Source organism: Nomascus leucogenys, chromosome 18, assembly GCF_006542625.1.
Source record: "Nomascus leucogenys isolate Asia chromosome 18, Asia_NLE_v1, whole genome shotgun sequence".
Lineage (NCBI taxonomy): Eukaryota > Metazoa > Chordata > Mammalia > Primates > Hylobatidae > Nomascus > Nomascus leucogenys.
In genome coordinates this window covers 23,933,164-24,885,459 of record NC_044398.1, presented here as the reverse complement: position 1 = coordinate 24,885,459, position 952,296 = coordinate 23,933,164, and the positions used below count along the sequence as shown (strand labels likewise).

At 40.0% G+C, this 952,296-nt stretch overlaps 5 protein-coding genes, 1 long non-coding RNA gene and 4 pseudogenes across 11 annotated transcripts; 4 read left to right on the top strand and 6 right to left on the bottom strand.

Annotated features, from left to right (window-relative positions):
- Window positions 1–73,164: 73,164 nt before the first annotated feature.
- On the top strand, window positions 73,165–77,558 carry LOC100597670 (annotated as a pseudogene).
- A 36,552-nt stretch (window positions 77,559–114,110) lies between these two features.
- ADK (adenosine kinase) lies at window positions 114,111–695,646 on the bottom strand. Of its 3 annotated transcripts, none has more exons than XM_003271273.4 (11): window positions 695,491–695,599; window positions 644,187–644,261; window positions 626,075–626,128; window positions 538,107–538,185; window positions 448,859–449,031; window positions 444,636–444,744; window positions 309,936–310,106; window positions 237,363–237,398; window positions 226,242–226,356; window positions 153,839–153,925; window positions 114,111–114,817 (listed from the first exon to the last, which is right to left on the bottom strand). In XM_003271273.4, the coding sequence occupies exons 1-11, from the start codon at window positions 695,553–695,555 to the stop codon at window positions 114,693–114,695; spliced, it is 1,089 nt and encodes a 362-aa protein (XP_003271321.1). In that variant the 5' UTR covers window positions 695,556–695,599; the 3' UTR covers window positions 114,111–114,692. The 3 variants fall into 3 exon arrangements, with proteins under 3 accessions (XP_003271321.1, XP_003271322.1, XP_003271320.1); XM_003271272.3 differs by lacking the exon at window positions 695,491–695,599 and adding an exon at window positions 668,369–668,732 and having other exon boundaries at window positions 114,430–114,817; XM_003271274.4 differs by lacking the exon at window positions 309,936–310,106 and having other exon boundaries at window positions 695,491–695,646.
- On the bottom strand, window positions 168,087–169,268 carry LOC105738991 (annotated as a pseudogene).
- Window positions 307,056–307,983, bottom strand: LOC100584958 (annotated as a pseudogene). The gene has a single exon (XR_122259.4). The product of XR_122259.4 is annotated as a 39S ribosomal protein L35, mitochondrial pseudogene (transcript).
- LOC115831264 lies at window positions 417,149–419,497 on the top strand (annotated as a pseudogene).
- LOC105739018 (mitochondrial import inner membrane translocase subunit Tim9-like) lies at window positions 502,411–503,054 on the top strand. Its single transcript, XM_012502987.2, has 2 exons — window positions 502,411–502,740; window positions 502,817–503,054. The coding sequence occupies exons 1-2, from the start codon at window positions 502,610–502,612 to the stop codon at window positions 502,887–502,889; spliced, it is 204 nt and encodes a 67-aa protein (XP_012358441.2). The 5' UTR covers window positions 502,411–502,609; the 3' UTR covers window positions 502,890–503,054.
- Window positions 695,647–695,804: 158 nt separating the features above from the next.
- AP3M1 (adaptor related protein complex 3 subunit mu 1) lies at window positions 695,805–724,524 on the top strand. Of its 2 annotated transcripts, none has more exons than XR_004026812.1 (9): window positions 695,805–696,076; window positions 708,365–708,640; window positions 709,982–710,153; window positions 712,636–712,773; window positions 716,321–716,406; window positions 717,078–717,211; window positions 719,933–720,162; window positions 721,759–721,903; window positions 722,373–724,524. XR_004026812.1 is itself a non-coding variant. In XM_003271267.4 (9 exons), exons 2-9 carry the CDS (start codon window positions 708,368–708,370, stop codon window positions 722,471–722,473), a joined length of 1,257 nt encoding a protein of 418 aa, XP_003271315.1. In that variant the 5' UTR covers window positions 695,805–696,076; window positions 708,365–708,367; the 3' UTR covers window positions 722,474–724,524. The 2 variants fall into 2 exon arrangements, 1 of the variants encoding a protein (XP_003271315.1); XM_003271267.4 differs by having other exon boundaries at window positions 719,933–720,140.
- Window positions 724,525–726,125: 1,601 nt separating this feature from the next.
- On the bottom strand, window positions 726,126–854,220 carry VCL (vinculin). Of its 2 annotated transcripts, XM_030799034.1 has the most exons (22): window positions 853,480–854,220; window positions 808,789–808,859; window positions 775,664–775,814; window positions 775,401–775,509; window positions 773,628–773,750; window positions 771,599–771,759; window positions 763,648–763,738; window positions 762,675–762,822; window positions 756,576–756,729; window positions 755,701–755,876; window positions 751,494–751,684; window positions 750,096–750,295; window positions 748,629–748,757; window positions 744,870–745,019; window positions 742,279–742,387; window positions 740,851–741,153; window positions 738,908–739,032; window positions 737,087–737,272; window positions 734,125–734,328; window positions 731,833–732,036; window positions 731,338–731,442; window positions 726,126–728,258 (listed from the first exon to the last, which is right to left on the bottom strand). In XM_030799034.1, the coding sequence occupies exons 1-22, from the start codon at window positions 853,645–853,647 to the stop codon at window positions 728,112–728,114; spliced, it is 3,405 nt and encodes a 1,134-aa protein (XP_030654894.1). In that variant the 5' UTR covers window positions 853,648–854,220; the 3' UTR covers window positions 726,126–728,111. The 2 variants fall into 2 exon arrangements, with proteins under 2 accessions (XP_030654894.1, XP_030654893.1); XM_030799033.1 differs by lacking the exon at window positions 734,125–734,328.
- A 39,831-nt stretch (window positions 854,221–894,051) lies between these two features.
- LOC115831226 lies at window positions 894,052–902,387 on the bottom strand. Its single transcript, XR_004026755.1, has 3 exons — window positions 902,377–902,387; window positions 901,171–901,176; window positions 894,052–894,334 (listed from the first exon to the last, which is right to left on the bottom strand). It is a non-coding gene; the product is annotated as an uncharacterized LOC115831226 (long non-coding RNA).
- Window positions 902,388–933,275: 30,888 nt separating this feature from the next.
- PLAU (plasminogen activator, urokinase) lies at window positions 933,276–939,657 on the bottom strand. Its single transcript, XM_030798316.1, has 11 exons — window positions 939,541–939,657; window positions 939,164–939,251; window positions 938,704–938,731; window positions 938,450–938,557; window positions 937,664–937,838; window positions 937,381–937,472; window positions 937,004–937,223; window positions 936,635–936,783; window positions 935,858–935,998; window positions 935,377–935,525; window positions 933,276–934,386 (listed from the first exon to the last, which is right to left on the bottom strand). The coding sequence occupies exons 2-11, from the start codon at window positions 939,218–939,220 to the stop codon at window positions 934,210–934,212; spliced, it is 1,296 nt and encodes a 431-aa protein (XP_030654176.1). The 5' UTR covers window positions 939,221–939,251; window positions 939,541–939,657; the 3' UTR covers window positions 933,276–934,209.
- Between the last annotated feature and the right edge of the window lie 12,639 nt (window positions 939,658–952,296).

The following is a 952,296-nucleotide window of genomic DNA, read 5'->3' as shown; positions in this document are numbered from 1 at the left end:
TTTTTTTTTTTCTTATGGTCTGTCCAGATGCGCTTTATTTTGTAAATTGCATTTGTGACCCTCAGACTGCATTTTATCTCAAGCAATAAAAATAAACCATGCCTTAATTAAAAACAAGTTTGAAAACCCCAAATCTGTACACTCAAACTAAAGTACGTTAAAAGAAGCAGCTAAAGACAATAAAAGCCAAAAAGTCCACGTTTAAGATGCCTTGAGCCAATGAATTGTGGGTGATTTGTGAGCACCCAACACTCATTATCACTAATGTATTATTCCACAAGGATCTCCAGTGCATCAAGAAGTGAAGAGACACCTTAGAGAGAAATCGGCTATGTTTGCCTAAACTTATGCTCTTGTAACCCCAGGAGCTCAGGAGTACAGAAGAGAGAAATGTCTTCATTCAACATCTTGATATGTTTCTTGAGATTCTGTTCTTAGCAAGCATAGTTCTGTAACAGGGATGTGGCAAGGAATCCGTAGCTTTCCCATTGATACTCCCCTCTAGGGTTACTTGTCCTTTGAGAAATCTGGCTCTTCAGATAAGTGGGACTGGAAAGGATAATAAGAGACACAGCCAGAGATATTTAATGCTTACTCCTAAACCGCTCTCTTATCTGTGGTATCTCAGGTCCTCTGCTGAGCTAAATAGCTCAATTAAGAAATTAACCTAGAAATAGCCTGAATTGAAAACCAAGAATGGTGCAAATTTTGCAAGCCTACTGGGCTGGAGGATTATGAATGGAGAAGCTTATCTGACCTGTCCCCCACAACCCCAAAACAGCTGCCAACCACCACCACAGACCAGAACCACTGACTAGTTATACTGCTCCATGCAATCTACAGATCACTGGAATCAGAATGATCTGGGAATGAGTGTTTGAAAGACAGGTTCCTTGGCCCAAGCCCAGAGATTCTGATCAGTAAGTCTGAAGTGAGTCTCCCAAAAATATATTTTTAGCTCATGACTAGTCTTGAAGCTTACAGTCACTAAATTTGAGAACCACTGGCCTAGGCTAAATCTTCTTCTTCCCCAACCGAGGAAGTTACTTCTTCTGTGAGTGTCTTAGCCAGAAGGTTATAGTCCCTAGTACTGGGCTGATTTCGTCATCTGACCTATTTGTCCTTGAGTTCTGAACGAGAATAATAAAGTGCAGAGGAGCTGCAGGAACCTCTGGGAACCCAGATGGTTTGATCTTTTGGGTTTGTTTACTTGCTCTGAGGCAAGTCAGACAAACAGCCTGATAAGAGGTACCACATCCACAGATGCACTACCAAGTCCTTCTAAAGGAAATTGGGTAAGGAGGCACAGGCAAGGACTCTAAACGTATTTGTCCAGGGCCCAGCCCATGGTGAATTCTATTTACATTCAATTAGTCACTTAAAAAACATTGATCTACACCTCCCTTCCAACTGCCACATGGAATCCTCTCCCTTCATTGACTAGAAACTGACCTCACAAGGTCACAATGTCTGGTTACTTCAGTCAAGGGCAGAGGGGATGGGGGATGATCAGTCAAAGCATTAAACTGGTTAGGAAATTCTAGCTACAGCTGCCTTTATGAACAGCTGGGGTTATCTCAAATACCAGTATTCTGCACCCACATCTAATTTGTGCATTCCTGCTTTAAAACCTTTAACGTCTTTTAAATGCGTTCTGGACCAAGCCTAAACCCCTTAGTCCTCTAAAGGTATGCGTATCTGCACCTCACCAGTATCTCATCTCCAGCTTCCCCGAGCCTGCCACTTGTCTGTGCCCAGCACACCCTGTCCTCGCTGCCATGCCCTCACTCCCTGCCTTATCTGATAAAGACTTTGGCTAAGCACTCTTCCAAATTCCTGCTTGGCTGCTGCCTCCTCTGTGAAGTTTTCCTGGTTTTTGCAGGTAGCCCACAGGACTGAGAGCATGGCTTCACTCCAGCACTGGCGCTTGTTAAGTGCTTAGCTAATATTTGTTGAATTATGGAATAAATAAAAGCATTTACCCTACTCCATTGTCATATTTTGCCTGTTTTCCTAATTAGCTTTTCTACTGCATGGGCCAGTTTGTTCATCTGTGTAACTGCCCTAGTGCCATAAAAGCTACTTAATGAAGACACACCATTCATACCTGTGGTTTGCCTCCCTGGCCGCACGTAGCAATCACCTGAGGAGTTCTTGAAACCAGCCTAGAGCCTAAGTCCCACGTAAGGCCAATTAAATTAGAATATCTGGGGAGAGGGGCCCTTCATCAGCATTTTTCCAAAGCACGCTGTGCAGTCAGGGTGAACAACCATTGATTTATTTCTTATTTATTTATTTATTTTAAGATAGTGTCGTTCCTGTTGCCTATGCTGGAGTGCAGTGGCACAATCATGCCTCACTGCAGCCTCAACTTCCCAGGCTCAGGCGATCCTCCCACCTCAGCCTCTGGTTAGCTGGGACTACAGGAGTATGCCATCACACCTGGCTAATTTTTTGTATTTTTAATAGACACGGGGTTTCACCATGTTGCCCAGGCTTGTCTTGAACTCCTGGGTTCAAACAGCCTCCCAAAGTGCTGGAATTACAGGGCCCGTAATCCCAGCACTTTGGGAGGCCGCTTGAGCCCAGGAGGTCAAGACCAGCCCGACCATTGATTTCTATAAACCAGAAACATGCCTCAGCCTCCAATGAGAGATTCTGAGGAAGACAGGAGAGTGGTAAGAGATTGTAGAGTTAGCTAAAGATTGTTGAAGAACAAAGTTGTCAGGGATCTTTTGGTTTTTGTTTTGAGACTCAAAGGTGAGGTGGCCTTTCACTAATCATATCAATTAGTGATGTCCAAATAGTCTTAATAAAGACACAGTTTTTAGCACCAGGCTACACCAAAGAAAATTTGGACAGGGTATGGTGGCTCACACCTGTATTCCCAGTGCTTTGGGAGGCTGAGATGGGAGGATGGCTGGAGGCCAGGAGTTTGACACCAGCCTAGGCAAGATAGCCAGACCCCTATCTCTATAAAAAATTTAAATATTAGCCAGACGTGGTGACACACACCTGTAGTCTCAGCTACTGGGGAGGTTGAGGTGGGAGGATCACTTGAGCCCAGGAGTTGGAGGCTACCGTGAGCTATGACTCCATCACTGCACTCCAGCCTGGGTGACACAGTAGAACCCTGTCTCTAAAAAAAAAAAAAAAATTTGAACCACCCCAGTGTTTAACTTTGTGATTCACAGTCTTTGGATTTTGTAGGAGAGTAACACTTCAAAAAGAATTTGAGGAAACTGACAGTCGCCAATTTTTTTTTTTTTTTTTTTTTTTGAGACGCAGTTTCACTCTTATTGCCCAGGCTGGAGTACAATGGTACAATCTCGGCTCACCACAACCTCTATCTCCTGGGTTCAAGCGATTCTCATGCCTCAGCCTCCCAAGTAGCTGGGATTTATAGGCATGCACCACCATGTCTGGCTAATTTTGTATTTTTAGTAGAAACAGGGTTTCTCCATGTCAGTCAGACTGATCTCGAACTCCTGACCTCAGGTGATCTGCCCGCCTTGGCCTCCCAAAGTGCTGGGATTACAGGCGTGAGCCACCATGCCCAGCCACCAACTTTTAATTTTGATAATAAAGACATTTTTAAAAAGAACTAATGGCTATCTACTATCAGCATCATTTCATAGAATAAAGGACATTTTATCCCCCAAAATAGTAAGAAAAACATACTCCCTGAATAAAGGATAGCCCTTTTCATGAAAGAAGAGTGGGTGACTTTATATCAACATGTTCATTTTCTCACTTTTTTCATCTTTTTTTATTTTCCATTTCAATATAGACAGTGAAACTATCTTCGTGTCTGGTTAACTGACCAGAGTACATTTAAGAATCACTGGACTACTTTATAAATTTCCAGGGGTAAGGAAGTATAAGTCAAGTTTAATTTAACTACTAACAATATTCTCCAGTTTTTGCAACCTAATGTGGTCATCTAACTGGAAAGGGTTTTTTTTTTTTTTCTTATTCTTTTTTTTGTTTTTCAAGACAGAGTCTCACTCTGTCGCCCAGGCTGGAGTGCAGTGGCGAGATCTTAGCTCACTGCAATCTCTGCCACCTGGGTTCAAGTGATTCTCCTGCCTCAGCCCCCCAAGTAGCTGGGACTGCAGGCCCGTGTCACCACACCTGGCTAATTTTTGTATTCTTAGTAGAGATGAGGTTTTGCCATGTTGCCCAAGTTGGTCTCAAACTCCTGAGCTCAAAGTGATCCACCTGCCTCAGCCGCCTCAGCCTCCTAAAGTGCTGGGATTACAGGAGTGAGCCACTGTGCCCAGCCTCTTATTCTGTCTTCAATGCAGAAGGAAAACACACAGCTCAGAGGGCCAGTGGCAAAGGAATGTGGAACAGAGTGCCAAATTAAGAGTAGGACACTCAGATTTATTTTTATACATCTCTGTAACCAACTAATGTGTGTAAGCCTTGAGCAAATCACTGAGTGTCCTTGTCATAAAGTTGGGTTTTCTACAAAGCAGGAAGCTCTATGCAGACAGCTATATCCTCAGAACCTGGTACAGTGCCTGATACGTAGCCAATGCTTAATAAGTAACTGTTAAATTAATGAATAGATTTAATTAAGGGAATTGTTTTATATCATCTTAGCCACGCCTCAAATTCTACAACTTATTTAAGTGATAAATCACAAATCTCTGCCCTGAGTAATTTATTCATTTACCCTTGGTTCCCAAAAGGTCGATATTTTTGTACTGTGCCTAAAGAATTGATGGAAGAAAACAAAAGAATTGATGAAAGAGTGAAACTTCTGAATTACTTTCTTTTCTTGTTACTGCATTTTTTCTTATTTATTTATTTATTTGTACATGAATAAGATTTTAGTGGTGATATCTGAGATTTTGGTGCACCCAACACCTGAGCAGTATACTCTGTACCCAATAATATAGTATTTTATCCCTCACCCCCCCCCAACCCTTTCCCTCCAGTCACCAAAGCCATACTGCATTGTATTTATTTATTTTTTTTTGAGACGGAGTCTCGCTGTGTCGCCCAGGCTGGAATGCAGTGGCGCAATCTCCACTCACTGCAAGCTCTGCCTCCCGGCTTCGCACCATTCTCCTGCCTCAGCCTCCCGAGTAGCTGGGACTACAGGTGCCCACCACCACGCCTGGCTAATTTTTTGTATTTTTAGTAGAGATGGGGTTTCACCGTGTTAGCCAGGATGGCCTCCATCTCCTGACCTCGTGATCTGCCTGCCTCAGCCTCCCAAAGTGCTGGGATTACAGGCATGAGCCACCACACCCAGCCTGCATTTTTTTAATTATAAAATTTTCAAACATATTTGTCATTGAAAGTTTGTATAGCTGGGCACAGTGGCCCATGCCTGTAATCCAAGCATTTTGGGAGGCCAAGGCAAGGTGGGTCACTTGAGGCCAGGAGCTCAAGACCAGCCTGGGCAACATAGCAAGACCTGATCTCTGCAAAAACCAAAACATTAGCTGAGCATGGTGGCCTGTGCCTATAATCCCAGCTACTTGGGAGGCTAAGGTCAGGAGTATGACTTGAGCCCAGAAGATCAAGGCTGCAGTGAACTATGATCACACCACTGCACTCCAGCCTGGGACACAGAGCAAGACCCCATATTAAAAACAAAAAAAAAAGTTTGTATAATAAAAACAGAAGAGGCCAGGCGTGGTGGCTCATGCCTGTAATCCCAGCACTCTGGGAGGCCGAGGGTGGATCACCTGAGGTCAGGAGTTCAAGTCCAGCCTGGCCAACATGGGGAAACCTCATCTTTACTAAAAATACAAAAATCAGCTGACTGTGGTGGCACACACCTGTAATCTCAGCTATTTGGGAGGCTGAGACAGGAGAATCATTTGAACCCAGAGACGGAGGTTGCAGTGAGCCAAGATCACGCCATGGCACTCCAGCCTGGGCAACAAGAGCAAGACTCCATCTCAAAAAAAGAGAAGAAGTAGTTCTAGGTACTAACACTGAATGATAATATTTTGCATGTATTCCAGTTTTTTGCCTCAGTTAATCTCTCTCTTGTGGCTGAAGGTCGAACTAAATTTTTCAGCTAAGGAAACTAGAGTAGTAAAAAAGTAACTTACTAGAACCTACAAGAATAGCAAGTCTCCTCGGATGGTTTGCATGAATTATAATCATTCCACATCTGGAAATATTCCAATTTCTCTTTCTTTTTTGTGACGGAGTCTCCCTGTGTCGCCCAGGCTGGAGTGCAGTGGCGCGATCTTGGCTCACTGCAACCTCTGCCTCCCAGATTCAAGCAATTCTCCTGCCTCAGCCTCCTGAGTAGCTAGGATTACAGGCGTTTGCCACCACATTTGGCTAATTTTTTTGTATTTTTAGTAGAGATGGGGTTTTGCCATGTTGGCCAGGCTGATCTTGAACTCCTGACCTCAGGTGATCCACCCGCCTCAGCCTCCCAAAGTGCTGAGATTACAAGCATGAGCCACTGTGCCTGGCCAATTTTTCACCATAATTGCAGACAGGGGCCCTGAATTTGCCTTTCCAGCTATAAGGTAACCAATGCAGACAGCATCAGGTCATTCAAGTTGGCAAGTTCATTATTTCCTCTTTAAATGTATTTTTTAAAAATGAGATAACGTTAGCCGGGCACGGTTGCTCACTCCTGTAATCCCAGCACTTTGGGAGGCCGAGGCGGGTGGATCACGAGGTCAGGAGATCGAGAACATCCTGGCTAACCTGGTGAAACCCTGTCTCTACTAAAAATACAAAAAAATTAGCCAGGCGTGGTGGCGGGTGCCTGTAGTCCCAGCTACTTGGGAGGCTGAGGCAGGAGAATGGTGTGAACCTGGGAGGCGGAGTTTGCAGTGAGCCAAGATCGCGCCATTGCATGCCAGCCTGGGTGACAGAGCAAGACTCTGGCTTAAAAAAAAAAAATGAGATAAGGTCTCACTATATTATACAGGCTGGTCTTGAACTCCTGAGCTCAAGCAAACTTCCCGCCTTGGCCTCCCAAAGTGGCAGGTTCATTATCGAACTTCAGGTTAAAGTTCATCTTTCAAGTTGCATCCCAAGAAAGGCCAAGGGGATCAGGCTGGCGAACCATTTCACCAGCTTGATAGCTCTCTGATACCTACTGGTATCAGTAATAAGAGACTGCTTGTAGGAGGATGTAGCTCAGCTTCATACAGCCTTGTCTTTTTTTTTTTTTTTTTTTTTTTGAGACTGAGCCTCACTCTGTTGCCCAGGCTGGAGTGCAGTGGCGCGATCTCGGCTCACTGCAAACTCCACCTCCTGGGTTCAAGCAGTTCTTTGCCTTAGCCTCCCAAGTAGCTGGGATTACAGGCACCCGCCACCACACCCAGCTAATTTTTGTATTTTCAGTAGAGACAGAGTTTCAACATCTTGGCCAGGCTGGTCTTGAACTCCTGACCTCAAATGATCCACCAGCCTCGGCCTCCCAAAGTGCTGGGATTACAGGCGTGAGCCACCTCACCTGACCAAGGCTTCATCTTGGAAGCAGAGAGCAGTCCTCGCCAGATGCCAGCACCTTGATCTTCGACTTCCCAGTCTCCAGAACTGTGAGAAATAAATTTCTGTTCTGTATAAATTACCCAGTCCTGGATATTTTGTTATAGCAACACAAAATGGACTAAGACAGAAATTGGCTTATTGGCTTCCAAATAATTAGCTTTCTCATAAGTGTAAGTTGAATTTTTTGGAAACAAGGATGTTGCTTGGGGAGTACAGCTGTATGTGAAGAGAAAGAAATTCTGCCCAGTATCTGTTCAGTGGCCTCTTTGCAGCTTCCTCAGCCTAGTCTGGAGCTCTTAGTAACAGTTAATGACCTATGAGCTGATTTACAGGGTGGTTAGGGAAAGAACACTTTATTCCTGCCAATTAAAGGAGTTGGGGACTGATATTGGGGATGGTGTTGTGTAATTCTGCGGCTCCACTCAAAACCTCTGAGGAAGATAGTGTGGGAACTCAAGATGCTGAAGTGGACTGAGGGAGCATGTTTGCTGAACATGCCTTTAGTGTTTGGTAGAACAATATTATTAATAATAGCTAACACTTTTGGAGCACTTACAACCTAAGTGAGTTCCCTGAATTGGCTCATGTAATCCTCATAACCATTCTCTTTAAATATTGCTATTATGCCCCATTTTACAGACAAGAAAACTGTGCTCTGAGGTGTTAAGCAGTTTCAGGGAGGTCAGAATTCCCAACTGGGCAGTTGATCATTGCACTCCACTTGCCCCTCAGTGAGGTCTGAATTCAGAGTCCAGGCCTGAAGCCACTGTTCTGTAAGGATGGCCCCTGGGGGCGGTTCAGGAGTCCAGGCCGGCACTGCCAGGACAGGCCTGTGGAACCCATGACCTCTCCCAGGCTGGAGAGGAAGCTGGCACCACCAAGAAGGCACAAAGATGAGGAAGTCAGGGAGGGCGAAGTGGCCTCGGGGACAGAAGGCAGGAGTCCTGGCACTTAATGGATGAGATAGAGTGAAGGTGCTACTGGCAGCGACAGAAGAACTGTCAGGGCCAGGACATGCAGAAGCCTGAGACCCCATCACCTCCAGCCTGCGAGGACACTGGAAGTACCAATTTTTGGACTGCAAAAGCCTCTCACTTAATTCATAGAAGCATTATTTTAGAGGGAGGTGGAATGGGCGACTGGGCACCTCAGGCGGCTGCTGGATGGGGGTCCTCAGAGCTGCAAGCCTCCGCCATCCCTTGCCATCCCCTGTTGCCACCGGGCCTCCGATGCTCTGCGCCTTTGTCATTCCGCATCCCACGGTGCCAGCTAAGTCACTCAGCTGTCACAATGAGGCCTGGAGCTGCAGGATACAAAATAACTCTGGGGAGACCTCTCAGAGGCTAGGCGGGGGCGGGGGCGGGGGGCGGGGGGCGGTGGGGAGGGGAAGACTGGGCCCCAGGGGCGCGGAAAGGAGCACCAGCTGCCTCTTGCAAGTTGCTAAATTAGTCGGGCTGTTGTTTTTCCTTTAATTTTTGTGTGAATTCAAGAATAGGTCGCGGATGTCTTGGCAGCGTGTGAATGAGACCCTTCCTCAAAGAATTCACCTTGCTGAAGGGCTGCTGTCAGGCTCACAAAACTGAGCGAAGCAGGCTTTGCCCGCCGCCTCCTGCTCGCCCTCCCGGCCGGCGCGCTCGGCCTCCTTCCCCGCGCCTGCCTCCCGGACCCCGCGCGCCAAGCCGGCTACCCTGCCCCGCGGGCCGTGCCCAGCCTGCCTGCTCCCGCCCGGCCTCACCCCGCCGGAGCAGCGACCTGAGCAGGAGGCAGGGGAGGCGGGCGGAGGGCTCTGGAAGCTGCCAGACTCGCTCCTGGCCCCGCGTCTCAGCGGCGAGCCCCGAGGCCACCCCAGGCGCAGACAAGAAGAGGGGCTTTCCGGTGACGGTGGCCCCAGACATTTGTTTCCCTTACAGAAGGCAATGCACGGATGGTGAGTATTAACGTTGGTTTTTGTCTCAGTGGCACATCCAACTCCTTGCTGCCACCTTTCTCCATCTGAGTGCACCCAAGGCCTCCTGGACTTGGGTCTCCAGGGTAAAACCAAAGACCCGGAGCCTCAACAACACGTCTGATGGCCTCGGCGGAGCTTTTGCCCATGCGAGCGTGCGTCTCTACTGAGATTTATTAAGAATCAACAGGTTACCTGGCGCGGTGGCCCACGCCTGTAATCCCAGCACTTTGGGAGGCTGAGGCAGGAGGATTGCTGGAGCTCAGGAGTTCGAGACCAGCCTGGCCAACATGGTGAAACCCCGTCTCTACTAAAAATACAAAAATTAGCCGGGCGTGGTGGTGCACACCTGCAGTCCCAGCTACTCAGGAGGCCGAGACACGATAATTGCTTGAACCGGGGAGGCAGAGACTGCAGTGAGCAAGATCGCACCACTGCCCTCCAGCCTGGGTGACAGAGCGAGACTCTGTCTCAAAAAAAAAAAAGAAAAGAAAAGAAAAGAAAAAGAATCGACATGTTACAGTTTTCAGAATGTTTTGCACATTTTAAAAATACGTAGTCCAACATGAACAGTTAATAAAAGTACAGTGAATAAACATACAAAAAATGGTCAGATTCATTAGTTACCAAAGACATGATCATCAAAACTATGAGAGGCTATTTTTTTTTTCCCTCCCAGGTTGGCAAAATGAAAATATTGCCATTCTCCACACTGACCTGAGTGTGGAGAGTTTGGCAATCTCAGTGGGAGTGTGAGGAGCATAAACTGATACTAGGTTTCTGGAGAGTAATTTGACATTGTTTATGAAGAGTCCCCACGCTTTTTTTTTTTTTTTTTTTTGAGACTGAGTTTTGCTCGTTGCCCAGGGTGGAGTGCAGTGGCGCACACAATCTCGGCTCACTGCAACCTCCACCTCCTGGGTTCAAGTGATTCTCTTGCCTCAGCCTCCTGAGTAGCTGGGATTACAGGTGCGTGCCACTACGCCCAGCTAATTTTTTGGGTGTTTTCTTTTCTTTTTTTTTTTTTTGAGACAAAGTCTCAGTCTGTTGCCCAGGTTGGAGTGAAGTGGCTCAATTTTGGCTCACCACAACCTCTGTCTTCCAGGTTGAAGCGATGCAATTCTGCTGCCTCAACTTCCCGAGTAGCTGGGACTACAGGGTCATGCCACCATGCTTGGCTAATTTTTGTACTTTAAGTAGAGACAGGGTTTCACTATGTTGGCCAGGCTGGTCTCGAACTCCTGACTTCGTGATCCACCCACCTTGGCCTCCCAAAGTGCTGGGATTACAGGCGTGAGCCACTGTGCCTGGCCAATTTTTTTGTATTTTTAGTAGAGACGGGGTTTCATGATGTTGGCCAGGCTCGTGTCGAACTCTTGACCTCAGGTGATCCACCCACCTCAGCCTCCCAAAGTGCAGGGATTACAGGCGTGAGCCACCATGCTCGGCCACCAAGAGCCTTAAAAATACACCAAGTAGGCCCTGTGTGGTGGCTTATGCCAGTAATCCCAGCACTTTGGGAGGCCCAGGTAGGAGGATCACTTGAGCATAGGAGACAGAGGCTGCAGTGAGCCATGATCGCCACTGCACTCCAACCTGTGCAACAGAGCCAGACCCTCTCCCTCTCAAAAAAAGAAAGCCCCGAATAGATGAAGGGCCTCTAAAGCAGGGGTTTGGGAGCTGTAAACCAAAAATAATTTTTTTTTTTTTTGAGACGGAGTTTCGCTCTCATGGCCCAGGCTGGAGTGCAATGGCATGATCTCGGCTCACCATAACCTCCGCCTCCTAGATTCAAACAATTCTCCTGCCTCACTCTCCCAAGTAGCTTGGATTACAGGTGTGTGCCACCATGCCAGGCTAATTTTGTATTTTTAGTAGAGACGGGATTTCTCCATGTTGATCAGGCTGGTCTGGAACTCCGACCTCAGGTGATCTGCCCGCCTCGGCCTCCCAAAGTGCTGGGATTACAGGCATGGGACACCGCGCCCAGCCTTTTTTTTGTTTCTTTCAGATGGAGTTTCGCTCTGTCGCCCAGGCTGGAGTGCAATGGTGCTATCTCCACTCACTGCAACCTCCACCTCCCGGATCTAAGCCATTCTTCTGCCTCAGCCTCTCGAGTAGCTAGAGTCACAGGCCCCTGCTACCATGCCCGACTAATTTTTGTATTTTTAGTAGAGATGGGGGTTCATCATATTGGCCAGGGTGGTCTCAAACTTCCGACCTCAGGTGATCTGCCCACCTTGGCCTCCCAAAGTGCTGGGATTACAGGTGTGAGCCACTACACCTGGCCTGATCCCAGGTCTTCAGAAAAACTCAACCAATTGTCAACCAGAAAATGTTTAAATTTACCTACAGCCTGGAAGTACCCCCTCTACCCCCACCCCTCCCTTTGAATTGTCTGGCCTTTCTGGACCAAACCAGTGTATTTCTTAAATGTATTTGATTGATGTCTCATGCCTCCCTAAAATGTATTAAACCAAACTGCGCCCTGACCACCTTGGGCACATGTTCTCAGGACCTCCTGAGGGCTGTGTCCCGAACCATGGGCAGTCATATTTGGCTCAGAATAAATCCAAATATGTTAAGGAATTTGACCCATTTCATCAACAGAGCCAAGCAGATCCGGGTCTGCTCTCACCATTCCAGCTGTGTGCCCTGGAACAAGTCACATCACCTCCTTTAAACCCCTTTCCTCACTACAAAACGGAGGTGCTCCTCCCTACCTCACAGGACTGTTGAGAAGATGAAGAAACAAAACAAAACAAAACAGCCTGCTTAACAGATGGTGATGGTTGATGCAACGGTTGCTGTCGTAAATTCATTTTGCTATCTCCTTGGCCCAGTAATCTGGACTGTCCCAAGTAAACAGCTTTAGGTGTAGACAGAAATTCATGCACAAAAGATGTCTATCACAGCATTACAATATAATCACAAAAACATGAAAACAACATACCCAGCAACAGGAGAAAGTTAAGAAAATTATGGCTTAACCACGGAATTTTACATATAAATTCAATGGATAGCATATGATATACACTGCTTTGTAGCTTGCTTTTTTCACTTAACAGTGTGACATGTTGCAAGTTTTTACTGTGTCTGTAGGATAAGTTCCTAGTATTGGAGTTGTTGGGTCATAAGATGTGCATTTTAGATCTTGACAGCTATAGCCAACTTGCCCTGCATGGAGGCTGGCCCAATGCACACTTCCCTCAGATATAGGGCAGAGCCTGTTTCCCCAGCCCTCCGCAAACATTATCAACATTTTGCTCTAGGCCAGTGTGAATGTAGTAGTCTGTTGAAATTTCAGTTTTTTTTTTAAGCCAGAGTCTTGCTCTGTCACCCAGGCTGGCATGCAATGGCGCGATCTTGGCTCACTGCAAACTCCGCCTCCCAGGTTCACACCATTCTCCTGCCTCAGCCTCCCAAGTAGCTGGGACTACAGGCACCTGCCACCACGCCTGGCTAATTTTTTTGTATTTTTAGTAGAGACAGGGTTTCACCAGGTTAGCCAGGATGTTCTCGATCTCCTGACCTCGTGATCCGCCCGCCTCGGCCTCCCAAAGTGCTGGGATTACAGGAGTGAGCAACCGTGCCCGGCTAACGTTATCTCATTTTTAAAAAATACATTTAAAGAGGAAATAATGAACTTGCCAACTTGAATGACCTGATGCTGTCTGCATTGGTTACCTTATAGCTGGAAAGGCAAATTCAGGGCCCCTGTCTGCAATTATGATGAAAAATTGGCCAGGCACAGTGGCTCATGCTTTTTCTTTTCTTTTCTTTTTCTTTTTCTTTTTTTTTTTTTTTTGAGATAGAGTTTCACTATCCTCGCCCAGGCTGGAGTGCAGTGGCACGATTTTGGCTCACTGCAACCTCCGCCTCCCAGGTTCAAGTGATTCTCCTGCCTCAGCCTCCTGAGTAGCTGGGATTACAGGCACCTGCCACCATGCCCGGCTAATTTTTGTATTTTTAGTAGAGATGGGGTTTTGCCATGTTGGCCGGGCTGGTCTCAAACTCCTGACCTCAGATGATCTGCCTGCCTTGGCCTCCCAAAGTGCTGGGATTACAGGTGTGAGCCACCACGCCCGGCCGAATCTAATTTTTAATTGACTTAGCCCTTCAGCTAACACATGTGCAATTTTTTTTTTCCCACTTGAACACTTGTCTTTTGACTTTTTGGTCAATTTTTGCCAAGGTTTTTTTTTTTTTTTCTGAGACGGAGTCTTACTCTTTCGCCCAGGCTGGAGTGCAGGGGCGCTATCTCGGCTCACTGCAACCTCTGCCTCCCAGGTTCAAGCAATTCTCCTGCCTCAGTCTTCCAAGGGATTACAGGCATGCGCCATCATGCCCAGCTAGTTTTTGTATTTTTTAGTAGAGACGGGGTTTTGCCATGTTGGCCACGCTGGTCTTGAACTCCTGACCTCAGGTGATCTGCCCACCTCGGCCTCCCAAAGTGCTGGGATTACAGGCGTGAGCCACCATGCCCAGCCTCCAAGGTTATTTTTAATCAAGAAAAAAAATACATATTTTTCTTTTTTATTTTTTTTATTTATTTAAGTGGAGGTGAGGTCTCACTATGTTGCTCAGGCTGATGTAGAACTCCTGGGCTCAAGCAATACTCCCACCTCAGCCTCCCAAAGTGCTGGAATTACGGGCATGAGCCACCAGGCATGGCCAAGAAAAAAATTTTAACTCAAAATACTATTGTCTAGGGCTTAGGTAATTTCCCTTTCTGTCCTTAGACTCTGTTGTTGTAATCCACTGACCTTTCTTGCTCTCTACCTCCTTGAGGGCAGGAACCTTGACGACCTAGTTTACCATTTGAACTCCAGCAGGCACCCAACAGATATTTCATGACTGCACTTCCATTTTGTAAGTGAGTGCCAAGAACTTCTGGTCTCCTAGGCAAATCTGCATAGTACACAAGGAGAAAACATTCTTGTATTCTATCAAGTTCTGCCATGAAACAGTCGTGTTCAACTGGTGACAAAATGTAGTGAATTTTCAAAGTATTACCCTACCCTTATATAATAGGTTTCAAGGGGACATGAGTAAGTGTGGACAAGTTCACCCCCAACCTTGGCCAGGCCCAACCCTACTTCCTAGCCCCATATTCAACACACTCTCCTGGCCCGCCACACCTCCAACCCCTGAGACTCACTGGGCTCCAGCTCTCCACTGGTGGACTGACAGTCACGTCCCCACCCATAGGGCCTGGGCAGCTTCAAAAGACCCTCAACTTATCCTCTCAGGAGCCAAGAAAAGTCCCTTTCCAACAGGAAAGAACAGGGTCACCCAGATTGTTATGCAAATGTTAACTCATCTATGGAAACGTTAGAGTATTCTTAGCCTCAACAGCAAGAAACAAACAAAAAAAAAAAAAAAAAAAAAGAAAAGAAAAGGTAAAGTGAGAAGGTGTAGAATAACTTCCAGCTTCTAACAGAGGAGGGTCAGGCCAGGCATCGCTGACACGGTCAGATATGTTCTCATATGTTGCTTGCTGTTTGGGGGCAAATTTGGGACAAAGTACAAGGTGAACCCTTGTCCCCCAAACTGATTTCATTTTGGAGCCCAGCCATTGGTATCATCTTCTTTTTTTTTTTTTTTTTTTTTTTTTTTTTGAGATGGAGTTTCACTCCTGTTGCCCAGGCTGGAGTGCAATGGCAATGTCGGTTCACTGCAACCTCCACCTCCCGGGTTCAAGTGATTCTGTCTCAGCCTCCCAAGTAGCTGGGACTACAGGCGTGTGCCACCACGCCTGGCTAATTTTGTATTTTTAGTAGAAACAAGGTTTCCCCAAGTTGGTCAGGCTGGTCTTGAACTCCCGACCTCAGGTGATCCACCTGCCTCAGCCTCCCAAAGTGCTGGGATTACAGGCGGGAGCCACTGCACCTGGCCCGGTATCATCTTCTAAAGAGGCCCTTTCCAGGAGTGAGGGACATCAGTGTGGCACTGGAGGGACATCAGTGTGGCTGTGCTCTGGCATACAGTACCATTCTATTGGCAGGGTTAGTCCTCGTTGGAGCCCCTTTCAGCAATCACCCCTACCCTTCCTTTACATATCTTAACAGGCTTTCTTAATTTTAAATTTTTATTTTGAAAAGCATGTCAAATTTACAGAAAAGTTGCAAAAACAGCTTAAGGAACTCCCATACACGCCTCACCTAGGTTCACCAATTCATATTTTTGCTGCATTTACTTTAGCATTCTGTATACAATATATATCGCTATTATCTTTTTTTATCAACCTGCTTACCAAATTATTTTTTATTTCTCACTTTTTTTTTGAAATGGAATCTCACTCTTGTTGCCCAGGCTGGAGTGCAATGGCACGATCTTGGCTCACTGCAACCTCCACCTCCTGGGTTCAAGCAATTCTCCTGCCTCAGCCTCCTGTGTAGCTGGGATTACAGGTACCCGCCACCATGCTCGGGTAATTTTTGAGTTTTTTGTTTGTTTGTTTGTTTGGTTGGTTGGTTTTTTTTTTTTTTTTTGAGACAGAGTCTTGCTCTGTCCCAGGCTGGAGTGCAGTGGCGGGATCTCGGCTCACTGCAACCTCTGCCTCCCGGGTTCAAGCGATTCTCCTACCTCAGCCTGCCGAGTAGCTGGGATTACAGGCGCGTGCCACCACACCTGGCTAATTTTTGTATTTTTAGTAGAGACGGGGTTTCGTCATGTTGGCCAGGCTGGTCTCGAACTCCTGACCCCGTGATCCGCTTGCCTCGGCCTCCCAAAGTGCTGGGATTACAGGCGTGAGCCACTGCGCCCAGCCTAAAATTATAGTTTAAATGAACCACTGCGCCCAGCCTAAAATTATAGTTTAAATGAACATTTGAGAGCAAATCATAGATTTTTACCCTTAAATATTTCCATATTCACTGCTAACATGAAGGACATCCTCTTAAATAATCACTGTACAATTATCGAATGCAGAAAATTTAACATTGTTAAATTGCTGTTATCTAAGCTGAAATTCATATTCAAATTTCACTAATTGTCCAATTAAAGGCCTTTATAGCTTTCTCTTTTCCAGACCAGGAGCCGGTCCAGGATCACATGTTGCATTTATTTGTCCTGTTTGCTTAATTTCCTTCTTAATCTGGAAGAGTTCCTCAGCCTTTCCTAGTCTTTATGAACTTGATGTTTTTAAAGGTTTCAGGCAAGTCATTTTGTAGAATTCCCTTTAGTTTGGGCTTGTCTGATGTTTCCTTATGATTTGATTTAGGTTACGCTTTTTTTTTTTTTTGAGACAGAGTCTTCCTCTATCACCCAGCACCCAGGCTGGAGTGTAGTGGCGTGATCTCTGCTCACTGCACCCTCTGACTCCCGGATTCAAGTGATTCTCATGCCTCAGCCTCCCAAGTAGCTGGGATTACAGGCATACACCACAATGTCTGGCTAAGTTTTGTATTTTTAGTAGAGACATCCCAAAGTGCTGGGATTACAAGCGTGAGCCACCGCGCCCAGCCAGCCCGCCTAGTTTTTGTACTTTTTTTTTTTTTTTTTGTAGATACAGGGTTTTGCCTTCAAAAAATTAGCTGGGCATAGTGGCACATGTCTGTAGTCCCACCTACTCAGGAGGCTGAGGTGGGAGGATCCCCTGAACCTGGGAGGTTGAGGCTTCAGTGAGCCATGATTGTACCACTGCACTCCAGCCTCGGCAACAGAGGGAGATCCTGTCTCAAAAAAAAGTATTTTATCAAAAATGCAGCTGGGCGCTGTGGCTCACACCTATAATCCCTGTACTTTGGGAGGCCGAGGCAGGCAGATCACATGAGGTTAGGAGTTCGAGACCAGCCTGGCTAACATGGTGAAACCCTGTCTCTAGAGCACTTTGCCATGTTGGCCAGGGTGGTCTCAAACTCCTAGCCTCAAGTGATCCACCTGTCTCATCTTCCCAAAGTGCTAGGATTACAAGTATGAGCCACACTATACCTGGCCATGCTTTTGTTTTTTTTTTTTTTTTGGAGATGGAGTCTCACCCTGTTGCCCAGGCTGGAGTGCAGTGGTGCAATTTTGGCTCACTACAACCTCCGCTTCCCAGGTTCAAGCAATTCTCGTGCTTTAGCTTCCCGAGTAGCTGGGATTACATGTGCACGCCACCCTGCCTAGCTAATTTTGCATTTTAGTAGAGACAGGGTTTCACCATGTTAGCCAGGCTGGTCTCGAACTCCTGACCTCATGTGATCTGCCTGCCTCGGCCTCCCAAAGTACAGGGATTATAGGCGTGAGCCACAGCGCCCAGCTGCATTTTTGATAAAATACTTTTTTTTGAGACAGGATCTCCCTCTGTTGCCGAGGCTGGAGTGCAGTGGTACAATCATGGCTCACTGAAGCCTCAACCTCCCAGGTTCAGGGGATCCTCCCACCTCAGCCTCCTGAGTAGCTGGGACTACAGACATGTGCCACTATGCCCAGCTAATTTTTTGAAGGCAAAACCCTGTATCTGCAAAAAAAAAAAAAAAAATACAAAAACTAGGCGGGCTGGCTGGGCGCGGTGGCTCACGCTTGTAATCCCAGCACTTTGGGAGGCCGAGGCGGGCGGATCACGAGGTCAGGAGATCGAGACCACGGTGAAACACCGTCTCTACTAAAAAATACAAAAAATTAGCCGGGCGTGGTAGCGGGCGCCTGTAGTCCCAGCTACTCGGAGAGGCTGAGGCAGGAGAATGGCGTGAACCCGGGAGGCGGAGCTTGCAGTGAGCCGAGATTGCGACACTGCACTCCAGCCTGGGCGACAGAGCGAGACTCCGTCTCAAAAAAAAACTAGGCGGGCGTGGTGTTGCACACCTGTAGTCCCAGCTACTCAGGAGGCTGAGGTGGGAAGATCTCCTGAGCCTGGGAGGCATATGTTGCAGTGAGCCAAGATCACGCCACTGCTCTCCAGCCTGGGCAACAGAGTGATACACTGTCTCTAAGAATAAGAAAATTAAATAAGTTGTTTTCCCCCCAAACCAAGTCTCTTTTTGTTTTCTGTGGGATTCTATGTCTAGCAACAAATCTGGCATCACTTAAGAAGCACTGGGGAAACGTTGATTTCTGAATTGATTGAATGAATGAATGAATATAGCATCCAAACACCCTGAATTTTCTGAATTGAGGTCTTTTTCAGGGAATAGTTTAGGTTAATATTAATCACTGTACGTACTGAGAAGTATAGGAATTCAGGTACCACTTTTTTTTTTTTTTTGGGATGGAGTCTCGCCCTGTCGCCCAGGATGGAGAGCAGTGGTGTGATCTTCGCTCACTGCAACCTCCTCCTTCTAGGTTCAAGCGATTCTCCTGCCTCAGCCTCCTGAGTAGCTGGGATTACAGGTGCGCCACCATGCCTGGCTAATTTTTGTATTTTTAGTAGAGACTGGGTTTCACCATGTTGGTCAGGCTGGTCTCGAACTCCTGACCTCGTGATCCGCCCGCCTCAGCTTCCCAGTGCTGGGATTACAGGCGTGAGCCACCGCGCCAGGCCACATTTTTTATTTACTTATTTATTCATTTTTTGAGATGGAGTTTCGCTTTTGTTGCCCAGGCTAGAGTGCAATGGCGCAATCTCGGCTCACCGCAACCTCCACCTCCCTGGTTCACATGATTCTCCTGTCTCGGCATCCCGAGTAAACTGGGATTACAGGCATGCACCACCACACCTGGCTAAATTTTGTACTTTTAGTAGAGATGGGGTTTCTCCATGTTGGTCAGGCTGGTCTCGAACTCCGGACCTCAGGTGATCCACCCACCTCTGCCTCCCTGGGAGGCCTGGCCATTATTTATTTATTTTTTTGAGACAGAGTCTTGCTCTGTCAGCCAGGCTGGAGAGCACAGTGGCGTGATCTCGGCTCACTGCAACCTCTGCTTACTGCAACTTTTGCCACCCGGGTTCCAGTGATTCTCCTACCTCAGCCTCCCAAGTACCTGGGATTACAGGCGCCCTCCACCACGCCTGGCTAATTTTTGTATTTTTAGCAGAGACGGGATTTCACCATGTTGGCCAGGGTGGTTTCAAACTCCTGAACTTAAGTGATCTGCCCACCTTGGCCTCCCAAAATGCTGGGATTACAGGTGTGAACCACTGCGCCCGGCCCAGGTATTACATTTTTACCAAAAAAAAAAAAATTTTTTTTTTTTGAGGTAGGTTTTCGCTTTATCACTCAGGCTGGAGTGCTGGAGTGCAGTGGCATGATCATAGCTCACAGCAGCCTCAATATCCCTGCCTCAAGTTATCCTCCCACCTCAGCCTCCCAAGTATGTGAGACCACGTGCATGCGCCACTACACCTAGCTAATTTTTGTTCTTTTTTTTTCAATTTTTTCTTTTTTTAAAAAAAACCATATATTTATATATTTTTAAATTGAGACAGGGCCTGGCCCTGTTGCCCAGGCTCATCTTGAACTCCTGGTCTCAAGCGATTCAACTGCATCTGCCTCTAAAAGTGCTAGGATTACAGCATGAGCCACCACACCTGGCCTATATATTTATTTATTTATTTAGTAGAAACATAGTCTCCCTATGTTGTGCAGGCTGGCAAAATTGCTTCTAATAATATTTCTCCATCTTCCAGTGAGCCTAAAGCTCACCATCTTTGCCTGGAACCCCATTTGAGCACTGGTGCATTTGATTTGAAGGTGGAAGGTGGAAGCTTGGCTTTCCTGGGGAAGGGCTCCTCCCAGAAATGAAGGAAAAGGCTGGCTCTGTGCTGTCAAAATAGATTAGACATGGTTATTAGTATTGTGAAAATATTAATTACTTTATGGGTTAATATATGCACAAACTGGGCATGGTGGCTTATACCTTTAACCCTAGCACTTGGGGAGGCTGAGGCGGGTGGATCACGAGGTCAGGAGTTCAACATCAGCCTGGCCAACATAGTGAAACATTGTCTCTAGTAAAAATACAAAAATTAGCCGGGTGTGGTGGCATGCACCTGTAGTCCCAGCTACTTGGGAGGCTGAGGCGGGAGAATTGCTTGAACTTGGGAGGCGGAGTTTGCAGTGAGCCGAGACCATGCCATTGCACTCTAGCTTGGGTGACAGAGTGAGACCCCATCTCAAAAAAAAAAAAAAAAAATAATGCACAGCACATTTTTTTCACTGAAAGAACCAACTGAGGCAGAAGGATTGCTTGAGGCTAGGAGTTTGAGACCAACCGGGTCTCAAAAAAAAGAATATGAGGTTATGGGAAGCAGTCATGTTCTTTGTTCAAAACATTTGTGATGTTTGAAAATTTTATCAGAAACATTATTTCAAAATCTGGTTGGGTGTGGTGGCTCACACCTTGGGAGGCCAAGGCGGGCAGATCACCTGAGGTCAGGAGTTCAAGACCAGCCTGGCCAACATGGTGAAACCCTGTCTCTACTAAAACTACAAAAATTAGCTGGGCATGGTGGTGCATGCCTGTAAACCCAGCTACTGGAGAGGCTGAGGCAGGAGAATTGCTTGAACCCGGAGGCGGAAGTTGCAGTGAGCCGAGATCACGCCACTGCACTCCAGCCTGAGTGACAGAGTGAGACACCGTTAAAAAAAAAAAAAAAAAAAAGGAACATTATTTAAAAATCAGAAAAAGGGGGCTGGGTGCAGTGGCTCACACCTGTAATCCCAGCACTTTAGGAGGCTGAGGCAGGCAGATCACCTGAGGTCGGGAGTTTGAGATCAGCCTGACCAACATGGAGAAACTTCGTCTCTACTAAAAATACAAAATTAGACGGCGTAATGGTGCATGCCTCTGATCCCAGCTACTTGGGTGGCTGAGGCAGAAGAATCGCTTGAACCTGGGAGGCAGAGGTTGTGGTGAGCCGAGATTGCGCCATTGCACTCCAGCCTGGGTAACAAGAGAAAAACTCTGTCTCAAGAAAAAAAAAAAAGCAGCAAAAGGGGCTGGACATAGTGGCTCACACCTGTAATCCGAACACTTAAGAAGGCCAAGGCAGGAGGATCACTTGAGGCCGGGAATTTGAGACCAGCCTGGGCAACATGGCAAGACCTCGTTTTTACAAACAATGTAAAAATTAGCATGCACCTGTAGTTTCAGCTACTCAGGAGGTGGAGGCAGGAGGATTGCCTGAGCCCAGGAGTTGGAGTCTGCAATGAGCTATATGATCACACAACTGCACTCCAGCCTGGGTGATAGAGTGAGACCCTGTCTCAAAAAAAAAAAAAAAAAAAATTATTGTTGGACATGGTGGTTCACATCTGTAATCTCAGCACTTTGGGAGGCAAAGGGAGGAGGATCACTTGAGACCAGGATCATTTGAAACCAGCCTGGGTAACATGGTGAGACCCCTTCTTTACAAAAAAAAATTTTTTTTTAATTAGTCAGGCATGGTGGTGCATGCCGGTAATCCCAGCTACTCAGGAAGCTGAGGTGGGAGGATCACTTGAGTTCAGAAGTTTGAGGCTTCAGTGAGCCAAGATTATGCCACTGCACTCCAGCCAGGGTGACAGAGCAAGACCTTGTCTCTAAAATAATAATAACAATGTTTATTGATACCTCGTATTTTACACAGTTACGGGGTACATGTGATATTTTGTCACATGCACGGAATGGGTAAAATCAATTCAGGGTATTAGGGGTGTCCATCAACTTGAGTATTTATTGTTTCTATATGTTGGGAGCATTTCAAGTCCTCGCTTCTAGCCATTTTGAAATATATAATACGTTGTTGCTAACTAGTCATCTCACTTTACTGTCAAATACTAGAACTTACACCTTCTAACCAACTGTATGTTTGTACCCATTGACCAATCTTTCTTCATCCCTTCCTCTCACCCACACATCCTTTGCAGCCTCTAGTATCTATTATTCTACTCTCTGCCTCCATGAGGTCAACTTTTTTTTAGCTCCCACATATGAGTGAAAACATGTGATATTTGTCTTTCTGTGCCTGACCTATTTCACTTAACGTAATGACCTCCAGTTCCACCCATGTTGCTGCAAATGATGTGATTTCATTCATTCCTTTTTATGGCTGAATACTATTCTGTTGTGTATATATATCATATTTTCTTTATCTCTTAGTCCATTGATGGACACTTACATTGATTCCATATCTTTGCTATTGTGAATATTGCTACAACAAACATGGGGGTGCAGATATCCCTTTGATGTACTGATTTCTTTTCCTTTGGATAAATACCAAGTAGTAGAATTACTGGATTGTATGGTAGTTCTATTAATATTTTTAGTTTTTCAGGAAATCTCCATACTATTTTTCATTTTTTCTTTTTTTTTTTTTTTTTAGATGGAGTTTCGCTCTTGTTGCCCAGGCCGGAGTGAAATGGCGTGATCTCGGCTTACCGCAACCTCTGCCTCCCGGGTTCAAGCGATTCTCCTGCCTCAGCCTCCTGAGTAGCTGGGATTACAGGTATACGCCACCACACCCGGCTCATTTTGTGTTTTTAGTAGAGACAGGGTTTCTCCATGTTGGTCAGGTTGGTCTCAAACTCTTGACCTCAGGTGATCCACCCACCTCGTCCTCCCAAAGTGCTCGGATTACAGGCGTGAGCCACCACACCCGGCAGCCTGACTAATTTTTTGTATTTTTAGTAGAGATGGGGTTTCACCATGTTGGCCAGGCTGGTTTCGAACTCCTGACCTCATGATCCACCTGCCTCGGCCTCCCAAAGTGCTGGGATTACAGGCGTGAGCCACGGCCCCCGGCCTATTTTTATTTTTATTTATGTATTTATTTATTTATTTTTTGAGACAGAGTCCCTCTTTCTGTCGCCCAGGCTGGAGTGCAGTGGCGCAATCTCGGTTCACTGCAACCTCCGCCTCCCAGGTTCAAGTGATTTTCCTGCCTCAGCCTCCTGAGTAGCTGGGACTATAGGCGCCCACCACCACACCCAGCTAATTTTTGTATTTTTAATAGAGACGGGGTTTCACCATATTGGCCAGGCTGGTCTCGAACTACTGACCTTGTGATCCGCCTGCCTCGGCCTCCCAAAGTGCTGGGATTACAGGCATGAGCCACCATGCCCAGCCCTGTTTTTATTTTTTGATAGTAACCATCCAAATGGGGATGCCGTGGTAGGATGGTTTTAAAATACAAAAATTACAACTAATATTGCTCAGTTTGAATTGATTTTCAATTCCAAAGTTTTCCCCCATCTGAAACAGAAAGCATCCAGAAGAACCAGGGTTTGAATTACCTTCTTCCCAGGGGTCTTGTTCCACCATCCTGAATGTAACACACCCAGAGGGTTCAATTCACTCAGTCCAGGGCTGCTCCTCATCTCAGTTCCTCGTCTGTAAAATGATAATAATACTATCTACCTCATAGAGTTGTTATGAAGATTATATGAGTTAATTATTATAAAGCACTTACAGCAGGGCCTGACGTACTGCAAGCCGTATATAAACACCTGTTAAATAAAATGATCGAAAATATTTTTCCAGTTTTGTAGGTTCTTTGGAGACACTGATGGAATGTGAGAATTGTGTCCTGCAATGGAAAGAACATGAATTTACCAAACCTTTACAGAATGTCCAGTATTGTTCTAGGCATTAGGAAGCAACATGGGAGATGCCCCAGGAATCTTTCAGATTCTCCAGGATTAAAAACACAACTGCTCAGCTTCCACAGTCTCTTGTAGTGATACTGCATTCTGGCACCGTCCTGGACATTTATATGCCACTTCAATCCTTACAATAACCTTGTAACGTAAAGACTTTGTAATGTTTGTTTGTTTGTTTGTTTGTTTTGAGAAATGATCTCACTCTGTCACCCAGGCTGGACTACAGTGGCGCAGTCATGGCTCATTGTAGTCTTGACCTCCTGGGTTCAAGTGATCCTCCCACTTCACCCTCCGCAGTAGCTGGGACTACAGATGTGCATCACCACACTTTGCTAATTTTTATAAGTTTTTTGTAGAGATAGCGTCTCACTATGTTGCCCAGGCTGGTCTCAAACCCTTGGGCTCAAGCAATCCCCCAGCCTCAGCCTCCCAAAGTGCTGGGATTATAGATGTGAGCCACCGTGCGCAGCCAGCAAATTAATGAGTTTACAGATGATGACATTGAGGCTGTGAGGGGTTATGAGACTTGCCCAAGTTGGGGGCACAGTGGGAGATGGTCTAGAAGGGAGGCAGGGCAGGCTCAACCCAGAGCTTGGGACCTTGGGAGTTAAAGAAGGTCCACTGTTTACTGAGTGTCTGACACGCGCAAGGCGGGCTAAACTTTTATATGTGAGAGTCATCCCACTCATCATGGGACTCCCCATCTCCCAGGAGGGACTTTGGCCATCCACTTTTACCAAAGAGGAACCAAGGCAGAGCAAGGCTCAATCATCAGCCAACAAAGAGTAGGTTCATTTCCAAGTTGCTGGAAACACGAGAAGATGGCTTCAGCGCTATCAATAATTTAAAAGGAAACCTCTTTCATCAAAATCACCTGAGTTGCAAATAAAAATGCAGGTTCTTGGGCCCTGCCACAGGTCCATTAAATAAAAATCTGCCTGGACATTTCAATAAAGCTTTCCTTGCAACCTGTAAATAAGGAGAATAGGACTATCTACAGAGTTAAGCCATGAAGTCAACACCAAAGAATCCCGGTGAGATATGCCAAGTCACCTCTAAAGGGACAGATCAGACTTTCCCTTCCCTTTCGACATAATCCAGATTGATCGTATTAACAAATTTAAAGGAGGAATGAATATGAGAAAATGTTATGACCTTGGTGTAGAGAAACATTTCTTAAACAAAACGCAAAAATCACAAGCCTTGAAAGAAAAAGATTCAAATATCCAACTGCATAAAAAATGAAAGGGTTCTGTGCAACAAAAGATGTCAGTTTTAAAAAATGAAGACAGCCGGGCGCAGTGGCTCACGCTTGCAATCCCAGCGCTTTGGGAGGCCAAGGCGGGTGGATCACTTGAGGCCAGGAGTTCAAGACCAGCTTGGCCAACATGGTGAAACTCTATCTCTGCTAAAAATACAGAAATTAGCCAGGCGTGGTGATGCATGCCTGTAATCCCAGCTACTCAAGAGGCTGAGACAGAATTGCTTGAACCCGGGAGGCACAGGTTGCAGTAAGCCGAGATGGTGCCATTGCACTCGAGCCTGGGTGACAGGGCGAGACTCCATCTCAAAAAAAAAAAGAAAAAAAGAAAAAAAAGACAAGCCAGAGAAGGGGAGAAGATGTTTGTGTTACATATAATCAGCAATGGATTGTGTACAATTAACAAAATATCAGTATCTAGAATATTTACAGAACATCTAAAAATCAACTTTTAGGCTGGGTGAGGTGGCTCATGCCTGTAATCCCAGCACTTTGGGAGGCTGAGGGGGGTGGATCACTTGAGGCCAGGAGTTCAAGACTAGTCTGGCCAACTTGGTGAAATCTGTCTCTACTAAAAATATAAAAATTAGTCAGGCGTGGTGGTGCACACTTGTAATCCCAGCTACTCAAGAGGCTGAGGTGGGAGGATCGCTTCTTGAACAAGGGAAGGGGAGGTTGCAGTGAGCTGAGATCGTGCCACTGCACTCCAGCCTGGGCAACAGAGCACCCATCTCAAAACAAAACAAAAAAAAATTTTTTTTTTAAAGTGAGAAATAGTTCAAGACCAGCTTGGACAACATGGCAAAACCCTGTCTCTACTAAAAATACAAAAATTATCCAGGCTTAGTCAGGCATGGTAGCACAGGCTTGTAATCCCAACTACTAGGGAGGATGAGACATTAGAACTGCTTGAACCTGGGAGGTGGAGGTTGCAGTGATCAGAGATCACACCACTGCACTCCACCCTGTGAGACAGAAGGGGACCCTGTCTCAAAAAAAAGGGGGGTGGTGGAGAAATAGCTCCATAGAATAAGGATAAAGAACATGAAGAGGCAATCAGAGAAGAAAAGACCAAACCACAAATAAACATGAAAAAGGTGCTGAACTTCACTAGGGATGGGGAAATGCAAATTAAAACCACAAAGAGCTATTTCAAGGGCTGGTGAGGAGCAGGCGTGTGGTGGTGGCTCAAGCCTGTAATCCCAGCACTTTGTTTTTATTTTTGTTTGTTTGTTTCTTATTGAGAAGGAGCCTCTCTTTATCTCTTAAGCTGGAGTGCAGTGGCGCAATCTCCACTCACTGCAACCTCCGCCTCCTGGTTCAAGCGATTCTCCTGCCTCAGCCTCCTGAGCAGTTGGGATTACAGGTGCCTGCCACAACACCCAGCTAATTTTTTTTTGTATTTTTAGTAAAGATGGGGTTTCACCATGTTGGTTAGGCTGGTCTCAAACTCCTGACCTCAAGTGATCTGCCCACCTTGGCCTCTCAAAGTGCTGGGATTCGAATCACTAGAGGTCATGAGTTCGAGACCAGCCTGGCCAACGTGGCGAAACCCCGTCTCTACTAAAAATACAAAAATTAGCCAGGCATGGTGGTGTGAGCCTGTAATTCCAGCTACCTGGGAGGCTGAGACAGGAGAATTGCTTGAACCTGGGAGGTAGGAAGTTGCAGTGAGCCGAGATCACGCCACTGCACTCCAGCCTGGGCGACAGAGGGAGACCTTGTCTCAAAAAAAAAAAAAAAAAAAAAACGGCTGGTGAGGCTGGGCGGCAAATGAAACTTCTATAAACGCCAGTGCCAGTGCAAAGTGGGACATCCTCTTTCTAGAGCAGTTTGGCAATTATTAGTTACTACTGATAATATTACTGATAATTAGTAATAATAGTTATTACAAATAATATTAAAAAGGCAAATACCCTCCAATCCAAAGATTTCCTTCTTAGGAAAATTCTCCCACAAGTGCCCCAAAGGACAAATACAAAAGTGTCCACTGCAGCATTATATATAATGAATATGGAAATAACTTTATTGACCACTAATAGGGAATGAATCAATACTTTAATGTATGATCCTACAATAGAACACTATGCAAAAGTTAATGAACCAGAGCTATATGTATCAGCATTTCAAAAATGTAAGTCAGGTCATATCTCTACTCTGCTCAAAACTCTTCATTTCATTTCAGTGAAAGCAAAATCCTCACAATGGCCTACAACCCTCTCTGTGGCCAACATCCCCCAACCCACCCCCACCTACCCAATTATTTTTCTGACATTACCTGACGCACACTTTGTTTATAGTTGCAAAATCTCCTTCTCTTGATGGTCACTAGCTCACCTACCCGGTCCTGTTTTCGTTTTTTTCTAGCCTGATCTCCTTTCGTGAAGGCAGGGATCTTTGTCAGCTTTGTTTATTGATGCATTCCAGATGCTCAGAGTAAACAAACATGGCTGAATCTCAGAATTGTAATGTTAACCAAGAAAATCATGTTGCAGAAGGATGTTTATGGTATGATATCATCTATATAAAGTTTTAAGATGTAAAACAATACTATATATATAACCATTCCCTTATTTTTATTTATTTATTTATTTTTGAGATGGAGTCTTACTCTGTTGCCCAAGCTGGAGTGCAGTGGTACCATCTCAGCTCACTGCAACATCCGCCTCCTGGGTTCAAGCTATTCTCCTGCCTCAGCCTCCCGAGTAGTTGGGACTACAGGCACATGCCACCACGTGCAGCTAATTTTTGTAGTTTTAGTAAAGACAGGGTTTCACCATGTTGGCCAGGCTGGTCTTGAACTCTTAACCTCAGGTAATCCACCCGCCTTGGCCTCTCAAAGTGCTAGGATTACAGGCATGAGCCACTGTGCCTGGCCCCCTTATGTTTTTATACTTTTACTATGTATAAAGTATAAAAAACTTTTACTATACTTAAAATATATATACTATATAATTTTTTTATAGTATAATTACAAATATTATATATATATATTTTTTTTTCATGAGATGGAGTCTCACTCTGTCTTCCAGGCTGGAGTACGGTGGCGCGATCCCAGCTCACTGCAACCTCTGCCTCCTGGGTCCAAGCAATTCTCTGCCTCAGCCTCCCAAGTAGCTGGAACAATAGGCACCTGCCACCATGCCCAGCTAATTTTTGTTTTTCTAGTAGAGACGGGGTTTCACCATGTTGGCTAGGCTGGTCTTAAACTCCTGACCTCATGATCCACCTGCCTTGGCTTCCCAAAGTGCTGGCATTACAGGCGTGAGCCACTGCACGTGGCCCACAAATATAATATATTTTATAGTGTAATATATAATATATTAAAAAGTGTAATTACAAATATAATATATAGTATATTTTATATATAGTAAAATATATATTATATATAGTAAAATATATATATTATATATATAGTAAAAGTATAAAAACATAAGGGAATGGTCAACACCAAATTTTTTTTTTTTTTTTTTTTTTTTTTTTTTTTGAGACGGAGTATCGCTCTGTCGCCCAGGCTGGAGTGCAGTGGCTCAATCTCGGCTCACTGCAAGCTCCGCCTCCCGGGTTCACGCCATTCTCCTGCCTCAGCCTCTCCGAGTAGCTGGGACTACAGGCGCCCGCCACCACGCCCGGCTAATTTTTTGTATTTTTTAGTAGAGACGGGGTTTCACCGTGGTCTCGATCTCCTGACCTCGTGATCCGCCCGCCTCGGCCTCCCAAAGTGCTGGGATTACAAGCGTGAGCCACCGCACCCGGCCAACACCAAATTTAGGATAGTAATTATCCTTGGCTGTTGGGAGCGAGTGGGATAAATTACAATAAATTTTTCATGTTTTGTTTTAAAAAACTGATCTGAGACAAATGAAAAATCATGAGACTTGGCAAAGCTGAAAGGTTCAATTCTATTGTCTTCAATTATTATTACTTTTTTTAGAGATGGAATCTCCCTCTGTTACCTAGGCTGGAGTGCAGTGATGTGATCAGAGCTCACTGCAGCCTCCACCTCCTGGGCTCAATCAATCCTTCTGCCTCAGCCTCTTGAGTAACTAAGACTACAGGCACACACCGTTTTGCCGGGCCAGTTTTTGTATTTTTTGTAGAGACAGGGTTTCGTCATGTTGCCCAGGCTGGTCTTGAACTCCTGGGCTCAAGCAATCTGCCTGTCTTGGCCTCCCGAAGTGCTGGGATAACAGGCATGAACCACCACACTTGGACCATCTCTGTTCTTTTAACTCTATTTGTGTCTTTGAATCTGAATTTTGTCTCTTGTAAATAGCATGTAGTTTTATTTTAAAAATCCATTCTGAAAATCTCTGCCTATTGATTGTTTAGTCCATTTACATTTAATTACTGATAACATAGGATATATATCTGCCATTTTGCTATTTTTAAATATATTTTGTCTTATTTAATACTCCATTACTGCCTTCTTTTCTGATAAGTAGATATTTTCTAGTATACTATAGTTACTGCGTTGTCATTCTTTTACTATATATTTTTAGTTATTTTCTTAGTGGTTGCCATTAACATCTTAACTTAAAACAATACGGTTTGGAACCATGCCAATTTAATTTCAATAGTGTACAAAACTTGCTCCTACAAAGGACCATTCCCTCAACCTTCCTTTGTACTATTATTGCCAAGCAAATGCATGTTTATAGAATATATGACCCTCAATATATATTTCATGTTTTATATTACTGCTTTATGCAGTTGTTTGAAGTAAGACAGGAAAGAAAAAGAGTCACATACAAAACATACATGTATACTGTCTTTTATGTTTGCCTTTATTTAGTTACGTTTTCCAATGCTCTTCACTTCATGTGGATTTGAGTTAGTGTCACTTGTTCTTTCATTTCAGCCTGAAAGATGGATGTGCTAGAGTTAAATTCTCTTCAGTTGCTGTTTTTCTTTAACATTTTATTTTTTCTTATTGTGGTAAAATATACATAACAGAAAATTTACCATTTTAACCTTTAAACATTTCTTGTTTTTATCTATTTCTTCTTTTTTCTTTCTTTCTTTCTTTCTTTCTTTTTTTTTTTTTTTTTTTTTTTGAGCAGTCTCACTCTGTCATTCAGGCTGGAGTACAGTGACATGATCTTGGTTCACTGCAACCTCTGCCTCCCAGGTTCAAGCAATTCTTGTGCCTTAGCCTCCTAAGTAGCTGGGACTACAGGTGCATGCCACCATACTCGGCTAATTTTTTGTATTTTTAGTAGAGATGGGGTTTCACCATGTTGGCTAGGCTGGTATTGAACTGGCCTCAAGTGATTTCCCTGCCTTGGCCTCTCAAAGTGCTGGGATTACAGACGTGAGCCACGGTGCCTGGCCTTTTTTTGTTTTTGTTTTTGTTTTTGTTTTTGTTTTTTTTGAGACCGAGTTTTGTTCTTATTGCCCAGGCTGGAGTGCAATGGTTTGATCTTGGCGTACCACAACTTTCGCCTCCCGAGTTCAAGCGATTCTCCTGCCTCAGCCTCCTGAGTAGCTGGGATTACAGGCATGCACCACCATGCCCAGCTAATTTTGTATTTTTAGTAGAGACCGGGTTTCTCCATGTTGGTCAGGCTGGTCTCGAATTCCTGATCTCAGGTGATCCACCTGCCTCTGCCTCCCAAAGTGCTAGGATTACAGGTGTGAGCCACCACGCCTGGCTAATTTTGTATTTTTAGTAGAGACGGGGTTTCACCATGTTGGTCAGGCTGGTCTTGAACTCCTTCAAGTGATCCACCTGCCCCACCTCCTAAAGTGCTAGGATTACAGGCATAGGTCATCACGCTAAGCGGTCTTGTGTCTTCGTGTGTGTGTATTTTTTTTTAGTAGAGACAGGGTTTCACCATGTTGGTCAGGCTGATCTTGAACTCCTTACTTCATGATCTGCTGGCTTCGGCCTCCCAAAGTGCTGGGATTACAGGCGTGAGCTACCGGGCCCAGGTAGGTCTTATGTCTTCTAAGTGCATATTTGTATGTCTCATTTCAACCAGTTTTAAATGTACAGTTCTGGGGCATTGAGTACATTCACATTGTTGTGCTACCATCACCGCCTTCCATCTCTAGAAATTTTTCACCTTCTCTAATTAAAAACCCCATACCCATTAAAGATTAGCTTCCTAGTTCTCTCTCCTCTGAGCCCTGGCAACCCCATTCTACTTTCTATCTCTATGAATTTAACTACTTTAGGTACCCCATAAAGTGGACAGTATTTGTCTTTTTGTGACTGGTTTATTTCCCTTAGCATAATGTTCTCAAGGTTCATCCGTGTTGTAGCATGTCTCAGAATTGCATTCATTTTTACAGCTGAATAATATTCCAGTATATTAATATATCACATTTTGTTGGTCCATTTGTCTGTTGATGGACACTCTGGTTGTTTCCACCTTTTGGCTATCGTAAATAATGCTGCTATGACTATTGGTGTGCAAATTTCTGTTTAGTTCTCCTTATCATGGTTCACTGCAGCCCCAACCTCTTGGGTTCAAATATCTTTCCACCTCAGCCTACCAAGATGCTGGGACTACAGATGCATGCCACCACGCCTAGCTAATTTTTAAGTTGTTTGTAGAGATAGGGTCTCATCTATGTTAACTAGACTAGTCTTGAACTCCTGGGTTTAAACAAACCTCCTGCCTTGGCCTTACAAAGTGCTGGGATTATAGGTGTCAGCCACCACATCTAAACCTTAATTTTTTTTTTTTTTAATAAAATAAGACGGGGCTTCACTAATGTTGCCCAGGCTGGTCTCAAACTCCTGAGCTCAAGCAATCTGCCCGCCTAAATCTCCCAAAGTGCTGGGTTTGTAGGCCTGAGCCATCATGCCTGCCTCCAGCCCTTAATTTTTAAAGAATTGCTTTGCTGGATGTAGAAATTTTGCTTGCCAGTTTTTGCCTCACTGCCTTTTGAGCCTCTATAATTTCTTTTCTTTTCTTTTCTTTTCTTTTCTTTTCTTTTCTTTTTTTTGAGACAGAGTCTCACTCTATCACCCAGGCTGGAGTGCAGTGGCACAATCTTGGCTCACTGCAACTTCTCCCTCCCAGGTTCAAGCAATTCTCCTACCTCAGCCTCCCAAGCAGCTGGGATTACAGGTGTGCACCACCATTCCTGGCTAATCTTTGTATTTTTAGTAGAGACGGGGTTTCACCATGTCAGCCAGGCTGGTCTCAAACTCCTGACCTTAGGTGATCTGCCCGTCTCAGCCTCCCAGAGTGCTGAGATTACAGGCGTGAGCCACCATGTCTGGCCTGTTTTTTTGTTTTGTTTCGTTTTGTTTTCTTTTGAGACAGAGTCTTGCTCTGTCATCCAAGTTGGAGTACAGTGGTGTAATCTCAGTTCACTGGAGCCTTGACGTCCTGGGCTCAAGCAATCTTCCCACCTCAGCCTCCTGAGTAGCTGGGACTACAGGTGCATGCTAATTTTTTAAAATTATTTTTTGTAAAGACAAGGTCTCACTATGTTGCCCAGGCTGGTCTTGAACTCCTGGACTCAGGCAATCCTCCTGCCTTGCCCTGCCAAAGTGCTGGGATTACAGGCATGAGGCACTGTACCCGGCTGTCTCTGTGATTTCTGATAAATTAGCTGTTAATTTTATTGAAGATCTCTTGTATGTGATGAGTTGCTTCTGTCTTGCTGCTTTCCAGATTTTCTTTTCTTTTTTCTTTCTTTTTTTTTTGAGACAGAGTTTCGCTCTTGTTGCCCCGGCTGGAGTGCAATGACATGATCTCAGCTCACCACAACCTCCGCCTCCCAAGTTCAAGCGATTCTCCTGCCTCAGCCTCCTGAGTAGCCGGGATTACAGGTATGTGTCACCAAGCCCGGCTAATTTTGTATTTTTAGTAGAGATGGGGTTTCTCCATGTTGATCAGGCTGGTCTCGAACTCCCGACCTCAGGTGATCCTCCTGCCTTGGCCTCCTAAAGTGCTGGGATTACAGGCATGAGCCACTGTGGCTGGCCCAGATTTTCTTTTTGTCTTTGACTTCCAGCAGTTTGATTATTATATGTCTACATTTTGGATCCTTTTGAATTTACCTTACGGTTAGTTTTTGAGCTTCCTGGATACGTAGATTGGTTTCTGTTTCCAAATTTGGAAATTTTTGGCCATTATGGATTCAAATTTCTTTCTCTATTTTTCTCTCCTCTCCTTCTTGTTATGCATCATTGGTATGTTTAAAGGTTTCCCACAGGTGTCTGAGATTCTGTTCCTTATTTTCACCTTTTTTCTTTTTGTTCTGGAAAGAGAGACTGGATAATCTCAATTGACCTATCTTCAAATTCAGTGATTAAAAAAATTTTTTTTTGGCTGGGTGCACATGCCACCATGCCCAGCTAATTTTTAAATTTTTTGTAGAGATAGGGTCTCACTATGTTGTCTGGGCATACATAAATTGCAGGCATGCAATCCCAGCACTTTGGGAGGCCAGGGCAGGTGGATCACTTGAGGCCAGGGGTTCAAGATCAGCCTGGCCAACATGGCAAAACCTTGTCTCTACTAAAAATACAAAAAAATTAGCCAGCTATGTCACTCCAGCCTGGGCAACATGGTGAGACTCTGTCTCAAAAAAATAAATAAATAAAATAAATAAATAAGTACTTTATATTGACACATAATGATTATAATATGTATGGGGTACACAGTGATGTTACAACACATATAATGTATACTGAGCAAATTAGGTAATTAGCATATCCATCATCTGAAACATTTATCATTTCTTCATGTTGGGAACAATCAATATCCTCTTGGTTTTTAAAATAACAACTTTATTGAGATATAATTCACACATGTACAATTAATCCACTCCAATTATGCAATTTAGTGGTTTTTAGTATATTCACAAAGTTGTGGAACACTTACATTTGATTATAAAATATTTTCATCACTGAAAAATAAACCCTGTACCCATTAGCAGTCACTACACATTTACTTCTAAATCCCCAGCTGTGGACAATCACAAATCTATTCTCTTTCTTGCTATATTTTTCTATTGTGAACACTCTATGTTTTCTTTATTTTTTTGGACAGGGTCTTGCTCTGTCATTCAGGCTGGAGTGCAGTGGTGCCATCATAGCTCACTGCAGCCTCAGCCTCCTGGGTTCAAGTTATTCTCCTGCCTCAGCCTCCAGAGTAGCTGGAACTACAGGTGCACAGCATCATGCCCGGCTAAATATTTACTTTTTTTTTACTTTTTTTTTTTTTTGAGACTGAGGCTCACTGTGTTGCCCAGGCTGGATGCAGTGGCGCAATCTCGGCTCACTGCAAGCTCCACCTCCCGGGTTCACGCCATTCTCCTGCCTCAGCCTCCCTAGTAGCTGGGACTACAAGCGCCCGCCACCACGCCCGGCTAATTTTTTGTATTTTTAGTAGAGATGGAGTTTCACCATGTTAGCCAGGATGGTCTCGATCTCCTGACCTTGTGATCCACCCGCCTCGGCCTCCCAGAGTGCTGGGATTACAGGCAAGAGCCACCGCGCCCAGCCAATATTTACATTTTTTAACAGAAATGGGGTTGCACTATGTTGCTCAGGCTGGTCTGGAACTCCTGGCCTCAAGTGATCCTTCCACCATGGCTTCCCAAAGTGCTGGGATTACAGATGTGAGCCACCATGCCCAACCCCATGTTTTCAATTTAAGGGTTTCTAAGGAATAGATTTATCCTAATCACCAAACCCGGACCATCTGCTTCTCAAACAGAACCAGTTATTCCGCTTTGTGACGTCATCTCAGAGACACAGGCTTCTTTTCCCTTCCTTGTTCTCCTTCCTCACCTATTTCCCTATTAATCTCATCTGTCCCCTCACTTTTTCCTCCTCTCTCTCCCTTCTCTTTACACTTTCGCTCCACTTCCCTTTTCTCCCCTGCTCTCCCCGCGTCTGCTTCAGTGACACAACATGACTTAGTGAACATGCTCAGGCCTTGGCACCAGGAAATCTCAGTTTGAATTCCAGAACTGTTATGTGCAGTTGAGCATGTCTTTATGTTTGCTCACTTGTAAAATGGATTTAATAACAATTAGCTTTAGTATTATAGTGAGGATTAAATGAAATAATATACACAGGCCAGGCATGGTGGCTTACACCTGTAATCCCAGCACTTTGGGAGGCCGAGGCTGGTGGATCATTTGAGGTCAGGAGTTTGAGACCAGCCTGGCCAACATGGTGAAACCCCGTCTCTACTAAAAATACAAAAATAATTAGATGGGTATGGTGGCACCCGCTTGTAGTCCGAGGTACTCAGGAGGCTGAGGCAGGAGAATTGCCGGAACCCGGGAGATGGAGGTTGCAATGAGCCGAGATGGTGCCACTGCACTCCAGCCTGGGCGGCAGAGCAAGACTGCCTCAGACAAAAAAAAAAGAAATAACAAGAAATAACATAAGCAAAGATCGACACATGGTAAATGCTCAATCATTGAAAACTATTATTAATAAAGATATTATACAACATTATTTCTGCAGACTATGTTATTAGTTTTTGTTTGTTTTAAAAATATGGGTATAATTTTCTATCCTGTTGTGGGGGGTGGTGGGGGAGGGGGGTGTGTTTTGTTTGTTTTTTGAGACAGAGTCTCGCTCTGTCCCCCAGGCTGGAGTGCGGTGGCACAATCTTGGCTCACTGCAACCTCCACCCTCCAGGCTCAAGCCATCCTTCCACATCAGCCTCCCAAGTAGCTGGGACTACATGCATGTGCCACCATGCCTGGCTAATTTTTGTATTTTTAGTAGAGATGGGTTTCACTGTGTTGGCCAGGCTGGTCTCAAACTCCTGACCTCAGGTGATCTGCCTGCCTCGGCCTCCCAAATTGTTGGGATTACATGCATGAGCCACTGCACCCAACCCATCTATTGTTTTTAGCCATCTATTTCTTCTGTTGCTTCATGTCTCCATCCTTTCTTCATTTACCATGGTATATTGCCTTGTTTCTTGAATTGTCTGTATCCCTAGGGCCTTGGACAGTGTCTTGCATAAGACAGGGACCCAATTAAACAGTTGCTAAAAATCAAATAAATTAATGGTTAAATTAAGTTTAGCTTAAAGCTGCCTCCTTAGATATTTTAAGTTCAGCCTAAAGGTTTCTTCATAGATAGCGATCTGTAACCTAACTGGATGTGTAAACAGGCTGTAACTTACTTTTCTACCAAGCATTCAGTTCCAGCCAATCAAAGGTGACCAACTGTTCAAACGGTGTTTAAATAAGGCAAACACTCAGCTGTAACCAATCCAGCTATTTCTGCACCTTTCTTCCTTCCATTTTCTATACATCACTTCGCTTTTTCTGTTCCTAAATCTTCGACCACGTGGCAGCACCAGTCTCTCTGAACCTATTCTTCTTTCAGGGGCTGTCCAATTTGTGAATCGTTTTTTGGTTAATTAAACTCTTTAAATTCAATTTGTCTAAGGTTTTTCCACTAACAGAATGAACTTCTTCGCATCCTGGGACAGAAGGAAGTGCCCAGCAGGCTTAGAACACCTACTACTGTTTATTGTTTCCTCAACTTCACGGCAAAGCATCAGCTTCACTATTTTACCATTAGCTGAGGTCCAACAGTGCTATTATTATTATTATTATTTTAATAATAATTATTATAATAATATTATATAATTTATATATATTATATATTATATTATATAATATATAATATATATAATATACAATATATAATAGTATTATATATACTATATATAATATATAATGTATTACATATTATATATTATATATAATAGTATTATATAATATATATTATATAATATTTAATAGTATTATATATAATACATTATATATAATTATATATTATATAATATATAATATATTATGTATTTAATATAATATATAATTATATAATAATAGTATTATATAATATATAATATTATTATATATAATATAATAATATTATTATTAGTAATATTATAGAGTGAGCCTGGGTCTCACTCTGTCACCCAGGCTGAAGTGCAGTGGCGCTATCTCAGCTAACCGCAACCTCTGCCTCCTGGGTTCAAACGATTCTCCGGCCTCAGCTTCCCAAGTAGCTGGGATTACAGGCGCGCATCACTACGCCCGGCTAATTTTTTTGTATTTTTAGTAGAGACAGGGTTTCACAATGTTGGCTCAGCTGGTCACAAACTCTCCACCTCAGGTGATCTGCCTACCTCGGTCTCCAAATGTCCTGGGATTACAGGAGTGAGCCACTGCACCCGGCCTGTGCTATTATTTTTTTAAAATACGCAGTTAGGTAAGATGAATAAGTATAGAGATGTAATGTGTTGCGTGAGGACTATAGGTAATAATGTTGTATACTAAATATTTGCAAAGATAGGAGATTTTAGGTGCTGTTATCACACGCACATATACACAGAGAAAGTAACTATGGAAGGTGATTGTTTGGAAAAACTCGAGCTATGCTTTACCTCCGCTCTCACACGACCACGGGAACAAGAAACATCAACACGGAAGAAGACTTTTGTGACCAAATGTGTATGGGGGGGGGTCTCCCCACCACGAAGTGAGCAATCAGTTCTGCAGGGAACACCAGTGGAGTGTCCTCCAATTCGATTCTGACATTATGTACCTGGAGATAGTGTCAGATCCCACAGGTTGGGGGCTCAGTCTTCAAAACTGCCCTCCTTCAGGCACTAGTGGCAAGTCCAGGCCTCTGCAATTTCTGACTGACTGGCTTCGAGTTGGGGGTCCCACAACCCCATCTTTGGGTTCAATTAATTTGCTAGAATGGCTGGCAGAACTCAGGGAAACACATTTACTGGTTTATTATATAGTATATTACAAAGAATACAGATGAAGAGATGTGTACACTGAGGTGTGAGGGAAGGAGCTTGGAGCCTCCATGCCCTCTCCAGGAACCTCCATGTGTTCAGCTATCCAGAAGCTCTCTGAAACCTGTCCTCTTGGGTTTTTATAGAGGCTTCCTTACATGGGCATGACCGATTAAACCATTGGCCATTGATGATTAACTTGATCTTCAGCCCCTTTCCTCTTCCTGGAGGTTGAGGGTAGAGCTAAAAGTCCCAACCCTCAAATTATGCCTTGGTCTTCCATCCTGAAACTATCGGTGAACATTAGCATACAGAAAGACAGCACTTTATAGCTGAGCATGGTGGCTCCCACTTGCAGTCCCAGCTATCAGGGAGGCTAAGGGAAGAGGATACTTTGAGCCCAGGAATTGGAGGCTGCAGTGAGCTATAATCACACCCCTGCACTCCAGCCTGGGCAACAGAGTAAGACCCCATCTTAAAAAAAAAAAAAAAGACAGCACTTGGGGATTGCAAGGATTGTAGGAGTTGTATGCCCGAAAATGGGGATAAAGACTGTGAAAGGAAAATAAATCTTGGGGCCCCCAAATTACTAAACTAAAGGGAAAAGTCAAGCTGGGAACTGCTTAAGGCCAACCTGCCTCCCATTCTATTCAAAGTCACCCCTCTGCTCACTGAGAGAAATGCATATCTGATTGCTTCCTTTGGAGAGGCTAATCAGAAACTCAAAAGAATGCAGCCATTTGTCTCTTATCTACCTCTGGCTTGGAAGCCCCTCCCCTCCCTACTTCGCATCTTCCCACTTTTGCTTCTAGTTGTCCCGCCTTTCCAGACCAAACCAATGTTCATTTTACATATACTTGATTGATGTCTCATGTCTCCCTAACATGTGTAAAACCTAACTGTGTTCTAACCACCTTGGGCACATGTCATCAGAACCTCCTGAGGCTGTGTCATGGGCGCACATCTTCAATGTTGGGAAAATAACCTTTCTAAATTAACTGAGACCTGTCTCAGATTTTCAGGGTTCACATTTTGGTAATCACAAAGGTATTCTGAGTGGAGATGTCCCTGACTTTTGACAAATCTCCTATCAGTGCTTGATACCAGCTCGAGCTAATTTTATGGCTCAAACCAATAGGACAATTTGCTGAGGTGTGGGAGCATCCCCTCCAGAAAATTCCCTTATCTCCCAAAATGTGATCAAGATCTAAAGTTTATTTTGCTATACAACTCCTCTTTTTTTTTTTTTTTTTTTTTTTTTTTTTTTTGGTTTTACTTGCTTCCAACAAGAAAGGCAAGATTTCCTGTTTCCATGACGATGGAAGGCAGGTAACTTCTTTATGGAGTTTGAGCTCGCTCCCAGCAGGGAAGATGAATTTGGGTTTTTTTTGTTTGTTTGTTTTTGTTTTGCCTGCTTCTAGGATGGCAGAGTGCAGTCTTCAGCCTGAGACCCATCCCTAAGTAAATATGTGAATTGGGGTTTTGTCTTGGCTAAAGTTTAACAATCAGCTGATCTTAATTTCTCCTTACATTAGAGGGCTCAGTAATCATATAAGTTGTGCAATTAGTTTATTTTGCTTAACTGTTTTTTTGTTGTTGTTTCTGTTTTCGTTGTCGTTTCAGTCTTTTTTTTTTGAGACGGAGTCTTGTTCTGTCTCCCAGGCTAGAATGCAATGGTGCGATCTTGGCTCACTGCAACCTCTGCCTCCCGAGTTCAAGCAGTTCTCCTGCCTCAGCCTCCCAAAGTGCTGGCATTACAGGCATGAGCCACCTCGCCTGGTTGTTTGGGTCTTTTTCCCATTGGGTTTGACCAACTCTATCCAACTTGATCAAATCCGAAGGAAAGTTCCAAATTATTGTTACAGGAAAGGGGTCCCGATCCAGATCCCAATAGGGGGTTCTTGGATCTCCCGCAAGAAAGAATTCAGGGCGAGTCCGCAGTGCAAAGCAAAAGCAAGTTTATTAAGAAAGCGAAGTGGTGAAAGGACAGCTACTCCATAGACAGAGCAGGACGTTCCTGAAAGTAAGAGGAGGAACACATCCACCCCAGGTACAATGCCTGTATATGTGGGGAGATGTGCTCTGCTACAAGGGTTTGTGATAAAGGATTACTTTTCTTAATTACTACATTTTGCAATAATCAAAATTATGCAAAATTAGGAATGCCTTTGTTTTCCAGATATTGGGATATCTGGACACCTCCAAGTCTGGATATGTTTAGTAAACATTATTAATTTGTTCCCTTAACCATAAACGTCTAGAGGCAAGGAAGACCTAATTTTCTGGGAATGCAGCCCAGCAAGTCTCAGCCTTATTTTCCTAGCCCTTACTCAAAATGGAGTTGCTCTGGTTCATATGGCTCAGACATATCTCCCCCTCCCTTTGCAAGAAAACCCTGAATCCTAAGAGTTGCACAGGGATGAAGATCTGTTTTCTGTAACTTCTTCAGGTTGAATGGGGTGATGATACTCCTAACTATTAAGATCTTTTGCATTCAGGGCACAGCAAAGCTCAGTCAGAGAACATTGGTATGGTGAAGGTTGTTTATAACTCTGAATTCCAACAAAAGGTGATATCTATCCCTTTCATTTCTTCTGAACAGGAGTCAGAGGTCACTGATTGGCTCACAGGAATAAACGGGATCAGTCTCTTGTGTTCCATCAGCCTGTTTAATTTGAGATAAGTGGACCCAGCTGTTTATTCCCAGAAGTTTAACTGCAGTTGGGGTACTAAGGAGAACTTGATAGGGTCCCTTCCATTTGGGGGAAAGTTGATCTGCTGGGGACCCTTATTTCCAAGTTTTTAACAGGACCCAGTCTCCTGCTGGGTTGTAACAAGATTCTCTTCCTTAGTAGGGGAAGGGAGTCTTAGATTTCCGTATTCAAGGAGTGCGTTTTGCATTTGTCCTAAGTTAATCACATAATTCTTTTTTTTTTTTTCTTTTCAGACGGAGTTTCACTCTTATTGCCCAGGCTGGAGTGCAATGACGTGATCTCGGCTCACTGCAACCTCCACCTCCTAGGTTCAAGCCATTCTCCTGCCTCAGCCTCCCGAGTAGCTGGGATTACAGGTTCCCACCACCACGCCCGGCTAATTTTTGTATTTTTAGTATAGACAGGGTTTTGCCATGTTGGCCAGGCTGGTCTTGAACTCCTGAACTCAGGTGATCCACCCACCTCAGCCTTCCAAAGTGCTGGGATTACAGGTGTGAACCACTGCGTCCAGCCTGATTACAGAATTCTGTAGCTTGAAAGTATTTATGTCTATTAGGAGGTCTGTAGTTAAGAAAGGCCTTCCACACATTATTTCAAAAGGGCTGAGCTGCAAATTTCTCTCAGGGGCCACTTGAACCCGTAATAAGGCTACAGGTAATAAAGACAGCCAGGTTTCTGATGTCTCTTGGCATAGTTTGGCAAGCGTCCTTTTTAGAGTTTGATTAGCTCTTTCTACTTTCCCTGAAGACTGTGGCCTCCATGCCAAGTTAAGGTGGTACTGAATTCCTAGGGTTGAAGATGTGTTTTGGTAATTGTCGCTGTGAAAGATGGGCCAGTATTGCTCTGTAAGCTCTTAGGCAACCCAAATCGAGGAGTTATTTCCTTTAGCAGGAGTTTAGAAACTTCAATTGCCTTTTCAGACTGGGTAGGAAAAGCCTCAATTCAACCCGTAAAGGTGTCAACAAATACTAATAAATATTTAAACCCTTTACATGGGGGCATCTGAGTATAATCTATTAACCAGAGTACGTTCCCCTGTGCTGATCAGGCCTTACTAGAGGAGGAGGTAAAGAATGGTTATTTGGGTTATTCCGGGCACATAGTTCACAGGCTTAAGTTACCTGCTTTACTGTATTAAGTAAGCCTTTTCCAATAAAAAAACCAAGACATTAATTGAAACAGAGAATCTGTTCCCCAGTGAGTAGAATCATGCAAATGCTTAACTATTTCCCGCTGATTAGCACCTGGTAGTAACAGTTTGTTGTCCTACTTCCGTGGTGCACAAAGCTACTTCCATCTGTAATTCATTCTACCTCAGGATTATCTAGAGGCTCATCCTTTAAATCTAGACGGCTGGAGTAAACTTGCTCCATAACTTGGATACAAGAATAATCTAGGTTGCTTGTGGGTTCAGGCAAACAGGTAGCTGGATTCAAAGTTTGGTATACTTTAAATATTTTATTTATTTATTTATTTATTTATTTATTTATTTATTTATTTATTGAGACTGAGTTTCACTCTTGTCTCCCAGGCTGGAGTGCAATGGCATGATCTCGGCTCACTGCAACCTCTGCCTCTTGGGTTCAAGTAATTCTCCTACCTCAAGCTGCCCAAGTAGCTACACAGGTGCCCGCTACCACATCCAGCTAATTATTGTATTTTTAGTAGAGATGGGGTTTCACCATGTTGGCGAGGCTGGTTTTGAACTCCTAATCTCGGGTGATCCACCCGCCTTGGTCTCCCAAAGTGTTGGGATTACAGGCGTGAGCCACCGTGCCCAGTCATACTTTAAGTATTATATCAGGATGTTTAGCAACAAAGCCTGATACTGATTCACAGGAAAGGAGAAGGAGCAATTTCTGTCTGCCTTGTGATTTCCAAGTGATACTACTGTTTGCAGCTGAATTAACAAATCCCTTCCCAACAAGGGTGGGGCATTCAGGAGAAAACCAAAGTCCCCAAAGAGCTCTTAGAGGATTGGTAAAATGTCTGTGGGCTTGTCCATCTGTCCCTTTGATCACACATTTTTGGGGTGACAGAGGCCCATTATGAGTCAAAATGGAGTAAGCATTCCAGAAGGAAGTTAATATTCTTTTTTTTTTTTTTTTTTTTGAGACGGAGTCTTGCTCTGTCACCAGTCTGGAGTGCAGTGGCATGATCTCAGCTCACTGCAACCTCTGCCTCCAGGGTTCAAGCGATTCTACTGCCTCAGCCTTCCGAGTAGCCAGGCACAGGTACGTGCCACCACGCCCAGCTATTTTTTTTGTATTTTTAATAGAGACGGGGTTTCACCATGTTGGCCAGGATGGTCTCAATCTCTTGACCTTGTGATCCGCCCACCTCGGCCTCCCAAAGTGCTGGGATTACAGGCGTGAGTCACTGCACCCGGCCCGGAAGTTAATACTCTTACCTGCCACGTCATGGTTTACCCAAGGCTCCCCTGGTGATACAGCTAGTTGTCCGATGGGAGTGTGGTGGAAGGTCTCGGGCCCTGTCACTCTTGGGCTCACCTGGCTATTTCAGCCATCATTGGGTCAGGTGCTGATGGCCCCCTTTGGAACACTGGACAATCCCTCTCCCAATGGCCAGTTTTCTTACAGTGTTCACACTGATTGATGCCCAAGGCACGTTGACTCAGATGCCCAGCTTTGGGCTTCCCGCCTTTCAGCTTCCCTTGTTCAGGCTAAGAGCCAGGAAGGCAGCCCCATATAGGAGGTGAGCTTAAGGCTGCAGCCAAGAGCTGCACCTCGTGGGAGGTCCTTCTTGCTCTGTCTGCTTCCTCTGCTTTGTCGCTGTTATTAAAACCTAAAAATGCCATATCCAAAAGCTGTTCCATAGGAGTCTGGGGACCCATAGCTGCTATTTGTAGTTTCCTGTGGATATCAGGGGCAGACTGGGTTATAAAATGTACTCCCAAAAGGGTTTGTCCTTCCCTTGAGGCAGGACCAGTGTTAGTATATTTCCTGATTGCCTCAACAAAAGCTGGATTCTTATCTCTTTGCTCTGAGAAACTTCCTTAACCTTTTCATAGTTAACCGGCTTTTTCATACATTTCTTAATCCCCTCCAACAAACAAGTGACTATATGATCACTCCTTCCCAAGTCCTCACTACCCCTTTGATAGTTGTTAGATTCACGACTACACCAAATGTCATGCCCAGGGCCAAGTTCCAGACCCATCTGAGGTCCGAGGGGAGTGAGTGGACAGGGGATAGGGAGCTGAAAGAACATTCGAAGGGCCATAAGCAGGTGAAATGTAGTTTTATTCAGCAACTCTCTCATGAGCAGCTTTCTCAGACTAGCTCTCACACTTCAGCAACTTACTTATACTGTCCGCCCTGTCTCGGCTGCTTGAGCTGGCCGCTCCCACACACAGCTGTGTGGCCAGCCCTTCCTTGCCTTCAGGGTCAGCAGCTTAACTCTTTCTCTCTTTGGGCACGAGCACAAGCCGTGCTGTGCCGTGCCGAGCTGTGCCCTGGCTCCCCTCTGTCTGTCTGCAAGACAGACAGCTCTGGTTCTCTCTCTCTCTCTCTGGGCGCCAGCGCGCCTGCATGAGAGCCATGTCAAGTCGTGCCCAAGAGTGCCTGTACAGTGTTAACAGGGCAGTTACACCTTTCACAGAAAATAGTGGCTCCAAGGCAAGTATGAACTTACACAAACAGGTTATATAACAAGTGGAGTATGCACCTGCACCCTAAACCTGCTGAGTTACTTTGGCCCGGATGTCCGCCTCAGCCTATTGTTGACCAAAGCACATCCACGTACCTTACAATAGTTCCACTCTGGATCTTGATCTGGAACTGCTATACCTCCTGCCTGATATATATTATGGTTTGGGTTGTGAGCCAATACCTCATCTCCATGGGTCCTAGCTGTCCCCAAAATGTGTTGTTTGTCTTTCACTGTACAACACAGAGACAACAAAACATGAAGATCCTGCCAAGTTAAACTATAGGTCAGAGTTAACTTCTCAAACTCATCTATGAATTTTCCTGGATCTTCAGAGAAATGACCAAACTTCTCTTTACATAAAACCAAATCAGACATAGAAAAGGGGACATGTACTCTCACAGTGCCTTCTTCCCCATTTGCCACCTCTCTAAGTGGACAAAGATTTCCCTTTGGAGATTGATGGGAGGCTCCGCTATGAGTAGTTCTCACTGGGCTAAGTTCCTCAGGGAGTGGTGGGTATAGAATGGGACTAGACTGGTAAGGAGGAGGGGACGAAGGGTCCTCAATAGAACTTTCAGGTGGACTGAAGGGAGAAAAGATTGACACATCTGAACCTTCAGAGCTGATGGAAGGAAGTTCTGCTCCACCCAAAACTCCCCACTGAACCTGGGGGTCTTGCATTAAAGGATCATCTAGTATGACTACCTCTTTTTCCTTTTTCCTCTCATCAAACATGCACATGCCTGCTGCAGGGTTTTATCCTGACTGAGCTGCAAAAATGCTTGAACATATGGTATTTCATACCATTTTCCCTCCCGTTTACAAAAAAAAAAATAAGTTGTAGTATTAAAGGCCATAGTTCCAGTAGGAGGCCATTTCTCTTGTTTTTCCAAATAATACTGAGGCTAAACAGTATTACATAGAAACACCAGTTTTCACTGGGTGTGGTGGCTCACACCTGTAATCCCAACACTTTGGGAGGCTGAGACGGGTGGACCACCTGAGGTCAGGAGTTTAAGACCAGCCTGACCAACATGGTGAAACCCCGTCTCTACTAAAAATACAAAAATTAGCTGGGCGTGGTGGTGCATGCCTATAATCCCAGCTATTCAGGAGGCTGAGGCAGGAGAATTGCTTGAACCCGGGAGGTGGAGTTTGCGGTGAGCCGAGATTGTGCCATTGTACTTTAGCCTGGGCAACAAGAACAAAACTCCGTCTCAAAAAAAAAAACAAAAAACAAAACAAAACAAAACAAAAAAACAAAACCACCAGTTTTCTCTTCTTAAGCCCATTCAGTTTAAACTGGTCCCAATGTTCAATAATGCATCCTAGTGGTGAGTTCTTTGGAATCAATGCCATGAGTCCCATGAAGGAGGCAGGTGATGTTGAAAGAAAAGTTCCAAGCCTGTGAGTGTATTGCCACTGGCAGAGTTCCACTAAAAAGAGAGGTTATTAAGGCCAGCTGCATTAATGAGGGGATCCCTGCCGAAAATTGAATTCTCTTATTCACATTTTCCAAATAACGTAAGTGAGCTGAGCCATGAATCTTAGATAAACCACAACAGGGACTTCGACAAAAATGTCAAATAGGCAAAAGGAAATGAAGAGGATTTCGATGGGAATGACCAGAGCAAACAGGTCTGGGCAACAGCAGCAGTGTGGATTGGACAAGCAAAGCCAGTTTGCCCAAATCCAAGAAAGGAAAGAAGATTTTTTAGTGTGAAATGAAACAGCAAGGATAAAATTCCCCTGATTTTCATCCTAGTGATTCTCGATCACAAGCAGACAGATGGAAATTGGGAGGCGCTTAGGAAAAGAGTAAGTTAAAATTCCTAAGACCAGTTAAATAAAGTCTGCTGAAAATGACAGTGAAACAGAGACAGCAATTAAGAAATTGATTTATGCAGCAAAGAGGACAAGGCAGATTAATACAAAGAGCATAGCCTGCGGTGCCAAACACATTTTTTAGCCACGAGGGACTTTACTGAGAGGGACCTCTAAGCCCCAAATCATAGAAGGGACTCTAACCCTCCTAAGTCAGGCCTCTAACCTGAGGTCAAGCATCCTTGCCTTTTATTAAGAAGGGTTTCTAACCCACTCTGTCTTAGGAGAGACTCTAACTCCCCTAAGTTAGGCCTCTAACCCAATCCCATTCTTTACCCAGGTACCCCACCACTTACCCAAAGTTACCCAGTCAGTGCTGCAGTCTATTCCTTTGGGTTGGAGGGTTTCTTCAGTATCGTCCCTTCAGGGTTCACCAGAAAGATGTTACAGGACCCCAACACTTACCCAAAGGTAGCCATTGGGTCAGGGTTTCTGCACTAGAGTCCCTTCTGTGGTCACCAGAAATATGTTACAGGAAAGGGGTCCTAATCCAGACCCCAAGAGACGGATATTGGATCTCATGCAAGAAAGAATTCAGGGCAAGCCCACCGTACAAAGCAAAAGCAACTTTATTAAGAAAGTGAAGTGGTGAAAGAACAGCTACTCCATAGCTATAGTGACTTCAGGACATTCCTGAAAGTAAGAGGAGGAATGCACCCACCTTAGGTACAATGCTGGTATATATGGGGAGATATGCTCTGCTACAAGGGTTTGTGATAAAGGATTAATTTTCTTTTTTCTTTTTTGAGATGGAGTCTCACTCTGTCACCCAGGCTCTAGTGCAGTGATGGGATCTCGGCTCACTGCAACCTTCGCCTCCTGGGTTCAAGTGGTTCTCTTGCCTCAGCTTCCTGAGTAGCTGAGATTACAGGCATATGCCACCATGCCCGGATAATTTTTTTGTATTTTTAGTAGAGACGGGGTTTCTCCATGTTGGTCAGACTGGTCTCGAACTCCTGACCTTGTGATCCACCCGCCTTGGCCTCCCAATGTGCTGGGATTACAGGAATAGCCACCGTGCCCAGCTAATTTTCTTAATTACTGTATTTTGCAAGAATCAATATTATTATCTTTAAAACTTTTGTTATCTGTGGACAATTGTTGTTTTGGTCCTCTTTAGATGGTGGTTTTATAATCAGCTATGAAACTCAAACAGGTGCTCTTGAATGCAGGTTTCTGATAACTTTGGAGATTGTGACATCAGAATAGAGGAAAAACTGTAGGACTCATGGAGAGCTGAAATGTTCATGAATATCAAGCAGAATAGGAATTAACTGTATGGACTGAAGTAATAGAAAACTGAAGTAATTTTTTGACTTTTTGCTTAAAATGTTGCTAATCCTTAATTTTTTCAGAGTCAAGAAAACTCCTTTGGAGCTATTGATGGCTTTTAGCAATTTAGTGTACTCCTATAAACAAAATTTGGAGCATGTTTTTTTCTCTCTACCTGATTTCTACAGAATTTCGAAACTATTTGTGAGTATTCTTAACTTACAGCAATGCAGTTATTTGCATAAGTGCCATGAGAATCTGTTTTCATTTGTAACAGGACACAATCGAAGAAACTGGTTATTTTACCAAAGCTTTGACTGGAATGGTGTGCTTGCCTTTAAGGAACCAAACTTGACTTACGGAGCCAATAAAAGCCCCTTGAGAAAACTGGCCTCATATCTTGTCTCCACAGTGCCCCCTGTACAGGGTTTCTGACCTGTGCTAAGTAAAGAATGTCACTTTCTGACAGGCCCAGGAGCCCCAGGTTTGTCTTGGAACCTCTAGAGGAGAGGAATTCACCCAGCTCATAGGTATTTGATGGTACAAATCCATCACTGGGCTTGGATTTTAAAATCTTATCTAAGATTCTTTCTATGGAACAAAGTTCCATCAAAACCCATTTAAAAGCCTACATAAAAGAAAATAATTATTCTCATTGCACTGTATACAAATAATCAGGCCAAGTAGAGTAAAGCAAATTAGTCCTATCATGATTTATCTTTTAATAAAAATGAGAAACTGGAGAAAGAAAAACTATGTTTCAAAAATTATAGTATACCTGTTTTTAGATTCTGGTCTTGCCTAACGTTTTTCAATTTTTATTATTTTCTACAGTTTGGACTGAATTCTAATTTTTTTTTTCTTGGCTACAAGTCTGCAAAATAATGCTTTCAATTTTTTTTTTCCTTCTTTTTCCCCATTTTTCCTAATTTGGAGTCACCGAAAACTAAGCTGTGCTTTTGTAAAGCCCTGTGAACTGAAGCTGGATAACTTAAACTTTAGAAGAAAATAACAGCAACCAATTTTATATATATATAAGTCACTTTCATACCTGCCTACTGATGTATGGACTTCAGAGTAATGTGGCCCATATTGATTTTCCAGGATTGTTCTTTTGTTTGTTGTTGTTTTTCTCTCTTCCTCCCCCTATTTTCTCTTCATAGGACATGAGACTTCATAACCTGCTAAAAAACAAGCTTTCTTAACCCATTTAATTTGGGACCTACCCATCTAGGAATAAACCATCCTAGCTATGAGAAATCAGACAAAACCTGAGACCAGAGACTCATTTTCTTCTAAAATACTTTTTCAAAAGATTTTTGAAAAGAAAAGGAGGGGGGAAATGTGAAAGGAAAATAAATCTTGGGGCTTCTAAATCACTAAGCTAAAGGGAAAAGTCAAGCTGGGAACTGCTTAGGGCCAACCTGCCTCTCATTTTATTCAAAGTCACCCTTCTGCTCACGGAGATAAATGCATATCTGATTGCCCCCCTTGGAGACGCTAATCAGAAACTCAAAAGAATGCAACTATTTGTCTCTTATGTACCTATGACCTGGAAACCCCCCCTCTCACCTTTGCTGTGAGTTGTCCTGCCTTTCCAGACTGAACCAATATTCATTTTACATATGTTGATTGATGTCTCATGTCTCCCTAAAATGTATAAAACCAAACTGTGTTCTAACCACCTTAGGCACGTGTCGTCAGAACCTCCTGAGGCTGTTATGGGTGCATGTCCTCAATCTTGGCAAAATTAACTTTCTAAATTAACTGAGACCTGTCTCAGATTTCTGGGGTTCACAAGACAAAATATATATGTATTTCACAGCATCACAGTGATGGATATGTTAACTTTTTTGACTGTAGTAGCCATTTCACTATGTATATGTATATCAAAATGTAACTGCCCAATGAGTTCTTCCCACCTGCTGCACAGACAAAATCAATGCACTGAGACCATGGCATTGCAGTAAAGAAAGAGTTTAATTGAGGCAAGGCAGCCACACTACATTACTCAAGGCAATCTCTTCAAAAATTTGAAGGCTAGAGTTTTTCAAGGAAGGTGGGTAGGGGGCTATGGAGTAGGGGCATGCTGATTGGTTGGGGATGCAGTCATATGGATGTGAAAAATGTTCATTCTGTGCTGACCCTGCTTCTAAGTGGGAGCCACCAAAGGGGCCACTGGTCCTGGTCAGGCAGTCCAGTGGGACCATCTGGTCATCAGAAATGCAAAAGACATCTCAAAAGATTCTACAATAGCAATGTTAATTACTATTAATTGGGGAAGTTGTAAATCTTATGATCTCTGGAACAATAAAAATTATTTGGCTGGGCGCAGTGGATCACGCCTGTAATCCCAGCACTTTGCAAGGCTGAGGGACGCGGATCACTTGAGGTCAGGAGTTCGAGACCAGCTTGGCCAACATGGCGAAACCCTGTTTCTACTAAAAATAAGAATATTAGCCGGGCATGGTGGTGGACCTGTAATCCCAGCTACTCAGGAGGCTGAGGCAGGAAAATCACTTGAGCTCGGGAGGCAGAGGTTGCAGTGAGCTGAGGTTGCACCACTGCACTCCAGCCTGGGCAACAGAGCAAGAGCCTGTCTCAAAAAAAATAAAATCATTTGGCTTGGCTCAATGTCTCACACCTGTAATGTCAGCACTTTGGGAAGGTGGGAGTGGAGGGCAGATGGGTTATCTCAGGAGTTCAAGACCAGCTTGGGCAACATAGCAAGACCCCATCTCTACAAAAAGTACAAAGATTAGCCAGGCGTGGTGGCATGTGTCTGTAGTCCCTCTTCTCAGGAGGCTGTGGTGGGAGAATTGCTTGAGCCTGGGGAGCTCAAGGCTGCAGTGAGCCATGAATAAGCCACTGCACTCTAGCCTGGGCAGCAGAGTGAGATCCTGACCAAAAAAAAAAAAAAATTGGCTGGGCTTGATGGCTCATGCCTGTAATCTCAGCACTTTCGGAGGCCGAGGCAGGTGGATCACGAGGTCAGGAGTTCAATACCAGCCCGGCCAGCATAGTGAAACCCCATCTCTACTAAAAATACAAAAATTAGCCCAGTGTGGTGGCGGGCACCTGTAGTCCCAGCTACTTGGGAGGCTGAGGCAGGAGAATCGCTTGAACCCAGGAGGCGGAGGTTGCAGTGAGCTGAGATCACACCACTGCACTCCAGCCTGGGTGACACAGCAAGATTCTGTCTCAAAAAAAAAAAATTATTTATACCTACATCTTAGCAGAATTCATGCCCCTCTCACCCTCCTAACCTGGTGGGCTTTCATTAGTTTTATGAAGGCAGCTTATTTTTTGGGAAGGGTTATTATCATTTAAACTAGAAACTAAATTTCAAGGCCTGGCAAGGTGGCTCATGCCAGTAATCCCAACACATTTGGTTGGCAGGCTGAGGTGAGTGGATCACATGAGGCTGGGAGTTCGAGACCAGCCTCAGCAACATGGTGAAACCCCATCTCTATAAAACAGACAAAAATCAACTGAATGTGGTGATGGTGCATGCCTGTAGTCCCAGTTACTCGGGAGGCTGAAGTGGGAAGATGGCTTGAGCCCCAGAGGCAGAGGCCGCAGTGAGCCATAATCAAACGACTGCAATCCAGCCTGGGCAACTGAGCCAGACCTAGTCTCAAAAAACAAAACAAAACCAAACAAAACAAAAAATGGCCAGGCATGGTGGCTCATGCCTGTAATCCAAGGCATGGGGCAGGTGGATCACTTCAGCCTTGAGAGGCTGGGGCACTTGAGCTCAGGTGTTCGAGACCAACCTGGCCAACAAAGTCAGGTCTCTACTGAAAATACTGAAAATACAAAAATTAGCCAGGCCTGGTGGCATGCGCCTGTGGTCCCAGCTACTCAGCAGGCTGAGGTGGGAAGATCGCCTGGGCCTGGGGAGATCGAGACCACAGTGAGCCATTATCATGCCACTGCATTCTAGCCTGAGTGACAGAGTGAGAAACCCCTTCTCAAAAAAAAAAAAAAAAAAAAAAGGCTGGGTGCAGTGGCCCATGCCTGTAATCCCAGCATTTTTTGATTGCTTGTGTCCAGGAGTTCAAGACCAGCCTGGGCAACTCACTCCAAAAAATAAAATTAGCTGGGTGTGGTGGAGCGTGACTGTAGTTCCAGCTACTCAGGAAGCTGAGGTGAGAGGATCTCTCGAGCCTACCAGTAGAGGCTTCAGTGAGCCATAATTGCACTAAAGCACTCTGCCTAGGCAACAGAGAAAGACCCTGTCTCATTTAAAAAACTATATATATATATAGTTTTAAAAATGACTGGACGCAGTGGTTCATGCCTATAATCCCAACGCTTTGGGAGGAACACTTGATCTCAGGAGTTCAGGACCAGCCTGGGTAAAATAGCGAGGCCCTGTCTTGAAACTGCCTTTGCAAAAGAATTATGACTGAGGAAGTTATGACAGTGAAAGGGATCTGACCTAACAAACTCCACCTTGTTTCTAGCCTCACGGGTTGGCTATCTGCTCATTCCTGGGCATGGGCCAAGCTCACTTTGGAAGAAATTTAGTTTATAGTTTAAATAACAGCCTTTCCCTAAAACTAAACTATTCTTGTAAAACTAATGAAAGGCCACCAAGTAAGGATGAGAGGGACTTGAATTCTAAATAATTACCAGCCATTATTCCAGAGATCATAAGATTCGCAACTTCTCCAATTACTCTTGAAGATAACATGGTAGAACCTAGGACTGGCTTTTTAAAATGTCTCTTCGGGTTTTTGCATTTCTGACAGCCTGATGGCCCCACCTGGACCTGCCAATCAGTCCTGTGACCCCACCCAGGAACTGACTCAGCATAAGAGGACAGCTTCAACTCCCTGTGATTTCATCTCTGAGCCAACCAATCAGTGCTCCCAACTCACTGGTCCCCTACCCACCAAATTATTAAAAATTCGAATCCCTGAATTCTCAGGGACACTTACTCGAATAATAATAAAACTCCAGTCTTTCATATAGCTGGCTCTGCATGAATTGAACTCTTTCTCTATTGCAATTAACCTGTCTTGATAAATTGGCTCTGTCTAGGCAGTGGACAAGGAGAACTCGATGGGCAGTTACAGTCTCTACAAAAAATTTTTAAAAAATTAGCCAGGTATGGTGGCATGTGGCTGTAGTCCCAGCTACTCAGGAGGCTAAGGCGGGAGGATAACTTGGGCCCAGGAGTTCTAGACTTCATTGAGCTATGATGGTGCTACTGTACTCTAGCCTAGGCAACAGAGCAAGACTCTGTCTCTAAAAAAGTTTTTTTAAATTAAATTTAATTTAAAAAATTAAAAATTTTATTTAGGCTGGGCATGGTGGCTTACGACTGTAATCCCAGCACTTTGGGAGGCTGAGGTAGGCGGATCACCTGAGGTCGGGAGTTCGAGACCAGCCTGACCAACATGGAGAAACCCCGTCTTTACTAAAAATACAAAAAAAAAAAAAAAAAAAAATTAGCCGGGTGTGGTGGCGCATGCCTATAATCCCATCTACTTGGGAGGCTGAGGCAGGAGAATCGCTTGAACCCAGTAGGAGGAGGTTGCAGTGAGCCAAGATTGTGCCATTGCACTCCAGCCTGGCCAACAAGAGTGAAACTCTGTCTCAAAAAAAAAAAAAAATTATTTAAAGAAACTTGCTGTTTTACTTAAATGTAATCAAAAGGGAAATTTTTATTATTTATTTATTTATTTACTTTTCTTGAGATGGAATTTCACTCTTGTTGCCCAGGCTGGAGTGCAATGGCTCCATCTCAGCTCACCGCAACCTCTGCCTCCCAGTTTCAAGCAATTCTCCTGCTTCAGCCTCCCGAGTAGCTGGGATTACAGGCATGTGCCACTATGCCCGGCTAATTTTGTATTTTTAGTAGAGACGAGGTTTCCCCATGTTGGTCAAGCTGGTCTCCAACTCCCGACCTCAGGTGATCTGCCCGCCTCAACCTCCCAAAATGCTGGGATTACAGGCATGAGCCACCATGCCTGGCCCAATAGGGAAATTTTATATCAATGTTATAAATAGAAAAACCACTGTCACTTGCCTTTACTGATTGAACTAAGCATATTAATATTCCAAATAAAAAATATTGTTTTGTGAATCATTTAGTATGATCTTGGGAACCATATTTTGGGAAACATTACTTCTCATTCAGCACTTTCTTCACCTAATACACTGGCCATTTGCTTGGCATACAAGAATTTCTGATTCTCCCTGTCCTTCCCCTTCTCAAGGGCTGAGATGCTGTGTCCTATGGAAAATGAAATTCCTTCAGTTCTGTTAAAGGAAACTAAATATGACCTGAGAAGGACTCCATACTTCTATATGTAAGTCCTTGTGGATGAACTGCAACCTAATTTAATAGGTAGACAAGATTGAAAACCTAACTTAGGAGTATGACCCTGTAACAATCGCTGAATCTTGTCCATTCCCGGTGGCCATACTTTAACCAGTCATACACTGATGAGTGCTCAAACTGTGTTCAAATAAGGCAAATGCTGAGCTGTAACCAATCCAGCTGTTTCTGCACCTCATTTCCGATTTCTGTCCATCACTTTACTTTTTTTATCTATAAATTTGTTCTGACCATGAGGCACCCCTGGAGTCACCCTGAATCTGCTGTGATTCTGGGGGCTGCCTGATACACCAATCGTTCATTGCTCAGTTAAACTCCTTTAATTCTGCTGAAGTTTTTCTTTTAACAGTCCTGGTTAATGTGAATTTATTTTCGGTCAGCTCAGAAAGCTCCAGCAGAGGCCCTGGGTGCCCAGGTGTGCCCTGGGCTGCTCCTGGGATGGGGCCTGTGGTTGTTCTCATTTCATTGCATTGCTTGGGTGCCCGCCCCAGGGTGAGTCCACCATAACCTACCTTTGAGCACAGGCATTCAATTTTTTCTTTTTTTAAGATGGAGTCTCATTCTGTCACCCAGTGCAATGGCTTGATCTTGGCTCACTGCAACCTCTGCCTCCCAGGTTCAAGCGATTCTCCCACTTCAGCCTCCTGAGTAGCTGGGATTACAAGTGTGTACCACCATGCATGGCTAATTTTTGTATTTTTTGGTAGAGACAGGGTTTCACCATGTTGGCCAGGCTGGTCTCGAACTCCTGACCTCTAGTGATTTGCCCACCTCGGCCTCCCAAAGTGCTGGGATTACAGACGTGAGACACTGCACCCGGCCAGCATTCAATTTTTATTATTTGTAAATTTAACTACCCAGAAAACCAGGATAATGACTCAGGTGAACACTCAGACCCATCTGTAAAAGAAAAACACAATGAAACATTTTGTTATTATATACCATGCAATTGTTTCCAATTAGCCCAGGATTCATGTTGCATGTTATAGAACACAAAGTATCTCTAAACAGTCTAGAAAGACTTCTCGTACAATATACTGCATAATTATATCATTGCTGCTGATTTGTAATTTTCATTATAAACAAGTTTGCTGAGAGGTTCATAACTCTGCCTTAGCTTTCATAAAGCGTCTTTTTGGCAGGTACGAGTGGAATTGGATGCAAATCCTCACTCTAAATTAAGTGAGAACTTGTTAAGTCAGTCTATTTAGATCAAGGAGGGATTTTGATCAGTTTTTGGAGAGAGTACAGACGCTTTTTGGTCCTGTCACTTCCCATAACTATACACAGCTATTTTATCAGGAGAAACTGGTTCCCAGGGGTAAGCCCTGCTGAAAACTGGAGGGTGCCTCTCCTCTGGGATGCTGAGGGCGGAGCTGCCAGGTGACAGGTGGCTGGGAACCTGCTATCCTGCACTCTGCCTGGGGAGAGCTGAAGCCTGAGATGTGCCTCTGGCTCTTCCCTGCTCCCTGGCCAAGCTCACTGCAGTTTGGCGCTAGCATGGGGTGGTCTGAAATGTCAGCAGGCCTGGGTCTCTTGGCCACACACCCTCCAGACTCCCACATCTTTGGTCCTTGACTTCTGCAGAGTTTGGCTAGAAGGATTTTAGGGGCCCTTGTGAGAGGGACTCATCATCCTCTGGCCAATCTGAGTGGCCAGTGTCCCCAAGTGACCAGTGACTGTGGTAAATAAAACACACTCCATCAGGCCAGGTGTGCTGGCTCACGCCTGTAATTCCAACACTTTGGGAGGCTGAGGCAGGAAGATTACTTGAGCTCAGGAGTTAGAGATCAGTCTGGGCAACATAGTGAGACCCCCGTCTCTACTAAAAAAAAAAAAACACACACACAAGCCAAGCGTGGTGGTAGGCACCTGTAGTACTCGGGAAGCTGAGGTGGGAGGATCACTTGAGCCCAGGAGGTAGAGGCTGCAGTGAGCCATGACTGTGCCACTGCACTCCAGCCTGGGTGACAGAGCGAGACCCTGTCTCAAAACAAAAACAAAGACAAAAACCACAGTCACTAATTTTGAAATATAAAGCCTAAGAATTTCACCCAGACTCTCTCAAAGAATGTTAGCCAGATGTTTCTCTTGAGGGCTCCAGTGAAGCCCGTGATAAAGTGGTTTTCTGCTTCCCTGGTGTGGGTGTGAAGGGGAGGCGCCCCTGGACACCTTTTGTTTTCATTTATCCTTTTGAGCATTTTTGTTCCTCGGACACAGCAGCTCAATGACTGCACAAGGGACAAGGGACAGCCGCAGCTCTGCTGAGGTCTGAGTCATTTTCATGTTCACGTAGGAATAATTCCTCTACTTGTTAACACCCTGGCGATTCCTGCTTCTCCCTGCTCTGGACGCCGGAGTCCTAGGTGTTGCAGCAGCTGCAGTTTCCCGGGCTGGTGCCTTTCCTCATTCTGTTTCACCTGGAAAAACCCATTCCTGTTTTCAATTGCCAATCTCAGATTCAAAATGCTCATCTCCTCCTGTTTTTGAATCTCAGATTTTGAATCTCAGATTCAAAATGTCCACCTCCTCCCGTTTCTGCTACACCTTCCCTCACTCTGTGATCTATCCGCTGGGCTGTGTGCACCTCGAGAATAAGACCTGTGTCACCTCTGTCCTGGATCCCCCGCAAGGGGCTGAGTTTATCATTTGTTGAATTAAACCAAATGCATCCATTTTTGCTTACTTATTGTTTCCCCATTTGAACCTTAGTTTTGATCGTCACCACTCTGGACTTTCTATTCATTCATCTCTTCATTCACAGAACATGTATTGAGTGCTTTCCAAGGGTCAGGCACCGGTCGACGCACTGGGGAGGTTCCAGTGAACAAAACTCTGTCCCAGGTGCCAAGCAGACCCCAGTGCAAGGGGAGGGCTGAGTGGGAGTACAGGGCCCACTGTAGGAGGGGCTGCAGATCCACCGGGAGAAGGCAGGAGGCTTTCCAGGGCAGGCAGTGTCCAGGCTGAGACTCCTGGAAGCTGGAGTCTGGTCCCCAAGAGGTCCTGTGCCCTCCTGCTCTCCTCTCTCACCCTCCTGCTCTTCTTGGTCTTTTTCAGTGTCAATGACATTGGCAAGGTTTTGTCCTGGACCTTGTCCTCCTCCCTGGCTGGACTCTCACCTCGACGCAGGTGACTTCTCGCTGTGTCTCTAAGCCCCAGGCTTCTCCTATAAGGGCCAGGGGTACGTTCTAACAGCAGGCTGGATCCAGCCTCCTCCAGACGTTATGCTGTTTCCTCACAATTCAGCACATCTGAAACAGACTGTGGCATTTCTCTTCTGAGTTCTTGCTCCTGAGACATTCAGGTAACCGTGGTTACATTCCGGAGCCCAAGTCTGGAATCAGGTAGAAGGCACTGCCGCTGGCTTCTGTCTTTTTACACAACAAAGTCTACCTGAGCCATTTTCTCTCTACTCACAGACATTCCCTGGTGATAAACATAACTATACTGTTTGATTATTTGTCTCTGTCTTTTTTTGTTTGTTTGTTTTGTCTTTAGGGACAGGGTCTTGCACTGTCACCCAGGCTGGAGTGCAGTGGTGCCATTATAGCTCACTGTATCCTCCAACCCATGAGCTCAAGCCATTCTCCTATCTTAGCCTCCTGAGCAGCTGGGATCACAGGTGCATGCCACTACACCTGGCTAACATTTTAATTTTTTGTAGAGGTGGGAATCTCACTATGTTGCCCAGGCTGGTCTCAAACTCCTGGTGTCAGGTAATCCTCCCACCTCGTCATCCCAAAGCACTGGGATTATAGGCCTGAGCCACCACACCTGGCCTATTTGTCTCTGTTCTTAGGTAATGGTTTCTATCATGTTATATCAAGAAGTAACCTACTTCTCAGAGATGGCCTGACAACTGCGTGGGGGTGCTGTGGCTGAGCCCTGTTGTCTGGATGCCAGTCACCTCTGGCAGTTTAGGGGAGTTGTTCAGATTATTCACCAAGTACTTCCAGCCCCCCTGCATCTCCTGGGACATGATAAAATTGCATTTTGGACCCTCTTGTTGTTGGGTGGGGTGTGTCACTTGTTCTGGCCAATGAGTCCGGCGTGGAAGGAAGTACTGTGTGTCCCTGGGCTGCGGCATTTAATTTGCATGCAAGAGCCTTCCAAGACTCCCTTTTCCATGGCGACTGGCAATGTTTGAGATGACAGCTGCTTCCCCAGCCTGGGTCCCAGAATGAGGAGACATGACACCATGGCCCCAGCCAACCCATGATACACACAGAGCTTGAGTGAGAAATAAACCTTTGTTTTTATAAACCACTGAGGTTGGGGCTGCTTGCACCTGACTCTTGCGAAGTGAAGCTCTATTTAGCACCTTTTATATTTCAAGTAGGCATGAGTTTTTATAAGTAAATAGCTGACATATCCAATTCCATAAACATTGTAAATGAAATGCCCGAAAGCAATAGGTTTCTCTTCAAACAGTGGTTGAAAATATATGCACATCGATAGCACATTTTACACAAACCTAACCTGGGTGAAAGCAATGTGTGTTCCATACTTAATGAGTAAATAAGTTAGGTTTACTTAAGGGACCACACTGATTGTTAAGTTCGCCTGAAGCTCAAGACGCCTCTGCTGAGACACCACACTGACTTGACCTACTGAGCCAGCAGCGGGTGGCCACCCCCAGCTCCATCGTCCCATGGTCACTCACTCTAATAATTCAGCACCCTGTTTCAACTAGTGTCACCTCTCTGATCTTTCATCTTTCTCTTACCCGTACCAATATGCCACTGGAGTTTCCAGTTAGAAGGGCCCCTTGCGGTCACATACCCAGAACAGAGGAAGGGAAACTTGTGTGGCCATCATTTAGGGGCAGAGGACAGATGCCTGGAATCTGGGCAAGGAGAGTCTTTGCAGATACTAACATGGACCAGGCCTCATCCCCTCAGCCTGGAGTGCGGCCCCGGCTGCCTGGGCGTCCCCCATCCTCGGGGCTTTGCTCAAATGCAGCCCCTTCTCCCAGCAAGGCCTCCCCTGACCCCCAGATTTAAAATTGCAACTGCTCCCTCATACTACTTAAGGCTCTGCATCCCCTGCCTTGTGTCTCCTCCACAGCACCACAGCACTGTCTCCTGAGCACACACCGTATCATTCCCTAATTTATTATGGTTGTTTCTTTCCCTCCTAGAACATGAGCACTACAAAAGCGGGAAATTTTGTGGTTTTGTGTCTTGGACCCCAAGAGCCTGTCCAGGCTGTTGTCCAAAACAGTGCCTGGCACAAAAGAGACACTTAACAATTATTTGTTGAGGCCGCATACGGTGGCTCATGCCTGTAATCCCAGCACTTTGGGAGGCTGAGGCAGGTGGATCACCTGAGGTCAGGAGTTCGAGACCAGTCTGGCCAACATGTGGAAACTCCATCTCTACTAAAAATACAAAAATTAGCCGGGTGTTGTGGCAGGTGCCTGTAATCCCAGCTACTCGGGAGGCTGAGGCAGGAGAATCGCTTGAACCCAGGAGGCAGAGGTTGTGGTGAGCCAAGATCATGCCATTGCACTCCAGCCTGGGCAACAAGAGTGATACTCCATCTCAAAAAATAAATAAATAAATAAATAAATAAATAAATAATTAATTAATAAATATTTGTTGAATGAATAAATAGGGTGGAGCCCAGGCACTGGTGATTTTGATGGGCTCCCCAAGTGGTTCCAAGCAGAGCAGGGTGGAGGGCCAGTGCCCCACAGTCCCTCGTTCACCTGCAGTGTGTGTGGAGTGCTTGCTCTTTTCTCGATTTGATCTAAGTGGCCAAGCATTTTCTGGTTTATTCCTGCCAAGCAGGGACAATATCCCTGCCACAGCCTTGGTAGAGCAAGAAGATGGAGTCTTTGGGAGGGAGCCCCTGAGGGCTTCTCTCTATGTGCTCATGTTTTAAATGGACACACATCAAAAAGAAACACAAATTGTGGTGATATGAAACAATTTTTAGTGACTGTTAAATTTGGCATTGGAAGTGGAGGACACTTTTCTTTTCTTGTTTTTTTTTTTTTTTTTTTTGAGACACAGTCTCCCTCTGTGGCCCAGGCTAGAGTGCAGTGGCGCAATCTCGGCTCACTGCCACCTCCGCCTCCTGGGTTCAAGCGATTCTCCTGCCTCAGCCTCCCAAGTAGCTGGGACTACAGGCATGTGCCACCACACCCAGCTAATTTTTGTATTTTTAGTAGAGATGGGGTTTCACCATATTTGGCCAGTCTGGTTTTGAACTCCTGACATCATGATCCACCTGCCTCAGTTTCCCAAAGGGCTGGGATTACAGGTGTGAGCCACCGTGCCCGGCTGTGGACACTTTTTCTCTCTAATTGCATCTCCGGAGCAGAGGTCTCCCTGGCTGCCCATGGCTGTCAGGGCAGCATCGGATGCCTATGGTGGCAGTGGTCTTGTTCTGAACCTTGGAGTAGCAACAGGGAGACACAATTTATCCTTTGCAAGAGAGGACAGACACATCACTGTTGGCAAGCACACAGACTCCTTGCTAAATTTTAATTTTAAAATTTATTTTATTTAAAGAGTACCATTTGCTGCAGAGTACAGTGGCTCATGCCTGTAATACCAGTACTTTGGGAGGCTGAGGTGAGCAGATCACCTGAGGTCAGGAGTTCGAGACCATCCTGACCAGCATGGTGAAACCCCATCTCCACTAAAAATACAAAATTAGCCAGGCGTGGTGGTGGGCACCTGTAATCTCAGCTACTCGGGAGGCTGAGGCAGGAGAATCACTTGAACCCAGGAGGCAGAGGTTTCAGTGAGCCGAGATTGTACCACTGCACTCCAGCCTGAGTGACAGAGTGAGACCCTGTCTCTAAATAAATAAATAGTACCATTTGCTAATAATTTTTTGCCTGATTGTTACAGTGTTTATATATATATATATATAAAATTTTTTTTTTTTTTTTTTTTTTTTTTTTTTTTTTTAGACAGAGTCTTGCTCTGTCGCCCAGGCTGGAGTGTAGTGGCATGATCTCAGATCACCTGCAACCTCTGGCTCCTGGGTTCAAGCAATTCTCGTGCCTCAGCCTCCCTGAGTAGCTGGGATTACAGGTGCGAGCCACCATGCTCAGCCTGAATCTCATTACTTTCTAAGTAATGTATTTGATTAGTGGATGGCTTGGTAATAATAATAATAATATTAACAATAATAACCACTATATTTTGAGCCCTTATATTGTGGTAAGATCTTCTCCTAACTCAACGACTATCAGAGGGAGTCATTGTTACTCCATTTTTTCAGAGAAGCACAAATAAGTTATTTGCTGAAAGTCACACAGTTATTTTAACCACGGGATCTAGGTTCAAACCAGGTTTTCTTACTTCAAAATCTGTGTTCCTAATTGCTCTACTCTTTCTGGATATGCTGTTGTCAATAGAGAACAGATTTGGGGCCGGATGCAGTGGCTCACACCTGTAATCCCAGCACTTCAGGAGGCCGAGGCTGGCAGATCACCTGAGGTCAGGAGCTTGAGACCAGCCTGACCAACATGGAGAAACCCCGTGTCTACTAAATTCAAAATTAGCCGGGCACGGTGGCACATGCCTGTAATCCCAGCTACTTGGGAGGCTGAGGCAGGAGAATCGCTTGAACCTGGGAGGCAGAGGTTGCAGTGAGCCGAGATCGCGCCATTGCACTCCAGCCTGGGCAACAAGAGCAAAACTCCGTCTCAAAAAAAAAAAAAAAAGAGAGAGAGAGAACAGATTTGGTTCTCTTCTTTTCCCTGGTCACAGAGGAGGAACTGCCCTTGTGGGACTATGCTACCATTTCTGGGACTATGCTACCATTTGTAACCAACGGGCTGTGAGTGGAACTTCCAGGCTGAGGCATTTAAAAGCAAGTATGAGTTCTCTACTCTCTCTTTTTCCCTGTTGCAGTAGTTGGAAGCAATGATCAGAGATGGTGAAGTTATAAGATGAAAGGTGAGCTGGGTGCAGTGGCTCACGCCTGTAATCCCAGCGCTTTGGGAGGCTGAGGCAGGCGGATCACCTGAGGTCAGGAGTTCAAGACTAGCCTGGCCAACATGGTGAAACCCCATCTCTACCAAAAATACCAAAAAATTAGTCGGGCGTGGTGGCAGGTGTCTGTAATTCCAGCTATTTGGGAGGCTGAGGCAGGAGAATTGCTTGAACCTAGGAGGCAGAGGTTGCAATGAGCCGAGATCACGCCATTGCACTTTAGCCTGGGTGACAGAACGAGACTCTATCTCAAAAAAAAAAAAGATGAAAGGTGCCTGGATCCCTTAGTCACCACATGGCAAATAGCGTCCTGGCCTGCACTGAACTTTGAATGAGCAAGATACAAACTTTTATGTGTTAAGCTACTGAGAGTTCTAGCTCTGTTTGTTCTTGTGGTGTAGACTACCCCTCCTATGAAAGCTGAATATCAGTGCCTCCATTTATTATTATTATTTTTTCATGTTTATATAGTTTTATTTATTTATGTATTTTTTCTCCAACTTTTCTTTTTAGTTCAGGGGTACATGTGCAGGATATGCAGGGTTGTTATCTAGGTAAACGTCTGCTGTGGTGGTTTGCTGAATAAATCGTCCTATCACCTAGGTATTAAGCCCAGCATCCATTAGCTATTCCTCCTGATGCTCTCCCTCTTCCCAACCCCCATAGGTGCCCAGTGTGTGTTGTTCCCCTCATGTGTCTGTGTTGTTCCCCTCATGTGTCCATGTGTTCTCATCATTCAGCTCCCACTTATAAGTGAGAACATGTGGTGTTTGGTTTTTTCTTCCTGCGTTAGTTTGCTGCAGATAATGTCTTCTAACTCCATCCATGTCCCTGCAAAGGACATGATCTCATTCCTGTTTATGGCTGCAGTGCCTTCATTTCTTTTCCTCTGGATTGGAGTTCTGCCCTCTAGGGCTATACATAAGGATATGCCACATTGTCTTATTGTCAGATACTTGCCAGATTGTTTTATTTGCTATTGTCTTCTATGTGTTAGGCTTGTGGCATTGATTAGTTATGATATCCTTAGCTGGTCAGATATTGTGTTTTATATTTCTTTCTTTCTTTTTTTTTTGAGATGGAGTTTCACTCTTGTTGCCCAGGCTGGAGTGCAATGGCGCGATCTCAGCTCACTGCAACCTCTGCCTCCTGGGTTCAAGCAATTTTCCTGCCTCAGCCTCCCAAGTAGCTAGGATTACAGGCATTCGCCACCATGCCCAGCTAATTTTGTATTTTTAGTAGAGACAGGGTTTCTCCATGTTGGTCAGGCTGGTCTTAAACTCCCGACCTCAGGTGATCCACCTGCCTCAGCCTCCCAAAATGCTGGGATTATAGGCGTAAGCCACCGCGCCTGGCTGTGTTTTATATTTCTTTGTTGTCGTTGTATTTATTTATTTATCTATTTATTTATTTATTTAGAGACAGGGTCTCATCTGCCGCCCAGTCTGGAGTGCAGTGGTGTGATCTCAGCTCACTTCAACCCCTGTCTCCCAGGCTCAAGGGATCCTCCCTCCTCAGCCTCCAGAGTAGCTGGGACTAGACTACAGGGCACGCCACCACACTCGTCTAATTTTTTTTGTAGAGACAGGGCCTCAGTATGTTGCCCAGGCTGGTCGTTAGCCCCTGGCCTCAGGCAATCCTCCTGCCTCGGCCTCTCAAAGAGCTGGGATTATAGGCATGAGCCACCATGCCCGGCCTATATTTGTTCTTTATCCTAGAAGCTCTAAGCACAAAGTTAGTTCTATAGCAGTGCTGGTGAATTATTGAATCTATATTATCCAGAAAAAAACTATTTGCAGCCGGGCACGGTGGCTCACACCAGTAATCCCTGCACTTTGGGAGGCCGAGGTGGATGGATCACCTGAGGTCAGGAGTTCAAGACCAGCCTGACCAACATGATGAAACCCCATCTCTACTAAAAATACAAAAAATTAGCTGGGCGTGGTGGTGTGTGCCTGTAATCCCAGCTACTCAGGAAGCTGAGGCAGGAGAATCACTTAAACCCGGGAGACTGGGGTTGCAGTTAGCCAAGATGGTGCCACTGTACTCCGACCTTGGCAACAAGAGCAAAACCCCATCTCAAATAAAACAAAAAAACACAAAACTATTTGCATTTACTCTGGTTTTAAAATGTTAATATTCAGTAGACTTTTAAGTTCAGTTGAAAACCGTATTCTATTTATAAGTCTAGGTAATTTTAGCAATTACTTTTAAGGAGTTTTAAAATAATAATTTGGTCCCATTTACTCATTCAGTTAAATGCCTTCAGTCATTTAAAACTTAATTTATAAACGTAATATATTCAATTTCCTTTTAAAAGTACATACTTCAATACAAAAATTAGCTGGGCATGGTGGTGCGTGCCTGTAATCCTAGCTACTCAGGTGGCTGAGGCAGGAGAATCACTTGAACCCGGGAGTCAGAGGTTGCAGTGAGCTGAGATTGTGCCACTGCACTCCAGCCTGGGGGACAGAGCCAGACTCTGACTCAAAAAAAAAAAAAAAAAAATTAAACATATAGCGGTATGGTGAACCTAATTTCCCTGAAATCTTTCACTACTGTATATAAATTTAGTAAGGTTTTTACTTAAAACCCACAAGTCAATTACTTGATGACACATTTTTGATACAAACACAAACTCAGAACAGCTGAAAGTACAGTACAAAGAACTTTTTTTTTTTTTTTTTTTGAGACGGAATCTCACTCTGGTCGGTGCATCTTGGCTCATTGCAGCCTCTGCCTCCCAGTTCAAGCGATTCTCGTGCCTCAGCCTCTTGAGTAGCTGGGATTACAGATGCATGCCACTATGCCTGGCTAATTTTTGTATTTTCAGTAGAGACGGGGTTTCACCATGTTGGCCAGGCTGGTCTTCAACTCCTGACCTCAAGTGATTTGCCCGCCTCAGCCTCTCAAAGTGCTGGGATTACAGTAATGAGCCACCGCTCCCAGCTTGGCTTGCTCCTTTTGACATGCCCCCATAATTTTTTTTGTTTTTGAGTAATTGTGTGCTTTCTGGAAAAATAAGATGTTTCAGGTTTATATTGCACTTTGCCTGCCTTAACCCTGGAAGCATCCATTTATCCAAGGAGCTGTGGAAAATAGTATTTAAGGCCAAGACCTGTGCTCCAGGGGGGCCCATTGTTGTTGGAGTGATGCTGCTCCTGGGTCCCCTCAGTAACAGAAACAGAGAGCACCCTGGCTTCCACTGCCCTCAATATGTTTACTTATTTCATTTTTTCTTTCCTTTTTCTTTTCTTTTCTTTTTTCTTTTTTTTTAGGGGGGACGGAGTTTTGCTGTTGTTACCCAGGCTGGAGTGCAATGGTGTGATCTCGGCTTACCACAACCTCCACCTCCTGGGTTCAAGCAGTTCTCCTGCCTTAGCCTCCTGAGTAGCTGGGATTACAGGTGCACCCCACCACGCCAGGCTAATTTTTGTATTTCTAGTAGAGATGGGGTTTCACCATGTTGGTCAGGCTGGTTTCGAACTCCTGACCTCAGGTGATCTGCCCGCCTTGGCTTCCCAAAGTGCTGGAGTTACAGGCGTGAGCCACCGCACCCAGCCATGTTTACTTATTTCATCACCACCTATGCGTGTGATGAATCTCCCACCTGGGCTGCCACTGGCTTTTCCCTGTGTGCACTCTGACTCCATACTCTGAACCACCGCCGCATGGATCCTCTCCTCCCCTCTTTACCCTGCCTGGGATCTGACACTCTGAGCTGGGCCGTGGCAGTTCCTCACTCTCCTTCTGCAGATACAGTAGATTTCCATTACTCATAGCAACTGCATTTGATAAGGTCACCACAGGCACTGAATTAGTGAATACTGAACCATCGCACCTAGGGGAGAGCCTAGGGTTAGCTTCCTGAGAGCCTCTGGTCACAAGAGTTTTGTCAACTGATTAATATATGACTTTATTTTATGTGTATTTATGATTTTTTGGGTTTTGTTTTATTTTGTTTTATTTTTGGAGAAGCGGGGTCTTGCTCTGCCCAGGCTAGAATGCAGTGGTGGTGCAATTATGGCTCACTGCTGCCTCAACCTTGCAGGCTCAAATGATTCTCCCACCTCAGCCTCCTGAGTAGCTGGGACCACAGGTGTGCACCACCATACCCAGCTAATTTTTAAATTTTTTTGTAGTGATGGAGTCTTTATGTTGCCCAGGCTGGTCCTGAACTCCTGGGCTAAAGTAATCCTCTTGCCTTGGCCTCCCAAAGTGCTGGCATTACTGGCATAAGCCACTGCTCCCAGCTGTGTATTTCTGTTTAAAGATGCCTTATTAATAAATATTGTTGATTCATTAACATTGAATTAAGTCAACCGCACTATAGCTCTTGCCTGAAGAAAGTTCATCTAACACATGTATTTTCTCCAGAAGGTGCATCACAGTCTTTCTGCACTCAGGATCGCTAGACAGCACTTCAGCTGTGCGCGTGGGGACCATTTTACACAGCACGATCCCCAAGAGAAAGGACAAAAATATGAAAAACCTGGCACTAAATGGACTGTGAAAAGGACATTTCTTCACAAAATGACAGTTGAAACAGGAAGTCAGAGCGTTGCCTTGTTCAGCCTCTGCTAGAAATGTGCTTGTCGGTTGACTCAAATTTTTTGCCGCTCTGTGCATGTTGGTGAATATCTGCAAAAGCATTGTGGGTCGGGCGCAGTGATTCTTTCCTATAATCTCAGCACTCTGAGAGGCTGAGGCAAGAGGATTGACTGAAGCCAGGGGTTCAAGACCAGCCTGGTCAATGTAGTAAGGTTACATCTCTACAAAAAATAAAAAACTAGCTGGGCATGTTGGCATGAGCCTGTAATCCCTGCTTCTCCGGAGGCTGTTGAGGTAGAATCCCTTGAGCCCAGGAGTTTGAGGCTGCAGTGAGCTATGACTGCACCACTGCACTCCAGCCTGGGACACAGAGCAAGACCCTGTCTCAACAAATTAAAATAAATAAATAAATAGGGCATGGTGGCTTATGCCTGTAATCCCAACACTGTGGGAGGCTGAGGCAGGATTGTTTAAGCCCTGGAGTCTGAGACTAGCTTGGACAACGTAGTGAGACCTCTACTCTATAAAACATAAAAATAAAAAATAAAATAAATAGTAGCAAGTTTGAAAAATGCTTACCCAGTAAACGAATTATTATATTATCTCACACAATTTTGGGGGTTATTGTCTCATATTATTTTTGAGGTTGCCTCATTGACTTGCACTGCTTGAGGTTGCAAAACTACCGAAGAAGTGGGCTACTGGTAGGATTCTTGCTGGTGACGCTGCCAGGCTGCTGGGAATCAGCGTGTACAGGAGCTGGCTTGCCCAGGCTCACAAGAGCTGGCTGTGCAATCTCTTCCAAGCTCTACATTCTGGGCCTACCTTCTGGGTAGTTTGAAATTGGCCATGGTGGGTATATTTACACCACAGAAATCTGCAAATGCCTCAAGTCAGGGCTTTTTCTTGGAGGAACTGATGGTTAAACCGTAACCAGCACGCCATTGCCGTGAACTCTATTTATAGATGCTGCATCAATGACTTCATAACCCAAGAAGGGAACGCTCACACAGCCAGAGACCCTTCTAACCTCTCCTTGCACGAGTCTTCATGCCTTATATCACTTGTTTGGATACTGCATTTCTTTGGCTCTTAAGATATGTAACCCCAGCTCTAAAAACTTAAATTTGATGGCTTCCTACATGCTTCCTAGGACCACACAACTCTTATAGCTATAGAAATAAAATCTGACTGAGTCTAGGCCCTCTAAGCTTTGTTCAGTGACCTGAAGGTCACTCTATGTTCCACAGCCCCTACCCCCAACCTCCAAGCTAGCACGCATCCCCCTGCAGCACCCAGCGCCGGGTCCTCATGTAAACTTTCATCACCTCTTTTTTTCTGTTTAGGGTCCAGACAAGGGTTTCTTTTGCAGACAAGTCCCCTGGCCTCCCAGCCTGGGGTGCAGGCACCCGTCTGCCCCGCCTGCAGGTCTCCTTGAGCCGGGTAAGTCACTGCAGCCCGTTCCTTCAACACCTGGCAGCAGCATGCGGACAAAGAACTCATGCTGTTGTGCTGAGCCTGGTGATTCAGGCTGTAAAACTGCAGGCCAAGTTGTTAAACCCAGATTCAGGTAGACAGCCAAGCAGGGCCAAGGCTGCCCTGCATCTGGGTTTTGGCAGACAGAGCAGTTTCCCCATCTGTGGGGGCCTTGGTGTGGCCTTTCCCTCCAGGAGGCAATGTCGGTATAATTTATTGGGCCATAATTGTTGAAAGGAGCAGTCCTTCAGGCCATTCATTCGGGCCAAAAATATTTCTTTATTGAGCGTTCCCAGTGTTCTCAGCCTTGTGCTATGCGGTGGGGGTGGGGTGTGTGTGTGTTGGGGGAGTCACGAAAGAGACCAAATCCCACTCGTTCTGCAGCAACGGAGTGGCAACGGCAAGCAGTGCTTGCTACACACCCCGCGCAGAGGCGGCAAGTCCTGCTAGAGAGTCTCAAAGGAAGAGCTCCTCCAGTGGCCCTGAATTTTGCCCGGTTTTGCAGAACAAGTGGGATTTAGTCCATGAAGAGTCCGGCAAGGGTACCTCCTCTGGGGAATCAAAGCACAGGATGGGTGGGGAAGGGCCCAGGCTCGCCCAGGGAGTGGTGAGTCCTATGTGTGGACGGGCAGGGCCCTGGAGAAGGTCTCCTGAGAGACAAGCTGGAGATGTGGCACGGGAGAGGACTCTTCAATGACAGGAGAGAGTTTGGAGTTCGTTCTGTAGGATACAAGGGACCTCACTGAAAGTTTTTGAGGAGAGAAGTGGCATGACCCGCTCCATGTCACGCGAAGGCAAGCTGGTGTTTCCACTCTCAACGCGAGAGGAGTTTTCCAAGAGGAGCATAGTGATGTGCCGCCGATATCAGGCCGGGGGGCATGAATGAAGGAAGAGGGTTGGGTGTGTGTTCAAGACCATCTCTTTTGTACTCACCGAGCTGTTTCCATTGTCCTGCTGCCACCATCTGTAGGAGATGTCAGAGATAACAGTGTGATTCCTAATAATCATTGTAGCAATGATAATAGTAACCACAAAAACAATCAGTATAGGTGAATTGTATTAAGTAATCTCTATGTGCTAGGCCCTGAGCTAAATACACTACATGAATGATTGTGTAAAATACTTACATCAACCCTATGAAGTAGACATTATTATTTTCCCCATTTTACAGATGAGAAAAACCAAAGCACAGAGAAGTAAATGCACTTGTGCAATGTCACATAGCCAGGGAATGGAAAAGGGAAGGCAAGAACCCAGCATTGTCTGACTTCAGAGCCTGAGCTCTGTTCCCCTCCACTATAGCCCTTTCTGAGATGCAGCACTTCCTCTAGAAAGCACTCTCCAGTGTATCTGGGCAGGATGGGCAGTGGGAGGCTGGATGTCAACCTGGGGAGGTGGTTTAGTAAGGGGTTGGAGGACTGTGTCCAGAGGGTGCTGAAGAAGCCCTGGGGCTTGTCCACCCAGCCCTGGGGGTCCACTTACGTTACTTCCTTGGCTTCTACAGGTATTTGATGTTGAGACCCTATCAACACATGCTTCCCTGGCCAGGCACGGTGGCTCACGCCTGTAACCCCAGCACGTTGGGAGGCTGAGGCAGGCGGATCACCTGAGGTCAGAAGTTCGAGACCAGCCTGGCCAACATGGTGAAACCCCATCTCTACTAAAACTGAAAAAATTAGCCAGGCATTGTGGCAGGTGCCTGTAATCCCAGCTACTTGGGAGGCTGTGGCAGGAGAATTGCTTGAGCCTGGAGGCGGAGGTTGCAGTAGGCTGAGATTGCACCATTGCACTCCAGCCTGGGTGACAGAGCGAGATTCTGTCTCAAAACAAAAATAAAGCAAAACACATGCTTCCCTGACTACTCACAGGTGAAGTGAAGGTGGGAGGGATAAAGCAGATGGATCACAGCAACAAGATCCAGGAAGATCCAGTCAATTGATGAGCATCTAGTGAAAGTTTAATAGGAATAATGCGAAATCTTGTAATGGTCCATGAAATCACCACACTGTACTAGTGTGGACACAGGAGTATGGCTTAATACTAATGTGATGCCAAAAAAAAAAAAAAAAGGAAGAAAAGGAAACAAACACTTGACTTTTGGTTGATGAAAATCTCAATATGAATCAACAGTATTATATGAATATCAAAAAAAAGCTGTGATTGGCACTTTGGGAGGCCGAGGTGGGAGGACACATGAGGTCAGGAGTTCGAGGCCAGCCTGGCCAACATGGCGAAACCCCGTCTCTACTAAAAATACAAAAATTAGCCAGGCGTGGTGGCGTGTGACTGTAGTCACAGTTACTTAGGAGGCTGAGGCAGGAGAATCACCTGAACCTGGGAGGTGGAGGTTGCAGTGAGCCAAGATGGCACCACTGTACTCCAGCCTGGGCAACAGAGTAAGACTCCATCTCAAAAAAAAGAAAAAAAGCTGTGACTGCAGGCTATATTAATAGAATTATAAAGCAATTGTTTGGCTTCCACATAGAAGGTATTCAAGGTGTGCTATGTAGCTCCCAGGAAGAGTATCTGTTAATTGCACAGAGTAGAGACGAAGGGAAGACAGACTTTGGCACAGGGTAGAGAAGCTGCTTGGAGGTGCCCAGATGAAATAGCAGAAAGAATAGCTGGCGGGAGCCAGTGTGCTCCTTGGAAACAGGAGTGTTCAGGCTCGAACAGGATGGCCGCTTGGCAGAAAGATGGAGTAGTGAGGGAACCATCAGAAGACGATTGGGCTCAAAGAACTTCACATCCTTTTTGACCCTCACGCTCCATGATTCCATGTGCTAGAAGTCTCTTTGGGGAAAGGAAAGTGATAACCTCTGTGTGTCGTTTCAGGTGTGAGAGCTACACCTGCAGCATTAGTGCAGAAGTGAAGCCTCTGGAGAGAAAGCATTGGTTGACTGTGAAAGCACACGGGGGTATCTCCAAAAGCTGGGCGACCCCCCCTCAGTCTCACCGTCTGAGCACCCACCATGGCATTTCAGATGTGGAGAGTGCTGAGGGTGGGGCAGCGAGCCACCCTCTAGGTTTGTGGTTCCGCCAAACTTGAAACAGAGACATGGAAATGTAGGCTTTACCGAATTAAGTGACAGCCACTCTGTATAAACAAATTGCCAGCTATGGGGAGTCCCCATGCAGCCACAAACCAAGGCTGGTAGTCTGCTCCCAGACAGGGCTCTGTAAGCTGGGTTAGCAATGGTTCCGTGGTACTGGATGCATATCATCGTGACGCACAGGGGTGATGCTCTGCCGTAGAAAGAATACAGGCTCCAGAATCAGGAAGCCTGGGTTCAAATCCCAATTCACTGCTTTTTTTTTTTTTCTTACGACAGGTTCTCTCTCACTTTGTCACCCAGGCTGGAGTGCAGTGGCATGATTTCGGCTCGCTGCAGACTCAACCTCCTGGGCTTAAGCAATCCTCCTGCCTCAGTTCCCCAAGTAGCTGGGGCGATTCACGGCTTCTTGGCACCGTGTGGTCTAGAGCCATTTGCTTCCTCTCTTTGAGGCTCATGTGACTCCTGTGTAAAATGAGGATAATCACATCTACATAAAAGCTAATATACATGAAGTGTTTATAATAGTAGGTGATCGACAGAAAGCAATCAAAGACCTAGTTTTCTTCACAAATATTTTTAAGACCGGACCTTTTTATAAAAAAAAATTTTTACATTGCCCAGGCTGGCCTTGAACTCCAGGCTCAAGTGATCCTCCTCCCTCAGCTTCCTGAGTAGCTGAGAGTACAGGTGCGCACCGCTGTGCCTGGCTCAGACATTTCTTTCTTTCTTTCTTTCCTTTTTTTTTTTTTTTTTTAAATGAAGTTTCACTCTTGTTGCCCAGGCTGGAGTGCAATGGCGTGATCTTGGCTCACCGCAACCTCTGCCTCCCAGGTTCAAGCGATTCTCCTGCCTCAGCCTCCCAAGTAGCTGGGATTACAGGCATGCACCACCACACCCAGCTAATTTTGTATTTTTAGTAGAGATGGGGTTTCTCCATGTTGATCAGGCTGGTCTCGAACACCCGACGTCAGGTGATTTGCCAGCCTCAGCCTCCCAAAGTGCTGGGATTACAGGTGTGAGCCACCGCACCCGGCCCATTTCTTTCTTTCATCCTGTTGTGGCTTTGCCTTTGGGGCTGCTTGGATTTCAGCAGCTTTGGCCTCTAAGAAAACACATGTGAGCAGACTCTGGGGGAGGGCTTAGAAGACTTGAGCTCTAATTATGGGCAGGATCAACAAGTTGTTCACGTGGAATGATCATCCCTAGCAGGTTTGTTTTGTTTTGTTTGTTTGTTTGTTTGTTTGTTTGTTTTGAGACAGGGTTTCATTCTATTGTCCAGGCTGGAGTGCAGTGGTATGATCACAGCTCACTGCAATCTCGAACTCCTGGGCTCAAGCGATCCTCCCAGTTGGCCTCCCAAAGTGCTGGGATTACAGGCATGAGCCACCATGTGCGGCCTTCACTAGCAGTTTTGCTAGAAAAGCCTCTCATTTGCCATCTCACTCAGTGTCTCCTGGAAGAGGCTCTCTGGGAGGAATTGCTGTCACCAGCTCCTTAAAATGCCACCTGGGGGTCCTTCAAGATGCCAGGCACACCCCAAACCAGGGCCTTTGCATTGCTGTTTCCCCTGCCTGAAGCCCTCCTACCTCAGATATTTGTGTGACTCAGTCTCTTTCTTCATTCTAATATGGCCTTATCGGAGGAACTGTCCTGAGGGGCCCATCTAGAACAGCATCTCTCCCTGCCCTGATCACTCCTTCCTCCTTGCCCTCCCTGCCACCTGACATTCCAGGTATTTATCTGTGTGTTATTATCATGCCTCGTGGACAGCAAGCTCCAGGAGAGCAGGGACCTGGCTATAAGCAAAGCTCTTTCCCCAGGGCTTAGAACATGCCGTTGTGTGGTGGGTCTCAATAAACCTTTTTGGATCGTGTGGTTCACTATGCCTTCCTGGATGGCTTTTCTGCTTCCCAGGAAAACTATATCCCAAACATCCTGAGTTCATTCTGAGGAATGGGTCTGTGGCAAGTGAACAACTTCTAGAGAGGTAATGCCTCCTCACCAGGCACTGAGATGGGCAGGTTTTGTGGCCGACTCCCTCTGCCTCTGGCTTCCCTCCTGCCGATAAGGTTAAACAATAACAGCAAGAGACAGAGAGCAGGAATGGAGGCTCCTAGAATAAAAAGACATTTACTCACACAAAGGGGAAGTAGGACAAAGCACCCTACTTCTACTGAGACACACAGAATAATCCCTGGAAGTGGGGAGCACTTAACAGTCCCGTCTTTCAATGGTGCAATTGTCTGGCACCACAGAGCTGTGAAAGCTGTTTATAGATGGGCTTTCACACTCGAGCAAGGAAACAGTCCGCTCTTGACTGTGCTGCCCAAGGTAAACCTTTCATATGTCTCCTCTCTGCACAGCCATTGCATTTTACTCACATGGAAGATCATGTTTACTCCTTGGGCCCTTAAAGGGCTGATGCTCTTGAAGCAATTATTCACCGGCCAGTTCTCATGCTGTCTAAACTTGTATTTCAAAGCTGTGTCTGGCATTAGAAATAAACTCCATTGGCTTGTGGGGTTTTTTCGTGTTGGCATTTGGCCTTGTTGGGCAATGGGAGGTTTTGGGCTGACAATTCAAACAGTATCTTGTGATGGAAAGTGACCAAATGGATATGGCCATGGGTCTAAAATGAGGAATTGGAATACTAGGAATATAATTATGTTTTGCAAGACATCAATATTTTAAAATTTAACTGATAAACAACTCACAGGGGTGGAGAGCGAGGGCTGAAAAACATTTAGACTTGAGTAAGATAATTAACACAGCAATTAGCTATATTTTGTATTCTGCATTTGTTGTTTGTCACGTGCATTGTTTGGCCCTATTGCCAGAGCTTGCCCTACGCAGAGTCTGGCCGCATAGGATGACCAGACGCTCCCCCTTGAAACAAACCCCTCTGGGGTAGGGGTGGAAATGTGGTGGAAATATGTGTTTCCTAGTATATTCATTGCCCATTTAAAGTCTACAAAAATGGCGTAGGCCCAGATGAGAGCCAGGTGGAGATCATGGCCTCAGTAAAGGGTCTTTAGGCACGTTCAGCTCCGGAAAAAGCCCACACATACCCGTCTCCATCTCTGTGCTTCCCGTGCTGGCTCACTCAGTAAGGTGGTGGGTCCTTCAATGGTGGGGTCTACAAGTCATTCCCCTTTGCAGCCCCTGGGCCTAGAAAGTGCCTGGCACATGTGCTCAATATAGGACCATTGAATGGAACGGAATGATTATAAAACAGAATTTTAGCAATGGAGGGACTTCAGACATCATCGGGTCAGACGCCTTACATTACAGCAAAGGGTCTAAAGAGATGATGCAATTTGCCTGAGATCCCATAAGGCTGGCAGCCACCAGCAACCAGGGACTTTGCTTCCTTGCCAGACATTTTTCCACTAGAAAAACAGGTGTTTCAGGCCAGTCGCGGTGGCTCACCCCTGTAATCCCAGCACTTTGGGAGGCTGTGGCAAGAGCATCACTTGAGCCCAGGAGTTTGAGACCAGTCTGGGCAACATGGCAAGACCTCATCTCTACTTAAAAGAAATCAAAAGTTAGCTGACAGCATAGTGTCCTGTGCCTGTGGTCTCAGCTATTTGGGAGGCTGAGGTGGGAGAATTCTTGATCCTAAGAGATCAAGGCTGCAGTGAGCAGTGATTGAGCCACTGTACTCCAGCGTGGGTGACAGGGCAAGAACTTGTCTCAAAAAAAAAAAAAAAAAGAAAGACAAAACGACCAAAATCCCCCATGTGTTTCAGAGTGGGAGTGGCCTTGGCATTCGTGAGCATGTTTTCCAGTTGTGTCCATGTGCATGTGTTCCTGTGTGTGTGTGTATTTGGTCACAGTGAATTTCTTTCTGGTCATAGGATTAAAAAAACAAACAAACAAAACTCTGAAGTCATCTGTCTAATGCTCTCATTTCATAGATGGAGAATTGAGGCCAAGAACCTCAGCGTAGTTGCCCAGGCTTCCCAATTGGGTATGCAGTAGGCAGAGCCCAAAGATGCCTCCTTTTCCGGGAGCTGAGCTCAGGGCTGTCCTGGGTGTTTCCAGACCACTAGGAACCTCCCGAGTTGTCCACAGGAGGCAAGACTGCATCACTGTCCCCCATCACGGCCCAGCACAGTCCACAGCGGCAGCTCCATGAAGGCAAAGACCTTGGGCCCGTGGCAGTGCTTAGCCCATCCTAGGGGCTCAGAGAGCCTTTGCTGAATAAAGGAAAGGCTGCTCCCAGGGCTATTTTGAAGTGGGCCATGTAGAGAATGGCTATAAAGTTACCACACAGAAAACAACATACATTTTGGCTGGGCACGGTGGCTCATGCCTGTAATCCCAGCACTTTGGGAGGCTGAGGCAGGTGGATCACCTGAGGTCAGGAGTTCAAGACCAGCCTGGCCAACCTGGCAAAACTCCGTCTCTACTAAAAATAAAAAAATAAGAAATGAATAGCTGGGCCTGTTGGCGGGTGCCTGTAATCCCAGCTACTCGGGAGGCTGAGGCAGGAGAACTGCTTGAACCTGGGAGGCACAGGTTGCAGTGAGCCGAGATCGCGCCATTGCACTCCAGCCTGGGCGACAGAACAAGACTCCGTCTTAAAAAAAAAGAAAAGAAAAAGAAAACTACATACATACTAATAGAACGGTTACATCTAAATGCGTTTTGTCTTCCAAATAATTCACTTTGTGAGGCTATATATGTTTATTTCAGTATGCTGCTACTGTTCAAAACACTTTTAAAAGATATCCTTTGGCATTCCCTCCTGAGTTCATTAATTAGTCATAGAAAATCAAACTCTCTTTACTTTATGGTCGAATTTTCTTTTTGACCTAAACACAATTTTCTCAGTCTAATCTCCTATCATATTCATCGTATTTTATTTATTCAAAGATGTTTATTAAATGTCTTTTGCATGCTAGCATCACTGACTTCAAGATTTAGTATTCAATCATTATATATATATGCAGTGAATATTTATTGAATGCCAGGCACTGTGTTTATAAGCACATCATAGAAACTGATTTATTTAATCCCACAACTTTAAAAGGTAGCTGGGCAAGGTGGTGCGAGCTTGTGGTCCCAGCTACTCAGGGCTGAGGTGGAGAACCGCCAAGGGCAAGGTAGCAAACATTGCCTCTGAAAAAAATAAATAAATAAAATAGATAGGTATGGAAACTGAAGCTTAGAGAGGTCAAGGGAATTGTTTCACAATACGCAGCTAAGAAGAGATAGGTTTAAATCCAGCTCTGACTTCATGGCCTAACAGCTTACATATTCTAATATTTACCAAGTCAGAACACACTTTTTTTTTCTTTAGAGACAGGGTCTTGGCATGTTACCCAGGCTGGAGTGCAGTGGCACAATCATGGCTCACTGCGGCTTCGACCTTCTGGGCTCCAGTGATCCTCCCACCTCAGCCTCCTGAGTAGCTGGGACTACAAGTGCATGCCATCATTCCTGGCTAATTTTCTAATTTTCCATTTTTTGTAGAGATGGGATCTCACTGTATTGCCCAAGCTGGTCTTGAACTCCTGGGCTCAAGCCATCCTCCCAACCTCGGCCTCCAAAAGTGCTGGGATTACATATGGACTATAACCTACCAAAGTGGTCTTCTATTGCTGAACATTTATATATATATATATATATATATATATATATATATATATGTATATGTATTTTTTGAGACACAGTCTTGCTCTGTCACCTAGGCTGGAGCTCAGTGGTGCAATCTGGACTCACGGCAACCTCCACCTTCAGGGTTAAAGCGATTCTCGTGCCTCAGCCTCCCAAGTAGCTAGGATTACAGGCATATGCCACCATGCCCGGCTAATTTTAGTATTTTTAGGAGAGACAGGGTTTTGCCATGTTGGAGAACATTTAAATATTTCCATTAAAAATATTTTAAGTAAAAAAAAAAATAACAATCAGCAGATACATGTAATAAAAAACATAAAAATTAAGAAATACATTTTAAGGACCAGGTGCTGTGGCTCATGCCTGTAATTCCAGAGCTTTGGGAGGCCAAAGCAGGGTGATCGCTTGAGGCCAGGAGTTTGAGATCAGCCTGGCTAACACAGCAAGGCCTCATCTCTACAAAAAAAATTAAAAAATTGGCCGGGGATGGTAGTACACACCTATACTCTCATCTACTTAGGAGGCTGAAGCAAGAGAATTGCTTGAGCCCAGGAGTTTGGGCGTGCACTCCAGCCTGGGCAACATAGTGAGATTCTGCCTCTATGTATATATATTTTTTCAGGAATTCTACGATGCACATCCTTGGACATAAATCTCTACATATGTTGCTTGATCTTTTCTCCAGAAAAAATTCTGCTACCTACCGAACTGCAGGCTAGTGACCTGGGGGCCTACAAGCAGGTCCAGAAGGGACCCCTGAAGCCGAAAGGAATCACAGAGCTTGGAGTGACCAAGCAGAAGAAGAAAAAGAAGCACAAAGACAAGGCACAACTCAGGAAGAGATGGGAACAAGCAAAAAGAATGAGGAGAAGTGGTGCGGCCTGGACAAGCTGACCCCAGCCCAGGAGAAAGTGAAGGAGAAGCGACAAATGGAAGGATCCTGAAGAAAGCATCCCAGACCCACAAGCAGAGAGAGGAAGACTTCAGCAGACACCTGGACGCACACACGGAGCGTCGCGACACCCCCAAAGTCAGCTGGACCCAGTAACCACCCACTGCCGGGACAGAGCAGCATCCAGGGGAACAAAGGCCAAGTCGGGTTGCATCTGTTTCCTCTAGTGTATTCTAGAAACTTTGCTTTACACACACCCCTGCATCTTCTGCTACAAAGTGCTTTTCAAAGCCATGCACCCCATTCTGGAACTTGATTAAAGTAAGCCTGTCCTTTTACTCAGTTTAGGTTTCTTGGTAACACCTAGAAGATATATCCTTTTGGCTTGGATGGAAAGTTTCTAAAAGTTTATCCAGAGGTACAGCCCGTTTCTGCGTCCGGGACATGTAAAAATATTTTACCTCCTAGTGGCATCTATAAATCTATAATAACGCTCTGAGGCCAGCCAGCTGTCTTTGCTTGGATGAGACGGACCCCAGTGGAGAGGATTGGAGCTAATGCCCGCGTGGCCTGCAGTGCGCAGACCCCCATGGGGCCTAGTGTGTGCACCCTTCCAAGCTCCATCCAGCGTGGGGCTTATGCTGTTCCCTGCAGGCCACGGGGAAGCCACTTGCAACTTTGTAACCTTGACTTCCTCCTCAGCCACCTGGCTGGTGGGACGGCACAGCCTGGGTAGCAGAACAACCACCTACGGCAAGGATGGGCCACACACCTTGTCCCTTTCTGAGCCCATTCCCCCCAAACCCCACACCCTTCCAGGTACCTCTAATGGGTATTGTCACGGCAGGCATTGCTCATGGATCACAGCGTTCTTTGTAATGGAAGCCAGACACAGACTGTCTCTCAACCCTCAGCCCCAGGCAGCCTCTTGTATTTACTCAGAGTTGGTACATCACATGGAGCCCGTTTGGCATTCCTGCCCTAAGGACACCTCAGGGTGACAGGACCAGGGCAGAGCCCCAGCACAGGCATGGGTGCAGTCACCTGGGAGGCCCAGGTGGCAGTGCTAGAGGGCTAGGATCTTTGAGGGCCTATGTGTCCTGGATGAGGCTGCATATGCTATTGGGAGAAACGGTCTCTGTTGACATAGATAGTGAAAGAATAACAAAGACCGAAGAGAAAAACCAAGTGTGGAATTTGGGATTGTCCTATGTGAACTACAGAATAAAGCAAAAACCAGTTATTGAAAAAAAGAAAAAAGAAACAATTCTAGAGACAGTATTTCCAGGTCATATTTTTAAAGCCTTGACTGTCTTCTACATATATGAAGTCCTTGTTTACAGTGCTTATGTTATCATTATTTAAATTGTTGATAATCTGACCAGGCACAGTGGCTCTCTCCTGTAATCCCAGCACTTAGGGAGGCAGAGGCAGGACGCTAGTTTGAGTCCAGGAGTTTGAGACCTGCCTGGGCAACATGGCGAGATCTCAATTCTCCACAAAAAGAAAAAAAAAAAAAGACACACAAAAAAGTAAATTGTTGGTAACCCAGGAGATATTAAAAGGTATTTAATTTTTTTCTATTTTATCTGCATTTCTGTGTTTATTATTGAAAGTAAACCTTTCGGCAGGGCGTGGTGGCTCATGCCTGTAATCCCAGCACTTTGGGAGGCTGAGGTGGGTGCATCATTTAGGTCAGGAGTTCAAGACCAGCCTGGCCAACATGGTGAAACCCTGTCCCGACCAAAAATACAAAAATTAGCCAGGTGTGGTGGCACACGGCTGTAATCTACTCGGGCGGCTGAGGCAGGAGAATTGCTTGAGCCTGGGAGGCAGAGGTTGCAGCGAGCCAAGATGGGGCCATTGTACTTCAGTCTGGGCAACAGAGTGAGACCCTGTCTCAGAAAAAAATAAAAATAAAAATAAACATTTCTTTTTTATTCATATTCTTCTTTTGTGAATTGCCTTTTGTCCATTTTCCAAATGGAATGTATGCCTTTTTCCTTCTGCTTTGCAAGGGTGTTTTCTAAATTAAGGACATTAGGCCAGGCGTGGTGGCTCACACCTATAATCCCACCACTTTGGGAGGCCAAGACAGGTGGATCACCAGAGGTCAGGAGTTCAAAACCAGGCTGGCCAACATGGTGAAACCCAGTCTCTACTAAAAATACAAAAATTAGCCTGGCATGGTGGCGCATGCCTGTAATCCCAGCTACTCAGGAGGCTGAGGCAGGAGAATCGCTTGAACCTGGGAGGCAGAAGTTGCAGTGAGCTAAGATCGTGCCACTGCACTCCAGCCTGGGCAACAGGAACAAAACTCCAACTCAAAAAAAAAAAAAAAAAAAATTAAGGCTATTAATATCTTGTCAATCTTTTACACTGCCAACATCTTGTCCCTGTTCATGGTTTGCCTTGTTATTTTTTAAAAAATCAAATTTAAGTTTTAAATTTTTATGTAGGCAAATCTATGCATCTCTTATATTTTTCTTTAGGTATTATGCTTTGAAAAATCTTTACCACTCAAGATTATAGAAACACTTTCTATATTTTCTCGTTATTCTGTTTATAGTATTTAAAAAAATAACTGATCTATTTGGAACTTTACCTTGATGATTGGCATGCAGTGGGGACTCCAGCTTAATTTTCCCCAACAGAAACCAATATTCCAGCACGATTTGCTTGCATAATATTTCCCCTTTCTGATTTTAAATGCTAACTTTATCATATGCAAAATACTGGTGTGTATGTGAGTCTGTTTCCAGGTTTTAAATTTTATTTTACTGATCTGTCTATTCTATGCCAAATCTGTTTTAATTACTGTGGTTTTATAACAGATTTTAATAATTATGCGAAATCCCCTCATATTTCTTTTCTTCTCCAACAATTTACTGACTCGTCTCTCCCAAAGTATCTTTGAGATTTTAATGGACACTGCACTTCATTTATTAATTAGTTTGAAAAGACCTGACATCTTTTATTATTGCCTTTTCTCACACAGGTATGTGACATGTTTCCCATTTATTTATCTTCTCTTATGTACCTTGGCAAACTTTTGCTCTATTCTTCTTTCAGATCTTATATACATTTTTAAAAGTTTATTCCTGGGTGAAATATGTGTGTGCGTGCTAGGACTAGGATCTTTGAGGGCCTATGTGTCCTGGATGAGGCTGCATATGCTATTGGGAAAAACGGTCTCTGTTGACATACATATTGAAAGAATAACAAAGACCGAAGAGAAAAACCAAGTGTGGAATTTGGGATTGTCCTATGTGAACTACAGAATAAAGCAAAAACCAGTTATTGAAAAAAAGAAAAAAGAAACAATTCTAGAGACATGTGTGCATACATGTATATGTGTATGCATAGGTACATATGTATATACACACATACACACATGTATGTGCATATGCATATATACACATATATACGCACATGTATGCATGCACACATGTGTATATACACATATGTATGCATATACACACGTGTATGTATGTATATATGTATACACATATATACACACATACATTTATACATAGATGTATATGTATGGAATATATATGATGTGTGTATACATACATAACACACAAACACATGTGTATATTTGCTATAATTTGTACTTGTATCAGATCTTTTTCTTATTTTATTTTCAAACTGCTTAATAGTAATATTCAGTCACTCAACAAATACTTACATGCTACTGTGTGCCAGGCACTGTGCCAGACATGAGGACCACACTAGTGTACAAAACAGACACGGTCTATATATACTATTGGTCATTTCTAAAATATTGACCATCCTTGCATTTCTGGAACAGGATCTGCTTGGGTATGAAATATTATTTTAGTATATTGTACTAATGAATTAAATTTGCTAGTATTCCATTTAGGATGTGTGTTTATAAATTCCATATAAATAGCCTAAGTGAGACTAATCTGTCTGGCTTGAGGTGTGTGTGTGTGTGTGTGTGCGCGCGTGTGCATGTATCTGGTTTTGGTAGAAGGGTTATGTTAGCTTGTGAAATAAACTGGAAACTTTCGTTATTTCTCTGTTTTATGTAGCGTTGGAATTGTTTCATTCTTACTCCTAACAACCACATTAAATTATAATGTTCAAACTAGAAGACTCGAACTGAGAAAAGGCCCCAGTTGTCCTACATCTCAAACCTTTGAAACAATTTATGGAAATGGGAGAGAATGGAGGTTTACACAACAAGACACCAGATGACAAGACACGTCTTTCTTGTTTTGGTCCTGTCCCCTCAAAGGGGGCCAGCGGCCTTGTATATTCACTTCTTGAAAGGACTGACTTTTTTCCCAGGGAGGAAAAGTGTGGCCTCATCTTCCAGCAGTTTGATACTCCTGGCGAGTGCAGGACTGGACTGATGCTGCGAGGCAGGGGATAACAGATTGGCTTCATACAAGGCAGGCAGAAAACTCCAGTGACAGCAAGCTGAGAGCAAAACACAGCACCATTACTGTTCCCGTCTCACAGAGCCTGCAGATAGCCGACACAAATAAGAGCCCCATATCTCCCACTTGTCTTCAGCCTTTGTGTCTTTCTGAATTTCTATGACTACAGCTGAATCTGTCAGGCCAGTTCCATGTCCACGGCAGAGTGCAGCATCGGGGCCAATATGTGAGCCCCAAAGTCCTGATTCTGTGATCTAACATAATACCTCCCATAATGTTTTTATTTATATCCCTAAATGTGTCTTCCAATTTTTTTTTTTCGAGACCAGTTCTCACTCTGTCACCCAGGCTGGAGTGCAGTGGTGCAATCTTGGCTCACTGCGACCTCTGCCTCTGGGGTTCAAACAATCCTCCTGCCTCAGCCCCCAGAGTAGCTGAGGTTACAGGCGTACACCACCACGCCTGGCTAATTTTTGTATTTTTTGCAGAGACGGAGTTTAGCCATGTTCGCCAGGCTGGTCTTGAACCTCTGGACTCAAGTGATCTGTCTCCCTCAGCCTTCCAAAGTGCTGGGATTACAGATGGGAGCCACTGTGCCCAGCCCCAACTTTAAAATTTAAGAATCATCCCTCTTACTTATCTGAGAACCTTTTAAGTACATGGGGTCTCTACTTGCGAGCAGCTCATATATTAGTTTTCTATTGCTGTGTAACAGATTGCCACAAACTTAGTAGCTTAAAACAGCACCCATTTATTATCTCACAGTTCTGCAAGCACAAACGATTTTTATAAATAGAGACAGGTTGCCCAGGCTGGTTTCAAACTCCTGACCTCAAGTTATTCCCCCGCTTTGTCCTCCCAAAATGTGGGGGTTACAGACGTGAGCCACCACGCCTGGCCTCTCACGGTTCTGTAGTAAGAAGTCTGGTGGGTGGGCTTGGCAAGGTACTGTCCTTAGGGTCTCTAAATGCTGAAATCGAGGTGGCAGCAGGGCTTTGTTACTTCCTGGAGGCTCTGGGAAGGAAACTGCTAACAAGCTTATTCAGGCTGTTGGTCAAATTCAGCTCCTTGTGGTGCTAGGGCTGAGGTCCCGTTTCCTTTCTGTTGGCCTTGAGCCTCTTGAGGTTTCCTGTGCGCCTGGTCACGTTGCCCCTTCACCTTCAAAGCCAGCAATGGCTCACTGACTCCTTCTCAAGCGTCAAAACTCTCTGACTTCTGCCTTATCTCTCCTGCCTCCTGCAGGAGAAAGTTCTCTGCTTTTAAAGGCTCACGTGATTAGACTGGGCTCACTGGATCACCCAGAATAATCTCTGTATTTTAAGAACTGTCACCTTAATTACATCTGCAATGGCCCTTTTGCATGTTACATAATGTACTTACAGGTTGCAGGGATTGGGACATGGATATCTCTGTGGGACCATTATGCCTATCAGAGCTTTTATCTCTTTGTTTTCCATATAGAATATTTTAGGATAATTTTTTTCCCTTTATGTTTTTATTTTATTTTTGAGACAGGATTTCCCTCTGTCACCCATCTGGAGCGCAGTGGCGCAATCATGGCGCACTGTAACCTCTTCCTTCCAAGCTCAAGAGACCCTCCACCTCAGCCTCCCAAGCAGCTAGGACTAATACAGGCACATGCCACCACACCTGGCTAATTTTTGTATTTTTTGTAGAGACAGGGTCTCCCTATGTTGCCTAGGCTAGTCTTGAACTCCTGGGCTCAAGCAATCTGCCAGCCAAAGTGTTGGGATTACTGACATGAGCCATCTTGCCTGGCTATTTTTTTCCGTTTAAGAGGAAGTAGAAGACAGCTCCATCCTTTTGGAAAAAATGAACTGCCAGACACCATCAGGCCCCAAATTCACACAGCCATCATGCATTCAGCCTCCGACCATAAGTCCTTGATTCTGGCCTCAAACTCAGTAAAATTCATTTGTGCATTTAAGACTTGAGGCAGCCAAATTTTGACACACCGTTAGGTGGCACTTGATTAGAAAGCTTGCTTCTGTCTGAACTTTTCTCAAGGCAGCAATCCGACAAGAGGGCAAGGAAACTCTGAGGTCAAGCGCAGAGTAGGGCTGAGGTTCTTAGTGATTATGGGGAAGTCCTTACAGGCAAAAACTGTCCAAGACTTGAAAGTAATTTGTACATTCAAATTGACTTTAGAGAACTTAAATATTACTTAGCAACTGTAAATAGACTACTTAAAAGCTTTTACACATGATAATTTAAGAAAGCATGGCATCAGCCAGGCATGGTGGCTCACACCTGTAATCCCAGAACTTTGGGAGGCTGAGGCGGGTCAATTGCCCGAGGTCAGGAGTTCAAGACCAGCTTGGCCAACATGGTGAACGCCATCTCTACTAAACATACAAAAAGTTAGCTGGGCATGGTGGCGGGTGCGTGTAATCTCAGCTACTAGGGAGGCTGAGGCAGGACAATTGCTTGAACCCGGGAGGCAGAGGTTGTAGTTAGCCGAGATCTCTAGCCTGGGCAACAAGAGCAAAACTCCATCTCAAAAAAAGAAAAAAAAGCATGGCATCAAAAAATCGCTGTGTGTGCGCGTGTGCGCGTGGTGTGTGTGTGTATTTTTTTTTTTTTTTGAGACAGAGTTTTGATCTGTTGCCCAGTCTGGAGGGCACTGGTGCAATCACAGCTCACTGCAGCCTCAACCTCCTGGGCTCAGGTGATCCTCCCACTTCAGCCTCCTGAGTAGCTGGGACTACAGGCACATGCCACCACGTCTCGCTAATTTTTGTATTTTTTGTAGAGACAGTGTTTCACCATGTTGCCTGGGCTGGTCTTGAACTCCTGGGCTCAAGCAATTCACCTGTCTCAGCCTCCCACAGTGCTGTGATTACAGGTGTGAGCCACCATGCCTGGCCACAACATTTGTCTTATGTTTAAAATGAGCAAATATTCAGGCTGGACGCGGTGGCTCACGCCTGTAATCCCAGCACTTTGGGAGGCCGAAGCAGGCGGATCATCTGAGGTGAGAAGTTGGAGACCAGCCTGACCAACATGGAGAAACCTCATCTCTATTAAAAATACAAAAGTAGCCTGGTGTGGTGGCACATGCCTGTAATCCCAGCTACTCAGGAGGCTGAGGCAGGAGAATTGCTTGAACCCGGGAGACAGAGGTTGCAGTGAGCCGAGATTGCACCATTTCACTCTAGCCTGGGTGACAGAGTGAGACTCCGTCTCAAAAAAAAAAAAAAAAAAAAAAGGCTATTATGGAGATTCATGCACGAGTTTATTTCTGAGTGTGCACATATGTTTTTATTTCTTCTGAGCTGATATGGAAAGGTGGAATTTCTGGGTTAGATGGCAACTCCGCATTTAGCTTTCTGAGGAACCGCTCAACTGTTTGCCACAGTGGCTGCACCATTTTACATGATCAACACATACGTAATTTTAAAAATGGCTTCATTAACATGTGATTGACATACAATAAAATGCACATATATTAAGTGTATGATTTGGTAAGTTTTGACTTATGAATACACCCATAAAACCATCACCACAATCACTTCAAAGTCATCTATCACTCCAAAATTTTCCTTGTACCCCTTTGAAATTCATTCTTCCCATATCTCATGATACCACGTGAGACCTGAATTTGAGTATTTGTTGTTACTGTTGTTGTTTTGCATAGGAAAACAATTGTTCCAGCATCACTTGGATAGTCCTATGCAAAACGACAACAGCAAATACTTAAACTCAGGTCTCATAATCTGTATCATGTCTAGCTCATATACAAAAAATTGTCTCCAAATGGACCAACTCTCCCCACTCCATCATTCCATTATTTCCAAGCAATCACTGATCTTTCTGTCACTATGGGTTAGTTTGCATTTTCTAAAGTTTTAAATAAATGTAATCCTATAGTATTTTTTTGGTCTAGCTGTGTGTTTCCTCTTTGTCTGGCTTTTTCCACTGAGTGTAATTATTTTAAGATTCACCTAAGATGTTGACTATCTCAATAATCCATTCATTTTTATTGATGGGTAATATTCCATTGAATGTGTATACCACAATTTGCTTACTCATTCACCTGTTGATGGACATTTGGGTTGTTTCCAATCTAGGGCTATTCCAAATGAAGCTGCTATGAATGCTCATGCACAAGTCTTTTGTAGACATATATTTCATTTTTCTTGGGTAAATACCTGAGTGGAATGTTTCCGTTATGTGATAGCTATATTAATATTAAGCATTTAAGAAACTTCCAAACTGCTTTTGAAATGGCTGTGCCATTATATATCCTCACCCGCAGTGAATGGGAATTCCAATTACTTCACATCCTCACCAATACTTCGTATGGCCAGTCTCTCTCTCTTTTTTTTTTTTGAGATGGAGCTTCGCTCTTGTTGCCCAGGCTGAATTGCAATGGCATGATCTCGGCTCACTGCAACCTCTGCCTCCAGGTTCAAGAGATTCTCCTGCCTTAGTCTCCTGAGTAGCTGGGATTACAGGCACCTGCCACCATGCTTGACTAATTTTTGTATTTTTAGTAGAGAGGGGGTTTCACCATGATGGCCAGGCTGGTCTCGAACTCCTGGCCTCAAGTGATCTGCCCACCTCGGCCTCCCAAAGTGCTGGGATTACAAGCGTGAGCCACTGCGCCCAGCCCAGTATTTTTAATTCTATTGATTCTAACAGGTGTGAAGAAGGTCTGTGGGTTTAATTAAATCTGTGGGTTTAATTTGCACTTCATGAGGTCAAGTGTCTTTTCATGTACTTATTTGGTGAAATATGTGTTCAAATCTTTGTCTAAATTTGGATTACCGGCGTGCCACCATACCGGCTAATTTTTTGTATTTTTAGTAGAGACAGGGTCTCACCATGTTGGCCAGGCTGGTCTCAAACTCCTGACCTCAAGTGACCCACCCACCTTGGCCTCCCAAAGTGCTGGGTGTTATACATTATTGATACAAGTCTTTTATCAAATATGAGCTTTGCAAAAATGTTCTATTCTGTGGCTTACATTTTCATATTCTTAACAGTTTCTTTTGAATAGCAGATATTTTCAATTTTTATGAAGTCCAAAATATCAATTTGTCCTTTTTAGGATTGCGTTTTGGTGTCATATCTAAATATTTTTTTTTTGCCTAATGGACGACCAAAATTTTCTCCTGTTTTTGTTTCTGTAGTTTTATAGTTTTAGATTTTTAACAATCAATTGCCACATAATTAAAATTTCAGAAATAAACCCATAGATTTATGATCAATTGTTTTTCAGCCAGGGTGCCAAGAAATAGCCTTTTCAACAAATAATGATGAAAAATTGGATGTTCACATACGAAAGGAATGTGGACCTCTAACTCACACCATACACAAAAACTAACTCAAAATTACCTATAGATCTAAATTTAAGAGCTAAAACTATAAAACACTTAGAAGAAAATGCAGAATATTTGTGACCTTGGGCTAGGCAATGGTTTCTTAGATATGACAAAAGCACAAATAACAAAAGAAAAAAAAAGTCTATAGCTAAGTTAGAAACTTTTGTGCTACAAATGATACCATCAAAAAACTGAAAAGGCAACTTACAGAATTGGAGAAAACATTTGCAGATCGTATGAAGGAATTGCATCTAGAACATACAAAAATACAATTCAACAATTAAAAGACAGAAAAAAACCCAATTTAAAAATGAGCAAAGGATTTGAAAGTATATCTGAGGAAGTTATATAAATGGTGAATAACACATGAAATGACGCTCAACACCATTAGTCATTAGCGAAATGAAATCATAACCACAATGAGTTACCACTTCGTATCCACTATGATGGCTATAATAATTTTTAAAACACAGAAAATTACAAGTGTTCGTTAAGGAGGATGTGGAGAAACTGGAAACCTCGTACATTGCTGGGAATGTAAAATGGTGCAGTCACTGTGGAAAACCATTTGGTGGTTCCTCAAAAAGTTAAACATACATTTACAAGATGACTCTTCAACCCTACTCCTAGACATATAATCAAAAGAATTGAAAACAACAGACTCAAGCAGATATTTGTATGCTAATGGTCATTGTAGCACTGTTCACAATAGCCAAACAGTGGAAACAACCCAGTGTCCATCAACTGATAAATAAACAAAATGTAGTGCACACATACAGTGGAATAGTATTCAGCCATAAAAAAGGAATGACATTCTGATACATGCTACATCATGGGTGAATCTTGAAAACATTACACTAAGTGAAATAAACTAGACAAATATTGTATTATTCCACTTATAATATCTATAATAGGCAAATTTATAGCAACAGAAAGGAAATAATAGATTACCAGGGGTTGGGAGTGAGGAGAGATGGGTAGTTAACATGTGCAGAGTTTCTGTTTGGGGTGCTGGAAAAGTCTTGGAAATAGAAATACTGGGGATGATTGTAAAACATTGTGAATGTAATTAGTGCCACTAAATTGTGCTCTTAAAATGGTTAAAATGACGGTCAGGTGCAGTGGCTCGTGCCTGTAATCCCAGCAGTTTGGGAGGCCGAGGCGGGCAGATCACGAGGTCAGGAGATCGAGACCATCCTGACTAACATGGTGAAACCCTGTCTCTACTAAAAATACAAAAATTTAGGGCCGGGCGCAGTGGCTCACACTTGTAATCTCAGCACTTTGGGAGGCCAAGGCGGGCAGATCACGAGGTCAGGAGATCGAGACCACGGTGAAAGCCCGTCTCTACTAAAAATACAAAAAATTAGCCAGGCGTGGTGGCGGGTGCCTGTAGTCCCAGCTACTCGGAGAGGCTGAGGAAGGAGAATGGCGTGAACCCGGGAGGCGGAGCTTGCAGTGAGCCGAGATTGCGCCACTGCACTCCAGCCTGGGCAACAGAGCAAGACTCCGTCTCAAAAAAAAAAAAAAAAAATTTAGCCGGGCGGCTGAGGCAGGAGATGGCGTGAACCTGGGAGGCGGAGCTTGCAGTAAGCCGAGATTGCTCCACTGCACTCCAGCCTGGGCAACAGAGCGAGACTCCTTCTCAAAAAAAAAAAAAAAAAAGGGTTAAAATGACATATTTTATGTTACATTTATTTTACCACAATAAGCAAACAGACAAATGCATAATGAGATACCATTTCATGTTCACTAGCATGCCTATAATAAAAAAAGACAGGCAATAATGAGTGTTGGCAAGGATATGGAGAAATTGAAACCTTAGTGAACTTCTGGCGGGAATGTAGCCTTTTGTAGCTGTTTTGAAAAATAGTTTTGCAGTTTCTTAAGAAGTTAAACATGTCATTTTCATACAATCCAGCAATTCCACTCCTACTTATCAACCCAAGAGAAATGAAAACATAAGTTCACAAAAAAACTTGTACATAAATGTCCCTAGCAGCATTATTGTAATAGACCCAAAGTGGAAATAACCCCAGTATTTATCAACCAATGAATGAATAAACAAAATGTGATATATCCTTATAAAGGAATATTATTTGGCAAGTGAAAGGAATGAAGTACTGACACACACTACAACATAGATGAACCTTGAACAAATTATGCTAAGAGAAAGAAGCCTGTTATAGAAGACTAAATATTGGATGCTTTCATTTTATAAAATATCCGTAAGAACCAAATCTGTAAAGACAGAAAGATTAGCTGTTGCTTAGGGCTGAGAGGGAGACAGTAGGGGAAATGAGGTGTTATTGCTAATAAGTACAAGGTTTCTTTCTGGGTGGACAAAAATTTTCTATAGATTGTGGTGATGATTGTCCAACCCTGGGAACTTATTTAAAAAATTTGACTTAGGTTGGGTGAGGTGGCTCATGCTACCTGTAATCCCAGCACTATGGGAGGCTGAGGAGGGAGGATCACTACAAGTCAAGAGTTGGAGACCAGCCTGGGCAACATAGTGAGACCCTGTCTCTACAGAAAAATTTAAAAACTAGCTGGGCATGGTGGTGTACATGTGTAGTACTAGCTACATGGGAGGCTGAAGCAAGAGGATCCCTTAAGCCCAGGAGTTCGAGGTTACAGCAAACTATGATCATGCCACTGCACTCCATTCTGGGCAACAGAGTGAGACCCTATCTCTAAGAAAAAAATAAATTAAATAAAATTAAAAATGTAAAAAGTGTACATTTTAAATGGGTGAATAGTTTGGTTTGTAAATTATATCTCATAAAGCTCTTGAAGAGTCACTTGTGCATATTTATGTGGGTCTATTTCTGAACTCTCTATTCTGTTCCACTTATCTGTTTCTAACTTTATGCTAATGCCACACTGTTTTGATTACTGTGGCTTTATATGTCTTGAATCAAGTAATGTAAATCCTCTGACTTTGCTCTTCTTTTTCAAAGCTGTTTTGGTTATTCTAGGTCCTATGTATTTTCACATGAATTTGAGAATCAGTAGCTTGTCAGTTTTCACAAAAATGCCAGCTAGAATTTTGATTGTGATTGCATAGCATCTGTATTAGACCATTTTGTGTTGCTACAAAGGAATATCCAAGGCTGGGTAATTTACAGACAGAAGAGATTTATTTGGCTCACGGTTCTGCAGGCTATCCAAGCATGGCACCAGCATCCACTTGGCTTCTGGTGAGGCCTCAGGAAGCTTTCATTCATGGTGGAAGGTGAAGGGGGAGCAGGTGTGTTACATGGCAAAAAAAAAGGAAGCAAATGAGAGATGCCAGACTCCTGTAAACAACCAGCTCTCATATGAACGAGAACTCACTCATTACCATAGGAGGACACCAAGGCATTCATGAAGGGTCTGCCCCATGACCCAAACACCTCTTACTAGGCCCCACCTCCAACAGTGGAAATTACATTTCAACATGAGATTTGGAGGGGACAGATATCCAAACCATATAATTCCACCCCTGGCCCCCCAGATCTCATGTCCTTCTCATACTGCAAAATATAATCACCCCTCCTTAATAGTTCCCCAAAGCCTCAAGTCATTCTAGCATCCACTCAAAAGTCCAAAGTCCAAAGTCTCATCTGAGACTCAAGGCAAGTCCCTTCCACCTATGAGCCTGTAAGACCAATAACACGTTATTCCAAGATGCAATGATGGTACAGGCATTAGGTAAACATACCTATTCCAAAAGGGAGAAATTGGCCAAAAGAAGTGGGTAACAGCCCTCATGTGGGTCTGAAACCCAGCAGGGCAAACATTAAATCTTAAAGCTCCAAAATAATCTCCTTTGACTCCATGTCCCATATCCTGGGCACACTGGTGTGAAGAATGCACTCCCAAGGCCTCAGGTGGCCCTGGCCCTGTGGCTTTGCTGGGCACAGCCCAAGCGGCTGTTCTCACAGGTTGGAGTTGAGTGCCTGCAGCTTTTCCAGGCTGAGGGTGCAAGCTGCCAGTGACTCTACCATTCTTGGGCCTGGAGGGTGGCAGTTCCATTCCCACAGCTCTACTATGCAGTGCCTCACTGGGAACTCTACACGGGGGCTCCAACCCCACATTTTCCCTCAGCACTGCCCTAGTTGTGGCTCTCTGTGGGGCTCTGCCCCTGTGGCAGGCTTCCACCTGGGCACCCAGGCTTTCCTACACATCTTCTGAAATCTAGGTGGAAGCTGCCAAGCCTACTTCACTCTTGCATTCTGTGTGCCTGCAGACTTAACACCATGTGGAAGTTGCCAAGGCTTATAGCTTGTGCCCTCTGGAGCTGCAGCCCAGGCTGTACCTGAACCCCTTTGAGCCAAGACTGGAGCTGGAGTGGCCAGCATTGGGAGAGTAGTGTCCTGAGGCAGTACAGGGCAGCTGCGCCCTAGCCTGATCTCTAAAACCAGTCTGTCTGTCTAGGCCTCCAGGGCTGTGATGGGAGGAGTGTCCTGGAAGATTTCTGAAATGCCTTCTGAGCCTTTTCCCCATTATCTTGAATATTAGCACCTGGCTCTCTTTTAGACGTGCTAATCGCTTTAGCAAGCGTTTGCTCCCAACCGCAGCCTGCTTGGATTCCCCTTCTGGAAACTCCCTTTCCTTCTCTACCACGTGGCCAGGCTGTGGATTATCCAAACTTTTATGCTGTGCTTCCCTTTTAATGATAAGTTTCAACCTTAGGTCATTCCTCTGCTCCCATATCTGATCATAGGCTGTTAAAAGCAGCCATGGCACTTCTTGAATGCTTTGCTGCTTAGAAATTTCTTCTGCCAGTTACCCTAAGTCATCACTCTCAAGTTCAGCCTTCCACAAAGCTCTAGGACATGGACACAATGCAGCCAAGTTCTTTGCTAAGGTGTAACAAGGGTGACTTTTACTCCAGTTCTCACTAAATTCTTCATTTCTTTCTTTTTTTTTTTTTTTTTGAGACAGTCTCACCCTGTCGCCCAGGCTGGAGGGCAATGGCGCAATGTCAGCTCACTGCAACCTCCACCTCCCAGGTTCAAGCAATTCTCCTGCCTCAGCCTCCCAAGTAGCTGGGATTACAGGCACCTGCCACCATGCCTGGCTAATTTTTGTATTTTTAGTAGAGACGGGGTTTCACCATGTTGGCCAGGCTGGTCTTGAACTCCTGACCTCAGGTGATCTGCCCACCTTGGCCTCCCAAAGTGCTGGGATTATAGGTGTGAGCCACTGTTCCCAGCCAAGTTCTTCATTTCTATCTGATACCTCCTAGCCTGGCCTTCACAGTCCACATTTCTATCAGCATTTTGGACACAATCATTTAACCAATCTCTGATAAGTTCCAAACTTTCCCTTGTCTTCCTGTCTTCTTCTGAGCCCTCCAAACTCTTCCAACCTCTGCTCATTACACAGTTCCAAAGCCACTTCCACATCTCCAGGTATCTTTATAGCAACATCACACTCCTGGTATCAATGTTTTATGTTAGTCTGTTTTGCATTGCTAGGGAGGAAATGCCTTCTGAGTCTTTTCCCTGTTGTCTTGAATATTAGCACCTGGCTCCCTTTATTATAAATTTATAAAGACTAGGTAATTTGGCCAGGTGCAGTGGCTCACGCCTGTAATCCCAGCACTTTGGGAGGCTGAGGTGGTTGGATCACTTGAGGTCAGGAGTTTGAGGCCACCCTGGCCAATATGGTGAAACCCTGTCTCTACTAAAAATACAAAAATTAGCTAGGCGTGGTGGCTCACACCTATAGTCCCAACTACTGGAGAGGCTGAGAGGCAGGAGAATTGCTTGAACCCGCTGAGGGCAGTGGTGCTGAGATCGTGCCACTGCACTCCAGCCTGAGTGACAGGGTGAGACTCCATCTCAAAAAACAAACAAACAAACAAACAAAACACTGAGTAATTTATAATTATCAGAGACTGGGTAACTTATAAAGAAAAGAGGTTTATTTGGCTCACGGTTCTGTAGGCTGTACAAACATGGCATCATCATCTGCTTAGCTTATGGTGAAGCCTCTGGAAAGTTTTTTTTTTTTTTTTTTTTTTTTTGAAACAGAGTCTCGCTCTGTCACCCAGGCTGGAGTGCAGTGGCACAATCTTGGCTCACTGCAACCTCTGCCTCCCGGGTTCAAGCGATTCTTCTGCATCAGCCTCCCAAGTAGCTGAGACTACCCATGCATGCCACAATGCCTAGCTAATTTTCGTATTTTTAGTAGAAACAGGGTTTCATCATGTTGGCCAGGCTGGTCTCGAACTCCTGACCTCAAGTGATCTTCCCACCTTGGCCTCCCAAAGTGCTAGGATTAAAGGTGTGAGCCACCATGCCTGGCCAGCCTCAGGAAGATTTTACTCATGGCAGGAGGCAAAGAGGGAGTAGGTGTGTCACATAGTGACAGAGAGAGCAAGACAGAGATGCCAAGTTCTTTTAAACAACCAGCTCTTGTGTGACCTAATACAGGAAAAACTCACTCATTACTGCAGAAGGGCACTAAGCCACTCAGGAGGGATCCACCCCTGTGACCCAAACACCTTTCACTAGGCCCCACCTCCAACACTGGGCATCACATTTCAACATGAGATTCAGAGGGAATAAATATCCAAACCACATCAGCATCTGTAGATCAATTTGGGGACAATTGATATCTTAACATTGTTGAGTCTTCTGACCCATGAACAAGGCACATCTATTTTTTTTTTTTTTATACAGGGTTTCACTCTGTCACCCAAGCTGGAGTGCAGTGGCTTGATCATGGCTGACTGCAGTCTCGACCTCCCACATGCCTGTAGTCCCAGCTACTTGGGAGGCTGAGATGGGCTCAGGTGATCCTCCCATCTCGGCCTCCCAAGTAGCTGGGGCTACAGGCGTGTGTCACCATACCTGGCTAATTATATATATATATATATTTTTTTTGTAGAGACAGGGTTTGCTGTGTTGCCCAGGCTGGTCTTGAACTCCTGGGCTCAAGAGATCTGCCCACCTCAGCCTCCTAAGGTATTGGGATTACAGGTGTGAGCCACTGTGCCCAGACTATTTATTTATTTAGATATTATTTAATTTCTTTCAGCAATATTTTATGGTTTCCAGTTAGAGGACTTTTATGTATTTTGTCAGATTTATTCCTAGGTATTTTATATTTTTGATGCTATTACAAATGGCATTTTACTAATTTGATAATTAATAAATTTATGACTTTTCACTGTTAGCATATAAAAATACAGTTAATTTTTGTGTATTATCTTGTATCCTTCAACCTTGCTAAACTTGCCTGCTAGTTCTAGTTGCTTTTTTCTGGGTTCCATTAGATTTCTACACAGGCAGTCATGTTGTCTGAAAATTGAGACAATTTTACTTCTTCAATTTGGCTGTGTTTTTTTTTTTTTTTTCTTTCCTTTTCTGCCTGATTGAGTGGCCAGGACTTCCAGCACAACGTTGAACAGAAAAGGGGAGATAAGGTGCCTTGTTCCAAATCTTAGGGAAAACTATTTAGTCTTTCACCACTAAGTGTGATAGTAGCTGTGGGGTTTTTGTAGATGTCCGTTATTATGTTGAGGATATCCCTTTCTATTCCAGATTTATTTAGTTTTTATTAGGAATGAATACTGGATTTTGTCAAATGCTTTTCTGTGTCTATCAAGATAATCATATGGTTTTCTTTTTTACTTTGTTAATATGGTGAATTATAATGAATGATTTTTCTTTTAGAGATGGTGTCTTGTGTTGTTGTTGCCCAGGCTGGCCTTGAACTCCTGGGATCAAATGATCCTCCCACCTTAGCCTCCTGAGTAGCTTGGACTACAGGCATAAACGACTGCAATTTGCTCAATTATTGATTTTGAATATTTTATTTATTTAGAGATGGGGTCTTGCTGCATTGCTCAGGCTGGTCTTCAACTCTCAGCCTCAAGATATCCTCCCAGCTCGGCCTCCCAGTGTTGGGATTACAAGTGAGAGCTGCCACATCTGGCCCAATTTTGAAGATTAAACTAGCCCTGTATTCCTGGGATAAACTCCACTTGATCATGATATGTTAACTTTTTTTTTTTTTTTTGAGACAGGGTCTTGCTCTGTTGTTCAGGCTGGAGTGCAGTGGCACGATCATGGATCACTGCAGCCTTGACCTCCTGGGCTCAAGTGATCTTCCCATCTCAGCCTCCTGAGTAGCCATGACTACAGGCATGCACTACCATGCCCGGTTATTTTTCATATACATATATATATTTTAAAAATTAATTTAATATTTTTTTGAGATGGAGTCTCATTCTGTCACCCAGGCTGGAGTGCAGTGGAGCAATCTTTGCTCACTGCAACCTCCACATCCTGGGCTCAAGCGATTCTTGTGCCTCAGCCTCCCGAGTAGCTGGGATTACAGGTGCCTGCCATCACAGCCAGCTAATTCTTGTATTTTTAATAAAGATGGGATTTCACCATGTTGGCCAGGCTGGTCTCAAACTCCTGACCTCAGATGATCCACCTACCTTGGCCTCCCACAGTGCTGGGATTACAGGTGTGAGCCACAGTGCTCAGCCAACTTTTTAATATGTTGTTGGATTTGATTTGCTGAGAATTATTTTGAATTTTTAATCTACGTTCACAAGAGATATTGGTTTATTTTCTTCTTTTTTTTTTTTTTTTTTTGAGACAGAGTCTTGCTCTGTAACCCAGGCTGCAGTGCAGTGGTGTGATCTCAGCTCATTACAAACTCCGCCTCCTGGGTTCAAGCGATTCTCCTGCCTTAGCCTCCCGAGTAGCTGGGATTACAGGTGTGTGCCACCATGCCTGGCTAATTGTTGTATTTTTAGTAGAGACAGGGTTTTGCCATGTTGGCCAGGCTGGTCTGGAGCTCCTGACCTCAGGTGATCCCCTCGTCTCGACTCCCAAAGTGCTGGGATTCCAGAGTATTTTCTTCTAACGTTTTAATCCGGTTTTGGTTCTAGCCTCAAATAATGAGTTGGAAAGAATTATGTTTTCTTTAATTTATTTTGGAAGAGTATACATAGAATTGGATTCTTTCTTCCTTAAATGTTTGGTAGACTTCATGAGTAAAGCCATATGGGCCTGAAGGTGTTTTTGTAGGAGTGTTTTCAACCTTACAAATTTCAATTGCTTTAAGATATACAGGGCAACTCCTGCCATCTTTTTGTTTGTTTCAAAGTAATTGTTATTGAGATATAATTAATATACCACAAAACTCAACTTTTAAAGTGTACAATTTAGTTACTTTTAATATATTTAGGTTGTACAACCACCACCACTAATTCCAGAATATTTCACTACCATCAACCCACCAAGAAGAAACTCCATAACCATTAATAGTCACTCCTCATTTCTCTCATTCTCCCAGTTCCTGGTAATCACTCATCTGCGTTTTCTCTGTGATTCAGATTAATACCGACTTAGTTCCAGTAGTATATAAAATATTTGCTCCTATATTGCTTCACCTCCCTCTTTATGCTTTTATTGTCACAAATTATATCTTTATAGGTTATATGCAAATATTTTTAATTATTGCTTTATGCAGTTGCCTTTTAAACCAGATAAGAAAGAAGAATTACAATAATAATATGTTAACATTGTCTTCTATATTTACTTATGTGGTTACCCTGACTAGTGTTCTTTTCTTTTCTATTCTTTTTTTGAGACAGAGTTTTGCTCTTTCGCCCAGGCTGGAGTGCAGTGGCGTGATCTCAACTCACTGCAACCTCTTTCCCCCGGATTCAAGTGATTCTCCTGCCTCAGCCTCCTGAATAGCTGGGATTACAGGCATGCACCACCACACCTGGCTGATTTTTGTATTTTTAGTAGAGATGGGGTTTCGCCACATTGGCCAGGCTCATCTCAAACTCGTGGCCTCAGGTGATCAGCCCGCCTCAGCCTCCCAAAGTGCTAGGATTACAGGCATGAGCAGTCGCACCCCGCCTGACCAGTGTTCTTTATTTCTCTGTGTGGATTTGAGTTATTGTCTAGTGTCCCTTCATTTCAGCCCAGAGGATGCCACTTAGCATATCTTTTAGAGAAATTTCTTCAATAAACTCCCTCAGTTTTTGTTTATCTAGGAATATCTCAATTTCTTCATTTTTGAAGGATATTTTTGTTGGATTCTTGGTTAACTTTTTTTCTGTCAGAGCTTTAAATATGACACCCGACAACCTTCTTTTAAAATAGACTTGACTTTTTAGAGCAGTTCTACAATTTTCACAGCAAAATTGAGCAGAAAATTTCAGAAGTTCCCATATACCTCTGGACTCCCAACGGGCACAGCCCCCTCCACTACCAACGTCCTGCACAAAAGTGGTATATTTGTTACAGTCAATGAACCTACAATGACACATCATTATCCCTCCAAATCTATGGTTTACATTAGGGTCCACTCTTGGTATTGTGTATTCTCTAGGTTTTGACTAATGTATAACGACATGTATCTACAACTATAACATCAACAGGGAAGTGTCATTGCGCTAAGTATCCTCTGTGCTCTACCTCATCATCTCTCCCTCTCTCCGGTCCCGGGCAACCACTGATATTTTTACTGTCTCTATAGTTTTGCATTTTCCAGAATGTCAAATAGTTGAAATTGTATAGTATGTAGCCTTTTCAGATTGGGTCCTTTTACTTCATAATATGCATTTAAGATCCTTGCATGTCTTTTCATAGCTTGATAGCTTGTTTCTTTTTTTTTTTTATCTTAAAAAATAGAGATGGGGTTTCACCATGTTGCCCAGGCTGTCTCAAACTTCTGGCCTCAAGCAATCTTCCTGCCTCAGCCTCCCAAAGTGCTGGGATTACAGGTGTGAGTCACCGTGCCTCACCAGTAGTGTATTTCTTTTTAGTGTTGAATAATATTCCATTATCTGATGTACCACAGTTTACTTATCCATTAACCTACTGAAGGACAAGTTTTGGCAATTATGAATAAAGTGGCTAAGCTGCAGTAAACCTCCATGTGCAGGTTTTTGTGTGAATGTAAGTTTCAACTCCTTTGGATAAATACCAAAGAATATAAATATGGCAGGAGTACGTTCAGTTTGTAAGAAACCACCAAACTGTCTTTCAGAGTGGCTGTACCATTTTGGATTCCCACCAGCAATGAATGAGAGTTCCTGTTGTTCTGGTATTTGATGTTTGTTAGTATTCTAAATTATGGCCATTCTAATAAGTGTGTAATGGTATCTTATTGTCTTTTTATTTTTTGTCTCATTGTTTTAATTTGCAGTTCCTTAATGACATATGAGGTTGAGCATCTTTCCATATGCTTTTTTTTTTTTTTTTTTTTGAGACAGAGTCTTGCTCTGTTGCCCAGGCTGGAGTGCCAAGATTGCACAGTCTTGGCTCATTGCAACCTCCATGTCCCGGGTTCAAATGATTCTTATGCCTCAGTCTCTAAAGTAGCTGGGACTACAGGTGCACACTGCCACGCCTGGCTAATTTTTGTATTTTTAGTAGAGATGGAGTTTCACCATGTTGACCAGGCTGGTCTTGAACTCCTGGCCTCATGTGATTCACCTGCCTTGGCCTCCCAGAGTGCTGGGATTACAGGTGTAAGCCACTGTGCCTGGCCTCATATGCTTGTCATTTGTATAATTTCTTTGGTGATGTGTCTGTTCAGCTCTTTGGCCCATTTTTAAATCAGGTTGTTCCTTTTCTTATTGTTGAGTTTTAGGAATTCTTTATGTATTAAGGATAACAGTCCTTTGTCAAATATATCCTTTGCAGATATTTTCTCCCAGTCTGTGGCTTGTTTTCTTATTCTCTTGATCCATACTGCCTGTTGGCTTCCATGATTTCTAATCAGAAGTCAATTGTTAATCTTATTGTGGGTCTCTTGTTTATGATGAGTTGCTTCTCTTTTGCTACTTTCAGGATTCTTTGTTTTTGGCAGTTTGATTTAATGTGCTTCAATGTAGATCTCTTTAAGTTTATCCTACTTGGAATTTGTTGATCTTATGGGATGTGTCAATTAATATTTGCCATCAAGTTTAGGGAGTTTTCAGCCATTATTTCTTCAAGTATTCTTTTTGCCCCTTTCTCCTCTCCTTCTGGGATTTCCATTGTGTGTGATAAGTGTTATGTTGGTTATATGTTAGTCTACCCATTTGTCTCCATTCTTATTTTTTCTCTTCCTCAGACTGGATAATCTCAATCTTCAAGGCCACTGATTTTTTCTTTTGCTTGTTCAAATCTGTTGTTAAGCCCCTGTTGTGAAATTTTCATTTGAGCTATTATAATTATACTTTTTTTGAGTCAGAGTCTCACTCTGTACCCAGGCTGGAGTGCAGTGGTGTGATCTCAGCTTCCTGGGTTCAAGAGATTCTCGAGCCTCAGCCTCCCAAGTAGCTGGGATTACAGGTGCTGGCCACCAAGCCCTGCTACTTTTTATATTTTTAGTAGAGATGAGGTTTCACTTCCCCAGGCTGGTCTTGAACTTCTGACCTCAAGTGATCCACCCACCTCGGCCTCCCAAAGTGCCAGGATTATAGTCATGAGCCACTGTACCTGGCCTGAGTATAATTTTAAATTCCAGAATTTCTATTTGGTTCCTTTTTAATATTTTCTATCTCCTCATTAATATTCTCTGTTTGGTGAGACATCAAGCTTTTTTGGTTGTTGTTGTTCTTTATTTTATTTTATTTTATTTTATTTTATTTTATTTATTTATTTTTTTGAGATGGAGTCTCGCTCTGTCACCCAGGCTGGAGTACAATGGCACCATCTTTGCTCACTGCAACCTCTGCCTCCCAGGTTCAAGCAATTCTCCTGCCTCAGCCTCCCAAGCAGCTGGTACTACAGGTGCACACCACCATGCCTGGATAATTTTTGTATATTTAGTAGATACGGAGTTTCACCATGTTGGCCAGGCTGGTCTCGAACTCCTGACCTCAGGTGATCTGCCCACCTCAGCCTCCCAAAGTGCTGGGATTACAGGCATGAGCCACTGCGCCCAGCCTTTTAGTTGTTGTTCTTTAGACGTGTTTTATTTAGCTGTTTGAACATACTTAAAATAGCTGATTTAACGTCTTTGTCTAGTAAGTCTAATGTCTGAGCTACCCCAGGGACGATTTTTGGTTGATGTTTTCCCCCCACATATAGGCTATACTTTCTTGTTTCTTGCATTTCTTGGAATGTGGGGCATGGAACTAGGGCAGGTTAAAATGCCACAATGCCACTGCACCTGGCCAAGGGACAGACTTCTAAGAATGAAGCTACATAGAGAAGAAGGAAGAGTTTTAGAACAGAGGATGTGAGCAGAAGTAAAGCCAGATAATACGAACAGCTAGTTTTTCTAGCAGCCAAAATCCCTGGTGACTCTGCCTTTCCTAAGTCTCTAACTCACTACAGAAATCTGGAGAAGTGAGAAAGTTCTTCACTGAGCAAACATTTATTTAGCATCTACTATGTGGCAGTAGATAATTCTGCCTTAGAAGAAGACATATACATTAATAAACAGTTATATGATACAATACAATTGCATAAACTATGATAAGGAAATATGCAATGTACTATGAGAGAAAAACGGATGAAGTAGCAACTAATTGCCTGGGTATTACAGAATAAAACATTACAGATGACCTGACTTTTGAACAGCATCTTTAAATATGAGTAGTTGTAGAGGAAAAGTGGTAATCCAGTTAGAAGCATGAGTGCAGTTATAAGGTATGTTTAGGCTGAAATGGGGGTTATAAGGAGGGATGGCAGTAGGAAAGCTGTTAAAGTGGTTAAGGGGTGGATGGTCAAGGGATTTAAACAGACCAGGGAATGTGACTGAGTTTCCTCTTTAACAAGGCGTCCCCGTGGTGAGGGAGGACTTACTGGTGATGGGAAAGAACCAGAGTTGGGGAACTATATATGATAATCCTCTAAATTACACCAAAGGAGATGGAGACATGAGGAAGAGATTTAAGAGAGATACTGCTGACCGAACTTGGTGATCAATTAGATATATAGGAAGGAATGATGTCAGCAACAGGGTGGAATAGGAATTTCCAGACTCTCCTCCACTCACAGATACACGAAATCAACATCTATTTACAGATCAATTCCCTTTGAGAGAAAGTCAGGGACCAGTTGAGAGACACCCACTGGGCAACTGAGAAAACATCCACTTGAGTGGGTAGGAGAAGCCAAGCCACACTCAGGCATGGATAGCATTCTGGGCACTGTGCTATAAAACTGGGAAAGGAATCTCCAACATATATCTTCTCTATGGTTGGTTTCTTAATCCACCTACTCTGAGAGTAGAGGGAATCAGGCATACGCAAGTCTCTCTAGACCACAGGAGAAAACTGGCAGTTTTATAGATGCACAAGCACTTCTAGAGGCTGCATCTCCCAGGAAGAACGCAGAGAAAGGGCTTAAAAAATGCATCCCTCTTTCTCCCCAGAAGGGGTTTATGACACACTCTTTCAGTGGCTACTTAACAGCCTTGCTTTTAACTAACTTGCATCAGGGAGTTAAAGAGGCAGACAAAATAGAAGCCTGCCGGCAGCCTGATAAGCAGATTGGCATTTCCCAAGCCTTCTTTCCTGGTTCACTCCAGCAATAACTCCAGGTCTATTAATCCCTTCTGGAAGGAGATTGTCCACACAAGCACCCCAATGTTTACAGTTTCCATCTGAGGGATTGCATCCTAAATCTTCTAGCTCTAGTAATAGAGGGGATCTAAGCATATTTGAATCTCTCTAGTCCACAGAAAAAAGTAGTGGTTTCATATGCAAGCATTACCAGGGGCTTTATCCCCTGGAAGCAGTGCAGAGAAGGGGCTATGGAAATGCAGCTCCTTGTTTCTCTCCAGAAGAGGCTTATGCCAAGCATCAAGTGCTCCAGTTTTTTACGGTTATCTCCCAAAGGATTCCATCCTAAACCTATTAGACCTGGGAGCAGAAGGGACTAGGCGTATGTGAGTCTCCGTAGATCACAGAACAAAGAGATGGTTTTAAACAGGTGCACAAACACTTCCAGGGGTTAGACCCCCTTGCAGTAGTGCACAGAATGGGTTGGAATGTACAGCTTCCATTTTCTTTCCAGAGGAGGTTTATGGCACACACTTCCAGTGGCTACTTCATGGCCTGGCTTCTAATGAACTTGCCCAGGGAGTTAATGGGGCAGACAAACAACAGTAGCTCTACAGCAACCTGAGCCAGAGATTGGCACTTCCTGAGCCTTTCCTTTGGCTCACCCCAATGATAAATCCAGGCCTATCCATTCTTCTTGAGAAGGAGTTTTTACATGCACTGAGTGCCACAAATTCTATATCTCCTACCAAAGGGACCGTCTCCTTAAGAACCTCACTCTAGGCTGGGCGCAGTGGCTCACGGCTATAATCCCAGCACTTTGGGAGGCTGAGGCTGGTGGATCACCTGAGATCAGAAGTTTGAGACCAGTCTGGCCAACTTGGTGAAAACCCATCTCTACTAAAAATCCAAAAATTAGCCAGGCATGGTGGCAGGTGCCTGTAATCCCAGCTACTCAGGAGGCTGAGCAGGAGAATCACTTGAACCTGGGAGGTGGAGGTTGCAGTGAGCTGAGATGGCACCATTGCACTCCAGCCTGGGCATCAAGAGTGAAACTCTGTCCCTGAAAAAACAAAACAACAACAAAAAAACCCCTTACTCTAGGAATTGATGGGACTTTGCATTCCTGAGTGGCCTAGACCACAAAAAACAAAGAGGCAGATATACAATGGGCCCACTTCCAACAGCTATTTCCCCAGGAACACAGGGGTGCTGCCTAAATGTGAAGACAGACATCTGCCACAGATTCTCTCCCCAGCTTTGTGCAGAGAAGGTGGAAGAAAATGTTTGCACTCAGCTTCACTGTGAAGATAGAAGGAACTGGAACACATATGCAACACCTCAACCTTTCCAGCTATATCAAGAGAGGCTGCTTCTACCTTACCAATCTTGGGGTATGGAGAGGACATAGCATATTCTTTTTTTCCCTCTTTATTTTTATTTAATATATTAATATAGAAGTAGGGCCTTATTATGTTGTCCAGGCTGGTCTCAAACTCTTGGGCTCAAGTGATCCTCCTGTCTTGGCCTCCCAAAGTACTGAGATTACAGGCTTAAGCCACTGTGCCTGGCCAGGACATGGCACATTCTAATCTCCAAGGGGCCACCCAAACCAGAAACAGTAGTTTGGATGAACATAAAGGTTTGAGAGAAAATTTAAAGTCTCTGGCCAGATGGATTGGTGAGATTCCCTATTATGAGGCCAGTCTGACAAGACTAGGAGAGGCAGTTCCTATCTAACGTACAGAAACCAACAAAAAGGCAAGGTAAATGAAAAAACAGGAGAGTATATTTCCAAAAAAAAAGAACAAGATAAATCTCTAGAACTGATGTGAAGTGGAGATGCAATTTACCCAACAGGGAATAGAAAATAATGGTCATAAAGATGCTCACTGAAGTCAGCAGAGCAATGTAAGAACAAACTAAGAATTTCAACAGAGAGAGAGTATTAAAAAATACCAATCAGGGTGTGGGAGCAGTGGCCCATGCCTGTAATCCCAGCACTTTTGGAGGCTAAGGTGGGAGGATTGCTTGAGCCCAGGAGTTTGAGACCAGCCTGGGCAACACAGGGAGATGTATCTCCACAAAAATTTTTATTAAAAAATTAGCTAGGTGTGGTGGTGCATGCCTGTGTTTCCAGCTACTCAGGGGGCTGAGGTGGGAAGATTGCTTGAACCTAAGAGGTCAAGGTTCCAGTGAGCCATGATTATGCCACTGCACTTCAGCCTGGGCAACAGAGCAAGACCCTGTCTCAAAAACAAAACAAAACAAAACAAAAACCAAAAGAAAACAACGCACCAAACAGAAATCATAGAGCTGAATAATTCTATGACTGAACTGAAAAATTAAATAGAGGGATTCAACAGCCGGCTAGATCAAGCAGAAGAAAGGATCATTTAACTTAAAGACAGATCATTAGAAATCATCCAATCTGAGGAACAAAAACAAAAAAGAACTTAAAAGAGTAATGATAGCTTAAAAGACTTACAGGACACCATCAAATGTAACAACATAAGCATTACTGGTATACCTGAAGGAGAGAGGAGAGATAAAAGGACAGAAAACATTTTCAAAGTAATAATGGCAGAAAACTTCCTAAGCCTGGGTGAAGAAAATAGAAATCCAGATTCAGGAAGCCCAAAAGAAACCAAATAGGATGAATCAAAAGAGACTCATACTGAGACACATCATAATCAAATTGGTAAAATTTAAAACAAAGAGAGAGTTTGGGGAGCAGCAAAGGCAGGCTAGAAGGAAGCAGAATGACATATTCAAAAACCTCAAAGATCTCGGCCGGGCGCGGTGGCTCAAGCCTGTAATCCCAGCACTTTGGGAGGCCGAGGCGGGCGGATCACGAGGTCAGGAGATTGAGACCATCCTGGCTAACATGGTTAAACCCCGTCTCTACTAAAAATACAAAAAATTAGCCAGGTGTGTTGGCGGGCGCCTGTAGTCCCAGCTACTCGGGAGGCTGAGCCAGGAGAATGGCTTGAACCCAGGAGGTGGAGGTTGCGGTGAGCCGAGATCGCACCACTGCACTCCAGCCTGGGGGGACAGAGAAAGACTCCATCTCAAAAAAAAAACACAAAAACCTCAAAGAAAAAAAATGTCAACTCATGATACTATACCCAGCAATCTTGTCTTTCAAAAATGAAGGAGTGATAAAGATGTTCTCAGACAAATAAAAGCTGAGACAGTTTATCACCACTAGACCTGGCTTACAAGAAATGCTAAAGGAACTTCTTCAAGCTGAAGGAAGAGGATGCTATTTAGTAACATTAAAACATATAAAAGCATAAAAGTCATTGATAAAAATAAGTATGTTGTGAAATCCAAAACACTCTAATATGGTAAGGGCAGTGGGTAAATCAATTATATCTGTAGTATAAAAGTTAAGAAGCAAAAGTATGAACAACTAGAGCTACAATAATTTGTTAAGATGCAAATAATAAAAGATGTAAATTTTGACAAAACCATAAAACATGGGAGGAGGGGGAGTACAAATGTAGAGTTTGTATAAATAATCAAAGTTAAATTGTCAGTAGCTTAAAGTAGCCAGTTATAAGATGCTTTATGTAAGTTTCAGGGTAACTACAAAGCAAAAACTTATAATAGATACAAAAGAGATAAAAAGAAAAGACCCAAAGCATACCACTACAGAAAGCCATCAAATCACAAAGGAAGAAAGCAATAGAGGAAGAAAGGAACAAAGCATCTACAAAACAATAAGAAAACAATGATCAAGATGGTGCTGGTAAATTCCTACCTAGTAATAGTTATGTTGAATATAAATGGATTAAATCATCCAATCAAAAGGCATAGAGTGGCTGAATGGATTTTAAAAAACAAAAAACCAAGACCCAACTATATGCAGCCTATGAGAGATTCATATCACCTTAAAGGATATTCATAGATGGAAAGTGAAGACATGGGAAAAACATTCTATGCAAATGGAAACCAAAAGAAAGCAGGCGTAGCTACACTTATTTCAGGTAAAATATAATATATATATTTTTTTGAGATGGAATCTCACTCTGTCATCCAGGCTGGAGTGTACTGGCATGATCTTGGCTCACTACAACCTCCACCTCCCAGGTTCAGGCGATTCTCCTGCCTCAGCCTCCTGAGTAGCTGGGACTATAGGCGTGCACCACTATGCCTGGCTAATTTTTGTATTTTAGTAGAGATGGGGTTTTACTATGTTGGCCAGGTTGGTCTCAAATTCCTAACTCAGATGATTCGCCTGCACTGGCCTCCCAAAGTGCTGGGATTATAGACATGAGCCACTGTGCCCAGCCCTGATAAAATAGACTTTAGATAAAAAACTGTAAATAGAGACAAAGAGGATCATACATGGTGATAAAGGGGTCAATTAATCAAGAGAATATTATAATTGTAAATACATATATACCCAACATCACAGCATCTAAATATATAAAGCAAACATTAAGAGATCTGAAGGAACACATAGACTGGAGGAACACTACAATAGTAGGGGATTTTAATATCTCAAGTCCAACAACAGGCAGATCACTCAGACAGATAATCAATAAGGAAGCATTGTACTTGAACTACACTTCAGACCAAACAAACCTAACTGACATATAAAGAACATTCTACCTATTCTTTAAGTCAAATAATAAATTTAAGGGGAAATTTTAAAAAGTCTTGAGACAAAAATGAAAACAAAACATACCAAAACTTATGCAATACAGCAAAAGTGGTTCTAAGAGTAAAGTTTATAGCAAAAAATGTCTACCTTCAAAATGAAAAAAGTTATCAAATAAACAAATGTAACACCTCAAGGAACTAGAAGAACAAACTAAGCCCAAAGCTAGCAGAAGGAAGGAAATAACAAAGATCAGAGCAGAAATAAATGATTAGAGACTAGACAAACAATAGAAAAGACCAACAAAATTGGTTTTTGGAAAGCTAAATGAAATGGACTCTTTTTTTTTTTTTCTTTTGAGATGGATTCTTGCTCTGTCACCCAGGCTGGAGTGCAATGGCATGATCTCAGCTCACTGCAACCTCTGCCTCCCAGGCTCAAGCGATTTTCCTGCCTCAGCCTCCCAAGTAGCTGGGATTACAGTGCCCACCACCACACCTGGCTAATTTTTGTATTTTTAGTAGAGATGGGGTTTCACCATGTTGGCCAGGCTGGTCTCAAACTCCTGACCTCAGGTGATCCACCCATCTTGGCCTCCCAAATTGCTGGGATTACAGGTGTGTGCCACCACACCCAGCCATGAAATGGACTCTTGGCTAGAATAAGAAATAAAAGAGAGGGCTGGGCATGGTGGCTCATGCCTGTAATCCCAGCACTTTGGGAGGCCGAGGTGGGTGGATCACCTGAGGTTGGGAGTTTGAGACCAGCCTGACCAACATGGAGAAACCCCGTCTCTACTAAAAATACAAAATTAGCCAGGTGTGGTGGCACATGCCTGTAATCCCAGCTACCAGGGAGGCTGAGGCAGGAGAATCACTTGAACCTGGGAGGTGGAGGTTGTGGTGAGCTGAGATCACACCATTGTACTCCAGCCTGGGCAACAAGAGTGAAACTCCGTCTCAAAAACAAAAATAAAACAAACAAACAAACAGAAATAAAAGAGAGAAGACTCAAATAAATAAAATGGGGCCAGGCATGGTGGTTCATGCCTGTTATTACAGCACTTTGGGAGGTCAAGGTGGGAAGATGAGTTTGAGCCCAGCCTGGGAAACAAAACAGGACCCTGCCTCTACAAAAAATAAAAAAGTTAGCTGGGTGTGGTAGTGAGCACCTGTAGTCCTAGCCAGCTGGGAGGCTAATTCAGGGCAGAGGATCACTTGAGCCTAGGAATTTGAGGTTACAGTGTGTTGTGTCACATCACTCCACTCCAGCCTGGGTGACAAAAAAGAAAATAAAAGTGGAAGAGGAGACATTATAACTGTTAACACACACAGAAATACAAAAGATCAAAAAGAGTACTATGAACACCAAAAAAATTGAACAACCTGGAAGAAATGGTACATTCCTGGAAACATATAACCTACCAAGACCGAATCACGAAGAAATTCGAAATCTGAACAGACCAATAATGAGTAAGTAGATTGAGTATGTAATTAAAAGTCTCCCATAAAAAAAAAAAAAAAAAAAGCTCAGGATCAGATGACTTCATGGCTAAATTCTACCATTTACAGAAGAACTAATATCAATCCTTCTCAAATTTTTCCACCAAATTGAAGAGGAGGGAATACTTCTAAACAAGGTCATCATTAACCTAATACCAATGCCAGACAAAGACACTACAAGTAAATAAAACTACCAGCCAATATCAATCATGAACATAAATGCAAAAAATCCTCAACAAAATACTAGCAAAGCATATTCAATAGTATATTCAAGGATCATTTGCCATGATCAAATGGGATTTATCCCTGGGATGTAAGGGCTGATTAAACATATTCAAATCAATAACTGTGATTCATCGTATTAACAGAATGAAAGACAAAAACCATGTGATCATCTCAATAGATGCAGAAAAAACATTTGAGAAAATTTAAGATCTATTTATGATAAAAACTCTCAGCAAGTTAGGTATAGTAAGAATGTTCCTCAATACAATTAAGGCCATATATGACAGGGCCACAGTTAACATTATATTCAGTGATAAAAAGTTGAAGGATTTTCCTCTAAGACCAAGAACAAGAAAAAGATGCCCATTCCCACCACTTTGGCTCAAAACAGTACTAAAAGTGCTAGCCAGAGTAATTGGGCAAGAAAAGAAAATAAAAGGCATCCAAATAGGAAAGGAAAAAGTGAAATTGTCTGTGTGGATGATAGAATTTTATATATACAAAATCCAAAAGATTCCACCCAAAAAATATTAGAACTGATAAATGAATGAAGTAAAGTTTCAGGATACAAAATCAACATACAAAAGAGTAGCACTTTCATACACTAACAATGATCTATCTGAGAAAAAAATAAGATAACAATCCTATTTACAATAGCAACAAAAGAATAAATTACATAGGAGTAAATTTAACAAAGGAAGTGAAAGATCTGTATACTAAAAACTATAAACATTGATGAAAGAAATTTAAGAATCAGTTGGATACATTAAATATGTTAAAAAAGAAACTAAAGAGGACATAAATAAGTGGAAAGATATCCTTTGTTCATGCATTGGAATAATTAATATTTTTTAAATGTCCACACTACCCAAAGTGATGCAATCCCTATCAAAATTCCAGTGTCATTCTTTTTTTTTTTTTTTTTTTTTTGAGACAGGGTGTGGCTCTGTTGCCCAGGCAGGAGTACTCACTGCAATTTCTGCCTCCGAAGCTCAAGCCATCCTCCCACCTCCGCCTCCTGAGTAGCTGGGACTATAGGTGCATGCTACTACATCTGGCTAATTTTTGTATGTTTTGTAGACACGGGGTCTTACTTTGTTGCCCAGGCTGGTCTCAAACTCCTGAGCTCAAGCGATCTGCCTGCCCCAGCTTCCCAAAGTGCTGAGATTACAGGTGTGAATCACTACACCTGGCCTCCAATACTATTCTTCATAGAAAGAGAAAAAAAATCCTAAAATTTATATAGAAGCACCTAAGACCTGAATAACCAAAGCAATCTTGACTAAAAAGAACAAAGGAGGAGGCATCACACTACTGGATTTCAAAATCTATTAGAAAGCTATAGTAACCAAACTGTATGGTACTGGCATTAAAAACAGACATATTGACCAATGGAATAGGATAGAGATTCCAGAAATAAATCCATACATCTATGGTCAATTGATTTATGACAAAGGTGCCAAGAACACACAATGGGGAAAGGACAGTCTTTTCAATAAATGGTGCTGGGAAAACTTCCATTCTTCCACATGTGGATATCTATAAATGGAAGAATGAAAATAGCTCCTTATCTCACCTCATACAACAAACAACTTTGCCAGGTGCTGTGTAATGCCAGCACTTTGGGGGGCTGAGGTGGGAGGTTCACTTGAGCCTAGGAGTTTGAGACCAGCCTGGGAAACATAGGGAGACCCCATCTATTAAAAAAAAAAAAGTAAATTAGCTGTGTGTGGTGGTGCATGCTTGTGGTCTCAGCTACTTGGGAGGCTGAGGTGGGAGGATTGTTTCAGCTTGGGAGACTGGGGCTGCAGTGAGCCATGATTGCACTATTGCACTTCAACCTGGAAGACAGAGTGTAAAGAGTTAAATGTAACATCTGAAACTATAAAACTACTAGAAGAAAAGAGGAGAAAAACTTCATGACATTGATCTGGACAGCAGTTTTCTGAATATGACTCCAAAAGCACAGGCAATGAAAACAAAAATAGAAAAATAGGATTATATCAAACTGAAAAGCTTCACCATAGTAAAGAATTAATAAAGTGAAAATACACCCCACGAATTGGAAGAAAATATTTGTAAATCACACATCGCATAAGGGGCTAATACTCAAAATATATAAGGAACTCAAACTACTCAGTAATAAGAAAACAAATAACCCTATTTAAAATGTGAAAAAGACATGAATCACATTTTGCAAAAGAAGACATATGAATGGCCAATAAATATGTGAAAAAATGCTCAAGATCTCTAGTCATCAGAGAAATGCAAATTAAAACCACAATGAGGTATCATCTCTCACCTGTTAGATTGGCTATTATCAAAAACATGAAAGATAAGAAATGCTGGTGAGGATGTGGAGAAAAGGGAACCCGTGCATACTGTTGGTGATATCGTAAATTAGTACAGTCGTTCTGGAAAACAGCATGGAGGTTCCTCAAAAAACTAAAAATATAATTACCACATGATCCAACAATCCCACTTCTTGGGCATATACCCAAAGGAATTGGAGTCAGTATGTCACAGATATGTCTGTTCTCTCATGCTCTCAGCAGCATTATTCACAATAGCCAAGATATGGAAACAACCAAAGTGCCCATCAATGGATAAATGAATTTTTAGAATATGATCTATATACACAATTGAATACTATTCAGCCTTTTAAAAAATAGGAAATTGGCTGAGTGCAGAGGCTCTCACCTTTAATCCCAGCACTTTGGGAGGCTGAGGTGGGAGGATCACTTGAGGCCAGGAGTGAGACCAGCCTGGCCAGCATGGCAAAACCCCAACTCTACTAAAAATACAAAACTCAGCCAGGTGTGGTGACACATGCCTATAATTCCAGCTACTAGGGTGGCTGAGGCATGAGAATTGCTTGAGCCCAGGAGGTGGAGGTTGTGTAGTGAGCCGAGACGGTGCCACTGCACTCCAGCCTGGGCAACAGAGTAAGTCCCCGTCTCAAAAAATTTTGTTATATTTACCTTATCTTTCATCTACTCATCTCCCTCTTTGTGTTTCTTATTTCTTGATGCACTTTACCATAGGTCGAAAACCTCAGTACAGTTTATCTCTATCAGTATGTATTCTATTTACCCAGAATTCATTATTTGCATATAATTCTTTTTTTTTTTTTTTTGAGGCAGGCTTTCCCTTAGGCTGGAATACAGTTGTGCAATCAAGGCTCACTGCATCCTCAACATCCGGGGATCAAGTGATCCTCCCATCTCAGCCTCCTGAGTAGCTGGGATCACAGGCATGCACAATCATGCCCAGCTAATTTTTTTTTTTTTGTAGAGATGGGGTTTCATCATGTTGCCCAGCTGGTCTCAAACTCCTGGGCTAAAGTGATCCACCCACCTTGGCCTCCCAAAGGGCTGGGATTACAGGTGTGAGCCACCGTGGCCAGCCTATAATTCTTTTTGTGTGTGTGAGGTAAAACCTAAATATAATGAAATCACAACTTAAGTGGGCTATTTCCTGAGTGTTGACAAATGCATGTAACTGTGTAATCCTATTATGATGCAGCACATCATCATCAGTTCAGAAAGTCCCCTCACGACCCTTTCTAGTCAGTTTCCACTTCCCTCCTCCCCTACAAAGGCAACCACTGCTCTTTTTCACTATAGGTTGGTTTTGCTTGTTCTGGACTTTCAAATACATGGAATCTCACAGTTTGTATGCTTTTGTATCTGGTTTAATTCAGTAAGGTTTTTTTAATTGTTGAACTGATTCATGTTGTTTTATCAGCAGTTAATTTCCTCCTTTTACTATTTTTTCTTTTTGAGACAGGGTCTCCCTCTGTCACCCACGTTAGAGTGCAGTGACCCAATCATGGCTCACTGCAGTCTTGACCTTCTGGGCTCAAGCAATTCTCCTACCTCAGCCTCCTGGGTAGCAAATACGGGTGTGCACCGCCATGCCCAGCTAATTTTGCTTTTTCTCTGTAGAGATGGGGTCCTCACTATATTGTCCAGGCTGGTCTTAACTCCTGGGCTCAAGTGATCCTCCCACATCGTTCTCCCAAATTGCTGGGATTACAGGCATGGGCCATCACACTCGGTCCTCTTTTGCTAAGTATTATTCCACTGTTTGAATATATCAGTTTATCTGCTCTCCCGTTGATGGACAACTATTCCTTTCCAGTTTTTGGCAATGATGAATAAAACTGCTGCAAGTCCTTTGGTGGACATATACTTTCACTTCTGTTGGGTAAATACCCAGAAGTGCAACAACTGGATGAAGAATAGGCATATGTTTACTTTTTTATGAAAAACTTAAGGGCCTTTTCCCAAAGTGGTTGTTCAGTTTACAACAGCAATGTTCAGTGGTTGTTCAGTCCATCAGCAATGTTGCTCCATGTCCTCTCCAACATTTGGTGTTGTCATTTTAATTTTAGTCATTCTAGTGTAGTAGTATTCTCAATGAGGTCTTAAAATTCATTTCTCCCATGATAACAATGTTGAATACTTTATGATGTACTTATTAGTGATTCATATATCTTCTTTTGTAAAGTATCTGTATTTTTGAGTTGTAAGAGTATTAAGATACATTCTGCATGTAAGTTCAGATATATATGTTGTGATTATTGTATCCTGGCCTATGGGGTAATTTAATGGTATCTTTTGATGAACATAAAGTTCTAATTTTTTGAAATCTAATTTATCAATATTTTTGTTATATGGTTAGTGCTCTCATGGTTCTTTCCAAGAACTTTTGCTTACCCCAACTTGTGAAAATATTCTCCTGTTTTCTTCTTTAAGTCTAATAGTTTTAACTTTTATGTTGTGACAATGTTTTATCTCTAATTTTTTGTACGGTATGAGGTCAGGGTCAAAGATTCATTTTTTTTCCTTATGAATATCAAGTTTTTATAGCATCATCTATTGAAAAGATTTTCCTTTCCCCATTGGATCGCTTTGGCACCACTGTAAAATATCAAACTACTTTATATTTAAATTAATTGCACTACAGATAGTGCTCAACTTTCTAAAGTTCAACATACAAGTTTCTGACTTTATATATTTATTTATTTGAGACAAGGTCTTGCCCTGTTGCCCAGGCTGGAGTACAGCACTGTGATCATGGCTCACTGTAGCCTCAGACTCCTGGGCTCAAGCGATCCTCCCAACTCAGCCTCCTGAGTAGCTGAGCCTACAGGTGCAAACCACCACAAGTAATTTTTTTTTTTTTTGAGATGGAGTCTCACTCTGTTGCCCAGGCTGGAATGCAGTGGTGTGATCTTGGCTCACTGCAACCTCCGCCTCCTGGGTTCAAGCAATTCTCCTGTGTCAGCCTCCCAAGTAGCTGGAATTACAGGCATCCACCATCATGCCTGGCTAATTTTTGTATTTTTAACAGAGATGGAGTTTCACCAACATGGTGGCCAGGCTGGTCTTGAACTCTTGACCTCAAGTGATACCTGCCTCATCCCAAAGTGGTGGAATTGCAGGTGTAAGCCACCATGCCCAGCCTGTGGCTGGGTAATTTAAAAATTTTTTTGTAGAGGTGGGGCCTCACTTTGTTACCCAGGCTGGTCTTGAACTCCTAGGCTCAAGTGATCCTCCCACCTTGACCTCCCAAAGTGTTAGGATTACAAGCATGAGCCACAGCCTGGCCTGGCCAAATCCTTTCCTATGATTTGAATTCAGTTTTACAAACATTATCTTTTTTCTTCAAAAAGAAAATAATCATAATCATAATAGTAGCAGCTACTTATTAATCATTTACAAGGCATTATAACAAATATCTTATACTTGGTAATCTCTCTCAAATCATCTCAATGACCTTCTATGTAAGGGTTATTATCCCATTTTACAAAAAGGAAACTGAGGTTCAAAGATTTACCTAAGGTCATATAAAGGTAACTAAGTCTGACTCCAGAAGTCCAATTATACCATTTTGTCATCCTTAAAAAAATGATTTATTGGTCTCTGATACTAAGTTATTCTTCAGTGTATTATGTTGCTGTTCTTCATAATTCTGTTAACAAATTGGGTATCATTTCAGGGCCCAGTATTGCTGTACACAGGGAAAAGACAGAAAAAAATTCCTATATGACAAGTTTTTGTTTGTATCCAATTACAGAGTTCCATAAGACTATGATTTGAATATTGTGATACAACTTAAATTTGGCACATTATTTAATTATCCAAAGTTTATTACATATTTGAGTGCATATTAAAGAGATTATTTGGCATAATTGACAAGATAAAATTTCTGTACCTTATTTGACTATCAGATGTATATGCGGTATATTTATGTATGTGTGTGTATAGACACACATAGACTCCTAAATTAAATATATTTGTATAAAAAGCTAAAGATTACTATGTTAAGATTAATTCGTTAAAAAATCTATTATATTAAATTGCATCTGCATTTAAAGCAGAAATGTAAAAAAACGAATCAGTGTACTAAATACACATGAATTTACAAAGTAATTGAAAATGAAATAAAAATTTCTATTGAAGTGTTATATTCTTGTTTAATTGGTATTTAAGTGGCACTATCAAACTATCGAAATAAACATCATTTTTTTAGATTGTTGAGATAATAAAGATTCTACAAGCATTACCGTACCCTTGTACCCTCTAAATTAAGATTCAGCATTATTATAGTAGGAAAAAATGGCAGATAATTTTCTTCTTTATTAATATGGGAATTCTCAGGAAGCAATCAGGGCAGTGTCTGCACTCCTGGGCTTGTGTTTTCAGCTCTTCCATCAGTGGAAGTCTGGCTTCTCAGGAAAGGTGCAGCCAGTCCGTCTAATTATGATGCTTGCTGCATAGTGGCCAGCACGGATACATTCAGTCAGAGGCTTGTCAGAGACCAGTTGAGACAGAAAACCTAGAACACAGGCAAAAAAACCCATGAGTATTGTGTAACAGCAGCAGAAATGTCATATTGGGTCAGACCAATATATGATCTAAGCACCTGTCTCATTCTTCAGGCTTGACAATTAGAGAAAGTCTTGTGCGTTACCGTTAGGGAGGTCTTTTTTTTTTTTCCCCTGAGATGGAGTCTTGCTCTGTTGCCCAGGCTGGAGTACAGTGGCATCATCTTGGCCACTGCAACCTCTGCCTCCCAGGTTCAAGCAATTCTCCTGTCTCAGCCTCCTGAGTAGCTGGGACTACAGGCACGCACCACCATGCCCAGCTAATTCTTGTCGTTTTGGTAGAGAAGGGGTTTCACCATGCTGGACAGGCTGGTCTTAAACTCCTGACCTTGTGATCTGCCCGCCTTGGCCTGGGATTACAGGCATGAGCCACTGTGCCCGGATGGGAGGTCTTTTCCCAAACATCATGAGCTTCCCCTAATATTTATTCTAAAATCAAGTTGAGACACAACAACTTGCCATCAAGTCAATCTGTTCTTTTTTTTTTTTTTGAGGTGGAGTTTCACTCTTGTTGCCCAGGCTGGAGTGCAATGGCATGATCTCGGCCCACTGCAATCTCTGCCTCCCAGGGTCAAGCAATTCTTCTGCCTCAGCCTCGCGAGTAGCTGGGATTACAGGTGCCTTCCATCACGCCCAGCTAATTTTTGTATTTTTAGTAGAGATGGGGTTTCGCCATGTTGGCCAGGCTGGTCTCAAACTCCTGACCTCAGGTGATCCGCTTGCCTTGGCCTCCCAAAGTGCTGGGATTACAGGCGTGAGCCACCGCACATGGACAGGGAAGCATGTGTTGATACGGTCTCAAAATCAACATGGTGAAACACCATCTCTACTAAAAATACAAAAATAAATTATCTGTACTGGTAATGTGTATATATAATTACACATATGAGCAATGAACAATTAGAAGTTACTAAGAATAAGCCAGGCATCGTGGCTCATGCCTATAATCCCAGCACTTTGAGAGGTCAAGATGGGTGAACTGCTTGACCTCAGGAGTTTGAGACCAACATGGGCAACATGGCGAAATCCTGTCTGTACAAAAAATACAAAAATCAGCCATGCATGTTGGTGCATGCCTGTAGACCTAGCTACTCAGAAGGCTAAGGTGAGAGGATTGCTTAAGCCTGGAAGGTTGAGGCTGTGGTTAGCTATGATCACATCACTGCACCCCAACCTGGGCAACAGAGGAGGACCCTGTCTCAACAAAAATTGATTAGAAAGTTAATATTAAGAATATTTATCCATATTTATTCTAAGGTACTTCAAATATTTGGAGTACCTTAGAATAAATCTGACAGAAGTTGTGTAGGGCCTGCACATTGAAAATGACAAAACAACACTGAGAAATATAAAAGAAGCCTAAATAAATAGAGAGACATAAAGTGTTCAAAGGTCAGAAGATTCAATATTATCAGTTCTGCAGGAATTTTTCTATTAATTCATTGGAATACCAATAAAAATTCTAGCAGATTTTTCTTATAGAAACTGACAAGCTGCTTCTAAAATTTATATGGAAATTCAAAGGACCTAGGTTAGTGAAAACTCAACTTCGAAAAAGAAGAACGAAGCCAGAGGATTTACACTACCTGATTTCAAAATTTATTATAGAATAATAACCAAGACACTATGGTATTAGCATATAGACAAATAGATCAATGGAACTGAACAGAGTCCAGAAATAAACCTACTTCTGTATAGCCAACTGATTTTTGACACAGGTGCCCAAACAATCCCATCGAGAAAGGACACTCTAACAAATTGTATTAGAACAATAGATACCATGTGTGAAAAAAAAAGCACGTCAACCTTTACCTTACACTATCTACAAAAATTCACTTGAAATGAATCACAGACATAAATGTACAGAATAAAATCCTAAAACTCTTGAGGAGAAAACACAGGAGAAAATCTTAGTGATCTTGGGTTTGCTAAAGATCACTTAGTAAGATGTAAAAAGTACAAACTTTTCTTTTTTAAAAATTTATTTATTTATTTTTGAGACAGTGTCTCACTATCACCCAGGCTGGAGTGCAGTGGCACACTCATGGCTCACTGCAGCCTCGACCTTCTGGGCTGAAGCTCTTCTCCCACCTCAGCTTTCCTAGTAGCTGGGACTACAGGCATGTGCCACCATGCCTGGCTAATTCTTGCATTTTTTTGTAGAGATGCTCAGGCTGGTCTTGAACTCCTGGGCTCAAGTAATCTGCCCGCCTTGGCCTCCCAAAGCACTGGGATTACAGGTGTGAGCTACCACACCTGGCTAAGAATACAACTTTTATAGAAGAAAAAATAATCTGAACTTTGTCACAATTAAATGCTTGGTACCTCAATACCAGAAACAACTCAATACAAAGTAGGCAAAAGTATTTAACATTTTAGCAAAGAAGATAGATGCCAAATAAGCAAATGAAAAAATGTTCAATATCATTATCCATTAAAGAAATGCAAATTAAAATCACAATTAGCTACCACTGCACACTCACAGAATGGCTAAAACTGAAAAGACTAACTATAACAAGTGTTGGCAAGGGTGTGATCAACTGGAACTCTCATACACTAATTGTGGGAATGTAAAATGGTAAGACTACTTTCCAAAACCATCTGTCAGTCTTAAAAAGTGAAACATGTGCATATCATATGACCCATTTTATTTCTAGGTATTTATCCAAGGTAGGTGAAAGCACATATCCACACAAAGACTTGTAAATGAATGTTCACAGCAGCTTTATTTGTAATAGCCCCAAACTGGAAACAATCCAAAAAGGGATGAGAAGGAGCAGGAAGGCATGATTAGAAAAGGCCATGGGAGCAGTGGATATGTCCATAGTGATGGTTTCATGGGTGTATACACATATGTCCAAAGTTATACAATTGTACACTTTAGATTTGTACAGTTTATTGTATGTCTATTATGCCACAATAAAACTGTGAAAAAAGAAAAAAAGGATAATTGCAAATAAGACAGGTCAAGAGCAGAAGAATCTGGGCTACCTTCCCCTTAGGGGAAACCTGAGCTGCTGCAGTTAACACTCAAATACACACAAGAGCAGATAATTATGAGAAACTGTGCTGCAGCTAGGCTTCTGGGCCTTCCCTGAGGCCCTGGGCAGCCTGAGGGGGATGAAGGTTAATTGAGAAGCTGTGGTATAATGACCTGTAGAGAACATTATAAGTGATTTATGTCCTTCTTCTTCTACCATTCTGACCACACAGACTTTTCCCAGTCAGATTTGGGGAATGCTCTGTATTAGATGAAACAAATAAGTATTCCCAACCAAAGAATAAAATTAAAATGGTTAATAGAATGATGTATTTTAAAGACATTTGCTGAGACTGTAAAATCACTTTCTCAAGAGGTTTAGTAAGAGTATTTTATCACTGAGTTTTCAGGTAACAGTCAAAAGTCAATATTAACTTTTCTGCCAAACTGTGAGGCAAAAATGCTCAGTCCACACAGTGAATGGAGCAGATGCCAAATTCAGAGTCAGATCAGCTTACAATGCAAACATGTCTATTAGACGCCTTATAAGCAACATCTGTTTTCTTCATTCCGCCTGGTATTATCATTGTGAGAAAAAGAAAAAGCTTATGTTTATGAAATATTTTTGTGAAGCAAAACCACCAGCATCCTTTTTCTAAGAGAACTAGATGATGAAGTAAGTATCCTGAAGAGTCTTTTGCTTTGACAAGTGGAGAACCTGGATGCTGAAAAAAGCTAAGAGCTTTGCCCAAGGTGAATGTCAGTTTTTCAATAATCTATTTTTAAAAACCAACTAAAATGAAATACAGATACTACATAATCAGTTATAAGTGGAATCTTCAAAAAGTAGCTGATGTGAATCTTGAAAGCTGTATAAAATTGTTTAAATAAACAAAGGGAGTTTATATTTAAGTAATTGTAGGGAATCCTTTTATAATGGAAGTAAACATCCTGAAGATACTTTATTTTGAAAAATATACATAACATAAAATTTACTATTTTAACAAATTTTAAATGCACAATTCAGTGACATTAAGTACATTCACAATGTGCAACTACTACCTCTATGTATTTTGAGAACTTTTCCATCACCCCAAAAGAAACTCTGTACCCATAAAACAATAACTCCCCCCTCCTCTTTACTTCCAGCCCCTGGTAACTGCTACTCTACTTTTTGTCTCTATAAATTTGCCTATTCTAGGTACCTCATGTAAGTGAGATCATACAATATTTGTCTTTTTGTGTCTAGCTTATTTCACTTAGCATAATGTTTCCCCCCAATATAATTTTAGTTTAGATTTTAATTATTAGCCTGCTTAAAGTGTATTTTATTTGAAAAGGATTCCAAATTTAGAAAAAAAGTTGCAGGAATAAAATAGTACAAAAAGCATCTGTATATCATTTACCCAGGTGCACAATATTGTTAACATTTTGCATCATTTGCATATACTCTTTCTCTGCATACAATTTTATTTCCCTGAACTACTTGAGAGGAAGTTACATTTATCATGTCTTTTTACTTCTGAAAACTTCAGTGTATCTTTTCTGAGAATAAGGATATTCTCTTACATAGCTACAGTGTGGACATCAACATCAGCTTCAGTAACATTGTTATCTAATCTACTGCCCATATTTCAATTCAGTCAATTACCCAATAATGTCCTTTATAGAAATTTTCTCCTCTGGAACAGAATCTAGTTCAGGATTTAACTGTGGTATCTTTATAGTTTTTAAAAATCTGGAACATTTCCTCAGATTTTGACTTTTGAGATATGGACATTTTTGAAGAATATAGTCATCCCTTACCTCATTTTTAATTTATTTGTTTATTTATTTGAGACAGGGTCTTACTCTGATTGCCCAGGCTGGAGTGCAGTGGCATAATTTTTTTTGGCTCACTGCAGCCTCGACTCTCTAGGCTCAGGTGATTCTCCTACCTCTGCCTCCCGAGTAGCTGGGACCACAGGTGCACACCACAGTGCCTCGCTAATTTTTTTGTACTTTTAGTAGACGGGGTTTTGTCATGTTGCCTAGGCTGGTCTCGAACTCCTGGACTCAAGCAATCCACCCGCCTCAGCCTCCTAAAGTGCTGGGATTACAGGTGTGAGCCACTGCATCTGACGTGCTTATCCCATTATTTATTTATTTTCCCAATTTTAATAGACTGATTCTAATATTGGATTTGTCTAATATTTTCTCATGATTAAATTCAGATTATGCATTCCCAGGCAGACTACTACACACATTATGATGGATCCTTCTCAAAGTGTCACATTTAGAGGCACGACATGTCCATCTGCTGTGCACTGGTGATAGGAATTCTGATCACCTGATCAAGGTGTTGTCCTACTTCTCCATTGTATAGTACCTAGTTTTTCCCTTGCATCTAACAAGCAGTTTGTGAATAGACAATTTAAGATCACATAGGCCAGGTACGGTGGCTCATGCGTGTAATCCCAACACTCTGGGAGGCCAAGGCAGGCAGACCATGAGGTCAGGAGTTTGAGACCAGCCTGGCCAACATGGTGAAACCTCGTCTCTACTAAAAATACAAAAATTTGCCAGGTGTTATGGCACTTGCCTGTAATCCCAGCTACTTGGGAGGCTGAGGCAGGAGAATTGGTTGAACTCAGGAGGCAGAGGTCACAGTGAGCTGAGATCATGTCACTGCACTCCAGCCTGGGCAACAAGAGTGAAACTCCATCTCAAAAAAAAAAGAAAAAAGAAAGAGACCAGAGAGAGAGAGAGGAAGGAAGGAAGGAAGGAAGGAAGGAAGGAAGGAAGGAAGGAAGGAAGGAAGACAGACAGACTGAGCAAATCCTCAAATCAAATTAGGCTGGGCATGGTGGCTCATGCCTGTAATCCCAGCACTTTGGGAGGCCAGCGGTCGGGGGCGGGGGGGGCGGTCGGCAGATCACAAGGTCAGGAGTTTGAGACCAGCCTGGTCAATATGGTGAAACCCTGTCTCTACTAAAAATACAAAAATTAGCCGGGCATGGTGGTGGGCACCTGTAGTCCCAGCTACTTGGGAAACTGAGGCAGGAGAATCACTTGAATCCGGGAGGCAGAGGTTGCAGTGAGCCGAGATTGCGCCACTGCACTCTAGTCAAGGTGACAGAGTGAGACTCCATCTCAAAAAAAAAAAAATCACATAAATATTCTGTTCGTTATCAAAAGTCCCAACCCCCTCCCAGATTGAGTATCCACTCATAATTTTTAACTGAAGCAACTCATACTGTGATGATTTTCCAACTCCAGCTATGAAATGATTTTCATATTTACTAATCAGCCCTCACCATTCTACCATAAACAAGAGCCTACCTCTTCTCCCATTTATTATTTTAAAATCTATTTATTATCAATAAGAATGCACAGTTATTTTTATTTTATTTGTGTGGTGGAGTCTTGCTCTGTCAGCGAGGCTGGGGTGCAGTGGTACAATCTCGGCTCACTGCAACCTCCACCTCCCCGGTTCAAGCGACTCTCCTGCCTCAGTCTCCGAAGTAGCAGCTGGGACTACATGAGCCACCATGCCCGGCTAACTTTTGTATCTTGAGTAGAGATGGGGTTTCACCATGTTGGACAGGCTGGTCTCAAACTCCCGACCTAAGGTGATCCACCCACCTCAGCCTCCCAGAATGCTGGGATTACGGCATGCTCGGCCCACAATTCTTTTTAAATCAATGGTTTATAATCCCTTACAGCCCTTAATTAATTTGGTCCTTAAAATATTCCAGTTTTTGCCAGTGGGAGCTGTTCAGGCTAGTGGCTCCTGTGTCCTTGGATATGCCATCACATTATTTTTGATCACTTCTTTATGTTCTGGCATAATGTTCTGGGCTCTGCTATGCCCTGGAATCAGCTATTTATCTGAGGATAACTGGTTCTTTTTAGCATAGAATGGTATTAGAGACCAAGATCTGGGTGGCAGGTGTGCTTTTTGCTTCTAGACCCTGTTAATGAACAGAGCTAGGAAGTATGCATGCATAGTCATGCACACACACACACACACTTACATCTATAACTGTATACATGTGTACAGAGACCTATTTTAGAAATTGAGCTGACACCAGTACTTCCAATTCTAGTCCATCTCCACAGGGTTCTTTCTTGCCTTTCCTCATCCCATTATTTGTATGTTCCTTCTTCTGTAGTGAGAACCTAGCTCCCAACAATATCAACAAATTTATTTATTTACTCACTTTTGTAATACATCTAAAATAGTTTCAAAGTCACTTCATCCCTAACTTTAAAAGAAAAAAAATCCAAATCTACTAAAAAGAGTTTAGGGTTAATTTTCTGTTCTCTGACGTAGTCAAATACTGTGTTCAGCATGTTACTTAGATTGGCTCTCTTTTTTACCCCCTTTGGGGAGCTCATTTTACTTAAGAAAAGATTGGAAAAAGTTGGGTTCGTGTTTTTCAGTTTGCTATCAGTTTTAGTCCCATTTCTTACATTCTATCCTTATTGATTTAATATTTAGAAAATATGTAAAACATTAACATGTTTCTAAAAGTAAAAATTCTATAGAAGATATGCTCAAAGAAGAGTCATTCTCTTTACCATGTCCTCCTCCCCATCCCTTGTAAGCAACCACTTTCACTGTTTTCTGGTTTATCTACCTGTATTCTTTTAGTAAAGGTAAGCAGATGTATGTACATTTTCTTCCTTTTTTTTTTCTTTTTTTTTTTTTAAACACACAAGGAGGTAATACAGTATATATGCTCTCTTACACTTTGCTTTTTTTCCACTTAAAAGTATCTCTTGGAGGCTGGGTGCCGTGGCTCACGCCTGTAATCCCAGCACTTTGGGAGGCTGAGGCAGGTGGATCACCTGAGGTTGGGAGTTTGAGACCTGCCTGGCCAACATGGTGAAATCCTGTCTCTACTAAAATTACAAAAATTAACCAAGTGTGGTGGCAGGTGCCTGTAACCCCAGCCACTTGGGAGGCTGAGGCAGAAGAATCGCTTGAACCCAGGAGGCAGAGGTTGCAGTGAGCCGAGATCACACCACTGCACTCCAGCCTGGGTGACAGAGCGAGACTCCATCTCAAACAAACAAACAAAACAAAAACAAAATCTCCTGGTAATCATTCTACATCAATTGGTAGAGATTTTCTTCATTCTTTTTTACAGCTACATAGTATCTCCATGTATAAATACACTGTAATCTATCTCCTATGTGTGGGCATTTACATAGTTTCCAATGTTTTGAAAATATAAACAATGCTACAATGAATAACCTTTTACATATGTATTTTTGTGTTGTTAGGGGCGTATCTTCAGGATAAATTCTAGAACTAGAACTGGTAGGTTAATGAGTAACTATATGCATATATAGTTTTATTAGTGATTCTCCTTCATAGAGGTTTAAGGATTTTGTATTTCTACTAGTAATGTAAGAGTGCCCATTTCCCCACAACTTCACCAATATAGTATACTGTCCAGCTTTTTAATTTTTGCCAGTCTGATGGGTTAGAAATATTTCAGTATAATTTTAATCTGGATTTCTCTTATTAAGTGAAGCTGAACATCTTTTTATATATCTTTAAAGAACAGATCTCTCTGTGAATTAATTTTTATCTTTTGCTTATTTTTCTATAGGATGTGTGGTCTTTCACCCTCTATTTTATTATTATTATTATTGTTTTTGAGACAGAGTCTCCTCTTGTCACCCAGGCTGGAGTACAGTGGTGTGATCTCGGCTCACTGCAGCCTCTGCCTCCTGGGTTCTGAGTAGCTGAGATTACAGGTGTGCACCACCATACCCAGCTAGTTTTTGTATTTTCAGTAGAGATGGGTTTCACCATGTTGGCCAGGCTGGTCTTGAACTCCTGACTGCAGGTGATCCGCCTGCCTCGGCCTCCCAAAGTGCTGGGATTATAGGTGTGAGCCACCATGCCTGGCCTCACTCTCTATTTTTAAAAGTTCCCTGCATTTTAGGTATATTATTCCAACAAAGTGTTTTTCAAAAAAAAAAAAAAAAACCAACAATAACAATATGCTATTAATAGATACAAATACTGTACTGTGTCAGCAAGTAAACAAAGTACTTTTTAATATTTCATTCACTGAAACACAGCCTCAGGCCCCAGAGTGTGGCTGGTAAACACTATAGCAGATAAATGTGGCTTGTAGGTATTAAAAAAAAAAAAAAAAAAAAAGGCTAGGTGGGGTGGCTCATGACTCATCTCTAATCTGAGCACTTTGGGAGGCTGAGATGGGAGAATCACTTGAGCCCAGGAAACCAGCCTGGGCAACACAGGGAGACTTGTCTCCACAGAAAAAAAAAAAAATTAGCTGGGCATGGTGGCATGCACCTGCAATCCCAGCTACTTGGGAGGCTGAGGTGGGAGGACTGCTTGAGCTGGGAGGTTGAGGCTGCAGTGAGCTGTGATTGAGCCTACTGTACTCTAGTTTGGGCAACAGCAACAACAACAGCAGCAAAAAAACAAAAACAGGTCAGGCGTGGTGGCTCATGCCTGTAATCCCAGTACTTAGCGAGGCTGAGGCACCCAGATCATTTGAGCCCAGAAGTTTGAGACCAGCCTGGGCAACATGGCAAAATTCCATCTCTACAAAAAAATTCAAAAATTTAGCCAGGTGTGGTGCTGCATGCCTGTAGTCTCAGCTACTTACTCAGGAGGCTGAGGTGGGAGGATCACCCAAGCCTGGGAGGTTGTGGCTGCACTGAGCCATATCGCACCATTGCACTCCAGCATGGGAGACAGAGTGAGACACTATCTCAAACAAAACAAAACAAAACAAAAACAAAAAAGTCTGCTCTTTTTAGAACAAGATTTGGGCTTACCAAGAGTCCAAGAAGCAAAATCTTAAATAACTGACTTCGAATGTGTGTTCAATATGAAAAAGTCTCTTACGATCCCTTTTTCCCAGTGCCACTGGCTTGTGGTCCTTATCAGTACATCATCTTGAAAATGAAGAGCACAGCTCTGTATGTATGCTTTTCAGCACGGCCAAGAGAGCAGCCATAGGAGGCATTACACCAGAGAACAAGAACCATCAATGCAGGTTTTTCCAAATCAAGAACTCATATGCCGAGGCAGTTGTTGTTGCCTTTTTACTTTGGTTCCTTCTCTCTATCCTCTTACACATAGGTCTGTCAACCTGGGCCCCTCAGGCTTTTCCCAGCTTTAGGAGACGTTATAGACTTTAGGTCCTCTAGCTGTCGAGGCATAAGGTGAGAATCTCTCATCGATAATAAATTGGGTTCCTAGGGTTATTGTTAGCTGGCTCTGAATCTTGGAACAATCTTTCCAAATAAACCTCTGTTCATTAACAATTGGTGCAGCCTATTATCTTCTGGTTGATTTTATTTAGACTTTTACTGATGTTACGAAGTGTGATCAACAAATTGACAAATTGTATCTAGTATTTGACATGAGACCTGAAGCATATGTTAAAGTTGTACAAAAAGAGGAGGTGCTACCCTAGTTTCCTCAAAGCACACAGAGGTGGGATTGCTGGTGTGGTCAAAAGGCAATGTAATTTCCTAACTTAAGCTGTTTATTCCATGTAGTTACTGTATAAGAGATATAGCATCTAGAATTTTCTTAGTGTCATTTACAGGGAATCGAGAAATATTGTCAGTGGGTATGGAAGGCTTAATGGAGACACTTAATAAGAGTTAGGGATATTTTAGAAGGAAATGAACAAAGTCTTTATGAGTCCATTTTTTCTTTTCTATTTCTAGTTCCTTAATAGTTTTTCATAGTAGCTGGAACTTAAAACCCAGTAGACTCTATTACTGTTCTTTTTTTTTTTTTTTTTTTTTTTTTTTTTTTTTTTGAGACAGAGTCTCGCTGTCGCCCAGGCTGGAGTGCAGTGGAGCGATCTCGGCTCACTGCAGGCTCCGCCCCCCGGGGTTCACGCCATTCTCCTGCCTCAGCCTCCTGAGTAGCTGGGACTACAGGCGCCCGCCACCTTGCCCGGCTAATTTTTTGTATTTTTAATAGAGACAGGGTTTCACTGTGTTAGCCAGAATGGTCTCCATCTCTTGACCTCGTGATCCGCCCGCCTCGGCCTCCCAAAGTGCTGGGATTACAGGCGTGAGCCACCGCACCCGGCCTATTACTGTTCATTCTACATTCAGCAGCTTGTCAACAAGTAAGCAAGCTGCACTTTATGGACTTGGAAGAATAAAGTTTTTTTTGTTTTTGTTTGTATTCCTGGGCTCAAGCAATCCTCCCACTTCAGCCTCCTGAGTAGCTAGAACTACAGGTGTGTGCTACTATGCCTGGCTAACTTTTCTATTTTTTGTAGAAATGGAGTTTCACTATGTGGCCCAGGCTGGTCTGAACTCCTGGGCTCAAGCAATCCTTCTACTTCAGCCTCCCAAAGTGCTGGGATTACAGGTGTGAGCCACTGTGCCCAGCCAGAATACAGTTTTACTAAGTCACTTTTTACAAGTATATATTATGCTGAAATTGTTTTCCCAAAGATACAATACAAATACATGTCAGTGGCTCTATTTTTATCTTCTTAAATAGTTCCCAGAAACCTTTTATATATAGTAGACCACCATATGCCTATGTAGAGTTTAAACATTTTAAAGGTTTTGGAAATATATATATATAATTTGTTCTAAAAAATCTCATTTTACACTAAATTTAAATTATTATACATCTAGGTAGTACATTGTTCACCTGGAAAAATATACAAATATTTATGCATTGAAAATAGATTTTAAGCCACATAAATTTAAAGGTCAGAGAATACTGTGAATAGATAGCAATACCTCAAATATATAAAGCCTGAAGCCATAGCAGCTCCATGGCCATCCATATTACACCTATAAGGACCCCTCAGGCCTTCACTAAGAGATTACTTATTTTTAAGAAAGCAAGTGAAAATATTGTTTTTCTGATTATAAAAGTCATAGCCAATAACTGCAGAAAATGTGGAAAAAGGGAAACAGTAAAATTACGAATAAATAGAAAACATACATAGTCCCATTGAAAATAATAATCAGGGCTGGGCGCGGTGGCTCACGCCTGTAATCCCAGTGCTTTGGGAGGCCTAGGAGGGCGGATCACAAGGTCAGGAGATCGAGACCATCCTGGCTAACACGGTGAAAACTCGTCTCTACTAAAAATACAAAAAAAAAATTAGGCAGGCATGGTGGCAGGCGCCTGTAGTCCCAACTACTCGGGAGGCTGAGGCAGGAGAATGGTGTGAACCTGGGAGATGGAGCTTGCAGTGAGCCGAGATCAGGCCACTGCACTCCAGCCTGGGCGACAGAGCGAGTCCGTCTCAAAAAATAAATAAATAAATAAATAAATAATAAAAATAAAATAATAATCAGGCTAGGCGTAATGGCTTGCACCTGTATTCCCAGCACCTTGGGAGGCAGAGGCAGGTGGATCACTTGAGGTCAGGAGTTCGAGACCAGCGTGGCCAACATGGTGAAACCCCATCTCTACTAAAAATACAAAAATTAGCCAGGTGTGGTGGTGTGTGCCTGTAATCCTAGCTATTCGGTTGGCTGAGGGATGAGAATTGCTTGAACCTGGGAGGTGGAGGTTGTGTTGAGCTGAGATTGTGCCACTGTATTCCAGCCTGGGTGACAGAGTGAGACTCTGTATCAAAAAATAAAATAAAATAAAATAAAATAAAATAAAATAAAATAAAATAAAATAAAATAAAAATCAATACTATTTAACATAGTGGGGAAGTCCTAACAAGAGTAGTAAGGCTAAAAAAAATTTAAGAATTGTAAAGGGAGGCTAGGTGCAGTAGTTTGTGCCTGTAATTCCAGCACTTTGGGAGGCTAAGGTGGGCAGATTGCTTGAGGCCAAGAGTTCAAGACCAGCCTGGGTAAGAAGGTGAAATCTCAGCTCTACAAAAAATACAGAAATTATCTGGGTGTGGTGGCACGTGACTGTAGTCCCAGCCACTTGGGAGGCTGAGGTGGGAGGACTGCTTGAGCCCAGAAAGTCGAGGCTGTAGTGAGCTGTGAACATGCCACTGTACTCATTCTATCCTGGGCAACAGTGCAAGATCTTGACACACACACACACACACACACACACCACACATACACAGGAATTGTAAAAGAAGAAATAAATTTGTCAATATTTTCATTGAGAGCAGCTTTGTATATAGAATATACATATATACATATACATATATACACACATATATATGCATATATACACACACATATATATACACACACACGCACACATACATACACGAGAGTAACGGTTTTAAAAATGTAATTTGGTAAAAATACAAAAGCGATGCAAGTTATGCCACCCTCTAATAAAGAAAACTATAGAACTTTATGGAAAGATATTACAAAGGACCTAAATGGAGAGATATGTTGGGTTATTGGAGAAGAAGATAACATTCGATACAAATTCAATCACAGTCTCAACGATGTTTTGGGGAAACTGAGAAGTTGATTCTAAAATTTATATGAAAAAGCGAAGGATCAAGAACAGGCATATACACTTACTGAAGATAAAAAAGATAGGAGAGACTAGCCCTACCAGATTCAACACTTCTAAAAATCTATAATAATAAATGCAGTGTTTGTTGGCATAGCTATAAATAAATAGGGAAAAGGTGGAAACTTGAACTACAACAGAGTAGCCATTGCAAATTCATGGGGAAAAGATGGCTTCTTGGAAAAGTAGTGTTTAGGCAACTAGTTTTCAATTTGGAAAAATAACATTACCTCACTCTATATTAAAAAAAAAAAGAATTCCAGGTATATCAATGAGTTAAATGTAAATGGAAAAATAGTAAGACTTTTAGAAGAAAATAAAAAAATATCTTTATGTCCTAGAGGTAGAAAACATTTCTTAAATAAGACACAAAAAAAGCAGAAACCAGAAAGTGAAAGATTAAACTGTGCTAAAATGAAAACTTCTGGCTGGGCACAGCAGCTCATGCCTGTAATCCCAGCACTTTGTGAGGGTGAGGCAGGAGAATTGCTTGAGCCCAGGAGTTTAAGACCAACCCTGACAACATAGCAAGACCTTGTCTCTACAAAAAATAGAAAAATTAGCTGGGCATGGTGGTGTAAACCTTTAGTCCTAGCTACTTGGGAGGCTAAGGTAGCGGGGACTGCTTGAGCCCAGGAGTTTGAGGCTGCAGTGAGCTATGATTATGCCTCTGTACTCTAGCCTGGACTGGAGAGTGAGACCCTGTCTCAAAAAACAAACAAACAAAAAACCCAAAAACCCCCAAACCTTCTGTTTTGCATATAATACCTTTAAAGAGAGGAAATTAAACAAACAAGTTTTTTTTTTTTTTTAGTAGAGATGGGGCCTCATCAGGTTGCCCAGGCTGGTCTCCAACTCCTGGCCCCAAGTGATCCTCCCACCTCAGCCTCCCAAGGTTTTTGGATTACAGGCATGAGCTACCACACTGGTCTGATCCTGACTTTATAATTTCTACTTGTGTTTCCTTCCACTTTTAGTCTTTAGTCAGATCCATGCAGTACATTTAGAAACATGTTTAGTCAAAATAGTAAAAAAAAAAAAAAAAAAAAAAAAAAAAAAGTGTTTGAAAAAAGTTAAGTTTCTAGAGTTGGGATGACGTTTTTCTTGTTTGTTTTTCTTATGTTTTAAATATTCTATAATAAACGACATCACACTTTTAAAATCAGATCTAAGTCAATAAACCTTTTTTAAAAAAAACATGGGAACTTTAAACTATTCAGAAAAATGGTTATTAAGAGCAACCATTCAAGAGTTTCAGCTAAGTGATGTTTTATTTTAATAGTTTCCCACTCATGCCTTTGGAGTGAGTTGGTAATTGTAGCCACTGGATGAGTTTTCCACAAGGTAAATCAGTACAAGTATCAGTATAAGTAGAATGAAATTGGTCACTCTTCTTAGAAGATTCCTCAAGCACATAAAAATCATCACTATTTCCTGTATTTTACTCTTAGGCTTAGGGAAACACAGGCAATTTTAGAGAAGGCACTTTAGAAAGTTTCTGAGGGAACCTTAGCACAACCTTTCTTTCCCAAATGAAACTTCCTCTTACAGAAGCTATATAATAGGTAAATCAGTACGCATCTTTTGAAACGGAAATTCAAGGAGTAATACTTCCCTCACAGGGAATGCCGGGGGGATTCCCAACAGAATTAAGAAGGATAATCACACTTAGAGTGGCTATCATGTGATAGCAATGAAAACAGGTATTTTGGTAAAAACTGTGAGGTCACTGGCCACAGGACACACGTCTAAGCCATAGCACCTTAAGGCAGTGAAATTGATGACACTGGGAAACACAGACCATCATACACACCCAAGATGTCGGTAGAATAAGATGGATGGAAGAAAGGTTTTTCCATTTGGGTTTAAAAAAATTAATAGACTTTATATTTTTGGGCAGTTTTAGGTTTACAAAACAATTAAGCAGAAAATACAGAGAGTTCCCAAATCTTCCCTCATCCCCTTACTCCCCAGTTCCCCCTATGATTAACATCTTGCATTAGTTAGTGGGTATGTTTGTTACAATCGACGAGCCATTATTGACATATTATTGTCAAATAATGTCTATAGTTTACATTAGGGCTTACTCTTTGTGTTGTATACTCTGTGGGATTTGACAAATATAATAATATACACCATTAAAGTATCACACAAAACAGTTTTGCTGCTCTAAAAATCCTCAGTGCTCTCTACCTATTCATCCCTCTGTCCTTGCACCACAGCTCCAGTCCATGGTAGCTACTGACTTTTTTATAGTCTCCATAGTTTTGCCTTTTCCAGAATGTGATAAACAGTCTTGAATTGCTTAATAACAGGGATATATTCTGAGAAATGGACCACTAGGTGATTCTGTCATTGTGAAACCATCAGTGTACTTACAGAAACCTAGATGGTATAGCCTATTGTTCCCAGGCTACAATCCTGTATAGCCTGTTACTCTACTGAATACTGTAGATAATTGTAACAAAATGTTAAGTACTTGTGTATCTATACATATCTAAACTAGAAAAGGTAGAGTAAAAATAAGGTATTATAATCTTATGAGACCACTGCCATATATGTGGTCTGTCAATGACCAAAACGTTGTTATGTGGTGCATGACTGTAGTTAGAATCACACAGTATGTAGCCTTTCAGACTGCCTTCTTTCATTTAGCAACATGCATTTAAGGTTCCTTCATGTCTTTTCTTGGCTTAATAGCTCATTTCTTTCTTTCTTTTTTTTTTTTTTTTTTGAGACGGAGTTTTGCTCTTGTTGCCCAGGCTGGAGTGTAATGGCACAATCTCAGCTCACTGCAACCTCCCCCTCCTGGGTTTAAGCGATTCTCCTGACTCAGTCCCCCAAGTAGCTGGGATTATAGGTGCCTGCCACCATGCCCAGCTAATTTTTGTATTTTTAGTAGAGACAGGGTTTCACCATGTTGGCCAGGCTGGTCTTGAACTCCTGGCCTCAAGTGATCTGCCCGCCTTGGCCTCCCAAAGTGCTGGGATTACAGGTGTGAGCCACCATGCCCAGCTGATAGCTCATTACTTTTTGTTGGCTGAATCATATTTCATTGGATGGATAATGTTTATCCATTCACCTAGTGAAAGATATCTAGCTACTTCCAAGTTTTGTAAGTTATGAACAAAACTGCTATAAACATATGTGTGCAGGTTTTTGTGAAGACATAAGTTTTTAAATCATTTGGGCAATGAAGGAGCCTGATTGCTAGATCATATGGTAAGAGTATGTTTAGTTTTGTAAGAGATTGCCAAATTGTCTTCCAAAGTGGTTGTTTACCATTTTGCATTTTTTACCAGCAATGAATGAGAGTTCCTGGTGCTACACATCCTCACCACATAGGCCATACATATAATCTCAGGATGTTGGAAAATGAGATGACTGAAATATTTTTCAATTAAAAAAATTCTTAATATTTACTTAAAAGAAAAACCTCCCCAAATAAAAGGAACTGTTTAAAATTACATGCATTACATCCCAAACTCATTGATCTATTCCAGTGCTTTGTCAACTTACTTTGTTGTGTGTTTATGGTCTTCAGAAGACACTGTGACAAGCCATGAAGAATTCACCTCAGACTCATTTGGTATTCTCCATGGCTCTGGCTCAGATCCTTAAAGACTGGGTGCAATGATCTAATTAACCATTTGCATTCCTGATTGCAATAATCCTATGATTTCCCTGCTGCCTCCATCCCTCACCCCACCCTCACTCATTCACTTAAGTTACCAATGTTCTTTATCCATGAGTAATATCAAACTTCACACTGTATAGTAGTGACAAGCTAATTACATAGTTATTTAGAGATAATATGGGAGTAGTAACATACGTTATCATGTAATTACCTTTGTTCTTAGAAGCATTACCATGTAATTAAAGCAAACCTGATATATTTTACAGCAACTAACAGTACTAAACTCAATTCTCCCTGTCTCCCTGCACAAACTTTGTTCTTAGTCATTTCTGGGTCAATCTGGTTTTTCAATTCTTTGTTTATTTTCCATCTTTCTTAGCTATCTGTCCTTTAGTGATGATTTATATGCTGTCTTAAACTGGCCTGTTAAACTTACCTCCTATACCAATGATTACCAGATATATGCTGCCACAGTGTACACCAGGCAGTCAACTTAAAGGTGCTACATTCTTTTTAAAGGTTTCATTTTCATTATCTCTAGCTGCTTTAGGAAAGGGAATAAGATACAAATTACAACTTTGACTAATCTGAATCCTCAATTTACTAGACTCATGCCATGACTGCTTCTATACTACATTTTTATTATAAGAAACAAAAGAAAGTTAAAACCTGGAATCTATCAGAAGTACCTGGATTCATTCCATCAACCAACAGCTATTGAATGTCTAGGTACTGGGCTTTGGGTGCACTAAAGGAGTCAAAGATGGATAAAACACAGTGTTTGTCCTTGAGGGTTTTATAGCTTTAGGAGAGAAAGCCATGTATGCACTTTAAAAATAACATAACACCTCAATTTGGGGACATTTAGAAATGCATCTTGGAGAAGATGACATGAGCTGGGTGTTGAATGAATAACATTTTGCAGAGATAGACATTATAAGCAGAAAAAAAAGCCGTGCTGTTGACAGGACAAAGCTTATTTTGCAATATAGTCAAAGGTCAGCTGAGTTGGGGACATAGCGGGAAAGACAAAATGGGGACTTATTGTCAAGGATCTTGTATGATGTGATTCGGACTTTTTTTGAGATGGTGTCTCATTCTATCACCCAGGTTGGAGAATAGTGGCGTGATCTCAGCTCACTGAAACCTCTGCCTTCCAGGCTCAAGCAATCCTCCCACCTCAGCCTCCTGAGTAGCTCGGACCACAGGTGTGTGCCACCATGCCTGGCTAATTTTTTGTATTCTTGGTAGAGATGGGGTTTCCCCATGTTGCCCAGGCTGGTCACAAACTCCTGAGTTCAAGCAATCCACCCATCTCAGCTTTCCAAAGTGCTGGGATTACAGGTGTGAACCACCACACCCAGCGTGATTTGGATTTTATACTATAATAAATAGAGAGCCAACCAAACTCTCATACAGGGGAGGCATATTACATTGCTTTTGGGCAGCTAACCCTGGCAGAAGTGTGGAATATGAACTTACTAGGAAAGAGACTGCTTGCAGAGAGATCAAATGGGAATCTACTGCAAAATTCTTTCCAGAAATGGTTCTCAAAGTGTGTTCCCTGAACCAGCTGCTTCAGTATCACTTAAGTCCCATCACGGACCTACTAAATCAGAAGCTCTGGGAGAGGGTCCAGCAATAGATCTTTTAATAAGTGTTCAGATGATTCTGACGCACGATCAAGTTTGAGAACCACTATTCTGGGTGATAGACAGTAAGGGAAGAAGAAAAATAAACAAGTTTGTTGATTTGATGTGGGTGCTGACAAAAGTTAAAGAGCTAAGAACAATTCTGTGGCTTGAGGTAAAGAAGCTGTGGAAAATGAAACAGGTTATGTCCCAGGCTCAGTGCTCTTCACTAGAGATTTTCACTGCCTCCTTTGTGGATGAGCTACTTTTTACCCCACTCACACCTATAAATGAAGGAATGGCAGCAAAGATCCTAGGTAGGACAGGGCAAGGTTCTATTATCTGCTGAATTAAACCCTTCCCACTGGACATTTTGGCAAACCAAATCTGTAAGTTTGGAGTGTGATGTGTGTATTAGGGGACTTGAGAGTGATGTCAGGAATCAACTTGGAGATCTACTGGATAACTTTAATATATTTTATGAAATCTTGACTGGAGTCTCTGACCTGTATATTACTGCCTATTACAGCAGGAACTGATGTTCAGGATTATGATCTTGAGAATAAATTTTTTGTATCTGTACTATAACTACTTAGTACAATTGTTATTAAATACCACCTTCTTTCCTAACACACGTATTCTCTCCATAGCATCCTTTATTATTTATTTTATTTTATTATTTATTTATTTATTTGAGACTTGCTCTGTCGCCCAGGCTGGAGTGCAGTGGCGCGATCTCAGCTCACTGAAAGCTCTGCCTCCCGGGTTCACGCCATTCTCCTGCCTCAGCCTCCCGAGTAGCTGGGACTACAGGCGCCCGCCACCACGCCCGGCTAATTTTTTGTATTTTTAGTAGAGATGGGGTTTCACCATGTTAGCCAGGATGGTCTCAATCTCCTGACCTTGTGATCCGCCCGTCTCAGCCTCCCAAAGTGCTGGGATTACAGGCGTGAGCCACCATGCCCAGCCCAGCATCCTTTAAGTGACACTAAAGGTAGTATGATCAGTCTCTGTTTCTGGATTAGTCACATACACACTCAGGCTGGAGTGCAGTGGTACGATTATGGCTCATTGTTTCCTTGACCTCCTGGGCTCAACAGATCCTCATATCTCACCATCGTGAGTAACTGGGACTACAGGTGTTTGCCACCAGGTCTGGCTAATTTTTAAATTTTTGATACAGATGGGGGTCTCACGATATTGCTCTGGTTGGTCTTGAACTCCTGGGCTCAATTTATTGTCTCACCTCAGTCTCTTAAAGTGCTGGGATTACTCGGGTAAGCCACTGCACCTGGCCTAGCATGGGTTACTCTTAAACCAAGTTGACCTGATCCTAAAGTATGGCCTACTCTATTTCCTGACTCATTCTAACCCCTTCTTATGATATACCTCAATAACCAAATTCCTAGAAATACTGACTAAATGGTCTTTACTTGACGGTAGGCGCAAACTGGTTTGCAGCTGTGCATGTGATTGATATATTCATTGATTTAACTAATATTTACTGAGTATGCCAGGCACTGTGCTGGGTCCTGGGGATACGCTGGTGAATAAGACACTTACAGTTCCTGTTCTCCTGAAACTTACATTGTAATGGGGGAGATAGACAAAAACAAGTAAACAAGTAAATAAGACAATTCCAGAGTGTTAAGTGCTTCTATGAAAAAGAACTGAGTAACAGGAGAGAATAATAGTCAAGGGACCCATTTTAGATAGGATGATCAGAGAAGAGTTGACTTTTAAAGAGTAGGGGAGGAACATTCTAGGCAAAGTAAGCTCCACTGTACAAAGTGTCTAAGGCCTGAAAGAAGACTGACAGTATAGCTACATCATGCAGACAAAAGTGAAAATGGAATGAAATAAAGATACATGCATAGCAGATCACATAGATTCTTTTAAATCAACACAGGAGCTTGGATTTTTTGGCTAAGTGCAGTGAGAAGCAACAGAAAGGCAGAGGAATGAAATAATTCAACTTCTTCCTAAAGTGATTATTTTGGCTACTACACAGAAAATGGAATGAAATTCCAGAAAGAGTGAAGGCATAGACATCAGTTAGGAAACTACTATAGTAAGTGGAAAACAGGCCTAAGCTAAAGTCATGACAGAGAAATAGAAGTGGACAAATTTGAGATATATCCTTAAAACGGAATCAAAATAACTCACTGACGGTTTGGAGAGTGGGAATGGAAGGACTCAGGAAGGACGTCTAGGTTTCTAGCTTGAGATACAAGCTGTTTGATGTTCCATGTATTGTATGACAGATGGATCACGTTGTAGGGAACATTTTCAGAACTATAAATATGGGAAGAAGGTAGTAGACAAGGCATGCAAACACAATGTTTATAGAGCCCATCCACGTATTACCCTTTTAAGAAAAATCACTTCCAGTACTGCAGAATGTTTTGTGCACGTAAATTCAACCTCTACTATTAAATGGAACAAAGGGTAGGCATCTTGTTCAAGGGCAAACAACTTATGGTTCTCCTAGTATCCTACTTGTGACATTGTATAAAAAGTGAATTGAGCTAATAACCCAGTGTTCTCTTTTAGGAGCCAGAATGGAAAACAAAGACAGGCTGGGAAGCTGACTGTGAGACAGCAAGATGCAGACATGTAACGCAGCTCAGTAGCACTAATTAGTGAAGCACTGGAGTGAAGATCCAGTATCTGCTGCTGAGGTCTCTAGAACTGACTTGAACCTACAATCACCATCTGGCTATACTTTCAGTGAAAACTTGTCATTCTGGCTTTTGTTTGAGACTTCTTTGAGACCCCTCTTATAATAGGTAACACTTAATGAATCCTTACTATGTATCAGGTGTTGTGCTTTATAAACATTACTTCATTTAACTTTCATAATAACCCAAATGAGATAGGTACTCATTATCTTCATTTTTATAAATGAGGAAACTGAGGCTTAGAGATGTTAAGTAATGGCCAGGCGCGGTGGCTGACTCCTGTAATCCCAGCACTTTGGGAGGCTGAGGCGGGTGGATCACGAGGTCAGGATATAGAGACCATCCTGGCCAACATGGTGAAACCCCGTCTCTACTAAAATACAAAAAATTAGCTGGGCGTGGTGGCGCACACCTGTAGTCGCCAGCTACTTGGGGGGCTGAGGCAGGGTAATCGCTTGAACCCAGGAGGCAGAGGTTGCAGTGAGCCGAGATCGTGCCACTGCACTCCAGCCTGGTGACAGAGCAAGACTCCATCTAAAAAAGAAACACAAAGAACAAAAAACAAACAAACAAAAAAGAGAAGTAACTTGTCCACAGTCTCTCTCATAGTCTGTGCTGCTACAACAGAATACTTGAGACTGGGTAATATATAAAGAGCAGAAATTTATTGTCTCACAATTATGGAAACTTTGAAGTTCAAGATCAAGCTGTTGGCATTTGGTGTCCTGTGAGGGTGGAAGGGTAAGCCAGAGTGGGAGAGCAAGCTAGCCAAATGCTGCATGAAGCCTCTTTTATAAGGGCCTTAATCCCATTAATGAGAGAGAGGCCACCACGGCCTAATCACCTCTTAAAGTCCCCACCTCTTAATACTATCACATTGACAATGCTAGAATTTTAGAGGGGACACATTCAAACCACAGCAGTCCCACAACTAGTTAATGTGGTACCAGGACTTAAGACTACATCTTTTGGGGCCGGTCGCAGTGGCTCACACCTGTAATCCCAGCACTTTGGGAGGCCAAGGCGGGCGGATCACGAGGTCAGGAGATTGAGATCATCCTGGCTAATATGGTGAAACCTCGTCTCTACTAAAAAATACAAAAAATTAGCTGGGTGTGGTGGCGGGCGCCTGTAGTCCCAGCTACTCGGGAGGCTGAGGAAGGAGAATGGGGTGAACCTGGGAGGCGGAGCTTGCAGTGAGCCAAGATCGCGCCACTGCACTTCAGTCTAAGCAACAGAGCGAGACTCCACCTCAAAAAAAACCCACATATTTTGACCCAATGTCTTAATGGGTCTATGTTATAATAGCTTCCTTACAAAAAAAAATTCCTTAACCTGAACTAGGTGAAATGGGTTTATGCTCCTTTTGACTGAAGGAGTCAGAGTAAACAGTGCCGTGAAGCTCAAATACGGCTACCCTACTATATCCTGCCCCTCCCCATCCAACAAGCTCTCTCACATGCTGTCATTCTCAAGAAAACTGCATAGAATAAAATAAATTACTGTATTGTGGGCATTTTGAGATACACATAAAAATGATATAATGATATAATCATAAATCCATATCCTTTATGTTTTCTGTTTTTGAATACCTTAATATGGAAGAATGATCTAAATACAATTGTGAAAAGTCAATTTCTTCTACCTTTTGAAAAATTAGAAGAGCAAGCTCTAGAGGTGCCCTCTTATGCAACAATATTTTACAACCTGCTATTTTGTGGCTTAAAGATACAATTCAGGGTAGAATTTAGCTTAGAACTATATGCACAGATAAACATGTGACATAGCATTTCAAAGACAAAGAAAACCCAACATCTTTTGCTGTTCTTTCTGACAGAGTCTGTTACCCTTAGGCTTTAGAACTGGTCATCCCAGAGATATCGTGATTTTTATTAGTCATTTAGACAGGCCGAGGCAATAGTGCAAGAAGACATAAAAAGTTCACCATAAAGCACTAAATGAATTATTGTAGATATGGGAAGATGTACTTTAAATATAATGGTCAAACTTATTTTTCATTTTTGCTTGACTGCAGCATCATGAGAGAAGGTCAAACTTATTTTTAATAAATTTCCAGTTTTTTGTTCATTTTCTAGGTGGGTGATTTTTTTCAACTGTGATTTGTTTTTCTAGATATTTGCAAGAGGTCAGGTAGTGTTCATATGAATGCTCTTCATGAAGCTCGTTAGCTAATGCAGTTTCTATAGAAGGTAAGCAACTCCTTACTCTGACGCTTGCCTTTTGCACAATGTGCATCAACTTTTATTGCTAAGACAATGACTAACTTAAAGTAAGCTAGAATACTTTAGAATCTGCTTTAATCAAGGTATTTAGAAATAAGGGTGGCATTGACAGTTTTATGTGTTTAGATCACGTTGCGTTACAAAACATTTAAATGTAATAAAGATGAAAACTGGATTTTTCTACAGAGACATGTTTTATTTTTATTTTTTGAAACAGGGCTTTGTTTTGTCACTCAGTCTGGAGTGCAGTGGTGTGATCACGGATCACTGCAGCCTTGACCTGAGCTCAAGTGATCCTCCCACTTTGGCCTCCTGAGTAGCTGGAACTACAGGTGTGCACCACCATGCCCGGCTAATTTATTAATTTTTTGTAGAGACGGGAGTCTCACTATGTTGCCCAGGCTCATTTTGAACTCCTAGGTTCAAGTGATCTTCCTGCCTTGGCCTCCCAAAGTGCTGAGATTACAGGTATGAGCCACTGCGCCTTGCTTAAATTGTTTTATAATTGTTTTACTACTTCTTTTAAGTTGATTTTTCAGAAAAAAAAATCATGCATTTATTCTGCTGGTGTAAGTACAGATCACTGTATCTTTACATTGGTTTTGGTTCTAATTATGTTCTAGTGGTAGCCTAATTTAGAGTGAGAAAAAGCCTGAAAAACCCTTAGCCATTAAATTCATATATTTAACAAGTCACAATCTTGATATCTTGATCTACCTGGAAATACCATTAAAAGTGCTTGGCTATTAATACTAGGGAAAGTTTTAATAAAAGCTAATTAAGCTACAAAACTCCCAAGTGGTTAACTGATTTTAGGGGCTAAATTTCTGGTACTTCTAATTATCCTCTGATGGCTTTACTTAGTGTTTCACAACCATGACAGATGACATTGAAAAACTGCAGTGAAATTCATCCACCCTGACACTGTGCTAAGAACCAGCTTCTCCCTCTCCAAGTAAAATCAATACTCTGTTTGAGTAAACACGTTTACAGCTTTATTAGGATGTCTTGCTTGTTCTGTAACAGCTACTTGAAGCTGTGGTAACAAATCGACTCAACTCAGTTAAACCTAGAGAGCTGGGTAAGAGGCCCATCGATAAGGTTGTTATAAAAATAAACTGCAGGAGATCAGAAAGCTGGAGCAAACAGTCTGGTAAATGTCAATATTTTCCCTTACAGAGGACAACAAAACCAGTGAGATCATGTAGAAAGTCTTTTATCCCCTTAAAAATGTTACTTGTTTCAATTGAATAATGCATTTCCACTTTTTGTGCACAGCTCTTCTGAATGAAATTTTCACTTCCTAATTCCCATGTGCATCTAGAACAGGAGGTTGATATAAATACTTGGTATTTTTCATGTCATTTCAGATTCTTTATTTCCCTTATATTTAGAGACATATTTTGGTCTACACTGACTTTACAAAACGACCCTATCCAAGTTATCTGGAATACCTGTGGTGTTTCAGTCTTACCTTCTTTCTATTAATGAAACAAAATTTTTGTCATCTACATTTGGGAGGACATTTCAATGCAGTGTTCACCCTGGATATAATATCTGTAAGATTGAAGTTGTACATTCAAAATGAGGCCTTCGATGTTTTTACATTTAATAAGAGCACATCATGTTGACTTCAAATAGGTTGCACAACCTCCTGACTGGTGGTAGTACATATAAAATGTCTGCTGCCTGTTAGGAGCAAGCTTCCAGAGTGGTTGTAGCTCTACCAAACAAGGACTCATAACCCCTCACTTACTTGGATGTTCACAGGTTGCTCAAAGAACTAACACCTGGCAGGAAATTCCCACTTCAATTTGGCTAGCTTAGGATATCCAGATGTGACAAAATAATGGTTTCCCCCTGCTGAAAAGTGCTCAGATGTAAACTTTTTGTGTTTTCTACATAGTCTAGTTAGTAAAATTTTGTTTTGGCTTCATATTGCCTAATAATTAGTCATGAACTCAAATAACAACTTGTGACCCAAATTTTAGAAAACTGATTTTTCAGGGAAAATAATAAATATTAAATTTGGAAATAATTGAAAAAGCTACTGTGCCTGCCAGGGTAAGGTCTGACCTAGCAGGTATTTGCATAATGAAAACCAGGCCGGGTGCAGTGGCTCACGCCTGTAATCCCAGCACTTTGGGAGGCCAAGGTGGGTGGATCATCTGAAGTCAGGAGTTAGAGACCATTCTGGCCAATATGATGAAACCCTGTCTCTACTAAGAATACAAAAATTGGCCAGGAGTGGTGGTGCACACCTGTAGTCCCAGCTACTCGGGAGGCTGAGGCTGGAGAATCACTCGAACCTGGGAGGCAGAGGTTGCAGTGAGCTGAGATCACACCACTGCACACCATTCTGGGCAACACAGCAAGACTCTGTCTCAAAAAAAAAAAAAGAAAAGAAAAGAAAAGAAAACTAAAGCTTAAGTGGTGTCAGATCGTGTTAATTGTTGACATGTACAGGAAGTCAATTTAGAGCAAAGGTTCCTTGAAGATAGTTAGGCACAACACACCCTCCCACATAAAGCGAGCAATTGAGAAGCAATGTGTAATATACAGGCAAGTGGTCAGTACTGTAGCTATAAGAATAACTTTATTGTCCTATAGCTACAGCTATGAGAATAACTTCTTATTGCTTCTTTGTGGTGGCTACAAATGGAAACTTACTAAGTTCTGTTAACATGGTATGGGACATTGTATTTGAATTAAAAACAAAACCAAAAGCTCATCAATTTAAAAATGATCTTAATTGTATTTTGTACTGATATAGATAAGATGCCCTTTCACCCTAATCGCTTTCAAAACACTGCTTTAAAAGTCATTCTTCTTCATGGAACATAGATAATACAACACTGGGTCAGAATTTGATTTTAAAGCTAATGTGTGATCTTTTGATGTGGTTCCCAAAATAAAAGTTTAGCATATGCTTCTGTTTATTGTTAAAGTCAAACATCAAGACAAAAAAAGAAAACAAAACAAAAAACCCCTCCTTCTGTGCATTTGGGATATTGACTCTTGACCTATATGTTTCCAAGAGGACTAAATAACAGACGGCTTAACTGACAACTTTTTTTTTTTTTTTTTTTTTTTGACATGGAGTCTCGCTCTGTCGCCCAGGCTGGAGTGCAGTGGCATGATCTTGGGTCACTGCAACCTCCGCCTCCCAGGTTCAAGCAATTCTCCTGCCTCAGCCTCTCGAGTAGCTGGGATTACAGGTGCCCACCATCATGCTTGGCTAATTTTTTGTGTTTTTAGTAGAGGCGGGGTTTCACCATGTTGTGTTGGCTGGTCTTGAACTCCTGACCTCAAGTGATTTGTCCACGTCGGCCTCTTAAAGTGCTGGAATTACAGGCATGAGCCACCGCACTCAGCCTTAACTGACAACTTTCATTTGGATTATGAACATAAGTAACTGCTGCATCATGAATTCAGTAATCTGGCTTCTTGTCTCGTATTTCCAATTAACTCCCTTGGACAACCCATTTTACCTTTCTTTGGGCCTTACGTTCTTCATTCATCAAATGGGGGCTTTTGAATAGATCATGGTTTTCCTACCTGACATCATGAGCCACCAAATAAAATGTGGATAGGGACAAATGGGAGTTTGTTTAATGTCATTTCATTCTTTCTTTTTCTTTTTTTTTTTTTGTGGGTTCATTTCATTCTGATTCAGATAAGATCTCATTTGAAAAGAGTTTCACTACTGGAAACTGAAAACCAGAAAATATGATTTTTTAAAATTTTCCTTTCAGCACGAACACTCTAAACAATATAGTTAAAAACAAAAGATTCAATGGGGCAAAGTAATAGCTGCTGGGATAAAATGATGGTAACATTGTTTATGTGAAGCTGTGCTTATGCCCTAATTCATAAGCAAGATAATTTTGTTATTAAATTTTGTTATTATTTAACTCAGTTCAAAAACCTACATTTGATCAACTGAAAATTTCTCATAGCAGGATGGTTCTAAAATTTTAAGAGCATTTGATGACAGAAATCAGTTTTTAATTTGCCGTTTACTTGGTGGGCTAGAAATATATCTAAACTCGCCAGGCGCGGTGGCTCACGCTTGTAATCCCAGCACTTTGGGAGGCCGAGGCGGGCGGATCACGAGGTCAGGAGATCGAGACCACGGTGAAACCCCGTCTCTACTAAAAATACAAAAAATTAGCCGGGCGTGGTGGCGGGCACCTGTAGTCCCAGCTACTCGGAGAGGCTGAGGCAGGAGAATGGCGTGAACCCGGGAGGCGGAGCTTGCAGTGAGCCGAGATTGCGCCACTGCACTCCAGCCTGGGTGACAGAGCGAGACTCCGTCTCAAAAAAAAAAAAAAAAAAAGAAATATATCTAAACTCTATAAAATGTCAATGTTAATTGGATAATTAAATGAAAAATAAATTAAAAGCCTGTGTTTATACCCCTAGTTTCAGAACTTATATATCTGAAGAGAGAGTAGCTGTTAATTTGACAATCATGCTGCTAATTTTGTTTTATTCAGACCTCTGCTGATAAGTAGCCTTAAAACATCAGAGGTTACGTTTCATGTAAATTATCACATAGTTTGAAATGTTGTGTCTGATGACTTATTTACCACAGTGAAGATTTCTGCTAGGTACTAAGGTTGACTAGGCTCTGCCTCAGTGCTACACACATGTGATTTTATTTATTTAAAGATTACATTAATTACAAAGCCAATAAGGGCAAATTGTAAAAAAAAAAAAAAAAAAAATTCAGACATACAGAGTGGAAAGTGATTATTTCATTCATCCACCTCCAAGTACGTCCACTGTTAGATGTTTGGAGTGTTTCTTCCTGGAACTTTTATAAGTATACATACAACATACACACATAAGACCATTTTTAACAAAATACAAAACACATCATATTATACTTATTGCTCTGTATTCATCTGTTTTTTTTTTTTTTTTCTTTTTGAGACGGAGTTTCACTCTTGTTGCCCAGGCTGGAGTGCAATGGCACAATCTCGGCTCACTGCAACCTCTGCCTCCTAGGTTCAAGCGATTCTCCTGCCTCAGCCTCCCTAGTAGCTGGGATTATAGGCATGTGCCACCACGCCTGGCTAATTTTGTATTTTTAGTGGAGACGGTGTTTCTCCATGTTGGTCAGGCTGGTCTCGAACTCCCGACCTCAGGTGATCTGCCCGCCTCGGCCTCCCAAAGTGCTGGGATTACAGGAGTGAGCCACCGTGCCCGACTTTTTTTTTTTTTTTTTCTTGAGATGGAGTCCTGCTCTGTCGCCCAGGCTGGAATGCAGTGGCGCGATCTCGGCTCACTGCAAGCTGTGCCTCCCAGGTTCACGCCATTCTCCTGCCTCAGCCTCCTGAGTAGCTGGGAATACAGGCGCCTGCCACTGCGCCTGGCTAATTTTTTTGTATTTTTAGTAGAGACGGGGTTTCACCGTGCTAGCCAGGATGGTCTCGATCTCCTGACCTCGTGATCCGCCCGTCTCGGCCTCCCAAAGTGCTGGGATTACAGGCATGAGCCACCATGCGTGGCCTGTACTCATCTGTTAACAGTAAGTATAGAACTTACAGTTCTATACTTGTCTTGTTTACTTTTTATTATTTTGTTTTTTGGGATGGAGTCTTGCTCTGTTGCCCAGGCTAGAGTGTGGTGGTGCCATCCCAGCTCACTGCAACCTCTGCCTCCCGGGTTCAAGCGATTCTCCAGCCTCAGCCTCCCAAGTAGCTGGGATTATAGGCACCCACCACCACACCTTGCTAATTTTTGTATTTTAGTAGAGATGGGGTTTCACCATGTTGGTCAGGCTGGTCTCGAACTCCTGACCTCAAGTGATCAACCTGTCTCAGCCTCCCACAGTTCTGGGATTACAGGCGTGAGCCCCTGTGCCTGGCCTATACTCATCTTCTTTATATGAAGACATGGGTCAGATATTAGAAAAGCCCAACATGAACAGCATTCAAGTCATCACTAATCTTTTAGTGGCATTAAAAAAAAAAACTGGCCAAATAATTTTGTAGAATTTATGAAAAAATATGGTTGATCAGTGAATCCCAGACTTTGGGATTTCATAGAACATTGAAACTTGCCCAAAAGATTTTAGGGATAAACACAGAGCTGGCAAACTTTAATTCTGCTAGATAAGAACATTTTTAAAAAATCCACTATTACCAACATTATTCATAAAGAAAGAAAATTTAACTCCCTCAAAGTAGGAAGGGCAAGATTTAAAACTGAATACATTTAGTTTTATAGAAATTTACTTTCTTGCCCCTGCCTTTTTACATTTTGATATGGACTGATGAAAACTCTTATGTCATAGACAGGTACCAGTCTACAGACCAGTGTTTATAAAACCACTTTGGCTATTTCTCCTCCTTTAGAGAGGAAGGTAAGATGTTGTAGTAATAAAAGGGAGTATAGCAAAATGGCTAGGGCTAAGAACTTTGAGGCCAAATTTTGAGTTTGAATCTTAGCTTTCAATATGATCTTGGGCAAATTACTTAATCTCTCAACACTCTAAGGCTAGAGGAACTGTCCAGGTAAGCACAGGCCCAGCTGTCAACCCACAGATTTGTGGAGCTAAATAAATGAGCTGTTATTTTAGGTAACTAGGTTTTGAAAGTGGTTAGTTATGCAGTAAAAGCTAACTGATACATGTTGGATGTATCAGACAGATATGACATGTAAAATTGACCAGATTCATGTAATAGCAGCTGAGAGAATTATAGGATTCAAATTACTTCCAATTGGCTTACCAATATTCTAGGTCAGGGAACTGACACACATATATTTTGTTATGTCACAATTCTGTTTAAGAAAATGAACTTCAGAAATTTTACTTATGACATTTCCTGTGGACCTCTGCAACTAAATAAAAATTTCCATATCAACATCATTTTCTTAGAATAAATATTTCTCAGTAATCATCAAATATAAGAAACCTAAGGTTCACATCTGAGCTTTGGAGTCTGATAGCCTACATGGTTCAGACTGTCTGTGTCTTATCCACATTCCCAGAAGATAAAGTCCTTTCAATTCCATTATCTATTTACAATTGCTTCTAGATGGAGGCCATTCAGGATATTAGGTCTTTGAGGGAACATTTGTGTTGATGAGAAATTACAGGCTTCATTCTAAAATCATCCTGCATTTCACATAAACTAATTTCTCTCTTTTTTTTAAATCATCACTGGAGAGGATAATCTTTACATTTTTTTAACTAACGAAGGCTCAAATAATCACAGACAGTGTTTATGAAATTTGGTGCTGGTCTAGCTTCAGCTTGACTGAGACTCTGGATGTATAACACTAGTGTAGCATGTAATAAAGCATCCTATCACTGTGCAAGGGTATAGCTCTCTCTTCCCTTATCTTGCGTGTACTTGAACTACTATCTGTGATGAATGTTTCATATCCTTTTTTTTTTTTTGTAGAGACAGTGTCTCCCCCTGTTGCCCAGACTGTAGTGCAGTGGCGTGACCTCAGCTCACTGCAGCCTCAACCTTCTGGGCTAAAGCGATCCTCCCACCTCAGCCTCTTGAGTAGTTGGGACTACAGGCACATGCCACCCTGCTTGGCTATTTTTTTTTTTTTTTTGTAGAGACTGGGGTCTCACTGTGCTGTCCAGGCTGGTCTTGAAATCCTGGCCTCATGTGATCCTCTGCCTCTGCCTCCCAAAGTGTTGGGATTACTGTTGGGATTACAGGTGTGAGCCACCACGCCTGGTCTGTTTCATATTCCTAATGACCAAGCCAATTCCACAGTTCATTTGATGGTTTTAAGAAAAATTTCTGCTCAAGAAATAAAACAGAGAAAATGTCCCATCAGAGCAGAAAGACATGAAAAAGAGTTGTTGACATCGGGTTGTTTAGCAGTGGGCAGCTGTCATCTTGCTCACCATCAAGTAAATCCTCAGCAGACGTGGGTCATATGAAGGTTTTGGTTTTTGTGTGAAGAAGTCTGACAAACAATATATTCAACACTTACCAAGTTGTCTTCTAGCCTTCTGAGATGGAGAGCAAAGGAAGGGGGTAGTGTAGAAAAAAAAAATCCCAAGAATTCTGCACCACTTCTATGCACAGCACAATGAAGCAGCAATTAAGAAGAATGGGGGAGGAAGCTATAAATGTTTGGGACCAAAGAAACAAGGTGAGGATAGAAAATATGAAGATAATTAGAGAGTCTTTATGGTTCTCAGAAGTATAGATAGGTGCCACGTGAAGAGGAAGTGCCATCCTTATTCTGAAAACAACTCTTTAAAATTTTTTTTTAAACCAATGTTCTTTTCTAAACATGAATTAGAGAATAAAATTGTTTTCTGTTTGTTTTTGAGACAGGATCTTGCTCTGTCACCCAGCCTGGAGTGCAGGGGTGCAATCACAGCTTACTGCAGCTTCGACTTCCCAGCCTCCACCAATCCTCCCACCTCAGCCTCCTGAGTAGCTGGAACCACAGGCTTATGCCACCATGCCCAGCTAATTTTTTTATTTTTGGTAGAAATAGGGTTTTGCCACGTTGTCCAGGCTGGTCTTGAACTGCTGAGCTCAAGCTATCCACCTGCCTTGGCATCCCAATGTGCTGGGATTACAGGTGTGAGCCACTGCTCCCAGCCTAGAGAGTGAAATTAGTGTTCCTTTATATTAGATGGGAAATAGGAGAATTATTTGCATTGTGATTGCTAAGTGGTTTTCAGAGTCATTTGCATATTATAGGTAGTATTTTTAAGGGTAATACATTTTTTCTGCTGAAGCTGTTGTGACGATTTTTAAAATAAAGAGTATTCTGGCTGGGGGTGGTGGCTCATGTCTGTAATCCCAAATGAATTGTCATTTTAATGAATTGTAATCCAGCACTTTGGGAGTCCTAGGCAGGAGGACTGCTTGAGGCCAAGAGTTTAAGACCAGACTGGGTAACAGAGTGAGACTCTGTCTCTACAAAAAAATTTTTTAAAAACCCTGTAGTCCCAGTTACTCGGGAGACTGAGGTGGGAGGATGGCTTGAGCCCAGGAGTTTGAGGCTGCAGTGAGCTACGATCGTGCTATTGCACTCCAGCCTAGGTGACAGAATGAGACCCCATCTCCCCCTCCAAAAAAAGTATTATGAGGCAGCACAGTTACTTTATTATCATTCCAAATAAAATATTCTGGCCAGGCACAGTGGCTCATGCCTGTAAATCCAGTGCTTTGGGAGGCTGAGGCAGGTGGATCACCTGAGGTCAGGAGTTTGAGACCAGCCTGGCCAACATGGCAAAATTCCATCTCTACTAAAAATACAAAAATTAGCCAGGCGTGGTGGCGGATGCCTGTAATTCTAGCTATTTGGGAGGCTGAGGCAGGAGAATTGCTTGAACCTGGGAGGCAGATGTTGCAGTGAGCCAAGATTGTGTCACTGCACTTCAGCCTGGGCAACAGAGCAAGACTCCATCTCAAAACAAAAACAAAAACAAAACAAAACAAAAACCAACAAAATAAAATCTTCTAATCTATATGTGGCTCTTAACCATACTTAATGAAGGGTTTTATTTTTGTTTTTTTGTTTTTTTTAAATTCTAAGAATGTTGGTTCTTGGGTGAAGTCTCTAGTCTTTTATCTGAGAGTTGTATATAAGTGCCTACACATAATCTGTCAAAGGTGTACTCATTTTCAGTCTAAAGATGATTTGTAGGTCCTGTCCATAAAACATATGACTAAATCATACTAGATTAACACAGGCTGGTATTGACAGCCCAGTGGGAACATATTGATTAGGTCCTCTTTCATATTATTTGTTATGATTTTTCTTCTCAGTTTCATTTACTGGGAAGACACAGGGGAAGAGATTTCACTGGGAACAATGACAGTGCCTGTCACAAAATGTTCTCAATGTTTCCATTTGTTACTAAGGCAGTGACAAAGAGGGTTCCAAATGAAAAGGCAGACCTGCTGTGACAAAGCACAGCAGGACAACAGGAAGAAATTCTTTCCTGACCTAGGAAATTAGGAAATCATACTTAGAGATTATAGAATTGTCTCCATTTCCAAGAGTACAATCCTAGCACTTGGGCTTTTGAGGAAGAATGTGAAAAGATTAGTTCTATCAGGGCTGGGCAGTGACAAATAAAGGGCAAATATCACAAAGTGCTTAAGACCTCCAAATAGAACAAGGAGCGATGCTTGTAGAGGCTGGAGGGATTTGTTACTGTCACTAAACCCGTGAGATGGAACTATGAATTTAATTTAATTTAATTTATGTACATTTGGGTTACTCATTTTTAAATTATACATGAAAATCCATGATGTAGTCATATATCTTTTTAGCTGGCTAAAGGAACACATGGCACTCTGGTACTGATATAGATAATTAGCACATGGTAGCTGGAGTGATACTTTATCCAAAACTTGAAATTTATGCAAAGAAAATTATTGTCCTTCAGAGAGTTAAATTACCACAAAGTGGACCAAAATATAGATATGCAAAGTCACAAAAGACAGAAATACTCAGGCCAGCAAAACTTGAAAGTTACAGGATGAATATATTAACCATCCAAAGATAGAATGTGTCAATCAGAAAGAAGATATGTTAATTAGGCAATGAAGCAAAGAAAAATAAACTACATAGTAAATGTAAAAGTTGCCACTGCCTGAGATTCATTCCCAAGGTGGAAGGAGTCGATAACTATTATTTTTTTAATTAATTAATTAATTTTTTTGAGACAGGGTCTCACTCTGTCACCCAGGCTGGAGTGCAGTAGCAAGATCTTGACTCACTGCAAACTCTGCCTCCTGGGTTCAAGTGAATCTCCTGCCTCAGCCACCCAAGTTGCTGGGACTTCCCATGCCCAGCTAATTTTTCTATTTTTAGTAGAGATGGGGTTTCACCATATTGGCCAGGCTGGTCTCAAACTCCTGGCCTCAAGTAATCCACCTGCTTCGTCTTCCCAAAGTGCTGGGATTACAGGCATGATTTCCCACCACACCTGGCTGATTTAGCACTTACATTTAAGTCTTTGATCCATTTTGTTAATTTTTCCATATGGGCAGGGCCTCAGCCTCCCGAGTAGCTGGGACTACAAGCGCATGTTACCACGCCCGGCTAATTTTTTGTATTTTTAGTAGAGACAGAGTTTCACCATGTTGGTCAGGCTGGTCTCAAATTCCTGGCCTCAAGTGATCCGTCTGCCTTGACCTCTCAAAGTGCTAGGATTTCAGGTGTGAGCCACTGTGTCAAGCCAACAGTTGTTATTTCTAATGCCAGTAGAAAGGCTCCTGCTGGTGTGGAGAGGGAGCAGGGGGTTTTAACCAATGGATCTTTTAGTATTTCCACCTAACAAGACCATTTCTGTTGCAAGATAGATGCATCAGGCTGTTAGATGGGTGCTATTGATAGGGACAGGAGGCAGGCAAATTTCTGGGCAGAAGAGGGTAGGTCTCTGGTGAGTGCCCCATCTTAAAGCCAAAAAGCCTAATACCATGGCCCAAAGTGAGAATTTACATCCTTGTTTTCCTGCTCAAATGTTGCCTTTTCCAAAATCACCCATGGCCCACCCCACCCACAATCTTGTGCCCATAAAAACCCCAGGCTCAGTCGACAGAGAAAGGAGAAGAGGAGAAGCAGCTGGATGTTGGAGACCATGGTTGGACATCAGAGAGAAGCAGCTTGACTTCAGAGGGACAGCTTGATGGCATAGCTTTGGAGAGGAGTCTGGCTGGGGATGACTGGACTCCAAGGGATTATCTTCCTGGTCCATCCCCCTTTCAGCTCTCCTTCCTGTTGAGAGCCACTTTCATCGGCAATAAAATCCCCTGCATTTACCATCTCCAATTCGTTTGTGTGACCTCATTTATCCTGGACACCGGACAAGAACTCGGGTGCCATTAGTGTGGGTGCAAAGGGCTGTCACACTGGTGACAATGGAGGGTCACTCCACTGAGCTATTAACGCTTAAGCTGTCTACGGACAGCAAAGCTAAAAGGGTACTGTAACGCTTCTTCTGGGGATCCAGGGGTCATGGGCACCTTCCCTTAGATGCTGCCACTGGTCTGGTATAGAGTTCGCTCTTACCAGTGCCCAAAAGTGCTCAGCCCAGCTCCTGCACCTGCTCACGTGTGCTCCCCCTCCTGTGAGCGGTGGAGAAGCGAGTGAGTGAAGTTTGCTCCTGCTGGCACCAAAGTGGCCGGCTAGTTCCAGCGCTCACACACCGCAGTTTCTGCCTGAGAAGGGCTTAGGGAAATATCCCGCTTCACTATTAAACAGCTGATTCATATAACTCTCTTATTCAGAGTCCATGCTAACTAAGCAAGTTTATCATTTGGCTTTCTGTATCTCTGTAGTGCAATCGATTCTACTGCTTAGCAAAAAGCTCTTGGTTCAAACTCACCAGGGACTACAGTTCTTGGATTCTCTTCCCTTTCAGTTTTTCTTTCTTTTCCTCAACAATCTTACCTTAGAGTCCTCAGAACCCTGTCAGATTACAAAAGATCCCTTTCAATAAATGAAGTCATCTACTCAGATAACAGGAAGATTCTCTGGCAAAACCAGCTTTTGTCAGGAAGGCTGGTCTGTGGTTCTCAGTTTTAATGATGAGATTTACATAAATGTTTAGAGAAGCAGTATTAGTGTGGTGAGTAAAAGCACTGACTTTGGAGCCAGGCTTTCTAGGTTTGAATCCTGGCTCTGCTACTCTCTAGCCATGAGACTACGGGCACATTATCTCACCTTTGTTTGTCTCTGTTTTTTTCATCAGTAAAGTAGGGGTAAAAATAATCTACCCCCAAGAAGCTTTTGTGAACACTAAATTAGTTAATATATATATATAAAGTGTTTAAGATATTGTTGGTTAGTAGGTACTGTATAAAGGTTATCTATTGCTATTACTTTGTAGCTTGACTCACATTTGACAGAATGTGCTAAAGATGGAAACATGAGTATTCCATTAACAAACTGACATTAGGATGTTCATCTCATTGCATGACCCAGTGTTTTGGGATGTGATTACCCTGGGAACTGAGTAGGTTTAAAGTGAGAAAAATGGCTATCTAATTGTATTACCAGTAAAGTTCTGCCTATTTCTACCTGCCTTCCACTTTTCTCTATTCTGATTTCAACAATGTGTAGTGAAATCCAGTGTTTGGAGCTTTGAAATGCTAGAAATGAATAAAATGAGGAAGCTCCCCATGATTTAAAAAGTGTTTGGCAACTATAGTCTGTAGGCCAACTCTGGCCTATGGTATGTTTTTGTATAGCTGGAGAGTTAGGAAAGGTTTTTACATATTAAAAGTGCTGTAAAAAAACAAAACACAAGCAAGCAAACAAAACAAGAAGATATGCAATACAGCCTGTATATGACTTGCAAAGCCTAAAACAGTCACTGTTTGGCCTTTAAAAAAAAAAAGATTGTGGATCTCTGTTCTATACTCTTTTTCTTTTTTGCTTACTAAACTATACCCCAACAATAAATATAATGAAGTAAGATTAAAAAGAGGCTGAAAAATCCTCTAACGAAAAATCCCAATTGCTTTGATGAAGTAGTTTATTTATTGCTGTAACCACAATACAAATGGTAGCTAGCTGTTCCTACCTCAGTATCCCAAGAATGGCCTCTCCCTCCCTCAAAAAGTCTATATGTTCTCACCTAGTATCGGTAGCATTACAGATGGTTAGGTGTCTGTAACAGAATCTGTTGTTGCAGGGCCAGGAAGCCTAGTAACCCAAGGCCAGAGGTAGTGGCTATTTAGGTCACCATCAAATCTATGATGGCCTCATTATGTGTCCTACTGAATGTCAAAGAAATAGAATACTTCATGTTTTAAAGATTTTAAAGTACTTAAGTATGTACATACAGTGTATAAGTTTAAAAGTTTCTAGACTAAGATTCCTGGTTTGACCAATTTCTAACCAAGAAATCACTAGAGTTTTCTTAATGTATTACAGAATATGGCTAAATTCAGAATAAAATATTTTTAGCCTACATACATCTATAGCTCTAAAGAGTAAAAAATAGGAAAATTGGCTGCTAAGTACTCTAATATTATCACTAATGAAGACTTTCCAAGCAAGGAAATAAAAAACACAATCATAACAGTGAAGTAGAATGTTGTCTGTAGTGCAGACTCTTTCCAAAGAATACAGGGCATGGGGCATCCTGATGGTTATAGTTCATTTAAAACTGGGCAGGACCAGCCTGTCCAATATGGCAAAACCCCATCTCCACTAAAAGTACAAAAATTAGCCAGGTGTGGAGGCACGCACCTGTGGTCCCAGCTGCTCGGGAGGCTGAGGCAGGAGAATCATTTGAACCCGGGAGGCGGAGGTTGCAGTGAGCTGAGATTGCACCACTGCACACCAGCCTGGGAAAGAGAGTGAGACTCCATCTCAAAAAAAAAAAAAAAAAAAAAAAAAAGAAAGAAAAGACTGGGCATGAATAGTTTTAGAGAAAGAAAAATAAAAATTTATGTTGGTAAAAGACCATTAAAATAAAATATTAAGTTAAAACCATCACATAAACTTAAGTAACTTTCCCATGATTCAAATTATCCTCCAGAGAAAAAGGGACAATGGTCAGCTCCACTTGCTTGCTTTTTTTTTTTTTTTTTTAAATTAACCTGGTCTGGCTTGATGTTAAGAGAAAGAAACAGAGACCGGGAAACACCCCTTTGGGGTATCTTTGAGGAAGCGAAAGCTTTCTAGAGACTATAAACTAGCTTAATTAACTACACTTAACTAGAAGGAATTTAGATTTGTCAAAAGAATTTTTGAATCAGATTTTAGATCAATCTAAGTCAACAAGCCAAAAATCTTCTATTGTCTTGATTTTATTTTTGAGTATTCATTACCAAAATCATTAGTTCATATAAAATTTGCCAGTTCTTATTGAGCCAAAAATAGGCAAAAATTTAACCCTTCTTAGTATAACAAACAACCACTAGTGTGTTTGAAACAGATGTTTTAACCAAAGGATATCATCCAAAGACATCATCCTTAGTTATTAGCATACTGTTTAATATTCATCACAACTTGTTTTAAAGAACCAAAATGTGTTAACATTTAAGCCTGAAGGGCTATGAATATACTATATATTGTACTTGATGCAGTTTGTTTATGCAATTTTCTGACAGATACAATTAATCTTGTGAAAATGACTGGGGTATAGCATAGTAGCAAATTATCTTTTCCAAACACAAATTTTTCCTGTGGTAAAATCCTCTTATAATACTGACAATGATAGAAGTATATGGAAAGAACTTCAGAAGTTAATTATTTAAAAGAAGAAATTAAAAGTTATTAAATGAATAAATCTTGGTTATATGGTAGAAACAAGGGTTAAAATGTTTTACTTGTAAGTAAGAATGAAATAAATTAGTCTGTACCTCCAACAAATGCATCTCCAGCTCCATTGGTATCAATAATTTCTTTCTGGTCTTGATCCAAGACAGCAAAAGCAGTGACTTCACTTTCTGCAATTAGAGCAAAAGAAAGGCAGAATGACTTCTCTTTGTTAACACTCAATACAAGCTCACCCAGTAACATCTGAAGCTCCTTCAGCACTCATCATTCAAAGAGAGACAGGATATAAGCTCCATATTCTGTACAGGGGCACTTGGGAACTAAGGTGCAAAATCATCTGCAAGTAATACTTTTTTGTTAACTTTCAGCATACAGATGCTGCTGTATACGTCTTATGAGAGTTATATCTAGGTAGTTCACATTGTTTTTTGGAATGACTACAAATGGTAGCAGTACCTTTCTGGACAGTGCAAATGAACAGAAGCCATAAACTAAAGGAAGTGTTGGTATGGATTGGATCATGGGTTTCTAATAAAGCTTCAAGCCTGACTATATTCCTGGCAGTGAAATGTTGGATACAGTTAAAGAGTTGTAAATTTAAAAAAATATAAATAATGAATATTGGGTGTTTCTTTATAGAAAATCACAATAGCACAATAAAAACATTACTATTATTCTGTTAAAATACTTCTTCCCAATGTCAAGAATTCTTTATTTTAGTTGGTTTATTAAAAATAACCCAATCTGGTTATGTTTTGCAAAGAAGTCACTATCTGTCAGCTGGCAAAAGGGAAAGCTACTACTGAATGCATGGGCAGAACAAAAAGGACAGTGCAACGGGATCTTGCCCTAGCGTAGTCTGGACCAGGGCTTACTTGTTTTGACTACAGAGTAACCTAATTTAGTACTTTAAATGTGGCACATGACAGTGGAATGGACTTATCTGTGATGAAATCTGGCTTACAAGATACATCTGCAACCAATTGGACAGTGCTTCTTATCGGGGGCTGGAACTTCTGAAATCATAAATTTGCATCCCTGTGGGGACAGAGTGGCTAAAGACTCGTAAACTTCAGTCTCGTTTAAGATCAAGAGGGAGGCAAAAGGAGATCTTGAGAAACTTAAGAAAGGTATTAATAAAGAGCATGGAGAATCTTCAAAAGCATATTCTGTCTAGCTTTTGCTACTTGCTCTTAACGGATACTTTCAACAAGAGACATAAATATGTTAATGAAAAGACTCTCCTGGAACGATTGATATTCAAGAAGAGGACTCGTTTACTTAGTCAATCTTTTTAAAAATCTTTTTTTTTTTAGGTCTTGCTCTGTCATCCAGGCTGGAGTGCAGTTGTGTAATTATAACACACTCCAGCCTTAACCTCCTGGGCTCGAGGGATTCTCCTGTCAGCCTCCTGTGTAGTTGGGACCACAGACATGCAGCACCACAGCTGGTCAATTTTTTGCTTTCTTTTGCGGGGGGTGGGTGGGTAGAGACAGGGTCTCACTTTGTTGCCCAGGCTGGTTTCAAACTCCTGTGCTCAAGCAATCCTCCTGGCTTGGTCTCCCAAAGAGCTAGGATTACAGGCATGAGCCACTGTATCTGGCTTAAACTTTTTTTTTTTGAGACGGAGTCTCATTCTATTGCCCAGGCTAGAGTGCAGTGGTGTGATCTCAGCTCACTGCAACCTCCGCCTCCTGGTTCAAGCGATTCTCCTGCCTCAGCTTCCCAAGCAGCTGGGATTATAGTTGTGCTCCACCACGCCCAGCTAATTTTTGTATTTTTAGTAGAGACAGGTTTTGCCATGTTGGCCAGGCTGGTCTTGAACTCCTGACCTCAAGTGATCTGACTGCCTCAGCCTCCCAAAGTGCTGGGATTAGGCGTGAGCCACCATGCCCGGCCAAACTCTTTAAGTAAGTGAACTTTCCACATTTTGTAACATGAGGGCCTACATGGCAGTTGACAAGATTTTGATTAATTGAAAGTTATGGCACAAATATCCAGAATTACATTTTCTAGAGAGTATATATAGTACAAACTACTATACAGGCCAAAAAAAAAAGTAAGCAGACTTTATTAGAAATACTTGGGAAAGGTCTGCAGTCTGATTTAGGAAAAGGTCTGTACCATAAATACTTATAAAGAAATCTGGTTTTACTACTTCCAAGTACAAGCTATACTATACAGGGAAACAACAACTATAAACTAAAACCAAACAGGTACTAAATAAGTAAAATGAGCTCAAGTTAATGAAACCATTACTATTTATAATACATTTACATTATGTAATAATCTAACATGTCTATAAAACATTTTAGGTAATATAAGAATTAATCACTAGATTTATAGATTGGAAAATAATTATATATAAATGGTAAGTAAACCAAAATTACATAGCATTCCTTGAGCTCCTCGTTTGAAAACAATTATTTATTTTTGACTGCATATTTATTTATGAACAGAACCTAATCGACAACGGAAGAGATTATTTTGAATTTTATTTTTAAGAATCATGACTTCTGGTCAGGCATGGTGGCTCACACCTGTAATCCTAGCACTTTGGGAGGTGGAGGTGGGCAGATCACGAGGTCAGGAGTTCAGCCAGCCTGGGCAACATGGTAAAATCCTGGCTCCACTAAAAATACAAAAAAAAATTTGCCGGTCGTGGTGGTGCCTGCCTGAAATCCCAGCTACTCTGGAGGCTGAGGCAGGAGAATTGCTTAAACCCAGGAAGCAGAGTTGCAGTGAGCCAAGATCGCACCACTACACTCCAGCCTGGGCGACAGAGTGAGACTCCCTCTTGGAGAAAAAAAAAAAAAAAAAAAAAAAAAAAAAGAACCATGACTTATTGATCTAAATTGCTGAAAATTCTACATAAATGCAGCTTTATAATGCTTTTTTGTGGAATATATATATATATATATATATACATCATTGAGATACTTTATCCTTAGTTGTCATATGAAGTTCAATTTCCTGAAATACAAAGTAGAATTATTTTCTACCTTTTTACACTTATCAGTACAAATAAATATATAAGAATATCATATATGCAAAAGATGTGTCATTAACTCAGTTTTCATTATTTTCTATTATCTAAAGAACCACAAGAACTCCTTTCAAAATGATGACTCTGAAAAATCTTCAATAATATTTATGTTTTATTACATTTTTAGTATGCTCTCATTTTCAAATGACTTAAGCTGGTTTACAGATCTATATAAAAAGTCACGGCCGGGCACAGTGGCTCTCGCCTGTAATCCCAGCACTTTGGGAGGTTGAGGTGGGTGGATCACTTGAGGTCAGGAGTTTGAGACCAGCCTCGCCAACATGGTAAAACCCTGTCTCTATTAAAAATACAAAAATTAGCTGGGCGTGGTGGCATGTGCCTGTAATCCTAGCTACCTGGGAGGCTGAGGCATGAGAATCGCTTGAATCTGGGAAGTGGAGGTTGCAGTGAGCAGAGATCATGTCACTGCACTCCAGCCTGGGCAACAGTGAGACTCAGTCTCAAAAAAAAAAAAAAAAAAAGTCACAAAACTAACAGTTTTTACTGGCATGACCTATTTCATAGCTATTCTAGGAAATTTATTATATGAACACATGAAGTACATTCACTAAATCTGAATATACACTTACAGGTAAGGACGTTATTTAACCAATGAAGCCTAAGACACTCACATGACTCTCACTGGGACCTAGTTTTCTTAGACATGAAATGGGCCTGGAGTAGCTGTGGGAACAATTAGTAAAAACTAGCTTTCTGCACTAATTGTAGAAAAATGACCCGGTTAGTTTTGATCAATTACTTCTACCTAAGAGCTTAAGATTATTCATAGCATTTATTTCTCAATTCTTCACAAACTTTTTCTACAGTGAGAAGGAAAAGGGTTGGGAATAATTATTATTCCTACTTTCTGGATTTCTAAAAAACCACTAAATCATAAGCTTCCCCAAGCAGACAGGAAACAAACACTAACAATTCAGTTGATAACAGATTTGTTTTGTGTCATTTATTAGATAAGACTGAAGAGTGCCTTCATTCAAAACAATAAAATTTAGCTTACCTAGAATACAAAATAATCAATTTTAGGCATTCTCTAGACACTTCATACAAATAATTTACTCTTCACTTAAATATGAGACAAGCTTCACTACCTAATCACTTACGAGGCCAATCTAGTTAGAATAAAAACATCTTCATGCATCAATAATGAAAGTCAATTATAGTAGAGATGGTTAAGTTTCTACAACTGCCACAATATCTAATTGAACAATAATAAAAATCCAGTCACTCAATGCCAAACAATTAAATGTTTCTGCAGTTTTACCTCCACTAAATTAACTATATATTTTAGCACTAGATACACATAACCTCACGATATCCTTAGAAAATTTTGTTCAAAGTATTTTTAAAATGCCACATTGTTATTGTTTTGTTGATGTCCTAAACTGTTGAGAAGATACAAATGAAGGTGATCCAGCAGGTTGAAAGGCAGGTAGGCAGGTGTTTTTCTTTCTTTCTTTTCTCTCTCTTCCTTTTCCTTCCTTTCTTCATTCTCCTTCTGTCTCTCTCTCTCTGTCTCTCTCTCTCTCTCTCTTTCAAGAGCTAAGGTCTCGCTCTGCCTCCCAGGCTGGAGTGCAGTGGTGTGATCATGGTTCACTGTAGCCTCAAACTCCTGGGCTAAAAGGATCCTCCTGCCTCAGCCTCCTAAGCAGCTATGACTACAGGTGCAAGCCAACATACCTGGCTAATTTTTAAATTTTTTTGTGGAGACGGGGTCTTGCTTTGTTCTCCAGGCTGGTCTTGAGCCCTTGGCTTCAAGCGATCCTCCTGCCTCAGCCTCCTAAACACCAGGCATGAATCACCACACTTGGCCTGGTGTTTTTCAACCTCAAGGTAAAATGCAGTCACTACCCCTGCCACTGCCTCTGACCCAGCATCAATAGGCATGGAAGAAACAGAAAAGTGATGGTAAAAACTTCTCCAGAAAGTGAAAAGTATGACTATGTAAAAACCAGAACCCTTCACATTCTTGTAAGAGGCTCCTGTATCTTAGCCATTGCTTATAATAAGGTAATCTCCATAGTATTAAAATGTTTTTGTTTGTTTCTTTTAAAAAACTATTTAGAAATAATTTTACATTAACAGAAAAGTTCCCAGAAAAATACAACTTCTATGCAACATTTATCCAGATTTACCATTTTTTAACATTTTGCCACATTTAGTTGATCATTCCTCCCATATATATAACATTATTTATTCTTTCAAACTTTTTTAGCATTTGTGGTATATATTATGCCTTTTACCCCTTAATACTTACTTTGGTGTGTATTTCCTAAGAGTGATGATATTCTGTTAGCCAGGTTATAGTTGATAAACACAGAAAACAACATTTTAATCTAATCTATAGTCCACAGTCCAATTTTCTTAATTGTCCAAATGCATTTTATAGCAATATTTTTCATCTGGTACAGAATTCAGTCCAGAATCACATATTACTTTTTTTTTTTGAGATGGAGTTTTGCTGTGTTGCCCAGGCTGGAGTGCAGTGGCACGATCCTGGCTCACTGCAACTTTCACCTCCCAGGTTCAAGCGATATCCTTCCTCAGCCTCCTGAGTAGCTGGGACTACAGGTACGTACCACCATGCCTGGCTAATTTTTGTATTTTAGTAGAAACGGGGTTTCACTATGTTGGCCAGGCTGGTCTTGAACTCCTGACCCCAAGTGATCTGCCCACCTTGGTCTCCCAAAGTGCTGGGATTACAGGCGTGACGCAACACACCTGGCCACATATTACTTTTAGTTGTGCTTGCTTTTAATTTAACTTTTTGAGTAGGTAATGCATTCGTATGATTCAAAAATATAAAACATATGAAAAGCTATGTTATAAAATCTCCCTCTCTTCATCTCTACCCTTCAGCTGGTTTCTGCTCCTTCTACTTCCCAATCTGGTTATCACTGTTATTGCTTTCTTATATACCCTTCTAGAATTTTTCTATGCATATACAATAAACTGCATTCTTATTTTTTTCCTCCCCTCACCCACACAAAGAAAGGTATCATACTATCTAGGCTACTCTGGATCATATTTTAAAATCTTGGTATCTTTCTAAATTGGTAAACAGAGAATGTCCTCATTATTTTTTATTGCTGCATAATAGTCCATTACATGGATACAGTATAATTTATTTAACCAATCCTTTACTGATGGACTTTTAGGGTATTTTCAATCTTCTATTATTATAAACAATGTCACAAAGCATTAATTCTTTTAAACAGACCTTAAATTTAACTATTTTGCTTCATAGGTCAATAATATCATTCCAGCTTTATAGAGAGAACTGATAGAAGGAAACTAAATTGTTATACTAACAGCATGAAATATGCCTATATCAAGGAATAGGGAAAAAACGAGAATCCAGAAGTGCTTTTCTTTTCACTAGGACACACATATCAGGATGTGAGCAAAGACACCCTGCTCAGACTGCCCTAATAAACAGGGCAATAAAACAGATGATGAACTCTGCTAATAATAGAGATTTATAGAACAATCCTAATTAACAAGGACTTTTGAGGCATAAAGAGCTCTGAGTTAATTTAATTTTCTAGTTAACTAAAGAAAAAGCAGTCTTTTTATTTGGAAATCTTTCTAAATGTATTAATATAATAATATGCCATGACATCCCTGCTTTAATTAGTTTAGTTTATTGAACTGAATAAAATTTTTCTTTGATAATAGAGAATCCTACAGCACATCTTAATGTCATTATTCTGAACACAAATTCTTACTGTAGTTCCAAAGGTTTAAGTGCTTCCACAAAAAGTTGGAAAAACTAAATGTTCATGGGAAGTACACTGGATTAGGAGCAAAAAAGCCATAGTTTTAGTCTAATTTCGGCTTAGCTATTTTATTTAATAAATATTTATTAAGATTCTACCATGGGTCAGGTACTTTATTAGGGACTGGGAATACAGATGTGAATAGGATAAAAACTGCTTTTATGAGGCCAACATTCTAGTGGGGATAGACAATACACTAGTAACAAATATAAAACAAGCTAATTTGATATATATATTTCGATATATATAAAATATATATATTTCGATATATAAAATATATATATTTCGATATATATAAAATATATATATAATACATATATATTTCGATATATATATAAAATATATATATAATACATATATATTTCGATATATATATAAAATATATATATAATACATATATATTTTGATATAAAATCTTGCTCTGTTGCACAGGCTGGGGTACAGTGGTGCAGTCTTGGCTCATTTCAACCTCCACCTCCTGGGTACAAGCTATTTTTGTGCCTCAGTTACTCTTAGCTGGGATTACAGGCATGCACCACTATGCCCAGCTAACTTTTTGTACTTTTAGTAGAGATAGGGTTTCAACATGTTGGCCAGGCTTGCCTTGAAATTGTGATCTCAAGTGATCCATGATCCACCCGCCTTGGCCTCCCAAAGTGCTGGGATTACAGGCATGCACTACCATGCCCGGCCTAATTTGAGATATTAATAGGTGCCGTACAGAAAATAAAACAGGATGATATGATGAAGTGTGACAAGGGAGGGGAGTTAATTTACATAGGTATTACTTCCTCAATGAGGAGGTGATATTTGAGTTGAGATTTCAAGGGTAAGAAGGCACAAGCCATGTGAAGTTCCAGGGGTAGAACATTCAAGTGCAGAGGCCCCAGACTAGCAACAAGCTTGGCAAACTAAGACTGCTGAAGCTAAAGAAGGCCACTGTACCTGGAGTATGCTGAATGTGGCGGTTTTGCAGGATTTCATTCTATGTAAAATGGGAAACTGTTGGAAAGTTTTAAATAAGGGAGTGATGCAATCTCATCTTTGATATGAAAATATTGCTGGGCACAGTGGCTCATGTCTGTAATCCCAGCACTTTGGGAGGCTGAGGGGGGAGGACTGGCTGAGCCCAGGAGTTTGAGACCAGACTGGGAGACATGGCGAAACTTCGTCTCTATCCAAAGTGGAAAAATCAGCTGGATGTGGTGGTGCACATCTATATTCCAAGCTACTCAGTAGGCTGAGGTGGGAGGATCGCTTGAGCCCAGATGGTCGAGGCTGTAGTGAGCTATGATTGTGCCACTGCTCTCCAGCCTGCGTGACAGAGCAACACCCTGTCTCAAAAGAAAATTATTTTTGGCAGCCTGACAGAGAATGGACAATGGACTGGAATGGCAGGGGTTGAGGGTGGGGTCAATAATGCTACTTACCAAGAATCCTTGGGCAAGCCACAGTGTAATTTAAACTCAGTGTTATTACCTAAAAAATGAAGATAATATCTGTTCTACCTATTTTCTGTGACTATTATATGGATTAAGTATTAACAGTGTTATAAAAACACCCTGACAATATAAAGTCCTATATAATATTATAAGGTATTTTTAGGAGCTTATTTTATTCAATCAGGTAATAAGTATTTGTTGAACAATAGCTATGAGCTCATTAGATCTCAAAGAACAATAGTTATGATACTCTGTTAGATCCTCTGGCGGAGATACAGGAAAAATATTAAGACATGATCTATCTTCTCAAGGAGCTTAGAATCTAGATGGAAAGAGAAACCTAGCATATATCAAAGAATTTGTGAAATATCACACAATGTAATATCTATTATAACTGCAACAGGAGTTCAAAAAAGGGAAGGAACAATATGAGTTTAACTGGAGATGCTTTCACGGAGAAGACTGAACTTAAACTAGGTCTTAAAGATGTGGATAATGAAGAAGAGAGGAAAAGAAAGGTGTGTATGTCCCAAGAGGAATAGAGACAGAAGAAAGTTTATATATCAAGTAAGGCAAGAAATAAATCAAGATGGGTGGGATCTAGCCATTTCTAGGGAGACTTTGAAAGCCAGGCAAAAGTTTGGAATTGATACATCAGGCAATGGAATGCAATGGTAGTTATCTGAGTGAAAAAGCACTGCATCAAATGCTTTGCATACTTTATCTCATCTAATTCTCACATGAGTAAGGTATCACTAACCTTATTTTATAAATGATGACATTGAGGCTCACAGAGTTTGTCAACTGCCTAGAGTCCCATGGCAAAGGCAGGAATTTGGGACAAATGAATTTAAGAGAAGTAGTAAAATATGATCCCAAAGTTGTCATTCAAGTAATCTTGCTACTATTTTTCTGAAAAAAAGGTGATCATGGAATAAATAGATTTTGATTCACTGTTATACAGCAGTTAACTGACATTTAAATTCCCTTAAGCCTGGTACTGATAACCAAATTTGACTAAATTAAGTTGATATATTCTCCATAGAGAGTAGAGGGAGTATAACTGTGGTTAAGTGTGTAAGTCAGACTGCTTGGGTTCACATTACAGATTTGCCATTTACAATCTGATAATCAAATTAAATTTTCCTTTTTTTTTTTTCTTTGAGACGGAGTCTCACTCTGTCACCCAGGCTGGAGTGCAGTGGCACAATCTCAGCTCACTGCAACCTCCACCTCCCGAGTTCAAGCGATTCTTCTGCCTCAGCCTCCTGAGTAGCTGGGACTGCAGGTGCGCGCCACCACGGCCAGCTAATTTTTGTATTTTTAGAGGGATGGGGTTTCACCATATTGGCCAGGCTGGTCTCGAACTCCTGACCTCATGATCCACCCGCCTCGGCCTCCCAAAGTGCTGGGATTACAGGCATGAGCCACTGCGCCCGGCCTCTTTTTTTTTGAGACAGGGTCTCACTTTGTCACCCTGGCTGGAGTGCAGTGGTGCAATCTCGGCTCAGTGCAGCCTCAACTTCCCTGGCTCAAGTGATCCTCCTATCTCAGACTCCCAGGTAGCTGGGATTACAGGTGCATGCCACCATGTACTTTTTGTAGAGAAGAGTTTTCACCATGTTGCCCAGGCTGGTCTCAAACTCCTAGGCTCAAGTAATCCTCCCAACTCGGCCTCCCAAAGTGTTGGGATTACAGGCATGAGCCACTGTGCCAGGCCAATTTTCTCATATTTAAAATAGGAGGCTAGACACGGTGGCTCATGTCTGTAATCCCAGCATTTTGGGAGGCTGAGATGGGCAGATCGTTTCAGCTAATAAGTTTGAGACCAGCATGGGTAGCATGGCAAAACCCCATCTCTACAAAAAATACAAAAAAACTAGCCAGGTGTGGTGGTGCATTTCTGTAGCTCCAGCTACTGGGGAGGCTGAGGTGGGAGGATGGTTTGAGTCCAGGAGGCGGAAATTGCAGTGAGCAGAGATCGTGCTGCTGCACTCCAGCCTGGGTGATAGAGCCAGATGTTGTCTCAGAAAGAAGGAAAAAAGGAACAATAATAGCATTTGTAGGTACTTATAGGATTTTTGTGAGGAGTAAATTAGTTAATACATATAAAGCACTTAGACTAAAAGTTGGCACATAATAAGCATTCTTTTTTTATGATTAAATGGACAAGGATATTATTAATCTTGAAATGAAACTTGTGATGGTTAATACTGAGTGTCAACTTGATTGGATCGAAGGATGCAAAGTATTGATCCTGGGTGTGTCTGTGAGGGTGTTGCCAAAGTCAGTGGGCTGCGGAAGGCAGACCCACCCTTAATCTTGGTGGGCACCATCTGATCAGCTGCCAGAGAATATAAAGCAGGCAGAAAAACATGAGAAGGCCAGACTGGCTTACTCTCCCAGCCTACATCTTTCTCCTGTGCTGGATGCTTCCTGCCCTGGAACGTCGGACTCCAAGTTCTTCAGCTTTGAGACTCGGACTGTCTTCCTTGCTCCTAGCTTGCAGATGGTCTATTGTGGGACCTTGTGATTGTTTGAGTTAATACTACTTAATAAACTCCCATTTATATAGATATATATCTATCCTATTAGTTCTATCCCTCTAGAGAATCCTGACTAATGCAAGACCTTTGAGTATAGGAGATTCAGGTCTCACTTAAAATTGCTGCTTCTGAAGGCATGGTTCTGACCTTGCAGACTACCTGCCTCTACATCATTGTTTGTAGTAAAAATCTCTTAGTTTGTTCATGTTTGCATCTGATTTTCAACAAATGTTTCAAGTTAATTCCAGTTAAGGTCTTCAGTTCTGAATGTAAACATATAAGAGAATGAGTGTTGACTTTGAATACAAAAATAGTTTTCCATGGAAAAATGACCAAGAAAACAATGTTAGATGGAATTACTGCTCTAAAACCTTATTTCCCCTTTGTTTAGTGTGTGTGACTGCATTTAAGAAATTTTTTAGAGACAGGATCTGTGTCACCCAGGCTGGGGTGCAGTGGTGCCATCACAGCTCACTGCAGCCTTGAGCTCTGGGCTGAAGTGATCTTCCTGCCTCAGCCTCCCAAGTAGCTGGGACCACAGGCATGCACCACCATGCCCAGCTAATTTATTTTTATTTTTTTTTATAGAGATGGGCCTCCCTATATTGCCTAGTCTGGTTTCAAACTTCTAGGCTCAAGTGATCCTCCCACATCGGCTTCCTGAAGTACTGGGATTACAAGTGTGGGCCACTGCACCTGACTCTATATATATACATATATATGTATGTGTGTGTGTGTATATGTGTGTGTGTGTGTGTGTGTGTGTGTATAATGAATTAACAAGGTTTCTGTTATTTTTAATAGGTTCACTAAATGAAGCATATCACTTTAATCTTACTATAAAGCTGTTCATTTCAACCTGGTCTCTACTTCTTTAAATGTTATATGCTGCACTCTCTTATCTGAAGAATTGGTTTCCAGCCAGGCATGGTGGTTCATGCTGGTAATCCCAGAGCCTTGGGAGGCTGAGACAGGAGAATCACTTGAGCCCAGGAGTTTGAGACCAGCCTGCACAACAGGCTGTCTCTATAAAAAAAATTTAAAAGTCAGCCGGGCATGGGGGTGCGTGCCTGTAGTCCCAGTTACTTGGGAGGCTAACTAAGGTGGGTGGATTGCTTGAGCCCAGGAGGCTGGGGCTGTAGTAAGCCATGATAGCACCACTGCACTCCAGCCTGGGTGACAGAGGGAGATCCTACATCAAAAACAAACAGACAAACAAAAAACTGGTTTCCTCTGCTGTTTCAGCTCATAGCTCACTGACCATCTATGGACTGTCTACCTTTGGTTAGGTTCCTAAGCCTGATTCACTCAGCTGAGCACAGGAAAGGAGACAGGGCTCAGGGCACAAAACTTGGCTGCCTAGGTAAGAGGAGCTATAGAAAAGGCAATATTTTTTTCTGATGATCGCTAGCATCCAGAACTATGCCTGGTATATTATAGGGGCTCAATAAACATATGATGAATAAATGGAGTAATTTTTCATGAATACAAATCTGATGTTATTCCCCTGTTAAAAACTCTTCAATGGATCTCTATTGAATAAACTGTTAACTCTAGGATATGAATCCAGCCTATTGTTCAAACTTTATCTTTCCCTGACCAAAAGAGTAACTTTAGTCAGTTACTCTTTGGTCATACTCATGATGTCCCAAATGTGCCATGATCTTTTATTCTTGTGTATGTATCAAGTCTACATTTCAAATTGTTTTTCACTCTTAGTTCCAAATAAGGCAGGTCTTCTTGGCTATAGTCCTTGGCCTCCAAGCAGAACTGATTATTCTCTTTTATGCCATCACTTATAACCTTCACATACTTCCAAGAAGGTATCTATCATAGTTATAATCACTTCTTTACAGATGTCTTCTCAACTAAACTTTGAGTTCCTTATAGGTAGGAATTATGACTTAATCTTATTCCCAGCTCTTAGTACTGTATCTAGTACAGAGTAGGTGCTCAATTAACAATTATTGCTGAATATAATGATTATTCTTACTAGATTTTAAGTTCCTTGAGACTGGTGTATGTTTTACATTTGATTATCTCCCAGAATCTAGTACAGTATGAACTCACTATACATTTTCTGGCTGATCTTATGTAGTAAATAACTGTACTATATTTCTTTAGCTTAGTTTAGTAAACCACGGAAGCAAATAAACTCAAGTTTCTAGTTGTCAGTGATCCTGCCATTGGGATTTAATAATTTAGCATTTCTGACGCTTGTATAAAAGTAAATCATACAATTGCTTGAAATTTAGAGGTGCTATTTCAATAGTGAATAAATTCAACCTTGCACAACCTTTCCCAAAAACCTTTCCAGACCTAACTGTGCTGAACACATTCTGGAAATAATGAAAATATGATTTGATTGGTGCTTTCACTTTCCCTCATTCCATCATTTTAAAATGAGGACATATTTATGAGTTGATGAATCTAGATTCAGATCCTGTTTAAAGATAGAAGGCTGACCAGGTGCAGTGGCTCACACCTGTCATCTCAGCCAAGGTGGGAGGAACACTCGAGGCCAGGAGCTCAAGACCAGCTTGGGCAACAAAGCATGGCCCCGTTTCTATAAAAAATTTGAAAAACTGTCCACAGAGGCAGTCTACAGATTTAAAAAAAAATTAGCTAGCTATGGTAGCACATGTCTATAGCTCCAGCTACTCAGGAGGCTGAGGCAGGAGGATCCTTTGAGTCCAGGAATTTGAGGATGCAGTGAGCTGTGATTGTGCCACTGCACCCCAGCCTAAGTGAAAGAATGAGACCCTGTCTCTAAAACAAAACAAAACAAAAACCACAAAACATAGAATGCTCTCATGTGGGACTTTGAATTAACATTTGATTATTTATTTATTTACTTAAAAGGAAATTAACATTTATTGAGTGGCTACTGGTGCTGGCCTTGTGCAAGGAGTTTTCATCTATAATATCCCATATAATCCTCACGTCAACCCTGTGAAGTAGGTATCATCCCCATTTTTGTCAGATGAGGAACAGGAGGCTCAGAAAGGTTAGGCAGTTTGTCCAAGGATACAGAACCAGGAACTGATGAGCTGGGACCCCATGCTTAAGTCTCAGACTCAATCCTTGCTCTCTCTCCTACGCTGCCTCTGGGAGGAAGAAGGGAGCACCAGCAAAAGCTGCAGTCCTCACACTTGCTGCCTGACGGCCCAACAGCCACCAAAAGCCTGCACCTTCCCATAGATACTCCCTCCTCCCTTGGGAGGATGCAATCAGTTGAAGAGATTAAGACATAAATACAAAAATAAATAGCATGGACAAGTCCCTAGCAGCAAGGATGTACCATCTTCACACTGTGGGAAGGTCACTGTGCCATTCACAGCTGCTGTGGGAGGAAGCCCTGAGGGCCCTGGGGGAAACTGGGACAATGGCTGCCAAAGGCTGGAGTGGGTGGGCTCAACTGGCCTCTCCCGGGTTGTAGAGATTCGAGAACAAAATGTCTGGAACAGACAGCAGCCGCCATCCTCCTCCATCTGATTATTTTACCAGTGTTTGTGATCCAAGAGGGATTCAAAATCGGGGGAACACAGAAGTTTGTGCTTCATATGTCCCAGGTCTATCATCTCCCTGGTCCTACTCTCTCCAAGGCCCACAGACACCAGCTCCTGCAGGAAAGAGCAGGCGGTTCCCATGGTCACGACCAGAGTCACCTTGCCCAGGAGGAGTTGCAACCTTTCAGACTTGCAGATGGGCAGCTTGCCAACTTGACCCTCTGTCAGGTCAGCTAGGGTAGAAGCATTCTCTGCCAGCCTGGCTTCCTGGTCGTTCTCCTGCTTGATGAGTACCACCTGTCCGTCCTTGCCCTGTACCTCTGCCTTGATGGGCTTCATGTCCTGGGTAGGTGGGTGGCCAGGGAGGGTGTCTGGCAACTGGAGGAACAGCAATTCCTCCTCCTTGGTGAGGCTCAGCTCCTGGGCAGCTCTGCCACGGGTATGTCCTTCGGGAGGCCCCGGGGGTCTTCCTGGCTGCTCTGGAAGGAGCCTTCAACTTGGCCTCCTCCTCCTCATCTTGTAGCTCCTCTTTCAGTTTCACAGTAGGTACATCCACCTCTTCCTTGGGGCCAGCCAGCCAAGGTTTAACATCTGGTTCATCATTTTCTTCCTTAAAAAGCCACCATGAGTGAGCCAGTGGCAGCTGCACAGGCATGTTTCGAGTGTCATTCCTTAGCCCAGGGTCATCGATGAAATCGTCCTTCTCCAGCATGGTGAGATGTTTCATGTGTTCGTCCAACTCTTTCTTCTCTTTTTTGATGTTGATGATATGAGAAGGTCCCATGTCTGACACATTCACTTTCTTATTCCAGTTCCTCTTTTCTTCATCATTTCAGCTGGGCCCTTCTCAAAGATGGAGTGGGACTGGATCACTTCTGGGTGGCCTCATCCCTGTCCATGCACCTCTCTCTGTCCATCTCTGTCCCTTTCATGTTTCTCCTTCTTGATGGTTACTTCTTCCTTGAGTTCTTCTGACTGATGATATTTGGGGTGAAGGTTTTCTTCTTGACCCCCAACCTCAACCCCCAGGGTAAGGTTCCCAGAGTGGATGAAGGGAAGGCGGCCCGGGGTGAAGGGGTGCCGGTCGCTGCCTGTTGAGCTCCTGGGCCCCAGTTAGAGGGGTTGGGGCCCTTGCAGAGTGCTGGGTTTGCTCACCACATTTCCTTCCGACATGTTGCCCAGGTGCGGCTCCACACCACTTGTCATGACTTCACCTGCAACTAACCTGCCGCCAGTCCTTGGTCTCTACAAGCGGATGTCTGAATGGCAGGCCCTGGGCCCATATTGGCCTTTTTTTCTTTTCTATTGACACAGGGTCTCACTCTTGTCACCCAGGCTGGAGTGCAGTGGCGCAATCTTGGCTTACTCACTGCAACCTCTGCCTCCCGGGTCCAAGCAATCCTCCTGCCTCAGCCTCCCAAGTTGCTGGAACTACAGGCGCCTGCCACCACACCCGGCTAATTTTTGTATTTTTAGTAGAGACGGGGGTTTCCCCATGTTGGCCAGGCTGGCCTCGAACTCCAGAACTCAAGTGATCCGCCCACCTCGGCCTCCCAAAGTTCTGGGATTAGAGGCATGTGCTATTGCACCTGGCCTGAATTAATACTTGAATTGGATCAAACCAGGGCAATCAAATGAATCCTAGTGACATAGGTGGGATTCACCTCATGAGGATGCCATATAAATTCAAGTAATATCTGTATGTATACGATTCTTCTTTATAAAGAGACCATGGACTCTTAGGGCTGGGAGAATAGGAAGAAGCATTTATTAGATAATTTGGACGAAGGCATCATAGTTATAGAAAATACTGAAAGGCCAAACATCAGTTGCTTTCTTTTTAGTGGCCTGGTCCCAATTATTGCAGGAGTAGAACATTATTGGTATGCTAAATGTGACCCTTCTTAAAATCATATCTCTCCTTCTGAGCACAATGGTCAAGATTTTCAAAATGGATATGTACATGCAAAGTTCTTTATTTTTGAAGAAGCAGCTATTTCTAATCATGGACTTTCCATCAGTAAGATTGTTATTTGAATTGTTGATGGTGGCAATGGAAAATATTTAGAGTTTACAAAAAAAAAACCTGCATTAGATATGAAGGAACCAAAAGTTCCTTTTTTCTTTATGGCATAGAAGAAATCTTAGAGCAAGAAAGCATTTCAGGGATGATAATGCCACAACGCAATGTCATAGGTTTATACTGAAAGACAAGGATTTTTTTTTTTTAACAGCATATACTGTACAATAAAATTAAAGTTCCCTAAAGTATGAAGTCAATTTCAATGGGCATCCTGACAATCAAACACTGATAAAAGTTCTGAGTACTATTTATTGTCCAATAAACTAAACTGGATTCACAGATTACTTGTCTACTTGGAATACAGCAATAAACACCAGTAAACAACCATTTTATCCAATTTAAGCAGAAGTCTTTTCTTTATTGAGTCATTTGCCAATCTCTCTTGCACTTAAAAGCAGATTAAAATGTGTAACATATGGTTAATTACCTGTAAAAACAACAACAACAAAACCTCTCAAGTACACTGATTTTAAAGCTTGGTTGTATTCCTCACCATTCTTTATGAATAGAAGCTGCAGCACCAGGGGAAAAAAAAGTTGCAGAAATACTTTAAGGATCATACGCATGTTATTCCTTATTATTATTATTATTATTATTATTTTTGGGGGGATGGAGTCTTGCTCTGTCACCCAGGCTGGACAGCAGTGGCATGATCTCGGCTCACTACAACCTCTGCCTCCTGGGTTCAAGCAATTCTCCTGCTTTACCCTCCCGTGCAGCTGGGATTAAAAGTGCCCACCACCATGCCCAACTAGTTTTTGTACTTTTAGTAGAGATAGGGTTTCATCATGTTGGCCAGGCTGGTCTTGAACTCCTGACCTCAAGTGATCTGCCCACCTCGGCCTCCCAAAGTGCTAGGATTACAGGCGTGAGCCACCACACTCAGCCCTCATGTTCTTCCTCCTGCTAAAGGATCCAAAGTTGAGCTACAGCCTAGCCAGACATATCTGAGGTTCCATAAAGTCTCTGGGCAAAGACATAGCTCTGGGAAAGATTGGAATAATCTAAAGAACTAAACTAAACCAAGAAAATTAAGTCCCTCAATAATAGTGATTGGTAGAAGCAGTTCAGAAACTGAGTTCACACCAGCTTATGAATTGATCGTACATTTCTCTTCCCAACTCACCATTCAATGTCTTCATCTTGGTAGTTTGAATGGTGAGTCATGGTGAGAGTATTTACACCATGGAAATTAGAAAACACAATAAACTAGGGCTTGGTTTGCTATGAGCTGACTGTTAAATATATACTAGCATACCGGGTTCCATCGTACTATTAGGCTTTTTTTTTTTCTTTTTGAGACTAAGTCTCGCTCTATCGCCCAGGCTGGAGTGCAGTGGCGTGATCTCAGTTCACTGCAACCTCTGCCTCCCAGGTTCAAGTGATTCTCCTGCCTCAGCCTCCCAAGTAGCTTGGATTATAGGCGCCCACCACTACAGCTGGCTAATTTTTGTATTTTGAGTAGAGACGGAGTTTCACCATGTTGGCCAGGCTGGTCTCGAACCTCAAGTGATCTGTCCACCTTGGCCTCCCAAAATGCTGGGATTACAGGTATGGGCCACCACACCTGACCTACTAGGCTATCTTTAAATTGCTGTTTGGTTTTTTATTTTTCCTAAGCAGAGATTGAAAATACAATTGTTATGTTGATAGCTCTGTAGAAAGTTCTATTGGGTAATGCTGCTATGAATATTTTCATCTAAGAAAGTTCCTGGCCAGGTGCGCTGGCTCATACCTGTTATCTCAGCACTTTGGGAGGCCAAGGTTGGTGGATCACCTGAGGTCAGGAGTTCAAGACCAGCCTGGCCAACATGGTGAAACCCTGTCTCCACTAAAAATACAAAAATATTAGTTGGTCGTGGTGGTGAGCACCTGTAATCCCAGGTACTCGGGAGGCTGAGGCAGGAGAATTACTTGAACCGAGGAGGCAGAGGTTGCAGTGAGCCAAGATGGCGCTACTAGCATAGTGACAAGATCTCAAGATCTAGACTCTGTCTCAAAAAAAAAAAAAAAAAGTTCCTTCATAGCCAAATTCCTTCTCAATAAAACAAAAACCAAAAAGCTACTGATCTGATTTCTATCACTGTAAATTAATATTGCCTGTTCTAAATTCAAATAAATGTAATCATACAGTATATGTTCTTTTATATCTGGCTTCTTACCTCAGCACATTTTTTTAGCATAATGTTTTTGACATTCATTCATTCATGTAGTTACTCACATCAGTCATCCACCTCTTTTAACTGTCAGTGGTGTGCTGGAGCCTGCTCAGATTGGCTAATGAGAATTAATTCTGCATATACAAAGCTCTTCTCAAATCTACATTCAGTGACCTCACATTGATGGTGGGAGTATTTAAACCATGACACAATTGCTACGAATCTATGTTCTTTTTTCCTGAAAGCCAGTCATAAAACATTTGCTAACATATCACTGATTCTGTTTTAAACAACCTTCATCAACAGTGATAAAAAAAGAAAGAAATGTTGGTTTGCAGCATCAGGATCTGTTTAGGCAGGAAAGGACAGGGAAGGGTAACCGTTATCGGTTCAAAAATGTAGCTGCATAATACAACCCCTTAAGTTTTCTCCTTTGGCTTACAACTAGCTGAAAGGGACAATTTTCCAAACAAGAGAGTAGAATGTCCTTTCTGAAATTTTTCATCTGGGATTTCTTCATTTGACTCAAGTGTCTATCAAAAAATTTTAAAGAAGGAAACATTCTTCCTATGTTTGGGATGTCACTAGACAAACCCATTCTCCGTAATTCGGGATTGCCAATGCCTATTAGATTAAGAAGAATGGCACAAGCCTATTAAAAAAAAAAATCAAGACCCTGTGTCAAAATAGGCCATATTTGTTATCCAATACTATACCTAATTTTGGCAATTCCACTCAGAACTGGTTCTAAACTATCCCTAGCTGATGCCTCCATTTCCTCCCCACCACCCCAAATATCATTCTAAATGCCTACAGCTCTTCTTAAGCTACACACTAATTCTAACTCTCAGAGAAAAAAGAAGCCATTAGGTGTCAAGTCTTTATACTTTGCTAGTTGTGTTGAACAACTAATAGTTTTCCATCAAACAATATCAAACGATACAAGAATCAGTATTTTTATTTCTGAGAATGAAAGAAGATGGGAGATGATTCATTTTAGGGACATTACATCACATAGCTTTAGAGGATACTATTTATATTCTAGTCTATGCAAACGGCACCTGCTAGACTTGGCCTGTTCACAGATCACAATACTATTTTAACTTCCTCAGATGACCCAGACACCATATACAAACTGGGCATGATATTGCTGTCAGTACTGCAAGGTTGGTGTCATTAATTGTGTGTGGTATGTGAAGTCTCAACGCTGGTTACACCGGGGCACAAGAAATTTGTGTTGTGCTAGTTAATCTTGGAAAAAACAAAGTAATGCCAAAAAGTCTCTATTTTTAATGTACTGACAAGCTGTGCTAGTAGTACCCCAAAGAAATAAAAGAAGCAACAACTCCCTCCCAGCCCAGATATCAGTTTGTTCATCTATTTTAATACCTCATTTTAGATAATATAAATGTTCTATGTGAGCTGTAAAGTGCAACATTAGGTATTAGCAATTATTATTATTACTTTTTTTGAGACAGAGTCTCACTCTGTCGCCCAGGCTGGAGTGCAGTAGAGAGATCTTGGCAGCCTCCACCCCCCAGGTTCAAGTGATTCTCCTGCCTCAGCTTCCTGAGTAGCTGGGACCACAAATGCCAGCCACGACACCCAGCTAATTTTTGTATTTTTAGTAGAGACAGGGTTTCACCATGTTGGCCAGGGTGGTCTCGAACTCCTGACCTCAAATGATCTGCCCGCCTCAGCCTCCCAGAGTGTTGGGACTACAGGCATAAGCCACTGTGCCTGGCCAACAATTACTTTCTATATTTTACCACAGTGGCCTCTGATAAGGAAGGTAGAAAGCCCATGTTCTGATTAGCTTAATCTGAACATCTAGGATCTGAGGGGAAAGTTCACATTTCTGATAGCAATGGCAATACTCTAAACATGCTTTGAGATTGAAGAGAACATACACTGGACCATATAGGAGTCTTCTACTCCTCACAATCAGGTATCTTGGTTTTGAAGGGATGGAGACAGAAGTATCTTTTAGACCTTCAGGAAAGTCATGGGGACAAGCATTCGTATTTTTTGAGCTTAAATGTGGCTGGGAAATCTGAAAATGTGAACATCTTATCTAGCATTTCCCAACACTAGAATGTCACTCTAGACATCAGATAGCTCTTCCTTCTTGACTATACATTAAAAAATTTAGTGGGAAGAAATGGAGGCAATTGTTGAAACTTAGCAGGAAGCCTACCATATTAAATACTTAAATATTAGTTGATTGACCGACAGAATTCGTTTTTTTTTTTTGGATATAGAGTCTCACTCTGTCGCCCAGGTTGGAGTACAGTGATGCAATCAAGACTCACTGCAGCCTCCATCTTTCAGTCTCAAGCGGTCCTCCCACCTCAGCCTCCTGAGTACCTAGGATGACAGGTGCATGCCATCATACTTGGTTAATTGTTTTAATTTTTTGTAGACAGGGTCACCCTATGTTAGAGAGGCTGTTCTTGAACTCCTGGGCCTAAGTGAGCCTCCCACCTTGGCCTCTAAAGTGTTGGAAATACAGGGGTGAGACACTGTGCCTGGCTGACAGTAGAATTTAAAAGACTTCTAAGTTAGCAATTAAGTGTATTTTCTAATAATCTAATTTTTATATACTACTTTAACAAAAATAGAGAAAACTTCATTGTTTCTTATTTTATTTCTTTTTTTGTTTTTTGAGATGGAGTCTCAGTCTGTCATCCAGGCTGGAGTGTAGTAGTGCGATCTTGACTCACTGCAAACTCCACCTCCCGGGTTCAAGAGATTCTCCTGCCCCCGCCTCCGGGGTTCAACTGATTCTCCTGCCTCAGCCTCCCGAGTAGCTGGGACTACAGACAGCGTGCCACCACGCCCAGCTAATTTTTGTATTTTTTGTAGAGATGGGGTTTCACCGTGTTGGCCAGGATGGTCTTGATCTCCTGACCTCGTGATCCGCCTGCCTTGGCCTCCCAAAGTGCTGGGATTATAGGTGTGAGCCACCACGCCCTGACCTATTTCTTATTTTCTTAGTGGTTACTATGGCAAGTACAATTAAAATCCTAAATTCATAACAATCTAGTTTGAATTGTTACCAACTTAGCCTGGACAGTATAAAAAACCTTGCTCTTACACAGCTCTGTTCCCCTCTTTATGTTGTTGTTATAAATTACATATTTTACACATCTTTCCATTAACATATAATTATTGTTTTAGGCATTTTTCTTCTTTTTTTTTTGAGATGGAGTCTTGCTTTGTCACCAGGCTGGAGTGCGGTGGTGTGATCTCGGCTCACTGCAACCTCCACCTCCCAGGTTCAAGCGATTCTCTTGCCTCAGCCTCCCGAGTAGCTGGGACTACAGGTGTGTGCCACCACGCCCAGCTAATTTTTGTATTTTTAGTAGAGATGGGGTTTCACCATTTTGGCCAGGATGGTCTTGATCTCTTGACCTCATGATCTGCCTGCCTTGGCCTCCCAAAGTGCTGGGATTACAGGCATGAGCCACCGTGCCTGGCCTAGGCATTTTCCTTTCATGAATGAAAGAAGAGTTACAAACCAGCAATACTGGTTTTTATATTTACTTATGTAGATACCTTTACAGGAGTTCTTTATTTCTTCATATGGCTTTGAGTTACTGTCTAGCATTCTTTCATTTAATCCTGAAGCATGCCCTTTTAGCATTTCTTGTAGGACAGGTCTATTAGCAATAAACCTCTTTATCTTTTATCTGGAAATGTCTCAATTTCTCCTTCACTTCTTAAGGACAGTTTTGCCAGATAATAGAACTTCTGTATTCTTAAGCCTACGTATGTGTATATATATACATATACATACTTTTTAAACAAAGAAGCTAACTTACCAAGTAGATTCTCCACAATTCACAATGCATTTTAATCTATTGAAGATGCAAGAAGATAAATTGTAGTGTGGGCTGAGATCAGTGTTGAACTGAAGATAGGAAAGCTTTTCAAGAAATTCGTTGCTGATTGTACCTTGATAATTAAATACACAAACCTATGATCCTTTTAGGTTTACTTAATTAGTATCAAATGAGCTTACTTAATTATAGCTGTAAATTAAATGCATAGGGTTTGCCTCATCTCAAAATAATTATATGTGCATTATATTGTGAATTATGGAACATTAATTTGTAGTTTATCGATTACTCCCTAAACAGAGACTCAAACTCATTAGGACAAAGTTATTATCATAGCAGTTTTGATAAATAGCTCCTAGAAGACGTTCCTGAATAACGTTTGCATACAAGTTCTTTAAAGGAGAACTATACATGTGTCAGAGTTAGTAGTACACACATTTATTACAAAACCCTGGTTCAGAAAAGTGTGCTCCCTGAGGTATTCAGATAAGAGGCATATATGCTTATATGTATGTATATAGTAATATCTCCCTGCTCATTCAGCACAGAGTTAGACCAGCTTTTTCAAGTTTATAGTAGAGGCCGTAATTACCTTTAAAAAAAATAATTTTAACATAAATAAATAAGATCAAACTATTACCTCTAGTAAACCAGTTCTTAGCATCCCCCAAATAGAGAAAATAATAGATTAATTATCATATTAAGAAAGCTTCTGTTATGTCTATTATACTCAAGAACCATACAAGAGGGACATAACTCTATATCATCTGTGGATACTATACTGTGGGTAGCTATCTTTTTTTTTCCTTCCTTCTCCAATTTAATCTGAGAACAAATATTTGCTGCTAGAAAATGAACAGATAATTATTAAAGGCATAAATACAGACTAATTAGGGAGAGAAAACATTCTAACTCTAGAGTTTTTTTTTTTTTTTTAAGGAAATGACTATGTTTATTAATTGGGAAGACCTGAGTACAAACGGAGCTCACTCAATATACAATTTGATACCTTTTAATTTGGGATAGGGAGGAGACTCTAACCACAAATTAAAATATTTCAAGTGTAATTTCATGAACAAGCCTTAGATTTTTCCTTAAATATAAAACGGATTTAAGTAAAAACGCAAGATTTTCATGATTAAAATAGACAAACTTTTCAGACTAGCCAGCTCTTGTCTTACATGCTTTAAATGCACCCACTGTTTTTCACATTTTCCTTTTCCTGCTCTCTTGTGAGACAACTCCCACTGACCACACCAATAACTGTGGCTGAGCTTATATTGTTTTCCTTCGTTTTTTCTTCAATATTTTGCACTGTGAAACTGCTGCCACAAAGCCTGAAGACTGCACTTGATTGCTTACTGTAATACTAACATTTGCTAATTAGGAGTAGTGGCATTATCAGGCTTCAAAAGCAACAGCAGTGAAGGCTGAGCAGCTATGTCAAGGCTTTCCTCAGCATGTGGTATTTTTAACTTTGGCCACCATAGCTTTTTCTTCACTATATTTGTAGTTTTCTGCCATTTTCTCTCTTTAACTACAGAGACTGAAGGGAAGACCTAAGCATAATAATCCTGTTTTAATTCAGCTCAATTTGGGCCTAAAGCAAACATTGAATTACTCATGATTAATTCTAAGGAACAGAACCTACTCTCATGTTCAATGGGTCTATGTTTGAATCTAACTAGTAGCTTCCCCTTATCTTTCACTGCCTTTCAGTCTTTCTTTTCCCTGTGTTAATCCCCAAAGTGACTGAAGAATCATAACTTGCCATTCTCCTACTACACAAAATTTTTGTATTATGCAACTCACATTTCAAGGAACTTGTACTATTATCCTTGTATCATGTGTTCAAATTCAAATTAAATTCAGACCACTCTATAATAAGTGACAAGATGCATGAGGGCACTGTGATCTAGGCAACCATAATTATACAATTATTGATGAAGTTCCTGTTGATAAACAATGCAAACATTAGGAAATACTATTTTGCAATTAAGTGATGAAGAAAGCTGTTTACTGCCTTCCATTCTATCCTCTGTTAATAAGATTGAAGTTGCAGATGTTCATGTATGCTGCATTGATGTTAAATGGTGCATGATGCTCTAGGTGGTTCCCATAACCTTGCTTTGTCTACTCTGAACTGACTCAATTGATATGATAATATCGAAAAAATGCAGGGCTGAACTGGCACAATTTGCATAGCCTTCAAATCTGCCATTAATGGATAGCCAACTGCTTCTAAAAGTTCTTGTTCAGTTGTCACTGACAACAATGTATTAGACAAGCAATATTTTGAAATTAACCACACAGGTGGGGATATCACTTACTGAAGCTTTTATCTCATCAAACAAGGTACACATCAATGTATTTATAAAGCTAGCAATTGGGGACTTTGTGATCTTTTTGGGAGTTCAATTACTATTAGAGTAAGTATTAATATAAGGAAAGCAGAAATCATTCAGGAGTCACAAAACAGTGGTAGTAGCACTTGCAGCTTTTTGACACAGGTATAATATTTAGAGAAACACCTTTCTCCCTTTCACAAAACCTGTATTTCCATCTCATTATTAAATAAATATTATGTTTTAGATTAAGAAATAAAATCTTCAATGTTGTTCAATATTGCACTTTACTAATAAAAAAATCATCATGTAAGAGACTCCACATAAGAATGGTAGGAATTACTCTGATGCATGAAAATGAAATGACACACTAGGGAACTCAAACACTGAAGAAAACTGAAACACTTGCAAAAATATACTGAACAGAGAAGTAGAAAAATACCATAAATATAAGGGAGAACCAGAAATCTTTGAGTTTAGAATTTATGGGCACATGTGGATAAAAGACAGTATATTTGCCTTGGGGCAGGGGGTAGGGGATGGACAATTAAACAATTAGAGAAAAACTGCGAATAAATTAGAAGAATACAATTTTGAAACAAAAATTCTAGACAAGCTGATATAGAAAACTTAGTGCTAACAAAGGAATAATACAAAAGGGAAACACGTTGGGCTGCTCTGTACCACCTAGAAGTCAATATTAAATATTTAACTCCTCAAAGAGCAAACTCCCACATGACTAGCTGGATAAGACGTGGGCTAAAGGAATGTAGAGAAGCACCAGATAAAAGAAAATGTGCATACATATAATTAATGTTTTAAAGACGGGCAGCAAAAGTGTTTTTTAAAATAAAACCAGGCTGGGTATGGTGGCTCATGCCTGCAATTCCAGCACTTTTGGGAGGCCAAGGCAAGAGGATCACTTGAGGCCAGAAGGTGAGGCCAGCTTGGGCAACATACAAAGCCCCATCTCTACAAAAAAATTAAAAAATTAGCTGGGTATGGTGGCACTTATTCTCCTAGCTACTCAGGAGCCTGAGGCAGGAGCACTGCTCGAGCCCAGGAGTTTCGAGGTTACAGTGATCTATGATTGCATCCCTGAACTCCAGCCTGGGTAGCAGAGCAAGACCCTGCCTCAAAAATAAACAAACAAATAAAAAAAACAATTATTTCACTTAAGTCAAAGTTTGAACAATAGCTTGTTTTAACTTTGTGTTTATACTTGGTTTAAATCCTAAATTGAGCCCTTTCATTCTGAGCATTAGTTTTATTACAAGACTAGAATATAAACATAAAGGAAAATGGAGCCACTGTACACCGTATCCATTGCCCCTCTTAACTGAACTCATCCCTGTGGGAAGGCTGAATCTGTTCATAAGGACTGTACTTCCTATCTGATTAATATCAGATTAAACCTTCAAGAGGAGCTCTTACAGAGCATCCGGTTCAATGTGGTACAGATGCCTGGTCAGGGTTATTCCTGCTCTTTAACAGTTTCCCAAGCAATCCAGAAGGACAGAAAAATATTAATATGGATTTAAGTAGGTTGCAGGTACTAATGGCAGCCTAGGTAATTCAGACCAACTGTCTTATCAAGAATTAGAACATCTGGACATATTTTTTAAAAATCTGTTTGAAGGCATTGAAGTCCTAACAAAAGAATGAAGAATTACCAGGCTATAATACAGAGGATGATAGAAACCCAGCGAAGCGAGTCTGGTGTTTGATGCTAGGAGGACAAAGTCTGGAACCCAGTCTGTCAAGAGTAATGGGCCTAGTTAAAATCTCCTTATCTCAGGGTGGGAATCAAAAGGATTAAGGGTGTGTGAACAGGCAGTAGAAAGACCTAGACAAGGGATTGTAGCTTAGCCTCTAATCATCTAAACTTTAAACTTAGATTAAGATAAATACAGTGTGCCAATGTCCCCATGCCTGCCAAAAGCAAACGTGAATCATCCTATACCTCAAATTATTTCTATAAGCAATTTTGCAAATACAACATATCACTCACAATAAAAAATAAACAGTAATATAAAGAGGCAAGTGGGAAATTAAAACCAGCAGAAATTACAGCTTAATAAAGCAGTTCCAGATATTGAACTTAACAAACAGAAACTCTGAAATAACTATGCTTACTGATCAAGAGTTAAAGATAAAATCGAGAATTTTAACAGAGGACTAGAATGCAACAGACAGGTTTAAATGGAAATTGAAAGTAAAAATTTAGTGGATAGTTTTAATAGAAGCTTACACACAACTTAAAAAAGAATAGTGAACTCGAAGATAGAACAGAAGAAAATACCCACAATGAAGCCCAGTGAAGACAGATAAGATGCATTCTATATAGTTTCCCAAAGTAGAACTAGAACCTATGGGTAAAAGTGAGCAAGAAGGCAAATTTATGTTCAAGAGAAGGAAAAAATTTCTAACAATTTAGGGTTTATAAAACCAAATTAAATGGACCTCTCAGGTTGTGAATGTTTTAGAGAGGGTTTCTGACTTGAGTTGGGAATGAGATAAGATGATCACTCTGTCCCTTTCAATTTTAAGACCTTAGGATTTAGGCTAAGCATGGTGAGTCATGCCTGTAATCCTAGCACTTTAGGAGGCTGAGGTGGGTGGATTGCTTGAGGCCAGGAATTTAAGACCAGCCTGAGCAACATAGTGAGATGCCTGTCTCTACTAAAAACAAAAAAAATTAGCCAGGTATGGTGGCACACACCTGTAGTCCTAGCTACTTAGGAGGCTGAGGTGAGAGGATCCTTTGAACCCAGGAGTTTGAGGCTGCAGTGAGCTATGATCATGCTACTGCACTCCAGCCTGGGTGATAGTGACAGAGTAAGACCCTGTCTTAAAAAAAAAAAGAACTTAAGATTTTATAAGAATTCGTGCCGGGCGCGGTGGCTCACGCTTGTAATCCCAGCACTTTGGGAGGCCGAGGCGGGCGGATCACGAGGTCAGGAGATCGAGACCACGGTGAAACCCCGTCTCTACTAAAAATACAAAAAATTAGCCGGGCGTGGTGGCGGGCGCCTGTATTCCCAGCTGCTCGGAGAGGCTGAGGCAGGAGAATGGCGTGGACCTGGGAGGCGGAGCTTGCAGTGAGCCGAGATTGTGCCACTGCACTCCAGCCTGGGTGACAGAGCGAGACTCCGTCTCAAAAAAAAAAAAAAAAAAAAAAAAAAAAAGAATTCACAGAGTGATCAGGTAGAAAAATTAAACTCAGGAGAATAAGTTTGGAAAGACCATAGTATGATCCAATAAATGTAAAAGTATATAATATGTGTGAATGTAAGCACTCAGTAGAAAGATGTCTAGAAGTAATCACTAAATTGTTAACAAGGGTTATCTCTGGGGAGAATTTTAGTAAATATTGTATAAGAGGGAATATGGTAAAGATGGTATCAGTAACCATGAGATCAGAGTATTGCAACTAAGGGTATTACATTAGAGGAGGGGTTCTCAAACTTTTTCTCTTAAATAATTATTGAGGCCAGGTGCACTGGCTCATACCTGTAATACTAGTACTTTGGGAAGCCAAGGCAGGAGAATTGCTTGAGCCCAGAAGTTTGAAACCAGCCTGGGCAACATAGTGAGACCCTGTCTCTTTTTAAATTAAAAAAAAAAAAAAAAATTGAGTCCATCAAAAAACGTAAGCCAGGAAAAAAAAGAAAAAAAATTGAGGACTCCAAATAGATTTTGTGTGAGTCATATTTATTAATATTTACTGTATTAGAAATTAAAATGATCTCAAAAAATTTCTGAATAAACCTACATTTTAATATATTTTAATAAGAATAACTGTATATTCCAAACAAAAATATTAGTAAAGAGTATGGCATTTAAGTTTTTGCTAATCTCTTTAATATCTGGTTAACAGAAGTCAGCTGGATTCTTGTATTTTCTTCAGTATTCAATCTGTTGTGATATCATACATTACGTAGTCTCTGGAAAACTCTACTGTCATTGAGAGTCAAAAAGGCAAATAATATATTTGAATTACTGTGAAGTAGTTTTGACTTCACAGAAGAGATTCCTTGAAAGAGCCTCAGAAAGGGCACCCCCAGTGAGTCTACACTTTGAGAACCACTGCATTAGATTAAGGGCTATAGCTGTCACTAGGCTGGGAAGGTGGCCCTGTTCACTCTAGATAAGGTATAATTACTAGGAATGTGTCAGTTCTGTTGTGCTCACAGCTGTGGCTAGTAGGATAGGCCAATAAGGAATTCATGTTCTGCAACTTAGAAAAGATCCCAAACAGTGCTTATGTGAAAGCAAGCTGGCCAACAAGAATATTTTAGACTTCCCTAGTCAGATAAAGTACCATTGTGCTGATCCTTTTATGTAGTAATGGGCCTGAATTACATATCCCAACCTGTAATTGCTTTTTCATTGTTGGAAACAAGTTTTATATAAATGCATTAGACAAACTATACTAGCTGAAGCCTGACATGGAAGAACTAACAAAGGTCTCCAAAGTGAAGACAGACTTATCTCCATATTAGAATACTGATAACTTAAGACCAAGATAGAAACCCAACCCAAGATAGATGGGGATCTGAAACCTGCAAAGCATGGCAGCTGCCCCTTTCTGGACCACCAAAAAATTATTTATTTATTTTTAATTTTTAAAAAGTAATTTTTTTTTAGTAGAGATGTGGTCTTGCTATGTTGCCCAGGGTGGTCTCAAACTCCTGGGCTCAAGGGATCCTTCTGCCTCACCCTAGGATTTTAGGCATGGGCCATTATGCCTAGCCAACAGAAATGTTTAAAAATAAAATAGTAAAGGGTCCACAGCCTACCTTCTACTATGAAAGGCATGATTTAGCCCATTTGATCAGAAAGAAAATTAACAAGCCCTTGAGACTCTCTCCTACTAGGCCCCTAACTTTTGAAGACTTAAAAGAACCCAGTCACAGGTGTTGCAGACACCATTTTCTTCCTTAATTGGGAAGTCAAAGGCTCTATTTCAGATAATTTACTACAAGAGTTTGGTGCCCGAGTATTTTAATCTTTTCCCCATGGTATTACATCCTGACAGTGAAATAATATTTTACATTTGCCTACTCTTTAAAAATAAAAAGTCTGAGAGAATGGTCTCTATGAAATAAGAATTATATCCTATTCATCAAATAATTCTCTTAATACGACATTCCCATTACATTAACATCTAGACCTGGGCTTGTTAAAATATGGCCTGTGGGCCAAATCTGGCTAGCTGCCTATTTTTATAAATAGAGTCTTATTGGAATACAGCCACACCCATTTTTTTACATACAGCTGTTTTCAAGCTACAGAGGGAGAGTTGAGCACTTGCAACAGAGGTAGTATGCCCTGCAAAGCAGAAAATAATTACTATTTGACCGTTTATAAAGTTTGCCGATTCTTGATTTAAACATGTAGTCTATTAGAACTGAAAGATACATTAGAGATTTTTAAGCTACTCCTTTCACTTTATAGTTGAATAAAATGAGGCCCAGAGAACTGAAAAAGCACACAGAAGACAAGAGGAAGCTTCCTAGCACATGGGATTTCCCTGTTATTTTCCAGCTTACTCATTCCACACGAGGAATGCTGTGCCTATAAAGCAAGAGTCCTGCCGAGTCTCTTAAAGCCACATATGGTGTTGGCACAGAAACTGTTTTTTCAACACCTGGGTAACCAGGCTGTGTAGGTCCCAGGAGTGCACCAGTGCCCTCAGCTTCAGCTTTAGCCAATCCCTGAGGAGTTAGATCTGAGAGAGAGCCACTTTCAAGGCCCTGCCTCATTAGTCCCTGCTGCTACCGATCTAGCTCAGAGAAAACTGGTCCTTCCCTCATGCCTACTGCACCAAGGCCAGTCTTGAGTAAAGAGGCTTTGTTCAAAGAGGATTTGTTAATTAAGTCATCACTGTACTAATAAAACCCCAGAGCTTCAGCCAGTAGTAGTGTATGCTACTTTAGGGTTGCTGAATGTATATGTTTGTAACTAAAAGGAATATGTTCTTTTAGAAACAACTGATATGCTTTTTAAAGTATGAAAATAAGACATGGAAAATACAGAGTATCTAATATCTTACCCCCAGCACACTGGCATACTCACTCTTGCTACTTTGTTTTTGTTTTTTGTTTTGAGATGGAGTCTCGCTTGCTTGCCTGCTCTTGCTCGCTCTGTCACCCAGGCTGGAATGCAGTGGCGAGATCTCGGCTCACTGCAACCTCTGACTCCTGGGTTCAAGCGATTCTCCTGCCTCAGTCTCCCATGTAGCTGGGATTACAGGTACATGCCACCACACCCAGCTTATTTTTGTAATTTTAGTGGAGATGGGTTTTATCGTGTTGGCCAGGCCGGTCTGGAACTCCTGACCTCAAGTGATCTGCCCGCCTTGGCCTCCCAAAGTGTTGGGATTACAGGTGTGAACCACCATGCCCAGCCTCTCTTGCTACTTTGTAATAGCAGGTAATTGTATATTCTGATTTGTTTATACTCAAAGTCCTCAAATAAGTGATGAAGTTTCACAAAGTGAATGAACCCACTGTGTTGGTTTATTTTTCATATAACATAATATATATAATTTCAAGTTGCTACATTATTTTTAATGATGGCTTGAGTAAACAACATACTTTACCTATTATTTTTAGTTTGCGTTCATTTTTCTCACTATTATACATAAAAGTGACATGAATGTATTCACATGTAGATGCTCCCAGACTTCTGATTATTTAAATTCCAAGAGCTGAAATTGCTGTATAAAAGGATATGAAAACTTTTACCAATTTACACTCTAGCAATATTAAGAGTATATGACTACACCTTAAGTATCAAATAACAATTCTTTTAAAAAATTCTCCTATCTCACATATTCTAATTTGAACTTCTTGATGAAAGTCTCCTATGTCTTCTAACATATCCAGGTTCAACCTATAGAATCAATCTTCAGTAACTAGAGCTCAGCTGAGCATTGTGGTTCACGCTTATAATCCCAGCACTTTGGGAGGCTGAGGTGGGTGGATCACTTGAGTCCAGTAGTTCAAGACCAGCCTGGGGAATATGGTGAAACCCTGTCTCTACAAAAAAATCAAAAAATTAGCCAGATGTGGTGGTGCGCACCTGTAGTCCCAGCTACTCGGAAGGCTGAGGTGGGAGGATCACTTGAGTCTGGGAGGAAGAAGGGGTTGCAGTGAGCCATAATTGTGCCACTGTACTCCAGCCTTGGCAAGAGAGAGAGACCCTGTCTCAAAAAAACAAACAAAAACAATAACAAAAAACACAAACTAGAGGTCATATTAGTCTCAAACACAACCAGGATGACGCTGTCAGAAAGTCATTAAAAGTCTGATTTTAAAAGAAAAGTTCATTAATAAAAGCAAAAATGTACGAAGGTTCAAATAAGTTTGATTGAATGAGACATGGTTTCACTCTATTGCCCAGGCTACACTGCAAGTGGTATGATCATAGCTCAGTGTAACCTCGAGCTCCTCGGCTCATGTGATCACCTGCCTCAGCCTCCTGGGTAGCCAAGACTACAGGCGTGTGCCATCATGCCTGGCTAATTTCCACATTTTTTTTGCAGGGTCTCACTATGTTCCCAGGCTGGTCTTGAACTCCTGGCCTCAAGTGATTCTCCAGCCTCAGCCTCTCAAAATGTTGCAGTTACAGGCCAAAAAAGCTTTATTGAAAGTATTTATTACGATATAGAGCACGTAAGATATTGATCTTTCTGCATCTCTCACAATAAAAAAAATCAAGCTAATGTGGTATTGATATATTATATAAAACCTGCTTAAAACCCACTTTAATATTCAGTCCATAGAAACCAACTCAAGAAAAATAATCATCCAGAATTAGCATAAATTTACAAATCTATATCTTAATAAAGTGTATTACATCAGGACTCTAAATATGACACTCAATTTATTATACCTCAGGTAACCTACATTGCTTCAAGTCCTGTATAAATATTTTTAAATGGCCATCTCTTCTTTATATAGATAATGGTGTAGGACTTAAAATAGTTTATCTGACCATTCTAAGATGAAAGTCCTTTCCTTTGCTAACATCTTTATTGAAGCATGATTGACATACAATAAACTGCACTATTTAAGTGTACAATTGGAAAAGTTTGAATAGGTATTACTCATGAAGCCATCACCACAATCAAAACAAACACACACATCAATTCTAAAAGTTTCTTCGTGTGTCTTTGTAAGGTCCCACCCCTTCCTGCCCTCTATCCCTAGGCAGCCACTCATCTAGACTCAGCAGTCTCAAGGTTTGATTTGGATTTCTAATCAATTATCTTTTAGTGATTCAGGTAATACCACCTATACCCAGTGGGTTTTGTCTTCACAAATGGCTATCTAATTTGAACAACAGAGGTTACTTTCTAGGAAAATTTCTGAGCTACAGATTCCCTAAACCAAAAGCAGCCTCAAGTATTCTGCTAAGGACGGTACCAGTCTTCTGTAGAGACTGACAGCCTTCTCATATATCAATGTGTAATTATAGACTTCCAGCATAGCTGATGGTTGGTTCTTGGATCAACAATATTTTAAAACACATGAAAGAGGAATTAACTTGATTATTTAGAACCAGGTCTTTAGAACATTCACAGCAATTCTGCAATTCTGTTTTTTCTTCAGTTATGCTATATGTATTTAAAGATTTTTCTTTTCTTCTGAGTTAAGAAAAACATTCATTCAAGTCATTTTTTTTTCTTTTAAAGTTTGTCATTTTTGAAGAAAACTGTGCCAATGGTCAGTATCAATTCTTGGTTGTTGACTGGCTTTAAGAACCTATGATGATTATTTTATATTCAGAATTTTATTGATGAAACACATCTAGTGCTATTCTTCACACACATACAAAAAGACCTCCTAGGTATTTAATGTCCACTCAGATGAAAAGTGTCTATAAGTTATACAATTCTTAATATTGGGTTTATCATTTTTCTTCTAGTCACTTAAATTCAAAATATTAAGGTCATCCTTGTCTTCTTATAAAGTCACTAAATCCTGTTTCATCTCATATAGTCACCAAATCTTTCATGTCTTTTGCCCTTAGTGATGTGATCCTTATCTTTCTAGCTTCTGTACCTATGCTTAGCTTGCACATGTAGACATACTGAACTATGTCCCCCAATTCACCATGCTCTACTCTTCTTTGCCTGTGACCTTATATGTGCTGTTTCTTCTGGCTAGAATGTTGTTCTTTGCCTTCTTTGTTTGGTAAACTGTAACTACTCGTGTAAGGTTAAATCTTACCTAAAGCATGTCTTAGACTCTTCTGTATTATTGGCTGCTTCCTCTTCTTGTGTCCTTAACACCTTAAATATTCATCTATTATAGTTCTTATTACAACAAATTGTCATTATTTTTTCACACTTTTATATTTCATATATTATGAGTTCCTTGAATATAAAGACAAAAATATATACAGTCCTTTACCAAGTACATAGAATATAGTAGGCTCTCAATCTCTGTAGATGTAGAATCAATATATTTTATTACCTTTTTTTCATTAGCTTTCTATTATTTTAATTCAATTCCTATTGGTGCTTATCTAAATTGTTTCCAAATTGATCCGTTTGATAATAGTCTCTCCGTCCTCTAGTCTAATTTGTACACCAGCATGGGATTATATTCCTAAACCACTGTTTTGAACATACCATTCCTCTGCTCAAAACCCTTCAATAGTTTCCCACTTCCCTTCAAATAAGACCCAGCTCTGTAGCCAAGCACTCAAATCTCAGTGTAATCTAACCCTAAGTTATCTTTTTTACTTTATCACCTATTAATGTTTCTTATATTAAGTCTACACTAGTCACACAGGAATACTTACATTTTCTGGAACATTTTGTAGTTTCTATTTTTATTATTCTATTTTTGTTAGATTGTAATTAAAAAATAATTATCTATTGCCCTTTGAAAGTAGACTTTTTTTTTTTTTGAGACAGGGTCTCACTCTGTTGCCCAGGCTGGAGTGTAGTGATGTGATCATGGCTGACTGTTGCTGCCTTGAACTCCTGGGCTCCACGAACCTCCTTGCCTCAGCCTTCTGAGTAGCTAGGACTACAGGCATGTGCCACTGTGCCCAGCTAATTTTTTTTTTTTTTTGGTAGAGATGGGGTCTTGCTGTGTTGCCCAGGTTGGTCTCCAACCCCTGGCCTCATACAATTCTTCTGCCTTGGCCAACCAAAGTATTGGGATTACAGGTGTGAGCCACTGCACCTGGTCTGGAAGCAGGCTTTTAATTGAGGTATGACATATACAGAGAAGAGTACAAATTGGAAGTCTGACTCTGGAAATGTTGACCTTTAGACTAAATAGAGAGTTCTGAACATCCCTAATGAGTCTAGCCTGCAGCCAACATACTACCTTAATGTAGCCAACAAGTGACCACGTCAAGACAAGTAGAACTACTCGGCTGAGCCTAGCCTTGATTGGAGAATCATCAGAAAATAAAACTGCTGTTTTTTGTGTTACTAATTTATGGGGTGGTTCTTTATGGTGAAAAATTCCCTCTTTGCAATTACTAATCCCCATCAAAAGTAACTTGAGGCCTATTTCCATTGACTTTATACAAATGAAATCACATGGTATATACTCTTAATGTTTATATAACAATGTTTTAATATCACCTTCATCACTGAAGGAAAATATTGCTGGAGATAGAATTCTGGGTTGGCAGTTTTGTTTCAGCACTTCAAAGATGTTCCACTTTCTTTTGATCTCCACTGTAAGGAATCTGTAGTTGTTCATACAATTTCCCATTCTGTGCAATGGGCTATTTTGCTCTTCAATATCTTCTCTTCATCTTTTGGTTTCAGTAGTAGTCTAATTATATGTTTAGGTGTGGTTTTCTTTGTATTTATTCTGCCTGTGGTTCACAAGGCTTCCCAAATCTGTAAGTTCATGTCTTTCACCAGAAGCGGGAAACCTTACAGCCACTGTGTCTGGAATTGGTGGGTTCTTGGTCTCACTGACTTCAAGAATGAAGCGGTGGACCCTCGCGGTGAGTGTTAACAGCTCTTAAGGTGGCGCACCTGGAGTTTGTTCCTTCTGATGTTTGGATGTGTTTGGAGTTTCTTCCTTCTGGTGGGTTCGTGGTCTGGCTGGCTCAGGAGTGAAGCTGCAGACCTTCGCGGTGGGTGTTACAGCTCTTAAGGCAGCACGTCTGGAGTTGTTCGTTCCTCCCGGTGGGCTTGTGGTCTCGCTGGCTTCAGGAGTGAAGCTGCAGACCTTCGCGGTGAGTGTTACAGTTCATAAAAGCAGTGTGGACCCAGAGAGTAAGCAGTAGCAAGATTTATTGCAAAGAGCGAAAGAACTAAGCTTCCACAGCATGGAAGGGGACCCGAGCGGGTTGCCACTGCTGGCTCGGGCAGCCTGCTTTTATTCTCTTATCTGGCCCCACCCACGTCCTGCTGACTGGTAGAGCCAAGTGGTCTGTTTTGACAGGGTGCTGATTGGTGCGTTTACAATCCCTGAGCTAGATATAAATGTTCTCCACGTCCCCACCAGATTAGTTAGATACAGAGTATGGACACAAAGGTTCCCCAAGGCCCCACCAGAGTAGCTAGATACAGAGTGTCGATTGGTGCATTCACAAACCCTGAGCTAGACACAGGGTGCTGATTGGTGTGTTTACAAACCTTGAGCTAGATACAGAGTGCCGATTGGTGCATTTACAATCCCTGAGCTAGACATAAAGGTTCTCCAAGGCCCCACCAGAGTAGCTAGATACAGAGTGTCCACTGGTGCTTTCACAAACCCTAAGCTAGACACAGGGTGCTGATTGGTGTGTTTACAAACCTTGAGCTAGACACAGAGTGCCGATTGGTGTATTTACAATCCTTGAGCTAGACATAAAGGTTCTCCACATCCCACCAGAGTACCTAGATAGAGAGTGTCGATTGGTGCATTCACAAACCCTGAGCTAGACACACGGTGCTGATTGGTGTATTTACAATCCCTGCGCCAGACATAAAGGTTCTCCACGTCTCCTCCAGACTCAGGAGCCCAGCTGGCTTCACCCAGTGGATCCTGCACCAGGGCTGCAGGTGGAGCTGCCTGCCAGTCCCGAGTCGTGCGCTCGCACTCCTCAGCCCTTGGGTGGTCAACGGGACTGGGCGCCGTGGAGCAGGAGGTGGCACTCGTCGGGGAGGCTTGGGCGGCACAGGAGCCCATGGAGGGGGTGGGAGGCTCAGGCATGGCGGGCTGCAGGTCCCGAGCCCTGCCCCGCAGGAAGGCAGCTAAGGCCTGGTGAGAAATCGAGCGCAGCGCCGGTAGGCTGGCACTGCTGGGGGACCCAGTACACCCTCCGCAGCCGCTGGCCCGGGTGCTAAGCCCCTCATTGCCTGGGGCCGGCAGGGCTGACCAGCTGCTCTGAGTGCAGGGCTTGCCAAGCCCACGCCCACCTGGAACTCCAGCTGGCCCGCAATCGCCGCGCGCAGCCTGGGTTCCGGCTCGCGCCTCTCCCTCCACACCTCCCTGCAAGCTGAGGGTGCCGGCTCTGGCCTTGGCCAGCCCAGAAAAGGGCTCCCACAGTGCAGCGGTGGGCTGAAGGGCTCCTCAAGTGCCGCCAAAGTGGGAGCCCAGGCAGAGGAGGCACCCAGAGCGAGCGAGGGCTGTGAGGACTGCCAGCACGCTGTCACCTCTCACCATTATTCATCAAATATTTATCTTGCCTCATTCTCTAGCTCCTTTCCTTTTGAGACTCCAATTATGAACATTTTAGGCCCTTTGCTGTTGTCCTAAAGGTCACAGAAGCTCTGTTCACTGTTTTTTGTTTTTTTCCTGAGATGGAGTCTTGCTCTGTCTGCTTGGGCTGGAGTGCAATGGCATTATCTCGGCTCGCTGCAACCTCTGCCTCCCAGGTTCTAGTGATTCTCTTGCCTCATCCTACCAAGTAGCTGGGACTACAGGCGTGTGCCACCGCGCCCAGCTAATTTTTGTATTTTTAGCAGAGGCAGGGTTTCACCATGTTGGCCAGACCGGTCTCGAACTCCTGACTTCAGGAAATCCACCCACCCTGGCCTCCAAAAGTGCTGGGATTACAGATGTGAGCCACTGCACCCGGCCATGTTCATTGTTTTTTTCCTCTTCATTTTCCACACTTGATAATTTCTACATACCTATATTCAAGTTTGCTCCCTGTCATATTTAAATTACTGAAAGAGTACCCTGTGAACCTAAAATATTTACTCTCTGGTCCTTTAAGAAAAAAATGCCAGCCGAGCACGGTGGCTCACGCCTGTAATCCCAGCACTTTGGGAGGCCGAGGCGGGCGGATCCCGAAGTCAGGAGATCGAGACCATCCTGGCTAACACGGTGAAACCCCGTCTCTACTAAAAATAGAAAAACAAAATTAGCCGGGCATGGTGGCGGGAGCCTGTAGTCCCAGCTACTTGGGAGGCTGACGTGGGAGAATGGTGTGAACCGGGGAGGCGGAGCTTGCAGTGAGTGGAGATTGCGCCACTGCACTCCACTGCACTCCAGCCTGGGAGGCAGGGCGAGACTGGGTCTCAAAAAAAAAAAAAAATGCTGACCTCTGTTGTACAATCTACTCAAATATGTTTCTAAGGAGGGGAGGAGGGGATTATTATTATTTTTTTAAGTAGACAAGCGAACTTGGCTAGACTTAAATTCCAAACTCTGCACCCCAGCAATGGACAATGAGACATCTTTATTAAGTTCTTTTAGCCTTAGCTGGGCTGCTAGGAATCCACTCTGCATATGCGTAATTCAGGGGTCATCCAGAGATTTGGACAAGGTCTGTATGTAGAATTTAGGGCTACCTCTATGGTTTTTCTCCTTTCTGAAATTTGCTCACTCACTTTTTACCTAAACTCTTCCTCTGGATCTTCAAGCCAGTAAGACTGCATGTTTTCTACCAACTTTTAGGCATGCTACTTGGTGCCAACTTGGGCTGGCCCTAGAGAGAGTCATAAAAATAGGAAATGTACTCAAGGCCATTCTCCTTCTCCAAGTATAGACTCTCCTTCCGTTTCTGCCTGATTTTCATTCTTCTCCAGTGTCTCCAGGGTTTTGTAATATTTTGTTAAGAGTTATAATTGCTACCTGAAGAAGGGCTGTTCTGACATGAGCTATTCCTACCCTATTTAGTTTGGAATTCTGTATATACTCTTTTGGGTCTGACTTTGTTCCACATTATGTCTGTTACATTCATTCATATTGTTGAGTGGTAATCCATTCATTCTCTCTTCATTATGTATGCTATCACATAAACATATAATACATTCAGTTTACTCTTTATGGACCTTTGGGGTTGTTTCCAATTATTTTGGTCATTGCAAATAGTGCTGCTATATTTGTTGTAGCAAAAGACTAGAAATACCAAGATGTGTATCAAAAGAGGATTAGTAAAATAAAGTATGATGTGACAAGAAAATGAAATATCATGCAGCTATAAAAAATGGAACAATCTCTAAGATATATTAAGCAAAAAGGCAAGGTGTGGAACAATGTGTGTAGCTGACATTCAGTGGAAGCATTGGTTCACTCTGGGAAAGGGCTGATTAGATGAGTAACATCTAGAAGAAGGAATTTCATACTGTGTGAATATAATACCTTGAAAACACAGATTAAAAAACCTATAGAAGAAAACATCCCCAATATGTTGTATACATCATTCCATGTTCATAAAAATTAAAATACTAAATCAATTTCCATCTTATGTATATATTAATTCTCTATGGCTGAACATTTAGATTAGAATGAGCTAGAGCTCTGTGAAGTGATATGAAAAAACTTCCAGAATATATTATAAAGTGAAAAAAGGAAAAAACAAACATATCAACAGTATGCCACTTTTCACATAAAAAGGAAGGAGAAATAAAAAAATGCTCATGTATCTGCTCATCTGGGCATAAATAAATACAAGAATGAAATTCCATTAACTGAAGAATAGGTAAATAAAATGTTGTATGTCTATATGTAGAGAGCTAAATAGTGTTGCCCCTGAATTCATGTCCATCTCAGAATGTGACCTTATTTGGAAATAAAGTCTTTGCAGATTAATTAGTTAAGATGAGGTCACACTAGATTAGATTAGGCCCTATATCCAATTATTGGTGTCTTTAAAATAAAAGCAGTGGGCACAGAAAGATACACACAGGGAAGAAGGCCATGCGAAGACAGAGGCAAATACTGAAGTGATATAGCTATATGCAAAGGAATGACAAGAATTGATTTCCAGGAGCCCAGTAGCAAGGAAGAGACAAGGAACAATTTCCTAGAGTTTTCAGAGGGTACAAGGCCCTGCTGATACCTTTTATTTTGGACTTCTAGCCTTCAGAACTGTGAAATAATAAATTTCTGTTCTTTCAGGCCACTCACTTTGTGGTAATTTGTTATGGCGGCCCTAGGAAATGAATAAACCATGCAATAGAATGTTATATGGCAATAAAAAGAAGTAAAAAACGGACACATGCTATAATATGGATAAACCTTGAAAACATTATGTTAAGTGAAAGAAGCCTAACACAGAAAACCACATATTGTAAGAGTCCATTTATATGCAATTTCCAGAAAAGGCAAATGCATAGAGGCAGAAAGTAGATTAATGGTTGCTTAAGGTTGGGAGAAGATGGGTGAAGCTAGAGAGAGACAGTTTCTGGGATGATGAAAATGTTCTAAAACTGATTGTGGTGACGGTTGCACAACCTATGAATATACAAAAAAAATGAATTGTATACTTTAAATAAGGAAATTGTATGGTGTGTGAATTATATCTGAGTGAAGCTGTTAGAAAAAAAAAAGAAATACAGAAAAGATAAGTAAAAAACTGAGATTGGTTACCTACAAGAGGTAGGTGGGAACAGGGTGGGAAGAAGGCTAAAACAAGAATGGCGAAAAAGTAATGTCAGGGAAGTGACACTTCTTTTACTATATGTTTGTGAATAGTTCTTGACTTTTAAAACCATGGTAATTTTCTATATATTTAAAAAACTTAATTAAAATTAACCAGGATGTGTGGTTGTGTGAGCTCCTCATTTTGCTCTGCTTATATGTTTCCCTGGTCTTGATGGTTCAGGCTGCACTTACAGAGTTGGGGTAACAGCTCTAAGCCAGTCCTGAACTCTGTGGTATTGGATTGCAATAGGTGATACTACTGTGCACTCATGTTTTAAAAATATATACACAGGGCCAGGTGCAGTGGCTCACGTCTGTAATCCCAGCACTTTAGGAGGCTGAGGCAGGTGGATCACCCGAGGTCAGGAGTTTGAGACCATTCCTGACCAACATGGAGAAACACCATCTCTACTAAAAAAAAAAAAAAAAAAAAAAAATTAGCTGGGCATGGGAGGCTGAGGCAGGAGAATTGCTTGGACCCAGGAGACAGAGGTTGCAGTGAGCTGAGGTCGCACCATTGCACTCCAGCCTGGGCAACAAGAGCAAAACTCCTTCTCAAAAAAAAAAAAAAAAAAAAAAAATCATATATATATATCACACGCATACACACACACACACATGCACACAGGTTAAATATAGACACAGATATAGATGTGTGTATAAATTCTTAGTATCCAATAAAAGAAACCAGGGCTTCCTGGAGAAATTCCTATTTCATGGCTGGGGCAAGGAAAACACAAGATGAACCTGGAGATCTTGTGGTCGCAGAATGTAAGGAAGTCAGAAAATAACTGTAGTACATTGGAAGTTCGTAAGAGCCAACTTGAGGGCACTTCCAATGGTCAAATCTAGGACAATTTGAAGAACACAATAAATAGTGATAGTAATATATTTTAAATAATAGAATAAAATATTCATGAGTCCATATAAGTAAATTAATAAACAAAAAAATGGGGAAGAAAAAGCTCTTCTCTATTAACAAGTGTATAATTTTGAATTGAGAAGTTTATAAGGAATAATAAAAATAAAATATAATTCTTTGGCTAATACCACAGTAATAATTATTTCAGGCAAGATTAATCCATGTATGTATGGAAGACATATCTCGAAGTACCTCTCCATGAGATATTTATTCATTAAGAAAGGAAAAATACTAACTTTACAATGGAGAAAACTGGCAGGCACCACTTTAACCAAGTAAAGTGAATCGAAGTCAACATCACTACTATCGAGGCTAATTGGTATCACATGTCTTTGAATATGATTTGCTGAGAAGAGCATAATATTATTTCTGTGGTATTCTTGCCAAAAATGCATAATCTGAATTTTATCACTGGGAAACATTAGTCAAACAAAAATTGAGAGACATTCTATAAAATAACTGGCCAGTACTCTTCAAAAGCATTAATATTAAGGAGGAGAAAAAAAGACTGAAGAATTATGCCAGATAGTAACAGAATAAAAGAACATGATTACCTACTAAGCACAGAGTAGAATCCTATATTGTATCCTGGACCAAAAAAAAAAAAAAAAAAAGGTGGGATAATTGGGAACATCTGAAAAAGGTCTGTAGCTTCAATAATAGTATCACGTCTATAGTAGTTTGCTGGTTTTAAAATTTTATTTATTTGACAAAAATTCTACCTATTAACTCCTTGGTTTTGATATATGTACTCTGGTTATATAAAATGCTAATGTTTGGGAAAGCTGGATGAAGGATATATGGAAAATATCTACTATTTTTACAACTTTTTTTTTGCTGCAAAATGAGAAGTTAAAAAAATTAAAGAATGTAAGACCAATGCTATGAAGAACATTTTTGCATGTAAATCTGTGCATATGTTAAATTATTCCATAGGATTAATTTGTAAGTAAAGTTACTGAGTCAAAGGATATGCATATTTTAAGGCTTTTGATATGTATTCTCAAGCTGTCACCAAGAAAAACTGCACACCAACATTTATCCCACTAGTAGTGGGTCTTAATTTTTCTCAAATTTCTAAGATGTACCAGCTGATATCTAAGGTCATTTCTAGTTATATTTTGCATCAAGGCCAGGCACGGTGGCTCATGCCTGTAATCCCAGCACTTTGGGAGGCCAAGGCAGGCGGATCATGAGGTCAGGAGATCGAGACCATCCTGGCTAACATGGTGAAACCCCGTCCCTACTAAAAATACAAAAAAAAAATTAGCCGGGTGTGGTGGTGGGCGCCTGTAGTCCCAGCTACTCGGGAGGCTGAGGCAGGAGAATGGCATGAACCTGGGAGGCGGAGTTTGCAGTGAGCTGAAATCGCGCCACCGCACTCCAGCCTGGGCAACAGAGTGAGACTCCATCTCAAAAAAAAAAAAAAAAGTTATATTTTGCATCAAAATCTCATTTGTATTTGACAAACCAGTTCACATGTCACTTTTAAAATACATTGTTTCTCTGATCACCAGTGTGATGTGAAGTCATGCATTATTTCTATAGTGCATTTTTTGGTAAAATTCACATAATCCTTTCTACATACTGTCTTCTAGTGTACACTTCACAAGTATAAGCTCTTTGAAGTAAGGGCCATATATCTTTGTATCCAATTATTACTTCAAATATGGTATACATAGCAGTGGTTTAATTTAGCACTGCAGTAGTTAAGTTGCAACTGGCTTCCTGTCATAGACATGTTCAGATACCTTATCTGCTGACATTTCAAGTCTTAATTTTGCTTGCATGAGCTCCTCATTTTGCTCTGCTCATATCTTTCTTGAGTCTTGATAGTTAGGGATGCACTTACTTATAGAGTTGGGGTAACAGCTCTAAGCTAGTCCTGACAAGGGAAGAATACAAATCAAGAATAGGATGCCCTGCAATCCCAGTGACTCAGGAGGCCAAAGCAGGAGAATCACTTGAGGCCAGGAATTTTAAACCAGCCTGGACAACACAGCAAGACCCTGTCTCCAAAAGAATAGAAAAAAATTAGCCAGCATGGTGGTGTGTGCCTGTAGTCCCAGCTATATGGGAGGCTGAGGCAGGAGGATTGTTTGAGCCCAAGTGTTCCAGGATGAAGTGAGCTAAGATCACTCCACTCTACTCCAGCCTGGGAGACAGTCTCTTTAACTTAAAAAAAAAAAAGAGTAGGGTGCAGAATTATTTCTGACATCCAGATGTAAGTTGTGATGATCTAATTGTGACTGCAAAGCTTCTGTTCTAGCTTAATAAATTGTATTCTGCACTAATCCTAGGAACTGGAATGAGCTTTGGTCTAGATTCCCTATCTTTAGCTATGACTGATTATCCCTCCTAGTCTCTGCCTTCTAAAACTAGAGTGCTCTAACTCCAAGGTGTTGGTTAGGCATTTTAGTGCTTGCCAGTTCCTGACAACCTTTCTTCTTAGAAGACCAATATAACTCCTTTTATATAAGAATAGACTTTTCCAAGTGACACTGGTTGTTTAAGAAAGAGCTTTTTCCAGTTTTCTTCTGCCACTCTCAGCTCACACAATATCTTGGTTGTATTCATATTAGAAGTAAGGAGGTTGTTGTACCCCTTTGGAGTTAGATTAGTGCTCCAAAAAGGATGCATAGTGGTTTGGTTGAATAGCAAAGTCAGTAAAGTGGAGCCAGCAGGACTTGAAAAAAACTTAATCCAGGTGAGACGAGTGAGATTCTTCAGAACATCTGCCTCACCTGGATTAAGTTTTTTTCAGGTACTACTGGCTGCACTTTACAGACTCTCCTATTCAACCAAAGCACTATGCCTTATTCCTGGACCATTAATCTAATTTCCATAATCCTATTTAGTGCAGCTTTGGCTTGTGAACTACAAAAACAGCACAAGAGGTCAACATCCAAGACCCGTGACTGGCATGACTCATCTGAAAAGAAATGATCACCTCAATAGTAAACAGATATTTCTATTTTCCCTTGTTAAGTAAAACCTAGAAAAACTAGAAGAAAAAAGCTGATGCTTTGAGCCTGAATTGAGACTATTAAATACATAGTAATACATAGAAAGCTGAGTTGCAAATAGATCCCAGATTAAATGTCACAACTGTCAATGGTGACAAATGTCTCTATGTATAGATTGTTTACAAGTGGCATGCTGGGTTGGGTTCTTAATATCACCTGTCAAAGAAACCTAATGATCCCCATTATGATCCACCTCGTATGCTCAAATACCAACATGTAGGCTTCTAAAAGCTTACTGCAGCCAACTGTTCAGTTAAAAAACATTGTGGTAGGCTGGGTGTGGTGGCTCACACCTATAATCCAAGCACTTTGGGAGGCCGAGGCAGGAGGATCACTTGAGGTCAGGAGTTTGGGATCAGCCTGGCCAACACGGTGAAACCCGTCTCTGCTAACAATACCAAAAAAAATTAGCCAGGTGAGGTGGTGTATGCCTGTAATCCTAGCTTCTGGGGAGGTTGAGGTGGGAGGATTGCTTGAACCCGGGGGTGGAGGTTGCAGTGAGCCGAGATCGCGCCACTGCACACTCCAGCCTGGGCGACAGAGCAAGGCTCCGTCTCAAAAAAACAAAACAAAATACAACAAAAAGAAACACTGTGAATTTCTTTCCCCTGCCCAAAACACTCTTAGTACTTAAAAAAAAAAAAAAAAAAAAAAAAAAAAAAAAAAAAAAAAAAAAAAAACCTCAACAAAATAAATCTGCAGAGCAATGTTAAAGTAAAAATCGATAAACCTGAGGCCATTTCGAAAGAAAGCTTTTTTTCTTTAGACAGGGTCTCACTCTGTCACCGAGGCTGAAGTATACACAATCATAGCTCACTGCAGCCTCAAACTCCCTGGATCAAGTGATTCTCCCTCCTCAGCTGGGACTACAGGTGCGCATCACTGTGCTGGGCTAATTTTTTACTATTTATTTTTTTAGTAGAGATGAGGTCTCGCTGTGTTGCTCAGGCTGGTCTTGAACTCCTGAGCTCAAGGGATCCTTCTGCCTTAGCCTCCCAAAATGCTGAGATTACAGGCATGAGCCAAGAAAGCTTTCTTTTTTTTTTTGATTACCCTGTGTGCCAAATTCTCAAAGTAGTGAGAGCCAAATCTCCAAAAAGCTTATATATATATGCTATGAGGGCCTAAGGTCTAAATGCTTTAACAGATCCCTGAATAGTCAACTGCAAAAATACTGTTTATTTGATCATAACAAATAGCAATGTAGATCCTTCATAGTAATCATGTAATGATCTCTAATTTATGGTAGAAATAAAATGATAAATCTTACTACAAGAAACAGAAAACCAAGGCCATGGATTATGTTCCACAATTTATGGGACTATTCAGATTAACCAGCAGTATAGACAGAAATATGAACCTTGCTAGGGATCCATATAACTGTTGCAGGAAACTACCCTTGTTCTCTAGGCCTCCACTCATTGTTCCACATCCAATCTTCCTTAAGCCCTAGACACCCTCTAGATATTTAAACAACATCCGGAGGGAATAAGGTAATTTTAAAATTCCTTCATTAAAATGCAAGCCACTGAAGGAAAAATGTTCCATAGAAAATTCAGTCACAAATATTTATTTAAATGTTCACAAAAGTCACTTTCAATCATATACATCCTATAAATTTAGACTCTTGGGCCAGGTGCAGTGGCTCATGCCTGTAATCCCAGCACTTTGGGAGGCTGAGGCAGGTGGATCACTTGAGGTCAAGAGTTGAAGACCAGCTTGGTAAACATGGTAAAACCCCATCTCTACTAAAAATACAAAAAATTAGCCAGGCATGTTGGCACACACCTGTAGTCCCAGCTACTTGGAAGAGGCTGAGGCAGGAGAATCGCTTGAACCCTGGAGGTGGAGGTTGCAGTGGGCTGAGATCGTGCCACTGCACTCCAGCCTGGGGACAGAGCAAGACTCCTTCAAAAAAAATTAGACTGTTTAGTGAAGACATATTTTTACTGTTCTAAATTTCAGGTGATTCTACCATTGATTTCTGGACCCTTAAACCATGACTATCTCCTGGAAGTGGACACAAGTTTTTAATGTTAACTGCTGCTTATATGTGGATTTAAAATGGGGTGAATATGATTTTCTTTAAAATATTATTTTAAACACCTATTTCAAACATCTATTTCTAGAGTCTATTATCAGAATTTCTAGAATTTAGTATCAGCTACAGTATCTCCTAATTTAGTATCAACTACACTAGTTGATTTATTTATTATCAACTACACATTTTATTAATGAGTTACCCTTTTTTGTTAAATAAAAAAATGTTTAATAAAATCCCATCTAGTAGTAATTCTTTTAGCAAACACTATAGTATAAACTTTCTCCATGACTGAATTCATTAGCCTTTTGCATTAGTCTTTATTTACCGTCTTTAAACCAAGCCAATCTTTATTAATTTTCTAAGGCATTTCCCTAGTGCTTTTACCATAATTTTTCTCTACAATTTTTCTAACCCTATCACATTTGTCTCACTATAACCCCATGGGATTGTTCATCACTAATACTTTTTAGAGGGATTATTGCAGCTTTTATTCTTTAGCATTTAATTAAAAAAAGGATTTTCATCTTTAGTATTTGTTGATCCTTCTGAAACAGGGCTTTATAAACAAATAGAAGTGTGATTCCTTTCTTTTATGGAATTATGGTAAACTGACCACAAAATGTTTCTCAGTCCAAAGGATGTCTTCTCTCTATATATATACTTTAAGCACTTAATAATGTATTGCCCAGCATAGCATTTAAGTCCCATCACAATTACCATTTCAGAGATGCTTGCCCCGTATCTCCCTTCTGCCATTCCTTGTAACAAATCATATGAAGGACCCTGCCTTTTGCTCTTATTACCTCATTAACTTTGAATACCTTTGTAATCTCAACTTGCCAAAATTGTAAGGATTCCTCAAGGCCTAGTTCACACATCACTGGCTTTGAAAAGCTTTCCCCAACTTCTTGTTCCTTTTGTTCTATAAAAATTAGCTCATGAAAGTAATACCATTTTCCACATCATATTATTTAAGTATGTCTCTTCTAGATTTCAAGGAAAGGAGTTTTTGTTTTGTTCATCTTTATAACCACAATTCTTGACATACGGTAGGCACTCAATAAAACCATAAGGAATTGAATTTATTTGTGCTGTTACATGACTGCATTATCTGTAAGTATCTTGCCTCTCCAACTTGTCTTGCTTGAGATTAGAGATTCTCACGTTTTTTCTTAAGTTCTATATTACCTGGCAATATACTTAGCACATGATCAAGAATCTTTTCACTGGAAGAAATGTTAGAAATAAACACAGCCAAAAACCTCAACCAATACACAAATTCATTTTACCAAATATTTTTGTTTAAATATCTATAATGATTAGTGTGACCATATGGGCTGGTTTGCCCAGAATTGTCCTAGTATTATTAATAGCACCCCCCTCTTTCACTCTCAAAAGCATCTGAGTTTTTCTAATAAGTTATATAGTCATCCTAATAACGAAAAAACTGCTTACTTCCTCACAAGTACTGACAGCTAAACAGCTCTATTATTGTACTTTTTGCATACTAAACCATGTGAATTACTTACAAAAACACCTGTTTTTTAAACTGCCCCTTCATTATGGTAAGGGGTGGAGTTCTAGGACTAGAGGAAATAATTAAGTATAAGCAAAATTTACCATGATAAATAAATTGAATAGATGGCTAAGTGCCAAATTATTAACAAAAGAATTTGGATATTTTGAGATTTTAGAATTATTAAACAAGAAAGGCTTTAAAAACACAGAAGGTTTTAAAACACAAAAATTTAAAATTTAAAATAGCTTAACAACAGCAGAGAAAAGCTAAACAAATTTTCTGGGCCAAGGCTCAGCAAAGTTGGGGTGGAACCTTAGAAATGATGGCTTCTATTGGGATACTTAAAAAAAAAAATCAGGCCGGGCGCGGTGGCTCACGCTTGTAATCCCAGCACTTTGGGAGGCCGAGGCGGGCGGATCACGAGGTCAGGAGATCGAGACCACGGTGAAACCCCGTCTCTACTAAAAAATACAAAAAATTAGCCGGGCGTGGTGGCGGGCGCCTGTAGTCCCAGCTACTCGGAGAGGCTGAGGCAGGAGAATGGCGTGAACCCGGGAGGCGGAGCTTGCAGTGAGCCGAGATTGAGCCACTGCACTCCAGCCTGGGCGACAGAGCGATACTCCGTCTCAAAAAAAAAAAAAAAAAAAAAATCAATGAATCAAAAATGATGTGAGTTCTAAAGCAGTTGAAATAGGATAAGCCAACTTGGTTAAGACTTAAAAGAAATAAGGCAATAGTTAACTATCCATTTAAATACAGTTTTTAATATTTCACTTGTAACCAGTTTATTCTTTTTAAACAAGGAAAATTTTAGCCATTCAGTTATCTGAATCAGACTTTTCAGCTATACTTCCAAAGATTTTTATCTGAGCCAAAAGCTTGCATGCAGTGTTTCAGCCAAAAGAAAATTTTGCCGCCAAGTTGTAATGCTCTGAAAAATGAATTTTAGAGTCTAATTGAATTTCTGAAAGAAATACTCACTGGTACAAACAATAATTATTCTGAAAAACATTTGGTAATATACCTCTTTAATTAAATATCTATTTGTATTACATTTGCAAGAGCTTTTGATTATAGAAATTGGTTAGAGTTATAAACCAAAATGAATACATTCTCTAAGAACCATTTAGACTAACGTGTGTGTGTATATATATATATATACATATATATATGCCTAGAATACATATATATTATGTATATATGTGTATATATATAAATCTATAAATGTGTAGGTAAATGTCACTATCATCTAGATATCCATTCATGCACAAAAATGCATTTATAAGATATGCACGCACAATTCTACACCAGAAAGTTTTCCAGTTCTAACAAATTCTAACTAAAGAGAAGTCAGAATTGGAGCTTATTTGGCAAAAGCTTTGAGAAACACAGTTAACCAAATATGGACTAGATCATATATGGACATTTCCTTGGGTCAAAGGGCCTCTGGATGTAGTTTAATAGGATAAAGATGCTTTATCCTACTAAAGCGTATTGGTGTTGACCTTATGATTAAGTGTAAAGAGGAATCAGCCGGTGATCCTTTAAATATACAAATTTTGAGGGATACTGTAAGACAGGGCTTTTCTAATCTTGATGCAATTAATAATTTGGGCCAGATAATTCTTTGTTGTGGATTGGCTGTCTTGTGCATTATAGGATATATAGCAGCATCCCTGGCTTTTACCCACAAAATGCCAGTGGAAGACCCAACTCTTCCATACCAGCCAGTTGTCATAACTGAAAGGAAGGGGGAAAGTTGTTTCTGGTTGAAAACCACAGATGTAAGCCAATGAGTTAACATGGTATAGAACAGATTGGACTAGTCTGGGATTCAAGAAGCTGGGTTCTTTGTTTGTTTGTTTGTTTGTTTGTTTGTTTGTTTTGAGATGGAGTTTCACTCTTGTTGTCCAGGCTAGAGTGCAATAGCATGATCTCGGCTTACCGCACCCTCTGCCTCCCGGGTTCAAATGATTCTCCTGCCTCAGCCTCCTGAGTAGCTGGGATTACAGGCATGTGCCACCACATCTGGTGCAAAAATACTAAAATTTTGTATTTTTAGTAGACAGCGTTTCTCCATGTTGGTCAGGCTGGTCTTGAATTCCCGACCTCAGGTGATCCTCCCGCCTTGACCTCCCAAAGTGCTAGGATTACAGGTGTGAGCCACTGCACCGGGCCGAGGCTGGGTTCTAATCTAGCTGCTTTTGTTTCTAATTCTGAGACCTTGGGAAAGTGACCTAATCCAGCAGTTCCCAAAGTGTGGTATGAAGAACAGTATTCCTAAGTCACATTCCTAAAAACAGTATTCCTTAATACACAGATAAGCCCACTTAACTTTCTTGGGCTATGTATTTTTTCTATTTAATAATAAAAAAATGTATTCAATAGGGACCTTTTGGTTAGGCTCTAATGCCATAGCCTATAGTAAAACAATTCCCAGACCACAAAAAGGTTGAAAAGCTTAATTAATTTTTTTAATAAAGAAGGGATGAGAGAGCTGACAAGGTAGTCAAAATTTGACAAGAGAAGGTCTCAGAGAGAAGACGATCTTAAAGAGCTAAACTGACATTCAAAAAGTCGTTTTCTCTCCAGGGTATTTGCAAATTCCTGTGTTGGGTAAGAGGCTGAGAATCTGGGCAATGGACTACTACTAAGAGGCAGAGAAGCCAACATAAGGTTTTGCAATCTCTAGTGGGTAGTAAGACAAAAATTCAAGTTTGGGACTGTCAAGACAGACAGAACTGAGGGTCATGATCCTGAAGAGGAGGGGAAAACAATAAAGTAGGCCTGAAACTCAGGAGAGGAAATACTCTACTCAAGGTATTTGCCAAATTTGTCAGGAAGCAAGACAAGAGGCCAAGACACCAAGTATAAGGCATCCATAAGGCAGAGTGGTGATTGTGCTAGTTGTATGGTACACAAAACAGACAAAATTTGGAGTTCAGAACCCATTAATGAGTAGGGATCTCATAAACACACCAGGATTTCAGTTGAGATTCCAGGAGGGCCATGGTATAGAAGTGGAAGCAAATGAGAAGTAGACTGGGTCTTACAAAAACTATAACCCAACCTTGAGGTGGCTTAGTCCTAGATCTAATTGGACTCTACACTAACAGAAGCTCTATAATTTATTAAGGACAATGTTTAACATTTGATAAAAAATTATCAGGCAAACCAAGAAACAAGCCCCAAAAGGAAATACAAACCAAACCAAACAAAAACAAAAACAAAAAAACAGACCTATATACTACCCAAAGTGATCTGCCAATTCAATACAACCCTTATCAAAATACGAATGACATTCTTCACAGAAATAGAAAAAATATTCTAAAATTTCTATGGAATCAGAAAAGACCCTAAATGGTAAAAACATCCTGAGAAAGAAGAACAAAGCTGGAGGTATCATACTATCAGACTTCAAAATATATGACAAAGCTACAGTAACCAAAACAGCATGTTACTGGCATAAAAATGGATACAAAGACCAATGGAACAGAACAGAGAACCCAGAAAGTAATCCACATATCTACAGTCAACTGATTTTTGACAAAAGCACTAAGAATAGTCACTGGAGAAAGCACAGTTTCTTCAATAAATGATGCTGGGAAAACTAAATATGCATCTAGCCATATGCATAAGAATGGAACTAGACTCCTAGCTCTCACCCTCTGTAAAAAATAAAACTACTAGAAGGAAACATAAGGGAAACGCTTCAAGACATTGGTCTGGGAAAATGTTTTATGAGTACAACCTTTATGAGTACAACCTTTTATAAGCACAGGCAACAAAAACAAAAATAAATGGGATTATGTCAAATTGAAAAGCTTCTGTATAGCAAAGGAAACAATCAACAGAGTGAAAAGACAACCTGTGGAACAGAAAAAAATACTTACAACCTACTCATCTAATCAGATAGGGAATTAATATCCAGAATATACAAGGAACTTAAACATCTCAACAGTAAACAAACAAACAAACAAATAAAAACAAAAAAACTCTACTCTGTTTAAAAAATGGGCAAATGACCTGAACAGGCATTTCTCAAAAGAAGATATATAAATGGCCAAAAAAATGGGAAAAAAGCTCATTATCACTAATCATCAGGAAAATGCAAATCAAAACCAGTGAGGTATCATCTCACCCCAGTAAGAATAGCTATTATTAAAAAGAAAAAAAAAAGCAAATGTTGGTAAGGATGCAGAGAAAAGAAACAAACAGAACTACCATATGATCCAGCAATCCCACTATTGGGTATTTCTCCAAAGGAAAGGAAATTAGTACGTTAAAGAGACATTTGCACCCCCATGTTTACTACAGCATTATTCACTATAGCCAAGACATGAAATCAGCCCAAATGTCCAACAACAGATAAATGGATAAAGAAAGTGTGGTATATATACATGATCAAATACTACTTATCTATAAAGAAGAATGAAATCCTGTCATTCACCGTAACATGGATGGAACTGTAAGACATTATGTTACATGAAATAAGCCAGGGACAGAAAGTTAAACACTATGTATTCTCACTCATAAGTGGAAGCTAAAAAAAGTTGATCTCACAGAAGTAAAACGTAGAACAGAAGATATTAGAGGCTGGGAAGGGTAAGAAGAAGGAGGCGATAGGGAGAGATTTTTTAAAGTATATAAAATTAGAGCTAGATAGGAGGAATAAATTCTAGTGTTCTACAGCACTGTAGGATAACTACAGTTAATAATATATTACATAGTTTCAAATAGTGAGAAGGAGGATATTGAATGTTCCCAATACAAAGAAATGATAAATGTTTGAGATGATGGACATACTAATTGCTCTGCTCTGATCACCATACATTATATATATCAAAACATCACAATGGGCAGGGCATGGTGGCTCAAGCCCATAATCCCAGCAAGTTGAGAGGCCAAGTTGAGAGGATCGTTTAAGCTCAGGAGTTTGAGACCAGCCTGGGCAACACAGTGAGACCTCATCTCTAATAAAAATAAAAAAAATTAGCCAGGTGTGGTGACACGTGCCTGTAGTCCCAGCTACTCAGGAGGCCGAGGTGGGAAAATCGCCTGAGCCTGGAAGATACAGGTTGCAGTGAGCTGTGATCATGCCACTGTACTCTGGCCTTCTGGCCTGGGTGACAGAGCAAGACCCTCTCTTAAAACACCAAACCCATCACTATATACCCCATAAATATTTGCAATTATTATGTGGAAATTAAAAAAAATCTTTAAAAACCAGACCTACAAATGACTGAGATATTGTAGTTTTCAGACACAGAATTTATTACTACTATGATTAATATGTTAGAAAAAAATAGATGACAAGGTAGAGGATTATACTATAGAACTAGGATGAATAAGAAATAATCAGATTCTTTAGAAAATAAAAAAAGGGACTATTGAAATAAAGTATCTACTAGATTTTTTTTTTTTTTTTGAGACAGAGACTTGCTTTGTCTCCCAGGCTGGAGTGCAGTGGTGCAATCGTGGCTCACTGCAACCTCTGCCTCCTGGGTTCAAGCAATTCTCCTGCCTCAGTCTCCCGAGTAGCTGGGAGTACAGGCACCTGCCACCATGCCCAGGTAATTTTTCTATTTTTGGTAGAGACAGGGTTTCACCATGTTGCCTGGGCTGGTCTTGAACTCCTGGCCTCAAGTGATCTGCCCACCTTGGCCTCCCAAAGTGCTGGGATTACAGGCATGAGCCACTGCACCCAGCTGCACTGGATGTTTTGAAATGCAGATGGGACAAAGCAGAAGAGAGAATCAGGGAACTAAATGCCAGGTCAGTGCAAAATATACAGCCTGAAGCTTGGGGAGGAAAAGGGGTAAAAATACAAAAAAAAAAAAAAAAAAAAAGAAAAGAGCATAAAAGGCATATGGGATACAATGAAAAGACCTAGTATATGTATAACTAGATTCCCAAGTATAAACAGTTCTAGTATCTAAAGAGATAATGGCTGAGAATTTTCCAAATCTGATGAAAGTCATCAATCACAGATTCAAGAAGCACTAAAAATCCCAGCCGGATAAATAAAAGGAAAACCAGAACTAAGGATAAAGTTTGACAAATTCTAAAAAGCAGCTAGAGAAAATACAAATATTATATATAAAAGAGCAGAATAAGAGTAACAGCTGACTTCTCAACAAAAATAAGAGAATCCAAAAGATAATGGAAGGCCATTTATAAAGAACTCAAAAAGTGTAACTCCCAACATAGAGAACTATACGCATTGAAAGGCAAAAGGAAACTTTCATACAAACAAAAACTGAGAATTCAGGCTGGGCACGGTGGCTCACACCTGTAATCCCAGCACTTTGGGAGGCCGAGGTGGGCAGATCACTTGAAGTCAGGAGTTAGTGACCAGCCTGGCCAACATGGCAAAACCGTCTCTACTAAAAACACAAAAACTAGCTGGGTATGATGGCGCATGCCTGTAATCCCAGCTACTCAGGAGGCTGAGGCATGAGAACTACTTGAAACTGGAAGGTGGAGGCTGCAGTGAGCTGAGATCACACCACTGCACTCCAGCCTGGGCAACAGGGTGAGACTGAGAAGCTAAAAGAGAAGAAAAAGAAAAAAATACTTGATCAATCCAAAAACAGCAGGAAAGGAGAGAAAAAAGAAGATACACATGTGAGACAGAACAAAAAGAGTAAGATGTAAGATATGAACACAAATACATTAGTAACTTATATTAAATATAAACAGGCCGATTAAAATATGAAGATTGTCAGAATTAATTAAAAAACAACAAAAGTCATATCAGAATACAGAAAGGTTGAAAATAAAGGAATGAAAACAGAGATATCATGTAAACACTAACCAATAGAAAGCTGGCATAGATATTAAGGCAAGATGCATCATTAGAGATTAGGAAGGACATTTCATAAGGTAAAAGGTTCAATGCATCAGGAAGACGTGAGAATTCCAAATTTATATACACTTAGTAAGATAGCTTTAAAATACATAAAGCAAGGCTGGCATGGTGGCTCATGCCTGTAATCCCCACACTATGGGAGCCCAAGGTGGGTGCATTGCTTGAGCCCAGAAGTTCGAGACCAGCCTGGGCAAGACAGTGAGACCTTGTCTCTTCAAAAAATTTAAAAAATTAGCATGGTGGTACGTGCCTGTAATCCTAGCTACTTGGGAAGCTGAAGTGGGAGGACTGTTTGAGCCCAGGAGGTGGAGGCTGCAGTGAGCCTGGATAGCACCACTGCACTCCAGCCTGGGTGACAGGACGAGACCCTCTCTCAAAAAAACAAACAGAAAACAAAATAACATCACATCAAATCCAATAAGATATTAAAAAGATATGCCAATGTTGGCATTATTCCAAGAATGCAAAGGTGAAATATCTTTCCATAATCAATCTGTAATTCACACATTAAAAGAAAAAAGGGAAAAAAATCATATTTTGCATGCAAAAACATTATCTGATGAAATTCAACAACTATTCATGATTTTAAAAAAATCTCTTAAGAACAAAACAAAAACTCTTAGCAAACTATTAGCGGAAAGAAATTTCCTTTATCTGATAGAGTATCTACAAAGAGACTATAGCAAACATTATCCTTTTTCATAAAATATTGAAGGTTTTTCAACTGATAATTGGGAATAGACAAAGGTGCTCACTATAATCATTTCAATTTACTTGTATTCTACCTGTCTTACTGTGCTAACTAGTGTAGTAAGAAAAAAAGTACTGTATGAGAATGGAAAAGTAGAAATGCAATTATTTTTATTCACAGATGGTATAATTATACGCATAGAAAATCCAAAATAATTATCTGATATGTTATTGCAGTTAATATGTGAAAAAGATCATTATTTAAAAATCTATATACCAGTAAAAAACAAATAGAAACAGAAACCTAAAAGGATGCCATTTAAATATAGATAGCATCGAAAACCTAAGAATCTTAGAAAAGATACATATACAAGACCTTTACACTGAAAAGAAAAAAACATCCTGAGAAAAATTAAAGACTGCATAAATAGAGGAAAATATGGATTGGAAGACAAAACACTGTAAAGAAATAAGTTTTCTCCAAATTGACTTGCAGATTCAATATAATCTGAAAAAAATTCTAGTAAGGAATTTTTAAAAAATTTCTTTGGTGACAATTAACAGGCCAGTTCTAGAATTTAAGTAGAAATGCGAAGAGCCAAGAAAAGCCAGGATAATCTTGAAGAACAAACTCAGAAGACTGACACTGCCAGATAAAAAGACTGATTATAAACCTAAGTTATCAGGAGAGTGTGCAATTGGTAAAGGATAGAGAATGAGGACAATGAAATAGCCTAAAAAAAGACTCACCCATATAAGGTCATCTGAAACGTGACAAAGGTGTCAATGTAATGCAGTTAGGGAAAGGATATTCCTGTCAATGAATGATGCCGGGTCAATTGGTTATTCATATGGGGAAAATAGATGAATCATTCTCCCTACCCTACACCTTATATATATAAAAATTAATCTTAGATGAATTGTGCTAGTTGAAAAAAGTAAAAGAATAGAAGTTTTAGAAAAAAACAACAGAAGAATATCTTCACAAGTTTGAGATATGCCATGATTTTCTTTAAAGGAATATGAGAAGCACTAATCATAAGGGGAAAACATTATGAATTGCACTATATTAAAACCAAGAACTTTTGTTTATCAAAAGATACCATGAAGACAGTGAAAATGCAAGCCACAGAGTAGCAGGAGATATCTACAATACATTTATCTAACAAAAGACTTGCATACAGGCTGTAAAAAGAATTCTAAATCAATAAGACAACTCAATATGGGCAAAAGACCCCAACAGCAATACAATCAAAGAAGATATCCAAATGCCAGTAAGCAAGGCCAGGCACGGTGGCTCACGCTTGTAATCCCAGCACTTTGGGAGGCCAAGGCAGGTGGATCACTTGAGGTCAGGAGTTCAAGACCAGCCTGGCCAACATGGTGAAACCCCATCTCTACTAAAAATTAAAAAATGAGCCGGGCATGATGGTGGGCGCCTGTAGTCCCAACTATTCAGGAAGCCGAGGCAAGGGAATAGCTCGAACCCAGGAGGTGGAGATTGCAGTGAGCTGACATCGTGCCACTGCACTCCAGCCTGGGCAACAGAGTGAGGCTCCATCTCAAAAAACAAAACAAAACTACACACAAAAAAACAAATGCCAGTAAGCAGATGAAAAGGAGCTCCATCTCACTACACATCAGAAAAATTCCAATCAAAATCATTATGAGGTCTATTACATACTCATCAGAATGGCTAAAATTAAAAAGATGGATAGTAGCAAATACTGGTAGAGATGTGGAACAATTAGTGCCATCTCATAAAATTGGGGGAGTTTATATTGGTATCATCCTTGCAAATCCGGAACTGAAAAATGTAACTCTTTGGTATCATAACTATGGTGGTGGTTACATGATCTTACGCATTTGTCAAAACCCACAGAACTTGACACTACAAAAAGTGAATTTTATTTATTGAGAAAATAAAACCCCAGGATGTGAAAAGAAACCAAAATGGAATACTCTTAACAAATGACCCTACCTCTATTACAAATGAATAATGTAACCATAATGAATGGATGAAATAAAAGAACTAATTTACTTTGGATAACTATATATTGACTGGACACTATTGGGCTACAGAAAAAAAGAACTGTAAGCAAATATTATACTCTAAAGGGTAAATCTCTTTCTCATACAAGGGTATGGGCCAGCAATTCAAAACTACTTTAGGATAAAACAAATAAGTAAATACATTTTAGATAATGAGAGCCAGAATTTTCAATGTCAAAGGAAGAAGTTGTAAAAAAGGAAGAATGAAGGCTAGAATGAACCTTGTGTTGCTGGACTGAAATAAAAGTTATTGGTATGACTTCATGTTTTAAAAATATATAAACATATAGATACAGAAATAAATATAGATGAGTATACACAGGTTATTATACATACATATATTGCCAAGTTCTGTTTGCTAAGAGGGCCTAGAAGCAAAGACACTCAAGGAACAAAGAGCATATCTAGAGCACAGTTACAGGTTTCTAAAAACCTTTCTTCAATAAAGGGAACCAGGGTTCCTTGGAGAAATAGTTGATTACAGGACTGAAGTGGAGAAAATACAACGTGAGCCCGAGGGATCTTATGTTGCCAAAAAGTAAGAAAGTGCACAAAAATGGACAAAAGTCTACATACTGAGTGGTTCCATTTCAAAAACAGGCAAAGCTAACTGTCAGTAGTAGAAGCTAAGACAATGGTTACCTTCGGTGGGGATCAAGATTAGGAGGGGGCACAAGGAGAAGCTTCTAAAGTGCTATAAATATTGTATTTCCTGATCTGGTTACAGCTACACAGGTCCATCCACTTAATGAAAAGTTGTATCAATTTTGTACGCACAATATACTTCAATACAAACTGTACAAGATGGTCTACAGTCTGTGGTGGTTGTTACATGTTATTTAGTAACATATTTGTGGGTTTTACTATATGTAATCTATATCTCAACAAATCTGACTTAAACATCCCTCCAGAAATCAGTGCTATAATAGGGCTTATATCTGCTTAGGATAGGCTGCCTCTTATTTTGCCTTCTAGCAGGATCCTTTTCAATAAAAAGGTGAGAGTTGAAAGAAGTCTCATTTCTTCAGGCTTGAGATCACTGAACTAAATGAACCACATCCCAAAGATACTACTTTGTCAAAAATGTGACAGGTCCACATGTTATTCTAAATTATTTTTGACCAATTAATTAAAGGAGTTTATCTTTTGTGATTACAATAATCTAAAAATGGAACATGAGCTAATAACTTAGTAACGTACATTCATAGGTGAGAAATATATTTTCTCTAAGATCTTACCTGGTAAGAACTTTTTTCTATGAATGCCATACAAGACATTTTAAAAGAATGCCACTTAGTTTATTCTATCTTTACCATCACCAATCTATGCCAACAAGATTATCATTAAAAATTGATTTGGCTGTAGTAGAGACATTTTCAAAATGATTTATATTAATATTTTGAGTCGGGATCATGTGCTGACATTATTCTTCCAATGCTGAGACTGTTTTCCTTTAGAGTTTGCATTTTCTAATGCACATTTTCTGAACTTTACGTCTACCAGAATTGCAAATCACACTGACCTTTTCTGAGTAATGGGCAGCACTGAATGTTTTCATAGAACATGAAAACTTAACTAGCAGATGAGGTAACACATTTCTTTAAGGACTCAGGAACATGAAGACAAGTAACGTCGATAACCCCGTTTATTTAAAATAAAATGACAAAGGGCATTGGGATGTAACTTTGTTAAATTACAAGCACTTCAAAGGTAGGAGACTATTTAAAGTAAACTGTAGATTGCCTGTAAGTGTGGATGGATTTTGAAGGATCAAAAAAAGAAGCATTTCCCAAGGCCTGAGTTATTGAAGAACTAGACCCTTAGCTGTTAAAAGGTTCTGTTTTCGTTATTCCACCGGATCACGGAACTTGCAGCATTATTAAATCACCTAATCCAGTGATTCTCAAAGTGACAGGTGGAGGATAGACAGCATTGCTCTATCACCTAAGGGAACATTTTCAACCATACAGAATCCTACACTCCCCTTGCCCCAGACTGTACTGCCCGCATTCTCAAACATCTCCTTGAAGATGTATTTTCTAATACTCCTCACAGGGTTGTATCAGATTGAAAGAAAGGTGCTTTTAAGAAGGCAGGGCAGCTGAATAGCCAAAGCAATCCTAAGCAAAAAACGAAGCCAGAGGCATCACATTACCTGACTTCAAACTACACTACTAGGGTATAGTAACCAAAATAGCATGGTATTGGCACAAAAATAGACACATAGATCAATGGAACAAAATAGAGAACCCAGAAGTAAAGCCACAAACCTACAACCAACTGATCTTAAACAAAGTCAATAAAAATAAACAGTGATGAAAGGACACTCAATTCAATAAATGATATTGGGAAAACTCGCTAGCCATATGCAGAATAATGAAATTGGACCCCTACCTCTCACCATATACAAAAATTAACCCAAGATAGACTAAAGACTTACACATAAAACCTCAAACTATAAAAATCCTAGAAAAAACCCAGGAGAAACTATTCTGCACATAGGCCTAGGCAAAGAATTTATGACTAAGACCTCAAAAGCAAATGCAACAAAAATGAACATTGACCACTGTAACTTAACTAAAGGGTTTCTGCACAACAAAAGTAACTATCAACAAAGTAAACAGACAGCCTACAGAATGGGAGAAAATATTTGCAAACTATGCAACCAACAAAGGACTAATATCCAGAATCTATAAGGAACCTAAACAAATTAACAAGAAAAACCCAAACAACTCCATTAAAAAGTAGGCAAGGGACATGAACAAATGCTTCTCAAAATAAGACATACAGCTGGGCATGGTGGCTCACGTCTGTAATCTCAGCACTTTGCAAGGCTGAGGCAGAAGAACTGCTTGAGCCTCAAGAAGTATGAGACCAGCCTGAGCAACATAGCAAGGCCCTTTCTCTATAAAACAGAAATAAATCAATAAAATTTTTTAAAATGGGAACATAGAAGCAGCCAACAAACATATGAAAAATGTTCCACATCACTAATAATCAGAGAAATGCAAATTAAAACCACAATGAGGTATCATCACACTAGTTAGCACAGCTATTATTAAAAAGTCAAAAAATTACACATTGGCGAGGATACAGAGAAAAGGAAACACATACTGTTGGTGGGAATGTAAGTTAGTTCGGCCCCTGTGGAAAGCAGTTTGGAACTTTCTCAAAGAACTAAAAACAGGATTACCATTCAGTCCAACAACCCCACTACTGGGTATCTACCCAAAGTAAAAGAAATTGTTCTGCCAAAAAGATACCTGCATTCTTATGTTTATTACAGCACTATTCATAATGGCAAAGTCATGGAATCAAGCTAAGTGTCCATCAACAGTGGACTGGATAAAGAAAGTGTGGTACATATACACCATGGAATACTATGCAGCCATAACAAAGAAGGAAATAATGTCCTTTGCAGCAGCATAGATGCAGCCAGAGGACATTATCCAAAGTGAATTAACCCAGAAACAGAAAACCATATGCTCCACACTCTCACTTATAAGTGGGAGGTAAACAATGGGTATACATGGACATAAAGGGGGAGGCAGGAAGTGGGTGGGGGTGAGTTGAAAAACTACCTATAGGGTATTATATTCACTATTTGGGTGACGGGTTCAATAGAAGCCCAAACCCCAGCCTTATGTAATATATCCATGTAACAACTCTGAAAAAGTATCACACCCTCCCCCAATTCTAAAATTAAAAAAAAAATTAAGGTAGGACTGTATTTACCAAAAACACACTAGGTGATTTTGATGTGATAGCACCAGTCTTCCAGTTGAAAACATCTGACTTAATATATTTTCTCCCTTTGTGAAAAATTACAATTGAAACAAGAAGTCTGGTGTTCAGAAAAGTCTATAATTTAGGCCAGGTGTGGTGGCTCACACCTGCAATCCTAGCATTTTAGGAGGGAGGCCTAGGAAGGCAGATTACTTCAGCTCAGGATTACTTGAGCATGGGCAACAAGGCAAAACCCAGTCTCCACCAAAGAAAAAATACAAAAAATTAGCTGGGCAGGGTGGTAGGCACCTGTAGTCCCGGCTACTTAGGAGGCTGGGAAGGGAGGATCGCTTGAGCATGGTTGAGGTTCCAGTGAGCCATGATTGTGCCACTGTACTCCAGCTTGGGCGACAGAGCGAGGCCTGGTCTTAAAACAAACAAAACAGAAAAATCTACAATTTATTTTTCAGTGGACCTATTTAATTGGAAACACATTATTTCCAATTCAGAACAAAAATCGTATTGCTTTCTCCAATTTTTGGTGATTTATTTAGTATAGAAACTTGGGGAAGTTAAACTTTCTATAAAGCACTATATATGTGTTTACATACATATATATATTTACTTTGTTACTACAATGCTTAATATAATAAGGTGTTATTGTATGAAGATCTCATTAGTAGTTGCTCTCCAGCAGGTAAAGAACATGTTAGTTTTTCCAGTTTATAAACACAGAAATGATTTCCTTCACCTTACTGACAAGTTATTCAACAGATTCATTCAACATTTATAAAGAGGATCAAAATGGACAGTCATCTTTTCTGCCTTCACCCCCAGCATCTTACTCTTTAGGTTAATTTTTTTTTAATTGAAATCTTTTCTGCCTTCACCCCCAGCATCTTACTCTTTAGGTCAATTTTTTTTTAAATTGAAAAATAAGCTTAAAAAATAAAAATATACATAAAATTTAACATTTTAAGCATTGTTGAATATACAGCTCAGTGCCATTGTACATTCATATTATTGTGCAATTATCACTACCCATCTTTACAACTTTTTCATCCTCCAAAACTGAAACTTTTTACCCATTAAACAATAACTTCCTATTCAGCCCTCCCCCAGCCCCTGGCTAACATCATTCTACTTTGTCTATAAAGCTAACTACTCTAGGTATGTCACATAAATGGAATCACACAGTAATTATCCCATTGTGACTGGCTTATTTCACTTAGCATAATGTCTTCAAGGTTCATCTATGTTGTAGTGCATGTTAGGATTTCCTTCTTTTATAAAGCTGAATAATATTCCTTTGTATGTATATATCACATTTTATTTATCTGTTCATCTGTTGATGGACACTTGGATTGCTTCTACCTTTTGGTTATTGTGAATAATGCTGCTATGAAGATGGGTGGACATATATCTGTTTAGGTTCCTGCTTCAATTATTTTGGACATATACTCAGCTATGGAATTGCCCAGCCTGTTACTCTTAATATTCTTCAGTGCCCAGCATTCCCTTGAAAATTTTTTTCGAACTCAATTAACCTGCAAGGGCTGAAACAATGATTGGTATGTGACAGAACCTCTAGGGTAGATGGAAACTCAATCTGAAAGAGGTATGACCCATAAAACAGGGTGAGCGGAAAATACTTTAGATTTACAGGCAATTTAAAGAATTAAATTTATAAAATAGGAGAAAGTAGTTTATATATATCATATCTCAAAAGGAGATAGGTCTGTAGAATAAAATTCCAAGGAAACATTTTGATACATTATTGCTAAGTACTGCAAACTTAACAGTGCGATCATTTAAAAATAGGTTTGGGTGGCTGGCAAGATGGCTGAATAGGAATAGCTCTGGTCTGCACCTCCCAGCGAGGTCAACCCAGAAGGTGGAGAATTTCTACATTTCCAACTGAGAGTCCTGGCTCATCTCACTGGGACTGATTAGACAGTGGGTGCAACCCACGGAGGGCGAGCGGAAGCAGGGTGGGGCGTTGCCTTACCGGGGAAGCGCAAGGGGTCGAGAACTCCCTCCCCTAATCAAGGGAAGCCATGAGGGATTGTGCCGTGAGAAATGGTGCACTCTGGCCCAGATACTACACTTTTCCCATGGTCTTCACAACTCGCAGACCAGGAGATTCCTTCAGGTGCCTACACCACCAGGGCCCTGGGTCTCAAGCACAAAACTGGGCTGCTGTTTGGGCAGACACCGAGCTAGCTGCAGGAGTTTTTGTTCATACCACAGTGGCGCGTGGAACAGCAGTGAGACAGAACTGTTTACTCCCCTGGAAAGGAGGATAAAGCCAGGGAGCCAAGTGGTCTAGCGCAGCGGATCCCGCCCCGACGGAGCCCAGCAAGCTAAGATTTACTGGCTTGAAATCCTCGCTCCCAGCACAGCAGTCTGAAGACCTGGGATGCTCAAGCTTGGTGGGGGGAGGGGCAACTGCCATTACTGAGGCTTGAGTAGGCGGTTTTCCCCTCACAGTGTAAACAAAGATGCAAACAAAGTTCACAAAAAAAGTTTGAACTGGGTGGAGCCTACTGCAGCTTGGAAAAGCCACTGTAGCCAGACCGCCTCTCTAGATTCCTCCTCTCTGGGCAGGGCATCTCGGAAAGAAAGGCAGCAGCCCCAGTCAGGGGCTTATAGATAAAACTTCCATCTCTCTGGGACAGAGCACCTGGGGGAAGGAACAGCTATGGGCACAGGTTCAGCAGACTTAAACTTTCCTGGCTACTGGCTCTGAAGAGAGCAGCAAATCTCCCAGCACAGCGCTCGAGCTCTGCTAAGGGACTGACTGCCTCTGGGTCCCTGACTCCCATGCCTCCTGACTGGGAGATGCCTCACAGCAAGGGTCGACAGACCCCTCATATAGGAGAGCTCCAGCTAGCATCTGGCGGGTGCCCCTCTGGGACAAAGCTTCCAGAGGAAGGAACAGGCAGTAATCTTTGCTGTTCTGCAGCCTCTGCTGGTGATACCCAGGCAAACAGGGTCTGAAGTGGACTTCCAGCAAACTCCAGCAGACCTGCAGCAGAGGGGCCTGACTGTTAGAAGGAAAACTAACAAAAGAAAGGAACAGCACCAACATCAACAAAAAGGATGTCCACACAAAAACCCCATCCGAAGGTCACCAGCATCAAAGACCAAAGGTAGATAAATCCAGGAAGATGAGGAAAAACCAGTGCAAAAAGGCTGAAAATTTCAAAAACCAGAATGCCTCTTCTCCTCCAAAGGATCACAACTCCTCACCAGCAAGGGAACAAAACTGGATGGAGAATGAGTTTGACAAATCGACAGAAGTAGGCTTCAGAAGGTGAGTAATAACAAATTCCGCCAAGCTAAAGGACCATGTTCTAACCCAATGCAAGGAAGCTAAGAACCTTGAAAAAAGGTTAGAGGAATTGCTAACTAGAATAACCAGTTTAGGGAAGAACATAAATGACCTGATGGAGCTGAAAAACACAGAACGAACACTTCGTGAAGCGTACACAAGTATAATAGCCAAATTAGTCAAGCAGAAGAAAGGATATCAGAGATTGAAGGTCAACTTAATGAAATAAAGCATGAAGACAAGATTAGAGAAAAAAGAATGGAAAGGAACTAACAAACCTCCAAGAAATATGGGACTATATGAAAAGACCAAACCTATACTTGACTGGTGTGCCTGAAAGTGATGGGGAGAATGGAACCAAGTTGGAAAACACTCTTCAGAATATTATCCAAGAGAGCTTCCCCAACCTAGCAAGACAGGCCAACATTCAAATTCAGGAAATACAGAGAACACCACAAAGATACTCCTTGAGAAGAGCAACCCCAAAACACATAATTGTCAAATTCACCAAGGTTGAAATGAAGGAGAAAGTATTAAGGGCAGCCAGAGAGAAAGGTCAGGTTACCCACAAAGGGAGGCCCATCAGACTAACAGCTGATTTCTCTGCAGAAACCCTATAAGCCAGAAGAGAGTGAGGGCCAACATTCAACATTCTTAAAGAAAAGAATTTTCAACCCAGAATTTCATATCCAGCCAAACTAAGCTTCATAAGCAAAGGAGAAATAAAATCCTTTACAGACAAGCAAATGCTGAGAGATTTTGTCACCACCAGGCCTGCCTTACAAGAGCTCCTGAAGGAAGCACTAAATATGGAAAGGAAAAACTGGTACCAGCCACTGCAAAAACATACCAAATTGTAAAGACCATCAAGACTATGAAGAAACTACATCAACTAACAGGCAAAATAACCAGCTAGCATCATAATGACAGGATCAAATTCACGCATAATATATTAACCTTAAATGTAAATGGGCTAAATGCCCCATTTGAAAAACACAGACTGGAAAATTGGATAAAGAGTCAAGACCCATTGTTGTGCTGTATTCAGGAGACCCAACTCATGTGCAAAGACACACGTAGGTTCAAAATAAGGGGATGGAGGAATATTTACAAAGCAAGTGGAAAGCAAAAAAAAAAAGCAGGGGTTGTAATCCTAGTCTCTGATAAAACAGACTTTAAACCAACAAAGATCAAAAAAGACAAAGAAGGGCATTACATAATGGTAAAGGGATCAATTCAACAAGAAGAGCTAACTATCCTAAATATATATGCACCCAATACAGGAGCACCCAGATTCATAAAGCAAGTTCTTAGAGACCTACAAAGAGACCTAGATTCCCACACAATAATAGTGGGAGATTTTAACACCCCACTGTCAATATTAGATCAACGAGACCGAAAATTAACAACGATATTCAGGACTTGAATTCAGCTCTGGCCAAGCAGACCTAATAGACATCTACAGAACTCTCCACCCCAAATCAACAGAATATACATTCTTCTCAGCACCACATCGCACTTATTCTAAAATTGACCACATAATTGCAAGTAAAACACCCCTCAGCACATGCAAAATAATGGAAATCATAAACAGTCTCTCAGACCACAGTGCAATCACATTAGAACTCAGGACTAAGAAACTCACTCAAAACCACACAACTGCATGGAAACTGAACAATCTGTTCCTGAATGACTACTGGGTAAATAATGAAATTAAGGCAGAAATAAATAAGTTCTTTAAAACCAATGAGAACAGAGACACAATGTACCAGAATCTCTGGGACACAGCTAAAGCAGTGTTAAGAAGGACATTTATGGCACTAAATGCCCACAGGAGAAAGCAGGAAAGATCTAAAATCAACACCCTAACATCACAATTAAAAGAACTAGAGAAGCAAGAGCAAACACATTCAAAAGCTAGCAGAAGGCAAGAAATAACTAAGATCAGAGCAGAAGTGAAGGAGTTAGACACAAAAAATCCTTCCAAAAATCAATGAATCCAGGAGCTGGTTTTTTCAAAAGATTAACAAAATAGATAGACTGCTAGCTAGACTAATAAAGAAGAAAAGAGATAAGAATCAAACAGACACAATAAAAAATGATAAAGGGGAGATCACCACTGATCCCACAGAAATATAAACTACCATCAGAGGATACTATAAACATCTCTACGCAAATAAACTAGAAAATCTAGAAGAAATGGATACATTCCTGGACACATACACCCTCCCAAGACTAAACCAGGAAGAAGTTGAATCCCTAAATAGACCAATAACAAGTTCTGAAACTGAGGCAGTAATTAATAGCCTATCAACCAAAAAAAGCCCAGGAGCAGACGGATTCACAGCTGAATTCTATCCGAGGTACAAAGAGGAGCTGGTACCATTCCTTCTGAAACTATTCCAAACAATAGAAAAAGAGGGACTCCTCTCTAATTTATTTTATGAGGCCAGCATCATCCTGACAGCAAAACCTGGCAGAGACAACAAAAAAAGAAAATTTCAGGCCAATATCCCTGATGAACATTGATGCAAAAGTCCTCAATAAAATTATGGCAAACTGAATCCAGAAGCACATCAAAAACCTTATCCATCATAATCAAATCGGCTTCATCCCTGGGATGCAAGGCTGGTTCAACATATGCAAATTAAGAAACGCAATCCATCACATAAACAGAACCAGTGACAAAAGCCACATGATTATCTCAATAGATGCAGAAAAGGCCTTCGATAAAATTCAACACTCCTTCATGCTAAAAACTCTCAAAAAACTAGGTATTGATGGAACATATCTCAAAATAATAAGAACTATTTCTGACAAACCCACAGCCAATATCACGCTGAATGGGCAAAAGCTGGAAGGATTGCCTTTGAAAACCGGCACAAGACAAGGATGCCCTCTCTCGCCACTCCTATTCAACATAGTATTGGAAGTTCTGACCAGGGCAATCAGGCAAGAGAAAGAAATAAAGGGTATTCAAATAGGAAGAGAGGAAGTCAAATTGTCTCTGTCTGCAGATGACATGACATATCTAGAAAACCCCAGCGTCTCAGCCCAAAATCTCCTTAAAGCTGATAAGCAACTTCAGCAAAATCTCAGGATACAAAATCAATGTGCAAAAATCACAAGCATTCCTATATACCAATAATAGACAAACAGGGAGCCAAATCATGAGTGAACTCCCATTCACAATTGCTACAAAGAGAATAAAATACCTGGGAATACAACTTAACAAGGGATGTGAAGGACCTCTTCAAGAACTACAAACCATTGCTCAAGGTAATAAGAGAGGACACAAACAAACAGAAAACCATTCCATGCTCACGGATAGGAAGAATCAATATCGTGAAAATGGCCATACTACCCAAAGTAATTTACAGATTCAATGCTTTCCCCATCAAGCTACCACTGACTTTCTTCACAGAATTAGAGAAAATTAAATTTCATATGGAACCAAAAAAGAGCCCATATAGCCAAGACAATCCTAAGCAAAAAGAACAAAGCTGGAGGCATCATGCTAACCTGACTTCAAACTATACTATAAGGCTACAGTAACCAAAACAGCATGGTACTGGTATGAAAACAGATATATAGATCAATGGAACAGAACAGAGGCCTCAGAAATAATGCCACACATCTACAACCATCTGATCTTTGACTAATCTGACAAAAACAAGCAATGGGGGAAAAGAATCCCTATTTAATAAATGGTGCTGGGAAAATTGACTAGCCATATAGAGAAAACTGAAACTGGACCCCTTCCTTACACCTTATACAAAAATTAACTCAAGATAGATTAAAGACTTAAACCTAAAACCTAAAACCATAAAAACCCTAGAAGAAAACCTAGGCAATACCATTCAGGACATAGGCATGGGCAAAGACTTCATGACTAAAACACCAAAAGTCATGGCAACAAAAGTCAAAACTGACAAATGGGATCTAATTAAACTAAAGAGCTTCTGCACAGCAAATGAAACTATCATCAGAGTGAATGGGCAACCTACAGAATGGGAGAAAATTTTTGCAATCTATCCAGCTGACAAAGGGCTAGTATCCAGAATCTACAAAGAACTTAAACAGATTTACAAAAAACAAACAAACAACCACATCAAAAAATGGGCAAAGGATATGAACAGACACTTCTCAAAAGAAGGTATTTATGCGGCCAACAAACACATGAAAAAAAGCTCATCATCCCTGGTCATTAGAGAAATGCAAATCAAAACCACAATGAGATACCATCTCATGTCTGTTAGAATGGTGATCATTAAAAAGTCATGAAACAACAAATGCTGGTGAGGATGTGGAGAAACAGGAACGCTTTTACACCATTGGTGGAAGTGTAAATTAGTTCAACCATTGTGGAAGACAGTGTGGCGATTCCTCAAGGATCTAGAACCAGAAATACCATTTGACCCAGCAATCCCATTACTGGGTATATACCCAAAGGATTATAAATCATTCTACTATAAAGACACATACACACGTATGTTTATTGCAGCACTATTCACAATAGCAAAGTCAACCCAAATGCCCATCAATGATAGACTGGCTAAATAAAATGTGGCACATATACACCATGGAATACTATGCAGCCATAAAAAGGATGAGTTCATGTCCTTTGCAGGGACATGGATGAAGCTGGAAACCATCATTCTCAGCAAACTAACACAGGAACAGAAAACCAAACACCACATGTTCTCACTCATAAGTGGGAGTTGAACAATGAGAACACACGGACACAAGGAGGGCAACATCACACACCAGGGCCTGTTGGGGGGTGGGGGAGCTCAGGGAGGGATAGCATTAGGAGAAATGCCTAATGTAGATGATGGGTTGATGGGTGCAGGAAACCACCATGGCATGTGTATACCTATGTAACAAACATGCACATTCTGCACATGTATCCCAGAACTTAAAGTATAATAAAAAAAATAGGTTTAAGGCACAATGATTCCTAATTAGTCTTTTAATATGTGTGTTAGCACTGCCTTGTGCCATTCTGGAATGTCACTTATGGTAAATTAAGGGACACTTTCCCTCCCTATCTTCCATTAGTATTTTAATGCTAGGAGGTGGGAAAAAGCTGATCCATATTCAAGAGGAAAGGAGGGAAAACAATAACAAATTGGCATCTCTTTTGTGAATTGCCCCACAGGCCAAGCATTTTTATGTTCTTAATCATTATTAAATGGCTTAACATGACACCCAGAGCCTGGCAAATGATTGCATCCTGACATGAGAACGAATTACAAATGAAATGAAAGATCAAGCCGTATTAGAGGACTGCCTCTGGGAAATGAAAATCTTTAATTCTCTTTTATTATTGACATTTATTTGGCTGCAATGAATAACAACATAGCAAAGAGATTCAGCTACGCTTGTGCACTGAATAGCTTATCCCAGGGCTCAAAACTGCATTAACATTTATCATGTTTGCTTTTGTAGCTGACACCACTGAACAGATTCTCTATCCATCTTGTATTTATCATGCATTGCAGATATAGTGCATCCTCTGATTTAAGTTCATTTTCATACGGTAGGAACAGCAAAGATTAGCCAGTGTCTTTCCTCAAATAAATTCCATCTTGTAAGCATTCCTAAGAATGGCTTAATAGATTTAATAAAGAATAAAATGAGTTCACAAGGAAATACAGTCACAGGATGGGGAGGTTAATTTTCAATTTTGGGAAAACTGCAAATTCACAATGAGGAAGACACTTGTACAGTATGTATATCTAGAATATACAAAGACTTAAAATGAATGTCTCCACAAAGAGCAACCAAAGAATATTTTGTAAATCTGAAGGTATTACTACAATTCCTATAAGAAGCCTGTATGTTTTTCACTTTTCTAAACTGTTCACTGCTAAGACAGGAATAATCCTTATACTATAGGAAGAAAGCAATTCAGATAGTTTATATCAATGCAGGGATATCTTTTCATGGTTTCTTTTCTCTCTTGTGCAAATTAACAACATGGTTCTTCTTGCCACCACAATAAAAGATTGCTAGTACTTGTGCCTTTTCTTACTTGATCCTCTTTGACTCTATTGATCTCCGTTCTTTTTTTTTTTTTTTTTGGAGACAGGGTCTTGGTCTGTCACCCATGCTGAGGTGCAGTGGAGAGATCATAGCTCAACACAGCCTTGAACTTCTGGGCTCAAGTGATCTTCTTGCATCAGCCTCCCAAGTAGCCAGGACTATGGGCATGTGTCACTACTCCCTCAGCTAATTTTTTTTTTAAATTTTTTTTTGTAGAGATGAAGTCTTGCTGTTACCAAGGCTGGTCTCCAACTCCTGGGATCAAGCAATCCTCCCACCTTGACTTCCCAAGGTGCTAGGGTTACAGGTGTGAGCCACTGTGCCCACTTGTCCTCCTTTCTTTTAATCCTTCCTAGAATTTAAGGATTAGCAAGGATATCAATGTGTCTTGGGAAAGCCACTCAACATCTCTGAATCTTGTTTCAAATTTTTTTAAAAAAACTTTTCTTTCTTTTTTTAAAGTTTTAATTATGGATAATTTAAAACATATCCACAAGTGGAGATAATAGCATAATGATGCCCCCATATATGCACTGTCTAGCTTCAACAATTAATTCATTACCAGTCTCATTTCATTTATACCCTCACTGAATTACTTTGAAGCAAATATTTTTTGAAACAAATTTCTGAATCTTGCTTTTGACTATTCTGAAATAAGAAAGTTGATCTATATGTATCTATGTATCCTATAACATCATGTTATAAACCTCAAATATAAAGAATAAAATTTATTTTAAAAAAGAAAGAAAGAAAATATCTTGACAGTAATTTCATCTTTGATCTGTTTCAGGCTTTATGTTTAATTCAACACAAATGTACTTCATATTCACTATAACATCTTTTTTCAAGATTTGCTGATCTCCTGAGTCAATACAATCCATATAGTTTGCACCAATAGGTAATAACTATAATTATATTTTACTTTGTACTTATATTTTATGAATATTATTTTAATTCCCAGTTAGATCTTTAAGGTTCCTATTTTATATTTCAGTGTTCAGCAGAGTACTGAACAAACACATAGGTAATACTAAATTGCTCCAGTTTACAATAACTAATCAACTGATTGGTTTTAATCTGAATGGTACAGACAGAATTAAAACATTTATATTTTGGTTTTAATAGTGGGTAGCTCCATATTAACACTATTAATCATTTTAATCAATAACATGTTTGCTTACTAGATGAAATTCCTATTTTATGAGTGTTATAAAATAGATGGTAAAATAAAACAAAAAATGGGATTTTCTTCTTGAACGAAAAATGGAAAATGTAACTTAGTTCTGGATTTTATTTGTTCATAATTGAGTAAATTTATTTTACTCTAGTGCAGGTATTTTATAAATGAAATGTATTCTTTTTTTCAGGAAAGATATTTCTTGATTGACAAAATCCCCAAGATAACTAAGTAAATAAATTATATCAAAGTGGTTTACTTAACTAAATGTTAATAAACTATCTTCTTGAACATGAAATCTTTTCTACTGAGATACAGGGTAGAAATATTTATTAAAATAAAATATTTTATTTTATATATAGTATATGTATATTGTATATATTAGAAAGAATACAGAATTTTTTTAAATTGATTAATCTCCATAATACTAGATTCATCACACATTTCCCACATGTACCTGTAGCCATTATAGTGTCATCTCTCCCTTGGGTGAAGATCACGATTCGCTGCCTCTTTGAGTTCATCTTTGGCAGGGCTTGTGTCTTTTTGGCTATCTCTTTAATGTCTTTAGTCTATTAATAGAAGGAAGGAAAAAATTCTCATGACCAATAAAATAAAACAAAACTTTATTAGTAGATTAACAATTTAGCTTCTATTGATCAAAATAAGAGACCTGCATATCTATTAAGAGACATTAAAAATTTCTTTAACCATATACAAAAGTAAATAGAATAGCACAGTGACTTCCAAGGAACCCATCAATGATCTACACAAATTTAAAATGTATGATGAATCTTATTTCACCTATATCCTCATCCACTTGCTTTTCGGATTATTCTAAAGTAAACCCCAAGAACTATATATAATTTCATCTATAAATGTTTTAGTATATATCTTTGAAAGGTAATGATAAACATAACCACAAAACTATTATCATACTTCAAAAATTATTAACAATGACTAAGTATCAGCAAATATCCAGGCAGTTTTCAAATTCCCAATTAAAGAGAGGTTTTTATAAAGAGGAAAATTTAATTATTTTAGAGGTTTACAGAACATAATTATGCTGACTTTGGAAAAAATACAGTTCTTATAATGTCAATTTTTCAAAGGACTGATTTGAGAGAAAGAAATGCTAGTCCTTTCCTACAAAGACTTAATTTTCTTTAAAAAAGATAAAGTTTAAAAAATGACAAATTAATTGTCAAACTCTGATGCTGTTTTCACACCACATAGGCCATAAAGTTTTACTGAAATCTTTATTGAAGTTTTCTGAAATCTTGAAACCTAACTCTTGAGCTAAAGGCAGAGGTTTTACAATCATCTTTTCAACCATTTTGGATAATTTGAAAATCCACATCTGTATTCAGTGGGCTTTTAAAACTGTCCATAGTTTCGGTCTTTGCTAACAAAACTAGTTTTTTCTATCACTATGCAGTTTCAAATAGTTATAGAGAAAGAAACACCTATCAGAGGGGAAATATAGCTGAGTGGCATAAATAAAGTATATATAAGAGAACAAATAGAATATATGAGAGAGAACACTTAGGCAAGCAAAGCAGACAAGTCACAATGGTTTGCAATGGTTACAAACATCACCAGAAACTGGCATTTTTAAAGGGATGACAATTTGTGGTGAAATATTTTTATATTGTTTGTTCACTCAATATTTAATAAATTCCAGATAATATATGAAGCTAATCTTCCAATATACCTAACAGGATGACTTATAGAGGACAGTTGTTTCTGAAAAGAATAGCCATTTTTAATAGGACAGTGCTGCTGACTTTTCAAACATGCTGACTATTTCGCTTTCGGTTGCTTATTTTAGAACAGGACTAAGCCTGAACTCTGATAAGATGAGAAGAAATTCCCTCAGTTTCAGGAGACAGACTTTTAGAAACGACTAGTAACAGCTGAAAGGACCAAAAAATGCCATGTAATGCCTTCACTCACCTAAATAAGTGTACACATATAATTAAAATGACTCATGTATATTTTGTCAATTTCCTTAGCACAAATATATTTTACTACTATAGGATTTTTGCTTGTGATTAAGTACAGCTCATATTTAATAAAGATAAGAGACAAACACATTTACTTTATCATCTTGAAAGCAGAATCTTATGAATGTACTAGATGTTATTTAAAAGAAAGTCTTTCTTCAAGGTGGTATAAGGAATAAATTAAGAATCAGATTCTGGCTGGGTATAGTGGCTCACGCCTGTAATCCCAGCACTTTGGGAGGCTGAGGCGGGCAGATCACGAGGTCAAGAGATGAAGACCATCCTGGCCAACATGGTGAAATCCCATCTCTACTAAAAATACAAAAATTAGTTGGGCATGGTGGCACGTGTCTGTAGTCCCAGCTACTTGGGAGGGCTGAGGCAGGAGAATCGCTTGAACCCAGGAGGCAGAGGTTGCAGTGTGCAGAGATCGTGCCACTGCACTGCAGCCTGGTGACAGAGCAAGACACCATCTCAAAAAAAAAAAAAGAAAAAAGAAAAAAAGAATAAGATTCCATGGTTGCTTTCTACCAACCCTGTGAGAAGACTTATTTTGTTGAGAGCTTTGGTAATTTAATCAAAGAAACGTTTCTTATGTCTCAAATTAAACCTCATAAAACGGCAATTAAAGGACAAAATAAACTTTCCAAGTACAAAACATAATTCTTCCCAGATGTATGTAAAACTTTATTTCTCCTTCTACAGTAATTCCTCTCCTCTGTCCCCAATAGGTTCTTCTCCCTTATACTTAAGCTCACACATCTTAACAAACAATGAAATTACAAGGACTTTTAGAATATCACAGGCTTGGATTTACTATTTATATGATTTGGGGCAGGTTAATAAACCTTTCTAAGCTCCATTTCCTCATCTACAAAACTAAAAATGTTCACGTTAAAAGATTTTGAGGGATAAGTATGCTAAGATTAGTGGGCAAAAGATGAAAGAAAACAGGATATTTACAGTCTCAAAGTATGTCCCCCTAAGATATTCATTACAGAAGGAAAAATCATAATGTTATAGTAGAGAAAATGGACAGACATCACCTTAACCCAGATAGATCAGTTTAGTGATGCTAAAATTAGTGGATAAAATAGAATGTTTCCATAGCCCCAAAGTAGTATCTCCTCCAAGATATTTATTAAATACAATGGGAATTACAGAGGATAAACTAGCAAACACCACCTAAACCTAGTGATAAAGGTTTAGCATCACCAACAATAAGAAACTGTGACACTGTGTACCTCCCTGATATGATGCACCAAGAAAGGAACATCACTTCTGTGGTTTTCCTGCCAAAAATGCCTAATCTCAATGTAATCATGAGAAAACATCAGACAAACTCAGATGGAAGGACATTCTACAAAATGACTGACCAATACTTTCAAAAGTATAAAGTTCACAAACAACAAGAGTGAGGAACTGTCACAGATTAGAAGAGACTAAGGAGACATGACAAATATGCAATGTGGGATTCGATTCTGGAACAGAAAAAGGAAACTAGAGAAAAAATGGTTGAAACCAGAATAAAGCCTGTATATAGTTCAGTTATTGTAGTTCAATGTTAATTTTCTGTTATTCATTATACTTTGGTTATGTAAGATGTTAATATTAGGGGAAACTGGGTGAAGGGTATGTGGGAATTCTGTACTATTTTTGTAATTTTTCTAAGACGAAAGTTATTTTAAAATAAAAAGTTAAAAACTGTTGTGAGGATGAAAGAAGATGAGGTAAGTGAAATAGCTTAATGCAATATTCAGCACATGCTAAGAACTTAAATATTAATTTATTTCCTCTAATTACTCTCATCTTCATACTCTCTAAAATGGTTACATCCTTAGGTTGCCCCAAAATCGCTAGAAAAGGCTTCAAGAGTTTTGAGTATGGAACATTCAATTATACTATCTATAAGGAAGAAGATGAAGACAGGGAGGAGTAAGAAGTATGAGTTGAAAGCTCATAAAATTGAGCTATGAGCCATGTACATAGCTCTAAAGTGCTCATTAAATCTTAACTTCTCTAGTCAGTAGGTACTATTATTATCCCTGTTTTATAGATGAAGAAACTAAAAGCCATGTATAAAGCTCTAAAGTATTCATTAAGGTAAAGTGTGGTGGCTCATGTCTGTAATCCCAGCACACTGGGAGGTGGAGGCGGGTGAATCGCTTGAGCCTAGGAGTTTGAGACTAGCCTGGGCAACGTAGTAAAACTTCATCTCTACAAAAAAAAAATACAAAAATTTGCTGGGTGTGGTGGCATGCGCCTATAGTCCCAGCTACTTAGGAGGCTGAGGTAGGAGGATGGCTTGAGCCTGGGAGACAGAGGTTTCAGGGAGCTGAGATCACACCACTGCACTCCAGCGTGGGCGACAGAGCCAGATCCTGTCTCAAAAAAAAAAAAAAAAAAAGAGAGAGAGAGAGAATGACATTGGAATTTTGATAGGGATTGCATTGAATCTACAGATTGCTTGAGCCCAGGAGGCAGAGGTTGCAGTGAGCTGAGATCGTATCATTGCATTCCAGTCAGGGCAACAGAGTGAGGCTGTCTCAAAACAGTCAATCAACCAATCAATAAAATAAAGTACTCATTAAATCTGAACTACTCTAGGCAGTAGGTACTAATACAATATACCATTTTATAGATGAAGAAACTGAGTCAGAGACGTTAAGTAATGTGCCTAAGGTCATAAATATAAGTAGTGGAGAACAGACTAGCACCCACAGTCTGACTCCAAGGATAATACACTTAACCATTATTATAGTGCTTCTATAAATGCTAGCAATGTGCTTTTTGTTGTTTTTTATCACAAAACTATAGCATGTTCATCCTAAACCATTTTCCTACCACATTCACAAGTCATTCCTGATCTTGTGTTTAAGTTTGCTATTTTTTCTTAATTAATTTGGCTGATATTTTTATTTTGATTTTCACTTGATTTTCAAGTGATTCTCCTGCCTCAGCCTCCCGAGTAGCTGGGATTACAGGTGCCCACCACCACATTCAACTAATTTTTGTATTTTTAGTAGAGATGGGGGGTCTCACCATGTTGGCCAGACTGGTCTCGAACTCCTGACCTCAGGTGATCTGCCTGCCTTGGCCTCTCAAAGTGCTGGGATTACAGGCATGAGTCACCCTGCCTGGCTGAATTTTAGTTTTTGAGTTCCAAGATATTTTTCATTTCTCGCCGGGCACGGTGGCTCAAGCTTGTAATCCCACCACTTTGAGAGGTGGAGGCGGGCGGATCACGAGGTGGGCGGATCACGAGGTCAGGAGATCGAGACTATCCCGATTAACATAATGAAACCCCGTCTTGACTAAAAATACAAAAAATTAGCCGGGCATGGTGGCGGGGGCCTGTAGTCCCAGCTACTCAGGAGGCTGAGGCAGGAGAATGGGGTGAACCTGGGAGGTGGAGCTTGCAGTGAGCAGAGATCGTGCCACTGCACTCCAGCCTGGGTGACAGAGCGAGACTCCGTCTCAAAAAAAAAAAGATATTTTTCATTTCTCAAAGTCATTTTGAAATCTAATCTCCTCTTCCAACATGTTAGAATGTGTGAGAGAAAGCTGTGTGCTTTATAGTAAAGAGCACTAGACATAGAGAACTGAGCTCTGGTTCTGGCTACATAATGCATTAGCTATGCGACTTTGAAGAAGTAATAGAGCCTTTTTTTTTTTTTTTTTTGAGATGGAGTTTCGCTCTTGTTGCCCAGGCTGGTGTGCAATGGCGCAATTTCAACTCACTGCAACTTCCACATCCTTGTTCAAGCAATTCTCCTGCCTCAGCCTCCCAAGTAGGTGGGATTATAAGCGTCTGCCACCACACCTGGCTAATTTTTTGTATTTTAAGTAGAGATGGGGTTTTATCATGTTGGCCAGGCTGGTCTCGAACTCCTGACCTCAGGTGATCCACCCACCTTGGCCTCCCAAAGTGCTGGGATTACAGGCGTGGGAGCCACCACGCCCGGCCATATAGCCTATTTTTTTAATCTGTTGAACTGATATGGCAATACATGCCCTACCTATCTCTCAAGGTTTGTGCAAGTATGAATGTATTAATGATATGTTGGGAAAGGTTTTATAAACTGTGAAGCATTTTATAAATGTAGAATTATGCTTTTATTGTCATTGGTGATCACATTGTCTTCCAAATCAAAGAATATACGCTCTTCATTCTTTTTTTTTTTTTTTACCTATTTGTATCTTTGTATTTGAATTGAAGGTACATCTCTTTTAGACAGCATATAGTTAGACCTCAGTTTTTTTATCCAGTCTGAGAATTTCTGCCTTTTTATCATATTACTTACTCCAGATTAACATTATTATTAATATAGTTGAATTAATATCTGCCATTTGCTATTTGTTTTCCATATGTCATATTAAAAAAAATATGTTCTATCCCTTCTTTACTGCTTGTTTTGTATGAAATAGGTATTTACCAATGTAGCATTTTAATTTCTTTTTTTAAATTTTTTCTGTTACACACAACTTTATTATTTTGGTAGAACTACATTTCATTTTAATTACTAGTAGTGTTACTACTACTAGAAATTTTTTTAATCATATTTTAATTTCTGAGATACCTGTGCAAAACGTGCAGGTTTGTTACAGAGGTATACATGTGCTATGGTGGTTTGCTGCAGTCATCAACCTGTCATCTACATTAGTTATTTCTCCTAATGATATCCCTCCCCTAACCCCCAGCCCCCAACAGGCCCCAGCGTATGATGTTGCCCTCCCTGTGTCCATGTGTTCTCACTGTTCAACTCCCACTTATGAGTGAGAACATGCGGTGTTTGGCTTTCTGTTCCTGTGTTAGTTTGCTGAGAATGATGATTTCTAGCTTCATCCATGTCCATGCAAAGAACATGAACTGGATTCCTAAAGGATCTAGAACAAGAAATACCATTTGACCCAGCAATCCCATTACTGGGTATATACCCATAGGATTATAAATCATTCTAACATAAAGACACATGCCCACGTATGTTTGTTGCAGCACTATTCACAATAGCAAAGATTTGGAACGAATCCAAATGCCCATCAGTGATAGACTGGATAAAGAAAATCTTTATTCTATTTTTAACCAGCTGGCTATACAAAGGTTAAGCAATCCTGTCACAGTCTACCTAGTTCTGTAGAAAACCAACTGTAGTGTTTCTACACATTGAGTTGTCTAGCCATACCATTTTGTTTTGTTTTCCAAATAGAAACTCCTTTAATAGTTATGCTGTTTATATGATGTGTCAGTGCCAGATTGATCTCATATTCTGTCCCCACTCACTCCATTCCAGTCACACTGGCCTTCTGTCAGTTCCTGGAGTACATAGTACATGAAGTTCTCTCTCGTTCAGAGACCTTTATAGTCCTGTTCTCTCTGTTTGAAATTTGTTTTGCTGTTTGTCTCGCTTTTTTTTTGTTATTGCTAGATATTCATATTTTTAGGGTCATTCCATAGCCATCATGCCTAAAATAGGAACCCTTCCCACATTCTCTTTCATGGTACACTCTCTGGTCACTTCCACTTGTCTTGGGGTCTATCAAAGTGGTATGTACATAGTAAGAGCTCAGTAAATATTTGTTGAATAAATACATGATTAAATGAAGAGAATTAGAAGACTAGCTTATTGCCTTCCCTTAACTGAACTGTTCTAAAATTGTCCTCTTTTGGGGTTCAGGCACCTACAAAAACAACACTGCACTCTCTTAGCCAGCAGGGCCTGATTTAGGGTCTTATTTTCAGAAACTCTGAAACTCTGAGTGATCATTCATTGCACTATTTATATTTGTGAAGAACACAGGAACCTAAAAATCACCTAAGGTAATTCTTTGGTAATCAACACCACCTGAATACATTCTCTATAGACTTTCTATCCATGCTGATCAATGAAACTTTCTGTGATGATGTATATGTTCTATCCTGCATTATCCAATAAAGTAGTCATTAGCTACATAGTCTATAGAGTACTCAATATGTGCCTAGTATGACTGAAGGACTGAACTTAAAATTTTACATTTGATCTTAGCCAAAAGGCTGAGAAGTGATGAATTTTAAATTTTATTTAATTTTAATTAATCCTAATTTAAATAGCCACAGTGGCTAGTAGATGCTGTATTGGATAGCACAATTCCATACTTTTCTCTTTCAGCGGTGTAAGATGAAAGAATCCTCACTGGTCAGAGAAAGACTACAAGTCTAGGATCTTCTGGGTAGTCAGGGGCTATGGAGGAAGTGAAAAAAGGGAAAAGGATTGCTTTGTTTCCCCTATGGGCAGAAGTATTATTCTTAGAGATCTAAAATTAAAAAAGTGAAAATTTATTACTTGGAGTAAAACGAAATAAATGATCCAATAGAGAAGGTATGAATTCTCTTCATCATTTGGCATTTCCTCAGTTGCAGAGACAATGAAAATATAGAGAATATATATATTTAGGTTTTGAGGTATTTTCTTCACTTTAATAATCAATTTTCAATAGTTTAAAAAAGGCTTTATAATGAAACATGCTTTTGAGCACCTTATTTTTATTTATGTTCTAAAAATACGAACATTTAATCGGTTCAGCTCAAGAAAAGCTAGATTTAAAAACACACTCCAGTCTGAACTGATTTTCTAGAATAATAAAAGGCCTTATAAAAGTTTTTACCCCAAGAATTGTCATTTTAAATTCTTAGCAGGTTTGTCATTTAAATCAGGCACTATGCAATTTTCCATCACCTATATATATATATATATATATATAAAATCCTCTCTTCTGCTTTGTGTTCTGCCCAGCTCCAGTTTTTATCTCATTCTCCAGTGCCCTCATAAGCTGCTGCTTCTCACTGAAAATTGCCGAATTCAGTTTAAAGATTTTTTTTTAAAAGTAAAGAATATCTAAAATTTGCAGAGAAGCTAACCAGAATAATAATATACACAAAAAAAACAATGCCACTGAGAATATTTCCTGATGAATAAACACTGGTTATTTTTAGAGGCGCTTGGATTGGTCTGTCAGCAGCCAGATCACTAGTGGCAATACTCAGTGGCTTTTGGAACTGATTGGGATTTATAGTAGAAAATGAGGGTAGGACAGCGGCACTGATGGAAGGAAAAAATACTCACCTTTCCTTTCTTTTAATCTTTTCACTTCTTTCTTCTCATTCATGCTCCAAATTTACAGTCAAAATTAAAGTTAGAAGGGATAAAATGCAGATTTTTGTCTAGTTTGTCACACTAGCGAAGAATATTAACACATTTTCACACAGAAAACTATTAAAAGTGATTTATTTTTGTTTTATTCCTTAAGAATACCAAGTTTCAAACCTATGCTTTCCCATTTCTGTCTAATGACCTAGGAAACTTTAGTGACATTATAAAATCATTGAATTTCTCTAGATAGTGTTCCATACATGGATTACATTTGATTAAAAATATCTATTTGAGGGTACCCTACTCATGGTTCAAATATATTCTGCAATGCTTGTGATGGTTTTGGGAATCTACAAAGAGACACATCAAGATACTATGTGCTTTATTTAATCTAACATATCACTGTCAATATCACTGACAGAGCAGTTTTGCTATGTCAGGAGGTAATAAGGTATGTGATTATAATCATTATCATTTTGCTTATATGCTGTAATCAATTATGGCAGATTTATGGCAAAAACAATTCTAGAATCTGTAAGTAAGAACTAATGGAAAGGTTAATATAGTGCTAGTTAGTAGAAAATAGAAAAAGTAGTTTGTTGCTATGACCGAATGTAAACCAGGCATATGAAAAGCAAGTAGCTCAAGGGGGAAATAAAAGTATTAATCAGGCTTAATAAACTATTTTTTAAAAACTGCTATGTAGATACTACAGGATCATGATCATTTGTTATACAACAAATTATATTTCTAAGTATCTGCAAAACTGGTTATTTTATAGAACCAAAAATACATTTTTTATGGTAACACAGTAAACTGACAGGATACAAATGTATGTTCTGAAAGTTTTTTTCTATGGAGAATTCTGATGTATCAACAGATAATATAATTTTTTTAATATTAAAACTTAAGTAAAACTTTAAAAAATTCCTGAAAATTTTTATTTATATTCTCATGATCAAAACATTTGACTTTTTAATTGAATATTCCCGTGATTACATTTTGTTCTACATATAATTGCCAGTTTGGGAAATTAAAATGTGAAACTTAAATTAGAAAAAAACCCACTACTTGGAAATCCTTTTTCTATATGTGACTTAACCCTAGATTTACTATAATATGGTAAAGCACAAAAAAGCAAACTTGTAAGAAACTATCACAGTTCCTAATAATTGAGTACAAAGAAGCAAGGTTCCCTACTCTGGAGTAGTTCTTTTATAGGATCTTCAGAATAGAATATCTGTATCACATGTTCCTTGTCTTCCTCTATGAAGAGGAAGCTCTATGTCTGGTTTGTCAAGTCTGATGACATGAATAACATGAACATGTATTACTTTGTTGCTTGATAATCTGCCTTTACTACATTTAAATAGAGTTTCACAAACTCATATAATATCTAGAGTTCAAAGTGAGCTTACTAGTCCTTACCGATACTATTCAATCACCACTCACCTCTTCCCTACTTGATAGACAATACTGAATATGCAAATAAAAAGAAAGTTCCTACATTTCGGCTGTGGTTAGATTAAATTTTTAAAAATTACTACCCTGTAACATTTTACGTTGCTGTAAGAACACAACATTCTACATAGTTCACTCAATAAATATCATAGTCATAAAAAACTCCAACTTAGTTAATCCTCTGTCAGTTAACCTGGGTTCATATTAGTCAGTGTTTTCTAACAATCAGTTGGAAGAGGGGTATTATACAGATAAAAAACATGGTTATCTCAATTTTGCCAACAACAACCACATGGAGTTTTCAATCTTGACAGGATAACACTTGTATCAGGAAAACAGAATTAGGACCTAGAAATTAAATCCAATTATTGATATTTTATTTCAGAAAATGTATGTATATTTTATGCTACCTCCCTCTCCCCAGAAAAAAAGAGGGAGAGAGAAGAAAAGATAGGTTCAAACAGTAAGTTTATAAAAGCAGGATTTAAATTAATCAGTTCCTAACAACTGTTAAGTACAACCTTTTAGAAATTAATCTGCATAATGATAATCTACATGTGATAGGGCTGAAATTATTTAAATGACATTATATTTCATTATTTAGTCTTGTTCCACCACTGCTTTAGCAGTGAATCCTTATGAAATGTAATGCAGCTAATGAGGTAGCTTTTTAACTGAACAAACTGACAGGCCCCATATCTGCAGAGGCAGCTTGAAACCGTGCCCAACCTCTTGGCTTCCCAAGAGGCTTTTCAAAATTCAATAAATAACATCTGTAGGCGATGTTGGGTGCAGACCTAGCAGAGTGCGTCATAACACTGTGCTGGCAGAACAAAGAAACCATGACGACTGCCAAGTTTCCATGGCAACTGCTGCGAGGCTCTGAGAGTATAATAGCACATCAATCACTGTCCAAAAGAACTTCATTATCAGCTAGAAAAAACCTTTAGGATCTGTTTAGTGTGCAATTGTGGGTTAACTCACCTCAAAGCCTTGCTCTCTAGCAAAAGTGGCAGCTTCCTGAAATAAAAAAAAAAAGAACAGTTAATTATAAAGTGCTCAGTAATGAAGAAATAATCCATTTTTTGAAACTCATTCAGTCTTCTTTTTTACACAATTATCTCAATATACCCACATAGTTCAATTTTTATTCTTACAGCAATAAAGATTTCTTTTTTCCCTTGGAACAATAATAAAAAAAAAAGGCAACCTAATGTCAACACACTTCACAAGTTGGAATAAAGAAGATGTAGTACATGTTTTTACTGTAGCTGCCACAGTGAGTTCAGGTGTTCTGACCTCAGCAAAGAAAGACAATCCAAGGGATATGCTGGTGGTTGTGTTTTTAATTAAAACAATACCTCTCAAAAAGCTCTTATGTAGAGAAGAATGCCTGCTAATAAATGTATAAATTCAGAAAAATCATCTTTTTGCAATCCTCATAATGAAATTTATGCAGGCAAGGATCCTCAGTAGATGTTAAATTCATTGGGTAAAAAGGATGATAGGGAACTGGGTATTTCCATGGAATCAAAGTACCTCAGATTATATGCTGGTCACGGGAGCAAAGCATAACTTTATAATGGAAGGATCAAGCTGTCATCACTTTAACCCAGTGATCGATGCTATCACTTATCATCACTAATAGTGGGATCACCAAATATTCTTTGCCTTCTGTTATGATGCAGTGTGAAGTTCACAGCATCACCTATAAAGTATTCTAACCTAAATACTTTAACATGAATTAATCAAAACCTTAGTCAAGTAACTTGCAGTCTATAAGAAATACAGAGGATAGGGGAATAAGTTAAAGTATACACAGAGAAAGCAATTGAAAAAATTCATAGGGTAGGACATTCTGCAGGACAATTAGCTTAATGTTTTTAACTGGTCAATGTAATGATAAAGTAGAAAAGGGAAAATGACCAAGAACAATGTATAAACCTTAATTGGTTTATACAAACCAGCTATAAAAGACATTTTTGCAACGAGGGGAGAAATTTGAATCTGAAATGAAAATTAGATAATACTAGGAATTATCAATTTGATTTTAAAAGTCCTTGATTCTTAAGATGAATCCTGAGGTATTTAGAAATGAAATGTCATTATTTATTTTAGAATACTGCAGAAAAAAATTAAAATGAAGCAAAAGTGGGAAAATGTTAACAAGTGTTAAATCTAGATGTATGTGCTATGTAGGGGTCCAATGTCTCCTTTTTTGTTTGAAATTTTTTAATAATAAACAGTCCAAAAATCCTCTTTAATATAAGATGACAGGGTAACAATAGTTGAGCATTAAAAATACGTACGGTTAAAAAATTTTAATACGCAAAGTTCTTCTAGATTTTAAATATCTTAAGGACACAATCTAATGATTATTATGTACCCTAAGGCTCTTATAATAGGTTACTAAATGACAAAAATACATATGTGTAATCAAATCCTTTCCCTTTCTTCACTCTTTGTGCATATACTTTAATTTTAGGACTGATAGAAAAGGGAGGCAATATTACTTTTCAACTCTACTTCCCTCTTGAAAATGAAAAAAAAAAAAAAAAACTGCAGACAACTGTCAAGATTCTCTACATCTTAACTCACATTCTTCCAAAATTATCTTTGCCAAGAGATATTAATAGAAGGATGGGATTTGAGCCTGAGTAGTGAGCAGATCCAACTCAACTAAAACGACTATAGCGTCAAGCCATGTAAGGCAGAAAGTATAGTCAGTGTCTTCAGCAGAAATTTGGGAAAATATTGGGAAAAAAATATATGTATGCACCTATGGTCCAATGTACTAATAACCTATAGGTTAGAGAACCATTTTGAGGATTTAGAAAGGTCAAAATGTATGATTACAGCTAAACACTGAAGTCAACAGAAAGTGGTAAGTTGAAAGTACAACTCCTTACGCTATTTACTAGAGAAACATAAGCCTGACCAAGTTACCCTTAGTTCATGTAGACAAAAATAATCAAATAAATATTGATCTTGACAACTGGTCAATTTGTGCAAGCAAGGTTAGAACTTTGTACATCACATAGTCAATAACATTTGCTGGCGGTGATATCAAGGAATAGGATAAGGTTCAAAAGCTATTGATGTAGTGCTTCCCAAGCTGTCACTCTGAACCAAGCAAATTCTTATACGAAAAAGACAACAAAAAAGCTATACTAGAACCATTTATTTGTATGGAACTTCATCAGGGACATAAGAGAACCCCAGGGGACTGTAAGACAAAGTTCAAAGGAAGAATCTGTAGGACTAAAATTGCCCTAAGCCATGAACACTCAAAATTCACATACAGTAAAATTTTTTAAATGTCCAGTTTTGCTCAAATATAAGAAATTAACTGTAGCCAGGCGCGGTGGCTCACGCTTGTAATCCCAGCACTTTGGGGGGCCGAGGCGGGCGGATCACGAGGTCAGGAGATCGAGACCACGGTGAAACCCCGTCTCTACTAAAAATACAAAAAATTAGCCAGGCGTGGTGGCGGGCGCCTGTAGTCCCAGCTACTCGGAGAGGCTGAGGCAGGAGAATGGCGTGAACCCGGGAGGCGGAGCTTGCAGTGAGCCGAGATTGCGCCACTGCACTCCAGCCTGGGTGACAGAGCGAGACTCCGTCTTAAAAAAAAAAAAAAAAAAAAAAAAAAAGAAATTAACTGTAAAAAATTTTGTGTGTCTGTGTGTGTGTGTGTGTATATATATATATATATTTATTTATTTATTTATTTATTTATTTTTGAGACAGAGTTTTGCTCTTGTAGTCCTGGCTGGAGTGCAGTGGTACGATCTTGGCTCATTGTAACCTCTGCCTCCTGGGTTAAAGGTATTCTCCTGCCTCAGCCTCCCAAGTAGCTGGGACTACAGGAGTGTGCCACCACGCCCAGCTAATTTTGTATTTTTAGCACAGACGGGGTTTCACCATATTGGTCGGGCTGGTCTCGAACTCCTGACCTCAGGTGATCCACCCGCCTTGGCCTCCCAAAGTTCTGGGATTACAGGTGTGAGTTACTGTGCCCAGCCCAAAAAAATTATTTTTAAAAATTAACTATGATCTGTTATGGTATGGAGCTAACTGCAAGAAGACACATATATAAATGTCAAATCATTATCTTTTAAGGAAACCAGGCCCTAGGATACTTCCATGTCTGTAAACTATTTCAAGCATCAACATATTTCTGACTGAGGAAAGATGTACTTAAAAAAAGTCAACTCAATTTTTTTGTCTTAGTGGCCCCTCACACAGGTTTGCTGAGCTGTGCCCTATCACTAGAAAAGCTAAGCTTGTTGTTCTGTGGCTTAAAATGATCTTATCTTCTGATTTCCTCCCACCTTCCTTTGATCTTGGACTGGTGCCCCAAGTCACTCCATTAGAGAAGGCAGCTGGCTCATATCACTGCAGACTTTCCCACAGCTAACCTCTGATCTGAAGGTGTTTGTAGATACAATGATGGAACAACATTTATTTTTCCCTGTCAGCAAAACAAACAAAACAACACAGGGGAACAGTTTGACCCAGTAAGAATTTTAAGCACAATTTTAGTTGTCAGATTCATGACATGTAGAGGCAGAAAAAAAAGACATTAGGTCAGAAAGTAAGGAAGAAAGAATAGGCATAGATGGTGGGCAGAAGAGTAAGAGAGGTTCCAAATATCAGAGATAATTCCAAGTGAACTGATCGCACTAAATTGAAAAGGACTTTTTAGTGTGCCTTTGCAGTAAAAGTGAGAAAAGAAAACAAGCAAGTCCCCATCTGTGCTGCCCCAGGGTGCCTCGTACTGAGTTTCACAAATCTAATGAAGCAGTCAGGTTAAAATCCAACCACAGAGTGGATGTGACATGTGGAGAACAGCTCGGGTTAGAAGAGAAAAGCAGGGCGGTTCCTAATGCAGGTGATTATCCATGTGATAATCATTATATTTACAGGCTTTCCATTTTAGATCTGACATCAAAAATCACAAAGGAGGAGGGATTAAGGAAATAAACAACCGACACAGAGGCTTTCCTGCTCCCCTGAGAGTATAGCAATTTCATTCATGCATGACAAGCAACAAAAGCAAAACTAAACAGTCCAGGAAAGAGTATTTCTGAGAAGGCTGGATTTCACATTAATACTTTTTTCCATTTTGATAACTTTCACTATTACTCAGTTTCTCAGTCAGGTCACATTTTCAGAATCAGTTCTCATTGTGGTCTATGCTATAATACAGTATCAATTTTGGTTTACAATGAATGATACTCACATAATATGTCCTTTACAACAACAGAGCCATTTTTTCCTTCCTGGAATTGGGTGTTGTGAATAAAATGATATATAATTAAAGTCTTAGACTCTCATCTACACCACACCACTTAGGTTTTGCCGTAGGCTTGCTGCTTCAGCAACCAGGGTAAAACAACAACCAAATATAATTTTTGAATGGAGGTTAGGGAAAAACTATGTTAATCAGGTTAATGAAAACTATGGAATACTTACATTAAGAGCTATTTAAAGGGATTAGCAAGACACTATTAAAAAGCACAATCCTCAGATTATGCAGGAAAGGAAAGAAACTCAAGTGCACGTTTGTGTATATGAAAGACAACTATGAAGGAGAAAACTTTCTCTACATTTCATCTGATAACACAAGTTCTTACTTATAAAGTAGAATTATCTACAATCAATATTAAACTAAAACCGTAACTTGCCCATACTCACTGCAATTCCAATTATTTGTTACTAGTTACATAAAAACACAATGATTTCTGTATATTGACAAGCCAAGGGGGAATGGAGCCACCAGACCAGGTCTGTTTATTTACTTTGCTTCTTCATCTCTCCATGCAACAAACATTTACCTCCTAAGTGTAGTTTTAGGCTGCTAGCATCTGTGTACATGTGTATCACTGCTACAGCTGTTACAGGCCTTATAATGATATTAGACTTTGACTCAATAATACTATAACTCCTAAATGGAGTGGTACAGGTGAGAGTTTAAGAGAGGGGGGTGTCTGTCTCTCTTTCTCTCTATATATGTATAAAAATCTCTGTATAATAAAAATTCATATAATTGTATATAAATTTAGAGGTATAATATTCTCCTTGAATGGCTTTAAGTGCAACATAGTACTGGTAGGAGGCAATTATAGCCAATGGAAAGAGTACAGGGTCTAGAATCAAAAGGCCTACACTAAGGTCCCAGTTTTACAGATTATTTGCTATGTAATCTTGAGCCAGTCACTCAGTATATCAATTTCTTCATCAATAACATTGGGGTTAACCATACCTATTTCGCTGCATTGTTGCTAGGAATAAATGAAATACTTCATGTGAAACTGAAATCATTTTGCCTATTGATTCAAGTTCTTGTTAAGATCTCAGGATAAATAAATGAGTGTCAGAGCACCTAGAGTACATTTAATGATCTGTCCTATCTGTGGATTATATGTGTAGGAGGCAGTCTTCAAAATGGTTTTCAATGATCCTTGAACCTGGTATTCAAATCCTTGTATATTCTCCTCCCCTTGAATGTGCTCTAGACCTAGTGACTTGCTTTAACAAATATATGACAAAAGTGATGGTATGTTTTGTTCATCTTCTTGATCACATGCCTTCTCTCTCTGAGCCCTCGCTCTAGGAGAAATAAGTTGCAATGTTGTGAGGACTACGGAGAGGTGCATGATCAGTAATCAGTGAGGATCTGAGGGCTGTGACCAGACACAAGTGGGCTTGGAAGAAGATCCTTCCCTAGCTGTGCAGCGAGATGACTGCAAACCTGGTTGACACCTTTATTAAAAGTCTTATGCGAGCCAGGGGCACCAAGCTAAGTGAGCAGTGCCTGGATTCCCTATCCCACATTTTATATATGAGGTTAACAAGAAAAACTCAGATAATTTCACATTCAAATTATGTTAATAAAAACTTCAAAGTGGCCAGGTGCAGTGGCTCATGACTGTAATCCCAACATTTTGGGAGGATTGCTTGTGTCCAGGAATTTGAGACATGCCTGGGCAACATAGCAAGACAACAAAAACCAAAGCTTCAAAGCAAGTGTGGTCAGCAGATCAGAGGGTAAGCAAATTCTGGAAAGAAAATTTAGATATATGCTATCTAAATGGCTTTGTATACCTGATTATGGTCAATCATTTCTCCAACACAGATTAACCAGGAGATAGTATCCTTTGCATGAAATTTATTTGAAGTTTCAGTTCGATGTCTTCTGTTATTCTGAAGCAATGATTGTGTTTCTGATACTAAAATAAGAGTATTAAGTAGTGCTAGAATCCTCAGATGAGAAAAACAATATTGAGTCAAAGTCTCCTACCACTAGAAGTCTGCAACAGCTGTAGCAGTGACATAACTCTGTCATGCTGAAATTTAACAATAAAGAACTACCCACTGTGTATTTCTTTTCATACAATATATCACAACATAAAGACTTATATTGCTAAAGCTTCTAAATATTTTCTCATGCTGTCCTTCAAACTATGAGTTACCTTTATGTTATCTATCACACCATTTATATACTTTCTTATGATACTACATTAGTATTATACTATTTTAACTTATGCATTATTTCTGTTAAGGGAAAACTTTAATTTGTAAATAAAGTAACTGAAGGCTGGAGAAAATTGTTGCATAAAATGTGAGTCTGGGAACCCCTTTTAAAAGAAATTTCATTCACAAAAGTATCTCTACTAGCTTTTCCAAAGAATATATCATATAGCTTTTTGGAGATTTTCAACCTGTGCTCTGACATTTATTACCATATGCTTCCTGTCTACAGAATGCTGAATAAAAATATTATTTAACATTTTATTGAGTGCCAAAAACTCTATGGGGCAATGTATAGCTATAAAGACACTCATGCCTCTATCCAATAGGTTTATAAAGACACTCATGCCTCTGTGTCCAATAGGTTTATAATAAAAATTAGATAGACAGTATATAAATTATACCTCAATAAACATAACTAAAAAAATTAAGAAACGCAGGCAAAAAAATAAAGTTTAGTTTACAAGAAACTTAACTGTTTTGCAAAGTGATTAACTGACTTGTCTATTCTAGCAAGGAGAGTTGTTCATTCCCACTTTTAAGCATACTTAATTTAGTAACTAAAGAACAAATTAAGTTAGGAAAAAGTGCTTCATCAAAACGTAAGACAGACGAGCTACTTAGACTAACTTCTTTCAGAATAACCCAAGTTTTTAGTATTAAAGAACAAGAAGAAAGAGGCTGGCATAAGAAAAATGTTAGGACAGTAGCCCTATTATTGGGAATTTTATTTCCATTTTTATTTTTTATTTTTTTTTTGAGATTGGGTCTCACTCTGTTGCCCAGGATGGAATACAGTGGCAGGATCACAGCTTACTCCAGCCTCAACCTCCCAGGCTCAGGTATTCCTCCCACCTCAGCCTCCCAAATAGTTGGCACTACAGGTGTGCACCACCATGCTCAGCTAATTTTTGTATTTTTTTGTAGAGACAGGGTTTTGCCATGTTGCCCAGGCAGGTTATTTCCATTTTTAATGAGATAATATGTGGTTGGCATAAAGAACACATTCAACAAATGTCAGTTCTTTTCCTTTCTATCATTGGATTCTCGCAAAAACCCTAAAAATTAGCATTATTTTTATCTTACAGATGAAAATTTGAAGGTTCAGAGAGATTCAAGTATGTCCAAGATCATACAGCAGGTAATTGTTATAGGCAGCATTTAGATCTGAGGCTTTCTGAATGGTCTCCTGCTGATGAACTCTTTCAGGTTTTATATGTCTGAAAAAGTATTCTGCTTTTTTTTTTGAAAGGTATTTTCACTGGGTCTAGAATTCTGGGTTAATAATATCTTTCCTCCTGTGTTCCAAGGTCTAGCTTGCATTGTTTCTGTTGAGGAGACTGCTGCTATTCTTATCTTTGTTTCTCTGTATGTAATGTATTTTTGTTGTTTTTTTTTTTTTAGAACCCTAGCAACTTTAAGTATTTTTTCTTTATTATTGATCTTATGCAATTTGATTATGTTCCTTGGTGTAGCTTTTCAGTGTTTCTTCTTCTTTTGGTTTGTTGAGCTTTTTGGATTTGTGGGTTTACAGTTATTATCAAATTTGGAAAAATTTCAGCCCTTATGTCTTCAAATATTTTTTCTGCCCCCCTGCCCCATCCCTAGTCTTTATATATTTGATCACCTAAAGTTGTCCCACAGCTCGCAGTGACACTGCTTGTTTTTCCAGTCTTTTTTTCCCTCTAGGTGTTTCATTTTGAACAGTTGCTATTGCTATGTTTTCAAGACCCTTAATCTTTTCTTCTGTAATGCTACATCTTATCCAGTGTACTTTTCACCTCAGACATGGTATTTTTTATTTCTAGAAATTAGGTCTTTTTTACATTTCCCACATCACTCTTTAATAGGATTATGTTTTTATTTACCTTCTTGAAATACAGAATATATTTAGAAATGCTGTTTTAACATCTTTGTCAATGAATCCTAACATCTGTATCATTTCTGAATCCATTTCTGTTAATATTTCTCTTCATTATGGGTTGTATTTTCCTGCTTCTTTGCATGAATGGTTATGTGTGTGTGTGTGTGTGTGTGTGTGTGTGTGTGTGTGTGTGTATTTATTATTGATTGAGACAGGGTCTTGCTGTTGCACAGGCTGGCCTCGAAATCCTGGGCTCAAGCGATCCTCGTTTCCACCTCTCAAGTAGCTAGAAACTATAGGCATTTGTCATTGTGCCTGGCTTACTTATTTATTTTTTAACAATGCCTTTCTCAGGTAATGAAAGGTAATTTTTGATTGGATAACAGACATTATGAATTTTATGTTTTGGGTGTAGAATATTGTATTAGTCCATTTTCATGCTGCTGATAAAGACATACCCAAGACTAGGCAATTTACAAAAGAAAGAGGTTTATTTGGACTTACACTTCCACGTGGCTGGGGAAGCCTCACAATCATGGTGGAAGGCAAGGAGGAGCACGTCACATCTTACATGGATGACAGCAGGCAAAGAGAGAGAGCTTGTGCAGGGGAACTCCTCTTCTTTTTTTTTTTTAGATGGAGTTTTTCTCTTGTTGCCCAGGCTGAAGTGCAATGGCACGATCTCAGCTCACTGCAACCTCTGCATTCTGGGTTCAAGCAATTCTCCTGCTTCAGCCTCTCAAGTAGCTGGGATTACAGGCATGTGCCATCATGCCCGGCTAATTTTGTATTTTTAATAGAGATAGGGTTTCACCATGTTGGTCAGGTTGGTTTTGAATTCCTGACCTCAAGTGATCCACCTGCCTCGGACTCCCAAAATGCTGGGATTACAGGTGTGAGCCACCATGCCTAGCCAGCAACTCCTCTTTTTAAAACCATCAGATCTTGTGAGACTTATACACTACCATGAGAATAGGACAGGAAAGACTTGCTCCCATGATTCAATTACCTCCCACTGGGTCCCTCCCACAACACGTGGGAATTCAAGGTGAGATTTGGATGGGGACACAGCCAAACCATATCAAATATTTTGTTTTTCATTATATATTTTGAGGGCTACTTTAATGGCCCTAACTTTATTCTGAAATTCAGTTGGTCACTCAAAAACAACTTGATTCTTTACAAGCTTATTTAGAAGCTTTGCTAGGTGAGATGAGAGCAGCTCTTAATCTAGAGCTAATCTTGTCCCCAACTGATGTAATAGTCTTTTGAGTACTAAAAAAGATGTCCAATTTATTAGAGGCTTTTCCACTGTGATTATTGGGGCTATAAACTATTATTAATCTTATCTGAGTTCAGGAAATGTTCCGCTTATTCCTTTCTAGTGGTTTTATCCCTGTCCCTGAGTAGTTTCCTAGCATACTTATGTGGGTCAGTAGTCAGCTTAAAAATCAAAGGAGAGCCCTCTGCAGATATCCAGTCTGTGTGCTCTATCTCTGTGAAGCTCTGTCTTCTCTGGCACTGTCTTATGCAAATTCTAGCCACCTTGGCTTTGTCTTCATTCAGTTGGGCCACTGGGTTCTGTTTTGGATCTCCTTCCTGCAGACTACAGACTGGAAGCTATCTAGGCAGAATGCTATGGAAATTGTAGGGATGCCTCATTCATTTTCTCTCAGGGATCACTGCCCAGTAATGTCTAGTGTCTAAAAACTCTTATGTTATATACCTTGTCTGGTTTTTGCATTGTTTGAGGAAGGAAGATAAATCTGGCCACTCTTACTCCAGTACATCCAGCAGAAGTTCAGTGTGGATCCATTTTAAAGTATAGATGCTAAAGGATCCTGCCATATTCAGTAAGTCTGTAATCCTCCATTTATTAGTTTAAAAAATGTATCAGGCCAAAGACAAGATCACTTGATCAGATATATTAAATGTGCCTTACCTTATTCTTCAATTTTTTTTTTTTTTTTTTTAAGACAGGGTCTCACTCCGTTGCCCAGGCTGGAGTGCAGTGGCATGATCTCAGCTCACTGCAACCTCTGCCTCCCCAGTTCAAGCGTTTCTCACACCTCAGTCTCCCTAGAAGCTGGGACTACAGACACACGCCACCACACCCAGCTAATTTTTGTATTTTCAGTAGAGATGGAGTTTTGCCATGTTGGCCAGGCTGGTCTTGAACTCCTGATCTCAGGTGATCCACCTGCCTCGGCCTCCCAAAATGTTGGAATTACATGCCACCATGAGCCTGTACCAAACATGTACATGTAAAAACATGGTGGCTAAGATGTAGCCACCACGTCCAGCTACATTTTATTTTATGAAGGATATAGTTCTTGATGTACTAAACCATAAACATTCTACTTTACCATAATCTACATTTGACACGCTCTGAAGAATTACCTACTCAGTTGTGAATCCTCCTTTATTTTACATATTCTATATTACTGTAATTTTCTTGCTTTTTGTCTTACCAACTAGAAAGTTCTGTATAGCTAATACATCTTTACTTTTTTTTCCCTGGTCCTCTCTTCCAACCAATAGAGGGCTCTACCATAATGTATAATCAATACATTATGCTAGGATCAGCAACCTACAGCCTATAGGACAAATTCATCCTGCCACCTGTTTTTATAAATAAAGTCTTATTGGAATACAGCAAATGCCTATTTGTTTCCATATTATCTATGGTTGTTTTTATGCTACCACAGACAGAGTTGAAGTAGAGTAGCTTAACAGAGACCATACTACTTGGACTTTCATTAAAAAAAAAAGTTTGCTAGGCTGGACATGGTGGCTGTTAGCCTTAAGATAAGTAAAATATGTATCTTTTGACAGGACTTCCTTCATTCATTGGCAACACAATTTAAAAACCAAATAACTTATATTAATAAAAAGGCACTAACAGACAAGATAAATAACCAATTTTTTATAAGTTTAAATACCTGTTTATGTAGAATAATGAGAAAGAATTCACTGATCAGTGCTTAAAATTAGATGAAAAGAAGAAAGAAGACCTCAGATGGGGAGAGATCAGCACCCTTGTTAAGTGCTTTTCTAATAATTCCTTCCACTTTGTTCAAATGTGAACCAATGTCCTTTATATTTCCCACATCCACATCCCATGGTCCTTCCCAAGTTGTCAAGGTGTGATAATCATTGCCACTATAAGTCTCCTCCTCCAGGGCTACTCTAATGGCCTTAACTTAGTCTACTCTAGAAGTTTTACAAAATTCACTCTTGAAAAAAAGTAAAAACAAAATGAAAATGATACATAAAACACAAAAATGAACAAATATACAGGGTACAGTTTTATTTTTTAAACTACTGTGAATAAAGTGGTAAGAGTGAGGTGTGAGATGTGCTAGATGAATACGAACTATAAAGAGAGAGCACTAGTTTTTAGCTATTTTGACTAGAACATATCACAAAAGGTCTACTACTCTTTGGCTCTTTTGATTTTTAGAGGGAGAAGAGGGAATAGAACTAGAAATTCCAGTAATATTCATAGTCTAAAATAGTACTGGATAAAATAAAAAAAGAAACTTACAGGACTACATTGTAATTTTTTTTAAATGTAACAAAATGGAGTAAAAACAGAGCAGCATCTACTTTCCTACACCTAGTGAAAAATGAAGGTAATATCCCCCAGGTCAGAATTTTTACTTATGGATAGCACAACCCATCTAAATACTACCAAAAGCCTCTTCAGAGGTAGCAGTAGTAGAAAGAAAAAAGAAAAAAAAAACTTTAAAAAAGCTAACATATAAAATCAACAAATATTACCAATAACTAGTATTATTTTCTTCTTTCTTGCCAGCTGATTCATAGTAATTATGTACAGATTGTATTGTAATGCGGCTGTCTTAGAAACAAATCCAACATAGACAAGATTTTTCACAATGGCCAGTGGGAATTAGCAAGGACAACCATAGAAATAATCAATACAGGTCTCTTAAGTAAAAAACAAAACTACCCCACAACTACAAAGAAGTCAGAGAGAAAAATCTAACATGCACGAAAAAGAAATTGGCCAAATGTACAAGTTAGACTATTCTCTCTCTCTCTCACACACACACACATACACACACATACAGAGAGAGAGAGAGAGAGAGAGAGAAATAATACAAAACACTCAGTAGAGCATGTAGTAGATGGTGAATAAATACTAAATTGAAAGTAGGTACCACTGCTATATGGAAAAGAAATAGGTTTTAAGAGATACTGAATACTTCTGCAAAGTTCATACTGGATTTAATAATGAAACAGGAGCCAATTGTCTTAGGAGCCAATTATCCCAAAACAGAATCAAGAAATGTATCTACCATGTAGACCCTCCTTTCAGAATGTGAGATAACAGATTATCCAACCTTAGTGCTTGCTTGTGGTATTCTGTAGTCTCCATGACAAAGAATGAGTTCTGCTTGAGTATCAACAACACAATGGGAATTGAAGGTAATACAGCATGTAGGTAGTTACAAAGTAGTGGCATTTCTATTGTACTGAACATTATAAAGCAACTGGGCTAACAGATGAGATGTAAAATTAACTTTTTGTTAACAGCCATCTGACTTATGATAAATAATACTACAAATTCCACCTACACTTATCTCAGAAACTGTTTTCTCACGGGTCACCAACCTCAGTCTTTCTTCTTGACCTTTTTGAATAGGACTTGATCTCATTTTTTCCAGAGAAGAAGGATTTCTGCATAGTGTAACATTTAGAAATATTTATTTAAGATACAAATTGAGTATTCATTCCCTTTTATTCTTTCAGAGATTTAATTTTAATTCCTATCCAAAATTTCTTAGCATCTCCAATTACTTTTCATTTTGTGGCTAAACATTTTCTTTCTTTTAGGTCTTTGGTCAATTTTCCCCATGCACTCTAGCATATTTAATTTCTCTCTTTTGGATCTTCCAACTCCACTGAATAATTTAATATATGAAAAATGAGACTTTATTGATATTTTAGAATTTGAATTTCCCCACCCTTTCCTAGGAACTCTCTTCCCTTCTTTTCTGTTGCATATCTTTATTCCCATTTTCTCACTTTCCTGTTGCTTATTTGCTACATTCCCTAAATGCAGTCTTTCTCTAAAAGTTCAGTTTTTAACTTTCCAATCTTTTCTCTTTACTTTTTTTCCTCTGGGGTGGGGGGTAATTTCTATTATTCCTTTCCTTTAACATCGTAAGATATCCTGCCTCACTTTCTGTGTCCTTTTGACACTTTCTTCAAGTTCTATCAAGTCCATTTTATATGCATAAGCCCTATAATACCTATAACTCTTGTCTCCAATCCTACTCACTCAAAACTAGGTCAGGCCTGTATTAATTCTTACACAGGTTTTTGTTGTAGTCTCTTAACCAGTCTCCAGTACTAGTCTCACTCAGTTTGAAGGCATCCTTGCACACAACTGTTAGATTCATTCTCCTAAATATCAACTCTGATTAGCTTTTGCTTGAAAAAACTAACTACTGCTTCCTGATAAAAGTTCCAGTTCCACAGTCTGACTTTCAGAGGTCCTTCATAACCTGCCCCTACTTTTCCTTTCCAGCCAGATCTTTTACTATTCCCTTATACATGTACCAGGTGCCACTCAAACTAGAATACCTGCTATTCTCTGAACATGCCCCAGGCTTTTTTGCCTTCATGCTGCCTCGCACATGTAGGCACTAAGTGAATTAGAATACCTTCAACCACTCTTGTCAAAATCCTACCCATCCCTCCAGGGTTAGTTCAGCCATCTTTTGCATAACAGAAGTCTTCTTGAATTGTTCATGTTCTCTCCTTTCTCTACCTCCAGGAGTGGCTTTCTGCATTGTACAAGAATTTGGCTCAAGTTGTAAAGGCTTCTTTTATAACAATTATGTGCAGACTGCAGACACAGTTATTTGTATAGATAGCTTATCTCCTCTACTAGATTATACATACTTGGTGCAGAAACTCTTTTTCATTTAGTATCCTCAAAGCATCTAACATACTACTCTGCATAGAATAGATAATAAATCCTTGCTGATTTACCAAATAGTAAGGATAAAGCACTCACCTACATTAAGCAAAGAAGAAAAGAGAAGCCCTCAAATAAATCTGTATTAGATTGACACGGACTTGATTTTTTGTGGTTCATACTTAATTTTGGGGATCAGAGTTGACTGACTTTAGTGGTCTGAATATTCTTCTATTATGCTATTTTTATGTTGCATTATAATTTATTTATAGTCTATTTCCCCCCACCTAGTTTATCAGCTTCTTCAAAACAAAGTTTTCTATCACATCCTAAAACTAACTGCCTCACACATAGTATGAATTAAGTAAATGTGCATTAGAATGAGTTAATTTGCTTATTCTAGTAGTAGAATCTTTGCTTACAAAGGTAAGAAACTTTTCTACTCATATGCATTAAGATTTTTCAGGGATGGTAGCAAAGATCTGGCTAAAAACTTGGGAAAGTACTGGTCTGATGTGTTCTATAAGAGTATTTATGCAATCCATATTTTGGGCCATTCCTGCAGTTGTCCTGCTGTGGGAAGTTATCCTCAAGGATTATGGTATTGTTTCATTTCTAATATCAAACAAAATCAGGGAAAGAGATTTTCCTGAAATAATATTGTATTTAAATCTTTAATTACAATTGTATTTTCAAAGATGTATGCAGTCCAGACATTACTGGTAGATACTGGATATCAAAGAGTACAATAAAGCAGAATAACAAAGCCAAAGCCAAATGCTTTCCTATGAAAGTAGCAAGAATGGCCAGGCGTGGTGGCTCATGCCTGTAATCCCAGCACTTTGGGAGGCCGAGGCAGGCAGATCACAAGGTCAAGAGAGTGAGACCATCCTGGCCAACATGGTGAAACCCCGTCTCTACTAAAAATACAAGAATTAGTGGGGTGTGGTGGCGCGCACCTGTAGTCCCAGCTACTTGGGAGGCAGAGGCAGGAGAATCGCTTGAACGTGGGAGGTGGATGGAGGTTGCAGTGAGCTGAGATCGCACCACTGTACTCCAGCCTGGTGGTGGAGCGAGAATCTGTCTCAAAAAAAAAAAAAACAAAAAAAAACAAAGTAGCAAGAATAGCAAAAACCAAACCAAACCAAAAAATAACTAAACAAAAATCATAAAACACCCTACATACAGACAAAATAATGGGTAAATAATAAGTCCTGACTCAGTTTGAGCACTTGGTAAATTATCAACAAAGAGCAATTTTATGACAAACTATCATTCTACTGTGCTGACATGCAATATAATTAGAAAATCTACAGCATGTGGGATAGAAACAAAACTCTAAATAAGCTTATAATCAGCAATAAACTGCTACGATACACTTTCACAGCTTTAAAATGACTCCTTTTTTCTGCCTAGTAAATAAACGCTAATATGTATCCAGTGTAATCTATGTCATTTTTAAATGCCAGTATACACATCACTATAGACACCACCACAGGTGTAGCTCAAGATGCACTGCTAAATTTTCTTACTTCAGAAGAGATTACACACAATACATTGATCTTACTTGTTAGGTGTTCAAAGGACAAGACCTGATTCACATAGTGAACCCCTTGAAAACAGAAGCTAGCAGCTTTTATGGTAATAATCCTAAACATCTTGTGAAAGGAATGATCTGAGTTACATTTCTAATGAACATGAACTTTACCTTACAAACAAGGAAAATCAATTCTTGATTAGCTAGAGCAGATTAATGATGGTTTAGACACAATAGTGGGACTGAGATGTGCTCACTATCCCAGTAGATCCTGGTAATTAGGCAGTATTGGGTTAGCAGTAATAGGACTGAAGGAAAGGAGTCTAGATTTAGGACTGGGTTGTTGGAGGGAAGGGCTCAATGTCCCCCACCATCACTTCAAACAGAAAAATTCACTATTACTGCAACATGGTTAACCTTCACCTGGACAACCAACACTTAAAAGCGGTTTTGTCATTATAGAGATTTTGATTTGTCAGAAACTTCTCTTTCTCCTCTGCTACCTTCACATTATCTTCTGCTAATCAATAGGTGACGGTAACCTATATAATCTACATTTCTTGGGAAGAAAACAATAAACCATGCACGTGAGAGAATGCCATCTCAAGGTCTGTTCTAGCCAAGGTTTTCAGAAGCATCCTGAATCTCCAAATGCTAAAAAATATGGCATAGCTTTCTGTGTACTTACCTAAGAAAATATGTACTTAGGATGTCATTAGTATGTCAAGGCATACTATGTCATTAGTATGTCAAAGCAAAATGTATACACTGTGCATTCTGTAGGTAATGCCTAAATGGTGAGATATGGTAACTGTGCTAGACCCAGGGTAGGTGTTTAATAGTTAATGGATATCTCCAGTCTCCATGAGACCATTGTAACAATATTATTGAGATACTACTCAGTGCTGGATAGGCATGGGAGGTACAGGATTTCTCTTGGTTGTGATGACCTGGACAGATTTTTGATTATTTGATGTAGGAAGAAAAGAGGGTAGCAATAACTATCTTTCACCTGCTTGAAGAATCTTAATAACCAATGATCATATCAGACACTATTTCTTCAGCTATGTTACACTCTTTTTTTTTTTTTGAGATGGAGTTTTGCTCTTCTTGCCCAGGCTGAGTGCAATGGCGCAATCTTGGCTCACCGCAACCTCCGCATCTCAGGTTCAAGTGATTCTCCTGCCTCAGCCTCCTGAGTAGCTGGAATTACAGGCATGCACCACCACACCCAGCTAATTTTGTATTTTTAGTAGAAACAGGGTTTCTCCATGTTGGTCAGGGTGGTTGTGAACTCCCAACCTCAGGTGATCCGCCTGCCTCGGCCTTCCAAAGTGCTGGAATTACAGGTGTGAGCCACTGCCCAGCCTATGTTGCGGTCTTTAAGGCTCATTTGATTAAACAAATATATAAGGTAAAACAAAAAATAAGGTAAAAAAATTAAGCGGGGTGGGGGGAGGGTGGAGCCAAGATGGACGAATAGGCACAGCTCCAGTCTACAGCTCCCAGGGTGAGTGATGCAGAAGACGGGTGATTTCTGCATTTCCAACTGAGGTACCAGGTTCATCTCACTGGGGAGTATTGGAAAGTGGGTGCAGGACAGTGGGTGCAGCGCACTGAGCATGAGCCAAAGCAGGGTGAGGAATTGCCTCAACCGGGAAGCGCAAGGGGTCAGGGAATTCCCTTTCCTAGTCAAAGAAAGGGGTGACAGACGGCACCTGGAAAATTGGGTCACTCCCACTCTAAAACTGCGCTTTTCCAACGGTCTTAGCAAACGGCACACCAGGAGATTATATCCCACGCCTGGCTCAGAGGGTCCTACACCCATGGAGCCTTGCTCATTGCTAGCACAGCAGTCTAAGATCAAACTGCAAGGCGGCAGCGAGGCTGGGGGAGGGGCGCTGGCCATTGCTGAGGCTTGAGTAGGTAAACAAAGCAGCCAGGAAGCTCAAACTGGGTGGAGCCCACCACAGCTCAAGGAGGCCTGCCTGCCTTTGTAGACTTCACCTCTGGGGGCAGGGCATTGCCAAACAAAAGGCAGCAGAATCCTCTGCAGACTTAAATGTCCCTGTCTGACGGCTTTGAAGAGAGCAGTGGTTCTCCCAGCACGCAGCTGGAGATCTGAGAACAGACAGACTGCCTCCTCAAGTGGGTCCCTAACCCCTGAGTAGCCTAACTGGGAGGCACCCCAGAGTAGGGGCAGACTGACACCTCACACAACCAGGTACTCCTCTGAGATAAAACTTCCAGAGGAACGATCAGGCAGCAACATTTGCTGTTCACCAATATCTGCTGTTCTGCAGTCTCCGCAGCTGATACCCAGGCAAACAGGGTCTGGAGTGGACCTCCAGCAAACTCCAACAGACCTGCAGCTGAGGGTCCTGACTGTTAGAAGGAAAACTGACAAACAGAAAGGACATCCACACCAAAAACCCATCTGTATGTCACCATCATCAAAGACCAAAGGTAGATAAAACCACAAAGATGGGGAAAAAACAGAGCAGAAAAACTGGAAACTCTAAAAATCAGAGTGCCTCTCCTCTTCCAAAGGAACACAGCTCCTCACCAGCAATGGAACAAAGCTGGACGGAGAATGACTTCGACAAGTTGAGAGAAGAAAGCTTCAGACGATCAAACTACCCCGAGCTAAAGGAGGAATTTTGAACCCACGGCAAAGAAGTTAAAAACCTTGAAAAAAGATTAGATGAATGGCTAACTAGAATAACCAATGCACAGAAGTCCTTAAAGGACCTGATGGAGCTGAAAACCAAGGCACGAGAACTACGTGACGAATGCACAAGCCTCAGCAACCGATTCGATCAACTGGAAGAAAGGGTATCAGTGATGGAAGATCAAATGAATGAAATGAAGTGAGAAGAGAAGTTTAGAGAAAACAAAGTAACAAGAAATGAACAAACCCTCCAAGAAATATGGGACTATGTGAAAAGACCAAATCTACGTCTGATTGATGTACCTGAAAGTGAAGGGGAGAATGGAACCAAGTTGGAAAACACTCTGAAGGATATTATAGAGGAGAACTTTCCCAACCTAGCAAGGCAGGCCAACATTCAGATTCAGAAAATACAGAAAACGCCACAAAGATACCTTGAGAAGAGCAACTCCAAGACACATAATTGTCAGATTCACCAAAGTTGAAATGAAGGAAAAAATGTTAAGGGCAGCCAGAGAGAAAGGTCGGGTTACCCACAAAGGGAAGCCCATCAGACTAACAGCTGATCTCTCGGCAGAAACTCTACAAGCCAGAAGAGAGTGAGGTCCAAAATTCAACATTCTTAAAGAGAAGAACTTTCAACCCAGAATTTCATATCCAGCCAAACTAAGCTTCATAAGTGAAGGAGAAATAAAATCCTTTACAGACAAGCAAATGCTGAGTGATTTTGTCACCACCAGGCCTGCCCTAAAGAGCTCCTGAAGGAAGCACTAAACATGGAAAGGAACAACCAGTACGAGCCACTGCAAAATCATGCCAAATTGTAAAGATCATCGAGGCTAGGAAGAAACTGCATCAACTAATGAGCAAAATAACCAGCTAACATCATAACGACAGGATCAAATTCACACATAACAATATTAACCTTAAATGTAAACAGGATAAATGCTCCAATTAAAAGACACAGACTGGCAAACTGGATAAACAGTCAAGACCCATCAGTGTGTTGTATTCAGGAAACCCATTTCACGTGCGGAGACACATATAGGCACCAAATAAAGGGATGGAGGAAGATCTACCAAGCAAATGGAAAACAAAAAAAGGCAGGGGTTGCAATCCTAGTCTCGGATAAAACAGACTTTAAACCAACAAAGATCAAAAGAGACAAAGAAGGCCATTACATAATGGTAAAGGGATCAATTCAACAAGAAGAGCTAACTATCCTAAATATATATGCACCCAATACAGGAGCACCCAGATTCATAAAGCCAGTCCTTAGAGACCTACAAAGAGACTTAGACTCCCACACAATAATAATGGGAGACCTTAACACCCCACTGTCAACGTTAGACAGATCAACAAGACAGAAAGTTAACAAGGATATCCAGAAATTGAACTCAGCTCTGCACCAAGCAGACCTAATAGACATCTACAGAACTCTCCACCCCAAATCCACAGAATATACATTCTTCTCAGCACCACACCACACCTATTCCAAAACTGACCACACAGTTGGAAGTAAAGCACTCCTCAGCAAATGTAAAAGAACAGAAATTATAACAAACTGTCTCTCAGACCACAGTGCAATCAAACTAGAACTCAGGATTAAGAAACTCACTCAAAACCGCTCAACTATATGGAAACTGAACAGCCTGCTCCTGAATGACTACTGGGTACATAACAAAATGAAGGCAGAAATAAAGATGTTCTTTGAAACCAACGAGAACAAAGACACAACATACCAGAATCTCTGGGACACATTCAAAGAAGTGTGTAGAGGGAAATTTATAGCACTAAATGCCCACAAGAGAAAGCATGAAAGATCTAAAATTGACACCCTACCATCACAATTAAAAGAACTAGAGAAGCAAGGGCAAATACATTCAAAAGCTAGCAGAAGGCAAGAAATAACTAAGATCAGAGCAGAACTGAAGGAAATAGACACACAAGAAACCCTTCAAAAAAATCAACGAATCCAGGAGCTGGTTTTTTGAAAAGATCAACAAAATTGATAGACCGCTAGCAAGACTAATAAAGAAGAGAGAAGAATCAAATAGACGCAATAAAAAATGATAAAGGGGATATCACCACCGATCCCACAGAAATACAAACTACCATCAGAGAATACTATAAACACCTCTACACAAATAAACTAGAAAATCTAGAAGAAATGGATAAATTCCTTGACACATACACCCTCCCAAGACTAAACCAGGAAGAAGTTGAATCTCTGAATACACCAATAACAGGCTCTGAAATTGAGGCAATAATTAATAGCTTACCAACCAAAAAAAGTCCAGGACCAGATGGATTCACAGCCGAATTCTACCAGAGGTACAAGGAGGAGCTGGTACCATTCCTTCTGAAACTATTCCAATCAATAGAAAAACAGGGAATCCTCCCTAACTCATTTTATGAGGCCAGCATCATCCTGATACCAAAGCCTGGCAGAGACACAACAAAAAAAGAGAATTTTAGACCAATATCCTTGATGAACATTGATGCAAAAATCCTCAATAAAATACTGGCAAACCGAATCCAGCAGCACATCAAAAAGCTTATCCACCATGATCAAGTGGGCTTCACCCCTGGAATGCAAGGCTGGTTCAACATATGAAAATCAGTAAACATAATCCAGCATATAAACAGAACCAAAGACAAAAACTGTATAATTATCTCGATAGATGCAGAAAAGGCTTTTGACAAAATTCAGCAATGTTTCATGCTAAAAACTCTCAATAAATTAGGTATTGATGAGATGTATCTCAAAATAATAAGAGCTATCTGTGACAAATCCACAGCGAATATCATACTGAATGGGCAAAAACTGGAAGCATTCTGTTTGAAGACTGGCACAAGACAGGGATGCCCTCTCTCACCACTCCTATTCAACACAGTGTTGGAAGTTCTGGCCAGGGCAATCAGGAAAGAGAAGGAAATAAAGGGTACTCAATTAGGAAAAGAAGAAGTCAAATTATCCCTGTTTGCAGATGTCATGATTGTATATCTAGAAAACCCCATCGTCTCAGCCCAAAATCTCCTTAAGCTGATTAGCAACTTCAGCAAAGTCTCAGGATACAAAATCAATGTGCAAAAATCACAAGCATTCTTATACACCAATAACAGACAAACAGAGAGCCAAATCATGAGTGAACTCCCATTCACAATTGCTTCAAAGAGAATAAAATGCCTAGGAATCCAACTTACAAGGGACATGAAGGACCTCTTCAAGGAGAACTACAAACCACTGCTCAATGAAATGAAAGAGGATACAAACAAATGGAAGAACATTCCACGCTCATGGGTAGGAAGAATCAATATTGTGAAAATGGCCATACTGCCCAAGGTAATTTATAGATTCAATGCCATCCCCATCAAGCTACCAATGACTTTCTTCACAGAATTGGAAAAAACTACTTTAAAGTTCATATGGAACCAAAAAAGAGCCCGCATCGCCAAGTCAATCCTAAGCCAAAAGAACAAAGCTGAAGGCATCACGCTACCTGACTTCAAACTATACTACAAGGCTACAGTAACCAAAACAGCATGGTACTGGCACCAAAACAGAGACATAGACTAATGCAACAGAACAGAATAATGCTGCACATCTACAACTATCTGATCTTTGACAAACCTGACAAACACAAGAAATGGGGAAACGATTCCCTATTTAATAAATGGTACTGGGAAAACTGGCTAGCCATATGTAGAAAGCTGAAACTGGATCCCTTCCTTACACCTTATACAAAAATTAATTCAAGATGGATTAAAGACTTAAATGTTAGACCTAAAACCATAAAAACCCTAGAAGAAAACCTAGGCAATACCATTCAGGACATAGGCATGGGCAAGGACTTCATTTCTAAAACACCAAAAGCAATGGCAACAAAAGCCAAAATTGACAAATGGGATCTAATTAAACTAAAGAGCTTCTGCACAGCAAAAGAAACTACCATTAGAGTGAACAGGCAACCTACAGAACAGGGGAAAATTTTTGCAATCTACTCATCTGACAAAGGGCTAATATCCAGAATCTACAATGAACTCAAACAAATTTACAAGAAAAAAACAAACAACCCCATCAACAAGTGGGCAAAGGATATGAACAGACACTTCTCAAAAGAAGACATTTTTGCAGCCAAAAGACACATGAAAAAATGCTCATCATCATTGGCCACCAGCGAAATGCAAATCAAAACCACAGTGAGATACCATCTCACACCAGTTAGAATGGCAATCATTAAAAAGTCAGGAAACAACAGGTGCTGGAGAGGATGTGGAGAAATAGGAACACTTTTACACTGTTGGTGGGACTGTAAACTAGTTCAACCATTGTGGAAGACAGTGTGGCGATTCCTCAGGGATCTAGAACTAGAAATACCATTTGACCCAGCCATCCCATTACTCGGTATATACCCAAAGGATTATAAATCATGCTGCTATAAAGACACATGCACACATATGTTTACTGCGGCACTATTCACAATAGCAAAGACTTGGAACCAACCCAAATGTCCAACAATGATAAACTGGATTAAGAAAATGTGGCACATGTATACCATGGAATACCATGCAGCCATAAAAAATGATGAGTTCATGTCCTTTGTAGGGACATGGATGAAGCTGGAAACCATCATTCTCAGCAAACTATCACAAGGACAAAAAACCAAACACCGCATGTTCTCACTCATAGGTGGGAATTGAACAATGAGAACACATGGAGACAGGAAGGGGAACATCACACACTGGGGCCTGTTGTGGGGTGGGGGGAGGGGGGAGGGATAGCATTTGGAGATATACCTAATGTTAAATGACGAGTTACTGGGTGCAGTACACCAACATGGCACATGTATACGTATGTAACTAACCTGCACATTGTGCACATGTACCCTAAAACTTAAAGTATAATTAAAAAAATAATAAAAATATAAAAAGTACAAATTATTATATACAATTATAAAACCTAGGCATTTGAAATAAAAATAAAATAATCAATTCTGTATTCATAAGACCAAATAAATATTTTTATTAAAAAACAGAACATGTTAAAAAAAAAAAAAAAGAAATAACCATAGAAATGGGCAACCAGCAGTCCTCAGGGCTGCTCTGTTTATGGAGTAGCCATTCTTTTATTCTCTTACTTTCTTAATAAACTTGCTTTTGCTTTGTACTGTGGACTTGCCCTGAATTCTTTCTTGCACAAGATTCAAGAACCTCCTCTTGGGGTCTGGATTAGGACCCCTTTCCTGTAACAGATGGAGCCTAGATTCTGAGCAACTGTTGAGGCAACACCGTTATCAGAGCCAAATCCCATACCTCCTAGGAGAAAAAGTTCTCGACATTGATGCTGACTGTACTTGCAATAAAGTGAGGAAATGACAATGAAAAAAAAAATTAAGGGGAAAGCAAAATTTAAAGTCAGAATATAGTACATCAAGGATATCTAATCTTTTGGCTTCCTTTGGTCACAATTGAAGAAGAAGAATTGTCTTGGGCCACACGTAAAACATACAAACACTGACAACAGCTGATGAGCTAAACACACACACACACCCAGCAACACCCACCTCATAATGTTTTAACAAAGTTTATGAATTTGTGTTAGGCTGCATTCAAAGCCATCCAGGGCTGCACGTGGCCCATGGGTCATAGTTTGGACAAGCTTGTAGTACACTGTAATTGGAATTAAAAAGAGAGAGAATAGGGCCTGGCGCAGTGGCTCAGGCCTATAATCCCAGCACTTTGGGAGGCTGAAGTGGGCGGATCACGAGTTCAAGAGATTGAGACCACCCTGGCTAACACGGTGAAACTCTGTCTCTACTAAAAATACAAAAAAATTAGCCAGGCGTGGTGGCAGGCACCTGTAGTCCTAGCTACTCAGGAGGCAGAGGCAGGAGAATGGCGTGAACCTGGGAGGCGGAGGTTGCAGTGAGCTGAGATCGCGCCACTGCACTCCAGCCTGGGCAACAGAGCAAGACTCCATCTCAAAAAAAAAAAAAAAAAAAGAGAGAGACAGAGAGAGAGAACAAAAGAAAAGGGAAATGTGAAATTTGATCTAAGTCTCAAAAAGTGGGCACAATTTTAGGCAAAGTTGTTATATAAGGAAGGATAGAGTGGTATGAAAAATGAGACGTGTGTCCTGAGAATAGCAAGTAAGTAGTCCATTTGGCTGGCCCATAAAATATGAGCAGAGGAGTGGAAAGTACTAAGATTTGAAAGGTAGATTTAGTCTGTAATGGGTTAAATGATTGGATTTAATTTATTCAACTATGTGGCTGATAGAAGGGGTGAGATATATTATGGTTTTTGAGTGACATAATTAGGACTATACTGTAGAAAGATTATTTAGCAGCACTATGCAGATTCAATGTTAAAGGGAAGACAATAAGTGAAAATTCTTAGATGGCAGATCAAAAAACAGGTGATAAACAAAATATTTTAAATAGTGAAGTACAGAAATGACAAATTTCAAGATACAATGTAGTGAACTTTAGATGAACAATCAGCTTGCTCTCCATGTTTCATAAAATAATGAGATAAAAAGAAAAGAGTCCTGGACTTGGAATCTAGAAACTTGAATTCCAGTTCTTCCTTTGCCTCTTACTTTACCCCTAGTGTGACTTTAGGCAAGATACAAACTCTTTTTCAAAAACGAGAGGCTAATAACACTTTCTAAAGTCTTTTCTAACTCTGAAATTCAATGACCATAAAAATGAGTTTTTAGGAGGTCTTGTTAAGCAAAACACAGATTCACAGAAGCAGAGATTCCATTACAAAATAATTGGCCTACGTCAGTGAGCAGATTTAAATACCTGTTATTTTCTACTGCTATCTTTCTATAAAAAGTAAAGTATCTTTTTAAAAGGTAACAGGAAAAGATTAATTACTTGTTTCTAGAAGCCAAAATTCAATTAACTTTTCTCCTCATTCATAGATACCTAAACTCTCATCAAGAAAAACAAATGGTAAAGTATAAAAGTTGGAAAATGTGAATCATCACTAGTATTAAAATCTACATTTAATAATTACGTTGAAGTTCAAACTACTGCTAAATCTTACTATGTTTAAGCACAAATAAGAATTTCTGATTTTATAACTGGCATTTAAATGTATTCAGAAATAGAAACAAAAACCATAAATAGATAAGTGATTATGGTTAGAATGAAAAGAAAGAGAAAACAGGCCCAGTTATGGTGGCTCACGCATGTTAATCCCAGCACATTGGGAGACTGAGGAAGGACTGCCTGAGCCCAGGAATGCAAGACCAGCCACTCACATAGTGAGACCCTGTCTCTACAAGACATCAAAAACATAGCCGGGTGTGGTGGTGCATGTCTGTGGTCCCAGCTACTCAGGAGGCTGAGGTGGGAGGATTACTTGAGCCCAGGAGTTGGAGGCTGCAGTGAGCTGTGATTGTGCCACTGCACTCTAGCCTGCGTGACAGAGTGAGACTCTGTCTCCAAAAAAAAAAAAAAGAGAAAATAAAAACATGACGAGGCCAGATGTGAAGGAGAGGAAGAACATAGAAACAAGTTGAAAGTGAATGTACTATGATAATGATTCTGTGGCTAAATTGGGAGGCAAATGCTTATAAATTTATCTTTTGTATCATGCATTGTCTTATTTGATGGGATTTAGAATTAATACCACAATAAAAGATAAGACATCTGTCACTTATGAGTCAGAAATAATTTCAGCAGCACTTGTACCAAGTTCCTAAGGAATTTTAGAGCATATGGAAAGATGTAACATGTGTCTCAAGATAACAATTTGGTCTTTATTATACAACCAATTTGTATTTTATTTGTCTTAATTTTTATTCCATCTTAATTTTAATCATATTCATTAATCTAAAAAATAAAATTGCAAGTGGGGTTATACTACATTGCTCTACTTCCTAAAGGAAGATTCATGTTGTTTTTTTGTTGTTGTTGTTGTTTTGTTTGTTTGTTTGTTTTTTGAGACACAGTTTCACTCTTGTTGCCCAGGCTGGAGTGCAATGGCATGATCTCGGCTCACTGCAACCTCCGCCTCCCCGGTTCAAGCAATTCTCCTGCCTCAGCCTCCCAGTAGCTGGGATTACAGGCATGCGCCACCATGCCCAGTTAATTTTGTATTTTTAGTAGGCATGGAGTTTCTCCATGTTGGTCAGGCTGGTCTCAAACTCCCAACCTCAGGTGATCTGCCCGCCTCAGCCTCCCAAAGTGCTGGGATTACAGGCGTGAGCCACCGTGCCCAGCTAGGTTTATGTTTTTTTTTTTTAATTGATATGACAACTTGTTTAAAAATCATAAGTATCATAGGCAGCAATCTTAAGTTGTTAAAATCTTTAACTTTCTCATTAACTTGTTAGGGGAACAGTTACGCCAATATTGCTTCATGAACTAAAAAAGCACATGTTAAGGATATAGTAATAATGTTTCAGGAGTGCTACTAGAGCTTGGCTGAATTTGAAGATTTGTGACTTGACTAGGCTCCAACTCCTCCTCTCTGAACACGTTTTTAACTTTCACCGAACTTTCCCAGAGCTTTAAAACTATCCTTTAAATAATTTAGAGTCCCAGAAACTATATCCCTTTTTTCTCCATGTTACTAATACTTAGCAATTTTCTCAGGGCCCTTGGGCACAGAATAGGGAAAGAAAAGAGTAAAAAGTCTATCTGGAGATGCCAGGAGAAAATATCCAACACAGAAAGCTATTGAAGCCTTGGCCAAGATGTTCATGTCCTAAGAAGCAACAGAGCCACTGAACTATAAGGGATTATGTGATTTAACAGTGGACAACTCAGGACAGCCAACATGGACAGAAGATAGGGTGGGGTGGGGCAGGGGCGATTAATTCTCTGAACGTTTTACTTTGTGTGAGATTCTGGGGGAGGTGAAGGAAAGCACCCCCAAAATGACTTACATTTAATTCCCCAGGAAAGGGATTTAAAATTGGATTATTTCATTTAAGAAAAATAAGATTAAAGTGACTTTTTGCACATGTAAAGTTAGGAAGAATGCAAACACAAAAAACCTACTTCTAACACAAAATAAAGTTATAAAATAACTGACTGTATTATAGTATTGTATACAAATGTTGAAAAATAAATACCAAAAACTGTTGAGAAAATTCAAAGAATTTAAAAAAAGGAAACAGGGTTAGTCAGGAAAGGTTTGTTAGGAAAAAGGATTTCTGTGTTGGACCTTGAAAGAAAATTCTAGGAAGAAAAACAGAGTAAAAGGATAAAAGCAAAATGTATTACGGGATGCTAAGAAAATCATAGGAATTGTGGGCTATCAAAGAGAATAGATGGAAATACCATTAGTTTTCCTAGGTTTGAGAAGGTTTTCAGGTTTTGAAAATTAAAAGTAGAATGTACTACAGTGTTTTTCTTTTTTTAAGCAGCCTTCCTTCAAAGCTTGATGGGTGCATTTAACTTAAATCATCTTTCTGGGGGATTTCTGAGATTCTGGCTCTTGACTCTCAGCAAAGAACTCTTAGAAGCCAAAGATGCAGTCACCAGAGAGATGTTTGGGGAAATTGATAAGTAAAACAGGTTGTTTTCTAGACGTGCTTATTTGGAGATTATTATACAACAGTATCCACTAACACAGTGGCTTTCAAGGTTTATGACAGCAATCATGGTATTCATGTTACTTTGCAACTTGCCATATTCAGACATACGTATACATGCATTTATATAATGTACATGCCTATATTTTTAATTCTATTTCATTTAAAAATGCTGATCTTGTTCCCTAAAGTAAAAGTAAGAATATTATTTACAAAATAACATGGCCCTTTGGAACTCAGATTTAAGAAAGTTCCTTGAGGACATTTTATAATGACTAGAATATACCTATTGTATGTGCTCAATGTTTCAGTCCATCCTTTCACTTACCACACATCCACTATATGCTAGGAACTAGTAATATAGAAGAGATTTTTAAGGGCGATCTAACTGAGATATGGAGGCGTGGGTGAAGAAAGAATCTCTGAGAAAATATTTGAGACTTAACAAATTAGTGAGAGTAAGATGGGTGAGTAACACTGAACATGATGTAAAAATAGGTCAAGGCAGAGTGAAGAGCATGTACAAAGAGTTTGAGGGGACAGGTGAAAGAGCTCAATTGTCTTAAAAACAGAAAGAAGTCAGGTGTGGAGGTACAAGCCTGTAGTCCCAGCTACTTGAGAGGCCGAGGCAGGAGGATGTCTTTAGCCCAGTAATTCAAGGATGTAGTTGTGCTATGATCACGCCTGAGAATAGCCACCGCACTCCAGCCTGGACAATACAGTGGGATGTCATCTTTAAAAAAAATTAAAAACAAAAAAATCCCAAACTGAAAGCAGGCCAGTGTGGCTAGGGAATATTTAGCAGATTTTGAATTTTGTTCTAAGTGAAAACCAAACCAAAATAAAACAAATACCCACAAGACAACACAACACAAAGAAAAAATGGTATTTGTTGAATGTAAAACTGAATACAAAAACCAATTTAATTTTACCCTTGACCTGGTTCACAAGGACAGTTTAAAAGTTACAGAGTACAACAGCTTGTACTTGACATAAAAAACACTGGTTTTATTTTTTGCCAAAGCAGGCATTTATTGAAAGCACATGTACTATATTAAAAAGGATCCTAAATATTTTTGTGCCAGATTTGATAAGGGACCTAATTTATGTTCTGGCATTTAGCTAGAAGCCTGAATTAGTGACACAGCAACATAGTAAAGACTTGATTTTCTCTGTTCTTTCATATGTATATCATATTCACTTGGTCACTGGCAATTCCTCTTAATACAAACTGCTAAACTAATTTGAAGCAAAGGTTAAAAGTCAGGACAAGGAGAGTAAGACTATCCTTAAAGGAAATATGCAAACTACTAATCAGCGAAAGTGTGTTTACACCCATCCCAATATACTCTTGAATCTCCATCCCCAAATCAGAAGCTTCTTTGCTTTTCTACCAGCTCCAGTTACCCTAGTTCTATAGCAAGACTCAGACTCCTAGTCTTCTCATAATCTCTTTCCTTCCCCATATATACATATTTTTAAAGAGGTCCTTACTCCTTTAAAAATGCCATGTAGTCTTATTTATTAAAAAGGCATTTATGAAGCATCTACTATGTGTCAGGCAGTGGGTCATGAAGAAAAAAACACGACTAATGTCTTTCTACTTCCCCTGTAACTATGTTTTCCACAGTAATGTTGGTGTTTCCCTGTCTCACTTTTCTACTAGATTGTCATGCTCACCACTCTATCAAGAGAAGTGCTTGGTACATAGCAGGCATTTAAATATTTTCTGAATTAAGAAATGATTTTTAGGGACCTAGAGAAGGTGAGAAGGTTGTATATGTGCTCAAGAGCACCAGATATAGACAGTAAAGAATACAATCTCACAATCAAATTTCAATTAAATGTAACTCTAGACCATCATATTAGTGGGTAAACTCTAGGAATCAATCATTACAGAAAATTACAAGGCAAAGTTAGGTGAGCCCTTTGAAAGACAGCTTAGGCTTTCCCTGAGCTGAGGGACTCTAAACAGCTTATGCCCATGGGTTTCTAGCCTGCTTTCCTCTTGACTGGGCTTTGGACTTGCTTAGCCAGCCTCCATACTTCCATCAGCCAATTCCTTGTAACAAATCTCTAAATCTATATTTTCTACTGGTTCTGCTTCTCTGGTTTAACATGGACTCATATAATGATGTTATAAACAGTGAACATCTTAAAATATTGTAACCATTCGTATTGAAAGTACTCATCAATTTCAATGAAATGAATAGATTCAGGGATTAGGAACACATACATTAGACAGATAAAGTTTACATTTAAATAAATGTAGGTTATCTTGATGCCTGATCAAGACAGATAAAGTCTACATTTAAATAAATGAAAGGTTATCTTGATGCCTGATCCCTTGATTCATATTCTTCATCATCTTCCCTCACCTCAGACTCGTAGTCTTTTCATTGTCTCTTTCCTTCCCTATCCAAAACAAATGAACAAAGAATCTTAGCCTATCACACTGTGCTATCAGGTTTGACAACATCTAGCAGGCTAAAATTTCCAGGAGGTACTTCTCTTTAATAACGGTGAAAGCTTTAACAAGAAGGAGTAACTGGTGGAATAAGCAAGAAAATAAATATATTCTGGCAGACAAATTCACAAACTCACAGATGACCACTTATTCCATTTGACTAGTAAAACTGGCCACTCTCAGTTTTTTGGATGATTTCATTTTGCATTCTAGGAATGACTGCAGCCAAAGCTCTTCGACCAGTAACATGTCCTCAGCAGATAATACTGCTCACAGAAGAGACGGCCACTTTTGTTGTTCTGTTTTGTTTTGGTTTGGAGAGGGGGATCTTTACACATTGTTGAGCAATTATCATTTGTTTTATTATTTACCTTTGGATGTACTTATGCCAAATATTCCAAACTAGATTATGAGCACTTTAAAAATAGGATAATAGCTCGCACCTTAAAAAAAATCCTACCACCTCTCTCTTTCTCTTGCAAGAGCTTAGCAATAAAAACAGGTACCCAATAAACATTGACTGATTTTGTAACCTGCAGAACAGTATGTAGAACAAGGCCAATTGTGATTTGGCTTTTATCTAAAGGAATTTTTTCTGTTGGGTGAAATGCTACTAGCTATGCTTCTCAATACTATAACTTGGAAAGATGTACACATTTTAGCCACAAAACTAATATTAAAAATATAAGGACGCATAAAAGACTAAACTAACAAAATTTTAGGAAGGAACAAACTGTTACATGTTTTTACTATTGCTGTACATGTTACATGCTACTATGATTTTACAGCAATATTCAGAAGTAGCTGCTAATCATCCTAGAGAATTTGATCTGTTGCTAGGCTAAAGCATCATTGTTGCAAGTAAGATTCTTCTTAGATTGTACAGTCAGCAATGACGCATCATCTAAGATACTTGGTACACTAGGACTCAAATGATTAGCTTCTGTAAGTGAATGAATGCATAAATTAGACCCATATGAAGCACATCATCTGATATTACTAAATAAGGTAAAGGCTAGAAGGGATAAAGGACAAGACTAACAAATATGACTAAATACTAATAGAAAAAGTTCCATATACAAAAAAAAGCACTGAAAATAAAATCAACAGATAGGCTGGGTATGGTGGCTCATGCCTGCAATCCCAGAACTTTGAGAGGCCAAGGAGGGAGGATCACTTGAGCCCAGGAGATTGAGACTAGTCTGGGCAACATAGTGAGGCCCCTTTTCTACAAAAAATTTTTTTAAAAAAATTAGCTGGGCATGGTGGTGTGCACTTGTAGTCCCAGCTACTCAGGGGCCTGTGGCCAGAGGGCTGCAAAGTTTGAGGCTACAGTGAGCTGTGAACATGCCATTGCACTCCAGCCTGCATGACAAAGCAAGATCCTGCCTCAAAAAAAAAGTCAATGGACAAACTGCGAGAAGTATTTACAAGTAAGGATTTATTTCCCAAATACAGGGGAAAAAGAAAAAAAAAAAAGAAAAAACTTAGTTGGAAAAATTGAACCAACCAAAAGAAAAAGAAAGCTAGGCAAACAAGGAGTTAAGACAAGAGGGAAATATAAATGGACTGTAACATGAAAAGATATAGAATTACAACATTACCTCTAAAACTGCAAATTGAAACAATAAAATACCATTTTAAATTTATCAGTTTGGCAAAGCTTAAAAAGATATTTAAACAGAGAATATGATTTGGTAGAATCCCCTGAAGGGCAGTTTGGTAAAATGTATCAAAAGTTAAATTTTCCTTTACTAAGAATTGGCAGTTCAATTCTGGAGATTGAGCCTATAGAACTATTTACACAAAAGTACATAAGACATATTACTACAGAACTATAATAACAAAAACCCAGAAAACAACATAAAAGCTTTTAATAGAAGAATAAACAATGACGTATTCATATAATACCGCTCTTATACAAAATAAGGCAGATAGATAAGTTTGTACTACCAGGAAAAGAGATCTAGCTATTTTAAGAGAAGATACAAAACAGAATTAAAGCATGATTTCATTAAAATGAGTATTTTGGCCATCAGGTCCTAGTGCTGCTGGCTCTGCCTGGTCCCCACAACCCAGGTTGGGTGTAGTCTGCCATGCCTGGGCAGTGGGCCAAGGAATGGAGGTCAGTGGATGAACAGCGTCAGGGAGCAGTGCTGACACACAGAGGGGTGGCAACTGCAGGCCCCCACAACACCAGCTTCCAGGGAAGCCCAGAGCATGAGGCTGCAGGCCTGAGAGGGAAGAAGCCACACTGCCATGGTGTGAAGGTGTGCAGATTGTGACATCCTATTGGGTTCAGGGAATGTACGGGACCTATGAGGCTTAAGTTCTGGATCATGAAAATCAAACATTCAAATGTTTCAGCTTCTGTTTACTTCAAAGCCTAAAGTTAGTCCTAAGTCTTCCTGAGACAGGCGAGGGAGGAACCTTTGTCTCTGAAGCATCAAAAGTCCAGCCCGGCCTCACCAGGGTAAAATCAAGGTGTATGCAGGGTTGATTCCTTTTGAAGCTCAAGGGGATAATCTTTTCTTGCCTTTCTAGCTTCCAGAAGTGCCTGCATCCTTTGGCTCATGGCCCATCCCCACTTCAAAGCCAGCCAAATTACTTTTCAGAAACCAGGTGTATTAGCCTGTTTTCACACTGCTATAAATAACTACCGGAGACTGGGCAACTTAAAAAGAAAGAGGTTTAGTTGACTCAGTTCCACATGACTGGGGAGGCCTCAGGAAACTTATAATCATGGCAGAAGGTGAAGGAGAAGCAAGGTACATCTTACACAGTGGTAGGAGAGAGAGAGCACGAGCAGGAAAGTGCCACACACTTTTAAACTATCAGGTCTGGTGAGAATTCACTCCTATCATGAGAACAGCATGGGGAAAACTGCCCCCATGATCCAATCACCTCTTGCCAGGTCCTTCCCCCAACACGCCAGGACACCCACCAGATAGAAAATGATAAGCTGGGCACAGTGGCATGTGCCTGTAGTCCTAGCTACTCAGGAGGTTGAGGCAGGAGGATTGCCTGAGGCCAGGAGTTCAAGACTGCAGTAAGCTATGAACGTGCCACTGCACTCCAGCCTGGGCAACAGAATGAGACACTTCTTTTAATAAATAAATTTAAGAAAACAGAAAAAAGAAAATGTCAACTGCTGTCACATAGACCTTTGATAAGGGGAAACTGAAGACTGAACTGACTGCTGCTCTTTGTTCTAAATTGCTTCCTGAGGGGCCTGGGGAGAGTCACACCTGTGAGCTATCAATTTCCTAAACTGGTCACTCTGACCCAGTGCATCGTGGCTTGCTCTCATACCTTGACTCTGACATAGCACCCCATAATGATTAACAGGTTTCCTTATCCTAACTAACCTATGTTAAGGCCAAACCTTAACACTCCTTTCTGCTGACCCCAAGTTTTTAGACAAAGCCTTTCTTCCTTAACCAACTGCAAATCAAAGAATCTCCTAATCCATCGATGACCTGTAAGCCCCCACTTCAAAACCTTCCTCCTTTTTGAGCCAACCCATGTATAACCTCAATGTATTGATTAACAATTTTGCCTGTAACTTCTACTTTCCTGAAATGTCCCCGCCTTTAAAAACCCATGCTTGTAAGCCAGCAGGGAGGTTGAGTCTTAAGCATGAGCTGCCCATCCTCCTTGCTTGGTGCCCCACAATAAATGCCCTTCTCTCTCTTGCTGCAATAAAGTAAAATGAGTATTTTAAATACTTTTTATAATAAAATATGTCTAGAAGGATATATTTTAAAATTAATAACAAAGATTGAGATGTGGTGGAATTATGAAATAATTTTCTTTCTGCATTATCTATTTCTATAATGTCCAGATTTTAAACAATGATCTAGAAAAAAGAAATAACATTCAAGCGTTAAGATTACAATAACATCTCTGGCCATTTATTCTACTTCGTTGCAAATTATATAGACACAGAAGTATCCAATATTACATAGTTTATGTAGTATATAAATGGTTTTTAAATTATAACTGAGATGAAAGGGTAGATAAAAATATTACACAATCAACATATTGCCCCCATCAGTAGTCAAATATATATGCCTTTTTAGCTTCCTAAAGTTACTAATTTGTGTTTGAAGACCTATGAATCACCTCTTACACGTTTCAGTCAAGAATACACAGTAATAAGAGAATAAAGCCCTGGTTTCCTCCACTATATATAAAACAGTTGTTCCTAGTAGTTTCAATAAAGAATATTTAAAATTTTGAATTTGTAGTGCCACTTACCATAGGTATAGTATAGCCAAAAGCTCACATTGAAATTTATTTTGCTTATTAATGGTTAGAAAGAGTTACACAGTAGCACCATTCTCTAATATGCCATAGTGCTTGGACTGTTTCAAATAAATATCTGGTAAGAGTCACAGTAAGAGGGGTATGTTCCTACTTTATTTCTGGAGGTCTGACAGCTACAACACACTCTAAATGTGACAGTAAGGCAAAAACAGGGCCTGATACCACCAGGCACTGAAATCAGAAGTCCTTTTCTATAGATAAACTGCTCTATAACCAACGCATTTTAAAATCTTACACAACAATAATGGACCTAAAAGGAACTAATAGCATGCCTCCAGTTGTGCCTGGCATCTTCCTTTCCTCAAATTCTAAAACAGAGTCCTATATTTTTAAAAATTTGAAACATTAAGGGAAACAGTAGGAGAAAAGCTAAGATTGGTTAAGAATTGCTCAGTAAGACTTAGAAAATGTGTCCATGAATGCTATATATGCCTCTCCCACCAATCTTCTAAGTGGCACTGCTATTCCATAGACGATCTATGGCTAAATATACAACAGCAGAGTCCCTGCTGGTCAAAGCTAGTGAAACTGTTCTTTTAGCTCAGTGGCAAATAACAGTACAAGAGAAGCTAGAGACTTGAAATACATTACTGCCAATTGCTTTTTACTTTGAAAGTTTTCTAAATCAATGATAAGCTATCTGCACTGAGAAGGTTATGGAATAGCCTCAAGTTGTATATGCAGTCCTTACGTAGAAAATAAGCAGAGCTCATACGGCATATTGCTGTTCTCTATTTTAGAACTAGCACAGGAACCATGTGATGTGTTCATTGCTATGGTAACTACATTTCAGTAGTGAAAAGGAGAGCAAATAGGCATGTAAAACATGTATAAGTTGTCAATATATAAGTAGTTGCTGCCCCAGAGCTGCAATAACAAATTTTATTGATGTATGACTTACTAGAATAAAAATCTACTATTTATATCTTTAAAAGTGGCATTAATAAACCTTCACTCCCTTTAATGCCTTCCCCATTTAAGAAAATAAATGAATAGTGTCTTTCACCCCAGTTTGCTTCTTAGAGAACTCCTATTATTAGAGACCTAAAAAGTATATGCTATGTCTCATGTGACACAAGAATGAATGGCGTCTCAAATGTAGTCAATAGGAAAATTGCTCTGCCTAGTCTTTTCCAAGGGGTTGAGTCTACTGTTAGGACCAACTCAAGTTCTGAGGTTGATTACATGGGGGGAAATCTCTGATTTTGCATCAAATTATCTCAACCTTCTAGGTGCTTTCTGTCCAGAGCAACTGAGAAACAGGATACTCCCAAGACATGATCATCCTTGATTACTTTTAGATCAGTCTCTGATTGTCTTGCATTTTAATAAGATATTTATAACAGTATACATTTAATTTTAAACTTTCTGTATGATGCCACTTAGATTTTTTTTTTTTTTTTGAGACAAGGTCTTGCTCTGTATCCCAGGATAGAGTGCAATGGGATGATCATAGATCACTGCAGCCTCGAACTCCTGGGTTCCAGGGATCCTTCCACCTTGGCCTTCCAAAATGCTGGAATTATAAGCATAAGCCACTACACCTGGCCAGGATAGAAATCTTAGTAAGTTTTTCTGACAACTCTCTCTCTCCCCCACTTCTGTCTATAATTCTGGCCTATGGCACTGCTAGCTGGATCTGACACCTATAACATAAAAAAACAACAAACAGTTAATCAGTTTAATCAGTTAAATACAGAAAAAGAAAGATCAGCCCTTAACATAAGTTATATTATTATTGTTATTATTACTGAGACAAGGTCTTGCTCTGTTGCCCAAGCAGGAGCACAGTAGCATGATGACGGCTCACTGCAGCCTCAACCTCTGGAGATCTGAGACGACAGGCATGGGCCATGCAGGGCTAATTTTCTTTTTTTTGTAGAGATGGGGTCTCCCTATGTTGCCCAGGCTAGTCTTGAACACCTGGGCTCAACTGATCTTCCTGCCTTGGCCTCCCAAAGTGATGGGATTACAGGCGTGAGCCACCGTGCCCAGCCTAACATAAATTAATTTTTAAAAGTTAAAATCTATTCCAAATTTCACATTATATCTTAAACCTGTAGTCATATTAATCGAATTGCTTACCACAAAGACTATTACAGTATGGTTATATATAAAATAAGCGACATTTGCATATATACCAAATTATATTTTTATAAATAAATGAAGAATCATATTCTGTGGGAAATGAAATACTGCTTCACTACAACAATTTTTTTTTTTTTTTTTAAATAGAGACAAGGTCTTGCCCTGTTGTCCAGGCTGGTCTCGAACTCCTGAGCTCAAGCGATCCATCTGCCATAGCCTCCCAAAGTGCTAGGATTTCAGGCATGAGCCATTGTGCCTGGCCACAACAAGAAATATTAATATCAAAATGGACTAGTGAAAAAAGAAACCAACACTAGAATTGCAGCTATTATTTATAGTGAATGACAATGTTCTAAGCTTTACCATTCTTGTAATTTGGTATTAATTTTGTCCTGGAACATTTTTTAAAATTGTAATACCTAATTTAGAAAATATTGTATTGGAAATTAAGGAAACATGACCCATTAAATAAACAGGATGTATTTGCAATTATTATATATACAACTATTCACGATATACATATGTATACACCTACTAGGACTACATATATAAGGGATATATGAAAGGAAATGAAAACCCCAAAGTCAGAATAAGCATTAGCTCTGCAGAGGATTGGCAGGATCTTCAAATGAGGAGGGAGGCAGAGGATACACTTTGTAATATACATATGTTAGACATATTCTTTGATATATGAAATATTTCATAATAAAAAAAGGACAGGAGAGAAAAAGAGTATATTAATGTACCCTTTCATGGGAAGAACATCAGTTACCATTTTATCACAAGAAAGAGTAAGAGAACAGAGTGTAAGAAGCTACCATGGGAAATCACCTTGGTTTTACTCAATATAAAAGCATATGCAATAAGGCAAAAGATTCACCTTCTTCATGAAGTTTCTTTAGCCAATTTGTTTAAATAATCTTTTCACAATTTGTATGTCATATATAAGCATATGTTAAATAGCATTAAATAAAATTATAATATTTTATTTTTTCTCAAAATAGAGATGTAGGATTTACTGTTCTTTTAAAAATGGTGAGATTTATTAGTAGAGATGTTGGGTTGACTTGCGATTGGCTTTTACAATTGATCTTAGCCAAAAGGCCAAGAAGCAATGCGATTGGCTTTTGTAGCATTTTGCATTCTTATTACTGAGGTATGATCACATAAAATACGACGCACAGATCTCAAATGGTTATCCAAAACAAGACATAGAACGTTTCTATAATCCCAGAAAGTTTTCTACTGTCTCTTACCAGTCAATCCCTATACCCCCTAACAAAAAGGAAACTACTTTCTGATTTCTATTATAGATTGTTTTTGTTTGTTTGAATGGTATAATGTAGAACACAAAAACTGTTTTGCATCTGACTCTTCTTGTTCAACATAATGTTCCTGAGATTTACCCATATAGTTGGGGGTAGTAGTAGTTCATTTATTTTTATTGCCCAGTAGCGTACTGTTAAATGAATACACAGGCCAGGTGCAGTGGCTCATGCCTGTAATCCCAGCACTTTGGGAGGCCGAGGAGGGCAGATCACGAGGTCAAGAGATCGAGACCATCCTGGCCAACATGGTGAAACCCTATCTCTACTACAAATACAAAAATTAGCTGGGTGTCGTAGCGTGTGCCTGTAGTCCCAGCTACTTGGGAGGCTGAGGCAGGAGAATCGCTTGAACCTGGGAGGTGAAGGTTGCAGTGAACAGAGATTGCGCCACTGCACTCCAGCCTGGTGACAGAGTGAGACTCTGTCGCAAAAAAAAAAAAAAAAAGAATACACAATGTGCTGAAAAATTGTCTTGTTAATGAACATCTCTGTTTGTTGCTATGAATCTTCTTGTGCAACTCTTTCTGTGGATATATGTTTTTGTTCTTCTCAGGTAAATGACTTGCGGGATCATAGGGTAGATGTATGGTTAATTTTTACTGGGGAAAAAAATAAAAAACTACCATACAGTTTTTCAAATGTGTGGTCCCACTGCATGGTCTCACCAGCAAAGAATGAGAGTTCCAGTTGTTTTGCATCCTTCTCAACAATTAGTAGTCCTTTTGATTTTAACTATTCAAGTGGATGAGTGATGGGTCAGTATCTCACTGTGATGTTAATTTGCGTTTCCTAATGATTAATAATGTTCGGCCTCTTTTAGTGTGCTTATTTGGCCATTAGATTATTTCCCTCTATGAAAGTGTCCAAGTCTTTTGCCCAATTTTTAAAAATTATGCTATTTGTCTATTGATTTGTCTTATTGTTGATTTCTGGATACAATCCTTTGTCAGATACATGAATTGTAAATGTTTTCTCCCAATCTGTGGCTGGACAATTCTTTATCTTAATGGTATCCTTAAAAAAAAAAAAGCTTTATTAAGGCATTTATTTACACACTACAAAATAATGCTTTCAGTGTATAATTCAATGCTTTTGTGCAAATTTTGTGCAAACATCACCACAATCCAGTTTTAGAACATTTACATCACCCCCAAAAGATACCTCCATGCCTGTTTACAGTCAATCCCTCTTCTACCCTCAGTCTACTATTTGAACTGCCTTAACCATAGGAGACCTTCTGAATTAACAAACCCTTTTGAAAATGTAAGGCCATTTAAAAATAAAGAACTACAAAACGTTTTAAAATCTCAAATAAGTGCTGACAGCAGTGGCTTATGAAAACATTTTTTTTTGGTTAGGTTTATCCACCACTTTTTAATCTTTTCTATCAATATAATCAGTGGAAAGGGCTAAGACATTTCACTATTTAATCAGGACAAATGTGGCATATTTCATAGCTGGCTGTGAATTAACAGAAACAGTCGGGGAAAACCAAGTTTTACTACCCACAAAATGATCCCAAAATATGTATACAGTTGGCCCACTGTATCTGCATCCACATTCAACCAACTCTGAATTGAAAATATGAAAAAAAATCCAACAATAAAAAATAGTAATACCAAATAATACAAAAAACCATGGTATAGCAACTATTTACATGGCATTTACATTGTATCAGGTATTATAAAGAATCTAGAGATTAATATTTAAAGCACATGGGAGTATATGCATAGGTTATATGCAAATACTTCGCCATTTTATCCAAGGGACTTGAGTGCTGGTATCCTGTGTATGTGTGATAGGGGTCCTGAAACCAAACCCCTGAAGATACCAAGGGAGGACTGCATATTATATGCATGTATCTATAAGGTATGTACATTTACTAAGTAAATGGCATAAAATGAGAACAAATATGGCCTCAAAATATTTTCTGCCTGTAGTTAAATATAGAGTTCTCTATTCTTAGTATTGATTATAGGGAAAAAATTATGTACAAACATATTTCCTTCCACTAGTCCTCCGTGCTGAACTTCTCATAATTCTTAAGTCCACTGTATATTTTGCCTTTTCACTTTCACAATGTCTTCTGATGAAAGGTCCTCAATTTTGACACATCCTATTTATTTTTCCTGAAACATTGTTTTTTCCTAAGGCTAGTCAAGTAAAGCAGTGGAAATGGAGAAGGAACAAAGAAATCTGTAACTGGTTGTGATCAATTAGTTGTAAATACCACTGCATTTGGACCAGACTATATTTTCTTTATTGTTAACATTTTTAAATTCTTTGTAAGAAACCTTTGCCTAATCAAGACCATGATATTTTCGTACGATTTCTTCTAGAGGTGTTATTGTTCTATTTTACATTTATGTATAATCATATAGAATTAATTTTGGTGTGTGGCATAAGGTACAAGTTAATTTTTTTCCATATGAATATCCACTGACCCCAATACTATCCTTTCTCCTCTATATCCCAGTGGCATCTTTGCTGTAACTGTATGACTGTATGTGTGTGGGTCTGTTTTCTATCCTTCGTCTATTAGTACATCCTTGAGTCAGTACCACACTGTCTTAACTACTCTTGTATACAAGCTTGTCTTCATCTAAAAAAAAATTTTACTTAAAAAGTAGTTCAGAGCTGGGTATGATGGTGCATGCCATCCCTGTAGATCCAACTACTTGGGAGGCTGAAACAGGAGGATTGCTTGAGCCCAGGAGTTCAAGACCACACCAGACAACATGGCGAAACCTGCAACATAGTGAGACCTTGTCTCTAAAAAGTAACTCAATTATATTTGAGCATAGCATATGATTATAGATATTATAAACAAAGATTCAAATGAATATTAATAAGCAAAATGATATAAATCAATTAAAATTAAAATTACAAGTACTGGTAGGCCTATATTCTTTAACTATCAAGAAAATGAAATGTCTTTAAGATTGATTGTTGGACTGTCTTGACTACCTACTATACCATGTCAACCCACATTTACTATGCCCCTATTCCAATCTACCAAACACTACATAGCTAGCTGTGTCAAAGAACAGATCCAGTGACACTACCATGCTTACTTAAAAATTTCCATTATTTCCTATTACTGCTGGCGGGGAGGGGCAAAACCAGAGGCAGGGAGAGCAATTATGAGACTACTGTAATAATCTGGGCAAGTGATAATGGCATCATGAACTAGAAGGGAAGAAGCAGAGGTAGTAAAAGGTAGTAAGATTTTCAATATATATTGAAGGCAGAGTCAAAAGTGATTGGGTTCTCCGCTGGACATGGTGGCTCGTACCTGTAATCCCAGTACGTTGGGAGGCTGAGGCGGGAGGATCGCCTGAGGTCAGGAGTTCAAGACCAGCCTGGCCAACATAGTGAAACCCTGTCTCTACTAAAAATACAAAAATTAGCTGGGCGTGGTGGTGGGCGCCTGTGATCCCAGCTACTTGGGAGGCTGAGGCAGAAAAATCACTTGAACCCAGGAGGCAGAGGTTGCAGTGAGCCAAGATCACACCATTGCACTGCAGCCTGGGCGACAGAACGAGACTCCATCTCAAAAAAAAAAAAAAAAAGTGATTGGGTTCTGATTTATGCTAATATGTGACAATGGTTATCAAAGCTCCCTGACTGCAAATCATCAGGCATCTATCCCCGACCTAATATTGCCACAGAAGGTCTAAGGACCCAAGAATGACAACTAGGCATCATAAACTTCTTTAAGAGTGTCAAATAATCAGGAAATCGTCTTTTATGTGCTCATGGCATATCTATAGCTATTAAAAGCCCCATTATAATTTCAATGAATCAACATGTAAATAATTAACACCTGTGTATATTTTACATCCATGAAACAATAGGGGATAAAAATAAATTGAAACACCCCCAGCTCACTAAAGAATTTACAGTCTAGGCCAAGTGCAGGGCTTATGCCTGTAATCCCAGGATCTTGGGAGGCCGAGGTAGGCCGATCACTTGAGCCCAGGAGTTTGAAACCAGCCTGGGCAACATGGCAAAACCCCATCTCTACAAAAGATACGAAAAATAAGACGGGAGTGGTGATGTGCACCTGTAGTCCAAGCCACTCAGGAGATTAAGGTGGGAGGATCACCTGAGCCTGGGAAGTTGAGACGGCTACTGAGTGGTGATTGTGCCACTGTACTCCAGCCTGGGTGATGTGAGTGAGACCTTGTCTCTAAATTAATTAATTAATTAATTAATTTACAATCTAGTAAGTAAACTAAACTGCCCATATAAAAAGATTTTAAAAGATGTATAAGTGTAATAGTCCAAAGAGTGTTCTATAAATTCGAGGGAAAATTAGTGAATGAATGAAGATTTCAAAGAAAAGATTGGATCTATCCCTAAGACACAACACCATGCACATTTAACTTGATCAGGTTCTTTCAAGAATACCCCCACTGTGTGTGATTTTAGAACATAAGTATTATATACTTTTCCCTCACAGTACTCATATTTATAATTATAAATTGAATGATTAAAAATTCAATTTTATAAGTTGTAAGTTATAATTGAATTGAAATTTATTGAATATTAAATGAATAACTGAATTATAAATTGAATCTCTGCCTCTAATACAGACTATAAAATCCATGAGGGTAGAAGCCATGTCTGTTCTTGTTCTCCAAAGTATCCTGTGCATGTGGCACGTAACAGTCACTTAATGAATCATTATAAAATAAATAAGGGAAGGCAGGAAGTCCAAATTCTTCTGCCAGGTTTTCCACGTTCATGGAAATTTTATCTACTTAGTTACAACAGGGAATCTTTGTCCCAAGTTGCCTGGCTTTATTTATAGTGCAAATTCATTTACTCGTTCAACAAATATTTATTGAGTGACTACAGTGTACAGATTGTTTAAGGGATTGGGGATACAGCAGTGAATGAGACACAAAGTCTTTATCTTTATGGAAACTATTTCACATAAACTATGTTCACCCTTGTTTTGGAGGTAATCTCAATCATTCCTTTTGTGTAAAACATCTTCTTTACTCCCTCTCTTTATCCCTACCATGAAGTCTTCCTGAATACGCAAACCACTGGTAGGGTTGCCAGATAAAATACATGATGCTCAGTCATATTTAAGTTTCAGATATGCAATGAATAATTTTTTAGTATAAGTATGTCCCAGATATGTGTCCCTTCTGAAATTCAAATTTAAATGGGCATCCTGTATTTTTATTTGCTAAATCTGGCAACTTCTTTATCTGGCAATTTCCCCCTTTTCCAAATTTCCATTCTAATTGTATTCAGAATCAAAAAGATTAACATTTAATTATCCTCTTCCGTAGGATTTTTGTTTTGTTGCTTCATGTTTTAACAAATACTTGATAGATTCAGAAATTAAAATTACAACAAAGATTTATTTACAAAGTTTTTTTCCCAATTGTATTTGCAATACTGAAAAAAAAAAACAAACTAAAAATTTCCAACACTAGAAGACTAATGAAAATAAATTATATTATACAGTGATCCAAAATTATAATTGACATAATTAAAGACATTGGAAAATGTTGAAAATATATTAAGTGGCCGGGTGTGGTGATTCATGCCTGTAATCCTAGCACTTTGGGAGGCCAAGGCAGGCAGATCACAAGATCAGGAGATCGAGACCATCGTGGCCAACATGATGAAACCCAGTCTTTGCTAAAAATACAAAAATTAGGCCGGGCGCAGCGGCTCACGCCTGTAATCCCAGCACTTTGGGAGGCGGAGGCAGGGAGATCACCTGATGTCGGGAGTTCGAAACCAGCCTGACTAACATGGAGAAACCCTGTCTCTACTAAAAATACAAAATTAGCCCGATGTGGTGGCACATGCCTGTAATCCCAGCTACTCGGGAGGCTGAGGCAGGAGAATCGCTTGAACCCGGGAGGCGGAGGTTGTGGTGGGCCAAGATGGAGCCATTGCACTCCAGCCTGGGTAACATGCGCAAAACTCTGTCTCAAAAACAAAACAAAACAAAACGAAACAAAAGAAAAAATTAGCTGGGTATGGTGGTGCGCGCCTGTAGTCCCAGCTACTCGGGAGGGTGAGGCAGGAGAATCACTTCAATCCAGGAGGTGGAGGTTGCAGTGAGCTGAGATTGTGCCACTGCACTCCAGCCTGGTGACAGAGCAAGGCTCTGTCTCAAAAAAAAAAAAAAAAAAATATATATATATATATATATATATACACACACACATATATATATATACACACGCATATATATATACATAGTGGGAAAAATGATATAAAATCTATTTCAATTGGTTAAGAATTTACATACACAAACAGTTGACTATATTCTTTATAAATGCAATGGCATGAAGGAGAAAGACCAAGGAACTCCAGATTAAGGAAACCAAAGAAACATGACAAGTTAAGGCAATGCATGATCCATGATCCTGGAAAACAAAATCACTAGAAAGAACATTCTTGGGACAACTAGAAAAATCTGAATATGTACTATGGTTAGGCATATATACTTAGAGAGACAGAGAGAGAGAAAAAGCAAGAATGCTCAAAAGTATAGTAGGAGAGAACTCTGTACTCTTCTTACAATTCTTTCCTAGATTGTAAATCATTTCAAAATAAAAAGTGTGTGGAATAAAAATAAATATGATAAAAACAAATAAAAATGTGTGGGAAAAACCCTACAAGGAAACACAGGAAAAATTATAGAGTACTTAATGCTGGGTGATATGACAAATGTTAATTTTAATTTTTTCTTTTGCATGTTTTTGTATTTTTAACGCTCTACAATGAGCATGCATTGTTACAGTTGGAATTTTTTTTTTAAATCACTTAAAGGTACCTTGATGAAATGTGTAACCCATGAATGTCAATTTTGATGTCTATAAACCTCCAGAATAAGAAATTATTTTTAATGTTTTACTAAATAATCATTATATAAAATACACTCTTCTCAACATTTTTTCCAACTGAATACATTCCCAATTATTTTCCTAAGAGGTACCAAAAATGAGTATCAAATAAGTTTTTCCATCTGCCCTACTATATAAAACACTCAATAGACTTATAAGTAATTTTTAAATGATCTAACTTAAAATTTAGGTACAAGCAACCTTTTCAGATATATTTCCTGTAGTCACATTACCTATTATACACAGAAATAAAGCAAATCTGATAACTAAATCAGTGACATCGTGGAGTATTTTTCTCATTGTTTAAAATAAAATACAAAGAAATGAAAATCTGGAGCTGAGTTAATATAAATCTAAGTAAGAGCAACTAAAAAAACAGAGATGAGAATATTTCTAGAAAAGGCCTATCTCTTACCATGCCCATGCCACACAGTAATTACTGTATTGAAATCACATTAAGTCGACCTCGTCTCACAAATCTTCCATTTGTTAGTTGAAAAATAGTACTAAGTTCCAGCGAGTTGTGATAACATTCTTTGTTAAGCTTATATTACTTTCACCCATTTTGCAGCCATCTAAAAATCCTCAGCACCAAGCAAAATTTCTGCTAGTTTATTTATTCCTCATGGTATATTTCTAGGTTCCACATAACAAGAAAGATAAACTCTGACTTCAGCCTAACAGATGTGAAGTTTGATTGCAGAGTAAATTGAATTTACCTCCTAACCAGCATTTCCCTTCTGGAAGCTGGTAGGAAATGAAGAGGTCATTTCTGCATTAATACCTTGCTAAGAGAAAGAAAACCTGTCTTTCCTCATGTAAGAAATTACCTTTCTACAAACTCTCAATCCAATTGGACTGATGCTGTAATATAAGAATTCTATTTATCAAATTAAGAATTCTATCTTAATTTGAACAAATTAGTACTAATACCCACTGTATTAACTTAACAACTCCATGTTTAACATTTACTTTTATTCAAGTCAATTACTGAAAACATACATTGCCTCTCAGAATGAATTGTTCATTACAGCTCAAAAGGAATAGTAGTTTAACAATAAAACAGAAATGGGAACATCATATCCATCTGGCCCTGAAAATATCTAACACAAACCCTGTGAGAAGTCATATTTCTGAATGAAAATTAGAATACCCTTCAAGGACAAAAAGTTAAAGATAGAAGGAACCAGTTAACTCTGGAATATAAGACAAAATGATAGATTTAAATCTTCTGTTTCTTAAGCAGCAAAATTTGACAATTTGGGGCTGAAGTTCCTTAGTTTTCTTTCTGTACACCACGGACTGAAACCAGAGAGGATGAGAACAAAGTATTTTTGGTGGAACCTAGAGTCCGCGGCTTGTTAACTTAGTATAAGGGTACCACAAATCGAGGCCCAATTTAAAACTATTCACATTGTCAGGGACCCCTAAGCCTGACCGGAACTCCATACGTGAAAACATACTGCAGATTCCTATTTTTAAAAAAGTTGAGAGGAAAAGAATGTGATCAGTAACTGACTATGTAACAGCAATGTTAACATTCTTTTTAGAAATCCCTGAATATCTAGCGCAGAGTGCAATGTCTGACACAGAATATGCTCTCAATAAATTGTGGTCAAATTTAAGTACATTAAATCTCCAAGAGAATACCTTAAACAAAAAGGAAAAAGTAGAATCTGTATGACCCTGAACACAGACGTAAGTATGGAAGAATAAAATCCTTCATAATTTTGGTAAAACCCCAATTGTTCACTTTAGTAAAGTGATCAACATGAAAAAAACATTGTTGGGTGATAGATATTCAAGAGAAGAGAATTGAAAGTTTATTTTAACCTGGCGACACGGCAAGATTCCGTCTCAAAAAAAAAAAGAAAAAAAGAACAAAAAACTCCTCGGTTTTCATTCTTTTTTGAGACAGAGTCTCGCTCTGTCCCCAGGCTGGAGTGCAGTGGTACCATCTCAGCTCACTGCAACCTCCACCTCCCGGGTTCAAGCGATTCTCCTGCCTCAGCCTCCCGAGTAGCATGCACCACCATGCCCAGCTAATGTTTGTATTTTTAGTGGAGAAGGGCTTTCACCATGTTGGCCAGGATGGTCTCAATCTCCTGACCTCGTGATCTGCCCGCCTCAGCCTCCCAAAATGCTGGGATTACAAGTGTGAGCCACTGTGGCCAGCCTTCATTCTTATTTCTCTTTTATTATTTCAAATTTTGTTTATCTGTGCTTTCTTTCATTTCTAATTGATTATATCACATGATTCTGCACCACCTCCCACCACATTTATCAAGTTTCTATAAATAGTAATCTATTAATAAAGTTGTTACATGGTATCATTACACCCTTAAACTGGTATAGTAAAAAACATATCGAGTCCTTGTCTGGATTCCTAGCACAGAGCTTCAAAAACCCTCAGGATTTCCTGATTGTTAAAAGTGTCTTTGTTATGCTGATGGGGCGATTCACTGTCAGCCCCAGGATGGGAAGTGGTCACCAGAAAGTCCAACTTTGTGATTAGATAATTGGAACTTCCGGTCAGAAAGTGACCACCAATCAAGTGGCCAGAATGCAGTGAAGAATGAAAGTCACTGCTGTAAAGGAACACATTCTAGTGTAAAAGAAACCATGTAAGCATTGTAATTATAAACACAAGATCACAGAATCACATTTATAAAATAAACAAATGAATGGGAGTGGAGAAGGGAGGGAAAGGAGGGGAAAATGTGAGGTAGGGAATATATGAAATGAGTATTGATGATAAGAAAACATGAATAGTTAGGCAGTACAGGAGAAAGGAAGAGGTGCTTGTAGGAGAGAAGTACAAGATGAAAATATAGGGCCAGAAAATGAAACTAAACAGTGTATAATGGGGATTAATTCATATTCCTCTAATGTGCCTGATAAAATGGCAAAAAAAAAAAAAAAAAAAAGATAAGAGTCTTTAAAATCTGTACCTTAAAGAATGATCACTTTTTAGTTCTTGGATTACTTTTACTGTGCTAAAATGAATTGGCTGGTGCAACTAAGTATTCGAAATAAAGCTAGAATTTTACATGCTTCTAGTGAATTCCATATGATAGCAATGCTTCATAAATAATTGATAACCAAATATTAAAATAACCCCATTAAAAACAGGCATTCACTTACACTACTGCTGAGAATGAAAACATTTCTAATTATTTTGGAGAGGAATTTAGCAACACCTAACAAAACGTTATATGCACTTATCCTTTGACCCAACAATTCCATTTCAAGGAATTTACTCTGAAGAAATACCTCTAGCAACACAAGAAATATGTACGAACAAGATTATTCATTCAAAGATTGTTTTTAAGTGCAAGACTCTGGAAACAGTCTTAATATCCATACATAAGACAGTGACTGAATAAAATATGGTACATTCACACAATGGGGAAAATCCAACTATAAAAAACGAGGATGATTGTGGCTGGATGTCTGTAATCCCAGCACTTTGGGAGGCCAAGGCAGAAGGATTGCAGGAGGATTGCTTGAGCCCAGGAGCTCAAGACCAGCCTGGGCAACACAGTGAGACCCTGTCTCAGTTTTTTTTTTTTTTTTTTTTTTTTAATGAAATAGGCCAGGCGCGGTGGCTCATGCCTGTAATCCCAGCACTTTGGGAGGCCAAGGCAGGAGGATCACAAGGTCAGGAGATCAAGACCAGCCTGGCTAACATGGTGAAACCCCATCTTTACTAAAAATACAAAAAATTAGCCGTGGGTGGTGGCGGGCACCTGTAGTCCCAGCTACTTGGGAGGCTGAGGCAGGAGAATCCCTTGAACCTGGGAGGTGGAAGTTGCAGTGAGCCGAGATCACACCACTGCACTCCAGCCTGGGTGACAGAGCGAGACTCCGTCTCATTAAAAAAAAATAAAAAAAATAAATAAATAAATAAATGAAATGAAATTAAAAATGAGGAAGATCTCTATGAGCTTTTATGGAATGATTTCTAAGATATACTTGATTGAAAAAAGCTAAGTTCAAAGAGGATCTATCTATAGTGTGCCACCTTTCATGTAACAAAGAAGATACAATAAAATATGCATTTAGCTGCTAATTTGTGCTAAAAGAAATTTAGAAATGTGAGCCAGAAACTAATGAGATTATTTATAGAGGGCAGGTAGGAAGAAACAGTGTAGGAATAGAGAGAGAATGGGGAATGAGGAAGATGAGGGATAAGGGAGGAGCGACACTACTGAGTAAAGCTTTTCATATAGTTCTGATGTTAAGAACCATATAAATGTTTCACATATTTAAAAAAAATTAAAATACTTGGAGAGGAAAGGAACTAACTTTAACTAAAAACCTGTGTTTTGACAATATACACAAAAGGCTAAAGACAAAAAGAATTGTACACATATATTAAGCTCTATTTAATAAACTTGTTTTTCACAGCATATTAGTTATTATTGTGTAACAAATTGCTCCAAAACTTAGTGACTTAAAATAACAAACACTTATTATCGCCATAGTTTCCGTGGATAAGGAATCCAGGCATGGCTTAGCTGAGTGCCTCTGACTCAAGATTTCACAAGACTGCAATTGAGATGTAGACCAGGCCTGCAGTCATCTCGTGTTTGAGGGAGCATTTGCTTCCAAGGTCGCCATGTGACCTCCTGGGCTCAAGCGATCCTCTTACCTCAGCCTCCCAAGTAGCTGGGACTACAGGTGCATGCCACTATGCCCAGCTAATTTTTATATTTTTAGTACAGATAGGGTTACACCATGTTGCCCAGGCTGGTCTTAAAGTCCTAAGCCCAAGCGATCTGTCCTCCTTGGCTCCGCAGAGTGCTGGGATTACAGGCGTAAGCCACTACGCCTGGCCAGAAATAGTAACTTTGAAGTGAATAAACTGGGCCAACATTTTCTTAACCATGTGATCAAAGTTAGTATTACCAGTAATGAAACACACTAAAATCTTAATATAACGCATGAAAAAAGACACAATAGCATTTCTGTGTTGTGTGGTTTTTTTTTTGCGGGGGGGGGGGGGCAGGGTTTCTCGCTCTGTAACCCAGGCTGGAGTCCAGGGTGGCAATCATGGCTCACTGCGGCCTCAAACTCCTGGGCTCAAGCAATCCTCCTGCCTCAGCCTCCCAAGTAGTTGGGACTACAGGAATGTGCCATCATGCCTGGTGAATTTTACTTTTTGTAGAGACAGCATCTTGCTATGTTGCCCAGGCTGTTTCTATGGTATTCCTATCAAAAATGTATTAATCATGAGGAAACTCCAGACTGAAGGGCATTCTACAAAAAACCAGTCAGTACTCTTCAAAATTGTCATGGTCATAAAGACAAACAAAGACTGAAGAACCGTTCTAGATTAAAGAGACTAAGGAAATGTGGTAACTAAATGCAATGTGAGCATCCTGGACTGGATCTGGATCAGTCAAAAAGGATATTAGGATTTTTCCAAATGTAAACATTCTATATAGCCATATTAAAATTACCAAAACTAAAAAATTAATGTTAAGCTGGGTGCGGTGACTCATGCCTCTAATCCCAGCACTTTGCGAGGCCAAGGCAGGCGAATCACCTCAGGTCAGGAGTTCGAGACCAGCATGGCCAACATGGTGAAACCCCGTCTCTACTAGTAATACAAAAATTAGCCAGGCATGGTGGCAGGCGCTTGTAACCCCAGCTATTCAGGAGGCTGAGGCAGGAGAATCGCTTGAACCCGGGAGGTGGAGGTTGCAGTGAGCCGAGATCATGCCACTGCACTCCAGTCTGGGCGACAGAGCAAGACTCCATATCAAAATAAATAAATAAATAAATAATAAAATAAAAATTAATGTTGATAAAATACCACTGACTAATCAATGGCACCTATTTAAATTTTGCTAATTATTTCCCTCATGTCAGAATTTTGGCTTCTTGGCTCCTATTTTCTCTGTGAAAAACTCAAGAGATAGGATAAAAGACAGGTTTTCTAAATTTAGGTCTAGCACTTTTTCTACTGTGATATAAATTTACAGTTTTTATTTATAAGGATAAGTCAATGTCATTAAATGATTTCTAATAAACAATAATTTTTGGCTGGGTGAGGTGTCTCACACCTGTAACCCCAGCACGTGGGAGGCCGAGGCAGGTGGATCACTTGAGGCCTGGAGTTCAAGATCAGCCTGGCCAACATGGCAAAACCCTGTCTCTACTAAAAATACAAACATTAGCTGAGTGTGATGGCGCATTCCTGTAATCCCAGCTATGTGGAAAGCTGAGACTTGAGAATCGCTTGAACCTGGGAGGTGGAGTTTGCAGTGAGCCGAGATTGCATCACTGCACTCCAGCCTGGCTGACAGAGTGAGACCTTGTCTCAAAGAAAAAAAAAAAAGGCATTAAATAAGAACATTAAATATATACTTAATATTTTTCATTATTTTTATATTATGGCATACTATACAAATAATACCAAAATAATCACTTACAAATTTATAGTACAGTAACTGAAACAAAGATTAATAGAAATAGTGAATAAAATAGAAAGGCATTACTGCATAAAATATGATTATCTACATAGTAATTCAAACTATTTCAAATTACATAGTGTTTTTCTTTACTTGAGTGTATTTATTTTCTCCTTGCAATTAAAGACATTTAAATGGTCTTCTTAATTTTCTAATGAATTTTTTTTTAGTTTTTAAAAATCAACACATAATAATTAGATGGCTTTTTACCAGTGATGGATGTTAGGTTGGGGATGATTTAAAAGCATTTCATCTTCAGAGAGGCAATGTAGTTGACGTAAAGAGGGAGATGAAGGAGTAAGAAAGAAAGGAGAGAGCTATGTAGAAAGGAAGGGAGATGCAGAGCATATAGTTAAATAGCCTTTGCATTTTCTGAATCTTTCCCATAGCACATCTTTACAACATGCCACTGACATTAGAAGTCTCCCTTGTACTACAGTCAATCTCACTTTTTTCAGATGAGTAAATATATCAGAAAAACCCTAGGGAGAAAGTTAAATCTAGGAGCTGAGCAGCAATTTTACGAAGTTACAGTTCTATGTTAACTGAAATTTCATTATTCTCCTCAGAAAATACAACTATGTCAGCATTTCTTCCAAAAAGCACCATAAGTTTTCGTTCTTTTTTTTCTGAAGGGGTTATGTATATCCTTTGAAAAAGTTTCTTTCCCAATTCCTTGATGATTTTATAACAACCTTATATTTTGTCACATAGCTCCTCTTATCGCTTATAGCAGAAAAAGGGGAATAAAGAGGTCTATATGCACAGTCTCAGAAAGGTGACTTCCATCTCTCTTAGGAAGAAACAGGGCACTTCTGTATACTTTAAAGGACAGAATTACCATTTTTAGATACAGCCCTATTTCCCTCCATTCATGGGGGAAATATTCTGATATGAAGAAAGAAAACATCATCTCTTTTGTCAGAATACGGATCTAGGTAACAGTCTTGAATTCCTGGAAATACTTGGAAATCACATCCTTTAAAGAATTAGACTTGGCCAGGCTTGGTCGCTCATGCCTGTAATCCCAGAACCTTAGGGAGGCCGAGGCGGGAAGACTGCTCGAGGCCAGGAGTTTGAGAACAGCCTGGACAACACAGTGAGACCCTGTCTCTAACTGATAATAAATAAATAAATAAAAGAGCTAGACTTGACAAAATTTTTTAAAAATTCAAACAAGAATTCTCTGTGTATAGGGACTTGACAGAAAGCTTCTTTTTTCCTCCCAAACATGTGCTCCAGTGCACAGAAGAATAGTTCTAAAAATTAAAATAATACCTTTACAAAGAAAAAACAGGCTCTTAACCGAAAGAAGAATATCTGAAAGAAGTTGTATGCCTGTATAGCACTATTTGGTGTACATAATTACACATAAATTCACACAGATTTTTTATCTTAAAATAGCAAATGACTTCTATTTTACAGAAGTATAGAAACTGAAAAATAAGATACCTGTATCAAAGTTATTTACAATTTAAAGAATTGATGGTTTCAAATTATTAACTATTAGAAACATTAAAATGGGTTTAAAAGTGTAAACAAAATATCAATAAAGTCTCTTCCCATCCCCATGTCAGTAAAATATATAACAGAAGAAAAAGCCAATGTATCCCATCTGATTTAGTAAAAAGATGATGATAGTTTACTTATAAAGAGATACAAGCATCATTCAGGCTTAGAGGACATGGATAACAAACGTAAAGACATTTTTATATTTTCTTTCAAAATGTCCTGATCTATCTAGTAGTCTTTCTGTTTTTGGCACATCCTGTCCAAATATGAGTGAAGCTACTCAACAACAAAAAACAACCACAACAAACTGCAGAATTTTGCTGTTTTGTAATTCGTTTGTTGATAAACTAGATTTTTTAAAAGTTAAATCAATACTCAGTAAAGAAAGTAATTTCCATTTTTTTGGTGTATATTAGAGATTTTTAATATATTGAATCCTCTGTGAGGTTAATAGACAAAATGGCTTTCCCTATAAGAAAATTTGCAATGTGGGAACATTGCCAGCAAAAGGACTGATGAAGCAGAGCAATACATTATCTTTTTTTTTTTTTTTTTTTTTTTTTTTTTTTGTGAGACGGAGTCTCGCTCTGTTGCCAGGCTAGAGGGCAGTGGTGTGATCTTGGCTCGCTGCAACCTCCGCCTCCAGGGTTCTCAGGATTCTCCTGCCTCAGCCTCCTGAGTAGCTGGGACTACAGGCGCGTTCCACCACACCCAGCTAATTTTTGTATTTACTAGAGATGGGGTTTCACCATGTTGGCTAGGCTGTTCTGGAACACCTGACCTCAGGTGATCTGCCCACCTTGGCCTCCCAAAGTGCTGGGATTACAGGTGTGAGCCACTGCACCCGGCCTATATTATCTTTATAAATTGAAGTCATTTGTGAGACTCAAAATACTAGATATGAGGGGGAGCTTTATCTAAAGCATATCATTCTTATCCCTATGAAAAAATTCAACTGAATTCTTCTGCCCCATTTCAAACTGTTATTTTATTATTGAAACTATCTTAAAGTGCATGGTATGGGTGATTTGACTTTTCACTGTGGAATTAAGTGGTAACTCTTGACAAAGCAGTTATTATCATGAGATAATTGACCGTATTTGAGAGTTAAGCATCCTGAGGCAAAGTTGAGTGTACTTAATCCTGGCAGGTTAATTATCTAGTGATTATGAAGCCTTGAAAGGCATTACTCCTAAGAACCATTTGCAAAATCACATAATTTAAAAAAAAACTTCTTAATTTAATAAAAATGAAAAACAAGAATAATCAAGTTCTTTAGTCATCTACTGCTAGATAATGACTACAAAGCAGCTTGCATTAAGGGGCATCAATGGATTATAATTACCTTTGTGTAGAATGTCCTTTATTAAGCTGATTTCGTGTGAGCGTAGCTAACAAATGTTGTTGCTGAAGGGAAAATTTCAAACTTCGAAGATGTCAGAAACAAATTAAAACTACAATGTAATATTTAAAGAGTTTTTATACTACAGTAATTTTGGAACTACTTTAACAAGGATAACCAATCAATTCAGATGTGTAATTTAAAAGTACAAAACACAATGTAACAGGTTACCAAAGATTTTAAATTAAAGAAACAGAAATTTGTCACTAAGTATTTCTGAACCTTGGCTGAAAGTAAACCACACAAATCAAAACCAAAGTGAGATGCTACCTCGTGCCTAGCAGGATGGCTATTATTTTTTAAATGCAAAATAAGTGTTGGTGAGGAGGTGGAGAAATTGGAACCCTTGTGTATTGATGGTAGGAATGTAAAATGGTGTACCTGTTGTGGATCCGACAGTTCCACACCTAGGTATATATCCAAAAGAGTTAAAAGCAGGAACTCAAACAGATACTTGTACATTAACATTCACAGTAGCATTGTTCATAATAATCAAAGGTGGAAACAAATTAAATGTCTATCAACAAAATCAAGCAAAAAACAAAATTTCACACATACAGTGAAATATTATTCAGCCTTAAAAAAGATGAAATCCTGATAACATGCTATAACATGGATGAAGTTTAAAAAGATTATGCTATGTGAAATTAAGTCAGACAACTTTTGTATGATCCTATTTGTATGAGGTACCTAAAATAGGCAAATTCATAGACAGACAGTAAAACAGTTACCAAGGGTGAGTGGGGAGAAGGAAAGAGGAAATAGAGAGTTATTGTTTAATGGGTACACAGCTTCTGCTTGGGTTGATTAAAAAAAAATTCTGGAGAGGAATAGTGGTGATGGCTACACAACATTGCAAATGTACTTAATGCCACTGATTTGTACACTTAAAAATAGTTAAAATGGTATAAATTTTATATTGTGTATGTTTTTTACCAGAATTAAAAAAGTAAATCGTATCATTTAGTAATTATAATTTGGTTATATCACAAGAATATAGCAACGGTATTACTGTGGATACTTCACTTTTTGTCCCAGCATGTGTCTAACCAAATATTTTCAGATATTTTTTGGAGAGAAATATCATTTCCCCTGGGTTCACTAAACAAAAAAGGAATACTGGGGTCACAAATGGGGAGAATTCAGCTTAAAAGGCACTACAGTTAAGGCTACACTCATAATAAAAAAATAAGAACTACCTAAAAGAAATGTCAGGCATTATTTTAGATTTCAAAAGCAGAACTTTATTAATTTATAATAAAATCTAACAGTATTAATCTTAGAATGTGGGAAAAAAATGAACCATCAGTTTTATAATATGTTTAAGCTATAAGAAAAAATTTAGGAGGGTGGAGCCAAGATGGCCGAATAGGAACAGCTCTTGTCTACTGCTCCCAGCCTGAGCGACATAGAAGACGGGTGATTTCTGCATTTCTGTTTGAGGCATCGGTTTCATCTCACTAGGGAGTGCCAAACAGTGGGTGCAGGGCAGTCAGTGAAGCGCACTGTGCGCGAGCCGAAGCGGGGCGAGGCATTGCCTCACTCGGGAAGCGCAAGGGGTCAGGGAGTTCCCTTTCCTAGACAAAGAAAGGGGTAACAGACGGCACCTGGAAAATCGGGTCAGTCCCACCCTAATACTGCGCTTTTCCAACGGGCCTGGAAAACGGCACACTAGGAGATTGTGTCCCGCACCTGGCTCGGAGGGTCCTCTGCCCACGGAGTCTTGCTGATTGCTAGCACAGCAGTCTGAGATCAAACTGCAAGGCGGCAGCGAGGCTGGGGTAGGGGCGCCCGCCATTGCCCAGGCTTGCTTAGGTAAACAAAGCAGCCAGGAAGCTCGAACTGGGTGGAGCCCACCACAGCTCAAGGAGGCCTGCCTGCCTCTGTAGGCTCCACCTCTGGGGGCAGCGCACAGACAAACAAAAAGTCAGCAGGAACCTCTGCAGACTTAAATGTCCCTGTCTGACTGACAGCTTTGAAGAGAGTAGTGGTTCTCCCAGCATGCAGCTGGAGATCTGAGAACAGACAGACTGCCTCCTAAAGTGGGTCCCTCACCCCGAAGCAGCCTAACTGGGAGGCACCCCCCAGTAGGGACAGACTGACACCTCACTCGGCTGGGTACTCCTCTGAGACAAAACTTCCAGAGGAACTATCAGACAGCTGAATTTGTGGTCTCACGAAAATCCGCTGTTCTGCAGCAACCGCTGCTGACACCCAGCCAAACCGGGTCTGGAGTGGACCTCTAGTAAACTCCCACAGACCAGCAGCTGAGGGTCCTGTCTGGTAGAAGGAAAACTGACAAACAGAAAGGACATCCACACCAAAAACCCATCTGTACATCACCATCATCAAAGACCAAAAGTAGATAAAACCACAAAGATGGGGAAAAAACAGAGCAGAAAAACTGGAAACTCCAAAAAGCAGAGCAACTCTCCTCCTCCAAAGGAACGCAGTTCCTCACCAGCAATGGAACAAAGCTGGACGGAGGATGACTTTGACGAGTTGAGAGAAGAAGGCTTCAGACGATCAAACTACTCCAAGCTACAGGAGGAAACTCAAAACAATAGCAAAGAAGTTAAAAACTTTGAAAAAAAATTAGATGAATGGATAACTAGAATAACCAATGGAGAGATGAGCTTAAAGGAGCTGATGGAGCTGAAAGCCAAGTATCGAGAACTACGCGAAGATTGCGGAAGCCTCGGTAGCAGATGCGATCAACTGGAAGAAAGGGTATCGCTGATGGAAGATGAAATGAATGAAATGAAGCGAGAAGGGAAGTTTCGAGAAAAAAGAATAAAAAGAAATGAACAAAGCCTCCAAGAAATTTGGGACTATGTGAAAAGACCAAACCTACGTCTGACTGGTGTACCTGAAAATGACGGGGAGAATGGAGCCAAGTTGGAAAACACTCTGCAAGATATTATCCAGGAGAACTTCCCCAATCTAGCAAGGCAGGCCAATATTCAGATTCAGGAAATACAGAGAACGCCACGAAGATACTCCTCGAGAAGAGCAACTCCAAGACACATAATTGTCAGATTCACCAAAGTTGAAATGAAGGAAAAAATGTTAAGGGCAGCCAGAGAGAAAGGTCGGGTTACCCACAAAGGGAAGCCCATCAGACTAACAGCTGATCTCTCGGCAGAAACTCTACAAGCCAGAAGAGAGTGGGGGCTGATATTCAACATTCTTAAAGAAAAGAATTTTCAACCCAGAATTTCATATCCAGCCAAACTAAACTTCATAAGTGAAGGAGAAATAAAATACTTTACAGACAAGCAAACGCTGAGTGATTTTGTCACCACCAGGCCTGCCCTAAAAGAGCTCCTGAAGGAAGCACTAAACATCGAAAGGAACAACCGGTACCAGCCCCTGAAAAAACATGCCAAATTGTAAAGACCATCGAGGCGAGGAAGAGACTGCATCAACTAACGAGCAAATAACCAACTAACATCATAATGACAGGATCAGATTCACACATAACAATATTAACTTTAAATGTAAATGGGCTAAATGCTGCAATTAAAAGACACAGACTGGCAAACTGGATAAGGAGTCAGGACCCATCAGTGTGCTGTATTCAGGAAACCCATCTCACATGCAGAGACACACATAGACTCAAAATAAAGGGATAGAGGAAGATCTACCAAGCAAATGGAAAACAAAAAAAGGCAGGGGTTGCAATCCTAGTCTCGGATAAAATAGACTTTAAACCAACAAAGATCAAAAGAGACAAAGAAGGCCATTACATAATGGTAAAGGGATCAATTCAACAAGAAGAGCTAACTATCCTAAATATATATGCACCCAACACAGGAGCACCCAGATTGATAAAGCAAGTCCTGAGTGACCTACAAAGGGACTTAAACTCCCACACAATAATAATGGGAGATTTTAACACCCCACTGTCAACATTAGACAGATCAACGAGACAGAAAGTTAACAAGGATATCCAGAAATTGAACTCAGCTCTGCACCAAGCAGACCTAATAGACATCTACAGAACTCTCCACCCCAAATCAACAGAATATACATTTTTTTCAGCACCACACCACACCTATTCCAAAATTGACCACATAGTTGGAAGTAAAGCTCTCCTCAGCAAATGTAAAAGAACAGAAATTATAACAAACTGTCTCTCAGACCACAGTGCAATCAAACTAGAACTCAGGATTAAGAAACTCACTCAAAACCGCTCAACTACATGGAAACTGAACAACCTGCTCCTGAATGACTACTGGGTACATAATGAAATGAAGGCAGAAATAAAGATGTTCTTTGAAACCAACGAGAACAAAGACACAACATACCAGAATCTCTGGGACACATTCAAAGAAGTGTGTAGAGGGAAATTTATAGCACTAAATGCCCACAAGAGAAAGCAGGAAAGATCCAAAATTGACACCCTAACATCACAATTAAAAGAACTAGAAAAGCAAGAGCAAACACATTCAAAAACTAGCAGAAGGCTAGAAATAACTAAAATCAGAGCAGAACTGAAGGAAATAGAGACACAAAAAACCCTTCAAAAATTAATGAATCCAGGAGCTGGTTTTTTGAAAAGATCAACAAAATTGATAGACCGCTAGCAAGACTAATAAAGAAGAAAAGAGAGAAGAATCAAATAGACGCAATAAAAAATGAAAAAGGGGATATCACCACCGATCCCACAGAAATACAATCTACCATCAGAGAATACTACAAACACCTCTATGCAAATAAACTAGAAAATCTAGAAGAAATGGATAAATTCCTCAACAAATACACCCTCCCAAGACTCAACCAGGAAGAAGTTGAATCTCTGAATAGACCAATAACAGGCTCTGAAATTGTGGCAATAATCAATAGCTTACCAACCAAAAAGAGTCCAGGACCTGATGGATTCACAGCCGAATTCTACCAGAGGTACAAAGAGGAACTGGTACCATTCCTTCTGAAACTATTCCAATCGATAGAAAAAGAGGGAATCCTCCCTAACACATTTTATGAAGCCAACATCGTCCTGATACCAAAGCCTGGCAGAGACATAACCAAAAAAGAGAATTTCAGACCAATATCCTTGATGAACATTGATGCAAAAATCCTCAATAAAATACTGGCAAACCGAATCCAGCAGCACATCAAAAAGCTTATACACCATGATCAAGTGGGCTTCATCCCTGGGATGCAAGGCTGGTTCAACATACGCAAATCAATAAACGTAATCCAGCATATAAACAGAACCAAAGACAAAAACCACATGATTATCTCAATAGATGCAGAAAAGGCCTTTGACAAAATTCAACAACGTTTCATGCTAAAAACTCTCAATAAATTAGGTATTGATGGGACGTATCTCAAAATAATAAGAGCTATCTACGACAAACCCACAGCCAATATCATACTGAATGGGCAAAAACTGGAAGCATTCCCTTTGAAAACTGGCACAAGACAGGGATGGCCTCTCTCACCACTCCTATTCAACATAGTGCTGGAAGTTCTGGCCAGAGCAATCAGGCAGGAGAAGGAAATAAAGGGTATTCAATTAGGAAAAGAGGAAGTCAAATTGTCCCTGTTTGCAGATGACATGATTGTATATGTAGAAAACCCCACTGTCTCAGCCCAAAATCTCCTTAAGCTGATTAGCAACTTCAGCAAAGTCTCAGGATACAAAATCAATGTACAAAAATCACAAGGATTCTTGTACACCAATCACAGACAAACAGAGAGCCAAATCATGAGTGAACTCCCATTCACAATTGCTTCAAAGAGAATAAAATACCTAGGAATCCAACTTACAAGGGACGTGAAGGACCTCTTCAAGGAGAACTACAAACCACTGCTCAATGAAATAAAAGAGGATACAAAAAAATGGAAGAACATTCCACGCTTATGGGTTGGAAGAATCAATATCGTGAAAATGACCACACTGCCCAAGGTAATTTATAGATTCAATGCCATCCCCATCAAGCTACCAATGACTTTCTTCACAGTATTGGAAAAAACTACTTTAAAGTTCATATGGAACCAAAAAAGAGCCCGCATCGCCAAGTCAATCCTAAGCCAAAAGAACAAAGCTGAAGGCATCAAGCTACCTGACTTTAAACTACACTACAAGGCTACAGTAACCAAAACAGCATGGTACTGGTACCACAGCAGAGACATAGATCAATGGAACAGAACGGAGCCCTCAGAAATGATGCCGCATATCTGCAACTATCTGATCTTTGACAAACCTGACAAACACAAGAAATGGGGAAAGGATTCCTTATTTAATAAGTGGTGCTGGGAAAACTGGCTAGCCATATGTAGAAAGCTGAAACTGGATCCCTTCCTTACACCTTATACAAAAATTAATTCAAGATGGATTAAAGACTTAAATGTTAGACCTAAAACCATTAAAATCCTACAAGAAAACCTAGGCAATACCATTCAGGACGTAGGCATGGGGAAGGACTTCATGTCTAAAACACCAAAAGCAATGGCAACAAAAGCCAAAATTGACAAATGGGATCTCATTAAACTAAAGAGCTTCTTGAACTACCATCAGAGTGAACAGGCAACCTACAAAATGGGAGAAAATTTTTGCAACCTACTCATCTGACAAAGGGCTAATATCCAGAATCTACAATGAACTCAAACAAATTTACAAGAAAAAAACAAACAACCCCATCAAAAAGTGGGCGAAGGACATGAATAGACACTTCTCAAAAGAAGACATCTATGCAGCAAAAAAACACATGAAAAAATGCTCATCATCACTGGCCATCAGAGAAATGCAAATCAAAACCACAGTGAGATACCATCTCACACCAGTTAGAATGGCAATCATTAAAAAGTCAGGAAACAACAGGTGCTGGAGAGGATATGGAGAAATAGGAACACTTTTACACTGTTGGTGGGACTGTAAACTAGTTCAACCATTGTGGAAGTCAGTGTGGCGATTCCTCAGGGATCTAGAACTAGAAATACCATTTGACCCAGCCATCCCATTACTGGGTATATACCCAAAGGACTATAAATCATGCTGCTATAAAGACACATGCACACGTATGTTTATTGCAGCACTATTCACAATAGCAAAGACTTGGAACCAACCCAACTGTCCAACAATGATAGACTGGATTAAGAAAATGTGGCACATATACACCATGGAATACTATGCAGCCATAAAAAATGATGAGTTCATGTCCTTTATAGGGACATGGATGAAAATGGAAAACATCATTCTCAGTAAAGTATCGCAAGGACAAAAAACCAAACACTGCATGTTCTCACTCATAGGTGGGAATTGAAAAATGAGAACTCATGGACACAGGAAGGGGAACATGACACTCCCGGGACTGTTGTGGGGTGAGGGGAGGGGGGAGGGACAGCATTAGGAGATATACCTAATGCTAAATGACGAGTTAATGGGTGCAGCAAAACAACATGGCACATGGATACATATGTAACAAACCTGCACATTGTGCACATGTACCCTAAAACCTAAAGTATAATAAAAATTAAAAAATAAATAAATAAATAAAAAGAAAAAAATTAAAAGATTATCTAGTATTTCTATGCAAATCCCCTCAATTTACAGATAAGGAAACGGAATAGTAGTTGACAAATAAATCAGAGCGATGATTAAATTAAGGAACAAAAAATAGCTTTCATAATCTAAACATTTTATTTTAATATATAATGATACATCAATTGCTAATATTTAAAATAGGGTCAGCTGGGTGCAGTGGCTCACACCTGTAATCTCAGCACTTTGGGAGGCAGAGGCGGGCAGTTCAAAATCACTTGAGGTCAGGAGTTCAAAATCAGCCTGGCCAACATGGCAAAACCCCATCTCTACTAAAAATACAAAAATTAACCAGGCATGGTTGTGCACGCCTGTAGTCTCAGCTACTTGGGAGGCTGAGGCACGAGAATTGCTTGAACCTGGGAAGTGGAGGTTGCAGTGAGCTGTGATTGTGCCACTGCACTCCAGCCTAGGCAAGAAGAGCAAGACTCTGTCTCAAAAAAAAAAAAAAAGGGTAAAAACCTTTGAGCATGCCTGCAGTCTGACATTCTAGAGTTTTTCTTGTAGAACCACATCTAGAATTCACAGTTTATGAATTCTCATTTTACTTTCTTAAAAATTTTATTTTTAGACAGGGTCTTACTCTGTTACCCAGACCGGAGTGCAGTCGCATGATTGTGGTTCACTGCAGCCTCAACCTCCCAGGTGCAAGCGATCCTCCCACCTTAGCCTCCTGAGTAGCTGGGAATACAGGTGTGTGCCACCATGCCTGGCTAATTTTAAAAAAATAATTGAAGAGATGGAGTCCACCTATGTTGCCCAGGCTGGTTTCCAACACCTCTGCTCAAGCGATCCTCCCACTTCAACCTCCCAAAGTGCTAGGATTACAGGTGTGAGCTATGGTGCCCGGCCTAGTTTCAACTTCTTTAAAGCAGAGAGAAAACATAAAAACACCTGTGAAGCACTCCTGAATACAGATGTTTACAGCTTTTTACTGCCTTTAATCTTTTATACTTTTCATGCCCATATCCAATTCAGTAGCAACATTAAAAATAACTCATATGTATTTAGTTTTGGAACCAACCTTAACTCATTAAACTAATTCTCATTCTACTTGCATTCATATTTCATCAGAATATATAATGTTAAATAATTAATGAACACAAATTTCACAATTTTGTTTAGGAAAAACAAAATTAACTTTTTGTAAGCAAATAACTTTGTTGGAACAGAAGTAAGGTGGTATAGTAGAGAGCAGCCCAATAACTGTGAGTTTTCCCTCATGCACTTGGTACTATTCATTATGTTTTAACAGGGATGAATGAAGAGTGTGAGTTATCAAAGCAAGTTAAAGTGAAGTGAAACTTAATAGATAACATGATTAACACGCGTAAAACTACTACCAACATTACCTAACAAAAATTGAGAATATATTCTATGAGCCAAGCTGAAACTTTACATGCATTAGAAAAACACATGGAATTGCTTTGTAGATTAAATGATGGTTTTTGTGAAAACCCTTTTTAACTGTAAAGCATTATTGAATGGTAGGTTATGGTAATTTTTAGTTGTCATCATTAGAATCCAGGACTATCAAAACACTCTTCCTCTGGCTTGACATTGCTACTTAAACATAAGGGGATCTTCCATGGAAATAACAGAAGTTTAATATATGGTGATCAAAAAATAACAAATTGGCACTTCTTCATTTTAGCAGTGTATTTTTGGAACTTAATGGCTCTAGAATAATGTTTCCTACTTTTAAACATATAAATGGAATCATAAAATATATATTCATTTTAATAGCTTTACTGAGGTATAACTGACATACAATTATCTGCACAAATTAAAAGTGTATAATTAGATAAAACTTGACGTATGTATAAAGTACTGCAACCACAACCACAATCGGAACACATCTATTACTCCTAAAAGTTTCCTCATGCCCGTTTGTGATCACTGCCTCATAGCATAACCCCGTCCCCAGACAACAATGGATCTGCCATCACTATAAATTTGTTAGCATTTTCTAGAATATAAATAGAATCATATAGAATGTACTTTATAGTATCTTACACTCAGCATAGGTATTCTAAAATTCTTCTATGCTGTTGGTTCATTTCTTACCAATAGTATAATTCTTTTATAGTTGAGTAATATTCTATTCCATGGAAATATCACAATTTGTTTATCCAGTTACTAGTTGTGGATGTTTGGTTTGTTTTCCAGACTTTGGCCATTACAAATAAAGCTGCTATAAACATCTGTGTATGTCTTTACATGGACAGATGCTTTCATCTGTCCTGGGTGAATATCTAGGAGTGGGATAGCTAGGTCATTTGGAGGATGTATATTTAACTTTGTAAGAAACAAGAACACCATTCTCCAAAGTAGTTGTACCAGTTTACATTCTAGCTGCTCCACATATCCTTACCAATATTTGGTATGGTCACACTTTTAGACATTCTAATAGCTGTGCAGTTGTTTGTTATGTGGGTTGAAGTTTGCGTTTTTGGATATGGATATTTAATTGCTCCAGAACGACTTGTCAAAAAAACTGTTTTCTTCCTCCATGAAAAAGCCTCTGAAACATTGTTGAAAAATAAATTTAGGTCTATTTCTGGACTTTCCCTTCTGTTCCATTGACTATTTGTCTATCATTACGCCAATGCCACATTGTCTGGATTACTGTAGCTTTGTAATAAGTCTTCAAATCATGTAAAGGTCCTCTGATTTGGTTTTTAAAATCCTCGTTGGTTTGGCTACTCTAGTCCAGTGTTTTTCCATATAAATATTAGAATCAACTTGTCTTTAAAAACAAATTCTGAAATTCTGACTGAATTACACTAAACTATAGATTATTTTGAGTAGAATTTATATTTAATAACACAGTCTTCTAATCTATGAACGTGATATATCTCCCATTTGGGTCTTCTTAAATTTTTTCAACAATGTTTTGTAGTGTTCAGTGTATACATCTTTGGTCTGGTTTATCCCAAAGTAAATACTTTGTTATACTTTTTGATGGTATTGGAAATTGTATTTTTAAATTTCTGGTTGTTTCTTGCTAATATAGAAAAATACATTTGAGATTTAAATTTTTTATTCTGTATGCTACAATCTTGCTACATCACTTAGTTCTAATAGCTTTTTTTTTTTTTTTTTTTTTTTTTTTTGAGACGGAGTCTTGCTCTGTCACCCAGACTGGAGTGCAGTGGCATGATCTTGGCTCATTGCAACCTCCGCCTCCTGGGTTCTCCTGCCTCAGCCTCACAAGTAGCTGGGCTTACAGGCGTGTGCCACCATGCCCAGCTAATTTTAGAGACAGTTTTACTTCCTTCTTTCTAAATCTGGATGTTTTTCATGCTTCTACTCCTACTATTCCGAGGGTTTTGTTTTTTTTTTTTTGACACAGTTTCACCCTGTTGCCCAGGCTGGCGTGTGGTGGCATGATCTTGGCTCACTGCAACCTCTGCCTCCCCAGTTCAAGCGATTCTCCTGCCTCAGCCTCCCAAGTAGCTGGAATTACAGGTGCCCGCCACCATGCCCTGCTATTTTGTGTATTATTAGTAGAGATGAGGTTTTGCAATGTTGGCCAGGCTGGTCTCAAACTCCTGACCCTCACCAATCCCTATTGGGATTGCAGGCATAAGCCATAATGCCCAGCCTCCGAGGGCTTTTAACAGAAATAGATATCTGGATTTTTCAAAAGCTTTTAGGATAATCATGTGATTTTTCTTTTTAGTCTTAATATATTTAATTACATTGATGGATTTTAAAATGCTAAACTAATTCTATACTCCTAGTCATGATGAATTACTCTTTTAATATATTGTTCAGTTTGATGTGCTAAAATTATTTGAAGAATTTTTACATCTGTGTTTATGAGGGATATTGGGCTGTAGTTTTCTTTTCTTGCAATACTTTGTTTTTGGTATGAAGGAAATGCTGACCTCATGAAATAAGATAGGTATATTTCTCCCTCTTCAATTTTCTGGGACAGTTTGTATACAACTGGTATTACATCTTTCTGAAATCTGTGTTAAAATTCAACACTGCCAAGTGCAGTGGCTCATGCTTGTAATCCCAGCACTTTGGGAGGCTGAGGTGGAAGGACTCGCTTGAGTGCAGGAGGTTGAAACCAGCCTAGGCAACAAAACGAGACCCCCTCTCTACAAAAATTAAAAATTAGCCAGCCGTGGTGGTTTGCACCTGTCGTCCTAGCTGCTCGGGAGGTTGAGATAGGAGGATCACTTCAACCCAGGAGTTTGAGCTTGCAGTGAGACATGATTGTTCCATTGTACTATAGCCTGGGTGAGAGAGTGAGACCTTGTCTCAAAACAAACAAACAAACAGAAAAGAATTAAACACTGAAGCAATTCAGCCTTTGAGGTTTCTTTGTAGCAACGGTTTTAACTACAAGTTCAATTTCTTTAATAATCTAAACGGACTTTTTCTATTTCTTCTTGAGTATGATTTAGTACTTTGTGTCTTTTAACACATTTGTCCATTTCATAAAGGTTGTCAAATATATTGTAATAATATTGACAGGAGGGAAGAGAACATCTAGTCTAGAGCTGATTTTAACCTGCTAATGAGACAAAATTCCTTTTAATACTCTATTTGAAGCCTCGTGAATTACGAGGTTATCCACTCCGACTAGTAGGATAGGAATGGTTATAGGTCCTCATGTGTGTACTGAAGACTGTCCTCTATAATCTTTTTAGGTGGTTCTTTTCCTGGTCTTCCTTAATTTCTTCACAAAAATGCACTGATTCATACTCAGCTGAAGACTTGGTAGGATTCTGCAAATGTCCTGTGTTCTCTCTCTATTCAGCTAGTTCTTCTCTGGTACTTTTAACTTACAAACACTAGCTGTCTTAGACCCCTTGAACTTCCAGCTCCAACTCCTCATTAAAAGAGACTGCAAGGCTCTACTTGAGTTACCCTTCTTTTTTCTTTTTGAGACAGAGTCTCAATCACCCTGGCTGGAGTGCAGTGATGCAATTTTGGCTCACTGCAACCTCTGCTTCCCAGGTTCAAGTAATTTTCATGCCTCAGCCACCCGAGTAGCTGGGATTACAGGCGCACAACCACCCTGCCAGGCTTTTTTGTATTTTTAGTAGAGACGGGGTTTCACCATGTTGGCCAGGCCGGTCTTGAACTCCTGACCTCAAAGGATCCACTCACCTCAGCCTCCCAAAGTGCTGGTATTACAGGCGTGAGCCACTGTGCCTGGCCTTAGTTACCTTTCTTCTGTTGCCTGGAAATTATCTCCAAGGAGTCAGCTGGGGTAATCATCAGGTTTATCTTATTTATTTCTTGTCTCACAGGGATCATTGATCATTGCCTGTGAAGAAATAATCTTTGTGGACAAGGTTTTTTTTTAAATATTGAGGCTATCAGAAGTTTTAAATCATCATTACTACCGGACAATCCTCTGACAAGAGGAAGGTGACATCACGTAGAAAATAAGGGCCAAGTGTGTTTGGTTTTAGCTGAGTTTTGACATTTTGAAAATTTATACTAAACACTGTATATTTTATTTTTTTGAGGGGGGAAATATTAAAGAATCCTATGTATATTCTCTGAGAACTATATTTTATCCTTCATCACATTTTAGAAGTAAAATGTCCCTTTTTTCCTGGAGAACTAAAGATAACATTATCACTGTAGTATTCAAGGAGAAAAACAATGGATGATGAGATTAAAGGGATAAAGCATTTTACTCTACTTGCTTTTTATAATCAAATATGGTATAATTTTTATTATCCCTATTAAATTTCATCACTCAACTGATATTTAGAGTCTACTAACATTTAAAAAAAATCTGATTTTGACCTTCAACTTACCTAGTATGTATTAAGGTGTTGTATTATTTGCATTTGAATTATATGCAAATATAGCTTTATCTAAATCACTGTTAGTTTACTTAAGCAAAGGCAGGGTAAACACTGAGGCGTACCCCTAGAAATCGATTTATTTATCAACAGACCTTTTGAGACTGCTTCAATAAAATACCAAATACCTCTAATTGTCTTATAGCCAATCTTTATTATTCTATAGTCCACGTAATGACAGACATTCTCAAATATACTATGTATCCACTGCTTATTGGTCTGCCATAATAGGTACTTAAGTACTATATAAATACCTCTTGAAGTGAATTCAAGTGAACAATAATCATACCAAAAGAGAAAAGATTTTCTTGCCCCATGACTTACAGCCACGTAGCAGCTTACAGTTTTACCACTTCCTCTTCTAGGTGGGGAAAAATAATTCCTTTAATAATCTATACTAAGCTGTGATCCAACTTTTAAGTTTACTGATTTGTAGAATCAATCTTTTTTTAAAAATTTGTGGTAAACTATACATACGATAAAATTTTCCATTTTAAGTATGCAATTCATTGGCACTAAATACATTCACAGTGTGGCGCAACTATCACCACTATCCATTTCCAGAACTTTTTCATCATCCCAAACAGAAGCTCTGTACTTATTACACAATAATGCCTCATTCCTCCCCACCCCACTCGCAGGTAACCACTATCCTACTATGTGTCTCTATGAATTGGCCTATTCTAGGTACTTCTTGTAAGTGGAATTCTTCTTAGAAAATCTAATAATTGTCTGATGTGTCTGGCTTATTTTACTTAACATAGTATTTTCAAAATTCATTCATGTTGTAATATGTATCAAAATTTCATTTAAGGCTAAATAACACTCCATTGTATATATACATGAAATTTTGTTTATTCATCTGTTGATGAATATTTGATTTGCTTCTATCTTAGCTATTGTGAATAATGCGGCTATGGACATTGGTGTACAATTATCTGAGTCCCTGCTTTCGGTTATTTTGGGTAATATACCTAGAAGTAGAACTGCTAGATCATATGGTAATAATTCTACGTTTAACATCTTGAGGAACCACCAAATTGTCTTCTACATTCCCGTTTTACATGCCCACCAGAAATACACGAGTGTTTCCAATTTCTCCACATCTTCACCAATACTTGTTAATTTCCATTTTTTAAAACAATTGTCATTCTGATGGGTGTGAAGTGGTATCTAATTTTGGTTTTGATTTGCACTTCTTGACTGGTTATGTTGAGCATCTTTTCATGTGTTTACTGGCCATCTGCATATCTTCTTCGAATAAATGTTTATTAAATTCCTTTTATCATTATTGAATTATGTTGTTAGTTTGCTTATTGTTGAGTTGTTACTGTGTTAAATATTCTGAATATGAATCCTTTATCAGATACACAATTTGCAAATATTAACTCCCATTCCACTAGTTGTCTTTTCACATTCTTGATAGGGTCCTTCGATTCACAAAAATTGTTAATTTTGATGATGTCTAATTTATCTATTCTTTCCATTTGTTGCTAGTACTTTGGAGTCTTTTTTTTTTTTTTTAAGTGAAGATTGTTTTGACATCATCAGCATCTACTGCAAACTTAAACCACTTTTGGGACTATTCTTTTCTCTTTTGTCTCTACCAAACTTTTAGCATCATTCCCTGATTCTAAATACATTTTCCACCTTCTTTTTACATATCTTTTACAAATTCGAGCTTTTTTTTTTAAGTTTTAAAACTGTTATAAGTTGAATGTTGTCACTGTATGTTTACATATTCATTGGTACAATTTACATCGAGATTTTTACTTATCCATTTTTGCAAAGATATGTACACAAAGATACATATTCAATAACTGAGAAACAAGTGAAACTTCTGATCTATACTTTCAGGTTTGTTCGATCATGATACTTCTGATAAGGATCATGGACATACCAGTTTCGCCTCTTCCAGAAGGACAATGTCATTTTATCTTAAGAGTTTACTCTGGGTTTCATTGCAGAATACAAATTCCCTCAATTGCTTTTTTCTTGCAGGTGCCTTTTTCCATAATTTTTTCTTATAACCAGCCCTTCTCATCCAAAGGCCACAATGAAGTCGAAGAAACCTATAGATGACGGCTTTCACAATCTTTCTCTTGCCTTTTCGTGTACTGACGCATGTTAGAGATCTGACTGGCAGCTTCAAGACACTTGGAAGCAAGGGGGCCACTCTATTAAGGATCGCTGAAGTATGCCCACATGTCAGGTTTCTCTCAGATGCAGTAAGTGTGGGAGTGGAGGAAACAACCGGTGTCTGAATATGACTAAAACGTCCAGTGGACAATGCAGAAATAAGAGAGGCATTTTTGACACAGTTTTGGTAGGCTGAAGATGCCAAAATATTCAGAGGCCTTAAGATTCCTGAAGCTGCTCTCACTGCACTGGCAAAGGCAGAGGCAGCTATCTTGTCATCCTCCAAATTTGAGCTCTTATTAAAGAGTTTTCTGCATGCTCTGCTATGTTTTTTTAAAAGGTCCCTCCACATTCTCTCCTTAATTAAGATCATTTGTGACTATAAAGTCCAAATAGCATTTTTTATGGCATTCAATCTCCCTAAGCTTTCTTTACTTCCAAAGTCTCATTCTTTGGAATCATATTTAGGTTTTGTTTTTTTTTTTCCTGAGACGGGGTCTCGCTCAGTTGTCCAGGCTGGAGTGCAGTGGCGCAATCTCGGCTCACTGCAAGCTCTGCCTCCTGGGTTCACGCCATTCTCCTGTCTCAGCCTTCCGAGTAGCTGGGACTACAGGCACTTGCCACTACGCCCGGCTAATTTTTTGTATTTTAAGTAGAGACGGGCTTTCACTGTGTTAGCCAGGATGGTCTCAATCTCCTGACCTCATGATTCGCCCACCTCTGCCTCCCAAAGTGCTGGGATTACAGGCGTGAGCCACCACGCCCAGCCTCTTTGGAATCATATTCATCTTTTTTAAAAGTTTTAAGATTTGTCTCTTAAACTCTAGAGAACTTATTTAAGTGCTGCCAGTCTGATCTTTCTTGACTACTTAGAACTCTGAGACCAAGTGTTAACTTTTCCCAGTGATTCTCAAGACTACTGAGAGCAATGCTTTAATGTTATTCAAAGGGCTTGAATAGCACTTTTCCCATTTACTTCTTTTACCCTTTAGAAAATAAAACTGTTAATAAGGAAAAACTAAATGGAAGATCTTAGTCAAATTAGGCTTCTAGCAGTTATATGGCACTTGGCTATTACCACTATTTCTTGCCAGTATCTCAATTTGTGAATTATCAAGAATATAGCATTTCCTTCCAATGTCACCATTTATAACCAATGTAACCACCACCTTTGCAGATACACTATGATATTATTTCTATGGATCATCCTTTAATCTTTACCCAGGTGATCTCATAAATTTCCAGGTCAATTTTTATGTTATTCTAGGCAGACGGCAGTTACTAGATATAAAATTGATGAATATATTCAAATTATGTTAGAACTATGGAATTAGAATCAGAATGAACTTCTGGGATGATTAATACAATACCTTCATTGTATACATTAAACCATCAAGTGACATGGCCAAGTCACAGGAAGACACACTGAAGGTTTTTTTCCTCTTTCATGGATTTTAAAGAGGTATAAACAGTAAATAAGAGGTATAAATAGTAAATAAGCAATCAAAGTAAATAAGCATTTAAGTAAATAAGCATTTCCATAATTTAGAATGGAAGAAAATACATTCTTGGTAGAAAGAAAAAACTGTAATTGTTGAGATGAAATTCCATTTTATCACCTTCAAATATAACAAACAATATTTTAAAAATGATATTAATAAAGAAATATAAATGTAATTATCAAAATTTACTCATAATTTATTAAACAAATATCAAATGGACTTAGACTCTGAAGAGACTTAAAAAAGTGATGAATGTGCTTTTTATCCTGATTGTGGTCATAGTAACAGTTCAGGTATCCATCTGTAAAAACTCACAGAAATTACAGTAAAAAGGATGACTCTTACTATAAGTAAATTAAACTTCAAACACCTAAACTTCAAAAAATAAATGTTGGGCCAGGCACAGTGGCTCATACCTGTAATCCTAGCACTTTGGGAGGCTGAGGCGATCAGGTTACCTGAGGTCAGGAGTTCGTGACCAGCCTGGCCAACATGGTGAAACCCTGTCTCTACTAAAAATACAAAATTAGCTGGGCATGGTGGCACATGCCTATAAACCCAGCTACTTAGGAGGCTGAGGCAGGAGAACTGCTTTAACCCGGGAAGGAGAGGTTGCAGTGAGCCAAGATCATGCCATTACACTACAGCCTGGACGAAAAGAGGCAAACTCCACCTCAAAAAAATAAAAAAATAAAAATAAATAAATAAATAAATGCTTCACTAAGAAATAAGTTAGTATATACTGAAGGAAATATTGAAAATACTGACAGCAGTTGACATTGAGGCAATTTTGTTGCACGATTCTCAAGTTTATACAAAAATTTAGGATTTAATTTATATATTTCTAAACATATATACACACATCAGAAATAAACAAACAAAAAACCCCCAGGTTCTTTTGAAGAAGGAAAGGTAACTCACTGTCTCATTTCCAAAAAGTATGTCAACATAAGGCATAACTTTCATCAATGATTCCTTGTAGAACTGGCTAATAAATGGTGCAGACAGATTCAAAGTGAAAATCCTGTTGTTTTCGGAAGCATGGTGAGCCACTTTTAATACTGACTCTGGGGAAACTGTAAGAAAAAAGCCCTGGATGAAGAAAAAAGGAGGGAAAATTAGAAATGCCATCTCCACAGTCACTCTCAGTGAGAATAAAAGAAACCTATACAAAATACAAAAGTATATAAAATACAATTATAAGATGCAAGGCAGAAAATAGCAACATTTGACTGGAAGGATATTTGATCATATAAATACCATATGCTTGATACATGCCATTACTTCAGAGAATAAAGCATTACTTATTTCATACTAGGTTTATATGCTCAATACTAAAGAATTCTGGAAATTCATGAAAGAAAAAATATTTGAAAGGTCTCATTCAAGATAATAATTAAATTTGAATTAGGGAAATTGTACTATGAAGGCAAACTGAATCCTTTTAGCTTCTTACAAACAGTTTGGAATATATATTTTTTGAGATAAGGTTTCACTATATTGCCCAGGCTGGTCCTGAACTCCTGGGATAAAGCAATCCTCCTACCTCAGCCCTCCAAGTAGCTGGGATTACAGGTGCACACCACTGAGCCTGGCTGAGTTTGTATTCTTATAAGTGACTTTAAAATAATCTGTTTATTAAGATCATAACTTCTGGCTGGGCACAACGAATCACACCTGGAATTCCAGCACTTTGGGAGGCCAAGATGGGCCGATCACTTGAGTCTAGGAGTTCCAAACCAGCTTGGGCAACATGGCGGAACTCTGTCTCTACCAAAATTTCAAAAATTAGCTGGGTGTGTTGGTGTGTGCCTGTGGTCCCAGCTACTCATGGGACTGAGATGGGAGGATTGCTATAGCCCAGGGGGTGGAGGTTGAAGTGAGCCGAGATCACACCACTGCATTCCAGCCTGGGAAATACAGGGAGACCTTGTCTCTAAATCAATCAATCAATCAATCATATCTTGTTACCTTAAGAAATATCTAAATTGATTTTTGAGGAAGATTCTGAATTAGAATTTTCAAATAATGAGAAAAGAATTCAGTAATGCAAAAGAAAAATATTTAATTAAAATTTCATGTCAGGAAAGCTGCATTAAAAATGCTATTTATCTACAGCTTTAATATTAATGAAAGTCTTATTAAAACATATTTATGCTTTCTAGATGAAAGCATAGGCAAAGACATACATGTATATACAGGAAATCAGTTTGGGTGGTGCACAAACAAGTAAAGGAATACACAAAGGGCAATAATAGAAGACTTGAAAAGGTTGGCGAAGTTAAGAATACAAAGGGCCTTGGGTGGCAGGGTAGGAATCTATTTGGTGGGCAATGTGCAAGAGGGGTAGGAGTGGATCATGGGTAATGAATATTTCTGTGAAAGGAAGGAATAACAAGCTTATGGGAAAATTTAAAGCAAAGTTAACCTGGGCAGCAACAATTCAGCAACAGTTAATAAATGTCTACATTTGGCTGTGTAAAAGAAAACCATATTAGGAGTACTACATACAGGACTTGGCAATTGTTTAAGATGTGGAAGGCAAAGAAGAAAAGAGTCAAAAGATGATTGAGATTTTTGAATCTGGTTCTATCATTAATAAAAGTGGAAAATTCCAGAATAAGATCTGGCCTAGATGGTAAAGAGTGTTTAGTTGTGGTCATACTACAGTTGAGGTTCTAAGGGATCTCTTAAGTATCTACCAGAAAGTTGGACTTAGAGGAAAGGCCATGAAGGAGGTGAGGTCAAAGAGGTGTTGTAATTCCCAAGGCAGAGAACACAGAACAAAAGAGGACGAAGGAAAAAATGGAGAACAAAAATTAGAGGAAATAAAAAAGGAAGAGGAGAAAACAAGAGGAGGCCGAATGAGGACAGTAGAAGTGATGGTGAAGAAACTAAGCAAGGGAAATTTTAAGAAGGTGCTATGGGGAAGTAGAGAAAGAAAGGAATGAGTAAAAGTCATAAGATTTGATGATTAACAGAAAGCACTTAGTATGATGGTAAAAGTAGTTGTTAAAAAAGGAATGGTGAGAAAGTAAGGTAAGAATAACTATTTTCAAAGCTTCATCAGTAATGATAATAAAACCATCTGAAATGTAATGAGTAATTATTGTGTCCCAGGCACTATACTATACAGCAACTCAGTTATTGTTTTTTCCTCACATCAAACCTATGAGGTGGACACTTATTAGTTTCTTTTGATAAATAAAGCAAGATAGAGAAGTTAAGAGATGTTTCTTAGGACACACAGCTTACATATGATGAAGCCTGGATTCATATGACTCCAGATATGTTGCTAGTTTGAGCAGATAATAAGAGGAGGAAAAGGCACAAATGCTTTTTTGCGGGGGAGGGTGGGCAGGGAAAGGAAGGAATAAGAGATTTGCTTTTAAGGGCAGGGAAAGTTGGAAAGATTTTGCTTTTCAAAGAAAAGGATCTATTGGAGAAATAGAAGAATGAAGAGGCAAGGGAGAGAGGATAATTAGAGCAAAGAACTAGAGGAAGTGGGAGCACTGGAAACTAGAAGGGGAGAAGAACTGGCTTATAAATGGAAGAAATAACCTTGAAAATATAAAAGAAACTTCTTTTAAAAGTTACAAAAATGCTACTGAGATATTCGCTTATAACTGAAGGATCAACGATTTCCATAATGCAAACTCTGAAAAGTTTCAAAAGAAAAAAAATCTTTTAAAATATTACTTTCAAATTTCAAATAGACTACAATAAGAAGACTAAAAAAATTAATTTTGTGGCAGGAGCCATGTGTATTGGGATCCATCTTTTAAGGAAGGGTTTATTGCCTTTATATATATTCTGAGACATTAAGAGAGAATTGTCTACTATAATTGTGTCAGGGCCCAGAGTACAATACCCCAAAATATGGCCCCCTAGCAATTGAGAAAACCCGCAGAAGCAAGGTCACTCTGACCTTCTCCCACCTTTGTGTGTGAAAGCTGGCCATAAAGCCCTATTCCAAAGGGGTCCTGCCCTATACCTGGTGGCCAAGAATAATCTAACAGACAGGACTTGCTGGCTTCCACATCCTCCAACCCTAAGTTTATTACCATTAGATCATACCCCTTTTGTCTAATGTTTCTCTACAACTATCCATGTCTTTCATCAGACTTCACATAAAAATACAGTTTTTGCTGGTCTTTGGGTCTTAATTTCTGAAGGCTCCTGTGTCATGTAAAACTTTGTTAAATAAATTTATTACGCTTTTCTCTTGTTAATCTTTTTCATTACAGAGGGTTCAGTCATGACCCTTGTGATGGATGAGGAAAATATGTTACTTTTTCCCCCCTACAACTGCCTCTTATCACTTTAAAGTACTGCTAGTGAAATTCTAAATGTTTTAGTATGTTTAGTGAAATACAAAATGTTTTTGTATAATAACAATATTTCTCATCATTTAAAAATTGAATCCATTAATTCTTTACCAAAATTCAAGTGTTCTAAGAGGCAACAAATCTGAGTCTTAGTTATTATTTTTAAATGTTTTTATCTCTCTTTTTTAACCAAGTATCCTATCACTTGCAAACTATGAGCATCCAAGCTGCTGCTTTGCTATTTCTGTCACTTGGAGAATTAAAACGAACAGTTTATACAGCATCTTGTCTCCATAGTAATATGGATGTACTGTCTTGCTTTTTAGTCTTTCACTTAATGAGAAGATTTTAAAGCTTTCCCCCTCTATTTCTCCCCAAACTGTTCCAGCATGAAATAAAAACCTCCCATAGCTAGCATTCTGCCAGCTGTGGATTAACCACAGCCAGCCACAGAATGGTCTACATAAATAGTAACCTGGTCAAATAATTAGGCTTCTCACCAACTTCAGACTGAAAATTTGATCTGTGCTAAAATACATCTGATTGTAATTTAAGGTACAGAACACTGTGCCCCTGGAGTCTAAATCTGGCCCCAATCCAAATGTATGTATGCTATGTGTGTGTTTTCCTTTAAAATACAACACAAGAGTCTTGTGATATGGATAGTATGATGTCAATTTTGTTAATTTTATAAATATACAAAACTCGTCAACTTTTAAATTAAAGGGAAATTCACTATTTAAATTAATTCTATTTTTGAATGATCTCTTGTTTTTCTTTCTGTAAATATTTAGTATTTAAACAATTTGGGGTTTATGCTCTGTTAGATCGCAAAGACTGTTAAAATTGATGCCATCCATAATTTTTCTTGCTAGATTTATAACCTTTGCTAGGCCACATGTTCCAGACTATAGTATCACCAAAAATAAAAACAGTGCCATTACAAAATTTTTTTCTACATGTAAGGTTTGCAACAAAATCAAGTCTATAGTTTAGAAAAATATATAACCAATAAAATCTTGTACTTTACTAATTAGGGATTTCAGTCTGCACAACAGTTAGCTGTTTATCTTTGATCCTATAACTAAAAGCAAAGTAGATGTTAACACTTAGAGGATGGATAACATCAATTAGAAGTGAGAATGAAGTGGGACTGTTGTATTCATTACAACAGAAAACAAAACAACACAAAGTAGTAGCAGTAGGACAGACCGTTTTAGTGGAGCCAGACTTAATGCTTGGAAATCTAAAAAACTTAAACACATTACACAACCACTCTAAGGATTTTTCAGAGTAGTTTAAATGTGAGAGAATGTTAGGAACAACATTGTTTAATATACTAAAGGAAAAAATTGCCCTTTTTGCTCTTTTTTTTTTTTTTTACCAGTGTTTACCTTAATTCAAGGTAATCATTTGGCGTTCTTTTAAATTGTCTTTGCCTAACAGCACAACCTCTTTTCATTATTTCTATTACCAATTATGTGAGGAATAGGGGTATGTGTATGTGTATGTGTGCATGCACACCTATGTAAATTCCAGGCATTTATAACTCTTGGAAGTATAAGTCTATATTAATTCAAAAGGAAATAAACCTATGTAAAATAACCATGACTATACTTAATCAACTGTGGATACATGGTGATATAGAAAAAAAAGCCTTTGTTTTCATTGAGAACAATATTCTGATAAGAATATAATAGGGAAGAATATATGGTATTATTTTGAAATATTTGAAACAGTAGATTTTAATCTATTTAGGTCCATCTACTTCCTGATTAACTACACATATGCATAAAACTATGCAGTGGTGGTCAGCAACTATACATAATGAGGCTTTATCTAAAAATAATGGATAAGCACTGGATTCAACTGAAGGTTAAGAACTTGTAATTTAGTTTCTTTTCTAACAATTACATAATCATATATTCCAGTTTGCTAAAAACATTTTTTAAAAATACATAGAAAATCTACGATAAAAGAGAAGTAAATATCAAACTTCTAGAGTGGGAAAAACTTTCAAGCTTACAGAGCAAGTATTATCTGAATATTTGCTATAGTAAAAGTAAAAGGTTCAGTTGGTACTCCCAGAAAGAAAAAAACAAACAAATAAGCAAAAGATGAGGAAAAACATGACAAAGGGTTAGTATCTTTAGTCCACAAAGAAATTTAAAAGTAGACTAAAAATTAAACAAACATTAGGACACCAGTAGATAAATAAACCATAACATAAAAAAGTATTCCATTGAAAGAGAAATACATAGTAAATAAATATGTAGAGAAATATTCCTCTCTAGTAACTAAAGAAACAACATGGTAACAATGATGAAGAAAGGTTGATGAAACAAATATTAATACTGCTGATGGTACTGCAACTGACAACAGTCTTTCAGGAAATAATTTGAAAATACACAAGATGAACCATAAACAAATTTATACTCTTTGACCCAATAATTCTACTTCTGAGAGTCTACTTTAAGAAAGTAATCCAAAACATGGGAAAATACACATTCATAAACTTATCAGTGTATTTATTTCATTGAAATCAATGTAAAAAATGACAGAGGAACAGTCAAGAATTGGCTATATACTCTAAAGCTCACTACTGATCACTTAAAATGTGACTAGTGCAAAGAGAGGCTTGAATTTTAAATTTACTTTAAATTTAAATGAAGAAGCTACATGTAGATGATGAGCATAAGTAACGTGGCTACTATGATTGTGAAACTAAACTTTTAATTTACTTTCATTAATTTAAATGTAAAAATTGAAGCATTTCATATTTTTCTGCTGGAGCTTTATTGTTTTGGTAGGACTACATTTTATTTTGACATTGAAAGTTTAGTGACATAATTCACTGGTATATATGTAAAATAGGTACATTTCAAAGATGTACTATGAAAAGAAGGTTCAAATCTAATAATTTTTATGTCTAATATGGTATATAATTTTTATGTTGAAACAATAAATATTTTAGATATATTAGGTTAAATAAAATACATTATTAATCTGTTTCTTTTTACATTTTTCATATGGGTCCTGGAAAATTTTAAATTATATTTCTATTGAATAGCACCACTTCAGAGAATATTTTAAAGATATTACAAATGATGATGATGAGGAAAACTAAGTAGTAAAGTAGAAAATGCTTATGGCACATAAATATTCAATTAAATAGAAGACATACAAATAGTTGTACACAGTATGATTATAACCTACATTAAATCAATAGTAAAAAAGATTATAAGGGAATAACCAAAAGTAAAACTGGTTAAGTTTAGGTACAAAAATTGTGGATAATTCTAACATTTTCTTTGTTTTTCAAAATTTGGTAATATGGTTAGATGGCACTTCTGATAAAAAAGTATTGATTGCTCATATCTCTTAAACAATTTTTATCAGGAGAGCCATCTAACCATATCACTGAATTTTGAAAAATAAATTGTAAGAAATATCCATAAGTTTTCACCCCAATTTAACCATTTATAGTTTTGGTGTATTTGTGTCTACACAAACAAGAGATGTTTACAAATAGTAAGAAGCTTAACTTAATAAACAGGAGTAAGAGTAGATCATACACAGCTGGGAGTAAGTCTATATTACTTCTTTGAGTAGACAGAAGGCTCAAAAAGGAACAAACTAAATATGAGACTAGCAGCTTTAAGAAAGCATAAACCACTATTTATAGAAGAAAAATAAAATAAAGATGTGTGGTAACAGAAAAATATTTGGACAACCAGAGAGCCCAACCAAGCCTAGACTAGCACTGATGAGGAAAGGGCTAAGACTACCAGATGCTTGTGTCTCAAGATGTATCACTGTCGTCTGTTCTAAAGAACATAATTAGCTTGTTTTCCATGCCATAACTTAGGTGCCATAGTAACACTAGTCAGAGAACAGGGCTGAGAGAATGAATAAATTACAAGTCAAAAATAACAAATATAACAACCATATAGCATGCTGTCTTCCTCTTAATGGGTCCTACATGTTTTGTGAATCTCCCAGAAAGTATAAAATATATTTTGTTCTCAGAGTCGATCAAATATGAGTTATGACAAAGCATAGTTCCTGTCTGCTTGTAAGAAAAATGTTGGCCCTGACAATGATTAAGATAATGTATAAATCATTTATAATTACAATGTTATAATATGCAGTATTTCATACAAACAACAGCAACAGAATTACTAAAAGAAGAAAGCTAGAACAAATACACTTGTGAACGCCATAAAGATTATGTTACCAATGACAGAAGGCAATGTAAAGAAATAGAAGAGAATAATTCACCTGGATCTTCTTCCTGCCTATGTGGTTCCTTTTGGAAGCAGAAAATCACATAGTCTACATATCTTTTAATCTTTTTTTTTTTTTTTGAGACAGAGACTCGCCCAGTTGCCTAGACTAGAGTGCAGTGGTGCAATCACAGCTCAGTGCACCCTCGACCTCCTGGGCTCAGGTGATCCTCCCACCTCTGTCTCCTAAGTAGCTGGGACTACAGGCATGCACCACCACGCCCAGCTAGTTTTTGTATTTTTAGTAGAAACAGGATTTTGTCATGTTGCCCAGTCTGGTTTCCAACTACTGAGCTCAAGCCATACGCCTGCCTCAGCCTCCCAAAGTGCTGGGGTTACAGATGCAAGCCACCACACCCAGCTCATTTTAATCTGTTTAAGGATTAAAATACTCCCAACTTCAGGTATGTTATAAATGAAGAAGTCCATTTTCTTCTATCCCACATAACTCCCTCAAAAAAGGAAGTAAAATGAGGAAAAAGATACAGTAGAAAGAAGATGGGCTTTAAGGGAATATATAGGAGCATATTTATATAGCTCTGTTGAACATAAAACAAAGTGTGAGGAATCCTAGAAGTCTATTTCTAGGGGAAAAGATGAGAATGTGGTGAATGCACACTGATATGGTTTGGCTCTGTGTTCCCACCCAAATCTCATCCTTAATTGTGCTCCCATAATTCCCACGTGTTGTGGGAGAGACTGGTGGGAGATAATTTGAATCATGAGGGTGGTTTCCCTCATACTGTTCTCGTGGTAGTGAATAAGTCTCACGAGATCTGATGGTTTTATCAGGGGTTTCTGCTTTTGCCTCCCACCATGATTCTGAGGCCTCCCAAGCCATGTGGACCTGTAAGTCCAATTAAACCTTTTTTTCTTCCAGTCTCAGGTATGCCATTATCAGCAGCATGAAAACAGACTAATACACACACTACTATGCAGAGATTAAAAGCAATAAAGGAGTTGGGCACAGTGGCTCCAGCCTATAATCCCAGCACTTTGGGAGGCTGAGGCAGGCAGATCACTTGAGGTCAGGAGTTCAAAACCAGCCTAGCCAACATGGTGAGATCCCATCTCTACCAAAAATACAAAAATTAGTTGGGTATGGTGGTGGGTGCCTGTAGTCCCAGCTACTTGGGAGGCTGAGGCAGGGGAATCGCTTGAACCAAAGAGGTGGAGGTTGCAGTGATCTGAGATTGCACCATTGCACTCCAGCCTGGGCAACAGAGCAAGACTCCATCTCAAAAAAAAAAAAAAAAAAAGCAATAAAGGAGTAACATCGGCAAGATGGCTGAGTAGGGATACCTGGTGCTTGTCTAACCCACAAAAAAAAAGGATCAAGGCAACAAACAAACAGCTAAGATTTGACTGGAGTGTGAAGGAAGAGTAGCGGGGTGCACTGATGGAATGAAGATCCACCTGTGGTGATTAGAAGTCTAGGAAGGCAGCATAGAGACACTCAAACTCGTGGTCCCATCTTCCCTACCTAGATCAGATCTGTCGGGAGACAGGAGGGAATTGCTATTGCAGGGAAAAAAGTCAGCAGAAGATCCCTACCAGCCCTCTTTGCCACCACAAACACATGAAGTCCTTACTACACAAGAATCCCATAGTCCTCACAAGCCCTGAGCCCATTTTGGAGAGCTGCCAGGAATTCATGCAGCTGCACTGCCCTGGATTAAGAGCACAAGGTGTCTACTCCCCATCCAACCACTGTAAGCCAAACTGCTGTAACATGGCGCCATCTTGAGAATAGCCACCTGTGTAGTATGCCCTCCTCTGGGGGGAAAGTGGCCACTGCATCTCTCCAGAACTGGGGCTCCATCTTCATTATGCCAACTCCAAACAAGTTTCTGAACACCATGATCCAAGCTGGTGAAGGGTGGACTCAGGACTGGCTGTTATTCTGGTCTTGCACAGCAAGAAAACCAAGTCCCATGGCCGTACCACCAACAGAGAAACCCGTCTGCCGGTCTTGCCCACAGCAACCCTGCTCTTAAGCTGGCCAAACTGCTGGGCTCTCTTCTCTAAGCAGGAGACCTCCCTGAGCCTCTGACAAGGTAATATGGCCGAGGGCCAGCAGAGTAGGGCTACCTGCAAGCAATCAGAACCTGAGAAACAGACACACAGCTCCCCCATAGGCACACCCTTGGCCTGCCCAACAGTCCTGTACCCCCAATAAGGGCCTGAGAGATAGTCCCACAGACTGCCCCCGTGCCACAGGGAATATCTCCAAGCCAGCCAAGTGGCCAAAAGCCCATGTCCCAGACCTGAAAGCTGCTCCTGGCAGGCATGTCCCCAGGTTGCCCAAGCAACCTTATACTTGTATTTCTGGTCAGAGTAACAGCCTTGTGGCCCCAATCTCAGCAAGCCAATCTCACCAACCAAGTTGGCTGACCTACTATGTGCACATACATACCCCAGACCTGGGAAACAGTCTAGTGAGCCCACTCCTGGCAAAGTGGCATCACCATTGCCACAAACTCTCTCAGCCCATGCCACTGAGAAACTCACAAATGCCACTAGAGTGGATTACAGCTAAAGAAATTACTCAGAGACTACACAACTGCATGCATCTAGAAATAGGGCTAATGTACCCCACCAAACCAACAACCCAAGACTCATTCATATTCTTTCTTTCTTTCTTTTTTTTTTTTTTTTGAGATGGAGTCTCACTCTGTCGCTCAGGCTGGAGTGCAGTGGTGCGGTCTCGGCTCACTGCAAGCTCCGCTTCCCGGGTTCATGCCATTCTCCTGCCTCAGCCTCCCAAGTAGCTGGGACTACAGGCACCCACCACCAAGCCCGGCTAATTTTTTTGTATTTTTAGTAGAGACAGGGTTTCACCATGTTAGCCAGGATGGTCTCGATCTCCTGACCTCATGATCCACCCGCCTTGGCCTCCCAAAGTGCTGGGATTACAGGCTTGAGCCACCGCGCCCAGCCTAATATTCTTTCTTATGAAATCTACTCCATAAAATTAAAAGAGATGACTTTTCCACCAGATGCATAGAAATCAACACAGGGACACATCAACCATGAAAAAGCAAGAAAAAGCCTGGGCAACATGGTGAAACCCTGTCTCTACTAAAAACCACAAAAATTAGCAGGGCATATTGGTGAGTGTCTGTAGTTCCAGCTACCTGGGGAGCTGAGGTGGGAGGACCACTTGAGCATACGAGGTAGAGGCTGCAGTGAGCTGAGATTGTGCCACTGCACTCCAGCCTGGGCAACAGAATGAGAACTTGTCTTAAAAGAAGAAGAAGGAAAAAAAGCAAGAAAACATGTAATGTCAAAAGGAAAACAATAATTATGTAGTAACAGACTCCAAACTATAAGGAAATATATGAAATGTGAGAAAAAAATCAAAATAATAATCTTAAACAAATTCAATAAGATACAAGAGAATACCGATAGATAATTCAACAAAGTCAGGAAAACAGTTTATGATTTGAAAGAGAAATTCAACAAAGACAGATATCATAAAAAAGAATGAAGCAGAAATCCTAGAGCTGAAGAATTTAATGAATGAAATAAAAAATACAATAAAGAGCTAAACAACAGACTAGACCAAGAAGAAGAATTTCTGAACTTGAAGAATGATCTTTTGAAATAACACAGGCAGACTAACTTTAAAAAAATAAAAGAGAATGAAAAAGCCTAAAGGATTTATGGGATACCACTAAGCAAACAAATATCTCCAGAAGGTGAAGGGAAAGGTGAGAAAAACATATTTAATGAAATAACAGAAAGACAGAGAGACATCCAAGTCGAGAAAGCTCAAATATAATCACCTCAAACAGGACCTCTGCAAATTGTCAAAAGTCAAAGACAAAGAAAGAATTCTAAAAGCAGCAAGATAAAAGCATTAAGTCATATAAGGGAATCCCCATTAGACTAACAGTGAATTTCTCAGCAGAAATCCTATAGTCCAGAAGAGGACAGGATAATATAGTCAAAGTACTAGAAGAAAAAAATTACTAGCCCAAGAATATGCCCAGCAAAGCTAACCTTCAGAAATGAAAGACAAATAAAATATTTCACAGACTAGCAAAACTAAGGGAATCCATCACCACTAGTCTGGCCTTGCAAGAAATGCTCAAGGGGGTCTTACACGTGGAAATGAAAAACAATAATCACCATCATGAAAATATGTGAAATTATAAAACACACTGATAGAGCTGCTGTAAAAAGGAGGAGAAAGGAATCAAACCTTTTCACTAGAGAAAACCATTCAACTGCAAAAATAACATTGAGAGAAAGTAATGAACAAAGGATATACAAACCACCAAACAATCAATAAAATGACAGGAGTAAGTCCTCACCTATCAATAATAACCCTGATTGTAAATAGATTAAGTTCCACATTTAAAAGATACATACTAGCTGAATGGATTTTTAAAAAACAAGACCCAATTATATGCTATCTACAAGAAACTCATATCACCTGTATACGCACACAGACTGGAAGTGGATGGAAAAAATATTCAATGCAAATGGAAACTAAAAGCAAACAGGAGTAGCTATACTTATATGTGGTAAAACACTCTTCAAGTCAAAAGCTGTAAAAGAAGACAGAGGGCTATTATATAATTACAAAGGGATTGATCCAACAAGAGAATATAACAATTGTAAATATATATGCACCCAATACTAAAGCACCCAGATATGTAAAGCAAATATTATTAGATCTAAAGTGAAATAATAGTTGGGGACTTCAACATCCCACTCTCAACATTGGACAGATCATATAGACAAAAAGTCAACAAAGAAATATCAGAGTTAAACTGCACCACAGACTAAATATAACAGATATTTACAGAACATTTCAGCCAACGGTGGCAGAATACACATTCTTTTCATCAGCCTATTCAACAGTCTCGGGATCAATCATGTGTAAGGACACAATAGAAGTCTCAAAATATTCTTAAAGAATCAAAATATCAAGTACTTATCTGAACACAATGGCGTAAACTTAGATATCTATAACGAGAATCATTTAGAAATATACCATTATATGAAAATTAAACAATATGCTCCTGAATGACCAATGGATGAAGAAAGAAATTAAGAATAAAATTTAAAAATTCCTTGACACAAAGGAAAACAGAAACACAACATACCAAAACCTATGGGACACAGCAAAAACAGTATTCAGAGTCAAGTTTATAGGAATAAATGTTTATATCAAAAAACAAGAAACATTTCAAGTAAACAACTTAATGGTAAACCTCAAAGAACTAGAAAAGAATAAACTAAACCCAAAATTAATGGAAGGAAAGAAATAATAATGATCAGTGCAGAAATAAACAAAAATAAGACAAAAAAATACAAAAGATCAACAAAACAAAAAGCTGGCTTCTAAACAAAATTGGCAAACCATTAGCTAGAATAAGAAAAAAGAGAGAAGATCTAAATAATTAAAATAGGAAACAAAAAAGGAGACATCACAAAAGATACCACAGAAATACAAAGGATCACTAGAGACTACCGTGAACAACTATATGCCAACCAATTTGAAAACCTAGAGAAAATGGACACATTCCTGGATACATAAAACCTACCAAGACTGAAAGAAGAAATAGAAAGCCTAAACAGACCAATGACAAGAAACAAGATTGATTTAATAACAAAAAGTCTTCCAACACCAAAAAAAAAAAAAAAAAAAAAGTCCAGAACTGGATGGCTTCACTGTTGAATTAAAACCAATTTGTCCCAAATTATTCCAAAAATGAAGCAGAAGAAATTCTTCCTAATTGATTATATGAAGCCAACATAACCATGATACCAAAAACAGATAAGTACACAACAAAAAAAGAAAATGATAGGCCAATATCCCTGATGAACATAGATGCAAAAGTCCAGAACAAAATACTAGCAAACTGAACCCAACAGCATCTCAAAAAGATTATGAGCAAGTGAAGTTTATTCCAAGAATGCAAAGATGGTCCAACATATGTCACTCAATGAATGTCTTACATCATATCAATAGAATGAAGGACAAAAACCATATGATCATCTCAATGAAAAGCAGAAAATGCTTTTGATAAAATTTAATATTCCTTCATAAAAACTCAATAAATTAGGTATAGAAGGAAAGTACCTCAACATAATAACATGTTGAAATTATCTCAACATGACAAACTCACAGCTAGCATCTTACTGAAACCTGAAAGCATTTCCTCTAAGAACTGGAACAGACAATGATGCCCTCTCTCATCACTCTTATTCAACATAGTACTGGAAGTACTAGCCACAGCAATTAGGCAAGAGAAAGAAATAAACCATATCAAAATTGAGAAGGAGGAAGTTGAATTGTCCCTGTTTGCATATGTAATGATTCTACATATTAAAAAGCCTAAAGACTCTACCAAAAAACTCTTAGAACTGATAAATGAATTCCATAAAGTTGCAGGACACAAAATCAACACACAAAAATCGGTAGTGTTTCTGTACATAAACAACAAAGTAGTTGAACAAGAATTCAAAAAGGCAACCTCATTTACAATAGCTAGAAAAGAAAACAAAATCTTGGGAATAAACTGAACCACGGTGATAAAAAACCTCTACAAGGAAGATTACAAAACACTGATGAAAGAAATTGAAGTGCATACAAATAAATGGAAAGACATCTATAGATTCAGTGCAATCCCTATCAAACTACCAATGACACTTTTCACAGAAATGGAAAAAAATTCTAAAATTTGTGTGGAAACATGGAAGACCATGAATAGCTGAAGCAATCCTGAGTAAAAAGATCAAAGCTGGAGGTACCACACTACCAGACCTCAAAATATACCACAAAGCTATAATAACACAAACAGCATGGTACCAGCATAAAAACAGATATATAGACCAATGGAAAGGCATAGAGAACCCAGAAATTTATCCACATTGTCTACAGCAAAATGATAATAAATGGTCCTGAGCAAACTGGATAGCCATATGCAGAAGAATGAAACTGGACTTCCATCTCTCACTGCATGCAAAAATCAACTCAAAGTGGATCAAAGAGGCTGGGCATGGTGGCTCACACCTGTGATCCCAACATCTTGGGAGGTCAAGGCAGGTGGATCTCTTGAGCCCAGTAGTTTGAGATCAGCCTCGACAACATGGCGAAACCCTATCTCTACAAAAAAATACAAAAATTAGCCGGGTATAGTGGCATGTGCCTGTAGTCCCAGCTACTCAGCTGGCCAAGGCGGGAGAACTGCCTGAGCCTAGGAGGTCAAGGCTGCAGTGAGTCATGATCGCACCACTGCACTCCAGCCTGGGTGACACAGCAAGACCCTGTCTCAAAAAAATGATCAAAGAACTAAATATATGACCTAAAAGGATAACCCTCCTAGAAGAAAACACAGGTGAAATGCTTTAGGACACTGATCTAGAAAAATATTTTATGAATACAACTTCAAAAGCACAAGCAATAAAAGTAAAAATAAATAAATGAGATTATATCAAACTGAAAATCTTTAGCATAGCAAAGGAAACAATCAATAGAGTGAAAAGACAACCTACAGAACGGGAAAAAATATTTGCAAACTCTTAATTCCATCAGATAGGGGATTAATACTGAGAATATACAAGGAACTCAAACATCTCAATAGCAAAAAACCAATCTTATTAAAAAATAGGTAAATGATCTGAACAGAATTTCTCAAAAGACATACAAATGGCCAACAAATATATGAAAAAGTGCTCAACATCACTAATCATCAGAGAAATGCAGATCAAAACCACAATGAGGTATCATCTCACCCCAGTTAGGATGGCTATTATCAAAAAGAAAAAAAAAATGTTGGTGAGGATGGAGAAAAGGGAACTCTTAATACATTGTTGGTGGGAATAGCCACTAGGGAGAATAGCTGGAGTTTCCTAAAAACCACAAGTAGAACTACTACATGATCCAGCAATCCTACTACTAGGAATTTATCCAAAGGAATGGAAATCATTATATTTAAGGGACATGTGTACCCCTATGCTTATTGCAGCACTATCCACAATAGCCAAGATATGGAACAAACCTAGGTGTCCAACAACAAATGAATGGATAAAGAAAATGTGTAATATATACACAAAGGAAAACCAGCCATAAAAAAGCATAAAATCCTGTGGTTCACGGCAACATAGATAAAACTGGAGGACATTATGTTAAGTGAAATGTTAGGAACAGAAAGTTAAACATGGTATGTTTTCACTCATAAGTAGAAGAGAAAAAAAAAGTTAATCTTATAGAAGTAAAAGGTAGAACAGAGGGTATTGGAGGCTGGGAAAGTAGGGGGAAGGGAAGGATAGGGAAAAATTTGTTAAAGGATACCAAAATTACAACCAGATAAGAGAAGTAAGTTATAGAATTCTATACCTCTGCAGGATGACTATTTAGTTAACAAAAATATATTAAATAGTTTAAATAGGTAGATGGAGGATATTAAATGTTCTTAACACAAAGAAATGATAAATGTTTGAGATGATGAATATGCTATTTATCCCTGTCTGATTACTATACATTACAGGTATCAAAACATCATTATAGGCCAGGCACGGTGGCTTATGCCTGTAATCCCAGCACTTTGGGAGGCTGAGGCAGGCAGATCAAGAGGTCAAGAGATCGAGATCATCCCGGCCAACACGGTGAAACCCCATCTCTACTAAAAATACAAAAATTAGCTAAGTATGGTGGTACACACCTGCAGTCCCAGCTACTCAGGAAGCTGAGGCAGGAGAATCGCTTGAACCCAGGGGGCGGAGGTTGCAGTGAGGCGAGATCAGGCCACTGCACTCCAACCTGGCGACAGAGCGAGACTCCGTCTCAAAAAAAAAAAAATCACAATGTATTCCATGAATATGTACAATTATTATTTGTAAATTATTTTTTAAAAAGTAGTAAACCAAGCCAGGCCCAGCTGCGTGCACCTGTAGTTCCAGCTATTTAGGAGGCTCAAGTGGGAGGATAGGTTGAGGCCAGGAGTTCAATGCTATCTGCACAATGATCACACCTGTGAATAACTACTGCATTCTGGTCTTGGTAACATATTAATAGCAAGACCTTGTTTCTTATAAAAGAAAAATGTGTGTTTCTTATAAAATAAAAATATAAAAGCAATAGAGTAGAAACATATATATCAAATCAGACAAGCTATAATTTACCCTTTTATATATTATGTATAATTTAAACACATATGCATGCATCTAAAATAACACAATACAGTCTTAAAGGACACATCCAAATGTAAGAGCACATATCAAACACATTAAAAGTACCCATGGTGGGAAGAGATCAGGAGTGATATGAAAAATAGAAAAAGAGAGAAACTATGCCTAAGTTAGATGAAGACAATTTGATAAGACCAAAGGAGAATTAACTCAATTCTCCTTAGTTTAAACCAACTAGTAAACTTATTTTAAAAATTTTTGCTAATCTGTCTACTTATTAACTATGTGACTCTGGACAACATAACTTTACTAGGCTTTACTGTTTTCACCTGTCAAATGGGAATAATAATGTCTCTCAAGGGCTGTGAGAATTAAATAAACGCTTAATATAGTTCCTGGCCTGTAGTATGCATTCCATACATATTTACATTGTATTGGTATTATTCCTCTAGAAATAACAGGAAAGTTAGAAAGTCTTCTGCCTCCCCTCAGAAAAGTGAGTTTTATGTTACAACCGTTAGTTACAGTGCTGAACAAAAGTATGCCCTTTAAAGATCAACAGTTTGGTATTTCCTTTGAAATACAAATACATAAAGCAAAATCCATCATTCTCTTTTAAAAAGCTATCCCTACCTCCTTTCTCTCCTTGATTTAATCATCCTATATCTTGCTGACAGATTAATCACCCTAATCACTCTTCTTTTCCTAGTAAATTAAATCCAAATGCCTCACACCCCAGCATTCAAAGTGCTCCACAATAGTACTCCAACTTATAGTAAACCAGCTGTAATCTACATTACTTCATAACATATGTCCTTGCTTCAGTCATATAGAATAATTTGCTTCTCCCAAAATAAATCTTGAGTTTTTATGTTTTCCTTCTATCTGAAATGTCCACTACCTCTAAATGTTAGAATTTACCAACATGTCAATGTCCATTTAAAATCTAACAAATTATGTCTTCATTCCCACTAACAGATGTACACATTCTTCTTTGAATGCCCATAATATGTGATATTATGAAATAAATGAGGGCAATTATTTTATTTTACTTAATGATACAAGCAACTTGTATTTGTCTTACCACTCTGACTTGACCATAACCTTAAGGGGAAGAGCACTTCTTACTTTTTTTTGTTTGATACAGCAAAAAGCACAGAAAATTTTTAAAAATGTGATTACACTTTTGTTAAGATGCTACACAAAATCCCATGTCACTAGAACCTGTTTTTAAATTTGTTTTTTTGGTTTTTTTTGAGAGGGGATTTCACTGTCACCTAGGCTGGAGTGGAGCGGCGTGATCTCGGCTTACTGCAACCTCTGCCTCCTGGGCTCAAGCGATTCTCCAACCTCACAGCCTCCACAGAAGCTGAGACTACAGGTGTGCACCACCACACCTGGTTAATTTTTGGATGTTTTGTAGAGATAGGGTTTTACCATGTTGCCCAGGCTGGTCTCAAACTCCTGGGCTCAAGTGATCTGTCCACCTCAGCCTCCCAAAATGCTGGGATTATAAGTGTGAACCACTGTGCCCAGTCTAGAAAGCTATTTTGAAAAAAAGAGAAAAAAGAAAGACTGCTGCCTTTTCACATGCTTATGGAAGAATGCATTGATTTTAGAGTTGAACAACTCTCTCAAATTCAGAGAATCTGAAACTTTCCCAGTTTACAGTGTTTTTAGTGTTTTTGTTTTTTGTTTTTTCATTTCTTCATGGTATGCCAACAAATGCCTAACATTCCTGTTTAACGTTAAGTCCAAACAATTTAATAAGTACTAGCTTTGGAATTTAATACTCAGTTAAGAAAAATACATATAAATTGAAAAAAGTCTTAAAAATCTCATTAAAAATAACTACAATACAGTTGACCCTTGTACAACATGGGTTTGAACTGCATGGATCCACTTGTGTGTAAAAATTTTTTCAAGAAGTATATCAGAAAATTTTTTGGAAATTTGTGATAGTTTGAAATATTCTACAGACAAACTGTGTAGCCTAGAAATATTGATAAAAATTGTTAAGTATGTCATGAATGCATAAAATATATGTAGATACTATTTTATCACTATCATAAAACTACAAAAATTTATTATAAAAAGTTAAAATCTATCAAAACTTACACAAGCAAACACTTACAGACCATACATGGCAGCACTTGAGTCAAGAGAAATGTAAACAAATGTAAAAATTCAGTATTAAATCCTAAATGCATAAAATGAACTGCAGTAAATACTGTACTATTGTAACAACGTTGTAACTACCACCTGTTGCTTTTGCAGTGCGCTCAAGTGTTGCGATTATCCATTGAAAATGCCAAGTGATGCTAATCATCTCTGAGTGAACCCTACATCTTACACTAATTGCATATTGCAATAAAAGGTGATCTCTCATGATTCTTGGATTATTTTTCATCATGTTTAGTGCAATACTGTAAACCTTGAACATCACCATGGGACCCATATGAAATGTCACTAGTGATGCTGGAAGTGCTCCCAAGAAGCAGAGAAAAATCATTACCAAAAAAAAGCTGAACTGCTTGATATGTACCATAGATTGAGGTCTGCAGCTTTGGTTGCCCACCATTTCAAGATAGATGAATCCAGCCTAAGGACCATGGTGGTTGGGGGAGGACTTTGTGGAGCCATCACTGCAGCTACGACAGCAAGCATGAAAACCTTGAAATTTCTGTAAAATATCTTTTTATCTGATATTTAAAATACAATGTGAGTACAGAATTGCTATAAGAAAGGCATACTCTAGTAAGACTTGAAGTCATTATATGACAACTTAAAGCAAAAGGAAGGTGAAGGATTTAAAGCTGGAGAATTTAATGTCAGCCAAGGATGGCTTGACATTTTTAGAAAGAGGTTTGGCTTCAAAAAATGGATAAGAGGAGAAGTAACTTCTGCTGACAAAGAAGTACCTTGTCAGTAAGGAACTGTCTTTTAAAGTTCTTCAGATATTGAACAATGCCCTGGGTCACCTACACCACGAGTTCAACAACAAAGGTGTCAAAGTGGTCTACCTGCCCTCAAACACAATATATCTCTAATTCAGATCTAGATTGGGGTCATAAGGACCTTTAAAGATCATTACACATGGTAATCTACAGAAAAGATTGTCAATGCTATGGAAGTAGACCTCAACTTAGAGAACGCCAAGGATATCTGAAAGAATCAAATCATGGAAAATGCCATTGTTACAAAAGTAGCCATGAAAGCCATCAAGCCAAAAAAAAAAAAAATTGATGCTAGAGAAAAACTGTGTCCAATGGTGTATATGACTTCACAGGATTTACAACAGAGTCAATCAAGGATATCATAAAAGATACTGTGGATATGGCAAAAAAAAAAAAAAAAAAAAGTGGGGGGAAGTTGAAGAGTTTCAAGATATGGATCTTGGAGAAATTCAACAGCTTACAGATACCATATCACAGGAATTAACAGAAGATGACTTGATGGAGATGAGTGCTTCCAAATCAGTGCCAGATGATGAGAAAGAAGATGTAGAATAAGTAGTGCCAGAAACAAACTGATATTAGACCATATAACAGAATGATTCCAGTTATTCAAAAGACTGCTTTTGACTTCTTTTTACAACATGGACCCTTCTATGATATGGGCACCGAAACAAAAGCAAAAGGTAGAAGGATAGGTGCCATACAGAAACATTTTTAGAGTAACATTTTTTGGGAAATGAAAAATAAGACAGAAATTACAATGTATTTCCGTAAAGTTACATTGAGTATGCCTACCTCTTCTGCCATCCTTTCCACCTCCTTCATCATTTCCACCCCTGCTACCCCTGAGACAGGAAGACCAGCTCTTCCCCATCCTCCTCTTCAGCCTGCTCGGTGTGAAGACTACTAGGATGAAGATGTTTATGATGATCCACCTCCACTTAATGAATAATAAATGTATTAGTCCGTTTTCACACTCCTATAAAGAACTGCCCAAGACTGGCTAATTTATAAAGAAAACAGGTTTAATTGACTTACAGTTCTGCATGGCTGGGGAGGCCTCGGGAAACTTACAATCATGGCAGAAGGGGAAGCAGGCATGTCATACATGGCAGCAGGTGAGAGAGGGCACATGAGAGAGGAACTGTCAAACACTTATAAAACTAACAGGTCCCACGAGAACTCACTATCACAAGAACAGCATGGGGGAAACAGCCCCCATGATCTAATGACCTCCTAACAGGTCCCTCCCTTAACATGTGGAGATTATGGGGATTAAAATTCGAGATGAGATTTGAGTGGGGACGCAGAGCCAAACCATATCAATAAATACATTTTCCTTATGATTTTCTTTTCTCTAGCTTACTGTGTTACAAAAATACACTGTATAATACATATAATATAAAAAAATACATATTCATCAACTATTAATGTTACAGGTAAGGCTTCTGGTCAACAGTAGGCTCTTAGTAAAGTTTCTGGGGAGTCAAAAGTTATACATGGATTTTCAACTACCCAGGGTAGGGGAGTGCCTCTAACCCCTGCAGTGTTCAAGGGTTAACTGTATTTACTAAAGGAATATGTATGCTTATGGAATACTGCACACTCTTCAAGCCTTGTATTCCAAGTGGATACTGCTACCTTCATTTCCCATTCTGCATTGATTTTTCAGGAGGTACATATTAAAAAAAAACACAACAATAATTACTTTTAAAAAAAGGCATCATCCAAAAGGAATGTAGCAAAATTTAATTTTGAAACTGATGTAAAATATCCTGTAGCACTCTTGGGAGTCTGCTGCAGTACCCTGGGGTGTCAGTGCACAGTTTGGGAACTGTGGCTCTACTTGAATTAAACACCTTGAGATAAGTCTTTTTATTTGAGAGAGCTAAAGCCCTTCTTGAGCATGGTTCAGAGTACTTGGAAAATGGAAGTACTTTATTCTGTATGAGGTAGCATAAGTAAATCTGTGTATCAGGGTAGGATTCTGGAGAGCAAAGTAAGAGGATTTTATAAAGAGATGGACCCTGACAAGATGATGGCAGCTGGGTGCCCTGGAGATAAAATATGGCGAGTAAAAAATTGCCTGTGCCTGGAATGAGTGAACAACTTCAGTAATGCTGATAACTAGTAATCAGTTTTGTTTCTTATCCTATGTAGTGTTATAATCCTTCTCCATCAACTTAAACCTTCCATAAAAATTAGATCTTCACTTCCCTAATATGTGTATAAATAATAATTTTTCTGCCCAATGAAGTTTTAATTTTGAACTATTATCTTTGTCTCAAAATTCAGTGTCTAATGTCCTATCAATTTTAATTATACAGCAACTCCTGGAACTATGTCATCCTTCCTATTAATATAACTTTAGTTGATAACTCTCATTACTTTGTAAACCCTACTGCAACACTTTCCTGTTCTGGCAAAGCTCCTTTGTTCAAAAAACCTTAAATGACTCATTTCCTAAACAATAGTAGCTCAAGTTCTTGAAGTGGCATTAAAAATCCTCTAAATCTGACAGTAATCTATCTTTCCTGTATAATCTCTGATGACTCACATCCACAAAACTCTTACTTTGACCATATAGAGTTTCTAGCTAGCCTAAATACAAATCCTGTACCTTTCTATATCCTTTCCTTTGCTGGTGATATTTATTCACTCTATTGAATCTGCTCTTCCTTTTCTACTTGGTCAACTAAAGCAAGGACTGGCAAGTGTTTTCTGTAAAATGCCCCAATAAATATTTTAGGTTTGCAGGCCACATGGCATCTGTTGCAACCACTCAACTCTGCTATTGCAGCGTGCGGCTCATAGGCCATACTTTGTTGACCTCTGAACTAAAAGGAAAGAAGGAAATACATACTAAGTAGAAATGAAAACAACCACCCAGATAAAAATATTGGAGATAAATATTAATAGAAAATCCATTTAGCGTGGTAATGAGAGTGTAGCTTCCTCTTAGTAACGAAGTACATAAAGAAATTGAAAACTAAGGCAGATTTAGAAAGAAACGATATAATTACATTTCCTAAAGTTTTCCCTTAAAATGAGGACATCTGACTATTTTCTGAGGCTAGCACTAAATCAATACAAGTCCTTTACATTTGAGTGTAACACCCAATTTCCAGGGGGTACTACATTATCTTGCTTTAATTGCTGCTGCTTTCTATCTCTAACTCCCAACCTGACTCAAATGTTTCTCCCTAGATGCCTCTGAGGATAGTTTTGTTGAAAACAGATCTTCTAGCTTCACCAACAAGACAAGGTCATTTATATAATTTTTTTACAATGTGAGTGCTTTTGTCTATTGAAAGAAACAAAAAATAATCAAGTGGTAGAATGTGCTAATAATTATGCAAAAATTATTTTGAAATTTTTTTAATTTAAAAAAGTGAATGGTAATCATAGAAGTTTGCAGTTCATAAGCCGGGCCAATGTAGACTACATTTAAAATATAGGTGCCTTCTGTGATTGTGAAAGTGCTGCAGGGAATAAACCTCTTCTAATTTAAACTCTGGCTTGCTTTTTGGCAAATTGCTGCAATAAACACTCTCTATGTCTACCTTTCTTATATGTGGCACAAAGGAAGCTATGCTTCTTATTGTATTTACTTTTACGTTAGTTTACTTTTAAACTAACACTTGTAGTATGTTCCCATAAAAAAGTAAAAAAAAAATAGCAATTGATAATAAAGCAGCATGCGGTAGTTTAAAAAGAAATCACTGGGCTAAAAATCCAGATACTCAAATTCTGGCCTGGGTTTGGATTAGCTACTAGGCAATCTTAGTGATATATAGTATTTAATCTTGATGAGTTTTAGTTTTTCCATTTGTAAAAAATAGACAGGAGATTGGGTTGAATGACCTTGAGAGACACCTTCATTTCAAAAATTCTAGAATTCAGTTAAGTCTTAAATTAGCTGATTTCTTTAAAAAATTGAGGTGAAATTCACATAAAATTATATTCACAGTGTTATGCAACCATGACCTCTATCTACTTCTAAACATTTTTAGCACCCCAAGAAGAAACCCTATCTTCCCATTAAAAAGTTATTCCCCATTCCTCACTCCCCACAAGCCCCTGGCAACCACCAATCTGCTTCTGTTTCTATGGATTTACCTATTATGGATACTTCATATAAATGGAATCATACAATATGTGCTCTTTTATGTCTGGCTTCTTCCATTTTCTTGATATTGAGGTTCATTCACTTTATATCATGCATCAGTACTTTATTCTTTTTTATGAACGAATGATATTCCATTGTATGGATCTATCACAATGTATCTTCCTGCTTGTGGACATTTGGGTTGTTTCCATAACAATTTTTTTGCATAATATTTTCAGAAGCCATAAATAACATAAAAATATGTACACATCAAAGGTGCACTTTCAAAAAAGATTTTAAGGGATATTCTGAATAAGGAGTCCCTTTTATCCAGAAATTGACAAATCTTGGTGAGCCAGAAATGAAACTAATTGTAACTTCTGATTCATGAAACTAATAATTGAGGTTTTAGTGGAAATTTTATAAACACGAAATTTCATATATGATGAAGTTTAAGAAATACATGGATCAGGCTCTGAAAGGGAAGCAGAGAATACAAGTGATCTTGAAGCACCTAATTGAAGACGATTGTTCTTTTTGGCCATATTTTATCATAAAGTGATTTTAACTAGTTTTAACTTAACAGAACACAAAACAGTGATTTTTCTCCAGTTACTACCAGACACAATTGTTTTAAATCTGAGTTGAAAATGGCAAAAATGCAATGATTTTTTTCTGGGTAATTGTTTTGGCTCTCTGAAGTTTGCATTGTTTATTTCTATGAAAGTATCACTTTATAAGTGGAAAATGACTAAGCTGAAAGCTATTGTTTATATCCTTCAAAGTGGTCAGTGTTTCTGTTTTTGATAAAAGCTAAATGTGAAATCATTTTCTGTAACATAGGAAAGAGCCAAACTGTCAGTAAATGCACTTATATTGACCCTGACATTTTCTTCTTAGGTGCTGCCAACATGTCAAAAGGAAAGGATTGCTTTCAGACATCAATAATTTCTTTATTGCTGAAGCAAATCCTGATTGCTGCACGATTAATATCTATCCATTTGCACCAGTAGCACAAGAAGTCAAAAAGGGATAGATAGCCCTTGACACTACATAGCAAACCTTTCAAACCAGTTCCTCACTTGCTCCATGACATTGGAATATGTCGTTTAAATATTGCTTTTCAAAAACCATATATTACTCACATTGTTTTCTGAGCTTTATGAAGTTATATGATTTAATTTTTAAAATAAGAAAAGTGACTAAAATACATTTTTAATACTCACATAGGATAGTAGTTCTCAAAGTATAATTTCTGAATCACTCAGAAAGTTGCTCAAAATGCAATATCTTGGTCATACCCTAGACTTACTGAATCAGAAACCTGTGTGGGTAGGACACAGCAACCTGTGTTTTCCCAAGCCCTCCAGGTGGTTTTGCAAACCACTGATTAAAAAAACACTGAAATATCCATTTATTATCCTTATGATTTTTATCCATCCACGAAAATTCAGAATCTTCACGAAGATGGCAAAAAGAAGGCCTATGACAAAATGTAAAACTTGGCTGGAGGGGGGGAAAAAGTAGAGCAGTCGAGGCTGTAATACAGAACACTGTATTGCAGAAACACTAGAGGTAGTGTTTCTTTGTTCCAAGAGGCAGTTCTAATACGACCTGGATAAAAAATGAGGCTTAGTTTCCCGGCCACTATGGCACTGGCCTGACCACAACAGTTCTGCTACTACTTGGCTTATATTTCGGGCTTCCAAATTATTTCCCATGAAAACAGAGTTCTGCAGCTAAAAATATTTGATCTATTAATCCTCTCATTTTGCAGATGAAATTAACAGTGCAGAAAGGTTGCCTAACTCACCCAAGCTCATACAACTAATGATTTGAGGAGGCAACAGCATTCATCTATTGACTTATCTACCTGCTACTCTTTCATACACATCCCTGCCATTGTTCCATAATTAGTGAAACAACCTAAAAAAAAATGATCAGAGAAAACAGAACAGTATAAGGTTGGGGAGAAAAAGAAATACATAGCAGAGGCATCTTGAATTAGCTCTGAATTTGTTTCTAATTTCTTGACAGTGAAAGCAAAAAGTAAGACATGCCTAGTTTTCTACTTTTCATGCTTGAAGAGATAAAAATGTCGCTTTCTTTTTTTTTTTTTTTTTTTTTTTTTGAGATGGAGTCTTGCTCTGTTGCCCAGGCTGTAGTGCGGTGGCACGATCTCGGCTCACTGCAAGCTCCGCCTCCTGGGTTCACGCCATTCTCCTGCCTCAGCCTCCCAAGCAGCTGGGACTACAGGCGCCCACCACCACGCCTGGCTAATTTTTTGTATTTTTAGTAGAGACGGGGTTTCACCACTTCAGCCAGGATGGTCTCAATCTCCTGACCTCGTGATCCACCCGCCTCGGCCTCCCCAAGTGCTGGGATTACAGGCGTGAGCCACCGTGCCCAGCCAAAAATGTCACTTTCTTATAAGAAACACGTAATTCTAAAATAAACTTTTCATAGGGTCCTTAATATGTTAAACATTAATACAGAAGACTATGTTGCCCTCAACAACTTCTCAACAGCAAGTTCAGTCTGTTTATTGTCATATTCCTCAATGAAAGATTAAGGCTTCAATATAAAAAACAACTCAGAAATTAACCAGTTGTGGTGGCACGCTCCTGTAGTCCCAACTACTAGGAAGGCTAAGGTGGGAGAATTGCTTGAGCCCCAGAGTTTGAGGTTGCAGTGAGCTATCATCATACCACTGCAATCCAGCCTGGGTGACAGAGTGGGACCCTGTCTCAAAAAACAGAAAGCAACAAATCAGTACATGTCAGGGTACAGAGTTTTTCTGTAAACTGTTTTCAAGTAAACAGTTTTTCTGATAGTCCAAGCATAAAATGTAGTTTTTTGTCCTTGCAATAGTTTACTGAGAATGATGGTTTCCAGCTTCATCCATGTCCCTACAAAGGACATGAACTCATCATTTTTTATGGCTGCATAGTATTCCATGGTGTATATGTGCCACATTTTCTTAATCCAGCCTATCATTGTTGGACATTTGGGTTGGTTCCAAGTCTTTGCTATTGTGAATAGTGTGCATGTTCTCACTCATAGGTGAGAACTGAACAATGAGAACACATGGACACAGGAAGGGGAACAACACACACCAAGGCCTGTTGTGGGCTTGGGGGAGGGGGTAGGGATAGCATTAGGAGATATACCTAATGTTAAATGACGAGTTAATGGGTGCAGCACACCAACATGGCACATGTATACATATGTAACTAACCTGCACGTTGTGCACATGTACCCTAAAACTTAAAAGTATAATAAAAATAAAAAATAAAACGTAGAGTTATTAGAGATAAGGATAGATTATATGTTTCTCAAATAATCTTTTATCAATAGTAGTTCTCTAAAGCAGAATGAGAAGAGTTGAATAGTAGACAGCTTGAGGTTTTACTTTCTGTAAAATTCTTCTTATTTAGTATGAATTCCATAACGTCACATGCCCATTCTACTACAGAAGTTTTAAAATTAAACCATTTATCATGGAAACCTGATCAGTGGTAAAATCTTAATGATTTACATAAGGTAAATGCTAATATAAAAAGATGTACTTACTATTCTATAACAAAACAAAATTTGCTAATGTAACACTTTTTCAAAGAGGACTTCCTTGGCCAGGCGCAGTGGCTCATGCCTGTAATCCCAGCACTTTGGGAGGCCAAGGCAAGTGGATCATGAGGTCAGGAGATCAACACCATCCTGGCTAACACGGTGAAACCCCATCTCTACTAAAAATACAAAAAATTAGCCAGGCGTGGTGGCAGGTGCCTGTAGTCCCAGCTACTGGGGAGGCTGAGGATGGAGAATGGCATGAACCTGAGAGGCGGAGCTTGCAGTGAGCCGAGATCGGGCCATTGCACTCCGGCCTGGGTGACAGAGTGAGACTCCGTCTCAAAAAAAAAAAAAAAAAAAAGGTCTTCTTCAACTCTTGTAGGTAGCACTAGAACTTCCCCAAGTTCTTGATTGATATATCTATACTTTTAGAGACACAGTCTTGTTTTATTGCTCAGGCTGAAGTGCAGTGGCTACTCAAACTCCTGGGCTCAAGTGACCATCCTGTCTCTGCCCCCCAAGCAGCTGGGACTACAGGAGTGTACCACTGCACACATCTTGTTTATTTTTTTTAAACATAGCATTAATCACTACCTAACATTATAGTATATATTCACTTTTTTGTTTAATTCTTTGTCTCTGCCACCAGAATAGAATATTTATGAGGGCAAAGACATTTGTTCATTACTATATCCCTGGAACCATGCCTAGCACATAGCACTCACTAAACATACTGTAAATGAATGAGTCTGCTTATAATGAAGAGAGAGGTGAGAGAAAAGATGGTATATAGTTAAAATAAATTGAGGAATTCCAGATAGCTGAAGCAATGGTTGCCACCTAAGCCCTGTCTCTCTTCAAAAGAATATAGAACAAGGACAGAAAAATAAATCTACAAAAACACCATGCCTTCAGCATAATTTGAAGACAAAAAGAATGCCCAAACTTCAAAACAACTATAAGTGAAAAAAGGAAAAGTACCACATCCCAGTGTAAAACTTCTTACACTCAAGCATCACCCTTACTCCACCATAAAGCCATGTGGAGAGTAATGTACAAATGTTACTTTTTGGGACAAAGCGGAAATAATTTAACTAGGGTAAAGAAGATAAGAGAGAGGGGGAGCTAGGCAAGGTGACGCACGTAGTCCCTGTAGTCCCTGCTACTTGGGAGGCTGAGCAGGGAGGATCACTTTAGCCCAAGCATTTGAGTCCAACCTCGGCAACATTGTAAGACTCTGTCTCTTAAAAAAGAGAAAGAAAATGAGAGAGGAGGAGAAAGAAAACAGAATAGGCTCTGTTTGGACTGCTGTAAAGGCAATAAATGAGACTTAAATGATACCAACCAAAACAAATAAACTACACAGTAAAAGGTTAAATAAAATAACAGAAGACTTAGCTATTTTTAAGTACTGACAAATTTTAATGATGGGTCAGTGAATGATGTAGAGTTGATTTTAAGATAGTATTTCTGGCTGGGCATGGTGGTTCATGCCTATAATCCCAGCACTATGGGAGGCTGAAGCAAGAGGATCACTTGAGCTAAGGAGTTTGAGACCAGCCTGGGCAATACATCAAGATTCTGTGTCTACAAAAAAAATTAAAACATAGTGTGGCATGGTGGCTGTATTCGTCCATTCTCACACTGCTGTGAAGGAATACCCGAGACTGGGTAATTTATAAAGAAAAGAAGTTTAATCGACTCACGGTTCAGCATGGCTGGAAGCTTCAGGAAACTTACAATCATGGCGGAGGGTACCTCTTCACAAGGTGGTAGGAGAGAGAATGAATGCAAGCAGTGGAAATGCCAGATGCTTATTAAACCATCTGATCTTGTGAGATTCATTAATTACCATGAGAAAAGCATGGAGGAAACCACCCCCATGATTCAATTACCTCCACCTGGTCCCACCCTTGACACGTGGAGATTATTACAGTTCAAGGTGAGATTTGGGTGGGGACACAGAGCCAAACCATAACAGTGGCACATGCCTGTAGTCCAAGTTACTTGAAAGGCTGAGGCAGGAGGATTGCTTGAGCCCAGGAGGTAGAGGCTGAAGTAAGCTGTGATTGCATTACTGCACTCCAGCCTGGGTAAGGCCCCCTCGCCCCCTCCAAAGGTGATATTTCTGATGCCAAAATATAAACATTTCTGCACATTCTCCTCTCAGAAATCATCTCAAGACAATAATGAAAAATTAAAACTAACTATATCAGTAAAAAAACTAGAAGATATTGATAATCCTGGATTACAATTTCTGAGGTCAGATAGTATATGGAGAAAAGGTAATTAGATTAGCAGGGGGAAGAAAGCTAAAGTATAAAAGCCTACTAAGAGGAGATTCCAACAAAAATCAAGCTGATTCACCCTCCAAACCTTGGAAAATTCAGAAAATGGTGGTACCAGGTAACTAGTAGAGCTAAAAATAGGGAGATAATTAACAGCAGAACTTTCAGACCCCATTCCCACCTCATATAGCCTGACAAGTGTCCTTTTCCTACCTCTGCAGGATAATGGAGGGAAGGTAGGCTAGGAAAGAATTGGAAAGGCTTCAGACTCAGGAACTCCAAGCACAAAGGAAGATAGGGAAATCAGTGAAGTGCTGAACTAAGAACAGGCTGGGCTGGTTATGTGAACACTTCCATACCAGATAGCTCTTCTGACCCTTTTCCTGACCAGTACTCAGGCTTAAGTTCACCCAAAAAGAAAATTAGAGAATCCATTTTTCCTTGGAGAAATTAAATAGCCCTGGAGAAGGCACATGTAAATTACTTCCCCTATGAAAAAGCTTTTACTCAAATACCCTAAGGAAGTTGAAAGGTCTCATTTTGTATATTGTCTAGTGCATCACTCTTAAATATAAATGCACAACCAGCATTACCAGACACTTGAGAAGAGTATGCAAAAAGCTGAACTCCAATGAAAGAGAAAAAAAATGGAAAAAAAATCAAAAAGAAAAAAAGAAAAATAGAGGATCAACCCAGGAAGTCAAATTTCATTTAAAAATTCACAGAACTGACTTATTGTCTAAATTTATAGGGAATAATGTATTAACATAATGAATTAATGAAGAGACCTACATCATTATTATTTATCATGAAACTTTAGAAAACCAGAGAGAGATCATAAATGCTTCTAGAGAAAAGGCAGATCATATATAAAGGCTTAGGAAAAAAAAGAACCAGACCTCTCAAAAACAATATATAAGTTTAGAATATAATAGAGCAATGGTTTCAAGAGTCTAAAGAAAATAAATTTTCTCACTAGAATTCCACATGGAGCCCATATATTAATCCAGAGTGAGTAAACAGAGATACTTTGAGACACTTTGGTTCTCAAAATATTTATCTCCCTTGTATTTTTTCTCAGAAAGTTAATGAAGGATGTGAGCCATCAAAAGAACTTGGCCAGGCGTGGCGGCTCATGCCTGTAATCCCAGCTACTTGGGAGGCTGAGACAGGAGAATCACTTGAGCCCGAGAGGCAGAGTGGTTGCAGTGAGCTGAGATCATGCCACTGCACTCCAGCCTGGGCAACAGAGTGAGACTATGTCTCAAAAAAAAAAAAAAAAAAAGGAGAGAGAGAAAAAGAAAAAAATACGAAAAAGCTTTCAGAGCACATGGTTTATAATTCCCTTTACAAATTAAAACTCACACTTTTAACTATGCACAAAATAAATGTGAGAAGCTATTGGAAGATATGTGTATGGAAGTGACCACAGGTATAAAGAAACCTAAGGAAACAAAAAGATGAGGGAATTCTAAACTCCAGGAGAAACTAAAAGTTGTAAAACACCATAGAATATAATTTGTCTCAGAAATAAATAATACATACATCTGTATAATATTATTTATGCTGAAAACTGATTTATCAAAAACTCTACTGGAGAATTGGAGAGGAAGAGAGGACAGAATGTATGTGTATAAGAGAGATAAATATTTATCTTATCATAGTAGGAAGTTGGTAAGTACATAATATCTAACCTGGATGGATTAGGTGATAAAAATATGGAGGTAGGTAAAAGAAGAAATAGCTAAAAGCATTGTCAAAGTACAGGGCAGGGTATTGCTCTTTTCCACAGTATACCCTTAAGGACAAAATCAGTAAACTGTGCACATGTATTATTTCAAAATACTAATTTAAAAATTCTAAAGAATTAAAATAACCATAAATAATTCTATTTCATCATTCAGTATACTAAATCAAAACTTAATTTACCATGTCTCTATGTTTCTCTCCTATTAAATGACTATATTACAACAAGTATTTAAAGTACTGCATATCATATGAAGTACCCTGCAAATATATTTTCTGCATTAAATAACCAAAAACTGTCTCAGGTCAATAAAAAAAATACACATACGTATGATGGCTGTTACATCATCTCACTTCTGACCTTACCAAAGATGAAGTAAAACATTCATGGTAGGTACACATAAAATACTTGATATTTTTAACATTTCCTACGACCTTTCAAAGATCTTTAAAATGATCTATTTCTTTAACTGAAAAGTAGATACTAGCATAATAAAATTATTTATTTATTTAATTATTTATTTATTATAAAATTATAATAAAAATTATAATATCTAATATTTTAAAGAGCTATGTGCTAAGAATTGTCCCAAATCAATGTATTATTTGGGAGGCTGAGGTGGGTGGATCACTGGAGCCCAGGATTTCAAGACCAACCTGGGCAACATATGGAGACCTCATCTACATATATATATAGATGAGATATATATATATGGTCTATATATGTAAAGATATGTGTATGTATGTATGTGTCTATATACAAGTATATACATGTATATACTTGTATATACACACACACACATACATGCTGGGTGTGTTGGTGCACACCTGTGGTCTCAGCTACTAGGGAGGCCTGAGGTGGGAGGATCACTTAATCCCAGGAGTTCAAGGCTGCAATGAGCCATAATCATGTCACTCACTGCACTCCAGCCTGGGTGACAGACTGAGACTCTGTCTCAGTAAAGTAAAATAACATAAAATAAAATGCATTATCTTATACCCTACATGATTTGGGTGTTATTAACCAATTTTACATCAATTAGGTTCATTTTACAGATGTAAAAATTGAAGGTGAAAGCCAACTAACAAATGAAGAAAAAAATGATGGAATGAAAAAAAATCATTATTTGACAATCTCCATAGTAACAACTGTCTCTAGGAAGAATGTATGTCAAAACTAGCATGTGAACATGTAATGAGAAATAGGATAGTTAGGTACTTTCAGAGTATCTTCCTACAAGAGATCCACTACAAAAGGAAAATGGTAACTTTATGGTAGAGAAATTTGAAAATATAATCTTATGATCAAAGGGTAACATCATCAGCAATAGGATAAAACAGGTATCATGTACCTCCTAATACGATACATGAAGGATAGGTCATATCCATAGTATTTTATGAAAAGGCATAACCTAAATCTAATCATAAGGAAACATAAAAAAAAAATTAAGGTACATTCTAGAAAATAAACAGCCTATATTTTTCAAAAATATCAAAGTCATGAAAGATAAAGTCAGATGTGTTAACGTCACATCATTCATTGCCCGATCATGAAAATTTGTCAGTACTTACAAATAGCTAAGTCCTCTGTTATTTAACCTTTTACTATTTATCTGTTTTGGTTGGCATCCTTTATGTCACATTTATTGCCTTTATAACAGTCCATGAGCTTATTCTGTTTTCTTCTCTCTCTTTTCTTTTCTTTCTTTTTTTTAAGAGACAGAGTCTTATTATGTTGCCCAGATCAGACTCGAACTCTTGGGCTCAAGTGATCCTCCCTCCTCAGCCTCCCAAATAGCTAGGACTACCAGCAGTTTCTAGAGATATGACAACTAAATGTAACGTGATCTTGGATTCAACCTAAGAATAAAATAATTTTTCTTTTGCCATGAAGGGTATTAGTGGTATAACTGAAAACGTTTGAATAGGATCTCTAGATAAGACAGTAATACTTTATCCATGTTAATTTCCTGTTTTGGATAAATATACGGTGGTTATGTAACAAAATGTGAATTTTTACTAACTACACCTCAAGTATTTAGAGGTTAAAGAGGCATTATTTTTGCAACTTACTCTCAAACGACTCAGGAAAAAAACTCTACATACATACATATGAGAGCTGTGGTAAATATTAACATACAGGAATTCATTAAACTAGTTTTGCTATTTTTCTACAATTATTTCAAAGTTAAAATTAAAAAAACTAAAACAACTCTGAGACTTGTCTTGCCCGCATTCAAAAGGTAAAGTAGTAGAACTGAGATTCATACACATTTTCTCCAACTCCATAGCCCCATACTCCTAACCACAATAACACTACAATTTATAGTTTCTATGGAGGGGGAAGCAACACACATACAAATTCAAAGAATTCAAATAAGTAAACCTACACTCCCACTTATCTACTTAGTTACCAAAGATAAATTGAAAATGAAAGGTCACTCATCAAATTATTGGTAAGACAAACCAAAATATAGTCAATTGCTATAAAGATATAACAAAATTTAGCTGCTTTCTATTGGTTTATGTCACAAATTACTACAGCTTTCTTTAAAATATAGAGTAAACGGCCAGGAGGTCAAGTATTTTAAAGTAAATCGTTCAGTGGAGAAATGTCTTTAAAGACTAGATAAGGCAAGTGTGGCAAAATCTTAGTAATTATTGAATCTCAGTAATGGGTAGATGGGCTTCATTACATCACTTTTGCTACTTGAAAACTTTCATAATAAAATAAAAATTAAAGCCAAACATAGTGACATATCCCTGTAGTCCCAGCTGCTTGAGAGGCTGAGGCAGGAGGATTGCTTGGATCTAAAAGTTCAAGTCCACCTTGGGCAACCTAGTGAGATCCTGACTCAAAGTAAAGTAAAATAAAAAATAATAAATTGTAAGGAAATGGGAAGCACCAAGTGAAGATATTTTATTCACTCAACAAACACTCATTGAGTATCTTCCACCTATAAGACACTGTGAAAAAAGGCACTGTATAGCTTATGTGGTAGTGTTTTTTTGTGTGTCCATTTTAAGCTGATCCAGTATTTAATATTTAATTGACAAATGGTTGTATACAAAACCTATTAGAATTCTATAGGGCTAGTATTTTAGGTGGCTGATCAATGTACTACATTTTTTGAGAATAAAAAGACATATTAAACCCCAGAGAGAAGTACACAATTATTTTTATAAATAACAAGAAAAAGTTAAAATAATCACAGATCCATGAGTACAAATCTGATCTAACATGTGGTACCTAAACATGTACACCATTATTTCCAACCTGAGAAGCCATCTGTGAGTTACTATGGGGAAAAAAAAAACAGTACAATTTTCAAACTAGAGGAAGCTTTTGCAAACATCTTGTTCAATCCTACTAGGAACAAATTAAGACAAAGATCAACTGACTGGCTTGTCCAAGGGTAAAAACAAAAACAAAACACTTTGTTATCAGGCAGAGACGAACGGTATTGAAGTATTTGGACTTTGGGCCACTTTCCTTTAGGAGACCTACAATGAGACACGGGTTCAAAATGTTCTTTTCTCTTATTTACTAGCACTATGGAAATAACCATAACTATTAAAGCTTAATGTAGGCTCCTAAACTCTGTTCTAATTGTGGCAACTTATTCTGGGAGAACATATACTGCATAGTGATACAGTATTTCTGGTACCTTCTACATAGAGAATGTAAAAAGACAAAAGACTGTATTTGTAACTACACTTTTCTTCTGTATAATTACATTTGTGGTTGTTGGTAAATCCTTGGCAATATTTTGTGGGTTTAACATGATTCTACATTATCATTAATTGCATAACACATACCATATGTTGAACCTATTCAAAGTTAGTATATAGGTATTTTAACAAAAAGACATTGATAAAAATCAGTATCACAATGAATACATAAAGAAGTTTCTATTTCCTCAAACATTTTAATCTAATTTTGAAAATCTTTTCTAAAACATTTTAAAAACATGCTTATTTTCTTCCTTATTGAAATTCAGACGTCATGGATTTGGGAAGAAAGAATAAAGGGAAGGAATTTTAAAGCATATAGATTATGACTGGAACCATGGTTCATTTTCAGAAATATTGGTTAAATGCTCCAATGCTTTCAAAATGATGGGCTCAAATATTATTAAAGATAAAACTGATATATGCCATTTGTGATTTTTAAAAAATCATAGAAACTCTAATTATTTCACATGATTTTAAAGAATCTCTTAAGAGAGCATTCCAAATCCCATTATATTATTCCTACTTACACAAGAGTTTTTTTTCTTCCCCATGGACATTTAGTGATTTCAGGAACTAGATATAATAATGTGTCCTAGGTCTTTAAAAATCTGTGCATTCCATTTTAACTGGAGAAAATATAAATTGGTTTAATTTTGTGAGTTATCATTAAGTAGTTTTGTACAGAACTTAAGTTGAGCCATATTATTCCAGTTGGAATAGTAAAAAAAAAAAAAAATTATGACATCCTGCTTTGTATCTGGAACAATAATAGCAGCATTTTCAGGACTAGGTATATGCCTGTTTGAAAGAATGCCTTAGGAAACAGAATGCTAGCAAACACAGGATACAGGGGGAAAATAAATTCTTAAAATCAGAATTTAATTGAAATGCAAACATTTCAAAGACTTTTTTTCACATATGTACATACACACACAGATTGTCTAGTCCACTGTGTATACTACATACATCTGTATCCTTGTTCAAGTCATTGAGCTGTTATTCTAGCTGGGAATGTCTCCTTTCCTCACTTCTTTATGTTCTATCCAAAATACATGATTCCTTTATTTATCCAAATGTCCTGAATTTCTCTAGATAGTATTATTTTGACACTTATATAATCTCTGATAGGTATATTTTTATGTGTCAGGCTGACATTTCCCTTCTACATTGGAGAACTTATTATCTGACTGAAAAGAAGATGAGGCATATAAGCAAAGTGTTCCATATGAACTTTCTTTTAATATAAAAGGCATAATTACCTTGCTTGTGAGTAAAACATCTTCACTACTCAAAGGCTGTCCAGTCTTGTATGCTTACTCATATTTCCTCAGCAAAGATCCACATAATAAGTAGGTATAATTTTTAGAAAATCACTATGTACTTGGCTCTTTCCTAAGTGCTCCAAATATACAAATTCATTTAAGCATTACTACAATCCTAAGAAACTGGTATGTATTATTATTACCCTGTTAAATATTTGAGGAGAATGAGGCACAGATATCTCAAATTACTTGTCCAAGATCACAAAGGTGGTAAGTTATGGGATCAGGGTTGGAATCTGGACAATCTCAATAGAGAGCCTCTAAGATTAGCTACTCAATCTCATCACCTAAATGTTCAATATATAGCTGTTGAACAAAGCTAAACATGAAATCCCACAGAGATCAATTAAATGTCTTTAATGTCATAAAAGTCCAGTTTTCATTAGCATTTAGAGATGAAATGGAAAAACAATTTAGATGTCTCCATTTCCGACATTTGAAATTTAGAAGTTTTCTTTAAGAGGAGAAAAATCTGTTATCTACATAAATAAGATTTTCTGAAGAAAAAAACTCATGAAAGCTATAAAAAGTTTATCTAGTATGCTAATTTGTTATTATCACACATTAAACATATTTTCCCTTAAGGTTTTTCAAATTTCATTTTGAAACCAAGCCTATAGAAAAAATTGAGAGTAGTACAAATGAACACTCCTATGCTATTTACCTATATGTATCAATTAGAACATATTCTTTACACACACACACAAACACACACACACACACACACACACACACATTTTTCCCAAACCACTGGAAAATAAGTTGCAGACATTATGACCCTATTATGATACATTCAGTATGTATCTTCTAAGACCAAAGACATTTTCCTATATAAGCACAAAATGTGGCAGTGATGTAGTATTATCTAATATATAGTCAAGGATCTAGTATTACATTTGCTTAAGTCTCTTTAGTCTCCCTTAATCTGAAACAGTCTCTTTCCATTCTCTTTACTGTCTTTCATGACAGTGGCATTTTTGAAGAGTCCAGGCCATTGTCTTGTAGAAATGTTCCACAGTGAAGATATGTCGGAACTTTCTTTATGATTAGACTCAGTTAAGTATCTTAGGCAAGAAAGTATACAGACAATGTTTCATACTTCTCATTGCATGCCATTTGGACACACATTAAGTCATTATTAGTTAGGATGCTACACTGAATCACTTGGTGAGGGTGGATTATGTCTCCTTCTTAAAAGATTAAATAGAATGACTATATGTACTGATTGGCTGAAAACATATGATTTTAGATAAGCCAAATAATGCAGGCTTCAATATGCTGTTTTTAACTGTTCTAATATTTTTTCTAATTTTCTATTGGCATTTCCCTTATTTTCATTATTTAAAGCCAGATACTTTGCATCTTGGGAGACAGTACAATACTGTGATGTCTTCCCCAAAAGCTCTGATGGAAAGCTAAATACAATATTCTGTTTTGACAAGCAAGCTTTGTGACTTATTTGTCCTATATTAAATGTGGTATTTAAGAATAAGTTTAAAAAGACAGTGGGAAGTTTCTACAGGTTACACAATTTCAGGATGTTGAGAAAAATATTACTAAACTTGTTTCCAAAATAAGATGGGTTAAAAAAAATAGCCAAAAAATAAACTGACAAATTCTACCATCCTTATCTCAATTTTAAAGTGCCCAGAAAAAAACCAAAACGAAATATTTCATAAAATAAATACTAAAGATTTTAAGACTATAACTCGTAAAGCTTTTTCTGTATAATAAAAAATTAATGTAAGTGCTATATTTCTTAGAGTTGTCCCCTATCAATCATTCATTCTGAACTCAAGCACCAATCCACACACGATTAACAAAATTCTTAATAGCAATTATTAGCAAGTACAAAAATTAGGTTCTATTCACTTAGGTTAATGATAATAGAGTTAACTACAAAATATCTATGGCTAATCCTTTTCTATATTTAACTGAATTATTTTTTAAAAATTAATGATTTTGGATGCTTTTAATTTTTCAAAACCCTATCATAATCAGTGTTTACAAGACTGCTTTATGAATACAGGGCAGTAATATGGCTCTTCCAAAACTACAAAAACTAATCATGATTAGAAAGCCACTCTGAATAAGGAGTTGTACATATTCCAAAAAAGATCCAGTGGCAACCATTAACAAGGATACAATTTGATAACCTTAACTATAACACATAGTACACATATATCTGGGAAACATGAATTCTTACCAAGAATAAACAGAAGTTTCGTGTTCCTAAGAAACATAATAACAAATTCCCCTCATCAAGGGAACAGCATGTGCCAGCAGGATTATACTTGTTATGTCAAATTCTCACCATAATCCTGAGAGGTAATTTTATTATCTTGTGTTAAAGATAAAAAAACTAAGAACCACAGACCAGTTGAATACGCTCAAACAGCTAGTAAGCATAGGACAGAACTGGGACGGGGGCCAGGCGCGGTGGCTCATGCCTGTAATCCGAGCTCTCAGGGAGGCAAGAGGCGGGAGGATAGCTTGAGCCCAGGAGTTCGAGACCTGCCTGGGCAATATAGCGAGACCTCGTTCTCCAGAAAAAGGAAAAAAAAAAAAAAAAAAAAAGAACTGGGACTGGAACTCACATTTGGATCATTATTTGGGTCAAACTCACGTTATAGCCTCAGAGGCCATAATCCACAACATCACTTTGCTTCTCAAGTAAATAAATTTTGACTAAAAGTACATATTCATTATAAATTTTTAAACATCTGATGAAAGGAACAATCAAAATGGAAAACTATATCTGTTGGTATGTTTTTGGGTTTCCTATTCTGTTCCATTATTTATCACTGCACCAATGTCACAATGTCTTATTATTTTAACTTTATAAGATGACTCAATATCCAGTTGTATTAGTCTGTTCTCACACGGTTATAAAGTACTGCCCAAGACTGGGTATTTTCTAAGGCAGAAAGAGTTAATTGATTCACAGTTCCACATGGCTAGAGCGACCTCAGGAAACTTCAAATCATGGCAGAAGGGGAAGATATACATCTTACGTGGCAGCAGGCGAGAGAGAGAGAGAGCGCAAGTGTGTAAAAGAAAACTGTCAGACACTTATAATATCATCCGATCTTATGAGAACTCACTTACTATCATGAGAACAGCCTGAAGGATACCGCCCCCATGATCCAATCACCTCCCACCAGGTCTTTCCTTTGACACGTGGGGATTATAGGGATTAAAATTCAAGATGAGATTTGGGGATATGGGGGGAAAAGCCTAACCATATCACCAGTAAATTAAATTATCCCAACTTATTTGTCTTGAAGATGGTCTTGGCTATTATTATCCTTTGACTTCCCAAAAACATATAAAAATGAGTTTGTCAATTTACACTCATATACACCCCTACTTGTTAGGATTTTAATTAGAATTGCATTGAAATTACAGACTAAAATGAACAATATTAAGTCTTTACAGTATTGAGTCTTCTAATAAATATCTTTAAAACACACCTCCATTTACATTTTAAGTTCTCACAATTATGTTTTAAATGTTCTTGGTAGAGGCCTTGCTCATAGTTTATTAGACTAAGTTCTAGATATTGGATATAATTAGTGTCTAAAAGCAATAACATTTTCTGGGGATGGTAGGGAATTTGTATCTTCAAGTGTGTAAGAGTCAGTAATTCTAATTTTATGCAGCATTTGAAATTGTTAGACTTTAACATTTTTATCAACTGGTATAGTATCCACTTCATTGTGGATTACATTTGAATTTCCCTTATTTTTCAAAGGATTATTTATTTATTTATTTTGAGACAGGGTCTCACTCTGTCACTCAGGCTGGAGTGCAGTGGTAAGATCATACCACACTGCAACCTTGACATCCTGGGCTCAAGCAATACTCCTGTCTCAGCCTCCTGAATTGCTGGGAATACAGGCATGTGCCACCATGCCCGGCTAATGCATTTCCCTAATTAATGATGAGGTAGAACAATTTTTCACTCCTTCAATACACATGTGATTTTCTTCTAAGGTAAATTTCCTGTTGGTGTCTTTTGACTATTTTTCTTCTGTGTTGTCTTTTCCATATTGATTACTAAAATTTTAAAAATATATTACGGATATTAATTCTTTCTTTATTATTTGTGTCATGCATGTCTTCTCCTACTCAGTGGCTTGCCTTTTAATCTTTTAAAGGTACCTATTGATAAACAAAGGCTCTTAATTTTAATGTGCTACAGCTTATTAGTCTTTGCCTTTATGCTTTTGTGTCCTGCTTAAGAAATTTTTCCACACCCCGAGATCACACAGATATTCTCAAAAGTTACCTTCCAAAAGCTCTGTCATTTTACCTTCATATTTAGATCTGTAATTCACCTGAAATTAATTTTCATGTATAGTATAAAACAGAAATTTGATTTCATTTTTTTGTTACGAAAAAATAATTATCTCAGCACCATTTATTGAATAATCAACCATTTCCTTATGGAAATGCAGGGATCCGTCTCTGTCCTCTCTGTCCCATTACACTGGTCTACCACTGTCCTAATAGCAAACTGCTATATTACAAACATCACACAATGTTCGGATATATGGTAGGCTACATCCCACTTCTCTTTGTTGTTCCTCTTCAGGAGTAGTTTGAATATTCTTGCCATTTTGCTTTTCCATAGACATGTATGGTACAGTTTCACAAAAATATTGTTTTTTGGTTGGAAAGGCATTGATTCTATGGCTCACTGTAGGGAGAATTGACATTTTAAATAATATTAAAAATTTCAGTTTATAAGCAGAGTATATTGGAAAGCTGAGCTTTGTAATAAAAATAATAAAAATAAAAAATGTAAACACTGATAGGTTTAGATTTGTGTTCCCATCCAAATCACATGTTTATTTTAATCCCCAATGTTAGAAGAGAGGCCTAGTGGGGCAGATATCCCTCTTGCTGTTCTTGTGATAATGAGTGAGTTCTCAATGAGATCTGGATGTTAAACAGTGTGTAGCACCTCCCTCTTGTCTCTCTTCCCTCTGCTCCAGCCATTTAAGATGTGCCTGCTTCCCCTTCTGCCATGATTGTAAGTTTCCTGAGGCCTCCCCAGCCATATGTCCTGTAGAGCCTGCCGAACAATGAGCCAATTAAACCTCTTTTCTTTCTAAGGTACCCAGTCTCAGGTAGTTCTTTACAGCAGTACGAGAACAAACTAATATGGAAAAATGGTACCTACGACTGGGGCATGGCTATAAAGATACCTGAAAATGTGGAAGCAACGTTGGAACAGTGTAACACACAGAGGTTGAAACAGTTTGGAGGGCTCATAAGAATATGGTAAGATATGGGTAAGTTTGGAACTTCTTAGAAACTCTTTAAATGGTTGTAACCTAAATGCTGATAGTGCTATGGACGGTGAAGTCCAGACTGAGGAGGTCTCAGATGGAGATGAGGAACTTCTTGGGAACTGGAGTAAAGGTCACTCTTGCTATGCTTTAGCAAAGAGACTAGCAGCATTGTGCTCCTTCTCTAGGGAAATGTGGAACTTTGAACTTGAGAGAGATGATTTATGGTATCTGAGAGAAGAAACATCAAAGCAGCAAAACATTCAAGATGTATCCTGTCTGCTTCTAATAGCATATGCTCATATATGTGAGCAAAGAGATGATCTGAAACTGGAACTTATATTTAAAAGGGAAACAGAATTTGGAAAGTTTGGAAAATGTACAGCCTGACCATGTGGCAGAAAAGAGAAATTTTCTGGGCAGGAATTTAATTTGGCTGTAAAAATTTGCATAAGTAAAGATGAGCCAAATGTTAATAGCCGAGACAGTGGGGAAAATGCCACTAAGGTATTTCAGAGACATCTGCAGCAGCCCCTCCCATCACCAGCCCAGAGTCATAAAAGGTGAAGAGTGCTTTCCTAGGCCAGGTTCAGGGACCAGCTTCCCTGCACAAGCTTGATACTGCTCCTTGTGTCCCAGCCATGGAAAAAAGGGCCCCAGATACATCTCAGGCCACTGCTCCAGAGGGTGCAAGCTGTAAGCCTTGGCAGCTTCTACCTAGTGTTCAGCCTGTGGGTATGCAGAGGGCAAGAGATGAGGCTTGGGAGCCTCTGCCTAGATTTTGGAGGATGTATGGAAACCCCTGATGTCCAGGCAGAAGTTTGCTGCAGGAGTGAACCCTCATGGAGAACCTCTATAGGGCAATGCAAAGGAGAAATGTGGGGTTGGAGCCCTCATATGGAGTCCCCACTGGGAAACTGCCTATTGGAACTGTGAGAAGAGGGCCACTGTCCTCCATACCTCAAAATGGTAGGTCCACCGACAGCTTGCATCATGCACCTGGAAAAGCTGCAGGCATTCAACACCAGCCCTTGGGAGCTGACATGGGAGCTGAGCCCTGCAGAGCAACAGATGCAGAACTGCCCAAGCCCTTGGGAACCTACTTGTTGCATCAGTGTGGCTTGAATGTGAGACATAGAGTCAAAGATTATTTTGGAGCTTTAAGATTTAACGACTGCCCTGCTGGGTTTCAGACTTGCATGGGGCCTGCAGCCCCTCTCTTTTGGCTGATTTATCCCTTTTGGAACAGGGATTTACCCAATGCCTGTATCTCCATTGTATCATGGAAGTAACTAACTGTATTTTACAGGCTCAGAGGTGGAAGAGATTGCCTTGTCTCTGATTAGACTTCAGATTGTGGACTTTTGAGTTAATACTGAGATGAGTTAAGTCTTGGGGGACTGTTGGGAAGGGATGATTCTATTTTGCACTGTAGGAAGGACATGAGATTTAGGAGAAGTCAAGGGCAGAAGTATATGGTTTGGTTCTGTGTCCCCACCCAAGCTGCATGTCAAATTGTAATCCCCAGTGTTGCAAGAGAGGCCTGGTGGGAGATGATTGGATCATGAGGGTGGATTTTTCCCCTTGCTGTTCTTGTGATAGTGCATGAGTTTTCGATGAGCTATAGTTGTTTAACAGTGTGTAGCATCTCCCCCTTGTCTCACTTCCTCCTGCTCCAGCCATGTAAGATGTGCCTGCTTCCCCTTCTGCCATGATTGAAAGTTTTCTGAGGCCTCCCCAGCCACACTTCCTGTAGAGCCTGCAGAACCATAAACCAATTAAACTTCTTTTCTTTATAAATTACCCAGTCTCAGGTATTTCTTAATAGTAGTGCAAGAAAGGACTAATACAAACACAGTTTAAGACTGACATTTTTAATAACAGACTTAAAATTTGTTTAAATAACCAAAAGCAGGGCAATTTCCTTAATAGCTGAAAGTGACTAAAAACTATGATGAATCTTCCCTAGATATCTCCAAGGGTTAAGGAAAAGAAAATCTGATATAAGGTGCTTAGGAATAGTGGTAGGAAACAATAGGTACTATTTGTATTGTCCTGAGTTAAGACCATTAATTGAACTGGTATATGTGCATCATATGGACAATTCTTCATAGTATGAAATACATGTGTAACCCCTTCCTTAATTAAACCTCATGTAAAATAGCTAATGTAGGAAAACACCATATTCAAAGATGAGAACTGAAAAAGGAACCAGAACAGAATTTGTATGAGGACAAAAGAAAAAAAAGTAGCAAAGTAAATGACACATACAAGACATTTAACAGAAATATATAGCAAAGGAACACACATCAATTATAAGCAAATGCATGGACAAAATTCGTGAAGCAATTATCCCTATTAAGCAGAGACACTAAAGTATAGAGAAGTTATAATTAAACATATTAACAGATGGTGAAACATAAACTGGCTGGGCTCAAGAGAGTGTGAAAGAAAAATGTGACCATCAAAGAAATGGAGAAAAAAACACTGATAAAAATATAGTAAATAAAATGGAGGTCAGGACTGTGTAAAGCAAGCAAAATGAAATAGGAACTAACAAAGGTAATAAAATAAATTAGTGAGAAAAGGACAGAACAAGAGGAAAAGTGAATCTAAGATAAATGACATTCCTAAATTAGAGTAATAAAGTAGTAGCACATAAAAACAGTTCAAAATCTATTTCGGGATAATGGCAATAATCTGAAATCAAATTTATCTTCATATTCTCTCAATAAGCCACAAGAAGTACAAATAAAACAATATATGACCATGTCTTCAACATTACTAGGACAAAGTAATCAGGGAAGAAATACAATAAAAGGAAAAAAATCCCAGAAATAAAGTACAAAGTGCGCAATGCTGAATACATTAATAAAGTGAAAGTCTAAAAAGGTACACTGAAAAAATGAAGGCAAACAACCAAAAGAATGAAAATGAGAAAAGAAAGACATAACAAAGAGAGAAAGTAGATGAAATGGAAGACAGGCAAAGAAGATCCAACACAAAGACAGAATCCTTGAAGAAAAAATAACACAATGGAATAGTATATTTAAAATGTAGTCTAAGAAAACTTTCCAGAAATAGATGAAATTTAAATCTACACATTTAAAAGATGTGCTGCTGGTGTAAAAGCATGTGCAAGGCATGAGCTACCATATTACTCTATAAGCTAGAAACTATTTCCAGCTTATTATTGCATACCTGGAAAAACTGACCCCAAACAAGAAAGGTCTAAGACACATCCTGGTAAAATTATTAGACCTTAATGATGAAAAAGTATTTTCAGGCCTACAGGCAAAAAGATAAAATTAAGAGTAAGAAGTTAGAAAAATAAGAATAAGAAAATTAGGCTAGGGACTGGGTGTGGTGGCTCATGCCTATAATCCTAACACTTTGGGAGGCTGAGGTGGGAAGATCATTTGAGGCTAGGAGTTTGAGACCAGCCTGGGCAACATAGCAGGATCCCTGTCTCTACAAAAAACAAACAAAAACAAAACCAACCAACCAACCAAACAACAAAAAACAACAAATTAGCCAGGTATGGCGGCACATGCCTGTAGTCCCAGCTACTCAGGAGGCTGTGGTTGGATGATTGTTTGAGCTGAGGAGATCAAGGCTGCAGTAAAGTATGATCATACCACACTGCACTCCAGCCTGGGTGACAGAGTGAGACTCTGTCTCTTTAAAAAAAAAAAAGAAAGAAAGAAAGAAAATTAGGCTGCCTTAGACTTCAAGAGCAATACACAAAGCAAGATAAAACTAGAACATTATTTCCAAGAAATAAAGTCAAGGATTTTATATGCAGCCAAGCGTCTTTGTGTAGGACAAAGTATAAAGTAATAGAAAAAAAAGAACACAGAGGATACTGTACACATACGCCTTTCCTGAGAAATGTATTAGAAGATAAGCTTCATCCAAGCATGATTGGGCAAAAACTCAAACACAGGACTGTTGTTGGTAAACCTCATTACCTTTAATAAGATAATTATAATTATAAATTAAAAGGATGGAAATAAGATAGTTTGTAAGCATTGCATATTCTGACAAAGTAGAAATAATACAATTTTAAAACAAAGAAGTGAGAGAAAAATACAGAAAAAAATCACTGTTGTATAGATAATAGGTGAGAATCAAAGGATATCATTTAAAACTGATTGGAGAGTAGAATGTCATAAGAAAAATGGGGATTAAGGCCACCATAAAAAGCACACTTAAAAGCTAATGGCTAGAAAAGAAATATAAACCTTTCCAAAATACCAGAATAAAAAATTTAAAAACAGCAGAGAGAAAAAATCGCATAGAAAAACAGTATACATATATATTTAGTAATTATAGAATAACATGACAGGTTTGAGGCCAAATATATCAGCAGCTTATTGACATGAAAGTATATTCAGATTGCCTCAGGAAGCAAAAGAAAATTCTCTGCTGTATGGCAAAGAGACACTAAAACAAACCAATTCAAAGTGGCTAACAGAGAGGGGTAGGGAGAAAAAAAATGAAAAAAAAAAAAAAAAAAAAAAACCCCAACAAAAAACAAAGTGGCTAAAAAGATAGAGAATGATAAACCAGGCCAGTGGGAACAGTAGGAAACAGAAGCTGCAATCATAACATAAAGTATATGTGAGGCTGAGCACGATGGTTCATGCCTGTAATCCTAGCACTTTTGGAGGCCGAGGTGAGCTCTGCTTAGTCCCAGGTGTTTGAGACCAGCCTGGGCAACTGGTGAAACCACGTCTTTACAAAAAAATACAAAAACTAGATAGGTGTGGTGGTACGTGCCTGTGGTTCCAGCTACTTGGGAAGTTGAGGTGGGAGAATCACTTGAGACCAGGAGGCAGAGGTTGCAGTGGGCAAAGATCATGCCACTGCACTCCAGCCTGGGAGACAGAGTAAGACCCTGTCTCAAAAAAATATTTTTTAAAAAAAGACACATGTGGAAGAACTTTCTAGAAATAGCACAGAAAAATATAGTTGGAAACAGCACAACACTGACACACAGTAGTGAAGACCAAGACATACCTGAGTAAAGGCACGGGAATTCAAAATTTAAAACGAATCCTTTTGTAAGCAATCAAAATGATCAAAGTACTTATAAGGATACAGAATGGGGCAGAATCATGAATTCTGACCTTATTAATTCAATAAATGTTTATTAGCTATATGCTAAGTATTAAACACTAACTTAAGCTATTTGGAATTCAACAGAGAACAAATCAGACCAAATCCCTTTACTATTGATAGTTGCATTCTATAGATGGAGATGACAGTAAACAAATAATCCAAGGAATTATACACCAGGTGACAGAAAAATAAAGCTAGATAAGGAACTGAGAGTTACTAACAAAGAGGGAAGAAATACATGTGCGTGCTCGGGTTCTTCAAAGTATCATTTAAAGAATTGCTGGATGCGGTCACTCATGTCTTTAATCCCAGCATTATGGGAGGCCAAGGTGGGAGGACTGCTTGGGGCCAGGACTTCAAGACCAGCCTGGGCAACAGAGCAACACTCATCTCTACGAAAATTTTTTTTAAAAATTAGCTGGGTGTGGTGGCACATGCCTGGAGTCCCTGACACTCAGGAGGCTGAGGCAGGAGGATCATTTAATCCTAGGAGGTTGAGGCTGCAATGAGCTATGATGGTTCCACTGCACTCCAGCCTGGGAGTGATAGTGAAACACTGTCTCTAGAAATAAATAAATACAGTTCTAAGATAGGCTGAGTATAGTGGCTAATGCCTATAATCCCAGTGGTTTGGGAGGCTGAGGCAGTAGAATTGGTTAAAGCCAGGAGTTGGGAGATAGCATAGACAACAAAGTGAGACCCTATCTCATTAAAGCAAACAAATCAAAAAACCCTACAATAAAAGAGCAATGTCTATTACCTCCTCAAGGAAAGACAGCCTAGTTAATTTTGTATCTGGTCAAACTACCATGTAAGTATAAATGAAGAGACAAAATTTAGAACATAAAATAATTTGGGAAATATAGTTTCTATGTGACTTTCTGAAGAAACCACCAGAACAAACCTCAGCAAACCAAGAGATAAAATGACTATTATGAAAGGCTTAGCTATAAACATTGATTCTGTTTATTGCCTTTTAACTGTTATGAATAAGATCAAAAATTTGCAGGAGGGAGGAGGAGAATAGGTATGGTTACAGAACAGAATATAAATGTTATAAATCTCGGGAATAAATATAGAAAACAGAGTAATTGGGAGAGGGAAGGTGTGAGACTATGAGGGTAAGAAAGATTTCCTCATCTTTTATAGCCAGGGGTCAAGGAGATCCTGAAAAGCTGATAAATCATGTAATTGAGGTCTAAGCATTCTTAAAAACACTAAGGGAAAGAAAAATCTAGGAAAAGGGAATGAAGAATTCCCCAAGAAAGAATACTTAGTACCTTTTAAAAAATCTTGGCTAGGTGCAGTGGTGCACTACTGTAATCTCAGTACTTTGGGAGGCTAAGGCAGGTAGATCACGTGAGCCTAGGAGTTTGAGACCAGCCTGGGCAACATGGAAAAACCCTATCTCTAAAAACATATTGTAAAACAATAGCCAGTCCTGGCAGCATACACCCATAAACCCAGCTACTCAGGAGGCTGAGGTGGGAGGATCGCTTGCACCTGGGAAGTTGCAGCTGCAGTAAGCTGAGATCATGCCCACTGTACCCCAGCCTAGGTGACAAAGTGAGACCATGTCTCAAAAAAACTTCTTTTAAATAAAAAAATCTTAATCATGTTACATGAAGTTACAGATCTAAAGGTGGTCACTTGAATAAAAATACAAGTCTCACAAATTATTGGAAGAAACACACACAAACCAAAGTGGGAGGATATGGCAAAAGACAGAAACAAATTAAAAAATCCTCATAAACTCATCATTTTTTATGGCTGCATAGTATTCCATGGTGTATATGTGCCACATTTTCTTAATCCAGTCTATCATTGTTGGACATTTGGGTTGGTTCCAACTCTTTGCTATTGTGAATAGTGCCACAATAAACATACGTGTGCATGTGTCTTTATAGCAGCATGATTTATAGTCCTTTGGGTATATACCCAGTAATGGGATGGCTGGGTCAAATGGTATTTTTAGTTCTAGATCCCTGAGGAATCGCCACACTGACTTCCACAATGGTTGAACTAGTTTACAGTCCCACCAACAGTGTAAAAGTGTTCCTATTTCTCCACATCCTCTCCAGCACCTGTTGTTCCCTGACTTTTTAATGATGGCCATTCTAACTGGTGTGAGATGGTATCTCACTGTGGTTTTGATTTGCATTTCTCTGATGGCCAGTGATGATGAGCATTTTTTCATGTGTTTTTTGGCTGCATAAATGTCTTCTTTTGAGAAGTGTCTGTTCATGTCCTCTGCCCACTTTTTGATGGGGTTGTTTGTTTTTTTCTTGTAAATTTGTTTGAGTTCATTGTAGACTCTGGATATTAGCCCTCTGTCAGATGAGTAGGTTGCAAAAATTTTCTCCCATTCTATAGGTTGCCTGTTCACTCTGATGGTAGTTTCTTTTGCTGTGCAGAAGCTCTTTAGTTTAATTAGATCCCATTTGTCAATTTTGGCTTTTGTTGCCATTGCTTTTGGTGTTTTAGACATGAAGTCCTTGCCCACGCCTATGTCCTGAATGGTATTGCCTAGATTTTCTTGTAGGATTTTAATGGTTTTAGGTCTAACATTTAAGTCTTCAATCCATCTTGAATTAATGAGTTCATGTCCTTTGTAGGGACATGGATGAAACTGGAAAACATCACTCTCGGTAAACTATCGCAAGGACAACAAACCAAACACCGCATGTTCTCACTCATAGGTGGGAATTGAACAGTGAGAACTCATGGACACAGGAAGGGGAGCATCACACTCCGGGGACTGTTGTGGGGTGGGGGGAGAGGGGAGGGACAGCCTTAGGAGATATACCTAATGCTAAATGATGAGTTAATGGGTGCAGCAAAACAACATGGCACATGGATACATATGTAACAAACCTGCACATTGTGCACATGTACCCTAAAACCTAAAGTATAATAATAAAAAATTTAAAAAAAATCCTCATAGAACAGAAAGCATACCATACAATAATAGAAATCAGCCCCAAAATATCTGGTTTAAACTATATATTTTACATAATAAACACAAACTTGATTCACAGTGAGAATGAATCTTAAATGAATTTTGCTAAGTAAAAAAAAGCCAGAACCACTAGTCTACATATTTTATAATTTCATGTATGTGACATTCTAGAAAATACCAAACTACAGAGATGAAAAACAGATTAACTTTTCCCATGGTTGGCAGGTGGAAGGGACCGACTACCATAAAGGAGCAATATTTTAAGTTTCTTTTAGTGAATACTAATTTACAAATATCAATTAGGATGTTGAGGGAACCCAAGATGGAATGCAAACTGTGACAAATTAGTCTAAATGTATTAAATATGTATGAAATAAACTTACTGAAAGTGGTGGGAATGAAAAGACCCTAAATAACTGTAACTAACAGTATTTCCTATACATACTGTAGGGCTAAAGACAAAAAGAACTATATATAAGCATTGTACTCTGGTAAATTGGTTTATCACAGAGGTATGATTCAGCAATTTTTTTTTTTTTTTTGAGACAGAGTTTTGCTCTTGTTACCCAGGCTGGAGTGCAATGGCGCAATCTTGACTCACCACAACCTCTGCCTCCCAGGTTCAAGCAATTCTCTTGCCTCAGCCTCCTGAGTAGCTGGAATTACAGGCATGTGTCACTACGCCTGGCTAATTTTGTATTTTTGTTAGAGACACGGTTTCTCCATGTTGGTAAGGCTGGTCTCGAACTCCTGACTTCAGGTGATCTGCCCGCCTCAGCCTCCCAAAGTGCTGAGATTACAGGTGTGAGCCACTGTGCCCAGCCAGCAATTTTTAAACTACTTTATATGTATACTAGGTTTGCATAAATAAGTAAATACATGTCAAATAATCAGAGCCAGCTTTCTCACTATCAGAGAAGGAAGTTAAAATAAGTGAAAGGGAAATGCTAGCATGAACTCCATGGTACTGAATTAGAGTAAGAGATACCATTATAAACTCATGATTTTATATATATTATAAACACACATAGGTAACAGGATTAAATACAATGTGTGTCTATATATACATGAGTTAGCAGACATAAGTATATTTCCTAATTCTATCTGCTGAGAGAACCTAGAAGCAATTACTGCCAGTAGCTTACGAGCAAACAGTGCTCAGATGCTGGTTTTGAAACACCTTCCCACCTACCTTCCCTCCCTCCCTCCCTCTCTCTCCCTCCTTTTTCTCTCTTCTCTTCTTTCTTTTCTTTCTTTCTCTTTCTCTCTCTTTCCTGCTTTCTTCTTTTATTTCTCTCTCTCTTTGCTCTCTCTTCCTCTCTCTCTCTTTGTCTGTTTAGAGACAGGGCTTGCTCTGTCACCTAGACTGGAGTGCAGTGTCATGATCATGGCTCACACAGGCTCAACCTCCTGGGCTCATGCAATTCTCCTGCCTAAACCTCCCAAGTAGCTAGGTCTCAGGCACATGTCACCATGCCTGGCTAATTTTTTTTTTAAGAGATGGGGGTCTCACTACATTGTCCAGGCTGGTCTCAAACTCCTGGCCTCATGTGATCCTTCTGTCTCAGCATCCCAAAGTGTTAGGATTAGAGAATTGAGTCACCATGACTAGTCCTTTTCTTTGATAAAGTGAACCAGTGATCCTCGGAGAAACAAGCTGGGGTATAGAAAGTCTAGATGATCTTGTAGTGCCAGAAAGTAAGAAAGTAATGAAAAGATGACAGGTCTGTCACAATGATACAGAAGCCAATGTGACAAAGCTCTCAATAGTTAAATCTCGAATTTGAGTAGTAAAAGTGACACAGTTTTAGATTATAACCCAAAGAACTAAATAAATATCCATGAGCCCTATTGATATAAATGACAATTGAGGGTTTTGTTTTTGTTTTTGTTTTGCTTTGTTTTTTGTTTTTTTGAGATGGAGTCTCACTCTGTCACCAAGCTGGAGTGCAGTGGCATGAACTCGGCTCACTGAAACCTCTGGCTCCCGGGTTCAAGCGATTCTCCTGCCTCAGCCTCCCGAGTAGCTGAGATTACAGGCGCATGCCACCACGGCCAGTTAATTTTGTATTTTTAGTAGAGACGGGGTTTCACCATGCTGGCCAGAATGGTCTCAATCTCCTGACCTCATGATCTGCCTGCCTCAGCCTCCCAAAGTGCTGGGATTACAGGCACGAGCCACCGCACCAGGCAGAATTTATGAAAAATGGAAACAAACCAGGTGTAGTGGCTCATGCCTGTAATTCCAGCACTTTGGGAGGCTGAGGTGTGAGGATTGCTTGAGCCTAGAAGGTTCAAGACCAGCCTGGGCAACACAGTGAAATTCCATCTACACACACACACACACACACACACACACACACACACACACACACACACGGGAGGCTAAGGTGGGAGATCAATTAAGCCCAGGATGCTGAGGTTTCAGCGAGCCATGATCTCGCCACTGCACTCCAGCCTGGATGACACAGAGAGAACGAGGGGAGGGGAGGGAGAAAGGAGAGAAAGGAAAGAAAGGGAAGGGAAGAGAAGGGAAGGAAAGGAGAGGAAAGGCAGAAAAAAAGAAAGGAAGAAAATGAAAAGAAAAGAAAAGACTATTGAATTTGTAACAAATGAATACAGACTAGGTGTGGTGGGTCACACATGTGATCTCAGCACTTTGGGAGGCTGAGGAGGGAAGATCACTTGAGTTCAGGCATTTGAGACTAGGCTGGGTAACACAGTGAGGCCCTGCCTCTTAAAAAAAAAAATTAGTTAATTGGGCATGGTGGCACATGCCTATAGTCCTAGCTACTCGGGTAGATCACTTGAGCCCAGAAGGTTGAAGCAGCAGTGAGTCATGATCACACCACTGCACTCCAACCTGAGATACAGAGTGAGAACCCATCTCACAAAAAAAAATTAAAATAAAGAATATTAAAAATGGAAGCAAAGAGACAAATCTTCCTTAAAGAATTTGAATTATTAAATATAGAATAAATGAGGGAAATAGAAAATCACCATTAGAACACCACAGTTGTAATTGGCATGGGCAATATCCACTAATAAATGCTATAAATCAGTGGGTAAAACTTTAAAAAATTAGAATATTGCATAATTTCACAATATCTCTCCATTAATATTTATTAATTACTGTGGTGGCTATATCCTTCCTCTATGAGGTTTCTAAACACTATTAATTTTGTATTTACCCCCTACCCCCCAAGTGTAGGGTGGATTTAGTGATTCATTTCTAATGAACTGTATATGGAAAGGAACAAATAGACAATGGAGAAACCCAATGGACACCACCTTAACTTGATGTTCAAGGTTCACACTAACAGTAACAGATTGATACTATGTACACCTTGATGTGATACATTGAGAAAGCAAAATCAACTCAGTGGTGGTATTCTCAAAAACCCATAATTTCAGTCTAACTACAAGGAAACAACAGATAAACTCAAATTGAAAGATATTCTACAAACTATCTGACCTCTACTCTTCATAAGTGTCAAGGCCACAAAAGAGAAGGCAAGACAGAGCAACATGACAATGCAATGTCAAGTAGTATCCTCTAACAGATCCTGGAACAGAAAAAGGACATTACTTAAGAAACTGGGAAAATAAACCTGTAGTTTAGTTAATGGTATTGTACCAATGTTAATTTAGCTTTGATGAAGATCCTACAGTTATTTAAGGTATTAATGTTAGGAGAAGCTAGGTGAAGAGTACATGGAACTTATTTTTACTATCTTAGAACACTTCTATAAATCTAAAATTATTTCAAAATAAAACTATTTAGGCCAGGCACAGTGGCTGTCTCTGTCTATATATATATATATGTGTGTGTGTGTCTGTGTGTGTGTGTGTATATATATATATATATATATATATATATATATTTATATTTATATTAGGCATGGTGGTGCACACCTGTAGTCCCAGCTACTCAGGAGGTCGAAGTGGGAGAATCACCTGAGCCCATTAGTTCAAGGTTGCAGTGAGCCATGATCACATTACTGTCTTCCAGCCTGGGTGGCAGAGTGAGACCCTATCTCAAAAAAATGAAAACAAACAAAATCTGCCCCCCAAAACAAACAAAAAACTATTGATGAAAAAATAGCCACAATGAGATACCAATAAATACCCATTAGTATTGGCTAAAATTATGACATCTGAAAATAGCCCCAAATGGTGTTGAGATAGCTGGTATGTGGAAAAAGACAAAATAGAGTATGGAAAAAACACTGTCATTTATATGAGACCACTTTCTGCGATGATGGAAATGTTCCTTTTCACTAACCAATATGGTAGCCACTACCCATATTTGGCTACTGAGCACTTGATAAGTGGCTACCAATGGCTGAAAATTTTAAACTTTAATTTTTAAAAATGTACAGGTAAAGAGCCACATGTAGCTAGTAGCTACCAGACGACAATGCATTTATAGGTCTTATTAGGAAATTAGGTAATAGAGGAACAACACTACAAAAGGAAGCACTGAACCTTGTAGAACATTATGTGAGACAAATGTAAGACCTGGCTTCTCTGACAAACCAAAGCAAAGCTAAAAAATGGAGGGGAGGGGAGGAAAAAGATTTACAGAAAGAGGAATCTTATCAGACATCACAACTAGATGACATCTCTATTGATGCAGAAAAACTATTTGGCAAAATTCAACACCTTTTTATAATTAAATAAAAAAAAGGCATAGAAGAAATCACCTCAACCCAATAAAGACCATATATGAAAAGCCGATGGGTAATATAATACTCAATGGTAAAAAACAGAAAGCTTTCCCTCAAAGACAATGAATAAAGCAAGGATGCCCCCTCTTGCCACTTTTTTTTACAGACGGGGTCTTGCTCTATCACCCAGACTGGAGTGCAGTGGTACGACCACAGCTCACTGTAACCTTGAACTCCTGAACTCGTGATTCTCCTGCCTTAGCCTTCCAAGTATTTAGGACTACAGGAGCACACCACCATGCCCAACACAGTAGTGCTGGAAGTTGTACCCAGAGCAGTCAGCCAAAGAAAGAAAGAAAGAAAAGAGAAGAAGGGAAAGAGGAAAGAGGAGGCATACAAATTGGAAATAGAGAAGTAGAATTATTTCTTTAGATAACACAATCTTGTATGTATAAAAAACCTAGAGACTGCACATACAAAGAAAACCTGTTAGGAGGAATAAATAAATTCAGCAAAGTTGCAGGACACAAAATAAACATAAAACAATCAATTGTGTTTGAAAATACTAACAATGAACAACCCAAAAAGAAAATTAAGAAAACAAATATATTAATAATAGCATTAAAAATGAATAAAATACTTATGAGTAACCAAGGAGGCACAAGATTTTTACATTGAAAACCACAAAACATTGCTGAAAGAAATTAAAAAAGACACCAATAAATGAAAAGACATCCTGTGTTCATGGATTGGAAGGCTTAATATTGTTAAAATATCCATACTACTGAAAGGAATGTACAGATTCCTTTGTGCATGCAATTCCTATACAAATCCCAATGACATTTTTTTGCAGATATAGAAAAAAATTCTAAAATTCATATAAAACTGCAAAGGCCTCCAAATACCATAACAATCTCAAGAAAGAAAAACAAAGATAGAGGCCTCAGAGTTTCTGATTTCAAAACATATTACAAAGCAACAGCAATCAAAACAGTATAGTACTGATAGGCCAGGCATGGTGGCTCAAGCCTGTAATCCCAGCACTTTGGGAGGCTGAGGCAGGTGGATCATGAGGTCAGGAGATCGAGACCATCCTGGCTAACACGGTGAAACCCAGTCTCTACTAAAAATTGAAAAAATTAGCCAGGCGTGGTGGCAGGTACCTGTAGTCCCAGCTACTCTGGAGTCTGAGGCAGGAGAATGGCGTGAACCTGGGAGGCGGAGCTTGCAGTGAGCAGAGATCACACCACTGGCACTCCAGCCTGGGCAACAGAGCGAGAATCTATCTCAAAAAAAAAAAAAAAAAAAAGTATAGTACTGATAATGCATACAGGATAGTTTCTTTGAGAAATGGTGGTGGGAAAAACAGGATATCCACATGCAAAAGAATAAAGTTAGACCCTTACCTTATTGCGTATATAAACTCAAAATGAATTAAACAATTAAATTTAAAACCTAAAACTACACAACTCTGAGAAGAAAACACTGGAGAAAAAAGTTTCACAGCAATGAATTTGGTAATAATTTCTTAGATAAGACACCAAAAGCATGGGCAACAAAAGGAAAAATAACACAAATGGGACTACCAAACTCACAAACTACTGCACAGCAAAGGAAACAACAGAGTAAAATGGCAACTTATGAAGTGAGAGAAAATAGTTACAAACCATATATCCGATAAGGGGTCAATATCCAGAATATATAAGGAACTCTACAACACCTCACCCCCGAAAGAATCCAGCTGAAAAATTGTCAAAGGGCTTGAATAGATATTTTTCAAAGAAGATTATATGAAAAGATGCTCAACATCACTAATCATTAGGGAAATGAAAATCAAATCCAAAATGAGATATTGCATACTCATTAGGATGACCACTATTTAAAAAAAACACAGAAAAATAACAAGTGCTAGTGAGGATGTGGAGAAATTGAAACTCTTGTGCACTGTTGCTGACAATGTTAGATGACAAAGCCACTATGAAAACACTAAGAAGTATCCTCAAAAAATTAAAAATGCCAGCAATCTCACTTCTGGAAATATATCCAAAAGATCTGAAAACAAGATGTTGATGAGATATTTGCACACCCATATTCATCACAGAATTATTCAAAATAGCAAAGAAGTGGAAGCAATCTAAATGTCCATCAGCAGATGAACGTATAAAGAAAATGTGACTGGGCGTGGTGGCTCACAGCTGTAATCCTAGCACTTTGGGTGGCCAAGGCAGGTGGATCACCTGAGGTCAGGAGTTCGACACCAGCCTGGCCAATGTGGTGAAACCCTGTCTCCACTAAAGATATAAAAATTAGTCAGGTGTGGTTGCGCGCACCTGTAGTCCCAGCTACTCCGGAGGCTGAGGCAGGATAATTACTCGAATCCGGGAGGCGGAGGTTGCAGTGAGCTCAGATTGCGCCACTGCACTCCAGCCTGGGTGACACAGCAAGACTGCATCTCAAAAAAAAAAAAAAAAAAAGGTGATATATACACAAAATGGAATATTACTTGGCCTAAAAAGAGAGAAGGAAATCCTGTTATATGCTACAAGATGGATGAACCTTGAGGACATTATGGTAAGGGAAGTGAAATAAGCCAGTCATAAAAAGCCAGCCATAAACCATGATCCTACTTACATGAAATATCTAAAACAGTCAAGTTCACAGAATCAGAGTGGAATGGTGGTTGCCTGGGTTTGTATGAAGAGGGCAAAGGGGAATTACTGTTCAATGGCTACAGAGTTTCCACTTTGCAAGGTGTTTGTACAAGAAATCTATCGTACACAATGTGCATACAATTAACATTACTGTACTTTACACTTAAAAATGGTTAAGATGGACTGGGCACAGTGGCTTATGCCTATAATCCCAGCATTTTGGGAGGCCAAGATAGGAGGATCACTTGAGGCCAGGAGTTTGAGAACAGCCTGGGCAACACGGCAAAACCCCAGCTCTACAAAACATTTTAAAAATGAGCTGGGTGTGGTGGTGTGTGCCTGTAGTCCTAGCTACTCTGGAGGCTGAAGTAGGAGGATCACTTGAGCCCCAGGAGTTCAAGGTTACAGTGAGCTATGCTGTGCACTACTACACTCCAGTTCTGGGTGACACAGTGCGACCCTATCTCTAAAAAATAAAAGGTTAAAAAATATTTTTCTTTTGAGACAAGGGCTCACTCTGTCACCTAGTCTGGACTGCAGTGGTGCAATCACAGTTCACTGCAGCATCGAACTCCTGGGCTCAGGTCATTTTCTCACCTTAGCCTCCCAAGTAGCCCAGACTACAAGTGCGCACTATGATGCCCGGCTAATTTTCGTATTTTTTTGTAGGGATGGGGTTTTGCAACATTGCTCAGGCTGGTCTCAAACTCCTGGGCTCAAGCAATCCTCCTGCCTTGGTCTCCCAGAGTGCTGGGATTACAGGTGTGAGCCACCATGTGCAGCCTAAAGTGGGAAATTTTATGGTATGTATTTTTGACCATAAGTCTTAAAAACACAACTAGAGCTCTCTCTCTCTCTCACACATACACACCCACACACGCACACATACACACACCCCTTGTCTAGATTACAATTTGAACAAAACAAAGCAACTGCAAACTATTATTACTGAGATGATATTTTAATATGGATTAGATAGTTTAATTGAAATTTTAATATGAACTAGGTATTAGAAGATACTAAGGGGTTACTATTGATAACATATGAAGACAGGTAATGAGTACACAGGGATTCATTATGCCATTTATTTTTATTTCTATTTTTGTGTGTATGACTAAAAGTTTTCTATAATAAAATAGATCTTTAGATCTGGATAGACTTTAGAGATAACCCTATTCATCTTTCCATTTCAGAAGAGGAGAACTGCAGGCCCAGAAAGGTTATTAAACTTGCACATTATACAAATTAGTGGCAAAACTATGCCTAATAATATTTGAGACCCAATTTGCCATCTAATGCTCTATCCAGTACATCATACTGACTCCTTCATAAGAGGCTCTACTGATGAGCAAAGAGTATATATAATAAATTTTACTGATTCTAACTACGTAAAATATTAAAAATCATGCCATTAACAATTATTTAAAACTGATATGACAGCATGCCATATCTGAAAGGATCACTAGACATTACTTTATGAAGGTTTGGAGAGCACAAATTTATTAAAACTATAAAAGTCAAGGAGGTTTTGGCTTCACCAAATACTTCATCTCAACATCATCAAAAACAATCCCTAATGGGTGGTCTCAAAAATAAGAATGGCAAAAAAGTTAAGGCATAGCCTTTGTCTTTACGAAAACAGTGAGAAGAAAGAGACAAAATTACACATCTATCTACCTTCCTAAGGGCCTTTTAATACTACTTGCTACAACACCATCTTCTCCCTCTTCCCCAGTCAGAATCATTGCTCACCTGGGACTCTTACTGAATAGAAAAGGGCACTTGAGAAGAGAAGTACAGTTGTACTTTAAGAGTGTAATAAAATACAAAAAGTTAAGAGGAGGAAATAGCCATACAGTGTAGTGAGAACTAATGAGGAAATGTGGTATACAGGAAAAGACCTGGGTTTGAGAATTGGCTGTCAGTGACTAATGAGATTCGTGACCTCTACCTAGTTTCATAAAAATGTTTATTAAAATATTTAATAGAAATGAATTGAAACTGCAAAATCAACTATAATAAAAAATAACATTTATATTCATTGTGATTCCAAGCCATAAAAAGATCACTTAATGTTTAATATAGAGATTTAAATGAAAATTAATATTTTCCTTATGAATTTTTTTGGGAAAATTAAACAGAGAAAAATAGAGACAAGTCTCCCATAATCTGACTTCTTAGAGATAAACTGAATAGCTTTACTATTAATTATCAACTACCATAAAAAAGAAAAGATTTCATTTATTATTATACTATGAAATTATCTGGATAATTTCCATGAAAACTTTTTATTGTGATGCAGAAATGAATGTATTAAGTAAAAATTTTTTATCTTATTCTTTTGAATTTTAAGTATTAATAACTGGGCAATCTGAACTATGAAATCAAAGACATAAAGAAAGCCCTAGAGATACAAATAATCTATAACTTCACGTTAACATATGTGGTGGCTTTCTGTACTATCAACTCAGGATAGAGATGTCCAGAAATGGCAGTTTATTGTTCTTCACTACATCAAGTCTGGAGTACCCTAGTAACTCACAGTTTCTGAGATATAGGCTTGCACCAGTAACAACGTGTTAAAATGTTGTTCAAAAGGTAAAGAGACCATTAAAAGCATCCATGAATTTTGTTTTAATGCTATTACATGCCACAATCTTTTCTTTGAGGTCATTTATCTTCATTGTAATAGTTTAATATAAGAAATAATTTTTAAAAAAGATGGTTATAATTACACTGCTGGATCAATAACCTATACTTTAAAAGTACAAAACTTTGATTTTTATCTTTTCCTTCTATATCATACAAAAATATCTAAAATATGTCATTTAACATACATATATACATGGCAATACAAACATGTATATATACATTAATTTATCATCATGCTGTTCTTGGAAAGATCTGCAATTTCATAAATTAATCTAGATTTGTTAAAGTAGACTGAGATTTTTATTTATTGTATATAAATACCACTAAATCACTAAATGTCTCAGGTAACAGATATTAAAGGAAGACATGACATTTCAGCTAATGAAGCAAAGCCATTTATCTTGAAATTTTCTTGCTACAGAAAGAGAAACCTTTAAAAATGGCTTTAAGTTTGCAAAAATCAGCAACTTTAATCTACCCACTTTCTTTTGACCTTTACACTCAACCTCAAAAAAATGTTCAGCAACATAAATTTGATCTCAAAAGGCTGCTGCAGATCTCATTTTCTGCTGTTTTTCCATTAGGTATTTATGGGACTTGCGAGTGCTACAAGGGACTAGTAAAACGCCAGAGTAATCCTGCAGTTCCTGTGTATGAATTCAGCTTTTCCCTTTGAGATGATAACTTTTTCCTGACTCTTGCTAAGGCCTTTTCAGATTCGAATTTAAAACTAAGACTATAGGTGTAATGTTCTTTTCAAGAGGTAGGATAGGTAAGTAGGGACTGAAGGCAGAGGGAAAGAAAATTAAACAGATTTAGTAGTTCAACTATTGAAACAAAATAATTTTTTAAGCTATTAAGGTAACTTGTTATACATTTGTACTAATTGAAATCATAGCATGCTTACACAGGATAGAAACTGAATCCAATGAGTTCTGAAGTTTGAAGAGCTCAGCTGTATGCATGCCTTCTCTTAACTGCATAGGAAACCAGCTGCTTCCATTTATGACATGTATTTTACACACATGCTCCAGTACATCCACGACATAACATGCAACAGTATACTTTCAGACAAGTTTGCCAAGAAGGGGGAAGAGGGATACGAATATATTAGTGAGATAAAAAAAATTATACAGTATATGTTCATTTTTTTGAATGTTAGTAAGGTAAGAAAATAAATTTTAAGTTGTGTTTTCACTAATATGCTATAAATCCATTATAAAATACAAACAATAAAATCAATTAAAAATCCATCTATCATAAACAGAAGTTTATCAAAGTCTAAGTCACAAGTTTGAGACAAAAAAATTATTAAGTTAGTAAAACCTATCACTTATACACTATGGAGAAGGTACTATGGAATACTAAACTATGAGACCAAGACTTTCCCCATAATTTATACAAAACTAGACCAAATTATCCCCATTTACCCTCTCTTAGTTAATGAAGCTTCCACCCTTGACTCATTTCTCTCGTAAACTATTCTTCAATCCAACAGCAATTTCTGTTAAATCTACCTACACACTATATCCAGAGCCTGATTGTATCTTAACACTTCCATTGCTAATTCTCTAGTCCAAGTCATTATATCTCTCACTGGATTATTGCAATGACCTCCAAAGTGACCTCCCTATTTCTATCTTTGCCCCATTCAGTTTTGTCAATATAACAGTGAGAATAACCCTACTAAAATATAAGTCATGTTATGTTTCTCCTCCGCACAAAACCCTCTAAAGGCTTTTGATCTCATTCAGAGTCAAAACAAAACAAAAACAACAAAGTCTTTATAATGACCTGTAAAGTCTTATTTAATATGCCCGTAGACTCTTTCCCAGTGTAATTATACCTCCTACTTACTTTTCCCATTGCTCATTTTACTCTAGCCATATTAATCTCCTGGCTATTCCTTAAACATGCTATGCTCCTGGCATAGAGACTTTATACTTGTTATTATTCACTGATTGTTTTTCTCCCTAATATGTGCACAACTTGCTTCTTGAAATATTTTTAAACATCACTGTCTTGGGTGAGACCTTCCCTAATGATCAGATTTGAAAGTGTAACCTTTCATGCTAGACCTGAACACTTTTTTCTGTTTTATTTTTCTCCAAGGTTCTTATTACCATCTAATATACTAGATATTTTGTTTAAAGCATTACCCACTGAAAGGTAAGCACCCTGAGGACAGCAATATTTACCTGGTCGCTGCTATATATTGACCACTTAGAAAAGTGGCAGAAATGTAGTATTCCTTTAATAGGAATAAATTAACCATGCAAAACAGCCTTTACATTAAGTGCATTTCAAAAAGTATCCTTCGAATTTCTGCTTCTTTCTCTCTCTTTTTTTCTTAAATAGTTGCCCAGGCTGCAGTGCAGTGGCATGATCATAGCTCACTGTAGCATCAAACTGTTGAGCTCAAGTAACGCACCCACCATGGCTTCCAAAAATGTTGGGATTACAGGCATCAGCCACTGTGCCTGGCCTGCTTCTGTATGTATGTCTTGAACAACAATAATTAAAAAGTTTTTAGGATATTGGAAGTTATGACAGAAACAAATATACAGTAAAACTATAAAACAGTATCATTCCATGAATTGTGTATAGATTCTTATTTTATTTTTTTAAAGACATGGTCTCGCTGTATCACCAAGGCCGGAGTGCAGAGCCATGACTGTGGCTCCCTGCAACCTCGACCTTCCAGGCTCAAGTGATCCTCTTGCTTCAGCCTCCCAAGTAGTTGGGACCAAAGATGCACGCCACCGTGCCCAGGTAATTTTTTTTTTTAATTAATAGAGATGGGGGTCTCCCTATGTTGCCCAGGCTAGTCTTGAACTCCTGGGCTCAAATGTCCCTTGTGCCTCAGCCTCTCAAAGTATTGTGATTACAGGCATGAGCCACTGTGCTCAGCTAGATTCTTAGAACAAACCTTGAGCACACTCACATGATATCCTTACAAAGATGAAAATTTCTAGAAACTTGAAAACAAAGGATATAGACAAAGTTGAGTATCATGTATAAGATATGTCTTACGTGTACTGCTGAAATTTTTCTTGGTGGCCACTGTTTATTTGCACAAAGACTATACGTATATAGTTTTGGAAAAATACAAGTAACATGTGTACAGGAATCTCTGAGGTATAAGAATACCTCAGTTCAAATTAGTCATAAAATCAAGAGTACTTTCCAATTCAGCAAATTTCCTGTTAAGAAGTTTTGCTTAGGACATTTCTCTTACACTTAGGTTCTGTATGTTTTCAAATAACAATCCAATTTCTAAGAACATTTCCTTGCATCTTATTAGTTATATTTACACCTTGCCTACTCCCTTACAAGGATTAAGGCAGTTTAGAAAGACGTAAAAAAAAGACAAGATACCATGACAAAAATTTGGTGGTAAAGAAGAATCTGCACAAGACAGGTTTGTTTTTAGCTTCCTAACAATGAGAAAAAAGAAAAAAGAAAAAAGAAATTCAATGATACAATTAGAATTGTATAAAACAAGGGTCCCCAACCCCTCAGACACGGACCGATACGAATCCATGGCCTATTAGGAACTGGGCCACACAGCAGGAGGTGAGTGGCAGATGTGCAAGTGAAGCTTCATCTGTATTTACAGCCACTCCTCATTGCTCACATTCCTGTCTGAGCTCCACCTCCTGTCAGATAAGTGGCGGCATAAGATTCTCATTACAGTGCGAACCCCATTGTGAATTGTGCATGTGAGGGATCTAGGTTATGTGCTCCTTATGAGAATCTAGTGCCTGATGATCTGTCACTGACTCCCATCACCCCCAGATGGGACTGTCTAGCTGCAGGAAAACAAGTTCAGAGCTCCCACTGATTCTACATTATGGTGAGTTGTATAATTATTTCATTATATATTATAATGTAATAATAATAGAAATAAAGTGCACAACAAATGCAATGCACTTGAATCATCCTGAAACCACCCCTCACCCACCCTGCCCTGTGGAAAAATGATCTTCCACGAAACAGTCCTTGGTGCCAAACAGGTTGGGGACTCCCAGTATAAAACACTGGTGAATCTAATAAATAGTAAAGATTTTTTATTTTAAAACTAGAAAAAAATAATCACTTATTAGATAGCAATTTCTCAAGAACTTTAGCTTATTTTTCCATATTTACTGATGAAATTTGAGTCATCACAATGTTGGAATTCCAGGAGACAGGCTTGAGACTTTCATAAAGCCTAAATCCCTAAAGTTTGGACATGCTAAAACTTTCATGTTTATTCTAAATTTTATATGAGAGTCATCTTTATGTGTATCTCTAAATTTAATCAATAGCCTATCCTTAATATAGATTTCTGTCCTCATTTAGAGGTTATTTTTCATAAAAAGCCCAAGTTCTTATCATTCCAGAGGGTAACTGTTTATTTGATAAGTTGTAGGTAACAACAAACACATGTCACATTGGATGCCAGATAGTTAACAAGAATAATTCACTACCTAACATCACAGCAAATATGAGTTAAAGTATGCTAAATTTTTGAATGCCAAGAGACTATCTTGTTCTTTCATTTTGAAGCTGATGATTCCACTGTGACTAAACTGTAAGACTCTACCTGATGGTCAAAACACAAAAATTCTATGGATTTTAAAAACCAGATATGAAATATATATCTTATTGAATCACTTTCAGAAACTTCAGTAGTGAGTTCTAGGAGAAAATGTGGCTTGTGTACACACACACACACACACACACACACACACAAATATTTCAAAATAGTTTCTATACTTTTTTTCTCTGTAGGTTGATTTACAAAATTTTAGAAAATTTCCTAAAATATACTCTTAGAAAGAGGTTTTAGTTTTCCTGGGAGTACCAAAATAAAAAGTTTTTTCTTACTACTCCGTATAACTTCTAATTTTTCTAAATTTTTTCCATGTTCCCTATAATAGGTCAATAATTCAGAGAAACTATCTAATATAAAAATCTATTAATGATATTATAAAACTATCCTAAGCAATGTTTTAAATTTACTGCTGCTTAGGATATGGTGCTCTGGTATAAAAACAAAACAACAAAACAAGAAAGACATATAAAAAGACTGCTCTCAAAATCTGCAAGGAATTTGTACAAGATTTAAAACAGACATATGCTTTTAAAGAACTTTTGAATGCAATAGTTAATCCACATAATAATTCAACAACCAACATAGATTCAAAGCTCTAACAGATACCATATGCAACCTGTAATAAAACCTGAGTCAAGATATTTCAGGCAACAGGATAATTTCATTTTCCATTTTAAATACCCACTTATTTTTAGTTAACTGGCCATAACATAGCACATGAAAATGCTGTCATTATTGTATAATAAAACTCTAGTACAGATAAGATATTTCATTACTAGTCAAGAAACTAAAATTTGGGGAGCACTATTACAAAAATGCTTTTCTATATTTACTGTGGAAGATATGCATACTGAATTCACCATTAATTCTATAAAGTCTAGTACCTGTAAAGATAAATCTAGCTTAGGAAGTAGGTGAAACAGTAGGAGAGTTATACTTAGCCTACAAAATGTATGAATTCCAAACCACCAATTATATTAAATACCTACTATGTGAAAAGCTCTATGTCAGTTATAAAGGAAACAAATGTTTGTAAGATGTAATGCTATTGTAGTGGAAATACAACATATTAGTATTAGTATTGAGATAGGGAAGGGTCAGAGATGTATCTAACGTAAGTCACATTTCAAATCAGAATGAAACAATTAATTGAAATGCAAATACTATTACCAGGCTTTTTTCCTTGCCAAAATAATCAAACCCTTTGTTCTGACAATTATAACAATATTGGGCTACATAAGCCATTCAGACTAGTCAGGTACGAAAGTTTTAAAATTGAAGCAATGTGCAGATAAAATCAGATGTTAGCTGAGTAAAGCAAGAAGTATATTTATTGCTTTCTGCGAACGTTTTTGAGACAAAGGAACAAATGTCTAGAAGCTGAACCAAGACAAGTTAGGGACTTAAATGGCACTGTTTAAAAAAGAAAAAATTCTATTTCTGGTTTCTTAAGTTTATAGTTGGTTTACTCTAAGGACTTGCCCTAAGTATTCCTTACTTTAATCACAGAAGATGTCCTGTAAATTTAAGAACAGAAAACTGGCAACCTCCAACAGCAGTATTTCAATACTACAATAGTGTCTTTTATTAGAAAACTCAGTACTCCTTATTCATTCATCTGCTAGACAGAACTTCCTGGCTAACAGTCCATAGTGATGACATAATTTCTGATAGAGACATTGTGAATAAAATGGAGACTACCAGGACTAATCATTATAGTTTTACTTTAAACATTTTCTTAAGCTATTTGTAATTCATGAATAAAAGAAACACTTTACTAGAACATATCTATCCTACGCTGTCATCCTAAAGGGAAAACTTCAGAGGAGAGGACACAAACAAAAACAAACTTTCAAGTCTCATATTTGTTAAGGACAATCTTACATATACTACAGTTAAATGCAGTATTTAAATTGTCATGGTAGGGGGTCAAGGTAAATAGGACAATCTGGCCCCAGAGAGACAAAATCATTTATACTGAATATAAAATCATAACTGAATTATTAGAAAAAACTAAGTATCCTTCAATAGGAATCTCTCCATCATTTGCATTATAAAAAATTAATGAAGTTAATAAACACCTGAAAAATGACAATCTATTTATATTCACACAAGGCATTAAAAGCAATAATACTACACATGTGTATGTAATAAAAAATAAAATCCACAAATTGAACATGTCTGAAATCTCACAGTTGCAGAATAGCAGGCTCATAAGCACAAGAAATGACCCCCAAACTCTACAACCCAAATGAAGATAATTTGTTTGTCTGTGTCATTAGGATAACACAGTTTATGTCAAGAGGACGTTTTGGTACACAGAGAAATCACAACAAGAAGTTTTTGTTTATTTTTGATTTCACAAATGTCTTATCTGTCTAGGGTACCACTGGGAGAATAACGCCCAAAGCACGCTCAATAGCAGGTCTTCTTTCATCCTTAGGGTGAAGAAACAGTTTCACATGTTGGGGCCGAGAAATAGTTGGATGGCCAGAGACAGAAACAAGCTTCCAAACCCAAATCACTTTCTAATTTGAAATTTGAAAATAAAGTAAAGGGTGGAGCCAAGATGGCCGAATAGGAACAGCTCCTGTCTACAGCTCCCAGCCTGAGTGACATAGAAGACGGGTGATTTCTGCATTTCTGTTTGAGGTACCGGTTTCATCTCACTAGGGAGTGCCAAACAGTGGGTGCAGGACAGTCGGTGAAGCGCACTGTGCACGAGCCGAAGCAGGGCGAGGCATTGCCTCACTCGGGAAGCGCAAGGGGTCAGGGAGTTCCCTTTCCTAGACAAAGAAAGGGGTAACAGACGGCACCTAGAAAATCGGGTCAGTCCCACCCTAATACTGCGCTTTTCCAACGGGCCTGGAAAACGGCACACTAGGAGATTGTGTCCCGCACCTGGCTCGGAGGGTCCTATGCCCACGGAGTCTCGCTGATTGCTAGCACAGCAGTCTGAGATCAAACTGCAAGGCGGCAGCGAGGCTGGGGGAGGGGCGCCCGCCATTGCCCAGGCTTGCTTAGGTAAACAAAGCAGCCAGGAAGCTCGAACTGGGTGGAGCCCACCACAGCTCAAGGAGGCCTGCCTGCCTCTGTAGGCTCCACCTCTGGGGGCAGGGCACAGACAAACAAAAAGTCAGCAGGAACCTCCACAGACTTAAATGTCCCTGTCTGACTGACAGCTTTGAAGAGAGTAGTGGTTCTCCCAGCATGCAGCTGGAGATCTGAGAACAGACAGACTGCCTCCTAAAGTGGGTCCCTCACCCCTGAGCAGCCTAACTGGGAGGCACCCCCACAGCAGGGACAGACTGACACCTCACTCGGCCAGGTACTCCTCTGAGACAAAACTTCCAGAGGAACTATCAGACAGCTGAATTTGTGGTCTCACGAAAATCCGCTGTTCTGCAGCCACCGCTGCTGACACCCAGCCAAACAGGGTCTGGAGTGGACCTCCAACAGACCTGCAGCTGAGGGTCCTGTCTGGTAGAAGGAAAACTAACAAACAGAAAGGACATCCACACCAAAAACCCATCTGTACATCACCATCATCAAAGACCAAAAGTAGATAAAACCACAAAGATGGGGAAAAAACAGAGCAGAAAAACTGGAAACTCTAAAAAGCAGAGCACCTCTCCTCCTCCAAAGGAACGCAGTTCCTCACCAGCAACGGAACAAAGATGGACGGAGGATGACTGTGACAAGTTGAGAGAAGAAGGCTTCAGACAATCAAACTACTCTGAGCTACGGGAGGAAATTCAAAAAAATAGCAAAGAAGTTAAAAACTTTGAAAAAAAATTAGATGAATGGATAACTAGAATAACCAATGGAGAGAAGGGCTTAAAGGAGCTGATGGAGCTGAAAGCCAAGTTTCAAGAACTACGCGAAGATTGCAGAAGCCTCAGTAGCATATGCGATCAACTGGAAGAAAGGGTATCGCTGATGGAAGATGAAATGAATGAAATGAAGCGAGAAGGGAAGTTTAGAGAAAAAAGAATAAAAAGAAATGAACAAAGCCTCCAAGAAATTTGGGACTATGTGAAAAGACCAAACCTGCGTCTGACTGGCATACCTGAAAATGACGGGGAGAATGGAATCAAGTTGGAAAACACTCTGCAAGATATTATCCAGGAGAACTTCCCCAATCTAGCAAGGCAGGCCAACATTCAGATTCAGGAAATACAGAGAATGCCACAAAGATACTCCTCGAGAAGAGCAACTCCAAGACACTTAATTGTCAGATTCACCAAACTTGAAACGAAGGAAAAAAAGTTAAGGGCAGCCAGAGAGAAAGGTCAGGTTACCCACAAAGGGAAGCCCATCAGACTAACAGCTGATCTCTCGGCAGAAACTCTACAAGCCAGAAGAGAGTGGGGGCCGATATTCAACATTCTTAAAGAAAAGAATTTTCAACCCAGAATTTCGTATCCAGCCAAACTAAGCTTCATAAGTGAAGGAGAAATAAAATACTTTACAGACAAGCAAACGCTGAGTGATTTTGTCACCACCAGGCCTGCCCTAAAAGAGCTCCTGAAGGAAGCACTAAACATGGAAAGGAACAACCGGTACCAGCCACTGCAAAAACATGCCAAATGGTAAAGACCATCAAGGCTAGGAAGAAACTGCATCAACTAACGAGCAAAATAACCAACTAACATCATAATGACAGGATCAGATTCACACATAACAATATTAACGTTAAATGTAAATGGGCTAAATGCTGCAATTAAAAGACACAGACTGGCAAACTGGATAAGGAGTCAGGACCCATCAGTGTGCTGTATTCAGGAAACCCATCTCACATGCAGAGACACACATAGACTCAAAATAAAGGGATAGAGGAAGATCTATCAAGCAAATGGAAAACAAAAAAAGGCAGGGGTTGCAATCCTAGTCTCTGATAAAATAGACTTTAAACCAACAAAGATCAAAAGAGACAAAGAAGGCCATTACATAATGGTAAAGGGATCAATTCAACAAGAAGAGCTAACTATCCTAAATATATATGCACCCAACACAGGAGCACCCAGATTCATAAAGCAAGTCCTGAGTGACCTACAAAAGGACTTAAACTCCCACACAATAATAATGGGAGATTTTAACACCACACTGTCAACATTAGACAGATCAATGAGACAGAAAGTTAACAAGGATATCCAGGAATTGAACTCAGCTCTGCACAAAGTGGACCTAATAGACATCTACAGAACTCTCCACCCCAAATCAACAGAATATACATTTTTTTCGGCACCACACCACACTTATTCCAAAATTGACCACATAGTTGGAAGTAAAGCTCTCCTCAGCAAATGTAAAAGAACAGAAATTATAACAAATTGTCTCTCAGACCACAGTGCAATCAAACTAGAACTCAGGATTAAGAAACTCACTCAAAACCACTCAACTACATGGAAACTGAACAACCTGCCCCTGAATGACTATTGGGTACATAATGAAATGAAGGCAGAAATAAAGATGTTCCTTGAAACCAACGAGAACAAAGACACAACATACCAGAATCTCTGGGACACATTCAAAGCAGTGTGTAGAGGGAAATTTATAGCACTAAATGCCCACAAGAGAAAGCAAGAAAGATCCAAAATTGACACCCTAACATCACAATTAAAAGAACTAGAAAAGCAAGAGCAAACACATTCAAAAGCTAGCAGAAGGCTAGTAATAACTAAAATCAGAGCAGAACTGAAGGAAATAGAGACACAAAAAACCCTTCAAAAAATTAATGAATCCAGGAGCTGGTTTTTTGAAAAGATCAACAAAATTGATAGACCGCTAGCAAGACTAATAAAGAAGAAAAGAGAGAAGAATCAAATAGATGCAATAAAAAATGAAAAAGGGGATATCACCACCGATCCCACAGAAATACAATCTACCATCAGAGAATACTACAAACACCTCTATGCAAATAAACTAGAAAATCTAGAAGAAATGGATAAATTCCTCAACAAATACACCCTCCCAAGACTCAACCAGGAAGAAGTTGAATCTCTGAATAGACCAATAACAGGCTCTGAAATTGTGGCAATAATCAATAGCTTACCAACCAAAAAGAGTCCAGGACCTGATGGATTCACAGCTGAATTCTACCAGAGGTACAAGGAGGAACTGGTACCATCCCTTCTGAAACTATTCCAATTGATAGAAAAAGAGGGAATCCTCCCTAACACATTTTATGAAGCCAGCATCATCCTAATACCAAAGCCTGGCAGAGACATAACCAAAAAAGAGAATTTCAGACCAATATCCTTGATGAACATTGATGCAAAAATCCTCAATAAAATACTGGCAAACCGAATCCAGCAGCACATCAAAAAGCTTATCCACCATAATCAAGTGGGCTTCATCCCTGGGATGCAAGGCTGGTTCAACATATGCAAATCAATAAACGTAATCCAGCATATAAACAGAACCAAAGACAAAAACCACATGATTATCTCAATAGATGCAGAAAAGGCCTTTGACAAAATTCAACAACCCTTCATGCTAAAAACTCTCAATAAATTAGGTATTGATGGGATGTATCTCAAAATAATAAGAGCTATCTATGACAAACCCACAGCAAATATCATACTGAATGGGCAAAAACTGGAAGCATTCCCTCTGAAAACTGGCACAAGACAGGGATGCCCTCTCTCACCACTCCTATTCAACATAGTGCTGGAAGTTCTGGCCAGAGCAATCACGCAGGAGAAGGAAATAAAGGGTATTCAATTAGGAAAAGAGGAAGTCAAATTGTCCCTGTTTGCAGATGACATGATTGTATATCTAGAAAACCCCATCGTCTCAGCCCAAAATCTCCTTAAGCTGATTAGCAACTTCAGCAAAGTCTCAGGATACAAAATCAATGTACAAAAATCACAAGCATTCTTGTACACCAATCACAGACAAACAGAGAGCCAAATCATGAGTGAACTCCCATTCACAATTGCTTCAAAGAGAATAAAATACCTAGGAATCCAACTTACAAGGGATGTGAAGGACCTCTTCAAGGAGAACTACAAACCACTGCTCAATGAAATAAAAGAGGATACAAACAAATGGAAGAACATTCCATGCTCATGGGTTGGAAGAATCGATATGGTGAAAATGGCCATACTGCCCAAAGTAATTTATAGATTCAATGCCATCCCCATCAAGCTACCAATGACTTTCTTCACAGAATTGGAAAAAACTACTTTAAAGTTCATATGGAACCAAAAAAGAGCCCGCATCGCCAAGTCAATCCTAAGCCAAAAGAAGAAAGCTGGAGGCATCACACTACCTGACTTCAAACTATACTACAAGGCTACAGTAACCAAAACATCATGGTACTGGTACCACAACAGAGACATAGATCAATGGAACAGAACAGAGCCCTGAGAAATGATGCCGTATATCCACAACTATCTGATCTTTGACAAACCTGACAAAAACAAGAAATGGGGAAAGGATTCCCTATTTAATAAATGGTGCTGGGAAAACTGGCTAGCCATATGTAGAAAGCTGAAACTGGATCCCTTCCTTACACCTTATACAAAAATTAATTCAAGATGGATTAAAGACTTAAATGTTAGACCTAAAACCATTAAAATCCTACAAGAAAACCTAGGCAATACCATTCAGGACATAGGCATGGGGAAGGACTTCATGTCTAAAACACCAAAAGCAATGGCAACAAAAGCCAAAATTGACAAATGGGATCTCATTAAACTAAAGAGCTTCTGCACAGCAAAAGAAACTACCATCAGAGTGAACAGGCAACCTATAGAATGGGAGAAAATTTTTGCAACCTACTCATCTGACAAAGGGCTAATATCCAAAGTCTACAATGAACTCAAACAAACTTACAAGAAAAAAACAAACAACCCCATCAAAAAGTGGGCAAAGGATATGAACAGACACTTCTCAAAAGAAGACATTTATGCAGCAAAAAAACACATGAAGAAATGCTCATCATCACTGGCCATCAGAGAAATGCAAATCAAAACCACAGTGAGATACCATCTCACACCAGTTAGAATGGCCATCATTAAAAAATCAGGAAACAACAGGTGCTGGAGAGGATGTGGAGAAATAGGAACACTTTTACACTGTTGGTGGGACTGTAAACTAGTTCAACCATTGTGGAAGTCAGTGTGGCGATTCCTCAGGGATCTAGAACTAGAAATACCATTTGACCCAGCCATCCCATTACTGGGTATATACCCAAAGGACTATAAATCATGCTGCTATAAAGACACATGCACACGTATGTTTGTTGCGGCACTATTCACAATAGCAAAGAGTTGGAACCAACCCAAATGTCGAACAATGATAGATTGGATTAAGAAAATGTGGCACATATACACCATGGAATACTATGCAGCCATAAAAAATGATGAGTTCATGTCCTTTGTAGGGACATGGATGAAACTGGAAAACATCATTCTCAGTAAACTATCGTAAGGACAAAAAACCAAACACCGCATGTTCTCACTCATAGGTGGGAATTGAACAATGAGAACTCATGGACACAGGAAGGGGAACATCACACTCCAGGAACTGTTGTGTGGTGGGGGGAGGGGGGAGGGACAGCATTAGGAGATATACCTAATGCTAAATGACGAGTTAATGGGTGCAGGAAATCAACATGGCACATGGATACATATGTAACAAACCTGCACATTGTGCACATGTACCCTAAAACCTAAAGTGTAATAAAAAAAAAAAAAGAAAATAAAGTATAATGGCTCCTACTTCTTAAAGTGTGAGTGTAATTATGGGGAGAAATACCCTTAGAGGGAAGCAAGAAAACAAAGAAGCGATCACAGGCTTGGGTTGGGGTGGGAACACATTTGGATACTTTTTTAACTCATTGGGAGACAGGAAAGAACCAATAAAAGTTGGCATGGCAATTAAGCAAGGAAAAAAAAACAAAAATAATGCCTTATTTTAGCAGTAAAAATGTTTGACTTTTGACTACAAAGAGCCTTATTTTTTTCTTTTTTTTTTTTTTTTTGAGATGGCATCTTGCTCTATTGCCAGGCTGGAGGGCAGTGGCACCATCTCGGCTTACTGCAACCTCCGCCTCCCTGGTTGAAGCGATTTTCCTGCCTCAGCCTCCCGAGTAGGTGGGACCACAGGCATGTGCTATCACGCCCAGGTAATTTTTGTATTTTTAGTAGAGACGAGGTTTCACCATGTTGGCCAGGATGGTCTGGATCTCTTGACCTCGTGATCTGCCGACCTCAGCCTCCCAAAGTGCTGGGATTACAGACGTGAGCCACCGCACCCGGCTGAGCCTAACTTTTTATACTAGTATTTACCAAACTGTGTCCTGCTGAACTCTAATGTCCTCTGAAATGTAAAAAGGTGTTCTAGGAAAAACCCACATTAAAGAAATCTGTTAAATTTTTGCATATTCTTACATTTTCCAACTGATTGGAAATAAAACTTTTTTTTTTTTTGAGATGGAGTCTCACTCTTGTTGCCCAGGCTGGAGTGCAACGGTGTGATCTCGGCTCACTGCAACCTCTGCCTCCCGGGCTCAAGCGATTCTCCCTGCCTCAGCCTCCCAAGTACCTAGGATTACAGGCACCCACCACTGTCCCCAGCTAATTTTTTGTATTTTTAGTAGAGATGGGGTTTTGCCATGTTGGCCAGGCTGTTCTCAAGCAACTGACATCAGGTGATCCACCCGCCTCAGCCTCCAAAGTGCTGGGATTATAGGCATGAGTCACCGTGCCCGGCCAAAACTTTTTCATAGAATATGTTTTAGGAAAAATTGCTTTTCACCATATGTTAAGGTAGAGTATATATGTGTATGTTTTTAAAATATTTTGGTCAAGTTTTAGCTAATTATTTCTTTTTATTTTCCATATTAAACCTTATCTGATCAAAAGAACTCTCTCGTAAGGGAAGAACTACTAGGTGGGTCTGTGAGATAGTACTAAAGGTAAGGCAGATTAGTACTATTTCAGAAAGAAATGGCATAGAAAAGAAAGCTATTTTCTTTTATTTATTTGTTTTGGGAGCTGTGAAAAGTAAAAGCTGATATACAGGTGTAGTGTATAGAATGGTCTGTATCAAACTAGATCTACATTACTTTACTAGAAATATAGGGCAATAATAAAATTTCCAAAGCCAAACTGAACGATAACATGTATTTCTTTGGAAAGTCTCAGAAAACCCATTTCTGAATGACAAAACGGAGAGGTAAGTTCCAACTAGGTGATATCTGCAGTTAAATTTTCTTGGTTATCTATTTCAAAAATTCACAACTATTCTTCACTAAAATGTTTCACTGGGTCAGGCACAGTGGCTCATGCCTGTAATCCCAACACATTGGCAACCTGAGGCAAGAGGATTGCTTGAGGCTGGGAGTTAGAAAACAGCCTGGGTAACATAGAAAACCCCCTGTCTCTGCAAAAAAAAAATAATAATAATAATTAAAAAAATAAGCCTGGGAGTGGTGGTGCATGCCTGTGAGTCCAGATACTTGGAGCCTGAAGTGAGAGGATCGCTTGGGCCTGCGAGGCGGAGGCCACAGTGAGCCATGATCATACCGCTGCACTCCAGCCAGGGCAACAGAGTGAGACCTTCTCCCAAAAAAAAAAAAAAAAAAAAAAAAAAGCTTTAATGCATATTAAAAAAGATTATTTTTCCCCAGTTTTACATTCAAGATGTGAAATACCCAATCTTTTTCTTTTTAAATTTTATTATTATTTTTTAATTGTACTTTAAGTTCTGGGATACATGTGCAGAACACACAGGTTTGTTACATAGGTATACACATGCCATGGTGGTTTGCTGTACCCATCAACCCATCATCTACATTAGGTATTTCTCCTAATGCTATCTCTCACCTAGTCCTCTACCCCCGACAGGCCCCAGTGTGTGATGCTCCCCTCTCTGTGTTCATGTGTTCTCATTGTTCAACTCCCACTTATGAGTGAGAACATGCAGTGTTTGGTTTTCTGTTCTTGTGTTAGTTTACTGAGAATGATGGTTTCCAGATTTATCCATGTCCCTGCAAAGGACATGAACTCATCCTTTTTTATGGCTGCATAGTATTCCATGGTGATTATATGTGTCACATTTTCTTTATCCTGTCTATCACTGATGGGCATTTGGGTTGGTTCCAAGTCTTTGCTATTGTGAACAGTGGTGTAATAAATGTATGTGTGCATGTGTCTTCATAGTACCATGATTTATAATCCTTTGGGTATATACCCAGTAATGGGATTGCTGGGCCAAACGGTATTTCTGGTTCTAGTTCCTTGAGGAATCACCACACTGTCTTCCATAATGATTGAACTAATTTACACTCTCACCAACAGCTTCTCTCTGTACCTGTGGTAGAATTCGGCTGTGAATCCATCTGGTCCTGGGCTTTTTTTGGTTGGTAGCCTATTAATTACTGCCTCAATTTCAGAACTTGTTATTGGTCTATTCAGGGATTCACTTCCTCCTGGTTTAGTCTTGGGAGGGGGTATGTGACTAGCAATGTATCCATTTCTTCTAGATTTTCTAGTTTATTTGAGTAGAGGTGTTTATCGTATTCTCTGATGGTAGATTGTACTTCTGTGGGATCAGTAGTGATATCCCCTTTATCATCTTTTATTGTGTCTATTTGATTCTTTTCTCTTCTTAATTAGTCTGGCTAGCAGTCTATCTATTTTGTTAATCTTTTCAAAAAACCAGCTCCTGGATTCATTGATTTTTGGAAGGGTTTTTCATGTCTCTATCTCCTTCACTTCTGCTCTGATCTTAGTTATGTCTTGTCTTCTGCTAGCTTTTGAATTTGTTTGCTCTTGCTTCTCTAGATCTTTTAATTGTGATGTTAGTGTGTTGATTTTAGATCTTTCCAGTTTTCTCCTGAGGGCATTTAGTGCTATAAATTTCCTTCTAAACACTGCTTTAGCTGTGTCCAAGAGATTCTGGTATGTTGTGTCTTTGTTCTCAATGGTTCCAAAGAACTGCTTTATTTCTTTCTTAATTTCATTATTTACCTAATATTCATTCAGGAGCAGTAGTTGGGTGGTTTTCAGTGAGTTTGTTTTTTTTTTTTTTTTGAGATGGAGTCTCACTCTGTCATCCAGGCTGGAGTGCGGTGGCGCGATCTCGGCTCACTACAAGCTCCGCCTCCCGGGTTCATGCCATTCTCCTGCCTCAGCCTCCCGAGTAGCTGGGACTACAGGCGCCCGCCATCACGCCCAGCTAATTTTTCTATTTTTACTAGAGTTTCACCATGCTAGCCAGGATGCTCTCGATCTCGTGACCTTGTGATCCGCCCGCCTCGGCCTCCCAAAGTGCTGGGATTACAGGCGTGAACCACCGCGCCTGGCCTTGAGTGAATTTCTTAATCCTGAGTTCTAATTTGATTGCACTGTGGTCTGAGAAAGTTTTTATGATTTCTATTATTTTGCTTGTACTGAGGAGTGTTTTACTTCCAATTACGTGGTCAATTTTAGAGTAAGTGCGATGTGGTGCTGAGAAGAATGTATATTGTGTTGATTTGGGGTGGAGAGTTCTGTAGATGTCTATTAGATCTGCTTGGTCCAGAGCTGAGTTCAAGTCCTTAATATCATTGTTAATTTTCTGTCTCATTGATCTGTCTAATATTGACAGTGGGGTGTTAAAGTCTCCCACTATTGTTGTGTGGGAGTCTAAGACTCTTTGTAGGTCTCTAAGAACTTGCTTATGAATCTAGGTGCTCCTGTAATGGGTACATACATATCGAGAAGAGCAACCCCCAGACACATAATCGTCAGATTCATAAACGTTGAAATGAAGGAAAAAATGTTAAGCGCAGCCAGAGAGAAAGGTTGGGTTACTCACAAAGTGAAGCCCGTCAGACTAACAGCAGATCTCTCTGCAGAAACCCTGTAAGCCAGAAGAGAGTGGGGGCCAATATTCAATATTCTTAAAGAAAAGAATTTTCACGCCTGTAATCCCAGCACTTTGGGAGGCTGAGGGGGGAGGATCACGAGGTCAAGAGATTGAGACCATCCTGGCCAACATAGTGAAACCCTGTTTCTAATAAAAATACAAAAATTAGCTGGGCATGGTGGCACACACCTGTAGTCCCAGCTACTAGGGAAGCTGAGGCAGGAGAATTGCTCGAACCAGGAAGGCAGAGGTTGCAGTGAGCCGAGATCATGCCACTGCACTTCAGCCTGGTGATGGAGTGAGACTCTGTCTCAAAAAAAAAAAAAAGAAAAGAATTTTCAACCCAGAATTTCATATCCAGCCAAACTAAGCTTCATAAGTGAAGGGGAAATAAAATCCTTTACAGACAAGCATGATCTTCCTGAGGATCAATCGTGATCCTCCTGACTTGGCCTCCCAAGTAATTAGGGCTATAGGCATGGGTAATTTTTAATTTTTTTCTTTTTTAGAGATGGGGTCTTGCTATGTTGTCCAAGCTGGTCTTGAACTCCTGGCTCCAAGTAATCCTCCCACCTCAGACTCGTAAAGTGTTGGGATTATAGGCATGAACCATCATGCAAGGTCGAAAATAAATTTATGGCAAACATTTTGTGATTGTTTCTTGTGGTTCATGCACTGTTCCACACAATTTACACATATTATCTCATTTTATCCTCATAAAGTAGATATTATTATCATCATTCCTATAGGCGCAGTTCAGGATATACTACCCCAAAATATAGCACCTTGATATATTGAAAATTTTAAGGTGAAGTAATGTGAGAAAACGGCAGAAGCAGGAAGGTCTCTCTGACTGTCCCCTGCCCTTTTCTCTAGAAACAGATCATAAAACCTGGTAACTATTTTTTGACCTTTCCCTTAAGTAGGTCACAAGACCCTTATGTGAATGGTACCCTCTCTATAAAGGAGCATCTTTTCTCCAAAGACAAAGAGACAGAGGGGAATCCAAACAAAAAGGCCTTGCCAAGTTTCACCCAGTTTACTATATTTACTTCATACCCTATCATTTCACCATTGAACCTAATATAAAAAACACTCAGATTTAGCTGTTTCTTTGGGTCTTCATTTCCTTATGAAGGCTCCCACGTCATGTAAAACTTACACTTAAATTACAGTATACTTTTCTCCTGTTAATCAGTTTTTGTTATAGAGGCCCCAGTCATGTATATATCAGGAGGGAAAGATATTTTTCCTCTCCTATACCGTTTTGCACATAAAGAGAGATTCAGATGTTAACTGCTTAAGAAGTAACTAGTAAGCAGTGAAACCTGGATTTATACCCTGCCTTCAGGGTATATCCTCTTATTCAATATACTATCCTTGCCTTAGTATGGCATAAAGTTACATTCCTACTAAATATTTGCTATTATTGTTATATATTTTTTAAAATAAAAAGTATAAAAACACCAATATTTTTTGCATAAATGAGTAACACATTCCATATACTCACTGCAATACTTCAAAACTTTTGCTACTTATTTCAAATCCTCTCCAGTGATCATTTCTTCAAATTTACCAAGCACACCAATGAAACAAACTGGATCAAGTACTGTAACAAAGTATGCCACCAACAAACAGTAGGAAAACAACTGAAACAATTTTTTAAATGGGGAAAGAAAAAAGATATGTCAATGAAGTTAAAGGATTTTAATCTAATCAATGTTGTCACATTCCTTAAGATTTAGGTGGCCGTTATTTAAAATTCTTACTTATGACCTGCTGGAGAATGGTCCATTGACTGTAAAAGTTAAGGAAGCAAAAATATCATGGACATCTGCTAGCTACGAGAAAACTTTAAGATGTTAATGAAACTACAATTTAGAAAAAGTTCTGTCTCATATACACAAAGTTTACACTATGTGCTTCTTGAATTTTTTAGCAATTATTAATAATTTTTAGATTCAATTCTTATTATTCTCCAAATTATGGTTTCTATCATGAATATTTATATGCTTAAAACAAAGCACCTCTTGAAAACACAAAACCAAAAATTTCATTAGCCCTTTAAAAATTGTGGTAATTAAAATATTAAGTTATTGAATTATAAGTTTATAAATTATTACTTTTAATGAAATCAATGAAATAGTTGTTTCAATCCTTTACTGTAGAATTTTATAGCATGGAGAGGGTAGAGAAAAGAGAAGGAAAGGAAATAATCATAAAATGATGAGGTAATTTTTAAAAGCAAAATCACTGAAAGGCCACTAATAACTTCAAGTGAAATGCCATATAAAAGCTTTTAATTGCCTTAAATTTGTGAAAACCTACCCAGGAGATCAACAAATTCACATAAATGAACTGCATTATACTAATAAGAGACCCCTGGCTTGAGAACAAACAAAATGAACCATTCTCACATGGCTGCAAATTATCTGAAAAGAAGAGAAAGAGACAAAGTCAAAGTAACATGTTTGCATGGTGGGAAAAAGATCAAATATTGATCAGTCCAAGCTGAGGTAATTAGAGCCATTGTCAAGGAGATAGGATGCATGTTCTTAGTAACACAGAAATACATCTTTGTGTCTTAAGTGTTGAGTAAATTAGCCATTCATTAGGTGGACTTTTATTTTAGAAATTCAATAAAACATCTGGATGGCATCAGGTATATATACATTTTAAATTTAGTAAATTCTTAACTGTTTTTAAAAAATCTCACTTGTGAGATTTTTCAGAAAGAGTTAAAAGAATGTGCTTGAACTTCTGGTAAATATTTTACTATCACCGTGGTTTGCACAAATGAGCAAAATGTAAAATTACTGCAAAATAAAGATAATTTAAAAATTAGTACATTTGATTGTGTATCCATACAAATCTATGAAGTGTGGAGCTTATATAAGTTGTTCTTATTTTTATTATAGTAAAGCCTACACATTTCCTTTTTCGAGTATACTGCCACTAACCATTGTTGACAATTTCAGAGATTAAAGTAACATTTAAAAAGTGTTAAACTCCTAATACTCTATGGCAGAAAGCAAACCAGAAATGTGTTTTATTACTTGTTCACAAAAAATCGTGGAGCTATTCAAGTTATAACCACAAAGTACATCTGGTAGTCCAATAGGGAAATGGTCACTCATGATTAACTTGCCATGAGAAATTCTTAAAAACACCTGAATATTACAGATGACTTGAACCTTTGGTAAAAATAAGAAAGAAAAATAAATTAAAAAACGACAAAAACCAAAAAGAAAAAATCACCTGAATATATTTCTAATTATCACATTTCTGAAGCAAAATGAAGCTCCCATTTATAAATTTCCTAATATAGATCCAAAGGATTGTGTTTTTATATCAATTTACAAATTCATGGCTTCAATGATGTTTAAATGAAAAAGAAAGCTTGTATGCTTAATCTCATTTCTTCCCACTACACTCATATGTGTCAATCAGACACAGACTTCCAAAATTCAGAAAAAGCAAATCATTGAGCTCTGAAGGCAGCACCACAAAGCCTCATTTCATAAATTTAGTACTACAGAAGCTGTAGGTGAGTAGAATAAATGACTATTTTCATGTTCTAGCTAATGAAATAATCCAAATTTAGATAAAATTCTAGTCTACTCTGAAAATTCAAAATTCATTTATTTAAAAGATCTTTCATATTTTTGTTAATCAAGCCTATTTTCTCTGTTGCAAATTTACTAAAATAACTGTTATTTGTTCAAGGGAGGTATATCTTTTAGTCATGCATTATTATACATGGTTTAATTTCTGTGTAATTTTGTGTACATCATATCTATACACTGAGAAGTTATAGTTTGTCTAACATGAGCAAACACAACAGGCAACTGAAAATTGAAATGTTTCATCAATGTATCCACTGTTTTTCAAGCCCACTTTCCCAAAATACCAAATACAGGAAAAAGTGAGCAAATAATTATTAATGTAATCATTATTTTTACATTGAGTTCTGCTACTATTCTATCAAAAAATACAAATTTTGTTTTCTTTCACTGTCTGGTATTTTGTTCCTTCATTTTAGGATGATTTTGTTCCATCATTCACGTCTTTGTAAAAAGAGAAGGAATTACATCCATTTATGCCAAATTCTTTATCCCACTGAATCTTTTGACAGATGGAATGAAATACTCAAATAGTCACTTTAGTAGCTTAGCTACATATATGCTTTCCCACCTCCACCTTTCTTTCTGAATTGCTGGCAGAAGTGGATCAGGTGTGATGAAAATGAACCACAAATGTGGATGTCACCTCAGAAGGATAGGTTTCATTTCCAACTTTTTAGTCACATTTCAAAGAATATAAATTATACTCATCTTTCATCATTAGCATTTTCCAAAATATAATCATTTAATACGGGCTACCAGTGCTCCCTAGGAAAGAACTCAGCAAATTGTTCCACTGGAACCCTGCTTTTATCATACCTTTGGGAAAAAGTGGAAAAGTAAATACACTGCTTTGCATTTTGTTACCTACTTTGCAGGCAATTTTACTGGCTAAAATAACAAGGCAATGTTTATCTTTCTAGTAATAAAATCACTAAAAAGCAATCAGGGCAGAATACTTTTTGCTCTCTCACCCTCTCCTCACAGCAAAATCTCTGCATGTCATTACTTGACTAGATATTATAAAATCAGAACCTGAAAAAAAATCATGAAATAAAAACTATTGTTTTATTTTTTTCATAGAATCCCAGGCCAAATTCATCTAACTACAAAAAAAAAAAAAAAAAAAAAAGGCAGCAGAGCCACAATTTTTACAAATTTTAAAAGCATGAAAATCAGAAAGGAAGCTCAGTTGTATTGTTTTTCCTTGGGCATTTTTCTAATATTTAATTAAGAAATGGAAAGATAGCAGGAAATATAGCAATTTCTATATATTAACAGACCAATGGCCTACAGATAAGATAGGAAGGTAAAAAGATAGTATCGTTAATTAATCTTTAAGCCATTTATCTAATAAATCTTTAATTCCCCAACAAATATTTGTACTCAGTAGGATAAAACTACAGCTGCTTTCTTTCATATTCAACAGAAAAGCTATTAATATGCCTTGTTCTACAGAAAAGCTATTAATATGTCTTGTTCACTGGAAGATAAAGCAGAGAATTTTTATAAAGATTTTAAAACAAAATAACTAAACATTAACTTCAAATACATAAAAACAGGAACATTAAAAATCAGTTTACTGTTCCTTATTCAATTAAATGATTATTTCAAATATTCTGGCTTTCTTATTATTCTCGGAGGTGATGTATTACAAAATTAAATTTGGATCTCTTCTGTATGCTGTTTTTAATTAATTCATCAAGCAGTATTTATTATCTTTTTAATACAAGGCAATAAAACATTTAAGACCAGACAAAACTGCATAATTCTTACCCTCAAAGAGTTTACAATCTAGTGGAGGAACAGAGGGAGATGAAATAGAAAATGACTTTCTCCAATTTAGAAATTGGGGCTGTATTGCTGTATTGATTCCTTTATTTATTTATTTGAGAAAAAGTCTCACTCTGTCACACAGGCTGAAGCGCACAGGTATGATCACAGATCACTGCAGCTTCCACCTCTAGATTCAAGTGATCCTCTACCTGAGCTTCCCAAGTAGCTAGGACTACAGGCACATGCCACCATGTCCGGCTAGTTTTTATTTTTTTAATTTTTTGTGGAGACAGAGTTTTTCGCTATGTTGCCCAGGCTGGTCTCAAACTCCTGGCCTCAACTGACCTCCCACCTCAGCCTCCCAAAGTGCTGGGATTACAGATGTGAGACAATGTACCTGGCCCTGAGTCTTAGTATTAATTTAGATACAGTGCTTTCGACTCCAAGTATAATCAGATCTGAATGCATATAACAGATCACACTTCAATACAGATAGCTTTTAAGTTATGTTTTTGCTCATTCCTTAATCCACCTAAATAACAAACCATTGTTGAACTTTTTCAATTACTGTGCCAGGCCATGGCAATACAAGGATAAATAACACACAATACCAGCTTTTAGAAAGCTCACAGTCTAGTATTCTCGAGATCATCATTTCTTATCCTCTTAGTCACCACACATACTCCTGCCTCAATCTAAAGCATATGCATCATCCATGCTCCACCTCTTCTAACAATACTTAATCAATGAATCCAGGGAAAATGCTTGAAACAACTTTAAGATGTTAAGATTTGAAAAAAAAATTAAGATATCTTTGTTTCCTTTATAACTCTTGGCAAAATACTAGGTACTAAACAGATTCTCAAAAATAAAAAATAAAAAGATATAATAGGCACAATACACAAAAATAACGACCAAAATGCCCTGAACTTTCTATTTCTTTTTAGAAAAAACTTTATCCCAAGATGGCTTTTTTGAGGTGACAACTTGACTAGGCTACAGACTCTAGTTATTCAATCAAATTCCAATCTAGGTGTTGCTCTTCAGGTATTTTTCAGATGTAATTAAAACTCCCAGTCAGTTGACTTCTAGTACTGGAGTATCCTGGATAATCTGGAGGGGCCTGATTGAATCAGTTGAAAGGCCTTAAAAGCATGGCTTAAGTTTCCTTGACAGAGAGAATAAATTCCATCTATGAATGACAACTTCTGCCCATGCCTAAGAAGCTCAAGGCTTTCTCCCCTTCCTGGTTGCCTGCCCTATGGTTTTGGACTACTTAGCCAGTCTCCACAATGACATAGGCCAAGTCCTCGAAATCGATCAACCAAAAAATAAATCTTATTCTCACTCTATCTTCCCTAATGGGTCTGTTTCTGTGGCTGAATCCTATTAATACAATCTCATTATTTCAAATTATATAATTACTATACTAATATATTTTGAAAGAATGTGTGCCTCTGCTTTTTAATTTGAAAAGTGGGTATTTTTTTTTTAAAAAGGCAGTATACTATCTGTTATGGGATGAGAGGGAAAAAAAGCCAGTATATATTATTGTATGTGTGTATATAACATGTATACGTAAGTATACATCTTGTATATAAGCGAGAACTGGTATAAACCTAAATAGGAATTCCTAACAATTCTTGGCCTAAACGTCAGCTTTCGATTAAAGGAGCCCAGATGTATAAAAAAGCAGTCTGTCAACATTATACTTTAGTTTTTTGTGTAGCCAGAGCTCTTCATTAAGCATTGAGGAGTGTCATAAAGGAAAAAGAGAACATGACTTAATGTAAAAGTAATAAATACTTATTATATACAAGATACTATATGTATATATGCATTTATATATATATATACACATATATACATGGTGCCTCATTTAATCCTCATAAAAATCTAATGAGGTAAAAATGATTCTTATTTCATAGATGGGAAAGTTGAGGCTTACAGTTGTCCAAGGTCATACAGCGAATAGGTGGCATAATCAGCACTGGGAACACTCCCACCTTTTTTAAGAGATGGAGTGGAGACAAGTGTTCACTAGGTTGCCCCGGCTGGACTTGAACTCCTGGGCTCAAGAGACCCTCCCACTTCACCCTCCCAAGCGGCTGGGATTAAACCTAACTCTTTTATTTATTTTTTTGAGACAGAGTCTCACTCTATTGCCCAGGCTGGAGGGCAGTGGTGCGATCTCGGCTCACTGCAGCCTCTGCCTCCAGGGTTCAAGCAATTCTCCTGCCTCAACCTTCCAAATAGCTGAGATTACAGGCACGCACCACCACATCTGGGTAATTTTTTGTATTTTTAGTAGAGATGGGGTTTCACCACATTGGCCAGGCTGGTCTCGAACTCCTGACCTCAGGTGATCCACCCGCCTCGGCCTCCCAAAATGCTGGGATTACAGGCGTGTTACACCGCGCCCAGCCAAGCCTAAATCTTAAGCTCCAACTTTTTCTTTTGCACTATGTACTCCTAGAGGGAAATGACTCGTTAACAGTATATACATTATTCATTGAGAATTTACTATGTGTCAGCCCACTTTATTAAGCATTTTTTGGTTTTTTTTTATTGACTTCTTATAATTTTTTGAGGTATGTGCTATCATGATCTCCATTTTACAGATGAGAAAACTAAGATAGGAAATTGACAAAGAGTAGTAGATTATTAGCCAAGCCTTCAGAATTATCTTAACTCAGTACCTTGGTATTAGAGAGTAGTCTATAGTGAAGGGGATCAGAGTATGACACCCCCAAATATGCCACTTCAGCATAAGGATTATTTTGAACTACAGGCAATTAAAACAGCAAACATAGGAGGAGCTCTCTGCCCTCCCCTTTACTTCCTAAAAATAGGGCATAAATTTCCCTTTTGTAAAGGAAATTCATATTTGTAATGGTGTCCTCCTCTCCAGTACCAGGAAGAGAAGAAGCAGACTCTTCTTACTTGACTCTGCATAATAAACCTTACTAAACAACCCTTATTTACCATTCATTTCTTAGTCACCTATCGTTAATGCCCACCCTCACCCCACCAAAAGTCCAAACTTCCATTTTGTCTAGTCTCTTCTCCATACTTTATCACTCTTTATTAAAATGGTATGTAAGCCCCTTGGTCTCACTGGCTTTTGGGGGTTTTCAATTCTTTTCTGTGAGGCTTCTCACCTGCATACAAAATAAACCTTTTATCCTCCTAATTTTTTGTCAGTTTAATTTGCAAGCACCAACTACTGAACATAAGAGGGTAGAGGAAAAGTTTTTCCTCCTATAGTACCTGCTCTACCCCTCTTACGGGGGGATGAGGTAGTGGACAGATGTTTAAGTAAATATAGCAAATAGTACAGCAGATATAAAAATATATTTGACAAAAACTATTACTGGAGAGTAGAAGATTAAAAATGCTTTGGGTAAAGCATTATAAAAACAAAACAACCCCCCCAAAGCTTCCTAAGTGAAAATCAATGAATGAGAACCATGCAGTGATTTATAGACTAATAATATATTTTGGATTTTAAAATCAATGTTAACAGTTTGCTCAAAATCACTGTACTATCTAAACAAGAACAAATACAATTGATGGAACTAGTTTACATGTCTTTTTTAACATATATCCAAGCTCTAAAACCAATAAGAAATGAGAATAGTTGAAGATATTTGTCTCCTATATTTCATTCACTGTATGTACATGGGAATCATTAGCATAAAGGAATAAAATCAAATGTACAATTATCTACCTTCTCACTATTCTTTCAAATTAGTCTTAATCACAATACTTCTTAAAAGGATTTTATGGTTCCCAGCTGCTTATCATATACAGTTTATACTCCTAAGCATGGAATATAAGGTTCTTCTGACCCCATCCTATCTTCTTTCCTATTGTCATCTCTCACTATTCTTCCACAGGCAACCTAGTTTAGTATTTCACAATTTGATCCATAGGAGAGGTTAATAAGCTCTCTTTGAAAAATGGCTTGACTGGAAAATAGATTTTTTAAAGTTGCATATCATATCTCCCTCTGGGAAATCCAAAATGAACATCAGTGTATTAAGGTGGGGAGGGGCAGGTTGGAAGAGTTCCTGAAAGAGTAAATTAAACAAGGGTTACACAATTAATGACAAGATTGCCCCCCTCCTCCAACAAAAAGGGTCAAATAATTAGAATAAGTAAAGAAATAAATTATCAGTCTTAAATCAGTATGAAAGAAAAAAATTAAAGCCCTTCAAAGTATATACTATTCATTTCAGCATTCAACTAGCAGAATCTATTCCCAATTTATTTATTGGGTTTTGGCTAACCAACTGTTTATTTTTTCCCAACTCTTTAAATGTAATAAAAATATGTTTAAGCTGTATGCTTCAATTAATTCTGAATCACTACTGAAGTAATTAAAATCAAAATATTATAACATCCATTTATGTATTTAAATTTAAATAGCTCGTTTAAAAAGAGTTAGATTCAAGATAGAAATTCAATGTGTGAACGGCAATTCTTTTCAAAGGGCAAAACAGTTATAACTGTTTCATTTATACTTGATGTTTTCCATTAGCCTTTCTTAGATTTCTCAGAAAACAATTACTTGCACTCACTTTATGATTTAGGTAAGGCTCAACAGCCACTTCCTTTAAATACGGAAGCCAAGGTTAAGAGAGGTTAAATGCCTCAGTGCAGATCAGAGGTTGAACTACCTATATAACTGTGGGGTTTTCAGGAAATATTTTACTCTTTCCTTCAAGCAGGTGTAAGATACTAACACATTTGTTATTACAAACATTCCAAGTAGCTTCTTTTACATTTCAACCACTTCTCTTCACTTAAAGGCACTTAAAAAGTATTATATAACAGTAAAGGAATATATAAAAGAATGAGTATAAAAGTATGTTATAAGGAATGTAGGAATTACTATTAAGAAGAGATACAATTTATTGCTTCATTAAATAAAAATGATATAATAATTGCCACTTAGTTATAAATGGAAAAATCCTTCATTTGAGGAATGAATAATAAGAAACATAAGGTGTTAATACTGAAATTAATTATAGGAACATTAATGACATTCACACTTGTTATTAACATGTTAATCACTAAGAACTCAAGATACGTCAAGCTAAGGGCAGCTAATTTTAACAGAAGGTCTTTTCAACAGAGGCTGTATATAATGTCTATAAATTTTGTTTGAGAATAGGGCGAGAAAAATTTTTTTGGTAAGAAATCTAGGCAAGTATGTAAAAATAAGTGTGCATGTAATGAATTAATTCTTTATTAAAATATTGAATAATCTATTTACATCCCATTGTTTATATTTGTTTTTCTAAATTAGTTATTATGACATTAAAGAAATAAATTCTACCATGTTTTTATTCTCAGTGCCTTCTTATTGCTTCTTTTCTAACCTACACCTTTAATCTTCTGCATGTATGTGCCACTAAAATCAGATGTTGTGAAAATTATTATACTGTCACAGGAAAAATGGATTTTGTGATTTCTGGTGGGAAATAAAGCAGTCAGACAAATGAACCATTACGGGAAAAAAATCTTATCTTTTAGGAAAAGTAATAGATCAAGATATTAATGACCATCACCCCTGAACTCACTGCTAGATGCTAAAGAATAAGAACGTAAACTCCTTAACTCTGAAATAAAAATGGCTTTGTTAAAAGACCAAAATCTCTTTTCCCATATTATAAATTATATGTTTACACTATACTTATAAGAAAGATAAGTTGTCAGAGAGCAGCTGCCTTAGACAATACTCCCCCAACCCCTTGCTACAAAATAGTGTCTATCTATGTTTACTTATTTTAAATAAACACTTCAAAATATTCCAGAGAAGTAGGAACATTTAACTTGTAACAGGGAAGGCTACAGAAAAATTTAAAGATATTTACTCTTTAAAGAAAAAGGTTCACATTAGTGAAAAGATCAGTATCAAACAGGAGATGGGCAAGTCTACTTACTCCCAAGTATGTGTTTAACAGAAAACGGACAACTCTGCCCCATTAAAATTCAAAACCTTGGGTCAGGATCTAGCCCTAGGAAAGACTTTTCTTCCTCTCTCGCTGCAGGTACTGGGTTTCCTACCTAATTAAGCCTTTATGAAAGAGTAATAATCAATTAGCCAGCATTTGCACAGGATATTAATTTCTGTGGGGAAATGCATTTTGCAAATAGACTTTGGACATATTACTCATTTGGGCATAGTGGATGTTTCTGACTGATGAAGCACCGTAGAGTTAATCCTCTGAACAGGTAGGTGGGTTGCATATACCTGAAATGGAGGGACAGGAGATAGAACTGGTGATCTATAAAGCTCTGGTATGATTCTTTCTCACTGGCTTCCCAACACATGAGTTTTATTCTAAATACTATAATGTATTTATCCAATAGGGGTTACAGTGGAGTGAATAATTCTATCACAGTGTTTGATTAAAATAAGAAATAAAATAGCAATAATAACACTTCTACATTATATATTTCTTCAAGAGGTTACATGCCCCCATCTAAATTCATGCCTTTCATACTATAATGTACATTTAAATATTAATCTCTTTGGATGCTTTGTTGTTAGGTGTGCCAAGTGGTCACAGTAGTCTAAAAGTTTTGTTAATAACATCTATTTTTTAAAATAAAAGCTTTATTGAGATCTAATTTACATATAAATTGCATCTATTTAAAACATACAATTCAGTGATTTTTAGTATATTGACAGAGATGTGTAACCATCACCACAGTCAATTTTAGAATAGTTGTCTAACTCCCAAAGAAATCCTCTATCTGTTAGGAGTGTAGCATTGTCCCACAACACTTTCAGCCTAAGACAACCACCAATATACCTTCTGTCTTTATTGATTTACCTATTTAAGACTTCTCATGAATGAGATCATACAATAGACAGCCTTTTATAAATGGCTTCTTTCACTTAGCCCAATGTTTTAAAGGTTTACCTATGTTGCAGCATGGATGAAAGTACTTCATCCTGTTTATTACTAAATAATATTTCACTGTGTGGATATAATACATTTTTCTTTCAATTTTTTTGAGTTATAACTGACAAAAATTACATTTATTCACAGTATAAAATATGATGGATGTTTCGATATGTGCATACATTGTGAAATGATACCACAATCAAGCCAATTAACATATCCATGAACTTACAAATTTATCTTTTTTTGTGTGTGGTAGAAGACTTAAGAGCTACTTTCTTAACAAATTTCAAGTATACAAGTATTATAAACTATAGTTATCATGTTGTACATTAGGTCTCCAGAACGTATTCATTCTATAGCTAAAAGTTTATACCCCGCAACCAAAATCTCCCCATCATTCCACCACCCTTCTCGCCTCCCGCAACCACACTTTCTACCCTGTTTCTCTGAGGTTGACTTTTTAAGATTTCATATATAAATGAGATCACACAGTATCTATATTTTTGTGTCTGGCCTATTTCACTTAGCATAAAGTCCTGCAGGTTCACCTATGTTGTTGCAAATGGCAGGATTTCCTCCTTTTTTAAGGTTGAATAGTACTCCATTGTTTATATATACATATACTTTCTTTATCCATTCATCTGTTGACAGACCCCTAGAGTATTTCCCTATTTTGACTATTGTGAATAATGCAGCAATGAACACGGGAGTACAAGTATCTTCAACATACTGATTTCATTTCCGTTTATTTAATTAATTATTTATTTATTTAGAGATAGAGTCTCACTCTGTCGCCCAGCCTGGAGTGCAGTGGCATGATCTCAGCTCACTGCAACCTCCACCTCCTGGGTTTGAGCGATTCTCCTGCCTCAGCCTCCCAAGTAGCTGGGATTATAGGCATGTGCCACCATGCCCAGCTAATTTTTATATTTTTAGTAGAGATGGGGTTTCATCATATTGGCCAGGACAGTCTCCAACTCCTGGTCTCAAGTGATCCAGCCACTTCAGCCTTCCACAGTGCTGGGATTATGGGCATGAGCCACCATGCCCAGCCGATTTCCTTTAGATTTATATCCAAAAATGAGACTGTTGGATTATATAGTAGTTCTGTTTTTAAAGGAACTTTCATATTGTTTTTCATAATCTCTGTGCCAATTTACATTCCCACTAACAAGGGATCCCTTTTTTCCACATGATTTTGACTTTTTGATAACAGTCACAAGTTTAAGGTGGTATCTCATTGTGAGGGAGAGGAAAGCAGGGGGGTAATTTTTTTTTTCTTTTTTTAAAGAGACAGGATCTTCCTATGTTGCCCAGGCTGGCCTTGAACTCCTGGGCTCAACTGATCCTCCTATCTCAGTCTCCTAAGTAGCTGGCACTACAGGTATGCCTCACCACCACTGGACCCAGCTTCATTGTGGTCTTTTGATTTGTATTTCTTTGATGATTAGTGACACTGCACATGTTTTCATATACCTGGGTCATTTGCATGTCTTCTGTGGAAAATGTCTATTCAGGTCCTGGGCTCATTTTTTAATCGGGCTGCTTTTCTGCTGTTGAGTTGTATGAGTTCCTTACATATTTTGGATAATTAACCTTTTATCATATAAGGGATTTACAAATATTTTCTCCCATTCTGTGAGTTGCCTTTTCTTTTGTTGTCTCCTTTGCTGTGCAGAAACTTTTTAGTTTGATATAGACACACTTGTTTAATTTTGCTTTTGCTGCCTGTACTTTTAGTGTCATACATAAAAATTCATTGCAAGACCGGTGTCACGGAGCTTTTCTAATATGTTTTCTTCTGAATTTTAAGGTCTCAGGTTTTATGTTTAAATCTTTAATCTGTTTTGAGTTAATTTTTGTGTCTCATGTAAAATAACAATCTAATTTTATTTATCCATTCAGCAGTTGATGAACATTTCAGTCATTTCTACTAATGCTGCCATAAACATTCATATACACATTTTTGTGTAAACACAGGTTTTCATTTTTCTTTGGTATATATCTAAAAGTGGAATTGCTGGGTCATATGGTAACTCTGTGTTTAGCCTTTTGAGGAACTGCCAGTATTTCCACCAGTGGTGCCTGAGGGTTCCAAGTTCTCCACATCCTTGTCAACACTTGGTATTATCTGTCTTCTTGATTATAGACATCCTAGTGGGTGTTAAGATGAAGCCCACTGTGGTTACGCCACTGTCTGATGGCTAAGATTAGCATCTTTTCAAGTGCTTATTAAAACTCCTTGCTTTGTGTATATGTGTTTTCATAAAGTGGAGGTAAGGTCCTGAGTTCGTAAAAACTAAGATTAATACTAAGGTGGTGAAGTTACAGTTAGCTTGTTACTTTTTGGAACTTAGCTGAGGAGACCTTCACATATACAAGGACTCATCACTCTTGTTTATATTACAATAGATCTTATTCTTCCTAGAAGATGGGTAGTTCACTAAAGACAGCACCCATGTTTTCTTCATCTTTGTATCGGTCACATTGCTTCACAGGATACGTATAGTAGGCAGACTCAACGAATGATGGTTAAATGAATACGTTTAGCATCTGATGTCATATTACCTTTATAATGCCTCCCTAAGATATACAATGGAAGAATACTATTCAACCCTTTTTGGAAAAACAATAAACATATACAATTATGCACTGAATTGGTATGGCCATTTGAAAACTCCAAATTTTACAATCCCAAGTTTAGTTCTCAGTGTGCCTTTGACTAGGCCAGAGATTTTTCATGTTTAGATGATCTAAGTTTTAAAACATTAACATCTAAAATAAAACAATATCTTTATTTTTATTTATGAACATAATGGTAGATCATTTATTTTAAACAAATAATGAGATATCTCATTACGATATGATAAAGCCTAACTTTATTAATTGTAAAATGAGCATTGAGTGGAATCTTTTGTTCTTTTCAAGTATAAAAGGCACAACTGGGAATAACTTTATTTCTATAATCCTACAGTATGGGCTATGAATATAGGCTCTGGTATTAGAGGACCTGAGTTCCAGCCCAAATCTGTCACTTATCAGCCGGGTGAATTTTAGCCAATTATTTAACCTCTCTAACCTTGAGTTCCTGTATTTTTCAAATGGATAACAGAATTTAACTCGGAAAGCAACTGAGAGAACTAAATATGTAACGTATTACTATGTGGTAAGCTATTATTATTCAAGGAAATATTGTAAATATGTCCAATGTGGAATCAATTTTCGAATAAAAAAATTCTTTAAACAACACTAAGCCACTAGGATTAGTCTTAATGCCTTAGCTTAGAGAGGAACCAGGAAATAGGGACAGGAAAAATATATTATAGCTTTTGAATTATATATTATTTGTGTGTACCATATATTTAAAATAATCAACTAAGTTTAATTATTAACTATTAAGAGAAATACCTTATTATAAGAAAACTATTTCTACATTATAAGTTGTAAGGAGAAATTACATAACCTAATAAGAGGGGCTTCTAAAACGAAGCATATATGCCTACTAGAAATTATGCTAGTCTATATGTTAAAATTAAATTGGTTTATAAGGAAAATCTGTGATTATTTCAAATTGAGACAATAATTTAAACATTAAAATAACATAAAATGATTTAACATTAGATATTTAATTATATGCGATATCCCTAGAATGTTTGCTTGATTTATCGTATATTATAAAATGTATATTCAGGAAAATATTTACTGATTTAACTAATCATTTTCAATATAAAGGTGAACTTTCTTTTGGAAGCCAAGACAGATTATAATCCATTAATATATCTTTCAACAAAAAGGATGAAATCTTCCACTGGGTAGGCTGATAAACTCTTTCGTGTCAAAACTAAGCCTCTTTATCATGATAACCCAGAATAATGGTCGGCTGCTCTAGGCACTTTATCTACTTTACAGATGAAAAATCAGTTCTACTTTCATGGAATTAGATTAATGCCATAACAGGAAATACTTCTAGGGCTGAACTTGCTTCATGTCTTCAAAGCTGCCTGTAAATTTAAAGTACTTCCTGAACTCAAAAGATAAGACAGGAGAAGGAAAAAGAAAAACAGTACAGTGACCCTTTTACTGAAGGAAAATATTGCTTCCTGAAAAAGATGTTGAAAGCTACTTGCTAAGGGCATTATGCTCTAGAAAGCCTAGGGCAAGTCTGTTTCAGTGGAACATAAGGATTCTGGTCATAGATCAGATAGTTGCTATAAATCTGTTCTTTCTATAATCCTTTTTGATAAACTTAAAGTCTTCCCAGTGAAAGCTAAAATAATAACTTTCTCACCTTTTAGTATACACAGAATTGCTTACTCTTTTACATATGACATTTTATGAAGGATTACAGTTTTACACATTTGGGAAAATGCTGACTACAAACTCTAGAATTAAATTTTGGTTCAGAATGTAGATCAAAGGTAGTGAATTCAGTTGACACCTTATCAGGTAGTCTAACATAAAAAACAGGCCACATTATCTAGAACATATAAAAGAGTTTTTTGAATGGTGATGATACTGAAGATGATATATATAATAGATAATTAGGAGGAAAAGAATATTAACTGTCTGTATGCATTGAAACATATCCATATAAAATCAGAGATGAAAATAAAACTAATGATTATACAACCTAAAAAGAGGGGGTAAAGGAGGAAATGAACCCACCATGAAAACAGTAAAGAAAATTTAGAGAGAGAACACCATCTATCAATTTATGCATATCGGGTTGCTTACAACATGCTCATCACTATAGAGTATACAAAATAATAATATTCAACAGATGCATACTGAGCATAATAAATACCAGGCACTATGCTAGTTGCCAGAGGTAATATGGCTATTAAGAGAGGCAAGGCCAGGCGCAGTGGCTCATGCCTGTAATCCCAGTACTTTGGGAGGCCGAGGCGGGTGGATCACGAGGTCAGGAGTTCGAGACCACTCTGGCTAACACGGTAAAACCCTGTCTCTACTAAAGATTAAAAAAAAAAAATTAGCCGGATGTGGTGGTGGGCACCTGTAATTCCAGCTACTCAAGAGGCTGAGGCAGGAGAATAGCTTGAACTCGGGAGGTGGAGGTTGCAGTGAGCTGAGATGGCACCATTGCACTCCAGCCTGGGTAACAGGGGAGACTGCCTCAAAAAAAAAAAAAGAGAGAGAGAGAGGCAAGGACCTTACCTTCTTATTAGCTGGCATACTAGGAGGGTTTAAACAAGTTCATTACCAAATGGAGATAACTGCAACAAAGGAGACAAGCATGGTTATATAAGGTGGGGGTTGGAGGGATATTATGAAAATAGCTCATGGAGGAACAGGGAAAGCTATTTTAGATAGCTAACCAGAAAATGACTCTCTAAGAGGATGGCATTTGAGTTGAATGTTGAAGGTTATACATGAGTCAGCCCTTAGAAAACAGTGAAGAGCATTCCAGGAAGGAGTAAGAGTGAAGGACTTTCGAAGGAAAAGGGCTTGGTTGTTAAAGGAATAATCAATGAGAAAGAACTAGAATAAGATGATATTCGACAGGTAGGAGGAAAGCCATGTAAGACATATAGGGCTTTATACACCATGGCAGAAAGTTTGGAGTTTATTCTATGAGCAATCATTGGCAGCCATGAGAGGGATTTAAACATCAAAATGTTTTATGCTGGTTTGCATTTTTAAAAGGCCACTCCAGCTCTTCTGTGGAGAATGGTTTGAAAGGGTTAAAATGTAAAAGGAGATCAGTCAGGAGGCTATAGCAGTAGGGCAGGAGAAAAATACTAATGGTCTGTAATAGAATGGTAATTGCTGATAAAAGAAGAGTAAATGGGTTCCAGATATAAAGACAGGGACTTATTGAAGGAAAAGAAAAAATCAAGGATGACTCCTAGGGTTTGGCTAGGGCACATGAGTCAAATCCTACAGTGGTACCATATACAGAGATGTATTAAACATAAGAGAAACAGGATTGACACTGTATATTAAGATGTCTATTTGCATATAATAATCAAAATAACCAGTTGGTCATTAAGTTTGGAGATCAGAAAAGAGGTATGCGCTAAAAATATACATTTGGAAATAGTTTTTTGGATGGTACTTTTGGCCATGAATCTAACTAAGAAATCTATGACAATAAATACATAAATACCAAAAATATATAAACAAATTACAGAACTTCAGATTTTGTCAAACTTTTATTGGTCCAAATTTCTTCTTAGAATTGTTTACTGATTAAACATTGTTTTTCACTTATAATATTGCTTCTATCTTTTCTTTTTTCACTTGCTTAGTGTTATGACCACTTTGACTATTTTGTTAATTTTATTTAAAAAGGCTTTAGATTTAATTCTATTTTCTTGTTTTCTATTTTATTACTTTCCGTTTTTGTATTTATCACTACCTGTCCTCCTTTATTTTTCTTAGTGGATTCCTTAAGATTTTCTATATGCAAAACGTCATCTACAAATAGGAGTAGTTTCACTTCTTTCCAATCTTAATGCCATTTCTATTTATTGCTTATTTGCTGTGGCTACTACAATTTTCAGTAGAAATTTCATGACCCCTTGATCCTAAGATTGTCTCCTATGTTTTTCATAAAAGTTTTATCATTTTACATTTAAGTCTGTGATCCATTTACTTGATTTTTCTATCAGGTCAAGGTTCACTTTTTGGTCTTTTGGCCACTTTTCACTTTTGATGTCATGTTGCAACATTTTGAAAAGGCTATCTTTTCACCAATTAGTTGGCTTTATACCTTTGTCAAAAATCAGTTAAGCACATTTATAGGGGCATTTTAATAATTTTTTAACTAGAATTTTTTGTTATTTTCTCATTAGTTGCCCTAAGGGTTACAATATACATCTTAATTTATAATAATCTACTTAAGAGTCATGGAAACTTTTTTTTTTTTGGAGACAGTAAATGAAGACTAAGAGGATGAAGACCTTTATGATGATTCAATTCCACTTAATGAATAGTAAATATATTTTCTATTCCTTATGATTTCCAGGCTGGAGCATAGTGGCATGATCTTGGCTCACTGCAACCTCCACCTCCCAGGTTCAAGCGATTCTCCTGCCTCAGCCTCCCAAGTAGCTGGGACTACAAGCATTTAAAGACTTTATTATATTAATCTTCTTATTTACCATTCTGATTTTCTTCATTTCATCTTGTGAATTTAGTTTACCATCTGGTGTCCTTTTCTTACTCACTTCAAGAGCTTTGTTGCCATGCACCTCCTTTCTGCTGTTATCATCATATATATTACATTCTAATAAGTCATAGGGCCAAAATACAATTAAATACAAATTGTTATATGCATTTGCTTTTAAATGAGTTGAGAGAATAGTGAAGAAATATGTCACTATACTGTCTTTTGTAATTACTTACATAATTACCTTTATTGATGCTCTTTGTTTTTTGTGTATAGATTTAAATTGCTATCTGTTGTCATTTAATTTCAGCTTAAAGAATTTTCTTTAGTATTTCTTGGTGAGGCAGATGTTCCAGCAACGAACACTCTTAGACTTGCTTATCTAGGAAAATATTTCATTTTATTTTTGACATATTTTTGCTGGACATAAGGTTATTTGCTGATAATTTTTTTCTTTCAGCACTTTAAATATGTTATCTCATTACCTTCTGGCTTCATTGGTACCGGTGAGAAGTAAGCTGTTAATTTCGTGTTCCCCTGTCGTGATTTGCTGAGTTTAAGATTTTCCTTTTGTCCTTGTCAAATAGTCAAGATTTTGACTATTATGAGGCCAGGTGTGTATCTCTTTGCATTTATCCTACTTGGTGTTCAAAGAGCTTCCTAGATGTATAAACACATGTTTTTCAATAAATTTGGACTGGTTTTTGCCATTTTTTCTTCAAGTATTTTTTTCTGCCTTTATTTTCAGACATAATAGTAGTTATAGCATAGAACTGGGCATGAAAATATCTCCCCATTTACTAACCACATGACTGTGGATAACACACAACATTTTTTGTGTCTCAATTTTCTTACATGTAAAGGGGGATGAATTATACCAACCATATGTCACCTAATTCATAGAATTACTGTGAGGCTCAAGTTATATAATATCTAATTTAAAAACTAAACATTAAATAAATGTAAATGTATTTTTCCAAGGATAAAGTCTTCATCTATAAACCTTTGATCTCAGTTCCATCTAGTAGTTATCACTCTTCAACACTGCATTATCAGTCTTCTGTTCTATCATATCTTCCTTAGACAATATACAAACTCAAATCTCTTATATCTTTAAGCAAACCTTCCCTCTCACCCAACAGTCTTCACTCGATGTAATCTGCCTACTAGTACCATCTTTCTGATGGTATAGTGATTCTTAAACTCTCTGAGGTGAAGGCCAAGTTATTTTTTATCCTCTAGTCCAACACAGACCCATATACAGTGCTATTGTGCATAACTAGTTTACAGATTATATATAAGCAACTCACCACAGGTGCTCTCCAACATTCAAAGTCGTCCATTCCCTGTTCAATCAGAAATCTGATGATCGTGCACCAGGATGTTGGCAGTGTTAAACAAAATGTATAGGGTCCCATTAGTTTGGACTGAGCTCCTGCACTAGGCCCACCAGACCAAACCAAAATGGAGTCACTCAAGCTGATGTTCCACATCACTAAGCTAAAACATAGTTGTTTATCTTACTTTCCAAGAAATCAGGAGAAACAGATAATAGCCAGATCCCCAAGGAAACAGACCAGTTTTAGCTGTATAAAGAAGTCCCCTCTGCTTTAACCTTTATAAGAAAAGTAACTTTGGAAATACCAATCCACGTTTTGTTTTCTGTTTTTGCTTTCTTCAGCCCTTTTCTGTCTATAAAGTCAACTTCCTCTGCTCAGCTTACTGGAATATTCATTCTATTTAATAGAATGAGGTTGTTGTCCGATTCTAGAATTGCAAATAAAAACCAATTAACATCTTTAAATTTGTTATAATTTTGTATTTGCTGGAAGGGGGTGTAAACTTGTTAAACAGTTTCCAAATAGTCTCAAATTTTATATTTCATTCATTACAGACTAAGATCAAATAGTTCTCAGACTATACTTTTCTCTGATAATTTTTTTTCTATCACCAGTGGTGTAATCAAAACCCATTAGTCATTTTAGACAGCGATGACCTCGTATCTTTCATAACCATCCTTTTCTGTCTCTTCTGTTGATATTAATTTCTTTCTTCACTATTTAGGAAGCATTCCTTAAGATGTTATTTTCGGCATTCTTCCTGTATTCCAAACTCATTATGTATATAGACAATCATTTCTTCCCCTGGATTTACTAAAGGAGCCATGATTCTCTCAAGTCATGTAAAAGGGTAACCTCTATCTCATTTTACTCCACCACAGACAAATACTCATTTCCAAGGGCCTTTGCATCCTTTCCTACTTTCTTACTTATATCAGCCTCAACCTAGACTAATATAACACCTTTCTAATTAATGTATCTGTAACTAATCTTCCTCACCTCCAATTTAAAGACACATGGTCAAATTAATGTATCCAGCATAGTTTTGATCATAGTAATTCCCTGCGTACTCAAAGTACTTCATTGTTTTAGCAATCCATACCAGTTTCAAATTTTACCACTGTTACTCTCATCTGAATCAACTTTGGCAAGTCAACAATTCCTTTAATATAGCTGGCAACTGTAAACATTGGTAAATAGTTACTGAATGACTGACTTCAATGATTATTGGATTAAAATAATTTTGAAAATAAAAAAATCACTCTATACTGTTTATATCATGACTATATACTTTTATATTACTATTCTTACTTTACGAAAATCATCCCATAACCAATGCTATTTTCACATGTCTAATAATACTGCTGCTAGTTTTACTGTTGGATGAACTACATTCTAGCCTCCTGCTGCTACTGAGAAATGCATTAAAGTAGGTCACGTGGTTTTCTTCATGTCAACAAATGATGGCTCAATTAGGCAGATAAGTATCTACAGCCCTCAGCAGAATCTTCAGTCCATTCTTAGCAGTTTAGAAAAGCACTTTGGTTAGCATTAGAGCCAAGGAAAGGAACACTTGTAATTCTTTAAGCATTCAATTAAATTTTTTTAATTCAAGACTGGCTATTGAATGTTTCCAAACAAACAGTGTGGAAGTAGACATTCATCATGAATGAGCACTCTAAAATCTGGTGTGTATGTAAATTTCTTAATGAATGAGATTATGACATTTCTGATACACTCTTTGCAGTATAAACACTTATGGATGATCCATTTTGGTAATTTTGTCATCAACAGATGATTCTATGTTGGTTTGCTAATTAATGGGCAGTGTTTGCACGCACAGAGCCAAAGGCATTTCCAACTAAAAGATACATAGAGCTACTGCTGAGTCACTTTGTAAAGTAAAGCCTTCCAGTTCATGAAAGGAAATCTCAGGAATGCAAAGTAAAAAAGAAAAATCATGAAGCAAAAAGGTTCCAGAATAGACAAATACCTAAATATTTAGACATCAGTTTATCTACTCTTTTCTAAAAATTCAATCTAATGAATTAGATTTTTCCCACCCTAAGAAATTAGAAGTAATTTAAAAAGGAGGTTGAAGATGAAACACTACCAGCTCCAGAGCTGGTAAAATTATTAAAATGTATATATAAGTACTCAAAATATATAACAATTTGAGTAACTTAAAATAAAAGCAAATAAATGTATACACTTGAAGAGACTCACAGAATAGTCCTATAAGTAACAGACGTTATAGATGATGATCCCGTGTCATGAAGAAAATTGAATTGTATTCATGGAACTGATGAAGAAAGAAAGAACTACATCAATATTTGGAAGAGGAAAATTTAAAGAAGGGTTCACTTCGGCAATAAACGATTATAGATAAATGATACATTCCTAAACTAAGTTTCAATAATACTAACAGCAGTGCTAAATTTATGTAAATGAAAAAAATACTATAATCATTTATCTCTATTGCCAATATAAGGATGATCAATGTGAGATATCCCTCAATAGCATGGAAATAACAGATATTAATACTGCCTTTTAGTCAACCATCAACCCACTAAGTAGGATCAGATATGGAATATGTCCTGTCTGAATATATTAACAAATCTACAAAAGGATTATGCTGGGGGTTAGGGTAGTGTTGGTGCATTATGAAAGAGAAACAAAAGCAAATGTTTGTGCTACTTTAAAAAAAAAATAAAAATTCTGTTGCTCAGGCTGGAGTGCAGTGGTGCAACCATGGATCACTGCAGGCTTGACCCCCCGGGCTCAAGGGAGCCTCCCACCTCAGCCTCTCGAGTAGCTGGGACCTCAGGCACAAGCCACCGTGTCTAAATATTATTATTTTGGTAGAGACAGGGACTTGTTATGTTGACCAGGCTGGTCTTAAATTCTTGGCCTCAGGGATCCTCCTGCCTTGGCCTCCTAAAGTGCTGGAATTATAAGCATGAGCCACTGCATCTGGCCAACACTACTTATTAAAGAAGAGCTCAGGAAGGCTTTTGTCTATGGAATTTAATTTTTTCAGGTCCCTACTAAAGAGATAAATGTATCTTATTGATTGATTGAGATAGAGTCTTGTTCTGTTGCCCAGGCTGGAGTGAAATGTATCTTACTGATTGATTGATTGATTGATTGGAGACGGAGTCTTGCTCTGTTGCCCAGGCTGGAGAACAGTGGCACAATCTAGGCTCACTGCAACCTCTACCTCCTGGGTTCAAGCAATTATCATGCCTCAGCCTCCCGAGCAACTGAGATTACAGGTGCCAGCCACCACACCTGGCTAATTTTTGTATTTTTAGTGGAGATGAGATTTCACCATGTTGGGCATGCTGGTCTCAAACTCCTGACCTCAAGTGATCTGCCCACCTCGGCCTCCCAAAGTGTTGGGATTACAGGCATGAGCCACCATGCCCAGCCTCAGATGCATTTAAAGATTGATTTATTCAAGTCCCATTATCCTGACTGTAGTCGCCATTACATTCCAATGCAAGCTTGCCTAAAGAAACAGATATGCGGATTAAGCAGACACAAACATTTGGGCCCATGTGATAACTATATTTCCTACTATAAATAAATAAGGCAATCTATTGGTTTTTATAATCATTCTCTTGGAACCTGGTAAATGGAATCATTCTTGCCTCCTTTCCTTTTCTCATATCCAACTGTCAGCCCATCAGAAAAATTTTTGTGAGCTCTTCTTCCAAATATATCTAGAATCTGAACCATCTTTAACACTTCCACCATAAGTCTAAGCTACCATCATCTCTCACGTGGGCAGCCTCTTAATAGTTCCCCGTGCTTCAACACTTGCCCAACCACCATCTATTTTCTATATAGTAGCCACATCTTATAGACCTGGCTCATAGCTCCTTGTAGAACCCATCTCCTTCCACCCGCCTTGCTCTGTCTCAAACACTCCAGGCATATTTCCTTCTTAAGGCCTCTGCACTTGTCCCCTCTGCTTGAAATGTGCTTTCCCCAAACAGCTGTATGGCTTTTTTCTTCACTTCCTTCGGGCCTCTTCTGAATGTCAACTTAACCATCAAGTCATTCTCTACTATTTATTCCCAAGTATATATTGAGAGGTGGTAGAATGTAAGAATTAAAAGCTTAGAAGCAGCCTAAAGAAATGAAAATCGATGTTCTTTTTAAAAAATAATTTTTTATTTTTATAAAATGAAATGGGGTCTTGTTATGTTGACCAGGCTGGTCATGAACTTCTGGCCTCAAGCAATTCTCCCATCTCGGCCTCCTAAAGTGCTGGGATTACAGGTGTGAGCCATTGCGCCCAGCCAAAAATTGGTGTTCATACAAAAACTTATGTGCAAATATTCACAGCACCTTTATCAGTAATAGCTCCAAACTGGAAACAAACAAGATGTCTTTCAATAGATGAACAGAGGGAAGTGGGTGGGCAACATGAAGGATCACTGTGGTGACAGATATATTTGGAGCCTTGACTATATCAGTGTCAATATGATGGTTATGATATGTTTCTATAGTTTTGCAAGAAGTTACCTCAAGAGAAACTGAGTAAAAAGTACATGAGATCTCTCTGTATTATATTACAACTTCATATGAATCTACAAATTATCTCAAAATAAAAAAATTAATTAAAAAAAGCTTGGACACAAGCCAGTCTGATGGATTCAAAATCCTGGGTCTGCTACTTTTAGCTGTGAAACCTGGAGAAAGTTAACACGTCTGTGCCTCTGTTTCTTCATCAGTAAAATAGAGGTAATAATAGTACCAATCTAATCAGGTTGTTTGAGGTAAAGGAATTACTATATGTAAAGATCTTAGAATGGTATGTGGCCCAGAGTAAGTATCATATGAGTATTAGCTATTGTCGTTAATAATTTCAGAGAATAATGTCTGCTATACTGTCTATTTTAACATATGCTCCCGATTCACAGTATAACACTATCTGGTACATAATAGGCACTGGATAAATACTTGTTGAACATGAAAGCTCCTGATAGATGAATTTGCTTTTAGTGTACTGATAGAATCACTCTTCTGGATATCCAAGTTTGACAGTATCACTAGTCAAACATTTTTTCCTTTTGTATTTGTATAACTGATTATGGCATACCATAAACATTTTCTATATTAGACAGTTCCTGCTCCTCTTCTGGTCATGAAAACTCTCTTAGCTCAAAGTCTATTAATATTACACCTAACTTGACTGAAAGAACTGATAGATATTTTTTAAACATCTTCCTTCCCTACTCCCATGGCAGATATGAATTATGGTAATAAGACTACTTGACTAAAGAATATGCAAGTGTCTGCAAATAATTCTAACAATCTTTTTCATGCATACAAAAATTGCTCAGAATTAATTCTTAAAATTGGGGTAGTTTGTTGCAAGTTATAACTTCACTATATTAAACTACTATTATGTGTTGAATCTCAAATTGATTCTAGATAACATAATTTAATGTTGTAAGAGACATAAGGTCAATGTAATAATGCATTTCATAATTAGCACAAAATCAGTTTCCTAACTGAATAGTTTGAATAATTTTCAACTAAGAAGATTTGCTAAGTGTCTTTTATGACTCTCCACTATTAGTCTACTTTAAGATGTTTTCCCTCCAAGTTCTCTGTAACTTTAGGACAATTTATCTAAACTTTTCCATTGGCAATCATTTCAGTGTACAAAAAGTTCCAAAAATAAAAACACAGAAAATACCTTTATCCATTTTCATCTGTTGTTACATTTTTACCTCATTTTCTTTATCATCTATGTTCAGTTGTATTCTTTCTTTTTCTGTATGTATGCATAATATTCTCTTGTGATTGAGTTGAGATGCATTCTGGGCCAGAAACTGCATAGATAATGTTGTGTACTTCTCAGGGACAGATAAACACATAAGGAGGCAAACAATGTTCATTTGACTCTCACTGGAGGTGATCATTGTGATCACCCTGTCACTGTGTTGTCTGATTTCTCCACTGCATTGTTGCTGTTTTTGTCTTCTCCCACACAACATTTCAAGACCATGTAAATATTCTGTTCTTTGTCGACATATCTGTCCTCTTAGATGTTACAACCGTTGATGATTTTTGCCTGATCTAATCTTTAACATGATGACTGCAAAATGAGGTTTTCTCGTTTTGTTTTTTCCCAACTCTAGCACAACCTCCTCCACATTTGCTGGTCAACTTTCGGCATGCCATTGTAAGCAAACTATCTTCATTTTCTATCCATCCACCCATCGGTGATTGGAATGGTCTTATAAAATTCTTTATTTCCAAAAGCTTATAATTCATTACTGTATTTAATTATTTGATGCTCAAATTGTCCTAGATTTTACCAGTGGGGAACTCTTTAAGCTAGATTCTGTATACTTAACAAACAACTTATCTTACTTTTTAGCATTTCCTTACTTTTTGGCATTACAACATGTTCTAGGTTCATCTTGTACCTACCCTGCCCCGGACTGAAGCCAGTCATTTGAGTGAAGAGCTTTAGTTTTAGTAGGCATTAGGGACTGAACTGTGCTCCTCAAAAAATCATAATCAGGTACTAATCCTATAAACGTTAGCTTATTTAGAAACAGGGTCTTTGGAAGTTAAGATAAGGTCACAATGAACTAGAGTGGGCCCTAATGAGTGGATTACTCTGATAAAAAGAGTAAAATTTGGACAGATAAACATAGGGTGAATGTCATATGACAATGAAGGCAGGAATTGAAGTTATATTGTCACAAACCATCAAGCTCCAAGGATTATGCACAACCACCAGAAGCTAGGAGACAGGCATGGACAGGTTCTCCCTCTGCCTTCCCAAGAAGGAACCAACCCCACAAACACCTTCGGTTTGGAGCTCTGGCCTCTTGAACTATGAAAGAATAAATTTCTGTTAAGTTTGTGGTAATTTATTACAGCAGCCTTAGGAAACTAACAGTGGGAAATAACGCTAGGTGTGTCACTACTACTTTTATGACTTTGCTCCTTTGCTCTTTCAGCAATAGAGCTAAGAAATATGTGAATGTCTCTTCACACACACACACACATACATATACATACACAAAAATACATGCACACACATCAACAGATACATACACACACAGAAATGTCCATATTTACACAGACACCTCCAATCCAATTCCTCTACACAGAGTTCTTACCTGTCTTCCTCCTGTCTATATGTTTGTCCCTTTTTCCATAGTGAGAACCCAGGCTCACTCATTTGCTCAAAATAGTCTCTGATTTAGTTTACCCATACCATTAAAATAAACCTACAGGCCGGGCGCAGTGGCTCAAGCCTGTAATCCCAGCACTTTGGGAAGCCGAGGTGGGCGGATCACAGGTCAGGAGATCGAGACCATCCTGGCTAACACGGTGAAACCCTGTCTCTACTAAAAATACAAAAAATTAGCTGGGCGTGGTGGCGGGCGCCTATAGTCCCAGCTACTCGGGAAGCTAAGGCAGGAGAATGGTGTGAACCCAGGAGGTGAAGGCTTGCAGTGAGCTGAGATCGCGCCACTGCACTCCAGCCTAGGCGACAGAGCCAGACTCCGTCTCAAAAATAAATAAATAAAATAAAATAAAATAAATAAATAAACATACAAAAATGAGTTCAGGATTTGTTTGCAATTCTTCATTTCTCTCCCACCCACCCCAAGCTAAGGACATATAGTTGAATCTGGTGTTCATAAATTAGTCCTCATTTCTTCCTTCATTTCTTTCTCCTTTATCCCCCTTCGGTATGGATACAGTATTCATTTTACTTTAAAATTGAGTTTATCAATGAGAAGACATGGACACAGGGAAGGGAACATAACACACAGGGGCCTGTTGAGGGTTGGGGGGTTAGGGGAGGGATAGCATTAGGTGAAATACCTAATGTAGATGATGGTTGATGGGTGCAGCAAACCACCATGGCACATGTATACCTATGTAACAAACCTGTACACTCTGCACATGTATCCTAGAACTTAAAGTATAATTTAAAAAAAGATAAGTAAAAAGAAAAACAAACAAAAAAAGAGTTAAGCTCATTTGTTTGTTTATAATTTTAGGTCCCTGTCCCAGTGATATCATTTTTATTTAACTGTTCGAATATGTTGGACATCAACATGCTTTCAAAAGTTGAAACTATGCCCAGAAAGTATACCCCAATATCCAAGTCTCACTCCCTCCCACATCCCTTCCACCTCACTCTCCCTTCTACCTCTTGTAACTAATTTTATTGCTTTCTGCTTTATCCTTCCTGAACATACATTCTTTAATACTCCCTTTTTCTTGTATGACAAGTAGCACTATGGGTATTTGTTTCTGCTTTTTGTTTCATGTAATATTTCCTGGAAATTACTCCATATATTTATAAAAACAGATAGCTTTTATAAACATAGTAGTCTATTATGTATGTTCCAGAGTATATTCAACCAATCTTCTAGAACTGGTCATTTATATGGTTTCCAATATTTTGCAATTATTAATAATGCTGCATGAATAACCTTCACAAAATTATTTCCAAATGCAATACAGACTGAATTTCTCAATTATACTAATTCCTATGGTGCAGCATTTTATGTTTAATCTCATATATAATGGGGGCTGTTTTAAAGGAATAGTTAACGGTATGAGCAAACATTCATTATATATTGACAAAAATCATATTGTGAAATAGTAGATATAATGCAAATTATATAAAAATGTATAGAGACATACATGCACATAAAATGAACATATATGATAGGATTATGGGTGATTTTTATATTCTCTGTACTCTTCTCTATTTCTCAAAAAGAAAAATACATTAAATTTACAAACAAGAACAGAGACTTCCACTTCTTTCTATATTTCCCCAAAAAGAAAAATAATACATTATACTTACAAACAAGAACAGAGACTTCTATTTCTGACTAAATAGGTACCCTAACACTGGCCTTTTGCTAAAAAGAACAACAAATGCTGGGTTAAAATAAAAAGAAAATAAAATAATCTTTTTTTGAAGTATATTGCTAAGTTGACACAGAATAATCAAAAGGTTAAAACAAAGTAAAAATGGAAATCCAGGGGGGTAGGCAAACACTCAGATTCTTTCATTCTGAGGGATATGCCAAGCCCTGTGCATTGAGCTTCAGTTTTCACAGCCATGTACAGAACTGGCAGTGATACACTGGAGTCGGCTCGAGAAAGCTAGTTGTACATATCTTTTCCCAACTCCACGTTCAATGACTTCAGGTTGGTGTCATGAAATCAGCCATAGTGTGAAATAGAAAAATATGAGAAATTAGGATTTTTGTTTTGCCCTGGACAGCCAGTTTTAAAATATTTACACTACTGAACCCAAGGTTTAGGGGATAAATTCCAGGGTATATTAAAGATATGAAGTCTAATTAGACTCTCCACATAAAGTTGGGACCCTAAAGAGCTACACACGTTTAGTGTAAGAGTTGAATAGAATGATGTCTACCCCACAGAAAGAATAAGCAAGGAAATTAACCTCTTTCAAACTTGATGCTGGATGCAGGTAAATACACCTTCCCTGAAAATTTAACCACAAGCCCACCCTCATGAAGGTTTATGGATCTGGGAACTCATGTTACCTATGCAGCCCACAAGACTTTAAGCCCAACATTTATTTGAATGTGTTCCCAGGTTGACAGTATCCCCAGACTTTTGGCAGATTCAAATGTAAATACTCTCTTTGGAAACATATCTTCATCTCAGTCTCAGAAATCACCACAAATAACGAATACAAGCTAACACACAGGAAAATAAGGCAGTTAGAGTAACAGCCAGTGGAAACAACAGACAGCAAAATCAGAACTGCATAAGCTTTAAATATTAGGCTAGGCACAAAATAGAAAATAAGTTTAATATATTTAAATAAATAAAAGGATTGTATATATGAGAATGAAGTTGAGTTTATCAAAATGATAAAGTAAACTGATTTCGGGGAAGAAATGAAAATGGAAGTAATGATTATTACATAAAATTCAATGTCAGGTAAAACAGAATATGAGACACTGCTGAAGATACAATTACCAATATCAGAAGATAGATCTGAAGAAATTATCCAGAACATAGCATATATGACAAAAAAGGGAAACTATATAAGAGGTTATGAGATATAGTAGAACAGTTAGTGACACATATATGGTTACGCTATAAAGAAAAGCATGTGAATAATAATAATAAAATTTAGGATAATGGTTACCCTCTGGGGTAGAGAGAGGCAGGGCAATTTTTTTTTTTTTTTTTTTTTTTTGAGACGGAGTTTTGCTCTTGTTGCCCAGGCTGGAGTGCAGTGGCGGAGATCTTGGCTCACCGCAACCTCTGCCTCCCAGGTTCAAGCAATTCTCCTGCCTCAGCCTCCCGAGTAGCTGGGATTACAGGCATGTGCCGCCATGCCCGGCTAATTTTGTGTTTTTAGTAGAGGCAGGGTGTCTCCATGTTGGTCAGGCTGGTCATGAACTCTTGACCTCAGGTGATCCTCCTGCCTCGGCCTCTGTGCTGGGATTACAGGCATAAGCCACCATGCCCAGCCATATTTTATTTCTTTAGACAGGTGTTTAAGTACATATATGGTCTCTGTGTTTAAGTAAAATTTTTATTTGGAGATACCACCAGAGGTGGGGGGAGAGACGCGCAGCCTGTCTGAGCCCCAGCCCCAAGTAATGCTACTGCCCTTGCATCGTCTTGGAGACCCCCTTCCCAACTAAGTGCCTCTTTGCATAGCAGTGGCTCCCATCCCCATGCTCTCTGGTACCACAACAGCTGGACGGGTAGTGGCGGGTTAGCGAGGCACAGCACACGACCTATTGGACCAGCCACTGGGAACAATGAGTCTGTGGTGGCCAAATCCAGCCTTGTCCTCCATTTTATCAAGGGACAATTTCAAGAGTACCAGGAGAGCATAATCAGAGCAGCCTTCCTTACACAGACTGTCTGCTTAGACGACACAATAGTCAAGTTTGAGATCTGGGGCAGCACTGGACAGGAGCAGTATCATAGCCCAGCCCCCACGTACTATGAAATCACCAAAAAGATACATTTGCACCAGCCAAGAAATGGGTGAAGGAGCTACAGAGGCAGGCCAGCCCCAACATTGTCACTGTACTTGTGGGTAACAAGGCAGACCTGGCCAGCAAGAGAGCCCTGGAATTCCACGAAGCACAGGACTATGCAGACGACGACAGTTGACTGTGGAGACATCAGCAAAGACTGCAATGAACGTGAATGAAGTTTTCATGGCGAGAGCTAAGAAGATTCCTAAGAATAAGCCCCAGAGTGCACCTGGTGCTCCAGGCCAAAACTGAGAACCACCCAGCCAGCAAGAGCCAGTGCTGCGCAACTGAGCCTCTCTTGCCTGCCCACTGCAACCACTTCCTCTGCCTGAACGACTAGACTGGAATCCATTCTCACCAATCGCACTCAGCAACTGGGGCCACCACTGGGGACAGGGGAAGGGGCCCACCATGATTTCTCCATATAATCATTTCTCCATATAATCTCTGATCAAGGGCCAGAGTGAGTTATTCCACCTGCACCTTTCTTTAAGTCTTAGGTCACTTTTTAAATAATATTGATTTTCTGCTCTTCCCACTTCCTTCCCTTTCTATTGCTCTCCTACTTTTCCTTTGCTGGTAGCAGCCACATGCTCCTGTTCCCCTCACCCTTGTATATGACGGCGGGGTTGGAGCAACTACCCTTTCTTTGCCTCTTGCGGAACAGACTCAGCAAGAGCATCCGCATCCATACCTTGTTTGGCGCGGTCTTGGGTTCAGGTGATGAGCAGCTAGGGAAGGGAGAGGTAGCTCTTCCTTCAGCTGGCTGTCATCAGGCTGCAGCCCTCTCCCCACTCCTAACTCCCAGCTGGGAAACCACAGAATTGCCACAGCATTATTGTGACAGCCATGAACCCATTGCCCACAACTCCTCCACCCTCAGTCACCGTGACCTCTGGCACTAAGCCCTGTTCTGACCAAATCACAATAATGAGTACTGGGGAGTAGGTAGGTAAAGGGGGAGTGGGAAGGGATGGAATTGACTTTTTCTCTATTTTATATTGTATGTTTTCTTCAACATGTAACCTATCAGTATCTTGTCAATATAGTCAGCCCATTGATCGACCTCAAATAAATTTTTTTTTATGTTTGGGAATTTAGATATACAGAAAAATTGCAAGTTTAATATACAGACTTCCTATGTACCCCTCATCCAATCTGTTCTAATGTTACTATCTTAGCATCTTACATTAATGTGGTACATTTGTCCAAACCAAGAAACCAATGTTGGTGGATTATTGACTAAAGTCAAGACTTTATTTAGATTTCACCAGTTTTTACACTAATATCCTATTTCTATTCTGGACCTGATCCAGGAAACTATGTAACATTTACTTGTCATGACTCTGTAGACTCTTCTTGTCAGTGAGATGTTCGTAGTCTTTCTTCATTGTTCACAACCTTGACAGTTTTCAGGAATGCTCAACTTATGTGGTAGAATGTCCATCAGTTGGGATTTGTCTGATGTTTTCCTAATGATTAGATTGCGGCTACAGGTTTAGGGAAAGAATATCAGAGAGATGAAGTTTCCACCTCTTCACATCAACATGACTTCCCATTTGTGATGTTAACCTTGATCACTTAGTTAACATAGTTGTTTACCAATTTTCTCCAATGGAAATAGTCAAGTCAGTATTTCGCTGTCTTCCAAACTCAATTTTTGGATATGACTCACTCAATCCAGCTCATATTCTCAAGGAGAAGGGAAGTAGGATCCACCTTCTGGAGGGGGCAATATGTTATTTGGAATTCTTCTGTCAGGGATATTTATCTCTTCTCCTCCATTTACTTATTTATACAATTTATACATAACACTGTGAACTCATGTATATTTACTCAACAATTTATCCTTAATCCAATGCTACATGTTTTATTTTGTTGCTCTAATTATTCCAGCTATGGTCACTCAGAGTTCTTTCATGTTGGCTCATGTGTCCCTTTTGGCATGCTTAATCTTTATTATTTTTAAGAAATCTCTTGCCTTCTGGCACTACAAGATATTCCATGCTTATGTTGTATTTTCTCATCACCAGCCTCAGAATCAGTCATATTTAAAAGGAGTCCTGGATCCTTTTATTGGAGAATAGGATTTACAAACTGGGATGCGAGCATTGGATGTGTTTGTGGCTACTGGGGTATCACTGCTTCTAGGCCTTCTCAGTAAACACAGCTAGGAAACATATACATGTATACTAATCCACATATACACATGTATCTATAATTATTTCTGCATCTATCCATCTACATATATTAAGCTAAACATGAGTAAATACTTATATCTCCAACTCTAATCCAGTACTACAGGTTTCATTCTGGCTCTCCCCTCTTGTTTATTTATCTGTAACATCCCTTCCTGACAGTGAGAAATCTAGCTTCCACCATTCATCATCCATTTACTTATTTGTTCAATCCCAGGATACATGTAAAGGGGTTCAGAACTGTTAACCCATACTGTTACGAGAAACAAATTTACCAACTAGAATAGAGTGTTTCTATAGTGTTTCTTAGTCTTTAGCTTTACATTGTCCAATCAAAACACCATTTTCCAAAGTTACTTAGGTCAGCTCCTTTTCCCCCACCCATTCAGTGAAGTTATGCCATACATTTGTAATACAATTAGATTCATTTGTTACAGCTTACATTCCATCCTGAAGTCCCTAACATTTAAAAAACCTGCATACATTAAAATTAACCCTTTGTGATGTACAGTTCTTTGGGCTTTAACAAATGCATAGAATCACGTATCCACCACCATAGTACCGTACAGAACAGTACATCACCCTAAAAATTGCCTTTTGTATCCCCTTTGTAGTCAACCACTTTTCTTTCCCATCATTTGTAATTTCAATACCTGAAATAACTGAAACATTAGGATGCAAAAATTAAAAATCATGAGTCTTCACAGAATAAAACCTAAAACTGTCAGAAGAGTTACTGCTTAACAGTTAAACTGTAGGGAGAGTTACTACTTAAAAGTTATTGAGTTCTAGACAGGAGAAAAAACATCTAATTCTTTAATTAACTTTTTCGTGGTATTATTCCACAACGTGCAAGATTATGAGATCAACTTTGAAGTTGTTCATGGTAAACAGAGTTGGATTCCAATCCTAAGCAACTACTTTCTGCATTTATAAAATATTTTCCAGGGATGGAACCTACAAGCTTTGGTCATAAAAATGTTTTGAATTTTTAATTGCTTAAAATAAAGCCAAAACTATTTATTAAAAACAAAATCACAGTGTAGTAACAAAAAAATAGAAAACTACCTTACAGTCTATTCATTTTGCTATATTAATTATGTGATTATTAGATCTTAATAGATGTGGTATGATAGCTGCCCAGTTTCATAGATCTAAAGCACTCACTTTCAAGGATAGCTCTTCAAGTAGACTAACAGATAAGAGAAAAACAATAAAAATGTCCAGATTGCTTATTTATACTTCCTCTTCCCGACCTCAACCCACCAGAGTATGAAAGTTTCCATTTTATTTACAATTAATAGCGTGCTAAGTCTACAGGTTACACATATTACAGGTTGTGAGAATCATGTCCCAAAAGGCGGTATTATCTGGGGGAAGTAGTTAACTATGTAGGGCTAAGCAATATAATCTACCTACTGGCAGTATCATCATCAGTTAAGAACTTTAAGATTTTAGCTTCCTCCCCCTGGTGGCAGTGTCTGGGGTGATAACTTTTTTAAAATATTCAGATAGCATCTTAAGGTTTATAGCTGCTATAGTCAATTATAGGTAAGTAATTTGGGGATAGAAGTAGATTTAAATGAAACAGAAGCAGATTTAAAAACTCTTCTAATGGAAGCACTTGCTTCCTATAGTTCTTTTTTTCTAAAATGCAATTACAACCATTACATCGTTGTAAATTACATGCTGGGGTTATCTCAGTAGGTATCTGCCAAATGTAAAACTTACAGAGGGTCTTCAATGTAATAACGATGTTTTATCATTTTAATTACAAACTCTTTAAAAAACTCCCTAAAGTATACCAATTGGGGTGGTCTAAATTAACAGTATCTTGGTAGCCCAAGGGTAGCAAAAATAGATTGAACTACAAAATTTCATCATACTTATAGCAGCTGTCTTCCTGCCTCTAGGAAGCTAAGTATTTAACAAAGCAGACAGCTTGGCATTGGCATCTGATTAGCAGTGTGTGCATTGTCAGATAGAATGTGCTTGGCTCTTTTGTTCCAGGATTTGATTAGAAATCTGGAGAGCAGAGGCATCATGTAACTTTATTTTTAAAGCTTCTGAAAGGTAAATAAACTGTGATGCTTCCTCTGGTATTGTACCTGAAAGACCGATTGATGCTTTTCTAGTAATATGCTTTATCACACCCTAAAAAATTTAAATAAGGGATCTTTGGGGGGGGGAAATACTTCAAAGATTGAAATAGGCCAATCTTAAAATCACTTTAAATATTGTACATACCAAAAATATTTTTGCAATAGAGTACTTTGCATATTGAGTCTTGCACTAAAATACTGTTGTTGGGGAGGAAGAATGATCATTTTATAGTGTAAATACAAGACTCTATTCCTAAATATATGAATAGTCAAAATGAAGATTTAGAATTTTTTTCTAAAACCACGTGAAAAGCTTACTGGAAAAATAACACTGTCTTATAAGAATTATATTATTTTGATGGAGGTGCCCAAACATTAAACTATAAAAAGGTGACTCTCATTACCTTTTCCTCACAAATTTCTTTGAAAATTTATTACAAATGATTGTGCTTACTGGCAGAGTTCAAAATCAGTAGAGTCCATGCAAACAATCTACTTCAATGAGAAGTACATTCTTTTACTCTATCAAATCCATCGGAGGTAATCAGACTGGATGTTTTATTCAACAGGGCTGAAGAAAATTGTTCTACAATAGGTTAATTCAAAATGGCAGCATAGAAAATGCATCTGTCAGTGGGGATCAAATTACAGGGCAAGCTCCTCTCAATGCTTAGAAAAACAAGTCTGCAGTTCTACAGATTATGTGCCTGTGTGTGTTTAAAGGGGTGGGAAAGGAGCTAAATATCTGAGCTAACCTCCAATTAAAGTCAATCATAAAAACAGCCAATTTAATGAGTGCGGATTTCTTTGGGTAATTATAACACCAACCACTTTTTTCTCTTTTAAATCTGTAATTCTGCCTTCTTGTTATTGCTTGCTTTGTCATTAATCGCCTCAGGACCTTGATTTCCTAGCAACAGACTGCCACCAAACATTTGGCTCCTGTTCAACATTTTCTTTGTGAAAAATGGCACTGCTGTTGCCGCCTGGGCTGCTGCAGCTAGACTGGCTGTGTAAGTGCTCTAATAATGTATTCCACTGGAAAAAAAATCACATGATACAGGGTGCAATGACTGAGCTCAGTTAATTACTGAGCTGGGAAGTTTATCTACAATCTAAAAGCTGTGTTGGGGGAAAGGGGACTAAGGATTGAAAAGGTGTTCCTTCCATTATCAATAACTTGCAGGTAACAATATACAAAGAAACATTTTATTTTGGGGAGTACAAGTTTCTGTTTATTTAGGAAAGAGTACAAAAGGCCAATGTTCCCAAAATGTTGCTTGATGAAATTTTCCTCTACAAACAGCCCCAAACACACAAAAGATTCACAGAATAGTTTGCTAAAATTTTAAAAAGCAAAATAACCTATGTATCTTTTAGCTGTTTCTTTCCTACTTAAGGCAAAAATTATTTGTATATATAAATATGCTATGAGATAACAGAATGAGGTTTTCATTCACAACATGAACACCCAACACTAAGAATATAGAATTCAAAATGTTTTGATATATTGTGCACGTGAGTAAATATTTAATAATCTATAAAAGAAAAAATATGCTTATCACTATTTTTGAAATTATTTAAGTGGGACTGAAGCAGTCAGGGCTCGTGAATGGAAACCCAGTAATAAAATAGACATTTTGCTTTTTTTTTTTTTTAAGTAGATTTACTGAGATTCTCCATGCCTTAGAAATCCTACCACCTCCCAGAAATGATAGTTATGGAAATTAACATGGCATGTCAGATATGGTTCGCTGATGCCTTGCTTTAGTTCTCAGAAATAAGGCTTTATAACACTGGCATGTTTCAGGATTGCTGTCAGGATATGATAATTTAAAACACCCAAGAGTACACTAAGAATTATGGAAGCACCTGTGAAACTAATAAGCCAGTGGACATATTGATTTTTACCAATGTGTCTACATACTATATAAAAAACTTCCTACAAAGTATTGTCCCAATTCAGTTCATCTGAGGATGTGAAAACACTACAGTTTACCTTAAAACATCATAATCACAACCCTGACAGACTGAAATAAAAATGAAATTAGGGAATATCTATAAAGGAAAACTAAGCCTTAAAAAGTCTTCAGCTATATTAGTTAAAATGTACAGTTTTTGAAAAAGACAACAAAGGAATTAAAGATATTTGAATGATTTTAAATAATTCTGCTTATTGCTGGCACTAAGTCTACAACATTTCACCTTGAGTCTGATTCCCCACTTTATTTTTATAAAAACAAATTCTCAGTTAATATAAGAAAGGAAATACATATTTACAATGAGAAAAGTTTTAGAAGTGGGCTCAAAACTTGCAAATGATTAAAAACTACCACAAGAAGCCTATCAATCTACCAGGAAAACATCAGTTGACTTTAGTAAGTAAAATATTTTTAAAATTTAATTTAGTTTATTGTAGTTTTCACATTAAAAAAGTTAAACTTACAAGAAGCAACATACCTGTGAAAAAAATATTATTGAGGATAAATAATAAAATATATAATGCTCATTTACTTTATTATATACGTGTACCTCTCTGGAAAAGATGAAATAAAATATTTTTGGTGGACTATTCTACGTTTGGTATTTTATTTGATTTTTACTATTTCTGTAATACAAAATAATCTTAAATAATCTGGTTACTTATAGAATGAAGACAGAAACAAATACTTTGAGAGATGAATACAAAAAATGATTAGTTAGGACAGAAGAGCTGAAAAGAGTTGACAGACTGGACAGAAATTAGATGTTTACAGTGAGGGTGTGATAAGGGAAAATGGGAAAGTTATAGAGAAAAGCATCCATGGACTTAACTACAATTGAAAAAAAAAAAAAAAAAAAAAAAAAAAAACCTTGTGCCAGAAATCTGTATAGAGAACAAGATAAATAAATTTTTAAAAAGCAGCAATATATCTTTCAGAACGTCTTCAACTATTTAGGATTTACTAATATCCCTAATTAGTAAACCAGGACAAAGTTAATATGAATGTGCTCTAGAAGTCTGGGGCTTCAAGAAGCTATTTCCAAGGTGAAGAAAGAAAACACATGATACATTTAAGAGGTTAGAGTCAAAAGATCCCTATTACATAGATGAGAAACCAATATTGGTCTGAAAATGGGTAACAGGAAATATGGGTTCATACAAGAACTTGCCTTCCTGCTAAGTACCAAAAAGGAAAAATGTTGTTCTCTCATTTTTTCATACCAATTTACCAAATGGTTTTTTTAAGCTTCACGTACCATGTCATCCACCCAAATCAGAACTAGTATTTCAAAGAATTGACCCTCATGACCCTCAAACATGGTAGCATTACATATATATGTGTCTATATATATGTGAGTGTGTGTGTGTATATATATAAATGTATGTGTATATATATTTTTTTATATATGAACAAAAGCTTAAAAGACTCTTTATAACACTTGCAATAAATAGGTAAGAGCAAGAGATCAAAGTAGACTTATTATGTCTTCCATTACATGCCAACAATAAAGACATAAATACATTATTTGTGTAATCAGGAACAATTGTATTGTTTGTAGTCATAATAACTAGATATCACTGAAATTATTATGAGAGATGTGGATATAAGATTAAATCCAGGGGGTATGGAGCATTACTGCTGATGGGTATAACGTTTCCTTTTGTGGTGATGTGAATGTTCTAAAATTAGATTACAGTGATGGTAGCAGAACTCTGTAAATACACTAACAGCCACTGAATGATATTTTTTAAGTGGGTGAACTCAATGGTTCATAAATACCTCAATAAAAGCTGTTAAGAAAGATTAAATTCAACTTTATCTGAAAAGATAGCAACAACAGAACATGTGGGGTAAATCATATTAAACTATAAAGATTCTATAATATGTTCAGTAAATATGTTGGAAGACAGATACGCTTCTGTAGACACTTGATTGTTTATGTCCAGTTTACATACAATTTCAAAGATATGACAACTAGCACATAAAAATGTACACTGCCATCCGAATGTTTATAAGTTTTTCCTCTCTTAAACATGTTTATTAAAGAGATTTAGTAAACATTTCATTTTCTCAAGCAACTGCTGATTGGTCTAAAATATATAAAGTAAACAGAAGTGAAAATATTTCGGTAGATGATTTGTTAATTCATTTGGGGCTCTGCATAAGTGCCTACTGTCTTAACAACTAAATGCTATACATATGCTTATTTTCTTACCATTCTGAGGCAATTAGCACATAGTGTGGTTTCCAATTTCACATAAAATTCCCAGACTTTGTTACAGTGCCACAAGTCCACAACACAAAATCTTCCAATCTTTATCTTTAGGGCTGTAAGCTCCCATAACCAATACTATCCCAATTCTTCTTAGTAAAAAGGTTAGTCAGTGTGATGAAAAATAACATTACTTAATATTCCCAAAGATTTCTTCTCTGTCTTGGTAGAGAGCTTTACTTTTGGTAGCTGCCAAAAATCAGACTTAAGAAAAATTACAGGAATAAAAGATTACATTCTCCAATTTGGAGAAAGTCTTTCTGTATAAAAATCACAGTGATACTCTAAAAAAAAACTGGTATTAGAATTTTACTTACTGAAGAAAACAAATTCTAGAGAAATTAAAAATAAACACAAATAGGATCTCTATAACCACACTTTTCTTGTTTTTTTTTTGAGATGGGGTCTCACTCTGTCACCTAGGCAGGAGTGCAACTTCTGCCTCCCAGGTTCAAGCCATTCTCCTGCCTCAGCTTCTCAAGTAGCTGGGATTACAGGCATGCGCCACCACGCCCGGCTAATTTTTGTATTTTTAGTAGAGAGGGGGTTTCACCATGTTGGCCAGGCTGGTCTAGAACTCCTTATCTCAAGTGATCTGCCCGCCTCGGCCTCCCAAAATGTTGGGATTACAGGCGTAAGCCACCACGCCCAGCCTATAATCACACACTTGTTTGAAAATTTATCCAGCAAAAATCAAAGATTCTCCCTACTAAGGTGGAAGTAACAACAGTATATAATTTGTGTAATTCACTGAACATCAATAACATATGGAAAATGAAAAATATTAGAAACTGAACTCTAATACTAATGGTAAGAAATAGCATAATTAAGTCTGTTTTGGTATAAACATACCTTATTTTATTGCACTTCACAGATACCTTTTTTTATTTTTTATTTTTTTACAAATAAAAGGTATATGGCAAGCCTGCCTTGAGTATGGTGTCATTATTTTCCAACAGAATGTGCTCACTTGGATCTCTGTCATATTTTGGTAATTCTTTCAATATTTCAAACTTTTATATCTTTTATAGTGATCACTGATCTATGATATTATTATTGTAATTGTTTTGGGATGCCACAAACCACACCCATAGAAGAAGGTGAACTTAACTGATAAATGTTGTGTTTTCACTGCTCTACCAGCTGGCCATTACCCCATCTCTCTACCTCTCCTAAGGCCTCCCTATTTCTTGAGACACAATAGTGACATTAGGCCAATTAATAATTCTACAATGGTCTCTTAAGTGTTCAAGTGAAAGGAGGAGTTGCATGTCTCTCACTTTAAGTCAAAAGCTAGAAATGATTGAGTTTAGTGAGGAAGGCATATCAAAAGGTGAGACAGGCTGAAAGCTTGACCTCTTACAACAAACAGGCAAGTTATCAATGCGAAGAAAAAGTTCTTAAGGAAAATTAAAAGTGCTACTCCAGTGAACGCATGAATAAGAGAGTGAAATAAGCTTATTGCTGACATGGAGAAAGTTTTAGTGGTCTGTATAGAACATCAAACCAGCACAGCATTCTCTTAAGTCAAAGCATAATCCCGAGCACAACCTTAACTCTTTTCAATTCTATTAAAGCTGAGAGGTGAGGATGCTGTGCAAGAAAAGTCTGAAGCTAAAAGAGCCTAATTTGTAAGGTTGAAAGAAAGAAGCAATCTCCATATCATAAAAGTGCAAGGTAAAATAGCAGGTGCTGATGAGTTACCCAGATCTTGCTAACATCATTGATGAAGGTGGCTGCACTGAACAACAGATTTTCAACATAGACAAAAGAGTCTTCTACCGGAAGAAGATGCCATCGAAGACTTTTACAGCTAAAAAGAAGTAAATGCTTGGCTTTGAAGCTTCAAAGGATAGGACGACTCTTTTTTTTTTAGGGGCTAACGCAGCTGGTGACTTTCAGTTGAAGTCAATGCTCATTTACCATTCTAAAAATCCTAGAGCCCTTAAGAGTTATGCTAAATCTGCTCTGCCTGTGTTCTATGAATGAAATAACAAAGCCTGGATGAATGCACACCTGTTTGAGTATGGTATGCTGAATTTTTTTTTTTTTTTTGAGACAGTTTCACTCTTGTCACTCAGGCTGGAGTGCAATGGCGCGATCTTGGCTCACTGCAACCTCTGCCTCCAGGGTTCAAGCAATTCTCCTGCTTCAGCCTCCCGAGTAGCTGGGATTACAGGTGTGCACCACCATGCCCAGCTCATTTTTGTATTATTAGTAGAGATGGGGTTTCACCGTGTCAGCCAGGCTGGTCTCAAATTCCTGACCTCAGGTGATCTTCCCGCCTTGGCCTCCCAAAGTGCTGGGATTATAGCCATAAGCCACCGCACCCGGCTGGTATGCTGAATATTTTAAGCCCACGGTTGAGATCTACTGCTCAGAAAAAAAGATTCCCTTTAAAATACTACTGCTCATTAACAATGCATTTGGTAACTCAAGGGCTCTGATGAAGACGTACAAGGAGATGAATGTTGTTTTCATGGCTGCTAAAACATTCATTCTGAAGCCCATGGATCAATGAGTAATTTTGACTTTCAAATCTTATTTAAGTAATATATTTCATAAGGCTATAGCTGCCATAGTGACTCAACTGATGGGTTCAGGCAGACTAAATTGAAAACCTTCTGAAAAAATTCATCATTCTAGTCATCATTAAGAACATTCACGTGCTGGGCATGGTGGCTCACACCTACAATCCCAGCAATTTGGGAGGCCGCAGTGGGAAGATCACTTAAGCCCAGGAGTTGGAGACCAGTCTGGCCAATATGGTGAGACCTTATTTCCACAAAAATAAAACAAATGATGAGGTGGGAGGATTGCTTGAGACTGCCTGGGAGGTTGAGACTGCAATGTGCAGTGATTGTGCCACTGCACTTCCCTGCCTGAGTGACAGGAGTAAAACCCTGTTTTAAAAAAAAAGAACATTCATGATTCATGTGAGGTGGTCAAAATATTAACATTAATAGGAGTTTGGAAGAAGTGGATTCCAACACTCATGGATGACTTTGAGGGCTTCAAGACTTCAGTGGAAGAAGTCACTGCACATGTGATGGAAACAGCAAGAGAACTACTATTAGAAGTGAAGCCTGAAGACAGGACTGAATTGCTGCAATCACATGATAAAACTTGAATGGGTAAGAAATTGCTTCTTATAGATGAACACAGAGAGTGGTTTCTTGACATGGAATCTACTCCTGGTGAACACGCTATGAATGCTGTTGAAATGACAACGAAAAATTCAGAATACTGCATAAACACAATTGTTAAAGCAAGAACAGGGTTAGGGAGGGCTGACTCCAATTTCAAAGAAATTCTACTGTAGGTAAATGCTATCAAACAGCATTGTATGCTACAGAGAAATCTTTTATGAAAGAAGAGTCAATTGATGTTGCAAACTTCATTGTTGTCTTATTTTAAGAAATCGTCACAGCTACCCCAACCTTCAGAAGCCACCACCCTGAGCAGTCAGCAGCCATCAGCGCTGGTGCAAGATCCTCCAACAGCAAAAAGATTATTACTCGCTAAAGACTCAGATGATCATTAGTATTTTTTAGCAACAAAGTATTTTTAATTAAAGTATGTATATTTTTAAAGATGTGTGAACATAACTTTTATATAAATTCAGAAACCAAAATATTCATGTGACTTGCTTTATTGTGATATTTGCTTTATTGTTAAGCAAAGATGTCTTTGCTTAACTCAAATGTTAACACAGTTTGGGCTTTACTTGAAGTGACTCTCAAATAAAATTATTAAACATGAATGAAAAAGATTCATGTGTGTTAAGTGTCAGGAATTTTTTTTTTCTTTTTCTTTTTTTTTTTTATTATACTTTAAGTTTTTGGGTACATGTGCACAATGTGCAGGTTTGTTACATATGTATCCATGTGCCATGTTGATTTCCTGCACCCAGCCATCCCATTACTGGGTATATACCCAAAGGACTATAAATCATGCTGCTATGAAGACACATGCACACGTGTGTTTATTGCGGCACTATTCACAATAGCAAAGAGTTGGAACCAACCCAAATGTCCAACAACGATAGACTGGATTAAGAAAATGTGGCACATATACACCATGGAATACTATGCAGCCATAAAAAATGATGAGTTCATGTCCTTTGTAGGGACATGGATGAAAGTGTCAGGAATTTTACACCAACATGAAAAGCTCCAAATAGAACAAACAACTCTACAGATTTTTTTTCATTTTATTCTCTGTATTTATAAATGAAATAGTTAAGGACACCTGCAAGGACATTGTAAAATAAAGGCTTAAACATTCATAGTTAATCCCTAATGAAGTTAATGAAGCAGTCCAGAATAGGACAGTTAAAAATTTGAGGCAAAAATGCAGGAATAAAATCATATGGTGATCATATGGTGATCATCGATTTGACCAATATAATGGGAGTTCTAACACATACGAGTTCAAAACTGCACTTGGAACAATGATAAAAGGTGAGACACAGTTTAGCTATCCCACCTCTTTAATAATCTCAGAAGAACATTATAAATTAATAAATTCCAAAAATACTTTGAACTCTAATGTTATATATAAAGAGCTGTGACATTATTTAATCAACTGTCATTCACAGACTAGCTTAAATTATTTAAAAAATCATTAGTTCACTTACTCTGCCAAAGTGTACCTATTGTAACATCATAGATTACAAAGGCTTGTTCCATGTTACAAACGCTTGTTCCATAGTCTAATAAGGTTTAAAGCCATCAGTTTAAGTACGTTTTTGTTTGTTTGTTTGTTTTCAGACAGAGTCCATCGCTCTGTCAACCAGGCTGGAGTGTAGTGGCGCCATCTTGGCTCACTGCAACCTCTGCCTCCTGGGTTCGAGTGATTCTCCTGCCTCAGCCTCCCCAGCAGCTGGGACTAAGGCGTGCACCACCATGATTGGCTAATTTTTGTATTTTTAGTAGAGATGGTCTGGTCTCTACTAAAAATTTTGGCCAGGCTGGTCTCAAATTCTTGATCTTAGGTGATCCACCCACTTCAGCCTCCCGAAGGGCTGGAATTTCAGGCATGAGCCACTGTGCCTGGCCTAAATAAGTAATACTTACCTTTTTTAAAAAAAAATATTACTTCAATTTCTATTAGGTTACCATTACAAAACAACTTAATTCACTTTCACTGAAACTTTCTCAAATCTTTTCATGACAGAGCAAAGAATACTAGATGACACGTTCTAAATTCTGAGCATGAAATTTTGAGCAATCTTTTTAAATTTCTAGTTACGTTTTAGTGTAACCATATCTTCTGGTAAATACTGCCAAAAGATAACCAAATCCTAAAAAATAGAAATTATTTATTTAATTATAAATTCATTCTAACTTGTTAATTCAATGGACACAAACCACATTACCGACACGTAAAATTTCAAATACATGATTTCTTAGATGAGATTTCTTATAATTTATCCCACTACCTCATTTTAAGGGCTTTATTGCTTTTAGATTACTGATAAAGATATTTAATTGTAACTGAGCATAAATGAAAGTTTTACTAAGAAAAATTGTTACTCATGGCATAGGTATGAAAAACCTATAGGGCAAACAAAGCAGGAGATGTAAAACATAAACATTTGGTAGTGATTCTTACTTGCCTTTAATATACATATACTTCTATTTCTTTGTAAGTATGAATTCTATTGCTTACCGCCAAGGCTGTACATTTCTTCATACCATGTTTCTTCTACTGACCTATAATCATATTTCCCTTATTCCAGAAGCAAACATTAGTGACATTTGAAAACTCTGCCCTCACAAAAACCACATTCTCTAAAGTAGTAAAATTCTAGGCTGAAAACAGATGTTAAGTGGTCAAGACAGAGTTATAAATAAATGAAGAGAGGAAAAGAGAAGACCTGTAATAAGACGTAGGAACTGAAAAAATAATTTAAAAAAGAAAATAGGCATGAGTGCTGAAGGAAAACTCACCGCAAGTCTCATATTCTCACAAAATTATTGACAAGATACGACTTATTATTCTTTCACTTACAGTGTTTGATTTCTATTCCATGAAACAGGGTACAAATTTGGCTGACCTTGTTTATGCAGGGTAAGTCACAAGGTACTGAAAGTTTGTTAAAATCTATTTCTTAAATATTTTTTTAACACCTAAAGTTTAAAAATTTCCCCATAATAAGCCTAAACTTGCAAGGTGATTAGTTCTTTACAGTGTTATTTCAAACTTGGAACCTTTTTTCCTATCATAAAGAGATGTTATTTGAAATAATGCATAGATTTCTAAACAAAATCCTACTGTACTCACAATGTAATCCAAACACTATGCAGAGGTGACTAAGAAATTACAAAAAATTACAATACTAGTAAATACACACAGATGAACAACTATATCTTAGCTGAGAGCTTTCACATTTATTTTTAAGTGATAAAATGGTATCTAGAACATTTTATAGAATCTAGAATAATATTTGAGGGAATTCTGACATTAAATCAACCTGAAGATGAATTTAAGATTACGAATGATAGTATAACAATATGAATTTGAACTGTGCGGGTCAACCTATATACATAGATTTTCTTCTGCCTCTGCCAACCTCTGAGACATGAAGGCCAACCCCTCCTTCTCTTCTTCTTCCCCTCCTCAGCCCACTCAACGTGAAGATGATTAAGATAAAGACCTTTATGATGATCCATTTCCACTTAATAATAAATATATTTTCATTCCATGATATTATAGCATTATTTTTTCTTTAGCTTAATTTATTGTAAGAATACAGAATATAATACGTATACAAAATATGTGTTAATCAACTATTTACATTATCAGTAAGGCTTCCAATTACCCACTATTAGTAGTTAAGTTTTCGAGGAGGTAAAAGTTGTATGTGGATTTTCGAAGAGGTCAGTGCCCAGAACCCCCACATTGTTCAAGGGTCTACTGTACTTTCTCACCACAACTTGGAATTTCCGCTTTTACTCTAATATTCCTCATAACACATTTATCAGTGATGGTTATGGTTATTTTCTGACACTCCAATAGGTCAAGTAAAGGAGAAACAATATTTGGGGACAAGAAAGTTAACTGGGAATGAAATCTACAGTTTAAAATGAATACATTGTTCAAGGAAAACTCAATACAGAATTTGCATAGAGATAAATCATAGTTATTATCAAATTCAAATTCAGGCTGGGGGCGGTGGCTCATGCCTGTAATCCCAGCACTTTGGGAGTCCAAGGCGGGTGGATCACTTGAGGTCAGGAGTTCAAGACCAACCTGGCCAAAATGGTGAAACCCCATCTCAACTAAAAAAAAAAAAAAAAAAAAAAATACAAAACTCAGCCAGGCGTGGTGGTAGGTGCCTGTAATCCCAGCTACTGGGTAGGCTGACACAGGAGAATCATTCAAACCCAGGAGATGGAGGTTGCAGTGAGCCGAGATTGTGTCACTGCACTCCAGCCTGGGCAACAGACCAAGACTCAAATTCAAACAAAAAAATTAGGCAATCTTGAAAAAAAAAGCGAGTTACCTGAAAAAGGGAAAAACCAAAATCAACCTAGAGATTTGCACTTCCAACCACTATGAAGGACCAGGGAGTAGATTTATATTCCCATCTTAAACAACTAACAATGAACAAAATATATGAAAACACAATTTTCAGGCACTGGATAATAATCAAAGAAGGGGCACAATAAGTGCTACAATTACTCAAACTTACACCTTGACTAGAGTTCCCAGGTTGCAGAGCAGGAAGGAAGAACCTAAATAGAGTCAAGTGTTTTCCATTCAGGGGGGCCAAGCTGGCTACCACATGCTGGGGCAGAGTACTGGAGAGGAGAGAGCTGCTTGGAGAAGAAAGAGGTGGAAAGTGAGAACTCGAGCTATGCAAGGGATTCCTTTGGAGTCTTCAGTACACACGTATGAGGAAACAACCCATACCCAGGTAATCAGGAAAAACCAATACCGAAGTAATCAGATTTAAAAAAGTGATAGAATTAGTAGACATGGATATTAAAACAATTGTTATAACAACATTCCATGAGCACATGACAACATAAGCATACTATGTAGAGATATGGCATGAGTAAAAGAGGTCCAAATCAAAGTTCAAGAGATGAAAACTATAATGTCAGAGATAAAATGTCAACTGGATGAGATTAATGGCAGATTAAACATTGTAGACGAAATAATTAGTAAACTTCATAGTAATAGAAATTATTCAAGGCCGGACATAGCGGCTCATGCCTGCAATCCCAGCAATTTGGGAGGTCGAGACAGGCAGATCGCTTGAGTTCAGGAGTTTGAGACCAGCCTGAGCAACACAGCAAAACCTGTCTCTAGAAAAAATACAAAAACTAGCCAGGCATGGTGGTGCACTCCTGTAGTTCCAGCTACTTGGGAGGCTGAGGTAGGGGTTGCATTGACCCAATATTGTGCCACTGCACTCCAGCTTGGGCAACAGAACGAGAACTTGTCTGAAAAAAAAAAAAAAAAAGGAAGAGGCCAGGCGCAGTGGCCCACGCCTGTAATCCCAGCACTTTGGGAGGCCGAGGCAAGAGGATCATGAGGTCAGGAGTTCAGGACCAGCCTAAACAATATGGTGAAAACTCATCTCCACTAAAAATACAAAAATTAGCCAGGTGTGGTGAGGCGTGCCTGTAGTCCCAGCTACTCAGGAGGCTGAGGCAGGAGAATCACTTGAACCCGGGAGGCGGGGGTTGTAGTGAGCCAAGATTGCACCACTGCACTCCAGCCTGGGTGACAGAGCAAGACTCTATCTCAAAAACTAAAAATAAAAATAAAAAAAGAAAAGACAAAATAGGGGAGAGAGTAATTATTCAAAATGAAGAACAGATAGAAAAACAAAAATATTGAAAACAGAATCACTGAGACATGGGTCAACTACAAGTGGCTTCTTCTTCTTCCTCTTATTATTATTATTATTTTAGTCAGAGTCCAAAAGGTAGATGGAGATGGAAAGAGAAAATTAATTGTAAAATAATTTCCAAAGTGAATGAAACTATAACAAACCCAAACCACACAAAATATAAAACTATGCCAAGGTACATCATAATAAAATTGCTTAAAATCAGTGATAAACAGCCAGGTGCAGTGGCTCAAGCCTGTAATCCCAGCACTTTGGGAGGCCGAGGCGGGCGGATCACGAGGTCAGGAGATCGAGACCATCCTGGCTAACACGGTGAAACCCCGTCTCTACTAAAAACACAAAAAATTAGCCGGGCGTGGTGGTGGGCGCCTGTATTCCCAGCTACTCGGGAGGCTGAGGCAGGAGAATGGCGTGAACCCAGGAGGTGGAGGTTGCGGTGAGCCGAGATCGCGCCACTGCACTCCAGCCTGGGGGACAGAGAAAGACTCCATCTCAAAAAAAAAAAAAAAAAAAAATCAGTGATAAACATCTTAAAAGCAGATAGAGGAGGTTAAAAGACATATTAGGTAAGAAGGAACAATGATAAGAATGGCAGCAGGCTTCCTTTCAAAAACAATGGAAAGCAGAAGACAGCAGAGGAACAGAAACTAGATTTACTCCCTATCATGAAACAACAATAGCAAAACTAGACACAAGGCAAGAAACAATGGTTTTTAATACACTGGACATCAAGAATAAAAAATACGGAACTCTGAGAGATGGGAAACAATGGAGGTCAGCCATATGACTACAGCAGTTTATTGCAAGAGTTTCCAGAATATGGTATAAGGAGGAGAATTGTAGTAGATTCCAGTGAGTTGAGGAAATACAACTGAGAGTCTGGGAATTTCAGAGCAGTTAAGAACTGAAAGACCACAATATCAGAGAACAGAAAGATTTACAGAGAAACCTGGAATTCCGTAGAGGGTCTTTTCTTAAGGTCAGTACCTGGGAAAGAAAGATCCGAAAGTATTAAGAGGAAAAAAATAATAGAGGGAACAGTACCTGAGGCACATATACATTTGAAAATAGTGGCTGTTTCCAAGACCTAGAGCAGAAAAACTCACCATTTTTCTCATCAAAGTCTCCAACATTTTTGGCACCAGGGACTAGTTTTGGCACCAGGGACAATTCTTCCACGGACAGGGGTAGGAGGCATGGTTTCAGGATGAAACTGTTGCACCTCAGATCATCAGGCATTAGTTAGATTCTCATAAGATGCATACAACCTAGATCCCTTGCTTGTGCAGTTCAAAATAGGATTTGCACCCCTATAAGAATCCTCTGCTGATGTGACAGGAGGTGGAGCTCAGGTGGTAATGCTTGGTGGCCTGCTACTCACCTCCTGCCGTGTGGCCTGGTTCCTAACAGGAACTGATACAATTGCAGTATCAGGGATTAGGGACCCCTTAGTGCTCTGTGCCATGGAGTACTAAGAAAAGTCTTGCCCCAGTAGTAAGAAATATTTAGCTTTATTTATTTGATGAGATTAATAACAGTTCAGGTATTACAAAAGAAAATATTAGTGAAATGGAAGGCACAGCAAAGGAGGTATCCAAAATAAAACATACAGAAAGAGACAAAATTAAAAAAGAGTGTCAGTGAGCTATGAGACAACTTCAAGTGGCCTAAAAGGGTCAGAAAACCAATTTGAAGATATATAACGGCTGCAAATATTCCAAACATAATAAAAACTAAAAACCCATACCTCTAAGAAGTTAAACGAAACCCAAACACAAGAAACATGAAGAAGAATACACTAAGGCCCATCATAACTAAACTGATCAAAATGAGTAATTTTCTGTGTGTGTGTATTTTTTGTAGGGATGGGGTCTCACTATGTTGCCTAGGCTAATCTTGATCTCCAAGCCTCAAAAGCCATCCTCCCATCTTGACCTCCCAAAGCACTGGGATTACAGGTGTGAGCCACTGCACCTGGTCTCATATGGAAAATCTTAAAAGCAGCAAAATTTGGGGAATGGGGCATGTGAAATACTGAAGAAGAAAAGAATGTCAGATTTCTTATCAAGAACTATGCAAGTAAGATGGCAATGGGGTAACATTTTTCATGTACTAAAAAACTGTCAAACTAGAACTATATACCTGGCACAAATGCCTTTCAAAAATGAAGGTGAAATAAAGATGTTTTCAAACATACAAAAGCTGAAAGAATTTATTACCAACAGATCCAAATACAAGAGATGTTAAAGAATGCCCTTTAGGCAGAAGGAAAATGATACCAGATGGAAATCTAATTCTAACCAAAAGGAATAAAGAGAACTAGAAATGATAAATACCTGAGTAAAAATATGATTTTTTTCTTATTAAGCCTTTAAAAATATATATTTGACAATTTAAACAAAAATAGCAGCAAGGTTACAATGTTTATAATATATAGTAGAAGTAAAATGTATGTATTGTAAGTTGTGAGACATATATTAACAAAGCTGATAAAAACAAAAACAATTAGGCTGGGCGTGGTGGCTCATGCCTGTAATCCCAGCACTTTGGGAGGCCAAGGTGTGTGGATCACAAGGTCAGGAGATCAAGACCATCCTGGCTAACACAGTGAAACCCCGTCTCTACTAAAAATACAAAAAATTAGCCGGGCATGGTGGCGGGCAAGTGTAGTCCCAGCTACTCGGGAGGCTGAGGCAATGAGAATGCTGTGAACCCAGGAGGCGGAGGTTGCAGTGGGCAGAGACTGCACCACTGCACTCCAGCCAGGATGACACAGCAAGACTCTATCTCAAAACAAAACAAAACAAAAAAAGGAAGAGGAACAGCTCCAGTCTACAGCTCCCAGCATGAGTGATGCAGAAGACGGGTGATTTCTGCATTTCCAACTGAGGTACCGGGTTCATCTCACTGGGGCTTTGTCGGACAGTGGGTGCAGCCCGTGGAGGTCGAGCCAAAGCAGGGCGGGGCATCACTTCACCTGGAAAGCGCAAGGGGTTGGGGAATTCCCTTTCCTAGCCAAGGGAAGCCATGACAGACGGTACCTGGAAAATCAGGACACTCTCACTCTAATACTGCGCTTTTCCAACAGCCTTAGAAAACAGCACACCAGGAGATTATATCCCGCGCCTGGCTCGGAGGGTCCCACACCCATGGAACCTTGCTCACTGCTAGCACAGCAGCTGGAGATCAAACTGCAAGGCAGCAGCGAGGCTGGGGGAGGGGTGCCCGCCATTGCTGAGGCTTGAGTAGGTAAACAAAGTGGCCAGGAAGCTCGAACTAGGTGGAGCCCACAGCAGCTCAAGGAGGCCTGCCTGCCTCTGTAGACTCCATCTCTGGGGGCAGGGCATAGCTGAATAAAAGGCAGCAGAAACTTCTGTAGACTTAAATGTCCATGTCTGACAGCTTTGGAGAGAGTAGTGGTTCTCCCAGCACGAAGTTTGAGATCTGAGAACGGACAGACTGCCTCCTCAAGTGGGTCCCTGATCCCTGAGTAGCCTAACTGGGAGACACCTCCCAGTAGGGGCCAACAGACACCTCATACAACTGGGTGCCCCTCTGAGACAAAGCTTCCAGAGGAAGGATCAGGCAGCAACATTTGCTGTTCTGCAACCTCTGCTGGTGATAGCCAGGCAAACAGGGTCTGGAGTGGACCTCCAACAAACTCCAACAGACCTGCAGCTGAGGATCCTGACTGTTAGAAGGAAAAGTAACAAACAGAAAGGACATCCACACCAAAACCTTATCTGTAGGTCACCATCATCAAAGACCAAAGTAGATAAAACCACAAAGATGGGGAGAAACCAGAGCAGAAAAGCTGAAAATTCTAAAAATCAGAGCACCTCTTCTCCTCCAAAGGAACACAGCTCTTCACCAGCAACAGAACACAGCTGGATGGAGAATGACTTTGACAAGCTGACAGAAGAAGGCTTCAAAAGATGGGTAATAACAAACTTCTCTGAGCTAAAGGAGGATGTTCGAACCCATCCCAAAGACACTAAAAACCTTGAAAAAAGATTAGATGAATGGCTAACTAGAATAAACAGCATGGAGAAGACCTTAAATGACCTGATGGAGCTGAAAAACAAGGCACGAGAACTACGTGACACATGCAGAAGCTTCAGTAGCTGATTTGATCAAGTGGAAGAAAGGGTATCAGTGACTGAAGGTCAAATGAATGAAATGAAGCAAGAAGAGTAGTTTAGAGAAAAAAAAGGAGTAAAAAGAAATGAACAAAGCCTCCAAGAAATATGGGACTATGTGAGAAGACCAAATCTACATCTGATTGGTGTACCTGAAAGTGACAGGGAGAATGGAACCAAGTTGGAAAACACTCTGCAGGATATTATCCAGAACGTCCCCAACCTAGCAAGGCAGTCCAACATTCAGATTTGGGAAATACAGAGAATGCCACAAAGATACTCCTCGAGAAGAGCAACTCCAAGACACATAATTGTCAGATTCACCAAAGTTGAAATGAAGGAAAAAATGTTAAGGGCAGCCAGAGAGAAAGGTTGGGTTACTCACAAAGGGAAGCCCATCAGAATGACAGCAGATCTCTCTGCAGAAACTCTACAAGCCAGAAGAGAGTGGGGGGCCAATATTCAACATTCTTAAAGAATAGAATTTTCAACCCAGAAATTCATATCGAGACAAACTAGGCTTCATAAGTGAAGGAGAAATAAAATCCTTTACAGACAAGCAAATGCTGAGAGATTTTGTCACCACCAGGCCTGCCTTACAAGAGCTCCTGAAGGAAGCACTAAACATGGAAAGGAACAACGGGTACCAGCCACTGCAAAAACATGCTAAATTGTAAAGACCATCGATGCTAGGAAGAAACTGCATCAACTAACGAGCAAAATAACCAGCTAACATCATAATGACAGGATCAAATTCACACATAACAATATTAACCTTAAATGTAAATGGGCTAAATGCCCCAATTAAAAGACACAGACTGGCAAATTGGATAGAGTCAAGACCCATCAGTGTGCTGTATTCAGGAGACCCATCTCACATGCAGAGACACACATAGGCTCAAAATAAAAGGATGGAGGAAGATCTACCAAGCAAATGGAAAACAAAAAAAAAGCAGGGATTGCAATCCTAGTCTCTGATAAAACAGACTTTAAACCAACAAAGATCAAAAGAGACAAAGAAGGCCATTACATAATGGTAAAGGGATCAATACAACAAGAAGAGCTAACTATCCTAAATATATATGCACCCAATACAGGAGCACCCAGATTCATAAAGCAAGTCCTTAGAGACCTACTTGTTGCCCAAGCTGGACTCGATCTCCTGGCCAAAAGCAATCCACTGGCTTTGGCCTCCCAAAGCACTGGGACTATAGGCATAAACCACTATGCCAGGAAATATTATTTCTTCAGTGAGAAAAAAACAGATATATCCCAATCTGATTCTAAGGTGAAGAGAACCTGAGACTTATGTTTTCAAAAACATAATTACCTAGTCACCATAACCAGTAGTCCCTAACTACCTGCTAACAAAGAATCTGAGAAGTTGGTTTAAACAGGAAAAACTTAGTTTACGTGGCATAAAATGAGACATTTATTATGAAAGGTAAAAAATAAATTTTAAAAGATCTTGACACTGTATTTAAACCAAAAGAGGATGCTGGTGTATCCATATTCAATTTTAGCTTTTCAATCAGGAAGGTTTCCAGTGTGAACTTACTCTGTAAATTATATGGTGAAGAAAATGAAGGAGGTTTGGAATTTTCTTAATATTCATGAAACACTGCTAGTTTAGAGAACAGTGTGAAGAAGCAGAGCTGAGTATGTAGATCTGGTTTAGCTTATGTGATGCAGAGAGATGTTTTAGTTACGGAAATTTGTTGAATAGATAAACTGAGTTGCTTCCTTAGATCAAAAACATTTTAGAATTAAAGAGCCCCCCAGAACTTTAACTTCTTAAACCTCATTAGTTTATGATGATAATGTAATGAGACTGCTGACCTCATAGAACCAGAAAGTATGGGGCAGCCCACTTAATTTATGGTTTGACCATATGCTAAGAAAAAACTAGATTAGATTACACATCATTTCAGAATGATCTGAAATCAAAGGGAATTACAGATTTGCAAAACCTGCAGTGTCTTTGTGGAAATAACATTTTATTTCAAAAGGAAGTTTACAGATTTCAGTGAATATGAATTATGCTCTTAGTTATTCACCAAGTAAATATTTGTTGAATGTTCACTAAGAATATACAGCATCCCCGGTATCCAATATGAGTCTACTATTTTCAGAACTATTTTGGAATTAGCCAAGCTATGAGAAGAGTATAGATTTACCTGGCAACGTAAGAGATCATTCTTTTAATGAAACTGCTGAAACAGAAGCTACAAGCTAACACTTGTATCATAGATAACAACTGAAATCCATTTTGTTATTTCTTCTGGATGAATACACCACCCAAATCTCAAAAATAATCTCATTTGCCTTACTAATTTGACCAAAGCTGATCACTTTACGCTGTAAAAAATTGCACGTAAGTATAAATATTTAATACTACTATAAAACTCCATTCATCCAAATATGGCTAGATACAATATAGTGCATAAATGCTAAAACTATGAGTTGTCTGCAAGTTGAATCTATACTTTCATAAAAGTTTCATTCACCCAAAGTTGGCTAGACGTGTTATACTGTATAATCATTACAACTATAAGTTGTTTGCAAGTTAGCTCACAATTCAGGATTGAACAACTATATGTTGAAACACAGAAGACCGTAATTGTCAAGTTAAATATACTTTTTCATCAGAATACACTGTCTTATTTCATAGTCAACAAGTATATATAAATTATGCCAAACTCTAAACATGGTGCTTTTTGAAAATCAGACTTTCAAGTGTAAGATGGTTTGAAATAGTACATAAATCCCCTCTAAAGAATCACACTACAAGAAATATAGTATCAAGATTTGAAAAATGGAACGAACATGAGACCAATTTGAGAAATAAAATGAAATGGAAATAATAAAGGGGTAAAATATTTAATTCTTGAAATGTTTTTCTCACATACTGGCAGAAAAGATAGCATAACTTTCCATTATATAATCTTCTCAATGTAAGCATTTATTTGACAGTTATAAAGGGGTAGGATTTGGTATACAGAGGAATCAATAACCATGTTGTAAAGCCTAGAACAGTGCACACAAACATGCTGTAGGACACATTAACATTAGACTGAAAGAAATAATTATATTTTAAATAAACATATTCCTCCTAGTAGGATAATCAATTTTTTACACATCTTACCAGCTATTTCACAGAGCTCAGGTAGTGAAATGGCAGCAGCTGTTATACCAAAACCACGTATTACATGCATACGAGATGCTTTTAATTTTTCATAGGTATCTACTTATTTGAGTAAAGCCACATTTAACACATATTAAATAAAAACAAGGTAATCATGGGGTGATTAATTCAGAAGAATTTTTAGTACAGTCCTATTTTAGAAATAAATTCTTAACCAATTATTTTTATGTCAGAAGACTTAATAATTCAAATTACACCCTGCCCTTATTCCGAGATTTAAGAGATTTGTCATGATCAATGTTTCTGAAATATTAAATTAAGAGGTGTCATGGTAATTACTATGGAATAAATAGCAATTAAGTTTTTTAAGCAATTCAGCTCAAACTATTTGCAGTGAACATTTATACTACTAATATTTTCCTGCACAATGCAAGTTGCCTACAAATGTAAGATGTAAGTTTGTAGAATTATTTTAAAATATATTAGGAAACTGATTTAATATAGAATTCTGTGCTTGGTTGGGAAGCACCTATGCATAATGTACCCAAAAATAGGTAGACATGAAGATAAATAATACAAATTATGTTACCCATAGAAAGATAATTATTTCTGTTCTATATTCACAATAGTGAATCTAACATATGCTTTGAGATAGGTAAATAATTTGCAGGGTAAATAAAAGATAATTATTTTAAAATATATATCAGACAAGAACTACAATACATCATGTAAATATGTACCAGAGATTTGAATTAGGTAAGTACTTACTGCTATATAACAAACTCTTGCTTTTTCTACCAACATCCAGTTTTTCTCCAGATCAAGATGTTTTTCCTTTTTATAACAATTGGCAGCAGCAAGATTAGCTACGAGGGACCTAAAATAACCAAAGAATAAGCAAGTAATATTATAGCCAAACTTGGCATATATTTCTATAGATAATTACCAATATTTTTTGCAAAGTTTAAAATTTACATTTAATTAATTCTTCAAAACTAATGTTATTGATTTTTAAATAATTATAATTACTAATTTTGTTTTGAGAACTTTCTGAGGCATCTATGATAATTTTTATTCTGAACAACACCTGGCATTTTGAGAAAGAAATTGGCATTTAAGTTGCCTTTTGATAGTAAAATAGGACCTACTTTTTACACCTTAATAGTTCAAAATGCAGTTAAGAAATAAGGCTAACTCATTATATAAAAAGAAATCTATGCAACTAAAAACATTTTTTATAGTAGAAAAATATCTTTATAAAAATAAATATCAACATACTATAATTGTCTATTTAATCAAAGGCTTTAAAAGCCAAGTATGGAATTAATTTCATAAAAGACACTTATAAATGCAGACCATATTCACTAAGAGGAATTAATGCGTAAACCATTACATTCTAAGGACTGAAATCAATTAGAATTGTTTTCTATAGTTGAAAAGTCCCCTGACTGGTCCAGTTTTAGAAATGGAATATCTAAGCAGGATACTGCATTTAAAATCTTGCTACAGGTTAGGTGCAGTAGCTCAAAGCTGAAATCCCAGCTCTTTCAGAGGCCAAGGCGGGAGGATTGCTTGATGCCAGGAGTTTGAGTCAACCTGGGCAACACAGCCAGATCCCATCTCTACAAAATAATTTTAAAAATTAGCTGGGGGTCGTGGTGTACACTTACAGTCCTAGGGACTCAGGAAGCTGAGGTGGGAGGATTGCTTGAGCCCAGGAGTTTGAGGCTGCAATGAGCTATGATCATACCACTGCACTCCAGCCTAGGCAACAAGGCAAAACCACATCTCTAAGAAAAAATAAATAAATAAAATCCTGCTACAAGTGTCACCTGGCTTGTTTAATTAAATACAATAATTATTTACATTATAAATAAAAATACTTTCCTTCCTCATACTGCTCCAGAATTTAAAAAATTACTTGCCAATTTTTCTCTTTTTCTAATTAAATTGTAACAGTTATAGCTTACGAAAAAAATCTTATCATTTCAGACTTTGGTAATATGTTCGATTACACTGTTAAAAAAAAAAAAAAACCCTCAATTCTCTTCCAAAACGTATTTCCACTCATCTATCTGCCAATTTACTACTAAAGGATACATCTGTTTATGTTTAAGTAAATGAAGGAAAGAAAGAGTAATATGCATCAACATATTCATATACAAACTAACTATGTTATAAACTTAAGAAAATTTAGACCTAATTTATAAAAATATTTTAGTAATTATGACTTTAGGAAAATTTTGACAAAATGGCTACTAAATAAAAGCAAACACTTCTGGTACCAGATACTAAACTCTATTCTGATAATAAAACTACTTTTTGATGGGAAACTACACAGTTCCTCCAAAAGAAAATACAAGTATTCTTTTTTTTTTTTTTTTTGAGATGGAGTTTCATTCTTGTTGCCCAGGCTAGAGAGCAATGGCTCCGTCTTGGCTCACTGCAACCTCCGCCTCCGGGTTCAGGCAATTCTCTTGCCTCAGTCTCCCAAGTAGCTGGGATTACAAGTGCCTGCCACGATGCTCGGCTAATTTTTTTGTATTTTTAGTAGAGGTGGGGTTTCACCATGTTGGCCAGACTGGTCTCGAACTCCTGGCCTCAAATGATCCACCCGCCTCAGCCTCCCAAAGTGCTGGGATTATAGGCATGAGCCGCCACGCCCGACCAGAAAAACATGGGTATTCTTATTATCCCAATGTATTTGATTCTGACTTTGAAGAGGAAGAACCTGGATCAAGAAAGATACTGCATTACTCAAACACTTCAATTTCTGAAATCTTTTGTTTTGTTTTTTGTTTTTGAGACAGGGGCTCACTCTTTTCCCCAGACTGAAGTGCAGTGGGCAGCACGACCCCAGTCCACTGCAGCCTCAACCTCCTCGGCTCAAGCAAGACTTCCGAGCAGCTGGGACCACAGGTACATGCCACCATCCCCAGCTAATTTTTGTATTTTTGGTAGAGATGGAGTTTCGCCATGTTGCCCAGGCTGGTCTTAAACTCCTGAGCTCAAGTGATCAGCCTACTTCGGTCTCCTAAAGTGTTAGGATTACAAGGTGTGACCACCACACCCGGCCAATTTCTGAGTTTTTGATAGTGGCAGCAAAGGTTACTGGACCTATCTAAAACAACTGATCCAACTGTATTAGCTTCCAGAATTTAGATAATGATTTAGATACTGAAGATTTCTCCCCAATTTTTGATTCCCATATCATCTCAACAATATCACTATAACCATAAAATTGGTATAAAAGTTAAGTTTTTGACATCTAGAAGATCTAATATTATCATAACTGTTCTCTCTCTCTCTTTGGTTTTGAGACAGATCTTGCTCTGTTGCCCAGGCAGGAGTGCAGTAGCATGATCTCGGCTCACTGCAACCTCCACCTCCCAGGTTCAAGCAATTCTCCTACTTTCGTCTCCTGAGTAGCTGGGATTACAGGTGCACACCTGGCTAATTTTTGTATTTTTAGTAGAGACGGAGTTTCACCATGTTGGCCAGGCTGGTCTCGAACTCCTGACCTCAGGTGACCCACCTGACTCGGCCTCCCGAAGTGCTGGGATTACAGGCATGAGCCACCACACCCAGCCATAACTGTTCTTTAAGACAGCAATTTAGCATAGTAAAACAATTTAGTAATTTTACTGTAGCCTAAGTGATATCAGAAGAAAATCTGACCTACTTCTCACTAATGGGAAAACTTTGCATCTACAGATTAAGGCTGGTCTTGGGAAAACTAAGGGCAAAGGTCTAAACAAACATATTTCAACATTTTTAGTTGTTTTTTTTAATCCCTGAATCCCATATTTCAATGTTTACTGTAACCTTAAAACCATAAAGTTCTCCTGTATATAAAAAACAAAATTAAAGGAAAGATCTGAAAATGCCTTTCATACCCTAATAATTTTTGAATATTGTATTTTGGTTATTTAGTAAATACTGTGCTCATTGATCCCCAGTCTCCAGGATAGTCCATTCCTTAATATACCTCTGCTGAAGGTCAAGTAGTGAGCAATAAAGTAGGTAAACAGAAGAAATGGAGCAAGATCGTGGTGGAGAGGGGGAAGAAAATAAAGGAGGATGAAAAGGGAAAAAAGAAAGGAAGATAAGATGGGAAAAGAAAGGAGATAAGGAATGGAGGAGGACAGACTACATATTTCCAACTATAAGTAATGCAAAATTTCTAGTGAATCACTATTTAAAAAGAGGTCATCTTTGATTATTCCAACAATATAATAGCTAGGGCAGTTATTTTGTTTTTCCCTTGCAAAGGGGAAAAAAGCCTGTGTTGATATGGTAATAACGTTGGCAATGTATGAATACACTCAAGGAGTATCTCCATGTGGGTACAAAAGAACAACCAACCAATATATGAAGGGGCCTGAGAGAGATATTTCAAGTTTATATAAAGAATACTTTTCTAACAAGTAAGGGTGTATAGAAATATACTTGATTGTTTCGTTAGTGGTATACTACCCATGACTGAGTTTATTTAATATGAATGAATTACTATTTTCCAGAAATGGTTTAGATGACCATTTAGATGACTAAGTCATATGAGCCTGAATGTAATGTTGTATTTTATATACATAAAATACACACACACTCTCTCTCTCTCTCATATTCCAACCTCAGGATATGGTGAAAAGAACATTCTTTCTAATTCAAGTTTTGTAACAAATTAGCTACAAGGCATTGAGCAAGCTACAAGGCATTGGGCAAGCTGTCTGCCTTTTCTGATTCTAATTATAAAAAGTAAAGACTGGACTAAATAACCTCAAACTTTTATTCCATTATGCCTCATTAATTCAACTGCATGTTTAACAAAAGTAAATTTAAAAACAACACAAGAAAACTGATATAAGGAATAAACATTTATCAAACATTAAAAAGAATTATAAAGTCAAAATTCCAAATTCACATTGGAATTCAGATTTTACCAGTGTTAAAACAGCCAATTAGTATAGTGCTTCCCTTGGAATTACACTGACCTGTTGTCACCAGTGATGCATGCAGCACAAGTTCCTGTTGGCTGCTCATTCTGCTCGTAGTAATGAGCATCCACATGGGCTTCAGCAGCTTTTCTCTTCAGGATCTCCCCAAATTTATCTATCCCAATGCATCCAAAAAATGTTGCTGCTTTGTGTGGCTGTTGAATCATCCACTGTAAAACAGGAACATAAATAATTTAATGGGCCAAAGAAATTGTACACATAGTTTAATATTCTGCCATGGATAGTGATGTGACAAGAATGCTTTGTGAGAAACTGTGGCTGTTATGAACGGGATTTCAATTCTGTACTATCACTTATGATAAAAAAAAGTAATATAACAACCATGTAATATCTTATACAGCTTTGGGGAGAGAAATAAACTACATAAAGTGGTTAAGGATTCAGCAGCTAAAATCATACAGACCTTAAGACAAATGCTGGCTTGATATAGGAAAAGAATACTGGGTCCCAATATAAGAAGTCTAGCATTGTCATAAAAAGAGCAGAATCCATCTTGATTAAAGGCTGTTTGAGTTCAAATCTTGCATCTGTCACTTACTAGCTGCATGAGTTACAGCATGTTAGAGCATATCACTTAACATTACTCATTTCACTCATGTTTAAAGTGGAGATATAATTACAAATACATCTCATAAGATCGTTGTGGACTAATTGAAATGATGTAAATTAATGTACATGCATTGCTGAGCATGGTACCCAGCACATGGTAAACAACATATATTAGCTGTGGCTGTTACTATGATTGTCATACTTATTGTAGTAATTCATGTATAAATTAAGCTAAAACATGCTCATATCTAAAAAATTCTTTTAAAAATTCAGAAATAGTGTTACACTTCTAGTTACAAATATCTCATTTTTTCATTGAAGTAATTATTATGTTTTAATGTCAATGGATTTCTGGTAAGATGCATATGTTTCACAGATTTGAACTTTATACCTTTCATAATTAGCTAAAATCCTTGAGGGTTCTAATAGTCTATAGTGATTCTATAGCTAACACCTGTTTAGTTTCAAAGACTTAGAGGTAGCAAAATAACCTACAAATAATCTACATACAAAGTCAAAAGACGTCAAAATAGATTTTGATAAAATCTCTTCTCAAATATTTGGAATAGAAAAGAAATACATGCATATTTGAGAGGTAAAAGGATGAGGAGAGGAAAAAAGTAACAAAGACAAAACTGTAGGAATGAGACATAGTAACAGCTTAACGACCAGCAATCCCACTTCTAGAGACTCATCCACAATACAAAACAACACATATATAAGTATTGAGATTTTTTTTTAAATTTTATTATTATTATACTTTAAGTTTTATGGTACATGTGCACAATGTGCAGGTTTGTTACATATGTATACATGTGCCATGTTGGTGTGCTGCACCCATTAACTCGTCACTTAGCATTAGGTTTATCTCCTAATGCTATCCCTCCCCCATCCCCCACCCCACAACAGTACCCGATGTGTGATGTTCCCCTTCCGGTCTGGCAAATTGGATAAAGAGTCGAGACCTACCAGTGTGCTGTATTCAGAAAACCCATTTCACGTGCAGAGACACATATAGGCACCAAATAAAGGGATGGAGGAAGATCTACCAAGCAAATGGAAAACAAAAAAGGCAGGGGTTGCAATCCTAGCCTCGGATAAAACAGACTTTAAACCAACAAAGATCAAAACAGACAAAGAAGGCCATTACATAATGGTAAAGGGATCAATTCAACAAGAAGAGCTAACTATCCTAAATATATATGCACCCAATACAGGAGCACCCAGATTCATAAAGCAAGTCCTTAGTGACCTACAAAGAGACTTAGACTCCCACACAATAATAATGGGAGACTTTAACACCCCACTGTCAGCATTAGACAGATCAACGAGACAGAAAGTTAACAAGGATATCCAGGACTTGAACTCAGCTCTGCATCAAGCGGACCTAATAGACATCTACAGAACTCTCCACCCCAAATCAACAGAATATACATTTTTTTCAGCACCACACCACACCTATTCCAAAACTGACCACACAGTTGGAAGTAAAGCACTCCTCAGCAAATGTAAAAGAACAGAAATTATAGCAAACTGTCTCTCAGACCACAGTGCAATCAAAATAGAACTCAGGATTAAGAAATTCACTCAAAACCGCTCAACTACATGGAAACTGAACAACCTGCTCCTGAATGACTACTGGGTACATAACAAAATGAAGGCAGAAATAAAGATGTTCTTTGAAACCAACGAGAACAAAGACACAGCATACCAGAATCTCTGGGACACATTCAAAGCAGTGTGTAGAGGGAAATTTATAGCACTAAATGCCCACAAGAGAAAGCAGGAAAGATCTAAAATTGACAACCCAACGTCACAATTAAAAGAACTAGAGAAGCAACAGCAAACACATTCAAAAGCTAGCAGAAGGCAAGAAATAACTAAAATCAGAGCAGAACTGAAGGAAATAGAGACACAAAAAACCCTTCAAAAAATCAGTGAATCCAGGAGCTGGTTTTTTTTGAAAAGATCAACAAAATTGATAGACCGCTAGCAAGACTAATAAAGAAGAAAACAGAGAAGAATCAAATAGACGCAATAAAAAATGACAAAGGGGATATCACCACCGAACCCACAGAAATACAAAATACCATCAGGGAATACTATAAACATCTCTACACAAATAAACTAGAAAATCTAGAAGAAATGGATAAATTCCTCGACACATACACCCTCCCAAGACTAAACCAGGAAGAAGTTGAATCTCTGAATACACCAATAACAGGCTCTGAAATTGAGGCAATAATTAATAGCTTACCAACCAAAAAGAGTCCAGGACCTGATGGATTCACAGCCGAATTCTATCAGAGGTACAAGGAGGAGCTGGTACCATTCCTTCTGAAACTATTCAAATCAATAGAAAAAGAGGAAATCCTCCCTAACTCATTTTATGAGGCCAGCATCATCCTGATACCAAAGCCTGGCAGAGACACAACAAAAAAAGAGAATTTTAGACCAATATCCTTGATGAACATTGATGCAAAAATCCTCAATAAAATACTGGCAAACCCAATCCAGCAGCACATCAAAAAGCTTATCCACCATAATTAAGTGGGCTTCATCCCTGGGATGCAAGGCTGGTTCAACATACGCAAATCAATAAACGTAATCCAGCATATAAACAGAACCAAAGACAAAAACCACATGATTATCTCAATAGATGCAGAAAAGGCCTTTGACAAAATTCAACAACCCTTCATGTTAAAAACTCTCAATAAATTAGGTATTGATGGGACGTATCTCAAAATAATAAGAGCTATCTATGACAAACCCACAGCCAATATCATACTGAATGGACAAAAACTGGAAGCATTCCCTTTGAAAACTGGCACAAGACAGGGATGCCCTCTCTCACCACTCCTATTCAACATAGTGTTGGAAGTTCTGGCCAGGCCAATCAGGCAGGAGAAGGAAATAAAGGGTATTCAATTAGGAAAAGAGGAAGTCAAATTGTCCCTGTTTGCAGATGACATGATTGTATATCTAGAAAACCCCATCGTCTCAGCCCAAAATCTCCTTAAGCTGATAGGCAACTTCAGCAAAGTCTCAGGATACAAAATCAATGTGCAAAAATCACAAGCATTCTTATACACCAATGACAGACAAACAGAGAGCCAAATCATGAGTGAACTCCCATTCATAATTGCTTCAGAGAGAATAAAATACCTAGGAATCCAACTTACAAGGGACGTGAAGGACCTCTTCAAGGAGAACTACAAACCACTGCTCAACGAAATAAAAGAGGATACAAACAAATGGAAAAATATTCCATGCTCATGCGTAGGAAGAACCAATATCGTGAAAATGGCCATACTGCCCAAGGTAATTTATAGATTCAATGCCATCCTCATCAAGCTACCAATGACTTTCTTCACAGAATTGGAAAAAACTAAAGTTCATATGGAATCAAAAAAGAGCCCACATTGCCAAGTCAATCCTAAGCCAAAAGAACAAAGCTGAAGGCATCACGCTACCTGACTTCAAACTATACTACAATGCTACAGTAACCAAAACAGCATGGTACTGGTACCAAAACAGAGATATAGACCAATGGAACAGAACAGAGCCCTCAGAAATAATGCCGCATATCTACAACCATCTGATCTTTGACAAACCTGACAAAAACAAGAAATGAGGAAATGATTCCCTATTTAATAAATGGTGCTGGGAAAACTGGCTAGCCATATTTGAAAGCTGAAACTGGATCCCTTCCTTACACCTTATACAAAAATTAATTCAAGATGGATTAAAGACTTACATGTTAGACCTAAAACCATAAAAACTCTAGAAGAAAACCTAGGCAATACCATTCAGGACATAGGCATGGGCAAGGACTTCATGTCTAAAACACCAAAAGCAATGGCAACAAAAGCCAAAATTGACAAATGGGATCTAATTAAATTAAAGAGCTTCTGCATAGCAAAAGAAACTACCATCAGAGTGAACAGGCAACCTACAGAATGGGAGAAAATTTTTGCAACCTACTCATCTGACAAAGGGCTAATATCCAGAATCTACAATGAACTCAAACAAATTTACAAGAAAAAACAAACAACCCCATCAAAAAGTGGGCAAAGGATATGAACAGACACTTGTCAAAAGAAGACACTTATGCAGCAAAAAAATACATGAAGAAATGCTCATCATCACTGGCCATCAGAGAAATGCAAATCAAAACCGCAATGAGATACCATCTCACACCAGTTAGAATAGCCATCATTAAAAAGTCAGGAAACAACAGGTGCTGGAGAGGATGTGGAGAAATAGGAACACTTTTACACTGTTGGTGGGATTGTAAACTAGTTCAACCATTGTGGAAGTCAGTGTGGCGATTCCTCAGGGATCTAGAACTAGAAATACCATTTGACCCAGCCATCCCATTACTGGGTATATACCCAAAGGACTATAAATCATGCTGCTATAAAGACACATGTACACGTATGTTTACTGTGGCACTATTCACAATAGCAAAGACTTGGAACCAAACCAAACATCCAACAATGATAGACTGGATTAAGAAAATGTGGCACATATACACCATGGAACACTGTGCAGCCATAAAAAATGATGAGTTCATGTCCTTTGTAGGGACATGGATGAAGCTGGAAACCATCATTCTCAGCAAACTATCACAAGGACAAAAAACCAAACACCACATGTTCTCACTCATAGGTGGGAATTGAACAATGAGATGTTATTTGTAATGACAAAATGTTGGAAATAAACTAGAAGTCCACGTGTAGATCAGTCGATTACATTATGATATATCCACACAATGGAATACCACACAGCCATTCAAAAATCCCAGCAAAACAACACAAAAAAGGAAAAGCTGTATGAACACTCCATCTATATAAAGTAATTTCCAGGATATTTTGTTAACTTCAAAAAAAAATCAAGTCTCAAAGGTACAAAAGCTTTGTTTAAAAAAGAATAAAACTTAATAATATATATTATTTTCAAATATAGGGGGACAGCTTCAGGACATTGAATTTAGCAATGATTTCATAAATATGGAACAAAAGCACAGGCAAGAAAAGCAAAAATAGATAAATGTGATTATATTAAGCTTAACTTCTGCATGGCAAAGGAGGCAATCAACAGAGTGAAAAGGCAACTTATTTCCAAACCATATACCCAATGAAAGGTTAATATCCAGAATACATAACAAACTTCTAAATGAACAATAAAAATACAAATAACATGATCTTAAAATGCGCAAAGGACTTGAATAGACATTTCTCCAAAAATGATATATAAATGGCCAATAAGCACAAGAAAAGATGTTCAACATCAGTAATTATCAGGGAAATCAAAACCACAATGAGATATCACTTCACACTGATCAAGATGGTCACTACCGAAAACATAGAAAACAAAAAATGCTGGCAAAATGTGGAGAAGTGAATGAACCCTTGTGCAGTGTTGGTGGAAATGTAACATGGTGCAGCCACTACTAAAACGGTATGGAGGTTCCTAAAAGAAACATTAAAAATTAAATTAACATATAATCAAGCAACCTCACTTCTGGGTATACAGTCAAAATAATTCAAAGCAGGATCTCAAAGATATATTTGCATGTCCATGTTCACTGCAGCAATATTCATAATAGCCAAGAAGTACAAGCAACCCAGACGTCCATCAACAATTAAAGGATAAAGAAACAAAAGAAGGAAATCCTGTCACATGCTACAACATAGATGAACATCAAGAACTTGCTAAGTTAAATAAGGTCTGTCACAAAAAAGACACATATTGTATGATTCCACTCATAGGAAGTATCTGAAGTAGTCAAAATTATAGAAACATAAGCAGAAAGTTGGTTGCCAAGGACTTGGGGGAGGGAAGTCGGAGAATTAGAGTTTAATGTGTACAGAGTTTCAGTGTTGCAAGATGAAAAAGTTCTAGAGGTCGACTATGTAACAACGTGCATACACTAATTGGTACATTTAAAAATGGTTAAGATGGTAGAGTTAATGTCATGGTTTTTATTATATAAAAGAGAATGTATGTGTGTGTGTGTGTGTGTATGTGTGTATATATATATATATATTCTTGCCTCGAACTCCTGAATTCAACAGATCCTCCCAGCTCAGTCTTCTGAGTAGTTGGGACTACAGGTGCAAGCCACCTCACTCAGCCATATATATTCTTTTAGTATAGATACTATACTATATACATATATTAGAATGTATATATATTTTGTGTTTGCTAATTTCATAAAAAGAAACACAGAAAGAATAAACTAGAAATGAAAAATGTTTCTCTATGAGAGTGAGTGGGATAGGAGTAGAGGAATAGGAATAGAAGAGTTCTCTGAATATAGCATTCCATACAAATTTGACTTCTGAAACATGTTAAAATTTTGCATTTTCAAATAATAAAATTTAATTTGAATTTCAAATTCCATTAGAAGAAAAACAAATTATGAAGTTGAATATAACAAGAACGAAAAATCAAAGAAGGTATCAAATTGTAACATAAGCACATAGAAAAAATAATGCAAATAATTTTTCAGTATGCTGTTATGACAAATACAGTCTTGATGGAATAATTATAAGGAACAAAAACAACAAATAAATCAAACTTTACTTAGTAGGTTTATTGTTGGTTATGTTATTGGTGGAAGTATTTTGTGTGTATTGTAGGATACAGCAAATGAATATAAAGTTGATGCTGTTGGGAACTAGGTTTGCTGAACAGGATAAGGAAAACACAAACATGGAATGGGGAAAGGGAAGAAGGTTCTAAGCAAGAAATCTGAGGGATGCTATCTTAACCATTATCAATTAGCATTATCAATAAAGCCATAAACCTTATGATGTGATGCAATGGGAAATACACAGTGTCACTTACGTACTATTATTGCCTAAAATCATGAGAATAAGTCTACAAGGTGGCACATATTTACAATCAACAGGGTTGGACTCTTAAAAGAAGAAAATGCCTTAACCAAAAAGGCAGGAGGAAAGTATATTAAAGAAATAGTACTAATACATGTAATGTGTAGTTCTTATTGGATCCTGGACTGAGAATAAGATTAAACAACTATCAAGGACACTATCAGAATAACTGCTACATCTGGAATCTTGATCACACATCAGAAAACAGTATCAATGCTTAATTTCTTGAATAAGGAATAAATACATCAGAATGGTTCTGAGGAGAATATACACACATATATTTATTTAAAGAGAACACGAATGTGTTGAAATGTTAACAATTGGTGGATCAATGTGAAGGGTATAGAAAAGTTCATTTTACTATTCCATAAGTTAGAAAATGTTCAAAATTAAAAGGTGGGACAAACATACTGTAGCTAAATCATTCCTTTAAAGAATAATTTAAACTTAATTTATTCCATTTTGGATATTATCACTCCATTTATCAAAATGAGTAAATAACATGAAGCAGTTAATATCATGAAAAATCTCAGTATAAATGCCTAACTTAAAATACTTTATTCTACAATTAGTGAAAGTATAAATTTAACAGAGAATTTCTATGTGTTATGAAATTTAGTAAAACTATAAATTTAGCAGAAAATTTCTGTGTTATTCTATAATTTACTTTTATTTATCTACAATGCATGATTAAATGATCAACCATGTCTACTATATATAGCAAAATAAAACCCAGAGCCAATAGCAACTTTTACTATGATTACTTAAATAATCTGTCATCAAAATAACAGCAAACTTTGTTCAGTGAAAATAAAGTCGTTATTATATAATTTAGCCTAGTTATAATCAGAGAGTCTACATGTTCAAACTACAGTCTGAAATAAGAGCTCTATCAACTCACTGTCAGGCTTAAACCTGATTTACTAACTACTCCATAATCAGGATTTAAATGAATTGAAATATTTCCATTACAAATAAATATTATTTGAACCTGCAAGGCAAAAATTGATAAATAGTAGAAATATTCAGCAGCTTTGCTATCCTTTTACTATTAAATATTTCAACATGGGAAACTGCCTGACATTCTATTTCTGATATTCAGATATTGACAAAATGTGAGAACTTTGCTTTTGATCAGTGATTTCCACTCAAAAGTCATTCTAAAACCAGAGTTTAACAAGCCTAAAAATTCAGTTTTTTTACAGCCATTAAAAAAAAAGCCATGTTAACTGCTTCAAAGCACTTAATAATCTGAGTAAAGATGTTATAATTGAGAATTAAATAGATTTTTAAAAATCAATTTAGGAAAATTTAACAAGTAATCTGCAAAGATTTCTGCTAAAATTTTAGTACATCTGTAAGCATCTAAAACACAATGTTTCACCAACATCTAACTAATCTATTTCCTATCATTTTGATACTCAATCAAACATTTAATGCATGTCTGCCAGGGAATAAAAAGATAAAAATGATGATGTTCCTAATGCAAAGTCACAACTACTAGATTTTGATTCTCCAGGATGGAGATTCAACCTTGTTTATAACCTTTGATTATGCTCCTTCTTTTAGCTAAAATAAACTGCCCACCTTCCCTTGGTTCATATATGTACAGTACACCTTAAAAACTTTAACTTCTGCTCTGCCCATGAGTGAGTAGCAGAGTCTAGAATTACTGTTGTGCTGTAAACCAGAAAACCAAAAGGAAACACTGACAGAATTTTCAGACATTGAATAACAGGCATGGTAGGACTGTGATCTCTGATAGGAAAGGAACAAGGTATGCCCTGACATCATGCAGGTACTCTGCCAGGAGGCAAGTTCCACACCATGGAGAGGTGGCATTCTCACTAAAAAGAGGAAACAGAGATAAGTATTCAAGGAGAGCCAGGAGACTAGAAATTGTGAAAAAGATTTTCAGAAAAGAATGAGTTGAAATCTACAGAGTAATCCTTGAGGCTATGGCTGGATACCAACCTGTGCATGTTTAAGGAATATATATAAAATCATAAGGAATCCACATAAATGCTCTAGAATTAAAAGTAAGTCAATCAAGGTCTCAGACTTTAAGATTGATATATAAAAATCTAATTGTATTTCGATAAATTTTCAAAGAAGAGTTGAAAATTAAAATTAAGAAAACAATATTTACAATACCACCAAAATTGAAATATATAGGAACACATTTAACCAAATATGTGCAAGACATATACGTAGAACACTATAAAAGATTGCTGAGGAAAAAAAAAACAACTTATATAAACGAAGAGCTATATTATGTACATGGATTTGAAAACTCAATATTCTTAAGACATTAATTCTCCCCAAATTGATTCATAAATTCAATGTAATCCCATCCAAACTCTCGATGGATTTTTGAGGATATCAAAAAGTTGATTCTATAATCAATATTAAAGGAAAAGGAACTAGAATAGCTAAAGGTTAGGAGGTATGTGGGTGTGAGAAAAACTAACACTGCTAAACGCCAATTTCTTCAAATATAAAATGTGGATAACATAACCTATGATCTTTTAAGGATGTTGTAAGAATTAGAAATTGACAAACAAGGCCGGGTGCAGTGGCTCACGCCTGTAATCCCAACACTTTGGGAGGCCGAGGCAGGCAGATCACCTGAGGTCGGGAGTTCAAGACCAGCCAGACAAACATGGAAAAACTCCGTCACTAAAAATACAAAAAATTAGCCAGGCATGGTGGCACATGCCTGTAATCCCAGCTACTCAGGAGGCTGAGGTAAGGAGAATCGCTTGAACTCGGGAGGTGGAGGTTGCAGTGAGCCGAGATTGCGCCATTGCACTCCAGCCTGGGCAATAAGACTGAAACTCCTCTCAGAAAAAAAAAAGAAATAAAAAAGAAATAAAAAGAAATTGACTAACAACCCATGCAGTTTAGAACAGTATAGGGTGTCTATTATTATATTTGTATCACTTTCATACAAAGAAGGAAAGGGCTCTCATTATACTTTAAGTAATTATACCTAACTGGAGGAATAGGAAAACCACAGCCACTATTGGTAACTTCAGATAAATACTTCAATTAGTTTAACTTAAACAGCAATAGTAAAAAAGCAGCACATTACTGGAAAATACCTATGAGAGAGATTAATTGCAGTGGAGGGGATCAGGAAAGGCCTCCAAAGACAGGTAGCAGTATCAACTGGTCTTTGAAGGATGGGTATGATCTTCCAAAATGGTTACAAACTAGAAAGAAAAAAGAGTCATACAGCATATAGTACATGTCTCCTTTCTTATGTTAGAAATTTTATCAAGGTGCCCCTAGGATGAAAGAAATTCTATTTATTAAATAATTAGTTTCAGCCAAAAGTGTTTATTTCCTAACAATTTTGTACCTGTTAGGCACTGCAAAATTCTCAAATCTTGGAATCAGACTGGTAACCATCACCCTCATTTGTTTCACACCGATTTGCTTTTTATCACAGAAACCGTCAAGGATCCAGTTTTGCACAGTATAATGCCACCAAAAGGAATGTAGTAATCTAATGTTAAAACTGAAATACCAGGCCAGGCGCAGTGGCTCACGCCTGTAATCCCAGCACTTTGGAAGGCCGAGGCGAGCGGATCATGAGGTCAGGAGTTCAAGACCAGCCTGACCAACATGGTGAAACAACTGTCTGTACTAAAAATACAATAATTACCCAGGCGTGGTGGCACGTGCCTATAATCCCAGCTACTCAGGAGGCTGAGGCAGGAGAATCACTTGAGCTCGGGAGGCGGAGGTTGCAGTGAGCCAAGATCCCGCCACTGCACTCCAGCCTGGGTGACACAGCAAGACTCCATCTCAAAAAAAAAAAAAAAAAAAAAAAAAAAAAAAAAAAAAAAACCCTGAAATATCTGGAGCTAGTGGTTCATGCTGTATCTGATAGACGTCACTGTGTTTACCTTGAAATTTTGAAATACCCTGAAGACTCTCTGTGGGTTTGCTACAGCACCCCAAGGGGACTTAGTGCACAGATTGGGAAACTAGAATATAAGATTAACAAAAACAATGAAAAACAGAAATAAAAGACTATTAGGAGTATACCGACAGAGCAACTATGTGGGAGGGAAGAGACTAATGGGAAAGGTAGATGTAGGCCAGATCATTAAATACCACTTCAAGAAATTTAGGCAACATCCTGATGGCAGAAAGCAACACATGAAGGTTTTCGAGCAAAGAGTATGATGGTAAGAGATGATGGTTCATTAAGGTAAGGAACCAGAAGGAAAAAATTTACAACTGAATTTAAATAAGGCCTAAATAAATGACATATTAAACTTCATAACAAGAGTCTTTAACAACATATGGAAAGATTTCTATTAATATTAACTTTACCTTCAAGGCAGATTTACTTTTTATTACCTAAATGCAATATTTAAGACAATATAACTGACAATGATGCCCAAGAGGCAGTCATTTCTGAAATAATGCCTTATGCTTTAATTCAACTCATAATAGAATGATGAAGAATGACACCTAGATACTAAAAGAGTTGCAAGATAAGGCAAAGACATGAAATTTTATACAGAAAACTCAATGAGGCATCTCAGAAAAACTGTAAAGCACAACTAAAAGAAATTAAACGTCAAAACTGAGAAACAGCAACAAGCAGACTGCAAAGGATGATGAGGAAATCAAAACTGAAATAGATTGATTAGGAAAATAGCATATATCACATAACTTATAGGATAGATTCTCAGATGATTATAATACCACCAAGTGAGACAGGGTAAAACACAAGATTTTCATAAATATTAAGAATCCATTCTAACTGAATAACTAGTATGTTATGCTTCTTTCCTTAAAAAACTGCTCCATTGCCCCTGCCAGCAAGCATCCTATTAATAAAAATCAATTTCTAATAATCCTGTTCTTTCCCCGAAATAGTTCTATTGTTATTTTTGTTAGTAAATATCTGTTAACATTCTCAGAACAGATTTGGGGAATATTAGGCCTAGTAGAAAAAACAAACTTTAGACTCAGATATATAAGTTCATCTAGCCATGTGATGGTAAACAAGCTACTATTTCAGAGATTATGTTTCTTGTGGAATTATTGTGAGGATTGAATAGGATAATGTATGCAAAGTGTTCAAGGCAGTGCCTATTACAGAGTACAGATGACGATGACAACAGTGCCCTGAGACTATGATAAAATGCAGAATTTTTAGTGTATATTCATTCAATTCATTCCACCAATATTTGTTGATCACCTATTATTCGTTGGACATTATTGTAATTAATAATGGATAAAGAAGTCTTCTCTATCTCTTTTGTAGGCTTCTTTCCTTCTCCCCATTCCTTAGCGTTTCTCAGGCCTGGATTCCCAGGTTACCTATAATTCTAACCCTATATACTTCCTCTGGATATGATCTAATATACTCTCATGGTTTCAATTATCATCCATATGCTGAGACTCCCACATCTTTAGCTTATACTTGTCTTCAAATGACTGATCTGAATATCCAAATACCTACTCAACCCTATTTTGCCTATTAAATTGACACATTTTTACTCCTGCCTCTATTAACACCACTTTTAGTACAGGCCACCATCTACTCTCAATTAGACTACTATAAAAGTCTCTTTTAAAAAAATTTATTGAGATATATTCATATAACCATACAATTTGCCACTTTAAAATGTACAATTCAGTTGTTTCCTGTTTATTCACATAGCTGTGCAACCATCACATTTTCATTATCTCAAAAAGAAACCTCTATCCATTGGATGTCATTTCCCATTCTCTCTGTCACTCCATCCTCCCAACCATGCAACCATTTGCAAAAGCTTCTTAAATCATCTCTCTGCCTTTAGTTCTGTTTTTCTCCAATCCACTGCATTTTGAGTGCTCTTCCTAAAATGTCCTTCAATCATTACCCAAGTATCTTAAGCAAAGTTCAACATAAACAACTTTATGATTGAACCATTAACTTCCTCTTCAAGTTCATCCTAAGCATTAACACTCTTGAATGCAATGTTCCAGTACACTGAATACTTCATTCTGTTTCTGTTTGCTCTTTCTAGCTTCCTACTTAGGTTTCAGGTTTCACTTACTGAGACAACGTTGTCCTAAACTCTGTTCTATATGCCCATTGTTATTTATTTTTTGTTTTTTTGAGACAGAGTCTTGCTCTGTCACCCAGGCTGGAGAGCAGTGGTGCGATCTCGACTCACCGCAAACCTCTACCTTCTAGGTTCAAGCAATTCTCCTACCCCAGCCTCCCGAGTAGCTGGAATTACAGGCACACGCCACCATGCCCAGCTAATATTTGCATTTTTAATAGAGACGGGGTTCCACCATGTTGGCCAGGCTGGTCTCGAACTCCTGACCTCAAGTGATCTGTCCGCCGTGGCCTCCCAAAGTGCTGGGATTACAGGTGTGAGCAACCGTGCCTAGCCTATATGCCTGCATTTTATGGTGCCGCAACAAACTGTATCATTCCAATCATAGAAGTAATTCCACTTAATGGTAATTTGCTGTTCAAGACTGTTTTCTTGGCTTCTTTAAAAGAGTCGTAGGGTGTGTTTCCGAATCTAGAAGAGTGCTTCCTACATTATATGCAATTAAATAATTGTCAAATAAGTGAACAGGAAAGCCAGGATTGTATTTTCTTAAAACTTACAATTTAAGGGTACATAAAGCTTACATACAAGATATGTTACTATTTATTATAAGAGATTATATATATAATAGGAGTTATTGCAGAACATGCAAGTAGCACCTAACTTAGTCTTTGCAGAGTGGCCAAAGAAGATTTCCTAAGATAAATATGAGAAACTGTGTCTAAACTGACACTTAACTACGACGGAGATCAGGACACACTACCCCAAAATATGGCACTTGACATACTGAAAATTTTAAGCTGAAGGAATTTGAGAACAGCAGGTGCAGGAAGGACTTTCTGATTTCCTCTGAAGCAAATCATAAGACCATCCATGTGAGAGGATGTTTACTATATGCAGAAAAAAAGAACATCCTTATCTCAGAAGATGGAAGGACATGAGATGAATCTAAACAAACAGGTCTTGCTAAGGTCCCCTCACTTTACTACTCTTGGTTCATACCCCTTTTTGTCCTATTGCCTTTCTCTTTCACTCTTCATAAAACCTAATGTAAAAACACCCAGGTTTAACTGTTTCTTCCAGTCTTCATTTCCCTCCATGTTGCATAAAACTTAGAATATAAATTAGTGTACTTAACTTTTGTTAATCTGTCTTTTGTTACAAGGGTCTTACAGCAGAGAACTTAGAAGGAAAATATTTTTCCTCCCTCACAACTACAAATAGGAATTAGGGGATATATGAGGCTTAGGTGAGATAGCTAATTTTCAGAAGAAGATGAATGGCAGAGAGGCTGAGAAAGAGAGAGAGAGAGAGAGAGAGACACATACACAGGGACAGAGACAGACAGACTGACTATTGGAATCAGAAAACTAAAAGTTCAGTATTCCAAAAAGTCTTAGAATCAAAATGCTTATAATCTCTTCCTCAAATCTGTATTCTAAAGATACAGTATTTCCTAAAGTACAGAATAAAAGTATGCTGTATATACTCTATCTAGAGGTATCATTAACAATATAACCAGTAATACAGGTTAAATGTTCAGCATAGATTCTGCCATAAGGTTGGCAGAGAGTAAATTTTAATTATTATTATTATTACTGTTGTAATTATTGTAGTGGTATCACTAACACTATTGTTATTGTTATTTCTAAGTCAATTATTGGATATCTAGAATACTAAGAAGGAGTATGAATCTTATTTTCTAAGCTTTGTTAGTCTGCTTGAAGTCCAGGGGCCCCTATCATTGCAGGGTATGTGTGAGAGGAGGGGGGAAAATCCAATGAACATCCTGAAATTGTAAGGAAACTTTGCTGTGTTTTTCAATAGAGGATTCACAGATTTCATTAAGTGACTAACACGGTCTAGGCCACCTACACCAAGGGGAGGTGAGGGAAGAGTGTAGGCAGAACCCAGATATAGCCAGTGAGGAAGACTTTTTCTTTTCAAGAAAAAGAGCAAAAAGTTTATAGAACTGCATCAAATTAAACAAAAAACTCATTTAATCCAAAGCTATTTACTGAAATTTTTAAATATTGTATCTGATCATTTTAAAAAAATTGTATTACTGAAACTTTCACTCAATTTCTTAAGATTAACAAAAATGGGTTACAAAATAGCATGGATTTATCTCCGAAGGTCTCCAAAACTAGGGATAAAAAAATAACACAGCACCTGGTATGGTGTTACAATAGGTGTCAAGTTTTTATTCAGTGTAACTTTCATCAGAACAAAGAATAGGCTGTACATAAAATAAGAAAGAAAAATCACCAAGGAAGTTTATTGCGGTAAATTAAAACCAGGACAAAACGGTGAGAAAGGGCCAGGTGCGGTGGCTCACACCTGCAATCCCAGCATTTTGGGAGGCTGAGGCAGGCAGATGGCTTGAGCTCAGAAGTTCGAGACTAGCCTGGGCAATGTGGTGAAACCCCATCTCTAGAAGAAATACAAAAATTAGCCAGGCATGGTGGTGTTAACCTGTAGTTCCAGCTACTCAGGAGGCTGAGGTGAGAGGATTGCTTGAGCCTGGGAGGTAGAGGCTGCAGTGAGCCAAGATCATATTACTTGCACTCCAGCCCGAGTGAAAGAGTGAGACCATGTCTCAAGAAAAGAAAAAGAAAAAGAAAGGTGAGGAAAGGAAGAAACCTTTAGAGAAACACCACAGTGATCTTTAGACATAAGAATGTCACTCAAATGCATCTGCCCAGAAATTCTACAAAATCCACAGAGAAGCATGCCAACTAATAACCAAAGAATAAGAAAAGAATTGAGAAAATCCTTCTCCTTTACTATTTCTAGTATACACTTAATAAAAAGCAAAATCCCTCAAGGCAGTAAACATCTGCCCATCAACACTTATCAACAGCAACATCAAAAACGTAAGGCAAAGGTCAAGTCAAAGTTTATTGACAATGATGAACTATGACAGCCTCTATTAAATTACCCCTTTCTTCAAGGTGTATGTGATCAAAGCAGCAAAGATATTTTCACTCAGTCACATAACAAGCCATTTGTTGAGATTGAAACATCTGGTCAATATCTCCTAACACTGCAATTTCATGCACAGTTAGCATTAGGGCACATTTCTTCTACTCTTCTTACAGGGTCCATAAGGGTGGCACATATGGCTGATCATTTCATTCAAAAAGGATTCAATTCAAGGCATTACACACAATCGTCTGTGCTTTATGGTGTTTTAAGTCTACCTGCCATAGTTTTCCATCATCATTGCTGACTGCTGTTCTCTTCCACTATAAAAGCCTGCAAATATGACAGAGCACTTAAAGCTTAACAGCTTTCCTCTACCTGAGTTAGTAAGCATTTAAGGCAAAGGAATCTATAAAGTGGCAGGTCGTTTTCTATTGTCAAGAATTCCCAATACATGAAACTATTTATCATTTTATTTACCATTTAGCAAAAATCTAGTACAGATTAGAAAAGTAATTTTTAATGTCAAATCAAATACTTAACTTTCTGCTGGACAGATCTATGAAAGTACATTCTTTTGGCTATAATTTTAGGTTATAATAAACAATTTGAAAAAAAATCATAAAATATTTAAAAATTTAATTTTAACATATATTAACAGATTTTTTTAACTTGACAAAGAATGATTCTATACCAGAGAAAATCAGAATGTTACAATTTTATCAGTCCTATATACTGAAAATTTTCCACTTGAAATTCATGCATTTGTTGTCATGGTAACAGAGCCCTTTCTTAAACACTTACAGTAGTAAACTTGAACTCACACCATAGATTTCTCTTTTTCCCTTTCTTCCTTTAGTATAATACCTTCAAAAGAAAAACAGGGTGAGGGTGCGGGACAACTTTAAAGCTACTGTTTCATATTTCCTTTGACACATTTCCCTGACAGGTCGTATGACTATATGAGTATAATTATTTTCTGAAATTTAAGATTTTGCCTAGAAGCTAATAGCTAAATGAAAAAATATTCTTTTTGTTTTGTTTTGTTTTGTTTTGTTTTGTTTTTGAGACAGAGTCTCACTCTGTCACCCAGGCTGGAGTGCAGTGGCGCAATCTCGACTCACTGCAACCTCTGCCTCCCAGGTTCAAGCGATTGTCCTGCCTCAGCCTCCCGAGTAGCTGGGACTACAGGTGCATGCCACCACGCCCAGCTAATTTTTTGCATTTTTAGTAGAGACGGGGTTTTACCGTGTTAACCAGGATGGTCTCAATCTCCTGACCTTGTGATCCACACATCTCAGCCTCCCCAAAGTGCTGGGATTACAGGTGTGAGCCATCGTGCCCAGAGAAGAACTATTCTTTTCATGATAAAGAAACACAACCACCTTACAATAAGGAACATGCAATGACTGATTAAGGAAAGAGAGTATCAAAATAACAAGGTTAAATTAAAATCTAAATTAGGTACAATGTCCAGGACTGCTACTTCAGCATATAATGATTTATTTTGTTTGTTCATTTGTCCATTAATTGAGTCAGTCAATCCAATCCAATGATATTTATAAAGATAGTTCTAAGGGCCAGGTACCATCCTGTTACTTGACCACAAACTTGAACAAGTCAGGCTGGTCCTTATTTTCATGGAGATTCCACACAAAATAAAACGCAAAGCATAGCAAACAAAAACATTACACAGAAATAAAATGCATAATTGTAAGAAATGCTATGAAGAAAAAAATGTTTGACAAAGACAATGAGTGGGAGGCGGGCAAAGAAGGAACCAATTATTTATTTTTTTAGAGATGGAGTCTCACTCTGTCACTCAGATTGGAGCACAGTGGTACAATTACAGCTCACTGTAACCTTGAACTCCTGGGCTCAAGTGATCCTCCCTGCCTCAGCCTCCTGTGTAGCTAGGACTACATGTGCAAGCTATCACACCCAGCTAATTCTTCAATTTTTCAGAGACCAGGTCTCGCTATGCTGCCCAGGCTGGTCTCTATCTCCTGGCCTCAAGTGATCCTCCTGCCTCAGCCTCCCAAGTAGCTGGGATTAAAGGCACTCAGCTAAAATCTATTTTAAATAGACAAAAGGACATTTAAACTGAGACATGAAACATGGAAATGAGCTAATTGGGTAAAGAGTGACCTTACGATTAGGGGAAGTTTCCAGAGAGAGGAGCAATGCAAAGCATCTGAGGCAGGAAAAACTTTGGCATATTAAAACAATTTAACACCTGTATGGCTGGAGCTCAGGGAGATGAAAACGGTTAGAAAAATATGCAGGTTCTAGATTATGCAGGCCTTGTTGGTTATATTAAGAAGGATAAATTTTATTCGGTGTAATAGTGTGCCACTGAAGGATTTTAATCAAGAAGGTGAAATTATCAAATGTAAAGTAAGATCACTTTTGCTACTGTGTATAACTGGATTGGAGAGGCAACAAGACCAGTTAGAAGAGTGTTATTCACATACCACATCCAGCCCATTTGAAAAGCCTGTCCTCAAACTATTTCCAGATTTCAACCACTTTTCATTAACTCCACTGCTACCACCCATCCAAGTTACCATAACTGCTTGCCTAGACTGTTGCAATGATTTCCTAACCTCTCTGCTTCCATCCTTGACTCCATGCACACAGAGCTGTCCTTTTTAAATGCAAGCCGAAGTATGTCACTCCATTGTTCAAAACCCTGTAATGCTTCCAACACCACTCACTAAAAAGCAAAAATCTTTACAATAGTCTATGAGGCCCTACAGGTTCAAGCCACTTCCCTTTACCTCTTAGCGCCTCTCTAACTCCATTGTCTACTATTCTCCATTACTCTGCTCCAACCACTGTGAACTCTGTACAAGATTTTAAACAATTTTTTAAATTTTTATTTTATTTTAGAGATGGGATCTTGCTATGTTGTCCAGGCTAGATTTGAACTCCTGGGTTCAAGCAATCCTCCCACCTTAGCCTCCTGAGCAGCTACGACTACAGAAGCACACCACTGCACCTGGCTCCCTACTGGATTTTGAAACACACCAAACATACTCTCCTTTAGCAAATGCCAACCCCTCCACTGAACTGGATTTCCCCCAGAAAGCCATATGGATCCTCACTCATCTTGAAAGTCTTTACCCAAATCTCACCTTCTCAATAAAACTATTTAACGTTGTAAAGTGTTCCTTCTGTTCCAACATTTCCTATGCCACAAAAACTCTTCTAAGGCATCCTGGAACCTGGCATCAAAAGTATTGGATAAACTGTATCTTAAAAGATCAATGGAAATAAATTATAGTATTATTTTAATAGATACCAAAAATTTATTCTGGTGATATTCAAAACATACTACTAAAACAACACAATTATACAAGAAGAAAATTATACTAAAATAAATGTTAGCTATTCATGTTATTGTAGGATGCATATTATCACTGCTATTTTTTTTTTATTATACTTTAGGTTTTAGGGTACATGGGCACAATGTGCAGGTTTGTTACATATGTATCCATGTGCCATTATCACTGCTATTTTTTAACTGTTATGGCCTATATAATTACATCATAAAATTAAAGGCCTAAGATATGAAAAAAGGGAAAGCACAATATCACAATCTGCAAAAGATATGGAAAAATTAAAAAACAAACATCTGCTTTCTTTCTTTTTTTGAAGCAGAATCTCACTCTGAGTGCATTGGCATGGTCATAACTCACTATTACCTCAAACCCCTGGGCTCAAGGGGCTGGGATTACAGGTGTGAGCCACTGCCCTCAGCCCAAATATGTAGTTTCAATTATTATGGGAAGTGATTCAATCTTCATTATAAACCTATGAGGTAGATACATCATCTCCATTTCATAGATTAAAAAAAAAAAAAAAAACTGAGGCACAGAAAGACTAAATAACCATCCTAGGGTTTAATTTGAGACACTTCAACTCCAAAGCTCAAGTGTGACTATTCTATACTAGTCACTGAAGAGGATCAACCAAAAATTTATTAGATATTTGTGAGATAAAGTAAAATCCTAAGCGCCCCAACCTACCGAACAGACGTCTGTGGACTAAAGAGGTCCCAGAAAAACTTTAAAAACAAAGTTTCCCGGCCTTGATGAGATAGGAGGTTGGGCACGTCTCACTATACCCTCTTCCTCACTACCTGCCATTAGACTTTTTTTCCTAAGAGTTAAACAAACACCAGCCCTGGAAAAGAAAGAATGGAAAATTCTTCCACTGACCAACTGCCTGATGTTGTGGCCAGATTCCCCTCCCTTTTCATGGTTTTGACATGACTGCTGACCAACTTACAAAGCAATCCTTCCTGATAAACGACAATTGACCATGGACTGGTCAGTTTACAGAGAATGTGCACAAAGCACCTTTGAGTCCTAAGTTTCACCTTTGATGTATAAAGTCTGATTTTACCACATTTTTAATGTTAAGTCTCCATTCCAAAGCGAACATGGGACATATGTAACATGTTATGTTTGCTTATCATACATACATGTAACCCCTTTCATGAATACTCATAACTCCTCCTGTAACCTGTTAAATATGTATGTTCAGCTAAACCATTTAGTGTAAAACTCCTCTCTCACCCATCCTCTTTGAAATGGCTACTTTTGATCTAATCCAGAGGCTGCGCTTCCCAGCCTACAGGTTGTAACCCCTCTCAGAAATAAAGTTCTCTTTTCCAGATTTACAGATCTCATAATTTTTAAGTTGACACAGTAATGAGAGTTTGGTCAGATGTCCAGTTACTAAAACATATGCTTTAAAAAATCTTCTCAGATACCAATAATAACCTATTAGAAAAACAGTAAGGAAAATGTTCTATATACAATAGCAGAAAGAAAACCAAACAAACAAAAAATCTACACCTGAACATATTGATTAATCTCAGCATCATTAAAAGTGGAACAACCAGATATGATGGCTCACAGATGAGATAAAATGGAAATGATGGAGCATCACTTTAAGAAGATTCTTGCCTAAAGAAATGAAACCCGAGTTTAACCAAATCTCTAGCTCAAACTCTCAGCAAATACTAAATATGAAGCAACTAACCAAATTCAGAAAGTGAGATATTCTCCTGGAAAAATAACCCAGTTTCTCTTTTAAAAAAAGGTCAATGACAGTATAAATAAAAAAAAAAAAAAGACGAGAGAGAGAAAAGCAGTAATAATAAAAGACACAAGGTACAAATACAGTGTTTGAATTCTTTGATGCTGATTCAAAGAAACTTACTGTAAAAGGCTATTTTTGAAGCAATTATGAAATGCAAATCTAAATTGGATATTAAATAGCAGTAAGAAATTACCATTGCGAATAATATGATGGTGGGTTTTTTGAGACCATTCTCAGGCAATCTAGAGCATTTGAGGATGAAATGATAAGACATCTGGGACTTGCTTCATAGGAGAGGTACTTAAATCAGGTTCGGCAAATATAAATAATTACTGGAGCTAGATGGAGAATAGGAACGTGGAGTTCATTATACCTACTACTCTTTCTCTGTGTATGTTTGAAACTTTCGATAATAAAAAGCTATGAAATAAATAATTAAAATGAAAAACTTGTATATGATAAGAAAACAAAAATGTACCCTAAAATGTTATTTCTTCCCAAAGAACCTACAAATTCCAATGTGATATTTTGAAAGTATCAATATGATTTTTTAATTCATGTGGAAGAATAATAAGAAAGTACCTTCTGAAATGATGGGATTAAGGGAGCAGTTTACCACCAGGTATTAAAATGTATTATTTGTTAATTGCTTTCTAAACAATTTGGTACTAATATATAGATCGACAGAAAAATACAGAGTTCAAACACGGACCCAAGTATCTACAGCAATATAGTATTAAAATAAAGGTGATTTTTTTTTATGGAAATGAGGGAATTAGTACATTAAGCTGGCATAAAAATAGAACCATTTTCAGGGAAAAAAAGAAAAGTTTTTCCTGTCACACTTTAACCAAAAGTGTAAAAACAACAACAGCAGCAACAACAAAAACCCCACACAAACGAAAAAAAAAAAACCAAAACAAAACAGAACCCATAAAGGTATTAGAAAATTCAGCCACTTATTTTAATAACTAAGACAAAGAAAAATTTCCTAACTATGGCACATACACCAAATACTACAAAGAAAAATACTGATAGCTTAGACTTTGACATAAAGTAAAGATACCATAAAATCTTTGAAGAAGCCCCCTTTGCCACTCTCCTGGTGCTGCTGAGGTAGGACCAGCAGTTTAAAAAAAAAAATGGCTCTTGCCATTCTGGCCCCCCTTGACTGACTCTAATAAGAGACTACAGCTTTGAGCCTGCCTATCAGCCAAGTGTAAATAGGTAGTAACAACTGTATCATGGTCCAAAATGCTGATTGTGAAGACAGGTGAATCAAATGACAATTTCCCAGGCATATCCACATTTCTGGAGAGTCCATATTTTAGCCTGCCTACATCCATTCTTGCACAACTATAATTTTTTTAAAGGGCAATGATATAAACACTAACAAACAATAAACATATATATTCTCTACAACAGTAACCAAAGAATGGCAAATGAAAATAATGAGAAATCATTTTTTATAATTTGACAGGCAAAGTTGTCATTTTTATATTAAAAAAAGCAAAAGCCAATGTCATTTATGGGAATGGTAATGCATCATTTTTTAAAAATCTGGCAACAGACATCTATAAACAATATTGGTAATTAAGTTTTTATAGCATAATTAAAATGTACAGAGTTCTTTTACAAAAAAGATTTATATGCAGAAAGTGTAAGGGGAGTCTGATTCATATCTCAATTATAACATCATCAAAATAAAAATGTTACTGAGCACCCACAATAAAATTAGGCACTTGTTAATCCAAGAGACTCTTACTATATCTAAAGTACTCTGTGAGGGAATGGAAGCACAAATAAAGTCATGAGAAGTTCATAGCTCTAGTGGAGGAGTAAGCATGAAAACAACATACAACGAGTATTATAATAAAGGTACAAACAAAATACTTGGAAAGCACCAAGGAATATGGGGCATAATGAAAAGGTCAAAGAGTAAATGACAGATATGCTGGTTTTTGAAGTTTGAAGATTTTACCAGGCTGAAAAGAAGAAAAATAAAGTGAATCATACACAGAGAAACTCATATGCACAAAAATACAGAGAGACATGGGCAGGCTTTCTCTGAATTTAGTAAAAGATGGGGTCCATAATAGCATATTTTATGAAGGACTAACCGTGCATGACAATGACAAGCAGGCTGGGATCAGAGAGTTACCTGATAAATCTGTATTTCAGAAAGACAATTAGGCAACAGTGTACAGAAAACTAACCAAAAAATGGGAGGTAATTCTCCCTGGGTCTCTGAAAATTATGATCGTGTAAAACTCATATCCACCAGTGAGGTTCCCAATGCTTAAAGACTATTTTCTTGTTTAGTAGTGATATTGACAAATGAGACATTTTACATTTGTAAGATATGCATAATTTAAGGAACAAAAACTCTGCAAATGATCAATGTATCATGGTAAAAATATCACATATGGGTAAAATCCATTCGAAGGGTAAAACCGACCAATAAATATATATTCTTTATCAGCTTCTTAACATATAATTTACATACTATGCAATTCATCCCTTTGAAGTGCACAGTTCAATGCTGTTTAGTATATTTAGAGTTGTATAGGCATCACCACATCAATTTTAGAACATTTTTCAACACCCCCCAAAAAAACCAGTTCACTCTTGAGTCATCACTTCCAAAAACCTCATCCTCACAAGTCCTAGGCAAACACTAATTTATTTTCTGTCTCTAAAAATATGCATGTTCAGGCCACTTCTCAGACATGGAATCATAAAACATATGTACTTTTATGACTGGCTTCTTTCATTTAGCATGATATTTTCAAAATTTGCCCATGTTGTAGCATGTATCAGTACTTCATTTCTTTTATGTCAAATAATATTCTATTGTATGGATATTCCAAATTTTGTTTATTCATTTATCAGTTAGTAACACACTTGGGTTGTTTCCATGTTTAGGCTATTATACATAATGCTGCTATAAACATTTGTGCAAACATTTTCATTTGTCTTGTGTATATACCTAGGAGCAGAATTGCTGGATATGGCAACTCTATGTTCAGATATTTAAGGAATTGCAAGACTCTTTTCCAAAAAGGCTGCACCATTTAACATTCCCACCAGCAATGCCTTAAGGTTCTCCAAATACTTGCCAAAACTCTGTCCTTCTGATTATACCCATCATCCTAGCAGGAGTGAAATGGTATCTCATTGTAGTTTTGACTTTAATATACCTGATAGCTAATTATGTTGAGCATCTTTTTATGTGCTCCTTAGTCATTTGTATATCTTCTTTTGGGAAACTGCCTATTCAGATATTATGCCCATTTTTTAAAGTGAGTTATTTGTCTTTTCATCATTATTGAGTCTAAATAATTCTTTATATATTCAAGATAAAATAGATACGTGAGTGCAATTTTCTCCCATTCTGTGGGTTGTCTTTTCACTTTCTTGATGGTGTCCTTTAAAGCACAAAACTTTCAAAACTTGATGAAATCTAATTTATTTATTATTTTCTCTTATTGCTCATGCTTTTGGTGACCTATCTAAGAATCATTTGCCAGCTCATATCTTATGCCCGGTCATAAACATGTATCCCTATGTCTTCTTCTAACGGTTGCAGTTTTAGTTCTTACATTTAAGTCTTTAATCCATTTTGAGTTTATTTTTGCATATGAGATAGGGGTCCAGCTTCTTTTTCTTTTCCCATATGGATGGGCAGGTGTTCTAGTACCCTTCATTGAAAAGACTATTCTTTATGCCATGGCACACTTATAGAAAGACAGGTTACCATAAATGTGAAGATTTATTTCTGTTCTCGATTCTATACCATTAATAGATATGCCTATCATTATGCCAGAACTACATATTGGTATGGCTTCACCATACGTTTTTTAATTGGGAAGTGAGAAATACAATTTTGGTCTTTTTCAAGATTGTTTTGGCTATACTGGGTCCCTTGAATTTCCATATTAATTTTAAGAGCAGCTTGTCAAATTGTGCAAAGAATTTAGCTGCGATTTTAGGAGGAAATTTATTTTAGATCAATTTGGGGGAGAACTGCCATCCTAAAAATATTAAATCTTTTCAAAATATCAATATTTAATGTCTTTCCATTTAGTTTCCTTTAATGTCTTTCAATGTTACGTAGTTTTTAGAGTATAAGTTCCACACTTCTGTTGTTATATTTATACTTAAGTACATTATTTCTTTTTTAGATATTTAAATGAAATTGTTTCATAACTTCATTTTCAGTTCGCCCATTAATATTGTGCAAAAATCCAATAGATTTTTCTATCTTGATATTTTATCTATCGACCTTGCTGAATGCATTACTTTTTTTTTTTTTTTTTAAGAAACTGACGTTTATTTTCCGTCAACCTTATTTCCATGTTGCTTAAGAGCGTGTGCAAGAACAGCTTAAGACCTTTCAGTGGTCGCTCCTACCCATTCAATGGCCTGAGCATTGGGAGCTGCGGACCAGCCTTCCGTGGCAGGCTGAGCGCTCCAGTCTTCAGTAGGGAACTGATGAATAGGTGCAGAGGGCACCTGCACACCTTCAGACCAGTCTGCAACCTCAGGCTGAGTAGCAGTTAACTCAGGAGCTGGAATTCCTGAATTCCTGAAATTCCTCCTTGGTCAGAGCCTTTTCAGCAGCAGCCTGCTCTGCTTTTTCAATCTCTTTAGTATCTCTGTAGAGTGGAGATCAGACATGAACTCCCATGGGTGTTCATGGGAAATGGTGCCAAACACGCGCAAAACTTCCCGGGCCGGCATCCACCACATCAAACCCACTGAGTGAGCTCCCTTGTTGTTGCATAGAATGGCAATGTTCACATAGTGCAGAGGAGAATCTGTGTTACACAAAGCAGTGGTAGATAGGTTAACGAAAGATGCCTCTATGAGAGGCTGGTTGTCAGCCCTGGGGTCAGTAACCACAAGAAGCCGTGGCTCCCAAGGCTGCATGGATGTGGTTAGTGAAGGTTCCAGGAGTGAAATAGCCAACAATTGGAGTGGCTCCAGTGGTAGCAGCAAACTTCAGCACAGCCCTCTGGCCAATATTCCTGGAGGATATAACACTGACATCAGCAGGGTTTTCAATGGCAACAATGGCACGAGCTGCCAGCAGAAGCTTCTCCCAGGTCCTCTTCAGATTTATGATGTGGATGCCATCACTTTTCCTTATAGAGATGCACTGTTCCATCTGGAAGTCAAGATTGGTACCACCTAAGCGGGTTCCTGCTGCAAGGAACTTAAGGACATCCTCCTCCTTCATTTGCAGGACATCAAGGGCTCCGGGCATGGTGAAAAGTTTCGCTTTAAGCTACGATGGGAATCCAGAAAGAATGCCATATGGACGCCTATGTGGGTAGTGTGAAAAGCCATTTATTACTTCTAATAGATTTTTAGGGGACTCCTTAAGATTTTTGTTTTGTATATAAGATCATGTTATCTACAAACAGATACAGTTTTACTATTTCCTTTCCAATATAAATGCCTTTTATTTATCCAGTTAAAGTGTATGATTCAACGATTTTAGGTATAATCATACTTGTGTAACCATTACCACAAATAATTTTAGAACATTTTCTCACCCTAAGAAGAAACCTTGTACCCATTAGCAGTTACTCCTAAATCTTCCCATCTCCTTCCAATCCTAGACTGATTTTTCCAATGTTTCCAACATGTAAACATAACACACTTTAATTTTTCCTTTCCAAACCCCAAAGTTTCAATAGCTAGTATATACTTATAAATGATTTCATTGAAAACTGATCTTTCATCATAATGTGTTGTTTGAAAAGGAAACATCATGATTAAAAACACAGGAGATGATCAGGAAAGATATCCTTAAACTAACAGTATAAATATATCTCCACAATAAAAATTGCAAAAGCCTACTTTGAACTCACCATAAAATTATTCTACATAATCAAAAATATTTATCAAAAGTTTACTCTAGTCTGGGTGCAGTGGCTCACATCTATAATCCCTGCACTTTTGGAGGCCAAGGCAGAAGGATCACTTGAGCCCAGGAGTTCAAGACCTGGGCAACATAGTGTGACCCCTGTCTCTAAATTTTATTTTTTTTAAAAGAAGAAAATTTATATGATAAAAAATTGATCAAATATTTATAATAAAATATTTTAAATACTCTGTATCATAATCACACATATTTCAAACTGCCAGCAATGATCTAGAGGGCCAACTATATATTCAGAAAGCCTGTAGAAATGAGGCAAAAAGGTAAAAAAGATTTTGCTTTCTCAAATTTTAGAGGGCTAACTGAAAACATTAAGTTAGTAGTCAAATGTATTTAACAAGGAAAGCAGATGGTCAATGTTACGACTATTTAAGCTAGTTCTGATTTCCTAATAACAATAATTGATATATATGAAGTTATGGTAGAAAATATACACCACATTCATAACTTTCTGAGATGTTCAGTACTTTTTAGAGTTGGATTCATCTTAGGATTAAAAATTGAGGTGAGTTCAGACAACTCATTTACTGTCATATGAACATAAATTCCTTTAGTTTGTTTCTCTAATTTGTTTTAACAGTAGTATAGGGATTTGAATTAACGAAATTAACTGTACATATTTAAGGTATACAATTGTTTAAGTTTTGGCTTATGTATATAGCTGATGTACAATTAATCAATTTTAAATGGATCATTCTATTAGTATCATATGTAAAGAATCTGCTCACTTATTTTCATTTAGTAATGTTTTTACAGTTTTCAGAGTAAAGGTCTTCCAGATCTTTTGTCAGATTTGTCCCCAAGTATAGCCTATTATTTATGTGATAGAAAACATTTCTTTTATTAAATTTTAATTTCAAATTTTTGTTCCTAGTACAGAAAACTACGAGTTTTAAATACTGATCTTATATTCTGCAACCGTGCTAAACTCAATTATTCATTCTAGTACCTTTTTGTAGATTCTATAGAATAACATACATAGATGATCGTATCACTGAAGTATAATGACTGATTTACTTCTGTTTTTTAATCTAGAAGCACTTCTTTTTCTTAACTAATTGCACTGGCTAGAACCTCCAGTACAATATCTAACAGAAGTAGTGAAAGTAGACATCCTTGTCTTATTCCTGATCTTAGTGAGAAAGCATTCAGACATTCACCAGTAAATACAATGTTACCATTGGTTCTTTATAGATGCTAATTATCAGGCTGAGGAAGTTCTTCTCTATCACCAGTTTCAGAAGTGATTTTATGAGGAATGGATGTTGGATTTTATCAAATGCTTGTTCTGTGTCTTACGAGATAAACATACAAATTTTCTTTAATCATTATTTTAGGTGAAGGATAAGTACAGTACTTGTTACTTCATCTTATCAAAAGCAGAGAGCCCCAACTTCCTTTAGATTTAATGAATAAAAAAATACTTTGACTTTATGAATGCAATCAACTATGTAAATATACAACTCATATTTGTTAGATAAAGAACTCTTCTAACTCTTTTTGTGGTACTGCTCTGTCTCTGAGGCTGAAGCACAGTGGCGCGATCATGGCTCATTGCAGCCTCTACCTCCCAGTCTCGAATAATCCTCCCACCTCAGCCTCCTGAGTAGCTGGGACTACAGGCATACACCACCACACCTGGCTAATATTTGTAATTTTTGTAGAGATAAAATTTGCCATGTTGTCTTGGCTGGTCTTGAGTTCCTAGACTCGAGCGATCCACCTGCCTTGGCTTCCCAAAGTGCTGGGATTACAGGCATGCTCCACCACACCAAAGTAGTAACTCTTTATCTACAATGAATTAGTAGACTCTTAAGTAAAATAGCTAAACTCAGCATAAATGGTTATCAACACCCTGGAGAAAAATACAGTACTATAGCCCAATATACTGTATGATGAACAATAAGAATATTTCAGACAGAGGCCAGATGCAGTGGCTCATGCCTGTTAATCCTAGCGCTTTGGGAGGCTAAGGCAGGCAGATCACGTGAGGTGAGGAGTTTGAGACCAGCCTGGCCAACATGGTGAAACTCCGACTTTACTAAAAATATAATTAGTTGGGCGTGGTGGCGTGCGCCTGTAGTCCCAGCCACTCGGGAGGCTGAGGCAGGAGAATCACTTGAACACAGGAGGCGGAGTTTGCAGTGATCTGAAATGGGGCCACTGCACTCCAGCCTGGGCAACAGAGTGAGACTCTGTATCAGAAAAAAAAAAAAAATATTTCAGACAGAAACTTGAAGTAGATTAGTGAATTCTGGTAGAGCTGGAGTGTAAATAAGACCATGAAACCACTAACATTTATCATGATTATGTTAGAAGTATCTGATGTGTGATACCATGAAGAGGTAAATGACACACAGCCTCTATGTAGTAAATGTTTACCCTAGAAGAAATTTAGAAACATTAAGTTAAAAAAAGAAAACACTGCAAAAGGTTAACTACAGCTGGGCATGGAGGCTCACATCTCTAATCTCAGCACTTTGGGGGGTCAAGATGGGGGGATTGTTTGAGCCCGGAAATCCAAGACCAGTCTGAGCAAGAGAAACTCTGTCTCTACAAAAAATACAAAAATTACCAGGCATGGTGACATGTGCCTGTAGTCTGAACTACTTGGGAAGCTGGGGCAGAAGAAGCACAGGAGGTCAAAATTGCAGTGAGCCATGTTCATGCCACTGTACTCCAACCTGGAAAACAGGTTCTGCCTCCTGCAGAATTATTGTTCCTGGGAAAAAGACAGGGTTAGTTTCCTGCAAACCTCTCCGAACAACATCTTGGTCAACCAATGCCAATACATAATTTCTAAAATGCATGTTTCTGTTTAAAGATTCCATATTTTAACAATTTATATTTACATCTATATATAATTATATTTAACTATACAGATATTGATACTTCATATTTGATTTATTAACAATGAACTCACAGTCAACAGCAGTGTAACTGATGCCTGAACCAAGTTTGTCTATTACAGATTTTTATTCTCTAAGGTGTATCACAGCCTTCTTATGCTTAGAAACACTAGACAGCATATCTGCACTATGCTTGGGAACCATTTTAAACAGAAAAATCAACAACAAAAAAATGTGATTAATGTGGCACTAAATATGCATTGAAAAGGACACTTGCTTACAGTACGACAGTTGAAACAAGGCAAACCATCACCTTCTTTGACCTCAGAGACGAATGAACACATAAGGTGACACAAAATTTTTGCTTCTCCAAATATGTTTACAAATGACTGCAAAAGCACCGTGAGTACTGGTTTTGGATTTACAAGTACATTTTAGTGAGTAGGTAAACTCACATATGCAAAACTTCTGAAGAATGAGAATCAATGACCATGGCCTTTATCAACATTTTATATAAGTGTCTCTTAACCATTTTTTTAGTTTTAGATTCTTTTGAGAATATGATAAAAATTATGTATCCTCAGAAAAACTCACACATTAAAAAACTGTAATTTCATGGACTTATGGACCTCCTGAAGTCCATTCCAACTGACAATCCATGAAACATAGTTTTAAAGTGCCAGCTTTAAAGACTCTAGGCAAAGAAGTTTTTTAAAGCATTCTTCAAAAATCATTTTAGATATAAACCATTGCTGAATGTGCTGAATATGAACTCTTCATATTTACAAAATAGTCACTGCTATACACTTTCCGAGTGTATAGTGCAACAATGATCAGGGTTTATCAACTAAATTAAAGGTGGTTTCATAGAGGACATAATGCATTTGCAGTTTTTACGCTTTCTAGAGCAAATTTTTCTTATGGAGTACTAAAGAATCTACAGAACATAAGAAGAAAAGCAAGATATAAACTAAGAGCACTATTCTTGCTTCTTAAAATGCTCCAATTTGTGGGAATGAACACATACAATGTGAGGTTTCATAGCACATTGATATTTGGGTATTTTTGTTTTGCTTTCTGAGACAGGGTCTTGCTCTGTTACCTAGGCTGGAGTGCAGAGGCACAATCTTGGCTCACTGCAACCTCTGCCTACCAAGCTCAAACAGTCCGCCCACCTCAGCCTCCCAAACAGCTGGGACTACAGGTGTGTACCACCATGCTTGGCTAGTTTTTGTATTTTTTTATAGAGATGGGGTTTCACCATGTTGTCCAGGCTAATCTCGAACTCCTAGACTCAAGTGACCCACCTGCCTCAGCCTCCCAAAATGCTGAGATTACAGGCATGAGCCACCATGCCTGTATGGCACACTGATATTTATATCAGATTTATAATTTTTTTGGCTCTCTCTATATGACCATATCTACAAATGTTGATTGTAATCCAGGATCTCTTTAGTCTAAATGAAAATTGTATTTGAAAGACTGCTAAAAACAATTTTATTTCAGATTTGCAACTGACAAATTAACCTAGCAATTGTTTGGAAGTATTAAAAAGAAAGCAAAAGATATTTTTTTTAAAGTAAACATCACAGAAACAAGTATCAGCACTTTGTTCAATATCAACCAATGAAGGCTACTTAATTGGCAGAGGAAATGACACCCTTTTTATAATTGCATTTTAGGATACAAAGAAATGCTAAGTAGAGTGTTCTATATTAAAACTTTCAAGACGTACTATTTTAGTATAAAGACTTAAAATAATTTACTATGTTTTAAGTACAAAGGGTCTAGAGATGCTGATAATATTCAAGTAATTATGAAAAACAAGACTATAATAATAGATAACATCAAAAGTCAAAATATGGTTCTGCTTTGATAATCATTAAACCTGGCAAGGTTCCAGGTCTGATCACTTAAAAGGTATTTCTTGGTTAAAAATAAAAATCAAATAAAAAACAGGAAAATAAGTTGAATATACATTTCTCCCAAAAAGATGTATGCATGGACAACAAGCACATGAAAACATTTACAATATCATTAGTCATTAGGAAAAGGCAAATCATAAATACAATGAGATATAACTTTATACCCACTGAGTTAGATATTAATAGTATTTAAAACTGGAAAATAAACTAACAAGGGTTAGTGAGGATGTACACAAACTGGAATCCTCATAAGTTGCTGGTGAAAATATATCTTATTGTAGATGATGTAGTAGACAGTTTGGCATTTCCTTAAAAAGTTAAATATAGAATTACCATATGACCCAGCAATTAAACACTCTTCCCAGGTATTTGCCCAAAATGAATCAGCCAAAGCATTTAGGTAAGACAAAGAAATAAAGGGCATCCAAATTGAAAAAGAGGAAATTAAATTAGCCTGTTCCCAGACGAAATGATCTTATACTTAGGAAAACCTAAGGACTCTACAAAAATGAATCAAAATCAGGCATTCAAAAGGCAGAAACAACTCGAATGTCCATCAATTGATGAATGAATAACAAATGTGGTATAGCTATACAATGGAACATTATTCACTCAAAAAAATGAAGTGCTAATATATGCAACAAAATAGGATGCACCTCCAAGACATTATTCTAAGTAAAAGACCAGACAGAAAAGGTCACATATAGTGATGATTTCATGTATATGAAACCTCCGGAATAGGTAAATCCATGGACACAGAAAGTTGATTAATGGATGAAAGGGGCTAGCCAGAGGGGAGAATGACAAATGACTGCCTGATGGGTATGGAGTTTCCCTTTGGGGTGATGAAAACTTAGAACTATTTAGAAATTATGGTTGTGCAGCATTGTGAATGCAGTAAATGCCACTGAATTGTATACTTTAAAATGATTTATTTCACATTATAGAAATTTTACATCAGTTTAAAAGTTTTCTTAAAGATAAGGCTGTTTTTAACCTAAATGTTAACATTAATTACTGAAGCATTGTAAGGAAATGGTATCACAAAATTTGTTTCTTAGTAGGGTTTTCAGTAGCTCTGTGGAACACAGACTGGAGGAGAGCCAGGCTGGATGTAGGGAGAACAGAGGAAAACTGTTCTGTAATCTAAAAGAGAAGTGAATAAACTGGAGAAAGGGAGAAAGAAAGTGTCAGGAAAAGACTGTGGGAAGTAGTGATCATTAGTGTAGATTCTGTACAACTCCCAGGAAGATAAAAGAGAAGAAATCACAAGTAGTATCTGACACCCCAGCTTAGTGTTAGAATCCACTGGAATTCATTTGAAAGAAGTTGCTAGAACACATGCGCATGCACACACACACACACACACACACACACACACACACGCCATAGCCTTTGCCTAAAGATAAAGGAAAGGAAAATATTAGAAGAGCTGTAAGAGTAGGAATTGCCAGCTGTGGAAAAGGAAGAAGAGGAGCCAGAAAAGAAGAAAAATCTGAGGGAAAAGGTATCACATAAGCTAAGCAAGACAGAGGAAAAGTTTCAGAGTTATGGTAAGGTCAACACTGATAAATGCCAGAGATAAGTAGAATAGACAAGAACTGAAAAGTGTTCACTGGATTTGGCAACTAAAAGGTCATGGGTGACTCGTGCCCATTGGATTTTAAAAACGTGGCGAGAGCAGCTGAATGCATCAGAGATAAAGAAGTGTGAACTACACTGTCAAGAAATTCAGCTGAAATGAGGATAAATAAGGCAAATGTTGGAGAGTTTGCCTGTTTGTTTCAATATTGGGATAGGAGCACATTTACAACAAAGTTAGCAAAGATCAAGAAGAGAATAAGGTTTGAGATTAGACTCAAGGCATGAGAAGAAAATACAGATAAAAGGTTTTAAATATAGAAGGAAAGAAGGGAAAGACCTATTCCTCAAATATGGGTAGCAATAAGGAAGTACAGGTACGAATGTAATTAAGTGTGGTTATGTATAATGCACCAAAAATACTTAATGATTCAAATGATTGCTTACTAGAAGTTGAAAAGTTATCTCCTATGGGTGTGTCTCTGAGTCAGTGAGACAAGGGGCTCCAGACTCCATGCCACAGATCCCAAAGGAGGCCCCAGACTCAGCCCCAGCTCCTCCTGCTGCAGTAGGGGATGCATCCTGTCTGTGCAGAAACAGGAACCTGCTGGGAGATGGGTGCCCATTTGAGCTAAGGAGACAGGCACGCCAACCTCCATCCCACAGCAGATCCTCAGGTGGTCCATTCTCAGCTCTGACTCTTCTTGCTGTGGTCTGAAAATAATTCTGTGCAAAGATCTGCTGGAAGAGGGGTATCTGTCTGGGCAAACAAGACAGGCTCTCCAGATTCTGCAACACAGGAGATCCTGAGGGAGCCCAGTCTCAGCTCCAGGCTTTCCTGCTGCAACCAGGAAACTATCTTGTCTACGGGGTCTACCGGTGAGATGCATGCTCAGACCAGGTTCTCCAGCCACCATCCCACAGCAGATCCTGAGAGGGTCCAGTCTCAGATCCAGACCCTCCTCCTGCTGTTAGGGAACTCTCCTATCTATGCAGGGACCTGCTGGGAGACATATGCCCATCTGAGCCAACATGACAAGCACATCAACCTCCATCCAACAGCAGATCCCAGGGTGGTGCAGTTTCAGCTTTGACTCCTCTCACTGCAGTTGGGGAAGTATCCTGTGTGTGCAGGAACATTTAGGGCGATGCACACCCCTCTGAGCCAAGACCAGGCTCTCAATCCTCTGTCCCATAGCAAATCCCAAGGGGGCACAGTCACACCTCCAGCCTCTCCTGCTGTAGTCAGGGAATCATTCCATCTATGGAGGGACTTGCTGGGAGACACATGCCCAACTGGATCCATGTGACAGGCATATCCATAGTAGATACTGAAGGGGCCCAGTCTTGGCTCCAATCCCTCTTGCTGCAGTCAAGAAACTGCCCAGATACTGGGACCTGTTGGGTGATACATGCCAGTCTGAGCCAATGAGGTGAGCCTATCAGCCTCCTTCCCACAGTAGATTCCAAAGACGCACAGTCTCAACTCCAGCCACTCTCTTTGTAGTCAGGGACCTATCCCATCTGTGCAGAGATTTGTTGGGAGACACACCCATCACGACCACTAGGAGAGTCTTCTGGCCTCAGGTGTCTGGACAGCATTCCCACGCAGCCCAAGTACCTTCCTTGGGTCTTCCCGAGGTCCATCTGGGCCGGAAAGCTGTGTCAACCTTGGAGCCCTTGCAGGACTCAGAAAACCTGGGCTTAAAGCATCCTCTTGTGCTGAGATGGCTGTAATTGGTCAGAGGCTCAGGGAATGCAATAGTCAGTCAGCTTTAGAATCCCTGGAAGGCCTCTTGAAGAAGGACAGGCACAAACAAAGCCAGGCTGGGAAGACTAAAATAAATTACAAATCCCTCAATGCACAGACATCATCACACTTCTAAAGCACTGAGAACATTTAGGGAAATACGATCACACCAAAAGAACAAAATAAGGTACCACAGACTAACCTGAAAGTGACCGAGATATGTGATCTCTCCAAAAATTCAAAATACCTGTTTGAAGGCAGCTCAAAGAACTTAAAGAAAACATGAAGAATCAATTCAGAAAATTATGAGAGAAATATAAGAGACTGAAATAACTTTTTTAAAAAACCAGAAATCCTGCAACTAAAAAAAAAAATGATGAAGTGAAAATCCCAATAGAGAGCAACAGAAACAGAATTAACCAAATAAAATAATCAGTGAGCTCAAAGAAAAATGATTGAAAATATGGTGAGAAGAGAAAAAAAAAAGATAAGGAAGAAAGAAAGCTTACAAAATCTATGGGACAACATCAAAAGAGCAAATATTCAGGTTATTGAAGTCAAACAAGGACTGAGAAAGACAAAGGGGTAGAAAACTTATACAAGGAAATGATAACAGAAAACTTTCCATACCTGAAAAAAGATATAAATATTCAGGTAGAGTAAGGTCAAAGATCACTAATTATATTAAACACAAAGAAGACTACTCTAGGACACATTATAATCAAACTCACAAAGATCAAAGGCACAAAGAAAAACTTCTGAAATCACTGAAAGAAAAGAAGTAAATAACATGCAAGGAAGATCCAATATGCCTGGTAGCAGACTTATCAGTAGAAACCTTATAAGCCAGGAGAATGTGGAATAATATATTTGGAATGCTGGTAGGGAAGAAACTGTCAACCAAGATTACTGTGCTCAGCACAATTATCCTTCAAAACTGAAGGAGATCGAGACCATGGTGAAACCCCGTCTCTACTAAAAATACAAAAAATTAGCCGGGCGTGGTGGCAGGTGCCTGTAGTCCCAGCTACTCAGGCTGAGGCAGGAGAATGGTGTGAACCCAGGAGGCGGAGCTTGTAGTGAGCCGAGATTGCGCCACTGCACTCCAGCCTGGGCGACAGAGCAAGACTCCGTCTCAAAAAAAAAAAAAAAAAACTGAAGGAGAAATAAAGACTTTCTTAGACAAACAAAAGCTGAGGGAATTTATCAGAATCAGACTTGTCCAATAAGAAATGCTTTAAAAACTTCTTCAAACTGGAAGAAAGAAACACTAAAATGAGTGTTATATTAATATTGTATTTGCAGTGTTTAAAACACTAATATCTGTAGTAAGATGACTAAAAGACAAAACTATTAAAAATAATAACTACAACAATTTGTTACAAGATAGGCAATATAAAAATGTGAACTGTGACATCAGAAATTCAAAATGAAGGGAGAGAAGAAAGTTAATGTTCACTTTTGTGTGTTTTTTTCCAATCAAAGTTAAGTTGATTATCAGTTTTAAATACTTGCTATAACTACAGGATGTTTATTTATAAGCCTCATGGTAACCACAGAGCAAAAATGGATAAGAAGCAATAAATTAAAATGTACTCTTAAGAGAAAATCACCTAACCACAAAGAAAGACAGTAAGAAAAGAAGCAGAAAAAAAGTTAAAAACAACTAGAAAACAAGTAACAAAATAAGAGTAGTAAAACCTTATCTATCAATAATACCAAATATAAATGAACTAAACACTCCAATTAAGACACAGGATAGGCCGGGCATGGTAGCTAACGCCTGTAATCCCAACACTTTGGGAGGCTGAGGCGGGTGGATCATGAGGTCTGGAGTTTGAGACCAGCCTGGCCAACACAGTGAAATCCTGTCTCTACTAAAATTACAAAAATTAGCCAGGCATGGTGGTGCATGCCTGTAGTCCCAGCTACTTAGGAGGCTGAGGCAGAAGAATCACTTGAACCAGGGAGTTGGAGGTTGCAATGAGCCAAGATCACACCACTGCACTCCAGCGTGGTGGACAGAGTGAGGCTCCATCTCAAATAAAACCCAAATAACGACATAGGGTGGGTGAACGGATTTTAAAAACAAGACCCAGAAAAATGCTGCCTACAAGAAACTCATTTCACCTATAAGGACACATAGACACTGAAAGTGAAGGGATGCAGAAAGATATTCTATTCAAATAAAAACCAGAAAAGGGCAGGAATACCTATAATTATATTAGGCAAAATAGACTTTAAGTCAAAAACTGTAAAAAGGGACAAAGGAAATCATTATATAATGATAAAGGGGTCAATTCAGCAAAAGGATATAACAATAGTAAATATATATGCACCCAACATTGGTGTACCCAAATATATAAAGCAAATATTATTAGATATAAAGGGAAAGAGAGAGACCATGAGAGACAGCGAGAGTGAGTACACAAGAGCAAGAGCAAGAGATAAATACAATAATAGCAGGGGATTTCAATTTCCTACTTTCAGCAATGGACAGATCATCCCAATAGAAAATCAACAAACACTGAAGTAAAAAACTATACTCTAGACCAAGTAAATCTAAGACATTTACAGAAAATTTCATCCAACTGCTACAAAATACATATTCTTTTCATCAGGACATGGAACATTCTCCAGAAGAAATCTTATATTTTTAGCTTAATAATACATTATTAGACTAGAAATATAAAAACATCAGTGTTCTTATACACAAGAAACATAAGATGTTCTTATAAGAAATGTAAGAACATCAGTGTTTAACTTCAAACAGTGAAGCTAAACTATACTCTAGACCAAATAAACCTAACACACCTTTACAGAACATTTCATCCAACTGCCACAGAATACACATTCTTCTCATCGGTACATGGTTCATGTTCCAGGATAGATCTTATACTTCTAGTCTAATATATTAATTAGACCATATTATATTAGAACTGATAAATGAATTTAGTAAAGTTGTCAGATACAAAATCAACATACAAAAGTCAGTAGAATTTCTATACACTAAGAGCAACCAACCTGAAAAAGAAATCAAGGAAGCAAACCATTTACCGTAGCTACAAAAAAATAAAATACCTAGGAAATAAATTTAACCAAGCAGATGAAAGATCTATACAAGGAAAATTATAAAGCACTGATGAAAGAAACCGAAGAGAAAAGGAAAAAAAGATATCCCATGTTCAGGAATTGAAGGACTATTGTTAAAATGTTTTTTCCTTTAATTACATTTATTTTTCTTTTACACAGAGATAAGATCTCTCTCTGTTGCTCAGGCTAGAGTGCAGTGGCATGATTATAGCTCACTGCAGCCTTGACTACCTGGGCCCAAAGGATCCTCTTGCTTCAGCCTCCCAAGTAGACGGGACTACAAGTGTATGCTACCATGACTAGCTAATTAAAAAAATATTTTTTTGTAGAGACGGTCTCACCATGTTGCCTAGGCTGGTCTTGAATCCCTGGCCTCAAGCAATCCTCCCACTTCAGCCTCCCAAAGAGCTAGATTACAGGCATGAGCCACCATGCTCGGCCTTGTTAAAATATCTTTACTAACCAAAGTGAGCTACAGATTAAATGCAATCTCTGTGAAAATACCAAAGGCATTCTTCACAGAAATAGAAAAAACAAATCCTAAAATTCACATGGAACCACGGAAGACCCCAGATAGCTAAAATAATCCTGAGCAAAAAGAGAAAGCTGGAGGCATCACACTATACAAATTCACATTATATTACCAAGCTACAGTAACCAAAACAGCATGGTACTGTCATATAAATAAATATATAGACCAAAGACATCCATATGGAAAAGAATCAAGCTAGATCCTCATCTTATACCATGCATAAAAATCAACTCAAAATGGATGAAAGACTTGAATGTTAAGACCTGAAACTGCAAAAGGAAGGCAGAGACAGGAGGATTGCTTGAAGCCAGGAGTCAAGGTTACAGTGAGCTATGATTGCACCAATGCACTCCAGACTGGGCACCATAGAGACTCCCCAATCTCTTAAAAAAGACTATGATTTTAGTCACTGTAACTTATTCTGCTATTATCCTATATTCTTCTAGCATTATGTACAATTTGAAATAATTATGACTCACAGTATCATTTAAAAAATGATTCAATATTTACAAATTATGTATGTTACTAAAAATTTTTCTCAATTAACTATGTTCGATTCATCTGCACTTCCAAAATGTTGCTACATTTATGAATGGATCTGGAGCAATATAGTATTTGTTGATGATAGCTTATTTAAAACTCTAATACCTTTGTCTTTCCCTTGTGGCCAAACACAAGAATTCCTAGCTCTGAGGATGAAAAGTTTTGTCAGTTTTCTACACCACTATGAGAATATATCTACTTATGTGGGTATGGAGGAGTTTTTAGTATAAAACTGTATTCATAAAGAAATAATCCATATGCTTTTGCATAAACTTTATTCTAGATTTTCAAAACAGAACCAGTTATATTACTTTGGTCACGAACTTCTTCACACGTAATCTAGTAGGTACCTTTGAGAATAAAATCTGAAATAAGTAAGTGGACTACAGTTATTTTGTATTAGACACAGATAACATTAAATCAACTGTTCTACATCACAGTGAATTTTAGAAGTCTATGTTAATGCTAAGTTAATGCATTTCCCTTAAAAGTTCCACAAGGTTAACTTACAAAACACAAGGTTAATAATATCAAAAACGCTGCAAAAAGCCTGTCACTTGACATAAATATTTTTGGATACGAGGTAATTTCATAACAAGTATAAAGATATGAAATAATTTTGCAACTGTTGCAATTAAGAGGTAAATTTAGAATTTTTGAAACATTATTATAACTAAATTGTTCACTAAGTCCATTTCTTTAGCTTGCATGACAATCGAAAGTACTGAGAAAAATGATTAATTAAAAAATTCTAGAAGCATTTCTTTCCTGTGGGCATTATTAAATGGAGTTTTTAAGTGAATACTTCATTTTTATCAAGGTCATTACACTTTTATTTTTCAATATATTCTGAAATATATATGTATATACACAAACTCTGTTCATATAAATATAATTTCGCCACTAGATATCCCAGCCTCAATCTATCACTTTTTTTAGTTTAACTTATGAGGATTGAGGGAAAAATATTCAGACTGATCATTGATCACAGATTATAAGCATGTAAATGTGATATAAAACATTTATCTACTTATACCAAATACTAGTTATTAGCACCATATTTTCTACTTATTTTATCTGTCTATGTAAGGAAGGAAGCATAGAAAGGGCTTCAGGTTTACAAACAGACCTACAGTTAAATTGTGTGAGCCAGAATTAGGTTAAAAAACCACAAAGGGCTAGGCATGGTGGCTTATGCCCGTAACCCCAGCACTTTGGGAGGCTGAGGTGGGTGGATTGCTTGGGCCCAAGAGTTTGAGACCAGCCTCGGTAACATGGCAAAACCCCGTCTCTTAAAAAAAAAAAAAAAAAAAAAAAATCACTGGGTACGGTGGGGTGTGCCTTCAGTACCAGCCGGGAGGATCACCTGAGCCCTTGGAGTTTGAAAGTTCAAAGGCTGAAATGAGCCTTGATGGCGCCACTGCACACCAGACCGGGTAACACAGCAAAACTCTGTCTCAACAACACCACCACCACCACCGCCACCCCACGAAGGTGTGATATTCAACTGTTTTTCAATCTGCTGCTTTCTTTCTCTCTGCATACACATACGTACACACACAATGACATAAGGACACAAGAACCGTGGATCAGAAACAAAGACAATTACTCGTAGCAAAAGCAGCAGCTAGAACAATATATTTAGACCAGTTCCCTGAGCTCCGATCTCCATGAGGCAATGCAGTAAGGGATGGATGTCACTAGTGCATACAGTAGAGAGCATCACAGGAGAGTAACCCCCAAATGAAGGAACTCTGATCTTCTACTGGTTTGTTACTCTGCTCTGCCCCAGAAAGATTGCTCATTACACTCAAATATAAGCAAATCTCCTCTGGGAAGGGGAAGAGAAGGTCTTTTATTTTTATTATCCTTGGATGTCTCCAGGGAGGGACATGTCAGTAGTTTTACTGTCCTGAAATTTCTCCTTATACAATTAGCACTGTAAATGCCTTTCCTTAGAACACTCAGACTGTGCAGGAACATGAGAAATCAATGAGCTGTCTCCCGACACTCTGGTTCCCATCTGTAAATGGGATTAATAATGTATACATAGAAGTTATACTGAAGCACTGTAACGTTTAGGTGTAAGGGTGACTAACGTATAGAAAAATTAATTATTTGAGACATTGGATGTTGGAATAGGCTTGCTAGAGATGTACTGAACAGGAGTGTTTTTGATTCTCTTGGTAGAAAATGAAGAAAGGAAAAATCCTACTACCCATTTATAACATACCATCCAATTTATAAAATGGGTATTTTATAAAATAATCCAATAATATCTACTGTACAAACAGAATGAAAAAAGAACACTTCATTTATTCTAATTAATCTATTTCACAGTGATTTGAATGCTGCAGAGTGTGATCCACTAGTGGAAAACGTGAACTGTAGTTGGTCACAACCATCATTTAAAAAGCTAACAGAATATCAAGATACGGTTGAAGTATTAACAATATGAATTCTTCAGTGAAATATTTCAGATACATACACACACACAGAGGTATCCTTGGTAGCAACTTAAATTATGTTTCTTACCGTGGATTGATTAGCAAATGTGCTCATTTGCTTATATAAATAACATAGATAAGTAGCACTATGCATGAGAATTGAAAACTTAAAAATAGCACCTAATGTTCACCAACAAACACGTAAGGAAAGAGGAAACCTGAGTTTTTAAATATAATGAAAATTAGAAAAGATACAGACCAATTGTCCAAATTTCAACTGTAGACAAGATAATAGAAATAAATAACAACAGGAAAATAAAAGCAAATGGTCCAGAATGAAAAGGGCTAAATATCTTAATAAGAAAGTTAGACACTTCTAAAATTTTTCCAAATGGCAACATGCTTTTCTGTTCAGTCTCTGAAAATGCTATCTGTAAATCTTCCCCAGCTCTTATGATCCCACAGACTACATTTCTAGCAGATACTAAGTATTAAAAAAGATAAAAGCCATGTGCAATAACCACTATCCCAAAAGGGCTTATAACAAAATAAAGTTAAATATTACTCCATACACATTATATCATTAATTCTTGATTGCACAAGGCTAAGTATATACTTTATGTACTATCTGAAATATTTTGCTTCTATCCCTTTGGGTCATTTCATTATTCCTCCAGGCAGCAGAGAAGTTTTCAAAAAGTTAACTTATACATACATACATACTCTCTTAACAATTCCAAGTAATCTTGATTAGGAATCAAGTATCTTTACTAATAGTTGGTTTATCTTACAAGAATATTAGCAGAAAAGCTGGGTTTGAACACTTCACGATACCTATCTTGCCATGTGAGCTTGGCCAAAGAATAAACTCTTCAGATAGACATATAAAACTAGAAAAGAGCAAGTGCAGTCTCTCACGCCTGTAATTCTAGCACATTGGGAGACCAAGACAGAAGGAGACAGAGCAAGACCCTGTCTTTAAAAAGAAGAAGAAGGGGAAAAAAACTGACCCCAGTACAGACAAATGTACGGAATGAATATTTGTAATGAAGTTTTAGTGATATACCACACTCTGCTTAATGTATTATAAATGCATACAGCTCCAACAATCATTATCCCAAAGAGTGGAAGCAATGAGTGAAAGTGAGAAAAAATAAAATATCCAGCAACTCAAATTTAAGTGCTAATTGATCTTTCTGTTTAACTTTTTTAAGATAGATAATAAAGTGGAGTGATGCCATGAAATACTGGAGCTATAATAGACCTTAGGAATCATGTAACAGATCAAGTCAGCTGAATCATTTGCCCAAAATGACTTAGTTACTTGGTTGGCAGAACATGGAGTAGACCCTTCACATCATGAGTTCCCACCAAACCTGGTGGTCGCTGGTTATGACTGTTTCTATCATCTAATATGTTGACAAAGTTTTCCTTAAGACTATAACAAATAGATATATTCCTCTAAATAACCATAAAGGAGTCGGAGTTTATCATGGTTTCCTTAAGCAGTATTCCAAAGCCGGTATGTATTCAAAACCAATACTTGTTTTAATAATTATTTAAGGACTTCATGAATAATTATCAAAGAATGTTAAGGTTAAAGGAAAGGTTTCACGGGAGAAATTTCTACTGTTTATGAAGGAATTGTGTAGGGGTAACAGAGATGCCAATTTTTCTAGGAAAAAATTCAAAGAGTTACTGGAATACTTCTGTGAGAGTCAGTGAGGCTGTGCAGGTGATTCTTATCAGGGCAGCATAGGATCTGCTATACTGAAAATAAGATAAAAATTGCTATCTGGCCTCAGACAAGAACTTATTCCACATGCTCAAGACAATGAGTTCACCTTCTCCTATTTTTACACACAACTTCTGTTCAACAGTAGTAATCAGTAGAGAGACTAATCAAAGTCAGTGATTTAGTTGCTTGTGTTACAATTCATATACCAATTTGTTGAATACTTATTTTAAAATGCTGTTTTAAATTGATGCTTATTCTGGACAAAGGAAACCCTTTTTCTTAATTCAGAGTGATTTAGAGCATTTTAACGCTACACTTCTCATCTATGACTTTCTGTAATTCAGAAAGGATTATTTAAATTCTCAAAGAACACTATATGCAAAATCAGTAAACTGAATTTTTTTTCTTTTTTTTCTTTGAAACAGAGTCTCGCTCTGTCGCCAGAGCTGGAGTGCAGTGGCGCAATCTCAGCTCACTACAAGCTCCACCTCCTGTGTTCACGCCATTCTCCTGCCTCAGCCTCCCAAGTAGCTGGGACTATAGATGCCCGCCACCACGCCTGGCTAATTTTTTGTATTTTTAGTAGAAACGGGGTTTCACCATGTTAGCCAGGATGGTCTCAATCTCCTGACCTTGTGATCCACCTGCCTCAGCCTCCCAAAGTGCTGGGATTACAGGCGTGAGCCATTGTGCCTGGCTTTTTTTTTTTTTAACTTTAAGTTCTGGGATACATGTGCAGAACGTGCAGGTTTGTTATGTTGGTATACATGTGCCATGGTGGTTTGGTGCACTTATCAACCCATCATCTAAGTTTTAAGCCCTGCATGCAATAGGTATTTGTCCTAATCCTCTCCCTCCCCTTTCCCCCTACCCACCAACTGGCCCAGGTATGTTATGCTCCCCTCCCTGTGTCCATGTGTTCTCATTATTCAACTCCCACTTATGAGTGAGAATATGTGGTGTTTGGTTTTCTGTTCCTGTGTAACTTTGCTAAAAATGATGGTTTCCAGCTTCATCATGTCCCTGCAAAGGACAGGAACTCATCCTTTTTTATGGCTGCATAGTATTCCATGGTGTCTATGTGCAACATTTTCTCTGTCCAGTCTATCATTGATGGGCATCAGGTTGGTTCCATGCCTTTGCTATTGTAAATAGTACTACAGTAAACACATGTGTGCATGTGTCTTTATAGTAGAATGATTTATAATCTCTTGGGTTACATACCCAGTAATGGGATTGCTGGGTCAAATGGTATGTCTGGTTCTAGATCCTTGAGGAATTGCCAAGCTGTCTCCTACAATGGTTGAACTAATTTACACTCCCACCAACGGTGTAAAAGTGTTCCTATTTTTCCACAACCTCACCAGCAACTGTTGTTTCCTGACTTTTTAATGATTGCCATTCTAACTGGCATGAGATGGTATCTCATTGTGGTTTTGATTTGCATTTCTCTAATGACCAATGATGAGCAATTTTTCATGTTTGTTGGTTGCATGTCTTCTTTTGAGAAGTGTCTGTTCATATCCTTCACCCACTTTTTGATGGGGTTGTTATTTTCTTGTAAATTTGTTTAAGTTCCTGTAGATTCTGGATATTAGACCTTTGTCAGATGGATAGATTGCAAAAATTTTCTCCCATTCTGTACGCTGCCTGTTCACTCTGATGATAGTTTCTTTTGCTGTGCAGAAGCTCTTTAGTTTAATTAGATCCCATTTGTCAATTTTGGCTTTTGTTGCAATTGCACTGGGTGTTTTAGTCATGAAGTCTTTGCCCATGCCTATGTCCTGAATGGTATTGCCTAGGTTTTCTTCTAGGGCTTTTATGGTTTTAGGTTTTACATTTAAGTCCTTAATCCATTTTGGTTACTTTTTCTATAATGTGTAAGGCAGTGATCCAGTTTCAGTTTTCTGTGTATGGCTAGCCAGTTTTCCCAACACCATTTGTTAAACAGGGAATCCTTTCCCCATTGATTGTTTTTGTCAGGTTTGTCAAAGATCAGATGGTTGCAGATGTGTGGTGTTATTTCTGAGGCCTCTGTTCTGTTTCATTGGTCTATATATCTGTTTTGGTACCAGTACCATGCTGTTTTGGTTATTGTTGCCTTGTAGTACAGTTTGAAGTCAGGTAGCATGATGCCTCCAGCTTTGTTATTTTTGCTTAGGATTGTCTTAGCTACACAGGCTCCTTTTTGGTTCCATATGAAATTTAAAGTTTTTTTTGTTTTGTTTTGTTTTTTTGAGACAGAGTCTCGCTCTGTCGCCCAGGCTGGAGTGCAGTGACGCAATCTCAGCTCACTGGAAGCTCCGCCTCCCGGGTTCACGCCATTCTCCGGCCTCAGCCTCTCTGAGTAGCTGGGACCTACAGGTGCCCGCCACCACGCCCGGCTAATTTTTTTTGTATTTTTAGTAGAGACGAGGTTTCACCATGGTCTCACATCTCCTGACCTCGTGATCCACCCGCCTCAGCCTCCAAAAGTGCTGGGATTACAAGTGTGAGCCACCGCGCCCGGCCTGTTTTTTTTTTTTTTAACTCTGCAAAGAAAGTCAACGGAAGCTTGATGGGAATAGCATTGGATCTATATATTACTTTGGGCAATATGGCCATTTTCACAATATTGATTCTTCCTATCCATGAACATTGAATTTTTTTTCCATTTCTTTGTGTTCTCTCTTATTTCCTTGGGCAGTGGTTTCTGGCTCTCCTTGAAGAGGTCCTTCACATCCCTTATAAGTTGTATTCCTAGGTATTTTATTCTCTTGTAGCAATTGTGAATGGGAGTTCACTCATGATTTGGCTCTCTGCTTGTTTATTATTGATGTATAGAAATGCTTGTGATTTTTGCACATTGATTTTGTATCCTGAGACTGCTGAAGCTGCTTATCAGCTTAAGGAGGTTTTGGGCTGAGACGATGGGGTTTTCTAAATATACAATCATGTCATCTGCAAACAGAGACAATCTGACTTCCTCTATTCCTATTTAAATACGCTTTATTTCTTTCTCTTGCCAGATTGCTTTAGTCAGAACTTCCAAAATTATGTTGAATAGGAGTGGTGAGAGGGGGCATCCTTGTCTTGTGCTGGTTTTCGAAGGGAATGCTTCCAGCTTTTGCCTGTTCAGTATGATATTGGCTATGGATTTGTCATAAATAGCCCTTATATTTTGAGATACGTTCCATCAATATCTAGTTTTTTGAGAGTTTTTAGCACGAAGGGATGTTTAATTTTATCAAAAGACTTCTCTGCATCTATTGAGATAATCATACGGTTTTTGTCATTGGTTCTGTTTATGTGATAGATTACGTTTCTTGATTTGTGTATATTGAACTAACCTTACATGTCAAGCTGACTTGATTGTGGTGGATAAGCATGTGTCGCTGGATTCGTTTGCCAGTATTTTATTGAGGATTTTCACATGGATGTTCATCAGGGATATTGGCCTGAAATTTTCTTTTTTTGTTGTGTCTCTGTCAAGTTTTGGAATCAGGATGATGCTGGCTTCATAAAATGAGTTAGGGAGGAATCCCTCTTTTTCAATTGTTTGGAATAGTTTCAGAAGGAATGGTACCAGCTCCTCTTTGAACCTCTGGTAGAATTCGGATGTGAATCTGTATGGTCCTGGGCTTTTTTTGATTGGTAGACTATTAATTACTGCCTCAATTTCAGAACTTGTTACTGGTCTATTCAGGGATTCGACTTCTTCCTGGATTAGTCTTGGGAGGGTGTATGTGTCCAGGAATGTATCCATTTCTTCTAGATTTTCTGGTTTATTTGCATAGAGGTGCTTATAGTATTCTCTGTTGGTAATTTGTATTTCTCTGAGAATAGTGGTGATATCCACTTTATAATTTTTTATTGTGTCTATTTGATTCTTCTCTCTTTTCTTCTTTAATAGTCTAGCTAGTAGTCTATCTATTTGGTTAATCTTTCCAAAAAACCACCTCCTGGATTCACTGATTTTTTTCAAGGGTTTTTCATGTCTCTACCTCCTTCAGTTCTGCTGTGATCTTAGTTATTTCTTGTCTTCTGCTAGCTTTTGAATTTGTTTGCTGTTGCTTCTCTAGTTCTTTTAATTGTGATGTTGGGGTGTTGATTTCAGATCTTTCCAGCCATCTGAAGTGGGTACTTAGTGCTATAAATTTCCCTCTTAACACTGCTTTTGGTGTGTCCTAGATTCTGGTAAGTGTTCTCTTTGTTCTCATTGGTTTCAACTAACTTCTTTATTTCTGCCTTAATTTCATTATTTACCCAATATTCATTCAGGAGCAAGTTGTTCAATTTCCATGTAGTTGCGTGGTTTTGAGTGAGTTTCTTAATCCTAAGTTCTAATTTGATTGCACTGTGGTCTGAGAGACTGTTTGTTATGATTTCCATTCTTTTGCATTTGCTGAGGAGTGTTTTACTTTGAGTTATGTGGTTGATTTGAGAATGAGTGCCATGTGGTGCTAGGAATGTATATTCTGTTGATTTGGGGTAGACAGTTCTGTAGCAACCCCATGTCTATTAGGTCCGCTTGGTCCAGAGCTTAGTTCAAGTCCTGAATAACCTTGTTAATTTTCTGTCTCATCGATCTCATATTGACAGTGGGGTGTTAAAGTCTCCCACTATTATTGTGTGGAAGTCTAAGTATCTTTGTAGGTCTCTAAGAACTTGTTTTATGAATCTGGGTGCTCCTGTAGTGGGTGCATATATATTTACAATAGTTAGCTCTTCTTGTTGCATTGATCCCTTTACCATTATGTAATGCCCTTCTTTGTCTTTTTTGATCTTTGTTAGTTTAAAGCCTGTTTTATCAGAGACTAGAAGTGCAATGCCTGCTTTTTATTTGCTTTCCATTTGCTTGGTAAACATTCCTCCATCCCTTTATTTTGAGCCTATGTGTGTCTTTGCAAGTGAGATGGGTCTCCTGAATACAGCACACCGATGGATCTTGACTCTTTATCCAATTTGCCAGTCTGTGTCTTTTAATTGGGGCATTTAAGCCATGTACAGCTAAAGCTAATATTATTATATATGAATCTGATCCTGTCATCATGATGTTAGCAGGTTATTTTACACGTTAGTTGAAGCATTTTCTTCACAGTGTCATTGGTCTTTATATTTTGGTGTGTTTGTGCAGTGGCTAGTACCACTTTTTCCTTTCCACATTTAGTGCTTCCTTCAGGAGCTCTTGTAAGGCAGGCCTGGTGGTGACAAAATCCCTCAGCATTTCCTTCTCTGAAAAGGATTTTATTTCTCCTTAGCTTATGAAGCTTAGTTTGGCTGGATATGAAATTCTGGGTTGAAAATTCTTTTCTTTAAGAATGTTGAATAATGGCCCCCACTCTCTTCTGGCTTGTAGGGTTTCTGCAGAGAGATCTGCTATTGGTCTGATGGGCTTCCTTTTGTAGGTAACCTGACCTTTCTCTATGGCTGCCCTTAACATTTTTTCCTTCATTTCAACCTTGGAGAATCTGACGATTAGGTGTCTTGGAGTTGCTCTTCTTGAGGAGTATCTTTGTGGTGTTCTCCCTATTTCCCAAATTTGAGTGTTGGTCTGTCTTGCTAGGTTGGGGAAGTTCTCCTGGATAATATACTGAAGTGTGTTTTCCAAGTTCGTTCCATTCTCCCTGTCACTTTCGGGTATACCAATCAATCATAGGTTTGGTCTTTTCACACAGTCTCATATTTCTTGGAGGTTTTGTTCATTCTATTTCATTTTTTTCTCTAATCTTGTCTTCACACCTTATTTCAATAAGATGATATTCAATCTCTGATATCCTTTCTTCTGCTTGATCGATTTGGCTATTGATACTTGTGTATGCTTCATGAAGTGCTCGTGCTGTGTTTTTCAGCCCCATCAGGTCATTTACATTCTTCTCTAAACTGGTTATTCTAGTTAGCAGTTCCTATAACTTTCTATCAAGGTTCTTAGCTTCCTTGCACTGGGTTAGAACATGGTTCTTCAGCTCAGAGGATTCTCAGAGGAGAATGTGACAATTAAGTGTCTTGGGGTTGCTCCATCCAGTTTCGTGCCCTTGCTGGAGGGGAGCTGCAATTATTTGGAGGCAAAGAGGCATTCTGGTTTTTGGAATTTTCAGCATTTTTGGGCTGGTTTTTCCTCATCATCGTGGATTTATCTACCTTTGATCTTTGAGGCTGATGACCTTTGGATGGGGTTTTTGTGTGGGGGTCCTTTGTGTTGATGTTGAGGTTGTTGCTTTCTGTTTGCTAGTTTTTCTTCTAACAGTCAGGCACCTCTTCTGCAGGTCTGCTGCAGTTTGCTATAAGTCCACTCCAGACCCTGTTTGCCTGGGTATCACCAATGGAGGCTGCAGAACAGCAAAGATTGCTGCCTGGTTCTTCCTCTAGAAGCTTCGTCCCAGAGGGGCACAGCCTGATGCCAGCCAGAGCTCTCCTGTTTGAGGTGTCTGTTGGCCCCTGTTGGCAGTTCTCTCCCAGTGAGAAGGCACGGCAGTCAGAGGAGGCAGTCTGTCCCTAAACAGAGTTCAAGCACTGTGCTGGGAGAATCCTCCTTGTCAATATCAGCTGTTCTCTTCAGAGCCACCATGCAGGAAAGTTTATGTCCTCTGAAGCTGCGCCCACAGCTGCCCCTTCCCTCAGGTGCTCTGTCCCAGGGAGATGGGAGTTTTATCCATAAGCCCCTGACTAGGTCTGCTACCTTTCTTTCACAAATGCCCTGTCCAGTGAGGAGGAATCTAGACAGGGAGTCTGGCCACAGCCGCTTTGCTGTACTGTGGTGAATTCCACCTTGTTCAAACCTTCCGGCCACCTTAGTACTGTCAGGGAAAAACCACCTACTCAAGCCTCAGTAATTGCAGATGACCCTCCCCCCACCAAGCCCGATGGTCCCAGGTCAATTGCAGACTGTTGTGCTGGCAGTGAGAATGTTAAGCCAGTGGTTCTTAGCTTGCTGGGCTCCGTGGGAGTGGGACCCTCTAAGCAAGACCACTTGGCTCCCTGGCTTCAGCCCCCTTTCCAGGGGAGTTAATAGTTCTGTCTCGCTGGGGTTCTGGGTGCCACTGGGGTATGAAAAAAAACTCCTGCAACTAGCTCAGTGTCTGCCTAAACAGCCGCCCAGTTTTGTGCTTGAAACCCAAGGCCCTGGTGGTGTAGGCACACGACGGAATCTCCTGATCTGCGGATTGCAAAAACCATAGGAAAAGCATGGTATCTGGGCCAGATAGCACAGTCCCTCATGGCTTCCCTTGACTGGGGGAAGGAGGTCCCCCGGCTCCTTGCACCTCCCAGGTGAGGTGATGCCCCACCCTGCTTCTGCTCACCCTCTGTGGGCTGCAACCACTGGCTAACTAGTCCCAATGAGATGAACTGGGTACCTTAGTTGGAAATGCAGAAATCACTCGCCTTCTGTGTTGGTCTTGCTGGGAGCTGCAGACTGGAGCTCTTCCTATTCAGCCATCTTTTTTCCTTTTTTTTTTTTTTGAGATGGAGTGTCGCTCTGTGGCCCAGGCTGGAGTGCAGTGGCACAGTCTCGGCTTACTGCAAGCTCTGCCTCCCGGGTTCACACCATTCTCCTGCCTCAGCCTCCCGAGTAGCTGGGACTACAGGTGCCCATCACGCCCGGCTAATTTTTTGTACTTTTAGTAGAGACAGGGTTTCACCATGTTAGCCAGGATGGTCTCAATCTCCTGACCTGGTGATCCACCTGCCTCGGCCTCCCAAAGCACTGCTGGAATTACAGGCTCAGCCATCTTAAGTGTCGAAAATAAATGGTTTTTCTCTTCACCAGTTGTCTTTACTTTGTGAGGCTCCTGATTCCACTGCTTCTCTTCTTCAATTCACTCCTGTTATGGAACTGTCATGGCCCTCTAAAGTCTGTGTCCTTGCTAGCCAGCTTCAGGGCTAAAACAGCCTTTAAGTGCAAGGGGAAAAAAAACCTCAGGTATTTCCCAAATCGGTAGCTGCAGAGCTACTCGATCCTTACTGTAAACTGAACATTTCAAAAACAAGATTGCTTTTTTACATTATGAAACCCTTTCAATCTTGCATTTAATTGATTCTAGTGTTCTCTTTCTGGTTTTAAAATTTATAGAAAAAGATCAAAATATAAGAAATGTAACTTAAAAGTCCAACTGTTAAAACTGAAAATATGAAAATTTAGATTAGCTTACATAATTACAAGCTAATTAATTAATAACAAAGGATGAGGCCTACCTACATTGCAAGTATACTGTACTGTAAGTGTAAAACCCTGATCGATATAGCCATTCTATCAATAATATTAAAATTCAGTGTTCACTGAAGCAAAATCACTACTTTTTTTGGTGATGATATGTACCATGGCATTGGGGAAAAAAAAAAAACATGAACTTTGGATTCATTAAAAAACAGAAATTTCGGCCAGGCGCAGTGGCTCATACTTGTACTTCCAGCACTTTGGGAGGCTGAGTCAGATAGATCACCTGAGGTCAGGAGTTCAAGACCAGCTTGCCCAACAGGGCAAAACCCCACCTCTACTAGAAATACAAAATTAGCCAGGTCGTGGCATGCACCTGTAGTCCCAGTTACTCAGGGGGCTGAGGCACAAGAATCGTTTGAACCTGGGAGGTAGAGGTTGCAGTGAGCCAAGATCACGCCACTGCACTTCAGCCTGGGCAACAGAGAGAGACTGTGTCTCAAAAAAAAAAAAAAAAAAAAAAAAAAAAAACAAAAAAAAAACAACAACCCCAGAAATTTTAAATGCAACGAAATGTAAGCTCATTCAAATGTTTTTCTCAAAAGCCATGAAAAACAAACTATTCTAAAATATAAACTAGAAAACATGTTATGAAATAGTTTATTGATTCCACTCAAGATAATGGGACTATACTTTCACATTTTCTTATCAATAGTTCTAATAATTATACATAAAAGACAGTTATGTGGGTCAACAGGAGACACACTGTAGATAGAAAATTACTAACAGATTGAAAGTACAAGGGTGGAAAAATATATTATGCAGGCTGGATGTGGTGGCTCACACCTGTAAACCCAACACTTTGAGAGGCCAAGGCAGGGGTTTCACTTTGAGCCAGGAGTTCAAGACCAGCCTGGACAATATAGTGAGAGCTTGTCTCTGCAAAACATTTAAAAATTAGCCAAGCATGCTGGTATGCACCTGTAATCCCAGCTACTCAGGAGACTGAGGTGCGAGGATCACTTAAGCCTGGGAATCAGAGGTTCCAGTGACTGGCAACCTCTGCTTGCCAGTGCACTCCAGCCTGGGCAACAAAGCAAGACCCTGTCTGAAAAAAAAAAAAAAAAAAAAAAAAGATATATGATGCAAACAACACCCACAAGAAAGACAAAGTGGCCATATTAATGTCAGAAAGAATAGCCATTAAACAAATTAGATTATTTGTTAGATGAAATAGACAAATACTTAGAAAGGCACAAATGACTAAAAAAATTCCAGAAAAAATAGGTAACTTGAACAGACCTATATAATAAGAGATTAAATTAGCAATCAAGAAACTACCCACAAAGAAAAGCCTAGCCCCGAATCACTTCACTATTGAATTCTAATGAACATTTAAAGAAGAATTAGATAGAGCGGCTGCAACACCTGCCCTGATCCTGATCCTCCATCCTCAGACTCGACTGGCAGTGTAGGCCTCCAGCCTTGTACTAATGTCAGATGTGAGAGCCTGTGCTTAGGTAAGAAATCACGTCTCACTGAAGACATTCAAACAAAGGTTGGAACACTACTTTACCAGAACAGAAAGGAAACTCATGCATCAGAAAAGGTGATTAATAAATGTACCAAAAGAATATGGGTGCACAAATACCAGAATCTGATCAGATTAAACAGTTTAAGGAATTTCTTGGGACTGACAATAAACTTACAGAAATCTGCTTTTTGGACTGTGTTAAGACTGCACAAGAGATGTAAAACCTGAAGAGACCAGCCTGTTCAGAACACTTTATGGAAATATTTTTAAATGACAAAAAGAATATCCATGAGACTTCAGGAATATAATATTCAGCAGAATGAAGCTCTGCCAGCCAAAGCAGGACTCCTTGGCCAACCACAATAGAGAAGTCCTAGACTGCCAACAGCTGCTGCACTGGAAATGAGTATGCATCTGATACAATCCCCTGAAAGCAGTTGCCACCTTGTTAAGCCATCTATCATGAGTTTTTGGCAAATGGAAACCACTGGAGAAACCAGTGATTATTCCTATTTACCGGGAATAATCAGAATAGAAGGTCTTATTATTCAATGAAATAATAAGGTGCAACATTTGTTGAGGCCTTAAGATTCGGCAGCATGGTCACTTGATTAGAAAAATAAGCAATTGCTGCTGCTTTTAAAAAAAATTAATACCAATTCTCCACAAACTCTTCCAAAAATTAGAAGAGGGAAGACATCTCCCAATTCATGTTATGAGGCCAGTATTACTATGATACTCTAAAATCAGACAAAGTCACAAGAAAATAAAACTACAGACCAATACTCATATGAGAATGATGCAAAAATCCTCAACAAAATACTAGCAAAACAAATCCAGCAACATTTAAAAATTATATATAACATAACCAAGTGGAGTTTGTCTCAGGAATGCAAGGTTGGTTTAAGATCCAAAAATCAATTAATTCAATGCATCATATCAATAGAATAGAAAACAAAATTACATGATCATCTCAACAGACATAGAAAAAGCATCTGGCAGCCAGGCATGGTGGCTCACACCTGTAATCTCGCACTTTGGGAGGCCAAGGCGGGTGGATCACAAGAGGTCAGGAATTCGAGACCAGCCTGGCCAACATGGTGAAACCCTGTTTCTACTAAAAACACAAAAATAAGTTAGGCATGGTGCTGGGCACCTGAAATTCCAGCTACTCAGGAGGCTGAGGCAGGAGAATTGCTTGAACCTGGGAGGCAGAGGTTGCAGTGAGCCAAGATCATGCCATTGCATGCTAACCTGGGCAACAAGAGCGAAACTCCGTCTCAAAAAAACAAACAAACAAAAAGCATTTGGCAAAATCCACTACAACTGACTCTTGAACAACACTGGTTTGAACTTTACAAATCCACTTACACCAGTATTTTCTTCCACCTCTGCCACCCTTAAGACAGCAAAACCAATTCCTCCTCTGCCTCCTCAGCCAATCCAACATAAAGACAATGATCACTTTTCTCATGAAACATTTCCACCTAATAAATAGTACATAGTATTCTTTACATGATACATATATAAAATATGTGGTAATTGACTTTATGTTACTGGTAAGGCTTCTGGTTAACAGTAGGCTATTAGTTGGCAAGTTTTGGGAGAATCAAAAGTTATACATGGATTTTAGACTATGCAGTGGGTCAGCACCCACAATCACCATGTTGTGCAAGGGTCAACTGTACTGTTTCAAGATAAAAACACTAAAAAAACTAGAAATAGAAGGTAACTTCCTCAATCTGATAAAGGGCATCTAAGAAAACTGCAGAGAAACATCAAACTTAATGGTGAATGATTAGATATTTTCCCCCTATATGAGAAACAAGACTAGGGACATCTCTTCTTGCCACTTCTGTTTACTGTTACACTACAAGTACTAGTTACAGCAATTAAGGAAGGGGAAAAAAGTTAAAGGCTTCCAAATTAGAAAGAAAGAAGGAAACAAAACTATATTCACAGATGACATTGTTTTGTTTATAGAAAATCATAAAGAACCCCCTAAAAAATATTAGAGCTAAATAAGTTCAGAAAGGCTGTAGGATACAAGATTAATATTAAAACACACACACACACACACACACACACACACACACACACACAACTGGGCTAGGCACAATGGCTCATGCCTATAATCCCAAAACTTTGGGAGGCTAAGGCCAGAGGATTGCTTGAGTCCAAGAGTTCAAGACCAGCCTGGGCAACATGGCAAGACTCTGTCTCTACAAAAAAAATTAACAATTAGCCAGGCATGGTGGCACATGTCTGGTGGCCTCAGCTACTTGGGAGGCTGAGGCAGGAGAATCAGGTGGGCCCAGGGGGTCATGGCTGCAGTGAGCCATGTTTGTACCACTGCACTTCAGCCTGGGCAACAGAGCATGAGCCTGTCTCAAAAACAAAACAACAAAAACCACACACAATTTTATCTCTAAGCCATCTGCAATGAATAACCCGAACATAAAATTAAGAAAAGAATTCCACTTACAATAGCATCAAAAAGAAAATAATATTTGGGAATAAGTTTTCTTTACAGTGTAAAATTTACACTCTGAAAACTACAAAACATTGTTGCAACAAGTTAAAGATGATCTAAATAAATGGAAAAACGTCCCACATTCATGGAAAATTTTATTAAGATTGGCAATATTACCCATCTTGGATGTAGAGATTCAACGCAATCCCTATCAGAATCCAAGCTATACTCATTGTGTAAATTGACAAACTGACTCTAAAATTCACTTAGAATTGCAATGGACTGAAAATAGTCAAGGAGGGAGAATTGAGTGGGTGATAGCTAATGTATATGGGCTCTTTTTGAGGTGATAAAAATGCTCTAAATTTGATTTATCTCAATAAAGCTTTTTTTTTCATGCTACTTAGCATGAAAACAAAGAACAATTTAATTTCCTTATGGGAAGAAGGACTCACAGAAAGGTACCAAGAAGTGATATCATTTGTGCTAAGTATATGTTTTACTATTCTCTAAGTCTTTAAAAATTTGAAAATACACACATAGCAATAATTAACCAGAATAGTACAAATTTGAGCATGCTGGTTTTGAATTACATATTGCTGTACTAATGATGTTCATAAATGAATTGTCAAGACAATTTTCAATACAATGGCAGCCAAATAAATACACAAAACACCAAGAACAGGGATTTATATTATACAAGCAAGTACATGAAATGGAAAACTACCATGAGAGCCAACATACAGTGGATTTAGGATTAAGGAGTATAAATATATTAGAAATCTTTCAAGAAGTTAAGAAGGACAGCAAAAGACAACAAAAACAGCAAGAAGTAAGTTAATGATTGCAAAAATCCTTTTTTTTTTTTTTTTTTTTTTTTTTTTTTTTTTTTTTTTTGAGACAGAGTCTTGCTCTTGTTGTCCAGGCTGGAGTGCGGTGGCATGATCTTGGCTCACTGCAACCTCCGCCTTCCTGGGTTCAAGCGATTCTCCTGCCTCAGCCTCCCGAGTAGCTGGGATTACAGGCACCCGCCAACACGCCCAGCTAATTTTTTTTTTTGTTTTTGTATTGTTAGTAGAGACAAGGTTCCACCATGTTGGCCAGGCTGGTCTCAAACTCCTGACCTCATGATCCACCTGCCTGGGCCTCCCTAAGTGCTGGGATTACAGGAGTAAGCCACCGCGCAGATATACTATGGCAAGTGTAAGAAACCTTAGTATAAACATTGTAAAAATGCAAGTCTAAATGTAAAGGAAACAAATCTAGAGCATCACTTTGAATATACTTGTTATAGTATACTATCAAGGAGAAGAAAAATAACTTTAACTTTGAATGTAACTGTAGCACAATGAAATGAGAACAAGTGTTCTTCAATCAAGCTAATAATAAAATTTCACTCTAAGTTTCTGACATAAAGGATAATGATAGATGTCTAATGAATAGAGTTAATATTGATATCATTAAGAAGTATTTTCATATTTTATGAGGTTTTTAAAAAAGTATTTCAGAGACAATGTTCCAATGTTCCAATAACATTCTACATATTGTACTATTCCTGATATAAAAGTACTTTGCAAATGGGCAATAAATTTGCCAGCCATTTTAATCTTTCAAAATTAAGTATTTAAAATTGGTAATACACGGCATGCTATATAGATAATTAAAACAGTAAAAAAAAGTACACTGAGTGAAAAACAAGTCTCTCACAAACAGCAATTCCTCAGTTTTCCTCCACTGGTTTCCAGTTTCATATGTGTTCTTACTGAATTTCTATTTATGTTATTTCTTGACTCTATTCTGATGCCCAGATCTGTCAATATATAAACACATAATATATATACACTGAAATATACACTGAATTTTCCAAAACAGTCTAGGTTTCTATTCTTTTTAATCAAAGCAAATGCTATGTATGGCTTCATTTTAATTTCTACTTGCTTACAAGTTTGAATAGTAATATTCGGAGTTTTCAAATTAGGAAGCAAGATATATCACCTGAAACCTGGTTTACACAACATTTTAAAAACTAAAAGTCATCAGGTATATAAATGAAGATTGTCATATTACTCAAAAATTATATGGGAATATAAGGAAACAACTGACTTTTTCTCATATAAACAATACTAAATGCAGACATATAATGAAACAATAAACACAGTACTTGAGATTTTTAACTGTAATTTCACACCTTTTCCTTACCCCTCCACCCAAAATACTATTTTTCTGATCAGAGTTGAATACTAAAATTAAATAAGTGTAAATTAATATGCTATTTTAAAATCAAACTAAAACCAATTTATAGTAATAGAATATGTTAATATTAACTCAAACAGTTTAAATTCCCTCCTATGTACGTGAAAAATGGCCCTTCAAAATGGAAGAGAATTTCATCATCTGGTTTAAAAATAACAATGAAATAAACAGCAATACAGACAAGACTACTTTTGGCCTCTGGCTTCTTTCAATATAGAAGTATTATAAAGAAAAAAGTAAGCCAGTGATGATATAGTAAAGAAACCTCCACTTTAATAAATCATTTTTTCAGGAAAAGAAGTAGTCTGCAAAATCTGTGAAAGTGATTTATCTTCAGGTGAATAAAATGAACAGCAATTGATCTTGTACCTAGGGAGTGATTCTTCTTCCACCAGTTACAAACATATCTCTGTTAAATATCACTAGAATAGGTTGGGTAATCTCATGTTTTGAATAATTTACTTGCACACTTAAGATTTAGGATTTATTCCAAAGTTTTACGTCCAACACCACAGTTTCAGTTGGGTCATTAACTTGTTCATTATTTCATCACTTTTTGCGTCTGTAAAATGAGACCAGCTTTGTATGGGACCATCATAGAAATGACACCAAACACAGATTTGGTGGGTGAAAGAGGTATGTCAGAGGTAAGATTATCATGAAAAAGGGATATATAAGCTGAGATATGTGAAATGGGCACAAATTGGTGAAGTGAAGGAAAAGAATGTTATACACAGAGGAATCTGTATGTTTACGTCAACAAGATACATGATTACCAAACGTTTCACTTTACAGCAAAGAATTTTGAAGAAATCAAGACTGTCTTCTAATTTAGTGTATAAAGTGGATCATTTTGAAAATAACATCTACTTTACTTACATTGGTTTTCCTAGAAATTCTGTGAAGAGGCTAAAAAAGGAATTTAGGCCAGGGCAGTGGCTCACTCCTGTAATCCCAGCACTTTAGAAGGCCAAGGCAGGAGGACTGCTTGAAGCCAGGAGATTGAGACCAGCCTGGGCAACATGGTGAGACCCCATCTCTACAAAAAATAAAAATAAAAAAATTAGCCAGGCATGGTGGCATGCACCTATAGTCCTAGCTACTTGGGAGGCTGAAGCAGGAGAATCCCTTGAGCCCAGGTGTTTGAGGCTACAGTGAGCTATGATTGCGCCACTGCACTCCAGCCTGGGAAATGGAACAAGACTGTCTCTTAAAAGAAATTAAAAGAAAAAAAACCTCCCCAAAGTAGACATTACATGCATTCTTCTTAGTGTGTGTGTACTATTCTGTAAAATCTTACCAGCTGTAAAGATTCATGTACTCACCAGCACAATTAAGACACAGAACTATTCCATCACCACAAAGAAGCCCTCTCCTGCAACTCCCTTATAGTCATACCTATCTCCTTCTCCCACATTATGCCTAACTCCTGGAATGACAGATCAATCTTCCAAAACTAATTTTTTTCATTTAAGTAATACTATATAATTGGAATTATACAGTAGGTGACATTTTGATTTTAGCTTTTTTTTACTTCGTGTGATGCCCTTAAGATCTATGGGAAATGTTGACTGTACCAGTAATTTATTCTTTTACAAAGCTTAATATTCCATTGGATAGATATATCACAGTTTGTTTATCTATTCACCTGTTGAAGGTTATCTGGATTGTTTCCAGTTTGAGGCAATTACAAATTAAGCTGATGTAAACATTTGTGTAGCAAGTTTTTACATATACATAAATTTCCATTTCTCTATATTAAATACTCAGGAATATGATTGCTGAGTCATATGGAATATTTATCTTTAATTTTATTAAAAATGCCAAACTGTTTTCCAGAGTGGCTGTGTCATTTTCCTACCAGCAACAGACGAGAAATCCATTCATTCTGTATTCTCACCAGTTTTTACTTTCGCTATCCACATATGTATGCAGCAGTATCTTATAGTTTTAATTTGCACTTCTCTAATGGCTAAGAATATTGAAAATATTTTACATGGCTTACTTGCTATTTTTTATATTCATTTTTATCATTTAAGTTTTTGTTGTTGTTATCCTAGAAATTCTGTATAGAGGCTAGAAAAGGAATTTAGGCCAGGGGCAGTGGCTCATGCCTATAATCCCAGCACTTTAGGAAGCTGAGGCAGGAGGACTGCTTGAAGCCAGGGTCTCGTTCTGTCACCCAGACTGGAGTGTAGTGGTGCAATCACGGCTCATTTAAGATTCTTAAATACATTCATAGCCCAGCATGGTGGCAGGCACCTGTAATCCTAGCTACTCGGGAGGCTGAGGCATGACAATCACTTGAACCCGGGAGGCGGAGGCTGCGGTGAGCCGAGACTGCATCACTGCACTCCAGCCTAGGCTACAAGGGCAAGACTCTGACTCAAAAAAAAAAAAAAAATCTTCCGAAGAGGGGATATACAATAATATCTTCAAGTTCACAGTTAGTAAGCTCTTCTAGCTAATAGTAGGACAACACAGATTAATATACAAAAAGCTAATGAAGCCAGCTGTAGTAATAAAAAGTAGACGAGTGTAAGTATGGAAAATTTACTTAGAAATGTCATTATAGAGATGATTTGATTAAAGCTATTCACTTTGATAACCCAGGAAAGGCACTTAAAATTCACAAGGCATGAGTCAGATAATGTCGGTGTCCCTACAATATCCTTTGGACCTAACCCTTTCCCACCATTCCAAATTACTTCCAACAGCCAGTATCTTCCTCTGTATGCCTCAAGGCTTTCCTCTGAATGGCTGAATGCTACTCTGCCCACCATAGCACCAGGCAGGTGCAATGTCTTCTGTATGGCAGTCCACAACCAGTAACAGGAAATATACTCACTCTTTCACACTTCAGGTGAGTTAGTCCCGAAACTAAATTTGACACTGACTTTCCCAGAATTATCCCACAAGATAAAGCTCCAGCAACCTATTGTGGTAGTTTAGTTAGTAAGTATTCATTAGCTGCCTTGCTTTCCTTGCATCAGTTCTTGCCTGTTACACACATCTCCAAAGTAGGCTTTGTTCTAAAATCCTTGCTTCAGGTTCGGCTGCTGGGAAAACTTATATACGTTAAACCACCCACCACAACAAAATAACTCTCATTAAAAATAAAAAATACTTGGAAGCAAAAGGTAGTGACAATAAACAAGACATATATATAGTAGGCCCACCATATCCATGGGATCTGCATCTGCAGACCAACCAACAGCAGATCAAAAATACTTGGAAGTGGGGGAAATGGATAGTTGTTGAGTCTGTACTGAACATGTACAGACTTTTTTCTTGTCATTATTCCCTAAACAATATAGTATAACAAGTATTTACTTAGCATTTACAGTGTATTAGGTATTATAAGTAATCTAGGGATTATTTAAAGTATATGGGAGGATATGCATAGGTTATGTGCAAATATTATGCCATTTAAGGGACTTGAGTATCCATGGATTTGGTATCCACAGAGGGTCCTAGAACCAATCCCTTATGGGCACCAAGGGATGACTGTACTTTCCTTTCTCTATTTACTTTTTATATTTATTATTATTTCATAACTCTCTTCAACTGTAAATTAACAGCATTTCCCCTGCATATTGAAAACCTAATTTCTAATACGTCCATTACATTAAAATTAACAGTGCAAAATTACAGATGTCTACAACTACAAAAAATATTGACCTGTAAAATGCAATAAATTCAACTTCCATGATTAGACAGCAAAAAAAAACAAACACATTAAGCTACAGTAATCAGAGAAGTATGATATTGGAGAAAGAAGAGACATATAGATCAATGAAACAATATGGAATATAGATATACAACCACATAATTGATTTTCAAAAAAGTACAAAGTCAATTAAAGAGATTTAAATAGACTTCAGGAAAGAGTAATGGATCAATTGGATATCCATATGCCAAAGCAAAAAACAATAGCAAAAAACAATAATCAAAAACTCTGTTACAGACCTCACCCAGTATACACAAAACTTAACTCAAAATGGATCACAGATCAGTAAAAAGTAAAACTATGAAATTTCTAGTAGAAAATATAGGAGTAAATCTTTCTGACCCTGGATTAGGCGAAGAGTTCTTATATGACAGAAAAGCATAATCCATTTTACAAATACATAAATTTGTAAGAACTGCTCACTGAAAGATATTGTTAGGAAAATGAAAACACAAGCCACTCACTAGGAGAAAATATTTGCAAATCACACATCTGATAAAAGTCTTGTCTGCAGAACAGATAAAGAATTCTCAAAACTCTGTAACAAAAATAAACAACTTTTTTTTTAAAAAAAAAAGGCAAAGAGTTTGAAGAAATACTTCTTCAAAGAACATATACAGATAGCAAATAAGTATATAAAAATGTGCTTCACATAATTAGGGAAGTAGAAACAAACAATGAGATGCTCCTCTCCCCCTTATAATTGATATAGTAATAAAAGCTGACAATATCAAGTGCTGAAAGGATGTGGAACCACTAGACCTCTCATATATTACTAGTGAGAATGTGAAATGGCACAGCCACTTTGGAAAGGAGTTTGGCAATACATCTAGTAAAATGAAAATTTATGTTAACACAAAAATGTATAAATATTTTTAGCAGCTTCATAATCACCAGAAACAATTCAAATATTCCTCTAGAGTGGATAGAGACACAAGGTGCAGTACATCACGATGACAGAAAACTACTCAGCCATTAAAATTTAAAAACTATTGACAAAGCAAATGGATGAATCTAAGATGAACTTACGTCAACTGAAGAAAGTCAGATTCAAAGGCTATGCACAACATGATTCCATTTGTGGGTATCAGTATCTCAGGAGAGCTGGAGAAAGCTGGGCTGCCACGTTTTGGCACAGCCAATGGCAACAAGCCAAAAAAATCAATACATAAAATAAAACAAAGAATAGGTCTGTAATCACTTACTGTGATAGTATAAGAGGCTAAACTGGAGAAAGTGCCAGCTACCCCCCATTCCATTTTCCCCTGTAGCCTTCCCCCTATGAAGCCTGCCAGGAAAACCTCTGTAAATGCCTTATGATCAGACCTAAAAAATCACTCATAGGTTGTTGGCCAGAAGCAGGAACCCTCAATACAAGTCACCGGAAAAGGCAAAACTATACAAACAGAAAATTATGGAGAATGGGATTTGATTTTACCCTATTTAATAAAAGCTAACACAAAAAAGCCTCAACTAATTCATGGATGCAGGCAGAAGACACAAGACTCCTCACTCAAAGAAAAAACACTTCATTACTTATGACAAAACAGAAGAACATCAGCACATTTGCATCAGTTCCCCTCATCCCAAGTCCTTTGGGGATGCTCAGATGGATGCTATGCCTGTAGTGAGTTTGCATCACCAAATGAGAAGCACTGAACTTCAGGAATCCACCAATTTTATAGGAAGCAGTAAATAAGCTTGCTTTATGTCTGGGAAGAGATGTTATCTCATGTCTCAAGTTTATCAGCTGCATATATAACCTTGAGAAATGTCCCAGGAAAAAGGGCAGTCACAACCTTACAGTCTTCACAAACAAGTGAGGAGAAGTGTCTCTGTCAACAAAAACAGAGCAGGGATTGCTAAGGGCTGAAGTGGGGGAAAGGAAGACTACAAAGGGGACACAGGGAAAGTTTTGGGGTGATGAAACTATTCTCTATCTTATTTCTGATACTGGTTGCAAGACTGTGCATGTGTCACAACTTGCAGAAACATACACTACAAAGATCACTTTTTTGTATATAAATTATAACTTGATTTTAAAATGGAAAAAATACTTTTTTTGAAAAATAAATTTATTTGAAAAGAATTTATTTTCTAGAAAAAAGTAAATCTTCCCTTAAAAAAAAAACAAAAATATACCCAGTACCCTGTGGTACCATCCCTGGTGTCCCTTTCTGCATATGTCTACTTTCAGTTGCCAACTACTTAATGTTTACAGTATTCATTTAAAGTTAATTAATTATACTTTCAGATATGCTTCAACACCTATTCAAGCATTAAATCAGGACTTATAATTTCTAAATCTTTTTTTCTTACAACAGTTTTTGAGAAAGAAAATAGATTAAATTTGCAAAACAATAAATTAAAAATTAGTATAGTTTACTGTTGCCTTTCAGCTCTCTCAATCAAGATATCAAAAATAAAATAACATTTGGCAGGCATCCCTTCATACTCCCCACCATGGATATTAACTCACAAATAAGATAAACCCTCAAAATTATTAAATTGCCATTGTTCATGTTTCTCCTATTGACCAATGATCTAAAGTCTCATTTTAGTAAGGTTCTAATAGAATGGACCATCTGTTTTATGTTACATGGGAGGCAGCAAAATTCTTCCTCTCTGACTGGATTACTAATGCTCATGCCTTCTATGGCACTGTACTTCTCATTCGTATGCACTAGCTTTCTAAAGTACAACATACCCCCTAAAGTAATACATTTTCCTTTTAACTGTACAATACTGTAGATGCCATATTTTTAACGTGACATGCTGGTATTTCTTTTTTAAAACCACAAATGCATTTCTTATTCTCAATCACAAATTTAAATTTCCTGTGTATTCCCAGCCCACTAGGCATTTTTCTTTTAAAATAGCTGAAAAAATAGACGATTTCAATTTTTTGATTTGTCATCTCATTTTTTATAGACCTCTCTCCAAGTAACTATTAGAATGGAAAGTGAAAAGATACTTAGTTTTTTATCCTTTTTCTATAAAATCAATTTAAGCTTAAGAAAGACTGTAAAATATTTCTACTTCTTAAGAGGAGTAGTAGTAAGTCCATGCCACATCTAAAATGATCTAAAATAATACATTTATATTCAATTTAAGAAAAATAACCTTAATAAGGCATTCTTCCAGTGTTCAAACTTAAATTATTTTAACATGAGTGTTTTAATTTTTTAAGTCATCAAAATTTGACATATATTCCTTATGTTATTTCAGAGATTTACACAAACACTTAGCTGAAACCATCTTACATTTCATTGGTTAAATTAAGATAAAGTAATACTCTTCAAATGGAGTTGTATTTCTAATACCTTCAGTTTTTCTTGTTGTGCAATATTTTGTTCATTATGAACAGATTCTGACAAAATTGAGACAAATTGCATCACTACTGATGACTCTCAATTAGATCTTCAGTTCATTTCCCTTGCCTAACTCTAAAAAAGCTACATATGGTTTAAACCACTGGTACTTTTTACTTTCTGCCAATACACAAACCATGCTTTTTTGTGTTGAAAATATTCTCATGAATAATTATACTAGTCTCCAAAGAGACCAGATGGTAATAAATTCTAGAGCAGATCTGGAAGCTTTCTCTAAATTTACCTTTTTTATAGTCTCACCATCATAATGCAGTTCTTTGTGCTATGGCTTAGAATAGCTATGGCTAAACATAGAAATGTGAGTAAACTTTGTACAGAAATTTAAAAAAACAATCATTTCAGGGTCTTTCATAACTACATACACCTCTCATCTAATACTATCATCAACAACTTTTAGGAGAACATCACCTTGATAGAGTATGACATTACTAATCAAATTATAAAATTTTTACATTTGCAAAATGTTACTATGAAAGTAACATTTGTCTGGGCACAGTGGCCCATGGCCATAATCCCAGCACTTTGGGAGGCCTAGGTGGGTGGATCACTTGAGGTCAGGAGTTTAATACCAGCCTGGTCAAAAGGGTGAAATTCTGTCTCTACAAAAAATACAAAAAAAAAAAAAATTAGTTGGGCATGGTGGCAGGAGCCTGTACTCCCAGCTACTCAGGAGACTGAAACAGGAGGATTCCTTGAACACAGGAGGCAGAGTTTGCAGTGAGCCAAGATCGCGACACTGAGCTTCAGCCTGGGCGACAGAGCGTGACTCTGTCTCAAAAATAAATAAATAAATAAAGTAAAATTTAAGAAATATGATCCAGCTAACTACAGCAAATGATATGAAGTTAAAGAAATACAAATGTTGGCTGGGTGCAGTGGCTCATGCCTATAATCCCTGCACTTTGAGAGGCCAAGGCAGGTGGATCACCTGAGGTCAGGAGTTTCAGACCAACCTTGCCAACATAATGAAACCCCGTCTATACTAAAAATACAAAGAATTAGCCATGTGTGGTGGCAGGCGCCTGTAATCCCAGCTACTCGGGAGGCCTGAGGCAGGAGAATCACTTGAACCCGGGAGGCAGAAGTTACAGTGAGCTGAGATCGTGCCACTGCACTCCAGCCTGGGCAACAAAGGCAAAACTCCGTCTAAAAAAATAAACAAATAAATAGAAATGTAGACTAATGTTTACTAGTATTGACACTGATTCTATTTTATTATTCTTCTGGAAAACATGATTAAATTATTCTGGCCTTGCTATTTCAATTGAAGTAAAATAACTTGCACAATCTTCATTATTTCTATTAATCATAAATCACTCCATTTTACTTAAGAGTATCGTGTTTGTGAGAAAAAAAATCAAAAGAGGTTTTCAAAACCAGAACATTATTCAAAACTTTCAAAACACATTGTGCTATATAAAATTAAATTTTAGGCATTTCCTTCCATCTGTAAGAAGCAAAACACAGCCATAGTAGTTTATTATCTACTTGTATACCGTTATACTGGTTTCAATACAGGTGTAAAATATTAGCTGCATAATTTTTGGTATAATTATTCTTATAGCTCAAAACAATTATGTATAAAAGAAATGAAAACAAAAAAGAAAAAAGTTCAAATAGAAACAGGAAATATAAATTGGGGTGGGAAGGTACAGGGACTACAGAAAAGAGGGATTAAAAACAATGTCTGAAAGTTATTTTATTATTTTAATAGTCATTGTTGCTTCAAAACATGGTGGCTATAAATAAGAAATACTATCTCACATAGTTTTGGTGGGTCAGGAATTTGGGAGCAGCTTAGTGGAACAGTTCTCTCTTGGGGTGTCTCATCAGGTTGTAGTCGATTAAGTAAGGCAGGGCTCCAGTAATCTGATGATTTGACTGGAGCTGGCTCACTCACAAGGCCAGCATATTGGTGCTGGTTGCCGCTGGAAGGCATATGTTCCTGCCCATGTGGGCCTCTTCAAAGGTTGACTGCGTATCCCTAATACATAGCAGTTGAATTCCCCATTATGGGTGTCCCAAGAAAAAATAATATGGAAGTAATGATGCCTTTAATGATCTAGCCTCAGAAATAGTACACCATCATTACATACATTCTACTTATTAGAAGCAAGTCGCTAAGTCTGGGCCATATTCAAGAGAGGGGAAATTAGGTTCTACCTTTGCAATGGAGAAGTATTAAAGAACTTGTGAACATGCTTTAAAAAAATATTTTTTTAAGAGACAGGATGCCACTGTGTTTCCCAGGCTGCAGTAAAATGGCTATTCACAGGAGCAATCATAGCATACTGCAACCTCAAACTCCTGGCCTCAAGTGATCTTCCCATCTCAACCTCCTGAGTAGCAGGGACTACAGGTATGCACCACCACACCTGGCTTTCTTTTCATTTTTCATATTAGAGTAGGTGGCAACTGTTACATAAAGCAAAAACCCACATTAGATAGTAAATATAAAAAATACATTATTTGGTTTTGAGACAGGGTCTAGCTCTGTTGCCTAGGCTGGAGTGCAGTGGCAGAATCATGGCTCACTAACAGCTTCAACCTCCCAGGCTCAAGCAATTCTTGCACCTCAGCTTCCTGACTAGCTAGGATGACAGGCATGCACCACCGTGCCTGGTTAATTTTTTTTTATTATTCATAGAGACAGGGTTTTGTCATGTTGCCCAGGCTGGTCTTGAACTCCTGAGCTCAACTGATCCTCTGGCCTTGGCTTCTCAAAGTGCTGAGATTATAAGCGTGAGCCACCTCACCCGGCCTATTATTCTTAAAAGAAAAAAAATTTATCTGATCTATTTAATGATACATATAATTGTTCATACATACATAAATCGTATGCCATCTTCACAAAGTCATTAGTAGTGCTTTTATAAAATTAAATCTAAGTTTTTCTCTTATTTTGACAGAGCTCTAATTTCTAAAATGCTCATAAATTTTCAGTTTTCTGCTACATGTATTAAAATAAATGCCACCTGCAACCTACCAGCTACTCGTTCTAAAACCATAGTTTCCCAGTGGTCACCTAACATCCATCCATCCAACCAATCTTCTTCCTTATTTGAAAACTCCACTGCATAACTGCTAACTTTTATGCAGAGATTTTTAAATGAAAATTCTGGTTAATAGTTAGGTGGGCAACAGTTACTACCAAGTGAAGTCTATAAGCCAAGGTGTATGGACCTCAACATAGTGGGTTGTAAATGCTTGATATGGGAAGAATTAAATAAGGAGAAAAGAATGAGAAAGAGCTTGGTGATAGTCCGAAGTTCATACTTGCCCAGCTTGGGGCACATCCTTCTTGCCCCAAATCACTGTGGTATGTTACAATCTAGACTATTTGGTTTTTTACTTTGTTATCCCAAGAATCTCAGCAGCAAAAGTACCAAAGAACACAAATACTCTTAAAAACATTCTTCTTTAAAAATCAAGGCAGAGTGATGTTTGCAAAATGGAAGGGTAGGAATTGTTGTCTGGTTCTCCACACCCTATAGAATTTCAATTAGTATCTTCTCAGTGGCAAGACGACTACCCTGGATCTCTTGGAACTCAGGATGATGTCTCATTGTACCACAGAGCTGAGAAAAATCTGGGAACCGCGTATTAGTCCATTTTTACACTGCTATAAAGAAATATCGAAGACTGGGTAATTTATAAAGAAAAGAGGTTTAATTGACTCACAGTTCTGTACGACTCGGGAGGCCTTGGAAAACTTACAATCACGCTGGAACACAAAGGTGAAGTAAAGACCTCCTTCACATGGTGGCAGGAGAAAAAGACAGAGAGTGAAGGAGGAACTGCCCAACACTTATAAAACCATCAGATTCGTAAGAACTTACTCACTATCATAAAAACAGCATGGGGGAAACCACCCCCATGATCCAATCACCTCCCACCAGATCTCTCCCTCAACATGTGGGGATTATGGGGATTACAACTGGAGATGAGGTTTGGGTGGGGACACAGAGCCAAACTGTATCAGACAGTAAGGCAAATGGTGCTTTGACTGCAACACCCTTCCCCTAAGCCCACATATGCAGAAGTCCCCTGGATGCAAGTTTCTATGGTGGAAAAAATGAGTGGGAAGTGGCTATTCGGCCTATTGTAAGCATAGTATATAGACCTCTTATATCTTTAGTATGAGGATTAAAGACAAAACTATTAAAAATAATTATAACTACAACAATTGACAGTGGGATATGCAGTTTTAAAAGTTGTAAGTTGTAACATCAAAAATTCAAAATATGTGGCTGGACGAGTTGGCTCATGCCTGTAATCCCAGCACTTTGGGAGGCCCAGGCAGGCAGATCACTTGAGGTCAGGAGTTCAAGACCAGCCTGGGCAACATGGTGAAACCCTGTCTCTACTAAAAATACAAAAATTGCCTGAGCAAGGTGGTGCACACCTGTAATCCCAGCTACTTGGGTGGCTGAGGCATGAGAATCGCTTGAACCCGGGAAGTGGAGGTTGCAGTGAACTGAGATTGTACCACTGCACTCCAGCCTGGGTGACAGAGTGAGACTGTATCTCAGAAAAAAAATTCCAAATATGAGAGAAGAAGAGGAGTTAAAGTACACGGTGTTTATTAAACATTTTTAGCAATCAAAGTTAAGTTGTTACTAGTTTAAAATAACCTGATATAAGCAAATATCAAAAAAACTAAAGGGAAAGATAGAGTACAAAACAATCATAGTAGACAACTTTTTTTTTAACTTTTATTTTAGGTTCAGGGGTACATGTGCAGCTTTGCTACATGTGCAAGTTGTGTCATGGGGGTTTGTTGTACAGATTATTTCATCACCCAGATACTAAGCCGCGTATGTAACTGTTATTTTTTCTGATCCTCTACCTAGTAGGAAACTTCAGTACCCCATTTAAGCAATAGAAATATTATCCAGACAGAAAACCAAGAAAGAAACATTAGGTTTAAACTGCACTCTTCAACCAAATAGGCCTAACAGACATTTACAGAACATTCTATCCAGCGGCTGAAAATTACACATTCTTCTCAACTGAACATGAAACATGCTTCAGGATAGAGTACATATTAAGCCACAACATAAGTCTTAACAAATTTCAGTTCAAAATCATAGATTATCTTTTCTGATCACAATGGCATAAGCTAGAAGTCAATAATAAGAGGAAAATCAAAAACTCTACAAATACATGGAAATTAAACAACATGGTCAATGAAAAAATTAAATAGAAACAAAAAGATTTTTTGAAACAATGCCAATGGAAACAAAGCATAACCTATCAGATACAGCAAAAGCAGGTCTAAGAGTGATGTTTATAGTAATTAACACATAAATCCCCAAAGACGAAAGATATAAACCTCATGTTGCACCTCAAGGGACTAGAAAAACAAGAACAAGCCAAACTCCAAATTAGCAGAAAAAAATAAATAACAGAGAGAAGAAATAAATGAAATAGAGACCTAAAAACCATACAGAAGATAAATACAACAAAGAATTAGGTTTTTGAAAAGATAGCCAAAAGCAACAAACCTTTAGCTAGACTAAGAAAAAAATGAGAAGACACAAATAATAAAGTGAGAAACAAAAAAGGAGACACTACAATTGATCCCAGAGAAATATAAAGAATTATAAGAGACTCTCATTAACAATTATACACCAACAAACTGGAAAATCTAGAAGAAATAAATTTCTGAATACATATAATCTACCAAAATTTAATTATGAAGATATAGAAAATTAGAACAGACCAATAAGGAAAGAGATTAAATCAGTGATAAAAAGTCTCCCATCAAAGAAAAAAGAAAAAATGCCTAGGACCTCATGGCTTCACTGCTGTATTTTACCAAAATTTTTGTTCTGTTTTTTTAAAGAGACAGGGTCTTGCTCTGTTGCCCAGGCTGGAGTACAGTGGCATGATCATAGTTCATTGCAGCCTCCACCTCCTAAGCTCAAGCAATCCTCCTGCCTCAGCCTCCCAAGTAGCTGAGACTACAGATGTGTACCACCACACCAAGCTAATATTTTTTTTTTTTTTTTTTTTTTTTTTTTGTAGAAACCAGGTCTCACTATGTTGCCCAGGTTGACCTCAAATTCCTGGCCCCTTGAAGTTCTGCCTCAGCCTCCCAAAGTGCTGGGGTACTGGCGTAAGCCAACACACCCAGCCCTACCAAATATTCAAAGCGAAACTAATACGAATTCTTCTCAAATTATTTTTAAAAATTAAAGAGGAAAGAATTCTTCTAAACTCATTCTACAAAATCAGCATTACCCTGATACCAAAACCTAACAAGGATACAACAAAAATAAGAAAACTATAGGCCAATGTCTCTGATGAACCTAGCTGGAAAAATCCTGAACAAAATACCAGCAAACCAAATTCAATAGCACATTAATTTTGGGAGGCCAAGTAAATAACTTGAAGTCAGGAGTTCAAGACCACCCTGGCCAACATGGTGAAACCCCTCTCTACTAAAAATACAAAAATTAGCTGGGCATGGTGGCGGGCACCTGTAATCCCAGCTACTAGGGAGGCTGAGGCAGGAGAATCGCTTGAATCCAGGAGGTGGAGCACCTCTGCACCCCAGCCTGGGTGACAGAGTGAGACTCTGTCTTAAAAAAAAAAAAAAAAAAAAAAAGCCAGCACATTAACAAGATAATTCACCAGGATCAAGTGGATTCATCCCATGGATATACAAATGGTTCAACATACACAAATCAATAACTGTGATATATCACATTAAATGCAGGAAAAAACCATATTTCAATAGATGCAGAAAATGCATTTGACAAAATTCAACATTCTTTCATATTAGAAATTATCAACAAATTGGGTATAGAAGGAATGCAGCTTAGCACAATAAAGGCCATATATGAAAAATCCAAAGCTATTATTCTGAATGGGGAAAAATTGAAAGATTTCCTCTGAAATCTGGAACAAAACAAGGATGTATACTTTCACCATTTCTATTCATCATAGTCTAGAAGACCCAGCCAGAACAATTAGGCAAGAGAAAGAAATAAAAGGCATCCAAATTGGAAAGGTGGAAATTAAATTGTTCTTGTTTGAAGACAACATGATCTCACATGCAGAAAACCCTAAAGAATGTACCAAAATACTGTCAGAACTAATAATCACATTCAGTAAAGTTGTAGAATACAAAATAAACATACAAAAGCATTTCTATACATCAACCACAAACTATCTGAAAAAACAAAAATCAAGTAAACAATTCCTCTTAATATAGCTATAAAAATAGCTAAAATATCTAGGGATAAATTCATCCAAGGAGGTAAAAGATCTCTAAGATGAAAAGTATAAAACACTGATGAAAGAAATTAAAGAAGACACAAATAAATGAAAAGATAGCCTGCATTCATGTAATGAAAGAATATCGTTAAAATGTCCATACTATCCAAAGTGATCTACAGATTCAAAGTAAACCCTCTCAAAATGCCAATCATAATCTTCATAGAAATAGAAAAAAATTCTAAAATTCATATAGAACCACAAAAGATCCCAAATAGCAAAAGCAATCTTGAGCAAAAATGACAAAGACACATCATGCTATCTGACTTCAAAATATATTACAAAAGGCTATAGTACCCGAAATACTATGGGAATCCTGTACACTGCTGATGGGAATGTAAACTAGCACAGCCATTATGGAAAACAGGTATGGAGGTTCCTCAAGAAATTAACGGTACAACAAGTGATCCAGCAATCTCACTTCTGGGTACATATTCAGTGGAAATGATTAAGATATATCTGCACTTCCATATTTATTGCTTCATTATTCACAACAGCCAAGATATGTAATCAAACTGAGAGTTTATCAGGCAATGAATGAATGAATAAATAAAATGCGGTATATATACACAATGGAATACTATTCATCCACAAAAAAAAAAGGAACAAAATCTTCTCATTTGTGATAACATGGAGGAACCTGGAGAATACCATGTTAAAAGAAATAAGCCAGGTACAAAAAGACAAATGCTACATAATCTCAACTCACATGTGAATTATAACAAAGCTGATCTCATAAGAGACAGTAAAATGGTGTTTATCAGAGGCTTGGGTAATTAGAGGGGTAGAAGGATGGAGAGAGATGTTGGTCAAAGAATCTACAATCACAGATATGAATAGGTTTTTGATCATTGGTTAAAGGCTGTACACAGTGGCTCACACCTGTAATCCCAGCACTTTGGGAGGCAGAGGCAGGAGGGTTGCTTGAGGTCAGGAATTCAACATCAGCCTCGGCAACAAAGCAAGATTCCATTTCCACAGAAAATTTGAAAGTTAAAAATTAGCTGAGCATGGTGGCACGTACCTGTAGACCCAGCTACTCGGGAGGCAGAGGTGGGAGGATCACTTGTGCCTAGGAGTTGGAAGCTGCAGTGAGCCATGATTGTGCCACTGCACTCCAGCCTCGAAGACAGAGCAAGATGCCATCTCCAAAAATAAAAATAATTGTCTAGAATAGGCAAACATATAGAAACAAAACTAGATAAGTGACTGTCTGGGGCCAAGAGGTTGAATGGACAGAAGATGAGGGGGTGAGAGAGAAATGGGGAATGATTACTAATGGTTATAGGGTTTCTTCATTTGATAATGAAAATATTGTGGGGCTGGGTGCGGTGGCTCACGCCTGTAATCCCAGCACTTTGGGAGGCTGAGGCAGGTGGATCACGAGGTCAGGAGATCGAGACCATCCTGGCTAACACGGTGAAACCCCGTCTCTACTAAAAATACAAAAAATTAGCCGGGCTTGATGGCGGGCGCCTGTAGTCCCAGCTACTCGGGAGGCTGAGGCAGGAGAATGGCGTGAACCCAGGAGGCGGAGCTTGCAGTGAGCCGAGATCGTGCCACTGCACTCCAGCCTGGACGACAGTGAGAGACTCTTGTCTCAAAAAAAAAAAAAAAAAAAAAAAAAAAAGAAAATATTGTGAAACTGACTGTGGTGATGGTTGCACAGCTAGCTAGAACTGTGAACACACTAAAAGCCACAAGATTATACATTTTAAACAGGTGAATTGTATGTGAACTATATTCCAATAAAGCTGTTTAAAGAAGAAGGAAATGTGTATTAATTCGAATGTAAGTCAGAAAATCAATACAATTAAATATTTTCTTTGCTTTGAAAAACAATGGCAGCTGACAGTACCACTGTATAATTTAAATGGCAAAGACCATCCTTGTCAACCAATTAACAAATGAGACTCTTTCAGAAAAGCCTGAGTTCGATTTTCATTTCAAATAAGTGAATATACCATCCATAGGACAAAAAAAAAAGTTTCTGAATTCCAATTCCAAAATAGAATAAAAAGGAACAGAGTTTTATCCCCTTGATGAAATTAGGTCCCACTGCTTGTAGTATTTCTTACTGAAGCTTTATTTGTTTTGCTTTTAGACAGAAAAATACAATTTCAAATTGTACCCATGTTTAATGTCATACCCAGGAACACTGCATGACATTAAGTCCCACAAGAGTAGAGATATGTCATTCTTTTATGAAGTGGATAACTGTGATTATGTGTAGATTTATACTGGACAACTGCAGAGCACAACCATAACTGCTGAGACAGAACTAAAAGCATGTTATCACTAATAGCAGTAAAACAATTTCTTAATATAATGCATAAAACAAAGTAGGAAGAAAGAAGAAGAGGGGAGGGAAGTGGAAGGATAGGAGGAGAAGGGAAAGAGATGTGAGAAAGGGAGGAGGAGGAGAAAGAAGGGAAGGGGAGAGGAGGGGTAAAGGGAAGAAAGAGAAAGGAAAGGAGACAAGGAAAGGAGAGAGGGACAAAAGGGAGGAAGGGAAAAATGAAATACTGATTTTTCTTTACATTAAAGAATCTGATCTAAGTTAGAATAATTTCACAAACACATCAAAAATATAATTGAGGACAGCAAGCCACTCCTTCCTTCATCTTATTTTAGCTATGAAAACTTTACAACCTAATTTGAAAAGGAAAGAGATCAGAAAGGCAAAGAGGAGTATTAATTCATATTTAAACTTTAAAAACTATAAGGAGGTATCACAATTTGAACAGTCAACCTTACGTGTAGGGCCTGTGTTATTTAAAATTATTCATTAATCGTAAAATTGGCAGAATTAATACTTACTACTTTCTTCAATGACAAAGAATTGACGAGACTGTGTTGCATCACCATCTGCCACATCCTGCTATAATTATAAATACAGTTGTGCTACTGACAGTTCTACAACTGCTCCAGGTGAAAGCATTTGAACACAGAATTCTCTTTGATCACTTCATTGTCATTTCTTCGGTTTAAATTTACATCTGGACTGTTCCAATGCACAGAAGTATGTCTCATAAAAAACGTTTTAACCTCTAACTAGCTTTTCTAGGTAAAATAGGTCACAAAAGAGATAATCAGATTTTTTTAATACAGAAAAACTTTAAAGATTAACTTTTTTTCAAAAAAGGATTCGAAATAGATAAACAACATGAGTCCTTTGATTTACATCAGTTTTAACTTCTAAATACTGTAACTCAATTAGTAATGTTACACTAATTGGTAGTTCTTGAAATACCAGCTTTACAATTTTGAGTTCAATGTTTCTATTTCATTCAAACATAATTCCTAAAACTTCTTTTGTTTAGTGTTTTTAGAAACTCATTTTACATAAGATTTTGGAAAGCTTTAAAATACAATTATGAACACCAGTTTATTGTGTGATGTTTTACATCAAGAAAACACTTTTTGAAAGCATCCCCCGAGATGTGTAAAACATAAACACACTGGCATTTAGGCAGTTCTCTCAAATTTTAATTAAAAATGAAACAACAACACGGTTAAAATTTTACTGGAAGTTAAATACAAATATGGAGGCTTATCTAACTGGAAGAGACATGAAAAACTGGAAGATTGAATGTAAGTCAATAATCATAAAAGCAGATTAGAAACTACAAGACAGAAATAAGGATCTGCTAATTTGAGAGGAGACCAAGCTAATGTCTTGAGGATCATTTGAGCCCAGGAGTTCGAGACCAGCCTGGTTAATATGGCAAAACCCCATCTCTACAAAAAAGTTAAAAACAAGGCAGGTGTGGTGGTGTGCACCTATAGTCCCAACTACTCAGGAGGCTGAGGCAGGAGAATTCCTTGAGCCCAGGAGGTCAAAGATGCAGTGAGCTGTGATTGCACCACTGCACTCCAGCCTGGGTGACATAGCAAGACTCTGCCTCAAAAAAAAAAAAAAAAAAAAATCCATATAGCCTCGATGTTATAACAATTACAGGAAAAAAAAGATTCAAATGATTACCTGCTTATATTCCAGTTAACAAAGGATAAAATGGTATTTAAAATTTTTGAGATGCCCAGAATATACCCCAAGATGGCATTTTTAAAATAAATTGAAAAATACTATAGATAAATTAAATTGCAGGAAGCTTAAAAACAAGTGAACTTACAACTTAAATAGAAATACCTTATGTAGCTCACCATCAGGCTTCTGAAAAATTCAATGAGTCACATAATACTGTAAATCTCCAAGGAACAAAAAGGTATCTAGGCACCAAGGAAAACTGTCATCCCTGGGAAGCATGAATGAAAGAGTCCATTTACTGATAACTGTATTTAAAGTGATGCATATTCGACACTCTCTCTGACAACCTACAATTACTCCCAAATTGAAAAAGACAGTAAGAAGTGAAGAAAGCATGTGAAACACTACTCAAAATCTCTAACATTTAGAGAAGTAAAAATTGAAGTCTTCTCAGGATGAGAGAAAAATCTCCGGTAAAAAAAGCAAGCTGAGGTTACTAGTTAGAACAGTGGGGTTCTATTTCTGCTTTGCTCACTCACCATGGTGATTTTTTCTATCTTATTTAATCAGAATCCTTATCATTAAATGATCACCACAGACCAATATATTACTTATGAGAATGCCAGAAGGAAAACAAAGAGAAAATAAAAGAAAAAAAATTTTGAAGATATAATGGTCCAATGAATCTACACATCCAAGCATGAACTTGAAGCATGAATTTAATAAGCTCTAAACATGATAAACACAAAAAGATTCACACCAAGACACATTATAGTCAAACTGTTGAAAGACAAAGACAAGGAAAGAATTTTGAAATCAGTGAGAGAAAAGCAACTGGTCACAAGCCAGGATTCTCCATAAGAATAAGAACTAATTCTCATCAGAAACCATGTAGGCCAAAAAGCAGTGAATTGACATATTTAATGTACTAAAAGAAAAGCACTGTTAACCATGAATTCTATATCCAACAAAACTATCCTATAATAAAGGGGCTATTTAAGACATTCCCAGATAAACAAAAGCTAAGACAGTTTGTTAACAATGGACCTGCCCTACACAAAATGCTAAAGAGAGCCCTTCAGGCTGAAATGAAAGGACATTTGATAGTAACCAGAAGCCATATGAAGAAGTAAATAACTCTGGTAAAAGTAGCTACATAGTAAATATAAATGCCACTATCACTGAACTTTTGGTTTGTAATTCCTTTTATTTTTATAGGATTTAAAAGGCAAATGAATAAAATAATAATTACAAATCTATGTTAATGGACATGCAATACACAAAGACGTAATCAATGAGCGTAATAATATATAAGAAGAGGATGGAGATGTAAAGGAGCAGAGTGTTGGTATATTACTGAAACTACATTGGTATTATTCAAATTAGTTTGTTAGGAGATTAGAATGTTAATTGTAATTAAAATGGTAAATAATAAAAGTAACTAAAACATATACAGGAAAGAAAAGGGAAAAGATATCAAAAAAGAACACTACCAAAAATTAACTTATTCGTGTTTTATTACTTAGACACAAAAATTTAAAAACACATAGTTGTTATTGGCCGAACTATAAACACCCCTCCACAGACCCTCCTGCCACTATTCATATGTTGAAGCCCTAAACCCCAGTATCTCACAATGTGACTACATTTGAAGATAGGGTCTTTAACAAGGTAATTAAATTAATGAGGGCAGTAAGGTAGGCCTTAATCCAATCTGACTGGTGTCCTTATAAGAAGACATTAGGACACACAGAGACACTCCAGAGGTACATATGTACACAGAAACCACCACGCAAAGAGGCAGAAAGAGGGTAGCCATCTGCAGGCCAAGAAGCGAGGCCTCTGAAGGAATCAAGGTATCAACACTTTGATCTGGGACTCCAACACTGTGAGAAAATAAATCTTTGTTGTTAAGCCACCTAGTCTCTGAAATTGTTAAGACTGCCCTAGCAAACTAATATTGAACTTATTCATAATCATATATTATTCTGTATTATTTATTTCTATCACACTTTTAAAAAAAAATGTAACCACAGTTGGATTAAACATTTTACCAATATTTAATTAAAAAGAACAAAGGCATGCTTCTTTTTGCCTATGAAATAATAAAATATTTTTACTTTTATGTTTCCTTTCTATACTTGACTAGAGCCATTAGGTCAATCCTTCTTGTATGTGTGGTAAAACTTAATACAGTCAAAGGTAAAATCCACTGTGACTTATACCTCTGATGCATCAAGCCCACATTCTTCGTGTCAGTCCAATGCGATGACATTAAGCTAAATATCCTCTCAACAAAAGCATGTAAACATAGAATACTTAGGATTTTAGTCACTATCAATAATAGGTGTTTAGATATATGAATTAGTTTATAGTTCTATAAAAATATCCATCTATCTTTTAGCTAAATGCAAGTTTTGGCATTCCAGCTCCTTATGAATCATATCCCTTGTGTTTACAGATTCATTATATAGGCTTACCAATGTTCAAAATGTCCATCATTTTAAAACACTTTGAAAGACATTGGCTATCATCCTAACTTAAATTTCTCTTTCTTGCAGAAATGGTTTTAAAACACCTGACTTTGAATTTCTGATGTCAAAACTGGATTCCAAGTAAGTTACACTTTTAGTAAAGAAACTGAAAAAAAGTTTTATTTAACCTCATTGCTCTTTTCTGTGACTTTTTTACTTGAGTTCTGAAGCACTCTTAATATATAAAAACGAGCCATTTGGGCCAGGTACAATGGTTCGCATCTATAATCCTCGCACTTTGGGAGGCCAAGGCAAGAGGATCACTTGAGGCCAAAAGTTCAAGACCAATCTGGGCAACATACAGAGACCCTGTCTCTACAACAAATAAATTAGCCAGGTATGGCAGGGTGTGCCTGTAGTCCTAGCTACTCAGGAGATGGAGGAAGGAGGACCCTTTGAGCCCAGCAGTTCAAGGCTGGAGTGAGCTAGATCCCACCACTACATTCCAGCCTAGGCAACAAAGCGAGAGATTCTGTCTCAAAAAAATAAATAAATAATAAATAAATTAATAAAATTATTTGTGTATTTTTTTGGTATGTGTTTTTTCTAGCCTACTTGTGGCCTCTTCAAAAACAGAAACAGGCCAGGAACAGTGGCTCATGCCTATAATGCCCAGCACTTTGGGAGGCCGAAGTGGGTGGATCAAGAGGTCAAGAGATTGAGACCATCCTGGCCAACATGGTGAAACCCCATCTCTACTAAAAATACAAAAATTAGCTGGGCATGGTGGCATACACCTATAGTCTCAGCTACTTGGGAGGCTGAGGCAGGAGAATCACTTGAACCCGGGAGGCAGAGGTTGCAGTGAGCAGAGATCGCGCCACTGCACTCCAGCCTGGCAATAGAGTGAGACTCCGTCTTGAAACAAACAAACAAACAAAAAACAAAACAAACAAACAAAAAAACCAGAAACAGCATAAAAATTTTTGTTTTACTATAATCTTGTTTTTCCATTCTCATTTTCAATGTACTGCCAAATCAGCATACCTTCGGTCCCATATTTTGTTAATATTGTACTGCAGGGCATCTATGTCCAGCAACAATAATAGCCATCTTTTAGGCACATATTCAAGGAAGTCATTTTCCTCCATTTCTTTTTCTTTTTTTTTCTAGAGACAGGGTCTCACTATGTTGCCCAGGCTGGTCTCAAACTACTCGACTCAAGCAATCCTCTTAACTTAGCCTCTCAAAATGCTGGGATTACAGGCATGAGTCACAATGCCGGCTTTTTTCCATTTCTTTCAAGTCAAAAGTCACATTAAGTGCTTCTATACATTTTTAAAAAACTGACAAAGTAACCAAAAGTGTTCGTTAAGAAAGCATCAATTATCAAACTTAAGCAAGTTATATCCCTTTTTAGCAGTGTTATATACATGCTGTGCAGGATATTGAGCAGATAAGAACTTTTCACTTTCATTAGTAAGAAGTTCAGACCAAATGAAATTTACCAAAATTTACATTTGTACTGTGTATCAAATAAATCTAGAAGTGTATTTGGACAAGGTACCAAGCATATTTGTTTTTGTTGCCTATGGTTTCATTAAAATCTTCAAAAACATGATTTGACATATCAAAATACCTAAGAGCTTTGGGGACATTTTCTTGTTGACATAATTTGCTGTATCACTTGATACATGAAAGTACTATTACTAGTAAGATCTGACAGAATAAGTTACCCAAAACTTCAAATTCCTTTTATTACCTTGCTAAAGACAGGAACAAATAAACCACTACTAGAATACGTTGTTAATATGAATGTGAAATATTGTAAAAAAGTGCAAAAGAATAAAAGTAGGCAATGACTCTTTTATTATGAGACTAATATCAGGGAGAAAGCTGAGGGAGAACTTAATTATATATACAATAAACTTTTAGAAGGCAGAAACTGATGAAAATCCCCAAGAAAGGAGACAATTTATTAGTGAACAGCTAATAGCCTCCCGGTATTAGTGCATTTTCACACTACTGTAAAGAACTGCCTGAGACTGGGTAATTTGTAAAGAAAAAAGTTTTACTTGACTCACAGTTTAGCATGTCTGGAAAGGCCTCTGAAAACTTATAATCATGGCAGAAGGCAAAGGAGAAGAAAGGCACCTTCTTTACAAGGCAGCAAGAATGGGAAATGCCGAGCAAAGGGGTAAGAGCCCCTTGTAAAGCCATCAGATCTTGTGAGAACTCACTCACTATCAGAACGGCATGAAGGAAACTGCCCCCATGACTCAATTACCTCCACCTGGTCTCTTCCTTGGCATGTGGGGATTATAGAGATTACAATTCAAGATGAGATTTTGGTGAGGACACAAAGCCTAACCATATCACCCCCAGTTCTAGTAGGAGAAAAGACTAAAAACTGCAAAATGCAAAATGTGCCTTGATAAATTAAGGCTTTAGTAAATCATCCTTTTTTTTTTCTTTTTTTTTTTTTGAGATGGAGTCTCACTCTGTTGCCCAGGCTGGAGTGCAGTGGCATGATCTCGGCTCACTGCAACCTCTACCGCTCAGGTTCAAGCAATTCTCTGGCCTCAGCATCCCAAGTAGCTGGGATTAGAGACATATGCCATCACATCTGGCTAATTTTTGTATTTTTTTAGTAGAGATGGGGTTTCACCATGTTGGCCAGGCTGATCTGGATCTCCTGACCTCAAGTGATCCGTCCACCTCGGCTCCCCAAAGTGCTGGGATTACAGGCGTGAGCCACCGTGCCCAGCTGTAAATCATCCTTTTTCTATTACTCTGGAAGTTCATAAAGTGGCCATCAGGATGTTTTACCAAAAACAATACAAATCAATTGACCAATACAAAGACTCAGGCCACTTCATATTAATGACCACCTTAAAGATTCATTTTTATAAAATATTTGAAAACTATGATTAAATCTGAGCTTGAAATTACGTGGAATAATCATACTATATGTCTAAATCAACTAAGAGTTACTTGAAAAGAAATCATTCTGGATTTTTTTTGTCAATTTTCCACTTCTCCAGTTCTTGAAGTTAATTAGAATTCAAAAGGAAAGCATTAATCAATAAAAAAGAAAAAGAAATCTAGTGTAGCAGAACTGACACATGATTGCAATGAGCAGAATTTTGAGCTAGCTTCAAAATGCAGAGGTAAAAACCAGAGGTATGTAAAACTTGTTCATATCTTTCAAAGCTGGAAGATTAAACAGATCACTAACCTCTCAATCAAGATTAGGTTAAGCTGGTAACTCAAAGAGTATATGCCTGAGGGAAGGAGCCAAGATGGCCAAATAGGAACAACTCCGGTCTACAGCTCCCAGGGTGAGTGACGCAAAAGACAGGTGATTTCTGCATTTCCATCTGAGCTTTGAAGACAGTAGTGGTTCTCCCAGCACGCAGCTGGAGATCTCAGAACGGGCAGACTGCCTCCTGAAGTGGGTCCCTGACCCCCGAGCAGCCTAACTGGGAGACACCCCCAAGTAGGGGCAGACTGACACCTCACACAGCCGGGTACTCCTCTGAGACAAAACTTTCAGAGGAACGATCAGGCAGCAGCATTCGCAGTTCAGGAAAATCCACTGTTCTGCAGCCTCCTCTGCTGATACCCAGGCAAACAGGGTCTGGAGTAGACCTCTAGCAAACTCAACAGATCTGCAGCTGAGGGTCCTGTCTGGTAGAAGGAAAACTAACAAACAGAAAGGACATCCACACCAAAAACCCATCTGTACATCACCATCATCAAAGACCAAAAGCAGATAAAACCACAAAGATGGGGAAAAAACAGAGCAGAAAAACTGGAAATTCTAAAAAGCAGAGCACCTCTCCTCCTCCAAAGGAACGCAGTTCCTCACCATCAACGGAACAAAGCTGGACAGAGAATGACTGACGAGTTGAGAGAAGGCTTCAGATGATCAAACTACTCCGATCTACAGGAGGAAATTCAAACCAAAGGCAAAGAAGTTAAAAACTTTGAAAAAAATTTAGATGAATGTATAACTAGAATAACCAATACAGAGAAGTGCTTAAAGGAGCTGATGGAGCTGAAAGCCAAGGCTCGAGAACTACGTGAAGAATGCAGAAGTCTCAGGAGCCGATGCGATCAACTGGAAGAAAGGGTATCGCTGATGGAAGATGAAATGAATGAAATTAAGCGAGAAGGGAAGTTTAGAGAAAAAAGAATAAAAAGAAATGAACAAAGCCTCCAAGAAATATGGGACTATGTGAAAAGACCAAATCTATGTCTGACTGGTGTATCTGAAAGTGACGGACAGAATGGAACCAAGTTGGAAAACACTCTGCAGGATATTATCCAGGAGAACTTCCCCAATCTAGCAAGGCAGGCAAACATTCAGATTCAGGAAATACAGAGAACGCCACGAAGATACTCCTCGAGAAGAGCAACTCCAAGACACATAATTGTCAGATTCACGAAAGTTGAAATGAAGGAAAAAATGTTAAGGGCAGCCAGAGAGAAAGGTCGGGTTACCCACAAAGGGAAGCCCATCAGACTAACAGCTGATCTCTCGGCAGAAACTCTACAAGCCAGAAGAGAGTGAGGTCCGATATTCAACATTCTTAAAGAGAATAATTTTCAACCCAGAATTTCCTATCCAGCCAAACTAAGCTTCATAAGTGAAGGAGAAATAAAATCCTTTACAGACAAGCAAATGCTGAGAGATTTTGTCACCACCAGGCCTGCCCTAAAAGAGCTCCTAAAGGAAGCACTAAACATGTAAAGGAACAACCAGTACCAGCCACTGCAAAATCATGCCAAATTGTAAAGATCATCGAGGCTAGGAAGAAACTGCATCAACTAACGAGCAAAATAACCAGCTAACATCATAATGACAGGATCAAATTCACACATAACAATATTAACTTTAAATGTAAATGGACTAAATGCTCCAATTAAAAGACACAGACTCGCAAACTGGATAAACAGTCAAGACCCATCAGTGTGTTGTATTCAGGAAACCCATCTCACGTGCGGAGACACATATAGGCACCAAATAAAGGGATGGAGGAAGATCTACCAAGCAAATGGAAAACAAAAAAAGGCAGGGGTTGTAATCCTAGTCTCGGATAAAACAGACTTTAAACCAACAAAGATCAAAAGAGACAAAGAAGGCCATTACATAATGGTAAAGGGATCAATTCAACAAGAAGAGCTAACTATCCTAAATATATATGCACCCAATACAGGAGCACCCGGATTCATAAAGCAAGTCCTTAGTGACCTACAAAGAGACTTAGACTCCCACACAATAATAATGGGAGACTTTAACACCCCACTGTCAGCATTACACAGATCAACAAGACAGAAAGTTAACAAGGATATCCAGGACTTGAACTCAGCTCTGCACCAAGTGGACCTAATAGACATCTATAGAACTGTCCACCCCAAATCAACAGAATATACATTCTTTCCAGCACCACACCACACCTATTCCAACACTGACCACATAGTTGGAAGTAAAGCACTCCTCAGCAAATATAAAAGAACAGAAATTATAACAAACTGTCTTTCAGACCACAGTGCAATCAAAATATAACTCGAGATTAAGGAAATCACTCAAAACCGCTCAACTACATGGAAACTGAACAACCTGCTCCTGAATGACTACTGGGTACATAACGAAATGAAGGCAGAAATAAAGATGTTCTTTGAAACCAACGAGAACAAAGACACAACATACCAGAATCTCTGGGACACATTCAAAGCAGTGTGTAGAGGGAAATTTATAGCACTAAATGCCCACAAGAGAAAGCATAAAAGACCTAAAACTGACAACCCAACGTCACAATTAAAAGAACTACAGAAGCAAGAGCAAACACATTCAAAAGCTAGCAGAAGGCAAGAAATAACTAAGATGAGAGCAGAACTGAAGGAATAGAGACACAAAAAACCCTTCAAAAAACCAATGAATCCAGGAGCTGGTTTTTTGAAAAGATCAACAAAATTGATAGACCGCTAGCAAGACTAATAAAGAAGAAAACAGAGAAGAATCAAATAGACGCAATAAAAAATGACAAAGGGGGGCCTGGCGCGGTGGCTCACGCTTGTAATCTCAGCACTTTGGGAGGCCGAGGCGGGTGGATCACGAGGTCAGGAGATCGAGACCACGGTGAAACCCCGTCTCTACTAAAAAAAAAAATACAAAAAATTAGCCAGGCGTGGTGGTGGGCGGCTGTAGTCCCAGCTACTCGGAGAGGCTGAGGCAGGAGAATGGCGTGAACCCGGGAGGCGGAGGCTGCAGTGAGTGGAGATCGCACCACTGCACTCCAGCCTGGGTGACAGAGCGAGACTCCGTCTCAAAAAAAAAAAAAAAAAAAAAAATGACAAAGGGGATATCGCCACCGATCCCACAGAAATACAAACTACCATCAGAGAATACTATAAACACCTCTACACAAATAAACTAGAAAATCTAGAAGAAATGGATAAATTCCTCGACACATACACCCTCCCAAGACTAAACCAGGAAGAAGTTGAATCTCTGAATACACCAATAACAGGCTCTGAAATTGAGGCAATAATTAATAGCTTACCAATCAAAAAGAGTCCAGGACCAGATGGATTCACAGCCGAATTCTACCAGAGGTACAAGGAGGAGCTGGTACCATTCCTTCTGAAACTATTCCAATCAATAGAAAAACAGGGAATCCTCCCTAACTCATTTTATGAGGCCAGCATCATCCTGATACCAAAGCCTGGCAGAGACACAACAAAAAAAGAGAATTTTAGACCAATATCCTTGATGAACATTGATGCAAAAATCCTCAGTAAAATACTGGCAAACTGAATCCAGCAGCACATCAAAAAGCTTATCCATCATGATTTTTCATGTGCTGGATAAGCACATCAAAAAGCTTATCCAGCACATCAAAAAGCTTATCCACCATGGGCTTCATCCCTGGGATGCAAAGCTCGTTCAACATACGAAAATCAATAAACGTAATCCAGCATATAAATAGAACCAAAGAAAAAAACCACATGATTACCTCAATAGATGCAGAAAAGGCCTTTGACAAAATTCAACAACCCTTCATGTTAAAAACTCTCAATAAATTAGGTATTGATGGGACGTATCTCAAAGTAATAAGAGCTATCTATGACAAACCCACAGCCAATATCATACTGAATGGACAAAAACTGGAAGCATTCCCTTTGAAAACTGGCACAAGACAGGGATGCCCTCTTTCACCACTACTATTCAACATAGTGTTGGAAGTTCTGGCCAGGGCAATCAGGCAGGAGAAGGAAATAAAGGGTATTCAATTAGGAAAAGTGGAAGTCAAATTGCCCCTGTTTGCAGATGACATGATTGTATATCTAGAAAACCCCATTGTCTCAGCCCAAAATCTCCTTAAGCTGATAAGCAACTTCAGCAAAGTCTCAGGATACAAAATCAATGTACAAAAATCACAAACATTCCTATACACCAATAACAGACAAACAGAGAGCAAAATCATGAGTGAACTCCCATTCACAATTGCTTCAAAGAGAATAAAATACCTAGGAATCCAACTTACAAGGGACGTGAAGGACCTCTTCAAGGAGAACTACAAATCACTGCTCAACGAAATGAAAGAGGATACAAACAAATGGAAAAATATTCCATGTTCATGGGTTGGAAGAACCAATATTGTGAAAATGGCCATACTGCCCAAGGTAATTTATAGATTCAATGCCACCCCCATCCAGCTACCAATGACTTTCTTCACAGAATTGGGAAAAAACTACTTTAAAGTTCATATGGAACCAAAAAAGAGCCCACATTGCCAAGTCAATCCTAAGCCAAAAGAACAAAGCTGGAGGCATCACGCTACCTGACTTCAAACTATACTACAAGGCTACAGTAACCAAAACAGCATGGTACTGGTACCAAAACAGAAATATAGATCAATGGAACAGAACAGAGCCCTCAGAAATAATGCCGCATATCTACAACTATCTGATCTTTGACAAATCTGACAAACACAAGAAATGGGGAAAGGATTCCCTATTTAATAAATGGTGCTGGGAAAACTGGCTAGCCATATTTGAAAGCTGAAACTGGATCCCTTCCTTACACCTTATACAAAAATTAATTCAAGATGGATTAAAGACTTACATGTTAGACCTAAAACCATAAAAACTCTAGAAGAAAACCTAGGCAATACCATTCAGGACATAGGCATGGGCAAGGACTTCATGTCCAAAACACCAAAAGCAATGGCAACAAAAGCCAAAATTGACAAATGGGATCTAATTAAACTAAAGAGCTTCTGCACAGCAAAAGAAACTACCATCAGAGTGAACAGGCAACCTACAAAATGGGAGAAAATTTTTGCAACCTACTCATCTGACAAAGGGCTAATATCCAGAATCTACAATGAACTCAAACAAATTTACAAGAAAAAAACAAACAACCCTATCAAAAAGTGGGCGAAGGACATGAATAGACACTTCTCAAAAGAAGACATTTATGCAGCCAAAAAACACATGAAAAAATGCTCATCATCACTGGCCATCAGAGAAATGCAAATCAAAACCACAGTGAGATACCATCTCACACCAGTTAGAATGGCAATCATTAAAAAGTCAGGAAACAACAGGTGCTGGAGAGGATATGGAGAAATAGGAACATTTTTACACTGTTGGTGGGACTGTAAACTAGTTCAACCATTGTGGAAGTCAGTGTGGCGATTCCTCAGGGATCTAGAACTAGAAATACCATTTGACCCAGCCATCCCATTACTGGGTATATACCCAAAGGATTATAAATCATGCTGCTATAAAGACACATGCACACGTATGTTTGTTGCGGCACTATTCACAATAGCAAAGACTTGGAACCAACCCAAATGTCCAACAACAATAGACTGGATTAAGAAAATGTGGCACATATACACCATGGAATACTGTGCAGCCATAAAAAATGATGAGTTCACGTCCTTTGTAGGGACATGGATGACACTGGAAATCACCATTCTCAGTAAACAATCGCAAGGACAAAAAACCAAACACCACATGTTCTCACTCATAGGTGGGAATTGAACAATGAGAACACACGGACACAGGAAGGGGAACATCACACTCCGGGGACTGTTGTGGGGTGCGGGGAGGGGGGAGGAATAGCATTAGGAGATATACCTAATGCTAAATGACGAGTTAATGGGTGCAGCACACCAACATGGCACATGTATACATATGTAACAAACCTGCACATTGTGCACATGTACCCTAAAACTTAAAGTATAATAATAAAATAAAATAAAAAAAGAGTATATGCCTAATGGGTTTATTCAATTACTCATTGGAAGATATGGGAATAGAGACAGATATATAGATTTATAAAAGATATACACCGGTATAGATATATAGATGCATATACATATCTACCAACATATATGTCTATGCATAGATATTTACATATGAATATATGAATATATATTTATGTATATAGATATCTATATATAATACAGAACAATTTCTACTATCTTGTGGCAGAAACGTCCTTTCTAAGGAGGACATGCAGGAAATGAAGAAGCCATAAAGTTTAATTACGTTAAGAGCTTTGAAAGTTACATTAAGAACTAAGGCACAGTAAAAGACACTGTAAGAGTTAATGTACACATAACAAAAAATAAATACTTTCAACTTATAAAATAAAATGGAATACTATCTATAAAATATGAAGAATTTCTACAAATCTGTAACACATGAAAAATTATAAAATGATAGTGAAACAATTTAAGAAGAAACACAAATGAACAATAAACATATTAAAAGTTCAAGCTTACCAATAACCAAAGAAATACCAATTAAAATAACTTTTGATTAGATGTGCAATGACTACTAAAATCCCAATTCAAATGAACAAAACTATTCTACAGCAACACAATATAAATGGAAACAATTATGCAAAATAGACATGGGTCTAGAATCATTTTGAATCCTTTTAACTTTTAAAATAGTTAACCAACCTGAGCCACTTTAATTGAATTCTGGGTAGAGCCACCAGCATGATATTCAACTTTGAATTTTTTCACGAGTTCATCAAACCTATAAGGAAATCACAGTAGAAAAAAGTAAGTTACTTTCTGTGAGTTGCCACAAAGTAAACTTTTCTGAGAAGAGTATTAAAACACAAATAGTAAAATTTTTAAATTGTTTAAGTATGTTGAATAAATGAATTGAAATGCCTTATAACTAAAATACTAAATTTCCACATTTAAGAAATGTTTTCCATAAGTGTACAACTATAAGAAATTAAGAATTTAAAACAGACTGTCCATAATTAGCCATTAAACAGAAAGTAAAAGTAATAATTAATAGATTGCCAAACGGAGGTCACGTGCCAAATCGGTTAAGTCAAAATCAGAATCCCAGTCTCAGAAATACTTGTTACTACAAACATACAGAAATCAGTGTGTATTTCTCCTCATTCCAGACAATTACTAAGAGAGTTTTCTATAGAAACTAAACAAAATTTCACTTAATGTTACCGTTGGAATCAGTTCAAGAAGTATGAAAATTATAAGACCTTACACTTCAAAAGAGATGAAGTATATGTTCATTTCCTCTTCCACATCTTACTAAACGTCAAAAATATGTTTTATATATAAAAATAAACAAAAGTATAACAGCACTGCCTGTAAAGCAAGGAAAGAAAGATGCCACAAACAGACCTATGTAATTATATGAAAAGATGCAACTAGAGAATGATACCGTTTCTATACACTAACTTAACAATTACTGAAAAATTTTTGAAAAATCAATAGTTGGATGGATTACCTGAGCAATCAAATATGCATGGGTAAAAACTAAGATAAAAACAGAAAAGTTGAAATTTTTAAGAAGACCAAAAAAGTAGACAGAAAATATAAGAAATTAAAAATATGAAATAAAAATTAAAAGGTTCAGAGAATTTATTAGGTAGTCCGAGATCTATTTAACAGGAAATACAGAAAGGGAAAATAGAGATTATGAAGAGTAACAGAGAAATGTTGGAAAAAAAAAAAAAGGTGAAACATAAATATGGTCAGATTTTTCCAAACATCAAGCAGTTTTACAAGGGATTAGGGACTAGGACCCCATACTTGGACACATCTTGTTTAATCTCTCATATTAAGATAAAACCCTAAAAGCATATAATGTGAAAAACAATAATTACCTTAAAAGGAATAAAAATCAGACTAATACTTAACTTCTCAAAGAATACCGGATGCTAAAAATATAATGGAGTAATGTATTCTATGCTGAGAAGCGAGGAAATTTTTGAAATTAGAAATTTTCAATATGCACTCAAATTATCAGGTTAATAAGGCAAAGTAATATTTAATAATCCTTTATCCTATGTGGAAAAAATTACTAAGGAGATGTGCCAACCTCTCCCCCCACCAAAAAAACAGAAGAAAGATGGAATGAGGTTAAAAGAAAAGTAGAGTGGTGTATGACTTTGAAAAAGAGAGCCATAAAAAAGTTAAAAGCGCCCATCATACATTATTGCATGCAAAGTTCTCCCTTTCATGGAGAAGACTCCATAAATATTTCAAATTTTAAAAATCAAGTTTTTAAAAAGGTTTTAAATATATTGTTGAAGTCATAAAGTCAATCAATAAAAAATCAAACTAAAGCAAATATAAGGAAAAATAAAAAGGCAAAACAGTGTAAGTGCACTACATTCTTCATCTTCCAGTACAGAGTTCACAGACATTGTATAAATTTGTTAATTAAAAATAAGCATAAATTCATTATTTAGACTTACCATTGTAAGCTAAAAAATTAACTTTTTTTTTTTTTTGGAGAAAGAATCTTCGTTTGTCACCCAGGCTGGAGTGCAGTGGCACAAACATAGCTCAATGCAGCCTCCACCTCCTGGGCTCAAGGGGTCCTCCCGCTTCAGTCCCCTAAATAATTGCTGGAAATACAGGCATGCGCCACCACTTGGCTAATTTTTTTGTATTTTTTTTTCTGTAGAGACAGGCTTCACCATGTTGCCCGGGCAGATCTCGAACTCCTGAGCTCAGGCAATCCTCCCACCTCAGCCTCCCAAAGTGCTAGGATTACAGGTGTGAGCCATGGAGCCAGGCCCCTGAAAACATTAACTGTTAACAGTATTTGCATCTCTACGGAGTTGATATAAAAGGATTTTTTTTTACTGGTGTTTATAGTTTACTTTTGTTTTTTATAAATTTCTCTAGGATAAGTAAAATAAATGTGCAAATTTTAAAAAATGAATGTCTTGGTGCTGTAAATTCTTAGAAACTTTCTGTTCTAAAAAAAAAAAGTGAATGTCTGTGTAACCACTACCCAGGTTAAGAAAAAAAACACTGGACTGACTTAGAAACCCCAGTATCTTATAACTATCTCTCATATATAATATATACATATATATACACACATATATATACATACACACACACACACACTCTCTCTCTCTCTATCTACAAGTGTCCTTACCCTGTTGTTCTTCATGACTGCTTTGGTCGTTCTTGGTTTTTTGCACTCCATGTAAGTTTACAACTAGTTGTCAAACTCCAAAAACCAACTTGTTAGGATTTTTTTTTTTGAGACAGTCTCGCTCTGTTGCCAGGCTGGAGTGCAGTGGCGCGATCTCGGCTCACTGCAGCCTCCAACTCCCTGGTTCAAGCGATTCTCCTGCCTCAGCCTCCCAAGTAGCTGGGACTACAGGCGCATCCCACCATGCCCAGCTAATTTTTCTATTTTAGTAGAGATGGGGTTTCACCATGTTGGCCGGGATGGTCTCCATCTCTTGACCTCGTGATCTGCCTGCCTCAGACTCCCAAAGTGCTGGGATTACAGGTGTGAGCCACCACGCCCAGCCCAACTTGTTAGGATTTTAACAGTGATTGCACTAATTATCTATATCTATGCTGGGAAAAGTGATATATTTCCAATATTAAATCATCTAATCCATGATTACAGTATCTCTCAAAGTTTCATAATGTTTGCCACAAAGCCTCCACATCTTTTATTCTGATCACTACTTCATACTTCCTATGTTTTAATACTATTATGATATTGTTTAAACTTAATTTTTATTTGTGGCTGACATTTAGAAACATTCCTTATATCAATTTTTTCCAGCCAAGTTTCCAATATTTAATTAACTCCAATGATTTATGTGTTTTTAATAAACTAAACATCATTATCATTTGTGAATAAGGACAATTTTTTCCTCCCCTTTCTTGTGTTAGTACAGAGACTACAAGCTCTAGCATAATATAAATAGAGAATAAATAATAGTAGGTGGAAATGGGCAAATTTAGTCTTGTTCTGAATTTTGGCCTGAGAGATCCTGATGAATAGCAGAATTAGTTAATTTCCCAAAATTAGAAGTCTTCGAATAAGTGTTTAATTTTCCACCTTGATGTAGTTTTACTATATGTATGTGTTGCTTCTACTTAAGTGTTAAACATTTTTAAATGTTACAGATTTAAAATAGATTTATTGATAGGTATTTTCCATGTTATTTCAAACGAGAAGTGTTAATTTATGAAAACTTATGCACAATGTAATCTTTTTGTGTAAACAAGATTACCCAATATACATGTCTACTGAAAAGAACCTGGAAGAATACAACCAAGGTATTAACAGTAGTTATCGCCAAATTAGGAACAATTATGGCTCTTTTATTCATCTGTTTAGATTGTGCAATAAGCATATAAACTGTTTTATAATGAAAAATCAACTTCATTTTATAATAAAAGAACATAGCAATTTTCCATACAATTATTTTAAAAGAACCATATACAGAACAAAGCTGAATAAAAAACAAGAGCAGAGAAAGAAGTGATTCTGAACAAAAAAGTCAGGGAAAGTTTAACATCTGAATTGAAATCTGACAGTTAAGGGAGAAAAAAAAAACTCAGGGTTGAGGGTAAAACAATAAACATGACGTATTCAGAAAAACCAGTTAAACACAGACTAAAATGCAGGTCAAAATCAAAGTAGTAAAAACTGACAAAGAAAAGGTAACTGTCAGGCTAATAGGTGTAGACATTATTCTGAAGGCTACTAGAAATTATTAAACTCTATTTAGCAATAGTGTGAAAAGTAGACTTTTTAAAAATGATGATAACACTGGACAGAGTAAAGATAAGCAGACCACTGCCTTTAGAATAGCTCATATGAAAGACAGGATAGAGAGACGAGACCAAGGTAAGGAATCATTCCGAAGTTGAAGACACAGGATGTGATAAAGAAGTGCAAGTGTGGAAGAGGGATGATAATTCTGAGGTTGCTAGTTTGGATAACCAGTTGGACGGTGTTAGAAAAGAAATACAGGAGAGAAGAAAACTCATAAGAAGGAAAAGGAACTCCTAAGTAGCCAACTAACAAACCAAGAAATATTTATCTTTAGGAGACTGATTGTACTGTGGCAAGACTAACAGGTGTTTAAGGATGAAAGAGTTTATGATATCATTACATTTTATGGGAAACTTCTATATATTTTCCTTACATGACTTTTTCCATAGGAAATAAAGTATGGGAATTTTCGTAATTTATAGATTCCTTCTTACTTTCTCCTTTTGGTTGACATTCTTTGTCTGAATGGGGTGGCCATATAAACACCTCAATCAAAAGCCTGACAGAATTGGAAGGACAGTACCTGATCCATTTTTCCACCACAAGCCTACTATAGTAATTATCATTGGAAGAAATTTAATAAACTTTGTAATATTATAATTATTTATGTTACATTATTACAGGAAAAAATTATAACAAAGATATGAATATAGTAATATTAAACAAATGTACAAAAATGACATTAAAAATAAGCAAATTAAGATAAAGTTGAAAGAACACAAAATATAAGATATGAACAGCTTATGAAAGCTGAAATATAATATGGGATGTCCTTATACTAACTGTTCAACAAAATGATCAATAAATTCATTCGCTATAATTATTTTGTCTTTAAAAATTAATTTACTGTCCTCCCACCTGTCTAAAACACAGGTCTAGGACCTCTGCGACTTTTTCTTTTCAAGAGTGATGGTGTTTGTTACTGATCTATACTTCATACACCCCTCTCCCTTTTTTCAGTCTCTTAAACCTCCCCACTACCTCTGCTCTCCAAATATACAGACAAAGCAGCAGAATAAATGTTGGAATATGATGTTTATAACTCTGCTTATAAGAGATTTGAATTCTTACTATGTTCTGTCTCCTAGCAATTCTGAAGGTACAGCTTATTTGTGATTTTAATTGTATCTGTTGTTTTGAGGAAGATAAGAAAATTTAGATTCATTATCCTCTAAGTTCAGTTTAAATGGCTTTTGATGGTATAAGTGGCAGCCTAAAAACTAGAAGATCAACACAGCAATCAAGGATATATTAAGACCGTGTAAGATAAAAATAGAAATATGTAGAATTAAATACCTTGTGGTTGGAAACTAAATGAATTAAACAAAAGGCAACTATTGTAAGTTATATTTAGGATGCATCTAGAAAATGTATCCTGAAAAGTTAGAAAAACAATAGAAAAAGTGAAGAGAACAATAAGGAATACAAAAGGGAGAGAAGAAATTTTAAAACACAAATAGCACTGTAATCTTTAATGTGTCATTTTCTCCTTATCTAACACGAAGAAATAAAAAAGACTTCATGATTATACCCTTCAACATAGAATCATTTATTCCTATATGAATAAAAGTACTTATAAATAAGATATAAGAAGAATTATGAACAGGAAAATGTCCACAAAACCAACACTTCATAATTTCTAGTTCTACCTAAAGGCAATTGCTTTCCATTTTCACAGAAACTAAAGCCACTAAGTTATTTCAAACTCAGGGGAAAGGGGGGGGTAGGAGGGAAGGAGAGAGAGAGAGAGAGTGAGCATTATGAGAGTGTGTGTGCGCTCAGCATATTATTAGGAGAAGAAAGAAGACCTCACGTGTTAACATCAGCACAGCATAAAAACAACATTAACAACTTTTGAACGTTTCATAGATTGATGTATGAAGAATAGGACATGTGATTAAAATCTTTACAGTGAAATTCCAAAAATTTAACTTCCTTAAGAAAGCATTCATAACTGCCAAGTAGAATTTCTGATGAAGTTCTTCCTTAAACTTCTCATCTAAACAAATAATTAAAAACATAAGTAATTCTAAACAGATTATACTTATTAAGATCAAATGTTAATAGAATAACACAGGGGGGAATCGACAGGCAAACTGTAAAATTCAAAGCTTTGAAATCTTTTACCACAAATGTTTGGTGAGGTTTTAAAAAACTCAAGTGTCAGTTTGCTAAAAGCCAAAATAACATTTTCCACATGCGTTTATATTTAAGCATATTTTTAAAAGATGGAAAAAGTAACAGTCATTCAAAACTAAGGTTAAGCTATTAGTTCATAAGGATCGTAATTTAAAGACATTTCTTGAACCTCCAATTTTATTTTTTTGATAAGAAAGCAATTTTAAGCATGTATTGCTTAGATAAGCCCTTATTCAACTCTAATATGTTTAAAGGTTTAATTATTCCCATTTATAACTCTGAACATGAAGATCATTGTACCTAAGATAATCAAATATACTGCTGAAAAGCATTTTGTATATAAGTATAGATGATTAAAATAAAATGAATTATTCCTAAATTTAGATGCATGATATGTGCATTAGGTTTCTACCCATTGTAAGAACACAATAAAATTTCACTAAACCAATTTATGATTTTCATTAAATAGTAACTGGTTGACATTTAGTTTTAAATCATAAAAAGTCATATGTAAGCAAAAGAAAAATACTGCAGGACAGTGGTTCTCAAAATTAGATGGGTAATCTCATGGTAAACCTAGAGCATCACCTACACATCCACAGGCAGGTACTTCCAAAACACAAATTATACACTCCACCTCCCTTACTGGTTTGCTTTCAGCTGTTATTTCTACCAGAGTCCATGGTTTATAATGGGCCTGAGTTTCTCTGACCATAGAAATATTCCAGAAACATATGTAATAGATAATAGAGTAGTTAAGCAATAACTAGCTAATCATTTCTCTCTACCAAACTTCAAAAAATATCACTCATTGGAAATACTCAAACACCTAAAATCTCTTATAAAAACATAACATATGGAACTTCCGATTCTGGGTAGCATATACTGCATCACAGCCAACATTCCTACTGATGACACCTAGGAAGGCCATATAAATCATAAGTCACATTGTTAATGGTACCAAAGAGCTCTGAAGCAACAAGGACAAAGTGGATAAATTTCCAGAGAGGTGAGACTTGTTCACAGGGGCAGGCCAGAACTGGCAGCTTTTTGTTCCACCTGCCAACATTTGCAGCCAGAAGCATGAAGACAGAGAAACAAAATTTGACATTTTCCAAACCTAAAACACACAGCTAGTTTGCCCCAAAACACATTTGTTGAATTCTGAAACTGAATGCTAAGTTAAAGAGGTTAACCAAAATAGTTCCAAAAGCAGAAAGTTCTCCGAGTCTAGCAGTGCTTACAAAGACAGGACAAGGAAAGAGCAACTAAAAACATAATAGGCAAAAAATGAAAGCCCTAGAAGGAGTGGAGAATAAAAATAAGGATCCGTGGCACATTTCCACTGGGGTTTGGGGGGAAGGATATACTTATACTGGTTACATGTGGAACCTGAAAATTCACACTTTGTGCTTAGCAGAAGATGATGATAAGGAAGGGGGCAATAGGGGGAAAACAGTAGGGATTTTAGCAATTACATAAGGCTGAAGTAATAACATTGGAAACTTCTGAGGTCAGTTTGGTACCCTCATTCTGGTGGACTGTTTCAGAGCTGAGACCACTGGTATCAATTAAAAGTCCTAGAGGTTCAGGCTCTAGGAATAGAAGCAAATTCAGTTCAGGCTTGACTGAACTGTCAACACTGAAAAATCAACTTTCCTAGCTTAACCCTTAATTTTTATTAAGGTAATAAGCTCTCCCCTCACTCCATATCAGCCTCATACAGAAAAGAGTGAACACTCTGGTAGAAGATACAATCTGAATAATCTACAATTCGTATATAAAGTGTTGGTAAATAATAATAAACTGAAAGTTATAACAAGAGGTAAAATAATTTGACTAAAACACAAGAAAGAAAAAAGCAAGAGAAGAGTATCTGCCTACTACTTAGACCCAGACATGGTTATAGTCACAGGAAGTATGTGCAGAGCTGAGAAAATAAAGTCCCAGTTCTCTGGCTGGATTACCAAAGCAGAGAGCTCCAGGGAACCACAAACTACTAGGACTCTTCAGACATCTAGAAAAAGTGCAAAGACTCAGCAAAGAAACAGAAGATAAAGAAGATAAAATAAAAATATTAGAATTTAAAAATTCAATAACTAGAAATTTAAAACTAACTAGATGGGCTTAACAGTAAAATGAAGAAGACTGTTAAGAATCAGTATACTTAAAAATAAATCAATAAAAATTTTCCAATCTGCAGGACAGAAAAAGGATTTTTTAAAAAAATGAAAAAAGACTCAGACCTATAAGACAACACTAAAAGATCTAAATTTGTGCATGAGTAACAGAAGAAAAGAAGTGCAGTGCAGAAAAAAAAAATGAAAAAATAATGGCTTGACCAGGCATGGTGGCTCACAACTATAATTTCAGCACTTTGGGAGGCCAAAGCAGGAGGACTGCTTGAACCCACGAGTTTGAAACCAGCCTGGGTAACATAGTGAGACCCTACTTCTACAAAAAAATAAAAATAGCCAGGCATAGTGATGCATGCCTGTAGTCCCAGTTACTCAGGAAGTTGAGGCAGGAGGATCACTTCAGTCCAAGAGTTTGATGCTGTAGTGAACTGAGATTGTGCCACTGCACTGCAGCCTGAACCACAAAACAAGACCCTGCTTCTAAAAAAGGAAAAGGAAAGGAAAGAAAGAAAAAAAAAAACAATGGCTTAAAAATTTCCAAATTTGATTAATGACATACTCTTAACAGATTCAAGCTCAGAAACTCCACACAGGATAAGCAAACACAAAATCCACACTCATACACAAGAGAAGAACACAGAAAGTGGAACCAAGGGATATACCAAAATTTAAGTGGAGAAGCTGCCAGCAAAGAGGGATGGAAACAGCCACCTGTCAGAAAAAAGAGCTAAGGGAGAGGTGAAGCTGTGGGAGTAAGGGAGGAAGAAAGGAAAGGAGGAAGGGGGGAAGGGGATAGGTCCAAGATGGCCAAATTCCTCACTACAGACATATAAGATCAATTTAATATCAATCTATGATTTCCTATAGTGGAGTCATCAGGGTAGGCAACATTCCTCAATGGTTAGAAGCAAAGGCTCTGGTGTCAGACAGACCTGGCTTTAATTCCATATTCATCTAATTGTATGACATAGGGCAAGTATAGCTGGCCCTCCATATCCGTATGCTCCGCATCCATGGATTCAACCAACCATAGACTGAAAATATTTGGAAAAATATGTACTGAACATGTAAAGAGTGTTTTTCCTTGACATTATTCCCTAAACAATAGAGTATAACAACTACTTACACAGCATTTACATTATATTAGGTATTATAAGTAATCTAGAGATTATTTAAAGTACATGGGAGGATATGCATATGTTATATACAAATACCACAGAATTTTATATCAGGGACTTGAGAATCCTTGGATTTTGGTATCTGAGGAAGTTCCTGTAACCAATTCCCCATGAATACCAAGGGACAATTGTAATTTAAGTTCTCTGAGATTAGGTTTCCTCATTTGTAAAACATAGCATTAAAGACTATTTCTTTTTGTGTTCCACATATCTAAGCATAGTGCCTGATGGATAATGGGTACACAGAAAAAAAATTGATGAATGAATGGTTGAATGGACAAACTAAAGAAGGATTAAATGAGAATTGCTGCTGCTATTGTTCTTAGATTTTTAAGAACATGTACACTACCAACCTATACAAATTTTAACAAAACTAGATTTCCCTTGAATATTTTTAAAATAATTAAACATTGATTTGGTTTGTGCTTGTATCCCTGTTATAAGCACAATTTTATCCACTGTAAAAAAGAATTTCTATTCTCTGATGAAATTCTTTTTCGTGTATCCCTGTTACCTACTGCTTTTTAGAGAAATTTCACTCTAAGTCATAAATTTTCGATTAACACAGATATGATGTTACCCAGCAAGAAAAAACAAAATCAAATTTCTAAACAAGTGAGATGAAATAAGGTGCTTATACTTGCTTCCCTTGAGTATGTGTGTATATAGTGCACTATTCCACTCTTTCATTTCATTTACCTTGAACATAGTAAGCACTCAATAAATGCCATCAACTAAGTTTATAATTGTGGAAAAATAACTTAGTTACTGATTTTGCAGAAAATTTTCAATTGGGCTACCACCTTAAAAAAAAGAAGTAAATGACTGACATCTTTAATATTTTTAATTCAAACTTCCCAATACTTGTAAGACACTTGATACAAAGCATTCTCAATCCCCACTGTACTAAGTAATGAAGAAAATAATCTATTCAATAACCCGCTAAACAATTAACCAAATGTTACAGCTATACAAAACAAATATGAATCACATAACAATGTAAATTCAAAAGTATACAGATATACAATATTATTTTTACATTACTGCTAATACAATTCTCATTTTGACAATACCTTTTTTTTTTTTGAGACAGAGTTTCACTCTTGTTGCCCAGGCTGGAGTGCAATGGCGCCATCTCAGCTCACTGCAACCTCCGCCTCCCGGGTTCAAGCGATTCTCCTGCCTCAGCCTCCCTAGTAGCTGGGATCACAGGAACCAGCCACCACACCCAGCTAATTTTTTATATTTTTAGTAGAGATGGGTTTTCACTATGTTGGCCAGGCTGGTCTCAAACTCCTGACCTCAGGTGATCTACCCACCTCAGCCTCCCAAAGTGCTGGGATTACAGGCATGAGCCACTGCACCCAGCTTGATATTTTAAAAGCAAGGATTTTGAAAATTTATCAGAGTAGAAGCTTTATCTTATGCATGCCTTTCTAGCAAAAAAAAAAAAAAAAATTAAAACCAATATGAAAAGTATTTAGATACTGGAAATACTTTCTTTCATCTTCCAAATACTACAAATAAAGAAAACCACAAGTTTGCTGAAGTTTAAAACATCTGGGGTATATCTTAAGATACTCATTTTTAAAAGCTCCATATTAAAGAATAGCCTGAAGGGTAGATGATATATCTGCTCTAAAACTGAAAGTGTGTTTTTAATCCTATTGAATATAAACAGGCTTTTTTTTTCTTAAATGGGGGAACTATAATCCACATGCAAAGTGCCGAAAGACAAAATATTCCATAAAAGGAAACTTTAAAAATACAGACTAGCGTTCAATTTTAAAATAATCACAAGAGTATGTTTTTACTGAGATATTAACAACTATAAGTGTCAATAATCCTTTTGTAACTGCTAACTGAAAAATACATACGTGATTATCTCATTATTGTGTTTCATATCTTCTGAACAGGTTATAAATATACTTTTGTAAAAGATGTCCCCAGCTGTAAACTCTCATAAGATAAACAGAAAACTGAAGATGCATCTTTATTATGCATAAAGTTAATACTAATGCAAAAGCAAGTTTCATAACAATATCATTTGCCAAAATATACATTATAGAGAAATGATATCAAGGCATGGTACATGAGATCCTTAAACTCATATTTCCCACAGAATTTAAAATAAAACTGCCTGCCATGCTTATGAATTTGAAAAAATTATTCCTGGTTTGTTTTTTTTTTTTAAACAAAAACTCACACTAGACTCAGTAAAATGTGGAATATAAATTCCTTTCCTTTTTTTGAGACAGGCTCTCCCTCTGTAATGGAGGCTGGAGTGCAGTGGCACAATTTGGGCTCACTGCAACTTCCGCCTCCCAGGCTCAAGCCAACCTCCTACCTCAGTGCCACAAGTAGTTGGGACCATAGGCACGCAACACTATAACCAGCTCATTTTAAAATATTTATTTTTGTTAAGAGATGAGGTTTTGCCATGTTGCTCAGGCTGGTTTTGAACTCCTGGACTCAAGTGAGCCACCTGCCTTGGCCTCCCAAAGTGCTGAGATTATAGGCATGCGCCACTGTGCCCAGCCTGGAATATAAATTCTTTCCAGTACAAACTGGATTTCAAAAGTAAAGCACTCTGAGAAAACCATCAACAGTCCATTTGAAAGCAAAAACAGGCTGGGGGCGGTGGCTCATGCCTATAATCCTAGCACTTTGGGAGGCTGAGGTGGGCTGATTGCCTGAGCTCAGGAGTTTGAAACCAGCCCAGGGAACAAGGTGAAACCCCATCTCTACTAAAATACAAAAAATTAGCCAGGCATGGTGGTCCCACCTGTAATTACTCAGGAGGCTGAGGTGGAAGAATCGCTTGAACCCAGGAGATAGAGGTTGCAGTGAGCCAAGATCATGCCACTGCACCCCAGCCTGGTCGACAGAGCAAGACTCCATCTCAAAAAAAAAACAAACAAACAAACAAACAAAAAAAAAAACAGAAAAGAAAAGAAAGCAAAAACAAACAAAAAAAGTAAAAATGCAAAGCCCTGAATTCCAAAGTCATTCAGTTACTATAGGAGAAAAGTTTTGCAGGATAAGGGTACAGGACACACTCTGCTGATATTTAATTGCAGGTGAATCTCTTTTGTAACACTTCAAACATTTAAATTACATTATGAAGACAACTTTTCTAAATTTGAGTATTTTTAGTATTTTCTAAATGCAAGAACCTTAAAATGATAATAAAAGATAGTCAACCCAATGCCTAACTGGTTTCTAATTAAACATCTATTATTCTTTTAGAAGAAGATGAAGATGAGGGTCAGAAAGCTTTCTTTGTAAAAGGCCAGTTAGTAAATAGTTTGGGCTCTATGGGTAATGAGAAAAAAACCAAGGACATTATTTAGGTACTTATAAAACAAAAAACTTTTACTGACAAATTTAGGAATATTAATAACAATAAAATTTTTTGTTTATCAGGTTTAGTAATGAAAAGAATGTAATTCTTTTAGGGGAAATAACATTTCATTTAATTGGTGTTTAAAGTTACTTTTTTTTTTTTTTTGAGACAGAGTCTCATTCTGTCACCCAGGCTGGAGTGCAGTGGTGCAATCTGGGCTCACCGCAACCTCCGCCTCCCGGGTTCAAGCAATTCTCCCGCCTTAGCCTCCCGAGAAGCTGAGACTACAGATGCACGCCACCACACCCAGCTAATTTTTGTATTTTTAGTAGAGATGGGGATTAACCATATTGGCCAGACTGGTCTTCAACTCCTGACCTCATGATCCACCCGCCTCGGCCTCCCAAAGTGCTGGGATTACAGGTGTGAGCCACTGTGCCTGGCCAAAGTTACTGTTATCTATCAAAATTGATCACAAATATTCATCTGTTAACATTGATCTATAATAATTTCACATATTTCAACTTTGAATGTCTCCACATACAAATAGTTACTCCCAAATACTGATATAAATCCAATAGCATATGATTTAAAGTAAGCATATTTATCACTTAGAAAGCATTTATAGAATTCTATCAGAGCTTTTTCTTGATATTTCCCCTTTAGCATGTAGATTGCAGATTAATCACTTCTAATGCAACATAAGGTAGAAGCTCCTCGATTGCAGTGTTAGATGGATTTTGAAATAAAGAAGTTATCTCTGCCCTGGCATCAATATTGCTAAAACTATAGTTTGAGCCCACAAACATCTGCTACGAATGTATGTGGAAATAGAAGTATCACTTCTTGTTTTAACTTTTGACAGAATGGGACATTGTATATAAAGCAGCTTGACATTACTTGTGATTCAAACTACATTAGCTGCTGTCAAATAACTTTACCATAGTATAAGTTTTACATATAAGCACTGGTATGCCTCAAAATCAAGAAACCATATAAAGGCTGCTGCAGTGGCTCACACCTGTAATCCCAGCACTATGGGAAGCCAAAGTGAGTGGATAGCTTGACATTAGGAGTTTGAGACCAGGCTGGCCAACATAGTGAAATCCTGTCTCTACTAAAAATACAAAAAGCTTAGCTGGGCATGGTGGCACGAGGCTGTAGTCCCAGCTGAGGTAGGAGAATTGCTTGAACCAGGGAGGTGGAGGTCGCAGTGAGCCAAGATAGCACCACTGCACTCCAGCCTGCGTGACAGAGTGAAACCCTGTTCAGAAAAGAGAAAAGGAAGGAAGGAAGCAAGGAAGGAAGGAAGGAAGGAAGGAAGGAAGGAAGGAAGGAAGGAAGGAAGGAAGGAAAGAGAGGGAGAGAGAGAGAAAAAAAGAAACAAACAAACAACAACAATATCAGTATCATTAAGAAATAATGCAGTAGCCAGGGACATGATGGCTCACACCTATAATCCCAACAGGTTGGGAGTTTGAGGCAAGAGGATCACATGAGGCCAAGAGTTCAAGACCAACCTGGAGAACATAACAAGATCCTGTTTCTAAAAAAAAAAAAAAAAAGGAAGAAGAAGAAAGAAAGAAAAGAAACAATATAAAGTCTTCACCAAAAGCTAATTTTCAAAGCCATTTCATGTGCAATAACAGTAGTTGAAAGAGCTTCTCCTTGTTTAGAAAAATTTGAATCTTGACCATAAGCTCAAATAACCGCAGTAATCAAACTGATGGGTGGTCAGGCAAGTCAAATATCCAGCTTAAATTTCTGATAAAAACTCACGGAACTATCTCTTCATAGAACAAATGAAGTTCACTGTTGATAATACTGGTTCAATAATGAATGATATTCAAATAATAAATCATAGATTCAAATGTTGTCTACAAAATAGCTGCTAATAAATAATACAATGAATAGCCATAGGCTTTACAACCTTATAGTTTCACAAACTTTGTAGATTTCTCCAATTAACCCTTTTTTCTGATCCATATATATATATATTTAAAATATATATGAGCAAAAAAGTTAATTGGAGAAATCTACAAAGTTTATGATATAAATATATATAATATGTATTTTAATACATTATATATATTTCTTTTCTTTTTTTTTTTTTTTGAGACAGTCTTGCTGTGTCACCCAGGCTAGAGTGCAGTGGCATAATCTCAGCTCACTGTATCCTCCACTTCCCAGGTTCAAGCAGTTCACCTGCCTCAGCCTCCTAAAGTAGCTGGAATTACAGGCATACGCCACCACACCCCGCTAATTTTTTTTTTTTTTTTTTTTTAAAGTAGAGATGGTGTTTCACCATGTTGGCCAGGCTGGTCTCAAACTCCTGACCTCAAGTGATCTGCCCACCTCAGTCTCCCAAAGTGCTGGGATTACAGGCATGAGCCACTGTGCCCGGCCTCCACATATATTTTTACTACTATCAGTAGCAACACATCTTAACAGATTCTACTTCAGATTATGCTGAATTAGTGTTTTCTCAAATTTTTTGAAAATATTCACGTCTGCAGATGTTTCATCGACTTTTCATGAAAGCTAATTTTTCAGTCACTTCAAACTCAGCATTGGCTCTCTGAATAAACAACTAATCAGGATTAGTGTCAGTAACATCTGTTGGTTCATCAGAGCCAAGTAAAACTACTCTTCAATTGACTACCGATGTTACACCCAATGTCCTCAATTCACTTTTTTGTTTTTATTTTAGAAATGGGGTCTTGCTATGCTCCCCAGGCTGAACTCAAACTCCTGGAATCAAGCGGATCCTCCCATCTCAGCCTCCCAAGAAGCTAAGACTACAAGTGCACACCACCATGCCTGGCTAATGTCCTCAATTCTGGTTTGTTTTTGTTTTTGTTTTTTTTGGGGGGGGGGGTTGGTAGAGATAGGGTCTTGTCCTCTTGTCCAGGCTGAACTTAAACTCCTGGGCTCAAGTGGATCCTCCCACCTTCACCTCTCAAAGTGCTGAGATTACAGGCATGAGCTACCACACCTGGCCTAAAATCCTCAATACTCTTTTTATTTTTATTTTTGTAAAGACAGGGTCTCACTATGTTGCCCAGGCTGGTCTTGAACACCTGGGCTCATGTGATCCTCTTGCTTCAGACTCCCAAAATGCTGGGGTTACAGGTGTGAGCCACTGCAACTAGCCTAATGTCCTCAATTCTTAAAGCAACTATGGTCACCAAATGGCTAATGATATTTTTTTTCTGAAAATATTCTTTAGCTGCTACAATGAAAATTTACTAACTTACCATTAGTAAATAGCTCTCCTTGCTTTGCTAACAAATGGGCCTTTCAAAATCTTACATTAAGTCCAGCCTCTTTTTCAGTGTGAGAGTGAGAGAAAAAGTGAGTCCATGAAAAATTCTGCTGTTATATTATGTTTCAAATTTTTGAATTTTTATGAGAATTATGTTCCTATGAATTTAGAATACTATAAGTGCTTAGCCTGGTAATGGCAATATATATTCTATTTCTTTAGTAGGGCATAATAAACCTAATGCTTCACCATCTAATTGGATAAAATAATCCCCAGTCCACTGTGCTTTAAAACCATGAGATTTTCTCCTTTTCTTGTTGTGACATATAGGTATGCCCTAGTAATAAAAAAAAAAAAAATACAGTGTTATAGCACAGCAATACATATGGCACTTGAAACACTATTGAATTATAACTGCATTACTGAGATGTGTAGTATGCCAAGCAGCAGTGTGAAGCAATGAAAATGCCAACTCCAATCTGTGTTGCAACGACTCAATTCTGCCGTGGTGGTGGGAAGGCAGCCATAGACAATACATAAAGGAATATGCATCAGTGTCTTCTAATAAACTTTAACTATGAACACTAAAATTTGAATTTCATGTAACATTCATGTGTTATAAAATATGCTTTCTTCTCCCAAACATTAAAACATATAAAAACCTTTCTTAACTTCCAGGCCATAAAGAACAAGAGGTGGGACAAATTTAGCCCACAGCTCATAGTTTGCCAACCTGTACTTTAAATAACCCCCTTACTCACTTGGGCTCAGTTCACCCTATGGTAACATATGAATAAATTAATGATTATTATACCTATCTACTACAGAGAGCTACAATACAGCTTACCAAAGATAATGTGAACAGGTTCTGAAACTGGAAAACAAATAATTAGTGTTAAATTTGTTCTTAAATTGTTTTTTAAAAATCAAGTCTGTTTCACACTCAATATACTATGCTAGGCAATGTGGAGAAAATTATGAAGCATAAAACACAGTCCATATCTTCCATTTTCTATGAGTTTACAATATAAGTGAGAAAACGAAACATAACCTAAAGTGATACTGAATAGTAAATACCAGATGTTGTAAATCCAACTCCATAAATATAATACAACACTCAACTTTTACCTAGTGCGATACACAAAGTTATGCACTTCAGAAACTTACTATGCACACACAAAATACAAACACTTCACCCACAAACTCATTTAATAAAATGTGTATTTCTGCAAAAAACCTTTCCTGGAGCTTGTTCTGTAACAACCAGTACCAACAGTCTATTGCCTTTTAGTGGGTACATAGTTTTCCTTTGGGTAGCTCAACCTAGTCTCTAGAATAAACATTTAGGTTATGTCTAGTTTTTTGGCTTTTATAGGTAATATGGAAATAAACATCTTTACACATATAGTTCGTGAATTAAAGAATACTTAAGGGCCGGGAGCGGTGGCTCACGCCTGTAATCCTAGCACTTTGGGAGGCCGAGAAGGGTGGATCACGAGGTCAGGAGATCGAGACCATCCTGGCTAACACGGAGAAACCCCGTCTCTACTAAAAATACAAAAAAAAATTAGCCCGACGTGGTGGCGGGAGCCTGTAGTCCCAGCTACTCCGGAGGCTGAGGCAGGAAAATGGTGTGAACCTGGAAGGCGGGGCTTGCAGTGACCCAAGATGGCGCCACTGCACTCCAGCCTAGGCGAGAGAGCAAGACTCCATCTCAAAAAAAAAAAAACTTAAAATTTTGATAAATAATGTAAACTCGTCCTTCAAAGAGGCTGTAGCAATTTATATCCTTACAATAGCTTATGAAAGCGCTTATTCTCTATAACTTTGCCCATACTACTTATTACTGATTTTTAAAATACTTGCCAATTTAATAGAAGGTTTATTTTGAATTCCTCATGAGAGGATGAACATCCTTTCGTATGTTTTACTGCCATTAATATTAACTTTTCTACACATCAACTCTTCACAAACTGCTCATTTTTAATACATAATTATTTCCTTCTTATTGACTTTTAGAAACTCACTACATATTAAAGAAGTAGGCCTTGGACTTTGATGTAATTGGTATTAAATAATTTTTTTTACAAGTTTGTAATTTGTCTTCTGACTTTATGCAAACTTCTTGCTGTGCATAAAAAAAATTTTTTATATGGTCCTGTATCCATCTCAAGAATCTTTTTTTAGAAACAACTGTAGGGTTAGAGTAAGGAAAAAAACTGCAAATGAAACCCAAAGAAGGTAAAAAAAAGGAGCTAAATATGTAAAAATAGAAAACATACATCATGATCTACAGAGAAACAACAAAGCCAAAGTTAGTTCTTTGAAACGGTAATAAAATTGATGAACTCTTACAGAGAAGGCACAAATAATCATTAGCAGAAATGATAGGTCATATGCATATTTAAAAATCACAGAAAGATACTATAGGGAAAAGGTTATGCTAACGCATTTTAACACTTAAGACAAAACGTACAAATACTTAGAAAAACAAATTTTACCGAAGCTGATTTAAGAAGTGAAAAAAAATCTAAAAAGCCCTTTAAGTATTTTTTTTTTTAATGGAATTCATACAAAGAAAACTCCAGGCTTCAAAGGCATCACCAGTGAATTCCATCAAACATTTAAGAAATAAAACCAACAGAAGTAAAACCAATCATAGACAAAATCTTCTGAAAACTAAAAAAAGGGAGGAACACCAAAAAGAGGGTCCATATTAAAATGAAGAACATCGGTTCATCAAAGACACCATTTAAAGAAGGAAAGAGCAAGTCCAAAAAGACATATGCCAACCAAAAAGTGTCATAGCCCTGAGTACAGAGACTTTTCATTTAAAAAAAATTTTTTTTTTTTTTTTTTTTTTTTGAGACAGAGTCTTGCTCTTGTCGCCCAGTCTGGAGTACAATAAAGTGATCTTGGCTCACTGCCAACTCTGCCTCCCAGGTTCAAGCAATTCTCCCACCTCAGCCTCCCGAGTAGCTGGGATTACAGGCACGTGCCACCATGCCCGGCTAATTTTTGTATTTTTAGTAGAAACGGGGTTTCACCATGTTGGCCAGGCTGGTCTCGAACTCCTGACCTCAGGTGATCTGCCCACCTTGGCCTCCCAAAGTGCTGGGATTATGGGTGTGAGCCACTACATCCAGCCAAATTCATTAAAAATTCTTAAACAGGCCGGACGTGGTGGCTTGCACATGAATCCCAGCACTTTGGGAGGCCGAGGCGGGCAGATCACCTGAGTTCAGGAGTTCAAGACCAGCCTGGCCAACATGGTGAGACTCCACCTCTATCAAAAAATACAAAAATCAGCCAGGCATGATGGCATACGCCTGTAGTCCCAGCTGCTGAGGAGGCTGAGGTGGGAGAATCACTTGAACCCAGGAGGTGGAGGCTGCAGTGAGCCAAGATCACACTGCACTCCAGCCTGAGCAACGGAGCAAGACCCTGTCTCAAAAATAAATACATAAATAAATATAAAATATTCTTAAACACCCAGTAGAAAACTGGGTGAAAAACTTAAGCAATTCACAAAGAAATATATCTAATTGATCAACATATAAATAAATTTTTAAAAGCTTAACTTTATTAGTGGTCATGGTCAAGGAAATACAATTAAAACTACAATGATATACCACTGCCAACTTACTGGTATAACTAAACAGTTGTTTGTTTGAAGATAGAAAATAACAGTGTAAAAACTGGAACTCCCATTTCTGCTGTTCTAAAGATAACACTTTGGGCCAGGGGTGGTGGCTCACGCCTATAATTCTAGTACTTTGGGAGGCCAAGGGAGGCAGATCACCTGAGGTCAGGAGTTCAAGACTAGCCTGGCCAACATGGTGAAACCCCATTTCTACTAGAAATACAAAAATTATCTGGGCATGGTGGCGTGTGCCTGTAATCCCAGCTACTTGGGAGGCTGAGATAGGAGAATCACTTGAACCCAGGAGGTGGAGGTTGCAATGAGCCGAGATTGTGCCATTGCACTCCAGCCTGGGCAACAAGAGCAAGACTCCATCTCGAAAAAAAAAAAAAAAAAGAAAAGAAATATGTGCATATGAGCACCAAAAGACACACACAAGAATGTTCACATACCAACATTATTTGTAATATGGCCAAACTAGTAACAACCCAAATATTCATCATCAACAGTAGAATATAAAAATAAACTGAGATAAATTCATATAATGGAATAGGACATGGAAAAGAAAAGGAAAAGCACTGCTATGTTCGACAATGTGGATAAAGCTCATAATGATGAGCCAAAGAAGCCAAAGACAAAAAGTATACACTATGTGATTCCATATATTTAAAGTTTAAAAAGCAAAGGTAATCTCCAATGTTAGAAGTCAGGACAGAAGGTACCTTTGGGGAAGAAGGTGGGGGTGAGGGGTGCTTCTGGGCTGCTGGCCAAGTTCTATTTCTAGAACTAAATGGTAGTTAAGCAAGTATGTTTACTTTGCAGTAATTCTTTCAGCTGTACACTTATGATTTGTATACTTCTCTATGTATGTTATACTTTAATTCATAAAAAGTTAATAAAAGAATCAATGATGAATTTTGGCAAATGCTCTTCTAGCATCTATGAAAATAACATAAAAATTTATCCAAAAACCTACTAATATGGTACATTAGTCTGTTCTAATCAAAAGATATAAATCACAGAGTAAGGTAAACAGAAATTTAACATAAAGAAGTACTTTAACTCTAATAAAATAGTAACTATAAGATATAAGAAAGCTCCATATAGTACCCCAAGGCAGATTAAAAGAGTATGCAATGTTAAAGACTCAGTCTCATTGGAGAAGGTGTAGTTCAGTAACAAGTCAGGAAAGAAGTTCATTAGTACTAGTGGGTCTGGAGTCACTGAGTGAACAAAAGAAACCCTCAGAGAAGCATTGTAAATTATGTTAACAGATACCCTAATTTTGAACAACTCAGCTTAGAATAAACCCCACTCATGTTTCATTCTTTTTATATTGCTGTTAACATAATTTGTAATTTGTGGCTTTTTTAAACATACAAAAGTATAAAAAATATATTTGTGTGTGTATAAAAAATATATTTGTGTGTTATCAATTCTGTAACTACCTGCCACATAAATGTTCTTGTTTCTAAATACAAACATTTCACCTGCAAATAATATTTCCTTTTTTTTTTTTTTTTATTTTTTGAGACAGGGTCTCGTTCAGTCACTGGGGCTGGAGTGAAGTGATACGATCACAACTCACTGCAGCTTCAACTTCCCAGGTTCAATCAATCTTCCTGCCTCAGCCTCCTAAGTAGCTGACCACAAACGTGCACCACCACATTTAGCTAGTTTTGTAGAAATGGTGTTTCACCAGGTTGTCCAGGCTTCCTATCTTTACTATTTTTATACCTTTCTCATTTTTATTAGAGTGTCATTATCTGACTTAGTTTTTAAAATGTCAGCCAATCTGTTGTGCTGACAATATATTGAAGGCAGCAAAGGTGGAAGGAAAATAACTAAGAAGCTACTGCAAAAATCTAGGCAAAGGATGATGGTGGCACAAAAGGGAGGTGGGGGTACCGACGACTTTAGCGATTTAGAGGGTATAAGTGATCAGATTTCAGGATATATTTCACAAGTGGTGCCAGTATAATTTCCTTAAGGATTAGATGTGGGATATAAGAGAAAGAGAAAAATCAAGAATGAGTCTCAGGCTTTTATCCTGAATAACGAGAAGGATAAAACTGCCATCAAGTGAAATAGAGAGGGCTGCAGGTGAAACAGGTTTTAGAGGAAAGATTAGGAGTTCAGTGTTGGGACACATTAGGATATCAAAAATACAAGCACATTCATTAAATAAATGCTGAAAGAACAAGTCCCCTAACTTCTCAAACATGATTAACTCTCCAATCCTCCAATATTGCTATGACTAAGGACACAGAGTGCTATACTATAGCGCACACTCTACCTCACTGCAAAGAAATGATTCCTTGACATACAAAAAGGATAGAGACTTGACAAAAGGTGTCATCTTCCCATCACAGAAACAGGCCTATAACACCGACTACCACATGCAGGGAAAAACAAAATGGGCTCTTCTAAGACAGAACCAAAAGACCTAAATTCCCCTCCAGTATATTCCATACGATCTTTGTAACGCAAAAACATGAGTAAAGGACTGGTATTCTTGGTATAGTAGACAATACTGAGCTCCCAAAAGTTTCACGACAGAGGTAAGTAGGTAGGTAGGTAGGCAGGTAGGTAAGTAGAGAGGGAGAGAGATGTTAAATAAATACATTTGAGAAAAAGAAAAATACAATCCCACGGCTCATGATTCTAGTGATGCAGTCATTCTGTGCCCCAGGGAGACCTGACAAATTTACCTCAAAAATGACATCTTGGATTTAAAATCTGAACTCTAGGACTTTAAAATTTCCTGTTTTACAATATGATACACTTTTTTCTTTGTTCCATGCTACCTCCTGTCATTCCTGCAAGAAAAGTCATGAAGAACAAAATATTGTACAGATGAGAAAACTGAAGCATGAAATCATTATGATACACATAATACAAAGGTAGCCAAAATTAGAATCAATATCACATCCTTTGCCAACTATCTACCCCTCATAGAATATCTAGTATGGTAAAGCTATCATACTAAAGTAGATATAAAAAAAATTATAAAAAGTTACATGTAATATAAAAATATTTGAAAAAAAATCAATACTTCAATAATCACAATATTCTCCCCAGTTACTGACAATTATCATTAAGATTTGACCACTGCTGTACATCCTGCATATAAAATAATTTCATATGGTTTATGCTTGCTTTCCACTTACCTATAACTCATAACAATCTATATAATGTTTCGGTAGAAAATGCTTTCTTTTTGTTATATGTGACATTAGGGTTTTTTTTGTTGTTGTTGTTTTGAGATGGAGTCTCACTCTGTCACCCAGGCTGGAGTGCAGTGGCACAGTCTCAGCTCACTGCAAGCTCCACCTCCCAGGTTCACGCCATTCTCCTGCCTCAGTCTCCCGAGTAGCTGGAACTACAGGTGCCTGCCACCACACCAGGCTAATTTTTTGTATTTTTTAGTAGAGACAGGGTTTCACTGTGTTAGCCAGGATGGTCTCAATTTCCTGACCTTGTGATCCACCCACCTCGGCCTCCCAAAGTGCTGGATTACAGGCGTGAGCCACTGCGCCCAGCCTCTTTTGTTTATTTTTATGAGCTAAAGATAATAATGAGCCAAAAACTCCTATATTCTTTAGTACGTATTTTACACATGGGCAATAAAATATATTACAAAACATTTTCCATTTTAAATTATTTGGCAGAAAATCTCCCATAGCGCTTAACTTATTATTATTATTTGCTGCAGACTCTTCCTAAAAGCAAGAAGCAGCCCATTTTCTCCAGATGACTCATAAACTAAAGGCACAGTAGAATGAAGTGCTCCAACTTAAAATACCAATGGCTAAATATAACCTCTTCCACAAGATTAGAAAATTCAGTGTCTCTCTTTATTCTATAAGAGCCATCTTAAAGGGTCACCTTTAAAAAACATAATTAGCAAGCATGGGGAAGGGACAGGAAAAATTAAATTAAAAAATTTTAAAAATAACACAATTAGTTGCTAGGGTGATAAGCAAGAAGAAAAACCTAAAACAACATAAACTTTTTTTCTTTAAGCACTCAGCAAAAAAGGAGAAACCTTCACAAAAAATAAAATTAGGGTTTTTTTTTTCTCATTCTTTAGGTAAAACACTTGTCTCTTTCATAAAAGCATTTAACATCTTACTAGACGAATACTGGTCACAAATAACAAAAGTTATCGATGGTTTGTAGTGTAATTGGAAGACTTTTTCAGTCATTAAACAAATGAGAATCCAGTTCCAGTTGTTTCATTTGAGATTACCCTTTAGAGAAAGACTAGGGAAATACTTAGTAAATATTTTTAAAATATTGTGGATACTTATTTTGCATACAAAATTAAAATATAAAAACATCTGAAATTACTAGTTAATCAGAAGTACTGATAGTTTTTCCAAATGAGCAATAAGAAAAACTAGCCCAAGATAATTATAAACACAGTAAGTCCTAGTGAAAAACAGAGGAAGAGTATAAAGAGGCAGGCTGACAAAGTGAAGCTAACTCTCAGAGACAAAGAATGAACCGAAGAAAAAAAAATCTGACAGCTTTTGAGACCTTAGATTTAGTCATTCCTAAGGCCCAGTTGAACCCCTATGTGAGTGTGTGTGTGTGTGTGTGAGTAGTTTAGTGACTTGAGTCACTAAATTCCTTTTTTTAATCTAGTATAGCACTAGTTTGGTTTCCCATCGCTTGTAACAAAGAATCCTAATTTACTATAAAAATATTATCTTGAGAAAGAGTAAACTAATTGTGTATATGGCTAAGAAAAGGTATGGATTTTCAGGTGTACTACAATATACATTCCATCCTCCCTCCTTTTTCTACAAAGGAGAATTTTCCTTCCTTTTTTTTGGCCCACTAAAAAAGAAAAAATCATCAAAATTGGATTTACTATAGTAGTCAATGTCAGAGCCAACTCTTCAGAAAAGCACACAATTCAGAAAGTAAACTGAGAGCAATTTTCTTAAAGTAGTCAGCTTTTTCAAAAACATAGTGCCACTTTTAAGAGAAAAATTAGTTGGAAGGGAATACAAAATGATAAGAGGAGTATTATATTCATGGTGAAATTACTGATCATCTCTATATTTTTCATTTTGGTTTTATGTAATTTCTAATTTTTCAACAAAAACATAACACTCCAAATCAGAAAGAAACATGCTACTTTTTAAATAAGGGTACTTTTTTTTAAGTGTTTTAACTTTCTTCATGGTCCCAGGCTATCTTTGCTTAAGCCAAATATTCACATAGTTTTGGGAGGTGAAATGTTTATTTAGCCAAATTCAGCAAAGTATCTACTGCATTTAAAGCAGAGTACCATATCAAAAATGTAGTTCCTTCAGCCAGGTACGGTGGTTCATGCCTGTAATCCCAGCACTTTCGGAGGTGGGCTGATCACTTGAGCCCAGGAGTTCAAGACCAGCCTGGGCAACAAAGTGAGACCCTGTCTCTACAAAAAATAATATTAAAATAAACAAATAAATAAATTGTAGTTCCTAGAAAAAGCTACAGACAGACTTCAGTGAATTTATTTGTTTATATCGTTTTAAAAAATTACTTTTTGGTGTGATGTTTGAATTGCAATAAAGTTTAACCAGGCTTTATGCTACATTATGGCCCAATTCAACAATATTGAGAATAAACTCTGAAGTGTGTAAGCTGCTTCATTCTGTTATTTTTATTTCCTATCTACTGACAATTTTCAAAATATCCACTCATTCTCCAAATCAGCTGCAATACAGTTTTATAAAATATTACTTACTTTTCATATACTCTCTGAAAATAATTTCAGGCAAAATACCTTCCATGAATATTAAGAAAGCAAAGTGAAATAATGAACTTATCCATTTTAGATCCTATTTTCTACTATAATAAATAGTTATCAAAGCTCCATTCTAGAGGTACGTAAAGAGATACCTCTAATATAGCTCAACTTCACTGAAATATGTTAAAAGTTTATAAATTTTGGCCAAAAAACCCAATAAGACTTTTTAATCTGTAATGAAGTTTTAAAAGTTTATGTTCACCTTTCTTTTTGAGATGGAGTCTCACTCTTGTCACCCAGGCTGGAGTGCAGTGGTGTTATCTCGGCTCACTACAATCTCCACCTCCCGGGTTCAAGCTACTCTCCTGCCTCAGCCTCCTGAGTAGCTGGGATTATACGTGCCCGCCACCATGCCTGGCTAATTTTTGTATTTTTAGTAGAGATGGGGTTTCGCTATGTTGGCCAGGCTGGTCTCGAACTCCTGATCTCAGCTGATCCGCCTGCCTCAGCCTCCCAAAGTGCTGGGATTACAGGCATGAGCCACTACGCCCAGCCTATGTTCACTTTTCTTTAACATCAACACAGATTTACATGATCTCTACTAAAAGTATCATTTTAGATTCCAACAGGCAACTATCTCGTCTCATCTTCATACATTTTCTGAGTCATGATTCACTGTACTTCAGGTTGATGTAACAATTTAAATACTGAATTTTACATGTTCCCTCCCCAAATAATGTAAGCCAAACCTTCCGCATTAATTTTATTGCCCGTTACTTACAAATATGCTTGACATTCATGTCTCCTAATTCTTAAAAAAAGAGCCATACTGTCTTTGCCCAGGGTTTCTGTATATAAAGACACATAACATGGCATTTGAAAGGTTCTAAGTAAAAAAGTACTTAAAAAATTTTTTTTCTTTTTTTTTTTTTTTTTTTTTTTGAGACAGGGTCTCACTACATCGCCCCAGGCAGGAGTGTAGTGGCACCATTATGGCTCACTGCAGCCTCAACCTCCCAGGCTCAAGTGATCCTCCCACTATATCTTCCTGAGTAGCTGGGATTTACAGGTATGTGCCACCATGCCCAGCTAATTTCTTGTAGAGATGGAGTTTCATCATGTTGCCCAGGCTGGTCTTGAACTCCTGAGCTCTCCCACCTTGCCCTCCCAAAATGCTGGGATTACAGGCAACGTCAATGCAAACAACAATCTGGTATTCAAGTTTTATACAGAATATATTTTATAACAGATATATTTTTATATTTTCTTTTCCCTTCAGTCAATAACACTGATATGTTTTCCATTTATATTTCTGCTTCAGGTAATAGGACATAACATTCCCCTCTCTCATGATTACTTCTTAATTTTCCTTTATGACTTGTTTTTCTGGCCAGTCCATTAACGTAGATTTCCTTAAATCCAAAGCCTAGTTTTCTTATCCAAGAGATTTTTTTTTGAGACAGAGTCTCGCTCTATCACCCAGGCTGGAGTGCAGTGGCACAATCTCGGCTCACTGCAACCTCCGCCTCCTGGGTTCAAGTGATTCTCGTGCCTCAGCCTCCTGAGTAGCTGGGATTACAGGCATGCACCACCACACCCCACTAATTTTTTGTATTTTTAGTAGACAGGGGGTTTCACCATGTTAGCCAGGATGGTCTTGATCTCCTGACCTCGTGATCTGCCTGCCTCAGTCTCCCAAAGTGCTGAGATTACAGGTGTGAGCCACTGCACCCGGCCAAGGCCAAGAGATTTATCTTGAGTGATCATATCCACTCATTCCATTTATATGTTCATAATTCTTGTATTGCTATCTTGAACTTCAGGATAAATTAGACCAGCTGGATTTAAATCTCATCTTTTCAATTCCTACTTATGTCACCGTAAGCAGGTCTCTGTGCCTCAGTTTTCTCATCTGTAAAACAGCGATAATAATGATAAAGACCACTCGCAGTGGCTCATGCTTGTAATCCGAGCACTTTAAGAGGCTGAAGTGGGAGGATCACTTGAGCCCAGGGGTTTGAGACAAGCCTGGGCAACATAGTGAGACCCAGTCTCCTTAACAAATAAAAAAATTTGTTTTAAATGATAACTATTTCATGGTAGTATTCTCGTCAGCATTAAGTGTAATAATACATGCAAATCATTTGCCACAATGCATAAATGGTAGCTCTGAGGTCTGGTGTTGACTGACCTTTTCCTACATTATATAAGAACCATACTCCTGCCCTGGGGCAAGTTAACTTCAAATATCATTATCTATAAACCACAATGAATAATTCGTTCCTCAAGAGTCTGTTGTGTCTAGCAAGATTATCAGCTTGTTGTCAATACTAGAGAATGTGAAAACTGAAAGTTCAGAAACTGGCAAAAAATAAATTGTTACACAGTTGTAAAATGAGTAAATCTGTTTAAACTGAAGATATTTAACTAGATAGCTAAGTCCTAGAACTTCCACTGTGCTCCCTCTTCCAGGACTTAGAATGTGCCTGGGCCCTTGAGCACTCAGTAAAGCCTTGATAAATTGATGTCTCAATGCTCACAGCTGGCCAGGATGTTTTAAAAAACACTCCTCAAGCCAGCCATGGTGACTCGCACCTGCAGTCCTACTGCTTTGGGAGGCAGGGGCGGGAGGATCACTTTAGGCCAGGAGTTTGAGACCAGTCTGAGCAACATAGCAAGAGTCTGTCTCTGCAAAAACTAAAAAATGAGCCAGGTGTGGTGGCACACACCTGTAGTCCTAGCTACTTGGGAAGCTGAGGCAGGAGGATCACTTGAACCCAAGAGTGTGAGGTTACAGTAAGCTATGATCATGCCCCTGCACTCTAGCCTGGGCAACAAAGTGAGATTCAGTCTCTAAATAGATATATAAAAACACCGGTAAATAAATGGGAAATCATTTAGGAAGCAGCTTATACCAATATTTATTCAGAGACTATTAAGACCTTAAGGATATGATCTTAAGAATATTAAAGGGTATATGTCAATCTGAAATAAAGGATATTAACAATAATACATATTACAGTACAGTAAATTAAAAAAATAAAGGATATTAATCCATAGTACTGTACTATGTATTATCATTAATATCCTTTATTTCAGGTTGACAAATACCCTCCCAACCTGCCTATAACCTCTCACTCACTTTTTAAACCACTAAGTCTGTTGTTTGCACTTACCAGATAACCTTCAATTCCACCTGTCTCCTCTTTAATCCCACTGACACGTTTCAAGGCCTCCTGATTTCTTGTTTGGACTATTCCAACAGGCTAACTGGGTTTTTGTTTTGTTTTGTTTGAGACAGGGTCTCACTCTGTCACCCAGGCTGGAGTGCAACGGTGCAATCTCGGCTCAGTGGAGCCTTGATCTCCCAGGCTCAGGTGATCCTCCCACCTCAGCCTCCTTAGTAGCTGGTACCACAGATGCATATAGGTATAGATATAGATATAGACATAGATATAGATATAGATATAGATATAGATAAAATACAACCTAGTTTAATGTCTTTATATCTAAACCACTCTAAATTCCACATCTCACATACTATGCTTCAGTCATATTGAGCTGTTCTCCAACTTTAGTATATGTGTTGCCTAAGTGAGCACCAGGTGTTCTCATAAAATGCTTCTCTCATGTCTCTGTACAAAGACTATTCACAAATATAACCATGCCACACACTCATTCTCCAATCTATCATTTTGTCTAAGTTCCTCCTTGTCTTTAAATACTCAGCTTAATACATCATCTTCTCTGTGAAGCCTATTCTAACGTTAATATTCCAACTCTAAACTAGATATCCCTCCTCTATGCTATTAGAGGTCCCTTTCAAGTATTTATCATAAAGCTTATCACTTGCCTAATAAATTACTATGTGAGTCCTCAGAATTCTGAGAATGGCTGCTCATCTGTACAGTGGCTAATAATATCAACACTGAAGGACTATTATCAGGATAAACACATGAAGTGCCTAGCACTTAAAAAAAGTTCCGGTAAATGATGGCTATACTATCTTATTAGCATTTTTCTCAAAAGTAAGCACCCTAATATTCACTTTACTAACTCCAGTAGCTATCCCAATACTTGGCAAAAAATAAGTTGTTACACAGTTGTAAAATGAATAAATCTATGTTTCACAAAGATGACTCCTATAGCATTGTAAAAGATGAATTTGAGGAAGTCCTGCAAAAGACCCTTTAGGACCTCAGAAGAGAATCACTTTTAGAATTTTTTTAAAACCAAACACACATTCCATACAGACCAAGATTTGGCACCTCATTTGAGAATTACTACTAAAGGGAGTTTCTGTTAATTTATGTGGTAGTAGGACTAGGGAGTTGGAGAGATGGAAGGGGACCCAATCCCTCATGTGCTGTTGGGATAGAAGAAACAGAGCCAGAGAAGTGAGTGCTATGGCACCTAATGTAAGAGATGAAGGGCTGGGCACGGTGGCTCACGCCTGTAATCCCAGCACTTGGCAAGGCCGAGGCAGACAGATCATCTGAGGTTGGGAGTTCCAGGCCAGCCTACCAACATGGAGAAACCCCGTCCCTACTAAAAATACAAAATTAGCCGGGCATGGTGACACATGTCTGTAATCCCAGCTACTTGGGAGGCTGAGGCAGGAGACTCGCTTGAACCTGGGAGGCAGAAGCCACGGTGAGCCGAGATCATGCCATTGCACAGCCTGGGCAGCAAGAGCAAAACTCCGTCTCAAAAAAAAAAAAAAAAAAAAAAAAGAATTTGCCAGGCGTGGTGGCTCACGCCTGTAATCCTAGCACTTTGGGAGGCCAAGACTGGTGGATCACCCGAGTTCAGGAGTTCAAGACCAGCCTGGCCAACATGGAGAAACCCTGTCTCTACTAAAAATACAAAAAATTAGCCGGGCATGGTGGCACGTGCCTGTAATCCCAACTACTCGGGAGGCTGAGGCAGGAGAATTGCTTGAACCCAGGAGGCGGAGGTTGCAGTGAGCCAAGATCGAACCATTGCACTCCGGCCTGGGCAACAAGAAAACAAGAGCAAGCCGGGTGCAGTGGCTCACGCCTGTAATCCCAGCACTTTGGGAGGCTGAGGCAGGCGGATCACAAGTTCAGGAGATCAACACTATCCAGGCTAACATGGTGAAACCCCATCTCTACTAAAAATACAAAAAATTAGCCAGGCGTGGTGGCAGGCACCTGTAGTCCCAGCTACTTGGGAGGCTGAGGCAGGAGAATGGCGTGAACTCAGGAGGCAGAGCTTGCAGTGAGCAGAGATGGCGCCACTGCACTCCAGCCTGGGGGAGAGTGAGATTCTGTCTCAAAAAAAAAAAAAAAAAAAAAAAAAAAAAAGGAAAGAAAACAAGAGCGAAACTCTGTCTCAAAAAAAAAAAAAAAGATGAAGATGAGGGCAACAAACATAAAAGTCAAAAAGAGGGGTGAGATTTGAGAGTCATTTCAAATGATAATAAGAGTTGGTGAGCAACCTGGGGATCAAAGATGGCTGAAAACATCTAGTATGACAAAATAAGTTAATTGTAATATCAAGTCAAGAAGCGAGGCACACAAATTGACCCAGATTTAGAAACCAGCAAGGTCAAAAGGGAGAGAGAACTGAGTAATGGTAAGATGTAGCTGAAATAACTGAGCATGCCACTCAGGCTGTATAGAGAGAGTAAAGTCAAACTAGGAAGAAGCTAAACAGGAAGCTAACATAGATTACTTTTTTTAAAGCAGTCTTGGGTAGGAAGTAGGTTCAGAACATAGTCATAGAAGACAGTTGGTCAAATGGAATGGAGATAAAGGTCGTTATAAAAGAGGAGTCCAAGAAAGTCTGGTAATTAGTATTAGAAATGTCATCTACATGAGAACTAATGAGATAGCAGAAAACAGAATATTTGTAAAACAGGGAGGTACCAAAGTTTTCAAATAACTTGAAGAGATCTAAAACAGTGACACAGATGACAACTCCAAAAGCTTCCCAACAATTTTTTCTTAGGCTAATCTAGTGTTTACCTATGACTAAAGTGGCTAACTGAAGCTTGCTTCTACGTCAGTAAATCAGAACCTACCATTGTCATCCAGAACAACTACTCTCATGGTATTTTTTCAATAGATTCTTGCCAGTTTCTTATGACAGGAAAAATACATTCTACACCAGGTGATTTTCATATACTGTAAGACAAAAATAACAGCAAAAGAAAAATCTGATTTTACACTAAACAATGCTCATTTGATAATCTTATACTAGAAGGTATCATTAAACCTTTCATTCTAAAGGTTCTGGTAAGGGAATGACTCAGATGGGAACAAGAAAAAACTTCATACATATATTTGTCACAACCAAGAACATTTCTGAAGAAATACATGTTTTCTGGGAAGCTTCCACTGTTCTCATCATCATGGTTATTCTCATTACTATGCATAGTTCCAAAAGCAACAAAACAATTTCTTATTAAAGTAGTTAAATCCAACAAAGAAATAAAACTAAATCTTACCACTCTTAAAAGCTTAAGGGAATTATTATATTTTATGGCTATTCATAATATTTTAGTACATTTTAAATGATCCAACTACAGTGTCTTTTCATAAGTACTTTGGTATCACCATGCAATTTTAATCCATATGCTTAAACCCCTTTCACAGTTTACAGGAACAAAGCGGTTTTGATTCACAACAATGCCCTGCAGTCAAATACGCTCATGAGGTATTAATTTACAACTTCATCTGTGATCAGTTAAACTGCATGTGAAATCTTAAACATCCTTAAAAAGCTCACCACAAATAGTTCAGTAAGAGATTTTTTGGTAACATTACTTTAACAAAAAACATGTAAGATTAAATTCTATTGTAAAATAAAACCAAATGCCACTTGCTTTTAAGGATAACCCACTAACAAAACAATCTTTTAAACTGTCACCTTTTACATCTAAAATATTAATTAAAAATGTAACACTGCTATCAAAAACATGTGCCTTGTAAGCTTTTGCAAGAAAAGTCACAGATAAAAAAGAAAACCAATTTCATGAAGAAAATGTGCGTATTTCAACAAATAAATGTCTCTTTAATCAGTCCTAGGAGCCAGATGTATTAAAATGTCAGGTCAACCTGAATCATACCAAAACAAAAGATGAAAATTACCAGTTTTTCCAAACAACTAAAATGTCAGGTCCATAAAAGTTATGGACAAAGACAGCAATAATTTTTTAAAAAGAAAATAAATTTCCAATGCAGCTCATATTAGTAAAAAACAATAATAACTAACTTCTCAGAAAACTTGCAGTTTTGATCTTCGTATTTGTGTAATCTGAACCTTACGGTATTTACTCAGATTTTTTTTCTTAGCTAGCTAAAGTAATAGTTATTTTGGTTGGTATTCTAAGTCAATCTGAGGAATTATTATCTCATATAACAAAAAGTCCAGAGCTACAGCAGCTCCAGGGATAGGTAATTTACGATGCCTCATCAAGATCATGGACCTAAGTTCTTTCCATGCTTTTCCTGTGTCATCTTTAGTGTGATGACTTTTTGTCCCCTAACGGTTTCAAAGTAGCTACACTAGTTGCAAGTAACAATTTAATGTCTAGGATCATAAGAGAGACTGCCTTCCCCTTGCTTATATTTCTTTACCAAAAAAGTGGGGAACTTCCCCCAATGAACTTGCTCTCAAGGCCACTCACTATCAAATCAATGGGAGAGGGCATAAAATTACCATTATTGATTTCGATTAATTCGGGCTCAGCCCATGAGCATAAGAAGAACCAAACTTCCCATAAAGCACGTGGGTATCTGATAAGTGATCAAAACCAGGGCATCAGATCAACATTATCAAAAGTAAAGCATCAAGTCAACACTATCTTCACATATTGTATATAACACATAACAGCCATTATTTCCTTTACATGCTTCAGATGAATATTATCCAAGTTGAGTATACCTTATTCAAAATTTCTTTTGAGTCTCTTGTCGGCTCACAAAAAGTTTCAGATTTTGGAGCATTATGAATTTCAAATTTTCAAATTATGAATACTTAACATGTATATACACCAGTGTGGTAAACCTTTTTGTAACCCTTAATATCTCAACTTGATTAACTGAGTATCTCACTAGACAACTTAATTTTGCATCTAAATTAGGAAAGACAAAATAACCACAATTCAAAGTATGTGTCAAACTTTCAGTAAAACCAAAGGACTCAATACATGCATGAACTTCTGATTCCTCCTGAAACCTCACTAAAATTCTGAAAGACAAGAAAAACAAAAAAATAATGGTGACAAAATTTTGGACAGTGGAAAGCAGAGTGAGGTGCAGTGATCAACTCAACAGACACAATAAAGCTGAATTCTAAACAGCAGTGAGAAAACCAAATTTACACTGCCATACCCCCAAAAGCATTACACTGGGTGGCATTAGGAATCTCTACAAATAGAAGTGATGGTTGGCATTAAAACTTATTTAGAGCTGGGCATAGGGGTGAACACCCATAATCCAAACTAGCTGGGAGGCCGAGGTGGGAGAAATACTTGAGGCCAGAAGTTAGACACCAGCCTGGGCTACAAGACAAGGCCCCAACTCTAAAAAATGTGTGTGTGTGTGTGTGTGTGTGAGTGTGTGTGTGTGTGTGTGTGTGTGTGTGTGTGTGTATTTAAACTTGTTTAAGGCCAGGCGCGGTGGCTCACGCTTATAATCCCAGCACTTTGGGAGGCCAAGGCGGGTGGATCACAAGGTCGAGAGATCCATACCATCCTGGCTAACACAGTGAAACCCCATCTCTACTAAAAATACAAAAAATTAGCCAGGCGTGGTGGCACACGCCTGTAGTCCCAGCTACTTGGGAGGCTGAGGCAAGAGAATCGCTTGAAACTGGGAGGTGGAGGTTGCAGTGAGCTGAGATCACGCCACTGCACTCCAGCCTGGGTGACAGAGCAAGACCGTCTCAAAAAAACAAACAAACAAAAAAAAAAACACACACAAACACAGATATCACTAAAAAGACACAATCCCACCAAAAAAATAAGTGTGGTAGAGATAATATGAACAGACATTTTACAGAAAAGAGAAAAGTAAACTTTTTGTTTGTTTTAAGAGATCTAGTCTAACTCTGTCACCCAGGTTGGGTGCAGTGGTGCAATAATAACTCATTGCAGCCTTAAACTCCTGGGCTCAAGTGATCCGCCTCCCTGAGCCTTCTGAATAGCTGGGACTACAAGCACATAATACCACACCGGTTTAATTTTTATTTTTTAGAGACGGGGTCTCCCTACATTGCCTGGGCTGATCTCAAATTCCTGGTTTCAAGCAATCCTTCTGCCTCAGCCTCCCAACTTGCTGGGATTACAGACCTGAGCCACTTCACTTGGCCACAAATGTTTTTAAACAAGATGCTCAACTTCACTCATGAAAAAAAATCAAGGTAAGATGAAACATCACTATTTAGTGATCAAACTGGCAAAAAAAAGAAAAAATCAAAAGTTTGGCAATTCTGTTGGTGAGGCTCTGGGTAAAAGGCACTCGAATTTTTTTTTTTTTTTTTTTTTTTTTTTTGAGATGAAGTCTCACTCTGTCACCCAAGCTGGAGTGCAGTGGTATGATCTTGGCTCACTGCAACCTCCGGGTTCAAGCGATTCTCTGGCCTTAACCTCCCAAGTAGCTGGGACTACAGGCGTGAGCCACCGTGCCCAGCTAATGTTTGTATTTTTAGTAGAGACGGGGTTTCACTATGTTGGCCAGACTGGTCACAAACTCCTGACCATGATCCACCCATCTTGGCTTCCCAAAGTGCTGGGATTACAGGCGTGAGCCACCGCGCCCGGCTTCAATTTTTATTTTATTTTTTATTTATTATTTATTTATTTTTTTAAGATGGAGTCTCGCTCTGTCACCCATGCTGGAATGCAGTGGCATGACCTCGGCTCACTGCAACCTCTGCCTCCCAGATTCAAGCAATTCTCCCTGCCTCAGCCTTCCGAGTAGCTGGGATTACAGGCGCCCACCACTACGCCTGGCAAATTTTTGTATTTTTAGTAGAGATGAGGTTTCACCATCTTGGCCATGCTGGTCTTGAACTCCTGATCTCGTGATACACCTGCCTCGGCCTCCCAAAGTGCTGGGATTACAGGCGTGAGCCACCGCGCCCGGCCGACCTCAATTTTTTTTATGAAGCCAAGAACAAGAGGGAGAACAAAAATCAAAAATCATTATGTTAAAAAATAAAGATTATAAGATTAAAGAATCCAACTAATGGCTATTGTAAAAGACATATAAAAAGCAAAAGGACTCCTACTGTATAAATGTGAAAGAAGCTGAGTGTGGGCTGGGCGCGGTGGCTCACGCCTGTAATCCCAGCACTTTGGAAGGCCGAGGTGGGTGGATCAGGAGGTCAGGAGATCGAGACCATCCTGGCTAACATGGTGAAACCCCGTCTCTACTAAAAATATAAAAAATTAGCCAGGCGTGGTGGCGAGCGCCTGTAGTCCCAGCTACTTGGGAGGCTGAGGCAGGAGAATGGTGTGAACCCGGGAGGCAGAGCTTGCAGTGAGCAGAGATCGCGCCACTGCACTCCAGCCTGGGTGACAGAGCGAGACTCCATCTCAAAACAAAAAAAGAAAAAGAAGCTGAATGTGATGACTCACATCTGTAGTCCCAGCTACTCAGGAGGCTAAGACAGGAAGATCGCTTGAGGCCACAAGTTAGAGGATGTAGTGTGCTATCATCATGCCTATAAACAGTCACTGTACTTCTGCCTGGGCAATATATCCAGACCCCAACTCTAAAAATAAAAATAAAAAAAGTGAAAGAAGGAAAAAGACATATTGGTCAAATGTTGACCAAAAGAAAGAAGTTTAATTACATGTAATTGTTATCAGATAAACTTTAAACTAAAAGATGATCAACTAGGAAAGAAAGGATCATAACAAAATTATTTAAATTCACATTACCAGTAAGACAAAGTAATTTTAAAAGTACGTGCATCTAATAGAATAGTCTCAAAATACATCAAGCCAAAAAAATCTAGAAAAAAATGGACAAACCTAACATCACAGTAGATTTGTTTTGGGGTTTTTTTATTTATTTTTTTGAGATGGGGTCTCACTCTGTCACCCAGACTGGAGTGCAGTGGTGCAATCTCTGTGCACTGCAACTTCCACCTCTCAGGATCAAGCAATTCTCCTGTCTCAGCCACCCGAGTAGCTGGGATTACAGGTGCCTGCCACTGCGCCTTGCTAATTTTTGTATTTTTAGTAGAGATGGGGTTTTGCCATGTTGCCCAGGCTGGTCTCAAACTCCTGAGCTCAAGCAGACCACCCACCTCAGCCTCCCAAAGTGCTGGGATTACAGGGGTGAGCTACCTCGCCAGCTCTCACAGTAGATTTTGACACAACATTTCTCTATTACTGACCAGTCAAGCATATAAATAAACAAAGATTATATTCAGGAAATAATAATTAACAAGTTTGAATATGTATGGATCATAATGATACATGGAATATATGAATTTCTGCATCCAATAATTAGATAATCTATATTTTTATCAAATAGACATAAAACATTACAAAAGTAGTCATGTACTGGCAAAATATAAATCTCAAAAATCTCTAAGAATAGATATCACAAGGAACTTATTCTCTGACCACAATGTACAATCAAAGAACAAATAGCTTTTTAAAAACCCGTATTTCTAAACAATTCCCAATCAATGGGTCAAAAAGAAACCATAAAAGAAATTTAGCCGGGCGCAGTAGCTCACGCCTGTAATCCCAGAACTTTGGGAGGCCGAGGCAGACAGATCACGAAGTCAGGAGATCGAGACCATGCTGGCTAACACGGTGAAACCCAATCGCTACTAAAAATACAAAAAAATTAGCCAGGCATGGTGGCGGGCACCTGTAGTCCCAGCTACTTGGGAGGCTGAGGCAGGAGAATGGCATGAACCCAGGATGGGGAGCTTGCAGTGAGCCGAGATCACGCCACTGCACTCCAGCCTGGGTGACAGAGCGAGACTCCATCTCAAAAAAAAAAAAAAGAGAAAAGAAATTTAAAACACTTCAAAATGAAAAAGTAAAAACTATCTCACACAGTCCAAGTCACACAAAAAAGGTATTCTGAGAAAAATGTATAGACTTAAGTGCTCATCTTAGAAATGAAAAGAGCCTGTAAATGAATGAGCTAAGTATTCTTATTAAGATATTTAAAGGCCGGGTGTAGTGGCTCATGCCTGTAATCCCAGCATTTTGGGAGGCTGACGCGGGTGGACCACCTGAGGTCAGGAGTTCGAGACCAGCCTGGCCAAATGGTGAAACCCTGTCTCTAACTAAAAATAGGAAAATTAGCTCGGTGTGATGGCAGGCGCCTGTAATCCCAGCTACTCCGGAGGCTGAGGCAGGAGAATCGCTTGAACCAGGGAAGTGGAGGTTGCAGTGAGCCGAGATCGTGCCACTGTACTGCAGTCTGTGCAACAGAGTGAGATTCCATCTCAAAAAAAAAAAAAAAAGATATTTGAAAAGGAACAACAGATAAACCCAAAGAAAGTAAAAGGAGATGAAAAAGAACAAAAATCAAAGGAATAGAAAGGAAAGGTACAAAAGAGATCAATTTAAAACACACAATCCCATATAACTACACATACTACTGAGATTAAACAGGTAAACACCACTGAGATTAAACAGGTAAACACCACTTCCCAAAAAGCCAGGAAGTAAATGGGAACCTCAGTCCTACAACTGCAAGTAACTGAATTCAGCTAACAACCAGAAAGACTTGGAAACATTCACCCCTAGAGCCTCCAGAAAGGAACATACACTATCCTCCCAGCATCTTGATTTCTGCCTTGTAAAACCTGGAGCTGAGAACCAGCTGAGTGAGACACACTGTATCAGATTTCTGGCCTACAGAACTATGAGATAATAAAAGCGTATTGTTTTAAAGCTGCTAAATTTGTGTCAATTTGTTATCTGAAAAACAGAAAATTAATACACCTTTCTCCTTGCTTACAATGGTTAAGTGCTGCTTCCTAGTGTTGGGGCCCAGAAAGCAATACCCCTGTCTTCCAAAAGATAACCAGAAGCTACATAGTAGAAAGGAGAGCTTTACTGGGAATATGGGTTTGCAACCAGGGAAGAAAAAGTCTCCAGCGTGGACCAAAGGTGCTCTGTCTTCAAACAGGAAGGATAGGTTGGGTTTTATGCCTCACAGGGCCCATATTACACAACAGAATCATATATATTCAGCAGATTTAGGGGAAAGCTATTCATATTTATGAGAAGAGCTGAGCGCATGTACAATGGGTAAACATGTGTAATATACATCCTATGTTCACTTTGGGGTGGGGCTTTAGCATTAAAATAAGGTGGAATTTGGCTCTTTACATCAAAAGATAAAAACTATAGAATGCAAAGACAATCTGTGCCCAGCCTCTAAAGCTGGTTGAAACTCAAGGTCTATAGAGCTTATTAGAAAATAATGTTTCTAAGGGCCAGGTACAGTGGTTCATGCCTGTAATCCCAGTACTTTGGAAGGCTGAGGCAGGCAGATCACCTCAGGTCAGGAGTTGAAGAACAGCCTGGCCAACATGGCGAAACCCCATCTCCACTAAAAATACAAAAATTACCCAGGCATGGTGGTCCATGCTGGAAGCTGAGGCCGGAGAATTGCTTGAACCTGTGAGGTGGAGGTTGTAGTAAGCCGAGATCGTGCCACTGCACTCCAGCCTGGGTGACAGAGTGAGACTCTGTCTCAAAGAAGAAAAAAAAGAAAAGAAAAGAATGTTTCTAAGTTGGGAATTCTGTCCAGAGTTGTAGTGGTCTAGGTTGTAAACAGAATTGTGATAATTTGTCTGATAGCTCCTATTGTTAGGGAGTTTAATAAGAGTGATTTTTCTTGTAGCCATAGGAATTTAGAAATTTGCCACACCAGCAGGGCCCTGAACTTTCTACCGATAGGTAACTTTGTTTCCTTAACCTTAGGATCTGTCCTAGTTGATAAAGGGGCATCTATTTTGGTCTCTCAAACCACACCCCCAAAGACTGGCACTTAGACATGCTTAAAGGCCTTAGAAGCTGCCTCACAATCTAGATCCCTCTAACCTTGTCATGTCCCCCACCCCAGCGCAGAGAGGGGCTCTCTCTGGTATTTCCTTATCAGCCCAAAAAAGCTTCTTTCCAAAAGAAATGCAATTGTCTTAAACCTCCTTCCTAGGGATCTCATCAAATGATCAGGAAAGGTCAACCACATGAGAAGAAGCTGGAAGTCATGATCATTACTGCCCAGAAAGACTTCATCTATTCTTCCCAGGGAAGCTCCAACAGATTACCCAGGGGGCCTTCATCTGCATAGTAAGACAATCTATGCTCCTGTGCAGCTTCACCTCTCACCTTCCCACAACGTCTGCCTCCCACCTAATGATTTACTGGCCCTCAAAAGAATTGTCTACATTCCCCATTTCCCCACTTCCCTATTAAAAAAAAGGGGGTGTATAAGCTTCTGTACTGCACTTGGTTCTCTGAGTACTGTATCAAAAACGTAGTTCCTCCAGCCAGGTATGGTGTCTCATGCTGGTAATCCCAGCACTTTAGGAGGCAGGCTGATCACTTGAGCCCAGGAGTTTGAGACCAGCCTGGGCAACAAAGTAAGACCTGTCTCTACAAAAAATTATATATATGTGTGTATGTATATATATATATGTATGTGTATATATAAATGTATGTGTGTGTGTATATATATATATATATATATATATAAAATCTGAGCTTCTCCCCTGCTATGCACATTAAAATAAAATTTTCTCCTACTAATCACCTCTGCCCCCTCTTAAAAAGCAACCCCTCCTCCTCCTTAGCCTACTCAATATGAAGATGACAAGGATGAAGATCTTTATGATGATCCACTTCCACTCAATGAATAGTAAACAGGTTTTCTCATGATTTTTTTAAGACAGAGTCTTGCTCTTGTTGCCCAGGCTGGAGTGCAATGGTGCAATTTCAGCTCACTGCAACCTCTGCCTCCCAGGTTCAAGCGATTCTCCTGCCTCAGCCTCCTGAGTAGCTGGAATTACAGACGCCTGCCACCACGCCCAGCTAATTTTTGTATTTTTAGTAGAGACGGGGTTTCACCATGTTGGCCAGGCTGGCCTCAAACTCCTGACCTCAGGTGATCCACCCGCCTCGGCCTCCCAAAGTGCTGGGATTACAGGCATAAGCTACCATGCCTGGCCATGATTTTCTTAATAACACTTTGTTTTCTCTAGCTTTATTGTAAGAATACAGTATTTAATACATATACAAAATATGTGTTTATAGACTGTTTATGTTACTGGTAGGGCTTCTGGTCTACAGTAGATTATTAATAGTTAAGTTTTGGGAGAATAAAAAGTCGTATGTCAATTTTCAACTGTGCAAAGGGTCAGCACTACTAACCCCCATATTGTTCAACGGCCAAGTGTATTTAGTTTGACCTTGAGTCAAAAAAAAAATTTTTAAGCCTTTCCTTCTTAAGTCCTTGATGAGAAAGACCTTTAATTTTCAAGTCTATCTTAAAGAATGTAACGGAAGCTACAGACCTCCTAAGAAAAATGCAAATTCACAAAAAAAAATTGCATAGAACTTTACATAAGGTTTAGGACAACATGAAGCCCATATGCCTCCCTGTTGCAAGCTGGATTCTCTGAAAACAGACACTGAAGTAGTTTTGTTTATTAGCAGTCAATCCCTGTGAAAGAAATTCGGGGAAAGGCCGGGCACAGTGGCTCACGCCTGTAATCCCAGCACTTTGGGAGGCCGAGGCAGGTGGATCACCTGAGGTCAGGAGTTCGAGACCAGCCTGGCCAACATGGTGAAACCCCATCTCTACTAAAAATACAAAAATTAGCCGGGGGTGGTGGCGCACACCTGTAATCCCAGCTACTCAGGGGACCAAGGCAGCAGAATTGCTTGAACTTGGGAGGCGGAGGTTGCAGTGAGCCGAGTTCACGCCATCACATTCCAACCTGGGGGACAAGAGCAAGACTTCATCTCAAAGAAAAAAAAAAAAAAAAAAAGATTTGGGGAGAAAGCCGAATTGGGCAGAGGGAAAAATCAAATTACAATTCAGGCCCAACAAAGCCTCAAGCAACCTGGCAGATCTCTGGTGGTATATCACCTGTCAGAGTTGTCTCAGGCCTGAACAAAATGGCTGGGCCTTTAAACATGTCTTGCTTGATTGCAGGATAAGTGCTGCCCTGGAAAGGATGTGACCTTAAGCAAGGAGGCTCTCCACAACTGAGGTGGAGCCTGAAGGAGCTGACAGATTAAGGCGATTTTTTTTTTTTTTTTTTTTGGCTGTCCTCTGTAGGCCAGACAGCTGAAGGCTTTCTGATGACTGACCTCCCCACAACTGGGCTGCAATTCTTCCTTGAAGGAGGATCAGGGCTGCACATCTCCATATCCACCACACTCAAACTTCACAACTTCTGTTTCAACCATTTTTAAATCCTCTCATCTTTTATTATTCACCCTTTCTCTTCTTTTCTACTTCTTCTAATTACACCAGTGTGCTTAAGGCAAAAGCCCAAGCATCTGTAGCAGAGAGGATCTGCAGTATAAGGACCTTGTGAGAGGTATACTATAGACCATGGGCTGACTGAAGTTGAACAGGGGTAGAAGGAGCCCCCACTCAGAGCAACAGGAAGCCCTACAGACTGAAGTTTCTTTGTAAATTGCTGGCCAAAGCTATAAATGAAATAAGTTCATGTGAACAACTGAGAAATTAACAGCAAATTTCTGTAAACAGACTTTCCACCAAACCAGCTAAACACATATGTCTTATAATTTATCCAACACAATAAAGAGCAATACAATATCACTCTTTGGAGGTTATAAAATTAAGCATTTATAATACTATCCTTTAAATTATAATCAGATGTAGAAAATGAAGCATATTGGCTGTAGTGGCTCATGCCTGTAATCCCAGAACTTTGGGAGGCTGAGGCAGGAGGATTGCTTGCATCCAGGAGTTTGAGACCAGCCTGGGCAACATAGAGAGACCCTGTCTCTACAAAAAGTTAAAAGTTAACCTGGCATGGTGGTGCGTGCCTGTAGTCCCAAACACTCAGGAAGCTGAGGTGGGAGGACTGCTTGAGCCCAGGAGGTTGACATGCAGGGAGCCATGATTATGCCACTGCACTCAGCCTAGATGACAGAGTGAGACCCTGTCTCAAAAAAAAAAAAAAAAAAGAGAGAGAGCAAGAACATATCTGTAATGTTTTCATCACATAGTATTTAAATAAATTAAATCTACATTTTCGAAGAAATAGATGAGAATAAACAGAAATGAGTAAAAAAATTTCTCACATCCCTTACAAGGAAAATTAATTTTATATATAACATTAAGTAATGCAAAATATATTAGCAACACTTCCCTTTTATGCAAATAACTACACATATTTTGACTCAGTCACATTAAAGACAGTAAACAAATCATCTACACATCATAACATAAGTATATTCAGAATAATTAAGGTTTCCCTACATGTTAAATCCCTGCAATTAATTTACTATCAATGGGTTTGCAGTACAGTTGGTTTCTACTCAGAAAAAAACTAAGTATTTATTTGCTTGACATATCAATGGAAAGTTCAAGCTAATATGAAAATATCAAGCAGCTTTGTCATACCAAATAATTACAATTTTGATAAATACTACTAAAGAAAAAAGATATACTTAAAAACTGCCTTAAAATACACCTGAATATAAATGTAAAGTAGACATACTTTTAATCTCTAAGCATAAAAATGTAAATAAGCTAAATGCTTAATCAACAAGGTTAGAGCAAAAATTTCCAACATTAGAACTGACAATTATTGCCAAATATTAATCAAGGTCTGTCCTATCTCCAAGTTTCAGCTGAATAACTGTCAATCTGGGGGTATCAAAAACCCCCACAACTTGATACTAAGGTGAATATATGTTATACTAAGAAAAATTCTCAATACAGAAGCCTCTGTTTATAAGTAGGTTAAGTTTTATTTGTTCTTTAATCTAAAGTGACCATCCCTATATATATTCCTGCCAAATAGAAGACTACATTACCGCTATATGTATTCTATTAAGACATTTTTCTCCAAAATATTCGTTTTGTCTACACTAAAAATTGGTTGTGAGAAATAATTCCTCTCTTCTTAATGATCTATGTACAAATGCCGTAAGAAACTTTTTAGCAGCTATGGAATCCACAATTGCTGCCTTGCCACTTACTTGGACATTATCTGGATTTAAAGGGCCTTAAGCCTACAGAACTATCTGGCTATGAAAAGTCTGATCAGCAGGACCTATAATGTTTTAGGCTTTAAACTCTCAAACTCTTAGTCTTTTAACAAAAGATCAATAGACATCTAATACTGATGCCCAGACTCTACTGTAAATTCAAAAGCATTTCTACCAATGTCTCCTACTGTACTTACTTTCAATTGCTAAGGCCAGCAGTTCTCAAAGCATAGTCTAGGGACCACAAGGGTCCCACAAAATCTTTTCAGGGAATCCACAAGGTTAAAACAATTTGCTTTGCTGGGTGCAGTGGCTCACACCTGTAATCCTAGCTCTTTGGGAGGCCGAAGTGGGACGATGGCTTGAGACCAGGAGTTCTGGATCAGTTCCATACATTACAACAGATTGCAGGCAGAAACAGATGAAAATCCAGCTGTCTTCTACTAAGTCAGACATTAAAGAGATTTGCAAAAAGCAATACCATTCTTTTAACAATTTTTTTCTGGTTTAGAAAATATCATTATTTTCCACAAAAATGTGTTTATGCTAGCAAATACTGGGCTTATTATAGTTATCTTAAACGTATTGAATATTTTCAACCGTTTCCATTTTAATTTCTAATATGGTAAGTATCAATAGATATAACCCACTAAGCAATAGCACTTTGGGGCACAGGCACTTACTTTTCACATGTTTAATCACTTGCTTTATTCTTCAAAATGACTCCTATTGTTGAACAAACCAATTCTTCACCATTTAGTTTATTTAAAACTTTCTCTACTTTTAATTACCATTGCACTATTATCTCTCCCTATTAACATGCCACATTCTTATCACTTTTATTTATTTATTTTTTGAAACGAAGTCTGGCTCTGTTACCCAGGCTGGAGTGGAGTGGCATGATTTTGGCTCACTGCAACCTCCACCTCCTGGGTTCAAGCGATTCTCCTGCCTCAGCCTCCTGAGTAGCTGGGACTACAGGCACATGCCACCACGCCCAGCTAATTTTTTGTATTTTTAGTAGACACAGGGTTTCCCCATGTTGGCCAGGCTGGTCTTGAACTCCTGAGCTCAAGTGATCCACCTGCCTCGGCCTCCCAAAGTGCTGGGATTACAAAAGATATACTTGAACTCCTGAGCTCAAGTGATCCACCTGCCTTGGCCTCCCAAAGTGCTGGGATTACAGTGAGCCACCACACCTGGAACATTCTTATCACTTTTACACCTACATAACACAATATTCTGAAAAATAAATAGCAACTAAAGCACAAATACAACAAACATAGTACAGAATAATAAACACAATAACCAACCATAAAATGACCAGCCAGGTCAGTATACACTATTTTTGGTCTCATGTGGTTTGTGTCTACAAAATATGGTGAAAATTAGTAAAAATAAGTTCTTTATATGTTACACTGATACTTCTCAAATCTGAATAAAAGACACCAGTATAAAGCTGCTTGTAGCTAACCAGAGTTAAATATGCCATAAGTCAAATAATGATGTATCACTATATTATAAGGAGATGATTAGTTCTATTCCACCACTATCAAGAGTTTCATATGTATTGTTAGTTACTGGAAATGTAGGTTACTAAATCTCTAATGTTCAAACAGTTTAAAAACAATTAAGAAGGCTCTTTTCTTGAGACTACACACGCATTAACTCAAATAGATTATAAGAGCGTTACAGTTGGTGGGGAAAAAATTATGATAAATACAAGCAATATTTTCTAATAAAGATGAATGTTAATAGAAAAATTAATGTTACATTTAAAATATAATTTGAATATTGTGTACAACAATGAAGCACTTTAAAAAACAAGTTAAAACCATACTTAATCATTCATCTTTCTCCCTTGCTGCCAACTTCCTTTTATTCTTCAAACACATGAAGCAGTTGATATTATTTCCCCAAACAATAAAACCATTTATCATAATTTCACTATACTTACTGCTACTCCTTAAAGATAATTTATATTTCCCTACATAGATTAATTGTAAAAATCTTGCAGAAGCTAAATCTGCACATTAAGTACTAGGATAAAAATACTGGCAAGTCATGAATAGGACAATATCTACCAACTGTCATTTTCAGCACTGAAAGTGGTAATCAATAAATTAAATTGATAATCTGAAAATTGATCATTCTACAACATTTGTGATACTTACAGATTATAGACTAATTTAAAACATATAGCAAAGACATAAAATCCAAACATGTCTGGGTAATAACCATGCTTATAAGTGGACTAACATTTCTGTAATATCTAATATATGCCAGGCACTAGGCTAGGTATTCCACACACCGTATCTTATTTTTTCATCACAATAACTATATCAATAGTTGTATCAACAATTTTGCCAGTGAGGAAATGGACTCTGAGAAGTCACACAACTAATAAGTAGCACAGATGAGATTAAAGTAAAAACAGGCCGGGCGCGGTGGCTCACGCTTGTCATCCCAGCACTTTGGGAGGCCGAGGCAGGCGGATCACGAGGTCAGGAGATCGAGACCACGGTGAAACCCCATCTCTACTAAAAATACAAAAAATTAGCCGGGCGTGGTGGCGGGCGCCTGTAGTCCCAGCTACTCGGAGGCTGAGCCAGGAGAATGGCGTGAACCCGGGAGGTGCAGCTTGCAGTGAGCCGAGATTGCGCCACTGCACTCCAGCCTGGGCAGCAGAGCGAGACTCCGTCTCAAAAAAATAAATAAATAAATAAAGTAAAAACAAATTCTAGTGAAATAAAATCAATAGCATAAGAACAGATTAGCCAAAAAAAAAAAACAGTTTTTCATGTGTTGGGGGGTGTTGTTGTTTCTTAAAGATATAGTGACTTGCTCTGTTGCTTAGGCTGGAGTACAGTGGTGCAATCATAGCTCACTGCAGCCTCGAACTCCTGGGCTCAAGCAATCCTCCTGCCTCAGCCTCCTGGGTAGCTAGAACTACAGGTTCATGCCACTATCTCTGGCTAACTTTTAAATATTTTGTAGAGATGGGATCTCATTATGTTGCCCAGGCTGGTCTCAAACTCCTGGCTTCGAGTGATCCTCCCAAAGTGCTGGGATTACAGGTGTGAGCCACCATACCTGGCAAAGAAAAACAGCTTTAAGATGACTTTCTTAAAGAAATAAGTGCAATTTTACAACCATTCTTTATTTCCCTAATAAGATCCAAATTTTCTTTGGGGAATCATCCCTTCAACATTCTTAATCCATAAATTTCCAGCAGTATTAACTCTATCTCCAGTTGCAGAGTAGATATGGAACCCAAACAAGCCAAAGAGGCCTAATATGACAAAATCCCACACCTGTTTTTAGAGCCACTAAAACAGACACACACACACACACACACACACACACACTCACACACATAAGGATATAAGCCAATAGCTGATGGCAGTACCCTATCTCTAGAAGATGAGGTGAAGAGGGTCCAAATAAAATTATTTGAACCACTGCATCAAGCTTCACCTAAAATCAGCCATACCAACATCTTTTTAGATATGTGATCCAATAAATTTCCATTTACTTAAGCCAGTATGAGTTAGGGTTTCTTTCACCTGCACAATACACATATCAACAAAAATTTAATGGTATAACTCATCTCCAGAAATCAAATAATGCACTTAATTATTCCCAATCTGGAATCTTAAAAAAAAAAAAAAAATGTAACGGGAATCAAGGAATCATCTTCAATACAGTCATCCCTCAGTATCTTTGGGGGATCCAGGACCCAACTTGGATACCAAAATGCACACATACTGAAGTACCACAGTTGGCCCTGTTGAACCCATAGATCTGAAAGGTTGGCCCTTCTCTCCATATACACAACTTTCACATTCCTTAAATACTGTATTTTCCATCCATTTTTGCTTGTAGATGCCAAACCAACCCATATAGAGGGCCAACTGTATTTACTGGAAAAAAAATAATATAAGTAGGTGCATGCAGCTCAAACCTGTGCTGTTTGAGGGTCAACTGTATTTGCGTATAACCTGCGTACATCCTCCCCATACTTTAAATCATCTCTAGATTACTTATAATACCTAATACAATGGAAATATATGTAAACTTTTGTCATATTGTTTAGGGAATATTGACAAGGAAAAAAGTGTACATGTTCTGTACACGCAATTTCTTTTTCCCTAATATTTTCTTTCCACGGTTTAATCCACCAATGCGGAACCCATGGATATGTATTTCAAAAAAATTCAGTGGAATTGTACATTGACCTAGGAAAATGCCACTAAAGCTTATTAAAACACCAAGCTCCTTCTGATTATATAATTCCAATGTGAAAATTTCAATTATCTTTTTAAATATGAATTTTAAATGAAAATACCTTTTTATATACAACCTTTAAAATTAGAAAGAAATGAACTATTACTTTTAAAACACAGTTTATTTGGTGGACAAACTTCTTGACAATGCAAAATTCCAGAAAATTTTTCAAAATGATCACTGGAGAAGAAAATATCAAGAACTATAATATACTATGGGTTATACTCAATAAGACAATTCACTCATTTACTATACAAGCAGTGCCTTTTTTTTTCTTTTTTTGCTTTTTTTGAAGCAGAGTCCTGCTCTGTCGCCCAGGCTGGAGTGCAGTGGCACGATCTCCACTCACAGCAACCTCTGCTTCCTGGTTTCAAGCAATTCTCTGCCTCAGCCTCCCGAGCAGCTGGGATTATAGGCGCCCGCCACCACGCCAGGCTAATTTTTGTATTTTTAGTAGAGACGGGGTTTCATCATGTTGGCCGGGCTGGTCTTGAATTGCTGACCTCGTGATCCACCCACCTCGGCCTCCCAAGGTGCTGGGATTACAGGCGTGAGCCACTGTGCTCGGCCGCCTTTTGATCTTTCTATTCTGAGGTTAGTGAGCCTCCAGAGACTTCAAATAAGCAGTCTAAGACTAATGGCACCACCTAGTGTCCTGTACTGGTCACTATCTGACTCACTGTCTTCTACTTCCTTTTGCTGTTGGACATAGGCTAGTCTTCTTCTATTGCTGTTTTTCTTTAGTAATCCTTCCAAAAGTCATTTATGTCTCATTTATATATACATACACATCAACACATCATCCTTAAGTCTCCTTCTCTCATCCCTCTCTCTTCAATTGTCCCATTACTTTAGGAACAACTATTTAGTATGCCCTTGATCTTTGCCAGGTACTTGGTCCTTAACCTATATTATCATCACAAGCACTTTATAAGCCTAATAGAACCTCTACTCACATGCCCTAGAATCCCCTAAATCTCAGATAATTGAACAGGCAGTGCAAATCTAAAACCAATTTGCCTAATTACTACCCATATGATCCAGGTACTTTTTTAAAAAAATATTTTCATACAGTGGTCAAACTACAAATCCAATTTATAAAAATTGGTAGTAAATGAATCAGTTATATCTCAAAAGAAAACAAATGGCATTAAAAGTGAAAATTAGATTTTAAGTGAGGCTCAATTCACCACTTGAAAGTGTACAGAAGTTCTGACTTTGAAAAAGTGATTTTTTTTTCACTCTTTTGTAATTAAGTTGAGCTTTTCTCAAATATCATCACAGAAAAAAACGTTATTGTTCACATCTGCTGGTTATAATATCATTTTCTAGGCCGGGCACGGTGGCTCACGCGTGTAATCCCAGCACTTTTGGAGGCCGAGGCAGGTGGATCACGAGGTCAGGAGATTGAGACAATCTTGGCCAACATGGTGAAACCCCGTCTCTACTAAAATAAAAACAATTAGCTGGGCATGGTGGTGTGCACCTGTAGTCCTAGCTACTCAGGAGGCTGAGGCAGGTGAATCGCTTGAACCCAGGAAGCAGAGGTTGCAGCAAGCTGAAATCGCACCACTGCACTCCAGCCTGGTGACAGAGCAAGACTCCGTCTTAAAAAAAAAAAAAAATTTGTAGTATTTTATATTATAAATTCCAATATTATAGCTTATCATCAGCTAAATCAATTTTTTTTTTTTTTTTTTTGAGACAGAATCTCACTCTTTTGCCCAGGCCGGAGTGCAGTGGCACTATCTCGGCTCACTGCAAGCTCCGCCCCCCGGGTTCACACCATTTTCCTGCCTCAGCCTCCCGAGTAGCTGGGACTACAGGCACCTGCCACCGCACCCGGCTAATTTTTTGTATTTTTTTTTTTAGTAGAGACGGGGTTTCACCGTCTTAGCCAGGATGGTCTCGATCTCCTGACCTCATGATCCGCCCACCTCAGCCTCCCAAAGTGCTGGGATTACAGGCGTGAGCCACTGCACCCAGCCAGCTAAATCAATTTTGGGAAGAGGGCTTGGACCCAAATTATCACTGTTATTTTCATTTTAAGAAAATTTGGCCAGGTGTGGTTGCTCACAACTGTAATCCCAGCACTTTGGGAGGCCGAGGCAGGAGAATCATTTGATGTTCAAGACCAGTCTACCCAACAGAGCAAGACCCCGTCTCTACAAAAAATAAAGAAAAAAATAGGTATTTTGATAAAAAAGAAAATTCAACTGAAACATTGGTATAGAGACAAATAGACCAATGGAACAGAATTAGAACTCAGAAATTGACCACCATGCAAACAAAAAACTATTAAGGCAATAAACTTTTCAGAAAATTATGCAAAGATAATTGGTTATCCATATGCAAAAAAACTCAAGTCTCCAACTCTACCTCACACCATACACAAAAATTACATACTACCAGATGAAAGATCTACCTCTGCAAAGCACATATAGGAAACTCTGACCTTAGAATAGGAAGTAATTTATTAAATAAGGCATAAGAACATAAGGCATTTTTAAATTGATAAATTTGATTACATTTCATTTTAAAACTTGTGTGAGGCAAAAGACACCACAAAATGAAAGACAAGTCACATACTAGGCACAGACCTATATGGCAAATATAATCAAAGAATTTGCATCCATAAAATACAAAAAAAACTCATGCAAATCAGTAATTTAAAATATCTCAAAAGAAAAAAATGAGTAAAGGACACTAAGAGGCAATCACAAGATGGGAACCGTAAAAGGTAAATACATGTATAAGAAAAAAGGCTCAGCCTCACTATATATTTTCAAAATTCAATTAAAACCACAATGAGAAACATTTCACACCTACAAAATAGAAATTAGAACTTCTGTTTATACCAACTCTTAGCAAGACAATTGAGAAAGGGAATGCTCAGATACCACTGGAAAGAACAACTCAGCAACATCTACTGAAGTGCAACGTGTGCAAGCCCAATGACACAACAATTCCACACACAAGTATAAACCCCAAGGAGCACTAGCCCATAAAACTTTTTATGATAATGGAATGATTCCATATCCACAATATCCAATACATTACTCACTAGTTACATGTGGCTATTAAACACTTTAAATGTTGCTAGTGCAACTGAGGAACTGAGTTAATTTTAATTAATTGAAATTTAAATATCCACATATTTAAAATACAGTCCTCAAGAATCTTTCACATATGCATAAACAGATCAGTACAAGAACCTTAAATGCAGTAGTGTTTCTAATACTGAAAAACCTGTAATTCCTCAACCAAAGAATAAATTGTTATGTATTCACACAATTCTATGCAGGTGAAAATAAATTACATATAAATTACATGCATTAACAGGGAAAAATCTAAAAATTCAATGTTACACAAAAAAGCGAGCTAAAGGAGAGACACTGTAAAATATGTTTTAGAACATGCAAATCAATACTTCATATTGCTTATGAATATATACACATATATTTTAAGCACTAAGAAAAGCATTACAGCTAAAAACAAAACTGGAACACCAGTGAACTTTGAAATAAGACAGAAAATGGACTGAAGACAGGTATACAGAGAGCCCCAGATGTACTTGTAATGTATTCCCCTTTTATCATTTGGGTGGAAGACTCTGCCCACCCAAATCTTCAACAAATCTAAGTGTTGAGAGATTGGGCACATGGGTGTTTGTTTTGGTACTGCTAGTTTGTTCTACATAAAGTATTTCATAAGGAAAAACTAAAAGTAAGAAAATTCATGCTACAAACTGTAGAACATCACTAGCAAGTTTGAGAGGTTCCTGTTTATTCTTTAATTTCTCTCCATCTCACACAGCTTACTAACATCCATCACTAGGTACAATGAAATCAAATTTGTGAAGGCCTAAAACACCCAACTGTATTTTCATGATGAAGCATAGCCTGTCACTAAAAATGTTTTCTGTTTCCTAGTAAAAGCAGTAAAAAGCAAAGTTTCTCTTTTTCTTATGCCTTTTGACATCGAATTCAATTCCCCTGTGCAGTATATGTGGAAATCAAATATTTGGGGTGGGAGACGAGGCAGGGAGAAAACTTTGCTATTACCTGTGGGATAATTCATGGATTCCTAAACCAGGCCATTTAGCCATGAGGTCAATATAACATACGTTTTAAATAACATTTAATCTACTCTGCTGAACTCTTTATTAAATGTTTATGTTTTGCAACAATTGAAGAATTCAGAGGATTACATATTAGGTCTTTCTGCCACAACAAGACACTCTGTTTCTCTCCTAATATAAAAAAATCAAAAGCTAATAAATGTATTCATGAAAACATAAACAAGCAAGCATCACATTCCATTCAAAGAAAGCCTGTCTCCAAAAGTTTTCTTGAGTTAGTCAATATTACTATTGAAAAGCACAAATACATGTTTTATCAATTACACTCCTACTAATCCCTAGAATTGTAAATTCCATGACAGCAAATACAGTATCACTTTTGTATTCTCAAAGAGTATCACAACATGACTGAATTAATAAATGAATACATGAATGATGCTACCTATTTATTCATCAGTATGAAATGGGTTCTATGTTGGTTTGTTGTGCTTCATGACTAAGACAAAAATAATATGAAAAACGAAATAAACATGCTTGATAAAGCCATTCTAACTCAGTATTGAGGTATCACACCAGAATCTGAAGTTCAGGTAGGAGAATCTCAAAGCTTCTTCCTCTCCTTGCCTTCCCTGCCCCACCCTCTACCTCTCAGAGAAAGTAATAAGATAAAAGCCATGTATATCTTACAGAAGAACTGGCACAATTATATAAAAGTACATGCAAAAAAGATAATAAATGCGAGTGGTTTTTTTTTGGTTTTTTTTTTGGTTTTTTTTGAGATGAAGTCCCACTCTTGTCATCCAGGCTGGAGTGCAATGGCATGATCACTGCAACCTCTGCCTCCCAGGTTCAAGTGATTCTCCTGCCTGAGCCTCCCACATAGCTGGGATTTACAGGTGCCTGCCACCATACCCAGCTAATTTTTGTACTTTTAGTAGAGACGGGGTTTTGCCATGTTGGCCAAGCTGGTCTCGAACTCCTGACCTCAGGTGATTCACCCACCTCGGCCTCCCAAAGTACTGGGATTACAGGTGTAAGCCACCGCACCCGGCCCGTGAGTGTTTTTTGTAGTGGAAAACTTGAAAAATCCAGTGTCTATTAATAGAAAACTGACTAATAAAAATAACTCATAGCTCTAGAGAAAATGGTAGAGAAGAAATTTCAAAAACCTGCATGAATGGCAGGAAGAACATTTAAGTTTCTGGACTGTAAGGGCCAATTACATGCTCAGAACAATGAAAAAAAAAAAAAGAGCCATAATAAGAAAAATCACATTGAGAAATGCCAGAATACCAGGAGGAAAGAGGAGATTCTAAGAATGTCCAAAGAGAAAAAAATAGGTCACATATAAAGAATCAGCAATCAGTGTGGCATCAAACTTCACATAGGCAACACTGGTTACTAAAGGAGCAAGGCCTTCAAGTTTTTGAGGAATAATTATTTTCAATCTGCATTTCCACACTTAATTGAAATACCAACCTATGTAAAGGTAGAATAAAGACATTTTAGACCTATATGTACTGAAAAATTTTATTTCTCACATATTCTTTTCTCAGGAAGCTCTGGAGAATGTGCTTGAGCAAAACAAAGGCATAAACAAATAAGACTAAAAATAACCAAAAAGCAAATTGTCCTCCAGAAGAGCAACAAAGGGAAGTCCCAGGATCAGAGCTGAAAAGAGTAAGACAACTCCTTATTAAAGTAGAATAGAGGGCTGAAGGAGAGAAATTTCCAGGAAAAAAAAATATTGAGTTTTGAACCTATGGTAAACAAAGAAAAATTAATGGGATGTGCTGGAGAGATCTGCTGAAACACTGAGGGGGGAGATTAGCAAATTAGCCAATAGGAAACCAAGCAAATGAATAAACAAGGCTATAAATAATGTGGTGGGAAAGGGGGACCAAATATTTGTTTAAGCAAATGAATGTAATGTGCTATATTACAGCACTCAATACTTACATAGTCACTATAATATAAATAGCAATTATAGACTGCTTATAGATTGAACCAAAATTATTATACAACTTTTCAGAACTCGGTGCACTGGTATATAATATGATCTGTATCCCAGGCCCCAATAAAAAGGTCAATAGATAACATCTAAAATTGGTTAATCAGAAAAGCTGAATACACATATTATTTAGGAATAAGCTAGTATCAGAAGGAACAAACTAACAGTATTGTAAGTTGCTGCTTCTGGAGAACCCACGGTAGGATAGGAGACTGTTATATTTTATTGTAAACTTCTGGCAGTAATCAGTTTTTATTCACATGTGAGAATTACCTTAACACAAACAAGTTCTTAGCATTATCAACTTTGATGATATTTAAATTAGTAGAAGAAACAGTAAGCAGGGAACACAGTTAACAAAACATAAAATATAAATTTCCCTGAATTATTTGAAGTTTAAAAATAACCAATTTAGGAACTAAAACAGTGATCACAACTTGGAAGGATGGAAAAAAGGTAGAAGTGGTGTGAGATAAAGAGTCACCTAATCACAGAACACAGAAGAGCAAAAGCATCGAGAAAATAATTTCTAAGGCTGGGGACAGTGGCTCACGCCTATAATCACAGCACTATAATCACAGTGGCTCACACCTATAATCACAGGCCAAGGCAGGAGGATCACTTGAGGCCAGGCATTTGAGGGACAACATAGCGAAACCCTGTTTCTACAAAAAAAATTAACAAATTAGCTGGGTGGAGTGGTGCATGCCTGCAGTCCCAGCTGCTCAGGAAGCTGAGGCAGGAGGATAGCTTGAGCCCAGGAGTTCAAGGCTTCAGTAAGCTATGATCGCACCACCGTACTCCAACCTGGTGAGAGGGCAAGAACTTGTCTCTAATTAAAAAAGCAAAACAAACAAACAACAAAGAAAAAGAATCTATAATTCTACTACAGGTTGAGACAACCACAATAAGCACTGAAAACAATCAGTTACAAGTGGCTGATTTTGGGGGAGGGGAACAGCAAAACATAGGACAAGATTTTTCTTGTTTTTCATTATTAGACCATCTGTTCTATTTGATTGTTAACCATGTACACGTATTACCTTTGAGGATTTTTTTTTTTTTAATGGCCTAAGCTATAATGGGTCAGAGTCCTAGGGGTTCCCTGAAACTTGTTACTAAAATTCTCTCAAAAGGATAAAATGTACTTAACATACACAGTCTTCAAAACTTAGAATATCCCTATCTGGAACATTCTTATAAAGGAATACAAGATGAGTGAGCAAAGAAATACTAATTTATTAGAAAGAAAGCTGAGCAGGACAAGAAGTGTTTCCAATAATATGAACATGTATAGAAAGAATGAGCAATGAAATTCAATCTGAGTCATTTAATTAAATGAGCAAATAATTGAGAAAAATGGGCTGGGCGCGGTGGCTCACCCCTGTAATCCCAGCACTTTGGGAGACCGAGGCAGGCGGATCACGAGGTCAGGAGATCGAGACCATCCTGGCTAACATGGTGAAACCACCTCTCTACTAAAAATAAAAAATATTAGCCAGGCATGGTGGCGGGCGCCTGTAGTCCCAGCTACTTGGGAGGCTGAGGCAGGAGAATGGCATGAACCCAGGAGGTGGAGCTTGCGGTGAGCCGAGATCACACCACTGCACTCCAGCCTGGGTGACAGAGCGAGACTCCGTCTCAAAAATAAAAGAAAACAAAAATGATTACATCGAGTTGATAACGCATTCCCAAAAATTCTAAGGCAAATTTGTCACCACCTCAATCACAGAAAACAAAGATCATTTTGCTAAAGATTTTCGAGTTAATTATATCTAATCATCCTATTTAACATAATTCTGAAAAAAATACATTTGCACATGCTTACATGTTCAAAACAAACTACTAGTAAATATTCTATAGGCCAGGCACAGTGACTCATGCCTGTAATCCCAACACTTTGGGAGGCTGAGGCAGGCAGATCACTCGAGGGCAGGAGTTCGAAATCAGGCTGGCCAACATGACGAAACCTCTTCTCTACTAAAAATACAAAAATTAGCTAGGCCACATGCCTGTTATCCCAGCTACTTGGGAAGCTAAGGCACGAGAATCATTTGAACCCAGGATGGAGAGGTTGCAGTGAGCCGAGATCATGCCACTGCACTCCAGCCTGGGCGACAGAGGGAGACTCCATCTCAAAAAAAAAAAACAAAAAACAAAAAAACACACACACACAAAAACAAACAACAACAACAACAAAAAGATATTCACTCAAGGAATTCTTATATTATGTATACGTTAAACAACCATGTTACAGAAAACAACCCATTTAGTAACATGAATAACAATTTAAAGAAAAAGGTAGAGCACAAAACTATCATGCTATTAACATCTAAAGATATTATATAATCACAACTTCAGCCCATGGCACTCAACAGTAAACATAACAGCTACATTCCTTAATTTTCAGCAAAGAATCTTTGATTTTTATCAGAATTGATACGTGAATTACTAGATATTATGATCCTTCATTTTTTCCCAGCTAAATAAAATGCTTCAATTTTGATTACTCCTAAATCTGTTGTATTAAGTCTAAAACTGATTAATGATGTACCGTATCCTGCTAAGTAGAATTAAATTAGTGTATAATTGATTAGTGTATAATTGAAGCAGTTGTAGATTTACCAACTTTAATTAAGGTGGCTTATTACAGATAATTCATACTATAAGAGAGAAAATAGAAGCAACAAGTTCATCAAAACCTTAAATTAAGATCAAAGATACAATATTAAAGATCAGAAAAAAGGCTATAGGCTAATACTGAGTACTTTGAAAGTAAAAAATCTTGGTACAAATCCTTTTAGAGGAGAAAACCAATTATTAATATTGACCTTTTAGGCTAGATTTTCCAAGAAATTACACTATTTGTGATAATTTACTATAATAAGTGATGCCAACTTATGTAAGCAAATAAAAGAATACATCTAATAATATTTTGTCTACTTACAACACTACACTAAAAAAATAAAATAATTAAATATTTCTCATAACTCCTTTAAAAAGGTATTCAAGCCAGAGGAAAAGCTCATAATTCTCACTACAAAAATAAATAAAAACTAATTTATTAAGAAGGAAGCAAGTGAGGAAAAAGAACATTTCTGAAACAAAACACAGAAGTAGTGTCTGCAGTTCTCTCAATACCCTTGTGGGTGGTAACTAAAGCCCAGAAACTTTTACACATAAATTGCTAACTCCCCTGAGTTTAAAGCCATGGTAATTAGGCTCATTATCTTACATGTTAATGACACAGAGACAATAAGTTTGCAGTGAATAATTCATATACTATCAGCTCTCACTGTGATGTTCATTGCTAACAGTTTATTTACAGTACAAGTTACACTGCATTTTTTTCTACAGTTTAAATTTATTGCCTAAACAGAAATCATTTCATGTGAAAGTCTAATTTACTATCAATAAATAATAATTTCAAGCATATATTGGCGTGTATATTTGTATAATTTTTACTCATTATTCATAACTAGTTATGATAATCAATAAACCATCATAAGAATGTCATGTAGAAAGATTAAAGTATCTATAGATTATGTATAGATGATTATTCTAAATTAAATTTCAAAAACAATATGCTCAATTGATATAAAATTATAAATTGCTTTAGTAACTCATATTTTTCATTTAAGTATTAATATCACCACTCACTTTAAAACGTACATATAGATTATTGTGAAACTTTGAATATCAAAGTACCATTTAGATTTCCTTATTATGCAAATACTGACTGTAAAATACAGTTGACCCTTGAATAAAATGGGTTTGAACTGCGCAAGTCCACTTACAGGCTGAAATTTTTCAACCAAATGTGGATTGAAAATACAGTATTCACAGGACACGAAACTTGCACATACAGAGGGCCAACTTTTCCTTTATGTAGGTTTCACAGCACCCACTGTAGGCCTTACGTATTTGTAGACTTGGGTCCTGGAACCACCCGCCCATGTATACTGAAGGATGACTGTAATATCATGTACAATATAAAATTCAGTAACATATAAAATTGCAGTTGTCTTCAATTTTTACCCATTTTTGTAATGGATTTAATATCACACTTTTATTTAACAAATTAAAGATAAGTCCATTTTAATCTCTTTCAAAATGACTCTTAGTTGCAGTAACTCATTTCGCTTTTCACATATTATGAGAACTTTTATGTTACTATGTTACCTAAGTTATTGTGATTTCAAAACTTTCTCTAAATCAGAGAGGTAAAAATTTTCCATAAATGTCTGTACTTCTACAATGATTCCTTCAAAAATACTGTTTTGACATATGGTTGCATCAATAAAAACAGGTTAGGTTCATGTACCATTTATCAGGTAAGAACTGCAAAATATCAGTGGCTTAAAACAATGAGGTCATTTTCTTGCTTACACTAGCTGTTCATCATAAGTCATTTGAGGACTCCACCCCACATTTATTCATCTCAGTACCCAAGATGATGGACCAATCGCCATCTCACATTTTACCAGTTAGCATGGTAAATGGAAAGGGTAGTCTGGACAGTCTTGCACTGGTAATTAAATACTCTGGCCTGTAAAAACATTATTTTACTTCTGCTCACAACTAAGCACAATTATCTGAGAAAGTTTATCCTTCAAAAAGTTTAAATCTTTACAATTTCAAAAAAAAATGTTTACCTCACTAAGTAGGCCATGAAGATAGGTTACATAATGTTCACTAAAGACAAAGAGCATTCCAGGTTCCTTTTTGTATTAAATAACTATCAAATCATAACAATCAGTTCTTGCCAAATCTGCTAAACATGTAACCAGGATAATGTTACATACTCTTTCAAAACTGCAAATTTGACCACATCACTTGCTTAAAATCCTCTAATCTTCTCAGCATGGCGCTCCATGAAATGATCCCTGACTGCCTTTCTGTCAACTCTGAATACTCAATAAAATTTACAAAATCCTCCAAGGGAGACAAAACTAATAAATATGCTGCACGCAGGCTTTCCTGCCTTTTCACGTGTCAGAATGCTTTCTCTGCCACCTCCACTTGAAAGCTTCCTCTTCCTCCAACTAAGCTTAAGCCTATCGCCACTGTGAAGCTTTTCTTGACTCTGATTACAACACCCAAAGGATTTTGTACTCCCTCAACACTGATTCCAGATCTGCACTGTGACTGTTCATTGACTACCCACTAGTTATGAGCTTCTCAAAGGCAGACACTATTATTTACAAATATGAGTCCCTGGCATGAGACATTTAGTGGCTAACAAATGTCTAGAAAATGACTAAAGTTCCACAGTGCCAAAGAATGGTCTTAAAGAACAGCAGTACGTTTTAGAAATGAAGAATACCTGTTCTGACTGTCCATGGAGATATAACTGCAAAAGTAAGTTTGCTTGACAAATTCCTTTTAGTATTTAAATGCTAGAGCTAATTTTGTTGGTGGCAATTCTAATAAATTAACTTAAAGTTATAGGACATTGAACTAATTTTTCTTTCATTCATTCCCCAGACTTTTATTTATTCAACTCAGATGTACCAAATGCCAGGATCTATGAGAAATTCTAAGAATGCCATTCATGTTAGTGGAGCTGTTGTCATCATTATACATATTAGACTGTCAAATTATGCCCCCAGTTAATAGACAAGATAGACTCCTTGTGGCTCAAAAGTAAAAGCAGAACCAAGAGGCAATGACAGGGTAAGGGAGCAATTATACCCTGTGTCCTTAAAAGTGTTGCAAAACCTGCTTTCCTGCCACCAAGCCAAAGAACAGTTCCTTTTGGTGATCATTTGGAAATTCCCCAAATGATCACCAAAAGACTACCTGGTGCCAACTGACCAACCACCTGGAAACAACCAACTAAGAGACACTGGTGGTTTGGGGATTAAAGGTCATCTAATCAAGACTTTATTCCTTACTTCCCTGACCCCCCTCCCCTGTCCTACAATTTTTACCTTTATAATTTCTAACTCGCCAACCCCCAACTAGGAGCTCATTTTTTTTTACACCACAGGCTGCATATCCCCAGCCTACGATTGTTTTCTATAGAAAAATAAAGCTCTCCTTTTTTCCTCCATGGATCTCATGGTCTTTTGTTACATGACAAAAATAGGCCGTTTAATATTTTACTCATCTAAATTTGTAATATCTGATGTTCACTTTGACCATAAACATAACAAGAAAATACTGTACAGCATAATTTTATATTAACGCAATTCACTGTAGTTATTAAAAAGTTTGAACAATGATTATCCACTAGCCATAAAACTGTCAACAGTTTAACAGCAAATAAACAAAGGAAGGTACCACACTTGGCAAATACAAAATGACTATTTGTCCATCGTGTCTGTGCAACTAAAACAGATTTAGGCTCCCCATTGGTACAAAAGGAAAAACACACAAAAAAAGAAGGAGATTCCTTTTAAACACAGAGCTCCTTGCTCCAAACTTGTAACAACTTTTTTTTCTTTTTACATTCACTACACAAACTCTGTGCTTAGATAAGAAAAGTAACAAGGGCTCTTCTTGCCTTTTTTTTTTTTAACTGTCAACTTTTTGAAGTATGCTATTGAATAATATTTTTCAGGTTTACAATTTTAGTATGAAACATTTTAATCAAAAGCAATCTGACATTAAAATGTCTTTTTAGAAGATCTTCTAAAATTTCTTTTTAGAAGAAAAAATAAGGAAATAAAAAAAAAGAGGCATATCTAGATCCAGCAACCGAACCTGAAAGGTAAATATTAAAAATACTGCATTTGGTGTTTTTGGTGAGCTAATTCCTTTTTTACTATTTGGGGGACTCTATTTAAGGAAAGGAATACAAAATTAGGTGTGAAGTAAATATCCAGAATGAGAAAATAAATTACAACTAATCACTAACTTTAAAAGGCTAATAAATGCCAAAATATAAATTTCAAAAACAAGAGCATATCTTTATTAACTGCCTAATCTATCTATACAATGCTTTTATTTTCTTACATTTCTGGTTGCATTTCTTGATTTCCTCTTCATATAACAATTTTGTAATATTAAGAGAATAGAAAGATAATTTTATCTTTTTACTACTGTGTTTGATCAATTTTTAGTATTGAAAGTGTAGGCTGGGCACGGTGGCTCACGCCTGTAATCCCAGCACTTTGGGAGGCTGAGGCGGGCTGATCACTTGAGGTCAGCAGTTCAAGACCAGCCCGGCCAACATGGTGAAACCCCATCTCTACTAAAAATACAAAAATTCGTTAGGCATGATGGCGCATGCTTGTAGTCCCAGCTGCTCAGGAGGCTGAGGCAGAAGAATCGCCTGACCTGGGAGGCGGAGGTTGCAGTGAGCAGAGATTGCGCACCCCTGCACTCCAGCATGGGTGACAGAGGAGACTCCATCTTAAAAAAAAAAAAAAAAAGGCAGTGTAGAGAGTTTATATCAGCATTATAACTTCTTTATAACTTCTTTATAACTTATTACTGATAATGTCACATATATTCTTAGGAATATTATCAAATTTACGAAAACCACAATCAAGTTCCAAGATTTAGAAAAAATTTCCAGACTAAACACTTAAACAATGTTTCTCTTCCTCTGCCTCTACCACAAAGAACATATTTATAATGCTCTAAGACCCTTGCCCCTACTGAGCTGGGAGGCAGGACTTGACTCTAGAGGTGGGGTTCAGACACCCAATTAAATTGAGGACTAGCTGAAAGATGGTTAGGCAGAAGAAGCTTTCCATCAGACACACCCACTAGTGTACCATGTCAACACTGCCATGAGAACACCCAGGAGTTACCACTACTTTCCATGGCAATGACCCAATGACCCAAAAGTTACTATCCCTTCCCTAGAAATTTCTGCATAAACCACCCCTTAATCTGCATGTTATTAAAAATGGGTATTAATAATTGCCCTGAACTGCTACTCTCTGCCTACAGGGTAGCCCTGCTCTGCAGGAGCAGTCACGGAGCTATAACACCACCAGAGCTGTAACACTGCCTGTTCAACAAATCTGTTTTCTTCTACCTCTGGCTTGCCCCTGAATTCTTTCCTGGGCAAAGCCAAGAACCCTCAAGGGCTGAGCCCCACTTTGGGGCTCACCTGCCCTGCAAAACTACATCTATGTATCACAAGGCCAGGGAAGTAGACACAGTGGACAGTAATAATATTCCTGGAAGTAATGCCTACAAAATAACTGGACACATAAACAACTGCTAACCATATACTCTCTCTAAATGTATCCTCTACTCAATTTTCCCTTAGCTCAGGCCGCTCTAATGCCACCCAATATGAAGGTATGATACAGGGAAAGTCTAAGTGAAAAGGAATCGCAGTTTTAATGGATTAAAATACCTAACTTTTGCAAACCTTACCCCGCCTCACCCAAAATATTATGTTAACACATTGCTTGAGATTCTTCCAGAGTCTTGGAAGGACCCTGAAATATAGGTTAACTGTCTACAAACTAAATCCATTTCTATTTCCTAACCTAATCTGAAGACTGACTTTCTATTTCTTTTAACTACAGAAACTGTCAGAATAATCAGACTCATTTCCTCAATGATACTTTGCTACCTTTAACATATATAAGATCTATTTTCTAGAGCATGATCATCTCCAACTTCTATACCAATTAAATTAGGTGCAGTGACACAAAAATTCTCTTCTATTCCTGTTTTAATTGTGTCTCAACAGTAATGCAAGCCCTACAATGCCTTTCTATTTACTTCAGACAAAGATAAACACTGCAGATCCCAGTTAGGTTTCTTTCGTGATAAGTATCGTTTAAAAGAAAAAAACTGTTAGTAGCCTTAAAAAGTCCTTGTTTCACACAGCCTAATAAATTCCCTCTAATTTCATGTAAGACCTAGTCCTGAGGCACAATAGCTTTAGGAATGGGTAATTTAGAAGTTCAACAAGATCATTAAGGATCCAAGTTCTCACCATCTTTTCACTGTACCATCCAGTGTTTTGGTTTTATCCTGACCTAGGCCCCAAATAATTACAAGATAGCTCCCACAATTCCAAGAACCCATCTAGATAGAAACATCCAAAAATGAGGGGAGAAGAGGTGTTACCTTTCCAAGAAGCCCCTCACTAAACCTCCCCTCATGTTTCATTGGCCACATATGAGTTATTGGTCAGATATCAGTCATATGTCCAGGTCTTAATTAATGACCAGCAAGAAAAATGGGATAATCATGAGTGGCCTAGACTATACAGAATTTACTCACATCACACGGTGAAGAGGTGAGTCGACAAAAAAAAAAAAAAAAAAAAAAAATGTATCTGCCACAAGGAGAACAGCAGTAATGAATGGCTGTGGAGTAAGCTTCTTATTAAGTAAATTGGATAGCTAATTTTGACATTAATTACAGACCTTAGCTATGACATATATTTGATTACAGGAAAGGGTTAGATGATGTTTTAGATTCATTACAACTCTTATGTTCTACAAGACAGGCAAATAATACAGTGGTTAAAAGCTTGGGTTTTAAAGTCAGATTGTCCTGGGTTTGAATACCCATCCACCACTAATTTGCTGTAACAATCTTGGTCAAGTTATCTTCCCTCTTCTGAAAATCCAGATAGTAATAATATTTAACTCATATTGCTAGGAGAATTAAATGGATGATGAATGCAAAATGCTTAGCATTTTACCTAAACTTCACAGGAAGTAATAAATATTATCATCAGTCTATAACATATAAACTATAATAATTTTTGTACTACTAATTTAGAATTTGTGATAACTAAAACACAGGTTATTTCAAAATCAGAAAAATTATTGATTCTACCTCCAATATAGGATAAATAACAAACTGAGGATTTGAGAGGTTTAATGACACACTGAACAGCTATCTCTTCCCCCTACTCCTCCTCCTTTCTCTTGAATAGGCATCTCCTCCACTTAGAATTTAAATGCCTCCAACATTCCCTTAGGTTTACTCCTGCCCTCAATATTACAAAACCAAATTCATTGCTTCCTTCAACCATATTGCTTCTCCTTTTGAAGTTAATAGTATCAGCATTTAACTATGCAGACACCAAACACAAAACTTCAAAATCTTTCTCAACGCCCTCTCTCTACATGGATCACTCACTAAATCCTGTCAGTTCTAACTCTGGGCCAGGCATGGTGGCTCATACCTGTAATCCTAGCAATTTGAGAGACTGAGGTGGAAGAATCGCTTGAGCTCAGGATTTTAAGACCAGCCTGGGCAACATGATGAGACCTCGTCTCTACTAAAAATAAAAATAAAAATAAAAAATTGGCCAGCCATGGTGGCACACATCTGTAGCCCTAGCTGCAGTGAGCTGTGATCATGTCACTGCACTCCAGCATGGGTGACAGAGCAAGACCCTGTGTCAAAAAAATGAAGCAAAACAAAAATACCTCTGAATTTGATTTTTAATCCATCCCTGTGTTCTAAAGTCACTGCTACTACTACCCTATAAGAAACCCTCATTATTTCATTCATATCTATTATGAAGTTTCCAAACTGGTATACCTGCCTTTCCACAGCCTCAACTTCTCACTACTTCATCCTGTATTCTATCAACTATCTTTGTAAACTGCAGACTAAGTATGTTTGCCTGCTGAAAAATCTTCTACAGGTCCCCAACTAACTGTAAAATAAAAAGCCAACTTTAACCTTGTATATAAAACTTTTCACAATTCGGCCTGAACCTACATTGTAGCTTCTTCTTTACCTCTCCCTCCATGACATACCCAGTGTTTTACCCAAACTACACAATATCTCACCATTCTCCAAATAGACCTTGCCTACTTCTGTGTGTTCATGAAGAACCCTCTATTTGGGGAATAGGAGTAACTTCTCCTTTGATCTCCCTATACCCAACTATTTCTACTCATCCTCAAATATTAGTTCTCTATGATAGCTTCTTGCATACCTCACAGCTAGAGAAAATTACCGTTCTTGCAGAATATTATTTGTAATTGTGTCATAGCCATCATCACTCTATATAATAGCTAGTTACTGCCTGTCTATAACTCCAAATAGACTGAAATTTTTTCAGGGCCAGGTTGTATCTTAGTCATCTCTGCATTTCTAGTACATAGAGTAAACATTCAGTAACAACTGGTAAATGGATGAATAGGGAGAGAGTGGCGCAATAAGTCTTCAGAAGCTCTTGTACTTCACATATTACTAAAAATACTTATTGAATAGGAAATTTAAAGCTCAATTCTACATTCTCTATTAGAGTATAAACTATGAGTGAAGGACAATTACTGTCTGGCACTGTATTCAGTGTCTAAAATAGGGCTTTACACATAGTATAAAACTAACAAATATTAGTTAAATGAATAAATACATGAATTGATAAATTGAAGAACTGAATGATCTGGTAATTTGCATATGACAGAATAACGGGAAAACCCTTTCATTCATTTCTGGCTGAATTTCTCAACTATTTAAATATCACACATATCTGTGTATCTAAGAGCAAGATTCTACAATGCCACGTATCTTATTTGGAAGAAGGTGATAATCAATCAGTATTTATTACTTCAAGTTGGCTCATTTTACCATTCATTTCCTACTTAAGCCCTATAGTAATTTAACTTTGTAAGAACTATGTCAGGCCTTAAATATATGATGAACAAATAAAAGTGTGTGTGTGTGTGTGTGTGTGTGTGTGTGTGTATGCATGCACATGCATATACAATAAAACAACGTAAGATCTCAAATTCTTTTTGAAAGTCTTAAGGATATAAACTATATACAGAGAAAAATAGAAGCACAGACACAGTGACACATGAATGCCCCACTCACAAATGAAAACAAAACAAATATTTTGCAATAATCCATTTACTTCTAGTGTTTTGGGCTTTCAACTCTATAGTCATAAAAAATGTTCAAAACTAATAGTAAGAACACTATTTTCCTCTAGCATGCCTAAAAAAAAAATAAAGAAAATAAGAAAAGCTAGAGCCTTCCTCCCACTAAATACTCTGTTAAATTAAGAAGTAATATGTTTTGGTGTAGTCATCATTTCAGTAATTATATTCCAAAGAACCCTATAACTTACAAAACCAGCAACAACAGAAGAGAATTTCACACAAATTTTGGTCATGGAATACTTTACTGGAAGACATGAAAAATAGATAGTGGCAAAAAGCAGCAGAAAATATTTATAATCATAAAGCAATGAGAAAATATACACCAAAATATCATCAATTCATTTATATCTTCCAGTGGCCTTTATCCTCCTTTCTAATGTTTATCATCCTTTTCTCTGCCAAATTTCTGCTACCAATCCATCATCTCTTCAAATGGCTTGCAATAAAATGAACAAACAAAACTCATGCTCCTTCAAGGAGAATTGATATTAGTGATCATGGTGAGACCACAGATCCATAAAATCTTTAGGTTAACAGAGCAGCTGATATAAAAGTAGAATACATCTGCTAAACCAACTGCCTTTTTAAACTTGTTTAAAAAGTTATTTTGAACAAGTATACTCAAACACTTAATAAAAGAATTTGAAGGCTGGGCACAGTAGATCATGCCTGTAGTCCCAGCACTTTGGGAGGCCAAGGCGGGCAAATCATGAGGTCAGTAGATCAAGACCATCCTGGCCAACATGATGAAACCCCGTCTCTACTAAAAATACAAAAAATTAGGTGTGGTGGCACGTGCCTGTAAGCCCAGCTACTCGGGAGGCGGAGGCACGAGAATCGCTCGAACCCAGGAGGCGGAGGTGGCAGTGAGCCGAGATTGCACCACTGCACTCTAGCCTGGTGACAGAGCGAGACTCCACCTCAAAAAAAAAAAAAAAAAGCAATCTGAAAGGTCATGTAACCCAATTAACCCTCCATCTACTGATTCATTTGCTAGTACTCCTACCAAGAGTCAATAATCTGGTCTATGCTTTAACACCTCATAAGAAAGGGAACTCACTACTTCCAAAACAAGCTGATTCTATTTTTGTATTCCTTTACTACTAGAAAGTTTTCCTTTATTGAGAAAAAATCATTCAGTCCATGTCTTCTACATGAAGGAAGCCCCTCAAAGAAAGATGGATATTATATATATCCTAATTCTCTTTCTTTGAATTAAAATTACAGTTTCTTTATGACATAGTTTTAAATTCCTTCAACAATTAAAAGGAGGTTAGAATCTACCACCCCCACCATGAGGTTCAACCTGAGAAATAATACATATCCATCAAAAAAGCAGCATATGTGTAATTATTATCCTCTTGATAAAATTTTTAAAATTTTAAAACAGAATACTTGTTCTTCTGTAGGTGGGCTGCCATAAATGCCCAGGGAAGCTTGTAACCAATGTTTTATTGTTGAAGAACGGGGGATAAAAAGGAAAAAAGACAGTAAAAGAATCTCTAAAACACAAGAACCTATTTCTTTGCCCTCAACTTTACTCTTTTTGACGCTAAGGTTACACTGTTTCATATATCAATTCCCTTTTTCTACTAGAAAGTTCATACTTTATAGCAAGCTTATACTAGACATTTTTTGAGTTTAAAAAAACACCATTTTATTGTTGTTGAAAAAGTAGGTCAGTATTCCTAATTTACTCATGTACTTAATAAAGTTAGTTAAAATATCAAACGAAGAAACTGTTAAAGGAGCTGATGGTTGGTATTAGGTTGAAGGATATCTAAACAGCAAAACTGCTAATAAAATATATCAGGCCAGGCAAGGTGGCTCATCCCAACATTTTGGGAGGCCAAGGCTAGCTGATCACTTAAGCCCAAGAGTTTGAGACCAGCCTAGGCAACAAAAAATACCCGTCTCTACAAAAAACACAAAAATTGGCCAGGCATGGTGGCATGTGCCTCTAGTCCCAGGTACTCAGGAGGCTGAGGTGGGAGGATCACTTGAGCCCAGGCAGTGAAGGCTGCAGTGAGCCATGGCTGCCCTACTGCACTCCAGCCCTCCAGCCTGGGTGACACAGCAAGACTCTGTCTCAAAAAAAAAAAAAAAAAAAATCAAAAAAAGCCAGATGTCAGTGATCCAAGAATCAGCTAAGCCAAAAACTGGATGAGTGTACTTAACTAAACTAACCTCTCTGGGCCTCAGAGTATTCTCATCTGTGAAATGAGGATAAAGAATTAGGATCATGAGTTCTCAGACGCTTTCATCTCAGGACCCCTTTACACCTTAAAAAGAGTATCGAGTAATTCAAGGAGCTTTAATATCTAGCCCTAGTTATAATATTAGAAGTTAAAATATAACTTTTTAAAATATTATTTTAAGAATAAATTCATTAAATGTTAACGTAACATTTTATGAAAATAACTATTTCCAAACTAAAAAAAATCTTAGTGACAAGAGGAGCACTGTTTTATAATCTTTGCAAATCTCTTTAATGTCTGGCTTATGAAGCCAAAATTACAGGTTACTGTTTTGAACAAAACTCCTGCACTAGGCTCCAAAGGAAGACCAGACTAAAAATCAAAATGGAGTCACCCATGCTCACCAAACCCAAACTGAGTTGTTATCTTGACTTTCTAAAAAATCAGGAGAGACAGATAACAGCCTAATTTCCCAAATAGGACAGTTTTCAATATTCAATGCACATGATAGTGAAGTATTCAATGGGCATGATAATGAAGTTTCCTCTGTTTTAATCCCTAATCTGAAGTAACCTGATATTTACCAGTCTTTCTATTGTCCTGTCTCCCCATCCAGACCTTACAAGAGAATTCACTTTGAAATGACCAATCTGCTTTCTTCAGCCCTTTTTGTCTATAAAACCAACCACCTGCTCAACTCATTGGAACACACACTCTACTTTATGGAATGAAGTATTGCCTGATTCTAGAATTACAATAAAGCTGACTGAGATCTTTAAACTAAATTTGTTGTAACTTTGTCTTTTGACAGAACTGCTAGAGTCTCATATAACTTGTGCATTCAATCAGTATGGCATGGTATGCAACCTCTAGAAAACTCCACCTACACTCATGAGAGAATGAGAATGAAAAGGGTAAACACAGTCTTAGTATTACTTTGAATACAGTTCTGCCCTCACAGAACTTCTGTCAAGGTCTTAAGGACCCCTGACCCCCCTCCCACAAGAGGCCCTTGAACCACAATCTGAGAACTCCTGGACCAGACAATCTCTAATACTCATGCAGGCTGACAATAATATTTTGATTTTTTTAACCTGAAAATACACACTTACCCTCATCATGATAGAATGCATCGTAACTGTGATATGAGATTCCAATGAGATGATCCTTTTAGACTCAACTATAAAAAGTCATTTCAGAAAAGCATAAGATAAAAAACTGTAGAACAGAGACCGGGTGCAGTAGCTTATGCCTGTAATCCCACTTTGGGAGGCCAAGGTGAGTGGATCACCTGAGGTCAGGAGTTCAAGACCAGCCTGACCAATATGGTGAAACCCCATCTCTACTAAAATTACAAAAATTAGCCGGGCGTGATGGTGCATGCCTGTAATCCCAGCTACTAAGAAGGCTGAGGCAGGAGAATTGCTTGAACCTGGGAGGTGGACAGTGCAGCGAGCTGAAATTGCGCCACTGCACTCCACCCTAGGTGACAGAGTAAGACTCCGTTTCAAAAAAAAAAAAAAAACAAAAAAAAAAACAAAAACAAAACAAAAAAAAACTATGGAATGAGGAATATTCATTGTCACAAAGGAAATTCCTTCAAGAAAGAAAAGCTATCTAAATTATTTCCTTTGTACTATAATACTAATAACAACACTTGGCATGACAAAACTATTCATTTGTGTAAAAAATATATAGGGTCATCTACTACATGTAAAGTATTGTGATAAGTGGAATGAGAGAAGGCATGAAGAACTTTATGTTTTTGTAGGAGGGATCTGATTTATATTCCAAAACTATAATCCAAAGTTAAAAAAAGACAAATGCTATGAAACAAGTTCAAATAAAGCATTATAGTAGATCCTAATCTTAAGGGTATGTATGAGGATTATGTTAATATAATTAGTAAAATATTCATTCAAAAACAGTACAGGAATACAATAAAATCTACTATATATATTTACTGGCCTATAGAGAGATGCTTCATTCTGTTACCAATAATTGAACATTAAATTGAAAGTTATACATGTACCTTTCCAGAAGAAAAATTCAAATGCAAGATTTCAAAGCAAGTTTAATCTCTAATTTCACACATGCCAATAAAATCACTGACAACGATGACTTTGGCAAATACTTATAACAAGCATCTACATGACTTTTATGGTTCAATCTCATGACCAGAGAAAAATACAGAGTGATAACAAAATCAGGGGGAAAAAGACTACATTAAAATCCTAGAAACACTTTTAAGAGCTGGCTAAATCTTTCCAACTTTACTGAAAAATATTTCATTAGCTAACCATTTTGACTGTAATGGATCGTCATTCAACGGCTGCATCTAAGTGAACACTGTACCACATAGTTTGCCCTCTTCCTAATACAAAAATTAATTTAGAAGAGTCATCTCTTTCCTTTGTAAAAATAGTGAATTCAAGCCTAAGTTTCTGGGTAATAATTACAAACACATAAATAATCAAAATGTTTCCCTTAATTTGTAAATCACAATGTAACTCAAATGAGATAGTAATATTATTTACTTAACAATACAAAGAAATCTTGAAACAAATTTTGGTAACACATATCTAATAAATAATTTCATTTTTCATGCATATACAGTTATGAAGTTAATACAATTTGCATATAGGTCAACTTTTCAAAAAATCTACTTAACATATTTAGACTAAATAAAAGGTTATCTGGCATATTAACTCTGGGAATTCATCTTTACCTTTATTAAGATAAACATACAGTACAAGTTTAGAATATTTGAATGCTTCCTTCCACTGAGCTCATCTATACTCAAAATACAATGCCCAAATATTCTAGATCTTCCATACACTTTTTTGAAGTTCTATATTCATTTTTCCTACTTACTGTCACAGATAAAACAGGCGAAATAGCACCATCTGGTGGGCATCACTTTCGTTTTAAAATAATTTTCTACATTTACCTTATGAATACTTTTTTGAAAAAACTGCGTAACAATTTTAAATCATTTATAAAGTACTATAAATAGTGAAGTAGCTTGGTTACCAAGAAAAATATATTTGAATATTGAACCAAGGTTGCAACATTGCTTTGGTTTTTAATTATTGAGAAGTTAAACATTATTGTAATACTGTAATTATTGTAAAGCTGAAATCTCCTCAGAGCTTAACCTTGTGGTGGTATTAGTTTTTTTTTTTTTTAATTTTTTGTAGAGAGGGGGCTCTCACTATGTTGCCGAGTCTGGTCTCGAACTGCTGGGCTCAAGTGATCCACTGGCTTCGACCACCCCAAAGTGGTGGGATTATAGGCATGAGCCACTGTGCCTAGCCTATTCTTTCTACAAGGTTGACTGACCCCATAGCCATTGTCTTCATCCACAGCTAACCAATGTCTCTTTTCATAAGAGATAATACTTTTCATCTAATGGAGATCTAATCTTACCTTTGCTGAGTGACTGAGTAAAACAACTCCAAACATCAAGTAACAATTTATACTACTCCATAACATGTGTTGATAGTTACAGTCGATTATAACTGAATCTAAAATTCTCAGAACTACCAAGCCTTAAAGCAAAAAGAAAAAAAAAATTACTGCAGGAGAAAAAAGAAACAATATTATATTCAGAAGAAAGTAGAAGTATGACTACCATCCCCACTGTGATTTCCTAAAACTTTACAGCATCTCTTCTCAGTTAAGAAGTACTCTCTACTAAAAATATGAAAAAATTAGCTGGGCATGGTGGCTGGCCCCTGTAATCCCAGCTACTCAGGAGGCTGAGGCATAAGAATCATTTGAAACCGGGAGGTAGAGGTTGCAGTGAGCCGAGATCACGCCACTACACTCCAGCCTGGGACAGAGCGAGACTCCGTCTAAAAAAAAAGAAAAAAAAAAAAAAACCGCTAGCTAAAGTGGCAGTTTTCAATGTACACTATTCTCCTGAATGTATTTTTCTATATTCTTTGGTTTAGAGACAGTAATTTTGTTTGTTTGTTTCTTTTTAAAGGTGCCCTGCTGGGTTGCTTAGAATAAAACCAAAGAGCCTGAAAATTATGTCAAGGCAAAAAGAAACAATATTTCCCATGAGACCATAACTTTACAGGTTCCCTTTCAAGTCTGAGGGTAACACAAATCTTCCATGCTTTAAAATATATTCACTGAATTTTATACATTTTTATATCTTGGTTACTGTCAGGAAATGTGTTTAAAATTCTAAATTTAAAATTTTTAATTTTTTTTAGTGCACAAGGTAATTAGGAATAATTACGACAACAGAAAATAGTTTTAGAAAACCTCTTACTGAGGCCGTTTCTAAGTCTGGCCCTGGTTCCTGTGTTCCCAGGAAATCTGACAGGCCATTTCACTTAAACATTGTGAGCAATTCACTATTAGTTGCCAAGTCAACAGCCATTTCCCCGTTGCCAGTGGAGCTCTAATTTTTGTTCAGTTATAAGGAAACATGTACTTCAGAATATGCTAATTAATAATGATAATTCTATTTTCTTTGCTAGTAACTGGTTTAGGAATGTGTGTGTGATGAGAATCTACCAGAGTACTTCTGGGAAACATTTTCTTGCTCTTAAAAAAGAAGATGGGCGGACAGACAGGCGCAGTGGCTCACGCCTGTAATCCTGGCACTTTGGGAGGCTAGGTTTTTATTTTTCTGAGATGGAGTTTCACTCTTGTTGCCCAGGCTGGAGTGCAATGGTGCGATCTTGGCTCACCATGACCTCCGCCTCCTAGGTTCAAGCGATTCTCCTGCCTCAGCCTTCCGAGTAGCTGGGATTACAGGCATGCACCACCACACCTGACTAATTTTCTGTTCTTGGTAGAGACGGGGTTTCTCCCTGTTGGTCAGGCTGGTCTCGAACTCCCGATCTCAGGTGATCCACCTGCCTCAGCCTCCCAAAGTCCTGGAATTACAGGTGTGAGCCACCATGCCTGGCCCCTTTTAAAATATTTCTGCTCATTGATGATGCACCCAGTCACCCAAGTACTCTGATGGAGATGTACAAGGAGATGAATGCTGTTTTCATGGCTGCTAATACAACATTCATTCTGCAACCCCCAAATCAAGGAGTAATTTTGACTTTCAAGTCTTATTATTTAAGAAATATATTTTGCAAGACTATAGCTGCCATAGACAGTGATTCCTCTGATGGATAAGACAAAGTAAAATGAAAACCTCCTGCAACGTATTCATCATTCTAGATGCCATTAAGAACATTCGTGATTCATGGGAGGAGGTCAAAACATCAACATTAACAGGAGTTTGGAAGAAGTGAATTCCAGCCCTCGTGGATGACTTTGAGGGTTTCAAGACTTCAGGGACGAAGTCACTGAAGATGTGGTAGAAACAGCAAGAGAACTAGAATTGGAAGTGGAGCCTGAAGATGGATACTGAAATGCTGCAATCTCATGATAAAACTTGAATGGACAGGGGGTTGCTTCTTATAGATGAGCAAAAAAAGTGGTTTCCTGAGATGGAATGTACTCCTGGTGAAGATGCTGTGAACACTGCTGAAATGACAACAAAGGATTTTGAATATTCCATAAACTTAAGCTGATAAAGCAACAGTGTGGTTTGAGAGGACTGACTCCAATTTTCCAAGTTCTACTGTGGGTAATATGCTATCAGACAGCATTGCATATTACAGAGAAATTTTTCATGAAAGGAAGGCTCTGACACAGCAAACTTCATTATTGTCTTATTTTAAGAAATTGCCACAGCCACTACAACCTTCAGCAACCAACATCCTGATCAGTCAGTAGCCATCAACACTGAGGCACGACCCTCCACCAGCAAAATGATGATAACTTGCTAAAGGCTCAGATGATTGTTAGCATTTTTATCCATAAAGTATTTTTATGGATTAAGGAATATACATTTTTATACACAATGTTATTGTATACAATAGATTACATTAAATTAAGGCATATACATTTTTTATACACAATGTTATTGCATACAATAGATTACATCGTGATATCACCACAACTTTTATATGCACTGGGGAAATACAATCTTCATGTATTTCTCTTTATTGTGATATTCACTTTATTGTGATAGTCCAGAACCAAACCCCCAATATCTCCAAGGTGTGCCTGTATAGGAAAACCAGATTACTATTTAAGTGGTTTATGGATAATGAAGGGTAGATTTGTTATACCAATAAAATTGGCCTATCTATTCCTTAAAGCAATTATCTGATATCAAATTTAGTCAAGGCCAACAAACAAAAAGAATAAGAATCATTCTTGAATTTCTTTGTGCCACAATACACACTGTACATCTGTTTGAATAAACTGTATTATATTTTAACAGAATAAAGATGTTTAGTACTAACAAAGGCTTCAAAGATAATTATCCACACAAAATTGTTTAAAAGCCTACTCAAGCGTAATCCTAAGAACATCCTTCAATCTACTTAGAAGAAAATACAGTTAAATTTTTAGAAACTGAAAGAGCATATGTACTTCAGTTCTTTCTTATCCTCATTTGTATGTTTTAGTCCCTAGCTTTATGGTTAAAATCAGTTCACTCATTTTTCTAAATTCCATGTTGCAAGTCAATCATATTTCCTCTGCCTTCATGGAGCTTACATTATGTCTGAGAAAACATCTTTGAAGAGCTAATTATACAACTTACAATTTAATATAAAATGGTTTAGGGGAGTGTCTTAGTTTGATTGCTACAGCTTTTAACAGAAACCTGAGATTGGGTAATTTATAAAGGAAAGAAATATTAATATGTTTCTCAGTTCTGAAGGCTGGGAAGTCCTAGAGTATGGTGCCAGCTTCTGCTCAGCAACTTCTTGCTGCATTATCCCATGGCAGAAGGCAAACAGCAAGCAAGTGCTTGAGGGGCCAGACTCACTTTATAACAACCCTCTAGAGATAACTAACCCACACCTGCATTAATGCACTCATGAAGGTAGGGCCCCATGATCTAATCACCTCTTAAAGGCCTCCACCTCTTATTACTGTCCACCTCTTATTACCGTTACAATGGCAATTAAATTTCAACATGAGTTTTGGAGGGGACAACCATTCAAACCATAGCAGAAAGAAAGAAGAAAAAGTGGTGGTAAAATAAGCTCACTCCCACACAGGAAAATTGGAAGTAGACTTTGATAACAAAGGATTTTCCAACAACAGCATAAACTCATAGAACTCATATATGTGAGCAGGGTGCAGTGGCTCACGCCTGTAATCCTAACACTTTGGGAGGCTGAGGTAGGCAGATCACTTGAGCCCAGGAGCTCGAGACCAGCCTGGGCAACATGGCAAAATGCAATCTCTACTAAAAATACAAAAAGGAGCCAGGCATGGTGGCACATGCCTGTAGGCCCAGCTACTTAGGAGGCTGAGGTGGGACGATCACTATGATCATGCCACTGAACTCCAGTCTAGGAGACAGAGTGAGACCACATCTCGAGAAAAAAAAAGAAAAAGGAAAATTTTTTTAAACCGTATATGTAAAGCATTTTTTCCTGCAATTCTTCGCTAATTTTCTGGATCTTGCTAAGATTTTCTCTTTGCTCTTTCTACCTGTTGTAGAAGTTTGCTTTCCCCTCCTGTACAAGACAAAAAAAAAAAAAAAATCCCTTATGAACATTTTCCCACCCAAGTCAAACCGGAAAGTTTCAGAAAAAAAAAAAAGGATAATTTCAAGTATCCAGCTAAACTTCAAAATTTATTTTTCCCCTAGAGCTTCCATCAGGCTTTACTCAACACAGACCTACAGAGCTAGAAATCACACCTCTCTCTAGCCTTCCCAAATAAAAAAGCATTAAAGTTACAGGAATGTTTGAAGAAGAAAGTTTTATTTTGTATATGTTATTAAAACTTTGTATGTACAAAGTGAAACATTTTTGTAAAGGTTACATTTATACCTTTAAAAACCCACTTGCAACTGATTAGAATACAAAGTAAAATTTTACAGGGAAATTTTATAGATAATGTTTAGATCACTTTTCTAAATTATTGAAAAAGCCCAGTTGCAATCTTATTGAAGTTCTACAGAGGGAGCTAGTATCACAAAGAATAAAGTTATAATAAATGAACTTCAAAAAAAGACCTAGTCTGTTGGAAATATCAGATAACCATTCATCAATATGAGCTCACTTTATCCTCTAAAGTTTTACCTTAACAATTAGCCAATTCAAAATAAAACACAGTATTACCTATAAACTGTGACATATTTCTAGTGAACCATACTAAAACTTATAAAATATAATTTCCATCAAAAATATGTAGAAAGCTGAAACTGGATCCCTTCCTTACACCTTATACAAAAATTAATTCAAGATGGATTAAAGACTTAAATGTTAGACCTAAAACCATTAAAATCCTACAAGAAAACCTAGGCAATACCACTCAGGACATAGGCGTGGGAAAGGACTTCAGGTCTAAAACACCAAAAGCAATGGCAACAAAAGCCAAAATTGACAAATGGGATCTAATTAAACTAAAGAGCTTCTGCACAGCAAAAGAAACTACCATCAGAGTGAACAGGCAACCTACAGAATGGGAGAAAATTTTTGCAACCTACTCATCTGACAAAGGGCTAATATCCAGAATCTACAATGAACTCAAACAAATTTACAAGAAAAAAACAAACAACCCCATCAAAAAGTGGGCAAAGGACATGAACAGACACTTCTCAAAAGAAGACATTTATGCAGCAAAAAAACACATGAAGAAATGCTCATCATCACTGGCCATCAGAGAAATGCAAATCAAAACCACAGTGAGATACCATCTCACACCAGTTAGAACGGCCATCATTAAAAAATCAGGAAACAACAGGTGCTGGAGAGGATGTGGAGAAATAGGAACACTTTTACACTGTTGGTGGGACTGTAAACTAGCTCAACCATTGTGGAAGTCAGTGTGGCGATTCCTCAGGGATCTAGAACTAGAAATACCATTTGACCCAGCCCTCCCATTACTGGGTGTATACCCAAAGGACTATAAATCATGCTGCTATAAAGACACATGCACACGTATGTTTATTGCGGCACTATTCACAATAGCAAAGAGTTGGAACCAACCCAAATGTCCAACAACGATAGACTGGATTAAGAAAATGTGGCACATATACACCATGGAATACTATGCAGCCATAAAAAATGATGAGTTCATGTCCTTTGTGGGGACATGGATGAAACTGGAAAACATCATTCTCAGTAAACTCGCAAGGACAAAAAACCAAACACCGCATGTTCTCACTCATAGGTGGGAACTGAACAATGAGAACTCATGGACACAGGAAGGGAAACATCACACTCCGGGGACTGTTGTGGGGTTGGGGGAGGGGGGAGGGACAGCATTAGGAGATATACCTAATGCTAAATGACGAGTTAATGGGTGCAGGAAATGAACATGGCACATGGATACATATGTAACAAACTTGCACATTGTGCACATGTACCCTAAAACCTAAAGTATAATAATAAAAAAATAAATAAATAAATAAAAATAAAAAAAAACCTTTAAATACTTTTCAAGTAGATATGTTCATAATGAACAATATCACTCCTCCAAAAAAGTTTTTTAAAAAAGGTTCCTAAGTCACTAAACTTATACAAAATGGAAAGCAATCAAAAAGATCTAAACAGTTCTATCCTTTTCTTATATAAGCCAAGTTACGAAGTCTCTTCCTCATCTGTAAAATGGGAATGATTACAATATCTGCTTCACAGAGTTGCTGTGGAGATTAAATTAGATCATAAAATAATTAAAACAATGCCCTTCTTCCTTGTTCTTTAAAATGTATTATTTAATTGTTCAACACTTTCCAAAAAGAAATCAACATAGTAGAGTTTTCAAGGTTAGATTGGCTGCTAATAAACACTAAAGGTTCACTCAAGACCCCCAAGTGTATATCATTCCCAAAAGGTCTGACTCAGCCCTTAAGGGGAAATAGTGTTGGCATAACTCTTACATTAAAATCTGCCATAGCTACATTCTCAAAATATTCCTGTTTGTTGCAGACCAAGAAGAAAGAGAATTCATCACACCAGCAGTTTCTCTCTCCATTCTGTTACCCTCAATAAATTTCATCCCATAAATGTATCTTGTCAAGTAAATTGCAGTTAAGGATCAATGAACTACACTTTGACTAAAGAGCTCTGAATAAAGTTTCTAGGAAACACCTTATCCTTCCCCCTAAAAATTGACGGGAAAGATCATTATCATTTTTTGTTATTGTTGAAGAGTTTTATGCTAGAAATTCAGAACTTATACCCAGAGGGATCACTGAACAGACTAAAAGAGAAGTAGGTAATGAAAGAAATCATTTGTTTAATGGACAATGACAGAAAAGCACTAATCTAAACCCAAAATGATATCTGAGGAACTTAAGTTTGGAAGACTAAGTGATTAAACAAAGTTAAGGTCTTAAACCGTGCCAAGAAGAAGTACACTTCCCCTAATTTCCTCTCCTATATGGTTTCAGCTTAAGATATGTCACAAGAGAAATTTGCATAAAATTTAGAGGATGCAATTGAAGCAGTAGCCATTTCATTCCAAAGGCAGTCATTGGTTAGAGGCAGGAAGGACAGACACAAAGGTATGGGCAGAACTGTAATCTGTCCTTACTCATCCCCACTCTACCTTCCATCCACAACTACCAGGACCAAACCTATCACCAGATTTTTCACTAAAGGCCCAAAGGTGGTAGTTGCAAAGAGCCTAAAACACACGAACCTCCTTCACAGTTTCCCTATAGCAGAACACGCAATTCATTAACCTACATCAAAAGGCAGGTTAGCAACTTTTCTCTCACATTTTAGGGACCTTAATATCCCTAGTTTTTCCCATGATTGAATAAGGTTTAATTCCTGTAATAAATTCCTTATTTCTTAATATCACAGTGGCATTGAATTCTAACTGATACCCCAAGACTACAGCCTATGGCAAAACTCATACATAAACTAAGTTTCTTCTAATGCTAAGTCCAGGGCACCATATAGTGCGCTTCATAAGTAGAAGGTAGCAATTTAGAATTAATTCTTTAAGGATTTTAAGATTTTACCACTAATAACGTACATTTTTCATTCACCTATCATTCATGAATATAAGACCATGTTTAATCACAAAATTATTCCTTATAGTCCGGGCGCGGTGGCTCACGCCTGTAATCCCAGCACTTTGGGAGGCCGAGGCGGGTGGATCACGAGGTCAGGAGTTCAAGACTAGCCTCACCAACATAGTGAAACCCTGCCTCTACTAAAAATAGAAAAATTAGCTGGGTGTGGCAGCGTGCACCTATAGTCCCAGCTACTTGGGAGGCTGAGGCAGGAGAATGGCGTGAACCTGGGAGGTGGAGCTTGCAGTGAGCCGAGATTGTGCCACTGCACTTCAGCCTGGGTGACAGAGCAAGACTCCATCTCAAAAAAAAAAAAAAAATTCCTTATAATGAGTTACCTTCCTTGATGACAGTGTTAATTATTTTCTGATTTTTTTTTGGGGGGGGTGCACAGGGGAGTTGTTTGTTTGTTTTTTGAGACAGGTTCTCACTCTATTGCCCAGGCTGGAGTGCAGTTGTGCAATCTTTGCTCACTGCAGCCTCAACTTCCTGGGCTCAAGCAATCCTCTCACCTCAGCCTCCTGAGTAGCTGGCACTACAGGTGAGTGCCACCATGCCCAGCTAATTTTTTTTATACTTTTAGTAAAGACAGGGTTTCGCCACGTTGCCAAGGCTGGTTTCAAACTCCTGAGCTCAATTGATCCACCTGCCTCAGCCTCCCAAAATGCTGGGACTACAGGCGTGAGCTACCACACTTGGCCAATTATTTTCTTTTAAGCAACAAAATATTTAAGCAAATCTTTCCGAAGTTTTATAATCCAGGTATAAAAATTTCATAGAAGTTATGAGATCCTAGAATTTTACAGTAAGATCACAATCAAAAGTTCATCAAAAGACGTGAACTCATATCTCAATTGGTTGAGAATCATTTGTAGATCATGTATAAGCCTGAAATGACCTCAATCAACGCTAGTTTTGGATCCTTACAGAAGTAACCTGACCACCTGACCGTATCAGTAAAAGAAAAAAAAAAACAAAAAAAAGAAGCAAAGAAACCTAACACAGATTTAGTACTTACTCCTGGAGATGCAGCCTTATAAGCACAAATGGTAACTCTTATTACAATAAACTATTTAAACCTTAGTTTAAAAAGCAATACAGTGAAAAGGTTACCTTACAAATATTATGACTACATACAAAAATAAACTTTAAAAAAAACTTTTCTTGGCCAGGCACGGTGGCTCACACCTGTAATCCCAGCCCTTTGGGAGGCCAAGGCAGACATATCACTTGAGCCCAGGAGTTCAAAACCAGCCTGAACAACATGGCAAGACCCCGTCGCTACAAAAAATACAAAAATTAGCCAGGTGTGGTGGTGCACACCGGTAGTCCCAGATACTCAGGAGGCTGATGGGAGGATATTTTAAGCCCACCAAGTCAAGGCTGCAGTGAGTCATGATCACACCACTGCACTCCAACCTGGGCAACAGAGTTAGACCTTGTCTCAAAAAAAAAAAAAAAGAAAAAAGAAAAAAAAAACTTTTCTTACATAAGAGGCATTTATAGCTCAGGATAAAATTTCCAGCAAAAATATCATACATAGAAAGAGGCTGATGTGTTCTAGAGAAAAGGACTCCAATGATGACAAAGTTGCTAATGATGAAGATTCTGAATAAGACTGTTCAAAGAAATGGGAAGGAAAAAGAAAAAACTAATTCCATTTAACATAATATGTGGTTGTAAAATGTATACATTTGACTTACTTCATGAGCATACCTAAGAGCTTTTGTATCAAGCTGACCAAACAGCTTTGTGTCGCATCCTCTCCTTGGAAGAATGTAAAGTGCCTTGTATTTGGAAGTAATTAATTCTCTTCAACTCACTCAATATTGGTTATAGGTCTGAAGTGATTTCCAAAACCAAAACACAATATTGTGAAACTGATTTAATTAACTACTGAGTTCTCTGTGATCAGTTACCAAGTCTTGCAATGGATATTAATCCCTTTAAAAAAAAAAAAATTACTGGCGGCCAGGCATGGTGGCTCACGCCTGTAATCCCAGCACTTTGGGAGGCTGAGGCAGGTGGATCACCTGAGGTCAGGAGTTTGAGACCAGCCTGACCAATATGGTGAAACCCTGTCTCTACTAAAAATATAAAAATTAGCCAGGCGTGGTGGCAGGCATCTGTAGTCCCAGCTACTCAGGAGGCTGAGGCAGGGGAATCACTTGAACCTGGGAGGTGGAGGTTGCAGTGAGCCAAGATCGCACCACTGTACTCCACCCTGGCAACAGAGTGAGACTCCATCTCAAAAAAAAAAAAGTTACTGGCTGGGTGCAGTAGGTCATGCCTGTAATCACGACACTTTGGGAGCAGAGGCAGGAGGATTGCTTGAGGTCAGGAGTCTGAGACCAACCTGAGCAACATAAGGAGACCTCATCTCTAAAAACAAGACTGTAGTGAGCCATGATCACGCAACTGTTTTCTAGCCTGGGTGACAAAGCGAGACCCTGTTTCAAAAAAATTTAAAAAAAAAGACTATATACTTAGAGAACTGCTTGGTGTGACAAAAATAGCACTTAAATGGGACTCAGGAGACTTGGTTTCTGGTCTAGTACTGTCCTTAAGTAGCAATGCAAACTATAGCAAGTCATTTTATCAATGTTACTCTCACCTTATGATAAAATATGGATATTGGTTCAAGGGTTCATTTCTAGAATCAAAATTCTATAATTTTAAAGATACAAAAAAAACTGGGCCCTGAGAATAGGATCATAAAAATGTTTATGATATTTTTAAAACTGTACCTTATTTATGAACACTAAAAAAAATTTAGCATTTAACCTTGCTGTCAGTCCTGGCTTATTTCAATTTTGACTTTTTGCTTCACAGGATTTTTTTTCTATTAGCTTTACAAATATCCAGTTCTTAGATCATTCTTGCCAGAAAAAAAAAAAAAAAAAAAAAGATTCTTTTAACAGGGTCTCATTCTGTAACCCAGGCTGGAGCACAGTGGCACAGATCATAGCTCACTGCAGCCTGGACCTCCTGGTCTCAAGCAATCCTCCCACCTCAGTCTCCCAAGTAGCTGGGACTACAGGCAGGCACCACCACATCCGGCTACTTTTGTTAACTTTTTGTAGAGACAAGAGTCTCACTATGTTGTCCAGACTGGTCTCCAACTCGTAGGCTCAAGCAATCCTCCTGCCTCAGCCTCCCAAAGTGCTGGGATTATAGGCACAAGCCCAGTCTATGATCTTGATGATTTCAAAGAACTGCTAAGTCACAGCATTAACAATTAATTTAAGAGCATACCAGACCAGGCACGCTGGCTCACGCCCCGTAATCCCAGCACTTTGGGAGGCCAAGACGGGCGGATCACAAGGTCAGGAGATCAAGACCATCCTGGCTAACACAGCAAAACCCCGTCTCTACTAGGAATACAAAAATTAGCCAGGCGTGGTGGTGGGCACCTGTAGTCCCAGCTACTCTGGAGGCTGAGGCAGGAGAATGGCGTGAACCCAGGAGGCGGAGCTTGCAGTGAGCCGAGATCACACCACTGCACTCCAGCCTGGGCGACACAGCAAGACTCCGTCTCACAAAAAAAAACAAAAAAAGCATACCAGATGTTATTGTCTCTAACTTCCCTGACATATCCCTAAACATTCCATTTAAATACTTATAACTTTCCTGCTGGTTTGGAAATTGACACTATTCACTAAGAAATTGCATTTTTACACTGCACCAAAGATCATATCCTGAGCACGTCCTAATACCCTTGAAGGTTCATGTCTATTGCATAATTTATTTATTTTCTTCCATCTCATCATAATCCTAAATTGGCAAACATTTAAATATCACAATATAATTAACTTTTATAAGACAAAATTTAAAAATTTAAGGGGTTATTCTGACAAAATAATTTAATTTTTGACATTAAAAAATCATAATGGAATTCATTCACTATCAGAAGGGAAAATACACTTCATATTTAGAACAGTATACACTGCTTACAAAAGTTCACTGTTTACCTTGGTAGCTATCTTAAAAAGCCAAGTAAATAAATGTGAATCCCCTTTAAAGAGATTTTCCCTTTGCCTTATAGCAAACAAAAAAAAAATCTTCAGATATCAGGTTACTCTGTGTTAAGTAGTATGGATACTTCTGAATTTATTTATATTTGCATTTGGAATTCACCCCTAAATCCAGACAACTTTTAACTTTCCTTACCTAAATCTTTATGATCAGATCTCAAAATCCAAGGTAATACAAAATTTATATATTCATAAAATAGATATTCATGGAAACAAAATGGTTCTATTTTTGACAACTGCAGATGTGTCTAAAGATTTTGAAAAGCCACTATTGGAGAGTAAGATTCCATTTATAAATAAAATCAGTATCTTTTACTTTTTCTTAAACCACTTTATTGAGATATAATTGACATAAAAAGCTGCACACTATCTTTTCTTTAATGCCTAGCACAATGTAAAGTAGGTGAAAAAATACTTAGTCAAATACTGATGTTTTCTTAATTTATTTTAAATTATTCCATTTACAAAACCAAAACTAAAAAAACTAGAAAGCTGATGAAACCAGTTCATTACTGGATCACGTACAGAACAAAGTATAAATCCTATAGTTTTAGATAAATCACATCACAACTTGAATTGCTCAGCTTTCTCTACTTAAAATCATTCCCCAAGGTCTTCAGTATGTAGAATAATGAAAAACAGGAACTTGAGAAAAACCACTTTGCTTAGAAAAACAAGTGTCACTGCTGACCAATATTTCCCTGTTTTCCCATGCCAATCTTCCTCAGACAGAGAAACAAGTATACTCGTGAAGCATCAGTAACTAAGTGTATATGAAATCTGAATCACAAAATTTCAGGAACTAAAAATGTTTTAATGAAAACATACTTAATATTCATTAATATCAAGATAATTAGAACTATCATTGTACTCTCTTATTGGTATTCTTTTTTTATTTTTTTAAAGGCAAGGTCTCACTCTGTTGTCCAGTCCAGAACTCAGTGGAATGATCATGGTTCACTGCAGCCTTGATCTCCTAGGCCCAAGAGATCCTCCTGCCTCAGCTTCCTGAGCAGCTGGGACTACAGGCACACACCACCTCATCAGACTAATTTTTTTTTCCTTTTTTTGAGGCAGAGTCTCGCCCTGTCACCCAGGCTGGAGTGCAGTAGCGTGATCTTGGCTCACTGCAACCTTTGCCTCCCAGATTCAAGCAATTCTCCTGCCTCAGCCTCCTGAGTAGCTGGGATTACAGGCACCCACAACCATGCCTGGCTAATTTTTATATTTTTAGTAGAGACAGGGTTTCACCATCTTGGCCAGGCTGGTCTCGAACTCCTGACCTCAGGTGATCCAACCACCTCGGCCTCCCAAAGTGCTGGGATTACAGGCGTGAGCCACCGTGCCCGGCCTTTTTTAAGTTTTTTGTAGAGATGGGGTCTCACTGCGTTTCTCAGGCTGGTCTTGTACTCCCGGCCTCAAGCAATCCTTCCACCTCAGCCTCTCAAAGTGTTGGGATTACACGTGTGAACCACCATGCCAGGCTGCTCTTTATTTATCAATATCAAGATAATTAGAGCAAGGCCGGGGGCGGTGGCTCACGCTTGTAATCCCAGCACTTTGGAAGGCCGAGGCGGGTGGATCACGAGGTCAGGAGATCGAGACCACGGTGAAACCCCGTCTCTACTAAAAATACAAAAAACTAGCGGGCGTGGTGGCAGGCGCCTGTAGTCCCAGCTACTCGGAGAGGCTGAGGCAGGAGAATGGCGTGACCCCGGGAGGCGGAGCTTGCAGTGAGCCGAGACCGCGCCACTGCACTCCAGCCTGGGTGCCTGGGTGACAGAGCGAGACTCCGTCTCAAAAAAAAAAAAAAAAAAAAGATAATTAGCGCTATCACTCTACTCTCTTATTGGTACTCTTATAGAATTAGGGTTAATTTTCAAAGAGCAGGTCAATGCGATGGTGCCAACACATTTTTACAATTTTATAATGAATCAAGCTTTAACAGACTGAAATTAAGAAGTTGTAATAATGTTTTATGAGAATAAAGCATGGAATTACTGATTAGATAATAAAATTTTGTTTTATATCCATGTCTTATATTGTTTAAAGCTTGGTCTTGAACACAAAAAGATTGTTTTGTTTTTAATACAGCAGGTGAGTTGTTATACACTCCTTAGCAGACTCTGACTTCCATGACCACCACCCTACTAAGATTTTGGCTATTTGAGTTGCAAAGACACAAATTATATTATTTATAAACAGCTTTCCTAATTCATGAAATTCATTAATTCAATAACTGTTTAATTTTTTTAAATTAATACTCTGCTTTTATGATGCCATATTCAACTGAAAGTTTTCTTTAGTATGTAGGTCAAAAACTACAAGGAAGACAGCCAGCAGCCAAAAATATCAAGACCATCAACTAATGACAAATCAAACGAGTGGCAATACTTAGCAATAATAGAACAAATAAACAACAGAACGTTAATCTGCAAAAATAAAAAGGAATTAACTGATATATGCAACAACACTGATGATTTCAAAAACACAGTGAGTGACAGAAGCCTTATACAAAATAGGACATATATATGACTCAGTTTATAAGAAATTTTAGAACAGGTGAAACCAAAAAAAAAAAAAAAACTTTGAAATATAAAACTCTAGTTAATGGTATATGTGTTGAAATATTTAGAGAGAAGCATATTAATGTCTACAATTTACTTTGAAATGCATCCAAAAAACAGATGAAGTAATGCATGAACAGAAGAATAAATAGATAAAACAAGTGCAGCAATATGTTAATGATAAAACCTTGGTGGTAAATATATGGGTGAACACATAACATATGTTTAAAACTTTTCGTAATAAAATGTAGGGGCTGGGCACGGTGGCTCAAGCCTGTAATAATCCCAGCACTTTGGGAGGCTGAGGTGGGCGGATCACTTGAGGTCAGGAATTCGAGACCAGCCTGGCCAACATGGCGAAACCCCATCTCTACTAAAATACAAAAATTAGCTGGGCATGGTGTCGGGTGCCTGTAATCCCTGCTACTCAGGAGGCTGAGGCAGGAGAATCGCTTGAACCCAGGAGGCAGAGGTTGCAGTGAGCCAAGATCATGCCACTACACTCCAGCCTGGGCAACGGAGCAAGACTCTGTCTCAAAAAAAAAGTAAGAAAAAAGTATCAGTTGGCCAAGTTATACCCATAGAGATGAATTATATCTTGGACAGTTAAAAAACTTTCAAATGAATTAAAACATTAAAATGGGTTATATATTAAATATCATATTCTCTAAAAGCAGATTTCTGGTATTTTTAATATTGGTCATAGTCTAAGGACTAAAGGAACTTTTAAGGCTCACCAACTACTTAATTCCCAAAGCAAAAGAAGTTCTGTTACCAGACCTATAAATAATAACCAACCAATGCTACAGTAACAATCACCGACCCTCACTGACTATACTAGGAAATAAAGAAACAGCAAAAAAATTTCTTGACAATATATATATTTGAGAACCCACTATGGAGATTATACTCAAATAAGGATAGACCAAATATAAACCTGATGAAAGGTTAGCATAATAATGAAAGGTTAGCATAATAGTGGAATGTGTAAACAGTAAGAATGCATAAGAAAATCCTTTCCCTGAACATTGGTCCTGCCATTTTATAATTAACAATTTATATGTTATCTTAAATAGGAGAGAAGAAAATAATTTACAAAAGGTTCAAGACAGTTTTTAAAAAGCAGTTTAAAAGTACTCGGAAAAAAATTATTACTTAATCTCAAGAAGAAAATAAGTCTTGAAGTCCTCTACGAAAAAAAATTACTGTCCCTATAAATGAGTACAAGTGAAGGTTACATTAAACTAAACCAAGAGAGACCTGAGTTAGATGTGAAAATAAAATGTCTTCAGCCAGGCATAGTGGCTCACACCTGTAATCCCAGCACTTTGGGAGGCCAAGGCAGGCGGATGACCTGAGGTCAGGAGTTTGAGACCAGCCTGGCCAACATGGCAAAACCCCATCGCTACTTAAAATACAAAAATTAGCCAGGCGTGGTGGCGGGCACCTGTAATCCCAGCTACTTGGGAGGCTAAGGCAGGAGAATTGCTTGAACCCAGGAATGAGAGGTTGCAATGAGCCGAGATCGTGCCTCCAGCCTGGGCAGCAGAACAAGACTCTGTCTCAACAAAATAAAAATAAAATAAAGTGTTTTACCTTGTACCAAACAATTGACATTTACTTTTTCATAAACCAGTGACAGAAACAAAATTATATTTCTCCATCATTATCATGAAGGTGGGTGATCTACCAGAGTAAGACCCAAAAATTAACAGTGACAATTTATTTTTATTTTTTACTTTTTTCTGGTAGAGCAGTCAGAAAGAAAATAGGAACAATTTAATATTTTATCTGGAAAGAGAAAATGACATGACATATTTCCCAATAAGACTTTAGTCTAGATGATGGAATACAACACTACATCTTTTAATGTGAATACAGGAGAAATTATGTCCTGTGTAAACTTTACATAGTATCAATTATATAGTGTAGGTTATCATAATTCTGTTAGGATTAAGGTCATAGTGTTAATTATACTTTGTCATTATATAATTTTGAAAATCAGATAATTTACATATACATACATCAACTTCATAGACAGAGTAAACTATTTACAGCCAATGGTTTAATGCACTTACAGTTCCTTGTGTTTGTCTTCAGCCAAGATTTGGTCATTTGGTTTCAGAGAATACCTATATAACAGAAACGAAAATTACACTCTTCATACAAACACAGTATCAACTTAAGTTAGTTGACCTCTTCAAAACAAGCACTCCAACACTGTTATAGTCTCTGACTTCATTGATAAAACACCAAGAATGCCCAAGTAGACGGTTTTTTGCTGTTCTATTAGTCATTTCCAGGAACACCATTCCAGGAACTGAAAGGAGATCACCCTAACCATGCTTTGAAGATCTTCAATATTCTTCTGTAGTGAATCATCTGTAATGTCACACTTATTCAGCAGTTCAAAACTGATGCAACAACTACAACGTTAAGTATTTTAGACTTCACAAACAATATGTAAATCATTCATTAAATATATAGTAATCATATACTGTGAACCAGGCTATGTATTAAGTAGCATGACACAGGAGGGAAAGAAAAGCTTGGAGGGTTTTTTTTGTGTTTTTTTGTTTGTTTGTTTTTTGAGATAGAGTCTCACTCTGTCACCAAGGCTGGAGTGCAGTGGCACGATCTTGACTCAGTGCAACCTCTTCAAGCGATTCTCCTGTCTCAGCCTCCCCAGAAGCTGGGATTACAGGCACGCACCATCATGCCCGGCTAATTTTTGTATATTTAGTAGAGAAGGGGTTTCAACATGTTGGCCAGGCTGCTCTGAAAATCCTGACCACAAGTGATCCAAACACCTCAGCCTCCCAAAGTGCTGGGATTACTGGCATAAGCCACCATACCCGGCCTCAAGTTTTAGAGTTTTTGATTGACCATTTACTAGCTAAATGACCATAGGCAAGTACTCTACATCTTTAAGTCTCAGTTTCTCTGGTCATAAAATACAGGTTGCTATAAATATTAGATCAGGGATCTTTCACAGTACCACATATTTGTACTGCTGAAGGTAAACAGACTTTCTGAAGGGTACACAGAAATAGATAAACAACAATGGACAACAATTCCCAGGTCTTCAATTCTCATTCATACTCAACCCTTTCATAAAATTTAAAATTAATCTGCCTGAAAATGGATCATAGGTCCATTTGAAAGGTCATGTTGATTTTCCTCTCCTGTCTCCTCTTTCACAAGTACCTTTAAACCCACTGCTATGGTTTGAATATTTGACCCCCCTCAAATCTCATGTTGAAATTTAATCCCCAACGGGGCAATATTGAGAGGTAGGGCCTTTAAGAAGTAATTGGATCATGAGAGCTCTACCTTCATAAATGGATAACCCATTCATGGATTAATGGGTTATCATGGGAGGGGAGCTGGTGGCTTTAAAAGAAGAGAAGAGACCTGAGCTACCATATTAGCAGGTTCAGGCCCCTTGCCATGTGATACCCTGCACCACCTCAGGAATCTGTAGAGTCACTATCAGCAAGAAGGTTCTCACCAAGTGCAGCCCTTTGACCTTGGACTTCTCAACCTCCATAACTGTAAGAAATAAATTCCTTTTCTTATAAAATACCCAGTTTCAAGTATTCTAAGTAACAGAAAACGGCTTAAAATTCACTTTTTATTAATATAAAAAGGATGACATACTCCTCACCTATTCTGAATGAAACTATACACTATTGTATTGCCTGAGTATAAAAACCTTTTAAGTGTTAAACAAGGAATGATTCATATTTTGTCTGCAAAACTTCTTTTTTTTTTGAGACAGAGTTTCACTCTGTCACCCAGGCTGAAGTACAGTGGCACAATCACGGCTCACCGCAACCTCTGCCTGCTGGGTTCAAGCAATTCTCGTGCCTCAGCCCCCAAAGTAGCTGGGACTACAGGCATGCACCCCCACGTCCGGCTAATTTTCATACTTTAAGTAGAAACGAAATTTCACCATGTTGGCCAGGCTGGTCACGAACTCCTCACCTCAAGTGATCCGCCCACCTTGTCCTCCCAAAGTACTGGGATTACAGGCGTGAGCCACTGCACCCGGCCTATTTTCTTCTGTTTAATAATTTAGCAACATTTTGAAGGCAGAGAAGCAACATTTTGAAGGCAGAGAAGAAGGAGAAAAAAAAAATTTTTTAATAAATAAAAAATAATTTAGCAACATTTTAATACATTTGTTATTTTACTCTGTGCTAATTACAATTTAATGACTAAGATATTTTAAAATTTACACATTTTGGCTAGCTGCAAAGACATATAATAGGGTAATCAATATGCATAAAAGACTGTAATGCATAAAAATATACTACCTTCATAATGTATGCATGTTATAGGCAAAATATAACTTATGCGTAAAATACATCACATAAGAATAGAATCTGGTGTGAAAAGTGTAACAGAAATGCAAATTCAGGACAGAAAGGACTATAAAATTTTTAAACGTCAAAAAAGGAAGCTGTTTATATATTTTTATAAATGAATAAAAGGGGTATCAAATCACAATGGTATTTAGAGTCCACTAAAAAGAGTGATTTAGGCCAGGCGCGGTGGCTCACGCCTGTAATCCCAGCACTTTGGGAAGCCGAGGCGGGCGGATCACGAGGTCAGGAGATCGAGACCATCCTGGTTAACACGGTGAAACCCCGTCTCTACTAAAAAAATACAAAAAAATTAGCCAGGCATTGTAGTGGGCGCCTGTAGTCCCAGCTACTCGGGAGGCTGAGGCAGAAGAATGGCGTGAACCCAGGAGGCGGAGCTTGCAGTGAGCCCAGATCGAGCCACTGCACTCTAGCCTGGGTGACAGAGTGAGACTCCATCTCAAAAAAAAAAAAAAAAAAAAAAAAAGAGTGATTTATCAGTATTATATAAAGTTATTAAAAATCATTAGCTGGGCACACTGGCTCATGCTTATAATCCCAGCATTTTGGGAGGCCAAGGCAGGCGGATCACTTGAGGTCAGGAGTTCGAGACCAGCCCGGCCAACACGGCGAAACCCCATCTCTACTAAAAATACAAAAATCAGCCAGGCATGGTGGTAGGGGCCTGTGGTCCCAGCTACTGGGGAGGCTGAGGCAGGAGAATCACTTGAACCTGGGAGACGGAGGTTGTAGTGAGCCGAGACTGTGCCACTGCACTCCAGCCTAGGCGACAGAGCCTACTTTCAACTTAGTAGAAAGCTATAACTCAACTTCCCACCATGCCTTTCATAGAATGACGCAAAGCACAGCCTATATTTTAGATGTTTTGTTTCCTAATGGCATAGATAGGTATTCTTTTATCATCAATTCTTACCATGAACATAGTTCCTAAAAATCAGGGACAACAAAATGGTACAGTGGTAGTCCTCAACATTTTTTTCTGCCCTAAATTACCGGAGAAAAATGACATACACTCCAAAGAACAGAAGACGGAGAAGCAAGGGGCAGCACAGGGAAGGCGCCTCTTTATTCTGCCTCTAGCCCCTACAAAGAGAACCACTGAGTGAAAAAAATCACTAGATACAAATCAAAAAACCTGCAGTATCATCCTGATTCTGACATTAACTTGTTTTCTGAACTGGGCAAGCCACTTAATTTCTCTAATGAGGATAAAACTGCCTATGTCACAGCGTTGCTATCCAGATCAAATAACGTTACACTAAAAGTGTCCAGCGCATTATTTAACAATTATAATAAATACTCATCCCTGCCCCCTCTTCTTGGAATCTTCTACCCCTATAAAATGAAGAATTAAATTAGCTCAAAAAGGGAGGAAAGGGCACTTTTAAATGCTCATAACTTTTATAAGAGCCTTTTATTGAGACTGAAACAAACACTTTTTATTCAAATGTGCTGCTCCTCTGAAGACTAGCATAGCACAGAACTTACTGCCTTGAAAGGCGCAGGTACAGACTGTGAAGTTCCGAAACAGGACAGTCATAAGAGAGGTGCCATGCCTAATGTTGCACAGTTAATGTCAAGTTAAGACTTGGTACATAGCAGATGACAATAAAATATTCTATAAATACTTGGAACTAAAATTGCCTTCCAATAATTAAATCAGTAAAATTTCTATAAATCTACAAATATTGGCACATAGTCCAAAGAATCCCAACAGTATCAAGTAAAGTTTTACAGAATTGGCAAAACCAATCAGGTAGACAGTGTGGATGTGGCAATTTTAAATAACATATTTAATTGGCTCTTTCAATTTTAAAAAAAGTTGATTAAAATATAATAGAAAGGAAGAAAATGGGGGGGCAAAACCATTAATCACTACAACAATGTTTGAGACTAAAGCTGGACTGCAATTTAAGAAGCTTATAAAGAAATAGATTAAGAGTAAATCACAGGGTTAGAATAAAAAAGCAAAAAGTTACAAGGTTTATGAAAATAATATTTTTAAATCTCATTAACAAAGTAAATGAGGATTAAAATTCAATTAGAGAAAGCTGAAAGAATTAAACTAGATTTAAGCCTAAATACCTAAAATAGAACTATACTCTTTGTATTCTTAATTTTTCTTATGCTTTTTATTTTAAAAAATTAATATTGATAATTGTTCAAAATGACTAGCCACATATTTTTATTAAAGGACATTTTTAAATTTGGAATTGGAAGATATTGATATCACTGCTTAGCTCTTGGGTCACATCAACCTCCCATTTATTTGCTAATACATTTTATTTCTGGCTTCTGTCTCCATATTTGCACTGTGATTTGCCTGGCAGAGGGCGCCACTGACATCCCATTCAAATACAGGGGACCCTTTGAGGTGTTACTTTACTAGATATCTCTGTTGCATCAGGTATTATTGACTATTCTTATATAAACTCATCATACTTCATCAGAGCTTGTCTTAGTTCTGCTTTTTCTTAATCTCATTCTATACTCATTCTTTATCTATCCATCTATTAAATGTTCTAGCTTCCAGCCCACTTCTCCTTTTACTTTTTACTCTTTTTTTTTAGAAAGTTTCATCTACTGGTTGCTTTAAATACCATGTACATAATAATAGAAATAGTGCTAGTAATAGCTGCCATTTATTGAATAATATTGCATCAAACTATGTAAAATTAAATACAATTAAAGAGTCCAGGCGAGGCACTGTAGCTCACATGTGTAATCCCAGCACTTTGAGAGAATGAGGTGAGAGGATTCCAAGACCAGCCTGGGCAACATAGTGAGACCCATCTCTAAAAAGTAAATTTTTTTTAAATTAGCTGGGCATGGTAGGGCACATGCCTGTAGTCCCAGCTACTCAGGAGGCTGAGGTAAGAGAATCACTTAAGCCTGGGAGGCTACAGGGAGGCATGACAGCACCACTCACTGAACTCCAGACTGGGCAACACAGCAAGACCCTGTCTCCAAAAACAAAAGGAGTCCAGCCATGACTCTTCTACCTGCCAAAAAACATAAATCCAACTGTCTCCTGAATATGCCTGCCTGGATATCACAGTCATCTCAAGCTTGAACAAAACTCAATTCAATCTTTCAAACCCCTCTTCCATATCTTCCTCCTATACTCCCTAACTCATTTGTAAATACCACCATCAGTCACCAAAACCAAAAATTCAAATGTTATCTCTAACTCCTTTACCCTCTTCATTAAATCAATCAAGTCTTACCTTGATAACACGAAAGTATTATTGTACTCTCTCCCAACCATTCTGTCATAACTAAAGTGATCAAGTCATCATCTCGCAACAGGTTTATCACTATAGCCTCCTCAAATCTATTGATCCACTACAGACAAAGCAATTCACATAATCCTAAAATATGAATCCAACCATGTCATCTGCCTGCTTAAATCTCTCAAGTGCTCTCCATTGCCAATAACAGAGGCATGAGAGATTTCAAGCTCCTCAGTAGCCAATAATATTAGCTAACATATGCCAAACACACAAATAATCTCATTCAATCCTCACAAGAACCCTAATATCCTTATTTTACTCACAAGGAAACTGAGCTTCCATAGATAACCAAGGTCACACAGCTCCAGAGCACACTCTTAACCTCTATTTTATAATGCCACTGTGAAGAAGTAAGTGATTTCTTTCCACATATGTCTCCTCAATTAGATTATAAGCTGCTTAAAGGCAAAACAGTTACTTAATATTGTATTCCCAGTATTTGGCAAAAGAGTAACCATAAAACATGTGCTCCAAAAAGTGTGTGTTGAGCTGTGAAATGAACTGTTAAAAAATAATCTATGTTTATGTATCCTTAGAAGTGCCATTTTCTTCAATATTCAAAGTTAGGTTTGAACATCAAATAATCCAAAGAACAGCATCTTCTATCTGGGCAAAATGAAGGAAAGTAGTCTGTGTTCATTTAGTACCCATAATTTAGGTTGTTTTTTGAGGAAGCCCCAGAGCAACTCAGGACCAATCACTCAATATGTGAAATGACATAAAGATTCAAAGAGCAGTTTATTTCAAATTCTAAGAATTTAGAATTTTGAAGGAGAGAAGCAGAATAACCAAAGACTATCTGTTAATGTGGGTCACAAGGTAGTCAAGTAAGAGAAAATATTCAAACTTAAGAAGCATTTCCGAATACCACCAATAATCTAGAATATGTTATAGAAAAATATATACACAAGATACAACTTTTTTTGAAGATATCTTTTTTTTTTTTTTTTTCGAGACGGAGTCTCGCTCTGTCGCCCAGGCTGGAGTGCAGTGGCGCAATCTCAGCTCACTGCAAGCTCCGCCTCCCGGGTTCACGCCATTCTCCTGCCTCAGCCTCTCCGAGTAGCTGGGACTACAGGCGCCCGCCACCACGCCCGGCTAATTTTTTTTGTATTTTTAGTAGAGACGAAGATATCTTTTAAAAAATATAAACATATAAAAAGAAATGTAAAATTTTACAATAAACCTAAGCTGTACTGGTTAATATCATAAATGCTAATTATATCTATTAAAATGTAATTAACATGAAATAAAATGTTGAAATTCATCAGTTGCACTAGCCACGCTTCAAATGATCAAAGCCAAATGTAACTAGTGGTTACCATGTTGGATAGCACAGATACACAACATTTCGATAATCATTAAACATTCTAGTAGACAGCACACACTGCTGCAAAGATACTGACCCCAGATTTCATTTGTACTTTATTGACTTCTGCATGGTCTGAATTTTTTTCTAAAAAGCATTTACTTTTATAATTTTTGAATCTAACAGATTTAGCAAATGATCACTACCATAAGATGTATATGTTTTTTAAAAAAATCAGCCTAACCATTTTGTAACCCATATTAAATGTATTTAAATTTTACGTGTTATTAAAAGATAATAGAAGAATACCTAAAATAAAGAAAGAAATATTTGTAGGGATAAGAAAATTCATTGGTAAAGATCTCTTTTTTCCAAATTAATCCCTAAATACAATACTAAACAAAATCCCAGACAGAATATTTAGGTCAATTAAGACCTAAATATACAAAACATAATGTTGAAAGTTGTAGGCCGGGCGCGGTGGCTCACGCTTGTAATCCCAGCACTTTGGGAGGCCGAGGCGGGTGGATCACGAGGTCAGGAGATCGAGACCACGGTGAAACCCCGTCTCTACTAAAAATACAAAAACTTAGCTGGGCGTGGTGGCGGGCGCCTGTAGTCCCAGCTACTGGGAGAGGCTGAGGCAGGAGAATGGCGTGAACCCGGGAGGCGGAGCTTGCAGTGAGCCGAGACTGCGCCACTGCACTCCAGCCTGGGCGACAGAGCAAGACTCCGTCTCAAAAAAAAAAAAAAAAAAAAAAGAAAGTTGTAGAAAAAATATGGCAATAGCTTTATAAAGAATTAACTAAAAGGCCGGGCACGGTAGCTCACACCTGTAATCCCAGCACTTCGGGAGGCTGACGTGGGTGGATCACTTGAGGTCAGGAGTTCAAGACCAGCCTGGCCAACATGGTGAAACCCCATCTGTATTAAAAATACAAAAATGAGCCAGGCGTGGTGACACATGCCTGTAATCTCAGCTACTCAGGAGACTGAGGCATGAGAATAGCTTGAACCCGGGAGGCAGAGGTTGCAGTGAGCTGAGATCATGCCACTGCCGTCCAGCCTGAGAGACAGTGAAACTTCATCTCAAAAAAAAAAAAAAAATTAACTATAAAAGTGTCAGAGCAGTTTACAATTCATTTTAAAGCAAAACAATTAAATGTCTAGCTTTTAACCTAACACATGCAGTCTCACTTGACACTCCAAATGTTTTTTTCACTTTCAAAGCTAACATACACCCATTTGTAGAAGTAATAAATTTTTATTTATAGAAATAATTCAGTTGTAAATTATTGGCACTGAATAACCAGCACTAAAATTTATGGCCAATTACTTTGAGCATTTTCCTTTTTTTAATTTTTAGAGACAGGGTCTCACTATATTGCCTAGGATGGAGTGCAGTGGCTATTCACAGGCATAATCATGGTGCATGACAGCTCGAGCCTCCCAAGTAGCTGGCACTACAGGCAAGCACCACCACAGCCAGCTACTTCAGGCATTTTAGGTGTGAACATTAAGTAACATCTTTCATGCATACTTAGATTAATAAAAACTCATGTAAGGTTTGTATGTTTATTTTATTAAAGGTTTAGATCTGTGAGAAAAACACGTTTCCTCAACTACTCCCGTCATAAAACTGAGTATTTTCTTTTCTTTTTTTTTTTTTTTTTTTCCTGAGATGGAGTCTCACTCTGTCGCCCAGGCTGGAGTGCAGTGGCGCAATCTCAGTTCACTGCAACCTCTGCTCCTGGGTTCAAGCAATTCTCCTGCCTCAGCCTCCTGAGTAGCTGGGACTGCAGGCACGCACCACCACACCCAGCTAATTTTTTATTTTTAACAGAGATGGGGTTTCACCTTGTTAGCCAAGCTGGTCTCTAACTCCTGACCTCAGGTGATCCGCTCACCTCGGCCTCCCAAAGTGCTGGGATTACAGGTGTGAGCCACCACACCCAGCCAAAACTGAGTATTTTCATTTCTACTGATGGTTTTCCTTTCTCAATTACCATTTCATTCATTCTCTCATTCCTCTTACTTTGATGATATTTATCTAGTGTCAGGAAAAACCAAGGCAAACCTATCTTACACATTCCTTCCCTGCCTTTTTCATCCCTATTAACATACCTCCATAATTATAGACCAGGGCTCAACTGGAGGTATTCATATGTTCCACATTTCCTATTCCCTCATGCCCACTGTGTCCCTACAGTTTACTAGAAAAGATTCTTTTCAATAATGTACTTTCTGCCACAGGTGTTCCTAATAATTTTCAATTCTTTTTTTTGGTGGGAGGGACAGGAGTTTGAGGCTGCAGCGAGTAGGCTGTGATTGTGCTACTGCACTCCAGTCTGGGAAACAGAAAAACTTGTCTCTAAAAAAAAAAAAAATCAGAATCAGAAAAATATTTTATCAAATGAATTTTGACAATTAGAACTCACTTTCATAGTGTAAGATACTAATCAGTATATATCTCATTCATTTGGTATATGTCTTAGTCCCCTTGTGCTGCTATAACAAAAACACCACAGACCAGGCTATTTATTTTCTTATGTTTTGTTGTTGTTGTTTTATTTTTCTTATTTTGTTTGGGGTAATTTGTAAACAATAGAAATAGATTTCTCACATTCCTGGAGGCTGGGAAATCCAAGGTTAAGGCACGGCAAGACTGGCATCTGGCAAGGCTTTTCTCTGCTTCTAAGATGGAACCTTGTTGCTGCATCCTCCAGAGGGGAGGAACACTGTGTCCTCACATGGCAGAAGGAATGTAAAGGCAGGAGAGCTCTCCCTTCAACCTTGAGTCCTTTCACAAGTGTGCTAATCCCGTTCATAAGAGCAGAGCCTTCATAACTTGGTCAACCCCCAAGAGTCACACTTCTTATACTGCTACACTGGGGATAAATTTCAACATGAATTTTTGGAGAGAATACCATCATTCAAACCATAGCAATATACCATTTATCTATGCTGGGTGCAGTGGCTCATGCTTGTAATCCCAGCACTTTGGGAGACCAAGGTGGGCAGATCATCAGAGGTCAGGAGTTCGAGACCAGCCTGGCCAACATGGTGAAACGCTCTCTCTACTAAAACTGCAAAAATTAGCTGGGCATGGTGGCACATGCCTATAGTCCCAGCTACTCAGGAAGCTGAGGCAAGAGGATCGCTTGAACCCGGGAGGCAGAGGTTGCAGTGAGCTGAGATTGTACCACTGAACTGCAGCTTGGGTGACAGAGCAAGACTCCATCTCAAAAATAAAAAATAAAAATAAATATATATATATATATACACTAGTACTTATCTAAATACTTATCTAATGGTGGCTCAAAATGTAGGCTAAACACAATCCGTTTACATCATAAGGTAAATTTTTAAATATATTTGGAAGAAATAGCCAGGAGTAACAATAGAGAAGACTCTTTTATTGTTAGGGTTCAAAGACTTGTTTTTTATCTTCAAGTACTTATTTGAAAATCAAAGTTAAAGATTAAAACCTTCCAAATATAAAATAAAACTTCATCTAGCCACTTAGGACCAGCTGCTAGTAAAACATGTAAAACAAAGACGTTACTCGAGCTCCCAGCAGCGTCACTGATGGCAGCAGCAGGCTGTCTAGAGCAGCTGCTGCAAAGACACTGGCTGCAATAGGGGAGATGCAGCCAGGGCTGCATGCTCCACAGAGCCCATGGGAGCTGGGAACAGGTGGGAGCTGCACCCACTTCCAAGTTGGCAGGGCTTGAGCCCCACCCTCCTGAGTGCAGGTGCAGCCACCCAGCCATGGCTGTGGACCCAGGTATCCCTGCGCTCTCTGGGGCCCGGGAAGTCCCCCTTTACCCTGCAGGCTTAGAAGTGCCTGTTCCCATGCCTGGCCTCTCCTCGATCCCAGCACCTGCTCCAGGGTGGAGCAAAGTCGTGGCCAAGCCCAGGCACTGTCACAACCCAGCGGGTGTGCATGTGCTCGGGGTGGCACTGACATACCAGCCCCCTGCCCCCTCAGCCCCCTCTGGACTTTAGGTGCAGAGAAGCAAAGCATGGGAGGGAGGCCAAGGTGGGGCTGAGGGCAGCTCAATGGGGCTAGCAAGTACCCTCATGACCAACAGCCTGCACACTGTAGACAACATGATTGATGGCAGCAGGAGGCAGACAGTCTCCTGGGAAAAAAGGGGTGGGTTCAGGTGAAGCCCCACCTTCAAGCCAGGGACAGCCTGAAGCATGTGGGCCAGGCTGTCAGTTCCAGGTGGGGTCCACTGAGGGGAGTGAGAACTCATGGTGCTTTTTCCAGACCCATCCATAGCTGCCCATGGACCAATCAGCACACACTTCTCCCTTGTGAAACCCATAAAAACCCTGGACTCAGCCAGACTTACAGAGACCCGGGACTACCAACTGGAAAGGAGTTACCCCCTCAGGGTCTCATCTCTCTGAGAGGTGGACACTTGTCAGGACGACCTGCCTGCAGAAAGGAGCTACCCACTTCGGGTCTCCTGAGAGCTGTTCTGTTGCTCAATGAAGCTCCTCTCCACCTTGCTCACCCTCCAGTTGTCCCCATACCTCATTGCTCATGGACGCAGGTTAAGAAGTTAAGACCCACCAAGTGGCAGGACTGAAACAGCTGTAACACAAACAGAGCTAAAACATGCCTCGCCCCACTCAGCACCTTGCAGGCAACAAGAAGGAAAGAAGAGCTGCAGCCCTTCTGAAAGCCCAGACCTAGGGGGTCCCCAATCCAGGGCTGTGACACTCTCTTTGGAGCTCTGTGGTTTCTGGTGTCTCCAAGCTTCCAGGCACCACCATATTATCCTCATCCAGACATGGGTTCCTACAGTGGAAGCCACTTGAGATGCATCAGATCCAGCCTCAGGCTTGCAAGAAAGCCAGCACCTGTGCCAGCTCCTGGAGATGCCCATCCTCCCGCAGCAGCCGGCGTGAGTGGCTCTACACAGTGGCCGGACCCCATACAAGCTTGCTTACACACCCTTCGCCACGCCACTCTGCACCTGGCTTGCCCTTGACAGGTGTGGGATCCAGGCTGGTAGCATGAGCCAAACGCAGCCTGCCAGGCCAAACGAGCAGAACAAGCCCAGCAGGCACAAGCAAACCTCAGGCAAAGGCTCCACCAACCACAGTAGCTTCTGGCTGGAAAAGCGACACCCTAAGGATCCTGTGACATCATCACACAGCTGCCAAGTCATAATCACTCTGATCACATTTGCCTGAAATTTTAAAAACAGTGATCCAAAAACATAATGTTGAGTGAAAAACAGCACACTACCAAAGACTACACATAATATTAGCCCATAAACATTTATCTTCAGGTTATATATGCCTAACAAACATCTGGAGGCATGTTCACCAAAATAACAACACTGATTATATATGTGTGAAAGCTAATCATACAAATTGGGTCATTCTTGTCATATCTGACTAAAACAGGTGACAGGCTGGGGGGAAGAGCACTCAGCACACATAACATTGCTCCAAGAAGGTAATTCTCTGCAAGGCTGGCTGCTGAAACTGCCTGTTGTAATCTGAAAACAGTTTTATCCAGTAGCTACTGAAACAATGAGCTGTGACTCTAAAAGACTCGTTTTACTCACTGCAGTCACTCACCAATCAAAGCTTGCCACCTCCCCAAAACTAGTGCCAATGAGCTTTCTTTCAAAACAATACAAAACATTTCACCTTTTTATAAAACTTCCAATCTTATCTTTCTTCTTCAGACATAGCAAAGACCACCTGGTCTGTGTGTATATCCCAAATTTCAATTCTTGCTTCCCATATAAAATGTTCTACATTTATGGGTTTGTCTCTATATTTTATTTTACTTTTGAAATACATAATAAAATTTCAAATTTTTACGTTGCTCTTTACTTTTATACATCATGATTTTTTTAAAATAGTGACCATGAATTAGTTGACTTCCTGAACAAAATATCTCACACTACACAAACAAAAGAGATCTAATTTTAAACCCGTGAATTCATGTCCAACTGATTTTATTTTCTGTTTATTACAGCCTTTGATGTATAACTGACATACAATAAACTGTAGACATTTAAAGTATACAATTTGATACATTATATACCCATATAAGCATCACACTACCAGTTTTCCCCTAACATAACCTTTATAGGGTTAAGAAAGTTATCTACATAGTTACCTAGGTTGCCTTTTTTTTTTTAATCAGGAATAGATATTAGATTTTGTCAAAAGGTTTTTGTCTATTGAGATAATTATACGGAGTTTTCTTAGACTGTTAGGTTAGTTTCTTATTACATTTCTTCTTTTTTTTTTTTTTTTTTTTTTTTTTTTTGCGACAGATTCTCAGGCTGTCACCCTGGCTGGAGTGCAGTGGTGCAATCTCAGCTCACTGCAACCTCCGCCTCCCAGGTTCACCCAATTCTCCTGCCTCAGCCTCCCGAGTGTCTGGGATTACAGGCACACACCACCATGCCCAGCTAATTTTTGTATTTTTAATAGAGATGGAATTTCGCCCTATTGGCCAGGCTGGTCTCAAACTCCTGACCTCAAGTGATCCATCCACCTCAGCCTCCCAAAGTGCTGGGATTACAGGCGTGAGCCACCACGCCCAGCCTTCTAATTACATTTCAAATGTTAACCTGCTCTACATTCCTGGTACACTACTTAATTCTGCAATAAATGATATAGAGAGTGATAATGTGGATAAGTCATTTTCAACTTTCATTATGAATTTGTATTCAAAGTTGGGAAAACAATTATAAATAGATAACAGAATGAAAACATCAACCTTAAAAACACAGTTAATAGAAGTAAGGAGATAGAAAGATGGAAGAAGTAGCAGAGGAAAGAATAGGGGCACCTATCTTGTTCTCCATAATGAGAAGTCAACGGATTCCACTGAAATTTGGGTTTTTTTGTTTTGGTTTGGTTTGGCTTGGTTTAATTTTTTTTTTTTTTTTTTGAGACAGAGTCTCAACTCTGTCACCCAGGCTGGAGTGCAATGGTGCAATTTCAGCTCACTGCAACCTCTGCCTCCCAGGTTCAAGCAATTCTCCTGCCTCAGCCACCCGAGTAGCTGGGACTATGGGTGCGTGCCATCACAGCTGGCTAATTTTTGGTATTTTTAGTAGACACAGGGTTTTGCCATGTTGGCAAGGCTTGAACTCCTGACCTCAAGTGATTCACTAGCCTCAGCCTCCGAAAGTGCTGGAATTACAGGTGTGAGCCACCACACCCAGCCTGAAATTTGACAGAACAAGAAATTTTAAGAAATGTAAGTATAGTATATTATTTAAAAGTACAAGGTAACCAAAAGAACTAAAATCATGAACGTAACTGTATACAGTAGTATTTTCTGACTGGGAAAGTGTGTTTTAAAGTTTCTATCTGAATGTCTTAGGATAAAACACATCTCCCAGTTTATCCTAGACCCTCAGCACATTTCCTATTATATTACCATAAGTCAAATTTACACATTTATAAATTCTTGTCTTACCCTTTGATATTTGAGTTTAGCCAAATATACTTATAGGGGTAATCCCCAGGATATAAAAAAAAGTTTCAAAAAATTGTTGTCCCCCATAATTACTTACATTTCTATATAGTATCAATGAACAATAAGAAAATGAAAGAAAACAATCCCAATTTACAATGGCATCAAAATAATAAAATTAACTTTAACCAAAGAAGTGTAAGACTTATGCACTGAAAACCTACTAAACACTGCTAAAATTATTTTTAAAAGACCTAAGGCTAGGCGCAGTGGCTTATGCCTATAATCCCATAACTTTGGGAGGCCAAGACGGGCGGATCACAAGGTCAGGAGTTTGAGACAAGCCTGATCAACATGGTGAAACCCCATCTCTACTAAAAATACAAAAATTAGCCAGGCATGATGGCACACGCCTGTAATCCCAGCTACTCAGGAGGCTGAGGCAGTAGAATCGCTTCAACCCGGGAAACGGAGATTGCAGTGAGCTGAGATCATGCCACTGCACTCCAGCCTGGACAACAGAGCAAGATTCTGTCTCCAAAAAAAAAAAAAAAGACCTAAATAAATGGAAAGACATTCTGTCTTCATAACTTGGAAGACTTAATCATGTATTTATCTATACATTCAATGTAATTCCGATCAAAATTCCAACTGCCTTTTTTACAGAAATGAAAAAGCTATCCCCAAAAATTCATATGGAATTGTGAGGGATCTCAAATTAAAAAATAATAATAATAATCTTGAAAAACAAAGTTGGAGGACTTAACTTCCTGACTTCAAAATTTACTACAAAGCTACAGTAATCAAAACAGTGTCGTACAGGCCAGGTATAGTGGCTAACACCTATAATCCCAGCACTTTGGGAGGCCAAGGTGGGAAGACAACTTGGGCCTAGGATCAAGCCAGGCTTGAGTTTGAGACCAGCCTGGGCAACATAAGGAGACACCGTTTATACAAAAAAATTTTAAAAATAGCTAGGGATGGTGGTACACGCATATAGTCTCAGTTACTTGGGAGGCTGAAATAGAAGAATGACTTGAACCCAGGAGTTCAAGGTTTCAGTGAGCTATGATTGCACCACTGCACCCCAGCCTGGGTGACAGAGCAAGACCCTGTCTCCAAAAAAAAAAAAAAAAAAAAAAAAAAACGAAACAAAAATACACAAAAACACCAATGTCATACTGGCATAAGGACAGACATATGTATCAATGGAATAGAATGGAGTCCAGAAATTTACCCATTTATCTATGGTCACCTGATTTTGTCAAGAGTATAGATCATTCAATGGGGAAAAGAATAGTCTCTTCAACAAATGATGTTGAGACAACTGGATTTCCACAAGCAAAAGAATAAAGTTGAACCCTTATTTCATACCTTATACAAAAATTAACTCAAAATTGATCAAATGCCTAAATCTAAGACCTTAAACTACAAAACTCTTAGACGAAAACACAGGCACAAATCTTTGTGATCCTGGATTTAACAACAGATTCTTACATATGACAGCAAAAGCATAAGCAACAAAAGGAAAATAAATTGGACATCATCAAAATTTAAAACTTTTGTGCATCAAAGGACACTATCAAAAAATTAAAGTAAATCCCCAGAATGGGAGAAAATGTTTGCAAATCATATACTAGCTGATAAGAGACTAGTATCCAGAATATAAAAAGAACTTTTACAACTTAACAAAAAGACAACGACCCAATTAAAAAATGGGCAAAGAGCCTTAACATTTTCCCAAAGATATACAAATACCCAATAAGCATATGAAAAGATGCTAACATCAAAAGTTTTTATTAGAAAAATGCAAATCAAAATCACAATGAGACATCATTTCACACCCACTCATATGGCTATAATTTAAAAAATAAAAAATAAGCTTTGGCAAAGATGTAGAGAAACTGGAACCTTTACACACTGCTGGTAGGAATGCAAAACAGTGCAGCTGCTTTGGAAAACAGTTTGGTGGTTTCTCTAGAAGTTAAACACAGAATTACCATGTGACCCAGCAGTTCCACTCCTATGTGTATACCCAAGAGAAATGAAAACACATTCCCACACAAAAGCTTCTACATGAATGTTGATAAGAAGCATTGTTCCTAATAGACAAAAAATAAAAACAATGTAAGTGTCCATCAACCAATGAATGGAAAAACAAAATGTGGTCTATCCACACAATGGAATAGTCTACTATTAAAAGGAATGAAGGACTGATACATGCTACAACATGGATGAACCTTGAAAGCATTACATAAGTAAAATAAGCCCAAACACAAAAGGTCATATATATAAACACAAAAGATCACATATTATTATATGATTCCACTTATATAAAATGCTCAGAATAGACAAATTCATAGAAAAACTAAGTATACTAGTAGTTCCCAGGAGTCTGGGCTAGAGGAGGGAATAGCGAATGACTACTTAATGGGTATGGGATTTCATTTTGGGGTGATGAAAATGTCCTGAATTAGATAGTGGTGATGGTTGTACAACTTTGTGAATACACTGGCAGTCACTGAATTGTATACTTTATAATGGTTAAAATGATCAATTTTATGCGATATAAATTTTACTTCAATTTTTTAAAAAGTAATTATTCTTGGGTACAGAAATCGGGGTGTGTGAGGAGAAGGGGGATCTTGCTTTCTCATCATTAATCTTTTTTACTACTTAAATTTGCCATATAGTAGTCCCCCCATTATCTGAGGTAGATGCATTGTAAGACGCCCAGTGGGTATCTGAAACCATGGATAGTACTGAACCATATATATATAGATAGATAGATAGATAGATACATATATATAGATAGATAGATATATACATATATATAGATAGATAGATACATATATATAGATATATATACATATATAGATAGATAGATATACATATATAGAGATATATATAGATATACATATCTATATATATACACACACACACAAACACCCACTGTTTTTCCCACACATACATACCTACACATCACACTATGATAAAGTTCCATTTATAACTTAGGCACAATAAGAGATTAACAACAACTAACTAAAAATAGAACAATTATTAAAATATACTGTAATAAAAGTTACGTGGACGTGGTGTGTGTCTCTCTCTCAGAATGCCTTATTACACTGTCCTATGGGTAACTGAGACCTCAGAAACTGAAAACGAGGACACAAGAGGGGACTATTGTACCAAATGGCCTCAAATACTTAGGTAAATAAACAAACTGATTTCTCAGCTAAGTTGAAACATTGGAAGTTACTAATAAAGCGGAAACAGCAGAGCTTCATGGCCTCTGAATTATATCCTGCATATTCTCTTGTCTTCTCTAATCATCTTTCTTCTCCCATTATAGCTTCTGAGAGGAAACCAGATTGGGCACATTCAGGGTAGAATGTCTGTAGATCATGATACCATTATAGATGTAGTTCACTGACAGTAGTTTAAAATTTGGGGAATTAAATAATTAGGTAAATTATATAAACTTTTCTCCTTCCAAATAATAAGCAAAAAAGTTTTAAGTAAAAATAGCAATATATATAAGTTTTCCCAAGGAAAATTGTACTCAGTTATTCAATAGTTAATGATAGCACACTTGCTATCACCAGACTTAAATTTCCTGAGTTTTCCTTTAATTGAAGACGTTCAGTGGTAAATTCACTTCTAAAGTTTTCATCCATTCTTCTTCAAATATAAGTTCCACATAGTGCATATGAAGAGTTTAATACTTACTTATCAAGGAAATCTTTGTCCACTACAGCAGAGATGTCAAGCAGAGGATTTCCCATTCCAAAGAGAATATTTTCTCTAAAAAAACACAAAATACAAGTTAGAAATACTTCCAAAAGTAAGTTGATATGTAAAGATATGTAAAAGGTACACAAAATAAAAATAACTATCTTCATTTCAACCTGATAATAAACCTAACATACCAGTTTATTAAACATTTGATTTGCCTATTATATGTAGGACATTTTAGAGGTAGCATAAAGATATTTAGAAAAAAAGATGATTATCAGAGAAAGATGCAAATCAAAACTACAATGAGACACCATCTCACACCAATCAGAATAACTATTGTTTTTTTTTTTTGACACGGAGTTTCGCTCTTGTCGCCCAGGCCGGAGTGCAATGGCACGATCTCAGCTCACTGCAACCTCCACCTCCCAGGTTCAAGTGATTCTCCTGCCTCAGCCTCCTGAGTAGCTGGGATTAAAGGTGCCTGCCACCATGCCTGGCTAATTTTTGTATTTTTAGTAGAGATGGGGTTTTACCATGTTGGCCAGGCTGGTCTCGAACTCCTGACCTCAGCTGATCCACCTGCCTTAGCCTCCCAAAATGTTGGGATTACAGGTGTGAGCCACCATGCCCAGCCCAGAATAACTATTACTAAAGAGTCAAAAAAAAAAAACAAACAGATGTTGTCGAGGTTGTAAAGAAAAGGTAATATTTATAAACTGTTGATGGGAATGCAAATTAGGTTAGCCCCTGTGAAAAGAAGTTTAAAGATCTCTCAAAAACTTAAAATATAATTACCATCCGACCCAGCATTCTCATTACAGGTATATACCCAAAGAAAAATGAATCATTCTAGGCCGGGCATGGTGGTTCACACCTGTAATCCCAGCACTTTGGGAGGCCGAGGTGGGTAGATCATGAGGTCAGGAAATCAAGACCATCCTGGCCAACATGGTGAAACCCCATCTCTACAAAAAATACAAAAATTAGCCAGGCATGGTGGCACGCACCTGTAGTCCCAGCTACTCAGGAGGCTGATGCAGGAGAATTGCTTGAACCCGGGAGGTGGAGGTTGCAGTGAGTCGAGATCGTGCCACTGCGCTCCAGCCTGGGCAACAGAGCGAGATTCTGTCTAAAAAATAAAAATAAAAAAATAAAAGAATCATTCTGCCAAAAAGGGATATGTTTATTACAGCACTCTTCACAATAGCAAAGACATGGAATCAACCTAAGTGCCCATCAATGGTAGAATGGATAAAGAAAATTCAATACATATACACCATGGAATACTATGTAGCCATAAAAAAGGAACGAAATCATGTCCTTTACAGCAATATGGATGCAGCTGAATTATCCTAAGTGAATTAACATAGAAACAGAAAACCAAATATCACATGTTTTCACTTATAAGTGGAAGCTAAACACTGGGTACACAGAGACACAAAGATGTCAGGACAATAGACACTGGAGATTCCAAAATCAGGGAGGGAGAGAGGAAAGCAAGAGCTCAAAAACTACCTATTGGTTACTATGTTCACTACTTAGACGATGGGGATCATTACAAACCCAAACTTCAGTAACAAACCTGCACATGTACTGCCCTGAATGTTATTAGGGAGCCCATGGCACATCCTGGAAGAGTCCAAGCAAGAGCCCTATCTACCCTTGACAAAAAATGACTGTGGTAGGGTCTTTACAATGGATATCAGAAGTGATATAATTCTCTTATTATGTATCCAAAAAATTTAAATATATGCTAACTTTTTATAGAATGATTTGTAACTTTTACAAATTTAAATGCACATCTTTTCATCTAAAAATGTCTAGCTAAAACTTTTATTCATGTCTTATGTTTCCTATACTTCTTATATTCATGTCTTCTCATACATATACTTGTATGTTATATATATAAGGATTCATTTCAGATACCTGTAACATGAAATAAAGCAAAACAAAAACAAATCAACAAGAAACGATATAATTTTAAATTATATTTAACGACTTGGAGGAAGTCTGTTTTCCATAAGAGATCACAGTAAGGTTCCAATCCAAATAAAAGAAAGAACTCCACCACAAGTGATGCCTTAAACAGAAGCTCATCTAGCAGCAAGAAATGGGCCAGTGAACACTGTTGGATCAGTCTCAATAGGAGACATTCATCTAGTTTATCCAACAAGATTTGTCTCTGTGTAATTTTTTATTGGTCTCCAGTTTACTGATGATCCCCCTCCCTTTCACTTGCCTCCAGACCAGTTACCATTCTCACCATTTGGCGACTATCAGTAATATCAATGGACTAGCATGCCAAGATTTTTTTAAGAGAATGAGGTATAGCCTATAATTATAATCTGTAATGATTTTTAGAAGATAAAATTAGTCTCTTATTAGCACCATAGATTGAGCAACTATGGCTGAACATGCAATAAAGAGACATTTGTCCCTTTTCTATTTAAAGAAAGCTGAGTGGAGGAGGGAAAGATAATACACTTACTTATTCACACTTAAATTGTATTTGTGATCAAAGCAAGTCTAATAAAAAGAAAGTACTTTAAGTGCTTAAGAAGGTGAAGGATCAATAGACAAATACAGTAAAATCTAACCATGATTTCACTGGGACTACTCTGCCTGATTTATATATTCTTATTCAAACAATAAAAACTCCTAGAACTTGTTATTAAAAAAAAAAAAAAAAAAAAAAAAAAAAAAAAAACAAGGATGAGCAGTGTTATTGGGCTACTTGGCTTTTTATTTTCATTCACCCTTTTAATCAACCTTTGTAAGCATCCAGTTCAATGTATACAGTCATATAACCACAAAACTATGGAACATTTCCATCACAATAACAACAAAAAAGTGTCCTCCTGCCCCCCACATCAATCCCTCTACCCTCAATTGGTCCCCTCTCAGTTTTAAGGAATATAATTGTTACACCTTTTTAAGAAGTCAAACCTTTGAACATCTACCGCATTCCTAAAAGAGTTTATTATACTCCGTTTAAAAACTCAGTAAAGATAGTCTTACGGAGAGCCCAATAATTGATTCTAACAATAAAGTACAATTCAAGAGTCAAATAATTCACTTCTGAGTCTCAGTTCTTTTTTTTTTTTTTTTTTTTTTTTTTTTTTAGACGGAGTCTCGCTCTGTCGCCCAGGCTGGAGTGCAATGGCATGATCTCTGCTCACTGTAACTTCTGCCTCACGGGCTCAAGCAATTCCTTCCTCAGCCTGCCGAGTAGTTGGAATTACAGGTGCCCACCACCACGCCTGGCTAATTTTTATATTTGTAGTAGAAAGGGGGTTTCACCATGTTGGCCAGGCTGGTTTCGAACTCCTGGCTTCAAATGATCCACCCGCTTCGGGCCTCCCAAAGTGCTGGGATTACAGGCGTGAGCTACCACGCCCAGCCCAAGCCTCAGTTCTTGAGGTAGCTTGCTGAGAGACTTAAGCAAGCCATCTACCATCTCTGGGCCTAAATGTTTGACTTGTTTCCAAATAATATTACAATTCAGTTAAGGCCATTTGAAGTCATTCTTATAATAAACTGGAATTGTGTGTCTGTCATCTTTTCCTTGCTATCCTCCCTCTTTTACCCCAAATTTCCTCACTCAAGAGTGGAATTTGGGTGGATTTGATCCCTGGGGCAAACCAAAACCTAAGCCAATCAGCACAATATATTTCTCTAGCCTTAGTAATCAGTTCAGAGACTGGCATGTAACCTAAGCCAGGAAAATCAGAATGAATCCAAGATTTTTTTCTATGATGCTCAGATACAGGACATATTTTTCCCTAATAGATATAAATGAAGAAGGTGCTAGAAGCCTTAAAAACCTAATGGTCTCAAGGTGGCTGCCTTGGGATAAATTTAACACCACAGAAAGCAGAGTGCGAAAACTGAAAGAAACCAGGTCATTAATGAAGTTGTTGGACCACCAATTAAGCTTTACCTGAAACCTATACTCCATCTGAACTTTTCTGTTCTTTGTTTTGTTTTGCTTTTTTAAGTTCAGGGGTACAAGTGCAGGTCTGTTACATAGGTAAACTTGTGTCATGGGAGTTTGTTGTACAGGTTATTTCATCACCCAGGTATCTGGACTTTTCAATTACACATGTCGGTAGTTTTGTTTATTTCAATTTGAGGCTGGTTTTTAGTTACTTACAACTGAAATTATAGGGACAGATGTAAATTGTCATTAATTCATTTTGAGAATCTGTTTAATATGTAATGCATTTTTATTATAAAACTGTAATATAGACAAGATTATTAGTGCTCTTTTTTTTTTTTTTTGAAACAGAGTCTCGCTCTGTCACCAGGCTGGAATGCAGTAGCGCAATCTCGGTTCACTGCAACCTCTGCCTCCCAGGTTCAAGCAATTCTCCTGCCTCAGCCTGCCGAGTAGCTGGGATTATAGGCACGCACGACTATGCCCAGCTAATTTCTGTATTTTTAGTAGAGATGGGGTTTTACCATTTTGGCCAGGATGCTCTCCATCTCTTGACCTCATGATCTGCCCTCCTTGGCCTCCCAAAGTGCTGGGATTACAGGCGTGAGCCACCACGCCCAGCCTAATCTTAACACTACAGTTCCCTAAGGGAGAACGTATGCAACATAGACCCTGATAAGTGATGCTATTAGGCTGCAATTGTCCAAAGCCTGCATGAAACTGGTTGCAGAAGTTGTGGCTAGTATAGCAGTGAGGAGAAAGGAATTTAAATTAGCACAGGCTGGACTTGGTGGCTCACACCTGTAATCCCAGCACTTTGGGAGGCTGAGGCAGGCAGATGGTTTGAGTCCAGGAGTTCAAGGCCAGCCAGGGCAACATGCCAAAACCCCATCTCTGCAAAAAATTGGCTGGGCACAGTGGCTCACACCTGTAATCTCAGCACTTTGGGAGGCTGAGGCGGGCGCATTGCCTCTGCACAGGAGTTCAAGACCAGCATGGGCAACATGGCGAGACTCCATCTCTATAAAAAATACAAAAATTAGCCGGGTGTGGTGGCATTTGCCTATAGCCCCAGCTACTAGGGAGGCTGAGGTGGAAGAATCCTTGAGCCCAGGAGGTTGAGGTTACAGTGAGCCATGAGTATGCTACTACCTCAAAAAAAAAAAGAAAAGAAAAGAAAGAACGAAAGAAAAAGAAAAATATAAAAAATTGAGCCAGGCATGGTGGTGCACACCCATAATCCCAGCTACCAGGGAGGCTGAGGTGGAAGGATCGCTTAAGCCTGGAAGGTCGAGGTTGCAGTAAGCTGTGATCGCACCACTGCACTCCAGCCCTGGGTGACAGAGTAAGACCCTGTCTTAAAAATAAATTAATTAAATAAAGTAGCACATAAAAGATATCTTGAAATAGTAAGTTAAGTAAAAAAGATACAATTATTTTCAAAAGCAAATAAAACTTTGCTCATGTCATGTTTCTCTCTCCTTCACTGCACATAACTGAGATTATAATGGCTAGTTTCTTAAATACAAACACATATAAACTAGTGTCCAGGCCAGTAAATACTATGACCTTCTTAAATGATGAACATACTATATGAATAAGCATTTATTTTTATCTTGTTCTACTAGAATGTGAACAAGATAAGGTTTAGTCTACAGCCAAAAACTATGACTAACCTGTACTGGGATTACTTTTTGTTCCAAATGTTAGCAATATCTTTTTCTTGGAATGGATGCTAGGATGAGAGATTCTGAACAATCTTTTTTTTTGGCCGGTGGGGGGGAGGTCAGTAATTTTATAAATGTCTCATAACTTAGGCTTGCAGCCAACATAAACCTACATTATAATTATTATTTTGTTGGACAGCCAACAAATTTTATACTGACATATATTTTAGAGTAAGAGTTCCTGAGAAAATTTTTTCTTAGCTATTGACATATTAATGTTTGAATGTCGATTAGCCATCTCACTAACAGAAACGTTTAATTATGATGCCAGAATAAACACTAACAATGACTGCCTTTAACTGTTACACTAGTCATCTTCTCTTTAAATCCAGAAACCTCAGCTTTATATATGACTCTTCTCTCTACGTCAACTAGCCTCGTCTTACTAGTAAGGACATCATCTTGGTTTTATCAAACGCTTCCTGTACCTGGATCTCCCACAATATACCCACTAGCACTAGGCCCTCTACAGACATTGCCTGAATTTCTACATTGTTAGCAATTGTTTTAGCCACAATAAATCCTGCACAATATCACCAAAATCATATTATTTTAAACAATTCTAGCCATAATATTTTTCTACTTAAAATCTACCTAGCTTCTGATTATTAATAGGATAAAATCCAAAAGCATAACTTAAAGGACATTGAATCTACTCAAACGTACCATATTTCATCATATCTAAGATGCCATTATTCATAAAATAATACCAATTTCCAATGGTGATGCAAAACACAATCAGTTGTAAGATGTACGCCAATTTCAGAGTTGTTAAAATGGGAAGAAATGTGCACATTAAGATCATCAAAATTCAGTAATTCTTTAGCCTTACCTCTCACCATTCTAATATATACAAACTATTTTAATCATAATGCCTTACTGTTCTTTGAGTAAGACTCCGCCTGTAAAGTCCTTCTCCTGCTTCCTTTGCCTGGCAAACTCCCATTCAACTTTTTAAAATTCCCTATATGCTACCTGTCTTGGGAAATTTTTCCTGATCGACTCCTACCCAAGGGCTTCCACATAAGATATACAAGCTGCCCCCAACACCACTCAAGAGTGCTGTTAACAATGTAAAAAATGGCTCCTGGTACTGTATATCAAGGCACTGCATCCCTCCCTCCCAAAGATTTATTCATTCCCTCCTGCTCAGTTCTAAAAGTCCTTTGATGAACTTTTTAGTTGATTTTAGGGGTTGCTTTGAACTTTATCTCAATCAACTGACCTTAATCACCTAGACAACAAAGCGTAAAGATTTTTTTGAAATCTCATTTACATTTGTATTCCCAACGGCTAGCATATGATAATTCCATGGGTTTTGAGTGATTCTGTGATTATAGGTTCTGATCTTTTGTTTCTTTCTTTTTTTGAGACAGGCTCCTATTCTGTTGCCCAGGCTGGAGGGCAGTGGTGCAATCACAGCTCACTGCAGGCTCAACCTCCCAAGCTCTCCCATCTCAGCCTCCCAAGAAGTTGGGACTATAGCCACCATACCCAGTTAATTTTTTTCTTTTTAGTAGAGACTGGGTCTCCCTCTGTTGCCCAGGCTCATCTCAAACTCTTGGGCTCAAGCTATACTTCTGCCTCAGCCTCCCTAGGTTCTAGGATTACAGGCATGAGCCAGCATGCCTAGCCCAAGATACACTTTTATAAAGACAAAGAAGTTTTGAAAATAAAAAGTTAGCAAAAAGACACACCATGAAAACACTAATCATAGTGGGGTGGGGGGAGGGGGGAGGGATAGCACTAGGAGATATACCTAATGTTAAATGACGAGTTAATGGGCACAGCACACCAACATGGCACTTGTATACATACGTAACAAGCCTGCACATTGTGCACATGTACCCTAAAACTTAAAGTATAACTAAAAAAAAGAAAAAAAAAGAAAACACTAATCATAAATTACAGTGGCTATATTAATATCAGACAAGGTAATCTTTAAAATACGGAGTATCACCAGATACAAAGGGATTTCATGAAAATGGGTCAAATCATCAAGAAAAGAAAGTAATACTAAAGATAACAATACATAAGTATGTACACACCAAATAAAATGGCTTCAAAATACTTTTTTAAAAACTTAGAAACAAAAGAAATAGGCAAATACATAATCTTGGTTTAGCACCCTTCTTTCAGTAATTAGTAAAACAGGCAGACACACCAAAAATTAAAGAATCACACTACACAGCATTTATCCTAGAGGAAGAAAAACTTAAGTGCACAGAGAAATCTGTACACAAATGTTCCTAACAGATTTATTTGTAAAACACTAGGCCAGCCATGGTGGCTCACACCTGTAATCCCAGCACTTTGGGAGGCTGAGGTGGGAGGATCACTTGAGGCCAGAGCTCAAGACCAGCCTGGGCAACATAGTAAGACCTCATCTCTACAAAAAATAAAAATAATTAGCTGGGTGCAGTTGTGCATGTCTCTAGTCCTAGCTCCTCAGGAAGCTGAGGTGGGAGAATTCTTTAAGCCCAGGAGGAATGTAGTGTGCAATGATCATGCCAATACACTCCGGCCTCAGTGACAGAGAGAGCAAGACCATATCTGTTTAAAAAGAAAAAAAAAAAAATGGGCCAGGCGCGGTAGCTCACGCCTGTAATCCCAGCACTTTGGGAGGCCGAGGTGGGCGGATCATGAGGTCAGGAGTTCGAGACTAGCCTGACCAACATAGTGAAAACTTGCCTCTACTAAAAATAGAAAAATTAGCTGGGCGTGGTGGTGTGTGCCTGTAATCCCAGCTACTCGGGATGCTGAGGCAGAAAAATCACTTGAACCCAGGAGGCGGAGGTTGTGGTGAGCCAAGATCGTGGCACTGCACTCCAGCCTGGGTGACAGAGCAAGACTCTGTCTCAAGAAAAAGAAAGAAAAGAAAAAGAAAAAAAAAATGGTAAAAATCTAGAAACATAATAAATGTCCTTCAACAGGTAAATAGGTAAACAAACTATGGTACACCCATAAAACAGAAGCAATAAAAAGGAATGAACTATGACACACACAACAACTTAAACGGATCTCAAAGGCATTGTGCTAAGTGAGAAAAAAGCCATATGTACTGGTTACCTACTATATTATTCCATTTATATAACACTTTCGAAGTTACAAAATTACAGTGATGGAAAACAGATCAGTAGTTGCCAGGGGTTAGGGTTCGGAGAAAAGCATAACCATAAAGAAATAATATGAAGAAATTTCTTTGTGGTAACAGAATAGTTTAATACCCTGAATGTGGTAATAGCTACATGAATCCGGACATGATAAAACTTTATAGAACTATACACCACCACCTCCTCAATTAAAAACAGTATATACAAAAACTGGTGAAATTCTAATAAAGTCTATAGTCAACTTAATACTATCGTATAACACGGAAATCAGCTTCCTGGTTTTGGTAACACACTATAGTTATAAAAGATATCATTGGGGGAGGAAGTTGAGTGAATAGTGCACAGGAACTTTCTGTACTATTTTTGCGATTTCTGTGAGTTGTATTTCAAAAGAAAAGGAAAAGGATATAAAAACAGATATATTAAAAATGTTTAGGCCAGGTGTGGTGGCTCACACCTGTAATGTCAGCACTTTGGGAGGCCAAGGCAGGAGAATCACTTGAGCCCAAGAGTTCGAGACCGGCCTGGGCGAGACCCTGTCTTTGTAATTGACATAGTGAGACCCTGTCTTTATATTTTAAAATAATTTTTTTTAATGCTTAAAAAACAAATTAGGGTGACATCATTGGGAATGGCAGAGTAAGGACCTCCAAAAATCCTCTCTTCCATAAAAGCAACAAGAACACTGGCAAAAAAAAATGTCAAGACTTGGGCCGGGCATAGTGGCTCACACCTGTAATCCCAGCACTTTGGAAGGCCGAGGTGGGCAGATCACAAGGTCAGGAGTTCGAGACCAGCCTGGCCAACATGGTAAAACCCCGTCGCTACTAAAAATACAAAAATTAGCTGGGCGTGGTGGCAGGCACCTATAATCCCAGCTGCTCCAGAGGCTGAAGCACGGGAATCATTTGAACCTGGGAGGCAGAGGTTGCAGTGAGCCAAAATTACACCATTGCACTTCAGCCTGGGCGACAACGCAAGACTACATCTCAAAAAAAAAAAGTCAAAAATAGACTTTTTCAGAACTCTGAGTATTAACCAAAATGTTTGCAACAATCCAAGGAGCATTTATTAAAAAAAGATGGCTGCATCTCGTAAGAATAGCAAGCTTTGTGGCATTTTAATATGCCTTATTCCCATGCCCCTCTTCCCAGCTCCAGGCTAGCCCTGAAAAGCAGCAATCCACAAACCGTGGAATCCTGGAGCCTAGCAGCCAGTGGAGGTGACAGAACAGGGCTAGAGTTCCTTCAAAGTCCCATTTTCAGAGTACAGTTATTATTTGAGCTGACTAGCAATTCCCTGAAAAACCCCACTCCCAAGACTTCCCAATATTTAACCTGATTCAGAGCTTGCCCATTGCTAAAGCCTTTTCCCCCAAGGTATTTATTTGTCAAAAACAATCAGCTAAAATTGCTTAACATTTCAGCTACCTGAAGCAGCTGGGGCAAACAAGCTAACCAAAAAACACAAAAGGAAAAGTAGGAGAATGAGATGTCCATAGGGAGTTTTGAAAAGTTCTGAAATTCCTAAGACTCTGGAAGATCACAACAGTGTGCCCAGGCCTATGGGCATGCTCAAGAAAGACCTGAGAAGGCCCTAAGCAATCACCACTGACTGAGCATGAAGCTTGGCAAAAACAGGAAGTCAAGGCTATGGATGAACTGAAAGCCTGGTTGAGTGCTGAAAGTGTGCTCCAACAAGCACACAGAGCCTCTCAGCAAAGACTAGAACAGTAACAAGTATTGACAAGAATGTGGAGAAACTGGAATCTTCATACATTGCTGTTGCAAATTATAAAGTGATTCAGCCACTTTGGAAAATAGTCTGGCAGTTCCTCAAAAAGTAAATATAAAATTACCACATGCCCCAGCAATTCTACCCTTAGGGGAAATAGAAACATAGAACAACACAAAAACTTGTACATGAATGTTTATAGCACCATTATTCATAGCAGCCCAAAAGTGAAAATAACCCAAATATCTCTCAAGTGATAAATGGATAAATTGGGGCATATCTATACAACGAAATATTATTTCAGTTATAAGAAAGAATGAAATACTGATACATGCTACAACATGGATGAACTTTGAAAACATACTTGGTAAAAAAAAAAAAAAAAAAAAGCCAGCTACGAAAGGCCAAATATTATATGATTCCACTTAGGAAATGTTCAGAATAGGCAAATTTGTAGGGACAAGATAGATTAGTGGTTGCCAGGGGTTAGAGGTTAGGGAGACATGAAGAGTAACTGCTAACGGGTATGGGTTTTCATTTTGGGGGACAAAAACGTTCTGGAATTAAATAGTGCCGATGGCTGTACAACCTTGTGAATATACTGAAAACTACTGAGCTGTGCAATTTTTAAGTGGTGCATTTTACAGTAACTGAATTATATCTCAGTTAAATAGTAACAAACACATAAAACTATCTGACCTAATTGATAAATTATAGAACACTAAATTCAATAACTGCAGTATACATTGTATTTAATAAAAGATACATAAAATAGCTACACTGAAAACCTCAAAATATTGCAGAGCGGAATTAGAGACACATCTAACATTCACCAAAACAGACCACAGGGTAGGCCTTAAAACTAATCTCTGTAGCTATCAAAGGATTAAAATCATAAACAACTTATCATTTACAGACACATGGTACAGATATGTACACAATATGTCAACAACACATTCCCTGAACACCATGTAAAATTGAAAATAGCTAGAAAATCCCCAAATATTAAGAAACAATAAACTTCTACATGACCTGTGGACCAGAAAAATCACAATGGAAATAGAAATTTGAATTGAACATATCGAAATTGTATGCTGCAACTAAAGGAGTACTTAGAAGAAAATGTTAATTATATAAGAAATGTACATTAGAATGACTACTGGGTGTTAGCAAAGAAAAAATAATAATAATAAAAGAAATGTGGCTGGGCACAGTGGCACTTTGGGAGGCCGAGGTGGGCGGATCACGAGGTCAGGAGTTAGAGACCAGCCTGGCCAACATGGCAAAACCCCGTCTCAACTAAAAATACAAAAATCAGCCTGGCATGGGGGCGCACGCCTATAGACCCAGCTACTCAGGAGGCTGAGGCAGAAGAATCGCTTGAACCTGGGAGGCAAAGGTTGCAGTAAACCAAGATGGTACCACTGCACTCCAGCCTGGGCGACAGAACGAGACTCTGTCTCTGAATGAATGTATGAATGAATGAATGAAATGAAATGAAATGCACGTTAGAAAACAAGAAAGGTTTAAAAACAATAATCTAAACTTCTAACTCAAAAAAGGTAGAAAAAGGAGAGCAAATCAAATCCAAAAGAGCAGAGCAAGGTAGCCGAGCGCGGTGGCTCACGCCCCTAATACCAGCACTTTGAGAGGCTGAGGCGGGCAGGTCACGAGGTCAGGAGATTGAGACCATCCTCGCTAACAAGGCGAAACTCCGTCTCTGCTAAAAACACACAAAAAAATTAGCCGGGTGTGGTGGCAGGCGCCGGTAGTCCCAGCTACTCGGGAGGCTGAGGCAGGAGAATGGTGTGAACCCGGGAGGCGAAGCTTGCAGTGAGCCAAGATCGCGCCACTGCACTCCAGCCTGGGCGACAAAGCAAGACCCCATCTCAAAAAAAAAAAAAAAAAAAAAAGGACAGCAAGAAAATTAAAAGAGCAGAAATACATTAAAATAAAAACTACATGCCCAAAATAGAAATTCAACAAAACAAAATCTGGGTTTTTGAAAAGATTAATTGCTAAACCCCTAGCAAAACTGATCCAAAAATTCAAAAGAAGTACCAACATCAAGAATGCAAATGGAGAAATATAGCAGTTCATACAGGCAATAACAGAATATTAGGAAATTTTATGAACTTTATAACAACTCAACAATTGAGAACAAATTCATTTAAAAATTCAACTTCTCAAAACCAACACAGGAGAAAGTGAAGAACCTGGATGCTTATATATCAACTAAAGTAATTAAACCTGTAAAAGTAATTATACTAATTTAAAACCTTCTGCTCTTTCCTGCAAAAACACTCCAAGCCCACATGGCCGCACTGATTAATTCTATCAAAATTTAAAGTAACAATACCAATCTTATAAAGCTACAATAATTAAGACAGTGTGGCATTGACACAGGAAGATACAAATAAATCAACAGAATAGAACAAATCCAAGAAAAGACCCATAGCTATCTAATCAATTAATTGAAAATCCTTTTGAGAAACCCTTACATGATAGTAAAAGAGTAGTTTAAGATAGATCATAGGCCTAAATACAAAAGACAAAAATATAAAGGTTCTAGAAAAAAACCATGAGAGAATAGTTTCACAAGCCTAGCAGAGGGTAAGGAAAGACTTCTTAGAACAGAAAAGGTAATACCATAAAATAAAATAAATCAACAAATTCAACTTGCTCAAAATTTAAAAGTTCTGCTGTCAAAAGGCATTAAGAAAATGCAACAACATAGCTCAGACCACAAGAAAATATTTAGAGACAGAAAGAGTGTGTGTGTGTGTGTGTGTGTGTGTGTAAAATCTGAGAAACCTGGCAAATAACTTGCATTCAGATATAAAAAAGAACTCCTACAAATCAGCAACAAAAAGACAACCCAATAAAATAGGGTTGTACATAAAAGTTTAATAAAAACTTGTACATAAATGTTTATAGCACCATTATTCATAATAACCCAAAAGTGAAAATAATCCAAATATCTATCAAGTGATAAATGGATAAATTGTGGCATATCTATACAATGAAATATTATTCAGTGATAATATTTCAGAAATGAACTGACCAAAATAAAAGATAAGCAAATGGCCAATAATCACATAACTATTAGCCATCAAGGAAATATAAACAAAAACCATGATGAAATACAAGTACACACTCACAAGAATGCCTAAATTTTAAAATGCCAAACATTGTGAAGAATGTGGAAAACTGAACTCTCATAAAAAAACTGGTGGGAATGTAAAATGTGTTCAATTTTCCATTTTGGAAAAGTTTAGTGGTTTCTAAAGTTAAACATAAATCTACCCTAGTACACAGCAATTTCACTCCTAGATATTTACCCAAGTCCACATAAAGATATATACAAAAATGTTCATAGCAACTTTATTCATAGTAACCAAAAACTGGAAATAACCCAAAGCCCATCAATAGAAGACTTGTTGCTACATACATATAATGGAATATTACTTGGCAATAAAAGGGAAAAACTACCGATACACACATCAAAATGGGTGAATCTCAAAAATATTATATTGAACAAAAGTAATCAGACACAAAATACTCCTTGCTGTATGATTCCATTTATGTGAAGTTCTAGAATAGGCAAAACTAACATCTATAGTAAAAGAAGTCCAAAAGTGGTTGCCTGGGTGAGAAGGGGGACAGAATTAATTAAAAAGAAGCTGGATCGGGCACAGTGGCTCACACCTGTAATCCCAGCACTTTGGGAGGCTGAGGTGGGTGGATCGATCACTTGAGCCCAGGAGTTCAAGACCACCCTGGGCAACATAGCAAGACCCCACACACACACACACACTCCACTCCCCCGGCATTGTTACAAAAAATACAAAAAAAAAAAAAAATAGCCAGGCATGGTGGTGCACACATGTAGTCCCAGCTACTTCGGGGACTGAGGCAAGTAGATGGCTTGGGCTGGGGAGGTCAAGGTTGCAGTGAGACGTGTTTGCACCACTGCACTCAAGCCTGAGTGACAAAGTAAGACCCTGGGGAAAGGAAAGGAGAAGGGAAAGGGGAGAAGGGGAAGGGAAAGGGGAAAGGGGAAGGGGAAGGAAGGGAAAGGAAGGGAGGGAAAGGAAGGGAAGGGAAGGAAAGAGAAGGCTGATTTGACTTTACGGAAATTATACTGAGAGAGCCAGGCACAGTGGCTAACTGTGAGCCACTGAGAGAGCCAGGAAAAGTGGCTAACACCTTTAATCCCAGCACTTTGAGAGGCCGAGGTAGGCAGATCACTTGAGGTCAGGAGTTCCAGAGCAGCCTGGCCAACATGGTGAAACTCCGTCTCTACAAAAATATACAAAAATTAGCCTGGCACGGTGGGGCGCACCTGTAATCCCAGCTACTCAGGTGGCTGAGGCAGGAGAATCCCTTGACCCCAGGAGAGGTAGGTTGCAGTGAGCCGAGATCGGGCAGCTGCACTCCAGCCTGGGCAACAGAGAGAGGCTCTGTTTTTTTTTTTTTTTTGAGACGGAGTCTCGCTTTGTCACCCAGGCTGGAGTGCAGTGGCACGATCTCGGCTCACTGCAAGCTCCGCCTCCCGGGTTCACGCCATTCTCCTGCCTCAGCCTCCCGAGTAGCTGGGACTACAGGCGCCCGCTACCATGCCCGGTTAATTTTTTTTGTATTTTTAGTAGAGACGGGGTTTCACTGTGTTAGCCAGGATGGTCTCGATCTCCTGACCTCGTGACCACCCGCCTCGGCCTCCCAAAGTGCTGGGATTAGAGGCGTGAGCCACCGTGCCCAGCCGACGACTCTGTTTCAAAAAAAAAAAAAAAAAAAAAAAAAAAAAATTATATTGTTGGCATTTTTTTTAAGTGAACAGACTAGGGAAATGTGTCTCTTGGTTACATAAAGCCAATCCTTCCATATGTATTCTAGATTCTATCCTTCTTTCCTACTCAACATTGATTTCTTCCTTCTGTCAAGCATCATCTATTTTTTCTGCTTTCTATTGGACCACTCTTTTCAGCACACAAATGTGAAAATTTCAAACCCTCCCCGCAGAAAACCGTAGCCCAGCATATACTTCCAACTACCGTTATTTCCCTGCTCTCCTTTACAGCAAAACACTACCAGTGCTCTATCAAATAGTAAGTTCCCCTAAACTAGGTAAAATTATTCATTTTAAATTCAATTGCAGAAAGGCACATGTGCGACATGACTAACACTTACATAACAATTTTCAACTTAAAATGCATTTTTTGATATGTCACCTCTTTAATATCTTCAAAACACCCATGTAGGATAGGTATTGCTATTATCTCTTTTTAACGGATGAGGAAACAAGAGGTTCCTCAAGGTTATGTAACCTCCCAAAAGTAAGATAACAAATAATCCCTAATTTCGAATCATGTGCATTACTATTCAATATACATTTGTACACTCAGAACTCTCCATACAATAAAAATGTCTGACCAATGAAAAACATCCAAATGTACCCAAAATAGGCCAAAATTCCATTATCTTACGGTCCTAGTTCAAATAACATTTCAACAAACAAAACCTAGTACAACAAAATGATTATAATGCATATGTAGGTGACCAGATAATTTATTACCCAAATGGGACATTTTTGAGAGTAAATGAGACACATTTATGTGTCTATTAATTGTGTCAGGACAGCTGGGGACAATGGCTCATGCCTATAATCCCAGCACTTTAGGTGGCTGAGGCGGGAGGATCACTTGACCAAGAGTTTGAGGCTAGGAGGTTCAAGATCAGCCTGGGCAACATGGCAAGACCCCATCTTTACCCACCCCCCCAACACACACACACATACACACACACACACACACACACAAAATATAGCCAGGCATGGTGGTGTGTGTTTATAGTCCCAGCCTCTCTGGAGGGCTGAGGTGGGAGGATCACTTGAGCCCAGGAGTTCAAGGTTACAGTGAGCCATGATTGCACTACTGCACTCCAGCTGGGCAGCAGAGCAAGACCCTGTGTCTACAAAAGAAAAAATAATAATAAATAATAATGTCAAGATAACAGGCATGATCCAGAATTGTCCTGGGCAAACTGGAACATATGGTCATCCTATTCATAACCTAGCTTTGCTATTTAAAAAATAAAAATCTCTGCCGGGCACAGTGGCTCACACCTGTAGTCCCAGCATTTTGGGAGGCCAAGGTGGGTGGATCACCTGAAGTCAGGAGTTCAAGACCAACCTGGCCAATATCGTGAAATCCCGTCTCTACTAAAAATACAAAAATTGGCTGGGTGTGGTGGTGGGCACCTGTAATCCCAGCTACTCAGGAGGCTGAGGCAGGGGGAATTGCTTAAATCCGGGAGGTGGAGGTTGCAGTGAGCTGAGATTGTGCCACTGCACTCCAGCCTGGGTGACAGAGCGAGACTCCGTCTCAAATAAAGTAAAAATAAAATAAAATAATCTCAGACCAGAATGCCAACTAAAAAAGTTAAAAGTAAAAAAAAAAATTTTATTTATGTTTTATCACAGTATTTCATTTTATTAATAGTATATTTCATGGCCAGGCGTGCCTATAATTCCAGCACTTTGGGAGGCCGAGGTGGATGGGTAAGCCGAGGATGGGTTCGAGACCAGCCTGACCAACATGGAGAAACCCCATCTCTATTAAAAATGCAAAATCAGCTGGGCGTGGTGGCACATGATTGTAATCCCAGCTACTCAGGAGGCTGTGTCAGGTGAATCGCTTGAACCTGGGAGTTGGAGGTTGCAGTGAGCCGAGATGGCACCACTGCACTCCAGCCTGGGCAGCAAGAGCAAAACTCCATTTCAAAAAAAAAAAAAAAAAATAGTATATTTCATTACAGGATCAAGGGATCTTCCTGACTCAGCCTCTCGAGTAGCTGGGACTACAGGCGCAATACCACCACACCCTGCAAATTTTCGTATTTTTTGTAGAGATGGGGTTTTATCATATTGCCCAGGCTGGCCTTGAACTCCTGGCCCCAAAGCGATCCTCCCACCTCGGCCTCCCAGAGTGCTGAGATTATAGGCATGTGCCACCGTGCCCAGCAATAGTATTTTTTAAATAACAATTTAAAACCAAGGATGTGGCTGGGCACAGCGGCTCATGCCTGTAATCCCAGCATTTTGGGAGGCCCAGCACTTTGCGAGGTCAAAGCAGGTGGATCACTCGAGCTCAGGAGTTCAAAACCAGCCTGAGCAATATGGTTAAACCCCATCTCTACAAAAAATACAAAGGTGGGACTATAGGACTACAGGTGGGACTGTAGGGACTTCAAGTGGGACTACTCCCAGCTGCTCAGGAGGCTGAGGTGGGAGGATCACTTAAGCCCGGAGGTCGACGTTGCAGTGAACTGTGTTTATACCACCACACTCCAGCAAGGGCAACTGGGCAAGACCCTGTCTCAAAAAATAAAAAAAAACCATAAAACCAAGGAGGTATGAAGAGGTAGGGAGTCGTGACTGTTAACCAATATTGCAGGAAAGGGTTAACATTCAAACAGTCTAGAAAATCACTTTGGTTCAAGTTTTCTCTTTGATAGTTCTGCTTAACGTAGCAATATTGTGGCTGGAAAGATTTGGAGTTAGAAAACCTTATATGCTTTTTTCAAACAAAGGTGATCTATTTATAAATAGAAGCATTAACAGCTGACAATGTTGCACATAAAAGATTCCTGGCCAGGCACGGTGGCTCATGCCTGTGAGCACTTTGGGAGGCCGAGGCAAGAGAATCACCTGATGTCAGAAGTTCGAGACCAGCCTGACCAATATGATGAAATCCCATCTCTACTAAAAATACAAAAATTAGCCGGGCATGGTGGCATGCGCTTGTAATTCTAGCTACTCAGGAGGCTGAGAGAGGATAATTGCTTGAACCCGGGAGACGGAGGTTGCAGTGAGCAGATATCGTGCCATTGCACTCCAGCCTGGGCAATAACAGTATAACTGTGTCTCAAAAATAAATAAATAAATAAAAAGAAAGATTCCTGTTTTAGTTCTTCAAAATATTCCATAAATGAAACAATTTTAGTTTAAAAGCTCACTTACCTCTCTAAAAAAATCCTACAGCATAAAAAAAAATTGTGCAGTAATGTGAATTTACAATTATTATTTTAAAAACACAGGTAAAAATGAGTTTGAAAACTTTGTTTTAAGGCTCTAAAGAAACCAACTCAACAAAGACAGTTTCAATCTTAGCCAGATTTTAGTCTCCATATGAATGTTCTGAGTGGCTTGGCAGATTCTATTGGACATATCTCAAAAAGTTTTGAGTGTTAGAAGGAAAATACCCCACGACCCCACCCACTGCCCACATAAATTTTCCAATGTAGGCTTAACCCACAAAAGTGGGTTCCAGAATCATCATGTAGGGCACAGTGATGTCCAGAGTCCCAGAATAGTTTTAGACCAAACCTGACCTATCTGGGCAGACCAAAGAATAGGGCTCCTTAGCTCTACAACAAATACTCCCCAACTCCATTTCCTAGTATTCCCTGGCACAAACCCAAGCTGTAAGCAATGCCCAAAACCAGACTAGACACTGATGTTAGGAAAACACGGCAATATTCAGAGGGGAATTTTGAAATAGTGTTGCTCAGTGAAAAATACATAAATTAGGAGTCAGAAGATCTAAATTCTATCTTAGGCTCTACCACTAGGTCTAAGTAGGACATTTCACTTTACTTTGGACACAAGATCCAGTACAGAAAAGGAAAAAAACTAAAATGCTAAGGATCCTCTTTGAATCCTGACATTCTGCATCTTCCTCTGTCTCCTGAATTTAACTCAGGCACCAACTTAACTACTGGGCCAATTTAAAATGACAAAAGCATCAATTTATCAAATATGTTCTATCATTTCCCAAATGAAGACCAGTAGGAATCTGATCTACATCACAAAGGATATAAGTTCTTCTCCAAGGATACCTGGTTTCAGAGGCTGTAAATTTAGACTCTTAATCAGTAATTAAGTAGAATAGAATACAAATGATGAAATACTATCTCCAGCCAAATTCAAAGATCTTCAGTTAAAAATAAAAAAAAGTTTTCATTTAAATTTAGGAATTCCTAAAGAGACCCCCAAAAAAATCTTTATTTAGGAATTCCTCAGAGTTGAATGCTATATTAGAAAGGGAACTGAACAAGGTATCTAGAGATCTCATATCTAGTTCAAGATATGTAACTGTGTGAACTTGAACACGTCACATTATCTCTGGGCTTTAATTCAACTGTAAAATGAGAAAATTAGATAGGTAAGTTTCTTTCCTGTCTAAAAATTTAAGATTTAAACATTTTTTTCTCAGATGACACCATTCTCCAGAGGGCTCAAAGTGCTTTTATTCTATTTTTTAAATGCTTTAAAATTTAAAAGCACTTTTACACTTATCCAACAACACTGGTAGGATGAATATTAGTATCTCTACTACTGAGTTATTTCATTAAACAAACGTCCAGAATAGAAAAGAGAAATGGGGCTGGGCGCGGTGGCTCACGCCTGTAATCCCAGCACTTTGGGAGGCCGAAGTGGGTGGATCACGAGGTCAAGAATTCAAGACAAGCATGGCCAGCCGGGCGCGGTGGCTCACGCCTGTAATCCCAGTACTTTGGGAGGCCGAGGCGGGCAGATCATGAGGTCAGGAGATCGAGACCATCCTGGCTAACACGGTGAAACCCCGTCTCTACTAAAAATACAAAAAATTAGCCAGGTGTGGTGATGGGCGCCTGTAGTCCCAGCTACTCCGGAGGCTGAGGCAGGAGAATGCGTGAACCCAGGAGGCCGAGCTTCAAGTGAGCCGAGATCGCACCACCGCACTCCAGCCTGGGTGACAGAGCGAGACTCCGTCTCAAAAAAAAAAAAAAAGACTAGCCTGGCCAACATGATGAAACCCTGTCTCTACTAAAAATACAAAAATTAGCTGGGCGCAGTGGCGGGCGTCTGTAAACCCAGCTACTCGGGAGGCTGGGGCAAGAGAATGGCTTCAACCCAGGAGGTGGAGATTGCAGTGAGCCGAGATCGCGCCATTGCACTCCAGCCTGGGCGACAGAGCAAGACTTCGTCTCAAAAAAATAATAATAATAATAATAAAAAGAAAACAGAAATGGAAGCTCAGTAACTCAGAAAAGGCCCTCAATGGGGCCCAAGATATTCTGACCATTGGTCCTCATTGATTTCCAATCCTATATTCTTACATAGCCCTTGCTATGAAAAGAGTCACATACTACTATATTTAGCAACAATTAAGGGTGGTATAAAACAAGAACGCTGGACACAAAGTCAGAGTTGGTTATCTTGTAATCATTCAGCTTATCAGTAAAAGGGTGTCAATAATAACGCTGAGCACAAAATGGGAACGTTAACAGAAAGGGGTCCCAATCTAGACCCCAAGAGGGTTCTTAGACATCATGCAAGAAAGAATTCAGGGCAAGTCCATAAAGTGAAAGCAAGTTTATTAAAGAAGTAAAGAACCTGTAATCCCAGCACTTTGGGAGGCCGAGGCGGGCGGATCACGAGGTCAGGAGATCGAGACCATCCTGGCTAACACGGTGAAACCCCGTCTCTACTAAAAATACAAAAAATTAGCCGGGCGAGGTGGCAGGCGCCCCGTAGTCCCAGCTACGCGGGAGGCTGAAGCAGGAGAATGGCGTGAACCCCGGGGGGCGGAGCCTGCAGTGAGCCGAGATCGCGCCACTGCACTCCAGCCTGGGTGAAAGAGCGAGACTCCGTCTCAAAAAAAAAAAAAAAAAAAAAGTAAAGAAACAAAAGGATGACGATTCCAAAGACAGAGCAGGGGTGTGGGCTGCTCAACTAAGTATCTTGTTATTTCTTGACTGTATGCTAAACAAGGGGTGGATTAATCATGAGTTTTCCAGGAAAGGGGTGATGATTTCTCAGAACTGAAGGTCTTTCACATTTTTAGACTGTATAGGGTAAGGTCTGAACATTGCCATGGCATTTGTAAACTGTCATGGCACTAGCGGGAGTGTATTTTAGCATGCTAATACATTATAATTAGCGTATAATAAGCAGTGAGGATGACCAGATGTCACTCTCATCACCATCTTGGTTTTGGTGAGTTTTTGCTGGCATCTTTACCGCATCCTGTTGTAGGGTCTTTGTGACCTGTATCTTCTGCCTATCTCCCGTCTCATCCTGTGACTGAGAATGCCTAACCTCCTAGGAATGCACCCTGGTAGGTCTCAGCCTTATTTTACCCAGCCCCTATTCAAGACAGAGTCGCTCTGGCTCAAATGCCTCTGACAGGAACATGTCTGACATCATTATTGCAAAAACTAAAGATATGACATAATTGCATTAAATGTAGTGTTCACCAGGAAATGGCTGGTATCTGTAGGATGACCAACTCATTCAAAACTATCACAATATAGAGTCACTTCACTTTCAGTGGCCTCCCTGCACTTCCCCCCAACACCCAGCAGTTGTGTTCTCTTGGCTAACCCTGCCTACTTCTAAACCCCAGTTATCAAGTTCGTTGCAGGATAAGAAGAAAGCAAAAGAGTTACTATAGTTGTCTCTCATGATACTTTACAATTTCTGTCCACAGAAACAGCTTTTTCAGGAAATTTAAATAGTATATTGTTTCTATAAAGGCACCATGCAGAGCACTAAATCACGGAAATCTGGATTCAATTCCTAACTTTGCCACTGATTTTGCACAAGCCACTCAACTTTTGTCTCAGTTTCCTCAGGTGTAAAATGTACTAGCTGGTTTAAATAACATCTAAAAGAGCTTTTTCGAGCCATGTTACTATAGTTCAAGATTATGTAAAATACAGACTGACATCTGAAGAAACAAGCATAAATAAATTTTATCATCAGTTATCCATCCTTTCAAAACATGTCAAGTAAGGCTGGTGTCAACCTTTACATCAGTCTTTTAAAAACAACTATCAACCCCTACATTAAAAGATACATCCTGCTGTCACTTTTTAAACAGCAGAAGCTTTAGATTTGGATGTTTCTCCAATGAGGCACAGTCAGGAAGATGATAGTCAATTAAAACTGAATCCACATAACAACTGATTCTTAACACAGAAAGTATTTGACCCCTACACCTAATTAGTAGCATTCTGTGATAATAGGAGTGGGAATGGGAAGAAGGGGAATTAACTCTGGGTACAACAGCCTAATTCTAATTCATCCCAAAATACTGTTAGCTTTAAAAGCTAGATTTATATGCCCCAATATAATTTATTGTGAAATCTTCTCATGTGGGTCTCCATGTTTCAGCACCTGAATCTCCTTCTGCATAATGAGATAAGTACTTTGTCTATGTTAGTACAGAATTAGGCAATTTAGGCCGGTCGTGGTGGCTCACGCCTGTAATCCCAGCACTTTGGGAGGCCGAGGCGGGTGGATCACTTGAGGTCAGGAGTTCAAGACCAGCCTGGCCAGTATGGTGAAACCCCATCTCTACTAAAACTACAAAATTAGCTGGGCGTGGTGGCGAGCGCCTATAATTCCAGCTATTTGGGTGGCTGAGGCAGGAGAATCGTTTGAACCCGGGAGGCGGAGATTGCAGTGAGCAGAGAGCATGCCATTGCACTCTAGCCTGGGCAACAGGAGCGAAACTCTGTCTCAAAAAAAAAATATATATATATATATAGATAGATAGATAGATAGATAGATATGCAATTTAAGAGACAGACTATGTCCGAGTTCAGCACAGTTAGATCTTACTGATCTTACTGAGGGTTAGGTTCCCAAGCTGTCTCTTAAACACAATGTAGTAAAAATTGCCATTGAGAAGCTCTCAAATCACCAGGACGGGTGAAGCCTGGAAAGCTCATAGACCAAAAATGAGCTTATTTTATTTCTCTTCACATTTTTGTGCTGGGGCCTCCCTTTCTCTGGGACAACAAAGCCCAAGTTCTGCTTTTAAAAAGGCCAGTCAGAACACTGGGTACATAAAGCAATTTATCTCTTTTTATAAATAGTTGAACTAGCGTAAATTAAACATTCAGTCAAGGCTACTGGGGGAAAGTGGACAAGCCCATTATCCTGTCCCCATTAACAAAAAAAGAACCTTCCCAACTGGAAGAGCAATTGGGGGAAAGTCTCCAGTTTCATGGCTTTCGCTACATGCCCAGCATCTCCCAACTCATTTCACTTGTGACTCTCAGATAAAAGGAGTAAAGAAACAAGATGGTACCTTCGGGAACCAGGGTCCTAATTCCAGTCATGAGCAAACATTTTAGAGACACACAATTTCACAACTTGAGGGCAATATACCTGCATCAGAGAAGGGCCAACTTCGCAGGTCTGCTCCCGGCCAACAGTGAAGTTCTGTCAGGGGGCATGACACGCAGGCATGACACACACTGTGCACGCCACGCTCCCTCGGGCCCTGGGCCGCCCCCGGGGGCGCGGGTGGGGCACATTTTTCACGGGAAATCCACTACACACCCAAGAACGCTTGCAACCCTGGAATCTGGGCGAGGGTCACCTCAACCAAGCAGCGACACACAGGACTCCGCAATGTGCCACAGACCCGAAAACTTCTGAGGAAAGCAGAAATGACCAAATGAAAAGTGCGGAGGGAACCCCCAACAAGAGGGGGACCAGAGGCAGAGGCAGGCTCCAGACCACCCGCGAGAAGGAGCGACAGTGCTCAGGCGCTCGGGAGGCTAACGCCGAGCCCGGAGCAGTCGAGGCAGCCGCCTGCTCGTTACCTGACGGACGTCATGGCTTCGCCCTCCTGCCCCACGCCACGGAGCCCGCGTCCGATGCTCTACGTCCGCTCGAGCAGCAGCAGGTACCACAGCAACTGCTTCCCGGCTCAGGCACTCAGCGACTGGGAGCGCGTCCTCACACACCCCGCGCGCGGGCGGCCCCTGGCGAGCCGGCCCGGGGTGCTGATTGGAGGGAGGGCGGGCGCTCCGCCCCGGGCGAAGGGCTGGAGATCGTCCCCAGACGCCGCGGGCCACCGCGTGTCTCGTGCCAGCTCGCTGGCGCGCGGGCTAGCGAGCTGACTAGCGGGCGCGGTGGCCATCTTGAGTCCTGGTAACAGCGTCCCAGTTACCCCGCAGTTTACAGGGCGAGAGATTAGGTGCCCGCCCCAAAAATGGCCGCGCCTCTGGCAACCAGTTTAGCAGTCACATGGCCACGGTCTACCTCGGCAAGCTTAGGTCCCTTTAACAGCACTTAGGAAAGAGGCGCTGTCAGGGCAGGTTTTCGGGAGTGGGATTTAACAGCGTGCAAAATCCATCTGCAAAGGTAGGGGGAAAAAAAGCAACAGCCTGGAAAGCCTCAGCCTAGGAAAATATAAAATGCCTGGCAACGGCAGCACGACGTACTAATTAAAGTCCGCAGCCTTTGAGAGTCAGTTGCTGGATCTGATGGTCCCAAACGTTCCTGAACTTCAGAAACACTTAAAGCAGCTTATTTAATATGGATAGTGTCACCTTATGTATCAGAATCTAGAAAGGTAGGCCTGGACATCGGTATTTTTAGCAAGTTACCAGGTGAATCAGGTACAGACATAAAATTTTACAACCTCTGGGCCCCACTCAAGACTATCCTATTTGACACAATTACCTCACTTTCCAGAGAAGCATGCGGGCTATAAAAAAAAGAATCTAAGACCATAGTGGGGGAAAGTGGATGGCACCCTAACTCCTGGCTCTAATCTTACAGTTTAATGCAGTTGAAGAGTTAATAAATTGTGAACCAATAAAAGGAAAATTAACTCCAACTATGAAAGGGGGGAATCAGTAAATGCTTTATGATCTAAACTGCTTTTCTTTATTGCTTTATTCTCTGTGCAGTAATTTTTTTAATTTTCATTTTTTTATTTTTGTAGAGACAGGGTCTCACTATGTTGCCCAGGCTGGTCTTGAACTCCTAGCCTCAAGCAACCCTCCCACAGCACTAGGAATATAGGTGTGAATGACTGGGCCCTGTTCTACAATGTTATTAATAGACTACAATATCCAGTGGCATTCACTTACTGACCATCTAGGATGGTTATCAATTTCATATGTCTGAAATCAGTTACATCAGAAGCAACCCAATACCATCAGATATTGAAATGTGGCTGATGGGACTGAAGAACTTAATTTTTAATTTATTTAATTTTAATTCATTTAAATTTTATAACTGAAGCAATATATTTTTCCATTAAACACAATTGTATTGTTTTGGTTGGACTACATTTCACTTTTTTTTTTTTTTTTGAGCTGGAGTCTTGTTCTGTCGCCCAGGTTGGAGTGCAGTGGCACGATCTCCAACCTCCGCCTCCTGGGTTCAAGCGATTCTCGTGCCTCAGGCTCCTGAGTAGCTGGGACTACAGGCATGCGCCACCATACCTGGCTATAGTTTTTTGTATTTTTGGTAGAAACAGAGTTTCACCATGTTGGCCAGGCTGGTCTCAAACTCCTGGCCTCAAGCGATCTGCCCGCCTCAGTCTTCCAGGCGTGAGCCAACACTCCTGGCCTCTTTTTGCCTTTTTTAATGTGGCTACTAGAAAATTTAAAATTACAAGAATCTTGCATTATATTTCTACAGAACAGTGCTGCTCTATAGTCTAAGTTAGCCTTACCTATCGTTGTCCCTGTGATAGAATAATGAAGTTCACAAAATGAAATTAGTAAGGAAGCCAGTTTATAAAAATCTGTTTCCTTGCTAGCCATAAAACACATCAAATATGCCAAAAGATTTCAAGTTTCTTTAGAAAATGCTATTTTTAGCACTGTTCTCTTTAATCTGGGAAATGCCTATCCAGAATGAAGCCATGGTCTATAAAACTGATGTGTTCAGTCCATGAGTAAAAGCCGTTAAAACACTGAGCTATACTTGGCGTGGTTAAGACTTTGACCGAAGGTCCACAAGCAGAATTAGTCAATTGTTCCTCTGGATTAAACAGGATCTGAAGCAAAGCAGCAGCTGGCTTAGCAATTCAAAGTGGTGGAGACACTGGCTACAGTTACCCACCTTCTCTTGTGGAAAATGTTGATAGATAATCCACATTTCAAACCATCAGTGCTTTTCAAACTTTAACATGCATACAAATCTCGTGGATCTTGTTAAAATGCAGGTTTGGCACTGCAGTTATCAGTGACCAAAACTTTGCATTTCTTTATGTTCCCAGGTCTCACCAATTGCTTCTGGTCTGTGGGCCAGGCTGAGTAGCAAGGCTGCAAAGGTAGCAAGAGATAATCCAGTTTGCAACTTCTGCTTGACTTCCTATTACCTGTATGACTTTAAGCTGGTTCTTTTTTTTTTTTTGAGATGGAGTCTCACTCTATCACCCAGGCTGGAGTGCAGTAGCATGATCTCGGCTCACTGCAACCTCTGCCCCCACTCCCCAACTCCATCCCCAGGGTTCAAGCAATTCTCCCACCTCAGCCTCCCGAGTAGCTAGGACTAAAGGCACGCACCACCATGCCTAGCTAATTTTTTTTTCGTGTTTTTAGTAGAGGCAAGGTTTCACTCTGTTGGCCAGGCTGGGCTTGAACTCCTGACCTCAAGTGATCCGCCCACCTCAGCCTCCCAAAATGCTGGGAATACAGGCATAAGCCACCACACCCAGCCTTTAAACTGGTTCTTAATCTGTCTGTCCCTCTGTTTACCCATTACATGCTGTTCAGGGCACTGTGAAGATTAAAATTTAATTAACTATAGTAAAGAGTCTAATAGAATCCTTGGCACATGGCATAATTATTACTTTGTTATTATCATAATAGTTAAACTTACATCTCTGGAGGCATGATCCCAAAGCTAACATGAACTTGGCCTTCTGAACAATCAAATGCACTTTTGCTCAATGCTTAACATACTTTGGTAACACCTACCTTTGATTTGTAACATTAAAATTTTCAAATTAAAGCCGGGCACGGTGGCTCACGCCTGTAATCCCAGCACTTTGGGAGGCTGAGGCGGGAGGACCACAAGGTCAGGAGTTAGAGACCAGCCTGGCCAATATGGTGAAACCCCGTCTCTACTAAAAATACAAGAATTAGCCGGGCATGGTGGCACACACCTATAGTCCCAGCTACTTGGGAGGATGAGGCAAGAGAATCACTTGAACCTCGCGAGGTGGCTCACCTGTAATCCCAGCACTTTGGGAGGCCGAGGTGGGCGGATCACCTAAGGTCGGGAGTTTGAGACCAGCCTGACCAACATGGAGAAACTCCATCTCTATTAAAAATACAAAATCAGCTGGGCATGGTGGCACATGTGGTCCAACCACATGTTGGACCACATGTTCTTAATTATTCTATCACAGGGACAGTGATAGGTAAGGCAAACTTAGACTATAGAGTAGCACTGTTCTGTAGAAATACAATGCAAGATTCCTGTAATTTTAAATTTTCTAGTAGCCGCATTAAAAAAGGTAAAAAGAGGCCAGGAGTGTTGGCTCACGCCTGGAAGACTGAGGCGGGCAGATCCCTTGAGGCCAGGAGTTTGAGACCAGCCTGGCCAACATGGTGAAACTCTGTTTCTGCCAAAAATACAAAAAACTATAGCCAGGTATGGTGGCGCATGCCTGTAGTCCCAGCTACTCAGGAGCCTGAGGCACGAGAATCGCTTGAACCCAGGAGGCGAAGGTTGGAGATCGCGCCACTGCACTCCAACCTGGGCGACAGAACAAGACTCCAGCTCAAAAAAAAAAAAAAAAAAAAAAAAGTGAAATGTAGTCCAACCTTGGGAGGCAGAGGTTGCAGTGAGCTTAGATTGCTCCACTGCACTCCAGCCTGGGCAACAAGAGCAAGACTCCATCTCAAAAAAAAAAAAAAAAAGAAAAAAAACATTTTCAGATTAAAAAAACTAGCCGGGCGCAGTGGCTCACACCTGTAATCCCAGCACTTTGGGAGGCCAAGGCAGGCGGATCACGAGGTCAGGAGATCAAGACCATCCTGGCTAACACAGTGAAACCCCGTCTCTACTAAAAATACAAAAAAAAATTAGCTGGGCGTGGTGGTGGGCGCCTGTAGTCCCAGCCACTTGGGAGGCTGAGGCAGGAGAATGGTGTGAACCAAGGTGGAGCTTGCAGTGAGCAGAGATCACGCCACTGCACTCCAGCCTAGGTGACAGAGCGAGACTCCATCTCAAAAATAAATAAATAAATAAATAAATAATTTTGATACCAAAACAGGTAGTCTTAAAACTTTATTTTTATTTTTATTTTTTTTTTGAGACGGAGTCTTGCTCTGTCGCCCAGGCTGGAGTGCAGTGGCACGATCTCGGCTCACTGCAAGCTCTGCCTCCCAGGTTCACGCCATTCTCCTGCCTCAGCCCCTCCAAGTAGCTGGGACTACAGGCGCCCGTCACCACGCCCGGCTAATTTTTTGTATTTTTAGTAGAGACGGGGTTTCACCGTGGTCTCGATCTCCTGACCTCGTGATCCGCCCTCCTCGGCCTCCCAAAGTGCTGGGATTACAAGCGTGAGCCACTGCGCCCGGCCTAAAACTTTATTTTTTAACAAATATACTAAATTCAGTACAATTAAGGGAAGATATGGGTCTGCAATATTAAAATAGTTAATAAAATTGAAGCCACACCAAAGATATTTTTTAACTCATTTTTGATATTTGCATCTAACTTTTTTTTTTTTTGAGATGGAGTCTCACTCTGTCACCAAGCTGGAGTGCAGTGGTGCAATCTCGGCTCACTGCAACCTCTGCCTCCCGGGTTCAAGCGATCCCCTAGGCGTGCACCACCAGGCCTGGCAAATTTTTTGTATTTTAGTAGAGATGGGGTTTCACCATGTTGGCCAGGATGGTCTTGATCTCCTGTCCTCGTGATCCACTTTTTTTTTTTTTTTTTTTTGAGATGGAGTTTCGCTCTTGTTGCCCAGGCTGGGGTGCAATGGCGCGATCTCGGCTCACTGCAACCTCTGCCTCCCAGGTTCAAGTGATTCTCCTGCCTCAACCTCCCGAGTAGCTGGGATTACAGGCATGTGCCACCATACCCAGCTGATTTTGTATTTTTAATAGAGATGGGGTTTCTCCATGTTGGTCAGGCTGGTCTCAAACTCCCGACCTCAGGTGATCCGCCCACCTTGGCCTCCCAAAGTGCTGGGATTACAGGTGAGCCACCGTGCCCGGCCAATCAGCTGTCTGTCAGGTGCAATGGCTCACACCTGTAATCCCAGCATTTAGGGAGACCAAGGCAGGAAGACCACTTGAGCCTAGGGGTTCAAAACCAGCCTGGGCAACATAGGGAGACCACACACCTGTAGTCCTGGGAGGCTCAGATGGAAGGATGGCTTGAGCCCAAGGGTTCAAGGTTACAGCAAGCTGTGTTTGCACCGCTGCAATCTAGCCTGAGAGAGAGAACAAGACCCTGTCTAAAAAAAAAAAAAAAAAAAAAAAAAAAAAAAAAAAAAAAAAATCCATGTACTGTAGGAAATGAAAAAAAGTTTTTTACTAATGGTCAACAAAACTTTCAAAAAGTCTATTCTCTCAAAATTTAAGTACCAGTCATTTCAGCAGTTACAAACACAAAAATATTATTTCAAGAAAGAGGACTCATGTGATCTTTCAGAGTCAATAATGTAGCGACAAAAGTAAAGACATATTTTTCCAGCCAGGCCGGTGGCTCACGCTTGTAATCCCAGCACTTTGGGAGGCCGAGGTGGGCAGATCACGAGGTCAGGAGATCGAGACCATGGTGAAACCCCGTCTCTACTAAAAATACAAAAAAAATTAGCCGGGCGTGGTGGCGGGCGCCTGTAGTCCCAGCTACTCGGAGAGGCTAAGGCAGGAGAATGGCGTGAACCCAGGAGGCGGAGCTTGCAGTGAGCCGAGATCGCGCCACTGCACCCCAGCCTGGGTGACAGAGCGAGACTCCCTCTCAAAAAAAAAAAAAAAAAGATATATTTTTCCAGGTAAAGGCAGAAGTTCTTTTATTCACAGCAACTTCCCTTCCCCAGCCTTTCATGCTCTATTTCTAATCTTTCCATTCTACCTAGTCTTTTTCTAAATACACACACACACATACACACGCACAGAGAGACAGAGAGAGAGAGAGAGAGACAGAAAGAGAGAGAGCTGAGAGAGAGAGTACTGAGTAACTACTACTTTTGATCAATTTTCTAAACAATTTATTTCAACCCTATTGTTTTCCTAAAAGCCTAGCTTATCCTACTTTAGGAGAAAATAATCAACTGAAATTTTTAACCTTCAGTAGCCTTTTTACAATTAGAATAGTTGAATCAAGATAAGTGGGTCTGAATAGTTTGCTCTGCATAAGACGGGTATGTAAATATTCCATATACTTCATCTAATCTTGTGGTTAGTCTGGACCTATAAGAGCAATCAGATATATAATCCAAAATAGCTAAGTGCCTCCAGATAGCATAACAAAAATGTGGACCCATCCACTAATCTCTTCAACAAATGCTTCAAGCCCCAAAATAATAGCAAAGTTCTCTTCAAACACAACCAGTTTGTTAAGGGTGCGATAAAACAAGCGCTCTCATATAAAATAAATGGGAGTATAAATTAGTACATTTCTACTATAAAGAATTTTGGCAATGTGTCAGTAATTCCAATTTTTAGGTCTCTCATTAAAAGAGAGACCAATGTGTATAAAGATTTGTATACCCAGTTATTCATTTCAGCCTTATTAACAATAGCAAAAATTTATTATATCCCAAGTAACCAGAAATAGGGTAATAGTTAAATAAATTACAGAATGTTATGGAACTATTATAAAATGTTTCCATAGACTTTTTAAGGACATAAGAAAATGCTCATGATATAATGTTAAATGAAAAAAGCAAAACAAAAGGAAGTAGAGTATGAACTTGACTGTGTTTAAAAAAATACACGCCATATATGCATAGAAAAAAATGATTGGAAAGAAATACACCTAAATGTTATTATTCGTTATCTCTGGAAAGTGGGATTATGCATAATTTTACTTTATTTACATTCATCTATCATTAATTTTCTAATACTGGTTTTATAGTTATAATTATTATTAAATATTAACTATCTTTTTTTTTTTTTTTTTGAGACAGAGTCTTGCTCTGTCACCCAGGCTGGAGTGCAGTGGCACAATCTCGGCTCACTGCAAGCTCCGCCTCCCAGGTTGACGCCATTCTCCTGCCTCAGCCTCCCGAGTAGCTGGGACTACAGGCGCCCCCCACCATGCCCGGCTAATTTTTTTTGTATTTTTAGTAGAGACGGGGTTTCACCGTGTTAGCCAGGATGGTCTCGATCTCCTGACCTCGTGATCCACCCGCCTCAGCCTCCCAAAGTGCTAGGATTACAGGCGTGAGCCACCGCGCCCGGCCTATCTTTTAAATGGCTTAAAAATACAAAACTTACTCTTGCCCTTTTTGAAAACTTGCATTTTTAAAATCGTAACCTTGTTCCTGAGTTTTTTTAAAAAAATTAATTCACAACCGTCAAAACTACCCTTATTTTTAGACAAATTGAGCTAATTTTATAACTGTTTCATTGTTTCATGTGTAAAGATTCTTTAAGACAGGAATAACAAAAATAAGATGTCCTTATGATTTTTTTGATTAATTTTAAATCACAACTTGACAAAAGTTAAAAGTGTGTATCCTACTTTCAGAATTTTGCAAAGCCTTGATGAGCCCAGCTGTCATAACATGAATGTGGAATATTTTCCCTGCATGTTACTTAAAAATACAAACCCTCATTTAATATGAATTTTAAAATCAGTAAAATAATATTATTTAAAGAATCTATATCATATCCAAAAAGAGAAACTTCTTAAAACTTGTCTCCCTAAAATAGTGTGCAGCCATGTAAAGGTCAGGAGCCTGGGAATGAGAAGGGATTCGAATCCTGGACTTACCAATAACTTTATTACTTTTGACAAATCATTACCTCTTTGACCATCAGTTTCCTTTTCTGAAACACAAAGGAGTTTGTTATAGGTGACATCTCAGGTTCCTTTAAGTTCTTATTAGACAACGAAAGAAAATACTTGTGCCTACTTGTATCTCAATACATACTGAATTTTTTTAAAGGACTTGATAAATTTTTTTTTTTTTTTTGAGACAGAGTCTCGCTCTGTCGCCCAGGCTGGAGTGCAGTGGCGCAATCTCGGCTCACTGCAAGCTCCGCCCCCCGGGTTCACGCCATTCTCCTGCCTCAGCCTCTCCGAGTAGCTGGGACTACAGGCGCCCGCCACCACGCCCGGCTAATTTTTTTGTATTTTTAGTGGAGACGGGGTTTCACCATGGTCTCGATCTCCTGACCTCGTGATCCGCCCACCTCGGCCTCCCAAAGTGCTGGGATTACAAGCGTGAGCCACCGCGCCCGGCCAGGACTTGATAAATTTTTATGCAATTTTAGTTAGCTTTCATTATGGACAAGTTTATTCAAAGAAACACTGCTAAATCTATTGATTCTCTCCTGCAAAAGACATTGTAAGAATGCTATTATGTTTATTTGCTTTTAATTATCATCTTTAGATTGTTATATGTCACATTTCACTTTAACATCACATATTTCAAACAAAATACAATCTTTAAATGGAAGCTGGCAATTTATTTCCCTGGAGAATTTGAAGAGTACAATAACATTTGACTGACTGAACTTTATTTAGTAAGAATTCTTAGCAAAACTCCCTCCCAGGCACACCCACACAGTACTTCTTTATTTTCTGTGAGCTACAAATCTTTGACTCTCAAAGACAACTCCAGTCTAAAAGTACAAGATAACACTGCTTATCAATTATTTACGCTGCACAGAACATATTTTTAAACTATAGAAGTGAATATCACTATCATTTCACAACAGAAAAGGGATTTTAATACAAAAATATAGAAAGTACATCACAGAAATAAAGAATAGCCCTTCTCAAAAGCTTGTTGCTAACCTTATGAAATATATTTTCTTTTTCCTTTTTTTTTAAGACAGGGTCCCACCGTCACACAGGCTGAAGTGTACTGGCGCAATCTTGGTTCACTGCAACTTCCACCTCCCAGGCTCGAGCAATCCTCCCACCCCAGCTTCCTGAGCAGCCGGGATCACAGATGCACGCCACCATGCCCAGCTAATTTTTTGGTAGAGATGTGGTCTCACGATATTGCCCAGGCTGGTATCAAACTCCTGAGCTCAAGGGATCCACCTGCCTCAGCCTCCCAAAGTGCTAGAATTACAGGCATGAGCCACCACACCAGTCCTATATTTTCTATCTAAAAGATTTTCCTTATTTTGGCCAGGCACAGTGGCTCACATCTGTAATCACAGCAGTTCGGAAGGGCAAGGCAGGCGGATCACGAGGTCAGGAGTTCGAGACCAGCCTGACCAACATGGAGAAACCCCATCTCTACTAAAAATACAAAAATTAGCCGGGTGTGGTGGCACACGCCTGTAATTCCAGCTACTCAGGAGGCTGAGGCAGGAGAATCGCTTGAACCCGGGAGGTGGAGGTTGCAGTGGGCCGAGGTCATGCCACTGCACTACAGCCTGGGCGACACAGAGAGATTCCATCTCAAAAAAGATTTTCCTTATTTTTATCATTTCAACATAGATCTAATCTATGATACTTCACAATCTTTTTTTTTTTTTTTTTTTTTTTTTTTTTTTGAGACAGAGTCTCGCTCTGTCACCCAGGCTGGAGTGCAGTGGCGCAATCTCGGCTCACTGCAAGCTCCGCCTCCTGGGTTCATGCCATTCTCCTGCCTCAGCCTCCCAAGTAGCTGGGACTACAGGCGCGTGCCACCATGCCCAGCTAATTTTTTTGTATTTTTAGTAGAGACAGGGTTTCACTGTGTTAGACAGGATGGTCTCAATCTCCTGACCTCATGACCTGCCCACCTCGGCCTCCCAAAGTGCTGGGATTACAGGCGTGAGCCACTGCGCCCAGCTCACAATCTTTTAAATTGTTCATTCATTAACTCAACAAATATTTATCGAGCATCTGTTCTACTACAGGAGACACTAGAGATTCGGCAAAGATCAAGAACATGTGCTGCCCTTTTGGAACTTGCATTCTAAGGAGAGAAAGATGAATAATCAAGTAACAAACAAGAACAGCATCAAATGATCGTAAGTGCTATTCAAAGAATTAAAACCAGCAGATTAATGTAGAGAAAGAAATTTTAAACTTTAAATCATTTCTCCAAAAGCATAAAACCCTCAGTATTCCACAGAAAAATAATATACATATTCAAATTGAACTATAAAAATTTACCAAAAGCAGACAAATTTCCCAATGGAGGAAAAAACACTTTAAAAGTAATCATCCTTCAAAGGGCAGTAACAGAATTAAAAGCTTGGATATATAATTCAGTCATGTTTTTCTAAATTATTTTACATAATTGTGGCAGACTTAAAATAGGAACAATATCTTAGAGACAAGAAGTCTATGTTCCCTTCTCTTAAATCTGGGCTAGCCTGGAACTCCTCTGACCAATAGTGTATAGTGAAAGTGATGCTATGCCAGATTCTAAGCTTGCCTTTGAGAGGGCTGCCAGCTCCTGCTTTGGTCTCTTGGAGCTGCCACATGAGAAGTCCAACTACCCAGCTGAAGAAACCACAGAGAGGATTTCAAACTACACTAAGAGAAGCCCAGTTGAGCCAAGCCTCCAGTTACCCTAAGGCATAAGGTGAGTGAATAAAGATAAGATGGACCCTCCAGACTAGACCTGTTGTCAGCTAAACACCTCCAAGTGATCCTATTCACCATATAGAACAGAATCAACAGGCCAAGCTGTGTCTGAATTCCTAATCCAAAAATCATGACATCTAATAAAGTAGTTATTTTAAGCCACCAAATTTTGGAATAGAAAACCAAACTGTGTGAAAAATACATTTTTTGGCCAGACGCAGTGGCTCACGCCTGTAATCCTAACATTTTGGGAGGCTGAGGCGGGAGGATCACTTGAGCTTAGGAGTTCAAGACCAGCCTGGGCAATATAGTGAGACGTCATCTCTATTATATTTTTCTATATTTATATTTTTTAATTAAAAATACATTTTTTACATTGTAACCTGGTACCCTATACATATAACTGAAACAATGATTCACAGAGCAATACTTACCTCTTAGGTACTCAATGCACAATATTTTTTATTCTATTTCTCATTTATAAAATACCACTTGTGTAATATTCAAAAAGGCTCATGTAGTCTGGAAAACATTTTAGTCTATGCAACTCACTTCACAGGTGCATTCACAAATCCAGACAGAGACCTTAATAGGACTCAGGTGTCCTTATCCCTAATCCAAAGCTCTTTTCCTTGCACCATGCTAAAAGCCAACAGGTATTATAATTTGTAACCAGAAGTTCCTCACAAGCTCATATACACACCTCAGAACTGAGTGAAAGCTTAAAAAGCTTCATGGAAGTCATGTAGCAATCCGAAATAGCTAAGAGGAACTGAGACTTTTCCTGTTTTAACCATTTCTTTTTTTTTTTTTTTTTCTTTTTTTTTTGAGACAGAATCTCACTTTGTCACCCAGGCTGGAGTGCAGTGGCGCAATCTCGGCTTTTTGCAACTTCCACCTTCCAAGTTCAAGCGATTCTCCTACCTCAGCCTCCTGAGTAGCCAACGTGGGCAGAACACTTGAGGCCAGGAGTTTCAGACCAGCCTGGGTGACATGGCAAAATCTCATCTCTACAAAAAATACCAAAATTAGTCAGGTGTGGTGGCACAAGCCTGTGGTCCCAGCTACTTGGGAGGCTACAGTGGGAGGATGGCTTGAGCCTGGAGGCAAATGTTACAGTGAGCTAAGATCGTTCAACTGCACTACAGCCTCTGCAACCGAGTAAGACCCCATCTCAAAAAATAGTACTAACAAATTATTCTTAACTAGAACATTTTAATTAAACACAAGCAAAATTGGTTTGTCTAAAGTTTTGATTAGAAAATACAATCTACTGGCCGCGCGCGGTGGCTCACGCCTGTGATCTCAGCACTTTGGGAGGCCAAGGCGGGCAGATCACCTAAGGTTGGAACTTCAAGACCAGCCTGGCCAACACAGTGAAACCCCGTCTCTACTAAAAATACAAAAATTCACTGGGTGTGGTGGCGCATGCCTGTAATCCTAGCTACTTGGGAGGCTGAGTCAGGAGAATCACTTGAACCCAGGAGGTGGAGGTGTACCCAGGAGGCCACTGCACTCCAGCCTGGGCAACAGAGCGATTCTATCTCAAAAAAAAAAAAAAAAAAAAGCGAAAAAAGAAAATATAATCTACTAAAAATTCCAGTTCAATGAGTTAATCCATTTGCAAACCATACCACTAAGTGGATCCCACAGGAGAATAATTATTTTGGGGGGGATAAAACTACATATGTGTGAATAAGAAAACTTGAGAGACACAAGTCTAGACAAGATTATAAAACACAATTGACAACTGCCACAGAATTTCTTTAAGCAATGTGCTTATCCAGCACATACAGAATTTACTTTGACAACTTCTCAATTTCTATCTTCATACATAATATAAACAGCAAGACGCATGAGTCAGAGGTCCTGAGAATGTTTACTACTTAGGGACTCTTAACCTCTTGGGGGTCTGTTTCCTCAGCTAAAGACAGATTGCCTGGTTGTCTTCTTGTGGAGATCAATAAGAAAATGTAAGTGAAAGTACTTGACATTTTCTTCAAATATGTTATTCTTATGTTAAAAAAATTAAATTTAATTTAAAAAAAGCTCCCCAGTAAATTGATGGTTCATTTCTTGTTCCAGAGCCTAGAGCAACGGCAAGTTATAAGACTCAGGATCAAATCTCACCTTGGATACTTAGTAGCTGTAACTTACTGTGTTACCTTACTGATACCACCTAGCCTCTCTGGGCTTTAATACCCTCAACTGTACAACCCAAATATTAGACTCTGATTTTAAGTACCTCATCAAGCACTAATAACCTAAAAAGTCTAAAATATGTTCAGAGTTTTCAAAAATCACAAGAAACTGTGAACCACCATTTCAAAGCCACATCTGGCTGATACTGAAATCTGCTGCTGCTTTCACACCCCAACTCCATGTCTTGCAGGAAATCTCAGCTCTAGGAGGGAACATTTCCAACTCTACCTGGGAATAGACACTCTTAGGCATCTCTTCCCTCCACTGTTCCTATCCCAACTGCCACCAGCATTCCCAAGCAGTCTTTGGAAATATGAAAGTAGTTTCTCAAAGGGAAAGGCTGAGAGAGCCTGCTTTAACCTGTTTTATGAGAGTAAAGAATCAACATCTTGGCCAACAAAGAAAACATTTAAAGATCTCTGAGTTTGACTTGGTATCTACAAGAAACTAACATGTCTTCTCAGGAATGGAGTTTATTGAAACTTCACAGAGAACTGAGGTCAAAGGTCTCTGATGTGGTGTTTTTTTACATTTGAAAAATGTAGGAATGCTACACAAATATGGAGGAAACAGTGCTAAAGAAGAGATTCTTGTCTTCCAGAAGAAACTAGGCAAAGATAAGAATCTATGAGTGTAAGTCTAGAAATGTATATATTTCTCTACAGAACACCCTTAGGATATTCAAACACAGAGATTAATAACCCTAAGGAAGTCAATGTATTACGTAGAGAACAACCTATACCCCCCTCCCAAAAAAAGGACAAATTTTTCCTTTTTTAAAAAAAATAAAATATTATTTTTTTAAGATGGAGTCTCACTCTGTCACCCAGGCTGTGGTGCAGTGGAGCAATCTGGGCTCACTGCAACCTCTGCCTCCCAGGTTCAAGCAATTCTCCTGCCTCAGCCTCCCAAGTAGCTGGGATTACAGGCGCCCACCACCATGCCCAGCTAATTTTTGTATTTTTAGTAGAGACAGGGTTTCACCATGTTGGCCAGGCTGGTCTCGAACTCCTGACCTCAAGTGATCTGCCTGCCTCAGCCTCCCAAAGTGCTGGGATTACAGGCATAAGCCAACATACCCAGCCTAAAATACTATTTTTAATAAACATTTTATACTATGTACTGAATTTAATAATCTAACCAAGTTTTATTATAATATCTCAAACCTAAACAATCAAATTTAATACATTTGGATGAACGAGCAGTAAGTAAAACAAGACAAAGTAGAATTTCATCACTATGTTTTATATGCATCAACATGCTATCCCATGATAAAATGTAGTATAATCAATTCATCCTGAGTGGGTGAGAACAGATATAGCCAACAGCATAAATCTGCATCACTTCTACGGCTTAATGGCTTCAATCTTCAACAAAACTAAGAACTAAAAATGATAACTAAGGTCTCAGCTGCGCTGAGAAAAAACTATTTTAAAAAATTCTATTTTAGTAGAAGACTTCCTCAGTCAAGCCTATAAAACAACAAACTGTTTAAATCTCTATGTGGTTAAGTTCAAAGAAAACATGAGAATTGTTTATTTGTAAAGGAAATAATTTTCTTGTATTTCAATTTGTTTCCTCAAAAACTTAAGATAATTTTTCAGACTGCTGTTCTAGGGCTGAGAAGGAAACAGTTTCTTTTGCTATATCAAGAAAAAGGAATTTGAGAAAACCTAAGACATCTGAATTTGATTTTTTTGCCCTATTTTGTTTTCAAGTGACCCCTCCTAGATGAGTCAATAGAGACAAACTTCTTTAAAAAAAAATTTTGTGGTATTATGGATTTGTTTCACAGTACATTATGTTACACAGTACATTATGAAATTCTGAACAGTATTACTGACCTTCCATGGTTGTGCAGTTCTAATTACACTGCAAACAGCCTTACTAATTAAGGGCTTGATAACCCAGAGAAAAGAGATTCATCATTCTGACAGGTCACTGGGATCTTCTTTGTACATTCACTCTTTGAGAAACTCTATTCCTCCCCCAAATACGCAATTCTACTATATTAAAAGAAGAAAGAATGAGTGAAGACATCAACCACAGGGCCTTAAGAAAAGGTTACCGTTGGCCGAGCACAGTGGCTCGCGCCTGTAATCCCAACACTTTGGGAGGCCAAGGCAGGTGGATCACGAGGTCAGGAGATCGAGACCATCCTGGCTAACACGGTGAAACCCCGTCTCTACTAAAAATACAAAAAATTAGCCGGGTGTGGTGGCAGGCACCTGTAGTCCCAGCTACTCAGAGGCTGAGGCAGGAGAATCACTTGAACCCAGGAGGTTGCAGTGAGCCAAGATCGTGCCACTGCAATTCAGCCTGGGTGACAGAGCAAGACTCATCTCAAAAAAAAAAAAAAAAGAAAGAAAATGTTACTGTTCATGTAGGAGAAGTGTATTTATTCTGAGGGAATTTTTCCCCATAGACAAATATAATAAATGACTATTATAATCGAGCTCACTATGGTCACCAGACAGAACAGAAACGCAAACTGGGGCCGGGCATGGTGGCTCACACCTGTAATCCCAGAACTTTGGGAGGCCAAGGCAGGCAGATCACTTGAGGTCAGGAGTTCAAGACCAGCCTGGCCAACATGGTGAAACCTAAAAACACAAAAATACAAAAATGAGCTGGGCACAGTGGCACATGACTGTAATCCCAGCTACTCAGGAGGCTGAGACAGGAGAATTGCTTGAATCCAGGAGGTAGAGGTTGCAGTGAGATGAGATCATGCCACTGCACTCCAGCCTGGGCGACAGAGTGAGACTCTGTCTCACAAAAAAAAAAAAAAAAAAAAAGAAATGCAATTGGGAGTACCTTTCTTATCCTTTAGTATCAGGTTGATTTTGCACACAAGCTCACTCCATTTAACAAAAAAATGAAAGACCAAAGAATCGTGAAGTATTTTCAGGTAACAGTTCTCTCCATCAACTCCCATTATTGGTAAGAATTTATAGACAATACATGAATCCATTTTGCACCATTAAATGCTACAAGCGGCCGGGCGCGGTGGCTCACGCCTGTAATCCCAGCACTTGAGGAGGCCAAGGCAGGCGGATCACAAGGTCTGGAGTTCGAGACCAGCCTGGCCAACATGGTGAAACCCCATCTCTACTAAAAATACAAAATTTAGCCGGGTGTGGTGGCGGGCACCTGTAATCCCAGGTACTCGAGAGGCTGAGGCAGGAGAATTGCTTGAAACTAGAAGGCGGAGGTTGCAGTGAGCCAAGATCGCACCACTACATTCTAGCCTGGTCAACAAGAGTGAAACTCTATCTAAAAAAACAAACAAAAAAAATCTTTAAAGGGTTAAGGGCCAGGCATGCAGCTCATGCTTGTAATCCTAGCACTTTAGGAGGCCAAGGCAGGAGGACTGCTTGAGTTCAGGAGTTCAAGACCAGCCTGGGCAATAGAGTGAGACCCTGTTTCTACAAAAGAAAATTTTTTCTTTAATTAGCTGGGCACAGTGGTGCATCCCTGTAGTTCCAGCTACTCTGGAGGCTGAGATAGGGGGATTGCTTGAGCCTGGGAGGTCGAAGCTGCAGTGAGCCATGATTGTACCACTGCACTCCAGCCTAGGCAACACAGCAAGACCCCCTCATCTCAAAAAAACAAACAAAAAAAAAAAAAATAAAAGAGTTAAGAATTCCCTGATTCTGCCAGGAATGGTTGCTCATACCTGTAATCCCGGCACTTTGGGAGGCTGAGGGGAAGATCACTTGAGGCCAGGAGTTCAAGACAGGCATGGGCAAGACCAGCATGGGCAACATAGTGAAACCCTGTCTCTACAAAGAAAAAAAAATTAATTACAATTTTAAAATAAATAGGCCAGGCGCGGTGACTCACGCCTGTAATCCCAGCACTTTGGGAGGTTGAGGCAGGTGGATCACGAGATCAGGAGATCGAGACCATACTGGCTAACACAGTGAAACCCCGTCTCTACTAAAAACACACACACAAAAAAAAATTTAGCCAGCTGTGGTGGTGTGCACTTGTAGTCCCAGCTACTCGGGAGGCTGAGGCAGGAGAATTCCTTGAACCTGGGAGGTAAAGGTTGCAGTGAGCCGAGATCATGTCACTGAACTCCAGTCTGGGCAGCAGAGTGAGACTTCATCTCAAAAAAAATAAATAGGAATTCCTTGATTCAACAGAAATTCAGAGCCTGTTATATTGCAATGATCAGTTATGAGGCACTAAGAGTTATTCAACTAGTTTCCCAACTTCAAGTAGCAATAGGTGAGATAAAACATGCACATACTGTACATTGCAATAATGCAAAGTATAAAGTACAAACAGTCAGAGGAGAAACCATTTCTAGGTTTGGTGAGTAGAAAAGTTCTATAGAGAAGAGAGAATTTGGCTAGACCTCGAAGACTGAGGTTGTCGGGTTTTTTGGAAGGGGAGAAGAGGAAGGTTGTTTTAATAAATATTGTACATGCTAAAATGGATTTTTCTCTCGCTGAGGGAATGACACTACCTCCCTCACTCTACAAAGTCCTATCGGAGTTGTTGATTACAGTGTACCCCTCAACACCCATCCATTTCCCCCCCATATACGAACAATGCCTACACTCACTGGCTCCCCAAACACCTAGTACTACCTACACACACACACACACACACACACACACACACACACACACACACACCCCTACCTGCATGCACGCACACAACATATGGGCAGCCAGTGAGAATGTATCCAAGGCCAGCCCAAATCTCCACCTCTGATACAGTGATTGTAATGCAGGACAGGTAAGCCCCAGAACTGGGGCTTAGCCCAGGACGGTGCTTGGCTTCATCCAGGAAAAAATTCAAGGGTCAGCCAGTGGTGTGTTAGCAACTTTTATTGAAGCAGCAGTGTAAAGCATCGGCAGAGGTACTGCCCCTTGCAAAGCAGGGCTACCCTATAGGCAGTATGCCCAGACTAGCAGCTCAGAAGCAGTTCTGCGGTCATATTTATACCCAATTTTAATTATATACAAATTAAGAGGCAGATTATACAAAAATTTCTAGGAAAAGGGTGGTAACTTCCAGGACATTGTCATGAAAAGGGACGCCAACTTCTGGGTGTTGCCGTGGCAATGGTAAACTGACATGGCACATTAGTAGGCGTGACTTACGGAAAGCTGATTCCACCCTGTCCCTGTTTTAGCTAGTCCTCAATTTGGTCCAGTGTCTGAGTCCCACCTCCAGAGTTGAGTCCCACCTCCTACCTCAACTGGTTCAAGGTAGTGTGTAACACAGGCAGAAGCAAATTTCTCTCAAAACTGATACAAGGATATAGAAAAACTCTCTTCCTTTGGACTCATGAGATTTTGGCATGGAGTTGAGAACTGCCATCTTGTTACACTGAAATGGCCTATGTGAGAGATAACTTGAATCTAAAGGACAACATAGACAAGCGGTGAACTCCTAGATTGAGTCATATTTAGATGGACTTTAGGCCAGGTGCTGTGGCTCACACCTGTAATCCCACCACGTTGGGAGGCCAAGGCAGGTGGGTCACCTGAGGTCAGGCATTTGAGACCAGCCTGGCCAACATTGTGAAACCCTGTCTCTGCTAAAACTACAAAACTTAGCTGGGCGTGGTGGTGCATGCCTGTAATCCTAGCTGCTCAGGAGGCTGAGGCAGGAGAGTTGCTTGAACCCAGGAGGCGGAGGTTGCAGTGAGCTGAGATCGTGCCACCGCACTCCAGCCTGGGTGACAGAGCAAGACTCCATCTCAAAAAAAAAAAAAAAAATTAGATGGACTTTCCAGTTAGGTTGAGTCAACTGAGTCTCTCAGAGACTTCAAAATGGTTCTAAGTATGAACCAAAGTCTAGCCCTAAGCATATAGAAGGCAAGTAGCCAAGTGACCACTTCAATATAATTTCTGATAATCCCTAATTCAGTGAGTGACCAATGATCACACAGGCTACCTTCACATCTGTAATCCTGTTTGCAGGTAACATAGTAAAATAGCAGGACTCACTACTAACCAAATGTGGCTTGCTGACAAAATGGTAAGACCATGTTAATACAGTAACCAAACTGTTGTGCGTACAGAAGGCAAGAATTTCTTACATAATTGCTATACATATATATCTTCTAAATTGTAAAGAAAATACTAAAGTCAACATACATGCAATGAAAGTAAAAATGCAAATAGAAACTCAGATGTTCTTATATCGAAGGCTAATCACATTGCTCTAGATCTGAAGTTTATGAACCAAATTTTTAAAGAAATGGTACGAAGCCAAAAGTACAAACAACATCAGAAATAATACACATAAATGAGAGAAACAACTCTAAATCTGCTTTGAAAAATCATCAGAATGTATCTTCTTCAAGCACTGTGTGAAACTTCAGTTTGTGAGACCATTTTGTAAAATAGCCTTCTAAACCTTCAAGTCCAGAAGTTGAAGAGAAGTCTGTCTTTTCAGTTACTACTGCAGAGGAAGAAAAGCCTAATAACTCAGTGACATCAACTGTACTGGTATTACAGTAGAGCTAGCCAAAAAGTATCTTTGAAATGAGCATCTACTTAGTATCACAGAAGTGCAGAACAGTGACTAGAGAAAAAAATCTAGGAACTGACTCTGATGAGAAACTATTGTTCCTGCATAGTAGCCAACTTTTAAAAGTAAACTATAAATAAGTAATAAAAGTCCACAATCCCTTTCTTAAATCCTTGGGGCAGGGTATGTTTTGGAATTCAGAATTTTATGGATTTTAGGAAGGTAACACTGCACTATATATTTTGTAGAACACCCAGGAGGAATTCATGTGGCATGTCATTAACAGCCTAGTATTTCCATAGCAAAGCATATACATTTGTGTCAGACAAATAAATACTACTGACACCTTTACATCAGTTCAAATTTTGCTGCCAAATTAATTCATCTCAAACTTTTTAAAAAACTTCTAGTTTCCAGAGCTTTGGGATTTCAGAAATATAGCTTAAAAGATTATAGCCTACAATAAAGTCATAATAATTATGTTACCAATTTTCAGATGTATTTGGTATCCCAGAGGTCCATTCTGTAAAGGTGATATTTAGCCACTCAGCACTTGGCCACTTATATATTCAGTGTACTTCAAGTTTCTCCAACTTAAAAGCAAGAGTCCTAGTATGTTCAGTGCAGAAACATTGGAAAATACAAGATTTTTTTTTAAACCTCATAATTCTTCCACCTAAAGATGCCCACTATTAAATTTGGAGTGTCTAAATTTTCACATTCTTTCTATAATAGATACATTAATATAATTAGCAAGAAAATCTCTGTAGTTTTAGTTTATATTTTTGTTTCCATCTTACTAGATACATATAATGCCCTTTCAAGCTGAGAACTGGTCTTTCTTAAATTTTGGTAAATTCTCAGCCATCAGCTCTTCCAGCCTGGCTTCTCCACCATTCACATTATTTCCTCTTTTTGGAACTCCCAGTTAGATGTAAGTTGGTGCCTCTCAATTTATGGAGTTGCGCTGTTGCCCAGGCTGGAGTGCAATGGCACGATCTCGGCTCACCCCAACCTCTGCTTCCCGGGTTCAAGAGATTCTCCTGCCTCAGCCTCCTGAGTAGCTGGGATTATAGACATGGACCACCACATCTAGCTGATTTTGTATTTTTTTTTTTTTTTTTTTTTTAGTAAAGATGGAGTTTCTCCATGTTGGTCAGGCTGGTCTCAAACTCCTAACCTCAGGTGATCTGCCTGCCTTGGCCTCCTAAAGTGCTGGGATTACAGGCATGAGCCATCACACCTGGCTCATATTTGTTAATTCCTATTTATTTCTCTGTGATACATCTGGGTACTTTCTTCCAATTCATTAATTTTCCCTTCAAATTTGTCTGGTCTAGAGTTTGACCTATTTTTTTAATTTCAATAATTCCATTTTTTCTTTAATATAGCCATCTATTTCATATCTACCTATTTTTGATTCATGTTTTTTTATGACCATTATTTCTTTTATCTTTTTTAAGGATCTTTAAAATACTTACAATTGTTTTGAAATTACCCATATTTCCATCAGATTTTTTGTGAATTTATCTCTTGATAATTGTGTTAATTTTCTAAGTAATGGCCTTCCTCGTGTGTTTATAGGCTCAGACTTTCCCTCTTTTCCCAGGGGTTCTGTGATAGGCCACCCCTCTTCCAGAGTCCACGACCTCCAAGCTTGGTGCTCTTGTACTAGGTGATAGCGGGGAAACCACAGTTCCTGACTCTGAGCCATCTGGCAGCTCAGCCACTTCTGTATCTTCACTCTAGGTCCACAGCTTTTTAAAGCAACAGCCAGGAGCAGATGTTTTCAGCCTTCTTTCATCCAGTCTCAGCCCAGCTTCAGTTTCATACAGAGTATCTGACCCCAGGTCCCCTACATGTTATTTCTACCAGCTCCTGAACCCAGAGTCTAACTGCATGTTTCTTTTCTGTTCTTGGTCCCTGGAGATGTTTATCTTGTTCTTGAGTATATCTTTTCCTTTCTTTTTTAAATTTTTAATTGCTGCATTTCCCTCTCAACATCCTTATGAGGTTTGTACTATTACTATACCCATTTTACAGGTGAGAAAAGAGAGGTATGGGGCAAGTAGGCAATCTTCCCGAGATCACTAGCTAATAAGGATCAAGGGTCAAACCAGATAGCTGATGCCAGAGACCATGCTCTTAACCACTGCTCTACTGGGATCCATTCTGACCAGAACGCTCTTTAAAATTTTGATTATTTTTTTCCCCCACCTAACTATAAACACTGCACACAGGAAAGATATTTTGTTTTCTTTTTTTGAGACAGGGTCTTGCTGTTACCCAGGCTGGAATGTAGTAATGCCAGTGCCTCAGCTTCCAGAGTGGTTGGGACTACAGGAACCTGCTGCCATGCCTGGCTAAGTTTATTTTTGTAGAGACAGGGTCTCACTATGTTGCCCAGGCCAGTCTAGAACTCCTGGCCTCAAGCAATCCTCCCATCTTGGCCTCCCAAAATGCTGGGATTACAGGCATGAGCCACCCCATGTGGCCAGGATTTTAATTGATGGAAGTAAAGCAAAGACATATTCCAGGTAAAAAAAGCAGCACATCAGCCTCATGTTTTATTTGAGGCCAAATATTCAGTCTAGGCCTATACCCAAAATGAGAAACAGTCTTCAATGCCCCTCGTTTTCCTAAGGCCCTTCCCACTTTCCCTGAGTTTCAAGCACTTCCATGCTTGTCCCTGGATACCCAGAACCATCCACGCAGGCTTTCCTCTGGCTCTACCACCCTCACACTGCACTAGTATATATTGCCCAGGAAAGGATCTTATTAAGGCATTCATACTAAGTACATCAGGGGACTTTTGTTTTCCATTCCTTCATAGCCCAAAGCCTTAATCTTAAAGGATTAAATTTGCGACTATAAGTAAAAGGCATGCAATATCATCCAGAAATAACCAAACTCTTTCAATAGTAGATTATCATGATGAAAAAAGAAAATAGTAGCCAAGCTCAATTTTAGGCTGCATTATTAAAAGTATAGGGTCACTGGGCACGGTGGCTCACGCCTGTAATCCAGCATTTTGGGAGGCCGAGGCGGGTGGATCACGAGGTCAGGAGATTGAGACCATCCTGGCTAACATAGTGAAACCCCATCTCTACTAAAAATACAAAAAATTGGCCGGGCGTGGTGGCGGGTGCCTGCAGTCCCAGCTACTCAGAGGCTGAGGCAGGAGAATGGCATGAACCCGGGAAGCGGAGCTTGCAGTGAGCCGAGACCGCGCCACTGCACTCCAGCCTGGGCGACAGAGCGAGACTCTGTCTCAAAACAAAACAAACAAAAAAAAAGTATAGGGTCTAGAAAAATGAAAGTTATCAGTGCCACTCTATGCAATAAAGATTAATTAAGGCCAGGCGTGGTGGGCTCACACGTGTAATCCCAGCACTTTGGGAAGCCAAGGAATCCTCCTGCCTCAGCCTCCTGTGTAGCTGGGACCACAGGCATATGCCACCATGTCCAGCTAGTTTTTGTTTCGTTTTTTTTTTAAGATTCGAGGGTCTCATTTTGTTGCCCAGACTGGTCTCGAACTTCTGGGTTCAAGCAAACCTCCCACCTTGGCCTCCCAAAGTGCTGGATTATAGGTGTGAGCCACCATGCCCAGCTCCTAGGTTTAATTTTAGAACACAGGATCCATAGTGAGGTAGGAGATAGAGGAAAATAATAAAAGGAGTCCATGGAAGTGAAATAGTTAGGAAGCAATATTTGAGAAAAGCTCAATATTTGCTGATTAGAGAACTGTAGTTTGTTTCCTTTTTAGTACTATGAAAAGTCATGATCCTTAATAATCCTTAATTGCTAATGTCAGATGGAGTAATGATGTGGGCTTTCAGGATTCAACATTTCCTAACATCAACTTTAGAGTTTACAAATATTTGCTGTGATGAATAAGTAGAGCTGCGCCTAAAGAAAAGTAGGCAGAACTTGAGGCTGAAGGTAAAGAGACTGCTTAGGAAGTCAAAACAAAATCTAAGCAAAAGATAAAGTCTAAACGTAAGTTGTGGCAGCAGGAATGGAAAAGGAAAGACATTATAATGTGGATGTAAAATGAATCAAATATCTAGGTCTCAAACTTTAGAGTAAAGGAAGTTACTGGTGCCAGTAACAGATGCAGGAAATATGGAAAAATGCACAGATTCAGGACAACAGATAATTTAGTTTGGTGTATACGACTTCGAAATGTCAGAAAGTCACTCAGAAGCACATACTCAGCAGATAGTTAAAATTAAGGTCTGGGAAGGCCGGGCACGGTGGCTCACACCTGTAATCCCAACACTTTGGGAGGCCGAGGCAGGCGGATCGCTTGAGGTCAGAAGTTCAAGACCAGCCTAGCCAACGTGGCAAAATCCCGTCTCTACTAAAAATACAAAAATTAGCCAGGCATAGTGGTGCACGCCTGTAATCCCAGCTACTTGGGAGGCGGAGGCAGCAGAATTGCTTGAACCCAGCAGGCGGAGGTTGCAGTGAGCCGAGATGGTACCACTGCACTCCAACCTGTGCGCCAGAGTGAGACCCCATCTCAAAAATATATATAAAATTAAATTAAATTAAGATCTGAGAACTGAGAGGCACAGAGATAGAAAGGACACGTGTGAGAGTGTCTAATACAAAGCCTGGACCCCATACATCTCTGCTTCAGTCAGACTATCTGCACTTCCCCAACGAAGGCAGCTCTCTCCCAGTTCTGCCACCAAACAAACTTTCCTATAAGGCAGATACCCTACTTCACAGATACCCTACAGTCACAGATGACTGGTTAACTCCTAGTCATCTTTAAGAATGCTCAAGTGTCATTTTCCCAAACCCCACTTATTTCCCACCAAGAGGATGGTACCTGTGCCTTACCTCTTTCTCTATATATATATCCAGTTTTTAACACCATGTCTAAAATAGCATGTACTTGAAAGACAAACTGAAGGAAAAGACTTGGCATGTGCTCAACAAGCCTTGGAAGGCACTGTATTCCCTTAAGAGGTGATCACTAAAGAAATGAACTTGGATGAGATTTCCAAAGGAGAGAAAAGAAAACTAAGTTGTCTTAAATATAAGTGATCATCATGGAACACCTTCGTCTAGGGAGCAGTTCCCAAAAATGTTTCTCCACTTCTTTCATCACAAAATACCTCGTCTGTAACACAGGAATCATTGTTCCTACCTCATAGGTCACTGGGAGGGTTAAAAGAGATAACATATATAGAGCACATAGTATAATGTCTAGTACTCAATTAACATTCCCTTCTTTCCCCTAATCCCACGTGAAAACATGTTAGAGCCTGATTCTTTCTTTGTAAGCAACTGTTATACGCTGAAAAGCAACCAAGCCTAGAAAAATAATAGATATTTGAGAAAGGCAGACTAGCCTTCTCAGATGCTCCCTCTAGAACAGATTTCTCAACCTCAACACCACTGACATATTTGGCCAGATAATTCTTTGTTGTGGGGGTTGTCCTATGTAGGATGTTTAGCAGCATCCCTGAATTCCATCCACTAGGTGCCAATAGCTCTCCCTACCAAAAATATCTTTCTAGACCATGCCAAATGTCCCCTGGAGGGCAAAATTTCCCCTGGTAGAGAATTATTGTCCCAGAGCTGACCAAATTCTCACAAATCCCTAAATCTCCTAAATATTTTCCCTGACATCTACAAATATATCTCATTATTTGTTCCCACTGATGCTGCACATTAAATTATGCTTAGTCTTTATAACCCATTCTCCTTAGCCAAAACTAGTAGCAATCCCCTAACAGTCAAGCAAGCCATCATAAATTAATTCAGTGTAAATACTCAATGCATTATCACACTTTGAGTCTGAAAGCAAATTAATATAATAAAAGTAATAATAGCCGATCCTAAAATGTCTCCCCACAAAATTAGAGATTTGTCCCAGTACTCAAGTGTCGAATCTTTTAACCTCATGTCTACAGGTGGCACTAAGTTCATATTGTATAAAGTGAATTTTGGTTGCCTAAGGAATGCTCTCACCACAGCCTCACAAAGCACTAGGACTGCAGGTATAAGAAAGCATGCTCAGCTAGTTCTTATTTCTGTTCCTGTACTAATTGTTTTATTTGGGCTTCAATATCTTCAATTGTAAAACAGGCATAATTCTTGCCCTCCTTTGATCACAGAACTGTCCAACAAGATAATAAATAGGAAAACACAGTGAAAATGGATCAGCATTATATATAATTATTTTTATTAAGGAAAAATCTAAGGAAATCTAAGGGTTATATATTCAGTAGGATGGTAGGGAAAAGTTGCATCTGTCTTCCAATTTGGCGAAGGAGGTGCCTTATAAGGAAATACTCTAATAAAGGGCAGAGTAGGGAAAGCACATACATGCCTTGAACTCAGGTAGGTCTGATTCAAAAGCCCTTGCTCTTTATTCTGCATATAGTTGGAATATTTAAAATAAAAATAGAATATCCTGAGGGTTTTTATTTTAAAGTTTATGTTCTTGATATAAGGTAGGCACACTAACCCTTTGAGGGTAGTAGGAATACATTAAAGGCACTGGCAAGGATTTGTTCACCCTTCATTCAATTTTAGTATATGTGCTGCCGAAGCGAGCACTGTTCACCCTTCATTCAAAGCAGCATGAACACACCACCAGGCCCCTAAGTGTCCTTTTCTTTTCAAGTGTGAGTGATTCCTTCCTTTGGAAGTGAAGAAGAGTGATACTGGAAGAAATGGGATATGTTCTGTATAATCAGGAGTGTCCAAATAGTTTTAAATCAGTTTGATATGTCTATTTTAAGATGGAAAAAAAATCGCTGCCTTTCAACAAACATTTCCAAATCATCAAAGACTGCCTGCTTCACTTTATACTTATTAGGAAAGGATATTTTAACAAATGACTCTTTATAAATAAAAGTTGCAACATCAATCACATGTGAGGCAGGTGTTAGGGGCAGCACTGTCCCCGTTGCTGCCAAAAAGTGCAAATAAAAAAGAAAAATCAACCTTTCCTATCCATTCATCCAAATGTTGCCCCTGCAAAGCCTCGGGGGGGTCTGGGTCCCTGGTAGAGGGTCCTCAAAGGTGCAGGCTTTCAGACTGTGTACGAAAAGGAAGGTCAACGTGCCCTTCCGCCAACACTCCGAAAAATCTCCAAGAATTCTGACTTTGCCCCAGAGTAGAGCAGTTGCCGAGCCTCCTCCCCGCCATCCCCCGGGAAGAGAAGGCGGCCGCGTACAGACGCTGCTCCGGTCCGGCCCTCCGGGGTCGCACCAGCCCAGCCTGGGCTTGCTCGCAGGTGGCGCGGGCAGCCGGCGCGGGCAGCCGGCTCGGCCCCCCTGCCGGCCACGATTGGCGAAGGGCTGCTGGAGCCGGAGCTGCACCAGACAGGCGGCCACTCGGCCAAACTGAGAGAACGTCTGGCAAGGGGTCGCGGCCAAGCGGGCAGCTCCCCGAGGGGCAGGTCCTGCACGTTGGCCCCAAGCTGGCAGTGAGAGACACCACCCAGCGCCGGGGCCGTGCAACCCCACGTGGGCCCTGGCTTGCTTGCAGCGCCGTCACCCTCCTCCCCAAGTCCGGCAGCGCTCACCTCAGCGCTTGCGGCGCCTCCACCTTCAGCTTTTTGGGCTTCGGCTCCTCCTCAGCAGCTGCCATCTTCGCCCTCCCACCCCACTTTGGCTCTACAGCCCACCTCTGCCATCCACTCTCTGGCCCCGCCCCCTCTTCACATCACCGCCTTTTCTCCAAATCCCGCCCCTCCAGACTCCGCCCATTCTGTGCCTCTGTCATCCACAATCATTGGCTCTATCTCTCGGCACCGACAGCGAATGCCCCGCCCATTCCTGACCCCGCCTCCCCTACCATAAGGGACCCCAGACTGAGTTAGGCAGCAGATGACCGCCTGAATCTAGATGGTGAGAAGCCCACCATTTTTCTAGGCCCTGGATGATGTAGAAGATTTAGATACTAAGCCTCAAGAGACGTCTTTCCTCTCATTTACGGTCTTCCTGCATATTTAATATTTCTAATATGGTAGACAGAGTCGGTGTCTTTGAAGCTGTTAATCAGGCAATCTCCTGGGCACTCCAGCTGCGGGTCCTCGCGGCCTTCTCGGCTTCTTCAGCTTCGGTCGGAGAGGACCCGGCGCCGAATCACTGACTGGCACAGGTGTCGGGGTGAGTGTGAGGGGCGGGAAATCTGTGGACTGGGGACAGCTCCAAAACCCGGGAGTAGGCTGAATAGCTGGAGCCCCTGACTCCAATCTGGGCTCTAGGAGCGTCTTTGGTGCTGTGGGCCAGGGCCTCTTTTCCCCCCCCCACTCCCAGCCTTCCGGGCTTTCTCGCCAGCAAGGCCGGAAGGGAGCGATCCACCTGCAGCTCAGTGTTTTCAGGCGCCTGAGCCCCGGAGGTCAAGCTTACTGGGTTCCCCCTCTATAGTGAGCTGGAGTACAGACGGCAGGAATCTCAGTCCCAGGTTTCTGCTTTGGAGGACAAAACCCCAAACGGACCTGAGCGGACGTCCTGTTAGCGGGTGGTGCCTGGAAGAGCCTGGGGTGTGGAATGCAGTGAGAAGGGTGTTGCAGTTCTTCAGGAGAGAGGTAACGGGGTTCTAAGCTGAGCAGGTGGCAGTGAGTATGGAAGAGTGACGGGCGATGTGGCTGTTTGTATTTGGTAGATTTGTTTGAACCTGACGCTTACAGCCTTATGTGATTAAGAAGATGGCGCCACTGACAGGAAGAGGAATTTTATGGAGTTTGAGTTTTATCGAATTTGAAACTGGTTTACATGGAGATTGTAGAAAGACTTTAAAAAAAAATTGTGAGAATTAAGCCCGAAAGACTTTCAAGGTGAGACCCAAAACAGATGAAGTTTCATATAAAAGGGTAGGAAGTATTTTTGTTTAGGAGAAAGTTATCAATGACATAAAATGCTGCAATGGTCAGAGGAGGAAGCTGAAATCAGAATAGGTCGTTGGATTTTATAATTAGAAAGTCATTGATCTATTTGAAAGAGATGCTTTAATAGTAACTAAGGAAAGACAGGAAGTGTAGACAAATCCTTCATTATTTGGGCATGAAGCAAGATTATTGAGAGTGGCAAGATGGGGGAAAGTTTGGGGTTTGTTTTAAAGAATACAAGATACCTATTTGGGGGCAGGAAGCAAGCAACTATTTGAAGATTCAAGAAAAAGTCTTGTCTCCCAGAAGAGAAGGAAAGGAATGGGATCAAGTTACAAGAGAAAGGATTAATTTGGGAAAGACAGAGGGACACTTTCAATTGACACTATAGGAGAAGTGGAGTGGCTCACGCCTGTAATCTCAGCACTTTGGGAGGCTGAGGCGGGCGGATCACGAGGTCAGGAGTTCGAGACCAACCTGACCAACATACTGAAACCCTGTCTCTACTAAAAATACAAAAATTAGCCAGGCGTGGTGGCACACGCCTGTAGTCCCAGCTACTTGGTAGGCTGAGGCAGGAGAATCCCTTGAATCCGGGAGGCGGAAGTTGAATGCTGAGACCTCACCACTACACTCCACCCTGAGCGACAGAGCCAGACTCTGCATCGAAAAAAAAAAAAAAAAAACAAAAAAAAAACCTTACGTATCTTTAGGAAAGCTCTCTTTGCAATAAGATTAGATTTTCTTTCTTAATCTTATGATTTTTATTTCTAACCATTTAATATAATATACGGCCAGGCACGGTATGGCTCATGCCTGTAATCCCAGCACTTTGGGAGGCTGAGGTGGGTGGATCACGAGGTCAAGAGATCGAGACCATCCTGGCAAACATGGAGAAACCCCATCACTACTAAAAATACAAAAATAATCTGGGCGTGGTGGCACGTGCCTGTAGTCCCAGCTACTCGGGAGGTTAAGGCAGGAGAATCGCTTGAACCCAGGAGGCGGAGGTTGTGGTAAGCTGAGATCGCCCCACTGCACTCCAGCCTGGCAACAGAGTGAGACTCCGTCTCAAAATAAAAAAAAAAAAAAAAACCAATATACTATGGGCACATAGAGTGCGATGGCTCACACCTGTAATCCTAGCACTTTGGGTGGGTGAGGCGGGAAAATCACTTGAGGCCAGGAGCTGGAGATCAGCCTGGGCAACATAGCAAGACTCCATCTCTACAAAAAATTTAAACATTAGCCAGGCTTTGTGGCGCATGATTGTAGTCCTAGCTACTCAGGAGGCAGAGGCAGAATGAGGCAGAAGAATCACCTGAGCCCAGGATTTCAAAGTTATAGTGGGCTATGATTGGTCCACTGCACTTCAGGCTGGGCAACAAAGCAAGACCCTAACTCTTAAAAAAAAATACATATACACATACGCTATGGGAGTTCTTTGCAGATTTAAATATTTTTAAGTAGCTCAGTACTATGTCAATTCATGAGTAGCACATGGTATTTACAGAGAAGAGGACTTCTCTCTCCCTTTGGAAATGACCTCTCTCCCATTACACAGAGAAGGAGAGCCATCATCTGCCTGCAGTCAAGTATACAAACCTTCCCTTCAATCTGAAGAGTAGAAAGTGTTCCTTCTCCTTAGAGAAGGCAAACTCTTTCACCTAGTCTGTCCGTAGCATCCTCTCCTGCTGTGTCAGGGTCCTCTTTCCGTTTTTCCCTCTCTCCTATGTCAGCTTTTCCCCCTCTGTTCACACCTTTCCTTCAGCATTTAAATGTATTCTTCCTTCACTTTATAAACTGCTGCATTTATTTTCTTGTCTTTTCATCCTCTTCACAGCTAGACTTCTTGAATCTACTCTACATATCTCTATTTTTTTACACTTCTTGCTATTTATTTCCCAGCCCACTGCAATGTCTTATTTCTAGCATTCCACTGAACTACCACTAAAACTCCTTTTTTTGAGACGGAGTCTTGCTCTTGTCACCCAGGCTGGAGTGCAGTGGCACAATCTCGGCTCACTGCAACCTCCGCCTCCAGAGTTCAAGTGATTCTCCTGCCTCAGCCTCCCGAGTAGCTGGGATTACAGGCGCCTACCACCACGCCCAGCTAACTTTTGCATTTTTAGTAGAGACAGGGTTTCGCCATGTTGGCCAGGCTGGTCTCGAACTCCTGACCTCGTGATCTGCCGACCTCAGCCTCCCAAAGTGCTGGGATTACAGGCGTGAGCCACCGCACCCAGCCCACCAAAACTACTTTTACCAAGATCACCAATGTCCTCTGTGTGTTAAATCATGCATTCTCAAAGCAGATAAAAACTGCTTCTTGTGAGGTGAAAAAAATATATGTACTGTTTTTATGTATAAAGCACAAATACATAAACAGAGAATATTCTGTGGTATTAAAATTTTATGGTGATATTAATTAGCTTCATTTAATTATTCCACATTTCATAAATCATAACATCTGGTACCCTTAAATATATACAACTATAATTTGTCAATTTACAGTTGAAAAAGCAAGAATAATAAAAACTTTTATGGGTGAGGAATTTGATTGGCAGGGTGGTGAGAAGATGGAGTCTAAAAGGGCTCCTTAGCAGGCGTTAAGGAAAAGAAAGTTTAAAAAACACCCTTAAATCAACAGACATTTTCATTTCTTTTTTGTTGTTGTTGAGATGGAGCCTCGCTCTGTCATCCAGGCTAGAGTGCAGTGGTGCCATCTCAGCTCACTGCAACCTCCACCTCCGGGGTTCAAGCGATTCTCCTGCATCAGCCACCAGAGCAGCTGGGATTACAGGCACCCACCACCACACCCAGCTAATTTGTTGGTATTTTTAGTAGAGATGGGATTTCACCATGTTGGCCAGGCTGGTCTCGAACTCCCGAGCTCAGGTGATACAATCCACTTTGGCTTCCGAAAGTGCTGGGATTACAGGTGTGAGCCACCACGCCCAGCTGACATTTTCAATTCTCGTAGCTTAACCTCTTTGTGCCATGTAACAGTATTTACCACTCCATTCTTCTGGAAATACACTAATATGCTATAGTTGCTAAAAACCACCCTGCTTTTTTTCTTATGACTCTTCAGTCACATCTTGGTCATTCTTTAGGTCCACTTCCTTGACCCACCTGCTACTCAAATGTTGGAGTTCCTGCCATAAGCTCTCTTCATACTATGCACATTCTTTCTTTTGTTTCAATTCTCCTTGTGATTAATTCCCATTAACAAAAAATCCTGATTACTTATAATTCTGATTCCAATCTGGCTTCTCTAAAGCACCAGAAGTGTATATATAATAGTTTTTTGAATATATTTATTTGGGTCAGTTATATCCAGAATTGGTCAAATTACACAGGACCAGGCTAAGTGACACATCTCTCTCCTCTCCACACACCCCCTCCTCCAAGCCTAAATGTGTTTTAGCACAAAACCTAAATGTTTCTCTTATCTTTTCACTGTACCCCATCTTCATAGTCAAGACTCTAGTCCAGGCCATCACCACTCATCTCCCAACTGGTGTCACAGTGTTCAGTTACCGGTTATCCAGTTTCCGCAGTGTAATTAGTATGAGCTTTCTAAAAATGTAAATCGGATTGCATGATTACCATTAAAAAAATTATAAAATGACTTTACATTGCACTAAGAATAAAGTCCAAACTCCTTAACACGTTTAGCATGCTCCATGAACCAATCAGTCTCTGCTTACCTCCTTCTCCAGTTTCATCTCCCCTCTTCCCTCCACCTTCCATATTTGCTAAATTTATACTGGATTTATTTGTCTTGTGTTCTCTCTTACCTCTAAGCCTTGTAGATTCCCACAGCACACTATATTTCCTGTATCATCGTGGGAATTACATCTTACTGTATTGTCTTCTCTGCTGATCTCTAAATGCTGTGAGTGTAGGAACTCTAATTTTGTTTGTTCTTATATACCCGGTGCCTCAAAAGTCTGTGTTGAATGAATATGTGGTCAAGATATTGGCTGAGAATCAGAAGAGTAGATGCTTTTCTGGTCTCATTCTCTCAAGTTCAGTATAGGCCCTTCTGTGCCTCCATCCTATTATATATGGAAGGAATACATTTTTGTTTTTAGACACTGTCTTCCAAGAATATTTTGACTATTGTAAATGCATTGCTTGCGAATTACCCAGGATGATTATAAAATGTTTAGTAAAAAGGATTTATGATGTATTTAAGCTGCAGTCAAAGCTCTGATGGGTCTGCCTCTGAACACAGTTTCTTCTAGTGGCTTTTAAATAAGCTGGGAGAATTCTGTTTTATGACTCAGAAGCCACTAGGAACAAAAAGATGGTCGTGGTAATAATGAGTGTGTAGTTTTCTCAGAAAGTTTATTAAAATAATAATTAAATAACTGCAGCTACTAAAAGGATGATAAATAGTTAAAGAAACAGGCTAATTTACACTGCAGCGTGGTATTATTTAATTGTTATATGCATTAGACCTTGGTCATAATATGGATAGAAGAAGTAAGCTTTCTTTTCCTATTATAGAAGGTTAAGATAGGTTTTAAAGCTAAGCACAGTCAAGAACTTACAAGTATTATGCTTTCATCTCAGCACTAAGCATAACAACAATAAATCTAGGAGGCTGGTTTAACTTTCTGTATTCTGAGACCTGAACTACTGCCAATAAAAACAACTTCGGTGGAAACTTTCCTGGAAAGAATTTTTCACCAGCTTAAGAGGATGAGTAGAGATCTGGCCCTAAAATAAAGTAACTACAAAATCACTTGCTTCCAGAACAAGCAACTCTTTCAGAGTGTATTGTGGCAAAGGAGCACTATAAATCCTTGTGAACTATACTTTCAGTAGGATGAATGATTTTAGATAACCTGTGTCAGTGCTTTTAAATCTAACTTCCACTCTAAATAATTTATTAAACTTCCTCAGCATAACAACTAGAATGTGTGTTGCCTCCTAACTAAACAGGAAACATATTTTACCTCCTCCTCTTAAATCATAAGCTAGGCTGGGTGCAGTGGCTCATGCCTATAATCTCAGCATTTTGGGAGGCTGAGGCAGGCAGATCACGAGGTCAGGAGTTCAAGACCAGCCTGGCCAACATGGTGAAACCCCATCTCTACTAAAAATACAAAAAATTAGCCGGGCGTGGTGGGGCATGCCTGTAATCCTAGCTACTCGGGAGGCTGAGGCAGGAGAATCGCTTGAACCCAGCAGGCGGAGGTTGTGGTACGCGGAAATCATGCCATTGCACTCCAGCCTGGGCAATAGAGCAAGACTCCGTCTCCAAAAAAAAAAAAAAAATCATAAGCTAAAGCAGCACATTCATGTACTGTTCAATATATTAACTACTAACCACATATGGTTATTTAAATTTAAATTAATTAAAATTAAAACTTCAGGCTAGGCTTGGTGGCTCCCACCTGTAATCCCAGAACTTTGGGAGATCAAGGTGGGAAGATCACTTGAGCCCAGGAGTCCAAGACCAGCCTGGGCAATATAGGCAGACTTTGTCTCTACAAAACAAAAATTTGAAACTCAGCTGAGTGTGGTGATGCACGCCTGTAAGCCCAGCTACTCAGGAGACTGAAGTGGGAGGATCGCTTGGGCTCTGGAGGTGGGGGTTGGAGTGAGCCAAGATGGCGCAACTGCACTCCAGCCTGGGCAACAGAGCGAGACCCTGTCTCAAAAAAAAAAGCCGGGTGCGGTGGCTTACGCCTGTAATCCCAGCACTTTGGGAGGCTGAGGCAGGTGGATCATGAGGTCAGGAGATCAAGACCATCCTGGCTAACATGGTGAAACTCCATCTCTACTAAAAATACAAAAAATTAGCCGGGCGTGGTGGCAGGCACCTGTAGTCCCAGCTACTGGGGAGGCTGAGACAGGAGAATGGCATGAACCTGGGAGGCAGAGCTTGCAGTGAGCCAAGATCGCGCCATTGCACTCCTGCCTGGGAGACAGAGCGAGACTCCGTCTCGAAAAAAATAATTAAAATTTCAAAAAAATTGAAATTCAGTATTGGGTACATTAGCCACATTTCAAGTGCTCAATAGCCATGGGTGTAGTGGCTACCATATTAGCACAGATAAAGGACATTTCCATCATTGCAGAAAGCCCTGTTGGACAGTACTGTATTAGAATGTGTTCCTAATAATTAGTCTTTACGAGGCAGATAAGAGCAGGAGCTCAGAATTCAGCTGGATTTAGGTTTGAATCCTAGCTTACTGCGTGATCTTAGGTAATTGACCTAACTTTTCTGAGATGACATTGTCTTTTCTGTAAAGTGGGGATAATAGTAGTATTTATGGCATAGCATTGTGAAAATAAGATGAGATAAAGTGTCTAGCATAGTGTCTGGCCCATAATAAGTACTCAATACATTTTAGATATTATTAATTCATTTATTATTTGTTATCTTTAATGAATAAAACACTTTGAATGGGGACTGAGTACAGTAGCTTCACTTTGGGAGGCCGAGGCAGGTGGATCACTTGAGGCCAACATGGTGAAACCCCATTTCTACTAAAAACAGAAAAACTAGCCGGGCGTGGTGGTGCACACCTGTAATCCCAGCTACTGAGGAGGCTGAGGCACGAGAATTGCCTGACCATGGGAGACGGAGGTTGCAGTAAGCAGAGATCACACCACTGCACTCCAGCCTGGGTGACAGAGGGAGACTCTGCTCAAACAAACAAGCTTTGTTCCCGAGTAGCTGGGATTACAGGCGCACACCACCATGCCTGGCTAATTTTTGTATTTTTAGTAGAGACAGGGTTTTGCCATGTTGGCCAGGATGGTCTTGAACTCCTGACCTCAGGTAATCCACCGGTCTTGGCCTCCCAAAATGCTGGGATTACAGGCATGAGCCACTGTGCCTTTCCAAAAATAACCACATTGAATGGGGCCAAAAGATTAATTTTTTGCAAAGTCCGTATGTGACTCACCTGAAGTGCCCAAATCTGAGTCTGCTTGTGGATTACAGTGCTCCACTTGAAGTCATACATTATATATTTCAGATGCTGATTTTATTCCAAGAAAAAGGTGTAATAATAAAAATTTAGTTGCAGATCATGTGGTTGGATATTCCTGTTTCATTTAAAAAATGAAAATGAAAAGTTTATCAGCTAAGATTATAGTTAAAGTCAGCAGGTTCTGTATAGTAAGTCTAAGTATTCTAATGGCACTTATATTAATACCCAGACAGAAATACAAGACACAAAGCAAGACTACTAAGCAAAGCATCTGACTAGATAAAGTAGAAAAATTTGGCAGGTTCCAACCCTGAGATGTCAGAGTTTATTGCTAATAACTCAAGTTGATTGCTTGGCTAAACAGAGGGCTTTAAACAAAGGAATTTTTTGATTCTAATTAAACAGGAACCCTAAACTGTTAACAGTATTCGTACTTTATTAATACAATAATTACTAAAACATATCTTAGTAACTAGTAGTATTTACTTGATAACTACTGAACATGTGTTGAATGGGAAGAGGAGATCATCACCACATATTCTTTAAATGTCAGCTGCTTTCATAAAAGAAAGGGTTGATGTTGTTTTCTATGTCAACAGAATCAAATGAATCAATTCTGGAAAGTCTTCCTTTCCTCTTTGGAATTTATCTTCATTCATAGAAACTGTATTCATAGGTTTTAAATTCTTTCTTCTTAGACTGTAGTACTATTACTTGGAATGATTGAGCCACTAGACTAAACACCTGACACTGGTGCTTATACACGTAAAAGATAGGAACAAGGTAAGATAATTAGACATTTTTCCATTGTCCCCCATATTTCAGGGACAATAAACTTCTTATAGGAAGCATAACTAACACTCAGAAAAGTATGCAAATCATAATGTAAAGCCTAATGAGTTATCATGGAAGGAACACAGCTTGTAAACATCATGCAGGTCAAGAAATAAAACATTGGCCGGGCGCAGTGTCTCACTCCTGTAATCCTGGCACTTTGGGAGGCTGAGGCAGGTGGATCACGAGGTCAGGAGTTCAAGACCAGCCTGGCCAACATAGTGAAACCTCGTCTCTACTAAAAATACAAAAAAAAAAAAAAAATCAGCCAGGCATGGCGGTGTGCGCCTGTAATCCCAGCTACTAGGGAGGCTGAGGCAGGAGAATCTTGTGAACCCGGGAGGCGGAGGTTTCAGTGAGCCGAGATAACACCATTGCACTCCAGCCTGGGCGACAGTATAAGACTCCATCTCAAAAAAAAAAAAAAGGGAAGAGAAAAAAAAGAAATAAAACATTACCAGCACTCTAGGAGATCAACCCCATGGCCCTCCACTCTCCATAAAGGAAACCATTTGATTTAACGTAGATTAGTTTTGCCTGTTCTACAGCTTCATATAAATGGAATCATACTGTGTGTATTCTTTTGCATCTGGCTTCATTTATTCAACATCATATTTGTAAGATTCGTTTGTATGTATATATTCTTTGAGTAAATGTCTTTTCAAATCCTTTGCCCATTTTTTAATTGCCTTGTTTGTTTATTTATTTTTTTATGTTTTAGAGGCAAGGTCTCCCTCTGTCACCCAGGCTGGAGTGCAGTGGTGGGATCATAGCTCACTGCAGCCTCAAACTCCTAGACTCAGGCGATCCTCCCACCTCAGCCTCCCAAGTAGCAGGGACTACAGGGGTGAGCCCCTATGCCTGGCTAATTTTTAAATTTTTTTGTAGAGACGGGGTCTCAAACTCCTGGGCTCAAGCAATCCTCCCTCCTCGGCCTCCCAGAGTGCTAGGATTACAGTTGTGAGTCACCACACCTGGCCCTTCTTATTATTGAGTTCTTTATATTTTCCGGATAGGGGTCCCTTTAAGATATATGGTTTCAAATATTTACTCTCATTTTCTGGATTTTTGCTTTCTTGATGATGTCCTTTGAAGCACTGAAGTTTTAATTTTGATAGACTCTAGGTTATCTATTTTTTATTTTTCTTGCCTGTACTTTTGGTATCATATCTTAAAAAACATTGTCTAATCCAGAGTCAAAATCTATGCATATTTTTTTCTAAGAGTTTTATCATTTTGGCTTTTCCAATTAGGTCTTTGATACATTTTGTGTTGCTTTTTGTATCCAATTTCATTCTTCTGTATGTGGAAATCCAGTTGTTCCAGTACCATTTGTTGAAAAGGTTGTTCTCTCTCCAACTGGTCACCCAGGTCTTAGCACCCTTGTTGAAAAATCAGTTGACCATAAATGTAAGGGTTAATGTTCTGTTGATCTGTATGTCTGTCCTTGTGCCAATACCACATAGTAGTTTTGTAGTAAGTTTTGAAATCAGGAAGCACGAGTTAACCATCTTCGTTGTTCCTTTTTTAATTCAAATATATATATTTTTTCAATCTTTTTACATTCTATATATTTTTGTAAGCATCCCCCCAATTCTGTTTTCATAGTAAATCAGACTGTAGATGAAGCATTTCAGACCTTTTGTCAATCATGTCAAGTGTGAGGAGAAGTCTTCTGTAAGTCAGCCAAGTATTTCAAAATAAAAAGCTTTTCCAAAAGTAAAGGCAGAAGACCCCGCGTTGAAGGCACTGGTCAGCACAGGAAGGCTTGCAAAGATGTGTAGGGGAGTCCACCGGTTACAGGTGTAAGGTGAGTTTAACCTACGGCGACCAGCTGGCCAGGAGCGCCCCAAGGCAGATGAGGACGTGGGGCTTGGGTGCACGGCCGCCTGCAGCCATCTCACCCCAGATCCCGGCTCAGGAAACGCAGACTCGGGCTGGGGTGGATGTGTGCGCCCCAGGGCCCCGGCACCCAGGGGACCGAGGGCTCCTCCCAGGTCCTTGGAACGGCAGAGTGGCTCCCAGGAAGGATGCTCAGCTGCAGGTGGGGGTCCCTGCTCCCAAGCGCCCTGGCCGGGGAGGGATGGTGCACTCTACCCCGTTCGCTCCTGTTGTTCCTTTTCTAGATTGTTTTGGCTGTTGATCTTTTTCAATTCCATATGAATTTTAGGATTAGCCTGTCAAATTCCACGAAAAGGCAGCTGGGATTTTTGTTGTTGTTTTGTTTTGTTTGAGATAGAGTCTTGCTCTGTCACCCAGGCTGGAGTACAGTGGTGCAATCTTGAGTCTCAGCTCACTGCAACCTCCGCCTCCTGGGTTCAAGCGATTCTTCTGCCTCAGCCTCCCGAGTAGCTGGGACTACAGGTGCATGCCACCACACCCGGCTAATTTTAGTAGGGATGGGGTTTCACTGTGTTAGCCAGGATGGTCTCGATCTCCTGACCTCGTGATCCACCCACCTCGGCCTCCCAAAGTGCTGGCATTACAGGTGTGAGCCACCGCACCTGGCCTTTTTTTTTTTTTTTTTTTAGTAGAGACGGAGTTTCTACACGTTGGCCAGGCTGGTCTTGAACTCCCGACCTCAGTTGATCCACGTGCCTCGGCCTCCCAAAGTGTTGGGATTATAGGCATGAGCCACTGTGCCCAGCCTGAAATTGTTTTCTTTATTTCATTTTCAGGGTTTTTTTTGGGTTTTGTTTGTTTTTTTGTTTTTTTAATAGAGATGAGGTCTCACTATGTTGCGTAGGCTGGTCTTAAACTCCTGAGCTCAAGCAATCCTCCTTCCTCAGCCTCCCACAGTGCTGGGTTTATAAGCATGAGCTACAATGCCCAGCCCATTTTTAGTATTTTATAGCTATAGTGGATAGAAATATAATTGATTTGTATATTGACTTGTATCCTGCAAGCTTGCTGAACTAAATTTATTAGCTCTAATAGGTTTTTGTGTGTGTGTGTGTGTGGATTCCTTAGGATTTTCTATATACAAGATTGTATCTTCTACAGGTACAGTTTTACTTCTTCCTTTCCAATTTGGAAGCATTTTGTTTTATTTTCTTACTTAATTGCCTTGGTTCAAACCTCTAGTACCATGTTGAATAGAAATGATGGGACAGGACATCCTTGTTAGGTTTTGTTATTAAGGAGAAAGTGTTCAGTCTTTCACCATTAAATTTAATATTAGCTGTGGAGTTTTCATCAGGTTAAGAACTTTTTTTTTTTTTAGTTAGGGTCTCACTTGGTCACCCAGGCTAGAGTGCAGTGGCGCAATCTTAGCTCTCTACAGCCTCGATCTTCCTCCTGGGCTCAAGCAATTCTCCTGCTTCATCCTCCCTACCTAGGACTACAGGCAAGCGCCACCATGCTTGGCTAATTTTTGTATTTTTTGTAAAGATGGTGTTTTGCCCTGTTGCCCAGGCTGGTCTCAAACTCCTGAGCTCAAGCAATCCGCCCACCTCAGCCTCCCAAAGTGCTGACATTACAGGCATGTGCCACTGAGCCTGGCTAAGGAAGTTTGTTTTTGTTCTTAAGTGGCTTTCTTTGTTTTTTTTTTTTTTTTTCCGTAAAAGGCTGTTGGATTTTGTCAAATGCAATTTCTGCACCTTTTGAAATGATTGTTTTAGTTCTTGTTGTATATCATGTTGATTGATTTTTGTATGTTGAACCAGCCTTGCATTCTTAGAATAAATCCCACTTGGTCAAGGTGTGTAATCTTTTTGTATATGTTAAATGATATTTAACGTATAATAAATTTAAACCTTTCTTTGCCCCAACAGAAAATGATCCACAGTCTATTTCTCATAAACTGTTCCGGTGACATATTTCTAGAGAAGCACTGGAAGAGCGTTGTGAGCCAGTCTGTCTGTGATTATTTCTTTGAAGCTCAAGAAAAAGCTGCTGATGTTGAAAATGTACCACCTGTCATTTCAACACCTCACCACTACCTCATTAGTATCTACCGGGATAAGCTCTTCTTTGTATCTGTCATACAGACTGAAGTGCCACCTCTCTTTGTAATTGAGTTCCTACATCGAGTTGCTGACACTTTTCAGGTTGGTTATCTGTCATACCTTTCTAACTTAAATGACCCAAGTTAGCTGAAGGTGAGACGTGATTATATTATTTAATTACCCAGGTTTTGATGTTTACTGTCTGTCTCTCTCTGTTTAAGCATAAATTCATAAACCCTTTTCTATGTGGTATACAGTTACACACATGGCTGCTCTATTCACTGTTTTTTATATGTATTACAGATTACAGTTGGCTCTCCATATACATGGGTTCTGCATCCATGAATTCACCCAACCTTACATGGCAAATATTTGAACAAAAAAATCGAACTGAACATGTACAAACTTCTTCTTCTCATTATTACTTAAACAATACAGTATAACAAATAGTTACATAGCATTTACACTGTGTTAGATATTACAAGTAATCTAGAGGTGATTTAAAGTATATAGGAGGATGTGTATAAGTTATGTGCAAATACTATGCCATTTTATGTCAGGGACTTGAGAAGTGTGAATTTTGGTATCCACAGGGGATCCTGGAACTAATTCCCACAAATACCAAGGGATGACTGTATATCATCGGGAAACAATAATGCCCTCCATATACAGTTCTCTTAATGGTCTCAAGATTTGCATTGGTTATAAACTCTTCTATATTTACATTTTATTATTTTCTGTTGTCTTGCTGAATATACCAAATAATTTAAGCTTATCTATATGTATTTTGGGATAGTTAATCAGGGTGAATGAAGTTTATAGCTCAAATTCCAATTTAATGTTTCAATACTTTCTGGTATAATATGTAATAGGAATTAAATTCAATCTAGAAATATCAAGAAAATATTGAGGAATAATATTAGGACAATAGAGGGGTTTTTTTTGTTTGCTTGTTTTGTTTTGTTTTGTTTTGTTTTGTTTTGTTTTGTTTTGTTTTGTTTTGTTTGAGACGGAGTCTCACTCTGTTGCCTAGGCTGGAGTGCAGTAGCATGATCTCGGCTTACCACAACCTCCGCCTCCTGGGTTCAAGCAATCCTCCCGCCTCAGCCTCTCAAGTAGCTGGGACCACAGGTGTGCACCATCACACTCAGCTAATTTTTGTATTTTTAGTAGAGACAGGGTTTCACCACGTTGGGCAGGCTAGTCTTGAACTCCTGACCTCAAGTGATCCACCCGCCTCAGCCTCCCAAATTGCTGGGATTACAGGCATGGGCCACCATGCCCGGACTATAGAGGTTTTTTTCCCCTGCTCTGTTTTACATTATGTTCAGCATCTTAAGCAATGAATTATGCTACTCTAAGTTTATTCTTCAGAACAAAAAGTATTTAGCAAGCCTTTCCTTGTGCCTTCCATTGTGTGATATTTTGTGTGTATTTTGTCAGGACTACTTTGGTGAGTGTTCAGAGGCTGCAATTAAGGATAATGTGGTCATAGTATATGAACTCTTAGAAGAAATGTTAGACAATGGATTTCCACTGGCTACCGAATCTAACATTTTGAAAGAATTGATTAAACCACCAACAATTCTACGCTCTGTTGTCAACTCTATTACAGGTAAGATGAAAACATACTTTGCTAGTAACTGAGCAATTAAAACTTTGTAAACAACTCATTATTGCTCATGATCTGACATATTATTAAGGTAGTACAATTTGGCCATAATTAAAGTTACTGGTAAAGTTAAAATGGATGTACTATATATTTATTTTCATGGAAAGAGGCTAGACCTTAAGTGAAAAGAACTTTTGGTTATTACTCCTTTTTTTTTTTTCTAAAACACCACAACAATATTATTACCATTATTTAACACTAAATACTAAGACTGAATAAATTGTTCCAGTTAGTCCTAAAGAAGCCAGTATATGAGCCCACTTAGAAGAGAATTTAGTCCATTTATAGACTGGCATTTTAATATTTAAAATAGCATTACATAACTGCTGTGCTGCTACTCCACAATTACTAGAGAATAGAAAATTTAAGATACTTAACCACACAGTACTACAATCTCCTCCAAGTCTTTGTTTTTATGCATGCAGAAGATGTATTAAGAAAAAGTAGGAAATAATTTACTTATGAGATCTCATGCATTGTGGGCCTGTACTTGTGTTGTAAGCTTCCAGCTGGGTTTAATTCTTGAGTGTAGCTAGAAATTAGGCACATCCAGATGCCAATATTCTTTCGAAAGCATTAAAGTCTTTTAGAGAAAGATTCCTATGAAATGTTATATGCCACTCCAACTCCACTGTCCACCACTGTAAATCCTTGTCCAGTGCCTTGACCTAAAAATGAGGTGAGAGAGGCCTATAAGAAAAAGATCATTCAGCAGCTCTTTATTCATCCTCTGTGTAAGGATGAATGTTAGGAGAAATTCAGAGAAAGATAAGATGGCGTGTCTGTGCTCCTAAAACTTATACTCTGAATGGGACATTGGAAAAAAAATTAAAATAAGTAAGTAACTGTATAAGACTTTAAAAAGCAATTCCATACTTCACAGATAATGTAATAGCATTGGAAAATAAATACACATGATGTAATGTTAAATTGAAAAGTCAGCACAAAACTGAAAAAAATTATTCTTATATATAAATATTCACTCAGACAAAAAAGTTCTAAGTATTTACAATGATTATACCCAGCTAAATACAGATCATCTTTATTTTTGCTTTATACTTTCTAATTTTCCAAAATAAGCATGTATTTTATAGTCAGAGAAAAGTTACTAAAATATATAATGCAAAACATAACAGATTCATAAGGCAGTGTATTATAAAGTTCAAGAGAATGGTTCCATTAATGAAGTAATCCCTCCTGAACTGTGGTGGGTGGCCACCTTGGAGAATCAGTAGAATTCAGGAAGTGAGGGAGGAATAAGAGCATTCTGCATAGGTGGAACTGTATGAGAAAAAAACACACATGAAAGAGAAAAACCTAAAGTTTTGTTAATCCCTTTAGCAGAAGCAGAACTGTTTTTCAGTTGAGAAGTTAGAGATCAAATTAAAAAGTAGAGAAACTCCTTCAAAGCTAGGATAAATATTTAGCTTTTATCATAAAGCCAGTGAGCAAACATTGAAGGTTTTTGAGCAGGAAGATAACGTGATTATAGGTTGCAGGTAGGAGCACCAATCATAAGTAGACTGCAAAATTGTAGATACAGTATGATGGCGACTATATTTTAAAGTGCAATTAAAAACGAAAATTATCAAAATAGAAAAAAATACAACCTTCTGGTGGTGGAAATATTCAAAGAAATATGCCAAAATGTTAATATTGTATTAAAATGTTAATACCATAATATTAACAAAAATGTTAATTATACATGTATTTTGTTAGTAAGAAGACAGGTGTTTTTCTTTAAACCACCTTTCTGAACTCTACCTTTTTGTTGTTGTTGTTAAGTATGTAGTACTTTTGAATGGGAAATATAAATTAACCAAAATATTTAGTAAGTCACAGCTCAAAGATATGTGTTTTGGACAACCAGACTTATTTTTAGGCATGTGTCAGTTTACCAGGAAATTAGCCGGATACTGAATACTAGCTATATTGCAGCCGTATGGGTATGCTGACCTTAAAATAGGAAAAGGCCAGATTCCGTTTACTCCACTGAGGCCTGCTTGGCAGCATCTCTTGTAAAATAAAGTTGAATACTGAAGGGCCTAGTTATAACTCTATTCTCACTGGAGACATTTTATTGGCAGAAGATTTTGAAACAACCAACCTCTTTTTTCATCAGTGGCAGAGATTCTGTTGTTGAGCCACTGAAATTAGATTAGGTTACTGTTAACACACAGGAAGCAAAAGATAATTAAATAAATTTAACCTGGTTTGGCAGGTAGACAGAGGGCCACATGGCCTATATTTCTGTTCCAGAAATTTGATCATGTTGGTATGGATATGTCTGACAATTCTAGTGACCATCCACAACTTCATTAAGAAAAATCCAAACATGGATGAAGCAGCTTTTTTTTTCCTAGTAATAAATTTTGTCATGACTGTTTTACACATCAGCTTTGCCTTCTCCTTTTTTGGTTTCTAGGCAGTAGTAATGTTGGGGACACACTCCCCACTGGGCAACTGTCCAACATACCATGGCGTCGGGCAGGGGTAAAGTACACAAACAATGAAGCCTATTTTGATGTTGTTGAAGAAATAGACGCAATTATAGATAAATCAGGTAATTGTGTGCATGTCATCTTATTTGGGGAAAAACAATTCATCTGACACAGATGAATAGAAAACTGAAGTCCTGGCCGGGCGCGGTGGCTCACGCCTGTAATCTCAGCACTTTGGGAGGCCAAGGCAGGCGGAACATGAGATCAGAGTTCAAGACCAGCCTGGCCAACATGGTGAAACTCTGTCTCTAATAAAGATACAAAAAGTTAGCCGGGCATGGTGGCGCGCACCTGTAATCCCAGCTACTCGGAGGCTGAGGCAGGAGAATTGCTTGAACCCAGGAGGCGGAGGTTGCAGTGAGACAAGATCATGCCATTGCACTCCAGCCTGGCTCTGTCTCAACAAAAAAAAAAAAAAAGAAAGAAAGAAAGAAAAGAAAAGAAAATTGAAGTCCTTTGGCAGTATGGTTTTAGTGGAAAGGCATTCATTATCTGATGATTTTTAAATCTGTTTGTTAGTTTATTTATTTACTTATTTGAGACGGGGTCTCACACTGTTGCCCAGGCTGGAGTGCAATGACATGATCTTGGCTCACTGGAACCTTCACCTCCTGAGTTCAAGCGATCCTGCTGCCTCAGCTTCCCAAGTAGCTGGGATTACAGGCATGAGCCACCACACCTGGCTAAATTTTTTTTTTTTTTTTTTGAGACACAGTTTCACTCTTATTGCCCAGGGTGGAGTGCAATGGTGCAATCTCGGCTCACCGCAACCTCCGCCTCCCAGATTCAAGCAGTTCTTCTGCCTCAGGCTCCCAAGTACCTGGGATTACAGGCATGCACCAGCACGCCCAGCTAATTTTGTGTTTTTGGTGGAGATGGGATTTCTCCATGTTGGTCAGGCTGGTCTCGAATTCCTGATCTCAGGTGATCCGCCTGTTTCAGCCTCCCAAAATGCTAGGATTACAGGCGTGAGCCACTGCTCCCGGCCCTGGCTAATTTTTTGTATTTTTAGTAGAGACGGGGTTTCACAGTGTTGGCCAGGCTGGTCTCGAGCTCCTAACCTCAAGTGATCCACCTGCCTTGGCCTCCGAAAGTGCTGGGATTACAGGCGTGAGCCACTGCACCTGACCCATAAATCTGTTTATTTTGCCCATAGGTTACATATAATTTTCATAACCACTAGTTGAGGTCTGCCAGACATGTAAATCAGAACTCATAATGCCTTACTTTAAGCCAATTATTACCCTATGTACCTCTACCTCTTGCTATTTATTCCTTCTAACATTTATTGAAAATCTACTATATACCATGCTTTTGCTACTACATTATGTGCAGTACTTCTGATAAAAGCCCCTATCTGATTATTTTTCACTTTCTTTTTTTTTTTTAAGTACAGGGTCTTGCTCTTTTGCCCAGGCTGGAGTGCACTGGTGCAGTCCCTGCTTACTGTAGCCTTGACCTCCAGCTCATGTGATCCTCCTACCTCAAACTCCTGAGTAGCCTATAGTCCCAGCAAATCAGGAGGTACATGCCACCATGCCTGGCTAACTTTTATTTATTTTTTTTTGTACAGACAGGGTCTCACCATGTTGCCCAGGCTGGTCTTGAACTCCTGGGCTCAAGCAGTTTACCTACCTCAGCCTTCCAAAGTGCTGGGATTACAGGCATCAGCCACCACACCCAATCTAATTATCTTTTTAACCAGACAAAACAATAGTACTCTATAAGAATCGTAAAACTTTATTATTAAAAATAGCAGCCGAGCATGGTGGATCACGCCTGTAATTCCAGCACTTTGGGAGGCTTACGCAGGAAGATCACTTGAGCCCAGGAGTTCAAGACTAGCCTAGGCAACATAGCGAGACCCTATATCTATCAAAAAATTTAAAAGATTAGCTAGGCATGGGTTCCTTAATTCCACCTATTCAGGAGGCTGAGGCAGGAGGATTGCTTCAGCCCAGGAGTTCAATGCTATAGCGAACTATGTTCACACCACTGTACTCCAGCCTGGATGGCAGAGGGAGACCCTGTCTCTAAAAAAAAGCGAGATCTTTCTATTATGGATTCTATTTCTTAAAAGTTAACTTAGTCCATTTCGTAATACACTTGCCTCATTTAAAAATTCTGTTGAAGCCGGGCACGGTGGCTCACGTCTGTAATCCCAGCACTTTAGGAGGCTGAGGCGGGTGGATCACGAGGTCAGGAGATCCAGACCATCCTGGCTAACACGGTGAAACCCCATCTTTACTAAAAATACAAAAAATTAGCCAGGCGTGGTGGCAGATGCCTGTAGTCCCAGCTACTCGAGAGGCTGAGGCAGGAGAATGGCTTGAACCCTGGAGGTGGAGCTTGCAGTGAGCCCAGATAGCGCCACTGCACTCCATCCAGCTTGGGTGACAGAGCAAGACTCCGTCTCAAAAATAAAAAATAAAAAATAAATAAAATTCTATTGAAAGTGTTTTTGGCTTGTTTGTTTGTTTTGTTTTTGAGACAGAGTCCCACATTGTCACCCAGGCTGTAGTGCAGTGTTGTGGTCTCAGCTCACTGCAACGTCCGCCTTCTGGGTTCAAGCAATTCTCCTGCTTCAGCCTCCCAAGTAGCTGGGACTACAAGCACACACCACCACGCCTGGCTAATTTTTTGTATGTTTAGTCGAAACGGGGTTTTGCCACGTTGCCCAGGCTGGTCCCAAACTCCTGAGCTCAGATAATCCACCCACTTTGGCCTCCCTAAGTGCTAGGATTACAGGCATGAGCCACTGCATCCTGCCAAATATGTTTTAAACTCATATCCAGTCATCTTACAGGGTTGGCTCCATAAAGGAGACAGTTTAATTTTCCTTAGAATTAGCATATTCTGGCTGGGTATGGTAGCTCACACCTGTAATTCCAGCACTTTGGGAGGCTGAGGTAGGCGGATTGCTTGAGCCCAGAAGTTTGAGACCAGCCTGGGCAATATAACAAGACCCTGTCTCTACAAAAAAAATACAAAAATTAGCCGGGCGTGGAGGTGCATGCCTGTAGTACCAGCTGCTTGGGAGGCTGAGGTGGGAGGATTGCTTGAGCCCAGGAGGTTGAGGCTGGCTATCATAGCACCACTACACTCCAGCCTGGGTGACAGAGCAAGACCCTGTCTCAAAAAAAAAAAATTATATTCTACAGTGGCATACCTGTAGTCCCAGTTACTCTGGGGACCATCTGAGACTAGCTAGTCAGACCTTATCTCTTTAAAAAAAGGAAGAATTATCATATTCCAACCAGAGTTAGGTATGGACCTTGTCCCCTGACCTGTTAATAGAGATGTAAAGCTTCAGTAAATCTGACACCCAGAGGGTATCTCCATTATTCTAGATGTAGTGATTGTTGGGCTAGGTGTCATGGCACGTACCTATATTCCCAGCTGTTTGGGAGGCTAGGGCAAGAGGATTACTTGAGCCTGGGAGTGAGGCTGCAGTGAGCTATGATTGTGCAACTGCACTCCAACCTTGGCAACAGAGCAAGACTCTGTCTCTAAAAATAATAAATAAATAAAAATAAAAAGATACAGTGATAGCTCTAGTTAAGACTCATTTTCCATTGATGTTATCTTCCTTTTTCTTTCTTTCTTCAGGATCTACAGTCTTTGCAGAAATTCAGGGGGTCATTGATGCTTGCATTAAACTATCTGGAATGCCTGATCTCTCCCTTTCTTTCATGGTAAGTTTTATTCTCCTGTTTTATAGCCCCTTGAATGCCTAATACATGTGAAGTACTAAATGAAATGATAAATATTGAGATAAGTTTGCATCTTAGATCGCAAAGGATTGTCTCAGAAATATTACTAGCAGAGTTTCCTAGGACAGTCGCTTACATGATGAGCGTGGTCTTTGTGGAAAGGCTAAGGGAGGTCTTTGCCTGAGTGTGCTAGAAGGGGCTTAAAATTGGCTGGCTGGCTTCTGCAAATATCCAGTATCATTTTTACTGAATAATTATTTGCTTTGCTGATATGAAAGGACACTGGTCTTTTGTATCATTTTAGAGTCAGCGTGATATACTGCTAGGAACAATTAAGAGAACTGACTTCTGGTGTTGTCACCAGTTTGTTCTGACCTTAAGTCCTCTGAACCTCAGTTTTTTAATCTGTTAAAGGGGAATAATACTACTTGCCTTTTCTCCTTTATATTTATTGAAATTCAAATAAAATAGTGTACATAAAATATTTACAAACTTTAAAACATTGTGAAACTGTAAGGTTGTGTAGATGTGGTCATAAACTCTTCCATGATTGCTTTATCTTCAGGGAACATACTGATTTGTCAAGGTATCTGAGTACAGTTCCCATATTCATTATACTCTATGAACACGACTGTCTTCTGTTTTCCTGGCAGAACCCTAGGCTTCTGGATGATGTCAGCTTCCACCCCTGCATCCGGTTCAAGCGTTGGGAATCTGAAAGAGTTTTGTCATTTATTCCTCCAGATGGAAATTTCCGACTCATATCATACCGTGTCAGCTCACAAAAGTATGTTGATGCATCAGCCAGAATCTGCCATCATACATATCAAGTAGAACTCACCTTTCCCTGTTTCTTTCTGACAATTGAGTACTTGAGGTCATCACTACTCACTTTAACCATAGCTCACCAGGAGACCCAGTGAGAACTGATGAAAATACGCACCTAAAATAATCAGTATACTTTGAGTATATGAGTGTAGAGTGGTACTAAGTGAGACTAGAGTAAAACCTATAGCCAAGAGCAAGCAAACCATACATAACCTGGGCAAAAGGTTATGGTACCGGTCCTTTGCAAGGTTATGCATGGTCAAATCATGGCACTGGTTCTTTGCTCAGGTTATGCATGGTCCATTTTGCTCTGCTTCTGACAGCTGAGTACTTTGCAAGCAGAGCAAAACGGACGATGCATAACCTGGGCAAAACCATGAACCATTGCCATAATCTTACCATAGGCTGTAGACTTTGTGGCTAACAAGGAGACATACCTACCTGTAGTTTATGAGGACATTCCCCAACTTACCTGCTTCAAGTCAATCTTTCTGCATTGAGTATTTAAGGAACTGTTTAGCATTGAGGGGCTGGGTGCAGTGGTTCACTCCTGTAATGCCAACACTTTGGGAGGCCAATGTGGGCAGATCACTTGGGGTCGAGAGTTCTAGACCAGTCTGGTCAACATGGTGAAACCCTGTCTCTGCTAAAAACACAAAATTAGCCAGGCGTGGTAGCGTGTGCCTATAATCTCAACTACTTGGGAGGCTGAGGCATGAGAATCACTTGAACCTGGAAGGCAGAGGTTGCAGTGACAGATCACACCACTGTACTTAACTACAGCCTGGCCAACAGGGTGAAACTCCATCTCAAAAAAAAAAAAAAATTAGCATTGGGGATCGTAGTTATAGCTAGTTTGTTTTGAAAATACCAAAAGTTATTTGAGTAACATGACAGGACTCAAAACAGAGAAATTATTTCTTGGCTCTTTTCTTTTTTTTTTGAGCCGGAGTTTGGCTCTTGTTGCTCAGGTTGGAGTGCAATGGTGAAATCTCAGCTTACCGCAACCTCCACCTCCAGGGTTCGAGTGATTCTCCTGCCTCAGCCTCCCAAGTAGCTGGGATTACATGCATGAATCACCACGCCCGGCTAATTTTGTGTTTTTAGTAGAGGCGGGGTTTCTCCATGTTGGTCAGGCTGGTCTTGAACTCCAGACCTCAGGTGATCTGCCCACCTCAGCCTCCCAAAGTGCTGGGATTACAGGCGTGAGCCACCGTGCCTGGCCTGTTTCTTGGCTCTTATCACATAGGAACTGTTTTCATTTATATAAAACATATTTTACATTATTTTTCAGTGGATCGTAATTCATTTTAAACTAGGGCCATTTGCCCCAATTGTTTTTTTTGTTTGTTTATGTTATTTTGGTTTTGTTTGTTTGTTTTGAGACGGAGTTTCACTATTGTCACCCAGGCTGGAGTGCAATGGCGTGATCTTGGCTCACTGCAACCTCTACCTCCTGGGTTCAAGCGATTCTCCTGCCTTAGCCTCCCAAGTAGCTGGGATTACAGGCACCTGCCACTGCGCCCAGCTAATTTTTGTTTTTTGTTATTTTTTTTTAGTAGAAAGGGGGTTTCACCATGTTGGCCAGGCTGGTCTCAAACTCCTGATCTCCAGTGATCTGCCTGCCTTGGCCTCCCAAAGTGCTGGGATTACAGGTGTGAGCCACTGCACCCAGCCGCCCCAATTGTTTATACGGTTATTAAACTTCAGATTTCTGTCTTGATTTGTATACAGTTCCCAGCACAGTGGTACCAGAACATTATGCTGTACTCAGCTTGCCCTTGTGTAGATGCTGAATCTGCAGTTCTAGAGGTACTGCCATCTTGGTATCCTTGGAGGATTGGTTGCAAAAATCAGCAGATGCTCAAGTCCCTTATATAAAATGGTGTAGTATTTGCATACAACCTATGCATATCCTCCTGTATACTTTAAATCATCTCCAAGTTACTTGTGATAGTACACTGTAAACACTGTGTAAATGATTGTTATAACATGTTGACTTTTTATTTTTATTATTTTTTGTAGTTACATTGTTATTTTTTACTTTTTTTTTTTTTTTTTTTTTGAGATGGCATCTCGCTCTGTTGCCCAGGCTGGAGTGCAGTGGCGCAATCTCAGCTCACTGCAATCTCCGCTTCCCAGGTTCAAGCAATTCTCCTGCCTCAGGCTTCCAAGTAGCTGGGACTACAGGCATGAGCCACCACACCCAGCTAATTTTTGTATTTTTAGTAGAGACGAGGTTTCACTATGTTGGCCAGGCTGGTCTTGAACTCCTCGCCTCGGCCTTCCAAAGTACTGAGATTACAGGTGTGAGCCACCGTGCCCAGCCCTAGCTAATTTTTGTAGAGACGAGGTTTCACCATGTTGGCCAGGCTGGTCTCAAACTCCTGACCTCAGGTGATCCCCTCCCACCCCCGGTCTCGGCCTCCCAAAGTGCCAGGATTACAGGCATGAGCCACCATGCCTGGCCAATTTTTTGAAATAATATTTTCAATCCTCAGCTGATCAAATTCAAGGATGCAGAACTGTGGCTACAGAGAGCTGACTCTGTAGTACCTTATTGTGGAGTTAAAGGCAGGGTAGGATACTCTGGACAGAGGTTTTCAGGATTCCTCTGGAGCTGTCCCCACACCATTAATTGTATTTGTGCTTTTGTATCTTTCTCTGTTTCTCTTTTTAGTCTAGTGGCAATACCAGTGTATGTGAAACATAGTATCAGCTTTAAGGAGAACAGTTCTTGTGGCAGATTTGATATAACAATTGGACCAAAGCAGAATATGGGGAAAACTATTGAAGGAATTACAGTGACAGTTCACATGCCAAAAGTTGTGCTGAACATGAACCTGACACCCACACAAGGCAGCTATACATTTGATCCAGTCACCAAGGTACAGCCACTTCAAATCAAGAGTGAGCAAGTGTTTCTGCAATCTATTTTGTGATTTGTGGGGAGGGATGGAGGGAAAGGTTTGGCACCTTGTTTAAAACTAAAGTTTGTATCAAAACCTAGAGAGCATACTGTGCTGTGCTTCTGCCACTGGCTGCAGAAGGAATCCTGCAGCTGCTACTGAGTAGATGAACAGAAAATTGTGTCATTCTGTCTTTTTTCAGAGTGTGCCTTCACTCATCCATTATTAATCCAGAGCCTGACTCTGCTATCTAATAAGAAAGAAGTAAAAGCTTTTTAAAAAGAGAAAACATTATGTAGATTGAAGAAGATACTATGATGGTCTGTGAATTACTAAGTTTTCTACATAAATTGATCATTAAGACCTTTTTCTTCCTTTATAATTTAAAAGCATTATTTCATACTCTTTCACAGGGCTAGGAAAGTTGCTTCCTCACTCTACTTAAATTTTTGTGTAACAGGGTTTTCAGAGAAACTGTAGCAGATGATTTTCTCTCAGCTTCCTGATTAGCTGGTAAATATGATTGTTTTCAATAGCAGAGTCATTGAGCTACCTGATAAATGAAAAGTCATGTTTTTTGAATAACATCATAGAACGTTAAAGATTATTTAATACAGTTGTAAGGATTCAAAGAACCTCCTCCTGGAGACCACACAGGGCTGAGAAAGGGAGCTTCAGATTCCTGGTCCTTTCCCACAGCTTCAACTGTGACAGCTTTGCTTTCTTTCTCATCTGCTGTTGAGCCTTCACACCAAAGATTTCATTTGAACAATGGGTTTCACAGCTAAAAGTTTTAAAAACTCCCTCTTAAGTCAATCTGATTATTTTACAGAAAAATAAACAGAGGCTGGGTGCAGTGGCTTACGCCTGTAATCCCAGCACTTTGGGAGGCCGAGGTGGGCAGATCACCTGAGGTCGGGAGTTCGAGACCAGCCTGACCAACATGGAGAAACCCCATCTCTACTAAAACTACAAAATTAGCTGGGCATGGTGGCACATGCCTGTATCCCAGCTGCTTGGGAGGCTGAGGCAGGAGCATCGCTTGAACCTGGGAGGCAGAGGTTGTGGTGAGCCAAGATTGCGCCATTGCACTCCATCCTAGGCAACAAGAGCGAAACTCTGTCTCAAAAAAAAAAAAAAGAAAGAAACAGGCCCAGAGAAAAGATGGTTATGATGGAGAACATTTGAAATCAGAAGGCCTTAGGTTCAAATCCCAGCCTTACCTCTGACTAGCTATGTGACCTTGAGCAAGTCATTTGATCTCTGAGCCTTAATTTCCTCTGAGCTTTAATTTCCTGCTTTGTAAATAGAAGACAAAAGCTACTTCACAGCCCTCAATGAGATAACATATGAATAGTGCTAAGCACGGTGCTAATACAAAAGAAAATGCTCAACAAATGTATATTCTCTGCCCTCACTCCCCATTGCAGAGTGACAGAACTAATCAGAGGTAAACTCACTGTAGATGCCAGATCTCTTGTTTTCAAGAGACTGCACTTCAGTTTGTACAGAAGTTTATGATATCTTTGAACTTTGTTTTTGAGGGTTTGTCTTTAATAAATGGTTCTATTTGTTTTTCATTTTTTGTCTTTTTAAGGTACTAACATGGGATGTGGGAAAAATTACTCCACAAAAGCTCCCAAGTCTTAAAGGACTGGTAAATTTACAGTCTGGAGCCCCAAAACCAGAAGAGAATCCGAGCCTCAACATACAGTTTAAGATACAGCAGCTTGCTATTTCAGGTAAGGATAAGGTTGACTTGTAGTTAAGGGTAATTGAGTTTTGCAAGCTCATTTATTAGGCACTTAGAAGAGTAACAAAAGTTTCCTTCTCTAGAAAGAGCAGTAGCCCATTTGCCTTTTACACTGTGCTTGGTGGGGCAGTCTCCCAGGCACCGACCAAATGATTTTGGAGAGCACCTTATTTCAAACAGCTACCCCTCACCTCTGCCCTCATTTAAGCACCAAAAAGGAAATTATTCATATTTACAGTAAGTAGAATTATACTTCACAGACATTCCCTGCCTGTGTGGGAATCTTAACCAAAACCATACCATCAAAGTGCAATAATTTGTAAATGATAGAAGAGACATTTCTTCCAAATGATGGAAGGGACACTGGTTAATGTCAGATTTACCATATAGTGCTCATTGCTAACATTATATTGGTTGGGATGATGATAATTTATTCTTTTTCATTCTTTTTGATACAGGCTTAAAAGTAAACCGTTTGGACATGTATGGGGAGAAATATAAGCCATTTAAAGGAGTCAAATACGTCACGAAAGCTGGAAAGTTCCAAGTGAGGACATGAGAAGAGGCCAAAATTCCTCAAGACCAGTTTGTTTTACAAGTGTCATTACGATGTATTACTATTAGGTACCAAGTGGGTGGGAATACATATTCTAGTTAAAGCTTTGTGTCCAGCTACACACCACTAACAAAGTTGCTTAGTTATCAATGTAGGATTCTTAAGGAGCTTTAAGCTAAGGAAACCTTTTAGTGACTTAGCTTATTTTGTATCTTTTCACTTAGGAAGATTTTGGAGGTGATTTTTTTTCAAAGGAGGATACCATCTGACAGCTGCACATTTTAACAGCAAAGGCAGAAAGCTACAGTGATAACCTCTTTCCTAAAAGAGTTAACTGGTCTCATCCAGCAGAAGCTATCTTAAATCTGTGATGTGTCAGGTGCAGCCAAATATCACACCTTCTGATCTTAGCCATCCCAAACCAGTATCTGTCCCAAGAGAGGAAATTCCCCCCACCCCGAGAAGTTTACAGAAAACTGCCTCTTCAAGTGTTTGCCTTATTCAGCTTTTCACTTGTGCCATTAAGCAAGCACTGTAGCAAAAGCCACTTCCACATGGCCCTGGCAGGGAGCACTGCTGCTCCATGCTCCATTCTCACTGTACTTGGTATTGTATTTTTTATAAATAAGATTTTTATGTAAAGCTTAGAATTTGATTTACAGGGACCTTGCTGCAGTAAATACCATCTCAATTTTGTGCCACTGGTTCAGCTGTTAGCACAGTAAAGAAATCATTTGTATCAAAGGGGCAAATGCTTTATTAAGGTAGTAAAAGGGAACATTACTTCTGCTTTTAGGAAGTTACTGCAAGCACAAGCATTTGTGCTTTTAAGCAAATTAAAGTAGTAAAAGAAAAACTTAAGTGAAACCTTTGCCATCTTCATGTTTTATAATATAAAGCTTACCCAACACCAGTTAAGCCATGGTTAACCTAAATGCCTCATGCCCCAGTTCAGCAAAAGGAGGAAAATGTGCCTGCCTCACAGTCATCAGTCTTTTTAAATCTTTTTTGTTATTGTTCTTAAGGGGTTGAATTTGCCTGCATTCCTTGTCTTTAGGGGAAATTCCCTTTTCATATTGTGTGCTTCCCAAAGCTATAGGCATAGATTTCTTCCAGAAACTATTGTCATAATTGTCATTGAAGTGCTTAAATATACCTACTATACTGACAAAATGCATGGAAGTGAGTTATAATGAGGCAGAAACAAAATCCTCGGTAACATTGATGATACTCTACCGATTACCATGGTTTTGGAAAGTCAGTCAACAGTTGTATTATTGCACTCAACTTCATTGTGTCATTTTATTTAACTTCTTCATCTTGGTGGTCCTTGCCCAGTTATTTTGCCTCATTAGACATCAAGAAATGGAGAAAGACTGAAAGTTAAGATATTAAGTGCTTGTTCTTCATGTTTCCTTCTTGTTATTTATGCTATTTTCTTCTCTTTGTGGCTCCATTCTTCTTTCAGTCTTCTCTACTTATAACTCTTTCCCTTATGCTAAGGATAGCCCTTACACTCATCCCATCCATGCTGTCAAGGGCTGCTGGTTGGTGCCGGTACAAGAAGCCCACTGAGCAGTTTTCTTACCTTTTCCTGCCCTGCCTTTCATGGAATAAGAAAGGCAACGTTTTGCAGCTTCCAAATTTCTGAAGAAGCTAATCTCAGATTGGCAGTTAAAGTCAAAATGTTGCCAAATATTTATTCCTTTTGCCTAAGTTTGGCTGCCCGGTTCAATTGATTTTTATTTTTAATGTCTTGACTCTTCAGAGTTCATACCTCAAAAGAACAATCAGAACATTTGCTTTGCTTTCTGCTGAATCCCTAATCTCAACAATTTATACCTGGACTGTCCAGTTCTCCTCCTGTACTATCTTCTCTTCTGTCCAAGTAGAATGTATGCCAGGAGCTCCTTCCCTCTAGCAATTTCTACTAAAATGTCCAAGTAGAATGTTTCCTTTTACAATCAAATTACTGTATTTATTAATTTGCTAGAATCCAGTAAATCATTTTGGTAGCTCTGGCTGTGCTATCAATAAAAAGATGAAGGCAACAAGTTGATTTTTTTTAGGTCTACTATTGATTGAACATTCTCCAATGGGCAAGGCTCATTGTCAAAGCAGGGTGAACATGATCAGATTTTCTTCTGCATCATCACACAAGCTGTGAGTATTGCTACAAAGCACTTCTCAGTACTCCTTCCCTAACCTCAGTACGTTAGTAGCCATTCATACTTGGCTTAAGCATCACCATTCTGGCCACAGTCTGAGAGATTAGTGATCAAAGCTCCCTTCCCTATCACTACCACCACCTACTGATAACAAAGATTCCTGAATACTTAGTAGTAGTAAAATATTTTTCAAGCACAGAGTTACAGCTAATCCTAGATCACTTGTTCTAAATTCATAAGGGAGTGTATCAAGAGCAAATCAAGTAAATCATTCTTTCCTGAGTGTGGGAGTCACCATCATTTTATTCAAAGGGAGTTCCTGTGATAGGTTCATTCCTTAAGTGGTGCTACAGAAGGACCCTAGGAAAATGCTGATCCTGTCCTGAGAGGCAACTGATTTAAGAAAATGATTATACTACAGCAGGAAGGCAGCACCAGTGAACATGTGGTAAATGGCAAAAACAAGACCGTTTTAGAAACTGCTAATTCAGTAGTAGCCTTGGACTTTCCTTTAACTCAAACACGCTGGAATATGTCTTTATAGTCGGCAACTTTCCAAGATAAAGCAGTGATAATGGCAGTTGGCAACACTAAATATCAATATCATCACCCTTTAATGACATATTACCCCTTTCAGATCTAGAAAATCAGGCAAAATGTGATGTCCCAACTCTGCTCTAAAAACCTGCTCCTACTATTTTAGTCAGTGTTTCTTTAAGGAAGACGAGGACTGTGTCCCCAAAAGCTAACTCTGCCTTATAGCCCTGGTGGATCCCTGAAAACTCTATTTATTCTATACTGGGCTTTGGAATATGAAAAATGGACCTGTGTGGCCGGGTGTGGTGGATCACACCTGTAATCCCAGCACTTTGGGAGGTCAAGGTAGGCGGATCACTTGAGGTCAGGAGTTCAAGACCAGCCTGGCCAACATGGTGAAACCCCATCTCTACTAAAAATACAAAAATTAGCCAGGTGTGGTGGCGCACGCGTGTATTCCCAGCTACATGGGAGGCTGAGGCAGGAGAATTGCTTGAACCCAGGAGGCGGAGGTTGCAGTGAGCTGAGATTGCACCACTGCACTGCAGCCTGGGCAACAGAGCAAGTCTCTGTCTTGCAGCGGGGGGAAGGACCTGTGGTACTCCTACAAACTTAATTTTAGCTTTTCAGGGAACAGTGGTGGTCTCCACAGATAGCTAGAATCTTCTAAGATGAAAACAAACTGTTTCATCCAGCTGCTTTCTGCCTACTGTTAACCTTTGCCACTTCCATTCCTTCAAGTGTGTAATCCCCAAGGTTGTCTTGTATTACACACATCCTTGTTAAGTAAATATACCACCATTGATTTCTTCTTTCAGTGCAAATTTGGATTAAATAAAAATCTTTAGTTTCCAGATCTTGAGGATTAGTTTCATTGGCTATTCATCAAAACAAAGGAGAAATCTGACGTAAAAGTTCTTGCTAAAGTAACATACCCATCATTTAAAGCATTTTTTTATACAAATGCATTTTATTGTTTTAAACAGAACAAAAGAAGAGGCAGAAAATATTTGCATATAACAAATCCTAGCTTATAAATGTAGTTTTTTAGCAGTGATGTCTCTAATCATCATTCAGGGATTTTTTTTTTTTTTTTAATTTGCTTCACTGTGTCTTGAGCACTGATATTGGAGAAAAGCACATCCGGCATAAAGTGTAAACCAGTGTCTCAAATCACTGGAAGAACCGGTGCAAACATGATTTTTCTTATTTCCTCTAAGTAATCTTTAGTAAAAGAACAAGTGATCTTTGGCATAGATTCATACTTTAAAGGCATTAATATTGCATTTATATCAGGCAAGCAACTATACAAATATGCTGAGGGCCTTGAAAATAATCATCCTCATTTTAAAGGAAATAGTGAAAGCCTGAGTGTACAGGACCAACTGAAGTTTTACACATTCGATGTTGGGAACTAACACACAGCGATGGGTGGGAAGGAAGGATGTTCAGGCAAGGGTTCTTACTCCTTTACTCATCTGGTTCTGGCTTTGGGAAAAAATAAGGTTTCATGTGCTGGGAAATACTTAGCAGTAATAAGTACCAAAAAGGAAACACTGCCTTCTCATTTTGCCTAGTAGGAACTTACTGTGGTGATAAGAAATATGAAACCCATTACTCTCTTGAACCCCATACTTGGGAATAGATGCAGAGAGCTTGGTTGTAGTTGGTTGCAGGGAGGTAGGAATTACAGGAGTAGTATTTCCCATTGATTCATCTTCAGCAGCACTAGAATTGTAGTCTGCAAATACCACTCTCCCTTAGGCAGGAAGTGTCCTTCAGACAGGGCTGCCTTGCCATTAAACACTCTTAGGGGACAAGCACTCATTCTTAGGACTGAATTTTAAAAGGATAAAACAGATCTTTTAGAGTTACAGATGAACAAACACCTACACAGCTTTAAAATCTTGTTTAGAAAGGGTGTGGAGGAAGGCTACAAAAACCAGGATAGGAGACATGTTTTGGTTAAAATTAAAATGCAGCATTTCAGCTCAAAATGAACAATTAAGAGCTAAGAATGAATGATAAGGCCTCAGCACAGACCTCTGCAGGCAGTGACTAAGCATAGAGTGCCGGGAGTGGTCCTGCTGGGAAGACGACAGGGCCACACCCTGGCTACCCTGCCCTTCCAGTGGCAGAGAGCACCAGGACACAGTGTGTTCATGGGATGGCTACCTTGGCGGGCTGAGGCAGGATATGGGACGGGAAGTTTCCCTAACACAGACATTGCTCAGGGGCATGGTAAAAGCAGAATCATATGATTCTGTGATTTCTTCCTGACAGTGAAATACAGTTTTATATTGTGGAAAACTAGAAGGATTAAACTGAGGAAGGGCAGGAAATGAATCCAGGCCCGATATGCTGGGGCTCCACAGAGGCCACCTTCCCCTGTAGCAGCGAAGCTCACTTCTGAAAAGGACCCAGGTAGCACAGCCCAGGGAAGGAAGGCATGGTTGGCAGCAACATGGAAAGCTCAAAACAATTTTTGGAGGCACAGCAATTTTCTTCTTAGTAACTGACTTGCCTGGGCCCTGGGTCTTGCGAGTCTGGAAGAGTGAATGGGAGCCAAGGAAAGAGAAACAGAGGGAAGTGTCCCCTAGGGAACAAGGGCAGCGCACGGTGTCTGGCTAGTGTTCACTTGGATTCTGAGCTTATGTGAAGTCCATGGGCTAGAAACCCAGTCTGCCTATTGGGATAGAGGGTGCACAAGTGTAACTGTGTTTGAGAATACAGGCTTTATACAGAAACACATTTCAAAGTGTCCATGAAAAAAGAGTATAAATGTTTTCTAATTTGAAGAGGCCCCCATTCCTTTCTGATGTGTCAGGCCAGGATGTGATTTTCAGCTCCCAGCAACTCTGGGCAGCTCCTGGGACTCAGATCATTTTCCTTCTTTTTAGTAGAGGTTTCTGTGCCAGCCAGGCTCAGCCAGGTGCCTACTGGTACCAGGGAGTCTTTCTAACCCAGCGCAGTGTAAATCCAGCATCTGTTCGAATTTTGATTGAAGCAGCTTCTGCTTCCCGCACAGTCTCCTTCACAGACTGCATGAGGTTCTGGGCGTTGTGAACCAGCATCTCTGTGGCCTGCAAGGAAAGAGGTACCTTCCGTTACCCAGAGTCCCTGATGCAGACCTGTCTCTAAAATAGGTTTCAGCCAGGAGTGGGATGCAGCTAACCCCACTGGTACCTGGCATCCCCCATATTTGCTTGCATCACTAGGGGTTTTCCCAGATCACCAAAAAGAACCCAAAACTGGCCATCGCTGATTGTGTACTGTGGCTTCAGATAGCCTACAGCATGTCCTCTTTCTTGGTCTTCAAACATGCTTCTCCCTCAGGACTTGCTGTTTCCTGTACCTGGACTGCTCTTTCCCCAGGGATCCCCCTCACCTTCAGATTTGCTCACTTGTCACCTTGGTGAGGATTTCCCTGCTCATTCTTTTTTTGAGATGGGGTCTTTCTCTTTCATCCAGGCTGGAGTGCAGTGGTGTGATCTCGGCCACTGCAGCCTCTGCTTCCTGGGCTCAAGGATCCTCCTGCCTCAGCCTTTGAGCAGATGGGACAATAGGTACATGCTGCCACATCTGGGTAATTTTTTTATTTTTTGTACAGACGGGGTTCCGCCATGTTGCCCAGGTTGGACTCATACTCCTGGGCTCAAGTGATCTGCCCACCTCAGCCTCCCAAAGTGCTAAGACTACAGGTGTGAGCCACCGCGCTTGGCCTTATTTTTTCCATTGAACCTATCATCACGAACTGATACACTACGTATTTTACCTAGGTTGTTTGGGAGTTTTGAGGTTTTTTTCTGTCTTCACACTAAAATTTAAGTTATACAGAGTAGATTTTTGTCAATTTTGTGCACTGTCGTACCCCCAGTATTTAGGATGGTGCCTGGCACACAGGAGGTATTTCATAAATATTTAATTAATGAATTTTAAAAACAACCAAATGAACAAACCAAGCAACTAACCACTTTAAACCCATGAAAATCTAAATATATTAATCTTTGAAACACACAGACTTATAGGACTGAAATCACATTGGTACTCTACCATAGAAAGTCAAGGATCTTGGCAATTCATCAGCCCAGTAATTCTTAGCTATTTTTGAGTCATACATCATTTGAGGATTTAATGAAGGTGGTGAATTCTCCCCCAGAAAAAATGCACACCTGCATAAAATTTGTACTCAGTTTCACAGGCTCTGATAAGTGTAACTGTGGGCTGGAATTCCTCATCAGTTGTTCTTTTCACTTGGTCAGCAAAGGGACTCAGGCCCAGAGACATTCATAGAGTAAGGATTAGGACTCAAGATTTCTGACTTATAGTCCTATGGGTTTTGTTTTTGTTTTTTTGGTTTTTTTTTTTTTTTTTTTTTTTTTTTTTGAGACGGAGTTTCGCTCTTGTTGCCCAGGCTGGAGTGCAATGGCGTGATCTCAGCTCACTGCAACTTCCGCCTCCCAGGTTCAAGCGATTCTCCTGCCCCAGCCTCCCAAACAGTCCTGTGTTTTTTTCCATTCTACCATACTATCAATTTCTACCCTTTTTAAAATTGGAATATTTAATGGAACATAATAGATATTCTCAAGGCATATTTTTAGTGGTTAATTGATTAAGTCTGTGATTAGGCCTGAATCTCAGTCTTATCCTTCCTTCCCCATTTTTTTCCATCTTTCTTTGGACAGAAGAGATCACATGACATAGAAACAGCAAAGGGTGCAAACCCTGCATAGAATATATGGAAGTTAGGTGTGAAGATACAGTTCCCATGGTTTGGGAGAAGGGAGGATTAGGGTGAGAGTTGTTGGATTAGAATATGGTAGCAGAAGCAACAATAATGGCACCTAGAAGAATGGCCGCCTTATTTCCTCTAAAGCGCCCCAGTGCCCTATCTCCTGGCCTAGAGATCAGAAACAGTTGTTCTTTCAAACTATTTTTGAGTTCCCCAAGGGGGGTGGGGGGAATTGTGTCTCTTAATTTTTTAAACTCCCTTAACACCTAATACAGTGCTTCACCTTAGCCCATGTGTGATGAGCCCTGTGTGGCTAGTCCAACAAAACTATGTACCCTATGTGTGAGGAGCCCTGTGTGGGCAGTCCATCTGGGAATCTTGCTCAGAGCAGGGCCTCCCGGAGGGGAAATAAGGAGAGTAAGGGGTACTCAAATGAGGGTTTCCTGAAAGACTTGGGCCAAGATTCCGGGAAGGAGGACAAACTTGGGTGATTGCCAAGGTGTATGCAGGAAGCAGTGGTTAAGAGAACCTTCTCAGCATCCTTATTTCTATATCAGAGAAACCTAAAGAAAATATAAGAGAAGCACCTCCTTTGAGCTGTCATTTCAGTTTCAGCACAGGCCTAACTACCTCATGCCCCTGAAAAGGCTGCACTGTTCATCCTCCCTGAGGCACTAACACACAGAGAGCTGGAAAGCGGACATTCTCTCCAGCCAGAAACATACAGTGAGTTGAAATGAACAGGCACTGGAGGCCTCAAAAGAGCCAAACTTATTCCAAGGGTAAGGAACTGAGTAGAGTCCTAACTGCCACTGATCCATAGTGTTATTTCAGACACTTAACCTCTCTAGACCTCAGTTTCCTATCTGTAAAATGACAAAAGTTGCCCAAGAGCAATTCCAGATTCCTTTTATTTATTCATTTATTTATTTATTTTGAGGTGGGGTCTTGCTATCTTGCCCAAGCTAGTCTTGAACTCCTGGTTTCAAGTGATCCTACTGCCTCAGCCTCCTGAGTTAGCTGGGACTACAGGTGCACACCACCACACCTGGCTCCCAATTCCTGGCTTTTTGTTTTGTTTTGTTTTGTTTTGTTTTTTCAAGACAAGAGTCTCACTCTGTCACCCAGGCTGGAGTGCAGTGGTGCAATCACAGCTTACTGCCTTGACCTTCTGGGCTTAAGCAATCCTCCCGCCTCAGCCTCCCAAAGTGCTGGGATTACCTGCATGTGCCACTGCACCTGGCCCCAATTCCAAATTTCTGATGTATCTATCCAACACAGACTTTCCCCTCCTGAGAGAGTCTGAGTGCATCCCACATATTGAATACTCAATACTCGATTAAGAGGTAAAATTTCCCCAAAGCAGAGTTAAATTACTGCAAAACGGCACAGAAGCTGCCAGCCAGAAACCAAAAAGAGCTGCCACATACCTGCTCAGACTCCTCATCACTGATGTTGGTCCGGCCCAGCATGGTGGCCTTCACTGTGGACAGGATTTTGAGCTGGGTGCTTATGGTTGGGATTCGCTCACATACCTAAAGAGAAAGTTTAATTTGGTATGTTTCTCTGTTTGCCTTGCCCACAAGCTCCTTGAAGGCAAGACTTATCTACCTCTATATTCCCATTGGCTGGCACAGAGAAGGCACTCGATAAATAAGCAGCAGAATTCCACTTTTTTTTTCCCTTAGGGTCAGTACAATCCCTTTCTCCAGAAATGGAAGCATTCACTTGATTAGGAAGTAACCTTTCCTGAATCTGTCTTTCCCAGTACATTTGTTTTTTTCCCTTTCTGCTATTTCTGTCCCCAGTGAAGTGCCTCTTTCTCCCTTACCTAGCTTTTCTCTCCTGCTTTGCCCCCTCTCATACCCTCCCACTCCAACACACACACACACACACACACACACGCAGCCTCTTTCCCTGAGTACCTGTAAGAGGTTGGTTCTAATCCGTTTATCTGTGCACTGCTTGGCAACCTCCTTGGCCAACCGAGTCACCTCATCTGAGGCCTTGGCGATGTCCTTGGCACACTGAATGAGTGCCCGCTTGGTACCACTGCCCCCTCTTACCAGCCGAGACATTTCAGCCATCAGCAGAGCCATGCGCTTGGCTGCTGCAATGATGTCATTGCCCTAGAGGGAAGCAAAGATACAGTGTGAGCTCTGCCCACACTCTGGCCATGTTAAGGAAGGAAGGAGAAGCGCAGAGAAGAGGAGGGAGCTTGCCACCTTAGCATCCCTCCGGAAGGGTGAGAAGAGGAGAAAAGGGCCGTTCTTGAGTGATACAGATAGCACTGGAGGAAAAAAAAGAATGAGACAGGGCACTCACCCAAGCACTCAGTGTGTGAGAGAGAGAGGGGAAAGAGAGAGGAGAGAGGAGGGGGAAAGGAGAGGGAGAGAGACATTTCCTGACTAAAAAAAAGGAAGACCCAGATATTAGTCTGAAAGGGCAAGATGTGCACCCCAGGCACAGCACTGAACAAGCACTTTGGCATCTCCAGGTTAATCATATCAATAAACTGGGGACAGGCCAAGGAGCTGGTTAAACAGGCACTTTCATTTCTATAGGGAGAAAGCAGTAGAGCTGGCCTGAGGGGAAAAATACAGAGGAGCCTTTCCAGATGCTGAAATCACCCTCTTCATGCTTACCCTTCTTGCAAATAGCAGCCAAGGGCTCTTGCTACTTAACTAGAATTTCAAACCCCAAGTAACTATTCTCAGCCTGGGTGAGGGGGAAAAAAAAAAAAAAAAAAAAAAGATATTTTCTGATCTAGCCTGCTCTGGCTATTCCCTCTACTGCCTCTTATTTGTCCCGTCAGCCTGAACGAACATGTTGCTTTAATTTTTCCCACGTAAAAGGGTAAAGAATCAATTCTTCAGTCCCCTCAGCTAAGTGAAGACTCCCCTCAGCTAAGCTAAGAGGATGCAAGAGAAGGCATTAGGAAAATAAAAGTTGTGATTCAGGCTGTAAAGGGAACCCTCACTCCAAGGAATGGCAGTTTATCTTAGACTTGGCATTTTGGTTTACTAAAACCTTCATGGGTCATAGTAAAGAAACAGACAAGTTATTTATTCTGTGCCCTCTCATGAAAGCTCCTCTTTTGGCTGCTAACAACCCCAAGTCATAGCAACTGCAATGTTCAAAACTAGCTAAAAGTCCAGGCCCTACTCATTTTTCCCCTCATGCTCTTCATTTCTCTACAGTGCAGTGAGGCATACACAAACCATACCACTGCAGGGTGCTCTGCAAGAGGCCTCTACAGGCACCATGAAGCGGTTCATCATTTATGCTGGAAGGGTGTAACATCTCAGGCAGTAATTGAGGCCGGAGAGAACGCAGGTATGGGAAGAAGTCAAGAAGCAAGGGGTATGTTAGACAAGGTCCTCTGGGTCTACCTCTTCTAGTGCAGACCTAGGATCATTCCAGGACCCCATCACCTTGGTTAGAAGATAGCATAGTGCCATGGTTAGTTACTACCCATCACTCTTCAAAGCCTTTCTTCTTGCAGCATGCCACCTTTAAAGGGAAAAGTGATCACCCCAATCCCCCTACTCTCCAAACTAGCTTTGGTTCATTCCCCAAGGCCAAAGTTCTATGGCGGCCTGTCTTGTGGCCTTGAGTACTCCGTTTCCCACTCCCACTCCCTCCCGCTGAGATACCTGGACAAGCAGTCAGTGAGGCCCCATTCTCTATGGACTCCCATAAAGGCCAGCATCTGCCACATAGCCAAGTGCAGGGCAGCAAGCAGTCCTCCCCCAGAGACCCTGCCCTATAAAGCTGCCTCTCCCCCTCATCAACTCTGCCTGAGCCATCAGTGAGGGGTCAGTCGGGAGCAGGCAAAGCTCAATGGTCAGGCCAGGTGACCTCGTAATGGTCTACCATGGTTCCTGACCTGGAAGTCATTGAGAGATGCATCCACGGCTTCCCAAGGGGTTTAAAGTTCCAGCGATGGCCACAAAATCAGTAAGAAAAGGAATCCTTTCAAAAAGTGACCCCCCATCTCTCTTCATCCCCTAAACATAAATGCAGTCCAATTAATCTGGCATTAGCAGACCTATCAAACTTGTGAAGCCAGTCCTAACAACATGGTGCAGACAGACAGATGCCCGCCCTGCTCAGACTCACAGGACCAGCACAGATCATGAGTGATGCAATGTGTCAAGGCTGCACATGGCCGGATGCATATGGAGCAGCCCCCAACTGGGGGTGCTGATCAGTACCTTACTAGACCACTTGGTAGCTTCCCGATGCAAGGACTGAGCCGCGGCCAGAATGGGCTGGTTGACCGGCTGATTGGATGGCATTAACAGCAGCTCAGGTTCGTAATCGTCTTCCATGTCAGGGGGGACAGGGAACCCAGCAGCATCGGCCGCATCTGCCTCAGCTACAACACCTATACCCACCTCAGCGGCTGGGATGCCCGGCTTTGTCGATGGCGGGAAGGATGAGAAATAGGGATAGTGTTAGTAAGAGCAATACGACTTGGGAAACTGGGCTTCAGCTGGTTTAGTAACCAAAGCCTGCCTAGGATGAGAAAGAAACATGTTCTCTAGGAGCCTTGTGTACCAAGCTTCACAGAAGGGGGAATTCTCAGCCTCCAGCGCCACTCAGCCCAAGCCATCATGTGGTGAGAGAAGAAAGGGGACTCACTCCAATGGCAAAGGGCTTCTAGAGAAATCTTCACACCAAGAAAGCAAGTGGCATCCATTTCTTTAATATACTTGATACTAAAGTCAAACTTGACAAGAGTGATTCTCACATCAGAATATTTGTGAGGAGCCAAACAACCAAACGATAGTAGCAAATTACCTTTAAAAGGAATCCGGAGAGAAAAAGTAAATGCAACCACACAAGTTACTTTGTACAGAACAAAGTGAACACTGCTGGATCATATGGTCACTGTTCTACATTTTCCTGGGACACAGGAGGCAATTTGGGTCAGCTCTGCAGCTGCCAGACATAGATTATTTCCTTCATGAGTTAAAAGTCCCAGAATTAAAAATGATACATCAGAGGTAACGAATACCAAACTAGGAAAGAGGCAGGAAAAACAAACAGAATGGTGACTGAAGAGAACTTAAGTACCCCACTGTCACCCAGCTGTAAGGGGCCTCAAGAAGCCACCTCGTCAGCCACCCATCTCGAACACCCACACATCAGACCAGCTCTCTATCCCCTCAAGGTCTTTCAAGGCAAAGCTTCTACCATCTCTTTTTGCATCCATTGCTAGTACCAACTCAGAAAGCTTCTCCTTGGGTACAACCTAAATTTCTTGCAAAATAGGTTCTCACTCACCCCAAACTCTGCTTATCTAGTTCACAGATAGAATAATATGTGAACTTGGCAAGTGACTGCAGCTGAGCTCACAGAAGCTCAGAAGAATGGTGCTCATTTAAGAATGAGAATCATGATGGAGAGAACATGAATTTAGAACCAGGGATGGAGATTATAAAAGCCAGGTGCTGAAAATAGACTAACACAGAAAATTAAAAACTGCCACAACGAAGCCAAACCATTTATACAAAGAATGGTGAACACAGGTTCTTTACATCAAACATCTATATTCAAGAGGAAGTAGTTTATATGGAATTTTCTTTGAGGTTGTTATCACTCCTAAAAATCTTAACCTGCACACAAAACCTGACTCCAAAGGGTGACTATGTTAGAGGATTCAGGGCCAACAAGGGGTTCAGATACCATCTAAACTCTTTTGCCTAAACTCAACCAAGACCCATCTCTGCTGCTCAGAAGAAAAGCCAGCTCACTGCTGCTAAGGCTCAGAGTCCCACAGTGTACAAAGACAGATAGGTTGACAGACACACAAACAGATATTCCTCCCCAGCCCAGTACACACATGGTTCAAGTAGCTTCTGACTTCACACAACTCAAAGTCAGCAAACTCCTGATGTTGCACACTTCAGGAGACAGACCTTAGGACTTATGGCCACAAACAGCAGAGTGGGGCAAGTAATGTGGGCCAATGCTGTCTGCTTTTAAGTTTGTTTTTTTTTTTAAATAATTCATGTATATTTTTTTGTTCTGCATAGTGTATTTTGGTTCATTGTAATGAAATTTAAATTTCCTTTAAAATCTTCACTGTCACCCTCCCCCACTCCCCATGCACAGTGGGGCTCTGCCACATGCAGTTGGAGAGATACCATTATAAATAATTCTACAGGTCAGGTCCAACACCAGCAAAGTCTCCCTTCCTTCTTAGAACCTGGGCTCACAGCTAACAGTTCAGCAAAATACAGAGTTAAAAACCAGTGTGAATTTCCCAGCCTGAAAAAAATCCAAGATCAGCTGCAGGTGCAGGAGGTCCCTGAGGAAGTACAATCGACACAAGAGCTTGAAAGCTGTTAGGATATGCAAAGAATAAAGGCAGATAGGTGGTGGGAATAAAGATCTAGGGTCATAAAAACATTAAAAAAAAAAATCTAGAATCATATTAGAAACAGTTTAGAACTAAGAGCTACCTTTCACAAGGTTAGCAATAATATTCCTCTTATCTAGAAAAGCTACTGCTCACTTTTCATCATTTAGGGGAAAATAGGCAAAAGTTATTCATAGGGCAAGACTGCTGTAGCATCCATATTTTTACCAACCACATTAATATTTACACCTTCAGATTTGCTGAGTAAGAGACAGCCTGGAGCTGTCTTGAGTTGAGAGGTAAAATGATTCTGAGAAAGGACAAAAGCACATGGCTTCTAAGATACCAATCTACTTGCTTCTGTGGAAAAAAAAAAAAAAACAGAAAGAAAATGCAAACATTTCATCTAGCTTTAGCACAGCCCACAGAATTCATATTTGAAGCTCTGATCATTAGCAATGTAGCATCTAAAAACATTTGCAGTTCCAAGAAAGATAAGCAATTTCTAAAAGACCCCAAATGCTAAGGTCAAGGCAGCTGGCACTCTAATGGACAAAGAGGACAGGAACCCTCTTCTCAAATCACAGGCACCCTGACTCTGGCTTTTGCAAGCTTGAAGGAGAAACCATCAGGTGTCAGAAACATCTCACTAAAGCACAGGTAAGAAGAGGAATATGCTATTGGCAACACAGGAACCAAAGGAGAGAGAGAGGGTGACTCCAAATAGACTCTTCTTTCTGGGTCTTTCATGGTCCTTCATCCTTTCTGAGAAGACATCCTTTCTCAACAAGAAAAGCTTCACTACTTACCTTGCTGGACCACTTGCGAGCTTCATCATGGAGCTGTCTGGCAGCCATCATCATTGGCTGGTTAATCACCTCCCCGGCCTTCTGCTCAGGGAACTCTTCATCCTTTTCCTCTGGTGGTGGAGGCCTAGGTGGAGGGACCTCACCTTCAGGCAGAGGTGGTTTGGGAGGAGCAAGCTCATCTGTTAGCTAAAAAAGAGAAAACAAGTTGTAAGTGAAGCCCTAAAATTACTACCCCCTGGAATTCTTTCCTTTCTGCTAAAAAGCATCCCTAGAAAATCCACCCACATTCACTCCACGTAAGACCACCCACACTGAGCCACAAGGACCACCTGCTTCAATCTCAACAGAAGCAGGTTTCTCTACAAAAAGCTAGCAGTGGCCGGGCTCAGTGGCTCACGCCTATAATCCTAGCACTTTGGGAGGCCAAGGCAGGTGGATCACCTGAGGTCAGGAGTTCAAGACCAGCCTGGCCAACATGGCGAAACCCCATCACTACTAAAAACACAAAAATGAGCCGGGCATGGTGGCATGTGCCTGTAATCCCAACTACTCGAGAAGCTGAGGCAGGAGAATCGCTTGAACCCAGGAGGCAGAAGTTGCCGTGAGCTGAGATCATGCCAAGCGCTCCAGCCTGGGCGACAGAGCAAGACTCTGTCTCAAAAAAAGAAAAAAAGAAAAAAAAAAAAAGGCTCGCAGCTACTGTTTTGGTCGCATCCCAGGGAATTCTAGACAGTGCTACCAGATGAAGGATTCTCAAAAAATCCCTAAAGAAGATATAAGTTCTGGTCCTGGTTCTACCAAAAAGCAGCTACATAGGCAAGTAACTTCTCCCCTTGGCCTGAGGTTCCTCATCTGTCACTGAGGGGTAGCTGGACCAAATGACCTCTAAGATCCAGATTCTAAATGGCATAACTCTGTTGCTCACATAAGAAGCCATTCCCAGGAATAGCCCTCTCTCCCAGCTCTAAACACCCACCAAGCACCCAGCTGGGAAGAATCTAAGAAGCGTTGAAGGCTGGGAAACACTGTTCCTTAGCTGTATGCGCAATGACCCAATTTTGTACTCAGCCAACTTAGAAACTTAACATCTTTTACTGACATTAAATATGGGAAAGTAAATCAGATTATTGCCTTGATAAGTTATTTACAAAGTCAAGGTATTTCTAATACTGTTAGTTGGAATAAGTGTCTAGAAATAATCACTATTTCTGTTTCTGGAATTTGTATCTGCAACATACTGCCTAGCTAGCTTCTTCCTACACCATGTAAAAATATATTCACAGTACTTGCGGGGGGTAGTGGGGAAGGTATCTAAAGTTCTTAAACTATAGTTGGAAAAAAATTTTTAAAAGCATGTATCTTGTTACTTAAAAAAAAAGTCAAATAAAGGAAAGAACCAACACAAGATTTCAACCACCTCGGTCCTACCATTATCAACTAAGAACACACCAAATCTCCTTACTCCAAGCTGTGCAGATTATTTTACCACAATGCACTACCTCATCACTCATCACATCCACACTTACCAAAGCCAGCTCCTCTGCTCCAGCCGCTCCCATCACAGCAAGCCACTACCACACACACCAGTACTACACACACACACACACACACACACACACACACAAAACCCATGCATGTAAGCTCTAGGTTATAACTCCACTGGATTCAGGAATGAAAATCGAGATCTGCCTCCCACTAAGCTTCCAATGAAAGCTAAACGAAGCCACCTAGTGATGGAGGCTCTAAAACACAATCTACCTCTCTCTTGCTGCAGTCTCAACACCTTCCTGCTCAGTTCTCTGCATCTCTGAATTTACTTACTCGGAGTTGTTCAAGGTCGGGTGGAGGCGGCGGGAAGTCAGGCTCCTGAGGTTGGAAGGCTTCTCTGACCTTGGCCACAGCTCCCAGGATCCGATATCCTGAGTCCAGGAAGCTCTTTTGCAGTCCTAAACACAAGACATCCTCACTTTCAGCTGGGTGGGTCAGTGCCCCAAAGCACTGTCTGTGCAGCAGAAGAACTGGTTCCATGAACAAAAGCTGGATGTGAAGGTGCCAGTAAATATCATGGGCAGTGATTGAAGAGGGAGGGAGGTAGGACAAGGCAGATGCCCTGAGGCCTGCAGAGCATTGGAAGCATCACAAACCAGCTGTTCTTTTAGTGTTCAGGGTGCCTTCTTGGCTGTACAACTAAAAAGTACCCAGGAGATCCCTGGGCATGAACACTTTGGGCTCAGGTGGCATCCATCACCTCTCTTATGATGAGACAGTCAAGAGAGAAGCCTGCCCAACTCAGAACATGGGAGATGTCAGTTTCAGATTGGACATACATTCCCTGAAGTACTTCTCACCTTTCTCTCTACTCCTTTGCTGTCCTTGGCATTCAGTATGTTAACACTTATGCTGAGCTGCGCTACTCTGTCTAGTTGCCTGGAATTTAGGAATCTACTCTACTATTAGAAACTCCAATTAGGAAACCAAGCATGTCCTTAGTGATAATGGGTTTTGGATATTAGAAAGATTCTGCCTGAACCAGAGATGGATAGGGGAGCCCCTCCTTCCTACTCTCTTGCACTGACTACATTCTACTCATAGACAAGACTGAAAACATCAGATGTTCAAAACAGGAAGGAATTCAGATGATTTCAACCAAAGGAGCAGTTCCAATTATGATCTGCCATGGTAGTACCAAAAATATGATCAAAATCCACCTAAAGAAAACCCAGATTTTCTTTAGGTGTAGGGCCTAGGAGACCCACAGATCAACTTAAGCCCTCCAGATTTGATAGAAATTGAGAATGCTTTACAGAGAAAAAAAAGCATTTTAAGAAAAGCCCAAGAGAAGTTAACGCCAGTTACATAAACTAAATGGATGGTAAATTGGTTATCATGCATCTTTTGAAAATTTTCCAAAATAATGACTGAACAAGGCGAGGAGCTATTTAGCCAGATCATATTAAGAAAGCACAGGCTGGATGCCTGTAATCCCAGCACTTTGGGAGGCCAAGGCAGGTGGATCACCTGAGGTCTGGAGTTTGAGACCAGCCTGGCCAACATGGTGAAACTCAGTCTCTACTAAAACTACAAAAAATTAGCTGGGTGTGGTGGTGGAAGCCTGTAATCCCAGCTACTCCGGAGGCTGGGGCAAGAGAATCACTTGAATCCAGGCGGGGGCAGAGGTTGCAGTGAGCCGAGATTGCGCCATTGTACTCCAGCCTGGGCAACAAGAGCAAAACTCTGTCTCAAAAAAAAAAAAAAGCGCAGAGACTGGGCACGGTGGCTCACGCCTGTAATCCCAGCACTTTGACAGGCCAAGGCAGGTGGATCACCTGAGGTGAGGAGTTCAAGACCAGCCTGGCCAACATGGCAAAACCCTATCTACTAAAAACACAAAAATTAGCCGGGCATGGTGGCACACACCTGTAATCCCAGCTACTTGGGAGGCTGAGGTAGGAGAATTGCTAGAACGCAGAAGGTGGAGGTTTCAGTGAGCTGAGATCATGCCACTGCCCTCTGGCCTGGGTGAGCGTCTCAAAAAAAAAAAGAAAGCACAGAGAAGTTGGTCCAGAAAAACTAACATACAACAAGCCTGCTGGTAACTGCAGAGATTTGGACGGAAAAAGATTAATCTAGCATTCTCAAACTAAGTGTCTATAGTTTTTGCCCCCAGACTTTGTATGTGGTGGTTGTGGGGTACATATTCCCTCACGACCTTTCCTGAGTTAACCTCTCAGCGGAGGTGAGCCATAGTGCCATGCATTGCTTACCAGGGTGGGAAATGTTTCCAGCCACAGCTTTTGCATCCATCACCATCGGGGAGATGGTTTTGCTCAATTCATCAGAGGCAGCTTTCACAGCCTCGCGGAACTTGGGATCCTCGGAATTCTCCACCTCCCTCTTAGCCACCAGCAGGATCCGGTTGGCCCGACGAGCAATGCTGGTTGCCCCAGCAACCAGCATCTGAGGCTGAATGTTGGCCATAGCTACCTTGCACTTGTCCAGGTCTTTTTTAATTGCTTCTTCTGAAGCATCCAACAGAGATTTGGTATCAATGGCTTCGTCCACCAGTCCTGTTAGGAAAACAGAAATAGAATTTAGTTTCAATTTAGAAGAATAGAAACTCCAAAACACTGTTATCCACTCAAGTTTCTCATGAGAAAGTATAACATCCAGAATTCTCTTCTTCAGCTCAAACTCTTCCTACATAATCAAAAGCTTCCAGGTAAACACCACAGTTTAAAAAAAAAAAAAAGTGAGGACATAGCCCAAAAGCCCATCTGGATTTGCAGCATTTATACCAACCGTGGTTGCCAGCCTTCTTGTATCCACCCCAGACAACCAGAAATGCAACATCGGGAGGAAACAAGGAATACGTCTGAAACCATCACTGCATCACCACCATGTTATCTGTGAATAATATTTTCTCCCTGCCCATCTCACTCCCCAGCCATCTGTTGCTTGTTGGCAGCTTGTAGTGCTCAAGATGAGCCATGCAGAGGATTCCAATAACCCTAACAGCCTGTTTCTTATTCCTGTTACCTCTTTTCAGACACCTCAGGAGTTCCACTTTCATCTGGGGCTGCCATGGACCCCAGTCACAGCAGGTTCTGCAGGGACAGCGAAAAGCCTACATTCCTCATTCCTTCTTTCCTATCTCTCCCTTTACAGAAAATGAAGACGATTCAGAGGTGCCACTTCAATTGCACAGACACGGGTTTGCTGGTGGTTGGTTTCTCCTTTTTTAAAAAACTACGTAGTTGATAAGTTGGAGGAAACTCTGAGACAAGTTGTATTAAATGGTAGCTATTGTGGTTCCTTGAAATGTGAACCCACTGAAAATGACAGGGATACTTACTGTATCCACAAACACCGCCTCCCAGCCTCTGAAACCAAACTCGGGCTCAGACTGGGCAAAGACACTATTCAAAGAGAAGATAGGAGCGGTGACAATAAACATCACGCCAGGAGGGCAGCATTAAAATAAGAGACTCAAAGAGTCTCTCTTCTGACAAAGTTGCAAGGCTTGAATGAGAAGCCGCCGCTGCTCAGCAGCCTTAATCAGGGCCAAGTACACTGCTGAGCACATGACCGGCCCTTTATCCAATTACAGCTGAGTAACAGAACCAGTCCCGCTCCAATTTCTCAGAACTCATTCTTCATGGATTAGACAACAAGAATTGTATACAAAACTCTACCTGTCATTTTTTCAACATTATCGATCCACTGGTTCTTCATGGTCTCAAAATGTTCATAAGCAGCTTGATTTCCAGGGTTCCTAAGTAAGATACGAGCAGCCGAGACCACCTGACAATGACAAAACACCTTTAAACACCAGAGCACCCTTGCTCTCCAAATACAAACCTTCAGCCAAGCTTTCTCCTCTTTACCTACAGATGGCACTATAAAGCCAGAAAGTGGCAAGTCTCTTTTCAGGCTGAACACATGAGATTTGGTCTCAATAAACAGCTCCCCAGAATGGGCCCTTCACAGGAAGGTTTTACCATCACAGCCTGATTTTAAGAAGGTAAGAAAGTGACAAAGTAAATGAGTGTCCACTTGATACTTCAGAAGAACATACACAAAACTGGCATATGTTTAAACACTTGATGTCAACTCTTCCATCTTAAAAAAATCACCATTAAGAAGGATACCGAAAAGTACTCAAAACTGATTTATGAATAATATGAAGAAAAAATCCTCACAACAACCCCATGAGACAGGACAGTTAATATCTCTACTTTAGAGATGCAAAAACCAAGTCTCAGAAAATTTAAGTGACTTGCTCAAGAGGTCCTGGCCAGTCAGTTACAGCATTTGGGGAAAAAAGGATCAACATTTGCTATGTATCTGGTAAGATACAGGGTGTACATGCATATTCTTAATCCAAATAGAGCCCATTAGGAAGGAGTTAGCTCCATTTTACAGATGAGAGACTAAGCATCAAGAGCACAGAGGCCTCGGCCGGGCGCAGTGGCTCATACCCATAATCCCAGCACTTTGGGAGACCGAGGCGGGTGGATCACTTGAGGTCAGGAGTTTGAGACCAGCCTGGCCAACATGGTGAAACCCCATCTTTAATAAAAATACAAAAAATTAGCTGGGTATGGTGGTGCACGCCTGTAATCTTAGCTACTGGGGAGGCTGAGGCAAGAGAATCGCTTGAACCCAGGAGGCGGAGTTTGCAGTGAGCCAAGATCATGCCACTGCATGCCAGCCTGGGCAACAGAGCAAGACTCCGTCTCGAAAAAAAAAAAAAATCACAGAGGTCTCAAGTCCAAATCTGTCTTCAGAGTCCTATTTTTTTCTATAATTGGTGTTATAAGCCTAGATTCCTGTTTCTCTTTTTTAGGAATCTCAGTTTCATATTGAAATTGTGTTTTATGTTCCATGTTTCATGGGAGCTTTTAAAGAGTGTTAGACATGTTTGTAGCTTATGAAAAATTGTGTAAAAGTTGGACAAGTTAAAAAGTTGGACAAGAGGATCTAATTTATTAACACACCACATAGGCAAAAGTTTAATGATTAAGAGACATGCCTATTTCCCCCATATCTCCTCACAAGTTCACACATAAGCCAGTATCACAAATTTGTAAAGCCTAGCATAGTTCCGAATGTATCATAGGCACTCAATAAATGTCTGAATAAATAAATGAAAAAATAATAAATTTTCTATAATTTGAATAGAAGAAAAATTGCACAAACATCACACTAAATAATGTTGAGCTAATATGTTTAAGAAAACCTATCACATAGTAGACTTTTAATAACTGTCCAATTTGGTTTTTTTTCCCAATCTTCTTTTGCTCCCAAACTTACTAGCCATGCCTTGTTACACAATAAGTAGAAAAAAGTTATAGAAACAGCTCAATTTAAAAAAAAAAAAAAAACTCTCACAAAGATGTGGAGAAAAGATATAAACTCCAAAATCAAAACAAAGTAGCCTCTTAAGATTATCCAAGCCGGCCGCAGTAGCTCATGCCTGTAATCTCAGCACTTTGGGAGGCCGAGGTGGGTGGATCACGAGGTCAGGAGTTCGAGACCAGCCTGGCCAACATGGAGAAACCCTGTCTGTATTAAAAATACAAAAATTAGCCGGGCATGGTGGCAGGTACCTGTAATCCCAGCTACTCAGGAGGCAGAATCAGGAGAACCACTTGAACCCAGGAAGTGGAGGCTGCAGTGAGCTGAGATTATGCCATTGCACTCCAGCCTGGGTGACAAGAGTGAAACTCTGTCTCTCAAAAAAAAAAAAAAAAAAAAAGATTATCCAAATATTTTCCTAGTTATGTGTGTATGTGGCAAGGAGATTGCTTTACTAATTTTTTCTACTTTCAAAACTAATAAATAGTCCTTGTAAAAAAAATTCAAACGTTATGGAAATGTATAAAGACAGTGACAGGGTCTTGCTCTGTCACCCCAGGCTGGAGTGCAGTGGGGCAATCAAAGCTTACTGCAGCCTCAACCTTCTGGGCTCAAATAATCCTCCCATCTCAGCCTCACAAATAGCTGGGTTCACAGGCTGCGCCACCACACCCAGCTAATTTTTTTTTTTTTTTGGTAGAGTCGGTGTCTCGCTATATTGCCCAGGCTGGTCTCAAACTCCCAGGCTCAAGCAGTCCTCCCGCCTCACCCTCCCAAAGTGCCAGAATTACAGATGTGAGCTACCGTGCTGGCCTGTATATGTTTTTTTATGCCATCTTACAGTAAGTATTCAAAAATGTATAGAAACTGTTCTGTAATTAACTTTCTTTACTGAACACTGTATGAGGAGTGAGCAAAACCCAACCTGGGGTGTGAGTTCTCGGGCCGTCTTCACTGAGGCCTGAATGCCTTCCACTGTTGATTTATTAGCAGTACCAACTGCAGCCGCCTTCTCGGCCGTAGCACCAAGCTTTCCTGAATGGTTTTCAAAGTTAGCTGCCCTCTCATCAAATACCTTGAGGAAAAAACAGACATTAAGAACATTTATTTCAATAAAATGGGTCAGGCAGCCTAAGAAAAAGTCTTATCTTTTAAGAAGGGCAGCAACTGCTCAAAGACTTTAGAGATGACATCAAACCCTAGTTAATAAAACAACAGTCAAACTCCAAATCCTGGCCTTGATGGATCTCCTCAGACATTTAGCCATCACCATCATGTGCAAATGCACACAAACACACACACACACACACACATAACCTTCATTTCCAGTTCAACCAGTGCTTACCAGGTACAAGCAGGAGCATTATATACTCTGCAGTAAGTTGCTGAATGTGAAGACTAAACAACCCCCATTCTCAAAAGCTTATCTTCTAGTTTGAAGAAGACAGTCAAACCCACTCCAGACTCTACTGTAGGTAGCTGGGTACGTTAAAAGCCCAGAACATCCACACAGTCCTAAACTGAGCTCCAGCCTCCCCAGAGCAGCATCCTTCATATATCCCATTACCATTAATGTTGTAAAAACTCTGCCCTTGACCTCCAAGGGAAAAACGATAGCTGGTGCTCACACTCAGGCCTCAGGGCAAGGATGACTGACTTTTATTAACCCCAAATGCAAAACCATCTACTTAATTGTTCATTCAGCTCTCAAATTTTAAAAAAGTTAATGTTTCCTTTAACAGGGATACTGTGCAAGGTTGCATACTGTGGAGGGGACTATTTAACTTAAAGTAGCAAGAGATCTTTGGTCATTTGTTCTAATAGATTATTGCAAAAGCTTATCTTCTTCAAACTAGAAGATAAGCTTTTGAGAATGGGGGTTATTTAGTCGTCACATTCAGTTAATTACTTACTGCATTATTAGAACTGATGCTTCCCAACAGTATTGGGTCAGGTTTATACACTACACGAACATGTCTGGAGCTGCCTAGTGGAATGCTTCCTCTTTTTTGTCACCTTCTGCCTAACTTGGAGACCAGTTCTGGCTCTAGACAATCTCTAAAGTTCTCTTGATTCAATAGCAAGTTCCAATATCATTGCCAGTGTTCTGTGTCTATCTTCTCAAGTCTCTTCCCCATGCCAGCCTCTTGTTTGGATTCAGCTACATGGGTTCCTGCCATTTAATGCCGAGAATCTCTGCCTAAAATCCCTGATCTCCTGGCCTCCTTCCCGTGGCCTCAGTTCTTTTACCCTAGCTGGTCTCCCACACTCTGGATCTCCTGGGCTTTTACCTACCTAATATCCTTGGTTGACCATCTCAGTGCCAGACCATGACTGTAGCTCCTTCTGATTTAACTAACTGCTTAACTCGCTTTTCTCGTCACTCAACCAAAATTTACTGAGCACCTACTATGTGCCAGACCCTGAGACAGGTGCTGAGGATACAAAAATGAGTAAGACACAATATCCTCATCTCAAGGAACTCACAGCCCAGTGAGAAAAAAGCACTCGAAAACAGATTTACAATACAGTGTGCTATGTACAATAATAGAGCTAAGCACTGATATTACAGGAGCAAAAGAAAAAGCACTTAACCACTCTAGGAAACAAAGGACGATAGGATGAAGGATAAATAGTAATTCACCAAAAAAGAAGGGGAAGATAATTACACAGAAAAAATAAAGACATGGAAAGGAGAGACTGTGCAGAAAACCACAAGCAACTAGGTATAGCTACGGCCAGAAATGAGAGGGAGGGGTTTGTAGGAAACAGGTATCGGAAGTGTCAGAGCTAGATCACAGAGCTCTGGCCTTATCCTCTGTGAAAGGACAGGCCCCACTGAAGGGTTTAAGCAGGAGAATGTAAGAGTCAGGTTGTATTTTTATTTGATTGATGGCCTAGTGAAAGAGTCAAAGAAGACCAGTTAGAGCTATGCAGTCATAGCTCTAGGGGGACTAGGGGACTAGGAAAATAATTAGAGCTATGGCAATATGAACAGAAAATGGATGTGAGATTAAATGAGCGTGGCTTAGTTGTTTATTTGTATGAACGGGTGCGGGGAAGGGAAAAGTCAATGACAACTCACAAATTTCTGAGAGAGAACAGAAGGACAACATATGCTGAGGTAACTAGGAAGGCTGTAGGTGGAGAGGCCCACCTAGATGTATCTACTAGTCTGAAAGAGAAGTCTGGAATGAAAAAAATAGCAAATCATCTCAGCCTAAGGGAACAATCGGCTGAACTGCCTAGTAACTCAGGTTACAGAAAGAAAACTGGGGTAATCAGCACATAATAACAAAAACCTCCGCCTACCGGTTCTACACCGTCTTGGGTACCTGACCCAAAACCCTTCTCGTTCACTGCCAATACTACAAAGGCTAGAAAACGAAATACTTGCTTTCCTAAACTCCTTTGCAGCTAGGGTGGCCATGAGACAGAGTTCAAGCCAATGAGGCATAGCAAAGCTCTCCTGGACAATTTCTAGGAAAGCCTCTATTTTCACTCATTCAGCACCAACAATGTGGCAGGCACTGTTCCAAGAAGGGGGAATAAGGCAATGACAGAATAAAGTCCCTCCCTGCATGGATCTTTCATGGTAGTGGGAGGGAGACAGACAAACCAAAAATGAAAAATGGGTAAATACATTAAATGTTGATAAATGCTAAGTTAAAAAGTAGGATATGGAGATGAAGAAATCCATGGGGATAGTAGTTGGGGTGGAGTTGTTATCTTAGTGGTCACCCAAAAGTGACATTTCAGTAGAAAGCTGAAGAAAGACAGTAACTAATAGATATAGTTATCTGGAGAAGACTGGAACAAACGAGTGCAAAGGCCCCAAGATTAGAACATATAAACACATACTAGGAATACAATTCAAGGAGGTACATACAGATGTACCATGAGGGGGAAGAGTGGTACCACACGAGAGCAAAGAAATGGATGGGGACCAGATCCAGTGGTGTGCTGAAGCCACTTGTACCGACTCATGCCAGCTCACAGGAGCCAAACATGTCCATCTCTTCCCAACTCAGGTTTCAGTGACTTCATGTTGAAACAGCCACCATGGGAGTATTTACATAATGGAAATCAACAAACATTACAAATCAAGGTTTTTTGTTTTCCTGGAGAGTTGGCTTACCAGCACATCACTGGCAATTCTCTTCATGGTTAGCACTCTGGTTTTACTCTGGGATAGCGGGGAGTCATTAGAAGGGTCTGAGTATAAGAATGACATCAATTGATTTAAAAAGATCATCCTGACTCGAAAAGGCAGTTGTGACTGGAGTACCCCTATTCTTCATTTCTTCCTGCCTTTAACATGATGCCATCCCACACCTTGAGAAAATGACCTAGAAAATCATAGAAATGCCAGCTTTCATGATATTTAGCTGCTGAACCAATGCCAAAGCCACCTACTTCCATGTTTCTTGGTTTGTGATTAAAACAAACCCAGTTGTTTTCATCCCTGATGGTCAGGTCTTCTATTGCTTGCAACTAAAGATATTCCTCACTGATATACATGGAGACTAAAAGTAGAGGTGGTAGGGCTTTCCCTGTTCTGGTCTTCCACCCTTCATCTACAGTTTCCCAACCACTGATCCTGATGTCCACTGTAATCACATTTCACCTTTACATATACCTATAGCACAGGCCGACAGAAAAATGGAAGACCTCAGATACCCACCTCTTCCCTGTTAGGCGCATCAGGAGGCGCCGTGGCTGCCACTGCCAACAGCTTGATGGGAGTTGTGGTATCGCTGAAAACATCTGACACTTCCTGAGTCATGGCCTCCTGCATCCGAGCTTTTAGATCCTTAAAAACATTGTTTACATACGAAAATGTCCAGATATATCCTCAAAGCATATCTACTAATGCCCTTACTTCACTGACATTCATTCATCTATTCAGTCTTTCATTCAATAAATATTTATTTGTTAACTGTGTACAAAGCACTGAGCTAGCACAGAACAGGTGTAATTTATGAATCCTGCCCTGTAAGACATTAGTGGTGTAGTAGAAATAAGACATGACCCACATGTCCCTAGAGATTGTTCCACTCAATCAAGGAACCCTACTTCCTTTCTTGGTGGCCTCCATGAAATGATACTGAGAATCATGAGGTTGAGCCCAAAGAAGGCCCAGAGATGGGCTAGAGTTCCACACCATTGCCGGTTAATGATCACAGTAACTGTAAGGATTGTTTGGTGGATGTAGTGCCAAATTTCTGAGCAATTTATTGTCTTAAGAGGAAAGAAATCAAGAATGGGAATTTTTTAATCCAGGTTCCTTCAATTAAGTTTTCTAGAAAAACAATAACAAATATCTGTATCAATTTCTCAACATGGGTCTAAATAAGAGCATTCTTAGAAGCCATGAACAAGCTCTTTTTCATAGTCATCACATTTAATCCAATTTAAGTTTTCTGGATTTATACAAAGAAGTCTCCATCACCCTCATTGTTTCACAAGGTGGGCGGCATAAACTAGCTAGTGATACCTGAGATAATTTTAGGTGTTACATGGGCAAATGTTTTTACTTTAATAATTGTTTCTTTTAAAGGATAATAGAAAAAATACAACTAGCTTATCAAACCCAAGATTTCAGGATTATTACAAAGTTTTCTTTCACTTATTTATTTATTTATTAATTTGAAACGGAGTCTTGCCCTGTCACCCAGGCTGGAGTGCAGTGACGTGATCTTCAACCTCTGCCTCCCAGGTTCAGGTGATTCTCCCGCCTCAGCCTCCCAAGTAGCTGGGATTACAAGCATGTACCACCATGCCCAGCCCACAGAGTTTTCTCTTAAATAAACTTAAGTTTTAAAAAGAAGTCCATTAAAAAAAAAAAAAAAAGAAGTCCATTTTAAGAAAAATATTGGCTAAATAAAAGTACAGATGATATGTGGATAGAGCAAAAATCATGAAAGGGCTCTTGACTGAGTGGAATTTGGAAAACACAAATTTAGTTGCTACTATATACCAGCAAGCTTTTTCCTAATAAGCTCTAGATTTCCTTATAACTTTGGTCACACTCTTTTCATTTTCCCTAGACCCCAGAAATTATGTATTTTTCAAAACTCTCTCTTCCTTCCCTCGTCTTTCAATAATAGGAAGCATAAAAAGTAAAATGATACGTGCTCCTAACTTCTACCTTTAAGGAGTCTTGGAGCTGAGATGCAAGTGCTCGCGCCTGAGGACTCTCCCCTTCCCCTCTGGCAGCCAGGTCAGCCAGCTGGGCTGTCAGCTGGTCCACTCGGTCACACTTGGCGAGAAGATCTTGCCGATAAGGCCCCATCATAACATTAGCCAGGCGATGCCCTTCGGCCACAAGCCCCCGGATGGCAGCCTGACCTGGACCAAGAGAGAAACAATGAAACTTACAAGACCCAGAGGAGACAATTGCAATGCCATTCTGTGGTGTAGTGTGGTGTAGCGTCTTGCTCTATCACCCAAGCTGGAGTGCAGTGGCACAACAACAGCTCACTGCAGGCTTGACCTCCCGGCTCAAGTAATCCCTCCCACCACAGCCTCTCGAGTAGCTGGAACTACAAGTGTGCACCACCATATCTGGCTAATTGGTCTTTTTAGAGAGACAGGGTCTCACTATGTTGCCCAGGCTGGTCTCAAATCCCTGAGCTCAGGCGATCCACCCGCCTCGGCCTCCCAAAGTGCTGGGATTACAGGGGTGAGCCACCACACCCAGCCAGTTCTTTTTATTTAACACTTTATTTTTATTTCACTATCTTTTAAAATCATGATCTAAAATCTATGTAATATTTTATCATATTAACAATAATTATTTCACAAGTCAGTTATTATTAAACATTTATGCTGTATACATATATTCCTATATGCAACTTCTTAGAAAGATCTCTAATTATTTCTCAGAAAAAAACCCTTAATTTCCTGAGTCAATGGGTATGAACTTTGTTTAAAGCTCTTGACATCTAATACCAAATTTAGAAAGTTTGTACTAATTTATTTCTCCAGTAAATTATACATGTGCCCAATTCTCCAACTCCTCACAACACTGGGTATAACTAACTTAGAATTTTGTTTTTTGTTTTGTTTTGTTTTTAAAGAGACGTGGTCTCTGTCACTGAGGTTAGAATGCAGTGGTGTGATCATAGCTCACTACAGCCTGGAACTCCTGGTCTCAAGCGATCCTCCCACCTCAGCCTCCCAAGTAGCTGGAAAGGTGTGACTACAGGTGAGCATCACTATGTCCAGCCAATTCTTTACTCTTTTATTTTTGTACAGAGAGGGTCTTGCTATGTTGCTTGGCTGGTCTCAAACTCCTGGGCGCAAGTGATCCTCCCACCTTACCCTCCCAAAGCACTGGGATTACAAACATGAGCCACCATGCCTGGCCCGCTTCTTGATTACATCACAGGAATTTTACTGGCTGCATTTGGAAATGGAATCACAGTTACTTACCAGCAGCTAAAGAACCCTTACCTAATTACAGATGTTACAGGACCTTTATCAACAACTTGCTTATTAGCACTGAGACCAATTTAATGAGGGTTTAGTGCACTGCTGCCCTTACCGACTCCACGGTCATCCACTGTGGGATTATCAATCCACCGCTGTGCTTGCTCAATCTTGCCCTCAAGGTGTACAGCTGCTTTGGCGGGTCTGCTGTTGGCCACAGCCCGGTTGGTTTTGGTCTGCAGGTTCTGAAGGGCCGTGGCCACCTGTTTGGCCAAGGCTCGAGCCTCTGGAGAATCTCCTTTCCCCCTACAGAGAAAAAGACAGCCATCCTGTCACACATAAACACTATTTACATTGAGATCACATAGCTGCTAATGACAAATGCTAATAGGATGACAAATTGCTCCTGATTACTATTAATTTGGTTTGAAAGGAGTGGTTTATTTATTTGGCCCTTACATAAGAAATTAATAATTTACATTCAGATTATTTTGTCCTAGTTAAGACATTAAATATGAGTTTGCATCAATAAAGCTCAAATCAATCATTTGGTTAGCTGAGCTCAATCAATCATCACTAGGTTAGCTGCACCCTCTGCCTGCCACCTCCAAAAACACTAGTTTCCCCTGGAACTGGGTGGGCCCAGGCAGCCATGTTTGTTGTAGGAGCAGCTGAAGTAGTTATAGTGGAACTAGTAGTAGTACTATCTTTTGAGTCCTAATTCTGCCAGGTACTATTGCAAGCAATTTTTTGTTGTTGTTTGTTTTTTGTTTTGAGAGGGGTTTTGCTCCATCACCCCGCCTGGAATGCAGTGGTGAGATCATGGCTCACAGCAGGCTTGACCTCCCAGGGCTCACTGCAGCAATCCTCCTGCCTCAGCCTTCCAGGTAGCTGGGACTACAGGCATGCACCACCACACCTGGCTAATTTAAAAAAATATATTTTGGAGAGATAGGAAACATTCTCCCGACGTTTCCCAAGCTGGTCCTTAACTCCTGGGCTTAAGTGACCCTACCACCTGGGCCTCCCAAAGTCCTGTGCTGGGATTACAGGCATGACCTACCACACCCGGCCATAAGCAGTTGTCTTATATTATTTAATCCTTACAACAACCCTATGATGTAAATAACAATATTATCCTCATTATTAAAGAAACAAAATGGAGGTATGAGGTGGGATAACTTGCCCAATGTCCCATTATTTACTTTGATAGAGTCAGGATTCAAACCCAGCACTGTGACTTCAGAGTCGCCACTCTTTTTTTGTTTTGTTTTGAGATGGAGTCTCGCTATGTTGCCCAGGCTGGAGTGCAGTGGCATGATCTCGGCTCACTGCAACCTCTGCCTCTCGGGTTCAAGCCATTCTTTTGTCTCAGCCTCCTGAGTATTATAGGTGCCCACCACCACACCCAGCTAATTTCTCTATTTTTAATAGAAACGGGTTTTCACCATGTTGACTGGGCTGGTCTTGAACTCCTGATCTCGGGTGATCTGCCCACGTCAGCCTCCCAAAGTGCTAGGATTACAGGCATGAGCCACCGTGCCCAGCCTTCATTCATAAACTACTATACATTTGGTATCACATAATCCCCAGTCCTTTCCATAACTGATTAAACTGGGTGGTTATCTACCTCAAGGACAACATACCCACAGTCAGGCAAGGCACTCAATTAGATTCTGGGGGTTCTCAAAGTCCAGTGTGGATAAAAGTCACTGGAAATCTTATTTTTAAATACCATCAAAAGAGATTCCAATTAAGTATGTCTGGGGTGGGGTCAAGGGGCCTGCATTTTTAACGACCTTCTCAGATGATTCTCAGGCAGGTAATCCTGGGCCCATACTTCAAAAACACTTCATAGTCAACCAGTGATGGGATCTGGAGCTGGAAAGTGATTAAGCCTGGGCCACAGTAGCTCATAGCCGGAGACAAAACCCCCAGATAAATAAACTAAGTCAACACACAGGGTGAAACAGACACAGAGGATCCCACACAGCGACTAAGAGGTGGAGGGAGGGGCTTCCAGTTACCCAAAATCTGGCCACGTTCAAGCTATTAGGTTTGATGAGGTGCCTCTATTTTCAATAATCCTCTACTTTTTACTTGACCAGGTCCTTCCAACCAAAGAACCTCAACCAAGTATCAACATAGAAATAAAAAGACAACCACAATTATATCACAAAGAAAAAAACTGCCCCCAAAACCTTACTCCAAAGACTTCAAATTCTAACCATTATAAAAATACAAAGAATCTGACTCATTTTCCATCTCAGATCCTCTCAGCCATAGAAAGGTAACTTTCAGGCTAACTTTATCTGTCTCATCTGTAAAAATAAAAATAATAGGCTAGGTATGGTGGTTCACGCCTGTAATCCCAGGACTTGGGAGGCTGAGGCGGGTGGATCACGAGGTCAAGAGATCGAGACCATCCTGGACAACATGGTGAAACCCCATCTCTACCAAAAATACAAAAATTTAGCTGGGCGTGGTGGTGCGCGCCTGTAGTCCCAGCTACTCGGGAGGCTGAGGCTGGAGAATCACTTGAACTTGGCAAGCGGAGGATGCAGTGAGCCAAGATTGCGCCACTGCACTCCAGCCTGGTAACAGAGCGAGATGCCGTCTCAAAAATAAATAAAATACATAAATAAAAATAATAGCCCATCCGCCAGAACAGCTAATTTAGATACTCTATCTCTCTCTCTTTTTTTTTTTTTTTTTTTTTTTTTCCTGAGACAGAGTCTCACTCTGTCACCTAGGCTGGAGTGCAGTGGCACAATCCTAGCTCAATGCAACCTCCACTTCCTGGGTTCAAGCTATTCTCTTGCCTCAGCCTCTGAGTAGCTGGGATTACAGGCACCCACCACCAGGCCTAGCTAATTTTTGTATTTTTTTAGTAGAGACAGGGTTTCACCATGTTGGCCAGGCTGGCAGGCTGGTCTTGAACTCCTGACCTCAAGTGATCCGCACACCCTTAGCCTCCCCAAGTGTTGGGATTACAGGCCTGAGCTACCATGCCCAGCTTAGATACTCTCTTAAGAGTTCCTTTATGATTCTAAATTTTTATAACATTCTCCTTTATAAAGTTGAACAAAGAGGGTCTTTAACATGATTCTGATAGTAGCTACTCCTGGCAAGAGGTTACATAGATGTATGTTTATGTGTGTGCTATAGTATTAAGTAACGATGGCATGAATGACCACACATGAAGGTCTGCTGTTAGCACCATTACCATTCATTACCTCTTCATCATTAAGAAACATTAAAGAGTACCTAGTATGTATATGGACTTACATTAGGTCCTAAGAGTATAGAGAGCAACTTTTACATTTGACATTAAACCCTTCCTTAGTGTTATTTTAGCATGTGCTGCAGGGGTTTTTTTCTTAAGAGTGAAAAATATCTACTGAAAGAAGAAAGCAGTTAGGTGCAGTGGCTCACGCCTGTAATCCCAATACTTTGGAAAGCTGAAGTGGGAGGATAGCTTGAGCCCTTGAGTTTGAGACCAGTCCTGACAACATAGCGACACCCCGTCTCTACAAAAAATAAAAAAATTAGCCAGGCATGCTGGCATGTGCCTGTAGTCCCAGCTACTCCGGAGGCTGAGGTGGAAGGATGGCTTGAGCCTGGGAGTTCAAAGCTGCAGTGAGGCACAGTCATGTCACTGCACTCCAGGGTGGGTGGTAGACTGAGACCCTATTTCAAAAAAAAAAAAAAATTAAAAATTAAAAAAAAAGAGGAAATACCCCTTTTCCATATCATCAAAGTAGGTGCCATGAGAGCCTTTAAGAGAGGAGGCTGTGGGGAGGCTGTTGTTACAAGAAAAATCATCCAGGAAATGTAATTTAAGTATCTCCTATACTTGCTACTTACAAAATATCATTGCTGGGTAAGGAGGAAAGTACATTCTTATGCTTCTTCCCTTCCATATACACATAGGAGTCTTTTCATAGCTAGCCACAAAAATTATTTTCCTCTTATGTGTGGGAAACAGATAGGTCATAAACATGATGTATCAAAGAAAGCCCTAGTTTAGAAATTTAAAAAGCATCTCAAAAAAGGAGTTCTTAGCATCCTAAATTTATCAATTTATAACTATGTGACCAGCAATAAATCATTAAACCTCAGTTAGATCACTGATACAACAAATTAATATCTGACCTAGAATTAATGAGAATATAGTGGAAGAGCAGCATAAGTGCATTTAACCTAGGGGAATTGAAATATGTATGTTCTTGGGGGAAGAAAGAAAGATAGGGAGAGGGAAGGGAGAGAGAAAGGGAGAGAAGAAAAGATATGAAAAGGCAATGTAAGGGTTAAATACATACTGTCTTCGTAGATCTGCTAATTTAGAAGTCAGAGCAGATATTTCCCCAAGGGAACGTAGAATGTCATCTCTTTCTTTAGGATCATCACATAATTCTGCTATTTTCCGAGCTTCAGCCAAAGCACCTCGAATCTGCTCTTCTCCTTCCGGTCCACCATTTGGATCTGCAAGCCAGTTCTACACACAGAAACGGAGAAGCAGCACACTGTGATCTACTCACACACGCCATTCTACTAAACTTAACAAGGCCAGAAGAAGGATTTCAAAAGTAATACACCAGTAATCATTTTTATAATTCTGATCTTTTTTTATCGTACAGAGGTTCTTAGATTTATCTAAGATGAACTCAATCTCTCATCTTTTTAAAATCAAATTTTTTACGCCAATTAGCATAAAATATTTTCCCAAGCTTTATCTCATCTCTGAATTAACCACACCTTATTAGTTCCTCAGTTCCTCAAACATGTATTTTTGTGAAATGCTTGAAAATCATTTTACAGTAGAGCAGTATCGGAAAACTTTAACCCCTAAACATTACAATGACCCAAGAGTTGTGAATTCTAGGACAAGGAATAGTTTCAATGTACTGCAATCTATATCAGCAACTAGGATTCCCTTGGTACTCTGAGAGCTTACTTTTACCTAACTGAAGTGCTGTAAATTAAGATCTTTATTTCAAAATATAGATAAACATTTGTCTAAACCTGTGATGGTAAAGGAGGTGTTAACATTGGTAAGTGCTGGAAGTCACTCATTACTTAGAAACCATTATCCAACCACAGTAAATGATAAGAGACAGAGAAGAAAGATAGGATATTTATGATTTAGGATATTTATGAAACATTTCCCACCCCTCCTGAAAATCACCATCAGTACCTGAGCAGCATCAATCTTCTTTGCAATGCTCTGCTTTGAGTTGGTCATGGCTTCCAGCTTGCGAGCTGCATTTTCCACTTTTGCTGTGAGCACATCCAGACCCTGAGATACCTGCTGAGCTTTCTGCATGGCCACCGGTGAGGATCCTTGTCCTCTGCTCAAAACAGACACATGCTGTCATTGTACACCCTCAAATAATGACAAAATATTCCCAAATACATTCCCAATAGTACATGTGGTTTTTGTGAACATGCTTGGCTTTTTCCTTTTCCCCAGTAAATCTGGGACAACACAAGAAAACAGACATAAACAAAGCAAGACGCCCAAATCACGTACTTTTTCTTTTAAAAATGCACATTAGGCCGGGCGCGGTGGCTCACGCTTGTAATCCCAGCACTTTGGGAGGCCGAGGCGGGCGGATCACGAGGTCAGGAGATCGAGACCACGGTGAAACCCCGTCTCTACTAAAAATACAAAAAATTAGCCGGGCGAGGTGGTGGGCGCCTGTAGTCCCAGCTACTCGGAGAGACTGAGGCAGGAGAATGGCGTGAACCCGGGAGGCGGAGCTTGCAGTGAGCCGAGATTGCGCCACTGCTCTCCAGCCTGGGTGACAGAGCGAGACTCCGTATCAAAAAAAATAAATAAATAAATAAAAATGCACATTAGCTTCACGGAACTGCATAACCACTTTGAAGACCAGACCAGCAAATTTTGATAATTATTCTCCTCTTGGTAGTGATTACATAATCAAATCTAAACTTCAGTGGGAAAATGTGCTGGTGATCTTATTGCTAGGGAGGGCTTTGTTACCATAGTAATGTGTGCTTCTGAAATAAATAGTCCATTAAATTGTCTTCTTATGGGCAAGTATACATTCAAAATGTTTCAGGAGGCAGCATGCATAGTGTTAATGAAAGTGTACCAGACTGGGAACAAGCAGATCTGTGTTCAAATCTTAACTCTTGGTACCTGTGGAACCTTGTTTATGGTGTTTAACCTCCCTGGGTTTCTATTTTCTAACTTATACAGTGAAGGTAACATATAATGAAGGTAGGTAATACATTTTCCCCACTTATCTTATGGAGTGGCTTCAAGCATCAAAATAATATACTTGAAAACACTGGCAATAAAAATCTACCATTATTACTGAATTATCATGATTTTTATAATGAACCTAATGATAATCTTAAATGCCTACCTTCCTCCTAGGCAATCTATAAATATATAAATAATCGAAACTAGCTAATACTGAGCACATGGTGATAGGAAACGACTGTTTCCCATCAAGTTCCTAAAGAACTGATTTCACTATTTTCCTCTCTCAGAAATGATATGCTATTACTACCAAAAATATGAGTTCATGGAAACTTGTTTCTCTATTTACTTTCCCTATTTACTTGTTTTCCTTATTTACTTTCCAAGTCACAAAGTATTATTTGCCCTCATTTTACAATCCAGATTGTTTTAATCCAAGCAGCCTGGTAAACTCAGTGATAGGGGCAGTAACTTTACCATTTGGTAGAATGGCATGGCTGATTATCCTAATCAGAACTTCTATTTTTAGGATAAACTCCAAAATACCTTTGCTTCCCTTCATAATAGTATTGATCTGTCATTCATCTATCTAGCCTCTGTGGGTTTTTTTATTTTTTTTGAGACGGAGTCTCACTGTTGTCCAGGCCGGAATGAAGTGGCACGATCTTGGGAGGCAGTGGTTGCAATGAGCCAAAATTATCCTACCTCAGCCTCTCAAGTAGTTCAAGCAATTCTCCTGCCTCGGCCTCCCGAGTAGCTGAGATTACAGGCATGTGCCACCATGCCTGGCTAATTTTTGTATTTTTAGTAGAGACGGGGGTTTCACAATGTTGGCCAGGCTGGTCTTGAACTTCTGACCTCAAGAGATCCACCAGCCTCACCCTCCCAAAGCGCTGGGATTACAGGTGTGAGCCACCATGCCCAGCCTATCTAGCATCTTTTTAAAATTCTTCTGTTTTTCATCTATACCAAAACTTGAGGTAATGAATTCATTCATTTATTGCCGGGTATATAAAAGGTATATATACACTTTTTCCTTGAAGTTGAGGCCTCCCTTTTATGTGGCAGAAGAGGGGAAGACTTTTAGGAAACATAGTCTTTAGGATTTAATTTGCTTTTTTTCTTCAAATCTACTACTTCATGATGAGAGATCTTTTTGTTAAAAGAGTCCAACTGTATATTACAAAATAATAACTTCTCTGAGGCTGGAAATTTAGAAATTATTTTTTTTTAAAAAAGAGTCCAACTGTGAAAAAGTAAAACTATTTATGGGCTACACAGTTTTTTCATTCAAAATAAAAAGATTTTATTGAGTCCCATGGGGGTAAAAATATATACTAGCAACCTAGAAACCCTGTGTGACTGATAGAATATCAAGAAGAAATTGTTACTGCATTTCAGCCACTAAAATATTAAACAGCTGGGTACACTTAAGAAAGGACTACAGGGAGATAACTTTCTAATCTTTCATCAGGAAAGGATATTGCAGGCTCCACTGTGAAGCAGGCCCATTGTTACCCTTCACTGTTCTAGCCTTTTCTCTTTACAGATTAATGGTGGAACCCCTACAATAACTACCTCATTCTCTTGCTCATACTCATCTTTCTCTAAACACATACAACTGTGTATTTGAGAATTCCAAGTGAAAACTGGCTACCACACTGGGAAAAGGCTGCAGACAAAAGACACAAAAGTGAGAAATCAAAAGAGCCAAGAATCCTATCAAACTGCACTGGCATTTCTCCGAATGAGAACAAAACTTCTTTTTGTCCTTTTTGCAAAGTTCTTGCCATGCTCATGACAGAGGAGACTGCTTCTCAGCAGGAGAAAAGATTCACTGAACTCAATGAGATCACATTTATTTAAGCTGTTTCTTTCCCCTTCAACATAGAGACTCAACCTGAAATTCCTGGAGCTTCCAGGCCTGCAGGGAATCCATGAACCTCTAGAAATTATACATAATATTGTATGGGCGTGTTTATATGCATCTTTTTAGGTACGGATGAATGTTTTCATCAGATGATAGAAGTGATCTTGGTCCAAAAAAGGTTAAGAACCACGCCTTTAAGATCTGCATTCTTGGCCAGGCGCAGTGGCTCACACGCGTAATCCCAGCACTTTGGGAGGCCGCAGCAGGCAGATCACCTGAGGTCAGGAGTTCAAGACCAGCCTGACCAACATGGTGAAACCCCGTCTCTATTAAAATACAAAAATTAGCCAGGCATGGTGGCGCATGCCTGTAATCCCAGGTACTCAAGAGGCTGAGGCAGGAGAATCGCTTGAACCCAAGAGGCAGAAGTTGCAGTGAGCCGAGATCATGCTATTGCACTCCAGCCTGGGCAATAAGAGCAAAACTCCGTCTTAAAAAAATAAAATAAAATAAAATAAAATAAAATAAATAAGATCTGCATTCTTATGTCTATTGCACTAATATTGGAGACCAGGTATAATGGTGCACTGCATGTAGAGGAGTGTTTCTGAGCCCTGTTTGTATGTAGACCCTGTGTATCCCAATTATCTCATGATGTTTCATGAGTGTCTCATCCTATTCCAAGTTTTCCTAATGTCCATACCATAAAATTCTATTAAAATCTTTTAGAACTTCATTATCACTATGGATGAGTTCATCTGTATGAATTCCAAACAAATTTATATTATATTGAGTTTTCTCAATAGCAAACTATGTTTATTTAGTTTATGGGGAGAAAAGCTCTAAAGGCCAAGGCTTTAGGAGGGTAAAAGGAAGGTAAATAATTATGAATCCAAATAAATAATCATGAAAAGGAAACTCAAAAAAGCCCAGAAATTACCAACTTAGAGGATAACCTAGTTAAATGATTATTTTATGAGGTGAAATAATTCCAATGTTTTCACTCTATGTTTCTTTCTCCCCATCCTTCATAAAATGTCTTTACCCATGCCAGACTTCACCACTGCCCCTTTATTTTTCATAAGCCTATGGCTAGAAAATTAGAAACTAGATTTGTGTTTCAGTTTCAATTATGGAACAAGTTTCAACTTTATTATTAGGCATTTGTGTATTTTAAAAGTTCAAGCCAGGAGTGGTGGCTCACGCCTTTAATCTCAACACTTTGAGAGGATCACTTGAGGCCAGGAGTTTGAGACCACAAAACATAGCAAGACCTTATCTCTACAAAAATATTAAAAAACTAGCCAAGCATAGTGGCACATGCCTATAGTTCTATCTACTCAGGAGGCTGAAGAAGGAACATTGCTTGAGCCTAGAGTTCAAAGTTACAGTGAACTATGATCATACCGCTGCACTTCAGCCTGGGTGACAGAGCAAGACCATGTCATTAAAAATAAAAAATTTGGCCGGGCGTGGTGGCTCACACCTATAATCCCAGCACTTTGGGAGGCCGAGGCGGGTGGATCACCTGAGGCTGGAAGTTCGAGACCAGCCTGACCAACATGGAGAAACCCCATCTCTACTAAAAATACAAACTTAGCCGGGCATGGTGGCGCATTCCTGTAATCCTAGCTACTCAGGAGGCTGAGGCAGGAGAATCACTTGAACCCAGGAGGCAAAGGTTGCAGTGAGCCGAGATCACGCTATTGCACTCCAGCCTGGGCAACAAGAGTGAAACTCCCACTGGCCAGGCGCAGTGGCTCAAGCCTGTAATCCCAGCACTTTGAGAGGCCGAGGCAGGCAGATCACGAGGTCAGGAGATCAAGACCATCCTGGGTAACACGGTGAAACCCCGTCTCCACTAAAAATACAAAAAATTAGCCGGGCGTGTTGGCAGGCGCCTGTAGTCCCAGCTACTCAGGAGGCTGAGGCAGGAGAATGGCGTGAACCCGGGAGGCAGAGCTTGCAGTGAGCCGAGATCATGCCACTGCACTCCAGCCTGGGGGACAGAGAAGGACTTTGTCTCAAAAAAAAAAAAGAAACTCCCATCTCAAAAAAATGAAAAATAAAAAGAAAAATAAAAAATTTGGCAGGTCATGGTGGCTCACGCCTGTAATCCCAGCACTTTTGGAAGCCAAGGCAGGTGGATCACCTGAGAGTTTGAGACCAGCCTGGCCAACATGGTAAAACCCTGTCTCTACTAAAATTACAAAAAATTAGCCAGGTGTGGCAGCACATTCCCGTAACCTCAGCTACTTGGGAGGTTAAGGCAGGAGAATTGCTTGAGCCTGGGAGGCAGGGGTTGCAGTGAGCCGAGATCGCACCACTGCATGCCAGCCTGGGTGACAGAGCGAGACTCCGTCTCAAAATAAATAAATAAATAAATAATTTAAACCACGTTTTAAATAAAGTCAGGCCAGGCATGGTGGCTCACACCTGTAATCCCAGCACTTTGGGAGGCCAAGGCAGATGGATCACCTGAGGCCAGGAGTTCAAGACCAACCTGGCCAACCTGGCAAAACCCCATCTCTACTAAAAATACAAAAATTAGCCAGGCATGGCCAGGCACGGTGGCTCACTCCTGTAATCCCAGCACTTTGGGAGGCTGAGGAGGGTGGATCACGAGGTCCGGAGTTCAAGACCAGCCTGGCCAAGATGATGAAACCCCGTCTGTACTAAAAATACAAAAATTAGCTGGACGTGGTGGCGGGCGACTATAATCCCAGCTACTCGGGAGGCTGAGGCAGAGAACTGCTTGAATCATGGAGTCGGAGGTTGCAGTGACCCAAGATCGCGCCACTGCACTCCAGCCTGGCAACAGAGTGAGACTCTGTCTCAAACAAACAAACAAAAAAAATTAGCCAGGTGTGATGGCGGGCGCCTATAATCCCAGCTACCTGGGAGGCCGAGGCAAGAGAATCTCTTGAACCTGGGAGGTGGAGTGAGCCAAGATCGCACCACCGCACTCCAGTCTGGGTAACAGAGTGAGACTCCATCTCAAAAAATAATAAATAAATAAATAAAGTCAGCAAAGGGAAAGTTCACCTCCATCTCAAAAGAATTTAATAGACTATAATATCTCTGTTATCTACTAGCCAAAGAGATAACTCAAAACTGGCAGAGGCTTGTTTTCTGAATCACCCTGTTAGGAGTGAGTTACCCACTACTGCTCTGTAAGGACAAAGGAACTTTACCTGGCACGGAGGTCAGCCACTTGATCAGTCATCTGCCCTAGCATTTTGCAAGTTCCCAGAATCTCCCTGCGTTCTTTGCCTGCACAGAGTTCACCAACTTTTCCAGCTTCATCTAAGATCTGTCTGATGGCCTGCTCACCAGCATCCCCTAAAATAAAGAGATATTCAATATCTACATTGTTAACACATTCATTATTTAGAGAGGATACTTTACAAGTCATTTCATTCACCAAGGAATGGATGATTTTAAACAAGACGAGGGAATAGAAGGCAACATATCTGATAGCTAACAGCCAAGCAGTGCCCTTAAACCACAGGGTGAGGTTTCAACAACAGACACTGCGAAAAAAGATACTTGGAACCATATCTATTTGGAGATACTAAGTAGCTTGTGGTAAGAATATGGATGATAAAAACAGACTCTAACAATTTAATAGTATTTAGCACCTCCAACCTACTTTAGGTTTTTCACATTCATTCAAATATTAATCTAAAACAGAATAAATATTAGATTAGAAAATCAATAAAGCCTAGTTCAATAACCTATTTGGGTCTTATCTTTATACAGTCAACTTTCCAATTCTCATTGGCATCATGATTTAATCTGCTTAATTAAGAACTCTGTTGACGTAAATGGAAGTCTGCTCAATGGGAACTGGAAGAGAAGAACTTTCATTCAAAATAATTACCTTTTGGATTCAGGGAAGGGGAGAACCAATAATTTTGCAAACAATGCCCAGCTCAGCGTGACTCACTCCTCCGTGATTAGAGGTGATCGAATCTATTCCCTTCATCCTTGTAAGGCCTACTACTTGCTTCAGTTACTCAAAACTATCAGATAATGGGGTATGCCCCATAATGTTACAGTAGTTCTCTCAGATGATGAGTTATGGGAGAATTTCTTTCTTTCTTTCATTTGCTTGGTTTTTAGCTTATCGTTGTATCGATCAGAAAAGCTGAACTAGAGGGTTACCTGGGGAGGCACTAGGGTCACGGAGCCAACCTTTGGCCTGGTTTAGTTTGGAGTCTATGGAGGCCAATGCTCTCTTCATGGCTTCAGTGTCCTTTTGGGAAGAAATCCCACAATTATTTTCTTTGCAAAAGTTGAGATACCATGATACAAAGTAAGACAGAGAAGAAGTTACAGCATTAACATACATAGCTAAGGTAGTCAGTCCTACGAAGGCCTTAAAAATATTGTCACCACACCACAATTCTCATTTCTGTCAAAATGCAGCATCTTGCATGCAAATCTTCAGTTAATTCTACTCTGTTGCTAAACAGAGTGGAATTGGGTTCCCTATTGCTAAAACTACGAAAACTGGTAAAATTGCTCAAGCCAGAATATGTTTAATGTCTTCAGCAGGAAAAAGCCCTGTTGTCACGTGCCTCATTATCAGCCTTTCCACTAGTCAACATTCATCTACTGCAGCCTTGCCAAAGCCCTTCCCACTTCAGGGAAGCCTCATTAGTATGTGGTGCCACAAATCACAGTTCTTTTATATCTTGTTTTGAAATGCACACACTGGATGATGTTTCACTATATTCAATTAACCTGAAAAACTTAGAATTACTGGTTGGAAGAAACAATTGAAAATGTTAATCTAGCAATTTAATTTTAATTCTACAAATAAACCCCTCAAAGTAATAAGATTTAGAAGTGTTTTCTGACCTTCCCTGCTATTCCTCCTTCTTAGTTCCCTTACCATCCCTCACCTGGAAAAAGATGCAGGATAGAATAAATGGGTCTCAGCTTATTGTTTACAACCAGGATTCATGAGGACTATCAGGAAACTAGCATAAAATCTCCCAGGATACACCAGGAGAAGCTGAAACAACAGACTAATCACTTTAAATATATATAAGTATTTCAGTAAATTTTTTTAAATACATAAAAACACAGAGAACAATGTAACACCAGCCATCTTTTAAGTCTCTATTTAGCATCTTCAAAGACCATCTATCCTCCTTTTTGCTGTAGGAAACTGACTCTTACAGAGTTAAGCCATCAAAGCACAAAGTTAACCTCTAAAATTCTAGGCAATGTCCTAGCTTCCTTCAGTTTCCAATCCTGCACACTTAAAGGTGTTCTTAAAGGTGTTGCACCACTAGTTTTCCACACGGGGGCACCAGGAGCATCCCCACTTCCAATTCAAAAAAGACCCACTACTATCTGGCCCGGCGCGGTGGCTCACGCTTGTAATCCCAGCACTTTGGGAGGCTGAGGCGGGCGGATCACGAGGTCAGGAGATCGAGACCACGGTGAAGCCCCGTCTCTACTAAAAAATACAAAAAATTAGCCAGGCATGGTGGCTGGCGCCTGTAGTCCCAGCTACTCAGGAGGCTGAGGCAGGAGAATGGTGTGAACCCAGGAGGCGGAGCTTGCAGTGATGCTGCGAGATCATGCCACTGCACTCCAGCCTGGGCGACAGAGCGAGACTCCGTCTCAAAAAAAAAAAAAAAGACCCACCACTATCACAAATAAGCATTGGCAGCACCCATAGTTAGGCTCAAGGTCCACAACTGTTCCAAAGCACCCTATTCAAAAGACAGATCTCTCAACTGTCGGAATCCCTCCTTCCCCTTCTAAACAGACACAGATGATTCTCCTGTTGAATCCTTGGCTATCTAAGGCTCTAAATAGCAAATTCTCAGCTATAGCAATGAAAAAGAAGTGAATTAAATTAACGAAAAAAATTGAAAATAAAGTATTTTTATTATCAAGTTATATGTAACCATGGTAGCTGTCAATAAAAGGCAGAGTCATAAGAGGATCTATTTCAAAATCCACTTGTAATTAGAAGAAGATATGTGGTATTTTTTAAGTGCTTTGATTCTCAAATGGTTTGAATATCAGCAAATCTCTCCTATCGTGTCTTAAATTAATTTGTGCAGAAAAAACGTTGCCTTCAAAATTAATGCAAAGGTCAACTTTAGCTTAATTCCAAATTAGCAAGGCCTGAATCAATAACTTTTTTAAAAAATCTGAGGCCAGGCAACTCCTAACCTCAGAGAACTGGGTAGTCTTCAGGATCTAACACAAGTTATCTAGGCATAGGTTTTCTTTTAATCACAAATTCTTACTTAGGAAGTATGTGCACATCCTGGAGAATAATTATGTCAATGTAAAAATATTTCACTTAAAACCTGTTAAACCATTTTCCTAACACACTTTTAAGTGAGAAAAGCAATAGGTATTTATTACATTTCAAAAATCTAAATTCAAAGGGAAATGAAGGTCAGAAATTTTTATGTCTACTCTAACATTAAAGGCTACTAGTTAGGAAACTAAATTCAACTGACGTGCATTGAATTTAATATGCATTCCATGCATGTTAGGTTCTGTTTTAGCTACTTTCCCCGTCCTTACCTCATTGAATCTCAAATTTAAATGTCATTTAAATAATACTACAAATTAAGAAACAGGAACTCACTCCTACAAACCTAATTCGATCTCAGGTTTGTTGACTCCAAACCTCAATGCTTATCAAATGAAACAAGATTTTTTTTTTCTTTTACCAAGGAGAGTTGCTGAAGATTCTACTAATCTCCAACAATAGTCAGCAAGTCTCTGCCTTGTCAATTTTGACTTTGGTTAATACTGCAGAGAAAATAAGCTCCAGAAATCAAATTCATAATCTACACTATCAAAAATGACTGCTTTTATTCTCCAATGCCCAAAAATGATTTGAAACACAATGGAAAAAATAGTTTTTGTCTATTCAGCATCCTCAAAAATCATTTCTTTTTTTCTCCTTAATAAAGCTCTAATGGCCAGTACTGCAAGGAAAGAATGTAATTCTCAGGAAGTGAGTAATTTACTGCTCAGTGGGAGGTGTGACACCATCAAGAAGTTAAAATTAAGAGATGTTCATTTTCCCCTAAAAGGAACCAATAGCCAATTTTGAATGAAGCTGCATTTAATAACTGAGACTTTCAATAAGTTACCAAAGTTTTTAACAGCATTAATTTTAGACAATTTCAGAGATTTAAAACAATAACTGAAAGAGCCATCTTAAATTCTTTCTGGAACACAGTAGGTTATAAGTAATCATTTTATATTAGTCATATCTAGTAAAAACAAACGTCTAAGGGAATTTTTTTCTCCTAAGACTTTCATATCTATTTCTTTTGAAAGGCAATAGTTATTATAGAATTGACAGAATTCTGTCATAAGCATATAAGTATACAAACAATGAATATGACATAAACAAATTCACTGGACAACTAACTAGGACAGAAGTCAATTTGGGGATATATTTATAAAGGGTGAAAATAATCATGACCCTTGTGGTCAGCTATGCTTTGTACCACAAACCATTTTGCTAAACCTTGTCATGCAGGTCTGTAAGTACCTACAGTATAATTCAGATATGAAATAGAAGAGAGAAAAACTGCACCTTCATTTGAGTATTCTTCTCTATAAAAACTCAACTTTGGGAAAAAGAAAAGTCTCTACCAATTGCTTATCTGTTTTTGGTTTGTTTTTCAGGGGGTTTGTGGGTGTTGAAAGAGTGAAGTATAAAAAGACCAGGTCTAGTCACGTGGCTTTGGGGACAGCTGGCCTGCATCTATCTGGGTCCTCCCCCCGCCATGTTATGCTCCTTCTTATCATAAAATTCTTATGAATTTATGTTTTAAATGAGAAAAATACAGTGCCTTGGCACTCTTCCCTACGTACCAAAAGATGGAATGACAAGCTAAACCATTTGTACATGCTTTTCTAGGAAATGAAACACTCCTTAAATTAAATATAGATTTAGGCCTCAGAACACCTGTGAATAATAATGACCTCCTTCTATGGACAATCAAGAGGAACTTCAGTTTAAAAAGTGAAGTCCTGCAATCCTAGGCTCTTGAAAATTTTAAATATGGGGAATAAGGACCTCTCTCCATAACTGCCCACTATACTCTCCCTTCTCCCTCCACTAACACCTGCCTTCCCACTCCATCCCCTTTCTAACCTCATTTCCACCCGCAAGTCAATGTTTTAAACCAGATGTTTCTGGTTTAAGATGTTTCTGGAAAGTATAGATTGGACAGTAGAACAAAATCTTACAAACTACATTTAAACAAGAGAAAGTTGTCTAGTCCTGAGACTTCATGCAAGTTACCTTCTCTGGGTCTCAATTCCTCATCTCTAAGAATACCTTCCCGGCTCTAAAAATCTATGCTACCTATGAGTGCATGATCAGATGTACTAACCAAAGATAACTTAGATCACAAGGGAAACAATTTATTTTGGGATTTTCTCCTCATAGGGAGCAGGGAGATAAAATATCATAAATGCCTGAATTAACTATTTATCTCAAGCTCTTAGAGATCTTTCATTCTATTAGCTGCTAAAAACAAAACACTAGAACACTTGCTCATAGAAAGCCCACAAATGACCTTTTTTTTTTTTAATTTTTTTTTTTAACAAATAAACTCTTAAATCCCAGTGGTCTGCAAGTAAGGGGGTAGTATTACACGATCACAAGTTCTAACCAACATTTCCTGCCTTAGTTAAGTTTGCTAATCTTCTGTATAAGGCATCTGAGTCACTCACTACTTTTACCCACCACCAGCCCAGGACCACAGTGGGGAGAGACCCACCACAGGAACTAATCCCGAGTAATAGAATTTAATGATTCAAGGTGCAAAGCTGCAGGAGTGCCTATGTAGGGTTCAAAGTCTTAGCAGTGAAATTTTTAAAAAAATTTTTATTTCACTTCCTCTTAATTCTCAGCATGCATCAAGATACAAGTAATATAAATACTAAAAAAATTAAATGTAGAGCACTAAATTTACAAAGGGTAGAATTAGAATTGTGTTTAACTCGAATTCTTTTAATAAATAATGTATTTTCAGAAAAAAATGCTAACCTGATTTTTAATGATCACTATAAAATGATTGTTGATTTAAGAAAAGGAAACTTTACTTTTAAAATAAGTGAAGTGTTTAAAGTCAAAGTTACTTTTAAATTTGTAAATGTGCAATTTGACTATAGGTATAAAAGGTAAAATAATCAGTTATTGCATTGCCTCTTAAAAATCTTAACTTATTCGGCAAGACGCACTTTTACCAAGAATTTTTTCCACTTACTTTCTTCCCCCACTTTTCTAGAGGAATCATCACTTTCCAGAAGAATACTGCACCAATGGGGAGGCATGAAACAAGTATGGTAAGACAAAGTTAATTATTTATTGGTAGGGGCGAGAAGAGGTGAAAGACACTGTATGCATTAAACAGAATGGGAACCCAGCAGTCACAGTCAGACAAAAGGTCTGATTAATTCACTGCTTACAAAGTGGAGCAATGAAAGATGCATAATGCTACAAAACTGAAAAAGAGCCAAAATCCTAGCTACCAATTTCTATTTTCAGGGTAAAATTTTTTTCTATTTTTGTAACCAACAGAAATGATTACTCTTAGAGGGTGAGGAGCGGTAGAGTGGATGGGAACTAGGTTAGGAGGAAGACTTATCAGGTATATCTTTTTGCAGCACTTTGACATTTGAACCACATAAATGTATAACAAAAGCAAAATTAGGTTAAAAATAAACCTCTTTTTTTATTCTGATGTCATAGGTTAAAAAATAAGCATCTCTTTTTCATTCTTATGGTCAGTAGATTAAAAAATAAACATCTCTTGTTCATTCTGATGTCATCATGTACTTGAGTTGAGCTAATTTAATTTACCTTCTTTCATTTCAGATGAAGTTAGTTTTGTAGCATCCTAACAAATTGGTTTTCCTCAGCATAAAACTGGGACCAGCTAAAAGACTGTACACAGTGAGTACCAGGTCTATTTCTCTTGTACCCCCAAGTGCCTAATCCTAGCCCTGAAAAACTCAACTGACTACATTTTTTTAATGAGAGAAGCAGCTCTTGATGGCACTTGCACAAAATAAAGTTCAATAACATTTGTTCACTAAATGATGGATAGCTTTTCCCTTCTGAAAACAGAGAAACATTAAGGTTAAAATGCCTGTTCCTCCTTATTACTTTTTCTCATCTGCTAGAAGCAAAAGAAAGAGAATAAGCGAAGAGCTTGGGTTAGGGGAACATGAGGTCATGGAGAACTACAGCTAATTCAGTTTGGACAGCAAAACATGCAGTGAGCCACAGAATGAAGTTAGGAAGACCTTTAGACACACTTCACTTCTGTTTTCCTTTGGATTTTGAAGGCTAGGATTATTATGAAGGACAGGTGCCTCATCTGAGCTCTCTAGCCTACCCTCTTTCATTATGGCTTAAAACCTCAATGATGCATCTCCAAAAGCAAAATTTCAGAGCCCACAAAGAAGACTGGTGGGAGAGGCAGATACAGAGATAGCATCAGCTGGAAGTCTCCTTTCCCAACATCAGGGTCCACAGGTAACTCAGGGGTCACCCAGCTACCTGGGGAATCCTGCTCCTCAAATGAAGTCAATGGGAAAGACCAGGCCAAAAAAGATCCCAGGAGCCTACTCAAAGAAATGAAAGCACCCATCAAATATAGGCAGCCTGATAGCCTACAGTAATGTCTTTCCTTTAGCTTTCCCCAAAGAAATCACCCAATATGAGCCAGAGTCAGTCTCCCCAGCACTGCCTAGAGTCCCATATTAAATCACATTCTGACGCACATTCAAGCACAGTGTTACACACAGAATAAGGCACGGCACACAGCACAAAAAAACCTCACAGACATGCTTTTTCTCTTTTTAAGCGAAAAAGAAACTAGACGGCAAGAGAAAGCTTACCTTCTAAACGTGAGAAAAAGAATAAAACAAAAGAACAAAAAAAGATGCATAAAGAAGTCATAACAGGGAAGTGAAAGTTGTCAACTATGCAAAAGCAAAATTAAATAAAATATCAGAGTTAAAAGGATTTTACCATATAGATTTAAAATACAGTCTATTCAAGAACTTCACATCAATGAGAAAATGTCTCTGTAAATAAATCCATAGTTAAAATAAGCTAACTTACTCTATATAATTAAATTAGCTTTCAGGGCAACAAGAGAGAGGGCTGGTGATTTCAGGTCCCAGCTTTTACATTACCTTATAGATCCCGGAGAACATACCGTTCTACTGAGCACCCAACGGAAGTCATACTACCAAATCCCTTCTTTAGTTGACTACCAGCCTTCTGGCTGGCCCTGGAGACATTGGGGTCACACATGGGAAAGCTAGATCTTGGGGACAGTGTGTTCCCCCCACTGCCTACATCTTGGGCTCCTACAAGGAAAGTATAAACCCAAGTATCTCTGTTCCCCTGGACCTGAAAGCTTGGTTCACAGTCATTAAACAGGGAGCAGCAGACCACAGCAGCAGCAACACAAAACCACTGCTAACGGGCTCTAGAAGGAATCTGCCAGCCTCTCTGGGGTCCTAAAAGAGATTCCAGACAAAGGGTGAAGGGATCCCTCAAACTACCTGACCAATGTGAAGATTAATATTTTAATTAAACCTTCCTTGGGGAAAATGGAATGATCAAGGGACACATCTAGAAATGCCAAGAGTTTCCTCTGTAGATTTCTCTGGATCAAAGATTGGTTAAAGAAAAGTTTTCCATAAAGTTCAGAATTACAGGCATATCTGTATCTTACTTAGTCAGCTGGGAAGAACCACCCATATACAAGGCAGAGCTCCCATCCACGGGAATATACTCTTCCACCAGTCCAACCAATGAGACTCCAGCCTGATGGAAAAGCTATAAATCTCAGCTTTAAACCAGTATCTACCCCACATGCCTATTTACTTGTTCCACCTTAGAACAAAGGAAATTAGCAAAGATAGCAAGTAACCCATGAAACAAAAACGAAGAAGAAATTACTTTTACAATATCTCAGTACTCTTATGCTACAAAAATTACAAGATAAAGTATGAGACAGGTGCCAATCAAAACCCCCAGCCGGGGAGAGTGGGGGATTTTGCTTATTTCTCCACTAAGAACACTTACCTTGCTAGCCCAGGCATCTTCATCCCAAGAGGTGAGTTGTAACACACGAATTATCTCATTAATTTCAGCACTCATTTTTTCTACAGTAAAATTGCGATTTTTTAAAGCTTCCTCTATGCCTTGGTTTTTTGAGTTTTTAGTTGTTACAAAAATCTTCATAGCTGTAAAAATAAAAGATCAGAAACTAAGCTTGGAATTTAATCTTGTTGTATAACAAAATTCACAAAAGATGTTCTACACTTTGGATGTTTTGGGCTTTTAAGGTCCTAAAATGAATATACAAAACAAACACTACAAGTTTGACAATAAAGTTCCAACATTAGCAACCTTTATTGTAAAAATAAAAAATAAAAAGAAAACTCAAGGTACAAAGACACCATCACAACATGATTAAGTAACTAATTTAACCTGCATATGCTGATGACCTGCAATCACAAAATATCTAATATCCTTCTAAATCAGTTATCATCCTGGCCCTCACCCTGGCTCCATTTACTACAAACCTAATGGGACAATATGAAAACTGTCAGTAATACTCTGAATGGCGTATCCTGCCGCCCCTGATCCCAGCAGAAGATCCCAAGATGCCAAGTTTATCATCCAAGATTTCCCTCAACATGTAGCTTGGATTTGCTAACCCCCAAACATAAAGAAGAAAAAAATAATGTCTGGGCATGGTGGCTCACGCCTGTAATCCCAACACTTTTGGCTCGATCTCAGCTCACAGCAACCTTCGCCTCCTGAGTTCGAGCAATTCTCCTGCCTCAACCTCCTGAGTAGCTGGGATTATAGGCGTCTGCCACCAATCCTGGCAAATTTTTGTTTTGTTTTGTTTTGTTTTTAGTAGAGACAGGGTTGGCCAGGCTGGTCTCGAACTCCTGACCTCAGGTGATCCACCCACCTCGGCCTTCCAAAGTGCTGGGATTACAGGAGTGAGCTACTGTGCCCAGCCTCCTCAACTCTTATACTCATATGTCCTTTTTTAGCTACTACTTGAAACACCAAAGCAGGTAGCTGGAAGTCACAATGACATGAGTCACCAGATTTTTATAATAAAGTTGCCTTCTGAGAAATAACTAATTAACCCACAACTTGACTAAGATAATTCATATAAACCATGAGATGTGTGACATATACTAGACACTCAATAAGTGCTACTCCCTTTTGCTAGTCTAGAGAGCAGCTACCATGTTTGCATTTCAGGGTGCTGCCCAATGGGAAAGTAGTCTCAGCTGGTGACTAAAGAACTGATCTACTCATGATGTAAAGAACAGTTAAATATCTTTTAGGAAAAACTGGATTAATACACACTAAAAAGGGCTCTGAGTTCATGTCTTTATCGTATGATGCTCTATAATATCCATTCCAGCTCCTAATTATTTTTCTATAACACAAAGGTGTGAAAATTGAATATCCTAGGCTAGAGTTTATAGAGGAGAGTCCACCTCCCAGGAAAGGGGCTTGTTAGAGCTTTAGGAGAACAGAATTAGGCCACAGGAAGGCAATTTCAAACAAAGAACAGGAGAAGGACAGCATTAGAGAAGAAGACTGGTTCTCAGCCAATCAGCTACAGCCATCATGTGATAACCAATCAATGAGGTCTCATTTTTACCTAGGCTGAAGGACATGCAGTGAAGCCGCAAAAGAAAATGAACCTCAGGCCAGGAGCCATGGCTCATGCATGTAATCCCAGCACTTTGGGAGGCTGAGGCAGGCAGATCACGAGGTCAAGAGATCAAGACCATCCTGGCCCACATGGTGAAACCCCATCTCTACTGAAAATACAAAAATTAGCTGGGCGTGGCAGCTACTCAGGAGGCTGAGGCAGGAGAATCACTTGAACCCAGGAGGTGTAGACTGCAGTGAGCTGAGATCGCACCACTGCACTCCAGCCTGGCAACAGAGTGAGACTTTGTCTAAAAAAAAAAAAGAAAAGAAAAGAAAGGAAAAAAAAAGAAAATGAACCTCAGAGTTTAGAACATGCTAACATTTTTTCCCCCTTATAAAATAAAGTACAGGCAGGAAGTACCTGAAATGAGAACTGGCAGCAACTCTTTCACGGTGTTCATTGAGTTCACCAACATCACTCGGTGCTCCTGGTGAGTCAGCTCCTGCTGTCTCTCGTCAATCATCTTGGCCATCTTAGTCATTCCTGGGGCACAAAGAAGAAATTGTGCAGGGTGAGTAGTGAAACAATCCAGGGTCTGGCTTTCTCAGTCTAAATCCATTATGAAATACTATGAAAGTTCAAACCGATTGCTCACTTATTTAAACAACAGATACCATCACTGAACTCTAATTTACGCAACATTACGCTTTTCAATGAAAGTAATGTATTAAATGTAAACACTAAATGTGATAAACATTTTCATATTTTGATATAAATACATTCACAAATATTAAACATCTAAATGAATAAATATATATTTATTAAAAAGAAATTCACAGGTAAGGGAAAAACATTTTGCCAGGCTTCTATGCATACAGGTTTCATGCCATGTCTCTGAACTCTGTGCTAAAAATCTCACATGGGCCTAGTACTGAATCTAGTGGCTGAAAAAAGTTCTAAGAATGACAATGATATGTTTTGTTTTCATCTTTCTATTTTTCTGTACTTTCCAATTTGCCCAAAATAAGCATGTACTAGTTTTATAATTAGAAACAAATAGAAATATTATAAAAATAATTATAGGGATGACAGTGTTGGAAAGCATCTGGTGTTTTGGAATCACTCTGCTAGCACTTTTTGTTTATGTTGGTTGTTTTTCAAAGGCGCTATGTGATTCTCTAAAGCTTTGATTTTCAAATTACTCCTAGGATTTCTCAAGTTGTCTCACAGACCATCAAGACCAAAGAGAAGCAGAGGTAGGGCTGCTCCTGCTTCACCTAAAGTAGCTCATTTTGTCGTTTTTTGTTTGGGGATTCTGTATAAGATTCCATTTGGGGAAATATAATTTTTGCCAGTATTATGAGAAATTTTAAGAGGACTACTCTAAAGCCACCAGAGAAACCTATTTCCAGGTGATCTTCAGTGATGGCTCAAATTCTTAACTGCCATTAAGTTTTACAGAACACCTACACTGGAACCTCATAAAAATGCTATTAATTAAAAATCAACATTTCACATAAAACAAATGAATTTTATAAAGTGGTAAAAATCAAGTTAAGCAAGTGAAACATCTAACATATCTTGTCATTGGTCTCATTCATACTTTAAAGACCCTCAAGTTCATGTTATATGTCTGTAACATCAAAAGCTGGTATCCGTTTATGTATTTTGAATATTTAATGCTCAGATGCCTGAATAATCATTTCAAAATAAGATTTAACCACAATAGCTCTTCTCTCCTTCTAGGTCTGATTATATTATGCAGCCTTGGGTTAGGGCATGAATCCATAATAGTAGGCAGGCTAATTAGCAAGCTAAGAGGTCATAAAGAACTACAGGCCAGCTGGCAGACAGTGAAGGAATGCTGTGTAATGTGGAATGGAGAGGTCAGGATGCAGGATGGCCTTCAGCATTACAGTAACAGAAAAGTATTTCCTACATTCTCCAGTAGCAGTATTTGCAATGTTTGGTTTAGTTCGTTTGACAAGGCCAGGATATATAGAAAGCAGATTCAGATACCAGAGATGACATCACCTCAAAGCACAGCATTAGCTCCATCAACAGAGCAGACACCTGAAAGCCCAATGCATCTTCACCTATCTTCTGCAAAAAGTAGGAAGAGGGTATACCCTTTCCTTTGGCTCCAACATGGACAATCCTTTAAAAATATTATAGAAATTGGATATAACTAACCTGGCCCAAGATTCTTTGTGTAAGTGACCAAATCTTCCATAGTCTCCACCACCTCTGCCACTGTAAGATATTCCAAAATTCCTTTGCAAACTCTAATAATTTTACGGACCTGAAAATATATTTCAGAGTATTCAATCACATGAGTGGACAACTAGCAAACACGGTAACACAGATGTGCAGCATTCAACATATTTTCATTCTAAACAATCATCAATCTTCCATTATTATCTTCAAGAGTAGGCTTTTTGTCTCAGATTGCCTACCTCAGCCTCATCGAAGGTAAGGAGCAGGTCTGATGTTCCAGAGAGGATGCCCCTTGACCCATCAATTAGATAATCTCGAGCAGGCACTGAGTAAGGGTCTGACTGAAGCATCTGAGCTGCCTGGACAAGCTTGGTGCAAGCATTCTCAACCCTATAGGGAAGAACACAGGTTAACACACTGGCAGAACCACACAGAAGAATACCATATGCAAATGCAAAGAGAGAATATGCACATAAATTCACAAGTTTTTTCCCTACATGAAAAATAGCCAAGACCAATTGATAATAGGACCTACGTTTTTAGATTTTAACAATGTAGGCAGGGCACAGTGGCTCATGCCTGTAACCCCAGCATTTTGAGAGACCCTGTTTCAAAAAGAAAATTACAAAATTACAGGTAAAAGCAGCACATTCATTCAGTGCACTGCCCTTATTCTTTATTTCCTAACAACAAAAAATGATGAGAAAACACCTGGGCTCTTTGACTTTAGGTTGCTCTATCTCTGTAATGCCTGTGTTTCCTTATTCCTCCCCACCCTATACACACTGCCATTAAAAGACAATGCACAAAGAACTGAAATCCTTCAGTTCTTTGCTGAAATGTTAGATCATTTTCAGATCTAACATCTGGAAATAAAATGCCAAAGCATGGTGTTAAGTGAAATTTAATAACTAAACAAAGCAAAGGAATAGGAAGAAACACGAAGAAAAAGTATGAGGCAGTGCATAAATTTCTCACTCATTCATCTAGCTAAATAAATTTGTTTGATAAATCCATTGGACCATTTGAAAATATATTGTTAAAAGAAAATAAAAACAAAAATTAAAAAATTAAAATGAAAATATATTGTTAATTAAAGGTCTCTATTATTAGTAACTAAGCCAGTTATTAATAGTTTAATATTAATATAAGTAACCAGGTCAGCCAAAGGTTGAGTGGTAGGAGGGGAGCTGGGGAGGGATTCATTTAAAAGAGGAACCCAAAATGCATACACCAAGTATTCTGTTTGCCTTCCTTGTACTAATAATATGTATTCATTCATTCATTCAATTATTCATCCCCACAAAGTTGAAAATAACCTAATAGATCATCTCCTCTAGTCTCATATTCAATATAGCCATTATGTTGTGACTGACTAACTTACAAAGATGAGTTAAAATTATCTTAATTTTAATTAGCTTAAAGTTAAATTGTAATTAGCTTAAAGTTAAAATGCTTAGCCAGAATTAAACATTCTCATTTGAAAACATAGAAAACGTCACCTGCAAATAAAAGCCTATCTCACCAGATTCTTTTGAGGATAAATGAAGTAATACAGAAACTCCACAAGTTTAAAGCAGTATTACATTGTTAACAAGTTGAATTAAACCAACTTATGAATTTCAACTACATAAAAAGCACTGGGCTGTGGACACTGTAGGTATGTATATAAAGATGTAAAAAGCACTATTCTAACTCTCAAGGAGCATACTTTACTAAGGCAAGACACAAACATTGGCAGAATAAGCCAATACATGGCTGGGCGTGGTGGCTCATGCCTGCAATCCTAGCACTTTGAGAGGCCAAGGCGGGCAGATCACTTGAGGTTGGGAGTTCGAGACCAGCCTGGCCAACATGGTGAAACCCCGTCTCTAGTAAAAATACAAAAATTAGCCTGGCATAGTGGTGGACATCTGTAATCCCAGCTACTCAGAGGCAGGAGAATCAGAGGTGGAGGTTGCAGTGAGCCGAGATCATGCCACTGCACTCCAGCCTGGGTGACAGAGTTAGACTCTGTCTCCGAAACAAACAAACAAACAACAACAACAACAAAAACATAAGGCAGTACATAATAAATATCAGTGAAGGGCAAGACCTGTTTGATGTGGCTTTTGATCGGGCTTAGAGGACTGGATATTTTGTTCTTTTTAATTTTAAAATTAAAATTTCAATTTGATTTTAAATATATAATATATATACATACATATTACACAAGCATATACACATATTTAAAACCAAAAGGGCATACAATGAGAAATCTCTTTCCCGTCACTATCTTCCATGCACTCATTCCATCCCACTTGCAACCAATACTGAGTTTCCTCCAATGTTGTATTGCCTCTGTATGTAAATGTCTTCACAAAACATTTCAGGCCTCAAAGAAACAAAAATATACATTTCCCCCTTTTTTACACAAATAGGATCATACTATGTACACTTGCTGCATTCTGCTTTTTACACTTAGGTGTTGTTCTATTAAAAGTACATAAAGAGGGCCGGGCGTGGTGGCTCACACGTGTAATCCCCGCACTTTGGGAGGCCAAGGCGGGTGGATTACTTTAGGTCAGGATTTCGAGATCAGCCTGGCCAACATGGTACAACCCTATCTCTACCAAAAGTACAAAAATTAGCTGGGCATGATGGCGGGGCCCTGTAATCCCAGCTACTGGGGAGGCTGAGGCAGAGAATCGCTTGAACCCAGGAGGCGGAGGTTGCAGTGAGCATGCCACTGCACTCCAGCCTGAGCAACAGAGCAAGACTCCAAAAAAAAAAAAAGAAAAAAGAAAAGAAGAAGAAAAAAAAAGAAAGAAAAGTACATAAAGAGCCTCCTCCTACTTTTATAAAGCTACATAATAGCCCAGTCTAATAGTTATTAGCCTGCTGTAATGAATCACCTTGAATACATGTAATTTTACCGTGTATGTCTGTAGGATACATTCTAGATATAAAATTGCTGAGTCAAAGGTATGCATATGTATAATTTTTAACAAATGTTGCCATGTTGCAATCTGCAGAAGTTATACTAAACAGTTCTTGCCTTCTCACCAATTCAAATTTTGGATCTTCACCAATAATAAACCAAAATTGGATCCAAACACAGTTTCTTTTCAATTGAGGTGAAATTCATGTAACATACAAATAACCATTTCAAAGTGTACAATTCAGTAGCATTTAGTGTATTCACAGTGTTGTGCAACCACTGCCTCTCTCTAGTGCCAAAACTCTTCATTATCTCAGTAAAACAGGCAATACTCATTAAGTAATAACTCCCTATTTTCTCCTTCTCCCGTCCCCTGATAACGGCTAATCTGCTTTCTGTCTCACTGGATTTGCCTATTGTGGAAACATCATACAAAAGAATTCATACACTATGTCTGGCTCCTTTCATTTAGCATGTTTTTGAGGTTCATCCAAGTTGTAGCCTGTATCAATACTTCATTCTTTTTTCATGGCTGAATAATCATATTCCATTGTATGGATATGCCAGTTTGTTTACCCATTAATCTACTTATGAACATTTGAGCTGTCTACACCTTTTAGCAATTATGAATAATGCTGCTGTAATGTTTTCATTTCTCTTAGTTATATACCTAGGAGAGGAATTGCTGGTTTATATAGTAATTCCATGTTTAACTTTTTTGAGAAACCACCAAACTATTTTCCAGCACTGTGCCATTTTACATAAGGGCTCCTAATTCTCCATATCCTCACCAACGCTTGTTATTTTATTTTTTTAAATAAAAGCCACCCTAGCAGGTGTGAAGTGGTATCTCGTTATGGCTTTGATTTGCAATTCCTTTTTTTTTTTAACTTTAGCAGTTTTATTTATTTTATTTTATGTATTTTTTTATTTTATTATTATACTTTAGGTTTTAGGGTACATGTGCACAATGTGCAGGTCTGTTACATATGTATCCATGTGCCATGTTGGTTTGCCGCACCCATTAACTCGTCATTTAGCATTAGGTGTATCTCCTAATGCTGTCCCTCCCCCCACCCCACAATAGTCCCCGGAGAGTGATGTTCTCCTTCCTGTGTCCGTGAGTTCTCATTGTTCAATTCCCACCTATGAGTGAGAACATGCGGTGTTTGGTTTTTTGTCCTTGCGATAGTTTACTGAGAATGATGGTTTCCAGTTTCATCCATGTCCCTACAAAGGACACGAACTCATCATTTTTTATGGCTGCATAGTATTCCATGGTGTATATGTGCCACATTTTCTTAATCCAGTCTATCGTTGTTGGACATTTGGGTTGGTTCCAACTCTTTGCTATTGTGAATAGTGCCACAATAAACATACGTGTGCATGTGTCTTTATAGCAGCATGATTTACAGTCCTTTGGGTATATACCCAGTAATGGGATGGCTGGGTCAAATGGTATTTCTAGTTCTAGATCCCTGAGGAATTGCCACACTGACTTCCACAATGGTTGAACTAGTTTACAGTCCCACCAACAGTGTAAAAGTGTTCCTATTTCTCCACATCCTCTCCAGCACCTGTTGTTTCCTGACTTTTTAATGATGGCCATTCTAACTGGTGTGAGATGGTAACTCATTGTGGTTTTGATTGGCATTTCTCTGATGGCCAGTGATGATGAGCATTTTTTCATGTGTTTTTTGGCTGCATAAATGTCTTCTTTTGAGAAGTGTCTGTTCATGTCCTTTGCCCACTTTTTGATGGGGTTGTTTGTTTTTTTCTCGTAAATTTGTTTGAGTTCATCGTAGATTCTGGATATTAGCCCTTTGTCAGATGAGTAGGTTGCAAAAATTTTCTCCCATTCTGTAGGTTGCCTGTTCACTCTGATGGTAGTTTCTTTTGCTGTGCAGAAGCTCTTTAGTTTAATTAGATCCCATTTGTCAATTTTGGCTTTTGTTGCCATTGCTTTTGGTGTTTTAGACATGAAGTCCTTGCCCACGCCTATGTCCTGAATGGTATTGCCTAGGTTTTCTTCTAGGGTTTTTATGGTTTTAGATCTAACATGTAAGTCTTTAATCCATCTTGAATTAATTTTTGTATAAGGTGTAAGGAAGGGATCCAGTTTCAGCTTTCAAATATGGCTTGCCAGTTTTCCCAGCACCATTTATTAAATAGGGAATCCTTTCCCCATTTCTTGTGTTTGTCAGGTTTGTCAAAGATCAGATAGTTGTAGATATGCAGCATTATTTCTCAGGGCTCTGTTCTGTTCCATTGATCTATGTCTCTGTTGTGGTACCAATACCATGTTGTTTTGGTTACTGTAGCCTTGTAGTATAATTTGAAGTCAGGTAGCGTGATGCCTCCAGCATTGTTCTTTTGGCTTAGGATTGACTTGGTGATGCAGGCTCTTTTTTGGTTCCATATGAACTTTAAAGTAGTTTTTTCCAATTCTGTGAAGAAAGTCCTTGGTAGCTTGATGGGGATGGCATTGAATCTATAAATTACCTTGGGCGGTATGGCCATTTTCATGATATTGATTCTTCCAACCCATGAGCATGGAATGTTCTTCCATTTGTTTGTAACCTCTTTTATTTCATTGAGCAGTGGTTTGTAGTTCTCCTTGAAGAGGTCCTTCACATCCCTTGTAAGTTGGATTCCTAGGTATTTTATTCTCTTTGTAGCAAATTTGCAATTCCTTAATGATCAATGATGGTGAACATCTTTTCATGTGCTTGTTGTCCATTTCTACATCTTTTATGGAGAAATGTCTATTCAATTAGGCCCATTTTTCAATTAGGTTGTCTTTTGGGGCTGAGTTGTAAGAGTTTCTTAGATAAGCTAGTTATTAAACTCTCATCAGAAATACAATTTGCAAATGTTTTTTTCCCAGTCTGTAGGTTATCTTTATTCAATATAGTGTTAATTTCCATTGAGGTTGAGGATTTTCATAGTTTTTAAGTTACAAAATAAAATAACACATGTAAAAGATTGTATAAATCTTAATTCAAACAAACACCATCTACCTAAAAGTCAATAATCATTTTATGCCAGGTGCAGTGGCTCACGCCTGTAATCCCAGCACTTTGGGAGGCCAAGGTGGGCGGACTGAGGTCAGGAGTTCGAAACCAGCCTGGCCAACATGGTGAAACCCCGTCTCTACTAAAAATACAAAAATTAGCTGGGCATGGTGGCAGGCACCTGTAATCCCAGCTACACAGGAGGCTGAGGGAGGAGAACCAGTAGAACCCAGGAGGCAGAGGTTACAGTGAGCCAAGATCATGCCACTGCACTCCAGCCTGGGCAATGGAGTGAGATTCAGTCTCAAAAAAAAAAAAAAATCATTTTATAAAATAGTACCAGGTACTTTAGAACCCCACCTTAACCAAATCCTCCTGCCTATTCTCCAGAGATAATTATTGCTCTGAATGTTGTTAATTATTTTCTTTATACTTTTACCACCTATATAGGTATACATACCTAAGCAACTTTTTGTTGAGTTCTGCCTATATTGGAACTTAAGCGGAATCATACTGTTATGCATGCTTCTGTGACTGTTCTTTTTGTTCAACATTATAATGTTCAGTCCATCATGTTAACAACTGTAGCTACTATATTGCATTCCCCTGTAAGAATATACCAAAATTGGCCAGGCATGGTGGCTCACGCCTGTAATCTCAGCACTTTGCGGGGCTGAGGCAGGCGTTCAAGACCTGCCTGACCAACATGGAGAAACCCTGTCTCTATTAAAAATACAAAATTAGCTGGGCGTGGTGGCACATGCCTGTAATTCCAGCTACTCGGGAGGCTGAGGCAGGAGAATTACTTGAACCCGGGAGGCGGAGGTTGCGGTGAGCTGAGATCGTGCCACTGCACTCCAGCCTGGGCAACACAGCAAGACTCCATCTCAAAAAAAAAAAAGAATATACCAAAATTGATTTGCCCATTCTACCTCTGCTGGATGTTAGAGGTGTTCTAGGTTCTTCTTTCTGTTATTAGTGTTACTGTGTCCGGAATTGGTGGGTTCTTGGTCTCACTGACTTCAAGAATGAAGCCGCGGACCCTCGCAGTGAGTGTTACAGCTCTTAGGGTGGCGCGTCTGGAGTTTGTTCCTTCTGATGTTCGGATGTTTTCGGAGTTTCTTCCTTCTGGTGGGTTCGTGGTCTCGCTGGCTCAGGAGTGAAGCTGCACACCTTCGCGGTGAGTATTACAGCTCTTAAGGCGGCGCATCTGGAGTTGTTTGTTCCTCCTGGTGGGCTCGTGGTCTCGCTGGCTTCAGGAGTGAAGCTGCAGACCTTCGCAGTGAGTGTTACAGTTCATAAATGCAGTGTAGACCCAAAGAGTGAGCAGTAGCAAGACTTATTGCAAAGAGCGAAAGAACAAAGCTTCCACAGTGTGGAAAGGGACCCCAGCGGGTTGCCACTGCTGGCTCGGACAGCCTGCTTTTATTCTTATCTGGCCCCCACCCACATCCTGCTGATTGGTAGAGCCTAGTGGTCTGTTTTGACAGGGCGCTGATTGGTGCGTTTACAATCCCTGAGCTAGACATAAAGGTTCTCCACGTCCCCATCAGATCAGTTAGATACAGAGTATGGACACAAAGGTTCTCTAAGGCCCCACCAGAGCAGCTAGATACAGTGTCAAACGGTACGTTCACAAACCTCCGAGCTAGACACAGGGTGCTGATTGGTGTGTTTACAAACCTTGAGCTAGATACAGAGTGCCGATTGGTGTATTTACAATCCTTGAGCTAGACATAAAGGTTTTCCAAGGCCCCACCAGAGTAGCTAGATACAGAGTGTCAACTGGTGCATTCACAGACCCTGAGCTAGACACAGGGTGCTGATTGGTGTATTTACAATCCCTGAGCTAGACATAAAGGTTCTCCACATCTCCACCAGAGCAGCTAGATACAGAGTGTCAACTGGTGCATTCACAAACCTCGAGCTAGGCACAGGGTGCTGATTGGTGTGTTTACAAGCCTTGAGCTAGATACAGAGTACCAATTGGTGTATTTACAATCCTTGAGCTAGACATAAAGGTTCTCCACATCTCCACCAGACTCAGGAGCCCAGCTGGCTTCACCCAGTGGATCCTGCACCAGGGCTGCAGGTGGAGCTGCCTGCCAGTCCCAGGCCATGTGCTCGCACTCCTCAGCCCTTGGGTGGTCGATGGGACTGGGTGCCATGGAGCAGGGGGTGGCGCTCGTCGGGGAGGCTCGGGCCGCACAGGAGCTCATGGAGGGGGTGGGAGGCTCAGGCATGGCGGGCTGCAGGTCCCGAGCCCTGCCCTGCGGGAAGGCAGCTAAGGTCCAGTGAGAAGAAATCGAGCGCAGCACCGGTGGGCTAGCACTGCTGGGGGACCCAGTACACCCTCCACAGCTGCTGGCCCCGGTGCTAAGTCCCTCACTGCCGGGGGCTGGCAGGGCCAGCCGGCTGCTCCGAGTACAGGGCCAGCCAAGTCCACGCCCACCCGGAACTCCAGCTGGCCCGCAGGCGCCGTGCGCAGCCCCGGTTCCCACTCACGCCTCTCCCTCCACACCTCCCTGCAAGCTGAGGGAGCCGGCTCCCGCCTTGGCCAGCCCAGAAAGGGACTCCCACAGTGCAGCGGTGGGCTGAAGGGCTCAAGTGCGGCCAAAGTGGGAGCTCAGGCAGAGGAGGCCCCGAGAGCGAGCGAGGGCTGTGAGGACTGCCAGCACGCTGTCACCTCTGATTAATATGAATGATGGTGCTGTGAAAATTTTTATTCTGGCTCCTGGTACACATGAACAGAGTTTAGATTATATATCTAGTAACAGAAATACTAAATTACAGAAAATAAATATATTCAACTTTACCAGGGAATGACAAACTGCTTTCCAAAATGATTTTATCAATTGAATACTTCTAACAGCAGTATACAAACTTGATCCTCAACGTCTGAACTTTTAATATGCCAATCTGGTCAATGTGAAATGATAAACTATTGTGAATTTAACTTGCATATTTTTTTTTTTAATTTTGAGACAGGGTCTCGGTCTGTTGCCCAGGCAGCAGGTGCAGTGGTATAATCATGGCTCACTGCAGCCTCGACCTCCCGGTCACCTCCCACCTCAGCCTCTCAAGTAGCTGGGACTATAGGCACACACCATCATGCCCAGCTAATTATGTTTATTTTTTGTAGAGATGGAGTGTTGCCATGTTGCACAGACTGGTCGTGCAAGTGATCCATATCAGACTCCTAAAGTCTGCAATTGATCCATATCAGAATAAAGTCGTGCAATTGATCCATATCAGACTGGGCTCAAGCAATTCATCCATATCAGACTCCTAAAGTGCTGGGGGCCAGGCACAGTGGCTCACACCTGTAAACCCAGCACTCTGGGAGGCCGAGGTAGGTGGATCACTTGAGGTCAGGAGTTGGAGACCAGCCTGGCCATCATGGTGAAACACTGTCTCTACTAAAAATACAAAAATTAGCCAGGCATGGTGGCAAGCGCCTGTAATCCCAGCTACTTGGGAGGCTGAGGCAGGAGAATTGCTTGAACCTGGGAGGCGGAGGTTGCATTGAGCCAAGATTGCGCCACTGCACTTCAGCCTGAGCGACAAAGTGAGACTCAGTCTGAAAAAAAACAAAAGTGCTGGGATTATAGATTTGAGCCACTGTGCCCAGCCCTGCATTTTTCTTTTATTAATAAAACTGAGGATTGTTTGTTTGTTTCACTGTTTACTGGCCCCATGAGTTTTGATAGGTAGTGTTTTTGTCATTCATTTCTAATTGTCACTGTGATTTATTTAACACTGAATTGTTTGGGAATTTTAAAATATACTTCTACACATAAAGGACTCTTCTACTTATCTTCTGATCGTTGATTTATCATTCAAATGAGTTGTGTAGAAAATGTGGTCTTAAGGCACTAAAATATATTTAGGCTAGCTTCATGGCTTAACATGATTCATTTTTATAAATTTTCTATGTGTTATTGAAAAGAATGAGTGATCCAAATTTTAGGAAAAATATTTTTCCTAAAAGTGTCTTTTGACACTTAAGAGTGTCTTTGTGGACAGGCACAGTGGCTCATGCCTGTAATCTCAGTACTTTGGAAACCCAAGGCAGGAGGATCACTTGAGCTCAGGAGTTCCAGACGAGCCTGGGTAACAGAGCGAGACCTCATCTCTACTAAAAATTTTAAAAAAAATATGCAGGCACGGTGGCTCACACCTGTAGTCCTAGCTACTCAGGAGGCTGAGGCAGGAGGATTGCTTGAGTGCAGGATATCAAGGCTGTAATGAGCTATGATCATGCCACTGCACTCCAGTGTGGGTGACAGAGCTGGACCCTGTCTCAAAAAAAAAAAGTGTCTTTTATATGCTAATAAGATGACTAGTGGCTGGGGGACCCTAGACAGCTTCAAAACGGGAGCTGGTTCCAGAAACATCAAGGCATGGTCAGAGAATTTCTGAGTTAGTGAACACATCCGGGTGCTGGGAGGTGGTGCACCCAGGCAGCATGACAGCTTCCTCATCATATCTTGCCCTATGCATTTCTTCCATTTGGCTGTTCCTGGGTTGTATCCTTTATAATAAACTGGTAACTATTTGAGTAAAGTATTTCCGTGAGTTATGTGAGCCATTCTAGCGAATTATCAAACCCGAAAGCGGGGAGTTGTAGGAACTTCCAACTTTGTAGTAAAGTCAGACAGAAGTATGGGTATACCAGGCACCCAATACTTGTGACTGGTATCTGAAGTGAGGATAGTTTTATGGGACTAAGCACTTAAACTTGTGGAGTCTGACACTAACTCTGGATAGTTAGTGTCAGAATTGAATTGCGTTGCCGAATACCAAGTTGGTGTCGGAAGAGTTGGAAGACTGGTTGTTGGTGTGGAAAAAAAAAGCCATACATGTGGTATCAGAAGCGTTGAGTAAAAGCATCCCATTATTATATACATCAACGCTTATCTACATTTACCAACAAACTGTCCAGAATCTTGGCTCATCATTCCCTCTTGTATTTCAGGCTTACATCTGGGATCAGCTGACTTGTCTGAAGTACATTCTTTAGGATTTCCTCCAGTAAAAGTCTGCTGGTGACAAAATGTATCAGTTTTTGTTTGATAATGTCTATTTTGTCTTCATTCTTCAAAGACTATAGTAGTACAGAATTCTAAGTTGACAGTTATTTTGTTAGCAAACTGAGGGCATTATTTCACTGACATGGCAATGGAAGCAGGAGAGAAGGAGGTATGATGATGAAAGCAGAGACTGGAGTAATGTGGGGCTACAAGCCGAGGAAAGCAGGCAGCCTCTAGAAGCTGGAAAAGGCGAAGAAACAGAGTCTTTTCTAGAGTTTCCAGAAAGAATGTGGCCCTGCTGACTCACTTTGGACTTCAGGCTTCCAGAACTGTAAGATAATAAATTTGTGTTGTTTTAAACCACAAAGTTTGTGGTGACTTGTCACAGCAATAAGAGGAAACTCTCATCCAATCAAAAATTATCAGGTATACAAAAAGGCATGAAAATATGCCAATAATGAAGAGAAAAGTCAATCATTCAAAACCAACCTAGGGCCTGGTGTCATGGCTCATGCCTGTAATCCCAACACTTTAGGAGGCTGAGGGTGAGAGGAGGACTGCTTGAGGCCAGGAGTTCAAGACCAGCTTGGGCAACACAGGGAGACCCTGTCTTCTTTTTTTTAGACAAAGTCTGGCTGTGTTGCCCAGGCTGGAGTGCAGTGGTGTGATCTCGGCTCAATGCAACCTCCACCTCCTGGGTTCAAAGGATTCTTGTGCCTTAGCCTCCCAGGTAGCCAGGATTACAAGTGTGTGCTACCACACCACAGCTGGCTAATTTTTATATTTTTAGTAGCGACGGGGGTTTATCATGATGGCCAGGCTGGTCTCAAACTCCTGGCCTCAAGTGATCCACCCGCCTCAGCCTCCCAAAGTGTTGGGATTATAGGTGTGAGCCACTGCACCCGGCCAAGGAAGACCTTGTCGCTACAAAAAATTTAAAACTTAGCCAGGAACAGTGGTAAGTGCCTGTGGTCCCAGCTACTCAGGAGGCTGAGGTGGGAGAATCACTTGAGCCCAAGAGGCCAAGGCTGCAGTGGGCCATTATTGCACCACCACATCCCATACTGTGTGACAGAATAAGACACTGTCTCAAAACAAAACCAACCTAGAAATGACAAAGATGACAGAATCAGTAGATAAGAACATTAAAATGGTTATAACTGTACTCCACATGTTCAAAAAACAAAAGTAAAGACTGAGCTGGGCACAGTGCCTAATACCGTGGTCTGGGAGGCTGAGGCAGAAGGATTGCTTGAGGCCAGGAGTTCAAGGCCAGCCTGGGCAATATAGCAAGACTCCATCTCCACAAAAAAAAAAAAAAAAAAAATCAGGCCAGGCGTGGTGGCTCACACCTGTAATCCTAGCACTTTGGGAGGCTGAGGCAAGAGGATCTCTTGAGCTCAGGAGTTCAAGACCAGCCTGGGCAGCATGGCAAAACCCCATTTTTACAAAAAATAAAAAATTAGCCATGTGTGGTGGTGCACGCCTATAGTCCCAGCTACTCAGGAGACTGAGGTGGCTGGATCACCTAAACCCAGGGATGTTGAGGATGTAGTGAGCCGTGATTGTGCCACTGCACTCCAGCCTGGGCAACAGAGTAAGACCCCATCTCAAAAAAAAAAATTAAAAATGTAATGGCATGGTGTCGCACGCCTGTAGCCCCAGCTACTCTTGAGGCTGAGGTGGGAGGATCACTTGGGCCCAGGAGGTTGAGGCTGCGGTGGGCCATGATTGCACTCCATCCTGGGTGACCCAGCAAGATCCTGTCTCAAAAAAAAAAAAAAGTAGATTGGTTACACTAGTTAGATAAATGGAAGATAGAGAAAAAGACCCAAATAGAACAACTAGATATGAAAGATATGTCTGAGATATAAAAATACACTGTGAATTACTAGCAGATTAGATATTGCAGGGAAAAAAATAGTGAAATTGAAGTCATAGTAATAAAGACTATTCAAAATAAAACAGGGTGAAAAAAGATTTTAAAAAACAAATGGCATCAGTGATCTGTGGGACAACTCCAAGCAACCTAATATATGTGTAATTAAAGTTTCCAAAGGAGAGATGGTAGTGGTAGGGTAATATTTAAAGAAATTGTTTCCAGGGAACTTGAACATTTATGAAATTATAGCCAACAAACAAAAGCATCACCAACTACAAATCTTGTGATATATCTATTCATGAAATCCAGTTACTGTATAAGTTTTTCAAATTTGGGAAAAAAATGACAGGAATGACCATTATGGAGAAAGGAAACTGAAAAAGAAAAGAAATGGAAAAGGTTTACAGGAATAAAATTGATTATCACTAATGGTTCCCTTGTGTGGTAAAATGATAGGTCCATAACAGAGACTGAACCACTTTTTTATACAATAAGACATCTGATCTGCACATTAAAATTTAATGGCATTCGTAAAAGCCAAACAAATCCCACTAAGACTAACCAGCAGTCAGGAACAGGAAGAAGTCTGTCTTGTGTATGGAAAATTGGATTTTATTTAAACATTCAAGCTCCCTAGCTTCTTAAAGTGATCTTGTATATTTTAATAGAAATCTGAATTTTTAAAAAGTATTTAAAGAATGAAAGTAGGGATAAGGTCAGTTTCCTAAATAATTGTATATCTTTACTATATATTAATAATATTTAATTAGATACTTTAAATCAATCAACTAGTACTTCTCTCTCCCTTTGAATCTTCAACCTAAATTGCTAGAAAAAAATCTTATGCCATATATCAAATGGACCAATGACAGCCTTATGGGATCTCGACATATGCTCACTCATGACCCTCTAATACATTCTTCCCAGAATTACCACCTACTCTAATTTGAGACAATTTAGGAGAAGACCTTGAGTATGAGTAATTATTTTGTAAGAAAAAAAGAGCACAAATTCCTCAGTTCCATGTGATTTCAATTATCACTCACCAAGATGATTAAATGTATGCCAAATAAGAGGAAAATACATTTAGAGATTATAAAAAGACTACCACAAGTCTTTTTACTTCTTTTTCTTTTTCTTTTTTTTTTTTTGAGACAAAGTCTCGCTCTGTTGCCCAGGCTGGAGTGCAGTGGCGCAATCTCAGCTCACAGCAACCTCCGTTTCCTAGGCTCAAGCAATCCTCCTGCCTCAGCCTCCCAAGTAGCTGGAACTACAGGAATGCGCCACTATGCCCAGCTAATTGTTTTTGTATTTTGCGTAGAGATGAGGTTTCATCATATTGCCCAGGCTGGTCTCCAACTCCTGACCTCAAGTAATCCACCCCCTTCGGTCTTCCAAAATGCTGGGATTACAGGTGTGAGCCACCACACCCTGCCTAGAAGTCCTTTTTAAGGGTTCTTTTAGACTATATCCAGAAAAAGTGAGTTACTAAATTTTTTTTCTAGACAGGGTCTCGCTCTGTTACCCAGGGTGGAGTGCAGTGGTACCATCACAGCTCACTATAGCCTCAACCTCCCAGACTCAAGTGATCCTCCCACCTCAGCCTATCAAGTAACTGAGACCACAGGCACATGCCATCATGCCCAGATAATTTTTTATTTTTTATATTTTTTGTAGAGACAGGGTCTCACTATGTTGCCCAGACTGGTCTTGAACTCCTGGGCTCAAGTGATCCTCCCACCTCAGCCTCTCAAGTAGCTGAGACTATAGATGCACATCACCATGCCCAGCTAATTTTTTGTTTTGTACAGACAAGGTCTCCCTATGTTGCCCAGACTGGTCTTGAACTCCTGGGCTCAAGTGAACCTCCTGCCTTGGCCTCACAAAGTGCCAGAATTATAGGCATGAACCACTGTGCCCAGCCTAGTCACTAATCTTAAATTCCTTTAAATTCTTTCATATATTTATTCATCTAATATATTGGGGAACTATTACATGCTATGATTCCTAAAAATGGGAATATTTTTTAAAAGTCCTTACCTAAGAGGAACCTTGGTAGGAGGAGACAAGTACAAATCAGTCTTTAGAAGTATGTCCAGCGGGCTGGACACAGTGGCTCACACCTGTAATCCCAACACTTTGGGAGGCCAAGGCGGGCAGATCACAAGGTCAGGAGTTCGAGACCAATCTGACCAACATGGTGAAAACCCATCTCTACTTAAAAAATACAAAAATTAGCCAAGCATGGTGGCACATGCCCGTAATCCCAGCTACTCAGGAAGCTGAAACAGGAAAATTGCTTGAACCCAGGAGGTGGAGGTTGCAATGAGCCGAGATGGCACCACTGCACTCCAGCCTGGGTGACAGGGCGAGACTCCGTCTCAAAAAAAAAAAACAAAAAAAGTATGGGTGCAAAAGCAGGAGGAGATTTTTTCTTTTCTTTTTCTTTTCTTTTTTTTTTTTCTTTCGAAATGGAGTCTTGCTCTGTCACCCAGGCTGGAGTGCAGTGGTGCGATCTCAGCCCACTGCAACCTCTGCCTCCCATACTCAAGTGATTCTCAAGCCTCAGCCTGCCAGTAGCTGGGATTATAGGCATGCACCACCACGCCCAACTAGTTTTTGTATTTTTAATAGAGATGGGGTTTCACCATGTTGGCCAGGCTGATCTCAAACCCCCAAACTCAGGTGATCCCTAAGTGCTGGGATTACAGGTGTGAGCCACAGTGCCTGGCCTGGAGGAGTCATTTTTACCTAAGAGGTTAGGAATGTTGCGATGGAGAAGGTAACAACTACACTGCTCCTGCCTTGAGAAGCTCAGCACTACTTACAAAGATGATTCTCTTTGCAGCATCTCTTTGAGCTCTTTTTCCAGCAGATCTCTCTCTTTCTCTCTCACGCATACGCACGTGCACACACACACATACACACCCTTTCTGTGAGAAATAACCTGCACTTGCAATAGGCCTAGTTGGACTAAGGAGGGCAGCCTACCTTCACAAAGTGCAGGTAGCTCACTCTAAAGCCACACAATCTCAATCTACTTCTGTAAAAAGCAGTCATCCTATGTCAGCTCACTGGTTTAGCCGTGGAAAGGAGAGCTTCAGACAAAATAATATAAAGGAAATAGTGTGATTAAGTCTATTTAGACATATGGTCCATAATTTAAAACTGGAAAGCACTTGAAAACATTCACGTTCAACTTTCACTCCCACCAAAAAAAGAAAGTTGGGGAGGAGTGGAAGTAACTCATATCACATTCAGTGTTTTAATAAAAACAAAAAAAATTAAAACTGATCTTAGACAGTATAGCCTTTTAGGTTATAAATACTGTCAAAAAGACGCATTGTTTGCCTAAGAGTGAAGTACTATGGAACAGAACACTTGAAAATTTGATTTCATGGAGGTCACAGTTCCTGAAGCACACCCAGGGAAACAGGTGTCTACATCCCACGATCCCTGTTTTAGAGAGAGAGCTTGTTGCAGAGCCCACAAACATATCTGATCAAACAAGGCTATGACGACACTTGGGAGACGGGAAGGAAACAGGTGGAGGGAAGGAAGTGAGAACATGAGAAGCTGGTCAGTGAGGTTTTCTCCACCTGGCCACTGCACCCAGCACCTCCCTCACTGTCATCTCCAACCAGTCTGGCCCGGGTATAATTATGTGGCAGGCAAAATCAATTGTCAGGGCTATTCTTCCTCTTTTCTTAGCCCTTGTTGAGATCTTCCCTTCCCTTCTCATCCTGTCAGGGTCTTTCACACATCAAGAAAGGCCTAGATCACACTTCCCAGTCTGAGAAGCCCATCATATTTAAAAACGAAGAAGTGCCAAAACAGGTTCATAAAAGTGGTGGTCTATTTAAGTGCTTAAATTTAATATTTTAATTGCAATGATCAACTTTTGTCTGGGCTGGAGTGCAGTAGCACAATCATGGCTCACCACAGCCTTGGGTGGAGGCTCAAGTGATCCTCCTACCTTAGCCTCCCGAGTAACTGGGACTACAGGTGCATGCCACCACGCCCAGCTAATTTTTTGTATTTTTAATAGAGATGGGGTTTTGCCATGTTGCCCAGGCTGGTCTTGAACTCCTGGGCTCAAGCAATCCGGCCACCACAGCCTACCAAAGTGCTGGGATTACAACGTGAGCCACCACACCTGGCCATGAACAACATCTTTTAAAACTTCTTTTTTTCCTGTGACTACACACATGGCCTTGTTTGAAGATAATATTAAAGTCCAGACCCTTCACAATATAAGGCCTGAGTGAGAAGGCAGGGGTTTGGGGTACAGGCAGGCCCTCAAGCTCTCTCTGCCTTCTCGCATATTAAGAGCCTACCTTCAGCCAAAGATCGAAGTGAAAATGACTGCTAAGGCCCCCCAAATTATCCCTTCATTAGATATTTAAGATTTAAATTGTTAACCTAAGGAATGAACTCCAATATAAAATTTCAGGCATCAGCAACTGAGAGTTCAGCCATTCTAGTATCCTTCAAATAGGAAGTACTGCCTCTATCAATTCACTGGAATTTGTATATACATATGATTTTTTTTTAATAATAAAAATAGAGCCAGGGATGGTGGCTCACACCTATAATCCCAGCACTTTGGGAGGCTGAGGTGGAAGGATTGCTTGAGCCCAGGAGTTTGAGAACAGTAGACTACATAGCGAGACCCCATCTCTACGAAAAGTTTTTAAAAATTAACCGTGCATGATGGCATGTGCCTGTAGCCCCAGCTATTCAGGAGGCTGAGGGGAGAATTGTTTGATCCCAGAAGTTTGAGGTTACAGTGAGCTATGATCATGCCACTGTACTCCATCCAGCCTGGGAGACAGAGCAAGACTCCATCTTGAAGAAAATTTTAAATAATAATAATTTAGAAAATAATATATGTGAAGATTTCAAAAGACTCAAGAGATAGGTGAAGAAAGTTTTCTTTTCCATGTTAATATGAAGCATTTGGCACAGATTTTACTTTAAAACAGTAGAGATGGACGCATTCTGTGGCATACCAGTAATAGCTAATATGTTTTGCTCCTGGAGTTGCCATCTTGAGAAAAGTCAAGGATCCTCAGCCATTAGTCACTTAGAGACCTGACTGAAGGCCACAAGCATAGTTACAGTTTTTAGGAGGGAGTCAGGAACACAGAGTACAATGACAAGCTTTAATCTAATTCAAGTAGCAAGTATGCAGCACCAACTCACACGGGTGTACACTGTGTGATAATACTGAAACATGCTGTTCCAACCCTGTACTCCTACATTTAAAGATCCCACAGACCTCATCCACAAAGTATTCCTTTCCCTGTCCCAACTCTCTTAAAGTACAACATAATGCAAAGTGGCCTTCTTGTTCTTATCAAGGCCAAACAGTGATAGTACAGGACACTGCATGAGTACACCCAAAACTAAAAATAAAACCACAAGGATGCAGCTTAAATATATACAATTTCCATTTGTCAATTATATCTCAATAAAGCTAAGGGGAAAAATGAATTTTAAAAAATAACCCACAATGAGTCATATTGAAAACATTCAAAACATTTCAAGGGAAACACCAAACCCTTTGCTAGAGGATGTATACTAGATAACAAAGCCTAAACACACACACACACCCGACATGAGCACACACACACACAAAACCCACAGGCTCACTAAATTCTCTTATTTCAGATTATTGAGATTAGGAGGGTATGCAGCCAGTTTTGACTTCAAATAAAACAGGACTCTGTCCAAGTCAAGAGATAACTGAAGGGGAAGCAGCATGTTGGGAATGAATGGGAGAGGAACAAACGTTACAGCTGCCCAAGCTATACGTTCCTCAAGTCTTGGTAAGTAGTTTATTTTAAAGATAGTGTATGAGTCACAATCTTTAAATTCTTTAAAACCTGAGTAACTAGTCCTGTTCTTTCTCCCCTCTTCCCTTACTGTCTTGTCAAATCTAGCGTCAGTACAGATTCTGAGTGTGCAGAGTTCAATCAAGAACTCTGCTACCTCCTGGTCCATCAGCTCCACAGTCCTTCCTCCATCTTATACTAGGGTTACAGCAGAAATAGACTGAGTATACAAGCAAGAGTGTCTTACAGATACTAGTAGTTTTCAAATGTATGTTGATTCTGTTGTGATGAATAAAATTTTTAAATTATCTTAAAATATTACTAAACTGGCCAGGCATGGTGGCTAACGCCTATAATCCCAGTATTCTGGGAGGACTGACTGAACCCAGGAGTTCTAGACCCACCTGGACAACATAGTGAGGTCCCATCTCTAAAAAAAAAAATTTTTTTTTCTTCTAATTAGCCAGGTATGGTAGCATGCATGCGTATAGTCCCAGGTACCTGGGAGGCTGAGATGAGAGGATCACCTGAGCCCAGGAGGCTGAGGCTGCAATGAGTTGTGATCACACCACTACATTCCAGCCTAGGTGACATAGCAAGATCCTGTCTCAAAAAATTATATAAAATAAAATAAAATATTACAAAATTCACTGTATCATTTGTTTGTTTGTTTGTTTGTTTGTTTGAAATAGAGTCTCACTTTGTCACTCAGACTAGGGTGCAGTGATGTGATCTCCACTCACTGCAATCTCTGCCTCCCAGGTTCAAGCCATTCTCCCACCTCAGCCTCCCAAGTAGCTGGGATTACAGGCACTCTTCACCATGCCTGGATAATTTCTGTATTTTTAGTAGAGACGGGTTTCCACCATGTTAGCCAGACTGGTCTCGAACTCCTGACCTCAAGTGATCTGCCCACCTTAGCCTCCCAAAGTGCTGGGATTACAGGTGTAAGCCATCACACCCGGCCTGTATCTTTTTCTTTTTATGCATTTCTTAATCAACAAATAATTTAAAATCTCACTATTATTATTTTGTTGTTGGTTTTTTTGGTTTTTTTTTTTTTTTTTTTTTTTTTTTTTTGAGACATAGTCTCGCTCTGTCACCCAGGCTGGAGTGCAATGACGCAATCTCAGCTCACTGCAACCTCCACCTCCCAGGCTCAAGAAATTCTCCTGCCTCAGTCACCCAAGTAGCTGGGCCTACAGGCGTGCACCATCATGCCCAGCTAATTTTTGTATTTTTGGTAGAGACGGGATTTCACCATGTTGGCCACACTGGTCTTGAACTCCTGGCCTCAAGTAATCCACCTGCCCTGGCCTCCCGAAGTGCTAGGATTAAAGGCATGAGCCACCACGCCCAGCCTAAAATCTCACTATTATTACTTAAAGGTCCTTATGCTGAAAAAAGTAGGCAATCACTGTTCTACAGTAGAACGTAATAAAAGAGTTACAGGCGTGGCAACCTAAACACAAAATGAAGTGATAGATACAATAAGAGGATATTTTCACTTATGAAGAAAACTGGCAAAAACTAGGATGTAGATTAAAAGAAGAAGAACACAATCTGGAGAAACAAGCCAACAGGAGGCTAACGTCTATCAACAGTCATTCTAAAAAAAGATAATTAGCAACAAATAATTAACAGAATTCAGAACCCAGGAGAATCACAAACTTGTAACCACCTAACAATATTGCTTTGAAATATACAGAGCTAACACTGACAATTACAAGAAAAATAGACAGGTCTACAATTAGTATAGGAGATTTTTAACATATATCAATCATAAACTGATAGTTGAAACAGACAAATTAGGCTATAAAAAATTGGACTAGTAATATTTATATACTGACCTAATTAGTATAAATAGAACTCTATACCCAAGCAAAAGAGAATATACTTTCTTTTCAAGCACACATAAAAACTCCCTAGAACTGAGCTGTATGTAACAAAAGAATTTCCATGAATTGATATTATACCAACCATGTCTTTGGGTACAATACAATTATATTAGAAATATAACAAAAGATATTAAAAAGAATTTTGAAAACTTTAAAAAATTATTTTAAAGAATTTTTAAATACTCTAATTTAAAAATTAAAGTGGTGCATGCCTGTAGTCCTAGCACTTTGGGAGGTGGAGGTGAGTGGATCACCTGAGGTCAGGAGTTCGAGACCAGTCTGACCAACATAGTGAAACCCCGTCTCTACTAAAAATATAAAAATTAGCCAGGCATGGTGGCAGGCACCTATAATCTCAGCCACTCGGGAGGCTGAGGCAGGAGAATCGCTTGAACCCAGGAGGCAGAGGTTGCAGTGGGCCGAGATCATGCCATTGCACTACAGCCCAGGTGACAAAGCAAGACTCTATCTCAAAAAAGGAAAAAGGAAAGAAAGATTGAACATAAAGACTGAAATATTTAAAATAAGGTATTCAAATAATAAACTTGAGAAAAGTAAATAATAAATATGAGAAAAGAATTTAATGAAATAGATCTTTGTGGGAAAAGCTGGTAAGACAGATAAATCACTAACAAGAGCGATAAGAAAAAAAGACAAAGGCAGAAATAAGCAATACTGAATAGGAGTGTGATGTTCCCCTTCCTGTGTCCATGAGTTCTCATTGTTCAATTCCCACCTATGAGGGAGAACATGCGGTGTTTGGTTTTTTGTCCTTGCGATAGTTTACTGAGAATGATGTTTTCCAGTTTCATCCATGTCCCTACAAAGGACACGAACTCATCATTTTTTATGGCTGCATAGTATTCCATGGTGTATATGTGCCACATTTTCTTAATCCAGTCTATCGTTGTTGGACATTTGGGTTGGTTCCAACTCTTTGCTATTGTGAATAGTGCCGCAATAAACATACGTGTGCATGTGTCTTTATAGCAGCATGATTTATAGTCCTTTGGGTATATACCCAGTAATGGGATGGCTGGGTCAAATGGTATTTCTAGTTCTAGATCCCTGAGGAATTGCCACACTGACTTCCACAATGGTTGAACTAGTTTACAGTCCCACCAACAGTGTAAAAGTGTTCCTATTTCTCCACATCCTCTCCAGCACCTGTTGTTTCCTGATTTTTTAATGATGGCCATTCTAACTGGTGTGAGATGGTATCTCACTGTGGTTTTGATTTGCATTTCTCTGATGGCCAGTGATGATGAGCATTTCTTCATGTGTTTTCTGGCTGCATAAATGTCTTCTTTTGAGAAGTGTCTGTTCATGTCCTCTGCCCACTTTTTGATGGGGTTGTTTGTTTTTTCCTTGTAAATTTGTTTGAGTTCATTGTAGATTCTGGGGTGGGGGGAGGGGGGAGGGACAGCATTAGGAGATACACCTAATGCTAAATGACGAGTTAATGGGTGCAGGAAATCAACATGGCACATGGATACATATGTAACAAACCTGCACATTGTGCACATGTACCCTAAAACCCTAAAGTATAATAAAAAAAAAAAATAATAAATAAAATAAAATAAAATAAAAATACTGAATAGGAAATGTGATATAACTAGATACAACAGAGATTTTTAAAAGAATAGATTATTATAAATTTTATGCTAATAAATTGGAAAGTTGGATAAAATTGGTAATTTCTTAGAAAAGTATCAGACCACCAAAGTTGACTCACAATGAATTTAGAGCCTTATTTAGATAATAAAACGAAACTGAATGAGTTTCTTTTTAGTCATATCTCTTCCTCCCAAAGACACCACCAGATACAGGGAGTTTCAGATGCGAGTTTTGTCAAACTTTCAAGAGCAGATAATCTTTATCTTACATAACCTGTTTCAAAAACTAGAAGAAGACCTTATTTTATGAAGCTAAAATAACTTTGATACCCAAACTAGACAAGAATATAAGAAGAAAATAAAATTACAGATAAAGGTCCCTCATGAGCAAAAATGCGAAATCCTTTTAAAATATTAGCAAATTAAATTCAGCACTATATATATATTTTTTTTCATCACAGCCAGGTAGGGTTTATCGTAGAAATGCAAGAATGGTTCATTATCAGCAAATCTATATTCATGTAGTAAACCATAGACTACCTCAACAGAGTAAAGGATAAAAACTGTGTCATCCACTCAACAGATACAGAAAGAAGGGGATTAAATAAAAACAAGTAATCATCGTCCAATTAAAAAAAAAAAGTCTTACTACAGAAGACTACAAATTAGATAAAAAATATCTCTGAGAAAAGCTTAAAAAGTAACTGACGGGCCGGGGCGCGGTGGCTCACGCTTGTAATCCCAGCACTTTGGGAGGCCGAGGCGGGCGGATCACGAGGTCAGGAGATCGAGACCACGGTGAAACCCCGTCTCTACTAAAAATACAAAAAAAATTAGCCCTGCGTGGTGGCGGGCGCCTGCAGTCCCAGCTACTCGGAGAGGCTGAGGCAGGAGAATGGCGTGAACCCGGGAAGCGGAGCTTGCAGTGAGCCGAGATTGCGCCACTGCACTCCACCTGGGCAACAGAGCAAGACTCCGTCTCAAAAAAAAAAAAAAAAGTAACTGACGGCCCAAGCACGGTGGCTCACGCCTGTAATTTCAGCACTTTGGTAGGCCAAGGTGAGCAGATCACCTGAGCTCAGGAGTTTGAGACCACCCTGGGCAAAATGGTGAAACCCCCTCTCTACCAAAATACAAGAAATCAGCTGGGAGTAGTGGCGCACACCTGTAGTCACAGCTACTTGCGGGGCCGAGGCATGAGAATCGCTTGAGCCCTAGATGGGGAGGTTGCGGTGGCCTGAGATCATGCTACTGCACTCCAGCTTGTGCTACAGAGTGAGACTCCGTCTCAAAAAAAAAAAAAAAAAACAAAAAAACTAACTTAAGAATTGAATCATTAATTTGGAGAAAACTATTAAGAAGCAAAAATTAAGAAGCTATAGAAGAAGAAAAAAAAGAAGCTATAGAAAGGAGCTAATATGTAATTGAAGTAGGAGTCAGTACTCAATTCCAGAGGCAAGGCATGGACACTGGACCACATAGAGGACTAGCTAAAGCAGGTCCAGGGTAAAAGCACCTCCCCATAAGACACGCCCACCAGGGTGATAGGTCAGCTTACCATTGCCATGGCAACACCCAGACGTTACTGCCTCTTTCCCTGGCAACCCAACAACCTAGAAGCTACCACTTGCATTCTAGAAATTTCTGCATAATCACCCCTTAATTAGAATATAATTAAAAGTGGGTATAAATATGAATGCAGACCTGCCTCTGAGCTGCTACTCTGGGCACCCTGCCTCTAGGGTAGTCCTGCTCCGCCAGCAGCAATGCCTCTGCGCTGCTGCTGCTGTACACTGCTGCTTCAATAAAAGTTGCTAACACCATCGGCTAGCTCTTGAATGCTTTCCTAGGAAAAGCCAAGAACCCTCTTGGGCTAAGCCTCAATTTTGGGGTTTGCCTGTCCTGCATCATAATCACCAAATGTTTCTTTTTGTTTGTTTTAGGTATTTTCACATATATCATTTCACTCATTTAAACCTCACAATAACTATTATGTTAGAAGAAAAGACTATTGTAAAGAAGAATGAGAAAGTACCTTAGCATACTGGAATCAAACAGTTCAGGGTTAGAATCCTACCTCTGCCATGTATGAACTGAGTAACTTTCAACGCCTTACTGAGCTTCTCTTCATCTGAAAAATGAAGTGGACTAAATAACACAACTTAAAATACCCAGCTCATAGAAGGTATTTAAGAAATTGAGCAGAGTTCAAGACCAGGCTGGCCAACATGGTGAAATCCCGTCTCTACTAAAAATACAAAAATTAGCTGGGCGTGTTGGTGCGTGCGTGTAGTCCCAGCTAATCGGGAGCCTGAGGCGGGAGAACTGCTTGAACCCAGGAGACAGAGGTTGCAGTGAGCCGAGATCACGCCACTACACCCCAGCCTGGATGACAGAGAGAGACTCCGTCTAAAACAAAAAACAAACAAACAAACAAAAAAACAGTAGTGATAGGCCAGGTGCGGTAGCTCATGCCTGTAATCCCAGCACTTTGGGAGGCCGAGGCAGATGGATCACTTGAGGCCAGGAGTTCGAGACCAGCCTGGCCAACATGGTGAAACCCGTCTCTACTAAAAATGCAAAAATTGACCAGGCGTGGTGGCGTATGCCTGTAGTCCCAGCTATTCGGGAGGCTGAGTCAGGAGACTCTCTTGAACCTGAGAGGTGGAGGTTGCAACGAGCTGAGATGGCGCCATTGCACTCCAGCCTGGGCAGCAGAGTGAGATTCCATCTCAAAAAAAAAAAACAAAAAAAAAACAAAAAAAAACAGTAGTACTAAATTATGTTTAATGTGGCAAGTCCAAAGGTGGACTATTCAAAGTTTGAGTGCTTGCTCTAGGTCAAAAATGCAGCAAGGCAGTGGGCAGAGGTCAATGATTACATCACAGAAACTTGGGCATCCACATTAAGAGACAAAAATCTTCTAATACTGTAGTAGTGGAAAGAACCACAAAACTCAGGACACACACACACACAAATCACACATTAGCCCCAGGCAAACAAACGGTATTAAGCGATATGATTAAATAATTGTTAAAAAAAGATATTCTGGGCACTTTCACCCACAAGTGTCTTTAAAAATACAAATTTCATCACAAATTATTTTGAGTGTTCAAGATCACAAGCAAAGAAAAAGCTACAAGGCCTGATGACCTAAAAATGTGACATCATTGCTTAGATCAAAAGAGATCTAAATTAAGTATAAAGCATATTTTAATCCTTCTCAAATTTCTTCTTTGTGCATGAATATAAATTATGGTAAATTTGTACAAGTATATACCATAACTGTTCTTAACTAATAAAGTTTAAGGGTTAAAATAAAGAATTCCCAAGAAATGTGAATAATGGCAATCATGTAGCAGCAGTACATCTTTTCACATGGTATTTTGGGAACATTCTTTTATTCAATAAGCCTAGACATTACAGTATGCTTCAAAAATAGTCCAAGCTGGTGAACCAGTCCAAGTTTTGACTTCAAGCAGACTGTCAGAGCAGCACTGAGGCAGAAAGTGACAACACTGTCCAGTTCGAAATGAAGCTGTCATTTGCCTGCCAACAGATATGTACACCATGCCCTTTTCAAGTTCATATCACAACACCACCTCAGAAGTGATGCCTTTTGATCCATTCAGTACTGAACATCCTTGGATCAGGTCCAAGAATTGCCTTCCTTATTCATTTCTGCTCCACTGTAGAAATGAGAATGAAATTCCACTGTGTACAGCAATGACAATTTTTCCAAGGCAAATAAAATAGTTTGCTATAAACATTTCTCACCTATAATAAAGAATCAATTTAAAGCAAATCTACACTGACAGAAAATAAATCTGGTCAGTTTGACATCCAGCTTATTCTCTGTTACAACACTAGCACCTACTATTCCTTCTGTATTTGGTTATGAATCTTCTGAAAGATGCTTTCATATTGTCATCCTACTGCTCAGCAACTACAAAGCTTCCCTCCTGCCCAATTCTAAATTCCTTTGTCTGGCTTTCAAGGACCTTCACTATTGCCCAACCTACCTACCTAAGCTTAGTTCCTACCACCCCCACCATGTGCCCCTCTCCCCACAGGCCCTCATGACTTGGTCATGCCATTCATTGCACCTAGAGTATTTTCCATCCTCCCTACATCTAACCATCCTCCCAAGCCCCACTTCCTACATAAACGCTCTTTCTACTATTCCTACTTACAATGAGAGAGCTCTCTCTCTGAATTCCTATCATAAAGTCAGTCTGTATTACAGCTCTTTAATTGGAAACTTCTTAAAACATTTCTTTTTTACAAAATTTCTCTGCAGTAGTGTTTCCACTTTTGCTCTGCCATCATGTATAGGAAAATAAAACTCAAGTTTATGGCATATCCCCATGGGTCTACTTGGGATTATGCACAATTCCCAGCCACAATAGCTGTAGTTCCACTAATTTCTCTCCCATTAAAGAAAACATAATAACAAGCATATTATACTTCAATGAAAGTTTTTTAAAAAAAACTTATAATGAGCAGGAATGAGAGGAATATTATTATACACGTGAACTTAAATATGCTCAATTAAGTTTTTTTTGTTTTTGTTTTTGTTTTTGTTTTTTGAGGTGGAGTCTCGCTCTGTCACCCAGGCTGGAGTGCAGTGGCGCAATCTCAGCTCACTGCAAACTCTGCCTCCTGGGTTCACACATTCTCCTGCCTTAGCCTCCCGAGTAGCTGGGACTACTGGCGCCCACCACCACACCTGGCTAATTTTTTGTATTTTTAGTAGAGACGGAGTTTCACCGTGGTATCGATCTCCTGACCTCACGATCTCCCCGCCTCGGCCTCCCAAAGTGCTGGGATTACAGGCATGAGCCACCACGCCTGGCCTCTCAATTCATTTTTTTTTTTTTTTAAAGCAAAGCATTAGTATCCTCTGGCACTTTATTACTGTTAATATATTATTTGCAATATATCTCACAAGTGACCATTCATTACACACTGGTAGGAACTACTATTCTATAAACAGCACTCAGCATGCTAGGCACATAGAAGGCAATCAGTAAATAATTAACCAAGGAGCATGTCTAGCCCATTAATCAATTATATATAAAACATTACTGCCACAGCAGTCTGATGATGATGATGACGAAGAAGAAAATGACAACTGACAGTGATACAAAATGTAAATATGGAGTACAGTAGCTGACTCCCCTGATGACAGTCTCAAAAGAAACAAATGATTTCTTTTTTTTTTTTTTTTTTGAGACAGAGTTTCGCTCTTGCCCAGGCTGGAATGCATGGCATGATCTCGGCTCGCTGCAACCTCCACCACCTGGGTTCAAGTGATTCTCCTACCTCAGCCTCCCAAGTAGCTGGGATTACAGGCATGTGCCACCACGCCCAGCTAATTTTGAATTTTTAGTAGAGATGGGGTTTCACCATGTTGGCCAGGCTGGTTTTGAACTCTTGACCTCAAATGATCCACCTGCCTCAGCCTCCCAAAGTGCTGGGATTACAGGCGTGAGCCACTGCACCCACCCACCCAAATGATTTCTTATAGGATTATAAGGTTAGTCTAACCAACATTTTAACAATACAACATAGCTGCTGCACTCCTGAAGTTTATGACAATCTGGGCAGTTTCTATGGCAATCACCATGCAACCCTACACCTCTTGTGAAACACTGTGGCTATTATTGCAATCTTGGGTAAAATTAGTAAATTGTGAGCTCTGTCTGCCAGTGCAGCCAGGGATCAAATAACTTTTGCTCCACCCAAGAGAAAGGCTGTGACCATGCAAATCTTGTTCTATATTAAAATGGCTCTCACTTTTACAGTAAGGAATTGCCTGAGCACTGGAAGTTCCTCATCGACAACTGTATCATTTTAAATGTATTAAACCCATTTTTCCATATGCCCTTAATTGCCAATCACACAAATAGCCTATGATAGGATCTTGAGGTCCCCAAATCCTAAAAGTAATATATCTTTCCCTGAAAAATCTTTAAATATATATCAGATAGCTTAGGTATAAATCTACCTACAGGCCAAGTATCTTCTGTTTTCTCTAGCCTTGACATCTTAACATTCTAGGAGTACAGACTGATCTAACAATAAATTTTTAAATATTTTAGCCTTTAGTGTTGCTTAAGCAGTCACTTGAGAAATCCTTGCAAAAGTAGACTACAGAGGAAGTTTCAGTCGGTCATGCCCCAGAAATTTCTAAACATCAACCAAGCAGCTCAAAAGAATGTCCTACTCAGTAGTTCCAAGGATGTCATTAATTGCTTCCATCTGTTTCCCCCCTCTCTGTCCCTGTCTTTTCCAAGTCAAGGCATCTACTATTTTCTGCTTCATTTTGCATTCTATAGAAAAACAAGAAAAGCAAACATAAAAATCCATCACGGTTTTTTTTATTTTGTTTTGTTTTACACAGGGTCTCACTCTGTCACCCAGGCTGGAGTGCAGTGGCATAATGACAGCTCACTGCAGCCTCGACCTCCTGGGCTTAAGCAATCCTCCCACCTCGGCCTCCCAAAGTGCTGGGATTACAAGTGTGAGCCATCATGCCTAGCCCTCCACCATGTTTTCAATTATAGAATATTTATTTGCCCCCAAATTTGTTGGACAACCACAGCCATATTGTTGTTTGTACTCAAGGCTATTTTCAAGTAACATTTCAGAATGTGGCATATTAAATTATATACTTTTAAAAAATTGCTCAGTAAAGTTTTCAGTTGGTCATAACATATGACTTTTCCCTGATTAACCTTGGAGACCAGAGTTTTTCCCCATGGCACAATAAAAGTTCAAATCTCTGAATGGTTTCATCCATTGACTATCCTTACCTAAATCAACAATTACATGATCAATGATTTTTTTTTTTTTTTTGAGATAGAGTTTCGCTCTTGTTGCCCAGGCTGGAGTGCAATGGCATGATCTCGGCTCACCACAACCTCCATTTCCCAGGTTCAAGCGATTCTCTCGCCTCAGCCTCCAGCGTAGCTGGGATTACAGGCATGCGCCACCACGCCTGGCTAATTTTGTATTTTTAGTAGAGATGGGGTTTCTCCATGTTGGTCAGGCTGGTCTCAAACTCCCGACCTCAGGTGATCTGCCCGCCTCGGCCTCCCAAAGTGCTGGGATTACAGGCGTGAGCCACCACGCCCAGTGATCATTGATTTTTTAATTCTGTCATGTCTTCCACATTTATTGGTTAGAATTCACCTTACAACTAGGGCTATTGGGCTACTCTAAAAATTTTGTACAGGAAAGGCAAGATAAATGCTTAATTTCCTTTAAATTACCAATTATTAGAGTAAGGGGTTGATGCCCTAGTTACCACACAGGGTGATGAATAAAGTTTTATTTTGTTTTAAAGTGACCAAATTTTTTGAAAATTTTATCACAACTAGGGTGTGCTCATTTTTAATTTTTCTAAGTCCCCAAGGAAGTCTGTGAGAGCACATAGCATATTTCAGAATATGTCTCTGGGGATGAGCAAAAATGAGTTTCCTGACAAAATCCACTTACCAATCAAATCATATTCATAGACTAGAATGTCAGGGTTGGAAGCAATTGTTTGTAGGGTCTTCTAGTCCAACTACCTACCTGATAGTAAAACCCCTACTCACTCATTCCCCATGCTCTGTATCTTCCAAGGGGTGAGGGGCAACCTGCTACAAGCTAGAGCTATGTTTTTAATGTAAGGTAAATGCAAGTTTAATTATAATATGCTTAGTTGACAGCATAAGATTCCTCTTAATATTACCAGGCTAAGGCCGGGGCATAGTGGCTCATGCCTATACTCCCAACACTTTGGGAGGCCAATGCAGGAGGATTGCTTGAGCCCAGGACTTCAAGACCAGCCTGGGCAACAGGGAGACCTTGCCTCTACAAATGACTTAAAAATTGTCCGGGCATCGTGGCACACACCTGTAGTCCCAGCTACTCGGGAGGCGAGGCAGGAGGATCACTTAAGCCTGGGCAATCGAAGCTGCAGTGAGCCATGATCACACCACTGCACTTCAACCTGGGTGACAGAGTGAGAGCCTGTCTCAAAAATATATATATATTACCAGGCTGATCGGATGGCATGTAAACAAAATAGGCTCATGTTGGTCAGAGCTGGAAGAAACCTTGAGATCACCAAGTCCAATGAAGGTAGGACAAAAAAGATACTCCCACAAAACAGGCTCTACAAAAAAAAACAGATGCTTCTAGCACCTTACTTCCTGACACATGAAGACATTTTACAGAATTAACAGAAACACAGTTGCATAAAGCACCCACTCGAGTTAGGTAGAAATAAGAAGACTTCAATATGGGTGAGAATTTTACATCTGTTCAATGAAAATAATAGAACATAAGGAGGATAAAAATAAAGGAACACTTTTAGCTTTATTTAAAGTTGTGATATATAACATACATAGAGAAAATAAACATATGTATAATATAATGAATAAATATAAAACAACCACCCATGTAACTCATCACTTAAATCAAAAATAGAACATTATTACCACTTTTAGATGCCCCTGTGTACCTCTCCCTGAGTATAAACCTCTTCCTCCTTCCCAGAGATAGGACTACCCTGGCTGTGGTGACCATTATTACTTACTCATCTTCATCTTTTTACCATATAAATAGGCATGTCTAAACAACATAGTTTATTTCTGCATGTTTTTGAACTTTTTTTTTTTCTTTTTTTTTTTGAGATAAGAGTCTCATTCTGTCACCCAGGCTGGAGTGCAGTGGCTTGATCTTGGCTCACTGCAACCTCCACCTCCCGGGTTCAAGTGATTCTCCTGCCTCAGCCTCCCAAGTAGCTGGGATTATAAGTGTGAGCCACCACGCCTGGCTAATTTTTATATTTTTAGTACAGATGGGGTTTCACCATGTTGGCCAGGCCAGTCTCGAACTCCTGACCTCAAGTGATCCACCTGCCTTGGCCTCCCAAAGTACTGGGATTACAGGTGTGAGTCACCACACCTGGCCATTTTTGAACTTTAACTAAGTGGAACCTACATATCTATCTATCTATCTATCTATCTATCTATCTATCTATCTATCCGTCTCTCTGTCTCTCTGACTGTCTTTCATTTCCCTCAATTATTTTTGAGATTCATTCATTTCTCTTTTTTTGTCTTTTTATTTATTTATTTATTTATTTATTTTTAGATACAGGGTTTCACTCTGTCACACAGGCTGGAGTGCAGTGGTGCAGTCACAGCTCACTGCAGCCTCAACTTCCCCAGCTCAGGTGATCCTCCCACTTCAGCCACCCAGGTGGCTGGGACTACCGGCTCACACCACCACATGCAGCTAATGTTTTGTAGAGATGAGTTTTCACCATATTGCCCAGGCTGGTCTCAAACTCCTAGGCTCAAGTGATCTTCCCTCCTCGGCCTCCCAAAGTGCCAGGATTACAGGTGTGAGCCACTGCACGTGGCCTCATTGTTTTTTTCAATTGAAATGAAACTCGTATAGCATAAAATTTACCATTTTTAAGTGAAAATTCCTCACTCCTTTTCATTACTGATTAATATTACAATTTCTGACTACACCATGATTATTTTATCCATTCTACTCTAGATAGGCCAGTGGGGTCATCATGAACAATGCTGATAGAAATGTTTTTTATATGGATGCTCGTGTGCCTGTGGACAAGTATCTTTAGGGAGCATACCTGAGAGTGGAACTGCTTATCTTCTACTTTACTGATGTCATGTTGTTTTCCAAAGTGGCTGCACCAATTTACATTCCCAAAAGCAGTGTAAGAATATTCCAGTTGCTCCACATCTTATCAACAACTAATATTACCAGGGTTCTTAATTTGGGGTGTATAATAGAATAATTTGCACTTCTCTGAAGACTGAGATAAAATATTTATTGGCCACTTAAATTTCCTCTTTTGAGGTGCCTATTCAAGTCCTTCATACACCTTTTTGAAAAGTCTTATGTTATTCTTATTGACTTCTATGAGTTCTACTTTTTTTGTCCTACACATTAGCTTTTACTTTTACTTACAACTTGACTGCAATATAGAACAAAACCACTAATCAAAGACAATATAAGAACCTAAGAAGTTTTAAGTATTCAAAAATTAGTATGTCTGCTTGTCTTATGCAGAATAGCCCAAAAAGCCTGGAAATTATTTTTAGGAGTACTAGGAGATATATAAATGTAACTTAAAATGTAACTGAAAATATGAAACAGTAATTTTTTTTTTTTGAGACAGAGTCCCGCTCTGTCACCCAGACTGGAGTGCAGTGGCATGATCTCCACTCACTGCAAGCTCCGCCTCCCGAGTTCACGCCATTCTCCTGCCTCAGCCTCCCAAATAGCTGAGACTACAGGCACCCGCCACCACGCCTGGCTAATTTTTTTTATATTTTTAGTAGAGACAGGGTTTCACCATGTTAGCCAGGATGGTCTCGATCTCCCAACCTCAGGTGATCCACTCGCCTCAGCCTCCCAAAGTGCTGGGATTACAGGCATGAGCCACCATGCCCGGCCGAAACAATAATTTTTTAAAGTTTATATCTACCATTATTCCCTTATCTCCAGCAAAGGTGCCTAGTATACAATGCAGATTCATGCATGCTATAGTCACAGTGGGTCTCTGAATACTTTTCATTTTGGAAAGAAAAACTCAAAAGTCATGGTCTTATTAAAAATTATTACATCAAAAATCGCCCAGGTACAGTGGCTCACACCTGTAATCCCAGCACTTTGGGAGGCCAAGGTGGGTGGATCACCTGAGGTCAGAAGTTCAAGACCAGCTTGGCCAACATGGTGAAACCCCATCTCTACTAAAAATACAAAAATTAGCCAGGGATGGTGGCACGCACCTATAATCCAAGCTATTCTGGAGGCTGAGACAGGCAAATCATTTGAACCCAAGAGGCAGAGGTTGCAGTGAGCAGACATCACACCATTGCACTCCAAACTGGGTGACGAGGGTGAAACTCCGTCTCAAAAAAAAAAAAAAAAAAATTATGTCAAAAATGCCTAATATCAAAGACTAAAATGAACAGTTTTTTTTAAAAAAAGTTAGAAGACAAAAAAGTTGAAATTTCAATTGTAAATAAAAGTTTTATACCAAAAAAAAGTTGTTACTGAAATCAGCTACTTTTTCTTCCTAACAAGAGTATTATTCTGCTTAGCAAAAGAAGAATTTTTAATTACTCACTTAATAAATGCTGGTGGCATATCTCTCTTCAAAATCTGATCCTCGGTGGTTTGAACAGTCTCTTTTCCAACCTACAAGAGGAAAAAAAATCATAATTCAAATATAAATTCTCAGACTTTAAAAAACTATTACTTAAGCATATTCGAAACATAAACATAATCTATCATTAAAGTTTCTAGATTTAAGGGAGATTTCTGGATTTAAAAAATTTTTTAGGATTACTCACATAATATGCCTTCACAATATACTAGAATAACATTATGGAATGCAAACAGAATGTTGTATTACTCCTTCTTTAGAATAACTAATTTGAAAGCATTACTGAGCATAATAGGAGAAATTCATCATTGAGAATATAAGTGTGTGTATTTAGCCAAAAAACTCTGCCACATCTCTAAAATGTTACATGAAGTACATGAATCAAGTTAGACAGACAAAAATATCTATATAGAAAAAAATGAAGTTATTGGAACTGGGAAAAATATCTGAAGCTATTATGATTCTGACACTAGAAACCAAACATGAAAATATGCAACTTCACTAGTAATCAAAAAAACTGAAATTAAAACGACATGATATTTTTCCTAATTACAGTGCAAGTTAAAAAGAAAGAATATATAATACTGAATGCAACAATGGAATGGGTAGTTTTACACCCTGCAGGTGGTGATATAAACTGACATATTCTCTTTGGAAAATCACTTGCTAGAATTTGTTAGGAGACATAAAAAAAGTCATACCTAGGAATTCCACTTACGAGAATATACCTTATAAGCAGTAATACCAAATGTAATAATAAAAACAATATTCACAAAAGTATTCACTATGATGACAGTATAAAAGCTAAAACACTTCATAAATAACTCCTTCAACAAACAGGAATAGTTAAGTAAATTAAGATATATTGTTAGGTTGAGTACTATGTGGACCATTAAAACAATGGTTATAAAAACAGCATTACAGGAAAATGTTTATGACATTATATTTCACTTAAAAGAAGAAATATAAATAACAAGTACATTATGAGTACAACACCGAAAAAAAAAAATCCACATGTATAAATAAAGCAACAACACTGAATGAATATTTTTAAAATATTCTAGTGGTTGTACTAATGCCTAGGAAATTGAATGAATTTGTATCTGCGTTTCCTATTTTCTAATTTCCTGAAATGTAAATTTTAAAGTAATTTTTATATTTTAAAAACACAAAAATGTTACTGTAAGTTGTTTTGTTATTTTTTGTTTGTGCTTTTGAAATACAGTCTCACTCTGTCACCCAGGATGAAGTGCAGAGACGCAGTCTTGGCTCACTGAAACCTTGGCCTCCCAGGTTCAAGTGATTCTCATGCCTCAGCGTCCCAAGTAGCTGGGACTACAGGTATGTGCCACCACACCCAGCTAATCTTTTTTTTTTTTTTTTGGATTTTTAGTAGAGATGGGGTTTCACCATGTTGGCCAGGCTGGTCTCGAACTCCTGACCTCAAGTGATCCACCCACCTTGGCCTCCCAAATTGCTGGGATTACAGGCATGAGCCACCACTCCTAGCCTAAGTTATTTAGTTGTAATTATTTCCTACCTAATAATCTCAGTACATAATTATCTGTCATTTTATATAGATCTTCCAAATAGTAATGGTCAGAAATTTTTTAAATTATCAAAATATTAAATGTCACACTACCAAATTATGTATGTATTATACCACTAATCATACACATATTCACTTTTTTCAAAATTATCTCTAGGCGGGTCTTGAATGTCAATTTTTCTTCCACTATATTCATGTATTATAAAGTATAAGAGCAAACTTTAATATAGTAAATGGTGAAATTCACCCATTTTAACAATATAAAGCAACCTAAGAGTACTAAATCGTATTTATAAACCATAATTTAATGTAGAAATCTGTGAAATTAAAAAAACCCAGAATGGAAAATATGTCAGTCCTACTTTTTAACCATTTAACTTTTGATTGAGTTTAAAGGAAAAAAAAAATGGAGTAAGAAAAATCCTGGCTGGCATAGTGGTGCACACTTATCATTCCCAGCACTTTTGGAGACCAAGGTGAGAGAATTACTTGAAACCAGGAGTTTGAGACCAGCCTGGGCAACATAGTGAGACCTTGTCTCTACACAAAATTAGTCGGGTGTGGTGGCTCACACCTGTGGTCCCAGCTGCTTGGGAGGCTGAGGTGAGAGGATCACTTAAGCCCAGGAGGTCAAGGCTGTGGTGAGCAGTGTTTTACACCACTGCACTCCAGCCTGGACAACAGGGCAAGACCCTGTCTCAAAAAATCTCTAAATGCACAGTAAATCAGCTAAAGAAAATAACACAATAAACTATTCTCAGGGAATATAAGTCATGCATAAATTATGAATACAAGTTTTTTTCTCTCAAGTTAATAGCTAGAAAAAGCAACACATATCTACCACTGTGTAATAGCCATGCTTCTGTAGACAATAGACTGTCTGTATCATAATAAAAGGCTTTTAAATCAGCAGCTGGTTCTCTAGAGTTTCTCAGCTCAAAACATGACAGAATATTTCCAGATGTATTGTTCACTATGTTTTCCAAACTGAAACTAACCATTCAAAAAGCTATGGCCATGATTTCATGAAGTAAAAGATGAAGTTCAGCTACAAAGTCACTGGTTCACATTCAGTATGAAGGGCCTAGAAAGATATTCACATGTAAGACACAGAGAGACTCCTTTTACATATGTGGGGGGAAGGAGGGACACAGACACAGAGAGCAAGGGTGGGAGGGAGAACTAGGTGAGTTCCTCTTATATCTCCTTTAGAAAATAGTAAGTTATTCAGTGTCATTAAACACTGTTTTTAGCACAACAACATGAGCCAGATACAGTTTAGGTAGTAGAGATGGAGTAGAGAATAAAAAAAAGTTTCCTGCCTTCATGGAACTTATAGTCTAGTAGGGAGAGACAGCGAGTCAAGTAAATAAACAAGTATGATTCCAGATAATGGTAAGAATGATGCTATAATAAAGAGTATGGGCTGGAAACAAAGGAGGCTACTTTGGAAAGAGTAGACAAAGAAGCAACACTGGAGCTGAGACTTTGAAACTAAGAAGGAGCCACTCATGAAAGAGCTAGGCAAGAACAATCTAGGGGGAGCAGCCAGAAAAAGGCCCTAACACAGGAAAAGATTGGGTGTATTTTAGGAACTGGAAAGAGGCCAGAGTGGCTGAAGCTCAGGGAGGGAGGGAAGTATGGTGTGGTGATGAGGTTGGGTAAGAAGGCAAGGGCCAGATCATAAAAAGCCTTTTAGGCCAGCTTGAAATATTTGGAATCGTTTATCAGTACAATAGGAGGCAGAAGTTCTAAACAAGAGATTAATCTGACTTTTTCTTTTTTTTTTTTTAAGAGACATGATCTGGCCCCATATCCCAGACTTGAGTGCAGTGGCGCATTCATAGCTCAAGTGATTCGGGGCTCAAGTGATCCTCCATCTAGAGCAGCTAGGACTCCAGGCATGAGACACCACACCTAGCTAATTTTTTTTTTTTTATTTTGTAGAGATGGGGTCTCATTGTTTCCCAGGCTGGTCTCAAACTCCCACGCTCAAGCGATCCTCCTGCCTTGGCCTCCCTAACTGCTGGGATTACAGTCATGAGCCACCAGGCCTGGCCTGATTTTCTTTTTAAAAGGTCATTTTGCCTATTTTTAGGTGGTGAGGGGAAAGTAGGGTAACCAGTATCACTCTCCTAGATGATTGCAGGGAGGCTACTGCAGTCAGCCGGGAGAGTGATAGTAGTGACTTAAGGTTTCACTACTTAAGTAGTGAAAATAGAAATGGAGAAAAGAATAGAATTGTGTTACCTTTTTACGGAAGAAATATTATTAGGACTTGCTCTTGGACTAGGTGGGGTGGGGTGGGGGATGAAGACTAGACAGGTAAAGAAATAAAACCACGTGGCCGGGCATGGTGGCTCATGCCTATAAATCCCAGCACTTTGGGAGGCCGAGGAGAGCAGATCACCTGAGGTCAGGAGTTCGCGACAAGCCTGGCCAACATGGCGAAACCCTGTCTCCACCAAAAATACAAAAATTAGCTGGGCGTGGTGGCGGATGCCTATAATCCCAGCTACTCTGGAGACTGAGGCCAAAGAATCGCTTGAACCTGGGAGGCGGAGGTTGCAGTGAGCCAAGATCACACCACTGTACTCCAGCCTGGGCAACAAGAGCAAAACACCGTCTCAAAAAAAGGAAAAAATTTTTAAAAAATCACTTCTAAATCAATGAAATAAAAAGCCTTCAAAGGTAGCAATGCTAGAAGGCTGATATATGCCAAACAGTTATCATCCAAAGATAAAGCAATCATGGCTACACCAGGCAAAAACATTAAAACAGTTTTACAAATAGCAAATATTCTGACCCCAGTAGAGGTAATTACTAAAAACTGAATGGCATGTAATTAATCAATGCCTCTTTGTAAGAGTAGGAGTAGGTAAGGAAAGATAAATGGATAAAAATATATTCAAGGGCATTTATTTAAATGCTATTTTTGAATACTTAAGTGATAAACACTAAATGTGATTTTGTTATTCTAAGCTGCATTCATACTTGAAGCAATAGTATCCATGATTGCTCAATATACTCTGGCTAGAATTAGATTAGGGACAATGAATGGCACTGTTTTTAAGGTACAACACATAAAACATGACTATGTAGAATGAATGCCATTTTTTCTTGGGGAATTGATTTTTGGCAATGCTGTCCAAATAATTTTCTGTTATGATGGAAATATTCTATTTAATCTGTGCCGCCCGATACAGTACCCATTAGCCACCTGTGAGTATTGACCACTTGAAATGTTCCCAGCATAGGCCGGGTGCAATGGCTCATGCCCGTAATCCCAGCACTTTGGGAGGCTGAGGCGGGTGGATCACCTGACATCAGGAATTTGAGACCACCCTGGCCAACATGGCGAAACCCCGTCTCTACTAAAAATACAAAAATTAGCCGGGGGTGTGGCAAGCACCTGTAATCCCAGCTACTCGGGAGGCTGAGGCAGGAGAATTGCTTGAACCTGGGAGGCGGAGGTTGCAGTGAGCCGAGATCCCACCATTGCACTCCAGCCTAGGTGACAGAGCGAGACTCCGTCTCAAAAAAAAAAAAGAAAAAGAAAAAGAAACAAAGAAATGTGGCCAGTATAACTGAAGAACTGAATTTTTACCTTTATTTCATTTTAATTGCCACCTGCGGCTAGTGGCTACCATAGCAGGCAGCACAGATCCATGAGACCTTCACTGTCTCCTAAAACTGGTCTTGTTGCTCCAGACTCTTCCAATTCATTCTTCACACAGCTACTAGATTAACCTTCATTTATTCCTTTGCTATGTGGTCTTTTAGAAAAAAGGAGCCAGGCCTGGAAAGGAGAAGCTGCCCAGTAGAGAAGAATCAGACAGCCCAACCAAAGAGAAGAGCACAGGCAAAGAAGGTTCAGTCAGATATGCGAGTACACAGAGACCAGGACTAGAAAGACAGGATGGTATGGCTTCAGCAGAGGAAATGAGGCTAGAAAGGAAAGCTCAGTTAGTTCAGGACTTTGTATGCTAAGTGAAGGCAGAGAGGATTATGTTACCTTGACCTGCCCATTTATTCAAAGATTGTCATCCTCTGTTCTAGATCTTTACAATTCAGTGTTCTGTCACCAAAGTAACAAGTCGAGAACTTCCAAAGAACCAGTTTCTAAAGATCTACAGAAGCAGAAATGTATGTCCTGTTTGAGAACAACTGGCAAAGCCTGTCTAGGAGAACCAAAGACAAATCTTTTATTTTTAAGCCATTAACCCATTGATGACAGAAAATGCATTTTCCTGTACTCTCCTGTCACCATCAAAACAGAAAATTTCCATAGCACCCATCTTTTCCAAATAAAAATAGAGTAGAACAGCCAGGCACGGTGGGTCACGCCTGTAATCCCAGCACTTTGGGAGGCCGAAGTGGGTGGATCACAAGGTCAGGAAATTGAGACCATCCTGGCTAACACGGTGAAACCCCGTCTCGAATAAAAATACAAAAAATTAGCCGGGCGTGGCGGCGGGCACCTGTAGTCCCAGCTACTCGGGAGGCTGAGGCAGGACAATGGCGCAAACCCGGGAGGCAGAGCTTGCAGTGAGCCGAGATCGGGCCACTGCACTCCAGCCTGGGCGAAAGGGCGAGACTCCGTCTCAAGAAAAAAGAAAAAAAAAAAGAACAAACAAGAAAGGAATTAATTCACAAAATGTCTTTTGTTAACTAACAGGAATCTTCATAGCTGGTGGGAAAATGTTATTCTTCAAGGTCAACTTAGTATGGGGAAATATGATTCCCAATGTAGACTACAACTTTGCAAACAGGTGAGTAAGAATCAACAAATGCTTCTTTTTTACTTTTTTTTTTAAGATGGGGTCTTGCTATATTGTCCAGGCTGGACTCAAACTGCTGGGGTCGAGGAATCCTCCCACCTCAGCCTCCCAAGTAGCTAGGAATACGGGTGCATGCCACCACATCTGTCTGATGCCTGATTTTTTTAATGCCTTAAAATAAATCTTATTCCTTCTGAAAAAAGCCCTGTGGATTAAAGGGTTAAAAAAAAAAAACAAACAAAAAACAAAAAACAGAGCGCTGGGCACTGTGGCTCACGCCTGTAATCCAGCACTTTGGGAGGCTGAGGCGGGCAGATCACCTGAGATCAGAAGTTTGAGACCAGGCTGGCCAACACGGTGAAACTCCGTCTCTACTAAATATACAAAAATTGGCTGGGCGTGATGGTGGGCACTTGTAATCCCAGCTACTCAGGAGGCTGAGACAGGAGAATCACTTGAACCTGGGAGGCGGAGGTTGCAGTGAGCCGAGATCGTGCCATGGCACTCCAGCCTGGGCGACAACAGCAAAACTCCGTCTAAAAAAAATCAAAAAACAAAAACAGAGAAAAGAACAAACAGATCTTAGTTATAGTCTAATTAGGTTTCTCTGGGTCAGTATTTAAAAAAACCCTTTTGGAGTAATCTAACTTTATAATAAATATAGTCACGTCTCTTGGTATCTACGGAGAACTGGTTCCATGAACCCTTCAAATACCAAAACCCACAGATGCTTGTCTCTTATATAAAACAGCATAGTATTTGAATATAGCTTACACACATCCTCCCACATACTTTAAATTATCTCTGGATTATTTATAATACCTAATATAATATAAATGCTATGTAAATAGTTGTTATACTGTATTGTTTAGGGAATAAAGACAAGGGAAAAAATCTGCACATGTTCAACACAGATGCAACTATCCTTGTTTTCTGAATATTTTCAATCCACCGTTGGCTAAATGCACAAGTGTGGAACCCACAGATACAGAGAGCCAATTGTACGTGTTATCCCTTCCTAACTTTATTCCATTGCTGAGAGAAACTCAGACTTGTTAGTTCTATTCACTGACAAAATTATTTCTCTTCTATTTTCTTCTTCAGAGAATAGCCTTTAACTCTTGGGGCTCAATTCCATTCAATTCAATAAACAAGCAGTAAGTGCCAACTATGTGTCCACTAGGTGGTGGGAAGAGAATGAGATACGAAATAAAACATCTTTAGATATAAACTGAAATAATGGTAGTGAATGAATAAGATGCCTGGGGGTATTTTTAGGGGGCTTGGCAGGAAGCTCTGTTTCTTTTGAAGAGCTCTTACTTTGTTCAGTAGTTAATTTAAATATCCTTTGTTCAATACGTGACTTTAGTTCAAAATTCTATGTGAGAGGCCTTTTGTCTTCTGCTGTTATTATTACTCCTTTCATCACAATCTACTCGATTTGGTGTAGTAATGTAGAGAGATTTGGTTTCTTTCCAGCAAAAAAAGAAAAAAGAAAAGAAAAAGGTTGGCTGGTTCAAGTCACTACCTAGACTAAAAAATACGTTAATGTAGATGTCTCCCTTAGCTAGACTAAGTACAAGAAAACAGAAAGACAAAACAAAGCTGAGAAGACTTGTGTTACTGATTTGTACAATGTAAGTCATAACTAAAGAGCATTACATTAAAAAAGTGGTAGGAAGATGTTCTTAATGTATTCAGACAATAGGTTGTGACCAACTGATTGTGACCAGACTTAAGAATGTGTACCCATTTGCCTGTACTTACTGTGGCTCAAATCAATGTCTTATGGCGTAACAGCCTGATCAATCCATTATACTGAACAACCATTCTGATTGCAGCTGTGTCCAGTACCAGGCCTCATACAAGGATAATAATAATGTATGTGATCCATCATCAGCAATGCTTTTGATTGTTTTTCTGGGGTGGTGATGGACTTGTGATCCATCCACCCCTCACTGATATCCTTTGTACATCATTCACAGATGGCCAGCCAGAGTTCAGTGTTTAAGAGGCCACATCCAGAAAAACTAAAACTCTCTAATCTACTCTGATTTCCAACTTATTCATTTAATCAAGCACTTAATGAGTACTTCCCATGTGGGAGGCACTGTGTCTGTCACTGTGTGATGGGGATACAAAAGTGAGACTCAGTCCTTGTTGTTCATAGACAAATGCTTAAACAAATAATGCAATGCAGTGGAATGCATGCTCTAGTAGAGTTACATCCAAGTTTCCGCTCTGCATAGGTGAGGTACAGGAAGTTTCGCAGAGGAAGAGAAACTCTAGGAAGGCAGAATAAGAGTTCTCCAGAAGTAATGGGATTCAAGGTAAAAAGGAGGGCTTTCTAGTTAACAGAGCAAGATATGAGAAATCATGGCCAGTTCAGGAAACATAGCTGGAAAACGGGGTACTGGGTAGAGAGGAAGTGTGGAGAGGACAGGAAATTGGAAAAGCAGAAAGGGGCCACATCATGGAGGGCCTTGTACGCAATGCAATAGACTTATCCTCTAAGCAATGGGGAATTATTTAATTATTCTAAGTAAAAGACATTGTTAGGTCTGCATTTCAAACAGAAAAATTCAGTACCAAGAAGGGATCAGAGCGAAGAGAACTAGGAAGACAAGTTCATTTGTGAATTCATTTATTCAATCAACAAATATTACTTACATAACATGCAATGTACCAAGCATTACAGACAGTAATGAAGAAAACACACATGGCCCCAGATCTCATGGAGCTTACAGTCTTAGTGAAAGATAAACTACAGATTAACTGTAGCAGAAGCAGCAGCAGTGTGAATGGAGATGAGAGGGCAGGTGTAAAAAAGGCAGCTACATGACACTCCATGTGGAGGGTGAGAGAGAAATCTAGGATGGCTCCCAGCCCCTGGCTCAAGTGACTGGGTCAATTGGTAACATAGGAAGAAAACCAGGTCTGAGAGGGAAAGTAATTAGCACTGGGATATTCAGAGGGAGTTGTCCAATAAGCAACTGAAAAGATGGTTCCTCAGTTCACTTACCTGGACTAGAGAAATTGATTCACAAGTTAACAGGCAAATCAGACGTTCTAAAAGCCATGGATAATGAATGAAATCACGACCCAGTGCCACCAACAGATAAGCAGCTGGTGGAAGAACAAGCTGGTGAAAAGAGCTGGAAAGAAAATGTCAGAGATAGGGGCAGGGGGATCAATAGAACTGTGTCATAAAAGCCAGAAGAATTTCAGGGACAGTCAATAGTGTCAACTGCCACAGAGAGGTTAATGGTGTCGTTAAGATATTCACAGACTTGTGCAACCATCACAATTGATTTGTGAACATTTTCATCACTCCAGAAAGAGACCTAGTAACTACTAGCAGTCAACACCACCCCCATTTAGCCCTAACCCTTCCTCACCACCACCTAATCTTAGGTAAACACTAACCTACTTTTTCTCTACAGATTTACTTATTCTAAATATCTGATATAAATAGAATCACATAAGATGTGCTCTTTAGTGACTAGCTTCTTTCGTGTGTGCTATGTATCAGTACTTCATTTCTTTTTATTGCCAAATCATATTTCATTGTATGGTTACACCACATTTTGTCTGTCCATTCATCAGTTGATGGGCACCTGAGTTGTTTTCATTTTTGGGCGATTATGAATAATGCTGCTATAAACATTAGTGTACAAGGTTTTGTATGAACATGTTTTCATTTCTCTTGGTTATAAACCTAGGTATTCAATTGCTGGGTCATATGGTATCTCTGTGTTTAACCATTTGAGGAAATGCTAGACTATTTTCCAAAGAGGCTAAACCATTTAACATTCGCAGCAGCTATATGAGAGGGTTCCAGCTTCTCAACATCCCTGGCAACACTTATTATCTTTTTAATTACAGTCCTCCTAGTGAAGCGGTATCTCATTGTGGTTTTGACCTGATGGCTAATGATGCTGAGCATCTTTTTATGTGTTTATTGACCATTTATATATCTACTTTTGAGAAACGTCTATTCAGATCCCTTGCCAATTTTTTTTTTTTTTTTTTTTTTTTTAAGACCGAGCTTTACTCTGTTACCCAGGCTGGAGTGCAGTGGTGCAATCTGGGCTCACTGCAACCTCCACCTCCCAGGTTCAAGCGATTCTCCTGCTTCAGCCTCCCAAGTAGCTGGGACCACAGGCATGAGCCACCACACCTCGCTAATTTTCATATTTTTTTGGTAGAGACGGGGTTTCATCATGTTGGCCAGGCTGGTCTCGAACTCATGACCTCAGGTAATCTGCCTGCTTCGGCCTCCCAAAGTGCTGGGATTATATGCATGAGCCACTGTGCCTGGCCCCTTGCCAATATTTTGAATTATTTATCTTTTGCAAATATTTTTCCCAGTCTGTGGGTTGTCTTTCCCTTTCTTGATAGCGTCCTTTGCAGCACAAGCTTTTAATTTTGATAAAGGCCAATTTAAGACTAAAATATAGCTTGTCTTTTTTTTTTTCTGAAACAGAGTCTCTGTTGCCCAGACTAGAGTGCAGTGGCATATCACCGCTCACTACAGCCTCTCCCTCTTCAGGCTCAGGTGATCCTCCCACCTCAGCCCCCTGAGTAGCTGGAAGTACAGGTGTATACAACCACACCCGACTTTTTTTTTTTTTTTTTTGAGATGGAGTTTCGCTCTTGTTGCCCAGGTTGGAGTGCAATGGCGTGATCTCGGTTCACTGCAACCTCTGCCTCCCAGGTTCAAGTGATTCTCCTGCCTCAGCCTCCCAAGTAGCTGGGATTACAGGCACGCACCACCACGCCTGGCTAATTTTGTATTTTTAGTAGAGACTGGGTTTCTCCACGTTGGTCAGGCTGGTCTGGAACTCCTGACCACAGGTGATCCGCCCACCTCGGCCTCCCAAAGTGCTGGGATTACAGGCATGAGCCACCGTGCCAGGCCACACCTGGCTAATTTTTAGTATTTTTTGTAGAGACAGGGTTTCACCATGGTGGCCTGGCTGATCTCAAACTTCTAGGCTCAAGTAATCTGCCCGCAGGGCCTCCCAAAGTGCTAGGATTGCAGCCCAGCTTGTCTTCTTTTGTTGCTTGTGATTTTGGTTGCTTGTGCTTTTTCCCTGTTGTTTTGTTTTGTCTTTTGCTACTTGTGCTTTTGGTGTAACACCTAAGAAGGCTTCATCCAACCTGAGGTCATGAAGATTTACTCACATGTTTTATTCTAAGAATTTTATAGTTTTAACTCTTATATTTAGGTCTGTGATCCATTTGGAGTCAATTTTTGTGTATGGTATAAGAAAAGGTTGTCATTTTTTTTAAACTGGAGAAAACCAAGCATACTGATAGGCTACAGGAAAAGAGGCAGGAAATAGATTTCTTCTGAAGTCAGATCCCTGAAGAGACAGGGTAAGAATCTGGAGAGAGATACAGAGACTAACCTTTACCAGGAGGAAGGCCACTCTTACCCTAGACAAGGGGGGTGGTGGGGGAAGCAAGTGGAGGTGGAGACCTAACTGTAACTGTGGGGTAATGGGCTATATCTTCTTAGGAGTTTACAAGGCACATTAGCATAATCGAGGATCTATGATAACCTTCAGTCAGGAAATGTGTTCAGTTTTCTTTAATCCACCATTTTCCAAATTCATTTGACCAAGAATTCCTTATTTCTTAGCACCTATTAATATATGATGGAATTAGGATTTCTAGGACATATGTAGGAAACAGTGATCTAGGCCAAGAGCTGCAAATTAGTGGACTTTGTGTAGAATTTGGGGCAAGGATGGTTTTTGTTTGGTCCACACAGTATTTTCAACCCATTTATGCCAGAGGTTGCAAATTTCTTGTGTGAAAAATCAGACCTTGGCGATGATCTTGAGCAGGAGGATATAAATAACTCCCACAAGCTTAGCATTCCAATAATGAAACACAATGCATAAATGAGTTAAAAATCAAGAAATTTCACAAAGATCCAAATTTCTGACATCTCTTAAATAAATCTTAGAAGGTCTGGCAGCAATTTGGATCCGCATTCCATCAAGGAAAAACATTACTGGAACCCAAATGTCCCAAACAGGGCATTTGCACCATGTCCACACTCATAATCTTAATCCCAATTCATTTTACTCAATTTATGTCACCACTTGATTCCTGTAACTGAGTTTATCATTTCTATACTAAGCAACCCTCTCAGAGGGAAAAGTTCCTGAAGCCATTCTCAGAAACTCCTTATGCATAAACTCCTCTCCTAATGTTTTCTTTAATAAATGTGCTCTTCTTGTGAGAGCTATGAGAAAGATTGAGAAGCATTTATGTCAGGAGTGACAAAAAATGCCAGTGTATGGGCCAAGTGCAACACACAGACTATTTTATTTGACCTGTACAGTATTTTTTAACATGAGAAATTTCACATTAAAAAGAAACAGACTTCTGGGACTTTCTTGACAATTAGGAAGATTTGGTAACATTAGCCCCTGTTTCCACGTGACAACAGTAAGTTGAAGATGGTAGTAACTTCTTCAGTTAGGGCCGGCATTTTCCAGTTAACCACAGTTGCCATCACTCCCCAGTGCTTATTACTGGCCTGATTCGCTCATTGCCTATTTGGCTCCTAAGGCATCAGAATTTGTACCACCTGATTAAACAAACAACCTTAATTAGCACAGTGCATTAGGTGAACATCTCAATATCATGAGTGTTAAGTGAAATTTTACTGAAGCCTCAGCTATTTCACTAATAAGGAAACATCCCACTCTCTCCCAAACATATATCCACACTGAAAAAATAACTGGAAGCAAACATACCACGGGAAGTAGAATTTCAGGTGATTTTTATTTTCTTCTTAATCCTTTTCTATACTTTTTCCAGTTTTTTTTTTTAAATCAACTATGTATTGCCTTCATAATCAGAAAAGAACAGATTAAATTCTAAAATGCATCAACAATATTCTTCATAAACTATAAAGTCATGAGAAACCTCTAGGGCCTAAAGGTCAAAATTTTAACCAATTGCCCAAAATATTAATTTAAATGTGCATCAATGAGAACACAATCACATAGGCTACGCAGCAAGATGAACCATGTCAGTGGCAAGTTCTGATGTCAAGCAAGCTTATCTGATGCCACATAGTTTCCTTAGAACCAGTGTTAAGCTTCCTTGGCAGCAGCTGTTTATTCTAACCCAATATGAGACTCAGTCTGTCAGTTAAGGCTACATAAATGTTAGCAGAGCAGCCTTGCTCACCAGATCCCCATTTATGAAGATACCATGACTAAGCTTCCAATGTGCAAACACTTCATCCTCCCCCTCAACTCAAGATCATCCTCCCCCTCAACTCAAGATTCTTCTGGCCAGGCGCGGTGGCTCACGCCTGTAATCCCAGCACTTTGGGAGGCTGAGGCAGGGGGATCACGAGGTCAGGAGATCAAGACCATCCTGGCTAACACAGTGAAACCCCATCTCTACTAAAAATACAAAAAATTAACCGGGAGTGATGGCGGGCGCCTGTAGTCCCAGCTACTCCGGAGGCTGAGGCAGGAGAATGGCATGAACCCAGGAGGCGGAGCTTGCAGTGAGCCGAGATCACGCCACTGCACTCCAGCCTGGGTGATAGAGCGAGACCCCATCTCAAAAAAAAAAAAAAAAAAACATTCTTCTGTATGGAGGCACGCCTGTTATCCCAGCACTTTGGGAGGCCGAAGTGGGTGGATCACTTGAGGCCAAGAGTTTGAGACCAGCCTAGCCAACATGGTGAAACCCCATCTCTACTCAAAATACAAAAATCAGCTGGGCGTGGTGGCACATGGCTGTAGTCCCAACTGCTCCAGAGGCCTCCCAAAATGCTGGGATTATAGGCATGAGCCACTGTGCCCAGCCTAAAGTTTCCATTTTGGTTGCAAACATACATAAGCAAATGCTACATAACAGAACTCAAAGGTCCCACATCTCCCATCTTTTAGTCCTGACTAGTGACAGGAAATCAAGCAACAATTATGGGAAAATAAAACGAACACTTTTTACTAATAATCTCCTCTAGTTTTTCCAGTGTTCTTCGTTATTAAAAAGATTACTTGCCAGGTGTGGTAGCTCACGCCCGTAATCCCAGCACTTTGGGAGGCCGAGGTGAGTGGATCACCTGAGGTCAGGAGTTCGAGACCAGCCTGGCCAACGTGGTAAAACCCCGTCTCTACTAAAAATACAAAAACTAGTTGGGCATGGTGGCGGATGCTTGTAATCCCAGCTACTTGGGAGGCTGAGGCAGGAGAATTGCTTGAACCTGGGAGGCAGAGGTTGCAGTGAGCCGAGATCGTGCCATTGCACTCCAGCCTGGGTGACAAGAGCGAAACTCTGTCTCAAAAAAAAAAAAAAAACAGATTACTTAAGGCTGTGGAGCAGTGGCTCACACCTATAATTCCAGCATTTTGGGAAGCCAAGGCTGGAAGATCACTTGAAGCCAGGAGTTTGAGACCAGCCTGGGCAACATAGCAAGACCCTGTCTCTACAAAAAGTAAAAAAAATAAAAAATTAACTGGGTGTGGTGGCTCTTGTCTGTAGTCCTAGCTACTTGGGAGGGTGACGCAGGAGAATCACTTGAGCCGAGGAGATCGAGGCGTTGTAAGCTATGATTGCACCACTGCACTCCGGCCTGGGCAACAGGGGGAGATCCTGTCTTAAAAAACAAAAACAAACAAAAAAAACCTCAGTCTTATTCCCACTAGTTATAATTAAGTAACCTTTACATATTCATAAATACTGATGAAGAGGAAAACATCATTGGATGATCTGAATATAATCTCTAGTAGATGCTTCAAGTACAATGCAAATCCTTTTGCAAATTTGTGACTAAGGGTCTGTGACTGTTTTTTTCCCTCATAGCCATGACACATGGTGACTGGCACATAGCATATGCTCAGAAATTAAGTGCCAACTGAAGTAAAATGATGAAGATTTAAGATGAAATGAAAATTTAATTTCATCATTTTCATATCTGTGCACACATGCTCTTTAGCTCCTCAATTCTTTCAAATTCCTATATAATTCACTCAGGAAAACATTCTTTTATCTTCATTCTTTCTTCAACACATCCATAAACTTTATTTATTTTTTTTCTTTTTTGAGACAGTCTCGCTCTGTCGCCCAGGCTGGAGTGCGGTGGCTGCAACCTCCGCCCCCCGGGTTCAAGCGATTCTTTTGCCTCAGTCTCCTGAGTAGCTGGGACTACAGGCGCCCGCCAACCACACCTGTCTAATTTTTTTTTTTTTTTTTTTTGAGGCAGAGTCTCGCTGTCGCCCAGGCTGGAGTGCAGTGGCGGGATCTCGGCTCACTGCAGGCTCCGCCCCCCGGGGTTCACGCCATTCTCCTGCCTCAGCCTCCGGAGTAGCTGGGACTACAGGCGCCCGCCATCTCGCCCGGCTAATTTTTTGTATTTTTAGTAGAGGCGGGGTTTCACTCTGTTAGCCAGGATGGTCTCGATCTCCTGACCTCATGATCCGCCCGTCTCGGCCTCCCAAAGTGCTGGGATTACAGGCGTGAGCCGCCGCGCCCGGCCGACACCTGTCTAATTTTTGTATTTTTAGTAGAGGCGGTGTTTCACCATGTTGGCCAGGCTAGTCTTGAACTCCTGACCTCAAATGATTCACCTACCTCGGCCTCCCAAAGTGCTGGGATTACAGGCATGACATCTATAAACTTTAATACTCTATGACTGTATGAGGGTGACTAGCTGGGCTCCCACATGTCATTAATGGTAAAAAAAATGGGTAAATATATTTAAAAAGTAAAGCTAAATATTGCCAACAGAAATTAGGTCAACACTACCACCTGTCCTATCTCTCCATATGTAATTATTTTTTAAAAGGAAAAATGTGTGAATACCTAGTCCATGAAAGTATCCCAGAGCCCCACCAGAATCAAAACAGTCCCCATCTTCTCCCTCACTGCCCTCTAACCGAATGTGCTTCTCTCATTCCACAGAATTTAAAATGCATTCTTATTTTTTCTTTTTCTGCTTATAGCTAGAACTGCAAATGCATTTTTTTCCTTAATAGTTTCAGTTCACAAATGTGCAGAATTTCAGTTACATTATAGCTTTTGCAGATAAGCCTGGGCACGTAACCATGTAACATTGTCTCCATGGAAAAGTAACTCCAAACAACCAACTTGTAAACGAATTTTTGAAATGCAACCCATTTTTATGTTAGGAAAATGAGGTCGTACTCCTCATCTTGGAAGGTAATGGAATAGTGGAAAAAGAACTGGGGCTTTGGAATGCAGCAATCTGAATCTCACCTCACGCTGCTATTACCAGATCTGTGTCCTCTGGCAAGTAACTTAAACTCTTTGAGCCTCAGTCTCCTTATCAGTAAAATGGAAAAAGTAACATCTCGCTCAGAGCTAAATGATGTAATACATACGTAAATCACCTAGAATAGGGCCTGGTAGATAACAAGGGCTAAATAAACATTAGTGCCTTTTTCCTTCTCTCTGCCGTTGCAATATTCATTTGTGATTTCAGTTTTCTTCAAAAAGAAAATTATTTTTCATTGAGTACATGCTGTAAGTCAGGAGCTCTTTATGACCTCATTAAATCTTTACAACTCCCCCATGCGGTAGGTTCCATTTACTATCCCATGCCACAGATGAGGAACTGAGTCACAGAGAAGTTTGTCAATTTGCCTAATATTGATGCAGAAGCTAGAAAGAAATTATTTAGGCAGTTAGTGAGGGTAAAAGAGTTCTCGGCAAGGTTTCCCCTTTAATAAAAAGCAGCCCCCAAATCATTTCTTTTCTAACAAAGACCACCCTGAAAAATCGAGCTGCAGACATAGAAAAGCATACTAGAAGCTTGCATGGGTGAATGCCAGCAGCTATGCCAATAGGAAAAGGCTACCTGGGGGCCAGGCATGTTCAACATGGAGGCTCCATCTTCCCTTTTCTTTTTCAACCAGGGGTACAATAAAGGAACAGGCAACATGATGCAGGCCAGGTAGAGAACCATCTGCATAATAAAAGATTAGGGTGGGACGGCCAGCTTCTTTGCATGCCATGTAAATGGTACACCTAGTCCGACCAATCTTTTGGGCCCTATGTAAATCAGACACTGCCTCCTCAAGCTCATTTATAAAACTCCCTGCATTTCATCATGGAACTGGCAACCCATTTTTCTCCAGCATCCCTCTCTGGGCTGAGAGCTCTTCTCTTTCTTTTGCCTATTAAACTTCCACTCTTAACCTCACTCTGGTGTGTTCACATCCTTGATTTCCAGCAATGAACCTCAGGTATTACCCGAGATAAGTGACATTGCTTCAATTATCACTCAAATAGTGATGATGACCTCAGCACACCTATAATCTAATCCTAAACCACTATACTGCACCCTTCCTTCCTTCCTTCCTTCCTTCCTTCCTTCCTTCCTTCCTCCCTCTCTCTCTCCCTCCCTTCTTTCTTTCTTTCCCCTTCCCCTCCCCGTCCCTTCCTTTTTTTTTTTTTGACAGGGTTTTGCTCTGTCACCCAGGCTGGACTACAGTGGGGTGATCTCAGCTCACTGCAACCTTGACCTTCCGAGCTCAATCAACCCTCCCACTTCAGCCTCCCGAATAGCTGGAACTATAGACGCACACCACCACCCTCAGCTAATTTTTGTATTTTCAGTAGAGGTGGGGTTTCATCATGTTGCCTAGGCTGGTCTCAAACTCCTGGCCTCAAGCAATCCTCCCACCTCGGCCTCCCAAAGTGCTAAGATTACAGGCGTGAGGCACCACACCCAGCCATACTTTGTCTTTTTAAAATAAGAAGAGTGGGGCCGGGCACCGTGGCTACGCCTGTATTCCCAGCATTTTGGGACGCTGAGGTGGGCGGATCACCTGAGGTCAGGAGTTTGAACCAGCCAGGCCAACATGGTGAAACCCCGTCTCTACTAAAAATACAAAAAATTAGCCAGGCGTGGTGGTGCACACCTATAATCCCAGCTACTTGGGAGGCTGCGACAAGAGAATCGCTTGAACCCAGGAGGCAGAGGTTGCAGTGAGCTGAGATCGTGCCATGCCTGGGTAACAGAGCAAGACTTTGTCTCAAAAAATAAATAAAATAAGAGAGTGGGATTCAATGATGTCTAATATTTTTGGCTGTTATATTGTGTGATTCTATAACTCTACAGCACTATCAGATGGCAAGAAGGACAAGAAAAACTTCAAGTACACAATGGGCACATATAAACCATCAAGATGCAGTCTAGGCCGGGCGCGGTGGCTCACGCCTGTAATCCCAGCACTTTGGGAGGCTGAGGCGGGCGGACGGATCACGAGGTCAGGAGATCGAGACCATCCTGGCTAACACGGTGAAACCCCGTCTCTACTAAAAATACAAAAAATTAGCCGGGCGAGGTGGCGGGCGCCTGTAGTCCCAGCTACGCGGGAGGCTGAGGCAGGAGAATGGCGTGAACCCCGGGGGGCGGAGCCTGCAGTGAGCCGAGATCCCGCCACTGCACTCCAGCCTGGGTGAAAGAGCGAGACTCCTTCTCAAAAAAAAAAAAAAAAAAAAGATGCAGTCTAAGCAACTGATGTCCCACTGTCCTGGTTCCTCCCAGAACCTGGAAGGTTTCCACAGCCAGGATCAGTTAAGCTTAACTAGGGCTTCAGCTCCTTAACTGTTATTTGCTTAGGCATGATCAACTGAGTCAGCCCGGACTTAAGTAACTTTTAAAATTGAACCGGTACTGACCAACAATGTAGACCCCCTCCATTTTTTTTAAATTATAGGTGTGATGAAAACTTGAAATGATAACACAATGGCAAAAGTCTTTTTTTTTTTTTGAGACGGAGTGTCACAGTGCTCGTCTCCTGGAGTGCAATGGCGCAATCTCAGCTCACTGCAACCTCGGAGTTCAAGCGATTCTCCTTCCTCAGCCTTCCGAGTACCTGGTACTACAGGCGCCTGCCACCACGCCCGGCTAATTTTTGTATTTTTAGTAGAGACAGGTTTTCACCACGTTGGCCAGGCTGGTCTCGAACTCCTGACCTCAGGTGATCCTCCCACCTTGGCCTCCCAAAATGCTGGGATTACAGGCGTGAGCCACTGCGCCCAGCCGGCAAAAATCTGTAAATGCATTTACTAACGTTTACCATCCTGCTTGCTAATTGGAGATTATTCAGTCACTTTTACAATATAGTAATTGAATTTGGCTCCAGGCCATAATAAACATTCTGACCCATTAAATTAAGCCTACAAGCAAAATCACTCTATTCCTTTGCTCAAGCTACAAACACATCTCTCACAGGCAGCCACAGGCAGAATATTACAAGTTTTATAATATTCATGTGTCAAATGGCAAGACCTCCAATTAAAATGCTCATAGAAAAGAGTAACCTTTATGATATCTATACTTCCAAAGTTATACCTTTAGGCTTTTTTTTCGTAATGTTTTTATCTTTCCTTTTCAACTACTGCAAACACAATTTAGTGTGACTACATATGAGCTAGGCATGGACTCAGTTCTAAAGTTGCTGAAAAGTAAAAGAAGAGAACAGCTGCAGCACTTCCAGAGTATGCTGGCTGAGATGTATTGATAGAAAATAAGCTGTAAACCAGCTCCAGCAATACTATTTGTGTTTGTGCCTTTTGCAGATTGTATTTCATCACTGCTCTTCATAGAACATTAATAGATTAGACACAGCCTTTGGTCTAAAACAAGAAAAAGACTTTTATAGAAATGTTAACTTCATTTCCTTTTGTTTCACTTGCTTACCAATATAAAACATCAATACTGCAGTGTAGATATTGAACAGTTGCCACAGACAACCAAATTCATTAGTAAATTAGGCTATACCATCTCAGATAACTTATTCCCAGTTAGGCAAAAGGAATAATCAGAATTAGTCAGAATTGAGAGAATTACAGTATACTAGAGAGTTCATTGGTTTATCCAGCTCGTTACTGTTTTAAGTACAGTCATGCATTGCTTAATGACAGGGATATGTTCTGAGAAATGTGCTTTTAGACAATTTGGCATTGTGTGAACATCATAGAGTATACTTACACAAACCTAGACGGTATAGCCTACTACATGCCGAGGCTTTATGGCATAGCCACTGCTCCTAGGCTACAAACCTGTATAGCATGTTACTGTTCTGAATACTGTAGGCAACTGTAACACAATTTTAAGTATTGGTGTACCTAAACATAGAAAAAGTATAGTGAAAATATATTATTATCTTATGGTACCATCATCACATATGCAGCCTTTTGTTGAAACCTCATTATGCATAACTGCATTAAAGACAGTGCCGGCAAAGCACCTACACACTAAGCTACAATCCTTTTATCTTCATTCCTCAATAAATATCAAGTTCACTTCTAACGATTTATTAAAGAACAACACAAGTCTACATTTGGTTCATAAATGAAAACCATCTGAAACTAAGAGTTTAGGTGGAAGATATGTAACAGCAGAGAGTCCCTGGAGATCTAGAGACAATGTGGGCCAGGCATGGTGGCTCACATCTGTAATCCCAGTACTTTGGGAGGCTGAGGCAGGTGGATCACCTGGGGTCAGGAGTTTAAGACCAGCCTGGCCAACAGGGCGAAACCCCGTCTTTACTAAAAATACAAAAAAAATTAGCCAGGTGTGGTGGCACACACCTGTAGTCCCAGCTACTAGGGAGGCTGAGGCAGGAGAATTGCTTGAACCTGGAAGGCGGAGGTTGCAGTGAGCCAAGATCGTGTCATTGCACCCTAGCCTGGGCAACAAGAACAAAACGTCGTCTCAAAAAAAAAAAAAAAAAAAAAAAAAAAAAGACGTTATGGACACTGAAGTTTTATTTATTAATTTATTTTTATTGTATTTTATTTTTTCTTGAGACGGAGTCTCGCTCTGTCGCCCAACCTGGAGTGCAATGGCGTAATCTTGGCTCACTGCAACTGCTGCCTCCTGGATTCAAGCAATTCTCCTGCCTTAGCCTCCGGAGTAGCTGGAACTACAGGTGCGTGCCACCATGCCTGGCTAATTTTTGTATTTTTAGTAGAGATGGGGTTTCACCATGTTGACCAGGCTGGTCTTGAACTGACCTCAGGTGATCCACCCACCTCAGCCTCCCAAAGTGCTGGGATTACAGGTGTGAGCCACCGTGCCTGGCCTGAAGTTTTAATTTTGAATAACTTCTGTGTCTCAAAATATTCATCTTCTGTTTTTTTCCCAAATATTTTTAAATGTAAACACTATTCTTAGCTCCTCGACAGTTAAAAACACAGGCTATAGTTTGCTGACTTCTGCTCTCCATAGAGAAATAATAAAATCAGAAAGGGGCTAGGGATGTGATAGCCCTGAAGAGCTAGAATAAGGAATTTAAATTAATCTGGAAGACAATGGGGACAAGGCATAGGTTTCTGAGCAAGAACCTTTTGAGATCAGAGCTATACTTAAGAAAGATTTACTTGGCAGTAATGGAAAGGAAGGAGAGATTAGAAGATAACAATCAGCCTAATCCAGACTGGTTGCTTTGAGAAACGAAAAGAAGAAAAAAAGATATGAAAGGAAAGATCAACCGAACATTCGTTGGAAAAAAAAAAGAGGAATGGTTTATCTGGCAAGAACAAGTAAAAGTTTCAATTTCTAGAAAGAAGGAGAAAAAAGAAGATTTTTGCATTCTCATTCTCTAGTGCCATCATTATAGTATATAACTTCAGCCTACTAATTGAGGAATTTGCCTTTTTATGGAAGCTTTAGAACAGCCCAAGGTGGAGCTTCCAGTTCAGAGACAGAGTCTTCTGGTATATGTCAGTTGAAATGTGGCAATCATGTTTTGGTTTTACAGATGTAATAGGTATGGTAGTTTCAGAGATGGCTTATTTATTTATGGCCCTTTTTACTCCAGACACTTCCCAAATTAGGAAAGAGTATTCATATGGCTTACATAGATACATCACTGCCTTCAGAAGTTTTAAGTCATTCTTCTATGACTCAGAATTTTTATCTATCCTTTCTTGTTCTGACAGGGAAAAAAAACTGCAGTGCTGAAAATGCAACCAATTCAACATTAAAGTATGTAACTACTCTCATTCTATGGACTCAAATTTGGAAGCTGGGTAGGGGGGGTCAGAGAAAGGAGGGGCAGAAACAGACACAAACACAATTAGTTCCAATTCATGATAACAACCATAGTCAAATATTTTAGGAACACAGCAAAGGGAGAGATTTATTTCAACTCAGCAGCCTGGGAAGAGCTTCATGAAGAGAATGACATCTGCACTGGGCCCATTCTAACGAGAGAGGAAGGGCAACTCCAGGCAGTGGAAGAGTACAAACAATAACAACAAGGCCGGGCGCAGTGGCTCACGCCTGTAATCCCAGCACTTTGGGAGGCCGAGGCGGGCGGATCACGAGGTCAGGAGATCGAGACCACGGTGAAACCCCGTCTCTACTAAAAATACAAAAAATTAGCCGGGCGTGGTGGCGGGAGCCTGTAGTCCCAGCTACTCGGAGAGGCTGAGGCAGGAGAATGGCATGAACCCGGGAGGCGGAGCTTGCAGTGAGCCGAGATCGCGCCACTGCACTCCAGCCTGGGCGACAGAGCGAGACTCCGTCTCAAAAAAAAAAAAAACAGTAACAACAAAAAGATGAGGGGGAAATACGGAACTTATTTCTCTTATTTCCAAAGTGGCACATGTTCATTGTTATGGTAAAAGCACAATGGTAAGAAAACGTTTTTCATTAAAACAATTCTTTAACCTGAAATCCTACCATTCAATCCTGCCACCGAGAGTATGCACTCTTCCACACATATATCATAAACAGATTACCCTACTGTTTTATCTCTCTCTCTTTTTTTGGGGGGGGACAAGGTCTTGCTCTGTTGCCCAGGTCAGAATGCAGTGGGGCGATCACGGTTCACTGCAGCCTCAATCTCCAGGGCTCAAGTGACCCTTCTGCCTCAGCCTCCTGAGTCGCTGGGACTACAGGTGTGCACCACCATGCCCACTTAATTTTTATATTTTTTGTAGAGACAGGGTTTCGCCATGTTGCCCAGGCTGCTCTCAAACTCCTGAGCTCAAGTGATCCACCCACCTCGGTCTCCCAAGGTGTTGGGATTATAGGCATGAGCCATCAAGTGATTGACCCTGTTTTTTCTTAATGTCTTACCAGCATAGATATCTGTCCCTCCCAGCTTGGAATACATATCAGAGTCATTAAAAAACATTGGCATTCCTGAATTCAAGCCCTTTCCTTATGCGCCATCCTTTGAGCTCTCATTTCAACTAGATTGTTTGTGTTTTCTTACAGCATCTCTCTAGGTGGATCCATGCTACCAGCGATTGTATTTAGTTTTTCTTTTTCCAAGTGAGATCAAAAAGGTTAAGGCATGACTTCTTTCATATTCAACTTCAATAAAATCATTGATGAGATCTTTTAGATTTAATAAGAATTCTAGGTTTTCTGCCCTGCGTCTCAAAGTAAGCTCATTTGCATAATTAAAATATTTGCACTCCGACACCACCAATTACTGGCTCTGGACAAGTTACTCAAATTCTCTCAGCCTTAGTTTCCTTACCTGTAAAATAGAGATAATAACCATAGTGCTCCCCTGAAAATAAATTAGTAATTTTTCTTTTTTTTTTTTGAGACAGAGTTTCATTCTTGTTGCCCAGGTTGGAGTGCAATGTCATGATCTCGGCTCACTGCAACCTCCACCTCCTGGGTTCAAGCGATTCTCCAGCCTCAGCCTCCTGAGTAGCTGCGATTACAGGCGTCCGCCACCATGCCCGGCTAATTTTTGTATTTTTAGTAGAGACAGGGTTTCACCATTTTGGCCAGGCTGGTCTCGAACTCCTGACCTCAGGTGATCTGACCATCTCAACCTCCTAAAGTGCTGGGATTACAGGCGTGAGCCACCACGCCGGGCCAATTAGTTATTTTTAAAACATTTACTTTACTGATTCATTTTCAAAATCGAGAACACTATGAATCCAAATATAAATTAAGTAATAATGAGTCTATCTCTAGAATTGATCTTTTTTTTTCTTCCTCTCCCTCTTGTATTCTACACATGCTGCAGATGTATCTTTTCTCTATCTGAACTCCTACCACTGCCTGAAGGCAGCTCTTACTCCTCTTGCTTGAATGGATGGCTCTCCAACCCCAGTATCTCACCAGCGCTCCAATCTATCTTCCTCACTGCTACCAGGATTATTTTACCAAAATTTTATACATCAGCTTAAACACCTCTGTTTTGGGAGGGGAACATCACACACCGGGGCCTGTAGGGGGATGGGGGACAAGGGGAGGGAGAGCATTAGGACAAATACCTAATGTATGTGGGGCTTAAAACCTAGATGATGAGTTGATAGGTGCAGCAAACTACCATGGCACATGTATACCTATGTAACAAACCAGCACGTTCTGCACATGTATCCCAGAACTTAAAGTAAAATAAAGTAAAAATAATAATAATAAAAGATTTCTGTTTTCTAACATCCAACTCTTAGTATGTTCCTCTTCTAGGAATTATCCTGTAAATATACTTGCACATACATAAAATGACATATTTGTGTCATTCTTTACCATATTGTCTGAAACAGCAACAGATCACAAATAACCAAAGATCCTTCCATAAGAGTCTAGTTTAATAAATTATCTACAACCATCAAGGGACTATTATTTAACTGTCAAAAGAAGAGAAAGTTCTGTAGACACAAACAAGAAATGTTCCCCAAAACATGCAAAGGATGAAAAAAAAAATCAAGAAACAGGACAAGACAGCATAACAGGTCTTCATTTGTATGAAAGGGGACTAGTTACTGCCAGATTGTGCACAAACTATCTCTAGAAGCATATCCAAGACATTGGGTTTCTTAAGTGCATCAGTTTCCTATGAGGAGGGAAACTGGGTGGCTGGAGTTCAAGGGGGAAAGGGAGACTTTTCACTGTATACCTTTACCTTTTAAATTTTGAACCAGGTGAATCCTATACCTATTCAAAAACTGAAGTTAGTTTTGTTTTTTTTTTAACTGATTTATGTCATCTGAGTCCCTTCACAAGGGACACAATCCACCTTAACAGTCTCATTACTAAAGCTTCCCCATTCCCTAACTGCACATTCACATCCTTGTATCTTTGTATTCACTCTGCACAGAAGGTATTCCCATTTTCTCTGGCTGGCAAACTTCCTCATGCTTCAAACACTGCCTCTCTAAAGTGGAATGAACTTCCCTTCCTGCCTTACTGCCATATTATGCAAAAGGGCCTTTGGCCTGCTTTCATTCCATGTTTGTCCTTGGCATCAGAGGCTAAGTTCACAGTCCTAGCCCAAGTCCATCAGAAGCTTACATTCCAGCTGGGCATGTGGCTTACATCTGTAATCCTAGCACTTGGGAGGCCAAGGCGGGTAGATCACATGAGCCCAGGAGTTCAAGACCAGCCTGAGCAACATGGTAAAACCCCATTCTATAAATATATGTATATATACACACACACACACACACACACACACACACACATACAAAAATTAGCCAGACATGGTGGCATGCACCTGTAGTAGTCCCAGCTACTTGGGAGGCTGAGGTGGGAGGATGGCTTGAGCCTGGGAGGCTGAAGTTGTAGTGAGCTGAGATCATGCCACTGCACTCCAGCCTGGGCAACAAAACCAGACCCTGTCTCAAAAAAAAGAAAAAGAAAAAGAAAAAGCAGCAGCAGCTTACACCCTTCAGAGACAGAGTTCAGGCCTCTTAAAGTATTAAACGTATGATGAAATAGCAGCATTATAGCAGCATTATTCACAATAGCCAAAAGGTGAAAGCAATCCAAATGTCCATCAGTGGATGAATGGGTAAACAAATGTGGTATGCACATACAATGGAATATAATTCAGCCTTAAAAAGGAAGGAAATTCTGACACATGCTACAACTTGGATGAACCTTGAAGACATTATTCTAAGCGAAATAAGCCAATCACAAAAGGACAAATACTATATGATTTCCATTATATAGAGCATATCACATACTGTATGTTATACAGTATTTACAAACACTGTATGATTCCACTTACATAGAGTAGTCAAATTCACAGAGACAGAAAGAATGGTGGTTGCTGGGCTAGGAGGAATGAGAAATGGGGAGTTTAGTTGGGGAAAATAAAAAGGTTCTGGAGGTATGTGATGGTAATGGTTGCACAACAATGTGAATGTACTTAATGCCACAGATCTATACACTTAAAAATGGTAAAAATTATAAAACTAACATTATGTACATTTTACCAAAATTAAAAAAGAGTGACAGACTCCTGCAGTCTCAAAACAATAAGATTATCCTGACATTTTACCAGATTTTTTTTTTCTTTTTGAGACAGAGTCTTGCTCTGTTGCCCAAGCTAGAGGGCAGTGGCACAATATCCAGCTCAAGCAATCCTCCCACCTCAGTCTCCCAAGTAGCTGGGACTAACGGGCGTACACCACCATGCCTAGTTAATTTTTGTACTTTTTGTAGAAAAGGAGTTTCGTCATGTTGCCCAGGCTGGTCTCGGACTTCTACGCTCAAGCAATCTGCCTGCCTCAGCCTCCTAAAGTGCTAGGATTACAGGCATGAGCCACCTTACCCAGCCTTCACCAGATTCTAAAGGTGCCTTGCTATTCTCACTCTGGTATTAAGCTCTTATAGTTTATAGTTTCTATACTCCAAGAAAAACAAGAACAACAAGAAATGACAATGTTAAGTATAATAAAAGAACAAGAGACTATCAAAACTGAAGCAGATTTTGAAAAAGATTCAAAGGGAATTATAGAAGGGAAAAAGACTGTCATTTAGGCCGGATGTGGTGGCTCATGCCTGTAATCCCAAGACTTTGGGAGGCCCAGGCAGGAGGATCCCTTGAGCTCAAGAGTTCAAGACCAGCCTGGGAAACACAGGGAGACCCCATTATTTACAAAAGCAAATAAATAAAAAGAAAAAAGGCTGAGCATACTGGCTCATGCCTATAATCCCAACACATTGGGAGGCTAAGGTGGGCAGGTCACTTGAGGTCAGGAGTTCAAGATCAGCCTGACCAACATGGTAAAACCCTGTCTCTACTAAAACTACAAAAATTAGCCTGATGTGGTGGTGGATGACTGTAATCCCAGATACTTGGGAGGCTGAGGCAGGAGAATCGCTTGAACCTGGGAGGCGGAGGTTGCAGTGAGCCAAGGTCACACCACTGCCTTCCAGCCTGGGCAACAGAGTGAGACTCCCTCTCAAAAAAAAAAAAAAAAAAAAAAAAAAAAAAGAAAAAGAAAGAAAAAAAGGAAAAGACTGTCATTTAAATTAAAAATTCAGTGAAGGGATTAAATGGCATATTAGAAACTACTACACAAGAATTAGCAAACTTGAAGAACTGAATTAATTACCAAGTGGGAAATATAAACATTTTTTTTTGGAGACAGAGTTTCCCTCTGTCACCCAGGCTGGAGTGCAGTGGCACTGCAACCTCCACCTCCCACGTTCCAGCGATTCTCCCGCCTCAGCCTCCCGAGTAGCTGGGATTACAGGCGCAAGCCACCACGCCCAGCTAATTTTTCGTGTTTTTAGTAGAGATGGGGTTTCACCATGTTGGCCAGGCTGGTCTCAAACTCCTGACCTCAAGTGATCTACCCGCCTCGGCCCCCCAAAGTGCTAGGATTACAGGTGTGAGCCACAGGGCCTGGCCAAAAATTGTTTTAATATCCTTTTATTACTCAGGAGAATAGTAAAGATGCTAATTAATTTAAGACTTTGAAATTAAATATCCATGGCAAAAAACTTCTTGAAAAACTAGAAATACTGAGTTTAACCTCTAAACTAGTAGTTAAGGTCTCCTAATCTCACTTTTCAACTCTATTACTCCTATATTTGGTAGGAATCTGAAAGCGATTCTATCCCTTTTTTCAGGCAAGAGATATTAAGTTAGTCTAGTATCTGGAATAGAATGTACTCATTAAATATTTGATAAACTGCTGGCATGGTGACACACCTGTAATCCCAGCACTCTGGGAGGCTGAGGTGGGAGAATCGCTTGAGCCCAGGAGTTCAAGACCAGCTTGGGCAACATGGCAGAAACCCCATCTCTACAAAAAATACAAAAATTAGCCAGGTATGGTAGTGCACGTATGTAGTCCCAACTACTCAGGAGACTAAGCAGGCTTGAGCCTGGGAGGTGGAGGTTGCAGTGGGCTGAGACCACACCACTGTACTTCAGCCTGAACAACAGAGTGAGACCCTGTCTCAAAACTAAATTGGCTGTTCCAGAATATGATGAATTGCATTTCACAAATGCATAATATTTCTCAACTCTACCTGGAAAGCTGGTTCTATCTTATTATTTCAGTGAATGGCCTGGGTGCCTCTTTGGGATTTTTGTTTTGCTTTTTTTCTTTTTTTTTTTTTTAAAGAAAATAGGACACTGGCCGGGCATGGTGGCTCATGCCTGTAATCCCAGCACTTTGGGAGGCTGAGGCAGGTGGATTGCTTAAGTCCAGAAGTTCAAGACCAGCCTGGGCAACATGGCAAAACCCCATCGCTGCTAAAAATACAAAAAAATTAGCCAGGCATGGCTGTGCATGCTTGTAGTCCTAGCTACTGGGGAGGCTGATGTAGGAGAATCACCTGAACTCAGGAGGTTGAGGCTGCAGTGAGCCGAGATCGAGCCATTGCACTCCAGCCTGGGTGACAGAATGAGACCCTGTCTCCAAAAAAAGAAAAGAAAAGAGAAAAGAAAAGACAATGAATGCTTCAGTTAAAACCCTAAATCCTAAACCCTAATTCTTGCTTCAAATTGGAAAATATATATATACTTTTTCCCTCACTATTGCTTCCAACAAAATAACTGTAAATTAAAAATTTAGATGTCTATCTTTAATCATGGGAAACTGGCAATCAAAGGTTCAAGCACCTAAAACTGTGAGTGATATTTTCCCCACAGTTGGTAAAACTGTATATTCCACAACATATGGAATTCTACTGAAAGCTTTCATTGGCATTTTGCCTTGTTGAATAAAAGTTAGAAGCTATGCTTAGACTTTTTTTTTTTAAGTCAACACTGCCTTTTCATTAGACTAACATTTAAAATATGACTTAAAATCATGGGAAAATACAGTAATGATAAAATCTAACACTCATAAAGCTCTTAGCTCTGTGTCAGGAATAGTTATAAACATTTTAATGAACTAATTTAACCCACACAACAACATTATGAGCCAGGTACTATCTTTAGCTTTGTTTTACATAGGAGGATCATGAGAAATGGAGATTAAATAACTTCCCCAATGTTACCTATCTCGAAGGTGTCAACAGTGGGATTTAAAAATAAGGAGTTTAATGCTTAACCATTATACTACTGTACTGCTTCCCAAAATTTTTATCATGTGCTGATTATCATATGCTGATTTATCTAGTATCTATATCTAAAGTGTGACTTTGGTATTTGCTAACTCATACTACCGCATTTTGCCAAAGATGGCTATTCTGCTCATTTGCAAAAGGTCAAAACTAATAGACAATTCTACATCCATGTTTATTTTTTTATTTACACTTACATATTCTGTATAATCCTGTGCTGGGCTGTGCAGGATTATCCCCATCTGCACCCCAGGACTCTGTGCCTAGACTTTTTTCACTCAGAGAACACAAATTAGATGGTCCTCTTGCATGCAGTGCCCTGTGTCAAGCAATTATTTACAGCTACTTTCCTAATTGGCAGTTAAATTTCACCAAGATTCAACCACAGCCTGATATATATTTCTCCAAAGAAGCTTAAAACAGTTTTTGATCGGAGCAAAAATGGCCTTCCTATTTGTTTATTCAACAAATACTTTACTCCACAAGGCAAGATCCTACTATATGCCAAGCACCATGATGGATACTAAAAATTCAGAGACAAACACAGCAGAGCCAATATTTGCCCCTGAGGCTCTGGTGGGGAGAGATGTTAAACAGTGAATAATCACACAAATAATTAATTACAATTGTGATAAGCATAATAAGGAAAAAATATAGAAAGTACATGATAGAAGGGCTTAACCTAGCTTAGAGGTAGTCAGGGAAAGTGTCCCTGAAAAATGGACATTTACTATGAAAACTGAGGATTAGCAGAAATTATCCAAGTAAAGAAGTACAGAAGAGTACATCAGGCAGAAGGAAGGCCAACAGGAAGCACTGTGCTTTGGAGGAAACAAAAACCCAGTGAGTTTGGGCAGCCACAAGCAGAAAGCAGCTGAGGCCAATGCTCAAAGGTCTCTTCCTAACTAGGTAGCCCACCACCTCCTCACTCCTCTCATACCATACCAGTCTCGATCTGCTGCTGGCCCACTGTATGTGTGTCACTCTTCCCCCACGTCACTACCACTTCACATCTTCTCCATGACTCCAAAGAATAAAAACCACTGTATTTGTAGTAGTTAACACACAACTCTTTAAGAAGAATAATATAAATTCTGCAACAATTATATTGGTGGAGAGAATGTGAATAAATCTTTTTTATCAGATTATTGACTTCTCTGTGTTTTAGGCAACTTGAGGCCAGAGACCATATCTTATATATCTCAACACCGAGCAATGTGCATAGCTGGAGTTTGACAAGTAATTTTACTATTTGGGGAGAATTGCAGAATGAGAAATTTAAGTGTTGCTGATCTACATTTTTTCTTATATAAGATTTACTAGCCTATTCATATATCCTTATCTATTTTAATTGCAAGAATAAAAACATGTTATCCACCTGGTAGATAAAAGATGAGCCAGTTCTCCAGGGATGGAGAGAGGACAAAGAGAACGCTGGAAACACAAGGAAGCTATATAACAAAGGTCCCTCAACTCTCAACTCTAACAACTGTGCCATTTCTTTCTTCACAGAAAGCTTACTCATGGGAATAACTTAAGCTTATTTCAAAAGAAGGAATGACTTTGACTTGGATGGTGGCCAGCTGTGGTAAGAAGTGCAGTGAAATTCAGCCACTTTCCCCTTAAAAGTCACTCAACTGGAAATTTTATCAGTGGGAAATTCTCTAAGGGCCAAAGACTCTATTTTCTGCAGCTTAACAACATTTGTAAAACATTTTGAGTTCTAAGATTCACCACCTCTCTCCTCTATACACACACCCCACACTTAGGCCAATCCAGTGTGCTAACTTCTGATAGAAGTGACATGGAATTTTTTGGAATCTAAAAGTTCAAAATATGTACCCAACACAATATAATATCATTTATAAATCTTTGTTTCTCTTTGAGACTGTATAAATATTTGGTACATAGCAACATTTGAGGGCAGGAAAAGAGAAACATCATGCCTTCCAGTGGAGGCAAGAGATAATCAGCTATCCTTATTATCATGAAATAACCTAAAATGACTAGCTGGTATATTAAATATCAGAACATAACACACTTAATTGAAGAACTACCATGAGCAGGGGACTACGGTAAACACAGAACCAATAATATGAAGAATAAAACCCAGTCCTTGCCCTCCAGAAACCAACAGTCTAAAGGGAGACACCCTAGGAGAGTAAGGAGGGGAGGGGGAAGAAAATTTGATATGAAATCCATCATCCAAGGACTGATTATCCAGTATATGACGACACAAATTCTACAGATTTACCAAGGGACTTCAAAGAAGGCAGTGAGTTCCCCATTTCCTATGTCCAATTATACAAGTTCCCTTTTACCTAACACTCTATCCCATTCTACCTCTTTGCATACATGCAGTGCACATACTTAACGTAATCAATGGTTTTTTGACCCTATGTCTTTTTTTTTTTTTTTTTTGAGACAGTTTCACACTTGTTGCCCACGCTGGAGTGCAATGGCGCAGCTCACTGCAACCTCTGCCTCCTGGGTTCAAACGATTCTCCTGCCTCAGCCTCCCAAGTAGCTGGGATTACAGGCAACTGTCACCATGCCCAGCTAATTTTTTGAATTTTTAGTAGAGACGTGGTTTCGCCATGTTGGCCAGGCTGGTGTCAAACTCCTGACCTCAGGTGATCCACCTGCCTCAGCATCCTAGAGTGCTGGGATTACAGGCGTGAGCCACCGTGCCCAGCCCCCATGTCTTAATAAGTATGTTGAGACCAGAAGTTCGTTCAGGATGAGGTTCATTATCTTGAAGTTATTTCATTTCATATTTTCTGAAACAGCAGTTTCCTATCTAGAGCACAGCTCCCCAAATGGCAGAGAAAGTCTTGGGGTATTTTAAGACAGTGGGTTTCCTCACCTTGCTTTGAAAATTCATGAGCAGGAAAGTGAACTAGAGATGGGTTTTGTTTTTGTTTTTGTTTTTTTTTAACGGTGAAAAGGATAAAAGCTGGTGCATCTATATATAGTTAAATTTGTATTTATACCCAGAGAAACATAACTTGGTTTGGAGTAACAAGAAAAAATGATGTAAATCAAGTTCAAGTAGACAGAAATGAAAAAGGCTGAGAAATACTGAGAGAAGATTGCAAATAAAGATAGATTTTCTAAATTTTCAACAATAAAAATGCATTATTTTGTAACAAGAAAAAATATTCTTTCAGACTATATGAAGACACAGCATGATAAAAGTGATTACTAATAGTATACTGTTCAATAGTATTATTATTATTATTTTTTTTTTTTTTTTTTTTTTTGAGACGGAGTCTTGCTCTGTGCCCCAGGCTGGAGTGCAGTGGCGCGATCTCGGCTCACTGCAAGCTCCGCCTCCCGGGTTCACGCCATTCTCCTGCCTCAGCCTCTCCGAGTAGCTGGGACTACAGGCGCCCGCCAACACACCCGGCTAATTTTTTGTATTTTTAGTAGAGACGGGGTTTCACTGTGTTAGCCAGGATGGTCTCGATCTCCTGACCTCGTGATCCGCCCGCCTCGGCCTCCCAAAGTGCTGGGATTACAGGCTTGAGCCACCGCGCCCGGCCAATAGTATTATTTTTAGTGAGATATGAAAATTAAAATACTTTATGATAAAAATACAAAAGAACAAAATTCCCTACTTACATATTCTCAACTTCCTTCCCTAATAAATCTTTTTGTAACTTGTTAAGAAGAAAAAGGTAGGCTGGTGCAGTGGCTCACAGCCTGTAATCCCAACACTTTGGGAATCCGAGGCGGATGGATCACTTGAAGTCAGGAGTTTGAGACCAGCCTGGCCAACATGGTAAAACTCTGTCTCTACTAAAAATACAAAAAATTAGCCGGGTGTGTGGCGCATGCTTGTAATTTCGGCTACTTGGGAGGCTGAAGAGGGAGGATCACTTGAACCCAGGAGGCAGAGGTTGCAGTGAGCTGAGATCTCACCACTGCACTCCAGCCTGGGCAACAGAGCAAGACTCCATCTCAAAAAAGTAAAGAAAAAAAAAAAAAGAAAAAGGTGGCTGGGGGCGGTAGTTCACGCCTGTAATCCCAACACTTTGGGAGGCCGAGGGGTGGTTCATTTGAGGTCAGGAGTTCAAGACCAGCCTGGCCAATAGGTGAAACCCCGTCTCTACTAAAAATACAAAAATTAGCCAGGTGTGGTGACGCATGCCTGTAGTCCCAGCTACTTGGGAGGCTGAAACAGGAGAATTGCTTGAATCCGTGAGGCGGAGGTTGCAGTGAGTCAAGATCATGCCATAGCCTGGGCAACAGAGTGAGACTCTGTCTCAAAATAATAATAATAATAATAATAAAAAATAAGGTAAGACAGCTTTCCTTTCCATAACAATTCCCAACAGAAACAGAATTAAAGCTGGGCACAGTGGCTCACACCTGTAATCCCAGCACTTTGGGAGGCTGAGGCAGGCGGATCACGAGATCAGGAGATCGAGACCATCCTGGCTAACATGGTGAAACCCTGTCTCTACTAAAAATACAAAAAAATTAGCCGGGCGTGGTGGCGGGCGCCTGTAGTCCCAGCTACTCGGGAGGCTGAGGCAGGAGAATGGCATGAACCCGGGAGGTGGAGCTTGCAGTGAGCCGAGATCGCGCCACTGCACTCCAGGCTGGGCAATAGAGCGAGACTCTGTCTCAAAAAAAAATAAAAATAAAAAACAGAATTAAATACTAAAATGGCTGGGGGAAAAAAAAAAGCAGCAGCCACCTAGACAATTTGAAAATTATGTTACCTGAACTTATATGGCCCACTATATTCAAACAATACTGCAAGACTTCTACAGATCCAGGGTACAAGGAAAAGAAAGACACACGAAAGCTTTCAATGGGAGGTCCTTCCTCCAATATATCAAATTTCTTCTCTATCTTTCAGTCTTATTACAGACTTGAATTTTCCCCCCCAAAAGTTAACTCTTAAGGATTTACATTATTTAGCACTGAAAGTTGTTGAAACTTAAAAATGCCAAGGCAGAAGTTTGTTTTTTATTCTAGTCCGATCTATATAGAAAAGTTTAAGGGCTGACCTGCCGGAGAGCAACAAGAACTGACTGAATGGACCTTCCTCATCAAGAATTCTGACCAAACAGCATATTCTAGAAAGAAACCTCTACAAAGAAAGCAGCTAATCTCTGATATTTGCTCATTAAAGACCGCTACTTCTTTTGATACTGCCCTAATGCTGGTTTATTATGTAAAAATACACCCCGCTGTCAGAACCATGACCTAAAGGTTTAATGAAAAGGCTGGGCCCAAATCAGCCAGAAAGCAAAAAAGCAGCAGATCAACTTTGTGATATCTTTGTCTCTTGCCATATGGTTCAGGGAAATAAAGATCCTTTAATGAGGAATTCTGACTCATAGTATGAGACTACATTGTAACCAGCAGGGCTCCAAATAATATATCAACATCTGGTCTAAATCGTTAAATTTTAAAAAGGCACTCCCAAGAAGAGAATGCAAAATCCCAACGCCACTTTCAGATAGAAGGCAACATACTCTCACGTTATGAATTTAGTAAGTGATCTGCATAGCTGAAATGACTCTGAAACAGAAAAACCACAACCCAAAATAGCCTGAACACTTTTGTTATGTCAAACAATGGGCAGTTAGCCATTCATTCCTCTCTCTTAGTATATATTTCACTTGTTTCAGTCAAAGCCCATTATAAATTCCGTGAGATGGCTCAAATTTGGCTATACCAGATATTTGAAAGCTGGGGATGGGAAATATTCGTTGTACAATAATTCCTAATACTATATGTTATAAATAAAAATAAATGCTATGCATATGTTCACTTAATTTAAAAATTTAGGCCAGGCACGGTGGCTCATGCCTATAATCCCAGCACTTTGGGAAGCCAAGGTGGGTAGATCACCTGAGGTCAGGAGTTCGAGACCAGACTGGCCAACATGGTGAAACCCCATCTTTACTAAAAATACAAAAAATTAGCCGGCCGTGATGGTGGGTGCCTGTAATCCCAGCTACTTGGGAGGCTGAGGCAGGAGCATCACTTGAACCCAGGAGGCAGAGGTTGCAGCGAGCGGAGATTGTGCCACTGCACTCCAGCCTGGGCAACAAGAGTGAAACTCTGTCTCAAAAAAAAAAAAAAATTTAGGCTGAGCGCAGTGGCTCATGCCTGTAATCCCAGCAGTTTGGGAGGCCAAGGCAGGTGGATCACTTGAGCCCAGGAGTTCAAGAACGGCCTGGGCAACATGGCAAAACCCCATTTGGATATTTGTTTAAATACTACTAAAAATACAAAAATAGTTGGGCGTGATGGTGTAAGCCTGTAGTCCCAACTACTCGGGAGGCTGCGGTGGGAGGATCAATGCCCAGGTCGACACTACAGTGAGCCCAGATTGTGCCACTGCACTCCAGCCTGGGCAGCAGAGCGAGACCCTGTCTCAAAATAAATAAATACATAAAAATAAAAATGACTATATATAAAACATAAACACTTCATAACTATATAAATGATGAGTAATTAAATAAGTATGGGTTAAATATCCCTTATCTGAAATGCTTCAGATCAGAAGTATCTCATATTTCAGATTTTTTTGGATTTGGGAATTTTTGCATATATATCATGAGCTATATTGGAGATAGGACCAAAGGTTAAACACAAAATTCATTTATGTTTCGTATACACCTTATACACATAGCATGAAGGTAATTTTACATAATAGTTGTAATAATTTGTGCATGAAACAAAGTTTTGACTTCTACCCATCACATGAGGTCAGACGTGGAATTTTCCACGAGTGGCGTCATGTCAATACTCAAAAAGTCAGATTTTGGAGCATTTCAGATTTCAGATTTTCAGATTAGAGATACTCAACCTGTGTATGAAATAACCAGGCTAGTTTGTTTTTAAACAAATATCTAAGAAATAGTAAAATTCAAATGAGTCCTATAAAAGTAATTTGTCCTACTGTTGTCCTTACTCCAGGACTGTAACAGGAGGACCCAATCTAAGCTACTGTTGCTGATACCAGAGGACTTTTGCCCTCTTACTTTGTCCATTTAGAGTTATACCAGCTCTATTTATAAAACAGCTTTAGAAAAGCCCAATTTTCCACTGTGTGGATGTAAACAAACATTTAAGTTGTGGTTCCATTAAAATTTAAACATAGCTGTAGCCCTGCATATCCTTGAGTTCCACATCTATGGATTCAACCAACTGGAGATCAAAAATATACAAATAAAAATAGGCCGGGCGCAGTGGCTCACACCTGTAATCCCAGCACTTTGGGAGGCCGAGGCGAGCAGATCACCTGAGGTCAGGAGTTCAAGAGCAGCCTGGCTAACAAGGTAAAACCCCGTCTCTACTAAAAATACAAAAATTAGCCAGGCATTATGGTGGGTGCCTATAATCCCAGCTACTCAGGAGGCTGAGGTGGGAGAATCTCTTGAACCTGGGAGGCAGAGGTTGCAGTGAGCCGACATTGTGCAATTGCACTCCAGCCTGGGTAAAAGAGTGAGGCTCTGTCTCAAAAAAATAAATAAAAATAAAAATAAAAAACAATACAACAATAAAAATAAAAATAAAAAAACAGCATAACTATTTATAACATTTACATTATATTAGGTATTACAGTATAAGTAATCTAGAGATGACAAAGTATACAGGAGGATGTGCATAGGTTATATGCAAATACCACAGCACTTTATATAAGTAACTTGAGTATCTGCAGATTTTGGTATCCGAGGGGGGGTCCTGCAACCAATACCCCATGGATACCAACGGATAACTGCCCATCTCCAAAAATCTTCTGTTCTCTCAGTCACATGAGTAAATGTTAAAAATGATTGGAACAAAATATATATGTCTCTGGCTGGGTGCAGTGGCTCACATCTGTAATCCCAGCACTTTGGGAGGCCAAGGCGGGTGGATCACATGAGGTCAGGAGTTTGAGACCAGCCTGGCCAACATGGTGAAACCCCATCTCTACTAAAAATACAAAAAATTAGCCAGGCGTGGTGGCACATGACTGTAATCCCAGCTACTCAGGAGGCTGAGACAGGAAAATCACTTGAACCTGGGAGGCAGAGGTTGCAGTGAGCCAAGATCGCACCACTGCACTCCAGCCTGGGCAACAGAGCGAGACTGCATCTCAAAAAAGAAAAAAAAGAAAAAAATATATATCTATCTAGAGATATAGATATCTGTCTCATTCTTACATCTCTTTTGATGTAGGAACAGCTTTACAAATGAAACTTCATGATCCCCCAAGGAATCTACAAAGTTATTTTAAATATGATTTCATTCTAATAGGCTTCAAGCTAAGCAGTCACATATACCACAAAAACTCTTCATCTGTTTTGCAGGCATACTTTTGTGCTGATCTGTATCTACTCTAATTTCTCAAAAAAGAAATGCTGTGGGTCAGGCGCAGTGGCTCACGTCTGTAACCACAGCACTTTGGGAGGCTGAGGAGGGTGGATGGCCTGAGGTCAGGAAATCAAGACCACCCTGGCCAACATGGTGAAACCTAGTGTCCACTAAAAATACAAAAATTAGCCAGGCATGATGGCACATGCCTGTAATCCCAGCTACTCGGGAGGCTAAAGCAAGAGAATCGCTTGAACCCAGAAGGCGGAGGTTGCGGTGAGCCGAGATCGCACCACTGCACTCCAGCCTGGGCAACAGAGTGAGACTCCATCTCAAAAAAAAAAAAAGAAAAGAAAAGAAAAGAAACGCTGTGAAATTGGATGTGGCTATGAAACAAGCTTACCTTCACATCATTCTTCCCATATAGGCCATTCATGCAGGCTATGCTAAAGCCAGGCTCTAAACAGATACTGTTGCCAGGCCCAGGACAAATGGAACCTCTATGACTAACAGCATTCCTGTTGCTTCTGATTCTAGATGGGAAACCTCCACTGATATTTAACAACTTTGCTCTAAGTAGATGTGGAATGGTGGTGTGAAAAAAAGCAGAGGATCTGGAACAACAGACCACAGTTCAAGTCCAGGTTAACTAGCTGTGCCACTGTGGGCAGGTTACTTAATTTATCTGAACTACAGTATCCTCCCTCATCTGTAAAACGGAGACCACCACTATACCTACCCATAGATTGCTATGAGATTATAAATATGAAAGTATTTTATGAGCTATAAATGATCACATAAATATTCTTTTTATTTACTCTGTTTTTTCCTTAGCATAGGAATTATATATTAATTTTCAAAAATTGGAAAATATAGAAAAATATTAAGAAGAAAAAAATCACCCACCCAAACATTGTTACTTATTTAACTGAAATAAAGTCTAATATCAACCAAATTTTAAAGCAAAAATATTTTCAGATGTTAATACTGATAATTACAAATGACAAAATTAACTGCTGCTCTCCTTTTAAGATCAGAGTAGGCTGGACACAGTGGCTCATGCCTATAATCCCAGCACTTTGGGAGGCTGAGGCAGGAGTATTATTTGAGGCCAGGAGTTCAAGACCAGCCTTGGAAATATAGTGAAACCCTATCTCTACAAAAAAAATTTTTTAATTAGCCAGGCGTGGAGATGCACCCCTATAGTCCCAGCTACTAAGGAGGCTGAGGTGGGAGGATCTGTTGAGCCCAGGAGTTCAAGGCTGCAGTAAGCTATGATCACACCACTACACTCCAGCCTGGGTGACAGAGGAAGACCCCATCTCTAAATAAAAACAAAACAAGAGCAGAGCAGTCTTTCCTATTTATCAGTGTAAAGTGAAGATAATACTGCTATTTGTCCCAGAGCTGGTCCCAAGAGCATATGATATACGGGTGAGTCCCATAAAAGTCAAGGCCACAAAAAACTCCCAAAATAAATATTTCATGAGTCCAAGGAATACTTACAACACATGCTCTCAGATGCACTGGAGAAAGCAAAGTATCTGAAGCCCCATTAACAAAACTGGCATGACTGTAATGTCACATCACAGACTGACACATTTCTATGGGCCACTTTAATGAAAAAAAGAAAAATGTATAGACCATGCTACAAAGTAGACAAAGACTTGTGACTTTTTCACACTGCCTGCTGAATCCAAGCCTTCTTAGAATTTCTTGTGCACCTCCCCTATTTTTCCTTTCCCACCCTTCCCTTGACTACCTCTTCTTCCTTGTTTCATTATTGAATTGGACTCGCTCTCTGTGTTTAAAACTGCCTTAAATAGAGTTTTAAGTGGTACATGCCTGTAATCCCTGCCACCTGGGAGGCCGAGGCAGGAGAATCACTTGAACCCGGGAGGCAGAAGTTGCAGCGAGCTGAGGTCACACCACTGCACTCCAGCTTTGGCTACAGAGTGAGACTCTATCTCAAAATAAATAAATAAATAAATAAATAAATAAATACTCCCAACCTACCCCCTCCCTAATTGTGGAGTAAAAGTGATGACCCAGTTGCTATATATATATATATCAGTGACCAGACTACTTTGCTTAGCAAATATACATGAAATTACAAATCCTAATGAGTCCTGCCCCCCCAAAAAAGTAAGTAATGCCTTCCTTTCTTTTTTTTTTTTTTTTTTTTGAGACAGAGTCTCCCTCTGTCGCCAGGCTGGAGTGCAGTGGCATGATCTCGGCTCAGTGCAACCTCTGCCTCCCAGGTTCAAGCGATTCTCCTGCCTCAGCCTCCCGAGTAGCTGGGACTACAGGCGCGTGCCACCATGCCCAGTTAATTTTTGTATTTTTAGTAGAGATGGGGTTTCACCATGTTGGCCAGGATGGTCTCCATCTCTTGACCTCGTGATCAGCCCGCCTCGGCCTCCCAAAGTGTTGGGATTATAGGCGTGAGCCACCACACCTGGCCAAGTAATGCCTTTCTTACCACATCTCTAAATATTCAAATCCCATCTGTCTTTAAGACCCACCTCAATGTTATATCCTCCATGAAGCCTTCCCTGATTCTCCAGTCAAAAGTAATCTCATCTTCCTCTGACCTTCCATCATACTCTGTTTCCTCAGTGCCACTTAAGACTTCCAATTCAGCCAGGCGTGGTGGCTCACGCCTGTAATCCCAGCACTTTGGGAGGCCAAGATGGACAGATAACCTGAGGTCAGGAGTTCGAGACTAGCCTGACCAACACGGAGAAACCCCGTCTCTACCAAAAATACAAAATTAGCCAGGCGTGGTGGCACATGCCTGTAATCCCAGCTACTAGGGAGGCTGAGGCAGGAGAATCACTTGAACCTGGGAGGCAGAGGTTGCGGTGAGCCAAGATCGCGCCACTGCACTCCAGCCTGGGCAGTAACAGCGAAACTCCATCTCATAAAAAAAAAAAAAAGACTTCCAATTCAGTATCATACTGATTGTGCCAGGCATCACACTTATTGCTTTGGCATTTGAAGGGGTCTCAATAAATACCTGCTTGATAAGTGAATGACTATGTACAACAATTGAGAATTTCATCTTCATCTAGTAAATTTTAATTATGGAAATATCTGAAAGTCATTTAGGCTCAAGAACAGTAAATGAAGTCGTTGAGCTCAAGAATGCCTACTTCAGTCAAAATGTACATTTTCTTGACCAAAATAAGACTAATTGGCATACGTATGTAAATAACCTGAAAGAAATTCCCAAAGAAAAGCACTGGAATAAGGACATAACCTCCCAAAGTAACTCCCAAGAAATACTCACCCAGATTATATAAATTCCAGAAGATTTGTTCTAAAATCAGTTTCATTATTTTACAGTAATACCATGTTTCTTTTCTAGCAAATTCAGAGTTCAATTATCCAGTTCTATTATTTCTTCTTCTAATATATTTCTGATTAATTCCTTCTCCATTTTCCCTGCCACTCCCAAGTCCAGGCCTTCATTTTCTTCATAACCAACCAATTTTAAAAGCTTCCCAATTTGTCTCCCTTCCCATAGTTCCTTCAACAATATTTATTGAGTGATCCCATGTGCCAATTTTGAGGGCAGGAACTGAGGACCATATAAAGAAATATCAGACCAGGCACAGTAGCTCACAACTGTAATCCAGCACTTTGAGAGGCCAAGGCCGGAGGATTGCTTCAACCCAGGGATTCGAGACCAGCCTGGGCAACATAACAAGACCCTGTCTCTATTTAAAACCAAAACAAAATATTTTAAAAAGAGAGAAATATCAGACAAGGCCTGACCCCCAGGAACAATCTTGAAGCATGTACAGAATCCACATATTTAACGGTCACAATTGGAACCGAGAATTTGAAGCAATGGGTAGGTCCTCTGGCCTCCCCAAAACACACTATACTATTCTCACACGCCATTCTCACGCAGTCTTTCTCACATACTATTCTCATCCTCCTCCCCCTCCTGCTCTCTTTGTTCATCCTATTGGATAAGGCCTATGTTACACTGCCCGTATGTCACACACCAACTTCATCTCCAATTTCTCTCCAACTTGTCTCCTGAGCTGCAATCAAGATAATCTACTTGCTGTAACCTGGAAGTGACTTACTCACAAGTGCCTTTGTTCATGATTAACTATTTATCAGCACAATCCTCCCTACTTTGTCTCTGCTAACCCATAGCTACCACCAATCTCAAGTCCCCTCTTTTGTATGTGTTGGAAAGTATATAACTTAACTACATATCATTGTTTTCATCTTATAACCTTATTTCTTTTGTATTTGTCTCACAGTATATATTACAGTGTTGCCTAACTAAGGGCGTATATCACAATCACCTATGGAGCTTCTTAAAAAATACAAAGGCCTGGCCGGGCACGGTGGCACACGCTTGTAATCTCAGCACTTTGGGAGGCTGAGGTGGGCAAATCACAAGGTCAAGAGATGGAGATCATCCTGGCCAACATGGTGAAACCCCGTCTCTACTAAAAATACAAAAATTAGCTGGGCACGGTGGTGCGAACCTGTAGTCCTAGCTACTCAGGAGGCTGAGGCAGGAGAATCGCTTGAACCTGGGAGGAGGACGTTGCAGTGAGCCCAGATCAGGTCACTGCACTCCAACCTCGTGACAGAGGAAAACTCCGTCTCAAAAACAAACAAACAAACAAAGGCCTTCAGCTACTTGGGAGGCTGAGGTGGGAGGATTTTTCTCAGCCCAGGACATGGAGGCTGCAGTGAGCTATGATCACGCCACTGCACTCCAGCGCCTGCGTGACAGAGAGAGACCCAGTCTCAAAAAAAAAAAAAAAAAAAAAGCAAAATACAAAGGCCTTGACCCGTGGGAGCTGGACATCTTTATTTCTAAAAAGCCCCACTGATGATTTTCATGTACACTCTAAGCTGAGAAGCACTGATTTATTGCAATGTTTTCCATATAACAGACATTCAATGCCTATTAATTCACGGCATGGAAGCCCATAAATAACTTTTCTCTAAATAGCCTAACCAGATATCAACCCCTAGACTACACTAGCTCTGTTCCAAGTGCAACATGTGGTTTTAAGATTTCATTTCCTGAAGTACTACATGGAGAGACACTATTACCTTGTCCCTTTACATTGTTTCCTATTTGTTGAAAAATGGAGGCCTGGAATGCAGCCATGTTAGACAACACTACATAAGAATGTACTCTGGAGTGTTCTGTTCAAATTAGTTATAAAAAGAAGAACAATGTACAAGTAGACATTGTGAATGAATACAGCATTCTTACTGAATGAATAGATTCTTACTAAAGCTATAGAGAAGAAAGATCAGGAATTTGGTCGGTGGTGTCACCCTGTCTTCCTAGCTACCAGTCTCCTAAATTGCTTGAGACAGTCCAGGGACCCCTGAAGACTGAGGAAGACTTTCAGCTGCTAAAGAGCCTCTAAGTGCACTCAAGTGCTCAAATCAGATAAGTAACCCAAGCCCCACCCAGACAGATCCACAGTTGCCTCCCAACTGCCCTGACACACACTATTTACACAGCTCAGTGGGGGAGCAGTATGAACTTTTTCCAAAGTTGTTCCTCACAGGCAGGACCAGTCTGAGTCACCCAGCCAGGGTGGGAAAGAAAAGTGTGACATTAGCCAGGAAAGTGTTGGGAGACTGGTCTCAGCACCTCTTTTTTCCCATTTCAGACGTGGGCTCCACCTCCTCCAGGAATCACCTCGGTTATGAGTCACAGCTGTGGGTTACAGGGGTCTGCAGAGCCACCAGGAAAGTTGTGGATGGGGAGGGGATGCCCCAGCCTTTTCTCCGGCAGGGGCGGCAGATCCCAGATTTCACAGGCCTCTCCCAACAGCTCCATCTTGCTTCCTGCCAGGAGGAGGGGCCAAGGAGGGCCCCCGAGTCCAGAAAGGCCACAGTGGGAGGAGGCCGTTTGACAGCAGGTAAAGCTAGGTGGAAATGTCCACAGGAGGGAATGAAAGGAAGGGCAGCAGGGCTGAGCGGAAGGAAAAACCGGGCTTGTGGTCACGAATGACTGCATAAAGGTGTGAGAGTGCCAGAGGAGTGAGCATAAGTAAAATGCCCAGGAGGGAGGAGGGGGCGACAGAGAGTGAGGTAAGTGAATAAAAGGGCGGAATACAGGGAGCTCTGGGGAGCGAGGGTGGGCGAGGCGGGTCTCAGGGTGAGGGGCAGAAGTATTAGAAAGGAGGACAACGTGGCTCAAATAAGGATCCCTAGAAGAGAAGGCAAGGGATCCGTGGGAAGGCCCGCTCTCCCTCCCCCACACATCCAGATCGAGGAGGCCTAAAAAGGTGCTGAGAGCGAGGAAGTCAACGTGGGGGCGAAGCCTGCGAGGGGCAGGGACCCTCGGACATCCCGGCAACTCTCATTTATTGGGTGCCTGCTGTGGGCCACACGCCGCGCGAGGCACTCCACAAATAATACCTCACCAGATCTTCACGACAAGCCCGCAAGGCAGCCTTTTTCCTGACTGCTCCCATTTTATAGATGAGGACACTGAGGCCCGGAGAGGCTCAAGACTCGCTCAAGGTCACAGGGCGGAGAAGAGGCCATTCCAACCCTTGGCGCCTGGCTCCGGAACCCACGCGGAAAGCCACGGCCAGCAAACCGGCCACAGGCAGCCGCGACGCGGGCCGGGGCCCCGGGGACACCTCCCGCGCCCGCTCCCGCGCCAGGCCCTGCGCGCTCACCCGGACGAGGTTGCTGACGGCCGCCTGCACGGCGGCCACGGGCGCGGTGAGGTCAGGAATGGCTTTGCCGTCCACCTCGCCCTCCTCGTGCATTATCACCAGGTGGGAGATCTGCTGTGCCACCGGCTCCAGGATGCTCTCGATCGTGCGCGTATGAAACACTGGCATCGCGGCGGCGAGCGGGGCGGCGAACCGCGGGCGACAGAGAAGTAGGATCCACGGGGCCGGGAACCGGCGAAGAGACAGACTCTGTGCAGCGACTACGGAGTCGGGGCTTCCCTCGGCGTAACCAGCCTCACGGGCTCCCCGCCCCCTCTGGTCGCCGCGCCCAATGGCAGCGCCGCTCAGACCTGGGCCGCCACTCCTACTGGTCCCTTTTCGAGATGCTCCGCCCCAGCCACCCCGCCGCCAAACCCCGCCCCTCCCCCATTCCCAAGGGAGGGGCCCGGGATTGGGGCTGAGCCGCCGGGATTGCTACCGGATTCCCGAGCCCTAACGCCGGGCGCTCCTTATAAGGGCATGGTGGGAACGGAGCGGGCGGCTGGAGCCGGCTGGCCCCGCCCCTGGGCCGCCTCCCGCCTCGGATCTGGGGAGCTCCGCCCCTCTGCAGAATCACCTCAGAGGGGCGGGGTCTCCTCACCTCAGGCGGCGCTAGAGTTTGATAAGACCAGGAGGTCTCCCACGTCCCCTCCTCAACTTTTCCCTTCACACGAAACCCTCAGAATACTCCTTCCATTCCCTCCCAGCAATGCATGAGAAGGTTTTTAGTAAAAGATTCAAACAGCAGAGGTGCACTGAGAAACAGCAGCGTCCCATTCACGTAAACGCAGACTCCGCCCCCTGCCCTCCTCAGAGACATTCTGTTTAACAGCTGGGTGTGTAGCTTTCTAGACTTGTCTACAGATTCACTTCTACATATATCTTTTCTAAGTAAATGAGATTAATAAACATTTTCCTGGAACTAGGTATGATTGCCCTTGATTAAAATGCCCTTATCTTCCACTGTTGGTAAAGGTCTACCTCATTCTTCTTAATGACTGCATGATATTCCTTTGCACGAAATAAAACTATTTACAGAACCAATTTCCTACTCATGGACTTGGGTTGGGTTCTGGTTTTCACTATTAAAAAACAATTCTGCATGAATTGTACTTGCCCCTGTGCTGTGCATCTGTGTATTTATCTAGGGCAAATGCCTACCAGGAAAGAGAAAAATGCAAAAGTATGTGCATTTTATATTTCGATAGGTAAGACCAAATTATCCAGTTCCCTCACGCTTTGTATAAGACATCTTCCAGGCCGGGCGCGAAGGCTCACGCCTGTAATCTCAGCACTTTGGGAGGCTGAGGCAGGCGGATCACGAGGTCAGGAGATCAAGGCCATCCTGGCTAACACGGTGAAACCCGGTCTCTACTAAAAATACAAAAAAATTAGCCGGGCGTGGTGGCGGGCGCCTGTAGTCCCAGCTACTCGGAGAGGCTGAGGCAGGAGAATGGCGTGAACCCGGGAGGCGGAGCTTGCAGTGAGCCGAGATGGCGCCACTGCACTCCAGCCTGGGCAACAGAGTGAGACTCTGTCTCAAAAAAAAAAAAAAAAAAGACATCTTCCAAACGTCTTACTTACTTCAAATTCGCTTTTGCCCAAGCTTTCCCATTCTGAGGCAAAACACTTTCAGTAATGCCTCCAAGCAAAAGATCCTCACATCAAATGAAAATTTTTGTCTAGTGCTACCACAACCACCAGAGCTGTTTTCTCTGCCCATTACTTTGTGTTAATAATATAAATATTTGGGTGATGGGGCCAGGCACGGTGGCTCACGCCTGTAATCCCAGCACTTTGGGAGGCTGAGGCAGGCAGATCACCTGAGGTCAGGAGTTCCAGACCAGCCTGGCCAACCTGGTGAAACCCTGTCTCAACTAAAAATACAAAAATTAGCCAGGCGTGGTGGCAGGCACCTGTAATCCCAGCTAATCGGGAGGCTGAGGCAGGAGACTTGCTTGAACCTGGGAGGTGGAGGTTGCAGTGAGCTGATATTGTGCCACTGCACTCTAGCCTGAGCAACAGAGTGAGACTCCCTCTCCAAAAAAAAAAAAACTTGAGTGATGGAACTACATGATTTTTTAATTTTAAAAATTATTTTATTTTATTTATTTTTATTTATTATTTATTTTTTGAGATAGGGTCTCACTCCAGTTGCCCAGGCTGGAGTGCAGTGGTGTGATTTCGGCTCACTGCAGCCTTGACCTCCCCAGGCTCAGGTGATTCTCCCACCTCAGCATCCCAAGTACCTGGGACCACAGGTGCATGCCACCATGCCCGACTAATTTTTGTATTTTTGGTAGAGACAAGGTTTCGCCATGTTGTCCAGGCTGATTTCAAACTCCTGGACTCAAGAAATCCACCTGCCTTGGCCTCCCAAAGTATATATGGCCTCCCAAAAAGTATATGATTTTTTTAAACCCTTACCCTGTCCCCACTTTGCTGATTGTATATTTATGTGCAGTTTAACTTGTTCTTCTGAACTATGTATTTCCTACAGATTGGCAGGAAGACTAAGAGGCTTGATCATGTAATCATCTTTAATGCCTGACTGGCCATATTAACCTCCCAAAAAGAGTATCACATTGCAAATCCAGCCCATGTGCTCCCCCACATCCATAATCATACCCACTTCCGTCCCCCTCATTTCCACATTCACTGGCTCCCTCTAAAATCTTTCTTGGTGCCTGTTAGCATGTGTTAACACCAATACCCTCCACAATCTGGGTCCAGACCAACCTTACTGCCTTCAGCTTCCCCACCTAGACCCACAGACAGGCAGGTTAAACAGTGCAAACAGCATAAATTCAGAGCCATCCAGAGCTCAAGCCAGAACCCCAGCTTTACAACTTGATGGAGATATAACTTTGGCAAGTGGTTTTTCTTCTCTCTGCTGGAAATTCTTTCTTTATAAAAGTGGGATAATAGCACCGTCATAGAGCTGATGTAAGGATTGGTGAATGAATTTGTAAAGCACCTAGGAGACCGTCAGTAAAAGAAACCATTATCATTATTAGAGTAGTCACAAACCGACATATTCACAGTCTCCAGAAATTCCTGGTAGAGTTTCACTTTTGAGCTTTTCTCCACATTTCTTTCCCACCTAGAAAGCTATCTGTGCTTGTCTCTTTTTTTTTTTGAGACGTTGTCTCGCTCTGTCGCCCAGGCTGGAGTGCAGTGGCGCGATCTCGGCTCACTGCAAGCTCCGCCTCCCGGGTTCACGCTATTCTCCTGCCTCAGCCTCTCCGAGTAGCTGGGACTACAAGTGCCCGCCACCACGCCCGGCTAATTTTTTATATTTTTAGTAGAGACGGGGTTTCACCATGTTAGCCAGGATGGTCTCGATCTCCTGACCTCATGATCCGCCCGCCTCGGCCTCCCAAAGTGCTGGGATTACAGGTGTGAGCCACCGTGCCCGGCCGTCTAACTCTTACTTATTGCGGTAGACAGAATTCTAAGATGTCCCCTGGGATTTCTCACTCCGAATATACACACTCTCCATAATCCCCATGCTGTGACTATAACGGATTTTATTTTCATAATCAGATTACATTATATAGCACAGTTGGTCTTAAAATAGGGAGATTATCCAAGTGGGCTTGACCTAATCACATGAGCTCTTTTAAAGCAGAGAGTTTTCTCTGGCCAGTTACAACAAATAAACTCAAAAGCACAAGAGGATTTGATGAGCTGTTGCTAGATTAAAGATGTGGGAGGCCATGGGTCAAGGAATGTGGGCAGCCCTAGGAGCTGAGAGTGGCCCCTGACAGCCAGCAAGGAAACGGGGAACTTGGTCGCACAGTTACAAGGAACTGAACTCTACCAACAAGAAGAATGATCTTGGAAACAGATTTTTCCTCCAGCTGAGAGCTCCAGTGGACACCTTGTTTTCAGTCCAGTAGACGCCTTTATTTCAGCTTTGCGACACTGAGCAGAGAACCCAGTCACACCATGCAGGAATTCCGACCTACGCAGTTGTGAGATAATAAATGAGTGTTGTGGCCAGACGCGGTGGCTCACGCCTGTAATCCCAGCACTTTGGGAGGCTAAGGCGGGCGAATCATGAGGTCAAAAGATCGAGACCATCCTGGCCAGTGTAGTGAAACCCCATCTCTACTAAAAATACAAAAATTAGCTGGGCATGGTGGTGTGTGCCTGTAATCCCAGCTACTGGGGAGGCTGAGGCAGGAGAATCGCTTGAACCCGGGAGGCAGAGGTTGCAGTGAGCCGAGATCATGCCACTGTACTCCAGCCTGGCGACAGAGAAAGACTCTGTCTCAAAAAATAATAATAATAAGGCCGGGCACAGTGGCTCACGCCTGTAATCCCAGCACTTTGGGAGGCCGAGGCAGGTGGATCACGAGATCAGGAGATCGAGACCATCTTGGCTAACACGGTGAAACCCCATCTCTACTAAAAATACCAAAAATTAGCTGGATGTGGTTGTGGGCGCCTGTAGTCCCAGCTACTCGGGAGGCTGAGGAAGGAGAATGGCGTGAACCAGAAGGCGGAGCTTGCAGTGAGCAGAGATAGCGCCACTGCACTCCAGCCTGGGCGACAGAGCGAGACTCTGTCTCAAAAATAATAATAATAATAAAATAAATAAAAATAAATGAGTGTTGTTTTAAGCCTCTAGGTTTGTGGTGATTTGTTCATAACAATAGATCACTAATATACCTACCTTCGAGGTCCACTTTCAGTTCTTTCTTTATGATTTCCCACAACAAGGCCCTGGCATGAGCTGTTTGTACTAACCTTTTTAATTGTCCTATTCTGACATGATCATTTTACATTTCTCTCCTATGACACAGGCTGCTAGATGTCCTCCAATATATATGTTCTGCTCTTCCTCCATAGTAATAGAACCCTAGATGTATGTGGGCACTTAGCCACATGGTTCTCATTTGACACTTGAAAAATTACAAATCTGGTTTCTAATGTCTAAAGTGGGGATAATAAAGTTTTCAGTCTCACTAAACATAGCACAGATTATTAAGGACTGAAATGTTACCATAGAAAGAAAGAGGTCAGTTCATTGCATGGGCTAGACTAAGGAATCATCATGAAACTAAGTTGCAAATATGTGGCAAAGAGGGTGTGATGCTCAAATTCCAAGCAGGAGGAGATCCCCATGGGCCTAAGGGTAAAAAAGAGTCTATGGGACAGTGGAACTAAATCTGCCCTCAAATGAAGAATAATGTTTGGTTAGGCAGGCAAGAGGGCAGACATTTCAGAATGAACAAGGCAGGAGGTGGGCAAATGTTCCAGATCAGTGATTAGTCAGACTGAAGTGAATGTTCATGCAACTCAAAGATAAGGAAGAAAAGGGAAATTGCTACAGGATTATAAGCTACAGAGGTAAAGGACTGTGTGACATTTACTCTTGATTGTGGCTAGCTCGAAATTACTCTTTACCATGTAATTAGTTTGGAGACCACTAATGATAGGGAACGTTGTAAGATATGTAAAAGAAAATTCGTATTTCTTTTTTTCTTTTTTTGAGACAAGGTCTAGCTCTGTCACCCAGGCTGGAGTAAACAGTGGTGTGACCACAGCTCATTGCAGCCTCGACCTCCTGGGCTTAAGCAATCCTCCCACCTCAGCCTCCCTAGTAGCTGGGACTACAGGTGTGTGCTGCCATCACACCCAGCTAATTTTTTTTTTTAATAGAGACAAGGGTCCCCTATGTTGTCCAGGCTGGTCTCAAACTCCTGGGCTCAAGCAATCCTTCCATCCCAGCCTCCCAAAGTGTTGGGATTATAGGTGTGAGCCACCAAATTTAGCATTTCTAAATTAGAAATCATTGGGGAAGAATTTTTGATGGTAGCAACTCTATTACACACGGCTTCATGACATGGGTAACTTTCTATTGTTTTAGTCTGTAGCAATTCTCTGAGGTAGGTAGAAAACAAGAAGTACAGCTCTTTCATATACAGACTGGGAAATTGAGACATAGTAGCCACTGTCAGTTGTAAGTACGATTTGTGAATTTTTTTTTCTTTGAAATGGCGTCTTGCTCTGTCACCCAGGCTGGAATGCAATGACATGATCTCGGCTCACTGCAACCTCTGCCTCCCGGGTTCAAGCGATTCTCATGACTCACCTCTTGAGAAGCTGGGATTACAGGCACCCGCCATCATGCCTGGCTAATTTTTGTATTTTTGTAGAGACAGGGTTTCACCATGTTGGCCAGGCTGGTCTTGAACTCCTGACCTCAGGTGATCTGCCCACCTCAGCCTCCCAAAGTGCTGGGATTACAGGCGTGAGCCACTGGGCCCAGTCCAATTTGTGAAAATTTTAATCCAGGATAGAGCTGGTTATAAAACCTAAGACTTCTATATTTAGTTGGGATGCTCAGTGTCTCTCTAGGTTTTGGGGCTCTCCTTTTGCCTCATTTTTGGACTGCTGAGTATCAGATATATGGCTAGATTTACTTACATCTTTCCATACACTTCAATACACTTTGTGCCCGCATGAGTGAACCTGTAACATACACACACACACGCAGACACACACACACACACACACACACACACACACACACACTGCATTCTCCAGCTCATCACAGATGAACCTTCTCTATCTAGACCACTATGGCAGCCTCTTGCCCACGTGAACCACACAGCCGCTTCGTTAGTAGCTCTTCCCTCCTCTCTCCAAATGCTGACGTGTACACCACACCCCACCCTCCACCTCCACCCAAAACCACAACCATTTCCCCCATCACTTTGAATTGTGGTTCTTCTCTTTTCTGGACCAATTTTTTAAAATTCAACATGGATTTAAGTAATTTTCAACTTCATACATTTTCCAATTTTTTTAATTGTACACTTTTTTATTATATTTTAATCTGTGTTGTGTGAGAAAGCTACAAACAAGACTATTAATGTTATGTAAAATTCCAGCTCCTAGAGATGACTACTACTAGCATTTTAATGTATTCTCTTTCAGCTTTTTTCCTGTTCATCTGTATTTTGTGTGTGTTCAACTTTTTTCCCCATGTGATTTTTATTGAGATCATTTACATACCATAAAATTCACCCCTTAGAAGTATAGTGTTCAATTTTTATTCTTGCTATTTTCACCTAAATGTACCAAGAGCATATCCTGTAATTGCAGCTACTTGGGAGGTTGAGGCAGGAGGATTGCATGGTAGTCAGGGTTCTCCAGAGAAACAGAACCAATTGGAGATTACATCTCTCCTATTGAATTGTGCGTGTGTGTGTGTATGTGTGTGTGTGTGTGTGTGTAAAATAAGGAATTGGCGTACACAATTATGGAGGCAAGCAAGCCCTAGACCTGAAAGGTGAGTTGGCAAGGTGGAAACCCAGGAGAACAGAGATTTAGTTCCAGTCTGAAGGCCAGCAGTGTCAAGAATAAAGGAAAGCTGGTGTTACAGTTCAAGCCTGAAGACGGAGAAAAAACCCAATTCAAACATACACAATCAGGCAGGAAAGAATTATCTTACCTGGAGGAAGTTCACTCTTTTCCTTATATTCAGGCTTTTTAAATTATTCAGTGAGGCCCACCCACACTAAGGAGTGAGGACCATCTTATTGACTCAGTCTATCAACCTAATCATTAGTCTTATTCGAGAACACCCTCACAGAAACATCCAGAATAATGTTTGACCAAATAAGTGGGCACCCCATAACCCAGTTAACACAAAATTAACTAGCACGCTGAGCAAATAAATCCCCCTATGGTTAAGGTCAGTTTGGCTTAGGTTTTCCTTCACTTGCTGGCCAAAGAGACATAATTGATTATGTTGATAAAATTATGTATGATATTTAAGATAATACAATTATATATTATGTATGACAAAATAGAAATCAATATTTCCTGTTTTAGAAAAAAATGATAAAAACATATTGATTAAATTATTTGAAAATAATAAACTCATCACATTTTAACATAACATTTTTTTTGAGATGGAGTTTCGCTTGTGGCCCAGGCTGGAGTGCAGTGGTGCAATCTCCGCTCACGGAAACCTCCACCTCCCGGGTTCAAGTGATTCTCCTGCCTCAGCCTCCCAAGTAGCTGGGATTACAGGCATGCACCACCACGCCCGGCTAATTTTGTACTTTTAGTAGAGACGGGGTTTCACCTTGTTGGTCAGGCTGGTCTCAACTCCTGACCTCAGGTGATCCGCCCGCCTCAGCCTCCCAAAGTGCTGGGATTACAGGCGTGAGCCACCGCGCCCGGCCAATATAACATATTTTTATAAAAATAATGTGAACCCGGCTGGGCGCGGTGGCTCACGCCTGTAATCCCAGCACTTTGGGAGGCTGAGGCGGGCGGATCACCTGAGGTCAGGAGTTTGAGACCAGCCTGACCAACACAGAGGAAACCCCGTCTCTACTGAAAGTACAAAATTAGCCGGGGTTAGTGGTGCATGCCTGTAATCCCAGCTACTTGGGAGGCTGAGGCAGGAGAATCACTTGAACCCAGGAGGCAGAGGTTGTGGTGAGCCGAGATTGAGCCATTGCACTCCAGCCTGGGCAACAAGAGCAAAACTCCATCTCAAAAAAGAAAGAAAGAAAAAAGAAGATAATGTGAACCCTGTAAAACTGTCTCAGAGACCCTGAGTGTGGCCTAGACCACGCTCTGAAAGCCACAGTTACATGCTGATGAGTTCCTTGACCTTATCATGCTTATCATTTTTAGCAATCATCTCTTATTTTGACTTCGCAGAATGACACCCATTTTGTGTAGTGACAAAATTCTTCTTCTTAAAAAGAATCTATTTGAGATGGTTCAGATGAGGCTGACTACAACCCTTTTCCAACTCAGCAGTAAGCATATGACCCATGATTGGCCACTTTTTTCTGGAATTCTTATGCTGGGCTATTAGCAAATTCTCTCTCAGGAGCACATGCTCTTGCTCTTGCTCTCTGCCTCCAACCACCCAGCAGAGTTGTGAATCTTGGGCCAACGATGGCTTTCTTGCCCATTAAATAGAGAGAGAACTTTCTCAGAAATGGGAAGACCCAATCCTTACAGATATAATTTGAGTCACTGGAGCATGCCATGACTGAAAAATCTCTCCTTCCTCTCCTCAGTTGTGTGAGCCAGTTTGCTCAAGTTGGGTTTCTGTCACTGGCAACTGAATGAGCTCTGATTAATACACTTCACTAACATTTGCACACCATTTGTAACCTTCAAAACCTTAAGAGTAACACGTGGCCAGGCACAGTGGCTCACACCTGTAATCCCTCCGCTTTGGGAGGCCAAGCCAGGTGGATCACCTCAGGTCAGGAGTTCAAGACCAGCCTGGCCAACATGATGAAACCCTGTCTCTACTAAAAAATATAAAAATTAGCCGGGCGTGGTGGCAAGCACCTGTAGTCCCAGCTACTCGGGAGGCTGAGGCAGGGACAATCACTGGAATCCGGAGGCTGAGGTTGCAGTGAGCCGAGATCGCGCCACTGCACTCCAGCCTAGGCAACAGAACAAGTCCCTGTGACAATTAAAAAACCACAACAGGCCAGGTGCAGTGGTTCACACCTATAATCCCACACTTTGGGAGGCCAAGACGGGCAGATCACCTGAGGTCAAGAGTTCAAGACCAACCTGGCCAACATGGTGAAACCCCGTCTCTACAAAAATTAGCCAGGCATGATGGCGGGTGCCTGTAATCCCAGCTACTCGGGAGGCTGAGGCAGGAGAATCGCTTGAACCCAGTAGGCGGAGGTTGTAGTTAGCTGAGATTGCGCCACTGCACTCCAGCCTAGGTGACAGGGCGAGACTGTGTCTCAAAAAAAAACAAAAACAACAACAAATTTTAGGCCTTGCCCAGAATAGTCTTATTTAAAGTGTCTTTGGTGAGGACAAAAAATCTGTATTATCAATAAAGTTCCTTCATGAACCTGAAGAAATCAATCCAAGATCTGGCATTTGATAAACACTAACTTAGGAAGTTACTAACTCCATCTACAAGAACAATTCTTGATATTGTGTGGATTCCTATGCCTCTATTTAAAAAAGTCCCTTGTAATTCCAGGTACTTCACAGGCTGAGGCACAAGAATTGCTTGACCCTGGGAGACGGAGGTTTCAGTGAGCTGAGATCTTACCACTGCACTCCAGCCTGGGCAACAGAGCAAGACTCTTTCTAGAAAAAAAAAAAAAAAATCCTTGGCTGGCACAGGAATTCCAAGATTTTCCGAAATTTACTTGAGAGAAATACTGAAGTTTGTAAATTTAGTAAAACGTTCCCACAAGGCATAGTACCTGCTTTCAGCCTATATTATTTAGGAGTTTCTCACTATCGTCTTCAACTTTCTATCTTGTCCACAGCTTTGCCAACCAAACCGTTAATTGTATGTATCTCATAGTCTGACTCTAGACTCTACAGAGCATCTAGCAACTCAGCATTTTGCCAACCATAACAGACATCATTCAAATGTGCTAATAACTACTAATGAGAGCATCAAGTTGAATATCACTACCTTGATCACTAAAGAAAAACCTAGGCCAGGTGTGGTGGTTCACACCTGTAATCCCAGCAGTTTGGGAGGCCAAGGCGGGCAGATTACTTGAGCTCAGGAGTTTGAGACCAGCCTGGGCAAAATAGCAAAACCCCATTTATACTAAAAATACAAAAATTAGCTGAGTGTGGTGGCTCACGCCTATAGTCCCAGCTACTTGGGAGGCTGAGGTGGGAGGGTCACCTGAGGTTGGGAGGCGGAGGTTGCAGTAAGCCAAGATCCTACTACTATACTCCAGCCTGGGGGACAAAGGGGACCCAAAAAAAAAAAAAAAGGAAGAAAGAAAGAGAGAAAAGAAAAGAAAAACCTAGGAAATCCAGACATAATTTTCTTTTCTTTTCTCTCTCTCTTTCTTTTTTTTTTTTAGAGACAGGGTCTCACTCTGTTCCCAGGCTGGAGTGCAGTGGCGTGATCACAGTTCAGTGCAACCTCCAACTCCTGGGCTCAAGCAATCCTCCTGTCTCAGCTTCCTGAGCAGCTAGGACTACAGGTATATGCCACCATACTTGGCTAATTTTTTTTTTTTTTTGAGACGGAGTTTTGCTCTTGTTGCCCAGGCTGGAGTGCAATGGCACTATCTCAGCTCACCACAACCTCTGCCTCCAGGGTTCAAGTGATTCTCCTGCCTCAGCCTCCCAAGTAGCTGGGATTACAGGCATGTGCCACCAAGCCTGGCTAATTTTGTGTTTTTAATAGAGACGGGGTTTCTCCATGTTGGTCAGGCTGGTGTAGAACTCCCGACCTCAGGTGATCTGCCCTCCTCAGCCTCCCAAAGTGCTGAGATTACAGGCGTGAGCCACTGTGCCCGGCACTTGGCTAATTTTTTTAAAAATTTTTGTAGAGACAGAGTCTTGCTATGCTGCCCAGGCTGGTCTTGAACACTTGACCTCAAGAGACCCTCCTGCCTGAGGCTTCCAAAGCATTGGAATTACAGGTGTGAGCCATTGTGCCCAGCAGAACTTTCTTTTTTCTTTTTTTTTTTTAGGCAACTCCGGTTGCCTAGGCCAGAGTGCAGTGACGTGATTATAATTCACTGTAGACTCCACCTCCGCTGGTGAATTTTTGTATTTCACCTCCCAGTAGCTGGAACCACAGGTGTATGCCACCATACCTGGCTAATTTTTGTATTTTTGGTACAGACAGGGTTTCACCATGTTGCCCAGACTGGTCTTAAACTCCTTGGCTCAAGCAATCTGCCCGCCTTTGCTTTCCAAAGTGCTGGGATTATAGGCATGAGCCACTGTACCCAGCAGAACTTTCTAATTAATTGATCTTTGTCAGATTTTAGTTGATCAGTTTTGTGATTGGGCGGCTTTTGAAAGAAAATCAAGACCTCTTTCTAGGAAATGTTTGGAAATAGTGTTTCCAAATATGGACATTATATATGAAGATTATAAAGATTTTGTTTTGCATTCCTTCAATATAAAATGTTATTTTATATTGTATATAAGATAGGTACATTTCACTAGATTATGTACCTATCTTATTTTTATTTATTTATTTTTTTAGACAGAGTCTTGCTCTGTTGGCCAAGCTGGAGAGTGCAGTGGCATGACCTTGGCTCACTGCAACCTCCATCTCCCAGGCTCAAGCAATTCTCCTGCCTCAGCCTCCCGAGTAGCTGGGATTACAGGCATGTGCCACCACGCCCGACTTAATTTTTGTATTTTTAGTAGAGACAGGGTTTCACCAAGTTGGCCAGGCTGGCCTCAAACTCCTGACCTCAGGTAATCCTCCCGCCTTGGCTTCCCAAAGTGCTGGGATTACAGGCATTAGCCACCGCACCCAGCCTTTTTTTTGGAGGCTGAGTCTCGCTCTGTCACACAGGCTGGAGCGTAGTGGTGTGCATTCTTGGCTCACTGCAACCTCCGCCTTTCAGTCTCAAGCCAATTATCTTGCCTCAGCCTCCCAAGTAGCTGGGATTACAGGAGTGCGCCACCATGCCCAGCTAATTTTTGCATTTTTTTTTTTTTTTTAGTAGATACGAGGTTTCACTTTGTTAGCCAGGCTGGTCTCGAACTCCTGATTTCAGGTGATCCGCCCACCTCAGCCTCCCAAAGTGCTGGGATTACAGGCGTGAGCCACTGTGCCCAGCCGATATGTACCTATCTTATTAAATTTATCTGGGCCAGGCATGGTGGCTCATGCCTGTAATCCCAGCACTTTGAGAGGCTGAGGTGGGAGGATCGCTTGAGCTCAGGAGTTTGAGACTAACCTCAGTAGCATAGGAAGACCCTGTCTCTATAAAAATAAAAATAAAAAATTAGCCAGCTGTGGTGGTGCACACCTGTGGTCTCAGATACTTGGGAGGCTGAGGCAGGAGGATCACCTGAGCCCAGGAGGGTGAGGCTGCAGTGAGCCATTATTGTGCCACCGCACTCCAGCCTGAGTGACAGAGTGAGACTCTGTCTCAAAAAATAACAATAAAATAAGTTTATTTGTTGGTATTCATAGTTTACTGATAACTGAAATTGATTTTTTTCCATTCCCCTTTCCAGGAAGTTATTTCTGATTTAAAGAAAGCTATTTTAAAATTTGCCATAAGATAAATTATCTTATTAATTATAAATAAAGTTTTATTTTTGGTAGAGTATCTTAAGTTTTCTTGTTATACAATTATATAATCTGAAAAATCACATTTACTTTGCCACTTGATTTCCAATATTTTTTCCATATGTTTTGTTTTCTTATTGCATTAATCACAACCTTTAATGTAAAATACAGTGATGATTATAGTCATCTCCTTTTTTACTGATACTTTTAGTATATCACCACTTAAAATAATTTTATTCTTCGTAAAGATTACATTTTAGTCAAAATACATATGGGCTACCTAAATGATTGCAAAGATGGCATATATCCATTAAGAATGTTTTTAGCTGCAGGCCAGGTGTGGTGGCTCATGCCTGTAATCCCAGCACTTTGAGAGGCCAAGGCGGGCGGATTGCTTGAGGTCAGGAGTTCAAGACCAGCCTGGCCAACATGGCAAAAACCTGTCTCTACTAAAAATATAAAAATTATTGGCCAGGCGTGGTGGCTCAATAGGCCGGGCATGGTGGCTCACGCCTGTAATTTCAGCACTTTGAGAGTCCAAGGCGGGCAGATCACCTGAGGTCAGGAGTTCGAGACCAGCCTGACTAATATGATGAAACCCCGTCTCTACTAAAAATACAAAAATTAGCCGGGTGTGGTGGCATGCACCTGTAACCCCAGCTACTCGGGAGGCTAAGACAGGAGAATCCCTTGAACCCAGGAGGCGGAAGTTGCAGTAAGCCAAAATTGCACCATTGCACTCCAGCCTGGATGACAGAGCAAAACTCTGTCTCAAAAAAAAAAAAAAAGAAAGAAAGAAAATAATAAAAGAAATCATTGAATAATAACATTTTGGCTGGGCATGGTGGCTCATGCCTGTAATCCCAGAACTTTGGGGGGCCGAGGCGGGTGGATCATGAGGTCAAGAGTTCAAGACCAGCCTGGCCAAGATGGTGAAACCCCATCTCTACTAAAAATACAAACATTAGCCAGGCGTGATGGCAGGTGCCTGTAATCCCAGCTACTCCGGAGGCTTAGGCAGGGAATTGCTTGAACCCAGGAGGCAGAGGTTGCAGTGAGCCGAGATTGCGCCACTGTACTCCAGCCTGGGCCACAGAGCGAGACTCCGTCTCAAAAAAAAAAAAAAAAAAAAGAAACGAAAAAAATTAGCTGGATGTGACGGTGCGCACCTGTAGTTCCAGCTAGTCAGAGGCCGAGGCAGGAAAATCACTAGAACCCAGGAGGTGGAGGTTACAGTGAGCTGAGATCGCACCATTGCACTCCAGCCTGGGTGACAGAGCAAGACTCTGTCTAAAAAAAAAGAGAAAGAATGTTTTTAGCTGCAAATAGCAGATAATCTAACTAAAACTGGCATAATCAAATAGGAATTTGACTTCCAATCTTGACCAAGACAGAGTAACAGAAACTAGATTTACTCTCTTGTCTAAAAACTTTAAAAAAGGCAAATACACCAACAAACATTGGTTAACAGGCAGTGTACGATGTTGATCCCTGAGGAGAGGGAAACTAGTGAAGCAAGCATTCAATTTGGCCTGACTTACCGTCAGCTCAGAGAAGAGGAACCCAGAGTCCACAGTCTTCCTGAGCTGATGAGGTGTTGCTGAAAGTACTAAGCATTCAATGAGAGTATAATTCACAGTAAAGAGTACCAGAAGGAGGGACTGCTGCATGTGAAGAGAGCTCTGAAGATTTTCAGAGGATCACACTGGGTTTTCAACTGACCACTCTTTAGAATATGCATGTGAGAAAACTACCCAAGGCTGGGAAAAGAACCATCTGAAAGAAGCAGGTGGAATAACTCACAGAGATCAGATGGCAGTGGAAATAGTTCATGTTCTCTAAAGCCAGAATGGAAAAAAACTTTTAATACATGGGGGATCAAGCAGCATATTTGTACCAGTGATAGTTCTCTGGAGAAGCAGAACAAATAGGAGATGATAGATAGATAGATAGATAGATAGATAGATGATTATATCGGTATATATCTGTACACATATATAGAGAGAAGTTTCTTATGAGAATTGGCTTACATAATTATAAAAGCCAAGAAGGTAAGAGTAACAGCAGGCTTCTCATGGGAAACGATGAAACCAAGAAGTCAGTGGAGTGATATCTTTACAAGTACAGGCATGCATCACTTAACGATGGGGACATGTTTTGAAAAATACTTTGTAAGGCAATTTCTTCATTGTGCAAACATTATAAAGTGTACTTACACAAATCTGGATGGTATACTACATATCTAGGCTTTATGGTATGGCTATTGCTCCTAGGCTACAAACCTGTATAGCATGTTACTGTACTGAATACTGCAGGCAAGTATAAGACAATGATAAATATTTGTGTATCTAAGCATATCTAAACAGAGAAAAGGTACAGTGAAAATATTGTATTGTAATCTTATGGGACCACCGTTGTATATGAGGTTTGTCATTGACTGAAATGTTGTCTTGCAGTGCATGACTGTACTCAAAAAAAAAAAACAAAACAAAAAAACAAAACAAAGCTGTTAACCTAGAATTCCGTGAACATTTTACCTTCCAAAAATGAAGGTATCAACACCTGTGAAAACGAAGGGGAGAAAAATGAAGGCAAAGAAAACTTTTTCAGATGCAGAAAGCTGAAAAGCTTTGTAACTAATGTGCATGCATTATAAGTAATGTTAAAGGAAATCTTTCAGACAGAAGGAAAATGATATCTACACAAAGGAATGAACTGCATTGTAAATGGGAAATATGCATGAAAGTATAAACAAATAAAGATTTATTGTCCTCACACAGGAGAAAGGTTGGAGATTGACAATGGGTGACTTTAATTCAACTGATTGGTCTTCAAGGATTCTAGCTGTTTTTAATCTTCATTCTGCCAAATTGGGCTTTTCATTGGCATGTGTGTTGCTTCAAAGAGGTCTTATCTTAAAACTGTTCTATTCATGGGCCAGTGAGGTATAGGTATAACTATAATATTTGCATAAATATTACTGAGCAAAGGGGTCTAGAAAGCAAGTTCAAATGCTGTGGAAAGAAAAAGCAAGACAATGTTATCATGAAATTTGGGGCTAAAGAAAAAATACTCACAAACTTAAACAAATTATAGTTATTAGCCCAACAAACTGAGGCATAGAAAAGGCCAAAGGTAAACAATTCTAGATTGATGTCTTGCAAGGCCGAAGCAAGAGGATCATCTGAGGCCAGCAGTTCAAGAACAGCCTGGATAACATAGTGAGACCCCATCGGTACAAAACAACTTAAAAATTAGCCCGGTGTGGTGGTGCATGCCTGTGTTCCTAGCTACTAGGGAGGCTAAGGAAGTAGGACAGACATCCTCTCGTACTTCATATGACTTTGTAGGGCTCCTAAATACAGGAACCTCTTTTCTCTAACCACCTCCCCTGCAACATTATCAAAGTGGAATGAATATGACCCAGGATTAGCCAATCATAGTATCCTACCTCCTTGGTAACAGTCAACCATTCAAGAATAGACATGTAACCCTAGAAGAGCCTGTCAGAATCCTTCCCTGAAATTAATATACAGGTATTAAGAAAGAACAATTCTCTATTGGAGTTACTAACCTTCAAAGATGTGAAATTGGAACTGTTGGAGCCATTTTCGCCAGAAGTCTGGAGTAAGAAAAAAATGAGACCGAACCACTGTGAGAAGCAGGGCACAAAGATTGGGAGAGAGGGTTAGATTTGAACAATTGTTTGATCTCCTGAGTCCAATTATACTCAAAGTCAGAGACTGCCCTGAACCACCCAAATATAGAAACCAATAAATTCCCTTTGGCTTTAATTAGGTTAAGTTAGGATTCCCCCATCTGCAGTCTAAAGAGCTCTGGTTAATGCATGTTGCTACTTCCCAGTCTTAGCTATGTCCCTCGCCTGAGTATCTAGAACTGGGCATGGTGGCAGGTACCTGTAGTCCCAGCTACTTGGGAGGCTGAGGTGGGAGGATTGCTTGAGCCCAGGAGTTTGAAACAGGCCTGGGCAATATAGTGAGAACCTATCTCTAAAAATAAATAAATAATAAATAAAAATTAGGAGGAGGAGGAAAAGGAAAAAAAATTTTAAATTAAATTTAATTTTTAGAAAGAAGAAGAAAAAGAAAACCCAGAGTATACTAGATGGTTTGTACCAGCTTAGGAAGAAGATAAAGGCATTAAAATCACCCAAGAAAGAGGGCTATTGCTTCCTTTTACCCATCACCACAACACACCCCCTCTGGCATCAGGTACACATCTAGTATTTGTATTTGGGAACTCATTTTGAGGATAACACAGTACTGTAATTTGGGATATTATGATAAATACGTTACAAAATTTTCTAATTTTCTAGATAACAGTGGACTTTTGATGTGTATCCAAATCTTCACTTCTTAGTAGAGAGGAACTTCTTGTAACTTCTAAATAACAGTTTTTATTCTGCTTTTAAAATCTCAATGTCCAGTGTCTTATCAAAAACAATCCATTGCACATACATGGTCTCATTTAATCCTAAAAACAATTATGTCTTTCATTAATCTCCATTTTCCAAAAGGAAACCGTATTTCAGAGAAATTAGGAAATTTGCCCAAGGTTGTTACCCTAAGTGTTAGACACAGAAATTAAAACCAGCTCATTCCAACTCGTAATCACATCTTTCCACTGCTTTCAGAGATGCTGCTAGAAATCTAGTTTGCTAAGGTTTTAGTAAATGATAATATACAGAGCATTTAAACAAACTTGCTTCTACTTTTTTTTTTTTTTTTTTTTTTGAGACGGAGTCTCGCTCTGTCGCCCAGGCCGGAGTGCAGTGGCACAATCTCGGCTCACTGCGAGCTCCAGCTCCCAGGTTCAAGCCATTCTTCTGCCTCAGCCTCCCGAATAGCTGGGACTACAGGTGCCTGCCACCAGGCCCGGCTAATTTTTTTGTATTTTTAGTAGAGACGGGGTTTCACCATGTTAGCCAGGATGATCTCAATCTCCTGACCTCATGATCCACCCACCTCGGCCTCCCAAAGTGCTGGGATTACAGGCGTGAGCCACCGCACCCAGCCTACTTTCTATTACTTAAGAATGAATGGGCTGGGTGAGGTGGCTCACGCCTGTATAATCCCAGCACTTTCAGAGGCTGAGGCAGGTGGATCACGAGGTCAGGAGTTCAAGACCAGCCTGGCCAACAAGGGGAAACCCCCGTCTCTACTAAAAATACAAAAATTAGCTGGGCGTGGTGGCGGGTGCCTGTAATCCCACAGGAGACTGAGGCAGGAAAATCGCTTAAACCAGAGGCAGAGGTTGCAGTGAGCCAAGATCATGCCACTGCACTCCAGCCTGAGTGACAGAGCAAGACTCCATCTCAAAAAAAAAAAAAAAAAAGGTCTGCAAACAACTTGGTCAAAATAGTTGAATATACAGAAATGTTTGCCAACATATATTGCTTAAGTTTCTGACACATTGAAGGGGGAAGAAGCCTTTTTTTCCCTCTTCCGCTTCATTGGTGCCGAGCTTTCCCTTGGTGCCCAGTGAGGGATGGAGGTCAGCATGTCCAGGATGAAGCAAATAAATGAATACACATTTCTCACTGTGGTGAGAAAGGAGGTACAAATATGGAAACTGGGAAGCCTAGAAAACAAATACAGGTGTGTGTGTGTGTGTGTGCGCACACATGCTAGCTCTGTCCACTGAGATGGCCTAGAAGCAATGACATTCTGATAACAACAAACATATTAAGATCTTGGTTTCTAAATACCATTATCTGCTAAAACGAACCAGGGCTCCTTAAAGAAATGCCTGACTCAGCCGGGCACGGTGGCTCATGCCTGTAATCCTAGCACTTTGGGAGGCTGAGGCAGGCGGATCACCTGAGGTTGGGAGTTCGAGACCAGCCTGACCAACATGAAGAAATCCCGTCTCTACTAAAAATACAAAAAAATTAGCCGGGCATGGTGGCGCATTCCTGTAATCTCAGCTACTCGGGAGGCTGAGGCAGGAGAATCGCTTGAACCTGGGAGGCGGAGGTTGCAGTGAGCCGAGATCGCGCCATTGCACTCCAGCCTGGGCAGCAAGAGCAAAACTCGGTCTCAAAAAAAAAAAAAAAAAAGAAAACAAAAAAAAAAAAGGCTGACTCCAGGGCTGAAGTAGGGAGAATACAAGGATGGGCTTGGAACATTTTATGACATCAGAAAGTAAAGGAATGCTCAAGGAATGAAGGGCACACGTCTGTGAGACAGTAACCAGCTTAAAGGGACTCCCACTGGCCAAGTCTGGGACAATTTCAATATCAATATAAATAATGATAATAACAGATTGTAACTCTGTGAATAAAAAAGGATTCTTGAGTCCATACTGATATCAATAATTAATAGGAGAGAAAGGAAACTCTATCCCACCTAATAAATCTAGAAGGAATAAGACAGAAAATTCCCATTTGGTAATCATCAGAGTAATAATATTCAGGTTAGAATCATTAATCAATGCTAAAACTGGTGAACGTTTGATAAGAAACAAGATTTATATGATTGCATTCAAAGATTCTTGCCACAAAATAATTACCAATTACTTTAAAATGGAGAACCTGGCAAACACCATCTTATCTAAATGATAAACGTTAACATCACCATTAATGGAACAAGTCTACATCATGTGCCTTCTGGTATGCTGCACTGAGACTAGCACAGCATTATTCCTGTGATATTCCTGCCAAATGCATAAATTATAAACATTAAACAATCCCCACCTGCCAAATTGAAGGAAATTCTCAAAAGTAACTGGCCTGGGCTCTTCAAAACTATCAAGGTCATGAAAGAGAACTCAGAAAATGAGAAACGGCTGGGCACAGTGGCTCACACCTGTAATCACAGCACTTTGGGAGGCTGAGATGGGTGAATCACCTGAGGTCAGGGGTTCGAGACCAGCCTGACCAACATGGTGAAACCCCGTCCCTACTAAAAATACAAAATTAGCCGGGCGTGGTGGTGCATGCCTGTAATCCCAGCTACTTAGGAAGCTGAGGTAGGAGAATCGCTTTAACTCGGGAGGTGGAGGTTGCGATGAGCCGAGATCGCCCCACTGCACTCCAGCCTGGGCAACAAGAGCGAAACTCCGTCTCAAAAGAAAAAGGGCAGGGCGCAGTGGCTCACGTCTGTAACCCCAGCACTTTGGGAGGCCGAGGCGGGCGGATCACGAGGCCAGGAGATCGAGACCATCCTGGCTAACACGGTGAAACCCCGTCTCTACTGAAAATACAAAAAATCAGCTGGGCGTGGTGGCGGGCGCAGGTAGTCCCGGCTACTCGGGAGGCTGAGGCAAGAAAATGGCGTGAACCCGGGAGGCGGAGCTTGCAGTGAGCCGAGATCACGCCACTGCACTCCAGTCTGGGTGACAGAGCGGGACTCCTCTCAAAAAAAAAAAAAAAAGGAAGAAAGAAAGAAAATGAGAAACAGTTCCAGACTGAGGAAGACTAAAGAGATGTGACAACTAAATGCAACGCGTGATCCTAGACTGGATCCCGGACCTGTAAGGGACTCTTTTCGGACAATGGGTGAGATTTAAATTGGGTCTGTAGATTAGGTGGTATTATTAGATCAATGTTAATTTATCAATCTTAATTGTTGTACTGTATCCTTGCACTCAAGAAATGCAAATTGAAACATTAAAAGGTAATGGGGCATCATGTCTACAATTTATTCTCCAATGATTCAGAAAAAATAGTAAGTGGAGGATCTAGGTGAAGGGCATATAGAAGGTCTGTGTTCTATTTTGCAACTTTTTTTGTAAGTTTGAAATTATTTCCAAATAAAAAGTTTTGAGGATAAAAAATTGTGACAATTTCTTCGTTGAAGAGCCCTGAGAATAGCAAAGCCCACAAACACCTGTGGATTAGATTTAGAGAAAACAAAACAAAAATATACATTTCAGTTATTTATAGCTGCATAACAAACCACTCCAAAATTCAGTGGCTTAAAACAGCACCATTGTATTGTCTCTCATGATTCTCTGGATTGATTGGGCTCAGCTGGGCAGTTCTGTTCCGGGTGATGCCAGATGGGGCTGCAGTCATTTGGGGGAACATACATGATGGCACACTCCCACATCTGGTGTCTTGGTGAGGATGACTGGAAAGCTGGGCTGCTGGGATGGCTGGGCCTTTCTCCATGCAGTCTCGGGGCCTCTTCCATTTTGCATTGCTTCTCCAAGTCACTTCTCCACATGATCTCTCCAGTAGGATAGCCAGACATTTTTTTTTTTTTAGATGGAGTCTCACTTTTTTCGCCCAGGCTAGAGTGCAATGGCGCGATCTCAGCTCACTGCAACCTCCACCTCCCGGGTTCAAGTGATTCTTCTGCCTCAGCCTACTGAGTAGCTGGAATTACAGGCATCTGCCACCACATCCGGCTAATTTTTTTTGTATTCTTAGTAGAGATGGGGTTTCACCATGTTGGCCAGGCTGGTCTTGAACTCCTGACCTCCTGATCCTCCTGCCTCAGCCTCCCAAAGTGCTGGGATTACAGGCGTGAGCCACTATGCCCGGCAGCCAGACTTCTTACATGGCAGTTCAGGACTGTTTTCAAAAGTACAAAAGCAAAATTGTCAGGTAGTCTTAAAGCTTGGGTCCAGAAATGGTACTGTGTCACTTTCAGTGTATTTTATTGGTTAAAACAAAACAAAAGCATACAAAAATGTTCAAACATACAAAAAGTGCATAAGCCTTTTGTATTTATCTAGCTCCAAATTTTGTGTAATATCTTAAATCTCATTACGATTCTTAGTAATTTTTAAAAATGAGTTACAGGATCAATCCAGTCTATATGGGAGAGGATTACATAAAGACATAAACAACAGGAAGTATATCAGGTACTAGGGCCATTTTCAAAGATTAGCTACCATACCATCGTAGCTAATTTGCTTGTCTCCTTGCCAGAAATATGTTATATTCCAAAATCATGTTAAATACGTAGTCTTTAAAAGCCAAACATGGATCAAAGCAAAATAAAGATTTTTTTAGAGGCATGCTATAGATTCTTGCTCAAATTATCTCTTCTACCCTCTATCCGACCAGCATGTAACTTTGTGGTTGCTTCTTGTGGTTTTCAAAAATCTGCTTTCTCTTCTCATTATAACCTTGTCATTTCTGAGCAGCAAACTACCTACCTTGATTTATGAAGTTTTCTTGTTTACATGTGTATTATTTCTTTAGATTTCAAAGACTGGTTGAAATAATCAAATGTATTTTAATCATGTTCTTTCACTATCATGAGTTGAAATTTTAACAGCTTTATTGAGATATAATTTATATACTATAAAATGTATACATTTAAAGTATAAGGTTCAGTGATTTTTAGTATGTTTACAGAGTGTTGCAACCATCACCACACTCAATTTGGGAATTTTTTTTTTTTTTTTTGAGACAGGGTCTCACTCTGTTACACAGACTGGAGTGCAGTGGTGCAAGCATGGCTCACTGCAACCTCTGCATCCTGGGCTCAAGCAATCCTCCTACCTCAGCCTCCTGAGTAGCTGGGACTACAGGACTGCATCACCACACCACAGTAATTTTTTGTATTTTTTCTAGAGTCGGGGTTTCACCATGTTGTCCAGGCTGGTCTTGAAAGCCTGGGTTCAAGCAATCTGCCCACCTCAGCCTCCCAAAGTGCTGGGATTACAGGGATGAGTCATCATGCCCAGCCAATTTTGGAATATTTTTATCACCCTGAAAGAAACCTCCTACTCATTTGCAGTCCTCCTACTCATTTGCACCATCCCTACCCCTTGTCCTAGGTACCACTAATCTACTTTCTGTGACAATAGATTTGCATACTCTGGACATTTCATATAAATGGAATCATACACTATGTGGTCCTTTGTGACCAGCTTCTTTCACTTAGCACAAAGTTTTCAAGGTTATTAATGTTGTAGCATGCATCAGTACTTCATTCCTTTTTATGGCCAAATAATATTCCATATCTGACTATATTGCATTTTGCTGATTCATCACCAGTTAATGGGGCATTTGGATGGTTTCTACTTTTTGGCTATTATGAAAAATGTTACTATGAAAATTCATGTTTTTTGTTTGTTTGTTTTTTGAGACAGACTCTCACTGTGGCCCAGGCTGGAGTGCATGGCTCAATCTCAGCTCACTGCAACCTCCACCTCCCGGGTTCAAGCAATTCTTGTGCCTCAGCCTCCTGAGTAACTGGGATTACAGTCATGCGCCACCACACCCAGCTAATTTTTGTATTTTTAGTAGAGATGTGGTTTCACCACGTTGGCCAGGATGGTCTCAATCTCCTGACCTCGTGATCAGCCCACCTCGCCCTCCCTAAGTGCTGGGATTATAGGCATGAGCCACCACACCCGGCCATTCATGTACACGTTTTTGTATGGACATGTGTTTTCATTCCTCTTGGGTATGTACCTAGGTCCATGAATTGATTTTTTTTTTTTGAGACGGAATTTCACTCTTGTTGCCCAGGCTGGAGTGCAATGGCGCGATCTCAGCTCACTGCAACCTCCACCTCCTGGGTTCAAGAGATTCTCCTGCCTCAGCTTCCTGGGTAGCTGGGATTACGGGCATGCGTCACCACGCCCTGCTAATTTTGTGTTTTTAGTAGAGATGGGAGTCCTCCATATTGGACAGGCTAGTCTCGAACTCCCAACCTCAGGTGATCTGTCTGCCTAGGCCTCCCAAAGTGCTGAGATTACAAGCGTGAGCCACTGCGACCAGCCGAATTGATATTTTTATGAGAAAGTCAATGATTATTTTCCAATCATTAAACTTTTATCTTTCTGATATATGGAGAACAGTAAGTGATAGTTAATGTGGGGCGAGGAAAGTGGAGAAGTTAATAGGAACTTTCACTCAAGGTATAAAGGAATTTAAGAGCTTAGATGGTGAAGTGAAACTGCATGGTTTAAAATCCTGATTCTACTTTGGGAGGCCGAGGTGGGTGGATCACAAGGTCAGGAGCTCAAGACCAGCCTGGCCAATATGGTGAAACCCCATCCCTACTAAAAATACAAAAATTTGCCAGTGTAGTGGCACACACCTGCAGTCCCAGCTACTTGGGAGGCAGAGACAGGAGAATCGCTTGAACCCGGGAGGCAGAGGTTGCAGTGAGCCGAGATCGCACCACTGCACTACAGCCTGGGTGACAGAGTGAGACTCTGTCTCAAACAAAACAAAACAAAACAAATCCTGATTCTACCTCTTACAAGATGTTTGCCTTAGGCAATTTCTTTAACTCGCTGAGCTTCAGTTTCTTTGTCTATAAAATGGAGAAAAATATAACTACCTCATAAGATTGTTGTGAGGATTGAATCAGTAGCACTAAACCCAGTGACCAGCACATTGTAATGTTCACTAATAGTTAGTAATTACTGGCCAGCCGCAGTGGCTCATGCCTGTAATCCCAACACTGAGAGGCTGAGGTGGGAGAACTGCTTGAGTCCAAGAGGTCAAGGCTGCCGTGAGACATGATTGCACCACTGCACTTCAGCATGGGCAACAGAGCAAGACCTTGTCTCAAAAAAAAAAGTAATTATTATTAATAATTTGCACACTGCTGCATTTTTATAATGAGCATGCATTGCTTTTGTAATTTAAAAAATAATTTTAAGATGTATGAAATCAACCTTAATTCTGTGTTTACTAATGTAAATGCATTCTTGCATTATCAAATCATGCTTTAAGCTGGAAAATAGTGCTTTGACCCTGTTTCCTTGCTGTCTGTGTTTTAGATTTACTGAGGAAATGGAGACTGCTTACTTAAAGCCTGTATCATGTTTTAGTTATTCTTTTCCATTTTACAAATCAGAAGGGAGAATTTCCTGGGCAAAAAATAGTTCATGAAGTAGTGGTGCCATTTTTCACAAAAATTGATCCTGAGATGAATATTAATTGTGTAGTCTACAAATTGTTAATTTTATTTTTCCATTGGTAGTTTGGACCTTTGAAGTGAAGAAATTCTAACCGAACTCCTCTCTGACCCTTAAGCCTTTTTGTTTTCATGCAAAAGAAATCTGTTAATAATATAGCATCTTGCCAAAGATTCTGTCTCATTTCTCTATAGCTGATTTGAGTATTCCATTTTAATTCACTGCCTGTGGAATTAGTAATTACATGATTTCTCTAGTGACTCCAATCTTAAATAATGATATCCTTCTAATAAGGCTTGTTCTATTTATAGGGCTTAAAGAGAAATTAGATTGTTAAGAAGAAACAGCAGAAATACTAGAAATAACTATTAAAATATACTCAAATCTATTTTCTGGCCTGTTTTCTCATGCTTTATTTATATTTCTGGCCAAAAGAACAGGAGTACAAGTGATGAGCATGTGAGGCCCTTGCCCTGGCTCCTCCCACCCATGCTTGGCCCCAGCAGCGGCCACTCACCAGGAGCGCCAAATGGGGTACCAGGGCCATTTTCCATTCCTAGGGAGACCTGCAGCCTTTCAACCAATCAACTTGTAAGTACCTACAAGGTAATAAGTACTATGTTCCAGATTATCTTTGTGTGTTATATGTGTGTGTTGTTATATGTGTTATATGTGTGTGTGCTTTGTTGAGATATAGTTTATATGCCCTACAATTCACCCATTTAAAGTATACAGTTTAATGATTTTTAGTATATTCACAGAGTTGTGCAACCAACATCACAATTTTGAAATATTTTCACTACCCAGCAACAGAAATTTCATACCCATTAGCAATAATTCCCCTTTTCTTCCCAGCCCCTACAACCACTAATCTATTTTCTGTGTCTTTGAATTTACCTATTCTGGACATTTCATATACAAGGCATTATATGCTAAGTGGCTTTTTGTGCCAGACTTCTTTCACTTAGCATGAAGTTTTCAAGGATTGTCCATGTTGTAGCATGTAATCAGTACTTCATCCGTCTTAAGACTGAATAAAGGCTGGGTGTAGTGGCTCACGCCTGTAATCCCAGCACTTTGGGAGGCCAAGGTGGGCAGATCATGAGGTCAGGAGTTCGAGACCAGCCTAACCAACATGGTGAAACCCCATCTCTACTAAAAATACAAAAATTAGCCGGGCATGGTGGCACGTGCCTGTAATCCCAGCTACTCAGGAGGCTCAGGCAGGAGAATCACTTGAACCCAGGAGGCAGAGGCTGCAATGAGCCAAGATCACACCATTGCACCTAGGCAACAGAGTGAGACTCCATCTCAAAAAAAAAAAAGACTGAATAATATTCCATTGTATGGATGGATCACATTTTGTTTATCTATTCATCAGTTGATGGGCATTTAGTTGGATGTTTCCATTTTTTGGCTATTGTTAATAATGCTGGTATGAACATTTGTGTGAAAATTTTTGTGTGGACATGTTTTCATTTCCTTTGAGTATATATGTAGGAGTAGAATTGTTGAGTTACATGGTAACTCTACATTTAACCTTTTGAAGAACTGTCAGACTGTTTTCAAAAATGGCTGCACCATTTTACATCAGGGCTACTTATAAGATTTTACTTGGTCTGGGGTTAATTGATGTTCCATTTGGCTACGGACTTGGGAACAGGCTTTTGTTGTTCAGGTAAGAAACTTCTGTCAAAGTCAAAATTTCTCTCTATATCACGATCCAAATTTAGCAATCTAAAAGAGTATGTGTTTTTCCACAGTTTAAAAAAATAAGACTATTAGTATTCTGTCTAGAAAGAAAAAGAGTAATTCTGCTTATCAAGTTTCCAGATTTCTTTAGCCTCTTATGGAACACTTGCCTCTTCTCACCCTAAGTGACTGTGTAGGGGTAGATGGAGTTAGGCACAGTGGTATAAATGAAAGGAGACTGCAATATGTCCTCCCGTCATAGACCTATGCAGTCCCTGGCTGCCTGCCATAACACAATACCGAAGACTGGGTGGCTTAAGCAATAGGAACTTATTTATCATGCTTCTAGAGGTGGGGAAGTCCACCATCAAGGTGTTGGCTAATTCGGTTCCCTGGTGAGGGCTCTCTTCCTTGCCTCTTACAGACGTCCACCTTCTCAATGTATCCTCACATGTTGTGGGCTGGAGGGAGCGATTGCCAAGGAGCAAGCTCTGTTCTCTCTTCCTCTTCTTCTAAGGACACTCATCTCATCATGGGAGCCCTATATTCATGATCTCATCTAAACCTAATTACCACCGAAAAGCCTCACCTCCAACCAAATACCATCACAATGGGGGTTAGGGCTTTGACATATCAATTTTGAGGAAACAAACATTTAGTCCATAATCCCTCCATGTTGCAACAAAGTTTTCCATTTCACTTGAAACAGCATCCCTGTTCACAGCAGTTAGAAGTGCAGATGGGCTAATAAATGTCTTATTTTAGTCACTCACACCTAAGCATAAATTAGTTTTCTTTCTTTTTTTTTTTTTCTTTTTTAGAGATGGAGTTTCACTCTTGTTGCCCAGGCTAGAGTGCAACGGCGTGATCTTGATTCACTGCAACCTCCGCCTCCCAGGTTCAAGTGATTCTCATGCTTCAGCCTCTCAAGTGGCTGGGATTACAGGCACCTGCCACCACGACCAGCTAATTTTTTGTATTTTTAGTAAAGATGGGGTTTCACCATGTTGGCCAGGCTGGTCTTGAACTCTTGACCTCAGGTGATCCACCCATCTCAGCCTCCCAAAGTGCTGGGATTACTGGCGTGAGCCACCGCACCTGGCCTCTGAGCATAAATTAATACAAGCTTTCCTCTTCCTCTTAATCTCTGTTTAAGTACAATCAGCACAAACTAAGGGGTTCTGATAGTAGAGAAGGTACTGAAAAAGGATAGGAAAGGAGTAATTTTAGGGTCAATCTAGAATGTGCTACATGCATTACTTTGATTAGGTTATTTACTCCTCATAACAACTACATGAGCTAAGCACTATTATTTTTACTCAGAAAGAAAGGAAAAGGCTCAAAAAGTAACTTACTGAAGGCCATTTAGCAGATTGTATGTGTAGTGCTGGGATTTTACCCTAAATTTACTTGATTCTAGAGAATCAGAGCATCCTCCTTCTATCCTGAGTTGAGAGCTGACTCGGGCTGGGAAGGAGGTGGAGAGGGTAGGGGTGTATGCAAAAGCCAAACTTTGTCGTCTCTACACATTTTTTTTCATGTCCCTGGTTGTCACAACCACTTGCTGGCAGCACCCCCGCCCCTCAGTGGTTTGGCTGTGCAGAAGTGCTAATAAATCCCTAAATGCTTTCCAGCTTAGTGGAGCTACTGTACTCCCCTAAGTGAGGACGGCGGCAACAGTTGCTAACTGGGCCACACACACTCCGGCAAAACTTCCTTATTTGGAAAAGTCTTTTCCATCCTATTTGGGCAGAGAGAATACAATCTCACATTTAAGATAAACAAAATGCCTTGACCTACATCAGAAGGGGCACTCAAAAACACTAAAACACAGCCAAACACCAAAAAGATCCAGTATATTCCTAGCTACTTCCCTTCAAGTGGAAGGTGGGTGGGGGCAGAGGAATGCTCAGAGAGTTAAAAGAACATTCACGAATTCCTTTTGCTTTAACCCCAGAAGCTGTTCTAGTTAGCAATAAGCTTTGAATCTCAGTTATATGGAATTTAGCACACTTTTTACTAGAGTTAAGAAAATATACATTTTTAGATTGTTCATATCGTTGAAGTTGGAAGAGGCCTGAGTGGCAGGACAGTATACTTCCTCAGGTATGATTTAGCGTTGCTTTTAATACCCTGAGGAGAGGTTACATTTGAAAATGCAAGACCAAGTAGGTATTTGCAGGGTGGGCCAGTGGGGTTGACCTGAGTGTCCACTCCTGTCACTCTTGGAAACTGTGCCCAGCAGCAGCTTGTTAGAAAGATGAAAAGAGAAAACTTAAGTCTCAACTCTCCCCTTGCAGGGTGAACTTGGGCAAATGACTAAACTCTCTGGGCCTCAGCGTGCTGGTGTCTGAAGAGGAGTTGACTAAATGACCTCCAAGGGCCTTCCCCGTATTGAGGCATTCTTTTTATTTTTGAAACGGAGTCTCACCCAGGCCGGAGTGTAGTGGTGCAATCTCGGCTTACTCCCACCTCTGCCTCCTGGGTTCAAGCGATTCTCCTGCCTCAGAGTAGCTGGGATTCAGGCGTGCACCACCATACCTGGCTAATTTTTGTATTTTTTTTTTTTTTTTAGTAGAGATGGGGTTTCACCATGTTGCCCAGGCTGGTCTCGAACCCTGAGCTCAGGCAACCCGCCTGCCTCGGCCTCCCAAAATGCTGGGATTACAGGTATGAGTCACCATGCCTGGCCGCTTCCCAGTATGGGCATTCTATTTTGTGATTTCCATGATTGTGGAAAGGGCTTGTCTAGGCTTGGGTGGGCAATAGAACACATGGGTTTCCAGTGCCCTCTAGACTCACCCTGACTTCCCTCTTGTTCGTTTTGCTCCCTCAGCCCTTCCAGAGCTCAGCCCTTCCTGGGTCCTGGAGCGAACCCCTAAAAGCCCCATTGGTATGCAAAGCATAAGAAGCCTAATACCCTCCATACCTGAAGTCTGCTGTCACCACCTGGCCCCGGGTGATAATGATGAATTAAATCAGATAAAATAACTCTTATTGATACTAGCTAACACATAACCCCATTCCCCACAAAAATACCTTAAGAATAATTTGAATATATGTGCTTCCCCGTGAAAGGTCCTAAAATCTGCATTCTTCATTTCTTTTTTCTTTTTTTATTTGAGATGGGGTCTCCCTCTGTCGCCCAGGCTGGAGTGTAGTGGCGCAATCTCGGCTCACTGCAACGTATGCCTCCTGGGTTCAAATGATTCTCCCACCTCAGCCTCCTGAGTACCACCACAGCCCAGCGAATTTTGGTATTTTTAGTAGAGATGAGATTTCACCATATTGGTCAGGCTGGTCTCGAACTCCCGACCTCAGGTGATCCACCCGCCTTGGCCTCCCAAAGTGCTGGGATTACAGGCATGAGCTACTGCGCCCGGCCTGCATTCTTCATTTCCGTGGGAAGGAGAGTGTTGATTGAATGGGCTTCCTGTGCCCCTCAAATTGCGTGAAGGTTAGGCTGCTTTCTCTGATCAGGGGGACTTGGAGAAGTTGTGTTATCTTGGCAGGAATATTGCAAAATCAAGATGGATATTTTGTTTTCCTCTGCATTAATCTGCAGCTAATGCCAGTGAACATTATCTGTGTTTAATTACATTGGCTAACCAACTGACACAACTTCCCCTGGGAAGAAGCTTATCCGACTCTGACTCATGCTTTACAGCATGTTGGATTTGAGGAAATGGATAATATACGCCCCGCTGGCTTTGGAATTTTAAACAGAAACCCACATGCCACCGAGTCTCCCGCTTACTCCCAAATATGGGAGAATCTGTGCCCCAGCAAGGGTGCAGGAGGCATGCTCAGTGTGACAAAAGGCAAAACCTGCGGTGTGTGTGGGGACGGCCAGAGCCAGCAGCCACTTAAAGGAGAAGGAACAACTGCAGGGAAGGGAAGGGAGGCCAACATCCCAAGGCCCTTTTCTAGAGTTAGCTTGATTATGTCATGGTAGTGAATGTCTTATTGAAAGTAAAACGTATCCCCAGCATCAGGGGCCAAAGAGGGGCTGACCTTTAGAGGTGTTTAGAGCAGTACTCACAGGCACAGCACTTCTGAATTGGACGAGATGATACAAGCCTTGTGCTGGGCTAGCTGGCTCACCCTGAACCAGGAGAGAAACCTCCTGGTAGCCAGGGTGCCCCAGGATTCTCTAAGAAATAGAGCTGTCCCAGGGCACAGCGATTGAGGTCATTTTTCTTGTGTCTGAGCCAGGAGGGAGGGGGCAGTATTCCACCTCCCCCTCCTGCTATGGCTGAGCCCCTCCACCCCCGCAAACTCTCTTCCCTTCTGTTTGGTCCTTGTGCTTCTTCTCCTTAAAAAACCTTTATTGGGGCTGGGCACAGTGGCTCATGTCTGTAATCCCAGGACTTTGGGAGGCTGAGGCAGGTGGACCATCTGAGGTCAGGAGTTCGAGACCAGCCTGGCCAACATGGTGAAACCCCGTCTCTACTAAAAAAAATTAGCCGGGCATGGTGGTGCGGTTGCCTATAATCCCAGCTACTCGGGAGGGTGGGGCAGGAGAATTGCTTGAACCCGGGAGGCGGAGGTTGCAGTGAGCCAAGATTGTGCCACTGCACTCCAGCCTGGGCCACAGAACGAGACTCCGTCTCAAAAAAAAAAAAAAAAAAAGTGCTGGGCTCAGTGGCTCATGCCTGTAATCCCAGCACTTTAGAAGTCCGAGGTGGCGGATCACCTGAGTTCGGGAGTTCAAGACCAGCCTGACCAACATGGAGAAACCCCATCCCTACTAAAAATACAAAATTAGCAAGGCATGATGGCGCATGGCTGTAATCCCAGCTACTTGGGAGGCAAGGGACTTGGGACTCACTTGAACCCTAGAGGTGGAGGTTGCATTGAGCCGAGATTGCTCCATTGCACTCCAGCCTGGGCAACAAGAACAAAACTCCATCTCAAAAAGAAAAGAAAAACAACCCAATGATGTAAAAATATAATAATAATCATTCCCATTTAAAGCATTTTCTTTGCATCAGACACCATGCTAAGGCACTTAATGTGCATCATTTTGGCCAGGGGCCATGGCTTATGTCTATAATCCCAAAGCTTTGGGAGGCCAAGGCAAGAGGATGGCTTTAGGCTAGGAGGTTGAGACCAGCCTGGGCAACATAGTGAGACCCCAACCCTACGAAAAGCAGAAAAAATTAGCCAGGCGTAGTGGCACATGTCTATAGTCCCAGCTACTGAAGAGGATGAAGCAGGAGGATTGCTTGAACCCAGGAATTCAAGACTGCAGTGAGCTACGACAAGGGCACACCACTCAAGCCTGGGTGACAGAGCCAGACCCTGACTCTTAAAAAAAAATGCATAATTTAATTCAAACTTCTCAATATCCCTGTGAAGTAAGTATATTATCATCCTCATTTACAGGTAAGAACATTAAAATTCATACAGGTGAAGTAAGTTGCCCAAGACCACACAGCTAGTACATGCAAAGCTGAGATTTAAACCCAGGTGGTAGGCTGGGCGCAGTGGCTCACGCCTGTAATCCCAGCACTTTGGGAGGCCAAGGCGGGCAGATCACTCGAGGTCAGGAGTTTAAGACCAACCTGGCCAACATGGTGAAACCCTGTCTCTACTAAAAATACAAAAGAACTAGCCAGGCATGGTGGTGGGCGCCTGTAATCTCCGCTACTCGGGAGGCTGAGGTGGGAGAATTGCTTGAATCCAGGAGGTTGGAGGTTGCAGTGAGCTGAAATCATGCCACTGTACTCCAGCCTGGGTAACAGAGCAAGATTGCATCTCAATAAAAAATAAAAATAAAAATAAAAAATAAACCCAGGTGGTTGCTCTCCAAAGGTTGTGTGGTTCAGCTACATGTGCTGCCTTGAGAGGTACAAGAAATAGAAAAATATCAACTGCAACCCACCACTTAAAGATAATCATTGTTATCATGCTTCCTGACCTCTCTTTATACACATATGACTGGTTTTATCCTGATTTCAGTAGAATAAAATCTAGGGTTGGTTAAACTTCCGGAAAGAGAGTGAATGAATTGTCCAGTGCAATTTATCCGATTTCTCTTCTCCTTTAAAAGCTCTAGCTCAAGGAATCTGCACTTGGGACTGAGTCCACTCTCCTGGTCTCCAAGACGATCAGGTGTCTTGCTGGGTGCATCATCCCAAGCACACAGTAAGCACTCAATAAATTCTCTCCAATTGCATTGTCAGGGACAGGTTCTTCTGTCAGGGAGCATAGCTTCTGCTCCCACGAGCATATTTAAGAGTTGTAAGGCTGGACACGATGGCTCACACTTATAATCCCAGTACTCTGGGAGGCTGAGGTGGGCGGATCACCTGAGGTTGGGAATTCGAGACCAGCCTGGCCAACATGGTGAAACCCCATCTCTACTAAAAATACAAAAATTGGCTGGGCACAGTGGCTCACACCTGTAATCCCATCACTTTGGGAGGCTGAAGCGGGCGGATCGCCTGAGATCGGGAATTCCAGACCAGCCTGACCAACATGGAGAAACTCTGTCTCTACTAAAAATACAAAATTAGCAGGACATGGTGGCGCATGCCTGTAATCCCAGCTACTTGGGAGATTGAGACAGCAGAATCACTTGAACCTGGGAGGCGGAGGTTGCGGTGGGCCAAGATCGCGCCATTGCACTCCAGCCTGGGTGACAAGAGTGAAACGCCATCTCAAAAAACAAAACAAAACAAAACAAACAAACAAACAAAAAACAAAAATTAGCCAGGTGTGGTGGCACACGCCTGTAATCCCAGCTACTTGGGAGGCTGAGGCATGAGAATCACTTGAACCTGGGAGGTGGAGGTTGCAGTGAGCCCAGATGGTGCCACTGCACTCCAGCCTGGTCAACAAAGTGAGACTCTGTGTCAAAAAAAAAAAAAAAAGGCTGGGCGCAGTGGCTCATGCCTGTAATCCCATCACTTTGGGAGGTCGAGGCGGGCAGATCACGAGGTCAGGAGATCAAGACCATCCTGGTTAACACGGTGAAACTCCGTCTCTACTAAAAATACAAAAAATTAGCCGGGCGTGGTGGCGGGCACCTGTACTCCCAGCTACTCAGGAGGCTGAGGCAGGAGAATGGGTGAACCTGGGAGGCGGAGCTTGCAGTGAGCCGAGATTGCGCCACTGCACTCTGGCCTGGGTGAAAGAGAGACACTCCGTCTCAAAAAAAAAAAAAAAAAAAGAGTTGTGGGTTCTTTCGCCCCTCCAGATAGTGCTGGTGCTGGAGCCAAGTAAAGAACCACTTGCCCCAGTGAGCCTAGAAGACACAGGCATGCCATCACTCAGAGAGCAAAACTGATCCTACTACTGTGGTCCCATTTAAAGCCCTTGGTGCATTTATAATCCTGTCTTTCTCATGGCTGCTGATAAGGAGGGAAGCTTTGGGGACAAAGATGGACACAGGCCAGGTTGTATATGTGTATTCTGGGAGTGGGGGGAGCGAAGTTACTGTAGCAAAACCTGGATTCAATGGCACTTCTGGACCTCACAGGAGCACCTGTCATCTGGGCCAGCCCAGCTTCAGGGGGATGGAGAACCACCCGTAGCTAATGGAGGGGCTGACTTTAAAGGGCAGTGGCATTTCCCTGCCTGGTCATGAAACCTTAGCTGAGCAAGCAGAGCGAATGCTTGTCACATCCAGGCAGGCCATGACAGAAGCTAGTTAGGGACTCAGGGAAACCCATCTCTCCTTCTCACTTGCCACTAATCAGCACTTCCCTGCCACACACACACAACCACATACTTTCTCTGGAAAAAAAAAAATATATCACAAAGTGGTAAATTTTGTTATGTATATTTTACTACAATTTGTAAAAACCAGGCTCAAGGTAGGCTGCAGTGGCTCACGCCTGTAATCACAGCACCTGAGGAGGCCGAGGTGGGCAGATCATGAGGTCAGGAGTTTGAGACCAGCCTGGTCAATGTGGTGAAACCCCGTCTGTACTAAAAATACAAAAAAATTAGCCAGACATGATGGCACATGCCTATAGTCCCAGCTACTCAGGAGGCTGAGGCAGGAGAATCACTTGAACCCAGGAGGCAGAAGTTGCAGTGAGCTGAGATCATGCCACGGCACTCCAGCCTGGGCGACAGAGCAAGACTCTCTCAAAAAAAAAAAAAAGAAAAAAAAACTCAAAAAACCAGGTTCAATACCAAACCAGGTTCAACGTTCTATTCTCTTACCTTGTCCCTACATCTATGTATTCCCCAGTTGTTTTTCCAAACACTGTAATACACATTTTTGTATTTGATCCCCTCAACTTGTGGTATAATGAGTAGTTATTGTTAGTTACCAGAACCAGGGACTACTAATTTTTTCTTTTAATTAACTTTTTGTTGGTATAACATATATACAGAAAAGTGCACAAACCATATACAAATTACATAAATATCTATAAATTTGCAAAAGGCAAAACACTCCCGAGTGACTAATACCTAAAGGAAGGAACAGAACATCATGAGCACCCCAAAAGCCCCCTCTTGACCCCTTCTAGTCACTAATCTCCCAAGGGTAATTCTTATCCGTAGGTGAACAGCATAGATTAATTGTACCTATTTTTGAACTTGACATAAATGGAACCATCAGTATATGCTCTTCTGTGTCTGATATCTTCCACGTAATATTATGGTTGTGATAGTCATCCATGTGGCTGTGCTTAGTGATACATTATTTATTCCCATTGCTGTGTAGCACTCCACCGTATGAATTCACCATGATTTATTTATCCATTCTACTGTTGGTGGACATTTGAATTGTTTCTGATCTTAGCTTTTACAAATAGTGCCACTATGAACATTCTTTTTTTTTTTTTTGAGACAGAGTCTCGCTCTGTCGCCCAGGCTGGAGTGCAGTGGTGCGATCTCGGCTCACTGCAAGCTCTGCCTCCCGGGTTCACACCATTCTCTCTCCTCAGCCTCCTGAGTAGCTGGGACTACAGGCGCCTGCCACCAAGCCTGGCTAATTTTTTGTATTTTTAATAGAGACAGAGTTTCACCGTATTACCCAGGATGGTCTCGATCTCCTGACCTCGTGATCCACCCCCCTCAGCCTCCCAAAGTGCTGGGATTACAGGCGTGAGCCACCGCACCCAGCCGAACATTCCTATAGATGTTTTTATGTATATGAACATGCATTTTTTTAGAAACGTAATTGCTTATCACACTTTTTGCATATGTTCCACTTTGATAGTTGTTGCCAAATGGTTTTCTAAACTGGCAATTTACATTCTCACTAGCCACATGTGGAAGTTCCAGTTGCTCTATGTCCTCACCAATACTCAGTGTTGTCTGTCTTTTTTATTTTAGCCATTCTGGTGAATGTACAAGGATATCTTATTGTATTTTCATTTGCATTTTCTTGCCAATTAATGAATTGGTGTCTTTTTGTATGTTTATTAGCCATCTGGATATTTTGAGATGTTTTAAAGGGTGTTGTTTCTCCTGGTTATAAAAATAATACATGCTGAGGCGGACGAATCACTTGGGGTCAGGAGTTTGAGGCGAGCCTGGCCCACATGGTGAAACCCCATCTCTACTAAAAAATACAAAAGTTAGCCAGGTGTGGTGGCGTGCACCTGTAATCCCAGCTACCCAGGAGGCTGAGGCAGGAGAATGACTGGAACCCAGGAGGTGGAGGTTGCAGGGAGCCCAGATAGTGCCACTGCACTCCAGCCTGGGTGACAGAGTGAGATTCTGTCTCAAACAAACAAACAAACAAACAAAACCATGCTAATTGAAGAAGGTTTGGCAAATACATAGTGCCTTTGTACTATGTCAGTTTAGCTAAACTGACACTATGTTTTTCAGAATTTCTTTCTCTGTATGGTTCTGGGCTAGGGTTGGCCACAGAAAATTTGCACAAGATTGGAGGGCAGAGGTGAAGCAAACATGCTTATGCCCAGAAGGTCAGTGTAGAGGCAGGCGCCGTTCTAACTTATGGTATCTCAGATCTGCTAGCTCACCCTGTGGCCATGGGATAGACTTGAGCCTACATCTCCTTCAGCTCCCATGACAGCTCTTCCTTCAGCATTTTCAGTCCCTGAGTCAGGTCTGTGTTCAGCTTTATGACAAAGGTTCAGCAACTCCTGCAGGTCGCCCACATAATTGAAGTAGGAGGTTTTAGAGGCAGCGAGACATTGATACAGGTTCCAATTCATCCTGTGGGTGCCCCCTGGTTCTTTTGGACTCCCACTGGTCCTTACTCTCCCATACTTCATGTCCACCTGTTCTTTCTGACTTCAGTCCCAGCACCAGAAACGGAAGCAACAGTTGTATACAAACTGCTTAACCAGTTCCCACATTGCATAACATCAAAACCCCACAAGAAACATCTTACTCTATGCCATGCCTGGTAGTTCTGCTTCTCTAATTAAGCCTTGACCAATAACAGGCATTAAGAAGTAAACCATGGCCAAGCACAGTGACTCACAGCTGGAATCCCAGCACTTTGGAAGACCAAGGCGGGTGGATCACTTGAGGTCAGGAGTTTGAGACCAGCCTGACCAACATGGTGAAACCCCATCTCTACTAAAAATACAAAAATCAGCCGGGTGTGGTGGTACGTACCTGTAGTCCCAGCTACTCAAGAGGCTGAGGCAGGAGAATGGCTTGAACCCAGGAGGCAGAGGCTGCAGTGAGCTGAGATCACACCACTGCACTCCCGTCTGGGGTGACAGAGCCAGAATCCATCTCAAAAAAAAGGAAACCAGGCCAGGCACAGTGGCTCACATCTGTAATCCCAGCACTCTGGGAGGCCGAGGAGGGAGGATCACCTGAGCCTATGAGTTCAAGACCAGCCTGGGCAATATAGCAAGACCCTATCTCTACAAAAAGTTAAAAAATTAGCCAGGCATAGTGGCATATGCCTATAGTCTCAGCCACTTGGAAGGCTGAGGTGGAAGGATCACTTGAGCCCAGGAGGTCAAGGCTGCAGTGAGCTGTGATCACGCCGCTGCACTCCAGCCTGGACAACAGAGCAAGAGCCTGTCCCCCACTCCAAAAAAAGTAAACCAAACTCACCTGTAATTCTACACCCAGAGAGGACCACTATCGACATCTTAGTGTGATTCTTCCTGCCTGCGATATTTTAAGTGAAGAGAATGAGCCTGAGACAGGTTAGATGACTGCTCGGCTTTCAACTAGCTGGCGGCAGAGCTGTGCCTTCAGAAGTCTGGTTTCATCCTTGCTTAACTAGCATCACTTCCACTGTGCCTCAGAATCCCTAAGTGACCCTTTACTCCTCTGACCTTCCTGGGAGGCCTTCTTGCTCTGAGCACAAGCTCTGGGGCATGCGAAAGCAGCCATTATCCGCATCTTCCCGAGCTCTGCAGCCACCTGCTTTGACAGCTTCCCCATTTTGTTCTAACCAAACTGCAGGAGTTTCACCTTCCTGTTCCTCTTCAGGAAACAAACAAAAAACTATCTCTTTTTTTTTTTTTTTTTTTTTTTGAGACAGAGTCTCACTCTGTTGCCTAGGCTGAAGGTGCAGTGGCGCGATGGCTCAGTGCAACCTCTGTGCCCCACCCCGGGTTCAAGCTAGTCTCCTCCCTCAGCCTCCTGAGTAGGATTACAGGCGCCCACTGCCATGCTCAGCTAATTTTTGTATTTTTAGTAGAGATGGGGTTTCACCATGTTGGTCAGGCTGGTCTCAAACTCCTGACCTCAGGTGATCCACCCACCTTGGCCTCCCAAAGTGCTGGGATTACAGGTATGAGCCACCGCGCCCAGCCACAAAGAAAAAGATCTTTACAAGATCTTTTAGGTGGGCGCAGTGGCTCACATCTGTAATCCCAGCATTTTGGGAGGCCGAGACAGGCAAATTGCTTGAGCCCAGGAGTTCAAGACCAGCCTAGGCAACATACTGAGACCCCATCTCTACAAAACATACAAAAAAAAATCAGCCAGCGTGTGTGTGTGCCTGTAGTCCCAGCTACTTGGGAGGCTGAGGCAGGAGGATCACCTGAGCCCTGGAGGTTGAGGCTGCAGTGAGCCGTGATGGTGCTACTGCACTCGAGCCTGGCCAATAGAGTAAGAGTGAGATCTTGTCTCAAAAAAAAAAAAGAAATTAAAAAAAAACACAAAACTCTGGCCAGGCATGGTGGCTCACGCCTGTAATCCCAGCACTTTGGGAGGCTGAGGTGAGCAGATCACGAGGTCAGGAGTTCGAGACCAGCCTGGCCAACATGGAGAAACCTCGTCTCTACTAAAAATACAAAAATTAGCCAGGCATGGTGGTGCACCTGTAGTCCCAGCTACTGGGGAGGCTGAGGCAGGAGAATCACTTGAACCCAGTAGGTGGAGGTTGCAGTGAGCCAAGATCACACCACTGTACTCCAGCCTGGGAGACAGAGCAAGACTCCATCTCAGAAAAAAAAAAAAAAAAAATATATATATATATATATATATATATATTTTAAAAGTCATGCCATGTCATCCACATATCCACATCTGGAGCACTAATGGAGAAGTGGTGGCCACCAGGGGGCCAGAGAGAGCCCAAAGCCCTCCCCTCCCTACCAAACACAGGTGTCAGTTAGAGACATGGTCCTATAAGTAAGCATTACTATCTCAAGGTTTCTCTTAACATATAAGTACTCCTGAGAGGGGGAACACAAGAAATCCCGAATTCTTCAGAATGAACAATTCAGAAGATGCAGTGATAAGTGATACGGTGTCATCAAAGCTTTGGTAGACAACAGTGAGTAGGGGTTGGCTGGGGAAGAGAAGGCAAAAACAAACTTTGCCTACCTTGCCCATTGGCTGGGAGCCTCTTGGACTCTGGGTTTTACAATAACAAGAGTTAACAGGGCTTTTCTGCCAAACCTGTGTCCTGGGCCTGGGCTCAGCTCCTCATTTAGAGGTGGAGGAACTAGGAGGGCAGATTTGCTTTCCTGAGAACAGAACCAGAGAGAAGCAATAGGTGATGGAGTGTAATTTAGAAACCAGTGATGGTGAGAAACAGCTGGTGGCTCACTCCCAGCATGTCAGTCCTGCCTGGCTGGTTTCTTGAAGAGGAACAAGAATGCTGTATTTAAGGTTTCTTGCTTTTTTTCCCCCCCTTTCCAATGGCTGCAGATACTGGCGGCCTCTTTCCTGGTCTGCTCCTGTCACTGCCCTCTGAGTGGAAGGGACGGTTGCCCCACAGGTTGGCTGAAGAGCTGGAGCCTCAGGCTGGCAGGGAGGCCACAGCCCAAAGCACAGGGGCACCCAGGGGTAACATTATCCTGCCAAAGCCAAACAAGGAACTGAGTGTTTAGAATAACTTTAAGAAAGTTGTGGGCGTTTTCTTTGTCAGGGAAACCAGAAACCACAGTGAGATAATGGATAGCTATATTCAGGTCACAGATTATCAGCTGCCACTGCTGCTTCCTGTTCAAATTTGATGAAACTTCTTTCTAGTCACTGGAGCCTCCTGGATTCTGTGGGCATGACAGCATTTAGTGATGTGGGGCTCAGAGTTCCACCTAAGGACCTGACATAACCCGGGGGCAGAAACCGTTCTTTTGGGATGAGGCTTCAGGGGCCAGCTCCTGGTAGAGGAGATGGTAGGTAAGGGGCCAACAGTGAGAATACATTTTCCCGAACTTTTAGGGTGCTTCAGGCTCTTGGGCTAAGAGATTTTTGTGCATTATCTCATTTGACTTTCAAACCACCCTATGAGAGAGGTACTATTAGGATCCCTTATTTATTTATTAATTAATTTATTTATTTATTTATTTAATTTTAGAGATGGACTTGCTCTGTTGCCCAGACTGGGGTCCAACAAGGCAATCAGGGCTCACTGCAGCCTCGACCTCCTGGGCTTAAGGGATCCTCCTACCCCAGCCTCCTGAGTAGCTAGGACTATAGGCTCATGCCACCACACCTGGCTAATTTAAATTTATTTTTTTATTTATTTATTTATTTTTTATTTTTGTTTTAAAATAAAAAAAAAAATAGAAAAGAAATCTGCACCTGGGGCGGCTCCACCCGGGCCCACGCCCTAGGCTTCATGGCTCACCGCAGCGGCCCTCCTACTCGTCGCGGCGTAGCGTCTGCGGGGCTCCGGGGAATGGGGAGGACCCCCACTCCACACGCGCACCGCCCTCGCCGCTCCCGTCCACTCTCGACTGCCCGCGACGGCCGGGTATGGGCCCGACGCTCCAGCCCCATCCATTTTCAGGGCTAGTTGATTCAGCAGGTGAGTTGTTACACACTCCTTAGCGGATTCCGACTTCCATGGCCACCGTCCTGCTTTAAAAATGTTTTATTTTGTGGAGACAGGCCTCACTTTGTTGCCCAGGCTGGTCTCAAACTCCTGGCTTCGAGCAATCCTCCCGCCTTGGCCTCCCAAACTGCTGAGATTACAGGTGTGAGCCACCTAGCCCGGCCTGTGCTCCTCATTTTATGGGTGAGGAAAGGGGCTCAGAAATGTTGTCAGTTGTCCAAGGGTCACAGGGGCAGAACTGGAAACCAAAATCAAAATCAGGATTTTTTTTTTTACTTTCTTTCCCTCTCTTTCTTTCTTCCTTTCTTTCTTTTCTTTCTTTCTCCTCTTCCTCCTCCTCCTTTCTCTCTCACATAGTACTTTATTGAACTATAACTTACATATACCTACTATGTATATTATATTAGGCCATGTCCACATAATCGTCCACATAATATGTGGTACACACTTATACCATATACGTCCATGTAGCCACCACCCAGATCAAAATGAGACTATTTCCATCACACTCCAGAGTTCCTTCATGCCCCTTTCCAGCAAATACTCACTCCCCCTAGCCTCCAATGTAACCAATATTCTGACCTCTATTCTCATAGATTAATTTTACCTATTCTCAAACTTCGTATAAATAGAATCATATTCTTGTCCAGGAGTGGTGGCTCACGGCTGTAATCCTAACACTTTGGGAAGCCGAGGCAGGCAGATTGCCTGAGGTCAGGAGTTCGAGACCAGCCTGGCCAACACTGGGAAACCCCATCTCTACCAAAATACAAAAAATTAGCTGGGCATGGCACACACCTGTAGTGCCAGCTACTCAGGAGGCTAAGGCATGAGAATCACTTGAACCCAGGAGACAGAGGTTGCAGTGAGCTGAGATTGCACCACTGCACTCCAGCCTGGGCAACAGAGCTAGACTCTGTCTCCCAAAAAAAAGAAAAAGAAAAAATAGAATCATATTCTTGTATGTGGATTCTTCTGTTCCGTATAGTATGCCTGTGGATTTTCCCACATTGCTGTACCAGCAGTATGTTCCTTTTTTATGCTGAATTGTATTCCATTTTATGACTCTACCACCCAATTTATTTATCCATCCTCCTGTTGAATACTTAGATTTTTCTTTCCAGCTTTAGGCTATTTTGAATAACACTGCCATGAACATTCTTATTAGGGGGAAATATGTTTAACTTTATTAAGTACACCAAACAATTTTCCAAAGAGATTGGGCCATTTTATATTCCCAACAGCCCTGTACAAGAGTTCTAGTTGTTCTACATCCTTGTTAACACATGGAATTGTCAGTCTTTTCATTTTAGCCATTAGAGTGAGGGTGAGAAATCAGGTCTTTCTTATTCCAAAGCCTATGCAGCACCATAAAACATTCAATCTGGCTGGGCATGGTGGCTCATGCCCGTAATCCCAGCACTTTGTGAGGCCAAGGGGAGGGTGGATCACCTGAGGTCAGGAGTTCGAGACCAGCCTGGCCAACATGGTGAAGCCCTGTCTCTACTAAAAATACCAAAAAAGAAAAAAAAAAAAGCCAGTCATGGTGGCACACACCTGTAATCCCTACTGAGGCAGAAGAATCGCTTGAACCTGGGAGGTGAGGTTGCAGTAAGCCAAGATCGCACCACTGCACTCCAGCCTGGGCAACAGAGCGAGACTCTGTCTCAAATAAATAAATAAGTCTGGACGTAGTGGCTCATGCCTGTAATCCCAACACTTTGGGAGGCTGAGGTGGGTCGATCACCTGAGGTCAGGAGTGACCAGCCCGGCCAACATGGTGATACCTTGTCTCTACTAAAAATACAAAAATTAATCGGGCGTGGTGGCAGGCACCTGTAATCCCAGCTACTCAGGAGGCTGAGATAGGAGGAATGCTTGAACCCAGGAGGCGAAGGTTGCAGTGAGCCGAGATCGAGCCACGGCACTGCAGCCTGGGCGACAGAACAAGACTCTGTCTCAATAAGTAAATAAATAAAATAAAATAAAATAAAATAATAAAGAAATCACTCAATCTGAGCTCCTGCGACATCCATGACTCCCTGTCCTGAGGAATAAGAGGGCTAAGTGCCACTTAATCCTGGCAGCAAGGATGGGAAGCAGCTCCCCAGCATGGCAGGATGCCGTGGAAATCCACCTCCTTCATCATTTCTGAAGGGTACCCACCAACTTCAAGGTTGGGTGTGTACATGGCATTTTCTGAGAAAGACTCTCAGAAAATGCTCTCTTGTGGCCTTGGATACAAGGGTGCGCCAAGTGTGTGGCCAGTGTGGTCACAGCCTAGTGGCGTAAGCCCTCTTCTTCTTTCCTAACAGCTTTGAAGTGGTTCAAGCCAGAACATCAGAAGGATCTCGAGGACGGGGCCTGGCCCAGCACTGTGGTTGGAAGCATAAAAACCCTCAGGTTACATTCCAGCTTGGCCTCTTCTCCTGACATGACCTTAGGGAAGTCATTTAACCTGTGACTCAGTTTTCTCAACTCTTAAATGGGGCAACAATGCCTGCACTCCATTCCATACAAGGTCTCTCAAAGGCTCCTTACTGTTTCTAGAGTGTCTGTTTCTCAGCTCATCTTCCCCCCATGTCCACTGTGCTTCTGCCTCATTGACCAACTGAATGTTCATGAAAAGGACGTCCTCTTTCATTCCTCTGTATTGTTATAAAAGGTACTTTATGCAAGATGGTCTCTTTTTTCTGCAATGCCCTTTCTCACCCAGTCCAACTGGCAAACTCCTCCTCATTCCTCAAGACTCAGCTTAAGCAGCACCTCCTCTGCGAAGCCTTCCCTGGTCATCCCTGGACCCTCCTGGCAGATGGATGACCCCACAGTATTTGGTTTTATACATCCTCACAAACTACATTATTTTCTTGTGAGTCTTCCCACCAGACTATGAGCTTAAGAAGAAGCACCATCTCAGGCACATAGCAGATGCTCAATGAACATTTGTTGAAGCATGAGTGAATCTTAAAAAAAAAATGGAAATGGTCAAAAAGGAAAATTAAACCATCATTATTGTCTCTGATAATTAAAGAAATATATACATATTGTAGGGCCGGGCGTGGTAGCTCACACTTGTAATCCCAGCATTTTGGGAGGCCAAGGTGGGTGGATCACTTGAGGTTAGGAATTCGAGACCAGCCTGGTTAATATGGTGAAACACTATTTCTGCTAAAAACACAAAAATTAGCTGGGCGTGACGTGGCGTGCCTGTAGTACCAGCTACTTGGGAGGCTGAGGCAGCTGAATTGCTTGAACACAGGAGGTGGAGGTTGCAGTGAGCCAAGCCAAGATCCTGCCACTGTACTCCAGCCTGGGCAATGGAGTGAAATTCCATCTCAAAAAAAAAGTGTGTGTGTGTGTATATATACACATATATATGTATGTGTGTGTGTGTATATATGTGTGTGTATATATACACATATATGTATATGTGTGTGTGTATATATGTGTGTGTGTATATATTTTTTATATATACACATATATATTTTGTTTATTATATATGTTGTGTGTTATATACACATTTTTTTTTTTTTTTTTTTTTTTTTTTTTTTTTTTTTTTTTTTTTTTTTTTTTTTTTTTTTTTTTTTTTTTTTTTTTTTTTTTTTTTTTTTTTTTTTTTTTATATATTATATATGTGTGTGTATATACACACACACACACACACACACATTTTTCCCCAAAATATAAATATATATACATTTTTCCCATAACCGGGGTTATACTGTTCTGAATCTATTTTTTTATTATATCATAAACATCTTTTCAAAAATAAATTGAGGTCTGGCATGGTGGATTATTCCTATAATCCTAGTACTTTGGGAGGCCAAGGCAGGAAGACTGCTTGAGATCAGGTATTCTAGACTAGCTTGGGCAACATAGCAAGACCCCGTCTCTACAAAAATAAAAAAATTAGCTGGGCATGGTGGTGCATGCCTATAATTCTAACTACTTGGGAGGCTGAGAAAGGAGGATTGCTTGAGCCCAAGAATTCAAGGCTGCAGTGAGCTCTGATTGCACCACTGCACTCCATCCTGGGTGACAGAGCAAGACCCTGTCTCAAAATAAAATAAAATATGACCACCCTGGGCAACATAACAAAGCCCCATCTTTACTAAAAATACAAAAATTAGCAGCATGTGGTGGCATGTGCCTGTAGTACCAGCTACTTGGGGGACTGAGGCAGGAACACTGCTTGAACCTGGGAGGTAGAGGCTGCAGTGAGCCGAGATGGTGCCACTGCACTCCAGCCTGGACAACAGAGCAAGACCCTGTCTCAAAAATAAAAATAAAATAAAAAGTTGAAAGAACAGGTCCAAAACATGGTAAATAGGTTGGAGTGAAAAACTTAAGGACTGAATTTTCTTCTCAATTCACCATTCTGAGAACCCTAAAAAAAAAATCCCTTATTTATTTATTAATTCATTCACTCATTTATTCTTTTTAATTACAGAGGTTATGCCTGTGTACTGTGACAAATTCAAATACCACAGAAATGTATAAATAAAAAAGTAGATGTCTCTCATATATGCATATGCGTGTGTGTATATATTTTATATATACACGTATATATATACACGTATATATATATATACGTGTATATATATATATACTTTTTTGCTTTTTGAGATGGAGTCTCACCCTGTTGCCCAGGCTGGAGTTCAATGGTGCGATCTCGGCTCACTGCAACCTCTGCCTCCCAGGTTCAAGCGATTCTCCTGCCTCAGCCTCCCGAGTAGCTGGGATTACAGGCGCCCACCACCACACCTGGTTAATTTTTTTTTGTATCTTTAGTAGAGATGGGGTTTCACCATGTTGGCCAGGCTGGTCTTGAACACCTGACCTTGTGATCCTCCCACCTTAGCCTCCCAAAGTGCTGGGATTACAAGCGTGAGCCACCGCGCCTGGCCATATACATACTTTTAAAAAAGAAAAATAATACTGTACTATATATGTTCTATAACTTTCTTTTTTTATTTAATAGCTCATGGACATCTTTCTTTCTTTTTTAGAGTTGGAGTCTCACTCTGTCACCCAGGCTGGAGTGCAGTGGCATTGTCATAGCTCACTGCATCCTCGAACTCTTGGGTTCAAATAATCCTGCCACCTCAGCCTTCTGAGTGTCTAGGACAACAGGCATGCACCACCACACCTGGCTAATTTTTTTATTTTTTATTTTTTGTAGAGACGGAGTCTCACTATATTGCTCAGACTGGTCTCAAGCTCCTGGGCTCAAGTAATCCTCCTATTTCAGCCTCCCAAAGGGCTGGAATTACAGGCATGAGCCACCATGCCCGGCCCTCATGGGTATCTTTCTATATCTGCAAATATGTATCAATTATAATTATATATCAAATATATATCAAAAGAACAATATACATTGTTCTTTTTATGGTTGCCTAGTATTTCACTGAATAATGTACTATAATTTAGATGTCATCTAACCCTGTGCTAATACAATATATCCATTAAATATTTATTGAGCACTAATAGGAGAAATCAAATGACAGTATGGGGCTTGCAATAACCGGTTTACCCCAGGATGCTATGGGAACCCAGAGGAGACACAGACTGGGGGGCCTATGTTTGGCAGCATCTGCAGCACTGCAGACAGAACTCGGAAGCATGGCTGGAAAGACCAGCTGCCCAGCCCAGTGCTCTGCCTCCCACCAGGACTTGCATTTCATTGGCCAGGACAAGGCAGGATCCAGGACCCCCAGAGGGAGCATCCAGGAACGCAAGCTGAACAGAGCAAGCACAGTTTGCTTTACAAGAACAAACTAGTTTTTCAGAAACAGGAAATTTCTCTCATACTTTAGGTCCTAAAATAGAAGAAATATGCTGGGATGCACAGGGATCTGGGGAATTTGGTTGACATCATAAAGTAAATTTGATGTGCATTTCGAATCTGATCATCTTAATATGAGTTGTTACACTCTTCTCAAAAAAGGCTTTCATCGAAAATCAAGGAGTGTTCACACAGTGATAAAATGGAACAAAGAAAACACCTCTAAATATTGCTGGTCCCAAAGGTGCAGGTCCCTTTGTTCACAGTTGGGGAAACTAAATCCGCAGCCTACAGGGCTGAGCTTGGCCTGACCTAGCCTTCCTCTTCAGTCTGGCTTCCCAGATTCTCTCCCCGCACACTGGTCCCGATACTCCTCAGCCTCAGCACACTCTGTCCCACCTCAGGGCCTCCACACAGACCTACCCTTTGTCTGGAAGGCTCTTTCCCCCTCAGTCTTCCCCCCAGGCCCCCAGTCTTCCTGGTCTAGACCACACACGACTAATTTTATTTTGTATTTAGTAGAGACGGGGTTTCACCGTGTTGGTCATGCTGGTCTCAAACTCCTGACCTCAAATGATCCACCTGCCTCCCAAAGTGTTGGGATTACAGGCGTGAGCCACCACGCTGGGCCCATTACTTTTGTAATTAAGAAATACTAGGCTGGGGCTGGGCGCAGTGGCTCACGCCTGTAATCCCAGCCCTTTGGGAGGCCGAGGCGGGTGGATTACCTGAGGTCAGGAGTTCAAGACCAGCCTGGCCAACATGGCGAAACCCTGTCTCTACTAAAAATACAAAAATTAGTCAGGCTTGGTGGCATGCGCCTGTAGTCCCAGCTACTCGGGAGACTGAGGCAGGAGAATTGCTTGAACTCTGGAAGCGGATGCTGCAGTGAGCCTAGATGGCACCACTGCACTCCAGCCTGGGAGACAGAGTGAGACTCCATCTCGAAAAGAAAAAAAAGAAATACTAGGCTGGGTGCAGTGGCTTATACCAGTAATCCCAGCACTTTAGGAGGCTGAGGCAGGTGGATCACATGAGCCCAAGAATTCGAGATCAGCCTGGGTAACATGGTGAAACCTGTCTCTACAAAAAATACAAAATATTAGCCAGGCATGGTGGTGCGCACCTGTAGTCTCAGCTGCCCAGAATGCTAAAATGGAAGGATCACCTGAGCCTGGGAGGTCGAGGCTGCAGTGAGCCATGATTATGCCATTGTACTTCAGCCTGGGTGACAGAGTGAGACCCTGTCTTAAAATGAATAAATAAATAAAAGGTAGAGTGGTTCACTTCTATAATCCCAGCTATTCGAGAGGCTGAGGCATGAGAATCACTTGAACCCGGGAGGCAGAGGTTGCAGTGAGCTGAGATCGTGCCACTGCACTCCACCAGCCTGGGCGACACAGCAAGACTGTCTCAACAACAACAAAAAAAAAAAAAAAAAAAAAAGAGAGAGAGAGAAATACTAAAGACTGAAAAGAAAGGAAGAATAAGTAAGAATAAATACAAATACTGTTGGACCACTGTACATCGGAATACATGCACATAACAGGCAGACATGTAAACATGTTCATAGCTCTCTGACCAACAATAAGAGCATACACACTTTCCCCTGAACATGCCCACTTTTCCTTTGACTTGTGGATCTTGCCGAAGGAGAAGAAAGTTGCTTGTCTCCAAGAAATTTGCTCAAACCTGACCTCGGGAGAAGGTGAGCCTAGGACCCAGTGGGTGTCAGAATCTTTGCAAGACATCCAGAGAAGTCTCTTCTGAGCATGACACTCTATTCTTTCAGGCAAGCCCAAATGAGTTTTTTCTTTTTTTTTTTTTTTGAGATTAAGTCTCACTCGATGGCCCAGGCTGGAGTGCAGTTGTGGGATCTTGGCTCACTGCAACCTCCGCCTTCTGGGTTCAGGCGATTCTCCTGCCTCAGCCTCCCGAGTAGCTGGGATTATAGGCACCTGCCACCACGCCCGGCTAATTTTTGTATTTTTAGTAGAGACGGGGTTTCGCCATGTTGGCCAGGCTGGTCTTGAACCCCTGACCTCAAGTGATCCGCCTGCCTCGGCCTCCCAAAGTGCTGGGATTACAGGTGTGAGCCACTGTGCCAGGACAGTTTTTTTTCTAATTAAAAAAATTTACACAGTTTTATAGTGAATATTCAAACAATACAGAAAAGCACAAAGAAGAGAATCAATCACCTATAGTTCTATATCCTAGTAATAATATGATCTAGAGATAATAGTACTTTGGTATAAGTTCTTTCAAACTTTAAAATTCACACACATATAAACACATATGTACACACACATCTATGCTAATATATAAGATGCCTGACTGATGTATTTGCCTATTTTCATTTATTTTATACACTTTTCAGCTGGAGCTTTTCCTTTTTCTTTCTTTTTTTTTTTGAGACGGAGTCTTGCTCTGTTGCCAGGCTGGAGTGCAGTGGCGTGATCTCGGCTCACTGCACTCCCGCCTGGGTTCAAGTGATTCCCCTGCCTCAGCCTCCTGAGTAGCTGGGACTACAGGCTGGCTAATTTTTTGTATTTTAATAGAGATGGGGTTTCATCATGTTGGCCAGTATGGTCTTGATCTCCTAACCTCCTGATCTGCCCTCCTTGCCCTCCCAAAGTGCTGGGATTACAGGCATGAGCCACCACGCCTGGCCCTTTTTTTTTCTTTTTCTTTTGGAATAAGTTTAAGTTTACAGAAAAGTTGCAGAGATGGTAGAGAGAGTTATTGTATACCTTTCACTCAGCTTGCCTTAATATTAACACATGACATACTGTAGCACATTTGTCAAAACTAAGAAATTAACGGTGTTACAGTACTATTAACTAAACTACAGACATTATTCAGATTCTACCAGTTTTCCACTTATGTCCTGTTTATTTTTTCTTTTCTTTTTTTTTTTGGAGACGGAGTCTCATTCTGTCTCCCAGGCTGGAGTGCAGCGGCATGATCTCGGCTCACTGCAACCTCCGCCTCCCAGGTTCAAGCAATTCTCCTGCCTCAGCCTCCCAGGTAGCTGGGATTACAGGCACCCACCAACATGCCTGGCTAACTTTTTGTATTTTTAGTAGAGACGGGTTTTCGCCATGTTGTCCAGGCTGGTCTCAAACTTCTGACCTCAGGTAATCCACCTGCCTTGGCCTCCCAAAGTGCTGGGATTATAGGTGTAAGCCACTGCACCTGGTCTATGTCCTGTTTCTGTTCCAGGATACCACACATTGTGTTTAGACACATACTTTTGTTTTGTTTTGTTTTTTGAGACAGAGTCTCACTCTGTCACCCAGGCTGGAGCGCAGTGGCGTGATCTTGGCTCACTGCAACCTCCGCCTCCCAGGTTCAAGCAGCAATTCTCTGCCTCAGCCTCCCGAGTAGCTGATTTCAGGCGCCTGCCACCATGCCCCACTAATTTTTTTGTATTTTTCGTAGAGACGGGGTTTCACCAATTTGGCCAGGCTGGTCTTGAACTCCTGACCTCAGACAATCCGCCCAACTTGGCCTCCCAAAGTGCTGGGATTACAGGCATGAACCACCGCACCCGGCCTAGACACATACGTTTTTACAAATTTCAACTGTTTCTTTGTTTCTTTTCTTTCCCCACTACAGGCATCAGAGTGCCTTCCTACATTTTTCCATCTCCTTGCCTTCGGGCCAAATGTTTGCTCTCCCTGCATGTTTCTCCATATACTGCTTTTGGGACCCATCAGTGTCAAGTCTCGCTAAAGACTCCTTTGATCAAATGAATCCTGCTCCCGGTCCCCTCTCCGGGTAGGGTCATTCTAGTCAGGAGGTTTGACCATCATGGGACACTTCCCTCAGGACTGGACAGGATCCACTGTGTTCTGCTTCCTTTCAGTGTGGGTCTGTCCTGTACTTGCCACTGTAATTCCAGCCCCACAACGCCCGGACCTGTCCTCTGGGAGCCTAAGCCTTTACTTGTTATCTCATCCACATAATTTCCTGTGCCACCTTGAAATTCCCCTAAGTTGCCTGAAGCATCTTTGTGGGCCTTACTTTGAAATGGCTACCCAAGTTTTATATAGCCACCAAATATTCCAGTCATTAAGGGGACTCTACTGATGTCCTTATATTGACCATCTGTGTGAAACTTTTCAAGGGCAATTTTCCTTCCCTCCAGTAGAGAGAGCTGGAGAAATCTCTTCAGCTCAGGTATACCATTTTTCATCTCTGGTAAAGAGGTATCCTCTTTTATTTTTTCCCCCATTCATGCCCTATCTATTCATCCTTCTCCTTATCCCATAAGAGACTCACTATAATGTGTTTAATGCATGTCCTTGGGTATATAGACATTACTGAAAGATATACAGTGTTCTTTTATGGGTAGGTGTGACTTTAGCCTACATAAATGGTGTTACAATCTAGATCTTATTGTGTTTCTTTTTTATGTGACACCTGTTTTTAAGCTTGTTGTGGGGGTCTAAGTACCTTTAGTTCACTGTGGCTGACTGCTGCACAGTACAGCAAAGTATGCGTTTATACATTTTGCTTCCCCATTTCTCTAGTGATGGCCCCCTAAGTTGCCTCCACGTATAATCCTCTGATGAATGTGCTTGTTTATGTTCCTCTGGAGACATGAGATTGCTGGCTCATTGGCTATATGCATATTTAAATCCATGGAATTTTGTCCAGAATTGGTGGGTTTTTGGTCTCACTGACTTCAAGAATGAAGCCGCAGACCCTCGCGGTGAGTGTTACAGTTCTTAAAGGCAGCATGTCCAGAGTTTGTTCCTTCTGATGTTTGGAGTTTCTTCCTTCTGGTGGGTTCGTGGTCTTGCTGGCTCAGGAGTGAAGGTGCAGACCTTCGCCGTGAGTGTCACAGCTCATAAAAACAGTGCAGACCCAAAGAGTGAGCAGCAACAAGATTTATTGCAAACAGCAAAACAACAAAGCTTCCAAAGCGTGCAAGGGAACCAACCGGTTGCCACTGCTGGTGTGGGCAGCCTGATTTTATTCCCTTATCTGGCCCCAACCACATCCTGCTGATTGGTCCATTTTACAAAGAACTGATTGGTCTGTTTTACAGAGAGCTGATTGGTCCGTTTTGACAGGGTGCTGATTGGTGCATTTATAATCCCTGAGCTAGACACAAAAGTTCTCCAAGTCCCCACTAGATTAGCTAGACACAGAGCGCTGATTGGTGCATTTACAAACCTTGAGCTAGACACAGGGTGCTGATTGGTGTATTTATAATCCCTTAGCTAGACATAAAGGTTCTCCAAGTCCCCACTAGATTAGCTAGACACAGAGCAGTGATTGGTGCATTTACAAACCTTGAGCTAGACACAGGGTGCTGATTGGTGTGTTTACAAACCTTGAGCTAGACACAGGGTGCTGATTGGTGTATTTACAATCCCTTAGCTAGACATAAAGGTTCTCCAAGTCCCTACCAGATTAGCTAGATACAGAGTGCTGATTGGTGTATTTACAAACCTTGAGCTAGACACAGAGTGCTGATTGGTGTATCTACAATCCCTTAGCTAGACATAAAGGTTCTCCAAGTCCCCGCTAGACTCAGGAGCCCACCTGGCTTCATCTAGTGGATCCTGCACCAGCATGGCAGGCAGAGCTGCCTGCCAGTCCCTCGCCGTGGGACTGCACCTCTCAGCCCTTGGGCGGTTGATGGGACCAGACCCGCAGAACAGGGGGCGGCGTTTGTAGGGGAGGTCTGGCTGCCCAGGAGCCCACCAGCGGTGGGGTAAGGCTCAGGCATGGCAGGCTGCAGGTCCCAAGCCCTGCCCCGCAGGGAGACAGCTAAGGCCTGGCGAGAATTCGAGCGCAGCGCCCACGGGCCAGCACTGCTAGGGGACCTGGCGCACCCTCTGCAGCTGCTGGCCCGGGTGTTAGGCCCCTCACTGCCAGGGGCCGGTGGCGCCGGCCGGCCGCTCAGAGTGCGGGGCCGCTGAGCCCACGCCCACCCAGAACTCGCGCTGGCCTGCTAGCACTGCACCCAGCCCCGGTTCCCTCCTGCGCCTCTCCCTCCACACCTCGCTGCAAGCAGAGGGAGCCAGCTCTGACCTCAGCCAGCCCAGAGAGGGGCTCCCATAGTGCAGCAGCGGGCTGAAGGGCTCCTCAAGCACAGCCAGAGTGGGCGCCAAGGCCGAGGAGGCACTGAGAGCAAGCGAGGGCTGCCAGCATGCTGTCACCTCTCAAAATAGAGTCAGATGGCTTCCAGAATAGCTCTACAAGTTTATAATCCCACCAACAATTGTCCCCTTTTCCCCACATCGTTTCCAACACTTGGAAGGCATTATCTGACTTGCCTAACTTTTGTCAATTGAGGTGACACCAAGTGATATCATGTTTTAATTTGCATTGCTCAGGGTACTCCTAAGATTGAGCTTTCTTTTTTTGAGACAGGGTCTCACTCTGTCACGCAGGCTGGAGTGCAGCCTTCACCTCCCAGGCTCAAGCAAGCCTCCCACCTCAGACTTCTGATTAGCTGAGACCACATGTGCACATCACCATGCCTGGCTTTTTTTTTTGTAGACACGGGGTCTTGTTGTGTTGTTGAGGCTGGTCTGGATGTCCTGGGCTCAAGCAATCCTGCCTCAGCCTCCCAAAATGCTGGGATTACGGGTGTGAGCCACTGTGCCCAGCCAAGATTGGGAATCTCTTCACACACTTGCCAGCCATTCTAATTTCCCTTCTGTGATTCCTGACTTTATTCTTTGCTCACTTTTCCATTGGATTTCTGGCCTTTTTCTTGTTGATCCCCAGGAGTTTCTTGAGCATTCCAGATATTAATCTTGTGTAGCTTTAGACATTGCAAATCTCTTCTTCTATATGGAAGAAGTCTGCTTGGAGAGGGTTTGAGCTCACTATCAGGAAATTAATATAATTCATTTGCTGAGATCCACGCTCTCCTGCTAAATCTCTTGAGTCCCAATCACCCTCCCTAATCTAAGAAAAATTAAGCTATTCCCCATTTTTCTAACCCATTTATGGAAAGTAGTGTTTGGGGCTAGGTGTGGTGGCTCACACCTGTAATCCCAGCACTTTGGGAGGCTGAGGCAGGGAGATATCCTGAGGTCAGGAATTCGAGACCAGCCTGGCCAACATGGTGAAACCCCATCTCTATTAAAAGTACAAAAATTAGCCAGGCATGGTGGCACACACCTGTAATCCCAGCTACTTTGGCAGGCTGAGGCAGGAGAATTGCTTGAACCTGGGAGATGGAGGTTGCAGTGGGCTGAGATTGGGCCACTGCACTCCAGCCTGGGTGACAGAATGAGACTCAGTCTAAAAAATAAAATAAAATAAAAGTAGTTAGTTTGGGTTTATATGTCTAAGCTGTCCTCCAAAATATCCATCTTGATTGCTGTATTACTCAGGATAGTGATAGTTTGTGGGAGGAGGGAGGGTTGTGATCTGAACAGTGCACACAGAAGTTTTTCTGGGGAGGCTGGAAAATTTTTTTATTTTTTTCTTCTTTGAGATAGGGTCTCACTCCAGTTGCCCAAGCTGGAGTGCAGTGGCACAATCTTGGCTGACCACGGCCTCAACCTCCCGAGCTCAGATGATTTTCCTACCTCAGCCTCCTGAGTAGCTGGAACTACAGGTGCACGCCACCACGCCTGGCTAGTTTTTTATATTTTTAGTAGAGATGGGGTTTCGCCAATTTGCCCAGGCTGGTCTCAAACTCCTGGACTCAGGTGATCCACCTGCCTCGGCTTCCCAAAGTGCTGGGATTAGAGCCATGAGCCACCACGCCTGGCCTTATTTCTTAATCTGGGTGGTTTTACCTTATAATAATAAATTAAGCTATACATTTCATTTGTATGGTTTTCTTTTCCATGCCATGTTTTACAATAAAAGATTAAAATATATGTCCCTCAGTTACCTTTCATTTTCCACTGCTCTTCAGTTTGCAAGACTAAAATTCATTTTTCTCTTTGAGACAGAGTCTCGCTGTGTCGCCAAGGCTGGAGTGCAGTGGTGCGTCTCAGCTCACTGCAACCTCTGACTCCCAGGTTCAAGTGATTCTCCTGCCTCAGCCTCCCAAGTACCTGGGATTACAGGCGTGCACCACCACACCCGCCTAATTTTTGTATTTTTAGTAAAGATGGGGTTTCACCATAATGGTCAGGCTGGTCTTGAACTCCTGACCTCGTGATCCACCCAACTCAGCCTCCCAAAGTGCTAGGATTACAGGTGTGAGCCACCGTGCCGGGTCCTAAAATTCGTTTTTCAAAACAATCTAGTTTCTCCCTGAGTCAAAGCAAACCTGATTCCCAGACATAGACTGCTCTGAAAATGGGCTTTTTCAATTACTACAAATCGGATATTCTTCTTTATTGTCCACCGATAAAATGACCACCCTCTGGTGGCTGAATCCACAGCCATGGCAAGGGTCTGTGCAGTCAACCTGTCAGGCCAATGCTGGGCCTGAGAGTGGAGGAGGGTAGGACTCAGGAACCTCTGAATCTGCTTCATGAGCCTAAGGGCTTAGCTTGGCCAGGGTTCCCTATTAATAGGCTCTGGGTCATGTATAAAACAAGAGAAAGATGACAGAATCTGGGAAGGTTGCTACCACTAGCGACCTAAGGACTCAAAACTTCACACACAAATATGAAGAACCATATATAAAGAAGTGGCTATGGCTGGGAGTGGTGGCTCACGCCTATAATCCCAGCACTTTAGGAGGCTGAGGTGGGTAGATCACTTGAGCCCAGGAGTTCAGGACCAGCCTGGGCAACATGGCGAAACCCCACCTCTGCTAAAAGTAGCAAATATTAGCCAGGCGTGGTGGCACACACCTGTAATCCCAGCTACTCGGGAGGCTGAGGTGGGAGGATCACCTGTGCCCAGGAGGCGGAGGTTGAAGTGAGCCGAGATGGTGCCATGGCACTCCAGCCTGGGTGACAGAGGAAGACCCTGTCTCAAAAAAGAATTAAAAAACAAAGTGGTCATATATAAAGAAGCTGCTTTTTCCAGTTTAAAGTTTCCATTTGCAATACATTGGATGAGAATGGGTGAAGGGGCGCCAGCAAGCTGCGGTGGCATAAACTGCTTGACTCACGGTGACTAAAACCTCTGTTTGTTTGAGGTGAGCCTTTGCCAGACCCAAAAGACTCTATTTTCCCAATCACCTGATACCAGCTTTGGTCAAGGCACTAGCCATGGCAGCTGCACTAAGCCACAGGCTCCCATAAGCTATTTTTATCTCAAATACTCACTAGGACCCACTGGGTAACCAGTATGCTCAGGGAAAGGTTTGGGGCCCTGAATCCTACCTTCCACCACAGAGGGATAAAGACCATGAGGACAGTGAAGAAGCATTTTTATTAAATGGTTGATTGAGGCTCCCGCATGCCCTCAGAACAAGGTTTTTCAGTAAAAGCAGGTCAGAGAACTTGACTTTGGCCAGGAGGTCTTAGCAAGAAATCCTCTTCCCTCTTTCGAATCTGAGAGTTCATGACCCCAACCAGCTGCCCGGAAGAGGATTGCTGCCCTGCTCAGAGAGGCCAGGCCCTTTATGGTCGCCACGTGCAGCCGGGAGGGAGAAGAGAAAAAATGGGGTCATGAATTCCCACCCAGCAATCGGACATTTCCCTCCCTGGGCTCAGCAGTCTTGTCCTCAGACCTGGACTTGCCCCCTTCCTCAGCAGCACTTTCAGAACAATCCCTTAGCCCACAGCGTGGCATGAACAACCGTGCGGTAAACAGAGCTTGTCGTCTTTGAGTCCCCTCGAGCCCAACGTCTTCGTGCTGCCCACCAGGCCACCCCACGCAGTGTCTCCTACTGCAGCCAGAGTTCGGGGCACCGCCCCATCCCGGGTCGCCTTTCACCGCCAGCCCAGCAGGGGCCGCCAGAGCGATGCAGATGAAGCCAGAACCGCGCCCGGGCCGCGGAAGGAAGGCTCCCACGGGCCGCACTCGGTTCTTGACGCTTGGTCCAAGTGCCCAGTGGGGACAGGCGCTCTCAGGCTCCAGTTTGGAGCTCTCCTTACCCTTCTCAGAGGTGAAGACTGAGCCAGACTCCTTCCGTTTTATTTTTAATTTATTTTTATTTTGTATTTTTTGTAGAGACAAAGTCTCACTTTTTTGCCCAGGCTGGTCTCGAACTCCTGGGCTCAAGCAATCTTCCCGCGTCGGCCTCCCAAAGTGCTGGGATTACAGGCGTGAGCCACCGCACCTGGCCCCGTTTTATTATTTTAAAAAATGTTGGCCGGGCGCAGTGGCTCACGCCTGAAATCCCAGCACTTTGGGAGGCCAAGGCGGGCGGATCACGAGGTCAGGAGATCAAGACCATCCTGGCTAACACGGTGAAACCTCGTATCTACTAAAAAACACAAAAAATTAGCCGGGCGTGGTGGCGAGCACCTGTGTAGTTCCAGCTACTCGGGAGGCTGAGGCAGGAGAATGGTGTGAACCCGGGAGGCGGAGCTTGCAGTGGGCCGAGATCTAGCCACTGCACTCCAGCCTGGGCAACAGAGCAAGACTCTGTCTCAAAAAAAAAAAAAAGTTTATTACTTCCCTTTCAAAGCTCTAGATAGAGATAGATACAGATTTTTAATGCCAAAACAAAGTTACTGAAAGTGTGGTATATCTCAAATGTGTATACTTAGCAAGTCAAAGCTGTGACCCCCACACCCAAATAAATAAATAAATGAGTAAAAGGCGGCCAGGCATGGTGGCTCACGCCTATAATCCCAGCACTTGGAGAGGCTGAGGCAGGAGGATCACTTGAGCTCGGGAGTTCGAGACCAACCTGGGCAACAAAATGAGACACCATCTCTGCAAAAAATACAAAAATTAGCTGGGCATGGTGGCGCATGCCTGTAGTCTCAGCTACTTGGGAGGCTGAGGTGGGAGGATCACTTCAGCCCAGTAGGTCCAGGCTGCAGTGAGTGGTGATGGCCCACTGCACTCCAGCCTGGGTGACAAAGCCAGGCCCTATTTCAAAAAAAAAAAAAAAAAAAAAAAAAAAACCCAAAGCTGTATTTTGTATTTTTTGTAGAGAGAAAGTCTCACTTTGTTGCCCAGGCTGGTCTCGAACTCCTGGGCTCAAGAGATCTTCCCATGTCAGCCTCCCAAATTGCTGGGATTACAGGCATGAGCCACCGCGTCTGGCCCCGTTTTATTATTTTATTATTATTTTTATTATTATTTATTATTTTAAAAAATGTTGGCCGGGCGCGGTGGCACAAACACACACACACACACACACACACACACACAGAGAAAGAGAGAGTGAGTTGATGAAAAGAGTCAAACTGTGTAAAATATTTGAAGAGATTTATTCTGAGCCAAATATGGGTGACCATAGCTTGTGATACAGCCCTCAGGAGACCCTGAGAACGTGTGCCCAAGGTGGTTGGGGCACAGCTTGGTTTTATACATTTTAGGGAGGCATGAGACATCAGTCAACACATTTAACATGTACATTAGTTAGATCCAGAAAGGGGGGCAACTCAAAATGGGGAATGGGGTACAGAGGGCTTCAAGGTTATAGGTAGATTAAAAAATGTTCTGGGCTGGGTACAGTGGCTCATGCCTGTAATTCCAGCACTTCGGGAGGCTGAGGTGGGCAGATCACCTGAGGTCAGGAGTTTGAGACCAGCCTGACCAACATGGCAAAACCCTGTCTCTACTAAAAAATACAAAAATTAGCCAGGAGTAGTGGCAGGCACCTGTAATCCTAGCTACTCGGGAGGCCGAGGCAGGAGAATCATTTGAAGTTGGGAGGCGGAGGTTGCAGTGAGCCAAGATTGCACCACTGCATTCCAGCCTGCACTCAAGACTCCATCTCAAACAAACAAACAAAATTCTCATTGGCAATGGTTAAAAGAGTTATCACTAGAATTAAATATCTAGGTTTTGATAAGAGGTTATGGAGACCAAAGTTTTATCATGCAAATGAAGCCTCCAGGTAGCAGGCTTCAGGAGAGAATAGATTGTAAAGGTTATTTATCAGACTTAAGGTCTATGTTGATGTTAATGCTGGTCAGCTTTTCCTGAATTCCAAAAGGCAGGAGGGCATTATGAGGCAGGTCCAACCCCCACGTCCCCCACTCATGGCCTGAAACAGTTGTTCAGGTTAACTTTGGAGTGCCCTGGTCAAGAGGAGGGAGTCTATTCAGATGGTGGGGGGAGCCTTAGATTTTTATTTTTGGTTTACAACAAACACACACACAGAGTCCCATACACACATATGTGTATATATACATATATAATGCAACATAACAGAGCAATTCACAAGCCATATGAAGATAATGAGTTTACAGCACACCATAGGGCTGGTAATGGAAGCAAGTTTAGGATGCATGTCTTCACCTGATCCTGCACAGTGAGGCTGAATGTAGCTCTGACAGGTGTGTGACCCCGCACATTTAAGGTCTGTATCTGAGGCCCTACATAATCTGAGGCCTTAGCCAAATGCCCCCCCGGTCTACTGCCTACTCTCCACCTCCATCCTCATGGTCCAGGCCACCAAGAAATATTATACTCAATGAAAAGTGGAGAAGAAGCCAGGGAGTCCAAAGTTACTGGGCCTCTTCCTCCAGTTCCCAACCTGCCACCGCAGTGGAGAAAGACCCTCAGCTGGCTTGGGGAACACAGTTGGAAAGCAAGGAGGCAGCTTCTCTGTTCCTGGGCTGCTCTCTGTATCAGCCTCCACCCCAAAAGTCTCCACCTTGGTCCATTATCCCCTCTCCTTGGGCCCCAGAGCCTTTTCCTGTGTTTGTGTTGTTTTTGTCAGAGCAGGAAGTCTTCCTGGAAATCCACCAGAAATCCAACATCCTCCTCCTTCCCCAGGGGACCCTGGCCTTAGGCGTGCACCCCACCCCACCTCAGCTCTGGCTGAGGCACAAGGCCAGAATCACAGGAATCCATCTTCCCAGGAACCCTGCCCTGCCCTCAGGCTCTGCGTCAGCCCCGTCCCGCCTCCCCACACTGCAACACTAAGAGCAGCAACTCCCTGCAGTAGAAAACAGCAATAAGGGAGAAAAAGCTCGTCATTTCTAAAGGAAATGTGAAAAACACAGAAGTGTACACAGAAGCAAACCACCACAACCTGGAGGTCCACTATACCGCTCTTTCTGGTGTCCCTTTCCCACCAGCAGCTGACGGCTGAACCATGACTCCCCAACCACATCTGCACACATGCACAGGCTCTCCAGCTTCCCCCCCTTGTTTGACTGTCAGAATCCTCACCTCATCTAGTTGGTGTGGGAGAGGATAAGGCTAAAGTGAGAATGACCGACTGTGTTCACTCTCCTGTGTTATAGACTAACAGCTCAGGGTATCCTTGGAGTCCATGAGATACCTGTCTTGCTAGATGCTCCTGGAAGAGGGAGTTCTGAGATCATCTATGTTGGGAACACCATCTACACGGCCCCATCCCGTATCCACCAGGTGGAAGTCCAAAAAGTGCTAAAAACTAACTTTTAAAAAATAACAGGCTGGGTGCTGTGGCTTATGCCTGTAATCCCAGTACTTTGGGAGGCCGATGTGGATGGATCACTTGAGGTCAGAAGTTTGAGACCAGCCTGGCCAACATGGTGAAACGTCATGTCTACTAAAAATACAAAAATTAGCCGAGTGTGGTGATGTGTGCCTATAATCCCAGTTACTAGGGGGGCTGAGATGGGAGAATCACTTGAACCCAGGAGATGAAGGTTGCAGTAAGCCGAGATCACGCCACTGCACTCCAGCCTGGGCAACAGAGCAAGACTCCGTCTCAAAAAAACAAAACAAAACTTAGGGGTAAAACCTGACCTAAATTGATGTTGTGGCTTTTCAGATTTTTTACTTAGCCTACTTAGTATGAAGATGCATATGTTTTGCTGCAGAAGTATGTGCTTGATTACAGGGCCTGCCAGCTCTTCTGGGTGCAATGGAATAAATAGTGGAATAAATAGCATATTCACCATTTACCTTATTAAAACCTGAAATATTCTGAAATCCAAATACATCTGGTTGCAAGGGTTTTGGGTACTGGATTGTGAGCTGAATAAGTTCATTGTATGGACGTTTAACCTGTTCAAAGCATATTAAGCCTTGTTGTAGACAAGAAACTAACCTCACATAACATTCTCCAAATTTATTTGGCTACAAACCCCTTTGTTCCACTTGCTACCTATTAATATATCACAAAATTGCCATGTGGACGCTTGGGAAACATGGAATGTTTCGAAGACTTTAACTCTCTAATAGTGAGTTTTCAGATGTAGAAAAAGGGTAGATCTTCCAGAGCGCTCTTAGATCCCAGGCCCTAAGACTGGGCAAGGTGAGAAGCTGGTATAGGGATGACTGAGGCAAGCCTTTGATGGTTTACATGGGCCCGGGACAGGGCCATGACCTGCTGGAAAACCTAATTAAGACACACACATATGTCAAGCCAGAGAAGCAAATCAGTAAGCCAAACAAAAATTAGGAGGAAAACAGTTAAAAGTTGAGCTAAAGATCAGAAACTAGAAGATTTTCAGGACTTAAAGCGCTCAGGGCTCTACGTTCTCAACAACAATGAATCTCTGAGACTAAGCCAACTTTCGCCTCACCCTGTGAGTTTTTATAAGCTTCCTGGAAAGATCTGCACCCATTCTGTAGTTTGCAGGTAGAAAGACAAGCGAGAGCTCCTGGTTAGCCTGTTAAATCCCTGAAGAGGCAGCTGGGACCCACCTAACGTCCTCTCTTGACGCAGGCGAAGGTATTATATTCAGGTACGATATTGAGGGACTTGTGAGAAGAGCAGATTCAGGCAACAAGCATTTGAATCCATTCTTTGGGTGTCCGGTTTCTCTGCTGCTGATGTTACAATTCTTTGAAATCATGCATTGACCAAACGTGTTGGGCTTGGGTCCCGTGTCTCAGCATGATCAGAGCTGGGTGCCCTGGCCTGGCAGAATATGCTGGTGAGGAGTTGGACATCTTGGCTGGTACCCCTTAACAGTCCCGGACCTGAGAGGTGGCAGGAAACCCTTCAGAGTTAGTTCTGGGTAACTCTAGGGTAATTCATTAGCAGTTTCCTCTGAGCTCTTAAGGCTGGTGCTTGGAAGCAGCAGGAACACGTCAGGAAAGGATGTGCTGTGTCCATCCCAGGCTTTGCTGGAGCTGACTCCTGTCTCTTGCTGCTATAAGTACAATATTTACAAGGCCTTTAAAAAATGTCTCTTCCTGCCTGAGCATGGCAGCTCACACCTGTAATCCCAGCACTCCTTTCGGGAGGCCAAGGTAGGTAGATCACTTGAGCCTAGGAGTTTGAGACCAGCCTGGGCAACATAGTGAGACCCTGTTGTCTCTATTAAAAATATAAAAATTAGCCAGGTATGGTGGCACACACCTGTGGTCCTAGCTACTCAAGAGGCTGACATGGGAGGATTGCTCCAGCCCAGGAGGTCGAGGCTGCAGTGAGCTATGATTGCAGCACTGCACTCCAGCCTGGGCAACAAACAGGCAAGACCCCATCTCAAAAAAAAAAAAGAAAAAAGAAAAAACTCCCTTCCAAAATTCTCACACTTACCCCTTGACTACCTCTTTGTGCCTGCCCTCTACAACTTATTCTCTAGGATTTCTCAGCTGTGATATTGTTGATATTTTGAGCATCCTACATTGTAGGATGTTAATTACCTATGAGATGCCAGTAGCATCTTCCCAGTTGTGACAACCAAAAATGTTTCCAGACACTTTCAAATGTCTCCTGAGGGCAAAATCACCAACCTCATTGACAACAACCACTGCTCTATCTGAATGGGGAGGTCGCATGGCAGACAGTGCGTGTCTGGGTGAGATCCCCACTCTCCCTGGGCTAGCTGTGCCCCTAGACATTTATATTATTCCATTTGTGACCCTGTAAGATTTTCTACTAAATTTAACCTCTTTGAGCCTCAGTTTCCTGACTTACTTACAAAACATTAAATAGAAAAAAATGATAGTAGGCCAGGCACGGTGGCTCACACCTGTAATCCTAGCACTTTGGGAGGCCGAGGCAGGTGGATTTACCTGAGGTCGGGAGTTCAAGACTAGCCTGGCCAACATGGCGAAATCCTGTCTCTACTAAATAAACAAAACATTAGCTGGGTAAAGTGGCACACACCTATAATCCCAGCTGCTCTGGAGGCTGAGACAGGAGAATCGCTTGAACCCGGGAGGCAGAGGTTGTGGTGAGCCGAGATAACGCCACTGCGCTCCAGCCTGGGCTACAGAGTGAGACTTGTCTAAACAACAACAACAACAAAAAAACAAAAACAAAAAAAAAAAAGAAAAGAAAAAAATGATGGTAAAAATCTCAGGCACTTTTTGGAAGTATTAAATGAGCTAATGCATAAAAAGATTACAGTGCTTGGCAAAACAGAGCATTCCAATACGGGTAGATTATTAACCCCTGTCCCCCAGGGCTCCACACCTGTTCAAGGTGACCACTAACTGACCTTACATTAGCTTATAAAATACTCCATGATCTGACCTTACCTCTGTGGCTTCATTCTTCCACACAGCCTCTCCAAACTCAATACTCCAGACATGTTGACTGCTTGCAGTTCCAAGGAAGCAGTCAAGTTTTATACGGCTCCTGCAGTCTTTGCGTATGTTGTGCTGCTCCCTGTGCCTGGAGCTCTCTTCCCCTCCGACTAACTCCTAGTCTCAGCTTGGATATCACTGGGTCCAGAAAGGTCTTGTCTCCCCAGGTCTGGGCAGAGGAGCCTCTTTTGCAATTCCCTGGTGTCTGCACTTCTCATCATCATGCTTCTGACACTGCGTGGTCATTGCCTTGCTGTCTGTCTGAATTGCTCTCCCAACTGGGATCGCTGTGAGGCAAGGGATGCTGTTTTGTGGATGCTGAGTCTCCAGAATCCAGCACAGCTCCTGACATCATCCTATAGAGATTCTGTAATTCTTGTCCAGTTAATGACTAACTGTATGAAGTGCTTAGCACTAATATGGAAAAGGACTGTCTTTTTATCTTCCTTCCCAGGTAACCGTGTTTTATTCTTTCCATTGAGTAGGTAGTACTTGCAAATGGAACACAATTTAAAAGTGATCAAAGGATATGTGGAAAAGAGTAGTATCAATTTTCCTTCCTGGAAGTCACTACATTTCTGATTCTCCCGAAACCTTCCAGAGAGAGTCCAACTGTGCATTTTATTTTTATTTTTATTTATTTATTTGAGATGGAGTCTCACTGTCACCCAGGCTGGAGTGCAGTGGCACGATCTCAGCTTGCTGCAAACTCTGCCTCGAGTTCAAGTGATTCTCGTGTCTCAGCCTCCTGAGTAGCTGGGATTACAGGTGCGCGCCACCACGCCCAGATAATTTTTGTGTTTTTAGTAGAGACGGGGTTTTGCCATGTTGACCAGGCTGGTCTCTAACTCCTGGCTTCAAGGGATCCATCGCCTAGGCCTCCCAGAATGCTGGGATTACAGGCGTGAGCCACCACACCTAGCCCCAACTGTGCATTTTAAATGGCGCTTTTGTGATCTAGCGACTGGGCTGTCCTAAGCATTACCCCACTGTCAGATCTCCAGTCTGGGCAATCAGCAAAAGTCCTCCCTATTGCCCAAATCCCACCTTCGCTAGTCAAAATTAATAATAATAATAATTCACTGGGGCAGGAAATAAACTTTCAACTCTCCCTAAAGGGCAGCAGGGTAGGAAGTGGCAGGCAACAGGGGTGAAGGCAAGGGGGAAGTCTTGTAGATCCCAGCATGCCCACCATCAAGTGTCCTAGACTGTCTACACATACACACACACACACACACACACACACGCACAGAGAGAGTGTGTGTGTAAAAGCAGAAGCTGTAGGAAGAAGATGCTCTAGGGGGACACCGCACCCCGACTTTCTTTTTTTTGAGAGGGAGTCTCACTCTGTCGCCCAGGCTGGAGTGGTGCAATGGCACAATCTCGGCTCATTGCAACCTCCACCTCCTGGTTCAAGCAATTCTCCTGCCTCAGCCTCCTGAGTAGCTGGGATTACAGGCGCCCGCCACCACACCCAGCAAGTTTTTGTATTTTTAGTAGAGACGGGGTTTTACCATGTTGGCCAGGCAAAACTCCCCTGCAAAGCTCCCCTTCCCCCATCACCACCTTGAGAAATCAAAGGGGAGCGTCAGGCCCAGCTTCGGGCTTCCTGCTCCCTCCCCAATGAGGGGAAGAGAACTTCAATGCTGAGTCATTTCCCATCCGGTTGGGCTTTACCTGGGAGTTTGAGTCTGGGAGTTTGAGTCACCATGCAGGTGTCAGGGAGGGAGAGGTGTTGCCCAGCATAACACATCTGCCTGTTCAGGAAGGAAGTTAGCCAGTGGGGGTAAGGCACTGAGGGTTCCAGGGACCACTCCATGTCTGACCCTGCGGCTAAGAACCCCTACTGCTCTGTGAGGGGTTTTACAGTCCTAGGCCAAAACCAAGGCCTTAGGGGTGAAAATCAAGAGCCCAGGGCTCCTTTGCTTGTCTAACACCTCTTCCCTTTGCTCTGCTTTCTCCCCTCCAACCCGCAGGCACCCAGCCATCCTGGGGTGCATCTCCCAGCATCTCAGCTGGCGAAAACACAACCCTCCTGACAGGGCTTAGGTAAAGGCCCCACAGCTCCGGACACAATAAACAACGTCATTTCCCTTCTCCCCTCTGAGTTGGGAAGAAAATCCCAGACCTGAGGAGCACCAATGAGAGTCTGATCCCAAGGCAGCTTCAGGGGCTGCCCAAACCTTTTAGCCACACCAGGGGCTTCCTGGAGCTGACCAGCCCAACCCCAGGAGGCTGGACTCTAGATGGGGGATCCCCACCCGACTTTCTTTCTTTTTTTTGAGACAGAGTCTCTCTCTGTCACCCAGGCTGGAGTGGTGCAATGGCACAATCTCGGCTCACTGCAACCTCCACCTCCTAGTTCAAGCGATTCTCCTGCCTCAGCCTCCCAGGTAGCTGGGACTACAGGTACCCACCACCACACCAAGCAAATTTTTGTATTTTTAGTAGAGATGGGGTTTCATCATGTTGGCCAGGCTGATCTCAAACTCCTGAGCTCAAGTGATCTACCCACCTTGGCCACCCAAAGTGCTGGGATTACGGGTGTGGGCGAAAGATTACCTAGGTGCCGAGGCAAGAGACTGAAGGCACAAACTGTTTCAGTATAATAAAGAAAATAGTTAGAATAAGAATAGCCATAATACAAATTAGATATAGAGATGATCATGGAAAATTATCAATCATTATTATAAACATTATTAATCATCAGCTTTTAATATTATTCTTTGTTGCATTACTAATATCACCTAGGAATAACCGGTGGGTATAGGGTCAGGTGCTGAAGGGACATTGTGAGAAGTGACCTAGAAGGCAAGAGGTGAACCTTCTGTCACGCCCGCATAAGGGCCACTTGAGGGCTCGTTGGTCAAGTGGTAACGCCAGTGTCTGGGAAGGCACCCGTTACTTAGCAGACTGCGAAAGGGAGTCTCCTTTCCTTGGAGGAGTCAGGGAACACTCTGCTCCACCAGCTTCTTGTGGAAGGCTGGATATTATCCAGGCCTGCCCACAGTCATCTGGAGGCCTAAACCCCTTCCTGTGGTGCTGTGCTTCAATGGTCACGCTCCTTGTCCACTTTCATGCTCCTCCCGTACTCCTGGTTCCTCTTTGAAGTTCCTAGTAGATAGCAGTAGAAGAAATAGTGAAGATCTTAAAGTCTTTGATCTTTCTTATAAGTGCAGAGAAGAAAATGCTGACGTATACTGCCTTCTCTCTCTGCTTCGGCTACCTAAAAGGGAAGGGCCCCCTATCCTGTAATCACGTGACTTGCTTCACCTTGTCAATCACTTAGAAGATTCACCCTCCTTACCCTGCCCCCTTGTCTTGTATGCAATAAATATTAGCGAGCCCAGCCATTCGGGGCCGCTGCTGGTCTCCACATCTTGATGATAGTGGTCCCCCGGGCCCAGCTGCTTTCTCTTTATCTCTTTGTCTTGTGTCTTTATTACAATTTTTCATCTCCACACATGGGGAGAACACCCGCTAAGCCCTGTAGGGCTGGACCCTACATACAGGCATGAGCCACCTGGCCTTGTAGCTTTATTTTTAATTGACAAAAAATAAATGTATATATTTATGGGGTACAATGTCATATTTCAATAATGCATATGTTGTGGAATGATTATATCAGCCTAATTAGCATACTATCACCTCACCTCAAATATTTATTATTTCTTTATGGCGATAACATTTAAAATCCTCTGTTTTAGCGATTTTGAAATATACAATACCTTCTTATGAACTCTAGTCACTGTGCTGTGCAGTAGAACACAAGAGCTTTTCTTCCTATCTAACTGTAACTTTGACCTATTGACTGCCTCCGCTTCACCCTTCCACCCCTGCTGCTTGACTTTCATGGTCCCTCCAGCCACTGTTTCCATTCTCATTAGTTAAACCATGCTAACTGTGGAAGGCTAAATAATATCCTCCCGAAGATGTCCACATCCTAATCCCTGGGGCCAACGATTCTGCTTCTTTACATGGCAAAGATGACTTTGCAGATGTGATTAAGGATTTTTTTTTTTTTTTTTTTTTTTTGAGACAGAGTCTCTGTCACCCAGGCTGGAGTGCAGTGGCATGATCTTGGCTGACTGCAATCTCCACCTCCCAGGTTCAAGCGATTCTCCTGCCTCAGCCTCCCGAGTAGTTGGGATTACAGGTGTGCACCACCACACCCAGCTAATTTTTTTTGTATTTTTAGTAGAGACGGGGTTTCACCTTGCTGTCCAGGCTGGTTTCAAACTCTTGACCTCACGCCCGCCTTGGCCTCCCAAAGTGCTGGGATTACAGGCTTAAGCCACCAGACCTGGCCTAAGTTAAGGATCTTGAGATGGGAAGATTATCCTGATGGACCCAATGCAATCCTCAGGGTCCTTCTGAGAGGGAAACAGAAGGACCAGAGTGGGTGAAGAGGATGTCATGACGGAAGCAGAGGTCAGAGTGATGTGGGATCATGAGCCAAGAAATGCAGGCAGCCTCTAGACTAGAAAAGCAGGGAAATGGATTCTTCCCTGGAGCCTTCCGAAGGAACCCAGCCCTGCTGACCCATTTTACGTTTCTGACCCAGAGAATTGTGAAATAATACATATGTTATTTTAAGCCGTTAAGTTTGTTACAGTAGCAGCAGGAAATTAATACATTAACCTCTTTCTACAGTGAGCTTCACACCACCCAAGCCACCCTGCCTACTCTCCCACCTGAGGCCCCTTCCACCTTCCCAATCAATCTCCCCTGGATTTCCCACATGGAAACCATAACTAGCCTTGCCCTCAGGCATCCACCAAATTGTTTCCTTGGCATTCCTTCGCCTTCTCCTGTTTCCTGACCCTTCCCAGATCTGCATCTCCCTTTAACCTGATAGGTTTTTTTGTTTTTTGTATTTTGTTTTGAGACAGAGTCTTGCTCTGCTGCCCAGGCTGGAGTGCAGTGGCACGATTTCAGCACACTACAACCTCCACTTCCCACATTCAAGTGACTCTCGTGCCTCAACCTCCGGAGTAGCTTGGACCACAGATGTGCACCACCATGCCCAGCCTAACCTGATAGGTTTTTTGTTTCATTTTGTTTTTTAAGAGCTCAGGCTGGAGTGGTCATAGCTCACTGCAACCTTGACCTCCTGGCCTCAAGCAATCCTCCTACCTTAGCCTCCCAAGTAGCTGGGACTACTGGCGTGCACCACCGTGCTCAGCTAATTTTTAAAACAATTTTATTTTGTAGAAATGGGGGTCTCATTCTGTTGCCCAGGCTGGTCTCGACCTCCTGGGCTCAAGTGATCCTCCCACCTCAGCTTCTCAAAGCCATGGGATTAAGGCATGAGCCCCACGTCCCACCAAACCTGATAGTCTTTAACTCTACCTATTAAAATAATCCTGTATGAGACATTTAAAAAACATCGAGGTCCCAGCCCAGACCAATTAAGTCAGACTCTATGGAGGTGGAGCTCAGGTTATCACATAATTTTATAAAGCTCCTCAGGTGATTCTAATGTGCATCCAGCATTGAGAACACCTGCCAACGTGTTGCTCCGCAGTAATCATGCTTTAGTGTGCACAAGAATCACCTGGAGAACTCTGAATGTAGATGCCAGGGCCCCACGCCCAGAGAGTCTGGGTCAATACCTCTGATGGGGGCTCAAGATCCTGCTTTTCTAACAAGCTCTCCAGAGGTTCAGATGCAGGTAAAATTTGGAATGTTAAGAAACACTTTCATTGCCCTTCTGTCTGCTCCCTTCCCAGGAGACTCAGCTAATTACATGAGTTCCTTAGATCAATGATCCTCAATCTTCGATGAATATCAGAATCATCTAGGGAGCTTACTGAAAATACAGTTGCCCAGACACCAGTCCAGTTTGTTTAACCAGATCCTACATAACCAGCTGTCCCAGGTGTTAGGATGCATCCTGAAGTTTGAGAATCAACACCTAGAACAGTGGTCCTCAAACCTGAGCAGGCAACGTAATCCCCTGGGGAGCTTGTTAAAAACACAGATTGCTAGGCCCCACCTCTAGAATTTCTGATTCAGTCTATCTGGGGTGGGGCCTGAGAATTTGCAACTCCTAACAAGTGCCAGGTAATACAGAATTGTTGCTTTGGGGACCCTAATTGCTTTAGAGTGATGTTCTAGGCCGGGTGCGGTGGCTCACACCTGTAATCCCAGCACTTTGGGAGGCCAAGGTGGGCAGATCACTTGAGGTCAGGAGTTCGAGACCAGCCTGGCCAACATGGCGAAACCCCGTCTGTACTAAAAATACAAAAATTTAGCTGGGCATGGTGGTGCACACCTGTAATCCCAGCTACTTGGGTGGCTAAGGCAGAAGAATTGCTTGAACTAGGAGGCAGAGGTTGCAGTGAACCAAGATTGTGCCACTGCACTCCAGCCTGGGTGACACAGCAAGACTCTGTCTCAAAAACACAAAGATTGATTTTCTAAGCAAAGCGTTTATCCCACTCTGTCTCCAGTTCGTCATTTCTCCTCATTCCCTCAGCCAGCACAGAATTCAGTCGAGGAGACAGAAAAGGCAGAGGGAAGCACTCAAAGAGGTCTTGACTTGAAGGGACTTTCAGAGAAGGACTTCTGGTGAGCTCACCACTAGGGAAACTGGCAAAATTCTAGTAACGCTCTACAGCCAAAGATGGTGGCCAAATTCCAGTGGGAAATAGAAGTAACCTGATCAATAGCTGTTAACTTCACAGATATGTCCAGTTCCAATGGGACTCAAGAGCTTAGAGCTTCCTGGCAGAATCTCTCAGCCTGTGGTGGTGAGGAGTGTGTAGGTATAGTGAGAAGTCAGAGAAAGTTTGAGGCTAGGGGGCCAGGCACGGTGGCTTATGCCTGTAATCCCAGCACTTTGGGAGGCCAAGGCGGGCAGATCACGAGGTCAGGAGTTTGAGACCAGCCTGGCCAATATGGTGAAACCCCGTCTCTACTAAAAATACAAAAATTAGCTGGGCATGGTGGCGTGCGCCTGTAGTCCCAGCTACTTGGGAAGCTGAGGAAGAAGAATTGCTTGAACCCGGAAGGCGGAGGTTGCAGTGAGCCGAGATCATGCCACTGCACTCTAGCCTGGGTGACACAGCAAGACTCCGTCTCAAAAAAGAAAAAAGAAAAGAAAAAGAAAAGGGGCTGACACTTGTTACATTAGTTCATTCATTCATTCATTTAGAAATAAGGTCTCACTATGTTGCCCAGGCTGGTCTTGAACTCTTGGCCTCTAGCAATCCTCACCCCAAGCCTCCCAAGTAGGTGGGATTACAGGCATGCACCACCATGGCTGGCTTCACCAAGACAATTAAATGGAAAAGCCAAGCTGGAGCTACAGAGTCCTCCCTCCAATGGCATTAACCCCAGCTTGTACAGTGCTCTGGAGAGAGAGCTAAAAACACAGTAGGGTGAGGATGGGAAGAACCAGATGAGGGAGAAAGTCATTTTCTTCCCTTTATATGAAAAGGGAATGAGAAATGAAGGGCAACTGGAGAACCACCAAAAAGAGGGAAGCAGAGACTGGGCTAGGAAGCCCACCAGCTGGAGTCCTTACAAAATCTGCTCCATCTCCACAACCTCGTGCCAGAACTTGGTGATGTGCTAAGGGCATGTGATCTGTTGAAACGCCAGAAGTCACATTTTTAGGAAGTCAGAAGGCAGATGGCTAGATCCAGCATCTGCTGATTTCCTTATACGTGCCACCAACCTATCCACTAACTCACTGCCAGTGCATCACATGACCAGCAGGTTCGGGAGAAATTCCAGGTGTTAGAACCACAGTCACGGGGCTGAACAGGCCTGGGGTATTTAGGAAACAAGCATCAGCCTGTGCAGGCTTGGGTATCAGCACTGCGTGGTGATTATGGTGATAGGGAAGTTCTCCAGTTGAGTGGGCAGAGTCAGGGAGGTCATTAGCAGGACCAGCTGCCCTGAGGTACTGATCCCCAAGGTTCTACAGGTGGTAACTCTAGCTTGGTCAGCTACCTACTACAAATCACTTACAGCCTCAGTTTCTCACCTGTAAAATTATGCTGTTGCCTTATCTACACGAAGGCAGGAGACTAAACCAAGTGATACCTCCTTTTCTTCCCGCCCCCAGCCAGGCACCAAGTCTATTCTATCCCCACCAATCTCCCATATCTGTATCCTCTGCTCACAACCCGCTGCCATAGCCCTGGCTCAGACACTCTTCAGCTCCTACCTCGCTGATTGCAATAGTCTCCAAACTGGTTTTCCCTGCTGGTAGTCTCACCCAGGCCCAAGAATCTTCCTTTGATCAATTTTTCACACTGCTCCAAAATCTTTAACAATTCCACATCACAAGAAACTTCAAAGTCCTTCATGTGGCAGGCAGAGTCCTCTAGGCCCATAGGTTCCAGCTCTTGCCAATCCCTCCAGTCAAATCACTTCAATGCCAGCCCCTACCCCAGCGGCTGGAACCACCTGCAGTCCCTCCGGTGCCTTGGGCTTCCTCCCTCCTCTTCACGTTTGCATGTGCTGTTTCCTCTGCTCAGAGAAGCATTTCTTCCTCCTGTATTTGCCCTTCAAGATTCTCCCCAAGGTCACCTCCTCCACCTTGCTGTCTTAGCCCTCCCTGCCCATCTTGTAAATTTTCCTCACCCTGTACTCTATTCATTTGCAATGTGTCTCTTCCCCAACTTCACCCTTATCTCACTGGGGTTGAGACTGGGGCTCTCATCTTTATACCCAATACACAGCACAATGCCAGGCCCATGGCCGACTTCCAATAAGTGTTTTCATATTAATGAGTGAAGGATGAATCAGTGAATAAATGAAACTTTTGGGTTCTCTTCTAGCCCCAATCCTCACCAACCTGTGCTAAGAATGCCCTTCTTAGGCCAGCCATGGTGGCTCATGCCTATAATCTCAGCACACTGGAAGGCCAAGGCAGGAGGATCACTTGAGCCCAGGAGTTTGAGACCAGCCAACCTGGGCAACGTGGTAAGACCCTGTCTCTACAAAAGAATTAAAAAAAAAAAATTAGCCAGGTGTGGTGGCACATACCTGTGGTTCCAGTTACTTGGAAGGCTGAGGCAGGAGGATCATTTAAACCCAGGAGGTCAAGGCTGCAGTGAACTAGGATCATGCCACTGCACTCCAGCCTGGGCAACAGAGCAAGACCCTGCTTCAAAAAAGAAAAAAAGAGTGCTCTTCTTTTAGTGGTTCTTTGGTCCTTTTTTTTTTTTTTTTTTTGCTGAGACTGAGTTTTGCTCTTGTCACCCAGGCTGTAGTGCAGTGGCGCCAAACTGGGAAGCTATTGTAGGGTAGACTGGGCTCAACTAATGGTGATGGTGGGGAGGGACAGAAATGGATGACTTCAAGAGATACCAGTCAATCCCCAGGATTTGGTGACTGAAGGGATGAAGGAAACCAGGAGAGAAGCATCAGGATGGCCCCCAGGTTTCTGGATTTCATAATTGAATGGATGTGGTGCCATCATCTGAGACAGAAAGTGATGGGAGATGTCTCCACACTGGGGCATGAAGACTGGGCCAGTTTGGGGCATGTTGATTTTGAGGTCCCCTGTGAGTGACAACCAAAAGGGGTGTCAAGTAGACAACAGAAAATAAGAATCTGGAGTGCAGAAGAGAGGTCTGGCTAGAGATCAGCTTTGTAAGTCATCTGTTTATTGGTGGTCATTTAAGCCTGGGTGCTAACAAGATCCTAAGGGAGAAAGCTTAGGGTGGGAATAGGAAGTTTAAGATCAGGCTTTGGGAAACCTAACATTTAAGACCAAGTAAGAGGTTGAGATTACAAAGGAAACCCAAGAAGCCAGAGATGTTAACAATGGCTGTGGAATGCTATGAAAGTATTTTACATTTGTAGCTACTTTTACAATTGAATAAAAATGTTTAGTTTAAAAAGCCAAACTTTTTATGGCTTCTAGAACTTAGTTCACTTTCTGGATTTTGAAAAATAGTGCCTGAGGGCAAGAGGTGATAGTCAAAATGTTTAACTAGCAAGATACCCCAGTAGGACACTTTCACCTGAGCCAGCTGGAGGAGGGAGGGTCTCAGAGGCCTTTGCTGTGCCACAGGCATTAACCCTGTGGTTGCTGGATCATGAAGAAGTGGAGAGAGGCTGATGGCAGGGGCCATGCAGAGAGGATCTCAGGACAGCATTTGTTTAGTCATTGAGCAGAACCAGTGCCTGCTGCTGAGAATCAGTCCTACTGCAGGGTCCTCACCAGCTGGATCCCACCAGATCCTTCCCCACCATCTCCACCTGCTCATTGCCCCCCAGAGTTCTCCACCACAGTGGACTATTCCTCATTTCCTTAGAACACCTCACCTTTTCATGCCTCCATGAACTTCCCTACGCCTACAATGCCTTTCTTCTAGTTTGGCAAATTTCTGTGTAAATTTGAATGTCCAGGTAAAATATCACCTCTTCTGTAAAGTCGTCATTGACTTCCCCAGGCAGACTCAGTTGCTTCTTCATTATTTTTCCATGCACTGTATGCAGACTTAGTATAGCACTTTGCAAAGTGGTGAGCTCCGTGAGGACTAGGACTGCCTCATTTGTATCTAAAATAATGTCCTGTGTATGGATACTTTTAAAAAATGACAAAGGGCCGGGCGCAGTGGCTCATGCCTGTAATCCCAGTACTTTGGGAGGCCGAAGCAGGTGGATCATGAGGTCAGGAATTTAAGATCAGCCTGGTCAAGATGGTGAAACCTCGTCTCTACTAAAAATAGAAAAAAATTAGTGGGGCATTGTGGCAGGCGCCTGTAATCCCAGCTACTGGGGAGGCTGAGGCAGAGAATTGCTTGAACCTGGGAGGCAGAGATTGCAGTGAGCCGAGATCGCGCCACTGCACTCCAGCCTGGGCGACAGAGCGAGATTCCATTTCAAAAAAAAAGAAAAAAGAAAGAAAGAAATGACAAAGGTTGTTGAATGAATCTCAACGTGACTGCAACCTCAAAAAGAGACCTAGAACATCTTTTTTTTTTTTTTTTTTTTTTTTTTTTTTTGAGATGGGGCCTCTTTGTGTTGCCCAGGCTGGTCTGGAACTCCTGAACTCAAGGGATCCTCCCGCTTTGGCCTTCCAAAGTCCTGGAATTTACAGATGTGAGCCACTGCACCTCACCTAGACCATCTTTTCCCTCAATTTGTTATTAAAACTCAGCAACCTCACTGACACATGCTATGACATGGATAAAACTTGAAAACATCATGTTAAGTGAAAGAGGCCAGTCACAAAGAACCAGATATTATAGGATTCTATTGATACGAAATGCCCAGAATTGCAAACCCACAGAGAGGAAAGTAAATTAGTGATTGCCTAGGGCTGAGGGGGTTGGGGAGAAAAACGGAGTGATTGTTAGTGGATACAGGATTTCTTTGTGAGGTGATGAATTGTTCTAAAATTGATTGTAATGTCTCGCAATTCTGTGAATCTACTAAAAACCATTGCATTGTACACTTTAAATGGTGCCAGACGTGGTGGTATGAGCCTATAATTCTAGCTACTCAGGAGGCTGAGGTGGGAGGATCACTCTGGCCTAGGAGTTTGAGATCAGCCTGGGTGACAGAGCAAGACCCTGTCTCTAGAAAAAGAGAAAGAATAAATGGGTAAGTTGTATGATATATGAATTATATCTCAATAGAACTGATTTTTTTTCCTTTAGAGACAGGGTCTTGCTCTGTCACCCAGGCTGGAGTGCAGTAGTGCAATCATAGCTCACTGCAGCCTCGAGCTCCTAGGCTCAAGCAATCCTCCTGTCTAGGCCTCCCACAGTATTAGGATTACAGGTGTGAGCCATTGCACCTGGCCCAGAATTGATTTTTAAAAAACACCTCAGCAACTCCTCTTACTTCATCTAATTCAAAGGGAGGGCTTAAATGTTTCCTTCTGGGAAGGAAGGTGGACCCAATGGGAGTGAGTATGGAGGGGTATATGCAGGGGTGCTGCTGTGGCCGGCTTGGGAAAGATAGGGCATACGTGGAAAGCAGGCTGAGTCCTGTTAATATAATGGGCTGAGAATACTTCAGAAAGAGGGGTTCTGGTGAAAACGGAAACCACTTCAATGAAACCAGATTGCAGCAGAAAGGCTGAGGTTACCGTGAGAACAGTGAAGTTTTACTTTGAAACCAGTGGCTGAGTGTGGTCTCCTCACCTGGCCTGGGAATCTTCTAGGAGGAAAGAATTGTTATTTAGGAGAGGATTAAAATTCTGATAGACAAGGCTGGGCGCGGTGGCTCACACCTGTAATCCCAGCACTTTGGGAGGCCGAGGTGGGCGAACCACGAGGTCAGGAGTTTGAGACCAGCCTGGCCAACATGGTGAAACCCCCGTCTCTACTAAAAATACAAAAGTTAGCCAGGTGTGGTGGTGCATGCCTGTAATCCCAGCTACTCAGGAGGCTGAGGCAGGAGAATCACTTGAACCTGGGAAGCAGAGGTTGCAGTGAGCCGAGATTGGCCACTACACTCCAGCCTGGGTGACAGAGCAAGACTGTGTAGGGAAAAAAAAAATTCTGGGCCAGGTGGGTGGCTTACATCTGTAATCCCAGCACTTTGGGAGGCCAAAGCGGGTGGATCACAAGGTCAAGAGACCGAGACCATCTTGGCCAACATGGTGAAACCCCGTCTGTACTAAAAATACAAAAATTAGCCAGGCGTGGTGGTGTGTGCCTGTAATCTCAGCTACTCAGGAGGCTGAGGCAGGAGGATCACTTGAACCCGGGAGGTGGAGGTTGCAGTGAGCCAGGATTACACCACTGTACTCCAGCCTGGCAAGAGAGTGAGACTCCATCTCAAAAAAAAAAAAAAAAAAAAATTCTGATAGACGTTGCCTAGAAACCCAGGAACCATAAAGTAGAAAGCTTGAAAGGGGGGCTGCTCTCCTTTTCCCCTAGTTGGACCCTCCTGAGAGGTGATAAATCCGAGCGCCACGCATGAGGACTCTGGAGATGGCTGCCTGGGTTCGAACCCTGACTCTTTGCATTTGGAGCTGCATTGCCTCGTGCAAGTCACTCAATCTGTCTGTGCCTCCATTTTCTCTACTGTTAAATGGGACTAATGATACTACCTTCCTCATAGGATTGTTGGGAGGATTAACTCAGACAACACATGAGTAATTTAGCACAGTGTTGGTCTGGCATGATGGCTCATGCTTGTAATCCCAGCACTTGGGAGGCTGAGGCGGATGGATCACTTGAGGTTAGGAGTTTGAGACCAACCTGGCCAACATGGTGAAACCCCATCTCTATTGTAAGTACAAAAAATTAGCCAGGTGTAGTGGCGGGCGCCTGTAATCTCAGCTACTCAAGAGGCTGAGGCAGGAGAACTGCTTGAACCGGGAGGCAGAGGTTGCACAGTGAGGTGAGATTGAGCCACTACACTCCAAACTGGGGGACAGAGCAAGACTCCATCTCAAAAAAAAAAAAAAAAAAAAAGCCAGGCACGGTGGCTCACACCTGTAATCCCAACATTTTGGGAGGCCAAGGCAGGCGGATCACGAGGTCAGGAAATCGAGACCATCCTGGCCAACATGGTGAAACCCCATCTCTACTAAAAAAAAAATAGAAAAAGTAGCCGGGCGTGGTGGTGGGCACCTGTAATCCCAGCTACTCAGGAGGCTGAGGCAGGAGAATCGCTTGAACCTGGGAGGCAGAGGTTGCAGTGAGCTGAGATCACACCACTGCACTCCAGCCTGGGCGACAGAGCGATAATCCATCTCAAAAAAAAAAAAAAAAAAGAAAAGAAAAAGCACAGTGCTTGATCATGGAGGCACTAGTAGGAGGCAGTCTCTGGAGTGACAATCCGGAGCTGTGAAACTGGTTGCTGGAGAAGCGGCTGATGCCTGCTAGCCTGGGGTGAGATCTAATATTAGGCAAAGAGACAGCAGCTGTCTGGGGGTCGGGGTGTTGGCTGGGAAATGGCCTGAAGACTGTTAACAGCCTCATTGCTTAACCCTGCCAGTAGGGCTCATACTTCCTGTTTTCAGTGTCTCTGAGCCCTGCTGCTGGAGCTGCTCAAGTTTGAACAAGATCTTTCTTGGCCCCTGAGGGGAAGGCAGAAACTGCGCAGCCACTCGGCTTGGGCAGCTTCCTAGCAAGTTTCCACTCCCACAAAATAGTGCAGTTCTGAGGTGGGAGAGGGGAGAGGGTTCCCACTGATCTGATGCTACAAGAATTTACTTAGCTTTGTAATAATAACCACTATTTTTATGTTTTATTAGGTGCCAGTATTATGCTAAGGGACTTATGAACTCATGAATCCTTTCTGTTGTTGTTGTTGAGATGAAGTCTTGTTCTGTTGCCCAGGCTAGAGTGCAGTGGTGTGATCTTGGCTCACTGCAAATTCCACCTCCCAGGTTCAAGCAATTCTCGTGCCTCAGTCTCCCAAGTAGCTAGGATTACAGACATATGCCACCACGCCTGGCTAATTTTTGTATTTTTTTTTTTTTTTAAGTAGAGACAGGGTTTCACCTTGTTGGTCAGGCTGGTCTCGAATTCCTGACCTCAGGTGATCCACCCACCTTGGCCTCCAAAACCCTGGGATTACAGGCTGAGCCACTGCGTCCAGCCTTCATGAATCCTTATAACAATCCAGGGAGGTATATTGTATCATCTCTTTTGAACAGATGAGGAAACTGAGGTGCAGAGAGGCTAATAATCTTTCTCAAGTCACACAGCTGGTGTTAGATTCTAGTTCAGGCCACCAGACTCCAAAATCCATGCTCTAAACCACTGCATCAACCTGTGTAAAACAGCACCCTAGATGATGGGCATCAAAAGCCAAATACTAATCCCAGTACTTTGGGAGACCAAGGAAGGCAGATCACCTGAGGTCGGCAGTTCGAGACCAGCCTGGCCAACATGGTGAAACCCCATCTCTACCAAAAATACAAAAATGAGCCGGGTAGTGGTAGTGCATGCTTGTAATCCCAGCTACTTGGGAGGCTGAGGCAGGAGAATCGCTTGAACCTGGGAGGCAGAAGCTGCAGTGAGCTAAGATTGAGCCACTGCACTCCAGCCTGGGCGACAGAGTGAGACCCTGCCTCAAAAAAAAACAAAAAGCCAAATACTTGGAGTTCTTGCCCTCTAGGGAAGCACGGTCCAGAAAGCCTTCAACCAGGAAATCCAGGAGACCTTGTGCCACCAAACCCCACTCAGAAAACTGGCTGTTCATGCAGAGAACTCATGCTGACCATATCTTGAATTTTTCTGGGCACTTCATATATTCTGACCAATTGTCCCCAAAGGCTGTCAATCAGTGGTGCATGTCAGTAACACCGAGGGAGCTTTTCTAAAACCACGAGACCTGGAGCCAGTCCTGACCTGAATCACAATCTCTACAGGTGGAGTGTAGGTGTGCATATTTTAAAAGGTCCTCAGATGACTCGATTAAGAAACACTGCCCCAACCCATTAACACAGCTTGGAAATTCTAATTTTTGATACCCAATTATCTCCCAACCTGCCTTCTACACCCCAGCTTTTCAGAACTTGATGTTTTGTTTAAAATATGTAGTCACCTCCATTAGGACATCATCCAGCTTTGAGATTCTGGGCCCCCTAATCATAGGCATAGCAATGGCTGGTCACAAGCTCTGTTAACACACTGAGAAAATTCCAGCATCAGTCCCACACACAGATGATGGGAAATTATGTTTTCTGTTTCCTGAATGCCACAGACTCAAGCTGGCATTCTGGATAAGCAATTTTCTTTCTTTCTTTTTTTATTTTTTTGAGGCGAAGTCTTCCCTCTGTCGCCCAGGCTGGAGTGCAGTGGCACGATCTCGGCTCAATGCAACCTCTGCCTCCCGGGTTCAAATGATTCTGCTGCCTCAGCCTCCCGAGTAGCTGGGATTACAGGCGCCCACCCCCACACCCAGCTAATTTTTTTGTATTTTTAGTAGAGATGGGGTTTCACTACGTTGGTCAGCCTGGTCTCAAACTCCTGACCTCAGGTGATCCACACACCTCGGCTTCCCAAAGTGCTGGATTACAGGCGTGAGCCACCGAGCCCGGCCAGCAATTTTCACTTACAGGTCTTCTTCTTTTTTTTTTTTTTTTTTTTGAGACAGGGTCTTGCTCTGTCACCTAGGCTGGAGTGCAGTGGCACAATCAGCTGACTGTAAACTTGAACTCCTTGGCTTATGATCCTCCTGCCTCAGCCTCCCAAGTAGCTAGGACTACAGACATGTGCTACCACACCTGGCTAATTTTTTTATTTTTTGCAGAAACAGGATCTCACTAAGTTTCCCAGGCTGGTCTCAAATTCCTGGGCTCAAGCGATTCTCCCATCTCAGCCTCTCAAAATGTTGGGATTACAGGCATGAGCCACTGCACCTGGCCACAGGTGTTCTTCTTGGTTGAGGTCAGCTCAAGGATTGTTGGGGGCAGAGTGAAGAGAATGTTGTGGAGTTAACCCTAAAGACCACCACCATGTACAGCTGTACAAGATGTGCACTGCACAAAGGCATCAGGCTAAGGAGGCAATTGGGAGCTGACACTAAGCCTGTACACTACTTACACAGCCATGGGATTGTGGTTTGGGGAAACTTTGTATACATTAAGTGCTGTGGTGGCCCTGCCCTACAGCTCTCCTAACCTCTACCTCCCAAAGCTTCATTAAGTCCAGAGATGCAGTCCCATAAGAAACTCCGGGGTGCAGTCCACCTTTGTTATTTTCTCCTTTTTATGTACTCCAACTCCTTCCCATACAAGCACCAGGGAGATGTGTCATCAGAAAAATCACATTTTATTGATCACTTTTATTTAAAATTACAAAAATATAAATAAAAATAGTGAAATATAAATATTCAGTGTACAGGAGTGGTCCTCACCCCACCCAGTGAGGATTGGATGAACTAGGCTAAAAGGAAGGGATAACTGGCCAAGAAAGGGACATCTATGCGAAAGTGAAACTGAGACAGTGCTGGTCACAGGTCATGCTGCAGAATAATACATTCCCAGGCACTATCATGCGGGGGACCCAAGAGGCCCCAGGAGTGACCTATAATCTCTCCAGAAAGACCACTCTGTGTGGCATCACAGTCCACACAGTTTAAGGAAATATCTAGACTTACAATCAGATACCAGCTCTTACTCACACTTACACTCATAGCCCACACAAAAGTGTGCAAACATACACACACATATATCATTTCCTGATACATTCATGGAATGTCAGAGCCCTGCCCTGAAATCATTAATGTCTCTGCTCCCCAAACCACTGCTCCCACATTGGCTAAGCTCCCTCAAGAGACCTCAGCTGTTACACTTCCTAATTGGGAAATTACTCATTTCTCAACCATGGGCCTCATAAATGCCCACCGTCGGGGGAGCTGGCTCTCCCTTCACCCATGCACAGGAGATGCCCTGCCCTTTTTAACTCCTGCAGGCTTCAGTCCAGAAAAAGACAAGTTGCTGGTCAGGAACATCTTGAGTCAGGACCACCCCTCCATCCTGGCCAGAGGGGTCTGGGCAGCCAGCACCCAGGCCTATGCCTGAGGGTAAAGCTATTGTCGTTTGCCCTGGTGGGTGGCACAGGCAAATCCATCTATGCAGAGCCTATCTTCCCAGTCTCTTCTTACAGCTGATGGAGACGACTCTACTGCAAAAATGACAGCCAGCAAGAAAGCGGGTGGTGCCCGTTTCCTCCCTGGGGACCCTCAGAGGGCTAGGCCATTCTCTTCCTTGGTGTGACTTCGGATCCAGGGCAAGAAGTGTGAGACTCTCGTGTAGACGCCTGGCTTGTCCTTCAGGGCACATCCACGGCCCCAGCTCACAATTCCAGTCAAAGTCATGCGGCCTCGGATGGAACAGACGAGGGGTCCCCCTGAGTCTCCCTGTGAAGCCAAAGACACAAAAGATGAGCCCTAGAGAAGTGAGGAGGGGGTTTCTGATCCCACCACCCAACCATAACTGAGAGAGGGAAGAGTTTCCCAGTCAAAGTCCTTAGCGACTTCCCATCTTCTTTCTTTTTTGTGGGGGGCGGACAGAATCTCGCTCTGTCGCCCAGGCTGGCGTGCAATGACATGATCTCAGCTCACTGCAAATTTGCCTCCTATGCTCATGCGATTCCCATGTCTCAGCCTCCTGAGTAGCTGGGATTACAGGCGTGCACCACCACACCTGGCTAATTTTTTTGTATTTTTAGTAGAGACAGGGTTTCACCATGTTGGCCAGGCTGGTCTCAAACTCCTGGCCTCAAGTGATCCACCTACCTCCGCCTCCCGAAGTGCTGGGATTACAGGCATGAGCCACTGTGCCCGGCACAGCCCCATTTTCTACCACATCAAGTTTAAAATCCCCTGCTTGGCTTTAAAAGCCCTGTCGTCTGCCGCTATTCCATCCACACTCCCAGACCCTAGTTCTACTCCCCACCCGGAATATGCCAGCCTCCTTCTCAGTTTTGTATCTTTCAACTGAAACACCCTCCTTTCTTCCCTCTGCCTCTTCAAATGCCTATCAAGTCACATTTCCTTTAAAGCCTCCCCACCCCCCGGACCCTCAGGTTGACACTCACCTCCCTCTCCTGAACACCTGATCATTTATAGTTCACAACGCACCCTGGGCACTGAGTTACATCGTCTTTTACTGTTTCCTCTTTCTAGGATCTCGTGCCCTGAGTCTGAAGTGACTAGCGCAGAGCTGGGATTTTTTTGGTAATGTTTGGTAAACACATAAGGATTGGTTTAAACCCTCAAAGACCTGAGCTCCTGATTCTGGTTACTTAGGGCTTTGGCTAGAGAGAGACACCCCAAAGCTGGCTGGGACAAGCCCAGGAGCTCTGGGGAGATATGGAAGAGGTGGAGAGAGATGCTTGGAACCCTCACCTGGCAGGAATCTGTTTTCCACTGTGGGTCGGCAGCACACAGCATTTTGGTGGTGACTTCAGAGCCGTAGTAGTGGGGCTGCTGACACTCCTTGTGGGAAATCAGCTTCACAACAGTCATTTTCAGCTGCTCCGGATAGAGATAGTCGGCTAGGTGGAGAAAACAGGGAGGCATTTGCATCAAGATTTATCTGTCCACTGGGAGTCTGCCGGGGGGGATCCATAAAGTGTCTCTACCAGGGAAGGCCCTTATTCTCTTCCAGGCAAATCTGAGCCTTTTCTCCACCTATAGCCCCTACCATCTATTTACCTTCGCAGCCCATCACTCCCTAAACAACACTCCTCATCCATCCCTGGGCCCATCTGCCACCTCCTCAGTGCTCCCACCTCTAACTCTGCAGTCTTCCCTTGATCATGCTGGGCTCACTTTCAGGTCAAAACACTCCTCAGGACCTTCTAAGTCAGTCCCAATTGTCACTTACTAGAATTCTCTTTTCCAAAGCCAGTGATCTCACAGCTTGTGCCAAAATGGGGATCGTTATACATCGAGGGCAGGCAGATGGTCTGTATAGTCCGGGATGGCTGCGCACATCTGCCCTCCTTGGAACGGATCTTCAGCAAGGCTGGGGGAGGACAGAGGGTCAGAAGAGAAAGATCACTACTGGTTAGGCGGTCCCCATCTATCCCCTCCAAGTGCCGAGGAAGTAGCTACATCTATCCCTAGGTCAGTCATCCAGGGAGGTCTGCTGGTCACTTATCATCTGGAAACCTCCCCTGCCCCATGCCCCAAGGGCTTTGTTCCAGATATTGAAAAAGGCTTGGATGGCCAGAGCCACTGTATACAGCTGTATAGGTCGTTTCTGCAAAAACTCCCAGCTGAGGTAGTTAGGCTGGAATCCAACCCAAGGCTCCATTCTCCAAGTTCTATATCCTAGCACAGACAGAGGCTGCATCCCACAAAGGAAGTTGTGTCTTTTTCTAATTCATATAAACAGGGCATTTCCAGCCCAAGCCATATACCCACAGGGCTGCTTCCACTCGCAAGAGGCTACTTGTTGGGAAAATTCAGGGTCTCTCCAGAGGAGCACCGGGCCCCTCAGACTTCATGGAACTCATCCCTGCCACTCCCTTTGTCATGTATATCGAGGCTTCAAGGTCCCCCGCCCCACTGGGCAGCTTCAACCTCAGCTCTGGTCTCTCCCTGGGTCCCACTCTCCCCAAGCCATTATGGCCATGGCAGTAGCGGGGTTTCCCCTCACCAATGTCGTTGTGGTGAGCAAGTGTGTCAGCGCTGTAGTCCTCGTGTAGGATGAGGTTTTCCACCTCAAACTTCATCTCCCCTTGTGTGTTGGAGTTAAGCCTTGAGCGACCCAGGTAGATGATGTAGTCCTCCTTCTTTGGGTAATCACTGTGGGAGAAGAAACCCATCAAACAGCTTAGTCCCATGAAATCTGCCACTTCTTCCTTCCCTCCCTAGAGGCCTCAAAGCATGACTTGTCCCCAAGGCCATGGGCTGCATGGAGAGGGGCAGATGAGGGAGAAATGAGGTGGAACCCTTTGCTGGGAAGGAGAAAGGGATGTGCTTGGGTGGGGCAGAAGAGTCAAAGAGGAGAAACCCAGGGCCGTACATGAAGCAGTGTGTGGCGCTGACCACCCAGCAAGGGCTGATGAGGCTGCCTCCACACACGTAGGTGACAGAGCCCCCCCGGTGCCTCCTGTAGATGGCCGCAAACCAGGGCTGGTTCTCGATGGTGGTGAATTCTCCCCCAATAATCTTAAAGCGGGGCCTGAGAGTCTTTTGGCCACACTGAAACTGTAATTCTTCTGGAGGAGAGGAGGGCTTTTTTCCTGGAGGACAAACAGAGGGATGTCTTAGGGAGGCAGGTAGGAGAAAGCATCCCTCTCGGGCGCCCCCCACCTCCTCAGTCCTCCTGTGACAGAATAAGGGGACATGCGAGTTTGTCCCCTTCCACCCCACTGTCATCAGCAGGTCAGTGATGCTCACCATCTGTGCAGTCATGTACCATGCACTCTTGGACAAGCGGCTTTAGGCCAACCTGCACATAGCACCAGGGTCGCCTCCGGTTGTCTGGGTTCCTGGCAACACAGAAAGATAGGGGATGTCATTCCAACCCAGAGGGCCTTCCCTGCCTCCTCCCCTCAGGGAAGACTCAACCAGAGGTCGCGCTTCTCTCGTGCTATGGCCAGCCCTCTGGGAGAAGGGGATGGTAACAAGTTTTCTGGGAAGCTGTAGGGAGGGCTCTTTGTCCTTGTTGCCCCCACCTCACCTGCAGTAATTGTGTTTCCCCAGGCCCAGCTGAAGAGCATCAGATCTGTGGGCATGGTAGGTTTGCTGAAGGACAGTGGCAGAGTTCCAGGCCAGGCAGGGCCGGCCCATGGTGTCAGTGCTGGCCTTTCCTCGGTAAAAGTGACCATTCCCCTCATAGCAGGTTTTTGACTTATCTACAAGGGGACAGGAGGATGAGAGAATATGACAAAGAGAAGAACATTCCAACTAGCTTTTTTTTTTTTTTGAGATGGAGTCTTGCTCTGTCACCCAGTTGGAGTGCAGTGGTGTGATCTCAGCTCACTGCAACCTCTGCCTCCCCGGTTCAAGCGATTCTTCTGCCTCAGCCTCCCAAGTAGCTGGGACTACAGGCATCCACCACCATGCCGGGCTGATTTTTGTATTTTTAGTAGAGGCCGGGTTACACCATGTTGTCTAAGCTGGTCTTGAACTCCTGACCTCAAATGATCCACTCACCTTGACCTCCCAAAATGCTGGGATTACAAGCGTGAGTCACCATGCCCGGCTGCCAATGGACATTTTAAAGATGATGTGGTTTCAGACCTGCCAGAAGACTGGACAGGGTTTCCTTCGAACCCCACCTCACATTTGTGTGGCCACTGTTTCATGAGCATGTGTGTGCTTATGCTTGTCACATAGGGATGAAGATGTCACCCACCCTACCTCCAGCTCCTAACTCCTGCCTGCTCTTGCCTCCCACCCATCCCTCCCTGTCCCCAAATTTCTGGTGCCCCCTCCCTCCCAGTTGCAGTGGAGATCCCCATACCTATTTCACAGTGCTGCCCTCCGAATTTCTTTGGGCAGTTGCACCAGTGAATGTTGGAGAAGTACTTGTTGGACACACATGTTCCTCCATTTAGACAGTCACAGTTCGCTGGAGAGAACAAAGGTGGGGTAAGCAAGGGGGAGTGGAAGTGGTAAGGGCTGGGGCAGCCCTGAAGCAGAGGGCAGGGAGGGGATGTCCCCTGAAGCCTTCCCAAAATGTCTGTGTAGCCAACTGTTGTAGGGGTGGATACTCACATGGAACTTGATGAAGTTCATTGCTGCCCTGAAAGAGATTCGGGAGGAGGCTTCATCAAAGGTCCCATGCTCCAGGGACTCCAGGGTGAGGGTAAACTGGCCCCAATCCCAAAACCCACTCTTCCTTCCCTCTCCCTCTCGCCTCACCCTGTTCGTATCTAGTTCTCAAATGGAAGACCATGGGTTTCCAGCCAGGAGAAATGGATTGACCCAAGCAAGCTTCATCTACCAGATGCCCACAGGCTGGGGCAGTCCCGGCGGCCTCTTCCTCCCTTGCCGGCCAGTGCCAACCCCCGTGATTCTCAAGCCTCCGCTGCCACCCTGTCCCATTTCCTGGGGAGAGCCTGGCCCTGCTGTGGATGGAATCCGGAGGACCCCCGCTCCCTGAGCAGCCCCTCCTCTCCCCTGGTGCTGATCAGAGGTCCTTGGGCAGCATCAGTCAAAGCAAGAGCGCACTCACTTTGGAGTCACTCACGATCAGGACGCAGAGAAGCAGGCGCGCCAGCAGGGCTCTCATGGTGGCAAGGTCGGGGCGCTAGACGGCGGCTCTGCAAGGGAAGGAGAAGTCAGGGCAAGAGGCGGAGGAGCGGGAAGGCAGGCCAGGCGGGCGACTGCAGAGCAGGGGAGGTGCCCGCAGTGACCAGGCTCCCCAGCTGTCTCTCTCCTCTCTGGGCTCCGGACTCCCGGGCAGCCTGGACCGGCACCCGCGGGGGACGCCCGGGACGGGGCGCCGTGACTCCGTGCAGCCGCCGGGGAGCCCGGGGAGGGGGAGGCAGACGCTCGGGAGCTGGGGCCGCCGCGCATCCGGCCCGGGGATCTCGGGACCGCGGCACTCACCGGTGGCTGCGGCAGGAGGGCTCGAGCCGGCGCTGCGGGGACAGGTGGACCCTGGGCCGGGCTCCGGGGCTGCGGTCTCCGCGCTGTGGGGCAACCCGCGGCGCCTGCTCTATATCAACGCCCGCCCCGGCGCCGCCCCGCCCTCTCCCGCCCGGCTCCCTCCCCTGCCTTGCAGCGCTCAGCGACCCGGACCCCGCGTGCTTCCGCAACGCTCACAAAGATTTGGGGGCAACGCGATCTCCAGCGGAGGGGACCCAACAGCGTCTGGACTGAGGAATCGAGAGGCTTGTAAATTCTCCGTGCTTCCTCCCGTGCACCTGGCCGAGGGCCTGCCCCAGTGCAAGGAGTCCCCGAATTGCAGAGAGGAGAGAAGGCGCACGGGAGACTCTCTACCTCGCCCAGCTCTGAAGCCTCCTGGGGTCCTCTAATCAGTTCTCCAACCTCTCCCCGCTGGGCCCCAACTTGGCTAAGAGTGCCTCAGACCCCCTTGCCTGCAGCTGGTGGAGCTGTGAAGTCTTCATCAACGCGACAAATGTACGAGACATACTCTCCCAGAAACACAGACACAAAAACCCTTGCTTGTAGGGGCTCCCTCTGTGCCTCTGTTCAGTGGCAGTCCCCAGATATCACCAACACAACCAGTGGATGGAACAAAGCCGGGCTTATTGCTTTCGGCAGTAAGGGAGTTTGTTTGATGGTGCTATCGCGGGAAAGGCAAGGCCAGATTACTGAAAATTTGCAGCTTGGTTTAAAGTCCGTTTTTGACAGGGCTTGACAAGGATTGGGTTAGGTGTCGTGATATGATGTTACAGAATTGTGGGAACAAAGTCCTAGGGCATAAACTGTTGGTGCTTCCTATTGAAGTGTTAACGGGTCTTTTGGGAAGTTTCCATAATGAACAGTTCATTTATTTGTGCAGGTAAGAATAAAAGTAAAGACAATGGAAACATGTAGACAGTTAACTGTGGAGGTTCTGGAGGGTGTGGAAGTTCTGTTCTCACCTCTGAGTAGAGGAATTGGGAGACTGGAGGACAAAATAAGAGGAAGATTTATTTTTCACTGTATGTCCTTTTACACTCTTAACATTTTAAAAAACACATCCCTGTATAGCCCATTCCAAAAAGATAATTACACATTTTTAAATGCATGTGTATTTAGTGTTTTACTTCATCATAGAGCCTTGTTTATTCTATTCAGAGAGAAACAATTGTTTATCAAATAAAATTGTCCTCCAGAAAAACAGACCATGTGTAAATGACTCCATCCACCCTTCCTGCCTCAGGATAAGCAGACATTTGTGTATACACACACACACACACACGCATCTCTGGGCACACTTGGAGGAACATAGCAGGGATTCTGTGATTCTGTCACCCCCATCTCTTTCCCCTAATGTCAGGAACCAGGGCTTGGGGTCATTTTGAACCCAGTAGGACTTGCTCTCTTAGTGGGAGGGAGGAGGCTGAGCCTGCAGCATTTTCCTACCTTGCAAATCTGGACCTTGCGTCTAGGTCCACTTGAGAGTGACAGAAGGAAGGCAGGGAGAGTGTCAGGAGGGTAGTAAGGCGGAAGGCTCCTTTGCTCTGCCCCAGCCGAGGGCTCAGGATGCCAGCTGCCGGCTGGGGAAAGTACAAGTTAGCCTTCCAGCTTTTGGGAGGCAGGTGACCCACTGTCTTCTGGAGAGACTTCTGTGCTTGCTGAGCTGCCAGCCTTCCAGGGGACAGACTGAGTCAGAGATGCTATAGGCCTCAGAGCCAACCATGCTATTTCCTCTAGAAGACTGTGGTCAGTTTTGTTTGGATTTGAGAACCCGTTAATTGTAAATAAACGTGACCAGAATGTAAACAGAGATGTTGCAGCTTGAGGACTTACACCGAAACTCCTAGGTTAGTTATCAGGAAATTCCCAGGGGCCGTCATGATTCATGTTGCTCCCCTAGCAGCTCTCATGACTCCAGATTACTTGGCTGAAGGCTGTCATGCTGATTGTTGAGAGCAGATGATTTCATTTCCTCCTGGACAAAGAGGTTTGGAGACCGTTACGAAGCGTGACACCCTTTCTCCTCCCCTTCTGCCCCCTCCTCCCCCCTGCCACCTCTTCACCTAGCACTTCCAACTCTTCACAGAACTTCCTTATCCATGCGCTAATCTTTAGCACTCTCTGAAATCTTTGTGCATAGTGTGTGCTAGACTTTCAGTTCTTTTTTTTTTTTTAAAGACAAGGTTTTGCTGGGCTTCTGGGTTCAAGGGGTCCTCCCACCTCATCCTTCCAAAGTGCTGGGATTACAGGCAGGAGCCACTGTGCCCGGTGACTTTCAGTCATTTGAGGGCAACGATCACATCTTAAATATCTTTCTCTCTCAGCACTTGGTACTGCCTTATTCACGTAGGTGCTTTATTGTGACTGAATTAATGAATGAGTAAGAACAAGAGCTTTGGGGCACTCTGGAAATTTCCCTCCTCTTTTTTTTCTTGTCATGTAAAAAATAGTACCAGCTTGTACTATTTTTTTTTTTTTTTTTTTGAGACAGAGTCTCACTCTATCACCCAGGCAAGAGTACAGTGATGTGAGCATGGCTCACTGCAGCCTCCACTTCCCAGCTTAAGTGGTCCTCCTGAGTAGCTAGGACTACAGGTATGTGTGATCACACCCAGCTTTTTTTTTTTTTTTTTTTTTTTGAGACAGGGTCTCACTCTGATTGTCCAGGCTGGAGTTCAGTGGCACGATTTCGGCTCACTGCAGCCTTGACCTCCCCAAGCTCAGGTTATCCTTCCACTTCAGCCTCCCGAATAGTTGGGACTATAGGCATGTGCAACCACGCCTGGCTAATATTTTTGTATTTTTAGTAGAGACAGGGTTTTGCCATGTTGCCCAGGCTGGTCTGGAGCTCCTGGATTCAAGCAATCCGCCCGCCTCAACCTCCCAAAGTGCTAGGATTATAGGCGTGAGCCACTGCACCCAGCTAATTTTTGTATTTTTTGTAGAGACGGGGTCTCACTATGTTGTCCATGCTGATCTCAAGCTCCTGAGCTCAAGCAATCCATCTGCCTCTGCCTTCCAAAGTGCTGGGATTATAGGCATGAGCCACTACAGGCATGCACTTTTTTTTTTTTGAGATGGCGTTTCACTCTTGTCACCTAGATTGGAGTGCAATGGTGCAATCTTGGCTCACTGTGACCACCACCTCCTGGGTTCAAGCGATTCTCCTGCCTCAGCCTCCCGAGTAGCTGGGATTACAGGCATGCTAATTTTTTTTGTATTTTTAGTAGAGACGGTGTTTCACCATGTTGGTCAGGCTGGTCTCAAACTCCTGACCTGAGGTGATCCTCCTGCCCCGGCCTTCCAAAGTGCTGGGATTACATGCATGAGCCACCACGCCCAGCCATATATATATATATATTTTTTTTTTTTTTTTTTTTTTTTTGAGACGGAGTCTCGCTGTGTCACCCAGGCTGGAGTGCAGTGGCGCAATCTCTGCTCACTGCAAGCTCCGCCTCCTGGGTTCATGCCATTCTCCTGCTTGAGCCTCCCGACTAGCTGGGACTACAGGCGCCCGCCACCACGACCAGCTAACTTTTTGTATTTTTAGTAGAGATGGGGTTTCACCGTGTTAGCCAGGATGGTCTCGATCTCCTGACCTCATGATCCGCCTGCCTCGGCCTCCCAAAGTGCTGGGATTACAGGCGTGAGCCACCGTGCCCGGCCCCAGCCATATTTTTTATATTGTATTTCTGTCTTGTGCTTCAAGGCACATTAATGTAAACCATTTCTCTTTAAACTCATAACTGCCTTGTGATATAGACTGGTATTGTTGTTCCCATTTTGCAGATATGGAAAATGAAGTGGAGAGAAGATACACAGTTGATGAGTGGCAAAGCCAGCACTAAAACCCAGCGTCTTCTGATCCTTGTTCCTATGCGCTATACCTCACTGTCTCCATGAAAGACAGAATGCTGTGAAGGGAGGGGCCAGTGAGCTAAGATGATCCAGCTCAGGGGAGCCCTCCTCCTGACTTTGGAGACCTCCTTCCAGAAAGATTGCTCGGACTATGGACTCTGAGCTCTTAAGTTGCACCCGCTGTAATACAAATTAGTTGTTTGCCTGAATTCCAAGAACTGCCTCTGTGGTCTAGGCTGTCTGAAATTTCTGTTGAGAGTAAGAGAATAAGCAACTGAATGTGTATGATTTCATTCTTTTCCTGACTCCTAGAGTGAAGCCACCAACCCCTGCCTCTGTGTCTCAAGGGTATAGAGCTCCTGAGTCAGATGTGGCAACACAGACTGATGGAGAAGCCCTTTCCAGGAGATTCTCATAAAAGGGAAGGCAGATGCCAGATGCACAGGGAGGGGCAGGGTATCCAAACCTGGCCCTGAGACTGAGTCCAGGAAACTCAGCCCCAAAGGACTATTTTCTGACCCAAAAGGAAGTTCCCATGGAGTCATAGGATGCAATTCTGTGTTGTATATGAAGAATGCTCAGCATGGCACTATAGAAAGACCACAGTGTCTAGCCTTCAGTCTGCTACATCAAAGTTGAATGACCTTAGGCAAGTTGCTTAATTCTTTTTTTTTTTTGACATGGAGTCTCGCTCTTGTCACCCAGGCTGGAGTGCAATGGTACAATCTTGGCTCACTGCACCCTCCACCTTCTGGGTTCAAGCAATTCTCCTGCCTCAGCCTCCCAAGTAGCTGGGATTACAGGTGTCTGCCACCATGCTGGGCTAATTTTATATTTTTAGTAGAGATGGGGTTTCACCATGTTGGCCAGGCTGGTCTCAAACTCCTGATCTCAGGTAATCCGCCTGCCTTGGCCTCCCAAAGTGCTGGGATTATGCTTAACTCTTTTATCTAGTTCTCCCATCTGCAAAATGAAGCAACACCTGTCCAGCCTGTGCCTCACTCTGCAGATTGGCTGAGATCATGCTTGCGTGTGAAAGTATTCATTTATTCCGTATTTATCATGGACCTACTGTGTGCTGGGCACAGTTCTGGATGCTAGAGATAGGAAGAGGAACTGTGTAAACTGTAATTCCTACGTCGAGTGCCTGCCTCCCCTTTTAGACTGTGGCTGGATTGACTCAGAAGACCAAGTCAGGCTGGAGTCCAGTCCAGGATTCCAGGCCAATGGAGATGCTGTATCCTTGGCCAGCAGTTCCCAGCAACCAGGCCCAGCTGCATATGCTGTATCCTTGGCCAGCAGTTCCCAGCTGGGCCCACAGCTGCATGTGCTGTTCACTCCCACATTGCCTATGCTCACTCCCTCTCCCTCTTGTCTGTGTCCCTGTGTGGCCTGAAGCACCTCTTCCCCTACTACACATCGGGCAGACGGACTCTTCAACAGTTCTGGGAAGGAGGTACGGAATGCTGGTCACATAGCTTCCTTGAGTCTAAGGACCCCTTCTTCCTGAGTGTCTAGTGTGAAGGGTGAAGCCGGCGGCAACAGCAGGCACTGAAAGCCACTTCTGGGCCTGTAACATGATAGGGGGATTGCTGGAGCTGCAGGCCCCCAGCGGGCTGTGGAAGGGGTGGAGGGAGGCAGCATTCTTGCTTCCTTACTCATGGAAAGCAAAGAGCCCAGGGGCTGAACCCTGAGGTTACGCTGTCGTCAGTAGCACCACGAAAGGGGAACTAAAGCTGGTCCCTCCAGCATCAGGCTATGACCCCCCTAACCTTCCTCACTCTTTTTCTGCCTTACCAGCTCTGACCTGCTTCCTAGGCCTACCCAGGCCAGTCAGCTCAGACTTCTGCATGTATGTCATGAGTCTTGGCCAAATTTTTCTTTGTCCCTCCCTGACCCAAACCCAGTTACTACCTAAGTCAAGAACTTACTGCTTTAAAGAAGTTTGCCAGTTGCGGTGGCTCACGCCTGTAATCCCAGCACTTTGGGAGGCTGAGGCGGCTGGATCACTTGAGGTCAGGAGTTCGAGACTGGCCTGGCCAACATGGTGAAACCCCATCTCTACTAAAAATACAAACATTAGCCAGCGTGGTGTCGCACGCCTGTAATCCCAGCTCCTCAGGAGGCTGAGGTGGAAGACTCGCTTGAACCCGGGAGGCAGAGGGTGCAGTGAGCCAAGATCGGGCCACTGCACTCCAGCCTGGGTAACAAAGCGAGACTCCATAAAAAAAAAAAAAAAGTAGTGTTGGTCATGGCTTACCAGACCTTCTGGATTCTGAGCCCCTCACCAGGAACCAAAGTTAGGCCCTGGTCCTAAAACTTCTGCTCAGAGTTCAGGTTACCATGTTGGGTGGCAATAGTTGCTTAACTAGAAGCAAAGGGGCATGCCCAGGAACAAAGGACTGGGATGACTAACCAGCAATGGTGGGCTTGCTGAAGACTGCCAAAAAGTCAATAATATTTAGGGATATATGTTCAGCCAGAAGCTGAAATACTGAAAAAATCCTATTCAGAAGAAAACTAACATAATATTCATAACCCATATGATGTCTAATTCCACATGCTCATGGCTCTCCCAAGCTGGATTCTATATGCTGGATTCTATATGCATCTCTGTCTTCAAAGCAAGCACTTCCCCTTCCATTACACAGAGAGGAAAATAGAGACTAATGAAGGGAAGTGAATCATCTGAGTTCATTCATTAAAAATGATGAGATTTAGGATTTACAGATTTTGAGGAACTTCATGACACATTTCCACCCTCTCCTTTCTTATTCTGAATCCTCAGCTCCTCCCTTTTTCCGATCACCGTCCATCCCCATCCTCAATCTGTCTTGCCTACCCTCCTGCAGAAGGTGCTTCTTTTCTCTGGTTTGCTGAGCCTCTGAGGAGGATTTGGAGGCAGCCATGTCCTGCAGAGGGGACAGTCTCCTTTGATAAGGCTGCTAGAGGACTAAATGTATGAATATCTGTGGGAAGAGGGAGCAGGGATCCCTGGAGGCATGTGTGTGTGCAGAGTGAGTGGGAGGAACAGTATGTGGGTAATCTCCTACATGGGCGTTCCTTGTTTACTCTGTAGACAGTGATGGTGGGGAATGTGGCAGGGACTAATGAAAAGGAAGAGTGCCAGATGCAGTGGCTCACACCTGTAATCCCAACATTTTGGGAGGCCGAGGAGGGAGGATGGCTTGAGCCCAGGAGTATCAGAACAGTTTGGGCAACATAGTGAGACCTTGTCTCTATAAAATATTTTTTAAAAATTAGCCAGACGTGGTGGCACACACCTGTGGTCCCAACTACCCTCAGGAGGCTGAGGTGGGAGGATTGCTTGAGCTTGGGAGGTTGAGGTGGCGATGAACCTTGATCACACCACTGCACTCCAGCCTGGGCAATGAGACCCTGTCTCAAAAAATAAAAATAAAAAAGAAGTCTGTTGTCTCCAAGGGGACAATACAATCTTACAATTTATCCCTTTTTAAAGATAGATAATAATAATAATAACCAACTTTTATTTGCATTACATTCATTTTCCTTTTACATCTTAACACCTTTAAGGAAAGTACTATTAATGTCACCATTTTATGGATGAGAAAATGAAGGTTCACTGGGCTGAAGCAATTTCCACAAGGTTAAACTCCAGGGAAATGGAAGCACTGAGACTCACATGCAGACCTGGTTGACTCCAGGGTTTGGAGAACTATCTCTGAGGCAGTATCAAATTCAATCAGGCAAGTGGAGGTGCTTGTCCTTATAACTGGGAATCTTCCTACTTCTAACCCATGGTGACATCCCAGGATAGCTCCAGCTGTCCGTCCAAGTCATGTCTGCCTTGATTCCTGCCTGTCCACCTTGAACCAGACTTTGATTAAAGCGTTCTTCCATTTGTTTAATGTAGCCAGCCACAGTTGTGTCTGCTGGGTCTAGTCAGACAAGTGATCACTGGGCCTTCTGGCTGTGTTTATATATCTGTGTGGACCCCTGGAACCACCCATAGCCAGTCTTCCTTTTCCACAATTATTCACCCATATTTATATGATGGGGATACTCTAGGGTTCTTCTATGGGGAAATAACAATAGCATGTATTTATTGACCATGGCTTTTATTTAGCAGGCACTGGGCTAACAGTTCTGTATGCATTATTTCATTCGATCCTCAGTGAAGGAGATGCAATATCATCCCCACCTTATGGATAAAGAAACCGAGGCACTGAGAGCTTAAATAACTTGTCCAAGATCACACAGCCAATCCCTGGCAAGTCAAACCCAGGTTTCCTGCTCCAAAGCCTGTGTTGATAATCATCACTAAGATGGCGTTGTCTCTTTACCCTTCCCTGAAGGGGAAAAAAGGAAAAAAAGAAAAAAAAAGCCCTGTTGAGTAGATGCCCAGGTATCTGAAATAATAAATATTCACTAATGTTATCTTTGCCAAACTTGTCTGATGATAAGAGTCACCTGGCTTGAAAGTTGAAGAAGTACAGATTTTCAGGTTACCCCTTTGTAAATTCTGATTCTTTAGATGGGGCCTAGAAATCTGATTTTTTTTTTTTTTTTTTTTTTTTTTTTTGAGATGGAGTCTCGCTCTGTCGCCCAGGCTGGAGTGCAGTGGCGCAATCTCGGCTCACTGCAAGCTCCACCTCCCAGGTTCACGCCATTCTCCTGCCTCAGCCTCTCCGAGTAGCTGGGACTGCAGGCGCCCGCCACCACGCCTGGCTAATTTTTTTTGTATTTTTAGTAGAGACGGGTTTCACCGTGGTCTCGATCTCCTGACCTCGTGATCTGCCCGCCTCGGCCTCCCAAAGTGCTGGGATTACAAGCGTGAGCCACCGCGCCCGGCCCTGATTTTTTTTAAAGAGAGACAGGGTGTCAGTCTGTTACCCAGACTAGAGTGCAGTGGTGCAATCATACCTTACTGCAGCCTTAAACCCCTAGGCTCAAGCAGTCCTCCTACCTCAGCCTCCCTAGTAGCTGGGACCACAGGTATGTGCCATTATGCCTTGTCAATTTTTTAATTTTTGTAGAAATGAGGTCTGTCTATGTCATCCAGGCTGGTCTTGAACTCCTGGCCTCAAGTGAAGGAATCTGATAGGAGGGAATCGGAAGGAAACTTAATAGGTGACTCAGAGGATTCTCATCACCCCAAACAAGTTTGGGGAAAATGTCAGCCAATACATCATATATCTAGGGAGTGTTGTTTTATTTTTTTCACCCAACTAAACTACAAACTATCTATCTACTGGGGCTTCTACGTCAACCCCATCCTTTGAGATGGGGGCCGAAGGAGAACACAGAGGTGGGGATGGCCCGGGACTACAAGGCAGGTCTTTGGGCAGCATTCCCCAGACAGGGATGCATCAAGGAAAAGGATGTATACCTGAGATCCTTGTGCCAACCAAGCCACCCCGAGGCGACTTTTCTAGAGAATCTGTTCTCAGAAAGTTAATTGCTTCAGCACTTTTGTACTTGTTCTTTTTTTAGATTCCTAGTGATAGTTTTATTTTTTAAATGCCAAACAAATGGCTAAATGGAGGGACTTTTCCATATAGACTAAAAGAGCTTAGAGGCCACGTGCGGTGGCTCAACTGTAATCCTAGCACTTTGGGAGGCCAAGGCAGGTGGATTGCCTGAGCTCAGGAGTTCAAGACTGCCCGGGCAACATGGTGAAACCCTGTCTCTACTAAAATTAAAAAAAAAAAAAAAAATCAGCTGGGCATGGTGGTATGCGTCTGTGGTCCCAGCTACTCAGGAGGCTGAGGCACAAGAATTGCTTGAACCCGGGAGGCAGAGGTTGCAGTGAGCCAAGAGCATGCCACTGCATTCTAGCCTGGGTGACATAGTGAGACTCTGTCTCCAAAAAAAAAAAGAGCTTGGAGACCCAGAGGAACCCTCAAAGTCATGGCAGTGAATAAAAAATTGGCTCCCCAAGACCTCGGGAAAACGAAGGGAAATTAAGTAGCGGTTAGAACAAAGAGGAGTTGAGAATAGCTGTACCTACTAGTACCTGTCTATCTGTGATGTTTCCTCTCAGTTCCTGTACTGGCCCTCCTCTGAGCTTCTCAAGATCAGTTTTTGGTTTTGTTTTTATTTCTAAGGTCTTCTGGTTCTACCTGCATAGAATTGGGTTTCCAGAGCATTATGCTTTGCAAGGAGAGTAGACCCAGCAGCTTGTGTGATGACCACAACATTGCATCTTCAGTCAAAGAGGAAGCGACAGTGACACTGTCCCCATGCAGACTTTGCTCCACAGTGCAGCAGTGTCCTGAAGATTCATTCAGTCTGTATCATAGCAGTCAGCTTGTTCTGTTTGTAAAGGGAATTCTACCCTAAGTTCTCAAAAGGATTAAGCTCAACTCAAACTGTTCATTTCATCCAATCAACCAGAAAGGACCTTCAGACACCTAAGGACATGCCTCATACTGTGCTAGGCACTGAGGGTACACAGGAGAACAGGGCAAGATTCCTGCCCTGAAGACACCTGAAATCTGTTAGGAAGACAAAATGAACTTACATGAAACAATGAAAAAGCCTTTAAACAGGATGGCAACTATAAAGAAAAAAATAAACAGAAAACAACAAGTGTTGGTGATGATGTGGAGAGAGTGGAATCCTTGCGCACTGTTGGTGGGATTGGAAAATTGTGCAGCTGCTATACGCAGTTCCTCAAAAAATTAGAACTACCAGATGATCCAGCAACTCCACTTCTAGATATAGAAGTAAAAGCAGGGTCTTGATGAGAGATTTGCATACCTTTGTTCATAGCACTGTTCACAATAGCCAAGAGGGGGAAGCAACCCAAATGTCCATGCAGATAAATGGATAAACAAAATGCAGCATATCTACACAGGGAATATTAGTCAGTCTTAAAAAGGAAGGAAATCCTATCACATGCTAAAACTTCAATAAACCCTGAAGACAGCATGGTAAGTGAAATAAGCCGGTCACAAAAAGGCAAATACTGTATAATTCCACTTAAATCTACTTATATTTTATATAGTAGTCAAATGCACACAAACAGAAAGTAGAATAGTGGTTGCCAGAGGCTGAGGAAGGGGGAAATGATGAGTTATTGTTCAATGGGTGGGTATACAGCTTCAGTTTTACAAAATGTAAAAGTTCTGGACCGGACGCGGTGGCTCATGCCTGTAATCCCAGCACTTTGGGAGGCAGAATGAGACTCCCTCTTAAAAAAAAAAGTTCTGGAGATTGGTTGCACAACAAGCGAAATGTACGAAACACTACTGAACTGCACACATAAAAAATTGTAAAGATAGTAAATATTATGTTATGTAATTTTTACCAAGATTTTTGTACAAGTTGTTAATCATTAAGCAGCCTATCAGCCACAAACGCAGCAGAAGTTTAGCGACTGGAGACACTAAAGTTAGAGATTTCCTGGACTAATCTTTTTTTTTGTGGGGGAGGGGAACAGGGTCTCACACTGTCACCCAGGTTGGTGTGCAATGGTGCGATCTTGGCTCATTGCAACCTCTGCCTCCCAGGATCAAGCAATTCTCCTGCTTAGCCTCTTGAGTAGCTGGGACTATAGGCACCTGCCACCATACCTGGCTAGTTTTTGTATTTTTGGTAGAGATCAAGGGGTTTCACCATGTTGCCCAGGCTTGTCTTGAACTCCTGAGCTCAAGCAATCTGCCCACCTTGGCCTCTCAAATTGCTGGGATTACAGGCATGAGCCACCGTGCCTGGCTTCCTGAACAAATCTTTTTTTTTTTTTTTTTTTTTGAGACACAGTCTTGCTCTGTCGCCCAGGCTGGAGTGCAGTAGCATGATCTCAGCTCACTGCAACCTCCGCCTCCCAGGCTCAAGCATTTCTCCTGCCTCAGCCTCCCGAGTAGCTGGAATTACAGAATTACAGGCTTACACCACCACATCCAGCCAATTTTTGTATTTTTAGTAGAGACAGGGGTTTCACCATGTTGGCCAGGCTGGTCTCAAACTCCTGACCTCGAGTAATCCACCCACCTCAGCCTCCCAAAGTGCTGGGATTACAGGTGTGAGCCACTGCGCTCACCCATGAACAAATCTTAAAAGATGGATGAGGTTGGGAATGGCACAGGGCAGGAAACAAGAATTCCAGGTAAGACCCCTGGAAAGAGACAGGAGCTAGGAATAAACATTTTTACATGTTGTGGAGAATAAACCTGTATGTATTTAAGTCTGTGTGTGTGTGTGTGTGTGTGTGTGTGTGTGTGTGTGTAGATGTATGCACAAGCAGTGAGAAGTCTGGCTTGATTAGGGAAGGTTTACATTGCATGAGAGCTAAGTACAAATAGAGTGAGGTCAGATTATAAAAGGTCTTATTGCAGCTAGAAGTGTGTACTTGATTCCATAGACTCCAGAAAGTTACTGCAGGTTCTTGAGCAAGGGTGTGCTTAAGTTTAGTAAAACTGAAAATCCCCATCAATCTCAGCTGAAATATAGGAAGCAAAAGACAGTGATTTGAAATTTGTCTGTGCTTGGGCTGTGGGGGGCATGAACCCCGGAAGCTTGGTGCAGTAATGGAATTGGGAATTGAAATGAGAGGACTCCGAGAGAGGAAGTGAGAGTGCAAGGGAAGGCATGAGGACTTGTACAGCTGTCATCTTTCCTATCTTCAGGGGCTTTTGATTTTCCAAACTTGGAAAGTCATGTGCTTTGCTTTAGAAAGAGTCTTCGAGGCCAGGCACGGTGGCTCACACCTATAATGCCAGCACTGTGGGAGGCCAAGGCGGGCAGATCACCTGAGGTCAGGAGCTCGAGACCAGCCTGACCAACATGGTGAAACCCTGTCTCTACTAAAAATACAAAAAATTAGCCGGCCATGGTGGCAGGTGGCTGTATTCCCAGCTACTTGGGAGGCTGAGA

Bases quoted from the DNA above. Each gene is read 5' to 3' on its own strand.
- LOC105739018 (XM_012502987.2), top strand. From the start codon at position 502,610: ATGTACCAAAAGAATATGGGTGCACAAATACCAGAATCTGATCAGATT. The intron at 502,741-502,816 runs GTAAAACCTGAA...AATATCCATGAG, and splicing joins GTTAAGACTGCACAAGAGAT to ACTTCAGGAATATAATATTC.
- ADK (XM_003271273.4), bottom strand. From the start codon at position 695,555: ATGGCAGCTGCTGAGGAGGAGCCGAAGCCCAAAAAGCTGAAGGTGGAG. The intron at 449,032-538,106 runs GTTGGTTAACTA...CCTGTTTTACAG, and splicing joins ATTCAATTAAAGTGGCTCAG to TGGATGATTCAACAGCCACA. The intron at 237,399-309,935 runs GTGAGTTACCTT...TTTTTATTTCAG, and splicing joins TACTTTTTGGAAATGAGACA to GAAGCTGCCACTTTTGCTAG.
- AP3M1 (XM_003271267.4), top strand. From the start codon at position 708,368: ATGATCCACAGTCTATTTCTCATAAACTGTTCCGGTGACATATTTCTA. The intron at 720,141-721,758 runs GTACAGCCACTT...TGTCTTTTTAAG, and splicing joins CATTTGATCCAGTCACCAAG to GTACTAACATGGGATGTGGG. The intron at 721,904-722,372 runs GTAAGGATAAGG...TTTTTGATACAG, and splicing joins ACAGCAGCTTGCTATTTCAG to GCTTAAAAGTAAACCGTTTG.
- VCL (XM_030799034.1), bottom strand. From the start codon at position 853,647: ATGCCAGTGTTTCATACGCGCACGATCGAGAGCATCCTGGAGCCGGTG. The intron at 755,877-756,575 runs GTACTGATGGTG...TTCTGTGTGTAG, and splicing joins AGAAGATTGATGCTGCTCAG to AACTGGCTTGCAGATCCAAA. The intron at 737,273-738,907 runs GTAAGTAAATTC...TCTCTTTTTTAG, and splicing joins CCGACCTTGAACAACTCCGA to CTAACAGATGAGCTTGCTCC.
- PLAU (XM_030798316.1), bottom strand. From the start codon at position 939,220: ATGAGAGCCCTGCTGGCGCGCCTGCTTCTCTGCGTCCTGATCGTGAGT. The intron at 938,732-939,163 runs GTGAGTGCGCTC...AATCTCTTTCAG, and splicing joins TGATCGTGAGTGACTCCAAA to GGCAGCAATGAACTTCATCA. The intron at 935,999-936,634 runs GTGAGGGGAAAC...GTCCTCCCCCAG, and splicing joins TGCTCACCACAACGACATTG to CCTTGCTGAAGATCCGTTCC.